At 39.3% G+C, this 1,153,433-nt stretch overlaps 9 protein-coding genes, 5 long non-coding RNA genes and 1 pseudogene across 61 annotated transcripts; 7 read left to right on the plus strand and 8 right to left on the minus strand.

Moving 5' to 3' along the window:
- Positions 1 to 6,041: 6,041 nt before the first annotated feature.
- FEZF1 (FEZ family zinc finger 1) lies at positions 6,042 to 15,029 on the plus strand. The gene is made up of 5 exons (XM_021078842.2): positions 6,042 to 6,450; positions 11,927 to 12,800; positions 12,976 to 13,110; positions 13,400 to 13,532; positions 13,956 to 15,029. Exons 2-5 carry the CDS (start codon positions 12,000 to 12,002, stop codon positions 14,312 to 14,314), a joined length of 1,428 nt encoding a protein of 475 aa, XP_020934501.1. The 5' UTR covers positions 6,042 to 6,450; positions 11,927 to 11,999; the 3' UTR covers positions 14,315 to 15,029.
- Positions 15,030 to 68,140: 53,111 nt separating this feature from the next.
- AASS (aminoadipate-semialdehyde synthase) lies at positions 68,141 to 167,309 on the plus strand. Of its 14 annotated transcripts, none has more exons than XM_021078483.2 (25): positions 68,141 to 68,306; positions 68,427 to 68,735; positions 115,524 to 115,748; positions 121,115 to 121,291; positions 123,963 to 124,047; positions 126,867 to 126,934; positions 127,042 to 127,188; positions 128,351 to 128,429; positions 128,551 to 128,678; positions 130,052 to 130,200; positions 132,239 to 132,361; positions 132,758 to 132,869; positions 139,812 to 139,871; positions 140,067 to 140,134; positions 144,060 to 144,181; positions 144,371 to 144,497; positions 149,129 to 149,239; positions 149,333 to 149,441; positions 150,089 to 150,229; positions 156,283 to 156,450; positions 160,019 to 160,114; positions 162,788 to 162,903; positions 163,956 to 164,044; positions 164,688 to 164,864; positions 166,279 to 167,309. In XM_021078483.2, the coding sequence occupies exons 3-25, from the start codon at positions 115,539 to 115,541 to the stop codon at positions 166,395 to 166,397; spliced, it is 2,781 nt and encodes a 926-aa protein (XP_020934142.2). In that variant the 5' UTR covers positions 68,141 to 68,306; positions 68,427 to 68,735; positions 115,524 to 115,538; the 3' UTR covers positions 166,398 to 167,309.
- An 8,521-nt stretch (positions 167,310 to 175,830) lies between these two features.
- On the minus strand, positions 175,831 to 358,066 carry PTPRZ1 (protein tyrosine phosphatase receptor type Z1). 4 transcript variants are annotated; one of them, XM_013985675.3, is made up of 30 exons: positions 357,779 to 358,066; positions 297,840 to 297,905; positions 263,087 to 263,266; positions 260,355 to 260,506; positions 256,795 to 256,890; positions 256,245 to 256,311; positions 251,318 to 251,475; positions 251,016 to 251,166; positions 241,144 to 241,328; positions 239,676 to 239,802; positions 232,582 to 232,628; positions 228,459 to 229,458; positions 220,673 to 220,817; positions 212,609 to 212,700; positions 209,030 to 209,115; positions 206,036 to 206,056; positions 205,768 to 205,864; positions 203,338 to 203,420; positions 201,785 to 201,919; positions 201,089 to 201,223; positions 200,123 to 200,286; positions 197,943 to 198,078; positions 195,249 to 195,395; positions 192,174 to 192,267; positions 191,770 to 191,843; positions 190,850 to 190,978; positions 189,671 to 189,817; positions 186,285 to 186,427; positions 185,401 to 185,536; positions 175,831 to 176,790 (listed from the first exon to the last, which is right to left on the minus strand). In XM_013985675.3, exons 1-30 carry the CDS (start codon positions 357,834 to 357,836, stop codon positions 176,650 to 176,652), a joined length of 4,392 nt encoding a protein of 1,463 aa, XP_013841129.2. In that variant the 5' UTR covers positions 357,837 to 358,066; the 3' UTR covers positions 175,831 to 176,649. The 4 variants fall into 4 exon arrangements, with proteins under 4 accessions (XP_013841129.2, XP_003134783.2, XP_013841131.2 ...); XM_003134735.5 differs by having other exon boundaries at positions 225,879 to 229,458; XM_013985677.3 differs by lacking the exon at positions 206,036 to 206,056.
- A 14,707-nt stretch (positions 358,067 to 372,773) lies between these two features.
- LOC100514140 (large ribosomal subunit protein uL23 pseudogene) lies at positions 372,774 to 373,810 on the plus strand (annotated as a pseudogene).
- A 3,317-nt stretch (positions 373,811 to 377,127) lies between these two features.
- LOC100514329 (uncharacterized) lies at positions 377,128 to 654,246 on the plus strand. Of its 5 annotated transcripts, XR_014834404.1 has the most exons (6): positions 377,128 to 377,397; positions 501,681 to 501,799; positions 557,493 to 557,595; positions 626,683 to 626,783; positions 627,227 to 627,347; positions 653,981 to 654,076. It is a non-coding gene; the product is annotated as an uncharacterized LOC100514329 (long non-coding RNA). The 5 variants fall into 5 exon arrangements; XR_014834403.1 differs by lacking the exon at positions 627,227 to 627,347; XR_014834407.1 differs by lacking the exons at positions 627,227 to 627,347; positions 653,981 to 654,076 and adding an exon at positions 530,606 to 530,771 and having other exon boundaries at positions 377,139 to 377,397; positions 626,683 to 626,784.
- LOC146394972 (uncharacterized) lies at positions 650,565 to 669,005 on the minus strand. 3 transcript variants are annotated; one of them, XM_085006010.1, is made up of 4 exons: positions 668,874 to 669,005; positions 664,589 to 664,665; positions 663,972 to 664,032; positions 650,565 to 650,838 (listed from the first exon to the last, which is right to left on the minus strand). In XM_085006010.1, exons 1-4 carry the CDS (start codon positions 668,983 to 668,985, stop codon positions 650,759 to 650,761), a joined length of 330 nt encoding a protein of 109 aa, XP_084862136.1. In that variant the 5' UTR covers positions 668,986 to 669,005; the 3' UTR covers positions 650,565 to 650,758. The 3 variants fall into 3 exon arrangements, 1 of the variants encoding a protein (XP_084862136.1); XR_014834402.1 differs by lacking the exon at positions 664,589 to 664,665 and having other exon boundaries at positions 650,751 to 650,838; XR_014834401.1 differs by lacking the exons at positions 663,972 to 664,032; positions 664,589 to 664,665 and having other exon boundaries at positions 650,702 to 650,838.
- A 29,991-nt stretch (positions 669,006 to 698,996) lies between these two features.
- LOC146394973 (uncharacterized) lies at positions 698,997 to 707,530 on the minus strand. Its single transcript, XM_085006021.1, has 2 exons — positions 706,553 to 707,530; positions 698,997 to 704,724 (listed from the first exon to the last, which is right to left on the minus strand). The coding sequence occupies exon 2, from the start codon at positions 699,972 to 699,974 to the stop codon at positions 699,012 to 699,014; it is 963 nt and encodes a 320-aa protein (XP_084862147.1). The 5' UTR covers positions 699,975 to 704,724; positions 706,553 to 707,530; the 3' UTR covers positions 698,997 to 699,011.
- On the plus strand, positions 699,250 to 741,895 carry FAM3C (FAM3 metabolism regulating signaling molecule C). 3 transcript variants are annotated; one of them, XM_003134737.5, is made up of 10 exons: positions 699,250 to 699,469; positions 711,538 to 711,592; positions 715,188 to 715,292; positions 722,567 to 722,596; positions 723,273 to 723,396; positions 731,357 to 731,415; positions 732,521 to 732,571; positions 734,693 to 734,777; positions 738,350 to 738,476; positions 739,525 to 741,895. In XM_003134737.5, the coding sequence occupies exons 2-10, from the start codon at positions 711,580 to 711,582 to the stop codon at positions 739,612 to 739,614; spliced, it is 684 nt and encodes a 227-aa protein (XP_003134785.1). In that variant the 5' UTR covers positions 699,250 to 699,469; positions 711,538 to 711,579; the 3' UTR covers positions 739,615 to 741,895. The 3 variants fall into 3 exon arrangements, with proteins under 3 accessions (XP_003134785.1, XP_084862148.1, XP_084862149.1); XM_085006022.1 differs by lacking the exons at positions 699,250 to 699,469; positions 711,538 to 711,592; positions 715,188 to 715,292; positions 722,567 to 722,596; positions 723,273 to 723,396 and adding an exon at positions 728,583 to 729,852 and having other exon boundaries at positions 730,969 to 731,415; XM_085006023.1 differs by lacking the exons at positions 699,250 to 699,469; positions 711,538 to 711,592; positions 715,188 to 715,292; positions 722,567 to 722,596; positions 723,273 to 723,396 and adding an exon at positions 728,583 to 729,852 and having other exon boundaries at positions 730,973 to 731,415.
- An 8,422-nt stretch (positions 741,896 to 750,317) lies between these two features.
- WNT16 (Wnt family member 16) lies at positions 750,318 to 762,263 on the minus strand. Of its 2 annotated transcripts, XR_014834414.1 has the most exons (5): positions 761,994 to 762,263; positions 761,586 to 761,827; positions 759,493 to 759,779; positions 754,018 to 754,119; positions 750,318 to 752,583 (listed from the first exon to the last, which is right to left on the minus strand). XR_014834414.1 is itself a non-coding variant. In XM_003134736.5 (4 exons), exons 1-4 carry the CDS (start codon positions 762,086 to 762,088, stop codon positions 752,119 to 752,121), a joined length of 1,089 nt encoding a protein of 362 aa, XP_003134784.2. In that variant the 5' UTR covers positions 762,089 to 762,263; the 3' UTR covers positions 750,318 to 752,118. The 2 variants fall into 2 exon arrangements, 1 of the variants encoding a protein (XP_003134784.2); XM_003134736.5 differs by lacking the exon at positions 754,018 to 754,119.
- LOC146394974 (uncharacterized) lies at positions 761,336 to 814,055 on the plus strand. 2 transcript variants are annotated; one of them, XR_014834416.1, is made up of 5 exons: positions 761,336 to 761,727; positions 762,307 to 762,404; positions 772,719 to 772,762; positions 798,150 to 799,507; positions 799,777 to 801,803. It is a non-coding gene; the product is annotated as an uncharacterized LOC146394974 (long non-coding RNA). The 2 variants fall into 2 exon arrangements; XR_014834418.1 differs by lacking the exons at positions 772,719 to 772,762; positions 798,150 to 799,507; positions 799,777 to 801,803 and adding an exon at positions 813,850 to 814,055.
- On the minus strand, positions 784,269 to 1,066,186 carry CPED1 (cadherin like and PC-esterase domain containing 1). Of its 22 annotated transcripts, none has more exons than XM_085006011.1 (24): positions 1,066,095 to 1,066,186; positions 1,064,220 to 1,064,375; positions 1,059,967 to 1,060,063; positions 1,041,352 to 1,041,538; positions 1,012,437 to 1,012,543; positions 1,005,205 to 1,005,280; positions 972,935 to 973,067; positions 971,306 to 971,474; positions 938,396 to 938,538; positions 937,371 to 937,443; positions 935,714 to 935,878; positions 934,377 to 934,481; positions 932,658 to 932,827; positions 928,183 to 928,253; positions 926,690 to 926,740; positions 921,236 to 921,425; positions 920,065 to 920,233; positions 830,055 to 830,172; positions 821,277 to 821,413; positions 808,205 to 808,425; positions 807,847 to 807,948; positions 807,325 to 807,412; positions 802,383 to 802,529; positions 784,269 to 786,412 (listed from the first exon to the last, which is right to left on the minus strand). In XM_085006011.1, the coding sequence occupies exons 3-24, from the start codon at positions 1,060,051 to 1,060,053 to the stop codon at positions 786,191 to 786,193; spliced, it is 2,931 nt and encodes a 976-aa protein (XP_084862137.1). In that variant the 5' UTR covers positions 1,060,054 to 1,060,063; positions 1,064,220 to 1,064,375; positions 1,066,095 to 1,066,186; the 3' UTR covers positions 784,269 to 786,190. The 22 variants fall into 22 exon arrangements, 18 of the variants coding, with proteins under 18 accessions (XP_084862137.1, XP_084862139.1, XP_020934647.2 ...); XM_085006013.1 differs by lacking the exon at positions 1,066,095 to 1,066,186 and adding an exon at positions 1,065,167 to 1,065,327 and having other exon boundaries at positions 921,236 to 921,422; XM_021078988.2 differs by lacking the exon at positions 1,066,095 to 1,066,186 and adding an exon at positions 1,065,167 to 1,065,327.
- LOC146394975 (uncharacterized) lies at positions 795,668 to 801,804 on the minus strand. The gene is made up of 2 exons (XR_014834415.1): positions 799,782 to 801,804; positions 795,668 to 799,510 (listed from the first exon to the last, which is right to left on the minus strand). It is a non-coding gene; the product is annotated as an uncharacterized LOC146394975 (long non-coding RNA).
- LOC146394976 (uncharacterized) lies at positions 871,913 to 881,446 on the minus strand. Its single transcript, XR_014834419.1, has 3 exons — positions 880,421 to 881,446; positions 873,328 to 877,796; positions 871,913 to 873,007 (listed from the first exon to the last, which is right to left on the minus strand). It is a non-coding gene; the product is annotated as an uncharacterized LOC146394976 (long non-coding RNA).
- A 10,584-nt stretch (positions 1,066,187 to 1,076,770) lies between the features above and the next one.
- On the minus strand, positions 1,076,771 to 1,104,817 carry ING3 (inhibitor of growth family member 3). Its single transcript, NM_001244268.1, is given in 12 exon segments — positions 1,076,771 to 1,077,338; positions 1,078,795 to 1,078,833; positions 1,081,342 to 1,081,534; positions 1,082,828 to 1,083,021; positions 1,083,861 to 1,084,018; positions 1,084,257 to 1,084,376; positions 1,085,220 to 1,085,291; positions 1,087,080 to 1,087,176; positions 1,099,686 to 1,099,751; positions 1,101,617 to 1,101,717; positions 1,104,330 to 1,104,401; positions 1,104,655 to 1,104,817. Coding segments are annotated over 12 exon segments (1,257 nt in total). The 5' UTR covers positions 1,104,683 to 1,104,817; the 3' UTR covers positions 1,076,771 to 1,077,221.
- LOC146394977 (uncharacterized) lies at positions 1,091,575 to 1,097,547 on the plus strand. Its single transcript, XR_014833997.1, has 2 exons — positions 1,091,575 to 1,095,002; positions 1,097,444 to 1,097,547. It is a non-coding gene; the product is annotated as an uncharacterized LOC146394977 (long non-coding RNA).
- Positions 1,104,818 to 1,153,433: the final 48,616 nt, after the last annotated feature.

Genomic DNA, 1,153,433 nt, shown 5'->3' on the forward strand with positions numbered 1-1,153,433 from the left:
CCCAGCACAGAAAATGGAAATTTCCCGGTCCGGGTCCCTCAAGGGAGGTGACAGATCGATGTTCCCGAGAGTTGTTCGCGCGCCGCCGGCGGGGCAGCTACTCGCCCGGAGAGGGACCAGTCGCCGCCCTGCGCCCCGCGCTCGCCCTCCCCGCGGCCCCCGCCCCGCTTCCAGCCCTCCACCCATCCCACCCCCGCGGGCTTTGTGTAGAGTTCGCAGGCCTAGTTGGTGGGGATTCGGGAGGGCCGGGCTCATCCCGCCTGTACATCAGTCCCTTCCCCACCCCCTCTCTGGTACTAGGCAGAGAGACGCCGGGCGCGTGGGTCTCCTGCTCGCTGGACCCTCAGGAACCTTCGGGAAAGGCCAGAGGCTCTTGTGGCACCGGTGCTTCGCTGCAGATGGAGCCGAGCCTAGGGGCCTGGCTGGCCAGGGCAGAAGCGAAAAGGAGCTGGGACCCCGCAACCGCGACAGCCCCGAAGCGCTACCCACCCACCCCGCAGAGCACAGGGCAAGGCTTTTCCCCAGCGTGGGCTGGAACTTGGGGGCAGACCTGTCCGAGTGTGCGTGCACTACAGAGAGAATTCGATGTGCTTCACGAATGAAAAAGTCCCAGACTTAAAGAACTACCCAGAAACTGGTGCATGTGACACTGCCTGGGGAACCATAAAGAGCCAGAGCCTCAGAGCCAGAAAAGCCTGGGTTTGAGTCCCAGCATCTACATGCCTGCCCCACCTTTGAGCTCAGGGTCCTTGGGCAAGTTACTTAACCTCTCTGTAAAGTGGGCACTCAATAAAGAAGGTGGGTGTGAGAATTAGAGCCATATAATAAGTTGTGGCCATTGTTAACTGTTTTCTCAGGTAGGGGTGGATTCAGAAGAAATTGTGGGAGGCCTGCCTCTGCCAACATACGTCACCACTCTCACCACCCAGTTCTCCCTGGAATGGCACAGGGTCCTTCCGGATCACTGTTATCTCAGCTGACCATCAGCCCTGTCCCTGGAGCAGTTCTTGGACTGGCTAGAATTGCAGTTCCAGGGCTATTTATACAGCCAGCTTCCTGGGAAGATGAGAGAGGGAGGGACAGGCAAGCTGACTGTCTCAGAAAGGGCCAGCATTCCGAGAGCAGTCCCCTGGAGCTGCAGTTGGGAGGGGAGGCAGCTAGAGAAGTGTCTTTGGGTCCAAATAGGGATGATGTTGGTCCGGGCCTCTGAAACCAGACGGGTATATCAAGAGGTGCCTGTCACAAACAAGGAATCCCAGGCCTCAACCCATGCCCAGTAGTTTGAGGTCAAGAGAATTTCAAGGGCAAATTGATGTTCATTAATGTTTCCCAAAGTTTAAGGAGCGCTAGAATGGTGTTCTGTGCATCGGCCCAGAGAGGCACACACAGAAAGTGCTTGGAAAATGCAAAGGAGAACCGAAAGAGAGGCAGAGGAGACAGAAGGCCACCTTGGTGTGCCCCAAGGTGACCTCAGCCAGGCACTGAGAACTACAGCCAGCACGGAATCCTGCCCCAGAGGCTTGAACTGACAGCCCTTCTAGACTGTTAGGAAAAAGCTCCAATAGCATGGAGACCCAGTGCTGGGCTGAGGGCACGCCCAGGGTCTTAATCCAGGGTGTCCCTGATGAACCCTGGTTGTGCTGGGGCCAGGCCTGGGGTGGCCTTGAGGAGGCAGAAACTGATCACTCACCAAAGGGACTGGAGCTGCATTTTAAACTGGAGGAATATTCCCCATCCCCATCATTCCTTTAAGATAGCCTGGTACCAGCTTCCAGAGTTCCAGACCTAGCTAACAGGATTGCACCTACACCCTTCCACTCTGGAATGCCACGTTGGCTTTAATCTCTCTTTGCATGTGATTTTTAAAAAAATCAGCCAGTAAGCCTATTCTAGGTTTGTCTGATCTCCTTTCACATTCTCCATCCCTAGGATCAGTGGTTCTCCGGTCAGAAAGGAAGTGAAGGGTTGATTCAAACTCAAGAAAGCTCAGGCAGAGTAGATGCTTGTTCCTGGGCCCTGGCACAGGCTTGTTTATGGAGCCCATACACACAATTTGCAGAAATCGAAAACGGCGTGTCAGATTATTTCCTTTTCTGCTTTAAATCAATTCTCGTTTGCCCTTAAACACTACTTCTTTCCTGACAGCCAACAGGTAACAACTCTCTTGGGTATGATTGGCAGAAAGAAAACTTTAAATGCTGAAGTTTGCTGTTTAAAATGCCATGGAAGTGAAACTAATCGTAACTTTGGAAGGATATTTAGTAGGGATGCAGAAAAAGTTTCAATCAAGAGGGGTTTCATTCTGCTGAAACCCAATAGGACTGGATTTCAAAAAGTGGAAAGTGAAACATGGAAAGGCCAGGGTAGCAGCAGATTGTGTTGGGGAGAACTTTTGTTAGCCCTCCCCCAACATACACAAAAGCTAGGTAATAATTTTTTTAAACACCCTTCAAAGTCGCTGTACTGAAGAAGCTCATTCATTGTCATTCATTCAAACTTCCCAGTTTTTTTCCTTACATTGGGTGATCACTAGCATGTTCTTTCATATAATCAGGAGAGCCTATCAGGAGGTTGACTAATTTTAGAAATGCATAACCCCTTCTAAAGAAATGGAATCTGCTTTAATCAAATTGGAATTTTTGAAAAGCTTTTGTGAAAGGTTAGTTCGTGAATTTATAGACAAAATTGTCTCCTGGGGAACTCAAGACTGGATGTGGGAGAGCAGACCATCAAGAATAAGGAAAGTCCTCAAGGTTGTGAAAAACAGTTTAGCAAATGTGATTTGTATGTGTATTTTAACATTTCCATGTATATAACCTGGAAGCAAATCATTGAGCAGAAGGGTTGTTTTTAAATACATTTGTCTGAGAAATATTTTGGAAAAGTTTATAGCTTAACTTTTTAACAAGGTGATGGACAGCTCTTCATATGTAAAGTAGTTTTATCTGTAAATCTCTTTTCAATCTCAAAGCCCCCCAAGAATGAAGTAGACTTTGATTTAGTCCCATTTTACAGAAAAACAATTCAAGGCAAAGGGGAACTGCCACCATTCATTCGGGGTTAACACGGAGTCCACTAGCTGTGTGGCCCTTCCCCAGCTGGCACTCCCTGGCTAGGAGGCCAAAGCAGGACAGGGCACTGGCATTATTTCTTTCAGCCCTCAAAAGGTCTAGGACACATCGGTGGTAGGTATACTTAGGAAGAAAATGTTTCTTAGAAAGGAGGAAATTTGTCCTCAATTTCAATGGATAATTGAAGAAATCATTTTTTAAAAGATAGAAAGGGACAAAAAGGAAGAAACAGGGTAATTATTTACCTTTTATGGGACAGCAAAAGGGCAGGTGGTTAGTGGAGGCAGGATTCTCTGCATACTTGAAAAAGTAGATGTTTTCTCCTCTTAAGTTCTTAACCATACAGGTTTAAGTAAAACCTCCAGAAATTAATTGAAAATAACTGCACACTACTGATGGATTGGATTGAATGTTAGAGAATATGGCCAATTTTGCCCATGAGTTTCGCAGAGAAAAGGATGGTTGGAACAACCATAACATGCAGAAGGGCAGAAATGGAAGAAGAAAAGCCCTTTCCTCTTTCCTTTCCAGTGACTGCCACCTCAGCAACTGAGCAAGAAGGAAGGGCTCCATTGCTTGCCTGCAGATGGACTGGACGCCAGATTCACCTGAGCCTCTGCTCGACACAAGACCAAAGGGGCACCTGGGGACCCTGGGATCCCATGCAACTGGCCCTTGGATTTCCCCTTGCTCTATGTTCCATGGAGAATCATTAAGAAAATGCTTCCAGCAGGGCTCCAGAATTTGAATTTCTTAGTGGTATCAAATGCAGAAGGGGAAAAAAAAAACCCTAACTAAAAAAAAAAAAAAAAAAAAAAAAATTAATCCAAAAGGCAAGCCAGCTTTTATAGCTGCCAAGTTTTCCTCTTCAATCTTGCATTTTGAGTTGGCCAGTTGGAGCCAGGCTGACAGCAGGACCTTTCTTTGTGTAGATGTTGTGACTTTCACTTATCTCGGGGAAGTAATAAATTGGAATTTCCTATTAATATTAAAGGGTAATGAATTTGCTTTTCAAATAAAATGTTGATGTCAGCCAAATAAAAGGGGAACAGATCCTTTGGAAAGTGAGGGACCCCAATTACTGTCATGCCCGCTGCCTTTTGAACACAACATATGCTCTCAATTTTTAAAACTCTTTTGCTATCAGGAAGAAATCTACATCAGCATCACTCAAGCCAATTTCTCTTTCACTCCCCTTTTTTCCTCCCGCTCTGCCTGTCCTTTCAACAGTGTTGTGAAAGTTCAGTTACTCTCCATCCTGAATAAAAAGCTCAGGGAGGGGAATGTGCCAACACCGGGAACATATCCAGGCCCACGGTGCGAAAATGGAATACGGGCTGTCGAATTATCATTTTTGTCCTTTAGGTTTACATCTACGCCCCTGTATTATGTAAATTTCTGAGAAGCTGTGAATCACAGGGTTAGGTAGAGGAGGGTTCCTCCCCCCCCACCCCCCCACTGGCAGCAGGAACGGACCCCTCTCTTTCTGTGAATGGTACCCTGCCTCGTGTCTTCCTCCTGCTTTTTACCGGGGCCCAGCTTTTCTCCCCACCTTCGACCCTGCGGGTCGGCAGGGACGCAGTGCCGTCATCTGGCCCGGGTCTGGTCTTCGGCCGCCGGCAGGCCCTCCAGGTCACCGCGGGCGGCGGGATGCTGTTCCCCTGTGACCGGCGGCGTTCACGCCGCCTCCAGGCGCTTAGCTTCCCGGTATTTCCTGTACCCTTTTCCTGTGAGATGGATGGGAAACTCCAAGGGCAGCTGGCCCGCAGTTAGGGAAATTCAAAGACTCAAACTGAACATAGAGACGGTGGGAAGAGAAAAGGAAAAATGACTTTCCAATTGCTTCAAACTAAGAAGGCAAGTATTTAACATTGTAAAAGTTAGTAAGATGCCTCGATGACAGATCAAGCCTCATCTTGGGATATTCTGGATATTACAGCTCAATTCTTGAACCAGGATCAACGCCTACAAGATTTGGTCTGAGGGAGGCTTTAGGGAGGGAAGTGGGGGGAGTCGCAAAGGAGCCTCAACCCCCACTAAGAAAAGGGGGCCGGCCGGTGGCTGAGCGATTCCTCCCCATTAGGTCCCGGGAAGCCAGCTGGAGGTGGCCGCGGGGGCATTGTGCTCAGTGGACAGCCTTCCCATCTCCTCTTTTTGGGGAGGGGGGGCTTGACAGGGAGAGCTGGGGAGCCGGAATAAAAGGACAAATTGGAGAGTGGGACCAAGAGGGGAAGGTAAAAGGAAACTGCCTTAAAACAGGAGAATCTAGTTAGAAAATTCTCTCGCATTCCCCAGGACCGTCAGAAGACACCAACTAATTCAAAGCAGGAGCCAAACTGCTCCGAAGCGAAGATTCGCGAGGGCTGGGCGTGGGGGAGAGCGCAAAAATACAATACGGGACAATGGACATGAAAGGTTTTTGGAGGAGAATCCAGAGGTGCCCCTCCCCCGTTTAAAATTGGCTTAAGAAAGGGTTTTCTGGGAAATCCAAAATGACAGGCAAAACTAATAAAAAGATGCTCCAGTTCCTTCTTAGGCGTGCCACAGCGTCAAGCCTGTTTTCTTTCACCTGACATCTAGATTAAATGACCCTTCAGTTACATTCTGAGTCCTCAAAGCAAGTCTATTAGTGAATGTTCTGTTCAAAAACTTTTCAAACAGAAGTTCTCCGCCATCTGTTACTTGGTCTTTAAACTCGATCCGGCACCCCCACCCCACCCCCTCCCGAAACTCTTGGGAGATTTTGGAGACTCCCCTCTTCAGGCCACCCCGCGGAGGGGAGGAGGATGGAGCAGCCGCAAGATCCCCGGGGGGTGCACGGAAAGAGGGAGGAGCGCGACCGCGCCCTTGAGGGGCCTCAGAGCCCGCGGGGTTAGTGGCGGTCCCCAAGGCTGGAGGTCAGAGGGACTCGATCGGCGACCGCGAGGCGCTGGCGGACCCGGCACCCGGCCGGCTGGAGCGCACCGCACCGCGCCGCACCGCGCGGCGGGCGGGCAGGGAAGGTCGGCTGGCAGCCGGCCGGCAGCGGGAGTGGCGCCCCAACTCCCTGCCTCCTCCAGGCCCCCTCCAAGGCCGCCTCGCGCAGCCTGGTAGCCCTCGGCCTTGCCAACGTCATTTAACGGTTTGGGACTAGTGGGCATGAGCCAATGAGTGGAGAGCCCGGCCGGGGAGAGGGCTTAGCTTTTCTCTTTCACTTCGGGCTTCTATTACCTGGCTGAGCTCAGGCCAGCGCGGCCCGAGGGGCGGGCGCCCCAGCTCCGAATCCCGCAGCGGGACGCGATCCCCCTCGGAGGACAGGGCAGGGGACGCCGAGGTGATGGCAGCCCAGGCGGCCAAGGGCAGCGGGTCGGCGTGGGCTCCGACAGCCAGGGTCCGGGAGGTAACTGAATTTACCACGGCTCTGAGAGATTTCTAGCTCAAGGGCTTTGATTTACTTTAATTGCTTCTCCATTTCTGTAAACTCATTCTTCGCTCTGTGTTATTTGAATTGCCACTGTCGACTTGTTTCGTGAGATTAAGAAAGTTTGAAAGTAAAATTGCTCTAAACCTCGTGGCTAGTACCAAGGAAAGAGTCGCGCTGTGTGGTAAATATAGTTTTTATTTTGACCACAAAGTGACTTTCAAAAAATTATCTGGGGACTGCCACAAAACGCTTATCAGCCAACCGCAATGAGCAGCTAGCGGTGTAGGACAAGAAGAGTGGTACTTGGGGGGTCCTCTTCTAATTGTTCACTTCCCGAGTTTCAATAACTCCGTTGTCAATTGCAAGCAAGGCTGGTTTTTGTTGCTTGACTTTTAGGCAGCTCCTCAAATAAGTTGGAGAAATCGGGTTACGTGTTTAAAAACTTCTTTTTCCATCAAGTCCAGCCCTGAGTCGGAGCCTGGGAGTCTGGAGGGAAAACACTTTACAGGCCTGTGGGAATGGGTGAGAAAGACCCCAGCATTAGTGGAGGGACAGAAACCAAGGCAGGGCAGCGATCGCCAACTGTAATGCCGGCCAGCTCATTACCAGCTCTCACCTTTGGGGCTCCTCATTTACTTTTACAAACTAATTTAATATGCAAATGTTGTTTTCAAAAGGAGAATTTCGAGAGGTTTAAAGGAAACCCTAATATGAAAGAAACAGTAACAACAAAGACCCAGAGCAAAGCCCTAAGCCATTCATTCTCCCACTCCTCCTCTCCCCAAGGAAAAGATGGTTCTGTGAGTTAACTGCAGCCTCTTCTACTCCTAACCTGTGATACTTACTGCCTTTCACGTGCTATACAAAATTAGCCAGAATTCTGTATTTGCTACCAAGCTAACTAAAAGCAAAAGTAGTAACCTTAAATCTGAACTTGTGGCCCAGGTATTTGTTAAGGTCCTAGAAAGTTAGTTCCTACTGTGTGTTCATTAACTAATCAGAGAAACTCAACAAGACTTTCTTGAACCCTACAGACCCTTCCTATTTGTGTCCTATTCCATCACCCGCCTCCATCACACACAAGAAATAACAAAAGATCAGTCAGGGATAAAGGCTGAGCAAAAGTATAGATGAATTTAGGAATGTTTTTTCTCCTCTAGAAGGAAGGTACATTGCCCTGGGTGCTATTTATTAAATAGGAAAAAGTGTAGATGAATCTGAATGCCTGGAAAAGGGGGAGGAAGTCATAAGACTAATTTTCTCTGGCTTGTGTAGCTTGCGGTAGCTAATAAGAAGCAAAGTCTCTTGCTTTTATGGAAAAGGCAGGGGTGGTAGAAAACCTTGTTGGAACCTTGTTGGAAAGGCCTGAAAACCTTGAAAGCATGACTAGGGATGAACTAGTACACTTGGCAGAAGGCTGGATAAGTTATAATGTTTCCCAGTCCATTTTTTTTTTATTATTTTAAAAATATTCAATGGTACTTTGGAGCATTAAAGAAGAAGGGATCAAAATTATGGGAAACTTGTGACTGATGGCTCTATTGTCTTTTATTGCAGATTGCAATAATCTTGACCAGAAACTGCATTTACTTGTGACAAGGCCATAAATCAAAAGCCTATGAAAATTATGCGAGTTCTTGAGTAATACCAAGAACTGTTTAGGAGGCATTAAGATCACACTTAGATTCCCCAGAAAAAAAAAAAAAAGAACTTTAAATTACTTTAGCAGAGTGAAACTTTTTTATTTTCTCAGAAAGTCTTAACTCAGAGCTTGTTCTCTGGTCTCTGACCAAGGGCTGTTCTGCTTCCCTCAGGACCTCTCAACCAGGATAAGCCACACATTTAAAATTTGCCTTCCACAAGGATTTAAAGTGGTAGGGAAAATGAATACTGCCTTTCCAAGGCTGGTGGAGGGGGGCACTTAACCATCAGTTCTGATGAGAAAAGGGAGGATTATAGGAGTCTCTAGGAAAATCCAAAGAAATTATTACTGACTTTCTATTTTTCCATTAACAAAACAAACAAGGCTCCTTTGCATTCTTTTAATAATTTGTAAGTGTTGAACTGTTTTAGAAGCTTCTCAATTTGTTAAATATCCTCTTCTTTCACCCGTGGTTTTTTGGTTATTATTTTACAAATGTGTTTGGGAAAAAAACTCAAGTACTGGATAGATTTGTTAATAAGATGGAAGCGCTTCCTGAATACATTTTGCATTTGTTCAAAACAATGCTTACGTCTTAGATTTTTTAAGATTACCATATAGTTCAGATTTTTAATGGAAAATACTCACCAACAAATGCTAGACTATGAAGACCTGGATTTATAAATCACCTCCACAGTCTTTAGGATGAGGAAGTTCAGCTCTAGTAAAGGAAGGGCATAATTGCTACTTTGCCATATTTGTGTTACTCAAATGACACTATACTTTCAAACACTTGTCAAAAAGGCAAAGCCCAAAAAGACCAGTGAAAAGCAAACTGTTGAAATATCAACCATGCAAAACACGTATACTCCTTAGCCAATAATTTTCCTTTTTAGTTTAGTGTCCAACGAAGGAGAAATTTCCCGAGGTCAAACCAAGGCTCTTCTGCCCTTAAGGAGGAGGGAGTGGGGGAGGGGGAGATGAGGGAGGGACAAGCCACGAACGAGAAACAAACTGGTGGCATTCAGTCAGGAAGGCAGGTAACGCTCCGGAAGCGGGTGAGTGGTGAGTCGGCTGGGCGCTCCAAAGCTTTGCAGAGTCGGCCTCTTAGTGCTTTTTCGCGTTTTCTTGTAAACCTGGCTCTACGTCGGAGGAGTGCAGCAGGAGGGAGATTTTTCGATGTTGGGAAGCGGCAGGTAGGGAAGGAAACCTGATCCGCGCCCAAAGGCAGCAATTAAAGTCTTAACTGCGACCCATCTGTCGTGGGACACTACCCCCGCCCCCTCCGCTTTACCCTAGCAAAGGCGTCCCGTGCTCTTTGTCTGAACCCGGGCGAAGACGAGGCAGGTTCTGCGGCCCCAACGGCAAACGGAAAGAGAATTTCCAGCCTGGGCGCACCCTGGGTGTCTGCGCCTGGCCGAGAACCTCTCGGAGGAGCCGCCGGGGGTGCGGCGCCTTTTGCCGGACTCCCGGCCCACGCCCGCCTCATTCTGTACTTCTCTACGGCTGCATCTGTGCTCCCAACCCCACGCCACCTGGAGACCTGAAACCAGGCACTTACAGGCCTCCTTGCTAAGCCTGGTCGCATCCAGACCTTTCCCCCACCAGACCCTTTGGCTGCCTCCAACTTCCAATAAGACTCACGTCTCCTCCCCAGTTTCCTCCGCAATTAGGTTTCCCTGCCACCCATCCAGCTGCTCTGCTTCGCGGTTGTGCACCCAGCGCGCTCCCAAACCCAGAGTCCCTCGGTTTACACCTCTCTTGGCCCGCGGGCAGACCCCCACGAAAAGCCAGAGTGAGCACAGGTGGCCTGTGCGGGGCAATGGGGTAGGGAACAAGGACTATTTCGAGGTCAATTTCCTCCGGCCCGGGTCCAGCTTTGCATTTGAAGGTGAAATTGGTCAGCGGCTCAGCAGTCCCAGGGTTTCTAGCCCGCTTGCATCCAGCCTCCCACTGCCAACCCTTTCCACCACTCCTACTGGAAGAGGACGCCCACACCCGCTTGGCTCGATGTCTGGCACCCGCCACCTCTTGTTCTACACGCACCCCCTCCGGGTAACTCACCAGGTAGAAGGCACTCTGAGCTGCTGCGGGCGTCCAGGCGGAAAGGCCCAGCGCAGGCACCTCCGCGCTATTCGTCCGCCTCCCCGCTCAAGATCCCAGCAGCCGAGTCCTCTTTACGCCGCAGCTAGTGCACGCCGGACCCCAGCACGACTGGCCCCAGGGCTAAGCTCCGCATGATCTCAGGCTTGCCAAGGGGAGCGACGAGGACCGCGCGCGCCGCTGCTCGGGGCTCGCTTCCAGCGGCGCCCGCCTAGGCGGTGAGAACACGCGCTGCCGGAGCGCTGCCACTGCAACACTCCTTAACGCTTCACGGCTCCTTCCGGGGAGTTTGGGCCAAGGCGCCACGCCTGGAGGGCACCTGGATTGGGGACGTTGCAAGACACAGTCTCCTTGCACACTCTGGGAGGCGGAAGTGCGGCTGAGGCCAGGACTGGTTCTCAGGCAGGTGGTGGAGCTGGTCACCCTGCGGCGCGCACACACCCAAGGCTGCCGCCTGCGCTGCTTTGAGGAGGCGTGCGGACACCAGCAGTTAGGAGGTGGGGAAGTAAATCAATACGTTGTTTCTCCTCTCTGTTCAACATTCAGTATTTAAAATGTTCCAAGAGATCTCTACCTGAGCGCAAGTACTTAAAGAAATACTCTTTACGGGCTCTCAGTGGAAAGGCATAAAAAGCGCGCGCGCGCGCGCGCGTGTGTGTGTGTATGTGTGTGTGCGCGCGGGGGGCGGGGTGGTGTCCGGCCCTAGTCGAGATTTCTTTTGGTGTGACACCCGTTTATTCCTTGCAACTCCTCCTCAACTTTGTGGATGGAGTATGTCTTTCCCAAGTTTATGTCATGGCATCGCATTTGCAAAACCACAAACACAAAACAAGCCTCCCAAGGCCTTTAATTCTCAGGGGCGTTTGAGGAGGCCAGTTACCTGCCGGCGTTTTCCAAATGGTCCAGACTCGGTTCAGGGCGCGGAAACTCTGGGATTCCAGGAGTACTCAGCCCCGGACCCTAGAAGAAGAAAGAGGACTGGGGAGGAGGCTGTGTGGCTCCGACTCAGGCCCAATTCGGGCCCGGCGGAACCTAACAGGGAAGGCTCGGATTTCGCTGCGGAAGGCTGCCTGGACGCAGCTTTCTAGAGCCTGGCGGTTGATAAATATAGCCTGGCGTTTGCCCCTGAATTAGAGTCTGTTTCCTTATTTAGCCCTTGCACAATGATTTTAGATGATGTCATTTAGAGCTAAACGAGAAAATTGATCTCAGATTCGCTTGGCCTCTAAAGCCTGGTTAAGCAGATTGAGAATTAAAAAGACAGAGTAAAAAGCGAAGGGGCGGGGGGGAGCGGAGGGTAGCAAAGTGTGCGCGGGAGAGTGTGCGCGGAGGGGAGGGCCGGATGCGCTTTGGCGATCTCCCCCGCCTCTTCTGGGCGGAGGAACCTCACTCACCAATGAAAAGTAGTCACTGACTGCAAAGGAAAAAAAAAAGTTTTCCTGTTGACTGTTGGAAGCGAATTGAGCAATTATCTAGTTTACCTTCTCCTCTTGGAAGTTAACGATTGGCGAGATCTTGGCTGCGTTATTGACACAACACTTTCTATTGATAGAAATAAGTAGTGATTGTCCCCGAGTCATTGGTGCGCCAAGATCTCTGCGATGGGCTGGCAGGAGTCCATTGGGCTGGGCAGGCAGGTTCGGCTGGTGATGCTGGGGAGGAGGAGGAGGCTGCTGGTGGTGATGGTGCCCGTCCCCCTCTCCGCAGGTCTGTGACAAGCAGGGAACAAGGCAACGACGGCGCAGCCTGGCCCCGGCTGACGGACGCTGGCGACTCAGACATGGACAGTAGCTGCCACAACGCGACTGCCAAAATGTTAGCGACTGCTCCGGCTCGGAGCAACGTGATGAGCACCTCCAAACCCCTGGCTTTCTCCATCGAACGGATCATGGCGCGCACTCCCGAGCCCAAGGCCCTGCCCGTTCCCCACTTCCTGCAGGGAGCCGTGCCCAAGGGGGACCCCAAGCACTCTCTGCATCTTAACTCGTCGATCCCCTGCATGATCCCCTTCGTGCCTGTGGCGTATGACACGAGCCCCAAGGCGGGGATGACGGGCTCGGAGCCTCGGAAAACAAGTCTGGAGGCTCAGGCAGCGCCGGCAGCTGCGCCCGCGGCGCCTGCCTTCAGCTGCAGCGACCTGCTCAACTGCGCGCTGAGTCTCAAGGGCGACCTGGCCCGCGACGCGCTGCCGCTGCAGCAGTACAAGCTGGTGAGGCCGCGGGTCGTCAACCACTCTTCCTTCCACGCCATGGGAGCCCTGTGCTACCTGAATCGAGGTGACGGCCCGTGCCACCCGACGGCCGGCGTTAACATCCACCCAGTGGCTTCCTACTTTCTCAGTTCCCCTTTGCACCCGCAGCCAAAAACGTATTTAGCGGAAAGGAATAAACTGGTGGTCCCGGCGGTGGAGAAATACCCCTCGGGAGTAGCTTTCAAAGACTTGTCCCAGGCTCAGCTGCAGCATTACATGAAAGAGAGCGCCCAGCTTCTGTCGGAAAAAATAGCGTTCAAAACCTCTGACTTCAGCCGAGGCTCTCCTAATACCAAGCCCAAAGTTTTCACTTGCGAAGTGTGTGGAAAGGTAAGTACTGTGTAAGGGATGGGGGATGTTTTTCCTTCCTTCCTTCCAAATTTAATTTTATTTTTGTAATCATTTTATACCTTTACAACGTTATTACCTCCTTCCCCTTCCTCTGCCCAGTTTGATTCTAAAGTGCTTGTTGGACTAACCTGTTGTACTTGTGTTTAACTTTAAGGTCTTTAACGCGCACTATAACTTAACCCGTCACATGCCAGTGCACACAGGAGCCAGACCCTTCGTTTGCAAAGTGTGCGGAAAGGGCTTCCGGCAAGCCAGCACCCTGTGCAGGCACAAGATCATTCACACCCAGGTGTGTTCGGCTCTCTCAGTTTCACCTTGTTTCCTTCCTAGCGGTTTGTTAAAAAAAAAGAAAAGAAAAGAAAAAAAGACAAAGAAAAAAGGCCAATAATCTCTTACCCTCTAGCATAAGGTTTGCTTTAAAAGTACCAGCTGGACGAGGGGGAAATGCCCGGTATTGTTTGCCTTTGTTTTATGTAAAAGCTTGAGGGAGAGCTTAGCAGTGTTTTTGTCTTTTTTTTAAGACTCTGCTGACTAACCAAAAATACCTTAACTTTTCTAATTTTTCTTCCTCCTCTTAGGAAAAACCTCATAAATGTAACCAGTGTGGCAAAGCATTTAATAGAAGTTCTACCTTAAACACCCATACCCGAATACACGCAGGCTACAAACCATTTGTATGTGAATTCTGTGGCAAAGGATTTCATCAAAAAGGTATCCAACCCAGGGGCTTGTCTTTCGCAGTAGTCTTAAGGAAAGCCCTCAGCTTTGGGGATATTTCAGAAAATGATTTGTAAAGTGTAGGTGTCACTGGAGAACGTGTTGCCATTCCAACTTCCCATCGGCAAGTCTGATGAGTATTAGAGAAAGACATGGCTCTTATACAAAGGGGGTATTTCTTTTTAACTGCTGGTTCTCCTTTTATATAATTGGGTTAATAACTATTGTATTAAAATGTGGAGGGAACGATCTTATTGTTGATGTTTAAAAATGAGTTGGGGGCGCAGAGTGCAGGCGGGCAGCATAGCCCTGCACGGGCTGCCCGAGCTGTCGCAGCCCCGAGGTCCTTCAGCCGTCCCCTCCTCCCTTTAGGAGCTCTCTTTTCAAATCCACGTCCCTGTCATTTGTCTGTTTCAGGGAATTACAAAAACCACAAGTTGACCCACAGCGGGGAGAAGCAGTTCAAGTGCAATATCTGCAACAAAGCTTTCCACCAGGTTTACAACCTCACCTTCCACATGCACACCCACAACGACAAGAAGCCCTTCACCTGCCCCACGTGTGGCAAGGGCTTCTGCAGGAACTTTGACCTCAAGAAGCACGTCCGCAAGCTGCACGACGGCGGCTTGGGGCTGACCCGCACTTCTGCCGGGGAGCCGGGCGCGGACCCGTCGCCCCCTCTACAGCAGCCGCCGCCCGCGACGCTGCCGCCTCTGCCGCCGCCGCTGCCGCCCCCTGGGCCCCTGCAGCCTGGGCTCCACCCAGGCCACCAGTGATCAAGGCCAAAGTCCCTTCCCAGCCCCAGCCGGGTTCCCCACCACTGAGACAGCGGCGGAATAGAGCTGGACCTCTCTACCCAAGCTCATCTGCAGAACCCAGGGCATGGTGGGCCGCACCCGTTAGCCCTGACCAGACGCCTCTGAATTCCCCGGCCTTTCACCTCTTGCATGCACCTGCTAAATGGTCTTGTGTATCATATTCTATATAGGCACTAACAATTATGAGGAAATTTGGGGGGTTGTTTGTTTTCTCTCTATTTTTTTTTTTTAATTTGGAAAGACTTTTCATCTCGGGTGGAGAGATGGTGTTTGTTTTGTTTTGTTTTTTAAAACAAATCTCTGCTGTATTTATTGAGACCTGTATTAGCCAACCCGGGAATGCTGCACCACTTTAATTTTATTATTGTATATATTTCCATTGTGTTGATTCTGCGGTCTCAAGATGCCTGCCGATTGTTTATTATCATTTCCTCTTTCCCTGAGGTAACAAAACTCTGTGTGTATGTTATACATACACACATAAATGCATGTGCCTGTAAAGGCACATTCCGCATTCGTGAGCACACATGCACACATACAGGCACACAAACACATTAGATAAGGGTGGTTCATTATGGATGAATTGGAATTTTGGTTTTGATTCTTGCACGTGGAAACTGATTCATTGACTGTTGGAAATAAATACTTGGAACATGCGTATTTAATCAACAAACTTCAGAGCTCTGTTCATATTATTCACCCAGAGATCACTGATTCGGATCCCCTCAGCCTTCTTCCTTTTGAATAAGTTCAACCCTGGCTTAGTGTCACCTCATATTTGATCTGAAAAAAATCACTAAGAGCAAATAAGAGTCTCTCCAAATAGTTAGGACTTTGATAAAGTAATGAAATTCGATAAGTTCAAAGACAGAAAATATGGAGCTTTCTAATAGAAGCAAGTCTTTTGTCCTGGACCATCTGGTATATTTGTAGTGCTCAGTTAAGTAGGAACAATACATATATAGGAGAAGTGTGTAGTGTACAGCCACGCACGCATTACAGTGATACCACCTAGACGGGGATCTATTGTTCACATCCTGACGGCACCTACTGACTTCTTTACAGCTGGCAAAGGGAGCCTCCGTGTTTTTCTGTGTGTATATATGTTTATAGACGAATATACTTCCATCCAAGGAGGAAACATGGATGAAAACCAAACTGTGGCGGGTGCCAGGTCCTTGAAATGCTTCAAGTGTTAATCAGCAGCTCCGCTGTGAGCTCGGGCTCTGGTGTTTTCTAACTGCAATCTCTCCTGTTTTCTTGCCAAAACAGTGAAACAACTGCTAAAGACTTTAATTAAGAGGGGTAATTAGTTCAGATTTATCAAAGCCGGGTTGTTATACTATTAGCTGCTCAGTAGAAGCTGCCAGACAAGCTCCCAGCCCAGCCCTGCCATCCCGCTGCAGCGGAGCCACATCCGGGGAGGGAGGCTGTGGGGAGTGGGACGCAGGGGTCTGCGAAGCCCCGCAGGTCCCAGGGGTGCGACCGGGCCCCTCCCTCGGCCTCGAGCTCCCTCCGGGCCCGGCCTGGGTGGAGATTCCCCCCACGGATCCGCATCGTGAGCGCAGGATCCCCTCCCGCCTGGGGCAGCGCAACCTTGCCGGCTCTCAAGCGCCCCGAGGCTCTAAAGAGAGGCGTGGGGAAAGGGTTTAAATTTGCCGTCCGTTCCTGCTTTTGTAAGTCTTGGGGCCCTCAAGGAAATGCAGCGCCGGGCGGCGACAGGCGGGACGAGGGGCCGGGTAGGTAGGTGGCACCGCAAGGGTGAGGCGGCTATTTCCTTGGCAACCAGAGCCCCCATTTCCAGTGGGGACTGCCAGCTCCGGACGGATGGGACGTCGAGAGCCGATGACCCGAGGGGCTCCGCCGCGGCCCCAGAGTCAGGAAGGTGATAGGCATTCGGGGCTAGGCGACGGTGGACACGTGGGGAGCAGGCCCCCAGGACATCCTAGCCCATCTCGGGTTGGGGATTCCCAAGATCCCGGGCATGGGGTTGGACCAGAGGGTTCCCGATAACGGAATTCCTGAGTCCACGTGCAGATATCCCAGCTCTTGCTCCAGGATGCACGCCCTCTGCCATCTGGTCGCCCTCGGGCCCTGGGGCACTTAAGTCCCAACCTAGCAAATCAGTTGATTGAATCCCACCTTTCTCCTTTCCTGACTTTCCCACACCCCACTTTATCCTTTGCTGAGACTAGGTCTGTATTAGATTTGACTTCAGGAAGAGATGGCGAGTTGTGAAATTCCATAGTTTGGTCAATTCTGAATCTGCGAGGCTGGCAGAAATGCCGTTTCTCCTGAATATCACAGCCGAGTGAAAAATTTTGTCCCAGGTGCAGGCCACATTCCCTCACAGCTGCCCGGGCCCCAGGGAGCTTGGGGAAAATGTCTCATAGCTTGTGGGTAACTAACCACCTTTTCAAGGTGGCCTAGTCAGTTGGATCTTGAAAGCCATTTGTGCTCTTTGAGTAAACAGAATGAGATCAGGGGTCATTATATGGGCAGAAAATGGCCTTTGACTCTTAAATTTATTCTCGATAAGTATTTGAACTTATTTTCAAAACGCCAGGGTGTAATTCTCCCAGACTTTCTAGGTGATACAGTTTTACTGGTGGAAATGAAAATGAACATTGTTGAGGAAAATTACTAAGCCATAGAATACTGACAGCTAGGAAGTACTTACGTGTTTTACTCTCATCTTCCAGCCTCTGCCAGTGCACTTTGACTTATGTACTTTGACTTATGTTGAAAAAGCCTCTGGAATAGAATAGGCCCATTGGTGGTAGTGGAGGAGAGAGAGAAACAGAGGCTCCGCTCCCGTTATCTGGAATGACTTTGTGCAGGTCTGATTTGGGATGGAGCAATAGTTCCAGAGAAGACAGCCAAAGAAGAAAGTTGTCTGTCTAGCCACAGGTTTGAGTAGCTTGCCGTAGAGGTAGTTACGAAAGAGAAGCCAAAAGGAAATTCTCTAAAATAAGCACTCAGGAGAACTACTTGTCGGGAGGCAAATTATCAATGAAATTTGATTTATGACAAAACAGTTAGCAGTCACTAAACATCAAGGAGAATCTCCTTAAAGATGATATAAGCATAAAGATTAAGTTGGGGTGGGAGCTGGCAAGGGGGGGTGTTAAAAATTGATAAAGAGGGATACTTAGTTAGATAATTTAGATTCCTCCCCTCCAAAAAATATTAAAAAGTAATGTTTTTCCTTCACTATCTAACCCATGTTTGTATTTGTGTGTTACGTAATTGTTTATGTTCATTTATAAAATAGTAAATGAACATAATGGTATGAAGAGCAAATGGGCTTATCCCAGTCCAACTTCCTTTTACTTGAAGTTAACCAGCAAATTCTCACATGTTTAGTAAAGAAGAGTGGCCAGGGTGCAAATTATTCGCAGAGGGCAATGGTTTATCTTCAACTCTCTGCTGGAGTTAAATTTTTGGTGCAAAGGAAGGTGGCCCATGGGACTGCAGGAACCAATTTTAGAAAGTTACCAACCTGGGGCCTTATGTTTTGTTCAATTTTGGAAATCAGTATAGAAGGGAAGAGAATGAATCATGTAAATAGTTAATTCCTACTGATTTTATTTTAACCTAGAACTCAAATCCTGATTTCTAAATATCTGTTCCTACAGGATAAGAGTTGTTCTGACTTTAAAACATTTAGTTTGAGAACAAGTTATTGTACAAGACTAGGACTGAGGTCTCAATTTTTCAGCAGTGAGTGAAAGCATTTTTAGGGGCCTCATCAGTTACTTGTTAGTGGCATTTGAAGCTTAGTGAGTTTCCTATCAAACTTTGCTCCTTTCCAAATGTGGAAGAAATGAAGCCACAAGATACAATGGGATCATGAGTCCCAGTTCTGTGTGCATGGTTTGATGGATGTCCTTTATATTAGTGGCAGTTCACAATGTCAGAACGCATACTTTTGTTAAATTTGGTGACAACTCAAAGCACTGACTAAATTATAACTGTAATGGGATATTTTGTCTTTGTAAATTATTCAAAATAAAATACAAATGATCTCAAATCAAAATTAAGATTCGTCTCTTACAGAAAAGTTTTCTTTGTCGCTTTAGGAGAAAAACCCTTCTAATGGATTAAATCTTTATTACACATGTAGTTTATGATTTTAAGGGATCATGACTTACTCTTTTACTAAACAGTACATTTTTTTTAAAGCATAAAAATCAAAGGCAAATCTAAATCTCAGTGGGTAAGTATAGGAAGTTGTTGCCCTGTCCCAAAAAACACTTTGAATCAGATAAACCATTGCCTTTTTGCTATGTTTTTGTGAAAAACACAGATTACTTTCACACAAGAAATTGTATGTTTCTATTAGGCTAATTAAAAACAAAGAAATGAATCATATTTGTAAGTAGAAGATACCTTGTTATGAATTTCATTATTTCTAGAAATCAATGTATCCATTCCAGCTCCAGGAGGTCTAACTCAAAACAAAGATATATTATTAATCACCACAGTGGTCATTTGTGTTCTCTTGGGGTTGAAGCAATTGCCAGCTCAAGCCAGCAGAGGTTATACAGAAGAGGAAGCTTGGTGTATAAATGACCTTGATAGGAAAATCTACCTCTGCTATTATATTTTTTCTGCTTGTACTGTGACACGTTGTCCAAAACAAACTCTAAGAAAAAGTCAAAATTCACCATGCACTTGAACAGGTACAAAATTATCACAAATAACCGTGTACATTTTCTGTTCAAGTTCGAAGGTGATATTGGTGTCAAATAAAATCATGTTGCTATTGGTCTTATGGAGATCAAGTTACTAAATAAAGAGGGAATAAAAGTCTGTCAATACTAATATTTTGCTGTCAAGCAACAAAATGTTGCTCCTGGGTACAAAAGTGTGAGAGTGGGGAGAAAAAACGTCATGCATCCATTCCTAACTGGAGGTGGAAAGCTCGCCTCAAGTGAACAGATCTCCAGTTTGATTTCACTCTGTTCTTCTTGACAACAATAACGGAGAGTTTTTACGTGTGAGGAATCTAAAAGCTCAGACCAATGCAGAGTCCTTGAATCCCAGTAACAAATTTAGTGATGTCTTTTGATAGCCCACCATAGAAAAGTAATTCCCCATTTAAAAGTGAATGAAATCTGGAGAAAGTGAAAGATTCCACACATGTAAATTGCTTACACAAATCTCTGAATATGATTTGCCTTTTAAAAATGTCAGCTAAACCTGAAGTTTGCAACAAAGCTCTGTAGAACAAACTCCCCACTTTCTTAAGGGAGAGCCGCAGAGGAAGAGGAAGAAAAAGAAGAGAAAGAGAGGAAGGCGGGGGAGGGGAAGGGGACCAGGGCAAGGTGAACAAGAAAACTTATCAGCTAAAAGAGATTTTAAAAACAGTCCCGCAGGGATCAAACCCAGCCAGGGCAGCAACCCAAGCTGTTGCAGGGACAATGCCAGATCCTTAACCTGTTGTGCCATAAGAGAACTTGTCACTATGCTCTTAACATAGCTGTTTATTTTAACACTTGCTAAAAACAGTTGCTATTAATAATCAATTGCTATGAGTAAATCTTATTTCAATCGCAGGTCAATAGAATAAACTGTAGAAAATGAGAGTCATTTATGATGTCTGAAGCTGCTGGAAATTTGAACTCTGCGTGTTTAATAAAATTAAGGAATTACGTTCACTTTTAAGATATAAAATAAATTGTAGTTTTGTTTTAAAAATAGTTCTTTTAGAGATGTGTGTTCAACTATTTAAGGGTGAAATTGACGCCTGGAATTTGCTGAACAATAATAACAGTAGGAGGGAAGTGGGTATAAGTACAAATCAATAAAATTGGCCATAAAGTGATAATTCTTGCAGCCGGGTGATAGTAAACAAGATTATGTTCTACATTTAGATTAATTTGATAAAATTTTCACTTAAAAATCTTTTATAGTAAGTTGTATCATATCACAAGATTTTTTTCTCTAAACATTCATACTCCTATCACCTTAAAGCACTAATTGCATTGTTGACACTGTTCTTCTTAGTCTGATTCCAAGACTGATACAACATAGAGCTTAAACATTTTGTAGAATTTAATTCTTCAATTAAACGTAAATAATTCTCAGTTTATGATGTAAAGAAGAGAACCAGCGGATTTGTTACTTTCCTGAGAAGCTAAAAGGTTGGGAGTAAACGATAGTAGAAAATTCATATCGGTTGGGATGATTCAGGTAGTGAGGGACCAGCTCATGTGTGCTCCAGTTAATCGAAAGGCGATACATAAACGTGAAACTGCCTCAGCATTACAGAATCACTCTGCAACCCAAGAAAACCAGGACAAAAACTCAGTGTTCATTCATTATTTCATTGATTCACTCAAAGTGAAAGGCACCAACCAGCTTAGGTGCTGGGTATGCACTAGGAATTAACACACATATTGTTATTTTTTATGGAGTATAGTTAATTTAAAATGCTGTGTTTGTTTCAAGTGTCTAGCAAAGTGATTTATCTATGTGTGTGTGTGTGTTTGTGTAGATGTATATACATATTCTTTTCAGATTATTTTCCATGATAGTATATTGCAAGATATTGAGTGTAGTTCCCTGTGCTATACAGTCAGTCCTTGTTTATCTCTTTTACGTATAATAGTGTGTATATGTTAATCTCAAACTCCTAATTTATCTCCCCCCCCACCTCCCTCTATCTCTTTGGGTAACTCTGTTTGTTCTCTATGTCTGTGAGTCTATTTCTGTCTTGCAAATATGTTCTTTTGTATCATTATTTAGGTATCACATATAAGTGATGTCACATGGTATTTCTCTGACTTCACCTAGTATGCTAATTTCTAGGTCCATCCATATTGCTGCAAATGGCACCATTTCATCCTTTTTTATGGCTATTCCATTGTATATATGTACCACATCCTCCTTAACCATTATCCATTGGTGGACATTTAGATTGCTCCCCTGTCTCAGCTATTGTAAATAGTGCTGCAATGAATATTGGAGTGTATGTATCTTTTTGAATTATGGTTTTCTCCAGATATATGCCAGAAGTGGGTTTGCAGGATCACATAACAACCGCATTTTTAGTTTTAAAAGGAACCTCCATAACATTTTCCATTGTGGCTGTACCAATTTACATTTCTACCAAGTATAGGAAGGTTCCTTCTTCTCCAAACACTCTCAAGCATTTTACTTTGTTTTCCTGGATTTCATATTCTAGCACAGAAAACAGAAGTCAACCGTGATTATAAATTGTAAGTGTGAACAGACGGCTATGTAATCTGTGAAAAGAATAATCTTTCAGGTAGTTTGAAATCCAGCGATATAGTCTTTTTATTCACTTAGAGTGATGCTTTTCAACAGAGGGGCAATTTTTTCCCCCAGAGGGCATTTGGCAGTGTCTGAAGACATTTTGATTGTCACAACTGAGAAGGGAATACAACTGGCATGTATGGAGTAGGAGCCAAGGATGCTGCTAAAGATCCTAAAATGCATAGGAGAGTCCCCCACAACAAATACTTAACTGGTCTAAGATGTCAATAATGTCAAGACTGAGAAACTCTAATTTAGAAATTCTCATTCCTCAGCCAGGTCTTCGATCTTGTTGGAGCTTGAATTTAGGTTTTGTTGGAGCCGTCTGTTGTAGCCGTAGTAAGATGTCGTTTTTCTGGGTTTTCAGCTGAATGCTTGAGTAATCAGCAAGGTCTCTCCACTCCTGCTGGTCAGAATCCCATCTTCCAGCATTGGGCACGTTCTAAAATCTCAGAGTCCTCCAGTAGTTATTCTCTACCCGGCTTCACGGAATTTCTCCCTATGTATGTTTAGCTTAGTATTTGGTCAAAGACTCAAGGGAACCCCATATGGATTTCTGGAGCTCTTTTTTCTATACAGTTCATTTCTCTTTCACACCCTGTCCTATAGTTTCCAGCCACTTCAGCAACTCCACACTCTGGTATTTGCTTTCTCCATGAAGTGAGATGGTTGTTCTCTGTTTAGACTCACTTCCCTGGGCCTTGCTTTGTAACCTGCCTCCAGGCAGAAAGCCAGGCTAAATCTAGAGTTTACCTCCTAGGGTTCCTTTCTCTTAAGGACTATAGTTCTGCACGGTCTATTGTTCGGTGCCTGAAACAAGCCCTTCATATAGTTTGTCTAGTTTTATAATTCTTTACGGTGAGAAAGTGTCCCTGTCTTATCTTTTTACACTTTTTATATGTACGCTGTCATTCGATTCTCTATAAAATATTACAAGTTAGGAAAACCAAGTTTAAACCCCATTTGACAGATGAAGACACTGAAGACTTCAGAGCGAAGAGAATTGCTCAAGATCACCCGGCCAGCAAGAGGCAGAACCAAAATGGCCTTGTCTTCTGATTCCAAACTCAGGATGCTATAAAATATCCTAAGAAAATATTGGAACCAGTAAGGTCTGACAGCAAATGACCTGGAATGCCAAAGGAATAAGGCTTAACAAATTCAGAACCAGAACCAGGAATGACTCAACTTTTCAATCAATGGGGGCTGGATATTTTTAAAAAGTACCCACAGTTGGAGATAAAATTACACTGTTGAAACTTATAATTATTAATTAGCTCTGAGGAGAATTCTACACTAATATAATCAGGAAAGTTACAGTGTCTCCCTTGCTAACAGCATAGATTAGAATATAATGTGACTGGGTTGATTAGGTATGCTTAACTTTGAAATGATTTAATCCACTCGTTTATATAATCAACATATATAACACTGGTATATAAAAAAGTTAGAAACTTGTGAGATGAAAACATAGTCTGAGAAATGTACCAGGACTCAGAACTAGTCTCAGTCTCCCACGAATTGGCAGAAAATTCTACATGCCACTGAATAATCCATGATGCACCTTTGTACATATTTTTATAGTATACATACATCTTTATTGCTGTTCAAATGAGCACAAACATTTTATAGAGTGAGTTTAAAATATAATATGAGGGAAATAACAGTAACAAATTTAAAAATATGTATGATATGAGAGGCATTCTCCTGTGGTGCAGTGGGTCAAGGATACGGTGTTAATCACTGCAGTGGCTCAGGCTGCTCCTGTGGTGTGAGTTCGATCCTTGGTCCAGGAATGTCCACATGCCATGGGAGTGACCAAAAAATAATAAAATAAAGTATAGTGTAATAAGAGAAATCAAATAAATTTCAAATATGTTGTGAACTGGTTCAGGCTTCATCTAAGAATCTATAGGAATTCTGCAATAGAAGGAAGCCTGAGAGAAAAACTGGGGAAATATTATGAAAGCTAATTCGGCTAGTCAATCAAACTTTATTGTTGTTTGAGGAACTGTGAGACAAGCCTTGTACCGAATGCTATGATAATACGAACCTGACTAGTCTCCATGAGGAAATAAATCCAACTAGGAACCATGAGGTTGCAGGTTTGATCTCTGGCCTCGCCCAGTGGATTAGGGATCTGGCGTTGGTGTGAACTGTGGGGTAGGTCATAGGTGCATCTCGGATCCTGTGCTGCTCTGGCGGTGACTGTGGCTGGCAGCTGTAGCTTCCATTCGACCCCTAGCCTGGCAACTTCCATATGCCATGGGTAGAGCCCTAAAAAGCCAAAGGCAAAAAGAAATGATGATAATAATTATGCAATAAAGGAACATTGTGCTTTGATGGATCTCATCATAATTAATGTAATCATAATATATAATTAAAAATAACCAAAGATAATTGCAAGTATGAAAAGTACATTGAAAGAGAAGTGAGGGAGTTCCCATCGTGGCTCAGTGGTTAATGAATCCGACTAGGAACCATGAGGTTATGGGTTCGGTCCCTGCCCTTGCTCAGTGGGTTAACGATCCGGCGTTGCCGTGAGCTGTGGTGTAGGTTGCAGACGCAGCTCAGATCCTGCGTTGCTGTGGCTGTGGTGTAGGCCAGCAGCTGCAGCTCCGATTGGACCCCTAGCCTGGGAACCTCCATATGCCGCAGGAGTGGCCCAAGAAATAGCAAAAAAAAAAAAAAAAAAAAAAAAAAGAAAGTGAGAATTTCTCAAAGGAGGACTTAATGAAGTGGGTGAGGTGGACATTTGGAAAGGCTTTCCTGAAGAGGTGATTTTAACAGGAGTATTTTTACCATTTCTGTACCTTCCTTGTGTATAAACTAGTATTTTTCAATAAGAGACAAATCTTTTGGAAGAGAAGTAAATGCAATTTGAGGACAAAAAAATTGTCATTTTGCTTTGATTCTCAGAGGTTACCTTTAGAATCTGTGGTAGAATAAGCCTTAAGATCTGGGCTTTGTCAAGAGACAGATTTTTTTTTTTTTTTTTTTTTTTAATTTCAAAAGCCGTGTTTAGTGCTTCTGGATGTCTTGGGGGAAGTTCAAATCTTAGCATCAAACACATAAAAGATAAAACTGTAATACATAGTTATTTCTATAACACACCCCTGTTTGGACTGTGCCAGAAATAAATTGATCTTAGAGAATGACACTTGGATTAGGCAACTTAATCTGGGAATGATTCTAATTATAATTATAGCCCCATTGATGGTCTCTTTTCTGGAGGGAATGAACACATCCCTGAGGCCTGGAAGCCTGCTGTCTGTCAAATGCTCCTTTCCTCCACAGTAATGAGTAAAGACCATCTAGAACCATTTGTTTCCACTTGCAAATGTCAGCAGTACCCTTCCTTTGTCTTACTGGTCTCCATAGTCTCTGACCCTTAGGAAGTCATGCTGATCCACAGCATTGATTACATCATGCCGATGAAGTGTTTTTGAGCAGAAACTTGCAAGTCTATGCCTTGGAAAGGCAAGGGTGTGTCAGAAGTTTAGCGATATGCCCAATGAAAATTCAGGAGCCTGTCACTTCAGTGATATCTTAGGGCCTAGAAATCTGGGGTGAGGGGGGATAGCACCTCCAAAGTGAACACGGTGCTGCCTCTCACACCTCCTGACCTTAAGAAAAAAGTTACGACACGTGGTGTTTTTTGACTATGGAGGTAACGTCTCTGAGTTTGTCTTTGGACTTATATACTGAGTGGCTTAAAGGCTACACATTTTGAGTGGGATCCCGAGCAAAATAAGTCTTCAGAGATGATACAGTTTCAGTTAAAAGAGCTGTGCAGCAAATTTAATAGTGATATAAATGTCAGCCGAGGATCAGAAGGCCATGTGGAGACTCTGTTAGAATTCAGTAGGGGAATCATGGAGCAGATCTTTGGGTTTTAGAGCAAAGTCACGTCCTCGTCTTCAAATAATTGCACTCTGTTTCAGAAAAAGCTCTTGATTTTTACTGAGTCCTGGAGAATATTTGATACCTGACAATCAGACATCAAATGACTTTAAAACCTAAACCTCCCAACATGAACTGGGTGTTTCCAATCCACCAAGCCACAGAGTTGAGTTTGTGAAGCATGATTCCACTACCAAGAGAAAGTGTTAGATTTGAAATTCAGCCTAATTAGAACCTAAAGGCATGAGTAAGCTGCAAGAGCAAATGACCAAGGCTTTCCTGTCACCTATATCTCATCCTATATTTATGGCCTCTTGGGACATCCCCTATGATACATTTTTTTGTCCTTTTAGGTCTGCATCCACGGCATAGAGAGGTTCCTAGGCTAGGGGTCAAATCAGAGCTATAACCCCTGGCCTATGCCACAACCACAGCCAAGCAGGATCCAAGATTCATCTGCAACTTACACCACAGCTCACGGCAATGCCAGATACTTAACCCACTGAATGAGGCCAGGGATCGAACCTGTGTCCTCATGGTTACTAATCAGATTCACTTCTGCTGAGCCACGATGGGAAGTCCCCCTATAATAATTGATTGAGGGAAAAAATATGAGTCTAGTTTAAAGATAGGTCCACATGATACGATGGCAATAGTCAGAAGTGAACTCCTGAAGTGTTATGATCCAAAGAGAGGAAACTTTCAAAAACAGTGAAGGGACATGCTTGATTTGGAAAGAACTTTTGCGTAATATATCTGATTTCCTATTTAAAGGAGAGATGGCAGGAAGCATGGATTTACATTTATTCTTAATAATTAGCTAATTATTTATCCAGATAGTCAAGGACTGAGAAGGAACATGATTTGGAGAATTTGTGAAAGGAACATCTTGGAAACAGACCTTTCTGAATGGCCCAGCCTAAGAGGATATTCCTGTCTCCTATACTGGTCACCAGTGGGAATCAATTGTGACAAAATCTTCCAGTTATCAAGTAGCCAGGGTTAGCTATTCTCTTTCCCCAACTGTCCCAATACTTGTTAAATGGGTTCATAGTCAAAGCAGTCTTGGTGACAAGGATGGAAGTTATGCATGGGCTCAATAGACTTCCCTTTCGCTAAAACTGATGTGGGTTTCACGGATGAATGACCTCTTTGCCAATACTAGAATTTAATGAAGAGCCTCTGGTATGGTACTATGGGACAGGTGACCAGCTGGTGACACCTTGATTACTTTAGACTCTTCCTCATGGAGGACAGTAGGTTGTCTTTGCTGGAAGAGATAGATATTCTGTATTTAGATTTGTCTTTCTTGTACATAGTGTTTTTGCCAGCACTTCCATCCATGGCTTCTCTAAACTCTGTTTATTTTTCATACCACATGAATTTTTCAGACCAAGAAATTTCACAGCAAGGAAGTAGAGCCAGTAAGTATACAGAAGGTATTTTCAACACCTAAAATGGCTTAAACATCCAACACAGATCCATGGTTTTATCCAACATATATCTAACAGATGTAAAGAAACCTAACAAACAAAAAGAAATGGCAAAACAGAATATGGACTAACAGACAACCACTTGACAAGGAATTATAGAGAAGGAAATCAAACTGCCCACATGCATGTGAAAAGAGGCTTAGTCTTCTTGGTAATCATAAAAATGCAAAGTATGACCACAGTGAGATCCCATTTCATACACAACCAATTGGAAAAATTAAAATTCTTACAAACAGCAATGGTGGTAAATACATAAAGCATCTGCAGCACTTATACCCTCTTGAAGATGGCAAAGGAACCTGTAATAACTTTAGGAATCTCTTTAGAAAACACAGCGTTATCTAGTATTGTGTGTGTGTGTGTGTGTGTGTGTATATATATATATATATATACATACATACATACTGTTTCTATTGCCTAGTAATTCTTCTATTAGCTACATAACTTAGCTTCTCACATACAGTTACCATAGACATAGAGGCACGAGGGTACAAGATTTCATAATAGCACTGCTACAGTTATTAAAAAACTGGGAACAATTCAAATGTCTATTAACAGGAAAATAATACAAAGATTGTGGTGGACATACAATGAGATAGTAAACAGCAGCGAAAATAGGTGGATTACTGTTACGTGCAAAAACACAGCTAAATCTCAGGAACATAATTGGAGTAAAAGGGCAGGTCTGTGAAGAATGCACACTATGTGAATCCATTAACAAAAACATTTTAAATGTATGTGGTGAAAGTACCAATCAAACCAATAAATGAGGAAAAAATAGAGAATTTGTTGCCTATGAGAAGGAAATAAGAGAATGAGGCTGGAAGATATACAGGAGGCTTTGAGATTAACAGGGTGTTTCTTATTAAACTGGACTATGTGTATCCATGTTTGTTCTGTGATGGTTCCTAATAGGTTTTGTAGCAGTTTTTTTTATCTGATTAACTTTTAGTAAAAAAATTTTGAAAGACCTCTACATTCTGGAACCTTTAGGATACATCTAAATCAGAGGAAAATTCATGCCCTTTTTATAGCAATAATCTAGAAAAAATGAAAAGAAATGTTTTTAGCACTTAACTCATGAAGTTAGGAAAAGAACTGAGGAAAATGTTCAGGGAAGCAGAAGGAAATATAGAAATGATAAAACTGATCACTAAAAAACTAAATGACAAAAAATAACTGATAAATGAGATGATGCTGGTTTTTTGTTGTTGTTTTGTTTTTGTTTTAGAATGATAAGTCATAGTATTAAATTGTACTGGGACAGCTGAATGGTCATTAAGAGAAATAAGTACGGGTCTATACATCCTACGTTAATCACAGAAAATTGCAAAAGGACAAAAATTTAAATGAAAAATATGTAACCATAAAAGCCATAGAAAAAATGTGGAACATTTTTGAACACACACACAATGAGCATAATTTTCTAAGAATGGCAACAAACCTAGAACACATTAAACAGATATTGATAAACCAACCTCATAAAAATGAAAAGTCATGCATGTCTTTAAAAAGTTAAGCAAAGTCAAAGGAAAACTGATAAACTGGGACAAATGTTTGCAACTTAAAATGCAAAAAGATGGCAAATATCCTTACTATATGAAGAAGATTTCCTTAAACATTTGCCATGAAAATGAGGCACCTTACAAATGTTCGTAGAGACAGTTCTTTAGAAAGAAAGTACAAATGTCTTTCAGAGAAAGAAAGTACAAATGTCTTTCAGATGTTCAACCTCAGATGTTCAACCTCAAGTGCATTAAGAGAATTGTAGATTAAAACTTCACTGACGTAATTTTCACCTACTTGATTAGCAAAGATTTAGCACACTTTGTTGGCAAGGTTTTGGGCAAAGGGGCATTCATTCATTGCTGGTGGTGGTTTAAACTGATACAATATCAGTGGAGAGGATTTTGGCAACATCATTCAAATTACAGGTTACAACCCCCTCTGACACCATCATTTTACTCCTAGAAATGTGTCTCACATGTGGGAAATACTTACTCTCTAATTCATTTCAGCATAATTTCTAATAGGAAAGACTGGAAACAACCTATATACCCATGTCTAGGGCCAGGTTAACATCATTTGTACTGCATTCATGTAATAGAAACCTTACAAGGCTTAAAAAATGCGAAAGTGCTTTCAAATATGAATGGAATTATGTTCAACATAGTTTTTATAAAATTAAGTTAAAAAACAAGGTTTTAAAACAGCGTAGCAGTATATGATCACTATGAGAAGAAGAAAAACTTCTGCTTGTACATGCATGTAATATTCCTGGCTTTGGTTATGCAGTCAGAGAGCTGGCTGACTGGAAGGGCAGGAAAAGTGGAGAGGGGAAGGAGGAGAGATTTTACTGTATATCCTTTTGAATAAAAATGGTACTATATACTCTTCTGAATTGCGAGTCAGTGTATATGTATGCCAGACACGGTCACTAGCTATCCATTAGTCACTTTTTTTTTTTTTTTTTCCGTGCCAGAAGAGACCTGATTTGGCTCAGGTGCTCACATTCTGACTCATAACTCAGATATATCTTGCTTAACATATGTCTACCCTTGTGTTTTGATTTCCTTGTCCAGGGTTTGTTGAGAATGGCCAGGGGTGTATTGGTAAATATTTAATGACTGGCTCTTTTTAGAAAAGTCCTAATTTGTAGCATTCACCAATTTCTCTGGCATAAATAATCCCTCTGTGGTCAATTCAAGCTCCAATGTGACATCAACTGGCTCACAAGATTCCTGAGAATTTAGCAATTGACTCTCGCAAGCCACTGTGAGCCAGCTTCAGCACACTACTATTCCTACCAATGAGGAAAGAGGGAAATTCTTCTGACAATTATTTGGGGGAAAGGCTTCATTGCTCATAAAAAAGAGACTCAGAAGAATAAAGCAATCATTTCTTTTCTGGGCTTTCCCCTCTCCCTCAGCTTTTTACTATAAAATCGTGTTTAGCAAAGATGAAAGATTTTTTAGTAAATACATATACTCATCAATAAGGTTCTATATTTTACTATGTTTTATCGCATATCTATCCATCTATAATTCCATCAGTCCATCTTATTTCTTAATGCACTTCAAGGTAAATTACAGATGTCCATACCCTTCTCACTAGATACTTCAGCATGTGTAATATTAACTAGAGTTCTCTACGTATTTACATTTTTTTTCTTTTGAAGCAAAAATTTCAAATGAAACATAAAAATCTTAAGTGACAAATGCATACACTTGTGTAAAATAAGTCCCCACCAACATACTTTGCCATCACTCCAGAAAGTTCCCTCATTTCCCTCCTAAGTCAAATCCCCCAAGAGACAACAATTGTTCTGTTTTTTTCTATCATAGATTAATTTGCCTGTTCTAGCATTTTATATAAATAGGACTAAACATCTGTATACTCCTTTGTGTAAGACCCTTTGCATTCTGTGTAGCGTTTTTGAGATTTAACGACGTTATTTTATGCATCCGTAGTTTCTTCCTTTTTAATTGTGTGGCAGTATTTCACCATATGAATATAACACAGATGTGCATTCTTCTATGAATGGACATCCAGCTTTTGACTATTTTGAGTAAAGCCGCTATAAACATAGTATATACATCTTTTTGAGGAAACTTGTTATTATTTCCCTTGAGCAATCACCTCAAAGTAGAATTGTTGGATTATAGGGAAAGCGTATGTTTAATTTTATAAGAAAGTTTTCCCGAGTGATTGCAATATATTACACTCTACAAAATATATGTAAGTCTGTTATTCCATATTTGGCATTGTGGTGAGTATATGATGGTATTTCACTTTCCTGATGACTAAAAAATATTTATAGCAATATTTTACCTATTTGTTTAATTGAGGTGCTCTTCTTTATATTAGTTTGAGTTATTTCTAAATATCCTACATTTCAGTTCTTTATCAAAAATGTATTTTGCAAACATTTTCTCCCAGTTTACAACTTCCATATTCATTTTCTTAGTAGTGACTTTTGATAAGAAATTTTTAATTTTTATGGTTTATCAGCCTTTTTCTTTTATTCATTCTTTCTAGAAAACTTATTCCAAAGTTACTAAGAATTTCTCCTGTTTTCTTTTAAAATTATTATTGTTTTAGCTTTCGTGTTTAGGTCTATAATCTATTTTGATTTAATTTTGGAGTAAGAGTGGAGAATAATTTCTTGTCCTCATACATATCCAGTTTTCCCTTAACTATTTGTCAAAATATTATTCTTTTCTTCATTGGATTTCTTTGGTGTTTTTGTTGAGACTGTAATAACCATATTACTGTGGATCTATTTCTGGAGTTGGTATGCTATTCCAATGACTTATATGTCTTTTTTTATTCTAATAGTATCTAATCTATCTTGATTACTATAGCTTTATAGTACATCTTTATTATTACTTTTTATTTTTATTTATTTATTTTATTTTATTTTATTTTTTGTGCAATGATCATAACAATATAATTTCACAGGATTTCCATCCCACAGTCCAAGCACATCCCCCCACCCCCAAAACTGTCTCCTCTAGAGACCATAAGTTTTTCAATGTCTGTTGAGTCAGCATCTGATCTGCAAAGAAGTTCAGTCGGTCCTTTTTTCAGACCCCACATGTCAGTGAAAGCATCTGATGTTGGTGTCTCATTGTATGGCTGACTTCACTTCGCATGATAATTTCTAGGTCCATCCATGTTGCTAAAAATGCCGGTATTTTGTTCTTTTTAATGGCTGAGTAACAGTCCATTGTGTATATGTACCTCATCTTCTGGATCCACTCCTCTGTCAATGGACATTTAGGTTCTTTCCATGTTTTGGCTATTGTAAATAGTGCTGCAATGAACATCAGAGTACGTGTGTCTTTGCGAGTCATGGTTTTCTCTGGATAGATGCCCAGGAGTGGGATTGCTGGATCAAATGGTAGTTGTATGTTTAGTTTTCTGAGGCATCTCCGTCCTGTTTTCCACAGTGGTTTCACCAATTTACAATCCCACCAACAGTGTACTAGTGTTCCTTTTTCTCCAGACCCTCTCCAGCACTTATTGTTTGTAGACTTTTGGATGATGGCCATTCTGGCTGGTGTAAGGTGGTACCTCAGAGTGGTTTTGATTTGCATCTCTCTAATAATGAGTGATGTTGAACATCTTTTTTTTTTTTTTTTGGTATGGAGCTGCAGAAGGTGTTTATAAATTTTGGAGATTAATCCTTTGTCAGTTGATTCACTTGCAAAGATTTTCTCCCATTCTGTGGGTTGTCTTTTCGTGTTGTTTAGGGTTTCCTTTGCTGTGCAGAAACTTTTAAGTTTGATTAGGCCCCATTAATTTATTTTTGCTTATGTCATCAATACTCTGAGAGGTGGATCTGAGATGTTGCTGTGGTTTACGTCAGAGAGTGTTTAGCCTATGTTTTCCTCTAAGAGTTTTATAGTGTCTGGTCTTATATCTAGGTCTTTAATCCATTTTGCTTGGATTGATCCTTTGATCATTATGTAATGACCTTCTTTGTCCCTTAAAATATTCTTCATTTTAAAGTCTATTTTGTCTGATATGAGTATTGCTACTCTGGCTTTCTTTTGATCTCCGTTTGCATGAAATATTTTTTTCCATTCTCTCACTTTCAATTTGTATGTGTCCCTAGAAGTGAAGTGGGTCTCTTGAAGACAGCATATATATGGGTCTTGTTTTTGTATCCATTCAGCCAGTCTGTGTTTTTGGTTAGGGTGTTTAGTCCATTAACATTTAAGGTAATTATTGATCTGTATGTTCTTATTGCCATTTTATTAATTGACTTGGATTTGTTTTTGCTGCTCTTTTTTCTTTCCTTCTTCTCTTGTTCTTTTCTGCCTAGAGAAGTTCCTTTAGTATTTGTTGTAAGGTTGGTTTAGTGTTGTTGAATTCTCTCAGCTTGTGCTTATCTGAGAAGGTTTTGATTTCTCCTTCAAATCTGAATGAGAGCCTTGCTGGGTAAAGTAATCTTGGTTGGAGGTTTTTTCCTTTCATCACGTTAAGTATATCATGCCACTCCCTTCTGGTCTGCAGAGTTTCTGCTGAAAAATCTGCTGATAACCTTATTGGGGTTCCCTTGTATGTTATTTATTTCTTTTCCCTAGCTGCTTTCAAGATTTTCTCTTTGTCTTTAATTTTGGTTAGTTTGATTAATATGTGTCTTGGTGTATTCCTCCTTGGGTTTATTTTATATGGTATTCGTTGTGCTTCCTGGATTTGAGTGAGTGATTCCTTTCCCATGTTAGGGAAGTTTTTGGCTATTATCTCTTGGAATATATTTTCTGTCCCCTCTCTTTCTCTTCTCCTTCTGGCACCCCTATAATACAGATGTTGGTGCGTTTAATGTTGTCCCAGAGTTCTCTGAGGCTCTCTTCATTTCTTTTCAATCTTTTTTCTCTTTTCCGTTCTGCATCCATAATTTCCACTAATCTGGTCCTCCACCTCGCTTATTTGTTATTTTGCCTCCTGTATTCTGCTGTTATCTGCTTCTAGTGAATTTTTTATTTCAGTTATTGTATTTTGCATCTCTTCTTGTTTCAGTTTTATATCCTGTGTCTCTTTGCTCAGTGTTTCCTATAAGTTATCCATCTTTGCCTCCAGTTTATTTCCAATGTCTTGCACCATCTTCAGCATCAACAGTCTAAAGTCTTTTTCCTGGAGGCTGAGAATCTCCTCATTGCTTAGCTGTTTTTCTGGGGTTTTTCCTTTCTCCCTCATCTGAGTTATAGTTCTCTGTCTTTTCACTTTTATAGGTTTTTGGTGTGGTGACCTTCTTACAGATAATAGAGTTGTAGCCTCTCTTACTTCTGATGTCTGCCCCCCTTGTGGCTGAAGTCGGTATGGGGGGCTTGCTGTAGGCTTCCTGATGGGAGGGACTGATGCCTGCCCCCTGGTAGGAGGAGCCAAGTCTAATCCCTCTGGTGGGTGGGGCTTAGTCTCTGGATGGGATTAGAGGCAGCTGTGTGCCTGAGGGGTCTTCAGATAGCCTGTTTACTGAGGGGGCAGGGCTGTGATCCCACCTGGATTGTTGTTTGCCCTGGGGCTTCTCAGCTGCTGACTGATGGGTGGGGCCAGATTTTCCCAAAATGGCCCCCTCCAGAGAAAGGCAGCTGCTGAATATTCTTGAGAGCTTTGCTTTCAATGTCCTTCCCTCACAACAAGCCACATTCACCCCTGTTTTCCCAGGATGTCCTCCAAGAACTGCAGTCAGGTTTGACCCAGATTCCCATGGAGACTGCTTTGCCTTGGGACCTAGTGCTCGTGAAAGTCTGTGTGTACCTTTTAGTAGTGGGGTCTCCGTTTCCCCCAGTCCTGTGGAGCTCCTGTGCACAAGCCCCACTGGCCTTCAGTGCCAGATGCTCTGGGGCTCTTTCTCCCCGTGCCAGATCCCCACACGTGAGAGTTTGATGTGGGGCCCAGAACTCTCACTCCTGTAGGTAAGTCTCTGTGAACCAGTTACTTTCCAGTCTGTGGGGCTTCCCACCTGGGAGGTATGGGGTTGTTTATACCGTGAAATTGCTCTTCCTACCTCTTGATGTGTCCTCCTCTTTTTCTTCTGGAGTAGGATATCTTTTTTAAGGTTCCCAGTCCATTTGGTTGAAGAATGCTTAGCCTTTAGTTGTGAATTTTGTTGTTTTTAGGAGAGAAGTTGAGCTCCAGTCCTTCTATTCCGCCATCGTAATCCCGTCTCCCCATCTTTATTATTAGTTTTTAAAGACTGCTTTCGATATTTTAGACAGTTTGAATTTCTATACACATTTGAGAATCAGTTTTTCATGTTTGATACAAAATCCTCCTGAAATTATGATTATAACTGTGCTGAGTCTCTAAATAAACTTAGTAAGAATTAACGCACTAACAATATTGTCTTCCAATCCATGAATATGATTTAATTTCTTCCTTTATTTAGATATTCTTTAATTTCTCTAAGAAATATTTTTTATAGTTTTCTGTGTAGGGGTATAAGATATATTTTGTTGAATTTATTCCTAAATGTAGTTCTGAGCCTATCATATATTGAATTATATTTAAATTCAATTTTCCCATTGTTTACTTCCAGTTTATAAAATAGTGAAGTTTTGTGCTTTTGCCTCGTATGCTGTGACTTTGCTAAATTTATTAGCATGTGTAGTTTTTCAGTAGATTCCCTAGAGTTTTCTAAATAATCAATAATCAGTCTTTCACAGTTTAACAAAATTTATCTGCAAATAAAAACAGTTTTTCTTGGATTTCCCATTGTGGCTGAGTGGTAACGAACCTGACTAGGACCCATGAGGATGCAGGTGTGATCCCTGGCCCTGCTCAGCAGGTTAAGGATCTGGAATTTGCCATGAGCTGTGGTGTAGGTCACAGATGTGGCTGTGATCTGCCATGGCGGTGGTTGTGGCTGCGGCTGTGGCATAGGCTGGCAGCTGCAGCTCCCATTCAACCCCTAGCCTGGGAACTTCCATATGCTGTGGGAGTGGCCCTAAAAAGAAAAGAAAAAAACAGTTTTTCTTCTTTTTTTCCTAGCCTTATGACTTTTATCTCTTTTCCTTTACCTTATTTCAATGACCATCTTCTTCTACTGGATATTTTAGTGTTTTTATATGTTGCCTAGAACTTGAGCAGCATCCTCGTTATCATGAGGAGAGATAACTTGAAAAGGATTTGCAGAGGATGGTAGAGCATAAATCTGTAAGGAACCTATAGCCTTAATGATATCAACAAACTGCTAATTAACTACCTATTATAAATTTACTTCTAGTTATGGAGGTATAAATAATTTTTGTAGGTTTAACATAAAGTTTAAAAATCAGAGTGTTTCTCTTGTGTAGGCCTTTCTAAGATCTAGAAAGCAATATTAAATTTATAATTTTGCTTTATTTGGCATGAAGGGAGCCTCAAAAATTGTGTACACCTTCAGGTCTCAGAATGCCTGAATCTGCACAACATATTCCCATGGTTTAAGCCATTTTGATTTGTGATATCTGTTATCTGGAGTTAAGAAGTAATAATTTTAAAAAAGAGGATATATAACATTTGTGTTCTTCAGCATCTTCTGAGACAAAATACATCCTGTCTTTCCTTTGCTTTTCCCTCCTGTGTCAGCGCTCATCTCCAGCCTGGGACCACCTTCCTGATATCATCATCATCATATTAACTCTCTGAATTAGAAAGTGGAGCTCCCTCCCCCACCCCCCGTCGAATTCCAGAGTGTCAGCCTCGCTCCTTAAGTAGCCCTGTGGACTAATCCAGATTTGTGAAAACAACCCCCATAACTTGATCTGCATATCTGAAAAGAAAAGGAATTTATTGAGTGGAAATCATTTGGCTCATAGACCCACTCATTTATGATTTGGGCTACAGGGCTTTGAACTAAACTCAGACAGAAAGAAAGGGAGGCAAGAAATGGCCAAGCTTCTGCCTCAGATTCTGCCACAGCCACCACTGCACTGGATGCTTGACTCCATCACAGCCATGAGTCCTGTGCTAATATCTCAGAACAATGAATCCTGGCCAGAAACACGGGCCTCTCAGAGAAATGCTGTCTGGATTTTACCCCACCTGAGCTTCCTCAGATTACAGATTCCAGGCTCATTCAGAAGCCTTCAAAAATGAGTCACAGAAGATCTTTTCTTTCTCCCCCCCAGCCTACTCTCTACATTCCAGTAGAGTAGGTTGAAGAGCAGCATTTAAAGGAGGACCTTCGTGAGGAAATACAATTTTTTTTCTCTGCTTGGCTGCTTGAAATGCCCTCAGAATTTTCATTTGTTTTAGCAGAAAACCCATTCTGAGAAAGGTTTCTTTAGGGATATTAGAAAGTTCTTTTCTTTCTTCCAGGAAGAATTTAAAAATAGATTCCTGAAATACTTACACAGTATAAGAGAATAAAGTTAACAGATGAGAAAATGGAGACAGGAAAGATTAGATCCAGGACTGCATTAGGTTTAGTGCATGGTACTGTGCTGCCAGATCTTGTTGGTTTACCGGCACTGAGACCCAAATTTTGTTTTATGCTTTCAGAAAGCAAACATGAAAAAGGAAGAAATCATCAGTGCTGAGACTGACTGTACCTATAGAAAGATTTTCTGGGAAGAAATATAACCGTTTTTGTAGTAAGACATGGTAGGGATTCCCACCGATACGTCTTCCTGGAGAGAAGACACTGAGAGGATGCAGTGAATTTCATCCTCAAAAACGTCTTCATAGTAAACACCCAACTCCTAAAAATTGTTTGGTAGAGCTTTGCTCAGCCTGGGCTATTGGCAAAATGTCAAAAGTACAGCTGAAGGGCCTAGCAGTTTGACTCAAGGATGCAATTCTCCATTTTTTTTCTAAACCTAGAGATTCTGCAGGTATAGTTAGATTATATTTCAGGCACTCTTTAAGGAATACTGTATTTATCCTAATGGGGATTTGAAGTTTTTTTTCCTTCTTTTTTACAGCTGTACCGGTGGCACATGGAAACTCCCAGGTTAGGGGTTGAATCGGAGCAGCACCTGCTGGCATATACCACAGCCACAGCAACACCAGATCCCAGCTGCATCTGTGACCTATGCCAGAGCTCGTCCCAATGCCAGATCCTTAACCTACTGAGTGAGACCAGGGATCAAACCCATACTCTCACTGATACTATGTCAGGTTCTTAACCCACCATCCACAACAGAAGGGCCTAAAATGCTTTGACCATCAGTGAATTAATGTAATAGATGTAGTGTAATATAATCTGCAATATATATTGCTAATTAAATCAATGAACAATGTTTTAAAAATCAACAGAGATGGAAGACAATTAAAATGGTATTTAAAATTGAGGAATTAGAATAGGCAATGTTCTGGAATAGATTGCTATACCACAAAAGCAAAGACAAGGTCTGAGGGATAGTTTTTTTTTTTTTTTTTTTCTTTTTATGGCTGCATCCCTGGCATATGGAAGTTCCTGGGCCAGTGACAGAATCTGAGCCATAGCTGCGACCTACACTGGATCTTCTAACCCACCGTACTGGGCTGGGAATCAAACCCACAACTCTGCAGTGACCCGAGCCTCTGCAGTCAGATTCATCACTCAGGGCAGAGGAATGCTTTTTACATGATTCCTGTAAAATGTAATTTTGACTTTGCTGTTACCCTCAAGGAGTCATCAAATCTAATTTTCTATGTTATAGGATGTAATGAATTTAGCTTGGGAAAATTTTAAGGCAGTTGTAACCAAATACTCACCTCAACTATCAAAAAAAGGAGAAAAAACTCAGGCTATACTGTAATATGTTGAGTGATGTAACTTTTCTCATTGATGAACTTTCCAAGATAAAGTGGTTATAAATATCTAGCCAAGAAGAATAGTACATTGATTATACTATTCGTTTTGGGGGTGGCTCTTCACCCTCAAATTGTAACAAGATATTACAATATGAGGAAGGACTGAGGTTTCTCTTGATTCACTAAGATGACAGCAGCTGCTCCTCTAGTTGCTCTTACCTTCTCATAGTTTATTGTAATTTTCCTTCATAGCACTTATCACAGTGTGAAATGATATGTTTCTGTGATTATTAGATTAACTTCTCTTCCCCACTGCACTCTAGGCTTCTGAGAGTAAAGTTAATGGAAGAGTGTCTATTTTAGTGCCTATCGCAGGGCATTCAACAAAGCCTCGTGGAAATAATGAATGAATGAATTCCTACTACGTGGGTTGTATCATATGTGATACTATACATAACATATATAACCAGACAGCTTTTCAGAGCTTATTTTCTCTCATATTCCCACCAGGTTTGTGTGTAAATTCCCTTGTACTCTAGTCATCATCAAGTATTATAGTTATGAAAGTTGGGACTAAAATGATAGAATAAAGTTTAACAACGTGTCTTTCTTTGATAATGACCTTGAATGGTTTTTGGATGTTTACTGACCACTTATATATTCTTGTCATTGGTGCATTGTCTGCTCATGTCCTTTGTCCATTTTTGAAGTCTCATTTTCTGTTGAACTCCTGGATTTTTGCTGCTGCTGGCACTTGCGGGTCTTGCCTAAGTGTCTGAGCACTGCCTCTGCCTGGAAGTGGGATCTGGTTTCCGACCTCCTTCTCCAGCTGGCTGTGATCTGCGATTGTTGCCACAGTCCACTTAGCCAGACTTATTGAGGACTGAAGGTTTCTGGGTCGGTGAGGAATCAGGTCAGGGGTAGCATGTTTTTCCCTGTTAAGGTTTCTGTTTTTGTTTTTGATGTGTGTGTGTGTGTCTGTGTGTGTATGTGTTGCTGCCTCTCTCCACCTGGCAGCCTCTACCCAGTTTCCTACACGTTCCAATTCCATTACGCTCCACTTTCTGAGTATTTGCACAGCTTTGTGGTTGGTTTCCTGTTCCCTCTGTTTCTGTTGGAGTCTCTAGCACTACTCTCCTTCACTAAAAATCAGCTTCTCATGGGTTCTGTCATTCTCTCTTCAGGCTTTTTGCATCCTCTTTCTTGATTGGCTGCTGCCCCAAACCACCTGGAAACTGGCATTAGGAGGTCAGCCGGTGGTGTTTGGCCTTAGATCCAGAGCAGAAGAAGCAGTTACATATAATCATGGTGGTGTGCCAGAATGATCTGGACAAAAGGGCAGGTCACAAAATTGAGAAATCTGGAGGAAGTATAGTCAAGCAATACATTGTATTTGTAATTGGATAGCATTAGTCTTGCTATCCAATTAATAAATATCAATAGAGTTGATTCAATCAAACAATCCCGTATAGGCTAAGGGATAGAAATTTCTAGCATGAATATAGACGGGGTTTGGGATTGCTTGTTGCGTCCAGGCCTTCTTTACAGCCCCTCATTTATTCCTCATTATTAGCATTCCGAATTGCTGGTTGTGTTTGAAAAATCAATCACCTGAAGTTCCCCTATTGTGAGTCTCGTTAGCATTGATTTCCCCTTTGGACCGTGGTCTTTAACTAGTCTTCCTTACGATTAGCAATTCTCTCAAACCCTCTTTCAGTGCACTCCACCTTTTATGGATGAAAAATATGCTTAGTTCTCACTTCACTAAGTGGTCACTTCTGCGGACTGAAGTGCTTATATTTTCTCTAAATTTATAACTGGCAGGGGTTAGATCCCTAAAGGATGCCAGAAAATTCTAGAGCAATTTATAAGACATTGACCTGCAACTTTTAGTGCTCTTGGGGAAAATTTTGACAAGTGTGTTCTTCTTTCCTGCCCTTATTGAACAACCACTACTGTGATAAGAACGGAAGGAAATAAAAATTAGGGCAAAATTCTCCCATAGAAATTATAGCTTGATATTTATTACAGAAACAAATGATAATGGGAGGTATACCATGATATAGTCTGTGACAGAAGCATAATTGAAGGCATTTTTCATTCAGTGAATATTATTGAGCACTTACCAGAGAATAGAGATTCTGCTACAAATAAATAAGGCAAAAGATCTGTACATAAGGCTTATAGGTCAGAGAGAGGTTGCTTTTCATTTGGGTAAATCAGGAAGACCTTCATTGAAGGGTCCTTAAAAGACAGGTAATATTTATCCATATTCGTCCATCCATCCATTCACCCAGGCATTCGTTCACTGATTCAACATAGACCCTTCAATAAAAAAACCCATCAAAGCAGTTCTGATTCTGCAGTGGCAATGGAAACAGAACCATGATGGACTAGATGAAGAATTTTATAAAGACAAAGCTTGAATTGCAGTTAGCTGGACACTGCTGATATCTTTCGGAGGTACAAATTCTTGCATTTGTTATATCAGCCTGTGTCCTCTTGGGCACCTGGATGTACCACATTCTTTAAAGTGAAAGACTCACAAAAAGTAACAAGTGATAGCAAGGATATGGAGAAAAAGAAACCCTTGTGAACTATTGGTGACAATATAAATTGGTCACCAATAGCTGGTATAGCCATTATGGAAAACAGATGAAGACTCCTCAAAAAACTAAAACGAGAACTACCATATGATCCAGAAATCTCACTTCTGAATATATACCCAAAGGAAATGCCATTACTGGTTTCAAAAAGATATCTGCACTCCTACGTTTGTTGCAAAATTATCACAATAGCCAAGACATGGAAACAGCCAGTTGTCCAACAATGGATGAATGGGTGTGCGTCTGTGTGCACACAATAGAACATTATTCAGCTCCAAAAAGAAGAAAATCCTGTCATTTGCAACAGCATGGGTGACACCGGAGAACAATATGCTAAGTGAAATAAGCCAGACATAGAAAGACAAATGGTGTCTTTATAGGTGGAATCTGAAAAAACGTTTAAAAAAAAAAAGTGGCTCACTGATTAAGAATCCAACTAGGAACCATGAGGCTTTGGGTTCGATCCCCAGCCTCACTCAGTGGGTTGAGGATCTGGTGTTGCTGTGAGCTGTGGTGTAGATCACAGATGCAGCTCGGATCCCACATTGCTGTGGCTCTGGTGTAGGCCAGTAGCTACAGCTCTGATTCGACCCCTAGCCTGGGAACTTCCCTATGTCGTGGGTGTGGCCCTAGAAAAGGCAAAAAGATAAATAAATAAGATTAAAAAAAGTTGAACTCAGAGCAATAGAGAGGAGGGTGGTAGTTACCAGGGGCTAGGAAGTCAGGGGAAAGGGGAAATGTTGATCAAAGGGTACAAACTTTCAGTTGTAGGTCTTGGAGACATTACGCAAAGGATGACAATAGTAGTTTATCATAATGTATTGCCTACTTGAAGTTTTCTTAGTATATCTCAAGTGTACCAAGTACACATAGAAAGAGTAACTATATAAGGTGATGGATATGTTAATTAGCTTGATTATGGAGATTACTTTTACAATGAATATGTTTATTAAAACACTGCCTTGTAAAGCCTAAATGTATACAATTTTATTTGTCAATCATCCCTCGATGAAGTTGGGGGGAAAAAGCCTCAGACTCATCATCCAGGAGGGACAACACCAAAGCTTTTGAGAAAGAACTAGTTTTTCAGAGGTGGATAAAAAAATTAGGAGTTCTCATCAGGGCTCAGTGGTAACAAATCTGACTAGTATCCATGAGGTCTCAGGTTCAATCCCTGGCCTCGCTCAGTGAGTCAAAGATCCGGCATTGCTGTGAGCTGTGGTGTAGCTGACAGATGTGGCTTGGATCTGGCATTGCTGTGGCTTTGGCCTAGGCTGGCAACTGCAGCTCTGATTCAACCCCTAGCCTGGGAACCTCCATATGTGGTGGGTATGGCCCTAAAAAGATGGGAAAAAAATAGGCAGTTTCCAATTTCAGCCTTTCAAAAGCAGCCAGGTAATTTCTCACCATCCTTTTATTTGTGACACTAAACAGAGGCAACTTGCTTGGTGGGGGATCTAGGGTAGGGAGAGTCCAGTGGCTGGCACCCCTCAAGGCTTCCATTGAGCCTGCTTAAAATCTTAGATTTAAGATCATTCAATTCTGCTGTCCTCTCACCATTCAACCCCTTGCCATTGTCCAAATGCAAGATTCCTGGTCATATATCCATCAGTACAGTACCATGCAGAATCATTTCAGCACCCACCCCCGAATCTCCTGTGCCTCACCTGTTCAAGTCCCTTCCCCTTGAGCCACTGGAAACCAAACATTTATTGGTTTCCAGTCCATGAACACAAACTCTCTCTCCATTTCTTTAGATTTCTTTAACTTCTTTCATTAGTGTTTTATTTATTTATTTATCTTTTTAGGGCTGCACCCAAGGCATATAGAGGTTCCCAGGCTAGGGGTTGAATCAGAGCTGTAGCCACTGGCCTAGGCCAGAGCCACAGCAATGCCAGATCCAAGCCAGTCTGCAACCTACACCCACAACTCTGGATCCTTAACTCACTGAGGGAGGTCAGGGATTGAACCTGTGTCCTCATGGCTGCTAGTCAGATGTGTTTCCACTGAAACAGGACAGGAACTCCCTCATCAATGTTTTATAGTTTCCCACATATTCTGTATATATTGTACTAGATTTATATCAAAGAATATAATTTTTTGATATTATCATAAATTAAACAATTAACATTATAATTGTTCATTACTGGTATATAAGGTTTTTTTTGGTCTTTTTGCACATTGACCTTGTATCCTGCCATCCTGCTTTATTAGCTTATTAATTCCAGAAGTTCTTTGTAGATTTTGTGGGGATTTCTACATAATAATCATTACCATCTATTATTAAAAAGTTTTATTTCTCCCTTTCCAATCTGTATACCTTTTTACTTACTTTTCTTAGTGCATTAGCTAGTTTCTCTAGGGCAATTCTGAGGGGAGTGCCCTGTTCCCAATCTTAGGGCTAAAGCATCCAGTTGCTTACCAGTAAGTCTGATATCAGGTAGAGATTTAATGAAATATTACTTATTACATTGAGGAAGTTTTCCTCTGTTCCTAGTTTGCTGAGGTTCTTTTTTTTTAAATTACTAATGTGTGTTGGATACTGTCAAATGCTTTTTTTTTTTTTTTGCATTAATTGATATAATCACATGATTTTTCTCTTCTAGGCTACTGACATGGTGGGTTTCATTAACTGATTTTTGAATGTTGAATCAGCCTTAAATATTTGGACTAAGTCCCACTTGGCTGTGGTATAAAATTCCTTCCATACACTCTTGAATCAGACAAAAATGAATAAAAAATGCCTCATGCCTATATTGGTTTGATCCCTGGCCTGGGAACTTCCACATGCCATGGGCACGGCAAAAAAAAAAAAAAAAAAAATACCTCCTGCCTTAAAGGATCTTATAGTCAATTGGAGAGAAATAGAGACAGATATACACTTGACTAGAATTCAAGGTAGGGCGTAGTAAGTGTTCTAAAAGAGGGGGAAATCCTACAGTTATTATTATTTTTTTTTAATAAAACAGGCATAGAATTTATTAGAAGCAAGTACATGTGGGAGCCTATGGCTTTTTAAAGGAGGGAAAACTCCCATCTGGTTTGGAGGAGTGAGAAGACACTGGTATGTAAAAGATGGCTAACGAAGAATTGGAGACCAGGGAGAAAACTTTGGATCATCATCTAATTCGAACCCTTCCCTTCTCTTCTAAATCAGGTGGTGCGTAATCTCTCCCCCTAAATAAGGAGATGGAATGGGATCTCACTTACCCCATCCTTAGGTATTAGTAAGCGTCCCTCTGCCTCACACAGCCACCCACTTAAATAGGTAACATAAATCTTGACTTTTAAGTAGCCTATTTAGAAAATAAGCATGGCTGTTCCTTTGAATTTCCTCATTCCTTTAATAAAAAGAAAACTGGAGGCAGTAAGGTGGGTATGGAATTGCCTAATTCTGTCATTGAGTAACCCCGTCATGTTCCTATGCCTCAGACCCATAAAGCCAAACAAAGACAACATAATCCCCATCTGCTACAATCTGTAGCTACCCTGCTCCTTCCTGAGGGAGGTGATTCCCCGCTGATGCATTACTGGGGGTTCTCTGCACAGACTTGCCTTTAACATGTACATTCATTCTTTTTTTTTTTTTTTTTTTTTTTTTTTTGCTAGACTTGGGCCAATTTTTTTTCCCTCAGAAAATTTACAGAGAAACTTAAGTTGAAGTTCACCTGTGTTTATTCTTGGTAATTTAAAGAAGTAAAGTTCACCTTGCCCTAAGGTCATCTTCAATAAGGACTTTGTAATCACTTTTTCCAAGAATGGTACATTTTAAAAGGCTGTTCAAAATGGGAAAAGCCTATGTCTTAGTTGCTTTACAGGACTGCTGAAAATAAGGGTTCTTTCTATCAGAGCCAAGTGCCGTAGTGGATGGATATTTCTACTCATCTCATACAAAGAAAGAATTTTCCTAAAATAATAATTACAATAATGAAGATAATAACCATGATAGTGTCTTATACTTATACTTAGTCTTACAATGTATCCAGTACTTTGTATAGATGATTTTATGTAATCCTCTCAACAACCGGCGGCTGTGAATTTGGAATTGTTAATATCATCATCTCCATTTTGGAGAGGAGGTGATTTTGCCTTAGACAAGATAAGTAACTTGCCCAGAGTTAGGAAGTAGCCAAGACAATGTTTTAGTTGTGGTGGGTCTAACATGAGTCCTTGAGTTTTCAGGACAGCGTGCTAATGATCTACTGCCACTTACTTATTAGCCCAAGTCATCAGTCGACGCCCCACCCACACTCGCCCCAGTGGCTTCTGTGGCTTCCAATTATGTTCATATTCAAATTTCTCCACAAAGTGCCTCCTCTGCAGCCACTTCCCCACGCGAATCCTTCAATCCGGCCAAAGGAGCCGCTTCGTGTATTTTTTTCCCCTCTTCACAAATTCTCACCTTTGCTCAAGCAGCTCCCTTCAGCTCTAGCGCCCACCCCCACCTCCACACTGCCTGTCCATATTCTAGCTGGGTCAGCTCAAAAGAAAATTTTCCAAGGATGGAGAGAAGACAGGCAGTGGGTGGCTGAGCCCAAGGCGAAATAAAATAATGTTTTCTTTTATTGATTTACCAATGTTTGTCTTTCAATTTCTGGAGAGCCTCGATTACACACAAAAATGTTAATAGGAGTTGAAGGTCTCTTATTCACAGAGCTCCAGTCTATTCTACAAATAAAAAGCCGTGAAAATGATTCATATGTGAATAATTCCCCCAAACCTTTGCTTATTGAAACGGATCAGAGATAATTACTAGGTTGGAGCATTTGCATCCACACAATTTTCTAGTCTCACAAACATAATTTTCTTCAGAATGAATAGAAAATATTTGCTCTTTTAAAAGCTGTCGTGAACAGTGGAACTGTGTTCTTCCTGTCTCTGCAGAAATGTGGCTGCACCATCCAACTTCTCAGAGCTCGGAGTTTCTCTCTCCTCCTGGCCGCTCCAGCGCCTGGGAGCACAGTTTACGTTGCACTCCCATCTCTTTTCGTCTCAGTGTGGTGATCCGTGTTCTGTTGGTCATTGCGTCCACCAGGAAGAAGTCCGTGTGATGCTGGTGCTTTGGGTGTCGGTCATTTCTTCCTGCAAGATGACTTCACATTCACGTGCAAGTTGAGAGGAGAAAGATAACTGTCACATCTCAGGGGCTTGTGTAACCACTTAACTTTTCATATTTAGCTGAGAGTCGAAGGAAATTTTAATTGGAGTTGCTCTGAAAAGGGGGTGGAATGAACGCTTTTTGTCTGTGATCCTTCAGAACCATCTGGAATACACATGAGATTCGTTTTCTGCCATTGTCTCTCCAAACCATCGGGCTGTTGTTCCAGGTGTGTGAAGTGCCTGTATGGCTGAGGTTTAATACTTGATTTTCATTATGCCCAACAGCTTGGTCCTTTATTCTCTAAGGGACGTGTTTTCAATACCACAGGAGATTTCTTTATGCCCAACGAAATGAATCTTTACAAACAGCTCAACTGGTATAAGGCCTCAGGTGGGCTTAAGGGACCCACAAGAACCCCTGCGTAGGCACAGGGGTTTTTCAAAGGTGGTGTTATATGAAAGGCATTTTGAATTTATCTGTTCTGGTTTTCCAGAAAAACAAGCCCCCCTCCTCCTGAGACTAAACAAGAGATGCCACGGTTCCTTGAAACTGTATGGGAAAAAGAAAAAGAAAAAAGCAAAGCGTGTGTGAGATTCCCAGTAAAGTGAATGAGGGTGTTATGCAAGGCGAGAGAGAACAAAAGAAAAACACCGTAAAATATTCTTCAAGGAACAGATAAGGAAAAAAAGTGCTGTCTATAAATGAACTTCCAGAAATGGATGAGATTTTTGTGTTGCTCAAGTTAGCACATTATCTTTAAGACAGAGAAAAAAAAAATTCAAGAAATAGAACGAATGAACATAGCTACGTAGGACAAAATGGGTAAATTTTAGGCGTATAATTTTAAGTGAAAGTCTGCAGAGATTTCATCATGGTACCTTTAAATAATCCTTTTTTACTGTGAAATATAATACACTAAAAGTGGATAAAGCGGCACCTTTTATAAATTTAAAGACAACCAAAAAGTATATGCTATTAATAAATACAGTATAATATGATAATATAATTATATCAAAGGAAAGTAAGACAACAACGAAGTCAAGTTTCAAGGTGAGAAGCAAGGGGAGAGGGCGGGTGAGGATCTCATGTGGATGTGAGTTATTGTCAGCAGGTACATTTTCTCTTCAACGGTGATTTCACCATTGTTTGTTATTCAAACCAACAAAACAACACATGAACAACAAACAAATAAAAGGAGGCCTTTTGCATATAAATGCTGGAAGACTGTTATGAATTTAGAATTATAATTAATGCAGTTCTGTGCACTCGAGTTCCAATGGAAAAACCTGACAAAAGAAAGGAGGGAAGAAATACTTGTTTGCCCTTTGCGTGACATACTCCAAGCATGGCTGTTCCCATGCGGTAGTAAGTGTCTTTCCCCCCAATTTGGGGCCTTAGTGTCCCTCCTTGCTTTTATATATACATCAGTATTTGTTGCAATCTCACCAGCAAGCATTAGCCTTTTGGAAGCTACCCTCCCCTTGCTGCAGAAAACTAGCGAGAAAGCGATTTGTACCCACATGTTTCAGGCAAAAGCGCCCTCTGCTTTCAGGTAGTGGGGTGGCAGCCGTGCTAGGCCCACCTCCAAGTCTATACCGTGGAATAGCTCTAGGCAAGGTGACAACATCTTAACCATCAGAAATAAGAGAACTAAAAAACCAAGTCTCAAAGTCGATAACTTGGATTTCCAGGTAGAACTAACATTACTCTCTGCCTTCCACAAACTTGCTAAATGCAGAATTTTTTTTTTTTTTTTTTTTTTTAGGGCCGCACCCATGTCATATGGAAGTTCCCAGGCCACGGGTTGAACTGGAGCCACAGCTGCCAGCCTATACCACAGCAACATAGGATCCCAGCCACGACTGCGGGCTACACTATAGCTCAGGGCAATGCCAGGTCTCTGACCCACTGAGCAAGGCCAGGGATCGAACCCGCATCCTCACAGATACTAGTCAGATTTGTTTCCACTGAGCCACAATGGGAACTTCCTAAATGTAGAATATTTAATCCTGATTTATTTCATGGATTCTTTTTATTTATTGTTTGCAAATTGGGCTTCCTGGAAAAGACTGAACTGGAGAGACTGAGATGTGTTCTTGGGGATAAGGTCTGCAAAGATGTGAGGGGAGCGGAATCGGACCCCACAGTGTGCTGTGAAGCTTCGATAGTTCATCGGCTAAGTCCTGAGCTGAGGCGAGGCGGGGGATGAGCCTTCCAGCACCCCTTCCCCAGGAGCAGCCCACATCCAAGCCTGCTTTGGGGAAGATTCCCCTGTCTCATTTTCTTTCAGACACCTTCTCTCCCTCTGAGTGAGGGGGTAGTGAAACAGCAGCCATATTTTGTCTTGCACTTATGTGCTGAGCCAACCTGTCAACCCAGCTTGGCCTTTTTTCACTTCTGTGCTCAGGGCCTGAGGTAGCACTTATTTCCGGTCTGAGCTGAAAGCAGACTTCATGGCAATACTAATGGATGTCACTGGAGTCCGGGCCATCAGCTCAGGCAGCTTCCTCTGCCTCCTGGCCTTGCTCAGGACTGATCTCCAATGTAGATTTCCATCTTACTACGGCTAATAATCTGCTGCAGATGCTACGGCCTTACTCCAGAACCCTAGGTGTTTAATGTTATGATTCTCCTACAGGAACTTGCCATAAATGCATGCAACATCTTTTTCAGCACAGATTTAGTACAATAGGATCTGCTGGGTCATACAGTCCAAGTGACAGGGCTTCTTGTTCTACAGTCTAAAACCTGCCCCAGAGCCCTTTACGACTCTGGATCTCATTAAAAGCTGTCAGCCTTCCATGCCACTCACTTAATGGGTTAGAGCAGTATTTGCAAGTGTGAAATGTGCTGTCTCCAGAACCTAATATGCGATAATCCTGACATATCTCAGGCCACCGAAAATCCTAAAAATTTTACTGATGTGGTTGACTCTTGAGTCTTCATAGGGTTTGTTTAAAACCTTCTGGAACAGGAATTCCTGTCTTGGCTCTGCAGTTATGAACCTAATATCCATGAGGTTGTGGGTTCCATCCCTGGCCTCTTTCAGTGGGTCTGGGATCTGGTGATGCTATGAGCCATGGTGTAGGTTGCAGACACAGCTGGGATTCCCCGTTGCCGTGGCTGTGTTGTAGGTCGGCAACTACAGCTTGATTTTACCCCTAGCCTGGGAATGTCCGTGTGCCGCAGGTGTAGCCCTAAAAAGACAAAATAAATAAATAAGTAAACAAGTAAATAAATAAACCCTCTAGAACACAGGTGCTTTACCAAAGCTACCAACGTACTAGGTTCTTTTGCTCATCTGTTTCAATTACATGATAACATTGGTATAGTGTCCAATGTCATGTCACAGCAGATGTCCAGATGATCAAGGCCTCTTTTAGGAGATTTGCAATCAATTCTCCAAAGAAGTTATACTAATGTTTGACTCCCACTGGCACTACGTGGGAGGATCCATTGCTCCACAGCCTCATCAACATTAGATACAGGCATACTTTTTCACTTTAGCCATTCCAACAGGTGTGAAATGGTACCGCATTGGGTTTTAATTTGCATTTTCCTACTGGTTAATGATTTTGACCACTTTTCATGTGATATAGGCTATATCTATATTTTCTCTTATTGTCTGTTCAAGACTTTTGCCCCTTAAAATAGGCTAACAAGCCTATTTCTCTCTCTCTCTCTCTTTTTTTTTTTTTTGGTCTTTTTGTCTTTTTAGAGCTGCACCCATGGCATATGGAGGTTCCCAGGCTAGGGGTCTAATTGGAGCTGTAGCTGCTGGCCTACACCACAGCTCACAGCAACACTGGATCCTTGACCTGCTAAGCGAGGCCAGGGATCGAACCCACAACCTCACGGTTCCTAGTCGGATTTGTTTCCACGGCTCCTAGTCGGATTTGTTTCCGCTGCGCCACGATGGGACCTCCTTGTTTTTCTTTTTATTGATGGTTTGCAGCAGTTATTTAAAATGTATTACAGGAAATCCCTGGTGGCCTAGCAGTTAAGTATCTGGCCCAGGGAATTTTCACTGCTGTGGGTATGGCCAACATAATATATGGGTATGGCCACTGTAATATGTGTATTACGGCCATGACTCCTGGATATTGTCCCAGAAATTTAAAATGTTCTGTTTTATTTTTCACCCTTTTTTTCTCTTTGCATTTCAATATGAATAATTTTTATTGACTTATCTTCAAATTTACTTACTTTTCCTCTGTAGTATCCAGTGTGCTATTCAGACTATTACTTGAATTCTATTTTTAAATTAAATATATTTTTGTTGAAGCACAGTTGATAACTATTGCTTAAATTAATTTTGATTTCATATTTTTAATTTCTAGCCATTTCATTCATAGTTTCCATCTCTCTGCTACAACTTACCATCTTCTTGTTGTCTGTCTTTTCCACTTCCTCTTTCTAACATTTATCATAATTACTTGAAAATCTCTATCTGATAATCATGCGATATTTTACAGTCTGAGACATCAATCTGCTCCTATTCACGGTTTTCCTTTCTTGGCCAGGGATGGCACTTTCTTGCTTCTTCTTATGTCTTACACAGCTTGGTTGCATGGCCAGACATTCCCTGTAAGAGAATAGCAGAGATGGAAATTAATAATATGATGACTTTTTTTTTTTTTCCTGGCAGGCCACCATACGGGACACTAAGCTTATCTCATCAGTAATTGAACAGAATCTTGCTTTTTATTCACTATCTCGGGAAGAGCAAGGGCAGATTCAGAAGTCCCACCTTGTTTTCTTCATGGCAACTGCTCTTATCCCCCATGTCAAGGAATTTTTGTGTTAATTCTGCCCAAGTACTAAGTATGGCCATGTAGGTACAAGAGAAATGACCACTGGGTGAGTCCCTAAACAAAGTGGATCCAGTGGACCTATCATAACATAATAATAACATAATCTGGGTCATAACACCATTTATTACTTGGTTCCCATATGCTTCCACTCTAATAATTGGGCTCCAATGGCACTTCAAGTCCTTGAGTATCAGTTTCAACTCAGACCATCTGTCCAAGAGCCCTAGAACAAAACTAAACAGCAAGTCAAACTGTGCATTTCCTCTCCTTGGTAAGTAGTGACCCAAATAACTAGCTATGGGACCCTTTGGGGAAGGACGGGAAGAATGATTATCATGCATACTTGCCAGAATTGGTAGGACTCTTTCTCATAGACTTCTCTGTCTAGGATACATTATTTGCTAACTCTTTAAAATGACAGTAAAATGGAACATTGCAGGACACCAAGAGACAGAACATAGTAAAGACCTTTTCAAACCATTTATTTCCTGTCAAATAGAATACTAAGCAATACAGAGATGTTTCACTGAGGCCTTCCAGTCTTTTGCCTGAAGGTGGGATTTTTCAATTTTTGAAGGATTCTGAGCCATGAGCTGACATTATCCTCTCAGGATAGGGGATGGACCACAAGCAGGGGTTCTTGAAACTTCTGAGCGGAATCTCTGATGGATTGAAATGCCACTTCCCAGAGGAGAGATTATGACACCCTTTTTGAACTTTCTCTGGGATGCCAATTCTAGCAAATGCTTTATGTAACCTGGAATGTGGTCATCACTCTTTTTTTTTTTTTTTCCTGGATAATTTCTATTAAATAGGACACTAGAGGGAAAGTTCCTCCTAATTGTCCAGAAGAAACACAAAGACCAGGTTTGCAGAGTTTCTAAACAAAGAGGTACTTGTAATAGGAAATTTGCAAATATTATATGTTCTCTTTCTTTGTTGCAAGATGTAGCCTATCTTCTGAGCAAAGAGCCCACAAATAGCAACGGACCCTAGCTCAGTTCCAACCTGTTAGTTCCATCTCCTTGTGAGCGGAATGTAGTTACATATGGCTCACTAGCAAATACTTATTGAGTGCCTACAGTCACCCATGCATTGTTCCAAATGTTGGAAATACTTTCATTGAAAGAGACGAAAGTCCCTGATTTCATGGAGCGTTCGCTCTGGTGTAGGGGAGGTAGTAAAAAATAAGTTAGTACGCGAAACTGTGTGACGTGTTGTGGAGAAAAATGAAGCAAGGACGAGGGGGAGAGGGCTTCGGGGCTGAAGTTGATGGTGGTTGTAATTTTAACTAAGATAGGAGAGGCCTCTTTACTGTTTTATTTTTATTTTTGTCATTTCTTGGGCAGCTCTCGCTGCACATGGAGGTTCCCAGGCTAGGGGTCGAATCGGAGCTGTAGCTGCCAGCCTACGCCAGAGCCAAAGCAACGCAGCATCCGAGCCGCGTCTGCGACCCACACCACAGCTCATGGCAACGCCGGATCCTTAACCCACTGAGCAAGGCCAGGGATCGAACCCGCAACCTCATGGTTCCTAGTCGGATTCGCTAACCACTTAGCCACGACGGGAACTCCAGGAAAGCCCTCTTTAAAAAGTTCTCCCTAAAGTTCTCCATGGGAGAATATCAAGGAATCTGACTGCCAAATGGAGAGAGTTTTTCTGAGCATCTCCCACAACACCTAAGTTCGCAGCAATTGGGGACCAAAATCCAGGTATTAGAATCCTCTGTTCCCTGCTTTTCCAATTACATGACACTGTCATAAGGACTCATAAGGGATTCACTGAAGCACTATATCAAGCAATGTGGTGTAGCTGTGAGCTGTTGGCAAACAGGAGTGGCAAACAAATTAGCCTAACAAGTCCTTATTGATTACCCACTGTTCAGAGAAGATCACCAGTTCCCTAGGGATCTCAGAGGAATACACGCTGGATTTCCTGCCTCCAAGAAGCCGACAACACCGGGTGGGGGTGGGGGCAAAGCCCAAACAAATAAAGCAGATGTTCTGAGGATACCATCTGAACAGTGCAGACACAGAGCTATAACCAGGGATGCTTGTAGGGCAGTGTCTTTTGCCAAAATCCAAATGACGTTCTTCACAGGCTTGCTGTGAAGAAAGAGAATTCTGCTCCCTCACCTTCTTTTCAGCCTTGTTCACACACATGGATTATCATACTGTCAACAGCATAATCTAATAAGACGGATGGCGATCTATTGTCTTTTGTTAGCTGGCTGAAACCCAAGGACTGTGGTTTTTGAATACAGAAGGGCAGACAGATGGAAGTTTCATGCTGTCCTGTAATTGCAAAGCAGCCTTATCTTTGAGGGTCCTTTCCAGAGCAGCATCTATTACCTGTGGTTAAGTTGGGGTGGTACCTTCTAAAGTATATGGAATAGACCTACTGGTGAAATTTAATTGTTACCAATTAGATCTAGCAGGAGAATTTATATCAGGTACCATGACTTATCTAATTGGACTGCAGAAGTAAAGCTGTCATTATATTCAGGAGAGCAAGGACTTGTTTTAGATGCCAGTTTTTACACTGCATGAAAATATAGTGGCTAGAAAACAGGCATTATATTGCCTCTCTTTGCTGTGCACCATGGTGCAGGAAGTAACAAAGAGGCAATTCAAAATGTGTTAAAAAAACAGTTCTGGTAAAAAGTAGAATCATTCCAAAACTCTAATATATATCTACTTTGTAGCAAATCAAGCTGTTTATTTGATCAAGCAAGTCCGTTAAGGAAATACTCAGCCAAATTAGCTATTTGGTCTTGCATGGTCATAAAAATGTGTAATTAAAATGTTCTGATATTTGTCTTGTTACCTTGAAAAGAACTACAGTGTCAGTTTTTTAAAAAAACATAGTGCTTTGACTTCACTTTTCTCCCTAAATATACATTTACAACAGTTCAAGTTTTATTGCATACTTAAACATTTCTCTTTCCATCTGGTTTAATAGGAATTATCAAAAAAAAAAAAAAAGTGAGGGTTGTGGTTGCATTCTAGGCTACATGAATGCAATAAGAACCTAATATTTGGGGTTTTATGCTTAACTCCATCTCTGATTTTGTGTTCATTTCTCCAATTAATGTAAAAGGAACTCCATGGGCTCTCCTACTATATATATATGAAATATAATTTTTCCTCATATCACACACATTTCTTTTTTCTTTTTTTTTTCTTTTTTGTCTTTTTAGGGCCGCACCTGCGGCATATGGCGGTTTCCAGGTGAGCGGTCTAATTGGAGCTACAGCTGCCAGCCTACACCACAGCCGCAGCAACATCAGATCTGAGCTGCCTCTGTGACCTACACCACAGCTCATGGCAATGCGGGATCCTTAACCCACTGAGTGAGGCCAGCAATTGAACCTGCAACCTCATAGTTCCTAGTCGGATTCGTTTCCGCTGCACCTTGATGGGAACTCCACACATTTCTTAATTGTGAGAGATTTGTGGTCTATTAGATTTTCCTCTTACTAAAATGTAATTAAGGGCCTGCCTTTTGGGGTTTGAATTAACTACTTAATACTTAAAAGTCTTTTAAATACTTAGATGTATTTAAAAGAGTCAGAGTGCCCATAGTGGTTTAGCAGAAATAAATCTGACTAGCATCCGTGAGGACGCAGGTTCAATCCCTGGCCTCCCTCAGTGGGTTAAGGGTCCAGTGTTGCTGTGTGGGTAGGTCGCAGACGCGGCTCAGATCGCATGTTGCTGTGGCTGTGGTGTAGGCTGGCAGCTACAGCTCTGATTCTACACCTAGCCTAGCAACTTCCATGTGCTGCGGGTGTAGCCCTAAAAGAGATGGAAAAAAAAAAAGTCCAGCCTCTTAGCCACTATACTATACTGTTAAAAAGCATCAGCTGCTGATGTGGGGTGAGAGGGCTAAGGCAGTGATATATGCTAGGAGGAAGGCAATGGGGGATATGTCAGGTTATCTAAGGTATAGATTATTCTAGAAATATGGCTTGTGTTGGCTCATACTTTAAAGATCCTTCTGCTGAAGTCATCCCTGTGCCAGCAGTGCTAAGATTATACTGAAGGATAGAAGTTTTTTTGTGTATGTAGTGTTTCAAATAGCATCTTCACATCCAATTTCCTGAATTGTCCTTTCAACAGTTGGCAATGAAAGAAGTAAACTATCACTTGAAAAGAATGTATTATATAAAATGCATCTCTGAGAAACTTGAATTTATTTAAAAATTTTTGTTGGTGCTCAATTTGCTAATGAAAAACATTATTTCACATAAGTAGCATACTCAAGAACTGAAACTTCTCTATTAAGTGGTAAAGATTTCACAAGGTACCAGGTTTTAAAGGTTTTTGAAAGAACACCTAAAAGCACCAGTGATACAACTTATTCTGCCTGTGTGTTCAGAATTAGAATAAAGCTTTTGACAATATCATCAATGTGCTAACATTATTATTAAAGGTCCTTAACCTTATTGTGAGGCAGCTGAACAATACTTGTTTGTTTGTCCCAGAACCGTGTGGGAAAGATAGTGGGCTTTCAAGGTTTTCAGGTGCTTTTTCCTTTTCTTTTTTTTTAAACTGAAAGTGATGTTGGCAAAGGCAAAGAGTAGAGTTCGAGACAAAAGCTGCCGGTGCCCAAGGAGATGAGTTCTCATGCTACAGTTAATAGTGATAAGAGTCTCTAGCCATGGGCAGTTTTTTTTATACACATTATTTTTAAGCAAAGGACTTGCATACAATTGCTTTTTTCCCCTCTGGAATTCACTTCTCTTTCAGAGGTTGTAAAATAACCTGTTATATAAACTTATAATGGATATTTCAATAGTGTTTCACATTGCCTCAAGTGAGGTGCACATGGGTTTAATCAAAGGCATTGCTAGGCTATTATAATGTGCGGTAATATCCCTGGGTGTGACTGGAACTCACAGCCACTACATTTTCTTTTCTTTTCTTTCTTTTTTTTTTTTGTCTTTTTGCCTTTTCTAGGGCCGCTTCCTACTGCGTATGGAGGTTCCCAGGCTAGGGGTCTAATTGGAGCTGTAGCCGCCAGCCTGCACCAGAGCCACAGCAACGCGGGATCCGAGCCGCATCTGCAACCTACACCACAGCTCATAGCAATGCTGGATCCCTAACCCACTGAGCAAGGCCAGGGATCGAACCCACAACCTCATGGTTCCTAGTCAGACTTGTTAACCACGGCGCCACGACGGGAACGCCAAGCCACTACGTTTTTGAAAATGTAGCATTCCCAGTCACCTCCCCACTTTATTCTTTGGTTCCTTAAAAAATATTTAGAAATGTATAGAGAAGACAAAAATGTTACCAACTCTCCCAAGTGTGTCCCTAACAAGGGTCCTCTTGCTTCGTGTATGTCTCTCTCTTGCCTTGTGTATGTCTCTCTCGTAGAAGGAGATCAAGTTCGGTTCAGAAGAAAAGGAAAGCTTTTATTCTTTGCTCAGAGAACGAAGAGGTTGGAGCTGGGCTCTAGAATACTGGGCGGTCCAGGTAGGCGGTGGGCGGGGCTTCTTTGTAGGTTTCGCATTATTATTGGGGCGGGGCAGGGGAGGAAGGGGCGGAGTGTTCTTGCGTCTGGCTCCAGATCGCAGTGCCCGGGAGACACAGCATCTCTGCACACAGCCAGTCGCTGCCATCTTGAATTGCGTTGTCACTGTTGGGTGCAACACTTCTGCACACAGCCCGCCCTGCTGAGGTGTTGGTGCAGCCGTTTCGAGGTAGAAACTCTGGTCCGAAGTGCTCGGTGAGAGCCCTCTTCATGCAGCAGGCCTCCTATGACCAAGTGAAACTAGACCAAGCACAGAGGAAAAGAAAGAATAAAAGGTTAGACTTCATTTTATTATCCAGATTCTATTTTTATTCCCCAGGAACTGTAAATGGGTTTGTTTGGTGACAAAAATCGTATTCTCCCACCATCCATATAGCTCCCATTCAACTTTTTAATTAAAAAAATTAAAGTAGGGAGTTCCTGTTTAGCAGTAACGAACCCAACTAGTACCCATAAGGACGCAGGTTCGATCCCTGGCCTTACTCAGTGGATTAAGCATCTGGCATTGCTATGAGCTGTGGCGCAGGTTGAAGATGCGACTTGGATCTGGCGTTGCTGTGGCTGTGGCTGTGGCTGTGGTGACCAGCATCTGTAGCTCTGATTCAACCGTTAGCCTGGGAATGTCCATACACTGTGAGTGTGGCCCTAAAAAGACAATAATAATAATAATAATGATAGCACTACCTTCACATGATCAGCAGGTTTTTACAACAGGTCTAAATGCAATAGTATTGGTGATGATTATGTTTTTAAGACTGCTGATTCACAGAGATTCATTTTATTGTTCTGCTTAAAAATATACATGGATGTTTCATATATTCTTTTGGATGCATGATGATCTTTAACTCTCTTCCAAATAAATAAACAACAAAAATCGGTTGAAATAGAGTAAAAATCTCTTCCACCCCTAGGCATTCACCTTAAAGAGAACTACTGTTTCGACAATTTCTAGTTTCTCGAAAATGCTCTAAGCATATGAAAATACATGTTTTAAAAATTCTTTTTTGGGGACTATAGTTAGCACAGGGCTGTTAGGCAGCCAGGCTCTAGAGCTAGAAAACTTGGGTTGGAATCATGTCTTTTCCAGTGACCATGTGACCTCCTCTGTGATTTGAATAATTCACTTAATTGCTCCATGCTTCAGTTCCTTCATCTGTAAAATGGGGCTAATAAGCCTCAGAGGTTGTTTTTAGGTTTAAATGTGTTATTTATGTTAACGTACTTTCTGTAAATGTGAGCTATAATCATTATTTAGGCAAAACAACTATATTTTCTCAGCTTCACTGAAGTATAAATTGATGAAATTGTACTGTATTTAAAGTATACAATATGATTACACGAACACATTGTAAAAAAGGATTCTCCCCATTGAGCTAATTAACACAGCCATCACCTCACATTTTTGGTTTTTGTTTTTTTTTTTTTTTGGTGAAAACATTTAAAGTCTATTATCTTAGCAAATTTCAGTTATACAGTACAGTGTAATCGACGATATCACTACATTACAGATTAGATCCTTATTCATCTTACCGCTGAAAATTGTACCCTTTTTGCCAACCTATCCCCATTTCCCCCACACCCCCAACCCTTGACAACTACTTTTCTACTCTTTATTTCTATGAATTTGACTTTTGTTTCTTTTTTTCTTTTTTAATATCCCACAAATAAGTGATACCACACAGTGTTTGTCATTCTCTCCTTGGCTTATTTCACTTAACAGAAGGCCCTCCAGGTTCATCCATCTCCAATTATGTATCTAGTTCCAAGGTGTGGGTTTTTTTTCCCATATCAAGCAACACTCAGATATTAGTTGGATGTCCTAGGACTCAACTAAATTCTAACAATATCTACCAGGAAGTAGCGTCAGATTCCATGACTTAAGAGCTCACTCCTGTAAGACTGTGCCACCCACCCCAACCTCCAACCACTTCAAAGACCAATTTCAAGTTCAAGTCATCACTTGTTCTTCTGACTGACTGTAAGAGTCAGTTGGAAGTTCCAATGACCCACTCTTTAGGCTCCATCAATTTGCTAGAGTGGCTCACACAACTTGGAGAAACATTTTCCTTACCAGATTACCTGTTCACTACAAACGGATATGACTTGGGATCAGCCATATGGAAGTGATGCATAGGCAAAGTAGGGGGAAGGTCTTAGAGCTTCCATATCCTCTCTTGAGCATATCACCTCCCCGAATCCTTAGAAATTCACCACCTAGAAAACTCTCCAAACCCTGTCCTTTTGGGTGTTTATGAAAGGTCATTACAGAGACATGGTTGATTAATTCATTGGCCATTGGTGATTAATTCACCTTCCATCCTCTCCCCATCCAGAGGTCAGAGGCTTGGCTCCCCTGGCAACCAGCTTTCCAAAAGCTACCACATTAACATAATAAAAGACACTTCTATTGCTCTCCTCATAGGAAACTCCAAGGGTTCTAGGAGCCGTGATAAAGACCAAATACGTATTTCTTATAAATCCTGTCATGTCATGTTGTTGCAAATGAAAATGTTTTTCTTTTTTATGGCTGAATATATCCCATTGTAAATACAGGCCTCATTTTCTGGATTCATTCATTCATCAATGGACCCTTAGATTGTTTCTGTTCCTTGACTGTTGTGAATAATGCTCCTAATGAACATGGTTATACAGATGTCTCTGGGAAAGTGACTTTGTTTCCTTTTGAGATATGCTCACAGTTATGGCTGTTGGATCATGTGGTGGTTCTATGTTTAATTTTTAGGGAACCTCTATAGCAGTGTATATTCCCATTACCAGCATTGCAGGTTTCTCCTCCACATGCTCATGAGCATTTGTTATCTTTTGTCTTTTTAGTAGTAGCCACCCTGACAGGTGAGAAGTGATAATCATTGTGGTTTTGACTTGCATTTCCCCAGTGATTAGCGATGTTGAAAACATTTTCACTAACTTCTTGGCCATTTGTTTCTTTGGAAAAAAGGTCTCTTGGCCATTTCTTAATTAGATTATTTATTTATTTTTCAGTTGCAGGAGTTCCTTTGTACATTTGGGATACTAACCCATTATCAGACATGTGGCTTGGAAATATTTTCTCGCATTCCATAATTTACCTTTTCACTTTGTTGATGGTTTCCTTTGCTGAGCAGAAACTTTTTAGTTTGATGCAGTCCTACTTGTTTATTTTTGCTTTTGTTGCCTTTGCTGCTGGTGTCAAATCCAAAAAACCATTGCCAAGACCAAAGTCAACAAGTTTACCCCCTTTTGTTTTCTTCTAGGAGTTTTTATTGTTTCAAAGCTTAGCCTCATGTCTTTGATTCTTTTTAAGTTAATTTTTCTGTATTGTGTAAAGTAGGAGTCCAATTTCATTCTTTTGCATGTGGCTGTCCAGGTTTCCCAGCATGATTTATAAAAGAAGAGAGCATCCTTTCCTTATTGTATATCTTTCACTATTTTGTTGAAAATTAACTGACCATTCATGTATGGGTTTATTTCTAGGCTCTCTAGTCTGTTCCATTGATCTTTGTGTCTGTCTTCATGCTAATACCATATTGTTTTTGTTGCTGTAGCTTTGTAATATAGTTTGAAACCAAGAGGTGTGATGCTTCTAGCTTTGTTCTTCTTTCTTAAGATTACTTTGTGGTTCTATTCAAATTTTAGTTTTGTTTGTTTGTTTGTTTGTTTTACTATTTCTGTGGAAAATGTCATTGGGATTTTGATAGGGATTGAATTGATTCTGCAGTTCATGTTGGGTTGAATATTAATTACTTTGGTCCATGAGCAAGGCATATCTTTCCATTTATTTGTGTCTTCTTCAATTTCTTTTATCAATATCTTATTATTTTCAGTATACAAATCTTTCATCTCTTGTTAAAGGTATTCATAACTATTTTATTCTTTTTGATGCTGTTATAAAGTAGAAAATTTTCTTAATTTCTCTTTCTGATAGTTTACTGAAAAATAGTACATTTCAACTCCTATTTTAGCTAGCTTTTTAGAATTATCTTAATATATTCTCATTTTAAAACTTTTTCTGAATCACATTGTTTTAGATGTGTCTCTTACATACAATACAGAATTTAAAAAATTTTCCAAATATATACTTTTTCTTTTAACTGTTGAGTTTATACTATTTATATTTACTAATATAACAACTACATTGGGTTTTATTTCTTTTTGTCATGTTAAGTTGTTAATGCTTCATAGTCCTTCTTTTGCTATGTGAATTTTTTTGAGGTGTGCATGTTTTTCTTTTCATAATTTGGACAATTTTTTGTTCTATTTTAAAACTCCTACTTGCCTTTATAACTTTATGTATTATGCCTAATCTTCTATGTTTTTAAGTTAACAAATTTAGACTATACTATTCCTTGTAGAAGGAAATGAGAAAAATCAGCAGTTTACACTTTCTCTTAGCTCTTTCCTTGTCTTTCATCTTCCAAGTGGTTAGTTACATTCTTATTTTTAGTCACTTTTAGTATTTCCTTTTATGTTTTTATGCAATTAAATGTTGTCACCAAAATTTATCAAAAATTTTTATGCCCTGAACAAATGCTAAAAGTATAGAATTTATACTTACTCCCATTTCCATTCCAAATTTTTGCTTGATATATTATTTTTATAATGCCAAATATTTTTAGTAGTTTTTTTGGGCGGGGCATTCCCACAGCTTGTGGAAGTTCCCAGGCCAGGCATCGAACCTGTGCCACAGCAGCCACATGAGTGGGTTAAGGATCTGGCGTTGCTGTGAGCCGTGGTGTAGCTCGCAGACACTGCTCGGATATGGTGTTGCTGTGGCTGTGGCATAGGCCAGCAGCTACAGCTCCAATTAAACCCCTAGACTGGGAACCTCCATATGCTGTAGGTTTGGCCCCCAAAAAGACAAAAAAAAAAAAAAAAAAAAAAGAAGTTTCTCAATGAGGCTCTATTGCTACATGCTCGGTTTTCTTTTATCTTCCTACAGAGAGGACACAAGACCCAGATGTATATTAAAGAAAATTTTTGTTCTTAAAAGATAGTTTTGATGACTTTATAATTCTCATTGTTAGTTGGGATTTTTTTCCCTAATGAACTCTAAATATATTATTTTTACTGTTCTCTAGCAACAACAGATGCTAGCATAGTTGCTATTGGCCTGTTAGTCCTTTTTTTCCAGCTATCTTACAAATGTAAAATTTTAAATTGAAAAATGTTTGCTTCAATCTTCTTGTTCTCCAGTTTCATTGCAGTACGTCTATATGTGAATTGTATACATTATGCTTTGGCTTTAATGGTTTTTAAAAAATATGAGGTGATAGCCTTTATCAGTTCTGGGAAATTGTTCGTCATTACCTCTTCATATTTTTGACTTTTCTCCATCCATTCTCCCTATTGCCTCTTTCTTAAATTCCTATCAGACCATCTTATGTAAGAACTTTCTCATCTCATAAATTTATTTTCCTATTTTCCATACTTCTGTTCTCTTTGTGTTGCATTATGGTAATTTTTAAGCTCTCTTTCTTGGTCCTTCAGTTTGCTTTCAACCATGTTTAACATGCTGTTAACTGTCCACTGAGGTGATACTAGCAGCAGTAGTAAGTGTAAGTTAGGGTTGATAATTCTAGTTTTTGGATTAGGTGGTGAATATCCAAATGTTCATTATCGTTTTAAGTAAAATAAAATTAAAGAGGCCATTCTTGGGCAAATGATTCTACTATGCCATGATTAAAGGGCCACGATTAAATCAATTCTGTGCACCAAATTTCCAGTAAAAATAATAAAAGTTTTTAAATCATCTCAGAAGATTTAAATAGTTTTTTCTCATTCAAAAAATTCTATTTTTCCATTTTAAGTATTTTCTGCATAGTAATTTCATATTACATATCTTATTTTCAATAAATGAAACCCCAGTCTTCTGCCATTTTTGTCTTTTTAGGGCCGCATATGGAGGTTCCCAGACTTGGGGTCTAATCGGAGCTACAGCTGCCGGCCTATGCCGCAGCCACAGCAACGCCAGGTCTGAGCTGCATCTGCGACCTACACCACAGCTCACTGCTACACCAGATCCTCCACCCACTGACCAGGGCCAAGGATTGAACCTGCAACCTCATGGTTCCTAGTCAGATTCATTTCTGCTGCACCACGACGGGAGCAAAACCCCAGTCTTCTGAATCTGTCATTTATTTTTAATGCTATTTGTTACTCATATGGCTTATAACTAAAAAAAATTTTTTTTTGATAAATTGGACCACATTAAAATTAAGAACTTTTATTTATTAAAAAATCATTAAGGAGTTCCCCTTGTGGCTCGGTGGTAATGAAACCATGAGAATGCAGGTTTGATCCCTGGCCTTGCTCAATGGGCTAAGGATCCACTGTTGCTGCGAGCTGTAGGTTAGGTTGCAGACATGGCTTGGATCCCGCGTTGCCGCAGCTGTAGTGTAGGCTGGCAGCTGCAGCTCTGATTCAACCTCTAACCTGCAAATTTCCATATTCCGTGGGTGTGGCCCTAAAAAGCCCTTACCCACCCACCCCCAAAAGTCATTAAGTAAGTAAAAGTAAAGATTTAGAAGGAAAGAATGTTTTTGCATTCATGTGTCTGGTTGAAGACATATCCAGAATATTAAAAAAAAAAAACAAACCTACAAATCGAAAAAAAATAAATAAAAAACCATTAGATATTTGGGCAAAGAACTTGAACAGGTAGTGGAAATTCACAAAAGAGAATTTCCACTACTATAAAATATATAAATAGCAAGCACCTACTTTATAGCATAGGAAACTACATCCAATATCTTGAAATAACCTATAATGAAAAAGAATCTGAAAAAGAAAATATATAATGGAACCACTTTGCTATTCACCTGAAACTAATACAACATTGTAAATCAACTGTATTTCAATAAAATAAAAGAAAGAAATTTCATTGCCACCTCACCAATACACACCATCAATTTATACTTGCATGATACATTAACCTTGGAATATTATTTTCCTTATCATTGATATAAAAAATGTCAATCACTTAAAATTAAATTTTAGCTCTTTTCTCCCTCAATTTCCATTTCCATAAATTCTTTCATTTCTCTTTATGAGTTATCATTCACTATAATTTACTTACAAGTGCTTTTTGTCTGGATGTTATGAAAAAAATGAAAGAATAACTATTGCAATACCTTTGACATGGTGTTTCTCTTTGCCCTACCCGATGATTTCCAGGCAGTGAGTTTGGCTATGTGTTTGGTTTGATTCAGTTTCCATACTTATAAAAAATAATTAAAGAAATGGTGGGAAAAAAAGAGAATTTCCAAAAGAGAGACCAATAAGCCTATAATAAAGTGCTCAACGTCATTGCAATTCAGAGAAATTAAAATTAAATAATTATCATTACAGAACAGACACATGGCTAAAATAAAAAAATCTGGCAATATCAAGTGTCAGCAAGCATGTGGAATTCCCATACATGGCTCCTGGGAGTGTAAACTGATGCCACCCCTTGGGAAGAATTCAGTGGTATCTACTGACTGCAAACATGTGCATGCCCTAGGACCTGGAAATTCCACTCCCAACAGAAATTATATCCAATAGAAATGTGTATATATATATATATGCACTAAAAAGCATGTACAGAGACTCTTCATTGTAGCCTTATCCTATACCATCACTATATTAGGGATCTTCGTAATAGCATTATTTGGCAATAGTTCTAAGAATCCTTCAACATTACAATGAAAAAATTCATTGTAGTATATCCATACAAGGGAGCAGTGAAAATAAAGTACTGTGATACATACAGCAATATGGATATCATGGTCAAGACATTGTTGAAGACACAAGAATACATACAGTATATTCCATTTTTATAAGTTAAAGAATGGGCAAAACTAATCTATGGTGTTAGACGTCAGAACACGGATTCACTTTGAAAAGGGGGTAGAGACTGGGAGACAGAACACAAGAATGGGCTTTGGAAATACTGGTAGTGTTCTGTTTCTTGATCTGGTTACCTGGTGTGGGTATATTTTTAAAATGTATTGAGCAATATACTTACGACTTGAGGGCTTTACTGTATGTGTTCATACTTCAGCAAGAAGTTTACTTGTATAAACAACCTGTATCTTTTCTATTCCAGAGTTTGATACGAACATAAAATTTGTTTTCAATTTTCTAAATGGCTCAAAGTGGCCTCTGTGGGCTATATTCCATGTAACGTGTACTGTTTGCTAGGAAGTATACTAAATGTTTGGCATTCATGATCTTACCACATCTTCAAAATAATTCTGTAAGGTAGAAATTAGGTCTATTTTCTATATAAAGAATTAAACTCAGTGAAACTAAGTTTTTTTGCCCAAGATTATACAACTCGTAGTATAACTCTGCTCTCCTACTCTGACAATATTTAAAGCTCTAAGCTAATTTTAGAACAGAAACAGTATTCAAATTGGAGTCTGAGGCATGGAGAACATAGTTAAGCGCTTTACCTTAGGTGTCTTTTCTTACTATGATGTAAATTACCTTTGACAAGCAGAACCATGCCTTCCCCCCCATCCCCGCAGTTTTTTAGCTCCTGTGAACGGAGGGAAAAGTCATAAACAACTATTCCTAATACTAAATATTTTCTTTGAACATGTGCACCTGAATTGCTTTCTAAATAAAATGCTTGGAAAAATTAGCATTCATCTCTCTGTATCTGTTGTTGACCAAAGAATTCCATCCAATTACTGTGTTTCTGAGGCCGTGATAAACTTTTGCTACTCCTTGTCTTTTGATACTTTATACAGGGAGACGAACTGACTAACACTCCAAAGGAATTCCGCTATGAAACGTTTTGTCTGATGTTACATTAAATAGCTTGAAAATACTGTAACCATTGATGCACGGTTGTTGTTAAAGTATCGTGGAAACAATGAAAGAAATTAATAAATAGAAAACCCAGTCTAAAGAGAGATCTTCTTATGGTTTTCTAGTTAAGAAAAATTAAATTAGCACTCTCAGCAGGGGGAAAGCAGTAGATTGTGTGGGATTCTGTTGAAAATGAAGACTTCACTCCCAAAGTTAATTCAATTTGTATGCTTTTCTGGGGAAGTCATTTATCATCTTACTATGCATGTACCTTGAATAATATTTATACTTCTATATAAGCATTTAATAAAATATACTACTGTCTCTGGAAGACCAATTCAGAATTGGTTAATAAAGACAACAACTGAAGGAAAATTTCGATAAGAATTAGGTATAACCCCTTCATATATCTCTTACGGACTATTTCATCAGTGCAATGAGTAGAGATTGAGAACAAGGAAGCTCTGGTTGTATTTATCCACTTCTTGTGCTATTTATGATACCTTGAGCATCAATTCTTCTATTCACAAAATGCAAGTTATCAGTATACTGACTCCATGTGCAGTAGTCATGAATTTGAGGAGCTCAGATTAAAAAAAAAAAAGACTAAAGCTGATTTGCCTCATAGAATCTGAGTGATATTACTGAGGTCAGCGGGAATGAAGCATATTTATTTGGGTAGCTTAGCTCCAGAATGGATGTGCTGGGCAAGTAATACTGTCAGAAAGTGAAAAACACTCTGCCATCTCACCATGGATTGTTGCACTCTTGCTGTTGTGAGGCCCCTCCTGTCTGGCTCTGTTCATGCCCAGGTGAGCACTCAGCTTGGTGCCACTCTTTTCTGAGAGGACAGGAGAGTCCAATATTTGCTAGACATCTTAGTGTTTTGGTTTCCTCACTCATGAAAGTTGAGTCCCCCTCTCCTTCCATCATAGCCTGAGTAATACATCAGACTACGGAAATTACTTCAGTGTTTCATAAGAAAAGAGTGAAGACCAAATATTTGAAGATTAGAGGGCTGGCAGATGTCTATTAGGTTTATTAGGTAAAGAAAGAGCAGAAGAAAAAGAGGGCTATGAGAGCACAGGGTAGCTGTTGAGGGACTGGAGCTGCCCAGGTTCAAGTCTGCATTCCTCCACTCACTGGCAGTGAGCCTGGGAAGCTACTTACTTTTTTTTTTTTAAGGTCATATACTTTAGTAAACTATTTTTGAACTACTGACACCAATTCTTATATCTATAGAGATATATATAGATGAAAACCGCATAATTTTTTAAAACAAAAAAACGTTACTTGTTAAACACATCATTAAGGAAGGCAAATTAATTTGGGGAAAATATCAGCAAAACATGTTTGGCAAATTATATTCACAAAAAGCTGTTAAAACTCAACAATAGGAGTTCCCGTCGTGGCACAGTGGTTAACGAATCCGACTAGGAACCATGAGGTTGCGGGTTCGATCCCTGCCCTTGCTCAGTGGGTTAACGATCCGGCGTTGCCGTGAGCTGTGGTGTAGGTTGCAGACGCGGCTCGGATCCCGCGTTGCTGTGGCTCTGGCGTAGGCCGGTGGCTACAGCTCCGATTCGACCCCTAGCCTGGGAACCTCCATATGCCGCGGGAGCGGCCCAAGAAATAGCAACAATAACAACAACAACAACAAAAAGACAAAAAAGACAAAAAAAAAAAAAACAACAACAACAACAACAAAAAACTCAACAATAAAGAAAAATATTTCAATTATTTTAAAAAGTGGAAAAAAGACATGGACAGATCCTTCTCAAAAGAGCATATGTAAATAGCTAATAATGATATGAAAAGACATTTTACATAGTTGGTCATGAGGGAAATGTAAATTGAAAACACGTTGAGACACCACTGATGGACCCACTAGATCAGAGAAAGACAATTAAAAATAATTTCCTTTTTTAAATTTGAAAATCTCTCAAATGCCAACCAGGACCTAAATCCATAGTCCAAGCAACTACTTTCCTCTTCTATCCACTCCTTCAGTTCCCATCCATTCAAGAGATTTCTTGTTATTTCTTAAATATAAAAAAATATAGTTTCTACATAGGGATGGCTGGTTTCTTTATTCTCCTTCTTGACATCAGAACAATTTCTTAAGTAGATTTACTTAATTATTTCCCTAGAAAGAATTCAATCTGTGAGAAATGGAGCTGCTATATATAGACAGACTTCTAAGATGTTCTCAAATACGGTATTCCCCAGACTCTTGGTGTATACACATCTTCTCTCAATTATTCAATTAAATAGTAATCTAGGCACTCCTATAACTGAGCAGGACTCTATGGGGCCTTCCCAGGATAGAGCTCCACCTACGTCTTCCACCTGCCTTTTGTCTATAGAAAAAACTCAGTCAAAAAATAAATTTAGGAGTTCCCGTCTTGGCTCAGTGGTTAACGAACATGACCAGGAACCATGAGGTTGTGGGTTCGATCCCTGCCCTTGCTCAGTGGGTTAAGGATCTGGCATTGCTGTGAGCTGTGGTGTAGGTTGCAGATGCAGCGCGGATCCAATGTTGCTGTGGCTCTGGTGTAGGCCGGTGGCTACAGCTCCGATTCAACCCCTAGCCCGGGAACCTCCATGTGCCGTGAGAGTGGCCCTAGAAATGGTAAAAAGACAAGATAAAATAAAAATAAATAAATAAATAAATTTAATCATAGAAGTGAGAAAATGCCCAAAGAAAGGAAAGCAGTCAAGCAAGACAAAATAATACTTTAGTCATTCAACAAAGTCAAGGACCTTTAGTTCTTCCTCAAGGACTATATAGATAATACTCTGGGCCATGTGTTTTCAAGCTGTTTTGCAGACTGAAATTCTCATCAGGTAGAAGATGTTAACTAAATGCCCACAAACAAATAGACCTCAAACCAGCTGAAACCAGAAGGTTGATGATGCTGACTTCCAATTAACTCACCACCAACCAATCAGAAGAATGCCCAGGAGCTGACCACACCCCACTCCTTGAACACTATAAGACTCCCCACGACTGCCTCCAGGCTGGGATGCGCAGTGTCGAGGGCACTGATCTGCTGTGGTTCCTTGAGTCTGGCAGAGCAATGAAGCTCTTCCTTTTTACTTCACCCAAAGCTCTGTCTCCATGATTCAGTTCTGTGCCGGTGTGCAGAGGCCGAGTTTAAGCAACACTCCTGAGCAGGAGTTCCACAGGTACAATTAAGTTATGAAATCAGTTGATTAACAAGAGCGGGATTATCCGTGTGGGTGTTAACGAATCACACAAACTCTAGGTCTGAGTCAGAGTCATGAGAACTTGATGCACCCTTTCAGACTTGATGCACCCTTTCTGGCTTGGAGATGAAGGAGGCCTTGCAGCAAGAGACGCTGGTGGAATGTCCGGCCGAGGAGCAGCCCCAGCTGACAGTCAGTCAGAAAGGAAACCAGAGACCACAGTCTTAAAACTGTAAAAAACGGAATTTTTCTTGGAATACAAATGCTTTGAAATTAAACAACGGAAGCTGACTTCTCCCAGAACCTCCAGAAGAACTCAGCCTGAGGGACCCCTCTGAGTCAAATTTGTGTTAACCCTGAGAAGACCAGCCATGTGGTACCAGGCTTTTGACCTACAGAAGTGGTGAGGTAAGAATTTTTTGCTGTATTAAACTATTGTATTTGTGGTAATTTGTTACTAAGCCGTAAAAACACACTCACATCTAAACATTCAGTCGGCCTATTGCCATGTAAACAGTATGTTTTTAAGTAATAGCCACATTATAAATCTTGATGACCATGTGGTAGTTTAACAATTTTAGCAAAATCTTTGTATGTTTACTGCTTGAACACTGTTTTAGTTATATATTACACTATATTAATGTATTAGAGTTGGCTTAATCTTTTCCTCATGTGTATTTTTAAATAGTATCATAAATACTGAATTGCTTTTAGCCCTTTTCTTTTTGTAACCACTGGAAGAAAAACCAAAACAATTCCAAGCTTTAGCGTTTTTCATGTAATGGAAGTCACCTGATGGCTGGTAAGAATGCCTGGGGGGATCTTCTCTGATAAATCTGCAGTAATAGTTTTAAGGTGACTATTTGGGGTCTGCAATTAAAATGTATTTCTGTCTCTGTGCCTCAATTCCTTTACTGTGTAATTTCTGAACAGAAAAAATAGTAAGAAAAATTTTACACTTATTATGAAGTATGCATTTCTTGTGTTTAGCTGTCGTTTCATCCAAAATTCTGCATGTGTTGTAGATGGAACTTATGGTACTCAGTTTTATGACTATACCTATTTAATTGTTCAGATTTAATTTTAAATATGGTGATAACAGGAATTAGACTTGTTTTAAATGTACTATTTCATCATGGATGCCACATAGAAAGTTATATACTTTTTGTTATGAAAGATGGAGCTTCCAAACTTTATTGGAAAAACCTCCAAAGACAGTTGTGATGGGAGAGATGCTAGCATACATCATATTTATGTATTCAGAGTATTTTTGAATCCTGTTTGAAATTGGAATTTTCAAATCGGTGTTTGAAAGAAAGCAAGAGTGGTTAGTAGTTCTGATAGTGACACAAGATTGTGACAGGTAGTCCTGGTCATTTTAGACTCAGTAGCTGGATCTTAATATTTTCAAAAAGAAAGAAAGCTTCCTAATATCAAAACATAGGCTGACATCAAAACTTTTCAGTATTTTCCAGATTATAAAACTGAGTTCTGAACAGTTTTCTGTACAGTTTCCTAGGTATGAAGTGTCTAGTTACCTATGAAAATTGAGGTTTTTTTTTTTTGTTTTGTTTTTTGTTTTTTACTGTTTTCTATCATTGTCTATCATTTTAGCAACTTAGGATATTATTTAGGGAACAATGAGTAGACAAAAATGAGTAGTCTAGCAGTGTTTTTTATAATTAAAATGCTGGAGTGGGGCTTAGTTATTCAACTTTAATTGACCTCTCAGTGGCTCCCTGCATTTATTATAGTAAGGTGGAGCTAAGTTTTAAAAGCAACATCGCACAGAGATTTATATATCAGTATATTTAAATACCTGCATTCTGGGTATCTGTGATTGGCATTTGTATTTATAATCTTTTATATGTTCAGGTATTTTTTGCTATCCTGTTGAGGATTTTTTTTTTTAGCTATATGTTTTAATTATAAAGGATACTACTGGGAAGCTACTTAAACTCTTTTTTTTTTTTTGTCTTTTGTCTTTTTTTAGGGCCACACCCACACCCACAGCATATGGAGATTCCCAGGCTAGGGGTCCAATCAGAGCTACAGCCCACACCACAGCCACAGCAAGGCTAGATATGTGAGGCATCTGTAACCTACACCACAGCTCATGGCAACATGGGATCCTCAACCCACTGAGCCGAGGCCAGGGATCGAACCTGCAACTTCATGGTTCCTAGTCCTATTTGTTTCTGCTGCCCCTAGATGGGAACTCCTACTTAACCTCTTGAATCCTCAGTGTTATTGTCAATAGAGTAAGAATAACCCTTAATTCTTGGGGGGTGATGGAAGGATGAGAAGCAGTCATATAACTACAATGCTTATTAATCACAATTACAGTATTTATACAAGTATGTATGAGTATAATTAGGTCATGTGTTATTTATTTATTATATAATACATGTAATATGAAATATAATAAGCTTAAAAGCCTACAATTAAAATATATTTAATATGTACAAACATGTTATATTTTATATGGTGTATTTATTATATAATTATATTTAAGTATATATATGTATAATCATAGTAATTATATTCATTATACTTACAATGCCGATCATGTTTTAAATATTCATATTTAAAGTTGAACATTTTGGGAGTTCCTGTTGTGGCTCAGTGGTTAACGAATCTGACTAGGAACCATGAGGTTGTGGGTTCGATCCCCGGACGCGCTCAGTGGGTTGAGGATCTGGTGTTGCTGTGAGCTGTGGTATAGGTCACAGACTCCGCTCAGATCCTGAGTTGCTGTGACTGTGGTGTAGGCCGGAAGCTGTAGCTCTGATTTGACCCCTAGCCTGGGAACCTCCATGTGCCGCATGTGTAGCCCTAAAAAGCAAAAACAGACTAACTAATTGTATGCTATCTTAAAAGAAGCAGATGCAGCCTCAGCAAAGACAAATATATAAATAAATAAAGTTGAACACTTTTAGGTCTGTTTAGCAGTCCCCTCCCCCTTCATCTGGGATGACACATGATTCAAACACATGGTTTTTTTGGCTTTGTTTTCAGTCTTTTTAGGGTGGCACCTGGGGCATATGGACATTCCCAGGGTAGGGGTCTAATCGGAGCTGTGGTTGCCGGCCTATACATCGTGGCTCACAGCAATGCTGGATCCTTAACTCACTGATCAAGGCCAGGGATTGGACCCGTCTCCTCACGGGTACTAGTTGGGTCTCTTACCACTGAGCCATGATGGGAACTCCTTGAGCACATGGTTTGAACACAGCCTATTAGAACATTCAAACCCCAGGCATCCTGATTCATTTAGGTTGGGCAAAGGGATGAGCTGAGTCAGATACTCTGGATTGTTCTTAACCCCCTTTATCAATGTAGTAGTTGCTTACTCCAGCTTTGATCATTACTTAATATAGTCAATGATGATAATTGGTCCATATGTTTATAGAAAAATTTGGTAAATGATAGCGAAGTAACTTACCACATACGTTAAAGGGGGAAAGAATGGGAACGTGAACATTCATTTCTAATGGAACTAATTGTTATATGACCCCATGTATTTCCTTTTGTTTTATTCCTTAAGTTGACTGATGTAAAAGCTCTGTTACTCACAATTAGAAGAGTCCTGACTAATATTAAGAAATCGAATTTCCATGTCCAGAGGTGGTGTTGAGTGGGCTCTGGTAGCAACTCTCAGGGCAGCCTAACCACGAGAGCTTCATGAAATCAAGCTGAGGCCGGATTTGGGTTTTTTTTTTTTGTTTTTTTTTTTTGTCTTTTTGTCTTTTTGGTTGTTGTTGTTGTTGTTGTTGCTATTTCTTGGGCCGTGAGTGGCATATGGAGGTTCCCAGGCTAGGGGTTGAATCGGAGCTGTAGCCACCGGCCTACGCCAGAGCCACAGCAACGCGGGATCCGAGCCGCGTCTGCAACCTACACCACAGCTCATAGCAACGCCGGATCGTTAACCCACTGAGCAAGGGCAGGGACCGAACCCGCAACCTCATGGTTCCTAGTCGGGTTCGTTAACCACTGCGCCACGACGGGAACTCCCGGATTTGGGTTTTTAATAAAACCATAGCATTCTGGTCAGTTGGGGCAAATCAAATTTGGGGGCAGTTGTAACAACTTTTATAAATCAGAGTTGGCCAATCTCAAATGCGTGGCTGATAGGCTAATTGGTAGTAGAGCCAAGATATTGCAGCCCCTTCTTTGGCAGGTAGAGAGCTGCTTCCTGGTACTCCTCATCTTGCTGTGGGCCACCGCTTTCAAAGCAAATTGTTCTATTGATACATCAGAGAATCCATTTTGGTGAGAGTCCCCTGGTGTTCCTGACAGAAACTTTAAAATCCTGCCTCAATGAACTAGAACATATTGTGTGATAGCTACTTAATTTTAAATCTCATTCATATTTTGCATTTCTTATTTTAAGTTCTACATGAAAATATAAATTCTAATTCTAATCTTAGAATTTAAAACCTTCTAATTTTTCCTACTATCCAATTTTACCCAATGGTGGTCATCTTCTCATCTTCGTCCAATCAACTTTCAGTGCTTGATTGTGAAAACAATGCTTCCAGAAAATCTGATGTTAATGAGACTAGTCAGTGACATTTAATGGCGAGTGTATTTTTTTTTTTTTTTTTTTTTTTGCTTTTTTAGGGCTGCACCCATGGCATATGGAGGTTCCCAGGCTAGGGGTCGATTTGGAGCTACAGCTGCTGGCCCACACCACAGCTATAGCAACTCAGGATCCAAGCCACGTCTGCAACGTATACCACAGCTCATGGCAACACCAGATTCTTAACCCACGGAGCAAGGCCAGGGATTGAACCGGCCACCTCGTGGTTCGTAGTCGGATTCATTTCTGCTGTGCCACAACAGGAACTCCTTAATTGTGTATATATCCTTTATGTAGTGTTCTGTCATTCCCTCCCCACCCCCTCACTGCCATTGGTCATTCCACTACTGGGCCATTCACATTTTGTCTCTAGGACAGAAAATTGACTGACATAGAAAATGCTGTAAGTAGCCATGGGCTCTGGGCTCCCAGCTGCCTTTGAGTAAATAATGCTTTTTTAATATAAAGATCGTACAATTCAAAGGTCACATTATAACAACTCACTTTAGTCTTCAATATAACCGCCATCAGAGATGGAGTTAGTAGTGAGATTTGGATAAGAAAGATTCACAATTCTGGTTTTTATCTGTGCTCCTTGGCAACACTTCCTGAGAACAGTGTGAATGAAATTCCAAGACTAAATAGCCAATAGCATAATATGCTTTCCAGCATGCTGAGAAATAGAGTGAAGAAAATTAAGCTCCAAAGGTTTCACATAAAAGATTTCATAAATTATTTTCTAGTGCAAAAATGAAGTTGAAAATAGCTTTCATAACATTTTTTTTATGCTTGCACCAGGTTTAGAACTATGACAGAAATCCAAAATTATGTGGGCATTGAAATACAATATACTTAAATATGAACGAATATAATTTTAATTATAACTAACATACTTGTATTGAATACTTACTGTTTGGCAGGTGCTGGGTTGAATGCTTTACAGGGATTATCTAATTTAATTCTCACAGTATCCCCAATACAGTAGCTACTATAAGGTCCATTTTATAGATGAGAAATGGAGGCTTATCAAGATTAAGGATCTTGCCTGGATCTGCCCATTGCATAAGCTAGGGTTTCAGCCTAGTTTTGTTGGCTTTAGAGCCTGAGCTTTTCTCTTTCTCTCTCTCTCTCTCTTTTTTTTTTTTTTTTTTTGTCTTTTGTCTTTTGAGGGCCTCACTCGTGGCATATGGAGGTTCCCAGTCTAGGGGTTGAATTGGAGCTGTAGCTGCCAGCCACACCCACAGTCACAGCAACACGGGATCTGAGCTGCATCTGTGACCTACATCACAGTGCATGGCAACACCAGATCCTTAACCCACTAAGTGAGGCCCGGAAATTGAACCCTCGTCCTCATGGATACTAGTTGGGTTGGTTAACCACTGAGCCATGACGGGCACTCCGTAGAGCCTGAGCTTTTCTTGACCATGCTGTTGCCTGAAAACATTGAACTTGTTTATTTGCTTCTCTACAGATATGTTTATTACTTTTGAAACATAAGTTTAAAAAAAAATTGTTCAGTATATATATATATTTTTTTATTTTTAATTTATGATGTTGAAATAATGATAGTCTATTAGGGTCCCCCAGAGAATTGGAGATATATATATATATATACATATATATGTATGTATATATGTACACACACACATACACACATATTTCCCCATATATGTATCTCTAGGACAATGTGGGGTTAGGGACACCAATGCCCCCATGAGTAAAAAAAAAGTCCATGTATAACTTTATAGTCAGCCTGCCATATCTGTGGCTCTGCTTCTGAGGATTCAATCAAACACAGATCATATTTCACTATAGTACATATTAATTTTTAAAAAAATCTGCTTATAAATGGACTCTTGAGTTAAAATCCGTGATGTTCAACATCAACCGTATATGGATATGCATATAAATTTACAGAGGTGTGCCTCTCTCTGTGATATATTATTTTAAAAAACTAGCTTATGTGATTATGGAGGCTGAGAAGGCCTACAGTCTGTTGTCTGCAAGCTGGAGACTCAGGGACGTCAGTGCTGTTATCTGAGAACCAGAGGCCCACAGTGTAAGCCCCAGTGGGAGGACAGGAGAATAGGGATGTCCCAGCTCAATTAATCAGGCAGAGAGAGCGAATTCCCCCTTTCCTGCTTTTTTCTTCTATTCAGACCCTCACTGGGTCGGATAATGTGCCCACATGTTGGGGAGAACAGCTTACCAAGAACACGGCTTCAAAAAGTTAATTGCTTTTGGAAACAGCCTCATAGACATACCCAGAAATCATGCTTAACCTGGGTATTCTGGCACCCCTTGAATTTGACACATAAAATTAACCATTACATAGACATATATAGCAACTTGCCCCCTCACCCGCCAGCGTGCTTGTACACACAGGTGCGCGCGCGCACACACGCACACACACACGATGCACAGGGAGATAGTTGCACTCTTCCGCCAGCCTCCACCTGTATAACTGTAGTGCACTGTCAAAACCAGAAATTGACATTGGTGCATTCTACATAATCAATTCTGATCCCATCAGTTTTATAAGCACTCTTTGTTCACCATAGTTATAGGTTTGTGATGCCTTCCATGAGGTGGAGATTCTCAATTTTATCTAATCAAATATTTCAGCCTTTTTTTTTAATGGCTCTGACTTTTGTGACTTGCTTATACAGATTTTCTGCAATAAATTAGGAAAATATCTTTTAATATTTTCTGTTGATACTTTATTTTAGAATTTACTTTTTATACAGTGTGACAGAACAGAATCTAATTTAATTGTTCCCCAAATGTATAGCTGGTTGTGCTGACACTACATATTGAAGAATCAATCCTTTCCTGCTGATTCATATGCTACTTTCATCATATCCATTCATCCATTTTTATCCCCTCTATTTTGTACTATTTTTCTTTGAGTCTATTACTGTGCCAATACTACTTACTTATTTATTTATTTTGCTTTTTAGGGCCATATCTATGGCATATGGAGGTTCCCAAGCTAGGGGTCGAATCAGAGCTACAGCTGCTGGCCTGCCACAGCCACAGCCACACAGGATCTGAGCTGCGTCTGCGACCCACATCACAGCTCACGGCAACACCAGGTCCTTAACCTACTGAGGGAGGCCGGGGATCGAGCCCGCATCCTCATGGATACTAGTAGGATTTGTTAAACGCTGAGCCATGACGGAGCTCTGATAGATGCTGTAAGGAAGGCAGCTTGACTCACTTCCCAGGTTTGCTACAGGCAGGTATGTTCTGTTAGAACCACACTGTCCACTGGGACTGGATTGGGTGGGGAACATCCAAGTTATGTGCGCTCTGGACCTTAGTCTTGACTTCTCCAGCACTGGAGAAGTGTTAGAAGAGAATCCTGGAGTTCCCGTCATGGCGCAGTGGTTAACGAATCCGACTAGGAACCATGAGTTTGTGGGTTCAATCCCTAGCCTTGCTTAGTGGGTTAAGGATCTGGCATTACTGTGAGCTGTGGTGTAGGTCACAGATGCGGCTCAGATCCCGAGTTGCTGTGGCTCTGGTGTAGGCTGGCGGCTGCAGCTCTGAGTTGACCCCTAGCTTGGGAACTTCCATATGCCGAGAGAGTGGCCCAAGAAGAGTCAAAAAGACAAAAAAAAAAAAAAAAGAAAGAAAATAGAAGAGAATCCTCTCACAGGAAACAAACTTCTGCCATCAAAACATTCTTTTTTCCTATAAGCATGTACTGGATTATAAGTATCAACAGTATCTGAGTGCTTTATCAGGTTCAAATAAATGAATGTTTCTACTGCTAGCAGCTTTCTTCTTTCCTTGAGTCACGAATGCTCCAATGAACATTGCCTCTCACCGGGAACACTGTAGGTGCTTAATCACAGTCTGTTGGTCTCTACAGTTCCCAAGTGCTCAGACAAGATATAAAACGTCCAGTCATGGCTTATTACCAAACCTTAAAATTCAGATACCCAGAAGCAAGGACTGTGTGATTCTGTAGAGTCAGAATATTTAGATGCCAGGGTAGGGATCTCTGCATCTCTTGTTGCTCAGAAAACAGCACAAACCCAACCAGAGTCTAAATCCTGGGTCCCGAGGAATCCACTTCACTTCCATATTTGGATGGTTTTCAACAGGTTTTTCTGTTTGTACCCAAGTGCAGTATAGGGGGATGAACACAGCTGTGGAGTCAGGCAAACTTAGGTCTGACTTTCATTGTAGGTACTTACTAGGCATGTAGCATCTTAGCATAGCCCTTTGAGACCCACCTGTCTCATCTTCCAGGTGGAGATGAGGCACTGTGATCTCCATGTAGAACCCTAGGAGAACTGGGGGCAGGGGAGGGAACGCTTTTCCTTGTGGGAGAAGGTGGAGTAGGAGGGTGGCAACTAAGAGAATCGAGGCTTTGACACCAATTTGTCTCATAGCCTATATATAGGACGTTACCTACAGACATACACTCACATGCATGTAAAAATGCCTGTGCAATGATGGCCACTGAAGAATTAGTATGAATTTAAAAAAATAACCCCAATGTTCCTATATCGCATATAGGTTAAATAAATTATGGCAGAGCCATTCAATATTCTGTGGTGATATAGCTATTAAAAAGAGTGAGGTGGGTTTATATATATTGACACAGAAAAATATCCATAAATATAGTCAAACTAACAGTAACTTGCAGAAAAATATATTATGACCCCATTTGCATTAAAAAACCCCATCAAACTGTCACTAGTATTTTTTACTAGGAAGAGGAGGTTACTTGGGAGTTTCACTGTCTATAGTACTCATTTTAGAAATGATGGAATTTATCGCAATGAAGCACGTGTAATTTTTGCTCTAAGGATAGCGCTGTCCTCTTCTGGTTTCTTCCTGCTCTTGTGCACATTTCTTTTCCTTGGTAGCATGTGAAAAGCTGGTTACGATGCCCAACCAGTCAGTATTAAAACACATTTCCACCCATCCCCCTCCCCAGCTTTCCTGAGATACAGTTGGCATATTAACACTGTGGAAGTTTAAGGCGTAAAATATGACTGGTATACGTATATACTGCAGAATGATTAAAGGGTAACTTTGGATTGGATGTGTAAATTCTCATCAGAGGAAAGAGGAAAGATGTGCCAAGAATATCTTGAAGGTTCTCTTCTTTTAAGAGAAGCCACTTTGATAGGGAAATCATAGACCACAGCACGACTGAGAAAACCCACCAAGGGAGTGAAACAGTGGAGTAAACGCTTAGAGCAGATTGTTCAAAAATAAATAAATAAAATAAGGGGCCAATTCCCTATGTGGCTCAGCGGTTAGCAAACCCAACTAGCATTCACGAGGATGCGGGTTCGATCCCTGGCCTTGCTCAGCGAACTAGGGATCCAGGTTGCCATGAGCTATGGTGTAGGTCACAGACCCATCTCGGATCTGGCGTTGCTGTGGCTCTGGCGAAGGCCGATGGCTATAGTTCCCATTGGACCCCTAGCCTAGAACCTCCAAATGCTACAGGTGCGGCCCTAAAAAGACAAAAAGATGAATAAATAAATAAATAGGGGCTTTGTAAGCTTTAAATATTCTCCAACCTGAATTCATGTGGCTGGAGCATATTTGCATTACTTTCTGTGTCTTTGTACTGCGAGTTTCTTAAGGTTTATTGTGACTTATGTATTTGAATAGTTTTCCTTTGGATTAATCTAATTTCAAGTTTAAACATTCATTGGTGTTACATACAATTTGCTTTGAGTCAGCGCTTTTGAATTGTAATGCTCATTTACACACGTATTTTGTTTCTTCAGTTGCAAATGTGGTGCAGAAACGTTGGTTTTAACATTGACTTGGGGATTAAGATGTGATTTTAACTGATTATAGTATTTAGTTCTTGATTAACTCTGGTAACTTAAATATTTACTTTACTGCTGTGCACGGGTCTCAATTTCAATTGAAAATCAACTTTAAAAGGTAAAATTTGGTGCCATCCAGTGGCGGAATTGTGAGTTGTAGCATACGTGTGACAGTGAGGAGAAGCATTTCATGTTGAAATTGTAAACTGGTTCCTTAATATATACCCTGCAATTCATAGAGATACCAATAATTATAAAAAGGAAAAAGGCATAAACTTGGGAGTTATATTTTACTGGAATATGAGGTAATTTAATTTAGGAAAATATTGAATTAAGAGAATGGAAACGAGTGTTGTGGATTTCTGCATTTATGAAATGGGACTGTGTTACCTACATTATGGCAAAAGCTGGAAAACCTTTTTTAAGATCTAAATTGCAAATACATATACTTTGGCATCAACTGCATTAGGCAAATAAGATTTTTATATTACACTACGTTAAATAACAGCTTTATATTTGTGTACGTGAAAAAAATTGTAATATGTTTTTAAGAGTCTTGCAAAAGTCTAAAATTTTCAAAGTCATTTACAGAAAAAATATGAGAGCCATCTCACTAGGTACCAAAACAAAGAATGAAAATCCTCACTGGGTAGGAAACTCACTGCCTGCTAACAAGTGCATTTTGTTGAAGTAGCAGGAAGTTTTTGGTCATCCAGGTTGAGTCACAACCATATGCATTAAAAACACTTTTTTTGAATGAGACATTCCTTTAGAACAAGACGACCTGATTAAGACTTGTATTATAGGTTCAGCTGTGGAGAGACATTCAGTAATAACAGTGGTTTGAACAAGACAGAGAAACAGATCGCTCTCTCATGTTAACGTCTGAGTAGGCAGTTCCCAACTGTGGGGCTGTGGTTTTACAATCATCCAGGACCCCGACTCCTTCTCTCTGTGGCCTTGACAAGAAGCTTCCATCTCATAATCTCTGATGGCTGTTGCCCTGTTCCTCTTCCCATCCTTAGCTTTCCCCACACTTCATCTGTGAAACCAAACAAAGCAAATGAGGCAGACAGGTAGAGGAAAGTCCTCAGAACTGCTTGTACGTTTTGAGTCTTACTCTGAGTCTCTTTTCTATGGAAATTCTGTTCCCGATGAAATATCTGGTGCAAAAAATAACAATATACTCCTCTATAAATAGGACACGCACTGATAAAATTAACCACCATTTTACCCATTTGTTTTTTACATAAATTTCGTAACATTTTCAATTGTTAGCTATCTTTAAAGTGGCTTGGTTACATTTAAATAGCTAATACTTTGCTTTTGTCCTTTGAAGATCTCAGGCAGAGATCATTTTATTGTTGGAAAGACTCTTCAGAAACCATAACCTTCTCAACGGTGGCCGACACCTGAGATAGTCAGGTTGGCTGGAAGTTCTGTCTCCTCCCAAAGGGATTCATTTCTCTTTACACATGCTTGTATGCTAGACAGGCTTCACTGTTGCAAACCAAGTGTATTGAGAACCTCAGAATCTTGACGGGATCCAATTTGGGCATGAAGCGGTTGGCCAATGCCATCTTCGTACTCCACGTGGGATTTACTTACAGGGTTGTGCTTCCCAGTTTTCCAAGCAAGCTGACTCATGGATTACTTAGAATGTTTTTGATTTGAGGGCTTTCAACCATAGGTAGACCTGCCTATCTAAGCCCCCATAACTCTAGCTCCAGCTCTGGGGTGATAACCTCACATAGGGAAGTGTGACTGATAAAATGGATAAGGACAGGTCTCGGCAAACTGAAGAAGGGCTCATTAAGTGTCACTGCTGGTGACCTATGAATCCAGGAGTCCCCTTACTGAGTTAAAAAAAGTAGGAATTTAGTAATATCTTTAGAAAATAGCTACTAAAGCCTTACTTTCTTTGTGCCTCAGATTTCCACTTTGGGGGCCAAGTTTATTTATTTATTTTTTCTGTCATGGTAATTAAAACGAATCTCAACAGAATATTTGCATAAAACTGGGCAGTTCTTTAAGAAGTGTCTCAGAGGAATCGCTGAACACTACGTGGAGGATGTGTATCCCACCGAGATGCCATTAAGTGATGCAGCCTGTCGGGGAACATCTCCCCCTACTCCTATTTTCTTAGGAGAAAGGACATTTTCTTCCCACTCCCAAAGAGGGAAAGGCTCAAGAGGGGTATTTGCTCTCTTCTCTCTCTGAGAAGAAGATTGACTTACCTGATTAGGGGGTTTTGAAGAAGAATAATCTTCATTCAATTTGGAGTTGAATGTGCTTGGCTCTTCCCCTTCACATTCTCTCCTTTCAGATCTGCTTGTGCAAAACAGAGCTGGGTCCTGGTCTGCTCTACAATGGGCAGTGTGATACAGACTCTGTCCTTCACCCACTAAGCCCCTATGCTGCTTCCCAGGGATTTTACATCTTTCCAGTCCTGTCACACTCCTGCTAGATGGATACTTCATGCTCCTCTTCTCAAACTCCCAACTCTTCACTCCCCCAACCACATTGTCAACTGATGACCCTGCTTGTTTCTTGGCTGAGAAAATAGAAGTCATTAGCATTGGACGTCCACAGGCTCCCACTACCTAATCTACTAAAGCATCTATACCTAAACCCGTGTAACTTCTACCTCGTGAAGGAGAGGAACATTTGTTCCCATTTGGGGCCAATCTCTCCTTTTGGGCCCAGGATTCCATTGTTTCTCACCGTCCCGCGGGCCTTGCTTTAGCAATTCTCCTTCAATAATTAATCTGTATGTATCTACCTGGTTATTCACATTAGCACAGAACATGCTGTAATATCTCTCATCTAAAAAAAGTTTCCCTAGATCTCGTATGTCCCACCTGCTTCCATCATTTCTCTGCTCCCCTTGACAGCAAAATTTCTTAGAAAGGTAGTGACCCTGAGCAGGACCCTGAAGGGCCATCCCTGGGTGAAAAAAGTCTTTCCTTTTAGCCCAGAAAAGCCATTTTTAGTTTGTAGAAAAAGGCTTCAAACTTGTAGACCTTCCCTGAGTTCCAAAGGTCAGGTTCAAACAGGTACTAATTAGGGAAGAGAGGAAATGCGGAAACAAAGGAGGAACAGTCAAGAAACAATAGTGACAAAGCAACGTCTCCTCAAGGGATGTGTCTTACCAATGAATCTTTGAGTTCTTCTGCAGGAGGGGCCCCAACCAGGCTGAGCCTAGGGTTCCTGGACCACTGCCCTCTTACTCACCACCAACCAATCAGAAGAGAGTCAGTCACACACCCTATAGCCCTCACCCCAAATTTTGCCTGTAAAAACACTTCCTCAAAAAACCATTGGAGAATTCATGTTTTTTTTGACCATGAGCTGCACATTCACCTTGCTTGGCCCTACAGTAAAACTTTCTCTGCTCCAAACTCTGATGTTTAGATTTGTTCAGCCTCACCATGTGTCGGGCATGCAGACTTGTGTTTGATGGCAGTATACTCCGCTTCCTCTCCTCCCTGCTCTCGTGAATGGCCTCTAGGCAGGCTTCCATCCACATCACGCTACTTAAACTTGTTCTACTCAAGTCAGAAATGACCTCCTCTATTCCTAAATTCAGTGGTGTATTTAAGTCCTCACCTTTCTGGGTCTATCATAAGCACTTAACATCATTTCTCTACCTCATTATTTCTTATTGATGCTCCCTCTTAGTTTCCTTTGTGGATCCTCTTTATTTTTCCAACTCGTTTTCCTCATCATTTTTCCATTCCCAGATTACTTTTCTTCTCCTCTACATTCACTCCTATCCATTTCCATGGCTGAAGTCCTGTCTATGGTATTTAAAGATTAAGAACTTAAGTTTGAGATGACTTCAAAGTTCAGTGTGCATATTCATTGCTGAGATTCTGGTGTGGTTGCCATTGAGGGATTTTTCTTTGAGAATGTGAAAATCAAGGTAACGGTTTATTTTCAGACTTTTGTTACTATGGAAGTATTCATCGTCTCGGAAGACGATGCAAAAGAGACAAATAGAATTATTGGAGGCATAAATGGAGTATGAACTTGTGATCCCCTCCACATGCTAGAACAAGTCTCTTTCCCTATCTTTCTCAATACATGGTCTGAAAGTGATCTGTAAGAATAGGGGGGGGTGGTTGAGGGGGTCCATTAAGCAAAGTCTGAGGGGGCTAAACCAGGATCTTCCCTGCTCACGTAGAGGTTCAGCCTAGGGAGTGGGGCCGGGGTGGGGGTGAGGCAAACAAAAAAAGGTGAAAATTTTGTGTGTTTGGCATGGCAATGTTTTTTTTTTTATATATATATAATTTTTTTATTTTCCCACTGTACAGCAAGGGGGTCAGGTTATCCTTACATGTATACATTACAATTACATTTTTCCCCCACCCTTTCTTCTGTTGCAACATGAGTATCTAGACATAGTTCTCAATGCTATTCAGCAGGATCTCCTTGTAAATCTATTCTAAGTTGTGTCTGATAAGCCCAAGCTCCCGATCCCTCCCACTCCCTCCCCCTCCCATCAGGCAACCACAAGTGTCTTCTCCAAGTCCATGATTTTCTTTTCTGAGGAGATGTTCATTTGTGCTGGATGTTAGATTCCAGTTATAAGTGATATCATGTGGTATTTGTGTTTGTCTTTCTGGCTCATTTCCCTCAGTATGAGATTCTCTAGTTCCATCCATGTTGCTGCAAATGGCATTATGTCATTCTTTTTTATGGCTGAGTAGTATTCCATTGTGTATATATACCACCTCTTCCGAATCCAATCCTCTGTTGATGGACATTTGGGTTGTTTCCATGTCCTGGCTATTGTGAATAGTGCTGCAATGAACATGCGGGTGCATGTGTCTCTTTTAAGTAGAGATTTGTCCAGATAGATGCCCAAGAGTGGGATTGCGGGGTCATATGGAAGTTCTATGTATAGATTTCTAAGGTATCTCCAAACTGTTCTCCATAGTGGCTGTACCAGCTTACATTCCCACCAACAGTGCAGGAGGGTTCCCTTTTCTCCATAGCCCCTCCAGCACTTGTTATTTGTGGATTTATTAATGATGGCCATTCTGACTGGTGTGAGGTGGTATCTCATGGTAGTTTTGATTTGCATTTCTCTTATAATCAGCGATGTTGAGCATTTTTTCATGTGTTTGCTGGCCATCTGTGTATCTTCCTTGGAGAAATGTCTATTCAGGTCTTTTGCCCATTTTTCCATTGATTGATTGGCTTTTTTGCTGTTGGGTTGTATAAGTTGTTTATATATTCTAGAGATTAAGCCCTTGTCGGTTGCATCATTTGAAACTATTTTCTCCCATTCTGTAAGTTGTCTTTTTGTTTTCTTTTGGGTTTCCTTTGCTGTGCAAAAGCTTTTCAGTTTGATGAGATCCCATGGGTTTATTTTTGCTCTAATGTCTATTGCTTTGGGAGACTGACCTGAGAAAATATTCATGATGTTGATGTCAGAGAGTGTTTTGCCTATGTTTTCTTCTAGGAGTTTGATGGTGTCCTGTCGTATAATTAAGTCTTTCAGCCATTTTGAGTTTATTTTTATGCATGGTGTGAGGGTGTGCTCTAGTTTCTTTGTTTTGCATGCAGCTGTCCAGGTTTGGCATGGCAATGTTAATGTGACTACAGCTTGGCCTTTGTGTCTTTAGGAACTTCAAGTGAATGCTCCAAGCCCCCGGTTTTGGTTATTTTCTAGGTCCTTTAAATGGATGGAGGCAACACATCATAAACGAAAGCCTGGTTGTTCTCATTTGAGCATTTCAGACAGCAGCTTATTCTTGCTTTCTAACTAACCAGGTGCTATCTTGTCATCGATTCATGGTCCTTGAGTCTCAATACCCATCTCATTATAAATCTTAGGTCTTATCTCCACCCCGGACTCACACTTCCCAGGAAGTTTGAAGTGAGTCCTTCTGGCCTTCCTTTTTTTATTTTCACCCCATCCTCATTTCTCTCCATAGGAGAGGGAGTTAAAAGGCCGATTCAGTGGAGTCTGCATCACTGGGCTAAACCAGTGCCCTTTGGTGTCAGCATCTCTTGGCTTTCTGATAGCTGCTAGATTTAAATGAAAATTAGGTAAATTGGACAGTATCTTTACAACAAGCAGAAGACTGGGTAGATGAAGTAGTTTTTCCCCTTCTCATCCATGTTGCTGGTTGGCTTAGTGATTAGATGTACGCTCTGCACAGCATCCCAGCCTCCACCTACTGGTGCATCTGTTAAGGTCCTCTGGGGTGAGAGATCTCACTTCACCTTAAAAACGAAACAGTACCTTCTTCTCCATCATTTACCATTGAGATATACCTACCTGCCCTGGTGTTGTGATAATACATTTTTGCTTAACTTTTTTTGTCTTAATAATATATTCTCTTATCAGGCAGCCCCAGAAGGGAGGAAGGACAAGTTACAGGAACTAAAATACCACTGAAAACCTTCCAGTTTACCTTTTACCACTTGTTCATCCCTATTCAGTTCAGTCTAATTGCTTTTGTGCCTTCTGCCTGTATCTCCTTGAAACTTGCCCTTTGACAACTCTATTTCTCTTTCTTTCAGCTGATAGTCTGTTGTCAGCAAACTCAGAAATATTCTGAACAATCCCTTCCCTTCTCAACAAAATCCTGAAACTTTTGTCAGATGAAAGCCTAGGTATGTTTTATAATACTCCAAGTGGAGACCATTTTAACCCTTTATGTCACAAGATGAAGAAACAAGAGTATTAGGCTACTGTTATCATGTGCTTTGACCGCATCCAGCAGCAGTTTGCAAGTCCTCATCTTTAAGCAGCAATTCCAGCTGCTAATAGTTTTCAGACTGGTACATGGGGAGGAACCATGGGTGTAACAGGTGGGCAAAAAGATGATATTGTGGAATGATATGTAAGTTAGGAGAAAAGGGACAAGGACACACATGTGGATTGCACTTTGCTTGAGAATGAAAGTGGTCCATAAACTTGGGAGGTCTTTCTGTTTATTTGCACCTTTCAAATTTTTTTTCCCCAGCAGTGCTTTATAGTTTTCAGTCTTTTCCCTCCTTGGTTAAGTTTATTCTTAAGTATTTTATTACTTTTATTGATAAAATTTCACTTCTATTTTTATCATCACTTTTAATATACAAGCATTATTTAAATTTTTTATACCATCTTGCTGCTTTAAAACATTTTTATTGAGGTCTAATGGACATAGAACATTATATTAGTTTCAAGCATACAACATAATGATTGGATATTATATGTATTGGGAAATGATCACTACAATAAGTCTAGTTAGTATCTGTTACCATACTCGTTACAAAAATATTTTCTCTCTTGATGATAACTTTGTGGATCTACTCTCTTGGCAACTTTCAAATATGCAACATAGTGCTGTATATGTGTCTCCAGGACCTATTTGTTTTATAACTGAAAGTTTCTATCTATTGACTCTCTTCATCCATTTAAACCATTCCCCACTCCCTGCAATTCCAATCAAAATCACAACAGTTTTTTGGTTTTTTTTTTTTTTTTGAGATATGAACATTTCTGGGTGATGGCCAAAGAACCAGGATGTCCAAAACAATTTTGAAAAGGAAGAATAAATCTTGGCTCAGTGGTTAACAACCCAACTGGGATCCATGAGGATGCAGTTTGGATCCCTGGCCTTGCTCAGCGGGTTAAGGATCTGGAGTTGCCATGAGCTGTGGTGTGAGCTGCGGTGTAGGTCACAGACGCGGCTGGGATCCTTGTTGCTGTGGCTGTGGTGGAGGCTGGAGCCAGTGGCTCCGATTCAACCCCTAGCCTGGGAACTTCTGTATGCCCCAGGTGCAGCCCTAAAAAGCAGAAAAAAATGAAAGAAAGAGAAGGAAGAATAAAATTAGAGAAATCACAGTACTTGATTTTAAGACTTACTATAAGAGTTCCCATTGTGGCGCGGCAGAAATGAATCCGACTAGGAACCATGAGATTGCAGGTTGGATCCCTGGCCTTGCTCAGTGGGCTAAGAATCTGGTGTTGCCGTGAGCTGTGGTGTAGGTCCCAGATGTGGCTTGGATCTGGCTTTGCTGTGGCTCTGGTGTAGGGTAGAAGCTACAGCTCCAATTAAATCCCTAGCCTGGGAGCCTCCATATGCCATGGGTGTGGCCCTAAAAGGACAAAAGACAAAAAAAAAAAAAAAAACCTACTATAAAGCTACCGCATTTAGGGTTGTGTGATATTGACAAAGAGATACATACATAAACTAATAAAACAGAGTAGATAGTCCAGAAATAAACCTACACAGATACAGTCGACTCATTTTTGACAAAGATGCAAAGGCAATTTAATATTGAAAGGGTAGCCTTTCAACAAATCATGTTGGAGCAACTAGACAACCATAAGCAAAAAAAAAGAGCCTTGACATAACTTTACACCTATGCAAAAATTAATTTAAAATGGATCATACATCTAAATAAAATTTAAAACTATACAAATTTTTAGAAGTAAACCTGGAGGAAAAAAAAAAAAAAAAAGAAGTAAACCTGGGAGGAATCTTTTTTTTTTTTTTTTTTTTGCTGTAGTCACAGCGTGCAGATGTTCTGGGGCCAGTGGTCTGTGGCACAGGTGTCGTCCCGTGACACAGCAACCACCCAAGCTGCAGCAGTGACAACAATGAATCCTAAACCTGCTGAGCCGGGAAAAATCTTTATGGCTTGGGGTTAAAGAAAGAGTTCTGGACAAGGCATCAAAAGCACAATCCACCAAAGAAAAATATTAACACACTAGACTTCATAAAAATTAATCTCCTTTTCTCTGTGGACAACACTTTTCAGGAAATAAAAAAGAGAAGTTTCAGATTGAAAAAAAAATTGTACTCCAGATATTCTACAGAGGACTTGTATCCAAAATGTATAAGCTCTCTGACTTCCCGGGTAGCTCAGAACATAACTAGTCAGCGTTGCTTCTACAAAATATATAAGCTCTCTTAAAACTCAAAAGAAAGAAAATAAACAACCCAATTAAAAATGTGGACATACTTGAGGGAGTTAACGAACCTGACTAGCATCCATGAGGACACAGGTTCCATCCCTAGCCTCCCTCAGTGGTTTAAGGATCTGGCATCGCCGTGAGCTGTGTTGTAGGTCACAGATGTGGCTTGGATCCTTCGTGGTTGTGACTGTGGCTGTGGCAGGTGGCTACAGCTCCGATTTGACCCCTCGCCTGGGAACCTCCATATGCCTCGGGTGCGGCCCTAAAAAGACAAAAAGACCCCCCCCCCAAATGTGGACATACTTGAAAAGACATTGCACTAAAGCAGTTATGTGTAAGGCAAGCAACCAGCACATGAAAAGATAGCCAACACATCTGCCACTGGGAAAATAGGAATGAATACCACAGCTTTAATGCCACTACTATATATCTGCTATATCTAAAATTAAGATGACTAAACATACCAAATACTGGTGATGATGCAGAAAAACTGGAACTTTCTGGGCTCCCGGTAGTAGTAAAACATGGTAGAGCCACTCTGAAAAGAGATCGGCAGTTTCTTATAAATTTCCTTAAGACCTAGTAATCCCACTCTTAGAAAAATGAAAACACAACTGCCTGTACACAAATATTTACAGCTCTATTCATAATTGCCAAGAGTCGAAACAACCCCAGTGATCTTTAGTGAGTGAGCAGATACACCGTGATACTTCCACACCATGAAATACTATTCAACAATAAGGAAAAATGAACTGCTGATACCTGCTCAACTTGGATGGTTTTCGAAGACATTTTGCTAAGTAGAAGAAGCTAACCTCAGGGTCACCTACATACAGAATGATTCCATTTGTATGTCATTCTTTTTTAAAAAATAAATTTTATTGGCATATAGGTGATTTACAATGTTGTGTTAGTTTCAGGTGATAGCAAAGTGAATGAGCCATACATATATACCCATACTTTTTCAGATTCTCTCCCCATATTGGCTATCACAGTAATGAATAAGTTTCCTTGAGCTATACTATAGGTCCTAAGTGTATGTCATTCCTTTTTTGTCTTTCTGTCTTTTTAGGGCCTCACCCTTGGCATATGGAGGTTCCCAGGTTGGTGTGGGGGGCTTCCAATCAGAGCTATAGCTGCCACACCACAGCCACAGCAACTTGGCATCTGAGCCATGTCTGCAACCTACACCACAACTCACCACAACGCCGGATCCTTAACCCACTGAGCCAGGCCAGGGATCAAACCTGCGTCCTCATGGATGCCAGTCAGGTTCGTTAACCGCTGAGCCAGGATGGGTACTCCCTAAATGTATGTCATTCTTGAAAAGACAAAACTATAGTGATAGAGAACAAAGGGAGCAGAATATTGCTACAAAGGATGTTATGAACAGGAAGGGAGTTTGGGGGACGCTGTAACTGTTCTGTAAATTTGTGATTATGGTTACGAATCTATACATGGGTTAAAATTCTTAGGACCATATTCAAAAAAGGAAAATTTTACTGTATGTTTATTTAGAAATAATGATTGTATATTTTTAAGTTATATTTTTTTTCCTTTTTGATCAGATGACCCATTGATCATATTTCACTTGCTGACAAACTTCTTAAAAGAATATTGAAACCAGAACTTTTCAAACTGGTTTATTCAGGGAGATAGTTCCAAGAGGAATTAACAGTTCTGATGGGAAAAAGCTTTCTTAACTCAAATAGGTTTTTTTTTTTTCCTTTTTTAAAAATAGGTACTTCCTAGATTCTTTAATATGCTACTGTTTATTGTGAAATTCTGAGCAAATGACTTATGACACAACCTTACTCAACTTACTAGAAAATCTATTGCTTTTGAAGTATTGATTAATCTGTCCCTGGGGTTACAGTTATCTTACCTTGCATCTCTCTAACAAAATACCATTGACTGGGTGACGTAAGCAACAGAAATTTATTCTTCCTAGTTCTGGAGGCTGAGAAGTCCAAGATGAGAGGCCAGCAGATTCAGTGGCTGGTGAGATTCACAGCATCCTTCTGGCTGTGTCCTCACATGGCATTTCCTTAATGTGTTCTGAAGAGAGGAAGAAATCTCTCTTTCTTCCTCTTCTTCTAAGAGCACTGATGGTGGGGGTGGGGAGGGGTGGTAATGAAAGCTCTTAGGACTTACTCTCTTAACAACTTTCATATATAACATACAGCAGTGTTAATGACAGCTGTATGTTGTATATTGCATCAACATATATTACTACGTTATGACTGCTTATCATGCTGCTTATTACAGCCCTGGTCTTTATTATCTTGTAATTGGAAGTTGGTACCTTTGTCTACCTTCATTCAATTCCTCCTTCCAGCAAACTACCCCCTCCCCACCTCTGCTAACCACAAATCTGATCTCTTTTTCTGTGGGTTTGTTTGTGAAGTATAATCGACCTACAATAACATGTTAGTTCCTGTGAAACAACACAGTAATTTGATATTTCTCTACATTTCAAAATGGTCACCACGATAAGCCTCGTTAGGATATGTCACCACAAAAAGCCATTACATGGTTATTGACTATATTCCCACAATTATACTGTCATACCCATGACTCACTTACTTTGCAGCTGGAATTTTGTACCTCTTAATCTCCCTCACCTATTCCTTTCTGCTGGTATCTACTTTATTTGATAGTAATAATTCAATTCCAGGTTTCTTTTGAGTTCTGTTTGCTTAGTATGCCTTTCTCCATCTATTATCTTCATCTGTGTTTTTATATTTAAAGTGGATTTCTTTTAAGATAGCATACAGTTAGTTAGTTTGTTTTTGCTTTTTAGGGCTACACATGCAGCACAGGGAGGTTTCCAGGCTAGGGGTCGAATCAGAGCTGCAGCTGCCGGCCTACGCCACAGTCACAGCAACTCAGGATCTGAGTGGAGTCTGAGACCTACACCACAGCTCACAGCAACACCAGATCCTTAACCCACTGAGCGAAGCCAGGGATCAAACCTGCTACCTCATGGTTCCTAGTCAGATTCGTTTCCACTGTGCCACAACGGGAGTTCTGAAAAAGTTAGAAAAGTTTTTTTTTATTTACCCTTATGTTTGCCATTTTCGGTTTTCTTAATTTTTTAATTTAGGACTTCTTTTAATATTTTTCTTAACACAGGATTGCTAGTGACAAATTCCCTTAGTCTTTGTTTGCCTGGACATGTTTTTATGTCATTTCACCTTAATCTTTTTTTAAATTTTTTTTATTTTTAGGGTTGCTCCCGAGGCACATGGACGTTCCCAGGCTAGGGGTCGAATCAAAGCTACAGCTGCTGGCCAACACCACAGCCACAGCAACTTGGGATCCGAGCCGCGTCTGTGACCTACATCACAGCTCAAGGCAACGCTGTATCCTTAACCCACTGACTAGGGCCAGGGATCGAACCATCGTCCTCATGGATGCTAGTCGGGTTCGTTAACCACTGAGCCACGAAGGGAACTATTTCACCTTAATCTTTGAATGACTTTTATTGGCAGGAGAGGGCTGGATATGTAATTCTATTCTGACAGTTTTGCTTGTTTGTTCATTTCAGTACTTCATGGGTATTCCTTGCAGCCATTAATCTACCAGTCTGTTCACCTGTCTGGGTGTTATGCTCTTTGGTCCCCTTCCCCCGTGACAATTTCACACAAGAAAATGTGATCCATATGGAGGCATTGTAGAAACAATATGGGCTTAGAAACCCCATGACCCCTTCTTTTCTAACAACTCCTTAGCCATCTCTTCCTGGGTACTGCAAGCCATTGCATTCCTGAAGTCCAAAATTATGGCTTCTCACCAGGTATGTCTAATTATACCTAGAACTCTTGGTCCAGGTGGCTTCTTTAAATCAGAGTTCTCTACCCAGCTCCACCTTCTCCTTGCAGCACCTTCTCCTAAAGTCCACTGTGCCCCACTCTCCTGGTGTACTCTCTTCCCAAGCCCAGCTCTCATCATCCCCTTCCCTGAAGGCTTTTACAAGGATGGGTCCTCGCTTTCTTTACTGTCTGTGCCTGCAAACACCAAATCCTACCTACAGTCTTAACTTTTCTAACTCTAGTCTTGAATTTCTAATTTCCTACTCTATGCTGTCACTTAGATATCTTGCTGGAACACTGCATTCGGTTTCTCTAATACAACACTTTAACTCTGCCAGCTACTGTGTCTGCCTAATATGGTACTTGTATTAGAGAATGTATTTTCTCATTTGACTGTTTCCAATTGCGCCATTTCTGTCTCCTCTGTTTTCTAGACATCTTCAAAAAATGTTTGATTCCACCCTTGTACTACTTTTTCCTCATCATTAGGGGTCTTGTTTTCTTCTGCTTCTGAAGCGGTCTAGGCACAACCATGCTGGTGGTCATGAGAAGTGAAAAAACATCTCTTCAACTGTCTATATGTTTTGAATTGGAAACTTCTGTAGGCCCTTTCCTCTTACTATTATTTTTTTAAATTTTGGGCCACACCTGCCACATATGTAAGCTCCCAGGCTGGGGTTGAATCAGAGCTACAGCTGCTGGCCTACACCACAGCTCACAGCAGTGGCAGATCCTTAACCCACTGAGCGAGGCTAGGGATTGAACCCACATCCTCATGGTTACTAGTCAGGTTCCTTTCTGCTGAGCTATGATGGGAGCTCCGGCCCTCTCATTTCTTTTTTTTAACAGCAAACTTCCTCTTATATTGGATCCTACTGGTTTCAGATCCTACTCGCTCCCTTTTTTCTTCTCTATTACTCCTGTATGTGCACCCCAGGATTCTCTACCAGCCACACAGTCCAACTCTAGTCCCATGCCAGTAATTTGATGACCAGGTGACTTCTGATAAGTGTAAATATACCCCAAGAGAGTTCCAGAAAATTATTTGTCACTCCTATTTCATCATGTGCTTCAATAATAAAAATTCAGTGTCAGGTAACTCTGAATATTCACCAAGGAAGGAAAGGAAAGGAGGTGTAACTATTAGCCTGCCATTGAAACCAAGTCTTAAAACTGTTCCCAGAATTCCCAATGTGGCGCAGCAGAAACGAATCTGTCTAGGAACCATGAGGGTGCAGGTTCAACCCCTGGCCTCAATCAGTGGGTTAAGGATCTGGCATTGCTGTGGCTGTGGTATAGGCCAGTGGCTAAGGCTCCAATTGAACCCCTAGCCTGGGAACCTACATATGCCATGGGTGTGACCCTAAAAAAAGACAAAAAAGTTTTATTGAAGTATATATGATTTACAAGGTTGTGATAATTTCTGCTGTACAATGAGGTGATTCAGTTATTAATATACACACAGCCATTACCATGTAATTACCTCATTGTATTTTATCACTGTATGTACTTTTAAATTTCTTTCTTATGTTAATGAAAAATGAATCAGTCAATCTAAGAAAGAAATGGGAAATTTTATTTGAGCCAAATTGAGGATTATAACCTGGGAACAGCATCTCAGGAAGCTCCAAGAACTGTCCTGCTCATTAGAAGTCAAGGTACAGTTAGGGAAGTTTTTTGAGACAGAGAGCTGTATTTTAAATGTTTTTCCCCCTTTTTTGGGCTACGCTGTGGCACACCCAGGCCAGGGATCAGATCTGAGCCACAGTTTAGACCTTCACTGGGGCAAAATGCTGGATCATTTAACCCACTGTGCCAGGGCCAGGGATCGAACCCAGGTCCCAGCACTCCAGAGATGCACTAAGCCTGCCGCACCACAGCAGGAACGCCATGAGGGCTATACTTTAAATGACATATCTTTGCCAGTTTACACAACCTAAACCTCCAAGTGGGTCACTGGGACTCCTTGCAAGATCAAGAAGGAATGTTATCTTGTAAGGAGTTTTCTTGATGTTAGAATGTTGCTCTTTATGGTTGAGCAGGTATGCAGGTATTTCTCCTGCTGAGGATGTGTGGTTAATGCATAATGCAGATACACAATGCACAGTAGAGGGGGGAGAGGAGGCCCAAAGACAGAGAAAAAAATTTTTGGTTTAATTTTTTTCTTGTCATGCCATAAAATATAAATTTTGTTTCACACTTAGGATCTTCTCAAATATACATTATATGCTTCAATTCTGACCTTTACTTTCACCACTTTTATTTCACTGCTCTCTGTTGTTCATATTTATTTGTTTTTTCATGGAAACATTTAGGGCTATGCTTTTCATGTATTTTAGGATGTTTTGCAGAATATTTTTCACTGGGAAACATCTCGGGATTCATCAGTTTTCTGTAAGAATCCAATATTTGTGTTTATATAAATAGTTTTCCTGCATTCCTGCTTTAAATACTTCAGCACAGGACTCAACCTTCTCCATGAAATGATAACAACAGAAGCCAACCATCAAAATGTTGTTAAGAGTACAACGCCAAGAATTAAAATAACTCAACGCCCTGGAAGTTTATATTGGCGTATTTCTACAAGTATATATGTTCCCCATTATATCTAGGTCTGGAGAACCAGATCATGAGGTTGATCCAAGTCCATTTGATTATCCAGATAAAACCTTTTAAGTGGAAATGGTGGTTTTTCAGCCAGGAACTGGAGTCTCCATAAGATCTTATTGGTAGTCCTTGGGCTTCTCTTACCACTGCGTGCTCTTCCTTTCCCAGCGTTACTCTTCCCAAGCTCTGCACTTCCCACTCCTCCATTCTATTTTAATGCTAAGTGTAATCAGAGCTGTTAAACTCAATTTCCATCCAGCAGTAGCAGAGCTCTGTAAGTTCTCCAATTGAAACACATTAGCATCAGCAAATATGCCTTCGTTTACATTACACTGTATTTTGACATTATTTACAGGAGTGACCCACATCTTATCATTCCCAGTTTTACGAGGCATCATGAAGGGTCACAAAACCTCATCAAAGAGAAGACTATCAGTTCCAAGGACTGCTACAATTATAAGGATAAGTCGAGTGTTCATTAGTGCCAGGAAATAAAAAAAGTCCAGATAGGCTCTGGTAATTTTGTTTGCTCCAAGTGACATTAGCAAACATGTAGACTATTACCGAAGAGTGTTTCCAGTTATAATTACATCAAATATAATTTATAAGAAATTATTTCTAAAACGGATAAATTCGTTTTAACAAAACTGCATCAGCAAGTTATTCAAATTCATTAAACCTCAAAAGGAAAATATAATCAAAGAAAAATAATTATAAGGCCTGTTGGCATTTGCTGAGTAATCTTTCCATGTAGAGGTGGATTTAGATAGTGGGGTTCCAGGCCTTTAGAACTGAGAGAGTCTCATGTTTATTCATATAGTCTTTTATGTTAATTGGTTTAAAGAGACAAATATTTATATGTTTGCTCTGCAAAAAAGATTTGAAAAACTTCTCAACCTTAAATTTTATAATTCAGGAGTTACATCTTAAAACACATTTTCTTTTAAAATGTCAACGTGACCAAGCATGCTGGTTATCATCTGAATACTCTATCACAGCCATGCTCCAGGCTTCTAACTTGCTCTGTGCCCCACCCAGACAGTGGAATGCAGCCCCAGTTTGCCCTCAGAGTTCTCACTGAATTGGACTGATGACATACTCTGGCCAAAACTTGGAGTATGAGAAGAAAAAGATGCCAAGGGACTCTTTGAGTCCTTTTTTCCAGCTAAGATCCTGATTGACATTGGTTCCAGAAGTAATCCTCAAAATGGGATTCACAGGTTGCAAATGCTCACATATTTGAATGCACAGATACCCTCCTTGCTGGGAGGAAATGGGGTATGATAACATCACATTACTCAAATGGTCATTGAAGGTAGCATGTGATGTAGTACAGGGAGGGAGAGAGCAAAGTAATGAGGGATCAAATAGCTTTCCACTTAGTTGCTATGACAACCACAGGGTGGCTTGTGGAATGAACTGGACACTTCTGGCTACTCTGAAGAGTATACATGAAAGATAAACTAAAGGCTAGAATTCTCAGCTCAAAGCCCTAGTCAGTGGAAAACTCTAAGAGCTTATTAAATCCGAAACACCAAGGGCTCAGATTGTACCGACCTGCGTAACCCCACTACCTAAAGAATTCTGTTCAGCCAAGGTCCTGGTGAAAAGTAAGGGAATGAGTGGCAAAACAGGGAAGCTATTGTTACCCGTTTAAGTTTTGTGACCAGCTAACAAAACACTGTGGCAGCAGTTTTAATTGTCCTTCCCCCTCTTCTGAAGAAGGCTAAGTTCACAGTGTAGATGCCGGTGGTGGGATGTAAGGGAGAACAGACATCGCTCGATAGCGATCCCGCTATCAAGCTGAGTTTCTGTTTCTCCTGTGTTGGCGTCACAAGTTCTCATCCAGGCAAAGGTCAAGAGTGAAAGCTGAGTAGCAAAAAATGGACTGTAAGGGTTAGTCTCTGTTTGTGTACCCCCGCCTCATACCTTGATCTCTGCCATGCCCTTTACCCTCTGTGTCTCAGGACTCAGACCTCTACAGACTCCATTACCAGGCTTCCTTTGCCCTTTGGCTTCCAGCTGGGTTTGGCCAAAAAGAGGCAGCAGCAGAGTATTGGAAGGTAAGAGGAGAAGGATGTTGGGGTAGTTATTTCCCCTGCCCCCGTACCTTGGCTTGGCCATTTTGGCAGTGGCTTGTTCTGTAGTTCCAGCATCTGTCCTTCAGCTCCTCTCCTATGGCTCTGAACTTGTCCTAGGCACTGGAACACTGTTCCCTTTTCTTGTCCTTTCAGCTGTGCAGTAGCAATGATCTCCTCTTAATAATCCCTGAGTGTTTTACCAAACCTTTTGGTTCCCTTCACCTTGCCTATACCTCTTTCATGGAACTCTCTCCGTTAGTCTTCGTTTGCCACTTCTTTTCTGCTAGTACCTTGGTACACCATGGAAGGAATGACAAATTGGAAGGGACTAGATGAGGACAGCGCTTATCAGTGGAATGCAGCTACAAGTGGTGGAGAAAATGCAGCTAGGGAGGCAGAATCCAGAGCATACAGAGCATAAGTGTACAGACAGTTGGTCTTCTAGACAAGCAGTCATGTTATAGAGCAAATAGCCAAAGGAGTAGCCATGTGAACTGACAAGAATGTGGGGCAATGGAGCCAAGAATCCGAGATAAGGTTGTTTTTGGGAGAACCTGATAGCCAAGTAGTTCTGGTGACCAGAAGTCCAATATCAAGGTGTCGGCAGGGCCATGCTCCCTCTGCAGGCCCTACGGAGAGAGTCCTTGCTTCTTTCTTCAAGCTCCTGGCGCTTCTGGGTTTCCTTGGCTTGTGGCAGCGTAACTCCAATCTCTGCTTCTGTAATGGGCGTCTTCCTTTGGTGTGTCCTTTTCTTTTGAAGATACTTTCAATGAATTTAAGCCCATCTGAATCAAGTATGATCTCATCTGAATTCTTTCCTTAGTTATATCTGCTAAGACTCCTACTTCCAAGTACGATCGTATTTGGAGGCTTCTGGATGGATCTGACATATTCAACCCAATACAAAGGCCATTGAACTCCCTTAGCTGCTAGAAACACAGTTCTCTTCTGGTCAGAGAGAGGGTATCTCCTGCTGTGGGCTCAGCAGATGGCATAGCCATGCTTTCACCAGCCATGGAACCTGAGAAGAAGCTGAGGATGTAAGCAGGCAAAGGCAGCCTGTGCCCAAGAAAGAGAAGGAAAGAAGCAGAAGTCATTTCTAGCAGTGAAGGATTTATTGCACTTAGTTCCTTGTTAAAATTCAACAGAAGTGTCTAAGATGTGGATATTCCCTAAACCCTTGACTTCTTTATCCTTTTTGAAACCCTTTTCTGTTCTTTGTGGCAGCTCCTTCTCCTGTCTCCTTTACACTGGGCTCTCATGCATTGAGTAAGATTTGCCTTAATCCTTCTGCTGTCAGCTTCTCACCCTCCACTCGCTTCATTCTTTTTTTTTGTTTGTTTTTTCTTCTTTTCCTCCTTTTTGGCCACCCCAAAGCATATAGAGTACCTGGGCCAGGGATCAGATACTGGCCACAGTTGCAACCTAAACTGCTGCTGTGGCAATGCCGGATCCTTAACCCACTGTGCCAGGCCAGGGACAGAACCTGCATCCCAGTTCTCCCAAGACACCACTGATCTTGTTGTGCCATAGCAGAAACTCCACCTCACTTCATTCTTTTTTTTTATTTTTTATTTTTTTAAATTATAGTTGATTTACAGTTTTGTGCCAATTTCTACCATACATCAAAGTGGCTGAGTATATATATTCACAATAGCCAAGACCTGGAAACAACCTAAATGTCCATCAACAGATGAATGGATTAAGAAGATATGTACATATATGCAATAGAATACTACTTAGCCATAAGAAATAATGTAATAATGCCATTTTCAGCAACATGGATGCAACTAGAGATTATCATACTAAGTGAAATAAGTCAGACGGAGAAAAACAAATACCATATATATATTCCTTTTCTTTTATCATCTTCCATCGTGGTCTATCTCAAGAGACTGGGTATAGTTCCTGCCCCATACAGTAGGACCTCATTGCTTATCCATTCTAAATGTAATAGTTCGCATCTACCAACCCCAACTCCCAATTCATCCCACTTTCTCCCTTCAACCATAAGTCCGTTCTCTATGTCCATGAGTCTGTTACTGTTTTATAGCTAGGTTCATTTGTGCCATATTTTATTTTATTTTATTTTTTTGCTTCTTAGGGCCGCACCCGTGGCATATGGAGGTTCCTAGGCTAGGGGTCGAATCGGATCTACAGCTGCCAGCCTCTGTCACAGCCACAGCAACACCAGATCCGTGCCATGTCTGCGACCTACACCACAGTTCATGGCATCGCCAGATCCTTAACTCACTGAGTGGGGCCAGGGGTTGAACCTGCAACCTCATGGTTTCTAGTCGGATTCATTTCCGCTCTGCCACGACGGGAACTCCTGTGCCATATTTTAAATTCCACATGTCAATTAAAAAAATATAGCCTGAAAGTTGAGAGTTAAGTTTTACTTGGGGTGAAATTAGGACTTAAGCCTGGGAGTCAGCATCTCAGGTAGCCCCGAGAAACCACTCAGAGGAGGTGAGAGGGGAAGCTCTAGCATATATGAGTTCTTTCCACAAAAGGGAGGTAGTAAGAACAAAAGATTTACCAGATTTACAGAAGGTTTCCCGAAAATCATTTCTATGGGAAGACGTAAAGGTCTGGGCTTACTGGAATCCCCGCCTTTGATGCGTTCCTGCGTTCCCTCCTTCCTGCGTTCCCTCGTGGCTCACTGGCCCACCCTTGGGAGTGGCTGTTCTCACAGATGACTGTGACATCTTTTGTTTTGCCCACTAAGTACAGCCCAGAAGTACTGAAATACTGAGAGGGGGAATATTAAGATCTAAGTCGTAAAGGTGACGGGGAAGGTGCCTGCAGCCATGCACACATTTTACAGAAGTTTGCTGCTGGTCTCGTGAAGGTTACAAGTCGCAGCCTTTAGTCCTCATTGATGGACTTTCGTGTTTTTCTAGATATGAGGAGATGCAAGAATTGGGTTCATAAAATCTGCTCCTAAAAATATCTGTCTGAAGACCTGTTCTTCCAGTTTTCTCAGAGCACAGCGTGCCTCCCTCCTGGTCTCCACCCTGAGCTCCACTCAGGGGGTGCTGTGGATGGGCAGCTGCCGTGGTTCATGTTCCACTCTGTGTAGAGGCTGATGGCAAGGGCCAAACTGCAGTTCCCACACATATAAATGATACCATGTTGAGGCAGAATACCAACTCGGGTAGTGTAGGAGCCTGGGCTACGATGCATTCTTTGATATGGATATTGATTAATTAACATTTGTGGCTTAAGGGCTCCAGGGAGTAACGTCCCCACAGGCCTTGTTTACCATAGGGAGTGTACCTCTGCACATTAATCCCTAACTCCCTGTGACTCAGTTTATGGGAAGAGAAGGGCAAAGAAACAATGAGACATATGGGACATTGCCACCTCTAAGACCCTTACTGGACAAGGACTGATATGGGTAATTGAGCAAGACCAATAGGAGAAAACCACATCTTTCTGGACCCACGTTGGTACCCCCTCCCCATCTCTAAGGGATAAAAACCCCTATAGGACAATGGAGAGCAGGGGCTCTTCTCCCCCCTCCCAGCAGCCCTGGGAGCTCTTTGCTTTCCTGTAATAAAGACTTTGCTTGCTTGCTGCCTGTGTGTTCACGGAGTTCATTCTTTGACTGTGTGAACAAGAACCCAGATTCTGGTAACATCTTTCTGGCATCAGTATGGTATAGCATATAATTATTACCCAGTTTATAAAATGCATAGATTAGTAACTGAAAATTTAGAAGTCCTGGTAGACTTATGATAATAGTTACTAAGTAGTTGATGATGGGCGTCAAGCTTGCCAGGTGAGTTATGCCTGCATAAGTAACCCCCCCCCTTTTTTTTTTTTTTGGTCTTTTGTCTTTTGTCTTTTTAGGGCTGCACTCTCAGCATGTAGAGGTTCCCAGGCTAGGGGTCAAATCAGAGCTACAGCTACTCGCCTACACCACACCACAGCAACTCGGGATCCAAGCCTCATCTGTGACCTATACTACAGCTCACGGCAATTCCAGATTCGTAACCCACTGAGCTAGGCCAGGAATTGAACCAGAATCCTCATGGATCCTAGTCGGGTTCATTAACTGCTCAGCCATGAAGGGAACTCCCCACATAAGTAACTCTTAAAGGGTGTCATGGATACTTGGGCACTTTGTAAAATATTAGAAACCAACAAGGTTCATCCTGGAAATATAAAGGGGATTGGAAATTTCTCAACATTTTTTTCAGGAAGGGTCCCTAATGCTAATAGTAGTGGAGGTGAACTAAAAGTTAGTTTTCTCTGCTTTTTTCATTTAAGGGTGGAGGGACCCAGGAGTCACTAGAACCTGTTTGCAGGAATTGTGACTTGTTCTGTGGGTGGTTCCTGTCCTTATCTTACCTAAACAGATTTTTAAATTCCTTGATGATTAAAAAAGGTTTCATTCCCAAGATAACTTGGGAGTGCCACAACAATGGGAGTTGTCATTTAAGAAATTTTCTTTCCTAAACTACTTCTTATTTTAAACAATATATGGTTTTGTACTCCCTGTCTATAAGAAATTTCTATTTTTAATAGTAGAATATTTTATTAGGGTGGGAAGATATAGGTGATATTCTGAAATTTGCTGTTCATTTGAGAAATATAAAGCCTTGAGAAATCAATAGAACAAGCTGAGGAGCACACCGGATTCCTTCTTCCTCTTCCCTCCAAATGTCCAACTCTTTTCTCTTTGTAGCAAAAAGATTGAGAATGTGTTCTGAATACAAAGGGGAGGAGAAGATGAAACAAAATAAAATAAACCCCAATAACAGCTCATCTACATTGAGAACATGCATCACTTAATCTTCTCGAAAATACTATGACATTTTCCAGTGTCCTTATGGGAAAAGTGAGTTGACGAAAGAGAGATTAAGTCTAGGTCTGGCTCACACCAATGCTTACATGCCTACCTACTACCCTCACGGCTTCTCCGGAAGAACAAAGCCAAACAGGAACAATGAGGGACGAGAGAAAGCCAAAGAAAGTGGGAGAGGCGTTCCCATCGTGGCACAGAGGAAACGAATCCTACTAGGAACCGTGAGGTTGTGGGTTTGATCCCTGGCCTCGCTCAGTGGGTTAAGGATCTGGCATTGTCGGGAGCTGTGGAGTAGGTTGCAGACACGGCTCGGATCTTGTGTTGCTCTGGCTGTGGCCAGCAGCTAAAGCTCTGATTCCGCTCCTAGCCTGGGAACCTCCATATGCTGTGGGTGCAGGCCTAAAAAGCAAAAAATTAAAAAATTAAAAAATAAAAAAAATAGGAAGAGAGGAAGCTTGAGTGGAAATCAACTTTCTAATTTTAGGAGTATCGACCTAGCACCCCACATGGGTGAAGGTTTCTCCCGTATTGAAAGAGTCTGAGGGGTTGGCTGCAGAAATTGACGTGGGGTATATCCAAGCCTGGTTTTTCTTGCATCTGTTGTCGCTTCTCATTGTGCAGAAATTTCTGAGACCTGTCACACTTATCACAACAAGTGTTCTTTGACGAAAAACATTTGGCTCCCTCATTTTAAGGCACAGTATTTCTCATGTGCATATTTTGCAAAATCCCTGAACACCATACCACTTGAGCAGTAGTCTGGAATTCAGAAGAAGGATTATTTTGGCTAGGTTAATGTTTCATTGGCAAGTCAGAAGTGCATGGGATTGCAAAATCAAGAGAGAAGCTAATGGAGCATCACAGGCTTTGGGTGCCGTCACCCCAACCCAGGACCCTTTCCTGGCTTTGCCTATTCAAGGATGCAATTTTGATAGCTTTCCCAGGAGTGTTCAACCATTTTAGAGTAATTCACAGTGACCAAGCATAGGATTCATTCGTTTCGACAGGCCTTTGCTGAATACCTTTGTGCTGGATCTTCTCCTATGAAGCTTTGACTAGAATTTCTTTCCCCTTCTCTTCCTGCTCTGTCCCTGAGGGCCTGACTTTGTGACTCTATCAACCCTCTGGCTTTCCTTGTGTTCAGTTCGTGGAAGGCACTGACAGGAGAAGGGAGGGCAGGAAAGGAGTGTAGGGTTTATGCATTCCACAGGCCAGGGGTCCGCAAATTGTAACCCTCAGCCCAAATCTAGCCTGTAGTTAATTTTTATAAACCTCATGGTTCCTAGACAGATTTGTTTCTGCTGTGCCACGACAGGAGCTCCTAAAAATAAAGTTTTATTGGCACACTGCCATGCCCATCCATTGACTTATTGTCTGTGGCTGCTTTTACTCTCTTTTTATGACAGAGTTGGGTAACTGTGCCAGAGGCCTTAAGGCCTGCAAACCTAAATTACTAATTTTCTGGCCCTTTACAGAACAAACTTACTGACCCCTGCCTTAGGTAGCTCCCTATTGATTCCTTAGGCATCTTCATTGCTGTCAAAAGCCACTACCGTCTGGTGGCTCTAGCTAGAGCGTCAGCTACACCGCAGCTAGAGCTCTTTCTGAGTTCTGGTAACTCCCTCTTCCCCGGGCCCTAGCAAAGCCTGCAGGTAATTCTCCTGGTTGCTACTCCTGGGGTGCATCACCACTTTGGTTGCCCTCCTTTATCCCTAAACACACTCCTTGCAGGTCTCCTAATGTATGCAGTTGGAATGGCGAGAAGTACACCTAAGTAGACAATGTGAGATGCTGGGGAGGTAAATAATCGCCTGTTTCTTTAGCCACTTAGCAGAGCATCTTGGACATCGTCTCATTTTACCTTCATCATGATCCCACGAAGTCGTCCCTATTCTTTTCCTGTTAACAGATAAGGAAACCTGGGCTTTTATTTTTTTTTTTTTTTAAACTAAGTAACCTGTCCATGATTTATATACCTAGAGGGGGAAAAGTAAGGATTCTGACCCAGTCTCTTAATCCTTCGGAGATAGCAAAGCACAGACTATGTTTCAGTGTTCTTTTCAGGCTGATTTTTAGCTGTAGACATAAAGCTGAGGTGGCAGATTTTTCGCCACATCTTGAAGGAACTCACACATTGGGTGAAGGACTTTGGGTAAAATAGTTTGGGCATCGCAGATTAAATAGATGTGTGTATCTCCTGGAAAAAGTTTCGAGCTCATGACCATCACACTTATTTAACAATAAACACCTTTCAAAATGTTGTCAGCCTCAGGTGTGGCCCTAAAAAAAAAAAAAAATCCAGTTTAATATTCTTTGAAAGTCCTGGCTAAGTGGCCCTACAGGAATGGGGGAAATACATTTTGTGAAGCCTAGCTTCGGCACTAGAGGCTGAGAAAACACTTGCAGTCCCTCTGTGATTTTCCTGGAGAGTCAATGGCCAGCATATAATCTTCCCTTCTGTTTTTGTTTTTGTTTTTTATGGCTGCACCTGCAGCATATGGAGGTTCCCAGGCTAAAGATCTAATCAGAGGTACAGCTGTCGGCCTGCACCACAGCCACAGCAACACCAGATCCTTAACACACTGAGTGAGGCCAGGGATCGAACCCACAACCTCATGGTTCCTAGTTGGATTCGTTTCCGCTGCACCATGACGGAATGCCTTCCCTTCTGTTTTTATAACTTTCTTCGACACACTTACATGTGTTACAAGTATATTTAAGTATTAAACTCTCATGTCAACAATCTTGAACCTAAAACATTTTTATAAACTCCACTCAGATCTACAATTTCAGAGAAAATTAGAGTTTTCTCTGGAAGTTGGAGTTTCCTCTGTACCTTTAGATTTACATGTCCAAAATCATATTACTAATTGCTCCTGTAAAGCCTTCCCTTCTTGCTCTGTTTCCCTGCACCGTTCTTGATATCACCAACTCCCTAATCGCCACTTAGCCAAACCTGAAACACTGAATTGCTTCAGTTCTTCCTCTACTCATGGTGTTGACTCTCTCCTTTAAAATTCCTTTACTATCACTCGCATTTAAACACCTTCTATGCACTATCTAGACCATATTCCCTTAGGCATACAACTCTGATCGTCTCATTGGCTTGAGCAAAAAGCCTCTGGGACTACACACTATTCATAAAAATGAAAATTCATTACTAAAATTATTAAATTCTTTAATGAAAATGAATAATCATCGGATGTGAATACACTGCCCTTAATTTCTCAGTCTCAGTTTTCTGGACTCTAAAATTACTCTAAGAACTGTCATCTGGTTTCACAGACTTGTTATGAGGTGAAAATGCTTTGAGAAGTGTATACCACTAAACAAGCGTGATACACATGAGCTCAAAATTTTTTTTCCGGGAGATTCAAGCATCTGTTGAGCTTGTGCCCAGACTACTTTCGTCCTTCTCCATCCACGCCTGTCTTCTATTGACAGTTACAACCCTGGTCAATAACCTTCCTGGGAGGACGTGATGCCCCCAGGTCTCTGACGTAGGTCGGAGACCTAAAAGGCAGAAGGCTTTTCGGGGAGGGGCAGGGGCAGGGCATGACCTAGCACCTGGCAGCGCCGCCCATTGGCAGAGGAGAAGGTTGTTCCCTCAGGGCGGCCCCTGATTGGCTGCGGAGGAAAAAGCATGACGTTCTGAGAAGTTGAGCAAACACCTCCTCCTCACGGCCCCCACCCCAATTTCTGCCTGGAATTCCGAGCCTAACCTTCCTGGCCCCTGGAGCACGGAGGCTGCAGGGACCGGACGAGGTGAGGAGGGGTGCTAGGGGGCTGAGCAGATGGGCAGTGGGCTCAGCCCGTGAGGTTAGTTTGGGGATCGCTGACGGGGCTCTGCCTTTCGGCGGGGAGTGCGAGCCAGCTCTGCCTCCTCCGTGCGAGCTGGCGACCCGGGAGCTCCGCAGACGCGGGCCCGTTGCCGGAAAGAGCGTGGGGAAAAGGGTGGTGAGCACTGGGGCTTCCTCGCCAGGCCTCCCCTCCTAGCGGTTCTCGGAGAGCGAGGGGTGGGAGTTGGGGGACAGTGGGCGCAGCTCCGCAATTACTGCACAGAAAAGCAAAGGGATGGCAATTTAGATTTTTTTTCTTTTTTGGCGACGGCTGAGGCGGGGAGCGGTTGCTGGGGAGAAAAGGAGTGGTGTTGAAGCTGTAGAACAAACCCCATGTTAATTCTGGAGTGTGTGCTTTTTTAGCTAGGTTGGCAGCGGGGGGTGGTTGACCGAGATTCTGGCGGGCAGCACCCCCCGCCCCCGCGCGCGCGCCCCCCATTCCTTCTGTGCAGTTACTGGTGATCTTTTCAACTCTGGTGTGCTCAACCAAGCTCAGCTTACAAACTTCTTCACTCTGCCCGTAAGGGACTGGCCATGCTCTCTGAGGTGGAGACCACCCCCCTCCGCCTCCGGAAGCTGCCGCTCTTGGAGTCCATCCGCTGCAAGATTTAGGAGAAGTGAGAAAGTTGGTTGCCTTGGATGTCCGCGTCTCCTGAACTCCTGAGACCTCTGTGACCCCGCAGGGGTTGTGTGGGCCAGTTGAGCGTTTGCCCGGGGAGGGGGCGCTGATAGAAGCTGAAGGTCTTGACTACTTCGGGAAGAAGTGTGCTTTTCAGGCAGATTTTAGGAGAGTGAGAATGGGGTGGAGCGGGAGAGAGAGTATGTGTTTAATAACTTGAACAAAGATGAACATTTTTTGACGTTGTGGGCGGTCAGTTATCGGAATGTGGTGCAAACGTAGCTGTGATTACAGCGACCTAGCTGTGCACGGGATGGGACTTTCATTGACTTAGGCGTGTGGTTTTTATATACTTTATCCCGAAAAAATGAATAACCCATGGCACTTGGTGTAGACACATGTACGTCTGTGTTGTGTGTATTTTGTCACTTGAAATACCCCCTTTCTTCCTCTTTTCTTTTTTTCCCTTTTCTTTTCCCCTCCTTCCTGCCCTCCTTCCTTCCTACCTACCTCTCAATTGCTAGCTTTTCTTTCTTCCTTTCTCTTCTTTCTTTCTTTCTTTCTTTCTTTCTTTCTTTCTTTCTTTCTTTCTTTCTTTCTTTCTCTCCCTTCTAGTGATGTAATCTGGTGGCTATTCTGCAAAATGAGTTCGTTAGGAGGACAAAAGTTTAAGCCAATGTCCCCAAGTGACTTTCCAGTCTCCAGAAAATCATATTTTTTTATCCATCTCGTTATTGGTGACAGCATCATCAGAACTGTGATTTATTTATAATTGAAAATTTTCCCCCTTAGCTAACTAATCCTTAATTTAAGCAGTAACAGACTTTGGTTCAGAATTTTTGGTGTGTAAGCAGTGCCCATTTAACAAAAAGGTTTTTACTCTTCCAAAGATTCTTATATTAATTTTCTCATGGAGATAACATTACAAACAGTGGCAAGTTGCTTTGGTGAGCCCCCCCCCCCCCCCCAATTCTATGGAATTTGTGGAATTGCAAAAATGCTATCCATTTGGAAGGGGAAATAACCAACCACATTATGACTATATTCAGACAATTGTAAGATGCTTCCCCATTCCAGGGATGCTAAAATATGAAAGAATGTGTTTTAAATTTGATGAAATACAGTATTAAAACAAGAAGTTATTTATCTTAAACACTCATTCATAAGGAGTAAAGTTAAAGAGAAGGCCTGCTGGGCCCTGTTTCCCTTTTCCCTAAAAAAGTAGGAAGGAGGTTTAACATGGAGCCATTGTGAAGGCTTCCTTCCCACAGTGTGACCAGAGGAAGGGAAAGTGCTGTCTTCTCACGGTGATAACGGCTGCCCTCACCTTTGAGGAGTGGGCAGGCTTGTGGCCTTTTTCTTAACAATTGTTGAGTGTTTGGGCATGCAAGGCAGTGTTCAGCACTTTATGCATCCGAGCTCAAATAAACTTCGTAATAGTCCCAAGAGGTGGATATTAATGTGATTCCCATTTTGCAGATGAGGCACAGACAGGTTACTTGCCAAGGTCATAGAGTAAGTGGGAAACTGAGGAACCCAGGCCATTTGTGGAGGAGCGGAGTCAGAATTCCTTTGAGATAGCTGTCCCCTGCCTGGTGTAAGCTCTGGGTTCGTGTCACTGCAGTTAATGCAGGTAACTTTGGTGAAAATCTTGTCTTCCTCTATAGTGTTTTTGGTATTTTGTTTCCCTGTTTAATGTACTTCATTTAGCTGGATCTTCATGAGTCAGAGTTGATATTCTAAAATTCTTTTTGTGTGTGTGTGTGTGTGTGTTTTCTTGAGCTGCTCCTGCGGCATATGGAGGTTCCCAGGCTAGGGGTCGAGTCAGAGCTGTAGCTGCCGGCCTATGCCAGAGCCACAGCAACTCAGGATCTGAGCCGTGTCTGCGACCCATACCACAGCTCACGTCAAGGCCGGACCCTTAACCCACTGAGCAAGGCCAGGGATCAAACCCGCCACCTCATGGTTCCTAGTCAGATTCGTTAACCACTGCGCCATGATGGGAACTCCTGATGTTCTAAAATTCTAAGGCTTTTTTTTTGTGTGTGTGTGCTTTGATATGTTTATTTATTTATTTTTTAAATATTTTTTTTTATTACTCAAATGAATTTATCACATCTGTAGTTGTATAATGATCATAACAATCTAATTTCACAGGATTTCCATCCCACAGCCCAGGCATATCCCCCCACCCCTCCAAACTGTCTCCTCTGGAGACCATAAGTTTTTCAATGTCTGTGAGTCAGTGTCTGTTCTGCAAAGAAGTTCCGTCGGTCCTTTTTTCAGATTCCACATGTCAGTGAAAGCATTTGATGTTGGTGTCTCATTGTATGGCTGACTTCACTCAGCATGATAATTTCTAGGTCCATCCATGTTGCTAAAAATGCCGGTATTTTGTTCTTTTTCATGGCTGAGTAATAGTCCATTGTGTATATGTACCACATCTTCTGGATCCACTCCTCTGTCGATGGACATTTAGGTTGTTTCCATGTCTTGGCTATTGTAAATAGTGCTGCAATGAACATCGGAGTACATGTGTCTTTTTGAGTCGTGGTTTTCTCTGGATAGATGCCCAGGAGTGCGCTAGCTGGATCAAATGGTAGCTCTATGTCTAGTTTTCTGAGGAATCTCCATACTGCTTTCCACAGTGGTTTCACCAATTTACAATCCCACCCACGGTGTGCTAGTGTTCCTTTTTCTCGACACCCTCTCCAGCACTTCTTGTTTGTAGATTTTTGGATGATGGCCATTCTGGCTGGTGTAAGGTGGTACCTCATCATGGTTTTGATTTGCATTTCTCTAATAATGAGTGATGTGGAACATCTTTTCATGTGTTTCTCGGCCATCTGTATGTCTTCTTTGGAGAACTGTCTGTTTAGATCTTCAGCCCATTTTTTTGATAGGCTTGTTGGTTTTTTTGGTATGGAGCTGCAGAAGCTGTTTATAAATTTTGGAGATTAATCCCTTGTCAGTCGATTCACTTGCAAAGATTTTCTCCCATTCTGTGGGTTGTCTTTTTGTGTTGTTTAGGGTTTCCTTTGCTGTGCAGAAACTTTGAAGTTTGATTAGGTCCCATTTGTTTATTTTTGTTTTTATTGTCAGTACTCTGAGAGGTGGATCTGAGAAGATGTTGCTGTGGTTTATGTCAGAGAGTGTTTGGCCTATGTTTTCCTCTAGGAGGTTTAACATGGGTTATGAAAGCCATGTTATAAAAACATGTCTATAAAACTCCTAGAAGAAAACATAAAATTCTAAGGCTTTTATAACCCACATTTCCCAGCCACTATTATACTTAATATAATCAAGTATATTAGATCTGAAAATGACTTTAGTATTATATCCCAATCTGAATTACAAGACTGAGGTCAAGTAAGGAGCCCCATATCATATCTGGTTGTCTCAGCAACCAGGCCTGTATTTTGCTATCATATTATATTGTATTTCATAATGTTAATTGGTCTATGAGATCTTGGCAAAGACTAGATCTTTTGTGGGGCATTGTTGTGGGATGGGAGATATGAGTTCCTGTTCTTATTCTAGTCCAGTGGTTTTTATGAGAGTCATTTGAATTTGCTCATTTATTTATTCTTTCCTCAAACAGTTGAGTTTTCTTATGCGGCAATCACTTGGGATACAGAGATGATGAAAACACAATTCATTTCCTCAAAGAATTTAGAGTTAGCAAAGAGACAGGCAAGTAAGCAGATAAATATTTTGGATTAGACTCCAATTCAGAACTAACTGCAAAATTCCATCTCAGTGAAGCTAAATTTGTAGGCTAGAGACCAGGAGATTCATAGGTCTTATACCTGTGGATGACTCTGAGTAGCTGATGGGCTGGAGAATTATAAATATTCTTAGACCAGATTAACACTAATAGACATACCCCAAGTGTACTTGTTTTTACTTTTAGCTAACTCTTTTGGAAGGAGTTTAAAAGAATATTAGCCATGCAACAGGAAATAAAAGCATGGAGGTTGGTGTTCCTGCATGCCCAAGCCTAGTTCTAGCAAGCCTTGGGGTTGGGAGGTACTTGGATTAGTTCTAGGTCATCACCAGGTGTTCTATTAACTTGCAGCTCTTGTGGACCTAATCCTGGATCCTAATCCAGGATTAATATGCTCTAGGTACTAAATAGGTAGTGTGGGTCAAGACTTATGGCCGTGGAGCTGCCTATCCTTGTGTATAGTACCAGGGCTTCCTAGGAAACCATGGCTTTTTTTTTTTTTTTTTTTTTTTTGTCTTTTTAGGGCCAGACCCACAGCATATGGAAGTTCCCAGGCTAGGGGTCGAATCAGAGCTGTAGTCGCCGGCCTCCACCACAGCCACAGCAACATGAGATCTGAGCTGTGTCTGTGACCTACACCATAGGTCACGGCAATGCCAGATCCTTAACCCACTGAGCAAGGCCAAGGATTGAACCCGTATCCTCATGGGAACTAGTCAGGTTCATTACTGCTGAGCCACAATGGGCACTCCGCTTCTTAAACACACTTAACATTTTTGGAATGAACTGGAAGTGTGGATATAAATCATTTGCATTTCTCACCCATTGCTTTATTTTCTTCAGCTCAAGGCTACTCCATCCTTCGTCTCTCAGTATTCAACCAAAATGTATGCCTGATTATTGCAAATAACTTGACACTGAGAAAGCTCCCCATGTAATTTTTTAGTTTTAGTTTGAATTACTGAATTGTGTTCTAGTGGAATTATTTTAAAGATATATAAGGACAAAAGGCACATCTCTGATTTGGGGGGGGCGAGGGAGAGATGATTTGGCCTTAAAATGTCTTTAATAATGAATTTGAAATCCGTTTTACATATCCCAATGGAAACAACAGAAATTAGAAAGGGCCACATCCAGTTCCTTTTTGTACTTAAGCTCTTGTGTTTGCTTGTGCATTGTTCTGGTGTTGGTAGGTGATTTATCGGTTTAAAAAGTTTTCTGAGTAGATTGATGTTATGGAAAGGACCAAAGAGACTGAAAGGAGTTTTGAACATTTGATGGAAGAATAAAAAGCTCTGTGTAGATCTCAGCTCTTTTTATCTACCTACTGCTCTAACTTGTGAAGACCAGCATAAATCAATTGCATCATTTTATGGCATGAGTACTACCTGGACAAGAACATTCAAATTTAACCTAATCTAGTTACATTGAAAAGTTATACCAACCAGAATAGCAGACCATTTTATTATGATTCATCCATAGATGTCTGGAAAATGCTTTTACGAAAGATAAAAAATTTCTTATTTATGTGGGGCACACTGCCTTCATTTATATCATCTTATTTTAGATTATCTTCTCTCAGGTCCATTCTGACTCTAATACTCAGCTATAATTAATACTCGATAATTCACCAACAGGTGTTGGTTTGGGATCTGCTGGATCTTATGAAAATGAGCAGGGAACTGGGTTGCTGTTCTTTGTAAGGACTTGACATCATGATATGCATGCCTCAGGTACCCCTCAAATGTATTTCTAATCAAAGAAAGAACATCAAAACACCTCTGCCACAATCCACGGGCAAATGATAGCTCCAAAAGAACATTTCTGGGTTTTCTTGTTTTTTTACAAAAATACTAGAAAACTTTCGTGCTAGAAGCAAATGACTAAATACTACTGTCATTAGTCCATGTAACTGTACAAAAAACCAGTCTGCTCACCATTTGAAAGGACCTTCCCAACCTCATAAGGGGTCCCCTGCCCTTCAAGGTGGCTTTCCCTCAGGCATAGTCTTTTCATGAACACACCTCATAAAATCTTTTATCCCATCATGTTCTTTAGGGTAATGATGTACAAAAGACCCTGGTGTATATCATAGTCACTGAAAAAAATGATGGGTTATGTATGGAGTGGGAAGCTCTGCCTATCTATCTAGCTAGCTATCTATCTATCATCTATCTCTGTCTTTTTTCTCTAGTGACCATTTTCTCTCTCATTTCTTTTGAAAATGATAGAAAATACCAAGAACAATTAAGCACGTTCCCCTTCTCACCCCAGTTCTCATGGGTGCATCACCAAGGTAGGTAATTTGCAAGATAGGTAAATTAAAATGAATTCTGAAGTCTTCTCTCCCATGAAGAAACGGGGAGAGGGGAGGTGCTGCCATGTAGCGTGCTCTCCTATTGCTAGAGGCCATCCACTGATTCCCTCCTATCTCAGTGCTGCTCTGTGCCGTTCACCACAATATTCCCATGACGTTTAGAGGCAGTTCAAATTCCCAGTCAATCTCAGGTATGGGAAAAGGTGTGTCATAGGGCTGTTCTTGTTTTACATAGAAAAGAATCTTTTAAAATTTTCTTTTAATGCTATTTGAAATGTTGGCCTTTCATCACATCTTGAAGGGAAGACTGCTGAGAACTTGTTAGGGGAAGAGCCCTGTTCCCCATCCTTTACTGTGTGATACTTCACTTTCTCCCCTTATTTCTCATCTCTGCTTCCGCCTCCTCATTTTCCCTCTTTCCTTTGCTTTTTCCTCCTGTTGCCTTTCCACATCCTCCTTGCTCAGGCTACAGGCTATTATCAGCACGCAGCGCTGTCAGGTAGCTTCACTACAGCCAGTGGTAACTGCAGAGTCTCACTGCCTTGCTTCCGCTTGAAGGTGTTTTTCAGAAATATACATCACATCTACTTCCCGATATTCTTGGAAAAGCCCACAAAATCCAGGACAGGGAAACCCAGAACGGCCCACCTGGGTGTTTCTATGAAATACCAGATACCTGCAATGGCCTGCCTCAGAGCAATTCAGAAAGTTTCATTGTTATATATTTCCTGATCACATGAAAATGAAATGAGTAGTGGTCTCAGATGGTTCCATGCTGAGACAAAGTTTCAAGGTTCAAGCAATTACTAACAAAATCAGACACAGCTATAATCAAATCTTTTTTTTTTTTTTTTTTTTTTTGCTTTTTAGGGCCGCACCCGTGGCATATGGAGGTTCCCAGGTTAGGGGTCAAATCAGAGCTGCAGCTGCTGGCCTTCACCACAGCCACAGCAACGTGGGATTCAAGCTGCATCTCTGACCTGTAGCACAGCTTGTGGCAATGCTGGATCCTTAACCCACTGAGCGGGGCCAGGGATCGAGCCTGCATCCTTATGGATACTAGTCAGGTTCATTACCGCTGAGCCATGATGGGAACTCTCCTGTAAATATTAACCTAGGGATTCTGTTTCTGCTTTAAGGCAACCATGGTAGTCGGCTTTCACTCCAGTTTCTTCATCCGTAAAGTGAGGATAATGATAGTGTCTGTTTAGTAAGATTTTTGCAAGGAGGAAATAATGTCTGTAAAGCGCTCAGCCTAGTGCTTGGCATATAACGTTAAATCAGTGGTAACTATTGTCACATTTCTTTAAAAACAGTGTCAGGAACTGTGATTCAAAAGTCCCCTAGAAGAAATGAAAGTGAAAGTACCTTCCCCAATAAAATGCCCGTCAGCCTCTGCTGCACCAGTCCCCTTGGGAAGTCGGCCTTTGCAAACATGTGTGTGCAGTATTACATGTGTGTGTGTGTCTGTGTCTCCTCTCACACCACGGCCCCCCTCAACTGCAGACAAAGGAGGTAGGAGGGGAGAGCGAGAGAGGGGGAGGCCGTGGTTGTAAATCAAGTTTGGGCTGAGGAGAGAGACTGAGTTATTTAAACATGTTCTCTCATCTTGGTGCCAAGAACGCCTTCTAAGTATAGAGGGTTAGGGTCACTTGGTCACCAATGGTATGTGAGATACAACCCCTGCTGGGAAGATGGGGCCCTTTCTGGGCTCAGCCATGTGTTCAGAAGGATCACACTTGCCTTTGGAATTGATTTCATTTGCACACATAGGGATTCAAGTTCTATAAATTTTTCTTTGGCTTGGAGGAGAATAAATGTTATGGGCTCGAGCTTGGCTTGGCTTTAACGTGGCCTCCTTTAAAAACAAGACTATATAAATAAACAAAAACTTAGAGTAATGTCACAGTCTTTTACAGATGTTGATCAACCGTAGTTTGGCCTGAGTAAAGGTTTGCCTGCATTCCTGAGCATCAGCGTGTTGGCTTGCTGTTTGCGACAAGTTTTCTCTCTCTGCCCCTGGGCTTCTTAAAGCCGTCTTGGCTGGACCCTGTGCTATTTGCTTTATTCTTTTAGTCAGTTGTGTTGTGAGTTGTCCTATAAATTTTCTAGGTGACAGGTAGTTTGCCCCCAGGAAATGTTCTCATATGTTCCACTTCCCTGCCTATAAAGTGGATCTGATTTACTTTATTTTTTTTTTTTAGGGCCATGCCTGAGGCATATGGAGGTTCCCAGGCTAGGGGTCAAATCGGAGCTACAGCTGCCGGCCTACACCACAGCCACAGCAACATCAGATCTGAGCTGCGTCTTCCACCTACAGTATAGTTCATGGCAACACCAGATCCTTAACCTACTGAGCAAGGCCAGGGATCGAACCCACAACCTCATGGTTCCTACCTAGTCAGATTCATTTCCACTGTTCCACGACGGGAGCTCCGGGTCTGATTTAGAGACTGCAGTCTGATGTAACGAAAATAGATTCCAGAGGAATGTTGCTATATGTTGGTAATTATTGGTCGGGAATTTCTAGAAGAGGTAATATCATCTAGTCTCTATATTTTGATGCCATCCTTAAACATAGAAGACTAAGATTTAGCATCCAAACAGTTCAGCAAATTATAGTTAGAAATGACCTTTGACTACTGAGTTTATGTAATTTGAAGAGGGACAGAATAGTGTTTGCTATTTATGCTTTAAAATTTTCTATAAAATTTACTCTGTGCTGACACATAGTAAGCCTCCTATAAATATTTCTTGATGGAATAAGTAACTAGGGTTTTAAAATCTGGAATAGGATTTAGGAAAGTGTTTAAGACGGGTCCAGGCCTAATGCACCAGCAGGAGAATGTGGTATCGAGAGGAACCTCTGTAAAGGGAATGAGCATGTTTAGAGTAACAAAGAGAGTCAGTGAAGGGAGGCTGGGGGGTCTCAGGTGGGGAGGAGGGTTTATTTAGGGCCATGCTTCTTCAGCTTCTAACCCCCGTGAAATATGAAAAACGTATTTGTTGGCTTGTTTTGTTTTCCTAAATTTCAATCTGCCAGGACAAATGCTTTGATAAAATTCAATATCGATGAATCACTAGAAAAATGATCTTGGGATATAAAGGTTTCTAGATGCTTACTTTCTATTTCTACGTGTGTCTCATCCTGGACCAGTAAAAAGCAGTTCCCTGACAATGGGCTTTAAAATCCACATTGAGTAGAACTAGTTGAGGAAACGGTCAGAGGTGAAATTTGAGAGGTGGGAGCTGGATTGTCAAGACTCTTACACACTATTAAAGGATTTTAAACTTTATGTCATCAGGTCAACTAGAGGTTCTTATGCTAAGTGAAGTAAGGAAGAGAAAGACAAATACCATATGATATCACTTATATGTGGAATTGAAAATAGGGCACACATGAACCTATCTACAAAACAGAAATAGATCACAGACTTTTGGTTGCCAAGGGGGAGAGGGGAGGGAGTGGGATGGAGGTGGAGTTTGAGGTTAGTAGATAGATGCAAACTATTACATTTAGAATGGATAGACAACAAGGTCTTGCTGTATATGTAACACAGGGAACTATATCCGGTCTCCTGGGATATATGTGTATAACTGAGTCACTTTGCTATACAGCAGAAGTTGGTACCACACTGTAAATCATCTATACTTTAATAAGAAAAAAAGAAAAAATAAACTTTGTCATCAAAATTGGCATAAATTACCTTCCTGTATTTGTATTGTATTAACTTGCTTACAATGTTTGTGCTGAATATATGTTTGTAAAATGTATGTTTAAAATATATATTTAAAAAATGATTTCGGCTTAGCAGATAGTGGTTAGCATCCCATAAGTTGCTTGGGACATTTTTTGATTTTGGAAAAACCTTCATCTATGGAAGTTTGGATTTGTTTGGGTGAAGGAACCCTTTACATCATCCAGTTTTGCCTCCCCGTTCTCCCTCTTGCGTCTGTGAACCAGCTGAGCTGGTTGAATTTTACAGCAGATTTCTCCGGAGACCAGAACTGCCCTGTGAGCCCTCCTGCCTTGTGTTGTCCTGCTCTTACAGTGTCTTTGCAGTTACCAGGTTTCGAGATGCTGCGACTCTCTAGGCCCAAGCTGGGCAGGCTGAGGCTCAGCCTCTCCAAGAGGCTTCACCACAAGGCGGTGATGGCGCTGAGGAGGGAGGATGTGAATGCCTGGGAGAGGCGGGCGCCTCTGGCCCCCCGGCACGTCAAAGGGATCACCAATCTGGGATACAAGGTCTTAATACAGCCTTCCAATCGGCGGGCCATTCATGATAAGGTAAATATTTCCATTTTTCTAAATATAGAGGAGTAACATGACCTTGTGTATGAAAAACAGCGAGCATCTAAGTGGAAAGAAAATGTTTGCTAGGGTCACTTAAGGACCACATGGCAATATTCCTTGACTTTGGTTATAATGAGATTCTATAGTTATAAGGCGATTTCTAGTTAGAATCCTTTCTTGGGCCCAGAATTTAGCCAATAGGGATTATTTTCACCCCATTCCATGCTTTCTCCAGCTGAGGGATGAAAGGATGGCTTTTAGGAGATGCCCTCCATCAGTCATTCTCGCCTTCGTCAGTCACTCTCTCCTTTGTGTGTGACCCTGGTTCTAGGGCGGGGGAGACAGATGACTCCAGGAAACTCTTCACTGAGTAGAGTTGGTTCATAAGCATTTACCTTGCCAGCCGCTGGGCGAAGCCCTTCGCATTCATCATTCCGTTTGTTCTTCACAATAATCTTATGGCACAGGTTTGACCTGTATTTTATCTTATTTTATTATTTTATTTTATGGCTGCACCTGCAGCATGTGGAGGTTCCCAGGCTAGGGGTAGAATCAGAGCTGTAGCCGCTGGCCTACACCACAGCCACAGCAATGTCGGATCCGAGCCATGTCTGCAACCTACACCACAGCTCATGGCAACACCAGAGCTGTGTGAACAAGGCCAGGGATCGAGCCCTCGTCCTCATGGATACTAGTCGGGTTCATTACCGCCCAGTCATGACAGGAACTCCTTGACTTTTATTTTTAGTTTAAAGATATGCATATGGTTTTCTTTCCCTGAGCCACTGAAAATATGCTGTGGACCTTAATGCTTTATTAGCAAATGCTTCAGTATGCGTTTCCTAGGAATAAATCACCTTCCAACATAAAACACTGTATCATTTTCACACCTAAGAAATTACTAATTCCACAATATCATCTCACATAGCCCGTTTCATATTCCCCATGTCTCAAATGTCTTTTATGGTTTTTATTTTAATCGAGGCTTAATTAAGATTCATTGCATTTATTATTATGTGTCTTTAGTTCTTTTAATCTAGAACAGCAGCCCCCACCCCTCTTTTGGCTTTCATTGACATTGACTCTTTCTGCAGAGTCCGGGCCAGTCAACTTGCAGAATACTCTGCTTCTAGGTGTAACTAGTCTAGTTTTTCCCTTTTGATTAGATTCAGGTTAAGCACTTTTGACATAAATATTTTATAAGTGATATATATTTCCCATTGTATCACATCAGACAGAAAATATCCAGTTTTTGTCACATGGTTAGAACATGTGACTTGACTGAGCTGGTTGCTCCCAGATCTCTCTGTTGTAAAAGTACTGTTCTCCCTTCATAATTACTGTGTCATTTGGGGGTGATATTTGGAGACCTGTGAATCTCCTGTTTCTCAACAAGCTTTCAGTTAATGTTAGTATCCATCAATAATCTTGGCCTGAATTTTTACATGGAAACTTGCAAAGCAATGATTTTCTGATTTTATCATGCACCTAAGTTTTTTTTTTTTTTTTTTCTGCTGATACTCTTCTGTAGAAAAAGTTTTTCCTTAGTTTCCCCTGTCTCTCCTGCTCTTTTGAGTATTATTATGGTTGCATGGGCCTTTTTCATTTAATGTATGATAATCCATTAGCCATTATTCTTTCAAATGTCCTAATTATCAGATTTGAGACAGAGTGCCTTTAAGAGGGCGCCTATGTCCTTTGGACATGAATAAGTTTATTTTTGAACTTTCTTGTTTCCAGCAATAGCAGGTTGTCCTAGCTCCACCTTATGCTTTTTCTGCCACACCTCTGGAATTAACCATTTCCTCAGGGAGTCCTGATTTCTTTTTATATATAGAAACCAAGATCTGGTGCTGGGTGTGCTTATTGTTACTGAGATATTGTTGCTCTTAGCCCTCTTAGTGGACAGAGCTGAGAAATATACAGACACACATACATAGCTGTTATTTAACCATGAGTTAATACTAATGTTTCCAAATTAAATTTTAACATTGAAGGTTTTTCCTACCTTTAAATTTTTATATTTGCATCTGTTTTCTTCAGTGGTAAAAACTGTATTTTTTTGTAACATTAATGCACATTTTTAGCCCATTAATTAATTAGTTTTTCTATGTTGTTACTTTGTTAATTTACTATCTAATTGAACTTATTTATTTATTTGGCTGTCCCCATGGCACAGGGAAGTTCCTCGGCCAGGGATCGAACCTGTACCATAGCAGCAACCCAAGCTGCTGCAGTGACACCACCAGATTCTTATCTCACTGAGCCACAAAAGAACTCCTGGGTATATTTATTTTGTTTTGTTTTTATTACATTTTAACGTTTGCTTTTTTTTTTTTTTTTTTTGCCATTTCTTGGGCCGCTCCCGTGGCATATGGGGGTTCCCAGGCTAGGGGTCTAATCAGAGCTGTAGCTGCCAGCCTACTCCAGAGCCACAGCAACGCGGGATCTGAGCCGCGTCTGCAACCTACACCACAGCTCGTGGCAACGCCGGATTGTTAACCCACTGAGCAAGGGCAGGGACCGAACCCGCAACCTCATGGTTCCTAGTCGGATTCGTTAACCACTGCACCACAACGGGAACTCCTAAGGTTTGCTTTTAAATCTTTTTTGATTTAAATTTTATATGTAGTGTTTGAATCATAATACTAATATTACAACCAGCAATAAATCTATTGATGCTAGAGAGTAGATCTTGAAAGTTCTCATAAGGAAAAAAGAATCTATAACTGTGTATGATGATGGGTGTTAACTAGGCTTATTGTGGTGATCATTTTGTAAAATATAAATATTAGATTTTGTTATACCCTCGAAACTATTATAATGTTAATTATACCTCAATAAGAATGCTGGATGGAGGTTTATATTTCTTAGAATTTTGTCTTTAGAATACGTCTTAGAATATACAAAGAATATTCAGAATGCTGTGTTCAAAAGATGTCTGAATTAGTTTTTTTGTGTGGTTACATTGTCAATATGATATCCAGTTGGATTGGTTTATTTTTGTTTTTATTACATTTTAATATTTGCTTTTACATACTTTTAATTTAATTTAATTTTTTCAAATAAGTTAAATATTTACAGCTTTCAAAGATTAAAACTATATAAAAAAATGTGACACAGAGAAGTCTTGCTCTCATCTTATTTCCCTACATGCCACTCCCACCCACCCTGTAGGTTTCTATTTTCATTAGTTTCTGATCTGTCATTTCTATATCTCTTCTTGCAAAAGTAGGTATGTTTATATGTGTGTGCATGTGTGTGTGTTTTTAATTTTCCCTTCAATCTTATGCAGAATACTCTATCTGTTGTATACTCTATCTTTTCTTTTGCACCTTGCTTTGTTCCATCTACAACATATCCTGGAAATCACTCCACCACAGCTCACAGCTATGCTAGCTCCTTAATCCAGTGGCAACGCGAGGGATCGAACCCTCATCTTCATGGATACTACTTGGGCTCGTTACTGCTGAGCCACAATGGGAACTCCCATGTCAGTTCTTAATGATTGGCTTCATTCTACTTAATGACTGTGTAGTAATTACTCTCCTCTAATTACTCCATTATTTCTCATGATTTATTTAACCAGTCCACTATAAATGGGCAAATAGACTCTTTTCAAAGAAATCAGGTATGAACCACACGTTCATTCTTTTACTATCTCTCTTATTCGTTTATACCTTCCTTTGAAGTAGATTCCTTTCTAGATTTATCTTCATTTTACTCAATAGCCCGCTTTCATACTTTTAAAATTCTCCCTGGATCATGCTACCCCCTTATTTAAAAATCTGAAATGACTATCTATTACCTCCATGTACAATAGCTATGAAATCTATATTTAATAAATAACACTCAGTTTTCCCATTGATAAAATGAGGATAATAGTACCTACCTCATGGGAGTTTTTGAGAATTAAATAAATCATGCAAAGAGGTTAGCAAAGCAAATAGTAATTTATTATTAATAAATGTCAATGATTATTTTTATTTTTATCCAATAAAGCTATATTCACTCATAATATTCATATATTCACTCATGCCCTGACTGTCTCCTTACTTTCCTGTCTCCATATTTGTATATATTCCTTCAATGCCTCTTGCTGGTATTACCATCTTGTATCTCCTATCTCCCTACCTCTAAATCCTGCCCAGTCTTTTAGATTAATTTAAATTTTTGTATTTCCTTGATCATCCCACCTGGGAATTATCTCAAGATCCATTAAATTAATATACCACTTAAATCATGCTAATCATAATGTTCTTTTGAGTTTAGCCTCATGTATTGTGCCTCTGACTTCCTTTTATAATTTTTCATGAGTTCCTTTATAGGAAGGATCTTGTCTTTGTGTTTTATCACCAGCACAGTCCATTGCATAGAGTAGGGCAGTAGTAAATACTAATTGAACCAAAAAAGAAAAAGAAAATATTGCAGATATGTGTCTGTCTTTTAAAAATATACCTGAGGAGTTCCTGTTGTGGCATAGCGGAAACGAATCCGACTAGTAACCTTGATATTGCAGGTTCGATCCCTGGCCTTGCTCAGTGGGTTAAGGATCCGGCATTGCTGTGAGCTGTGGTGTAGGTTGCAGAGGCGGATTGGCTATGACATTGTCGTGGCTGTGGCGCAGGTCTCCAGCTGTAGCTCCAATTCAACCCCCAGCCTGGGAATTTACGTATGCTGCAAGTGCAGCCCTAAAAGAAAAATTAAATAAATAAAAAATAATAAAAATACACCTGAGTGATAGAGTTTCTGCTGTGGCACAGTGGGTTAAGGATCAGGTTGTAGCTGCAGCTTGGATTCGATCCCTTGGCCTGAGAACTTTCACATGCCACAGGCATGCCAGCAAAAAGATGTCAGACTATTAACTTTTTTTTTTTTTGTCTTTTGTCTTTTTGAGGCCCGCAACTGCGGCATATGGAGTTTCCCAGGCTAGGAGTCTAATCGGAGTGGTAGCCACTGGCCTACACCATAGCCATAGCAACGGTAGACCCGAGCCACATCTGTAACCTACACCACAGCTCACAGCAATGCCGGATCCTTAACCCACTGAGCAAGGCCAGGGATCGAACCCACCACATCATGGTTCCTAGTGGGATTCTTTTCCACTGAGCCACAATGGGAACTCCTTAACTGTTCTTAAATAAAAGTGTTTGCTATAAAAGTCAAGCATGTTAGGTTGATCTGTAGCCAGCAAGTAAGAATATTAGAAATTTTATTTTATTCTTCTGAAAGTGTGTGCCTTTTAACTGCTACATTCATTTATTTATTTATTTATTAAAATTTTTTTTGCTACATTTATTTATTAAAATATGAATAACAGAATTTTGGGGAATAACCTTTAATCAAAATTATATTCCCAGGAATATGTGAAAGCTGGTGGCATTCTTCAGGAGGATATTTCTGAAGCTTGTCTAATTTTGGGAGTTAAAAGACCCCCAGAGGAAAAATTAATGTCCAAGAAGACTTATGCATTCTTCTCCCACACAATAAAGGCTCAGGAGGCCAATATGGGTTTGTTGGATGAGATTCTAAAACAGGTAATTAGTGACCAATATTCATAAATGTTAATTTAGAAACATAGTTTTTTTAAAAAACTTTTAACTGTCACGAGGGATTTTTGTTTTCTTTCAGCATCTAGGAATATATCATGTTACTTTCATAGGAAAGGTGATCTGCTAGTTAGTGCTTGAGTAGATCTGTGGCTCTTAGGCTTCTAGGCTGGACCATCTTGGAGTTTGTGATAAGAGGAACCAAGCAGTTCATTCCTTTTGTATTCTAAAATGAAAAGAACAATAGAAGCATTTGCCTCAAATGATTCTTAATTTATAAGGTTAATTGGTCAAATGTCCCTAGGTAGAATTTTAGAGCTGAAAAGAACCTCAGAGGGCATATAACCCATCACCTTAACTTTTCAGATGGAGCCCAGAGAGGTGAAGCGACTTGAATGGGGCTGCCCAACTCTAGTACCAGAACTGGACTGGAGACTCCTTCTGCACTTATTAATATTCATAAGGGAAAGAATTTTTTGTCTGAGATATAAATATGACAGAAAAACTATCATCTCTTCACTCAACAGATACTCACCAAGCGCCCATAGTGTGTCTGACATTGATCACCTCAGTGAACAGAACTTACATTCTAGTAGGAATAGATGGATAATAAATGACTCCTCATATGTCACTAGGTGATGTGTGTAATAGAGATAAATATGATACGGAAGAAAGAAAGGAGTGCCGGGCCCTGGGGGAGGTGACAATGCTAGTTTAAATAGGATGATCAGAGGGAGCCTCATTGGGAAGTTGGCATTGAGCAAAATTTGAAGGAAGTGAAGAAGGATCAAGCCATATCCATTGGGGAAAAAAAATCTTCAAACTAAAAGAATAATAGTGCAAAGGCCTGATGATCTTTCTGTGTGGAGGATTAGAGTCAATCATGTTCTAAAAGCTTATTCAGCCAGTTGCGTTGGCAATAATTTGGAGGTGGGAAAAGGAGAACAAAATTAAGAGGAAGATTGTTAGTCTAAACTAGCCCAGATGTTAGGCCACAGATGACGGTGGCTGCATGAGGGTGGCGGAAGGGCAGGCTGGGATACCTGGAAAATCTTGGAGATGTTTAGAGGTCTGACCCTACAGGGTTCACTGCTGAAACGAGAGAAAGAGAAGAGTCGGAGACGGCGCCAAGATTTTGGTTTGAGAAGCTTAAAGGAGTTGGCTAAGATTGAGCTGATGCTACTCCAGAGCAGCAAGCTTGGATGAGAGGATCAAGAGTTAGAGCTTAGGGTTTGTGGAGTTTAATTTGTCCATGAGACAAAAAAGCAAAGAAGTGAGTCTGCAGCTCAAGAGGGCAGCTTCTCCAGATACACATTTTGCAATTGGTCAGAGACTAGATGGTATCCAGAGGCAGGAAGACTGAATGAGGGTAAGGAGTGAAGGTAGATGGAGACGTGCAAGGCCTACGTCATGGGGTAAGGACATTAGGGCATAGAAACTAGAGTAGAACTGGACAATCGGTAGAGGACAGAAGAGTCACCCACAGTAAAAGCAATGGAGGAAGACGTATTTTACATAGGCCTGTAGAATTCATTCTTACTAATTTCAGATTCACTTGAGGGAGGCTGTAGTTAATTTGCAGTGTTTCAGAAGAACAAATTCAAAACATAATTAATGGAAATAATGTTACAAGAAGAATGTTTCCCCTTAAGCAGATATACTACTCAAAAATAACTTCAGAAACTTTTTTCTCTGTTGTTGTATGAACTTCCTTTCATTGCAAGAAATTAATAAAAACAGACCCAGCAGGCTGCTCTGGGGCAACATTTTATAATAAGTTATTTGGAGTTGGATGAATATTAAATATTCTTAAATCCATGCACCTGATAAAACTCATATCATCTGAGGAAATAAAATGACTGTTTAAAACATTCTATAATTACAAGGTGTCAGTAGCTTTTAAGCATGAATTAATAGGGCATTTCCAAAAGAGAGGGAAGATTGCTAAGGAAGGGAAAAATGTGGTTTTAGTGAAGGCAAGGAAGTGAAACACAGGCAGCATGTGTTTTAACTTTTAAAATGAAGCTTACTTGTGAAAGGATGGAGAGAGAAAAAAGAGAGACAGAGAGAGATACTAGACAGATGAGGGGAAGGGAACGGAGGAGAGAGAGAGAATGAGATAGGTTTGTTTGTGTGGATTTGAGAGGGAGTATTGTTATTTTTAAGGTAGAAGAGAGGCCTGGGTGTATTTAGAATGGCTGATGGGAAGAGACACTGTAAAGAGATAATACAAGGAAGAGAAAAAATTCAGCAGTGGCCTTAGAGGACAGCGAAGAAAGTTGGGTTCTAGCTCACAGGGATTAATCTCAAGAAGGGCTTTATTTTTTGAGACTAGAAGGAATTGAGAGAGGATAAGTGGGGCATTATGTAAATATATTTGTAGATCATGCTGGGCTAAAAGTTTCAAGAACTTTTGTTATTTTATTGCTTATCATCAAGGGGCATTTAGCACCCTGCTAGGACCATTCTTCCATCTCTAAACACAAACCTGTCACTGGTTTGTGACCCAGCATTTTCTAAATAGTTCATGATGCACCTCAGCAAGTCAAGATATATTTTATAAGGGGAAAAAAAAATGTGAAACACTCACTTGCTCATATGCACTACTCATTGAAATTAAGGATGAGTCTGGTTGAGAAATTTTTTATCCTTTCTTCAGGAAATCCGACTTATCGATTATGAGAAAATGGTGGATCATAGAGGAATACGGGTAGTGGCGTTTGGACAGTGGGCAGGTGTGGCAGGTAGGTATCCCAGGGCTGTTACATCACCCACTCTCTCAATTTGCCTGAGGAGTAACTGTTTTTTCTGTGGCAAGGGGATAGGTGTGTTCATTTTCACCACTAAAAATAAACAGGGGTGTGACTAAGGGTGATGAATATCAGGGGAGTAAAATAAGACGTGTTTTATTTTATTAAACTATGTTCATTACAAAAATTAAGAAAAAGAGAGCAGGGGGAAAGATACCGACTACGGATAGGCTCTGAAGTTTAGGAGGTTCTGTTTGGAAGCTTGGAAAGAGAGGTCAGTTTGGTGATGAGAAACTGAAGAAGGGGAGAACATATAAAAGAGAGGAAGAGGGCTGAGGACAGGAGCCCACAGAGGAGCAGTCTAGCAAGGATAAGAACTGGAGTTTGGGGAAGAACATCACTTGGTTTTTGTCCCACTTAGAACTTTGAACCATTTTTAGTTGAGAAACACCCCATGGAATGTATCAAGCTAGACTACGTGAAGACCTGTAATTGTCAGAGTAATTAGACAAAATGTGTAGGGATATAAGACTCAAAATACTGTCACCCCCCCCCCCCCACATCCAGCAACTTCAGAATAGAATTCACATTCTGTTCAAGTCATGTGGAACATTCACCTAGAGTGTCTAACGGTGTTTTATTTGTTTGTGTTTTTGTTTGCTTTTTAGGACTGCACCTGAAGTGTATGGAAGTTCCCAGGCTAGGGGTCAAATTGGAGCTGCAGATGCCAGCTTACACCACAGCCATAGTAACTTGGGATCCGAGCCGCATCTGTGACCTACACTGCAGCTCATGGTAATGCCAGATACTTGACCCACTGAGTGAGGCCAGGGTTCGAACCTGGGTCCTCATGGATACTGTTTGGGTTCGTTACCACTGAGCCACAACCAGAAGTCCTAGAGAGTCTATATGCTGGGTCACAAAACAATTCTTCATAAATTGAGAGGGTTTGAAATCATAGAGTATGTGGAGTTCCCATCGTCGTGGCGCAGTGGTTAACGAATCCGACTAGGAACCATGAGGTTGCAGGTTCGGTCCCTGCCCTTGCTCAGTGGGTTAATAATCCGGCATTGCTGTGAGCTGTGGTGTAGGTCACAGACGCGGCTCAGATCCCGCGTTGCTGTGGCTCTGGCATAAGCTGGCGGCTACAGCTCCGATTCGACCCCTAGCCTGGGAACCTCCATATGCCGCGGGAGCGGCCCAAGAAATAGCAAAAAGACAAAAAATAATAATAATAATAATGAAATCATAGAGTATGTGCACTGACTATAATGAAATTGACATTGGAATTATAACAGAAGGATAGCCAGAACATTTTCAAATATTTGGAAGATAAGGGGAGAATCAATGAAATTGAAATAGGAAAACAATGGAGAAGATCAAAAGGTGATTCTTCTTTTTTTAATCACTAAAGTTGAGAAATTCTAGTGAGACTGATTAAAAAAAAAAAAGCTGCTTTTTACCAATATTAGGAATACAAGAGGAACCATCATAACCTTGCAGATATTAAGAGGATAAGGGGATATTATGACTAGGCCAATAAATTTGACAGTGTTAACGGACAAATCCTTGAAAGGCACAACTCAAGTAGAAATTAAAAAACTTGAATATTAATGTGTAAAACAAACTTTAGTCATAGACATTTATCAAGAGAAAGAAAATTTTTTTGGGAAGAATATTTATAGTAGCTTCAATCATAATAGCCCAAGCAATCATCAGAGGAATGGATAAATAAATTGTGGTATATCCATAAAATGCGACACTCCTGAGCAGTAAAAAAAAAAAAAAAAGCAAACTGCTTATACACACAAAGTATTCATGAATTTTTTTTTTTTTTTTTTTTTTTTTTTTTTTTTTTTTTTTTTTGCTTTTTAGGGCGGCACCCAAGGCATAGGGAAGTTCCGAGGCTAGGGGTCGAATTGAAGCTGCAGCTGCCAGCCTACACCACAGCTGCAGCAATGTGGGATCCCAACTGTGTCTGTGACCTATACCACAGCTCACGGCAACGCTGGATCCTTAACCCACTGAGCGAAGTGAGTGATCAAATCCACATCCTCATGGATCCTAGTTGGGTTTGCTAACCACGGAGTCATGAAAGGGACTCCCAAAGCATTCATGAATCTTAAAAATATTATCCCAAGTAAAAGCAGACTCACAAAAAGAGTAAATACTTAAAATGTCATTTGTATGAAACTGAAGAAGAAACTAATCTATACGGACAGAAATAAAATCAGTAGTTGTTTGGGGCCAAGGGCTGGGGAGGATTGACCGGGATGATGGGAATAATCTGTGTCTTGATTGTGTTGGTGGTGATATGGGTGCGTACATTTGATAACAATTATCCAACTGTAGGTTTTAAATTGGTGTGATTTATTGTATGTAAATCGTTCCTTTCAAAGTTGACATCAGAAAAAAGACCAAAGAAAATTTGGCAGGAATATGGAGAGGGAAAATTCTCATCTGGAAAAGAAGGAGAGAATGTCGGATGCCGAGGTCTTCCCTGGAGGCTTGCTAAGGCAATCCATAAGGTGGTTGGTTGGGTCTTGACATAAATTAAAACTGTGTTAAAACTATAGACTCGGAGTCATCAGCATATGGAGAGTACTTGAAATTCAGGAATGAAGGAGATTAGCTAAGGAAACAAAATGTAAAGACTGAAGAGAATAGAGCCTGGTACAGAATCTTGAGGGTGACTAATGTTAAGGAAAAAGACGCTGTCGGAGCACCAAGCAGGTTGGAGAATGGGCAGTAAAGAACAGCTTCAACGCCTCCCAACTAATGGTCTATCTTCTGTTGGTCTGATTCTGCAACAGGGATGCTCAACATTTTACATGGAATGGGTTTAAGGCTCCTTGCTTTGGGACACCACACACCTTTTATGGTGAGATGTTTTTGTGTATTTTTTTTTTTTTTTTAAATGTCACATTTTAAGAATGGGAACATGTCTTGGATGGTAGGCTAACTTGAACCGTGTGTGCTTGCTTGCAGCACATTGGCATGGCTCATAACTACAGGAACAGCAGTCAGGCTGTGCAAGCTGTCCGGGACGCTGGCTATGAAATATCTCTGGGTTTGATGCCAAAGTCAATAGGACCCTTAACATTTGTGTTCACAGGAACTGGTAACGTATCTAAGGTAAATTTCAACTGTTTTCTTTTCTGTAAAGGAGTCTGAAACTCTGACACTAACGCAAAGGATGTGGGCATTTTGTGGACATTTCAGAGCCTCCTTTTCCATGATGGGGCCTTCTTTTCTTGGTACTTTTCTTACCTATGTGCTTTTCCCACAGTAAAGAGCAGCACTGGTCCAAACGTACTGTCTTTGCTTTCAGCTGAGTCCAAGCTGTCAGAGGCTTGAATGCTTTTCCTTTTCTTTTTTTTTCTTCTCAGAAGAATAAGTACTTGTTGTGTAAAGGTCTGTTTCTAGGGTGGTCTATTTTACTTCCGTCACTGAGATGACCAAAAATTTGGAAGTGATCCCAGGATGTAAATTTTTCAAGACTTGAAGTTTTGCCAAAAAATTCTAGGCTTAATTCAAGACTAGAATTGTTTCTTTCTTCTTTTTGAGGTAGTTGTGAGAATGCATTTGTGATCCCCCAGAGAATTTTGTAAAATAGATCTTTAGCAAAGACAGGATATCGCTATTTATTATTCTGTGAGATACCCATCTGATTTTTTTTTTTTGTAGGAAATATAGTTTTCCAAATTTGAAATAATTTCTGCAATGGATCAAAAAGTAAATAGAAATATTGTTATTGTACTCTTATTTCTAAATACTTTTGTTTCTATACTGAATAATTTTTTTTTTTTTTTTTTTTTTTTTTGCTTTTTGGTGCCACATCTGCAACATATGGAGGTTCCCAGGCTAGGGGTCGAATCAGAGCTCTAGCTGCCAGCCTGCACCACAGCCACAGCAACACAGAATCTGAGCCACATCTGCGACCTACACCACAGCTCACAGCAATGCCAGATCCTTAACCCACTAATCAAGGCCTGGGATTGAACCCGCAACCTCATGGTTCCCAGTTGGATTCGTTTCCGCTGCACCATGAGGGGAAACTCCTTTGCTGAATAACTTTAAGTGAAAAGAATAAAGTCCCTCCCAATGAGTAGTGTTTAAGTGGGAATAAAGTTGATTTGTAGGCTGCATTCAAGAGCTGACCTGTACTCCTGTGTTGTGGTCCCAGTTGCAGGGCAGGATAAGCTGAGCTATATTATTATAGGGTGAATTTTTGCAGGAAACTGCACTGGCTCTTTTCAGACTGATTTTTAGATCGTCACTCATGTCTTCTTTACAGGGAGCCCAAGAAATCTTCAATGAATTACCTTGTGAATATGTGGAGCCACATGAATTAAAAGAAGTTTCCCAAACTGGAGGTGAGGGGGGCGGGTGGTGTGTGCATCTTTTGCCGTTTTTCAACAGGTGCTGTGTTACAGTATTCTATCGCCATAGTCTATCATCTGCAACCCACTTTACTCATTTCTTTCTCCTCCCAAGACCTGAGAAAAGTGTACGGGACCGTGTTGAGTCGCCATCATCATCTTGTCAGGAAAACCGATGGTGTGTATGACCCCATCGAGTACGACAAGCATCCTGAGCGCTACACAAGTCGTTTCAGTACCGACGTGAGTGTCATACCCGCCCCGGAGCTGGCTGCTCATGATACACTATGGTTAGGCCCTTTTTAAGGGGAGATACTGTGAGTGTGTACATTGTTTTTCAGTTCCCCACATTGACTTGTTGTGACTCCTTTGGGTATGATGAGTTGGGCCTAGGAGTTGTTGGCTTTTATTGCTGTTCGGAGTGGCCTTCAATTAGTGGGTCTGGTGGTTTCAGCTTCACTGACTCTGTTTCTACTTCAGGTCTGCATGCACCCCATAGTGCTAAACGATTTCCTGCGCGTTAGTGTTTTCCGTGTTTATCCTGAATTAGTACTGTTGACAAAGCACAGTGTCTGTGAGGTTTGGTCTTGAAATACATCTGTCCCTTTTCTGGCCACAAATTGCAATTGAAACCTCAGCCAGCCATCTTGATATATATGCCATTGATTACAGGGGACCAGGGTGAAATAGTATAGCTATATAAGCAGAGACTCATCTCAACTGCACAGAAAAGTTTCTTCCAATTCAATTCCTTCTGATGGGAACACACTGGTCTCATAAGAGGGATAGTATATTTGGGTGTTCTCTAGTCATTGGTCATACAATGGTCCTGCTCAAATCAACAAAAAATGCATGCACCTATGGTGAAAAGGAATGTTTCAAATAATCTCAGATACATTTGAACAATATAAAATTTCTAGATTCTGGTATGAAATTTAGTGTTATAGCATGTAGAGCATATTATAGAAGAAGGATTCTTACCTGTAACTGGAGAATGCTGGAGATGCTTGAGAAACAGGTATTATAAAACATTTCAAATTGAAAAATTTAGAATCTAGTAAGTTTCCATCTCTTCTCTTTTCCCCAATCACAGAAGTATTGGTGATTGGATACATCCTAAAACTTAAAAATGACCTAGTTACCATGTATGCATGCATGTAGCACATTTGTCCATGGAGCTTACAGATGTTATCTGATTTAATCTTCACAGCATTCCTTTGAGGACTAGGGTACGTATTATCCCCATCTGGCAGGTAAGGAAAACAGAGCCCAGAGGAATTGAGGTAGCATGCTTTAGATCACACTCTACTAGAGGCTGAGCTGGAAATAGAGCCCTATTCTGTTATTTCCTTTGTCTTGGCTCTGCAATGCATTATAGAATGCAAATTATTAATATATGTTCATATATTTTCCCATAATGTAATTCTCCATTGAAATCTGGGTGGCTGTTTATTGTCTTTGCTTCAGAACGTGGCCACTGACTTGGTAAATAACAAAGCCAATTAGAAGTAACCTTAAATAATTTCCTCATGGACTTTACTGGTAGCTCTCTTTCAGCACACTGCAATGAAAAAGGCCATTTCCTACCTCGTTGAACTTGGGAATTTGCCTTACAGATTGCACCCTATACAACTTGTTTAATCAATGGGATCTACTGGGAACAAAATACCCCTCGTCTACTAACCCGCCAAGATGCTCAGAGTCTCCTGGCTCCAGGCAAGTCCTCAGTTGCTGGTGTTGAAGGCTGCCCTGCATTGCCACACAAGTAAGGACTTCAGCAACGATGGCAGTTTTTGGCAGCAAGACCCACACATAGACAGTCCACAGAGCACAGGACTTGACTGTTGATGGCCAGTTGTCTGTCTTACCTTACTCCACCTCTTGGAATATTTGGCAGTTAACCCTCCCTCCCTCTTTTTTTTTTTTTAATTTTTAAAATTGAAGTACAGTTGATTTATAGTATTGTTAGTTTCAGGTGTACAGCAAAGTGATTCAGATAGATAGAAATATTTTTTCAGATTCTTTCCATTATAGGTTATTATAAGATATTTAATGTATTTCCCCTTGCTATACAGTAGGTCCTTGTTGTTTAGATATTTATTGTATATATAGTATATATCTGTTAATTCTAAACTCCTGATTGATCCCTCTCCCCCTTGGTAATCATAAGTTTGTTTTCTATGTTGGTAAGTCTATTTCCTTCCCTTCTTCTTTTTTTTTTTTTTTCTTTTTTTCTTTTTGTCTTTTTAGGGCCATACCCGAGGCATATGGAAGTTCTCAGGCTAGGGGTTGAATGTGAGCTGCAGCCGCTGGCCTACACCACAGCTCACAGCAACGCCAGATCCTTAACCCACTGGGCAAGGCCAGAGCTTGAACCTTTGTCCTCTTGGATACTAGTTGGGTTCATTACCCCTGAGCCACGATGGGAACTCCTCCCTTCCTGTCTTGAAATTCTCTTCTCTTAATCTCTGTGATTCGACACATCGCTCAAAAGGAAGCTCCTCAGAGAGTTCTTCTCTTGCTTCTCCGTTTCCACCTCTCAGTAACAGCCTGTTACTGTTTCCTGCCCCCTGAAACTCATGATCATTTATTTTTCCTGTGTTTATAGTTTTTCCCAACTTACTAGAACTTAATCCCTTAAGGATGGGGTCCCCATTTGTCTTGGCCATAAGTATGCAGGACATTGTTTGACACACGATGTTCATTCAAATAATTACTCAATGTTGAATAAATTACTCAATAAATATTTGTGGAAAACCAGGTCTGCCTGGCACTCTGCTAAGCTGAGAGAGAAAAAATATGGTTGTGCCCTCTGGCATGCAGCTGGCATCAAGTAAATATCAAGAAAATGCTAGGAGCAATCAGTATCTCCGGAGCTTAGAAGGAAGTGGGAGCACGGGCTTGGCACAGTCTTTAGGAGGAGTGGGGAGAACAAGAACTTTTGACTGATAGGACTGGGATTTGATAAACATGGAGCCACTGAAGCACAATTTAAGACTGTGCGTGAGACAGTCTAGCTCTAGGATAGGGTTTATGTATTTATTTATTTATTTACTTATTTATTGGTCTTTCTGTCTTTTAGGGCTGCACCTGTGGCATGTGGAGGTTCCCAGGCTAGGGACTGAATTGGAGCTGTAGCCTCTGGTCAACGCCACAGCCACAGCTACACCAGACCTGAGCCATGTCTGCGAGCTACACCACAGCTCACGGGAATGCCAGATCCTTAACCCGCTTAGCGAGGCCAGGGATCAAACTTGGGTCCTCATGGAGGCTAGTCCGGTTCGTTAACTGCCAAGCCACAACGGGAACTACTAGGATAGGGTTTATATGGGTCAGTGGAAATCAGAGATTGGCCAGGAAAATTGTGGTCAACCGCTAAGGGATTTTGAATCCTGGGTTGAGACTTCTGTTCTTAATTCCAGAGATTTCCTATGTAATAACATGTAAAATTATGTACTATTAAGCAGGGTGGAGGTATTGTAATTGAACTTCATAACTGGCTTAACTTTAGGCGGATGTCAATCATTTCTCTAAGGAAGGGTTTTTTGTTTGTTTTACTTTATCTCTTTTCCTTCCCCTTTTTCTTTTTGCTTGGGGAAACTAAACTCCTCTTGGAAAGATTCTCTGTGTCCCTGGAGAACAGTTTCCTCAACAGTGAGCTATAGGAAAAAGAGCCAAGAGCCTAGGAAGACTTGGCCTCTACATTGAAAACTGTGGAAGTACCTTTCATTTGCTCTCATTTTTACTTCTGTCGGAGACCTCAGAGTTCCACGTTCTCATCTAAGTATCGATGTTATTTACAGACTTGTGGCAATATGTGACATTTCAGCCGACACAGGAGGGTCTATTGAGTTTATGACTGAGTGTACGACAATAGAGCACCCCTTTTGCATGTATGATGCAGATCAGCATATTATTCATGACAGGTGAGTTTGCAAAGCTGTTAGATGAGGAGAGACACATACTAATACATGAGTTACTTCCTCCGATATACTCATCTAAAATACTCAACACCACATCTTTACCGAGGGTGTGCAAATTTCCAGAGATATGCTCAACATGTTAAAAATTTGATGGAAAAACCATACACATTTCAACTCTTAAAACACACACATACTTTTATATATACTGTATTCAAGTGGGAAATGGGTTGCAGAAGAAGGGAGAAGGTTTGTTGGAAAAGTCTTATTTATTTTCTTAGTATTCTGGTACAAAATTTCAGGTGATTGTGAAGCCTAGCTAATGGAGTCCACACCTAGGGAAGTTAGAGCTTACAGATAACATTTTTTGTCCATCTGAATAAAGCATGTTGCTTCTCCTAGTGTTGAAGGCTCTGGGATTCTGATGTGTTCCATTGATAATTTGCCGGCACAACTTCCAATTGAATCTACAGAGTACTTTGGAGACATGCTCTACCCTTTTGTTGAAGAAATGGTAAGCGGACTGGTAGCATCTGCAACATCTCTGTGGCTTTAATAGAACTTCAGAGTGATCTTAAGGATGTTCTTGTCTCCTGCAGCTAAGAAATCTGCTGTAAAATGAAATGCCAGCCCTTCCCCCAAGTATTTACCGACATTCTTATTTCACATGTTCTGCTTACTCATTTCATGGGAAATATTGTTATATAACTGCCTTCATGAATAATTACAATTGTGTATGCCTCTCCCTAAGAAGATTTTGTTAAGAGTGTTCATGAGGTGTGAGATAAGATGTGCTTTATTTTCAATTATTTTCCTGCTTTCTAGGTCAATTCATATTGGAGCAGTCTTACTGTACTGTGATTAAGAGATTTGAAAAATCATAAATATAGACAATTTTATTGTATTTTAGTCACTATGTTCTGGCTAGGTATTACTGTGATCAGTGATTGGCCACTGTTACCTAAACTCCGTTTTTCTTTGTCAGAGGAAATCTTTCTTTCTTCTCTTTTTTTTACTTTTGAGGGCTGCACCCACGGCACATGGAAGTTCCTAGGCTAGGGGTCAGAGCTACAGCTGCTGACCTACGCTACAGCCACAGCAACTCAGGATCTGAGTGGAGTCTGTGACCTACACCACGGCTGGAGGCAACGCTGGATCCTTAACCTACTGCGCGAGGCCAGGGATTGAACCCCCATCCTTATGGATCCTAGTCAGGCTCATGAACCGCTGAGCCACCAAGGGAACTCCTGAAAGCTTTCTTACTTTCAGTCCTTACCCTGAGTGTTCATACCCATCCTGCTCTATTTCTATTGCTAACGGCTGTCTGCCTCAGGCGGTGGTCCCACGCATACGCATCATCTGTCGTTCCACTCAGGGGCTCTCATTCTGAAATGGGTTTGTACATACTGTGGCATGGATAAGGGCAACTTCCAGTTCGTGATTTTCTTCTTTCCTTTCACATACCATTCCATGTCGACCCCCTGTTTTTCGTCCTGTAATATGTCAGCAGGGAGACATAACAGGCTTTAGAAAAAGCAGGGGGCAAGCATTACCGTGGTTGAACAGCATGTTGTATATTGTGTACTATGTTCTAGATGTGTTCAAATTATTTTATATGTTTTAATTTTCAAATAACCTACAATCACCCTGTCAGGTAGGTACCATATTATCAACCCATTTTACCAATGGGGAAACTGAGGCACAAAGAGGTTAAGGCGAAGAAGGGTTGCTGACATAGTGCTGGATCTGCTGTGTGTCTGCAATCGGTGCTAAGGGATTAAAGTAGCCTGAGAAGGAGCATACGCATGGCAGGTTTTACTGGAGACATCAACTTGGGTTTATGTCCTGGAGACTGGTACTCACCTCCTTTCTGAGCCTCAGGTGTTTCTCTGTAAAATAAGGTGGTTTTAATACATAATCTTAATGGGACCTCTGGTTCCAGCACCCTGGAATTGTAAAGCTCTAAGTGGCTGAAGGGCATGTGTATATAAAAGAGTAATAATCAGTTTATCCGGATGTTTTCTGTTTTCAGGGATGTTCATTCATTTCCCTCTGCAATCATTTCCCTGGAGACTGAATAGCTTCCTTTCACCCTTTACCTGGATTTTTTATTTCAGATACTGTCTTTTCAATTCTAACATTTCTGTATGGTTCTTTTTCTTCTTTCTCTTCTGAGAATTTCTACCTTTTTATTGATTATGACTGGGTTTTCTTTATCACACGGAGCATGGTATAAAAGCTACTTTACAGTCTACCGTGTATCTCCAAAATTCTGGGTAAACTTGGGCGTGAAATTTGTTGTCTTTTCCCGTGAGAACGGGTTAGGTCAGAGTTTGCTGGTTTTCCTTAGTCGGATGAGTTTGGAGCGTGTCCTGGACGAGGTACATAGTCATGATGCGGAGGTTCTGGATTGTTATGTTTCTCTGAAAAGTGTTGATTTTGTTTTTTTGGGTTCTTGTTTTTGTTTTTTATTTTTTAAGCAGCCAATTAATTTGGCTACCCTTCAGCTGAGAACTCTGTCTCACCTGAGGCAGGTAGCTCAAATAAAAGTTCAGCTCTTTCATCTTTACCTGGATTGTTTATACTCGGATCTGTACATACTTAGTCTCTCCAGTTTTGGACCAGAGCTTACATGGAAGTTAGGCTTCACATTTTATCTGAATCTGTCCTTTCTTTTTTTTTTTTTTTGTCTTTTTGCCTTTTCTAGGGCTGCACGTGCGGCATATGGAGGTTCCCAGATTAGGGGTCTCGTCGGAGCTGTAGCCGCCCAGCCTACGCCAGGGCCACAGCAATGCCAGGTCTGAGCCGCATCTGCGACCTACACCAGAGCTCACAGCAATGCCAGATCCTTAACTCACTGAGCGAGGCCAGGGATCGAACCCACAACCTCATGGTTCCTAGTCAGATTCATTAACCATTGAGCCACAATGGGAACTCCGAATCCGTCCTTTTTTGGCATTTCCCCCTCACACTCCAGAGGCTGTGGTGCTCTGGGTTTCACTCTTGTCTCCTTAGATCAGAAAGTCTGTGAGCTTGCTGAACTTTTTATCTTCTTATACCACATGCTCCCTGCTCAGGGCAATGCCAAAAGAAGAGCAAACCCGACTACTGTGCTGGTTATTTCTTCCAAGTTTTAACACTCTCCCCAAACCACCTGCTATTTTTCATGCTCTGAAGCCCTTATGTAGTTACTTAGGCTTCTTCTTCTTTGTTTTTTTTTTGGTCTTTTTAGGGCCGCACCTCAGCAGATGAAGGTTCCCAGGCTAGGGGTCCAATCAGAGCTGTAGCTGCCGGCCTACGCCAGAGCCACAGCAATGTGGGGTCTGAGCCACGTCTGCGACCTACACCACAGCTCCCAGCAATGCTGGATCCTTAACCCACTGAGCAAGGCCAGGGATTGAACCTGCGTCCTCCTGGATACTAGTCGGGTTTATTAACCACTGAGCCACAACAGGAACTCCTGGTTTGTATTTTGTCTAGAGTTTATAGTTGTGGGGTATAAGAGACATGGTCTTTTAGAACTTAGTTCCTATCTAAAGTAGAACTCCTGTCATAATACATTGATTAAATCATTTTGACTCTGGCAGAGTTTTGGACTGATGAAAGATAAGTGAAATTTAAAGAAAAAATTTTGTAAAGAACCAAATATAATTTTTTACATTACGTAGTAATAAAAAATATTAAAGTGTCACACATGAGTGATACATAAGTACACAGCATGATAAATTATCACAAAGACCGTGTGAACACTCTATAAGTAAAAAAATAGAACAGTGTTAACATCCCAGAACGCCCCCATGCCTTTCCCAGCATCAATCCCACTCTCCTTCCTAAAGGTACCTACTATCTTGACTAATAACTACGGCTTCATTTTGCCTTTTGGGGGGGAAATTATTTTTTGAACATATTAATCTGAATTTACACTCACTTCTGATAATTCTAATACATTTCCTGGGTCTGTTTATGTTATCTGTTTTATTTTTTCTTGGTTCTCAGTGGATTCTTATTATTTAACATGCCTGATTATTTTTGATCGAATGTTGGATATTGTACACATAAAATTCTAGATGATTTGCGGCTCTGGATGTTGTGTAATTTTTTCCAGAGATTTCCTTTGTTTCTGGCAGGGAGATAGGACAGTAGCACCTCAGTTCAGTTAGGGGTGGAAGTGATTCAAAGCTGGGCTTTGGTCCTTTGGAAAACCGATGGTTTTCAATTTATCCTTTCTTTAGAATACCCTCTTTCAGGATCCCAGATGAAAATTTGGCCTTTATTAGGGTCTCCTTCAGCAGGACTTAAACTCCAATTTTTATTTCTCTGTCGTTTAAGGTCACTGCAGAGCTCTTCTGAGTTTCTCTCTGCTGCTTTTTGCTTGACCTCTCAGCATCCCAGCCATTGCCTCCAAATGGGCAACTACATCTAAGAATAGTGGTGCCAAATCTTGCATCCTTTTGGTCTTCCTTCTCCAGAATTCTGGTATAGCAAGTCTCTACTATCTTTGAACTTGAGACTTTTCCGATTTCCCCTGGTTTTTCTCAATGAAAGGATTGGTCTGGAAAGTGCTCATTCACTGTTGTTGGATGGGAAATGTACATTAAAAAATGGATGCCATGGCGCAGTGGGTTAAGAATCCGACTGCAGCTGCTTGGGTTGCTGTGGAGGTGCGAGTTTGATTCCTGGCTCGGCACAATGGGTTAAAGCATCCAGCATTGCCACACCTGTGGTGTAGGTCACAGTTGCATCTAGAAACTGCTCAGAAACTTGCATATGCTGTGAGTGCGGTCATAAAATTAAAAAAAAAAAAAAAGGTGATATGCTTGTATGTACTTGAATCAAGAGTTTCTAGACTTTTAGGCCGTATGACAAGGCAGTGGGATGATGGAGATTTTTGGTCAGCACTGCACTGAGGCAGGTGGTATTGCTTAGGTGTCTATTGACAAGCCAGCTTCTCTAAATTGTCACACTCTCTTCTTTTTATATGTCACTATGATCTTCCACGTGGTGTGGTGGGGTTGTCTTGGGAGCCTCCATCTCAGCCTGTCTCTAAGCATGGGACGTTGTGAAACCTGTTGGTTGTCTCTACGTAGTCTTGATAGTATGTGTGTCTGCTTACCACTACAAGGTGAAGTATTCTGTCTGTGTTCTCTTCTGATAACGGTAGGGGGGCTGTATTTAAAGTTACCTCAGAGATATTGTGAGTTCGGTTCCAGACTCCTGCAATAAAGCGAACAGCACAGTAAAGTGAGCCACAGGAATTTTTTGTTTTCCCAGCACGTAGTCAAGTTATGTTTAAAGTCTCCTATAGTCTATTATAAAGTATGCAATAGCTTTATGTTTAAAGACAATATACACACATAAGAAATTCAATATTGTACATCAACTGTACATCAATAAAAAATGATTTATAGGAGTTCCCATCGTGGCTCAGTGGTTAATGAACCTGACTAGTAACCATGAGGTTACGGGTTCGATCCCTAGCCCTGCTCAGTGGGTTAAGGATCCGGCGTTGCCGTGAGCTGTGGTGTAGGTCAAAGATGTGGCTCGGATCCCGAGTTGCTGTGGTTCCGGTGGCTACAGCTCCAGATTCGACCCCTCGCCTGGGAACCTCCATATGCCGCGGGAGCGGCCCTAAAGAGACAAAAGACAAAAAAAAAAAAAATTTGTAGCTAAAATATGCTAACCATGTTCTGAATGTTCAGTGAGTCATAATCTTTTTGCAGTAGTAACGTCAAAGGTCACTGATCACAGGTCAGCATGACAAATATAATAATAAAAAATTTGGGGAGAATTACCAAAATGAGACACAGAGACATGAAGTGAGCAAAAGCTATTGGAAAAAATGGCACTGACCCTCTCGACACAAGCAAACCTTGCCACAAACTTTCAGTGAAAAAAGGAGCATCTATTAGGCACAATAAAGTGAAGACAAATGAAACAAATGGTCTGCCTGTCTATGCACTGTCCTGTTTCCCTCAGATTCTCCTTTCTGACTTGAGGTCCCTACAGATCCTGCAGCATTGCAGGGCACATAGGATATCGTTTTGAAGCAAGACAGAAGTTTTGTTTCAGTTGAATTTAATAGCTAATTATTGTTTCTTGGAACAAGGCATACATATATATAGATGAAGAGGATTAAAACAAACACAGCTTTGGACCTACAGAAGCATGAGGTCCTGGAAGGGGATACGACAAGTGGACAAGTGCACAACTCTGCCATAAGATGGGATGCAACAACCACAGAAAGATGCTAAGTGGAGGAGGGAGAGAATATAAAATAATATGTATTTTAAATGCCATTATCTCAGGAATAGAGAGCCTAGTGTTTATGTTTTAGGTTCATGAAAGTACTTTTATATTTATTTTAACACAGTGAATAAATACTGTCCTGTTAGCATCGAGTAGGTGCATTTTGCTCTTAGTTGGGTGAGTGCTCTAGACCTTAACCTATGGAGAAAGATGGGACGATTGTTTCGTTCCCCACCCCCCTGCCCATCGGCAGCAACCATACTGACTTACTTGACTTTCACCCTTTGGCGGTCTCTGCAAAAGCTGGATGCTTTGGAAGTAAAGAGGAGCACTAAGATGCTGGATTGATGATGTGAGATGTGTGGCTTCTGTTGTTGGCCGTCTGACTCCTTGCGAGGAAGTGGGATGAGTATGAGTGACTTGAGGTCTACCAGGTCAAGACATTTTTCTCGACACTTTTGAAATGTTTATGTGCTTGTACACAGAACTAATAGCGATTTTAAGGAGACTCCGCATGGTGGGATTGGTGGTCTTGCTGTCTGGAAGACTCATTGTCTATGTCTATAGAACAGCCCGAACCTTTGGGGGTGGAACAGAGGTCCTCGGGCTGAGGACTGTGCCTGTACAGCCTGTGGTGGTGTTTGCCAGAATGCTCATCTGACTGGTGGGGAAGCATAGGATTTTTTGTGTTTCCAGCAAGCAAACCGGATTGTAATTAAGCTCTCATTTTAGAACTGGAAATTGTACCAAAATGGCATGTTCTTGAGGGCAGAGTTCATTGCTTGTAGAAAACTTCTTTCTTTTTTTTTTTTTTTTTTTTTGCTTTTTAGGGCTGCATTCATGGCACATGGAGGTTCCCAGGCTAGGGGTCCAATCGGAGCTGTAGCCGCCTGCCACAGCCACGTCAGATCCGAGCCATGTCTGCAACCTACACCACAGCTCATGGCAGTGCTGGATCCTTAACCCACTGAGCAAGGCCACGGATTGAACCTGTAGCCTCATGGTTACTGGTTGGGTTCATTTTCGCTGTGCCACAATGGGAACTCCTGCAGAAAACTTCTATTACCAATTATTTACACAATTGAGTGATTTTCAGAAAACTGTTTTCTAAATTTTTTTTCCTTTGACTAATATTTTAATATGGATACAGATAGCGAGAAGCCTTCTTTGTAGTGTCATTTATCTTTTCCCAATCTCAATTCCCTTTCAGATCTTATCAGATGCGACACAGCCTCTTGAAAGTCAGAATTTTTCTCCTGTGGTGAGAGACGTAAGTTATGAAAATAAATCCTTTTCCTTAGTGTATTTTTTCCACCACTATCTTCACTTCCATTTTTCCCTTTCCCTGTTTCTCTCCCTGTTTTGCTCCATCTCGTCACTCTCTTTCTCCTCTATTTGTCATGAGCCCATGTTCATGGGACTAAAAGTGGTGACTAAAGAAATATCTTGTGTCATATATATTTAGGCAGTGATTACATCCAACGGCACACTGGCTAAGAAGTATAAATACATCCAGACGCTCCGAGAGAGCAGGTAAGCATTGTTCACATCCTCTTGTTTAATATATTAGTTCTTTTTTTACTTTTTAGGACCCCGTCTGCAGCATATGGAAGTTCCCAGGCTAGGGGTCCAATCGAAGCTGCAGCTGCCAGCCTACACCACTGCTACAGCAATGCAGGATCCAAGCTGCATCTGCAGCCTATACCACAGCTCATGGCCACACTGGATCCCCCTGACCCACTGAGCGAGGGCAGGGCTTGAACTTGAACCCTCATGGGTACTAGTCAGATTTGTTTCCGTTGTGCCACAACAGGAACTTCAGTATATCTATTCTTGTCTTGGATCTCATGAGTTTTTTTTTTTTGTCTTTTTGTCTTTTTGCCATTTCTTGGGCCGCTCCCACAGCATATGGAGGTTCCCAGGCGAGGAGTCGAATCAGAGCTGTAGCCACCAGCCTACGCCAGAGCCACAGCAACATGGGATCCGAGCTGTGTCTGCAACTTACACCACAGCTCATGGCAACGCCGGATCCTTTAACCCACTGAGCAAGGACAGGGACCGAACCCTCAACCTCATGGTTCCCAGTCGGATTCGTTAACCACTGCGCCACGATGGGAACTCCTCATGAGTATTTTTTTAATGCTTCCATGGGAGTTCAGGATACTAGAATTAGGCAATGTACAGTTTTCAAAAAATGTCTGTCAATATAGGAAATTCAGACAACGGGACTGGCTGAAACCAGTGTGAATTATTTTCCCTCCAGCAGTATTGTAGCATCATTTTGGCTTTCTAATATCCCATGTAGACTTGTGTGTTAGCACCTGAAACTCCAAAAGTTCTTGTTCTTTTGCTAGCATTTTGTTTATTGTAATATCGCAATTATTCTCTCGAAGGAAAATGAGCACACTGTCCTTGTCTGTGGTGCTTTCAGACTGGTTTTTATTTTTTTAATTTACTAAAAAATTTTTATTATAGTTGATTTGCAATGTTGTATCAATTTCTGCTGTACAGCAAAGTGACCCGGTCATATATATATTCTTGTATTACCTGTGCTGTGCAGTAGGACCTTATTACTGATCCATTCTAAGTGTAATAATTTGCATCTTCTAACCCCAGCTCTCAGCCCACCCCTTTCCCTCCCTCTCTCCCTTGGCAACCACAAGTCTGTTCTCTGTGAGTCTGTTTTTGTTCTATAGATAGGTTCATTCGTGGCCTATTTTAGATTCTACATATAAGTGATATCACATGGCATTTGTCAGATTGGTTTTTTTTTATTTTTTTTTTTCAGATTGGTTTTTAGTCGAGGATTTGGACTCTTTTGTTTGGGATACTATTTAGCAGCGTGAGCTCTTTGTTAGAAATTAAGGAAAGTAGTAAATATATAGAAAATAGGACCTACTCAATAGCACAGGGAACTCTGCTCGATATTCTGTAATATTTGTATGGGGAAAGAATGGATGTATGTATACGTATAACTGAGTCTCTTTTCTGTACACCTGAAACTAACACATCGTAAATCAATTATATTCCAACACAAAATCAAAATTAGATTAAAAAAAGAAAGAAAAGTAGTGAAGGAAAAAAATGGTGAGTGGTCCACATTGCCTGGGGGATTCTTATTAGGAGGAAAGTGTCAACAAGTAAGGTGGCAAATGTGTTCAAGAGAAGCATTCTCTTAGAGAGGCCCTTAGCTAAGGCCTCTGTTTCCTTAACTGATTTTACTATTCAAGTTTGGAAACACTGACATTTCTTTGGAATGTTCTGCTCTCCTACAGCTGATTGCACTTGACCTGCATTTGTTTCAGCTCCAGTGATCTGTTCACATTTAACAAAATACCCCACGCCCTGAATTCTCAGGAGGAGCCAGAGTTGGAAAGTTTTAAAAAACCAACAAACCTGATCTTCTTTCTCAATTGTTCTACCTACGAGAAGTAAATCAGAGATCTGACCAGATCAAGTACTCCTGTTGTGCCTTTTCCACATGTTTGTTAGCTTATAGTTATTTTTGTGTGTCAGTGGAATATTCTGGCTTGATGGCAAGCTCATATACTTTGTTTCATGAAAAAGCAACTAGATCTGTAACTCTGTAGGAGAGTGTCTTGTAGGGGAAACGTCCTGCGTTTTGTTTTTCACAGTTCTGTGAATCTTTGCATTTTCATCATCTGATCATCTCCTGTTACTAATCCCAGTGACGTATCTAACAGGGCTTGTCACGATGATACCTTCACTCTTTACCCACCGTAGTTCATGTAGCAGCAGGGCTGCTTGGCTCCAGCTCCTAGGACTCCTGGCCCTTCTTCCCAGATGGAATCTTGTGCTGAGAGACTGAAAATGAAGATGGACTTTGGAAGGGAATTTGCGTTATCCCGAATCCTACCTTATTCTTTTGTTTTCTTCATTCCTCAGCACAGTGATTATTCACCCGAAGTGTTTGGGCTTGCTGGTGGGTAGGCAGTGTTAAAATCCAGGAGTGAGTTTTTTTTAAGTGTATTTTGAACGTTTTACTTTTCAGACATCAAAATGACATGTTGCTTGGAGTTCCCTGGTGGCCTAGCAGTTAAGGATCCAGCGTTGTCACCGCTGTGGCTCAGATCACTATTGTGATCCTGGCCCAGGGACCTCTGGGCCAGGGACCTCTGTATGCCATGGTTGCAGTGGGAAAAAAAGTGTTTCAGCGATACAAACTACAGAAAGTGTTGTTAGAAAGCACCTATATTGGCCAAATAATACTGTTTCTTTCTGGGAAGTGAAATGGGATGGGGTGGAAGTTAAAGGAGACTTTCCCTCATCAGTAATACAAGTATTGGGGGTGAAAGGGGCAGGGACATTTCATATTTAAATTTATTTTCATTCACTTATAATTAGTGAAATGAAGTGAAACAAAATAAAGGTTAAAGTTTGAGAGACATCCTGCCCTAAACCATTCTAACCACAGAGCCTTCTGCTTAAGTTCCTGACCCCAAGCCATTTCTGATGTTTTGCATTGATATCTGGGGTTTGATTCAAAAGATTTTTTTTTTTTTTTTACTTTTTAGGGACTCATCTGTGGCATATGGAGGTTCTCAGGCGAGGGGTCAAATTGGAGCTACAGCTGCCGGCCTGCACCATAGCCATGGCAACTTGGGATCCAAGCTGCGTCTGCAACCTACACCACAGCTCGTGGCAATGCAGGGTCCTTAACCCACTGAGCGAGACCAGGGATCGAACCCTCAACCTCATGGTTCCTAGTCAGATTCATTTCCAATGCGCCACAGTGGGAATTCCCAAAAGATTTCTAATGAGTATCTTCCATATTTAAGACAAAATGCAGTGAGCAATAGGGGGTTTGTAAAGATGGATAAGACTTAGTCACTGCTTGGAGGTTGTAGTTTGTAAGAAAGACAAAGTTTTTTGTCAGGAAGGCACAAATTTCAACAACAAAAAGTTCAAGAATTAAAGTTCTACTTAGTGGCTCATCTTAGGCTTCTACCCTTAATCCATGGCATTTGTGATTTCACAATTATGGTTTTAGTTGTTTTCAAGCGACCCTCAAGATAAATGACAAGACAGTGTCCAGCGTGGATGATAATAATTTCCTCCGCAAATGGTTGTCTCCTCGGATTGTCGTGAGGAGGGAATGAGGTTTCTGATCTAAGGCACCCAGCAGGCTCTTGAGCATGTCCCTCAGAAGGATAAAATGTGACACCTAGTTACTCCGTTGCGAGGAAGCCAGGCATCGGCCCAGCATGTGCACATCTTAACATTCATTCACACACCTTAGCAGCGTCAGAGTCTATTGCTCATCATACAAAATCTAAAATAATTAATGAAAAATCTTGGTATAGGAAACTCCTATTGAGGGTCTTATTATACGAAATGTGGGGAAAAAGGATGGCTTCATAGTCTTGAGTTTTAGTTTGGTATGGAGACAGCAAACTTTTTTTGTTAAAATTTTCTCTCCTCCACCTCTTATTTCTAGGGAACGTGCCCAGTCACTTTCAATGGGCACCAAGAAAAAGGTCTTGGTTCTTGGATCTGGTTACGTATCTGAGCCTGTATTGGAATACCTGTCAAGAGACGACAATATAGAAATAACAGTAGGTAAATAAGCCCCAGTTTTTAAAGAAGAAGATGTAAAACTGATTTCAAAACATGATCACTCTGAATTTTGGATGACTCTTTTGCTTCTAAACTTTGAAAAATTATTTTTGGAGATGTTAAAATGTTTTAGTCTCTGACTCGAGGGAAATCTAAGGATTGGATTTTTTTTTTTTTTAATTCTTAAAATAGGCTCTGACATGAAGAATCAGATCGAACAGTTGGGCAAGAAATACGGTATTAATCCTGTGAGCCTGGATGTTGGTAAACAGGAAGAGAAGTTGGGCTCCTTGGTGGCCACACAGGATCTTGTCATCAGGTTAGTATGTGGCAAGGAATGATTGCTCTATATTTCCTTGCTGTTGTTACTACTCATGCCTCCTTTTCTCTCAGTAAACTATTAAATGGAGGTGCGCATTCAGAAAAGTGCACAAGTCATAAGTGCATAATTCGGCGAATTTTCACAAAGTGAACACACCATGTAACCATCATCCCCATTCAGACGCAGGATATTGTCATAGACAAGGAGCTCTTCTTGAGCCCCTTTTTTATTGCCAATCCCATCCTTCAAAGGTAAACACTTTCCTGGCTTCTAACATAGAGATTAGTTTCTGCTAGTTGTCAGTGTGTACAGTTAGAGTCTTTCAGTATCTTCCTCATTGTGGTTGCTTTCTTTCATTCAGCAGTGTGTGAGTCATTTGTGGTGTCTGTAATTGCAGTGTATTTCATTGTGTGGATATATTATTATTATCCATTTGACCGTTGATGGATATTTAAATTATTTCCAGAATTTGACCATTATAAATAGGGCTGCCATGAACACTTTAGTAGTTATCTTTTGGTTACCATTGCTGTTGAGTATTTACCTAGCAGCAGACTTGCTAGGTCATGCACTCGTGCATCATATTTTGGTGGCTATATTATCCTTTGGACTTATAAAGCTTAAAGGAAAATAAATAGATTCTCTAGCCCTATGACCGTTTCTAGCCTTAGCAGAGGAACAGATCTTGAAATATCTTATTTACTACTGTCTAATACAAATGTAGATCTAGCTTCTAGATACGGGCTACGTGAGGGTCACTGTATAATTAAACTTGATTTCGAAATACCAAAGTGATGAGAGTAAGCCGTTTATTCTTAGACTATAATTTTTCCAAGATGGAGTGAAGAAAGTTATGTGCTCATTCATAATCAGGTCACTTTCATAGTTAGATTAAATTCAAATAATATCTTTGGAGAAAGTTCTGTGATGTCCTACTTGAAAAAGGGAGAGGGTGCTTGGAAAACAGACAAATAAAAGGTAATTCTAAGTGGGAACTTTTGCCTTATCTCTTGATGTGTTTAAATATAGGCTCACTTTAGGCACTTAGAAACATTCAATTTACACAAATTCAATGTACATTAATTATCTTTTGGCAAAAACTTATCAATAACCAATAGACCTTGTCTGTCAGGCAATGATTATGAAAGTAAGCCCTTACTCAAAATTAAATATTCTAGCCTATTGAATAAAACAAAGAGAATTTGTTTTGCCGCACATAGATATTTAAATATAACTTTTTTTTGTTTGTTTTTTTTTAGGGCCGCACCCACAGCATATGGAGGTTCCTGGGCTAGGAGTCAAATCAGAGCTACAGTTGCTGGCCTACACCACAGCCACAGCAATGCGGGATCTGAGGCGAATCTGCAACCTACACCACAGCTCATGGCAATGCGGGAGTCTTAACCCACTGAGTGAGGCCAGGGATTGAACCTGTGTCCTCATGGATACCAGTCAGTTTTGTTTCTGCTGACCCATGATGGGAACTCCTATAACATTGTTTTTGATTAATGAAAAGGAAAGAACATCATAAAACACATTTTGAACAAAATCAGAAGCAAAATATGGCAAGATAACGGACCTAGACAGTAACCTATTAATAGGTGCAAATTTTAAAATTCAGCAAACTGGTGGCCTTCAATAAAATTTAGTGTTAGCAAAATTTGTTTTACATTTCATTTTTTTCAGTTGGTTGAGTTTCTATGCTGAATAGTGGAAATGCTGTTAAACATTGTTGTACTGGAATGTTCCTTAAATAACTTTGTGTGTGTGTCTTTTTAGGGCCGCACCCACAGCATGTGGAATTTCCCAGGCTAGGGGTTGCATTGTAGCCATAGCTGCCGACCTATACCACAGTCACAATAATGCTCAATCCAAGCCTTATCTGTGACCTACACCACAGCTCTCAGCAATACCCAGATCCTTGACCCACTGAGCAAGGCCAGGAATGGAACCCGTAGCATCATGGATGCTAGTTGAGGTCATAGCCTGCTGAGCCACATGGGAACTCCTTAAATAACTTTTTATTCTTTTTTTTTTTTTTTTTTTTTTTTTTTTGTCTTTTGTCTTTTTTGTTGTTGTTGCTATTTCTTGGGCCGCTCCCGTGGCATATGGAGGTTCCCAGGCTAGGGGTTGAATCGGAGCTGTAGCCACCGGCCTACGCCAGAGCCACAGCAACGCAGGATCCGAGCCGCGTCTGCAACCTACACCACAGTTCATGGCAACGCCGGATCGTTAACCCACTGAGCAAGGGCACGGACCGAACCCGCCACCTCATGGTTCCTAGTCGGATTCGTTAACCACTGCGCCACAACGGGAACTCCCCAACTTTTTATTCTTGAAATTGGAGAAAGAATGTTTTGATACAAACACAATGTTAGAGACTATCAAAGCAAAAAGATTAAAGAATATGTTTCACAAAAATTTTTATAATAATATGTCCAATTGTCATGGTTTTAGTTGCAAGTTTAGTTTTTAATAATTTAATGCAAAGTAATAATTGAGTTTGATAAATTACTTTGAAAATTAAATTTTTATTTTATGTATGTTTTCACAAGTGGCGTTTCCAGCTCTTTGGATTAATGACTTACGTCCTTTTAAATAGTTGCCATATTACATATATGGTGAATTATGAACTCTAATCCCTTTGTCTAAAATAGGCACCATTGAAGTCAATCATTCTAGTTCTCAGTATATTATTAAATTAGTGCTGTTAATGTCAACATTTAAACATATTAGATCTTGGTAGTATTTTTATCAGGCAAGTTTTTAATGTGACAAATGTGACAAAAAACACTCAACCTTTAGAATGATGCCATTGAACATTTTCTATTAATGTTTTTCCAACAAAGACTTTTGCAAGTATTTTGTTTATTGGCTTTTAATAGTAATTATTTTTGATTAAAAAAGCCAAAAAAAAAAAGAGATCAAGGGTTTTCATATTGTGACTTTCAAAGTATGTACACAATTTTATTCTGCATGGAAACAACTCTAAATGACAATACTCTGTTCTGTTAACCTGAAGAGAAATTAAATGCCTGAGAGGTGGTTTTATTGTTTTGTTTTATGTGAAATAGAGAAAGTCTGAGGTAAACAGGAAGAATGTAACAAGTACAGTGATACACTGTAATAATAAGTTTGCATTTTCATTTTCATTGGTACCATGTAGATTCCTTTACCAAATAGGTAATAAGAAAGTAGAACTTAAATATTGTTATGTGATTGACAAGATTCTTATTATTCCTTGGATAGAACAAGAATATACTTATTTATATCAATATTTAAGGAAATTCATTTTTTTCTTTTCTTTTTTTTTGGGGGGGGGGCTGATTTGTGGTCCTAGCACCAAAGCAGAATTTTGAGTACAGTTTCAGTTCTTACTCACCATACAGACCTCGAGCTGTTCGAATAGCTTTTACACCAATCATTACCACTGAAACTTATCTCCTCTCTTGGCCTTTCTTAGACTCTGCTCTTTAATGTAATGTATGGGTCATCTTGACTTATTTCAAAGATAGCCATTTGGGGAGTTCCCCTCGTGGCTCAGTGGTTAACGAATCTGACTAGGAACCATGAGGTTGCAGGTTTGATCCCTGGCCTTGCTCAGTAGGTTGAGGATCAGGTGTTGCCATGAGCTGTGGTGTAGGTCTCAAACACGGCTCAGGTCCTGTGTTGCTGTGGCTATGGCCTAGCTAGGCTGAAGGCTACAGCTCTGATTAGATCCCTAGCCTGGAAACCTCCATATGCCACGGGTGCAGCCCTATAAAAGACCTAAATAAATAAATAAATAAATAAAATAAAGATAGCCATTTGGGAAATGTACAGGTAAAAGGAAAAGCAACCTTATTTTTCACTAGGGGACCCAAGACAGAAAATCATAGAAATATGAGGATGAGTGGAATAAATTCCATTAAATGTTATAAAGGGATAGAATGCATGCAGAGGAAGGTCTGGATTTGGGGGAATCTGGGAAAACTTCTTGGAGGGGTTACTTTTCAGACTTTTTTTTTTTTTTTAAGGGCTACACTCGTGGCATATGGAGGTTTCCAGGCTAGGGGTTGAATTGGAGCTGTAGCTGCCGGCTTACACCTCAGCCACAGTCATAGCCACACAGGATCTGCACCGTGTCTGCCGCCTACACAACTCACAGCAATGCTGGATCCTGAACACACTGAGTAAGGCCAGGGATCGAACCTGCGTCCTCATAGATGCTAGTCAGATACGATAACCACTGAGCCAAGACGGGAACTCCCAGACATTTCTTTAAGGGAAGTATAACCTGGTTGGAGTGAGTGGGTGGAGGGACTATTTGAAGTGAAAGACACAGAGAGAGTAAAGCTTCAGACCTGGAAGAGTAAAGGCTGTGAATGGAGAAGTACAATAGCTTCTTTGGTCCCTGCAAATATTTTGTGAAGGAGATACAGGGAAAAAAATGGAAAGGTTAAGTGAAGGTCATTGTGGAGAGTTTTAAATGTGATAACAAGGATGAGTTTATTCTACAGTCTTCAAGGAGCCCCTGATCATCTCTGATGGAATAATTTAATCAGATTGATGCCTTAGCTTTCATACAGTTCATTGGAGGAAGGGTTGGAAGAGAAAGTTTCTGATTAGTTTCTCCCTCTGTTTTGAAGCTTGCTGCCTTACGTACTGCATCCTCTTGTGGCCAAGGCATGCATCGCAAGCAAAGTTAACATGATCACTGCAAGCTACATCACTCCTGCGCTAAAGGAATTAGAAAAGAGGTAAATTTCTGTCTTTTTCAACAAAATAGCCCCATGGAATTGTTTTTATTTTCCCTCCAAATTTTTCTTTCCTCTCTTTTCCACGTTTTGCAGTGTGGAAGATGCTGGCATCACAGTCATTGGTGAATTGGGATTGGACCCTGGTCTTGACCATATGTTGGCAATGGAAACGATAGATAAGGCCAAAGAAGTGGGAGCCACGGTGAGTCATCTGACATCCAAAGGTCCATTTAGGAAAATATTAAGGGGTCCAGATTTCTGTGTACAGAAATAATCTTTCTATAATTTTGATTATAGAAATAGCTATATTCCCTTTTTTTAAGGTTACACTCCATTAAAATTATCATAAAATATTGGCTATATTCCCTGTATAAAAAAAAAAGATAGGAAAAATTCTTTGTAATATTATCAATCTGTTAGTATATAAAGTATCTTTTTTTTTTTTTTTGTCTTTTCTAGGGCCGTGCCCACAGCGTATGCGGGTTCCCAGGCTAGGGGTCTAATTGGAGCTTTAGCCGCCGGCCTACACCAGAGCCACAGCAACATGGGATCTGAGCCGCGTCTGTGACCTACACCACAGCTCACAGCAACGCCAGATCCTTAACCCACTGAGCAAGGCCAGGGATTGAACCCACAACCTCATGGTTCCTAGTCGGATTCGTTAACCACTGAGCCACGACGGGAACTCCTTTAAGGATGTATTTTTGAAAGCCCTTGTAGCTTTTAAGAAAGGGGAAGCTGTAATAACTTTACTTATTTGTGTCATTGTATTCAGTTAATTACTTGGATAGATTGTTCTCGCTAATTTATTGTTAATTCTCCCTAGTTTATTGATTCTTTATTTTACAGATTGAATCTTATACTTCCTACTGTGGTGGGCTTCCAGCCCCCGAACATTCAAACAATCCTTTGAGATACAAGTTTAGCTGGAGTCCAGTGGGAGTTTTGATGAACATCATGCAGCCCGCCACCTATCTGCTCAATGGAAAGGTGAGGAATGGCATCAAAGCTTTAGCGTACAAACCTGCACTAACTGCCTAAGAAAGTCCAAACCCTCTCTCCCTGGTCCCGAGGCCCTTTAATGCTGGTCGTGCCGCTTGCTCTGCAGTCTCTCTCCTGCGGTGTTTCTCAGTGCATGTTTTCTCTTCCATTTAGAGTGGTCTCTTTACTGTTCCCAGCAAAGCCCATGCTCATTCTTTCCTCTCTGTCCCTTGCAAGTTGTTTCTGCAGTTTCAATATTCATTTCTCAGTTTCTCTGCATGTGTAACTATAGGTCATCTTGCAATTTATTTCATCATGACAGACATTTCCTGCGTCCCTACTATGTGCTGGACGTGGGCCAAGGCACTACAGGTTGTCACACTGAATGAAGTTCCTAATCTCAGAGGAATAGAGGTGGCTCTCAGAACAGAGGGTGTGGGGGCTCAGGGAAAGACACTGAGATTTATTTCCCAGCTGCTCTGAGGCAGAATGTAAGAGCTCTCTGAGTTTCGTATTATTTTCATCATTTTACAATAGGGAAACTGTGGCTCAAGGAGAATGTTCAAGGTCATTCAGCTGGAATTCAAACTCAGGTCTAACCAACTCCAAAGCCCCTTTTCTCCTTTCTTTGACCAGATTGCTTCATGGCCGGAAAGACAGACACTAGAATAAATAGCTATAATCCAATGAGGGACGTTCCAAAGTATGTTCAAGTGCCACAGTGATGCAGAGGAGAGGGCGGTTGACTTGACCTTGTTGAGGAGGCTGGGGAGAGGAAAATTAGCAGGGAAGAGAAGATAGGTTCAGCCTTGGAAGATAAGAAGGGGACAGCATGACAGACACTGCCACTGAGGCTGGGCTAAGCCTCTAGTTCATTTCACTCTTCAAACTTGTAAGGCTCCTAAGAGGGAAAACGGGCATCAGAAGTAATTAGCTAACTCAGCCACAGTTACAGAAATGACAAGTGGCATGGCCACTGTCCAAATCTCATCGATCTGCTGTCATAGTTTATGCTCTTGACTGTAAGAAAGGACTCACATTTAGGAACAACTATAACTAGACTGAGGGTGCCTCTTTATGTTTTCTTGTTTATTTATTTGTTTGCTTTTTAGGGCTGCACATGTGGCACATGGAAGTTCCCAGGCTAGGAGTCAAATCAAAGCTACAGCTGTCGGCCTACACCACAGCCATAGCAACACAGGATCCAAGCCTCCTCTGTGACCTATGCCACAGCTCACGGTAACGCCAGATCCTTAACCCATGGAGCGAGGCCAGGATTTGAACCCACATCCTCATGGATACTAGTTGGATTTGTTTCCACTATACCACAATGGGAACTCCAGAGGGTGCTTCTTTAAATTGTGTGCCCAAGGCACCTCACTCATCTCCCCCCTGGTCCCAAATCCACAGGGAGAGATGAGCCATGTGATCAGATGTGGGTCTTAAAAAGATTATTCTGGCAGCAGTATTATAAATTCTCAGTGTATCTGTGATCTAAATCTATTTTGTACACAGACAGGAATCAATTGAAAGAATTCCTTGAGAAACAAAGTGAATGTTATCAGCCATTGACTTCTGCACCTGCAGTGAGTGCTGCACACAGACATGGCTGCACATTGCAATCGCCAAGGCAGTTTACAAAATACTGATGTCTGAGCCTCATCCCCAGGGATTCTGATCCACATGGGCTTGGGGTTCTAATGTGCAACCGAACTTGAGAAGAACCGATTTAGCGACCAGGGGACCATAGCTGCCCTTAAAACCCTAGCAAACAAGCAGGACACTTTACTTTGATTCTGGAAAAACACATCCACATGTTTCAGGCTATGAAACAAGACCCCTGAATTCTGATCCAAGCGCTGACATCCCTCCATGTCACCAAAGGTCAGGCAATCGTAAAGGTCCCCTGAGCATCAGTGTCCTGAGGTGTAACGTGGACACGGAGGACCTGAATAGTTCTCCAAGTCTGTGAATCATTCTGAGCCTCAGTCTAATGTTCCACCAGGCACATGTCCTTTTCTCGGCCATTGCTGATCTCTTGCTGTGTGTCCACAGCCCCCTTCCACCTTCTGCAGTCGTGGAAGAGAGACGGGCCTCTGCTTGATATAAACTCCCATGTGAGTGGGGGAAGAGCTCTTGCTTCATTTGGGCAAAATGCTTATCTTTGGGAGGCCATATAAGTGATAAAGAAGATAATGGGAAGAAGGTTCACTGGGGTGCAACGTGTGTAACAGAAAGAGCATAGGATCAGATGCCAGTGGGCCTGGCTTGGTGCACTAGCTCAGCCACTGCTGGCTGGGTGGCACTGGAACAATCATTTCATTTCTCTGAACTTTGGGCTCCTTGCGTGAAGATAAGCATGGTCACACCAGCCCCGCAGAGCTCCTGCAGTAGGGTTTTATGAGGTCGCATGGATTATAGTCTGCCTAACGGAGTGTCAGGCATGTCCTAAATTCCTAGCAAATATTCGCTACAAAAAGAAATTGAGGTGAGAGCTCAGGGAAAATGAGAGGTTACTTTCAAGCAGCAGAAGTTGTATTTGTTGAATTTGAAGTTTTTCTCTTTTATCCTGAACTCCTTTTGTAAAAAAAAAAAAAAAAAAAAAGAGTGCTTTTTGCATCTCCCTGACACTGTAGAGGACACCAAGGGAAAACATGCTTTTCTTTTCTTTGCTAAAATGATACTTTTTTCAAGGTCTCCTCTTACGGATGCAGCTTTTCCTGACCACTCCAGCCCCTGTTCACTCTTCTTTTGTCTGAACTCCCACACTTTGTCTCTGTTTAAGAATTTTCCAGATGCGGTACTATTCACTCAGAAATTCAAGTGTGTCAGTCCTAACCTGGAGTGTTAAACTGTTCAAAGCCTCTCTAGTCCCTCCATCCCCTCTGCCACCATCACCCTCCACTGTGGAGTGGACCTTACGTAAGTCACAGACTCATCACGGGGGAAGCCAGGTGACTTCTCTGGCTTCTGCTTTAAGTTGAGATCTTAAATTTTTCCAGCAACTCAGGCAGTGCCCCAGGAAGTAGGACATACCTCATTGGAAATTACTGCAAGGAGGTAGGACAGTGCATCTACCACTCATACTATTGCTAACTTCTAACTTTTTTTTTTTTTTTTTTGTCTTTTTGCCTTTTCTAGGGCCGCTCCCACAGCATATGGAGGCTCCCAGGCTAGGGGCCGAATCGGAGCTCTTGCTGGCCTACGCTGGAGCCACAGCAGCGCGGGATCTGAGCCCTGTCTGCGACCTACACCACAGCTCACGGCAACGCTGGATCCTTAACCAACTGAGTGAGGCCAGGGATCAAACCTGAAACCTCATGGTTCCTAGTCAGATTCGTTAATCGTTGAGCCATGATGGGAACTCTGATAACTTCTAACTTCTAACCTTATTTCCAACAAGTCTGATTTCCTTCCATACATTTGGAGATGGTAATTATGTCCTGTCTGAGTTCTGTTCCCTTCGTGGGTGGTGGGATATTCTGGCACCTGGTGTGACATGGCAGAGCCTGCCATCCTCTCCTTCAAGCCACTCCCAAGCTAAACGAATACACTAACTACAGATGGGGCTTGCTCTGCAAACATAACTTTGACATAGGTTTTCTAGCGCCCTTTCTGTCACCTGTCTCTCTCCTGACTACAGCAACCAGCCCCGTCTTCGTAGCTGCTGCTCTCCATTGCCTGTAGCCATGCTCGGTACAATTTTCAGGTGCATCATTGGTGGCATAATTGGGAATGCAGTATCTTGTCAATCAATATCCTTCTCAAAATACTGATCCACAAATAAGCAAGGTTAAAGGGACAGTCTGGTAGAGTAGAAAGTAGACAGTGGACCACATGGTGGAGTAAAAAGAACATGGACATTGGAGTCCAATAGACTTAGGTTCCATTCTGCCTCTGGGTGACTCTCAGCCTCAGTTTTCACCTCTGAAAAATGGGTTATTGTGTGGCTTAAAGGTAATGTATAAGATAGCTGGCAAACAGTAGGGGCCCTGGATAAATGCTTATCTGAATATTGTCTGTGTTAAATGTCTTATATATAGCAAGCTTGCTGTCAGTTATTCTCAGTGGCTGGGAAACGTGTGGGTGTGAGTGCTTGTGTGGGGAAAGGGTCCGTTAGACTTAGAGCAGCCAGCCTGCACCAGCAGTGAGCTGCGTGTCTGCTGGGGTAGGTCTTGGATTGAGCATTGCTGAGTCAGAAAAAAAAATGCATATCCTCTGCCAAATTGGTAAATAGGTCTTTCTTTATCCAAGTCATTAATAAAATGTTAAACAGGACAGGACTTATTAATGAAGCCTATGATATGTCACAATTGATATCGAGTTGATATCAAATTACCCAGTAATTTTTGGGTCAAGTTGCTTCAGCAGCTGTCAATCTCTAAATGAATCATTCTCTTTCAACTTATATTTCCCTATTTTCTTTGCGAGGATCTCATGAAAGACTTATGATTTATTTCTGATTAGTACAGTGCTAGAATATAGTAGTCCCGATTAAAATTCTTTTTATAAAAAATGTTTTATTATTGTTGATTTGCAATATTCCATCAATTTCTGCTGTACAGCAAAATGATCCATCTATACAGATATATACATTCTTTTTTTTCTGTTTTAATTTTTATTTTTTCCATTATAAGTTGGTTTACAGTGTTCTGTCAATTTTCTACTATCCATCAAAGGGACCCAGTCACACATACATAGATGTACATTCTTTTTCTCACATTATCTTCCAGAATTTTTCTCAAAAATTCCTAACCTTCAAACAAGTAAACCAGACTTTAGAATTGCTATAGGTTATGGAAGAGAGATTGGTGGAGGTGACCCTAAAAGTTAACATTTGCCTTTTTATCAGACTTTTTAAAACTTTGGAATCCTGCTAAAAGAAATTTGTTTTATAGATATAGTATAGAAATGGTTCCTCTGGAAATGTTTACAGTGAAGTCTAGAAGAGTTTCACAAGAAAGTTCCATGGAAAGCATTTCCCACTTTCTTCGGAATCTCGCTCTTGGAATTTTAGATGGTGCTTGGTGCTTTTCTGTTTTTTGTTTGTTTTGTTGTTGTTGTTGTCTTTTTGCCTTTTCTAGGGCCACTTCCTTGGCATATGGAGGTTCCCAGGCTAGGGGTCGAATCAGAGCTGTAGCCACCGGCCTACGCCAGAGCCACAGCAACATCAGATCTGAGCTGAGTCTGCAACCTATACCACAGCTCACGGCCACGCTGGATCCTTAACCCACTGAGCAAGGCCAGGGATCGAACCCGCAACCTCATGGTTCCCAGTCGGATTCGTTAACCACTGAGCCATGATGGGAACTCCAGGGTGGCACTTTTTTGAGTCTCACCGTATGACCATCACATTGTACTCCCTGTGAGGGGGCATCTCCCCACTGCCTTTCCCCTCACACACAGGTGGGTTGACTAGGCTAGGCTGTGAGCTCCTGGGTCTTAGGAGACATTAAGCAAATGTTTGTTCAATGAGCAAAGGCGTACCTGGAGGCAAGAACTGAATCTCATTCATCACGGTCCTTGTTCCCTCTACCGTGCGTGTGATCCTGGTACCCACATAGCAGGGGCTCAGTAATGCTAGCTGTGTGAATGGCGGCACAAGACTGGCACCTGGCATGGCATTCAGAAGGGGGATGGGAGTGAAGAAGAACAGGGTGAGAATGTGACCATTGCTGTCTGAGCACAGAAGCCACTTGGGTATCTGTTGCTTGTAGCATATTGCTTAATTTAAAAACAAAACAAAACTCTAGAGGGACAGTTCAATGTAGTCTTATCCAGGGGCAATAAAAAAAAATTAGAAGCAAGATCTTAGTAAAAAATGAAATGGTTTAAGTCAGATTTTAACGCTTGGGAGAACAACGGCCTTGTGAATTTATGACATTAGAGGAACAGCTCGAGTAGGAGATGTTGATTAGCGTAGTGTCATTAAATTTTTTTGTTTGCAAATCCCCATTGCTTTTCTCATAAAACCCAGGTTTTCTTTTTACTCAGATGATACCGGTAAATCCAAAGGGGCCACGTTATTTTAACCCCACGTGTACCTTTTCTCTGTTCCTCAGGTTGTGAATGTCGTAGGGGGTGTCTCATTTCTGGATTCTGTTACTCCCATGGATTATTTCCCTGGATTGAATTTGGAAGGTTATCCTAACAGAGACAGCACAAAATATGCCGAGATTTATGGCATTTCATCGGCTCACACTTTATTGCGAGGAACACTAAGGTACAAGGTAAGTGGCTCTATTGGAGAGGAACAGGTTGCCTGTTTTTGTTTGTTTGTTTGTTTATTTTTGGTGCTTTTTAGGGCCGCACCTGTGGCATATGGAGGCTCCCAGGCCAGCGGTCCAGTTGGAGCTACAGCTGCCAGCCTACACCACAGCCACGGCAATGCAGGATCTGAGCCTCATCTGCGACCTACACCACGGCTCATGGCAATGCCAGATCCTTAGCCCACTGAGCAAGGCCAGGGATCGAACTTGCAACCTCATGGTTCCTAGTTGGATTTGTTTCCACAGAGCCACAACAGGAACTCCAAGTACACATCTTTTTAATCACCAGAGTAGTTACAAGTGTGACCAGATTAAGGCCATCTGTGTCATAGTTTCCTAGGGCTGTTGTAAGAAATTACTACTAGCTTAAAACAACAGAAATTTATTCTCTCCCAATCCAGAAGGTCACAGTCTGAAATCACAGTGTGACAGGGTTGGTGCTTTGAGGGAAAAACTGTCCCCCACCTTCACCCCTCACTTCTGGTGGTTGTGGGCCGTTCTTGCTGTTCTTTACCTTGTAGGCATATTGGTCCCATCTCTGCTTCCGTCTTCATATCCCCTTCTCTTGTTTGTGTCACTGTGTCCTCTTCTCTCCTTACAAGGATACCAGGCATTGGATTTAAGACCCATCCTCAATATAGTTTGATTAGATCTTTAACTAATTATATTTGCAAAGATCCAAATAAGGTCCCGTTCTAAGGTTCTGAGTGGCCACGAATTACAAGGGGCACGACCCAACCCACTTACAACCAGTGCGTCTAACATACATAGATCCCTAAAAACTCGAGATCTGCTTTCAGATCCCTGTGCCCTGTGAGGTTTCTTGGCACCTACTCATAGGAATGTGGTGTCCTCACTGTCCAGGAACTAAATGATTTGTCAGAGTATGCTTGGAAGATGGAAAACCATGGATGTTTCACAAGCCTTTAAGGTACAGCAGAAATTCTAGTGTGAATTGAAGCCATATACCCCCCAGATCTGGCAGATTCTTAATTCTGTTTTCCTCAATTTGTTCTAAGAATTTAATGCTCTGGGAATTGAGATCCTGTATCAAGCCACTTCATGCGATAGCTTAAAAAAAAAAAAAAAGTCTTCTGTACTAAGATTTTAAGTAGTGACTTTTTTTTCCCATGGGATTCAGGAGTTAGGATTTACTGATAGCCTTAGTTATAGTCTCTTACCAAACATACAGACTCAGAAATAGAGGATTTTAAGACTATTAAGAATTAAATAGGGGTTCCCATTGTGGCGCAGCAGAAAGGAATCTGACTAGGAACCATAAGGTTGTGGGTTCGATCCCTGGCCTCACTCAGGGGGTTAAGGATCCGGTGTTGCCATGAGCTGTGGTGTAGCTTGCAGATGCGGCTGGGATCTGGTGTCGCTATGGCTGTGGTATAGGTGGCAGCTGTAGCTCCCATTGGACCCCTAGCCTGGGAATCTCCATGTGCCGCGGGTGTGGCCCTAAAAAAGACAAAAGCAAAAAAAAAAAAAAAAAATGACATAAAGCTCTCAAAATGTGTCTAGATGGAAGCCATGTCCATCGTCACGGTGGTCATATCCTTCAGGGCCACCATCCGGGCAGTGTCAGCAGCCCTTCAGTAACCCGCGTATGCCTTCCAATGTTAGAGAAATGGCCCTGTCACCCAAATATGGCAGGGAGACCTTGATTCTCCTGCGCCTGCCTGTCACCTGAGTCCTCCCAGACCCAGCTTTGGGTCTTTCTTAACTCCTCTCCTTGTCTCCGCTCCCCCACATCTGCTCGAGTTCTTCTTGTCTGTGTCCCCAGCTCCGTGTTCACCTCTGTCGTAGCACCTGTGATGCCCCACTGTCGCGCAGTCAGTCCTCAGTGGTCATGGTTCTGCCCACTCTGTGCCAGGCCTTATTGTTTGACTCAGCTGATGCTTCTCTGGGGCTGGAGTTGCTTCATGGTGGGGTCTGCATTTTTCATCTCTGTGCCCTCAGCCCCTGGCATGAGTCTCACATGTGGCAGCAGCTTGCCAAGTGCTTATTGATAAATGCATACCCATCATAAAATCATTTGTAGAGGTCACCCTAAAAATATATGTCTGAGATTAAGAAATAGCTCGGAAATGTTTCATCATTGAGCTGTTGGAGGACAGGATCTCCAGCATTTCTCAGCTTCTAGAAGCAAGCTGGGGGGTTTGCTTTTTTGTTTCTCCTCTTTGAAATATATTTACACTGGGTTCGAGCAAATGAATGTGAATTCTTTTGATTAGTAACCTTTGAACAGTTTGAATAGGACACCTTTCAGAAATGTGAAAATTCACACATTAAATGGTAAAAAATACAATGACAACCTGACCTGTGTTATAGCTTAATAACTTCATTGCTTTTTGAAATAATTTCCTACCTCTCTTCTCTTCTTCCTCCTCTTCCTCCCTTCTCCTCCTCCTTCCGCTCCCCCTCCCCCTCCTCCTTCCTCTCCCTCTGTAGTTGCAGTAGCTGTAAAGCCACGTGTTTGGACTCCCGTTCCCCTCCCTACCCCACCCCACCCCCTCGCATGATGTGCTCCCAGAAGAACACACATTATGGTGGTCCTTTGCTTCCTCATTCAGAATCTCTTCCATCCAGTCCTTCGTAGTGATGGACACTGGGGATGAAGGACACACACACACACACACACGGACACACACAATTTCTATGCTGACAGTTCAGCAGCTGAAGAGACAGTTAATTGCAGTTTGTGTTGAGTGCCATGACAGAGGTATGAACACAAAGCTCCAGGAATACAGAGAAGAAGGGAGCGCCCCCTCACTTGGGGGCCTAGCAGGTGTGCTGAGCTGGGTCTTAAGGAAAGAATGAGCATTTCATAGGTGAGCAAGGGTGGTTACCACCTTCCAGGCACAGGAGCGGCATGCACTGAGGTCCTGGAAAGAGCACAGTGGCTTGTTTGGGGGACGGTGAGTGTGGAGATGATGACTCGTGAGTCAGGCCGGAGGGATGTGTTGGGATGGGTTTATATACCAAGGACTTTCCGACTTGCCCTTAGACAGTGGCGGACACATGGGGAATTTTAATCAGAGCTGTGACATTTTAGAAATACTGCTCTAATTCCTACCTTTCCCTGGCTCCCTATATGCTTTAGGATGATGGTTCCTAATCAGTAGAATGGATTATCTGCATTGGGGGATATTCTTACAAGCTCTTTCTTCTGTTATAAGAGAGAGAACAACTGTTCTATTATAATACAGTTCTGCTGACCTGAAATCAGAGAACACAGTAAATTTGCCCTTAAACTGTCAGAAAACACCACTCACATGTTACCCAGAAACAAAAGTAAAGACTCATTCTTTGCAAGGTCTCTTATATGAATCGGTGGGATTGTGCAACACCACTGATTTTGGTTTGAACTTGAAGGCGGCTGCATCAATACTAGCACTACAAATGGCCATTTTCAGCCTGTTCTCTAAATGAATTAGGAAGATAGATCCCTCTTTTCAAACAAACTTAAATTTTTTTTTCTTTGAAGAGAACATTTTCACATACTGCTTAATACCTCTTGTTACAGGGATATGCCAAAGCCTTGAATGGCTTTGTAAAACTGGGTCTTATAAACAGAGATGTGTTTCCTGCCCTCCAACCTGAAGCCAGCCCCCTCACCTGGGTGAGTGACTCCAGATTTATACACTGTCTGCTGCTCTTCAGAAGTGCCTCCTGAGATGGTCAGGTTAGAACCTTGGCTTGGACCGGAAAAAGCGCCCGTTCTGTGACTTAACGTGCAGGAAGTTAATTCCTAACACCAGAGCCCTCTTTCCCTTCACTGTTATGGAAGGATGGATAGAGGTGGACTCAAAGGGCCTATTCCCTGCAGCAACTTCTACCACTTGATGCTCCCTCAGCCCTGAGTAGAGATGGACCTGCTCTTGGCATTGTGCTCTGGGCTTTGCCACTTGTCTAAGAAGTGATGCAGTAACAGGAGTTCAGCTTGGGCCTCTTGAAACTGATGTAACAGGAGAAATGCTGGTGGGATCATAGAACTAGATTCCCAACCCCTGAGTTCCAGTAGTTCTTTCATTTGGCTATTTGTGATCATGAGCAATTTGAGTTTTTAATTACTGAGTTTATGCGCATATCTGTGTCGTATTAAAATCTTAGAGTCTCGGGGCTGGAAGGGACTTGGAAGGCTTTGACCTGAATATAAAGTAGAGCTTCTGCTAACTTCCAGGAATTAACTTGTTACCAGTTGGTCATTTAACTTAAATAAATGACCTCATATTCTAATAGAAATGCCAGAAATTTATCACAAGGAAAAAAGAATCAATATTGCTAATCTCATTATGTCTCCCAAGAAATGCTGGTATTCTGGCTCGCCAGTTCCTTTTAATTTCAGTTTGTAGAGTTCCCGTCGTGGCTCAGTGGTTAACTAACCCAACTTGTATCCATGAGGATCAGGGTTTGATCTCTGGCCTCGCTCAGTGGGTCAAAGATCCGGTGTTACCGTGAGCTGTGGTGTAGGTCACAGATGTGGCTCGGATCCTGCATTGCTGTGGCTGTGGTGTAGGTTGGCAGGTGTAGCTCCAGTTGGACCCATAGCCTGGGAACCTCCATATGCCTGGAGTGTGGCCCTAAAAAAGACACACACACACATTCAGTTTGTGTGTGTGTGTATCTGAGACTCACTTCAATCTAGACTACAACTGTCATAAATTTACTTGTTGGATAGCAGTGAATAAATAGCTATATTCACTGGAATTGAGGGAGCTGGACTGGGAAGGTTAGTGCAGGCATTCTTGGGGCCAATGCCCTCACGTTGGTAACTGCAGTCTGGCAATTTTTTTTTCTTTCAGTAAAAGACCAGGTTGTAATTTTTTTAAGCTTTGTGGGCCATATTGTTTCTACAGACCACTCAGTTCAGACTGCTCATAAACAAATGGGTATGGCTGTATTCCAACACAACTTTTTATTTACAAAACCAGGTGGTGAACTCAATTTAGCTTGGGGACTAGTTTGTTGATCCTTAATCTAGAGCATAACTTTCACCTAGGGAGCCTGTAAAAAGTCTTTTTTTAGGAAGTGGAAAAAGCTATGACCACTGTTCTTCCCTTGAGATTTTTGTTTGTTTTTTTGTCTTTTTGTCTTTTAGGGCCGCATCCGCAGCATATGGAGGATCCCAGGCTAGAGGTCTACGCCACAGCCACAGCAACACCAGATCTGAGCTGCATCTGCAACCTACACTGTAGCTCACAGCAATGCCAGATCCTTAACCCACTGAGCGAGGCCAGGGATTAAACCTGCATCCTCATGGATGCCAGTCGGGTTCGTTAACTATTGAGCCACGGTGGGAACTCCCTCCCTTGAGATTTTAGATTTTATTTTCTGTAGAATCTTCCTCATTTATTTCTTTTTTTTTAGGGCCACACCTGTGGCATATGGAAGTCCCCAGGCCAAGGGTTGATTTGCAGGCTGTAGCCTACACCACAGCCACAGCAATGCCAGATCTGAGCCATGTCTACGACTTACACCAGAGCTCATGGCAATGCTGGATCCTTAACCCACTGAGTGGGGCCACGGATCAAGCTCATGGATGCTAGTGGGGTCCGTTACTGCTGAGCTACAACAGGAACTCCTCTTCCTCATTTCTTGAACCTACAAAAGAACTCTGGTTGCTACTAGCAACCATAGCACTAAGCCCCTTCCACTCTTTTCTGGCCAAAATCAACTCCTTGAGGATGAAAAGGTTATGGAGAGGCTATGCAAAGGCAGGCAATGTGATAGTGACTATGGTATCACCTTTTTTTCATATTGATTTGGTGTTATGACCCATTTTTATTGCAGAAATAACATCCTGAAATACTAGGCTTTTATTGATATGTGGCAGTGTGCTGTGTGTACACACATGTGTGTGCCACACTTTGCTATTTCTAATTATTTCCAATTTAAAATTTGAAGTGCATTTGAGGTCTAATGGTTTCTTCTTCTTTTTTTTTTTTTTTTTTTTTTTTTCTTTTTTTTTTTTCTTTTTAGGGCTGCACCCGTGGCTTCTGGAGGTTCCCAGGCTAGGGGTCTAATGGGAGCTGTAGCCACCGGCCTACACCACAGCCCAGCAACATCAGATCCGAGCTGCATCTACAACCTACACCACAGCTCATGGCAATGTTGGATCCTTAACCCACTGAGCGAGGCCAGGGATCGAACCCGCAACCTCATGGTTCCTCGTCAGATCTGTTAACCACTGAGCCATGACGGGAAGTCCTCTAATGGTTTCATAGGATAACTTATCAACTTATTTTTCATTTTACCAGGAACTTAGAATTTTCATCTTTGTTTTTCCAACCAGAAAGAACTCCTCTGTGATCTAGTTGGGATTTTACCCTCCTCCAAGTCTGATGTGCTTAAGGAAGCTGTCTTTAAGAAACTAGGAGGAGACAGTGCCCAGCTGGAGGCTGCCGAATGGTAAGCACCAATCAGTCAGCTTAGAGCAAAACACCAGGTCAGTGATTAATTAGCCCTTTTGTTTTTTTGCTTTTTTTTTTTGCTTTTTAGGGCTACACTTGCAGCAGCACATGGAGACTTGTAGCACATAGAGATTCTCAGGCTAGGGGTCTAATGGGAGCTACAACACAACCACAGCAACGCCAGATCCAAGCTATGTCTGCGGACCTGCAGCATATGGAGGTTCCCAGGATAGGGGTTGAATCAGAGCTGCAGCCGCCGGCCTATGCCAGAGCCACAGCAATGTGGGGTCCGAGCCACGTCTGCAACCTACACCACAGCTCATGGCAAAGCCAGATCCTTTTTTTTTTTGTTGTTGTTGTTGTTGTTGCTATTTCTTGGGTTGATCCCGCGGCATATGGAGGTTCCCAGACTAGGGGTCTAATCGGAGCTGTAGCCACCGGCCTACGCCAGAGCCACAGCAACACGGGATCCGAGCCGCTTCTGCAACCTACACCACAGCTCACGGCAACACCGGATCGTTAACCCACTGAGCAAGAGCAGGGACCGAACCCGCAACCTCATGGTTCCTAGTCGGATTCGTTAACCACTGTGCCACGACGGGAACTCCGGGAAGACTTATTTTTGAGGAGCTTCTCTACTCAGTTCCCAAGAAAGGTGGGATATTTTTTTCTCTCCTGTAGGAGGTTCTCCCAGTCTTCCTTTAACTACTTGAAAACACTTATTCACGTAGCTGTGGCCATTATGCTGGTAGCCTTGACATGCGAGAACCAAACTGTAAATTAATCTTAGAAAGCTTTACAACGATGTGCATTCATAATGTGTCAGTTCAGGCTCCGGGCTGCACTCCCAGGAGCATCTGGGATGACTCTAAAGGTTTAAACACTGCTCTTGTTACTGCTATTTTACAGGAACTTAAAAGTCCTATAACTTGAACTCTCATCTTGTGGTCCTGCCCTTTCCAGATAAAACCCAACAAGTTCTCTCTCTGATTCCCAAGTGAGAATATGTACAGGGCTTGCACTAATGCAGCCCTCTCTTGTGCTTCTCAGGTTGGGCTTACTTGGGGATGAGCAAGTCCCTCGGGCAGAGTCTCTGGTGGATGCACTCTCCAAACATTTGGCCGCGAAGCTCTCCTATGGTAGGCCGGGGGCTATTACCTAAACATCCCAGGAGAAGAATCATAAGAATCTGTGAATTAGTTTGTCTGGCTGGAGCCACTCAGTGGGAATGAGGAAACATGAAATGAGGGGAAAAGCGCGGGAAGCGCAGGAAGAATAAGGGAACTCTGCAGTAAGAAGGAACTTGGCTTGAAATTCCCTGTGGCTGCACAAGTTAAGGACCCAGCATTGTCACTGCTGTGGTGTGGATTTGATCCCTGGCCAGGGAAATTTCAGGTGTGGCCAAAAAAAAAAAAAAAAAAAGATCTTGGCTAATATGGCTGGCAAAGGCAAAAATCACTAGTTTTAATTTTTGGCACATTAGGGAAATGCTGAAGGAGCATTTTGGGGAGAAGGGTGGGTAGCCTCTATAGCAGTACACACAGGATCTGTAATATGATACAGATATATCCTGGATAGAGGAACTAGCTCTGACTTACCATTTCCTTGCATTTTTAATTTGGTGTTTGGGCTAGAAAGCAGTGAACACAATTGTCTAAGTATATATAGATATAAAATGGGAAAGGAAACTTGAGAACAGAAGGGCAGAAGCAAGGGGGTGCAATACGACATTGGATCTGTAATGGCGGTGGCATTTTAAAATGTATGTTTATTTATTTTAAGGCCCTGGAGAGAAAGATATGATTGTGATGAGAGACAACTTTGGAATCAGACATCCTTCTGGACATCTAGAAAATAAAACAATTGATCTTGTGGTTTACGGGGATGTCAATGGCTTTTCAGCCATGGCCAAAACTGTGGGGTTACCCACTGCTATGGCAGCCAAGATGTTACTTGATGGTAAGTTCTTTCATTGCGGGACCAAGTCTGTCTCCATATTATCTCCAAGTCATGTAGCACCTGGATAGAAAATAATTATTCTTGAGTATGACACTGTCTTTTAACTAAAAGGGAGCCAATTCAGGAGTTCCCATCATGGCTCAGCAGTAAGGAACCCAACTAGTATCCATGAGTACAGTTCAATCCCTGGCCTCCTCGCTCAGTGGGTTAAGGGTCCCACATTGCTGTGGCTGGCAGCTGTAGTTCAAGTTTAACCCCTAGACTGGAAATGTCCATATGCCACAGGAGTGGCCCTAAAAAGGAAAAAATAAAAATTAAAATAAAGTAAAAGGGAGCCAGTTCAGAAGACCCAAGCCCTGGCTGACTGGCAGATCACCTTGTGATGAGTAAAAACCAGGGGCTTTGGAGTTAGACCTGATTTCTGTACCAGCTCAGCCCCCAGATGGCTGAGTGATGGGTGCAAGGTAGCATCTTCGAGTCAGAGTTCTTTCATCTTTAAAGTTAGGATTGTCATCACAAATTCATAAGGTTGTTTTGACACTAAATGGAAATAATAAATAAAGCTCCTACTACACAGAAGGGTCCCCAGGGCGTATTAACTTCCTTCCTTTCTTTCCTTGGCTTTTCATATTTTGGAAGCAGCGACCCTGAAATAGTAGAGGGTATTCACTTCCAGATCTTGAAAAATATAGGCCATGTTTCATTAACCTTCCTATCTCAACCTATTACAAATAATCAATATATATTTGGAATGAAAGGAATCCAAATTTCCACTCTCCCCTTAAGATCACGTTTGTATTCAGTAAGCATGACCTCGGGATAGAACACCCCATTGTGAAAGTGGGAGGGGAGTAAAAGCATCAAATCAAAGCATATAAATGTGAAATGATGAGAAGACATATCTAGAATAGCATGGTAGCTAATATCAAATTACACCCCCTTGCTTCGTTATTGAGGAAGCAGAGTGAAGAAGTGATGAGGGGTGAGGTCATCATGGCCTTGAAAGTGAGCACCCAGACTTGCTCTCTCAGCCGTTCTAACAGATGCTGGTGCCCTGGCAACCAGGTTGGGCTTAATCTCATTCTGTTGGTGTTATGCGTCTTAAAAAATGACATCGGCAAATAAAGTAGATCAGTTATGTTTCCTTTACTTTCTTGTTATACTTTATGATTTGATGGTTAATGCTGTGAAGTGTATAAATTCAGACTCGGTCCGCAAGTCCAGCTGGGCTTTCAGTTAACTCCTTTTCCTTTTAGAGTGTTGGTTAAATAATGATTTAGTAGCTATTTAAAAAATCTCTAGACCGCCAACAAATGATTGACTCAGAGTTTACTGCTGTATAGAGATTGTTACTACAGAAGTTAACCTTTCATTCCCCCTTTAAGGTGGTAACTACAAACTTATTTTCTTCCAGGTGAAATTCAAGCTAAAGGCCTGATGGGGCCGTTTTCAAAGGAGATCTATGGACCAATATTGGAGAGAATTAAAGCAGAAGGCATTATGTATACTACACAGAGCACAATCAAGCCATAATTGAGAATTATATCTTGTTTTTATCTTCCCAGGCAACACAGCTCTGAACTGTGGTGCAAAAACATGCTTGCTAATGTGATCTATCAAAATATAAAGCATGATATGTCTTGGTGAAGTCAATACAATGGTGTTTTTGAAATATAAATCTCTATTTTAATATGCAACATCTGAACAAGAGATGCTGGTAATTACCAGAGAACTTTAATAATTCTATCATGTGTTTTCCATGTATGTATAAAAGTAATAACGACTGTATCATTTGTTAATTTATTATGCAACTTTTTCTTACAGCAACATATTTTCCTGTAATCAGCAGGTGACGTTTTTAATCTTTTTAGTAAGAAAAAATTTGGAGTTCCCATGGTGGCTCAGCAGAAACAAACCTGGCTAGTGTCCATGAGGACGTGGGTTTGATCCCTGGCCTCGCTCAGTGGGTTAAGGATTCGGTGTTGCCCTGAGCTGTGGTGCAGGTTGCAGACATGGCTCGCATCTGGTGTGGCTGTGGCTGTGGCGTAGGCTGGCAGCTATAGCTCCAGTTTGACCCCTAACCTGGGAATTTCCATATGCCATGGGTGTGGCCCTAAAAAGCAAAAAGAGCAAAGAAAACATTTCTTCATGCAGCTTTATTTTTGTATTTTTCAAACTGACTCAGTTGGATGCCTATCCATAAACCTGTGCATCAGTGCTATTTTATGCCTTTTTTGTAAAATTACGATTTATTTAGAAATGATATTTCTTAACGGTTTTCTCTTGAGTGTTTGGAAAATGAAATATGTAAGATTAAATCAAAATCTACATGATCACCTCATTAAGCATAGAAAAAACTAATACATGAATTCAGCAAACTTGTGAGATACAAGATTTTCAAAAATTGACTATATTTGTATGTAGTTTCAATTGAACAAAACAAAAGTGATATTAAGAAAACAATTCTAGGAGTTCTCTTGTGGTGCAGCAGGTTAAGGATCTGGCATTGCCATAGTTGTGACACAGGTCACAACTAAGGCGGAGTTATGATCCCTGGCCCAGGAACTTCCACATGCTCCATTTTTTTTTAAGTTAAAAAATTAAAAAAAAAAATTCTGAGGAAAAAGTGTAAAATAGGAATAGATTGAGAGTCTAGAAGTAACTTTCACATTTATGGTCAATTTTTGAAAAAGGCAATAGAGGAAAATAGTCTTTTCATCAAATTGTTCTAAGACAACTGGATATCCACGTGCAAAAGAATAAAGTTAGAATCCCTTTAATGTATGGCAGAAATTGGCACAATATTAAATCAACTACACTTTAATTTTTTAAAAAAGTAAAAAAAAAAACCCAAATAGTTAGACTCCCTATCTCAGAACACATATAAAAATTATCTCAGAATGGATCAAAGACCTAAATATAAGCGCTGACATTATAAAACTTTTAGATGAAATCATAGGTGTAAATCTTCATGACCTTGGATTAGGCAATGGTTTCTTAAATAAATGACATCAAAAGCATAAGCAACAAATGGGAAAAATAATAGATAAGTTGGATATCATCAGAATTAAAGACTTATTTGCTCCCAAGAATACCATTTAGAAGGCAAAATACAACCCACAGAATGAGAAACTTTTGCAAATCATATATCAGGTAAGAGAAGAACTTGTATTTAGAATAAAGAACTATATCCCATAAAACGACAAAGCCCAATTGAAAAAATGGACAAAGGGTCAGAATTGACAGTTCTCCAAAGAAGATATACAAAAGGCCAATAAACATAGGAGAAGATGATCAATATGCATTAGCTCTCAGGGAAATACAAATCAAACCTACAGAAAAATACCACTTCAGAGTCACCAGGATAGCTATTGTGAAAAAGATAACAAGTGTTGGTGAAGACGTGGAGAAACTGGAACCCTCATAAACTTCTAGTGGAACTACCAAATGGTGTAGCTGCTTGGGAAAACAGTTTGGCAGTACCTCAAATGGTTAAACATAGTTACCGTATAATCCAGCGATTCCACTCTTAGGTATACACCCAGGAGAAATGGAAATATGTCCACCCAACAACTTATAAAGAGATGTTCATAACAGCACTATTCATAACAACCAGAAACCAAACCAAGTCAAATAAATGTCCATCTAATAATGGATGAATAAACAAAAGGTGGCGTATCTATACCCTGGAATTTTTATCTGGCAATAAAAGAGAAATGAAGTACTGATAACATGATACAACATGGACACACCTTGAAAATATACTAAGTGAAAGAAGCCAGGCATGAAAGGCACATAACGTGTGGTCTCAATTGTATGAAATGTCCAGAGTAGTCAAATCTCTACACGGGAGAAAGTAGATTAGTGGGTGCGTAGGGCTGGGGGGCTTGGGGGGAGTGGGAGTGACTGCTAATGAGTTTGGGGGGTTTTGCGGGGAGATGATGAAAATGTTGTGGAATTGATTGTGGGAATGGAGGCACAACTCTGTGAATATACTAAAATTACTGAATTGTACGCTTTGTGTGAATTGTACAGGATGTGAATTATATCTCAAGTTGTATAAATCTTTTTTTCACCTTAGAGAAAAAAAATGTTTCTCTTTAGGGATATACATTAAACTTTCTGATGGGCCGTGGTCATATTCTGGCATATGAAATTACTTCTGCTCTCCCCATAAACAGGTGTTCTGTGGGGGACATACAGCAGTTGAGATACCATCTGTGCTATTTGAAAAGGACCAACGTTGATCAAGGCCTGGTTCCACCTGCCAAAAGTAGTATGTGGCGATCAATAGTCTATTGCTAAGGAGAGACATGTCTGTTGTGGCATTTCTTTCTACCACGACATTGAATTTAACATAATCAGTTAGGAAATAACAGCTTATGTTGCATTGATCCCTGTCAGTCTGGAAGAGCACCCAGATGGCGCGGGATCTAGGGAACTGGTGAGTGGGAGAGGGCATGCACCGATGTAATAGATGGTTTGAGCTTGATGACCGAGTGACAAAGGGGGTCTGATTAAGGAGGGGGGTCCAGTGGGAGTGCTAGGAAAGGAAATGTCAGCGTGGGTACAGACAGAGTGGAACACTGCCCTCTCAACCGCAAGTTTTCCAGCAGAAATTTCAACAGTAAAGGTGGTAGAATCTGGGTATGGATGGGTGGAGTCTATTGATAAGCCTAAACTTAAGCCACAGTTTGTGAATCCCTGGAGCATTTGGTAAGACCCAATGCTCCCATCTTCCAGATCCTTCTGCCTTTTCTGGCCTCCTCCAGATGACACATTTCCAGCGTTCCTTGTTGTAGACTCATGAGACACTACAAGTTTCTCTGAGAAACAGATGGTTCTACAACGTACTAGCTGCTTCCTTTTCCGTAAAATGAGGAACGCAGTAATTCACAGAATGGTTTTAAAGGTTAATAATAAAATGTAAGAGAAAAGCCTGATACCAAGTAGATGTTTAAAGACATTAGGAATTTTTTTTGCAATAACTTTTATTTATTTTTTGTCTTTTTGCCTTTTCTAGGGCCGCTTCCCGTGGCATATGGAGGCTCCCAGGCTAGGGGTCGAATCGGAGCTGTAGCCACCAGCCTATGCCAGAGCCACAGCAATGCAGGATCTGAGCCGCGTCTGCGGCCTTCACCACAGCTCACGGCAACACTGGATCCTTAACCCAACGAGCAAGGCCAGGGATCGAACCCGCAGCCTCATGGTTCCTAGTCGGATTCATTAACCACTGCGCCACGACGGTAACTCTGCAATAACTTTTGTAATAACACTTGCTTTAAGTTTATGTTAAAGATAATGAGATTTTAGTTTTGAGATTTTTTTTCAATATTTTGGATACATTTGGAAGACTCCAAGAATCCATTCTTCTCAAGCCGTAGATGATCAGATCCATAATGAGAATCTCAAAATGGTCATAGAGGGAGTTGCCGTTGTGGCGCAGCAGAAATGAATCCAACTTGGATCCATGAGGATGCGGGTTTGATCCCTGGCTTCGCTCAGTGGGTCAGGGATCTGGCATTGCCATGAGCTGTGGTGTAGTTCACAGACATGGCTTGGATCCTGCGTGGCTGTAGCTGTGGTGTAGGCCAGCAGCTCTAGCTCCTTGATTTGACCCCTAACCTGGAAACTTCCATGTGCTGCGGGTTCGGCCCTAAGTTAAAAAAAAAAAAAAAAACACTAAGAGAAAAATGTCTAAATTTAGGAAAAACTTTGATTTACAGAATCTCTCTTACTGTGTTTTTAGGGCCACCACTAGCCCACATGATGCCTTTTTGAGAATTAGAGAAAGGAACTCCTTAGAGACACTTCTGTCAAAAAATTGTCAAATGTATAATTTTTTTTTAATTTTTATTTTTTTTGGTCATTTTGCCATTTCTTGGGCCGCTTTCACGGCATATGGAGGTTCCCAGGATAGGGGTCGAATCACAGCTGTAGCTGCCGGCCTACGCCACAGCCACAACAACAGCAACTCGGGATCCGAGCCACATCTGCAACCTACACCACAGCTCACGGCAATGCCAGATCCTAAACCCACTGAGGAAGGCCAGGGATAGAACCTGCAACCTCATGGTCCCCAGTCCGATTCGTTAACCACTGCACCACGACGGGAACTCCTCAAATGTATAATTTTTTAGAACACACCTTACTTACTGTGTGATGGAAAAGTATAATAATAATCATATACATGTCATAACAAATATTCGTATTAAATTCATACTATTCAATATATTATTAGCTCCCTCGTAGATGCGTAGTCATGCAAAGTAGCTAATTTTATATGTTGTAGAGATTAGCTTTCTTTACAATGGTTGACATTTGTGGATTGTTTGCTTTGGAACTGCACTGACCAGACCTGAATTCTATTGGAAAGAATCCAGTGAGAAAAGCTGCCTGTTTTAAAGGAGTAGTTGTTAGTCACTGACAGCTAATCCAATAACTTCTTATTTCCAATTTTTTTAAAATCATAACGCTCATTATTAATTTTTTAAAATTAGCAACAGTTGCAAAACATGAAGTTAAGGCCTAACTTGAAAGCTTAATTTGTGTTGGTCATGCGCTAAAACAGAAGGTATCTAGCATACCAATGTAGTGCATTTAATTTATATGTCTTAACATTTAACCCTCTCTAACAACAATACTAAACTCATGAGACTGCTAAAGTTCAAGAATATTTTGCAGTTAGCCAGTGGTTAATAAATATTCGATCATGACTTATAATAATAAGAGTGTGTTTTTATTTTGACAAATGTGTAGGTCTTCCCACATTCCCTAAAAAGTTCATTTTAATTCAATAAGTACTTTGGATTTCTGATTCTATGTACTGAATAGGATTCAATTCTATTTTTTTTTTTTTTTTTTTTTTTTGCCTTTTCTAGGGCTGTTCCCGTGGCACATGGAGGTTCCCAGGCTAGGGGTCGAATCGGAGCTGTAGCCGCCGGCCTATGCCAGAGCCACAGCAACATGGGATCCGAGCCGCGTCTGCAACCTACCCCACAGCTCATGCCAATGCCGGATCCTTAACCCACTGAGCAAGGTCAGGGATCGAACCTGCAACCTCATGGTTCCTAGTCAGATTCGTTAACCACTGCACTACGACGGGAACTCCTGAATGGGATTCAATTCTAAGAAACTGTTTAAAGTGTATCTGCTTATAAAGAGTGCTTATTTTTTGAGTTTTGTATATTTGGGGAAAGTTTGTTTATATGCTAACAAATTAGGGGATTTGGGATCAGAAATGTGAAAATTAAGGAAGAGTCCTATGGTGTAATGTTGAGTAGAACATGCACATATTAAATGTTTGTATTAGTTTTATAGGAAGAAACAGCTGCCATAAATTCTCAGGGAGTCTCAGACTGGGCACTATGATGGACTTTAGAATTCTGGTACATTTAGCTAAATAGATGGATCACGCTCATCTTTATTATTTACTGAGACTGTAGAACCGCTCTACGTCATTTAATATTGGAGATAAATTCTGTCCGGAGCACCTTTTTTCAATTGCGCTAATTTACAAAGGTGCTACAGAAAGGAAATAGGTCAAAACTGATACCTTTTTATTGTATGTCGAGGAACGCTACAGTCAGGTTTCCCAGGATTATTAGTAAAGAATAGTTTTGTCCTAATTTTATTATTTTTGATTTTTTGATTTTTAGGGCTGCACAGGTGGCACATGGAGGTTCCCAGACTAGGAGTTGAATTGGAGGTATAGCTGCCAGCCTAAGCCACAGCCACAGACAGCCATGCCGGATCTAAGCCGCGTCTGCGAGCTACACCACAGCTCATGGCAACACCAGATCCTTAACCCACTGCACGAGGCCAGGGATCAAACCCTCAACCTCATGGTTCCTAGTCGGATTGGTGTCCGATGGACCACGACGGGAACTCCTGTCCTGGGTTTAAAAAAATCATTCATTGGTTCATTCATTCATTCATTGAAAACGTATTGCAGGTAATGTGCCAGGCACTGTTCTGGGTGTGGAAATACAGAAGTTTACTTAAAATTCCTCTCCTTATGGAGTGTATATTACTAATGGAGCAACCAGACAACAAACCAATATATTATCAGGAAACAAAATGTGCTCTGGAGAAAAAGCCAGCAGGATAAGGAGGTGGGAGGACCCAGGGCGAGGGGGTTGCAGAGTGGTGGGCTGACATTCAGCCGGCACACACTGGACACTGAGCCAGCTCAAGCCCCTTCTGATAATAGTGCTAAATATTTGAGTATCTTCCTTAGGAAGAGGGGACACTCCATCTGGGGGAATGTGGCTGCTCTGAAGAGAGGATGTTTGAGCAGAGGCCTGAACCCATGAGCTTTCAGAGTAAGTAAGACTCCAGCACCTTGGCAGTGGGAGTGTAAACTGGACCACCCTCTTGGAAAGCCAAAGCACTAAGACACAGAAATGCTCAAAATGCTTGCCAATGACACTTACAGGAATTGGTACTAAGGAGTCATCCTAAATGTGATAAAAGCTTTTTGCATAAAGAAATGTTGATCATAGTGCTGCAGGAGGGAGAGGTGGAAAAGAGCCTACTCAGCTGATGTCAGGAAGATGTTCACAAGAGCCACGGGACATCCATGAAGGTAAGTGTCTCCTTTGTACCACTGCCACGTTGTGCTGGGCCGTCTTCCACGGTAAGGGCCGTCCCATGCATTATGGAATGTGTAGCAGCATTTCTGGCTTCTGCCCTGTAGGAGCCAGCCAGTACATCCCCTTTCAGATGTGGCAATCAAAAATGTCCCCAGACACTGTCGAATGTCCCCTGGGGTGCAATGCTCTCCCTGGTTCAAAACCACTATACTAGACAGAATATTAAAAATAACTGATAGGTTTATAAATTATGTGTAATAAAATGCCTATGTAACAACATGAAAAGCAGCAGAATTAAAACATCTTCCTAACAAGGCCACAATTATATAACAAAACAATGTGGGGATAAAATCTGTGACAGCAATAAAACAGTAAGTGGAATTTTGGTAACAGATGTAAATATTTGGGCAAGACTTACCTGGCTTACTTACCAGGCTTCATTTCTTTTCATTTCTTGTTATTGATTATTGTCTGAGTTAAGGTTCAAATGATGAGGAAAGATTACTATTATCTGACATGACTCTATTTGTTGTTGTTGGTTTCAGGGCATTTTTTATTACAATTTGCTGATAAAATACTTAATTATCATACATGGTACTTGCAAAATTACTTTCTCTTGAAAGAGGTTGTACAAGGCACGTCACTAATAAAAAAAACCATGAAGGGGAAAAAAAAAAAACTATATCCCTTCAAAGGCCATTTGTTCCTGAGACAAAGGCTGAGGTAACAGAAAAAATAATTAAGGTGACATATACTGCTTGTTCACATTAGCTTATGATTAGACTTTGTGGGTTATGAGGAAACAAAATTCTAAAACAAGAGGACTAGGGGATAAGGCTAGAAGCACAACCAAGGAATCAAAATTAGCCTTGTGGACTTCTTCCCTGGGAGGGTAAGAAAGAAGCACGTTAATTTCTTTATACCTGGAGAGCAGTGCTTACCAACATTTTGTGATGTGTGACACTCTGCTATTTATTGGGCTTTTTTCTATTTCATTTCTCTTCGTAACTATTGCTTTAAAAGGAAAGCTAAAAAAATAGAAACATTTTTTTTAACACTTTATTATTTCGTTTTAGAAATTTTTTAAATTTATTATAGCTGATTTACAATGTTCTGTCAATTTCTGCTGGACAGTAAAGTGACCCACTTATACAGATACATACATTCTTTTTCTCACATTATCCTCCATCATGTTAGAAACATTAATTTTGATTCTGTTTTAAGGATTTGGTGGAAATGTTGTGATACTGCTGGAGGAAACTAGAGGCTCCCTGAATTGTTACTAAGGATCAGTGGTTCCCAAGTTGTAACTTACATTTCTGAGCCCCAACCTCAGAGTTTCTGATATGGTAGATTTGGGATGGGAATCCAGATTTGCATTTCTGCCAAGTTCCTGGATTTTCCCCCTGCTGCTGGTTTCTGGCCTTCTGTTTGAGATACTGAGCTGGGCATTCTTTGGCATTGATGCCCCCCCTCTTCAGGCAGTGTTGTAAAACACTCCTGGCTGAGGCAGGGGGCAGCTTCCACTCTCAAAGCAGGCTATTTACCCGCGATTCCATATTTTCATGCCCTTCAGCCCCACACAGCTCTTGAATCCTGACAAACTGCTTTAACCTAGGACTTCTTTTTCCACTCTGGGAGATATGACCTCCTGATGCTGCTCTTTTCTCCCACCTGGCATCCAGACCAGCTTAGTTTGTCCCGAACGGGCAAATCTACCTGTTTCTAACTCCCAGTTTGGTTCTAAACCAAAGTTTCCCAACATTTCTTGGTACTTGGTGCCCTTAGCGTCTGGGTAACATTTTCATAGCTCCCCTAAACCAAAAAAAAAAAACAAAACACCATAATGTTTCTGTTTATTAAGTAGTTAGGTACAAGTAATTTAATAGTGATAGTTGTGCTGTCAGTACATTTTGCTGATTTGTCCCCCAGACTGTACATTTATGTGAGTTCCCTGTACGCCTTAATGCACAGTTCAGTAATCAGCTCTATACATTGTCCTAGCCCATCAACCCATTTTCACTTCCATCACCTCAGAGGGAACATGCCCACAATTTTCTTCCCTTTCTTTCTTTTTTTTCTTTTTAATTAGGGCTGCACCCACAGCATATGGAAGTTCCCAAGCTAGAGGTGGAATGGGAGCTGCAGCTGCTGGTCTACACCACAGCCACAGCAATGCAGGATCAGAGCCTCGTCTGCAACCTACACCAAAGCTCACAGCAACACCAGATCCTTAATCCACCAAGTGGGGCCAGGGATCAAACCCACAACCTCATGGATCTTAGCCGTGTTCGTTATCACTGAGCCACAATAGGAACTCCTATCTACAATTTTGTACTATTCACGTCTCAGCAGTCCACAAGCAACAAAAATTGATGGCAATGTTTATTTTTGAAATGCCTTGGATAGAAACCATTTAAACAATGTTGGGTAAGGTGTTATTCTCATAAAAAACATCATCTTCTTTCAAAACAAATGTATTTTTATTTTCCATAAAAGTTAAAATTAATTACATGCTGAAACAGTTAATGACTTAACACAAAACAATATCAGAAGACTTGCAGAGTAAGACCAGATAACAAACTGCATCATTAAACTAAACAATTACACAGAACTAGAAAACTGACTCAGTAGTAAAATATAAAAATCTACAATTATAAATATAAATTTGGTCCATGGAGATGCTAGAGCAGTATTTACAGTAAGTATCAGATTATTTCTACTTTAGATGAATACTGCAGTTGTAAAATTTGAATATCAGAGGGAACACAGTATTTTATTTACAGGATACTATATTAAAAGTTACCTTTCTAGCAAACCTGATGATTGCTACAAACGCAGCTAAAAATTTGACACTAAAAACAAACATGTTTTCTGTAGTTGGGAATTTCTAATGTCTAGAAATTGAAATTTTCTGTTAAAATCAATATGAAAAAAAGATACCACAATTTCATTCTTAGAAATACTGTAAATTTCAATCATTTTAGTTTCAACACAATAAGTGAATTATAAGAAGTTTTGCAAAAAGGCACACATTGTTAATGATGTAAATTTGGCAGCAGAATCCTATGTCATGAAAGTTACTGTCAGGTGATGGGAGGTAAACAGATAACAGAGGAACTGATTTTCCTGTCTAATATTAGAAAGAGGAAAACAACACTCAGATGTGACTCCCCTCACCCCCTTCCATGTTAAACTAAAGACTCCAAGCTCTCAGCTATGTTTCCATCAGGCAAAGCTGCGCCATTGCTGTCCAGAGAGGTGGACGGGTTCTCTTCCTGCCTCGTGCTCACAAGGCTGAGGATGGCTTTGTAGAGAAACTGATACTGCTCCTGGGGAACAGAGAATGGAAGGTTAGAAACAGGAAGCTCTGCAAAGACAACATTTGTCAAAAGAAGGAATGTTTAGGAGTTCCTGTCGTGGCTCAGTGGTTAACAAATCTGACTAGGAATCATGAGGTTGCAGGTTCAATCCCTGCCCTTGCTCAGTGGGTTAAGGATCTGGTGTTGCCATGAGCTGTGGTGTAGGTTGCAGATGCAGCTCGGATCCCACATTGCTGTGGCTCTGGTGTGGGCCAGTAGCTACAGCTCCAATTCGACCCCTAGGCTGGGAACCTCCATATGCCATGGGAGCGGCCCAAGAAATGGCAAAAAGACAGAAAAAAAAAAAGGAATGTTTACAGTCCCCTTCAACACTAAGGGAGGGTATCGTGTTAAGGGCTCTGTTATAATCAGCAGAGGCACAACATCTACATGAGTGTTTCTTTCTGATCAAATGTAAAGGAGCTTAACAATTAGCCAACATTCACTGATCAGAACACTGGCCTGCATACACTGGCCAACGGTAAGCACTCCATCCTTATCATTTACTTCCCAGAGTCAGAAGGTGATATGATAGGGTTCTTCACCATTATTATTATTATTTTTTATTACTCAAATGAATTTATCACATCTGTAGTTGTATAATGATCATAACAATCTGATTTCACAGGATTTCCATCCCACAGCCCAGGCACATCCCTCACCCCCAAACTGTCTCCTCTGGAGACCATAAGTTTTTCAATGTCTGTGAGTCAGCATCTGCTCTGCAAAGAAGTTCAGTCAGTCCTTTTTTCAGATCCACATGTCAGTGAAAGCATCTGATGTTGGTGTCTCATTGTCTGACTGACTTCACTCAGCAAGATAGTTTCTAGGTCCATCCATGTTGCTAAAAATGCCAGTATTTTGTTCCTTTTAATGGCTGAGTAATAGTCCATTGTGTATATGTACCACATCTTCTGGATCCACTCCTCTGTCGATGGACATTTAGGTTGTTTCCATGTCTTGGCTATTGCAAATAGTGCTGCAATGAACATTGGAATACATGTGTCTTTGCGAGTCGTGGTTTTCTCTGGATAGATGCCCGGGAGTGGGCTTGCTGGATCAAATGGTAGTTCTATGTTTAGTTTTCTGAGGAATCTCCATACTGCTTTCCACAGTGGTTGTACCAATTTACAATCCCACCCACGGTGTGCTAGGGTTCCCTTTTCTCCACAGCCTCTCCAGCACTTATTGTTTGTAGACTTTTGGATGATGGCCATTCTGGCTGGTGTAAGGTGGTACCTCATCATGGTTTTGATTTGCATTTCTCTAATAATGAGTGATGTTGAACATCTTTTCATGTGTTTCTCGACCATCTGCATGTCTTTGGAGAACTGTCTGTTTAGATCTTCTGCCCATTTTTTGATAGGGTTGTTGGTTTTTTTGGTATGGAGCTGCAGAAGGTGTTTATACATTTTGGAGATGAATCCCTTGTCAGTTGATTCACTCTCAAAGATTTTCTCCCATTCTGTGGGTTGTCTTTTTGTGTTGTTTAGGGTTTCCTTTGCTGTGCAGAAACTTTGAAGTTTGATTAGGTCCCATTTGTTACTTTTGTTTTTATCGTCAATACTCTGAGAGGTGGATCTGGGAAGATGTTGCTGTGGTTTATGTCAGAGAGTGTTTGGCCTATGTTTTCCTCTAAGAGTTTTATACTGTCCGGTCTTATATCAAGGTCTTTAATCCATTTGGAGTTTATTTTTGTGTATGGTGTCAGGGAGTGTTCTAATTTCATTCTTTTCCATGTGGCTGTCCCATTTTCCCAGCACCACTTATTGAACAAGCTGTCCTTTTTCCATTGTATATCCTTGCCTCCTTTGTCATAGTTGAGTTGGCTGTAGGTGCGTGGGTTGAATTCTGGGCTTTCTGTCCTGTTCCACTGATCTATATTTCTTTGTGCCAGTGCCATGCGGTTTTGATGCTTGTTGCTTTGTAGTATAGTCTGAAGTCTGGGAGCCTGATTCCTCCAGCTCCATTTTTCTTTTTCAGGATGTCTTTGGCTATTCTGGGTCTTTTGTGCTTCCAAACACACTTCAAAATATTTTGTTCAAGTTCTGTGAAAAATGTCCTTGGTAATTTGATAGGGATTGCATTGAATTTGTAGACTGCCTTAGGTAGTATAGTGATTTTGATAATATTAACTCTTCCAATCCACGAGCATGGTATGTCTTTCCATCTATTTGTGTCATCTTTGATTTCTTTCATCAGCGTCTTATAGTTTTCAGAGTACAGGTCTTTGGTCTCGTTAGGTAGGTTTACTCCTAGGTATTTTATTCTTTTGGATGCATTGGTAAACGGGATTGCTTGCCTAATTTCTCTTTCTGCTCTTTCATTGTTAGTGTATAAAAATGCTGTCAATTTCTGTGTATTAATTTTGAATCCTGCAACTTTGCCAAATTTGTGGCTGAGCTCTAACAGTTTTCTGGTAGAGTCTTTAGGATTCTCTAGGTATAGTATCATGTCATCTACAAATAGGGATAGTTTTACTTCTTCCTTTACAATTTGGATTCCTTTTATTTCTTTTACTTCTCTGATTGCTGTGGCTAGGACTTCCAAAACTATGTTGAAGAGTAGTGGGAAGAGCGGGGATCCTTGTCTTGTTCCTGATCTCAGCGGGAATTCTTTCAGCTTTTCACCATTGAGAATGATGTTAACTGTGGGTTCGTCATATATGGCCTTTATTATGTTGAGGTAGGTTCCCTCTATGCCCACTTTCTGAAGGGTTTTTATCAGAAATGGGTGTTGGATTTTGTCAAAGGCTTTTTCTGTGTCTATTGAGAGGATCATATGGTTTTTATTCTTCAGTTTGTTAATGTGGTGTATCACACTGATGGATTTGCAGATATTGAAGAGCCCTTGCATCCCTGGGATCAATCCCCCTTGATCATGATGTACAATCCTTTTAATGTATTGTTGGATGCGGTTTGCTAGTATTTTGTTGAGGATTTTTGCATCGATGTTCATCAGTGAAATTGGCCTGTAGTTTTCTTTTTTTGTGGTATCTTTGGTTTTGGTATCAGAGTCATGGTGGCCTCATAGAATGAGTTTGGGAGTATCCCTTCCTCTGCAATTTTTTGAAATAGTTTCAGAAGGAGAGGTGTTAGCTCTTCTCTAAATGTTTGATAGAATTCACCTGTGAAGCCATCTGGTCCTGGACTTCTGTTTGTTGGAAGTTTTTTAATCACAGTTTCAATTTCAGTTCTTGTGATGGGTCCATTCATCTTTTCTATTTCATCTTGGTTTAGTCTTGGAAGATTGTATTTTTCTAAGAATTTGTCCATTTCTTCTAGGTTTTCCATTTTATTGGTGTATAGTTGCATATAGTAGTCTCTTAGGATCCTTTGTATTTCTGTGATGTCCGTTGTTACTTCTCCTTTTTCATTTCTAATTTTATTGATTTGAGTCCTCTCTCTTTTTTTCTTGATAAGTCTGGCTAGGGGTTTATCAATTTTGTTGATCTTTTCAAAGAACCAGCTTTTCGTTTCATTGATCTTTTCTATGGTTTTCTTTGTTTCTATTTCATTGATTGCTCTGTTCTTTATGATTTCTTTCCTTCTACTAACTTTAGGTCTTGCCTGTTGTCTCTCAAGCTGCTTTAGATGTAAAGTTAGGTTGTTTATTTGAGCTTTTTCTTGTTTCCTGAGGTGGGCTTGTATTGCTATAAACTTTCCTCTTGGAATGGCTTTTGCTGCATCCCATAGGTTTTGGAATGTTGTATCTTCATTGTCATTTGCTTCTAGGTATTTTTTAATTTCCTGTTTGATTTCTTCAGTGATCCAATGGTTGGTTAGCAGCATGTTGTTTAGTCTCCATGTGTTTGTGTTTTTTTTGCAGTTTTTTTCTTGTTGTTGATTTCCAGTTGTACAGCATTGCGGTCGGAAAAGATGCTTGATATGATTTCAATTTTCTTAAAGTTACCAAGGTTGGATTTGTAGCCCAGGATGTGACTGAGCTTAGAGAATGTTCCATGTGCACTTGAGAAGAGTGTGTATTCTGTTGCTTTTGGATGGAATGTCCTGTAAATATCTATTAAGTCCATCTGGTTTATTATTTATTTATTTATGTATTTATGTATTTATTTTGTCTTTTTGCCTTGTCTTGGACCACTTCCCACAGCATATGGAGGTTCCCAGGCTAGCGGTCTAATCGGAGCTGCAGCCACCGGCCTACGCCAGAGCCACAGCAACACAGGATCCAAGCCATGCCTGCAACCTATACCATAGCTCCCGGCAACGCCAGATCCTTAACCCACTGAGCAAGGCCAGGGAACGAACCCGCAACCTCATGGTTCCTAGTCGGATTCGTTAACCACTGCACCACGACAGGCACTCCAATCCATCTGGTTTAATGCATTATGCAGGGCCTGTGTTTCCTTATTTATTTTCTGTCTGGTTGATCTGTCCATTGCTGTAAGTGGGGTGTTAAAGTCCCCACTATCATTGTGTTATTGTTGATTTGTCCTTTTAAGGTTATCAGTTGCCTTATATATGTTGGGTGCGTAGATATTTAAAATTGTTATATCTTCTTAGATTGATCTTTGATCTTTATGTCATTCTTGTCCCTTAAAATATTCTTCATTTTAAAGTCTATTTTGTCTGATATGAGTATTGCTACTCCAGCTTTCTTTTGATCCCCATTTGCATGAAATATTTTCTTCCATCCTCTCACTTTCAGTTTGTATGTGTCCCTAGAAGTGAAGTGTGTCTCTTGAAGACAGCATATATATGGGCCTTATTTTTGTATCCATTCAGCCAGTCTATGTCTTTTGGTTGGAGCGTTTAGTCCATTCACATTTAAGGTAATTATTGATATGTATGTTCTTATTGCCATTGTATTAATTGCTTTGGATTTGTTTTTGTTGCTCTTTTTTCTTCCCTTCTTCTCTTCTCTCTTCTGGTTTGATGACTATCTTTAGTGTTGTATTTGAGTTGATTTTTGTTTGTGTATCAATTGTAGATTTTTGGTTTGCAATTACTCTGAAGTTTTGATATAAGAGTCTATATGTATATGAGATTGTTTTAAGTTGTTGTTCTCTTAATTGCAAGTTCATCTCCAGTGTCCTGAATTTGTACCCACCTCTTCTCATGATTTCTGATTTTGGTGGTATAATTGTGCATGATGATTTTGTATCTTTACTATATATATACCTTTACTGGTGAGCCTTGTCATTTGTGGAATTTTTGTTTCCTGTTGATATCTTTTCTTTTCTGCCTAGAGAAGTTCCTTTAGTATTTGTTGTAAGGCTGGTTTAGTGTTGCTGAATTCTCTCAGCTTGTGCTTATCTGAGAAGGTTTTGATTTCTCCTTCAAATCTGAATGAGAGCCTTGCTGGGTAAAGTAATCTTGGTTGGAGGTTTTTTCCTTTCATCACGTTAAGTATATCATGCCACTCCCTTCTGGCCTGCAGAGTTTCTGCTGAAAAATCTGCCGATAACCTTATTGGGGTTCCCTTGTATGTAATTTGTTTCTTTTCCCTAGCTGCTTTCAAGATTTTCTCTTTGTCTTTAATTTTGGTTAGTTTGATTAATATGTGTCTTGGTGTATTCCTCCTTGGGTTTATTTTATATGGCATTCATTGGGGTTCCTGGATTTGAGTGAGTGGTTCTTTTCCCATGTTAGGGAAGTTTTTGGCTATTATCTCTTGGAATATTTTTTCTCTCCCCTTCTCTTTCTCTTCTCCTGGCACCCCTATAATACAGATGTTGGTGCATTTAACGTTGTCCCAGAGTTCTCTAAGACTTTCATTTCTTTTCAATCTTTTTTCTCTTTTCTGTTCTGCATCCGTAATTTCCACTAATCTGTCCCCCACCTCGCTTATTTGTTCTTTTTCCTCCCGTATTCTGCTGTTAACTGCTTCTAGTGATTTTTTTCTTTCAGTTATTGTATTTTGCATCTCTTGTTTCAGTTTTATATCCTGTATCTCTTTGGTCAGTGTTTCCTGTAAGTTATCCATCTTTGCCTCCAGTTTATTTCCAATGTCTTGCACCATCTTCAGCATCAACAGTCTAAAGTCTTTTTCCTGGAGGCTGAGAATCTCCTCTTTGCTTAGCTGTTTTTCTGGGGTTTTTCCTTTCTCCCTCATCTGAGTTATAGTTCTCTGTCTTTTCACTTTTATAGGTTTTTGGTGTGTTGCCCTTTTTACAGATAATAGAGTTGTAGCCTCTCTTACTTCTGGTATCTGCCCCCCTTGTGGCTGAAGTCAGTATGGGGGCTTGCTGTAGGCTTCCTGATGGGAGGGACTGATGCCTGCCCCCTGGTAGGAGGAGCCAATTCTAATCCCTCTGGTGGGTGGGGCTTAGTCTCTGGATGGGATTAGAAGCAGCTGTGTGCCTGAGGGGTCTTTAGGTAGCCTGTTTACTGAGGGGGCAGGGCTGTGATCCCACCTGGATTGTTGTTTGCCCTGGGGCTTCTCAGCTACTGACTGATGGGTGGGGCCAGATTTTCCCAAAATGGCCCCCTCTAGAGAAAGGGAGCTGCTGAATATTCTTGAGAGCTTTGCTTTCAATGTCCTTCCCTCACAACAACCCACGTTCACTCGTTTTCCTAGGATGTCCTCCAAGAACTGCAGTCAGGTTTGACTCAGATTCCTATGGAGGCTTTGCTTTGCCCTGGGACCTAGTGCACGTGAAAGTCTGTGTATACCTTTTAGTAGTGGGGTCTCCGTTTCCCCCAGTCCTGTGGAACTCCTGTGCACAAGCCCCACTGGCCTTCAATGCCAAATGCTCCAGGGGGTCTTTATCCCAGTGCCAGACCCCCACATGTGAGAGTTTGATGTGGGGCTCAGAACTCTCACTCCTGTAGGTGAGTTGCTGTGAACCAGTTACTTTCCAGTCTGTGGGGCTTCCCACCTGGGAGGTATGGGGTTGTTTATACCGTGAAATTGCTCCTCCTACCTCTTGATGTGTCTCCCCTCTTTTTCTTCTGGAGTAGGATATCTTTTTTAAGGTTCCCAGTCCATTTGGGTGAAGAGTGCTCAGCCTTTAGTTGTGAATTTTGTTGTTTTTAGGAGAGAAGTTGAGCTCCAGTCCTTCTATTCCGCCATCTTAATCCCCTTGTGATAGGGTTCTGTTACTGATTTATCAACTTGTGTGTAAACGCTTTGGCATTAGGCATCTGTAACCCACTCACCAGTTACTCATTCTCCTTTCTCCAGTTATGAAATCTGTTGGGTTTGTCTATTTATGTTGCTATCTCAGAAAGGACGGCACTGTCCCCCATGGACTCATGCAGAATACAGGTCTTTTACAAGATATGCTGTTTACAAGAATTCTTCAAACTCTAACAGCCTGACTGGTCCTATGCCCTGCTTTGTGCAAAGGTGAGTATGTGCCCTCCTATGGTCTCAGGGTAGAGTCACACAGAAGAATAAAGTAGGTGTTCTCTTACAAATGCCAACTGGGGGCGGTGAGATGGGGGGAAGGCAGCTGTAAAGAATGTGAGCCAGTGGCTGGCACCATAGAAGAAAATCATGAGGACCACCTGTCTCAGTGAATGCATTTGTGAAAGGTGGATGTAAGTTTAGTCTCTGGAAAGCAATATAATACAGAACAAGCTTGATACAACTGGCCTGAATAAGACTTTGAATAGGGCCCCTCTGCAGTGCACGTGTACAAGGGCTTCCTTGCTCTCTGGCTTTGAAGATGGGCCCTTTATAAGGCCCTTACACATACCCAGACCAGGAAGCTAGAAGTGAGCCCATGACTTCTGCATCTACCTAAGCTTCTCCCATTGGGCATTCACACAAAGTTCCCTATTGTCTTTCCAGCCCTTATTTCTTTTCTTTCTTTTTTTTGTCTTTTTTGACATTTTTTGGGCTGCTCCTGTGGCATATGCAGGTTCCCAGGCTAGGGGTCTAATCGGAGCTGTAGCCTCCAGCCTACACCAGAGCCACAGCAACGCGGGATCCGAGCTGTGTCTGCAACCTACACCACAGCTCCTGGCAATGCCAGATCCTTAACCCACCGAGCAAGGCCAGGGATTGAACCCACAACCTCATGCTCCCTGGTCGGATTTGTTAACCACTGAGCCACGACGGGAACTCCTCCAGCCCTTATTTCTATAATAAAATCTTCAAATTATTTTCAGAGTTGAGACTTATCTTTCCAGATGTGCTATCTCTATCTTGATTGTTTGAGTCTCTCTCTTTTTAAAAGTACCCAGAATTAGTTATTTCTTAAGTTTAGAAAATGAATTTGGCTTGAGAAAAAAGCGAACAGTTGAAGTCTATCTTCTGACTATTCTTTAAGGCTCTTCAGAATTTGAACCCCAGGGAAATAACCATTTATTTTGTTGGATAAATCAAATTAGATGGTGCTTCTACTGAGGATATTTTTCAGAATTACAGTAAGTCCTGCAAAAAGGTACACATAAGATTTAAATTTTTGATCCATCAATTTTCTGGAAGATAAACTTTAAATATTTATTGTTCCAGTTCTATGGATTGCAAACTGAATATAATTTAGCTTGAAAACTACATGCTAATGTTATCAACGTGATCTTTTTTTTTTTTTTGATATATGACAAAACAGTTTTGGCAGCCTCTAGAAGCTCTAATTGGAAAGATTTGGTTTGCTGCTTTATTACTTACAATGTCAGCAAAGACTCCTGGCCTCATCAAATTGATCATCTTGGCTACCTGATAAACATCCATGGAATTTTCTTTTTCTAGTTGGTGCATAAGGGTTGTCAGAGCACAGAAAGTTCCTGCTGTCACTCCTCCATGCCTGGAAGCAAAAGGAAGGGACAAAGACTCCATTCAGATGCATCAAATGTTCCCAGAGCACAGAGCCACGACAACTTTGCAGTAAGAACACTGAAATTTTTAATAAATTGTCTCATTATTCAAGGAACTGTGGCTTAATTTGAAACACTGGGGAGTGTTCATGATATCAGTAATGGGATACTTTATAGAAGTTTAATATTTGGTTACACATTTCTTATTTTTATACTATGGAAGAGGTCGGCAGTGATCTGACTGAGGTTCTAAGATACATTGTATAACATGTATCACATGCAGTCTATATAATATGTATGCAACATAATTCCAGCACATGCATTTTTTACTTGTTCACAACAGAAACCTAGAAAGAATTGGATAAAAATTTGTTTCTGATAAATAAAAAATATATCAGTGTTACTCCTATCCCAGTAAGGCAATGGCTGAGAATTGGTTAGCGCTTGTGAAAATTCAGGTTCTAAAGTACTGACTGATCATGCAATGTGTTCTCAGCATATGATGCACGAGCAGATTCTCATGATCATTCACCCATCTCCTGCCCTCAAAAGGAGCTCTAAGAGATGCAGGAAAAACTCCCAAACTCTTCTGTATTAATTTTGTTCATTAGAAGCTGATAATGCATCCTGGTTGAATAATTCACAATTGGTCCAAGGTATTAGGTTAGCGCAAAGACAGTGGAAATATACATACACCCAAATGCTCAGGCATGAAACAATTTAAAGTGTGGAACTTACTCATCATGAACAATCATGGGCCCATCCCTGGTGGCAGCTTCTTCTTTGATAATACTTATAAGTTCAAAAGTTTTACTTATGGGGCTATCTGGATTTGGCCATTTGGGACATTGAAAATGCCTCACTTCAAGTACATAATCATCCTATAAGAAGAAAAAAAAATGAGTGTTTTTAAAAGAGTCATACAGGTTGGTGAATAGATTAATTGAGGAAAATCAAGAATCACACAAAGGCGGTAACTTTGTCTCTTTTAGGGCTTCGCCCACAGCATATCGAAGTTCCCAGGCTAGGGGTCGAATCGGGGCCGCATCTGTGACCTGCACCACAGCTCCTGGCAACAACAGATCCTTAATCCATTGAGCGAGGTCAGGGATCAAACCCTCATCCTCATGGATACTAGTTGGGTTCGCTACCACTGAGCCACATTGGGAACTCCTAAACGGCACGATGTTAAGGAATACAGAGAAAAGGGAAAATTATAAGGTAAAGAAAGTAATAAACACTGATTCAGGAAGCAGCTTTTTCTAAAGGGAGAAAGGGATGACACAAGAGGAGGGCACATGGGGGACTTCTAAGATAAAAACTGTGTTCTTTTTTTTTCTTTTCAATCTTTAGGGCCTCACTGGCAGCATATGGAGGTTCCCAGGCTAGGGGTCGAATCAGAGCTACAGCTGCCAGCCACAGCCACATAAAAGCTGTGTTCTTTTTCTTGAATTCATTTATTGTATCAGTTTTATAATCTTGTACATGTTTTATGAACATTCTATTTAATCTATTTAATATTTATTACATTTTTTTTTTGTCTTTTTAGGGCCGTACCCGTGGCATATAGAGGTTCCTAGGCTAGGGGCCCAATCAGAGCTGCAGCTGCCGGCCTACACCACAGCCACAGCAATGTGGGATCCAAGCCATGTCTGCAACCTATATCACAGCTCGCGGCAATACCTGATTCTTAACCCACTGAGCGAGGCCAGGGATTGAATCTATGTCCTCATGGATACTAGTTGGGTTTGTTAACTGCTGAGCCACGACAGGAACTCCTACACTTTTAAAATAACTCATAACAGGAGTTCCTGTCGTGGCGCAGTGGTTAAACGAATACAACTAGGAACCATGAGGTTGTGGGTTCGATCCCTGGCCTTGCTCAGTGGGTTAAGGATCTGGCATTGCCGTGAGCTGTGGTGTAGGTTGCAGACGTGGCTCGGATCCTGTGTTGCTGTGGCTCTGGTGTAGGCTGGCGGCTATGGCTCCGATTAGACCCCTAGCCTGGGAACCTCCATATGCCGCAGGTGCGGTCCTAGAAAAGGCAAAAAGACTAAAATAAAATAAAATAAAATAAAAAATAACTCATAATAAATAAATAAATCAAAGGCCCCAGCTTTTGACTTCAGTAGTTTACTCTAAACCTCCTAGACACTAATGAATCCAGGTCTATAAAGTAAAGACCATCGCTTCCCCCACCAACCTCAAATGGTATGAATTTTTTTTGAGGGGGGGAGGGAGCACCTATAAATGTCTGAAGTTATGGCTCTGCCCACATCAGTCTTTTCTTCTTGCTGCCCATCCCTGTGTTAGACACCCGGGTGATCAAGGTGATTTACACGGAGGAGACTTATGGAATTGGGCTCAGTCATGAACTCAAGCATTCATGAATCATGAATGCTTATTCTCTGTTTTTTTTTTTTTTTCTGCATAATACTAGGGAAAAAAACTGTGCTGATTATACAAGGCCAACCTAGATATTAGACATCATCAGTAATAATAGGCATAGCAAGAGAATGGTACTTACGGATTGTTACTCTTACAGTAAGTGTTTGGCTAACTGGGAAGAGTGATGAGAGGAGGGCATGAAAAATACAGTTCTGAATGTGTGTTTAGGACCACAGGTAGAAACTAGCATGGGTCATCATGTGCTCTCAGGGACCATGGTGTTCTAATTTTTGCACTTCATTTTACAAATAAGGAATAAACTCATTCTCCCAAGGCCACACTGCTCACCAGTGGGGCTGGAATCAATGTGTTCCTTTTTTGTTTGACTCAAGCAGAGTACTATTCCACTGTTACAATGTTTACATTATTTTATACGCACTATCTATTTTATAAGTTTTGGTCAATCAAATATTCTAGAGAATAGTGAATCTTACTCTACACCATATACATTTTACTAGTTTCAGAACTAGGGTAGAGAGAGACATTTAAACCATCTAAAACATGATGTAATTATTTTCCCTGATTGAAAAGATCCTCTGACTCTCACATGCCTCTTTTAGTATTTTCAGAGCTGTCCAATAATTAATGAACTGTGCTGTCATGATAGAAATAATTATTGCCAAAGAATTCAAATTAATGCCTTGTAGCTAACCACAAGTTTAGCAAAACAACCCGAGTTCATTTCACTGCACGTTTTCAAAGCCCTCTGTCCTTGACGTCTTACTGTAGACAGAGCGCAATACACTTGTTTTGGTAGGTAGTATTCTTCCCATTTTTACTTAGGAGAACACAAGGAAAGGACCTGCCTTAAAACATGACAATTAGGAATAAAAAAATTATTTAATTTTTTACTTACTTATTTATTTAATTTTTGTCTTTTTGCCTTTTCTAGGGCTGCTCCCTTGGCATATGGAGGTTCCCAGGCTAGGGGTCTAAACGGAGCTGTAGCTGCTGGCCTTCTTCACAGCCACAGCAACGTGGGATCCGAACCAAGTCTACGACCCACACCACAGCTCACAGCAATGCCAGATCCTTAACCCACTGAGCAAGGCCAGGGATCGAACCTGCAACCTCATGGTTCTTAGTCGGATTCGTTAACCACTGAGCCATGATGGGAACTCCTACTCTGTTTATTTTCAACTTAAGTTCTATCAGCAATCTATTTCCTGTGTGTGAAGAAGTCAGGAATGGTGGAATTTAGTGAGACTAATTGTTTAATGATTCTATAAGATTCAGAAAATAAAAATGACATGTAAGATAAAGATGTATTATTTAGGTAATCTGTTTTAATTTGTAAGAAATAAGATTCCTTCTTTCTATTCCCAGGAAAAATCCTTAAATTAGCATATTTTTAACATGGGCTTATGATGAAAAGTTTGTCATTTAAACTATGGCCATCCTGGAGTTCCTGTTGTGGCTTAGCCGTTAACAAACCCGACTAGCATCCATGAGGTTGCAGGTTCGATCCCTGGCCTTGCTCAGTGGGTTAGAGATCTGGTGTTGCCAGGAGCTGTGGTGTAGGTCACAGATGTGGCTCAGATTTGGTGTGGCTATGGCTGTGGTGTAGGCTGGAGGCTATTGCTCTGATTCGACCCCCAGCCCAGGAACCTCTGTATGCTGTGGGTGAGGCCCTAAAAAGACAAAAATTAAAAAATAAAAATAAAGTATGACCATACCTGTGTAGCTTCTAAGATAAAATCTTGCATTATAAGTTTTTCTTCATTAGACAGACATTTGTGTTCTTCAGACATAAGAGTGACCTTAAAACTCTCACAATTTATGGGCTCATCTTTATTTGGCCAGTAAACAAATTCATCTTCTGCCTGGAGGATTAAAAACAAAGAAGATTGTGGATAGCAATACATGTCTAAGTCAGACTATGAAATGGAAGTCAACTGACTGCCACAGAAAATTCAATTCAAAATTTTCTTTGAATCTCAAAGTTTACTCTTAAAATCTTTTTTTTTTTTTTTGTCTTTTTTGCTATTTCTTTGGGCCGCTCCCGCGGCATATGGAGGTTCCCAGGCCAGGGGTTGAATCGGAGCTGCAGCCCCCGGCCTACACCAGAGCCACAGCAACGCGGGATCCGAGCCGTGTCTGCAACCTACACCACAGCTCACGGCAACGCTGGATCGTTAACCCACTGAGCAAGGGCAGGGATCGAACCCGCGACCTCATGGTTCCTAGTCGGATTCGTTAACCACTGAGCCACGACGGGAACTCCTACTCTTAAAATCTTGAGTCATAAACTGGATTGATGTGTAGAATAAAATACTACTGCTTAAGAAACCAAACAATTGCTTTATTTTGCTTTCTTAGCTCATCATTAACAACAGTTAGTTGTTGCTTCTGTAATTGATTCAAAAAATTTTAAGAGCTCAGCAATTTGCAGTGTCATTTGGAATCATCAGTATAACTTTATAGACAAGAAACGAGTCTTAAAGTTAAGTCTATAGTAAAGCCTAAATGAAGTAGGTCTTTTTTTTTTTGGTATTTCTATAGATCTCCTTAAGCTTAGGAACTTTCCAAATTATACTAACAAGTTTTATTAAAAATATAAATGAAATGACTTCCTTTGTGGTTGCAATTCTGATTTCCTTAAGCAGCATCATAAAATACTTAAGTTAATTTTAACCTACTTTCATTGAAAACTGTTGTTCAACAATTTCAGAGGCGGTAGATTGCATCCAAACCAGGTCCAAGAGTAGACAAGGTGCAGCTTTAATGACTTTATTTTGTTTAATGACTTTCACAAACTTTAGCTTATTAGTTGAAAAATAGGACTTTGTATGCAGGACTTCTGGCTCTTGTGTCTTGATAATTTCCCTGTACGGAAAGTGCCAAAAGTGACTTACCATGTTTTGACCATCTGGAAGCATAACAACCAGCTGGGCATTATGGTCCCATATCATCCTCCAGAAATCCTTGATGGTATGGAGAAGAGGATGCTGGGTGATGATGAATTCATTGCTCTGATAATAACCCTATAAAACCAAAGAGAAGATAGCAAGAGCCCTGGCATATGACATTAAACATTCAAAAAACATTCGTAAGTTAATGGACCTTAAGTTAGCCTTATTTTTAGATTGTATCTACAAAAAATAATGATTATCACAGCCAATGTTAGGGGCAGCTCCTATGCTAGGTGTAGCACTAAGCATTTTCTTCCCCTGAAGTCGTGTACTCCTCACAGCAGTACTATGAGAAAGGAACGCCATTCCCATATGTGCTATAGATAATTAACCTGAGACTTAAGAAGTTAAGCGTTGTGCCTAAGCTTACACAGCCATTACCTCTAGGAAGGGACTTACCAAAATGGCTAGTGAACTATATCTCCTATGCTGGACAGAATGGAAATCTGGAGATTTTATTTTTCTTACTTTTCATGAGACCCAATGATAGAGTGCCAAATTTCACACCTACCGGCAAACAGGATACCCTGACCCCCTGCTGCCCCCTACGGGAGAGGAACCAGGGGTGCACCTTGCAGATACTGTTGCAGAAACCTGGAAGCTGCTGCCATTGAATTAATGATTTCTGTGTTGCTGCTTAGCCTCTTCTGCAACGGTATCTCTCAGGCCCCATTCCTATTCCCTGTCAGCTTATTTGAAGTGTGGCATGCTTTTATTCTTTAGTTTTTTCAGCTGTATCTTCACAGATTCATCTTGTAGAATTCTACTTCATTTATTTTGGTTACAGCCTTATGGGATAAGCAGAAAACTTCGTTTGGATACTCAGATGGGAATGAAGAGGTCGTGCTGCCTCCCTGACTCACCATGATGTAGGAGGCATTGATGTAGTCTGTGCTTTCCCCACTCAGGGATGAAAGGCCCACCCTGGATCTTTCAACTGGAACACAGAACATGCATCATAAACAACCAAGCTCTTAGTGCTGTATCGCCTCCCTTCCCAATCCCTTCAAATGGCAAAACAGAGCTGCATTTTGCAAGCTGAGTGTGTCTGACTTTTTCAGCTAGTTTGCTATGTATTTTGCATTTTCAAATAAGACCTCAGGGTTTAAGGGTCCTGGTTAACTTCAGGTATGTTATTGATCTGCCATGACTAGAAAAATATGCGTGTTTTCATTTTTGTTCCACGATGTATAAATATGGTCAAAGTAACCTACAAGACTTCTATTACGTAAAGTTTTCTTCCCCGCCTCGATTTAACATAGCTTACCAGGGATGATGGAAGATGTTCTGTTCTTCTCCCTGTTGCACTGCTTTAGGGCTGTTGAATAGTCACTCTGCTGTATATTTGATTGACTCAGGAGCTGAGAAAGGGTGTCAAGGAAAAACACAGATTATTTTATTTATGCCACTCGAATATGCAACACACACACACAATGATATACACGTGCCCAACATGAATAAGATACTGAATACAAATATATCTGATCTGCTTTCTAAAATCCCTTGAATTAAACCGTAGACATCGAGGTTCTCTATGCTACAACGGGGGGCTGGAAGCAGCAGAGAACATTTGATGTCTAGTCTGACTTTCGCATCGGAAGGCTCTTCCTCACGACTTCCTCTATAGGTAGGCATCCTCCACATTCTCCACTTAAATCTCACACCGCAGCTGGAAGATAAACTGCATGATGTGTCTGTGTATATATAATATATATATCTATGCATATAGTTTGATTTTCTACATTAATTTAGTCCTTCTTTACATGAATAATCTACTGGCTATTTATGTTATTTCCCAATTAGTGAATGTTCAGGTTATTTCCAATGTTTTGCCATTTCGAACTTTGTAGTAATGAATACCCCTTGTATACTTCTTAATGTGTACACTTGTGCGGGTTTCTATAAAGAATTAGGAGTCACCGCTGTTTAATTTTTGATAGGCTAACAGAAGAAAAATAGTATATCGTGGTTTTGATTGGCATTTCCCTAATCATTTTGAGATTGTGAATTTTAGTTATTTTCTTTATGTTGCCTTTTCATATTTCTACTTCATTGTGACTTACTAATTTATAGGGGTTTTCTGAAGTCTTAAATGTAAATCTACAGCCTGCTAAGAAAGTTGCAAATGTCTCTGTTCTTTTCAATCATACCCACATTTACAGCCAAAATTCACTTTTTCCTTAAGATTTCTGTAAATTGCATTTTTATTTAAAAAGTCCTTCTTTAGGAGTTCCTCTTGTGGCTCAGTGGCTAATGAATCCGACTAGGAACCATGAGGTTGCGGGTTCGATCCCTGGCCTTGCTCAGTGGGTTAAGGATCCGGCATTGATGTGAGCTGTGGTGTAGGCTGCAGACGCGGCTCGGATCCTCCATTGCTGTGGCTCTGGTGTAGGCTGGCAGCTACAGCTCAGATTCGACCCCTAGCCTGGGAACCTCCATATGCCACAGGTACGGTCCTAGAAAAGGCAAAAAGACAAAAAAAAAAAAAAAAAAAAAAAAAAAGTCCTTCTTTACCCTGAAGTCCTCAAAAGATTTTTTCCAATATTTTCTTATAAAACTTTGTTTTCATCCTTAGATATTTAATTCATCTTAAATAATTTTAGTGTTTGAGGGAACTAATTGCAGGGGATGAATTGTACTTGTTTCTACATGGAAGTTGTCCAAATATCATTTATTGATCAGTCTGTCTTTTCCTTACCAATTTGTAATTTTCTTTTTTTTTTTTTTTTTTTTTGGTCTTTTTTAGGGCCGCACCTGTGGCATATGGAGGTTCCCAGGCTAGGGATCTAATCAGAGGTGTAGCTGCTGGCCTATGCCAGAGCCACAGCAACACAGGATCCAAGCCACGTCTTCGACCTACACCACAGCTCACATCAACGCCGGATCCTTAACCCACTAATCACGGCCAGGGATCGAACCCACAACCTCATGGTTCCTAGTCAGATTCGTTTCTGCTGCACCACAACAGAAACTCCTGGTTCTTTACTTTTCAATATTAATTTCAAAATCAGAATCACACACACCCAATAAACCCCTAAATTTCCCTAGTTGTAATGATAACAGCAAACAGTCAAGTGTTTCTCTTTTTAACTGGATTCTGATTTCATAATTGACATTTCTGATTTGATCCTGAATCAGCCAGTATAAGTAAGAGCAATTCTTTTACACATTTGTGTAGGGGGTAAATCATATTTAAATGAGAATTCTGCTGAACGTAGGTAACACATATATATTATTTACCTTATCAAAAAGTTGTCTTAGCAACCTAATGTTAATGCTTCACATTTCTTTATTATCTGTTTCTGGCAGCAATACCATGATGGACTTTCTCTTTCCTTAAAGCATCCTTTGAAGGCTCAGATATGCTTGGCTGAATAAAACATACATGTCTGCCTGTCCCCGGGTTCTAAGTTCAGCCTCCACCCCTCCTCTGTTGCTTATTCCTCCCAAAGCACAAAAGGTGCTGACCGAGGAGGCAAAAAGGCAGAGGGAATTCATCATGATTAAATCTCCTGTGTGGTAAACTGCGAAAAAGAGAGAGGAAAACGCTGCCACCCCAAGGTTTGTTAACTCTCCTGGGTTCTTCCAGGGCCTTCTGAATTCGTCCCAGACCCTCCTTCTCCCAAAATGGGCCCGGTTTCTCCAGCAATGCTGGGACGTCAGAAGTTAGCATAGGAAGAGTGGGGCACAAAACAACGTGCCCTCCATTCACCTGCAAGGTCACAGTCTGTCAAGTCCCCTCTCCCAGCTGGCAACAGCTGCTTTCTGAATCCTTTGCTGACTGGTGTCAGGACGTCAGAGGCTACAGGGTGGGAGGCAGAATGTTGAACAAAGCAGTCTTCCCTCTCGAGCCGACTGCCTCGTGTCATGGTGCGTGGGAGAAACGGAGCTTAAGACGCTTTTCTTGTGAGATGCCCTATTCTCGTCCTGGGGCTTCAAGTGAGACAGACTCTTCCGCAGAGCCGCACGAACAGCCAGAGCCACAGCACTCATGGTTAAGTGGTCTGGTTTTCTCAAAGCAAAAAGAGCACTTAAACCGTCTGTGTTAGAAGTTCTGCCCGTTCATCCTGTTCTGCTCTGTGCCCTCCTTTCCTGGACCACGTCCACATTTCTAAAAGGTAGCATAGTTTGTCTGAGAACTTTTCCTCTTGCTGGTCAAAATCAAAGTTCTCCTTAAAATTTACCTAGTGACTCTGCCGTCCGTTGTAACCAATCCAATGAAGCCACTGGGCCAACAGAGCCCTCAGCCCGTCCACCTGGCCTTGTCCACTCACATGAGGAGATGCAGGAATGTCCCAACTTGTGGTGACCCCCCAGGAAAGGGGCTTATGAGAGAACTCACCTTGAACTGTTTCTCTAGCTTGGTTTTGCCTGTTGGTCCAGGAATGAGGAGCCCATTAACATAGGCGTGGATGTGGCTCTCCGGGACCTCGGTTTCTTTGCTAAGGATGGCCTCGACCAGTGCATCATGAATGAAAACATACTGTTCCTGGGAAAAGAGTGGCAAACAAGAATATTATTTCGGGTTTTCCTTATATGTACCTGGGTATAAGAGTAGTATCTTTCACTGATGGACAAAAAGAGTCTTACAACGTGGAGGGTGGGGGACTCGCAAAGATCGCCTTTCAGATCTGGCTGGGAGTCAGATGGAGGAAAAAGAGGCCATCAAGAAAGAATACAAAATATCAGCACTGTTCATAATAGCCAAGACATGGAAACAACCCAAATGTCCATCGGCAGGTGAACAGATTAAGAAGATGTGGTACATATATACAAACAAATATTACACAGGCATAAAAAGGACAAAACAATGCCATTTGTAGCAACATGAATGCAACTAAAGATTCTCATACTAAGGGAAGTAAGTCAGAAAGAGGAAGACAAATACTGTATGGTATCACTTATTTGTGGGATTAAAAATATGGCACAAATGATCCTATCTGCAAAACAGATCACGGCCACGGAGAATAGACTTGTGGTTGCGAAGGGAGAGGGGGGAGAGGGGAGGGAGTGGGATGGACGGGGAGTTTAGGGTTAGTAGATGATGCAAACTGTTACATTTGGAAAGGATAAGCAATGGGGTCCTGCTGTACAGCACAGGGAACTGTGTCCGATCTCTCGGGTTAGAACATGATGGAAGACAGTATGGAACAAAAAAAAAAAAAATACATATATGTATATGTATGACTGGGTCACTTTGCTGTACAACAGAAATTGAAGGAACATTGTAAATCAACTGTAATAAAAAGTTAAAACAAAAGCAAGAACACGAAAGTTTCCGTCTCTCGCCTCTTCAGTTCTCATGCACTGATGTTTAGGAAAAGAGGCCTTCTGAAGATTTTTGGAGGCAAAGCAACACCTTCTCTGCCCATCCTTCAAACCTAGACCCTCTTCCACATTTTGCACTGACTTCTCTACTCCTTTTTTTTTTCTTTTTTATTAATATTTTTTATTACTCAACGAATTTATTACATTTATAGTTGTACAATGATCATCACAACCCAATTTTATAAGCATTTCCATCCTAAACCCCCAGGGCATCCCCCTACCCCCCAACCTGTCTCCTTTGGAAACCGTAAGTTTTTCAAAGTCTGTGAATCAGTATCTGTTCTGCAAAGAAGTTCATTGTGTCCTTTTTTCAGATTCCACATGTGAAGTGATGACTTCTCTACTTCTGATGGGTCTTCCCCTTCTGCCCATTCCAATCCTCCTTTGAGCTGGTCATTATTTAATTTAGCACAATTATCTATACAGTTTTTAAGAGTTATCTTCTACTTCACGGATGGGCCTCTTCCCTGGTCTTATCTGACTACAATGTCATTCCCTTGATGGAATGACGTTTGGGTGGTTTGGTTTAGAAGCCCCCTCAGTCATAAATTTCTTTTTTTTTTTTTTGTCTTTTTAGGGCCACACCGTGGCAGATGGAGGTACTCAGGCTAGGGGTCGAATTGGAGCTATAGCTGCCGGCCTATGCCAGCGCCACAGCAACTCTGGATCTGAGCTGCGTCTGCGACCTACACCATGGTTCACAGCAATGCTGGATCCTTTAACACACTGAGCGAGGCAAGGGATCGAACCCTCAACCTCATGGTTCCTCGTTGGATTCATTAACCACTGCGCCATGACGGGAACTCCAGTCCTATGTTTCTTATTGCTTTCAAGCTGTCATCCACAGTTTTCAATTTAAATCCATTTTTTAAGACAGTGAAAATAAAATACAGATATGCAGATTTTATCTTGTGTCACATATGGGTAAATGATATAGGCCTAAAGAGGGACATAATTTGGGGATAATTCATACTTCTTAAATATGAATCCATTCATTCACAATATGCAGGAAAAGCTTGAGGATTTTTCTTGAGGGGAAGAGTGTTGACTGATTCACTTACTCTTTTTCTAAATCTTCTCTGTGATTCATGCCATTTTAAAGATATTTCCCATGGGATCACAAAATGGGCAAAATTTAGTTGGCAGTCCATGACTTTACAGGCAACCACCTCGTGTTACAGGCTGAACTGTGTCCTCTCAACAGATATGCTGAGACCCTACCTCCCCCTCTCCCCGGCATCCTGCAGAATGTGACCTTATTTGTAAACAGAGTCATTGTAGACAGGACTAGTTGTGAGCCACACAGGAAGTCCTAGGTGTGACTAGTTAAGATGAGGTAGTGACTAGCATCTTTACGAGAAGTGGGAAGTGTGGACACAGGCATGGACACCGAGGGAAGACAGCGCTGTGAAGATGGAGGCAGGGACTGGAGTTGGGTTGCTCCATCCATGGAAATAGGGGACTCTCAGAAACTTGAGGAGACACAGAAGGATCTTTCCCTAGAAGAGCTGGAGGGAGCCTGGCCCTGCCAACACCTTGATTTTGGACTTCTGTCCTCCACAACTATAAGACAATACATTTCTTGTGTTTGAAGCTGCCCAGTTTGTAGCACTTTATTACAGGGACCCAGCAATACAAACTCTGGTCTATCCAGCATTTTAGGGACAATTCCAACCCTTTGATAAATGAAATTTCCTTTTGATCATACCTCAGTTTGCACCAAGTAATTTCTCTGTGACCGAATGTGTTTTAAAAAGCCAAATATGTTGACAGTTCCTTCGTGTTGAATTTGCTGCAACATACTGTCCAGCACAATATATGTGCCTGTTCTTCCAACCCCAGCACTGAAGAGCACACAAAGAAAAGAGCTATTTCAATGTTAAGCATAAAATACATTTGACCATGGTTGCCTTATAAATTAAAACAATTTCCTTCTCCAAGAAAATGAGCTGCTTAATAAGTAATCTAGCAGTCCCAAACAGTAAGCAGCTCACTAGTTAAGTACAACACTTCAAACAACAGAAAGTTTTCTTTTTTGCTTTCAGGTCAAACTACAAAACAATCAGACTATTTCTGTTGGAGATTTTCTATTTTCAATAATTATAGTTATTATTCATCTTATGCAATAAAAAATCTTGTGTAGCGGAGCACAGCAAATAGACATTTAATTTGAGAAAAATGAAAGCATCAGCTTCCCCAAACTCTGAAAAGAAAAGGTCTCTGGGTCTGTATCGCCAGGTAAACATGTTTGTAAAGGCTTCCGTGTTAATGGAAAAAAGGAGTTTGCAAAAGCTTTCAGCTGAAAATATCATTTTGGTGAGATGGTGAGGAATAAAGCATAACTTCAGTCATTTCTAAAGGGCTATTATCTATGGACTTCTTCAAAGCCTCTACTGGAGGGACGGAATTCAGAAACAGGGATTCTTTTCAAATGTGCCGATGAGTAGGAAGTCCTAGAGAGGAAAATTAGCACCTGCTCTGCACAATGCTCTGGTCCTTCTCCATTCGCTCAGAAACAATCTCTGACCTTCAGAGCTATTTTCCTTGCATCTTCCTGTTCCCCGGAGCTTATCATCAGGTTAAGAGATAAAAAAACTCAAGCTAGGTCTCTCAAATTTTGTCTGATGATAACTCCTGAGATGAGTAATTAGAATGTGGGAGCTATGCTGCTTATCAAAGGAAAACACTTGTTTCTGTAAAAATACAGACACTGCTTGGACAAAAATACTGCACACAGAAATGAATTTGATTTTTGTGGTCATAAAGCTTGGCACAGAGTCAGCACTCAGTAAACATTAACTGTTATTTTTATTTATTTAAAATTTTTTTTTTTTTGGTCTTTTTAGGGCTGCACCACAGCATATGGAAGTTTCCAGGCTATTGGTTGAATCGGAGCTGCAGCTGCTGGCCTATACCACAGCCACAGTAATGCCAGATCTGAGCCACATCTGCAACCTACACTTCAGCTTGAGGCAATGATGGATCCTTTAACCCACTGAGCAAGGCCAGGGATGGAACCTGCATCCTTATGGATACTAGTCAGATTCTCAACTTGCTGAACCACAATGGGAACTCCCTGATATTTTAAATTTTTTAAAATTAAAAAAAATTTTTTTGGCCATGCCTGAGGCATGCAGAAGTTCCCAAGCCAGGGATCGAACCAGTGCCACAGTAGTGACCCAAGATGCTGCAGTGACAACACTGGATCCTTAACCTGCTAGAGAACTCCTGCTATTTTAACTAAAAACATATTTGATTGAAACCTTTACTGCATTTTCTTCTTTCTTTGAAATATCATTATTTCTATTCATCAACCTGATTTTGGAAATTAAAGTACCTGGGCAACTATGAATTGATAACACGTTCAATAGGATATACTAGAAAAAATTCAGGAAAATGAGAAAGGGGTTTTGATCCCAAACTGTTTGAAAAAACTTAAAAGTATTTTGCTAAATCCCAACACTTTGTGTGCTTTGTTTTCTCTAATGATGACCTGGCATAATAAGTCTACAAAGACTGTTAACTCCGAGGAACAGGGGTTGGGTCTCAGGCATTTTTATCTCAAGACATTGCGTTGTAGTAAATGTTCATTTAATGACAAAACATTGTTCTGCCTGCCTCACCTAATTATTAATTTTATTAATTTATTCGTATTAGGATAATATACATCAGGAAAAAAAAAAACACCTGGAGCTTTGATATATTCAGCAATCACATTCTGAGTCTGGCGTACTCACTTCTTAGTGGCCTATTTATGAAAGGAGGCTTGATTTCATGAGCCCTGACGTCATGAAATCATTCCTATTTTGGCAAAATCTTTGTTCCTCTGATTTCCTTTTTGTTAGCATGAGCAGTTCTGGGGGATAAGAGCCTGGCTCTGAGACTCACCTGCAATGAACAACAACAGGCCCTACGGCATGGCGCTTGGCATGGGATGCCTTTCTCACAAAGGTCAGCACAGGCAGCGAGTACTCGGGCACTCCCATGTCAGGCCACTGAGTGTAGTGGTACTGCGTAACCACGCGCCCACTGGGTCTTCCTTTCTGGGAACCCTGGAAGAGACCAGACAGCAAATCAGCTAACTGACCTGCATACACGGGGTCCTTAACATCAACTCAGGATTCAGAGCTGGATGATGGTGGTCCGTGATGAAGCAAAAAAAGTCATTTGCGATAGTTAATCTTGTGTGTCATCTCGGCCAGGCTATGATGGCCAGTGACTTGATCAAACACCAGTCACACAGGATGTTACTGTCAAGGCATTTTTAAAGATGTGATGGACATTTAAATCAGTAAGACTTCAAGTAAAGTGGATTATGCTCCAGAATGTGAGTAGGTCTCATCCAAAGAGTCGAAGGCCTTAAAAGCAAAGACTGAAGTTCCTTGAAGAAGAGGTATTCCCCTCAAGACTGCAACAGAGAAATCCTGCCTGACTTTCCATCCTGGAGTCCACTCTTTAAAAAACTCTATCTTCAAATATGTGTTTGTTTTTCTAAGGAACTCTGACTTACAACTTGCTCTTTTTCTTTTCCTCCCCTTCCTCCATCGCCACTGTTTTCAGTTGGCTGTGCAGTTTCACATGGGGCAGGGACTTTAGTTTGAGTATCACTGCAACCACTGGCGCCATGACCAATATGGTGCCGAAGCCATGCCTGGTATTTAGAGACTTGGAAGAAACTTTGGGAATTGAGGTGTAGCTGTGATAAGAACACTTAATGCCTTTAATATATATATATACACACACATATCTATGCACATATGTACTTTTTACCCTGTTCTGGTGACACCACCCATTCACTTAAAGAAAAACCAGATGTATTACCTAATTGACACTGTCCATCATTTGTGGACTTACCTTTTTGATCTTGGTGTTTCTTAGAGTAAAACTCCTCACAGTATAATAAGCAAGCATTTGAACACTCTTCTGAGTGACCAGAAAGTTCCCATACTCTTCACTCCCATCAGCAGGCCAATACTGGTCACATTTTCTCTGTGAAAGAGAAAGCTAGGATGCTATTTCCATACTTTAAGTGTTCGATATACTTTATCCCTGAAATCAGTTAGGATCTGACACCACAACTCCCTCATTCTTCTAAACATTTTCTTTCCTTTCTAAGTGATTGCAGAGTAGTTGCAGAGGAGACCAGGGATAGAACCACAAAGCTGGAAGAAACTGGAGATGCTCGGGTCCAAACTTTCCCCTTTCAGATGAGAAAAGTGAGACCAGATGTACTGAGTCACTATAAAGCCAGGACTAGAATCCAGCTCCTGTGAATTAAAATCTACTTCACTCTGCAATGTTTTCCCAGGACCCTCATTTGCTTTTTCTCATGAAATGAAGCAGGCATTTATATAGCAGGTAGCTTGATTTATAGTGAAAGTTTTTGACCTGTAATGGTAACGGTTTCCTTTTAGCTGTCATTACTTACTAGAAAGGAATCTTGCTTAGCCTTCCTAACTTTTGCTGCTTCCTAATGCTGACTCTCTCAAAAGCAACATAAAGCACTTCCAATCACTGTCTCAAGGACAGCATAATAGACTGCCTACATACCCTTCCTTTCTCCACAAGGTTTGTTATCATGACAATAACTTCCACATTATGCTCCCATATCATTCTCCAGAAATCTTCGGCTGTGGATTTCAGTGGGCCTTGGGCAGCAATGTAAGCTTTTGGTCTGTTGTAGCCCTGGAGAAACAAATGACGAATGCTTCTTACTGATGAACTGGTATGCCATTTTTAACCGTTTCATTTTTAAGATCAGCACTTTTTTTTTTTGGCTATAAAAGAAAACCATTTAAAAAACTTGCAAAGCTGGAGGAACTTACTAGTACTGGCAAAGACAGCAACTCTTCTTTAACTATAATTTTTGTTAAAAAAAAAAAAGAGTTTGGGATACACGCTACTGTATATAAAATAGATAAAAAGGGACCTACTGTATAGCACATGGAATTACACTCAATATTTTGTAATAACCTATAAAGGAAAAGAATCTAAAAAAGAATATGTATAACTGAATCACTGTGCTGTATACCTGAAACTAACACAAAACTGTAAATCATTAAAAAGAGTTCTTCTTGGAGTTCCCGTCGTGGCGCAGTGGTTAACAAATCCGACAAGGAACCACGAGGTTGCGGGTTCAGTCCCTGCCTTTGCTCAGTGGGTTAACAAGCTGGCGTTGCTGTGAGCTGTGGTGTAGGTTGCAGACGAGGCTTGGATCCCGAGTTGCTGTGGCTCTGGCGTAGGCTGGTGGCTACAGCTCCAATTTGACCCCTAGCCTGGGAACCTCCACATGCCGCAGGAGCGGCCCAAAAAATAGCAAAAAGACAAAAAAAAAAAAAAAAAAAGAGTTCTTCTTGCATTGACACAATGACTATTCTCTGTATCTCTAGCCCAAGTGCACTTATTTCTAGTCTGTTTACTATGTATAATACGTGTTCCTTAACCATGCTGCTTTGAAATGTGTTTGAGGCATTAGGGCTCAGTCAGCTACAACAGTCATGAAAACTTTGGTGTTGACTCCTCACCCTCTCCCCAGTGGCACTGAGCAATGCTAATCATTTACAGCTACCCTTCACTTATTACCCATTGGTGGCCAAGAAGCTTGACAAACATTAACCCTAATCCTCCATCTATATGCAAAATGGAAGCCTCATTCCTGATTTGGAGATAAGGAAACTGAAGCTCAGAGGAGTTAAGTGACTTTTTAGCCTTTCTTCGCTGGCCAGTGGCAGAGCTGGGACGGAGCTATAGCCATAGGAATGCCTACACCTACACCACAGTAATGCAGGATCCGAGCTGTGTCTGTGACCTACACCACAGCTCACAGCAACCGAGATCCTTAACCACTGAGCAAGGCCTGGGATCAAACCTGCAAGTTTGATTTGTTTCCACTGTGCCACTCTTACCCAAGACATAAACCAAGTACAATAGCTTGAGTGCCACGCAATCTGAAAAGCTTTGCCATGGGATCTCTTACTGCTGATTTGTATTTTTGTTATCTTTCCTATAATATGCACTAAGCGCTATTACATGTACAATACCATGGTATAATAAATTCATAGTCTAATATAATTTTCATAAAAGTTCAGTTGAAACATGCTTACATCAACATAATTGGCATTGATGTAATCAGTCAGTTTGCCATCTTTTTCAGCAAGTTGTGCAAGCTTAACCCTACTATGATCATCTGTAATAAAAAAGAAAACATTTCACTATAGCATGAACTGCTTTTTGGCATAAATGTCATTTATACTTATATAAGATATAAATTCAATTTATCAAATACAGTTAAAATCAATGCAGACATCATTTACTCTAGTAGGCTTTTGGAGGATACAGAGTTGACAAAAATAAAGATAAATATAACAAAAGCCTGTTCTTTTAAGAAGTTTTCCAATGTGGAAAGTGAGAATGGCCGTATTTACAGAGAATGTTCGGGTGTCAACAGGGAGGTGCACACTATTAGAGGGGCATAAAGGCAGAAATTGGATTGGTTTGAGATGAAAATACTTCAGTTCATAGAGGTTGAATCCTGAAGTTAGCATCTTAAATGGGTTTCAAAAGGTGGATACTGGGGCTGTGAACACAGCAGAGCCCGTGAAGGGGAGCGAACAGTGACGTGGGCGTCAGAAAGCTAAGGAAGATGGCAGCACCCATGCTCCAAACAGGAGGCTGGAAAAGGAAGTTGAGAAGGGAGCAGAAGGGATCGAGGACGCGTCTGTGAATGGTTACAAGCAAACAGCTCTTTCAAGGGAAGACCTCAGAGAGGAGGGCAGGAGAATGACCACCCAAGGATGGAGGACACGGAGCCTACACGGCAGTGAAGAGGGGATGGAAAGCTCGGTAAGGCATGCATGGTGCATGGTCCTTGGTCCTAATTACATATGCTGAAATGAGGAGTTTGGGATTAACTTCAGTCCCACAGAGACACTATGTTTGGAGGAACTGCAGAATAAAAAAGGAAAATGTCACGAGAAGGACACTTGGTTTAACGGGGGCAGACTTTTTTTTTAAGGGTCGCACCTGCGGCATACAGAAGTTCCCAGGCTAAGGCAAGAATTGGAGCTGTAGCTGCCAGCCTATACCACAGCCACAAAAACGTGGGATCCAAGCCACATCTGCAACCCACACCACAGCTCATGGCAACTCTGGATCCTTAATCCACTGAGCAAGGCCAGGGATCAAATCCAAGTCCTCATGGATCCTGGTCAGGTTTGTTACTGCTGAGCCACGATAGGAACGCCTGCGAAGACTGGTTTTTGTTTTTGTTTCTGTTTTTTTTTTTTTTCTCTAGAATGAATAAATGAATATAGACCAAACCATCACAAGTTAAAGAGATATTCTGGGATAATAATACTTTGGTGACATTAGCAGCCCACAAAGGTGCAGGACATGCACAGAGAAATCTTGTTGGGAAAGAAAGACAACACCCATGCAAACTACTTGGAACCGTGATCACAAAAGTTCTCTCTCCAGAATCTAGAATGGAACCAGAATTTAAATAACCAAGATGGTAAGATTGTGTTCATGTGAATCTAGGAAGGCCCACTGAATACATAAGGAAGGACCTCAGCTGAGGTTTTGAGGAGGAATGAAATGGACCTCAGGAGATGGAGGGGGCTATGAAGGAAAAGGAAAGGGAACAGATATAAATAAGAAGTGCTGTCAGAAGTTGGAAGACAGATGATGATTTCATAGGAAAAAATTAGGTAAACTTGTACTAAAGAAAAAAGCTGGAGAGCTGTTCGTTAAGAAGACGAAGAGGGAGATCATCTAAGATGATAAGGGGAGAGAAGAAATAAAAAGAGTGATTCCAACTAACCTTTATTAAGATCCGAGGGAGAATGGCAAGACTGAAGGAAAAAGGGTAGAAGGAAAAAATAAAGGCTACAGAAAATCCCATTTGGTTACTAAATTAACATAGAGTAGGAGGATCTAAGTGAAAGTAGAACTATGGAAGGAGTTTCCGTCGTGGCTCATTGGTTAACAAATCCGACTAGGAACCATGAGGTTGCGGGTTCGATCCCTGGCCTTCGTCAGTGGGCTAAGGATCTGGCGTTGCCGTGAGCTGTGGTGTAGGCTACAGACACAGCTCGGATCCCACATTGCTGTGGTTCTGCTGTAGGCCGGTGGCTACAGCTCTGATTCGACCCCTCGCCTGAGAACCTCCATATGCCTCGGAGCGGTTCAAGAAAACACAAAAAGACCAAAAAAACCCCCCAAAAAACAAAAAAAAGAACTATGGAATATAAATACTGACAGAAAGCATGAGAACAGATTTATAGCCCTTGGGGTCTGAAGAAAGGCCTGAATTAAAATGCTGAGTTCAATTTGTTTGAAAGAAACAGATATCAGGAAATGTGAAGTGCATTTACACTGGGGTGGGTGACGCTATGTCCTATCTAATCCAGGTCTTACTCCCTGACACAAAAGTCCTGAAACTCTGAGGTCTACTGTCAGAGGACTTGAGGACACTGAATTAAAAGCACCACAACAGTGATAACGAGTCAGTGCTGAGTGAAAGATATACTTACAGGCAACAATATTTATGTATCGGTTCTTGTGCTTATTGTCAGGGTGATTGGAGCTGTCTGCTGTGATACCTAAATCAACAGTACAGCTCTGTACCTCCTGTAAAGAAATTGTATGTACAACATTTTAACACAAATCCTTTCAAACAAAGTGCCTTAAAATATACTAAGGAAGATGAAACAAACAAAACAATCTATCAAAAAAAAAAATTTTTTTTAATATAACAACTATTTCTTGGCTAAAAGAAAATGCAGTGAAATAATGCCTTACCTGGTAAAACTCTTTCAGTGTCTAATGAGGGAATGAATGCCAAAAAAGTAAAGAAATCAAATTCCACAGCACACGACAAATGAGAAAAAAAAGCGTTCATATTAGGTTTACAATGGAAAACCATGATCATGCAATAAATACATTTGTCTAATACTAACAAAACAGAATGTTTCAAACACTTGCATGCAAATCAAAACTTCTAACAGTTTGGAACCTTAAAATTATGTAAAAGGAAAAACAAATAACACTTTAAAAGGGGACAGGGGTATACTAATATGATGGATTTTTAAAATGTCGATGAGAAAAACCACATATTGATGACACATTTTGACATATGAGTCAGATTTGCTAATATTCAAAATATAATTATATTTGATCATGATAGCGCTATTTGAAACTGAACTAGGGGTATCTTTTTTTGGTTTACTTTGAGTAATTTTAAAGAGTGTGCAGCTTCCTATTAGATGGTGTCTAAACATTAGAAATCTCCTAAAAGTTTTAAATCATATATACTATGTCCTTTGAAACAAAATTTAGGTAGCATTATTTTCTACATATTTAATTAGTGGACCTCTTTTTAATTAAAACTTCACTGAGTAGAGAAAAACTATTTCTGCCACTTCTCTTTTAAAATCAATTAAAATCCTTCTCAGGTATGTCTTTTATCCAAATATATGGGTTTGGAATTTTACATTATCTAGTGCATATTAAGATAATTTGAAAGCTTGATAATTTTTTTTTTCTTTTTGGCTGCCCAACAGCATATGGAATTCCGAGGCTAGGGATCAGATCCGAGAGGTATCCTTAACCCACTGTGGTGGGCTGGAGATCGAACCTGCGTCCTAGTGCTCCCAAGACACTGCCAATTTTATTGCACCACAGTGGGAACCCAGCCGGTAATTTTTAAGAAAGTATATAACCCAAACGCAAACATATTTCATCAGCAAAATGGCCCAGCCTTTCTCAGAATAAGCTTTTAAGGCCTCATTCTGACTCTAGATTTAAAAACAATTTAATGTATAAACCACTTAAAAGGTGTAGCATTGTTAGTCATTAAGCTAATTATTAAGTTAATAAAAAGTTTTTTTTTTCAATTAGACTGTGAGTTAAAAGCAATGGAATTAAGAAAATACTCTTGAGTAAAAATATGAGGTTATTTTATTAATTTAATCATTTTGAACTACTTAAAATATTCAAAATGATTTCATAGTTGTGAAAACTGTGTCTGCCTTTACACATAAACTATCAGCAACTTTTGTAATAAATTGTCTATTTTTCCTTATAATTTTTAATATTTGCAAGATTAAACCCATACTTAACATAGTCTTCCTTTTGCAGCTATGATTTTGTTTGATGTATGCCTGGTAGTTTCTATAAGTTAATACTGCACCACTCAGTAACCTCTATCATGGTAGGAAAAAATAATGTGATGTTTTAAATAAATAATTCTTCAGAATATCCCACTTTATTCTTACACTGCTTTCTTATTCAACGTAGCTATGACTTAGATTTCTTTTAAGATTATATTATCTGGCTTCGATTGTTCTGTTTTGTTTTTTCTTTTTATAGCCTCACCTGTGGCATATAGAGTTTCTGGGCCAGGAGTTGAATCAGAGCTGCCTATGCCACAGCCATGGCAACCTCAGATGCAAGTCACATCTGTGACCTAAGCCACAGCTTTCGGCAATGCTGGATTCTTAACCCACTGAGTGAGTCCAGGGACGGAGCCCGCATCCTCACGGACAACACTGGGTCCTTAATGCACCGAGCCACAGTGGGAACTCCTCTACTATTTTTAATTTAGTGAAAATACATCATATTTCATTATTCTTTCCTTTGGTTTCTTAAAGCTTTCCAATATCTGGCATTTTCCTTCCCTACATGCGTTCTTATGGATGGGTGTAATGGGGACGGTAATACACCCTGTTGCCAGGATCAGAGCTCAAAGGGAGGTCCTCTGAGCCCTTGGGACTGAAGTCAGGGGCAAAAGCCAATGTGCTGCTTCCTATAGGGGAGAGGGCAGGGATGCCTTCAATTTCTGGAAAATGGAAAGGATATGAGGTTAAAAATCACAGACCTAGGTTTGAATCCCAGTTCTGTTATTTATTAGTTGTTACTTAACTTCTGTGGAAGTTGATTTCACCAACAATATGAATACAAACAAAAACTAGTAACTTCCAGAGTTGGGTGAAGGTTGCATGTAGAAGCATCTAGTACAATGACTGGCATATTATGGATGCTCAATAAAAGTAACTTGAGTTTTCTGGGTATTACTGTTAACTGTGGACTTACGGTACCCTATTTTGAAAAATCTCCTTAACTGATACTTCAGTGGGCCATGATAAATTTGCAGTACATTTCTCTGCCTCTACTAAGAGTATTTTATATACAGAATATTCCTAGAAAAATTTTCACTGACTATGAGGTTCAAACTTTTTTTAGAAATGCGTATTTTCTTGAGAAGATGGGGTTTTACACTGTATAATATTTATTATGACTTGTATAATAAGTGCTTATGAATTTACACTGTTGTAATACTTACAATGAAAAGTCTGTATGTCCTTTGACTGAAAATTATGAAATTCAGTAGTTTAATTCATATAATTTAGAAAATTAAAAGGAATAAGCCCTACTAATTCAGATTAAAAAATAAGAAAGAATACGGGAGTTCTGATTTTAAGGGAGAGAATTAACAATGTTTTTGTTTTTTCCGCTAGGGCAACTTGAATTTTAAAATGAAAAATTTTCTAAATTATATGATAACCAATTTTCTAAATTATATGGTAACCAATTTTCTAAATTATATGATAACCAATTTTCTAAATTATATGATAACCATATGATAACCATAATTAAACACATAATTAACTGCAGAAGCAATATTCTTACTAGAAGTGAAAAGGGTTACAATATCATGAAATAGCCTATTGCTGAATTTTTAAAATCTCCTTACTATTTTCCATCTTATGTAAAATAGACATATTAAAATCATACCTCAAATTCTTCAGTAAACCCACTACTTGCATGTAAGTCTGCAACATGCTTTGGAAAGTGCTTTATGGGAATTGCTCCAACATCATCTAAGTGAATAAAAAAACTAGATTGGAAAGGATAATTTTAACAGAAATAAATATGCCTCTCATTTATAGAGATTTATAAAGAGCCTTCTAAAACAACTTTGAAATTTAATTATTCCTATAATCCCGACTGAACGTGCGTTCAATGAAACATTAAGCAACAATTACAATTTCCTCTACATTTGCCATCATCTACTATCAGTCATAATCTGAACTTTAGAATTCTGATTTGATCAGGAATCTCTTTTCCTTTCATTCTCTCAAGAGAAAAGACTTAATTCTCAATTTTAAGTTATAAACAACACCAAAGCCTCACTTCTTATCCATAGACTGCATCTCTTTATGGATAACTTTCTTTAATATGAGTGGGAGTTGCCTGTAAACATTAGGGAAAACATTCAGAAATAATACATTTTGAATTTTACCATGGACTCAACATAATGTAGTGCAATTTCAATTTTACCAAATCGTACAGTTTAATGTCTCTCCATTCAACAGTGAGATGTTTACATTTGAAGACATTCTTTCCCTTCTCTTTACAAATAATAGAAAACATTTATATGCAGACTATTCATTAAGGATAATGTCAAAAACCTTTGGGACTTTTAATCTGTAAAATTTCAAGAATTCTAACTTGAAAATATGCTATGTAAACAAAGTCACTGGATCTGTTAATTAATTGTGAAGGGGCCAAATGATTTTACCTGGGTGTGTATGTGTGTGTTTTTTTTTCCTGGAAAGACTTTCTTAGATTAAACGTATTCCTAGTTCACAGTGTGCAATTTCACAAGTGATATCTCTGACAAGGAAACATCAAACACATTGCACTAGAAACAGTTATTTACATCAACAGATGTTCAGCATCTAGGCCATTTAATATTTTTAAGCTTCAGTTACCAGGAATTTGTTGATTTAAAAAAAAATTAGAATCCATCTGTTCTCTTTTAGATGAGTGTACCTGAATACTAAAATTAAATTAGCGAGTGAAGCTTAAGAAACACTAAAGCAAAGGTGTAATTCCACCTTCACACCTACAGAAGGATCTTGCAGGGAGTAGCTTTTATAATTAGATAAGAAAACAAATAAACTTATCCCATCTAAATCATTAGTTCTCCTAGTCAAGGTCCATCAAACCCATGAAAATGATCCTGCACAGCTAACTTTTTCCACAAGCAAACTGATGACTTCTCATTTGCAATCATGTCTTTTGGTAATTTCTTTCATGAATTGGTCTGCAAGTAAGTGAGACTGGCATTTCTCTTTACGTTCCATTTTTACATGACGGGGAGTGCATCTTTGAGAGCCGAGCAGGTGAAATGAAGAGGTGCCTTTGATCATCATCTTTCTGAGAGGTAAAACAAAGGATTTTGGATTTCCAGGGCAAGGTCCTGATTTTTGGATTATTTTATTTATTGTTTGAACTTTGGATAATGTTAAGATGAATGTGCATACCCTTGCTGACAGAAGGGTATGTGGAAGATGTATGTTTGAAAGTGAAAGGAACTAAACCTAAGAGATAACTGAGAGCCACTGGTCTCAAAATTCTCAATCTGTTAATGAGAAATGATGCTGTACTAAAAGAAATGGACAGGATTTTCATATAAACTAGAAAAACAGAAACAAAACAGTGGTGGTGAAAAACATAGGGTTGATAAAAGAAGTAAAAGAGCAAAACACTTTGGATTCCTATGTCTGTTGAGAATTACAAAGAAAATACTTCTCCTTTTAATTTTTTTTTTAAGTCATGAGACTTCAGAAGATAACATCATGTAGACCTTGGGGCTCAAGCAATAACAGACTGAATCTCAGACAATTTAAAAAGAGGCTCTGGAGTTCCTCTCGTGGCTCAGTGGTTAACGAATCTGACTGGGAACCATGAGGTTGCGGGTTCGATCCCTGGCCTCACTCAGTAGGTCAAGGATCTGGCGTTGCTGTCAGCTGTGGTGTAGGTCGAAGATGTGGCTCGGATCCTGTGTTGCTGTGGCGATGGCACAAACCGGTGGCTATAACTCCGATTTGACTCCTAGCCTGGGAACCTCCATATGCCACAGATGCGACCCTAGAAAAGACAAAGAAATAAATAAATAAAAAGAGGCTCTGGAGAGGAGTGTTTCCTCTTGCTTTCCCTGGCTAGCTGACTCTCCATGTCCTCATCTCATCCTTTCTCCTCTAGTACTGCTCCCATAGTTCACATATTTCCAGGCAACTCATTTTTTTGTCTTTTTAGGGCCGCAACCACGGCACATGGAGGTTCCCAGGCTAGGGGTCTAATCAGAGCTGTAGCTGCCGGTCTACACCACAGCCACAGCAACACCAGATACAAGCCATGTCTGCGACCTACACCACAGCTCATGGCAACACCAGATCCTTAACCCACTGAGCAAGGCCAGGGATCAAACCCGCAACATCATGGTTCCTCATTGGATTCGTTAACCACTGAGCCACGATGGGAACCCCTCTAGGCAAGTCTTTTTGTTGTTGTTGTTGTTACCGCTTTTCATTGTGAAATTTTATAAACGGTTAATTCAATAAGTGTCTGTGGCTTTAGCAACAGTGTGAACTCTAGGGTCAATGAAGGGCTGAACCAAAATGACTCTGGTTGAGTCTTGAATTTGTAAACTAGGGAAGTTCTGATGAAATAGCTGATATTTTCCCAGGCATTCAACTGTGTGACATTTTTACTTCAAGTATTTCAGGCAACCAAATATTCTTTGTGCTTATGATTTTCTTCTACCTTCACCATCTCATAGTTTTTTCCCCCCCAAATGCAGCGAAGAAACCTATTTTCACATATACTCACATAATCAGAAAAGAACTAAACTTCCTCCTTATTTCTGTGGTTTTGTCCTGACTCTTTACTGCATTGGTTTAGTCTGACTTTTGTTGTTTAGGTTTCAAGTCACTGAAACGACTGAAGTAAGTGTTATCCCTTACTAATTTTATTGCTGTAAACATTTATGTTCTTTAACATATAACATTTGAACAATTATAAATTATTTTGCCATATCACCTGTACAGTTAAGAATGTTCAAATTTGGAGTTCCTGTCGTGGCTCAGCGGTTAATGAATCCGACCAGGAATCATGAGGTTGTGGGTTCGACCCCTGGCCTCGCTCAGTGGGTTAGGATCCGGAGTTGCCATGAGCTGTGGTGTAGGTTGCAGACTTGGCTTGGATCCTGTGTTGCTGTGGCTCTGGTGTAGGCCGGTGGCTACAGTTCTGATTAGGCCCCTAGCCTGGGAACTTCCATACGCAGCGGGAGCAGCCCTAGAAAAGGCAAAAAAAGACCAAAAAAAAAAAAAAGAGAGAGAGAGAGAATGTTCAAATTTGATAAGTGGTACACCTGAATGCCTGATACACAATATTTTGGGCAACACAAATATTCACTGACCTACATTGTAACCATTTGTAAAGTATTCCAATGAGCACAAACCCTCCAGCACAGTGCTCTTCACTGAACATCTACCAGCTACTCACAGTCACACGTGAAGCTATTACCTGAAATTGGAAAGATAGGTGTTGGAGGTGTGGATATTACTCGAGGAGACGTACTGTCCTCTAAATAAAAGTGTGCGGTCTGGAAACATTTCCTGGGAAGAAGAGAAAGCAATTTATACTACTAGCTGGCATGGACAATAAGACAACTTCTGAGATGCTTAAACATTATGACAGAAATGTCCAGAATTCAAACATAAGTGGAAATCTATAAGCTATTTTTGCAAGACTCAGGTATTAAAGAATTTCATGGCCTCCAAATTTATCTCCGTTTTACCTGCACCAAATCCAGAAGAGCGAGCAACTATCGGACATGCTATAATAAGGAGACATGACACTTGAGCTTGCAGTTGGTGCCAAGGAGGAAGACACCCCAGTGCCCTAGCTACTCTTCTACCACCGCTGTATACCAGTATGTCCTGCCATCTCGCACAGGACCAGAATGGGAAAGAAAGGCTGCCAAAGCTATTTTCACTCAATACCTAAATGACCATGCCATTCTGAGGATATTCAGCTGCTAGCAAAAGGTAGCAAATAACAGCCATGTAGAAACAAAATTCCACAGTGGTAACATTTTGATGCAAAAAAGAAGGGAGCTTTCTAAGTAAGAGAATGCAGTAATGACGAAAGGAAGTCAGGAATAATGAGCACATTAAACCAAAAACAGGGGTGATTTCCTCTCAGACAGATGCTAGCCTTGAGGAGGGTTTTGAGACTGAATATATTGGGAATCAATGACAACTATGACCCACAATGTACCTGAATCTATTTTCATTCAGATAAAGAGAGTAACATATGGTATGAGCTCACTGCAAAATACTGAGAAGAGCAAAGAACCAACTGCTGCTATAAAAGAATGTAAACCATCCTTAATTTAAAAATGTACATAATTAAAACTGCTAATGACACTTTGATGTGGGTCATTTAATTTATTTGAAATATTACTCATGAGTGGTTAAGTTTAAATAGAAAGATCTGTTTGAGTGAAAATGCCAATCTCATTTTCCATTTAAAACATCCAAGCGACAAGATATTTACCCTAATGAGCTTTAACATAACATTTGTTCTTATGTGACACACTTCAATTGTGGTATTTTTTTATATAATCAGTTCTCTGCATAAAATTCTTCAGTGGCTGCCCACTAAAATTAGAATGATATTTAATTATTTCAGCAAGGGCTGTCAGATCTTCTTTGACCTGGTTCCCCGCCTACTCCAGCACCTCATCTCTGACTCCTGCTCTAGCCCACACTGGTCCTTTCTTTCTCCCTTGAAGAAGCCCTGTCTGTTATCATTTCAGGGCCTTCGCTCTTGTCTCTTTCCTAGCATTTATGCATCGGCTCAAAGGCCACTTCTTGTGAGTCCTTCTCTGACCACCTGAGCTAAAAGTACCAGCTCTTCTGGCCAAGTTACTATTCTTCCCTCTTTGCTTGCTCTGTGGCACTTCTCACTACCTGAAATATGTTACTGATGTGTTTATTTGTCTTTCATGATTTTAGTTGGTCCTCTCTCACCAGGATGTAAGTCCCCCAAAGGCAAGGTACTTTGTCTCAATGCAGTACGAGTCCCCAGGATCAAGAGCAGTGTTGGGCATGTTGTAGGTTCCCCAATGTATTTATTCAGTGAATTCACTGCTCTAAGTATGAGCAGTACAAAATTATATAGTTCATTTATAAATTGTTACACCCCCCCATTTCAAAAGCAATGATGCGCATAGCAAAAAAAAAAAAAAAAATAGCCCTCTGGTCTGATGGCATAACCTTTGATGATAAAACTTATGAGGCTGTAGGTAATTGAGAGAATGCAAGAATGTCTTCAAGAGAAGAGAGGTAGGAGAAAAAGGAGTGGATGCAGAATCAACTGCAATGTAGGGCCCAAGGGATCCTGAAAGAGGTTCAGATCCCAGAAAGTGGAAAGCTCAGGGCAGACTCAGGAGAAGAGGGAGGTCTCAGGATCAAGAACTATCCCATCGAAAGTCCACATTTGAGCAGCCCTGACACTAGCCTGGAGCGGAAACTCCAGGGCAAGAGTGGCTTATCTGTGCAATCAGGGATGCAGCATATTCTGACATATCGATACAGGGACACTGGGTTTCACACCTGCTTTTCAGATTGCAGAATTAAAATTCTTTTGACGTCCCTAAAATATGGTTACTCAAGCTGGTTGAAAGGATTTCTATTTACTTTTTGATGAATCTTAAAGTTGTAAAATACCTTAAGGGACCTAGTGCAACATCACCGCTGATACAAGAGTCCCTTCCCCAGCAGCTCCGACATACTAAAAAAGATCCCGTTTGAATACTTTCAGTGACAAGGAGTTTACTTCTTTATGAAACAGCTTTAGTTACTAGACATTTTCTTAAACTAATTCAAAACTCATTCCCTTGTAAGCATCTCCAAATGGTACCTACCTCCTGTTCCAATGTTATGTGCCTCATACTGTTGACATTTTTCTTGCATTGAGCCCTAAATCCCCTAATACTTTGACATATTGGCTCCACTTCTGTAGTTTACAGATTTTTAAAGACTATAATACCCCAAATCCTTTTTTTTTTCTTTTTTTTTTCTTTTTGGCTGTGCCCACGTCATGTAGAAGTTCCTGGGTCAGGAATTGAACCTACTCCACAGTAGCAACCCGGGCCGCTACAGTGACAATGCCCGATCTTTAATCTGCTGAGCCACCAGGGCACTTCCAAATATTTTAATACCTAAACCCTAGCTATTTGTGGTCCAAACCTTTTCGGGCTTTTCTCCTTGAAGTTTATACTCCAATAATAAAACAGATTATGGACCACCGAACATGCCTTGTCTTGCTCTAACTCAGTATTTCTCCTCTCTGCTGTAAACATGGTTCTCCTTCTGACCCAAATGCTTCACTCACTAATAAGCCAAGCAAAACTTCCTTTTTAAAGACAGCTCAGTGGTATCTCTGAGAAACAGCCTCCCTCTCATTTCCTAAGGAGGCGTTTGCACTCCCATTTCTGTTTCTGTTGTACCAACACAAACTTCCATCCACTCACTTTCCAAAAGATAGCTTCAAAAAATATGCTTAATTAATCCAAGGATGACCTTCACTTCCTGGACATTTTTCTCTCTTATTTTAAATATTTTAATGGAGTTTCTGTCGAGGCGCAGTGGTTAATGAATCCGACTAGGAAACATGAGGTTGCAGGTTCGGTCCCTGGCCTTGCTCAGTGGGTTGAGGATTCGGTGTTGTCGTGAGCTGTGGTGTATGTTGCAGACGTGGCTCGGATCCCACGTTGCTGTGGCTCTGGTGTAGGCCGGTGGCTATAGCTCTGATTAGACCCCTAGCCTGGGAACCTCCATATGCCTCAGGTGCAGCCATAGAAAAGGCAGAAAGACATATATATATATATATATATATATATATATATATATATATATATATTAATTGATGGTTGGGGTAATCAATTTTCCATATATTTATTTTATGCCTTTATCCTCATTACATTTGTTTTTAAACATGGGGCTATGTCTTTTGATTTATGTCAACCCAATTTTTAATACAGTGGCAGGAGTACAGTAGGTAGTAAATGTTGAATGATTAGATGGATTCCCAGTAGCAAGTAAATTCCACCAACCATAAGGTATTCTCCTGTATCCTAGACTCCATCACCTACCTGAGCCTCAAAGGAGATTAACTTAAAACTGCAAAACATTTGGGAAGAAGAGTTGGAATATATAGCTAGAGAAGAATGGCTGGCTGGCTGGATGGATAGAGGATGTGTCTGAGAGAAGGGGAAGAAGGCAGCATCTTTTAGAATAGGAAAAGGTAAGTTAGGACTTATTGGTGTTGAGGTTTAACATGTTGCTAATATTCACTGCGGTATCTGGGTAAATATCAGCTTCATGCTTTTCAGGGTTGTAATCAAACATTTGTTGGTTTTAGAAAAAAAGTGGTCCAGTAATGTTACTTGCCTTAATAAATAACAAGGCAATCTTATGCATCATACCAATAAGCCTGTAAGTGAGAAAAATTAAAATAGCACATATTCTGGATGAAAAGCATCTGTATATTGCTTAGGTATATTCCATAGTGTAGTCTGACCTAGGAAGTGACGTTCTGCTTAAAAGACATCGTGGCACCAAAAGGCAGCCTGGCACTGAAAGGCCTCCATTATGGGTTGGTAGCTCCATTCAAGGGCCCACAAATTTGATTTTAAAATCAAGAGAGAATTTGTATTGCTTCTCTTCCCACTCTCCCCAGCCAGAACAACTGTGTCTATGGAAAGTTCTATTCCACAGAGCCTTCTTTCTTTCTTTCTTTCTTTTTTTTTTTTTTTTTCTTTTTAGGGCACGTGGAAGCTCTTCCAGGCCAGGGGTCGAATCGGAGCTGCAGCTGCCAGCCCATGCCACAGCCACAGCAACGTGGGACCCGAGCCACCACCCACACCACAGCTCATGGCAACGCTGGATCCCCAACCCACTGAGCGAGGCCAGGGATCGAACCCACATACCCACGGATACTAGCTGGACCTGTTTCTGCTGCACCCAGACGGGAACTCCCCCTACAGCACTTTTGATGGAGTGCTGTTTTGTTGAACATACCTCTGGTATTTTTTAGACTTTAACTCTTTAAAAAGCTCTCCCAAATTCACCCTTTGTCATCTTTAAAAAGAACTTTTGGAAAATATCTCTTATGGAAGAAATTTTGCATTTTAGAAACTTATGATTTGGCTCATATAAATTATACATTAAAGCATCTGGAAAATAATTTCAAGGCATATTATTTAATGTATGACACGATTCAATAACCGTGGTCCATCTGTTCTGTATCAGCAGTGAGTGTCTTCACGTCTATGTGCTAAGTGTTGATAACTATGTCTCCTGCTAATTATCACTCAGCCATGAGGAAAAAAAGTGATGATGTTTTAAACTTGTAGACATAGGTCCTATCAATCAATGTTAATCTGATTATTTAATTTACACCTTTTCATCACCGTATTTAGCATTCAAAGCCAGAAACGTGTAATTATTATTCCATTTTTTGATCCTTATACAAATATGAAACAATATTCATCATGCCGTACTCATCAGAGAACCCCAAAGAAAGTTCGACCACAATCTTAAGGATGGTCTCGTGAACCCTCCCCCCAAACGGTAAAAAGAGGAAACTGAGTCCTAGGTGGGTAATTCCGAGATATGACCTTCCCAAGGCCCTAGAGCAAATATCAGGCAGAACAAAAAAGGGATCCAGATTTTATCACCTCTGATGGGTCCTGCCTTCCTGCTCTAACATGCTTTCTCTCAAGGTTTACACAAAACTCTAGGACCATCCTGAGTTAGGTAAATTAGCCATGAGATTTTTAAGGCGTCCTACAGGCTACAGTTTCCACAAAGATCTAAAACGTTTCCAGACTGACTAAGGAAATCACACTGCTGACAAATGCAGCTACACTGGCATTTGAATAATTCACACAAACCTTGAAGAATGCACCAAAATTGTCATTTTGTAATTCAGCAATTAACCCTCCTAATGTATTTGTATCACTGGTCTCAGAAGGTATATTTTGAAGTGAATTAACTTCAAATGGTTGTGAGTCGGACAGATACATTAAGTTTGAAAATGGGTAAGTAAGAGGAATGAATCCTATCAGGATATTTGATCGTGTAAAGTATATTCATAAAACCCTAAGTATTCTTACTTCAACACTCTGAACTCAAGTGACATAAGTGCTATTGTGAAGGAAAGAGAAATATTTGGTGAGAAAGGAGAAACTTTATTGAGGAAGGTCCAATTAATATATTCCAATTTGTAATTTTACCTTTTTTCTCTTAGATGAAGATGTACTTTCATCTAAGTACTAATGGAATGACCTATTAATAATACAAGATAAAAACCACTCTAGATTTTAATTTTCCACGAAATCTCAAATCATATTAAAAAAGACACTGATTTTCAAATCTGTATAAATTAAAGTGGGAAGATTAAGTAAGAGATTAAAAGACTCATCCTAATTATTTCAACGTTATAACTATAAACAATCTGACATCTTGACTGAAATTTATTCTAACGTTATTTACAATAAGCAGAATTTGGTCCTATTTTTCATCCTATTTTATACTTGTTTACCCTCAATTTCCATTAATTTCAAAAATTGGCTTGGAAAGGAAAATCAGATTAGACAGAAAGCAGTAATCTGAACAAACATGATATTAACGTGGGTAAGAAGTCTGGCTAACAAGCCTTGTGGGGAGTAGGAAGAAAAGCAATATGAAGTATTTTTAAGTGAACATTTATGGACTCGGTGCTGTGTTCATGGTACTCTGGTCAGCAAGGAATATTCTGTAAAATGAGGCACTGGCAATTATAGGAATCCCTAAGAAAGCAGTTTTGTTTGCATCTTATGGACAAAACAGACTCCCAACTCCTGTAGGATAACAAAAGCATGACCTATTCTCCATAGTCTGCAGTCTATTTACTCTTCCCTAAAAGATGTCAGATATGAAATACAGTTGCTCTTGGAAACATTCTACCTTAGCCAACCAATGTAAACCTGGCAGCAGCTCCCTGAGGCATGCTTCAGTCTCAGACACAACCAGCGCTTTCCTGCTCCCCGGTCTTCCTGTCTGCTGGGACCCTACGTGGGACCCCTTCTCTCTTAACTCTTTTTGAATCCTACCCAACCCAAAGCCAACATTTTACCTTTACCCTGTCCAATCTGACCTATGAAGATCCCTTGTTCTCTGTAGTCCCCTGTGGTGTAGTGCGTTAAGGATCTGGCATTGTCACTGCTATGACTGCCGTGGTGCAGGTTCACTCCCTGGCCAGGGAACTTCGACAGGCTGGGCGGGGCGGGGCAGGGCAGGGAGGCCGCCAAAGGGAAAACAAAAAAACAAAAAAAAACCTTTTCTCTGATGACTCTTAGCATTAGAGATTTAAGCTGCCTTGCATATACTTTGTGTAATATTTTATACATTCTACATATAAAGTGCTTTCTCCCCAATAAGCATAAATTTCTCGACAGCAGTGACTCTCATTTGTTTGTTCATTCATTCATCCATTCATTCATTTTTTAAAATACTTTCCCCACAGTAGTTAACATAAGATTCAGCACATGGGAAACAGTTAATAAACAGTCAATGTTTTTGAATAAGAGAGAATATATTTTGAAACTGTACCTAAAGAGTGGTGATATGAACTTATAAAAAGATGTTGCTAAACACAGAGGAATTATAAATCTGAACAAACTTCTCTTTTGAAATAAAAATATAAGCTATGCCCTTTCTTAGTTTACAGGTAAGATTCCTTAAATATCATAAAGTCTTTGTTTTCCAACAGACACAGTTATAACACTTATACCGATTTACATGATGCCCCTGGTAAACATTAATTGGCTGTGTGTTCTGCTTGCCATAAAATGGGAAGCTTGCGATGGGTCCAATTTTCATTGTCATTTAAATGTTTCAATAGGTTACTGCTACGAATGAGGCTATAGCTCATCCTCAAGGCAGATAACAATGAGTTAAAAAATTCCATGCATCTTAATATAGCTATTTATTTTCTAACTATATTTATGTTTTAATGCTTGATGTTTACTTTCATGTATGGGTTATCATTTTTTTTGTATTAGGAGGCAGTTGATATGTATCTTGTACAAAATCCACCACTATAAAAATATTTTTTTACTATATCAAAAACTATGTTTTCCAAAAGAATAACTTTTAAAGTTCAAACAGGTGAAGAAGCATTTAAACTGAGACGCTTAGACTTATGTTAAATGCTCTGAAATGCATGCTAATTAGATTAACATGGAAATGCAACTGTCAAAACACCATATAAAATATTAAGTGAGGCCAAAGGCCCTCCATTTCACCTGAAATTGTTTGTTGCAAGTATGAAGAACAATGGAGACTTTTACTATTATGTCTTTGGATTCACAGATTCACCTTACTCACAGTTACCTGGATAAGTGAATGGCAGCTCTCAAGTAAAAGGAACTTTGAACATGTTTTGAAGAACGTTCAGGTAAAAACACCAAAAAACAAAAAACAGGCAAAATCTGAGCTTTATGAAATACATTTTCAAAACAAGCACTCAACTTACCTCCAGTAGATGAGAATACCCACAAGAACCACTAGACAGATAAAAGTCAGGGCTGACACGATCACAAGGGGTATAACTGCCTTCTTCTCCGATTCCAACCCCTCAGCTAGACCAATACGAGACTCATGGCTACTATTACTGGCCTCTGTAGTCGGAGAAAATTGAGAAAGTTGATATTTAAGCTTGAGGAAAAGCACAGCATTTTTTAACTGAATAGCTGCAACCTTCATTGCTGTTTCTTACCTTTAAAATTGAGACTCTATGAAGCAACAAATGTCTAGGATTATAAGTGAAAACACAAAGCTTAAAAAGTAAGGCAGGTTTTTGAGTTGCAAAATGAGTCACAAGTATGAAATGTACAGAGTAGGGAGTACAGTCAGTAAGTATACAATGTCTTTTATGGTGACATTTTGAAATGTAGAGAAATATCAAATCACTCTGTTGTGTAACAGTGACTAACACAGTGTTACAGACCAATTACATTTCAAAAACAAACTCTTCATAGAAAAAGAGAAAAAAAAAGTAAGGCAGGTTATCAGAGCTGAAGAACTGTAATATTCCAACAAAGACTGACACACAGGAAGAGGTGCTCTGGCAAGAAGTGAGCAGAATATTGCTTTAAAAATCTTGTTAAAAAGGGAAATAACAGTGTAAAAACAGGAAAACTATTCAGTTTTAAATAAAATGATCAAGAAAAACAATGCTCTTCCTGAATCACTATATACAATCTCTATTTTCCAAAATTAATTGTAATGGAAATATTTTTTATCTCACAAATTAGGTAAATACTTATGAGCAATTAATAATTTCAGGAAGAGAGAATCTTAGGATAAACCTTCTATGTAAGGATAACCCTCTAGTCCAGCAAACAATTTAATATTTAAATGTAGGTTGCTTTTAAGATATTATTTTGAGTGTTCTTCTTACCAATTCTTTCTCTCTAGCAAAAATAAAAACACTACTGGCTGTGAATTGAAAACATGCACAGATCTAAGAAACTCTTTTTAAATATGCAAGTGTAAATTATGAAACAGTCCAACTTCTGTCCTTGGGTCAGTTTTGAAAGACGGCAAATAATTATTTTTGTGACAAATCAGGTGCATTATTGTTCGAGCATTTTAAACAACTAGAGCTATCACTGTTAAAAACAAACAAACCAACCCCACAAACTTCAGAACTGCAGGGTGTCAGTGGCCAGTCACGATTCTTCCCTTTGACTCTGAGGTGTGTGCAGTGGGTAACCCAGAATGACTGAACATTAGAACCAGTCTACGAGCATACCCATGATATGTGGACCCTGCTACAAAGTAACAGCCCCTATCCTGTTTACCTGGAGAAGTTCTGGAAAAACTAAATTTAAGTTCCTCTTCAGAATCTACATTGCTAGAGTTCTTGCCATGGCACAGGGGAAATGAATCCGATTAGGAACCATGAGGTTGCAGGTTCGACCCCTGGCTTCACTCAGTGGGTTAAGGATCTGGCGTTGCCATGAGCTTGGGGTAGGTCAAAGTCTTGGCTCGGATCCTGCATTGCTGTGGCTATGGTGTAGGCCGGCAAATGTAGCTCCGATTTGACCCCTAGCCTGGGAACCTCCATATACTGTGGGTGCGGCCCAAAAAAAAAAAAAAGAATCTACGTTGCTTCCTACACATTTGGTACATTTGGTGCTTTTATACCAGGTATCTTACTATTAGTGGTATGAGACAACAGGAATCAATGTAATTGAACATATATATATTTAAGAATAATTTTGAGTCAAAAATTCATAACTATAGCATTGAAATATATTGGAGAGAGCTTAAGATTTAAATGATAGCTTCCTTTTGTAAGGAGAGATGATGCAGAAAGGATCAAGAATTTAATCCACTCATTTAGAAAATGCATCAAAAGATTATAAGTGACAACCAAATTTCCCAAGACGTTCATTTTTATAATTACAGAAGAATTTGCTAGAAAAAAAGTGGAATTCAAAGTTGTGACTAAAAAATCATTAAACTGTAAAAATAGTGAGAATACTGTCAGTCAACCGATCCCTTAGCTGTAGTTAAAATTCCTGTGAGAGAAGGCTGAGCTTCACCTTCTATCATGTTAATCATATGCTCTGGTCATTACATACGGTGGGGAGGCTCATCCAGAAGCCTAAATAATCTGATGGTGCACATACTGATACTTGCTTATGAAATTTAGGAAAGCATCTTGTTTTGTACACAATTGTCTTCACATTTTTCCACTGTAACTTTTGTTACCTAAACAGAAAGTCTGTAATTAATAAATGAAATAATCCACTTAGCAAAGTCCCTGGTACCTAGAAATTACAAATGGAGGTTAGTATTATTATATATTTCAGTCATTCTTGAAGTGTGTTCCCCAGAACGGTGGCATGGGCAAAGTCCCAACCATCCCAAATCTACAGAATCAGAAGCTCTGTGGGGTAAGATCCAGTAATCTGTGTTTTAACAAGTCCTCCTGGTGATTCTGATCCACATTAAAGTTTGAAAACCAATGATATCCATTAACTTATATACAAAGAGAGCGGATACAATTACGCCTGTCTTCAACGGCCACAAATATTCATTGCCATATGTATATAGATGTGCATATACATTATATACATATGTATCTAGATACATACATATCTCTTATATAAATGTATGCGCATATATATGAGATATATCTGATCAAATATGTGACAGATATGTAAGATATATAACACATAACCTATGTTACAAATTACCATACATATATACATCCCATACGCACTATATACATGCAGTATACACACACATGCACACACACAGAGTCTTGTGTACAGATTTTTCTCAAAAGTTCTGAGAGGTCTGATTTTAAAACAAAAGTTTTAATTGAGGAGTGAGAATGATAAATTTATGGTAATTACATATTATGAGGCCTAGGTATTTTATACAAGATGAGATGCCACATGAAAGTACAGACAATCAACTGCTTTGTATACTACTATACGAACTAGGAATAACTAGTTGTATTGATTTTTATATTCATTAGTTGAGATTAAAATACCCTTTTTGATATGGTGCTGTGGTGTATGTGAGTTACCTAAGTGATAAGACAAGAATCTACTAATAGATAATTAGGAAATAAAGAACTAGGATTAATATTCTAAAATGCATTTTGAGAATAAAACAATAATTTTGGTATTACAAATTAAACATTATATATATTTTATTGTTCTTAGTCATGAAAGCATAGTATCTAAGAGACAGATACCCATAACATGTTTCCAGTCTCATTTTTGTATTAACTCCCTATATGACTTTGATCAAGCAATTTAGTATCTTTGGGTCTCAGTTTATACATTCATAAACTGCAGATACTAATATTTGCTTTATCTATATTATTTTGAGGAGTATGTCCTATAAATTACTCTACATTCTAGAAGTAATTTACAGGCAAGTTTCAGAATTAGTCTATATGCATTCTATAAAGAGGCATATTCAATTACTGGATAAAACAGATTACGTATGATTTTTTATAGACATGTTTTTAAAACAGGCAAGAATTTTCTAATCTTGTATGATTTTATTTACTTCATTAATTATGTTACTTGATGATGTTAGATATTATATTCATATTATTTTTTCCTCATTAGTGGGAGAATATACTCAATTAAATCTTATTAGTTCATTGAAGAGAAATTGCTAAGTTTTAGTCAATAATTTCAGGTTTGGGATTGTACTATGTATAGTCTTTTAGAGCAGCATAATCTAGCAAGAACATATAGATGATGTAACTACCCATAAAGAGGGAAAAATGGATGGATTTCTGATGTCTTCTTTTAAAATAAATCTAATAAAAATTAAAAAACCACAAGTACTATAATTGAAGACAGATAACAATTCATTTATATGGTAACACTAATGAATATAGTGACCCATGAATTCTTTCCTTATGCTCACATACCAGAGCATAAGTGTTTAAACTGGAATGCAGTGTTATATAGGTATCAAGTCAGTATGCAGAAAAACTCTATGTACAAACTTTTAATTGCTGCTGCACTGAAAGAAAAGTATATAGCTAATTCAAGGGATGGAGATAAGAAGAAAAATATCTTAATGAGATTGATGTCTATGCTCTGGATTTAAATACCCACGTTTATGCAACAGAAGTGCAAGATGTTACTTCAGCCTATCTTTTGACTTACTCTTGAGATTTAAATCTTGCCCTTGCTAATTAAAAAAAGGCTTAAAATTTAATAAAAGCAAATCATAAAACTCTTCTGATGAATGCAGTGAATTTATCTAGTATTTCACATGCTTAATGGTACTGAATTTCCCTTTTTTCCCCCCATTGGCATCTAAAGCAAACATCTGTATTATATATGCTGCAAGTAATCTGCTCAAAGAAACATCTGGCTGATAAATTAATTTGCATAAAATACATTAACAAATGAAATGCATTTCTACAGAAAATGTTCTAGTGTTGTACACCTTGTCATGCAATATCTATACATACTATGCATATTAATGCCTGTTATTTAATTTCTTAGAAAGGTGTATAACAGCAAGTATGAAGTAGGATGTATTTTGTTAGTTCACACTGCCCTCTTTAGGCAACATTAAGGTAATCAAAGACAATTTTTAAAAACTGAAATCTTAAAAAAAAAAAAAATCTTACCATTAACTCTGGAAACTTAGCAATAGAACTTGTTTTTAAAGCTCCCAGGCTGGTGTGGATGTGCAAATTACCTAATTCCTTTCCACTGGGTGGGTCAGAGAGAGTGCATCTATCATATTACTACCAACGTTTATAATTCATTTTATAATTTGATAGAATTATTTTACAACTTATTTTAGAAGATGAGTAAACATTAAAATGAGAATTATTTAAAACACACTCCAATCTATCACTTTAAAAGCAGTGTACTAAAAATGTATTATGCACACACAATTGCTTCCTCATGTAATAGGCATCTTGCAGAATACGAAAAAATTAACAATAAATAAAAATCACTTTACCTATTTTGGAGAGGATTAAATTAAGGACCAAAGCATGTCGAATATTCATTTGAAATAATGAAATCATACTTTAAAACCTGTAAATTGATTTGTGAATATCTTGATTTTTTAAAAAGATGATGGCCATTTTACCAAATTTCTCTTTCCACGATTTCTCTATTTTTTGAGGAAGAAAGCCACCACACCTCAGTCTATCCCTTGGCTCCATAACTAACCTGCCTCTGAAATGTTGAATACTTCTGAGTGCCTGCTAGTAACTGTCGGTGTTGAGGACCGTGGGGATCCAGGAGTTATTTCTGAGTCACCTGCTTCTAGGACCCCATCACCATCTCTTTCATGAACATCTGGAAAACTGAAATCTGTGGAAGTCTCGTTATCATTAAGGCTATCTGAGGTACCTTGCCCTGATCCACTCTCTTCATCGCTTGTAAGAACTGCCCAGGCTTTAGAGTCTGGGGTGAAAGGGAGGAGGGCATTACCAGTCTCAATGTCATTTTCCTGTTCTCCATCATCGTGCTTTTGAGACGGCACATTTGTTGGCGATGATTTACCAAGACTTAGGTCTACGTCAGTCTGACTGTCCTTTGTTACACCTGTGACTTTATTTCCTTCTTCCGAATACTCAGAGGGGGAATATGAGATTGGGTTATTCTGATCCACAAGACTGTTTTCCTGGGTGTCTGAATCATTCATGACCTTTTCCTGCGACTCTCTATAGGAGAAGCATGACATACACTTATTTTTGGACAAGTCTTCTCTATTGCTTTCATCATAATCGTCATCACCATAATCATCAATATCACCATTGTCACCACCACCCGCTAAATCGGCGTCAGATCTGGCACTTTGCATCAGCTCAGAAGTAGTTCTAGAAGGAAAAAGCAACTTGGTTGTGGTTACCGGGCTGTCTTTGTTGGGAGAAAGAGCTGTAATGGAAACATACACATTTCCTAAAGGAACCGAATGATCAGCAGTTACAAATGCATCAGCAACAACTGTGGGAATACCAGCCAGTACCTCATCAGTAATAGAACCCTTGGTGGAGGTGAGGACTTCGTCAGAAAAAACAAGCTTATTTATAAGTGTGTCTGGTGGTGCATCAATTGATAAAACAGGAGTAGCAAATGCACGCCTTCCTTTTGGGGGAAAAGCCTGGTTAAGCTCCAAATTGGCCGTTTGGAACAACTCATCATGACTGTACAATGAAGGAACCACTTGCTGGAAACTTTCGCTTTTATGCAAAACTGGTTCAAAATATTTTTCACTTGCATAAGAAATGGTTAAACCTTGAAGTGAAGCAGCGTGCATATTAGAAGTAGGCGATATATCAGAGACTGGTACAGATGTAGAGGGCAGCGGGTTTTCACTTGAAGCAGAATTTGATGCCATGAGATGCAATACTGTAGAACTAATTTGATCAGCCTTGGGGGTTTCAACCAATATTGGATCACTAGGCACAGCTGGAAGAGCAGTTTTAAGCAATGCGTCAACATCAGCCTGAAAGGAAGGTTGCAGCAACACTTCAGTGCTAAAAGAAGCTGAGGGCTCATAATATAAGAGCTGAGTTGAAGGAGATAATATTTCACTAGAAGCAGGGTCAGAGGGTGCTGGCTTTGAGTTTGCACTAAGCACAGGTTTAAGAGAAGTATCACCAAATGCTTGCGATACAGTGTGTGAAGACTGAACTGAAAAGTTATTTTCTGGAACTTGACTAATCTCGTGATCAAAAACCTTAGTAGCAGCATAAGCAAGATGCCCTGGAAGGATGCCCTTTGTGCTAGAAACAGAAACAGGGGATTCTTGTAAAGACGCATTCAACTTATATACATGATCATACAGGCTGGGTGTGACTGTGCGTTCGGAAGGGTAAACCAGGTGACTGAAAGAAGAAATCTGCAGTTCAGTCTCGTTTCCATTTACTACATCACTTTTAGGAGGCTGCTTGTTATTGTCACCAAGTATAGATGCTGGAGACATAAATTCAGCTACAGAAACAGGTGAAGACATGTTAAGGGCTGGCAGGCCATCTGGGTCAGGTAAGAGAAATTCACTATCAGAGGAGGCTCCAGACCACTCCCCGTCACCAGAGAGGCCATGAGTAGGCTGCAGCAACGATGCGGTCGGGGTTACTAAGGAAGACGTGGGCACCGGTATGTGGCTAGGGCTGCTAAACAAGGACCCCTGAACAGAATCATGCACAGGTACTGCTGAGCTGTAAGAAACAGTGAGGAGGCGTTGGGAGCCCTCATTATTAGTTAAGGCATAAGAAGGTTCAGGCCCTGAAGAACGTGCATGCATCATGACATCACTGCTGGACGGTTCGACGTGAGAAAACATAAGCATTTTATAAAGGACACCAGGTTCACTACCACCAAGCTCCAAGGTCTCCGAAGCAGCGCGAGGAGCGGTCTGATGTGCCGCCACATCAGAATATCGAGCAGGGCTGGGCTCTACTAGCAAATCACCCCCAGCCACCGGCAGAGAAGCATGCAGGGGCACCTTATCGCTCTCAAGAGCTGAAGTAACTTGTGGAAGGATCTGAGACACCGTATGCACATGGTGAAACGATTCACTACTGAAGGAAGCAGAGGAAAATGGAAGCAAAGGTGCGCCATCATAGGAAGACAGGATGGATTCAAATGACACATCGACACTGGGAAATACAGGCGTAGCATGCAAGGCCGAATCACTACTTGAAGCAGCAGGGGTAGTGTTGAGGATCTGACTGTCAAGCAACAAAGGGGAGACTAGAGGAAAGACTCCACTACTGGAGGAAGGTTCGAGAGGTGTCTCACCATTGTATACTGGCTGAGTTGTCTGCGAGGGCACCACGTGGGCGGTGGGCACCGAATCATGTTGTCCGGAGGAGGCAGTAAAAGCATGGGGGGTTACCTCGGTCGGGAAGTACGCCAAGGTAGAGTATTGTGGCATTGCCAAATCTGTGACCGAGGGACCCTGTGACACCACTGGGCCTGGAGAAGAGGACTCCGTTGTTTTCTCAGATTCGTCACTATCTATCTCAGTGTAGTTAGTCTGGAGAAAGCTCTCTCTACCTGATCCAACATCGGGCTGTACTGTCACATCTGTAGCATGAGGAAACCACACGTTTCCATCAAGGGAAGGATCCTTTAGAGATTCTTCTGAACCTGATGAGGCTGAGTCTTCCGAAGCATTTCTCGTAGTTTCTGGCAGAAAATCATCATATGGGACAGCCTCTGGGTTCTCTGAAGGAAGTGCATAGCCAGGGGATGCGTTCTCAGAAATGAATGGCACAGCAGACGTCACAGGACTGGAGCCCGAAGAATCATCGGCTCCCGTGTCGAGCTTGAAATTGGTCAGTAAACTCTCTTCCTCAATGGTATCGGTAGACACTTCTTGAGATTCGGACATAGAAACTGTAGGTAAAGACTCCACAGTCCCAGACAAGTTCATCTGTGGAAATCTGAGAACAGTTTTGGAGCCGTGACTCAGAGAGGCTGAGGTGCCTCCCAGAGTGAGAGGTGGCAGCTGGGTCACAGTCTGTGAAGTCAGAGGCACTTCTTTTTCTGGAGCCGATTCAGTGACTGGATGGGAAGTGGAATCGACAGATGAGGTGGGACTCTCACCCTCTGCAGAGAATTCACTTCCCCTCGCTGGGGACCGGTTAGTCTTGGCCTCATTGTATTTAGTTCCTACACGGTTGTAGTTTGTTGTGGTAGGAACCTGGGGCTCCTTTCTCCTTATTTGGTTTGTGACACCGTCTCTACTGGGATTGACCACAGTGTCTTCTTCAATGCCCTTTCCCTCTTCTTCCTCCTTGGAAAAGCAAATAAGCAAAGATTGAATGTAACATAAGCAAATGTAACATAAGTAAATAAGAGAAAAAGAAAATCTTAGTATCTTCTATTGCATTATCCTGTGAGTCTACACTTGTGAGCTCTTGGTACCTTCTCATAAAGCACCACAGAAACCATGTCTCTACCTTATAAACCATTATTATTATTATTATTATTATTATTATTATTATTATTATTATTTTGGCTTCATCCTCAGCATGCAGAAATTCCCAGACCACAGATCTAACCAGTGCCATGTAGTAACAATGCCAGATCCTTAACTGCTAAGCCACCAGGAAACTCCCCTTATAACTACTACTATCTATCCTCTAGGGAGAGCAATTAAACTTAATAAAAACATCTTATTTACAGCTTCTTTTACTTTATTTTATGGGAGGAAGTAATTAAATTAATAGCGCAGCTTTGAAAAGAAGATACAGTGTAGTGGTATTTACTTATTGAGAGTGTTATTTATTTAACACGGTATTTTTTTTCTTGTGTTTATATTTCTCTGTTCAGTTCATCTGGCAACAAGCTAAATAGCAATTAGCTTCTTGTAACGTGAGGTGGCAATGAAACAACTTATTTCAAGGACCAGAGTAGCTGTATATCAGAGTATGTCATTGTATGTATTAAGAGTAAATCACAATTTTTAAGCTGTCATAAGAAGAAGGTTTAGGACTGAAAGAGCTTTTTATTTTGTTTTTGTTTTAAATACCTCGCCTTAGGATTTACTCTTAGACTCAGGCAGACATTTACAGATAACTTGTCAAAAGATGCTTCTGGTATTAGTCATTTAATTTTGTGTTTTCTTCAGAAATACCATGCAGGTGACCCAGTCTTTCATGAACACTTAATCACTATAACGGCCCAGGAGAGATCTGGCCAAAACCCATCGTTTTGGGGATTTTTTTTTTTTGAATTGTGCACTTTATAGTATGTCTAATTGTATGTTTAGAAAACTAAACTGCCAAATGTATCAAGACATGATAGCTTTCGTCCACACGGAACATGATTCTGTCAGTTTGTTAGCACTGTCATCTATTAGAGATTTTAAGGCCATGTTTCTTAAAAAGAAAAAAGTGACTGAATACTAATTAGTCAGTGAGAACCTGACTAGTATCAGTAGAAAGAACCTGAGTCTTTAGCCAAGTGTGCTCATCAACTTTTGTCTCATACCTGGAAAGCTGCACTGTATGAAACATGAACTTTCAAGCAAAATGACTGCCTCATTATCCAGAGCTTAATTATTTAGCTAGTTTTAGGTATTTTTAGTTTTAAGGCATATGTGACAACTCTGAGGAGTGAGTCAGCTTTCATGATCTGGATTGGAAGAGGATTTGAGGGGAAATGCCTCCAATATGGATATTCAGCTCCCTATTTAGGCTTAATACCATTTCAGATACATTCCAGATGCTTGCCAACTCTATCATTTAGTCCGGCATGAATCAATGAAGGTGACCGAGTGTTTGTGCCCCCCCCCCAAATTCATATGTTGAAACCCTACACCCCAAAGTAATGTTTTCGGAGGTAGGGCCTTGGGGAGGTCATTAGTATTGGATGAGGTCATAAGGTCGAGCCCTCCTGAATGGCATTAGTGCCCTTGTATTAAGAGTCATGGAAGGACTGCTCCTGCTCTTCTCTCTACCATGTGAAGACACGTAGCCTACAACCTGGAAGAGGGCTCTCATCAGAACCCAGCAGTGCTGGCACCCTGATCTCAGATTCCCAGGTTCCAGAACGATGAGAAATACATTTTTGTTGTTTACAAGCCACCCAGTTCGTGGTATTTTGTCACAGTGGCTCGAACTGACTAAGATACGAACCAATGATTTGTAAAGATAATTGCTTTCTCCTGCCTTTGACTTGATTCTGGTAACCATTTCTAGGTATATTCACAGCCACGTGCATGTGCACAGGGGCTTGAATGCAAACACACATGCAGACATCCTTACAGCTGAGTTCTGTGAACTTTTGTTGAAATGTGGATTGGTCATTTTGGGAAAATAATCTCTTGTAAGAGAGAATTACCATAAAATAAACAAACTCCTGAGGTAATTACACATGTAAAAACACAATCTAATTGCTATTTATTGCTAGATAATGACATTGGTTTTCACATGTTGTCAGCTCACACACACATATGTTCTTAGACACATTTATACTATCACTAAAAATAGAACCTGGATTTAATATATAATCTTGGTTATAATGAATAGCACACTTGGGTTTAGGATGAAAAAGAAGATACATTTTATATTTTAAAAATTAAGACAACGTTAAAATTTATAAATATTCTTAAATGCCCATTTACCTAAATGACATTGTGTTAAGACATTTATATATATTTAATATATAATAGAAATAGTCCAAACAGAAACAATCAAATTAAATGGGCAAAAGAATATATACAATTTATACTTTGGCTTATATTTATAGTCAACCTATCAATCATTCATTAAGTTAGTTAAAAATAAGCTGTAGCAATATTAAGAACTGCTAAAATATGATTTTACTCTTTTAGAAACATCTGAATATGAAAAAATTTCAATTTGCGGCTATAGTTTATAGCTATCTTTTTTTTTTTTTTTTTTTTTTTTGCTTTTTATGGCCGCACCTGTGGCATATAGAAGTTCCCAGGCTAGGAGTCAAATCAGAGCTGCAACTGCTGGCCTACACCACAGCCACAGCAACATGGGATCCGAGCCACGTCTGCGACCTACACCACAGCTCACTGCAATGCCACTGGATCACTGACCCACTGAGTGAGGCCAGGGATCGAACCCTCATGCTCATGGACACCAGTCAGATTTGTTTCCACTGCACTACAACAAGAACTCCAGCTATCATTTTTATAGTTCATTGTTTTTTCATTATCAACAAACTTTTTCTCTCTTTTTTCAATTATACCAATTAGTGTGTCATCTAGCTTCTTCATAAAAAATCATATATAGTACATGTTTATCTACAAAACTCGGCAACTAATCCCACAAACAATGAATTATGCAACACTATATTTTTATTGATGGAACATCTGAAACCTAACCAATCCTTCAAAGTAGACTTAATTTTAAATCACTTGAATAAAACATAGCTATGGTACCTTAATTATTTCTTCAGTTCCAATTAATTCAGGAAAGAGGTCAAGTTCTGCAAAATTAAAAACAAAGATTACTAAAATTTTTATTCAACTAATTCAGCCTCATGGGTCAACCTTTGGATGGAAAGAGGGAAAAGAAAAAAAGACTGTTAGCTTGGAAAATAAAGAATCACTCAAAATAAAAATTTCAAATTTCAGGTTTCAAGACTACTGAACATTACAAAATCCAGCACTACATAAACATACGTGAGACCACATTTAAAACCTTCATCTCTGTCCTCTACTCCATCTCTCTTCTCTAGTCCTACCCCAGGTGTGACTGGAGCCAAGAAAGGATGGGGCACAGTAAGGCTGTTATTACTGGGTATAAAGAAACCCAAGTAATTTTTCATCAGTGTAGACTTCCTTTCATTCTTAGCTTGACTGATGAAAGCATAGGTGGGGAAAGGCCAGGGATTTGGAAGAGAATTGACAGACTTATTTTCTTATTCAATCACTCACTCCTTAAGTCCCTCTTTTGACTGAAGGTCAAGTAATTCCTTTTATTTTTCAGATTTGGGTTTATACCTATTTGCACACAGGGTGCCACACCAGGTAAAATGGAGAGTGTTTTCCAGCAGGTGCAGCCTAGATCAGCAGCAGGAACAGCACCAGAAGGCTCACCACACTTTCTTCCCAGGGTCACTCAACGAATGCAGTCTACGCCAAGAACGTAGCGACCAGGACCACTCAAGTCTGTTTTTCCCAACTGACCAGCCCATGAAATCTCACTCTTCAAACACGACCTGTTAGTAAATGTTAGGGAAGACGGAGCTGGCTCTCTCTCCCCAACAAGGACCCTAGCCCCACTTCCAAATGTCTGAGGGGCTTGAGGACCGCTTTTCCTCACTCTCCATCCAAGTCGCCTGGGTCATCAGGAAGACAGGAGACAGGGTAACTGAGGGCTTGGGCATTAGTTCAAAGATGCCCTTATTCCTCTTATTTTAGGGAATCTGCTTCCATCCCCAAAGTTCATGCTCTTCACTATCCTAGTGCTGCTTCTGCTCTATTTTTACACCTCTATAGATTCTCAAAGGAAATGCATATTCTATAGAATTTTCAAAGGCAGACATGAACTAACCTTAAATACTTATCAAACCCAGGTCTGTTTTACAATATGCATTTTCTTGAGTTTGTTTTTGTCATAAAATTTCTAGGTATTAAGAAGCGTAAAACTATAAAATACTTTAAAGCCTGAATTCTATTTAAAAGAGTTCAAGTAAAATGTTGAAGTAAGGCCAGCCTCCAAGAGGATTTAGACAAAATTAATACTCTTGACTATTTAGCTATTTTAAACTTACTTACCCTGAACAATTTTTGGTGCTATAAAAATAGACATATTCACTAGAAACAATCATAGTCTCAAATTCTAACTCTTAGTTATTACTATTTTTTTCTTGTTAAAACTGACCATGAAGGAGTTTAAAAATTTATATTTGGATCATTAGTGTGCTTTTTCTATTTTTTGTCTCTGTGAACCCTTTCCCCTACCCTATTTTTTATGCTCTTTATTCCATTTTTTTTTTTTTTTTTTTGCTTTTTAGGGCTGCATCCACGGCATATGGAGGATCCCAGGCTAGGGGTTGAATCAGAGCTACGGCTGCTGGACTACACCACAGCCACAGCAACATCAGATCTGAGCCTCGTCTTCGACCTACACCACAGCCACAGCAACACCTGATCCTTTTAACCCTCTGAGTAAGGCCAGGGATCGAACCCGCAACCTCATGGTTCCTAGTTGGATTCATTAACCACTGCTGTGCCACGACGGGAACTCCATCATGCTCTTTATTCTTTATATTATCAAATTAAAGTGATTTCAATAGTTTGAAACAACTTTCTCTACCCTGCAAGGAAACAATGCATGTGGATTTAAAAACAGGATGCAACTAAACTGTGAGAGAGAAATAAAAAGAATCTTTAATATGATTTTGTAAAAACTCTAATTAGAGAAATTTATGCATGCAAAACTCTTCAAATTCAGTGAGTGAGACAATACATAATTTCATTGAGAATGATGTTAAATGGTGACACTCCTTTTCAGGTGCTTTTAAAATACTTTAACTTAACACAAATCATAATCAAATACTTGCTGGTGATACATATATCATCTGTATCTCATATTATATATTTCTCTGTTAAGAGACTACAGAAAAATGTCTCCATGATAGTCCATTCTCTTCAACATGCTTAGGGAATTTTTTAGTTTTGTTTCTTTTTTTTTTTAATGACCTAATTTCACCTAACTTCATACTTTTAATGAGCAAAGGTAATTCTATTATTAATTGTCAGGGTTGGGGTGGGATATACATAATTACGACATGGAAGATAGATTTTCTTTTTTTCAATGTTCTCCATGCATATATTGCATTTGACTAATTTTTATCTTTCATCAGAGCATAACTTAACTATACAGATTACGGTTCTTATTAAGTTACAATACATAATTTTACTCACTTATAACCTCTACTGAGCATTAGGGTCGGAGAGTTCTGCTATAACTGGCTTTGCTATTTACTGCAACTAAGAAGTAAGATGTTTGTTTGGGCCCCCTTTAGGCTCTTAGGGGCAGAACATACAGATCCAAGCAGCCCTTGGGTCCCTCTTTATTTCACGACCTTCTCTTAAGTAAAGACCTCAACTGTGGGTGCCTTCATGTTAGAAGAACCCACTTTGAAAGCTCTTCATTCTGGTTTCCTATTAGAGTCATATTATTTGAACTGACTGAAATTCTGCGTTTGCCCAGGAACATTGCTCCAAATAATCCAGAAGTCTTTTGCTAAGCCTTTTCACAACAATTTTGAAATAAAATAATTTTGAAAGATTGAATCTATCTTCCTGGAGCATCTGAGGCATACTCCTGTGTCTGAGAGTTCATAGCACTCAAGGTCCGGCTCTAGTGACTGGCACAAGGTCTCAGAATGAGTGACCTTTGGCCTACTTGTCATGACAAATAGTAACTGGTGTTTTAGTGGTCCCTGGTCTGATTCAGGCACTGCTGACATATTAAACAGTTCAAAAATTATACTGGGTTACAGAATCTTCTCACATCATCAAAACAGACTCCATGATGGCTATAAAAAGTCCAATGGTGAAGACTGTCAATTTTTTTTTTTTTTTAGTAAACACATAAAATTCACATTTATGTGATAACTGAACAAAAGCTATTACCTCCTTCTGGTTTCGTTTGGGGGCACACACAATGTTAGATTTTTCTTTTCTTTTCTTTTTTCTGTCTTTTTAAACCTGTACCCATAGCATATGGAAGTTCCCAGGCTAGGGGTCAAATCGGAGCTGCAGCTGACAGCCTACACCACAGCCACAGCAAAGCGGGATTCAAGCCCCATCTGTAGACTACACCATAGCTCATGGCAACACCGGATCGTTAACCCACTGAATGTGGCCAGGGAATCGAACCCGCATCCTCAAGGATACCAGCCAAGTTCGTTACCACTGAGCCACATTGGGAACTTCAATGTTAGATTTTTCTAAAGGAGCATGTTGTCACACATTACTATTCCATGACACAAAAAGGCAACACTGATGTAGGTTGGCAAGCAAGGCTTATTTAATTGTTCAAAGGTAACCCAAGTTTCACAGTGCAAAGGTTAAAAAGCATTGTAGACTGCAATCTCTTCAAACTGTGATTTTAAATATCATGATATAACACCCATAGCATGGTACAGGCAGAATAAAGACAGACCTGTAGTAATTTAGCAAAGACAACTGTTATACAAATGAAAAGCATACAAAACAAGAAAATGTGTTGATCCAATCCACCTCACATTTAAATTTAACACATATAATCACCAAGCCCTTAAAATATGTACTTAATGTCCTCTATTGCCATATCATTATAATTAGACCTACATTATAGAAATGAGCATAATTATTTTAGTTACAACCAAATAAATATATTTATGAATTACTCATAAGTATACTTTTCTAAAAAGTTTTTTAAAAAGAATATAGTTTTTTGTTTAATCTTAAAAAAGATTTCCTGGCATTCCCGTCGTAGCGCAGTGGTTAACGAATCCGACTAGGAACCATGAGGTTACGGGTTCGATCCCTGGCCTTGCTTAGTGGGTTAAGGATCCGATGTTACCGTGAGCTGTGGTGTGGGTTGCAGACACAGCTCGGATCCTGTGTCGCTGTGGCTCTAGCGCAGACCGGTGGCTACAGCTCCAATTAGACCCCTAGCCTGGGAATCTCCATATGCCGCAGGAGCGGCCCTAGAAAAGGCAAAAAAAAAAAAGATTTCCTTGAAAAAAATTAATTCTGAACATGAGTTTATGCATTTATTTTAAAATAGCAATTTATAATAATATTTAACGAACACTAACTACGGCGATATGGTTGTACACAACAATAAACGTCATTAAGCAACAAATTAATCAAATTAGCCAGAGTTAAATGCACAACTTGGAAGAGTAGTTTTCCTTCACAAATATTGATTAGAATATTAAAAATCTGTGACTGAAAGAATGAGGGCAATTATAAATGGCCCACTTCATTTGTTTTTAACAAAAGCAACAAACACAGTATTTAGAAAATAGCTAACCAAAATAATAATAGCATAATTCAATAGGGTATATTACAATGTTTCTAAGATAATGAAACAACATGATTAACAGAATGAAATGGTACCAACAAAAACCATGAAATAAGCAGTAAACTCAAAAGCCACTTACATCTATATTCACCACATAAATCATAAAATTTAAAAATTCTGTAGGTACCATCCCACTAAAGCACAAGATGGTACTGCTGTGAGGACTTCCATTGTGATATGTTTACCATGGAAACAATATTTAGGATAATGTAATTTCAATAATGAATTGGAAATATATGGATTGAAATGCCATTGCAGTCTTTAAGGTCAGAAAGAATGAGTTCTAAGAGAACTCATTTTTTCTTTATAAAAACAGGAAAAGCCCCAAATTTGGGTAAATTGGTTTTTGATGAAGGAATTTTTGGTAGGAATGATTAAGGGATTAACTAAGATTTTAACCCTTGCCTTTTAAAAGTAATATCATAGCACAATATCAAATCAAATGCCATATTTTACTGAACTCTCATTACTATACAAAATGCTCTCAGGGACTGAGACATCCATGGAGATTAATGAAGTGTCCAAGCTAGCATCTCCTTGGTTCAATGGTGTCCTTGCCCTTTGAACAAACAGAAATTAGGTTGTAATATTTATTATTTTGTGCAAAAGTGAAAGTGCTACAAGAGATACGAGAATGTTGTACTTTCTACCAATACAGACTTGGTCTAAAAGGATCACACAGAAATCACTTCAGTGGAAAACAGACATTTGATCTATTTTTCCATATGCAATAAGCTTCTCTCTCAAAAAGGAAAAAGAAAAAATTTCAGAAGCTCTAAAGTTTTAGTTCAGTGGATAGAATAGGAAAGTTCATAACAATAAATGGCCGAAGTTATTTTTTGTAAGCTCCTGGGGATTTGTTTTTTTGGGGACATTTTTCTTTGATGTTTAGCAAGTAGAGTGGTCTGATGAAACCAAGAGAGTAAAACTGAGTGAACATATTCAATACAATTCATATTCTAAAATACACAATGAGATTGGAAGAGGTTTTTATATACCACATACGATTCACATACAGTACTGGCCAATATGGGCAATGGTGCACTGCTAAGGATGTCGTTTAAAGGCGAATCACTATGAGCACCTTGATGAGGACAAGAACCAATGAAGGGATGAAACCACAGCCAGTTATTTTGATACCTTCCAATGAGACTTCCATTTAAATAACCTAATTTTGAAAAGCAATGCTAAATAAAATCAATAGGAAAGATGGTTACACCCAGGCCACGAGGCAGGTCATAAGAAATATTATTAAATAATTACACTGCCATCATGATAGTAGTAATATTCATTAGCCAGCAGTGTTCTAACTTCTGAAATATCTTGGCAAGTTCTGTACCCTGTGATTTGGAAGAATCCATAATCTAACGTCCAATGTTCTGACTTATATTCTTTCACCTAAAAATCCAACAGGTAAGAAGAACCATGATGAGGTCATCAGTGAACAAGCTCAAAATAGACTGAAGCCCTGTTACGGCATGTAGACCACAAAGGCAAATCAATACGCATCAGTCTTCCTTCTAGAGGTAAATGTGGAACATGCTACAGTGAATGTCACTTGTAACCACTGCCAGGAAAAACTTGTGAACATTTCAGTGAGGAGCCTCATGAGAGGGATGACCAAATACTTCTATTTATGTATGTGTGATGTTTGCATATATTTATGAATATGTATATATATATTCTGTGTATGTATATTTATATGCACATATATATACATACACATATAATTCCATTCTTTAAAACTGTTTATAATAGCAAGAGGAAAACTGTCACTTAGTTACATAAATTTGTAAATCATCAAATTATGATGGTCAGCCATTCTTTCAATTATTGCATATGCTTTGAGATCAAAGATTTCCCCGTAATACTTCAAGAAGATGCATGCAGATAAGATACGACTAGAAAAAACTTTTTTTGTTTGCTTTTGTGAAATAATATTGACAAAGCTAAGAGGAAAGCACTTCTCCCCTCCCCAACCAGATTACAAAAAGTGGACAAAAATATCCAAGATAAACCTTTGAGATGCTTTGTGTAGATATTTCAAAGAACCTCACATGATCCTTGGATCATGTATATACTTACTACAAAATGCTCTGGGGGCTGAAAGAGGAAATAAACACAAATGTAACCAACTCTTCATTACCCTAAACAAAAGTCGTTATATTTACTTTGCTATTTTCATTTGATGATCAGTACAAACTTTACAATAGGTTTTGCTGTTCTTTTACAAATAGAAAACTTAAGTATTAAGAATAAATTTACCTACTGTTCTGCACCACATCTGCTGAGTGAAAAATGAGTTTCATGCTTTACAAAATTCCCTGATGATCCAGACTAAAAGGCAATCACTTTGCCTTTTGGCCAAAAGAATATAAAGTCAGAGAGAAAGCACCAATACATTCAGAAATTAAACTAAGATTAGGCAAATCAGGGGCGTACTCACCAGGGTCATCAGAAGGCATGTCGACAATCAGCTGGTCACTGTATTTTCCATATAAGCCATTGGTGCATATGGCTACTACCTGAAGAACGTAACTCATGTTGGGTAGTAAATTATTAAGAATGGCACCCTAAAAGAAAGACGGCAGTCACTATACAAATGAATTATTCTCATAGGAGTACTACCATACTAGACATCTGTCTTTAGAAAAGTTTTTCTCATTTGTCAAAGGAAAATATTTATATTTTATTAACCCGAGGAAAAAGCGTGTATGTTTACTTAACAATTGATACTGTTAAGTTGAACTTAACAGTATCAATTGAATTAGGAAGATACTGGAAAAGTAGGCTTTTTTTTCTTTTTAGAAATTTAAATCAGATTTAGCTTTAGAAAGTTTCATTTTTTAACTTGAACTCTTCAAATTCCTAAGTGAGTAGCCAAAACTGTAGTTTAATACTTTAGACAAACAAACAAACAGCATTTGCCAGGAGGAGAATGTGAAAAACTTTCAATTTATTTCTTTATCTTAAAAACACGTAAGCCATACAATAACAGAATTTTTATCTTCTTTACATGATCATGAAATGAAAAGTAGTACATTCTCATAAATTCCATAACTTTCCAATTCACAGAGTCTCTGTTCTAGACATCTGAATTAAAAAGTTATTATAAAGCTCATCTATTTTGTTTATATGTTATTCAACACCATGATAACAAAGACAATTTTTATTTAAATGCAGGTTCCGAAGGCTTGAGGGACATGAGCTGTCTGTACAGAGTTGAGGGTCTTGGCTGTGCAGTGGAGCCATCCCGGATGGGTTTTCTCAACTGCACCCCAACACCTCCCTACAAAGGTCAAGTTTAATGTTGAGATGCTCAGGTCACAGAAGGAATCTGTGCTTTCTTTTCGTTAATTTTCGTGCAAGGGAGGAGAGGAAGAAAGAAGACTAAGTCTTTCCCTAAGGATTATCTGCCTCATGCCCCGAAGGTTCTACCTCCATTGACTTCACATCTGTTACTTGAATATTTGATGCAAAAAATGGACTCCAAGTCTCCTACTCTCTCTTCCTTACGCTGGGACAACTTGATGGGGGAAACTGAGCTCTGACATTGCAGGCCCAATTCTTTCTCCATCAGTGAAATCACAGTCAAAGTATTTAACCATTTGCCTCCTTTCCTTTGTAAAGAGAGGCTACACCACGTGGTCTCCAGTTTCTAAGTTGTCTGTAAGGGTCTACTCTACACTTAGGGCCCCTGTGTAATTGAAAAACCTAAGAAAGAACCTAGAGTCGCACACTGTAGGTTTTGACATAACTGAATCGAGCTTCTGCTTCCCCTTCTCCCCACTACAGAGCTTCACGCAGAGTCTAACATCAATGAAGGCAACAATACACAAGCATTGCTAAGTTCTTATCCTAAGTTTGATCACTACAATATTATCAGTACATGAAACAATCCATCTTATAGTTACCAAGTCTTGGTAGCCGTCTGTCAAAAACTCATGCTTGGTCTGGTCTTCTCCCTCTAGCTGCTGGTACAGAACAGCAAACTTCTCAATCATGGTGTCATAAACTACCCGAGGTCTCTCCCATGTGACAAGGAGGCTGGTATAATTCTCTGGATCAGCTTGAACATTTTCTGGTTCTGAACTACAAACTTCAGAAGAAAAAAAAAAAAAGATAATTATTGCTACAATTGTCAGCCTCTAGGATTTTAACCAGTAAAACACATCCTGCGAGAACTTTGGTTGTATTTTCACACAAAGTGAAAAGCTGTACTTTCCCACTCTGGTACTTTTGTTCAGGCCGTTTTCTGTTTCTGAAAACATCTTCCTTCTCTCCCATCTCTGTCTGTTCAAGTCTGCCCAGTACCACTCAGGACAGGTACTGATCAAGTGCAGCCTCCTCTGTTAGGCATGGTCTGATTGCTACTGAAGTGATATCTGTCATTTTCAATGGTCTGTTTGGCATTAATTGCATAGTCTCTTATATTTTTCTTTTCTGCATGGGTCTTAATTCCTCTTGTAGATTGTAAGCAAAAGAAACTGAGCTTTTTAAATCTCTATATTGTCTTGAATCTGTCTAGCACATAAGCTCATGTTCAGAAATAATGGAACAGAGGATATCTTCAAGTTGATGGATTTTCATTACTTTTGTTTGGTACCTGATAAATGCAGTTAGCTCAGGATGAGGAGAATTTCAATGATGAAAGACAGTCTATTATCAGATAGTTTGCTGTTTGGAAATCCTTAAAATAATTACAAATTCTCTATCAGAGAAAGCCATAGGCGAATAACTAAAACTATTATTTCAATATTTTTCCGACCTGATGACAAAAATCCCACTTTGGCATTATAAATAGATTAAGCAATAATTTCAGGGAATTAGAAGGTTTGTCTGTCTCATCCGAAAAAAAAAAATGTTCTGAAACTTGTTCAGGGATTCCTTAAAATGAATTGAAGCCCATACTGGGAATCACGCCAAAAATCCAGTCCCATCAGAAAGCCTACTCTGATACATTCTGAAATACATTCATAATGTGATAATTGGGCTAATTGTGAGGATAAAAATTACAAAAGTCATGATATTGTGCTAATGAAGCAAAGCAATAAATATAATCTATCTTAGGCCAGATAGATTTGCAGAAGAGTGGCTCTAAGGCCAAAGACTAATTATTATGCTCACAGAATCTAAGCTTTCCTTTCAGGGACTACCTAACCTTACAAAGCCACTACATGAGACCATGCAGTTGACTTAAGCCAATGAATCGTCACTGCTACCAAAACTATTTCCAAGACCTAAGGAAAACATGCAAGCAGCAGCATCAGAATGTGACCAGAAAGCCTTTTGTCTCTACCAGTATGTAGTTTTTCTCCTGAACACAGGAGGGCACCCAAAACTAACAACTGATCTTACGAATTGAAACAAATTTTACATACAGTATTTAGTAATAGAAATTGTGGCATATGCTAGCTATGGTATATGAATGAATGAGAGAAAAGTAAAGATATATATATATATTTTTTAAATGAATGTATGAATAACTTCATATGAGTTAGAGACAGAACTTTTCACTGTTAAAACTATAACGTTATTTTTGTTTATCAAGGATGTAGGGTGCTCCTTTGGGAATGAGAGGACAATTCTTCATTATCAAAAACCATGCATTCAGAAAAAGAAAATGTATTCTAATTTAGGTCTAGACCACATCATCCTTACTCTATCTAGGGACACTTCTATTAGTGTCCACCAGATGGCAGAATACCATTAAATCGTCTCAAAAGTGAGCTGCTCACATCAATTACATCATTGGAGGAACAGGATTGCCTCAGACTTGCTTAAGATGAATCCTAAGTCTATTTTTGGAAGATTAAAAGTGATTCTGGACCATATCATTTGTACATTTTGTTCAAAACTCAATCTCTTTTTAAAGAGTGAGAATGATTTAAAGTGAAGTATCTCTTCCTCAAAGATGAAAGTTTTATGCATGCACACAGAACGTAAAAATCTGAAAAACTGAGAAAAATATAAAATTAGTCATTGCAAAATACCCAAAGGACTATTTCCTGAAGAGTACAATTTTTTTCAGATGTCTATGTTCACCTTCCCTTAATAGCAGAAATCAGCAGGTATTTCAAATTTTAAGAATCAGCAATTAATATAAAGTAGGACTTTAAAAAGAAATTCATATTTCCTTGTTACCAGGTTTTCATTTTTCTTTCTTCATTATGTATTTGTAAAAGTTTATTGATAATTGTGTCATTGTTGTTGCTGTTTTTATTTATTTATTTTATTGCTTTTTAGAGCCTCACCCGTGGGAGAGGGATCAAACCCACGGCTTCATGGTTCCTAATTGTATTCATTTCTGCTGCACCACAATGGGAACTCCTGTTTAAGACTTTAAACTTACACTGTGATTAGGAATTTATTTTTAAAACATTCCATTTGTTTATATATAACCATAGTTTAGTAACATGTTTTAAATCTGCAGTTGAATCTTATCTTTTACATGCTGAAATAGAGAACTTTATGGAAAAAAGACAAACACTTTAGAACATAATCAAGAAAAAGACCAGGACTTCAGAACACAGTCCATGATCTTGCCAAAGGATGGCTCTTCTATACGGTAGGATGGGATCTTTTCAATAACAATCTAGTTAATTCTATACACGATACCTTGTGTTCAAACATAAAGCTGGGTAACAAATATGGAATAAGTTATTCTTTTGCACCCTAAGCTTTCCTGATATTTTGTATTAAAATTACTTTAATTTTAATTAAACTAAAAAGACATGAGGACACCTGGATTTAAAATCAAGAAGGGGGTGTTCCCATCATGGCGCAGTGGTTAACGAATCTGACTAGGAACCATGAGGTTGTGGGTTGGATCCCTGGCCTCGCTCAGTGGGTTAAGGATCTGGCGTTGCCGTGAGCTGTGGTGTCGGTTGCAAAGGCAGCTTGGAACCTGCGTTGCTATGGCTGTGGCATAGGCCGGTGGCTACAGCTCCAATTAGCTCCTAGCCTGGGAACCTCCATGTGCCGCAGGTGTGGCCCTAGAAAAGACAAAAAGACAAAAAAAAAGAAAGAAAATGAAGAAGGGTTTTCTGGATCAACATATATTCAGACACTCAATACAAGCTACCAATAGATACAATAAAATAGTAACAAAATTATAATTTTCTTGATTATGGGGAGTTTGGAATTATGCTGAGGTTCCATCTTCTTCTTCAGGACTCATCCTGATTCCTTTCTAAAAGTTCATGTGAGCTGGATCACAGTTATTGATTCTTTAAGGAACACTGGCCAAGAAGGAGAATTTAGTTCCTGCAAGCTCTGTGCTATGAGTCAGGCTGTGACAAATCTGGGGTCCATGTCAAAGTCACACAGAAGTGGAGCTCCTGTTGTGGCTCAGCGGAAATGAATTAGTTAACTGACCAGTATTCATGAGGACGTGGGTTTGATCCCTGGCCCTGCTCAGTGGGTTAAGGATCCAGTGTTGCTGTGGTGAGCTGTGGTGTAGGTTGCAGACAAGGCTTGAACCTGGCGATGCTGTGGCTATGGTTGACAGCTGCAGCTCCCATTTGACCCCTAGCCTGGGAACTTCCATTTGCCACTGGTGTGGCCCTAAAAAAAAAAAGACAAAAAAAGTTACACAAATACAATGCTTCAGAAAAAACACAAAGGATCCTGACATCTAAAGCCTAAGGCTGTGGTAACTGTTTTAAAGGAGTGCTAAGTGTTCTTACTTAAAAACTGATCTTCAACATTCAATTCTCATTTACTTGGTTCCAGTTTTTTTTCTTTTTTTTGTCTTTTGTCTTTTTTAGAGCCACATCTGCGGCAAATGGAGGTTCCCAGGCTAGGAGTCTACTATTACGGAGCTGTTGCCGCTGGCCTACGCCAGAGCCACAGCAACGCCAGATCCGAGCCGTGTCTGCAACCTACACCAAAGCTCACGGCAATACTGGATCCTTAACCCACTAAGTAAGGCCAGGGTTTGAACCCGCAACCTCATGGTTCCTAGTCGGATTCGTTTCCACTGTGCCACGATGGGAACTCCCCAGGCACTCTTGATGTACAAATAAAGATGGTGCTGTCCCTGCCTTCAGAAAACTCATTCCTATGAGAACCTCTAACCCTTACATTGAGTAAGTTATTAAATGTAATGGGTACTTTTATTTTCCAAACCCTAGACTCCATTTACAAAGGAATGCAAAATTAGCTTTTAAAAATTCTACCATTTTAGACCAAATCAGGTTCTGCTTTGCAAAATCACACATTATCCCCACTACAAGTTGTAAAAGCTTCACAAAACTTAGCAAGCACAGTCCTTTACCTTCTCATCACTTATGTGAACAACTCGAAGGGTGAAAACCTCGGATGTAGGAATGTGCCTGCCTTGCAGAGCAAGTCCCAGAAGATTAACAGGCCCAACACCGAGTGTCACGAGGAAAAAGGAAAACACGTGGGAGAAGAAAAGGAAATAAACGAAGGAAAGACACCCCGGAGAAGAACATGATAACTCTTGCTGGGACAAGTCTCGGGATTAGCTAATCCTGAAAGCTGGTGAAGATGGTCAAGGGGAGATGGGCGTTTCCTTCTGCCTTTGCTGTTCCACGGGCCACCTTGGGAGATGGAACACAACCCCGAGGGAGAAGGTGTGGTCTCAGCTCCATGGATTATGAGTAAAAATGTAAGTGGAGGTGCAGACAGGGCTGCGATTCTCGGGGAGTGGCAGAAAAATGTCCTCATTACCTAAGACGTCACTAGGTTTTCATCTAGTATTTCCCACTGTCTTGTGGTTGCAGACGGTTCAGCACAGCCCATGGCAGAAGGACTTCCGTGAATGCACACTGATAAACCCACCGCATCCTTGCTTGAGGTTTATGAGCCTCCCCGAAAGAAGTACTGAGACAGGTAATTCAATGACTATTACGAGAGGCACTTGGAGATTTACAGTCAGAAGTCAATCAATACTAAGGGTGTGATTTCCGCTCAGGGAGCAGCAGGTCTTAATAAAACTAATGTAAAGACTGCCAGAATGGTTAAAAATAATAACTAGAAAGGATCTGTCAGTGTCTTGTACTTCTCAATGATTATATGCCATTCCTTTTAGATAAACAGCCAAAAGAAATCTTTCCAATTCTACCTAATTCAGTCAATCTTCCCTCGGAACACCCAGTAACTTTGTCGACAGTTCAATTTATAACATATAAGAAGTAATCTCCATGTCACTATCTGCACATGGTTAAAGCCCAGTGTTAATATACATGTGACCTTAATGAATGCTATTTACAACGACTGACCTTCAAGAAGGTGATGCATAATTCATCACGACATTTTTCAGGAAATTACAGACAATTTCTCACAGCTCAGATCCAACATTAAGCTATAAAGACACTCTTAAAAAGTACATTATGGGTTTTTTTAAGTTTGCATTGATTATGTTACAATGCTAGTAAATGAGATTTAAAGCACATTTATAATTCTGTTCAACAAACACAGCGTTACAACATGGAAAACTTGAATAGCACCCCATACTTACGGTGATAGCTTGCCCCCTCTATATAAACATATTTATAGATGCACATACGCACATACACACACACACACACGAGTGTATACACACATGTATACAATGCACCCTGCAGTAACAGTAGCTACAAACATGCACCATATTAGGTTCAAGGGACTGGACTGCTGTGTAAATGTTAACTCATTTAAACCTCATGACAACCCTACCAAGTGGCCATTTTTAACTCTCGTTTAATAGGTGAAGAAACTGAGGCGTCGAGAAATTAAATAACTTGACAAATTTTATGTAACAAAGAAGTATTTGCACTGGGGTTTGAAACCACAAGTCACCTGGACTTGAAAGCCCAAGCTCTTTCCCACTGGGCTTTAGGAGGCCTCTGCTTCTAGGGGCACAAGAGGGCAGCGGGGACAGAGCTGGCCTTCACCTCCCCTACATGCTCGTACTGTTTGTGAGCTTATTCACACAGACTGCTCATTAACTAAGAAGTGGCTTCCACTAACTCCTTCAAGATCAGATGGTTCTAGTCAATTCTGTGATTCTTAGAGGAGTCAGTGTCTGCTCCACAATGCCCCAAATAAATGCCTTTTAATACATGGCACCATTACCTAAAAAGGCAAAAACAGAGGACTGAAGTTCTGCTAAAACATGCAGACTGAATTCTGCTCTAAATGCAAAGACGAATAAGGCTTGATCTCTGCCATCAAGAAGTTCACATGGATATGTATACCTCACATGGTTTTTGCCATTACTTGCAGCGGACTTGGCAAAACATATTTTTCTACAATGCATTTACTGAGAGCAGGATTCTGACAATTTTCATGCCACCTCTTTCTTCTTTCTTGGTCAAAATGAGGATGTTAGATATTTATAATAGCAAAATCTATAAATACAACCCGAATGTCCAAAATTGAGTAACTAATTTAATCAGTTACTATGACTATACAATGGCATAGTACATAAAATTAGGGATGGTCTATTAATGATATATTTAATCACTAAGTAAAGTAAAATCAATTAACAGATAAATGTAGTACAGCCTCATTTTTATTATATATATGTTTAATTTAAGAGAAAGGCCTAGAAGGCTATTCCTCAAAATCCTCATAGCAGTTATCACTGGGTGATGACATCATAGGGAATTTTTATTTCCTTTTGTGTGTGTACCTATATATTTTCTATTTTTTTTACAATGTTAATGCAATAAAAACTTATTTTCAGATTCAATTTAATAAAGATTAAATCCTGAACATAAATGCAATCCTCAAAAATTATTTTCAAAGTCAGCTCGAGAAAGTAGAAGGGATAAAATGTATCCACTAAGGGAAAAAAAATCACAGGAATATGCATACAGAAAATAAATGCTGGTTCAATGTAAATACTCATGATGGAAAGTGCAAAAATTCATATGGGTTTATACATTGAGCTGTGCAAGAGGCATCTGTTGAGCATAGCCTGCCATATTTTTATTATAGGGAAGTGGATTCTAACCGTCATTTGGTGAATATTTGATGAATAAGAGCTTTATTTTGGCCCAGCAATGAAGGTAAAGTGATAAAAGACTTAGCTCCTTCCTTCCTGGAGCTCAGAGTGTGGTGAGGGGACAGATAAGTAAAGAGACACTATTATATGGCGGCCACTGCTAGGAAGTTATGATGAGCTGAGTATAGGAGCTCCTGGGCACTTTGTACACATTCAGACAAGCATCATTCAATGGCACCCCCAGGGCATGGCCACTGCAGGAGTGCACAGTCCTATGCTCGGGCCAGAGCCAGGCTGGGTAGGGATGGAGGGAGAGTTAGAGATGCCTCCTGGAGTCTTGAAGAAGGAGAGGAGACAAGCAAGCAAAGCCAGCAGGGAAGAACATGCCCTGGATCGGAAACAGCATGTCTAAGTGCCACCTGCAAGAGTGTGGTATGCCCTCTTCAGGGGACCTCAGAGTTCAGGACATGGGAAGGGAGCTGGCTGCGCAGAAGTAAGTGCTTGAGCAAGTAAGTACTAAACAGAACCTACCATGGAATGACAAACAGTTTGGATTTTAGTCTAAAAACAATGGGACCTGTCTCCTGGGATAGACCATAATATAAGAAAGGGAGTGTGTGTGTGTGTGTGTGTGTGTGTGTGTGTGTGTGTGTATGTATGACTGGATCACTTTGCTATACAACAGAAATTGGCAAAACTTTGTAAATCAACTATTTTATTTATTAACTTATTAATTAATTAATTAATTAATTTTTTGTCTTTTGTCTTTTTTAGGGCCACACTGGTGGCATATGGAGGTTCCCAGGCTAGCGGTTGAATTGGAGCTGTAGCTGCTGGTCTATGCCACAGCCATGGCAATGCAGGATCCAAGCCGCCTCTGCACGACCTATACCACAGCTCACTGAGTCAGGCCAGGGATCGAACCTGTGTCCTCATGGATGCTAGTCAGATTCATTTCCGCTGCGCCACGACGGGAACTCCCCTTCAACTGTATTTTAATTTTAAAAAGTTTTAAAAAATAAATAAAAGTAATGGGATCCATTGAAGGGTTTTAATAAAATAAAATAAAACTGATAAAAGTACATGATCCCAGAATCTTATTGATTTATTTTGTTATTTGATCATCTGTATTTTAGAAAGGATGGTTAAATCTTTCTTTTTTTCTAATCAATTGTGTGTTAATTACCAGACAGGAAGTTCTAGTATTCAGTATTGCTGGTAGAAATATAATGGAATTTCCTTACTCTGGGGAAATTTAATTTGAAACAATATCACACTAAATGCAGCTATACATCACTGCTGTCTTGGGCTCTGTTTTTTGGGTTTTTTTTTTTAATCCTTTTTAGGGCCACACCCATGGCATATGGAAGTTCCTAGGCTAGGGGTTGAATCACAGCTGCAGCTGCTGGCCTACATCACAGCCACAGCAATGCAGGATCCAAGTTGCATCTGTGACCTACACTGCAGCTCACAGCAACGCCAGATCCTTTACCCACTGAATGAGGCCAGGGACTGAACCTGTGTCCTTCTGGGTACTAGTTGGGTTTGTTTACCACTGAGCCAAGACAGGAACACCGGCGCTCTGTTTTTTTGTTGTTGTTAAAGGATGAGTGATTGTCACAAAAATTACATTGAAATGGTAAAAACATGCTATTTCAATGCCTGTCAAACTCAGACGACTACTGAATTAATCTTATCCACGGCCAAAAATTTACTGCAGGGCTGGGATCAAAGAAGACCATGTACTTGGAAAGGTTTTTGGTCCCCAAAGCAAAGGCCACTTCAACCCTTTCTCTCATGAACTGGTACACCCTCAGTGTAGACTGAAAGGAACAAGTCCGGAGATGCAACTGACTGTGTCCTCTGGACACTTTCAAAGGCTTCTGATGGCCGTGCCAGCTTCAAAAGACACAGCAGGCACTCCAGCAGCCTTCCTTCTGCCTCCTCTCCATCGCCTGCGCCTGACAAGGACAAACTTCTTTTCTTTCAAAGAAGGAAACTGGGGAAAAGACTCACTTTTTATTCAGTAAAAATTCAGTGCCTTTGGTTTCAATCCTTACTGGGCTCTAGGCTTCTCTGGGAGCTACCCACACAAAGATGGGCATTTATTTAAAACCCAAATCACGCGTCCAGACTCAGGTCAAATGTGGTTCTCCCACGGAGATTCCCTGGTCATCCCAACCAGCAGTGACCTCCCCAGCTCTGAACACCTCACCCCTCTTTCATTCCTCTCTTGCAGCTGTTAGCACAGGCATCTGCCCTAAAGGGCACGTGGGGGTGGGGGTGTGGCTTGGCCACCTATTATTGTGCGTTTTAGAAAAATTACTTCCCTTGCTTAAGCTCACTGCTTCTTATCTGCAAAATGGGGTTATTCACATGGGAAGTATATATTTATATATATACTCCCCCCTTTTTAAGGCTGGTGAAAGGCCTGGGAGTTGAATTGGAGTTGCAGCTACAGCTGGCCTACACCACAGCCACAGCCACACTGGCTCCGAGCCACATCTACAGGCTATGCCACAGCTCACGGCAATGCCAGATCCTTAACCCACCAAGAGAGGCCAGGGACTGAATCCGGACCTTCTTAGAAACTATGGTGGGTTCTTAACCCACTGAGCCACAACAGGAACACCTGAAGAGGTATTTTTAATTACCATTTTATAAATATGGCAAGCAAGATTCAGAGACGTTAAGTAGCTCACCTAAAGCTACAAAGCTATAATCAAAATATTTCCAAAAAGCTAAGTCTTGTGTGTTTTCCATTACACCACAGTTACCTCCCAAAAAACTGAATCTACAGGAGTGGTAGAAAAGTTATCCAATACCTACCTGCTTCATGAATCTCTTCCTTTCCGGTATATGAGGAAAACACCTGCCTGGAGAACTTGTATTGCTGTTCTCGAAAATTATTTTGCAAGTAGTCCATCAGCATGACATAACCAGATTGTTGCATTGTAAGAACTTCACAGAAAACAGCCAACTGGAAAGAAGATATTTAACACATAATTCAACACATCAGCTTCGAAAGAATCAGAGAATGCTTTATAACAGATTTTCTACAGCAAAGTTTAGAGAATAATTCTTTTTGAGTTGCTTCAAATTACTTCATCTGTCTGAATTTCCAAGATTACCTGGCTTTCAGAGATGCTAACTGTATCCTTAAAAACAATCCAGTCCACGGTGTCTGTGCAGGGAGGGGAAGTCAGCGAGCCATTGTACGTGTAATACTTGTCAGTTGAGTTTGGCAGAAGGTTCAGCAATGTGAACGGATCCAATGCAGCCTGTTTCCCTACAAAGGAAGAACATACATCTCAGCTGAAATTCCACCACTGGAGCTTAGCTGTTCAAAGGTCCTGTGATACAGAGACATATGCTTTGATATATATTATTTAAGCAGAAAAATTTTAAGAACATTTCAGATATGTCGCAAAATGATAAAACTGGCGTACTCCAAATTTTCTTGCATATATCACCACATAGTGTTAGATGTTTTATCTTTACACGGGCAAGATGCTGGAGAGATTATTTCTACATAGGAAAGATATTCAGATATTGTATGGCCATCTCAATGGATACTATAAAGGCATTTGCTAAGATGTAATACCAGCTTGTGGAAAACAAAAGCAAGACCTTATTCTGATGAGGATTATCTACAAAAGTCTATGATAAAGATCACATTTAAGGATGACTTACTGAAAGGTTTTCCCTTAGTGATAAAGACAAGGACATCCTACTACCTCCATTTCCATCGAACACTGAATTTAAGGACTGGAATTGTTTATTTATTTTACTTATAATAAAGTAAGAAGAAGAAAAAAAAGTCATGAATATTGGGCAGGAAAAATGATATAATCATAATCTGCAAATAACACAACTGAGTATGTGGAATACTGAAAATAATTTACCAACTACTGGAATAATAAGAGCATTTAGCAAACTCATTGCATATAAAACCAAATATACAAAACTTGATTTTATTTATTTTTCTTTCTAGCTTTTTATTTTAATTTTATTTTTTATATATAATGATTTTTATTTTTTTCCATTATAGCTGGTTTACAGTGTTCCGTCAATTTGCTACTGTACAGCCTGGGGACCCAGTTACATATATATGTATACATTCTTTTTTCTCACATTTTCAGGCTCCATCATAAGTGACTAGATGATTTTATTTCTACGTACTGGTAACAAACAATAGAAAATGAAGTTTCAAACAATATAACATGATAGCAACAAATATCAATACAAGTTAAGTCTAACAAGTGATACGTAAAACATCTATTTCGAAAATTTAAAAAACTTCCTTGAGAGAATTAGATAAAACCTTAAAAGGGTGGGAATATGTTAATGGAAAGACTGAGTGTTGTAAAGATGTTGAATTTTGGGAGTTCCTGTTGTGGCACAGTGGAAACGAATTTGACTAGTATCCGTGAGGATGCGGGTTTGATCCCTGGATTTGCTCAGTAGGTTAAGGATCCGGCGTTGCCATGAATTGTGGTGTAGGTGGCAGACGCGGCTCGGATCCCACATTACTGTGGCTGTGGTGTAGGCCAGCAGCTGTAGCTCTGATTCGACCACTAGCCCGGGAACTTCCATAAGCCACAGGTGTGGCCCTAATAAAAAAAGGATGTTGATTTCCCCCAAGTTGTTTCATGAGGTCAACAACGTTTTTTGGTTGTTGTTATGACCTCACCCACGGCATATGGATATTCCCAGGTCAGGGACTGGATGAACCCAAGATGCAGCTTCAGCAATACCAGATCCTTTAATCCACTGCACCAGGCTGGGATCGAACCTGCACCTCCACAGTGACCTACACCACTGCAGTCAGAGTCTCAACCCACTGTGCCACAGAGGGAATTCCAATGACTTCTTAATCAAAATCTCAGATGGGTTGGTGTGTGTGTATTAACTGACATTCTGATTTTTAAATTTAAATGGAAATGCAAAGAAAAGTTAAGACAATCTTCAACCAAAACAAAGTGGGCGATCTCTAGTGAGAAGACCTACTATATTCGGCTATAGAAATCATGATAGTGAGATTTTATGCAAAGATAGACACAGAGAACAATGAAAGAAAAGTAAGAGGCCAGACCCACACATATATGGTTACTTGGTTTATGACAGAAAATAATTACTATGTAATGAATGAATGGCCTTTTCAACAAACAGTGCTATATCAACTGGATATCCTTAAGGAAAAATATAAATCTTTATTCCCTACTTCACACCATAAGCATAAATCAGTTCTAAGTAGAGTGTGGATCTAAATGTGAACAGAATAATAAGGCTTTAGAGGAAAACACTGAGAATTATCTTCATAACTTTAGCATAGGTTGAGATTTCTGAAGTAGCATGAAAAAAGAGTTCATAACGGGGGTTTTCGTGGCTTGCAAAAACACACACTTCATCTGAATAACCTCACTACCACTAACACAAGAGAGTGTCACACCTGAGCCAACGCTGCTCTATGTGTGATCAGTCACTCACTCAACCAATCCTTTTCTTTTGAACATAAATTAGTGATTAACCAACCAATCAGATCCTCCTTCCGCGGGAGGTTGACAGAAGGAAGGGGAAAGATGAGGAAGGTAAAAGAGACAGGGCATTAAGACAAAGACCAAGTCGGGCCTGGTGCAAAGGGAGAGCCACTAAACACTTAGAAAGAATTCTTACTGCTTAGGACAGTGAGACTTACTATGGGGCCACATCAACACTGCCTGTGAGGATTTTTCACTATACAAATTCCTGGGCTGCGTTTGTGATTAAGAAAGCACTGCAAATGATTCTAATGAGAATCCCATTTCAGGACCACTGATAATGTTACCTGGGGTGTGTGCGTCTCTTCCTTGCAACTTGAAAGATTTCAACTAACAGTTTTCCCTTTTGTAGGCCCTGCTTGGGGAATATTAATACATCATCTTTGTGTTGTTGCAACATCATCCTCTTTCTCACCACCCCATGTTAGAGCGATGCCTACCATAGAATAGGTATGATGGAAGGAACAGAAAGAAACAAAGGTGTCAAGAGGGAAGGAAAGAGAAATGGGTTTATCTCTTAGTGAGAAATACAGAACACGAACAACCAGCCCACCTTATAATATTGTATAACCTGAATGATGGTTGAAAAGTGTTGTTTGTTAAAATAATTCACATCATATGGAGAATACGCAGCAGGACTAGGGAGTTTAGCTGCAGTTCCTGAGTCACTCTCTAAAAAGACAAGCACTGCTTTTAAGTCCCCAGCAACAGTGGCTGGCAGCCAGTACTGGGATGTCTTCTGTTTATTGGGCGCTGGGGGATTTTCTAGACTCTGAAACAGGACTAAATTTAATCCAAGAACTCTCAAAATGGAAACATTTAACTGTGGGAAGATTTAACGGGTTTAGTTTGGACAGATCATATCTCACAACCATTCAAATCAAATTGGCACGTGTTTCCTAAGTGTTCTGAAACCTGTAACTAATATCAATCTCTACTCTATATTGGAACAAATGTTAAGACAGTCAGGATCTAAATCCTGGCTCTATCACTTATGAACCGCATGGGCTTAGGTATCTTTGCTTAGTACATGGAAATATTAAGTATCTGGCGAATGAGTTGAAAGGCATAGGATACTTTATTTTTTGGTAAAAGAGGAGGGAAGAAGTTGACTTGGTAACAGAAAGCAGACGAGCATGTGTTCCCAGCCAGCCCAAGAGACCACTTGCGCTGCTTCCGAATTACGAGCCAGGACACAGGCAGAATGCTGTTAGGGAACCCAAATTCCCAGGGGGGTTGTGGTGGTATTTGACAGCAGGCTCTGACGAAGCATCACCCCCCACAAGGGGTAACAGACAGTAGATATTGGAAAGGAAACTTTAGTCAAAGAACATGAGTAAAGTGGTTCTTAAGCTCATACGACAGCCTCCTAGAGACCCCCCAAGAAACAACTGAAGAAGCTTCGAGAATGTGGCCAACGTGCCACGATTGTCCAAGTCTGTACAAACCACCAGTAAGAGCATCACTTTTGTGGTCTTTACAGGCTGGTGAAAGGCCTGGGAAAATTCAGATTCGTAGTTAACGTAATTTTCAGTGTGGGAATTCAAACTAGCTGCCTTCCTGCAGTCTGCATAGATCTCACTTGCTGACTAAATGAGGGAAAAATTAAGTGTAGCTTATGTTGAATTTTGCAATCCAGGTGGATAACAGCTCTATCCCGTGTTTGACTGCATCTTTCAAAAGTAAACAAAGCTGCATTGCTAGAGCTCACAAATTCTGAGCTGTGTGGTCAGTTCAGGTTCTCACGTGTAATTGACAAAGATGAATCAATCCCAGGCCAGACTTCTGCTTTCAAGGAAAGGATCTATGTGAGTTTTGTTTCTGATTTCAAATCCTGCAGGTTCTCTGAGAGGAATAATCCTTGCTTTACTGATAACTCAGGACATTAATACGCTGTTTGTGGGTTTTTAATAAAAGTAAAATAACAATAACAACAGGTGTGCTGTCTCTTGCCAGCGTTGCCAAAGGCATATTCTGTGGCAAATTACAAGATCCACGAAATAGCAAGCAGAACCTAAAAGCATAGTGCATCTTGCTCTATGTAAGCATTCACCTTCCAAAAATCTCATCTCATCATATTGATAAAGCAAAGGACTTACCAAGGAAACCACCAGTGAATACATTCAAACTTGAGGGACAATTCCCTCTTCATTTTAAGTATATTTTTTATAAAATTTACTGGTTCCAGTTTACAAATTAGAGTTTTTAAACAGATGTACATGGAGAGACTGAATAAAAATTCATTTAATGAATGATGTGATCAGCTTGTTTTCAATAATAAAATTAGAAAACCTCAACTTCTTATTCATATTAACATCTGATGATTTCTATGTGACAAAAATTTCTGATAAATTGTTTTTTAGTGAGAAATGCATAAACCATCCACTGTGAGACGTGAAAGATTACTCCTCTTTACAACTGCCTTCCCCTCTTCCTTGGGACAAGTGATTTTTATAATATTGTAAAAATTCATATCCATCCAAAGTGGAATCTGGAGAGATTTCTCCAAATAGCTTACCAAAACGACTAACACTCTCAACTCCATCAATAATTGCTTTGTAATCCAAATTTTCTTCCATTCCAACCTGTTAAAGAAGAATGATATTCTAAAAATGGGATAAAACGTTTGACTGATTGTTCAATAAAAATGTCAAGATTAGTGATAACGTTTTAAGTATTCAAAAGCAATGTTCTCAAAAGGCACATTCTTTTCTTCACAGCAAGGTGAGCACAAATAAAGAAAAATCAGGTAACTTTTAAATTTTCCACTGAGAAAAAGACATCTTAAAATGTTATAATTCCCACTTCTGCTGTATCACAATGACGCTTTGAGTGTACAAATAAGCAAAAAGCAAATCTTACAGTGTGTCAGTGCACAGATTCGCTCCAGCTGGAAGTGATGCGCCAATGAATACAAGAGTCCCCTTTGAAAGATTCCAGCCAAGGAGTTGCTCTCTTTGAAAACAACCACCACTTATCATTCTACTTGTGAGCCCTCCTATTTGTTAAACAGCGGTTTTTCGCATTTCCCATGATTAAAAAGTTAGTGCTACATCTCTAATGATTACCTCGAATAAAATGGATAAAGCTCTTAACTTCCCTTTTCCTTTAACCGCTTCTTCAAAACTTGGAAATCGGTCGGCATCAAAGCAGTAGATCTGCATCTATAAATGTAACAATGATGGCTTTATTACACACAAAGACTTCGCGAATGTTAGCCAAAAAGACAGTAAAATAATTGACCTGTTGAATACATATTTGAAAAATTCTATACACTATTCTACAATTTGCAACATTTCAAAACATTTGATCAATTACGTGTGTATACAACCACAGTTAGGATCACTTACCATCCTTCAGTGAAGAAGGAAATTCAAAGTTAGATCCCGAACTGAAATGACCACTTTGAGATTACCAGGGGATGCTGAATCATAAACACACTAGAGCAATCATCAAATGCAGGAAATCATCAAACATTATTTTAACTATATTGATGGAATTCTTTCAAGGATGGTTCCATTCTTTCTTGAATGGACATGCTGCCCTTGATGATCTGAGTTACCAGTTTCGGACATTACTGTCCTGTGCTCGACGAACAGTGGAACTTTCAAGGACTCCCTGCTTCTACCTAGAAGATGCCAAAGGAGCTTTCGAGTTCTTTGTGTAAGTCTCTTCCTGCTGCACGGCTATCCCTTGTTCCTCTCTACTTCCGTTCACAACAGCCTCTACTCTCACTGACAAGTTGGTGCTCCTCGCCTTGTGGGCTTGGAAATTAGATAACTTGGGTTTAGAGGTAGAATGAAGGGAAGAGCAGAAAGCCTCTGAGAAGATTAATGTGCGGTTAGGGCTACGATCAGAAAAATAATGAGTGTGAAGCAGAAGACATTTGCTCCCGCCTTGGGTAGTCACCAAAACCTTTCCAGAGAAAAGATTTCTAAGCTGACCCCTGAAGCACGAGTGGCTTTAAAGCAGAGAGATGAAAAGGCGAAAGAGGTGAATGTGGGTTCAAGTCAGAGGGACTGGCTAGGAAATAACCTACAGGCAAGCAAGTATGAGAAGTATAGGAAACAAGGTAGTTTGTTAGGATTTCAGCTGAGCACGTGTGATAGGAGGAGAGAGGGGGCTGCAGGGGTAGGCAGCAGGCAGGGGCGGCAAGGGGACTGGCTGTGAGGCCAGGGCAATGCCAAGTCCTTGATGGGAAGGGGGCAGGGCTAGAGGAAAAGGGTACAGCAAAGGGATGGAGACGGGAGAGAAACTAGCTGCAGGGACTTGCAAATCCAAGTCAGAAGCTGAGATGGTCTGAAGCCTTTTCTGGCCTCCCACATGCTTTAGAGGCAGAACTAAGGGGACTTGATTAGAGGATGTGGGAGGCCCCAAAGAACGAGCAAATCAAGGATGCCCCCCAATTTCCCTGCTTGCAAAATTATGTGGAGAGTGTTTTAAAAACCAAACAACAAAGACATTTCTGCAAGACGACTTAAGAGGTTTTTAAATAAGAAAAATATATGAGGTTAAGTACATGGATTTGGTAATATTTATTTCACTGAATCATGGCTTTTGTTATTGTTAGGGTTTTTCTTGATATTTTACCTTTGTTCTAAGTAGTCTTGAGAGAAAGTGAAACGCTCCAAAATAAGACTCTTGTGTGTTTTATGAGTTAACTTTTGTATTTTTGCAAACCAAATTTGACAAATACACTTTTCTTTAAGGATACTTAATATATTAAAAAAATTATACCCATAAATTTGAATGTGCTTATCCACATTAACATTGTTAAATCTGTCATGAAATAACTAACTCACCTTTATTATAAGTATTGTGGATTATAAAACAGCTTTATTGTAGGTAATATAAAAAATATAGGAATTTTAAAGGAGAACAGAAAAGGCACCTATAATGCCATCACCCAGGGAAAATCACTGTTAATGTTTTCTTGGTTTCCTTCAATTATTTTTATTTTATTTTATTTATTTATTTATTTATTTATTTATTTTTGTCTTTTTGCCATTTCTTGGGCCGCTCCCGCGGCATATGGAGTTTCCCAGGCTAGGGGTCGAATCGGAGCTGTAGCTGCCAGCCTATGCCAAAGCCACAGCAACTCGGGATCTGAGCCGTGTCTGCAACCTACACCACAGCTCACGGCAACATCGGATCGTTAACCCACTGAGCAAGGGCAGGGATCAAACCCGCAACCTCATGGTTCCTAGTCGGATTAGTTAACCACTGCGCCACGACGGGAACTCCCAATTATTTTTACAATGGTAACAATTCAATCTCTCATTTAATCCTCATAATAGCTTTATAGACAAGTGCTACTACTATTATGTCAATTTATCAGAAGAGAAACAGAAGCTTAGGGAAATCAAGTCGCACAATGCCATATAACCACTATTTAAATGATGAAGCCAGTATTCAAGTTTCGTTCATTTGACCCAGACTCTGTACTCTCAGCCACTAATTAGTTTCACATTTTACAAAATTTGGAATGCTACTATTATGTATCCTATTTTACATTCCACTTGTTTTTTTTTTTTGGCCACCCCATGGCATGTGGAAGTTCCCAGACCAGTGATCAAACCCTCACCAAAGCAGCAACCCAAGCTGCTGCAGTGACAAAGATGGATCCTTAGCCCACTGTGCCACAAGGGAACTCCCACATTCTGCTTTTTAAAAGCATTAGTATCCTATTTTGAACCGTTTTTTGTGTGTAAATAAATCATTCAAAAACACGATTTTACAAGATCTATACTAATCCATCATAATGTATTTAATCATTTCCTTTTGTTTCAATTCTTATTAGTAAAAATAAATCTTTGCACAAATTTTTGAGCTGTCTTTAACTACTCTTTAGACTAAATGGTTACAAATTGAAATGTCGGTATTGAGAATAAAACATTTAAAGTTTTTGATAAAAACAAGCAAGCTGCTTCCCTGAAAGTCTACCAATTTATACTTTCTTCAGGCTTGTTTACACATTTCACTGTGCACTTTCTATTTATTACAAATATATTTATTTTGCTGATTTTATTTTATTTTTATTTTTGCCTTTTCTAGGGCCGCACCCGTGGCATACGGAAGGGGTCTAATCAGAGCTGTAGCCACCGGCCTACACCAGAGCCACAGAAACGAGGGATCCGAGCCTCGTCTGAGACCTACACCACAGCTCACAGCAACGCCAGATCCTAACCCACTGAGCGAGGCCAGGGATTGAACCAGCAACCTCATGGTTCCTAGTCGGATTCATTAACCACTGAGCCACAATGGGAACTCCTATTTTGCTGATTTTAAATTTGAAAATTTTTCTCATTTTAACTTAAGGTTTTTTGATTCTCCAGTATACTGATGATATTTTCCTCTTTTTTTCCTACTGGGTTATGGAAAGAATTTCATTCATTCACTCAACATTTATTGGTCATTTAAAACGTGACACCTGAATTACCAGGAAGTGGAAAACTAAATATGGGTCTTATTAAATTTAGTCTGGGGGGGAAGGCAGATATTAACCAAGTAAACAAAATATTACTGTATAAATTCTAAAGTGTGATTATAAATGAATCATACTATATGCTAAATAAAATCCCAATGATTCAGAAAATAAAAATAGTAACAAGTGGAACTACTGACTTACCTCAAGTGGAAATTTTTGTCCTTCTAAACTGTGCTCTGATCCATCAGAAGACATATTGCATTTTCCCCAGTGAAACGTTATCTTGCTTGCTTTGAATACTATTTCTGAAACTCCTCCACTGAGACGGTAGTCATTAGTCAGATTAATTTCCACTTAAAAAAAGAACAAAATTGCATCTAAGCTTCTGAAATTCAAAATGACAAATTTAAATTTTCTTCAATTCAAGTACATTAAGAAAATAATTTATTTGATAAATTAAAAAAAGTCACTATGTTGGAAGCTGAACGTTGTAACTCTGCATAATATACTTAATATATCCTATTGCCACAAATGTAAAATAAACGTTAAGGCCTGAAATGCCATATAATACTAAAAGCAGGAGATGGTCAGTCCACCTGCCTTGCTTGTTTGGTGTCCTGAGATTGCTGGACAAAGCCCTGGGCATGAGAAGGTAGTGAGGGAACAGTTAAAAAGAAAGAAGAGTGGGAAGAAGAAAATTCTGTACCTCTACCTTCTCACACTCAGCCCATTTCTACTCCTTATCAGGCTGCTGTTTTTTTGTTTGTTTTTTATCTTTTTGTCTTTTCTAGGGCTGCACCCCAGGCATACGGAGCTTCCCAAGCTAGGGGTCTAATTGGAACTGTAGCCGCCGGCCTATGCCAGAGCTACAGGGATCTGAGCCGAGTCTGCAACCCACACCACAGCCCATGGCAACACTGGATCCTTAACCCACTAAGCAAGGCCAGGGATCGAACCCTCAATCCCATGGTTCCTAGTCGTATTTGTTAACCACTGAGCCAGGACAGGAACTCCCAGGCTGCTGTTTTTGTCCCAACTCCTTGTGCCTCCAGGCATCACCCCAGGCTTCATCAGGCTTCAGAACTTCTGTCCTGGACCGTGGCAAGGAAAGAGAGAGACCCCTTTCTACTGAAGGGGTTTTAGCCATCTCATGTTTGAACCCTCGGTGACAACTCTCAGAATCTTAAACTCTCCTGTTTGAGTTCCATAGCAGATACTATCTGACTGTATTTTAAGAGACATCTGGAGATGAATGATTCTCTTGAGAGCCTAATGCAAGATTTCAATGCCTCTCAATCAGATTTAAACAGCCTTTGTTCCAACAGGCAGAAACCATCTTTGGCACTTGGAACTGAATGCAATGGCCAATGTAAAGTCGGCTGAATAAAACATAATGCTTAACCTTTAGGTTGTGTTTTTTTTCAGTTGATACCAGCCAACCAGAGACATAAACTTTCATGAATAATAACAGGCACAATAATAATGGTCAACCCTTATTTATCACTGACAACATGCCATCCATTATCCTACTTCACAGGCATTAAATATTTGATCCTCACACAACACTAGGAAGAAGATACCATTACAATCTCTATTTTACAGATAAGGAATTTGAGTCACGTTGAGGTTAAGTAACTTGCTCAAGCTTCCAAATTGTGCTTTATTTACTTATTTATTTATTTATTGGTCTTTTTAGGGCCACACCTGCGGCATATGGAAGTTCCCAGGCTAGGAGTCAAATGGGAGCTGCAGCTGCTCACCTACACCACAGGCATGGCAATGCCAGATCCTTAACCCACTGAGTGAGGCCAGGGATAGAACCTGCATCTTCATGGATACTAGTTGGGTTCGTTACTGCTGAGCCACAATGGGAATCTCAAACTGTGCTTTAAATAGCCAGTAGTAAACCTAAAAATCGTGGCTCTAAAGAGCAAATGCTTGACTACACTCCACTAAGAAAAATAAACAGAGATTACATGCTTTATAACATCCTTTAAAACTGATAATTAAAACGTCAAGATTTGGGACAAGATATTCAATGTATTTAATTAATAATATATTATAACATGTAATAATTCTCTTATTCATTCAACAAATATTCACAGAATGGTTAATATGTATCAGGCACTAATACAAAAAAGTTCCTACCTTCATGGGACTTGAAATTAAATTGCCACACTCAAATAATTATATTACCAAAGTATGAAAAATAGAGAAAAAATGTACTAATGCCAAAACCACCCCAATATAGCTATTATTACAGTGAGTATTTTTTTAATCTTTTCCTATAAGTATATTTGTTTTTATATAACTTCCTGATACACATCTAATTTCATTTCAAATACAATATCAGAAAAAAAGAATGCTGTTTCACTTTTGAAAACTTTTTTGGCTATTTTCTATGGTATTATATGTTGCATACCAAGAAAAAAAACTTAGCGACTGCTTCCTAAGTTTGGTATATAATATTAAACTTTCTATACAGAAGGGCTAGTGATTTCTTAAAATTCAAGTATAGTAGATTGCTATTTTCACGTCCAAATGTTTAATATAGCACAAGGCTGAGCAGAGAAGATCAAACAAAATGCCTAAGAAAAAGAAATCCCCATTCACTAAGTGATTAACTAGTGATGAAGTTATTAAATTACATTAGCTACATATTACATTATCTTTATCATCTCTTTCAGTGGAGGCAGCTTCACTGTTATACTGCTGGAGAATATGACATGATAACTTTGGTCATTTAATTTTTTGTACACATTTTTAAAATACCTAAACTTCCAATTTTCTATGCTATATTTGATTTTTTTCTAGCCATAGTTTCTATTCAATTTATAGTACATTATTCAAAGGAAAATAAGATGAAAATAACCTAAACATACTCTAGGTCTGATAAACATATTAAAGTCACAAACAAAATGCAAACATCTTACCTGTTTTTCCAGTGTTATGAATGAATGTGTTTTCCAAAGAGGTCTTATCCCAACCCTGAAATTTAAGTTTCTTGAGATTCACATTTACTTGTGTAAGATCTTCATCAATATTGATAGGAGACTGTTTGGGGCTATTGCATGTTGGATATTTCTTTCCCCAGTTTTTTTGATTCAGTGCTCCTGGGGTGGGGGGAAGGTAAGAAGTTAGATTCTTAAAGTACCATGCAACAGCTAAATTTTATATTATAAAGTAGTTAATACATAGCATTAAAATAGATACAATAGTAGAAAAAACTGAGACACCTTTAAACCAATTCTTAAAACAATTATTGTTGGCCCTCTATATCTATAGATTTCGTGCCTGCAGGTTCATTCAAATTTAAAGCAAAAAAATATTTGGAAAAAAAAATCCAGAATGTTCCATAAAGTCAACTTGAAATTGCCAAGTGCTGGCAACTATTTACATATCATTTGCATTGTATTTACAGCTATTTACATAGCATTTACATTGCATTAGGTATTATAAGTAATCTAGAAATGATTTAAAGAATAGAGGAGGATGTATGTTGATTATATGCAAATACTACGGCATTTTATATAAAGGACTTGAGCATCTGAAGGTTTTGATATTCAAGGGAATCCTGGAACCAATCCCCCACTCCCATACTGAGAAACAACTGTATGCCGAGATTTAGATTCTGGGTTTTAATACGATACACTATAAAAAGATGCTTATGGAACAAGTGCATGGTTCAACAGCAGCCTTGTATAGTCATCACGCTCTTCCATATCAATGGAAAACCTAATTGTCATATCAAGTAGTAAGTCTCAGCTCAAGGTTCCAGGCTGGAGGGTATCCAGGTGATAGAAGCTGAATTCTGACTTCTTCAGCACTCTCCATGGGAGGAGGCCCCTTTAGACTTTCTCTCATTCTTGCCATTAAGGAATATGGCTTAATTTCCATCTGCTCAGGATCGAATTTATAAAACTGTAATCACCAGGCTATCCTTGAAATAGGTCCTTCCTTCCCTTCTCCTCCCTTTTTTCCTATTAATAAAACCTATCAGACTTCATTTAACAATAAGATAACTAAAACAGGGCTTTCTATAAAGATTTTTTCTTAGAGTGAAGTGAATTTTCATCTGTTCCACAGAATGAATAGTCTACTAAACCAAAACTATCTTATGTTGCCTCTATTTCACCACTACCTGAAACCACAAACCATCTCTCATAACCTTATTTCATTGGACATTAACTTAGCTAGCACCCAAGCAGTGTTAAGAACAGGTATGTTTCATTTAAAGATCTATTAAAATATATGAAATGTTGTGAGTCCAAGCCTTGCCTTTGCTCTTAGGCTTAACTCCAGCATTTCTGTAGATATCCAATGAAAGAAAAAACAGGCAGCAGCTTATATTCTTTCAAATGCATAAGGCCATGATTTTACATGACTGATGTTCAGACAAATGATAAGAAAACATACTCTCCATCTAACTCGAGTCTTATCTTCTTTTTGTGATAAGGGAATCAGTGAGGATTGATTTCCATGCAAGCTCTCATAATGTGACAAAGCTAATTTTGCATAATTTAACCCAGGAAAGAAATAATAATTAGTCACACCATGAAACTGCTTCTACAGCCTGGAAAAATTAGGTAATTCATCTCCTAGTGAGGCATCCACCAGAATCAATAAAAGGCGCTGAAAACTTATTTTAAGGTCTAGCTCTCTTCTTAGAGAGTACTTGAATACAATATACTTTAAAAATGCAGAGGGATGCATATTTTGGCTTCTAGGAGCAGCTTTCAAGATTCAAGTAATAATATGTTAATTTCAATGTAAAGATCATTGGCATGGAGACAAGAAAACACTTATTTTACTAATGTCAACAAAAAAGAAGCAGAAACAGAAATTGCAACACAAATCAATTAGACCCTTTTTCTTGCTTAAATTCTTTAAAACAGTACAATAAATTCCTTAGGAAGAGTCTCATAATTGTGTCACAGGGAAATACAATATTTTAAGTCTCTAGTAACACCACAAACGATTTATAACCTGTTTTTTTTCCATATCATTTAGTGCCTATCTCTACGTGGATTCTAGCTTAGCATGTCCACAACCGAACACTTGATTTCTGCCCTGCAACAATTTCACCTTCCCCTAAACACAGAAGCCATCCTGGAGCCTCTTTTCCCTCCTCAGCAAGACTTTTGGGTCTAACTTTAGAACATGTCCTTAATGGAACGTAAATTGGTATAACCACTATGGAAAACAGTATGGCGATTCCTCAGAAAACTAAATATAAAACTACCATATGATCCAGCAATCCCACTGCTGGGCAAATATCTGGACAAAACTATAATTCAAAAAGAGCCACGCACTCCCTATGTTCATAACAGCACTATTCACAATAGCCAAGACATAGAAACAACCTAAATGACCATTGACAGATGAATGGATTAAGAAGATGTGGTACATATACACAATGGAATATTACTCATCCATAAAAAAGAAAAATAATGCTATTTGCAAAAACATGGATGCAACTAGAGATTCTTTTTTTTGTCTTTTTGCCTTTTCTAGGGCCGCTCCCATGGCATATGGAGATTCCCAGGCTAGGGGTCTAAGCGGAGCTGTAGCCCCCGGCCTATGCCAGAGCCACAGCAACGCGGGATCTGAGCCTCATGGCAATGCCAGATCCTTAACCCACTGAGCAAAGGCCAGGGATCGAACCTGCAACCTCATGGTTCCTAGTCAGATTCGTTAACCACTGTGCCATGACGGGAACTCCAGAGATTCTTGTACTAAGTGAAATAAGTCATAAAGAGAAAGATAAATATCATATGACATTACTTACATGCAGAATCTAAAATATGACACAAATGAACCTATCTGCAAAACAAAAACAGATGCACTGACATAGAGAACAGACTTACGGTTGCCGGGGGTTGGGGAGAGCAGGACGAATGCGGAATGTGAGGTTAGTACACGCAAACTATTACATTTAGAATGGATGGGCAATGAGGTCCTACTGTATAGTGCAGGGAACTATATCCAGTCTATTGGGAGAGAATATAATGGGGGATGACACAAGAAAAAGAATGTATACATATTTATATATATATGTTATGATTGGGTCACTTTGCTCTACAACAGAAATTGGCACAACACTGTAAATCAACTATATTTTAATAAAAAAAATGAGGATGTCTTTTGTTTGTGAGTCTAAGCACTCAGAGGTCTAACATAGGATGGCAACAAGAAGGAAAAAAAGAAAACTGACCAATTAAAGAAGCATTTCTTTTCTTTTTTTTTTTTTTTTTAATGGCCATACCCTCTGCATACAGAAGTTCCAAGGTCAGGGATTGAATCTGAATGATTGTTGCAACCTATGCTGCAGGTGCAGCAATGCCAGATCCTTTAACCCACTGAGCTGGGCTAGGGATTGAACCCACATCCTTCATTGCAACTTGAGCCGCTGCTATCAGATTCTTAATCCACTGCACCAAGAGTGGGAACTCCTAAAGAAACATTTCTAAACTCAACTGCAGGTCACATCTGACTGTCATATGGCAATTTTGTTGAGTAGTTCCCACTAAACTTCTGCAGAAGGATATAAAAAAAAGACCTCATGCCTTTTTTTTAAAATCTTTTTTAGGGTGGCACCCACAGCATAATGGAGGTTCCCAGGCTAGGGGTCTAATCGGAGCTGCAGCCGCTGGTCTACACCACAGCCACAGCAACACCAGATCCGAGCCACATCTGCAACCTATACCATGGCTCACAGCAACACCAGATCCTTAGTCCACTGAGTGAGGCCAGGGATCGATCAAACCTGCGTCCTCATGGATGCCAGTCAGATTCATTTCCACGGCGTCATGATGGGAACTCCAAGACCTCAGGTCTTAAATGTATGTTGTTCGACGGTGTACAGCTGGATGATCTGGAGTCACCAGATAATGTCTGAAGTGCACCAAATGATTATAGCGAATGTCTAAAACATCTACTAGATCATGACTCCTAGTACCGTATAGGCTCAGGAAGCCTCCTTAATTTTTGTGATTCAAGACAAAATAAAAGAGTCAGAAGAGGAAAAAGGAGTTTTTTTTCCTTAGTGAAAAAACTGTAAAACAGAAAAAGTCCATAAAAATAAGACTTGGAGGTTCTATTTACAAAGGACTCTGAAAAGAGAATGTTTCAAATCACCATAAGTAGGAAACCAGGGAAAGTAAATTATTAAGCGTTAAAATTGTGCCGAAGGATGAAACATAAATCAAAGAATCATTAAATATACTTTAGCTGTTTTAAATAACGAACCATTTAGGTTAACCTTATGCTTAAACATTATTTTTAAAATTCCCAAATTAATGGTTTTTAATTTTTCATGGGGAGATCTCAGTCATGTAGTAATTAAAGTCAGGATAAGGTACCTGAGAAAGCAGGTGTACAGAATTCATTAGAACTATATTTTATCACTTGAGTGTTATTAGCAAATGTTGTGAAGGAGGAAATTAGGACATGCACCATAGCTGCAGCAGAAGATTATCAGGGTGATTTACATCAGGAGGACTGCAGAGAACTAAATGTCAGCCCTAGAGAATTAAAATAAATTATTCATCCACATATTCATCCATTTATTGACTCACTTGAATTAGTACCACTCCTATAAATTTCCTGTGCTTACCTCTACTGGAGGACTTAACAGACTGTACACTGTGTGTCAACTTATCTGTTGCCTCTATATCTTATTATCAAACCCTGAGTCTGGCACATGGTAGAAACAAATTAAGTGCTTGGGAAAGAGTCTTTGAACACCAAATGAAGGCATTCAATATTTACATCCTGTGCACTCTTTATTCCAAGCAGAATGGAAAGCAACTGTAGGCTTTGTAGGAGACATGCACGGGTGCACGAGTTTCTTTGCTTGCTTGTTTATTCCTGCATTCCAGAAGGTTGGGGGCATGTTCAATAAAAAGGAGACAAATGCCTAAAGGCATGGATGGGATGAAAGAAGGTAAACGTGGATAGCAAAGCACACAGTTCAGGCCTTGAGGGATGGGGAGAATCTTGATAGGCAGAGAGGGCACTGTCTGGTTGAGTGATGAGCCTCAGCAAACTTCCGATGGCAGAGAAGTGCGGGCAATGTTCAGAGACAAGCGAGCACGCCAGCTCGGTCCATGAGCAAAGAGGAAATGCTGAGGAATTCTACAGAGGGAGATGAAAAGGCAGGCAGTGATCAGAAGTACCTGGGAAGGCCAGTGGGCGGCACCGAGGCTTTGGAAGCTCACTGCTGCTTGATCAGAGAACCTGAGCTGGCAGGAATGCAGATGAGCAGGAAGGGGGAGCTGCATAATTAGTAGCCATTACCATTGGTATCTTTTATTTGTCTTCATTCGATTGGTACCTAACCCCTGTGCAATGGACTGAATGTTTATGTCCCTCCGAATTCATAGGTTAGAATTCTAATCCCTGTTCGGAGTGGGGCTTTTGGGAGGTGATGGTGTTCAGAGTGGGGCTTTTGGGAGGTGATTAGGTCATAAAGGCTCTGACTAACAGAAGGGATTAGTGCCCTTACGAAAAGGACTCTAGAGAGAGATCCCTTGCCCCTTCTGAAATGTGAGGGCACAATGAAAAAACAGCAGTCTAGGAAGCAGCCCTTACTAGAGATGAAATCAGCTGGTGCCTTGATCCTGGACTTTCAGTCTCCAGAGCTGTGAGAAATAAGTTTCCGTCGTTGATAAGCTACCCGTCTATGGTATTTCGTTACAGCAGCCTGAATGGCTAACATACCTTGTAATTATTTGAACTACAACATGTCTGTCTTTTATTCATATGGTAATTTCAGCACCGTTCTTAGAAGCTGACACTTAAGGATTAAATAAACATTTCCTGAATGAATAAATACTTCAATAAAATAACTACGGTTACTTACATTTCAACAGCTTTGCACTACACACCTTCAAAATACGAGCACATTCTAAAAAACATTCTGTGTGGGGAAGTATTATTCTACCATTTTCTGTCATAAAAATATCAACTGAGGCGAACTACGATTTAAAATAAAGAAGGATAGAGTAAAAAAATACCTATGCAGGTTTTTTAATATTCAAAGAAAAAAGTGAGAAAATGATGAAAATGAAAATCAAAGAAAAAAATTATTCTGCTCTCTTTTTTGGCATGATTCCTGTTAAGCCTTATCTTCCAATGTCAGAAAAACAGACAACAATGACTATAACACAGCATAAGGTATTCAGCAGAGATCCACTGAAAATTCATAGAAATATGATTTAAAAAATCCCAATATTTACTCCTTTTCAAGGTTACCATAATTTGCTGATAATTAACAAGATTTGAATAACAGCAGATTTGGAACGGATTCTTTAAAGATAAGATATTATTAAGAAAAACATATACTGCTTTCAATCTTAATGAATTTCTTTTCTATTCTAGGTTTTGATGTAAGAAAATGTTTGTGTCTCTATATATTTACATATAAAATATTATTTAGAGGAAAACATAGATGTAATATTGGAATGTAGACTGCAGTAATGATGGTGGCATTAATTGTAAGCAATTGCTTTGAATAAATGCCACTCAAGATTCCACATACTATAAATCAAAGCTTTATAAATTACTCTGGGTTTGCTATGCATGTTCTAACAAATACACCAGAAGCGAAAATTTATGTCACTGAAACTGCATAAAGCTATCAGCAGTGAATGTCTTGGATTCAAATTTCCGTTTATTTATTCCCTGCTGTAGAGCACAGAGAACGCGACCCAGTATTCTGTGATCATCTATGTGGGAAAAGAATCAGAGAGAAAGAATATGTGTATCTGTACGACTGGGTCACTTTGTTGTACAACAGAAATTAGCACAACCTTGTAAATTAACTACACAAAAACTTAAAGAAATAAATAAATAGATTTTGATTTATTCAAATATAAAAATGAAATAAATCAGTGTTATTTTCAATAGAAGTATAGTATTTACCTTAGCACTCTGGCAAAATGGAAAGATAATATATCTAAGTAGACACTTTTCAGATGAGGCAATAGGGTTCTTGAGAAAGGGGGCTTCCTCAGAGATAAGAAAATGCCCCCCCCCCACACACAACACTGAATAATAGTAACTGAGTAATTTTATGTCACACCAGTAAATGTCATCACATAACTTGAAAGCAAAGGAAGAAGGATGTCCGAGAGAACTTACCACGTTGAGAAAAAGAATGAGGATGTATTTTTACACACACAAATCAGCATGCCTGTTTATGGCTGTGGTTAAACAGAGGTTTTTGGAGCTAGAAAGAGCAAAGCAGCTGGGTGAAGAGAGATACTGGCTGCTGTTAAAACTGCACTCAGTGGATAAATTCGACCAACTTCAGAATGAGAAGCTGTTTAGTCAAGAATGCATTTTCCTTTAGCATCTATCCCAGTAGGACACTCACATCAGGGCAGCAGAAAATCTTTGCAAGCCTGGCAGATGTATCCAAATGACAAAGGGTCACGCATGTCAGGAAAAGTAGTTATCAATTTATTCAGGAAACTAAGAGCTCAAAAGTTCCTTAAGTACTACGATAGTGAAGAAAAATTATTAATTGAAGTTCAGTATAAGGAGAGAGAGAGAGATCAGAAACTTATTTCAAAGTTTCTGTTTAAATTTTTAGGGCTTTTTCAGGTTGGAAAAATCCAAAGTTAAACAAACATAAAACCTTAAAAAAACAGTAACAATAAAAATTACTGCTCTATAATGCAATAAACAACTTAAGTTTTTTCAGATCAAAGGGGGGAGAAACACAAGATGAAGATCTAAGGACACTCATAGTAAAATACTCTGAAGATAAGTAATCACAACCAGATAACATGTGGATATAAATGAGGTTAATGAATAGAACCAGTAGAATGGTACTCACAGTGGGACACAACTAACCATGGTTTAATCAGAAAATGTAATGAAGTCTATAGAAAAGTAGAGAAGAATTGAATTAAGGCAGAAAATTACAGGGGTACAAACTAATGCAAAAGAATCAAAGACTAAAAGTAGAATGTCATGTCAAAGGGCTTAGAAATGTTTAAATGATCTTTATTGGAAAGTGAGAAAAGGACATATACACACAGGATGACTCCCAAGACCCTGCCGGAGCACACCTGGGTGTATCGTGGTAGCCACCATGTTTATAGACAGAATGGATGGAAAGAAAGACTGTGCATCTGGGAATCCACCTACAGACAGATTCCCATGGAAGTTCACTACACGATCAAAAATATGGGTCTGAGAGTCATTAAGAAGTCTGGACCAGAGATAGAGACTGGGGAATATCAGCATAGGGACTAATTTAAAACCATGAACATGGATGAAATCTTTCAATTAAAGGTAATAAGCAAGAAGGGTGATGATAAGACACTGAATTAACATTTAGGGAACATAAAAGGAGGAGGAAGCACCCAAAGAAATGAAGAATAAGTAGCCTGAAAGAGAATTGCAAACTTAGGAGAACATGATGGTTCCTAGTCGGATTCATTTCTACTGAGCCACAACCAATGATATAAAAAGTTTAGCCTGATGACTGTGTACCTGAGAAAACTGTCTTCACCTTACTTTTACGCTTGTAAAGTGTCAATAAAAATTTGCTTTCAGAGTTCCCGTCGTGGCGCAGTGGTTAACGAATCCAACTAGGAACCATAATGTTGCGGGTTCGGTTCCTGCCCTTGCTCAGTGGGTTAAGGATCCAGCGTTGACGTGAGCTGTGGTGTAGGTCACAGACGCGGCTCGGATCCTGCACTGCTGTGGCTCTGACGTAGGCCGGCGGCTACAGCTCCGATTAGACCCCTAGCCTGGGAACCTCCATATGCTGCGGAAGCAGCCCAAAGAAATAGCAAAAAGACCAAAAAAAAAAAAAAATTTGCTTTCACCAAGAGCAACATAAAGAATAATTTCAATGAAATTAGAACACACCCTCATACCATGCACAAAAATAAACTCAAATTGGTTTAAAGACTTAAACATAAGACAAGATACCATAAAACTCCTAGAAGAGAACATGGGCAAAACATTCTCTGACATCAACCACACAAATGTTTTCTTAGGTCAGTCTCCCAAAGCAATAGAAATAAAAACAAAAATAAATCAATGGGTCCTAATACAACTTAAAAGCTTTTTGTACAGCAAAGGAAACTATAAAAAAAAAAAAAAAAAAAGACAACCTATGGAATGGGAGAAAATAGCTTCAAACTATGCAACCAACAAGGGCTTAATCTCCAAAATATACAAACAACTCATACAAACTCAACAGCAAAAAAAACCAAACAACCCATTTGAAAAGTGGGCAGAAGACCTAAATAGACATTTCTCCAAAGAAGACATATGGATGGCCAATAGACACATGAGAAATTTCTCAATATATATATGTTTTTTGTCATTTTTTAGGGCCACATCCGCAGCATATGGAGGTTCCCAGGCTAGGGGTCTAATCTGAGCTGTTGCTGCCGGACTAAGCCACACCCACAGCAAAGTGGGATCTGAGCCGGATCTGTGACCTTCACCACAGCTCAGGGCAATGTCGGATCTTTAACCCATTGAGCAAGGCCAGGGATGGAACCCCCAACCTCATGGTTCCTAGTCGGATTCGTTTCTGCTATGCCAGGATGGGAACTCCACTCAACATTATTAATCATTAGAGAAATGTAAATCAAAACTATGTTGAGGTATCACCTCACACCAGTCAGAATGGCCATCATCAGTATGTCTACAAATAACAAATGCTGGAGAGGGTGTGGAGAAAAGGGAACCCTCCTACAGTGCTAGTAGGAATGTAAATTGGTACAACCACTATGAAAAACAGCATGGAGGTACCTCAGAAAACTAAATATAGAATTACCATATGACCCAGCAATCCTACTCCTGGGCATCTATCCAGACAAAACTTTCACTGAAAAAATACATGTACCCGTATGTTCACTGCAGCACTACTCACAATAGCCAACACATGGAAACAACCTGAATGTCCATCAACAGATGGATTAAGAAGATATGGTATATATATATGCAATGGAATACTACTCAGCCATAAAAAAGAACAATACAATGCCACTTGCAGCAACATGGATGGAAGTAGAGGTTCTCATACTAAGTGAAGTAAGTCAGAAGTAGAAGACAAATACCATATGATATCACTTATATGAATCTAAAATATGGCACAAATGAACCTATCTATAGAGAAGAAACAAAATCATGGACATGGAGAACAGACTTGTGGTTGCCAAGGGGGAGGGGGAGGAAGGGGGACGGACTGGGAGTTTGAGGTTAGTAGATGCAAACTATTGCATTTGGAGCAGATAAGCAATGAGATCCTGCTGTATAGCACAGGGAACTATATCTAATCACTTGTGATAGACCATGATGGAGGATAATGTTAGAAAAAGAATGTATATAAATGTATAACTGGGTCACTGCTGTACAGCAGAACACTGCAAATCATCTATAGCAAAAATGTTTTTAAATAGAGTAGTTTAATGGCAGCGGATTCCTTAAACATGTATATTGCTGGATAATAATAAACATTATGCGACATTAGTGATCATTTTGATTGTTCTTTATTACAGAATAAAACTAGAAATGTTTCCTAAAATAATAACAGAATAGGCTAGAATTGAAAAAAAAAATCCTATGAAGAACTGAAGCCCTGTTTTTCTTTTGCATAAATCTACCTTTTCTCAGTCTTGCTTTACATCATGGTCCTTCCAAACAAGGTGAATGTTCTCTAGACAGACACTCAAATGTCTATTGCTTGAGGGAAATGACAACTAAAATTGAATTTTTCATGAGCAATTTGAAATAAACTGTTTAATGAGAGCTAGGAGAACCTCTGAAATATAAAAGGAATACATGATAAAAATTATTACCAAATTAAAAGCCTGAAACGAGAAAATAAAAAGTGTTTAAGTGATAATTAAGCCAAACTTCTATTTAAAGACAGCAAATTTAATGCTTGGTTTAAAAAATCTTAAAGTTACTCATGAATTGTACTAAATTGTTTTAGTGTGGCAATAAATAGCATGTGAGAACCACCTAGTCTATTGCTGTGTCTCTAGCCTTTCTGTTTACTGAATCTCCATTTTTTAAAAAATTAATCTCAAATCAGGAAACCCTGAACATAGACAAGTCTGAACAGTGGCCTTTTCATTTTTTTTTCTAATTTATTTTTTAGTGATATTTAAATGTAAGAGTTTTTGAATTAAATAATCCCACTAATGACAATTTATACATCAGATATAATAAGCAGGTAAATCGACTTATATTGCAAAGAGATTTACTGCAACAGTCCGATAAACGAGCCAGTAGCCCCACTTTTTACATATATACATAAAAAGACTAAAGACTTTAAACTAAAATGACTAGAGGCTTTAAATTAAAATGTTATGGGTCACTGCTAAGGGACTATCAATCCCAGATAAAGAAAAAAATGTTATAATTGTTATGCAAGTCAAATATATTTGATTTTTAATAAATTGAATAAATATCTTGTACGCAAAATCAGGCTACATTTACATGGACTCAAATGTATTCTCTTAACTGTGTCCACCTTGTATCCAGCTCAGTGGAAGATTCTGCAACAGTCTTTTCAGTAACTACAGATATAAGCAGATTCTCTCTTTGGATGAGTAAATTCCCTGTTCCTGCATGACTAACCAAAGATGATACGCTAAGAAGCTGGGGCAAAGGAAGTGAAGCAAGCAGAGAAGGGAAGCCTGGTGAGAAGTGACAGAAATCCCAAGGAGGGCTGCTACAGGCAGCAGAAGATGATGAAGAGGCAAGGCTGGCTTTTGAGCCAGCATGAGCTAGATCTTTGAAAAACTTGGAGGCCCCAGCTGACATCTGCTGGACATTTTCAACTAGTTAATGCTGAAGAATGGCCAAAATTAAGAACAACAATGCACAGGCAGAAAAGCAAATTCCTCTCTTGCTTTGATTTACTTAAAGTGCCTCCATAAACACCATTAACAAACAAACAAACAAACAAAAACACATTTCTAAAAGGTGTTCAAGACAGTCAAATTAGGAAAACCCTTCAAATAAGCCACTCTTCTCACTGCCCAAAACAAAACTTTAAAAAGTTACATTAATAATACCAAAAAGTCTTATAAACAACGTGTTTTTTCCTCCGTGGTAGAGAGTTGAGGTTATAATCACCTCAACTCAAAGAAGCCACTTTAACATTTGCTTAAGAAATCTATCTAAAATGTTGGAAGTTTCAAAGAAGCTGACCCAAGACTATATCTCTACAGAGATAGACAAATTTGGTTAGCACAAAATATTTATTTTCAGCAAATTCACTGTGATTCCATTTGGAAGTTCTCTGGGGTGACAAAATGGAGAAAATCTTTCAGATCTAAGATCTAATTCCATCATAACTCAGCATGCCCTCGTTGAATCACTTGGACTTTGTACTCTCCTAAATAAAAAATATGTTTTATGAATTAGTCTTCTGATTTCATGTTCAAAGAACACGTGTCTGTGACCTTGATGAGTAACTGGAAGGTGAATATTGGCCACAAACATGGTATGTTTCTAAATCCACTCTTTCTGATCCTATTCTTTGAACTTGTAGGGGTCTGCTACTGATTGTCTCAGTCTCAATATAATATATATTTTGTTAATATGTCTAGATCTGAAAACACAAATATAGATTTTTCTTCAGGAGTTCCCATTGTGGTGCAGCAGAAACGAATCCAACTAGGAACCATGAGGTTGCAGGTTCGATCCTTGGCCTTGCTCAATGGGTTAAGGATGTGGCGTTGCCGTGAGCTGTGGTGCAGGTGTGTAGGTCAAAGATGCGGTTAGGATTCCGGGATCCCGAGTTGCTGTGGCTGTGGTGTAGGCCGACAGCTGTGGCCCCAGTTGGATCCCTGGCCTGGGAACCTCCATATGCCGAGAGTGAGGCCCTGAAAAGCAAAAAAATAATAAATAAATAAATAAATTTTTCTTCAGTGAGTGTAGGATCTAGACGGAGGAGACATGCATAAACCATCAATGCAATAAGAATGAAAGGTACTTTAATAAAGCTTTGTTTATGTGATCAATTCCCGGGGGTGACATGATTGGTTTTGAAAAGGAGATGAGGTGGAGTGTAGAAAGCTGAGTATACACATTCGCTAAAACAGGATTACTTCTGCTTTCTTGCCTGAGCCAATATCACCAGTTCCCTTGAAACTAGAGAAGACAGTGGGGTTTTGATATTTACCTGCAGCTCTCCTACCTGGATCTTACTTTGCTCCTTCACCTATATCCGGCATTGGGGTTGTATGCGTGATCTGCCAAGTCTGACTCTCCTGGCTTCTGATTATAGCTGGTCCATTACAGAATCCCAGGAATGGGAAAACCCACCCTAGTTCAATTATTCAATCATTGCTTGAATCCTCGATACAATACTCTTAAGAGTAAGCTTTTCTGCCTAGGCATAAATATTGCCGATGTTAGGGTCTCTTCAACTCACTCGGCCTAACTTCAATTCTGGATTTTTTTCAAGGTCAGAAAGTCATTTCCTCTATCAAAATAAGTTACTCTCCAAAAGTAATTCCTCTCCAAATTATATATACTTGGGGCCACATAAAACATTTAGTTATTTTCCCACAGGATGACCCTGTATATGAACATGGACACTGTGGTCGCCTGAGCCTTATCCTTTTCATGATAGAGTCACGCTTGCTTCACATACATCAAAGACTCTTTATCGACCAGGGGAGCTTCTTCCAAATACTCTCCACGTTGTCTGTATTCTTTGTAAAGCTTGGCATCTAGAGCAGGGCACAGCGTTCTTTAAACAATGAAATATGGAAATAGAGATGCATTTTCTAAGCTACAAAAGATAACTGAAACTTTATCATAATAATAATAGCAGCAACTTACATGCGTATAGTGCTTTCTTTGGGAAATAGCATGGCATAATGTTGGAAGTATGGGTTCTGAAGTCAGACTTCCTGGGTGAAAATCGTGTCCCCAACTACTTCTCAGATGACTAAGTTCATAGGTAGGTCTCTTTACCTCTCTATGCCTTGGTATCACCACTTGAAAACATGGACCACATTAGGATGAGCCTCAGAGAATTGAGGCTTACATGAGCTAGTACAGAGAAAACCATGAGCACAGTGTTTGAGACAAAATAACAGGTTATATACTCTCCTTTTTACCAGACTTCACTCTTTCTTAATCACACCAATCTTTTTTGTGTGTCAGCACCTCTGCAGGAACCATGCTCTTGCTTGAAACACAGACGCCCTTCCTCTTCACTGGCAGTCTCCTTCTCTTCCTCCAGATTATGGCTGAAATGCCTCCTCTTAGAATGACCTTTCTTTCTTCTGCTAAGGCTATTGCCTATCACATCACGATGCCTATTTTTTTTGACAATACTTCTTAACACTCTGCCATTATTTTGTTTGGTTATTTGTTTTTCTTTCCCTAATGGAATGGAAGCTTAATCAGAGGAAGTACCTTCCTTGTCTTGTCAACTGTTATATTTATAAAGACTAGTACTGAGAAAATAAATGGATAAGTATCACCTACAATTATTCTTATTATTGTGTTTATTAGTATTTATCATGTCTCTTAGTTCTCACGAGTGATGTGTGAAGCAGGCAGATGAATGAATTCACATTTTTAGAATAACTAAAATATATAGTGAAATGTATTTCACAAATGTAAGGGGAAACATGGCCACTAAAAATGAATAAACCCACCAAAACTCTCTAAACATTTCCTAGCAGCTGCAGAGAATTTGGTTCAATGGAGCATGAAACTCTATTTCATGTGCCCTAGTTCATCATATTAGGAAATTTCAATGTGTATTAAAAGGAAACAGTTATTTAGAACCAAGAATGATAATGTTATCATGACAGATAATTTAGTTTAGTCTGGATTTGGCGTCACAAACAAAATTCTAATGGAACCTAAGTAACAGAATCTGAAAGAGTTACAAAACAAATTTTCACTGTGACATCCTACTTTCATTTATTTCAGTTAGAATTTCTGGCAGACTTGAATAAAGGGAATCTCACATGAAATGATGTATTTCTGAGGCCTCTGTATTATTTTCTAATCCAAATTATTTCCATAGAAAAATCATTAAACAATGTAAAATTACCAATGAATTATCTTTGTTTTTCAATTAAAACTAGAGGTAATCCCAATAATTGAAATTAGTTTAATCAAATTTCTACTCTAATAGGCATTATTTGTGGGCTCTATGATATTACATTTCCCTTTTTTCTATTAAACAATTAAAATTTACATGTATCTCCATGTAAACAGCAACACAAATGACTACAGATTAAAACAGTAAAAGACTGTGTTTTAACCTTCTTCACCTTCTATTCCTCTTTTAAAAGGTAAGTCTTGCTAACTAGTTGGTATACTTATTTCCCAGTGTCAATAGGGAATTGATTCCAGGACCCCCTCAGATACCGAAACTGATGGGTGCTCAAGTCTTCTATATAAAATGGTGTAATATTTGCATATAACCTATGCAGATCTTCCTACATATTTTAAATCATAGCTAGATTACTTACCTAATACAATGTAAATGGCATGTAAATAGTTGTAAATACAATGTAAATGCTGTGTTAAAATTGTTGCCAGGACCCAGGCAAATACAGTTTTACTTTTTGGAACTTTCTGGAATTTTTTTTTCTAAATACATACATTTATTTTAACAGCTGCATCATGGCATATGGAAGTTCCCAGGCCAGGGATGAATCCAAGCTACAGCTGAGACCTATGCCACAGCTGTGGCAACACTGGATCCTTAACCCGCTGCACCACAGCAGGGATTCCATTTTTCAGAATATTTTCAATCTACAGTTGGCTGAATCCAATATTCCTATGTGGAATTTTCTTTGTATTATTAGGACTCTGATTCCCTGTGCCAGGCCATCATTTTGAGTGGATGCCCTCCTCCTCTCTTTTAACATCTGACACTCTACCCTGGTCAATCCTGCTTGGGTTGACCCCTCCACTGGCACAAACATTTATTTTGCTGGGTCTCTCCTCATGGTTTTAGGACTGAAATATTCAGGATGAAATGAAAGGGAAATGAAGGGAAGAGGAAGTAGAGAGCAATAAAGAGCTCCAGTTTTTGTCTATGCATTGGCACTTGTAACACATGCGTCTACCTGTAATCATTCTCTTCTTACTTTTCTTTGTAAGTCAGAATCATGTTACATATGTCAATATGATTTGCTTGGTGTCTCTAAACAATAAGTGTTTTAGAGATCACTCAGTGTCAGCATACTTAATTCTGCCACATTTTAAGAAGTGGCCATATATGATATTCCATAGCATGAATATACTATAATTTATTTTATACACGCACATACACACACATGCAGGAATACATTTATTCACTCTTCTAGTCTTGGACAACAAGGTTGACTCCAATTTTCTTTATTACAACCAAAGCTTCAATTAACATCTTTGTACAACTCTATTTCTAATCTCACTAAAGAAATCTCATCACATTAAAATAGTGACAAACTTTAAAGAAACTATAATGCAGCAATAACTTCCTTGGTTTATGGCTTCTAGAAAGCTGCTAAAGCATGAAATAACAAGCAGAACATTCAATCTTTTCCGATGAAAATGAAGCTATTCTTTTGTCTGGTATGATTTCAAGGGCATAAAAAGGCTTGCTGACCAAAATTATCTCCCTTACAAATGGACAGTGCTTGAAATTCTCATGAAATTATTCTTGCAAGGATTCAACCTATAAAGGCAGTCTACAAGGCAAACATCTTTCCTGAGAGGCCTCCCATAAACTCATTAGTTCCTATTACTCCGAGTAGAGTTCATCAGATCAGGAAAACAATATTTGAGAACAAGTACACTGAGATGAGGCTGTCAAGGACAGACTGATGTTGTCAAGGATAGAAAGACACATTAGACTTCAGACGAAAGGTTGATAAATGGGAAAAGCAGACAAGTGGAAAATTCCTGAGAATGGGGTGCTGCCTGAAGGGCAGATTCTGTAGAGACAAAAAAGATGGCACTCAGGGTAGTGGCAGGAGTTGTGTGAGGGATGGTTGAGAACCAGGGGTGGTTGCTTGGGAAAAATGGTGCCCCAAGAGCAGTTCTAGGGACTCATTTTGAGTCAAAGCACACGTGCTTCACAGCGTCTCAGGGAGTGGAGAAAGATGACACATTTGAAGATTCAGATGGCCACAAAAGTTGCACTTTGCTCTCACTGGTTAACCATAACTGGTTTACTTTTTAAAATGATCTTTCTTCTATTTTCAGTTTTATTACATAAAAATAAGAAATTATGAAATCAAAGAGAATACGCTTCATTAACCATGAATAAAATATTATAACCCAGTATTCTTCAGCAATTTACTTGAATGAAACTTTACATTATTAGTTTTGTTAGTGCAGTCATAAGTCATCTTAGAAATATTAGGATGTCAATTTCAATATCATATATAAGAATATATAATACCTTATATGATATATAAGCAATTAATTGTATTAAGTCATATTTAATGAGTGTTGTTACATCAGTATCTTCAGATTTGAAATGTAGGATTTTTAATTAGATGAATTTATGCTCTTGACAAGGCAATTTTATTAAGTAACTCTAAATATGTTTAAAAATAAGAGACCTCCTTTTTTTGTTTTGTTTTTTTTTGTCATTTTCTTGGGCCATTCCCACGGCATTCCCAGGCTTGGGCCATTCCCACGGCCATTCCCAGGCTAGGGGTCGAATCGGAGCTGTAGCTGCCGGTCTACACCACAGCCACAGCAAAGCGGGATCCGAGCCTCGTCTGCAACCTACACCACAGCTCACGGCAACGCTGGATCCTTAACCCACTGAGCAAGGGCAGGGATCGAACCCGCAACCTCATGGTTCCTAGTCGGATTCGTTAACCACTGCGCCACGACATGAACTCCCCGAGACCTCCATTCTTTAAAAATAATTTAATTTATATTTTATCTCTTAGTTTTATAAGAAAAATTGTATAGAAAAATATTGATTATGTGCTGTTATAAAATCTCACACCCTTTAAGAATAAGTTAACCAAGGCAACCAGACTGTCACATTTTTAGGGAAAAAATAAAAGGATTGTTTTTTTCTGAACTCTATCAGCTGAGGAGGGGTGGAGGGTGGGAATCAGTAAGTAACAAAGTTCACAAGACATAGGCAGGTAAGTGAGTAGGAAGAAACTGACCCGTATGTCAGATGGTAGAGACCGAGGCAAATACACAAGGAGGCTACGTCAGCAATGATGAGCATCTAAAAAACCAAATGAGGTTTAAGCAAAGGAGCCAATCGAAATGAGGCGAGCATGTTTTCTTGGCAGGTTGGCAAGAGACTTCAAGGGAATAGCATTCATACCACCCCCGTTCACTAACTACTCCCCCATTCCCCATCCTCCTGTCCCAGTGTTCGTATCCAGGGAGCTGGTAAATGGAAACTGAAGTATGCAAGATGGACTGGGCCATGGTCATGCTAAGGGCTGAGACTGCAGGCTGAAGGTGTGGGAACCCTTTAAGAATAATGCTGTCTGTCCCATTAAGCCCCCTTCGCCTTTCTGTGTTCCTGTACCTCCCAAAGTTGATTTGGCTTATAAAGATAAACCTGCTTCTTCCATTTCTCAGAGGTCCTAGGGGTTCTACATGGGAAATGCTGAGTTATCTATTAGGATTTGGGACTCTTGCCTTGAAGAACCTGAGTCCTATGGATCACTACTTAGGGTTAGTCTCCATTTTATACTCGGAATTAGGACTTAGCAAGTCCAGGTGGTTTTTCAGAGTGTGTCCATCTTACCACATCCCTACTCTACCAAGAGAACACCCTTACGTCTTAGGGACAGCACCATTTCTACAGGATGCTCTGTAGAACTTTTCTCAATCTTGTTATGTTCAGTGTCTTTTCCCAGAGGTAATAAGAGCCATGGCAACTGATCTTGGGATTCGTGTAGGGCAGAAAGAGCTCCTATATTTCACTGGCTCCCGTGAGGGAAAATTTTGAATTTCTTCTCACTCATATTCTCCTTTGGAACATGGTCCAGAAGAGGTTCCCATAAAAACTACCATGACATACAGGAATACAGGATGGGGGGACTGTAAAGCCACATTGCTCAGTGGTGGCTCTATATTACTGGACAGTCCCGTAGGTATTTGTAGGCCATTACTAGGTCTTTTCTCCACTTCTTTGATTAGGATGAAAATTCTTGTTTCAAATTCAGGACCCTCTACCCGTACTGCCCACTCATAATCAGACCGGAGTCCCAGTGTTTCTTGGGCTTCTCTGTCACTAACAACCTAGGGTCTTGAATGCCATCTAATGGCACACGCGTGATGGGTGGGGTGTGGAACTCTTAATGAGGGAAGGAAATGACATAACTGGGGTATGGTCTCTACTGAATTCTATTCTGAAGACACTAGACTATGCTTCCTGACAAAAATTTGACCAAAATGACAAGCCACTTCTTCTAAACTTTGGAGAAGTGACCCTGTCACTAAGTCCAACATTCTCCTCACGTTCTGGAGAAGAGGCTGTCTTTAGCCTCTGAGGGATATCCCATGGCTAACACGGCGAGAGCTTTCTTCTCCCTGTACTGGATATGGATTGGATGTTATGCCTGACACACTGCCTCCCGGATGTGGGTAAAGGGACATCCAGAAAGCAAAGAAGGAGTAGATACGACTGGCTGCAGATATCAGTGCAGATATAAGTAGTTTTTCTGGAGTTTCCAACTTTGACCAAGTCATTACCAGGCATGGCTTAATTGGGACTTTTCATATAACCTGGAGGTATACTGTGAATTCTATTAAGCCAGAACTGAGTCAAAGGAAATAAAGATTTTCCAAGACTTTCAACTTTAAAATATATCAAAAATAATATTTACTTAAAATAAGACAAGGGCTTGGCCTTACACATTTTGTAGTTGTTTATTTACTTGAGTAAATTGAATTCCTGTAATTTTGGAAACTCTCCAGAGGATAATAGGCTAAAGGGACTGTACTCAATATTCATGGATGAGATGGCAGCCTTATGCAACCAAGTTTAACAAGTCACTGTCAGTCACTTCCTTTACCTATAGATGTTGGTCTGCTGCTGCCAGATAAGAAGTGATCAATAAGAATGAATAAATAAGTGAATGAGGTGATTATCCAACAGCTCAGGATCTATCATCCACTGTAATAGTTTCAAACACATTTTATAGTAGAATAATGGGATCTGAAAGATGATTTTTTTTTTTTCTCAGTTTCTATGGACAACTACTAAAATTTTCTTTTTTTTTTTCTTTTTTCTTTTTAGGGCTGCCCCATGGCATATGGAGGTTCCCAGGCTAGGGGTCGAATTGAAGCCGTAGCCACTGGCCTACACCACAGCCATAGCAATGTCAGATCCAAGCTGCATCTGCAACCTACACCACAGCTCATGGCAATGCCGAACCCTTAACCCACTGAGAGAGCCAGGGGTGGAAGCTGTGTCCTCATGGATGCTAGTTAGATTCGCTTCCACTGAGCCATGATGGGAACGTCGTAAAATTTTCAAAAATATCCCCCAGGATGAGAGACTCAATTCCAAGAAAAATGCAGCCTAACAATGGAAAATAGAACTTGTATGTGTAGCGGTAAAATAATTTATTCTTTGGAGCTGACATTAGTGACTTGGAAAATGGCAATGAGTTACTCAACTCCAAACAGCTCCTGAAGAAAGGAATAAATAATAACTTTAACTAAAAAAAAAAATCTAGAAAAATTTCGATCCTATTTTTAAATTAGTAAAGGTAGCACTAAATTATATTACCAACAGCCAAAAAACTTAGGAGGAAATCGTTATTAACAGTGTAGTATAGGAGAACTACAGGACTGGAATTTGGAAACTAAAAAGAAAAGAAAAAAGCATCCAGGAATTAATAACAACATTTTGATATCATTTGAACTCGGGCTCTTTTGGAACCAGGTCAATAGAACGGATTTTTAAAAGGTTATGAAAAAGCGCTTTCCTTGGCAATTGCTGGAGGTAAATGTGTCTAGAGTCATTCAAGGTAAAGACAGCTTGCAGCCAGCCTCACTAGTGAGGGTCCTCCTGGACCCACTCAGGTCAGAAACTTTCCGATGTGGGTGAAGATGCCCTTGTCTGAACACGGTAATGGAAGATGCGTGAAGGACTGCTCAAGTTTACCTCTTTACTGATGCAGAGAGCAGCTTTTGAAAATAACAATGACATGGAGTTCCCATCATGGCTCAGTGGAAACGAATCTGACTAGTATCCATGAGGACGCAGGTTCGATCCTTGGCCTCACTCAGTGGGTTAGGGATCTGGCGTTGCTGTGAGCTGTGGTATTCATCGCAAACGCATCGTGGATCCCGTGTTGCTGTGTCTGTGGCGTAGGCCGGCAGCTACAGCTCCGATTCGACCTCTAGCCTGGGAACTCCATATGCTGCCGGTGCAGCCCTAAAAAGAAAAAAAAGAAAAAAAAAAAAGAAAAGAAAAGAACAATGACAATGTGATTATACAGTAAATAGAAGCCATAAGAATATTCTTTCCTGTCACTACACCACATCCAAAGAGCTAAAGCACTTTCATGTGTATCAATGTACTGACACACAAGCTTTCTCTTTTTTACTCTATCTTTCATTCATTCCCCAAATTAAGGCAATATGAGGAGAGAATGATCGAGATTCTGGATACTACAAGATGAGGTTCCCCCGACCAACAGCAACAGGATCCCCTGAGAAGTGTTAGGTATTAAATTTATAGCCTCCACCTCAGATTTACTGAGTCAGAAAATTCTGGAAGTCAGACTCAGTGATTCTATTTTGTTAAGATTTATTTAGTAATGCCTAAATATCTAGGTAATTCTGATGCACACTAAAGTTTAGAAACCATTGGTTCAGATTATAAGCTCTCTATTTAATGCTCATGTTAAGCTTTATCATTATTATCATTATTATCATTATTTTGTTTAGGGCCATACCTGCGGCATATGGAAGTTCCCAGGCTAGAAGTCGAATCAGAGATGCAGCTGCTGGCCTCTGCCACAGCCGCAGCAACAGCAACGCCAGATCCAAGCCATGTCTGCAAGCTACACCACAGCTCCCAGCAATGCTAGATCCTCAGCCCGCTGAGCAAGGTCAGGGATAGAACCCAAGTCCTCAAGGATACTAGATGAGTTTGTTACTGCTGAGCCACAAGGGGAACTCCCTAAGCTTTACCATTATAATTGCCCCTTCGGCAATTTCATTTTCAAAAAATGAGCAAAATGCACAAGTTTAGGAGCAATCAAATTAAGAAAATGGAATTCCATTCTAATCAGTATTTTATTATTTTTTAATGTTATTTACATATGAAAGACTTTCATATAGTCATAAAAAATGTTTTTAGGTACTCATACATAAACAACTGTGACAATTTAGCACTAATCTTAACACTACTAAACAGGTAGTAAATAATTTTTCAGCAATAATCTATCTATAATCCTAAAATGAGTGAATTTCAACGTCTTGTAATCTAATACAGTCCAAATACGGTGAAAAACTTGGATATATCTCCTTGGCAAAGTTTAATACTTATCTGACCAACAGCTGCTTGCTGTTTAATTGCTTAACATTAGGAAACTGGAAGGTGATGAGATTATTTAATGCCAAGTATTAATTAGGATCAAATAAATATGTTCCTTAGATCTCCGTGGTATCTAATCTATATAAATGTCTTGCAGTGATCACTCACAAATGATTAAACAAAGGTCAGATACATTAGAAGAATTCGGATCATATGCTCAAACTTAATTTTCTACTCAACTTACTTTTAAAATTGTTGATGGCATAAAAATAGACACACATCGATAGGAGTTGGACTTTGAATCGAGCCTTCTTTCTTGGGCTCAAACATAAAAAAAAAAATCTTAATCGCCCCACATGAAAGGAGCAGAATGGTTATTATCATTTACCAAAACATGTACAGGTGACGGGTAAAGGATCATAATTAATAGTCACAGAACCTTCACCCCAAATCTGCTCTGAAGTCACAGTAGCATCCCAAACTGGCTTTCTGTACTCTTCTCCCCCAAAATTAAAGATGTTGCTAAAAGGAAACAATAGGCGCTGCTCTTTAAAGATGAACCGTTCTCCTTTCTAAAGAGAATGAACTCTTTCACGTCAACAGAAAGAATGGCTCCCTCAGAAAATGGCGACTGGAAGGGAGAATCCTTTGATCTGCGGGTCAGCATCCCTGTCCTCAATTTGCAGAAGAATGTGCGCTCCAGGAGCGGGTGACTTCTCCGAAGCACATTCTGAGGGCCTATCAAGGCCACAGGTCCCCTGCATAATTGTTCTGACTTTTTCGAAAACTACGCTTTCTGGTAAATGATACAGAAAATGTGACAGGGCTGGCAGTGACTCAGACAATCAACTATGAGAAATTGATTGTTTCGCAGCCGGGATAATGATCCTGAGAGTGAAAGGAATGCAGAGTGAGTGCACTGCACCAGAGCAGAGAGGAAAATGAAGTTGTGTGATCCTCTGAGTGCCCTCAGTGCAGTCCTGGCTGGATCGAGACCCGGTGAGATGCAAACGTATAACGACATGGCCATCTTGCTACGAAAATACTGTCCATTTCCCCACTAGCGACAATTTACTACCTATGCTTTAGGGATACAGATGATTAATATGGTATTTCCGACTTTACTGAGCAGCAAAGAAGTTCACCTGCTATGGCCAAGCAGGAAAAGACCCAGACACGGTCTGCTCAGATACATAAACCATTAGACCATGATATGAAGTGAGGAAATATGAAAGAGAAAAAGCCTTTGTGGGAGGCAAAACGACTTGTTAATCCCTGCAGAACAAAAATTAATTTAAATAAATTTATATCATATTAAATAGACATTTAAGCTCCCTTTTCCCCAACTCAGTTATAAGACAGATATATGGTTTGTGTAGACAAACTAGAAAAAGATAAGGCTAGCAGAGAGGAAAATCAAAGGCGCCCACAATTCCCTTAATATACAGAAGTCAGTAAAAACCCAAGTCGCTGTCTGTCAAAACATGTGTAAACTGTATTCATCTGGAATTGTGGCTCGGATACGGGGAGCAGTTAAGTCAGAATTAATTCATGGGGCCCTAAGAATGTTCTCGTCACATTCCTAGTCTGTCCAGGGAGGAAGAGTCCTAGAGAGGCTGGCACGTGTTGATTTCTCTGTTACCCACAGGTGAGCACAGCCGCTCCCTTCACCTGAAACAATCCTCACCCATGCTGGCTTAGTTAGCTCCGACTCATGCTTTATCTCAACCTAAAGTCTCTTTCTCCTGGGAACGCTCCTTGAATCCCTTAATCCATGTAGAGGCCAGAGTCCAGAGTCGCCACAATCTACCGCTGGGGCATTTGTCACACTTTGTAATCACTGTCCTTGGAAGGTCTGTGATTGCATCTACTCTGCACGGCGTCCCAGGACCCCCACACACTGTCTAGCTCATGTTACCCCCTGGTAAGTATGCTACTTAAACTAATGATCTCGAAACTTTAAATTTCCCTTTGGCAAGGAGTATACAGTGACATCCAGGTAGGAGGCAAGTCAGGGAAGGGTTAAGAAGTCACCTCCTTCATCTTCTAACATACAGTGAACCTCAGAATCTTCTCAAGGATATATGGGGTTCTATAGGCATAGATGCAACTGATTACCAAGTACAGACTTTTGGGAGTTTGGAAAAGAAAATCTCTATGTTATCGAACAATAACAACAACAAAGTGCTACGAGTAGCTCTTACTGCCTAGAAATGCTCATGAAATATGAACAGAACCACACATGTTAAAAAGCTAGCTTAAGCCATTTGTGGTTTAGAGATAATCTAGTTTGGCCTGTGCCATGTTCCGAATGTGCTTTGATGTGGATTCTGAGTGGCTCTGCTAATGTTTTAATTTCCAGGTGGCAAAGGGCTACTACAAACTACTGTTTTTCTTATTCATTAAGATTTATAGCTATTTTCTATCAATTCCAGCTATTTTATATATTTATATATCCATTTATTTAAGTCACATGTATGGTTTTCTTAGATGAACGTGTATTGTTTTTAGAATGAGAAATAAATGATATTCATTTTGGGGAAACATACACCAGATCATTACTCTTGATACTCATTAAGATAATGGCTCCGATTTCTACACTCCATTGATTTTGTCATTGGAAGAAATGACAGGGTCAGAGAAATGATCAGAAAGACATGTATAGTCTTATCACACTCAGCCTCCTCAGCCTGGGTATGGGCTCCTCTTTCTCAAAAATTTGTCATCAAAAATTGCTCTGTTATATTAGAGAGATGGATAGCATCTTCTAAGGGAATAAAGTTCAGCCTGGGTGGACCAGAATCTGACTTTTAAGTCCAAGATTGCTGCTCCTTCCTAGAGACCATGAATCACCTCTCTGACTATGGACAGCGGCTTGACAGGTCTGGATGCTCACACTTGGGCCAGCCTGTGAGTCTGCCTGGAGACCCCCAGGGTCTTGTATTTTCATTTGGGGCTTTTTGAGAAGAAGCCCACAGTGGAGGTACTTGGGCTCTCTGCTCCCAGGACAGTGCATGTAGGCATTTGAAAGAAAGAGAGGCTCTGGGTTGGGTGTAGGTCTGCAAACAAGCGTGGAGCATCACAGGGAACCTGGAAACAGGTCCCACTGATGTGAGGTCTACTCTTCCCTCAGCCTCTGCTGCCAGACTCCTTCCTCAGTCACACGAACTATCTTTCAGCGGCTCCCTGGGGCTTCTCTCAGTTCTGGCTTCCATCAGGCCCACCTCCTTCGGTTATCAGATATTACTCTGAACCTACCTCTAAGATAAGGTTCAAGTTCTCTTCCCTTCCCATGGAACCCTAGGCTTATACAATCTGAGGAACAATCTGGGCAGCTGTTATAAGTGTTCCAGAATATTCTATGATAGTTAAGAAGCCTCCTACCCAGACTATGGCAGTTTGGGGGCTGGCTTGCCACAGGCCACAAAGAATCCCTGGGATCCTCTGCAGTCTGGCTGGGAAGAGTCCCAGCTCTGGCCCAGTCAAAGGGAGTCTTACCTGAACAAGACATACTAAGTGGATACAAAGAGACATGGTATTCATATGTAGTAGGATAGAGAGACAGCCATACAGACCCATATATTTGTATATTCAATGGAAAAAGGGGAAAAAGATCAGTCTTAAACATATCTGAATTTTTTTTTTTTTTTTTTTTTGTCTTTTTGCCATTTCTTGGGCCACTCCCACGGCACATGGAGGTTCCCAGGCTAGGGGTCCAATCGGAGCTGTGGCCACCGGCCTACGCCAGAGCCACAGCAACGTGGGATCCGAGCCGCGTCTGCAACCTACACCACAGCTCACGGCAACGCCGGATCGTTAACCCACTGAGCAAGGGCGGGGACCGAACCCGCAACCTCATGGTTCCTAGTCAGATTCGTTAACCACTGCGCCACGACGGGAACTCCCTGAATATATTTCAAAATAATTTTTGTAATTCTGTGCTTCATTCAGTAAGAAATCTTTCCAAATCTTAGAAATGAGTCATTTATATATTTTTAATCTTTTTTGCTCTTTGAAAATCCTTGGTTTACAGAGTCAGATTTACCATACAGAAAACAGGAAACTAACAAAATAAGCCTTGTTGTCAGCCTTTACTCCTTCATAACGTTAAAATAATTGCAGTGGTATTTTGCTTAAAAGCTGAAAACACTGAAATGAATTTTGTGTGATAACACAAACTGTGTCCTGATGTTAGATATTTTCTATTAATTCTCTGTCTGTCTCTCTCTCTCTCTTTTTTTTTTATTCTGAAAGATGTATTTTATGAGGCAGGACCACTTCAGAGTGAAGAACACAGCCAGTGAGATAAAGGAGGTTCCGAAAAGAGAAGGGGAATGCTATACCCAGACACGAAGCCAGACGTTTGAGCAGAGAGAGAAGGAGAAAGAGCCAGAGGCTTTCACCTTGAGCTGCCAAGGGACTTGTCCAATCCATTCAAGATGCCACTAAATACGAGCAACAGGGGTGGTTATGAGGCTGGTTATGAGACTGGCGAATCTATGCAATTTTAACTTACTTGTGGGGGAATACTCACCAGCATATCATTTTACTCTTCTGTAAATGTGGCAATGAGTGTTTAATTGCAGTGCTACTCTGCAGCCACACCTTCATTTCTTCCAATTCTATATTAAAGTGAGAGCTGCAGACATAGTTTGAACTTTCGATTACTTAACAGAACCCTATTCAGCCTCTATGCTGAGGTATGCTCTATTCATCACACTTAGCATAGGAAAAGCTTACTCAGTCATAGTTGTAGCTAAACGTTAAAAATGTAAAGATGAGAGGAAATGTCTGTCTATAATATGCAGTTAAGCAAGCCAACTCCTTCTAATCCTCTTGTGAGATTATAAGATACACCCAGACTTGTTCAATCTGTTTAGGCTCAAGTTAAGACACTGCCAAATAATAATCACTTGGATTTGTAATCAAATTGCTCAGAGATTTCCTACAACATGTGAAACTTTGATCTGATTCATGCATCATTAGGTTGGGCATTAGTAAAAACTATTTACTGAAAGAAATCTGAAATGCAGAGCAGTTAAACAGCCTGGTCAGTCTGCAGGTTAGTGGTGACGAGAAAGCCTGACTCTGCTGTCCTTGTGACTTCCTCTTCCCGCAGGTCGGCCAAGCAGAGACCCTACATCCTGATGGGTGAAAACGCAAAGCTCTGGTCCTTATCCAACTCCTTTGCCCTTCTTAGCAAAACCAAAATAAGTAAGCTAAAACTTTTTGTTTCCATGTACTTGTTTTAAAAATTAGTACAATATGAAGAGCACACAGTAAGAGGTGGCAGTGTCCTGCCCCATGGCCTTCCGTAGTCCCTTCTTCAGGGGTAACCACAGCCAACAGAATGGCGTGTATCTTTCCAGGCTTCTCTTCTATGCCCATATAAATACATCATAATTCACAAAAATGAGGAAAGTCTATGCATGGAGTTTTAGAACCTGATTTGGATTGAGAAATGAACAGTCTAAGATAAGAAGTGATGACTCATAGAGGAAAAAAAAAATCTCAGATTCTAGATGTAAAGGGAGGCATGGATGACCCAGAAATTAGTCATTACTCTACATAGATTCAAATTTTCTTTCTGAGCAGCATTTGGCCTACTTTATCCTAGGTTAAGAGAAGTAAAACTACTAAACCCAACTACATCCAAAAATAAATGCCAAACATCAAACCACACAGTATACAACCTTACATCATGACTCTTTTGTTTTCCAGTAGTATCTTCTAGCCTTTGTATTTGTTGGACATACTATTTAGACAGGATGTTCCATTTAAGGAAACAGAATCATTGGACATTTAGAGCCTCCCTCCTTCCGAGGTATCAGTCAAGTGTCTATTAGTGACTCCTGTGTGGCCTTCCTTACTGTGTAGAGTACAACCCTTTAACTAAAACTTTCAAGGTGTCTAGGTTTAAGAACACTTGTGACTATATTAGTACAAAATTTTCATATTTTTGCTGATACAGTGTTTTTAAAATGACACCATTTTGTCAGTTTTGTGCTATGCAGCAAAGTAACCCAGTTAACTTCAAGTTGCCTTAATTATGTCAAAAAAGAAAAAGCAAAATATATATATATATATATATATATATATATATATATATATATACATGTATATATATATTTTGAATCCAAGAAATAAAGACTGCATTTCAATTGTGATGACTTCTACGGACAGAGCAGTGGAAGTCCATTCATTTCTGATGATACCATTGCTTGAAGGTGATAAGGTCTAACAATTCAAATAGAAGGAAGGTGTGATCTCATGTGATCATTGTGGGCTATGTGTTCATGAGATGGTATATATACATAGAAATAGAGACCACATAATTTAGTTTTTATTTCTTCACCATCTTTGTTCAGACCTTGTTACAGAAAACTTAGGATTAATAGAAAGAAGGAAATTCATTTTTTGAAACCCTTAAATGAAATGAAGTTAATAAGGAAAGAACTGGATTTTAGTGCTGACATTCCCAGATTTACAATTCACTCTTTCATTGCAGCATGACAAACAAGCTTTGCTCATCTTCCTGTAATAACTTTAAAAATGGGACTGTTGACTGTATTTCCCAACCGTGACATTTCTCAGCATGATTATAGGATACACCCTGAATAGAAAAGTTGTTTAGGTTAAAAAAAGCTCCACTGAAAGAGTAATACCTTCTCCTCCCCTTCCACCCTCTGTTCCTCTATCCATCTGGTAGCCAGCAGGGATTTTTATTGTTTCTTCACATATAACAATTGCATAATCTTTCTTAAATAATCTTAGTTTAAGTGATTCCATTTAAATCATGTTTAATGTGCCATATACTTTTTCCTTTTTTAAATTAAGTTTTATTGAAGTATAGTTAATTTACAAGGCTGTGGTAATTTCTGATGTACAAAAAAGTGACCCAGTCATACATATACACAAATCTAATTCTCTCTCAGATTCTTTTCCCACATAGATTCTCAAAGAATACCAGGTAGAGCTCTGCTTTTTTTTTTTTTTTTTTTTTTTTTTTTTTGCTTTTTAGGGCTGCACCTGTGGCATATGGAGGTTCCCAGACTAGGGGTCAAATAGGAGCTGCAGCTACCAGCCTACGTCACACCCACAGCAACACGGGATCTGAGCGGTGTCTTTGACCTACACCACAGCTCACGGCAACACCAGATCCTTAACCCACTGAGTGAGGCCAGGGATTGAACCCGAAACCTCATGGTTCCTAGTTAGATTCGTTTCCACTCTGCCACAATGGAAACTCCCATTTTTAAGTAGCTTGGGTAAAGCAATGAGCTCTCTAACAGACAGAAGTTATGATGTCCTTAGTAATTTTTATTAATAGAATTCTATATACACAAACATTCAAGGATAAGTCTTTCCTTCCAAGATTGTAGCTAACCTGAAAAATTTAAATAACATAAGAAGGAACAGAAATATACAGCTCAACAAGATAAGCTGTTATGATTGAAACTAGGTCTAAAAGTAATCAAAACAAATTTATTTCAGCCATTTATCAATTACTTAAATTTGGCTGCACCCACAGCATAAGGAAGGTCCCAGGCCAGAGCTGCAGCTGCGACCTAAGCACAGCTGCAATCACACTGGATCCTTAATCCACTGTGCCACAGCAGGAAATCCTTAAATTTAAGAATCTTAAAGCTAACTTAACTTGAAATTTTATGCAGCTAGCACATATGGTTTTTCATTTTCTAGGTGGAATAACAAGCATAGAAATTGAAAATGCTACCAACCTCTAACTACTTGCATTAAAACGAAAAAAATATACATAATAGTGAATAGTCCACATTTAAAATGCTTGGTTTTGGTATGATTTGCTTGGGAGAGATACGTTCATTTGGATAAAGACTTTTTTTTTTTTTTTTTTTTTTTTTTTGTCTTTTTGCTATTTCTTCTGCCGCTCTCGCAGCATATGGAGGTTCCCAGGCTAGGGGTCTAATTGGAGCCATAGCCACCGGCCTACACCAGAGCCACAGCAACACGGGATCCCAGCCGCGTCTGCAACCTACACCACAGCTCACGGCAACGCCGGATCCTTAACCCACTGAGCAAGGGCAGGGACTGAACCCGCAACCTTATGGTTCCTAGTCGGATTCGTTAACCACTGCGCCACGACGGGAACTCCTGGATAAAGACTTTTATTTGTTTTCTTTTTGACACTCTAGGTATTCCGACCAAATAATCAATCTGTCGTTTGAGCTATGTAGTTGTAAAATGTCCTTATCTGAAACTCTTTGTAGCCTCTTCTTAGGATCTTCAATTATTCTAGAACAGATAATTTTCCAAACCAATGAGAAGTACCAGAGTAAGTAGAGCAATCCATTCTTTAAAATTTTGGTAAGCTCCCACCCTTACCTCAGCTCTGGAACATTCCCTTTTGAGACCTACCACACCTTCCTTCTCCCGCAGCAAATGACACTATTTTAACGCATCTGTCCTTTTGATCACCAGACTGTCTCTTAAAGGAGGTAAAGCCAATAGCCCTTAAACTATAAACAGAACGATGCAACTTGATTATAAAGTAAGGAACTGTGCATTGTTTATGCATAGATCCATCCATGAAAGCCTGGCCACTCTACAGGTGCCATGTCTATATGCAGTTAGCCCATTAAAAGGAAGAGTTCTGTGGCTTCCTCCTAAGATAGCAAGAGATACACAGTGGTATGTGCCAAAAGCTATTGGTAAAACTGCTGTCTTCTCCTGACCTAAGGAAGCACCACCTCAAGGTTCTTAGGGACCTTAGGCTGCTGGAAACAGAAAGCATTACTACTCTGCATACCAGCCCTTGCTTGGGATGGTGAGAACTGTAACCCTCTCTCCCCCTGGGCTATAGGTCCTCCACTTTCTGCTTCTTGTTCAGAGAGAATGGAGGATGCATTAAAGCTTGTTTTTCATTTTATCCATACCTGGTAAATAACTGAGTTCTCTGGTTAAAGGAAAATAATCTGCTGTTAGTTCTACCTTTAAAACTAGGAAGGTAGTTGTTAACATAACTAAACCAGGTTGATTTTTATTCTATGACTATCTTTATGTAACAAGTTTTCTACAACTGTTACATATTACTTTTTGTTTTTATTTGATGATTATTATTGTTGATATTATTTTAGCTCATTATTACTTTAATAAAGTCAGACTGGAGGGAAAATACTTTCCTCTTATGTTTAAATCCTTAAATATTAAAAATCTTAAATATGCTTTAAAGATACTTGAAAGGTATCTTTACTTTTTATGCAGAATAACCTAGTTTAAAATCTTGAGGTTATATGAGTTGTGTGTATAACAGACAAAAATTGGTCTAGGACCTAGAATCAAATCCAGAGAAACTACAACACAAATTTATTCAAATAGAATATAGCACACACTTTTATTGAAAAGAAAAATAACTTGTTTTATGGCAAATAAATTAATTTGCCATTTTTTATACTAGTTACTCATATCTACCATTCTTAATCACTTAACCATTACTTCAGGTAGCAATTATTTACCATATATCCTCCCAAAACCATAACCTAAATTCTTAAATTATTTTAGGATAATTTAAGAAATTAACTAATTAGAAAAAAGAAAATTAAAACTGGGCTTTTACTTTTTGTCACTTAAGCTGACCAGATTTTTAAAATTAATGTGATTAAAAAGGTGAGGAAATGGATAAATTAACACAATTTTTAAAATTTGACCATATTTATTTGACTATTTATATTAATATTAAAAACACTAGGCACTAGTCCAACAACTCTCTTTTAAAGTTCATTTTTTTCTGAAAAAATTGCTCAAGTAAATAAAATCTGATATAGTGTAATGTAATGTTCATTGCATTGGGTATCTAATAGGGAAACATTTTTTGAAGAAATAATTTAAACAGTTAAAAATGGTTTAGAGTTATAGAGAATCTATTCTACATATTTGTCAAGATTAAAAAATTAAAAATAATAAGGCAGAACTCCTTAGATATACAGGTCATCATTATAAATGGGTAAATTGAGAGCAAGTCTTTCTGTAGAATATCATGCATAACTACCACATACCCATCTGCACAGTAATCCACAAGCTAGATATGCCTTAATTTGTTCAATTTTTCCTGCTTTGATGAATGTCTTCATCATTTTCCATGTTCTAATTTAACTTATTTTGTAGAAAAGGTGATACGAAAGGCTAATAAAAATTAAAATCTCGACTTCAGCAGTAATCAAACAGAACAAATTAAAACAAAATGTCATTTTTTAAAACATACCAAATTAGTGATGATTTTAAAAACGGCAATCATTAAATCCTGGTTTATTGAGTGGGGTAGGCACTTACTTATACCATATGTTAAGCACATACATGCTCTCTGGAAAGCAATTAGGCCATGTGTATCAAGAATTTTGAAAGCATTAATTTTTTTCCAGTCAGTAATCACATATCAAAGATTCTCTAATAAAAATGATTAAAATATAAAGACATATTTATTCATCTATTGTCACTGTTTATAGTAGCTGGACTATCCAATATAATGGATGATTAAAAATCAGACATTTATCCCATGGACTATTAGGTACGCATTAAGTATCATGATCAACAGGAATCATCACCGAAATGAGGAAATGCTCAAAAGCAGCATAAACTATATGCAGAACTCTACGTAAAAAATATATAAACATAATATAATAAACTAGCCTGAAAAGAATATACCAAATTTTCTAGTGGATATACTTGGAGGGGGTAAAGAGCGATTTTTATATTCTTTTCTGTGCTTGAATATATTTTTTAAAAAATTTTCTACTTTTAAAGTAAGAATGAAAATAGAAAGAAAATGCATGCTTCTCTACAAAATTCCTCGTGTTGTTGCCATTCATTTATAAAATAAAGTCCAAAGTGGCCAGGCATATGTTAAAGCCCTTCTAATTCAATTCCATCTTATCAATCCGGTCTTATTTCTTTTCTTTTTCATTTTCTTTTTGTCTTTCTAGGGCTGCATCCACAGCATATGGAAGTTCCCAGGCTAGGGGTCAAATCGAAGCTGTAGCTGCTGGCCTACATCACAGCCACAGCAAGACAGATCTGAGCCACGTCTGTGACCTACATCTTAGCCTGTGGTAACAACAGATCCTTAACCCACTGAGAGAGGCCAGGGATTGAACCCACGTCCTTATGGATACTAGTCGGGTTTGTTATCCCTGAGTCACAAAGGGAACTCCAATCCAGTCTTACTTCTAATAAGCACCCAACTCTACCACTCAACTGTATTTCAGGTGGTCATCAGTCATGTCATGCTCTATATAGATTCTATCCAGACTCGTCTCAAGAGGCCTAGAGCTTCTCTTCTTTCCTAAGGTTTTGGATCATGATATCTGGATGTAACTATTTCAAGCCAACTTCTGCTGTTCACGATGTTCTAAGCCAAGTCTGGCAATTGTACAAAATCACATCAGACCCTGATTCCAGTTAACTCAGCACAGTAATTCAGAAGGAAACTCCTTCTGAGAGCAAGATTCCCATTAATATTGTTTTTTGTTTTTTTCGTCTTTTTGTCTTTTTATGGCTGCACCCATGGCATATGGAGGAGGTTCCCAGGCTAGGGGTCTAATCAGAGCTACAGCTGCCAGCCTACGCCGCAGACACAGCAACGCCAGATCCGAGCCGTGTCTGTGACCTACACCACAGTTCACTGCAACGCCGGATCCTTAACCCACTGAGTGAGGCCAGGGATCGCACCTGCAACCTCATGGTTCGTAGTCGGCTTCATTTCCACTGCGCTGCGATGGGAGCTCCCCCATTCATATTTGTTAAATGAATAAAAAAACCACAACTGTGATCATAACAACAGCAGCTAACGTTTACTGATAAATTTCTATTTATAAGGCGGCATCATGTCAACTCCATTTATATCATTTAATGCTCAGAAAAACCTTCCATTTCACTGATGAAAAAACCGAGCCTCAATTAGGTTATGCATTTTTCCCATGGAGAAGTGGACTTGAGATTCAAATCTAGGTCTGTCTGATGTCATATACTCTACACTACCAATGTGCTAATGCAAAGTCACTAGAAATCATTTTGCGTATATTTTTAGTGATGAATCTAACTGCCTATGCATGTAGCTAAGTTAAAATGATGTGCTGAGCTATAAATTTTTCTCTTACATATAAAATCAGATACAAAACCAATAAATTTTTCCACAGAATCTCATCATATAATAACATATTTACCTGTATAGGACCAGCCAATCTCTTCAACAAGTTTTCTCTGTTGTCTGTAGTATCCATTAGTCCAGTCTACAACCAAGAAAAATCAATGGATCAATATATAGAACAATATATATACGCAAATTAAAAAAAATAAGATGCGCAAGCATCATTCATACCATAAATGGTACTCAACTGCTCTTTTCTGTCACCTTCCCAATGTCTCCTCCCAACTCCAAGTGCCACCATTACAGATCCCACTGTCCCTGTTCTGTCCTGGTAGGTAGTGTAACTTTTAGGGAGGCAATTTTAAAGACTACTTAAGTTCAGGCAGAGACAAAGAAAATACTCCATGTAAAGAAGGAACAACCTAGAGGGTCTCACCCCAAAGAAAGACTGGGGTCAGAAAGGACAGCGTGTCCCATCTTCATTTTTTTGACCATTCTCTAAATTGAATACTTGAAATCCTACTGATTAGACATACTTTTAAGGTTACAACCCAAGTTTTATATGTAAATACTTCTAGGGGATTCAGAGGTCATCGTGTTTTCAAAATTTACTTCCCTCACAATGCAAAACAAAATTAGCTGCCTTGCAAAAATGGAAATTTCAATGTGTGTATGTTGGTAGGGAGAGAGGTTGTGTTAGACAATAGAGATGTATTTGTCACGGAGGAACAGAGATGCCGGAGTGAGGTGATACGGTGGGAAGCTCCGGGAGTCATGAAAGCAGTGACGCCTTCCTCAAGACCTAGAGATAGAGGCTCTCGATCTTGAACATGGGACAATGGGTAGAGAAAAGAAAATGGATGGAAGCCAAAGTCTCACTCTGCACAGTTCAAAATTTTTCCTGGAGTCATGACTGCACCCAAGAAATGGAGATGTTATGATTCCTTTTCTTCTCTGTGCCATTGTGTCATTGTCCCTTCATCCCAGACAGTGGTAACACTAGTACTCCATTTCAGCTACACTATGGGTAAAATAAATCTTTGTGAGCTCAATTTGGAACCTGATCAGTGTTGGCAAAACTGTTTCTGTAGAAAAGGCTACAAATAGCTAGTTTACAAATGAAATTGTAGAATATTATTTATTCATAAATGAGGGTTCTGTCAGTATAGCTTTCATTTGAATGCAAGGATTTATTTATACTATACCATAGATATGTATATGCATACTAATATATAAATAATACTATATATAAAATACATATGTGCAAATTTAAAAAAATAATATTTATATATAGTATACCTTTCTCATCAGTTAGGAAGAGAAACTATTTCCTCTTATTCTCTCTAGACAGGTTTTTTTTCTTTTTTTTTTAATTGACAACTCCCAGTTTCAGGGAGGCAAATATCTCAAGGACATTTCAGAAATTACGTTTCTCTCTTCCATGTAATATACAATCTCATTAGTAGGATATGGTAATAAATTCTAGAATATTTTATAAAAACTTAAAAGCAGGCCAGTTACCAGAAATACACATTCTGAATCCATAGATTATTCAAAACCAAAACCTACCTTGAAGAAAAACAAACAGAAAAACTGTTTAAAAAATTTCATCACCCACAAATATAGTAAATATTCTATTGGTCATGTGGCACATTTCAACAAATATTTGTTTTTATAATGGCTTTTTGAAATTTGACTTACATAGATTATAATCCATCCATGAAAGTGTACAATTTAAAGGCATTTAGTATATTCACAGAGTTGTGCAATTATCACTACAAACATATTAGGATATCTTCATTATCTCAAAAAGAAACCCTACACCTTTTTAGCTGCCACCACCAACCCCATCTCCAGCTCCCATAGCCCTAGGTAGCCACTAATCTATGTTATCTCTATAGATTTGGGTATTCTAGTTATTTCTACAGACAGAATCACACAATACATGGTCTTTTGTGACTGGCTTCTTTAACTTGGCATAATTAATGTTTCCAAGATTTATTCACCTTGTAGCATGTGTCAGTACTTCACTCCTTTTTATTGCCTAATAGTACTCCATTGTATGGTGACAAAGATGGCCTTAAAGTTCCTCTCAACTTGACTAAACTTTGGACAGGCTACTTCCTGGCTATAGGCTCCCTTTTAGTTTAGAAAACTTGTAAATCCTTTCTCTGTTCCTTTGAGACGTAAATCTTTTAAAACATCACATGCTAGTTTTATAACTAGGAATATACTTCTCAAGTATATGGGAACCATCTCTCTGAAATGTAACCATCAATGGAAATAACACCAAATAACTGGTCTCCCAGTTTCTGTGGAGGGTAGGAGCCTAACTTCCAGTGAGACGTCTCATTCCAAATTGTGAAAACTACCTCCTATCATAATGATGTGAGTTTACTTTTCCTTTGGAAGGAGCCAATGAGCAAACACAGCTGGCCTCTGACTTTCTCCTAACATGCTATACCACTTTTACACTGAAGCTCAAAGGAGCTCTTAAAAAATCTTCCCTCCTCTGCTTCATCAGAGTTAAGGTCAGAGTTGGTTCTGCCTTCTCTCTCCTATTGCAATAGCCTTGAATAAAGTTTTGCTTGCCTGTTTAATTTTTGTTTTGATGATGAATATGCCACATTTTATTTATGAGTTGATGGGTATTTGGGTTGTATCCTCTTTGGGGCTATTATGAATAATGCTGCTATGAATAATCATGCACATATTTACTCTTCTACTTAAAATTAAATAGCAGGTTCATAATTTATTTTTTAAATAGAATTGTCCCATGAAATGTCAGTCATTTAAAGTTAAATTCTGAGGACAAGTGTTTTTTTCATGATCAAGGAATATATAGATGTTAGGGCCTCAAAAGTCCTTTGATTCAGACAGTCTACACAAAATAATTCCTATTTTGCAGATGTGGTATTTTTTTCCCAAAGAAGTGTTAAATGGTTTATAGAGGTAGAGAGTGACAGAAATGGAAACAATAATGCATGCTTCCTGCCTCTTACTTCACTAAGACTTCCCCAATACCAAGGATTACTAGGAATCCAGAGCTACTGGTTATTCTCAAGTCTTTGCCTGGGTAGGAAACTCTTCCTACTCAGAGAAAAACAAGAGAGAAACAAAATAAGACAAAACAATACACTGTGGTTGAATTTCACCAACAGGAATCATCTGGACAAATACCATATAAAGAATTGATTATACCTGATCTTCCATCAGTTGGAAGTTCCCTCTGAAACGTCTCTGACCACAGGTCAAAGATTTATTACTATCTTTTATGTTTTGAATATACATATTTTTAAATATTTTAAAATATTTAAATATTTTAAATATTTTCTGTCATATAAATGCATTCTGATGATTTCAGAGAATCAAATACCATACAAAACCTACATTTAACAAGTATTCCATTGAAATAAACAAACAGTAAGCTCTTGTTTTAGTGATTCAGGCTAAAAGATGACAGCAAAATATCAGCAGATTTTAGCTTTCCTTGTAGGGCTTCACTGCTTCACAATGAGCATTTGTCCTTGGTTTTTAATTACTTACGTTAAGTAAGCTTTTTTTTCAATACAAGATTCCCAGGTGTTGGTAGCTCTCTTCAGTCCCTTTATGTATTGTCCCCTTAATTGTTACTTCAAACAATCCGTTACACATTCATATGCTAATTACATGGTCCTTGGGCGTGAGAGAGTACCCCACTTTTAAAATTCTACTTGGAGGTCTGATAGATGAGATGTGATAGCTTCAATGAGCAAGAAAAAAAGAATCTAGGTTCACTTTTTTGGTTGCATTATATAGTCTGAAAACCAGTGAATCCTATATAAAACAGAATCTATCAAAATGCTTACACATTTTTAAATCAGTTAAAATAATGAAATATAGAATTTTTTTGTTTCTGTGGATTTTAGTTTCTTTAGTTTTTATATTTTGTTTCTTTCTGTTTAAAAGCATCTGCCAGGTCTGCTTTGGTGTGTTTTGTAGGGATAAAACTAAGAAATAAATTTAAGGAATGAATTATACACAGGAGACACAGTAAGAACTCAGACACTAGTGAACCTTTTAAAAAGGTAACAATTTAAAAAGTTTGTCCTGAAAAATTATTCTTCATGAAGTGGCTTTTTGACCTGTTACCAAAATTGAAAGAAATTTGGTTTATATTATTTTAGGTAACCTTAAATGTCTCTCTTTCAATATTTCTCATTTATACTTGCCTTGAGCACCTACATAGTTGCCAATATGTATATGCCACACACTCCTTTATTTTTCTTTACATGCAAATGTGGAAATCAAAGTTTTGATAATCACCACATGGAAGACAGAAACAGCCCTTTTTTTTTTTTTTGCTCATGTTTTTTTAAACCAAAAAAAAAGTGCTCATTTCCTACTAAAAATCATTATACATATTTCGAATTACATAAATGCCTCTAGATTTTGCCTTAAATGCTTAAAGAAAGTCTCTGCTTCATGCTGATCAACAGTTTATCACCTGCATTCTACTATACATAGCCTACCAGCAGTGCTCTGACAAAACACACACGCACCAGGAAACTTCAGGTTAAAAACGGCCATAGATATGAGTGTGAAGGCTGGGATACTAAAACTAGATTTCTCAAAGTAGACTCTTCCAAGGTAAATGATACTTGCTTATTTTACATCCTTTAAAAATATCACTAAGGAAGTTCAGAGGAGGGACAAATGAAGCCAGCTGATGGGAGAAATCTGGAAAGGTGGAGAAGAAGAAACAGAATTAGAGATGAGTCATTAACGCCCTTGGGTAGAGACTTGGATGAGGAAAGACTCAGGGAGTGGACTGAAATGTTCCGGGTAGTGAAAGGGCATGAGAATCAAAAGTTGGCAAATCATGGAACCAAAGGTCTGGGAAGCCAGCTGAGCTCTTCTGTGGGCGTCTGCATAGGTCACCATGCTACAAGGGTCACCTCAAGTTTCACTTTTTTGTTTTCATCTTACTCTCTCCTCTTATCTAGATTTCTTTTGACCCCAAGAGACAGTCTGCTGAGCTGACTGAAAAGTGTTGACTACAGCGTGTAGATTGAGTATATTTTAAAGAAAAATAGTGAGTAAATAAATAAAAATAAATATTTCTAATGGAAGTGAAAGAAGTGGGGTGGGGTTGGGAGGAGAAAGTGGCTGGTGACCATTTGGAGAAAATCTGGAAAACCCCCAAGACAAATGAGTATTATCAGAGCACTCATCACCCCCTAAGTCATCTGACTGCCAGGCACGCTGAAGTGGCGGCAATAAAAAAGGTGGGTGGTTACAGCAGTCAGAACGATCAATTACAGAAAACAAAGTTACAGCAGTCCCCCCTCAGAGAAGTAAAAAAAAAAAAAAAAAAAAAAAAAAACCAGAAATGAGCTCCTTTAAGGAAAGAATCAGCCTTTGATTAAAGAACACCTGTGAACTCACTGCCTGGCGACAAAAGTCCCTTATTTCTTCAGATATTCTACTATAAATGTCTGTCTTTGTTTGATGAGAAAGCTGAGTTTATGACCCAAATGGTCTAAACCAAAACCTTGATTAACTAACCAAGGCAAACTTTCCAAGGAAAATTCCATCTGCCCATGAGTACAGCAGAGTTTATAGTATACATGGTGGATTTTATCTGTGGATTTTCCTGTCATTCAACATTAAGTATTAGCTTGTTGTCAAACTGTGTTAGTATATACTTCATCTTCACTGAACCGTATATAAACTTGTACCCAGTATATATGCAAAAACCCTCACGAAACACAATTATGGTAATTCACATAATAGGCTTGTTTAGGATATATTTACAGTTCAAACATTGTACTTGCTGTTAATCACTTCAGATGTAACTTTTAAAAACACACATATATATCATTTCCCCCCAAACCATTTGTTTTCCAACTTCAGCCTCTTTCCATGGTTAGATAGAATACCATTGTTTTTCTCCTCTCTGCAAGGTTTTAAAAATAAAAGTATTTTTACAGTCTCAAAACTTAAACAGCAACCTGTCACGAAATAAGAGGGTGCATTAATTCATATTGTTAAATATAGAAATTCTGGAAAGATATGAGTTACTAGAGTCCAGGTGACCTCTTTATTTAAGGACAAGTTTAAAGAAATGAAAAAGTGAGGCGTTCCCACTGTGGCTCAGCAGTAATGAATCAGACTAGTATCCATGAGGATGTGGGTTCAATCTCTGGCCTCGCTCAGTGGATTAAGAATCCGGCGTTGCCAGACACAGCTTGGGTTCCACGTTGCTGTGGAGTAGGCTGGCAGGTGCATCTTCATTTTTTGACCCCTAGCCTGGGAACCTCCATATGCCACAGGTGTGGACCAAAAAAGCAAATGAAAAAAAGAAAAAAGAAGAAAAGAAATGAAAAAGTGGACCCTTGAGGCACCATACTAAAAAAAAAAATAAAATAAATAAAATGGTAAAATTATCAAAGGAGATGGAAAAATTGAACGTAACAGATAATGTAAAGAAGAGCGGGAACCACTTCTTCCATATGCTTGCTTTGGTAGTCAGACATCCAATTAAATATATATTTCTCATAGGACTGAGGAAGGGTTTGGAGGTAAGCAATTGACCTTACTGTTCCTTAGACACTGAGGACTGTGGGTGCTTTCCCAGGGAGGATTTGTATGTTGGTAATACGTCTACCAAATATGCAATGAAAGCTCAAAATATACTTGCAGGCTTGTCTTGGAAAGTCAACAGGATATTTTCCTCTGCTTACATAAATGATTTTAACCTCATGAGATTTATGTACACTCATAGAGTTGAGGTATTTGCTGTTGAAAACATGTTAACAATTTTATTTTTATGACATAAATAATAATACTTGTTTCAGATAACTTTAAAAAATACATAAGTAAAAATAATCTAAAAATCACCTAATCCCATCTCCTACAGAAGCTGGTATTTACAATTTTGTGTATGTCTATATGTTATTCTAGATTTATACTATGCATACATGATAAGTTTTTATTTAACGTTAATTATATAACACTATTTCATTATTTGGTGACTCGCTTTCTCTACCTAATAATAAATCTCTTCTCAAGTTAGTAAATACAGTTTTATAGCACCATAATAGTTTACTGAAAGCTTTCTCTAACTTTTTGGATATAAACATAAAAAGTTGATTTAACTTTGGAAAATTTACTCCTTGGGCTTTAAGTGATAAGAGTGATGAAATTTTCCATTGAGCTAGTTTGAACTTTATGCACAAAATATAGTCGATAGGAAATTATGTGCCACTTTTTCTGTCAATATTATTCTATAACACCAAGAAAACACTAAAATGGAAGAAACTCACACTGTTATTGTATAGTGCTACAACCATTATAGCTCCCTTACTTTATGTCCATAACTAACCGTGAATTTACTGCACCCTAAGAGAAAAGCTCAATTGTTGATCAAACAGTGATAACAAGAGCACATCTAGTAATAACGTGGCAAAAAAACTATTAGGACATAAAAATAATATTAAAAGAACCAAATCTGTATAAGAATAGCATGAAAGTGGGCAGAAAACACGGAATTCATTGAAATATAAAAAATAATGTTATATTTGTGTTGTTTTATATTATTATGCCATTATATACTTTTATGTGATTATCTGTACAATAATAGTGTATTATCACTCAATAACCTATATAATGGTTCTTCTGTGAGGTCTTTTGCCCATGCACTTTCACTGAAATCAGGTATAGAGCAGGAACGTCTGCTGTGTTGCTCTACGATCAGGATTGCTCCTGAAGTTCTAGACGACTGACACCCTAAAATAACCAAATAGAGGATACAATGGGATTCCATTCACATCTACCATGAAAAACATAAAACACCAAAAACTGCATAAATAAAGAGATGAACTATTATTATTATTATTATTATTGCTTTTTAGGGCCACACCTGTGGCATATGGAGGTTCCCAGGCTAGGGGTCTAATCGGAGCTGCAGCTGCCAGCCTACACCAGAGCCACAGCACTGCCAGATCTGAGCTGTGTCTGTGACCTACACCACAGCTCAGGGCAACGCCAGGTCCTTAACCCACTGAGCGAGGCCAGGGATCAAACCTGTAACCTAATGGTTCCTAGTCGGATCCATTTCCACTGCGCCACGATGGGAACTCCCAAGAGATAAACTATTATTAACATTAAAAAAGTGAATATATAAAGAGACCTACCATATTTTTAAAAGAGAACATTGAATTTTGGGAAGATACTAGTCCTTTCCATATTAATGAGTAGATCAGGTCTCAAAAGGGTGGTTTTTTTTGTTTTGTTTTGTGTCTTTTTAGGGCCGCACCCAAGGCATATGGAGGTTCCCAGGTTAGGGGTCCAATCGGAGCTGTAGCCGCCGGCCTACACCACAGCCACAGCAATGAAGGATCCGAGACGCATCTGCGACCTATACCACAGCTCACAGCAGTGCCAGATCCTTAACCCACTGAGCGAGGCCAGGGATCGAACCTGTAACCTCATGGATGCTAGTCGGGTTCATTAACCACTGAGCCATGACAGGAACTCCTCAAAAGGTGTTTTTAATTGGCAAAATTATTCTAAAGTTCACAAAGAAATACAAATGGAAAATAATAATTGATAAGCTAAGAAAAAGAGTGAAACAACAGGGGCTTGGTTAACAGACTATTAAAAGATAAATCCTCTGGCAGATCAATAGAACAAAGCATATGCCATATGCCACTAAAATTGGACCTTTAAGTTTATATCCATACAAGTTGAATCCTTGATAAAGCAACATCACTGTCAGATAAGGAAAGTCTAAAAATTCAACCCATATTAGGAATGTTGGCTTTTTTGGAAAAAGAAGTTAAATCACACTTCACACATACACCAAAATACATTCCAAATGAATTAATGATTTTAAAAGGATACACAAAAACTATAAGAAAAAATGCAAGTAAATATTTAACTTGTAAGATGGGGAAGGCCAGGGAGTTCCCATCATGGCGCAGTGGAAACCAATCGAACTAGGAACCATGAGGTTGGGGGTTCGATCCCTGGCCTCACTCAGTGAGCTAAGGATCCGGTGTTGCCATGAACTGTGGCGTAGGTTGCAGATGCGGCTCAGATCCCGTGTTGCTGTGGTGTAGGCCAGCAGCAACAGCTCCGTTTAGACTCCTAGCCTGGGAACCCCCATATGCAGCTGGTGTGGCCCTAAAAAGACAAAAGACGAAAACAAAAACAAAAAAACAAACAAACCATGGAGAAGGCCTTTCTAAGCAGGAAAAAAATAAATCATAGAGAAATATCCATAGCTTTGATTACGTAACATTCAAAACTTGTACAGAAAAATGTTTAGTGAAATGAAGATTACAAATATTAAGCTAATGGCAACTGCTATAATACATTGAATATAATGATAATTTCTAAACATATAGGATTCTGACAAATCAATAAATGTAAATATATGAGCAGAGTTCTAGAAATGCAAATATAATAAACATATAAAGAACAGTTAAACTTCAGTAGGTATCAAAGAAACAAAACACTGAGCATTTTTCCAGCCATCAAATGTCAAAGGTTTATTATTTTAATTTTTTAAATATTTAATGATGCCCAAAATATCTTGAGTTGTTGGAAGTATGCACTAGTATATATTTTATGGGAAGTAAGCTGGCAAGAGTCAACAAGATTCTTAAAATGCTTCATATCCTTTGTGACAGTAATTCCATTTCAAGCAATATATTTTAAAAGATTAACAGAGATAAGAACAGAGTGGCATGTACCAAGATGTTTACAGCACCGAAAGTAACAGTGAAAAACTGGAAAATATGTTAATGTACAAAAAGCAGAGAAAGTTGTATAAATTATGTAATGTTCATCATAATGAAATAATGTGAATCCATTAAAATTATGCTTCACGAATATTTACTGATGTGAAGAAATGCATGTGATATAAAACATTATAAGTTATGATACAATTTAAAAAATATTACATGTTTCCAAGAAACGTAAATTTCCTCATGTGGTGCCATTGGGAGTTATTTTTACTTTTTTTATATCCTCTTACGCTTTCCATGTATTTTATGAGTTTGTATGAGTTAATATATTAAAAATAATTGAAAGTGATTATGTATTCTGAAATAATATCTCTGATTCTATAGCCAAATAGGTTAGAGACAAATATATAACTACGTTTTCAAGAATGGGTAAAGAAAAACTTGAACCCATTTTTCATTTCTTATTTTGGATTTTACAATAAAATCTTCTTGTTCCCAAGAGCCTGCATAAATTAGCTAGCATTAACAGCATTTTTTAAGTTAAACTTAGGAAATCATAGCCAAGTCTACACATGGTAGGCAATCTGAGCACTTCTACCAAGAAAACAAAAAACAAGATCCCTAGCAAAATACGCAATGCAATAACTCACAGGTCATCTTACTGGTGATAATGATCAGATAGAATGGATCAGTTATTTTGGGGTAGACTTTGAAACAACCTTATTTTAATTTGTATCTTATTTCTGATAATACCTTTTGCTTAGATAAAATTAAGCTCAAGCGTAAGTATCTATCCATTAAGTAGGAAAGTCAACTTGGAGTTGGCAACCTATTCTGAAATGGGTGTGGATCATATGTTAAAACTGCTCCCACAGTGTTGAATGATTCACTATGTAGAGACAAAGATTTTCTTGACTTCCTTCCAGAATATTGGCTAAAAATTCATTTTTGTCATGTGCTTCATTTTGACTCCCCCCGCCCACGGCACTGGTCTAAAAAAATGGAAAACTTTTATTTACAGGACATGTATTCATCATAATAAAACGGACTGACAATTCTTCAATGGATTTCTAATGATACAAAATATTTTTGATTTGTCAATATATTTTAAAAACATAATCAGCAACATTAAGCCTGCTTAGGCTTAGTCAGTGTTTCAGAAAGAAATCAGAGTGAGCACTGTAGACCTATCTAATTTAAACATATGCAAATATTTTGTGCCTCTTTTCACGAATTCTTAAGAGTCAGAAGTCCAGACCCCTCCTTTGAATCCTGACCTTGGACAAATCACATGCCTTTGCTTGTATTTCTGAAATTGTAAACTAGGAAAAGGTATCTCCTGTCTACTAACATAGATGCCATAACAAAGGTTAGGGTATATGTTAAATCATTTTGAGTTCTTTATAAAATACATGCTTTTCAAACATTTCATTTCTTAAGTTTATTTTTCAAGTAGTTAGTTTTTCCTTTCAATAGTGGAAAAAAACAAACAAAACACCACAACAACGAGATATATCATGTTCATAGCATGATAAGATATGATTGCTTAGTCACAAAATTATTTGTTTCCTGCTGCTGTTTGATTTTTAGCCTAAAGTATTCTTTAGTCTTAAAGATAGATAAGGACACTCAATGCAGACAGAAAATACAAATCTATATACTCAAATGTTGAACTGAGTCCCACAAAAACAACGTGAATTCTGAAATACATAATACTTCATTTTAATTAAACTTAAAGGGGCTATCCTTATCAAATTTCCTGGCTGCATTCCAAAATGAATATACTTTGAAAAGGAGGATTTTTGGAATATTTATGCTTCCATGTTTCAGAAGACTTAATTTAAGATCTTTATCTATTTAAAAGGTCATACTGTTTACATTTTAAAGAAATGCTTCATTTTAAAACCACTTTCCCCACTAGCAATTTTAAGGAATTAAATGCTTTGATGACATCCTTAATTAGTTGGTATTCAATTGTTAATAAGCACTTACCTATATTAGTCACTGGGTTTGCTCCTAACTGTATAAAAATGATTACATCTATTGCTTTCTTGGTATAGATGTTTCACTGCCACCAGACTACCAGGAGTAATTATTACTCATCATCTTATTTTTCTCTGTTGTAAAATGTATTTGAAGTGAGACTGCTCAAATCCTACTGGCTCAGTTGATTGGTACAGTACAAGCTCTATCTGGCTAGCAGAGTCATTTTATTTATTTTCGCTCTGCTTGATACTTACATGCACCCTGCCCCTACCCAGCCCTAGCCCCAGCCCCCCCCAACAATGCCTCTATGCTTTGCAAAGCCTCCCACCTGTGCTCTCTTATTTTCCTCCTGGATGTATGCATTCTCCATGGAATTTGGTGTCTCACTTTAAGGAGAGAGGAGTCCAATCATCAATCACAACACACCTACCTTCAAATCTTGCATGGGTGACAGCTCCTGACTAACAACAGCACTGGGTCTTACTGGCTCACTGTTGCAACAGCTTTTCCCAACTTCTGCATGAAACTTGAGAGCTCTCTGCAGTAGCAGATGCTCAAAGATGCTCATTAGGTTGCCTGGATAATCCAGGTTTATTGCACTCAGAGGAGCAACATCTAAAAAGCATTCCTGTTCAGTACATGATGAACAGCCTTGGAGAACAGCGCTCGTTAGTTACTTTTTATGCACAATCCTAAATGGTTGGCCAGGGGTTAGAAATATTTATTTTAGAATAGTTAACTCAATTGGAACAAATATGTTTTCTCTCCAGGTTTATCATTCTGTTTGTGAGGATGTCAAGAGACTGAACAAGTTAAGGCAGTATTTTCAACTTGGATTGTCACCAGGACTCTGCTGGCATTTTGCCCTCAAGTTACTGGGCCACTAGGACACCTCAAGATAACTAACACATTCCTGCAGTGTCTAATGTGGTAACGGTGATGGTTAAATGAAGAAGGACATCTTATACAACAGGCCAAGGGTAGCATCGTTGCAACTCAAGGGAAAACAAATGATTTTTTTTTTATTAAAGGATTTAGACCTTGCAATTTATATATGATCTGTCACGAAGACATAAGATATTGAGATAGAACATATTTTCTTTAATATATTTTTAAACATCTGAGTGATTTCAAACCTTTCTGAAGTTTATGCTTTTGCCATTGATTTCATTAAAGGCAAATCATTTTCAGTGGAAAATGTTTAATTGATAATCTATCATATATCTGGCCCAAAACACACTGATTTAACCTTGGAAATAAAATGTCTTACTACCCATTTGGTCCTCAAATAAATGCTATTTTATTGATGTCCTGAATTCTACAATAAAAGAACAATGAAGTGACTGAACAGATCTATGATTAAAAGAAATGCTACAATCACCACACCAGGTTACTCTTAAATATAAAAATAGTTAACTTTTGATTAAAAATAATATTCTTCTCCTATTCCATATTTATTCTTTAAATAGTCAAACTGACTGAATATAGATTATAAGAAGGAAAGGAAAAGTCTAAATGCTTAATGATCTTGTGTCTTTACATTTAGCACTAGTATCTCATTAAAGATTTTATATGCATGTTATCTAGTTTATAGCTACATGCATCCTACAATGGCTCAACTTCTCCAGTCAAGGGTACTACTCACAAAAATGAAGGGCTAGTCTTTGTGATACTCAGAAAGGCTGTGTAACATAATGGAACGAGACCAGAACCAGAGATGGAGACCAAAGAGCTAGGGATTGGGAGTTGTCATATGGAAGCAAGTTAAGGATCCAGTATTGCCTCTGCAGTGGCTCTGGTCACTTTTGTGGCATGAATTCCATCACTGGCTTAGGAACTTCCGCGGGTGCAGATGGCAATCCTGGTTTCCCACCTGTGAACCCTTGGAAGACTTCTTTACCTCCTGAGAGCCCTAGTTTCTCTATCTGAAAAATAAGTCTCTCCTACAGTGGTGAGGTGGTTTGGGGTCCAATGAATTAATTCATTTCAATGTGTTTATAAACATAAGCAAATACGCCTTCACCTGGGAAGCACATTGAAGCCGATCTACATGTTATTTTATAGAATAAACAAAGGTTAATTTCATGTGTTGTGTAAGGCAGAAATTTTCTCTATATTTTCTTTTATGCTCCATGTAAGACATTACCCAAATAGTATTGCTTAAAATGCTGCTGGATTGCTTATCAGCTCTGTGGATAAGTCAATGTCTCTTTCTAAGTCTCAATTCTCATATCTACAGAGTGGATATAATAATCGTTACAACATATGCTTAGGATAAAGCACACACAGCAAGTCTGTAATTATATATACATTACTTTTAGAGTTCATTTGACTATTGTTTTCGAACAACTTCAGCAATCTCACTGATTCTTTAACTTCTTTGCAAAACGACAAACTTAATTTGCCAACAAATAGTAAGTGGCAAGTTATTTGACATATATACATCTTTCAGAAATATGTTCACTGAATTTCAGTATAAGGAGAAGTGCACGTATGTTTTACGGTCAGTTTTACTCAATAACATACTTAATCTAATTGAGAAGATCCAAAAGAGAACTAAGCTATCAATGATATACAAATTTTAATTTAACTGAAATCAAAGCCAAATAGCCATAGAAGTAGTTTCAAAGCAATTGGGTATATGGAATTCTCTTATACCACAACAGTACCCAAGTTTAGATTTTGGCATCTTTAACATACATGCAACTATCATGAATCCAAATGAAAGTAAGTCACAAAAACTATCCCACAGTAATGGACCTAATATAGACAACTGTGTCTAATGTAAAGAAAATTTGTGGCAAGAATTCAAATACCATCAGAAAGTGACAGACAGAGAGGAAGTTGACTAAAGTACCACTAAAAATCAGAAAGGCAAGCTCAAATAAAGTAATGAACATCCTTGTCTTGTTCCTGATCTCAGCAGGCAAGGATGTCCGTTGTTGCCACTACTCTTCAACATAGTTCTGGAAGTCCCAGCCATGGCAATCAGAGAAATAAAAGAAATAAAAGGAATCCAAATTGGAAAGGAAGAAGTAAAACTATCCCTATTTGTAGATGACATGATACTATACCTAGAGAATCCTAAAGACTCTACCAGAAAACTGCTAGAGCTCAGCCATGAATTTGGCAAAGTCACAGGATACAAAATTAATACACAGAAATTGACAGCATTTCTATACACTAACAATGAAAGAGCAGAAAAAGAAATTAGGGAAACAATCCCATTTACCATCACATCCAAAAGAATAAAATACCTAGGAGTAAACCTACCTAAAGAAACAAGAGACCTGTACTCTGAAAACTACAAGCCACTGATGAAAGAAATCAAAGATGACACAAATAGATGGAAAGATATACCATGCTCGTGGATTGGAAGAGTTAATATTATCAAAATCACTATACTGCCTAAGGCAATCTACAGATTCAATGCAATCCCTATCAAATTACCAAGGACATTTTTCACAGAACTTGAACAAAATATTTTAAAGTTTGTTGGGAAGCACAAAAGACCCAGAATAGCCAAAGACATCCTGACAAAGAAAAATGGGGCTGGAGGAATCAGGCTCCCGGACTTCAGACTATACTACAAAGCAACAAGCATCAAAACCGCATGGTACTGGCACAAAGACAGACATATAGATCAGTGGAACAGGACAGAAAGCCCAGAATTCAACCCATGCACTTACAGTCAACTCATCTATGACAAAGGCGGCAAGAATATACATGGAGAAAGGACAGCTTGTTCAATAAGTGGTGCTGGGAAAACGGGACAGCCACATGGAAAAGAATGAAATTAGAACACTCCCTAACACCATACACAAAAGTAAACTCCAAATGGATTAAAGACCGAGACAGAAGACCAGACACTATCAAACTCCTAGAGGAAAACATAGGCCAAACACTCTCTGACATAAACCACAGCAACATCTTCTCAGATCCACCTCTCAGAGTATTGATAATAAAAACAAAAATAAACAAATGGGACCTAATCAAACTTCAAAGTTTCTGCACAGCAAAGGAAACCCTAAACAACACAAAAAGACAACCCACAGAATGGGAGAACATCTTTGCAAGTGAATCAACTGACAAGGGATTCATCTCCAAAATGTATAAACACCTTCTGCAGCTCCATACCAAAAAAACAAACAATCTCATCCAAAAATGGACAGAAGATCTAAATAGACAGTTCTCCAAAGAAGACATGCAGATGGTCGAGAAGCACATGAAAAGATGTTCCACATCACTCATTATTAGAGAGATGCAAATCAAAACCACTCTGAGATACCACCTTACACCAGCTAGAATGGCCATCATCCAAAAATCTACAAACAAGAAGTGCTGGAGAGGGTGTGGAGAACAAGGAACCCTAGGACACTGCAGGTGGGATTGTAAATTGGTACAACCACTGTGGAAAGCAGTATGGAGATTCCTCAGAAAACTAAACATAGAACTACCATTTGATCCAGCAAGCCCACTCCTGGGCATCTATCCAGAGAAAACCACGACTCATAAAGACACATGTACTCCAATGTTCATTGCAGCACTATTTACAACAGCCAAGACATGGAAACAACCTAAATGTCCATCGACAGAGGAGTGGATCCAGAAGATGAGGTACATATACACAATGGAATATTACTCAGCCATGAAAAAGAACAAAATACCGGCATTTTTTGCAACATGGATGGACCTAGAAACTATCATGCGAAGTGAAGTCAGCCATACAATGAGACACCAACATCAAATGCTTTCACTGACATGTGGAATCTGAGAAAAGGACAGACGGAACTTCTTTGCAGAACAGATGCTGACTCACAGACATTGAAAAACTTATGGTCTCCGGAGGAGACAGTTTGGGGGGGTGGGGGATGTGCTTGGTCTGTGGGATGGAAATCCTGTGAAATCAGATTGTTATGATCATTATACAACTACAGATGTGATAAATTCATTTGAGTAATTAAAAAAAAATTTACATACCTGGAAAAATAAAAGTAATGAACTACTTAATGATGTAAAGAATGACTCTCATTCTTCAATAGCATTTTAAGAAATTATTACAGGAGTTCCTGCTGTGGCTCAGTGGGTTAAGAATCTGACTGCAGTGGCTTGGGAGGCTGAGGAGGTAGGGGTTCGAACCCCAGCCCAACCAGTGGGCTAAAGGGTCCAGTATTGCTGCAGCTGCACTGTAGGTCACATCTGTGGTTCAGATTCAATCCCTGGCCCAAAAACTTCCATATGCCATAAAATAAAAAAAAAGAGAGATATTATTACAGATAAGAATACTGATATATATTTAAAAAGTGAAATTATATGAAAAATACTTCTAATAATAGAGAAAAACATTTCTATTGTTAGAAGATTTTCATAAAAATTCTGGGGAGATTTCAAAATAAATAATTTGTACTTCAAAGGTTGTATGTTCATTACTTAAAAAATTCAGTTCTGTGGAATGCCCCACTGCATCACAGTGGTGCCAAATGGAACGTTCATATAGAATTCCTTTAACAGTCATTGGCTTCACATTAAACTCCATGCGCTAGGGATGCACAACCTCAAACAGGGCGTCTTCAAGGAAGTCACAGACCAGCAGCACAATGCTGCACGTGCTTTAACATGTCTTTCAAGGTCAGTGTCAAGCTAAGAAAATAGTAACCACTGAAATTCACATTATTTAAACTTTTCTTTCCTTTTTTTTTTCAAGATCACATCTGTGGCACATGAAAGTTCCCAGGCTAGTGGCTGAATTGGAGCTACAGCTGCCGGCCTACACCACAACCACTACAATGAGAGATCCAAGCTGCATCTGCGACCTACACTGCAGCTCCCAGTGACGCCAGATCCTTAACCCACTGAGTGAGGCAAGAGATTGAACCCACATTCCTCACAGATATTAGGCGGGTTCATAACCCTCTGAACTGCAATGGGAACTCCAGAAAAATAGCTTCCAGAAAGGGTCAACACTTTTAATTTTAACTCCCACTAACTGAAATGCTTCATACAATATTTACATGAAAGAGAATGCTTCTTGGGAGGACAGGATTCCCAGAAGCCTCTCTGGTATCAGAGCAAGGAGTACTGCTGGGCCAAGGGATTTGGCTTCTCCCCAGAAGATCCCGGCTAGTTCCCTGAGGTTCTGCACTCGCTTTCTACCTGAACAGCCCCAGGCAGTACAAAGGCTGGATTCACTGTTCCCCCCACCCCCTCGAGCAGGGGGCACCTGATGGTTTGGGGCAGTGTTCCAAGCTACAAGACCCGGTGGTAACACCGTGTCCTGGCACACATTCCCCATCTCACACAGGGCCCCTGGCAGCCTGCAGGAGCCTGGGAGCAGTATACTGAGATGCCCTACAGGGCTTTGCTTATCTATGTCTCCTCCAAGGGAGAAAGCCCACCCCATTTCTCTAGCATGTCCAACAAGGATCCATGTAATTTTATCAGCTCCTTGTACAATGTTGCCCTTCATTTCCAGTCCACCAAATTATTTATGGGAAACCTAGCAGTGCCTTTGGTTATAGCAAGAAAACCCTGGGATGTTTTCTTCTATAAAACCAGCCTGAGCACAGAAGTGAATAAATGAATAAAAGATATAAACCTCACACTGTGTTTCATTCTATACTCCGGAGAGGTAGAGCGAGTACTCCCTGCAAGCTCGTCAAGAACAGGCATTGAGGATTTTATTCCACGGTTTTCAACAATCTTATTTTGTCCTGGTTTTAATCATATTTTTCATTTCAGTCTTTCAAATACCACTGACCACTAAGGACGTTTCAGGGAAAAAAAAAAGATTAACAGATGATTTACGATTTTAATGAACTTGATTCTTTGAATTCAAGGCACATCTTGAGGATTTTTCACAAAAACAATTGATCCTTTTCATGGCTTAATGCCGCTGTAACTTCCTGCACACAGAGAGCAGATTGCCATGGACACACACTCCGATGCCTTTCACTCTCTTGTCTCCAGAAGTTTACATTTGAGTCCAAGAAGAAAGAGCACTAGGATCTTTTCTATGCATGACGCTTACTTAGGACCTTAAACAACATGCCCGATTTTAAGTGATAATACAAATCACTTCCAGAAATTTATAGCATGCTAAAATTTTTTTTCTATACAAATTAAAAAAAGTAATGCTTTAAAAATTCAGATAATATCAAGTAACCACCAACCAATGATGGAAGACAGCAGTAAAAACATATCCCTTGCACACAGGTGTCACACTCACAGCTAAGAAAAGCAATGCCTGGTTTTTGCTTCTCTTTAAATACGTGCCTTATATAGAGGTAAACATGATAAGTGAGTGATTTAGAAAATAAACGTAGTCAATGTAACTGGATAATTCCAAGCACCAGTTCCAGTTTTCCCCAGAAACAAAGTTGGATTACTTTTCCCTGAACTTTACAATCTCCTCAATTATTTAATCTGCCTGTGTAAATACACTGGGAATTCTCTTGCTTGAAAATTAAATAATTTGAAATTCCACTCAATCTTATTCTGTTGTACTGACAAGACTCAATGAAAGAGAAATAGGAGAAAACGTTCCCCCATACCTGCTGCCTAAGATAGGAGAAAGAATTGTCATAACCCCTTTGTAAGCAACCCCAAGATAAAGCATCATTTTACACACTATCTGTTGGTTTACAATATTTATAAAATTAGCACAGGTTAAATGTAGTATCATTTTATCAAATAGATATTTGCTAGGTAAATGAAGTAATTCAATGACTGTAAACCCATGAAATGTAAAAACATCTAGTGATGTGCCAAATTTGGCACATGAGAAGTGCCAAATTCAGTTAAATATCCAGATATCTCATCTACTCCAGGCATCTTGCTGGTGATACAGATGAAAATTTCCCTAACGAAGGGCTTCTCAAACTGTTTCATATCATAACTCAGAAAATGATCATTTCTGCAGTACACTGGGTACTACCTGAGAGCTGAAGAGATGAAGAGCAGACATACCTGTCACCCACTGAAGGCACCCCAGCACAACGGGTGGGAAGGTCTGTCCTGCCACCTTCACGGAACTCCTTCCTTCAAAGCCTTTGCTCAGCCACTTCTCTGCCTGGGTATCTCTACTCAGCCCCTTTCCTGATCCTTACCCATACCCCATCCTCCTCATCCCTCATGTAGTATCTTAACACCACTTCTTCAAAGAAGTCCTTTCTCTTATGACTCTTACATAGTCCTTCTCACAGTTATGACTGAGTATTGCATAATAATTTCTTGATACTTGTTTATCAGGTCAAGCTATGAACTCCTTGAGAACTGGAAATGTGTCTATCTTGTTCTACTGTATAATGACCACCTAACCTAGGCACACAGCAGGTTCTCAATAAATAGTCTCCGAATGAATACACTATAAATTTAGGATTTTAAATCCCTGCCACGTTTAATTCACTTATTCTTCTCTGATCATCAACATTTTCCAGACCACTGATTGTGCTAAAATCTCTTCACCTACTACTAGGAGCTGACCCAACATTCTGTTACTGCCAAGAAGAGAAAAGCCATTGCACAGGAAGATTTGTAAGTTCCCTCTTCTCCACCATTTAATTTTAATCTAGCTTCATGCATAGACCTCTTTCCCTTTATATCTCATAGAGAAAGAGTCTCACATTTTCCCCTCCTCCAACCTCCTCAGGGATTTCTTGGGCTTCAATCTCTCTCTCTCTCTTCACTAGATTATATTTTGGGGCTCTTGGAACTCAATCAAGTCTGCTACCCTAAACACTCCCCTTCCCCTCACCCCTCTTTACCAAATGCACTAAGCATCTGTGCATCCATACATTCTTCCAAGGGCAGCTGTCATTCTCCTTCAATGAATGCAGACTTTTCTGACTCTCCTCAGGGGAATCATTTTAAGAGCAGAAACCAGGGAATCCTTGGATCCACTCTAGTACCCAGCACAGAATAAGTGTTCAGGACATATTTAACCCAAAAAAGAATAAAAAGAGTCAATGAATACAGGATAATGCAAAACAGAGCTTACACATATTATCAATTTTGTACAAATCACTTATTTTGCTTTCCCATACTTGACTGCTTTCAAAGAACAGTGGATAAAGAAACAATATTGATAATGAAATGCATACTTTGCCTTGTCTTTATTCTCATATAAGATGATTGCAGCTAACAATAAATATATGAAATTTACTTCAAACTCCCTCCTAAATTGATTTTTTAAAAACTGGAGTCCCGGAGTTCCTGTCGTGGCACAGTGGTTAACAAATCTGCCTAAGAACCATGAGGTTGTGGGTTCAATCCCTGGCCTTGCTCAGTGGGTTAACGATCCTGTGTTGCCGTGAGCTGTGGTGTGGGTTGCAGATGCTGCTCGGATCCCGCGTTGCTGCAGCTGTGACATAGGTTGGTGGCTACAGCTCTGATTCAACCCCTAGCCTGGGAACTTCCACATGCTGTGGGAGCAGCCCAAGAAATGGCAAGAAGACAAAACAAACAAACAAACAAACAAAAAAACCCTGAAGTCCCTGCTGTGGCACAGCCGGTTAAGAATCTGGCATCTCTGCAGCAGCTCGGCTTCAGCCCTCAGCCCAGCACAGTGGCTTAAAGATTTGGCATTGCTGCAGTTGTGGCATAGGTTGCAGCTGTGGCTCAGATTTGATCCCTGACCTGGAAACTTACATATGTCATGGGTATTGCCAAAAAAACCCTATACTTCAACCAATTATTGGAATTTTCAATTACACATTAGCCCTTTATAGGCAAATGAATTTTCTGGGTTTTCATACTACTGAAAAATATTTCAACAAAAGTTTCTATTTCAGATAGAACATGGAAGCTATACTTCCCTTGTCATAACAGCCCAACTTTTACCAACAACTCTTTAATAGAACTTTAATGAATGTCTGCCTAGCACAGTCTTCCTACGTGAATTTGCTGTTGAGATGAGCATAAGACTGACCTTCTAGTTGTCTGGTACCTAAAATATTGAATAGTTTATTGAAATACTGAATAGCTTATTAAAATGAAAAGTAATTCATGCATGTGTGTTATAAAATTAAAAGGCTTCTAAAATACAGCGCTGTTTCCTATATATTGCATGTGATAGGGTATGATAGGTCAGCTGGTTGGGGAAATACAGGCACACCTCAGTGATACAGCGGGTTTGGTTCCAGACCATCACTATAAGGAAAATAATATTGCAATAGAGTCACTTGAGTATTTTGGTTTCTCAGTGCATAGACAAGTTGTGCATACACTATATTATAGTCTAGTAAGTGTACAATGGCACTATGTCTAAAAAAAAAATGCACATACCTTAACTGAAGAATACTTTCTTACTAAAAAATGCTAACTATCGTTTGACAACAGGTTTTCCCCAAACTTTCAACTTATAAAAAGCACAGTATCTGCAAAGCACAACACAGCAAATCACAATAAAACAAGGTATGCCTGTAGTGTTTAATTGCAACCTACCTGAGAATGGGATTGCTTTCTCTATAACTTTTTTCTCTTAGTTTTTGAAAACTTCAACAATGCCTAGCAAGGGAAAGGCCTTGAAAAGTTTGTGGTCTTTTATAATCACATTTTATGACACACCCTGCCACCCACCTAGGGTTGTTTCTGAGGAAGGACAAGAAAAGGAAGAAGTTAAGAACTGGAGATGGCAGGAGGGCCACCGTTCATACCATCCAGGTGTGCATCAAATTTTAGGCATGAATGGTAACTTCAAATGTATTTAAGATAGAAACAATTGTTCTTTAGGAACAAAAACCATAATGTATACTGACCAGTTATTACTATTCCTGGGACAAGAAAAAAGGAAATTTATTTTATGTCATTGGCCGCCTATAATGTAATCAGATTAATCCATAATTGATGTTTTCAAATATACAGTCAAAATGAGAATACAGAATCTTTTCCCAATTATCCCACAGCTTAAGTCTATGCAGGTTATAACTGTGTTTGTAATTATTAAGAAATGTATAGGCTTTCTTTTCCAAGCAAGCTTTTTAGATGTTAGTGAAATTAGTTTCACTAAATTGTTACCATTAAGAACTGAATGTAATGTTTTTTGAATAGAGGAAAGACTATTCATAAGTACAATATCGAACCTTTCATTAATCATAGATATGAGTTTTTATATCCCAAAGCACAAAAAGCTTCATCTTTGTAACCTCCACCCAAGCTGAATAGATTATAAAACTTGCTGGAAAACTTTCTACAAAAGCTTTTTTTTTTGCTGTTGTCAGTACGTTATTGTACCATACATTTTTTCATTCCGAATCCAGAACTTCTATGGGATTCAATGAAACAATTATTTTTAAATTTCATTTTTTGCATGGCTACGAATGCTGTTAAGTTCTAATAACATATATTAGAATCCCAGCATTCTTTATTTTCAGGTGTTTTCTGCTCTTGAAATTGATGAAATGTTGGCTTTAGAAATCATCCTACTTGCCCCCCATTTTATCAATCTTATGTTCAAAACCTATCTCAAATCACTTCTCTCTACTTATCTTGCCTCCAGGCAGCCTAAACCATCACCATCTTGTCTGTGAAATATAGCAGCTGCCTCCTAGCTGCTGTTCTTGTTTCACCCACCCTCCATCCTTTCTGCCCTTCCTTTCTGTAATCCTCCTCCCTTCATTTAGTTAACTGACTCATTAACTAAATGATCGCGTATTTTGTGCCAAGCACCATGAGAGACATTCAAGTATACTGATGAAAACGCAACCAACATTCTGTCTTTGAAGAGCTCTGGTTTTAGGAAGGGAAACAGAAAGTAAATAAGGAAGATAACAAGTAAATCAGACAGTGTGTGAGAAGGTGATACATGCGCTGGGGGCAAGCATTAGGGCAGAATAGGGCAGATGAATGAGCAGGGGAAACTTCACACGGGATGGTCAAGGATAACTTGGCTGAGAAGGTACCACTGAAACAAAGACTTGAGGAAGATGAGTGAGTAAGCCCGCCAATATCTGAGGAGACAGCAGTCCTGACACCTGGACAAAGCCCCCAGGACAGGATCACACCTTTTGCATTTCAGGAATAGCAAGGAGGCTGGCATGGCTGAGGCAGAGAGGGGCAGGGAAGACCAGTAAGAAAGAAGTGGGACAGATAAAGATGGCCTCTTCCATTCTCTGCAGACTTCCAACTGTTACCAGAGTATTTTTCCTTTAAAAGATATTTATTTTTATCAGCTAATGCATATATGTAGTTTAAGACTTCAAGTCTAAGTCTTCAAGATTAAGAATGGGGAACAGCTGTACCTTACTTATCTCACTCCTTTTCTAGTCTGGTTTCCCAGAGGCCACGATTTTCAACGCTTAATTATCTCTCCTGCATTGTAACCTTATAACTTTACATAGCATAGTTTTATAGAGATTTCCTGACTTAACGAATTTTAGACATTATATACTGCCTTTTTACTTTAATGGATGTGTTACTCCCCAACTTAAATAGCCCCTGTCTCTCCTTTTCAAATATCCAATATGAAGATATTTCAGCAATATTCAACATTATAATGATGTCAGTATTGATGACTGCAAGCAAAGTAGTACACTATGACTGCTTCCTTTCTAATCAACATTTTTTCTTGCAGTTAGTTAATGCCTTTATTTTTTAATTTGATTCATTTTCTCAGTAACAAATGCTAATATCGCCAAATCTGAAATCTCTCTAGATCTCTAAAACACGTATGGATTTTGAAATTGTCTGTTGTGGTCAATGGGTTAAGATACATAACATTTCAATTTTATCCCTGAAATGCCTCTGTTCTAATCAGTGGCATCACAGCCTCCTGGTATCCACAGGTTCCCCCTTATTTTGCTCTTTCACTGTTTGAACCTCTGGTTTCCTGAATTCGATGAACCCCCTCTTATGGGTTTATTCCCTTGCTTCTGGTAGAGGATTGAAACACATCCTTCAGCCTCTTCTGAGAAAAAGTGCATGAGATGAAAGTCTTGAGATTGTCTATATCTGAGAGGATCTTGTTTTACCATCACAATTCCAGGTTGAAATAACCTTGCCCCCTAATTTTTCAAAGTATGCATTGCTCTTCTAATCATCAAATTTCCAGTACTGATGTTGAAGAATTTGATGCCTTTTTTACTCTCAGTTTTTTTGTAGATTGAGTCTGTTTTTTGTTTCGTCTTTAAAACTTCAGACACTTTTTTTCTAATCTCCAGTGTTTTGAACTTTCATAATGATACGCCTTTGGGTCTTTATCACTGACTACACTGGATCTATTTTGGTTCCTTCCAATTTAGAGATCTATGTTTCTCAGTAATAGGATATTTTCTTGATATTTTCCTTACACATTTTTCCTCTTTGTTTCTCTTTTTCAATTTTCTGAAACTCTTATTAGTTGGATATCTAATTCCTATTAGATATGTATCTTCTGGATTGATAATCTACTTTTAATTATCTTATTGTTCACATCTCTGGATTTTTGTTCTACTTTAAAGAAAAAAATTTTACCTAATATTTGATAGCTTATTTCAACCATTATTTCTTCATTATTAAAAAAAATTTCCAAAGGCTCTTTCATGTTCTCTTATTAAGCCTTTTTTAAAAAAATCTTTATTTTCATGTTAGGAATGCAAAGTCTATTAGCTCTCCAAATATATTCATTATAAAATTTCTCTTGACTTTCTGCTTTGTCTTAGTTCTTCTGAGTTTATTTTCTCTGCTTATTTGTTTTGACCATTTTCATGCTGGAGGCTCTGCTTCAATATCTGGTCATCCTCAACTGACCCTTCTTATTTATGAGTAACACACAGAAGTACCGAGCAGGTGTATCTGGGAAGGGGAGTTTGTCAAATGATGTGCTTCACTGTAGGGTGATCACAAGACAAGACAGATTTTTCATTGTGGAGCTCCAAACACTCAGATCTGTTTTCCACACGCTTTTGGCATTCTGGGACCAGGACTCAGGAATGCACCCAAAACTTCACAGCTGACACTCAGACTTTCAATAATTCCCTTATTTTCACCCCCATGATTCATCCTTATCTCTGTTATGCATGTCTCCAAGGCAAGATGTAAAGGGCAAGATGAAAGTTTAATTTGAAGATAGAAGAGCAAGCAAACTAATTTGAAAATAACCTTAGCATGCATACATAATACATATCTAGGACAATCAGATATGTCACAATACCAAAGCGTAAACATATCTGCAGATATTCAGCAAATCCTAAATAGATTTCCATGAAATCATCAGACACTAGTGAATACTATGTGAAAAATTCAACACTATAGATTTTTTCCATGTCCAAAAATAATTCGCTCTGTATTTGCAGTCTGTCAATCCTTAGCCAAGATATCTGACATTTATTTGAAAATGATGACTCTTTTCACTTTTTGTCACTTAACGTCACTATAGTGTCATACCTGATGTCATTCTACTGCTTACTGGGGACATTTTTAGGTTCCCAATGGTTATTTAGAAATTTATTTTAGAATCTCAATTCATTCAAGTTTATAATTTTTAGGAGGAGCTTACCTAAAATGTGGTCATTTGTCATTTAAGGGTAGTAAAATACGAGAAAATCATCACAGAAGAATAAGATTCATTCCAGAGCACGGAGTTAAGACTAGAGAGGACTAACATCTGAAGCTCCACTAGGAAGCCTGGGTGAAAAATAAGTCTGATGCAGAAACTAAAATATAACACAGACAAAAAGGAACATAAATGTTGGATGCATCAGCATTCTTAAAAGGAAGAGAAAAGGAGAATACAAACTCAGAAATACAGATGCTGTGTACCTGGTTTTTTTTTTTTTCTAACACAACTGAACCACACATTTGATAAAACCTGCTATTTCTGATGACCAATTTCAGCCTCTAATGAAGTAGCTGAACTAGACAGACATGTAGTTGAATACCCGGTGGCTAAACATAGAAGACTGTGATTATGTGGTCAGGTCATCACAACTAAGCATGACCAATACACTGCACCAAAGCACTAAAGAGAAAACTCATTCAATCATGAGGTAGAAATACCTATAATTGTTCTACAGGCAAATGATAAACATTCCTAGTGAAAAGGTAGTGTCTACCCTCTTCCTCTACCCTTATCTGACACATTTGATTAGAACTTGACATGACCTAGACTAAAGTAATTAGTTCAACTCTCACATCAGCCATTAACGTCTCTGTTTTCTATACCTGAAGACTGAATATCTAAATTTGGCTATCATCTTGTTTTTATTTTGATTTTTTTTAGGGCCGCACCCATTGCATATGGAAGTTCCCAGCCTAGGGGGCAAATCGGAGCTGCAGCTGCCAGTTGCAGCCACAACCATAGCAACGCAGGATCGAGACACATCTGTAACCTACACCACAGCTCATGGCAACGCCTGATCCTTAACCCACTGAGCAAGGCCAAGGATCAAACCCACATCCTCATGGGTAGTAGTCGGGTTCATTACCGCTGAGCCACGACAGGAACTCTGGTTATCATCTTATGATTGGGGAGACGCATGAGTAGATGAATCCATTTACACCAAGAGTACGGAACCTACAAATGATGACTCAGTTTTGTTTCATTAACATTTAAAAAAGAAAAGTATATGACATTTAATTACCTTTAATCTTGTGAAGGTTATAGGTTGAAAAGTTAACATGTGAGATAAATTAGATTGCTTCAATATGTTAAATGATATATATATTTTTTTTTCTTCTTTTTTTTTGTCTTTTCTAGGCCCTCACCCATGGCATATGGAGGTTCCCAGGCTAGGGGTCCAATTGGAGCTGTAGCATCTGGCCTACACCAGAGCCACAGCAACATGGGATCCGAGCCGAGTCTGCCGCCTACACCACAGCTCACAGCAATGCGGAATCCTTAACCCACTGAGTGAGGCCAGGGATCAAACCCACAACCTCATGGTTCCTAGTCGGATTCATTAACCACTGAGCCACAATGGGAACTCCCTAATTGATATATTTTTAAAACACCTTGTCCTCAGGCCTTCCCACATTCTGATTTTAATGTATAAACACTCAAATCATGAGAGAACCGAGGCTATTTCTAATAATTTACAATACCTTCTTAAACATGAAAAGTTAGATACTGAGATCACTCTTTAATGTATGATCCTGGTCCATCACCAACAAAATAGAAAAACATTCAGCATCTACATGCCTCAATAAGATAATGGGAGACTTTAGAGTTTCTTTCATACAATGTCTAGAAAATAAATGCCTTGGAGTTATTTCCCACACTTAACTCATTTTGGACACATGTTTGTTGTGATGTGCAGTTCTTTGGTACAACTAACAAGATTTTTAACAAACATGTTGCTCTGTTTAAAAATTATTTTTAGACTTGCCACATTTAGTAATGGAAAAATAATATTATTCTACTTTTTATTAGCACTATTTATAAATAAAAGTATATGACATATTTTATTCTTGCCTCATTTATTGTAGTCACATTATTAATTACTGGTGAAATTGAATCCCTGTGCCTAGTGTTTATTTAGGTAATGAGATATTTGATAAAATCTTCACAAATAAGAGACTTATTTAAGTTTTAAATACTAATATCTGCCCTACAAAGTTAAAATTGGGAAATCATTTTGGGGGAAAATCTCTTAGCAAACATAATATATAAGCATGTCGTTACATCAACTTGCCATCTTAAAAATGTGGAAACTTAATATGCTAATTCTATATGCATACTGATTACAACCTAAGTTTAACTTCCAAAAATATGGATTGCATACTTCATGTTTAAACAGTGAGTGAAAACTGCAATTCACTACTTTTATTGATCTCAGGAAATGAAGAACAAGCAAACTGCTCTCTAGATGACGTCCAGCCAGTGAACGTCTTTGATAGGCTTCGACAAGTGTAGCCAAAACCTTCTGCCACTGCCCAGGCCTCACACAAGACCTCCCCTTGAAACGGAAGGAAAAAAAACTAACCACCTAAAACAACTTCAAACCAAACTCATTTTTTGAAAACTCAATACTAAGTCAGGCGTCCAATACACAGTTATAACGTTCAACTCAATTGTATTTTTTTTCCTTTTTAGGGCTGCACCTGTGCAATATGGAACTCCCAGACCAATCTGAGTCCCATCTAGGACCTATGCTGCAGCTCACAGCAATGCCAGAGCCTTAATCCACTGTGTAAGGCCAGGGATTGGACCTGCATCCTCACGGAGACTAGTCAGGGTCTTAACCTGCTGAGCCACAACCAGAACTCCTTTTTTTTTTTTTTTTTCATTTCATTTATAATTCTTTATAAGCCATGAAGCTTAATTTGAACTATAGAAACCCACCTCATGACACTGTACCTAAAACACTGAACTAAAATATTTCAGACTATGGCACAGAGACTGGGTTAAACAAAACGGACAAGAGTTTAATAGAAAATTAAATTCCTTCTATTTACCCTCCAGTCCATTTGTGAGAAGACAACCCACGTGATTTCCATAAATAAACTGCCATTAAATGTAAAAATAAATAACCATGTTGTATATCAGGGGGTGACTAATACTTATCCATATGCTTCCTTAAATCTGAATTTTATGTTTTGAATCCAAAGGTTCACCAGACAGAAAACATTCCAGACATAATCTTTCAAGCTCTGATTTAGCATTTAGTCAATCACAGACCCTGCGCCTTTGGAATAATTGCTTCCTTTAAATAGAGGAAGAGCCCTTTTCAAACGGTTATTAACAGGCTAACTTCTAAGACCACAGATTCATCAATAGAAGTTTCCTAGAAAAAAAGTACCACTGAAACATTACAGTGAGGATAAGAGTATTACCACATGGACAGAGAACCACAACTTTTAGTTGAGAAGCATGTAGTCTTCTGTAGTCAAGATCCTTGTGTCCTTTGTGTAGTGGAGGCAACTGAAAGAGGCAGGAAACCATCACATCTGGTAAATGTGGCTAAAAATCTAGGAGAGGGGTAAAAGAGAGTGATGGAAAAAGAATGAAAGGGAAAGGTAGTGATAAAATGATTAACAGAAGTACCAGAAAAACATTGCAAATCTACTTGTGAGGACCACATAGAAAAGGTAATGTATTTTCAGAGCAGGTCTTAATGTGAATTCATATCACAGACCCTTGTTGTCCCTTGCACTCTGTGTGTGTGTGTGTGTGTGTGCGCGCGCGTGCACACGCAAAGACTGGAACAAAGAAATCACTGGCGTGCACTGCATATATTTGCAACTCTTAGCAAAAACCTAGATCTTATGGCTGTCGATTTCCACTTCCTGTAGAAATCCCAGATACTCATTAATAATTCTCATGCCCTAATCCCATATTTCCATGGCTTTGTATAGGCTGAAGTCAGGAAGTGGGGAGAAGCACCCTCATGATAAGCTTTGTAGAGGGCTGCTGTTCTTGATAAGTCAGTTGAAAAAAAATGAATAAATGAGATAAGCAGAAATTAAATTTAAGGATTTACTAAAAGTTAATCTGAATATATACAGAACTGTGCTCTTCTCTAAATCCCAAAGGATAGTAGGTTCAGACCTTAGGAGTTCAAAGTGGGGAGAAAAAAGAAATGCAAGTGAAAGACCTCCTTTGAAAGCAATTATTTTTTCTCTATCATTCCGCTATGCCTTGGAGCTTTCACTGATGGATCTCCAAATTGCTTCCCATCGTTGCTGGGAAGAGTGTGTGCTGACCTTCCGTTTCCTTCTGGAACAGGAGACAAGAGAACTGGAGATAGAGGGGAGAGAGCCGCTTTTCAGGGCTCCCACTCGGGAGGGTGGCCGTGGCTGAGGGCAACCCAGAAGGAAGGCGAGGTGGCTCGCGGCGGGTGAGGTCTGCCTTTGGAGGAGGATGAGGTCTCTGGTGCCAGGGATCTGTGCCCTGGGGACGCCTCCGGGGCTCGTGCAAAGAAAGCAAACACAGGCCCCCAAAGCGATTCCTCTTCTGGACCCCACCCATGGAGGGTGTGAAGCTGAGAATGAGCCATGACCAGAGAGTAATCTTTTCTTTTTCTTTCCTCTGTAACTGTCAAATGAAAGGAGCGCTGAAGAGGGAGAAGAGAAGGAACCAAAGAGCAGATTCGGTTTCTATACTCCATGCTCCTCTGGCCCGAGCTAGGGGATGGGTAAAAGATGAGGTTCGAATTAAGTTTGAGATTGATTTTTTTTTTTAACAGAACTGGGCTTTCAGAAACCAAGAGCAACCAGAAAGTTGTGGAACCTGCCAAGGATGCCATTACATGGTGGGAACATGGACTGCGACTTCACCTGGTTGGACACAATCCTGGGTCAAAAATAAAAAGTGTTTATCCTTATATTTCGCTGAGTTAATGCTCCTCAATAGTTACAACTTTACTCAAAAATGAACAAAGAACTTTTGTTTTCCATTCACTTGCCTTAAAAATCTAGTAATCTTTAACTCTGCAACACGATGAAGTGCTTTTAATAACAAAAGTCTATAATAAAATTAAACTCCCCCAGGTTTCATTGTTAAAAATTGAACATGACAACAGCTTTTTAAGTAAATAAATTATATTGCAATTGATAAGCTGACACTAGATAATTCCTAGCAAATTCATACCTAACAGGAAAAATATGGATTTTAATCAAGTTAAATAAATTAATTTTTGAAATCACCATATGACATGTTATACAATACTCAGCCACAAAAAGCAGCAACCCAACCCAACTAAGTGAGACTACAGTAATTAGCATTGCATTAGCACCAAGTCCATACAACAGCCATATCCTACAGGGGCAAGGGACTGGACAGGCTTGTGCTCTTCTGTTTTCCCAGCACTCAGCCCGTGCCTGACACATAAGAAGTGCTCTGTATTGAACGAATGTTAGAGTGTTCAAAACTGGGAGTTTGTGCCACCTCTCATCTTTCTTTCTCCTACATTAGTAAGTAAATCTGTTGATTTTCTACATTATCCTACATGGCTATAGCATCCTGAAGAAATACAGACAGCAATATTCTAAGGTTTTTGCTTCACTTTAGGAATCAAAGAAGGCTATGACAAATCAACCTTCAAAATGAACAAGATAAAGAAATAATAACCTTTTCATGACCCTGTATTATAACAGGTGAAAGAAAATACTAGATCACAAATTACTGAAATGTAAGAAGCTTTTATGCTCTGACATGCATTTATGGACTAACTCCTAAAATGACTGCAATAAATAGTCAAAGGCTAAGTAATCAATATTTTCTAAAAACATTCTCCAGCAATAAAATGTAATAAAGGCTAATAATAATTAAATTCTGGTTTGACTTGTAAAATATTTCCCTCATCAAATTTTAGAACATACTAACTAATAAAACCTTCTTCGGTAACTATATCATTCCATAATATTCATAGAATTGTTTTTTTAAAGTGATCTCTGTTTTATATGATAGCCTAGAATATATAGAAAAAATTCTAAGCTTTCATTGTTCTGTTTACCCAACTAACCATTTAAGCAAAATACATCTTTTACTTGGCAATAATATTTACCGAAATTTGGCTTTTATTACATGGCTCAGGAACTTTATACTGCATTGCCTTGGTCCCATTTTTAGCTGTGTTTTCTTACGTTGAATAGGTTGTGAACATGCAAATGAGATTACTGGCACATGTCTTTGCCTGAATTATGGAAGGGACTTCTTAAATTATTGTTCTCTGTTACTTTTTTCATTCTCAAGAAAGAGACAGTGTTACTCAGACTCCAAGGGCATTTATGATAGTAAATATCAGAAACACAATGGGATATACACATAGGGTCAAAGGGACAAATACTACTGAGATCCTTCCTCTTCTTTGGGCTTAGACACTTTAATGCGAGCTCTCTTACCTGCCAATTCCATGACACTGGGCAAAATTTTTTACCTCTCCATACTTCATTTAATTTAAGCAGATATAAAAAACCTTATAGAGTTGCTGTTACAGCTAAATCACATGAAAACTAGAAAACACTTATCAGAGCTTGGTACTCAGGTCATGTACAAGAAACAGTGGTCATCATACTACAAACAGACTTTCCTGTTAGGTGTATTTCATCATCTTCATTCTGAATCCCAAATACTGATCACTGGAGCTCCTGTCATGGCTCAGCGGTTAGTGAAACCATCTAGAATTCATGAAGGTGCGGGTTCAATCCCTGGTCTTGTTCAGTGGGTTAAGGATCTGGCGTTGATGTGAACCGTGGGGTAGGTCACATATGTGGCTCAGATCTTGCGTTGCTGTGGCTGTGGTGTAGGCCAGCAGCTACAGCTCCGACTGGACCCCTAGCCTGGGAACCTCCAGATGCCGCAGGTATGGCCCTAAAAAAACAAAACAAAAAGACCAAATACTGATCATCACAGCAGCTATCAAAAAATAAGTGAACACAGTGTCTGGTTCCAGGGACATCCACATATTCCTAAGCCTTTTGACAAATGTAAAGATTTAAAGCAGGCAGGGAGGCATCTGAGTGAATTGGGATAACATGACTTATCCTCATTTATATCCCAGAATGAACCAATGTAGCAAGGCTATTTGTTGATTTTTTTTTTTTTCCCTACAAACAGATACAGACCCTCAAGATTTTTTTTTTTTTTTTTTTTTGTCTTTTTGCCATTTCTTGGGCCACTCCCGCGGCATATGGAGGTTCCCAGGCTAGGGGTCGAATCAGAACTGTAGCCGCCGGCCTACACCACAGCCACAGCAACGTGGGATCCGAGCCACGTCTGCAACCTACACGACAGCTCACAGCAACGCCAGATCCTTAACCCACTGAGCAAGGCCAGGGATCGAACCCACAACCTCATGGTTCCTAGTCGGATTCGTTAACCACTGAGCCACGATGGGAACTCCCAGACCCTCAAGATCTTTTTGCCAACTTAACAATACACATCGTTTTGTGATGAGCCAGCCTTCGGCATTGAAGAGTTCACAGACTAGAATGGGATGATAAATGTATAAACAACTAGCATACCACGGATGTAAGCAATGAGAGAAACATCAGAACAACCTGATGTCACAGAAGAGAGAGTGGTCCTCTCGGGCAGTGAGAAAGGTGTCAGAGACTAGGTGACGCTAGTATTCTGTCTTTAAGGGTGAGAGGCCTATCCTGGGTTGACTCCTTTCCTGCGCTGCCAGGACTTTGACCCCGGCTCATAGTTATGACTGTGTGCTTGGCATTTAGTTTCAGTTCACCCTTTCCATTTAGCCTCTCCCTGGTCATGTTTCTTACTTCTTTCCAGCTCCCAAACTTGACCTCTCCACCCTGAAAACCAAATATGATTCTTGACACCTGTATCTCAGGTTTCAGCATCTGCTCTTTGTGTCCGGTCCTGCCTGAGTCAACTCTGCTCAAGCTTTGGCCGTGAGAGTACCTACTGACGAGGCCAGCATTTTCTTCAGGAAATGGATCTGGGTCTCTTCCAAGAGAAAGGCAGGCCTCGACATTTACCCACTGAGAACATAGTTATCACTGTTATGACACAACAAGGTCCTGAGTCATAAACGGTATTTCCCGAATTCACCTGTACTTTAAACGCTCTTGTCCCAGGCCCCAAGCTTCTTTAACAATCCACAGAAGGCACCCTTAAACCAGACACTCCATGTGACACTGCCTCCGGGGATCAGTCAAACTCCAGTTGAAAGCTGCTCCAAAGCTCCAGCCTGGCCTGAACCTGCTGTAGGGCCTTCCAGTCAGACCTGGTCCTAGCAGGGGCCTGAGCCCTGGGTCTGCCTTTGGCCCCGATCCATAGCTACCCACCCTGCCCAAGCCTCAGCTCAACTCCCAGGAGCTCCAGGATCCAAGCTTTCTCAGGAGGGAGAGACCATCTGAAATAAACATACACACACTCTCTCTCTCTCTATATATATATATATATATGACTGGGTCACTCTGCTGTACAGCAGAAATTGACAGAACATGGTAAATCAACTATAATAGAAAAACAAAAATCTTAAAGTGAAAAAAAAAAACTAAAGTTCCTAAATGATCATTTTGTTCAAATGAAATCTGAGCTTTCAGTATTTTTAAAGATTAAAAAAAACCTTTGATGACATAAAAAACAAGACATAAACATGTACAGATGGCAAGACAGATCTTTCATATATTCAGAGTATTACACAGAAAAATATTAAGAATATCATCAAGCAAGAAAGGTGCAGAAAATGTATCTGAGAGATCTGGAAATCATATATGAAAGTATCTCCACGGATTAGAAGTTAGAGACATTCTGAGTCACGGCTGAAAATAAATGAATTGATTTGAACTGGGATGTGAACTGCAATGCCTAGGAGGATTGGTGAAAAAGAGGAAGAAAATAGAGATCTGATCCTATAACTTTTGCTTATGTCCAGTGAAAGCTGTTAGTGCTTCTGGAGCTAAGAAAATTTTAATATCTTGGCATATGAAAGCCCAGACAAGCTGAGAGAGAGACAGAGACAGAGAGAGACACAGACACAGAGAGACACACAGACTCAAAGCTGGAAAAGGAAACATTTATGTAGGTTTTAAATTTATGAAAATTTTAAATACAGCAATAACTTGAGGCTTTAGGATAATAAATAAGCAGAAACGGGAGTTACTGGGTTCTCTGTGTTGGGAACCTCATATCAATGCCTCATGCACTCTTATCATGAACTATTCTGTTCTATGCCTTCTTTTACTTCTCATATATACACTCTACATGAATTTTCCCTCTGAAGCTAATCAACCTGAATTACTTACTAAGAGCTCCCCTGCATTCTTCAGTAGATTATAAATCTATGAAATACTTCTCTCTGTAGCAAGATGTACTTATGGTTAGCATGGCATCCACCCAGTTCTGACATCTAAATCAGCAAAGAGTCCTGCAGCACTTCTTGGGCAGAATGCTCAGTGTACTCAAACACATTCAAGATGATTGCTCCTTCATCTACTCAGAGGAAATAGAGCACAGAAACGAATTTCCACTCTCATTGCAGGAAAAACAACACTGTTTTTTGCTGTTGTTGTTCTTTTGTTTTTGTTTTTATCTTCTGCCTTTTTTTTTTTTGTCTTTTTGTTGTTGTTGTTGTTGTTGTTGCTATTTCCTGGGCCGCTCCCACGGCATATGGAGATTCCCAGGCTAGGGGTCGAATCGGAGCTATAGCCACCAGCCTACGCCAGTCACAGCAACGCGGGATCCGAGCCACGTCTGCAACCTACACCACAGCTCACGGCAATGCCGGATCACTAACCCACTGAGCAAGGGCAGGGACCGAACCCGCAACCTCATGGTTCCTAGTCGGATTCGTTAACCACTGCGCCACGACGGGAACTCCTGTTTTTGTTTTTAAATCACCAGGGGTTGATGGCAAACTTCAGCTTCTCATGCTCTAGAAAACACTGTTCGAACACAACAGAGATGATACTTATTATAGTTATACTGTAGTTACCCAAAACAGCAGCCGAAAGACTTCCCAGAAATTCCTTTAATAGCAGAGACATCTTCTGAATTGCATGCAGCAACACCCCTTTCGGATTGGGGAAACACCTAGGCCCTGCTTATTCTGGATCCTTTTACATGGACAGCATACACAGGACAGGATGAGACCACCTAATTCTTTCGCCGAAGAGAGTTCAGTGAGTGTGGAGAGATTTATGAAAGCTGCACATATTCCTGGATGTCGCCAAAGGCTTATATGGTTTATTGTTTTAGCGGCAGAAAGGGTCATTTCTCTCTATACATCTTCAGGCATCACTTTCCGCTACGACAGATAGAACTATACCACTACTTTCCTGGGAAAAGCGAAAAAATCCTCCTCTCTTCCTCTTCCTCCTCTTCTTCCTCCTCCTGAACTTCTTACTTAAACTAGGTCAACCAAGGGACCATCATGCTATCATAAATGTTTAGGGGAAATAACACGTGCACAAAAACCCCTAGTTAAAGGACTGAATGAGGATGAATACATGAAATGGACAACAGAATTACATACCATCGCACACCTTGGTATCTTCAGGCTACTACAGTCACTTGGTGTTTCTTGATCATGTGCTCTCTTTGCACACGGGCAGTAAATATATTCATTATATGCTGCTTTGGAGGCAGAGAAAGGAGGCAGAGAAAGTTGCTGTGCACAGCTCCAGGTAGAGAAACACAGATAATGGGAAGGCCATGGCTCAGTTTCCGTCTTAGTGGGAAAGTGAAGATGCCTTTCTAACTGGTGAAAGGGAGGGATCTTGATGAAATATAGACATTAAGACTGGTGACAGAGAGGGCAGACTAACTAACCAACCAGACAGCACTGTGCTCCAGGCTCTGGGGAGAGAGGCATGCACAGAGGGAGGAGGAACAGGACAAAGGTCCAAACTTCTGGAAGCATCATGGCAGCAGTAAGCCTGACACCCAAAGTATCAATGCAAAAAACCCAAGATTCTGGTTTCTGGAAAAAAAAAAAAAATCGTGTTACATTTTTTTCGCAAAAAAGATTAGTTCTTTGAAATGTGTATGCTAAGATGAACTTAGGTTAAACCTTAACTCCTGCACTACTATGAATAAAACCATTTTCACTGAAAGGTACAGGGGTTAAATGCAGAGGCTTTAGGGGTAGTTTTCTTACGGCAAAGTGAGTGAAGGATCAGGCATTGTCACTACAGTGGCTCAGGTCACTGCTGTGGCATGGGTTGGATCCCTGGCCCAAGAACTCTGCATGCCATTGGCACAGCCAAAAAAAGCAGAGGCTTTGGAAACAGCACACTTGGGTTCAAATATTAGCTCCGCCATCTTCCAGTTGTGACTTTAAGGAAGCAAAAAGATGAATAAGAAGATGAACAAAAATAATGCCTATCATAGCACTATAATGATTATAGGGGGACGCAAATACAAAGTGGTACCACAAATGTCTCAACAAGTGGTTATCATTATTAATGAAAATATTAATCAAGTATCTCTCTTCACACAGACAATGCTGATTATTACATAAACCCCCTGCTAAACTAGAAATGAAGGCAAATTGCGATGGAGGGAAAAACAAATTGCAGTCATAGAAAAATAGAGCAATGAAAATTTTCAGAGTAACGAAAAACATCCCATCCCAGAGAGCTGTTGCCTCAATCCCTCAAAAATATCCATTCTATACTTATACCAGTTACAGAATTATTGATGTTAATGTTCTTCTCTTTTATTTTTATTTTATTATTATTACTATTTTTTTTTTTGGCCTTTTTGTCTTTTCAGGGCCACATGTACGGCATATGGAGGTTCCCAGAATAGGGGTCCAATTGGAGCTGTGGCCGCCAGCCTACACCAGAGCCACAGCAATGCTGGATCAGAGCCAAGTTTGCGACCTATACCACAGCTCGTGGCAAAGCCGGATCCTTAACCCACTGAGTGAGGCCAGGGATCGAACCTGCATCCTCATGGATGCCAGTCAGGTTCGTTAACTACTGAGCCATGATGGGAAGTCCCTAACATGCTTCTCTTTTAAGGTGTACATATGTCCTTATCAACTTTGCTCCTCTAGAGTCCACATGAATTACATGATCAGATAATTAGTGAAGAAATATGTGAGTAGTGAAGATAAAGAAATGGAGATTTGATTGGGAAATGAGGTAGACCAGCTGACTAATTAGGGAGCGCAGAGGAAGAAGCAGGACCCAGAGAAGGTGCAGAAAGAGTGGCCTGGCCTTCTAAGTGCAGTCTAACATATTATGTATCTAGGGAGGGTAGGACAACACATCAACAATGGGGAAAGATGCTAAGCAAATCTTTTCTTTGAGATTTTCCTGGGTGTTTGAAAGGCCTGGTCTTTTGTATTTCATTGACAATCATTTTCTTAAACTGTTTGGGGAACAGACTGTAGGTTGCCAATGCCTTTTATATCTTTTCTTCTTAAGGCCAATTTGAGCCATCTGGAAGACTTTCAAATTCTATTTTTAGATGAAGAGATCTTTATTTCTGAGATCAACACTAACACTAGAAGATTCATAAAACTGTAGCAATGGTTAAAATAAAACAATGTTATACACTGAGGCTTCACCACAACATGTGATGGATATAAAATGTCTACTCTTGACTGTATTTCACATTTCCTTTAAAATACTATCATTTTATATATTTCTCAATAAATGTCTAAAAAAAGAATTGCTATTTTTGGTGCAAGAGTTCTGCAAGAATTTTAATCAGCTTATACGATCAATCCCACCCAACACTTGTCAACCTGCTAGGTGTCCCCATTTTCTTATACTAGAATTCCAATGTCTGTCTCCAGAGACATATGAATAAACACATACTATGACTATTCCACACCTGCAGGACCTGATGGAGGGCAAAATCAGGACTAGAAGAGAACAGAAAGAAGAGACAGGTCTGATCTATTTTTCTCACTAGAGTCAGAGCCAGACTTCTTTTAAGCCAGTTTCTATTACTATGGACCCTAAAACCAAGGGTGCATCCTCTGTATTAGAAAAGAAACAACATATCTATTTTAAGGATTTGGATCTCAAAATAGCTAGCTATCTAAATAAAAGAGATAATCAAACAATTTATGCAAATAAAAACTTTCAGAGAACATATTTCACATTGGTCTTCCATACTCTAGGACAGGGACTGTTATTTTTACTTTATTTATTTATATATTTATTTACTTTCAGCTGGGATAACTATTTGAAAAATTAGAGTAATCGTTTCACGAAAGAGTTAATGATCATGACATGTAGGCCATCTTCCATTTTTAAAGTCTACTCACTTTCAGAGTGGTAACCCCAGAATTATTTTACAAGCTGTATATGACAAAAACAATGAACACAAACAGTGTATTGTGGCGTGCAAAACCATCTCACTGACTTTGGGGGAGAAAGTACCATCAGCCTGGACCGACAAGGAAAAGAAAAATAAACTCAGTTCTCGTTTGAGCCTCACAGTCCTTTAGGGGTTCTTCCATATTCAACCAACCATATTCTACCTAATACAGTAATTGAAAATAATGATGTTTAAGGATATGTCAACCTATTTACTATATGTTAAGTTCAAAAGGCAGATCACCAAACCATTTGTGCAAGGAGATCTTTGTTAAAAACATAGGCACCTCTCTGTCTCATTCTCTCTCTTTCTCCCGGCCTCCCTCTCTCTTTTCCCTTGTGTGGGGTGTGTGTGTATGTTTTTTTAAAAAATGTGAGGAAAGAGATAAATTAAAATGTTAAAAATATGTATCTGGGATGGAATTATGGGTGGAATTTACTTTTATATATTTTATGTAAAAATTTCTGAATACTTGCAATGACTAGGCATAACATTATAATCGTGGAGAAGATTTATCTAAAGAACAAAGAAACCCAACATCATGCAGAAAATGTTATATATGGCTGAAAGATTAGCACATTTTAAAAAGTCTTGAACTATTCTTACCTTTATTTTGGGCCATATCTCAAATGTCTTATCAGAAAGACTGGATTATTTTCTTTTTTCTTTTGGTCTTTTCGTCCTTTTTAGGGCCACACCCACGGCATACGGAGGTTCCCAGGCTAGGGGTCCAATCAGAGCTGCAGCCACTGGTCTACGCCAGAGCCACAGCCACACCAGATTGGAGCCGAGTCTGTGACCTACACCACAGCTCATGGCAATGCCGGATCCTTAACCCACTGAGCGAGGCCAGGGATTGAATCCACAACCTCATGATTCCTAGTCAGATTCGTTTCCACTATGCCACGACAGGAACTCCCAGGATTATTTTCTTAAAAGTCACTGGATGAAATTTATACACACACACATACACACACACACGGGAAATGCTTGTAGAACTCTAAGATGCATCAGGCAGAATGAGTTTGTCCTTTAAATGGTGAAACAGAAAAGTCAAATTTAATATCTGAGAAAGAATCACGTTAAATATTACAGTTGCAAATACACAATTTTAATGCATTTGAATACTTTGACTATGGAGAGAAAACTGACACATTTTGTAGGTCTAAGTCCTCAACATTGAGAAGTCTGTGTCCCCTGCCTCTACCCGGCAAGCATTGCATTTTGAAGAAACCATGGTATCGCGCCACTCCAATCCCTGCTTTTTTTTTTTTTTTTTTTTGCATCCATTAAATAAGCCACTTTTGGCAGGAAAAAAAACAAAAAAAGTTGCCTTGAGTGAAATGTTGCACTCTTTTCTCAGTAACACTCAATGGCGTAATATAAAAAGCAGAGCCCCTATAGTTTGTAAGAAAAAAGATTTTGACCAAATAAATATTTGTCATTTGAGGCTTTCACATGTGAAGAAGAAAAGACTTTTCCTTTGTCTCAATACAGAAATCAGGTCACCTAAGTATCCTTTAAACAATTACTTCAGTTACTTGGTAATCCAACCAAGAAGGATAAAATCCGGGTATAAAACATGCTGTAGGCTCTAAAGCCTAAGAAGTTATCCAGCAAGATCTTAAACAGATGAACTAATTATGAACTAATGTCCAAAGAAAATGCAAAAAAAAAAAAAAAAAAAGCAATGCTCTCTATTTAAAATAACACATCTGTGGGTAGGGGGAAAGGAAGAGGGAAACAGGTGAGGGAGATTAAGAGGTTCAAACTTCCAGTTATGAAATTAATGAGTCATGGGTATGAAATACACAGTGTGGAGAATACAGTCAATAATTACCCAAAATCTTTGTATGGTGATAGATGGTAACTAGATGTATCATGACAACCACTTTGAAATGTAGAGAAGTATCAAGTCACTATATTGGGTACCAAAAACTAACATTGTGTTGTAGGTCAATTATACTTCAAAAACAACCAACCAAACCAACTCAGAGTAAAAGGATGAGATTTGTGGTTACCCGAAGGGGCTGGTTGGGGAAGGGGAGTCAGAGGAAGGCAGTCAAAAAGTACAAACTCCCAGTTATGAGACAAATAAGTACTAGGAATTTCATGTACAACATGATAAATATAATGAACACTGCTGTATGTTTTATACGAAAATTGTTAAGAGAGTAAACCATAAAGTTCTCATCACAAGGAACAGATATTTTGTATCCATTTCTTTAATTTTGTATCTTATATGAGATGACGGATGTTCACGAAACTTATTGTGATAATCATTTCACGATGTATATAAGTAAAATCATTACGCTGTATACCTTAAACGTACACAGCGCTGTATGTCAATTACCTCTCACTATTTCTTGGGAGAAAATAAAATCACCAATCTGTATTACAATACCAAGTAAGAGTAACAGAGGAGCCGGAGGAAGTTGGTTGGTAGAGGGTTAGGCATATCTGCCATAGTAAAGGACTCAAAGAAATAGTTTCCTTCTCAACAATAAGAGAAAAAAGAAGCTTTAAAGAATTTTATTAGTTAATGACAAGAAGAATTAGAAATATGGCCAAGAAAAAAAACAAAAGACTAGATAGTGCTTAATGTAAAAACCACTTAATATGTAAAACAAGTAGGATGCATAACTATGAAATCATAAAACAAGATGAAGGAAAGATGTTGAAAAAAACACGAAGATTTCAGATGAAGCCAAAAATGACTCTATGAAGTTTCAAGGGTCATTTAATGAAGAGTTACATGGAAAAGTCAAAATTAAAAGGACAGCTTACGATATTCACAGCAATGTATACCAAGGAAAGACAAAATAGAATTCAAAGACCAAACTAAAAAAAACCACAAAGGTGGTTATTTTATTTATTCATTCATTCAATAAGTATTTACTGAGCACCAATGATGTGTCAACCAGTGGGCTGGGGACTGGGCTAGGGAGTGAACAAGCACACAAACCCTCATGGGCTTATTTCAAATGGGAAGAGGTAGAACATAATTTAAAACACATGTAAGTGATAAACATAAGGAGGAAAATTGGAAGATGAAGGGCATTTGGGGGAGGGTGGTACAAGCTTACAATGGTGTATCCAGGAAAGGTATCAGTAAAAAGGTAACACTGTGCAAAAAACAGAGAGTGAGGAGGTGAGGTCATAAAGAGCTATAAAAGGGCATTTCAGGAGTTCCCTGGCGGCTTAGCAGGTTAAGGGAGTCACTGCTGTGGCTCAGGTGGCTGCTGTAATACAGGTTTGATCCCTGGCCTGGTAACTTCCACATGCTACAAGCAAAAGGAAAAAAAAAAAAAAAAAAAACAACCAGAAGGGCACTTCAAGCAGAGGGAACAGAAAAAATACAGCCTGGAGGAGAATGTGCGAAAAACAGCAAGGCGGCCAGTGAGGCTAGAACAGAAGGAGTCAGGGGGAGTGAGGAGCAGAGGCGGCAATCAGAAGTCATCAGAGGCCAAGTCATTCAGGGCTTGATGAAAACTAGTGATTTGGGCTTCTATTCTGAGTGAAACAGGAAACTGGGGGAACACCCTGATCTGACCTACATTTGCATAAATGAGTTGGAGAGCTAGTGCCATAATCCACGTTAAGAGATGATGGAGCCTTGAACAGATGGTAGCAGTGGTTGGAGATGATAAGAAAAGATAATCCAGAAGAAGTCTGCCAATAGATTGAATGCAGGTTGTGAGAGAGTAGGAAGAGTCAAAGATGACTTCAAGGTTTTTGGCCTGAGCAACTTAAAGAGTGAAGTCATAACTTACGGAGGTAAAGAACAGTGCGAGTTAGGAATCGGGGGATGAGCAAGAGCAGGAGAACAACTTTGCACACATCAAGTTTGAGATGTGTATTAACATCTAAGTGGGTAATTGGGTATATAACTCTGGAGTTCAGGTAAGAGTCTGGCTGAGAGATATAAATTTGGGAGTCATCCTGGTAGAGAAGATGGGGATGAGATATCTAAGCAGTGTAGACAGAAAAAAGAAGCATACGGAGGAATGAGTCTTGAAGACTCCAATTTTTAGAGGTTGGGTGACGAAAAGGAACTATGAAAAATGATAGTAGAAGTGAAGCAGGTGGTCCATGAGCTCTCCAAGTGTGATGTTCTAGAATGACCAGTGACCAAAGTACTGCCAGAATGACAAAGTGATAACTGTCAAAAACTGCTTGTAGGTCAACAAAATGGGACCAAAGACATTGACTATGGGAGGGAGCAATTGCTGAGAGTGCTGGTGTAAACATTTTTTAATCCGAAGCTAATAATTTGAAAGAAAACACCAATGAATTATGAATGGATATAATGCCAAAAAAAAAAATGCTACTGCTAAAGATGTGAGCTTTGGCTGTAAGCATTCGCACAGAGCCTTGTTTCAGGATGGAAGTTCTTCTAAGGAAGAGAACTCTTACTTGCATTTTCTAATATCATATTGCCCCTTCTGCTTCTGCACATTAGATGATTTCTCACCAAAAGCTTCCAGGGTAGGCGGAGGGATAAATTAGGAAGTTGGGATTAACATACACACACTATTAGACATAAAACAGAGGATCTACTGTATAGCACAGGGAACTCTACTATTTTGTAATAACCTATAAGGGAAGAGAATCTGAAGAATACACACACACACCCAACTAGCTGTGGTGTAGACATGAAATTATTCTATAGTCGTGATGTAAATCAACTATACTTTAAAATAAAATAAAAAGATGTGATAAAATTTTTTTTAAAAAAGCTTCTGAACTCATAGTAAGCTTTTCCAAAAGCACAGACTACACATAACTTTATGACTATTATTGCCTTCAAAGAAGCATAACTAACCATAATGGCTGAATTTTGTGCAGGGACTCTCATACTGACTGTTTAACCAAGGCCTCATTTTAAACAACTAAAATAATTAAAGTCTCTTTAAACAACAGGATGAAAATATTGTATGCCTTAAAAATTAATGTTAAATCCACCCGGTTCTCTGTGCTCAGAATTTTAAAACATCAATAATTAATTCTCTTTCTCTATGATTGTGTTTTCAAACCTGATTTCCCCAACGTGAGTCTCACAAGAGCCTTAACCATTGCTTACAGCTATTTTTCAGTTCTTCATCAGATCTATACTGTTCCTTTCAGTTATTATATAATAATAGCTTTTTAAAGTTTTAATAACCTAGTTAATATTCTATCAACTACCACTATTAAAACAGAAACTTTATTTTTTGAGTGTCTTTTAATTAAACATCTGAATAGTATAATTATTAGACCCCCTGTTTTCTCTTAATTATGTATTTCTTAAATTTTAATGATTACATTTTGTCCTGGACTTAGTAAAACATACATTTTGAGATAATTTCTTAAATCATCTATTATTCAATATTAGTACAATTCACTCTAAGTTAAAACTAATGACTATTTTTCAATATAAGGGATTATGTATTTTAGGGGATCTTTTGTCCTATTCTAAGCAGGATACTTTTTCCTGAATTAGATTTTCTTACCATTGTTATTTGCAGCGTTGCAAAGTTACAGAACTCTGTGCAAGTGATTTCTATTTGCCTGTCAGCCTCATAAATATTTTTATTGACTAGCACATTAACATCTAAAGTATTTCACTATACATTTTCCCCATCCTGATAGTCTTTTGTTTTTAGCAACATATACATGTATATTTAAATCTCCTTGTGTATTGCATGTCTTATTGTGGACTCTCCAGTTATGTCATAAACAAGGTCAGCAGCCCAAAGAGAAGATATCTGATTCCTGTCACACAGTTTTGCCCTCGAGTAGGGCAAGGCATCATTCTATTTTCACATTAAAAAAAAAAAAGTTCAGATATCAAGAATGCTGGCTTTTTCTTTTCCAAGAAAAATAGCTTTGACTCTACAAGTCTAAATTACAGGCTGTTCAAAAATTTTAAAGCACTGGATCCATGATAAAATGCCGACAATACAGCTATAGACAGCAACAGGTAACCAGTGGCTGTAAAATATGCAGTGTTTTCTCCGCGCTCGAATTAAACAGGATCTCACATATCTAAGATCTTGTTCTTGCTTTTTGCTTTTTGGGTTTTTTTTTTTTTTTTTTTTTTAAGGGTAAGAGGAACTGAGAGAAATGCTTTTTGGCTGGTACTGGTGGCATGAGGAGGTGTTAGCAAGAGGGATCCGGTATCTTTTTGTTTCATTAAAACCCTGGCTTGACAGGAAACACAGGGAAAACTTAGCCACAGAAATGGTGCATCCGCTGTGCAGGCCAACAAGTAGATTCTCCCACCGCTACTTAGAATAAAGAAACTTATAGTTCTCTTTCTCTCATGTTTCTGGCCACAGTCATCTTTCTTCCCGTCGTCTGCATTCACTGTTGTCCTCTAGTCCAATCGCTTAATTTTCTTTCGTACAAGTCTGAATGCCAAAGTAAAAAGCCCTTAGGAAGTTGTCCGTGATCGTTTGCCAATTCACTTCAAAATCTATATAGACTCTTGGACCTGCTAAAATGAGAATGTGATTTGATTGACCTACTTTTAGTTAGTTTTTGTTTTTGTTTCTGTTTTTGTTTTTAAAGAAGAGGGACTGAGTGCATCTGACGGTGAACTGAATTCTAATTCTGAATGTCGGAAATGTGATCTTGAGTTTCTTCCTCAGCTGAGGCGTGTGGTGAATAAGCTGAGAGGGTGGCAGTATTTACATTTCAAAAAAATTTTTTATTATGATTGATTTACTATGTTCTGTCAATTTCTGCTGTGCAGCAAAGTGATCCAGTCATATGCATATATACATTCTTTTTCTCACATTATCCATCATGTTCCATCCCAAGTGACTAGATATAGTTCCCTGTGCTATGCAGCAGGGTCTCATTGCCTGTCCACTCCAAATGCATATTTACATGTGACTAGATAGATTCTATTGTATTTTCTGTTGTTAAAGTGACTGCTTCAGAAAGCATTTCATTCATCGACATACACCCACAAGTACTTCCTGAGCAGCTACTACACGGGCCAGGGGTCTTTAGAGCCTAGTGCCTGTATCTCTTGAAACCAGACTCCTTCAGGGAAGAAGGCTATGGAAACACCTGAAATACAGTGTGAGTGATGTGTCCCCCCCACCTCTGGCTACGAACAGTGATGTCTCAGAGAAGACTCTGGAGTGGAGGGAAAGCTACCTAGACATGCAGAGGCACAAGCCACCACAGAAAAAGGAAAAACCTGAGCCCGAATGAGGGAGCACAGGTGTGGAGAATCCGACCAAGCTGGGCAAGTAGCATGAGCTCAGGGTTTGAAGCACCTTCCTTGCCCTGGCAGGACAGCATATGACATCCAGAATGACATGAAGCTATGGGTCCTTATCAAAACGGAGTAGGAACAACACAAAATTTGCTCTATTATTTTCTCAAGGACTTTCATGGGTGGAGATCCTCATTCCTGTATTGTGTTTCGCTACTGAAGCCAGCTGAAGGAGTCCTTTTTGAGAATTACAGAGACATGATACATAAAAGGAAAATCCTTCTCCTATGATGCAAGTTCCTAAAAGCATGCCAATATCTATTCTACAAACTTGTAAAAGGCTCTTTAGCATTGGCTTTAGACAACCAATAACTTTCATCAAGTTAAGTAATGACTATAGTGTGTTTACTGAACTGTATACATTTTTGGCAAGAGGACAGGTTGGTGAGGATTTCCTAAATTAATAGGAGACAGGTTTGCTGCTACTTTCATGGCGTGTGTGTGTGGTGGGGAGTGGATATTTAATAGAGTGAAACTTTCCAGCTGTGTTTTGACCAATAATATGTGTGTTTGGGATTTGTAAGTGACTGAGTAAGAAAATATGCAAAATGCAAAAAAAATTTTCATTCTTTATTATTGAGTATAGTATTAAGAATCTTGAGAGGTTTAATCAGTGGCAACAAACTGCAGGCTACAAATCCTAAGTGGGATTAAGTGAACATATTTTCTTACTGGCACTGTATAGTCTGGCATATTAGAATGTAGCAGAATGCAATAAACAAGCGTAATTACTTCCACACAAAAAAGTCTATATCAATCTTTTCTTGATGACCTACTTTCAGTGAGTTTTCTCCAGCAATGCAATCACCCAAACAAATCCACCAGACTGTGGACTACTGCCTCAAAGCCTCACATTAAAAAAGTCAGCACTTCCCATTTATTTAAATGGGAAAACTCACTACACTGAAGTACGCATTCTCTGCCAGTATTCAGAGAAGAAGACCCAACTCATCTCACAGTAGAAGGGTTTATATCCCATTATCACTATCAGAGAGATTATGTGGCTAAATATTTTATCTTCACTTGCCTGAATGCCATTGTGCCTAATATAGCTTAATCTCTCATCATGTTTGTAAAAAGTAAGAGTTGTTGTATTTTTTCAAATACATAGACACAGTAAGATTCTAATTTTAAAATGTGAAGGGGAAGGAATAGGAGGAGGGAAAAGTAGGGGAGAAGGGGAGAAGCCAGCCACCTTGAAAAGCTCTCACCAAGGAGAGAAAAAAAATACTTTCAAATGGGTGTTTAATCATTTGAGGTTTTTTGGGGTGGAGTGTGGTGAAGGGATTGGTATAAAATTCTGAATAAAGTACTGAAGAACAAAGAAGAATCATGGGTTCTCGATTTCTTCTGCCAAGAATACTAAACTGCTAAAATGTAATGAAAAGTTAGGAAGAAAATGTCTGTATCACAGGCAAGAGAGAAGCATGATGGGATACTCTCTTGTGGGATGGATGATGCCACAAGATGACTATGCTGCATCTTAAAGGATTTAAGGGAAGCATGCACTAGCCATCCTTGGCTAATTAAAAAGGATTTCATTCTTTGAGCTTCTTTCCAGGAATCCATTTTGCAGAAAATATTGCTATCTTTGTCCAAAATTCTTGCCCCATTTTGGTAGCCTTTTAGCCAAGAATCATATGCATTTCATTCCATTCTTTGAAAGTTGAACACGGAGAGTTTACCTTTGTCACAAAATAACAGCTGCCACCACCAAAAATTTAGCCTCAAACTGGGACAGACTTAAATATGGAAATTATGTGACATTTTCATAGCAGCAAGTAGGTGTTGAACAGAACACACAAGAAGAGTGTTTTAACCTGCATGTCTTGCCTATATACTTTGCTACTTAAAACAATTATTTTGAATGTGGTAGGGTAGAATATGGAAGGAGACACCAAAGACGCTTACATAATTGAATGAAGCAGTAAATTCTCCATGTTCCAAAGGAGAAAGTGCTGTTCATAGGCTCACAGAGATATTTTTAAAATAAATTCACATCTTTATTGTGTCTCTTTTTTTGTTACTTTCCACAGACTTAAAATCTGATTCACATAATCTAACATTAGGTCATTATTCTCTCTTCTGGTAAGCTCCCCCCAGGGTTCGTTTTACATCTGTAACCAGATTAACTTCTCAAAGAGAAAGACTATTAAAGTCAAGCACAGTGATAAGCACACAGCGGCTGTTCACTAAGGACCCTTGATCTCAACCGGACTCAAACCCTTTGCAAGGACTGCACTGTATTCAGGTCACAGGAAGCAGCAGACCTTCTTCCTCTCCTTGCTTTATGTTGGAGGCAGGAAAACGTCAGGCTGAAAATATCCAGGATAATTCCTATCATTTAACTTGTAATTTTCCCAAAGGATGTTATCTTTTCATGCTCAAAGTACGGCAATGTCGGTTTTGTGCAGCAGAAAAACATGCATATACACATCTGCACATATATCCTTATTATGTGTGTATGTATGCATATCTACTATTATATGCATATATACATATATTAAATATATGTATATATAAAATAATCTAAAAGAGAATGATTTGTGTATAGGTATGACTAGGTCACTTTTTTGTACAGCAGAAATTATCACAACCTTGTAAATTAACTACACTTCAATAAAACTTAAAAGAATACTTACATGAATATAGTTTATATATGTGCATATTACATGTCATTTCCCCACACAAAGCCATCAAAGGAAACCTGACCATAAGCAAATATTACTCAGGAATACTACTCAGCCATACTTCTTAAATACAAAAGTCTTGCATCCAACTCATATAGCATAATATAGCTCTACCGCTTCATTACACAAAGAAAAACATGCTTACGTTTCTATCCTTGACAGCTACCACTTTACTCCCTTCCGAAACTTAACATTTCATTAATTTACCACTTCTTTTCTTAAGATATATCCTTTATATATATATACACATATCCTTAATATATCCTTAATATATCAGGAGATATATGGTAGATAAAAATCCTATGGTACTTTTTAAAAATTGAAAGAAAAAATGCTAAAAGCAATTTAAAATCAAATTCTGCAAAGCCTAGTCTATGGATAATTTTCCACTGCACTGTTTTTATGTAAAACATAAGCTGCCAGCAATTTACACATACTGGCTTATCCGATAGGAATGTGATAGCCTTCAAGCAATCTGAAATCATGGATATTAAGAAAGCCTATTTATTGGCAGACAGCTTTGACTGAAATGTCATGATGTACCCATGTTCATTTTAAAAAGGACAAATACAAGGATTTTAAAGGTGAATGAAGTAAATGGTTTTGATAAGACTTGATAAAATTAGCCAACACTGTGAATATCCTCAAAGCCTTCCTATCTTTAAGAAAACAGGGCTTTATAAAACTTGTGACTATGATCTATACCAAAAGTGATAAAAATAGATCATTTTAAGCAGCACCATTTGTTCTTATTACTTCTCAAGGCACTGGGTTAATCAGTTCAGAGGGAATGTTTACCATCAATTCCTATGTCTTGAGGTAACCATTCAATAAACAAGCAGTCTTCATGCTACCTTCCTCTATTTCTCTCTCTTTTTTTCTTCCCTTCTAATGATCAAATTCTGTGGAATTATATTTGCTGCCCTCACTTTTCCTTCCTGGACATTAATCTGACTCTATATGGTCCTTGTTTTATCTTCACCTTTCCAGCGAGGACATCCCCTTGAAGACCACCAATGACCCACTCTCCAGAGAATGGCACCGATTCCCAGCAATTATACCAATTACACTTACGTCACATGAGGCAATGGATTTGAAAATACCTTAAACATTATATAAAGAGGTTGGTATTATTATGCCTCCAAATGATCTATCCTATCTCCACTTCAATTGTTCCCCATTATATATTGGATAAATTCCAAATTCCAAACCCTTCAATTAGCCCTTGGAAATTCCACCTACTATTTGAAACTTTTCTACCAATACACACCCCGTCCAACCTTTCTTTTCCTCTAAACACCATATCCTCATTCTTATTCCATGTTTCTACTATGCCATCCTTTTTGCCACTAATGCCCTTCCCCTCAAGAGGGACTCCTGAAGACCTTCCCTCCCACCCTGCAGAATCTCCATCAACCCCATCTCTTCTTAGAAACAGTCCCAGAGGTGAAATGAGCTTATACTCCCACACAACTCACACTTCATATTCTGCAAACTCTGCCATATAGGAGAGCTACTTATGTATGGATCTTTCTTGCAAAGGCTTAGACCTTAGTTCACTAAAGGAATATTCTGTCTAGGAGAATATTTGTCACCAACAAGGTACTCAATAAAGATTCAGTGAATCGATTTGTGCTTGAAAAAAGTGATTTTAAACAAACACACACAAAATTAATTGCTGATATGAAAAAAATAGCTAACAAACTATGCATGGAGAAAGAAAATAAATAAGACAAGGGAAGAGGAAGAATACGTATCACTGACAAAACGAAAGATACTATGTGCCCATGGCCTGATAAATGCACTTGTGTCTCCCATCTTGGAGTGGTTCACGAATCCTCCCATCTGCTGATAGATAGACTTGAATCTCTGGACCAAAGCCAAGCCTGTCTGGCCTCCTGAAGTTCCTCTGGCTTGCAAAGACTATGAGGTCAACCACGATAGTCCATACTCCTCCTTCTAGAGTTACTCTGAAACTGAAACTGCCTTAAGAAGAGGATAGAGGGATGGGAAGTTTTCCAGGGCCTTTGTCCTGTGCCACTAGCCTTGTTTTAGGATAGATGAAACTTGCCAATATCTCTACCTTGAGAAAAATGAACTAAGATTAGGAGTATCACGAGGGTGACCTAGATCTGTCATTTTAAACCCTGGCTGTACTCTGCAATCACCTGGGGAGTTTTAAGAAAATATTCATGTCTGTGTCCCACACCCACACATGTATTTGATCCAGGGTAGGGCCCAGATAGTGGTAATGCTTTAAAAGTTTCCCTGACATATATATCATCGGCTTAGGCTGCTATTTAAAAAATACCATAGACTGGATGGCTTAAACAGCATTTATTTCTCATAATTCTGGAGGTTGAGAAGTCCAAGGTCAGGGGGCTAGCAGGTTTGGATCCTAGAGAAAGCTCTTCCTGGCTTACATATACTGCCTTCTCTCTGTGTTCTCAAGTGGCAGAGAGAAAGAGCACCCTGGTCCCTCTCTTCCTATAAGGACTCCACTTTCATGAGTTCATCTAAACCTAATTACCTCCCCAAGGTCCTTCCTCCAAATATTATCACATTGGGGGGTTAGGACTTCAACACAGGGAATGTTGGAGGAGATACATTCAATCCATAACACCAGGTAATTCTAAAGTCAGCCAGGATTGAGAACCACTGACCTAGATCAATGACTATCAAAGTTTGTTCACACTGAAACAAACGTGACAAGGATCTCACACAGGCAATATGCTCTGATGGGCAGACCAAGATTCTGCCCAAGCCTGTACGCCCAGTGAGATGCCATTCTAATGTGCCCTATTCTGGAAAATGGGTCAGAAAGTGAGAAGGTAAAAATGCCGTTGCAGAAGTAATTTTAATCTGATGACCATGTGATTGAAAACCATGAGAAGATCCAGAAAGTTCCTTACATTGGGCCAGCATCTTGCTGTTCCAGGGACACAATCTCGACTCTGGTGGTGACCATGATCTCTGCAAAAAGAAGTCATTTTCAACAGCAACATTTTCTTTTATTCCTACCCAAGGTACTGAGTTAATCCGTTCAGAGAAAAGGCCTAATATCAAGACCCAGCTTTACATAAGTATGTTAGAACCCTAGACATCAAGAAATAAGCAGTCCAGTCAGTGACAGTGAGAGAACAGAAAAATTATGGAGTAAATGGGGAAGGCAGAGAGAGAAAAGGATAGAATGATTCTCTAAGAGTGGAAAGGTACCTGTGGACATGGTTATGAATATTTTAAAAGAAAATCCTTCTTTTAAAAGAAAATCCTTCTTTCCCCCTAACCAATAAGTTATTCTTTCCAAATATATAGACTGTATTTCCAAGGAAACCTGTAAAAAATTTACCTTTTGTCAATGTGTACATAAATCGATGTATGCTTATTGAATGAAACCAGAAAGGTCACATTAACCAGGACTCTGAATAATCACATTTTCTTTAGCATCTGTGCACACATATCAGAAGCAAAAACAAAATAACAAAAACGAAAAAACAAGAGAGAGAGACAACCTGCCCATTTAAACCATTAGAATTTTTAGGTGGAAAGAAATGTTAACACATACTTTAAAAACTGTGTTAACTATAGAGCTCCCCAAATTACATGAACACAAAAAACCATTTTAAAATAATGGTATCAGCATCAATCTTCTTCCTATCAAACTCTTCATCACATGCTGAGCAATGCTGAATTTTTAAAATCTTGAACTTGTGCTTAAAGGAAATGAGGTGAAAAGGAAACAGAAACCAAAGAAAGGAAGGAAAGGCAGAGGGAGGGAGGAAGACAAGTGAGAAGAAAACAAAACTAAGACCCTAACTGAAGAGCAAATATTCTTTTCTGTTTTTAACTTCGGTGAAAATTTCTAACTCATCCCATGCCCTGTTCCGTCTGAAGTCAACCAAATTCAAATATTTGCTGAACATCTGCCATGTGCAGGGCTGAGCCAGGGGCAGAACATCATCTCTGGGATTAATCATAAAACTTCAGACAAATTCCAAATGCATGAACATCCACATAATGTAACTGTACTTCCTGTCATTTGTCTGCTTTCCAGAATGGCCTTGGGCCACTACCTCTTACTACAAGACTTGACTAGTCTTGACTAGTCTTAGCTTGACTAGACAGGACTTAATCCAACATGATGGCTTTCGGCTGACTAAACATACTGTCCTTGTGGGATTCAGGTGCTTTGTTTCTCACTACTGACCACCACTTACCTCTACACCCTCTCCCTCCCTAACAGCTAAATATGCATGTGGCTTGCACGCCGCACACACACACAGAGTGGCTTGATGCCTTGCCTTTGGGACATATCCAAGCTTCATTGCTGTCCATTCATCTAGAATTAAATGCTCACTCAAAACTTCTCCAGCCACTACACATGCAGCACCTAACACGGGGGGCTCTATTTCTCATGCATAGATAGTGTCAGGATTTAGGTGATGCTTAGGTGCATTTCCAGGAGAATCAAAGAAAGTGAAAGACTAGCACCAGAAGTGGCATTAAAGATGGATGGCTGAAGGTCAATGCTGACTTCACCCTCAGCATCGAGATCAGAATCAAAAGAAGGCAAGGCCAGAAGAAATGGGCTGATCTCAACAGCAAAAAGCTACTGCTACCTAAGAAGCTACACAGTACTGTCTCTCTGTGCCCTTACGCATGATAGATTTATCAAGCACCTAAAATAGGTGCTAAGTCCAAGAATGCAAAGTCCAAGGATGAATGAAACAGTCTTTGCCCTCAAGGAGCTTATCCAGTGGGGGAGACAGACAGGGACACTGCAACAAAGTGTACGCTAGGACAAATGACAGAAAATGAGTTGTGGCAACACTTGCTCCTGACCAGTAGCTACTTGCTCATTCAACACCAGTCTATAAAGTCCACAAAGTGACTATTTACCTTTCTTCATCAATTGTAGCACTACCTCAAGGCACCAGGATATCTGTGAGTTTTTCATGGCTGACACAACATTGGCCAAAAACAACCAACATACATCAATATGTCAAATAATTTTAAGGACTCCAAAAGTCCTTTTAGTTGACTTCTCATCAGTACCACAATCAATACCTTACCAGCTTTTGATTCTAAAACAACGCTGTTTAATAGGCTTTCTGCAGTGATGTAAATATTCTATCTGTGCTCTGCCCCATGTGGCAGCCACTGGTCACGTGTGCCTACTGAACACCGGAAATGCGGCTGGTGTGAATGAGCAACTGAATCACGTATTTCAATACTTTTGAAATTAAATCGCCACATATGCCTAGCGGCCATGGTCCTGGACAGCAGAGTTCTAAAATTTAAGTGTTTTAGGATTGCGATCTATGATCAAATAATTTTTCCCTTAATGCCTATACGTATGGTCTACTCACCTCCAAAGAATTACAAACATGGATAAACACTGACTTCCTTCTGTATCCTGTGGTTGCTTCTAGGAATTACTCCCAGTAAGACATTAAATGTTAAAGCACAATCAAAACATACATATATCTTGTTTAAAGGGGTTCTAACTTTTACCATGGCCTTCTTGATGAACTGGGAAACATTGAAAAACATTTGAAAGTTAAGATATTTAGCATATTAAGAGATATTTGGCAAAAATTATTATTCTCAATTAGTTCTAAAAGAAAAAAGTATCTTCAAAGGGAGACTTAAAGGAGGTTTTCAGTGTGCAGATTGATTTAGATCAGCTGAGTTTTCTGCATCATAAGTATCAGGACTCTGTATGCTGATGCACTGCTTAATTATTAGTGCCTGGGCACTTAGGAAAACTGAAATGAACGAGTAGTTAAACGAGTACGGATGGGAACATTCTATATCAGGTTGTTGTTACTTGACTACATGCATTTGTCAAGACTTTCAAATTATATCAATTTTTTGTAAAGGAAAAAAGTAATATGGAAGCTCATTCAAAAAATCATGGAGATCTGCAAGAAAGCAGATGAGGGAGTACCCTTGCAATGCAGTGGGTTAAGAATCTACCAGTATCACTGCAGCGGCCCTGGTCGCTGCTATGTCACAGGTTCAATTCCTGGCCCGGGAACTTCCAGGTGCAGCCAAAAAAAGGAAAACAGATGGGAATGGGAAGCTACTAAATTCCAAACAGGAAACTCATTTCCCAGTAATGAAAGGAGGAAAAGGCTCAGGCTTGAGAATCAGAAGGAACATATAGGCTGAGACAGGCTGTGTGATATTAGGTAAGTCATTTACTTCTCTGTGCCTCGGTTTCCTCAGCTTAAAAATGTACAACCTGAAAACCCCTATCTGAGACAGTTTGGGGCAACATGAAATGAGAAAATAAATGTACATAAAATTTTCAGCACTGGGTCTGCACCTGGCAAGCACTGGGTAAACGGTAAATGGAAATAAAACACAGGCTCATCTTTTTAATCAAGCCCTTCCCCTGAGCTCCTCTGGTCCTGAATGAGGGGTTCCATTTCCACACTACGGTCTGAAAAGTTGGCAAATGAGTAGTCAGGCAAAGCCACCAGGTTAGGGAAAACTCAAATCTCTTTGGAGTCAGGGGAAGGAGGAAATGCAGTGCATGCTTCCAGAAAAACCTGAATGTTTGCCAGAAGCAAAATTCCCACAACATAAAATTTTAAGCAAGTTCCCAAATGTCTAGTGCAGACATGAGAGCATAAATGAATTCATCAATGAAATGATTTATCCTGGCAAACTTCCCTGAGTGGAAGCAGCTATCGTCTACATATGAAGGGGAGAGATGAGATAAAGAAAAGTTCTACTTGGCAAATCAAGAGTAATTAATCTTTTGAATGGAGAGTAGTTATTATTGGGGGGGAAGGCATGCATATTTTCAAACTCTTGTTACAATTTGTTTTCGGAAGATAAATAGACCAAGCAAGCCTAGAGTCACAACCCACTGGATTCTACCGATTCCATACTCAAGATAAATTAAAGAATTAGTTCTTGCAGAGGAACTGGGTATAATTTGTAGTTAATGTGTCCCTTAAAGCAATAATACATGACTGCTTCAGAATTTGATTCATTACAAATTTAATAATAATATCTTAACATTTTAATTCAGTGTAACTTGGGAGGTTGTAACACAATTCAAAGCTTTTGAATTCTCATTAGTTGAAAGAAACTATTCCTCCTTAAAAGCTCTTCAAACACCTCCCTCTCCTCTATGACTCACAGTTAAGCCTCCTTACAGGAAGCTACTGCAGATTTTTCCCATTACCTGTTCAGTGGGTCACAATTAAATAATAACTAGAGTTAGACAGTCATTACATTAGTTCTCCACCTAGAAGAAAGCCTCTCAATTATTTTAGAGCAGGTCCAGATTTACTTAGGGAATTATCTTGGAGTCATCTTTAATTTATGCCTCTCTGATTAAGAATCTCCTTCAGCTGAGTAACATTAAATGTGTTCCTCATGTGATTTTCAAAAGCAGTGTTAAGTCAGGTATCAGAAATCAAGTCCACAGTGAACACCTGTTAATAATCCAGAAACTACTGACATTTAAATGACGGGCTAGCTCAGTAGTTGTCAGTGTAGACCTGGACCAGAAGCACGTGCCTATCCTGGGAATTTGTCAGACACAGGTTCTCAGGCCCCACCCCAGACCTACTGAATCAGAAACCCTTCATTGTGGGCTCCACAATCTGTGCTTTAACAAATTCTCCCGATAACTTCAATGTGTCCTGAAGTTTTAGGAAATGTGATCTAGATCATTCTGGAAAAAAAAAAATTGGAGGGCTCAGACCAATCCAAATCATAATCATTCCCATTATCCAAAGAGATGGACTCACAGATATGTTTAACACCACCTCCCGACCCCCCAAAAAGTTGCTAGTGATCCTTAGTAATAATTTGGAAAGAAAGACTTTTGTTTCACTTTAAATAATCTAATGAGGATTTTTTGGTTTGGACAATTATTCCAAAGAAGCAATTGGTCCCTACTTCCAGTTCAAAATATCAGGACACTTTGGACACGAAAAGTGATACGGTCATTATAACATTCTTAACTGCTAACAAGGAACACCTTCGTGATTCTACATCTTGTTCCTAGGCAATGGTAAGGATGGCAGGCTAACTACATATAGTATCAGAGCTGTCATCCTATACAGCAAGTCTTCATGGGCAGAGCTTTCCTGAGCATCTATTTCATGTGCCAGGGCACCTCACTGGCTCCAAAGACACTGAAGATGAGTAGTAAGCACATGCGTGAAACAAGAGTAGATGCTGAGGGAAAAATAATTAAAGCAGAGACTGAATTTTTTCCATTTTAGACAGTGCACCTCAGTTTTTCAATATGTGCCATCCTGATTTCAGATATTCATTCCATTTCTGGCAGCCAAGCCCCTAGGTCAGTCTGTGGGCAACAATGCAAAAGGTCGACTTTGTCAAATGGGAAGGGATACAATATATTCACACTGCCAGGCTCAAAACCCCTGCATTTTGAGGTCTAATACAAGCTCACATTCAATATCATCCCATAAATTTCTAATACTCTTAAATAATTCACTTCATTCTTTCCAGGTAAATTTTACATCATCAAAGCATTAAGGAAAATGTCCAACAAACTGAAATCTACAAACCTCAAAAAACAGGCTAGGAGTTCCCATTGTGGCTCAATGGAAACGAATCTGACTAGCATCCATGAGCACATAGGTTGGATTCCTGGCCTTGATCAGTAGGTTGAGGATCCAGCGTTGCCTTGAGCTGTGGTGTAGGTTATAGACATGGCTCGGATCCAGAGTTGCTGCGGCTTGGTGTAGGCCAGCAGCTTTAGCTCAAATTCAACCCCTAGCTTGGGAGCTTCCTTATGCTGTGGGTGCAGCCCTAAAAAGACACATACACCCACACAAAAACAGGCTAATAATAATGCTTCATCGAGAAAAGACTTTGTCAAACATGGTATACAGAAATGGAATATCATTCAGCCACAAAAAAAGAATGAAGTATTATTGCTGCATGCTACAACACGGGTGAATCTTGCTAATTATGTTAACTGGGTGAAGCCAGACACCACAGGCCACATGTCATATGATTCTATTTATGTGAAATGCTCAGGTCTATAGAAAAAGGAAAGTAGATTAGTGGTTAATAGGGTAGGTAGGGTCAGAGAGAATGGAATTTCTTTTTAGGGTGATTAAAATGTTTAACTAGATAGTGGTGGTGATAGTTGCACAACTCTGTGAATATACTAACACTCACTAAACTGAACAATTTTAAAAGATGAATTGCATGCCACGCTAATTATATCTCAATTTTTAAAATCCACAATATACTTGGGGGTATGCGGTTTAGATGGCATAGGAATCAATATTCTCTGGTTTATTTTTATACTACAGTGAGATTTACTTTAAATAATAATCTAAGTACCAAGAGGATCTGGCTTTGTTGTTAAGACAGATCTGTAAGAGAAACGTAAATTCAACAGGTGTGTATTTGATGACCACAGCACTTAAAAAAAACATCTTCCCCTCTCCAGAATCAACTGTACGGTTTTAGAGAAAACCAGGACCAGATTCCCTGCAAGTCTTAAACATCAACCGTGTGCATCACATTATCCCTGAGTACTTTCATAAAGCTTTCAGAATTTAAATTACATCCATATATCTGGTGAGCTGTGGGCAGTTATCATATTTACAATGCAATTCTCATTAGTTAGGACATGAAAATGATTTCTTTTTTGTAAAGGATACTGTGCCAACAGCAGCACCATCTATTGGATGAAAATGTAGGTTAATAACTATTTTATCATGAACAATCTTAAAATAAAAATTAGGATCCTCTAACTGAAAAGAGTAAAATATGTACTCCCAAACTGAGGTACATTTTCTAACTTTCAGGTTAATGCCTCCAAACCCATTATATTCCATTGTGACAGAAAATGTCATGAGGGAAAAAGATACTTCTTAAGAAAATTCAAAAATTCTGTCTGGAAAATGCCTGGAACACGTGAATCTGCATCCCAGGTAAATATTCTAACCGGCTATTTCAGGAGGCAGTTTCAGTGTTAAATGTGTAACTAGAAGGTGGTGGGTGAGATATGAATCCCTGAATAACGATATCGACCTGCAGCTCTCTGACTGTAGCAGCTTTGGCAGAACGTTGAAAGAAATTTTGATCCAAACTTTTTTTTTTTTTAAACTTAACTGCCCAGACTTGAATGTGACTAAATTAAAAGTACTGAAAAACACTGAAAAGTCAAGTTGGTGCCTGTTCCTGTTACTGCCTTTCAGGTGTGTGTGGGTAATTCGCATCTAACACGTGCATTTAATAAAGTCCCTAATATCCGCAGCATGAACTTAACAGCAAGAATGGGATATAGTAGGTTGCCCCGCACTATGGTTGTATTTATCGTTTTATGTGTATCTAAAAGGCTCTTTCCACACTTTGCCAAGGTGGGAGAAAAGAGCTGCGAGGACCGGGACTGTGATGGGCAAACCTCCCTCTCTCAGCGGCCGGAGCAGCATCCCCGCGGGCAGAAAGACGGCGGCGGAGGTGCGAGGCGGGGAGGGGCCGCATTCTCCCACGCCGCGGACACCCGTCGCGCCGCCGCGACACCGTGGGACCCCCCAATCCGCCGTCCCTCTCGCATCCTTGCTAGATGGCGGCGCGGCAGCAAGTACCCAAAGCTCTGAAATCTCCCCACCCGCGTCCCAAACGATCCCAGAAGGGAAACCCCACGGAGGTCTTATCACTCACCCAGGCGGCAAACACAGAGCAGCTGAATACAAGCGAGGAAGCGCTTTAGGATTCGCATTTCCAGACGGTCCGGGGGCCCCCACGGCGCGGCTTCTCGGCTGCCTGGAGTGAGGAGGGAGGGGGCACCAAGGAAAGGTTTCCTCCTCCAGTGCACAGACTGTGTGTTGGGGAGGGAGGGGTCGGAGAGAGAAGAGAGAAGAGAGAGAATAACGAGAGGAGGACGTGTGCTGCTCTCAGGCCCGGGAGCCGCTAGCCCAGGCGCATGTCGGGCGTGCGGGACTCGGTCTCCCTCGCCGGCGGCGGCCGCGGTCTGAGCGCTGTGTGCCGGGTGCGCGCTCGGGCCCGGCTGTGCGCGCGGCGGCGGCTCGGCGGGGGCGGGGGCGTTGCGCCGCTGGGAGCGTGCGGCGGGCCGGGGTCGCGCGCTGGGGGCGGAGGGGCGCGGCTGCGGCTGGGGGCCGGGTCCCAGAGTAGATCCCAGAGCGGTACCCCTCCTCCCGGCCCCTGCCCGCAGCTTCGCTGCCCTGGAGTTTGCGGAACCCGTTGGCGTTTAGAATCTTTGCGGAGAAAATGTCTCTTCCTTAAAACTCCTTCATGCCTTTGAAAGAGATGAGGCCAGACCCTCCATGTCCGGCACAGCCAGAGTCTGACCTTTGGGGTGCACCCCTGGAAAGGTTTTTCATTTGATTGTTGTTGTCTGCATATGCTGAGTGGGTACAGCCAGCAAGTGGTGGGGGTGCCTAGGTAACCTGGGTTCCCCTTTCCCTTTTCTATAAAATTCCGTTTCCCAAATCACCCAAATGGTTTCAGACCCCTTCCTTCAGGGCAGTTGACTGTAAGTAATCTCTGGCCTTGATTGTGACCATTCAGACCCTACCCATGCCCCAGACTCCAATCAATTGTCCCGCTGTGCACAGCTGCCTGGAGGAACTTTCAACTGCAGTGGTCCTTCGGGGATGCACGGAACTAACTACCCAAGTACCTTCCTGCACACAGTCGCAAGGGGAATTTTCTAATTGCTGGGTGGAAAGAGGTACCCAAAAAATATATAGCACGTGCTTTGTGCTGCCTCAGAGCTGGAAATGTCACACCGTCCGTGCTTGTTTCTGTTGTGGTTTATATGTTTCTCCTTATATAAGGCCCTATTGGTAGCCTTTCAGGAGTCCATTCTAAGACATAGAAATTCGAGTTCTGGAATGATCCCTGTGTTCTTACCAAGCATTGGATGTAGATTATCTGTGCAGTGTGTTTTCGTGTGTCCTCTTCTTGTCTCAAAAATAGTATTTTGGTTTTAAATTTTAAGGAAACATTATCACATTCAAAATTGGGCTCTGTATTTTGCGGTGTTACAATTGGTCCTCATTAACATCCCCAGCCTCTGGGCACCAAGTTAAATATGCAGAGCTAATGGTGCAATTTGCTATCGCTTCAGGAATTGATTACAGTCGTGTAATAAATTTCAAATCCATGTAGAATATTTATTCAAGAATACATATAAATACTAAGAAATTGTCCTTGATCTTATTCTTCCTGTCAATAGAAATAGAAATGTTGCAACTTTTTCAAGAATTATATGGAGATTAATAACTGTTCATGAGAGTTTCCACTTAGGAAGAAAATTTTTGCTTGCATGGCGGAAAGTGTGTATACAAGCTAGAAATGCTCTGAGAGGTCAGAGAAAGTGTTAACTATTGATCGGAGTAGGCAGAAAAGATTTCCTAGAAATGTGTAGTTACTCCAGAAGGACTGGCTGGAAAAAAACTGATGTCAAAATGGGTGGAGACAAGAATGAAAGCAGCAGATGCTATATGCTATAAAAACAACTTGAATTAAATTTTAGAAGATTGAGTGGGGTTGAACTGTGAGGACGTTGATTTCCTAGCAGAGAAGCTTATACCTGACATACTAAGCAAGAGGTAACCATAAAAGAAATTTCCAAGAACTTCATCTGTTTAGAAGCTTGGTTTGCTGAAGGGCACACATGGTCTTCTGAGAGGTCTCCATTATTAAGGCTAGACCGCCAGAATAATCCAGCAGTAAAAACTTACTGTTACTTCCCTCTTACTTCTTTGAGTTAGATCACAAAACAATGGCACTGTAAAGTTACTCTGATAAAAAGGGCAGGTGTATCCTGTGGTCTCTGCTAATTCTGTTCTCACAGTTTCAAATAATGTCATTCACCTGAAAAGGTAAAAAAACACCTTGAGAGAGTAGTCAAGTTGCTACTGAGGTTTGTACTAGGAGCAGGATGGCACCCATTCTACAAGACTGAGTCATAGCAGTAGAAAAGGGATTTGGAGGACCTGCTAGAGTGGATCTGAGAGTCCCAGGGAGATCAGTGGAGTGGGAGGCTTAGGAGGTTTAGTCCTTGGAAAATAGGTGTGGAAGAGAAGGCATCAAAAGGGTGGAAATATCAAAAATATTATAACTCAATTTTCACAATTTTATGGGGGTCATGACCATTTTTGAGATGTGTTACCTGATCAATAGACATTAGCCATTATTAAAGTTAAAAGCCTCTAAAACCACATTCCTCCATTCACTGGCTGAACCTTTCATCTATTTATTTATCCATGTTTAGATAAATAGAGCCAGATGTATTTTCTATATATTTATAAATATATTTACATATTTCATATTTCTATTCTTTATTTTTTATATATTCAAGATATATTTTGTGTTTGTATGTGTGCTGATAACTTTTATTTACAGTTTATTGTTTCATATAAATCATACTTAAGTCCTAGAAGTTTGTATTTACATAGAGTACAGTACATTCCTAGAAGAATACTTTTTTTTTCAAAAATAATAACAAAACAGGATACAATTAATATCATAGTTGGGTAGCTTAATGGCTATCTTGCTTCTTGGGGATCTCATCTGGGATTTTAGGGTGAACTCTATCCAGATGCCACCAGTGGCAATTCATGAAAGTCATGGAGTTCTTTTCACCATAAACTCTGTTCAATTCCTCAACATTTAAATGAAGGATCTTCTAGTGTGTCTTCATTTTACTTTTCAGCCAGATCTGTGATTTCTTCAAATATAACCGAGTTTCAGGCAGGCATCCAGAGTTCTCTTGTGGAGAAAGAAGGTTATGTCCATTTCCATCCACTGCATGTTATAGCCAGAAAAAGAACAGCTGTGCTGTAGCTTGTACCAGTTGCCAAAGGGGTAAGCCTGGTGAGGCTGGAATTCTGGCTTCATTCTTTCTAATGCAAATGCAAATAATCAATAAACAGTGCATATTAAGGATTAGAAGAGAGTTTGATTTGTGCCAAACTGAAGACTATACCTCAGAAGACACAGATTCAAGAAGCACTTGAATTGTGCTCCACTAGCCTACACAATGGGGGAGGCTTTTATAGGCAAAACTGGCAAAATTACATAAATTGTTTATCCAGAACTGGGATTGGAGCTGGCAAGAAGTAAGCTGCTTATTAAGCAACAATTGGTTGGGGTTGGAAATGGTTGCATAGTTACAAGGGGAGACCTTGAGAGCACAAAGTTGCAGCTGGCAGCTGCTAGCAGATATTGTTTTGAAAATGGCTGGTGGTATCCTTGAATTTGATGCAGTGTAGAAAATGCAAGTTCTTGGTGATTCAGGAACATGTCTGGAACCACATCCACAATGGCCACATGGCTCCATTTTGAATACCTGAACCACATTTTCATTTTTTTTGTTTGTTTGTTTGAAGTCAACAGAGGTAACTGTTTTCTTGTCCCAAAGGCTGGTACTTTCATTGTTTTTTTTTTTAATAGTTATTTCCCCAATACAATTTTTTTTCTACTATACAGCATGGTGACCCAGTTACACATACGTGTACACATTCTATTTTCTCACATTATCATGCTCCATCATAAGTGACTAGACATAGTTCCCTGTGCTACAGAGCAGGATCTCCGTACTAATCCATTCCAAAGGCAACAGTTGTATTTATTAACCCCAAGCTCCCAAATCACCCCCACTGCCTCCCCCTCCCCCTTGGCAACCACAAGTCTGTTCTCCAAGTTCATGATTTTCTTTTTGATTTTTAAATGCATTCTTTATTTGACGCTTAAAGCGGATGTACAATGCATGTTTGACAGGCCATAAGACAGATTTTTTTAGGTAGCATAAAGTTCAAGCCAAACCATGTGTAAGCCAGAATGACTTCCCCATACCTAAATATGTGAAAATATCTTTCATTAGCTGGTACCAATAATAATTATTTTGTTGAGCTATGCCAACAAAACAAACTACAGAGTAAATATCTCTATTGGTTCTTTAAAAGTCATCCTTGACATTCATTCATTCATTCAAAACATTTCTATTGTGTACCCCTTATGTATCATGTAGGGGCTGACCATTCAAGTATGAATTACTCCATCCTTACCATAAAGGAACTGTCAGATGGGAAAGAAAGATATAACTACTACAAAATATCATTGCAGAGGATTGCCAGATAAAATATAGGATGCCAAGTTAAATTTGAATTTCAGATTAAACAAGGAGTAATTTGTTAAGACAAAATACTTGTCTTAGTGCACTATAATACACTAAAATTAACAAATTTAGTGAATAATTTTTAGTAAGTAATTTTTAGTACAAGGTAATTTTTAACATACTCTTATTTGGGACATATTTTTATTTTTAAACGTTCATTGTTTATCTGAAACTCAAATTTAACTGGGTGTTCTATATATTTATTTGCTAAATCTGACCATTTCACTTTTGTATGTCCAGGAATTGTCTAATGTCAGAGCTGGTCATTTGTGGTTGTGAAATGTCTATGATTTCCCCTAAGTTTCCTTACTCTGCAAATTGTTTCCAAAGTGTACCTAACAAGAATAAAGATAGAGGCAGATAGAGGAAGGGGGGTGTTTTATCTGCAGAAGCTGTTTAACTCATAAATTCAATGGAAGTGCTAGGAAACTGCAAAATGTTATAGAATCACTGAATAAAACATGGAATTAAAGGGGAAGTAAAATATCTGTACTTCTTATACTTTGCCAGTAGTCAATTGTTCCTGTTTGGCCTTACTGCTTGTTTTTATCCATTGTCATTGACAAGTATATTTGAGAAGTCATTAGGTTGGATCAATTAAATATTTACACTCTGAGGAAGCAATTGTTATTTTTTGTAGAAGTAAAATACTTCTTAGCTGTTGGTTACATTAAGATAATTTTTAGTTGTACTAAGCGGAATGGGAGAGGCAGTTCCTCTTCTACATTGAACTGGTCGTGGGCTAATGACTGATATTCAACATCTGTATATGGCACTCCCTTTCCCCACCCCATGGATAGCTCTATTATAAAACATAATAGAATAATTATATTTTTTTCCCCTAACAACCATGACCTGTACTCAATTATTCAAATAAGTTCCAAAGGAATGTGTCCTCAGATTAATGGGATCCACATGGCCAAATTCAGGTTTATTGCTACTTTGATCTTCTTGCCATTTAAAGGTGAAAACACACTTCCCCCTGTTCTACCAGAGATAAGCATGGGATTCGAAGTCTTCCTACAAGCTTAATTTAAAATCAATCTTTGGCCCGCTCTCTAGACCCTTGAAAAATGTCCAAGACAGTGTTAGACTAGAAAGCAAATGTGTAAATCAAGTTTTACAAACCAGAGAATCAGCATTGGACTGGGTCATTGCAATGAGCTGCTCTATTTTAAATGCATCGACATTCCCAATTAATAGTCACTTAGTTGTTTCTTGCCTATCTTCAGTCAAAAATTACATACAACCATTCTACCCTCGACAGCATTAAAAATCGCTTTGTTAACCTTTATTTTTTTAGCCAAAAATATTATCTCACTATAACTGCCAGATTTGATTTTAGGACCAGAACAAATCTCTTCCCTTTACTTGTAGAAAGAACTGCTTTCCTCTAATCCCCGATAATGAGGTTTCTCTTCTCTTGCTACATGCTCGTTCTTTCAAGCTTGTTCCCAACCCCCTGACCCTTCTGGAGCCAATGGTCCATCATTTCTCTGAATCTCTCTCACCCGATTTCTTCTTCTCACTAAGCTATTAAATATTTTTCCATCAAAAATCTCTTCTTGACCGCACAGTCTCATTACAGTCAGAGTACCAGGTGTGTCTTTCATCATAATTTTCTTGTAAGAAGAGCCTATTATCATTATGTCCACTTCCTTACCTCCCATTTCTCTCAAACCACTAACACCAGGGTTCTGCTCTCCCCAGTCTATTTGTAGAGGTCTTTAAATGGTGTAAAATTACATTCTAATGGTTTTAGAAGTGCATCACTCTTGAAACGAAAACCTCATTATTTTACCTAAACTAGCCTTAGAATCATGGACCCCTTCTTCCTCACCAGCCCCATCTAATCAGTCACTAAGTCCTACAGTTTATTTTTAAGTTCCATCTTTTCTCTGTCATTTCTTAAATAATCCATGGGGCTGAAATCGTCTGAACTTCATAAATGTATGTGTGAATTCATTTATCTAAGAAGGACAACTGTCTGGCCAATATGCCCAGCTACCTCCCTTGCCTGCTTATAACACATTTCCAGGGAGCTCTTTGATGTGTCCCTGTCAGGTCCTGGACATTAATTTAGACCCTCAGATTCAAGAGGTATCCCCTCTCCCTTGTTTTTTTGGCTGGCTCTTTTGGAAAACAGACTTAGACAGCTCAGAAGACATTTGCCTTGACTTAGCACTTACTTGATGGTTTTTGTTCTTCAGCTAACAGCATGGCTAGCAGGCCTAGAACACCTCCCATGCATTCTCAGCCTAATGGGAGCTTATTCTCTCCTTTCCCTGCACAATTCTTCTCCACTGATTCCATTTCAGTAGAGAACAGTCTGGGCCTGGGTTTCCCTATTGTTTCCAGCAGCTGTATCTGGCCTGTAGTTAATTTTGAATTTTGAGTTAAGAAACACCTCTTTTTTCTGGGCTGTTGCAAAACTCTGACATTTGCCATTGGCCATTCTCCCTAAGTACCTGCTTTTATTTATACATGATTCTAGACACCTTGTCCTGGTTCCTTAAAATAGAAATAAAAGCTGAGGATGCCCATACCCCTAGAGGATGCTCTCACTACTCTCATAAGAAGGAATGAGACTCGAACAGATAATATGATTGAGAAGCTGGTATAAACCAAAGTTCCAGAAAACTAATGAATGACCAATTGTTTTATTCTATCTCCTATAATAATAGTGATTGTAGCCATATGTACATGGCAATTATTAGGTACGAAGCATTGTTCTAAAGGTGTTGTGTATAATTGCCTAACCCTCCAGCAAACCTTTGTGGGTAAATCTGCCATCTTCCCAAACTCCCGGGAAAACTGAGGCAAAATGATTTGTCTAGCCACATAGATCGTAGCAGACCTTGGGTGTGAACCCCTACACCTAATTAATCTCTATTGCTTCTCCCTGAAGATGCTTAAGAGATTCTATGCCAACTAATCCCTAACTAAACTCAGACCAGGTGATTTACATGGTTGGAAATGTGTCTGTACATGCTTTCCCATATGCTTTACAAAGCTTGTCCCATGTCAAATGTCAGCAAAATGAACAGTGTGCGATGTGGGAAATAAACACCCTCCCAGGAATTCAAATGTACTGTCTGCCCAAATAAGATTAGTGTGGCCTGAGAAGAATCCTGGCTTGTGTTTCTCTTCAGTTATCTAAGTAAATACATTTTGGGAAAAAACTCTGAAAGGATTTGGGACATCGGCATAGTTGAGCAGAAGTGACATCAGGACTGGAGACCAGAGGGACCCCATTAGGACCCTGTTTTCTCCCCTGAACCCCCGGCATCTGGTGAATTTCCAAAATCCTATCAAGAAAACAGCCTATAATAATAGTAATGTTTATTCTTTACCGACTTGACTATCAATGCCCTGCCAAATATTTTTGCATCCATTATCTTTAATCACTCCCAAACCCCAAATTAGATATTATATCCTTTCCCCATTTTGCAGATGTTTCCCAAGTCTAAAAGAGTTTAGCATTATGCAGAGTCAGAGTACTTATGACAGTATAATTGGAATTAAAAATCAAATTTCTCTGATTCCAGTATGTGTGCTTTTCCCAGGAACACACTTTGAATGTAGTCAGCCACAGAAAGGTGGTAGCTCCGTCCTTACCATATCCCCTAGCGAGCACTGCAGTACAAACTGAATTGACAAGATTCCTGCCAGCTTTATAGGCCAATGAAACTGGTTCTTCAAAGCGTTTATGCCTGTCCATGTTTGTGCATGTACGCGTGGCAAATTAAAACTTGAAGGTCGGGAGTTTCCTTCGTGGCTCAGTGGAAACAAATCTGACTAGCATCCATGAGGACACAGGTTCAATCCCTGGCCTCGCTCAGTGCGTTAAGGATCTGGTGTTGCTGTGAGCTGTGGTATAAACTGAAGATGCTGCTCAGATCCCCTGTTGCTATGGCTCTGGTGTAGGCCGGCAGCTATAGCTCTGATTCAACCCCTAGCCTGGGAACCTCCATATGCCGCGGGTATGGCCTTAAAAAAAAAGAGACACAAAAACAACCCCCAAAACAAAAAACTTGACGGTCAATCAAGCATGTTCCATAACATGAAGAAGCACCTAAGAATGAGGGTAAATTAAAATAATGAAAACCAAAATGAGGATACACATAATGAAAAATGAGTAGATCAGGATGGGCTCAGGTATACAGCAGTTAGCAAAGAAAATTAAAATATCTGTGACTTGACCAGACAAAAAAGTTTATTTCTTGCTCACTAGAAGCCAGTTTAGGGTTCACCTGACTCAGTAGGGTAGCTGCCTTGAATGTGGTGGCTCAGCAATCCAGGCTGCTTTGATCTTTCTGCATCTTCTTCTCATCATGTGTTTTCATAATCTCAGGAAAAGAGAGTGCTGGTGGATTTTGTACTGTTAAATGCAATATTTCCACACAGATAGGACATATATCATTTCCCTTCCAACCCACTAGATTTCCAAAGTGCTTGGAAGGAAAGGAGAAATAAATATGGGTAAGTAATAGATGTCTCCTACGCAGAGTAAAAACAGGAAAGAGAGCTAGAGAGAGAGAATGAGAGTATAAAGCATAAAGAAACTCAAAATCAGTAGAACACATTGTTTTATGCTTGCAGAATGTTCTGATAAGTGTGCTGCTATCTTTTTTTAAGGTTCTGAATGTTAAAAACTGTTCTAAAGTCTTTCAGAGAAAAATACCTATGTAAATCTCCATTGCCAGAGTTGAAACAGCTAACAAAATGTTAACCCATACCCTCCTTCCATCTGGGGGTGCGCCTCCATCCCTGAAAGCTTCTGCAGGAGGAAGAAGAGGGTGGATGGATAAGAGTGAAGGGGTTGACTATGACAGCAAGGCAAACAGCTTTTATCATGAAAGCAAATAGCATCTCTGAATCTTTCCATTTTTTTTAACCTTTGAAAAGAAAAATGCTGATTACATTTATATATTTTAAGACCATGAGGGCATGAATGCTGCGTGTGTTTATAGTAGCACAAGTCATTCTATCCCCACTTAGAAAATGATAAATGGTTTTACCATTTTTAACTTGAGCTATACTTCCTCCATTTTACAGGGAGGACATAGTTTTAAACAGAACTATTGCTGGACACAATGGATGCAAGTAAAGAGCCTGAGGAGAGAGCATGGTCCTTCAGCTCCACTGAAGGACATGGTGGTCACCTCTCTGCTCTACTGCCAGCACTAATGTACTCCAAGTAACATGCAAATTGAATGGGCTTTCCAGATCTTCACATACCTGGAACAGGTTACTGAAGAATACAGACTCGTGCACTCATAAAAATCCGGGTTTGAGTTCTTTTTTTCACTAACGGGCCTTAACAGTTGCTACTCAGCCTGCAGAATTGTGGGAAATAATTTGCTGTTGTTTATAAACCACTCAGTCTAAGGTATTTCTGTGATAGCAGTTTGAACAGACTTAACGCACCTTTTCATTTTTATTTTCTCTCCTACCTGTTTATTTCTTTGCTTCCTGGAGGAGTTTTCTCAACTCTCTTCCAACACAACGATTGCGTTTACTGTTTCTATAACCATACTTTTAATTTTTTTTTTTTTTTTTGTCTTTTTGCTATTTCTTGGGCCGCTCCCATGGCATATGGAGGTTCCCAGGCTAGGGGTCGAATCAGAGCTGTAGCCACCGGCCTACACCAGAGCCACAGCAACGCGGGATCCGAGCCGCGTCTGCAACCTACACCACAGCTCACGGCAACGCTGGATCCTTAACCCACTGAGCAAGGGCAGGGACCGAACCTGCAACCTCATGGTTCCTAGTCGTATTCGTTAACCACTGAGCCACGACGGGAACTCCCATACTTTTAATTTTAAGAGATCTTTTTGATCTCTAAATGTGCTTTTAGAGTAGTATTTGTTCTTGTTCTGTGCATGCTGCATTTTACCATCTATTTTACCCTCTCGGAAGATTAAAACCTCCAGACTCCACCAGGATGAGGACGTATAATATTCTGAGTGTGTGAAGTGAGAAGATCTAGGATTCTAGCTCCTTCTATAAATTCAGATATGAGTTTATTTTTCTATATGGTAAAAAACAGAATTGTAGCTCTATACATTTTCACACACCAAAGTCTCTTATTTTGGAGTTCCCGTCATGGCTCAACAGAAACGAATCTGACTAGCATCCATGAGGAGGCAGGTTCTATCCCTGGCCTTGCTCAATGGGTTAAGGATCAGGCATTGCTCTGAGCTCTGGTGTAGGTTGTAGATGTGGCTCGGATCTGGCATTCCTGTGGCTGTGGTGTAGGCTGGCAGTCACAGCTCTGATTTGACTCTTAGCCTGGGAATCTCCATATGCCTCAGGTGCAGCCCTAAAAAGACAAAAAAAAAAAGAAAAGAAAAAAGTTCTCTTATTTGTTTAATTCTCTCACTTTTTTTCTTGACAGTATGGCACTGCTAGATTTTCCTCAAAGACACGCTTATCCAAAAGACAATTACATAGAATTCTGTGCCTAGAGTTTAGAGCTCATTTTCATCATCAGGTTCGATCTTAAGGGGCTTAATGTAGGCATGACATTGGGAGAAGAGAATTTTCCTCATTCTATATCTCTTGCAAATGCCTGGTAATAGTATTTTATGATACGACTTTCTGCAAAAACTTAAATAGATTACAGCTCTAGCTAACTCAATCATAGTAGAAGAAAACGCAGGGAAAGTGTGCTGTATGGTCATAAACTGACAGTCCATATTCGGGTGCTTACCTAGCAAAGTGAAGCTTTGGTCTTGGTTTGAAGTGACGAGGACCACAATTGGTAGGCAGCCAAGCGGGAAGGTAATCAGGAAAGTAACAAAATGGGAGTGAGTTCTGGTTTTGCCTGGAATTGAGCCATGGTGCCCAGAGCAAAAGGGAAGAATCAACTCCAGCAGAGTGGTGTCAATCAAAGAATGTTTTTCTTCACATGCAGAAGCCAAGGTGTGGGTTTTGAGGCACATGGACTCGTCTGGGCCCTGGATTCATCTGGACATCTGGACTCAAATCATAACTTTATTGTTTCCCTATGGTGGATTTTTAAACTGATTTTTGGCTTCCAATTTTTACTACTGTAAATAATATTTCAGCGGATGTCTGAACGCCTAAAGTTATGCTTTTAAGTTATTTTCTCTGAGGATAAATTAATAGAAATGAGATTATGAGCCGAAAGGCATGTGTACTTTTATAGGATTTTATTATGAAGATATGCCTGAAAAGGGGGATTCTCTGGATGGAGGGCAGAGGAAATGGATGTCTGTACAAACTGGGAGATTGTTAAATTATCCGCTGAGCCTAGGGAGCAGTTAATTTCTCCTGATTTCCTGAGTAGACCTACAGACTGAGAAGATTCCTCTCTATGGAATGATGCCAATCAAAAGTAGGGGCAGGAAGGATGGCAGAAGTTTGGGGAAACCTCTCTTTGGCTGGAGTAAAAGTGAAGAATAGAACTTCAGTTTGGCTTCTATGCAGCCCCTAAGAAGGGAAGTTAGAATCAACAGAGTTATTGGATCACATTTATATGATTAGAGACAGTTACTTTACAACTATTCATAGAAGGGACAATCTGTATAGAACTAGGAAGAGTCCGAAATTCCCTTCGTTTTAAATTGTTAAAAGTTATCAGTTTTCCTTAGTAATTGTCAGCACAATAATTAAAATGAATAAGGATGCATTTATGATGAGGCGCACCAAGAAAGGGAGGAAACAGAGGCCTGTGCCACTCTTCAGAATCCCCTGCAGGAGCACAACTTACTGTGGGCTGCTTGGTGAGAGGAGCTGGCTGGTCCCTTCTCCTGTGTGAATGTGGGTCCTAATGCCTCAGTCAAGATGTGTCTAGAGACGGCAAGCTCTCTTTTATGAACAGCCAAAGGCCACAATGGTGTTCAAGTGGTATACCCAAATCCATTAACAGTATTTTCTTTCTTTGATCACACTCGTGGTCTTAACTTAATGGTTATTTTATGTCCATCTTCATTTTGTTCTTGGCAGAACAAAAATGTCTAATATTTAGCATTGAGAACATAAGTAAACAAATTATAATGTATATCTTTAACTTAATTAACACATAAGGCCTAGCAGTGGATAAAAACCTATCAGGAGTTCCCACTGTGGCTCAGTGGTAATGAACTTGACTAGTATCCATGAGGATGTGGGTTTGATCCCTGGCCTCGCTCAGTAGGTTAAGGATCTGATGTTGCCGTGAGCTGTGGTGTAGGTTGCAGATGTGGCTCCGATCCTGCATTGCAGTGGCTGTGCTATAGGCTGGCAGCTGTAGCTCCAACTAGACCCCTAGCCTGGGAACTTCCATGTGCCACAGGTGCAGGCCTAAAAAGAAAAAAAAAGAAAAAAAAGAAAAGAAAAAAAACAAAACAACAAAAAAAACCCACAGACACACAACCTATCAGATTGAAAAGAAATGTTTCCATAGGCATCCTCAACCCAGTTAAAACTATTTATTAACCACCTGCTTTGTACATTATACTAGACACCATGGGGATAGGGGGAGTAGGTGGGTACCAAGAAACATGAGAAATGTCTGTCCCTGTCCTTAAGGAACTATGAAGCTTTAATTTAATGAATGCTCGTTGATACTAGACAGTTGGACATTAAGTGAGACATATATATGGTATGCACACATTACATTTTGTTCTCTGTATATGTAGCATAAAAATGAAGTCTTTAGCACAAACATGCGTACAAAAAACTGAGGCTCATTTTCAGCTATAATTCTCATAATGCTCTTGTTCAATGTACTTTTTAGAAAAGCTTGTTGGGTACGCCCAAGAATGTACTCTTTTTATTATGGAAATGGATTTTTGATGAGGAATTATGGGCTCTCTACTATCCTGACTGATGTGTTGATTTATCAGGCTGTCATTCAGGATGGGTGAGTTGCAAAGTACAATGAGGCAACTCATTGTAGGTGAAAAAAAGACAAAGCTTAAATGTGTGTTGAAATGATTGTAGGGCAAATTTCACAATGCTATTGTACTTCAAAGCAGTCTCTCTTATGAGTCAAATCTAACTAAAAAATTGAATGTCATCCAGTTATTACATATAAAACAATTATAAATTAGATCACAATAAAGTACTATGACAGGAAAATACAACATAAAATTAGTATACACATTTTTTGGTAAGTTAGACTATGTTACATATAAAAGATATGTTAAACTATGTTCTATAAAGCATAAATGATTATCTTTATCACATCTTTCATAAATATGAGAAATTTGACAAAATATGTAATAATTTTATAGTGTTCACTCAATCTCATAAGTGAAGATAGATCCATGTTCTTAATATAGTTTATCTTTCAATAAGATATAAGCACTTTCATTATACATGTAGAGGAAACTCATATTGTTTAAAATTTGGTTGTTCGGCATGTCAGTGTATTTCATAGAGGTGTGGTTGAGAAGCCTCAAGTGGTAAGATTGTGTTTTTATAAAATAACTGTTATTTTGTTTAACAAAATTTATATGGTAGATTATCAATTATCTGTGTCAATTTGCTATTTGTTAAAATTTTCAATTTTGGAGTTATTTAAAATATCCACTGAAGAGAGATATGCCCATCTGCTAATGGTCAGTCGGTATTCTTTTTAATTCACTGAAACCCTGAATGGCTTTTTCTGACAAATATAAAGAGGTTTTAAACCATCCTTAATATAACAGGTTTATCATGTAATGATTCATTTTTTAAGCAATGAGATGAATTAAAAACAATACTTGACAAACAGAAATTGTATTGCATCCAAAATTAATTATCCCTAAAGTAAAGTTTCTAATTTATTTTTATATATGTTATTATTGAGGCTTTAATTACTTAGAATTAGAAACAAAATGAACAAAAGTAAGCTTTAGTGGAATAATCCTATGCTTAACGTTCATCTTGTGGCTTATGTCAATTATGATTTATTATACTGGCATGCTTTTGCATTTGAGAAAAACTGAAGAACAAGCCAAATATGGCAATAAATCAGTTTGGATCGGGCAATCATTGCAATTTCAAAACTCTTTACACCTTCTGTATCAGCCTACACAATATCTCACAAAGTGAGAAAATAAGTCATTATTATGCCATAGCTTACTGAGTGGTTTTTATGCCTTTAAACACAAAATTTGTACTTAGGTGATATTTTTATTAGTAAAGTAAAAATACCAGACCCTTAAAATTATTATAATATAAAGAGAGGAGAGATCATTTGTGACTTTATGCACAGATCAAAGGAAATGTAAATTATCCCCCGAGATTTGGGAGCAATTGTTTTGTCCTGATCTCCTCATAGAGCCGCAAGCTGGAAATTCCTCTTCGTAGAATGATACCAATTGAAATTAGAGGCGGGAAGGATGGTTGAAGTTTGGGGAATCCTCCTTCTAAATGGAGTCAAAGTAGAGAAAAAGTTCTGAAATGTTTTGTTAGAGAGAGAGAGGAAAGTTCTGAAATGTTCTGTAAAAATAGCTTACCATCACTATTAGCATTCTATTGTTGCATAACAAATACCACAAGGTGCTTTTCAGGAAGATGGTGCCCGAAGTGAAGAAGGAAGCCCCTGCTCCTCCCAAAGCCAAAGAAAGGCTTTGAAGGCCAAAAAGGCAGAACTGAAAGGTGTCCACAACCAGCCACACATACACACGCACACATGCAAAAGATCTGGGCATCACCCACCTTCCAATGGCCAAAAACACTGTCGCTCAGGCGGCAGCCCAAATATCCTCAGAAGAGCCCCCCAGGAGAAACAAGTTTGACCACTATGCTATCATCAAGGTCTCCCTTATCACCGAGTCAGCCTTGAAGAAGACAGAAGACAACAAAACACTTGCGTTCATTGCGGATGTCAAAACCAACAAGCACCGGATTAAGCAGGCTGTGACGAAACGCTATGACATTGCTGCAGCTAAGGTCGACACTCTGATTAGGCCTGATGGAGAGAAAAAGGCATATGTTCTACTGGCTCCTGACTATGATGCTTTGTTTTTGTTTTTGTTTTTTTTGTTTTTTTGTCTTTTTTTTTGTTATTTCTTGGGCCGCCCCTGCGGCATATGGAGGTTCCCAGGCTAGGGGTCGAATCGGAGCCATAGCCACCGGCCTATGCCAGAGCCACAGCAACGCGGGATCCGAGCCGCGTCTGCAACCTACACCACAGCTCACGGCAACGCTGGATCCTTAACCCACTGAGCAAGGGCAGGGACTGAACCCGCAACCTCATGGTTCCTAGTCGGATTCTTTAACCACTGCGCCACAACGGGAACTCCTGACTATGATGCTTTGGATGTTGCTGACGACATTGGGATCATTTAAACTGAGTCCAGCTGGCTAATTCTAAATATAAAAGTCTTCACTAAAAAAACAAAACAAAACAAAAAAAACCCCGAAGCTTAATAGCTTAAGGTGTGTAACATAATTATTTCACATAGTTTCTGAGGATTAAGAATCCAGGTGCAGCTTTACTGGGTGGTTCTGGCACAGGGTCTCTCATAAGCCTGCAGCCAAGCTGTTGGCTCTCTGAGGACCTGAATGGAGTTGGAAGATCTGTTTACACGTTTTCTCACATGAACTAACTCCTCCTAATCTACCCCGGACATATCAGATACATTCTTACTGTCTCTATGAATGACCACCCTGGGTCATTTCTTACTGGTTGCTATGTCTTTTTACTTGCTTTACACATTCATTATTTTCCTCCCTAAGTAATTCTCTGAAAACTAAGATTTAAGTAAGATTCTGAAAGCCTCCTGCTTTCAATTATGACAGAGGAACTGGAAACAGACTTGATCTCTTGCTATAAATATACAATCTTCAAAATATAGGGAAAATTGTTTTTAGATATTGAGCAATATATAGCACAAGACCATGAGCCCTGATGTAAGGGCAACAAACTAGGTAAGTCCTACAATAATCCTGGCTTTCTGTCTAGAAATATATTCTGGACCAGAGTGTAGGAGAGGCGTGCCCAAGCAGAGCACGCGGATCTTGGTGAGCTGGAGATCCAGCAGAGTTTTAGGAGTCTGAATGGCTAAAACCTTAGAGAAAAATTAGAGGGGAGAGGGGAGCTCTTAAGAGGAAAAACTCTCGAAATCTGAACAAGAGTTTACTTAAATCTGTGGGTAAAAACCAATGAGCCAGGGCAAAGAAGAACAAGAGAGCTATACGCTGAAAAATTTCCAGAGCTTCTCCATGGCTGAAAGATATTTAAGTTCAACAATACAGGGCTGAGATAACTTGAATGCTTGTATTCAGTAGAGACTCCAAAGTCATATTTCACAAGTAAGGTTAATCTATCCCCCCCAATAAAGGCTGCTCTAGACCCACTCTAGCAGGGTATAAAACAAACCTGCCTGGAAAGTGCCATATGTAAGGTTACTGTATCACAAGGCTGCCTAACCTCATCTGAGGGGACCAAAAAGTCTTTCCTGGGGACATGATTTAGGCTGAGATTTAAATGCTGAGTTAGAGTTAGCAAATTGAGGAGGTGGGAGAACTGGGTATTGCTGCATGTGCAAAGACTTGGGGGCAAAGAGGTCTCAGGTGAATTTAAGAACTGAAAGGACATTGTGCCTAGGGCATGGGGAGTGATGGGAAGGTGAGCCGTATCAATGGTAGGGAGACTGGCAATGGCTATAGAATTTAAGGTCCCAAAAACAGTATTAAGGAGTTTACCATTTCACTCTGTGTCCTGGTGGCTTCCCTTACTCTTTGGGTGCTGGTGACTCCAGACAATTTCACCCGGGGAATCATGAATGAGACAAAAACAGAGAAACAGACAGGACAAAGGCGATATGGAAGAAAGAGGGAAGAAGGCCCAAAGCCTTTAGGAGCAGCTTAGACATGAAGGGAATGTTAAAAGGAAAAAAAAAAAATAAGTTCCATGTTTTTAAAATAGCAAAAATTAAAGGAAAATTAATTATGACTGGCATATCAAATAAATGAAGGACAATACATTTCCACACAAAGAGTGATCTTTACTGATTTGTCCACATGAACTAAATATTTCAGATGAAACTAACAGAAAGTCCTTAAGTAGAAATTGCATGTTGGTCATCATAAGTGAAAATCAAGGAGACTGAAGGTTTTGTCTCTTTAAAATGTTTAACAGAAAATACTACGGTTTGTCACTGTCCCAGAACAAACTGAATTGGGACTTACACTTTACAATGTACACAGCCAGTTTTATGTTCAACCCTTCTGGTATGTTCCTTAACATTTTATTTTCCCTGGCTGTAGAATTGTGTGAACATGGTAGGTGATGGTGGTAAAGAAATATTGTATCCATTTTGGAGATCTGAGTTGGAGATGTCTGAAAGGGACTTGCTTTTTGTTGTTGTCCTTGTTGTCTTCTTAGGGCCACACCCGTGGCATATGGAGGTTCCCAGGCTGGGGGTTGAATTGGAGCCGTAGCTGCTGGCCTACGCCAGAGCCACAGCAACGCCAGATCCAAGCCGCATCTGCGACCTACACCACAGAAGCAATGCTGGATCCTTAACCCACCAAGCGAGGTCAGGAATCGAACCTGCAACCTCATGGTTCCTAGTTGGATTTGTTTCCGCTGCATCACAACGGGAACTCCCCTGAAGGGAACGTGAATAAGTGAAAAGGTAAACACTGTTTTGGCATAGATTGAAAACAATATTATAAAGATGTCTTTTATGTCCCCAGATTATCATAAATTGTTATAAGGCCACAAACAAACAAAAAACCCTATTTTTAAACTAGACAAACCAAATTCTAACATTCACATAGAAGAAAAGTTTTTTTGGAATCACTAAAAAAAGTCTGAGAAAAAAGAATAATGAAAAGGAATTGCCCTGACCTGTTACAAAATCTATTATAAAGCTACAGTAATTTCATAATTTTGGTATTGACATAAGATTAGATAAATCAATGGAATGGAATTAGAAATTCAGAAAGACTAAATACATATGGAAATTTAACACAAAATGAAGATGGCATTTCTAAGCAGCGATTAGTTACCCAAAACAAGAAACTTAATTCTTGACAGTGGCCCCTGCCAGCAGCAGTGTCTTAGCAGTGGTGGCAGCTCCCAGAGGTGGCTGCTGCCAGTGTCTGGGTCCCCAATGTGAGCTGTGGCCATCCCTTACTCCTATGGGAGACAATCCAAAACCAACAGGTCACATGGAACATTAGAAGCTGTATAAATGCAATCCTCTTCTGCTCCAGAAGTAGCGGAGAAGTGAATATTGATGAACAAAATTAATAATTGCTACAACCAAGCCTCTCATGACAAATGCCACCAAGCCTTTCCATGCTACCCAGAAACTAGTCCAGAAGGCATTGTTCTGGATTCCTGTAATAACTTAAAGGGAAACTTACCAATGTCTGAGCCCTCGATGTCCTGCAAATAAAGGAGCAAGAGGTCCTCTAATTTCTAGCAGCAGGCACCCAGTTAGGTGGCACCAATCTTAATTTCCAAATGAAACAATCAACCACAAAAGGAAAAGTGATTACCATGTAAATCTGAAGAGAGAGTGGAAGCTTCTGGCTGTGCCTGTCCCCTGGATCCTGCCAGCCTCAAATCTTCGGGGAATACGGCCATCGATCCGTGCTGAAGTGCGCCTCTGTCCTTGGGGCCACTCCTCTTGCTGGCCGCTTTACTCCTGGAAACTTCCTGGACCAGATTCAGGTGCCTTCCTGGAGTCACAGGAAGCTGATCTACGGATCTAGAGTATCTACTGATCCCTGAGAGGCTGACCACTAGTCTCTCACAGAAGTGTGTCATGTGAAACCACACACCATCCCTCAGTGTGACACACACTTTCTGTGCCACGTGGACCTTGCCATCAAAGCGGGAGGAAAGCAAGGGAGCTGAACTGGGGTCTGCCGGGAACGCGGGACCGGGGAAGTTTTGCGCGTGCGCATTGCAGTCTCCCCGGGCTACGGGCCCTCAGAGGTCAGTCCCATCTCCACTTCCGCAGGGATGCCTAGAAGACAGAAAAGAAGGAGCCGCCGCTGCTGAAAAGGCTGTGACCAAGGAGAAATGTCGGGGGAATGAACTGCTCCAGCTCACCAAGCTGAGGTCCTTTCTGAAAGTGCAGGTGCCCTCGGTGTCTACCCAGCAGTTTCTTCGTGGAGACGGAGCCTCAGCCCCCAGGACTGATCTGCAGCCCTCATCGCTCTGGCCGTCAAATGGGTAGGAACAACCACTGAGGGGTATTAAGCTGTTCTCTGGTAGACTCAAAACAGAAAATGGAGGTGTTCCCGTCGTGGCAGTGGTTAACGAATCCGACTGGGAACCATGAGGTTGCAGGTTCGATCCCTGGCCTTGCTTAGTGGGTTAAGGATCCGGCGTTGCCGTGAGCTGTGGTGCAGGTCGCAGACGTGGCTCGGATCCCCTGTTGCTGTGGCTCTGGTGTAGTCCAGCAGCCGTAGGTAGCTCCGATTAGACCCCTAGCCTGGGAATCTCCGTATGCCGCGGGAGGGGCTTTAGAAAAGGCAAAAAGACCAAAATAATTAAGAAAAGAAAAGAAAATGGAAGTAAGATTAATAGAAAATAGTTTCTTTAAAACAAACCGATAAATACAAATGACGTTTCATTCTTGGTTTACAGGCAAAAAAAAAAAAAAAAAAAAAAATTAAATCATTAAAGTGATAGATGAAATGATAATGTAATTGTTTTTGATTTTGTAAATCAAGATCCAAAATCCTAGAATCTACCCAACGAAGCTAAGTACGTTTAATATTAATATTGGTAGTTAATTGTTATAAGCATCAGGAAAAACAAAATGGGAGAAATAGTCGCCACTCCTGTAAGACTCGAAGCGTTATTTTACAAATATATACAGACTTTATTCAAATCAATAAGAAAAAAACCCTAAGGACTCAAAATAGTATTCAGTAAAGGATTTAAACAGGTTTAGTCCAAGCTCTAAAGCCCAGGTGGCCCAGTAGACTGGAGTTGCCAGCCAGAAGCCAAGGGAAAAGTCATTGCAAAAGAATCACATTTCTGCCTGAGGTCAAGCAAGCATAGAGGGGGTTGAGGTGAGGCCACCGTCATTCATTTAGGATGTTATTGTTGCCCTTTGACCAAAAAGTTTAGATGGAGTATTGGGGAATAGAGACCGGATTTGAGTGTGCTGATGAGTATAGCAGTTACAGAAATGGAGGCAGGAAGCTGATGACTATCATGAATTTGAGAAACATCAGGAAAGAGAGAGCAGGAGAAAAGAGGGAGGCATGGTTACTAGAAGATTTGGGGCTTTTTTTTTTTAAGGACAAGAATAATTAAGCATTTTTGCAGATTGAATAGAAGGAGTCACTGGAGAAATTTCTAAAAAGAATGGATAATTAATGAAGCAAGAATCTGGAGGAGAGGAATAGGAAGACGTTTGAGTTTATCTTAGATAAAGATTAAGATGGTGTAACTTTAAAGCTCCCATTTTAAGTTAGAGATGAGCAAACATGCTTTAACCTAAGGAGATACAACAAAATAAGGGCTCCTGCTGTGTGCCCACAGCACGCCCTCTCCATCCATTCTCTTCTTTCCCTTTTATCACTGAGACTGTTTACAAGCCTGTCTCCCCAGCCCCCTGCATCCCCTCTACAGAGGAGTGCCTGAATGTTTGAGAAATGGATGAGAATCTTCAACATGGCTAAAGCCCTTGGCGTTTGCCTGGCTTAGGAGAACAGTTTTCTAAATAATATAAAATTTTAAAGGCTCTGTGAGGAGTCAACAAAACAAGATGCCATTTGGGAAAACAGAAGCTATGCAAGATTAAAGAAAAATTCTGGGACAGCCCTATTACTCCTCCTCTCCATAACCAACAATAAAATAAGACAGAGTAAGTGAGGAAACCAGGAAACAAATTGAACAGTATACTAACAATTGCTAAAGGTAAAGACTTCAATTGCAGAAAGTTAGTGTATTCAAATGTTTGGTTCCTCAGGAAATATTTTCCAAATTATTAAAACCATCACCCTCCAACCCAGCAAGAGGGTTCTTCTCCTTCTTCAGTGGAAGCCTTATAAAGATAATTGCTGTCACCCTCCACATGTGTGTCGTTTAAACACAGAAGTCAGTTTAAAGAAATCTTAGGGGTCCCCTTTATTCTTCAGTTGTATATTTGACTTTTCTGATGGGGAAGTAGACATAGGAGGCACATGACAGGTGGATATTTGATGACTTGTGGTTATCTCTGGTGGTAAATGTGTTTTAATGCTTTTATTGCTTTTATTATTATTTTTTATTGTCTTGGAGTGAAGTGTACAGGGAATCGGAGCTCAGCTGAGCTGAGCAGGCCTCTTTCATGTCCTGCAGTTTGTGAGTAGGCACACACGTGTGCACGTGTGGGTGTGTGTGCACCAAGGGGCCAGGTCTGATTACCGCTTTCGACCACACTTCTCACACCACCCTTTTACTTTCTGAATTTCTGATATAGGAAAGTTGACCAATGTTAAAATGTAGAGTGAAAAAAGACACAGCAGTAAGACCTATTAGGTCCACTTAAAAGTGAATTATAGTCATAAAAGGCTGACACGATCCATAGTTGGAACATGAGACATGAGAAATAATGGAAAAAAGTGAAAAGCCTAGAAATGCACTTGAAATAAGACAGAATGGCAGCATAATTGGTGAGGATTATTTGAAAATAACTGCAATCCAGAACCTCTCTAATGAAACCTTGGAGGGAGCAAGTTCTAAAATGGTTGAGATGTTGCATGCTTTTATTACCTATTAAAGAAAACTGACCTATTGTAAACAAACAATATTTAATTGAATTATAAATAGTAATAATGCTTTGCCTACTTGATTTTACCTTTTAACTGATTTTACCTTTATCCCTACTATCAATCTTTCAAAACTCAAAAACACTTCCTTACCTGTCAATAAATCCATAATCAATGCTAGAAGATTTTCACACACACACAAATCATCACATGGTAAGTAATGAACCATTTTAGAAACAGTATGTGTAAAATTTTAAAAACTGCAGAACTACAGAGTTGAACTCAGGAAAAGACAGGTAAATTTCAAGTGTCTTCCCATCCCCCCCCTCCAAAAAAGGGGAGAGAAATGAAAGCAAAGCAAAGTAAACTGGTATTCATAGCAACCTGGCTTATGTGATTTGGAATGCAAGTGGCTAGAATTTTTGTTTTCACATGCCGGGCGGGGGTGGAGGGGTGGGGAGATGAGACTGGGAACAAGGTGAGCAGCAGAGTGAGAACAAATTATTATCTAAAGGCCACAATCTCTAAACACAGCCCCTAGTATCTCTACCCTGTGTCCAGGAGGAACCTAGTACCTATTCAAGTGATTATTCATTATTACATAAGATAAGCAGTGATTATTATTAAATAAATCTTTTCTTTCCAGAAGAGAGGAAACTAGTTCAATTATATGGTCTTCATAGCAACAATAGATGTCAGTGTAAGGCCATATGTATCCCATGAAAAAATGAAGTCCTTTCTTCCTTCCTTCCCTCCCTCCCTTCCTTCTTTCCCTCCTTCCTTCCATTTTTTTCATTCTTTTAGTTCTTTTTCAGAGTAGTACATATCTCTGGTTGAGGATATTAATCCAAGCTTAATTCCTGTGTGGCACAAGCTTGAACATAATTAATGATTAAAATCTAAGGTGGAGATAGTGATGGTTTATATTTAGCAACTTAAGGTACAGCAGCAGTGGCTCCAGTAGAAAATTAGAAATCAGAAGGAAGTTAATACTGAGAATAGGACTTAAGAAAACCCTGGTATGTGGATATTTCCATAGCTCAAGTTCTATGAGACTCAGTCTCCTTCTCTCCTTCTCTCCCTCCCTCTTACACACACACACACACACATTATTATGTTCACAATAAAAAAAATACCTGCAACAGAAGAAAACAAAGTGCTATAGATTATAGTGCTGCAGATTATAGGGAGGTTTCCATGACTCCACTCAGTAAAGACCAGCCTTCTGCTTGCCCACAGAGTAGGTTTTTGGAGGCTTAAGTGCTGCAGAAAGGATGTAGGGGGGTGGGGAGAGTGGAGGCAGGCAAGGTCTAGGTATGTAGCTGTGAACACAGGCCAGAGGAAAACCAAGAGTATTCTCCGGAAACTGGCTAGATTTGTGGATGGTTCCATTGTGGTATAGTCAGGTGGCACAGATGGTCACAGTGATCAGTGAAACAGAATCTTCACACTGTCTGTTCATGCCTTTGGTGGTTGACAATAGACAAAAAGCTACTGCAGCAGGTGGAATTCTCACATACTCTTTTTGAAGAGATGTTGGTTTCTCTGATAAAGAAATGGTTACACAATAATCATCAGGAAATTCAAATCCGAACCAGGAGCTATCACTTCCCATCTGTTAGAATGGCTGTCATCAAGAAGACAAGGGACAACAGGTGCTGGTGTGATGTAGTGAAATGGGAATATTTATATGCTGTTGGGAGGATATAAATTAGCCCAACCACTACAGAAGACAATGTGGAGGTTCCTCAAAACAATAAAAATAGACCTACCATAGGTCTAGAATTTTCATATCTGGCTGTATATGTGAAGGATACGAAAACAGGATTTTGAATAGATACATGCACACCCATGTTTACGGAAGCATTACTCACAATAGCCAAGATAAGGAAACAACCCAAATCAATGGATAAATCGATTAAAAATGTACATATACACAATGGAATATTATTCAGCCATGAGAAAAAGATATCCTTCCATTTGCAACAATGTGGATGGACCTGAAACATTATGCTAAGTCAGGTAGAGAAAGATATGTACTGTATGATCCCACTTATATGTAGGATTTTAAAAAGTGAATGTAAAAATCAGAGTAAAATGGTGGTTACTAGAGGAAGAAAGTAGGGGGACAAGAGTGACAGTGTTTAAGGGCATAGACTTGTAACAGTTAACAAATCAGTGTAATGATATGGACAATAATATTGTACTATAGGAAAAAAGAAATGGTTACAAATGAATTATAGATGGGTCAATTAAACACCTCTTTCTAGCTGACTGGCTTTATGAAACCCAGTTCCTTTGTAATGTTTTGCAGTAGGTGATGTTGCAGCAACGTGGTGCTGTAGCAAACAGTGGGGCTTTTGGCATCCTTTTGTTATGTGATATTGCTCGGAATGAGTATTGTTGGAGTGATAGGATTAAGAACAACTGATGAAGAATGTGTTAATATATACACTCAAAAATGCCTTTTCATATTTTAAATTTGCGGGATGCTGAAGGACCAGAAAGCCAGATTGTTAAGTTGGAAGTGTATACATATATCTGCAAACAAGGCAGTACATCATGATTCCTTCCATAACATTCAAGTGGCAAGTGAGTCCACCCAACAGATAATTCAGGCCATATGACAATGAGTAAAGGGAATAATGTCTGATGTCAGACATTATTTATTGCTTTTTGATTGTGAGATACAGTTATCCAGTCACCTTAGAAAGATGATTGCATTTTAATTTTGAGCATTTAAAATTTTCCAGAAATAAAGGTTATCAGGAAGGGAATATGACTGAGGACAACTAAAGGAAAAGTTTGTAGAGGTCATTCCATATGAAGGAATCCTTTAATACCATTTTATAGGAGGTTTTCAGAGTGGTATTTTGAGTGACTGCTAAAGGTATGATAGTTGAGAAATGGCTGCACTTAGGTATATAAATTGTCAGGTTGATATGTTCAACACTCTTCGTGGATCAGTACTATTGTAAAGAGGCAGTTGCTGACACTTTTTGTGTAGTCACATTTGATTTATTAGAACTCTCTGTGAAGTCTGATTTTATTGTGATAGCTATAAATGGTGATAAAAGCTACAAGTTTTATGTTGCACTATGAGGTTCCTACTTAACACAACTAATGATATTGACTAAGTTATGCATATAAATAGAGGAGAACTTGGACATGGTACTCTGGCAGGTAAAGCTTTGTATACAATTATTCACAAGGATTTTGTTTTTTAATCAAGAATCACAGCTGAGTTTCTTGAGTCAAATGGGTTTATTATCTGTAGACATCCTCTCCAGTAGAACTCTCTGTGATGATTAAAATGTTCTACCTCTGCATTGTCCACTATGGCAGCTACCAGCCATATGTAGCTCCTGAGCTCTTGAAATGGGGCTGGTATATCTGAGAAACTGAATTTTAATTTAATTTTGATTGAATCTGAACTTAAATGGTCACACGTGACTAATAATTACATCAGTGGACAGTGCAAGTCTATAGCATTGATTATACTGGATGTTAAGAATTAGTGAAAATGGCATAACATTGTAAATCAACTATACTTCAATAAAACCTAAAACAATGGAAAAACACACAAAATAATATTTTAAAAATGTAAAAAAGAAAGAATTAGTGAATGCAGAGGTTCCAATTTCACCTGCTCTTGCAGGTGTGGCAATATGATCAATTACCAGAAACAATCCTGGAGTTCCCGTCGTGGCGCAGTGGTTAACAAATCCGACTAGGAACCATGAGGTTGCGGGTTCGGTCCCTGCCCTTGCTCAGTGGGTTAGGGATCTGGCGTTGCCGTGAGCTGTGGTGTAGGTTGCAGACACGGCTTGGATCCCGCGTTGCTGTGGCTCTGGCGTAGGCTGGAGGCTACAGCTCCGATTCAACCCCTAGCCTGGGAACCTCCATATGCCACGGGAGCAGCCCTAGAAATGGCAAAAAGACAAAAAAAAAAAAAAAAAAAAAAGAAAGAAACAATCCTGAGGAGGGCAAAATAGGAGGTTATCATTTGTTGATAGAATTAATGGGAACTTAAGATACAAATTGTGATAGGAATTTTAAAGTAGCTGATATCAATAAGGGAATATCTGTAATAGCCTGATGTTAAATTTCCAGGGACACCAATAAAATTTTATTGGAAGCCATTCAACAAGTCTCAATAGTAGAGAAGATACAACAGGCAGTGAACAAGCAACTCAAAGCCTTGAGCATCTAGAAAATATAGACCTGTTGTAGAAACTGCCTAGATTCCATTATAAAAATTAATTTCGCTTCCTTGGACTGAGAAAAAAAATGTAATTTTTAAAACCTTAGGTTAAAAAATGGAGTAACTCTTCCTCAGTCTAATGAAGAAACATTTTCTATATTTTCATGAAGTAAGACATCCTTCTGACTATCTTCAAAGGTTATAAGTGGCCTCAGTTATCTTCAGGAGTTTACACTACCACAGTAACTGACATTGAAGATACTAGAGCAGTAATAAAGCTGTATTCACGCATGATTGCTGTACTTCACAATAGCCAGCCTGTTCAAAAATAGACTAAATAGTCCACTGTACTACAATTAGAAATTGGCCAAGAAATTCAGGTGAAAAAATTGGGGCATTATCCGGCTGATTAAAGAAAGAGGCATTATTATAAAATGATTCAGTTTTCTTCTATAACTCTTGTCAAAACTGTAAATGATAGAAGCAGTATGGTCCCAGAAGAGACATTTCCTCAGTTATTATGTACTTCTTTATCATGATTTCTTAAATAGTTACAGGGTAGACTTCATAACACTGACATAAACAGCAGCACTTCAAAAGTAACTTCTAGGGTGTGGATTTATATATAAAATAAATATATACTAATATTTTTTTAAAAGTGAAATAGAAGTAAAAACAATAATAGAAAAAAAAATGAAAGACCTAGGTGGTATGAAAATAGAACGGGAATATTTGAAATATAGCAATTAATTTTTATTGGAAAATATTATCTGAGGAAGTTTTTGAGAGATTAACACAGAGAAATAAAAGGATGGAAAAATATGAAAGATAAGTTAAGAGAAAGATAGCTTATATATTTTCTTGGAAATAATGCAGCCTCATCCAGAGTCCAACACAATTTATTAGATGTAGACCAGGAGAAAAAAATGATCTAATAAATCAACATTTTAAAACAAAAAGAGTTAACTAAACCTGAGGCAGTTATTTTATAATACATATGAGTAAAACCTTTAAGCTATACACTGAACCTCATGTGGTGACATACGCCAATTACATCTAGATAAACCTGGGGAAAAAAAACAGAAGAGGCAATAAGCTACTATGAACAAGAGTCAGTAGAAAAAACAAATAGCAAAATTAGACCCTCTAAAACCCAGATATAGTAATGATCAGAAGTAGATTATAAAATAATTTATGAATGAAATTTTGAGAAAGTAAAAATATAAGATTTAAAATAACAAAGTAGGAGTTCCCACTGTGGCTCCACAGTAATGGACCATCGTATCCATGAGGACATGAATTTGATCCCTGGCTCTGCTCACTGGGCTAAGGATCCGATGTTGCCGTGAGCTGGAGTGTAGGCCAGCAGTTGAAGCTCAGATTAGACCCCTAGCCTGGGAACTTCCATATGCCTTGGGTGCGGCCCTAAAAAGACAAAAATAAAGTAAAATAATAAATGAAATCTGAAGAACAAACCAGAAACTCAAAAAAACCCCATTAAACCTGCAAGATAGATCTAAAGAGATTATTAAGAATTCAGCAAAGAGACACAAATAGAATGAAAAAAGAAAAGACAAGTTAGGAAATATGACGGCTAAAATGAGAAAGGGTAGCACACATCTAATCAGAGTCCTGAAGGGTAAAAAATACAAGAATGGGGAGAAGTAATATTTGAAGAGATAGAGGCTAGAAATTCCCATAATTGAAGAGATACATGAATTCTGGAGTTGAGAAAGCATTCCAGATCCCAGAACAGTAAATAAAAATAAATCCCAACAAAAACTCCAGTTCAAGACAAATATTTAGTGAACTTTGAAACTCCAAAGAAAAAGAGAAAATATCTAAAGAGAAAAAAAAAAACTGGAGAGGAAAGATACCTATAATGCAATGCCAGATTCGGTATAGTCTCTCAGAAGCGTTAAGAAAACCCAGAAGATGATAAAGTAATGTTTTAATACGGCTTGAAGAAAAGAACTGTCCACTGAGAATTATATACTTGGCAAATTCTCTCTCAAGATTAAGAAAGACATCTTCAAACAGAAACAAATACACACACTTAAGAGGAAATACTATAGAAAGAAGACAAAAAATAAATCTAACTCTAAGTCAGAGATACAAATAGGAATTTTAAAAAGATTAGAAATTTAAAAACACATGGGTTAGCCACAAATTATCAACCACAATAATGTCTAATTTGTGGGTTAGTAAACAACTAGATAAAATTTATTTCTGGAAAAGATGTTACGTTAGATAGGAATTGTGCATAGGTGTTAAAGCCCTATATGTTAAGCATACGTTAATAAGTTAGGTGCTAATTACTCTGACCTTATAAAATTAAATATGCATGTTATTTTTTAATACCAATTCATAATAAAAATAGAGTTAAATAGCATCCAAATTAGTAGTGTAGGAGAAAATGCAATTTAAAAATGCCACTAGAAGACAAGAATCTAGGGAAGAGAGGAAAGTTAAATATATCAGTAAAAATACATGTAAGTTGATTAAACTGCCCTTAACTCATACACACAGAGCTAAAAAATAGAGATTTTTGGCTTATAGGTTGCCTACAGAAGATACATACAAAGCATAAAGACAAAGAAAGTCAAAAATACTTTTCAAGATGATCATGTAAATTCAGATATGTTCCATCTTTTTCTCCCACAAACCATTCAAAAGCAATAATGAGAATAAAAGCTAGACATGCAAATGTCAGGTTTTTTGGTAAAATTAGGCAGCAACAAAAACCTTAAACCCCCAAAGTGATGAGAGGGCTTGCAGATCGGAAGCCAGAACAAGGGTAGGAAGCAGGACCTCACATCTGCCAACTTCAGAAAATGGTAAAGAATGCATCCTGTCCTAAATCCCTTGTCTGCAGCAACTGAGATGTGCTACACGAATAATTTTATGATCTTTCTTTGATTTGATTTTCTTCTAAGTTGGAGAAGTCAAAGCTAAACCATGAACCACACAACAAAGAAGCCTCTACTCTAGGAAGTAGGGTGGCCTCTCCAGCTACAGTGTGGAAGCGGGTAATGCAAAAATCCTTTATTGCACCTCTCCATTAGGGTCTTAAAGAAAATTCCTGCTAGCCTGAAACATTTCCCTTCCCTACCGTCAATGCAAGACTAACCATGTAATTTGCAGTGTCCACTGCTAAATGAAAATGTAGTCTTTTGTTTAGAAGTTATTAAAAATGTTAAGATGGTGACAGCATGGCATGAAACCAAGCACAGAGCCCTCTGTGTAAAGGACCTTGTGCAGTTGCACAGGTTGTATGTCTTGAAGCCTTGTTTCGGTGGAATTCTTTTTCCCAGAAAAAGACTTGCCCTCTTCAAATATGAAATAAGGAAGGACCAGAAGAGGGTTTAATCTGAGATACTACAAGAAAATGGAAAGAAGGCAAGAAGAAAACAAGTCACAAAAGCAAAACCGTCCAGAAAATGTTGCTGTGAAACACTGGGAAATTGTCAGACCTTCATCATGAAAAATAGAAAACCATAAAAAAGAGAGAACTTACTAAATATTTGCCTCTTGGTGGAAGAGTATGGAAAGAAATGAAGAGAATCATGATAGCTGGATTGGCAGAATGCATGAAAACAGTAAAATAAAGTCATCATGTGAATCAGAGGTTCTCAAGCCTGGCTGCATTTTAGAACTGCCTGTAGAATTCTGGAGTCATACCCATGTCCCAAATCTGTGCCCATAGATTTTTCTTTAATAGTTTTGGGCAGAAGCCTTCTCAAAGTTATATTTCAAAATTTCCACCGATGACTTTAATGGGCAGCCAGTGTAGATAACCACAATACAAAGGGAAAATTACAAGGCAGGGAGGGAGATGATAAAACAAAAGCATTAGAAGGCAAAGGAGAGAAAAATGGGAGGTGCTATGATTGCTCCAATTTCCTTATTTCTTACTAGCTGATGATAAAAAAATAAAAGCCTATAAAATCAATTAACATAGGTGCAGTTGTATTTTTTCAGCACTAATGGAAAAACTAAGAAAGATACTAGGATATTAGAGTTAACTAAAATCAGGTTAACTAAAATCAGGTAAAATCAGGTAAAGAAATGAGGGGGACAGATAAAATTTATTAATATTTTAGAGGGAAATTTATGAATATATTGATCAAAAATAAAAAAGGTAAGTTTAGTATGTTATAGTTATAAAGGTAACCAGTAGTAAAGAATGTAACACTTCTCAATTTTCAGAAAAAGCACATATCAAAAACAAAGAAAAACGGCAGAGTGAATAATTTTTGAAGATATCTAAACAGAAGATATCAAATAATTTAATTGGACTAAGACCATCCATATCTGTCATATTGATTAATATAAATTGTTTTAAGTCACCTACTAAAACGAAAATAATTGCTCTTTTAATTACATAGCAAGCTTCGATTCTATTATATATATATGTATATATAAATATATAAAGTTATTTGAGAAATAAAAGTTAAAAGAATGGGTAAGAAAAATCTAGGCAGCTACAAAATGAAAATAGGGATTTTCAATAACAGCAAAAAGATAATGGATGTAATAATATATTTAATGTAAAATGTACACGATTTATCTGAAGAATTATTTAAAAAACTCTTCAGAGACACATATCCAAAAAAGTCTAGAATATTTGAGCAAATGAAACTGCACTGCCATGTTCTAGACTACAAATATGAAATTCATAAAGATGCTAATTCTCCCTTATTTAATAAATAACTTAAATAATAAAATATCAATAAAAAATGTCAAGTGTTCTTTGCTCCCTCATGAATGGAGCCTCCAGCTTTGCCCATCATAGCTACTGGTCACATATACATTCTAATTATCCCCACCCTTAAACCCCAAGGATAAAATATAGTTGAAGATCCAATATTTTAAAATTCAGTCATTTAATGAAGCCAATATTACCTGAAAAAAAAGTAAAGCATAGAAGACTAAATAATGAGCAATATTGGATAACAAGTTTGATTATTTACCTCCATCTCATAAAGTAGGAAGTCTAGGGCAGGCTGTGCCACTCTTTTAATAAGATTGGGTTAGGTTTCTAAAAAGAAGTAAAAATAGAAAGATAATTAGGATTTTAAAAAGTAGGTAAATATTTAGTACATTAATAGCTTAACATATCATTTTATATGCTGGTTATAAAAATTATATTTGTATGAGATCTTAGGAGTCAACAGACTTCTCTGTTAGAGGATTTAAAGGAAAAAATTAAAGGAAATGATTATAATGTTTAATTTTATATATTGTATTCTTTGAGTTTAATAGTTTGAAAATTTTTGGCATAGTTTTTCATATACTGGGTTTACACTGGTTTTTCTTATTGTTTATGTCATTTGTCTTAATCATTTGTGTATACATTTACTCAAACATTTGCAGGGAGTATTTTAATTCTTATAGAATATGGATAGTAAAAGTAAAAAACAACTATTTCTCCCCTCACAATACTTAACAACACTAACTGCTTTGAGTTAATACAGATGCTGCAGGTTAAGGGCTCAGTCCCACACGATTGGCCCCACTTCAGATGACAGTTGAAAGCTCAGGCCTCCAGTATTTCTGACTTTATTCAGGCCATAAATCAGGGGTTCCCACAACCCCTCTTTGGGTTCGATAACTTGCCAGAACAGTTCACCAAACTCTAGAAAATACTTAAAAAAGGATACAACTTAGGAGCAGCCACATGGAAGGGGTGCACAGAGCAAGGTATGGGGAAGGAGTGGGGGCTTCTGTCTCCTCTCGGTGAGCCACCTTCCTCTGTGTTCACTAACCCAGAAGCTTTTTGAACCTTTTCCTGTAGGACTTTCATGGAAGTTCCACTGCAAAGGAATGATTTGATCTAAACATTAGCTACTGGTGATTAAATCAGTCTTCAGCCCCCTTCCTTTCCCTAGAGGTAAGGAGTTGGGACTGAAAATTCCAAATCTCTAATCTGTGGTTGATTCCTCTGGCATCCAGTTTCTTTCTTCAGAAGTCACCTCATTATCATAGATCAGGAGAGGCTTAATATAAATAACAAAAGATGCTTCTTTCTCCTTTATCACTCAGAACATTTCAAGGGTTTTAGGAGCTCTGTGACAGAAATAGGGAGGGGGCAGAGGTCAAATAGATATTTCTTATTAGTGTATAGATAGTTAGGAAAATAAATAAAGGAAGGTATATCTTGTTTATTTTATTTTATTTTATTTTTTTTTTCTCTTTTTGCCTTTTCTAGGGCTGCTTCCCGCGGCATATGGAGGTTCCCAGGCTAGGGGTCTAATCAGAGCTGTAGCCACTGGCCTATGCCAGAGCCACAGCAACGTGGGATCCGAGCCGTCTTCGACCCACACCACAGCTACAGCAACGCCAGATTGTTAACCCACTGAGCAAGGCCAGGGATTTAACCCACCACCTCATGGTTCCTAGTTGGATTCGTTAACCACTGTGCCACGACGGGAACTCCATTTATTTTTTAACATTGATAAAATGCTTTTATTGAAATATGCTATTTTCCAATGGGTATATCTTGTATTTTAAAGGAGCATATAAATTAATGGAAGAGAATGGGCTAGAAGGGGTATGGAGACAGCTAATAAGAAACTATTGAAAACAGTTTAGAATCCAGAAGGAATTTACTCTTCTACATAGCTTAATATACACACGCATTATAATTTGTCATATTTAATATATTTACTTTAAAAGAACATTTAATACAATCTTTTCAAAAGATGCTAACATTTTTTTCTTACATTAAAAAATTAAGGAGTTCAGTCCCTGCCCTTGCTCAGTAGGTTAACGATCCCGTGTTGCCATGAGCTGTGGTGTAGGTTGCAGACGAGGCTCGGATCCCACGTTGCTGTGGCTGTGGCGTGGGCCAGTGGCTACAGCTCTAATTCAACCCCTAGCCTGGGAACCTCCATATGCCGCGGGAGCGGCCCAAAGAGAGCAAAAAGACAAAAAAAAAAAAAATTAATGGTGAATTCCACTGCCTTTTTTTCTAGTACCTAAAGTGCAATCTGGTAATCTGTGCGTGGAACTGATTATTTTATTGTGTCATGTACTGACCAACTGTTAATTTATATTAAGCCAGGTATATTGTATAAAAAGAACAAATTATTTTTAGCTGAATTTTCTTTATTAAGGTATATTTGATTTACACTGTTGTGCCAGTTTCTTCTGTACAGCAAAGTGACCCAGTCATACATACATATACTTTCCTTTTCTTATATTATCTTCCATGATGGTCTATCCCGAGAGACTGGTTATAGTACTCTGTGCTATATAGCAGGATCTCGTTGCTTATCCATTCTAAATGTAATAGTTTGCATCTACTAACCCCAAATTCCCAGCCCATTCCAACCCCTTCCCCTACCTCGCCATCTGTTCTCCATGTCTGTGAATCTGTTTCTGTTTTGTAGCTAGGTTCATTTGTGCCATATTTTAGATTCCACATATAAGTGATATCATATGGTATTTGTCTTTCTGATTTACTTTTCTTAGTAGGAGAATCTCTAGGTCCATCCATGTTGCTGGAAATGGCATTATTTTGTTCATTCTTATGATCGAGTAGTATTCCATTGGATATATGTACCTCATCTTCTTAATCCATTCATCTGTTGATGGACGTTTAGGTTGTTTTCATGTCTTGGCTGTTATAAATAGCACTGCTATGAACGTAGGGGTGCATGTATCTTTTCGAATTGTAGTTTTATCTGGATATATGCCCAGAAGTGGGATTGGTGGATCATGTGGTGGTGTTATATTCAGTTTTCTGAGGCACCTCCATGCTGTTCTCCATTGTGGTTGTATCAGTTTACATTGTAGGAAGGTTCCCTTTTCTCCATACCCTCTCCAGCATTTTTTATTTGTTATTTATAGAGGTATTAATAATAGTCATTCTGACTGGCTATTATTCTAACTGGCTATATTCCTTTTCTAATATTTCATTTTTGGTATACAGAAATGCAGCCTATTTTGAGTGTTAATCTTGTATCTGCTACTTTGCTGAATTCATTGATCAGTTTGAGTAGTTTTTGTGTGAAGTCCTTAGGGTTTTCTATATATAGTATCATGTCATCTGTATAGAGTGACAATTTTGCCTCTTCTCTTCCAATTTGGCTATCTTTTATTTCTTTTGTTTGTCTGATTGCTGTCTAGGCCTTCCAATACTATGCTGAATAAAAGTGGTAAGAGTGGGTATCCTTGTCTTGTTACGGATTTCAGCAAGAAAGCTTTCAGCTTTTCTATGTCGAGTGTTATATTGACTATGGATTTGTCAAAAATGGCTCAAAAGAGCAAATTATTTTTTAGATGATCAGAAATATTCCCTACTCCTTTCAACAGAATTCTATCCTAGTGCTTTCTGTTAGTTGCCCCTGGCTTTGTACCTGACAGCAGATGGAGTCAATGGCTGAAGGGAAAAATTCATGCATTGTAAAGGCAATTTTAGTAGGAATTCTCAAAGGGAAAAAAAAAAGGCATAAAAAAGAGTATTTGAAGGCAAAATGATATGAAATTTATACATTATTTTTTGTGGGCCAGACATTTATTTTGAAGGTGTACAGATAGAAATATAGGTTTTCCTCACTATCTGGAAATTGAGGGTTGCTAAGAAACCTTTCATAAGCTGAACAGGTGTAAAGGGAAGAAGCAGTTACCTCAGGACACACCTTGCTAATGGATGGACAAAATAAATTGAGGTAAAAGCACAGACTCTCATAGACACAATTCAAAGCTTATGGCACCTTAATGTTAAAATGCTGCTGGGTGTAGTTCCTCTAGGAGCTTGGCGAGGCCATTCTCCCTGCTTGGGCTGTGCTGCCTCTATAACAGCTTGCTGTGACATAAATGCTGAATGCTATTTTCATTTTTCTCCTTTTCTCATAAAAATGAAAATCCTGTTTGGATTTCTTTTTGTTAGCAAAAACAAGCACTAATGTAGATCTTTCATAAAAGCAAAGTGGTGTAAAATGCATTTTTGAAAAGTGGGGTATACCTATAAATACTTTCCAAACCATTTGATATTAGTAAGAAAAGACAACTTTTAAAATTTAAATATAACTTACCTACAGTTCTGTGCTTCTTAACTGCATTGTATTTTCTTTGTTCTTAGGCTTGTTATCCTGTTTAAAAAATGTTTTAGCTACATATTTTTCTCAAGGTTCTTGTTCTATGTTTGACGAAAAGCACCCCCCCAACTCCCCCACTGGTGCAACCCAACACTTTTGTATTAAAGGATGACTAATTATGCCCTTCTCCTCTTGTTCACACTTTTCACTAGTCAGTTGAAATGTTTTGCAAATTTAGAACATATGCACCATCTGGCTTTGGTGTACATAATTCACACAGTAAAAGGAAGTGTCGTTACATGACTAAAAGGAACCAGTTTGGTCCACATAGACTTTCCTTTGTTGTATGCTATGTGAATATTGACTTAATCCTTATTCTCTCTGGTCTTCAGTTTCCTCATCTGTAAAGTGAAGATAATCACACTTACCTACAGAGTTGTGATATAGATGAAATGATCTAAGAATAGAAAGCTATTGGCTTAGAAACACTACATACATCTTTTAGAATTGAACATTAACTAGTAATTGGTTACATTTTAATCTATGTCTAAAGAAAATGTAGTCAAACAAAACCCACCCTTATAAAAGAGAAGACCTTTTCCCCTAGTCTAATATCTTTTATGAATTGATGGCAGTTCATACAATGATGATTGGAGGAACAAGTGTTGTGGAATACAAGGAGGGGCATGTCCCTTTGATTCTGGAGACAATAAAAGGCATGAGGAAATATAGAGATGTTTTAACTAAGAAAGAAAAATAGGAGTTCCCTGGTGGCTCAGCAGGTCAAAAAATCTGGCATTATCACTGCTGTGACTTGGGTTGCTGCGGCACAGGTTTGATCCCTGGCCTGGAATCCCATGCTTTGGGCACAGCCAAAAAAAAAAAAAAAAAAAGAAGAAGAAGAAGGAAAAATAATTTGAAAAAAATTTACTTAATATACCAAGTATTTGATGATATAAACCTAAATCAGTACAAAGGCCTTGTACTCCTCCATTTCATCTATCTAACTGTCTATCCAAAAATTTTGGCCCTGCCCCAGCCTCAAAGCTCATGTTACAGTCTGGCCACAGAGGCTCCAGGTCAGCTTCGGGAACTCATAGAAATCCTACCAGTCCCCATCCACCACCATTACTGCTCTTGCTCCATTTTACACTGTAGAAGTCAGAAAGAGACAAAGTTCTCTTAATGAGAGTAAGAAAGCATGAGTTCAATGTTTGGATAATTTTGTAGGTTTGTGTATTCAATGTTTCCATACAATGAATTCTGTTTCTGTTTTGAGATGTGCTTGTGATTCCAGGCCCCCAGTTTGGGGTTCTGGGAAAGTCAGTGATTATGTTCATCAGAGTTATTAAGGACCCTTCTTTCCTGATAATTGTAACAGTACTGCTGATGTTGAGCGTCATCTTTTGGATGTCCAGCGACTCTGCCTGATATGATTCTCATGTGTTCTCCCAGAAGAAATGTCTCTATAGGCTGCATAAAACATGCAAAATGGGTTGGGCAAAATAAACTAAAGTGATTGCAGCTATTAGCTGTAGCTATATAGATCAGCACGAACAGATACAAATGTGAGCCACATACATAGTTGCAAATTTTCTAGTAGCCAAGTATTTTAAAAGTAAAAATTAACAAGCAAAATTCATTTTAATAATATATTTTATTTAATGCAACATTATCTAAAATAACATTTCAACTTGTAACCAATATAGAAATCTTACTGAGATATTTTCATTCTTTTTTCATATGACATCGTCAAAATCTGATGTATGTTTTGTATTCATATTGCAGTTGACTCAGAACAGCCTCAATTCAAGTGCTAAATGGTCACTGATGGCTTGTGCCTTCCATTTTGGACAGTAGAGGGGCATATAATTAATCTGACTTAGGGAAAAATGTGGTTACACAAGAAAAGATATTCTAGAATTCATAATTAATTGATGATGACCTAGTTTTTTTTCAACTTTTATTGAAGTAAAGTTGATTCATAGTGTTTCAGGTGTACAGCAAAGTGCTTCAGTTATTTAAAACAACTTTCTACGATAGAGAAGCTGGGCAAGGAATGACTCATTTAATACATAATATTTCACCTCTTTAAGGTTCAAAATATGAGCACCTGGAGATCCAAAACATTAGGACCAAATGTTGAATATCAGTGGTGTAATTGCCAATTGAAACTGATCAAAAAGGGAAATTCATATCCTAGACTAGAGAAGACTCAAGAAAGCAGCATAGTTTTCTTTCAACATCTGAAGGAATCTTGGAAGATAACTGACACAAATGCTCTTTGTTCAAAGGAAATCTGATGGCGGAATCTCATTTCTTCTGAGAACTTCTTTTTTTTTTTTAAACGAAATCCAGATGCTGATTTTATTTCTTTTCCATTTTTTTATTACTCAAATGAATTTATCACATCTGTAGTTGTATAATGATCATAACAATCTGATTTCACAGGATTTCCATCCCACAGACCAAGCACATCCCCCACCCCCCCAAACTGTCTCCTCCGGAGACCATAAGTTTTTCAATGTCTGTGAGTCAGCATCTGCTCTGCAAAGAAGTTCAGTCTGTCCTTTTCTCAGATTCCACATGTCAGTGAAAGCATTTGATGTTGGTGTCTCATCAACTTCACTTCACTTCGCATGATAGTTTCTAGGTCCATCCATGTTGCAAAAAATGCCGGTATTTTGTTCTTTTTGATGGCTGAGTAATATTCCATTGTGTATATGTACTACATCTTCTGGATCCACCCCTCTGTTGATGGACATTTAGGTTGTTTCCATGTCTTGGCTATTGCAAATAGTGCTGCAATGAACATCAGAGTACATGTGTCTTTGCGAGTCATGGTTTTCTCTGGATAGATGCCCAGGAGTGGGCTTGCTGGATCAAATGGTAGTTCTATGTTTAGTTTTCTGAGGAATCTCCATACTGCTTTCCACAGTGGTTGTACCAATTTACAATCCCACCAACAGTGTCCTAGGGTTCCTTTTTCTCCACACCCTCTCCAGCACTTATTGTTTGTAGACTTATGGATGATGGACATTCTGGCTGGTATAAGGCAGTACCTCAGAGTAGTTTTGATTTGCATCTCTCTAATAATGAGTGATGTGGAACATCTTTTCATGTGTTTCTTGGCCATCTGTCTGTCTTCTTTGGAGAACTGTCTGTTTAGATCTTCTGCCCATTTTTGGATGGGGTTGTTTGTTTTTTTGGTATGGAGCTGCAGAAGGTGTTTATACATTTTGGGGATGAATCCCTTGTCAGTTGATTCACTTGCAAAGATGTTCTCCCATTCTGTGGGTTGTCTTTTTGTGTTGTTTAGGGTTTCCTTTGCTGTGCAGAAACTTTGAAGTTTGATTAGGTCCCATTTGTTTATTTTTGTTTTTATTATCAATACTCTGAGAGGTGGATCTGAGAAGATGTTGCTGTGGTTTATGTCAGAGAGTGTTTGGCCTATGTTTTCCTCTAGGAGTTTGATAGTGTCTGGTCTTCTGTCTCGGTCTTTAATCCATTTGGAGTTTACTTTTGTGTATGGTGTTAGGGAGTGTTCTAATTTCATTCTTTTCCATGTGGCTGTCCCGTTTTCCCAGCACCACTTATTGAACAAGCTGTCCTTTCTCCATGTATATTCTTGCCTCCTTTGTCATAGATGAGTTGGCTGTAAGTGCATGGGTTGAATTCTGGGCTTTCTGTCCTGTTCCACTGATCTATATTTCTGTCTTTGTGCCAGTACCATGCGGTTTTGATGCTTGTTGCTTTGTAGTATAGTCTGAAGTCCAGGAGCCTGATTCCTCCAGCCCCATTTTTCTTTGTCAGGATGTCTTTGGCTATTCTGGGTCTTTGGTGCTTCCCAACAAACTTTAAAATATTTTGTTCAAGTTCTGTGAAAAATGTCCTTGGTAATTTGATAGGGATTGCATTGAATCTGTAGATTGCCTTAGGCAGTATAGTGATTTTGATAATATTAACTCTTCCAATCCAAGAGCATGGTATGTCTTTCCATCTATTTGTGTCATCTTTGATTTCTTTCATCAGTGGCTTGTAGTTTTCAGAGTACAGGTCTCTTGTTTCTTTAGGTAGGTTTACTCCTAGGTATTTTATTCTTTTGGATGTGATGGTAAATGGGATTGCTTCCTTAATTTCCTTTTCTTCTTTTTCATTGTTAGTATGTAGAAATGCTGTCGATTTCTGTGTATTAATTTTGTATCCTGTGACTTTGCCAAATTCATGGCTGAGCTCTAACAGTTTTCTGGTAGAGTCTTTAGGATTCTCTAGGTATAGTATCATGTCATCTGCAAATAGGGATAGTTTTACTTCTTCCTTTCCAATTTGGATTCCTTTTATTTCTTTTACTTCTCTGATTGCTGTGGCTAGGACTTCCAGAACTATGTTGAAGAGTAGTGGCAAGAGCAGACATCCTTGTCTTGTTCCTGATCTCAGCGGGAATTCTTTCAGCTTTTCACCTTTGGGAATGATATTCACTGTGGGTTTGTCTTATATGGCCTTTATCATGTTGAGGTAGGTTCCCGTATGCCCACTTTCTGAAGGGTTTTTATCAGAAATGGGTGTTGGATTTTATCAGAGGCTTTTTCCGCATCTATTGAGAGGATTATATGGTTTTGATTCTTCAGTTTGTTAATGTGGTATATCACACTGATGGATTTGAGGATATTGAAGAACCGTTGCATCCCTGGGATAAATCCCCCTTGATCATGATGTACAATCCTTTTAATGTATTGTTGGATGTGCTTTGCTAGTATTTTGTTGAGGATTTTTGCATCGATATTCATCAGTGAAATTGGCGTATTATTTTCTTTTTTTGTGGAGTCTTTGTCTGGTTTTGGTACCAGGGTGATGGTGGCCTCATAGAATGAGTTTGGGAGTATCCCTTCCTCTCAATTTTTTGAAATAGTTTCAGAAGGAGAGGTGTTAGCTCTTCTCTAAATGTTTGATAGAATTCACCTGTGAAGCCATCTGGTCCTGGACTTTTGTTTGTTGGAAGTTTTTTAATCACAGTTTCAATTTCAGTTCTTGTGATGGGTCCATTCATCTTTTCTATTTCATCTTGGTTTAGTCTTGGAAGATTGTACTTTTCTAAGAATTTGTCCATTTCTTCTAGGTTTTCCATTTTATTGGTGTATAGTTGCATATAGTAGTCTCTTAGGATCCTTTGTATTTCTGTGATGTCCGTTGTTACTTCTCCTTTTTCATTTCTAACTTTATTGATTTGAGTCCTCTCTCTTTTTTTCTTGATAAGTCTGGCTAGGGGTTTATCAATTTTGTTGATCTTTTCAAAGAACCAGCTTTTTGTTTCATTGATCTTTTCTATGGTTTTCTTTGTTTCTATTTCACTGATTTCTGCTCTGTTCTTTATGATTTCTTTCCTTCTACTAACTTTAGGTCTTGTCTGTTCTTCTCTCTCAAGCTGCTTTAGATGTAAAGTTAGCTTGTTTATTTGGGCTTTTTCTTGTTTCCTGAGGTGGGCTATCTTTCCATCCTGAGGAGAAGCCTCGATATATCCAGTTCCCTCATCCTGCAATTATAAGTCTTATGTCTCAGTCTCCTTCTGGAAGGAGCCTCCCACCTGAATGTTAGGAAGCTATTAAGAATTCATCTCCACTCAATCTTTAAATCTCTGCCAAGAATGCTAACAGAGCATCAAACAGCTCTTAGTTGCTTGCAGATCTGGGCTGAGCTGAGCCCATCGCCTTATACTACATCTTTATTTCCCATTACTTTTTCTGCCTGATCTGACTTCCTATCAGATTTAATTTTGATGACTTCCATTGGCTTTACTAGTGAAAACAGTGGGAAAATATGAATAACATATGAACAATATCTATAGTGGAATCACAGTGCTAACATGGATATCTCATTTTTAATAGTTGTCCTGTTCACAATTTGCAACTCATTGACAGTTGGGTATTGAATTTTTCAATAAATACATTTCCCTCTTTTGTGCAATTAGCTTACTCCGCTGCTGCTTCTTTTTTTTTTGTAATTGTCAAAAATATGAAAATATTTAACATATGGTCATTTTATTTCTTCATCATTAAGAAGATGTGTAACATCAGGGAGAGAAAAAATTGAACAGTTTGTGTGTCAGCACAATATAGAAAATTAATTCCTTTTAAGATATACTGGGGGATTTTTTTAATTATAAGCAATCTCTGTGTTTTCCAGGATTTTGAAGAATTGTATCTATGACCATATATAATTTAACTAACCCTGAAACCTCCCCTCTGCTCTTTAAAAACAAATCATTACTATCAAGTAGTGTATGCCTTGTGAGTTTGTCAAGCCACGTACAACAATTTACTGAGAGGTGACCTAAAGGTGAGTGACAGTTCACCCTAGAAAGCTGTTAAGAGTAAAGAGATGCAGTTTTTTATAAGCGATTATGTAGTCTCCCCTCAATTCCAGTAAAGTTGTAGCATGAAAGTAGCTTGAATAAATGCGAAAAGGGCATAGTTTGAGATGACTTATGCTAAAAATTTTTACTTTTGAGGACTGCAGAAAGTGATGACTATGAGATATCTTTTCTATTAGGAGAATATCTGTTATAAAGCACTTATATGCTTCTTTTGAATAACTCCTTTCATTTTATGTGTCAAAATATAAGAAATGAAATATACCTTTCCACCCTGTCAGACTCCAGAAATGGGATATTAAATGGCATATATATATGTATATACACATACATATATATATAATATATATATATATGCACACTCTAGAATATACTAGAGATTTAAAAAATGGAACTGAAGTTACACTTTCCTTGTGGTTCTTTAAAAAAGAGAAATAAATGTTTTTGAGTAAAAAAGACAAAGCCATTTAAAATACTCAACCAAAAATGAAACTAAAATCATATATGTATATGTGCATATATTAAAGGAAACATCTGTGTATATATCATTCACACATATATAATGTACATTCTACATAATGTATATCTATATACCTCTTTTCCTTTAAAGTAGCACAAAGGATGCATCACCAAACAAGTTGAGCACGTCATGTCTTGTAAGGTCACTTTGCAAGCAGATTACTTCAAAGATTACTGTTTGCCTCTCTTGTGTGACTTCCATGAAATCAGCATTCAGTAAGCCTGGCTTCCTGGCAAACAACGGAACATTCAGCTCCTGTGTGAGGAAAAAGATCTTTCCAATGAGAAGGGAGGGCAGAGAGTGGGAAAAAGTGGCAACTCTGGTACAAAGGAGCAAAGAACGGTGATTCATCAGGAGGGTGGGAGAGCCAGGCCTGCCTCCATGCCTGCCACGGTATAGATTCCACAACTGGCACTTACTTGGCGGATGAACCGCAGGGCCCTGACCTTGGCAGCTTTACAGAGGTAACCTTTATGTGAAGATGAACTGTTCTTCGGCAATGTCTCCAAGATGCTTGCCACGAAAAAATTTTTTTTCCTCTAAGTAAAAGGGGGAAATGCATGGAAAAGCGTACTTCATTTTTCCATTCCCGTTTACCCTTTGTTGCAGAGGCAACATTCATGGTTCATTGTAGAAAATTTCCCGTATGCCCTGTGTGTTTTCCACAGTCCTTAAGAACACATAAAGGACAGTTAATTAGAGGACACAACAACAATGGTTTTTATTCGTTCATTGCATTTTCCTTTCAATTCAGGCCCCTAGAATAGCTAGTTCTCCCTAGTAACCTTTTGTAAGGGTAATTCTTTTAATCTGTCTCATTCCCAATGGTGCAGTCTCTACCTAAAATGTTGCCTCCTGTCCCAGTGTCCCTTCTTTCACCCTCATGCCACATTATAAAAATGGCTGTGAGGGTGGCCTTCTGGCTTCCATTTATATGACTGTCAATTGCCTGTAATTTGTTATTCTCAGTACTCATGTACTGACCATCAGAGATGCCAGAATATATATGGTACCTTGTGTTTGAAAGCCCTTGCTTAAGAGGATCGGAGAGAATTTTATAGTCTCACAGTTCATATTCACAGCATGAATTCAGTAGGAGAAAACAAAAAATGAAACTCTAACATTGTTTTGGGATGATTATAGAAATACCAGGCACAGTCTCAATGCTAAAAAAAAAAAAAAAAAAAAAAGTATATTTGAGGAGTTTCCATGCCTGTGCATGCATAGTAGGCTGCCAGCTGAGACTGGTGGTGAGCCCATTCAGAAATTTCAAGTCACAGTTTCTTTGGGAATAATGTGCTATTGTGCCTGCTAGCTCCAAGCCAGAAAGGGCTTTTTCCCTTACAGCTGGCATCAGGCTTCATGATGAATCACTTGCCTCTTTATATTTTTGCTCTTCTTATTTTGTTGGAGATTACTGGCCATGATTGATGGCTCCATGCAACTGGTAAAAGCAGAAAATAGCTACTCTAGAGTAAAACAACAGGAAGGAAAAGGCCACACGATACTTCTGCCCTAGGTTTGCAGCTAAACTAGTCAGCTACGACTGCCCAAGAATGGGAATTTAATTTCCTTTTTCTGTCCCTCAGATGTTATTATCTTTACTCATAATAACCAGATTATGCTGGAAATTAAGGAATGTATTTCTTAACTAGCAAATACTAAACTAGCAAATACTTTTAAGCTGGGTTAAATATGGTCCATTTTGAAAGGTGTTTTGAATCAGAAAACCAGTATCATCCTATATGTTCACTTTCTGTATATCAGTACTGCATTGTGTACTTTTTTATTTTTAGTATTTATCATAATTCTAATTGATCAGCTACTTACTAGTCATTTGTTTATTGGCACTTGTACATGTTAAATTAAGCTCCAAGAGAGTAGGGACAAATCCATCCAGGTCATTGCTTATCTTTATCACCTAGCACACGTGGAGTGCTCAAAAACCATTTTAAATCGCTGGATGAATGACTAATACAAGGATGTATAATGTAAGGTCTCACTATATTATGTACTTTGTTATGAAAAATCAGCCAAATGTGTACATTCCCATGAAACTATGAAGAAGAGAGTAAGAGTTACAAGGCAGGAAGTGATACAGAAGCCTGGAGGAGGAGGCACTGACTCTTTTGACCCAGCGGAGGAGTTGAGAGCAGGCTGCCAGGCAGGGACAGTGTGTGAAGTAGGACTTGAAAATGGATGGGCAGCAGAAAGGTTGAGGGGCTGAGAAGCATCAAGAATATTTGGGCAGAACGGCTGGTTTGAAGTAGAGGGCTGTCTTCTGGGACTTGTTGGAACTCATGCTGGAAAAGACAGGTTAGGATCAGTTTGTCACAAACTGTGTGACAAACCAGAGAATTTCATTTCTAGTTAGTCAGAAAAGGGATCAGCAAGACTTTTCAGCAAGTAAATACCATGATCAGAGGGAGGCACGGGAGGTTAATCCGAGGGCAATGGGAACGGTTTGTCGCAGTGTGAAGAAGGAAGTGAGTTGCCCTGGAGCACTATTGTTATTGTCCAGAAAGGAGAGAAGAAGGGTTTGAAGTATGGTGAGGGGGGAGCATTTAAACTTGGGGCAGTGACGGCCTGCAGGTCTTAAACATCAGTTAACAAGCCAGCCATGGTGCTGTTAACCAGAAATATGAAGAAACAGATGAAAAACAAGTTTGAATGACAAAATGATGAATTTAGTCCTAATTATGTTAGGTTAGAGGCACTGAGAGGCCATGTGTAGTAAGTTTGACAATGCAATTGGAATTTCAGAGTTTAAAATCTTAGGGGTAGAGCCCGAAGGATAATGAGGAATCCAACATGAGGAGCAGTGGATGGATCAAGAGGATTGGAGGGCGTTGGGTCCTTGGAGATAAGAAGGTGAAGTTCTTTAGTGCCGAGTAGTCTGGGGGCTAAGGGTGAGCCAGAAGAGAAGACAGATACTAGAGAATTCTTTACTTATTTCCCAGCTGCCAGGATCTGCTTCTAGCTATTTATCTAGAACTGTTATGGGGTTGAAGAATGCAATAAAATACCGTGAAATGTTTACTGAGCCTTCACTATGTGCAAAGCATGGTAGTAGGCTCTTGAGGGATAGAAGGAAGCATAAATCACAACTTACTCTTATAAGAAGTTATAATCTAGCCAAGGAGATGTCATTTATTTAATTACTGATTATTCATAAGTGTGAAGTGAGCCCCTACGTTGTGCTAGGTATGGCTGCTCTTCTCTCCACTCAGAAGTCTCTGGTCCAGGCTAGATATTTCAGTGCTTTCTACTACTTCCTTTATAAACATGCTAGCCAACTCTTTTCCCTCCTCCTGTTCTCTCTTTAATTTATCTTCATTGCCCTGAGAGTGTGCTGTCGGAAGAACCGTGTGCAGAGGTGAGCTGATCTGCAAAGTGTGGCCATTATTTCCAGCGGTAGAACTCCCAGGATCAGGGTATTATCTTTCTATTGATGCCAAAGCAAAGATTACTTTTTTTTTTTTTTTTGCCATTTTGTGAAAATAATATAACTTTTTTTTATTATACAAGCAGTTTATATTTGTTATAAAAAATTAGGAATTAAAGATAAGTGGGGAAAAAAGAAAGAAGGGATAAAACAGAATTCCATACCCCTCAAACTCCAGTTTTTCCACCCAGGATAGTCACTTCACCATGCAACTCAGGTATTTGTTAGTGTCTACATCCAGCAGCTCCCCAGCTACAGGACTGAGGTTCCCACTCCTTTCTGAGATTCCTGGGTGGCTCCTTCTACTGCCTGGCTTAGTCTATTGGCTGCTCCTCATGCCTTTCTTTTTCACCTTGCCCCAGGTCCTAATCTGACCATCCTCTTTGATCTAAGCTGCGGCCTCTGTGGCCTCTGACCTGCTGCTCAGAGCTCACCCGAGCTGTTGGCTCATGGACTGGGGCCATTTCCCTAGACTGAAGAAACTGCCTGCCACCTTTTTCCTAAGGCCCCATGGCAGTCGCTCTGTCTTCATCAGAGTTTGGCACTATGTCACTCTTCTCCAGAGCTTTCAGTGGATTTCTTCTCTACATCACATGCTACCCACATGGCTTTCAGGGTCACATGGTGATGCTCAAACCCCGAGAAGAAGTTCTCGAAGGAAACTAGCTGTACTCGTTGCCTTTACACAGGAAACCTCAGTGCCTAATGCATGACTCCATTTGTCATTTCTAACTAATGCCAGTTGAAACCCAAATAACCTTCTGGTTTGTTTTATCCAAAATTGCATCATTGGAGGATTCATTACACACATGATTGAAATCAAGAAACTTTATGTCAATGACATTTTCCTCTCAATGCATCAGCAGGAATGAAGTCAATGTGATATGCTTTATTTTTTTACTGTTCTTTTGGTAGCTGTCCTGTTTATTACTTTAACCTACATTTCTCACTGTGCGAAGGAGAGTCTATATACTTCCTTTCCTAGCTCGAAGATGGTTCTCCTTTAGGAACATTGGAAACAAAGTTGGTTGAATGGGACCTTGGAGTCCAACACCTTTTCATTTGCGGAGGAATCGGGAAACTTGTTGTGGAGAAATCAAGTGACTTTCCCAAGAGTAACGTTGACTCAGTTGCCTTGTCTTTGTCATCTGTGTCATCATATGCCCTGAGACTATTTCTGTTTCTTTTTATTTGGAACACATATTTAAAGTTCTTTATGTGGTGTTTAGAATTTTTGAGCCTCATCTTTTTCCTTGAGGACTTTCGTCTTCCTGATGCTATTCATACAAGTTTACACTAATCTTTTAGCTTAGCCTTGGTCATGTGCCCACACTCCATGGCTTGCTCTAGTCCCTTTTAGAAGATGTCTTTAGTGGCCTCCCTCCTTACAATTTTAGAGCATTTAAAAATGATTACTTTGGGAGTTGTCTTTCGACACAGCAGATTAAGGATCAGGTGTTTTCACTGCAGTGGCTTGGGCTGCTGCTCTGGCATGGGTTTGATCCCTGGCCAGGGAGCTTCCACATGCTGTGGGCACCACCAAAAAATAAATAAATAAATAAATATGTTTAAAAAAATAAAATAAATAATTTCTTAGTTAAGATTCTTTTCCTTCAGCCTATTCCAGATTATCCCCCCTTTTTTTCCCCACAAAACCCATCCCTTTATAAGATCATGTTTTTGCCCTAAACCTTTAAAATATCTTTTCTGAAACTCACATAAAACGTTCCACTGCCATACTTTCCTGTTACTTCCTGCAGAGAAGAAAAAAAATGGCAAATATACTGAAGCAAGAAAACGAAGAGACTTGAATCAAGATGGGGAAGTGACAAGGGCAGGGCTAGCCCCTCCGAGAACTGTTATCTCTGCAACAGGAGTAAACACTTGATTACTCACCTCTGGCAGCAGGGAAGTAGGAACAAGCTATAATAATCCCACCTCTTGTCAAGACACGGTGTCAGCCAGGGAAACCTTTCCTTAGGGGACTGGGATGCACTTGGGGGATCTCCACTTGCCCCCATGGCTGCTTCTTGCCACTGCTGCCCCCTCTTTGCTGTTATGGAATTGGCATGCCCCTCTCCTGCCAGGCTTTATGCCTTTGGTGGGGAAGCACCATGTCTTACCTTTGTAACTCCAGTATCTGATATTTTGAAGCAAAGGTATGATGAATGAACCGTTGTGTTGTCATGAGAGTTATACTGAATGCTCAAACAATCTAAATAGAGCATATTTAGTTTTCAAAAAAAAAAAAAATTAATTCTTGTTACCAAGTCTTGTGGTGCATTGTAGCCTCTGCTTATCATCATCAATTTGTTCTTGAGTGGTAATTAAGATTAAGTAGAGTATTTCTTCCTCTGAGCAGACTACAGTTGTCTGCAGGATTCTTTTCCATTTCAATGTCTCTGGCAGGGGGTATAAATCTGTGTAAGTCAGCAGTTTAGTATTGCAAAGCCCACTTGGCTGCTGACATAACCCACATTTTCCACAATCAGCTTTATTGGTACTCAAGATGGCATATCTATATATTTTTTTCCTTTCCTATTTGTGTTCTCTATCTAGCTCTTCTCTCTGTTAGCTCAGGCAGGAGAAGACAGATGTTACCTCTTGAGCTTCATCTGACCCAACACCTGGGAACCATGCCTGGCAACACTGATTACAACTCCCATGCCTGGGGTAAAAGCAGGTTAGCCTCCCACTGCAAAGTTCCTTAACAAGGGTTCTGACTAGGGCCGGAAGAGCTCACTTGAAAGTGAGGAACTATGTAGCAGTAAAATGGGGGAAGGTTCTGTTTAATGGAGAGAAGAGGAAAAGGAACTAATAAAGGAAACAGAAAAGGAAGAAGTAGATGGACAGTGAGAGATGTTATGGGAATGTAGAGATATAGAAAACAAGTTCCCCAAATACCTTCAGATGTTTTATATGTAGACTGTATATGTGGGGGTTTTTATGGTAAAAAGAAAAAGAGATCAAAAGGCAGCTAGAAAGGCTATTAGGATAATAGAAGCTCTAGTCTTTTTTTTTTTTAAGATAAAGGATATTGATAGGAGGAAAGAGTTCATAAAAGAGATTGAAATGTTACAAAGGAAGCGTGCACGCGAGCGTGTGTGTGTGTGTGTGTGTGTGTGTAATAGAGAGAGAGAGAAAGAGAGAGAGGGAAGGAGAGAGAGAGAGAAATCTTATATCAATGTTTCTTAAAGTACTTTTAAAATGCAGAGAGATCTGTATCTTAACGCCTGGTGACTTCTAAGCATACTACAGATTAAAAGCTATTATCTAAGCACATTGGAAAGGGAGGGAATATGATGTTTACTGGCAAGAGATTAGTTTTAGATAAGAGGTAAATCTCCACTTACACATGTTGGAATAATGAGAAGAGAGAAATATGTTTAGTATATGGTGAGGTAAAAAAGATATATAGAAAGAAAAGCAAGAAGACCTGTCTGACTTAATGCTGCATGGTTTTTTTTCACTTCCGTTTTTCATTTGATGAGAGAAACAGTTTTCTCTGTGTATCAGTCTCTGTGCTGGATACTTACTTCTGTTCTGTAATCGTCAACTGTCCCTCCATATAGTGGACATTATTATCCTTCTTGTTTTTCCTTGAAAAACCTAAGGCTCGTAGAAATTGAGTAACATGTCAGGATGACACATCCAAGTACCAGTAGAACCAGGGTCTGGTCTCAGGTGAATCTGACTCCAAATCTCCAGCTTCTTTAGCACAAAGTTAGGGTCACCAAAGTTTTTCTGTGAAAGACTGAGAGTAAAGATTTTAAGTTTTACAGGCCACTACTCAACTCCGCCACTGAGTGCACAAGCAACCACACATAATATGTAAATAGTGGGCATACCCAGTTGCAGAAAAGCTTTATTTGTGGACATTGAAATTTGAATTTCTTGTAATTTCTATGTGTAACAAAATATTTCTCTTCTTTTGCTATTTTTTCAGCCATTTAAAATGTAGAAACCATTCTAGCTTTGCGGGCTGTACAAAAGCAGATGGTGGGCCAGATTTGGCCCACGAGCCATAGTTTTTCTTGTCAGCTCCTGGCATAGGGCACTGGCTGTCAAATTCACGCTCTCTGCAGCATCCTTCCAAACGTAGGATCGGAGATTATCCTATCAGAGTAAAGACTGAGGCTTACAGTGTGAGGTAAACATCTGAAATCATCATTGTTTTTCAAAGGAAAAACATGACTCCGTGTTAGTTCTGTCTCATTTTGCATCTTTTGCTCCTGGACCAGAAAAGGAGAAAGCAGACTATAGTGGGGACTGTGTTGCCTTTCCTCTGTTTTTCTGGATTTGTAATCCATGCTGCTCTGAGTCCTAGGAAGCCGATCTGATTGGATGCCGCCTTGGCTTTTGGTTGTGGCTGGCCACGTGCAGCACCTGTAGGGTAAAGGTGGGAGAGGAGAGTTTGGTTAGGGTCTTCCTTCCTCTGCTCCCTCCCTGAATGGTCTGTGCAGGTTGGATGTTGCCTCTAAGGTCCTTTTCAAGTGTCTTTCTCTGCAGGACACCTTGTCTCCAAGTTCCAGGAACCACTCTCCTCCTCTCCACTGCCAGTCTAGGGGGAGTTCTTGTGCCCTGTACTCCTGGCCCCGGGGTGCTCCGATCTTCCACATCTTCCAGACACCTTTGTATACACTCCTTTTATCCATCTCTTCCCACTCTGTTTCCTGTGAGGACCCTGTCTGATACTGAGAACATGCTTGGGTGTAGCAGTAACTATTTAAGAGGCGTCTGCAGAGTGCCTCAACCTCTGCAGGAAAAAAAAAAGAAAGCCTGTTACTTCCATCGTGTCCACACTGTACTCTGAAATAGATTTTAATAGCTTTATTGCAGTTTAATTGAGATACAATAAACTGCACATGTTTTCATTTATGTATGTACTCATGAAATCATCACAAGAATCAAGGTAATGAGTATCCTCATCACACCTAAAAGTTTCCTTGAGCCCTTTTGTAATATCCCCCTAGTGCCCTCCCCGCTCCCTTGGGCCCCATCCCCAAGCAATGACAGGTATACTTTCTTCTTCTGTTTTTTAAAGAAAGATTTTTTTTTAACTTTTATTTTTTATCTTTTTAGGGCCACAGGTATGGCATATGGGTGTTCCTAGGCTAGGGGTCGAATCGGACCTGCAGCTGCCAGTCTACATCACAGCCACAGCAATGCCAGATCCCAGACGTGTCTGCGACCTACACCACAGCTCATGGCAATGCCAGATCCTTAACCCACTGAGTGAGGCCAGGGATTGAACCTGTGTCCTCATGGATTCTATTTGAGTTGTTACTGCTGAGCCACAGCGGGAACTCCTGATCTACTTTCTATTAAAATTTAATTTACATTAAAAAAATTGTGTGTATATATATATATATATATATATATAGAGAGAGAGAGAGAGAGAGAGAGAGAGAAAGAGAGAGAGAGAGAATCTGTTCAATATGAACTCTTTTTTGGGGGGGTCTGGCCTCTTTCTTTTTAGTGTAATTATTTTATATAATATATTCAATTATTGTATCATTAAATGTTTACCGCCTTTCATGCCAGTATATGTTTTTGCCTCTGTTTAGAGTTTAAATTCTCCAAAGTATGCTACACTTGTCCTTGAACCTAGCACAGTACTTGTCAAAGAGAACACACTCCATAATGATGGAAGGAAGGAAAGAAGAGGGGTGTGGGATGGCAAGTAGCCTCCATCTCCGGAGACTATTTGCCTCTTTGGCACTAACACTCCTCAAGTCCTTTCTCTGGAGAGTGTTTAAGGATCTGTTCATAGTTGAAGGCTGTCACTAGGACTGGCGCTCAGTCAGGAGATAAAGCCACTGAGTTTCTTACTCTTTTACATGGGATATATTGTCTTGCACCCACCTCATCCTTTCTTCCTCTCATCCCTGTGGCTGTGGCGTAGGCCAGCGGCTACAGCTCGGATTTGACCCCTAGCCTTGGAACCTCCATATGCCGTGGGTATGGCCCTAAAAGGACCAAAAACAAAAAAACAAAAACAAAAAAAAGCGTGCACCAATTTCTCACCATCCAGATCCACAGAGGAAAGAGAAGTGGAGAGGGGCTGAGGAGGCAGGATGAAGTTAGATGGTGTGGGATTCCAGAGCTGAAGCAGAAATAGTCTTGCATATGTGTCTGTGAGTCGGAGTTAGGGTGTGGATCACATACTCCCATACAGGCACTTCCCCAAGAGAAATAAACAGGAAAGGTACCTTCATACCTTCTTTCTCTGTCATTTTGGGCTGAATCTGTGGAGTGTGAAGGACCTTGAGGGCCTTTATTCAGAGCTAAGTAGTAGTATTCCTTCCTTTTAGGTTTCTGAACTGTAGGACTATGAGATCGATTCTGCAGGAAAGCACAGGCCTTGAGAAATCAGCCTTGGCTTCAGGCTACATCGGCTACAAGAATTGGTTTTGTTAATGGGCTGAAAATACTGTGATAGAATCCTCTTTCCTCCTTCAGATCTGTGATGTCTGTAGATCCTAGCTCATTCGATTCATTGTAGCCTGGAATAATCCTCCTCCTCCAGGTTTTCTTCTCTCATGGGTTTATTAACACCTGTTAACATCGTGCTTTTATTGTGGGACAGAGATGGACAATGAGAGCCCTATAGGATTAAAAAACATAAGAAATTCAAATTGCCTCTTCCATCTCCACTAGATGTTCCATGATCTTCTGTCTTCGGCACTTTAATGGAGTGGGGACTGATTATTTACACCTTAATGTGACTGAGTTTCATAGACAAGCCCAGGCTTGCTAGGCCAGTAGCCAGCTTGCTCCCAAGGGAGCCTCATGCTGAAGGAATATGTGTAACTGAAATCCCAGGCTGCAGATTTCAAGAGTGCTAGCTCCAATTTTTTTAAAATTGCATAGATATAATAATTTGTACATGGGATAAATAGATTTGTGAGCTACCCTAGAAGTTTTACCATCATAGGTAACATGTTGGAGAAGACTCTATTTCTAGTTCAAGAGATTTCTTTACAAACTGAATGGATAGTGCATTTTTTTCAACTGCTTTTTCTGAGTCTGTTGAGATGATCATATATTTTTTCTTTGTTGGTTGTTGATATGGGGAATAATACCAATGGATTTTTGAATGTTAAATCAACCTTGCGTTTCTGGGATACACCCCACTTGATCATTGTGCAATATCCTCATTTTATGTTGTATTTAATGTGTTATTCTTTTGCTGAGGACTTTTGCAGCTATGTCCATGAGGGATATATGTTTGTGATTTCATTTCTGTTATGTTCTTGTCTAGTTTTGGTATCAGAGTAATGTTGGCCTCATTTAAGAGTTGGGAATTATTCACTCCTTATCAATTTTCTGGAAGAGTTTGTGTACAATGGTAATTCTTCTCTCAACGTTAGGGAAAATTCACCAGTGAAGCCATCCGTGCCTGGCGTTTTCTTTTGCGGAAGGTTAGTAACAACAAACTCAGTTTCTTTTGTAGCCATGGGGATGTTATTCAGGCTATTTAAGCTTATTTTTGAGTGATCTTTACTACTTTGTGTCTTTCAAACTATCAGTCTAGGTTGTTGCATTTATTGACCTAAACTTGTCTATGATATTTCCTTATTATCCTTTTAATATCTTTAGAATATGTAGTGATATCTCTTCTCTCCTTCTTAATTTGGTAATTTGTGTTATCTCACTTTTTTCCCTTTGTAAGTCTGGCTAGAAGTTTATCAATTTATCGATGTTCTCAAAAAGCCAACTTTTGATTTCATGGATTTTCCTCTATTATTTTTGTTCCCAATATTGTTAATATCCACACTGGCATTCATTACTTCCTTCCATCCGCTCACTCTATGTTTTACTTGCTCCTCATTTCTAGTTTTTTTAAATTGGAAGCTGAGGTCATTAAGACATTTTCTCTCTTCTAACACAGGCATTTAGTACTACATGTTTTCTTCTAGGTGCTAATTTAGAGGATGCCCACAAATGTTTCTATGTTTTATTTTCATTTTAATCAGATCAAAATTTCTAATTTCTCTTTTGATTTCTTGTAGCCCATAGGTTACATAGAGATGTGACATTTAGTTTTCAAATATTTGGAGATTTTTCCAAATAATTCTGTTACTGAATACTAATTTTCTGCTATTGTGGTCAGGAAATATACTTGTATGACTTGAGTTTTTTAAATTTATTGAAATACTAATCACTAATTTCTGTTATTGGTTACTGATTTCCTGCTACTGTGTTCAGAAAACATGCATGTATGATTTGATTTTTTTGAATTTAGTGAAATATTTTGTGACCTAGAATATAGTCTACCTTGGAAGTGTAATGTGTTCATAAATATAAGAATATGTGTTCTGTTGTTGGGTATAATGTTCTATAAATGTCACTTATGCCAGTTGGTTAATAATGATGTTCAAATTTCCTATATCCTTACTGATCTTTTCTCTACTTGTTTTTGTCCTTGTGGCTTTGTCTGTTTCTCATTGTAGTTTTGTCAGTTTCCATTTTATGTAGTTTGAAGTTCTCCTATTATGTGTATGAATGTTTAGGATTATTATGTGATTTTGATGAATTGACCTATTTATCATTAGGAAATGACCTTCTTTATATCTGGTAGTATTCTGTGCTCTGAAATCTACTTTTGCTGACATTTACATAATGATTTAAGTTTTCTTTTGACTGGCATTAGTATTGTGCATATTTTACCATCCTCATTCCTGTAAACTATTTGTGTCTTTATATTTGAAGTGCATTTCTTAGAGTTGGCATATTTTTGTGTTTTGTTTATAGATCCAGTTGGAAAACCTCTGCCTATTAACTGGGGTATTTAGACCATTTACCTATTTTGTGTTTGTTAATATGGGTTGGTTTAAATCTATCATTTTGCTACTTGTTTTCTATTTCTTCTATCAGTTCTTTCTTCATTTTTTTTTTTTTTTATTTTTCTGGCTTCTTTGGGATTAACTTTTTTGAGAATGCTTTTTTGATTTAATGTTAATTCATTTTTGGCTAAACGGTGGTAAGTCTTTTGTTATTTTAGGGGATGCATTAAATATTGTAGTATATATCTTTAGCTCATTACACTCTACCTTCAAATGATATTATACCATTTAATCAACATTATAGGAACATTATAATATCTGCTTCCATTTCTTCTGTGCCAGCCTTTGAACTAACATTGACATATGTTTTACTTTTACATGTGTTATAAACCCCATGATACATGGTTTCTACTTTAGTTGAAACAATTAACATCTTTTAAGAACTTTACATAATAGCACAAAGCTCCTTCATGTTTTACCTTTTTGGTTATATGTTTTCTGGTGCTCTGCATTCCTTGTGTAGATCAGGTTTCCTTCTGGCATCATTTTGTTCTGCCTGAAGATGTGTCTTATAGTGCAGGTATGTTTATGATGAATTCCTTCAACTCTCAGATATCTGAAAGTCTTTATTTTGCCTTTGGTCTTGAAAGGTGTGTTCTAAATTGCGATTTTTCTTTCAGTAGAATAGAGATATCGCTCTGCTTCTCACTTGCGTTGTTTCTGGTGTGGTGAGAAATTTGCTGTGATTCCTATCTCTGTTCCTGTTACATAGTCATTTTTTTTCTGACTAAAGAGTTTTTTGGTTTGTTTTTCACAGATTTTGAGACATTTAATTACAGTGTGCGTTGAGGTAGTTTTCTTCATGAATCTCATACCTCAAACTTATTGAATTCTTCAACCTATGCAATTATAATTGTCATCAAATTGGGAATATTTTTAGACATTATTTCTTCAAAGATTATTCAGTACCATCCTCCAGCTCCTTTCCAATGTGACTCCAATTACATGTACATTAGCCTGCTTAAAGTTGTTTCACAGCTCACTGATGCTTTTTCACTTCTTTTTTGATTCTCTTTGCTCTATGTATTAATTTCTGATACTTTCTGTTACCATGCCTTCAGTATATTACTTTTTCTTTTTGCAATTGGTTCCATCTAGTGCTTTTATTTTAATATCTAGGCATTTTATTAGAATCTTTAAAATTTAAAAATATTTCCCAAGTATCTGCATACCCTTTTGACTACATCAAAGATGATTTAATTGTTTTAGTATTCAAGTTTTGATTCTATTATCCACTCTTTCATTCAGAATTAGAACAAAATGAGAAAACAAAGATAAAAATAATTTTCACTGTATTGTGCAATAAAAATTGTTTATAACGAGACCCCATCATGGCTAAAATAAGCTGAAATATCTTTTGAGGCATCGAAAACATGTTAGACCATTTTACCAGGGTTTTATAGTTCCAAATTATCTTGCATTTTAATACATAGCTCTTGTTTTATGTATATGGTAACATTCACTTAAAGGGAATATATCATTTTTCAGCTATTTAGGATAAAGTCCAGGAGTGATTGTCTTTAGGGTCTTAATCATTTTATACTCCTTTCTTTTTTTTTTCTTTTTTTCTTTTCTATGGCCGCACCTGTAGCATATAGAAGTTCCAGGCTAGAAGTTGAGCTGGAGCTGTAGCTGAGACCTACACCATAGCCACAGCAACATTAAGATCCGAGCCACCACTGTTATCTATGCTGCAGCTTATAGCAATGCTGGATTCTTAACCATCAGGTGAGGCCAGGGATCAAACCTGCATCCTCATGGAGGATGGGTCCTTAACCCACTGAGTCATACGGGGAACTCCTATGCTCTTTTTTGGGTCCTTAACCCACTAAGGCACACTCTTCAAATAAGATAATTTTCTCTTTACTCTGTATCTCCTGGGTGGTGTTTATTAGCATCGATGGTGAAAACAAAGATCAGAGTATTGAGTTTTAAATTTCTAATTTCTTACCTTTTCTCTTTCTTAAACATTTTTGCTAGAGTATATTTTTAATGCACTACTTTTTCTAAATGTTTTTCTAAAATATTAATAAATTATGTGCTTCAATGTTAATATCAGTATGCAAAGAGATTGTTTGTATTTGGAAACTACAAAGTAGCTCATTAAATGGTATTCATTTTTATAAGGTTTTATGTATGCTTGAATATATGAAAATTATGTATACATAAGCAACAGTGACTGAATAGGAGTAGATACATAAAACCCTAGTGCACATTAATTTTTGCCTGTGTTTTTAATGGCAAGATAATGTCTCTCCTCAGAAAAAATAGCTGTAGCAACAACCTAAGTAGTTAAGAAGAGATGCAGAGAAATGGGTAACATTAATATCTGAAACAACAAAATAACACTCAAAATATAAAACAGATGTTTAGGTGGCTTCTACATAGGTCAGGGATGAGCAATCCATAGCCACTTTTTGCAGAGAGATGGCTGTTGATTAAATTTCAAGGTGAGTATTTAGAGAACTGTCTTCTCCATGTTGCTACTTCTCAAATATGCCCAAAGATTAATGTTCATCACTAAACAATGACAACTTTCTCACTGATGCTGTTCCATTCTTTTTGAAACTAATAATCTAAATTGTAAAATAGGTATATTGTTCCCCTGTTGAATTCTACAAGGCTATATTCACTTTTGATAAATGAAAAGAAATTGATCATCTTAACATTTTAATTTATTTGTAAATTAGTTTTTATGCAAAAATGGTTGTCTGCTATTGACTCGGATGATTTTACTTATACCACAAATGTCATCTAATCATCTCAAACCTAATTAGATAGTGGTACCCTTTAACCGACATTTGCATTTTTAAAGAAGGTATATTTCAATTTCTGTTTGAAAGAATTATTTTCAGTGAAATGAAATTTGGCTTTAAAAAAAATCCTTTAGAAAATGGAAAATTATTTGGGGACAAGGAGACCACTGGGAGATCTACCACCCTTACCAGGCATTAGCTCATTTAAGACCCTTAAATATGCAGATTCCTTCCTTGTTCCCTTCTGAATCGAATCTACTCTCTTAAAGCCTCCAATTCACTCTTTCTAAGTTCTTATGCCAGAACTCCACCAAAGAAGTGGAAGAACTATGCAGGCAGTGGTGGCTTTAGTCATTCAGTGCCATTTTTTCATTCAGTTATAAGACTATATGGTAAATTGGATGTCAAGACTAAACTTAATGAGGTACAGAAGGACACTTACAAGATTGCAAAACAATGTAGAAACTGCTCTATGGCTTAATTTACTCTCTAGCTTGTTTTGATTTCATTCCAAAAGTGTTATCAAGGAGTGCTATTCTGAGTATAATAAGCAATTCCAAACAAACGTAAGCCATGATTTCTGTCCTCAAGGAGTTTATAGTTTATTTGATGAAACAAGACATGTCTAGCTTTCCATAATATTGAAAATTCAAATTTCGGTATAAATTCTTGATCAAGACTCTAGAAAAATTCTTGGATAAGATTTGTCTTCTTTTCATCCTTTGTGTAAACAACACTTCTTTGATGCTTTCTGCAGACAAAAACAAACAAACAAACAAACAAACCAACAAAAAACCCAACAAGCAAGCAAACATCAAACACTTGTGCAGCAGTTTTCTTTGGACAGTAAACAGCATGAGTAGTAGAGGAAGTCAAGGCTATTGTAATTATTGTGTGTTTTGAAAGGAAGAACTTTGGACTCAGTCAGGGGTATCAATGAACCATGATGGTGGCTGGCAAATATCAAAGGTTTCTGCAGACTAACATAGAGGCTATTGTGTAGTGAGTAAGATGTTTAGCAGAGCAAGTCAGCTCAGACATGTGCATCTTCCATGACCTTTGAGACCTAGGGAGAGATAAGTATCTTGGAAGTACTATATAGAAAACAACACCTAACCCCAACGTTATAACTCTTAAGTAAAAATACTTCTTTCTGTAGAAAGAAGAGCAATCTATGACAAAATCGTTATACTAGGCTACAAGCTTGGGACCTATTTTCTAGGTTCCAAACTCTGAAACATATTCTAGGATGAGCAAGTGGAACTGCTTGACTTAATGCACTGCTAAAAACTATGTTGTATTTTTAGAGATTATTTGCTATCATATTAGGAGAAAAAACTCTTGAACTCTGGCTGGAGAATAGTGTAGAATTGAAAGAAGTGGCAGTGCTTGCTGGGAATGGTTGGGGAGTTCGCTTCTTGTAGTTTCATGTTTTAAACATTGATAAGATTTCTATCTCTATACATGGGAACTTCCGGCAATTAGACCGTAAATTCGGAAGCATGGAGAAAGATGAGCAAGTTCATGGCAATTCCTAACTATAGTTCAAATGGAGGAGGAAAATGACTCCAGATGATTACTGTCTGTAAGTGATACTCCAGAAATTGGTATCTGCTACAGTGATTCTCAGTCTACGTTGCAAAGAATCTCAGGGCTCTGAGAAGGGATATTAGGTGCTTCCTGGTTGTGGTGGTTGGCAGTAGAAAGGGATTCAGTCCCTCTGATTTCACACTCATTAGGAGGCTATACCTTTCTATGTTTCACAGAATCTATGGGGATTCTGTGAAAGCTTTCATGTCAAAAATAGTTTTTGGCCTTTCCTGCAGTAAATCTGAGAATTGTTCTTTCAGAGTTAGAGAACCAAAATAAGCACTTGAGCTAATTCCTAATTAATAGAATTATTAGAAACCCTGAAGCTCTTTTGCATTATCCAGTAGTGACTGACACAAAAGAAGACAAGAAGTATGTAGATAACTAACTATATTTTGAATTGAAAGTTAAAGGAAATCACTCCATTATGCTGTGAATTCAAGATAATTCTTGAATACCGGGTACATAATTTTTGAATCTCAGGATTGAACTTTACCAGTCGGTGAGGATGACAAGGATAAAATCGCCTCTATTTACTGTTGGCTTTTACTAATTTAGGGGACGTCAAAATATTTCTGGGTCACGCATTGGTCATTTTCTAGTTGCTCATGTGAAAAGCTATGTGAACAACCTGAAGATTCTTGGTCTGCTTGAAGTGCCTGATTGGGGATATGTTGATGACAAAAGGAGGGAGACTACATCCAGAGAGGATATCAAATGCCTGACAGTCTCACTTGAGGTCTGTTTAAATGGGGAAGGTGCAAAACACAGTGTTACTCAGTCGCAGGCATCGTGTAAGGGCCACACTCCCTAGAGTGCCACTCCACGATGAGGTAAAGGCTTGCATGGGAATGCAAATCAACTCACTAGGCCCTCCAGTGAGCAAATCTCAGTGTAGAAAAAACGTCGTCAGTGGACCTAGATAGTGTGCTTAGTGATTGCAGTATACTGAATATTATGTCTCCTCAAAAGTTATGTGTTGAAATCCTAAATCCCAAGGAGATGATATTAGGAGGTGGCACCTTTGGGATGATGAGAGAAGCGTCCTCATGAACGGACTGAGTGCTCTTACGAAAGAGCCTCCCCCTGCCCCACCAAAACTCCTTTGCCCCTTTAGCTATGTGAGGTTACCGCAAAAAGAGAGCTGTCTAGACATGGGCTCTCACAGGACATTGAATCTTCCCCATCTTGATCAACTTCCAGGCTCTAGAATTGTGAGAAATAAATTTCTGTTTATAAGCTACTCCGTCTATGGCATTTTGCTCTAGCAGCTGTGAGGGAAGAAGAAGTTTTCTTCTACTCTTCTAGGTTCTTCTGGCTAGCCTAAAAATTAAATTGGCATGAGACAGATTTATAGGAGAAAATCGAACAAGCAATAACGCATACATGAGAGAAACCCAGGAAAACTGACTAATTCAGAAAAATGGCTGAAACCATCACCATAAATACCATCTTCACCTGTAGACAAAAGCTGTTGAGGGTAGTGGTTTGGGACCTCAAAGGGGAGGAAGCCAGTTGACATTGAGAAAGAGCAAATGTTTGGTAAATAAAGGTTTGCTAGGCTCTGCAGAGACAGTGAGATACAGAGAGGAATGTTAACAAACAGATTTTGCTAGGCTTCTTCCTGTCTACAAGGGCGAGGCTCCTGTCCTGGAACAGACCCTCTACATCCTTCAGACAATGAGGAGGAAGCTCAAAGTTTCTTTCTGAACTTTTTGGGCCTAAGTTATTTTCAGCTCAAAATAATTTGTATGTCAAAGAGATGTTTTGGGGGTAGCAAAATTTTGCTCTGTACAGTCCAAACCAATTAAGTCAGTGACACCAATGATTTACACTGTGACACAAGCTCCTTATCTCATTACACACAGCTAAGGAAAGAGTTCACAGACAAGAAGCTGCTCTACAAACTGGACTTTGAATAGCGCTAATGTGAACAATCCTATAGAAACTAACTCTTACTCTTACTGAGTTATCCACAGATCTAGATACTAAGACTTCAGACAATGACTTTATCAGCAATATTGAAGAAGGGTTTCTTCTCCATAAGTATCGTGAAGGTAGAAGCTTTAGAAAACAAATCACATCATGATGGCAGAGGTGACATATAATTGGATAAATATGCCTGGTATGACTCAGAGCCTACTTAACTGTCAAGTACCTGCTAACACAGGAGAGAGTATGACAACACGAAGATGATAAAGTGCTGGACATCATACTCTGTATCTGTGTTAAAGTGTTAGAGATTCGGAATTTAATTAGGGGACTCTGTGAAGGGAGATTACACGGCATGACAGTTTATATGTGTGAGTGTGGTGCCATACTGCGTAGGACAGAAAACCTGTGACCACACTTCCTAGCTGTGAAAATACACAAAATTAATGTGCATTACCTCATGTTAACAGTGACATGTGAACAATCTCACTAAGTTCAGTTTCATTATCTATAAAACAGGAGTAGTGATAATCACACCTACCAAATAGAGTTGTAGCGAGGATTGAATAAAATATTCATGTAGAGTACTCAGCGTATAGCATGCTCAGTACAGGTTAGCTGTCGTAATTTTTTTGTATCCAACTAAAGTACTCTCTATAGTACTTGACCAATCACTAAAATAAATCATAGATAGTCTTAAGTATTATTAAATGAGCTGGAAGAAAATATATGCTATAGGATGAAAGGATCTCCCAAGCCTCAAATTTTATGTCATGAAAGGATGTACATTTATTAAAGGAGACAAAATTCTGTACCTAGCTTTGGTAAGCTGAAAACAGCAGAGAAGCAAACCAATGTGTTTCAGACTCAGTGAATCCTGAAGATTTCCAGAAACAAATATGGGTTCTTCCTCTAAAATTTTCTACTTGACTGTAGTTGGAGTCACCTGGTAAAAATCATTTATAGGTAACTCATCTAAATCCACTCCTGGATGTTTTCATAAAGGCTGTAATTTGGGGAGTTTCTGTCTTGGCGCAGTGGAAACAAACCCGACTAAGAACCATGTGGTTGTGGGTTCGATCCCTGGCCTCACTCAGTGAGTTAAGAATCTGGCATTGCCGTGAGTTGTGGTGTAGGTCGCAGATACTGCTCGGATCCTCTGTTGCTGTGGCTGTGGTGTAGGCTGGCAGCTGTAGCTCCGATTTGACCCCTAGCCTCCATATGCCACAGGTGCAGCCCTAAAAAGCCAAAAAAAAAAAAAATTAAAGTTTGCAATCTTGACAGCCTTTGAGAAAATAGTCTATTTATGTGTAATAACAATTTCTTCTGTATCAGAAGAGATCCATACTTTAGATGCTAGCAAAACAGTACCACTGTCTCTATCAAGACAAAAAATGTATAAAGTCAAGAGGCTATACCATGGAAAAAGTGTCCTTAAACCTGCATCCCGTGACATCAGAGCCAGGCTTGGTGATTCTGGGAGGATACATATTCAAGGGCTTAGCATGAGATGAATAATTGCTGAACCATTACAGAGGAAAATACCCACAACATTAACATTTGCTTGGTTTCATTGGGAGGAGTCTAATTGGGACCAGCCTTAGGAAAATACAACAGGTGCATTAAAGTCCTGACTGCCACACCTTCACCCACAGAAAAAATAATGGTGCCCTCTTCACACCATTCAGGTGCTCCCAAGACTAGGTCTGGTGAAAAAAGAATAGGGATCAAAGGGATCAGCTCTTGGGGAAAGCACTTGAAAACCAGGGTGTCAGCAACATCCAAATGTTCACCTGGATCCAAGCACTGGCCATGTCCTGCTACTGAGAGAGGGGCAGACTGCTATAGATTGGAGAGGGTATCATTGCCTATCAACATCTGTCCACCACTACCTTTCTATTGTGACTTACCGTGGGACCACCGTCCCTCCAATTAGGCTTTTTACACTGCTTATTCTACTAAAATTTCACTTTAGTCTTACTAGTGCTCTTAAAAAGGCATTGCATGGGGAGAATGCTCAGGAAGGTTCACTCTCTCATTTTATTCCAGACTCTGCCTACGTGTCACCTCGTTGAGGACTTCCCTGGCCACCCTCAACTCGTCACTCACTCTAAATCCTTTTCCAACTTTCTGTTTCCTCTTAAAATTTTATTCATGCCCTGTGTTATTTATTGGTTTATCCATACAACTCAAGTCGGCTCCTAAAAATATACCAGTTCTACAAAACAAAGAGTTATGATTTCAAGATCCAGTGCTTTAACAGAGAACTATATCCAGTCTCTTGGGATAGTTCATGATGGCAGATAATAAAAGAAAGGGAATGTATGTTTTTGTATGGCTGGGTCACTTCGCTGTATAGCAGAAATTGGCACACCATTGTAAAATCAACTATAATTTAAAAAAAGATCCAGTGCTTTAAAATCATCTATGAACTTGGTTTCTTCTTCAGATTTGTTTCTTCTCTGAACCGTATCACTTCCTCAAATATATTGCTATGACTAGTCCTCTACCATCCCTTGTAGCAGATGTCATGCTATAAATTGGGTCAGAGGAAGCTTGGAAGGGAGACTATGTGAGTTTCTGTGTCAAGCTCCATAGCTGCTCTTAGTGTTTAAGGGTTTAAAGTTTCTACCACCATTTATAAAGAGCTATTATATCCAGTTACATAATATTTAGAGTCATGTCTATTCTGAATCCAGTTCTATAACTATTGACAGAGTAAAGGATGTGCAAGTATTGGGCTGGGAGCTGGCTGCTTTCTTCAGTTAAAATTGTCCAAATGGCACTTCCTGATGAGTCATGGAGAGTCTATGGCAGGGTGCTCACATGTCATTACCAAGGTTACTGAAGCATTCTGCCCTCTGAGCATATTTTCAGCCAGGCTGGTTCTATAAAGAAATGGATAAGGCAGCTATTCTGCTTAATTTGACGGCCCTCAAAACAAAAAGCTAGTCTGAATATAATTTTATTCATATTCACTTGATCTGAAATTCCTACCATAGTTGCTTTCTAGAGATGCACATCTTCTAAATAAATAAAGATTTTTTTTTCTCTAAACACTAGAGTTATAAATTAGCCAGCTGACACATTGGCAAGGGTTAGTCACCTGATCAATATTTCATCACATCTTTCTTCAAGTAAGGGAGCTCAGGTATCTGACATGTGAATGAAGAGTGGCAGTTGATTATGAGAATTAAATAAGATATTATATAGAGAGCACTCAGCATGAAGAAAATGCTGAAAAAATAGTAGCTCTCAGCAGAGAAAAAAATGAGATAGAATAAATTATTATTAGGTTTCTAAGGCAGGTTAAGAAGCTCTTTATGATACTGTTCCTCAAACTACATCATTGTTATGAGAACCAGAAACCTTGCTGCCACACATGCTCCTGCAGTCCCAAGATCTCTTAAAAAGGAAACTTCAGGTAGTTTTCTCTTTATCACTTTTAATCCTAAACCATTCCCCCGGAGATGTAAATGATTAATATCAACTCAGTCTTCAATGTGGAGAAGAGAACACAAAAACACCAGGTAACTTAGAGTAGACAGGTGTGCAGCGATGAAAGCAATGCCGATGTCTTTTCACCTCCGTCTAAAACAGACTTTGTTTCCCTTTCCTTTTGACTTGGCCTCACATTCTTCAGTCATTGAGGACCCTACACACTAACTCCGTAAACTCTAGATTTCCTGATGGTAGCATTTCCTCAAATGCTTGCCAATTGAAGACTCCAATTTACTTATTTCTGGATACCCCTCATTAGCAGTATCATTTCCCCCCATGCTACCTATTTTCTTAAGTGAAGACGCAGGAGAACGAGTAAAGCAAATGCTTGAACAATCTCTCTGCTGATTTCTGAAATATCAAGAGGGGACTTAATTTTTCTTTTGGCTTTTGCAGACATGGGGCAACAACACTGATCCACAGGTTCTAACCATTATGCAGCTGTGACATTGATGCCCAGTGGTCTCCCATCATGTAGACTTTGGGATCAAGAGGGTTAACAAACATATACCATTCGTAAGACTCAGATTAGAGAAGGAAAAATAGTCTCATTTCCTAGGAGAGGCAAGATCCACCTTCCTGTGGAAAATCACCTTGTCAGACTTCCTTCATCAAACTTACTGGTGCCACATGCTCATTAGAGTTCTGGCCAGGAGTTAGAAGCCAGGTTCTTTTCATCTCAAGCTCTTCTTTCTGGGCCGTCACTCAGCTTTTAGGTTTTAGTTTCCTCAGCTGTAAAGTGAGTATGATCTCTACACTAGCTACTTTACCAATTGTTATTAAAATCAACTAAGAAAACATTTGACTTTTTATTCAAGGAATAAGGTGTAACATTATGGGATGAGGTGTGTCAGATAACCTTCTGGGCACTGAGGGTACAACAATGAATTAGACATAGTCCCGTCCTTCGGTTGGGAGTTAGACAGATAGGCAGATGACTGCTCATCATAGTAAGTACTATACAGAGATACAACAGAAACCCATTTACCCACTGGATTTAGATGGATAGAAGATTGGTTATCAAAAAAGTGAATTTACGTAGAATATCGTATGACTGATACACATAAATTTAACATACCCACATAAATATACATTTATTAGTCAATCTTTTAGTATTCCATGTAATTCCTTTGAGTAGGGCTCTACCCATTGGAGTTCTGACTTCCCTTTCTTCCATAAACCATACCCTATAAGATATTCTGTACCACCCCCCATAATTACAATTTTCTTAAAGCAGAACGAGATCTTAAAGTCGCTTGGAAAACAAACTTGTAAAGAAATTTATTGAATTCTGTCCTATATAAATGATCTTTTCCCTTAAACTTTTAATATTGTCTAACCCATATCTCATTCAATAGAAATTTTTCTTAGAGGCTTGCCCACAAGGTCACTTGGTCTTCATTTCACTCATATTTTGTGGGCTTACACATTAAATAAATAATGAAAGTATTGAATGCAAATGGCATGAAGAGTGGAACAAATCAACTGTCCCTTGGTAAGCGCAGAATTCCCTGGCAAGGACAGAAGGACATAGGTGCACTGGAGAGAGATTACCCATCGGGAGTTTTTTCTTTTCCTTTTGCTGCACCAGTGCCACGCGGAAGTTCCTGAGCCAGGGATTGAACTTCAGGAGCTTTGAGCAGATGTGGATATCAGTCTATGTGCTTTCCGCAGGGAGTGTAAAGGGTGTTGGTGAATTCAGGATGCTGCATTTGTTCAGTAAAGATTGACTAAAAGACCTTTTTACCTTGTGTACAAAGTGCTTTGAGAGCAGAGTGCAGTCACTGAATATTTCTGCTTGGATTTGGACTGAGATAGACGCCACTAAGACCATGTCATTTGCAGCCAGATCTTAAATGAGTTCAACAAGTTAAAGAAAGAACTCAGTTGCATTGGCAAAAGGCAGGAGGGTTATCACAGTGAGGAAACAGTATGTGGAAAGCAAGGAGGCGACTATGACTAATTCATTGTTGTACCCTCAGTGCCCAGAAGATTATCTGACACACCTCATGGAAATACGTTTCAGACACACTTTCCTAATGATCACCTGGGAAATGTGGCCAAAGAACCAGGTGCCTGAAATAAAGACTGATGGATATGATTTTAAGCACTATGTTCTGTTTTTTCAGTGAGTCTATTCTCCCTGAGACATCTGAGCTCTCTGAGCTCTCTGAGCATTCAGCTCATTTTCAGGTCACCTAGCTAAAATTTCTGAACAGGTCCATCTACTAACCCTCCTTCCATTGATGGGAAAGGAGGGAGGTCCAGAAGAACATCAGTAGAGGCACATTCCTAGCCTGTAGGACCAGGCAGACTTCATCACTGGTAGACTGAGAAGATTAAAGGTAGATTTGTACCCAAGGAAAGTGCAAGCTTCCACCAGTCACCCTGCCAAGAAGTTATGATTACAAAGAAGGTGTTGCATGCTACCTTGTAATGTTAGAAGGTTGACCTTTACCCACCAAGCTTTCCTTTAGGGATCAGTCATTACCCAACTCAAATGTTTATCCGTTTCCAATATGGGCTCAAATGCCGCTTATCCATAGACCGTGTTTCCTGAACTCTATCCCGCTGTCCCTTGGTCTGATAACATTACCTATCCCTTTGACCTCCCATGCATTTTTCTTGAACCTCTGTTATTAGAACACCTACTTCATTCTGCCTTGAGCCAGGGGCTGCTGGATATATATCTATATCTGTTCGGAAAGTATGAACTTCCTGGATCCTGGATCTTTACTTTCAAGATAAAGTATTTCCCCCAAGGCATCTTCCACGCTGTAGTCAGTAGTTTCACAGTAAGTACTTATTTGCTCAACTGAAGATGGGAAGATATAAGTAAGAGGTCTCGAAAGCCTGAAAGAAAAAGCACAGTGGCATTTATGAAACATGCTCCTAGAAATGATGGCAAGAGTTGAGAATAAAGAATTGGGGGCGGTCTAGTGTTGAGATATAAGGAGATTAGAGGCCTAGAAAATAGGATCTTTGAGAAAAGGTCAAAGGAACTGGGATGGTTTAGCATGGAAATGAGAAAATTTAGGGGAGTTTGTAGGAGACTTTAATTGTATACATTAAATAGTCAGGCAAAGGAAGATTCCCAGCTGTTTTCTGGTTCTGCTAAAGATGAAACCAAGAGGAACACAGTAGCATTTGTCGCATCTTCTTTCACATATTTCTTTAACATCAGGGCCTTTTCTTTGTCCACAGTGTTTCTGTGTAACTCTGGAGAAACAAAGAAAGCAAGGACAGGCCATTAGTATTCTATTAGGCTGGTATGTGAACATACAGATGGGTTGGTGTCTGGGCCATTGTCTGTGTGTCGGAAAATCATTTAAACCATAGCAGGTGTCGACATTGCCTTTCGAGGCTCTCTGGGAGAGCCTTTACCTGGTCTGCTGTGTGTTCAGGGCCCTGCTGGTCTCTCATGGATGTACGCTCTATGTGTAAAAGTGTCTGACGGTCATGAGGAGACTGGCTCTGGGGTGGTGGTGCTCTATCCTGAAGATGCTTTGTGTTGGTGCTGGTTTAGATGAGGAAAAGAGAAATCCAGTGGAGTGTGGCACAGTTTTATCCAGGATGCGATAAAAGAAGCCTGAGAACTTTCTCCTCTTGTCCGGATGAGAAGGCTGATTACTGTCACTCAGGAGAACAGGGAAGCAGGTGGAATCCCCCTCAGCCAGCTGTTCAGTCAGCTTCTAGTATCCCCAGAACTAGACATTCTTCGAAAAATCACTTAGACTGTAATGTGAAAGTTATTTTTCACACGAGTATCAGTTCTGTCTCAGGAAGTGATAACTGCTAACAAATACAGTTTTGCTATTAAAACAAGAGGGGGATCTAGGCTTGTTTGTGTGGTTGCATGATTGTGTGTGTGTGTGTGTGAATTGCATATTTATTTCTTGATGAGGAACAAGCCTCAGAGCTGCAAAAGAGACTGACCCCAGAGCTGGCCAGTGTGGAGGGAGGGCCATCATTTGCATAAATACTTTTCCCTGCCCTGGGGCAGATTTGCGACTCCCTGCTAAGGAGCTGTGGGGCGGGGGGAGGTTAAAGAGCAGGAGAGAGGATTATTTCTTTCACTTCTGCAGTAGGTCGACCTCCCTCTTCCCTTGAATAAGTGAGTCTGCGGTGGTGCCAGCATTCATGCTCTTCCACAACTTAAGTTGTACCCAGAACCATAGCTATTCTCAGTAGAATCAGACCCCAGCTGAGTAGCATTCTGCCCTTTCACTTTTTTCCCAGAACTAAAGAAATACAAAATGACCTGGCACCAGACATTAAAAACAAATGCACTTCTTCAGTTCTTGTCTTCCTCCCACAAGCTTATTAAGGACAACAACAATGACGGCGTGTTCCTTCTCTCTTCACTGGAAGCACACCATTTACCATCAGCATGATTTACAGATCATTTTGGCGTCTCAGATGGCAGTGAGAATTCTCATCCTGGTAATGATTCCCTTTGGATGAAAGTTAGCCCTGTCTTTTCAGATGAGAATCTCAACGATAATTAAGAGGCAAAACAAAACAAACCAAAAAACCCCTCCAAATACCCTGGACTGATTAAATTAAAAAGAAAACCAGCCGTGAGTCCTTCTTGATTCAATTTCATGTTTTCAGAGTGATGAATGCTATTCTATTCATGAATGTTTTAAGGTTCACTCGGATGCCTGTTTTTTCATCTTTGAATGCACCCACAAATTTCGCTTTTATTTTTGTCTTGTAAAAATAGTAAAACCGAAACTGTCTTGCTGAGAATTAAAAGGATCTTAGTTCTCTCCTCACATATTCTGTCTGGTCTTGGGAGAGTGGTCCATTGTGTCCAAGGACAACAGTTTCTTTGCAGTGCTGAATCTTAGACACTAAAGACAGCCTCTCTTCAATGGGGTTACTACAGGGGAAGAAAGAAAATTTCAGTGCATCATAGCAGGGACAATCTAATCCTCTTTGCTGGTACATCTGCTCTGGCAGTTTTGCTCTGCAAATCAAAAGGCATCCCATCAATTAAAGTTCCTTTTCCTTTCATTTTTATTCAGCTTGTGAAATGTGACCAGTATTCACCAAAAAAAAAAAAAAAAAAATAGTTTTAGGCCATTTTGGTCACAAATATCCACCCCAAGGGTGTGCACTTTGATTTGTTGTCTGGTTTCCGCTGACTATTCCTCCTCACTTTTTTTTTTTTTTTTTTTTTTTAAGAAGGAGCCCTTCTCTTTTGGCAGAGTGAAATATATTCAGAGAGCTTTACAAAACAAAGCTTTCAGCTCTGAGTCAGCAACAAACTCATCTTTGTTCGCGTGGTTCTATTAAGGAAAGAAGGCCAATTTTCTGCAGGTTTCTATGGCTGGCTTCACAAAGGCATCTCTCTGTATGCAAGCTCTCTGGCAGGAACAGCCGACTCTGAGATCATCGTTTTCCATAATGACCAGCTGCAATGATCGGAGAAAGAAAATCATAAACTGGTTTATAGAGTGATCTTCCTAAGGAGTCTGAAATATTGATTCATTCATGGGGAGACACTAAATAAAGGCAGCTCATTGGTTGAGTTCACATGCACAGCCCAAGGCCTCCTCTGCCTTTTCCTTTATCTCCAAACACACTTGGTTGGATAGTCACGTCATTTGTCTTGAGGAGGAAGTGAAGCTCATTTGCATTTCCCTGGGTTTCCCAGGACATTCCCAGGAATTCTTGTCCTTCATTCGATGGTGTTTTCCTGTGTTTGGGATCACAGTAAATGATAATCTCACATTGTGTCTCCAGGAACTGAACTTTTGTTTAACCCTATCGCTAGAGCCCCATGAAGGTCGCCAGGTGGCCCACAGGGAGATGGCTTAAGATGTCTAGGACATGTGGCAAACGTTCAGAGTAAACAGAACAGCCTCATATTCCTGAAGCAAGATTTTTTAAAAAACATCAACCTTAGCCTCTTTGGCATGAGATTTAGCAGAGTCTGGAGACAGGGAACTGTGTAGAGCAATCTGTGCTGGTGCTGCTTCCGTAAACATGTCCTACCGGCAGCTTTTTACATATTTTGATTTAAAAGAAAATTTCCAGGATGATGGAAATTAGAGTGGGGAATACTGGTTAACAGAATGAAGTGTGTTTTAACTGTAACACTCCTCAGAATCTAAATATGCTAATAAACCTTGTCATCTCCTGAGTTAGATGCCTTCTTCTCCCCTGTCCCCATAGGAAAATCCACTTAAACTACCACCCCAAAGATTGTACTTTGGGGGAAATGCTGGCCAAATCTAGTGGGAAGATTGATGACCTAAGGCTTCAAAAGCTTAGGCTGTCCTAGATGAAGTTTATAAGAGGAACTGCAGACCTTTGTTTTAATATGGGTGTATTAAAATTTTATAGTCAGATGTTATCTGAAACTAGTTATTCAGAAATCAGTTACAGGGTGAAATAAGAGAGCACTGTACCTTTTCCCCCTTCATATGCTATTTTTTGACAGGTAGAGCCTTAGGCGGTCTCTACTGGTTTATGGATATACTGGTTGTGTGACTCTCACATAGCATAATCTTGCTATTCCACTATTTTTATCATGATATGTTACAAAAGAGAAGCCAGGGCTGTGTAAGGACATGAAACCTAGCAGGGACTGTGTTGCTCCTTCTCAGTTCATGGCTACCAGTTAGAGATTCCAGAAAATATATTCTTATTATGTTAAAGTGTGATGTATTTTTTGTTATGGTATGAGAACTGTTAGCAAAGACTTTTTTAAAATGCTTTTTAGGGCTGCACCTGCATTTGTGACATATGGAAATTCCCAGTCGAATTGGAGCTGCAGTTTCTGGCCTATGCCACAGCCATAGAAATGAGGGATCTGAAGTTCCTGTCATAGCTCAGTGATTAATGAACCCAACTACTACCCATGCGGACTCGAGTTTTATCCCTGGCCTTGCTCAGTGGGTTAAGGATCTGGCGTTGTTGTGAGCTCGGATCCCCTGTTGCTGTGGCTGTGGGGTAGGCCATCAGACACGGCTCGGATCCCCTGTTGCTGTGGCTGTGGGGTAGGCCGTCAGCTACAGCTCCGATTCGACCTCTAGCCTGGGAACCTCTACATGCTGTGGGTGATGCGAGGCCCTAAAAAAAAGATGAAAAGGTAAAAAAAAAAAGAAAGAAAGAAATGAGGGATCTGAGCACCACAGCTCACGGCAACGCCGGATCCCCAAGCCACTGAGCAAGGCCAGGGATCAAACCTGCATTCTCCTGCATGCTAGTCAGGTTCATTGCTGCTGAACTCCCAACAAGCAAAGACCTTTTCCATTCTTCTTTATCATTGTTTCAAACAAGAAATATTTATTGAGTGCTTTCTTTGTACCAGGTATATTGTAAATAAGATAGACATGGTCCTTGCTCTCCTGGAGCTTACTAGCCAGAAAGGAGAGAGGAGAAATGCCATTATAATTTCTAGTCATGTGATGATGTGTTCATTTTTCCAAAGGGAATTCTGTGGATTTAGAACTGAGTGGGTAAGGCAGAAATTACTGATGTTTGAAAGAACAATGCATTGAATCCATCCTGAAACTTGCCTGACCCAGAGGGATCATGCTCACAGGCATCAGACCTATACTGTGTTGTTGGAAACACCTTGCCTTTAGCATGGTTGTACTTTGGAGCAGAAATTGATGATGAATAAGGACAGGTCTTCTGAATTATTTGCCCAGAAAGCCTGAGCAACTGTTTCTGTTTTTCAGTGACTGATGAGTCACAGTTCAAAGGAGATATAATCAGTGTGTCAATTGTTGTAAGAAAAACCAAGGGTGAAATCTACCCTGGAATCCCTGATACAAGTTTCAACTTATCTCGAGTTGGAAAAGAAATCCTCAAGGCACATATCTCAGTACTTGATGTACTACAACACATAAAGGATGTTTCTGCCCTCTTGAAGCAAGTTGGGGCTTGGTTTAAGGGTGTTTATCTTTTTCAAAGAGGGAAAAATAGTGGCTGAACTTTGGAATGAGACAGTGATAGGGAAGCTATGATAAAATGGTTCTAATACTTGCAAAAGTCACAATATACATGAATTAAATGTAGCCACCTCATAGGGAAACATATTACCTAATTGAATAGTGCTAACTTTAATGAGTCAAGGAAATGAATTGATATTAATCAACTCAGAAGACAATTTAGAAAAAAATGTATATAATCTTGGTTTCTAGCTCCTGAGTGTATGTACTTTAATGTATATTTTTCATCTTTTTTTGTTTTAATAAACTAGTCATTTGTCTAATTTCTACTGTAATTTTTAATATTTGTGTCTCTGCTCTGTATCTGTATATTTGTCTTTTTTTTGAATCCAGATCAATCTAGTCAATTCAAGTTTATTTATCTGAGAAATATTTAAGTGCCTACTATTGATGAAACACTAAGGGTAAATATTTACAAAGAAAAGGATGCATTTATATGATGCTACTTGAAAGCCACTTTGATATGTATTTTATATGATGTATTATATCATGGAGAGACTGTTTCTTCTTTTTAATTTTATGCCTTTATTCCACCCACATACTATATATTATGTAATAACAAGTACTAGAGGCATTAGTCTATACAATTGCTTCTCTTCTCTCACTCACCAGTCTCAATTTCTCTAGAAGCTATAGTGTCAGTTGTTCGAAGGGTTCTAAATGGATCAAAAAGAAACATCACTATAAAAATGTGAACTTCTTTATATCATTGCCAACAAATATTTCTTTGAAATCAACTAAATAGTGTACCTTTTAATTACCGTAAGAGAAAATGCTTTTAAAGTGTTAAATATTTTGGCCATGTACTCCTTCTGCTTCACCAAAATTGACATCTGTAGAAACTGCAGATACATTCATTCATATTCTTCTATTTTATGTGTGTGATACGTTTATATGTGAGTGAGAGAGAAAGAGAGAATCTAGGACTCGTCAAGAAGTACACTAGGAGGTGGGTGTACAGCGTTAAATAAAACAAAGGTTCCTGACTTTGTGGAGCTTGATTCTGATGGAGGGATGCTGTTTGATAAAAGGCCAGATAGCACTACTTCAGAAAAAAGAAAATTGAAGTAGCATAAGGGCAGGGAGGATAATGGACAGGAGGTGTCTCATGTGGTGAAGGATAGTGTTTCTGATGAGGCTGCACTTGAGAAAGGACTTAAAATCTGGGACCAAGGCTTGCAGCTATCTTCGGAAGAGCATTCCAGAAAAAAGGACTTGTAAGTGTAAGGGCTCTATGGCAGAAGCATGACAGTTGTGACTGAGTAGCAGAAAGGCAGCCTGCAGGAGCAGGTGGAGGAGGGAGGGTGTGGCAGGAGATGCGCTGACTAGGAGGCAGCTGGCACTTAACATGTGTGGGACCAGGGGCAAAAGCAAATGGAATCCCACCTATGATTCAGTGTCTAAATATTTAAAAGGTACAAATCAAGCTAACATACTCTTAAATAAAATACGTTCTCTCTCCCTTCTTTAACCTTCATAACACCATAACACCCAGGGGCTTAGTTTTAAATGTAAAATTCTTGGACTCTTGATTCCAGGTTGGTGAATAAGAAGTTGGCCCCTGGCGCTTGGTCTGCCTCCTTCGCGTTCCACCTTTAGCACCATTCTGAATTGTGGGAGATCAGACATACCCATGGACATCCCAGACTATTCTATCCAAGCTCCGCTTTCACTCCTGTAAACAGCTGCCTCTTGGTTACCTCTTGGGTATAGGATGTGCACAGCCACAGCAAGGCCTGTCCTTGGAGAGATAGATCGTGTGGAAGAACAGATTGCAGCTCGGAGGCAGCCTTGCAGACCTCGGGGCAGGGAATTCTGGGTCTCTGGAGAACCAGGGCACATTCTCTAAGTGGTCTGTAGACTCAGTTGTATACATTCCAGTGACTTGTAGACTCCTCATCTGGTGGGAGGTGGGTGGAGCACCTGGTGGTACAGTTGGAGAGGTGAAAACTGAGCCTGGTAAAAAGCACATGCTCAATGCTGGGGTCTAAGAATCCTACCAGCTGGCTTTGTAGGTCTTGGTAAGGATTTGGCTTTTAATGTTAAGAAAGATGGGAAGTCATTGAAGTGTTTCAGTTTGCCCTTGAAGTGTCACTCTGGCTGCTGTGTGGAGAGTAGCCTGGAATAGGACAAGAATGAAAGGAGGGAACCCAGTTAAGAGGCTACTGTAGAGTGTTAGACAAGAGGTGGTAAACTCTCTGGGTTCCTATGAACAGCCATTAGCTACTGATAAACAAAATACCTTCACAGTCTTAGAAGCCCTTGGAAACAGTCTAGAAAACTTTCTTCTGTGGGAGGAGGAAAAAAGGAGAATTGAAAGCTTCTATACCCACACAGCTTACCATCTATATTTAGATATCTTTATTATTTAGCTGTTTTCTCTAACATAATTTTGCTATTCCACTATTTTTATCAACACGACTTTATTAGGTCAGGAAATTCTTGCTGAAAAATGATGTAAGTTGCAAATAGCTTTATTGTCTGCTCCAAGAGCTCTCTAGGAGGAAAAAAAAAAAAAAAAAAGAACATCAGACTGGTTAACATTTCTGTAGATAGTGTCAAAAGACTCTTACTCTTCCATACTCCAAAACCTTCCTCTAGAAAACCTAAACTTGCCATGTTCCCCATTGCTTCTGATGTATTATAGCATGAACCTCATATAATCCCAGTGAAGTTCTCTGCAGTTGGAAGACTGTCTTAAAACAGTCTCAAAATCTCATAAATCTCCCAACTTTGCCCTCCCTCCTTGGAAAGGCTACAACAGTAGTATTCTCCTTCATCTCTTGAGGAATAAGCTCAGCTTCGTCCCATCCAGTGGGTTATTTTGGTGATATTTATAATGAATCATCTTAGAGGCATGTTGAGATCTGATCAAGATCTCACATGTTTGTAGCCCAAGACCATCAATCTGAAAATAGAGCAATTTTTTGAAAGTTCTTGAGCTTTAAACTCAGGGGTATGACTTTGGATCCAACCTCCTATTTCTATCTTTTCCTTTTTCCCTTTTTTCTTTGGCTCTTCCCAAATACTGGCTTTATTTCATCTTCTCGGAAAAATAAGCCTTTTAAAGGAACTGTTGGATTAGCTAATTGGATTTGTAAACCTCCTATTCTTGCTGGAAATCTGCCTTACTACTTTGATATTGTAATATATAAGAAATATATATTGGATTATGCAGATATATATATATTCTTCCTCCACAGTTTCTGGCCACAGTGCCCCAAACCCTTGGAATTTTCTGAACTAAGTGCAAGGGGAGCATCTTTTGTTACAATATTTGGTCTTTGGTCCTCAGTTCCTAAAAACAACTCAGAGCCATAAATGTGAGATGTGTCCTGCTATTCATGACAAGCCCTTTTCCATCACAACAGAGTTTATGCTCATGAGGTAACTCTTGGAAAGCACCTCAATGCAGATCCTGGCCCAGGGGAACCAATCAAGAAAAGAGGGTTGGTGGGTTCCCATCGTGGCTCAGTAGAAATGAATCTGACTACTAACTGTGAGGTTTGGGGTTCAATCCATGGCCTCACTCAGTGGGTTAAGGATCTGGCATTGCTGTGACCTGTGGTGTAGGTCACAGACGTGGCTCGGGTCTGAAGTTGCTGTGGCTGTGGGATAGGCTGGTGGCTGCAGCTCCAATTCAACCCCTAGTGTAGGAACCTTCATATGCCATGGGTGCGGCCCTAAAAAGCAAAAAAACAAACAAAAAAAAAAAAAGGAAGAGAGCATTGGAAATTTAAGTTCCACTCCCTGATTTCTGTGAGGGGAGAGGGGGCTAGAAGTTGAATCAATCACCAATAGCCAATGACTTGATAATAGTGTCAGTGTAATGATGTCTTCTCCATAAAACCCCAAATGAGGGGTTTCGGAAAGCTTCCAAGCTGGGGAAACAGAACTCTTCCAAGAGTGCTGTACTGGGCCCCAAACTCCATGAGGACAGAAGCGTCTTTGTTTGGTACCTCACCCCATGTGTCTCTTCATCTGGATGTTGATTTATATCCTTTAATATCTCATGTAATGAACCAGTGATCTAGAGATTGAAAAGTTTCCTGAGTTCTGTGAGTCACTCTAGCAAATTCACTGAACCCAAAGAGGGGTCATGGAAAGCTCTCATTTACTATCTCTCATTTATTTCCCTTTAAATCAAAACATACCCCTAAAGGTCTTTATCCTTCTATTACTCTTCCTCCATCCTAAGCTCTTCAATTTCCCTCCCATCCTATTTCTTCCTTTAATCTGCTCTTTTCCTTTCTGTTTGGCCAGAAACCTTCCCAAACTCAATTTTTTTTTAAATTTTTTATTTTAACTTATTTTTTTTCTTTACCAAAGTCAGTTATTTCTTAAAGTTAAACCTCCCTCAGGGAGCTCCCGTCATGGCTCAGTGGTTAACGAACCTGACTAGTAGCCATGAGGTTGTGGGTTTGATCCCTGGCCTTGCTCAGTGGGTTAAGGATCCAGCATTGCCGTGAGCTGTGGTGTAGGTTGCAGACATGGCTCGGATCGCACATTGCTGTGGCTCTGGTGTAGGTAGGCCAGCAGCTACAGCTCCGATTCAGCCCCTAGCCTGGGAACCTCCATATGCCGCAGGTGCGGCCCTAAAAGGACAAAAGACAAAAGACAAAAAAAAAAGTTAAACCTCCCTCAGAACAGGAAAATATTTTGAAGTTAGTTTTACGCCTCAGTCTTCCTTTGAGTTGAGGATCATTGCCAAAGACTCTCCAAAGTCTGTATAGGACCAAAAAACAAAACAAAACAAAAAACAGCAAACAAACAAAACCACAAAACAAAAATAAACTTACAGAAAAATTTAGAATCGTTTTAGAAATGCATAATTCAGGGGTCCCAGAACGATACCGAGTAGTTCATATGTAAGTGGAAACATTAGATGGAAGAGGCAAAATGGAAGAGTCTGATTGGTGACTTATGGATTCTATCCCGGTTCAGTAAAAAAAGAATGAGTTCTGAGACTCCAGGGAAAGGCTCTTAGTGTTCAAGAGTAGCTCCCCAAACAGGTGTAACCTTGGTCCTCTCTCCACTTTTTATAAGTGGCCTTAAGCCAGAAATAAAGGGCTTACTGTATAAGCAAAAACTAGAGTGGGATATGGCCCCATTGTCAGATCTCCAGCATCTTGCTGGACATTTTGAAAATCTTTTGAACAAAAACAGAATGAGAATCAAAATAGATTGATGACCTTACCGATAAACAATTTGATCCTCCTACGTCAGTCATAAACACCAGAGGAGCGAGTCTTGTGATAAAGATATTTAAACAGAAAGATGCAGTAAAAAGAAAGGATGCTGGGAAAAGAATTTTCTGGTTGTAGCTAAGAAGCTAAAGGAAAAAACAAAGCCAAGTGATCAATGAAGGCACTCTGAAGAACAAGCATGAACTTAATTTCCTTTACTCTCTCTCTCCCTCTCTCTCTCTCTCTCTCTCTTTTTTTTTTTTAAATGGCCACACCATGGCATATGGAAGTTGCCAGCCCAGGACTGAATCCAAGCTACAGCTTCAACCAATGCTGCAGCTGTGGCAACGTCAGATCCTTGACCACTGCACAGGGCCTAGAGCTGAATTGCACCTCCAAGGTGATCCAGGCCACTGAAGTCAGATTCTTAACCCACTGCACCACAGTCAGAACTCCTCCTTTATTCTTACACAGAGAAATTTCTTTACATATTGAAGAATAATCTTAAATTTTTTTATTGATATAGGCATACAATAGATGGAATAGGATCCACCACCAAGATGTTCATACTTTGATCCTTTTTCATTTTATGTTATATAGCAATTAAGGACTTTGTAGATTATGGGACAAGGACTTTGAGATATGGAGATTATTCTGGATTACCTGAGTGGGCTTGATATAATCACGGAAAGTTTTAAAAACTTTATCTGGCCGGAAGCAAGAGATATAACTTAGGGACTTCAGAGAAATTTGAAGTCTGTTAAGGACTCTAGAGTTCAAATCAGTAAAACTTTAAGAGACTCTCAAACTTCCTAAAGTATTGCCACTGAGATCAACTCCCAGGATTCAGTGACTCTCCCCTTACCTTTAATAACAGACTGGCCCATATATCTGGAAATGTCACCTGCGGTTCTGGACTCCACCTACTAAAGGCAAATATGGTCAAATTTTGCAGGGGATTCAGGGAATAACATGCAGTTATCCAGACATTTGTTGAGCCTTTTCCTATATTCTTTCTAAATAATCCTTGAATGAACTAAAACCTACAATTACATCTTCTAGAAAGAGCCCATCAGCATTGTTCACAGCTAGAATGGCAGTAAAATTCCAAGTAAAAACCATGGGTTCAGGTCTTTCAAATAAAGAGACACAACAAGTTCTTGAATTACTGGAAGATGGTCCTTAGCAAAGATCTAAGGGTGAGAATGTTCTGGACCAATGTTCAGAAGCAGTCTTCTGAAGGAGATAGTTTTTCCTCAAGATTTTTAGACTGAGTGGATGACTAGTTGATACATCTATATCTATAGCTAGCTTCCACCCAAGATCCACAGAATAAGACTGGATGGTGATGCTTTAATTTGCATTATTTTTGTCCTTTAGTTTTCTAGTCATTTTATTTCTTCTTTTGCTGGATTAAGGCTATTTTTAAACTATGTTATTTTAAGAACCATACTCCTAATTTTAATGTTTGCTTCCTTAGTCACTCCTTTGTGTGGGTTCTATGCATAGCTACAATTTACTAGTAAACTAAATAATACAACTGAAGCAAGAGGAATCACACTTTCCATTGGGAACCACCCAGCTTCCCATGGTACCAGTTCCTGATAATAAATCCATTGGTTTCCTGGGTAGTTGTATTTGTTAACTAACATTGTAGACAGAAATCCTCAAGCAGTCCAGACAGTGAAAAATCTGAAACCCCACATCATATTGTACTTAGAAAAGGAGGTTCCTGTCTCCACTGAAACAACATCCAGTGGTCTTTTTGCTGGGCCTCACTTTTGAACCTGAGCTTATACAAAATAGAACTGAGAAAAGGACCATGATACAAGTGGTATATGTCTGAAGGCCAACTAACTTTCAAAGATCTAAGAAAGACATACTGTTTTTCTTTTGCCTTTGATCTGCTTAAGGATCTTCATACTGCCAACTTCATTGCCTGGTACTGAACCATTCTTGACAAGTGGTGTCAAACTTTACTACATTGCTTGACAGTCTATTAGGGTACATTGTTCAAAAACAGATCACCCACTGGCTTCCAGTGACTGGTATTGGTTTTGTGTACAAAGGGCTACTGATTTCTACCTGCCAACTGGACAGGGACTTATATCGTTAATCTGATTCCTACCTTCAGGATAGTCTGCATCACCCAGGGACCATTTTGGCTCATCCACTTTTCCTTTTAGAAGAAGTTCACCATGTGTGTTAAAATAGGCTTGGGGAGTTGGAAGAATTCTAGATGCCATGGTTCACAAACTAACAAAAGAGCCACTAAAAGAAGTATACCTTGAAAAACTCATGAAATTGGACAGGTGTTGATTGGTTCAGGATAGTTGTAATCTTGGCCACTGAAGAGGAGAACGTGCTGATTCAGGAATGTTGTGCTTACGTTCTTGCAGGCTTCCTTTGTGTCTTTAATATCACCAAGAAGATTTGGAAGAAGCACAACATTGTAAATCAACTATAATTAAAAGAGAAAAAAGAGAAAAGAAAGATTTGGGAGGGAACAAACCCTGAGATTGTCAGTTTGGCTCATAACCTCTATCTGGTATGCTGGCTTTTTGGTTCAAGGATGAGATCTAGTGTCTGGCTGATTTGGACACCTTGATTCCTGGCTGACAAGTGAATTACAAACTCTAATCATAATTCTTCTTTAAGTATTTGTCTGGTTTCACTGTTCAATATGTGATCTCCAGATTTGTGAACATTGCTGAGTAGCCACCGTGGTATTGAATGATCCAATAAATGACCATCTAAGAAAAAGAATAGGAAAACCTGACATTTATAGAGGTTAAAACAACTGTTTTTGGATATGTGACACACTTACATGACAACTCATGTGATGACAGTTTGGATTGATCACATCACCAGACATTAACGGACCCTCTCACAGCCCAGGCTGAAGAATGGCCACATGGCAGGACAGTGAGAACTGAACCCATCTACATGCATTCTGCTTATAGTCAGTGTAGGCATGACTTTATTATTTGGCTGTCTTTTTAAACATGATTTTATTGTTCTTCATCAACACGAACGTAATATTCCAGGTAACCCTTAACCAGAAAAAGAAGAGATGAAAATAACTTTGTTCCAAGGACTTCCTGAAAAACCCATTTAAGTGAACACTAAACTGTTCAGCTGTTCAACAGATAGCACCAAATGGCTGTTTACTTCCCTAAATTCTCTGAAACTCAAGCTTCAAAATCCTCACCTTGTGATGTCCACCTAAATTATAGCAGTCCATACCCATCTCAGTCAGGCACTTCTTTATACCTTAATTAAGCCAGACTCCCAATCTTCACAAATACATTGATTTTGCCATTTCCTTATGAGATGCTATTAAAACTCTTTCAGGATCATGCTCTCTTTCACTGTGATAAGAACACATTCAACTTTATGGTATATACAGAAGATCTATAGCTATATATCTATCTCTCTCTATATCTAGAGATTCTTTTTATTTTAAGCCTTGTTGATGTTCTAAATGTTATCCCAATTTGATTTTAATTTGTACTTTTCTGATGACTATTGATATTGAGGCTGTAAAAAATACACTTATGAAAACCTGCATCAATGCAAATTATAAGGGAAAAACAATGAATAACAAATAGCTATAATGTTGAATTAAAATCAAAATAATATAAAATTAAAGACAAAGAATAGCAGCAAGTGAATCCTGTAATTTATTAAAAGTTACACTGAAGTACACTAATGGTAGTGTACAATTCTAATAAAAACTTTTAGGACTCTCAGCTGTCTGAAGGGGTGTGCTCAGTAGGACTTTACAGTGTTGTAAAGCATAGCATGGTAGCTAGACTTCTTAATGGAATGCTGCATTAAAGTCCTTAGAAAAGTCTTCCAACAGTAACTTTGGCTTCTGAATGGCAAATATTAATAACCCTTTATAACTCACTTAATAGGTTTCTATATAGTGCAGAGGCTCTTCATATTAGTCCTCAGATCACACTTGGAGGATCACTGATCTGAGCATTGGTTCACAAAAGGGAAACCACTGGAACATTTTTTCAAAGAGCAGATTTATTAATGTGTTTTCCATGTCTATGTATTAATAAAGTAGAATCTCAGAATGCTTACCTTAGAAAAATGTCTGGAGTTCCCGTCCTGGCTCAGTGGGAACGAATCTGACTGGTATCCATGGGGGCTCAGCTTCAATCCCTGGCCTTGCTCAGTGGGTTAAGGATCCGGCGTTGCCATGAGCTGTGGTGTAGGTCACAGATGCGGCTCGGATCCCATGTTGCTGTGGCTCTGGTGTAGGCCGGCGGCTACAGCTCTGATTCGACCCCTAGCCTGGGAACCTCCATATGCTGCTGGAGTGGCCCAAGAAAAATGGCAAAAAGACAAAAAAAAAAAAAAAAAAAAAAAAAAAAAAAGAAACATACCAGAATATACCTGCTAAAGTGAGCATTATTCTCTTGGGAGGATAGTTTTTCTAGCACATTTAATTGCTGAATTATTAGCAATATATTTGCATAAGATAATATAAGATAATTTTTTTTTTTTTTTGCTCATTAAACAATTTCCTTAATGGTGTTGCAAGTTCTACAGTTTGGCCTCTAACAAAGACAGCTGGGTATTGTTTTAAATTAGCTTTAGAATTGTTAAAATTGAGGCAAACTAAATTTTGGCTTAAAAGAAAACAGATTTGAATAAACTATAACAAAAATGTCCTATAGTTTTTTAATGATTTTCAACAGAGTTGTCTAAAGTGAACTGCTAAAGATACTTTCAGGAACTAGAAAAATATCCATAGGGGCCAGACTCCCAGTCTGAGGCTCTGCCCCAGTGAGTGTTCCGAAAGCCCAATATAAAATATCCAAGCAAAATTATCCTTAGAAGATAATCCTCATCAGTAGCCTAGAATTACCATTTGTGGCTCACTGAGAACGCAAGATCCCCCAATTAGTAGTATGCTTAAAAATACCATTTATGACCAGGAAATAAACTTTTGGTCTAAAACAGTTTGTAAATTTGTCGATGCAAAGAAAGGCACATAGTCTTCTGTGAGACAGGTCCTTTATAAGCTGCTTTAGGGTTTTCTAGATAGAGGATGCAGCAAAATTTTGTTTTCTTTGACTTTACTATCTGAAATATCTTTTGGAAATGTCTTTTTGGCTCCAGTTGCTCGCCTGGCTTGGCTGTTGCACCGAGGTGCTCCTGGAGCCAGAAGATCTGTCCAAGAACTTAGCACTCTCTGCTTGCCTCATCCAGAGACGATGTGGCCCTGCATATCATGCTGATGATAAACATGAAGAAGCTCAAGAAAATAAAGAAGGCAAGCAAAGAGTTGAAACCCTTGGGTGTTAATTTAGATGATACAGACTGAATCTGCGGGAGCAAAAATGAGGGCTGCATAGTTGTCATGCTGACCTCCTCTGCATGATGGGGATAAGAGAGAGTGGTGACAGCTTTGTAGAAACCTGTATTCAGTAGTCCCTGGATACCATGTTCTGCATCCTAAATATTGTCTTTCTTAATAAAGATGATGATCACATCTTAGGAAACCCGGAAAAGGCCACTAACTTAATTGGAGAAGGCAAGACTGGGATAGAAGAAATCATGTGAAAGAGAAGGTTTTTGTATTTATTGGCTTGTTTTAACTTTGCAGAAGTAAATTTACAATGCAGCTTATGAATTAAAGCTTCAGGGTACCTCACCTGGTGAGTGCTGAGAATTCTGGGCATTACTGTGAGTTTTAGAAGGAGGGGAGAATTCAGGTTGCCATCCATCACACAGCATTTCTCTGTTGGCATCTCTAGTAAATGGCCCCAGAAGTCTCTGAAGACAGGACCTTGAACCTACAGTTATTTTGATGGTTGATTTTCTCATTTTAAATAATTGCTTTGTACCCAATATTGTCTGTGGATTTCTGTATTTCCTTATGAAGGGTCTCCCAGTATTGCATAAGCTTCAGGCCCTGTAAAATCTGGATTGGCCCTTGATTTTGTGGTTCGTTCACAATCTCAAACAGGCAGCTGGACGCTTTCTTGGCACTTTAAAAATTATATTTTATATTTATAAAGCATCTGTAGTGTTTGCTACTCATGAGTGATCTCCTTAAAAAAATCTGTCTCAGAGACAAGGTCACTAACAGAGAAGAGGGTCTCCATTATGACACTGCCTTCTACCAGTTTGGTTGCACAAATACTGGTCTTTAGTCTTCTTCCACTATATAGCTATTAAGAGATGGAAAAACCTAGTCATGTATATATATTATGTAAGAGAAATGAGATACCACATAACAGGCAGCAGCTGGAGCCACTGGGTCATTGGCATATTTATTACAGTATTATTAAATATGGAGAGTAATTTTTAAACATTTTTTTGAAGTAGGGTTGATTTACAATGTAGTGTCAATTTCTGCTGCATGGCGAAGTGATTTAGTTAGTTTACATACATATGTATATACATTCTTTTTCATGTTCTTTTCTGTTATGGTTTATTACAGGAAATTGAACAATCCTGTGGTACACAGTAGGACCTTGTTTCTCCATTCTATATATGCTAGTTTGCATTTGCTAATACCAAATTCCCAATTCTAGAAAGTAATTTTTTAGTGCCTCTGAAAGCAAGAATTACATATTCTTATATGCTTTGTCAAGATTTCTAATAGTGTAAAATGTATTTCCTCTAACAGAGGTTACAATAAGATAGCAAAACAAATCTGGAGTCCATTTATTCAGGTTTTAGCACCTAATGGGTACTCAATAAATATGTTGAATGAAGGAATTCTTTCAACTCTCAGAAAATAACTCTTAGATATAAAAGTTATATATTTAAATGACCCAGTGATAATCAGACTTCACAAATGACTAGTGCATGCTTATGGATGGGAAAATAATTTTTGAGGAGCTTTTCAAATTATGGGATATATTTTTATTTTAAAACATATGTTTTTTATGGCTATCTGCTGGCATAGTTGCCGAAATATGGTAGATGCTCAATGCGTTTGTTGAATTCATGAATGAAGTGAGCATTTTAAGGCTTAGTTCATTCATCTGAAATTATACATACTTTGTTTACATTCAGGTTGACAATTTATTTGAATAATGGTATGGGATTTCAGCAATATATAGAAGTTGTCTGTAATGATTGCTACTCATGTGACCCTCAAGGAAAATCCAAGAATAGACTATATGAGAAGTAGAGAAAATTCTGTAGCCTCAGGACTGACAATCCTGCAGTAATTATATGGCCAAAGATAGTAAGGAGGGCTAGTAATAAGCATGGGCCAGTGAAAAGGACAAAAAAGGAAATTTGGGCTTATGAAAAAAAACGTATAAAGGGGATGATTAAGATATATGTGGGAAGTGATGGTTTACTTGATGAAGTTAGAGCAATGGTACACTGAAGGGTAATGAGATGTTTGGTTAGAAAATATGTGGATTGTGGACCCCGTTGATGAAGGGCTTTAGATGCCAGACTCAGGAATTTAGATGAGATGTCAAAGCCAAGAGAAAGTGATTCTAAGAGACTGGCATGATGAAAGTAGTGTTTGAGGAAGATAATCCTGGCAGCTGCGTGCAGGATAGAATGACAGGCTCAGAGGCTAGAGATTTAGCAGATAACTGAGGGCGTCACAGTAATCCCAGTAAGAAGATGAAGTTCTGCTCTTGGGAGGTTTCTAGAGAAGGGAAGAGGAAAATACAAATGCATGAAGTGGGGCAGGGACAGTGTTTGATTGATGAGGGGGAGGCTCAGGATGCCAGTTAAGTGGTAAGGTCATTTGACTGGATTTAAGATGTATTTATGTTTTAGATATCACAGACTCCTTGGGACATACCCTCTGACATGGATGATAGAAAAGGATGAAACACTAAGGTATAAGTTATAAACTTTGGGAATTACCAACATCACCAAGTATGGTAGCTGAAACTGCAAGAATGGGTAAATGTAGAGAATTTACAGAACGAAAAAGGAACAAAATATCAGAGTAAGCAGTGTGGGTCAAAGTAGAGAAGGAAACGGGAGAGAGTGAAATTGTAGCTGAGGAAATGGGAATGTAAGAGAAGGAAGATTAAGGAAGGAAGAGTTCAAGGAAACAGTGACTAGTCGGGCCAGCTGTACCAAAGGAGAATGAAAACAACGTTGGAGATGTGAAAGCTTAGTGGGGAAAGTCATTCATCTGAAGGCAAAAAAGGAGAAAAAATTTACTTTCCTTTTTTGTAGAAAAACTTTTCTCATAGTTACCCAAAAATATGAGGATGGACATGGTATTACCAATGCTTTCAAAAGGATTAATTCAACTTTTAGTGTAAGGGCATAATATAGTGATGTACAAACTTGATTCTTACAACATTGCTGCTGAAAGCTATGAAGTGAAAAAATTAGATGATTTTAATCCTGAAGGCTGAAGATAAGCAGTTCAATCCAACTCCTCAATGGAAGAATTAAATATACTTTTAACTTCAGGGTAGATGAGTCATTTTTAAGAATTCTTTGCTGGACTATTCTTAGTGACTTGATACAGAGGCTGCTAGATATGTTTCTGTTCTCTTGCTTAGTTTCCAAAGCACTGGAAATAGAAAAAAGTAAAGAATTTAACCTTGTGGAAAAGAGAAAAATATGCTTATTTCTAAGCTTACTCAAAAGATATGAGATGTGTGAAAACAAGTCAAAACTTGAAGCTGGAAAGAAGTAGACACATTTCTGGCTCTGTGACTGTGATATTTACAAAGGAAGTAGAACAAAAATGGACTTCTGTTTTAAAAGATAAAGATCTATAGGTATTTGATATACAAATAACAAATAATATTTAAGTACATTTTTTGTGATATATGTACTTAAGCATGAGTTTTTATATTTATATGTAAAACACGAGTTCCTATCAAACTGATTATATGTGGTCAGTTTTCCTACCCAAGCTTACTCTTAATGTAAGGCTAACAAGGATGAAAGTTTGCAGTTAACTCTTTGCAGTACCATTGTCAAATATGTGTACGATGGTGCTCAAAGCTTATATAGGTAGCTAGTTTATTAGGCAGGTTCATGCTGGTGGGGTATAAGTATGAAATAATTTTATTTTTTTTCCAATTGCTACTTTCAACCATGTTTTGTTAAATCACTCTTTCCTCTTCAAATTATCTTGTATCGTTTCTGTGACTTTTCATCCATTCCAAGATATTAAAAACATTGATTCCATTCTAGAATGACTTAAGTTCGGCTTTGTGCCAAATTAGCACAGTTCCTCTCTGTGCCTGGCGCTTGTTTAAAGTTCTAAGGAGATTGCACTGTGGAGTTATGTGTGTGGGTCCTGTTATTTCATTTCTTCTCCCTTTCAAATTCTGTCCCCTCCTTTTCTGGGTTTACCTTTCTTCTCTTACAGTGGAGCCTGGGAAGAGAAATATGAGACAGGCCAAATGTTTATACCCGCATTCCAAAGCTGGCTTTCTTACCTGGGAGGCAAGCATGAATTATTAAAGAGTTGTGCTCAGATGCCCATTCTAGGGCACCTCCCATCTTCTCCCATTGCTGTAGTCCTGCTGTTCATGATATTAGTAAGACAACTCAAGCATGGATATCAGGGAATTCTATCTGGATAAATAGTGGCAGTGCAGACTGCTCCAACAGTGTCCCTTTACCACAGTCTTTCTCCAATTCAGTTTTGTTTTTTTTTTTTTTGATGAAGCAGGCACAGAAGGCATATTCCCAATCCTGTCATCCAAGCAAAATTAGATGCAGTCTCTATTTTTTGCAGATAACCCCGCATTCAGAAGGATTCTCTTCACTTGGCTCATGGTGGTTGAAAGGGTGGAATCACTGCCTTTCCCTTTTCCCTTTCAGGCAAGGGATGGCAATGGCTCGTCATCCACGCTAGCCAGCTCGCTGGATCCTCAGTCCTCGTCTGTTGGCTTCTCTTCAGTAAATGTCCACACCTTTGTATATTATTCTTTTATACTCTCTTTATTAACAAATCAGAATGTGCTGTGTGTCTTGTCATGACTCTGAGATGAATGATAAGCATAATCTCTACAATGCCATGCCATAAATATTTTAAGGTGAAAGTGTGATTTATACATATTGTCTTATGAGCTCTTCATATCCATATGCTACCAGAGAGAATGAGAGAAAGAACTTAAGAATATTGCTAATTTGAATTAAAATCTCAGCTCTGACATTCATAAGCTCAAAAGTAAAGTGAGCATATATCCATGCCTTCTCCATAAAGTGGAAGAAAATTCATAAAGTTGAAGGTTCAGTGAGATAAAATATTCACCCACACAGGTCATATTAAAAAAATATTCATTCAGCATCTACCTGATGCCAGGCACTAAGCTCTTTCTGTGTTGTAAAATGTCATTTAAATACAAATTTACTTCAGGCAATATTACAAAGCCACAGTCATCAAGAGAGTGTGGTACTGGTACCAAAACAGACACACAAGACCAGTGGAACAGAATAGAGAACCCAGAAATAAACCCAGACACCTGTGGTCAATTAATCTTTGACAAAGGAGGCAAGAATACAAAATGGGAAAAAGACAGTCTTTTCAGTAAGTGTTGCTGGGAAACCTGGACAGCTGCATGCAAATCAGTGGAACTAGAACACACCCTCACACCATGCATGAAAATAAACTCAAAGTGGCTTAAAGACTTAAATATAGGATAAGACACCATCAAACTCCTGGAAGTAAACATAGGCAAAACATTCTCTGACAGCAACCTTACAAATGTTTTCTCAGATCAGTCTCCCAAAGCAACAGAAATAAAAGCAAAAATAAACCACTGGGACCTAATCAAACTGACAAGCTTTTGCACAGCAAAGGAAACCAAAAAGAAACCAAGAAGATAACTTACAGAGTGGGAGAAAATAATTTCAAATGATGCAACTGACAAGGGCTTTATCTCTAGAATATACAGGCAACTTATACAACTCAACAGCAAAAAAGCCAACAACCCAATTAAAAAGTGGGCAAAAGACCTGAATAGACCTTTTTCCAAGAAAGATGTACAGATGGCCAACAGGCACATGAAAAAATGCTCAACATCCCTGATTATCAGAGAAATGCAGATTAAAACTACCATGAGGTAGCACCTCACACCAGTCAGAATGGCCATCATTAATAAGTCCACAAATAACAAATGCTGGAGGGGGTGTGGAGAAAACTGGATGTCTATGTTGATGCTGCCTTTACAGTAAAAGAACCAAATGAAGGACATTAAAAAGAGCTGTGGTGTAGGCTGGCATCTGCAGCTCCAATTTGACCCCTCGCCTGGAAACATCCATATGCCATGAGTGTGGCCCTAAAAACCAAAAAAGCTATCAAAGCAATCTAGTGTAGAATTTCTTAAAATGCCACTTTTAATAAATGAAAATCCAATAATTATCTTGAGTCCCCATAATTAAAAATTTGTAAATTTCAAATGGTAAGTTTGTAATTAATACTTGAATAATTTTTAGTTCAGAAAGAACATCGTACTAAACATTAAAATTTGGGATTTTAAATCTCTTTCCGCCATTAACCAGCTATTGATCTTGGACGACAATTTAACTCTTTGAGGTCTTATTTTTAGTTCTATTGTTCAATTAAAATTTTTATGACATGTTAATTTATATACAATATATTTGATGTTCCCGCAAATTACAAACTCAATGCAGTTGAGAAAAATGTGTTAGTCTCCTGCATTGTGGAAGGCTCTATGCCAAGTACCACTGTGGAGAGATGGTGGAATAAAGATCTAGTCCTGACCTTAGTGAACTAGAGGGAGTAAAATGTCAATGCCAGTAGGAACTAAATAAATTCTGTAACTGAGATTAATAAAGTGTTTAATGAAAATGCCAGAAGGAGCCTTTTTCTCCCCTTTTTGAGGAAGGAAATGACAATGCAGAATAGACAGCTTTTATAAATCAGTAATTCTCACTGAAAATTGTCTTAAAGAGAAATCTTGCATTAAAAAATATCTCCTCAAAAGTATTCGTTACTTTTTTGTGGGGATGAAAAGAAAATACTAACTTTGTGGAGTTCCCTGGTGGCCTAGCAGTTAAGGATTCTTTGTTGTCACTGCTGTGGCTTGAGTTTGATCCCTGGCCCAGCAACTTCCACATGCCATTGATGTGGCCAAGAAAGAAAGACAATACTAACTTCAGAGTTACTAAAATCTTTTTTTTTGGCCATGCCCAAGGCATGTGGAAGTTCTCAGTATGGGGATCAAACCCGAGCTACAGCAACAACCTGAGTCATTTCAGTGACAATGCCAGATCCTTAACTACCAGAATTACTAATACTTTTGACATCTGATAAAAATTAATATTTGTTTTTCTGACAATAGATTTAACCTAATGCCATTAACTCATTAAAATAGTGCTCTAGAGTCAGTACCAGAGTGGAGGCTTCTGTTTTTCCAATTCAGCATTTTATCAAGGACCCCAGCTCTGCATTTCAAATACATAGGAAAACATAATTTCTACATGGTTATCTGGGAACCTCTACTTGATAAGCTTGGTGACATGCCAAGATCTGTAATGATAAATGTTCAGTAGAAAAAATAGGCACAACCTAAAAGTTTATAGTAAGTTTTATTGAGGGCAAGATGAAGACTTAAGCCCAAGAGGCAGCATCTCAAGTAACCCCGAGAAAATTGCTCCAGGGAGGAAAGTGGGGAGCTAGTATATATAGGAGTTTTGCAACAAAGAGCAGGTAGTAGAAAAATAAAGATTGCTGTTAATAACAGAAAATTAGACATTTTAAGTTAAGGAATTTAGTGCTTTTCTATGTATGGGAAGATGCAAGGTCTGGGCTCATTGAAATCATTTCTTCGATGATTCCAGCTGTCTGGGGCCAGTATCCTGTGTTTTCACAGCCTAGTCTCATCATTCTAGTCTTTTAACAGGAGTGGCTACAGTCTGATGGCTGCTAGGCAGCAGGTATACTTTGTTTCCTTCCTGAGTTTCCTCAGGGCTCACCTGCTCACTCTTGGAGGTGGCTAAAATCATTGATGATTGTGACATCTTTTGTTTATTGATATGGCAAGCAATATTTTATTTCTCAAAAATAATTAAACTTTTTTCCCTCAAATGCTACTGTGCCACTGTGATAAGACTATACATTATAAACACTAATATCAAGGGTTCTTTCTGTATTTAAGTACGTGATCTATAGTCACTTATACTTTTATATATTCAAATATGTGATGAACTTCAACGTTTGGAAAATGTTAAATTCCAGAAAGGAAGATGATCCTTTAAGTATAGGAATTCTTTAAGGCTCCATGTATATAGGCAAGTGTATGATGCGATGGTGTAATATATATATTTATTAATTCATCTCTTGGAGTTGCAACTCAATTTTGTTATTACCAGTGTTTCTAAAATCATAGGTATATTTATTCTATATCTGTAATTACATTATATTTGTACCAAGTGAGCTACCCTCCAAGGGAGTATGTAAAGTACCCTATGTAAAGCGAATAAAAGCAAATAATTTAATTTTGAATAAGTGCATTTTTATATGTTACTTTTTGCTTAAAAATAGAGGTACACTTGCCTGGTGAGTCTTGAAAAGCCCAGGTAAGGAATTTCTTATTTGATATATGTGACTGAGCAGCAGTGGTGTTGTTGTTGTTGGTGGTGGTGGTGGTGGTGGAGGTATATGTGTGTGTGCGTGTATTGGAGGGACACTGGTTTAAAGCCTTCCTTTCTTCCATCTGGAAAAGAAAATATGTAATCTTGTTTGGGCAACAGAATTAGCAAATAAACTAAGGGATGGATATAGAACATTGTATTTGACAACTTCTATATCAGCACTAGTGGTGAAAGGGGAAGAAAGAGTTAATGAACTTGAAAGAGGTCAATAGAAATTATCCAATTAAAAAACAAGGACAGAAAATTTAAAAAACTGACATATAAAACTGGAAAAATACCTAAAAGAATATACAACTAGTAGGACATAGAAAATACTATAAATGTAGAATATGTGAATAGTCATATATTAAAAGAAAGCTCCATAAGGATGTTTACCAAGGAGTTAACAGATTATCAATAGGCAATAAATATTCTTTTTCTTATCTTTCTCTATATTGTCAAATTCTCACTAAATATTTACATAATTTTTATGAAAAAAAACCCTTATTCTTCACCCAGCAAAAACACAAATAGAAGGAAAATATTCTAATAATTTAAATGAGGGGCTATCATTTCAAGTGTGAGCAGAGATAATCTGTACTGGAATCATCTCAGCTTTCTATTTTCAAAAGGTTATCAAGAGAGTTCCCATTGTGGCTCAGTGGTCACGAATGCACCTAGCATCTATGAGGATGCGGTTTTGATCCCTGGCCTTACTCAGTGGGTTAAGGTCAGCACTGACGTGAACAGTTGTATAGGTCGCAGATGCAGCTCAGATCTGGCATTGCCATGGCTGTGGCGTAGGCTGGCAGCTGCAGCTCCGGTTCAACCCCTAACCTGGGAACTCCCATATGCCATGAGTTTGGCCCTATTTTTAGAATATTTGGAGTGTGTGCCTGGAAATCTGCAGGTTACATGCAGGTTAAAGAACCATTGAAATAGAAGGAAAGTGGAGATGGTTAAATACAGGAAAGCTCACAATAATCTCAATGATTGACAGTTATAATAAATGCCAGATAGATTTCCTTCACTTTAATCCACCGATATGTCAGGATGAGTCAGTTGTGGATATATAATCTATTATTTTGCTGTCATATTCACAGAACATTAGAACTTGGTTCTCTGATTTGAGAAATGGAATCTTGTAATGGAATTAATTTTGACATTCACAAATAGTAATGATGCACTTAGCTTTGCCTTACATACTTCTCAAGTCATGATTTCAAAAGATTATTTTGTTATTATTTCAAGCATCCAGGGCTAGACATTTGAATGGGCACATCCTTAACTGCCCTTAATTTAGATATACCTGTATATTCTTGGATATACCTAGATAAAGACTGAATATTTTTTTGAGTGGATAGCTGGGGGATGGTAGTTTGAATAGCTCTAAACAATAGGTGCTAAATAAATAATGTTTCCATTTCTGACAAAAAGAAAGCTCAGCAATTTGATAAATGTCTATGAAATAAATTTCCTTTCTGCTAAGGAAAATTACTCAAAGTCCAAAATGGCTAATAGCTTTTATTTTGCCAGAATTTTACATAATTCAGGTGAATAAAGTCAGACAGACTCAAGCACAGGAGATAGCATCAGACACAATGCAGTTTAGCAGAGATAGTGCTGGGTTCAGTCTGAGCTCTTCCTTATTATCTGTGTAATATAGGGCACGTCAGTTAACCTTTTTAAGACTCGGTTATTCATCTGTAAAAGAGTCATATTATTGAGCTCAAAGAGATGCTTACCAGCTAGCTAAGTGCCTGGTAAATAGTAAACACTCAATGAATTATTTCTCATCTCAGTAAAATATTAGCACAGCTGTATTAGGGTTCTCCAGAGAACCAATATGAACCTAGAGAGATATAGACAAATATGTGTCTATGAAACATATAGATATATGTGTGTGTGTGTGGCGAAAGAAAGAGACTCTCTGTAGGCTTTGGTTCATGTTGTGATGAAGGCTGCGAGGTCACACAGTCTGCTGTCTGAAGCTGGAGAAACAGGAAAGTCAGTAGTGTGGTTTGGTCTCGGTCCGTGAGTGCTGCCGTCCAAGGGCAGGAGAAGATGAACGTCCAGCTCAAGCAGAGCACATGCACCCTTTCTATACCTGTTTGTTCTCTTCAGTCTTCTAACAGATTGGATGATGAGTCATATGCTCCTTGGTCAGAGTGATCTTTCTCAGTCTATCAATTCCAATTCTCATATTTTTTGGAAGCACTTTCATGGATGCACTTAGAAATAACATTTACTAACCATCTGGCCATCCTTTAACCCAGTCAAGTATACATATAAAATTAACAATTGCAGATTCATATTTCCATTTTCCTTTTAATAAAGGTATGTTTAGGAGTTCCCGTCATGGCTCAGTGGTTAATGAATCCGAGTAGGAACCATGAGGTTGCGGGTTCGATCCCTGGCCTTGCTCAGTGGGTTAAGGATCCGGTGTTGCTGTGGCTGTGGTGTAGGCCTGCGGCTACAGCTCCAATTAGACCCCTAGCCTGGGAACCTCCATATGCCATGGTTGCAGCCCTAGAAAAGACAAAAAGACCAAAAAAAAAAAAAAAAAAGCTACATTTACATCTGTCAATTTTTCTTAAGTATCTGTCTTAAAGGCTTTATTTTCAGAACTCTTAAGAGTTCTGTGTATGTTGAAGAAATATTCTGATAAACAGCTTGGGGTGAGGGCATGAGATCTTTAAGGCATTTCTGAGAAATCTCCTGTCTTTCCCCAGGTTTCTATCTCAGTGTCAGTCACTTTTACCCTCTTTTGTTAATTTCTCTAGCCACAGCTCCATCTCCTTGTGGGAGCCTCCCTTTTGTAAATCCTCTCTTGGCATGTGACTTTACTGGTGAAGTGAAATTTGCCTTTCTTTTGGCTTCCTTAAATCTCACTCTCATGTTCATTACCAAATTTGAGGAAGGTTTGTTCTTGCACTCCACTCCCTTTAGGAGATCTGAAAGCTTATTTCAAATAATTCTCCTATTATATGTGATATATTTAATATACCTATTAATGTGTTTATGTATATAAAATTATAAGCATCCACCCACTATATACAGGTACTCATTTGGCCTGGCAGGCTTGAGACAAAAAAGGTAAATTTAAGAGGACTCTATAGCATAAGACATTGGTCTGAGCATCCCGACAGAGCCGTTTGATATAGGGCACTGGGATTACAGCAATTCATGGGAGAATGAGATGTCATCAAAACAAGTCTACAGTAGAAAAAAAATTGTATGGGGGAAATAAGAATTAGAATTTTAAAAAGTCTATAAAAACATGTCTTTTTGCTCCAGTTTTCCCTTCTACCACTCTTCATTGTATGAAGTTTAGTAGCTCACATTAAAGTTAATTCTGCTGATGAACTGTAAAAAAAGAAAACATATCAATCAGGATTTTCTTCCCTGCTGAAAATGACATGAGACGGCATCACTAAACAGGAACACTTCACAGATTTGTAGAGTTGATGAATTGATGAAGAGGCATAATTACTACCACAGTCAAACTGTGGCTGTTTATTGTTCAGCCCATACATGCAAATCATGACACTCGTGACTACCAATTACTGCTGACTGCAAAGAAATGACAAGATTTTATTGATGCTGGCATCTCCTGATCAGTGAGATGTATTACAAGTAAGAACATCAACAGCATCCTTCAGGAATTCAAAATGCCCCTTTCCTTGTGTCCCCTTTGCAGGCTCTTTGAAGGGCCATTCTGCAGAGGACCTGAGGCTCTAGGTATGAAGACACAGAGAGGAGCCTCTGTGTGGAGCTATGGATGTGGAGGTGGGAGGTCGACAAAATACATCCACTTCATTCTCCTTGGGACCAGCCCTATCCAAGGATGTGCAAATGCCATCGTTCCTTGGGAAGAATTAGGCCCTCCCAAGGCTATTGTCAGGAAAGTGTATCACCAGCTCAACTTCCAAGGCATCAGCCACCACAGCAGGGTTGTAAAGAGCCTCGGGGCACCCCCCATGGGAGACTGTGTCCTTGATATAGGTGCCTTCCCTTCTGGTGTTCCTCTAATCACACCTCTTCCTGTAATGCAGGATCTGCTAAATAGGACACACATTGTCTCTCCAGGTGTGCAGCTGATCCTTACAAAAAACTGAGGGAGTTTAGTGTCATTAACCAGACTGGTTTATGACATTAATTGTTCATTGTCTATTCATGTGTGTCTCTGACATGCTACCATGGCATCTGATGGCCTCTGGAAACCTTTCTGGGTACCTCCACTCAATCCTACTCAGTATGACTTGGCTCTTCCTCCATTTCAGTCCTCTACTACAGATAGCCTTGTCATGGTCCTGCTATGAAAAAAGTTTTGGATTTCAGTCCCTCTTTACTCAACAGCAGAGGCCAACAACTCTACTCCATATGTAGCCCTACTCTAGAGACTCCAGTCTGTGCAGAACTCCAGATTCCAGTAACAGTACTACTCTATCTTACTAACCCAAACTCTCATGACGTAGTCTTTATTTGGCTCAGACATGTCGCTATGGACAGGAACTGCCTCCTAATGCTAAACTTGTTTTCATCCCTGTCTCGGCTCTTGAAATAGCTATACCCTCATTTCATTCCTTTTTCACCTTCTTTCCTTTTCTTGTCCTTAGACCCTGGAGAAGTAGTATCACATTTTCACGAATTCACATACCTTCTACTCAGCACTAGGATTTTAAAGTTAATAAAGCTTATCAGCTTTAAATAGAGGAAAGATGCAGGAGTTGAAGCTGAAAATTTCAGTGGCATCCCTCCTCTGTGGCATTGTGCCTATTTAAATTAGCAACTCATTTTGTGGTTTTTCACCTTTAGGACTCTGTCTTGCTTCTAGCTGACCTAATTGACCTTGGCTGGTAACCCCTTTCCTTTACCTCTTCTCATCCCTGGCACTGCAGCTGTGTCTGGTTTCTAGACCATAAATAATAACTTGTTTATATTGGTCCTTTCACCCCACAGCTAAAATAATTTTTAAGATTCAGACTGACCTGTTCAAATCCACTCTCTGCTTCTTACTAGCTCAGGGAATATGAACAACTTAACCCTTATAAACTTTAGTTCTGTCATGTGTAAGAAAAGTGTGATAATGGGTAAATTTCTAGGGTTTTGAGGCATTAGCATAAACTCAGTAGTTGACATTTCTATTATCATAATCATTTTTGTTATGATTCTCAGCATCTTGTTTGCTCCCTGAATCCAGAAACAATGTTCAGGTTTTTTTTTTTTTTTTTTTTTTCTCTCTATCCCTTCTTCCCCCTCATCATTTGTTCCATACTGACCTCTAGAAACCTTTAGTTATAATGAATCATTTCAGGCTCCATTTTGGGAATTCTGCCCCAAATACTCCGAATTGTTTGTGAGAGCTCTTGCACAGTAATCATCTGGCTTGGGGTGACTTTATGTCCGAATTTCTGGTACAATCCTGGTAGATACCTTTTGTCTTGGCATAATCATTAATATACCTCTTTTGGTTTCAAGGACCCAGTTTCCAATGTGTGTGTGCATGGGAGGCTTCACCACACATAAAAGGAATGCTCTGATACCAGCTGGGGTCCTGCAAGTCAACTCAATTCTGAAACTACCAAGAGATAACATCATACTTCATAGATCAAGGGCTCAGTCCCACAAGACTGTCCCCTACCCAACTTGCACTGTCAGTTGTCACCTGTGCTTCTGATCAACTAGCAATATGTCAGAAGTTTCCATGATCACTTCTAAGATTCAATTAATTAGCTAGAGTGGCTTAAAGAACTCAAAGAAAGATTTTACCTACTACATCACCGGTTTATTATAAAAGCACATAACTTAGGAACAGCCAAATGGCGGAGATGTATAGGGCAAGGTATGAGGAAGGGGTCACAGAGCTTGTATGCCCCCTTTGAGTTCAGCACTCTCCCTAAATCTCCATGGCTCACCAACCCAGAAGCTCTCCAAACTCCATCCTTTTGGGGTATGATAGTGGCTTCATTTCATTAGCATGATTGATTAACTTGTTGGCCATTAGTAATTGATTCAACCTCTGCCCTCCTCCCCGCCCTCACCTGGAGGTTGGAGGGTGGGACTGAAAGTTCCAAACCTCTAATCCTTTTAATCTATGATGGATTCCACTCCCCATCCTTGGGTACTTCCCAGAGTCACCTCATTAACATAGAAAGAGACACCTCTGTGGTTCTGCTTCTTATGAAGTTCCAGGGGTTTTAGGAGCTCTATGCCATAAATGGACACAAAGACCAAAATATGTATTTTTTATTATAAATCACAGTATCACAATATCCCCTATTAAAAAAAATAGAAACTTCACTTAAACAGAGCTGGAAGACTAGAAGGGGAAACTCTCATGCCTTACAATGAGAGCAGAACCCAGCAAGAAGAGGAAAGACTCCTTTCCTGGCAAAGACTCAGCCAATGAAAAGCCTAGATTCCTTTCCCCCTCTATACAAGTGTTTTCACTCCCTTGCTGTGCAGGGACTTGCACTTGGCTCACAGAATCCAAACTGCAATTCTCTGCTGATCCTAAATAAACACCTCTTTCTGGGAGAAGTAACTGGCAGTCTATCTGGTTTTGGTCAGTGACCTCCCATCATCAAAATAGTTCAAAAATAATAGATCACCCAACTCTGACTAGACCTGGCCACAGTCCTGACTCTCTATTTCTTATTATTTCCCTGGTCTGAGCCTGCTATGCTGATAAACACATCCTGCTTTCTCTATAGTTCATGCTTGTTTGTGTGCATCTTGCCTCAGGAGATGTAGGCTCTATTCCTTTATTTTCTGCTCACCCATATGAGACCTAAGAAAACTACATCTTAAGCCTCAACTTCTGCATCTCTTTAAATTACAGTGATGGTAATGTTGCCTTCTTACTCATAGGGTTGTTAGGAAGCTAAGCTGAATATGTATGAAAGAATTTGGTCAATGGTAAAGTACAGTCAAAATGTAAGGAGTATTCTGGTGGGCTGGTTCCTAGATGTCCTTAGATTTCTTCTACTCAAAGAGGCAATTCTACATGCAAAAGAAACAGTGTTTATGGATCCATTATTCTATTGCTAAGATGTGCAGTAAAGACTTAGTAAAGCCTATATGAATACTTTTAGTTATTATATTTTAGTAGATTCTAACCATTTCCATTTTAGAAAAAAAAATTTCTTCTTTCAAACAGGGAACTATTTTTGTTGATGGTATCATGAGCAATGAGAAAAAGAATGGGATTTGTGAAAAGGGGGAAGCTGAGGATAAATGAGGATGTGGACATGATGATGCTTCAGTTCTGTCCTATTGTCTGTTTAACTGAGTCCTGCCCCTGGAAGATGATGGACTGTCCAAGGTGTACACTTGATGGGGGTCATGTCAGGGATGCCAGTCTCTCGCAAGTGTATGTAGTTTGCTCCTCTCACTTCTCTCCCAGGGCTTCAATATTAAATTATGCTGAAACCACTGTACTTCAGGACTGGATAATGCCACTGTTTCTCCATTCCAGTTTCCTTGGCTGAAAGTCTGGAACACAATTCATGCTTCTGTTATTGCCCGATGGAAGATTTGAAGCTCCCTGGGCGTTCTTTGAGAAACGCTTTAGCTAATGTTCTACTACAGATGTTTGCCTTGAGTCAAACACAGAGCTTATGTAGAATTAGATATGGGCAGGTTGTGAGCACTGCTTTTATGAGATGAAGAATCATTTAACATTATTCTCATTTTACTTTAACGCTTGGGGTCATTTTATCCCAGCAGTAGTACTTGGCTTTGAAGGAGCAATGGTAGAAATGCATATAAATGCCCCCAAAACATAGTGTTTTGAACTCCAGGAAATTCACCTAAGATTAGAAATTTATACTCTGAATCAAACATTTCCTTAAGCAACTGGATTATCATAATATTTTATAAAATTTTTGAACTTTTACTTTGAAATGGGCTAGGCAGGAGTAGTCCTTAAACATATATTTAGGGCAGCATGTGATTTAGAAGTTTTTATTTTTAAAAGAGCAAGAATCCATTGAACAAACTGGCAGTGGAAATCCATTGTGGCTTTCTTAACACAGTGACATCAAGTACTTTAATAAATTAAGAAGAAAAAACCAGTAAGATATGATGTGATTTTTCTCTGTATGTTATTCTTTTACTCAGACCCTTCCCTTATATCTTGATATCTTGAGGACATCAAGAAAATTAACTTCTCCAAATCCTAGTTTACTTATCTAGTAAATGGGGTGGTTTTGAAGATCGAATAATTTAATATATGTGCATGGTACATAGCATGTATTTTATAAATGTCAGCCATTATGATTATTGAAGACAAGTAACTTTTGCATAAAACCTCATGTCTTGGATAGGATAATTCTGTGTTTTTAATACTTAACATAGATGTCAGTGCAAATCATTCTATTTTTATACTCATTATTAGAATGATTTACTTTTTCCAAATACAATATACCTTTCAATTTGAAACTATATAGCCTGTTATTGCCTTCAGTTTTAAATCATCTTGGTGTTGAAAGTATAACTAATCAATATATTTGAGTGCCTGCTACAAGTCAGGTGCTTTCCAACACTCTTTGGGAGATTTAAACATAATAAACACCATCACTTCCCTTAAACCACTCAGAATTTACTGGCAGAGATAGGTATGTTAACAAGTAACTTTGGTATAAAGCGGAGTGGGGAAAATGCTTTAAGAGAAGCATAGATCAAAATGTTTAAGAAAACAGACAAGAATAGATTATACTGTAAGAATACATAAAAATTTGAGATATTAGTAGAATTGTGCCTCAAGAAGAACATTCCAGGCAGAGGAAAAGATGAAAGCAAAGACATTGACCCATAAATATGAATAGTCTGTGCAGGAATTAAATATCATGCACTGACCCTGAATCATGAGGTAGGAAAGTGATAAACCTCTAAAGGTTGGGGCATTTCTCAAGACTAGTCAGGTGCAGATGGGAAAGGATGAGGGCAGGGATACGAGGCTCATGGTAGCAGAGGGGATGGAGAGGTGGGGGCAGCTATGGAAACTTTGTACAGGTAGAAGTAGTAGGGCTTCGTGACTAATTGAAGGTGAAGATTAAGAGGAGAGAAAGATCACGCTGATTCTCTAGCCTCGTATGCCTGAAATAATAACAATGCCACTATTCAGAAAGGAACAAAGGAGGACTGGTGCATCTGGTGAAACTGTGTCAGCTTTAATAATGTTACATTTAAGAAATACTCATGGAATTTTTTGGTGAGGACGTTGGAGAGTAGAAACCCTGGGTTTGAAGGTCAGGCTTCGTGACCTGGATGTAATCGGTGTAGTAGTGGCAGTGATGCTCTGGGAATAAGTGAATTGAAATCCATCAATAGGTCCAGAAACCTATATTATAGATAAACTACTTTTGAAAATGGGTTTAATTCTTAAAGTCATGTTGTTTTGGCTCCTGCTTAGTGATTCACGAATTCTTATTGTCTTACGTGCATTTTACTTGTAGTCCATAACTTTTAACTTTTTGTCTCCTTCTCATTTTTCTCTACCTCTGTCCCTTCCCAGTGAATTTCCTTATTCTTTCTGATTCCTTTTGTCTCTCATCTTCTAGTGTAATAAGAAATGAATTTCTAGGAGTTTCTGTCGTGGCATAGCGGAAACGAATCTGACTAGGAACCCTGAGGTTGCGGTATGATCCCTGGCCTTGCTCACTGGGTCAAGGATCCGGCGTTGCCTTGAGCTGTGGTGTAGGTTGCAGACTCGGCTCAGATCCCGCACTGCTGTGGCTCTGGCGTAGGCCGAAGGCTACAGCTCCGATTCGACCCCTAGCCTGGGAACCCCCACGTGCCATAAAAAGACAAAAAAAAAAAAAAGAGAATTTCTAATTTTTGGACTGTTAGTCCCTGACATTCTGTATGATTCACTAAGATGTTTTGAATATCAGTTATGAAAATATGGAAATAGATGAATATATTTTGAAGGATGCCTCCTGAAACCTGCAGTCTACAACCCCAGCCAAATTTAGACTGAGGAGATTTTTCTATTTCTAGACAAGCACAACCTTTCTCCTTAAAGATAAAAGAATTCAACAGACATTTACTGTGTACTATGCTTCAGGTACTAAGGATTTAACCTATAGCACATAGTCACTTTCTGCAAGCAGCTCACAATGTAAGTGGGCTTCCAAAACAGAATTTGCTTAAAATTTTTTCTCCCTTTGAGCTTTCATTTCAGCCATTGATGTTTTCCAATCCTCTGTATACAAATACATTTAATTTCATAGTTAAAGTTGTTTCTAACTGATCACCTGTGGTTTGCTGCTTGTTTGATCTTGTGCCAGATTATTCTTGTAATGGATGACCACTCTTTCTTTATGTTTTAAATGACCCAGCAAATATAACCTTATACATCTCAGAAGATCATGAAAACAACCAATATATAGAAATTTTAATTTCTTAAAAATTTTCCTCCTGTATCTTTTTAACTGAGCCACAGTATTTCCGGAGCTTTGTATTTGTGCCTGATATCAAACATTTAGTGGCTTTATGTTTGGTGATCATTTGGGGTCATTATGATGGTATTTGAGGAAGAGAAAGAAAATCTTGGCTTCTGTGCACTGTTGAAATCTTTACTAGAAATACAGTAGGGCTGCAGAAAACAGGTTTTATTTTATTCAAAAAGGTCAATGTGAAATGTGCAGACCAGAGCTTTTAGTTTTATTTCAGCTCCTGTGGGTTCTGGACTCAGTGATGCAGTGGTATTTATTGTGATAGACAGCACGTAGTGTCTGGGAACACAGACTCTTGCCGAGGGAAGTGCTTAGGCCCTTATCTTTGAACTTGGCCATAAGTACCCTAAGATTCTTTCCTCACTGGGAGTCTCTCCCCTGCAGCTCCCAGGTGTAGGGAGCATTGAGTCAGACGTTACTTCTTCACCTTATTTTTAAAAGTGTGAAGATTTAAAATACTGCATTTAATTTATAACCGTTAAATTAAAAATCTTGGTTTGGAGTTCCCGTCATGGCACAGTGGAAATGAATCCGACTAGGAACCATGAGGTTGCAGGTTCGATCCCTGGCCTCGCTCAGTGGGTTGAGGATCTGGCGTTGCCCTGAGTTGTGGTGTAGGTCACAGACGTGGCTTGGATCTTGCGTTGCTGTGGCTGTGGCTGTGGCTGGCAGCGACAACTCTGGTTGGACCCCTAGCCTGGGAACCTCCATATGCTGTGGGTGCGTCCCTAAAAAGACAAAAGACAAAAAAAAAAAAAAAAAAAAAGGAAATCTTGGTTTGCTTTCTTTTATTTACCTTTTCAATCCTTTGGACTTGAGAAGAGCCACAAAGAAAATGAGCAGAATGTAAAATTATGAAAAACTCACAGTTTGTAACTTTCATTAAAATACGTAAAACTTGAGAATCACAAACTATGCTGAGAAATGATACTTGGGAAGAAAATCTCTTTTCACATCAAATACTAACCTCTGCTGCCAGAAAACCTTGTTATTAGCAGTTGGTTTTAGCAAAGCTGTGGCATTGTTTCTTTACCCATCTTACAAAGACCTCAGCCTCTTTCTGTTCCCCTCCAAGGCAGCAAGCTTTTGCTTGGCTATAAAATTTGAGAATGGATTTGTGGATGCTGGCTAGACTTTTAACTGGTTTTTCATTTTTTTCCAGGTTGTTACATGACTCTCTCCATCGGTAAAATATTATTCCCTGGCCATTTTGAACTTGAATTTGATTATATTTTGGTGTGATCTATACCAAAAAATAATTTTATTTAGAAAGTCAAGGTAGTATATTTGAGAGATAGATGGATTTAAAGCCAGGAGACCTAGTTGCCAAGTTCATCTACTCTATTTGCTCTCTGTATGACCATGAACATATGTTTTAAACTTTCTCAATATCAGTTATATTATTTAAAATATGCGTTATAATAATTATTCTCCTACTTCCCTCATAGAATTATTGGCTGGATCAAAAGATAATGTATGTAAATGTGTTTGGTAACCATGTGGAAATTATTGTAACAATGAGTTGAAAAATACCTTGGGGAGTTCCCACTGTGGCTCAAGGGGTTAAGTGTCCAACTACTATTCATGAGAATTTGGATTCAATCCCTGGCCTCGCTCAGTGGGTTAAAAGATCCTGCATTGCCATGAGCTATGGTGTTGGTCACAGACATGGCTCAGATCTGGCATTGCTATGGCTGTGGCATAGACCCGAAGCTGCAGCTCTGACTGGACCCCTAGCTTGGGCTTTCATATGCCACAGGTACAGCCCTAAAAAAAAAAAAAAAGAGGAGTTCCCGTCGTGGCGCAGTGGTTAACGAATCCGACTAGGAACCATGAAGTTGCGGGTTCGGTCCCTGCCCTTGCTCAGTGGGTTAACGATCCGGCGTTGCCGTGAGCTGTGGTGTAGGTTGCAGACGCGGCTCGGATCCCGCGTTGCTGTGGCTCTGGCGTAGGCCGGTGGCTACAGCTCCGATTCAACCCCTAGCCTGGGAACCTCCATATGCCGCGGGAGCGGCCCAAGAAATAGCAACAACAACAACAACAACAAAAGACAAAAAGACCAAAAAAAAAAAAAAAAAAAGAAAAAAGAAAAAATACTTTAGACTATATTCAGAATTTGGGATTTGAACTGGACTCACATTTAATTGTACATTTTTCATAAATAAAATAAGAAGAAAGGAAATTAATTAATGTAATAATACAATTAAAGATTTCCACTAAAATAGCATTTTTGAGGATTCCAACACATTACTATTTATTTATACATAATAATACTAAATGTAAATAAGTTTCTAAGTAGAAATAAAGCTTCAGAGTTCCTGTTGTGGCTCAGCAGGTTAAGAACCATACATAGTGTCCATCAGTATGCGGGTTCAATCCCTGGCCTCACCCAGTGGGTTAGGGATACAGTGTTGCCACAGGCTGTGGCATAGGTCACAGATGTGGTTCAGATCCAGCATTGACCGTGGCAGTGGTGTAAGCCTGCAGCTGCAGCCAATCTGACCCCTAGCCTGGGAACTTCCATGTGCTTCAGATGCAGCCTTAACAAAAAGAAAGAAGGCATGCACATATCTTCATACATCAGTTTTTAGCTTAAGAAATCTAAACAAGAGTGGAAGAAAGCTTAATTTCGGACATTTTAAAAACACGATCATTTGCTTGTTTGTGGTTTGTTAATTTCAACCACTCATTAGTGCTTTTCCAGGTGACATGATTATGGAAATAAAAATGGGGTACATACACACACCTACACATATTTAGAGACCATTGTGGTGATTTGCAGACTTTTGGAATAATTCATGTATAGTTAGAGTCAGAGAGTTGGAGAATAATTAAATCCATGTGAGTGGCTAAGAGGTGGAAAGTATACTCAGAAAGGGAAAATTCTCTCAGGAATGCCAGTGTTTGAAAATTGGTTCAAGAAGAAGCCAGCAAAAGAGGCTGGGAAGGAGATGTTCAAGAACTGGGAGTGGGGATGGGCACAGGAAATATTCAAGGAAGGGGAGTTCCTTTTGTGGCTCAGTGGTAATGAACCTGACTAGTATCCATGAGGATAAGGCTTCATTCCCTGGCCTCGATCAGTGGGTTAAGGATCCAGGTTGCTGTGAGCTATGGTTTGGGTCACAGACACGGCTCAGATCTGGCATTTCTATGGCTGTGGCGTAGGCTGGCAGCTGAAAGCTCCGATTCAACCCCTAGCCTGGGAACTTCCATATGCTGTGGGTGCAGCCCTACAAAAGACGAAAAAAAAAAAAAATTCAAGAAAGAAGTGGAACATTGTAACAAAAGATGAAAAGATGCTGAGATGGAGAGAGATATTCAGGGCTCATGACCTGAGATAACTGGTGGGATGTTACCAGATTGGATGGTTGGAGATTCTCAGGTAGACACTGGTTCGAGAGGCTTAACTGTAAAGGACAGAAGAGGAATAAAGTGGCAGCTGAATGCTGACATAAGTTTGAAGGAAAGTTTTCTTTTATGGAGTGACTTTGAAAAGTTTAAACGTGACGGGAAGAAGCAATATAAAGGGAGAGGTTCAAGGGGACAAGGGAGAATCAATATCCTGTCATTCCTAAAAAATCGCTCATTCTTTATTGCCTTGAAGGGTTGTTTGATTTTTTAAGCACAGGTGTCATTTCTTCAGCTAAATATTCATTCTTTGGTGACAGGTCGTTCTGTTGTGTGAATTTCCATGCTCTCAGTCCTCAAATTCACCTCCTCTCTCTCTCTCTCTCTCTCTCTTTCTCTCCCTCTCTCTCTCTCTCTCTCTCTCTCTCTCTCACACACACACACACACACACACACACACACACACTCCCTAGTGGTGATGGTACATAACTGATACTTCATAAATATTTGCTTCTTGCTTGATAGTTCAAAATATTTAAAGGCTAGTGACCTAGAAAAGGCATTTCTCAGAGACTCTGCCAATAGCTTTCTTCTCTGTTGTAAAAGCAAATGATAAACCATGCTCTCATTAGAATTCAGCAGCAATAGATGAATACTAAATCCTCACTGAATAATTTAGCTCGAAATGTTTACCCTTTGATGTACAAGTAAGGCAGGACTAGAAAACAACATGTGCTCGATCCATCCTCAGAAGGTATCATTTTAGTGTATGTAACACTTGAAATGCTGGATGAAACCCCGAGAAATAGAGCACAAAAACCTTCAAAGGAAGTTTCAAATTCTTGTGATGTATTTATACCCACTCTCCCTACCCCCCCCCCATTATCCTGGTCACAGATATTGATGGTCATGAGACTTTTGTTATTTGTTTTTTTAAACTCTGTTTTTGAGACTCTACAATTTCCTAAGCACTAGGATTCACCAGAGAGGCACTGATAGATGTGTTGTAATTGGTAGGAAGAACATTGAACCAAAACAGAGCTGGATTCAAATCCTGCCTCTGCCCTTTAAAAACTCCCACTTGGACAAGACACTTAATTTAAAGTCCATGTCCTTGTTTTTAACATGAGACTGGATTTACTTACCTAGCTTCTTAAGTACCATCCAGGATTAAAGATAAATGGCCTGGCACTCTGTGAGCCTTTAATGAACGGTTGCATTTTACTGCTGTAATGAGCTCAGTTTCTCTCATCTTGTTCCCGCCTTCACTTTTGTCGGGAAAATTATGTGATTTCAGTTCCTTCTCTTTCCTGGATTTTTCGTTTGGGCCGATTTATGCTCACACCTGTGATGTGTGCGGGGTTGGCAGGGGGAGATCCTGGACCAAAAATTTTTCTTGTTCCTGCATCTGGTGATAAATGGAACGACACATGCTTGAGATTCACTGACTCTCATTATGGCATGTTTACTGGCAGCTGATCTTTTGCTCTTTCATGTCTTCAAAAGTGACGTTTATTAATATTTAACTTTTATTTCTGTGCCTACCTAGTGGTTTGTGCTGTACAGATAGTGCACACGGGCACACTCTCTGGGCATCCGGAGCTTATGCTCTAAGATAATGGACAGCTCTCTTCATGTCCTTGAGAAGCAAAAAGTAGAGAGCAGTTGTGTGCGGGCAGGAGATGTGCCTCTCTGATCCAGTGTGCTTTCTATCCCAGTTCTCCACACACTCTCAGTCGGTTTCATGTGCGGGTTTGAGATTCCAAGAGCTCTGCAGGAAGGCATTTGGTCAGTGCACAATGCAGCGTGATGGCCTGCAGCGTTTCTTCTAGGCTGCGAACACAGGGGCATATATCAGGTGGAGTTCTCGTCCATCTGTGCATCCCAGGGGACATAGCCCTACTGGGCTATAGGTCAGGGATCCAGAATCAGGCAGTCTCCTCAGAGCAACTGAACGGAAGGGAGAGAAGGCAGGAGTCAGAGCGGAGGACTCGTGGGGACTTGGAGACAAGCCTGACTCCTAACAGCCTGGCTGTGGAAACCGGCCAAGAGCTATTGAGAGCTCGTTGCTTAGCAACAGGACAGCAGCCAATAAAGGGGAGTTGGAGGCTTTTTAGTTTCCCAGACTGCAGGTAGTTTTTCTAGGGGGAGTCTGGAAAGTGTGGTCTTGTTTCTCTTTCTTTTCTGGAGTCTAGCATTTGCTCTGCATGTCGATGAGGCCACAGAATGTAGTGCACTCTGCCTGCATGCAGGGAGATCTTCCGAGGGTTTTGTCCCTTTAGCAGAGTGAGCACAGATACTATATTTAAAATTGAAAGCTCAGGGGTAAGTTGGTGAGCACCACTTAATGCAAAGTAGCAGCAGCCGCTGCATACATTTCTGAAATAAGAAGGCAGATGGGAACTAGCAGCTGTAAAGAGGGCAGTAAATAAAACATCAGCTGAAGTTCTTAAAAGAAATACCTTATCAAAGAGAGATGGAATCCTCTACTTAGGAAACATTTATAATTCCTAGCTTTCCTTGTCCTGTGACTACAAAAGCTGTCGAAAACCAGGTTCAGAGAACTGCTGCGAAAAATACAAGGAGTCAGCTGTGCTCCTCTAACCTGAGAGCTGCTCAGACTGTCCACAGGCCATGACTGATCAGCAAGAGCAAGCACTTAAATGTTTTTAGCAATTAGAGTAATTCTATGTGTATCAAATCTAATATTTTGAAAATCATGGCTTATATTTTGATGGGTTTTTGTCTTATAGTAATTCATCTTTATTCAAATAAAAGAATTGGTCTGCTGTGGATTGAAAACTAAGAACAAACAAACATAGAAAAACTATGGCCATCGACACAGATACTTTAAAAAGCACTTGTCTAGACCAAGGGTCAACATGCTTTTGTAATAAAGGTCCGGATATGAAATATTTTAGGATTCGTGGACTGTAACTAGTAATTCAGTTGTTAAAGAGCAAAATCAGCCATAGTCAATACATAAAAGAATGGATATAGCCATGTTGCCATAAAACTTTATTTATAAAGACAAATAATAAAGTTTTGTAAACTTTATTTTCCAAAGAAATACTCCTGGTCTAGACCAATGTTTCTGGAACTTTACTGAGCAATCAACTCACAGGGATTTTGACTCAGCATTTGTGGGGTAAACCCTGAGATGCTAGATCACTGGCTGTCTCCTAGATGATGTTATGCTTCTGGTTCCTGCAAAAAAAATAAGACTAAACTGTAGATATAAAGTACTCCATTGCCCATATTTTTCTTTAAACTACTATAGTTTAAATCATGTGAAGAAATGTATGCAAGTTAACTTTTATCCACATACTAAGGAAATTCATAGTTATTTGCACTTCCTCGATCAAAATATGAACTCTGTCTGTGGTTAGTTAGCATCTGTAGGACCTTGATTTTGAATTCGTATCATAATGGTGGCTGAGAGGCAACTCAAAAAATGCCGTGTAAGTTTGCATTAGACACTTTGTTAACACTGATGTTAAAAACCCAGTATTTATTGTGAAAATGAGTACAGTTCAAGAAATGGCTAAAAAGACCCCAGGTATGAACAAAGTGCATGTGATGAATGAGCCAATCCAGCAATCTAGCTCCTCGGAGTTGAGCTTTAAGCATAGAACCCTTCCAGTCTTGTCTTACAGAGACTCAGCTCAGAACTCAGCACAGAACTTGGCTCAGTCCTACAAGACGTTTCAACAAAATGCAGTCAGAATAGTGTTGCCTTTTTTCAAAATGAGTTTTTCTTGACAGGGTTTGACAAGAGTTCCTGAAAGGACAAGAGCTGGGTCTTAAGCATGCTTACAGAACAGTCTGCATAACACTTTTTCTGTCTGCTGGCTAATAAATATTTGCATAAAGGGCAAGCTCCTGTCTAAGACTGACTTTCCATGGCCTTGGAGTGAGTAGTGAGGTTGTGGGAAAGGAATCACATGGCTCCGTCCCCTTCTAACCTCTCAAGCCTAACAGAGTGGATGACCAATGTGGCTTCTGACAGTTTGCCGCATCAGGTATCATTATCGTCTTTACAGCTCATGACCCTGCTGAAGATTATGAGTTTTCTTTTTCCTCACTTTGTAAAGGACGGTGCAAGGAAGACATCTTGGATTTACCGAGAGGTGCTGCCCCCACGTGGTGGGGAAGGGCATCTTGCATCAGAGAAGATAGCTGTGTTCAGAAGGGCAGGGATAGGGCAACTGGCCCTTTTGTCTACAACAAGGACTAGTACTGAGACCCTCTGCATGCAGCGAAGACAGAAAACAACTTCATCTGGCATGAAAAGGGGTATGGTTTTCCAGGCTTTAAAAAGGGAAAACTGGCAGATCTGAGAATGAGCGAGCTCTTCGGAAAATAAAAGTGAGATTCTGAGTCCTGAAGTGGAGAGCAGCTGAGCCAGTTCCTACACAGTGTTTTGGGGCCTGGCATGGCCTCTGGGTGTGGCTCTGAGGTGGCACCGCTGTCCTGGGAGCAGAAGCCCCAAGGAGGTCTGACTTGAGGATCGGGCCTCTGTCTTTGCGTTTCTGGATTTCTAGGCCCTCTGATGACATACCTCCAATTTCTTTCTTGTATTTGTAGTAGGAGGCAATCCCAGCAAACTTAGGTGACTTGCAAAAACCAAACAAGTTATATGGTGTGTTTTGAAATTCTTCTGGGCCCTTTAAAGCTCTTGGTAGGAATCGCCATCAAGGGAGGAGGAGGTAGGCATCGTTGGGCTCAACAGCCTTCTTGGGTTAGATGGTAACACGAGAGTGACTTGTAGGGCCTGAAAATGAGGGCTAAGTGCTGCGAAGTTGGGAGCTCAGCTGGGGATTCCCTTAGGCTGACTTGGCCGAAGAGAATGAGCTCCTCCTTCAGAAAGATCCACAGTGTCCTGGGAGGGATGAGCACTGCCAGGCGGCACCAGTTCTCAAGAGTGACACCGTGTGGCAGTGAGAAGAAAAGCATCCTTGACTGAACTGTCCAGTATTCTCCCCACTTGGATGTTAAAGTTGGATTGACTCCTTCCCTCCAGCTATGTCAGCTGCATGGCTGTTTGATAATTCCTGGGGAAGACAGAGCCGTGAAAAGTGAGATGGCTGATAATATAGTGAATGGAATCTTATGTCATTAACTAGAAAATAAGAAATGTGATCCTAAAGGCCTTCTTCATTTGTGAAAGAGGTCATGCATTTGTTGTAGGAATGAAGTGAAATAACAGATGTATGGCTTTCTTAAAAAGAAGAAAATGAGCATCGTAATAATAAAGGTATCATAGATAGTATATATTACAGTTATGACCATAGGCTGGCAATTTGATGTCACATAAATTAAGTGTCCCAGGCAACTGTTGTCCTTCTTACTTTACTTTGTGCTTTTAAAGTTTTCATACTTGGAGGACGGTCCCTGGTTGTGTCCCTCTAAAAAGATGTGTGCAAGTCTTAACCCTTTGCCTATTTGTGAAGGTGACTTTATTTAGGAAAAAGGATCTTGGCAGATGTAACCAAGTTATGATGAGGTCATTGGAATGGACCCTACTCCAGTATCACTGACATCCTTTTGAGAAGAGGAGGGCCCTAGAGAGAAGCACACATGGGGATGCGTGTGATGCCAGAGGCAAAGATGGGAGTTATGCTGCCACAAGTCAAGGGACACCTGGAGCTGCCAGAAGATAGAAGAGGCAAAAGAGGGATCTTCCCTTAGAAGTGTCCGAGGAAGCATGACCCTGCCAACAACCTGATTTCAGACTTCTAGCCTGCAGACTGTGAGAGAATAAATTTCTGTTCCTTAAGCCACCAAGTTTGTGGTGCTTTGTTACAGCAACCCTAGAAAATTAATACAAAGACAAAGACATACTTATATGTATTACTGAGTCACTTTACTGTACAGAATTTGGTGCAACATTGTAAATCAACTATATTTTAATAAAAACAATAAACAAAATAAAAAACAAACAAAGAAAATAGTGACTCCTGAAAAGAGTTGGAGCCATTAAAAATGAGAAAGGAAGAGCTTTCTGGTGGCTAACCTGTTAAATTTGACTCCTATATCTCAACAACAAAATAGAATTAGTATAATGCCTGGATGCTCAATAGTCCATGCCTTTCCAGCAGTTAATAAGAACAGGTTCTGGCTGTGTGGTTAAAACTATAAGGTGGATGTATTCTTTTTTTTTTTTAATGATTTTAATTTTTTCCGTTATAGCTGGTTTACAGTGTTCTATCAATTTTCTACAGCACAGCAAAGAGACCCAGTCATACATACATATATACATTCTTTTTCTCACATTATCCTCCATCATGCAAGATGGGCATATTGTTATTGGGGGCCCTGGAGTTCTGAACTGACCTAGGTGGCCATTCACAACTGTGAGATACTGGAGGAACCTAAGCTTCTAAGGTTAAGGTAGAGACGTCTCTAGGTGTCCTCTGTCCACGCCTTCATAACCAGGAGCCATGTCAAATCAAAGCAAGTGTCAGAACAAATCTGTCTGCCACAGAGCATACAGCTATGAGCAAGCCAGCCCTCAAACATCATCTGCTCTGCTTTTTCCGCTCCAGGGAAGTCCCAGGCCTTTTATGAACACTCAAATATTTTTCACGAAACACTCATTCAAGACAGAATTTAGTAGTATTCCAGAAGCAGGATTCAACTAGACCTTTAGTCAGAATTCCAGTCGGGATCCTTGAGTAAAATCTATAGCGTCCTTAAGTGATGCAATCCAGCACTAAACTGAAATCACTTAGCCCAGGGATCTGTATAATCTCTTGCAAGGGAAGTTCTTGTGCGATATTTCTAGACAATTCTCAGATCTTAGGCACCATTCATTTTACCCATTAAAACTTATTCCTGAAATCCTGTATGCAGTTAAGAACCTCTCTAGTGAAGACTTGGATCTGGAATGTTAAAACTTATAGAAGCTGCCTCAGAAATCTGATCAGATGTTAGCAAACCATCCTTGAAGTATGTACATATGATTAGAGTACTAAAAATATTTTCTAACTTACCCCAACTCCCAGCCCCAGGGGTTCCATAAAGTTAACTTCTACACATCACAACATTCAAAATATTTTAAAGTAAATTTAGAGAATTTAACATCTAGCCTCCTCGTTCCATCAAATGTTCATTTTCCCGAGTAATTAAAACTTGCCCTCAAATTTTTATTCACTCAAAAGAATAAATAATAATAGCTTTGAGTATGTGAGTTGGGGAGGAGATAGAAATGGAACCCTTTTATTTTAAAATATTATTTTAAAACTAGAACTGATCCTACTAAGTCAGCTCCTTTATGTCACTTAGCATCCTCCCCCGCCACCCTCAGTGAATTAATCAGCTGTTTGAACCAGGATTCTGCTAGCCAAAGTGGGGAGAGAAAGAGATATCATCTTAAAACACCTCTATATATGTTTGGTGTTGGATGTTTTAAGCGATGAGCCTGAGACATTATAAGCAGCAGCCACTGCTGTGTCTCACCAGGTAGTATTTACCTTGTTGAGCTCACTGAAGGTCAGAAACTGGTTCTGAGCCTAAAAGGCTCAGATTTTGAATTTACCAGTGTTTAGGAACTGATTGGATTTGGGAACAACCACTCATCTAATCAAGCAACCAAACTACTGATACATAGACTGGAAGTATTGAATGCACAATGAAATTCACAACTGCCAAGTGGACCAAATATTAACATTAATTTGACCAATATATTTTTCCCCATATGCCAGCCGCTGAGGAAATCAAATGATCAAGTTTGCAATTGAACAGAGAATCAAAAGAGAGAAGCTTGGTTACATGATAGAAATATTTTCGAGTATTCGGCTCTGCCAGGCTCATGAGTTTCCATTATAGGTGCATACCTGTCAAGGGGACTCTTTCCTTGTGTTGATTCAGTCAGTATGTAGCCTTATGGGCCATCCCCATGGAACTTGAATGGGAGTTGAATTTTGTCTCTGGAAATCTCCTTTTTATAAGCTTTCATGGCCAGAAATCTTCATTCTGAAAAACACATCCCCTCAATATGGATGAGAGCATCTTCAGTCTGGTTAAAATAAAGTCTGGTGGTTCTTAGAGCCTAGGGACTTTTCATACCTGATTTGAGCTATTTGTCAATGTTATGGTTCAACTCAGATGGCAACTTTATTTCTAACAGAATGAATTATGGTAGGTACCTCTTATTCCTCCATGTATCACTTAGAGCTAGCAATGATTTTTATCAAAAAAAAAAAAAAAAAAAGAGCACATAAGCCTTGTGGTGTCAGAAATGAAAGTTTAGGAGAGGAGCATTTGGAATAGTGATTCGTATAGGCATCAGTAGGTATCCGTTGAGTTAATAAGTTAGTAAATGCCCCTCATACGCATTCTGGAAAGAACTTTAAAAGCGGTGAAATAAAGTTAGGGACGTCTTCTGATAACCAAGATAACTTGGCGCCGCCATCAAACGCTTGGAGCCCCTGCGCTCCGTCCTGTTCTGAGTGAGTTTCCTTGCTGTCAGAGGGAAGGAATTACGTCCAAGAGCTGGATGTGCATCAACCACTAAGTCATGGGGAACCTCAAACCCCATGGAATGTTTCCAACAGCTTCAGTCCCGTTCTGCTGGAAGAAATGCTGCTTCGCCTCACCCCTCTTCCCCTGTACCCCAGCACCAAGCTCCCCCACTTTTGTTCTCTCTCAACAGGAGTAAATAAAACGGCAACCTAGTGTTAATGAAGGGGAGGCATCGTGACAAGAGATAAAAGGGGGAGAAAATGTACTGGAAAGAGCTTTGAAAATTAATTAGCAAAGAAGGGTAAATAGTTTTGTTAAATCCCAGAGCTGTAAGTTAACCTACTTTTGAAGATCATGCATGTATTTCAAAACCTTCTGTTAAATCACTTTTATTCGACTGTGCTCTGATTATTTGCTTTTCCTTTGAAATACGATCCCCTTTTCAGAGGTTTTAGCCTACTTGAAAACTTAACTACATTTTCAAGATGCGTTATGATACCGTGTTCTGCTTTGCTTTACTTTGTTTCAAGAAAGAACCATAGTAAAAAAGAAACAAATCATTTTTTATTGTTTTGATTTTGTACCCTGTTTCATTTGTTTGAGTATGAGATTTCTTCTTTATCAAGATCATGCTGCCCAAGGTAAAAGTCTGGTATTTTGAAGCTAGCCGGGGTTACCTGGAGCTATACATCAATAGCAAATTTTTAAATATTATAAAAATGAGTAGTTCTCTAGAGAAAGTGAAAGTGATAGCATTCTCTATAATTCAAATTGAGCCAGTGGGATGGATGTCTATAAATGTCTACTTTATCATTAATTTCTCCTGTTTTAAATGCTTGAGTGGCTACCCAGGTGGTTCCAAATCAAAGTCCCTTCCCTACTTGCCTTTTCAGCATCACCTTTCTTTTCTTTTTTTGGAGGTTCCCAGACCAGGGGTCCAGTTGGAGCTGTAGCCGCCCAGCCTATGCCAGAACCATAGCAATGCCGGATCTGAGCCGTGTCTGTGACCCACACCACAGCTCACAGCAATGCCGGATCTGTAAGCCACTGAGCGAGGCCAGGGATTGAACCCGCATCCTCATGGATGCTAGTCGAGTTCGTTAACCACTGAGCCACGATGGGAACTCCAAGCATCACCTTTCAGCATTCCTCACCCCTGCTCCCTTTCTGCACTCAAATTATACTGAAAAACTTAGAGTTCTCTCTCTGGCGCAGCAGAGAGAGATCCGGCATTGTCTCTGAGGCAACACGGGTACTATCTCCAGCCCAGCTCAGTGGGTCACAGATCCTGCATTGCCACACCTGTGGCACAGACTACAGTTGCAGCTCAGATTTGATCCCTGGCCCAAGAACTTTCATATCCCGTGGGTGTGGCCAAAAAAACCCTCCAAAAAACAAAAAACCTTGCATCTTCAAGAACATGCCTCCCTTTCTCTCCCCCTCTAGTCCAGGGACCTTTTGTTCGTGTCACCTGTGATGCTAGTCCCTCATCCCACTGCCTTCACTCACCTGGTTAACCACTGCCTTTCAGCCCTTACAGAACTCTGCCAGCCATGTCGCCGTCATGATCACGTAGGAGTGAAATGGCTTGTAGACTCTGTCCTCCAGGGATATTTGTTGAAGGAAATAATACAGTGAATGAGTAAAGAAGTACTTCCTTAATCCTATTTCTTAATGGGTAGGACTAGGAGTTTGTTCTCACCCCTCTGCTTCACAAACTTTGCTTTTGCTGTCCATGTTTTTGGCACCAGTTAATTTCTTTATAAATTTTTAGGATGCTACTGCTCTGTAAATATCACTTATATTTAATTATGATCTTAAATTTAGGGACTCTTAAATTCCTCCTTTCTAAACATAACTTGTAAGCATTCATTCATACGCTTATTCATCCACTGTTTAATAAAGCTCTTACAGAGCCCAAAGATTCAGTAATGAGTTTTCAGAACAATATTTACAGAATGTCATGTCCTCATAGTCCCTTTCTTTCTTTTTTTTTTTTTTTTTTTTTTTTTAGTTACTCCATATTGGGACTCATCCGATGCATTAAAAAGTATCAGAAAGAGAAAAAAAATGTATCTACCAGTTCCACCACTACTTTTCTTAGATAAAACATATCTAAGGAGAATCTACTACATAGATTTTGGAAGAGGTGTGGGGGCTGGAGAGAACATATGATTAAGAGATTATTTATAGTTTGTAAATGTCCACCACTAGAAAAATGCAAATGCTGTTGGATGAACTCCTCTTTTGGCTAGTTACCCTATGTTTTGAAATTTGAATCGTGGTCTACATGTTAAAAAATAGATCATGGTTGGCTTTTAAAACAAAAATAGTAGTTGCAAACCGTTTTATTTTGATTTTAACTTAAAATAATGGTTTAGATATATATATGTTCATAAAGCATATTTTGATTAAATCAAGCTTATGTATATACATATATATTTATATAATAATCTGTACCATCTGATTACTGAAACTGATTCGAAAGCAAGTTACTATAGTTCTTCAATTCTAAAATCCTGTCTTGAATAGAGAGGGAAAAATACTGCCTTATTTAATAAAGACACTTGATTGTAAGACATACTGTGAAAGGAAAATAAAAATGGAGTCAGTGTTGCTAAAAGAGCTAAAATGAAGCTGGGAGGCCATTGAGGACTTAGGTATGTCTCAGCCCGGATGGAGGCTACAATCTTCCAGAAACCGCCTATCTGTTTATCGGGCCTTTACCTGAAAATAACTCATGACAGCCTATCTGTTAAGGATAAATGTTTTCTTCTTGTGTCAGGGTCAATGATAATTCTTGCCAGACAACTTTAACAACCTCTGGCTTTGCCTTTATCGGGTCCTGACTTACTCCCTTTCCCAGGATGCTCTTTCGGTTTTTCCCAAATCCGTGTCTCCCGAATTGCAATTCCTAAGACTCCAAATAAGCTTTTCTCTAATTCGTAGCCTTCTGTGTTTCTGTGGTTGACAAAATTCCAGTTTTAGAACATTAAAAGCATAAAAATGAGCATTTGAAATCAAAGAAATATTATGTATTTTTCATTCTGCCAAAAATCAAGCTTGATTATGTGGTCTTTGTTATACAAGTATATTCTACATTTTTCCATTTAAATATGTAGAATGGACACGGAATTTCAGCTGGTTTCTAAATATGACTAAATGAAAGGCTTGATTTTTCTACAATGAAGAAATGGCAGTACTTCAGATGCCTCTTGTCAAAGTCGTAATGGTTTTCTGTCTGCACACGTACAGGTTGCCCTGCCTCTTGGCTGAGCCGTTTGGTATCGGTATTTTGCTGCTACTCCATCAGGAAAATATGTGGTATTTCCTTTTCTTTCATTTCATCCAGAAGTGTATCAAAGCCCAAGCATAATTTCAGAAGGGAACGGGAGTCTTGTTTTGGAATGAGTGGTATTATTTAAGCATCGCAAGTTTGTCTCATTCTCACTTCTCCCATTTATTTTACGTAGTCATGAGGTAATCAAAGTAGGGTTTTGTCATCACCCTAGTCCAGTGTTTTTCAAAGTGTGGGCAAAGGATCACCTGAACCAGAGCCTCCTGGTTACTGGAAGAAATGGTAATTCCTGAAGCTCACCTTTGACCGACCTCCTGTGCTGGACTATCAGAGGCTGGGCTCTGGAATTTGTATTTTTAACAAGTTCTCCAGGGGACTTTATACACACTGAAGTTTGCACAGAGCATGCTCTCAGGGTGTGAATCCCTCTTAAAAGCAAAGTGACCTCAGACACATGACCTAGACTGTGCCTCGGTTTACTCCTCTGAAAAAGAAGATAATGTTAGCGCCCTCCTCATAGGGATCTTTTGAGGATTAAGTGAATGTTTGTAAAGCACCTAGAACAGTGTTTAATATATAATAAACATTATATAAGTGTCTTTAGAGACCATGAAAAAATAACAGATGTTTATTTAACAAATGTTTGGGGAGTTCCCATTGTGGCTTGACAGGTTAAGAACCTGACACAGTGTCCATGAGGATGTGGGTTCGATCCCTGGCTTCCCTCCGTGGGTTAAGGATCTGGCATTGCCACAAGCCATGGTATAGGTTGCAGATGCAGTACGAATATGGCATTGCTGTGGCTGTGGCATAGGCTGGCCGCTGCAGCTGATTTGATCCCTAGCCCTAGCCTGGGAACTTCCATATGCCGGGGCGGGTGTGTGTGTGTGTGTGTGCAGCCATTAAAAGAAAAAAAAAAGAAGAAAAAAGAAAAAACAAATATTCAGTAAACACCCACTGTGTGCTGGGCACTGGCCCCAGTCTGCAGAGTACTTGCACTCCACTGGAGGGATTTCATGCAAACACTCATGTGCTCTGCAACGGTGATCTCTGGACTAATTCTTATGGTCCTAAGAGCTAGGTAGTGTTATTCTTCTCCTTCTGCAGATGAGTAAACTGAGGTTAAATAATCTGCCCAGTTTGAGACAGCTACTAAGTGATAGCGTTGGTAACGAGCATGTGCAGCTGGACGTCAGTACCTGCTCATTTAACTTTGCTGTCCTGACAGGGGTATGTACTCCATTAAAAGGAATGCTCAGCTGACCAAGCCTGAATTGACTCTTGTCAATTGATATAGCTTGATAGATTTGGAGGTCAGAAAAGAACTGCTCCATAAAGGATTCATTTCCCAGTGGGTCTGGTTGGGGTGGGCGCTTACGTCTTCCTTGGGGGATTTGGCTCAGATGCTATTATAGTCACAGTAAGTGAAGAGTCTCAAAAATTATATTTTAAATAGACACAAGTTAATTTACAGTTAAATCTCATTTGAACTGGATTCACTGAATAAACAAACATCCTAATCGTTCCAGATAGCTTTGTTAACCTGGTTAAGTCTATAATTGGTGTCACCTGGTGGTCAAGTTGAACAGCAGGCTTTTTGGGGTTGGGCTCTACTTCATTTTCTTTTCTGTTGAAAGGAGGAAATTATTTAAGGTGTGGTGTCCATGAATAGTACCTCATATTTACCTGAAACCTCTCTCTAGGTGTTGAAAGACTTTCATGTTTACTCCATTTCAGTTTTTAGATGTGTAGTTACAGGTCATGATTAAGGATCAAGACTAGAAATTTCATTGGTTAACTGTTCAAGTTCTAGGGTGCCATTTGCTCACATGGGGCATGAGTTTCACGAATATAGACAAGAAGAGATTTTTATGGGGGTAATTCACCCCTTTGTTCCCAAAGAGAGCGCTTTCTTTCATAACTGCATTTGAAATGACTTGCTGAGAAGGGAGGAGTGGTCTTTAGTCAAATTTCTGGTGTATGGTAGCAGGAGAGGAAGGTGCTTGAAAATCAAGCTGGGGCAAGGAGACAAGAAGATTAGAACTTCTGTTTGTTGTTTGATGTGGGTATTAACGCATACATTTAGAAATTTTCAAATTTCTTTTAGGATGGATTTAAGTTCAAGAATTCATAAAATAAACATGAGTTGTTTGGGCCTACTGCCAGTCTTTTTTTATTTTTGTATTGAAGTAGAGTTGCTGTGTGATATCATGTAAGTTACAGATGTGCAATATAGTGGTTCACAATTTTTAAAGGTTATGTCCACTTACAGTTATTATAAAATATCGGCTGTATACCATTACCCATAGTGGTGTGCAGGAGGAAGAACCTGAGGATAAGACTGTTTTTATAATTGATACCAATTGATCTGGTTTGACTCACTTTCGGTATTTTAAAAAATCAATTCAATAAAGATGTACAGAGTCCCTCCTCTGTGTCAGTCACTGCTAGGCATTGGAATTATGGAGACTGAGAGAATGGTCTGTCCGTGTCTTCAGGTTGCTCACAGCCTAGAACGGATATGCCATCAAACAACTGGAATGCAGCATTAAAAGTGCTTTGTTGGCGTTTGTTAGAAGATGCCAACAGAGAATACAATGAGGAAAGGTCCAAGGAGCACTCTCCAGAGGAGATGCACGCAATGAAATGGAAGGATGAGAAGAAGCTTTACAGAGGGCAGGAGGAGAGAAGCCATTTCAGCAGAAGAAAGAATTTCAAGCAGATGGATTAATGTCTGTATAAGAAAGCCTGGCAAATACAGAGAATGACATGTTTCTTCCTAGAATTATAAATTCATAATGATGTTTATGTGACTGCTTGCGTTGGGTTATCACTGTTACCCCATGGTGTAGTTTATATGGAACTTGGCTCTGAAATCATTGTCTTGAGGTTTCCTAAGATGAACTATGAGCCTCTTAGTGGAAGCCCTTAATGACTCAGGAGATAAATAATGATTTTCAAGTCCCTGGACTATAACCAAATTAAGGAGCCATCTCCACATAACTTGTGTCAGAACAAGAATATTATCTATTTTACAAGTTCTCTTTTGACCAATTCCTTGGCTCAAACTAGGAAAATTTCCATGCCACCCTCCCTACATTCTCTTGGATCAAACTCAGTATTTCCTTCAGAAATTTTAAATAGGCTCAGTGAAATTTTATTACAGATAATTTGAGAAATTGAGTTCCTTGTTTGACGTTTGCTCCTTTTGCAATATTTCAAATTACAATCACTAAATTAATAATGATCCCTGGTCACTTCATCTCAAAGAAACTCATTGTAATATTATGTGGTTTGCAATTAGGTATGTGAAATACCCAAGCCATTAAAAACAGCTCCTATGAATGAGTTATGCCACATTGGAAAAAAAAAAAAAAAATGAACATCCTCCCTCTTGTTCTACTTAAGTAATAGAATGAGAATATTGCTGTAAAGTACAAAACTTTTGAATTATAATATTGCAATATTGCATTTAATTAAAAAAAAAACCCATAAGGCTAGGATTGGCTTTTAGTAATCAGGATCACAAGCAACAAAAGCCTTACATTTGCTTAGTCCTCAGAAGATGTGGTTTTACCAGTAAAGCGAATCTCCTTGGGGCACATTGAGTCTGCTCATGAAAAGGCAATGAGCCATGCTGTTGTCATTCATAATTTTGTCCCCATTAAACTCCCTTTCAGAATTAGGTCAAGCATGAGCATAGGCAGTGTGGGGCACAAAATGTCTCTGAATGACAGTTAGGATAATAACTGATGACGTGCTACCAGTCTACCTTTGCTTCTCTTCACCTTCCTTCTTTTCATATAGTTTTTTCTCCACTGAGATACCTTCAGCTTGCCAGTAGAGCCAGAGGCAGTAACTCATTCTAAATCAACTTGAATTCCTGCTACACAATATTACAGACCATTGAAGTCAGGGACCATGTCATTGTGCCTGCCTATTTATGTCTCTAGTATCTAGCAGAGGGCTGACCATACACTTAATAACTCAACAAATATATAAATGTGAATGAAATGGAAGGTGGGGGAAGTGGGTGAAAGGGGTCAAAAGGTACAAACCTCCTAACTGGAAGATAAATAAATTCTGGGAATGTAATGCAGAGGATGGTGAATGTAGTTAACGATACAGTATTGTCTATTGGAAAGTTGCTTAGAATAGATCTTAAAACTTCGCATCACAAGAAAAAAAAATTAACTCTGTGAGGTGGTACATGTTAACTAAATTTATTATGGTATGCATTTCCTAGTATATACATATATCATATCATTATGTTGTACACCTTCAATTTATACAATTTTATATGTCAATTATATCTCAATAAACTGGAGGAGGTGAATGAAATGCTTTTCTTATACATTTAACAAATATTTGAAATATCGAAATACTGGCTGGGCTTTGCTTGTGCTTTTTTAAAAAAACTAATTATAGTTGGACATTTATACATTTAACTCAGACCAAATATATATACATACACGCATGTATACATACATACATATATGTGTGTCTGTGTGTATGTGTCTCTGTGTGTGTATGTATATATATATAAAATGTTCCATAACTAATTACTGATTTCAACTTTCTTATGAGCCTCAATCTGTACTAGGGATGGGGTGGGGAAATAGAGAAAACTTACTAAATAAAAGAAACGCGGTCTTTTGCGTATACCATATCCCTCTTTGTGAAAGGTGTAAATACTGGTGTTTCATAGTTCCCTCCATCTCTTCCTTTTCAAGATGGCCTCCGGATAAAGAAGGAAGGTAGGTTTTAAGAGCCTTCTTGCAGTAGAGGCAGGACTTCACATTGGTGAGCAGGCCCTCATGCTGAGCTTCCAGGTATCGCAGGTCTGAAGTTGAAGTCCATAGCATGAAATATTGGCAAGACTCCCATGTTGTTTGGCCATCTCCTCTGCAGCCTCAGCCCAGCCTTGGCTCTCTCTGTGCTGTGGATCTCTCTCCAGCTTGGATGAAATTCTCATTCAGTGCATTCATTTCAGGCATCTCATCATCTAGACACCATTTGTATTTTGATAAGACTGCCTCGTTTTCATTTCCTGTGGGAAATCTCCTTCTAGCTTGAATAAAGAGTTGGATTGAACCGTTTTCCTATAATCGCCCTTTAAAAAAAAAAAAAAACAAAAAAACTAACCACTACTTTTCCAGACATAGTTGAGGACTGGATTTTGGAAATGCACATGAGGGGAGTAGTTTGGAATTAAGTGAACTGTCTAATCTCTTGTCTCACAACCTGTTCCCTTTCCCTGCTCCCCCTCTAGAGTAGAAAAGCTTTCTTTTCTTTCTCATTATTGTCAGGAATGTCCCCCCAATGTCATATCCTTTTCCTTATGGAGGTGACATCAAGGGAACTTGATTTATAGAAAGGAATAAAAACACATTGATTTAATATTTTCTCAGTATTATATTCATTTTACCCAAGGGAAATCTCAAGCTTAAAGGGGTTAAAGTAACTTGATTGCAAAGAGCAGAGCCCAGATTCAAAGCCTGGCTGTAAAGCTTAATGGTGGCTTGATGCAATTTGAAGTTTTTGAGTGTTTTAATTCAAAGTTAGCAGCTTCTTATTTCTCTTTGCAAGTTGTATCACCAGATATTGCTTATCAAATTAAAAACATAATTTGATAGCACTTCTTCAACCTCACATAATGTTCAGCACATGAGACCAGAAGCAATTGCCCTAATTAATTAATTTGACAAAACAGTTTATGTGTGAAAATGAATTAATGATCAGGTGAAATTAAAATCTAAATTAGGGAAGCACATCTTTCACTTTTCACTTATAGTGTGAAGACTTTCTTCAGTTGAGTATTATCCCTGATGTAAAAAATAATTGCATAACTATAATTAGCAAAATTCCTTCCACTTAATTCTAAAGAGAAGCAGAGAAACTTTTCCATTATTCATAGAGAATAATGAAGTGGGATCCATATTATTTTAAAAGCTATGATTTTAGGTTTTTAAAATAGAAATATGAGATATAAAATTCATTTGTAAAGACAACTTTTGGAACATGACTTTTCAATATATGCTATAGATCTGGAGCAATTAGATTTTCCCTTCTTAGGCTGCTCTATCCTGGTGTTAAAAATAAGGTCCCCAAGAAGTTCCTGCTATGACACAAGCAGGATGCAGGTTCATCCCTGGCCCGGCACAATGGGTTAAAGGATCCAGCTTTGCTGTTGTAAGTTGCAGCTGAACCTTGGATCTGATCCCTGGCTTGGGAACTCCATATGCAGCAGGGCAGCCAAAAAAAAAAAAAAAAAAAAAAAAAAAAGAAAGAAAAAGAAAATAAGGTCCCCAAAAGAAAATGTCTCTGGCTCTGTCACTACCACGTTCAGGAGCATGCCAATTTTCTTTTTAAATTAATTCTGTATATCCAATTTCACATGTCCTCCATCAACTAGTCATCTTGGTGACTCCATAGCACTTGGTATTTTCTTGGTGATAGTCCCAATCAAGCCCACCCATGTTTGCCAAGCTCTGCTGTCCCTGGTAATCTTTGTAAAGATAACCCTCTGCTGGCAATGCCTATAGACATATGAGCCAAGACCTGCCAATGCCTGATGTTTCAGAGATTTGTGCTAGGTCTCATGAAGATTGCCATTTGTCATCACAGCCTACTCATCTGGCATCAGTGATGCTGCCACCCTGATTTCAAGACATCATGGAGCTTTTATTAAACCTGCTCTTTTTAGCTATTGCATTTTTAATACAACTTTTCAATGTAAAGCTTATAAGAGCATAACCAGAAGATGGGTTGAAAATAAACAATATGCTATGCAAAGAACTATCCCTTTCCTACAACACTTACCTCATTGTCCCTTATCATCTCCTCTCTTTCTTTTCTGGGTTAAGTATTTTCCTATAAACATGTTCATTCTGTTATGCAAAACTAGCCAGGTTGAGTATATCTTAGGCTCAGATGAAGGTCTCTGCAGTCTTTCTTCCTGTTCTCATGTTTACAACTGCCCTCTGAGCATTTCTATTAGAAATCCCACATCTTTCTTGAATCCCAACCATCTGAATTGAATCCATCATCTCCCTGATCCCCCATTTGGGTGTCTAGTCTCAGTAAGTAGGACTACCTTTTATCCAATTACCTGTATCAGAAACCTGGGCATTTCCTGCAGCTTCTCTCTCAATCTTGCCACCACCCATATTCACTTCCTCACTGTGTTTATTCTTCTCCTAGATATCTCTTTTTTTTTGAATGTTTATTTTTTAATTTTTTTCATTTTATTTATTACTCAAATGAATTTATCACATCTGTAGTTGTATAATGATCATCACAATCTGATTTCACAGGATTTCCATCCCACAGCCCAAGCACATCCCCCCACCCCCCAAACTGTCTCCTCCAGAGACCATAAGTTTTTCAATGTCTGTGAGTCAGCATCTGTTCTGCAAAGAAGTTCCGTCTGTCTTTTTTTCAGATTCCACATGTCAATGAAAGCATTTGATGTTGGTGTGTCATTGTATGGCTGACTTCACTTAGCATGATAGTTTCTAGGTCCATCCATGTTGCTAAAAATGCTGGTATTTCGTTCTTTTTCATGGCTGAGTAATATTCCATTGTGTATATGTACCACATCTTCTGGATCCACCCCTCTGTCGATGGACATTTAGGTTGTTTCCATGTCTTGGTTATTGTAAATAGTGCTGCAAAGAACATTGGAATACATGTGTCTTTGCGAGTCGTGGTTTTCTCAGGATAGATGCCCAGGAGTGGGCTTGCTGGATCAAATGGTAGTTCTATGTTTAGTTTTCTGAAGAATCTCCATACTGCTTTCCACAGTGATTGTACCAATTTACAATCCCACTAACAGTGTCCTAGGGTTCCTTTTTCTCCACACCCTCTCCAGCATTTATTGTTTGTAAACTTTTGGATGATGGCCATTCTTAGATATCTCTTGAATCACTCCACTTGCCTTCATTTCTACCCTCTTATGTCAAGGCATCACCTCCTGTCTGGGTTTCTGTAATAGCCTCCTGGTAGTTCTCCACACACTTTCTCTTCCCCTCCCCTCCACTATGCCTTCTACATGGTGTAGCCAAAATAAGCTATCAGAAAATGCAGTATTGCCATCAGTTATTTACTTAAAGCTCTTAAATTTCTTCTCACTGTTTTCAGTCCCAACCTCATCTGGCCATAATGCCCTCTTTTCCTTCTTGAAACTGCCATGTCCTCACTCACCTCCAGGCCTTTCCGAGTCCTGCTTCCCCTGCATGGGATGACATTTCTAAGTATTTGTTGAAGGAATGACCTAATGAGTAGTATTTTCCCAGGACAGAGTACATTAAAACCCCTTCAATAAGCAGATTCCTTGAATTTATTTGCCTTCAACTGAACAATTTTACTACATTTTCAAATATTTAATATCTTAAAGACTGAAATTAGCACTTAAATGGGCATTTCAATATGTACCTTGAAGACTCGTTTTGAGATTCTAGCAGGATTGTTCAACCACTTCTACTGTGTGGATTACAGAATGGTCCTCTTCTATCTGGGAGTATCACTCTCTTTGACTTGGGTGACATCGTGAAAATATGGCCAATGCCTATGGCAAGATGACAAGAATAGACTAATGAGGGAATCACTGGACATCTTCCAGCTGGCCAAATCCCTCAAATCAAACCTGGCATGCAGTGGACTGACAGATGTCACTATCAGATTGCTCTAACATCCTTGATGTGACCTACCACTAGATGCTCTAATTTCGTTTCAGAAAGTCTAAGTAATCTTTACAAATTTGGACCATGAAAAAGAGAAAATGATTTTATGACTCAGCAAAGCCAATGGCATGCAATCCATCTAGAAAAAGACCTAACAACCTCATCATTCATAAGAGCATCGGGCTGCCATCTACAGGATGCTGGGTACATGCCAACTTTGATAATTACATTCAGCTTACCCACCTTTCCTCATTACTTCAAATGAATGACACATATTCAATTCTGTTCAAAAGATTCTATGCATGACTGCTAGTAAATTCACAAGGCAATTATTTCACTCTAGAAACTGAAAGCATCTTATGGGAAAATGAAACAAAATAATTGCACAATAAAGTCATAACTGTAGCTTAAAAATAGCAAATTATGAGATAATAAAATAGTTAATTATATTACTCGGCGAAATCTAAATATGTTAATTGGCATCGCCTTTCTAGTTTATTAAAAAAGAATATATTTATTTACCTAATATGACACTTCACTTTGGCTCTATGGTAATTAAATATAAGATCACTATGATACTAGATTCACAGGCATGCTCTCATAGAAGAGGTTTTGTTTGGTGTGAGCTGGCTCTTATAAAGTTTAAAATATAATAAATAGCTGATGAGTATTAATTGTATTAGTGCATAACAATAATTATGAAACAGCAGATGTTCTTTTTGTCTACATTTTCTTAAACTTTCTGTATGTACAGGTGTTGCATAGTTTTGTTAAGCCTGATGCATTGTTTGAAAGAGTTTCTGTGTCCACAGTTCAGATATTTTTTAAAAATAGTTCTATCTTTCCATACTATTCTGAAAAATTTTGAAAGTATAAGAATATTCTAAGTTAGCTACTATTTTGAAGGAATCTACCATTTGGGGAAGAGATAACTTAGGAAAGTATGCTGAATATTAGTAATAACCAACACTTATGTACACTTCGCTATGTTCAGGGAAATGTGCTATGTGACTTACCAATAGACACCCGTTCTGTTCTCATATGAACTCAATTAGGTGGGTAATTTTCATATTCCTCTTTCACAAATGAAGGAGTTAAGATACAGGTAAGTAAGTTTCCCCAGACTGCAGAGCTAGGATTCAAAGCCAGAGCATCTGGCTCTAGAGTTCATGCTTTTACGCCCCCATGCTTGACTGCCTGCCACTGAAAATACCATGAGAAGCAATTCCTCTTTGTAAAAAGTGTTAAATATCTCCAGTGAACTGAATTTGATATCAGAACATTAAGAATGTTCCTTGAGAAGCATCATTAACTGCCGGAATGAATGGAGGGTGAAGTTGACCCACCAAAGACTCTCTCTTCAGTAAACTGCTTCACCAATAAATTAGAGTAGAACTAACAGATCCGTACAACCTGCCCACTTAAACTGGTTGTAAAATAATATGATTTGCATACATTAACATGTAGTGCACTTATAGAAAAATCTTGGGAATGTTGGCAGCTCAGTTGAACAAGCACTCATTTGGAAGGTATGATGCTAAGTGCTAGGAAAGATAGATCAAGTCTAATTCCACTCTTTAAGGGCCTCAGAGGCCACTGGAGACACCGGAATGTATATGTTTACCTCTAGTGAAAGTTAGACTGTGACAAGTGTTAAAAGAGGAGTATAATTAAAATGCCCAGGGAGCACCGAGAGGAAACTTGGATGGGAGGTGGGGGATTGGCCATCAGGGAAGTTGCAACAGGCAGTAGATTCTTGAGCTAAGGTTACTTGAATGAACCTCCAGACATACCACATAGAATAATCAAAATCATAAAGCTTGGGGTGATATGAGGACCTGGAAATGCAATTGGACAAGCATGGTGGTACCAGATTATGAAAAACTTCATGTGTGTGTATTTTACACAGAAAACACATATGTGTATACACAGTGAAATGTCTCAGTGTGTATACGACATATTTACATAGTCTTTATTGGAGATAATCTTTGTGTATTTTGAAAAATATTATGCATAATGTGCTTATGTTCTCACTCCAGAGTAGTTTTAAAAACGTTGAAATTCTTGATCAGACCTGTAATAGTTCTGTGACCTCAGTTTCCTGATCTAGAATTATGGAAATAATAATATTTTTCTCCTTAGGATCCCTGTAAGGCTTCATAAAATCATGTATATAAATGTGGCATCCCTTAGAGGGCTCCTCCTGAGACAGATACTTAAATTTTTTTTAGTTTTTAAAGTTTTTATTACAATTTTTAAAGTATAATTGATTTACAATGTTCTGCCAATTTCTGCTATACAGTAAAGTGACCCAGTCATACCATACCGTGTGTGTGTGTGTGTGTGTGTGTGTGTGTGTGTATTCACTTTTTTTTTTCTTTTTTCTTTTTTTTTTTGTCATTTTGCTATTTGGGCCGCTCCCGCGGCATATGGAGGTTCCCAGGCTAGGGGTTGAATCGGAGCTGTAGCCACTGGCCTACACCAGAGCCACAGCAACACAGGATCTGAGCCGCGTCTGCGACCTACACCACAGCTCACGGCAACGCCGGATCGTTAACCCACTGAGCAAGGGCAGGGACCGAACCCGCAACCTCATGGTTCCTAGTCGGATTCGTTAACCACTGCGCCATGACGGGAACTCCCTCACTTTCTTATACTATCTTCCATCATGGTCTATCCAGGGAGATTGGATATAGTTGCCCGTGCTATACAGTAGGAACTGATTGCTTATCCATTCTAAGTGTAATAGTTTGCATGTACCAACCACATACTCCCAGTTTGTCCCACTCCCTCCCCTCCCCTTGGCAAACACAAGTTGAGACAGATACTTGTACCCCACGTTCTCAGTCAGGAAACGAAGTCACAGAGTTACAGCTTGCATGTAATCCAAGCAGTGCAAAAGGTGGACTATGCTTGTCTCCCTAGATGATGAGGATACTGTTGACAAACACCCTCAGCTCTCTGTCCCTTCAGGGACCTCAGCTGTAGAGTGCCATCTTTCCTACGGTCGTATCCCTTCCCCGTGTAGCTGATATCCAATGACTGATACAAGGGTACAAACTCTTGCCATCTTGGCCTAACTAATTATAACCTTGAGCTCCACAGGCTGCTGTGGAGTCAGCCCAGCTCTTCCTTGGGCCTACATCTCAGCTTGACTTCTGCCTTTGCCAACCCCACTTCTTTTCCCTCTCTTGCACAGTGTTTATCTCAAGGACAATTTCTTTCTAAAAATCCTTCTACATGTTAAACTCTATCTTAGGGGAAACCAACTTGAGACCTTCCTTGGTGGTGGTGCCCGTGGTGGTTATGGTGGAAGTGGTGGTGATTTCCCAGTGCCTTCAAGGTCAATTTCTTGTGCCAAAATTGCATTGAAGGGCAGCAGCACCCACAGAAGTTTCATGTGGTTTTCTGTGGAGCAGCACTATTGGTGACACTTTTGCACTAAGCTAATTCTTTGGCATAGTCTTGGCCATCTGCCTAGAAGCTTAATCTCAAGTCTTATTCTCCAACTCTTTGAACAATTCTGCAAGCTCTCCAGTATCCTTTAAATAAACTTCTGTTTAATCAGCCCAGGGAGTTCCCGTCGTGGCGCAGTGGTTAACGAATCCGACTAGGAGCCATGAGGTTGCGGGTTCGATCCCTGCCCTTGCTCAGTGGGTTAACGATCCGGCGTTGCCGTGAGCTGTGGTGTAGGTTGCAGACGCAGCTCGGATCCCGCGTTGCTGTGGCTCTGGCGTAGGCCGGTGGCTACAGCTCCGATTCAACCCCTAGCCTGGGAACCTCCATATGCCGCGGGAGCGGCCCAAGAAATAGCAACAATAACAACAACAACAACAACAACAACAACAAAAAATCAGCCCAAATCAGCTTCTCTTATATGGTAATATTTCTTAAGAAAGGTAATATTAAACAGGCTCCCATACATTAGACCTCTAAGACCTGATCGGTATACTCTCTAAGATATAACAATGATATGAGTATGATGAGTATAAATTAAATAATGTTCCCCTGAAGAGGTGTTTGGCAGTAGTGATGGAGATTAGCATGTTGGAGATGGAAAAGAAGACAGGCAAATTCAGTTGTGCATATGAAAAGCAGATTGATATAACAGAAGGGAGAGGGAATGGCAAATAAGAATGATGAGACAGGGACTCCAACTCAATGAAATTTTATTTTTATTTAAAAAAAATGAAATAAAGACCAAACCTCTGAAAACATAGGAAATTTAAATTTCATTAAATGGACATGATTTTTTAAAAATACACATTTCAGACTGACAAATTTCTATCTCTATTTCCTGAAAATCAGGGAATTATGCTGTAATGGATTTGAAGGAGCTCTACAGTTTTCTGACAATGAAAACTGGCAATGGATAGTATAAATTATTGGGTTGAGCAAAACAGCATCTTTTCTTTTATTCATCAAAATGCCATTAAGAGTAGAAATACAAGATGCTCTGATATACAGCAGAGGTCTGGGTTTTGGTAAACATTGGTTAATAATTGTGCTTTTACATTTTGTTAAAATATAACAATGATCAGGGTACAAGATAGCAATCCTGGTAAAGTTAAAATGAAAACTCATAAGGTAAAACCACATCCTATTATTTCTGTACTTACTGTTTTTTTTGCTATATGTTATATATAAGGGTCCTCCACAGATACAGCCATTTTAAGGGAAATTTTCTCTTTGCTGACTTAAAATGTTTTATTTTCCTGGTTCCTAGGCCAGTATTTGATGGCATTCAATAGCAATAAAACAGCAGTGTTTAAAAAAAATCTATATGAAATGGTTTCCTAGGGAAATAGCTATGTGGTTGGGTGAGTCTGGCACTTTGCCCTGAAAGTCAACAGTGTTCAGGTTGTGTTGGAGATCCTAGGAGAAAATATGTCGCAGACACCTAAGGGTGACTTGGGTTCCATTACTCTGCAATTCAAACCTGGAGACTGTCAAAAGAGGCACCTTAGCTGTTCTCACCTGCGTAAGTGAACTAGAGGAACAGAAGTCAACTTCTAAAGGAGCCAAGAATCAGAACCTGCAGAACATTTTATAACAAATTCAGAAGTGTGAGTTATACTCAGAGAAGAGCCAATGGCTGGTATCAACTATAGAGCACAGAAGCAACATGTTTCTCTTGGAGGTGGCTAGAGACAGCCAGGTTCCCAAGAAGTCTTTAGGCCTTGGGCCCCTTAGGAGGAAAATATTCAAACTCTTGGAAAAGAAGTAATACTGAAAGGAAATAAGAGTGATACTTACTTTTGCTATCTTTGTGCAGATGCCGCATGAACCATAAAAGGAAAGGGAGATGTTATTATTACCAAAAACAGTAATGCGAAGATGGAAGTAGACTCTCTTTTTTTGGTCATTTTGTATTGCTTTCCACAGTTCTAAAAAATTATAAAACTCAGAGAAAGACAGGCAAGTTGCAATGCTCTAATTCCTTTATTATTTGGGATACATAAGTGAGATAAAGACTTAGAAGAAAAATGTAGCTGCATAAATTAAGCATCCTCTCCTCTTCTCCCAACATAACCAGGAGAATTGATACCAAAAGTAAAATTTTCACTCTCAGTGAAATTAGGAGACAAACTACAAAATATTCTTAAGAGTATCTTATTTAAGCTTTCCGATTGAATGCAGAAGCTAAACAGAGGACTGGAGAAAAACTGGGGATAAAATCCAGCAGCTACGGATTTCAAAAGCCGCCCCCCCCAAATATGTATTTTTCTGAAAGCAATGGGCATACTTTATATATGTATGCTTTCTACTGTGTATAAAAACTGTGCCCTTTACTAAAACAGCAGGTGAGAGAAAGGGAGTGAGCAGCTTGGTGCCAAAAGTCCCTCAGAAACAAGTTAGATTCAGAGAAGCAGGGGAGGTCTACAACATAAAGATCACATTTGTGGAAATAAGTCTGTCTTTGAGGCAGCTTAGACAAAAGCATTTATGTTCTGAAAAATAGGTATACTGTAATTCTACTCTGTCTGGTTAAGAATTTCTGGTAAATATCTGTGCACCTCATCCAAAAGACAAGTAACAATGATAATTTGCAAAGAAATGGTGCAACTCATTTAAAGAAAGGTATGGAAAATAATTAGCACAGTATCAATATAAAGACACTGAAGGGAAAAAAGAGTACAATGGCAGTAAATTTTAAAACAGATGGATACGCCAGCAAAAAAAAAAAAAAAAAAAATTGACCTTGACAAATGAAAAGTATGAGCCAAAATTTTGCCCTGAATGAAAACAAGCAAACAACAGAATTTAATGAAGCAATTACTTCTCTGGTGGAAGACCACAAAACAAAACTACAGAACTCAGGGAAAAGATGGCAAAAGATCAGGAAGAGATGGAGTTGTGCTCAAAAAACGCAACACAATCTAAAAAAGTCAGTACTGAAGTATAATCTAGGAAATATGCTGAATTACAAAGATAAAAATCTTTCTGCACAATTACTAAAAGATTGTCATTTAAAAAGGTGGCAAAAATTAGGCTTCCTCAACCTTCACAACAACACATAATATCAGAAGACAGTGATTGCAGACTACAGACAAATAGTGATGTTTATCTACCAAACAAACAATAGGGCACCATCATTTCCTCCTTTGTCAAACAAAAACTGCAGGAATACCTGGGATAAATAGAAATATATTAATAATAGAAGACAAATTTATTGCTATTTTTCCATGACTGTTTAACTGGACAAAACATCATATATATATAATTGTGTGTGTGTGTGTGTGTGTGTGTGTATATATATATAAAACTGTATATATACACATATAAACACATATATATGTATATATACATGTTAAATAATACAAGTGTGTATTATTTGTGATTTATTAATATATAATATACAAATTAGTATTTATAATAATATAAAACTAGTATATATATGCTAAATAATACAATTAATAGATAAATATCAAACACTGTATCTTGAAAATAGAGATTGGACCCTCTTCCCAAATGCCTTTGGAATATTCACCATGACTAGAACAGCAATAATTTCTCCAAAGTAGCAATCCTGGTGCACTAAAATTATATCTTAATATAAAAAACAAAGAAACTACCTACAAATGGATCTTGAACATATGAAATAGTTTTTGCTCATTAATAAATGTAAAATTAGAAACTATATTGAGACTACCTATAAGATTTACAAAAAAAGTTTCAAAATTTGATAACAAAGTATTGGTGAGAATATAGAAAGCATTAATCGCCAGATGGCAAATTGGTACCACATCTATGAGTGGCATTTTGGCTGTATGCATACACTACATCTTTATCCATTGATCCATCAATGGACATTTAGGTTGCTTCCTTGTCTTGGCTATTGCACATAGTGCTGCTGTGAACATTGTCGTTCATCTATCTTTTAAATTTAGCATTTTTGTCTTTTCCAGATACACGCCCAGGAGTGGGATTGCTGGATCATATAGTAACTCTATTTTTAGTTTTTTAAGGACCCTTCATACTGTTCTCCACAGTGGTGGCACCAATTTACACTGGTATCAACAGTGGAATTCACACCCTCTCCACCACTTATTACTTAACCTAATCTTGATCTATCTATACAGAACCAGTTAAATAAATTATATTGTATTCATAATGGAATACTACTCAAGTTTTAAAAGTAATAGTAAGTAAACTCTCATGTATTGACATGGAAGGGTCTTTAAGAAACACTTAAGACTAAAAACAACCCCAAAACATTACAGTACACTGCCATCATGCAGAAATGTTACTTAAAAAAAAAAAAAAGATAAAGAAGAAACTAGTAAAATTGGTTACCCATAGGAAAAGACAGGAAGAGTGCAAATGGTAGGCAGGAAAGAGAAGATGACTTTTCATACGTTTTTGATACTTGTTCCAGGATTATTAAACAATAGAGGTATATTAAATAAGCAGTTTTTGAACCTGAGATAAATATTCACAGTCTGCCTCAATATTACAAAACTGGATGTTTTTAAACTGTAATCTAGTTTTGCTAGATGTTTATAAACTGAAGTGGCACAGCAAGCATGCCCTAACAGCTTCATGTTCATTCCTTGGCCCTCCGCAGTAGAGGGGCCAGTGAAATGCTTTTTCAAAACTCACTAAGAGCCTGGCTTCCTAATTCCCAAATCCAATAATCCTCCTCTCATTTGAATTCCCTGCAATGGTTGATGCTGTTGTCCTCCCGCTTCATTGTTGAAACACAGCCTCTTTGTTTGCACTTTACCAACCACTAGAGTCTTGGCTTTCAGCGTCCCCAGTGCTCAGACTCTCCTTCACAGAATTCACTCCCCCATGGGTCCTGAACACAGTGGGATTGTAAAGATTTTTCTTTTTTAGTTATCTTTCCTGGTTGAATGTCCTACCACCCCTGACCATGGCTAGAGCTTCTAATGCCAATTGTCTACAGATTTTAACAAAGAACCTTTTGCCAAAAATTAAGATCATCTTTGATGAAAAAGGCAGAAAATTATTGGTAGTTCCAGCATTTCATTTCCTTATAGTTACTAGTCACTGTTTTAAATGGCATACATAGTACTTGGGAAGAGTAGAATTGGGGCTGAGCCTTGAGAGGCAACAAGGGCACAGCTTTGGGAACCAGACTAGCTACCTTCAAATTCCAGCTTCATGCCTTACTAATATGTGACCTGGAGTGCGTTACTCAAACTACATCCAGCTGAGTTACTCTACCACTATGTGTCTCGTTTGCTGTGCCCCCCACCCCCCACCAAAAGGGAGGTGTCATAATAGTATCTGATTCACTGGGCCCTTGGGCAGTCTTCATGAGGTCATAGATATAAAATCACCTTGTACCATTCCTGGTATCCAGGTTCTTGCATCTATCGCTAACACTGTTCCGTGTAGAAGATTCTAGAATATTGAACCCAGAGTCAGAAATCTGAATCCCAATCCCAATTCTACTATTAAATGAATCTGTTTTTAATAAATTTTGCTTTATTGTCTGTAAAATAGGAGGTTGAAATACGATCTCTAAAATCCCAGCTACTTTGAGAAACAAGGTCTAACTTCAGAGCCTACTAGCTGAAGAGCTGCTTTGTATGTAGACTGACAAGTGAAAGGTCAGAATTAATGGTTTCATAATAGGAGCAACATACCGGCTTACTCTGTGAAGACATGCAGTGCTTTACTTATTTTTGACACAGTAGCCACTTCTGTTAGGACAGGAATAGAATCCTATTCTTAAGAGATAAAGCGGCTCTGTAATTGAACATGTATCTAATAAACACCGTCTCTTGGAAATTTCTAACACTGAAAAATAAAATAAAAATTGTGGAGCTTAGAAATGGGCTGATCAACAGAAAAGAAAAACACCTGTATTGGAAATAAGGTGTTTATTTTGACATCACTAAATAGTAATTTGACAATTAGATTTTATCTCAATGTTATTTTTGAAAACGAGTTATCCCTGAAATTCCATATTCTTCCAGTCCCCTTAGTTAAAACCTTAGGACTCTACCTTTCACAATTCATTCTCGTTTACTCTTTATGTCAGATAAAACCCTAAGTCCTGGCCTCCCTTTCCCTTCATACTCCATTGCCACTGGGCCCAAATCCTTCTCACATCTTGATCTGGCAGCAGCAGACTGGCTGACTTCAGCCTTTCTGTTTTCAAGCTATCACCCAGTCCACTGCCAAGTACCTCCCTTTTTAAAGCGCTTCCCGCTAATACTCCTATCTCAGGAAGTCACATCGGTTCACTACCACCATGTGGTGAGTTTCAATTTCTCCGCCAGACTTAACAAGCTCTCCAGACTTAGGCCTCTTTTAACTGCTCTAAGCAGCTTCCTTTATCACTCCTCCCCTTTGCCTGCTCCCAGCTTAGAATGCCATTTCCTCTCAGTCTGTACACAACCCTCTCACTCCTGATTTTATGCAGGAATTTTGTTCCTCTCCCTGAAGAGCTTTCTTATCTTCTTCACCCACCCACCCATCCATCCAGCCAGCCATCCTCTCCAGCCATCTTGATGAATGTCAATTCATACTTTTGAAGGAAGCTTTGCAAATTTACTGACATCTTTCTATCCACTTAGTATCAGTGATACAAAATTTTATGACCTTCAAATTATTTCAGATTCATTCATTATAATAAACTTAAGTGGGCATCATACTGTAGTAGAAAATCCACTGACTCGAATTTAAAGATCAGTTCTGCTATTGACCAGCTGTGTCTCCTTTGGCAAATCATTCTCGAAGTCTCATAAAGTTGTTATAGATATTAAACGAGTGAGATGGAAAACGATTTTGTAGGCCCTAAATGCAACGCCAGTATTATTGTTGTCAATGTGATTTCTATGTAACACAACACATCCTTTACAGTGTTAGATAAATTAGAGACCTGCTAGAAGGTGTTTGATAAGTATATGGACCATTCTTAAAAAAGTGCAGTTTACATTAAAAAAAAAAAAAAGAAAGAAAGAAAGCTGGAATTAAATGTGAAGGCATAGAGACGAAAATAGTTTGGTCCTAAATATGGAACTTCATAAGAAGGGATTATCACATAAGAATGATGAGACATCGTTTATTCAAGTGCTTCCCAAAGCAATATTAGTGTCGGTTGACTGCACCCATGGCAACTTACAAGAGACCTCCCCTAATTGCAGTGTATTGTCACTGATGAAAGATGTATTTCTATGAATGGAGAAAACCTAATTAGGCCCTCTTTACAGAGTGATTCTGATTCTATGTATTTTTCCCTGTGGCCATTCTGTGTGATATCTACAGGCAGCTTTTGAAAGCAATGAAGACTTGACCTATTGGGGACGTTTAATGGGAAATGCTTTATAATCAGAAAATGCTAATGAGTGGAGAACATATATTATATTCCAGCAAAGGTGAAAATTTTACGAGAATAATTGACATTACAAATCACAGTTTGACTGCTAAACTATTTACAAAAATCCAAGAATATAGGACTGAAAATGGAAATACAAGGTACTTTCAAAGACTATTTGCTTGTTGAAGTATCTTTTGTAATAAATGAATAGACTCTAAGGATTCTTGAATATATTCTTCTAAATTTTCAACAGCACCATATATGCTTCTGCTCAACCCAAGAGTTAGAACTGAAGTTGCAACCAAAGCAGAGTTCGGGTGTATGTAGAGAAAGCTAAGACTTCTGGTAAGGGTGACAGAGACAGCTGTCCATCAACATTTATGCTTCCCATAGTATAGGGGTGTTTATGGGGAATCAGTTGCCCAGAGAACTGTTACATTTCCAAGCTCCCCTTGCATCAAAGTAGGACTGTATGACCAGTTCTTCCCAATGGAATGTGAGCAGAATTGATCGATTTCTGGCCAAGATGGTGATGAAGTGGGTGTGTCTCTTCTCTCCCACCTGCTAAGAGACTCTAGGGCAATGGGATGGGGGCTGGAAGGAAGGATCCATGTGCCTGAATCTCAAGATGAAGGAAAACCCCACTGCGGGAATGCTGAAATTGGCTTGGCATAAATTTGTAAAGTGTTAAATCTCTGAAATTTGGGATAAATAGTAAACATAACCAACAAATTAAACATAACTATGAAGTGAATAGCCAAAGAATATTCTGGAAGTTGATAGACTAGTGAAATTTCTAAATATATTTCAACCATTGGTGAAAGAGTAATACATTTATGGAAATTCCCCCAAACACAAATACTCTGATAGGGAAGAGTAGGCGATGTTTCACTATTATCTCTGCTCTATCTGTTCCCCTTCCTGAAAACTTTCTCATCTTCTCCATGACCCATCTACCCATTCATCCAAATTCTAAGCATTCTTCTCTCCTCATGTCACATCTTATCTTGCAGAGTGAAAGCCCTGCACAGCCATGATATTCCAGTCTCTATGTGTTTGCTATGCATTATTAACAAGGTGTTTCATACCTTTGTAATTATCTCAAGCTTATACAGGGGAGGGATTTTAGTGAAATGAGACATTTTCACTAACATGAATTAAGAGAGAATGTGTTACCCCTGAAAGGCAATGTACACAAAGGATAGAGAAAAAAGCATAATGCCTTTTAATTTTTCATAGATTCTCATTATCGAAACATTAGCCTTTAAATAAAGGGAGGGGAAAATCCCTCCCTCTGGGCCCTTTAAGAAGATTTATTTGGAACTATTTTTGGTTCAGGGTTAATTATTTAGAGAAAACATGTTTGTGGTTTAGAAAGTCAGATACCAAAATATGAGAGAGACGGAAAGAAGAGAGAACAGTGAGGCAAGAGAGGGAGGAAGAAAGGCAAGAAAGGGAAAGAGAAAGAAGGGAGAAAGGAAGAAAGAGAAGGAGGAAGGGAAAGAAGGAAATAAATTAGTGATTTAAAAAAGTCTAACTTGAGAGTTACTTAATTTTTTCAACAGTATATAGATTACTTAACTGAGTTTATTTAAGTCAGTAAAAAACAGGCTTAAAGAAAGACTAAGCCAAGTCTCAAATGTCTCAAGGGCATGTCTTAAGCATAACGCTCAGATATCCTGGCCATTAAAAATAAATAAACCATGATTAGCCCTAGATTTCTTTACCAGGGAGAGAGCCCAACCAAATGAAGAAAGTGGAGAGCAAAGAACTGAGCTTGTGAAATAAAGGACCCATACATTTGAGCAGGTGACAGTCCAGTGGGGACTCTGACCAAAACCAGTAGTGTTCTGTGTGACTAATGTCTATGATAGGATTGGGATTGGTGGTGTTGAGGCTGCTAAAAGAGGAAGCAGAGTTAGAAACTCAGAAACGTTTTACTGAAACATGGCTAGAGTCCCAGAGATGGCTAAGAATGAGTTGATGACTTCAAAGAATCTTTAGGTCAGAAAATAGGCAAGCAGCCCCTGACAAGAGAAAGGCTTTGAATAGTTAGGTCAGAATTGTACCCTTTAAAATCTGGGCCCTTAGGGAACAGTTAATTGAATGTTAGCATGAATCCTGAAGATAAATTCAAATTTTACCAGGAAATATATATATATATATATATTTTAATGACAAGCATTAATTTCAAAACTATAGGTTATAATGATATAATATTTTATATACTTTCTTAACCCAGATAATTTATTTAATTAACAAGAATATTTTACATTGCTTTAATGTAACTCAATATGATTATAACGTTACTAGGTGTAGCCAAAAATACTTCGCTTAGGTCCAGGAACTAGAATCAGAATTTTTGTGATTTTGCACAGATGTCTAGGCTCAAAGTGTATGTTTTCAAAATGCAAAGTGTTTATATTAACACTGTAAGGGAGAAGCCTTTTTCAAGCTGATATAACACAATGTACATTTGCCACTGATGTAAAAGGTACAGCCTTTTGAGAAAAACAGGCTTGCCTCGCCCCGGAGAACGTTCTTACAACACTGGATCTATAAATAAGTCTCATACCCATTTGGCCAAATCTTTAACTGAATGATTTCCAAATGTGCCAGATAATGCTCACCCTATTTTAATCAATATTTCTTACTATCATATTTCAATGAAATTGAAAACATTAAAAAAATTCCTTGAAATTAGAAATATGACCAGTATTGAAATACAGATTTACCGTAGATTTGAAAAGATTCACATTTGACTCTGCTCTTACAATGTATAAGTTTGATAATAAAACCTTTACAGGCTTTATGGTTTATAAAATATATTCTTGTATTGTGTCATTTTCTGAGTGATCGTGGGAACTGTATTCCTACCCCATTCTGTTTTTACCCAGTCATGCTTCATATTTTGACCAGGGCCCCTTTTCAAAATTAACCAAGGAGGTTTGTTCCTCTTCTAATCTTTCTTTGCAGTTTTCACATCATCTACATCACTTAAGATTTTTTTCTCAGTATGTCTTTGCAGTGTTACTTTTCAAATTTTTAGTTGTAACATCTGCTTTGATGGACCCCACAGCGGTTGTTTAGGATCCTAGCATCCATCACTTACTGCACATATCAACTGGGCAAAGCATAGGAAGCCTTGCGTTGCGCAGTGCAAGCTGGTTGTGTTTCAGTACCCAGTTGGTCATAATAACCTCTGGCTTCCAAGTTAGCTTTAACTTGGGCTGTGTGCGAATGAACAGCCTTTGGCAATGTAATATGCAGTGGGAGGACGTGAATTTGGTGGGAAACTATTCTGCTTAAAGTACTTTTAAACATTTCAGAACAATTTTTAAAGTTTTGCTTGGAAGGTTCACTGGGGGAAAAATCTAGATTTAAGACAAATGCAGAAAACAGGCTATAAAATATTTAGAGCCAGTACTTAGCTAAGAATTGATTCAAAGTAAATTAACAAAAAGTGCTTGAAGGGGGAGCTATAAATGATGTGTCTGCTCAGGCAGTAAGGGTAACATTTTCCCTTATTAGAGACTGAAAAATCATGGGTTGAATGCAAGCATATGAGTTTTCTTTATTTTCCTTTGTGATCTGGATAGGAGAGGTCAAGGGTGTATGAAAAACTTAAAAGAAGCTGTATTTCTTAGATATGTAATTAGGACCAGAGAGTGGAAAGTTAATATATTCTAACTAATTAGTCTAAATTGGGGCAGGCAGAAGTGATCGATTGAAACCTGGCCAGTAAGCTCTGCAGCTTCTAAATCAAACTCCAGAAGCTTTAAAAATGTTCCACAGGAGCTTGTAAAATTACAGGTTCCTAGGCCCCACCCCAGATTCTGATGCAAGTTTGGAGTGGAAACCTAGAATCTGAATATTTGATTTGGAGACAGATGCTCCATAGAACACACTTTTAAAAAACACTTCTAAATAGTATGACAAATTTACATACCCTTTTAAAACAAGAGAAGAAACTGATTTGGAGAGTAAAATGAATGAAAATAATCAAGAAACGTGAAATGTAAAATTGCCAAAGTTCTGCAAGCAAAGCAGCTGTGTTTCATGTATTTATAAGGAGGTATTTGCATATGTTGTACAGTGCATACATTGTTTCTTTAACTGTTAGCTTTTAGTTGGAATCATTGGGATAACTTTTATATGTGCATATATGACATGGACATGGCTACAGTGTTGAGTGTGGCCTCTGAGGATAAACTTCCAGGGTGCAAATCCTGGCTCTATCACGTAAAGGAAGCGTGGACTTGGGGAAGACCCTTAACTTCATGGTACTCAGATTTCTTACCTGTAAAATGGAAATGATGATAATATTTACATCATGGAGATTATTAAAGAGTAAATTAATTAGCACTTATAAAGGACTTAGAGAAGTTCCTGGAAGCCCTTAATCATTTACTTATTGTAGTCATTGCCTAACAGGCATCTGCTGAAACAAATTAAATTGATGGACTACAGTGACATTTTTGGGATGAATTGAAGGTAGTTATTGCTCAGCCTAAAATGTGAACTCATAAGGAGAATGAAGTAAATAAAATTAAGATTAAAGTGATTCTAGAAATTGACACAACATTATAAATCAACCATAATCATAATTTTTTAAAAATTTTAAATAAAGTGAATCCTGTGTTCTGATCAGGTTATCTGTCTTCAGAGTTCCTTATTAGTGTATTTTCTCTTAGAATTATTTTTTTTTAAATTCTTAATTATTTATTTTTAAGGGATTAAAGAATTTACTGAAAATCGTTTAGGGACACTAGAACAAAATTTTTTCTTTTCTTTGAAATTCATATGTCTCCTATTCTCTGTTCTTCTACCCTGTGTTACTTTTCTGGAGGCCATAGTGATACCAGATAATGTTTTTTTTTTTTTTTTTGTCTTTTGTCTTTTTTTGTCTTTTGTTGTTGTTGCTATTTCTTGAGCCGCTCCCACGGCATATGGAGGTTCCCAGGCTAGGGGTTGAATCGGAGCTGTAGCCGCCGGCCTACGCCAGAGCCACAGCAACGCAGGATCCGAGCCGCGTCTGCAACCTACACCACAGCTCACGGCAACGCCGGATCGTTAACCCACTGAGCAAGGGCAGGGACCGAACCCGCAACCTCATGGTTCCTAGTCGGATTCGTTAACCACTGCGCCACGACGGGAACTCCAGATAATGTTTTCATTTTCACCCTCTTCTCTCTTGTATCTCAAACACATAGTATAGTTTCTAAATAATTTTACATGTAGTAAAGAAGGATAACATAAAGCTTGCAAAATAATATCTTCTTGTCTAATACCATGGCCAAAAAGTAGGCAATTTGTAACCAAAAAGCTAAGGAAAGTGCATTTGTATCTAAAGAAATTAGCCTGTCATCCTCATCTCAGTTTGGTGATAGAGTAGCTAGTTGGAAACCAGTTCTGAACGCACAAGAGAGATGTCGTTCATTGGGAAATCCATCTAACAGCAACAAAACTCCAGTTTTGGAGATGGGGCCTGGGACAAAGCTCCATATGATGGGGACTCTGGGGCAGAAGAGCCCTCAAAGATGAAGCCAAGATTCAGAGTGGGGTAATAGGTTGAAACTTAGCAGAGATACCAGGATTTCTTTTAACATAAAGCAACAGGGTGACCAGTAACAAAGCCCTGTGTCATCTGTAGATAATGGGATTCCAGATCTAGCAGAGGAACTTAATGGTAAACCCTGTTGCATGTGGCATCCACAGCGGTTGATAACTTCCTTCCCGAATCTGAGTTGACTTAGGAACTAGAACAGGACAGAGGCTTCAATAGACCTTCAAACAATGGATGCGTCTAACATATCTTAATGAATGAAATAGAATCAAACATAATTTCTGCCATGCTGCACTGCTGTGCCACTTTGTGATTCAGAGGATAATAAATGGGTCATGCTGAGTAGACCATTTACTGTGGACTCTGGAGAGGATATTGCCAGAAAAGAGCAACAGCCATAGGCAGAATGCCTCACAAATGAGAGGGTTACATGCACCTTGACAACATGTGTTGTCAACATGCTGTATGACTCCAAACCATTTTAAGAACTTCTTTGTTTTGCTTAATCAAATAAGGTCTAATTGTTTTAATTAATTAGAAAAATGAATTGCTGGATGCAAATACATTGTAAACATTATTGATGAGGAAGGAGATAAATAAAAATCAGATTGATGGCCAAAAGACTTTTCATGTTACTTTTTTATCAGTGAAGCATTGCAGTTTACCCTTTTCCTAGGGGGTAACAGTTCTGGCATACAAAGAAAATGTGCATTTTTTTAACAATGGAGAATAGCTCTAAAATGATACCTTAGACGAATAGACATTTCCTTGCTTTCTTATTTTCTTCTTCAAGCTTCAATATTTGTCTGAAAACTTTTATTTTGCACTAATTCTGTACATCAAAAAGTTTTTTGACTGTAAGAATTCAAGGAGGGCCCTAAACTTTATATTACTTCAGGGAGGGCTTGTCTCTTGGCAAGAAGCAGGAATGTTTGGTATTAATGGGAGCATGACGGTTATGAAAGAAAACCAGCTCGTGGCATTATGAATCATAGGGCTCTAAAACATTTATAAATGAATGAAAAGGCTTGGGGCTGACATGAATTATGAGTCTCATTATGGCACTGTAATATCTCCAGCAATGCTTCAGAGAGACATGACATCTTCCAAGAAAAGTGGGAAGACTTCCATTACATTATTTTTCTACTGGTAATTGGCCATGGTCAAGGTGGGCCATGATCTGTATCCCTGGAGTATGCATGGCAACGTATCTCTGCCTATAAATGTTTCCATCAGTCAAGATCTTGCAAAACTCTAAGTGCCCTTGTTACTGTTGACCTTCAAGAGGTTATAATAGGTCCAAGCATGAGGACAGCCGTTCCCATCTTTCCATTTCTTTAAATAGCACTTAGGTAGGTAGCACTTAGGTAGGTACAGTACTCCTATTATTTTTCACATGTTAACACAAACTCCGAGATTTTAACAAAGACATTTCCCAGAAAAGAAAAGGATTGGTTGCTTATGAGGACTGTGAAAGGAAAAAATATGTGGTGAGCTCCTTATTAGAGAAAATATAAATGCTCTCAGAATTAGCGCATCCTTGATTTTTACCATCTCAATTCAGCTACCATAACTTCATTGTGAATGGCGTGAATTGAGGGTGAAGTCTTTCTGAAGTAATTGCAACCTGCATCATCCATAGTTCCCAAGAAAAATTTGTATTATTTTCAAGGAAATAGACTTATCAAAGCTTGGGTTTAAGCAATGGCAAGCATCTTTGCTTTTAGTTTTCCATTACACTTTTGTATGCACATAAATATTTCTAATATACCTGAGACAAGTTTGTTAAGGAGGCAAACATCCTGTTCAGAAATTCATTTGTGTTTTCCCTGTATTGAGTCTCTATACATGCGCGCGCACACACACACACACACACACACACACACACACACACACACACACACATCTATCTATCTATCATCACCTGTCTCCTACCTATTGTGATGATGAGCAGTTAGAATCGTGATTCCAGTGAGTGGCAAGGATACCACTTTATGGTTTAAGCTCCCTTTTCCTCCTAGACAAGATGTGGACCTCAGAGTCGAGGCTCCCTTCCAGTGACATAGGAACATGCAAATGAGTCAGATCCACCAATGTGAGTGAGGCTGATATGTGGTATGTGCCACTTCCAGCCTGGCCTATAAGGACATCCTGGGTGATTTTTTGCTCACTCTTTTGTCTTACCAGTTGAACAGGATCTCATAGAGAGCTCCAAGGGCTTAGGAAACTGGGAAGCTACCAGATCAAAAGGTTTCTGGGTGCCTGAAGAATGCCACAATACTTTGGTGACCCACATCTGATATAAGGTAAGTGACAAACATTTATTATATTAAGTCACTGAGATTTGGGGGTTATTTGCTGCGATTATTAGTTTACCCAGTGACTTAATAGCAAGTATAGTTTTTTTAATTCAAAATATGTGAAAATATGAACTCAAAATATTCTGGTTTAAGACATATGGCAAAATTGAAGATGTAGTTTCCCTTCCTTAGCCATGTGTTACAGGAATGTCTTTTTAGAGATCTGTTGATTTTTATTTATTAAAAAATTGTGCTGTTAGAGAAATTATTTGACCAAATTAAGAAATTCTTAGAAGACATTCAAGAGCCTGGTTTGGCAGATACTTAGGGGCACAAGTCCAGTCACTGTTTGGATCCCACCCTCCTCATTTCATTTATCCCTGGATCCTTGTGTTTTTGTTTGTTTGTTTGTTTGTTTAGGGCCACACCTGTGGCATATGGAGATTCCCAGGCTAGGGGTTGAATCAGAGCTGTAGCCGCTGGCCTATGCCCCAGCCACAGCAACACCAGATATGAGCTGTATCTATGACCTATACCACAGCTCATGGCAATGCTGGATCCTTAAGCCACTGAGGAAGGCCAGTGATCAAACCCACATCCTCATGGATACTAGTCAGATTCCTTTCCACTGGGCCATGATGGGAACTCCCTGGATCCTTGCTTTTTATTGCTGTCTCAACCTCTTGGCCTTCTAACCCCTTACTGTTCCTCAGCATCAATATTCAATACCTGACTCCACACCATCAGAAAAACCCCATTCTCCATTTTCCTTTCCTTTTCTATTACAACTGTAAAAGGGGTTTGATTATTTTGTAGAATGACGGCTACAATTAATATGTGGGATTTAGCATGTTCATTTGGATTTGCTACACTAATCAAACTAACTTATACCTTATAGATGATGAAAAGCTTTTTTGGGGGGATTAATGTCTACCACTGTCTTTTTTCCTGTGTGACTTAACAGTACAGAAGATCTGAATCACTATAGTAACTACAAAAGATGTTTAAAAAAATAAGCAAAATGACATTTTTGCTTTGAAAACTGCCGTAGAATGTGAAGCTCATTTTGGTATATTAAAACCTTAAGATATGAATACATAAAGCACATATGTACACGTGTAATTAAGAAATTCATCTATGATGTTTGTAATGACTTCATAAATCATTGTTTAGTAACACTAAAGTAGGGTTACATTCTTAAATCATTGGTCCTTACTTTTCCTTCAGGAAAAACTACTTATTTCTCGGAAGCTTTGCATCTCCCTAAAATGCGTATGTTGAAGTCTTAACCCCCAGTCCTAGTACTTCAGAACGTGACCTTAGTTAACAGGGTCATTGCAGGTGTAAGTGGTAAGACAGGGTCATACAGGAGTAGGATGGGTTCCTGTTCTAATATGACTGGTATCTCGATGAAAAGGAAAAATTTGGATCTGGACACACACACAGGGAGACCAGCCATGTGAAGACAGAGCTCAGGGACATCAAAGATGGCCAGCCACACCAGAAGCTGGGACAGAGGCACAGATCAGCTTCCTCCTCAGAAGGAGCCCACATCAACAAGATGGTGGAATAGGAGGTCTCCTGTTCATCTCCCTCTATTCAGCAACAATAAATTAGCAGCCACTTGTAGGCAAAAATGCCTTTGTGGTAGCTCTGTGGTCCAGGTAAGGGATTGTGACACCCAAGTGGAGCCTAAGACCAAAGAGGGCAGTTTTGAAAAGGTTGCCTATACCTGGAGGAAGACTTGCCAAATGTGGTCCCAGCTACAAACTTGAAAGTACCCCATATGCCTGTGGACTCAGCCACAGCTCCTTTGGCATTGGTCCTGCCACAATACCATTTGTCAAGGGACTCTGCAGGAGTCTGCCTTCCATGCAGACAGGGAGTGACAGGTCGGCCCACCTCAGTCCTGGCTGTGGATCCTGCAGTGGCATACATTCAGCTCCAACCCCTCTCAGATGCTAGTCCTGTCCACCCAGGGACTCCAGGGAGACATGTCTCTCTGTTCTCTGCAGCAAACCCTCCAACATAGGTCCAACTACAGACCCTGTAATAGCCCCTCTTAGCCATGAACCAGGAATATTCCTGTCCGTCCAAGGCCCCACCAGGAGACACACCCTTTTGAGCACCTGGAGGTAGGCCTGCTGACCTCAGTCCAACTGCAGATGTTGATGTGGCCCTGACACCTGCCTCCAGGCCCTTGTAGCCATGGTTGATGGGCAGTCATGTCTGCCAGGGATCTCTTTCAACTACTGGTGGCTCTTCACATTCCTTGGCTAGTGGCAGCATATTTCCAATCTCTATCTTCGTCTTCACATCGTCACCCTCCTTGTGTCTCAAATCCCCCATCTCCTTTTCTCTCTCTCTCTCTCTTTTGCCAAACCAATTACATGCATAAGTTCCTGGCCCAGGATCAAACCTGAACCACAGCAGTGATAATCCAGATCCTTAACCTCTAGGCCACCAGGGAACTCCTCCTTTTCTCTCTTAAGGACACTAGTTATTAGATTTCAGAAGAACCCACGTTAAATCCTGGATGATCCCATCTTGAGATTCTTAACTAGTCACATCTACAAAGATCCTGTTTCCAAAAAAGGTCACATTCACAGGTAGTGGGGATTATAACTTGGGCATTGTTAGGGGGTGGAGCGGAGGCACTATTCAACTCCCCACTTCAACTTTTTAAAATAGATAATAACTGGCGAGCAATAAACCTTGGGTACTTAGTGCTGAAAATATGCAATGTAACTGCTAAACAAGGAGTTTTGAAATAGAAGATAATTTTTGTAATATTGCAAGGGAAATTCTAATAATAGTCTAGAACTAAAAATACTAGTCTAGCTCAGCAAAACTTGGGAGGAGAGGAGAATTGGGAGTTAGGGGAAATGAAATTGTTTCACAACTGCTCACTTATTGGGGGGAGGGCAAAAGCAGAGGGAAAGTAGAACATCTTGATGGAGAAACAGTTGGAGGCTTGTTTTCTTATATCAGAGAACTAAGTGCTATATTATGAGATCCAGAAAAGGGAAGAGAACTTTCTTCCCTTTAACAAGAGAGAAGAAAAAAACAAGTGACAACTTTATCAATCCCTCCCCACGAGAACGAAGGAAAGCAGCACTGTAAAACAAGTAATAGCATAATAAAAATTGAAGAAATAAAGCAAAGCAAGTAGATCATTGGAAAGAAAGCTGTGCCAAGATTATTACAAAAAGCTAATATAATTAATTTAGATTTCAAACAGAAATTTTTTTTTAAATGTTGAATTTCAATAATCTTGGAGTTCACGTGAAAGAATAAATGTCCTAGAAAATCTAGACAAATGCAGAAATTGAGGGAGGAAGAAAGAGAGAAAGGGGAAATATTCAGCTACTCAGCTGAATTGAGTTGATAGGAAAAAGTGAAGTTGGGGGTTACATCTGAACCCCCATCAAAAAAAAATGGGGATTACGCACTATTACACTGAAATCAAATAAATGTAAAGATGCTGTTGAAAAAAAAAATCAGAGCAACAATATGGAAAATCCAGATATAAATGCAAGAACATATGAGAAGTTAATATACATGCAACAAAGTTCGTGCTTCAGTTTAGTTGGAAAAGGTGGTTTATTTGTCAAATGATCAGGTATAATAGCCTATCTGAAAGAAATAAAAGTGAACTCCTACCACATAATGTACAAAAATAACTCCAGATTTAGAAATACAGGTATAGGAGTTCCCATCGTGGCACGGTGGAAACGAATCCGACTATGTACCGTGAGGTTGCGGCTTCGATCCCTGGCCTTGCTCAGTGGGTTAAGGATCTGGCATTGCTGTGGTGTAGGTTGCAGACATGGCTTGGGTCTGATGTGGCAATGGCTGTAGTGTAGGCCGGCAGCTGTAGTTCCAATTGGACCCCTAGCTTGGGAACCTCTATATGCCACAGTGTGTCCCTAAAAAGCAAAAATAAATAAATAAAAATAAAAATACAGGTGTGGGAGAGACTTTCTTAACTAAGACTATAGCATCCAAACTATAGTCATCTTTGATTATGTAATTTTAATTATATAGCAATAATACTGTAAACAAAGGCAATGGACAAATAGTAGGGGAAAATTATTTCCAGCATAGAGGATAATGTCATGCATGATATAAATAGAGTTGCCACACATTGACCAGAAAAGCATACAATCCAACAGAAAAATAGGAGAAGGATATGAATAACCAGTTCTGATGCTGATAGGGATGAGTTGAAAAGAATATTCTCATATGTTCGCATGAATAGGTGGCATAAACGTGATGTGTTACAACATCCATGGGAATCAGTCTGGTACCATTTATTAGATAATTCCGCGTAGCCATTGTACTCTTGCAAATCTACCCTGTTGAATAAAAGCCATGATGTAAGTTCTGTGGAGGCTTATGTCTTCCCTCCCCTCAGACTTCATATTTTGAGGCCCTGACCCCCCTAGTGGGATGGTATTTAGAAATAAGGCCTCTGGGAGGTAGGACTCTCATGATGGGACCATTACCCTTATGAGAAGGCATCCCAAAGAGTCCTTGCTCTTGGCCCCATCTGACCCATCACTGAAATTTAGTATATTCATATAATTGAATTCTGCTTAGCAGTGCTTTCTATCACACATGTATGCATGCGTCGGTACCACCTGAAGGGCTTGTTAAAAAAGATTGCTGGTCCCCATCTCCAGAATTTCTGTCTCAGTTGATCTTGGTAGAGACCTAAAGTTGCATTTCTAGTTGTTTCTAGGATAATGCTGATGCTGATGGGGAAGCATTGATATGGTGAATACCACTGCTCTAAAGTAATAAAAGTGAACACCTGCAGCTACATACAATAACAATGATAGAAAAAGACACACCTCTAAACTGCATATATTATGAAGTCATTCATATAATATTCAAATACGCATAATTATACTACATTTAGCAATGTAAGTAAAGATGCTAAAGCATTTTTTTTTTAAGCAAAGAGATGATTAGCAGAAGATTTAGGATAATGGTTATCTGTGATGGGAATAGAGAAAGGCATGCTAGGAGTGTTCAGTTCCGAAAGTGTCCTCTTTTTTTATGAGTAGTTTTGTATAGGTGTTGACTTTATAATTATTCTTTTTATTCTAATTATTCTTTATCCTATGTGTTTTATGCAGTCTTCTGTTCTTAGACTTTATAGTAAAAAAATTAAGATACAAACCAACAATATCACTGTGTGTGTTTGTGTGTGTATTTTGGCCTGCATGTGGTTATAGGAGCAAGGACCAAGGCATAGAAGGCTTTTTTTTTTTTTTTTGTCTTTTCTAGGGCCACTCCCGCAACATATGGAGGTTCTCAGGCTAGTGGTCCAATCAGATCTGTAGCTGCCAGCCTATGCCACAACCACAGCAACTCTGGATCGGAGCTGCATCTGCAACCTACACCACAGCTTGCAGCAATGCTGGATCCTTAACCCACTGAGCGAGGCCAGGGATTGAACCCACAACCTCATGATTCCTAGTCAGATTCGTTAACCACTGAGCCATGACAGGAACTCCACAGAAGGCTATTTTTGACAGGCTGTTGACACTAATCTTTAGGGCAGGTAGGGATAGAAAAGGTAGGCAGAAATTATTTTTTTGCCTTTAAACATTATTTATTGTATTGTATCATTTGTTACAGCAAACACTTTCTGCCTTTTAATTTTGAAAATGTATCAAGTAAGGAGCATGTTAACAAAAGAAGAAAATTTGCCGCTAAGTTAACCTGGCAGGCACTCTCTTTTCTCTCCACTTTCTCTTCTTCCTTTACCCAAGTTATGTAGTATGTTTTTAAAACTAAATTAACTTCTGTTGTTTATTTTTGTTTATTTTTTCTTTCTTTTTTTGCTAGAGATGCAATTATGATCAGAATCAGTAAAATTAAAAACGTGTGATCTGAGTACTCACTCATGCTTAACGGTAACAGCTTTATACACAGTACAAATATTGAGCAGAACCCAGGACAGTCACTGTGCTGAGGTCTAGAACACAGTAATGAGCCCCTAAGAGCAAGGTCCACACCTCACAGCACTAGCAGGCTGGTGCAGGAGACAGGGTTTAATCAAATGACCACCAAATAAAGGAAAAATCGTAACACCTAAAAATGTGTCACTTTGAGAGTGAATGACCCAGCACCTGGCCAGTTGTATTGGGAAGCACTTTACAAGCAAGTTTTCCAATAATTTTTCATAAACCCTTTGAAGTGGTGACATTTATATCCCTTTTGCTGAGATGTAGGAACATTAAAAACTACTCGAATCCATGGAGCTGATAAGTGGTCACAAGGATTCAGAGGTTTGTCTGATTCCAACACCTTTCTTCTTATCCATGATCCATAGCAACACAAACATTTATTTTCCCAGCGCTTGATTCACTCAGGTGGCAAGAATCATGGAATTATGATTATCAAATAATTCTAATATATTTTATATTATATACATTGTTTTCTAAGTAAGAACTTACTGCTGCGTTTACTTATGGCCTCTGGCTGTAGCCTCTGGCTCCCGCTTCAAACACCTGTGAGAGCTGTGTTATCCATGAAAGGTACTTTGCATGGGCCCTTACTAAGTAAAATGAGTAAATAAAATTACAAGAAAAAATGTTAAAACAAGTGATCAATAAATTCTAATTTCCTTTTCCTTCCCCTTTCCAAACCCCTATTTCCTAAAAAATGGTAAACACCAAGTTCTTTGGATTGATATTCAAAGTCTTTAGATGCATTGACCCAACCTACCTTTCTAATATCAGTTCTTTGTTGTTTAATATTTAGTGTTGCCTTCTCAACCAAATGCTGGGTTTCATTCATTCCTTCCACAAGCCCATCCAGAACATCTACCATATGCCAAGTCCTATACTAGATATTGAATATAAAGGTGTATCTAAAACATAGTCCTTGACTTTTAGAAAATTTCAGTCTGGAGGAGGGAGAACTCAAATATGTTATTATTTCAAGATACTGTGATATGTGCTGCCTTTGAATTATTTTACCATCATCTTTGACAAGAGTACATCATTCTACACATAGCCTGATAGGCACATAGTAGTTCTTTTTTTTTTTTTTTTTTTTGTCTTTTGTTGTTGTTGTTGTTGTTGCTATTTCTTGGGCCGCTCCCGCGGCATATGGAGGTTCCCAGGCTAGGGGTTGAATCGGAGCTGTAGCCACCGGCCTACGCCAGAGCCACAGCAACGCGGGATCCGAGCCGCGTCTGCAACCTACACCACAGCTCACGGCAACGCCAGATCGTTAACCCACTGAGCAAGGGCAGGGACCGAACCCGCAACCTCATGGTTCCTAGTCGGATTCGTTAACCACTGCGCCACGACGGGAACTCCCAACATAGTAGTTCTTAATAGATAACTTTGTCTGAATTCAAAATAATTCTTAAATTGTTACTGTATTATAAGGTTTAATGGAGATATTTATAGATATGTAAAGGAAGCCTTTTACCTAATACAACCACATACTTCACTTGATTTACGTGGTGGTGTAAGTCACTGAATTGAGAAAGCAGAGACAGTCCTTTTAAAAAATCTTTTAAAATTGGAGTATAGTTGACTAACAGTATTATTTTCAGGTTTACGGCAAAGTGATTCAGAGTATATATATATATATATATACACACACACACACACACACACACACACACACACACTTTTTAAGATTCTTTTCTGTTGTAATTTATTATAAGATATTGAATATAGTTCCCTTTGCTACTTAGGAGGTCCTTATTGGTTATCTATTTTATATGTAGTGGTGTGTATCTATTAATCCCAAACTCCTACTAATTTATCCCTCCCCCCCACCTTTGGCCTTTGGAAATCATAAGATTGTTTTCTATTGTCTGTGAGTCTGTTTCTGTTTTGTAAACAAGTTCATTTGTATCTTTTTTTTTTTTACATTCCACAAATAAGTAATATCATATATTTTGTCTTATCTGGTTTACTTCACTTAGTATAATAATCTCTAGGTCCATCCACGTTGGCTTCAAAAAGTATTATTTCATTCTTTTTTATGGTTAACATCCCATTGTGTGTGTATATATATCTTCTTTATACATTCCTCCTCTGTCCATGGACACTTGGGCTGCTTCCATGTCTTGGCTATTGTAAAGAGTGTTGCAGTGAACATTAAGGTGCGTGTGTCTTTTCAAGTTAGAACTTTTGCCTTTTCTGGATATATCCCCAGAAATAGGATTGCTGAATCATATAGTAACTTTAGTTTTTTAAAGGAACCTTCCTACTGTTCTCTATAGTGGCTCCATCAATTTACATTCCCACCAACACTGTAGGAGTTTTCCCTAGTCTTTGCACCCTCTTCAGCATCTATTATAGATTTGTTTGATGACGAACATTTTGACTACTGTGGGGTGATACCTCATTGTAGTTTTGATTTGCATTTCTTCAATAATTAGCAATGTTTAGCATGCATGTGCTTGTTGGCCATCTGTATGTCTTCTTTGGAGAAAGGTCTGTTTAGATCTTCTGCCCGTTTTTTGATTGGGTTGTTTGGTGTTTTGATGTTGAATTGTATGAGCTGTTTATGTATCTCGAAAATGAAGCCTTTTTCGGTTACATTGTTTGCAACTATTTTCTCTCAGTCTGTTGTCCTTTTGTTTTGTTTATGGATCCTTTGCTGTGCAAAATTTTATAAATTGATCAGGTCCCACTTGTTTATTTTTGCTTTTATTTCTTTTGCTTTGGGAGACTGACCTAAGAAAACATTGTTATAATTTATGTCAGAGAATTTTTTGCCTATGTTCTCTTCTAGGAATTTTATGGACTCTTATATTTAAGTCTTTAAGCCATTTTGAGTTTATTTTGTGTATGGTATTAGAGAGTGTTCTAAATTTGTTGATTTACATGTAAACAAATTCAATCTTAATGACATGATGTAACAAAAGGTATGTGAGTAGCTTTAAAAAATTGTCTTGAATATAACTGTTATGGGATTGATAAATATTATAAGAAGCTCTTAACTTTCCCTATTGACTAAACTTTCTGTTAAATTATAGCTCTTTTCACAACAGAATAACACAAAGTAGTAGGTGAATAACCTGTTGAATTTTTTTACCCCTCTGTATACACAGTGGATGTAACAATAAATATTAGTTAGTGATGATGGTGAATTTTTGGCGTACAGATTGCTAGTAGTGATTAGGAACAGATCTGGAATTTTCACAAAGTTTCTAAGGTAACACTTTTCAACTTTAAGAATGATTGATGTTGAGCCCCTGAGTGATACACGCTTTTAAAAATATTTGTTGTATTATAGAGATATTTGCTGTCAGTTTGGTATTCTGGGAGAGGATCTATTACTCATTTTGGAGCAGCTGAGTCATGAGTTTATTTTATTGGAGTCACTGCAGATAACCTGAGCATGGAACGACATGGCACACCTCTCCTTGGGTCACATCAGGAATGAGGTCTCACTTCTCCCTTGTGTGAAGGCATATGTGTATACACTCCCCTCTGCTGGAAGATAGGGATTATCGAGACACAATTCCACTCCTGCTTGTGACAGATGCTGAGTATGGGAAAAGTTAGAATAGGCAAACTTCACTAATCTTATCTTACTCATGGTAATGTCCAGTTCATGAAAAATGGGCTTCAGAATGTGGAGAAAATGGTTGAGAAGCCAGTAAGTGAAGATGTGTTTTGAGCTATGACTTTCGGATTATATCCCACGGATATTTTAATATGTTACAATAAATACAAATTTAATAGTAAAAGATACGCATACTCACACTTATACATTTTTTCCCCTGAGATTTTTTTTTCAAAATGAATTAATTTCCTGGAAACCTATAACTCCTCTATAAATTGAAAATATACTTCACCAGCAAAGCTAAGGTGTATAAACTTTGTCCATGGTGACCCTTATTGTACCCAACTAAAGTTCTAAGTGATCTTCAACCACTCCTCGAATATCAACCTCTATAAGAAGTAAGAAAGGAAGAGAAACATGAAGTAATTGCCTTATATGCCTCCATCAATAACTTCCATAAATGTATGATTGTGTTTGTTTTGGATTGAGGTACAGAGAATTGGAATAATCATATTCCTGATACCAGAGTGCAAAGTCACCCTAGGTTCTTGCAGAGTCTGTCAAAACTGCTCTCTCGGATTAACTTCTCACTAGCAATGCAAAGAATTCCCTTTTACCCACACCCTCACCATCACCTGGTATTATCTACCTTTCTACATTTGCAAAATGGAAAGAGAGCAATTTTTAACCTGAAACTAAGATTATGGGTTTGACCTTGAATAGATTTTATGGCACGTGGAACTTGAGAGTAATCAATTAATATGATTGATTTAATGTTGATTTTTCATTTAACATTAAAAAAAGATTTTCAGGGAGTTCCTGTCGTGGCTCAATGGTTAACGAATCCGACTAGGAGCCATGGGGTTGCGGGTTCGATCCCTGGCCTTGCTCAGTGGGTTAAGGATCCGGCATTGCCATGAGCTGTGGTGTAGGTCACAGACGCGGCTCGGATCCCACGTTGCTGTGGCTCTGGCGTAGGCCGGTGGCTACAGCTCTGATTCCACCCCTAGCCTGTGAACCTCCATATGCCGCCTGAGCAGCTGTAGAAAAGGCAAAAAGACAAAAAAAAAAAAAAAAAAAAGATTTTCATGTAATATTCTTTCTATCACATACAGGAGTATACATAGAGAAAAGAGAGTTTGAACTTTTTCTAGCAAATATGTACCTTTCATTATTTGGTCAAATCTCTTCATTTGGAATTTATCTGAAGACTCATTTCCACATGAGTAAATTACTTTTTCATTTAAAAAAATTGCAAGTAGTTTACAGCAGAAATAAATCCATTGAATGGACATGAATCTATTACACTTATACTTGAAAAATTCTAGTGACCATCCTAAAAAAGAAAATAAATAGAAAGATAGTTATATAATAGAAAAGAAGAGAAAACCACATTAAAATAATGAAGGTCTTTTTCTTTCCCAAAGTTATTTGCTATACAGACTGTGGTCTTAAAAGCAAATGAAAAAGAGGAAAAGTGTTTTATTTTAAAATTAAGCATGAGTAGCAGATGATTTTAATACATTAAGACTTCCAACTAGAAAAAAATTCTAGATTATAAGACACCTACGGTATGGCAACTAATTAGGAAAAATACTTTGCAAAGAGTTATAGATTAAAGACAGTTACTTAGTAATGAATAGAAACAACTATCTAAAACGACTCATTTAATTGTCTTGACATTTGAAACCAAAACTCTAAAGAGGGAGAAGTTTAAATCACTCTGTGATTAAAATAGAGTTTAGGCTTCTGAACTAATTTAGCTGAAAATTATTAGAAGTGTCTAATGGTTATAAAACATAATGAAGTTGGGCTTTGTATTTTCATGAATGGAGAGAGAATGAATAATGGATTTGGTGCCAAAAATAATTTATTGTGTAACTGTGATCAGCTCTGACTGTCCGATGACTAGTTCTAAGAGAGTCAGTATTGAAATCTTGTTATGTTATTTGACCCATGACATTAAGTAGTAAGCTTTTCTGAACCTGCTTCATGGCGTGGAAAAAAAAAAATCTACAAATTCCTTCTCTCAGATTTATGTGGATTGATGATAACCCGAGAATTTTTAGGCAGGTATAACTAAATAAAAGGTGGAATTTCCAGTGTTCTACTACTACTGCAGGAAAAAATGCTAAAGGGAGAATGGGAATAGGCTGGATTGTGTTATGCTAACATAGCTGTAGGCAAATTTTGTTTCAAACTGTGGACAAAGCACAACATCTATGTGGGGAAATCCTCTGTTGAGGTAGGAATAGTCACTTTCTACTTTTTTTCGCATAAAATCAACCCCCGTGAGCAGGAGGCTGACCTTACCCACTAGCCATTATAAAATAAGGCAAAGGGGAAATTACCCTAGGCTGATTCATCACGAGGTGTCAGCCTTTCTTTCTGCTGTGACTATCTCAGGTCTTTTCTCCACCTTCTCTGACCTCAAACTGGGAAGGAGGAGTTAGAGTCTCACTGGCACTGATTCCTTGCCTTCTTCTTATATCAAGAAGGTGGAGAGAATAGTTGTCTGATCACACTCCCCAACTGGGATCTTAGCCTCAATTTCTGGACAAGAGCAAAAGTCCCTTTTACATCTTTTTATGAGAGAGATTGGATAGATCTGGGAATGAAAGCAGCTTGGGCCAGGGAGAACAATCAATGATGCCAAGAATAAAGATTTGTGTAGTTTAAATAGAAGGGTAGGGAAAAAATACAAAGTCATAGAGAGATGCATTCTAAACCTTTACCACACTAATAAGAAATAGGAGATACAACACATTTCTTTTCTAGCAGGAAGTTAGGTTAAATCCAGAGTCCTTTGTATGTTAAAAAGAATGGGTTTTTTGCTTGAAAAGGCTGACTCTGATATACTGCAGTAGACACTTAGGGGTGAGGTTCCCCAAAGAAGAGAGGTAGGGATCATTTAGTGAATCTTAAATGTGAAGTATTTGGAGTAGAAACCACCTATATTTTTCCTAGTAAAATGAGCTGGAGAAGTAGCAGTACAAGCCCCATGGGACACCGTGGAGTTACTACAAGCATCAAGGTACATCATTCATATGTCTCTTCAAGAGAGAGCCTCCTGACAATATCCAGCTGCTATACCATCAGGATCTGCTGTAGCGCAAATGCTGATGCCATGCTCTCCCCAGATGGCTTCAGACAATGACCGAGTATGGAGGCCACTTCTGCAGCACTTACCTAGTGGGAAATTATTACCCTAGGGCTCCCCCTTGGCCTGGCTGAGACTTGATAAGGGACGCAGTGAGCTTTTTACCAAGTCTTCCTTTCTTTCTCTCTTTTTACAAGGATCAGACATGCATAGTCTCCTTGCTCCCTCTCCTTCTGCCCCAGGCATTTATTTTCCCCCAGAAATCTCTGGCACTTCCAATTCTTAGGGTCTATTTCTGAAGGACTTTAACTAACACAGGGCATGATCTGACTGCCTATTTTGTCAGAGGGAAAGAGTAGTAAAAAGCTCTTGATGATAGCGTTAAAACAAGTACCTGTCATTTCAGTGCCTATTCTTAAACCCATATCTGAAATGTCCCTATTTTCTGCTGTAGCAGACTAGATATATCAACTACCTTTTCTCTAAAAAATAAAAGTGCTGGATAAAATATTTTAAAATATGTTCTTAATTCCATAAATTACCCGGTATCCAGTATAGAAAGCTCAGAGACCAAAACCAAAGTTAAAAGGCTGGGTTCATTCAGATCTACTAATTCATGAGATTAGGTAGATCCAACAGCAATTCATCAAAAGGTTGGGGAAGAACAGAGCCAGATACCACAATAAACTTCGGATGCAAGAGGTTCAACACTATCAGTCACCACTATTGCACCAAGAGGTGACATATAGCCAATGTTTGACTAATGGTGTAATAAAAGGCTTTAATTTGGTACAATTCTGAAAAGCAATTCTAGTTCCATAGTTCCCATCAATATAGGACAGAAGCCTCAGTGGCCCAGAGGGCTTAAATTCAACCTCAGGCTAAACATTGAATGAAAAATAAGCCACTCTGACCCAAGAGTAACTCCTAGGAAGTTGGGCTTAACAGTGAAATCACAGATCCAATGATAAAGGGTAAGTATAGTCTTTAAAGAATGAATGGCTCATCTCAGCACAGGGGCAGGCTACCTTACTAGATTAAAAGAAGAAACAACAACAAAAAAAAGTCTGAACAAGAACCCTGAAGAATGCACAAAGCAGAGAAATAGACTTCACAAAATTAGTTTATCCAAGTCACTAAGCAAACAAACAATGAACCAAACAACAACAAAAACAACCCTGGAATGGGATGATGGGAATTGGTATCCACAATGGCTAAAATATATCATCTAAAATGTCCAGTTTTCAACAAAAATTGAGACATGCAAATAAATGTGGAAATGTGACCTGTATACCGAGAAAAAACCATAGGCAACAGAAACTGCCTTTGAAGGAACCCAGATCATGGATCTAGCAAACAGTAACTATGGCTATTGAAGACATAGTCAAATAGCTAAAAGAAACTGTGCTTAACAAATTGAAGGAAGAAGTCAATGTCTCATCAAATAGAGAAGAGAAATAAGAAGAACTTATTTAAAAGAACTTAATAGAAATTCTAGAGTTGAAAAGAACAATAACCAAAATGAAAAATTCTTTAAAGGGGCTCAAGAGTAGACTTGAGACAGCAGAAAAAAGAATCAGGGGTTCCCGTCGTAGCTCAGCGGAAATGAATCTGACTAGGAACCATGAGATTGCAGGTTCAATCCCTGGCCTCACTCAGAATGTTTATCATCGTGTTTAAAACAGTGAAAAAATCCTACCATGAGAAATTGGTTTAATTAAATATAGAACATCTATTCTATGGAATACTATGCAGCTATGAAAAAGATGTTGCAGCATTAGAAACAAACAAATAAATAGAATCTTGGTAATATTGCCTCTGAGTTTTATCCTTTCTGGTTGAAAACAGTAGTCTTTTAGTCTGCCTTTATGAGGAAGCTGTTCCATTTCCTTGGTCATTTGTGATCTTCTTTATTAGGGTTTATGGTTCTTCTAAAACTGTCTGACTTCTGTGAATAGGTTAAATGAGTGAATCTTACCCTTATTAATGGTGACAAGTAAACTACTGATCCCCTGATCTCAGCCACATTTATTAACTTGACAAAGGGTCCATATCCTTTAGAAGCCTCAAACAACTTCTAAAGCATTAAAAAAAAAAAATCCTAAATGTTGGCTTACAGAGGGGTGAAGAGGATAACCCAGAACAGGATAATGTTATGATTATTAAAGCTTCAATCCTGATTTTGTTTTCTTTGCCTCAAAATATGTTAAATTATTAAACCAGAGCCTTAAAATACTTTGTAACATTTTAGAAACTAGAAATTAAATGAAATGTTTTAATTAATTTTACATCAGTCTTATAAATTTTTTAGGTAAGACATAGGATGGCTTTTTAAATATTCCAATGTTTAAGCCAAAACAAGGAGGAGTAGAAAACACTTTCTAAAACAGTGAAATCTCACATTTAAGTAAAACAAATCAGTTCAAAAGCTTTGAAAGAACAGTTAGGTAACAAGATCTAGCCTCAAATAAATTTTTCCATTATTCCCTTTACCTGTCAAAGAAATGACTAGACATCCCATCACCATTAATACAAAAAAAAATGGAGTACTTATGGGGATAAATGACCTTAGCTCTATTTTAGGGAGGTCCTAATATAATGAGATTGAGTTATGCCTAAAACACTTTTGAAACACAATATATATGACACTAACTAGAAAGATGCTATTGATACCATGGACTGTATCAAACTTAGAAATGTTAAGAAAGTTGGATCATAGTGATTATAACCTCTCTTGTTGATTAAGCCGGTAAATCTATCTTCACAGTTCTTAGACTCAATCTGCTTAAAAGTATTTCTGTGAGGAGTTCTCTTCTGGCATAGCAGGTTAAGGGTCCTGCATTGCTACAGAAGTGGTGCAGGTCATAACTGTGGCATGGGTTTGGTCCTTAGCCCAGGAATTTCTACATGCTGCTGGTGCAGCCAAAAAAAAAAAAAGTATTTCAGCGATACTCAACTCAGCATCAAATTACTCTTACCACAAACCTCACTCCTCCTGCTCTACAAATCTTCAATTAGTGGAGCCCTTACCTAATTTGAATCCCTCTAGTGGAAGACTCTTTCCAGTGACTGGTTTTCCTGCCCCTGAATCTCAGTTTCCCAGTGACGGTGGTACATGTCTGATCTTCTAGACTATCCACTCTTTTGATCTCCACTTGCATCCTGTCACTTGCTGATAACTTAGCCTTGTCTCACATGGGTAGTCTGAATCTTAGACTCACTTTTGCCATGTGTATTACTCATTTTTTCTTTCATGGATTGTGCCTCAGTTTTACTCTGTTTGCCTGTCACCATCTGACCCTCATACTTCACTCAAATAAAGCTCTCAGCTTTTGTTCCCATGTGTATATTCCAGAGCTTTACCATCTCCCACTCTGAGTCCCAGACATCATCCCTCAATTACCAATTAAAATTAGTGTCTAATTTTTCCCTTGCCCAGAATTCTTCTTATGCTCCATAATGATACGGTTGTTGATAAAGTACCTCATCTCCATATATGAAATTCTTTTTAAAAGTATTGTTATATTTACCATCATCTGAAAAGAATAAAACACTCGATTGTATATGGCACTGTTAGATGCCTTAAAAAAGTAAATTTGACAGCCCTGGTTCCTATCCTTCAAATAATTTTATGATGAAAAAGGAGATACAGGCACACATATTTTAAAATAAGAGTCTACCTCAGCTAAGGAGAGTAATTTGTTATAGTTACAGTCCAAGGACTTTAGTAGGACCCACCAGAGATGATGGATGATGATTCAGTATCATCCTATTTCAAGGAATTTATTAAATGTATCTGTCAATGTTTTTATGAGGACAGTGATCCATGACAGTAATGAAATATAAGTTTACTATAAATTCCTCAGTCTGCCATGCTGCTGATCATTACCCTCGCTGTGTTCTCTTCCTCGTGTTTCTGCGAAGTTTATCTCTTCAGTTGGTGGTCACAGAACTTAAAATACGTGATTCAACTTGGTAGTCTTAATTATATAAATACGGTCCTTGGGTACAAAAGACCCAGCCAATGTCAGCGACGTCAGAGGACGAATGGGGCAGAAGTGCTCACCTTTCTCTAGCCAGTGTCCCTGCTTGGTAAAGCAAGCCCATAGGGAAGGACGTTCTTTTCCCATCTTAGGCTTATAAGGTCAACAAAGGTTAAACTAAGGTACCAGGCTGGGCCAGAAAAGAACCAAATCAGTTATAGAAAGAGTAAGTCATGGGTTCCATTAATCAAGAATAAATAGGTGAGAACTTTGGTTATTGTAGAATAAAAGGTCAGCCAGTCCTTTCCACAAAAGTGAGAATAAAACTGGGAAGAAAAACCCAACAAAAATAACCAAAGTTCTTGAAATCAATCAAAGGCAGATAAATTGAGAAGCATTTATTTCTTGAAAAATTTCTCGAGCTTCAGATAAGAATAGCACAAGATTTCATAGCAGCCATTATAAATATGTGCAAAGAATTAAAGGGAATTGCATTCAGAAAGTGAAAATGTGATACCAATGACTAAATACATAGAGAATTTCAATAAAGAAATAAAATGTATGAAAGAAAATCAAACTAAAATTGAGATTTAAAAGTATAATAATTGAGGTGAAAGATTCACAAGATGGGCTCACTAGCAGACCTGAGATAGGAAAAGATAAAAATAGAGAACTGGAGAGTAGATTAACAGAAACAATCCAGTTTAAAGAACAGTGAAAAAAAAGACTGAAGAAAAATGAACAGAGTCTCATAAATTGTTGAATTATATAAAGCACATAAAAATATCCATAAAGGCAGCTTCAAGAGAATAGGAGACTAAAAGGGGACAGAATAAATACTTGAAGAAATAATTGTTAAAAACATTCCTAATTTGATGAAAAGCATTAATTTACACATCTAAGAAACTCATCCAACTTCAAGTTAAACACCCAGAGATTCACGCCTCATAGTAAAACTGGTGAAAATAAACACAAAAATATAAGCTTGCAGCCAGAAAGAAACAGAGATTGTAAGAGATAATTTGCTCTATGATGTGACCAGAACTATAATGTGATACAAACAAAATGTTGGAATAGGTCAAAAATAATGGAATACGTTTTTTTCTCATTTCTTCTACTGCTCATCCTCAATGCTAGAAACTTCAACCAAAGTTTTTCACAATTCCTTAGAAACTGAAAAGAAGACTAGGAAAGGATTATGACAGATGCACCTCAACAGAATGCTATTTATTGTAGCAGCATTATTTTATAGCCTATTTTATAGCTATCTATATCTATGTGTAGACAGATCGTTTTTGATAGCTTAAGCAAAAATCAACATTTACTTATTTATGTTTAAGATGTACATATACATACACACATAGATATAGATAGTGTAGTACACAGTGCATATGTATATAGTACGTACTACGTATATATCCTCAGGCTCTATAATCTGAAAATATTATCCTTTTAGTACAAACATATCTTCAGATTCTATAATTTGGAACTATCAGAAGGAGAATGGCTGGCTGCAAACCACTCAAGTTGGTATTAGTTCAATTTCATTAAGAGAAATCACTCAGGAACTACTGGATTTAAAAAAGGTTGAATAATCACCTACCTTTATTTCTTCTCCAATCCCATTAAAACAATAATAAAGAGACTTTAAAAGATGTAGCCTCACAAGGATGTGAAAAACAGGAGAAAAGAGAACAGCAACAAAATTTTAGAAAGCCTAAAGAAGGTAAGTCGATTTAGCGGGGCCCCCCAAAATGAATTGTAAGTTGGCTATAGAGAGAGATAAGAACAATCTTAAAATCCCTTAAAGTTTTAATTGGTGACACTCTCCTGTGAATGTGGAAAGTGGTTAAAAGTCAGTTCGAGTAATAGATAATTCTTCACATCCATCATCTGCAGCAAAGTAAATAAATGAATAAATAATTGAATTTTATCCTCAAATATAGGCTCGTCAGACTGCCAAACGCAAGAAAATAATAATGGCTACACTTGTATAACACTTACTGTGTCTGTTATTTTCAAAGCATTTTTATTTATTGTAAATTTATTTACTCATTTCATCCTTACTCCAACCCTATGAGATAGACATGTATTTATACTCAAATTGCTGATGTACACAGAAACAAAAAAGGAGAGAAAAGTGACATGCTACATGTTGAGACATCTGCGCCCTCACCCACCCACCCCTATTTCTTCTCTAAGACTCCATAATATTGCAGCCAAGACTTCACCCTCTAGGCAGGAGATGGAAAGACTCTCCTCTCGGACCCTGTAGGCTCATTAGGAAAGACTGAAGTTACTGACAAGATTTTACCAACTACATGGCCCAGCCAGTCACCTCAGTAAACCCCATAGACTGCCACCATGAACTCAGAGTCTCCAGTCAGCTCCTTATACTCAACTAGTAAATGTAAGCAAATATGGCAGGCCTCTAAGAGAAACAGCTGAAATAAAAGTTTGAGAATAAAACAAAAATTTTAAAAACAATTTAAAAGATCATTTAATAGAAAATAAAGATCTTGCAGACATAAGAAGACAAAACAATTTCCACTACCCATCTGTTTACCTGTCTATCAATAGGTAACTGAAGATATTTTGATTATAAAATAATACCATCTTTAAAAGTAGTACTCAGATAAATACAGAGGTATTTAAAATACATTTGCAGTAATTAAAAACTCAAAAATATTGGGATATAAAAATTTAGATAATTTTTTATAAAATAGCACTGAAAAACAGAAAAAGGAAATGCCAGAGAAGAGATAAGAAAATCTAAGGTCCAGTTTAGAAAGTCAAATATCCAAATAATAGGAGAACCCAAAAGAGAAAACAAGATTGAAGGGAAATAATGATCATAACATATTCAAAAAACGTTCTAGAAATGCAGTGTATATCACTTTCCAGACTAATAGAACTCACTGGTAAAACTATAATAGCTAAAAACAGACACACACCAAGGCGCATAATTTGGAAATTTCAGAGAACTTCAAAGAGAAGGGCTAGGCTTTTGAAGAGGAAAATAATTACATGTAAAGGGCTGGGAATCGGAATATTATTAAACTCCTTAGCATCAACATCAGAAGCTATGAGGCAGCAAACCATGGCCCTCTTTCAATCGAGTGTGAGGGTGGATAAAGATGTTTTCAGGAAAGTGAGTTTCAAAAAATTTACATCCCATGCATTCTTTCTCAGGAAGCTGCTGAAAGATGTGCTCCCCTATAATAGAGTCAGCCAGCACAGAGGAAGGTGTGCAATGCAAAGAATAGGAGAACCAAGCTATGAGAGGTGAAGGGGTGTCCAAAAGAAGAAACGTTCACCAAGCACGGGAGCAACCAATCTCGCTTGGGGCATGTCGTGAGATTCTTCACGTGGTTTCTTCGGGAAGATAAAGTTGACAGAGCACTTGATACATCTGAATGTATGTAAAGCAGAATAAGACACTTGTCAATAAGATTTGAGTGAAATTAGTGAGCAGTACATAGAAAAACAAGCAAAAAAAAAAAAAAAATAGCAGCAGCCAAAAACAACAAAACAATAAATGCCAGGAAACAGAAGTTGCGTAGAAAGGAAAAAATAGCATGGGTTGCTACATTGCTTTACCATAGTTACCTTAGCACAGTTATGCTGATTTAAGCACAAAATATCTGTCTATTCAAAACTAAAATGAAATTATATTGAAAAGTAGGAGTAAAAAGTGACTACTAGGAAATTAGGGTAAAGAAAGCGAAGAGAGTTAAAAGCGTTTTTTTGTTTTGTTTTGTTTTGTTTGTTTTTTGGTTTGTTTTTTTTTTTCCAAAACAGAAATCTGTATGCACAGCCTAAAATTAAAACACAATGGAATGAAAAAAATCAAGTATGTTATTAGGGACATGGAGAACTAAGATAATTACTAAAATTGGTGAAAGGGAGACGTGTGTTTGGGGTGAGGGGTTCTATTATTATTATTTTTCTCATAAAATTTGCAAATCATTTGACCCTTAAGCTGTGTGTATATATGGCTATGACAAAAATCATGATTGAACTAAGAAAAGAAATTCTGCAATATCCATGCTGCTCATGACATTCATCAGCTTGATTCTTGACATAGCCTATTCTTTCTAGTAAGAGAAAACTATTAATTTTCCTTCATCATTCTTAACTACTTCAAAGAAGTTACCGAATTTTAGAAACTTAAAGCACGATAATTTTAGAAACTTAGTTATTGAATTTAGAAACTTAAATCCCTGCTATAGTTTTAATAATAATGCATTTAATAATAATACACTTCTAAGTATACACACACACACACACACACACACACACAGGAAAATTTCAGGTGACAGATGTTAATAATCCAACAAGCTGCAGGAAAAAAGAGCACCCAGGCTTTGATGCTCCCAAGAGCTGCTGAAGGCCTCAAACCAGCTACACAGGTATCTAGTGGTAATATTACTTTAACACCAAAACTTCACTTTTCCAAATCTTTTTATTCTGGGAGTTGAGGGAGTAGGGAAGACAGGTAGGAGAACATAATTGGAAAAGGAATAAGAGCATCAACTAAAAAAATCCACTTAGAACCCAAAGAAGACCCATAGTGACATTACTGTTTATTGTCACTGGTATTTATTATGAAATATTTGTGCTACAAATGAAATGTTTTATTTGAATTCCAAATCATTTACTTAGCCTGAAATCAATCGAGATGCAAAGCATCCTCACCTGTGGCAGCCACAAGTGTATATATCACAGTGCCCATCAATGTATGTCCAAGGGGTTTAATAAGTTTAAACAAAAGATGATTTCCAGAATTTTTATAGCAAATTCACTGAGTACTCTGGTCCGAATGTTTGTGTCTCCTCCCCCCCCAACCCCAAATTCACATGGCGCCATCCTAACATCCAGTGTAATTAGATCACACGGGGGAACCCTCATGAATGGAATTAGTGCCCCGTAGAAGAAACACCACAGCGTCCCTTCCACCATGTGAGGACACAACAAGAAGTCTGCTGCCCAGAAGAGGGCCTTCCCCCAACCTTGATGGCACCCCGACCTTGGACTTCCAGCCTCTAGAACTGTGAGAAGTGAATTTCTGTTTCTAAGCCACCCAGTCCGTGGTATTTTGTTATAGCAGCCTGAACAGGTGAAGTCACTGAGATTCTGAGTCAGTGGGGATCTTGTTCAGTGCACCAATTAAGGTAGGTAGGACTCTGGCCTTTTATAAAAGGTCATTGTGGGTTCCAAGAATATGAAGGACTTCATCACAACACACTGATACAGCAGACATTGAGCAACGCATTATGGGTAGTGTCATATTTATCTTATATGTGGTCAGAATATGGCATCTTAGGGGGTTCAAAAAGCATTAAAAACCTTGCTATACATATCTTTTGACCCAACAAGTTCACCACTAGAAATCTTCCCCCCCCCCAAATTCCACATGTGTACAAAGATATACACACAAGGATGTATACTGCAGTATTAGGGGTAAGAGCAAAAAAAAAAAAAAAAAAAAAAAAAAGAAAAGAAAAGAAAAAAAAAAGAAAACATCTGTTTATTAATTTTAGATTTTCCAGGTGATACATCTGAATTGTAGACTATTAAAACTCCATTTAAATATATGTATATACACTCATACTCACAGTCTTGAACATATATATGGTCATATATCCAAGGTATTTTTAAATGAAAAATTTTTTAAATATACTACTGCAATCTCATTTATATTTTTTAAAGATATACATGTGTGTGCACATATGAATTTAAATGCCTAGAGTAGACCCTAGAAGAATACATACCACTGTTAGTAGTGATTACCTCTGGGAGGATTGTATGGAAAGGATAAGGGTTTAGAGAAGCCATATGGAGTGATTAAGGGTGCAGACTTTGGACCCAGAGTCCCTAAGTTTGAATCCTGGCCACTTAGATACGTCCTCTCTAGATCCTTCCGTTTCCTCAACTCTAAAGTGTAGGGATGCATGTGAGTATTGCTTAGAACAGACTTGGCACAATCAGCGCATGAATTAGCAAGCAGGAAGCAAATGCTCATCAGTGTTCTTAAGGGAGAATTTTAGTTTTTTAATTTACTTTTATTTACTTTTTTTTTTAAATGGCTACGCCTGAGGCTTATGAAAGTTATCAGGCTAGGGGTTGAATCAGAGCAGCCTACACCACAGCAATGGGGGATCCAAGCCTGCATCTTCAACCCATACCGCTTATGGCAATGCTGGATCCTTAACCCACTGAGTGACGCCAGGGATCGAACTTGCATCCTCCGAGACACTGTCTTGAGTTCTTAACCACTGAGCCACAATGGGAACTCTGAGAATTTTAGGTTTTTTTTCTGTAACTTCTGTTTTATTTAACTTTTGTACAGTAGATCCATGTATCACTTCATAATCTAAAATAAAAAAGACCAAATCCAGAAATTTTGATATTATTGCTCTGATAATGACACAATTGTGTAAAAATGTCAAAGCATTGAGTTCCAAGACCTCTTGCCCAATCACTGCTAAATGAACTAACGTACTCAGTACTCTGCTATCTCAAGGGCAAGAAATTATTGTTCTCTCCCCTTAATGAATCCCACAGCGCTCTGTACACAGCGGGTGTGCACTAAATGTTTGCTGATAATGATAATGGTGAGGATGCTGACAGCTGTGACACGCTATAAAGTTTAATTTAAAAGCCATCAGGAAAATGTAACACAAAATATGGCCCTTCTGAATTTTATCTGCATGAGAAACAAGTTCTGTTAGATTATTAATAAAGTAATTCAGTGCACATTGTACAACTGATTGCTTTGGTGCCATCTGAGTTTTTGGCTCGTTAGTGTGATCTAATTATTATTTCAGATGATTCAGAGGGCATGGCAAGGTCCATTTCTATTATTTCAGTATTAAAAGTTGGTCTCCTGTAAGCACTTTCTAAATTAAATGCGCAAAAGGGATGTTATCAACCAAATTATATTTAATCCCTATGGCAAGATTTTCAGCAATGTGCCTGCTTTCTATTTCCTTAAACTACAGTATTACTTTGTTTCTGCAGTGACGTACTCCTTTTCTCTGTATTTAAGTAGTCCATGCATGGAGAGAATGACTTTTTTTTGAAAAGATGATGATATCGCTCTCTTCTAGCTGCATCCCAGTTTTGGAGGGTTGGGCTTCAACTATTTATTTATAGGTTACGCTGTCTCTCTTTTGCAATCACTAAAGCATCAGCCAGGAAGTATATCGATGGCAATTATCCCTCCTATCATCAAAGTCTGAAATTAATCTGATGATGAATTTCTGTCTCCTTGATGCTGGCATGGTGGTGCCTGCAGTGATAGGGAGAGACTCCATATAATACATGGAAGGATACACTGCAAGGAACAAGAGCCAGAACTCTGGGGTATAGGCGGCCTTCCTCAATGAGCGATGCTCCCATAGCTATATTCATCGGCATCTACTCAGGAAAGAAAAACTACACTAAGTTATCTGAACAGGGAAATTTTAGCATAAATAATTGTAAACCTAGAGTTCCCTCGTGGCTCAGCGGGTTAAGGATCCAGTGTTATTGTGGTGGGTAAGGATCCAGCCCTGGTTACAGCTGTGGTGCAGGTTCAGTCCCTGCCCTGAGAACCTCTGCATGCCGTGGGCATGGCGAGGAAAAAAAAAAAAAGAATTGTGAACTAGTAATAGGACATTAACTATTTAGAGGAGGAAGGCGAACTCTAAAGATGACAAGAGTGGTAGACATAGGGTGCAGCTACCACTCTAGGGTAGAAACACAACACCCAAGAAGGAACAAACCGGGAAGAGAATCCCACCCTCAGATGACACTCAGATCTCATTGGAGAGGGAGTACCTGTGGCTTATTAGATGGCAGAAAAGTTTGCTGAGGTGTCCTAAGATGAGCCTGGCTGCTGGGTTCCTGATGAGACTCACTAATAAGCCGCCCACTGTAGCATTAATTAGACTCACAGGAAAGTCACCTTAGGTGCCAGCAAAGGCTAAAAACTCACTGCAAAGCCACTTACTGAGGTGATGGTGAGATTGGCAGAGAAGCCTACCCTCTAGAGTACCCAGGAAGCTTTCCAGTGGGAAAGCCAGGCAATAGGATGCCTTTCTGACTCACTGGGGAGCCCTTGGCTAGGGTGGTGGCAAGGTTCACTAAGAGGTGAGTGCCACTTGTAGCTGCACACTGAATGATGCAGAAGGAAAAAGCACGCCATATGCAGAACAAAAAGCCCCCTTCCTCTTGGAGTGTCCCTCCAGTGCTCTCTATTTGCAATACTAATATTTCAGGCAAAGAAATATTTACAGGGATGAGCTTCTGTAGCACAAAGAGGGCAAAGAAGGGTGGATTTGGACCTCAGAAGCAATAAATTGATAACTGGTACAATAGTCAAGCATAAGTTTTATTAAAGAATCTCCTAAAAATGATTCTCCTAATTTTTTTGACCATTTGGTCATTCATTTATTAACTCAATCAAGAAATATTTATTGAAATTCCCACTTTGTGCAGTGGGTTAATGAGCTGGCTCATCTCTGTGGAGGCACCAGTGCAGTGGGTTAAGAATCCAGAGTTGCTGCAGCTGTTTCGTAGGTTGCAGCTCTGGCTTGGATTTGATCCCTGGCCTGGAAACTTCCATATGACATGGGTGTGGCCAAAAAAGAAAAAAAAATATTTATTGATTACGCACCATATGACAACTACCATGCTATGGACCAAGGTTAGAGTCATCAATGAAAGTCCAGGAACTTCATCTCTGATGGCTGGGCTTCTCCCTAAGGTTTTTAATTCCACTCCCAATTTATTCAATATTCCTGTTACCCTTTCTCTGGATTTGGCTTTCTTTGTTCCCAGAATGCTTCTCAGCCTTTGATGGCTACTCCCAAATAAAACAAATAACACAGTATTTAGTCAAATACGTTTACACAGAAAGCTAGAAAGATGGTGACATCCTACACTAGAACATGGCAGTTAGAGGCTAGCAATTAAGAAAGGTAGGATGCTTAAGAGGTGGAATAGGCAACTCTTGGTGAACAATTGAATGGAGGAACTAAGCAGAAAGATTGACAATCAGTTTTCTTTTTTTTTAATGTTGCCATTTAGAAAACGTTCACCGAGAAAGGGTCTACAGGAAGGAGAAGTGGCTTGGAGAGGGAATTGTGTAGGAAATGATCAGGTCAGTTTACATATGTGGAGTCTTAGGTGCCTGAGGGGATAGGTCCAGTAGGAGGTTGATGTTTGCTCAGAGCAGAAGGTAAAGTCTAAGAGTCATGATCATAGATGAGTTTTCCCAGGTCTTGAATGAATGAGGAAAGTAATGAACAGTAAATGTGACAAGATCTGGGGCAGAGGGAAAGCAAAGTTTCCGTATATAATCCACCCACATTCTCCACTGTGCGTCTACATTTGATCTTTATTCTAGGCTAATGAAGAGCAAGTTATTGTCACTCCATTTTCTTGGGCTGTAAGAGAAAGGAAAGCAATAGTAGTATTGAGTCTCTGTCCCTCCTACGTTCATGGTCTTAAAGTCATCCAAGGCTGGGAGGTCCCATTGTGGCTCAGTGGGTTGATTATGACCCTGATTAGTATCCATGAAGATAAGAGTTCCATCCCTGGTCTTGCTTAGCGGTTAAGGATCCAGCATTGCTGTGAGCTGTGGCATAGGTCACAGATGTGGCTCGGATCCCGCATTACTGTGGCTGTGGTATGCGCCGGTAGCTGCACTCTGATTTGAGCTCCTAGCCTGGGAACTTCCATATGCCGTAGGTGCAGCCCTAAAAAAAGAAAAAGTAAATAAATAAGATTGAAAAAAAAAATCCAAGGGTGATCTGACAATGATGGATGTGACATTTTTCATTTCAGCAGAGTTGATTTGGCTGACTTGCCCCTTCTTGCATCTCACATCCCTCTTAAAGCTCTTGCTCAATTGAAAAGAACCCTCCCGACTGCTAAAAGAAAAAGAGTTATTCTACCAGAGAATAATGGAATAACTGTTTTCCCTACCAAAATCTCCAAATAAACTCCCTGAAAACAGAATTTGCTCAGAACTGAGGGGAGAAAGGAGAGAAAATGAGAGGTAAAATACAAGTAGGCTCAGCATTAAGAGATCCCTGTCTTTTACCACTTGTTTCTGGAGCCGCCTCTGCAATCCTGTCCTTATACTTCCAAAGCTGTTTCCAGTTGCAGGGCCACATCCATCCTTCCTTATTTTTAAAATCCCTTAATAATCAACAGTGTAACACACAGGTCAGATCTATACAGCACTCAAATTACTTGATTAGAAGTGTGAAGATTTCTGGAGAAAATCTATACTAGTTGGCAATCATAGTAACAAACTATAATTGCCTTACTAACTGATCTGGTCTAGGAAATATTAAAGATTTTCTTCAATTCCTATTTCTCCACTCATGTGAATTTTCTTCTTTCTGGTCAAGGTCCTCTCTGAACAGCTTTAGGAGAGTTTAATTTCCTCTTGCCCTTAAACCCACCCAGCTTCCTGTCCCTGCCTTGAGTAGATTGAGCTCTCCTTTTCTCCTTATCCATTAAAATGCTTTTGGCTGTGTGTACAACTGAAATGGCTTAAGTAATTTTGAAAATATATTATCTCACATAACAAAATGTTTCTAAGTGGGACAGCTCCAGGACTATCTAATTCAGCAACTTGCTAACCCATGTACTTTCCATCATCACAGACCAACTGTCTGAAAATATTGACTTTATTTTTTAAATTCTCCTTTGGAAGCAAGATGGCTGCCATAGTTCCAAATATGACTTACAGATATAACCACATCCAACATGTGTGAAAGACACTCCTCGAAGAGGTGAATACCATAAGCCAGCATAAGTCCAAAATACCCGCTGCATTGGACGGAAAAATGAACACTACAAACAGCCCAAAGGAAAGTAATGATCTAAGTGAAACCCAAGGTGGGGGCAGCAGGGGTCAGGGGAGAGATCTGAGAACAAGCCTTCCCTACAGACGCAAGGACTACTGAGCCCATAGTTTTTAATACCCAAAACTCCACCCCTAACAATTCCACCCTCAGATTTGTCTCTGATTTCCATTTTACAGCTTGAGCAATACAGGAGTCCTTTTTTTCTCCTTGCAAGGATGCAGTTGTCAGAATGGCAAAGGAAGGAAGAAGAATGGAGGAGGGAGGAAAGAGGAAGACAGATATTTTATTGTTCCCCTAAGCCAGAACTTCAAGACTCGGGAATCTCATTTAAAATAATTGTTTAGAGGACTACCTCTCACAATTCTTCATGCTGCTGCAAATGGCTCAAGCACCATCAATTAATAAACAGTGTCCCTAGTTCTTACAGTGCTGCTGATATTTGTAGATGTGCAGTAAGAATTTAGGATTGTGGAAACTAGGTTGATTTGGGTTTAAGGAAGAAACAGAACTTGAGCTTGGATTTAAAGAGTGGGAGAGGAGTTCCCGTCGTGGCGCAGTGGTTAACGAATCCGACTAGGAACCATGAGGTTGCGGGTTCGGTCCCTGGCCTTGCTCAGTGGGTTGATGATCTGGCGTTGCCGTGAGCTGTGGTGTAGGTTGCAGACGCGGCTCGGATCCCGAGTTGCTGTGGCTCTGGCGTAGGCTGGTGGCTACAGCTCCAATTCGACCCCTAGCCTGGGAACCTCCATATGCCGTGGGAGCGGCCCAAGAAATAGCAGCAACAACAACAAAAAGACCAAAAAAAAAAAAAGAGTGGGAGAGAGCAAGGCAGACTTTTCCTATTAATATATGAATGAATATGAAGCGCTCAGGCAACAGACCCCTCCATTTGCTAAGGCCCTGCTCCTAGCCCAGCAGCCCCTCAGAGACAAGAGATGATGAGGGCAAGAACTAATCAGCGCAGATGCGGTTGGCTTAAAAAGAACAGGATGGTTCAAGATACATACGTAGGGTAGCAATTTAAGGTCTTATTGAGAAATCACATTTGTGGGAGGAAGAGAGGGAAGAATCAAACAAGGTGATAGAAAAAGGATGCTATTACAGACCCCCACAGAGAGAGAGAGAGAGAAGGGGAGAATGAATAAGAAGATCAAGTCAGAGAGAGAGGTGAAGCAAGAGAAGTAGACAGGAACCTGGTTCTGTGTAACCTTACAGGCCATCTTAACCATTTTGTACTTCAATTTAAGAGTAAAGGTAAACCCTAAAGCCTTCTAAACAAGAAAGTGACGTGATCAGGGTTGTGTTACAGGTAACTCCTGTTGCTCCACAAAGAACGAATTGAAGACCAGTAGGCTGAAGACGAGAGGATTTTGAGGAGGTGTTGGCAGTAGTCCACCCAAAAGACTGATCCGCTGGACATGGATGGTGAACGTGGGACTGGGGCTGCGTGAATAGATTGAAGAGATGGTTAAGAGGTAAATCTATATAAGATTTCATGATAGGACAAAGTAAGAGGAGAAGAGGAGTAAAGGGTCAAAGATCATGACTAGACTTTTGGTTTAGCCTTTTGCGAAGTGGAGAATTTGAGAGAAAGGTAAACTACATGAATGGGGTGGCACTGAAGGATAAAGTTCATTCTTGGATATGTTACACTTGAGGTGACAGTGGAGCATCCAAGTAGGAAAGGATGGATGTGTCCGAAATTCAGCCTGAAATGGAGGCTCTATAAACTCTAGGATTTGGGGAAAGCCAGATCTGCCAGAAGGTCTGGCGGGATGGCCCCGTGGGGATACATGAAGCCTTCTGGAAAGTAAGTCTAAGGTAAAGAGGAGTCATACTACTTTGGTTTGAGAACTGATTCAAAAAAGAGAGATGAATTTTGAACACTGCATGGTTCATAAATCAAATGATCCTCGTGTTCATCCCCTCAGGAACCTGCTCTACTCTGTTGCTGGGCTACAGACCTTCAAGTAAAAATCTAATTCTGCTTACCCTCCATAACTTCAGCGGACAGCAAAAGTGAAAGGCATTAGTAGCAGTAGGTCTCCAGGCGCATGAATGCTGTTCTTTGTGATGAAAGTACATCAGCCACAATGATGGAGCCTTGAGCATTCTCTGAATTACAGAGCAGTGTCCTGGATGGAGCTACCAGGAAAATTGCTCCTGTCTTTCAGGGGCATTGGTGGATAGTGGCCATGTTGATGATTCTCATGCAAAGGAGCTAGAAACACATCCCATGAGTGCCAGTTTGTGTAAATATAAGAGGTTGTTAGTGGAAGGAAACTTAGAAACAGCTAACTAGCAGCATGAACATGGACCCCTAGCCATCAAAGTCCCATGTAGAACTGTACTTAGACTGGGCATCATAGGATGAAAACTATGAAAAAGTCTCCTCGAGGGGCCCACCCCAGTAATGCACTATAGGGCACTCTCTATTTATAGATGCAGGGTGTAGCTAGACCAGTATGTTACAACAGAAGCCTTTTAACTCAAGAAAGGGGCTTGATAGTATAAGTCTCTAGAATTCAGTACTAGCTGGTATTAGCTTGTTTATCAATTGAACTAACTCATACCTGCTGAGCCAGCTTTTTTCTAGGCTATTAGAAAGGGGAGAAAGTGAGCCTCCAGGGCCTTCTAGATTCATCTCTCCTTAATGATAGTCTATAAAAATACTTTAGCTTAAAGGGAAGAAAATAACTGATGCCATATTTGACCTAGTTGTAAGAGGACAGGAACAAATCCTTAGAAGAGGGTATACTTCAAAAATTTCCATTAAAGAAGGGCTTAGATGCAATCAATGCTTTAGAAACTCCTGGAAATATCTGGGGGGCAGGGAATATGAGGGGTTTTTTTTCTTGGTGATCAAATGAAAAAAAGCATGTAAGAATGGAGCCCAAAGAGAAATACTCTTTTGGGTCTCAGAAACATGTAGCCTGGGACAACCGGATTATCTGTAGCATACATAGATTACATACAGAAATACTGAGCTGATCCAGCAAAATGGATTACAGACAGAGCCACACATATGTAAAAGAAAGAATTAATCACGTGGTCCCTCTACCAACATGTCAGTGAATTTGAATATGACACCATTTTGCTTAAAGTTGGCAATATCTTGACCATCAAAAAGGACCAGTATTTTAGTTTTACTTTAAAAGAGAAAATTCAGATACCACAGAAAACATTTTTACTGACTTAGTTTTATTTCTACATTGAGCTCAAGATGAGAAGTAAATGACGAAAATGGAAATCAAGAAGAAACATTTTTGTGTCTTTCCTTTTGTTTTTTGTATTTTTCCATCTCATGCTTTCTATCAACACGTCCCCTCCTTTCTTTAACGAGCTGTTATCTCTGAGGATTAGCAACATACATCCTTTTCCTTACAATAAGTAGAAACAAGCCCTCAGTTAGTGTGTGGCTGTGTGAGTGTGTGTGTGTGTGTGTGTGTGTGTGTGTGTACGTGTGTGTACTCTTAACATCCTCAACTCTATTGATATTGTAACAGACATTACCAACTGGAGCCCCTGGATCATTCTTTCTTCTTTCTTTTATTAATAAATCACACACACCCCTACTCAAGCTTGTGCAGGCACAAGGCCACCCTAGACTGCATTTGGCATTGATACTAAATTCCCACTAAGGGAATGAGAGCAGCAGTAATCTGTGTATTGCCTCGGTGCTTCCAGGACCCCCCTTCCTCTCTTTTCTCCTTTTCCGACTTACTAGCAGGTGGGGACAGCTGGAGCAGCCACCTCCTAGAGGTGGAAGCCACGTGTTGAGGAGGACCCGGATGTCACTTGGGGACCTTGTGGAGCAGAGATGTTACATTAAAAAGAATCAAACGTTTATTTTATGTAAGCCCCTTCATTTTGAGGCCTCAGTTATAGCAACTTAACTTGTACCCTGACCACAAATATCAAACTATAGAGAATTGTCAACCTATCTTGTAGCGCTGAATTAGGACAGGTATGCAGTTCTGAAGTCTTTAGCATGCTTCATCTAATTCAATCTTATTCTTACACCTCTTTATGTCTACTCGACTGTGCAAAATTTCACCTGCTTCTCAGATATCTAGTTTTATGGTTAACCTTTATTTTTTAAACTAATTTATTTTTTTAGGGCTGCAAGTTATCTGATTACCTAGTGAGATTTAAGGGCATGAAAGCTTGCATTGCCTTAAGTTATCTCCTTATTATAGTGAGCCAACTCTCCTTAGTAATGTCTCACATTTTTGTTAAAGTAGTACATTTGGAAATCCCTGTTCAAAATGTGATGGTGCCATTTTAAATGGATTAATACAAGGCATGTTAATGTGATGACAAAGATGGAGTTTTTAGATTGTCTACATGTCATATAGCCAGATAGCATGGTGTTTTGGATCCTAAGACAGATATGCTTTTCATAGCAGGGAAGAACAACAACAAGGCTAAAAATCCTATAAGGAATGCTCTAGTGGACCTTGAGTCATTCAGGAAGCACTGGGACACTTTGGATTGTGAGGACATCTTATTGGCAGAATGTGAATGGGATCTAGGGAACATCCTAGTAACACATTTGTGCATACAACTGTTTTATTTATTTGGCTATTTAACGTATGTGTAGGAAAATAAAGGAACTAGACACTAAAGTATTCAAGGGCAGTCGACAGAAAGGGTTCAGGAGGAAAAATAAAAGCTCTCTCTGCTAGACTTGTAACCATTCCATGCATTTGTGATTGGTTACAAAAAGAAGATTTTTTTTTAATTCAAAAATCAACATTGAAAGAAATTTTTAAAGAAATTCTCAATCTCACTAGTGTTATTTCAACCCATTTGTACTTCTTAAATAATAACTTACTGCTTTCTGTATGTAATTAATTCTGTACGTGTTCCACTTTGAGTGTTATAACACATTAAGGGTACAACACAACTATCTGGGTCTGAATTCCAGTTCTGTCATTTACTATCTGTCAGATATGGGCAGATTACCTCACCTCTCTGTTCTTTGTACTCCTCATTTATAAAAAGTAAGAATAAAATGATTAACACATAAAACATTAAAGTGTGATCTCATACATATTGATGGATAAATAAATGTTATAGAGTCAACTTTGTTACATAAAGGATTTTGAGTTCTTCTAAATATAGTCACATCAATATTCATGACAGTATTACTAATAATATATTCTAAATCCATGACTAATATATTTTCACAATAAGTCACAATTTTCATTTTACCGACAATAAATATTTAGCTTTTTCTCATAGGACTGGTCACTCTATTTTCCATTTCAGGGCTTTCTAGGTGATATATTTGAAAGATATAGAAAAAGAAACATTTTTAGGGAAGAATTTGAAAACTGCTTGAAACTGGGAGTTAAGGGTTGTGTGCTTTAGATAATAACACACTTGGGACAGTACTTCATAGAGGTTATATGAGCCAGCTCGACTATAAAAGCAATACTAGTGGTTGTCTGGCATCACACTATTTTCTGCAAAAGCTATATTAATGAATTGCAGTCTCAATTTCTTGGGCTGGCGATTTTTGGTTCATTATCAAAGTAATATAAAAGGTTTCCTGCCCCAAACCCTTATGCTGGGAATTTGATGATCTCCACGAAACAGGCTCAGCAAATTCCCATGATGTCAGCCCACTGAGCAGTTTTCCAAGACAGCAGGTCTTGGCTGGGCCTTCTTAGCAATAGTCCCACTAAATGAAAAGAGGTGAGGATAGGGGAGCAACTCTGCCCCCTCTGTTCACAAAATAAATGAATCACACTGGGTCTGTCTAGCACTGCCATAGACTTTTTTCTCATTAAAGAACCCCTAGAGGACCCACCTAGTATCCATGAGGATGTGGGTTCAATCCCTGGCCTCACTCACTGGGTTAAGGATCCAGCATTGCTGTGAGCTGTGGTGGAGCTAGCAGATGTGTCTTGGATCCCACGTTGCTGTGGCTGTGGTGTAGGCCAGCAGCTGTAGCTCCAATTTTACCCCCAGCCTGGAAACTTCCATGTGCTGCAGGTGCAGCCCTAAAAAGACCCCCCAAAAAAATCCCCAAAAACCTCTATATAGTGTTTTTTTCAGTAGAAATAGATTTCTCCGTTTTCTTTCTAGATCAAGCTATTCAGACTCAGTTATTTAGATCTCAGAGCAGGAGTTTAATGAGTCAGATGAGAAGCCAAGAGTATCATCTCTTGTGAAGGCATGCCTTGTTAGAATGAGGATTTTAGCTCAAAAAGAAGTGGTAGGTTCATTTGCTTTGTTTCATAGATTCCACGTATAAGCAAACACACACAAACCATATTAGCCTTTCTCTGTCTGACTTATTTCATGTAGTATAATCCCTCTAGGTCCATCCATGTTGTTACAGATGGCAAGATTTCCTTCTTTTTATGGCTGAGTAATATTCTATTATGCATATACACCACATCTTCTTTATCCAGTCATCTATTAATGGACACTTAGGTTGCTTCCATATCTTGCTATTGTAAATAATGCTACAATGAGCATTATATATATATATATATATATATATATATATATATTTCTTTTTAAAAATTAGTGTTTTTGTTTCTTGTAGAAAAATACCCAGAAGTGGAATTGCTGGATGGTATAGTAGGTCTATTTTTAATTGTTTTGAGAAATGTCCATACTGTTTTCTATAGTGGCTGCACCAGTTTGCATTTGCATCTACAGTGCACATGGGTTCCCTTTTTCCCACGTTCTTGCCAACACTTGTTATTTCTTGTCTTTTTGATGGTAGTCATTCTGACAGATATGAGGTTTTGAGGTTTATGACAGATAGGAGGTTTGCATTTCCCTGATGAGTAGTGTTGTTGAGCATCTTTTCCTGTGCTCAAAACAAACAAAGCAAAATGAAACAGAATATTCACTGATGCAGGGAACAAACTAGTGGCTACCAGAGAAGAGGAGATGGATAAAGAAGATGTGGTGTATATACGTTTTTATTTCACTTCCCATGTAATTCTTCCTATAGGAAATGAATGTTTGCCACATACAATTCAATTTTTATCCCTATATTAATTTCTGCTTCAAATTAACAAATTAGTATTCACGGTTATACGTTGGATTTTAAACTTAATTTGTGTCTGTCCATGAGATGTGTCAAGAGTGCTTTAAAAAAGTTTTCTGTCTGGCTGCAAGGCTGAGAATCAGATCTGGGCTTCAGAAATGAATAGCAGCCATGCAGTGAGACACATACTCTGCAGCCTATGTGCTTTCTGTACATTTGATACATGTTATAGTATTTCTGTACAGCATCAATGATGTTGCATTCTCTCCATTTGGCACTTCAGTCCCAGACACAGGGTAATCTATCTGACATCAAATGGACGTTGAAGTGGCCGTTTCTATAATCACCATACAAGACCACCGCACAGAACATCCAAGTATTTCAGCCATACTCCTTGACCATAGGCCATACTGTGCAACCACTCCGTGTGTAAGGAGGACCTTGGCGGTGGGAATGACTGTGTGCAGTCTTAACGGTGCCCAGGCTAGCTGCCTACACATGAAAGATGAGCAGTACACTGCATGGCTGACTCCTTCATTTTGTTCACGTTAATTATCAATGAGATAGGCACTTAGTAACAAAGCATATGAGCTTTTTCAGGTCATCAGGATGCCCTGATGGGACTATAATTGGTTAAATTCCTTATTATCCTTCTGTTTTGTCTTAGTTTTAGTTTCAGCAACAACAATCAAACTTACTCTTTTGTATGCTTTACCAAATTTTTTACTTATTCTCACAGCAAGTAAGTGAGATAGGTAAGGTGGATAATGTTATTCTCATTTGATTGATGAGGAAAGAAGCTTAGAAAAGATAAATAATTATACCAAGCTCAACACAGTCAATAGGTGATGGAGTTGGAATTTGAAACCAGATCTAATGATCTATGAAAGTACAAGTCATGTATTACTTTAATAGTCCTTGGAATAGTGGCTCTTCCACTTTGTGTACTTCAGAATCATTTGGGACCCTGATTATATATTGTACTAGTCCAAGCTGCTAGTTCCTTCTTCTCAAAACAACTGTAGTGAAACAATAGTCAGAAACAAAGCAGGAAAAAAAAAGACCTGAAAACCTAACTCAAGCCTGTCACAAACTTTTGGGGGAAACCAAGGTGCTTGGTTCGGTGAGGGCTATTAATATAGTAATGGTAAGATTGGTTGGATAGGAGCTATTAAATTACCTGAATGCAGAGAAAAGAATTTGTAAAAAGAAAATGGAAAATGAAAACTAAGAGATACAAAGAACAGAAACAGAAGGATCAAAATTGGATAGTAGGTGTTGTAGGAAAAAGAGGAAAAGAATAATGCAAGATGAACATATTTAGAGAAATAAGATAAATTTTATCAAATTAAAGAAAGGTAGAAGACTTTAGATTGAAAAAAAGAAACTTAAAGAGAAACAGGAAAAAAAGGAAAATTTCACATCCAGAAATATTATGAAACCAAAACATGAAAGAAATCTAAATGTTTCTGAGAGAAAGGGCAAATTCTTAGAAGGAAGTTTGCTGGGTCAAAGAATACAAGCTTTTGTAATATTAGTTGGTTTTGCCTGGGTTACTCTCTATAGGAATTGCATCAATTTCTGTCCACATAAGTAAAGTATGAGAGAGGCCTGTTTCCTGCAACCCGGTCAGCATGGTGTGTTATCAGACCTGGGATTTTTGACATTTTGATAAATGGCATTTCTACTTATTTTCAACTTACAATGACCTCATTATGAGAAAAATTTTGCATATTTTCATGTTTAAAAGCCATTTTTATATCCTTTAATATGAACTACCTGTATCTTTCACTCACTTTGCCACTGGATGTTACTCTTTATATATAACTTTTCCCACTTTGTCCTTTGTCTTTTGACTTTGCTCATAGGCAGAAATTTCTGATTTTTACATGACTAAAAATTTAAATAAATTTTCTCTTATAATTTCTGAATTTTTGTCACTGTAAAGAAGGGCCTTCCCACCCCAAGGTTAGAATTCTTTGGAAGCACCTAGTTCAGAATTTCTGGTCCTGTAGTTCTGGCATAGAGCCAAAACTCTGCTTTAGAGCTCTCCCCTCATACCTTTATGTTAGCTACATAAGTGATTAATATCACAGCAACTCAAATGTCATTTGATATTAAATCACTCACAGAAGGTACAGCTCTGATTCTCAGAAACTATTAATATAAAGTAAAGTTGTAACCACTTTGAATACTTAAAACATCACAAAAGCATAATATCAAAAGGTGTAGAGGGAGTTCCTGTTGTGGCTCAGTGGTAACGGACCAGACTAGTTAGGAATCATGTGGATACGGGTTCAATGCCTGGCCTCGCTCAGTTGGCTAAGTATCCAGCGTTGCCATGAGCTGTGTGTGGTGTAGGTCGCAGATGTGGCACAGATCTGATGTTGCTGTGGCTGTAGCATAGGCCAGCAGTTGCAACTCCAATTCAGCCCCTAACCTGGGAACTTCCTTATGCTGCACATGCAGCCCTTAAAAAAAAAAAAAAAAAAAAAAAAAGTTGTGGAACCATGAAGTAAAAGCATGTGAATAAGGCTCCCTCCCAAGCCCCTTTGCAAGGATTTTCCTTTCACCTCCATCAGAGCCACTGTTCTTTCCAGATCCTGGGCCTCTTAGCACAGGTGGGCGTGGAGCCTCTTAGCACAGGTGGGCGTGGATAGTGCAACTCAGGCCACACACAGGGAGCACAAGCGCTGGCAGTTCTAGAAAGGAGTTTCTTCTTTTGCTGCCCATACTCATCTGTTCTCTGCTCTCAAAGTTATCTCCCCTACATCTATTCCATCAATGAAGGATTCACTGATCCATTTAAGCACAGCAAGCTTCTTTCTCTCTCTCCCTCTTCTCTCTCTTCTCATTCTCTTGGATCTTAAGACTTCATTTGGTCCCATGGTTCTCAACCCCAGCTGTACAATAAGTGACCTAAGAAGTTTTATAAAACTCTCCCTGAATGAGTCTCAAGCCGAGCCCGTTAAATCAGAATCTTTGGGGGTGGGGGTCGCATATGTTATAAAATCTGCTCAGGTGATTCTAAAATTCAGTTGACAGTCCCCTTCCCCCTCATCTAGTTCACCAATCAACTCGGCTTGCACAGTGAAGAGCAAGCTGAAGGATGCAGGAAGAATTTTGATAAACCTTGGGACGTGCTTCTGGAGATGGTACATTCCGGAGAAAGGTACCATTTCTGGATAGATGGGTGCAGTAAAGAATTTGTTTTCCCAGAGAGCAGCATGAAAACCTTAGGAAAATTTTGACATTTTGCTTTATTTTTCCAGAATGCCCTGAGAATTGTTTTCTCTCTCTTCATTTCTTATCACGCTAAAGGAAAGATTAAGTCACCAATGATCTCCCTTTCTTCCTATCTTTTATTATTCCACACTTCACTGTCCCCCCGGAAACTATACACAGCTTTGTGTGTGTGTGTGTGATGTTTTCTAGACATTAAGTATCAGATATTCAACAGCACAGAAATTGAGTAGAATTCTTTTTTTCCCCCAATCAAATACATTTTTCTAATATTTAAAGACATTCGTCATGCTGAAGTAATTGCCCCCTTACTTCCTGCATGTTTAAATGTGAATGAATAGGCTCATGTGTAACTTGGAGTCTATCTCTGCATACTGGCTGCTGGTATTTATAGCTAAGATTTTAGACAACAACCACTGTTCTAGACCTAACAATCCCATTCTGTTTGCCACACTCGCTTCTGTAGTGGATGCCCATGACCTGAAACTAGAATTTCCTTGATTCTTGTCATTGTCCCCATTTCTTCCGCTTTCTACTTTGCCATTAAGTCTTCCTTTTCTCTCTTCTCTCACAGCATAATTTTCCTCATATTCCTACTCAGTTGGTTAAGTATCCACCATTGATACTTAAACTCCAAATCAATAAAGTACCTCTTTTTGAAATAAATTTTGTCTACACAGATTGAAAATACAATTGTGTTAATGACAGCACTATTATAGTTATTGCAAAAAAAGGAAACAAGTGCCCCCTATATTTTTGGCCAAGTGTACATTGGACCCATTCTCCTTTAATTCTATATTTTCATTTTGTACCCTCAATAATAATAGATCCCTATGTAATGTCATGTAACATATGTTTGTTTGGGGAGCTCTGAATATAATTCAAGATAAGAAGCTTACCTAAAAACCAAGCTCTATTGATACGAAAAGATCATACATTGAAATAGTTATTCTAAGGATGACCTGACCCCCTTGCTGTACAGTGGGAAAATAATAAATAAATAAATAAATAAATAAATAAATAGTTATATGTAGTAATCTGATTCTTTTTTCTGTGGAAGTTCCATAGTTTTTTTAAAAAATAGGCGACTAAACTAGAAAATAATACTAAAATAGAGCCTTTAAGTTTACCACTTATTTTATTTATTTTTTTTCCCCCTGTACAGCAAGGGGATCAATTTATCCTTACATGTATACATTTTTCCCCCACCCTTTGTTCTGTTGCAATATGAGTATCTAGACACAGTTCTCAATGCTATTCAGTAGGATCTCCTTGTAAATCTATTCCAAGTTGTGTCTGATAAGTCCAAGCTCCCGATCCCTCTCACTCCCTCCCTCTCCTATCGGGCAGCCACAAGTCTATTTTCCAAGTCCATGATTTTCTTTTCTGTGGAAAGGTTCATTTGTGCTGGATGTTAGATTCCAGTTTTAAGTGATATCATGTGGTATTTGTCTTTGTCTTTCTGACTCATTTCACTTAGTATGAGATTCTCTAGTTCCATCCATGTTGCTGCAAATGGCATTATGTCATTCTTTTTTATGGCTGAGTAGTATTCCATTGTGTATATATACCACATCTTCCTAATTCAATCATCCGTTGATGGACATTTGGGTTGTTTCCATGTCCTGACTATTGTGAATAGTGCTGCATGAAAGTTTACCGCTTTTTAAAACTTCATTTTACTTAGATCAAATGTGATTGTGAACTGTAAAATTAATGTAACCCTGAGTAAAAGCTTAAAGAAGTTGAACTAGTACTAAGGAAACAACAAAATGTTTCTTTTATCATTAGAGATAACTTGAGAATTTGGGGGGATTTTGATTTGCTGGTAACTAGCTTTAGAATATAATTTCTTCACTAAAAAGCAAGCAAAGTTATACAAATTTGGATAACTGAGCATTTTAAAAGTATACTTGATATGGAAATAATTTGCTAGTATTTTCTAAAACTTATCAGAATATTGTTCTACATTTATGTCAAATATTTCCTATATTTAAAAATAAAGACTTCCTGCTCACCACATCCTTTTGCTTGTAATAGCAATAGTGGCAAAAAAATGTAAATTAGTTATGAATCATTTGTCCTGAGTTTTTTCAGTCCCTTTGAGTGTCTTTACCTCCTTGTTTTCTATCCCATTTTCCATGTCACTTTTCAAATGAGAAATGTCAGCTCTGTTTTAGCTTTAACAGTGTGCAGCTTTTAGATAGCATTGAGGGTTAATTGGAATTTTCCGTCTAGTTACATTCTGAAAATTAAAGAGTCAGTTTATCAATAAGCCTATGATATCATTTCCATTTCTGCTGTTCCTCAAGTTCACTAGAGGAGTCTGACTTTTATCTTTCTTGGTAGTGACTGCCAAGTGTAAAATTCTTAACTATGGTGATTTTCTGGGACATAATTTTCTTTTTTAAATAATAACAATAGGGTATCATTAACTGGTTTATATTTTTATGGCACTTTAAAAATAATGTGGCTGCAAAAATTAAATGGTAAAGTTTTCATAATTAAAGGATTAAATTGCCCCATTAGAAATGGGATTTTTCTTCTTTGGTGTAATGTCTGTGTTTATGGCTGAGATAAAGAATCAGCTGAATTAATAAGAATGAAATTTAACAGGAATGTATGTTACATTTTCTGCTTGTATTTTTACAAATATTTAAAAAGAATAACCCAGTACAGCTTGTGGAAGAAAAGGCTTAGAAGTTGTGTTAGGCAGTAAGTTTAGTGTAACCAAACAGTAGCTTTGAAAAAGAGAACTTGTCATTATGCTACATTATAATAGAATCAGATGAATAATCTACTCTTCTCTTTACTGGTTAGGTTACACCTGATGTACTCTCTTTAATCTAGTCACCACAATTTTTTTTTTTTTTTAAAGATACAGACCAGGGTCCCATACAGTATTTCACAGAATAGGTTGTATTAATGGCCATTGGGGGGGAAGGAGGTCCTGCGATCAACCATTGAATTAAACAGATTTCTTCACTGAAAGACTTTTCAATGATTTAATATGCAAAGCACAGTTTACCTCTATGAGAGGACATGGTGGGTACATTTTTTCGAAGTAACTGACAATAGAAATCACTTTTATTTATTTATTTATTTATTTATTTTATTTTTTGTCTTTTTGGCATTTCTAGGGCTGCTTCTGTGGCATATGGAAGTTCCCAGGCTAGGGGTCTAATCAGAGCTGTAGCCACCGCCCTACACCCAGAGCCACAGCAACTCGGGATTCGAGTTGTGTCTGCAACCTACACCATAGCTCACAGCAACGCCAGATCCTTAACCCACTGAGCAAGGGCAGGGATCGAACCCGCAACCTCATGGTTCCTAGTCAGATTCGTTAACCACTGAGCCACGACAGGAACTCCAAGAAATCACTTTTAAACAGCATCTCTTACATCTGGAGAAATAACTTTTGGGGTAACTGGGTTCTACAGAATACAGTTGAGAAAATGGTGATATGTTCAACTGGAACTTGATCAAAGGAGAGTAACCAGCAAAGCATTTCTCCACTCCTCGCCTGACCTCCCCATCACGCTGGTCTCTCCTGTTGGTGACCTGGATGTTGTCTTTCTGTTTGGCTTATACTCAGATACAAAGAGAAATACATTTCTTGCTTTTATGAAAAATCTGAAGCAGATACAAGAACAGATTTGCTTACTACAAACTTAAAAGTTTTATGATTAAAAGTCAAAACTGGGATTTTAGAATGTGTGCAAACTGTTGAAAGTGACATATTTACATTTCAATGTTTTCTATTAATGTGGAAAATGTTTACTGGAACTACTGTATAGAGATGGCATTTATTATTATTATTATCATTATTATTATTATTATTTTGTCTTTTTGCCTTTTTCTTGAGCCACTCTGGGGGCATATGGAGGTTCCCACGCTAGGGGTCGAATCGGAGTTGTAGCCACCAGCCTACGCCAGAGCCACAGCAATGCAGGATCCGAGCCACAGAGTCTGTGACCCACACCACAGCTCACAGCAACGCCAGATCCTTAACCCACAGAGCAAGGCCAGGGATCAAACCCTCAACCTCATGGTTCCTAGTAGGATTCGTTAACCACTGCGCCACAATGGGAACTCCGAGATGGCGTTTATTATTGATTATCTCATAGCTTCAGATCTATATGAATATGAGGGTTTTAGTCAAATTTTCTTTGGGAGTATGTAGCACAGCAGAATACTGTTGTTTGAAATGTATAAAATGAGTCCAGCAAATGCCAGATAATCTTTCAATGAGGTAATCTTTCAGTTACCTATATGGAATACAAAAATTATAGAAGTAGATTCCAGAGCTATGGTGCACCCTAAAAGCTAGCCAAGGCAATCATTTATCTGATAATTGAATTGCTTTTACCCATCAAATGGTTTGGTAACTAGGAAGGTTACAAAATATCCAAAAGCTATAAGTGTTCAGGCAGAGTTAACTGAATCAAGTGACCTCACACATTCCTCTCTGTTCTAAAATGTTGTAACTCTGATGTGAAGGATTAGAATTAATTGAAAATATGAAACATAATACAATTTTATATATTTCATTTAAACAATATCATTTTGATGTGTTGAAGGCAATTGCTGGTATTATTGCATCAATTTTTTTAAGCGGCTATTTTTATACAACTAATGTTCCATTCACATTGCCTCCACACAGCAGGGGCAGGAAATGGTTCAGAGCAGAAATAGAGAAGAGTTCAGGCTTAATGAATGTCCTAAAAATCAATAGGGGATTTGCTTTACCTTTATTTGTTTCCTAATGTCTGATCAATATCAAGTCTGCTGAGGGCATCCATGAGGCTGAGAGGTTCCTACCTGAAGTTGATGCCATCTTCAGCTTCGCCAGTTGGCAGATCCTATGTTATACCTTCCCTCCCATCTTCCAATTCTCAAATACTGGCAATAATTCTGGAGAGTGGAATTTCCATTTGCACAGGAAAAATGGAAACAATAGAACTGCCTATAAGTTTGGGGAATCTAGAACTGAAATAATGTGTGCCCCCTGCAACAGGATATTAAAATGATTTCAGCGTTAGAGTCTTTTCAATTCTTTATTTCTGTTAGCATTATTTTTTTGGAGTTGTTCTCTTTGAATTCAGCCAGTCCTAAATTTCATATTCAGTCAAGCCCCACACTAAGCCTTGTTAATGCTCTTGCAGCTCCTTTGAAAATCCTTTCCTTTTTATTCATAGTGGCACCTCATAATATGGCTTGTTCTCAAATCAAATCTGAGTTGTTACTGTAGCTTTTGAAGTGGCCTCTGACTCCACCACAATTAATTATGCACACCTCAGATGACTTTTCTTCAAGACTTGCAGTTTTAGAGTTGGATGGCCCCTGGGGATCTTTAGCTGTCCAGTAGCATAGGGACATTCCAAAACTCGGACCATTAATAGCTCCCTATCACCAATATTGTACTCAATGACCTTTCCAGCCTTGGATCCCCCCCCCTTCCCCTGCACTGCCTTAAACCATTTTGTCCCCATCATACCCAGAATGGACTTTTCAATCCTTACCTCTACTTTGCCCCTTATATCCTTTCTTTCTAACATATTCTCCTGAAATTGTTGGACATTTTATTGATGAGAGATTTGCACTCAGTGGTGAAAAATAATACAGAGGGGTCCCTTGGCAACATTTTACAAAATAATAATACTGTATCAAAGCCAGGATACTGACATTTGATACAACCCACTAATGTTATTCAGATTTCCCAAGTTTTACCTGTTCTCTGGTGTGTGTGGGGTGTGTGTGTGTGTGTGTGTGTGTGTGTGTGTGTGTGTGAAGTGTATGATGCAATTTTATCACTTGTATGGGTTTGTATATCCACTAACAGAGTCAAGATACTGAACATCCTGACACCACCAGGATCCCTTTTATAATCACAGTCACCTCTTTCTTCCCCAGTCCCCCACTCCTAACCCCTGGAAACTACTAAGCAGTCCTCCATTTCTAAAATGTTCTGTAACTGGAACCGTGTAGTATATAATCTTTTGGGATTGGATTTTATCACTCACCGCAATTTCCTGGAAATGCATCCAAGTTAAGCGTTTGGTTTGTCAATCATACCTCAACATAGTTTAAAAAATAATTGCCATTTAGTTGATGTTTGTTGACTAGATAAATATATAATTTAATGATTGAATATGGACAGTGCCCTAATGCCCAGGTTGTTTTTCCTGAAAACCTTTGCTTTAGATACTTTTTTACATCAGTTTTCTAGAATATTGCATGCTTCCTGGTTTCATGTGAATTGAACATACATGAAGAATGTATTTTCTTTTATCATTATGGCACCTTAAACACACCAAGATAAAAACAAACACTTTTGTGGGGAGAAGAAGAACTTTTAAGCTCCTACACAAAATGTGGATGAAACCCAGTTGGCCGATATGTAGCAGAGAAACCACAAGCAGGAAGCAGGGAAGGGAGCTATCAGATAAGGAATCTCAGAGCTTATCCTTACTAGCCAGGGTTCTCAACTCTAGCTATACAGGACAGTTATCTGGTGAGTTATTCAAAAGCGTTGATGCTAGGGCCCCACAAAGATCAATAAAACTGTAACTCAGGGGGAGGCAGACTCAATCCAGAACTGATATTTCTAAAAATGATTGTTTCCACTTGGCATCCAGCCTTAATTTTGATTGAACACTGCTCAGGTCTTATTAGCTTTTATGTATTTTGAATATCACCTCTAACTAATCATACTTCACATGGCGTTCTAGAATTTAACAGATTATTTGACTTTGATTCTGAGGTTCATCAGAAAATTAAAAGAGAATTCTGATGTCTTTGATAGACAACAGAACAGGTAACATAAATTGTCAGGTACCCTTGGTAATCCTATAAGCCATTCACTTTATAAGTCTGCTTCCAGACTCCTGTGAGAACTTCTTTGTGCTTCTTCTCTGCAATATGTCCTTTAGTCTATAATGAAATTCTTTTAAGAAGTTTTGACAAACTTTGGTGATTCCCTCCCAGTATCCTTCTGCCACTCTTTCTTACTGACAACTATCATTTATTTTGGGGTGGCAGTGTGCCAACTAAAAATCCCAGTTTCTTAGCGTGGGTGTCCTTGAAGCTGTGGATGGCCATGTAACAGAGTTATGGTTAATGATGTGAAAATATGGTCCTATGTGGGAGGTCTAGAAAACTACTGTCACCTAATAAAATACTGACTAGACAAATCTCGCGCACACCTTTCTGCTTGACACTCTTCCCCGTCATTCTTATCCTCAAAGAGATGACACGAATGGAGCTGTGGCATCCGTCTTGTGACTATGGGTTATGCACTATGGAGGATGGAACAGGAAGCTAGAAGAAGCCTGGTTTCTTAAGCCCCTTCACTAGATTTAATCTGAATGTCCCTATCTCTTAGCTACTGAGTGAAATAAACCACTTATTTCTTGAGGATTCTATTATATGGGACCAAATGCAATTATATTTTATAAAAGAGTCGAAATCATCGAAGACAGTTAGCTCCTATGTAAAATTATGGAAGCTCCTTGCCCGATTTCCATAAATTCAGTTCCTTAACCATCTAATATCACTTGCTCTACTTTCTCAATGCTTGTCTTATCTCAGTCTTTTTTTCACATCATTGCCCACCCCTTGTTCATACTTAGACCTTGCTATTATGATCTAATTTTTTCCTAGTTATCCTTTCCTCTTTCCTCTTTGATTATAGACGTTTGTTCACAGGTCTCAGGATAAAGTTCTGCACCAACCAAATACTTACATGCTCTCTTACAGATTGCACTCTACCCTTTTGAAACCAGTATTGAGATACTACCCTCTGGCTGTCGTAAATTATTTCTCATTCCGTAAACGTACCATATTCTCCCACATCCACCTCTCCCTGACAAGTCATTCCTTCTGCAAAGACTGACTACTCACCTCTCCTATCTATGTAGCTAACTCCTAGTCTTACTTTTAATCCTCAAAAAAGCTGTCTCTCCCAGTGATGTTTTTTTCCTCCCCTTTGTGCTCTCACAGAGTTTCATAGATATTTTTAATTTGGAATGAAATTACTTGTTTACGCGGGTATCCACTACACTTTGAGTACCTTGAGGACAAGAATAAATTCTTATTAATATTGGTGCTCTACCCTCCCCACTCAGCACCTACAAAGCACTCAAAAAATATTTGTTAAGTGAATGTTGACTCTCAGTTACCCAAACTTAGGAGAAACAAAAATGCAAATTAAACTTTCATAAAGTAATAGCATTCCAAACCTTCAGAGCCAAGAAGTAATTCTTTTTGTCTCCGTGGAGTTTTCAATCTAGTTCCAAACCTCCTGAGTAATAGTTAACACTTCCTGAGGCATGTATTTATCCATCTTTGATATTTTGTGCACACATTTCAGCCAAGGTGCACATATAACTGAGAATATATATGAACACATAACACATAATCCCTTTTGACTCCAGGAGAAAAAAGGGCTTCCCAGTGAATACCTACATACCTTAATGTTCTCAGGAGCTACCCTGAGTATCTTAGTTTTGGCTTTTGTAGAAGCAGACCCTGAAAAAAAATTTAAGTGTGTGTCATTTAATGTGGAGGCAACCAGGAAATAGTGGAAGGGAGTGAGCAGTGAGAGAGGAAAGGGAAGCAGTGTGATAAACTTTGCATTATCCAGCCAGCTACTCTCTGGGCATCTGAGGCTTGGTCCTGTTGAGCAAAGTTCGAAGACAGTGTGACCCCTGACCCAACATTGCAGTACTCTAGGGGGAAGCTAGAGTACTTAACCTTCAGCTCCATCACCATCAGCTGAGGGCCACTCCCAGAGACCTCACTGTACTGTACTGGCCTTTCTAGCCTTCTCACACCTGGTCTGAGAGAAAGCCCTCAGGTAGAAGTTGCAAGTGTTTGCAGAAGGAAGCCTTTGGCATGCACTGTCAAAGTGAGAGCCAAGGGATGCAGGTGACAGCATCTGCTCTCTTAGGTAATCTAGAATATAAATAAAATCGCATGTTCTCTAGTCACATTCCAAATGTCCCCAAATGATCAAAAGATATTTTTTTCCATGTTGTTATTTGGACTCTAGAACAATGGTAAAGTAAGGACGCTAAGTAGTGGAGTAAGGATATTTAAGTAAAGGATGATAGAAGAAGAACTATACAGAGGAGACTACTCAACAAAAAAGACTGTCCTTGAAGAAGGAGTGGAGGAAGTCTAGAATGAATAGAAGTCAGTGTAGAGCTGTCATCAAATTCCTGAAAGGCTGCTGTTGCACAGACAGATCTTTGTGGACTCGGAGTAGAAAACCAGGACCTAATGTAAATGTAACCAGTTTCTTGTTCTTTCCTTCTCACCCCCATTGCCAGATATATCTCATAATGTACACACCCCCTTAATGCCCAGATGGGGGAAGTCTTTTCCTTTTGATTCTAATGCTACTAAGAAACAAGTTTTAGAATAAACACTTCCTAGACCCAGTACAAACTTTCCCAGCTCCCACCTATAACCATGTGCAGAGGCTGGCTTTTTCCATCACAGTATTTTTTTTAAAGGCTGCACCTGTGGCATATGGAAGTTCCCAGGCTCAGGGTCAGATCAGAGCTACAGCTGCTGGCCTACACCATAGCCACAGCAACATCGGATCCGAGCCACATCTGCAGCCTACACCTACACTGCAGCTCGAGACAAGGCTGGATCCTTAACCCACTGAGTGAGGTCAGGGATTTGAATCTGCATCCTTGTGGACATTATGTCAGGTTCTTAACCTGCTGAGCCACAACATGTACTCCCCATTATGGTAAATCTTTTTCAGGAAGATTATTGCTGTGATCTATCCATGGGGCTTTATCTAAGCCATTTGAATCCACATAAAAAAAATCCCCTAATTTTGAATTTCAAGAAGAAATTGTTGGATAATCTTAGACCCCCTTTTTTTCCAGAAGACTCTGAACTTACTCTGTACCAGACCCTCCTCAGAATATCCACATCAAAGGGAAGGGAGCTTTTACTAAACCATGGACGGTGAAATAAGCATGGTGATAGATTTCCTGTTACTCTCTTGCTCCTGGAACATTTCCTGAAATGGTTACTGCTATCATGATTAGCTGCCTATGCAATCATGCCTCTTACAAAAAGGAACGACTGCTTGTGTTTGTATTGCTGGAGGGTTTCAAACTGAGACTAGAGAACACTTGTTGGGAATGTTCTAGAAGTGATTTATACTTCAGAGGGTTGACTCAAATGGCCAATAATCTCTTCTTCCAGTTTGGAGATTGTATCATTCTATGAGACTTTTCCAGTTTGTTAAAAAATGTGTTTTCTTTGGGAGAATTGCCTCTGCATTCACTTTGGTAACAAATACTTCCATTAGACCAAAATAGTACTTTTTCATAACAACATTTTTGTAAAACTAAGATATCCAAGGGGAATTGGTGCCTTATTATCTGAGCTCATTATCTTGGAACTGGAGTCAGCATTAGCTTTGGAAATACTTGTGTGATTTTGCTGGGGGTTGGCAGATGGGCTGATAGACAAATGCCCAGCTGCTTGTCGCAGTTCTGATAGAGGAAGCCAGGCCCCCACATTCACAAGGCTGGCTCCTGACAGCAGGGACCACGGAGCAGTGGACCTGACATCTGCCTTTTCTAACCACACTACACGCCTTTACACGCACTACAAATGAGAAAGCGAAATGCAATGTTAATATCTCAACCAGAAGCCCAGGTGAAATATGTCAAGTGCATAAAGTTAATTATAGCATATATCCCTTCAAATAAAAGAAAGAGACCGGGAGAGAGAGAGAAAAAGAGACAGAGACCAAAAGTCAATTGTTTTGGGAACAGTGGACTATGGTGGTTTTACTGAATTGAATCCACTTTGTTTGCGTGTAACTGTTTATAAACTCAGCCTTCATGTTGTTCATGTCAAGACCATTCCTGGATCTTAAGAGAGAAATTCATATTATTTAGAGCTTGGACATGTTGTCTGAAGTTTTTAGGGGAGCTGTGATTTGTGTCTAAGTAATACCAAAGATGCCTGAGGCTAACCTCTGTTTGTGGCTCCCAAAGTACATGAATTTTAGTAAATACTGTAAATATTGCTTTGTCCAAAATTTTTAGTAACTAGCGCAAATGCTGCTTTGTCCAGACAGATTGTAGCAATCTACAGTGAATTTTCCCCACGTGTACATCACATTTAAAATTTATTCAGCACCGATTTCTTCTACCATTAAAATAATTCAAAATTATAGCTTTGAACATGGGCTGTATGTTCCATTTCACTAATTAACACAACATTGAAAGTTAGAAATAGTAAACAAAACATAGAAGAATATTTTTTAAAAGCCCGGTATTCCACCCTCCAAAAATGTGCCATAAATTGATCTGTAATTCTTTTGTGGAAAGATATTGCCTAGCTTCAGGAACTACTCAGAAAACTCTCTATATGTGAAAAAATGTAATTGGAGTTTGTTTTGAAATATTTTTTAAAAGCCTAAGTTGAGTTCATGGACATTTAAATGAATTTCTAGGAAATATAATTAAGGTAGTGGCTACCCAGCAGAATGATAAAATTATAAAAGTAAAACCATACAGAAAAAAAATACAGAAAAATTAAGCCCCTTATAGTTGTGTGGCTTAACGCAAGGAGAGTGTCCCTTCAGCAGAAGGAAGGGCTGCTTTGGAATTTTCCTACTTCAGGAGCTTCCTACTCTGTGCAATTAAGCTTTAGTTTATGGACTTGGATAGACAAAATGACAATTCCATTGAGGCTGGATTCAAAGTTAAATGCTCAATAAATACCTTATGCAGTGAAAGGCTTAGGGTTTCTTTGCCAAGCCTCCGCCTCCCGTCTTATATTGAAAGCACCCACCTTGTCTCAGTTCCACCTCTCCAGCTGCGCATCTATGCCCAGGTTGCTCCTACCCTTATATTACCTTGTCGCCCCAGCCGCATGGGCACAAAACTCAAGCTACATCCATTAGAATCCTTCCCCGATGTTTTTACCACTGGAACAAGGAAAAGAGATTTTCTTTCTTCAGGGTGGGCAATCTGGGATGATGTGGATTCTGAATCTGTGGGCAGCTGCGCCTTCCTGTGTAAAGAGGGCTTCTGAGAAAATGAACACAGAAAATAGACAAAGAGAGAGAACTTTGGGGGCAAAAGACCATCACATGGCCTATCTATCTTTAACGCTACATGGCTTCCTAATAAAAATTCCCTTTTGGGATCAGCTAGTTTAAGTCAGTTTGCTGTTATTCGCACTCAGAACATTCTGAGCAATATTCTGTTTGCAGTGATTGCTTGGAGCCATAGTTTGGTCAGAGAAAACAAATATACATTCAAAAGTATGTGCTATGTTCACCTTCACGGACCTTATCATTCGTAACCCACACAGTTGCTCTAGCCACTACTGTAATAATTTATATCCCAGGAACCATATTCCCATCTATAGCCCCATTTTCTTCCAAGATAGAGCTCAGACCAAGCTTGCATGGTGCTTTCCCTGTCCTGGCTCCTTTATACATGGTCTACAACAATAGAAAGTATAGAACTACCAAACCAAACCAAACCAAACAAAAACAACCCTCCCTGTTGTGCAGTTTTTAATAAGTCCGTTCATTCTGCTAATCAGCTCTCAGAAATACCTAAAATAGCATGATCACTAATGTTGCCAAACAGATGGTTTGAGGCAATACTCAGGATTGCCTGACAATGACCCTGAGACACTCTTGGCTCTCTGTGAGCAGATCTGAGACTCTGGGCGATCAGCGGTATGGATCGAACCCAAAGTCAGCTTTCTGTGTGACTGGTAGGGCTTCCTCCTTCTGGCAGGAGGAAGTGTACCTTCCCAGAAGCCCTAAGCTCTTCCAGTACTAGGCTCCTGACTCTCCCCTGAGAAGCTTGTAAACAACTAGTACCCAAACCCTGCTTGCCCAGCCCCTGAGTGGACTATAGCTGGCAAATTTGCTGTCACACTAGCCTTTTCAGGAGAGCAAATAGAGAGGGGCAGCACCCCTCCTGGCAGCTTATGGCCGTGCCAGGGAGTTCTTCAACCTCACCAGCCTCTCTGGGGATAACGACAGATTTATGCACGTCCTGTTTTTTTGCTGACCATTATTTGTACGTTTTGAAAATCTGTTCCTCACAGTGTGTGACACTGAGGAATCCATCTCAAGCCTTCTTGCATTACATGTGGGCAACCAAGGAATGACCCACCTTGCCCTATGTGTCATGTGGCGAAGTGGCATATCCTTGAGAGACATCAGGGTTAATTCTTTTAAACCACTGTTCTCTCTGAATTGCATGCCAAGAATAGCTACTAGTCTAGCTGCTTTTTATGCCTAACTTGAGCAGAGACATCTCAAGGACCATGTCGTGGCTGTGTGAATACAGCCTGAGCTAAAAGGATGTGCTCACAGCTGCCATCTCTTGGCCGAGCTGAGTGTCTGCTTTGATGAATTCAATTCAGCAACCGAATATCCAGGCTTTGCAGTGCAGCATATTGTCCTGGGCACTTTGGGGGATGAGAAAATGAGCCACAGTCTCTATCTGTAAACAGATCTTTGTATGATCACAGATATTATATTCTTGCAGCAGCTTATTTGTTTTACGGCTTGAACTTTTTTCACATCTGGAAGACTAAAGCCCAGCCTTTTCCAGACAGATAAACAGCTCTGTACTTGGGGTAAAAATACAAACATATCAGCTTAATCGTTGCCTAGCACGTCTCAGAGAGGAATGAGTGGGCTTTGCTTAGACACTAATGGCAAGTTTGAATCTTGGGAGCCGAAACGAAAGGGAGCACCATATTGGACTCAGGGATGCTAAACACAGAAGGGACCTGACGTTGAAATGAGCCGAATCTATAGCAAACACCCAAAGTTCAGATTCTTTCTGTTCACTCAGTCTTTCATAAAACCAAAGGCTTTGGAACCAGAAATGGACAACAAAGCAAAAGGGTCGGCAGGACTGACCCTCAGCAGGGTCAGTGGGGCAGATGGGATGTAGAGAGAGAGGAGCAGAGACGGGGCGAGAATAACTAGTGCAGACAGAGCGGCTTTTATTTCCCAGAGGACTTGAGGGCACATAAGTCAGACTGGTCTTAAAGTTCAAGGCCAGGGCAGAGAGCAGTACGTGGAAAAAATTATTATTCTTGCATTTATATTGTACGTAAATTATTCAACTTTCTTGAGGCTGATTTCAATACTGATGAAAACACAAAGAAGTGCTTGTTTCAACTTCGTGCAGAGTATCAGAAGCTACAGCTCCAATCATCCTTTTTAACCTTTCAGGCAACATAAATGAAAGCTGTGAAGCAAATATCTTTGCTGATGGCGAGATGAAATTTATTTCTGAAATGGAATGTAGAAGCTGAGGTACAACATTTCAGATTTTGAACTAATAAAGTCATTTTCTGATAAAAGTTGAGCATTTCCTGGTAAAGTGACTTTCGTGTCTCTGGTCAAAGCTCATTTACTCATTTTCTCACCCATTTTGTGACATGTGTTGAACTAATGTCAGCCTATTAGCTTCCACTTAGGGTGAAATTTTTTGACTCCTGTTTTAAAACATGTTCTGTATATTTTATCTGACATTGATTCTTTCTCTAGGTGTCAGTCTTCTATTAACATTAAGACTAAAGTTTACACAATTTTTAAAATGAAATAGCCAAATTAATGCAAATAACAGTTAAGGAAGAAAAAAAATCCCCAATTATCAAAGAAAGAATTATAATGACACTCATTTAACTAGTTGCTCTTTGCACATGTATCCAGTAAATATGTACTGGCACTTACTCTGTGCCAGACACTTTTCAAAACCCAGGAGATTAGTAGGGGACAAAACATGGAGGCAGACAGAGTAAAGGAGGTGGGAAATTAACAATAATAATAATAGATGGAATATAATCATACAAAGTATACATCTAACAACGCAAAGCATGTAATAATGGTAAATGCCATGAAGGAAAATGAAAAGCTAAAGGGGGTGGCTAATGTAATGGAAATGTCATTTGAGACACAGTTTTTCTGGAAAGCAAATCTGGAGCCAGTTTTGTATGAATGTTAAGGGTTAGTGATCTAGAGGCAAACAGTTTTGGATCTTTAATCCCAGCTTGACAGCTCATTAGCATTATGTTCCTAAGCAGGTTATTTGTGTCTCCCTAAACTTCAGTGCCCTAATTTGTAAAGTGGGGGTCATAAGGGACCCTTCTTTTAAGAGCTGGTGGGGGGTGCTTCAGTCCAATGTCTCATGCACACAGTGCTCCCTGAATGTTCATTCTTATCATCTGGTATTTGAAACTGTGATTATTTAAGAAAAAAAAGCATTCATGCTGCACATCACACCTAAGATAAGGAAGATATTTCGGCTATCATGGCACCATGATCACATCTGTGGCTCTGAAAAATAGACTTATAAGCAAGCTGCCTGGATCTCATTTATATTCCTCTGTATTTCTCCAGTGGTCAGTGGACTCACATTGTTCCTTATTAACTTATTTTCCTTGGGGTGTTCCTAAGTCATTTTTAGTAACTGTCTCTACTCTAGCAAAATGAAGTGTATAATTGTTTAACTGCCAGAGGTCAGAGTTGCCATTTTATTTTCCTATATCACTTCCAATGTAATTACCAATTTTCTAATCTATCTTCCAACCAAGTAATGCTACATCCTACACTGGTGGGGCGGGGGGGGGTGTCATTATAATAAGGCATGAAAAGAAATAAACTAGCTTGCCTGTGAAAAGATAGCTCTGCGTATAAAAAGAATTCCCAAATTGGATTCTTAGCAGCATGGGCACAGGTCAGAGATGTGACTGCTCTGAATTGATGAAGCTTTTTTTTTTTTTTTTTTTTAATGCTTTTAAAGACAAGAACATCTGATAATGAGGGCAGATTATGGCAGACACAGCCTCTGCCTGTACTCTGCGTGACTTCACCGGCTCCTCAGCGCCGCATCCCCGGGAATGTTACTCAGCTTGATTGCACACCCTTCACCTCACTTCCCACACCACCTGGTTATTCAGATCACCTGGGGTGCGGGTGGGGAAATCATCCAAAAAACTACTTCCTCAGAGTAGTTTGTGAGAGAGATGAAGCAACTTGGGCCATAATGCATAACAGAACCAGAACCAAAACCTAAGTCTTCTGAGTCCTAGATCTCCACATCCATTGACTTTACACTCAGCTTCCCTGCTCTGAGTGAACATGACAGGCTCACCTCACAAGATAAACAAGCAGGAATAGACTAACAGGGGCGGGATGCAGTTTTGCATACAGTGTGGATTTTTCTATAAACCATCCATAAATGCCATCAACACAGGCCATATATAGCTGTCATATTATTTAAATATATTCTACGGAGTTCCCGTCGTGGCGCAGTGGTTAACGAATCCGACTAGGAACCATGAGGTTGAGGGTTCGGTCCCTGCCCTTGCTCAGTGGGTTAACGATCCGACGTTGCCGTGAGCTGTGGTGTAGGTTGCAGATGCGGCTCGGATCCTGCGTTGCTGTGGCTCTGGCGTAGGCCAGTGGCTACAGCTCCGATTCAACCCCTAGCCTGGGAACCTCCATATGCCGTGGGAGTGGCCCAAGAAATGGCAAAAAAGACAAAAAATAAATAAATAAATAAATATATTCTACTTTCACAAAAAAAAAGTGTGATAATACAAATGAGTAGTCAATGTTTAGATAAATTTAACAGATAATAAGATCATGTGTACTGAGCAAATAGCACCAATACTACAACAAATCTCGTGAAAGACAAAGCTCTAGCAAAGAAGTTGGAATGTGTCACTATGCTTTTGGTCATTGGATTGTTCCAAAATGAATCACTTATGGGGTGAGGTTTTATACAGAATCCATCTGGTGCTTGAATTTACAGTGGTCTTTTATATTTACTTACATGTATGCATAAAGAGCTACATCTGTAACTATTAAGAGAACCCATTATGAATTCCTGATGGTTGTGTCAGTAGGGTAAACATATGCAAGAGGCATCAATCACAGCAAATAAAATGGTATATGTACAACAGTGGAATACTACTCAACCATTAAAAAAAACACCAAAATAATGCCATTTGCAGCAACATGGATGGAACTAGAGACTCTCATACTAAGTTAAGTAAGTCAGAAAGAGAAAGACAAATACCATATGATATCACTTATATCTGGAACTTAATATATGGCACAAACAAACCTCTTCACAGAAAAGAAACTCATGGACTTGGAGAACAAACTTGTGGTTGCCAAGGTGGGGTAGGGAGGGAGTGGAATGGACTGGGAGTCTGGGGTTAATAGATGCAATCTATTGCATTTGGAGTGGATAAGCAATGAGATCCTGCGTACAGCACAGGGAACTATATCCAGTCACATGTGATGGAACATGATGGACGATGATGTGAGAAAAAGAATATATATATATATATATGTATATATATATATATATATATATATGTAGATGTATATATGTATGACTTGGTCACTTTACTGTACAGTAAAATTTGACAGAACACTATAAACCAACTATAATGGAAAAAACAAAATTCATATTTTAAAGAAAAGCAAATCAAGAATCCAGACTCCACTTGCCTAAACACACATGCAGTTATTGACAAAATTCATTAAATTGAATATTGCTTGAAAATATAGGTTAAAATATTATCATTTTCTTTCATTTTGAAATAGCGATTTTTTAATTTTATCTCACTTTCTTCATAATGAAATAATAATTCCAAAGTATACTTAACTAAGTTTTGCCCTTATACTCAAGCAAGAGAAGCTCTGCCCTGGATCCTGTGCTTTTATTGGTCCTGAACAACACAAAAAATATCTTAAAGACCCTCCCAGGTACCAGTCTTACTCAGAATCATTCAGTGCTACTACCGTACAGCCTGCGCTCTAAACATCTGTTCTAAGGATACACACCATTCAGGCTTCTGAGACACAGTTAACCACATCTCTTGCTTTGTATTCTAGAAACAAAGGCAGGAGCAGGTGAGGGCTGTGAAGGTTTGTGGGCTGTGCCCCTGCGGATGCAGCTGATGAGCATTTCTTCAGAGGGAAGCATGGAAGTGTTCAGGTAAGAGAACAGACAAATCCACCTAGGGCTTAGATGCTTCCTCTCAAACAGCGTGAATGCAGTAGTCTTACATAACATCCACTTCTAGGAATACCTTGTAAAGCAAAAATTCAGAAACTGATTTTTTAAAAATAGTACAAGGATTTTTTATTAGAGGACGTATTATATATTCAAAAAGGAACAACCTAGATTCTCAACAATAAAAGTATGAGTAAAGATAAGAATCCACCATTATGATGGAATATTGTGACCAAATTTTTTAAGTTATGTTTTTAAGGAATATTTATTGACTTAAAAAATATTAAGGGATAAAGCAGAATACAAAAACTGTGTGCTTCATATGATCTCAAGTTTTAAAAAGTATATATTGTCAAAAGAAAATTCAGAGATCTTTATCTGATATGACTATTTCATTGAGTAAGAAACAGACTATTTGCAAACAGGGCAGTTTTGAACCCAAAATGATATGATGTTCAGAAGCGTGACATTTCAGTATGGCTTATAAGTGAAAATGAGGAAGTTTAACCATCATAATTATTGGTTATTACAATGGACATTTCCAGATGGCAGGGACTGGTTAAAAGTGACTCTCATACTATTTTTGGAAAATGCATTTAGTTTTATTTATAAACATGAGCACCATTTATAAGAAATAACCTAAGTTAAAGAGTTGTTTAAATGATGTTGTCTGCTTGGGAGTCTTTATGCCTGGTCTCCATTTTATTTTATTTTATCAGTATGAAAGAAAATACATCAAAAATGCTCATAGTAGATATATGAGTTTGAATGAGTGAGGATCAATCAACAGTACTCAGTTAATAACTACTTAAAACAGGAGAATATTTGTTGTTAACACAAAGTCTGGAGGTAGGTTCTAATAGTATTCATTCAACAGCACAATTCTATTGTCAATGATTTTTTCCTAGTCTTCTGTCATGTTGCTTTTAGCATATTAGTTTTGGCCTTCAAATTGTTGTCTCATGGTTGCAAAAGAGCTGCTGCAGCTCCAAGTCTTATATACTCACAGGATTTCAAAGAGGGGAGTAAAATGGAGGAGGGCAAAAGAAAATTTTCCCTAAAATACAATCCTTTTTTCAGGGAGAAAAATCTTGCCAGCACCCAACAAAGACTTCCCCTGCATCTCATAGGCCAGAACTGGGTCATATGCTTAAACATGAAAAGAATAATGATTTCACTCACACTCATTTTAGACTAATCATGAGTATCCCCTGTGACTGGGGATTTCCTCACTTATGATTTAATTTAGATGAGAAAAAAAATCAAAATGACCATTGAATAGGTAATCAACAGTATCTCCCAATAAGAATTATCACTGAAAAGCAGAATTATAATTGATTTTTATTTGTTGTCTCTTTATGTATGTTGAAATTTTATACAATGAGCATTTATTACTTTGTAATAAAAATAGTATTTCTACTTAGAGAAAATGCCCAAAATATTGTAAAGCTCCTAAAGAGTTTTTCAACCTGATGACAAATATATGAATTAACTGGTCCAAGAGCCCTCAAGAATCACAAAAACATAATTCCATAAATTTGCAAAAACCTACCATGGCTCCACTGCTATTTATGACCCCAAATCAAATTGGCCTGCTCAATATGATTTAGGTTATAGCAAGGGGAAATGTTTGTCTTGCTAAATTTAAGGAACAATAAAAAGGACAGGATAAATCTGAATCTCAACCTTGTCAGACAAGACCAGTCTTTGTATGAACAGAGCCCTCCCCAGTACATGCAAATTACTTCTCACCCTGCTGCGAATTATTCCCTTCTTTTTTGGTGGCTGATATCTCTGGGTTCCAGATTTCCCAGGCAATGTAGCCAATTTTTAAGTCTAATAAATATTTTAACATATAGCCTTAAGGAAAAATGGAAAGAGGAGAATCCCAGGACAGAATTTCACAGCAGTTTTAAAGTAGGACTTTGATTCTAACTCCATGATCTTTTCTGCCTTTGAAATAATGAATTTGTTATTACCAAGAGCAAGGGGAAGCTACAAAGGCAATTAAGAGCTCATTTTGAAAAGATCCATTTAAGTTTCTCACTACAATGTCATATAAAGTCAGAAATATGGTTGTATTTATATTTTTAAATTTAGATACTAGCAAACATAAACATTAACATACATGTTCTGCCAGAGTTAATATTTCCCTACTTCTTAAATTTATTTGTCTGTTACTGCTGAATGTGAATTTTCAGTCATAAATGTGATTGAAAACCAGTGTAAGGTGGTCTAAATTTCTGAAAGACTACTTTCTGAATTTTACTTTTTACTATTTTACAGTGGACTATTCTTTCAGAAAGATTCAAAAAATGGAAAACTTTGCATTAGCAAATAGTGTCCCATCCTTACGAAAGAGAAAGTAAATGATATGTATGTATATTTTTAATTTAAAAATAAAGTACTACTTACCAAATTGTTTACAGTGTTGCCTCTGGGAAGGGACATGGAGTAAAGAGCAACAAACTTTTTACTCTCCTTTTTTTTTTGTATTATTTGAGCTTTCACAGTAGTACCTATTCATGTATTACTTATGTATTTGAAGGTGAATAACATTTTTAAAAATTTATTTTATTGAAGTATAGTTGATTTAAAATGTGTTAATTTCTGCTATACAGCAAAGTGATTCAGTTCTACATATGTATGTACATTTTTTCATATTCTTTTCCATTATAGTGTATCACAGGATATTAAATATTGTTCTCTGTGCTAGACAGTAGGACCTTGTTGTTTATCCATTCTATACATAATAGCTTCCACCTGCTAATCCCAAACTCCCAATCCATAACTCACCAGCCCTCTTGGCAACCACGTGTCTATTATTTATGTCTGTGGGTCTGATTCTGTTTTGTAGATAAGTTCCTTTGTGTCAAGTTTTAGATTCCACATATAAGCTATATAATATATTTGTCTTTCTCTGTCTGGCTTACTTCACTTAGTATGGTCATCTCCATCCGGGTCCATCCATGTTGCCACAAATGCCATCATTTCATTCTTTTTTTTTTTTAATTGCTGCACCTGTAGCATATGGAAGTTCCTGGGCCAGGGATTGAATATGAGCCTCAGCTGTGACCTGTGCCACAGCTGCAGCAATACCAGATCCTTCTACTCACTGCACCGGGCCAGGGATCAAACCCATGCCTCTGCAGTGACCCAAGTCACTGCATTCATATTCTTAACCCACAGCACCACAGTGGGAAGCCAGACTTCACCTGTTTTTATGGCTGAGTAGTATTTCTTGTATATACCTACCGCATCGTCTTTTTCCAGTCATCTGTTGATGGACACTTAGGTCGTTTCCATGTCTTGGCTGTTGTAAATAGTGCTGTAATGAACATAGGGGTGCGTGTATCTTTTCAAATTGTAACTTTATCTAGATATATGTTCAGGGATGGGATTTTTGAGTCATACGGCAACTCTATTTTTGGTTTTTTGTGGAACCTCCATGCTGTTTTCCATAGTAGCTGCACCAATTTACATTCCTATTAATAGCATAGTGGGGTCCTCTTTTCATCCTCTCCAGCATTTGGAAAGTGAATAACATTTTTAAAAGAGAGTGTTGCATGTAGTTATATTTCATTTTCTACAGTTACATAGCATGTATTTCATGCCAGGCTTTTCAAGTTGTGGTCCTAGAGTGTACCAGAGAGTTCTCTAAGGCCAAAATAAACATGGTTGATTTAGTCTATAGCTACTCATTTAAAGCATTATTATTAAAGTAAATAGGATGCAAAACTTGCTTAAATTATTAATGTAAATCATGACGCCTCAGTCAATGCCACATTTGCTGTGAGCCACTTAGGTCTCTAGTTTGTAGGGAAAATTGAGAAGTACTGTCTTGCCTCTTTGTTTTAAGAGCTGAAAGTGAACTTTGGAGAAACTTAATGACTTGTCTAAGTCACAGCTACTCATTGCCATTGTTAAAGATTATTCTGGCACCTGTTGAAAATAGTAAGGAAGACAATGCAAGACTATTGCAGTGGGGAAAGAGATTGATCTCAACACTGAATGTGGCATAGACAGTGGGACTGCATAGTCAGAGTGAGAGGATCAGAAGATAGAAAATTACCAAGAGGAAATTTCAAGAGTTGAAGGATTCTTGCTCAACTGGATTAGCAGGATTTTTGCTAACAGCAGGCCAAGGTAAAGGTCCAGTGGAGAAGAGTGTTCAGGGGAGCTTGACCAAAGTTTGGTCAAAAAGGAAGTCTTTATTAGTGTGGGCTCTGTGTTCTATTTTGTTGGGTTCTTTTCTTCCAACCAATAGCATCTACTCCCAAGAGTTTGTTCTGGATGATTGACAAAACTAGTTTTTGTTGGGGAGAGTGAAAATGGCAAAGTATGGCAGAGTTTTAAGTAGTTTCAAAGATTTTCTAAAAGTTAAAGAAATAAAGTGTTCTCTGATTTATAAAATGTTTATGAGAAATCAGAAGCATGCTGCCGATTAAATGATGAAAAAGAATTTTTTTTAAATGACTACCTTCGTAAGGAAATTATATGAGTTTTGGCTTCAATCCATCCACTTCCTATGCAAACAGAGAAAGCATGAAATAATTCTTCTACTAAAACGGGTAGAGCTTTGCTTTACTTCCTCTCTCAATTTTACAAACAAATTCCAAAAGGCCAAAGAAAACATATTATTTTGAAAACGTAGCTTATTTCTCAAAGATGTTATTATTTTCCTCATCACACAGTATGAGGTTTCATGTGGTAGCCCATGTAATTTTTACAGCTAAGCATATGGTCTGAGGACAAAACAGTCATGGTCCACAGGAAGCCTAGAGACTCAATGTCATGGCATCCACTGCTTTACTTAAATGGGCTGATTCTGATTTTCTTTTATATCTGGGAAAGTGTATGAAAGAGTTTCCATGATTTAAATATCTTGAGGCACTACTCTTCACAGGAACAAAATTGAAAAGAAGTTCATGTAAGATTTATCATCTTTGAAAAGATTTAGTGTTAAAATCATGATTGGCACTATATTTATGTTTAGTTATGGAAAGGTTCAATTCTCTTTTATGCACCTTGGCTTCTCATCATAGGCAAATATCCGTTTTTTTGTTTTGTATTTTTTCCCTTGGAAGAGATGTTGGGATTTGAGGTTGGGCCAAGAAAAGCTAAAGAGGCTAGGAGGCACTTACAGATGGAGATAATTAGCATATTAAAAATAGGCCAGCCAGGTTTTTTTTTTTTTTTAAATCAGGAAGGGGTAAATGCTCTCCCTGGCAAGACTATAGAAGCTGTGTGGACAGAGGAAATGTGATTCAAACTCTGGTATGAGAATGGTATTTTACTTGAAACCAGTTTCAAAAGACTGGAGCAGAAGTTCCTTTTACTGGAAACCATGGAGTTGGCGGGCTTTGCAGGGGCCTCCCTTGAAATTCTGTTCCAAGGCCACTGTTTTGAATTTTGTTTGAAAGTCTTAGAATAGGAGACCCTTGGTTTCAGAAGACACAGGATAAACATCGTGAACTCTGTTGCTTTCTAATGCATAGTAGCGGAAGTGGCATTTCTGATACCACCTCCCATTGAAAAGGGGATTATAGAGGAAGTCAGTAGGTGGGAACCACAGCCCTAGAACAGAACTGCTGAGGCTTCCAGAGGCTACTTTGCCAATCCAAAAGCAAAGACTTAAGGCCGGTCTGGATTCAGGCTCTATCAATGGGGTACGCTTAATTGCCAGATAATTCACTGCGGTTTCCTGAAGTTCTGATTCACAGAGTTAGCCCTTCAGATCATATATTCCACCCATTCTCTCAAGTTTACTGTTATTCAAAACAGAATAAGGAGTGTCTGTCCTGGAGATGGGTTTCTCAATGGGTGGTATGGATACTGATGACTAAATACAGAATTATGCATGTGGGTCAGGGGTTTTACAGCAATTACTAAAAATGAACAATTCCCCAGTTCTAACGACTGTCTGAAAGTGTAGTTAGCCATCTCCTGCTGAGTCTACTTACCATGGATTTTACAAATACAACCTTTTAAAATTACTTTTGTAAAGCTTCATTTTTACCCCTACAGGTAGTTAAATACTACATAAAAATGTAGATAGCGATTATGGAATTTCTATGAAAAACTAAAAAAATAGAAGGGAAAATCATTGATCTGGGGTAATTTCATTGATGACTTGCTTAGAGGAAGGAGTTAGACCAGAAAAATCTTGTCTTTATGTCAGTGACCATAACTATATAATTAAATAAGCAGCCATTCCTTCTCTTGTTAAGATCGGGTCGTGGGTTTGCTTCATTAATGAGCAGAATCAGAGTAGCGAAAAGAAGAAGCAAAGCACTGCTCATTTTTGATGTTTTATTTGACTTTTAAATGATGTATGTGTTTTTAAATTTTCACAAAATTGGAGTTCCCGTCATGGCTCAGCAGAAACAAATCTGATTAGTATCCATGAGGATGCAGGTTCGATCCCTGGCCTAGCTCAGTGGGTTAAGGATCTGGCGTTGCCATGAGCTGTGGTGTCGGTCACAGACACAGCTCGGATCTGGCGTTCCTGTGGCTGTGGCGTAGGCCAGTGGCTACAGCTCCAATTCAACCCCTCGCCTGAGAACCTCCATATGCTGTGGGTGCAGCCTTAAAAAGCCAAAAAAAAAAGGTAAATTTTCATAAAATGGAAAATTTTCATTTAAAAATGGGAAATAACAACAACCAAAAAATATAAGTACTATTTTTCTTCTGTTCCAGTTTCCTAAATGTGATATATAATTCTCCTTAGTCCATTTCTCATATTAAAGACATAGTTCTATGAGTTCTATGAAAATGAAATATGAGGCTATTGTAAATCAAAAGTTTGTGTCCCCCCCCAAATTCACACGCAGAAATTCTAACCTGCAATGTGATGGTATTTGGAGATGGGGACTTTGGATGGCATTAGGGGTGGATGAGATCATGCGATCATGATGTTCTCAGTGTCGTTAGACAAAAAGACACCAGAAAGTGCGTGCAGCTCTCTCTCTCTCTCTCATCACCACGTGAGGACACAGCAGGAAGGCAGCCATCTAGAAGCCAGGAAGAGAGTTGTCACAAGAACCAGCCAGGCTAGCACCCTGATTTTGGCCTCCAGATTGTAAGAAAATAAGTTTCTGTTGTTTAAGCTACCCAATCGATGATGTTTTGTTATAGCAGACCACGTTGACTAAGACAGGGGCCCACAATATTAGTCACGCAAAATGCATTTCTTTCAGACCTATATACATTTTAGAAAGGGGCAACACCAAAGAACATTAGGAAAGCATTATTTCAATAACCTATTGGATATCTTGCTTCTTAAATAGTATTTCAAATGACCATCAACCTTTTGTTTGTTTATTTGTTTGTTTTTTAATTACTATAAGCAGTATGGCATTCTGCTGTGTTCTTGGCTACATTACAGTGTTTGGTTAAAAGTGCCCTGAAACAGTGGTCAGAATAGCTTTGGCTAATTATGGAATACACATTCTTGCTTCATTAAGTAATCCTATGACAAAAACACAGAAGCGATATTTTCAAATGTAAACCAATCTGCCAGTTAATTGTCTTATAGCATTAAGATTTGTAAGAAATGATTTACAAAGAAAAAAAAAGATTGTCTTGGTAAAGTAAATGACTGAAAACTGTGAAACTTGGAACTTGGTTTTGCTTGGTATTCAAAGCACTTTTAAATCTTCATTTTTCATTTGAATATTGAAGTTTGACCTGGTGTAGAGCACGTAGAAATAAATATTATAAACTTAAAATTAATTTAACCTTGGTAAAAAAATTTGAGAAGCACAGATCGCAAGTCCCAGTGATAGCTAATGAGAAAATTTGAAAGGAAATACAAGAATTCAAAGCACTGAGCTGGTCATGACACTGGAGTCAGATAAAGGAATGATAATATTTAATTACAAGTTACCATAGTTATAAACAACATAAAAGCACTAGTAGGTGGATGTAAGGTCCAATTTCATTAAAAGTTTGTTTCACCTCTGTCTCCCGTCATCCTGAAATGACTTTCTGTCTATCTTGCTTACTAGGAGGATGCAGGGGAATCACTCCACTCTACCTCGTGGGAGTCTAGGTAGGGGGAGGCTTGACTCTCAGCTTATGTGAGTCTGGTGTAGAGCATCTCGTGATCCTCCTGTAACAGGAGAGGGTGGGAATCGCCGAGGCCACCTTCCACTTGTCTCCTTGGCTTCCCTGGGAAACTGTCTTGATAGAGGGAAATTTTCTCTAGCCTCTCCTTTTGGGGGTTTGAACAAATAAAATAAAATGATTCTGCCCACAAAACCAGTTTTTAAAACATCATAGAAATTCTCATTCGTTTACATGCCTAGTTGGCTAAACAGACTTTGAACTGGACATATCTTGGACTGTAGGTGGAAGCAAGTGAAGGGACAGGAATCTCATCCTTACAGGTTGATGTATTTTCTTGCAGCAGATAGTGTGGCAAATGAGAAATAGTTACAAAACCGCAAGTTGATTAGCCTAAGACCATCTGATTCTTGAATACACTACTGAGAATGTAAGTTCTTTTTTTAACTCTCTCTCTTTCTTTTCTTTTTATGACTGCACCCACAGCATATGGAAGTTCCCGGGCTAGGGGTTGAATCAGAGCTGCAGCTGCAGGCCTACACCACAGCCACGGCAACACGGGATCTGAGCCATATCTGCAACCTACGCCACAGCTTGCAATAACCCTGGATCCAAAACCCACAGAGCAAGGCCAGGGATCGAACCCACATCCTCATGGACACTGTGTCAAGTTCTTAACCTGCTGAGCCACATTGGGAACTCATGTTTTAATTAAATCATCAATTCATATTTGTTGATTTTACTATTTTTTCTCCAAAATAGAATTTAAAATTAAACCATGGGCTAAGAAAGGCACTGCACCCTTGATTAATGCAGAACAACATTATAAAGATTTTCCCATCTGTCTACAATTTCCCTGACAGCTGCTCATCAAAGTGATAAAATATTTGCCTTCATTCATCAAGTAAGCAACCTGACCCCCCTGCCTTGAGCTCCATCCCATAAAGAAGTAACGTTATCACTGTTTCAAAGGGTTTACAAATGCCACAGATCTATTTTTGCTTTATAAGAAATTCTATTTTGACATCATAAAGTAAAGTAACTGACAAGGTGGTTGTAGAAACCACTTAGCATTCAGCAAGTCGATGAGCTCTGTTCTTGCTCGCATCTCTGGGCTGTTGTCTGTCCTTGAATCCTCTTGTGGTGTATGGTCATACCCTCTTCCTTCCATGCATCACACAGCCCATGGTGGAGATCATCAGGGACCAACTCTTCTGTCAGCTGCTTTCTCCTTTCTTCACCTGTTAAACATCAAATACATCAGTAATGCAAATTGGGGTCCTGAGTCTACCTGAAATGAAGAGACAGGTAGAGTCTTCCCAGGGGCCACAGAAATTCTAGGCTTGCAAGGGCTTGAGAAGAGACTATATTAAGGATTCTAGTGTCAGTGGAAACTTAGAAATGACAGACCAAAGAAGCTGCCATAGCAAGGAGCATTTTTAAGCCTCACCATGTGCTCAGTAGTGAACAGTAAGAAAGAGGAACAATTGGGAAACTTCAACCAAGGGTGTGAAATTAGGGAGCTGTAGCTTTAAGGCATCCTATTGATCTAATATTCTATAATTCATGCGCTTCCCCATCTTACGGGTTTAGTATTAAGGAAGGTTGAAAGGGAACTCAATCCTATGTGTAGCAGGGACACAGTTTTCTATGTTACTACCTGTAAGCCATTTCAGCTTTTTGTACAGTTCATTAAGAAGTCTCTGAGGGAAAAAAAAAAAAAAAAAAGGAGTTCCCGTAATGGTGCAGCGAAAATGAATGCGACTAGTATCTATGAGGATTCCCTGGCCTCACTCAGTGGGTTAAGGATCCGGTGTTGCCGTGAGCTGTGGTGTAGGGCACAGACATGACTCTGATCCCTCATTGCTGTGGCTGTGGTGCAGGCTGGTGGCTACAGCTCCAATTCGACCCCTAGCCTGGGAACTTCCATATGCCTTGAATTGTGGCCCTAAAAAGCAAAAAAAAAAAAAAAAAAAAGGAAGAAGAAGAAGATGAAGTCTCTGGCCTAGAAAGAAAAACTCATGTAAATCAAAGTGGCATTGACCAAAAAAGAAAGAAAGAAAAATAAAGGAAGAAGGAAATTAAGAAAAAGAAAGAAAAGAGATTAAGTAAGGGCCTACAAATACAAGAGATGGGTAACTTTGGGATTGATGAGCTGGGATTACAATAATAATAATAATAGTTAATCCTTAGCAAATGCTTATATAACACTGCCATTTACTAAAAATGCTATGCTTATTATCTCACTTAGTAGATAGGTAAAATAATCATCTCAAACCTGCACAGATATGTATTATACCTGGAGACAGAAACTGCTTCCATGGCCAATGGCCTGGTGTTTTTAACTCTGCATGGTTCATAATCTGGAGCCTTAAAATCTTCCAAACTGATGGTCTGACTTAAATTGTTCAAAGGCTCCACAGTGATTGCTGTTAGGTGCAATTGCCTAGAGTTAATTCGTTTTCACAAGTAGCCAGTTAACTCAAATGAATCAAGAGGTGACTTGTCACTGATCGAGTGCAGAGACCCTGGTTTGTGGTTGCTCACAGGGGCTGGAGGGCCACGTCCTTGGACCCTTCCGTCTTAAGGCCTGTACTCTTTGAAGGGAAAGAAAACACTGGGATGACGACCGTTGCCATTGCAGGGACAGGGAGCAAGCCAGTCAGCCGCAAAGAGCAGATCTAATGGTGCAGGCAGTGGCCCAAGATAATGAAAGAAACCCAGAGAGAATAAAAGAAGCAAAGAAATGATCTGGAAGTCGTGGCAGGAAAGTGCCAGTGCCTTTGCAAGAAAAGAAATCCATCAACATGAAGTGAAAACTGAAGAACCTCTGAGAAATAACAGGAGAAAATCCTGGAGAAGTCAGGGATTTCTTCTGTTTTCTTGCTCCCACATCTCCAGGTCACTGTTACCTGGCAGGAGCACACTTTATGGGATGAGGTGGTGGAGCACCGGCCTTTTCTGTTTAGGAGAGCTAGTTCATCCTCTACACCTGGGTGGAAATGGAAATGTCTAATCACTGCAGTTACTGCTAGTTACTAAAAGCCCCATATCAGTTAAAGTCTTCAGTTTCATGTAGCAATGAAAATTCAGAAAGTGGTTAAAATTTGATGGCTCTCCCCACCCCTGGGGTTTTGTCAGCTTCTTTTTTTTTTCTTTCTCTTTTTTTTTTAGTGTATAAGTTTTTATTTATTTTTTAAATTTTTTATTAAAGTATAGTAGATTTACAATATAAATCAGGACTGGACCCAGCTGCTGCATCTGTGTACCTAGTGTCATGGGGACGATAAACATAGAAAGTTAGACATTATGAGATGACAGAGAAATCGCTTTCAGACAAAAGGAACAAGACAAAAACACACAAAAAGAACTAAATGAAGAGGAGATAGGCAATCTACCTGAAAAAGAATTCAGAGTGATTATAGTAAAGATAATCCAAGATCTCGGGGGGGGGGGGGGAAATGGAGGCACAGACAGAGAAGTTACAAGAAATGTTTAACAAAGAGCTAGACGACTTAAAGAATAAACAAACTAAGATGAATAGCACAGTATCTGAAGTGAAGAATACGCTAGAAGGAATCAAGAGCAGATTAACGGAGGCGGAAGAACAAATAATTGAGGTGGGAAAGAGTGGTGGGAATCATTGCCACAGAAAAGCATAGAGAAAAAAGAATGAAAAAACTGAGAAATCTCTGGGGCAATATTGTATGTGCCAACATTCACATCATTGGGGTTCCAGAAGGAGAAGAAACAGAGAAAGGGCCAGAGAAAATATACAAAGAGATTATAGCCGAAAACGTCCCTAGTATGGGAAAGAAGACATCAAGCTGAGGAAGCACAGAGACTCCCATATGGGAGAAAACCCACAGAGAACCAGTGAGACACATACTAATCAAACTGATAAAAAATACAAAGAAAGAAATATTAAAACCCAGAGTTTCTATTCTTCCTCTCCTTTGGCCGGTCCAAGGGTGACTCGACTTTTTCAGGGATGGAAAGAAGAGGAGAGTTAACGGGAACAAGATGTCTCTGGGCCTGAGTGCTCTATGCTGCCCGGGTACTTAATGCTTTTCTTCCTCCCTAGCAATCTAGCAATACCTCCCTCCAGCTTCTTTCTGCACCCCTTTTGGAAAAGACCTAGGAAGCTTCCAGGCCCAAGCTTTCTCACCAAAGGGCCACATCATGCCCACAGGTGACACCAGTTCTCAGCCCCAGTGGACTCTAGGAATAGGTATCTCTTGTTTTGCAATCCAGACTTCCATTACACACCATCCTGTCACAAAGTATTGCCCATGTTGTATATTTGGATTTTCCATTTTTACCTATAACCCGTTTTTCAGGCTTCCTCAGATTGGAAGTACAAAATAAAGTTGCAGGTGGCTCCTTCAGCTTGGCTGTCACAGATACCCAGCCAATCTGTCACCCTGGAGATTTCTCAGGGGTGAGTCACTTACAGGTCCACTGTGAGCTTCCAGGGAGACACAGAGCAGACTCTCCTGGTGGTTTAGTTAGAGAGCTGGCTTCAGGAAAAGGCAGGCATCCCTCAGAACTCACCCTTATCGAGGGCATGGGTCGTCAGTACAGCTCTCTCAAGAAATCCTCCTAAGAAGTTATGTTTCAATTTCCCTCCCTAGCTTCTATATTCCTGATAAGACTGAGGTGTGTGAATGATTATCTACTAGTCCTTGGTCTCTTAGTTTTTAATCCTGATCCAGTGCTTCAGCTTGGAATAGGTATCTCTTGTTTTGCAGTCCCGACTTCCACTACACAGCATCCTGTCACAAGGTATTGCCTATGTTGTATATTTGGTATTTTCCATTTTTACCTATAACCCAAGTTTTTCAGGCTTCACCAGATTGGAAGTACAAAATAAAGTTGCAGGCTATTTTTATGAGCAAATTATGATGGTAAGAGTTCCAGCTGGTTTGATGACTGGTAATTTGTGCATCTCCAAGTGTTCCCAAGTTATTTTGGGGAGTTCACCAAGAGGATGCCACACACACATAGCCACAAACCAGCCTGTAACTGCGTGGTGTCTGCTTTTTCCTTCCTTTCCTACTCTGGCTTCTAATTTTCCACATTCTCTGCCTGCAGATTTGAGGAGTGTCAGATCATTGCTGGCTCTTCTTTCCCAGAAATTAACGTTTGGGCATCTCCTATGTCCCATAAGTCCTCTAAATCACTCCTAAAAAATAGTGTCATTATTTTTGTGAATGCCACGTTTCTGACCTTGAGCATATAACCCAGTCTAAGGTTATAACTCCCATCCTTAGCTCTCCTCCAGCCACAGACACCAACACCCCAAATTCCTTCCTTCTCTTCCCTCCTGCCCAAGTCCAAAATAGAAGCCTCCTCACATATTAGTGCATAAAGGGAAAGAGGAGGTAGAAGGCTCCCAAGTAACTTACAGGGCGATGCTCTGCTGCCTCAGGATGTCCAATATGATTTTTATTATACTTTTCTTATATTTTCAAATTCAAGAGCATTCACAAAAAAAAAAAAGCAAAGTGGATGACAATGTATTTAGTCTGCTACTAACGGGGGGGCACATGTAAACATGAACAAATATAAATAGCTCCAGAAAAACCCACAAAAGACTAATAACAGTGGTTGCCTCTAGGGTGGGAACTCTTGGTGACTGGAGATCAAAAGAGAAGACTGACTTCTCGCTCTATTTCATTTTGTACCTTTTGAATATTCTACATGTGTGTGTCTCCCTTATTCCAAATAAAGTGCTCCAGAATATTTCATAAAAATATTTTCCTCCAATTTCAAATAATTTTTTAAATTTTGACCTGGATTTTTTGATAGCTCTGTTGAAAAATGATTTGCAATGAAAACAGAAAAAGATGAAAATTTTTTCCCTTTTTGTGTCATCACATTTTTCTTTTCTAAAAAACACTGCTCTAGCTATCCGTCTTTTCCAGTGCTCTAACAAAATATGCACTCTTTTGGTTTTAGTCTCCATGTCACTGAGGAATTTAGACAGTGACAAACTGCAAACAGTAGCTGACTCATTTACTTGTTGTTGGTATTCTGTGTAATATGGATTCAGTATCCCCCGCTGGGTCCTGCCAATGTCCCATCAATGTTCAAAGCGAGCAGAGACTTCAGTATTATTATCCCATACATTTTTAATTGAGTGATTCTAAATTTATGTATAGTCTGTCTAGAATGTGCTTATACTTTCGATGAATAAAAGAAAGTATCCCTTGTAGTTTTTCTCTCAGGCTCTGTCTACACGATGGTACAAAGAGGGTTTTATAAGAAGAAATGGGGACCATGATTTGTTGTCTTTATGACACAGAATGTTTTCCCTGACAATGAAATGTAATGCAGTTTTCTCAGATCCATAGCCACTGGAGGGGAAATAAGGGCAATAATAAGGGGAACGATATACACAAAATTTGTGGATGATAATGACTCAGTAACAAAATAATCTTAACTCCAATAAGGTCCTGACAGTTAATAGGTTTTCTTTGAGACCCCTTCCTTCCCACTGATTCTTTCTCTTCAACTTGGGAATATGTTCAAATCTCTTCCCATCTTAAAGTCTCTGTACACACACACACACCACTCCCCACACATACACCAGATACACCGGACCCAGGTTCACACACCTTGTCACACACACAGTGTCACACACACAGGCACAGCCACCAGAGTTACTGTCTAATGCACACATACACCGTCTCTAGGTGCTCTGTTGCCCCCTGGCTGCTCCCTCTTACTCTTCTGCTTTGAAAGTCAAGCTTTTCAAGAAGGGGTCTACTTTTCCTACTCCCGTTTCTCATCTCTGTCCTTCCTTCTCCATTCATCTCTCACCACTTCTATTTTTCTCTCTTTGTCCCCGTCACCCTTACCTCATCCTTACCATCGAATTCCCAAAGAACATTTAAGTCATGGAAAATTTTCTTGATATTGCCTTATTTTTCTTTATTTTATTTTATTTTGTTTTGTTTTATTTTATTTTTGTCATTTTTTGCCATTTCTTGGGCCACTCCCGTGGCATATGGAGGTTCCCAGGCTAGGGGTCTAATTGGAGCTGTAGCTGCTAGCCTACACCAGAGCCACAGCAACGCAGGATCCGAGCCGCGTCTGTGACCTACACCACAGCTCACGGCAACGCTGGATCCTTAACCCACTGAGCAAGGCCAGGGAGCGAACCCAGAGCCTCATGGTTCCTAGTCAGATTTGTTAACCACTGTGCCACGAAGGGAACTCCCCTTGTTTTTCTTAAAGTCAGATAATATGCATATTATCCCAATTTGGAAGACCATGTATATGTACATAAAAAAGACTGAAAGAATGGAATAAAATATTATCAATAGTGATTTCAGGAAGGTTCTATTTATAGATGATTTTTAGTTCCTTGTTTATGCCTTCTAGGTTTTCTTAGTGATAAAAAAATATTTTAATAATAAAAATTGAACAAAATGTTTACAATAGCAGTTATACCAGTGTACCTTTTTTTCATAGCATAGATATCAAATTCTCTGCAATTTGCTATAAAATAGAAAATAAAGGAGGTAGTTGCATTCATAGCCATATTGCTGAGATTGGCTGCATTACATGTATTATGTATATTACTATTTAAAATAAAAAAATGAAAAGTGGATCTATTTTCACTTATGTAGTAGCATCTCCTCTGGCTGGCAACATATACAGTTGTGGACTGAGCTGAAATCAGTCATTTCTTTCTGCTTTCTAAGTTCTGCAGGGCTGAAAGCACAGTATGTATCTTAATGCTCTGTTTCCCAACAGGGGCTCTGGTAAGTCTGTCTCAGCTGGAAGTAGCTCTTTGCACATATTTCAGAATCATAATGAAAATAGTCTCTCTTCTGAAAAAAAAAATGCATCTAATGTAGAGGTCATGAGTAGAAAAGGGGGAGAAAATGGTGTCATTAACCATCTTGACCCCAACCAAGTGAATTTCTCTTATGCTCATAACATCTTTTCTTCCTTCTTTCAACCTAATGCCATCTGGTTCAAAGATTTGGGGCTATTAGCTCCATTAAAAGTAATCTTAGGAACTTGTAATTTACATGCATCAAGGATTTTAATGCCAGTGAGCTCTGTAAAATATCCTGCATGAACCAGATTTCCAAAATACATTAAAAGAGCAATGCTACTAGTTCTCTTTTGTCATTCAGTTTTAGCTATAGTCTCTCTCTCTCTCTCTCTCTCTCTCTCTCTCTCTCTCTCTCTCTCTCTCTCTCTCTCTCTCTCTCTCTCTCTCTCTATCTCTATCTCTATCTCTCTTTCTCTCCTTTTCTCTCACATTGTCCTGGACCTATACCTCAGAAGAGTGTTCCTGCATACCACTGTCTCAACTACTTTCACTACCCTCCTCTAGACTCCCATGAACTTGTTAAAAAAGAATCTCAGAATCACAAAAGTTTTGAAAGGACCTTAGGCAACTCTGTTCCCACTGCCTCATTATTGTAGGTAAGGACACTGTAGCCCACAGAGGTGAAGTGATCAGCTCAGGATGACAGAGATAGTTAGCAGCAGAAGAGGGTCTCTTGATTCCAAATTGGGCACTGCTTTCATTATTATCACACACTATCTCCAATGAAATAATAACTTTTTTCTAGGGTATGGACTTCCCAAACAATGTGATAGCATCAGAGCATACTTTGCTCTCAAGAAAGCCAAAGCCCTTTTACGTGGGGTTCTTGAAACTCAAGGTCTCTATGATATTAATAACCATTTGTTAAAGGGCTACTGCTGAATTATTACATGACTCATCTCCAACCTTCAAAGTAGCCTTCAAAGTATCTATCACAATTCCTCATTTTCTGATGAGGAGACTGAATCATTGAAAGACTTAAGCAGTCTGCCTAAGATCGTATAGCTGAACATAGGAGATCCAGGATTCAAACCCAAGTCTTAAATACTTTTTGCACATGAGGGGTTGCTTCTCTTTCCATGATACCAGATCTTAACTCCAAGGACAAAGTAATTTATCTATACCTCCATGATAGAAAATAATATGAGAAAAATATTGTATGTATGTTTATGACTGGGTCCCTTTGCTGTACAGCAGAAATTGGCACAACGTTGTCAACTCTAATTTTAAAAAGTGATTTATCTATACCTATCTTTAAAAGGCAGAAAAATATTTACTGTTTGTAATAAACCATATCCATGGTATACTGCTCTTGCCTTTATTCATTCATTCATTCATTCACTCAGTAGGTAGGCACTGGGAACACAGGCACTAATACAACCCTCCAGAAAGAACTCTAAGGTAAACTTACTGTGGTATCCAGTAGAGCAATCAGATAATCACAGACTTTGATCCTGTACTTAATGCTCTTACTTAATGGGTTGTTCTGGGCTGTACACTTAAGAATAAAAAAAGCTTAGAAAAGGGTCCGAGGGTAGCAAAATAAGCAGTTGGAAAGCAGAGAACTATGCAAAGAAAGAAATCATTTTGCCAGCCCCTGAGAAAGCATCATGGTCATTGTTTTCTAGTGTATCAAAGGTTGTTATCCTGACAATGATGACAGATCATTCTCCATTTCCAAATAAGATGAGGCAAGAAATAAAACATGGAGGGTTTGGCTAAATGTATCGAATAGTCTGTTGGGCATGATTTTAAAGTTTGGCTTAGTTTACGAAAAGAAGATTATAGAATTTCAAAAGTGGTATATTCTCTAATCACACAAGACTTTATAAATGAGTAGTTTACGCAGGATAAAGTTATGATTTTCCTTAAGTACATAAGAGGAGAAGAGTGGGACAAAGTTAACATTAAAGTGCCAGACATCTCCAGAATTCTATAAAATGAGGCATTTTAACGTCATGATCTTGCAAAATGTCTGATCTTACCACTTCCCACCTAAAATTACTCTATTTATTCTTGCAGAAGGGCTAGCCGATATTTCCATGACCATTAATATCTTGGTGGCCATAGCGCTGGCTCTCTTCTCTCTTATCTGCATGTGATTTGGAGCAGGTGGGTTGTGAAGAGCCCCCCTCCCCAGTCTCCCCTGAGGCAGGAACCCTAAATCTTTGTACATATAAATACCTCATAGGTAATCAGTGGTGATGACTCACAATTATGGGGCCCATATAAGAATGAGGAGAGGAAGTGGGCAGGAAAAAAGAAAGGTCAGTAATATGTTTAGAAGGGGATCCCAGGGGTGACATTTGAGCGGGCTTTATATTTCTTTCCAATTTATTATTAGCATTATTTCTGTTGACATGTAGTTGATGTACAGTATCATATAAGTTACAGATGTACAAGATAGTGATTCAGAATTTTTAAGTGTTATAGTCCATGTATAGTTATTATAAAATATTGGCTATATCCCCTGCGTTGTACAATGTATCTTTACAAGGATAAGCTACAGCTTATTTTATGTATCACAGTTTGGAGGCTTTATCTCTTTTAAATTATTATGCAAAGTCAATTGCTCTGCTGATTAGGACCTATTCATAGTGGTGTGAAGATAAGTGAATGTATTATATACAATATACATAATGCTTATAATAATGTCTGGCATGGAGTAAACCAAATATTAACTATCATTATCATTTTAATTATGACAGCAATGATGCTTGTCTTAGGTTGGATTTCTTAGAAGCAGCCCCTAAGATAAGGATTCTTGGACAAATGGTTTATTGAGGATGTGTTCCCAGAGAAACCAATTAGGAAAGGAGGGATCCAGGGCAAGGCAGTGAAAGAAGCCAGGCTCTAGTAGGCTTCAGGCAAAGTCCCAGGTCTGGCTTGGCCCGGTGAGGAGCTCTGGAGCATGAATGATACCTTATCATTTGTCCTGCCTTGAGGCAAGGGATCTGGGCTTTCAATTCCCCACATCATCGTCATCAGCTACTGGCTGCACTGGACATCTTGCTGTCTGTTCACTCTAGCAGAGCAGCTCCAGTAGCCCAAAGGCAATCTCTGAAGGCAGTCACATGGCCAAGCAGTTAGAAGCACAGCACATAGAAACTAGAGATGGACACACAGAGCAGGTAAAAGAGACTGAGGGAATCTGGATGGAGCACCGGCAGTGTTCTCTCCATTACACTGGGAATACTAGACAATCTCACCTGCTCCCCATGAGCCACTTTTACTATTCGATTTATATTCGTCATTCAGGCCATGGCCAAGTAATGCATGGGCGCTCCATCAGGCATCATGGCTTCCCTAACTCTGTTCCCCAACACCGGGAAATTGACTGATTATTTCTACCAAAAGCATTGCTATTATGTTAAGTGTAGCCTTAAATAATAGCTGTTGCCCCTACAACTCAATAGCAAAGAAACAAATATCCTGATTTTTAAAAATGGGCAAAGGACACAAATAGACATTTCTCCAAAGAAGACATACAAATGACCAACGGGTATATGAAAAGATGCTCAACATCACTAATCATCAAGTAAATGCAAATTGAAACCATATTGAGATATCACCTCACACCTGTCAGAATGGCTATTATCAAAAACACAAAAGAGGGTGTTGCCATTGTGGCTCAGCAGATTTTGAACTCAGCTACTATCTGTGAAGATGTGGGTTTGATTCCTGGCCTCGTTCAGTGGGTTAAGGATGCCATGAGCTGTGGTGTAGATGGCAGATGGCTCAGGTGTGGCTGTGGTGTAGGCCAGTAGCTGTAGCTCCAATTCGACCTCCAGCCTGGGAACTTCCATATGCCACAGGTGTAGCCCTAAAAAGCAAGAACACACACACACACACTACATAACAAGTGTTGGCAAGGCTGTGGAGAAAAAGGAACTCTTGTATACTCTGGTGCACTCTCTGTAAATTGGTGCAGGCATTATGGCAAACAGTATGGAGGCTCCTCAAAAAATTAAAAACTAGAACTACCATATGATCCAGCAATCCCACTTCTGGGTATATAACCAAAGGAATTGAAATCAGGATCAGGAAGAGATTTCTACACTCCCATGTTTATTTTAGCATTATTCACAATAGCCAAGACGTGAAAGCAACCTAAGTCTCTGTCAACAGATGAATGGATATAGGAGATGTGATATACACATATAATGGAATATTATTCATCCTTTAAAAAGAAGGCAGTCCTGCCATTTGCAGCAATATATTGCAGCAATATAGATGAACCTAGAGAGTATGATGCTAAGTCACATAAGAGAAAGACGAATTCTGCATGATACCACTTACATGAGGAATCTAAAATGGCCAAACTCGTCGAAGCAGAGAGTGGAATGGTGGTTGTTAGAAATGAGGGGAAGGAAGAAATTGGAAGGTATTTGTTAAAGGGTATAAGTTTTGGTCATACAAGATGAGTAAGTCCTAGAGATCCATTCTATAGCATAGAGCCTACAGTTAATTACATTGAATTGTAGGGAGTTCCTGTCATGGCTCGGTGGTAATGAACTCAATTAGTATTCATCAGGACTCAGGTTCCATCCCTGGTCTCGCTTAGCGGGTTAAGGATCCAGTGTTGCCATGAGCTGTGGTGTAGGTCACAGACTCAGCTCAGATATGGCATTGCTATGGCTATGGTATAGGCTGGCAGCTGCAGTTCCAATTCAACTCCTAGCATGGGCGCAGCCCTAAAAAGACAAAAACAAAAAAGCAAACAAAAACCATTGAATTGTATACTTTAGAAGTTTGCTAACAGGTTGGATCTTATGTTGAGTTTTCATACCACCCAAAAATGATGATACTAAAGAGGGCAGAAGGAAATGCTTGGGTGTATTGATGACACCGATTGTACTGATGGCTTCAAAGATATATACTTATCTCCAGACTCATCAAGCTGTGTACATTGTGTATGTGCAGTATATCACTCACCCCTCAATAAGGTAGTAAAAAGAAAAAAAAAAGAAATAACTGTTACTCCTATGGATAATCCCAGTTGTTGGAATCTCAGGGCAAGAAAAGAATTAGAGATAGAGGGGCAGGGCAGCTAACTGAGCTATAACTGTGCTGTGAGGCAATGACAGATCTCCGTGACAGCATCACCATGTACTCACAGCTTTCTGAGAGATACAGAAGGGGAGGGGCACTGAGTCTGGAGGAACATTCTGCAAACTGACATGAAAGTCTGCACAAAGGAAAGACTTGGAATCCAAATGTCCACGCTGTTGAAGATGTAGAAAAGCACACATCGGACGTAGGATAACTGCACGGCCATAGTGCTAATCCTTCCCTACACACGAAGGAAGAGGAGTGATTGATTAAACTATGTATGATTAAACAAAGCTAATGTTTCAGGTTCCAGATTCTCTAACCCTTCCAATTCTCAATCTGCCACTCCTTTATTTCTTTGGTTTTACTTCTGATAAAATCGTTTCTCTTGAGTGATTATATTCTGAAGAATATTTGACTTTTCAAAGTCAATTCTTAAGTTAACCATCCCCAGAGCACCTGAAAAATTGTCTATCTGATGAAAAAACATTTTTGTTTTTATGCTCCAATAATTCAAAATTGGCCACAGTGAAATTTTATCGAACATTTCAAAAGAGGGGAAAAAAAAAATCAGTTCTGGATTGAAAGTAAGAATAAGAAACTTAGAGCCCGTGGGGAACAAGCAACTTAGAATGAAAGTGCTTTCTCAACCAGAGCACTCCTGTTGAGACATGAAAATAAAATGTTCACAGTAATGGAGACAAAATCCTAACTGGCACAATCTGAACAAAAGGAAAAAAAAAACTTTATATTTCTGGAAGCCTATCTGTTTTTCCAGGCATTTAGGTCTTTCTTTAGGTAAACACATGCCATTTTTTATTGCTCATCAAATATTGAATTGGTTGGATTAAATCTTTGAGTTTAATCTTTTTTACAAAACATGAGACCATTTTCCTACAGTTGAGTGAGCCCAAGGATGGATGGCATGTATAAATTGTTATTACATTCATTTTTCATTGGAGCGGAGCTAACTGTCACACAATCTGATCCATTTTCCCCATTGTGCTTAAATTTAAAAAAGAAAAATATTGGAAGGATTTAAAGCCGTCTGTAAGCCTAATTAGCATGAACTCTAAGGGATTGTCTCAATTCTATTGTTATACTAGAATGCTGCTATAATAAGTATTGTTTGAACTAAGCAGGCCATAGCTAGGGCTCAAGAGCAGTTTTTGGTATTTGGAAATTCTTATTGCTTTAGTGGAATCTCTCTTGCAATGAAATTACAATTTCGTGTGAAATTTTCTATTTTCCCAGCCAAGAAACCGTTGATTAAACAGCTCCTATATTAAACTTATGGTGGCAGGTTAATATAATCAGAATATATTCAACTTTTTAAAGGAGTACTAGCATTTGTTGGGCAGTTTTCACTAATCTTTTGGAAATGGCAAGGAAAAACTTGGGCTATAGTTGAAAAGCTAAAAAAAATATGTAATATATGATGTAATTGGAAATATGTATATATGCATATATATGCCAATATTGCATAGCTATATGTGATAAATGCCAAATAGATGGTCAGATAGTTTTTTTTTTAAGGTTCAGAAGATAAGATCCCATCACATTCATTGGAAACAACATCATCTTTCCTCTAGGAAATCCTTAACCTAAAGAGATGATACCAGAATGGCAGAGAGACTCCTCAGACTCCATATAAATTGAGGCAATCCCAAAGCAGAGAAAATGTGTGCTTTGTTTTCCAGGGTAAGAGGGAAAGCATGGTGTCAGAATAGCAGTCTCTAGGAATGATGTGCGGTGCCCAAAGAAGACTCAGAGTTTGCATAGCGCTATGTATGATTGAGCCGATTGAGTTGGGAAGACAAAGATTTCTTGACCCCTAAAAAAAGCATAGGAGATGCAAAAAGCAAATCACAAACTCAAAGGAATTGAACTGGAGGATGAAGAGAATGCAGAGTTATTCACACAGATATAAGAGGAAGGCTCCATTGGGATTACAACATATATAGCGTATAAAGCATATGTTCAGCATATAAAGGCCAATGCCCAAAGACCAGAATTATTTACGACTCAGTGGTGGCCATCAGATGCCATAGGATGGTTAACGATCTGAGTTTCCCTCACCTAGATGACTTCCTGTTACTCAGATTATTAGCAAGGTTAAGGGGAGAAAGAGAAGCAGAAAGCACAGTATTTCCTTGTGGGGTGAGTTTTGTGGCTGTATAGCCTCATTGGTTGAACACAATTACGCAATGATCCATTCAGTCATTCAACAGCATTTATTGGGCTAGAATTTTGAAACACTAATACCATCTGATGACAGCCACTATGGAAGTGCTAAGATGCATAAACATTAATGAGAAAATGACCAACCATGTCCTCAAGTTGGTTATAGCTAATAAAATAGAAAGGCATATAAAAAGATAATTGTGTTATAGAGTAACATAGGTTTTAATGGTATGTAAATAGTCCAGTGAGAATGTGGAAGAAGATGCAAACATAAGCTTCTCGGTGGGATAGATGGGAAAGTCGTGAAGGACCTGTGGAGTTTTTTTTTTTTAGGAGTTGAACAAGAAATGAAACCTTTTACCAGGCAGAGGAGACAACAAAGGGTAAAAGCTTGCATATTTATCGAAACAGAGAGAATTAAATAAACAAGGTACTAGTTGACCCTTAAACAATCCCTGTTTGAACGGCACAGGTCCATTCACATGTCATTTTTTTTCAATAAATATATCAGAAGATTATCTTGGAGATTTGTGACAATTTGAAAAAACTCACAGACGAACCTGGTAGCCTGAGAATATAAAAAAAAATTAAGAAAAAGGTATGTCATGAATGTTAAATATATGTAGATAATATGTCTACATACCATATATGTAGATACTAATCTATCTTTACATAGGCATAAGTGAGTGGTTTAATATAAAATTAATATTGTGTTAGTTTTCTTCCTGTTTGATAACTTTGCTTCACAGAATTTCATCACCACACAGTATGCCTCTCTCGTAATTGGCAATTCTGCATATCAGCCTGTCATCACAGGTGTGTTTTTTTAATGTAACAAGGTTGCCAATACCGTATTATGAATATGACTACAGCACTATCTGCCATAAAAATTTTATTATAACAATTTACTTATTAGTGTATAGGCTAGGCTACCCTGAAGCAATCATACCGAATACACCAGGCTACCATAAAGCAATCACATCACTGCTGCTTTGTTCTCAGTGCAAGAAATACAAATTTCTTTTTCACAGTTTTTTCATTTTTGATGTCTGGTGTAGTAATAGGTATAGCATCTCCAGTGTTTTGTATCATATATGACGACACTGACGTAGGTACTGACAGACAGATAATTCATCTTGTAAACAGATAATGTAAAATTTGGTATTGATAAACAGTTCAGTACCATAAATGCATTTTCTCTTCCTTATAATTTTCTTAATAACACCTTCTTACTTAATAGCTTACTTTATTGTAAGAAAACTGTGTACAATACATATACATGCAAGACGTGTGTTAATAGACAGTTCATGTTATCAACAGGCTTTGGATCAACAGGAGGCAATTAGTTTGTAGGGAGTAAAAGTTATACACAGATTTTCAATTGCTCCAGAATCAGCACCCCTAACCCCCACGTTGTTCAAGGGTCAACTTAAATGGTCTAGAATGGATGGGAAGTAGACTCCAATCATGGAAAACACTGTTGGAAAGGTAAGCGCTGACTGAGGCTATGGAATTTCTTACATATCCAAAAAGTTCATCCTTTGTTTTTTTGTGTTTGTTTTTGTATGAAAGGAGATTCTAAAGAATGTTTTAAGCAATTGCTAATTATCAAGTTTATGTTAGATTATCTATTATTTTTGGTTACTGATGACTTTTAAAAAATTACCTCCTAATCACGCTGCTGGTGAGGAAGGGACTCCCACCCCAGGGTCATGGGATGGCTGAATGTATGACACCCAGCACTGGACAGATGAGGTCAGCAGCAGTTTGCATGTGTACTCATAGCCCGAGGGAGCAGGATGTTGCAGGCCATACAGGGTTAGGGTTGCATTCAGGAAGGGAGTGAACCAGCAGGGGCTATGGGAGTCAGGTTCTACAGTATCGAGACAGTGGGGTGCCCCTTATTTCTGGCGGGAGGAGGTGACTGGTGTGTTTGAATACTTCCATGGATGGCAGAGAACTGAAATCGCTACTCAGAGACAAGTAGGAAGGGCGCCTGGTCCTTCTGATGATGAGGGTTGTTTGATTAGGGGACCGTATCCACAGCAGTGGGGTGGGGCGGGGGGGACTTGCAGTAAGGTCATTCGAAGTCCTCTTTGTTTCACCTGATGTTAAGACAGCATAATATATCAGGCCTTAGTGGTAGGCCTCATACCACATGGCCCTACTTAACTAAATAAAATTTAATAACTGGCTCAAATTAAACTCACATCGGATAGTGTTGCTCTTAGATGGAATAATATGCTAAAATACTAGCATATTATTTAGAAAGAAACGTAGTACGTAGTGTGTACTCAATAAATGTCATGGCAATATCGGATCCTTAACCCATTGAGTGAGGCCAGGGATTGAACCCGCAACCTCATGTTTCCTGCTTGGACTCGTTTCTGCTGTGCCACGACGGGAACTTCTTCAACTATAGGTTTTGATTAATGTAACATAAATGCTTATTTAGATTTAACTGTGAGTCGAATGTGCACGGCAGTTAATTCCAAGTATTTCCTCTCCATACGTTTCTTAATTTGATGACAGTATTGTTTTTACTATGACCCTGTGCTCCAGAAAGAGTCTCTTTATATTACCATGTCAAAATACATAGTTTGGTCTTCAGTGCTGAACTTTTGATTTAATTTATGGTACCATTCACGCCAGTCAGAAATTTCACTTTGAACTAAATGAAATTCCAAAAGCACTTCATTGGTTTCATGAGTTCAATTAGAAAATTGAATCATTAGTATTAATGTACTTGACTTTCTGTTTGAAGCAGCTGAGGTCGCTGATATAAAACAACCTTTGTTTAAATGTTTGAAAAATTCTGGCAGGGCCAACACATCAATTGCTCTGCTTCACTTTTTGTACATGCTTTTTTTAAAAAAATGAAAATCAGAAATGAATGAAATTACTTCGAAGACTCATTTGATCTAAATGAAAAGTTGGTCATAGTCTTTCTAAAATAAATGCCCACTACACATTTCTAAAGTAGATGCTAGTGCATCTTAAGCACATCTTTATTTTTCAGTGATGTCACTACAGCTTTCATGGTTGGTTGGCAAAGATCTTCAATTTTTTGAGCTCATTTCTGCCAGAAGGGTTTATTGCAAAATAAAAGAGAATGTAGTATTACATTGATTATATTATATGTAGAATATTATATAATACTATAAATAAATGCTGTTACACCCTGCATAATACATTGATTAAACCACTGTAGCAAAAGCATTCAGACCACTTTTACACTGTGCAGAATAACTGCTCAGACTCCAATTCTCCAGCTTACTTTGTGCTGACAGTGTAAGGAGCACTCTAAGTTATTATCTCATAATACTTACAACAAACCCATTAGAGGTTATCCAAATGGCACATCTAGTTCACTGTAGAACTGAGATTTTTTTACCCAGCTCTGACACCAAAGCCTGAGTCCTTAGTGGTAATTATGTTTCATTCACCTGTTATATATTTTATATTCTATAAAGCCTTGCCTAAAATTTTCCTGTTCTGATGGCTAACAAGACATCACAAACTTAGTGGCATGAAACAAGGACAATTTTATTATGTTCATGGATTTTATGAATCAAGTTTTTTTTAATGTGTTTTATTTTTCTTAACAAATTTTATCTCATTGTGGTTTAGGAGGAGTTCTACCCTTTAATTTAATTAATTAATTTATGTATTTTGCTTTTTAGGGCCCTCCTGCGGCATGGAGGTTCCCAGGGTAGGGGCCAATGGAGCTACAGCTGCTGGCCTACACCACAGCCATAGCAACGCGGGATCCAAGGCGTATCTGCAACCTACACCACAGCCCATGTCAACATCAGATCCTTAACCCACCGAGTGAGGTCAGGGATCAAACCCACAACTCATAGTTCCTAGTTGGATTCATTTCCACTGCACCATGAAGGGAACTCCAGGAGTTCTACCCTTTTAACAAAATTTTAAGTGTAAGATACATTATTGTTGACTGTAGGTGCAATGTTGTACAACAGATCTCTGAAGCTTATTCATCTTGCTTAACTGAAATTTTTCTATCTATTGATTAGGAACTCTCTATTTTCCCCTCCCCCTAGTCCTTGGCAACCACCATTCTACTCTTTGTTTCTATGAATTTGACTCTATTAGATGTCTCATATATGTGCAATCATGCTGTATTTGTCCTTTGGTGCCTGGCTTATTTCGCTTAGCATAAGGTCCCCAAGGTTCATCCATGCTGACATATATCATAGACTGTTTGGACAGGATAAAGCACAGATGCTTTGTTTCTATTCCATGAAGAGTGAGGTTTCAACTAAGAGGGACACAGATGGTTCAGGATGGACCGTCTGAGGGCTTCTCCACTCACATGTCTGGTCATTGGATTGGATGAGCCTGGTGCTGGGTTCAGTGGGAACCAGAAAGCCTGCATGTGGCCTCTCCAAGTGGTTTAGGCTTCTCCCTGCATGGCAGTTAGGTTCTTAGAGGAAGTGCAGCAAAAAGGAGTCTTTGGAAGCATTATAGAAGAAACAGGAGGCTTTCCTTCAGAAGTCACTAGCTTCATTTTCACCATCCTCTGTTGGTCAAAACAGGCACAAACTGGCCCAGATTCAAGGGGAGAGAACCTCGATCCACTTCTGAAAAGGAGGACTGTCAAAGAATTTAAGGCCGTATTTTAAATTACTAAGTTCTTCTCTCTCTCTCTCTCTCTCTCTCTCTCTCTCTCACACACACACACACACATACGCACAAACACACAGATTTGAGTACTCCCTGTGTTTCCATGGTCCTCTATACAGACAACAATCTGAACAACTCTGACCTGTTATAATACTTATTTGTTTACATAGAGACTTTCTCTACTGGATTATAGATGTCTTAAGGAACAGGTCTCTTTTATCCCCAGAACTTAGCATAATGCATGGCACATAGTATCATCTCAATCAATGTGTGTTGATTGGTTAATGGATGGATTGGTTTTTTTTAAAAAAAAAAAAGCAACAACAAAAAATACCTACTTCCTCGAGTTACCAATATAGGTTTCATGCATTGAAATATTAAGTGCCTCCATTCCAAAAGAATGCCAGGAAACCGCTCTCAGTGAAGAGCATATGAACAAACTTCCTTCTTGTCTGAAGGTGCAAGTTACGCGTTAGGCTCGGCATAGGCTTCCTTCCAAAGGGAGGTGCTGACATCTTTCTCCTTCCCTTCCTCCCAGGTAAAGAACAACTCAGCCTCCCACATCTCTCTCCAAATACCCTTTGGTTTTGTGACTCAAACACATGACAGGGGCCTAACAAGACGCCCCCATGACCAGGTGGCCTAGATATTTGGCCCTGGAAAATGGGGCTTTTCATTCAGCCTCATTTGGTCCTGTGGCTCCCCTAGGAAAGTATTTAGCAAACATCCCTGCCTTCTTGTCTCCCTCCTTAGCTCCGAACACCACTTACAGATCTGAACTCTGTTCAAAGTTTCCTACTCACCACTGATGATTCTATAAGCCACATATGGAGAAAAATACAATACTTAGGTTATTGAATTCACAGTCTTTATTCCATATTTTCCATGCTGACATTTTTCTGATTTATGAAATGTATCTGTTTTCCAATACTTTGGTATTTCAGATGTTCTTTTCCCTCACCAAAAAAAGAGCAGTGTTGAAAATATAATTGTGTGTTTTCCTAGATAAAAGTCATATACTTGTTTGCTGCCATTCAACCACTCAGCAAGTTGAATTTTCTAGAGCAACACAATATGCCTAAATTTAATTTTATTGTGTTTTGGTTGAGTATCTTGTAACACTTTTAAAATATAAAATAGATTGTTCAGCAAGATACTTGCTGCCAGAGAAAACATTACTAAGCGGTTCAAGTTTGGCTGGAGGGTGACACCTGGGAAGTGGCTTCCTTGGCTCTGGTGAATCACCCTCCCTGATTCGCTTCTTTCCATAAAGGGTCTCCATGAAGTTATAAGGGACTTGCAGGGAGATGAGTGTGCCAAAGTGGTGTCATGGTTGTATTCAAAATTTGCCAAAGTAAAATACTCTACCTGCAATTTAGGTTTAATAGGACCATCTCTTGTCACTCTGACCTCCTCTCTACCATACATATTTCCTTCTTGCTCAAGATGCTGGAGTGACTGTGGCAATTTTTTTTAGGTTCAGATAAGCAGAGGTTGGGTTGGAAATATGCCATTTCAACTGCCATTTGAAAAAGCGTTTGGGGATGTTTCAGTAGAACAAGTTATGCATGAAAGATTCCCAATTTTCTCATGTCAGGGGTGAATTCCTTATGTCTTTAAATGTATTCATTAAATTAATGAAAAAAATTTAGGTTAATAAAAAAAAATAAAGGAAAGGCCATAAGATGAGGAGGAATTAATTTGCCATAGGAAAGTGAATTGTAACCAAAAATAAATCAAATTATACCAAAAGCAATAATTCATTTTAAAAAAAGAGATACATTTACATGAAAAGTAACGAATAGACCCTTGGATTATTTTGGTAATTCAGATAATGAAGAGGATCAAATCATAGGAACGTGTTGGAAAAATATTTCAAATTCCTCCTCACCTAACATGAAATATTGATGTCAGAGAATATACATGTGTATAAAATCAGCTGGAGGGCTTGTTAAAACACAGATTGCTGGGTTCTACTCCCAAAGTCCAAGTCAGTAGCTCTGGGTGGTGGGACAAGGGAGGATGTTGAGATTTTGTCTTTTTAATTAGTTCAGGTGATGCTGATGCTTCTGGCTCAGGGGTCACACTTAGAGAACCACTGATTTTTTTTTTTTTTAGATCATTTTCTTAGGTCTCTTCCTCCTTTCTTCCTTTTGTTCTTATTTTAATAAACTTAGTAGCCTGTCCCATACTTTAAAGAACAATTGGTCCTAAGGAAATATTATCTTTTACTAATAGTGGTAACATTCAGATTGTCTCTTTGCTTTCATGTCTAGAAATCCTTCACTTTAGAATAAGTTCACTACCGTATTTTTTTTAAATATCAATTGAATTTCTGACCTTAATGGGTGCATAGTTAGATTCTGAAGCATTTAGATGGAAAAGTATGCCCATGTTCAACATTTTTGAGCATTGGTATAAAACCACTTAATTTCTTTTCAGTTCAAAAGGTAGAACAAAACAGGAAACTCACTGCATAATAAAAAAAAAAGCTTGTTGTTTTCAATATGGTCAAAATGATCATATGACTGAGTGTGACTGTTATGCTTACTGAGGGGGTAGTTATATTTTATGAAATTGAGGTTTTGGGTAACTGTTCCAGAGAACCCTCAGGAGTAAGTGAATTTAGGGCATTCGGGCCATTTTTCCTAGTTGACAAGGTGGTAATTGATTCTAGATTACTTGGCATGTATAACTGTCCCTGGCAAGTTTTTGAGTTCTACCAGATGTTGGGCAGGGCTTTTAGAATGCTCAGGGGCAGCTTCTCATGAGCTGCGCGTCGCTGCACTGCTGCAGGGAAACAAAACTTCATGTTTCATTTCATCAAAATGTGATTCCTTGGGTAGCCCTGTCTTATACAATGCGGTTCTTACTCTCTGATGGGGACGGAAGCCAATTCATTTATTGGCCCAGTGGTTGCATGTCACTGATTTAAACCCCAGACTATACTGACGTCCCAAAGTTAGACCCTCAAAAAACAAACAAACAAAAAAACCCAAACCCCCAAACCATAATTTAAGCATATTCAAATGAAAACTTGCTTCCTTCCCTGGCAGATTAATTTCCTATTTTTCATCTTTAAAGAATATACATGAAATATTACAAAGAGATCATCATATGCTTTATAAAAGAAAATGGGAGATATTTAATGACTCCTATAAAAATGTAATCCCACTTGCAAAAAAGTACCTTTCTTTATGGTATTGAATTTGATTATTGCTTTAAAAGGGGACTTTGAAGAAGCAAGTGAGGGACTGTCCCTTCTGGGAAGGTGAAGTTCATGTCCTCTTTCCTATTTCCTCCCACTAAGTACAGCTAAACTCCCTGGACGTGATACACCAAATAGACCTCGGAAAACTGGAAGACGGGAGAAGACAGACCAGATAAGCCCCACAGAACCCAAAGAACACGACAAGGATGCATTCCCAGGGGTTTTCCTAATTTCTGATTTTTGGGTTTTTTTGCTTCATATATCCTCAGACTTGGAGCTGAAGAACAGTTACTTGGAAATGCCAATGAATGCAGACTAAACAAACAAACAAACAAACACCCCAGAAGAGTATTCTCTAGCTGGAAGTCCAGGAAAGGGACATCCTCGAAAAAAAATTCTTGAAAGATGCTGCACAGATCCTTATGGAGACTCTGGGTTGCCTTGTTGCTGGCCTTCCCCTCAGGACCTGAGGAAGCACTGCAAGCTTAAACCTGACGCAGGTATCAACCTGGAAGGGCTCACGACCAGCAGACTGCGCCTGGGCCCACTTTCCCTGGACAAGTCGCTGTCTGGTGTGTGACTGTGCAGTCACAGGGCCCGGCCCTCAGAGGGGCTCTCTACTTGGTTTAAAACTCTGTTGTTGCCGTCTTGAAATTCCTAACAATTTTTGAACAAAAGGACCTGCATTTTCATTTCACCACTGACCACCGCGAATTATGTAGCTGTTCCCAACTGTGAATCCGGTGGGGGTGTTGGTGCTACGAGCTGTTTTGTTGATCAATAGCATGACTGTCAGAAAAGTGGGAGTAGGTATTATCAAAGCCTTGTCAGGAGTTCCCGTCGTGGCTCAGCAGAAATGAATCTGACTAGTATCTATGAGGTTCAATCCCTGGCCTCACTCCGTGGGTTAAGGATCCAGCGTTGCCGTGAGCTGTGGTGTAGGTTGAAGACATGGCTTGGATCCAGCATTACTGTGTCGACCCCTAGTCTGGGAACCTCCCTAGGCCGTGAGTGTTGCCCTAAAAAACAAAATAAAGAAAGAATGAAAAGAAAGTCTTGTCATTTCTTGATCACCTTTTTAAGACTGCAACACAGGTTGTATTTATACCATCGTTGCTGTAATGTTATAAACATAAATATGAATATGACTCTAGCTCTCTTATGCTCAGACAATCCCCGCTGTTCCCACAGCTCAGGGTCACTCATATGTTGACACTGGTTTATGACAGATAGAGCTTATCTAAGAAGGGACTGAAGGCATTTTATACTTCTATATATTTTTGTCTTAGGTGAAGTTACATATTGCCTTTCACTAGCTCTTTGAGAAAGGAAGTCTGTGACATTAGAAATCAAAACACTAAATATTTTTACATTCATCACTTCTTTTCTGACCCTCATCTTTTTCAACCTTTTCAAAGCCAATTTCATCTTCCTTTTTAATGTGCCTGTGCACTAATAGAAATATCTTTTACACAGATCAAGCATCTTCTTTCTAAGTGAAACATCCTGTCTTTTTTCTTCTACAAGGAAGTATTGCTTTTTAAATTTTGGTTTATTGAAGTATAGTTGATTTATAATGTGCTAGTTTCAGGTATATATCATAGTGATTCATATATGTGTGTGTGCATGGGTGTGTGTGTGTGTGTAATTTTCAAGTTCTTTTCCTTTATAGGTTATTCCAAAATATTGAATATAGTTCCCTGTGCTATATAGTAGTTCCTTGTTGGTTATTTATTTTGTATATAGTAATGTGTATATGTTAATTCCAATATGATAGTCCTAAAGTAATGTCCTCCTAATTTCCGAATTGCAACATACATCCCACTTCAGTTTTTTTCTCAAATATGTATTCTGGCCTTCCATTAACTTCAGTGAGATATGTATGCAAAATGTATATGAAGAGAAAATTGTACCAGAGTTTGATAACTATTTCAAGGATAAAGGTATAATAGAAGTATTCAGTGAGACCTATATCTTCACTATTCAGATGATGCCAAATGTTACTGACTTTTCTAAGTGTCTCAGATACTTGCTAGTATAAGTAGAGGTTTACACTATTCTTCTTTGCAGAGTTAAGATCTGGATGTACAAAGCACCTTAGGGCAGATATTTATGTTATTGCTCACATGTTTCACTAGATGGCGCCAGGAGTATCTGAAATAGTTGAGTACCACACACCCGCGTCCTGACATATCCCTTTATGTTAACATTTTCTTCAATTGTAGAATATTCCATTTCTAAAAAAATTTTTTTTTTTACTTACCTTTGCACACTTTGTATCCCTGTGTGTACTTAAACACATGCTTTTCTATCAATTTTTTTTAAAGAATCACAAAATTCCATTGGAAACTCTACCTATTTAAACATTGCTGTTTTTTCCCCTACTGATTTCCCTTCTTTGCTAATGAACCATTTATGATGATTACTCTACTTGGTAGCATTCTGCAAAGCTACTAAGACTGCACTTGTAGTGCCTTAACCACTTTTTTTTTTTTTTTAGAATGTATACATGCCTACAAGAAAATTAGAAATAGTGGCTAATGGAAAGTGAAGAGCCTTATCTAAAGTCAGATCAACAAACTAATGAATAGTCATATGAACCCAGCTGCCCAGCCTACATAATCAGGAATCATTACATTATAGTTTCTCTGATCCTAAGACTTATTGCATGCAGCAAGTAGTGAAATGGGTTGGAAAATTATGGCCTCAAACAAATAGAGGAGAATCCTTCATTTTGCTGATATTGGAGAATAATTTCTAATTTCCATACTGTTGACCTTCCATTAAACAGTTGAAGCTTGTCGGTATAATTCCCACTAGTATATAGGAGAGGGTTCTTTTTCTGCTCATTTATTATTTAACTAAAATATCAATGTGATGGAAAAAGTGAACATGAAGGACTCCATGTTCCCAGGGCTGGCATGGACTCTCCTGGGTACAGCTAGAAGGACAGACTGAGAAGTGGCAATAGTGGAAGGAACACAGAGACAGACCTGCACAGTCAAGCCCACAAGGATATTCAAGACAATAAGAAACTGAACAATCACTTGACGATGGCAGTTAGACCAGAGGATCTCATGTAGTTGGCCCCAGGGCTTTTTGCAATCCTTGACCCCAAATTCTTCGGACATGAGGATGCTTTTTGTTGTTGTTAATATTGTCTTCTTAGGGCTGCACCCGTGATATATGGAAGTTCCCAGCCTAGGGGTCGAACCAGAGCTGTAACCACTGGCCTACACCACACCCATAGCAACACAGGATCCAAGCCACATCTTCGACCTATACCACAGCTCATGGCAACGCAGGATCCTTAACCCACTGAGCAAGGCCAGGGATCAAACCTGCAACCTCATGGATGCTAGCCAGTTTTGTTTCCGCTGAGTCATGATCGGAACTCCAGACACAAGGATGCTTTTATTAACACCGACTGATGTTTTACACGGAGCTGTCCTGGAAGGAGATGCTTTCTGATCAAATAGGTCAAGTAATTAAAATTTTAGTTTGTTTATTAATTTCTAAAGAATTAACTCTAAAATCACACAGATATTGACAAAGTATGAAACTCTATCTGTTACTACATTTGTGATCCTGGGTGGGATATTAACACCTCTGAGCCTCAGTTCCTTGTCGTTAAAAGGGGGATAATACTGACCTTACATGGGCTGTTAAAAGGATTAGAGGAATTTGGATGTCTAGCCCAGGACAACACTTTTTGGATGCTCAACCAATATGACTTTCTCCCTCCTCCCAGCTCACCTACTCAGAGTGCTGCAATGTTATCTTAAATGGTCAGGCAAGCACTACATTGACGGTATTTGATTGATTGATCGATTGATTGTCTTTTTAGGGCCACACCCGTGGGATATGGAAGTCCCCAGGCTAGGAGTCAAATTGGAGCTGCAGCTGCCAACCTATGCCACAGCCACAGCAACGCCAGATCGGAGCCGTGTCTGTGACCTACACCACAACTCACAGCAATGCCGGATCCTTAACCCACTGAGCAGGGTCAAGAATTGAACCTGCCTCCTCATGTCCTCATGGATACTAGTCAGGTTCATTACCTCTGAGCCATGATAAGAACTCCCTGATGGTATTTTTAAAGCAATGTAATAATCTTTGTTTTATCAGTGGGTAGATTCACTGTAAGTGAGCAATATAAATTTCCTTAAAAACTTAAAATTGTCTGCTTTCCATATCTTTAAGATAGAAATTATACAAACGGAATATATCAGTACCTCTCATAGTCTTAGCTGGTTCATATGCTGATAGCCTTTTGCTTTCCTTTCTTTTACTTGTCTGGAAAATGAAAAGGAAAGAGAATGCAACTCCCACCAGCCCCCACTCCCCTAGCCACACAGGGGAATCCTTTGCTATTGGGTACAGGACAAAATGAACTTGATAACTAAGGAGATTTTTGTCTAGTGTCCAGCTGGTTTCAGGAGGACCAACAGTTCTAATCTTAGCTAATGGCTAATGAAACAAAGAACAGGATGTTGGCCAGAGGCAAAGGGGGAAGGTTTGTGTTTGGCTTTGTCACAGGTGAGCAAGGGAGTCATGTTGGAGTCTTACAGGAGTCATGAGGGGGAGTAGACAGCAAGTCTCATCCAGGTCGATGCGGGAGGGTGGCTCTTTTTGGTAATCTGTTTTTCAGATCATAAAATGGTGAGGGGTTTCAGAGGACACAATGTTGGAAAGATTTCTCCACCATCCTTATTTTCTGGAAGCACAAGTTTTGTGTACAGTTTAACATTGCTAGTTCCCTCTCCCTTTATGTACAAGACAAATGAATTTTATTCACTGATGAACAACTCAGAGGTAACCATAAGTCACCTGAGTGAGGTGAACCAAGGTTTAAGAAGTACTGTTGTGGGACCTCTGGTTGGAGTCATACCTGCAGAATTAATTGAATCATCTATTGAAAAGCCTTGGCACAGGTCAGTTGTTTTAGAGTTCTGGAAATCAGCCATCTGAAAAGAGAAATGCCTTCAGTGAAAATAGGAATGCTAATTCGAAAGTCTAGGTTACAGTGAAGAGCCAGGGGTTAAACAGAATATTTGGGCCAGTGGATTCCAGGGGTTGGTGAATGGAAATCTCTTATTATGCAGCACTGCTCATGGAATTTAAGACAATCAGTGCTCTTGATGGTGTTGACCAGGCTTGGTTACTTCTCATATAAAGACATGCATGACCCAAGCATTTCACCGCCTTCCTGAGTGGCCCAGACGGTGACTTGTGGAGGGAGAAATCCAGCCCACGCGTGGTGTGGGAAGCCCTTTGAGGTTAATCTCACATTATCAGGCTTTATCTCACATTGCTTCTTCAGATCCTAGGGGAAAGCCCAGCAACAAGGCAACCTAGGGTTTCCATAAGGATCTCTACCATCAGGGTTTTGTTCTCAGAGATTCCAAGCCAAGAGAGAGGAAGAAAAGTTGGAAACATTAGTTAAAGGACTGTAGCCAAAGAGTGAAGGAACTAAGAACTTCAAGTTTGATAAGGGTTGGGAATTTGTGCAAGGTCCACAGTGTCCAGTCCAACTTATAGGTAAGTTATAGAACTAGTTTTTCCAGAGTTGAAAAGGAAGTCAGTTTAAATCTTAACCAAACAAGATAGAGGTTGCATATCCATCAGTTACCCGCAGTACAAAGAGGTACAAAATAACGCAAAGACAAAGAGCAGTTGCTGTGTCATGATCCTCATCCATCCTAATCAAGTCTCCACATAGGAAGACCCACCTTAAACCAAACTTCAAATTCCCAATTAATATCAGACCTTGACCTTGCCTTTGGAGCATAGACAAAGCTCTGTGAAGTGGTGTTCTCTCTTCTTTGCCACAATAAGCAATAAACTCAGCTTTGTCTTGTCAACAAGTTGTATTAATGGTGTATTTGAAGGGATGGCATTTGACAATTGAGTACCAGACATTGTTGGGTTGGGGAGCTCTGTGGCTTTGGAGTAGCAACCATGAAAGGAAACTGGAATGTGAAACCTGGGTCAGGTATTCAACTGAAAATTCTTCCAGGTCTTGTACCTTAATTAGCCTTAGAATGAACAAATTTGAGGTGGTACCCAGCCTGAGAAATAAATGAGATTTGACATTTGTATAACAAACGAAATTTACTGAAGTTTTCAAAACAACTGATTCAGTTTAGTTAAGTTTTTTCCATGCAATGTCATCCTCCATTAAATGTGCTTTGGGAAGCTAGATCATGGTTATGAAAAGGAAATCGCCAATCTGGGACTAATCACAATGCCCAAATACAATTCTGATGTTACATTTAGTAGTCATTTTTGTTGCATTTAATTACGTTTAAAATTAATTACGTTTCTCACTCATGTTATTTATCATCATACCACCGCAAAATTCAGGAGCATAGCTTCTTTTTTTTTTTTTAATTTTTTTTATTTTCCCACTGTACAGCAAGGGGGTCAGGTTATCCTTACATGTATACATTACCATTACAGTTTTTCCCCCACCCTTTCTTCTGTTGCAACATGAGTATCTAGACAAAGTTCTCAATGCTATTCAGCAGGATCTCATTGTAAATCTATTCTAAGTTGTGTCTGATAAATCCAAGCTCCCGATCCCTCCCACTCCCTCCCACTGCCTCCCCCTCCCATCAGGCAGCCACAAGTCTCTTCTCCAAGTCCATGATTTTCTTTTCTGAGGAAATGTTCATTTGTGCTGGATATTAGATTCCTGTTATAAGTGATCTCATATGGTATTTGCCTTTGTCTTTCTGGCTCATTTCACTCAGGATGAGATTCTCTAGTTCCATCCATGTTGCTGCAAATGGCATTATGTCATCCTTTTTTATGGCTGAGTAGTATTCCATTGTGTATATATACCACCTCTTCCGAATTCAATCATCTGTTGATGGACATTTGGGTTGTTTCCATGTCCTGGCTATTGTGAACAGTGCTGCTATGAACATGCAGGTGCATGTGTCTCTTTTAAGTAGAGTTTTGTCCGGATAGATGCCCAAGAGTGGGATTGCAGGGTCATATGGAAGTTCTATGTATAGATTTCTAAGGTATCTCCAAACTGTTCTCCATAGTGGCTGTACCAGTTTACATTCCCACCAGCAGTGCAGGAGGGTTCCCTTTTCTCCACAGCCCCTCCAGCACTTGTTATTTGTGGGCTTATTAATGATGGCCATTCTGACTGGTGTGAGGTGGTATCTCATGGTAGTTTTGATTTGCATTTCTCTTATAATCAGTGATGTTGAGCATTTTTTCATGTGCTTGTTGGCCATCTGTATATCTTCCTTGGAGAAATGTCTATTCAGGTCTTTTGCCCATTTTTCCATTGATTGATTGGCTTTTTTGCTGTTGGGTTGTATAAGTTGCTTATATATTCTAGAGATTAAGCCCTTGTCAGCTGCATCATTTGAAACTACTTTCTCCCATTCTGAAAGTTGTCTTTTTGTTTTCTTTTGGGTTTCCTTTGCTGTGCAAAAGCTTTTCAGTTTGATGAGGTCCCATGGGTTTATTTTTGCTCTAATTTCTATTGCTTTGGGAGACTGACCTGAGAAAATATTCATGATGTTGATGTTAGAGAGTGTTTTGCCTATGTTTTCTTCTAGGAGTTTGATGGTGTCCTGTCATATATTTAAGTCTTTCAGCCATTTGGAGTTTATTTTTGTGCATGGTGTGAGGGTGTGTTCTAGTTTCATGGCTTTGCATGCAGCTGTCCAGGTTTCCCAGCAATGCTTGCTGAATAGACTTTCTTTTTCCCATTTTATGTTCTTGCCTCCCTTGTCAAAGATTAATTGACCATAGGTGTCAGGGTTTATTTCCGGGTTCTCTATTCTGTTCCATTGGTCTGTCTGTCTGTTTTGATACCAGTACCATACTGTTTTGATGACTGTGGCTTTGTAGTATTTTTTGAAGTCTGGGAGAGTTATGCCTCCTGCTTGGTTTTTGTTTCTCAGGATTGCTTTGGCGATTCTGGATCTTTTATTGTTCCATATAAATGTTTGGATTGTTTGTACTAGTTCTATGAAAAATGTCATGGGTAATTTGAGAGGGATTGCATTGAATCTGTAGATTGCTTTGGGTAGTATGGCCATTTTCACAATATTGATTTTCCCAATCCAGGAATATGGAATATCTTTCCATTTCTTTACATCTTCTTTGATTTCTTTGATTAAAGTTTTATAGTTCTCGGCATATAGGTCCTTTACCTCCTTGGTCAGGTGTATTCCGAGGTATTTGATTTTGTGAGGTGCAATTTTAAAAGGTATCGTATTTTTGTATTCCTTTTCTAATATTTCATTGTTAGTATACAGAAATGCAACTGACTTCTGAATGTTAATCTTATATACTGCTACTTTGCTGAATTTATTAATCAGTTCAAGTAGTTTTGGGGTTGAGTCCTTAGGGTTTTCTATGTATAGTATCATGTCATCTGCATACAGTGACAGTTTTGTCTCTTCTCTTCCTATATGGATGCCTTTTATTTCTTTTGTTTGTCTAATTGCTGTGGCTAGGACTTCCAAAACTATGTTGAAGAGCAGTGGTGAGAGTGGGCATCCCTGTCTTGTTCCAGATTTGAGTGAAAAGGCTTTCAGTTTTTCCGCATTGAGTATTATATTTGCTGTGGGTTTATCATAAATGGCTTTGATTATATTCAGGAATGTTCCCTCTATACCCACTTTGGCGAGGGTCTTGATCATGAATGGATGTTGAACTTTGTCAAATGCTTTTTCTGCGTCTATTGAGATGATCATATGATTTTTGACTTTTTTTTTGTTAATGTGGTGTATGATGCTGATTGATTTGCGTATGTTGAACCATCCTTGTGAACCTGGGATGAACCCAACCATGGTGTATAATTTTTTTTGATATGTTGTTGGATTTGGATTTGGTTGGCTAAGATTTTGTAGGAGCATAGCTTCTAAACCAAATTTTAAAAATAAAAGTTTCTGACTCTGAGGTTCTAGAAAGCCCTTTAAAAATTTGAATGTATCAATATAAATCTGCCCAGATTTCTGCATTTAGTTATTGCCTTAATTAAAGTTTTTATTCCAAAGTTTGTTTGAAAGTTTAGTTACTAAAAGGAAATTTTTTACAGCTCTGTGAGACTGTGTGTTAGACAAGGGGAGGGCAGAGAGGAAACTCTAGCATGTGGTCCTGGAAACTCTGGGTGCCACACTTCTTCATGTTCTGGATATTTTATGTTCATGTGTATAAAATGATACTATCTTTACATTATAATTGGAGATTTCCACCTAGTCCAGAGCTAATCTCTTCACCTCTTACGTGCTCTTGTATTAGCTCCACCTAATAGCCTCCGTCAAAACTCAGTTTGCATGGAAAATATGTGTGACACAGAAGGAGGAAAAAGTAGTTTTAAAAATATGAAAAAGGGGATAAGAAATTGGAGTTACCACCATGTTGCTCTAAAATCACGATATTTTCCAAAAGTATTATAAATGAGAACTAAAACTGGTCCTTCCTTGATGTAATGGCAAGCTAGGAAAATCCTTAACCATTAAGTTGTCTCTTTTGTTCCCAATATCTTGCCAATATTGTAAAGCATGCACAGACCCTACAATAGTCTTTTGAAATACAGGTACAACCAGCTGAGGGGCGGGGGGGAGGGGGGGGCGCTCAATACGCACATCCAGAAACTAAAACCTGTTGTCTGTGATATTTGGACAGCTATAAACCGGAGTGTGTTATAAGAAGATAATTTCTCTCCCCTTCTTCAGGCTTTAGTTTTTGGACAGGTGGCTATATCTGGCAGAAGGATTAACAATTCACTTTGGCTTTAAAGTCATTGGTGAGGCACAGTGTGCTTGAGCTAATAGCAGTTACTGATTAACATCTTTGAGACTCAACTTAAGTGTTGTGCTTGTCTGTAAATGTCAGACAAGTTCCCTATTAGGATTTCATGAGTACAATCAATACCACTAAAGGAACTTAAACAAATGTGGTTGGTAGTTGTTTAAAAACATACTTCAAAGGTACTTGAGATTAGAATTGGCAACATTTCTGGGAAATAATCTTTGGAACATACTTCAAGGAAGTTATTCTCCAGTGGCACCACTGCTCACTCCATGTGCAGGGGAGGTGTATTTTCTTTCTTTCTAAGTCTTTTATTTACCTGCATGCACATAGCAACATACACCTATATGTATATGCACAGCCATTCATTCAGAAAACATCTTTGAGTGTCTCCTATGCTGTTGACTCTCTGATGCGTGCTGGAGACTCAGAACTAGGGGATGGATATCTGTTGCTGCCCTCACAGAAGCTTCCAGCCTAGAGAAGGACACAATTATAGTACACTGTGGTGAAACCTGATGGACACGCGGAAAGTTCAGTGTAATTTGGAAGCTTCTGGGAGGGACACCAAACAACTTCTGGAATGGAGAAAGAATTCCTGTAAAATGTAGCCAATAAGGTGAGAAAGTAGTAGAAATAAGCCATGTCAAAGTGGGAAGAAAGGACAGTTGCTGACAAAGATTTTCATGGGCCCTGTACCTTCATAAGCTGTGACCAGTATCGGTCAACTCGAGATTATGACCCTTTTCAGAGCAAGAACGCTGCTTTATTTATTGATGTAACCTGGCTGTCTAGTCCAGGAGTTGGCATTTAATACAGGTACCATGAGTGTTTGCTCAAAGAAATAAAGGGGAAGAGACAGAGAGTTGTGGTGTGTCCAGGAGGTAGGCACACTCTGCTAGGTGATGGGATTTCCTGATAGCCTTGAACAGGTGAGCATAGAAGGTTAAGTAAGGCAATGAAGGTTAATTTTATCAGGTCAAGGATGTCAACAAAACAGTCGAAGAGACCTCTGAGGGTCACACCCTCTCTTTGGACAAGGGTAAATCGTGACTCAGATGAGAGCTGTTGCTTGTATGAAGATGGGATATGAGGCAAGAGTTGATCAAGATGAGAGTTAGAGGTGAGTGTGTCACTCAAAGAAAAGTGTGGATAGGATGGAAGGAAGGCATGAGAGTAGGAAAAAGCACAAAACAGTAGGTTTTAAAAAGGTACAGAAAGAAATACCAAGTGTTTAAGATGTTAAAGGAGAACTGGGAATAAAAGGATAAACAAGTGAAGGAAGAACTAAATACAAAGCAACAGGAAATAAGGTTTAAATACCCATTCCAAGTCAAACTCATGAGAATGATTACAAAAAGAAGAAAAACTTGCCAGACTTTTGGGCTATGTTACCAAGAACCTAAAGTCAGTTGACTAGAAAAATTCATACACCTTTCATTACAACAGGAACCCGAGAGTTTCTGTGACATTATTGAATCAAATGTTTGTCAGACAAATAGATGTTGATAATTTTTGGAAACTATTGCCCTACTTTTTCTCCTTCAAAAAGGGTTTTTTTCTCTGTCATGTATTTATGGCATTTGTTTAACCACAAAGAAACGGTCAAATTATTTTGTTTATAACCTCAAACCCAAAAGCTTGTTCAGAACAGAAATATGAACCAGAAAAAAATTACATGGTAAATCAAACCCTCATTTTGGGGCTGGGACACTATGCAGAGTGGTTTACAATTTATTCTTTGCAGTGTAAATGAAAACCCCAAGATATTGGCAGACAAGGAAAACTTTTTTTTTTTCTTTTAAAGTTATCTTCTAGTATACATGAGAGGCAGAGTTCATGAAGAGAAATTTCCTTTTTATAAAAATTTAAAATAAAAATGACATGAAGAAAGCGGTAATTTTTAAATATAAAAATGTATCCTTTAAGGGAAATGCAAGTTAAAACTACATGGAAACATTACTTCCCACCTGAGTTGGGCAGATCCAAGAGTTCGAATACCCAGTGCATTAGTGAAGCTATAAGGAAACGGACCACAACCCCTGCGCCAATTTCAAGCTGGTGGAACTGCAGAATATCACAGCCACTATGGAGGAAAATTTGACAATGTCTGATAAAAGTGCATATGCATTTACGTTTTGACGCAGCCAACTCCACCTCCAGAAAACTGCTCCAAAGATAAAGTCCAAGATCTGAAAATTCATATGCATAAATGATTCACTGCCATTTTACTGTAGCTGAAGAATGGAAATAACCCTGGTTGGGTTAACTATGCTGTATCTACCCAATAGAGTATTATGTATCTATAAAAATAAGAATAAAAACGTGTTAAAATGGAGTTTTCCATATAGGAAAAATAGTTCCATATAGGAACTAAAATAGTAAAATAAAGAAAAAGGGTGCATAGTATTCTATTTTGCTTAAAAGATGGGTATGGGTATTTCTTTACATTTTCTTATATTTTAGACGATGGAAAAATAATCTGTATATATTTAAGTATAAGTTAAGAAAGGAAAAAATAGAAAATGGAGAGAAATTACATTTCTTAGTATAGTTGATATTTTATAGAAACTACATTTCTAAGTAAAATAATATAGTATCTTGTAGATTTGCCTTTGAAACCATTTAAATATTTTATTTAGTTTTAGTATTTTATTTAGTTATGAGACAAACTTTTTTAATCCTAAAATATTTAAAGCAAGGTGAAACAAATGAAACTGTGTGTCTGTTGGTGTCATCACCACACCAACTGATATTATTTATTTTTCCAACTGATTTTAAAACACAGTAATTTAACTGTACATCTGTAGTGATTACAAAAAAATAAAAAAAGGCTTGCAAGAGAATATTAAACTATATTTAAGAAACATTTATCATAGTAGCATTTCTGTTGTAATTTTGAGACTAGTATGTACATTATGGGAAAAAAATAAATACTTTAATAGGGGCTTTACCGTAAGAGAAGGGAGATACTTATGTAGGATCATGAAAGTTAAAAGAGTCTACTAGTCCTGAATTTTACTAGAAGAATCAAGAGTCAATATAAGCCATATATAAAGCATTTTATATATAAAGGTTAATGAGATTAAAATCAAGTTTAGAGAATCTATACAAACTGAAACACAGAAAAGAAAAAAAAAAAGACTAAAAAAAATAAAATAAACAGAGCTTAATTGACCTCCGGGAAAATATAAAGCAGTCTAACACCAAACACATATCTAACTGGAGTCCAAGGAGGAGAAGTGGGAATATAGCAAAAAAAAAAATTTAAGTAAATAAAGGCAAACATTTTTCCAAATTCAACTTTTGATAGTCCAACCAGGAACCTGAAAGCTCACTCATTCCCATGCCAAGAAAACCTCACTTAGGCATATCACAAATTGCTGACCTCTGAAGATAAACGAAAAAATCTTAGAAGCAGACAAACAAAAATACAGACATTACTTTGTGAGACAATGATAAGAACAATCACAAAACTTCTCATCAGAAATAATGCAGGCTAGAAGATAATGAAACCACATTTTTAGAGTGTTTTGAGGGAAAAAAGAAGGTATAATCAAAGAAAATACCCTTCAAAACTGAAGGCAAAATGAAGATGTGTACAGACAACAAAAGCTGAGAATTTACCACAACATACCAACATTACAAGATAAGAGAAATGAAGTCCTTTAGGCTGAGGAAACATAATACCAGATGGAAACGTGGATCTAAATAAAGGAGTGAAGAAGGCAGGAGATGGTAAATACACAGGTAACCATAATGGACTTTCTTTTCTCACTTCTTGCTTTTTGTAAATAATACTTGACTGTTGAAAGCAAAAGAATAACTCTGTGCTTGGGGGTTATGACATATTTAAACATAAAATGCATGTTATCAATATGAAGAAGGCAGTAAAGGGAAGCATACTGTTGGAAGGATATTAGATAATACAGGAAGTGGTGCAATATTCGCTCAGAGTCGACCATAATAAGTTAAAGATGTTGACTCTAATAGCGAGTGGAACCAATTTTTTAAAAGTTTTAGGTAAAATGCCATCAGAGGAGATAATAAAACACTACTAAAAATACATTCTCAGTAGTTCAATCAAGAAAAGAAAGGAAGAAGAGGAATAAATAAATAAGAGATGAGGTCAATAGAAAACAAATAGCAGAGAGTTGACATAAGCCCAAATATAGTACAATTTATTAAATATAAAACTAAAACGGCATTAAAATATAGAGATTGTCAGATTGGAATAAAAAAAAAAGCAGGATCAAACCATGTAGGATTTAGAGAAGGTAACCTTTAGATATGAAAAACAAATCCATTATTACAATTGGATATGTCAGCACACATCTCTCAGTAAGTGATTTCATTAGCGACAGACCAATCACTTGAGATATGGAAAAGTTAAACAGCACTGTGAGCTACCTTGACCTAATTTATATTTATGGATCACTATCCCCCAAATGAGCAGGGTGTGTGCTTTTAAAGTGCTTACAAGGAAAAGTATGCACCAAATACTTCTGTTAATAAAGAGGGAAGATCTTAATCAGGTAAAGTTCTACCTGAAGAAAGTAGAAAAAAAAAAATTAAAGCCAAACTAAGCAGAGGTAAAGAACTAAAAAAGGTGGAGTAGAAATCAATGAAGTAGAAAAGAGTAGAGAAATCAATGAAACCAAAAGCTGATTCTTTGAAAATATCAATTTAATTGATAAAGCACAAGTAAAAAATGAACCAACAGAGAGAGAGAAGGAGAGAGGGAGAGAGAAAAAATAAATAATATTAAGAAGGACGAAAGAGGAGGTATTCTATAGATTGTATAGAAATTTTGAAAAAAATTAAGCAGAACATTATGAATATCTTTATGCTAATTCATTTTACCGCTTGGATAAAATGAACAGAGTCTTTAAAAATACTGTTTCTTTTAAGGAAATAAATTCTTAATTATTAGCCTCCAAACCCACCTGACTTTATCACTGAATTATACCAAACATTTAGGAAAAATAATACCAAGTTTACCCAGACTCTAACAAAACAGAGGAGAAAAATGCTTTCCAATTCATATTATGGTATATAAAGCATAACCTTGGTATTAAAACTATATGAGACACTTAGAAGGAATTTAAAGCTCAACATTGCTCATAAACATAGACATAAAAATATTCTGGGGAGTTCTCTTGTGGTATAGTGGGTTAAGGATCCAGCCTTGTCATTACAGGGGCTCAGGTCACTGCTGCGGCACAAGTTCAGTCCCTGGCCTGGGAAACTTCTACATGCCATGGGCACAGCCAAAAAAAAAGCTTTTAAAAATATTTCTAAATCAAATTCATTAATTTATAAAAAGGATAATACACTGTGACCAGGGTATAAAGCAAAATTGGCTTGATATTCAAAATCAATTAACATGCTAACAAATTTTTAAAAATCATATGTTTATTTCAACAGATGCAAAAAAAAAAAAAAGATTTGATGAAATTTAACATCAATTAATGATTTTTTAAAACTCCCGGTAAACTAGAGAGAGAAATTTTCTCAATCTATTCCAAGGCCTCTTCATGCAAACCAACCCCCAAAACTATGAAGAAATTTCGTATGTGATCATCACATGTTAATCACTTCCCCTCTACATTTGGAAACAAGGAAGGGATGGCCGCTGTCCCTACTCATGCTCTGCACTGAGATCTTCCTCACGGTATGAATGCAGGGCTCTTTCGCCCCTGGGGTACTTCTGCATGCATCCAGCCTGCTGCCCCAGGTGGACCCCTGTCTGCTGAAACTTTGGCCACTGTTCATTCAGAACATCTATATCCAGCCCACACTGTAGAATAGTAAGCTTTGGGGACTGCCTGGTCTGTACTACCTCTCTGGTTTTAAGTCATACCCAGTAAAACCTGTATTATATCTAGGCTGTATAATGTTAGTAAGTAGTTTATGTGATCCCTTTGCATGAATACTAAATGTAGCTTGGAATTTATCCATACATGTTTTGTCCATCCATGTTCTAAAAGATGTTTGTGAAAAGTTATTACAGGATTATTTTTAGTAATAGCAAAATATTGAAACCAATCTAACTGCCCCAGGAGAGAGCAATGGTAAAATAAATCCTATACCTCTAGAAAATAGAGTGCTGGACAGTCATAAAAAAAAGACTGAGGAAATTTATTTTTAAAAAATTTAATATAGTTGTTTTACAATGTTCTGTCATTGTCTGCTGCACAGCAAAGTAACCCAGCTATATCCAGCTATCTCCATATACATTCTTTTTTTTCACATTATCCTCCATCATGTTCCAGCACAAGTGATCAGATATAGTTCCCTGTGCTATACAGCAGGATCTCATTGCTTATCCACTCCAAATGCAATAGTTTGCATCTACTAACCCCAAACTGAAGAAACTTATTATGTAATAATGTGTAATGATCTCCAAGGTACAAGGCTAAGTGGAAGGCCAGTGCAAAATAAAAAAAAAATGTGTATCATAAAAGAGGATGGGAGATAGATAGGTGATAGATAGATATGCATTTACATGTATGTATAGCATATTTCTGTAAGGATACACCAAAAAAAGTTTCCATATTAGTTAACTGTAGAGAGGAGATCTTGTTAACAGGATAATAACAGTGGAAGGGAGATTTTTACTATAATTGCCTTCTCTTCCTTTTGAACATTGAACTATCAATGTGGTAATTAATCCTAAATTCAATAAAATTTAAATTAAAAAATGAAGGAAAAAACTCACTCATCTGAATCACAGTAACAGGTAATTCTTTACCTACCATGTGCAGTGTCTCCTGCTGTTATGCACAGAACAGGTTGAGGTGTGATAAAAAGATTATAGTCTAGATGAAGAGATATGATAATACAGGGAAATATCATGAGAATGTAAGTTTATGTGGCAAGTTCCATGACACTGTAGAGGCAGTCTGCAATGTGCATGGGCCAGACCTCATAGGAAAGCCTACACCAAATAGGTAGATAGGATTCTCCTATAGTCCTACCTTTTTTCCATCACCACCACGATGCCATCCTCCAGCTTGGTACAGTGCCATCCTCCAGCTTGGTACAATGCCATGTAAACACAGCTGTCTCTCACTCCTCCCTGATCCTACCTTGTTTTAACTGATACTTTAAAATCCCACTCCATGCAGTCAAAGCTGGCAAGGAAGATAAAGCAGGATTTGGAGGGAGATTAATGATGGAAGGGAGAAGAGGAAGAAAATTTCCATGATCAAATTTGAGAATCTTACCACCAAAGTATAACAATTTACATGAAAAAATTCATTTCTGTTTCCTACACAGTCAGCATTTATATGAAAGACTTTGCTCGACAATGATTTTTTTTGGATTTGACACCCAAAGGAAAAGCAACAACAACAAAAAAACAAGTGGGAACTATGTCAAACTAGAAAGCTTCTCCATAACAGAGGAATCCATCAATAAAATGAAAAGAGAAACTTTGGAATGGGAGAGAATATTTGTAAATCACATACTCCATAAGAGGTTAATATGCAAAATATACCAGAAACTCCTACAGCTCAATAGCACTATGGAAAAGAGTATGGAGTTCCCACGAGAAATTAACGTGTGTGTGTGTGTGTGTGTGTGTGTTCCAAAGGAAAAGAAATCACTATCTTGAAGAGATACCTGTACTCCCAAGTGTTCACTGCAGCATTATTCACAATAACCAAAGCATAGAAACAGCCTAAATGTCTGTCAGCAGATAAATGGATGAAGAAACTATAAAATGGAATATTAATCAGCCTTTTAAAAGTAGGAAACTCTGCCATTTGCAGCACAAGGATGAACCTGGAGAGCATTGTGCTAAGTGAAATCAGCTAGATGGAGAAAGACAAGCACTTATACGAATATGATTTCACTAATACGTAGAATCTAAAAAAAGAAACGGAGAGACAGAGAGGGGAATAGTGGTTGCCAGGGCCTGGAGGATGGGGGAAATGGGGAGAGGTAGGTAAAGGCGTATAAACTTTCAGTCATGAAATGAATAAGTCTGAGGATCTAATGTGTAGCATGGTGACTATAGTTGATAACACTTGTATCATTGAAATTTGCCAAGAGACTGGATCTTAAGCATTCTCACCAAAAAAAGGAAGGGGAGGGGTAACCATGTGACCTGACAGATATGTTACGTTGAGTGCATGAATGCTTTCGCAATATATACATAAACCAAATCATCACATTGTACACTTTAAATGTATTGCAACTTTATTTTTTAATTATACCTCAATAAAGCTGGGAGGGAGGAACACTTTGAAAAACAACCTGGAATTCCCGTCGTGGCGCAGTGGTTAACAAATCCGACTAGGAACCATGAGGTTGCGGGTTTGATCCCTGCCCTTGCTCAGTGGGTTAACGATCAGGCGTTGCCATGAGCTGTGGTGTAGGTTGCAGACACGGCTCGGATCCCGCGTGGCTGTGGCTCTGGCGTAGGCTGGCAGCTACAGCTCCAATTCGACCCCTAGCCTGGGAACCTCCATATGCCAGGGGAGCGGCCCAAGAAATGGCAAAAAAAAAAAAAGACAAAAAAAAAAAGAAAAGAAAAGAAAAACAACCTGACTGTAAATTAAGGAACGTCTATGTTTATATTCCCATATGGAGACATCAAGACTAAAGGTCATAACGGCAAAGGAAACAGCAAATATCAGCAAGACTGATATTTAGACACTATTAACAAGACTGCATTTTTTTTTCTTGAAAATAAATCATATCGAATCTCATTTAGTCACAGATAATTTTGGTCAGTTTATGAAGATTGTGGCAGAAGCAAAAGAAGTTAGCCCAGGCTTCAAGGGACTGCAGGCCATTCTGACACACTTCATATTGGCAACTTTAAGTAACTTTTTTTCCTCATATTTCACTGACATAAAAATATGTGAACCAGATGGTAGAGCCTGACTATTTATAGTTTGTGTTGAAACTTGTTAAAGACAGTTTGGATCATGATGTAGAAATCTTATCACCTCTTAAATGAAACATACCACAGGGTTTTTCTTAGAAGGTGTTAGAAAGGCAGCTGGTGATTATAGTCAATGTTTCTTCTTTCTGCAGATAATAAATCTAAAATCACCAATGGCCTTCTGGACGTAGGCAAATATACACAGAAAATCAAAGGAAAATTGGGAGATAGTCATATCTGTTGAATAAGTGGGTATTCCTTGGGTCCCTGACACATGATACGTAACGGCAACGATGATGATAGACAGATAGATACAGATAGAGATAGATAGGTAGGTAGATAGATACATACATAGATACATATAGATACAGAGATTTATTTAATATTTAAATACATATTTTACTTCAATGTATCTTTTTTCTTGAATGGGTTTTAGCAATCACCAGAGCTGTTCAACTACTGATTCTTGTTCCTGCCCTTCTGGGGACTTTATAGATTTATATTTTTTTTGATGCTTTGCATTTGAGGGACACTGTGTGACTACTTCTAGCCAGTGAGTCATGAACTGATATGCAGTGCGATACCTCTGGGCTAGTATACTTAAGCGACAATGCCAGACTTAAAAAAAAAAAATACATATTTTTCCTTTTGTCGTGCTAACCAGCAGCCATTGAGGCAGTGGCTTCTCTTGAAGCACTGGGTTTTGAGCAACCACAATAAACAAAGCCCCATTCCCAACCTCTAATAGAATGTAGGGGCACCAAATAAAGCTGCTATTTTATTTTAGCTTCTGCTATTTTTCAGGTTGTTTATTGTGAAAGCATCATCTAGCCTATCCTCAGTGCTATAGGTCATGCTGAAGTCAGGAAGCAATAAGGAAGCAGCCAATGACTTATTAATAGAAATGGAAGGAAACAAATGATCTATTCCTAGAGCAAGTGTGTCTTTCTCTGCATGAAGCAGGACTAAAAAACAAACAGTAATAGCAACGCACCAAAGAGGCACATACCTACAATGCTACAATGCTCTACAAGAATAACTCTCTTAGTTAAGTTCTTCTGGTTGCCAAAACATGGAAGCTACTAGAACTAATTTGAAGATAGAGGACTGTGGAATCATTACTATCTAATAAATAGAGGATATTTCCAGGAGGTTAAAGAAAAAAAAAAGAGGCATTAGGGGAACAACCATCAATAAATTAGAGAATCAGTTCAAAGCTTGATTAGGATTTTTACAAGAAAGGAAAATATGGTTATTCAAGTGGGCATGAAACAAGTCAAAGTCATTTTCTAGAAATGAAAGAAATAAACTTTCAGGTTGAAAAAAAAATCCACTGAGTTCTCTGCATAAAGATTGAAAACCTACCAAGGCACACTATACTGAAATTTCAGAATCCTAGGACTCCTAAGAAGATTCTAAAAGTTCTGGGAGAAAAAAGAATAGAGAGGAAAAAGAGGGTGGAGGAAGGGAGAGGGTGAGAGAGAGAGGAAAGGAGGGAGGAAAAAGTAAGAGAGAGGGAGGAAGGAAGGGAGCAGTGGAGAGAGGGGGAGGGAGAGAGAGAGGGACAAAGAAGGAAGGCAGGCAGATTTCTGACAAAACATCAAGAATCAGAATGTAGGGAGTTCCGTCATGGCTCAGTGGTTAACCAATCCGACTAGGAACCATGAGGTTTCGGGTTCGATCCCTGGCCTTGCTCAGTGGGTTAAGGATCCGGCGTTGCTGTGAGCTGTGGTGTAGGTGGCAGATGTGGCTTGGATCCTGCGTTGCTATGGCTCTGGCGAAGGCCATCGGCTACAGCTCTGATTCGACCCCTAGCCTGGGAGCCTCCATATGCCGTGGGAGCGGTCCTAGAAAAGGCAAAAAGACAAAAAAAAAGAATCAGCATGTACTTTGTACTAAGATAATGTTAAGTGCTATATAAAATAGACCCAACAAATTAAATGGTTCAAATATATTCGTTTATTTCTCACATATGTAAAAGTCTGAAGTTTCTGGTTAATAGGAAGTTCCTCCATATTTAGTAATTCGGAGATTAAGCCTCCTTCATGTATTGGGTTTTTTGTTCTCTAGAACCTCATTCTCATCTGCATTCAATTGGCAAAATAGGAAAGAAAGGATGCACACACTTCTCTTAAAAGTCTTGACCAGAAAAGGAAACACATCACTTGTACCGACATTGTATTAATACTGGGATAATCATAACTACAGGAAAGGCTGGAAGGTGTAGTGTAGCTGGGTGACAGGGAATAGCAGGGACAGGATTTGGGGTGAATAACTAGCAGTGTGGAAAGAAATAAGGCCCAGCGAGGCTACTAGCAGTAGGAAAGCCTTGTTCCCTTTAGGATCTAAGGAAATGAAAGGATACCTCCAGGCACCTGTACAGTAGAAAGTGTTAACTAATAAAAGCTGAGGATGCTTGCATGGAGCCGAATCATTTTATGTAAGTGATGATCAAGATCTGGCTTTATACCCATTAGTATGCTGGCACCTGCAGGCTGCTACAAATTTCACCGATCTTTGGGGATATGACGTTGGCAATAACCTCCCTCCCCTGCCCCCCGCCAGCTTGGGAAAGGTTAGGAAGCTCTAGCTGTGAAGAATCCCAACATATGTAGGTTCTGATTCTCTTTATCATCTTTGCATCTTTCTCTATCAAACAAACCACACTCCACAGAGATATCTGGAATAGTGCTTTTGTCCTGAAACAAAAGTGGAGAATTGCCTTCAGATTCTCACATAGGAAGTTATTTCCGGTCAATCCTCTGGTAACTACAAAATTACTAATTAAATGCGAGGACAGAATAAAGATGTTTTCACATATGCAGAGTTTCAAAAACTTTTTATTTAAAGTTTATGTAAAATAAGAAAAATCTGGTGCTAATACTTAGTTCATAGATCCTCATGGCTTATTTCTCAGTTTTTAAATTAAAGACAAAATAGTCTAGCGCAATGTGCCCAGGCTTTATAATTAACCTCCCAGAATTCAAATCTTTCCTTGAAATATTAATAAATATATGGCCCCAGAAAAGAGGTTATATTGTTGTTTGTGTCCCACTTTCTTTCCCTGTGAAAATAAGGATGCAGGTGGCCACCTCTCTGTTTCTGTGATGATCAAGGGAGAGTAGGTATGTGGAAGCACCTGATAATTAGATGGGTACTGAGGGTATATTATTGCATTATTTTTAGACTCTTAGCTCTTAGGAGTGATAAACACTCTCCACCTTCCATCTTCGACCTTTCCCATACTTTTTTTTTTCCCTTTTTTGGCCACCCCCAGGCCAGGGATCATGCCACATCTGCGGCAACACCGGATCCTTTAACCCACCATGCCGGTCCAGGGACTGAACCTGTGTCCTGATGCTGCATAGATGCCACTGATCCTATTGTGCCACAATGGGAACTCCCTCATGCATGTTTAATAAAAATTATTTTTTTCTTAAAATGTGAATTTTTTTATCTGTACATCCATTTATATGCAAGCACTTGTGCTATGGGGAAGACCTTTAACTCGGTGACCTATGATCATTGCAGCAGAAACCACTATCTCCCAAAATATGTTCCCCTCCTTTGTGGCCATGCAGCCACCCTTGCAGTTAGTTCAACATGCCACTGGACTTTGTTTTCTCCAATGCAGTGTAAGAGGTGTATGAGCCACTTCCCACCATAAAGAGCTACGCCTAACTCTTTTTCTTCAAAAATAAATGAGACTATAGCCATTGGGTTGATCCTGAAGTCACTATTTTTGGGATGACATAACTATCATTGGCCTGGGTCTTAAAAGATTGTGTGGAGAAAAATCACACTATTCAACTAAATGACCTCCCAGGACTGTTGAGAAAGAAAAAAAAAAAATAGTATTTAGCCACTGATGTTTGGTGGTCTGTTACAGCAACCTATCCTAATTAATATACCAAATGAGTCTTCCATCCCAAATCTCAGTATCCATACCTGTAAAATAAGAGAGTTAGACTAGAATATGCCAAGATTTTTTTTAATACTCTAAGATTGTTTTTTCAGTAACATATTCTGATCCCGTATGTTAGGAAAATCAATCTATAAATATTAATTTGTTCCAAAACTGTAGAGAGCTACTAGAATGCTTACACTCCAGGAATTAGGAAAAAGTAGAAAAATATGGTTAATTTTAAAAAATTGATGGAGTTCCCATTGTGGCACAGAGGAAACTAATCCAACTAGGAACCATGAGGTTGTGGGTTCATTCCCTGTCTTTGCTCAGTGGGTTAAGGATCTGGCATTGCTGCGGCTGTGGCGTAGGCCAGCAGCTGCAGCTCCGATTGGATCCCTAGTCTGGGAACCTCCATGTGCTGTGGGTGCAGCCCTCAAAAGACAAAAAAAAAAAAAAAAAAAAAAATTGGTGAATCCAGTAGTCTACGAGGAAAAGATTTTGGCATGAGGGGAGGAGGGGAGGAAGAGACTACACAGAAGTGTCCAGAATAACTAGAATACCAATTGCCTGAAGGCTAAAGGCTGTGCTTCTCAAAGCAAACAGAGGGAGCCTTGTACCCACAGAGAATAAGAGAGTGTAGCGTGATAACTTGGACTGAGGAGAGAAGCGGGGTTAAATTGAAAGGGGACAAAAGAAAAGACCTGAGGAAAGTCAGACCAGAAAAACCCGTGTTCAGGAAGACCGAAATTAGAAACCCAGTTAGGACCACTGGAACCTAAGAATGGCCTCTCTGAGTCATAACAGAGGATACAGCGGCCCAGTTTTCTCTTGCCATCATCAACCTCAAACATGTGCGTTCTTTGCCTTTTCTGGTTTTATGACAGTCTTTTAAATGTGCTGCAACAGAATATGCAAAAAAAAAAAAGTTAGAAACCAAATTCCATAAGAACATTAACAGTGGTTTTATAGAAAGGTAAGATAATGGTTCCAGTTTGTTTGCAAAAAATATTTGCTGTATCTCAAGTGGACTGAGAAGTGGAGAGAGTTAAGGTCTTAACCAAGTGCAGAGGAAGAGCAGCAATGACAGGAACTATCTGAGAGAAAACTAAAAACAGAGGCTCTTGCAAGGAGACAGACAAAGGACCAAGGTCTAGAACCAGTCATTTGAGATGCAAGAGTAAAACAGATAACTTTTTTGAGGCTGGCTATATGCTAGCTACTGTGTTAAATATTTTCCATGTACTATTTCGTATCGTCCCCCAAATAACTTTACTGCCACTTGACAGACTTGAAAACTAAACCACAGAACAGCTAGAGCAATAAGTGGAGTATAATTTCAGTCTATCTTATTCTGATATCTGCTTGGATTAGTGACTTTTATATTGGTAAGAAAAATAGATTCTGAAGGGTATATATAGCAAGTGAACAGTTTTAGGAGTATCACAAAGATTCAAAGACCAAATCGAAAGGTAAGCTTGCGAAAGTAAGTTTCTTCCTCTTTTCTAGACCCAGCCTGACAAATGAACAACAGTTTCTAGTCTGGATTTATTGCCTCCCCTACTTGTCTCCCTCCAGATAGCTTCCCGCTTCTCACAGGTCCCTTCCTACCCCCAACCCTGCGTAACACAAACAGTCCAGTGACCATTTAATAATGAATTAAATTTTCTTCCTCAACAATTTGAACTAAGAGACAAATTCTGTCATTAATTGGGACTAAGTACTTGAGCTGAAAAAAATCCCCTGGCATCTGTCTGTGCCCATAATGACTAATGACATGACGACAGTTCAATACTGGAAGACTCAGTAACGTAAAGATTTCAATTCACCCCACACGGATTTGTAGATTTAATATAATCTCTCTTACTTCATATAAAAGCTCAGCAGGTTTTTGCTTAATTGTTTGTTTATTGTTTATGGAAATGGACAAGCTGGCTTTAAAATGTATATGTAAACCCAAAGACCTGGAATGTTTAAAATAATACGTATAAAGTTGGAAGTTAATACTGATATCAGTACTTAATATAAAGTGAGAGTAATTAAAAGAGTGTGGAATTGGCATAAGGAAAGAATAACAAAACAAGGGAACAGAGTAGAAGCTCTAGAAATACACTAACACATTGATGGATGTTGATTTATAATAAAAGCCATCCATACAGGGTTGCTCCATACTATTTGTGTTCCCCTTAGAATTCACACGTTGAAACCTAACCCCAATGTAATGGTATTAAGAGGTGTGTCTTTCAGGATTGATTAGGTCATGAGGGTAGAACCCTTATGAATGAGGTTAGTGCTGTTATAAAAGCGACCCCAGAGAGCTGGGGTATTCCTCCGCATGGGACACAGTGAGAAAACAGCTGTCTATGAACGAGAAAGCAGGCCTTCACCATATGCCAAATCTACAGGCATCTTGATCCAGAAGTTCCCAGACTCCAGAACTGCAAGAAATAAATTTTTGTTGTTTTTAAGCCTACCCAGGTTATGGTAGCTGTTATGCCAGCTGAAATCGTCCAAGTTAAGAGTAGAGCAAAAAAAGCACAGTCTTTGCAATAAAATGTTGCTGGGTTAACTGCACATAGTGTGTATATGGGAAAAAAAAAAAAAAGAATCTCGACCCTACCTTATGCCATACACAAAAATTAATTCCAAGTGTATTGCAAACATGAATGATAAAAATTTCCTGAGATGTACATGACAGAATATCCTTATGTCTTAGGAAAGCAAAGATAATCTCAAACAGGTCACAAAAAGCACCAACAATAAAGGGTAATGTTGATAACTACAGTTAAATCAGCTTATCCAGAAAAAAATAAATAACTCATAAATTAATTTTTTAAAAAAACGCAGCTCAGTAGGAAATGAAGAAGATTCTTCAATAGATTCTTTACAAAAGAGGATATACAAATGCCCCAGAACATGAAAAAGTGATAAATATCACTAGCTGTTAGAGAAAAGCCAATTAAAATCACAATGAAATACTACTAAACAACCACCAGAACGGCTAAAAACACACAAACACCGACTGATTAAATCCAAGTGTTGATAAAGCCATGGAAAAACTGATATTCTCAATTATTCCTGGGAGAAGAGAGCATTTGTTCAGCTGCTTTAATATTATAGGTATCCACTAAAGTTATGCATGTGCTTGATACAGCAATTCTACTCTTGTATATATCCAACAAAAAACACACCAAAAGAAAAGTCTCAGTCCTATTATTTGTAAGAGCTAAAAGCTGGACTCAGTCCAAATGAAGGAATCATATGATTTACCAGATTCTCTCCCTTACTGGACAAGACTAGAAAAGCTGGTTTCATGACAATTGTAACAGGGGCATCTTTGGGCAGCAGAGTTAGGATGTGCTGATTCCCTGAGACACTTTCAGGTACCTAATCCCACCCGCTTATCAAAAGATGGTCCCAGGCACCTGGTTTGAAATGCATTGTGAGTTCAGAGGCTTTGTGCAGAGACAAGCAGGAAATAAAACCAGTTCACTTTACACCATCAGGGCCCTGAACGTAGAGCCATTTTGAGAACAAAGTGAATGAGTGGGTGGTTTCTGCGAAGCCATCATTTCAGCAACACCACTCGTATGGCTTTTAGAGCATGAAGCACTTCCAAATCACATCTAACAGCAGCTCACTATGTAACTTGCAGTGCCGGAAGGATAATTGCAGGCTAGAAAATAGGACTGTACCTGACTCAGATCAGCTCAGTGAGAAGTCTGGCCATATTTTACTATGATGTGGCCACTAGTAAGCAGTACACTGCTGCAGAGGGTACCCTGCTCCTTGGAGGCATTCTCCGAGACATCCATCTCAAGTGTTACCCTAAAGAAGAGTGAAAAATGGAAGCCTTTCCAACAGGAAATACAAAAGAATAGCCAGTTTTCTACCCACAGAGCTCAATCAGCTGGAAGGGAGACAACATGTGCTCAGCAACCCACCTGTGCGCGTGACATTCATGGGTCTAACTCATGGTAGGTCAACAGCTAGTGGCCTCTCAGTGCCAGTCAAAGAGGCCATGGCAAGCTTGGGCATCTTCCATGAAGGGCTGTTAGTATGTGTTCAAGACCAGAGATAAATATTATGTACTCTACAGGAGGTTTCTTTTTCAATCCTCACCCCCCAACCCCACAAAATTTTTTCACTATTGATTACTGGATGCTGTCTTATATAGGGACCAGTTGTTAATAGGGAGCTTACATTTAATCAAAAATATGGAGTTCCTGCTGTGGCGCAGAGGAAACGAATCCCACTGGGAACTATGAGGTTGTGGGTTCGATCCCTGGCCTTGCTCAGTGAGTTAAGGATCCAGTGTTGCCATGAGCTGTGGTGTAGGTCGCAGATGCAGCTCAGATCTGGTGTTGCTGTGGTTCTGGTGTAGGCTGGCAGCAACAGCTCCTATTAGACCCCTAGCCTGGGAACCTCCATATGCCGCAGGTGTGGCCCTAAAAAAGGACAAAAGACAAAAATAATAATAATAATAATAAGCAATGGAATTCCTACTGTGGTGCAAAGGGATGGGCAGCATCCCTGGAATGCTGGGACACACATTCAATCCCTGGCCTGGCACAGTGAGTTGAAGATCTGGTGTTACCACAGATTAGGTTGCAAATGTGGCTTGGATCTGATCCCGTCCCTGGGAATGCCATATGCCAAAGGGCAGCCAAAAAAGAAAAGATTTTTTAAAAAGCAAAAACTTGTAATTTCTCAAAAGGGAAACTTAAAGATCAGATACACCGATTTTTAAGAGAGATTGAGCTCGGAAATAAAAAAAAAAATTAGAATTGACTTAGTTGTGTTCTAAGTGTGTATGACGTCTCAATCTCTCTACTCTCTTGCTTGATCTCCCCCCGCCCAGTCTCTTTTTATGTACAATTCATTCACCTTCATTTCCACTCTCTTTATCTCTCTTCAGATTGCCTTTCTCTAGTTCCATATAGTTACGGGCTCCTTAGCTTGAAGCCTCCCAGTTCAAGTGCCCTGTTGAAACTAGCAATAGAATTGTCCAGGGTCCCAGAGCCTCTGTGAGGCTCAACTACAAGTATCACCCTAGGATTCTATAATGATTCCAGGTAATCTTTAAACAATTACCCTTTATGGGAGCTAGCTTCAGAGGGTTTCCCTTCCTTGCAGGCATTTTAAATATCTTACAGTTTTATTTGGCGATTACACTTCAGTAAAGCTGGCAAAGAAAGAAGTAAATGTTGGGTCCAAAATAGTTCACTCTGATTTCTAGAAAAAACATGTAAGTGTTGGAGACTGATACTTCTGATTTCCTCTTTTCTGCTATCCTAACTTTGGTATGTAGCTGGGGACCAGGATAGAAGCCAGAAGAAAAATTTTAGTGGCACTTTTTAATGCCTTCTTTCACTAAATTATAATCTGATCAAATGTACCTCAAAAGCATTTTAGGAGATTGTAGTATTTACCAATTTAAACTACTGACAGATTGTCAAATTACACAAAGACGCTATCCCAGATATTATAATGATGATTCATGATTACCCATATTAGGGAAGTCTTAAAATGAAATTGCATTTTCCGATGCCATCTTTCTCCCCAAGGAAGTACTATATCCATGAAATGGAAACCTTACTGTAGAAGAAATCCTGACTTTAGCAAATAGAATTGTCTGGAACCAGGAAGATGGGAAAGGAACCTCTCACTCCCCCTGGGCTCTGAGTCTTACACAACAAGCTGGCTCTCCATGGAACTGCCCCCTGAAAGACGTGCACATTTAAATCTCTGCAGATCGACCTAACATACATGCTATTGCCACACACATGCTGCTACCTGGAGGGTCTCCCACAAGCCCAGTTATCTCCCAACTCAGTCTCTCTCTGAACCTTTACTCCTTTTTTTATTCTCAGCTATCTCAGAAAAAGGCACATGCCTTTGCCCCATCTCAAGATGAGAACAAGCCCCTCCGCTTGTTATCCATCTCCTGTCCTTCCATTCTTTTCTCATCATTCCCAGAATGTGTTTCCCAGCTCACCCTTCACTGGCTTTCCTTTCTTGCCCTATAAAATATACTCAGCCCTCTTCCATTCTAAAAACAAACAAACAAACAAAAACTCTAACTTTCAAACTTTATATTTACTCCACTAAGCGTAGTCTCCATTTCCTTTTTCACCCTGGACTCCTCACTCCAATTTGCCGCTCCAGTCACAGCAATTCCTCCTGCATCTTACTGAGGAGAGCCTCGTTCGCATCCTTTACCAAAGAAATCCTCTCTTCTCCCTCTTCCTGTCACCCTTCCTCTTTGCAAGAAGTAACTCTATTGAACATTGCATGCTTCTTTTGATTCCCACCTTCTTCAGCTTTGATGTGTTTCTATCACTTCCTTCCTAACTTTCTGCATGATTTTCTCACAATTCGTACTTGTTCCTGTCTTTACACACCCATTAAGTGTAATCGTTTTCCAATTTTTGATCAGCTTCCTCTTTCTGGGCTCCTTTTTTTCACTCTCTCTCTCCTTTTTCACTCTCTTTTTTCACTCTCTCAGTTACCTATTACCTTCAACCGGAATGACTCTAACATCTACAGTTTCAGAATTCTGGTCACTTCTGAGCCTCAGACTTAAACCTCCAACTGCTTGCTTAACGATTCCAGCTCCTTTACAAAATCAGACCACTATCTTCTTTGCCATGTGAGTTTCTTTTTCTGTTGCCAGTGATCTGGCCCTGATATAATCGTGACTCCCACTGCCTACCATTCTTTTTTCCAGCTGCACAGAACCAAGCACTATTTCTGCCTCTGCGGCTTTGCACACATTGCTACAACTCTCCAGCATCCATTTCCCCCCATTTTCTTCCTGTAAAAAAACCCATCAATCCTTCACAACTTAACTAACGTCACTTTCTCCATGAATTACTTTGAAATTTTCTGGTCTAAATTAAACTCTCAAATAAAGCAAGGGTTTATGTTCTTGCTAGACTTTTATAACTTTTAACATATACTGTTCCATATTTTAGAGTTTCATACATTTTTATTGGAGGTATAACTGGCATACAAAGTTATATTAGTTTCAGGTGTACAACATAATTTAATATTTGTATATGCTAGAAATGATCACCATAATAATTCTAGTTAATATCTGTCATTATATATAGTTAGAGAGTTTTTTTGTGTGATGAGAACTTTTGAGATTTACTCTTTTAGCAGATTTCAAGTATACAGTATAGTTTTTCTTTTTTTTTCTTTTTAGAGCTGCACCTGCAGCACATGGACGTTCCCAGGCTACAGGCTGAATGGAGCTATAGCTGCCAGCCTACATCACAGCCACAGCAATGCAGGATCCAAGCTGCATCTGCGACCTACAACATAGCTCACAGCAACACTGGAACCTTAACTGGTCGAAGCTAGGGACTGAACCTGCATCCTCATGGATGCTAGTCAAATTTCTGACTTATTTCACTTTTAAGATAATATCCTCAAGGGAGTTCCCATCATGGCTCAGTGGTGAACAAATCTGACTAGGAACCATGAGGTTGCAGGTTCGATCCCTGCCCTTGCTCAGTGGGTTAAGGATCTGGTGTTGCCGTGAGCTGTGGTGTAGGTCACAGACGCAGCTCGGATCCCACGTTGCTGTGGCTCTGGTACAGGTCGGCGGCTACAGCTCCAATTCGACCCTAGCCTGGGAACCTCCATATGCCACGGGAGAAGCCCAAGAAATGGCAAAAAGACAAAAAAGAAGAAAAAGAAAATCACTCTGGCTACAGTGTTAAGAATAAAGTGTGGGAAAGTGTACAGACAGAGAAAATCTTCAGAAACTATTGCATAGTCCTGTGAAAGAGGATGGGAGATGATAAGAAGAGGTAGATAGGGAACTTGTTTTTAAGTGAGCATTCTTTGGACTTGCTAATGTATTAAATATAATAAGCAAGAGGGAAAGAAAATAGTTGTGTGAATCCACCATTTCTGTGTTGAGAAATTCAGTGGAAGTTAGTACTATTTAATAAGTCGGGGAAGGCTGGGGAGAAAATACAAGTTTTTCATTAGGAAAGGAGGGCCAAGAGTTTTATGTTTGACATATGAAGTTTTGGGCATATTAGACATTTTTAATCCTCACAAAAGTGTTACAAAGTAGATGACATCATCCTCCTATTTTATAAGCAAGAAAACTGGATATTTAGGAGATATTGAGTTTCATCATCCTAAGCAGTGAGGCTGGAATACCCTTCAGGTCTTCTCTAATGTCATAGAACATGAAAAGTTTCGAAGGTGCCCCACGGCCTCTCGCTGAGGCTCCCAATTGGTGTCAGAATCCTTGATGGCAGAAACGACTCAATTCGCCTCCTCCACAGCATCTAGCATTCACCATATAAAAGACGGTTTTGTGAAATCAGAAACTTGGGGATTTTTAGGGGTTTGAACTTATATATAATCACAATTTAAAGTGCCTTGGGAAATATATTCTTCCCTTGAAGCATCCTTCAATATCCTTGACAAAGGACATGATCTTGGATGGTGGGGGGAGTGCCTTTCACCTTTACATGTAATTACTTGAGAACTGCTGTGCTATTTTACCTTCTGCTTCCAAGGAAAAGATAAACTGCTCTGTTGGTGAGCAAAAATTACAAAACTAAAACAGGCATACTTTGCAAACATATAAATCATAAAATTAAAAGCCTTCTTAATTACCTCCATATTATCATTTCAAATTCATTCGTTATCATGCCCCTCTTAAAAGCTGTGGCTTTATTAATAATTTAAGTGATTGAAATTAAGACAACATTGTAAATCAGCTATACTTCAGTAATTTTTTTTTAATTTAAGTGATTGTCATAAAAAGTGAGGCCTAGGTAAGTGTCACACTTTTTAAAAACATACATTTGTATTCAACTGAACACCTTTATGAATCAGATAATAACCTTTCTGATTCTAACAGCTAGAATCTCCCTATTAATTTGTACCATGAATCATTCATAATGGTCTGCACTAGAGCCTAATCTTCCCCTATACTCAGAAAGCCTCCATTTATATTGGGGTGTGGGTGTGTGTGTGTAACCAGAGTAACCCTTCAATTCTCCTAAACTTTCAAATAGTTGACATTTTGTTCCAAAGAAATAACTGTGTTTCTATAAGTACACGTATTATTTCAGTTGCTCCAATCTGCCTTCACTTTCTCTAAAACTATTAGGCTGAACATAGAGCTTTGATCTTTTTCAGTATTCTGCTTGAGTGAACTTCGCACAGAGCAGAACAATTCTGGTGCAACAAGAACCCTGGGAAGATGAAGTGCACATGGCGAATTCTCCTTTAACTGTTTCTTCTGTTCTGAGACATGTTCTCTTATGCAACTGGACCCTGCTGTTCAGTCCAGGATAGTGCTTAAGCCAGTGATTAAGAATAAAGGCCTTAGAGCAGTTCTCTTGTGGCACAGCAGGTTAAGGATCTGGTGGCCGCTGTCACTGCAGCGGCTCAGGTTGCTACAGTGGCATGGGTTCCATCCCTGGCCCCAGAATTTCCACATGCCACAGGCATAGCCAAAAGAAAAAAGAAAAAAAGGAATAAAAGAATAAAGGCTCTGGAGTCCTGCTGCCTAGGTTCAAATGCCAAACCTACCAGTTACCAGCTCTCTGAATCTCATCTTCATCTGCAAAGCAAGGACAATAGTACCCTTTACTATTTATTGTATCTTAAACCATCCATAGATTGTTCAAAGATTTTAACTACTGAATGTACCTGAAACAATTACTAGCACATATAAGACTAAGTTAGTATTTTTTCCCACTTGTTTCTGCAGCTTGACCACAAATGCATGTATTTAATTTCTGTTTCACTAAAAATTGACTAGGCTTTTACTTTCTCCTTAAAGCAATTACCATCCATTAATGGAAGAAAAAAATCAGAATCATGGCTTAATTGTAGAAATGAATAAATACAAGTTAAGGCTAATTAAGACCTATGAATCAACAATACACCTCAAAAAACTGGAAACATATGAGAACTACAATTGAAGTTTTTGTTTTTGTTTTTGTTTTTTTTTTTTTTTTGCTATTTCTTTGGGCCGCTCCCACGGCATATGGAGGTTCCCAGGCTAGGGGTCTAATCGGAGCTGTAGCCACCGGCCTACACCAGAGCCACAGCAGCGTGGGATCCGAGCCGCATCTGCAACCTACACCACAGCTCACGGCAACGCCGGATCGTTAACCCACTGAGCAAGGGCAGGGACCGAACCCGCAACCTCATGGTTCCTAGTCGGATTCGCTAACCACTGCGCCACGACGGGAACTCCAAAGATTTTTTTAAAGATAATAAATGTGAGAGTTTTCTACCCATAGAATGTTTGACATCTAATAAAAGATAAAATTTGGGTGGTAGAAACTGTTATGTTCTCAACTGAATGACTCTGCTTAATAATGTACTGAGAAATGAAACAGAATTTGAATCAATATGTTTTCCGGAAAATGGTGAGGCAGAAAATGTATCAGTGTGCTATTACACTGGGCTGGAAGCACAGTCGTTTAGGGCTTATTATATGGTGACACTTTATGTGCTTCCAAATGCAGCCACGGCCTTACAACTGTTGTCCAGATTTCACTAAGACCTGGCTCCTGAGCTACCAAGAAAACATTTTGTGGACTCACCAATACAAGAGGGAATGATAACATGCTTAATGTTTCCTTTGCCTGGAATTATCTTCCTCCAGATAGTTGCATTTCTACATTCAATCTCACCTCATGGGTAAGCTTTCAGGGACCACACTGTAGGAAAACAGGATAGCATCCCTCTGTCCTGAACCCTCTCACCCAGCTTACAGCTTTACTTCCCCTCATGGTTCTTGTAATCACTAGACATATTTTAAATTTAATTATGAGGGTCGAGACTTTGTTTTGTTCACTGCCCAGTGATTGGCAAATAGTTGGTGCTAAATAAATAAATGCTTGTTAAGTAAGTTAATAAACCTTTCTACACCTTTAAATATTCTATGTATATGTTCTATGATCTATTTTGCAATATTTGCTTTGCGCAAGTAGTGAAGAACCATAAAAATGTGCAGGCTGAAACCATGAAAAGCAACCTTTTTTTTCTCTTTTTACAGCTGCACCTGCAACATGTGGAAGTTCCCAGGCCAGGGGTCAAATTGGAGCTGCAGCTACAGGCCTATGCCACAGCCACAGCAGCACCAGATCCAAGCCACATCTGTGACCTGTGCCATAGCTGGGGGGCACACCTGATTCTTAACCCAATGAGCAAGGCCAGAGATGGAACCCAAATCCTCACAGAGACAGCACCAGGTCCTTAACCTGCTGAGCCACAATGGAAACGCTCCATGAAAAGCAATCTTAATAGTTGAGGGGGGAAAAAATTATGATTTTTTTCTGTGCCCTTCCAAATGTTTTGTCAAAACATTAAAAGTCCTCTCACCATCTAAATATATAGGTACATTAAAAAAATAGTAAAACTAACATTTGCTTAGCATTCTGAAATTTAAAACTTTAGAAATATTGAAAATTAAAGTGCTTTATTTCTTTGATAAAGAGTATGTACAATAGTTTGAGCAGTGCTTGCCCTCTCATCAGATACCTCACAGTATGGAGTGAGCATCTTTATTGCACCATGGTGAATTGTCATATGCCTTTCTAAGTTTGGATCAACTTAAGCAACATTTTATCCTTTATGCTTTTAACATGAAATCCTTGTGAGACTTTCAAATGTGAAGTCTTTTTGCCAGTGTCGCTTTTGGAAACTCATCATCCTTTGCACTATAAGCCCTTCCTCACTTTCGGTGCCAAGGTGTTCTTTACTCAATTTTTCTGGCCGCATATCTAGGGCCTCTAGCACTGCAGCAGTTTCAGCATTCCCACTGGCAGCTATTTTAACTCCATTTACATCTGATTTGAATCCCCTGCAGTATGTGCACCATGCGGTAACACTTTCTGTCATGCTGCACAGATATTACCTGCTTTTCTTCCTGCCATAATGTGTAAACATTTTCAATTCTGTGCTTTATGACACAGTGCTTCCAAAATTCAGCTGAAGTTACATGCTCTCTAGTTGTAGCATCCAGGACCTATCCTAAAGTCCATAAAAGAAAATCGGCCTTAAAAGTTCAAACATATCCTTGGCCCACTGGCTGGTTGTGTTTGGTAGTAAAAAACAAATTTTCACATTTTTAAGTCCCTCAGAGAATCAGATTGACAGTAGTAAGTGCTTTAAATGTTAAACTACTTTGCTTACATTATCTGTTTACTGCTGGGAAACCTGGAAGCAATACGACTGTGTACCTTACTTTCTGTGCATGAACTGAATAATGAGCGTGCGGAGACCAGTCACTGACAGCCTTGCAAAGGTGATGTGAAGGTCATTCATCATGACTGGCATCTGTTACTTATGGAGTGATTTGTGAGCCAGCAGCAAAGTTTGTACTTTATGCAATTACTCAGTAAATATCTCCTGGAAACTGAAATTTGAGCAACTGTGTTGTTGAGGAACTAGCATCGTTAACTAAGGTAACTGAAATTCCTGTATGTTGGAATGATGCAAAGTGAGGGCTCCATGTATAGAGAGATGAAAGTAGCTGTTCCCAGTATCTAAATTTGTATTGTTCCAAAACTGACAGAGAGAAAAACAACTTAGTAAAGTGTAGGTGCAGAAAATATAAGTCTAGACAAAGGATAACAGGCTAAAAGAGCCAGAAAGATGAGAAAGAAGAAATGAAGGTAAAGAAGAAATTCACATCGTGCCTTAGCAAGAAATTGGAATTTGCTTAGACTGCGTTCTTCAGCTAATTCAAGGCATTTATGGACACGGAGACTGGGAAGACTAGAGTGAGTCATCCGAGACTGCCTGGAAGAACAGCTGTAGCCTAAACCTGAAGGTTCTGCTTGATTTCAATTCACATGGACTTTGTCTCTAGACACATGTCTACATAAACATCCAGCAGGCGGGTGGCCTTCAAGCCCTAGAGCTCCTGCTGCCCGGGAGTGTAATCAGTGAATGGGCCAGGCCCTGATGGGAAATCCATGCTGGCACTGGGAGCACAATCAGGGCCCTGAGCAGGGGAAGGAGTAACATATCTTATTTTGTCTTCGAAGGTGCAAACATGGCCACCCAGCTCCACTCAGCCCCAGCCAGACACCTGCACTCCCACCCCATGGCGTCTTTTTTTTTCTTCAATTTTTATTGATGTATATTTGATTTATAAGGTTGTGATAATTTCTGCTGTACCACAGAGTGATTCAGTTATGCATATACACACATACATTCTTTTTCAGATTCTTTTCCCACATAGATATCTCAGAATATTGAGTAGAGTTCCCTGTGTTATACAGCAGGCACCCCACTGGCCGATCATCCCATATACCTCCATGTGCCTATGCCAGTCCCAAGACTTCAGTCCCTCCCCTGCCACCTGTCCTCTTTGGTAACCATAAGTTTATTTTCAAAGCCTATGATTCTGTTTCTGTTCTGCAAGTAAGTTCATTTGTATCCCCCCCCCTTTTTTTTTAGATTCCACATATTAGTGATATCACACGATGTTTGCCTTTGTCTGTCTGTCTTCATTTAGTAGGATAATCTCTAGGTCCATCCATGTTGCTACAAATGGCATTATTTCATTCTTTTTTATGGCTGAGTCCTATTCCATTGTCTATATGTACCACATCTTCTTTATCCATTCATCTATTGACAGATATTTAGGTTGCCTCCAACTCTTGGCTCATGGGATCTCGCTTTATCAGCATTGCTTGTAAGCACAGCTTTCCCAGGCTCATATCAGGCATGGGGTTCCTCCAACTCTTACCTTCACTTTGTTCACATCCACCAACAGGAAGCCCTGGGCCCCTGCACTAAGCCAGAGGGTCAACTTTACTTTCCTCATTGGTGAAGGAGAGTTTTGCCTCCAGACAAGATTTTTAAAAAGTGAACTATAGGTACAGAGATCCAGCTCTAGACAGATCCCATCAACCATTTCTTTCTCTGTCCCATGAGAGGACAGTGTCCTTCCAGCACCAGCAGGGGATGCTCTCCCTCCTGTGGTTACTATCCATTTTCCATCCCTCCGTTAGATGTCCCCACGTATCTCTGCTGATTTCTTCCTTGGAGATTTTCATCACAAACTGTAAAATGTATTTAGTTCTTATTCTAGAGCATGAAGTCAGTTATTCTCATTTACCTTTCTTTGTCTTCACACATTCGCAGAATCCTAAGGTATTATCTATAGGCACCTGGTTAAGGTGGGGGCCCATTTGACTTAAACAATTAGGAATGGAGTGCTCCCACTAAGAAAGCCACTTGTCAGCAACTCCTATGGAATTGTACTTCATACAAGTCTTATTTCTCTGTACCTATAGTTCATTTTTTTTTTCAGTCTTACCTGTAAATTTGGTCACAGGATTTTCTGAAATAAAGCCTTTGCCTCTCCAAACAACTAAGTGACTGAAACTTAGAAAACACACTTGAGGAGATAATGTCTTAATTGTGAGAAAAACACAAAACTTTCTTGTATATGAGACAATGAAAGAGGTGTCCTTTGGAGGCCTCGTGGTCAGCTTTCATCTATTAGTGTCATGTGCTTCTCTACAGGAGAATAAAATATTGTTCACTGGGAGACCTGAAATTAGGTGACCAGTTACAAAGGGTAGAACAGAGAAGTTGTGGAATGCTAAAGATGGGATGGCTTGGATTTAATAAAGTATGATACTATCAGGCAAAAATAAAATAGTATTTGAAGTATCTCAAACAGTAGCTATGACCTCAGGCTTCAGGACAAACAGACCAAATTTCTCCCTGAGACTTAAGCAATTCAAAAGTCTATTTACATAGGGAGTTCCCATTGTGGCCCAGCAGTATCCATAAGGACGCGGGTTTGATCCCTGGCCTCACTCGGTGGGTTAAGGATCCAGCATTGCCATGAGCTGTGCTGTAGGTCTCAGACACAGCTCAGATCTGGTGTTGCTGTGGCTGTGGTGTAGGCCAGCTGCTGTAGCTCCAATTTGACCCCTAGCCTGGGAACTTCCATGTGCCACAGGTGCAGCCCTAGAAAGACCAAAAAAAAAAAAAAAAAAGTCTATCCACATAGAAATTCCTGAGACTACAGTTGATCTTATGCCAAGGTTCTATTTTGCATAAGAAACTTCAAAGGTGTTTACTAAATATGCAGCTACCCCAACTCCAATCCGAAGAGATTCTGAATCAATTGGTCTGTGAATACCAAGGACTCTGTATAAGTTACTCTTATCCTAAGCTTTGCCTTGGTGTACATCGAAACACGAAAACCTATCTAATGCCTAAAGAAGGAACATGACTGCTCTTATTTAAAGATGAAGTAGGAAGAGTCTCAAATGACAAGTACTCCTTAATTATAGGATGTAGGTGTTTCAGATATGCTTTGGTACAATCTATGGCAATGGTTCTCTAATTTTATTCTGCATCAGATTTACCTGGCTGGGGGGGGGGGGGGGAGCTTGTGAAAACATTGATTGCTGGCCCTTAACCCAAAGTCTATTTTTTCATAGGTCTGAAAAAAGCACTGGAAATTTGTATTTCTAACCAGTTACCAAGAGCTACTGATGCTGCTGCTCCGGGTATCACATTTTGAGAACCACTGATCTGTAAGGTACGCCTGTGTTGGTTTTACCTGTTGACTTCATAGGTAAGACAAAGAAGTCTACACAAACTAATTGAATGTCTAATGTATGTTGGTCCTACTTTAGGCATTTATGCTATCGTGACCAGTAAGTCAGACACTGACTGCAATGGTTTGTGTAAATAAGTAACCAGAGGTATGATTGAGAACCATGCCACTGCCTGCATGAAACCATGTGAGGAATGACCTTAGGAGAACAATGACATTCCAAGGATCACTTTCTCTGTCAAAGAAGGTTATAATGCAGATGGCGATGATTCCCACATTTCTTCTCTTGCGACATAACGGCTTTTCCAGAGCAGGGTAAAAAGATAATATGCTGTGAGACAACATTTTTGAAGTTTGATACTTCCAAAAGCCCTTCACTGGTGCTCGTAATAAGTCCACTCAGCATTTAATTCTTACTCTTTCAGGCAGAATGGTACCTGACACTCATTGGTGTGCCCTGAAGCACACTTGAGGAAGCCGCGGTCTGACTCCTAGGAGCACACGCCACCCAGCTCCGCACAAGGAGTATCAGTTCCTCCGGCACAGGTGTGAACTCAGTGCTCATACTTTAATCACACCAGGTCCCTGGAAGGAGTTTGAAAGTGCATATTAGAGTTAGCATTTCTGGAGCCTGAACTTTGTGCTAAGCAAAAAGACAGTCTGGCTTAGTGGTTAAGATCACAAACTCCAAAGCAAAATGACTGGGTTTTAACTGGCAGGTGACCTTGAGCGAATTAGTTTGCCTCTCGCTTTAATTGCATCATCTGAAAAGTGGAAATAATTGCAAAGCCTACCTCACAGAGATGTAATTAATAAATGGTTTATTATATTCAGAACTCATTTTCTTTATTTTTTGCTTTTTAGGAAGTTTTTTATTTTTATTTTTTGCTTTTTAGGAAGTTTTTTATTTTTTGCTTTTCCTGCAGCACATGGAAGTTCCCAGGCTAGGGCTCATATTGGATCTTTAACCCACTGAGTGAGGCCAGGGATGGAACCCCCATCCTTATAGATACTAGTCAGTTTGGTAACCCTCTGAGCCACAGCGGGAACTCCAGAAATCATTTTCTTAATCCCAGTATTATGCTTCTCTTGAGAGAAGTGATTTGGAGAAGGCAGGGCACATCATATATATTATATTAAATATACATGGAGCATGTAACTCAACTGCAAGGTAATTCCTTTAAAAACACTTCCAGAAGATCCACTTTTTCTTCAGACCAATGAGGAAATTAGCCCGTTATTATAATCATTCTTTTCAGATTCAAGATTTTTATAAAAGAGGCAGTACAGTTTTAGAGGAAAAGCATTTACCTTAAAGTCTGACAGATGTACTCCACTCTGTATCCACAGGCAAGTTCTGTAAAGTCTCTGAGGCTGATCATCTCTAAAATATTGGTGACAGTACCGACCTCACGGCACTGTTTTGTGGATTAAATGAAATACTATATGGTAAAGTCCCTGGCACAATCCCATGCATAAGGTTGATATCAAGAAATATTGCTTCCTTCCTCATCTAAAAATTATATACTGGAAGATTTCCAATTATAAAAGTAAAGTCGTACTTCCCACAGTGATGTCTTTCTCACCAGGAGGAAAAGCCCAGGTAGCCCATTCCTCTGCATAGAAAATCACCACACGTGAGGCTTGACCTAAGAGCAGAATGTTCTATTGACTGTGCTGACGGGCTTCTGCCTTAAACCACAGCTTAACGCTCTCCTGAGTGGAAGGCAGAGGCCTGTCTTCCTTCCACTTCTATGCAAGAAACAGAAGTGAGAACCTCATCGAACTTTTAGTTTGCCTTTTTCTCTCCATTTCAACGCTGGAAAGTTTCCGTATCCTCCTCCTTTGAATGCCATTTCGAATTACAGTTTTGATGATCAGGTTTCATTTACGAGAGTGCTTAGATTTCACTCCTAGAGAATATAGAACAGTAGCTATTGACTTTGTAGCATCACTAAGTAAAAGGAGAGAAAACTGGAGTTGGGAGAATGAGAAGTGAGAAAAAATGAGCAAGTATATGTACTCGAAACATGTGAGCAAATATTACCTTTACCTCCCTGGTGAGGAGCTGCGTGATCCCATGTAGCCAGCATCAGCGTGTGTATGCATATACGTGCCTACATCTGCCTACCTGTACACATACACATATTTAAATAAATGCACACATGTGTGCATGCAGGCACAACACGGGAATTCACCACTGAGATTTGACGTATTCAACTGGCAAGCTGGCTAAGCCGTCTTTGGAAAGCCGTTGTCTTCATGTCTAAAGCTGGAGCTTGAGGTACGCAGGGCAGGCAGTCGAGAAGGACAGATGGATGTGAAGGGGGGGACAGCAAGGACAGTCTGGAACCCGAATTCATGAGCGAGAGCCCACGGGGACAGGCTGAAACCTAAAGCAGTTCACACTGCCTTCGATCTTGGTGAAGCAGCCACCCTGCAGACGCCAGGTTCTTCCTCACAAAACTCAACACACACCTCGCCCAGGAGGCAGAGAAGCTGAAGAAGGATCCAGGAGAAGGTGGGACAGTTATCGGCCAGGCATCCATCCTTCAAATCTCCCACACGAATTTCTCCTGTGATCCAGTATCACCAGAAACAAACAGGAAGGAGAATTCTGGTAAATAAATAGTTTAACTCAGCCAATGGATCGTGGAAGTTGATATCTTACCAAGGAAGGAAAAAAAATACTGTGTTATGAACATTACTGAAAGGTTCATAATCAACTGACACAGTTTAGAAAAGTTTTTTTTTTTACCTTCTGTCTCATTACAACTCATTTTTCTTTAGCCTGGCTAGATATCTTTGGCTCTAGTTTCCTATTTGTCATTTTAAAATCTAATTCCATGCTTTATGTTAGTTGTATTTTTATATATCTGTGAAGAATATGGACATAATTTTCTCACCTACAAAGCATCTTGCCAAATATAGTTGCATACATTTTAATATTTTTTCAAAGGTTTTTTCTTTAAAGCTAGTGACTGTCATTACTTAAATTAGTTCCTGGATGTGAATTAAGCAACTTAAAGTGACAAACTGCTCTTCTGATTACATCAGATATTCTTTAGTTACTGGGGATCTTTTCCCACTGATAGAGTCTGTGTAACTGCAGAGTAGCATCTCTGAACCACAGATCCATGGTTGGGTTTCCAAATTCCATCCTCTTTCCCTACTTGGTGAATTGACCTAAGCAATTAAAGGGGGAGTGAAAAGGAATCCTCACTCCTACTCTCTTCTCTCCGCTGAGTCCTGAGCCCCCTTCTCCTTGTCCGGCCCTCACCTCTTCCTTCCAATTCACTGCAGCTAAATTTGCCTCTAAATCAAGCTATCTCCTTTCCCCAAAACCACACAGACCCCCAGTGTGCTTTGCCACTCACCAAAAAATCACCCCCTTTTCCCAGAACTGGCCAAAAATCTATTAATGCCCTAGCATTTTGAGTAACAATATCTCTTTGTTCTATTTTCAGACACCCCTGCCACCATGCCACAGATGTAGTTTTCACCTGTGTTGCCAGGGTGACATATTGTTTCATGTTCCTCCAGCACTTTCCTGTTTACTTTTTAAACCATTATTCAGCTGCATGCTATTCCTTAGGCAATTTATTAACTCATTACCAGATTCTCAAAGCTGTGAGTTTTTGAAGCAATCCACCCATCCTTCTTGAAGTTTCTGGGTAAACAGGGTAGAGTGAGCTCCCTATATTTTCAATATATCATAAAAATCTGTTTTTTAAATGTGGCCACTTCATATGGGTTTATCTTATATTCTAGCATAGCACTTTGCTCAAGTTGTTTTAATACCTTCTACTGTGTTACATTGTGATTTATCTACTTCTACAACTCTTTTTTTTTTTTCCTCCAAGTCACATTTCCCTGCACTTTCCAGAGTGTCACAAAGAGTCTGGCACATAGTAATTATTCTGCAAGGGATAGTGGAAAAAGTAAGGTCTTAAATGACCAAAGTCTTCCACTAGGCTTTGTCTAATATCCATCCCCTTCTCACTCTGCGTAGTAGTCTGAATCAAGAGGATTGTGGACCCCCATCTCTAGTGACTTACAGGTAGCTGCAACCTCCCCACACTGCAGTGAGAAATGAACACTGAAACAATCATTGAGCAAGAGCATTTGCTTAGAAATGCCATCTGGAGCACCCTCTGATGTCCCCACCCTAACATAAAATGTTTGTCAGGGCTCCTCGTTGCAATCAATAGAGGATGATTATGACTGATTAAGCAAAAAAGGCAATTTATTCAAAACATATTCAAAAATCTCAAAGTTGCAAAGAATGATGGTGAGCCAGACTTCAAGCTAATTCTTAGGAATAAAGCCCAAAACCTCACAACGGAATTGGCCTGATGAAATAACCTGCTGTTGCTACTGCTTTCCTTCCCACTGAGTCCTGGAGGAAACTTGGCAGCCTCCACTCCATCAATGCTACTTCTGTGCCAGAAACTCCGCCTTGGACCCTCTGAGAAACAGCCCCCACCACTCCCAAGGCTGAAAGTTTAATGCATCAGTTGCCACATGGCTGAGCCAAAATGGAAGCCCTTCTCAAGGCCAAAACACTCCTGTTGGTTCTGAAAAACTAGCCCAGGCCCAGTGCCCGCATTTTATATGCTAGCAGGTCTGGGAATTTGAGTTGTGACAGAGTGAAGAAGCAGAAGCCATTGTGTGAGAATTCACCCAAATACTTAAAAGTCTCTCAAAGGAGATGGTTAACTTTTAAAATTACAATTACGTTTTTAGAGACAAGTTCATGCTGACTCTGGTGACTTATTAATTTCCATTTTCCTTTCAACACTCAACTTTGAAATCTTAGTTTCCCTACCTCTAGAAAAGACCCTTACTCCAACACCCAGAGGGATGCTTTCCAGTTGACTTTCTCTCTGTAGGTTCAAGAGATGAAATTAAGACAGGAACAGGGACCCTGCGTCGCTACTAATAATTAATTTTAGATGACCTGTCTATGACATCTGTTGATGAATTATGTAGTTGGAATTAATTAGACGTTGCATAAAAGAGCTACTCAAGGAAGTAGATGTTGTTCTTCTTAGGGAAAATATTACGTATATTTCTTAAATTGAAAATTATTGCTCATATAGGTTATAACTTCCTTTGTTATTATTTTTAATTAAATATATTTGACTTATATAAGTTTCAAGTGCACAAAATAGTGATTCCATATTTTTATAAGTTGGGATGAAATATTGACTGTTATACTTTCTTATTGATAGAATGGTAGGATGTATTTTGGTAATATTAATCTAGATGTGCCACATCAAAATAAAAATCTTTTCAGAAGTGAAAAGTAGACAGGATTATACTAATAGAAAATATGTAGTTGATAGTCATTTTTCACTACCTTCTCTCTTATAGCCTTCTTTTATAACTTCAAAAATTACTGACAACAATTTTGAGACACTTGGTGTCATCATTTTTGCTGTAAACTACAATGAATTTTCTTTTGCCTCCGTTTCGACCATACATTTACATCACCAAACTCTAACTCATCATTTTCCTTCAAAAGTATTCCACTTCCAAGTTCTCAAACTCAAAAATTCTTTCTCTGACCGTGTCATTCTTTCCCCTTTCTTCTTCTAGTATGTCTACTGAAGCTGTTTCTCCATCTCACTATGACTCCCAGGTCCTAGACATCTTCCAATTATCCTATTATATCACCTTTTTCTAAACTTTACTTGCCATCCAGTTGGGCCAGAATCCTATAATCACACCACAAATCTCCATCATTAAGTAACCCTCACTTGTCTCTTTCTCAGCTTCCACACCAAAGCTGCCAAACTTTGCTGGAGAAAGTAAGAAAATCAGGCTGATGATATTGTTAAATGTGTGCTCTCTAACTTCAGGTGTCTGCTCTACTCTCCATAATTTTTCTCTTCTCATCAATGTCCTAATTCTCAAAAAGGGTTCAGAGAAACATCTTTCCATAAACTCCCTATAACTCTTACATTTGGCAGATTTTTTTTCATTTTTTTTATTACTCAAATGAATTTATCACATCTGTAGTTGTATAATGATCATAACAATCTGATTTCACAGGATTTCCATCCCACAGCCCAAGCACATCCCCCCACCCCCCAAACTGTCTCCTCCAGAGACCATAAATTTTTCAATGTCTGTGAGTCAGCATCTGTTCTGCAAAGAAGTTCCGTCTGTCCTTTTTTCAGATTCCACATGTCAGTGAAAGCATTTGATGTTGGTGTCTCATTGTATGGCTGACTTCACTTCGCATGATAATTTCTAGGTCCATCCATGTTGCTAAAAATGCTGGTATTTCGTTCTTTTTCATGGCTGAGTAATATTCCATTGTGTATATGTACCACATCTTCTGGATCCACTCCTCTGTCGATGGACATTTAGGTTGTTTCCATGTCTTGGCTATTGTAAATAGTGCTGCAATGAACATTGGAGTACATGTGTCTTTGCGAGTCATGGTTTTCTCTGGATAGATGCCCAGGAGTGGGATTGCTGGATCAAATGGTAGTTCTATGTTTAGTTTTCTGAGGAATCTCCATTCTGCTTTCCACAGTGGTTGTACCAATTTACAATCCCACCAACAGTGTACTAGGGTTCCTTTTTCTCCACACCCTCTCCAGCACTTATTGTTTGTAGACTTTTGGATGATGACCATTCTGGCTGGTGTAAGGTGGTACCTCATCATGGTTTTGATTTGCATTTCTCTAATAATGAGTGACGCTGAACATCTTTTCATGTGTTTCTTGGCCATCTGTATGACTTCTTTGGAGAATTGTCTGTTTAGATCTTCTGCCCATTTTTGGATGGGGTGGCAGATGGTTTATCTTTTACTCAATCGAGCAAAAAATCACCAGTACCAAATCCATGCTGCCTGCCCAGAGATGAAATGCCGCAAATAATGATAAAATATAAAGTATGATTACATAAGATTTCAATGTGCTGTTCCCATGGCTACAACGCTGGTTCAGAATCATATTCAAAGGCAAATTTATCATGCAGCAAATAAACTAAGCATTGAGGTCATTCATTTGTACCCATCTTAAGACCTTTGAAGGGACCTATATTTCTTTTCTATTGTTATGCAATAAATTACCTCATAATTTATCAGCTTAAAACAACACACATTTTATCTCATGGCCTCTTTGATCCAGAAATCAAGGTCTGGCTATCTGGGCCCTCTGATTCAAGGTTTCTCCTAAGGTTTCTTCTTCAACCAAGGAGTTGGTCAGAGCTGTGCTCTCATCTAAAGGTTCAGCTGGAAAAGAATTGAAATCCAAACTCATGTAGTGGTTAACACATTTTCATTTCCTCAAAAGAGCTTATACTGACAACATTTTGCTTCCGTTTCTACCTGGCTCTTGGCCAGATGTCCCCCTCAGTGTCTTGCAGCATGAGCCTCCCCAGTATGGCAACTTGCTTTACAGAAGCCAGCAAGGGAGAGTGTGCAAGCAAGATATAATGACTATCTTATGTAACTTAATCCCATTACCTTTGTCACATTCTGTTGGTGAGAAGCAAATTAATAGACCAAGTTGAACTCACAGGGCCCTAGCAGTATGCTCAGTGGGTTGTATGTTTTCATAAAAATTGCAAAGATATGTTAACTGCAATTGGTTAAGACAATGTCTCTCTCCACCTCACCATCCCTTCCATCCCAAGTCCCCCAGCAGCACCCACCCTCCTCTGTGAAGCGGCTTTGGAATGATCACTTGCTCATGGGAATATTGCAGTACCTGTAAGAGGAGATTGAGTTGGAGATATATTTAGGGTGAATTTGTTGTGGTCTGTTAAGTAGTTCATAGTCACTTCCTTGTGCAGCTAATTTACTGCTAGTTACTCAGGTAAAGGAATGGTTTCCAGGAATACACCAAATCGCCTACCATGCCCATTTAACCAGCCTTGTGACACAAAGTAGAGGTCATATCTTGATGTGCACATGTTCTCAGGCTTCCAGCACTGGCAGAATTAAGAGATGTGGAAGGTTTGGAGCCTGAAGCTAGCATGGGGGAAATTCAGTCATGAGATGTGTACAGTTGGAAGTAGAGGATTCAGTTCTCATCAGTGTCTAGTCAAAGCAAGTTCTGTCTTGCCAAGACTATATATAATAATGCAGCATATACAATTATAAATGAACCCCTTTTTTTTTTTTGGTCATTCCTGATGGCGAATTTGTGAAGTATAATTGTTAGATTTTCTATGTATAAAACAGTACCACCTTTGTCTCTAGGCAAAGTTGTACATTTTATGGATTTCACCATATTAGAATCCATCTTAGTATGACATTACCAATAGGAAGTTATAAAATTAGGAGAACCTTTTCTAAATTAGCAATAGTTTTTTTTGGTTTGTTTTTTGTTTTGTTTTGTTTTTTGTCTTTTGTCTTTTTAGGACCACACCCGTGGCACATGGAGGTCCCCAGGTTAGGGGTCGAATCGGAACTGCAGCTGCCGGCCTATGCCACAGCCACAGCAATGCAGGATCCAAGCGGCATTTGCAACCTACACCACAGTTCATGGCAATGCTGGATCCTTTACCCACTGAGCAAGGCCAGGGATTGAAATTACATCCTCATGGATAGTAGTCAGGTTCATTAACCACTGAGCCATGATGGGAACTCCTAAACCAACAATAGTTTTTTAAGTTGTGACATACCACAAGAAAAAAAGGGGAAATCATCATTCTATTCTCTCTACAGAAAATTATAATAGTGTTATCATAGGAAAAGGCTATAAATAATAAGCAGCCAAAAATTAAAAAAAAAATAGAATGTTATGAATGTGTCTCAGCTAATTTTTATCATGGGCAGATAGTAAAGATTTTTCAGCAGGGCAATGATGTGATTAATGTTTTATAAAAGTTATCTCAACTATTCAGTCTGGCAAATGGGGGTACCAGGCTAATTTTTAGTTTTATTGTCCAGACTCTCTGTTTTGGATTCTCTGCCACTATTATTACGCTATTATAAAAACATTACTTTTAGTCCCTTCTCTCCCTATTCTCCCTTTAGTTTCATTTTTATTTTTCAAAATCCTGCTTATTCAAGACCTACTTCAAGTGCTTCCTTCATGAACTTTCTCTGATCTTTCAGACTCTGACGATCTCTCCCACTTTGCATATGACCATAGCATCTTTACTCCACTCTCATTGTCCTTTGCATTTTTATCTTTGCAATATTGTATTTGTACCAGGTGGTTATTTTAACGTTTTGGTTCAACTTGTAAATTCTAAATTTTTTGAGGAAAAAAAGGTTACTTCTTTTGCATCACTGTAATCTCTCTAGCAACCTCTGAAGCTATACTTACAGAACAATGAATACTAACAGTTATAAAGGACTGGATGAATGCATTTGACCAAGCAACAAATAAATCTGTTCAAATGCTACCTCATTCATTCATTCATTCATAATAAACAAATATTTACTGAGGCTATACTATGTAATAACACATGCAGTCAATTCTGAGAATCTGAAAATACAGCAAAACAACGGCAAATGCCTTTTTTTGCCCATAGGGAGATAATATTCTAGTGGGGCAGACAAATATGAATCCAAGAATCCCTCAAATTAATATAAAATTTCATTCTTAATAGACCTATGCAATAAAGATGACTGGGGCTGTGAGAGTATAGTATGTAGGATTTCAAACCATCAAGACAATTTCATGTGCATTTTCCACGATGAAGCAGAACACACAATTGCATTTTTTTCATTTTAATTCTCCTATGTAAAGAAATAACTAGGAGTTCCCATCGTGGCTCAGTGGTAACGAATCCCACTAGTGTCCATAAGGGTGCGGGTTCGATCCCTAGCCTGTGGGTTAAGGATCTGGCATTACGGTGAGCTGTGGTGTAGGTCGCAGACATGGCTTGAATCCGGTGTTGCTGTGGCTGTGGCGCAGGCCAGTGGCTATAGCTCTGATTCAACCCCTAGCCTGGGAACCTCCATATGCTGCAGGTGCAGCCCTAAAAAGACAAAAAAACAAAAAAAAAGAAAGAACTAAATTATATAGTTTTTCATTTGACCAAATGAAAATCAGTTTAATTCCTTAACTAATAATTAGTTTGATCTTAAAAAATTTTACAAGATTAGAGCAATGATGTTTCCCATGTCTCTGAAAATCTACACGTTCTCGGTGCTGCTGTTCTGAGGACATGAGTGATACTGAGAAGCCCCGAGAAGCCCCAAGGGGAGGCTCAGTTTATTCTCCAGGAACAGTCATCCCTTTATCTAGGATTATAGCTATTGGTAGTTGAGATTATCCTGCTTTTGTGTTCTTTATTAGTTCATCAGCCACTAGGCAGTGCCTTTACCTGTGTAAATGGCAAATTGCTGCTGGGCTGTCCCAAATGAGAGTGTTATGGGTTGAATTCTGCCCCCTAAGAGAGAAATGTTGCATTCCTAATCCCCAATACTTCAGAATGTAGCTTGTTTAAAGATAGGGCCTTTAGAGAGGGAGTCAAGTTAAAATGAGATCGTTAAGGTAGGCACTAATCCATGTGACTGGTGTTGTTAATAAAAAGAGGAAACTTGGACACAGAAACAGACAAGTATAAAGAAGAGAGCTGTGAAGACACAGGGAGACTGCCACACATAAGCACACAGTGTGTGCGGTCATCAGAAGCTTGGAGAGAGGCACAGCCCTCAGAAGGAACCACCCTTGAAATTCTGATCTCCAGAACTGTGAGATGATACGTTTCTCTTGTTCAGGCCTCTCACTTTGCTAAGGCAGCCCTAGCAATTGAATGAGAGTATATTTCCGTAGAAAAATGTATATCAAACTGTCTCCTGGATGTTTATCCAGCAGGATTTTTAAAATCTCTTTAGAATTATTTACATCAAATCTGAAATGTCAATTCAGAAACAGCCCCTACTGTCTAAGTGGTATATGGCCATTAAAAACAATAATTACAACTAAAAGCTCTCTTGATAGGAACTTTTCTTTTCCGGAGCTGCCTTAACAATGTCACCAGGCCAGTTTGGCAGGGACTTCAGCCTCTGTGCGCCGCTACCTCTGATAGTAATGAGAGGGAGTGTATCCATTATACCCCTAGAGCAGAATGAATCAAGCAAAAGTGTTCTTGAGCAGAGAATCAAAGAGGAATGTGCCAGGAGCACAGTGAGGTTTTGTACTGAAGTCTCTTAGTGCTTGGGGCACTACCGTATTTACTTTAGGAATTGAAGAAATCATTGTACGTCCTGGCTCAGTGCGAAAGGCATTTTAAAATTCACCCAAATGGCTGTTCCCTGGGAAGGAGTGCCCCAAAACTAACTTGTGTTCTTTTCACAATAGACAGCTGAAGGGTACATTCTCCCATCTGGATTTAAAAGGGGGAAGGAGAGGCACAAACTATATCCAGACAAATAACCACACACGTAGGTATTAAGGGGAAAACTGGTGAAATCTAAATAAGATCTTTAGGTTAATTAATAGATTGTACCAAGGATAATTCCCTGGTTTCAATCACTATAGTTACATAAGATGTTGGCGTCAGGAGAAGCTTGTTGAAAGATACATGGGAATATTATGCTATTTTTGCAACTTTGTTCTAAAAGTAAAATAAATTTAAAGGTAAGTTTTTTAAAGCAGGCTTTGAGAGTTCTTCTTTTTATGGCTCAGAAATGGACCTGTTTCTTTTTCTCCTTTTTTTTTTTTTTTTTTTGTCTTTTTAGGGCCGCACCTGTGGCATATGGAGGCTCCCAGGCTAGGGATCTCATCAGAGCTGTTGGCACTGGCCTAAGCCACAGCTATAGTAATGCCAGATCCGAGCTGCATCCACCACCCACACCACAGCCCATGGCAACGCCGGATCCCCAACCCACTGAGCGAGGCCAGGAATCAAACCTGCAACCCCATGGTTCCTGGTTGGATTCATTTCCACTGAGCCATGACGGGAACTCCTGGATCTGTTTCTTATTCATCAGGCTTAAGTTTGGGTAATTTGTTGGGGAAGAAGATGGATGAATTAATGAAACTATCACCATTGTGTGTAATAAATCAAAGCATTAATTCCATTGTTTAGTGGTGGTATCTTGGGATATTTATAGTATAAACTAATATATGTGTGTATACATATATTATATATATATATATATATATATTACTAATGTGTGCACATGTGTGCATACATGCCATTTTGGGGTGGAAAAGGAGGATGTGATGAAGCCAATAATTCAGGACTCTCATAATAAAATTCCCTCTTATGTTGTGGGTTTTTGCCCTCACACCAGAGTATGAAATAGCTTCTAAGATCTGTAGTTGCAAGCTGGGAAGAGTCTATGTCATTGTAATCACATGGTGACACCACGTGGAATCTAGATCGGACTTCTGTTGTATTCTCACTGGTATATTTTTCAGCAGTTTAATGGGTACAGTTTAGAGTCTTCCATTTTGTGTGAAATTATATTCTCCCCTTTAAATGCCATAATTATCATCACTCAAAATAAAACTCAAATAAAATCTTGAAGCCTTAAAAATAATTAGTATGTGTACATGCATATATGTACTAGTTAGGAAAAAATTTCTCCTCATATCTTTAACTGAACCACTTGTGAGAATGAATACTTGTTTTCAAGGGGAAAATGTTTGTTTACATATTTGCACTTGCTTGTATGTATATATGTATTAGAAAGACAAAACACATGAGAAAAAGAGAGAGGATGGTTGTTGGGGGGGGGACTTTAATAGTTACTTACTGTATTGATTTTCTATGGCTGCTATAATAAATTTCCACAAACTTAGTATCTTTAAACAACAGAAATTTACTCTCTCAGGATTCTCAAGGCCAGAAGTCCAAAATCAATTTCACCAAGCCAAAATCAATGTGTCAGCAGATCTTTGCCATGCATGAAGTGCCAGGGGAGAATCTGCTTCTTGCCTTTTCCAGCCACCAGCATTCCGTGGCTTGTGGCTGCATCATTCTCATCTCTGCCTCCATTGTCGCTCTGCCTTCTCCTCTTCTGCGTATACAGTTTCTCTCTGCTTCTCTTTTCTAAGGATGCCTGTGATGGTATTTAGGACCCACCTGCGGGAATTGAAGGATTCCAATTTCCCAATCTCATGATGCTTGGTTTAATCACCCCCTCACACACACAAAGTCTTCGCTATATGTAATTGGTTGAATAATGTCCTAGAAAAATTCTTGTCCAGAATGGGAACCTCAGAATGGGATTTTATTTGGAAATAGAGTCTTAATTACCTTCGTAACTTTTAAATGATAAGTAAAATGCACCAACAGACAATTAAAGGAGAAGACATGATGTCAGATGTTATTTATGTGATACAAACAGTAAGGCTTAGAGGAATTAGGAAAAAAGGGAATTTTGACTTGAGGCAAGTGGAGAAAATGTATGAAAGAAAATGGATTTGAAATGTGTCTTCATTCCTCGGTAACAGAGGAGACAGGAAACCATTTTGCCATCACTCAGGAAACTTGAACCAGAGTACCCCACTCTGGGTATTTGCTAAACTTGTTGGAGTTTCAGTCCCTGTCCCCTTGCGTTTCCTCATTGGACCAACCACTCTGGTCTTTTCTTCTTGCCTATCACCGACTCATTCTATTGTTTTGGCTCTAACCCCATAGATCTCTCATTATTGCTTGCTTTTCACTCCATTGCCAACTTGGACTTCTGCCACATCGCTCTTAAAAAATGAACCACTCAGACTGTAGTCTGTATTTCTCCCTCTTACCTACACCGTGGATGAAAATCACAAACTTGGACAAATTGAAGTAGGTTCGAATTCAGAGCTCAGCTAGGCCCTCAGCTGGGTCCTCGGAGCTGCTCATTATCTTTAACAATCTCCTTTTCAGTGCTTGCAGTCACCGATGTCACCACACCCCCCAACACCTATTCCAGGGCTGTGAGCTTCCACCCCCTTCGGTGATTTTCTTCCTTCTTCAGTGAGAGAACTGAAGCCAAATTCCTTCATCTTCTTGCTTCCTCCATTTATTTCCCCCATCATTTTCTTCTGAACATATTTTTTCCTCCTTCACAACATTTTCAGTAGGAAAACTGCCTCCATCCAGTGCGAGAGTAATACCTCCACCTGTCCTTCTCAGATAACTGTTGATCTCTGCCAGACCATTCAAATTTAAGGAAGGACCACAGAGAAACTGAGCAGAAACTCCACTCAGGGGTGGGCTTGTTGACAGCGCACGTCACTGTAAGGAGTCAATTCATGTCACTTTCTTCTTGGGCTGGTCAGCTTAGCCTAGAAGAGGATCTTCAGTCTGGTGCCTGGAATGGGTAAGCCTTGCTGCCATTCATCTGGGAATCAGTGGACGAAGAGAGCTGGGAGTCTCGATATTGTGGATATAACTTTCCCTTAATCTCCCAGGACTCAATAGGTGCCTTCGTCCTTAACTGCGTCTCTGCTTCACCCTCTCCAGAGAATAAACCTTCCATGGGAAAGATTCACTCCTCTAGCTGTGTGTGGTTGAGGAGGACATTTGGGGAACCTGTTGCTTTTCAAACTGCCTTTCAGCCAATATACTCTTTTCTCACCCCCTCACTCCTCCTCTGGAGCATCAAGGGGCTTCTGTGGCTAATTGGTGTCTTAGCTTTAATTAGTCCCCTCTGCGGACATAGCTTCCAGCTTTCTCAGATCCAAGTCACTGACCATTGGCTGTTTTCCAACTTCCCAAGTTTTGTTCCTATCTTTTCTTCTCATAAATTATTAGCTCTTGGGGCTCCATATATTCTTGAAAAATCTTTTAACACTCATTAAAACGGTCTCGAGAGCAAACGGACGTAACCACTCCCTCTCTACACATATTTCACTCCTTTCATCAGAACATGCGGGTTAATATTGCCTTCCTGACCCCCGCTAGTGTATTAAGGAGCATTCTCCCACAAACTCAATTCAGTGTTTGACCCACGCTGTCTTGAGGTTTCCTGTTACCCTTTCTCTAGTTAGATGAAGTGCACCACAGTCTGCAGAAAGCTCAAAGTGTGAATGACCTGATGAGGTATATTACAGGAAGAATTTTTCTCCTCGCTGCAGCAAGAAAGCTTTCGAATCTTCTTTCTGGCCACTCTCTACAGTCTTTGCCAAAGTCCGCTTCTCTGGGTTAGTATCCAGTTTTCCAAGCTTGAGCTGGCTGAGCTCTATGCTTTATCAGACTGCAGCCCAGACTGCAGATCACAACTGACAATGAGTATCCTCAAGATATTTCTGCTCAACCATCCTCCTCCGTGTCCTGAAGTTTTTGTTTGTTTTGTTTTCTATAACTACTTTTTAAATTGAAGTATAATTCATTTACAATGTTGTGCTAGTTTCAGATGCACAGCAAGGTGATTCAGATGTATATCCATCCATCCATACATACATATATTCTCTTTCAGATTCTTTTCCATTATAGGTTATTACAAGATATTGAATGTAGTTCCCCACTCTATACAGTAGGTCCTTGTTGTTTATCTATTTTATATTCAGTAGTGTGTATGTGTTAATTCCAACCTTCTAATTTATCTTCCCTCTACCCCTGCTATGCCCTTTGGTAACCATACATTTGTTTTCTATGTCTAAAAGCCCTGAAGTCTTAACATATTTTAATCTTTGCCATTTCTACTGGAAATCGTATCTTTTCCTGCTTTGGGAAATGGAAAAACTCTATTCCAAATATTAACCATGGAAGCTCCAGGTCATCACTACAAGCATCAGTTGGTGTATTCAGCTATCGCTATAGCCGCTCTTGGTCTGCCACACAAAGTGGAGGGGGGTGGCATTTCTCCTCTTTGCCCAGTACTGCACCTTACCTTTCTAACCCTTTGGCATTATTACCCTCATGAGATTACAATTTTTCTGTACATGTCTCTCTCTTATTTTAGATTTTGAGCTCCGTACAGGCAGGAGGCAGGAAGGTAGGGACCATTTTTTTCATGTGTGTTTCCCTACTCCTCTATTACCTGCATATAGTAAGTGCTCAGTAACTTTTATTGAATGAATGAATGGGACTGTAAGTTATATAAAACATAGGGCCAAATAATAGTGACACTATTCCCATAATTGTGACCAAGTAAAAATTGTTCAAGTAGTGTACATGAATTAATTTCCCTGTATGTAAAACTTTGATTTTGGTTTTTGTTTTGCTTTTTAGGTAACAGTTGGGGTTTTTTTATTCCATTTGCTTACTTTTTCTATTCACATATTACTGAATATTCCTAAGGGATGCGTTATAAGGTCAGTAATCCATCAGGTAATACTTCAGTTGTTTCTCCTCAAGACCTCTCTCCTGCCCTCTTCAGGATGGTGGATCTGCTAGCGCCACTGCAAAGCTGGCACATGCTTCTCCCCTTCTTATCTTTTCTGTATTAAGTATCCTGTTTCCTGGGTCCCGTATCCCTTCCTGTCTGTCTTTCTCTTTCTTTCTTTCCTTTCTTTCTTTGTTTCTTTCTTTCTCTTTCTTTCTTTCTTTTCTTTCCTCCCTTCCATCCTCCCTCCCTTCCTTCCTTCCTTTTTTTAAAGTTTATTGTGTTGAAAAGCTCATATTTCTGTAGCATTTTAAGAAAGGAGGCATGAGGCATGTATTTAATGTGACCTTTAATTGCATGAAAATGCCTGTATTTTATTTTACCTTCATTTTTTTTTCCTTTGCTTTTTAGGGCGGCACCCACAGCATATAGAAGTTTCCAGGCTAGGGGTCAAATCTGAGCTACAGCTGCCAGGCCTACACCACAGCCACAGCAGGATCCCAGTTACATCTGCGACTTTCACTGCAGCTCATGGCAAAGCAGGATCCCCGACCCATTGAGCGAGGCCAGGGATCAACCCACATTCTCATGGATACTAGTCGGATTTGTTTCTGCTGCACCACAGTGGGAACTCCTTTACCTTCGTATTTGATTGATAGTTGGTCTGGCCAAAAATCTCTAAGTCGAATATTTTTCTCAGAATTTTAAAGGCATTGTTCCACTGTCATCTAACATTCAGGCGACATAATGTCCTTCTATTTTGTAATCTTTTGTGTGCAACCTATTTTTCCCCTTCTTTGGAAGCTTTCCACATACATTTTATTTTCTTGCATTCAATATCTTTCTTCTAATTTTGATGTAACTTTTTTAAATGTACCCTTCAACTTTCAAGTCCAAGTGAAGTTTTTTATTGTTTTCTTTTTTTTTTTTGTCTTTTTGCTATTTCTTGGGCCGCTCCTGCAGCACATGGAGGTTCCCAGGCCAGGGGTCGAATCGGAGCCGTAGCCACTGGCCACGCCAGAGCCACAGCAACACGGGATCCAAGCCACGTCTGCAACCTACACCACAGCTCATGGCCAGATTGTTAACCCACTGAGCAAGGGCAGGGATCAAACCCGCAACCTCATGGTTCCTAGTCGGATTCATTAACCACTGCGCCACGATGGGAACTCCTTTTATTGTTTTCTTAATCATAATATCTAATTGCCCTTTCATTTCTCTGATCCTTTTATGCCTTCTAATTCTTGTTATGTGTTATAATACCACATTTTTACATCTCTGAAGCCATAAAGTACATTTTTTGAAGATGTCTTCTATATTCTGTATGGATTCTGCTTTTGCTACATACCTTTCTTTTCTTGTTTTGGGGATTTGGTATCTTTTATACTAGAGACTTCTCTTGAATGTCTAATTCTTGACTATGCATTCTTACTAAATTTAAGGCAGTTAAAATATTTGAAAATGCTCTGTGTAAGGGCAAAGCGCATTAATTGGTGGATTCATCTGAGGCCTAATCAACAATGACTGGTCCTTTTCAGTTGGTGACCCACAACGTCAGTAACTGAAAATAGTTTCCTTCAGGATGTCAATACGTTCTCTCCTCTCCTGCCTGGCAGAGCTACACCCGTCTCGGGGGTTTCTGGGAGAAAGGTAGAAGAGAGAAGGGCTTTCAGTCCCATATGCTGGCTCTAATTTATTCTCCGCTTGGAGGGTTATCTGTTTGACTGAATAAATAGCCTTTCAGTTTCAGTTTCTTCAGAGAATAAACCATCTTCCTCATCTTTCACCTTCAGGGAGGGAGGGTAGAGAGAAGGGTCGTTACCTAGTCCCTTGAAGTACAGGAGGTTGCCCTACAGATGTCCCCAGCTTGAACCCAGGCCCTCTGCTTTCTGCTCCCCTTTCCCCCATCCACTGCCCTGCACCAATGCCTGCTGCTCCAAGTCTTAGGATTGTATGGGTCTTGCTTCCTGTGTGGCCTGAAAGTGTCAGCTTTTTTTCAATCATCTGTATCCGTGGCTCCTCCTCTGTCTTCCTTCTATGTCATTTCCCTGTCATTTTAGAAGAGATTTAGCAATAAGGAATATTAGCAGACAGGAAGTTGACTAAAATCTATATATTTGATGCTGACCTTTCTGTACTGGTTTGAATTCTACATTATTTGGAAATCGCAAACTTCTTTTAAGGTCATGGCTCCGAAGGCATTCTCCACTGCATAATAAAGCCACTACAAGAGTTTCTTTGTATTACTGTGGCTGTGGCATAGCAGCTGCAGTTCCTATTCGACCCCTAGCCTAGAAACTTCCATATGCCGCAGGTACGGCCTTAAAAAGACAAAAAAAAAAAAAAAAAAAAAGAGAGAGAGAGAGAGAGAGAGAATTTCTTTGACCTTTCAGAGCAGCAGAGTTTACTCCTGTAGGCTCAAGTGTGTCTAAATTTCCTAGCCGAATGTTGTCATATCTTTAAAGGAAAAAATACAGAAATTAGTACTTATCAACTGCTGATTGTGTGCCTGACACTCTAATTTAGCTCTCACAGAAATCTTATGAAATAGGATCTGCTGCATTATCATGGCTGTTTTTATAGATGAGAAGCCTCACATCAGAGGTTCCTTCAGGAGCTCAGTGTCATACACAGCCAGGAAAGAGTGGGGCAGGGTCCTTTCCAGGACTGACTTCAGAGCTCACATTCTCCTACCACTTAATTCACGTGACTCCCTACAGCTGCCAAGGCAGGAGGTTGACCTATTCTGCCCAAATTGATGGGTTTCATTAGGATGCGAGTGATACAATATGACAGTTACCATTTCTTCTGAAGCTGTCCTGTAAATCATGGCTTACAAATGGTTTTCTGTATGTCACGTCTATCTCTAAAATTATGCATTTACATCAGAAAGTCAAAACCACATTTCATTTCAAAAGCCACATGAGTCAGTTAAACGCATTTTTCTTACTTGTACTTTTTAAAGTAGTTTTGGATGAAAACTAAGAAACTGCTTTATTGTATTTATTTATTTTTACTTAGATTTCCCTGTCTATCAAAGTGCTATCAAAACACACCACCTGGCACATGTGGAAGACAATGGTATTTACCAACTTCGAGCAAAGAGGTCTTTTAAATTTATTTCATTTTTGGTTTTGTTTGTTTTGTACCTTTAAAAAAATAAAAATAGTAAAAAGAGCTTTGATACTTTGGAGCCAGACAGTCCTGGGTTTCATTTTTCAGCTCTGACACTCAGTATCTGTGCAAATGTGAACACATTTCCTAAGGTTTATCTCCATAGGCTAAGTTGGTGGTGATGATAACTAACTTACAAGTTTATTAAGAGGATTAAAAGAGACAATTTCTTAAAAGGCCCTATGGTGTGCATTCATGCCTCAGCCTTATTTGTTCCATGCAAGGAAAAAAAAAAAAAAAAGAGTCTGATTTAATCTAGTTCAAGTAAAAGGAGTTATTGTAAAGATATGCGTGAATGAAAGTTCACTGAAGAGTCAGGAATGAAGGCAACTTGCAAAACAGGCTCTGCCTGCTTTCCCTTACATAGTGCAGGGGCTCCGTCTCCACCACCCCGTCTCCCTTCCCCTCTGGTTTTTATTAACCTTCTGGAGAAAGGATTATAAGGCAGCAATGCAAAAACCAAAAACCAAAAACAAAAGAAATAGTTGCTTTCCGACTCTGCAAATATTACTGACCCAACTGGTTAATAAGGCTAAGCTGAGTTTATTGCTTTACTGTGAAAAATAAGAACCTGACCTCAACAGAGTTTTGGCAGTATCGCAGAGAAGGGAAGGCAAGGACAGCATTTATTGGAAGGTGGGCTTTCCCATTTGGGGTTGGGACTGATTATGTCTGGGTGAAAACCATGATAGGACAGTTTAGGAGAGGCAGAAAGAGTAAGGCAAGGATTTTTGAGGCAAGAGATTCGAGGAATCTCAGGGTGCAAACTCTCTATTGAAGCTTTCTATTGAAGAGTTGACGATTCTTTCTAGGAAGTTCCTGTAACAACCAATCTCTCGCTTGGACAAGAGTCTCCAGGAAAAACAAAGTAATCCAATCAAAAGTGTGAATAGTGAAGTCATGTTAAAGTGGCCTCTACGTTGTAGCCAGTAACCTGCCTGGTGGGTAGATGGTTTCAGGGCTCAGTGTCCTGGATCTGTGTAAGATGGCTTCCGTTCTCAAAAGTTAAAACTGGACTTCAAATATCTGTCTCTTAGAAGATTCCAGAGTCTTTTCTGAGACCCTTCTAGTCTCAGACCTAGGTGCTCAACCCTTTCTTCACTCTCTCCTCCCTTCTTCAATCCTTCTTTCTCTTCTCTTTTTATCAGAAGTTACAAAAAATGAACTCCTCCCACTTTGTTTTTTGTAATTATTATTCAATATCATCAGAGCAATACATGTACATATTTTAAAAATCACCAGAGGCAATTGCATTTAATTCACTTAGAATATGTAAGTAATAGGTCTATTTCTATTTTGTGACTGTCCCCATTTAGTTATAATCTAATGGCTTCCAACAGTGGAAGATGAAAGTTTAGCTCTCTTATCCTCTACTCAAATATTTTCTCTCCCTTTCCCCACATCTCAATTCAGTTATTTAAAAATTTTTATTTGATTGGCATTTAGGGCTTACATTATGATAACTAGGTAAATGCCATTCATGTAATAGTGAATCATATCTCAGATCATTTTCATTAAAACCAAGTTAATAGATAGAATTCTTGTCTACCTCATATTTTCTGTCCATATCACTAACTTAGCTCCATACCTTCCAATAGAGAAATAAAAAGTCCTCAAGTTGATTAAATCTCTCGCTTCCATTTGTTCCACTGGAAACTTCTAGCCCTTTACTGCTCACTTTGCTGGTACTGGAGAGGGAGTGGTTGACTAGCTGTCCCACCAGGAGAAAGGGTTTGAGAGTTTAACTGTCCCTCATATATATTTTCAGTCATTCTTTGTTCAGCCACAATGCGAACCTCCAGCTACGGTAGTACATTTGTGGTTCTCAGGTAGAGAGCTTTGTTCTCTTCTCATTTCCTTGTTTCATATTAGTTAACTTCCCCTTCATCCTTACCATCTATCTATCCCCTAAACTGGATATTACTCAAACCAGCCAATCCTAAGCCTGCTTATCCTGCCTTGCCTTTTCTCAGAAACCACAAGGCTCTTGCCCATATTTTCCCCTTATTCCTTCTGCCTTCTGGCCAACCCTACTGTTTCCCCCTGTGGCCGTGCCTAGCGTGCCATGGTTCATATTTCTGGGGATCTGTGAGCATAAAAAACTTCTTTCTTTATGAGAATCATCTTCATATCTCCCTATCTTAATTAAAATAAATCCCAAGAATATTTTTAAAACAATCACTGTCCTCAAAGATTCATGAAATCAAAGATTATTAGTCATGGAAGTAAGAAGATCTTCATGTCATATTTCTTTAATATAAGTAAAAGCCCTAATATCCAGAAAAGGAATTATCATTGTGGTTTTCTGGTCTTCATTTCCTCCCCTTTCCTTTTTCCCTTTTCTGTCTTGTCTCTTATATCCTCCTTTATAGGCCATTTCTTCCATACGTCTTGGCTTTGATAATAACATCTATTAATCCCAGCACATCTTCCGAAACCTCCACATCTTTGCTTTTCTCAGTATTTTCCCTGCTGTCTCTACCTGGGAAGATCTTAAAAAACAAAACAAAACAAAACAAAACCACTTCTTTGATTGTCATTATACCAAAAAGTTAAGAGTGGTAAGCAGGAGTTCCTGTTGTGGCTCAGTGGAAACAAATCTGACTAGCATCCATGAGGATGCAGGTTTGATCCCTGGACTCGCTCAGTCAGTTAAGGATCCAGCGTTGCCATGAGCTGCATGTAGATCACAGACATGGATCAGATCTGGTGTTATGGCTGTGGCATAGGCCAGCGGCTACAGCTACTGCTCTGATTTGAACCCTAGCCTGGGAACCTCCATATGCTATGGGTGTGACCCTTAAAAAAAAGAGACAGAGACAAAAAAAGAGTGGTAAGCAAATGAATGCCAGGCAATTGTATGTGATGTGTGTGTGTGTGTGTGTGTGTGTGTGTGTATAACCTATATGATGTATTTATATATGTAATAAGAAATTGGGTATTTTATATTTTTTATATAAGATACTTAATTTCGTTGCCATTCCTAGTACAAAAAAATATGTCCCATTCAGCAAAGATTTGGAAAATTTTTCCCCTGTATTTAAGGTTTAGGGAAAAAAAAGTGTTCTATTTCTAAGCAACTGGTCAATGAACCTTGCAAGTGCTCATATTTCCTTTCCTTCTTTGGCTGCCAAAAAATTCGGAACCCAATTTGCTGCCAAGCTGTAGTAATTATGCAGGACTTTCTGATGTGCACTTCAGGACCCTAACTTTTCCCTGCTCTCATTTTACTATTCTGCCTCTACCTTAGTCTTTTAATCTATTTCTATTTTCTGCATTATTTATTGTATATATTTAAGAAACTAAATATATCCTTTTTTCCCCCAGATCTATACAAACCTTCTCTATGCCCAGATCTTTCTGTTCCTGGAGGAAAGCTAGGATAGTGTCCTATCCTTCTTCAACCAAATGACTAATCTTTTTTTTAGCATCAAAAGATCACTGTAGTCTAATGATTCCATAATCAGCAAAATTTAGTGTGTTGGTCAAATGCCCCAAACTTTATCCAGTTGAAATGTTCCTTTCTTCCTCAGTTTGAGTCTGTGCTGGGTGTAGAGGTCCTTGGTGGGAGAGAGGGTCTTGATGGGCAACTTATCTTTTCCTGACTCTTGTCCCTTTTCCAGTTCCTGTCCGTGTTATATTCATTCCTCCAAAGCCACACACAGATGCCAGGAGGAGATTCAGGGAAAGGGCACTATTTTAATCTGGAAGTGAGCTGGATTTTCCAAGTGAGTGAGCTGGATGTTCAAAATTGAATATTTCGCTCGTCAGAAACTATTGTAGTTCCTCCTCTCCGGAGACTTTTGATAATTGCCCTGGTTCCTTTGGGGAATAGACCAAGGAGGTGAAAAATATATAGTATGGACTTCAAACTCCTATAAAAGCCACAGAAGTGTCTCAGTCTCTCAGTCTGTCCTACATAATGGCCTAACACCTCATTTTAGAATGCAAAAGTACTTGGCATTTTGTTTTTCAGTCTTTGGATCTTCAGCTGGAGTAGAAAGGGAGCTTTCCTCTAACAACCCATTACAGGGTAGCTAGTAAAAAGAAACAAAGTTTTCCCCTTTAGGCACTTATATTCTAAGAAAGTTAAATATGCCCATCTGAAGCAAAACAATAATACAGTCATATGAAGCTTTTTCCATTTTGCTTAAATCCAGAATGCTTAAATCCAAACTTGAACACTTTGAAAGACACATCTCAGATCACTAAGGGATCATTTTATGTAGTATTTATGTAGAGCTGCTGAAAATTACGTCCTTGAGCCTCTGACATACCATCTCTAAACCTTTAGATGTTGAAGGAACTCTAATTCAAATGTACGTACATGCCACCATGGGCTGAACCTAATGTTGCCAAAACTGGGTCTCTGTCCACCAGTACCGAGTAGGAACTCAAAGACAGAGTTTTGGGCAAAGGAGAAAAAGGTAGCTTTATTGCTTTGCCAGGCAAAGGGGGTCCCAGCAGGCTAATGCCTTGAAGACTGTGCCCCCCATTGGGAAGAATTGCCAGGTGTTTTATAGTAAAAAGGAGAAAACCAGGTTTTCAGATAGGAATCACGATTGGGGCAAACATGCATTCTTCTGTCTTTGGGAGAATCTCAGTCGTCAAAGCTGACCCCAGGAGATCTGGCAGGATCATGATGGTGGTCTTCTGGGTTATTGCCTAGTATAGCAGTACCTGTGAAAAGGATATATTAATCGGAGATTAGAACAAACTAGGAAAGTGCCGGAAAAACATCATGTGCTAATAATCTTGAACCCATAGGCAACTGTGCTCAGAGTGCCTAATCTTTAGCTCATGGGTGATTGTGTTCAGGGTGCACTGAAGCCAGGGAGAAGACCAAAGAAGGACTCCGAGCAGTTCACTTTGAAAGTATTCATTTCGAAAGGAAGCATAACGAGTATAACTTTTCTCTTAGGTGTGTAAGATGTGTACACCATTATGTGTATCCCTTGAGAGGGAGCCAGGATCCCGCCCCAAGGCTGTACTACTGTTCCTTGACTGTTCCTTCCTTGGCTTTCCCTTCCTTCCCTGATCAGCAACTGTCTGAACCTGCCCCTAGGAACTCAGGAAAAGCTATGGAGGCCGAATGAAGCCCATTTCCTAAAAACAAAAAATGGGGGACACAGAAAGGCTTTTGTGCCCAGGAGCCCCACAGGGTCCTGCTCAGTTACACTAAGCAATGAAAGAGAATGACTGAACATCCAGTTGCTGTGCAAGTACTGTTAAAGTGGTGTGTCAGATACATTTTGTTCCACTTTTCCTGCGAGACAGAGAGGAAGGAGCATCTGAAACATTGCTAAGAAATGAATAACTGGAATTACTTTGATAGTGATTAGACTGTAACCAAATCCAAGGACTCTAACCTAATACATGGTTCTAAGTCCTTTCTTTTTTGATTTTCATTTGAGCCGGAGTAGAGATTTGTTCTTCCCTTGTCCTCTTTTTCTGGTTTTCTCGCCTATTCTCATTAAATGAACTTATTTCCTTGCCCTGATAAAAATTCAAGACCTTCTTTATTCTTTATCTCCTCTCTGGTGATTAAGGGCATCCAGCTCAACTGCTGGGAATCGCTCAGCCTTTCCCTCTCCTTTCTTTCCATTTCCAAGTTGCCACCGAATCTTTTTATTTCTACCATCCGACTGTATATTGAAGCCACACTCTGCCCCCGCAAACCACTGCCATTGTTTGAATTCAGACCTTCTTCTCAGCCTGCAGCACTCCCTGCATGTCCTCTTGGTCAGGAACTACGCTTCGCCTCCACCCTGCCGCGGCTTTCTCCCTAAACCACAGATCTGATGGTGGCTTTCCTTGGCTTCAAATATTTTAAAAGCTTTCCGTGACCTACAGAGTCAATTCCAAGCTCCTTAGACAGGAATTCCCAAGGCCTTTTTGATTTGACTGCACTTTTCCAAACTTACATCAGGTTGTTTCCTCCATCAATCCTCTGATCCAGGCACATAACCTGACCTTAAAAATGTCCACACCTCACATCTGTTGTTCTCATTGACTTGTATGTGGTTTCCTGTCTTGCCGACCACATAAAATCATATATGTCTCAGCTCCAATACTGCCTTCAAGGCACCCTTTTCCTTACTAACAGATTTATTTCCTGTGGTCCCAAATTTCTTTGCATAACCTTCTATTAGAGCACATCTCACACTCTATGGTAATCTTTTTGCTGACAAGCCTTTTTCTCTACTTAGACCAAAGGAAAACCATTCGTTTCTTTATCTTTGTATCCCTAGCATTTAGTGCAGTGCCCAACAGAGTGTGTGCGCTCAATGTTACTGAATGAATTAATCAGTTTTTGCTACAGGCCTTTTTGCAAGAAACCAAATTGCTTTCTATGACGTAAGAAGTACCTCTAAAGAGAAGGATTCACTGCTACAAGCCAAACACTTAGTAGTTTTAGGAGATTTGTCTGTAGTCTGAGATCTGGGACTATAGCCCTTATTCTTCAATATCTTCTATTATAATTCCTCCAAAGGAAATAATTTGGGTTATCATTCTCAGAGTATTCATGAAAAGTATATAAACCCACTTTACCCCACTGTGAGAATCATGAAATCTTAGAATCTTCAGTGATATTAGTAGTAACGTAACACTCATGAGTTGAATTGTTTCCCAAAAAGGCATTTAAAGTTCTAAGCCCCAGTGCCCATGAATGTGACCTTATTCAGAAATCGGATCTCTGCAGATATAATCCAGTTACGATGAGGTCATAATGAATGAATAATTAATGAATGAATTGGGGTGAGCCTTAATCCAATATGTCTGGTGTCCTTGGAAGAAAAGGTGAGACAGAAACAGACACACAGGGAGAAGGCCACGTGATGACAGAGGCAGAGCCTGCGTCATACAGATGTAAGCCAAGGAATGCCCAGGATTGACCACCACCCCCAGAAGCTGGGAAGAAGCAAGAACTGATTCCATGCAGAGTCACGGAAGGAGCATGGCCCTGCTGACACCTTGACTGTGAACGTCAGCCTTCAGAAGTGAGAGAATAAATTCCCATTCTTTCAAGCCACCAAGTTTGGAGAATTTTGTTGCAGCAGCCCTTAAAACACTAGTACAATAACAACAGCCTTACTTGATGACTTCAACATCTCAGATTATGCTTGAAGAACTCCTAAGATGAGAGACTTATTACCCCCAATGGAGGAATGGCCTCCGTAATAGTAAAACTCAACGTGCTGGAATATCTCAGGAGAACTTCCAGTGTACTTCCTGGGCCTTTTGCTTATGATTCTCAAACTGAATAACATGACATGTTTAAGTCCCATCATTTCGACAGCTTTTAATGGGAGTTAACATGAAGGTATTTCCACACAAAATGACTGAGAATTGAAAAACACAGTCTTCAAGTGTCAAGTATATGGGGCTTAACATATATTTTCCCTGGATTGACAAGAAACATTGGTATTATTTCAGTACCACGTGACTCTGATTGACTGAGGGTTTGTGTCTGTGATCACACCTTTTCAGAAAGGGGGAAATTATGTGGCTTCCCTCCTCCTACCTATGCCCAGTTCCAAGAGAGCAAGGATTTGCCAGTTTTCCTTTTGACCTGGTATACCCAGTTGGTGGAAGACAAGAATAGGTATTGATAAGCACTAATACCAGATTAAAGGAATTAAAAGTCAAAGCAGCCGAGATTCCAAGGAATGTTGCTGGCCTAAGGGAAAGCACAGGCTGCCTGTCAAGTGATTAAGCATCTCTTGGCTATAAAACAAGAGGGGAAAGCATCACTCGAGTTTAGGGTTACCGCCCCTCGAGAAAGTGCAACAAAAAGATTTGTGTGCTTTTTCATTCTCAGATGGTCCATGAAGTTGATGCAAGTTGTAATTTGAAGATCTTTTCACTTGTTCAGTTAGCAGAGCTTCAAAGAAAACAGAAAACCAGTGCCAGGAAGGTAAGTAAATACCTCCGACAGCTGCCAACAGAGGAAAATAAACGCTATCTCTACCAGAAATAAGTGTTAACAAAGGTAGAAGTAGACATGGGATGCTCAGATCACCACTTAAGATGTTAATCAGTTGGACACAGGACATGTCTGCATGAGAAAGGGCTATATGGGTTTTTGTGGGGTTTTTTGGTTTTGTTTTTGTCTTTTTAGGGCCTCACCTGTGGCATATGGAGGTTCCCAGGCTAGGGGTCCAATTGGAGCTACAGCTGCCGGCCTACTCCACAGCCACAGCAACACCAGATCTGAGCCGTGTCGGCGACCTACACCACAGCTCATGGCAATGCCAGATCCTTAACCCATTGAGCAAGGTCAGGGATCGAACCTGCAACCTCATGGTTCCTGGTCGGATTCATTTCCACTGCGCCACAACAGGAACTCCCCAGAACTCTATTTTAAGTCATTAAACTTCTGTCGCTTTGCCTTCCTAGTCCAAAACCAGGGTGCAGTTAGCACGGATACTACCATGGCCCTGGAAGGTATTTTTGTGGAAAGGCATGCCTGTTCTCTGGGAAGCAACTTCCCAGCACTGGACAAAGTTCTCGCACGTGGTCTGCCAGGTCTTCTGAATTTAAATTCACTTTGGGTTCTCTGCACAACATCCTTTCAGTATAGTTTCTGATAAACTCATCCAGACTAATGCAGAAAATAAAATGTGGTATTTCTTAATTTTAAAGAAAGGCCCTAACATTCGGACTCATGTAGAACTGGGGGCAGGGAAGGAGCTGAAGTAGGGCCAACCATCATGGGACTCCTCGTTCTTAGCCCAGAAAGTAAGATGCTATACCCTCTGCTTTGGGTTCCAAAATCAGGAGTAGAAAGAAGCACATCTAATCTAAATCCGGGGTTACCGATAGTATTTCCTTCTATATCTTCTTAAATTTGGCCGTTTACATCTTTCATTGTGCCTACTTCCATCTCTCTGGTTCACCTCTCCTCTTCCTCCTCATTGGCTATTATCTGGCAATGCCTTGAGTCATCCCGCTGGAAACAAGGCCTTCTAGTTCACCTGGATTGAATGGGAACACAAGTAACTCAGATTACACCTTCACGTAGATGCCTTCCAGAGAGACCTTTGCTTTTTAATTGACCTTCCAGACATGAGGCCAAATGTCTCCAACTCTAGAGATGTCTTATCCTGCTGTTCCATGGTCATGCTAAACACTCTGCAAACCTGTGAGCAAACAGGGTGGAGACAGCCCTCCATCCAGGGAGACTGCCTCTGTATACAATTTTAAAATAATAATAAAAGCAACCAAAAATTGGTCTGCTTTATTTATTTATTTTTTTGAGGCTAAAAAAAAGTGACATGAAAAATATATTTTTCTATATTATAACTAGTTATCTGGCACCAGTTTTCTTTTTTTTTTTTTTTTTTTTTTTGTCTTTTTGCTATTTCTTTGGGCCGCTCCCGCGGCATATGGAGGTTCTCAGGCTAGGGGTCTAATCAGAGCTGTAGCCACTGGCCTACGCCAGAGCCACAGCAATGCAGGATCCGAGCCGCGTCTGCAACCTACACCACAGCTCACGGCAACGCCGGATCGTTAACCCACTGAGCAAGGGCAGGGACCGAACCCGCAACGTCATGGTTCCTAGTCGGATTCGTTAACCACTGCGCCACGACGGGAACTCCCAGTTTTCTTTATTATAACCAGCTTATTGAATAGTCTTAGTGATTTCTAAGGATATATGCTTTTATATTTAATTATATTTTCAACATCTTTTTTACTTCATTGTATATGATTGGTCATAATAAATAGTATTTTGATTTTATGTTATATTTTAAAATCTAAAAGTGCTTATTAACACTTCCCTCCTTATTTCCACCCACAATTTTTTCTTTATATTGCCCATTTTTTTCCTCTAGGAAACTTTATTTATTTTTTGTTATTTTTTTATTACTCAAATGAATTTATCACATCTGTAGTTGTATAATGATCATAACAATCTGATTTCACAGGATTTACATCCCACAGCCCAAGCACATCCCCCCAACCCCCAAACTGTCTCCTCCAAAGACCATAAGTTTTTCAATGTCTGTGAGTCAGTATCTGCTCTGCAAAGAAGTTCCGTCTGTCCTTTTTTCAGACTCCACATGTCAGTGAAAGCATTTGATGTTGGTGTCTCATTGTATGGCTGACTTCACTTCACATGACAATTTCTAGGTCCATCCATGTTGCTAAAAATGCTGGTATTTCGTTCTTTTTCATGGCTGAGTAATATTCCATTGTGTATATGTACCACATCTTCTGGGTCCACTCCTCTGTCGATGGACATTTAGGTTGTTTCCATGTCTTGGCTATTGTAAATAGTGCTGCAATGAACATCGGAGTACATGTGTCTTTTCGAGTCGTGGTTTTCTCTGGGTAGATGCCCAGGAGTGGGATTACTAGATTAAATGGTAGTTCTATGTTTAGTTTTCTGAGGAATCTCCATACTGCTTTCCACAGTGGTTGCACCAAAAAATTGGTCTGCTTTATATTATTGTCATATACCAACGCTTCTACACAATGATAGTATGGGGGTGGGGACTGCTGCCTCTAGCCCCACCCTTGCTACACACTGCTCTCGAGTCCTAACCCAGGATCCCTGGGAGAGAATGGCATTTTCTTTGATGATTTTCCGAAAACTTCTTTCTGGCATCCAGCCCTGGCACTCATCTGTCAGGCTTTCCAATGATCTATTTGGAGGTCTCTGTGTCTCTCACTCTGGAACTCTGTACCCTCTGTCCAGACACATTTTTCTCTGTCCTATTAATCTTATTTAAAGTTGAGATTCAAGCTGGTTCAACTTTTAGTTGAGGTAGGCTTCTTTCTCTTTGCTCCAAATGAGCGTAGGACCTACTTTTATTTTAAGCCAGTGACTTCAAGTGTGGATTTTGTGTATAAGAAACTGCTCATATTTGACTAACCCCGCTCCCAGCATACTAAATACACCTCTGCCTCGCCCTCTTTGCAAACTAGGTTTTTAACATTTCCAGCTAAAATCCTACTTGGTCTCTTCTTCTTCCGTGAGAATCATCTTTGATTATTTAAAAAATACCTAAACCAGAGTTTCTCTAACCTTAGTCATTCGTGTACCACCTTCACAAGTTTTCCTGTATCTAATTCCCACTTAAATAATCACTTGTAACTATCAAAATCATGGTGTTTCCTATCAGTAGCATATATACCGTGTACTTCGGGAAACCTAGTTTTAAACCTAAAGTATCAATAACAGACATCTTGGGAGTTCCCATCGTGGCTCAGTGGAAATGAAAATGACTGGTACCCATGAAGATGTGGGTTCGATCCCTGGCCTTGCTCAGTGGGATAAGGATCCAGCATTACCATGAGCTGTGGTGTAGGTCATAGACGTGGCTTGGATCTGGCATCTCTGTGGCTATGGTGTAGGCCCACAGCTGTAGCTCCAATTCAGCCCCTAGCCTGGGAACTTCCATTTGCCATGAGCACAGCCCTGAAAAGTAATAATAATAATAATAATAGACATCTTTCCACCAAGGAAGAGGAAAGCTATTCCTTCACAGTACAATATCATTTTACAGATCAAGTGAATTTTTAAGAGATGCTTTCACTTCACTGGTGTGGTTTTGAATAAACTCTCAATGAGCCAAAGGTAAAATTGAATGATCTGCCAGCAGATTATGGAGTATTAGATAGAGGATAACTCTATACAGAATCTTCCATTTTGCTGAGTATCACGGATGTGCTTGTGTGTGTTCTAGGCTTTTATGTGGCTCTCTTTATGACTCTAAAAACGTAAAAGTAAACTTCTGTCATCTGTTTTTATTTTGTAATATATAACCTTTAAGTCACAAGAACGATTGCAAGAAGTTACCAGAAAGAAGTAGCCTTCAATAACTATTGCAAAGGGTAGGAAATTGAGGTTTTCAGGTGTTCAGTAACCTGAGCATTGGTCAAACCCTGAACTATCCTGTTCCAGCTATTTGGCTCTTCAGAATCCCTACAGTGTCTTTCAAAGGCCCTGGAGAATTGAACAGCTTTTGAAGCAAAATGACTGGATTCCCCAAACTGTATTAGGTTTCTCATCACTCTCATGAGAAAGGCTGTTAGGCAGTCTTAGCAACAAAGCTGAAGAGGGAATGAACAATGTCCTGAATGTCTTTTCATCTGAGTAGTGAGATAATACACAGGAACTCCTGGGTTAATATGAGTTTCTCAGGCCATAGCCCCTCGACTTTGACAAAACACTTTTACTACACTAGTTTTATTGTTCAGTTGTGCCCTTGTTACCTGAACACTATCAAGGTTAGATCCAAACTCTGTTACACTTCACGTGAGGCACTTAATCGCAGTACTTAGAATGTGGTTTCCAATCTGGTTGTAAAAAAGTGAGAGATATTTGTGTGCAGGGAGTAAGATGGTCGTTTGCCATTATTAAATCATAATGGTGAAGAAATAAAGTGATGCTATATGAAGACAGACATGAATAGAGAATTAAGTTTTATTAAATAAATTTGACACCAACAAAAATATGTAGTATGCAAGCATCATATATTCTAAGAAATATTGTAGTTTTTTGAATTGAATTTAAAAATCTTTGATCAAATGATTCGATAAATTCCAATTTTTAACCCTGATGAAAATTGTAGATTTGTAAGGTGAATTGAACCATGACTCCAGTACAAAGACTTGGAATAGAAGGTGCCATATTACTGCAGTGATGCAGATTTCTGAGGATTTCAAGGCTGTGTTCTAAAGGGTTGGATAGACTAGAAGATGATTCTGATACAAGTTGCATCCATACTATCAGGGTTAGAGGGAAAAATTTACCATTTATTTGTCATATACCAATTTTAAATATTTATTTTTATGTAGAAAAAAATAATATAAAAACTCAGAACAAAAATAAGCATAAATAAAATGAGATCTGTATAGCTCTAAAAATTAAGTTTGAAGTCTTGGAAATAAAACCAATAGCATTATGGAAATGGAACCCTTGAGAGGTGAGGGAAATTGTAGAATGGAGAGAGACCAATGAATTAGAAGATGGTATTGGGGAATTCACTCATAACACAGAACATAAAGAAGAAAGATAAATGAATAAAAGAGATGAATTAGAAATTAAGAAGCTCTAATATTTGTCGGAGAGGTGTTACAGAAGAACAGACAAAAGTAGCAGAGAAGTAAATATGAAGAGATGACTAAGAATCTTCCTAAACTGAGGAAAGATTAAAAGTACTCTTTGATGAATTCCCATCATGGCACAGAGGAGACGAATCCAACTAGGAACTATGAGGTTGTGAGTTTGATCCCTGGCCTCGCTCAGTGGGTTAAGGATCCGGGGTTGTCATGAGCTGTGGTATAGGTCGAAGACTCGGCTCAGATCTGGCGTTGCTGTGGCTGTGGCAAAGGCCAGCAGCTGTAGCTCCAATTCAACCCATAGCCTGGGAATCTCCATATGCCATGAGAATGGCCTGAAAAAAAATAAATAAATAAAGTACCCTCTGAGAAGTTCCCATTGGTTTAAGCCTCAGTGGTTTAAGGGTCCGGTGTTGTCACAGCTGCAGCATAGGTCACAGCTCTAGCTCGGATTCGATGCCTGGGCCAGGAACTTCCACATGCCATGAGTATGGCAAAAAAAAAAAAAAAAAAAAAAAAAAATTTCTCTTTTTTTGTGTCAAAGAAGTACAAATAAAAATTAGGGTTCTCTGGTGGCACAGCAGGTTAAAAACCCAGCATTGTCTCTGCAGCGGCTTGGGTTGCTATGGTGGTGCAGGTTCAGTTCCTAGCCCAGGAACTGCCACATGTCATGGGCATGCCCCACCCAAAAAAAAAACTACACCTAGACATTTTCTAGGGTAACTGCCTATCTATCCTTCCAGGATAAAGTGAGAAATCTGAAAAGTGATCAGCGAGAAAGACCACTTACAGAGGAACAGGAATTAGGCTGACAGAAGACTTTTGAGCACTACACTAGAGGCCAGCAGAAAAATGTACAAAAATAAAAGGGAAACCCACCAAAACATTTATGACAGTATTACACAGAATGTTCCTAACCCATAAATTTCCAAATATAAGACAAAAACTGAAGTTAAACACAGTGAGAAATTCACTGTCGTAGTAAGCTATTCATTATGGCTCTTTTTGTGGTTTTACGAGCTTTGAAACAATGAGAATGTACGTCATCAGGGTAATGATTAAAACACTCTGTTATGCTGGTACCCAGGGAATATCATTCAGACATTAAAAAAGATCAAATAAGAAACATGTCCCTTTCTGTCATACATCCACCTATATGAGACTATCAAAATGCAGAGAAGAAGGCATAAAATGATACCAATATTTTAAAACTAAAATGATGCTGTGCAAAAAAAAAAAAAAACCCACTCCACCACCCATATGTGCATATATTTGTATACGATTATGTGAGCAAGAAGAAAGTTATGGAAAAATACACACACTATTCATTAGTTAATAGTTGAAGGGGGAGTAATGGCACAGAAACAGATCGTGCAGGAGATGGAAAATGTTTATTGTTTCATTTATTATAGACAAAAATAAAAGATCAAGAGTTCTCATCTAAAATTCCTCAGTAAAGGCTCTGAAGCAAGAATACAAACAAGCAGAAGGAGCCCAACATGGGGGTAGAGAAGAGGATCTTTTGTTGTATTAATTTGCATTAAGGGGACAGAAGCATCTCTCTGGCCCCTATGTAGACAGACCATCAGACAGACACAATTTATATAATGTGTTGGATGGCCGAACTTTGCCAACCCTTCCTGTGTAGAATGCTTATGTTTTCATTTCTTCCTGTTATTTTGCCTTTGTCTTTAATGTACATTTCTGATGAGAAACAATTACTTCCTGTTATAAGTTGATCAAGAAACAGGAAGAAAGTAATTAAATGATTCGTGTCTATTTTGTAGTCTTTGGGGGAAAAAATGCAGCAAAGTAAAAAAACATATCTTTTTCCAAATGAAAATTGCATTCTCACATAGATGAGACTAGAAGGTGAGATGGTAGGGTCTGAACAAAGAGAACTCTTTTGTGGAATTTTGCTATAAAATGAAGCAGAGATATGAGTCAGTGACTGGAGATATTGGAATTAAGAAGGTCTGCTGTGATGGCTGTTTGAATATAAATGATATCAAAGCAAGTATATAATAGAAATGGGAAAAATCCAATGGAGAAGGCCGATTGGATGGGTCATGAGAAAGAGATAATAATCTTGGAAGCACAGCCCACAACCCCCAAATAGAGATGGGTTCTGATGCATAGGTGATGGCTTGACCTTAGCTTGAAGCAGGACAGTCTCTCCATCATAAAGGGAGGGAAAGCAGAGTGTGCCAAGTGGAAATTCAAGTAGTTGAGTAGATCTGATGTCAGAAGGAAAATAGGTGCTTTTCTAACAGATTCTACTTTCTCAGCAAAATCAGAAGAAAGATGGTCAGTGATCTTGAAGAGAAGAGAAAAGAGTGTTGGAAATTTAAGGTTACCTCAACGAAAAAAGCAGAACTGTAAAGATAAAAAAAAAAGGTCAGAGGAAGAAAGCCAGAATAAAGTCAACAAACTTATATTTATAAATGAGGTGACTTTACTTTTAAAAGGAAAGAAAACCTTGGCGTTCCCGTCGTGGCTCAGTGGTTAACAAATCTGACTAGCATCTATGAGGACGCGGGTTCGATCCTTGGCCTCGTTCAGTGGGTTAAGGATCCAGCGTTGCCATGAGCTGTGGTGTAGGTCACAGATGCAGACGTGGCTTGGATCCCCAGTTGCTGTGGCTGTGGTGTAGGCCAGTGGCCACAACTCCGATTCGCGACCCCTAGCCTGGGAACCTCCATATGCCGAGGGTGCGGCCCTAAAAATAAATAAATAAATAAATAAAGGAAAGAAAACCATGCTGACTGAGGATTATCTGAGGCCCGGAAGAGGGTTGCGGAGGTAGAAGGCCAAAGCTCTCTGCAGATTCCCCATTGGGAGAGTTTACATCTATTAGAAGAAAATGGTGACTCCTCACTCATTTCCTTGTCAGTCTACTAACTGCTTCTGTTTTTTTATGATGCTTTAAAAGCTAAACTCAGCAAAAAATGCAGCCCAAGGCTGCGGTAGAAGTTGAACTGGTCAAGTTTCATGTTATGTATATCCTTTAATATAACCTTCTTATGCCAATAAGTGTGTCACACGTAAGTGAAATGTTTCGTTGGCTGGGGACTTAGCAGTATTGGTTTGGGTCTCAGATGGGTGGTTAAAACTCAGCCTCTCTTATGATCCGACTTCCCTGTCAAAATGTGCTTAGTCCCATCTAGAGACCCCATGGTTTTGTGGCTGTGCTCATGTAACTTTATTTGAGACATAGCTATTGGCCAAGGCAAAGAACTAAGTTTCTAATAATCTATTTCTGAAGAAAAAAATCAATCAGTCCCATTAATGCTAGCACTCCTGAGGGAAAAGATATTTGGTCAAATAACACTGAGATGCATAAAAAGGAATACAATGGGAAAACACTGGGATTCCACTAAGATGCCTCTCACCCATCCACTTCTTCCTAAACTATGAAGATCCACCAAAGTGCCATACGCTTTTGTCTCAGAAACCAGTTCAGCTTAAACGCTGACTTAGGGATAGTCCAGAGTTTGTGCGACTCAACACAGGTAACTGTTCAAATTTGAACTAAATAGCTAAAGCTGAATAAAAGAAAAAATGCTGTTCCTCAGTTGTACTAGCCACATTTGAGTGAGCAGCACAGATGTAAAACATTTCATCATCACAGAAAGTTCTACTGGACAGTGCTCATCCGGCCCATGCCAAGCCCCTATGATTTATCTCATCCTCAAGATTGCTTCTGGTCCGAGGGAAGCATAAAGAAATACGAATTTTTTATGCAGCCTCAGAACCACCTTGGACTTCAAACAGACCCCAAACTGGAACTCTGGGCTTTCCCAGTCTGGACCTGACTCAATGTAGACCCACATCAACCATCAGAGTTTAGGAAGAAGACAGAGCAAACTTATGCCTCAAATGACCTAATGATGCCTGGGAAGATCGTTTTAAAACTATGAAGTGCTGTGTAAAAATAAAATATTCTTTCTATTTCCCTGAGAAATTGCCTTTACTTTGTTGTGGGAATCTCCCTAGATTATTATATTTGGTATTGGACTCTTCAGCTTGAGACAAATGCAGGAAATTTGGAGGCAGATCAGAGGAGACCCACAAAGATGATGAAAGGTTTGGAAAATAAAATCCTGTGGTTAAAGACAAAAGTCATTCATCCTGGAGAAAATTTTACAATTATCTTTAAGTATAAGCATGTACATTATACAGAAAATTACGTCCAGTTATATTAAGAGATGCCGTGGGCAGAATAGAAGAATCGGATCAAATGAATAGCACAAAGGGAAATCTGACAATGGGGGCAGAGCTGGAGCAGGCTATTAAGGAAGTTTAAGAAATATTTTCTGGAAAATCGTGGACATGGAGAACAGACTTGTGGTTGCCAAGTGGGAGGGGGAGGGAGTGGGATGGACTGGGAATTTGGGGTTAATAGAGGCAAACTATTGCCTTTGGAATGGATAAGCAATGAGATCCTGCTGTATAGCACTGGGAACTATATCTAGTCACTTATGATGGAGCATGATAATGTGACAAAAAGAATGTATAGTAGAAAATTGCAGTATAGTAGAAAATTGACAAAACACTGTAAACCAACTATAATGGAAAAAAAATAAAAAATCATTAAAAGGAAAAAAAGAAATCTTTTCTGGAAATATTTAAAAAGGCAGAAAAGCTTCCATGTAAGACATTTTTTGGTCAGTGACTCCTTCTGAGGAAAGCAGTCAGATATAATTCATTATGCATATATTACCATGTTATGCATACATTACCATGTGCACATCTGGTCCCAGTTGGTTGACCCAGGGATTGAGTCTGGCTCCTACAAGCCACCTGGAAGAGCAAGACCAGTGACCACTATGAGGGCCCTGTCCCACAGGGGCACTGTGTACTGGGAGTGATGTAGAGGATAAGGTTGTTGCCTGCCATTTTCTTCTAACTCATTATTTTTATTATGGAATCATCCCAATCCACCCCATAGAACCTGGGTCTGGTTAATCAGAGGGTTAATGTCCCCCAGCCACATGATCGGTTCAGAAATAACAAGTAACACACATCAATCTAATGAGATAATTTCAGGATTTTTTTTTTTTCCCCAAAAACTGTTGGGAGCAGAGAATCTCTCTTGTGACTTGTGTTTGGAGAGGATAAGCCTCTTTCTAGTGATCTGGGGAGGGTTGCCCCTGCGGGAGAGTAGAACCGTAGTTCTCCTAATATACACTTCCATTCCATTTCTCCAGAGCAGATGCATTTGCACTCCTGCCAGGGAGCAAGTAGCTGGTGATACTGAGCAAACCCCTAACTATGGAGGCAAAGGAAAAAGGCTGCTCTTCCATACACAGAATTTCCATCCATCCCCTCTTTACAGGAACACACTCTCCCACCTTACCGTCGGTGGTCTTTGGCCTCGTCGAAGTTCTTTGAAATAAATGATTGCTCTTCTCCTTCTAAATAGTTTCCTCTGCCCTGTAATTCAGTTATCATTACACTCTGCTTTCCCTCTGCCAAACATTTAGTGAAATTTCCCAGCAATTGATGTCCTCTCCCCTGTCTTTTGAGTATTTTTTTTTCTGTCCTTTACCATATTTTTGGAGTATTTTTATCCCTTGCCATTGTTTCAGCGTCTTAGAAAGGAGATAAATGCGTTTGGTCGACCCATCATTTTTAAAGTATTTTTATGGTGACAGTAAACCAGAATACTTAAGAAGGAGTAAAAAGAATGAGGATGAAGAAAGAGAATAAAAAGTAAGACTTAATGTTTGCTAGTTGTTGTCATGAACAAGATGGCAGAGGTTAGGATGGTCTCATCAAGGGGCAACCCATTGTGTCCTTCCATATCCTCAGAGTAACAGACCGCAAATACTTTGGGGAGGTTGGAGATCAAATCTTGCTGGGCCCTGGCAGAGACCTTGTTTTTAGGTGTATGAAGCTGCAGTTTTCCCCTGGTTCAGGGAGAATGATATATGAGTTAATTTGGTTGTGGTTTTTTGGGGGAGGAGAGGGCAGTTTCCTGCTTTTGGACTGATTTCAGGTCCTTTCTTTTAGGCTGTTTTTGCTTATTTAACAAATATTTAATAACCAACTAATAGGCTCAAAGTATTAAGTTATACCCTAAAGAACAATGATGAAGATTCACATCTTGCTCCAGTTTTTTTTTTAATCTTTTAGAAAACAGCAATTTGTATATTACAAAATATCAGAAGAGAAGTATTTCTGAACAAAGAGGGCAGGGAAGGGCAGGAGCTGGAGATGAGGTGGCTGGGGCAGTGGTTATAGGCAACAAGAGAAATATTTGGAAGTTGTCAGTCTTTTGGTGCCAAATTGGAACAGTGGTATTTCCAGATGTCTTTCTAAAATCCCATCTCAGTAGCAGGATTAATATTGGAGAGACTTACCCAGTATGAGGGTGGGGGAATTTGTCTGGGTGAAGGCACCACTGCTAAAATAGTACTCTATTTTTGAGTTATACTCTACAACCTCTCATGGCCCTTAATTTCCTTATTTAAAATTTTTAAGATTGTTTCCAGTTCTAAAATTTTGGTATTCAAATCCAAATTTTGGCTTCTGAACGATCTTCCCATAGCCTTCCTGTTTTTACCACATCTTGTTCCCTGAACTATCAAATTCTTTTACTTTAACCTTGATGTGTAATTCCACATTACTTATTTCAGTCCCCACCCTAAATATATTTCTTCTTCCCAGTTTATTTTTAAGGGTTGAAGTAAAGTTCAAGTGAAACCTAGCAACCCTTAAACATAGAAAAAAAGAAAGAGTATAATTTCTTTTTTGGTATAGAAGAAAGACATTATTTGCAGCTCAAAACATACCAAATACTCCCAAATCCATGAGTAGAATTATATTAATTGTATTTTTTCAAGGATGTCCAGAAATGGGGTTTTGTTGACCCAAATGAATCATCCTACTGTTATGATAATAATAGTCCTTCCAAGCTGAGAAAGCCCAGGTTTTTTGATACTATAATGTACTGCAGTCATCTCTCGATCATATAATTTGAAGAACAAACTTTAAATTTGTTTTCCTTCATGATAAAAAGACTCTCAAAACTGGATGACTTTTTTTTTAGGAATAACTTTTTGAAATGGTCAAGTAGTCTTCATTTGTGTCTCTGAATATTAGAATCATCCAAGTTTGTATGCAAAGAAACTTTAACTATAATGATATAAAATTCACTGAAAAAATAGTACTATGCAAGGAGTGCTTTCTCCTTTTTCACAGGAAAAATGATAAAATGTGCATGGCATGCAAAGATAAACTGTTGGAGCTACTGTTCAACCAGAGATAGTAAGCCCAAGAGTGGTAGAAGTCCTGCAGGCTGATGGGATCAGTAGATCAGCTCTCAGGTTCAATACCAAGATCCCCCAGTAGGGGTGCTGCGGTGAAGTGTTAAGACTTTGGTACGAGTTGCCTAAAACTCCTTCCAGTCTTCTTCCAAATCAGCAATATATCCTTCTGCCACACTTCATAATCCCCTCAAAAACTTGCATTTTTCTCAAGGACTACCAAGCACATTTGATTTTTTTTAACATTGGTTTAATAATTTTTAAAAATCAAAAGAAGATAACAGGTGAAACTACATTAGAGAAATGTTACTGCATTACACAATATGATTTTGTCTTTGTCTTTTTTTTTTTTTTTTTTTTTTTGTCTTTTTAGGGCTGCAGCATATGGAGGCTCCCAGGCTAGGAGTAGAATCAGAACTGTAGCCGCTGGCCTACACCTCAGCCACAGCAACGTCAGATCCAAGCCGGTCTGTGATCTACACCACAGGTCACGGCAATGCCAGATCTTTAACCCACTGAGCAAGGCCAGGAAGCGAACCTGCACCCGCCTGGGTATTAGTCAGATTCTCTTCTGCTGAGCCACTACGGGATCTCCCACAATATGATTTTAGAGATTGATCTGCTATGTGAGATCCGTGATAAAATTGTTGACTTTCATAGTTGGTATTTTACATGATTACATCAAAAAGTATATTTCATTGTATTATCATTCTTGTAACTTGAATTGTATGTATAATCAGAATCCCAGCAAGGCATTATAAATTCAAGAAAAGTATCTCTGCTATTACCTGAGAGACCAGTAAAATTCCTCAAATGTTCTGTTCATTATCTTCTACTGACATGGTTTTGTAAAAGGTGCTATAAAGGTAATTATATGCCGGTTTGTGATTGCAGTTGTACAGTTCCGTCGCAAAATCACTCCCATATCATTGGACAAAGGAAAAATAAATGGAAAGTGATGGAGGAGAGAAGGAGAGTCTTGGCAGTGGGAGAAAGGAATATCTTTTTTCCCTTTTCAGAAATTAATTTTGTGGAGGTCCTGCTGTGGTGCAGTGAGTTAAGAATCAGACTGCAGTGGCTCCAGTCACTGTAGAGGTACAGATTTGATCCCCAGCCTAGTGCAGTAGGTTAAAGGAACCAACGTGGGTCACAGCTGTGGCTTGGATTCAATCCCAGGCCTGGGAACTTTCATAAGCTTCAGGTGTACCCATTTAAAAAAAAAAAACCAAACTAATTTTGTGATTAAAAAGAAGAAATATATACTCATTATGAAGTCTTTAGATAATAACTAAAGGAAGTGTGGTAACTTTCTCAGGTGACTTACTCAAAGACTTTTTTCTTAGAAGAAACACAGATTGAAAATTCTAACAAAATACAATGATGGCTAGAATACATCAAGGTTTGGGTACCGGATTCTGTCCAAAGCCCTTCCCCAAGTTTCCCAAGCCCATCTAATCCACAGAACAGTCCAGTGCAGTAAGCCTGCTGGCTTCATCATATAAATGAGAAGACTGAAGCTAAACAAAATTGGCCAGTCTGAGGACACATAGAGCCAGAATAGATAGAGCAAGACCAGAAAGCTGGACAGACCAACGTAAGTGCCCCTGAGCTGGACCACATCGCCGTAGGCCCGACCATTGCAGGAAACAGACTGTACAGAAGTTAAATCAGCTCACTTTACTAACTTAACAAGATAGTGACCAAATGCCAGTGGTTCCCAAACTATGTCCCACATTGGATTCACCCAGAGAGATTTTAAGATGCCTGACACCCAGCTCTCACCCCTTACTAATCCAATTATGCAACTAGTAGAAGGAGGAGGAAACCCAGTGTCAATACTTTTAAAGATCCCCAGGTGACCCCAAGTGCAGAAAAATTTAGAAACTACCGACTAATGTTGATTTGGGAGGTTACAGCCTAAAACTCACCCTATTTTCCTTAAATGTCACTTAGGATAAACCATTGGACTGAAAATTCTGGAAACTCAGACATTTGGCTGTAGGCTAAGACTGCTTGCCATGTGTGTAAACCTCTCCTTCCACCTCCACCTCCAAAAACCAACTACTAATGTAGATTGTTTAGACAATGGCACATGCCCAGGTGAACTAAGCAGCTGTAGCAAGATTTTTTACGCACTGGGGCAGTGTTGGCAGTGTTGGCTAAGTACAGAAAAGTGTGAGAGAAAAAAATTGGCATATGGCAGTTATGTTGATACTGCTAGATAGCCAAACAGGAAAATTTGGCCAAAAAAAAAAAAAAATCCACTTTGGGACCTAATTATTCTATTCGGCTGTCTACCATGAACAAATGAGTCACCAAATGACCTCATCACTTGCTTCATGTACTCCAGCACATTATAAATGAAATGCTTACTTGAGAAACTTCCTTTTGCTGTCTTTTGCAGGAGGTAGGAATCGAAGAGGATCTTACAAATAATCCAGGTCAGCGCCTTCACTGTAGAGCTGAGGGAAATGAGGCCGCACATTGCGGCCTTATTCTTGCATCGAAGCAGCAGGCCCTCCAGACCTCCTGCTCCAGTTTATGTTATCTTGGGACAAATACCCTGGGGTTGGCACAGTGCCAAGAAGGAGTGTCAGGAGGCCTGGCAGCAGCAGTCCGTCTGGGGAGGGGCGAGCAATGCTGACACTCACTGTATTTTGCTTTGAGGGTCAGGTGATGGAATCTGCCTCATATGACTCAAACATAGAAATTTTTTTTTTTAAGATTAAAAATGTCTCTCAAAACTCTCTCTCAGAAGAGCCTGTGCTCTGGCTTTTCTATGGCAGTGCAGCAACTTTCCTATCCTGGGGCTTTCAGGGCGATCGATGCAAGGAGTCCAAAGTCCCTGCTTTGTGACCTTCCCAGATCTTGAGATCTTAAGAGATCTTAACTGGCCTCAGTTCCTACAGATATGGGGCACCTACCAAGACCCAGATGACGTGGGACCTCAGAACGGTTGTGGTCCTTGGGCCTTTGCTCTGAATCCCTCACAGAAAACTAGAGGGCTGAGGAAGGAAGGACTAGGGGGCTGGACTTGGGATGGTTTCCTGGGATAGTTTCCTGATCCTCCGCACATTTATATTGTGGCAGCTCATCACCTGTACCCACACTGGTCTCCTAACCTCAGTGACTTAACTTTTTTTTTTTAAACTACATTTATTCTCATAGGAGGATCTAGAGGAGGGGGAAAGGAACAGTAATCAACCCAAATTAAGGTTTCCCCTCGAGGTACCAGGAGAAGTATAAAGATTAGTTATTTTAGGGGTGCCCATTGTGGCTCAGCGGGTTAAGAACCTGATGTAGTCTCTGTGAGGATGTGGGTTGTGATCCCTGGCCTCACTCAGGGGGTTAAGTGTCCAGCATTGTGGCGAACTGCAGCATAGTTTGCAGATACAGCTTGGATCCCTCATTGCTGTGGCTGTGGTGTAGGCCAGCAGCTGCAGCTCCGATTAAACCCATAGCCAGGGAACCTCCATATGCCACAATTGTAGCTATATAAAAAATATATGTATTAATTATTTTATAGAAGTAAAGCTTGACCATGTCTTAATATAATCAGATAAAGTTTATCCTAGCAAACCAGTTCATTAATGACTGTCTTACTAATAGACTTATGTCATTACAGTGTTAGAAATACTTCATTTATTCCCCATAGTAAATAGTGGAGAAAAAGATCACTGTGTTAGAGAGAGTATAACTTGCACTAATGTGGTCTAAAATAATAGCAATTTTGGAAGTCAAATCACAGATTTAGTTTGTATCAAATTTATGAATGAAACTTCTGGCATCTTTTCCACATGTAATGTCAATCAATATGGCTCCTCCAAAATATATCTAATACAGTTGGCTTTTGTGTGTACATTTTGTATTGGCTCCACCCAAGGGTGCTATTTAGGATGCTAGAATCAGGTAGGTTCTCTTTGCTGTGTCTTTATTTAAGCATTTCTAAAACTATAGATGTTAAACTGCCCTCTCCTTTTAATTCCTCCATCTCCCCCACCCCTGAAACCACAAATAGAAACTTTATCCATCTCCAGCTGAAAAACTCCCATCATCTCTCATTCTCCATTCCCACTACTCTAGGCAAAGGTCCATCACCCCCAAAACCTTCTGAAATTTTATATCTGTCCATCCAAACCATCTTTCCTCATGCCAAAACCTTCCCACTGTTACTCCCTTTGGCTGCATTTGTAACAGAAATGAAAATTTGCTATTGAAAAAGATGACTCAAATTTGCTTTCATAACACAGGGGCAGCTGCATAAATTATTATTTTTTGTTGATTTATTTATATGAAGGCAGGCCCTAGAACTCCAGCAGAATTGGAATAATTGGGATGATGAAGACATAAAATTCTCTACATAATTAAGGATTTTAAATAAAAAATTTCCCTTGGAAGTTAGGGGAGAAAAGGGGTTGGGAAACCTGGAACTAGAAAAGAAGCCTCAGGGGGGAAAAAAAAAAAGATTTAAGTAGAGGGCGAGGCAGAACTAGGTATTTAGAAAATTAAAAAAAAAAAAAAGCAAATGAGAATATCCTTTTGGTGAGGACGTCTGTGGATCTTGAAGAAAAGTGACATGTGATTGTCACATGTGATTGTGAAACCGAAACACCTCTGACTGAACACAGCCTAAACCCAGATCCGAGACTTGAACGGATATTTTGTTTTTTTTTTTTTTTAAATCAGAATTACTCACCTGGTGTCTAGACTTACTTAGGCTCAGTTCTTTGTATTTCAGAGCAAAAGGCATTCAGCGAGAGACAAAGTGAGAGGCAAGAAATAGATTTACTAAGATAGAACACTTGTGAGAGATATAAGCTCTGCCCCAAGAATCATGTGGGCTACGTTTTTATAATCCAAGGAAAGTGGGAAGGGGGAAAAGTCCATCTTCTTCCTCATTCTTTAAGTAGACGTCAGGTTTATGTCACTAGCTCCTCCTTCGTGTTGGGTAAGAGAATATTTGACCTTAAGTCAAACCAGGACTGTCGGGTACTTATTCAGATCATCAGAAGGGTGGTAACCTATGCTGAAATACGTTGAATCATCTCAGGTTCCCGTATGAGGGTCTCCTACTTTGTAATGTCATCTTTCCCTTAACTTTCTGTCCTTGGTCCTAAGGATCATTGTCTTGCTGAACTTGATGGCAGACTTCATTTTATCTTTCCTTAATGACCTGAGGCATATCTCGTGCTTTTATTTAGGGTTTTATAGTTAAGCAGACCTGCTTCATTCCAAGATGTTCTCATGGCTTATTAACTTACAGTGGTTCCCCCAAAGTTCCCTAGGTTCCCTTCTCTATCTTTGGTTTCCTCCTGGGACTTCTACAACTGCCCGCGTAACTCTCCTACTGTATCCCTTTCAATTGGAGAATTCAGGGACCAGAGATCCTCCATTTCTTCTGGTCAGAGAACCTCCTCTCTCTCTCTCTTTTTTTTTGGCACCTTTTTTTTTTTAATGAAATTTACAAATTCCAAGGTTCTCTGTATGAGTTCCAACACAGAAAATTCACCTTTGTGAATTACTAAGATAGTAAAAGGAAGGATATTAGCTAAAAACATTAATCATGAGTTGGGAACTAGGAGAGTTCCAGAGCAAAGAGCTTTCACAGTACTAAGTAAAAAACATCTCTCATTGCAATGTGTAGGGGAGGCTCTTCAATGGATGAAGAGGAAGGACCTTCACCCTGGAGGAAGGTCCCAGCTGGGACTGTTAGGGATCAACTTTGTATGTCAGACAGACTTTTGGAGGAGATTATAAACCTGGAACACTCTGCCCGAAGGTGAATTACATCCACTGACTCCTTCCTCTTCAGAATCCCGTGAGGGGTGCTTCTCTTCTTCACTAGTCAATGCAGGAGTTCTGGAGAGCTGCTTGAGGTCATCCAGTCACATTAGGAATGTCCATCCTGTGACCTTTCTCTCCTCCCTCCCATTCTTCCATCTTTCATTTCTTAGAGAAAATCAAGGCTGAAAGAATAAGCAATTCTTTAAAGAAACCAAGCCACATCCCCACCCCTGAGATTCTTAAACAGTATTGAAACTACTCCTTTAACAAAGGAAGTGAATAGCAACCTTAATAAGTCTTTTAAAATTACTTACTCTCTGGGTCTTAAATAAGACAGGGATTTCTATTTTGATCAGTGTTTTATTCTCAGCTCCTAGAAAAGTATCTAGATGATAGATGGTGATAAAATGTATGTGCTAAATGAGATAAATGAATGTTCATATGGCCACATTATCCTCAAACCCTATAGAGATGTCTGTTACATAAAACGGGTAAGGAGCTGGGCATTCTTAGTTTTGAATATGGAATATGTGTGTAGGGAGAAGAAATAACATTACACTTTATAAGCACTGTATTATAAGTGGAAAATGCTGTGTCTAAAGTAAAACTGTATTTTTCTTTTTTTGGCATATGGAATTCCTGGGCCAGGAATCAGATCCCAGCCACAGTTGTGACCTGTGCCACAGCTGTGGCAATGTGGATCCTTAACCCACTATACTGCGCCAGGATCGAACCTTCATCCTAGCACTCCAGAGATGCCGCCAATCCCATTGCGCTGCAATGGGAACGCCAATAAAACAGTATTTTAAATTGGCACTGTAAAAGATACCAAAAAATTAAAAACAAACAACTAAATAAAACAGCCTGATGTTAGTGGTGCTTTGATGAATGTAGGAAGAAGAACAGCAGCTGTGTGTGGCATGTTGCAGGGCAAAGGGCCTAAGCAGGAATAAAGAATTAAGAGGGAGCAGAAATGATGAGTAGTAGGAGATCAGGGAGACCTGGGGAGGCGGAAGGGCCTTCCTTCCACAGAACAGAGGATGGCAGCCAACTGCTTGGATTTCAGGGAAAGGTGACCTAGAGAGGCAGGAGAATTTAGGAACAGTTGAGTGAATGAATTGCGAAACCACTCTTTCCCTGTAGACATACTCCCTGTCAGTCTAGACCTTTATCTCAGCCTGAGATTTGGAACCTAAACATCAGTCACAAGTTGTCAGATGAAAGACCAAGAGGAAATTCCACTGACAAGTTCTTAACAGTGGACCAACACAACTGCACACCAGGAATTAATGAAGATGAGCTGAAGCTTCACCAAGACTCTGCTTCCACGAACCCTCCTCACTCTTTTCCTGAACTGCTCTCTATCCCTGGACCAGGCTCTGCCCAGCTCTTGACACAGAAGAGCTAATTTCAATCCTATCTTTGGCCGCTCTGGACACTGAAAGCAAAAGATAAAAAATAAACAATAAACAAGAGGGCCTATATTAAACTAAAAAACTTTTGTACAGCACAGAAAATCATCAACAAAGTAAAAAGGTCACCTATGGACTGTGAGAAAATGTTTGCAAACCACATATGTAATAAAGAGTCAAAATCAAAAAACATACAAGGAACTTACTGCTACTCAGGAGGAAATGCAATAATAATAATTCAATTAACAAATGGACAAAAGGCGGAGTTCATGGCTCAGCAGAAATGAATCTGACTAGTAACCATGAGGACACAGGTTTGATCCCTGGCCTCGATCAATGGGTTAAGGATCTGGCATTGCCATGAACTGTGGTGCAGAATTGCACTTCCTCACCCTCTTTTTAAAAAAATTTTCATGAGAAACTATCCATGGCATAATGATACCATCTTAACCATCTTTCGGTGTACACTTCTGTGGTATTAAGTACATTTATATTGTGCAACCATCACCCCATCCATTTCCAGAACTCTGTTCATCTCGCAAAACTGAATAATACCCATTCCCTCTTTCTACTCACCCATGGGAGACACCAATCTACTCTCTATGATTTCAGCTATTTAAATACCTCATATAAGTAGAATCGTACAGTATTTTCCTCTTTGTGATTGATTTACTTCACTTAGCATTATACTTCCAAGGTTCATCTATGTCATAGCACATGTCAGGACTTCATTCCTTTCTAAGACCCACGAGTGTTCTCTTGCAGACAAATACCACATTTTTCTTATTTAGTTATCTGTCAATGGAACTTAAGTTACTTCCACATTTAAGCTTTTGTGAATAATGCTGCTGTGAACATGGATGTACAAATATCTCCTTAAGATCCTGCTTTCAATTTTTTGGTTATATACCCAGGAGTGGAATTGCTAAATCATCTTATAATTTATTTTTAATTTTTTGAAGACTGTTGTATTTTATTCTGCAGCAGCTATACCACTTTACATTTCCACTAACAGTGTGCAAGGGTTTCAATTTCTCCAAATCCTTTTCAATACTTGTTTTCTTCTTTACTTCTTTCTCCCTTCCTTTCTTTCTTTCTCCCTTTCTTTCTCTTCCTCTCTTTCTCTTTCTTTCTTTCTGTCTGTCTGTCTCTCTCTCATTCTTATATTAGCCAGCCATCCTAATGAATGTGAAGTGGTATCTCATTGAATTTTCATTTTCATTTATTTAATGACTATTGGTGTTGCGCATCATTTCATGTGACTACTGACCATTTGTATATCTTCTGGGGAAAAATGTCTATTTCAAGTTCTTTGCCCATTTTGAATCAGGTTGTTTGTTTTGAATCCGGTTATTTGTTGAGTTTTAGGAGTTCTTTACATATTCTGGATATTAATTCCTTATTAGATATGTAATTTGCAAAATTTTATGCCATTTTGGGGTTGCTTCTTTACTCTGTTGGTAATGCCTTTTGATGCACAAAATTTCAAACATTTTATGAAGTCCAATTTCTCTGTTTTTTATTTTGTTGCCTGTTCCTTTGATGTTATATCCAAGAAATCATTGTCAAATCCAGTACCATGAAATTTTTCCCTAAACCTTCTTCTAAAGTTTTATAGCTTTAAGATTTTGATTTATTTTTAGTTAGTGTATTAATCTGATATTAGATAAGGGTCCAACTTCATTCTCTTTTATATGGATATTAAGTTCTCCCAGTACCATTTGCCAAAGGGACACATTTTCCAATTTCATGGTCTTGGCATTCTTGTCAAAAATCATTTGACCATATATTCAAGTGTTTACTTCTGGGCTTTCTATTGTATTCTTTTGTCTATATGTCTGTCTTTATACCAGTACCACACTGTTTTGATTACTGTAGCTTCGTAGTAAGTTTTGAAACCAGGAAATATCCTAGCTTTGTTGTTGTTTAAGATTTTTTTTTTTTTTTTTTTTTGGCTATTTTGAGCCACATGTGAATCTTTAGGTCAGCTTATCAATTTCTCCAAAAAAATGTGTGTGATAGCATAGTTAAGTGTGAAAACAACCCAATATAGAATTAGAATGTTCCTTAGAGATCATTCAGCTCCACACTCTTACTCTATAGGTGAAGAAACCCATAGAAAATTGGGATAAATTTCAATTCATGAAGTGAGCTTATAGAAGAACCAAAACCAGAACTTAGTTACCTAATTCCTAATCCAACATTCTTTCTGCTATATCATGCTACTTTTCTAAGAGAGAAGATTGCAGAACCCTACAATAGAAAAACAAAAGCAAACAAAAAATCTTACTGACAGCAATCTGTAATTAGAACTGCTTAACTGATTTTTTTACCCCACCTTGAGCACCAAACATTTTGCTATAGTAATAAGAGTTACTTTTGGAGTTCCCTTGAAATAAAAACAAACCAAAAAAATAAATAAATAAATAAAACAAAAAAAAAGAAGAAGAAAAGAAAAGCAAAGATCAATGAAACTAAAAGCTGGTTCTTTGAAAAAATCAACAAAATTGATAATCCTGACAACACAGTATGGTAGGTAGTATTATCCCCATTTTACTAAAGAGAAAATTGAGGGTCAAGCAAGTTAATAATTTGCTTAATTTTACACAGCTAGAAAGTGGCATTCACATGTCTAATATTTCTCTTGGCTAAGCTCTGAGGTACTGTCTCTTTTCTGAGCATGGTCACTTCTACATCTTTGTTCCCCTTTCTAGGTAGTAGTCCCTAACCTGTTGCAGAGTTAAGGAGTTAGGATAAGTTGTAATGAGCTTTCTTTGCTAGGAAAAGCCAGTTCCTGATTGGATTCTGGGTTGAAAATGGAATACAAAACTAATGCCCTATTTCTAAAATAACAGTCTCCCCTGACTGCGGGATTATGTTTAACCCTTCACATCCACTGCAGTGTGGGCATGGTAGGATGCAATTCACCTCGGTTTTGCACAGCTCATTTCTCTCATTGGATGTATTTCTTACCTATCACTTCAACAGAAGGTGTTAAAATTTGATAGAGATAAAATCTTGTACTTTTATGCATGCAGAGTGATTGTTAACATCTCTCACAGAACAAAAATAAGAAGAGCGTAGGTTGAGGAAAAATATAGGTCTACCCACAGTTTTGCAAGAATTTTTCTTACTGCTTCTTCCCAAATGATGATAATAACCAGCTCAGGATTGATTAGATGGCATAGATTTTAAAACTTTAAATGGAAAAAATAAAACTCTTTATTAAAAAAAAAACAAAAAACTCTTTATCTAGCAAAAGAACTCTTTCCTTTAAGGAGTTTTACGCTTCATATTTTAATGGCATAGCCCTTAACTGTTTACTTTGAATTGTGTAACAACTGGAAAAGTACACATGGTACTTAAGTATGCTAAGCTTTTTTTTAACCTCTAATGATTTGGTTTATTTAATAGAGATAATTTCACGGCATAAATGAAAAACCACAGTTTTCCTGAATCACTTTTACCCTGTGTTATTAATGCAACTAGCATTATCAGCAAAATAAAATTACTCAGGACATAACTCTTTTTCTTTTATTTTCTGTGATGGTGAATATTGTGTGTCACATTGGCTAGGACATGGTACGTACACAGTTGGTCAAACATTATTCTAGATGTTTCCATGAGTGTATTTTTTAGATGAGATTAACATTAAATCAGTAAAGTCTGAGTAAAAAGCAGATTCTCTGCTACAGTGTGGGTGGACTTCATCCAGTCAGTTGAAGGCCTTACTAGAAGAAAGACTGACCTTCGCCAGGGAAGAGGAAATTCTGCCAGCCTCCTGCATCAGGACTCAGACTGCAGCATTAACTCTCCTCTTTGTCTCCAGCCTGCCTACTCATCCTGCAGACATTAATCTTGCCATTCTCTATAATTTCATGAGCCAATTCCCACTTTCTTAAATCTCTCCCTCTTTCTCTCTCAGATTCCCTCTCTTTAATACTCATTCACACTTACACATACTATAGATTTCGCCTCTGGAAAACCTTAACTAAATACGCTATCACTGCTTTTGATATTCTAGCAATACATTTTCCAACATCAAGATGACAAATCCTAACATACTTGTCATGGGATTAGTTGAGATACTTGTTTCATGCATAATCTTGGCTTTATAATCTTGGTAAAATAAATTCCAGTACAATCCTTGGTATATAGATGGAGCTAATCTACTTTTTATTGTTGTTGAACTGAGTTAGACACTTTATAATACTTCTGTTGTAAGAAAAATTGTCTACGTATAGCATTCATGGTGATGAAGACAGCTTCTTAGGCGAGAAGAGCACTTTAAAGAGTATTTAGCTTGGCGATTTGGAATAAAGCCTTTGAACAGCAATTGTGTTGTCGTCTTCAATACTGCCTTCTTGGTTTATATGCTTATTCTCCAGGGAAGTGGTTATGTTAGTTGTGGTAGTCTTCCCATCACTGATGCTTTGAACAAGTATTTAGTGCTACTGGGTTGTAGGAACTATAGTGTATCCTATAGAAAGGGTGATTGAAGACAGAGTGGAGTTTAAATTCTCATGGCAGAGATAAACAATAAACAAGCACACAACTAAGTAATATAACCCTACTATTTGTACTATGGAGAAGATTAAGTACAGTCAGGGGTTACTGAGTATTGAGGTAGGAGTCCAGGAAAAGCCTCCCTGCTGAGAACTGATTGGAGAACTAAATGATGCGATAAAGCAAAGAGCATTTCAGGTGGAGATAACAGCAAGTGTAAAGACCATGAAGCAGGAACCATGGCGCTGGTTGAGGAACAGCCAGAAAGCTAATATGCCTGGACCAGGGTGGACACGGAAGAGGAAGAAATGAGTCAGGGAGATAGGAAAGTGCCTGATTATATTGGCTACGTAAATGGTGAACAGGCGTTTAGATAGAAAGGAAATGAATTAAGCGTAAATTTGAAAAGCAGACCTTTTTGTCGTTGTTATCATAGTCTATAAGTCAACCTGCAGCAGAGGTTCTTAACCTCGGACACCACAACGATGCTTAAGGCTTCCAGTTAGCTTTTTAGTGGCGCAGTCTTACATACAAGTCAACAGCCAAGGTCACCAGACACTTGAGGAAAACCGACCAGAGAGGCAGAGGTCAAAACAAATACAGAAAAGGAAGACAGTGCAGAAGCAGGAGAAATGCTATTTTGAAAAACCTCATTGGAAGTTTGGGATGGTGGGGAAGTAAAGCCCTACAAGAGAACTGCAGCTAGGGCAGAAGGATAGAGGGTTGGCTGAAATGAAAATTCCATTTAAAAAAAAAAATTGGGAGTTCCCGTCATGGCACAGTGATTAACGAATTTGACTAGGAACCATGAGGTTGCGGGTTCGATCCCTGGCCTCACTCAGTGGGTTAGGGATCTGGCATTGCTGTGAGCTGTGGTGTAGGTCGCAGATGTGGCTTGGATCCTGCGTTGCTGTGGCTGTGGTGTAGGCTGGCAGCTACAGCTCCGATTCTACCCCTAGCCTGGGAACCTCCATGTGCCACGGGTGCGGCCCTAGAAAAGACAAAAAAAAAAAAAAAAAGGAACTGATACATTATCTAATGTGTTGTGCAATGTTGATCAGATTCATACATCTCTGGAAAAGTTTGAGAGTGAACTAATTATAAATACCCTAAAAAACTAAGCAAATGACAAAACAAGGCAACTATTATCTAGGAAAAAATTAAAAGGAAAGAAAATATAAAACGGTTCAGCTTCAAACAAAATTTACATAGTCACGCACACTAGATATTGATTTAATTCTTAGTAGTATTTTAGGAAATATCCTGTATTTCAATCAGCTTTGCCTCAAATAATTGGGAAAATTGATACTAAATGAAAAATACCAAACTATTAGTATAACCATGAAAGAATTACGTGGGGAAGTAAACTGTGTCTGTCTGTCTGTCTGTCTGTCTGTGTATTCGTGTGTTCAGTGTGGGATTGGATTCATAACACCAGGAGAACTAGCTAAAAATGTTGAAGATTTAATAATTACTTTTGAGAAAAAATTGTTGTTTTCATTGTAGTTGAACTCTACATTGTGCCAAGTTTGGCAAAAATATTTTCTGACAAAATAAAACCAGCTGAAGTGATCTCTGTGTGCTCTTACCTGGGAGTACTAAGAGCATCAGTAAGCAGAGAGACTACAGAGATCTATTTTTTCCTTTTTTTTTTCTTTATTTTTTGTCTTTTTGCCATTTCTTGAGCCGCTCCCACGGCATATAGAGGTTCCCAGGCTAGGGGTCGAATCGGAGCTGTAGCCGCTGGCCTACACCAGAGCCACAGCAACGCAGGATCCAAGCCTTTGTCTGTGACCTACACCGCAGCTCATGGCAACGCTGGATCCCCAACCCCCTGAGCAAGGCCAGGGATGGAACTCGCAACCTCATGGTTCTTAGTCGGATTCGTTAACACTGCGCCACGACGGGAACTCCACAGAGCTATATTTTTTGATAAAAAGATTAGCCCTTAAAAGAAAAGTTAAAGAAAAATACAGCATCCATAAAATTAAGCAGTCATTGACGGCTGCCAAGGGTCCAAAGTGAAGAAGGTCCAGCTACTAAGGGACTCCATGAAAAGCAAATCTTGACTGTAGATTGGAAAAGGTTTCTTAACCTTATAGCTTGGGGAGTTCCCTGGTGGCTCCATGGCTTAAGGATCTGGTATCATCTCTGTTCTGGCTTGGGTTGCTTCTGTGGCACAGGTTTATTCCATAGCCCGGAAACTTCTGCATGCTGTGGGCACAGCCAAAAAAAAGAAAAGTTTGACTCTGAGATATTTCATGTAAATTTCAGGGTTTATCCATGAAACAAAAACTTGAAATGTAGTAAGTAGGTTGAATGAAAGCTCTCAAAATGATAGGTCCGTGACCTGATCTCCAGCATCTGTGAATAATACTTGGAAAAAGAATTTCTACAGATGTGATTAAGTTGAGGATCTTGAGATGAGGAAATCAACTTAGATGATACAAGTAAGCCCCAAAGTCAATGACAAGTGTCATTAAAGGAGATGCAGAGAGAAGACTGACACAGAAGAGAAAGCGATGTGAAGAGGGAGGCAGAGCTTGGAGCGATGTGGCCAGAAGCCAAGGGATGCCAACAGGTGCCAGAAGCTGGGATTGGCGAGAAGGATTGTCCCCTGGAGCCTCCAGGTAGAGGGCGGACCTGCCAGCACCTTCATTGTGGACGTCTGGCCTCCAAAAAACTGTGACAGAATAAATTTACATCAGTATACAAGACATTTACAGCGTAGATTTTTAATATTTTCAGAGATGTCTAGTTCAAACACACACCACTCTCTCCCTGCTCCTCGCCACCTTTCTCTCTTTATGGATTTGCTCCTTTTTTTTAAGATGAGGCTAAAAGAATCCTGAGAAATCACCCTTACTAACGTTTTAGTGGTGATATTTTTCAAAAGGGACTTGAATTTTATTAAGGAGCTATTGAAAAGGAAAAAACTTTTTTTTTTTTCTGTTTTGTATGGTCTCTTGTTTATTTGTCTATTTTTTATTTCAACCTTGAAAGAAATAAAATTCAGGTCCTCAGGGACAGAGCCATCCTCAGGTTGCAGGTTAGAGTAGAATGAAGGCTATTCATTTTTTACCGCTGCTGCAGTTGATATTTTTAAAAAGAGCTGAGGTTCGTATATGTTAACCCAATCCGTAATTCTTAGCATTAAGTCAAAACAATGGAAAAATGCATAGTTATTCCTTAGCCAGGCTCCAAGGCCTACATACCCATTCAGTCTATACCTTTCTTTGTTCCTCTTTTTCTCTTCAAGATTAAAGTTCTCCTCTGGCACTCGTGCTTCTTTACCGTATTTCACATAGACGTCAATGTGCAGTTGAATAAAAAAGCACTTCACCGAGAATGGTGTGGGTTCCACACTTTTGAGAGAGAATCCAAGTGGAAAGATCTGCTTGTGCACTGAGTTAGTCAAATAAACTCTCCTGGGGAGTTGCCATCGTGACCCAGTGATTAATGAACCTGGCTGGTATCCATGAGGACATGGATTCACTTCCTGGCCTTGCTCAGTGCGTTAAGGATCTGGCTTGCCCTGAGCTGTGGTGTAGGTTGCAGACACAGCTCAGATCCCACGTTGCTGTGGCTGTGGTGTAGGCCGGCACTTACGGCTATAGCTTTCCAGTTTGCCCCTTAGCCTGGGAACCTCCATATTTCGCAGGTGTGGCCCTAAAAAGACAAAAGACAAAAAAATCAAAAAATTTTTAAAAATAAAGTCATCTGGGTTTACCTGGTCATCAGGTACACTCTGGGTTCCTTTGGGCTGGTGCAAGTAATGAGGAATAAATATTAAATTGAGGCAAGGAAACAGAAGCAAGATTTATTTTACTTCTCTATGCAAATGCCAAGTATTTCCCTAAGTAAATGCTTTTAGGAAGATATCCAACATTAATATAACTATGATAAGTCTAGTAAACAGAAAAGAAAAATACAATACCTGATTGAGAAAATAGAATGTGTACATGTATGTGTAACTGGGTCACCATGCTGTACAGGAGAAAAAAAATTGTTTTGGGAAAATAGCAATTAAAAAAATATGTCTGATAAACATGGCAAAGATAAAAAAAAAAAAGAAAAATACAATACCTATGAAAATCAATTAGTTTTTAAGATGGATAATAAAAATCTACCCCCATTCATTTCTTTTGAACTCCTAAATAATTAAACTTCTCATGCATAATTGATAGCAAAAAAATGGTCAAATGTAGTAAACGTAATCAAGATTTATAAACATATCTCTATTTTGTTCAAAACCTTAGTAATAAAGGCATGCTTTGTTAATCCTGTAGAGACTCTGTAAGAGAAGAATTAGGCCAACTGTGTCTATATTCTAAATCCTATTGACAATGTTAAATTCAGCTCCCTTACTTCCCCATCAGTTATTGGATCAGGAGTTAAATATGTTCATTGAAAGATGTTAATAGTGAATTGAAGGACATTTATAATTAAAAGGATAATATAGATGTTATCAACCTCTCCTTCTCTTCCCCCTTTTTAAAATTTCTTCCATGGGGAGATAGAAAAATAAAGAAACCATAACTTTAAGCAATTATGAAACATTCGCATGGTTCATGATTAGAAGAGGCCTGCTGATTGATTATATGCTTTGAACTTAATACCATCTTTTCTTCTAAGTGCACAATGCTGTGAGATAACAGTCTTCACTTCTGCTTGCTTCCAAAATCTGTTATTTTCTGATATTGTGTAATTGCTCTCAATTTTGATCTATGATAATTAGGAAGATTCACAGAATCCACTTAATCTATAACTTCTTAAAAAATTATAATTGTGGAGAGTTCCTGTTGTGGCTCAGTGGGTTAAGAACCTGATATAATGTCTGTGAGGATGCAGGTTCAATCCTTGGCCTCACGCATTGCCACAAGCTGCAGTTTAGGCTGCAAATGTGGCTCAGATCTGGTGTTGTCGTGGCTGAGGTGTAGACCACTGCTGCAGTGTAGACCACAGCTGGAGCTTTGATTCTGCCCCTAGCCCAGGAACCTCTAGATGCCACAGGTGTGGCCTTAAAAAAAATAAAGAAAATAAATAATAAATGAATAAATTATAACTCTGGCCAAAAAAGAGTAGACTTGGAGTTAGAGGCTGATACAAACTCAGTTTTACGGTTTCCCTAGGACACACTTGGGTCAATGTCAAGTTCACCTTTCTTGAGTGTCCAGAAGATTTGTCCCTCTCTGAGCTATCCCTTCACCTTCATCATCTACTGGATTTCCTCCAGGTATTGGCCTTGGCCTCTGCTCTTGAACTTGCAAATTTGAGCAAAATCTCCTTACCTGGAGTCTACCATCTCAAGTCTCCTCTTACCCCAAATTCTCTCCCATTGTATTGGAAGCTTTTTGAAGACAAGGGTTTTACATATCCCTCTGCAGATCCCCAGTTCCTACAACTGTGCTTGCCACACAATAGATATTTGGTAAATATATGTTCAGTGAATAAACTCTCACAGGCATTATTAGAACAATTAAAAGAACTTCCCCCTGCTAATACTGATCACTTTGCTTAAAGACCACAGGGAACCTGAATGGAGAAGACAAAGAAGGTGAAGCAAATAGAAAATCCCATCCTACTGTGTCTGAAAAGGGAGCCATCAGTCAGCATCTGGAAAGATAGACTGGGTGCTTCTCGGATGTGGGTGCATTGACTGATTGCATCTACACCACAAACCAAGATGAAGTTACATACCTGAAATCTAAAATCAGAACTCAGTGGAGAACACGTTTGAGGAAAAAAAATTGACAGACATAAGATGAATTGTTTTTCAAAAAATGTCACCACTATTGGAGGCCATGTGGCTGGCCCAGAGATTAGGCCAAGAGATTGTCCTAGGCAAGTAGTGAAGAAGTCACATTACAGAAAAGTGAGTTCAACTATTGCAGTCTTCCTAAACAGGGCTCTTCCTCTTCCCAGGCTCTGACTTAGTTTGCATGTAGGAAAAATATTTTGGTACTGAGGGGGAGAAGTCACTAAAACAAGTCTGAAAAATTAAAATGCAGTTATACGAAAGAAGAAGAGGAAAAAACTGGGCAGCCTAAAGTCATGCAGGATGAGCTTTCTTAACCAGACAGGCACAGAGCTCTTAAGAAAGTACGAGTCACACACAGCTGGAGACCAACCCAGGACCAAGTGACAGACAGGAACATTCACTGAAAAAGAAAACTTAAAAGCAGGCTCTGGGAGAGACAAAGATCCCCACTGACTCACACTCCTTGTCCAGCTCTGGGGACAACACAGACACCAGAGGTTAGGTGTCTCCGTGGCTCGTTTGCTTGTAGACTTGGATGGTTGTCCTGAGAACTCTTCCAGCCAAGTCATATGAGCTTGACCTCATTTAGTTTAAAGAATGCCGTTTTGCTCTATAATATCCTTTCTTCCTCTCTCTCTGTTACTTTTCTTTTTTAGGACTGCACCCGCAGCATATAGAAGTTCCCAGGCTAGAGGTCAAATCAGAGCTGCAGCTGCTGGCCTACACCACAGCCACAGCAACGTGGGATCTAAGCCATGTCTGCGACCTATACATCAGCTCATGGCAATGCCAGATCCTCGACCCACCGAGCAAGGCCAGGGATTGAACCCACGTCCTCATGGAAACTAGTTGGATTCATTTCCACTGTGCCACAATGGGACATCCCTACTTTTCTTTATTTCAGTTTTTCCTCTTAGCTTCTTAGTGAATTCATTTTGTCAAAATGTTAACTTGCTAAGAAGTCACTATGCTGAAATGATTTTTCCTTCTCTTGCCTGGACCAGGAGAAGTAGGGGGTCAAAATAGCCTAAAGATTTGCTTATGGTAGTGGCATAAGTATGGAATCTACAGAGAGAAATGATGGGTGGGGCCTCTGAAGGAAGCAGCAGTTAACTGTGGTAAAATGATGGGGGGAGCTGTCAGACAGTTGTGTCTTTCCCTCTACATTTTTCCCTTTTCGCACAGAGGACATGTTAAAAGTAATAGAAAATGGTAGTAGTACACATTAAATGTAATTCGAATGCCTAATTAAGGTCACCAAAACTTGGCAGTGAAAAGTGACTATCCAAAAGTACCAGGGTGTTAAGGGATGACTTCTAAGTCTGAAAGTTTATCAAAATGATTAAGCCCAATCTAAACATTTAAGGTATGCTTAATAATATTGTTTTTCAGTATAGTCAGTCAATTGTGTATAAATAGGCAATCACTTAGCCTTGGCAGTATGGCCTTTATGAGAGATCTCATAAAATGTTAACTCTGTAAAATGAAATTCTGAACGCAATATCTTTTGCATTATGTATTGAGAAGTATTTGAACAGTGTCAAAGAAACAGTCTCTTTCCCAATCCACTAAATTCATTTTACTTCAAGGATGCTCCTTGGTATTTAAAAAGGAAATATGATCTATAGAAGGCAGTCTAACCAAAGGAGTGATTTACTTAGCAGTCCATTGGTTATTAAAAGGGTAGCTCGGGTGATTGTACTCTGATGTCCATGGATGGGCTTCAGAAGGCCCCTGTACCTTCTGAAATGACAGGCATATCAAAAAAGGAAAAATGCTATTTCGAACCATAATTTCCTTCAAAGAAGTTGGATCTGTCAAAGGAAACCACGGGTCCCAGAAAATGCTAGATGCTGCTTACAGAGCAGGTGGCCCTTTTGTTGAACTAAAAACCTGGATTCTTTCTTCCAGTGTTTTTTTTGGGGGGGGGGGCGGGAGAAGGAAGATACCATGATTTTTCACTAAATACTAATCTGTACGTAGGAGCAAAGAAATTTAAAAGGAGAGGAAATAATAGAGGAAAACTTTTTATAAGTAATTCTATATTGAATATTTTTGGACACCCTTGGTTTTTGTTTTTGTTTTTGTTTTTTTTAATTTCCATGTCTCTCTCTCTCTCTTTTTTTTTTTTTTGCAAAGACACATATCCAGGAAATTAAGATTCGTTTTGGCATTTCCTCTCTTTCTTCTATCTAGATATTTGTACTTTGCCATCACTGCAAAGATATTTTCAAAGCTAAGATGACTCATTTCTTCCCTTGAATTTCTCTTTCAATTTTGAAAGACAAATTCTCAGCCTTTTCTTTTTGAAATATATCTCATAAATTTCCATTAGGCTCTGAACTCACAAGACACCCAAGTGGATAACATATGTCCCTTGAGTGTTGGCATGTGGCTTGTGTATATGAATTTATGAGGGGTTTAAACTTCTCTGAAGCCAACTTGCTCATAACAACTTTTAGACTGTTTGTTATAGTTACTGGTAGTTGCCAGAAGAGGTAGTTGAAGGTTACTATCTACAAACTTGCTAACAGTTTATAAAGTGAGCCTTGGACCCAAATCTGCCATGTATACATTTATTCAACAAATGTTTCTGAGCAAATGGACACAAAACAGGATAAAACAATTTACACAAACTCTTCTATAAACTCTGTGAAATCCCAGCTGTATTCTAAAGAAGTCTGAACACAACTTGCCTAAGAGGTTCATGGGATACTGACACAATGTCCTAGAGTCAGGGACATTCTAGGGGCAGGAATTTTAGGGATCATTTTATGACTGCAGGCTTACTAGATTCTTATATCTTGTTCATACACGAGAGGAAATGTTCTAAAATATTTTTTTCTAATATCTCAAAGCCACTCATTTTGCCAATGAATGAACACTGTTTTTAATCTTTGTTGTACTGGTGTTGGCGGGTGATAAGGACCCCTGTCGCCATTATGGAACAGCTGCTTCTGGGGTGCAGCCTTTCTTAACTGTGAACAGATAGCCCTGAAACTGAATTTCTGTTTAAGGCACTAGCTACCCTAGAGTTGAGCTCAAACTAAAACGAACATGTTATCATGTTGTCAAGCTTGAAGCACTTTGCAATAATGTACAGATGTCATAGCAGCCCCTTAATTTAGTCCCTGATTCTTGAGACATCCACACATGATCTCTTTTAGGCTAAATCGGCTTCTTTGCACCTCATACAAGGAGCGACTTTGGGGGGTGAGGGGGTGGGAGTTGGGAGATTAAAAGATTTAGTGGAAGGAGGGCTGCCCCCAGTTAAGGTGGCAGTGCCATAGCCTGAAGGCCATCAAGGAGGAGCTTATTGGGGTCCACTCAGCAAGCAGGGCCTTGAGTGTTAGCCCTGGTGGTTGAAGATCCACACAAGTTCACATGGTAACATACCTAATGTGACTAGTCGTCTTCCTCAGAAATTAGCTCCCTTTCTGACTGGCCATCTTTGGCAATAGAGCTTTCCACCTTCTCTGTCATCTAAAACCATAATCTTGGGGAGTTTCTGCTGTGGCTCAGTGGTTAACGAATCCGACTAGGAACCATGAGGTTGCGGGTTCGATCCCTGGCCTTGCTCGGTGAGTTAAGGATCCAGTGTTGCCATGAGCTGTGGTGTAGGTTGCAGACACGGCTCGGATCCCATGTTGCTGTGGCTCTGGTGTAGGCCAGCAAGAGCTCCGATTAGACCCCTAGCCTGGAAACCTCCATATGCTGCGGGAGTGCCCTAGAAATGGCAAAAGCCAAAAAAAAAAAAAAAAAAAACCCAAAAAAACAAAAACCATAATCTTGAGGCATTTTGTCTCTGCAGTTGTCACATCCATTCAATCACAAAACCTATCTGGTTTACCTTTAGGGTATTTCCCAACTGAGGACATCACCTGTGGGGCCCAGTGCAAAATAAAAATGCAGAACCTCTGTTCAAAAAGCAGGGAAAAAAAAGATACTGTGAAAGGAACCAGTCCTGCCATGGTCTTCCTCTCTCCATCTGCCCTGGTGCTGTTTCCCTTGTGACCCACTGCAGCACCCCTCAGATAGAGGGTCACTCCGCCCCACCTCCTCACTGCTGGCCTCCCGGTTCCCTCTCCCATCAGCTGCTGATCACAATCCAGGCTCTGGGTGGGGTCGGGGAAGCCTTCTGCCCAAATCCCGAGTGGACAGTGACCCAAGAGATTGCACCCTCTGTGCCTGGGCATGCTTAGTGCCTGGATAGGGAGGGACAAGATCTTGCTCCCATGGAGCTGCCCACTGAATATGTCATGGCCCTGCCAGTGGGGGCTGGGCTTCCAAGCCCCTCTGTGAGATGCGGCAGAGCACCCATGCCCGTCTGTAAGCCTCTCCGCACCAGCACCAGTCTCCAAGGGGGCAGAGGGCAGCAGTGGTCCCTGGGCTGGGCAGAGAGAAGCTGGGCACAGCCTAGGACACCAAGGGTAGGAGTGAGGCTGGTGGTGGAAGACCCTCCCTGGACAGATGCGGAGGCTTGGGGAGGTAGGATTACCGCTGAACAGTGGCTCCAAACATCCCAAACGTGCTTCTTTGCCCCCTCGGATTTCACTTACAAAACACAGATTCCAAGATAAAATTGTTGGGCGTTCCCATCTTGGCTCAGTGGTAACAGACCCAACTAGTATCGATGAGGATGCAGGTTCAATCCCTGGCCTCCCTCAGTGGGTTAAGAATCCAGAGTGACTGTAGGCTGTGGTGTAGGTTGCAGACGCAGTTTGGATCCCGCATTGCTGTGGCTGTGGTTTCCAGCGGCTACAGCTCTGATATCGACACCTAACCTGAGAACTTCCATATGCTGCAAATGTGGCCCTAAAAAGACAAAAAAAAAAAAAAAGATAAAATTGTTAAGAACTTTAAGACAGTGATCACAGAGCATTAAACCCCAAGCAGTGTCCTTGTGACCATGGGGCCTTGTGATACTTAGTTCTATATGTGTCAAGCCTCTCCGCACCAGCACCAGTCTCCAAGGGGGCAGAGGGCAGCAGTGGTCCCTGGGCTGGGCAGAGAGAAGCCTAAAGGTGCCCAGATATTTGATCAAACATTATTCTGAGTGTTAGCGTGAGCACGTTTGGGGGTTGAAATTAGCATTTAAATGCGTAGACCGAGTCAAGGTGATTGCCCTCTCTAAACATAAACGAGCTTTATCCAATCAAAGAGAACAAAAAGGCTGACCCTCCTCTGAGTCAAAGAGGATTCCTCCTGCCTGAAGGCCTTCAAAGTGGAGCCTGGCTCTTCCAGGTCTCCAGCTTGCCAGCCCACCCCATAGACCTTGGGACTGAGGCTCCCTAAAAGCATGAGCCCCTTCCATATATTATCCTATTGGCTGTATTTCTGGGGGGAGCCCTGACTAATACAGGCCCTCTGTGGCTGAGCACTCCCCTGTAAAGCCTGCCCTGGACATCTCTTGCACCCTTTCTTTTCTTTCACTTCCCACCTTTGCCTGGTGAGCCCAGAACTTTGTCTCATGTGAGCCCTGTGCCAGAGCTCCCAGCCAGGGCACTTCCCTATCAGAGTCTCACAAATAAAATCAATCCTTGCCGCTCTTTTCAAAGAAACATCCCATGGTTCTCCCTTAAAGTAAACTTCCTTCATTACATGCACAACCCTTTGGGATCTACCTCAACGTAAATTTTACCTCCGTGTCAGCCCCTGTCCTCATCAATTTTATTTCCTTCATACTTACTCATGGTACAGTGGTCATGTCCACCACAGTACATTGCCCACATTTCTCTTCAAGCCTGAAATGAAACCTACCACCCTCGAAGGCCCGGGTTAAGCTTTTCTTCTTTCATATGGTGCATGAGAAATCTACTGAATGCCAGTTTACATGGGACTAGCCTTCTTGCATTTCCTGTACTTGACCCCTGCCCTCACTTGTATGTAAGCACCCCTTGTACCTACTGGCATTCAGCTTTGTTATGTATTTTCCCTACAAGTGATGACAAGTTATTCATAGATGCTGTGCTTCATGGATCATCTTTCCTAGGATGCTATCATGTTCCTATTAGGAGGTCAAGGAATATTCTTGAAAGAATGCATGGGTAAATTAACTGTTGCTCATTGTAGTAGGTGGAATGGTGCCTCCCCAAAAGATACAGCCACACCCCAATACCTGCAGCTTGTGAAGGTGACCTTATTTGGAAAATGGTTTTTTTGTAAATGTAATTAAGTTAAGGATATTGAGATAAGATCCATACTGGATTATCCAGTGAGCCCTAAGTCCAAATTCAAGTTTGTTTTGTGTGTTTGCTTGTTTCTTTTTAGGGCCACACCAGTGGCATATGGAGGTTCCCAGACTTGGGGTAAAATCGGAGCTGTAGCCAGCCTATGCCACAGCCACAGCAACATGGGATCCAGGCTGCATCTGCAACCTATGCCACAGCTCAAGGCAATGCTGGATCCTTAACCCACTGAGCAAGGCCAGGGATCGAACCTGCATCTTCATGGACGCTAGTCAGATTAGTTTCCCCTGAGCCATGATAGGAACTCCCAAAGTCAATTGTTTTTATAAGACACAAAAGTGGAGAAGGGGAAAAGAACGGGTAAAGATAGAAGATAGACACACTTATTGGAGAGATGCATTCACAAACCATGGAACACTTGGGGCCACGGGAAGCTGGAAGAAGAAAGGAAGAATTATCCCCTAGCTCCTCCAGAGGGAGCACAGCCCTGTCAACCCCTTGACTTCAGGATTCTACCCTCCAGAACCAGGAGAGAATGAATTTCTGCTGTTTAAGCTACCTGGGTTTTGGTGATGTGCTATGGGCAACCCTAGGAAACTAACACATTCATCTTTCCCTGAGGCTCTTTGTACAATTAGTCTACATTATGTCTGCATATAATAGTAGAACCATTTTTATCTTAAAAGCTAAAGAGACAATTGCCCTAGGCTCTTTGCATAATGTGTACTTTTTGAATCTTTAAAATGACAAGTACAAAATTCCTCAAGCTCTTTCAAAAACTGGCATTTAAATTACATGATTTTTCAAGAATGCTGTCTTTCTCTAATAGTCAAAAGCACCTCATGTGTATCCCAAAACCTTTTATTTTGAGATCATTAGAGATTCACATGCAGTCATAAGAAGTAAAAGAGAGAGCGGGTGTGCCCTCTATCCAGTTGGTAAAATCAAATGGTAACATCTTACAAAATTATACTACAGTGTCATAACCAGTATGTTGGCATGGACACTATCCAATGATCTTACTCATATTTCCCCAAATTTAATTGTACTTATATGTGTGAGTGTGTATGAGTGTGTGTGTGTGTGTTTAGTTTATGTAATTTGATCACCTGTGTGGGTTCATGTATCCACCACCATCAAGAAGCAAAACTATTCTACTGCCACAAGGATGCCTCAAATTGCCCTTTTATGGCACCCTCCTTATGTCGCCATCCCTACCTATCCTTGAGGATAACAAATTGGTGAATCTTAAAGGAATTATGCTGAGTGAAAAGGCCAATCCCGAGTGGTTACATACCACATGAATCCACTTACATAACATTCTTGAAATGATAAAATCACAGAGATAGATAACAAGTTAGTGGTTGCCATACGGTGTGTATTCTCTTGAAAGTAAAGTATATTTAAATTTTTTCGGGGAACTCAAAGTCCTATATAGCAAATTAATTTTCTCATCCAATAAATATTTGAGGAAATCCTTTGTGTGCCTGACTTACTTTGATATTGGGAATACTCAACCCCTGCCTCAGGAAAGGCACTGATATGCCAAATCAGAAGCTTCTACAATGGAATTCTATGTTATGCCCTTTGATGCGGAAATGACAGGCTCCTGGGGAGCATATAACTGAACAACGACAACCAAAAAAAAACCCCAAAAAACCACCTATTGATGGACATAATAAATAATTTGGAGTTCCTGTCATGGCTCAGTGATTAAGAAACCCGAGTAGTATCCGTGAGGATGTGGATTTGATCTCTGGCCTTGATCAGTGGGTTGAGAATCCAGCATTGCCTTGAGCTGTGGTGTAGGTCAAAGATGCGGCTCGGATCTGGCATTGCTGTGGCTGGCGTAGGCCGGTGGCTACAGCTCTGATTAGACCCCCAGCCTGGGAACTCCCCTAATGCTGTGGGTGTGGCCCTAAAAAGACAAAAGACAAATAAAATAAATAAATAAAAAATAATCTATAATAGGAAGAGAAAAAAGACTTTTATTTAAGTCAAACTGAGGGCTATAGCCCAGGAGACACAGATTCAAGAAGCACTTGAATTGTGTTCCATCAGATTAAATAATGAGGAAGGCTTAATAAAGGTAAAAATTATAAGGTTACAGTTAGTTACATGAGTTACTGTTGGAGTTGGCAAGAAGTAAGGGTGTTTATTAAGTAAGGATGGTTTGGGGTCTGAGATGGAAGACCTTGACACCATAAAGTTGCAGCTGGCAGCTGCTAGCAGGTATTATTTTGAGAACAGCTGGTGGTATTCTTGGGTTTGACACAGTTCAGCAAATTCAAGTTCTCACTGATTTAGGAACTTGTCAAAAGCTACATCCACAGTGGGCACCTAGCTCCACTTTGAATGTATGAATTGCAGTTAACTCCATTTTGATTTTTAAACTCATTCTCTTCTTGAATGGTTAAAGCAAACATACAATGTGTGTTTGACAGACCCTAAGACAGGCTATTCTTGGTAGCATAAAACTCAAACCAAATCATGTATAAGCCAGAATGACTTCCTCATATTTCAATATGTGGCAATTTCTACCATCAAAACAAAAAACAAAAACAGACAGAAACGATCAACAGCTACAATGGTGATTACATAAGAAATGAGTTAAAGTTCTGTCTCCAAGAAAGAACTAGGAGAAACCGTGAGAGAATTTGGCAGATGAGTTAAGGATTTGGGAGAGTAAGCAGTTTAGGTTAAGATACAGATACACAGTTAATAATAAGCCCTGTGGCCTCTGGATCCCTGGGAGAGTGTAAATGGACTGGAGATGAGCTTGATCCCCTAGAAGGTATATCATCGGTGGTGGAGAGATGACAGTTCTGCTGGGCTGGATAGTGGCAAAGGGGCGAGAACCCATGCAGACAGTGTCAGCTCCTATGAATCAGCACAAGCTGGACGTGAATCAGTAGTACAGAAAAACATTCAACGACAGAGCCCTGCAAAGATGAGTCCCAAGAGTTTTAGGGGCAAAGTAAGGCCCTGCAAAGTTCTGGGAAACCAGCAGTCTGAAGTGATAAGCAAATATCAAAGTTTTGCATGCAGATCTGGGAGACAGTGGGGGAGGGGCATTTACCCGTTCTCTAAATGCAAATGAATTTTATCTCCTATACTAAAAACTATACTAAATGTTTTCCACTGCTAAAGAAAACAACAACAACAACATCCAAACCTTGTCAGGGAATTGTTGTTTTCATTTATGGGGTGGAAACTGGCTGGGACAGAGGAAGCAACTTGCCTAAGGTCACTTAGCAGCTAGTGGTAGATGGAGCCAAGATCTAAATTCATCTGTCTGACTCCAAGTCCAAACCAACTCTCCCATCCCAGGCTTTTCAAGGAGGTAAACAATGACGGGGTCAGGGAGGGGTATCCTGGAGGCACAAAAGAGAAGGGAATTTCGGAAGGTGACATTCCTTTGAAATCTATAGAATCTGAAGGTTAAATTCTCCACTCCTGGCTTTGTAGTGAAGTGAGCAATTTTCACGGCTTTTGCTTCCTGAATAGAGATGGAAATTTTGACTATTGGATAGAACTCTACAAAATACCAGATGCTATATTTGAGCAGAACTTCTCTGGGTAAATAAATTACACTTAAAAACATGTACCAAACCTCAGTGAGGCTACAGCAGTTTTACAAGAAACATTTCAAAGTAAAAGTACAAAAAAAAAAAAAAAAAAAAATGAACAGCTTAGGGACTCATAAATATCCTTTCATACTTAATCAGGATACAAGTTCAGAATAGCACAGATGTGGTATCTTTGCAGGGCGGGGGTTGGGGGAGTGAAGAAACTGTGATAGAAATGGACCTAAAATTAAAGGAAGTTCATGAAACAAATCTGAGCAGGTAGGCTGATTCCTTTCCCTATCTAGGTCACAGGTGTGTCCAAGAAAGGCATTTTGCACATTCAGCCTTTCATGGCTCCTACAGCCTGTAGGATTTGAAAGTCAGTGGCATTGTCTGAGATTCCAATGTTTCCATCTAATTCTTTGAACAGGTGATATTAAAGTTAGTACCCTTAGGAAAAAGGTGCAACAAATTTAAGAGTGTATAAAACTACACAAAAAGAACACAAAGGTGGCAACACTGCATGGAGCAGGTCTTGTTTTGTTTTGTTTGCTTTGCTACTTTTATGTTTCTTATACCTGCTGTAAAGACAAGAGATTTTGGCCTCCTGGAGGGTTGCTGAGTTATCTTTAGTGACCACTAAATCCACTAAAGAACACGTCTTCGTGCAGCACTAACCGTGGGATGGTATTTTGCTACCCATATTCCTGTGGCTTGGCCTTTCAAAGCAAACAATGCATTTCAATTTAATGTAACTAGAGATCTTAATGTTTAATAAAAAATACCGCAGTCACAGTGAATCCTTTTGTGCTTAGACTAAAGGACTCCCATATTCAGTTCTTAATCAAGGACTGAAGAAGTTACAGACGGAAGTGATTCCATCTTAGGAAAACAAAGTGTGTTCAGTATTTCAGTTCTGAACTGAATATGTTCAGTTGCTTCTTCTCAGCAGATTTTCAAGTGGCCTTTTTTTCTAAATGAGATGCGGAAAGAAGTGTTTTTAGATGATTTAATGTGAAGCTTATTCATTCATTTACTTAGAATTGTATGAATGTCAGGGGTGTGCTCACATTTTCCTATTCTGTGGCAGTAAGAAAATAAATAAATAAATAAAATTCTCCCAAGTTCTGATAAATATATATTTTAAAATACCTCGTAGACTTGTATGTACTATATACATGCAAGATGTATGGAGGTGGGGTGTATGTGCGTATGCGCACGCATGTATGCGCCCATGTGTATGTTTAGACTGATCTCTGGCTTCTGTATCTTTGCTTAGCATCACCAATAAGTAACATTATCAAGACTTCAAAAAAGTATTTTTTTTTTTGGATTATGATGCTGAGTCAGAAATTTTTCTAGCTCGTAATATTTTGTAAGACAGATAACCAACTATCCTTCTGAAGAAGCCGCTAGTAATCTTTTTTTTTTTTTTTTGTCTTTTTGCCATTTCTTGGGCCACTCCCACGGCATATGGAGGTTCCCAGGCTAGGGGTCGAATCAGAGCTGTAGCCACCGGCCTACACCAGAGCCACAGCAACGCAGGATCCGAGCTGCGGCTGCAACCTACACCACAGCTCACGGCAACGCCGGATCGTTAACCCACTGAGCAAGGGCAGGGACCGAACCCACAACCTCATGGTTCCTAGTCGGATTCGTTAACCACTGCGCCACGACGGGAACTCCCGCTAGTAATCTTAATAATTGTTTATAATACACACTTGTACATACTTTCAGGAAAAAGGGAAATTACTTTGTAGTCGTGATTCCAATACATATTTTAGGTGTGGGTTACCATATTCGATATATTATTTAATATGATTTATAACCAAGACAAAAAAGCCAAATGTTCCCACACTGAAAAATCTATGAAAGGATCTAATTTAAACCAAAATTTCCTAGGGAGGAGAATAAAAAAAACATCATTTAAAAAGCCATTTTTATGGTATTTATAATTTTGTCATAATAGATGGAAAACTAGACTGCTTCATGCAAAAATACATTTGTTATAATGATTTCATTGTATCTTATATATGTTTCATGTTAAAGTAAACCACTGAGTTACTTGTGTATCAAACATAGAATAATGAAATCTATGGGCAGATTTTCAAATGATACTATTTTGCTTGGATGATGTACTAAAGTAGTCAAACTCAAGCAGAATGTAGAGTGGTTGTCGCAATGCACTGGAGAGACCAGAGCCTGAGGAGTTACTGTTTAATAGATACCGAGTTTCCATTTTTCAAGAGGGAAAGAGTTCTGGAGGTGGACATTAGTATCAATTGCACAGCAATGTGAATGTACTTAATACCAGGCTGTACACTTAAAAACAGTTAAAATGGGAAAATATATGTTCAAATGCTAAATGCACCTAAGGAAAGCAAAGGAGGGGAGTTTAAGGTGAAGCATTCAGGCAAAAGTCCACCTGGCTCACTTAGGCCAACACAGGCTGTGAAAAAAGAGAGGTGAGGAAATCTGGAGTCTTTCCAGAGACACCTAGGATTAAACTTGGCTCAAGTGATGACCAGGCTGGCTTGACAGGAAGGGAGCTGGTGGGATAGGAGGAGTAACACTCGTGTCTGTGGCTTATACCCACAGGCTGGAGGACGTTGGAGAGTTCTGTTAAGCCACACCTGGAAGTGGCATTTAATCCAGGGCAGGTATCACATTTGCCACGTTGACTCTTGTTTTTATTATTCTACCTCTATTCCCCCCCCCCGCCAACCCCCGCCCCAATATTCTTGAAAAGCTGACACTTCCTGGCTATCTTTCTGCAAATTTGACTTTAAAATCCAATAGAAGCATGTTTTAATATTTTAATGTGACCCTACTCCTAGGGCTGGTCAGCTTGCATTTATGCATGTGTGTGTGTGTGTGTGTGTGTGTTTTAATTTACAAACCTTTTCCTCCATGTTACAGTAACTTACTGCTACATAAAAATCCATCACAAAACTTCGCAACTGAAAACAGCAGCAGTCAGTGATATCTAAGGATCCTGCAGGCTGGCTGGTCTGGACCAGGTGGTTCCCACATGGTATTGTCTGGGGTCACTCATGTGGTGCTCCCAGCGAGAAGCTTAGCTGGGGCTGGACCACGCAGATGCCCTCACTCACACATCTACTGACTCAGCTGGGTGGCTGGGTGGTTTGAGCCTAGCTAGCCTTCTCTTTCCCTCTCCAGGTAGTTTCTTCTCATTCTGTAGCTCAGTCTGAGTTTCTTTATGTGGTGACTAGGTTCCAAGACGGTGAACGTGGAAGCTCCAAAGCCCAGAAGTCACACAGCATCACTTCAGCTACATTCTGTGGGTCAAAACATGTCCCAGGACCAGCCTAGTTTCCAGAGGAGGAAATACAGATTCTACCTCTTGATGGTAAAAGTGGCACAAACTTACAAGAATGGGAAGAACTGTTGGTGTCTGTATTGGCAGGAAATCTACTCCTCTATAAACAGATAACTGATGCCAAAGGAAATATTCTGCTTGAGAAAAGGCCCAATTAATATTCTGAGGCTTCTCATCATTTCAACTCCAGCAATATTATGTGATGCTTATGTAGGAAATAATATATGTGTGAGTTATGGTTTTACATAAATCCCTGCACCTATTGAAGAGGGAATGAATTTTCTTTTAAAGTATAGGCAGGGGTGAGCTTTGAGGTTTGAATTTGGGGCATGTGGGTTTGAATCTTGGCTCTGCCCCATACTAGGAGTAGGACCTGGGACAACTTTTCTGTTGTCTTATTAAACTTAATCATTAATTCTGACTACTTCTCCTGCCTCCTCACCTCTTGCCAAGTAAAAAGGTAGGTGAAAAAAACTGGTTAATAAACAGCTGTTCTAAAGAGGTGATATACCAACTCTTCCTAAACATTGTAATCCCTATTTAAAAATATAATTTACATTGTAGCACAGGACACTGTAACCCATTCAACCACACCGAATACTGTACAAATGTTTCACGAAACAATGCTTATCCTTAAGTTGTGCCATGAACTCTGATGTTTTTCTTCTATTCTGTTTCAGTGAATCAATGACAAAATGTTGGTTGTGATTCACCATTCATTTAATTACCTATTGAAGGGGTTTAGTCATGTATATATCATGATTACAGTCCAGAAATTGTTTCAAGGGTGGTGCCATAAGAATATGGCATATGTCAGAAGTTCCTTTATGGAGCACTAGGTTAAGGATCTGGCATTGCCATAGTTGCACTGCAGGTTCAATCCCTCACCCAGGAACTTCTGCATGCCATGATGCAGCCAAAATAATAATATGAATAATGTGACATATATCATTTCCATACAGGCCAATTTGGTTATGGAGCAAAAAGCTCTTTTCACAAATGTGGCCTGACCTCCCTACTCGAGAGGCTTCTAAATTCTTTTAGGGGAACATGGGGAACTAAGGAAGGCATGGTAATAGTACATGTTCTGTTTTGGTACCATAAGAAGTCAAGTGCCTTGTCTGGAGCTCGATGGACTAGGCTGGATTTCCAAGTTCACAGCTCACCACTTTATATTTTTGAAACGTTATTGGTTTTTTGATTTGTTAAAGCAAAATAAGACAATATATATTGCAGTTAGGTTGTGAACATTAAACGAGAACACATTTCCAAAAGCCCATCAAGGTCCAAGCAAAAGAAGGCTCTCAGAATGCATTTATTGCTTCCTCCTCCTACCATGGAACACGGAGATCTGAATTCATAGCTATTACTTAAGTTCTGTATTTTGTATTTTGGGAGGAAAGTTAAGACTTGGTAGACTACTATGGTCAAACCGTATGATTTCTTTAATGCAATTTAATTTCTACGGCCATGTATTGTTCTGATACTCTACCCAATAACAGTTAATAATGAGAGTTATAGTTATTAATTATTCTGGAATATAGGTCTGAATTATGAAGCAATTTTGTGTTCTCGGGTTTTGTACAGTAGGACTTGGGTTGACTTCCCAGTTACAATATAATCGTGGGGAAGGGTGTGTATAGGAGAAAAGCATTTCTAACTGCTGTGTTGCTGAATAAACAAAAGTGAGTGCAAAATACAAGCACTGCTTTTCTCCTCGGATCAAACATTTAAGGTTACCAGCGTTCTAATGCTCCTGGCAAGTAGTATTTTCACCAAGGTTAGCTAGCTTTTAAGGAGTCAAAAGGAAATTGCCTACTACCTTGGGTTGATGTGCCCACCCTGTAAATCCTAGCTGGTGGATCCCTACGCTAGGACTGATTATTTAAAAATGTCTGCCTTTAAGGTGGCGATTATGGAAGTGTGTATCAAGGAGGGGAAAGAGGCCGAGTCACATTTGCCCTATCTGGGGGTGCTGCCCCGCGCCGACCGCCGGCCCTGCGGCTCCCACGTGGCAAGTCCAGACGGCGCCGCCCTTGGGGGCGGGGGGGCGGGGCTCCAGACCCCCGCCTCCGCTCCCAAGCCCTTTCCTCCCGCCTGCCCGGCGCCCGCTCGGTCCTCCACCGCCAGGGGGCGGGCGCGGCTTCCCAGCGGCTGGGGCCCATTGGTCGCAGCGGGGAAGTGGGGGAGGAGGCCCAGCGGCGAGCTGGCTTCCTCCTGGCCACTCGCGGGGGTGAGGGGAAGCCGGAGGAACCCGAGGGGAAGCCGGAGGAACCCGAGAGGAAGCCGGAGGAACCCGGGAGGAAGCGGAGAAGCCAGCCGGAGGCGGCGGCGGCGGCTCCCGTCGGTCTCCGGCGAGACTGGCTGCAGGGAGGCCTGAAAGCGGGCGGAGAGGAGAGCGGGAGGCCGGTGAGTGAGATGGCCGGGGAGGCAGACAGAGCCGCTGCCGAGGGCGGGGAGGATGGAGGGAGGCTGGGGAAGCCGGACACCCACCTTCACCCCCGCTCACCCCGCAGCCGCCGGCCCGGGGCGGCCCCAGGCGTGCTTGGGTCGTCGCAGCACGTCTCGCCGGGGGCAGGGCGAGGCGGGACCCGGGCAGCGGAGCGCGGTTGGCTGGGGTCCGGGCCGCCGCGCTGGCGCGGGCATCCCCAACCCGGCGGCCAGTCCCCGGACTCCGCCGGGGGCGGGACGGCGCCTGCACCTGGCACTCGGGCCTGGGGCTGGCACCTGGGGCGGGCGTCCGGCTCGGGGGCTCCTGGTGGGATCGGAAATGGGGGCCGAGTACTCTAAAGAGGCGGGGGTGGAGTTGGATGTTGCATTTGAACTCTGTGGAGGGCGGTCTCGGCTCGCTTGCAAAGTTTTGGTGTCTTCTTAGTTGGAGGCACTTTTTATTTTTTAAACCTCTCCAGCCCATTGGTGTTTGATGTCATTGATGGATGTGCTGTTCGTTCTTTTTTGTTTTGTTTTACTCCCCCTCCCCCATTTGTTTGCTGCTCTTCTGACCGTTTATACCATATGTGACGATTTGTGACCTTCAGTCTCAATAATGAAGGATGGATTGACTGTTTCAGATTAAGAGCTCTGGCAGCAGTTTTTTGTTTTCATCATCTTCTACTTTTTCGTTGTTTTGTTTTTTAAAATTTCGTGTAAACCAGAACTTTTTAATTGACAGGACCTTTTCTTTGTTTCTTTTTCTTTCGACAAAAAGAATCTGGATCCAATGATATTAGATAATATTGGATTGTTAAGGCACTGTGCCATGTGCTTTCATTGAGCATTTATTTCTTACAATTCATAGAGTAGGTATGTTTGTGTATCTTTTCCAGTTTTACCGAGGTAATGTGAACTCCCCTGGAAGTTATGTAAGGGTTGATGCTGATGGTGGAACCCAGACGCCTTGAACTCTTGACCACTTTTAGGGACCAGTGGTATACTGTCACATTTTGCAAGTTTGGGGAAACCTTAATATTATTCATAAAATGCGTTGTTGAGTACAAAGGGATCTCCAACTAACTTAGAAAATAACAATTACTAAGCTTTTGCCAGTTAGCATTCAACAAGAGATTGGCAAAATCACAGTCTAGATTTGGTCATATCATTAACTGCACCTCTTTCTAAAGGCTGCCGGTCTCTTGAAGTCTTTGGCAGTTTACCAGTTAAGTCACAGTTTTTCCCAATTTTATACAGGTGTGAGAAGCTTTGTCTCACAAATTCTGTGTCATGTTTTCTCAGCTCATTAAGAGGCTAGCATTGCTTGATAGTAAGAAACAAAAAATCCAATGCAGTGATTCTCAACCTGGGTATCTCTCAGAATCAACTGCAGCTGAGGCTTTTTAGAAAGAACAGACCAGGTTCCTCCCAAATCCCCAATGTGGGGGACTTCTGTTTAAAAGAGAGTCGAAATTAGACTGAGCACCACTGGGTTAAAGTGCCTTTTTGAAGAAACCTAATGTACGCTACAATTTAAAAAGAAATGCCTAACTAATCTTTTCATAATTAAAGGTACATTAAAAAGGGGAAGTAATTGGAGAGGGGTCAAAGGACTAGGAAATTGTTGAATAGTGAAAAGTAGTCCCTATGCAGGATGATAAAGAGTCTTAATTTTTTTACCACATGTCTTAGGTCTTAGGTGGTCATCTCAGTATTCAAAAAGCTTTATATTTATTTAGACACATGAGAGTGCCCGTTTGTGCCAACAATTATAGGTACCATGGATAGTATGGATAAGACAGCCTGGGTGCTCACATAGTTACTTAATTTCTTTGAGGCAGTGAGTCTTTTTTCTTAATTTTTCCCCCCATTTTTGTACCCATTTCTTAAAGCCAGAAGGTCCAAGACTTAAGAAGTAAAAGATTTTGGCCTTAGAGCTCACAAAAATCCATCTAGCTGAGAATTTAGTACAATAGCAAACATTTTTCTTGAACTTAGTCCAGAAGGTCTAAGGATCAGATAATCAGGACTTTAAGCAGTAGTTCTGCATTTGGTTCAAAAATGGCATTGACCAAATTATTTAATATCGTGAATTGCTCAATTCTCTTAATCTGACTGAGGGAATTGAGCATTATTCCCAAGCTTTGTAAACTTTAAAAGATTTTGTGATTTTTATTCTGCTCCTAAAAGAGAGTCAGCTGATCATTCTCTCAGAGGAGGAAGTTAAGTGTTCCACTACCTCTAAGTTTCCACGGTTTATCCCATCAGGATTTTTTTTTTTTTAATGTTTGCACCCACAGCATATGGAAGGTCTCTGGACAGGGAACCAACCCAAACTGTTGCAGTCAGATTTTAACCAATTGTGCCGCAGTTGAAGTCCCCAGTCAGTATCCTTTCATTGTCTTCTTCATTTGACTCAAGCTATTTTATTACTTTCATCTCCCTTATTTTTTATCTAATTAATTTTCATCTGTTCATTGTTTTTTCTAGTTTCACTTTGGTAAGTTTTTCAGTTCCCTTTAAAAATTAAATTTAATCCACGGGACAAAATCTTCCATTTTTAAGTGTACAGTTCAGCGACATTTAGTGCATTCATAGTATTGTGCAGTCATCACTTCTGTTCTGCATTTTCATCGCCCCAGAAGAAAACCTCACGTTTATTATGCAGTGACTCTCTATTCCCCAACTTCTGGCAGCCACTGGTTCTCTCTGTATAGGTTTATCTATTCTGGGTATTCTGTGTAAATGGAATCATATGATAGGTGATCTTTTGTGTCTAGCATCTTTCCCTTAGCATTATGTTTTCGAGGTTCATTCATGCCTATATCAGTACTTCATTCCTTTTTATGACCGAGGTATATTCCACGTGTAGATATATGTGGTATTTTGTTTAGGCACTCATCCATTGAGGGACCCTGGTGAGTTTTTGTGCGCTAGTGATAAAAAGTTATATGGACATCTGTAGCTGTAAGTCTGAATTGGTTTTCTTCCTAGGAGCTGTAAGGCTTGTTTAGGTAGTATCATGGTTATCAGGTGTACTTCCTACCTCTCCATACCATTCAGCATCAGCAGTTAGGTGATCCTTAAATGTATGTTGAAGGAGCTGTGGTCAACAAACATGAATTTAATTGGTTCAGCAAATTTTAAGGTGGAAGCTTCTCACTACCTGTTCTGTGCAAATGGCAGCTGCCTTGCAGTCTGGCTTTTTTGGTAGCAGTGGTATCTTCTCCAGGGCCTTTGAGCAGATGGAACCACTCTGCTCCTCTATCTCTTCACAGAAAAAGTTTGACTGACACAATTATGTCTGCCCTGATGCAGTTAAATTGTGCAGACCACTTAAGGATGGTATAAATAGAGTGGCTGTATAGGGGGATTTTCAGATATTCAGAAGAGGAACCCATAACATCCCATCTGAAATAATGTAAAACTCTGCAATTAGATGAGAAGAACATAGTTATACTCTGTGTAAATCTGTGCCTTTCTCTAGTCTCTTTTTGTAGCAATTTATGAACTAGACACTTTTTTATCCTACTTAGGTTCAACTTGTTCACCTTCTTGTAATTAAAATGTATTTAGTTTTGTTTTTACCATTGTTCTCAATAATACCTATGTCTTTCTCCCTCACTCCCTTTCTTTCTTTCTGTCCATTCTTTCTCCTCCTGATGGTATAATGAAGGGCTTAGGTAGGTTACATTACAGCTGTTTAATCAGCAGTTGTGGAGCTCTGAAGGAGCAGACAGCACTAAATGTCATTTTGTCCTGTTTTCTGGTTTTGGTGTGTTTGTACTCTCAATTACAGAAATCTGATCCCCATTTCATTTCTTCAACTAGAATATGACTTGCTAAGCAAAATCCTGCTTTGGTAGAGAGGAAAACTGCAAAAGAACATTGGGACGATTTAAATTTTTACACTCTGTCGTCATTACAAGCAGTTTCCTCTGCTCTGTTCCCCAGCTCATTATTTCCAGATTTATTCACTGCCCAGCTCCCCCTCCTCACCCCCAGTGGAGACCTGGCCCAGAGTCCGGCTGATTTCCATTCACTGTTAAAGAAAGAATGTAGATTCTTGTCATGTGAATTTTACCTTTGGGCTTTTTTGGCCTAGATCTGACTCACTACCCACAGCTACCCCAAACTTCTCTGTGTGTTTGGATTGGTGCACTGTTGATCTCAGGTTCTCAGATCAGAGCTTGAATAAGGATCACCCAGGGAGCTTGTTAACCTTGCATGGGTTTTAGTCCTCACACTGGAGGATTCTGGACTCTGGAATTTGCATTGTAAGAAGCTCACAAGTAATCATGCTCAGGTTATTTTGTAATTAGGGCTGTCAAAGAACCAGGTAGGATGTTTCATTGAACCTAAGATGAAACTAAAGGTACCTAAGATAAAACAAAGGCACCTAGGATAAAGGTACACCATTATCGTATACACTAGGAAGGGGAAGAGTGTTTGTAAGCCACTTGTTAGGTTAGGCAAGTAGTGTGCACCTAAAACCAGTCAAATAGCATGTTATGCACCTGAGGAACCACAAGTTTTGGTTCCTAGGTTTGGGTAGAGGGTTGTTTTGGTAGAGGGTTGTTGTGAAGCTATGGGATAAAAGAATTATAACACACATTTTTTAGACCTTTTACTTTGTAAAGTTTGTTTATAAAAGTGTTTAATATAAGGTACCCTTACTTGACACATGTTTGTAAGGGAAGTTACATGGATAACTTTGGTTTTAAGATGCAGGATAGCTGTATCTTAGGGTGTAAGCCATTCCAGTTGGGCCCATATTATTTTCATCCTTCCCATTTATAGTCTTTTGCATGTTAGTAGTTCAGGTAAGTTCAGAAGTCTTATTTCTTTGCACTGTAGTGATTTCCATTTTGTAATCACAGTCCATTAAAATACTTACTTAAGGTCACATTGACATTGGTGTGGCTTGAACATTTGATGTCTTATCTTTTTTATCACCCTTTTTCTATTAGAGAGTTCATAGTCCTCTGCCCAATGCCAGCCAGCTGGTTATACACCTAGATACATCAGCCACCTACTGTCCTTTACTGAGTGGTTCTAGGGTATTGTGGTGGTGATCGGTGTCAGCACCATCTGGATTAGGGGAAACCTGACCTCTGGCCACCATGGTGAAAAGCAGCCCCTCCTGCTATGGGGCTTCCTTCAGTGGCATCATTTTATTTTACTTTATTTTTGTCTTTTTAAGGCCACACCCACAGCATATGGAGGTTCCCAGGCTAGGGGTCAAATCAGAGTTATAGCTGCTGGCTCATACTACACTATAGCACCACTGGATCCTTCACCCACAGAGTGAGGCTAGGGATTGAACCCACGTCCTTGTGGATACTAATCAGGTTCGTTTCCGCTGAGCCACGTTGGTAACTCCTGAGAGGCATCATTTTAGCAAGTGATATTTTTGTCAGGAGAAAGCTTCTTAACTGTGTTAGACTTGGGTGGGGCAGGGGGAGCAGAATACATGTCCGTTTAGTTCCTAATCACTTGTATTTACAGAAAACATGGTTAAATGCTTCTTGATCAACTGAAATATTTCAGGCATCTAATAGAAGGAATTTCTGAAGAGGAAAGAGCTTTAGGTCTCCCTGGGTAATTCACATTGGCAGAAGGCGTCATCCCATGCTAGATGAACAGTGTTGAAAGAGTTTGCCCTTACAGGGTAGCCTGTCCATCAGGCTTGGTTACTTTTCCCTCCGTAGTCACTGGGGCCAAGTCAGGACAGGCAGGGCACTTGCGTGATTTGCAGGGCTGTTTGCTAACCGGTTTTTAACTGGAGGGACAAATCAGGATGATGGTTATAATTGTGGACATGTCTCATTCCTGAAAGCAGGTAGGTCAGTGTAGGTCATGGAAAGGTGGTTGGATTTTACATTAGATATTGTCAGCTATAGGAAGGACTGTGATATGAGCTCACATATATTATTTTTTAGTCATTCTGTTTATGGTATGGAATGGGGCATGTGGTGGCCAAAGGATAAGTTAGAAATTCTTACTGTTTGTGAAGGTCTGATGACACGTATTTGAAACATCAACTTTCAGTATAGCAGAAACATTGAAAAATATTCAGTCTTTGAACCATTAATTCTACTTTTTTATAATTATATGCTAAATAAATAGCTGTGCTATGTGAAATTTCAGATAATATTATTTTAGTGATACAGTGATAATAAATTGTTTAACAGCTTAAATATCCAAAATAGACATTCAGATATCTTGCCATGTGATCTAATGTTTCCCACTAAAACTATGCCTTAAAATTATATATCATGACATAATGTTATCTACAATACATAACTAAAAATCAGATTAAGCATCCTTTAAAAAAAAAAAAAAAAAAGAGAGAGAGAGAATGGAGTTTTATCCAGTTGCAGCAGATCAAAGTTTTCTAAAGTGTTACTCTCTCCAAGCCCTGCCAAGTAGCGGATAGAAACAAAGCATAGCAGCCTATGGTGCCTGGACTGTGGAGAAAGCCAAGTGCACCCAGAACACTTGGGGAGGGGGGCATTCTGGCTTATTTGTGCTTTTCCATCGTCTGCTTTTAATTGTTTCTGAGGCCCAGTTAGTATCAGTCCTCTTTTAAATGAAATTTCAATCTGGTGCTATTAAGAAGATAAGTCAAGCCATATGGAACTAGTTCAGATAACTTATGAATTCAGGATTACATCATTTGCATCCATCTCTCAAAGTTTTCAGTAGAACATTAACATTTCCTTCTAAAAGACTTATTTATTGGTTCTGTTGACGTTATTTAAAAGTTTTTGGACCATTGCTTTGCCGTCTCACCTTTTTGAAGACCGCTTTGCAGAAGAGTTGATACATTTACATTTTCCTCAGTGCTCTTTCAAAACAGCGAGTATATTCTTGGCATTATAGAATTCAGATCTCCTTCCCTCCCCAAATACTTCGTTTTTAGCCTCTTTTTTCCTTCTAGTCAAAATGTAAGATTAGTTTGCTCATTTTAAAACCTGGAATGCTTTTCAGTCATTAGGTAGACATCTAAAAATGTTCCCTTTAATCATTATCAGGTCATTCTTAAAAGGTATCTGACACATGTTGTGTTAAAATGATAGATTGTTTTAACGTCTGTTTATCCTGTAGGATTCTATATCAGAGCCCTCCTAGAACTAAAATACTTTCCAAGCTGTAATCAGATTTGTTCTGTTAAGCATTTAGTGTTAATAACACCAAATTCTGTTAAATCCACAATATTTATAACACAGTGATAGCAGCTCACATATCATACTGAGTGTTTGAATGTGAAGAATGCAGTCTTCTCACCGTCTTCATTTTGGTATTTCAGAAATGTGTCCTCCTGGTGAAGATATGTGCAGAGCGGCATCTGAGCGAGATGGGTACTTGATAGCAGCACCCCCTATAGTGACAGCTTTCTATAAAAGCAAAGGTTTTTCAAGACTAAATATGTGGAATTTGAAAAGTTGATCAAACATCAGATGCACAGTTGCCCATCCCCTCCTTTGCCCTTTTTAAGCCCATCCCCAAAATAATCACTTCTAAACATGAAAACAGTTGTGTTAAGATCTCCTCCCCATCATTTTGCAGTTAGTGAAATGGGACATAATAAGATTAATGTTCCCCTATCGTTTTATGCCTCCTGGGATCACTTTGGAAGACATTGTAGATTTCTCCCTTCCTTTTGAAGAGCATCCATTATGTTTCTTCTCATGGAGTATCTGCCTCTTCCCTGGAGAACAGTGGATTATGAAAGTGTGGTGGACAGAATTCAGGGTTGTTTGATTTGTCCTACTTCTGTACTAGTAGTTCAAAGAGGACCATTAAAAGCTTTATGGGAATTGTATATACTGCAGATAGCCCAGCAAGAAATGTTGGACTATTGGAGCCTAGTCAGGAAAGTTTTTTATTCTCTATTTTCAACGTTGTTTAAATTTAAATTTCACTTTTTATTCCTTTACCTCGGGTTGGCAAATTATGATCTATGGGTCCATATGGGTTACGAGCCAAGACTGGCTTTTATCTTTTTAAGTGATTGGAAAGGAAAAAAAAATAAAAGAAGAGTAATGTTTTGTAATGTGAATGTTTAACGAAATTCAAATTTCAGTATCCATAAGTAAAGTTTTATTGTAACATGACTGGGCCCATCTGTTTCCATATTGCGTATAGCTGCTTTCCAGTTACCACTGTAGAGCAGACTGGTTTCATAAGAGACTTATATGGTCCACAGAGATAAAGCACTTACCATCTGGCCTTTTTATGGAAATGACCAACACTTGTTCTGTTTTATTTACATAAATACGCGGGGGGCGGGTGGCTCTTTTTTTTTTTTTTTTTTTTTTTTTTTTTTTTTGCACATAGCTTTCTTTAAATATCATACTTTTGTTTGTATACCTAATATTGGAATAACTTGCCCTTGTGACCTTTAGCTGCAGCATCCTTTTGATATCTGTATTATATCATTTTCCTCTTTTCCTTGAACTGCTCTGGACTGAAAATGTAGTCTCTTACTTCTTGATCTTCAGGGGGCCTGTATTATTAGTCTGGGGCCTCCAGAGAAACAGAACCCATAGGAGATATCTGTCTGTCTGTCTGTATGCAATAAATATCAGAAGGATTTGGCTCGTGTGGCTGTGGAGGCTGAGAATCCCAGGGTCTGCAGTTGGCAAGCAGGGCCTCAGGAGAGCCAGTAGTGTGGTTCCAGTCCAAGTCCACAGGCCTGAACACTGGGAGAAGTCGGGGTGTCAGTTTCAGTCCAAGTCCAAGTCCGAAGGCAGGTGAAGAGCAGTGTCCCAGCTTGAAGACTGTGGCAAAAAGAGCAAATGCGGCCTTACTTTCTCAGCCTTTTTTGTTCTGTTCAGGCTTCCTAACAGATTGGACAAGCCTCACTCACTGGGGAAGGCAAACTGCTTTGCTCAAATGTTAATCTCGCCTGAAAGACCCTCACAAACACACCCAGAGTGTTTAACCGAATATCTGGGCCCCCTGTGGCCCGGTGGTGTTGACATATAAATTAACCGGCACACAAGGCCTAAATGCGCTTTAATTCTATTTGCTTGCACTTTGACCTTGTTTTCCTTAGTCCTCTTGAAAGCCCCCGTTCACATGAGTATTAACTGAACTTCACTCAGTTGATTCATTTAAAATTGCTGTCCAGGAGGAAAATTTTTCCTCTACCCTTCCAGGTTCTTCTGGCTGGCCTAAAAATTAAATGAACATGAAACAGATTAGCAGAAGATCTGACAAAAGTTCAATAGCATGTATACATGGGGGAGACCCAGGAAAACTGAGTCACTTGCCAAAACAGCTGAAACCCTCACCTTAGATATCATCTTCAGCTAAAGACAAAAGAGGATGGATGTCGAGTGTAGTGGTTTGAGACTTCAAAGGGGAGGAAGGCAACTCACGTGGAGTTGAAAAACAGATGCTCGGGAAATGTTTTCTGGGTCTTGAAGCCACAGTGGGACACAGGGAGGAATTTTAAATCTTTGCTAGGTTGCTCCCTGTCTACACGTCTAGTCCATCCTGTAGTTATCTATGGCGATAGCTTCCTTCCCCCCAGCAGGCCCTCTCTCTACATTGTTTAGGCAGCTAAGGGGAAAGGTCAGAGCGTCTTTTGGGTCTTGATTGTTTCCAGCTCAAAATAATCAATATGCCAAAAAGACATTTTGGAGTGGCAGATTTGGTTCCCTTACATTGCCATTGGGCCAGCAGTGAGTTCAGGTTGGCTTGAATGGAGTTGATAGTGTCCTTGTGTTTGTGGAGTATAATTTTTAGCATTTTCTTCTGGGTCAATTAAATGACTTTGTTAATATTAAATACATCAATGAGGGTGTCTGTGTACTTCATTTTTCTGTACCCTTTCTGTCTTGGACAAGTGTTCTAATACACCTGCTTAGTCATTGTGACCATCAGATCCTAGAGTGGCTAGTTGGCAGCAGAGATTAGCGATCCCCAGAGCAATTTGCAAAAGCCAAATTGACTGGCATGACATTTTGTCAACAAGCTTCTTGGAGCATGTCAGTGAGCTGCTGGGGTGAAAGGGAAGTGGATTTGTTTATAGTTTCAGCTTCTTACCTGTCAGATGACCTTGGACAAATCCCTTGACCTCATAATATAATTCCATAGGGATTTGGATGTTGGGAAGATTATATAGAATAAGAATGTAGGTGACTTCTCTGCTGTTTGCATAGTTGCCTAGTTTTGGTTAACTGGCCAGACCTTCCCCTCCTGGTAAATCATTGTTCTTATGGCTTATTTTGTTGATATAGAACAGTGTGTAGGAAAGAAGACCAGACTGAGGCATGTACCAGGCTCCATTTAGATGTCCCCGCCACCATCCCCAAAAGGATTCTGTGTCAAATTCTCTTTGTTTTTATTGTCCCCCGGAGAAGGCACGTTAGGAATGATTTGGAATTAGCACATCGTAAACAGATACTTCTTGATTTGCTCTCAAATATATTAAATACTCTTTCCATATGCTGATTTATACTCTTGTATCATTACTTTGCTTCTTAAGCAAACTAATGAAAATGTGTTTTGGCTGAAATTTGATGAAGTTTTAATTTGGAGATTTTACTAAGTGTTATTCTCTGAGACAGTTTAATGGAAAACATGAATTCAGCTAGACAGTTGTAGGTGCTTACATTGCAGTCTTACTAGTGATAAGTTTGGAAGCAGGCAGGTTAGTCCAGAGAGGGGCCAGGTATATGAGGCCATGACTGTGATCTCTCAGGTGTGACCTCCTCCGTAGGTGATAAAAACTGAAATAGAGCAGCAGGTAGGTGTCTGCCAAACTGCTTATTATACTTTTCAAAGGAATTACCCCAGGCTAGATTAGCTGGGAGGAAAGGGTGTGTGTGTGTGTTTGTGTTTGTGTGTGTGTGTGTGTGTGTGTGTGTTTTGAATATAGTGTTCAATCTTGTTGAAAGAGGATTTACAACCAGTTGGGGTTTTCATTTGAGAAGCCAAGTTTTCTGTGGTGGTTGGTGAGTGCTTCAATATCTCTTGTTTCCTTTTAGAGTTTTCCTAGCCTGTGGCTAAGTAGTTGACACAGATATGTAGCATCGACTTTCCCTATTATGTAGAAGGTGTTCAGATAACTAACAAAGGAAAAGAAATCAATATGCTCAGTTCCTACTAGTTTCAATGTTGATGTTTTCTTCAGCGTAGGTTGGGCAGAAGGAAGGGAGTTCACCAAGAGCATTGGCTCTTTAGATGCCCACCGTGTCCACCCACAGTAATTCCTTATTGGTGAATGAGAAAACCAGATGTCTCGCTGCCTTTCAGTGTCCTTCAGGGGTGTATCATTGTTTTTATTTGAATCACTCTATGAATTACTAGAGCAGACATCAGCTTTGAAACATCGGTATTAAAATAAAATCTAAAATAAAGAATTATGTTTTTGATTGATGTGATTTCATTCATCACAATTTTCCTTTGAATCCCTTTCCTGTATAATAGGTTGAGTAGAGTGTGGGAGCTATCTAGCTGAACTTGAGCATGAATTTTCTATCAAACTCATAAATTTGGTTTTCCGTTTTTTTGTTTTTTAAACTTTACATGTCTTGAGTCATTTCTCACGGGGAGGGAATGTTTGCCGATTTTTTTCTCCAGTATCTAAATCTAGACCTAAATCCTCAGTCCCATTTCAACAAATAATTGTTCCCTAAGTAGATAAGAGCTGAACTTCTTTGGACCTCAGCTGAAAACCAAAGGTTTGGAACTAAATATCAAACGTTTCTTCCAGATGCCTAATCACTGAGAATAATGACGCATTATCTTGTATCCATGTGCTTGATGGCAGGATTTCCCTGTCCCTTCAGCTGGGGAGCTGAGGGACAGAGCAGTTTAGACACACTGTCCTCTCAGGAGCTCGTATGGTCCAGGGGAAGGAGACAGGCCTAGTGCTAAGAGGTTGTTCATTTCATGTTAATATTGGTGGAATACTTAGAAATGCCATAGCATTTACTTAATTAGTTTGATAAACACTCCAAATCAAACTCAATCTAGGGAGGAATGCTCATTCTAGACCTAATGATGCTTGCCTTTTCTTTTGATTTTAGGAGCTTATTTAATGAAAAGTCCCGTAGATTGAAAAACCAAACATGAGGGTAGCAGGTAAGATATTTAATTCAGTAGAAATAATTTTGCTTTGTGTGTAACCTGTTTGTTAGTGATGACTGAATGAGAGGGTAAATAATCATTTTCTGTTTTCAGTACGAGCTGAATATAACAAATTAAATCATAATTTAGCCTTTTTACTTTTTATGTAGTTGGCAGATCACAAATTGGACATGTACTGAGTTTTACATAAGTATTTTTGGGACACTTTTGTTGAAATTATTTATGCTAAATATTTTAAGTTATGGTGTTTAATGTTTATGTCCTTATGCTTTAAGCTTGTTTGCCTAATTATATGAAGACTGATTTTGACAACTTAGGCTGATTTTGCTACATTCTAGCTTACTGAAAAAAATGAGTTGTGAAGCTTAAGTCTTTCCTGTGTGTATACAGTAATTAATTCACTGTATCCGAAGGATTCAGTGAAATGTTTTCCTTAAATGACTGTTGGATCTGCTAGTTCAAGTTCAGTCTACATAAGTGAGGTTATGTGTGAGGACATCTGTTCCTTATGAGGCATAGTAAGGAAATTAAAAAACAGCATTTGGTGTTCATAGTATCAAGGTAGTTGTCTTTCTTAAGAGACTGATTCATAAAGAATTGGAGAGGCTGAGACCTCTTCCTACCTATAATGCAAATAAGTATAATCCCTCTGCCCATCCCTCCTCCAGCCCAGTCACGGCCGTGGAAGAAATGCACACTTTTACATAGAAATTTCTACTAAGTTGTGTGTGTCCATCACAGGAGATAACTTGTCATTTCTCTAAATCCAGACCATTTTTTAATTATTATCTTCTCACCAGTAAACAAAATATTCTTACTGGAGCATCTCTAAAAGTATGATTCTAAAAGTGCCTTATTTAATTAAGCATTATTATTTGATTAGTCAAAGCAAGTTTCTCTTTCTCATATAATTCTACATTCTAGTTGAAATTAACTTTGTCATCTAGTCCGTTTCTCTGATTCTGACAATTATTACCAAGGTTAATTGATGAGTAATTATTCACTGAGTGCTTATTTTATGTTTGGCACTGTTCCTAGTGTAGGTCTCAAGGGCACTGCCTTTAATGAAGGAATAAGGAATATTAGCTATTAGTTTATTGCTTTTAGACTAATTACTCTCTTTTAATGTTTAAAAAAAAAAAAAAAATCCCGGTTGCTTTGAAATATCGTCATAGCCGTTATGCTTACGGTGAGGCATCAATATCTAAAGTTTATGCTTTTCGGCAGGTGAGAAATTGGGACGCACACAGAGTAGCGCAGCCCATGGCTGGAAGGAAGAGGGAGTCTAGTGGGCAGACGGGGGACTGTGGTGGGCTACAGTTGGGCCCCTCCAAATCCAGAAGGGGTTGGTGACAGCTCCCAGGAGCCCTTCTGTGACAGCAGTTGCAGAGCTCTGCCGTTAGGGGGGCCCTGCTGGGAGCCTGCCTGTCCCTGGGGGACCTTGTGCTTGTTCTTCTAGCACTTTCTCTGCCTCTAACTTTTCTCTCTCCTGGAGCTTTAGTTTCCTCCTGGCTCCTTTGATGGTTTCTTAAAAATGAATAGGTCTTGGTTTAAAGACTAAGTTCTGCCGCTAACCAGTTACGTGACCTTAGGCAAATTGTCTAAATTTTTCATCCTGTTTCCTTATTTGTAAAATGAAAATAGTATCTTGAAAGGTTGTGCAAATGAGCTTATGCTTATAAATGGTGTTTGTATGTTTTATATCTGTGCACGTATATGTAGGATGTATGTAGTTGTTTAGTGTAGGCTTAGGCTTAACTTGGTACTGAATTTAGTCTAGAACTTTCATATATTATACACTTGGTCTTTTAATCATTTTACCATTTCAGTCTTGAACAACCCAGGTTTTGTGTATCTGCTTCAAGGGACAGGGAAAGATTATATTTGCACATGCTCATGATTGGTAGAAAATGAGATGGTAAGATTTTCATGTGATACATATAATTTCCCAGCCCTTGGTCTTAAATGCTCAAGCAGGAATATGCCACCTGTTAGCCATTCATCTATTTAGCAAACACTTGTCGAGAGTATTACTATGTGCAGGACAGTCTGCTAGATCCTGTCAAGGGAAGAGTTCAAAGTCTAATGCAATTTTCCTCTCTTCCTCAATAAAAATGTGGATGATTTGTAGTCATGCTTGAAAACAGGAAGCAGTTTTTGGGGGGGAGAAGGTACAAAGCAGGACGCAGGGGAGGGGATTGATTAGTAGTTAGGCTTCCTCATAGCCACCTAATTTCTATATTTATAGTATTTCTAAGTAGACGCGAGTAACTCTGAGAACCTACCACTTCTCAGCATCCTCAGCTTTTTTGAGCACCATCATTTCTTTCACTTCCCTCCCTGTAAGGATTCAGTCCCAGTCTCTTCATGTTTGTGAAATTAGGATGCGCACCGTTCTTTTTCACTCTTTCTTATCCAGTAAGTGGCGTTTTCATTGTTTCTCTGAAGAATGTGTTAATTTGATGGTGGTGGAGCCCATACAGAGCACCGGGCTGTGTCAGGGTCCCTGGATTCCTGTCCTTGTGCTACTGCTAAGATAGCTGTCATCTTGGGCAGTCACCTCGCTTGTGGGTTTTTTGTCTCCTCAAGGATAGTGAGATGACTGCTGATCCTATCACCTCTTTTATATCAATATAAATTACACTTTTGGTAAGAGAAGGGAGTGGAGATCATACAGACCAATATTAATTAATACAACCTGACGAGATGGCTCTGAAATTCTAAGAGTAAGAAGATGATGTTTCTTGCCTGTCGTTTTTCATTTCCTTTTCTATCATATTTTTTCTTTCTTGGGTTTGCTTAGCTGTGGAGAAAAAAGACAAGTAATGATTCATATTAAGTTGCTAATTAGTTAATAGCAGGGTTAACTGTAAGGCACTCAGAAATGCTTAAAGATAGAAAAACATGAAAGACTAGGAGTCTTTCCATGTAACCGTGTTATGAAGCAAATCTTGTAGGTGCCAAATTAAGTCCTCTCGGAGTGGAGAAGGCCTGTCTTAAACTTAGGTGCTAAGTCTAAGGGGAAATGCTTTGCTGTTCATCATACCAGGAGCACGTGTGGGCGCCAAGAGATGTGTTGGTTAGTGAGGGCAGTAGATCTGTTAAATTTCATTTGAGAATTCCTTGCCGGTGGACATGCTGGTCTGTTGCCTTAATGTCTCCAGAAGGTTCAGTGTTTGTTTGTTTTAATCATCTCTGTATAGTATTGCCCTTTATATTTGAAAAGGGTATACTGGGTGGTGGTGGTCCGTTAGCCATGATGTTTTTATGTATTCAGCCAAGAGTTGATAGCAGGTGTTTTTGGTTTTTTGTTTTTTGCGCATGGAAACTAAGCAGGCAGATGACACAAGCAATTGTGTGTCTAGGTTGCTAGCCAATCTGCTAATTCTCTGATCAGAAACTTCTTTATCTTGATGGATTGTTGGTACAGTTTCTGTTTTAATTCAAGTAAAATTAAGATCCATTAGATTAGTAGATATTTATTAATCGTAAGAATTTTTCAATAAACTTTTTTTTTTCATGGAAGTACATAATTAAAAGTTCTGTGGACTCATAAGCTTGTGCTGAATTATTTCTGCCCTTTATCTAGGTGCTGCAAAGTTGGTGGTAGCTGTGGCAGTATTTTTACTGACATTCTATGTTATATCTCAAGTATTTGAAATAAAAATGGATGCAAGTTTAGGAAATCTATTTGGTAAGTTTTATTTTTTTCCCTTTCTTAAATTTTATTTTTGATGAGATTATCTTTAAATTTTTACCGGTTGTCATCATTGAGTCACTCTGTTGTTTGGTCTGTCTAGAAAAGAAAATGTAATTATATTAGTGTGATTCATTAGACTATTCTAAAATATACAATGAAGATCTTATAATTAATTCAGTATGAAGCATGAATCTTCTATTCAGCGTTTTGAATATATTTAATGGGGCCTATTTCACACATGCCTCGGGACTTTAATCATGGCATCCTAAGTGCACATTCTAGAAGGTATCATACCCTGTTTGAGCTGGCTGCTTGAAAACTTGGAACCAAATCTAACCCTCAATTAGCAAGTGATTAGGACTCATGATAATGCATTTTAAATACCAGCCATAGAAATCCAGCTTGCTTTCCTACCCTTATTTTCCTTCTGCATCATTTTTCTTTTTACCAATTTATTTAATGCTATGTTGTAAATGCATCATTAGCTACCTTAATTCAGTTTTAAACAAAATCTTTAAATTCATAAAATTAAGTTGATATTTGAAATGTTTGAATAAGCTTTGGCTGAGTACGGTTTAAAGTATTAAAAAATTACTTATGGAAGGTGCGACTGTGAAACCTAGAAATGGTATTTTGACCTAGTAAGCGGAAATCAGATGAAACAACTTTGAGGTCCCCGAAATAATGAGTTTTTGCTTTTCCATAAATTAATATTTGGAAAGGATCCCCAAGGCTTAATATACTCCCTCTCACATCTGGTTTCAAGATTCCCTTAAATTGGGAGTTCCCTTCATGGTTCAGTGGTTAATGAACCAAACTAGAAACCATGAAGATGGGGGTTCCATCCCCATCCTTGCTCAGTGGGTTAAGGATCCAGTGTTGCCGTGAGCTGTGGTATAGGTCACAGATGTGGGTCGGATCCCAAGCTGCTGTGGCTGTGGTGTAGCCTGGAAGCTGTGGTTCCGATTTGACCCTTAGCCTGAGAACTTCCACATGCTGCAAGTGCAGCCCTAAAAAGCCAAAGGGAAAAAAAAAAAAAAAGATTCCCTTAAACTAGTGTTTCTTGAAGAACTTTGTCAAAGGAATCTCAGTAAATGCAAATTCTGATTCACTGTCTGGGATGGGGCCTGAGACTCCGCATTTCTAAAAAGCTCCCAGGTGACGCTGTTTCCTCTCCACAGACCATATACTAAGTATCAAGGCTTAAGGCAGTTTTGGTATGTAGTCCCCAATTTCTGTGTATTTTCTTTTCTGTACATTTTTAGGTGACTTCTTACAATGACTGCTTGGAAGTACTACCTTGTATTGCCCTGAATTCTGTTTTTCATACTCCCAAGTACTATCCATCCGCTGACCTTGCTTCTCCCTGCTGGAGCTCTCTTCCACATTAATGATCTCTCCCTTCTGGCCACCTTTTTACAAGTTTTCATCTTACCAAGTTATGAGATCTCCCCTTTGAATCCTCTCAGTGTGCTGGTTCTTTTCCTCCTGTCTATTATCTTACAATGAAGGCTCGAGGATCGAGCATAGAGGAGTTAATCGAAAAGTGTAGTGAGACTCGCCTTGACGTCTTCTGGGCTGTATACTTGTGTTGGTGGGAAGGTGCCAGCCTGGTGCTGGAAAGCAGGGAAGGCACTGAGGGCTTGTTCAGTGTTGCTCTGGAAGCAAAGTGTTGCCGCCAGTTCTTGTAAGGAAGTTGGTGGTCAGGGAAGGTGATGATGGGATAGTAGCTCGTAGCTCGAGGCAGAAGCAAGTTGAGCATATTTTTCTTTTTTGAAGTAATGGAGAAACTCACTTGTCTGTAGGCCTCAGGCAAAGCGTCAGTGAATTACAAATCAGTGGGAGGAGACTGAACAGGCGAGACGAGGAGGATCCTAGAAGGGAAGCAAGGGGACCCTTCATACACACGGGAAAATTTCTTTGGGCAAAGGCTCAGAGTCCTCAGAGAAGAGGCTGGGTGAGGCCGTCGTGGTTCCATAGTTGGATCTTCATCTCTAGTCTGGATTGTTTATTCGGTCATCGTGGGAATGTTCCTGTGTCTACTTCTCATCTTTTTTTAATTTTTTTTATTCTTTACTTTTTGGGGCCACACCTGTGGCATACGGAACTTCCCAGGCTAGGGGTCAAACTGGAGCTATAGCTGCCGGCCTATGCCAGAGCCACAGCAACGCAGGATCCGAGCCACGTCTGCAACCTACCCCACAGCTTATGGCAACACTGGATCCCTACCACACTGAGCAAGGCCAGGGATCGAACCCGAAACCTCATGGTTCCTAGTTGGATTCGTTTCCACTGTACCACAGCAGGTACTCCTCTACTTCTCATTTTTGATACCTGCCTCTGCCAGAGCGATTCTCTTAAAACCCTTGAACCTTGAGTATGTCCTGCTGCTGGGGAGTACAATCTGAGCTTAGGACGGCCCTCAGAGTCCCCGCCTGTCCCTGCCTCTCTCTGCCGTGCTTGCCCTGCCCTGCCCTGCCCTTTCCTCCCTCGGCCTTTGCTCAGGCTGATTCCTCCCCCTCACATCTTTCTTATCTCCCCTTCTCCTGTGAATCCTTCTCATTTTTCAAAACTGCATAGGTCTTCTTGGGGGAAACTGCCCTGGAGCCTCCTCCTTGTCCCTGTTAGAATGCTGCTCCTTTTTCTGAAGTGTTAGTTCTAAGGTCCAGCGCTTATATCTCAATTTGGACTGATTTTATTCTGCCTTACATTATAGATTTTTTTTTCTTTCATTCTTTTTCCTGTACTTGGCTCCCCTTACTGGAGAACAAATGTTGAGGCCAATAATATCTTGGTGACTCACTGATCATCGAGCACCCAAGCTCCCACAGATAGTAAATGCTGATTGAATGGAAAACGAATATAGGTAATTGAGGTTTAGGATTTGTATGTGGGGAGGAAGAGTATTTTCAAAGTGGGATTTATTTAAAGCTGTATTAGTTGACAAGCCACTGGTCATAAGTTATGAACAAATACTGAACTACTTTAACTAAGAATTGTCTCAATTTTCATTTTTCATTTTCTGATTTTTCCCTAATGTTAGGGACTTTCAAGTTTTGATTATATGAGTTTTGGCTATTTAATTTAGGCATTCTTAAGGCAGCTGGTTTATTTTGTTGCGATAACTGAAGTCATACTCTGTATCCACAAAACCTTATTGGATTCCAGTCTGTTGAATTGGTGAAAATTTAATTTGTATGGTTATTTTAAATTCTTATTTCAGAATAATTGAGCAAAGATGGAGATGGTTGTCTTTGTCATTTATTTACCATCTAACTTAATTTGCCAAAGGGTAGCAAGTTTAACTCGACATTAAGATTGTTTCCATAATCAGTATCTTAGAGGGACTGAGATTAATTATAGTTCTTCTGGTAGTGAATTTTTCCGTTTTTTTCAACTTGTTAGTTTTCTGTAAATTTACAGTCAGGTTGATTACATTGCTATTTTAGAAAAACAAGGTAAACATTTATAGAAAGGAAAGATGCAAAATGTTGCCTGCAATTAGCAGTTGAAATTACTAAAATTGTGATTAAAAAACAACAACAACAGGTTTTTTGTTTTGTTTTGTTTTGCTTTGTCTTTTGGGGGCCTCACTTGCAGCATATGGAGGTTCCCAGGCTAGGGGTTGAATCAGAGCTGTAACTGCCAGCCTGCACCATAGCCACAGCAAAGAAGGATCTGAGCCACTTCTGTGACCTACACCGAGGCTCATGGCAATGCTGGATCCTTAACCCACTGAGTGAGGCCAGGGATCAAACCTTCAACCTCATGGTTACTCGTTGGATTCATTTCCACGGAGCCACCATGGGAATTCCAAAAAAACCAGATTTTTAACAAAGCTTTTTTTAAAAAAAGATAATTTATAGATTCACATTTGTAAGAAATATTATGGAGAGATCCTATACATACCCTTTACTCAGATTCTCATTGGCAACGTCTTATACAAGGAAGGCAGTGTCACACCAGCGTGTCAGTGTGGGTACAGTCTCCCAGTCTTCGATAAGATTGTGCTTTAACATAGTGTTAATTGTCAACATGGATACTTAACAACTACTAAATGTACTGAAACCACTGCAAGTAATTTTTTTATATATTGTTGCAGTAAGCACTTAATGTTCTATTGAGTTGATCTATTTTTACCTTTCAGATTTAAATCATTGAAATAGTATATACATAAATTACTTGAGACATTAAAAACTAAAGTACATGTAGTTCTTTGGGATTTCTTTAGCCTGTTATTGAAAAACATTTACTGATAAAACCAAATCAGAAATGTTTATTATTTTTCCTAGAAGTGAAAAGCTGTCTATATGTTGAAAGACGTTAAGAATTAAAGCTATCAAGGTCTCTTGAGGAATGAAAGTTGGAGAAAAGGAGGGATTTTTGTGTTTGCATGTTGTGCCCATATTCTGCATGTGGTAACACCCTGTTTTATTTATGAAAATTTACCTGTTTAGCCGCCGGGTGTTAAAATTCTCAGAACTGGAGGTCAGATAGGGCTTTTGCTTTTGATGGATATTGGATAAAATTAGTTTTAATCTGAAAAGTTTTTTGTGAGAGGTTTTTTTCCCTTTAAGCATCTTCTCCCTTTTTTCTACACAAATTAAATGGAGGTGATGTTATTTACTTAAAAGCCTGATGATTAAGAAACTGTTTTCCCCAAATTATATCCCAGTAAAGTTTTTTGAATTGAGTAGCATTTATTTATTTATTTCTATCTCTCTTGTTTTACAAACCAGTTTGAGCACTTTAGAGGCTCATCCCTGGTTTTTCTTCTGCCTCCTTTTTCTAAGCGTTAGCTGATGGATGTCTCTAAGATTTCTCTCCTCACTTTAAATCCTCCCTTTGTGTGGGCCTCATCATCTGCCGCTTTTCCACTTTATATCTTCATCCTGGATCTCAGTTCTAGCTGGTCTCTCTAGACTCCCACCTGGGTCTTCTCCATGATTCCTTTAAGTTAGCAAGTCCAGCAGAGAATCCAGCATCCAACCCACTCTTTGCTGGATGAAAGCATTTTGAGGGTAGAGGTGGTGTTTTTGGTCTTTGGCTTATGTGAATAGGTAAATGAATGCTTCTAAAGGCAGACATCTGAGAAGTAAACTTGATCCCCCCTTTTCCATTACCCTTCCATCTGGTCCATTCCAAAATCCCATCAGTGTTGTTTCCTTAGTTGTTCTGAGCCTATTTCTTTCAAATCCACAGTACCTACCTTTGTTCCATCTGCCACCCTTAATTACCTGGATGACTTCAGCAGTGTCCTCTCTGTTCTCAGCTAACAGTCCTATCTGTTCTTTTTAAAACAGAGGTGTTGAGGAAATCGACATGCAGAAATACTTGATAGAGTGCCCCGCTGTGTGCAGGAGCTGTTGCATTACCCCTCTTCTGACCCCGCTGTCTTCCCTGTAGCTAGCTACTGCAAGTCAGGTGCACCAGTGTTCCTGACCTGAGCAGTGTTGCTGTGCAAGCATCATAACACCTAAGCCTGATGATAACGTATTTGTTTAGGTCTGAGTGGAAGAGAGACTTTCTGGTCTTCAAGCTGCCGGTCGCTGGCTGCTGATCACTTTCTGGCTTTCATTTTCTCATTTCCAAAAGTGAGAGCATTGGACCAGATGACCTCTAGAATTACTTTTCCCTTTTATGACATAATGAAGCGAAAATGATAGAATTAAGGAAACGGAAAGAATGAGCCCCAGCACCCTAATTTACTAATTGATCATTTTTATTCTCTTCAAGTTTTTTTGTCCTTATCTATGAACATTTTTAGTACTTACAGGTAGTTTGTTTTCCACTCTATTCCACGCATTAAACTTTTCCCATGTTACTACGTTGCCTCTATGACATCAGGGGTGCGTAGTATTCTGATTGTTCTGTAGAGTTGATGACCCTCATTAACGTAGTCACTGCCCACTTTTTAAACATTTGCATATTATTTTCACCTTCTCTTACCCAGTTTCAATACTGGTTTTACAGGAAATTCGCAGTTACCTAAAATAGTACAGAACTAAAAACTGACTATTTATAGTCAAACAGCTGGCAAGCATTTTTGACACTGCATACTTAGCCAAATCAGGAAATGGCTGTCCGCAATACCATTGATGATCCGAATTGTAATCTCCTGGCTGAGATGAGATGGTATTGCTTTTAAAAAGCTCTAAGCGTAGATAGCCAGGTTGAGATCCACTGCATTCAGGTGAAGATTCGATGAGAAAATTCTGGCTTCCTTCAGCTAATAAATGATAAAAGTCTTAGTAATGACCTTATTTTTTAAAATTACATGCAATACATTTCTATATTAGGGAAATTAAAGCTCCCTATCACCACTGTCCCTCTTGTCTTCGTCCCACCCCCCCAAACGTCCTAGCCCAACCTCTGAGATAGGTTTGTACATATTCTCCTGGGCTGTGTATGCATATGTACACAACACCATACAGCAGCCAAAAACTTAAACCCCATAATAGTCCAAGTGTATCTTTAAGGTCATTTGAAGAGAAGTTTGAAATACTGTATGATATCACTTACATGTAGAATCTAAAAAGGACAGACTCAGAGAAGCAGAATAGAATGGTGGTTCCTGGGAGAGGGGAGTGGGTGGAGGTAATGGGAAAACATTGCTCAAAAGATGTGAACTCCCAGTTAGAAGATAACAAGTTTGGGGGTTGCATGTACAACATGGTAGATGGCTAATACTATTGTATAAGATACTCGGATGTTGCTACGAGAGTAGATCTTAAATCTTCCCACCGCAAAAAGGAAGCGGTAACTATGTGATGGGATGGAGGGGTAGCTAATTCATCGGGGTGTAGTGTTGGACCACTGTATATATGCCACTATGGTGGTGGTCATTTTGCAGTTTATGAATGTATGAAATCAACATGCCGTACACGTAAACGTACACAATGTTTTGTGTCAACTACATCTCAAAACAGCTGAAAAAAATGTTTAAAGAGTTAAGCTGGTAGAGTAATTTTCTGAGTGGGATTTAAATTTATAATAAATAAAACCGAAAACAAAATGTAAAGGTAAAAGTAAAACAGTCTGTCAATAATAAAATGCTACCCTCCATAATTCCTCTGCATAATTGAAGTGAATTATGTAACCTAAAGTTACTTTCTCATTTTTCCTCTAAAGTGATATTCATGTTTTATTGTATATTGAGAAATAATTCAAACACATTTTTATAGGCCCCTTAGCTTCATAATTGTTTGAAAGTGATATTTACCAATAGCCTACTTCCTTCTAACAAAGCTGACTTTTTTTTTCCTCAGCAAGGTCAGCCTTGGACACAGCTGCACGTCGTGAGTATTTTCTGTCGATATTTAGCAGATGTTTTTTTCTGTTTTATCTTAGACATAGAGAACTTGTATTCAAACAATGGATATGGTTCAGTGTGAGCAAAACTGATTTTAGAAGTTATTCTTTAAAGTTATAAGGGTGTTATTTGATGGGACACGTCAATAGTTTGGGTATTTATTTATAATGAATATTTTGTTCCATTAGTGGTTTTTAGCTTCAGCATTATAAGTACAGAAAGTACATAAAAGGAGAATTCCTATTAAGAACTAGCACATGAGCAGGTGTTCATTGACGCATCAGGCTTTTTACTGTCCATTTGCTGTGCATGTATGGACTGGAAATGCAGAGTAACAGTTCAAAACCGCCCCCATCCTAAATTTTTAAAATGAGCTTAAAAATAATTAGATTAAATATATTTACCCCATGAAGATCATATTTCTTATTCCACTTATGTTAATATTTAGCTTGTTTCCTAAGAGGTTCTGTCCTTTGTTTTGTTTTGAGATTCTTTGAAACCCTCAGGAAAAAAAAAAAAAAAGAAAGAAAACGTAGCATGTATTTTAAGACATGTGTATCTTGGTGTTTTGCGTAAAAGCCCCTTGTGGTTTGAGATATGAAACAAACTAATTACAGAGTCTATTAGTGTTGTTTCCTTAAAAAATTTTTTTCTCCCCAAAGCTACAAAACCTCCCAGATATAAATGTGGGATCTCAAAAGCTTGCCCTGAGAAGCATTTTGCTTTTAAAATGGCAAGTGGAGCAGCCAATGTGGTGGGACCCAAAATCTGCCTGGAAGACAATGTGTAAGTATTTATCAGTTTGGAAGTATAAAATGTGCTATTAGATTTTAGCAAATTGAACTTGAGTTTAATGGATCTTTTGAAACTGTATCAGGCACGCTTCTGCTAAAGAAAAGTGATTTCCATTTCCATTATACAGTTTTTCCCTACTCATTTAAGGAGTCTTAAAGCTCTTAAATTTCATAGTAGAGTGACATAAGAGCCCAGCATCTAAACGACTTCATGTAAAGATGAAAGATTTCCTTTGAGTAAATTCTCTAGGTGCCATCTGGTAGTCATAGACACAGGTGGCTATTTAATTTCGATTCTTCAGTAAGAGAAGAAAAGTTAATTCATTTAAATCAGTTAGAATGGTTAATTCTGTTGATGAATTGATTAATTCTGTTTGAGGAATTGATTCAGTTCCTCAGTCACACCAGCCACATTTCAAGTGCTCAGTAGCCACAAATAGCTGTTCCTACCCAGCTGAGCAGCACAGGTAGAGAGCATTTGCATTGCCGCAAAAAGTCCAAACAGGGCTATTTTTGTCAGGTAGACAGCACTGCCTTAGATAATGAACGCTTTTATCTTACAAACCAACATCTTTCATTGTACGTGTTCTAAAGGTGCTTGTTGAAGTGTGAAATAACGCAGTAATAACCTCACACCTGTTGTGGCACAGAACTGCTCGCCACGCAGCTGAATGGTTTCCCACATGGAGATGCTCTGCAAAGTGTACCTTTAAGGCTTTTCAATCCCCCACCCCAGTGGGGGCCGCCACTGGATCACGAAGCTCCAGCCTCTGAAGTCGCAAACCCAACTTTTGATTGGTTGCTTTTATGAAAGAATGGAGATATGAGCTTATTTAAACTTCACGCAAAATAATGAAAGTGCTATTAATTATATAGAATAGTGAGGTGATTTTCCAGGTAGAGGAAACTAGGCAGTCTTTCCCAGCATTGTGTGTGTCTTTTATTTTTAACACAGAAGCTCTTATGTTTTTATCTTAGCCCCCTTTTCCGTTAGGTATGGGTGGGTTGTTTAGCATCTTAGGATAAAACTTACAAAATTAAAGGCTTGAGCCACGTGAACTTGAAGCTTCCAACCCACTCCCTTTCTTTTCCCTCATGTTGATGATACTCGGTTGTTGATTCAATGTCCTTGAATTCTCGTCATAGTCTTGCTTTACTGAATTAAAGAATAAGGGACTTGGATTTTAGAAGTTGGTAGATTTTACATTAAATAATACCCTCCCTATTACCTTGGAATGTTTCCATTTCGCTTTTTCACCTTGTTTGGCTAAAGAGGCCAGAAATTTGATTCTGAATAATAAGTAGACAATTCTTTTAGAATGCCTATCCCATCATAGATTGTCTTCAGAAACCTCTCCCTCCTTGACATGTGTAGGAAAATCAGATCAAATTCTTTACTCACAGGTTCTCTAGTCATAGATTCAATAGGTTAAAAAGGAAAGAGAAGCATGCATCTGTATGTAGACTGTGCTACCTGGTAAAATAAATATGGGCTCAGAGCCAGATAATTTGGTTCTAGTGAGGTGGGCATGTCATGTAGAATTTGTATTTCAGTTTGTTTCACCATCAAATTGAGACAGGCCACCTATCCATCTCCTTTTCAGGAATGGTTCTGCCATTCCCATGAGAGAGTCAATAATTGGTGGGATTTTATTGTTATGCCTCAAGCCCTGAAATCTAGTCCTTGAATAATTGTCCAGGAATCCCTAGTGGAGAAACTCTAGGCACAATTACACTCCAGTACTTTTTATATTTCTGTATTGAAAGTTTTTCCAACAAAATCTTTGAAGAAAGAGTCTGAATTTCTTAGCATCATTCACTTCACTCATATGTTCAACAAGTGTTTATTGAGCACAGTCCCTGCTCTCATGCAGCATATAGACCATTAGAGAAATGGATATTACAGAAGTAAACGCAAGTGAAAATTACAAATTGTGGCACTTGCTGTGCAGAGCAGAAGGTGTGACAAAAACTGATGGGTCGAGTGAGGTGTGCTTGATGTGTCCAACCTGAGATTTAGGTAGGTCAAGGAATAGTTTCTCCAAGATGGTCGTGTTTAGTCTGAGAACTAAAGGATAAGAAGGAAGACCCTTCCAGACCCAAAGAAAAACATGCTCAAAGGCCTTAAGATGGGAAAGAGCTGGAGCACCGTGAATGAGGGCTAGGCCATTGGAACTTAAGAGGCCTGCAAGTAAGGAGATGCGATCTTTCTCTGAGTGCATCAAGAAGTTATAGGTTTTCAAAATCCAGCGTGTCATCACTTGATTCCACTGAAGAAAAGTGATCTGACTTCTGTGTAAAACGATGAGAGGAGGAGAGTAGAACAATTGGAGGGCCATTACCAGTTCCTGCCATAGCTCTTTGATCTCCCCACACTCAGCCCCGCCTCACCCTGCACATGCACACAGTTACAGGAGACTCGTTTTGCATATCTTCTCACTGAAAAATGTACGTGTATACTAAAAATACGTAAGTAGAAATTTAGTATTTCCTTATACATGCTCAGAGTATGTGCAAACTCATTTTGAAGACTACTAACTAGTCCAGATCAGTGCTTCTCAGTGGGGGGGATTTTCTCCCCCAGGGGATACTTGTCGAGGTCTGGAGTCATCTGGGATGCCAGAGCTGTGCTACTCTGTAGAGGCTGAGGATGCTCTGAAACCTCCTGCAGGACAGCCCTTCCACACGAATTACCACGTCTGTAGTGTCATCATAGACTGAGATTCAGAAACCCCAATACAGACAGAAGATGAAAAGATAGGGTTGTAGTCATGGTCTTAAGGACAAGTGGATGCAGTCAAGATATATTATGAAGATAAAGATGGATTTCAAACTTCTCATTAGTTAGAAATAGAAAATCCCAGATACAAATATCAGGTATCACACAGTACACTACTTGTAGCTTTTTCTCTTTTGTATTAGAGAACCTGTAGAGAGTTTACTTATATTCAAGATACAGCTTTGATTTTAGCTATAATTTATATCATATGATTACAATTTATATGAAGTTTGATTTTAGGAATAATACTTCACCTTTTATTATAATATTTAATGTTTGATACAGAAGTTGTATGGAAGACTGTTTTGAGAGGTTCTTTTTCCCCTACATTGAGGAGCAAAATAGTATTTTTAAGTCCAAAAGGTAAAATCAAGGATATTATGTAGATCCTTACATAATCATCTAAAATATAGCCATTTAAAAATAGAAAATCTCTTCTAAGCTTTTAAGTGATAAAACAGAGTTCTGGCTAGATTTGACCCATGGACTGTAGTTTGTTAAACCCTTTTCTAAACTAGTCATTTTAAGATGTAGTGGCTAGAACATGTTGAGGATATTTGAAACAAAATATTCAAAAATGTAGAATCTATCTATAGATTATATAATCATTTTCTTTAGCTTTTTGCCTGGAGGTATGGAGTGGTGGTGGAGGAACCTTCATATTCATGAAAGATAAAAGAAAGTACTTCTACTTGTGTTAGTAAGAGTGACCTTTATACATTTAAAATCTATCGTGGCTTATTATTTGCTAGCTGTAGGTTTCCCCCACTCAATTCTAGTTTTTAAAACGTGATAAGCTACTGCCCTCTTGTGGGAATCCTGTGTCATAGTGCTGCTTTGTTGCCTTTATTTCCCTGCTCTAATAGACACAGTAGCACACTCCAATGATGGTTCCTGGAGAAGACACCGTGACAGTTATTACTCTTACGGGTTAATCACAGCTGGCTACAGTGTATTTCTAAAAAGAGCAGAGCAAATGTATCTGGAAACGTCCCTCTTTTATGCAACAGACTTGTCTGGTTCTCTCCCCCCTTTCAGAACTGATCTTGCCCACACACAGTAAAGGTTTATGCTTTATTAACTACATTTAAATTTTAAAGAATGACAAGTTAAATCCCTAAGGCATATATGTAACCAATATGGATAGATAATAGTTAAATGCTGCTAACCTTTTACAAATCAAATTTTTATGCTTTTCCTTTTTAATAGATGTTAGACTAGAGGTTTGTTTTGTTTTGGGTTTTCTTTTTAAACTTTTTATTCTAAAATAGTTGCAGAAATCGCAGGCAGTTGTCAGGATAGTCCAGAGAGGTCCATGAGCTCTTCACTCAGTTTTCCCTGTGGTTATATCTTACGACGTTACACTATCAGAACAGAAGTTGGCAATTAGTACAATGCGTGTGTATAGTGTATAGTTCTATGTCGTTTTATCACACGTGTGGATCTTTGTAACCAATACAGCAATTAAGATTCGGATTTAGGAGTTCCCGTCGTGGCTCAGCGGAAACGGAAACGGATCTGTCTAGTATCCGTGAGGACGAAGGTTCGATCCCTGGCCTCTCTCAGTGGATTAAACAGAGGGGCGTTGCTGTGAGCTGTGGTGTAAGTCACAGATGCGACTCAGATCCTGAGTTGATGTGGCTGTAGTGTAGACCAGTGGCTACAGCTCTGATTCGACCCCTAGCCTGGGAACCTCCAAATGCCGTCAAAGATCCCTTTCATACTCCTCCCTCATAGTCACCTCTGCCACCACTCATCTGTTTATGTCACTGCTATCATTTTCGTATTTTGATATAAACAGAATCATATGATGTGTAGCCATTTGAGGCTGTGTTTTTTGTACTTGGCATAATGCTCTGGTATCGGTGCATATTGATAATCTACTTCTGCGTTATTGCTGAGTAATATTCTGTGCTTTGGATATACCAGGTTTTTTCCATCACCTATTGTCAACCAACCAGTTTCCCTGTTTCCAGTTTTTGGGTGTTACTGATAGAGCTGCTGTGAGCAATCATGTACAGATTTCTGAACGGATATACACCTTTATTTCTCTGTAATAGGATGCCCCCAAAACTCTCGGTTGTATGGTAAGAGCACTTTAATTTTGCAGGAAACTGCCAAACATCTTCCAGAGTGACTGCTCTATTACATTCCCACCAGCAAGTGCATGAGAGATCCAGTTTCTCTGTGTATTTACCTGCATTTGGTATTGTCACTACTTTTTATTTTAGCTGGTCTCATAGGTGTGTGATGAATAGGGATGATGAAAAACTTTTAAAGTGTTTTTTTGTGTTTTTTTTTGCCACCTGTATATTCTTTTCAGTGAAATATCTATTCATATCTCATGTCCATTTTCTCATTGGATGGCTTGTTTTTTTTTTTACTGCTGTGTTGTGAGTTCTTTTTTTAATATATTCTAGCTATGAGTCCTCTTGTCAGATATGTGGTTTGTAACTATTTTCTCCCAGAATGTGTATTCTGCTGTTGTTGGTAGAATCTTCTTTAAATGTCATTTAGACCCGGTTGGTTAATGCTGCTGCTAAGTTCTTATGCTTTGTAATTTTGTCTGTCAGCTCTTGAGACAGGGGTTAGACATGTCCAGCTGTAACTGTAGATTTGTCTGTTTCTTCTGTCGGTTCTATCTGGGTTTGACTCGCATATTTTGTGCCTCGATTGCTTGGCGCACACACATTTAGGATTGCTATATCTCCTTGCTGGATCGACCCTTGGATCATTATGTAAGCCCCATCTCTGTCTCTGGTATTTTTCTTTGCTCAGAGTCTATTTTAATTGATGTTCATAGAGCCGCTTCTGCTTTCTTTTGTCTAAATAGCTTTGTTGAGCTCTAACTCACATATGCCCTACAGTACACTCGTTTAAAGTTTACAGCCCGGCTTTTAGAATATTCACAGATATGTGCAGCCATCACCACAGTCAGTTTTTGGACATTATCATACCGCAGAAGAAACGCTGCATCCTTTAGCCATTGCCCTCCTGCTCTATTCTGCCCCCCCGCCCCCAGCCAGCCCTAAGTAACCCCTGGTTTTACTTTCTGCCTCTATAGATTTGCCTGTTTGGGACATTTTGTACAGATAATATTATATAATATGTCATTTTTTTTGTGATCACCTTCTTCCCTTAGCATAATGTTTTCAAGGTTCATACATATAGCGCGAGAAGTACTTCATTCCTTTTTTTTTTGGCCATGCCTATGGCATGCGGAAGTTCCCATGTCAGAGATCGAATCCATGCCACAGCAGCCACCAGAGCCACGGCAGTGACAACACTGGATCCTTAACCTACCAGGGAAATCCAGTACTCCATTCCTTTTTTTTAGCTAAATAATATTCCATTGTATAGATATATCACATTTTCTGTATCCATTCATCGGTTTATAGGCATTTTGGTTGTTTCTGTTTGTTTCTTGTAGATAACATGTAATTTAATCCACTCTGCCAATTGCTGTCTTTATTTGGTATGTTTAAACTATTTATTATAATTATTATATGTTAGGGCTTAAGCCCATTTTATTATTTTTTTGTTCTGTTTTTTATTTCTTTTTTCTTTTTACTGCCTGCCTGTGAGTTATATGAACATTTTTAAGAATTTCTTTTTTGGGGAATTCCCGTCGTGGCGCAGTGGTTAATGAATCTGACTAGGAACCACGAGGTTGCGGGTTCGATCCCTGGCCTTGCTCAGTGGGTTAAGGATCTGGCATTGCTGTGAGATATGGTGTAGGTCGCAGACGCGGCTTGGATCCCCCGTTGCTGTGGCTCTGGCGTAGACTGGCGGCTACAGCTCCAATTCGACCCCTAGCCTGGGAACCTCCATGTGCCACAGGAGCGGCCCAAGAAATGGCAAAAAGACAAAAAAAAAAAAAAATTTTCTTTTTGATTTATTTTCAGGGTGTTTGAGTGTATCTCTTTGTAAAGCTTTTATAGTGGTTGCTTTTGGTATTTACCATCTGGCTCCTTACAGAACAATTTTGCTGACTCGAGGTCTAGACTTAAGAATGTGAGGAGTTCCCACTGTGGCACAGTGGTTTAGGAATCCGACTGTGGTGGCAGCTTGGGTTCGATCCCTGGCCTGGTGTAGTGGGTTAAAGGATCTGGGGTTGCTGCAGCTGTGGGGTAGGTCGCAGCTGTGCCTTGGGTTCAATTCCTGGCCCAGGAACTTCCATGTGCCATGGATGCAGCCATTAAAAAAAAAAAAGCAAACAAGGGAGAAAATGTTAATTATCCAGAGTATAATTAGAAAGTACGTTATATTTGTAGGTATTAGGAATAGCACAAAAACTTGAGGAAATTGTCTCCTAGTATTTGAAAGCTTATTACATGGTTCAACAAAAACATCACTCACATCCCTGACAGACAGATGCCGTTCCAACCTCAGTCTTCATTGGTCACTGTTTCTGGTTTTTCTTACTTTGTCTTGCTCGTTAAATGAAATATCTTCCAAGTTTTGTGTCACACATCACTTGCAGCTATAGGTTAACTACAGTTATGAGTTCCCTGAAAATCATCTAACACATTCTATGGAAATCAGTGGTTAGGTGGAATTTATATTAAAGTACAAATTTTATTACTTGTGAAATTGTACAGTACAGATCCTCTCTTTTTTTGTCTTTTTAGGGCCACACCTGCGGCATATGGAGGTTCCCAGACTAGGGGTCGAATAGGAGCTATAGCTGCCAGCCTATACCACAGCCACAGCAATGCCAGATCCGAGCCACATCTATTACCTACACTACAGCTCACAGCAACGCCGGATCCTTAACCCACTGAGCAAGGCCAGGGATCAAACCTGCGTCCTCATGGATGCTAGTCAGGTTCATTACTGCTGAGCCATGATGGGAACTTCCAGGATTTTCTAAGATGTTGTTTCATATTTTGATGCAGAGCAGCAAGAAATAGTCTAATATTTCAGCCCTAATACTTTTTAAAGGATATTTCTATTCGTGATCTCTTATTTAAGGGCATTGCTTTAAAATTATTCAATATTAGATTGTCTTCTCTGACTTAGTAGAGACCTTTCAATCTCCAATACAGTACTAAACAATTGTATGTATATACAATATCCACAACTTTGGGGGGGTGTAGATAGCTTTATTCTTGTGATGCATGTTTATGTGCAATATCTAATCCTAAATGTGTCTTGACTTTTCCCCCTTCAGTTTAATGAGTGGTGTTAAGAATAATGTTGGAAGAGGGATCAATGTTGCCTTGGTAAATGGTAAGAATAATTATTTTAGCTTATGGATGTAATCAGTAGATAGTTACATGGCCCAGAGTAAAATGCACTCTAATATCAAGAGATCAAATCAGAAAGTCTCACTTGACATTAAAGCCCTGCCCCTCACCCCCCAAACACCAACTATAGGTGGAGGCTCAGCATCTCAGTATTTATAGCATACATTCTTGGAAGCATCCAGCTTGCTGTGCAGTGTGTAGAGCTTCCCCTGAGATTGTCAGGATAAGACCAATCTAACATTAAATCGATGAATTCTTGCTGCAGATTTTAGAATCCCAACATCAAATGAAGATAGACTGACATGAGTGAAGCTATGTAGAATGACAGAAGGTGGTGGACTGTTGGATGGGGTGTGGGGCCGAATGACGAGTAGGGATCACTTGTAATTTTTCAACATCGAATCCTGAACATCTCAAGTGTTCTTACAAAATCAAATCTAAAAACACGAACCCATGAAGTGAAGCCCAACTGCATACTTGCCTTGTCTTTCTGGTACAGTAACCCTGCAAAGCTGTACAGGGTTATTAGAAACCACTGGCACTCATTCAGTTCATAGTGTAGGAAAGTATCATTTACTTCTTGTACAGCAAGGGACACATTTTTATGTTTCTACTTTTTCCATTTTCTCAGGTACAAAGGGCTCTATTCATATTTGTGTATTTAACTGATAGCAAAGAAGAAAATATATTTTAAAAGGGATTGAAATATAAAAATTTTTGAAAGATAGCTTTAATGACAAAATAGCATGGATTCATTTTTTTTTAAGATTTATATATTGGGAAGTAATTTTTAAATACGGGAAGATGGCAAGATAAAGATGAAAAATATCTAACTTTAAATTTGAGTGGTCTGCAGTCAGTAGTAAACTGTTGGCTAGTCTTCAGCTTATAAGTGAGGAAAATTACTCAAAAATTACCCTTTTAGAAAAAAAATCTTAGATGCATTCAGTTGGGGTTTTAAATCTTTCTCATAATAATTCTTTCTCTGCTAATGAATTCACATCAGTCATTGGACAAGATCATTTGTCTTATACAGTGCAGAGTATTTTTCGATTGTGTAATTTGCTTATGAATTCAATCTCTTTCAGGGAAAACAGGAGAACTATTAGACACCAGATATTTCGACATGTGGGGAGGAAGTAAGTGTGAATAACGTATAGCTGTTCTCTTGCTAGCACTGGATCTTATCCATATAATGTAGCCCCCTAATGAGAAAATAATGGTACTGTTTTTGTGTTTGTCCACTTCGTTTCTCTTTCTTTTCACTAAATCTTTAAATGATTGGTCCTACTGTGTACACTTTACTTTTTTATAAAAATTGTCAGTAATGTCTAATTAAGAGCAATAACATCACAGTTGAGAGTTTCAAAAATCTGAGTCCTCTTTTCCACAGGACAGTGAACTCAAAGGTTTGGGCTCCTTTAGGTTTCTGTCTGAAATCTTAAAGAATAAGTAATTTGAAGATCGGCGTAACCAATGTGAGCATTTTAACTGACTGAATTGATTCCATATGATTTTTCAGTCTCAAAAATAAATTCATAACCAGGATTGTTTTTCAAGTAAGTGACTACGGGAGAGAAGGAATAGACGTGTCTTTCTAGGTCATTGCCCTCAGAGAGGTCACAGATGTCTTCCCAACACGGAAGTTAGTTCCTCGAGGGGCAGGTGGAAGTTAGCATGCAGAGGCAAGGACCTGGCGCCTCGACGTGGAATGCGCCTGAGAGATGTCTTCCTCCGATTTGAAGGAACGCCAGCACTGATTTATCCTCTGATGCTTTTCTAAGCTGTTGCTTTGGGAAATTTACCAGCCCGAGGCTTTCTCTCGCACTCCCCATCCTCAGCCCCTTTGTATGTTTCCTGGAAGCCAGCATTTGTTAGGCTTCCTGAAATGTATGCTGTTTTCAGACCAGTCAGCTTTTCTAATATTTCTTCATCTTGAAACGAGATGCCATGTATTTTTTATTTTTTAAATGAGACCAGAACTTTTCCTAGCTGTCAGAACTGTGTAAACTTAAAAAGTACCATCCGTTTTTGATTCCCAAATAATTGGTTCTACAAAACTCTTGGAGAAACTCTTACAAAACCATTGTTGAAATCAAGCATGTGACCAGAAGCTCTGGTATTTCATCTCAGGTAGATTAACTACTGCTGAAAATACTTCTCGAGTTAAGCTATAGTTGCGTCTTTGGGTTTAAATGAAAGTGATTTTTTTTTTTAGCTGCTCTGTTCCATTTACTCTGAATTTTAAAATAGAGTTCGCTTAAAGAAAATCTTTGACTCTTTGCCTTGGGAAGAAACTGAGTAAATTTGAAGTAATCCAGTTTTGAAGTAGTATTAGACTTTGGGAACTGTAAGGAAACCTAACATCGTGAAAAATTCAAGATGTAAAATGACTTGTAAAACCTGATCAACCTCTTTGGCATCACCAGTATATAGTCACAGAAGTGGTTTAAGTCCTTGTGAATCGTGATACACTAGATAAGCAGGTAATGACTGTAATATTAGGCATAATTAGTTTGGCTTTTGGTGATAACCAGCATTCCTTCCCCTAGTTTACAGTAACTAGATATGCCCAGTAGATTCCTTAAATCAGTGTATGTGTGTATACAACTGTCCTTCGGTTTCTGCCGGGGATTGTTCCAGGGCCATTTGCAGATAATTCACAACCTGCAGGTGTTCAAGTGCCGCAGTTGACCCTCCACACCTGCAGTTCTGCATCCACAGTTCACTCACATGCAGATCATGTGCCATGGTGTTTATTGAAAAAAAAATCTGAGTTTAAGTAGACTCCTGAGTTTCAAACCCCTGTTGTTCAAGGGTCAACTGTATACTTATTTATATATATATATTTTAATTACAGATCTTTTTTGTGAATTAAAGTTCTTTATCCTCTTTTTTAAAAAAGTATCTTTGCAATCAATTTTACATATATTCAAGGAGTCCATGAGCCTTTCTCCTATCCCTCTAGATTTCTCTCTTTAAATCATATAAGTCATGCCTTAATATGACTTTGCTGTGGTGTTTTTTCATTGAACTCCTGGAATATCAGTACAGAAGACACACAGTATGAATCAGGACTGGGAAATTTTAAGTTGATGGGAAACAATTTTAACCTAGTCATGTCTCTTTTTAGTTACCCTACATTAGAACTTATTGATTTGTAAAACTTTGTATTGTATGTTATTAACTTTAAACAGATGATCATGATGGTTACTCAGTCATTTTTTTAAAAAAAACCTTAACCCTTTCTTTTTCTTCAGATGTGGCTCCGTTTATTGAGTTTCTTAAGTCCATACAAGATGGAACAATAGTCTTAATGGGAACATACGATGATGGAGCAACCAAGTATGTCAACTTGAGAACTTATGCAACTTTTTGGACCTGTAATTTATTATAATATAAGCAGTAATTTACAATGAAAAAATGTATAAAAGAGAGCAAAGTAATCCAGCTTTCAGACCCACACTATGAACATTTTTTTTAATTTTGCTTTCTTCTACTTTTCTCTATATTTACTGCACATATATTATTGTGAAATTAGAATCACATTGTATATAAAGTTTGTTATGCTCTTTCATATTCTCTTTTTAACTGTAAATTGTTTTCTCTGACATTAATAATACTCTTCAGTAGCATTTTTTTTTATAGCTCACCAGCAGTTGGTTGTATAGCTCCACCTTTATTTAAAAGTTCCCTATTGTTGCCCAGTTTTTTAATTATAAATAACATCATGGTAAATATTTCACATATTTTTTTTTTTTTTTTTTTTGCATCTTTGATTATGTCCTTAGGGTAAATCCCTAGAAGTGGAATTCACTTGTGAAAGGATAATTGTGATATGTTTTTCATTAAGTTTAGTAGATGGTATTTTGTAACTTTTTTCTTAAAATCGTATATGTTGTGAAATTTAGAAAACACAAAAAAGAAAACAAGAAAAACACAAAGAAGAAAACAAGTTACAGTTCCTCTCACTACTCAAAAGATAAACATTGATAGTGTTTTAGTTTCTCTCTCCAGATTTCTTAATGCACACATTTTCTTCATCTTAAACATTTGAAGTGGTAGTGTTTATAGCATACCTTTTAAGTTAGGTATGTGGTGAATATTTTCCCATATTCGCTGTGTTGCATGGTTTTAATCTTATTTTTGAAACACGAGATCATTTTTAACTTAGTTACCCGGAAGGTATCAAAAAGGAATAATAAAATCCCCCAAATTCTGCACAGACAGATCCAAAAACTTTAGCAGTTATTGAGAAAGTTGTCATCTTAAAAATCTGTAGCTCGATGTACATAGGGACATGTGGCAGGGGTGCCCAAGACCGCCCCCAGCCTTGATGATTCACTAGGAGGATCACAGAACTAACTCACCGTATAGACCTGCTCACTCAGGGCTGTGATTCGTTACAGCAAAAGGATCCAGAGCAGACTCAGCAAAGGAGAAATAGCACTGAGCAAGGCCTGGCAGGAACCAGGCCCAAGTTTCCAAGAGTCCTATCCTAAGTGGAGTCACACAGGACATGCCTAATTCCTCCAGCAACAAATTGCGATATCACTGGAACTGCTGTCCACTAGGGAAGCTTCTTAGAGGTTTGCAGCCCACGGTTTTTCATAGAGGCACCGTCTGCCTTATGCATCCCCACATTCCAGAATCCCAATCGGGAGGAAAGTGTCAGCATGAACGGCATTGTTCATACAGTTTAGACGCAGTGAACCATTCTCATCAGTTCTGGGGCTGGGGAGCCTCCCCAAATCCTAGCTTCCAGATGCCAGCCCAGGACCGGTCTCACTATTAGACCTTTCTAGGACCTGCTAACCTTAAACCCTTTTCTGCACAGGACCTAAGGGTGTTCTCATGGGAAAGTAAGGAAAGACATTGATGGAATCAAAATGGAAGAAAGCTAAGTTTTCCAGTTGCCTCCAGATCTTTGGCTAAATTGCCTTAGTTGATTCATACAGATCACAATGACTCCTCTGAAATTTGGAAGTACAGAGGAAAAATTACTGCCCTCAATATATTGCTTAATCGGTGTAAAATTCTTAGATAAGGAAAAATTGTATGCCCTGCCGGCAGGGAGCCAGAGCAGCATTTGGATAACCACCTCCTTTGCAAGCCGTTTCTGTATATGAAGCAATCCCTGCCATTCAGCTGTTTAGGAGCAGTCCTGAAGCCCGTGAGGTGCAGTTTGTAATTTTTCTACGATGTCACTAAATCAGGCCTTGAGGCCTTCCTGCAGGAGGTTGTCACCACCCTGCTCAGTAAGCCTGACCTCTGTACTTCAACACCGCTTACTCTTGATAAAGCAGCAAAACTCACGAGCAGTGCTGATGGTGTTTAAGTAAAGTGTTCTAATTAAGGAGCCAGAAATAGAACATTTGGTTAAACTAAGGAACGGAATATGACAGTCTTGAGATCCATGACATCCTAACACTGTAAAAACAAGGACACAGGATTCAGACATACTTTCAGGGGGTGTCCCTCTGGTACAGACGTTGCCTATCAAGTGAGCAGAAGAATAGAAGTGATGGCTAATTTACATAAGGATGAGTATAGGAAACAGAGCTGTGGATAGACTTCAGGGAGAAAGCCAGAAGCAGGTATCTCTGTGAAGGTCTCAGAATCTTCAGAGGCCGAGACTTTACTGGCCCTTTTACCCAGCCGTTTCCTTTACTTTTATTCATCTTGGCTATAAATGCATCACTTTATATAGGTATGAGTCTGAAAGGCTAAATATTCCAGGGCTACATCCAGTTTTCTCACTGATTCTGGTGACCTACCCCCAGGACAGCAGTGCCCAAGCTGGGGTTAAAACAGCTCCACTGCCCCATGGATGTAGTTTGTATAAATTGTGGAAAGCTAATGATGTATGTGGTTCTTTCCTGTTTTATGAAGTTGGTTTTTTTTTTAACATAAAGTATCAAGTTTATCTTCAAGTTAGTTAGATGAGAACTGTCGTGCCTCGTGTTTCTTTCATTCTTAAATTGAAGGAGCTTAGCGATAATAGCGTTGGTTGGATGCTTCAGATATGAGGATGCTGCGAGATAAACAGGCACCTTCCCTCCGGCTGATTGATCCTCCTGCTGTTTGCAGCTAATGGACTTACTGGTCAAAGACCAGCACACCTGTCCCTTGGTTATCTTTTTTATTTGTTTTTTGGTACTTTGATTTTGTTAGCTCTACGACTAGCTTGTATCTTCTGGATTTCTTCTCCCTTTTGAAACGGAGGGAAGCTGGAGAATCCCTCAGTATCACACAAAACCTGCACAAAATTCCTTAATGGAATCTTTCTGTTAGCTGCTTCCCTAGCAGTTGCCTTTGACAACTGCCCTTCCTCCTGCTGGCAGGTGCTTAGCTGCTCTGTCGTTTTATTTATTTTTATTTTAAATAACCACTCGACAGTTGCCACTAAGTAGCATTTATACATCCCTGTTCTCAAAACTCATTTTCTTTTAAATGAAACGTAGTGTTAGAAACATCCAGATTTCTATCAACATTTACCCTTATTCTAGCCAACTTAATTTACAGAGGGTTTAAATTAAATGGAGAGTCAAGGCGATTTTAATTTTACAAAGATATTAGTTGCTTCAGACCTTGGATTAACCTAGATAGGCTCCTCTTGATTACAGTTTCCCTTACTTGGTGGATGTAGATGAAAATGAATTGTGAAATAAAGAGGCCCAAAAAGAACTAAATCGCATAAACTTAAAATTAATCGCTAGATTTCATGTCTTTCATCACTAAAGAACTCAAATAGTAGGATTGTTACTATGAAAAAAATTGTTTATTCTTTTTTTATGTTCTACACTTAAGCCCACGTTTTCTCTTGTCGTATGTTAAATGCCATCAAGGTAACCGTGTACTTAGGTAACATTCAGTGGACTGCTTTCATTGTATTGTTTTTTTTCCTCCCACTTAAGACTCAATGATGAAGCAAGGCGGCTCATTGCTGAATTGGGGAGTACATCCATTATTAATCTTGGTTTCAGAGACAACTGGGTCTTCTGTGGTGGGAAAGGCATTAAGACAAAAAGCCCTTTTGAACAGGTTAGTGTCTTAGACTTTCTTAAGTAATGAACAAAACGAACAAAAGCAAATTGTGTGAAGCTGTACAGTACATACTTATCCCAGTAATTTGAAATTTAGATAAAGCAGACATTAAATATGTTTATATATATTTGGTTAAGTTCTTGGGAATCAGTTACTTGAAATAACCATGGCACTGTTTTAATTTTTTAAAATATAGTCAAATTCTATGTGAAAATTTTTTTTCCTACATGCATGGGCATGTTAAGTGTTTTAGGAAGTTGGTTATAAAGTTTTTTGGGGTTTTGTTTGTTTTTTGTTTTTTAAGGGCTGTATCCACAGCATATGGAGATTCCCAGGCTAGGGGGTGAATCAGAGCTGCAGCTGTTGGCCCAAAACACAGCCATAGCAACGCAGGATCCGAGCCAAGTCTGCAGCCTATACACCACAGCCCACGGCAATGCAGGATCCTTAACCCACTGAACAGGGCCAGGGATTGAACCTGTCCTCATGGATACTAGTCAGGTTCATTTCTGCTGAGCCACAACAGGTTATTAAAGATTTTAGTTGAGGAGTTCCCACTGTAGCACAATGGGATCAGCAGAGTCTCTGGAGTATAGGGACACAGGTTCGATCCTTGACCCAGCATAGTAAGGACCCAGTGTTGATGCAGCTGCAGCTCAGATCTGATCCCTGACCTGAAACTCCATATTCCACAGTGTGGCCAAAAAAGAAAAACACAAAACTAAACATTTTAGTTGAGCTTTTGATATTCTTTAGTCAGTTAAGTTTAGAAATACTTTGACTTAGAATATGAACTTTACTTTTTGCTTAACAAATGATCCTTTAAAAACCATCTGCAGTGTTTAATTCTTTCAGCTGTTATTTGAAAGTCTACCACTACCTGCCAGACCCCAAGGGTTACTCATTTAATATCTTGAACAATAATTTATATGAGCTCCTTGTTGATATAAGTGTTACTGAAGTGAGTGTGCTAAACTGTGCTCTTGTAGGTAAGCAGTTTGCTAATGTTTTATTTATACTGTATACAATGACTGTGTTCCAACAGCACATAAAGAACAATAAGGACACAAACAAATATGAAGGATGGCCTGAAGTTGTGGAAATGGAAGGATGCATCCCCCAGAAGCAAGACTGACATGGAGCAAACTGAAGGGCACCCACTGTCACTATTAATGGGGAAGCTGTAACAGAACAAGTACATGTAAATATTTTAAGAGCATGCAGTCATCTCGGTGTATGCATGAACATTCTCTCTTTTGATATCAGGATTATTTATTGCTAACGTAAATAGGTATCTTTGTAAATAGTCATCATGAGAAGCAAATCACTGAAGTGTTTCTTAGCACATCTCCGTAATGATACAATGTTTAGACTGCTATGATAATGCCATCTTTTAATTCTAAAAGCATACCCAGTGGATAACTGAACAGATTGGAAAAATAGAGGGATATATATACAAGTTGCGATGAAAATCTATCATGGAATAATATGGATTTTAGGGAAGAGACTTTGTTTCTTTTATATATATATTGCCTTTGATGATAGTATCTTTTAAATTAAAAAGATATTTGGCAAGTTGTATGTGTAATATGTACAGTCTGACTCTTCTGTGGTACTTCTTTTCGTAGTCTTTCTCTTCCCATCCCAAGAAACCTAGAAATAAAATATGAAGACTTCTATCAAATATGTGAAAAGCACAACAGAATTCTTTTTTTAAGTGTACACAGGAGAAAGTAAATATATCAAGGCAGATGGCGTTCAAGACTGTAGCTTGCTGGATTTGGTGTTAGCAGTGGGAATCACTTGATTTCGTATGAGCCGTTTAGAGTACGGCTGCTCAGAGTAAGAGCTGAGGGGCCACCAAGTCCCTTCCCAGCCTCTGTAGGTCCTTCAGGAAAGCATGTCAGTATAGTTAGAGCAACACTGGCCTAAGTTGTCCTCATTTAATTGTTATCACAATGGACCAAGTGGCTTAGAAAGAGGCATGCTTTAACATCAACAATAATTTTGATTTGTAAACCAAGAAATTCTGTTACTTACGTTCATCTAACTTCCTCACAGCAGTTTCGGCCTGAAAAGATAACGATGTATTTAGAAAAGTCCTAATGACTGATTGGAACTAATAATGTCTAAAAAATACTTTATTTGATACACAATGACTTTGTAATCAATTCTACATAAAAATATAAGAGATCTAACTTTTTTGTTAACCTCAGATATTTGCAGAATGACTCAAGTTTTTAAAATATTTTTAGGGCATTAAATATCTACCGTGTATGAAGGATCTTAAACTGGAGCATTGAAAATGTAATGACCAAGCAGCCATTCACAATAAAAGGCAGTCCTTAAATTCTAGATCTAAGTTTTAGGTGATTTATATATAAAAAAACTAAAAGCAGTATTTTTTATTTTGCTGTAACCAAGTTGGAAGTTATTCAGCTACTTCTTAAATATCAGTGAGTTTGGGGGTACTCTTTCCTCCCCCAGACCGAATGTAATTCATGGTTAAGTGCACCTTATACATTCACAATTTTTGTAAACTTTTCAGATTTTTGGTGCTGTTATGCTACACCACAGTCAGCATGTGTATTTTGACGTTTAAAATACTTTCCTCGCTTCTGTAAATTAAAAGAATAGCTATTTTAGATTTCCAGAGATTGTGAAATAAATGTTGCTTTTTTTTCAAAAAAAAAAAAAAAAAAGAGAGAGAGAGAGAGAATAAATACTCTTGATTTGGCATTGTGAGTTTTTTTGTATTACCTGACCAGTGATATGACCACAGAACTTCACACTGAGGTCTGTCGAGCGTTTATTGTTCTGCTTAACATGCAAAATTTAAGTCATTCCTATGGTTAAACATACCCATTTCCTCAGGCTGTATCTTAACATGGATAGAATTTAAGTATTGAAATGGCAGGACACCCTTTCATGTTACAAGGACTGTAACATGATAGTTTTGTAGAGGTGTATAAAATGCCAGAAGAAGGGATAAAGATTGATTATGTAACTGCTTTCATGCAGTGTGCTTTTGTTTCAATTCTGTCTTGCATAGATTATGCCAGCTTAACTTTGGAAGCAATAATTTTACTGTATTTTGTTTTCAGATAGCTTTCAAAAATCAGCATTGCAAAATGTAGCAATGCTCATTTAACATTCAGAGTTTTCATTAAAATAAAAAATTTGGCATTGATACTCTGGTATTTTAAATGATGTTTAAAGACATATGGATATGTTTGTTTGTTTGTTTGTTTTTGTAATCATACTTGCTGTCCCAAAACAAGTATATTGTAATATGCCTGTTAAAATTCAGCAAAGACAGTAAAAAAATAAGTGCTATGTGGGAAATTAAAGAAAAATTGAGCCAGAGTCTTTATATTCCTGACTTTAATTTGATTAAAGCGAAATTTATCACTGTTCTTTCTATATTGTATTTGTTTTGAAATGAATTAGCTAATATTTTTTTAATTTTTTACCAGACAAAGCTTAAGGCATTTAGCCTGTATTACACTTTATACTCAGTTTATACAAATTATAACTAAGTTGACTCCACCAAAAAGATGATAGTTTCATTCAATTTGGTTAACACTCTCCAGTTTTAAATGATAGAATGAGAATGTGCAGGGTTCAGTTAGTAGATCAGTTGGAAGTGGAAATGCATTTCGAATGCTTTGAAAAATGAATATGCAAGGGGGAAATCGCTCGTGTTGATCAGGGAAAAGCTTTGCCACTTCTTCAGCTGGGCCTTGGACAGCAGCGAGTGCACATAAATTAGGAGGTGCAGAATAAAGTACCAGATTTTACCTTTTCCAAAGCATTCCTCGGAAGCGTTCTTTTGCTCTCTTTTCCCAGGGTGACCTTTCTGCTGTGTGCTTGGCTTTTGATTGTCCCATGTCAGTAGCTCCTTAATCTCTGTTCCCCTCAAAGCTCCCCCAGTGTAACCTGGCCTCATCTTCTCCTGTTGCTCTCTTCCTCCACCACCCCTTTCTTGTAGTTCAGTGAAAATCCAAGGTTAGATAGAGCGAAAAGCAGGCAGGCCCGGCCCGGGAGGATCCGGGAGCCGCAAAGGAGGGTGCGGCCAGCCCACTGAAAGCCCTACTGGAATCTAAGAGACTGCCTGCCCCAGAACCGTCCCCCCGTCCAGTGAGGGGCAGACAGCCAGCAGGCAGCTGTATTACAGAAACACTTTCTCACTAGAATGTCTCTGGTAGGAATGCTTTCAAAGGAAGGGGGATTGACAGCTCTTTGGTCAGGGACAGAAGAGAGGTTTCTCTTGGGTTTGTTCCAAGGGTAGATTATAAGCCACCTCAGCACTGCAAAGACGCTCTTCCCAGAATAGCTGGTTCACAGGTACAGTGGCTTGCCATCACTGAGCTTCCCTGTTGCCCTCTGCAGAAACCGTGCCCACCGCTGGAGCACACTGACTATTGAAAGAACAAGTTGAGGAGTTCCCGTCGTGGCGCAGTGGTTAACGAATCCAACTAGGAACCATGAGGTTGCGGGTTCGGTCCCTGCCCTTGCTCAGTGGGTTAATGATCCGGTGTTGCCGTGAGCTGTAGTGTAGGTTGCAGACGCGGCTTGGATCCCACGTTGCTGTGGCTCTGGCTTAGGTCGGTGGCTACAGCTCCGATTCAACCCCTAGCCTGGGAACCTCCATATGCCGTGGGAGCGGCCCAAGAAATAGCAACAACAACAACAACAACAAAAGACAAAAAAAAAAAAAAGAAAAGAAAAGAAAAAAAAATTGCGTGACTTCAGCTAGAGGCAGGGAGTGTTTTCTGATTATTTCCTGCGACAGCAGCTGGTCGAGGCATCTCATAGGAGAGCCCTGTGCGGAAGCCCCAGCCTGGGAGAGCACACCTCCTCCAAACTCCACCCAACTCCTGCCACAGGGCGGGGCGGGACAGTCACCAGGTCAGAGGAGATGCTGGGACTTGGCGGACCCCTGCGCACACCAGTGTCGACTGGGGAAAGAAAAAATCACAGCCTAAAAGTTGAAAGTTACGTTTTATTCACTGGACATTCTGAGGATTTCTGGCCCAGGACACAGCATCTCATATAAGACTGAGAAACTGTTCTGAAGAAGTGAAGGGGGTGAGGGTGGAGTGGGGCCAGGATATATAGGAGGTCTTGTAACAAAAAACCAGTTGGTTGGAACATCAAAAGATTATTTTTAAAGAAAACCGGACATTTCAGGTTAAGGAGTTGAGCAGTTTTGTATGTATGGGAGGGAAGATGCAGAGTGGGCTCAGGGAAACCAGTCCTTTGGCATGTGCCTCGGCCATCTGGGGTCAGTATCCTGTGTTTTCTCATCCAGAGGCTCCTCAGGGTCACTGTGAGGGGGGCTGTAGCATTCTCTTTCCGTCCAGAGTTCCCTCGGGGCTCCCCGGGGGCTGTAATGTGATGGCTCGCTGGCTGCAGCATCTGTTGTTTCCTGATACTGCGGGCGAAATTATAGTTCACACCGGCATGTGCTTCATGCTCAGAGGGCCTGCGAAGGTTCTCACCCACCAGCCGGGCTGCCTGGGCAAGAGAGGAATCTTGAATGGGAACTCTGAAACCCTTTTTTGGTTTCTGGGATCAACATTTTTTCTTAAGAGTCTGTTATTTGAAATGTGCTCATTTGACTTTCAAACACACCTTCAACAACGCATTATGTGTTCAAGTGTCATCCTGCTCGCATACCTACCGCATAGCATAGGTGCTGTTGCTCCTGCTTGGATGTCACCTTGGACAAGTGCAGGACGGGGCTGGTAACTCCTTACGCATCATCGGTGGAATGAGACGGCCGATTTGGGAACCGGCTTCTGCATTCCCCGTGCATAGTGGGAACCTGATTAAAGGAGTGCTGTGTGCTTCATTTGATAAGAACAGAAATGAACTCCTAAGAAGATGTCCTGCAAGTCCAAGCTCTGAGAGATTTGAAAGCAAACTGCTGAAGAGTAGAGGTAGGACTAAGTTCAATTGTGGGTAAGCCGTCAGCCAGGGGCTTGGGGTTCTCACGGGTCGGCCTGCCGGGAAGAAGACAAAGAGTCGACGGTGAGGATTTTCCTTAGGCGTGAGGACTGAACCTGCGTACCCTTGACCAAGGGGGTGCCCCTGCCCCAGATAACTCTCTTCTCCCCTGGCAGAGGACCTGAGCTCTCGCCTGACTTCTACAGAAATCTGAAACCTTTGCCTTGGAAACGGGGTGGAAAGCCAATTCTTGTGGAACTGTTAACACCTTGCAAGGATGTGTGAAAATCCTATTATTGGGGGGAAAAAATCCCATTATGGAAATACCCTGAAGAAGTCTCCCTGTGATTCTCTGGCACTGGGGGTGTGGGACATGGGCGCAGTGACAGGAGTTGAGGCAATTGAAATTTGGGGATTGTAGTTCCTACATTAGGGTCCACAAATTTTAGAGAGTAGTTTCTTAAGAAATGGTAAATTGCGCGTTTGGGGGAAGAAAGAGCATTCAAGCTCACAGAGGGAAGAGTTTTTTTTCCTCAAAAATTTATCTTCAGCCGGCATCCATGAAATAGAGGGCATGCTGAGGGGTATCTGTCACGCTCGCTTCTTCCGTTGTCCCGTTTTGCTGTTGAACCGTATGCCATCTCGCGCCCTGCTGGCATAGGGCCTTGTGAGGAGCGAACATGTGTTGTTTGCCAAGGGGATCAAGCAATTAAAATGGATGGGACTTTAAATGTACAAGTATAATTCAATAAAGCTGGGGCAAAATGTTTAAAACATTTTTTAAAGTAAAGGGTAGCTGACGTATTAGAAACAAATGGGAAATGATTGACTTTCAATTTGTTTATTTACACCTTTCCTTGGTTTATGAGGAGCTCGAGGTGTGATTAAATAGGCACTTAAATGTAGTGATATTCCTCTTTTATCAAAGAGTCATTAGGGACCACAAGGGCCACCCTTCCTTTTTCTTGGCTAAACAGGCCCAGGTGGATTTGAGCCATCAGCACAGATGGCTATTTTTACTGACGTGCAGCAGGAAGGCTTCTTGGCCTCTTTGAAAGTGAACGGCCCTCAGGGTTAGAACAGCAGCGCAACAGAGGGCAACAGGCAGCCCTGTCCCCCCTTCTCCCTGCTCTTCCAAGTCTCGCACGTGAATCAGATGCTTTCATTTGTTCTGCACATTTAGAAGTCACGTATGCAACTTTGAGTGGACTTGGTCCATATTTATTACTCTTCTCCCTTTACAACCAGTGGGAGAGGCTGCTTTTTCTAGCATGATTTTGTTTCTATTGATTTTAAGCGTGCAAACCATCTCCAGCGGTTTTTCTTTGGATGTGGATGAACACCTTTACGATGGTCAATTTAATCCATCTATTAAAAATAACACCTGATGTAACAACCGGCTGTAGCTATCAGCACCACAATAAAAAAGGAGGTAAGTGTTTATTTAATGTCCCCCTAAATTAGCTTGATCTTCGCCCCAGTCATTTCCCTTTGGAATGATTGTTAGGTTCTTGAAGCGTAAGCCAACTGTTAGCCACACTGGGACCTAAAGTGGCAGGCAGTTTAAATCATTTTGAGCTTAGAAATCAAGAGGCAGTGTATTTTAATTACATTTCGTGGTGAATGCTAAGACCTCAGTTCTCTCATCACTTTTCTTCTGCTCTCCACCAAGTTTACATAATCAAACCATGGCAGAACATCCTGTAATTGTCATTATATTTACAAATCCCCCAAAATGGCACGCTGTAAACTCTGTACTATTTTGAGGCTGTAAGAGGCACAATAATGACATGATGGTTAAGGGCACAGTCTCTGAAGCCAGTCCCTTCTGTGTGACCTGGACCAGCTACTTAACTCAGCATTGTTGCGTATTGTGTCCGTTTCTATAAATTGAGGACCACGAGACTGATGCCTACTTTACAAGGTTATCTTGAGAATTAAATACCTTAATATATACAATTTACGTAGAAAAATGCCTGGTACACAGTCAGTGCTGCCTAAGTGTTTACTAACGTTATTTTCTTCTTCAAAAGAATTGAGTCCTTATGAAACCTCACGACTCAGATTGGGACTTGAACCCGCGAGCCAAGACTCTACCGCAGCCCAAACCTAGATTGGGCCTTGAATTCACTGTTTTTGTTTTGTTTTGTTTTGTTTTTATGGCCACACCCATGGCATATGGAAGTTCCCAGGCCAGGCATCGAATCTGAGCCGAAGCCGCAACCTACCCTGAAGCTTCAGAAATGCCAGATCCTTTAACCCAATGGGCCGGGTCCAGGGATTGGATCTGTATGTCCTCAGTGACCAGAGCCACTTCCATCAGATTCTTAATCCACCGAGCCACAGCAGGAACTCCTTAAACTCACTATTTTTAAATTAAAATCACACACCTTGTCCCAGGACTTACTGAAGTTCAGGTTCTTGGTGTCTCGGTACAGAAGGAAATCAGTGAGAGGCAAAGTGATAAGCAGTCGATTTCTTGAGGGAGACGCACCCCACTGACAGTGTGAGCCACCTCAGAAGGCGAGAGTGGCCTGGAAGATACACACTCCACGGACAGCATGTGGTCTGTCCCAAAAGGCAAGCGAGTGGGCCGGGAAGTATGGGGTGGTTAGATTTACTTGGGCTGGGTAATTTCTTAGGCTAACCAGTGGGAGGATTATTCCAACTATTTGGGGGAAGAAGCAGGGATTTCCAGGAATCAGGCCACCGCCCGCTTTTTGCCCTTAATGATTGGCCTTGCAGCAGGGATGGTGCCTGTGGGTATGTCACTTACCAGGCTAATGTATTACAATGAGTGTATAATGAGACTCAAGTTCTCTCCAAAGTCTCATCTTCTGCCATCTTGGACCTAGTTGATGCTAACCAGTTTTTGTCATATCCTCAAGGGCTCTGTCATTCTTTTAAAAGTTGCACCCTGCCCCTTTTCCTCCTGTGTCACTTGACGTACTGTGTTCCCTTTCATGCTGGACCACACATGTGTCCTTTTCAGCTGACTTCATTATCTCAGCTTACTCCAAGAAAGGTTATGACTTGTTACATCTGGTCTATACTGAAACTCAAAAAAAAAAAAAATCGTCATCTTAGACAAGTTTCCCTAAGAAAATCTTGTCACGAAGTTCCTTGGTGGCCTAGCAGGTTGATGAAACAGCGTTCTCACTGCTGTGGCACAGGTTTGATCCCTGGCCCAGGAACTTCTGCATGCAGTGGTTGCAGCCAAAAAACAAACAAACAAATCCAAAAAACAAAGAATAGCAACAACGACAAAAATCTTCAACAAACAGAACGTCTTGTCTTGAGGAGTATTTATAATCCCTACATATATGATTTGAATTTTCCTTCCTTCAAGTCAGCTAAGTGGATTATAGCGTTCTGGAAAACTAATTTGGTCCAAATGCTGGGTTTAATGCCTCAGTATTTGATGACTGGCCTTGGGAGGTGATGCAAAAAGTGCCAGCAGCTCACCAAATTGCCTATAAATAAGTATTTTGATGGAAAGCTTTTCTGGTTCCACATCTTAAGTAAAACCAAACACATCAGTACTGACCGTACTTCAGAAAATTAAAATGTCTCCAAAATATTTACAGTGACTGTCGTACCGTTACAAAGCTACAAAATTGGGTCATTGCATTTAACTTACATAGTTTGATTCCATTGTTATTCCTAATGTAAATATCATAGTTTCTGTAAACAAACAAACAAAAAACTATCTTCCAGATCATGAGTAAGAAAATAACACAGTTATTTATATTCAAAAAGTTAAAATGTTTTTGCATTCTGTAAAGTGTTACTATCAGGGAAATGCATTAATCAGCCAACTTCCTTATCCAGAGGTTACAGACCATGCCATCTGATACTTTTTTCTTGTTCTCATTTCCAGATAATCATTACTGCCTCTAACCATTGCCTCTAGCAGGCAGTTCCAAGTTTACAAAAAAGTTGAACTCCTAAATTGAAAATTAAGATACTGGGGTGTGACTCCCTTCCCTTTTTAACATCGTAAAGGGAACTTAAACACATCAAGGCGCTTTGTACCCACAGAGTCTGTCTGGCTGTAAGCCCAACCCATGTGATTCTAGGAAGCTGTTTCCTAAACACTTAACTAGAACCGAGGGCTGTTGGGCACAGAGAACGCTTTAACAGTAACCTAACAGCCTGGATTTTCCTCTATGGACTCCCCCCTTCCCTATTTTCAAGATGTGTGGGTTTAATTGGAATGAGCCCCACTGCCATTTCCCAGCATGGGTTTTGATGGCTTTCAAATGATCAGTGATTTATCATCTAACCCCAACCCCCAATAGCCACTGTCATTGCCTCAGGGATAGTCAGGCTAACCAGTCACAACTAGTGATGACCTTTACTGGGCATTCTGAAAAAGAAGTCTTCCCTCTCTCCTGTGTGAGCAACCAAAAAAAAAAGGAATGTCTTCCCTTTCCTTAGAATGAGTGGTAGGAGAATGTTCAGTCTGGCAGGAAGTGTAGAAGTCAGGTTGCTGAGAAAAGCCAAGAGTCTAGAGTTGCTGAGAGGTGGGTATCAGGGGGGTGGCACAGAATCCTGTGGAGCCTTCAGTAGAAGACAGCATCACAGAAGTCAGCTTCTTTAGGCTGGAGATGGAGAGACCTGAGCCCCGGGAACACAGTGTGAGCTTTTGGATCAAGCTTCACTTGAAGCTGTCACAACTCTAGACTTTCTCCTTACTGAGTCAATGCTTTTCCTTTAATGTTTATCAGTCTGGGTTGCATTTTTTTGTTATCTGCAACATAAGGAGCCCTAAACAACGCAGACACAGTAGCCTAGACTGGATAGAAACATTTGGACCCCATAAAGTGTATTTCCAGCAGCACCATGGTGCTACCTGTACTACAGTGGAGATTGGGAAGGAAATAGGCCAAAGCTAGGCTGTCAGCTGGTAAAAAAACAGGTGAGACATTCGTGAATGGCTTCCATGGTGATGCCAGGGAGGAGAAGAAGAACCCAAAGACACAGCTTGGGAGTCGGGAGTACCTGCACTGGCATGCCGGAAAGAGGGGCCTGAGTTGGCATCACTGCTTTTTAGCAGTGGCTGAATAATAATCATGCATTTGTGAATTTAAAATGTTGGTAAGGTTTAAAATGTTGGTAATAAAAGTTCCCTAATTCTCACAATGGGTTAGTAAGGTACTTAGAAAAAGTTCTCGAGTTGATAGAAAAAAATTGGTCATTAATGGAAACTACAGTCTTCATCTTTTAAGAAAGAATGCTTATTTTCAGTGCAAATAAGATAGATTTACTTGCAAAAAAGAGGCATAAGAATAAGTGTCTATTTTTCAGATTATTCTAATCACTGGATACTAAAGAATGGTAAACTACTCTTTTAAATAAGCATTGTATTTCCTCATTTGTCATTTTGGAGTCTCTCATTCAGTAAATAGTAATTTTGTTCAAATTTAAGGGTCACAGTTAAATGTTTAACCTTGATTTTAATATTAGATCAGAGTCATTTTTCATGGTTTGCTCATTTTCATAAATTATTGCTCTGCCTTAGTAAATAAAATTGAAAGGAAAAGAGACCTGGAGAGTGGGGAAACATTTCTTTAGCTTACTTTAAGAAGAAGAATATTCTGGAGTTCCCGTCGTGACTCAGTGGTTAACTAATCTGACTAGGAACCATGAGGTTGTGGGTTCGATCCCTACCCTTGCTCAGTGGGTTAAGGATCCGGTGTTGCCATGAGCTGTGGTGTAGGTCGCAGACGCAGCTTGGATCCCGTGTTGCTGTGGCTCTGACGTAGGCTGGTGGCTACAGCTCCGATTAGACCCCTAGCCTGGGAACCTCCATATGCCGTGGGAGTGGCCCAAGAAATGGCAAAAAGAAAAAAAAAAAGAAGAAGAAGAAGAAGAAGAATATTCTTTCTTTGTCCATTTTGAACTTAGAAAATCTATTTTTTTCTATATGATACTGAAATATTTAACAATTCATAAAAACATAAGCATTTACATTAAAATACAACCTTAAATATAGCCCTGTAATTTTCACCAGGAACTTTGTAAAATATGATGAATATACATGCATGAATACTAAAACAAACAAACAAAAAAACATTCAACTTCACATGGAAATGCAGCATCACATACAACATAATAAATATCCAGGATATCAAATCCACAAATTGATCATTCTTCTGATTTAGACTCTTTTTTACCAGTTAAGACTTTTTTTTACGATATAATTTATTATAATAACCTTACAAGTTAAACACAACTAATTAAAAACAGAAATCAACTAATCTGACTGCTGAAATAAAACAATTATCAATATATCACAGCATATTTTAATCTATAACATATAAAACTGCCATTTTGGCAAGAAATATGCATCCATATAACTAACTGCTCAATGAACTTCTTTTTCAATGTGTATAAAAAGTCAGACTTAATAGTATGAAAGGAAACAGAAGCTAATATTATTTCTGAGATAATTTTATTACCTTAGCTCTCGGGCTTTGGCAATAAATATCTTAAGTTTCAATATATATCATATAAGTTAAATACAGGATTTACAAAATATAAAAAGTTTTAGCAAAATACTATACAAAATACTGTCTTTACACTTTGAAAGTGTGCTTTTCGTATTATAATGTAGGAGAGCCCTTTATAGTTTTACCTCTACTTTTCCTGCGTGCTTTCAGGATCTCTTCCTCTCTTGGTTGAAATATTGAGCTGAGTTTTTAATAGTGGAAAGCGGTCTATAATGAAAGCGCGAAGTCAAAGATCAAAGGTTGCTATATACCTTACTGATATTTTTCTAGATAAATTCCCTGTTAAAAGTCACTTAAACTCCAAATCATACATTTTACTTTTTACATTTTGTTTCTCTCATGGTGTCACTAAATATCTCTAACGAATACTTTTTAGAGATGGTGTATCACTTATGAAGATTCTTTTTAATTACCTTTTTTCTTATGAAAGGGTAAGTAGGCACCTACCATTTCTGCTAACTTGTTAACCTCTTCTGTTTCTACACACAAACAGTATGATTTCTTCATAAAAAATACTGAGAGGAGGTCCTGCTGTAATGCCGTGGATTAAGAATCTGACTGCGGTGGCTTGGGTGGCTGCAGAGGCGCAGGCTCCATCCCCACCCAGCTCCATGCAGTGGGTTAAAGGATCCAGCTTTGCTGCTGCTGCTGCTGCTGGGTGGGACTCAATCCCTGGCCCAGAACTTCCATATGCCCCGGGGGATCAATTAAAAAAAAAAAAAAACTGAGCGAATAAATGAGATTCATGTTCAGTGCTGCTCTAAGAGGTGTCTTTTAAAAAATGACAGTATTCACCCACCACTATTGAGTTCCATAACTGAGTTCCAAAGACGAGAGTCTCCTCCCTTGTATGCACCAGGTCTCTGGGCAAGAAAGTGCTTTTCTGTTCTTTCTAGCTTAGGACACAGCTTTTTCTTCCTTGTCTGTCAATACATATATTCCCCAAACCGCCAAAAGAATCTTCAGAACTTTAGGATCCCAAGAAAGGCACATGCTCAGTGTATGCTCGGACATCCAACAGGTAAAGGGGCCTCTGAGAGGCTGGAGGACCTGGGGAATCCAGAGAGGCAGGAGTCAACTTCGGGGACCCTGCACAGTGGGAGGCGCCTCTGGGAGGTGCTCCTGTGGTGGGTCCCTCAGTGAGGACTCTTGCCCAAGGCTGAATGGAGTGACTACTTGCAAGTGTGGACGTCAGTCATGCTTTCACACCTCCTGCAACGGACGTAGCAGCACCAGATAAACTTGCACTCGCATCTCTCCACGTGCCTGACTACGTGAGTGTTGTAGCCTCTGCCACAGCAGAGGAGGTTACAGCCACCCGCACCCTCTGAGGTGCGGTTGCACTCCCTGCCCTGGGTCCCTGGGATCCCTAGTTTCTTATCCTCTACACAGTAATTGGGAGATTTATTAACGTAGAGCAGATCATCCTTGCGGATGGGTATTTTCCTCTGATCTTTGTCTCTCCTGAGCATTTTCTTCTTTATCTTGTCTGAGATTTGGACGCTGTTTTCGTATTTGTCCTTCAACAGATGGCCAATCTTTTCAAAAGAAGACATGGTTTTCCAACACGTTTTCACAGCACAGGAGCCGGAAACTCCGTGACACCGGCAGTCTAGTGACATCAGCTTGGCGACAGCCTGTAACCAAGAGGAATTGCGTTAAACATCATTCTTGAAGTGTTGTGCTCGACAGCAGAACCCCGACCAGCTGCGTCACTTAACTTTCTGGGTCTGTTCCCTCCTAAATAGAAACCGTGATTATACATTTTAATAAAAATGAAATAAAAATCATGTAAAAATACATCAGTTAAAAATAAGATAATAATTTTAAAATGGTTTTGGACATAAAGGAGCTTTTAGACTGCTTAGAATTCAAATGTTGTGTCTTTCTATTGACCCCCACAGAGCAAACGTTTCCAAGACTAATGTCAAGTAGAAAGCCAGGGCGTTCCTGTTGTGGCACAGTGGAAACAAATCCCAACTAGCATCTATGAGGATGCAGGTTCAATCCCTGGCCTCGCTCAGCAGGTCAGGAATCCGGCGTTGCCATGAGCTGTGGTGTAGATCGAAGATAGGGATTGGATCCAGCATTGCTGCGGCTGTGGTGTAGGCCAGCAGCTACAGCTCCAATTTGACCCTTAGCTTGGAAACTCCCATATGATGTGGATGCGGCCCTAAAAAAACAAACAAATAAACAAAAGAAGTAGCAAGCCAGGCGAACAGCAAAGTGAAGCTACTTTTATTTTGAATCTGTTGTTAAACTCTGGGTTTGAAAGTATATTCCTTCCTGCCTCTGATACCGGATACCATTCCTATTAGCACTTTGCTCCTCCGTGTGGTTCATGGATCAACAAACCAGCAGCATTTGTGAGAAATGCAGACTCTCGGGCTTCCCTCCAAACCTACAGAATCAGGATCTGCATCTTAATAAGATCCTGCACATAGAAACACCTGTGAAACTTTGTAAATAACCAATGCTCAAATCCCTGAGATTCTGATTTAATTTGTCAGGTTGGGGTCCAGGCTATGATATCTCTATAAAGCTGCTCAGATGATGCCAAGGGCATCCGGGGAAGAGATCTACTGAACTGAGAGTCTTCAGGTCTGATCACTGTAAAGGTCAGTTACATTCACGGGAGGTTAAGGGGACATGCTATCCCCTGGTCACAGAGCACGTGAGAATCACTGACTAATCAACTTAAGTTTGTCAAAAAGAGAGGGGGCTGGAGAGTGTTGTTGCTCCCAGGACATTCTTTCCCGCTTCTGGAAAATTAATTCAAAGTATACATCCTATTCTTGATGGATCCGTAGCACCATCTTAATGCAGACAAGTGATCATATTTATGTGATTTTCCAATTCTAAGTCCAGAGTTATTCTATTCAGTCTGAGGAATGAAAGGAGATTACATCCATCTACAAGAGCCCACTCACTGACACACATCAGGTCAAAATAAATGCCCTTTTTTCCCTGAAGAAGAAGGTGCAGTCAGAGTTGAGCTAAAATTTCAAATGGAGCTAACAGGGCAAAAACAATGCAGAGATTTCAAAAGTTTTAGCGTTCTAATGTCTTACCTACTGGCTCAGTCGGCATAACTTCCTTCAATCCCCAGAGGATGGCAGAGCAGATTAATAAATCGCCAGGACTAACTGCAGGGTTGACGTTCTGTCAACATACTGGGTAAGATAAAAAAATGGATCTATCCATTCAATACTTTGGAAATGATGCGTATAATCTCACCAAAGAAAGGAAAAACTCCACAGCTTAAATTCCACTTGCAGTTCTTAACAAGACTATAACATGACAGGGGTTTATACTTTCTTTGCTCTTTTGTACCAAATTGGACATTGACATATTTGTGGAATGTAACATTTCCTAATAACTTAAAGTTTCTGATCTAATGAGACAGAGTATTTCAAATAATTTATTATATTTGCAGCCTTGAATGAGAGCATATGGTATTGATTTGGACAATACTCAATACTTTTTATGAGTGTTTAAAATAATAAACCAAATAACATTTAAATACCGTCCTGTCTAGAATATAACACATGTGCTTTTTTTTTTTAAAGTCACAAAACCAAGAAGCGAAGGGATATATCTATTTCTTATTATCTCAGGTAAAATCTACCTTTCAATGATAGGAAAACAAAGTTAAAAAGTATAACACACCAGCTTATGTGGTTACTTTTTTTGGCATTGGATATTCACAAATCCTTCAATTCTTTAAAATGTCTCCGGGCAAATAAATGTTCAAAATAATGCAATCTGCCTACTTTTGTTCATATTTAAGTGCCCAAAGGATATGAGAAAGAGGACTCAATCAGTGCTAAGTAATAACAAAACAAATTGTCCAAAGAAAGCCAAAAAGCTAAGAAGGTACATTTATGCATTTAAACCTGATCACCCGTTCGTTCGTTCATCGTCATTTAGGGATATAAAGCTGCCTCTTGCTCGGGTTCTTGACCGAGGAGCTGACTTTTTCTTTTATTAACCAGTTCAGACATCACGTATAGTGCTGCCGACTTGCAAAGCTTGGAAGACAGAATGAAATGTTTACCAAATACTCATGGAATAGTTGGTCTAGCTCACTTGAACCGTTTTAACTCATCCTCTACCAGTAATCCGAATCAGGATAAAACAATAAAAACCACCTTCTGAAACAGAAGCGTCACTGCCAGGAAGTCAGGGGTATTGGGAGACCTTGAGCTGGCTGGGTTTTCCTCCAGTTCCGCAGCCTACAGCAGTGTAAGTCCACAAAAGTGACACAATATTGCACAGGTGTGAAGGATAAAAGAGAAGACCGATTTTTGAACCCTGGGATATCACCTGCTGAATTTGTATCAGAATTGGGGGGAGATTTTCCTGCCACAGAAAACTAGAAATCCTTAAATATCGGGAGTTAACTAAAATTTCTAGAGATGACATTTTTAAGAGGCTTTATTCTATTATCTTTCAATTCTTTACATTTTGCCCTTAACAGTAAGTCTAAGAAAAGAAATGGCATTTTATTATATATGTGTGTATATGTGTGTGTGTATATATATATATATGAATATACATATTCGAGCATGCAAAGCAGACTTCTGCAAGGAAAAGAATCCCAATAACTTGGCATGCAATTGAAATGATTACACCCCTGTAATAATCCAAGTAAGAAACTTGGATGAATAGGGATAAAATAAAGCAATGTAATCAATTACCACTGGGAGAATTTGATGAAATGCAGAGTTCAAGGGCAGATAATAGCCGGGCAGACACACACACACACACACACACACACACACACACACACACACACACACGGAATTTAACTCTGCAAAGCTTAGCGCTTCTCAGAGCACATCTTCATAAATTAGTTTACTCTATTTAGTTTTATAGGAGGAAATACCTTGCATGGAGTAGGTAGTTAATGGACATATACTTGTCTATTATTCCAATTTTACAGAAAAATAAATAGCCTGGTTAAGACACTTGTCTTCCATAAGAGAAGTTGGTGGTATATGATATAAAATCTTTATATGCAGCAGGATGATTCTGGAAGAACAGAGAAAAATGAAAGTGGAAAATACAAATATACTTGAGCAAATTGCATGAACACTCCAAAGAAACACGTTATGGAGCTTTTCAGCCTTTCTGAGTGGTCGCGATAGCACAGTCATTTTCTAAGAGGAAAAGTGAGAAGAGCAGGCAAATAAGCTGCGTGTGGTTATGAGAAAATTCCTTTCTCTACTTAGCTGAGTTGTTAAGGTTTATAACGATATTAACAGAGGAATGTTTTATTAACTATTGCAAACAGATGTGCACATTTTGGTAGAATATTTTTAAACTATGGGAGAGCATTTGATCCACTGGGCTCCCTGTGTTAAGTTTTGATTTGATAAATTTCTGACGAAGTGAAATAAGAAAGATATATCATTAATACTCAATATAAAAAAAGAAACTTTGAAAAGTGGTCTAAGGAATGACTGGTCCCATAATCCTGACTCAGAGGTAATGTAGCTGGCAGTGATTGTTTTCCAGAATATTGCTTTATCCAAACTTTACAGAAATGACAAGGAAAAAAAAACTGTTATGGAACATTTTGGGATGTTTCATTTTGTTGACAATCGGATGATCTGTTTAAGTTTTCATGACAACAGTGACATAGGTTGTAATTCCTCTTCCTTTGACCTATTTTGTCCCTTTCAGTCCAAAAAATATATTTGAACCTGCTGAAAGGCAAAACATTTATGTATTGTTCAAGAACTTATAAATATTCTTGAAACAGGTCAATGAAATTCTGGGGTCGGGCCCGTCCCACTTTTTTGAGTTACTCATCATAAAACAAATTACGGGGTAGGGAAACTTAAAAGTTTATGAGGTGGACATGGGGAGAATGGAAATATTTTAAGCACACCAAAAGAAATACCCATAAATATTCCAAGTCACATTATTCCCAGAAGTTCTGCCCCTGGAAGACATCACATCATGCAGCTGGCCAATCACCGTTCGGCAACATTATTCTTGGAGTCATAACTTTAGGAATGGTGTCAGAAACCAAGTGGGAATTAGAGTATTTAAGGTCAGTGGTTAGAAAATCATCTATCCTGCTCACAGCACTACTAAGCGCCAGTACCCACATGTCTCTGAACACTTTCCTACGTTTGGAGTTTGGGATTTTGAGACGAGGGGAAAATCAACTCAATTGAACGCAGACCTTGAATCTTAGTCAGAAGATTATGCCTATTAGATTAAAATCCTAATTGCCAATATTGAAAATGTAGTTGATTGTTTTCCATGCTAGATAATATCTTGGAAACCTGGCTGATTTTTGTTGTTGTTGCGGTAGTAGTGGTGGTGGAGGTGGTGGAGTTTGGCCACCAGTGGAAAGAAAAATATTAAAATGTTTTGAATTGTAATACTTCATGAGAAAAGACCAACAAAAACATCAATGTAGTAACCCTCCAAATATCCAGGTAATACTTTGTGATATTTTAAGATTCCATCTAGGCCAATGTGGGAAAAAAAAATTTAGCAGAGAAAACTCTGAAATTTATACAAAATGTACATACCTACAGGCTGAATTATTTTCTGTATAATTAGAATAATAGAAAAAAACCTCAGTAATTTGAGGAGATTGTTTTATTGCCAACAAATAGTGGATTAAAACTGATGCTGAATAGTTATATGTTTTTAATAAAATCAGATATAAATAATAGTTTAAGATCAAAGTTAATAGTTACAGAGGCGAATACTGCGACCTAATTTGAAGAAACACACAAGAAAGAATAAAACCAAATTGCTGCCTAATATTACTAACAAAAATATATTTTAGCATACTTTAGGGCTTTTCATAAGTTCAGAGATAACTTTACTCAAAAGAATGAATTATAACATGAACTCCCAAGTTTTGATTTCTGGTTAAACTTTTTTAAGTCTCTGAATGATTAAAAAATATGTAAGGTCTAAGTTGATAATAAATATTCATTTAATTGTTTGTTCTTTAAATATATTAATTTGACTTGATGTTTTCCTCTAGTTTAAATTTAGAGTTTTAAAGAACATATGTAACTTACATTTAACCTTTTACGTTAATATATTAAGAAACAGTAAAAATGCCCTTATTGAATATAATTTAAATTGAAACAAAGATTCATAGATTCCTCTATTTTTTTTTAATGTAAAACATTGAGAAAAGACATGTGCATAACTATGGTGTTAGCAAGAATTCTTTAGTGAGATAAATTAAGTTTTAAAATTTTGAAACAAAAATATGAAAAGCGTATGAAGTTATTTTCTGACTTCCCTATTTCTAATTTTCTATTTTGCATCAATATTCAAATTGAACTGAATATTCAAATTCAAATTTGAAGTGTTGCAGTGATATACTTATTGAGTTTTCAGTTTTTGTATTTTAAACCGAAGTGGTTAAGCAAAGAAAACTGTTCAGATATTCTGAGCGGGTTGCATTTATTCACTTGCCAAAATGTAAAACAAATGCAGCAGATACTTTATATATTCCTGAGAGATGCCGTAACTTGTTTTAATTTATTGCAGGAGAATGTGGCAGATTGCAATGACTACTCTGGGACCTTTACATGTTATTGGATATTTACAATAATATAGGATATGTGATGATATTCCCGCCTTGAAAAGATTATTACAAAATAGAAAAAAAATTCCTTAGAGAAGTTTTGATTTCTTTTGGAAAGTCACTATGAATTGCCAAATAATTCAACTATGTGGTAGAATTCAAACCTTACTGTGTCAATACTCATTAAGGTAAATATATAAAAGTAATATTAAGGTACAAATTTACTCCATGTTAACATTTATGTAAAAAACAATTCATCAAAGAGATTAATTAGATGGTGATTCTTCAAATTATCCTCTCCCTAAATCTTTAATATGTCTATATTTTAAAATATCCATATATTTAATATAGCTAAGGTTTCTTTACCTTTATTTGTATGTATCAGTTTTTACAGTGAATCTACATTGCTTTATAATAACTATTTGCCTCCAATAAATTTATAAGTCTTTTTTTACAAAAAATTTTAAGTGAGTTGTATATTCTCTAATGTATTTGAGAATGTTTACTAGAGGAAGTAGAGACAGAACTGATAATTTCTTTAAATGCCATCGCCAACTAAAAAATAGATTTAAAAAATAATGAAAATTCAAATTTGAGAAAATGAAATGTGATTCACCCCCATTAGAAAGGCAGATCCTAGAGGTCTTATTCCGGCTCTTCAAATAACCAACTAAGGTTGCGGATTCAAAGGACCAACGGGCACTTGACATAATTGGTGTTTTAGGTGTACAAAACATACAATCACAAATACATTCTAGAAAAAGATTCAGTTCACATCAGATGGAAACTTAAACTGAATCAATGTGGTTGGCACAGACTCATGAAAGTATATATATATATGTGTGTATATATATATATTCTTAGGCCATCAAGTGTTTGGTTTCAGGCCATTTGGTCAGATTGATCCAGAAGTGTAATCCTAATGTTAGTTACCTAAAGGCACTGGATTTCCATTCCATTTTCTAATACGTACCTGCCTTCCAGCTTCATTGTTATGTAGGTTCATTGCTAACAGTACTTTGCTCTCTTTTCCCGTGGTGTTTCTGATGGGGAAATCTAGGAACCTTCTGCTGAACCACATGCCATACTGAACATCATCAGAGCAGCCCCCCCAGTGCCAGCCTTCACTCGCTGAGCCGCCATTCTGCAAGGTGGTGTCACAGGAACACTCCGTCATGTTGCCTGCACTACATGACCTGGTCACAGAATGCACCAGGCCTGCAGCCATCACAGCATAAATAAATGCTGTTTCCTTGGTGCCTAGAATAAAAGATAAATTGCTAAATGAAAGAGCTGTACCATACTCTGTGTTCATAACAAAGCCTCCTATTTAGCCTCTTATCAGGAAAGCAACTTTGCAACTGCCTACAATGGATGCCTTAACAAGTACATATTTAGAAAGGACAATTTCATAGTCTCATCTTTTAAAAAAAGCAGCGCTAATTTTCAATTTGATTTTCCTACACTGTGTGTTATAAATTATCCTCACATCTTTAAATCATGTTTATTTTTAAAATTTCAAACATATGTCAGCACTCAGCTCGGCTCTTAATAAACAATAAAAATTCAACAAATATGCGTTGAATTTAAAATCCCTTGTATGGATATTGTAAATAGTAATACATGCCCAAAGGAACACAGCTTATCTTTCTGTTTAAATTTAAGATGAGTTATCACAAAACACAAGCTGAAAATTTTGTTTGTATTAAAAAATACATGTCAGAATGCAAATTAAAATTAAGACCAAAAACAACCAGGAGATAAATGTCAGAGTTTACTTTCACAGCAAAGACTGATTTTTTTTTAGGATATTGTGAATAACCACATTAATATGAAAGTTAAATGTTGTATCGCTACATTTCTATATAGTATTGTATCCTCTTACAGTATTAAAGGCAATGAAAGTTAATTGAAATGTCATCAGAAAAGAAAAAAAAGAATTGTTATGGAAAACTACGGAATATTGAATATGGATTTAACACACCTGCAGTGGAGTTTGAGCTAAAATCTTTGACCGCTAAAGTCCCATTAAAACATTAATAAAATGGATTAGAAGGGATTCAGCAGGCAACTTTGTTTTCTTTGGAGATGTTTAGATTGGAGTAGAAAAGTTATCGTGCTGCTGTCCAATAAACCTTTTCAACAACTGATGCCTCTGCATTTCAGCAACTGTAAAGAAAGAACACATCCTCTTCTTTTTTTCCCTGCAGGAAGTCAGGGCTCTTTCGGAAGGGTGTGCCGGCCAAAACGCAGCGGGGCAAAAGCGATGCTTGGGCGGCGGTGAACATAGGGACCCGGCGGGGAAGGGTCAAAGGTGGAGGGGGAATGGAAATGAATGTGAAAAACAACCAGGAATCTTCAAGGGCCCAGGTCCTGAAATCCTCTGAATCTGCTGATATCTCTGTACTTTTATCCCTACGGAGTGGCCAGGCACGTGGAAGAGGAACTTTGTTTTACTGCAGTTTCCCGCGCCTCGGGTGAGAACTTAAGAGGAAGAGGTAGAAAGAAAAGAACGGAGGACAGACCCAAGGTGGTCGTGGCTGGAGTGAGCCTCACCTGGCGTTGTCCGGGACAACCCATTAAAATCGTCATTATTCCGTCTACCGGGTGCTCCGAGGAGCCAGCCAACGTGGGGCTTCGGAGCAATTAGCCACTTGTCCAGGGCTCGGTGTGCGCAGTGGAGCTGCTTAAATCAAAGCAGATGCGGCAGCGGCATTCCCTGCTGCCGGCATCATGTTTCTCCAGCTGGTCACCCACGTAGGGGGGCGCTACGGGGTCCGAGGGGTCGGCTGGGTGGAGTGTCAGAGTTTTTCTCCAACTCCGGCCCGGCGCCGCGGGAAGGAGGAAGAGCCACAAGTTCACGCGCCCCGCTTTGGACCTGGGGAGTCACCCCTTCTAGGACCACACCTGCACCCGGGTCAGGCTTCCGTCGCCCCCAATTGTCTTCCACTAAAGGACCTCTCTGGGAATTTACAGATCGACAGGATCACGCAAGCACTCTCTATTTACAGGAACTGAAGGACTTGCCCTCCGTCCCGCACCAGCCGCGAAGGTCCCGGGACTCACCGCTGCTCAGCTCGTAGCCGAAGAGGGGGCTGGTGCCCTGCTGGGAGGCGGTGGCCACCAGGCAGTTCCATCTCTCATGTTTGAACTGGCTCCTGCATTCCTGGATGCCCAGGCGGGCACCCTCGCGGATGCTCGGCAGCAGGTACGGTTTCCTCTTGCACAGCTCCTTCTGGCGGCTGTTCAGCGGCAAGTTGGCGCAGCCCAGCTTCTCCGGAACCCCAAAGGAGGCGATGCCCAACCACCTGTAAGACACAGCCGCCCCTAGCGTAAGCCGCCGCCCTGCTCTCTTCCTCAATCCCAGATATTTACCCGAAAATTAGGTCACCAGCCCTAGGGTACTCGCCTCTTCTCCCCGGCCTCTGGGGAAAGTTCTCTGAGGCTGGGCACCCGTGCTGCCCCCATACTCACATCCAGTTTCCTTGGGCTCCGCAGGGAAACAGCGCGAGCAGGGCTGCCCACAGCGCGCACAGGCGGGACAGTCCCAGGAGCGCTGCTCTGTCCATGGCCCCCGCATGGAGTCCCCCCACCGCAGCCACTCCTCTTCGACCCTCCCCGTCCAGAGGCCTGCCAGGCCAGAGGTCAGTTCCTCAGCACCAAGTGGTCCCTCGCCTCCTTTCTCCCAGCAGACAACGTTAAAAAAAAAAAAAAAATTAAAAAAAAAAAAAAAAAAAAAAAAAAGGTCAGCCGCAGGGGCTCTCAGCAGCTGTCCCCTCGCTTGCAGGGAGCAGCGTGAGGAGGTTGAAAAAGTAGCTTGGGACCCTCCTCCCGCGCGCGGTCGGAGATGTGCAGGAGATGCGGGAGCGCCCGTCGCATTCCAAGGTGAGAAACTTCTGTTGGTGCAGCTCGGTCTCCATCGCCCCCGGCCTCTCCTCCCATCTCCTCCCCCTGACCGCGCCGAGAGCCTGATTGGCCCAGCAGCGGCCCCTCGTCGCATCATCCCGGGACCTCAGGCTCCCATTGGCTGAGAGCGGGCTCCGCGGGGGGCGCTCGGCCCCCTCCCCCGACAGCCGGTCCAGACCCCTTGTTCCCGACCTTACCTACTGTCACAGTCTCCTGAGAGCGGGTATCTGGGTGTGTGTGGGGAGGGGGTGGGGGCGCTATTGATCCGACCCGAAGACTGATGGGGGGCTTCCGTCTTAGCAGCCCTGAGTGCAGGCACGGGTTGAAGGTGGGACCTGTGAGTTCCACCCACCCTAGTCGCATTTGGATTAATTACCTTCTGGGTGGAGTGGCTGGAAAATAAACCCCGTGGACTTCCTCTCCTTCACCTCACAGGAGAATAACCTTTTTGAGTCAGAGTTGGTCCCAACGAAATTGACTTTTCGTCACTGACGCTCGACGTGTCAGGAGACTTTTAGAGAATGGGCGAAATGCTGTCGAAGATCGTTATCTTCTGGGCAGGCATTTATTTCTTTAAGCAAAGGGGAGAGTCTAGCCTAGCGTCTAACCTATGGTTTTTAAATTGTGTTAGGGGATTTCGTTTTGCCGTTCTGTCTTATTTTCTGCAGTCCTCGACACTGTCAGAAGACGGGAGGCAGAGAGCAAAGGAGTGCAAGCCAGCTGGTTGTGTTCTTTCTCTTCTTTCCAATGCCTGTCATGTCTCTCTTGGAGGCTTGGGACAGGGCTACACGAAGACTAATTTTTAAAACTTACTTATGAGACGTGTAGTGTGCTGTGGGAATTCATGAAGACGAGATTCCTTCCCTGAAGGGTACATACAGAGTAGCCCTGGAGACAGGTCTAAAACAAAATAACTTGAGATTGTCCATAAAAGAGACTAGAATCCAGCAAGCTACTCTTTGGAGGGAAGAGTTAGGAAGCAGGAGAATATTCTGGTGCCTGGCAGTTTAGGAAGGTTAATTAACTAATGTTGTCCAGGTTCCAGGATAGAAGATCTCTGGGCAAAACTCTGAAGGCAGTTGGGAGATGCTTAGCTGTGGTATCAGAAAGCCTTGTCTCACCTAGTTCATGACAGCAACCCTTTCTGAGAAGCGTCACCTGCTCTCCAGAGGACTGCTGAAATGTTATTAAATTCTCAGGGTGGATATGCCATCTTAGTGGGTTCCGAAATCCAGGCTTACTCAAACTAAAGCTTTATTTTATTTGCGTTATCTTCAAATAAGGCGCTTTATTTGCACCATGTCTCCTCTATCAGCCCAGAGTAATAAAAGCTCCCTGAAATTCCCATCCTATCCCATTCATTCCTTTATCCAACAAATATTTATTGAGCGAACACTATGTACCAGGTCCTAAAGCCACATTGTAATTTTTAGAGAGTCAAGTTGATGATAGGGTGTAGTTACTGATCCAGAAATATTTTGGCTAATGGCTCTGAAAATCAGAGCCTTCATCCAAGCTTACTTTATTCTGTGAGCTTCTCCAGGAGGGATCATGGAGCAGTCTCTGCTGTCCCCCTGCCATGGGGGCCCGGTACATGAGATCCTGGTTTTGAACATAATTTACTGAACAAATTAACATGGCAAGGAACACCCTGAGCAGATACCTAAGCGGCCTAAACGGGGAAACTGGAGAAGAGGCTTTCTTGGCAGAGGAACTGGGGAGGAACTGGGGGAGTGGTGAGCGTGAACCCTTTAGGTTGATTTTTTTGAGCCAAACATGATCGATGTTTTAAGGAAGTTGCTGAATTTTTGTTATTGATAAAGCTATACTGAGCCTCTATTATGGGATAAAACCCCTCTACTATGGGATAGCACTGAGCTAAATGGCAGTGGAGTTCAAAGCCCAGCTGGCAAGACAGACAAGGGGGCAGGTAATCACAGCCAGTGCGATGAGTAGGGGAAGGATAGTGGGCCGAGAACCCACACTGGGAGTCAGGGGGAGGATATTTAATCTAGTTTGGGAGTGGGTCACTTGAATATTGCCTTCGTTGTGACTCTAGGGATCAAGCACTGTCCAGGCATCCGGATAAAGCTTTAGAGGGGCACTCAGAGGATTCTCTGCTTAGAGTCTAAGACCACTGATCCACTAGCTTCAAATCCGAGACATAGTTTCAGGGCCTGGGTGGTCCTGCCCCTTTTCTGTATCTTCTAGGGCCCTAGGAGTGACTCTGTGCATGCCTTTAAAGCAGAAGACACTCACTTCCAGGAGTTAGTCCAGCTGAAGAATTAAGCTTCTCATTCAATAAGCAGCCATTTGAGTGCTTATCGTGTCAGGTGTCGTGAACAGGTGTTGTGCACTGAGAGCCTACACACCTCTTTCTGTCTGTCTGTCTTTTCTCTCTTGGCACAATGTTTCGAACCCCCCAGATGGACATTTATTTCATAGATAAAGAAATCAATTTGGAGAGATCAAAAAGAACTTGCTCAAGGAGTTACCATTGTGGCTCAGTGGGTTAAGAACTTGACATGGTATCTATGAGAATGCAGGTTCGAACCCTGGCCTCACTCAGTGGGTTAAGAATCTGGTGTTGCAAGTAGCAGGGCAGGTCACAGCTGCGGCTCGGATGTGACATTGCTATGGCTGTGGCATAGGCCTGCAGCTGTACCTCCAATTTGACCCCTAGCCTGGGAACTTCCATATGCCAAAAAGAAGAAACAAGGAGTTCCCATCGTGGTTCAGTGGAAATGAATCTGACTAGGATCCATGAGGACTCAGGTTCAATCCCTGGCTTTGCTCAGTGGATTAAGGATCCAGCATGGTTGTGAGCTGTGGTGTAGGTCACAGATGCGGCTCGGATCTGGCATTGCTGTGGCTCTGGTGTAGGCCAGCAGCTACAACTCCAATTCAACCCCTGGCCTCGGAACCTCCATATGCCTTGGGTGCGGCCCTAAAGATACCAAAGACCAAAAAAAAAAAAAAAAAAAAAAAAAAAGAAAGAAAGAAAAAGCAAAACAAACAACAACAACAAAACTTGCTCAAGGCCACTCAGCTAGAAAGTAGTTGTCAAAAATCAATCTTCTTTTAAAGGCCTTGCTCTTTACAATGTATTGCTTGCATAGCCTGATGAAAAAGCACTGGCTTTTTTGGCCACATCCCGGTCACTGGCCTCAAGGTCTAAATTTCTCCTTTGTGTCCCATGGATCTTTACGTTCATAGGTCTCTCTGTCAAAAGAGTAGTTCTGTTTCTTGAAGATAAACGAAAACCACAATGAGTGGGTGGGTGTCCTAGAAAGGTCTCCCTGAGGTCGTGTCTCTCAGAGGCAGACGGTGGTCCACAGGGACCGGCTTCTCTTTCCCCACTCTTTGCTGTCCGTTCTTTGTGGGCGGGAGAGGAACCCTGGTGGGAGCACTGGGCTGAGTTGGGTGACTGGGCTTTCCGTCAGCAGGTTATTTTCTTGGGCAGTCAGTTGCAGTTTTGATCCCCAGCTTTCTCACCTGTAAAATGATCTAAACTCTTTGGGGGGCTGAATCTCTAACTTTTTGATTTTCCTCTCCTTCCTTCCTGGAGGGAGGTGGTATGTGTGGTCATGTGGGGTTGTGTACGTGTGTATGTGGGGTGGGGGAACTGCATTTGCTCGTGTATTTGCACTCCTCGGAGGAGGAAAGCCTAGCCATTGGCTTTGGCTTCCTGAGAGAAGACTGGCCTCCAGCTTTTAGGGTGGCACAAGCTAGCATTTTTGGCCCCCATCTTGTATCTTCATTTCCACTTTTACATCTAGATTTCAGTGAAAATGAATGATTTTATTTGCAGAAATATTTTAAGACGGTTGAGTTTTAACATCTATTATAATCTTGTCAGGTCACATGTAATTTTATTTAGAAGATGAAAGAAGTTCTTTATCCTGGAATATGAAACAAGGGGGCTCCTTCATAATCTCATTTAATCTCTTAATTTGAAGTGATTCCTCTCTGCTATCATTAGTGGGGATCACGCTCTCTATGTGAAGTTAATGACTGAAATAAATGATGAGCCCACTCAAACATATACACAGCTACACATTTCAAATTGTCTATTTCTTTAGCAGCAAGCAGGACTCTCATTTCCTATTTACTATTTTTGATTTCATAATTTGGAGAGAGGACAAAATATTATCTGGCCAGGAGAACATAACCTCGTACTTACTGTCTTACGCAAGCCTTACAAACTTTAGGCGACTATATCTAAAAAATGTTAAAGATCATACCATTAGTTTTTCGCAAAATGGGGCTGATATCACAGATCCGATGGTCTGAGCCCCGTTAATTAAAATTTGATTAATGCTGTTAAGCAAGGCGCCGTGGGATTCCAAGTTTGCACAGGTTACTGAAGCATCTGTAGCTTCTGGATCCTGCAAGGAGGGGGACTTGAATTTGTTTTCCTAGCAGGGGAAAGGTATTCTGAACAACGTCCTGGAAAAGGGGTTTAAGAGGGCAAGCCAGAGGAAATCTTCATTTCCCTGAAAGAAGCTCTTCTGAGAGATTGAGCCTTTGACCATGGTCAGCTCTGACCAGCAAGTTCAGTTGAACCAAGATAAGCAGCTGGCCTGTGATAAAGTCCGCCTCCCACCCAGGAAAATTGTAGATTATTAGTTGTAGAACCCAGAGGAGGCTGCTCCTTCTGGTAGTTTTCTCTCAGTCCCTGGGAAACTCAGCAAAAAAGTCTGCCTGCACAGATATGCCTTGGACTGTGCCTCTGGCAGTCCATCAGAGGACGAGACTTCTAAGAGCCCTGTTGTAAGAATTTCTGCTGCAGATCACAGAGATTTATGCACTGGAAACTGATACCAGAAGCACCCCAGCTGGTCTTAACTCCCATGATGGAACAGAAGACCAGAGGTGACTTTTTACATAACTGGGTCCTCATCCATTCTATTTTAAATTCCACCTGGATGCGACCAGTGTGGATCGGAGCACAGGCTTGTGACCACTGGCTCTCAGGAGGGGGCGGAGAATGGCATTCTGGGTGTCCTGCTGTCCTTTGGTGGCCTGAAAAGCCCGACTTGAAGCAGCCGAGGAAACACCAGCAACAGAACCAGGAGAAGGAGCGGGAGTTGGTGAAGGATTCTGTCTGGCTTTTTACATTTTCACAACTGTGAAAGTGAAAATTTCTTTGTTTACTTGTCCAAGAAATTAAGATTGAAGAAGCCTCCTTAAACCTTAGTAGAAAGTGGCTTATCTCTGGTGGTATTTGTACTGGTTATGCAATCTTTTCGGAATGAGGGAATAAAAGTAACACATAATCCTTGACAAACGAAAATGGTCACTAATTTATCAAAACTGAAATACATGGAGAATGTTGAATCTTCCCATGCTCCTTTTCAGAATTTTTTTTTTCCTGAATTCTATAAAAGAAAACAATTCAGTTAATAAATAATGATTGATTTTTAATAAGGTATCAAGGAAACTATTTCAAGAATCTGGACTTTCCATTTTTTTGAGTACTATTTATGGAGAGATCACTGAGATGTCTATAAGGGAAAAAAGAATTTTCTCTTTTTTTCTTTTAATTAAAATCGAGCAATCAAACTTTAAGGGAAAAAACTTAGAGGGAAAAGTCATTTAGAAAGAACTGACGGTGTCTGTCTTATTCTAACGGTGGTCTGTGTAATTACATTTCATTGTTGTGATGGAATAAATATCCTGCTGTCAACAAGATGCCAGTCAGAAAATCAGCAAATGCTGAAAATGACTTTGTATTGAATTTAACTATTGGCTATTGTCTTTAAACATTGGCTATTGTCCTCATTCTGGGTGGGCAGCCCGTTGAAGTAGAGTTTATTCAGTCTGGTCAAGCCACAGTTACCCCTTGCTGTTTGTTCACCTTCACACAGAGGTGAATCACATTGAAATTCAACCTTAATTTTGTCACTTTCCTCATTGAAACTTTAAATGATTTACTCCTACCTGAGTTTTAAACCCTTTGGTTTGACTTCTAAAAATCCTTCCATCAGGATTTGTCCAAGCAGTCATTTTTTTTTTTTTGTTAAATTCACTCTCTTTCCTCATACTCTCTCTCCCTGGGCAGCCCATTTTCTTTCTGCCCTTTTCCACAGGCACCATCTCCCTGTTTCTATTTCGATTTCTTAGGAAATACCGACTCCGTGTCTAGAATTTTTGTTTGTTTGATTGTTTCGGCCGTGCCCTTGGCATGCGGAATTCCCCAGGCCAGGGCTCAAACCTGCCCCACAGCAGTGACAACACCAGATCCCCAATCCGCTGAGCTGCCGGGGAACCCCTAGAATTTTTCTTCTTTCTTTTTCTACCTCCCCAAGCCCACCTGGCCATTCTTTAGGTCAGACCACTTCAGAGAGCTTTCCATAGTTAACCATTGTCATGCCTCTCTGCCTAATTTCTACATCCTCTGAGGCACCCACCAGAAAATTTATCACTGAATTTACTTGTGCTTTCTGATGGTTTAAGGTGCCTCAGTGCCACCAATTATATTATAAACCTTTGTTCAAATCAAAGAATATGAATAATTCTTTGGCAATTCCCCCCCCCCCATATTTCCAATAAGGCTGAGTGTGTAAGTGCGTAGTAGCTATTCAAAATGATGGTTGTGTAGTTGCTGTTTTGACAGACAAGGCATCTCTCTTTGTAACACTGGAATGAATGAAGCATAAAGTTGAGAGCTGTCAGCGGTGACATAATCTACTAATTTGCCACTTTTCAACTGGAAATTCGCCATGACTTGTACCTAGTACATTGCATTCGTCGGTGCCACATGGTTTGCACAGTTTCCAAGGGGATCACCAGATGGCTGTGTCTGGAGTATTGGCAGCTTTGGTTTCTGGTAGTGTTAAAATCGGTAAATAAACAGATACTCTTAAATCTTTTTGACCCATCTGTAGCCGTGCCACGTGCTCCTTCCAGGTACCCATGTTGAGCTCTGTTAATAACTCAAACTCTTACTGGAGTTTTCTCCAGAGAGTGCTTTTATTTGAGTAGGCAAGTGCTCAGAACCCAGGAGATTTACGAGGGTTCAGAGACGTAAACACAACTGGCGTAGAAGGTGTGAGGTGTGTTCCAACTGGAGCCCCCTCACTTTCTGTTAATGATTATGGGAAGGGAGGCATCAATACAAAAACAGCCGGCTTCAGGGCTCTCAAGTTCGCAATCTGATGAAGTCTTCTGGTGCCAGACCAACTTTTGGGGTTGTCACATGGCTTAGTGAAGCGGCTTCCAAAATGGGCTGGAAACCACAATATTGATATACTGGGCCAGGTGCCAGAACAGAGCCTGAGTCCAGCCGACTGGGTAAAAGATTCCAGTTGCTACTTTAGCACCAGCGTATTGTCTGGAATCCCCAGGGCACGCTCGCAAAACCAGCCCCAGACAAATAGAGTGGAGCCACTTTTTAATGCTGTTTGGGGGAGAGAGCTAATATTTGCCTTATAGGTTAACTGAGTTATGGCCGGCTTTGGCTGAAAGGAGTTTTCCTTCAGGAACTGATTTGGCCTTCAGCATATCTCAATCTTAGAGTAATTGTTGGCAGTCCGGGGTGGGGTTCAAGGCTGGAATCTTACCCTTGATACTCCCCTCCCCTCCCTGCCCCAGGGGTTCTGATGAATAAAGCATGCACACAGAGAACTGAACTGGTTTGGGCAAAGTATCAGGTTTATTCAGTGTAAGGCTTCTTGGTCGAGCTAGATTATACAAAATGAAGTTTTCTATTCCTTCCCCTTGAATTGAAGACAGCAAGGCTGATCCAATAGATCCACCCAGTCTCATGCTGAGAAACTGGACCTGAGAGAAGAGGCTGGCCTGAAGCAACAGGAAGTGGAGAGGAGAGCTCTGTCTATCCCCACACATCCAGGTCTAGGAAGCAGGGAAGTGGAGCCATCTTACTTTGGAGGTACCCCCTGTTGACACGTACCAACCAACTGGCCACTCTTTCTCCTCACGGGGGGAGTAACCAGTGAGGTGGGGAAATAGGGTACAGATTTCCTCACTGTGGAAGAAAGAAGTGAGACTACAGAAACATTGAAGGTTGTCCTTTCGTCCTTGGGCAGAGAGAGCAAGTTAATCAGTCTGCTACTTACTGTAAAATGTAGCATTCCTGACCTTCAAGACAGATAGGCAGGCAGATGAAGAACCTTAACAGGGAGTTTCCTAGTGGCACAGAAGGCTAAGGATCCCGTGTTGTCATTGCAGTGGCTCCGGTAGCAACTGTGGCGCAGGTTTGATCCCTGGCCCTGAAACTTCTGTGTGCCATGGGCATGGCCAAAAAAGAAAAAAGAAACTTCATGGAAGCTGTAGGCAGGATAATGATGACACAGATGCTGTAGACTGTATTCTGAGAAAAAACAAGCTATGCAGAAAAAGCAAGTTCATCAGAGAAAAGAAGCTACTCAGTGATAATTGGCATCAGGGTAGGGAGTGGTTCGTAGCTGGCACATCCGTGCCCATTGCAGCACTAGGCCCATCTCAGGTGAGTGGTCCAGAAGCATGGTGGGTGGTCTAGAATAATCAATACAAGTTTAGAAAGATTTGTGAGGAGAAGTCACAAAATAAGCAATCAACAGGAGGCTTAACATCGGGAGACTGAATTTGAGAATTCTATTACAATAATGATGTATATAGATATTCATAAAAACGTTGGAGAAATGTTTATTTCACATGCACAATTATTTGCTGATAGGTCACATACATTTTCAGACCAGACAAAACATGTTAGAACTGCTTGTGATGGCATAGAAAAGAATATGCTATATTTTTTTTCAGGATAAGTCATTTGATAACATTCACAATGAAGGGTTATTTTCATTAATTGCTTGCTTTAAGGTGTGTCGACTTGGTATTCAAAAATGAACAAAAGAAAGGAGCTGAAAGTCATAAATATATTTCACAGCTGGAGAAAACAGAGGAACCTTTTAGAAAGATTAAGCTCAGGCAGCATTGCTTATCTTTCTGACTTGGTTTTATGCAGTAGCCTCTTGGAATCTTTCTGCGCCTCTTATCCTTGTATTTAAACTCTATGTACTGTTCAGTAATTTAATCAAGGGAGTACAACAACAATTCAATGGAATTTTGCAAAACAATTTAAATAATATGATCCTCTTACCAAAATTCTCACAATTTCACAGGTTAAAAAAAAACATATACATGACATAATTAAACAATTCTCTAAGTCTTATAATGAAAAACAGCAGTTTCTCACTTTCCCACTTGCTCATATACCCCTCCCCAGAAGTAATAACTTTTAGCTCTTTTAGCTGAATTCTTTTGGTATTTTGCTCCAACATGTTAAATATCACATTTGTATTGCTGCTTCCTAATTTTGAAAATTTTAGGCGTTACCTGTGACGTTCCCCTGCAGAAGCCGAGGATTTGCTGTCTTTCACTGCTCCCCACATCTTGCAAATGTGCATTTCTGTGCTTTATATTCCCAATATGGACATCTCAAAATTGTGGTTAGATCAGCAGTCAGTTTCTATATTATGATGACACATGATGTTATTCATGCCAGGCTATATATTGTGTACTGTGATTATTTTCCTTTTCCTTTCTTGCTCTTCCTCCCTATTTGTCTGGTTTCTATGTGCTTACAGTGAATCCAGCCCCAAACCTCACCAATTTGCTCAATCTCCTCTGATGCGTCCGAAGGTCCATCATTTTTATCTTTTCGCCACAGCGTCTCCCGGTGTCCCTCGACCTGTCCCAGTGCCTCCGTATTTGGTGCCCAGTGTCATCTGTGATCTGCTTTGCTGTCATCCCAGAGATCACATTTGCCTTGTGTCTTGGTAGAAACCTCATTTTCTGACTCATCTATTTCCCATTTTGGGTTCTGTCCCCTGTTCGGGGGCAGCACATCCTCCCTAGCTTCCTAAGAAAGACTGTATGTGAGAAAAACTTTCGGAGAGCTTGCCTGTCTTAAAAGCACTTTATACTATTCTGGTGGTTTGACTAGTATTGAATTCCAGGTTAAGAATAATTTTCTTTTAAAATTTTGAAGACATTTCTCCATTGTTTTCTAGCTTCCATTGTTACTGTTACAACATCAAAATACCCTCTAATTCCAGATCCTCTGTAGATAAATTAATTTTTTTCCTTTGACGTCTTTTGGGATCTTCTCTTTCTCCACAATATTAGGAAATTTCATGTTGGCACGACTAGTTGTGGGGATCTTTTCAGTTGCTCAGACTCTCAGGAGGCCATCTCAATATGAAAAGCATGTTTTTCACTTGTCAGAAGAACATTTTCAAATTGTTTTGTTGATGACTTTCTCTCCTCTATCTTCTTTCTCTTTCCTAGAACCTTCATTTGGTGAATGTTGGATCAACTAACTTTCTGATTCTGTAAGTTTTGCAGCTAATCTGTTATAATTTTTATCTCTTTTTTTCTCTCTAATTTCTGTGAGATTTTCTCAATTGTACTGTGTTTGGTTTGTGTTGAGTTTTTCATTTCTACTACTATGCATGTGTGTTTGTGAGTATGCATTTGTGTGGGCATATGTGTGTGTGCCTCTGTGTGATTTCCAAGAGTCCTTCTTTAAGTTTGCTTTGTGCCCTGTTTTACAGTTAAATAATATCTTGTTGTAATTTTAAAGGTGTGTGATTTCTTTTCATCATTTGGACTATATGATTTGTTTCCTATTACCACTGTTAAAATTCTCACAATTTTAGTGGCTTAAAATCACACACACTTAAGAATTCCCATTGTGGCTCAGTGGTAACGAATCTATTATCCATGAGTATTTGGGTTCAATCCCTGGCCTTGCTCAGTGGTTTAAGGACCCAGCATTGCCATGAGCCTCGGTGTAGGTTGTAGATGTGGCTCAGATCTTGTGTGGCTGTGGCTGGCAACTGTGGCTTCAATTCGAGCCCTAGCCTGGGCACTTCCATATGCCGTATATGCAGCTTTAAAAAAAAAAAAAAGAAAGAAAAGAAAAGAAAAAAGAAAAGCAAAAAAATCACACACACTTATTATGTTGTAGTTCTGAAGGCTAGAAGCCTGTGGTGTGTCAGCAGGGCTGGTTCCTTCTGCAGGCTCTAGGGGAAAATCTAGCCTCTAGATGCTGCCTGCGTTCTTTGGCACTTGGTTGCCTTCCTCGAATCACCTTGACCTCTGTTCCTCTGTCACATCTCCTTCACTGACTCTGACCCTCCTGCCTCCTTTTATAAGGACTCTGCAGATTACATTGAGATCATGTGGGTAATCCAGGAATACCTCCCCTCTCAAGATCCTTAATTTAGTCGTACCTGCAAAATCCCATTTGCCATATAACGTAGCATATTCATAGGTTCCAGAACGTGGGACATTGTATCGGGTTGAGTGGTGGCTCCTCCTAAAGCTATGTCCACTTCCTAATACCCAGACCTTGTGAATGTGATCTGATTTAGAATTTTCTGAAATATATTTCTTTGCATATGTAATTAAATTAAGAATCTTAAACGATATTATCTTGGGAATAGGGAGGGGGGCTAAACCTGATGACTAGAGTCCTTATGAGAGACAGCAAAGGAGGAGACAAAGAGAAAAAGGAGAGGGCCGTGTGAAGATTGTGGCAGACATTGGAGCAAGGCCCCTGGGAACATTTGGAGCTCCTCCAGGCGTGTTCTCCCCTAGGGTCTTCAGCGGGACTGCAGCCCTACGGATATCCTTTTATTTCTTCTTCTTCTTTAGATTTCTGGCCTCTAAGAGAGAATAAATGAGATCGCGAGAGAATAAATTTCTGCTATTTTAAGCCAATCCATTTGTGGCATTTTGTTATGACAGCTCTGAAACACCAATACAGGTGTGAATATATTTGAGGTGCCATTATCCTAACAAAGTTCATTAATTTTTTTTTTATATTTTCTTCTCCCTGCTTGTTCCACATTTTTCTGTTCTGTTTGCTTTATCTCTATCTGTCAAGGAAACTTGCCGCAGATAGCTGGTAATCTTTGTTTTGCTCATGATTATGTCTGTAGTGTTTATAAGCCAGTTAGCTCTGAACATACAGGTAGGACTTTTTTTTTTTTTTTTTTTTTTTTTTTTGTCTTTTTGCCATTTTTTGGTCTGCTCCGGAGGCATATGGAGGTTCCCAGGCTAGGGGTCAAATCAGAGCTGTAGCCGCTGGCCTACACCAGAGCCACAGCAACTCGGGATCTGAGCCATGTCTGCGACCTACATCACAGCTCACGGCAACGCAGGATCCTTAACCCACTGAATGAGGTCAGGGATCGAACCCGAAACCTCATGGTTCCTAGTCGGATTCGTTAACCATTGAGCCACGACGGGAACTCCAGGACTTCTTGACTTTGGACTTTATTTTAGGGTGATCTTAATGGATCATTTTATTAGCAAGTCTTTAATATCAGTATATTTATATCTTGTCTCAGACTATCAGTTTCCCCAAAGAAGAATATTTTAGTCTCCTGTTTTGATGATAATGGCTAATGTTCTTTAGCAGAGAAGAGGGTTTGAGAAGTCTAAGGATTTACTGTCTAAATATTTTGGGGGTTTGTTGGTCGGTTTGTTTTAGTATGACCAGCCTCACACTGGAAATCTAACATAATCCTCACTGAAATATCTTGTTAACGTAAAGGGTGAGGTTTCTACACTGGGAACACTTGGGTTAAAATAAAGGAAAAATTTTATTACTGGGAAATGTAAGATATGCAATTAGCAACTGAGTTGTTGTGGTTAGGTTTATTCTGGAAACAAGAAAACACTCATGATTCTGAAGACTAAGCTAAGAAAGGCTTCGTCCTTTTCCAAAGACAGTTTCCAAAGTACCACTAATCAGATTAGTTAGTGTAAAATAAGACATTTTCCTCTTGTGACAACAATTAGCCTTTCTCTGATTAAGAGCATCTTTGTATTTCGTCAGCATTTCAGTTACCTAATGGCTGTAAAACCAAACACACATCTGGATAATTGAAAATGTTAGCTTTCAGCTGGAGACTATGACCCATTGTTGCCTGTGGCAAGGTCTCCACTTGCTGAAGTTGTGGTTAAATCCTAGACCCTTTTGGCTAACTGATGATCATGACACCAAATGACATCTGCTACCATTTCTTAAGGTTTCTAAACTACCTCTTTCTTTCTTTCTCCCCTTAATTCCTCTTGCTCCCATTCTTTCCCTTCCCTTATTCTTGTGTTCTCTTGCTTTCTCTTTTTAGTTTTCTTTCCTTCATTACTTCCGAATGGCCAAATCTGGCTTGCTTTCCTAACTGATGTGCTAGCCAGAAAATAAAAAATAAAAAGCCAAAAAAAGGATCTTTCTGGGATCACAAGAATTGGTGGTTTTAAGTATTTGAATCCTGCCCCCTTGCCCTACCACCTCCCTCCGCCCCCGGAAAACTTTTGCCAGCAGTCATCTTTCAGCATAACATAGAAATAAACACTGCAAAGTCGAGCACACTGTATTTGGGTTAACAGTTATGCTTCGTATTTGCATGGTGGGGCAGAAGGATAGACGTTTTTATAGTTTGCCCACAGGTCACTAAACTGCCTTTCTTCTCTGGAGGCCAGAGACAATAAGCTTATTTAGTCAAATTTTTAAAATCCTTTGAAGTCCTTTAAAACATGGAATTTCACCATGATGTTCTTTGGTGGTGCCTCGTTTACCAGTGACCATTCATGACGTAGAAGCTTGATGAACATTTGTTCTCATATAAGTGATCTGTAAGAGCTTGTTCAGAAGCTCTAGACAGCGAGGACCATTGTCCTTATACACTTGACCATGTAACTCATTTTCTCTCTGAGAAATGCACCAGCACGGAGGAGCCAAAAGCATTGATAAAAGGCTTAGGACACTCAGCCCACCAGAGCAGCCACCTCGATCCTTGCAATCCTTGAGATAGTCGGCATGACAGCCAGATTGTAGGATTGATATTCAAATCCTCTAAGCAATAAAGGATGGACATAAACAGTCAAGCAGATAAGTGATGGTCTCCAAGTTGACAATGCTTTACATCTCTGGCAACTGTGTAAGTGGCCTGCTTTTAGGTGCGTTGGGCTCTTGCTTAACAGTGCAACGCAAGCCAAGCACAATCTTCTGTTGCTTTGGGGAGTGGTGGAAGCCAGCAATTGAAGAGGTAGAGGAGGAAGAAATGTAGTTCCTGTTGGGTCTTCTGACTAAACTGTGTTGATAAAATGCCAAACAATAGTAGGTAATGGGAGTCGCTCTGAAATTTTCACCTCTTCCTGTTAATAATGTGAATTCCTTCAGTAGTTCCTCAGAGATGCTATATTCCAAGCCCATTGCTCAGTGCTAAATGACTTTGAATTCCTGCTTTTAGAAGTGAACTTGGCACATGGCATGGCACTTGAGCACAGTGACCCACTGGCAGCCAATGCCCCTTGCTTCTCAGGTTCTCTTTTCTCTCAGAGGAAGTTTTGCAATAGGGTTTCCTTCAAATTATGCCCCAATTCCTCGTATTTACTCAATGCATTAAATTTAGTGAGCTACCGGGAGAAAAACAATGTGATTAAATTCACTCATACTTGAAATGTCTAGCAGCCCCAACCTTCCAAGAATATTAGCGTCTTAAGGGACCCTGAAGGTTAATGTAAGTGCTTTCACTAATTAAAAGGATTTCAAACTGAAGAATCTAGTAAAATAAAGAATCGTGGACACAGTGGGGAGCCATCTGGTAAGAAAGCAAGGAAACTTTCCTGTTGACCCAAATTCTAGTCACAATTCTGTGCGAAAGTAAGAGTATCATTCTTTACACTGCCCAAATTCATATTTAAAAGGCACGTGTAATGCCGCTTGCAAAATTAAATTGCTGAAGAATATATCTGCCACCTAATTTTAGGAAAAAATACGCAGGCAAATCTTTTAGTTAATCCACTGTTGTAAAAAATTATGGAATTGATGAGAGCAAAAGAGGCAGGTACCTATTTGAAACTCACCAGAAACAGATGTCTACCTATGCTTTTCAGTGAAAATGTGATCCCTCTACCCGTGGCGCTTTCAATTCCATAATTAAATTCACTTGCATTGTTAATGTACTGTTGACATTAACTTGTATCTCATATACACAAGACTGGGAATACACATATGTTAACTTGAAACAGCTGTTTGCAAAATTACTACAATATGGCCAATACTTCTTTTAACCATTATATCCTTCCATTCAAACTTGATTTGCATCTGTAAGCACTTATTATGTATAAAATTAAAGGAAGATTTATGATATAAAAATGATACATTTTGATGCTACATTAATATTGCCTTTGACAATAGCGCAGTAGAGAAAGAAAGTTAATAGGAATCGTTCTGCAGATCAGAAGCCATGGCCCCTGGGATGCATGCTGGAAGGGCAGAGCCTGGGTGGACATTGTCCCACACACTCCATGGGCAGGTTAGCAGATGACTCTGGGGCCATCTCTATGGCCTCTCTCTTGTCTCCTCTGTTTTTGGGATTGGCAGAGTCTTTCAGATACGTGACGTGATGCTCTCCCATTCCTCCAACAACTCCATTTCTAGATACCTGAAACTCCAGCGGACTTTGTCCTTTCTTAAAACTTCAGTGCACTTGTGAAGGCTTGAGGCATAGGGCCTGATGTTTCAAGGAACCTGGGCATGACTTCACCAAACCCTTTCCAGTTTTGATCGGGGGCAGGGCAGAAAGAGCAACTGCAGAGATGAGCAGAGAGGGGGTACAGGGAAGAGGATGCCAGAGCACCTCAGACCTGCATGGACTGCATGCCTTATGGCCGGCATCTGGTGTCAACAGCAGCCCAAGTGCCCCGCAGCTTCCCCAAAGCCCAGGTGGGCAACTTCCATACGTGGTTTTCACCCACCCCACCTGCCTCTTCAGTGTCCCACCTCAGTCCCAGGGGCCCCCGGGGAACAAGCAAGCAATTAACACTTGCTAGAGAGGGTTTCAGGAAGCAAGAACACTATTTCTAACATACTGCTCCATCAAAGCCTTGTAGAGGAATTCTCTTTCGAGCACAATTTCTAACTCCAGAAAATGCCGGAGTTGATGAGTGCATGTATTTTTTTATATCGTAAAAGTTCATTGGATGTCTTTTCTATGCGAGGCAATTTATTTCTAGACTGAGAATGCAGAGATTAAAATACTAAGTGAAAGAAGCCAGCTGCAAAAGACCACATTTTTGTATGACTCCATTTATGGGAAATATTCAGGGCACGTTAGTCTATAGAAACAGAAAGCAGAGCAGTGGTTGCCCAAGGTAGCGGGGTGGAGGTGGGGAAGGGTGGAGAGTGACTTCTCTATTTCTTTTGGGGGGAGGTGCCAAAAATGTTCTAAAGTTATATGATGGCAATGGTTGGAAATGTGCAAATGGACTGAAAGACAATGAATTTTCGACATGAATGAATTTTAGGGTATGTAAAGTGTACATCAATAAAACAGTGAAACATAAATAAATAAGCACAACCAAACAAATAAATCACTCAGTCCTTTCTGCATGGAGTTGACATTCCAGTGGGTCCAAATTATTAAGCAGACAAAGAAAAAGATTGGGGTGGGAATGGGAAAACAAAGAGTGCTGAGGAAGTTCAAAGAAAGGCCCCTTTGACCAGTATTTGGGGAATCAGAGAAAGATTCCTAGAGGTACTTGCATCAAAGCCGAGAGGCAGTGGACAGAGAAAGGAACAGGAGAGAATGATATACACTGAGCTCCAACTCTGTGTTAGGTACTGTGTGGTAGAAACTTGAGTAAAAGTCAATCCCAGGCCTCAAGGAGCTCAGGTTGGGGGTGTATAAATAGGGGATTACAGAGAATTATTATATCATGTGGTAGTACAACTGCAGAGGCGGACACAAGGACAGCCGAGGTGACAAATAGGGGAAATTATTCCAGTCGGGGAGGTGGAGGCTGAGTAAAAATTCGACTTGGGGAGGCAGTTCCATTTTAGCTTAATGAGCTGTACAACTGGAATCCCGCCAAGTGCCTTCCATGCACCGGTGCCCTCACCACAGCTCACAGGATTCAATTAAGCCGACTTCTCACCCCTCGTCCACGTCAGCCTTGGCCAGTGGGAAAGCCCTGTGAGATCAGAGCCACTCAAAAAGCTGTGAGGTGGAGAGGAAGGTGGAGGGAGAGAGGCAGCACTCAGCCAGGCATCCCCACAAATAGTCATTCCCTCGGGGAGCCCTAGGGATCCGTGTTTATTGTCAGCAGGGCACCCAGGAGCCTGGTCCTCTTTCTTTTCTCCTCTTTCATGACCATCCTAACGGAGTCCAGCCATTTCTAGCATCTTCTCATTCTGATGGTTTCTGGCAGCTCAGTGGCTTGTCACCTCTCTAGAGAAGCATCTCCCAGACACCTCCCCTCGCATCCCCTCCCAGCTCTGCTTGGCAGAGGCCGCCAACCACATTCCCCACTTGTCCAGACGAGCACCTGGCTGAACCCCAGAGATGGAGAACCTGTTATTCTAAAGGTTTTACACAGGGCTATAAATCAAAAATAAGAGGAATGTTTTAAAGAAATGAATGCAATGGACATGAGATTATTTGATTCCTTCCTATTATCTATTTTATTTTGTGTATATGTGTATGCACACAAAGACAGGTATATTATACCCATATGTGTGTATGTGTATTTTTTTTTTCAGTACGAGCTTTTGTTTAAAATAATCCAGAATTCCCATTGCTGAATCCTCATGTTTGACACACACTCTGCCCAGACACAAACCAGAGAAAGCTTGGTTTTGGCCGCCTCGTTTGTGCTTTCATGTCTGCAGAGGCAGCATGACAAGTCAGCACTCAGTGGTGAAGGGCAGGCATTTATTTTCACTGTAATTGATAACAGTTTATGGAAGAGGATGCCCAGGGAGGCTTCCATTGGAAAAGAAATTGACTTCCAGCAACTAGGTACTTCAAAGACAAATGGTGACCCCATGAAAGAGAAAAGCACCACTTAGGCCAATCACCCACTTGAAATGGCCCACTCTTCTGGGAAATTGAAATCTGAGATACACTGTCTGTATCAGCCTCATCTCAGAATCCATACATAATTCATGGAAGATATCAATTTATTTACAAGGTAAGAGGCCAGGAGAGTTCCGGCTGTTTACCAATAACATGGCCCTGGAAACTCCATCCTATTGAAATGATTCCTGTTCTTGGCAGGGATAGCTTGTGCTCTGGTTGTATCCACACCCTTTTAAAAACATGCCATTGATTTTGCATAACTAATGTGAACACTGAAATGGGGACTCTTTAGAGACAAGTATGAACAGAGACCAGGTTTTCCCCGGGAGGTATGCACATGTGGTGGAAACTGGTGAACCCAAATCTGTGTCATTTGATGACTAACCTCATTTTAGGCTACAAAGGCATTGTTTCAATTTCCCCCTGTGGGATTCTTAATTCAGACCAAATTTTATCTTATGAGTAGAAGAAGTAGCTGCAAATAATTTCATGCCCTGCCAATGACATAGGCACCGATTTTTAACAAAAGGCCCATAAACTCTTTTTATGATACTGTAAAACTGGAGAGCTCATGCCCATTAAAACATACGCTTCGTGTTACATGTAATTAGGCAAGGAAGAGAAAGTAAAAATGTATGTTTTAAAATATATCTTGTATTACCTATTAAATGCATGTGGAAAAGACTGCACACGTTCCACTGCAAGGGCAAAGGTAAGGACAAGCAGTGGTGTGAATGATCCCAGGCATGGAAAAAAAAAAAAAATCAAGCGATTAGCCATTGGATGGCTATTTCAAGTTCTCGAGAGGATTATTTTATATTGGTGGTTGGCAATCACTTTCTGTTTTTCCTGATTGTAAATAAGAAGGTTTCATTACGGGCACATTCAGCTGTTATTTAGTTAATCTAAGTTACAATTTTTGGTCCAATAAAGATCGAAAATTATTATTTATTTTTTCCTTGGGAATCCCTCCAAAGTGACTTGGACTTTGAGAAGAGATTTGAAGAGACATCTAGGGTCTGTCAAAGGCAGCTGGAGAAAGTGCTCATAATTTTTCATCCATCCTGGAGCCCAGTGTGAGAGAAGAAGCCGTCTCCTGGAGGGAAGGCTGCTGCTGTAGCTCCACTTTCTAGCCTGTTCTGATGGTGATGGGCCTAATGGGTTAACCTAAGCCACACTGGCTTCAGTGTTGGCATTTTGTTCCATCCTCTCACCTCCATGTATTTACCACAAAGGATATCAAGAGCCCTGAATCCTAAACCTTCAGCTATTAATGTAAGAAGATCTACAGAGGACTGGACAACCTCTTATATCTAAGTGGGGATTAGTGGATACAGGACTAGGCATATCTCGCAACATAGGCTTATTTTAATGTTCTTAAAAATTTTTTTCTAATGTCCAAATTCATAATTTAAAAGCATATGAATTATAGACAAATAAAATATTAAATTACAGACAAATAAAATATGAAATTATAGATGAAAGAAAATAAAAATGTTGCCCTTGATGCTGTATACTGAGATTTTAATCTAAAGATTTTGAAGAGATTTTATTATTTAAAAAAATGAGAGTAAAATTGAACAAAACATATAAATTAATCACATACCACTACCATTAAATGATTTAGCCTAGCACTAAAAGCTTCATCAAATTGATGTATTTCACCAGCCAACCATAAGAAAAATCACTACAAAGTTGAGAATCAGTTGAATACACCTTATGCTCACATCACCATGTTATTTCTGAATTCTGACGTACCTATAATCAATTGTAATTACCTTGCCTTTTTTAAAAAAACAAACTAAACATTTTAATGATTTTTATAGGAATGACTTTTCCATGTAAGAAAGATAATAATATGATGCCACCCATAAATTTCCTAAGAAAATAACTTGGTTAGATATATTAACTCTAATCTAAAATGAAGTTTCTTCCCCAGATATATGACACAAAGAGTTGGAAAAAAAGACTTTAAAAAAAACTAAGTGAAAATAGTTTTTTGCAGAGAGTGCTATGGACTTGGGAGAAAATGCCAGTCAGCATAAATCAAATTCTAAACCTAATCCATCTAAACATGATGAACCTATAGGCATCCTTTTACGGTGTTTTCTTTAAAAGTGGCTGCTTTCATTTTATTCTCACTGTTAGTTGGGTTTAAGTCATTTTCTTTATTTACATGGCAGGTAGACTTGCAACTAGTCAATACTCCTCGTAAGTTTTAAGAATTAATATTTTGATTGTGTATTGAGTGTGTTAAAGCATAATGGTCTACCGTTTAATGGAGCTATAAAACAAACTCTTTATATTTCAACGAACAGAAAGAAAGCAAATGGAGCGTGATTTTAGGAGGGACTGCACGGTCTGAATCAGTTAGAAAAAAATGAGTTCTCCAGCCTACAAGTGACTGAACCATAAAAGAAATATGGAAGTTGATAATAGCAGTTACCGTAGCAATAAAAACATGATAAAAGGCTCTTTGACAGTATGAAATCTTGGAAGCTGTGCCAAATACAAAATCTAGTTTGTAGGGACTGTTAGTGCCCTGCTGTCTTTAGTGAGGCTTTGGGGTTTCCGACAACTTCTGGTTCATCTCCTTAAGTTGAGTGATCTATCAAAATGCCTTAGTTTCCAAGAGCAATCAAAGTATGTGGATACGTGTTTTTTTTTTTTTTTTTTTTTTTAAAGTACAGCAGTATTGGCAAAGACTCCTTGATCCAGTCAAAGGGGTACATTCTGCTGTAGCATAGTATCATTTTGTACTTGGATATATGTTTTTGAAGTTATCAGCCCATATAAGCTTACTCAAAGTTATGTTTGCTCATTTGAAATACAATAATCCTCGCCACTAATTTTGATGACACTTTGACTTTCTTTTTATGAGATGAAAATTCACAGAGAAAAATTTTGGATACTGATGATTCTTTCAGTATTTGCTCAAATTAAGGAGCCCATAAGATAATATTTAATAAGATCCTAACCCTGAGCATCTCCCTAAGCTCTTACTTATTACTGCTTTAGACACTCCTCCTTGCCCCCTTCCAGCAGTGCCAAAGCATTAGGGCTTTGAAATAACTTTTATTGAGTTACATAATTTTTTACCAGTTTCTGTCTTTCTTCTTGGAATCCTTTAGTGAAATGGAGCTAAAAGAAGACATTACAGCTGCAGAACAGCATTAGTCCCCCTCATAAACTTTACCAGAACTATTTCCATTGCAAAAATCAGTGATCATTTTCCCCCAACACTTTCTAAGTGGGAATTGTTCTGTAGAGAAGACTGCAGCACGGAGGCAATTACACGAAGAAGATTAAATGATCCAAGTGTAAAGCCGATGGTGAATATTCTTTTGCATATGCCCCTGCGGGATACTCTGCCTAGTTGGATGGCTGGCAAATAGTGTACTGTGCCTTTAAATGCATACACATGCGCACAGTCAACAGTGATGCTTGGAAATGCTTATTCAATTATTCTTGACTTTTAATATGATAAATGTTTTCTCTAGTTTAGTTTAGTTTAGATTGGATCCTGATCAATTCTTACCAAAAAGAATTCACTTCCTTTAACTTCTACTTCTAAAAATATGTTAAAATGCTTACTCTGTCTTTTCTCACTCAAGTTATGAACTTGTCAAGCACACACAAATACACGTGCACACATGTACACACACATCTATTTCCTCAAGGTAACTAAAATGTAGTTTTTTCCAATGGAGTCACTAAAATGATTCCTAGCATTGCAGTGCCTTCTGTTATAACTAAAACTCATCCCTGCACTGTGCTCAAACATTTTGGTCATTGTACAGCAGGGAGATCATTTGATCAAAATATAGAGAATATCAGGATTGGAAAGAAGTATATGGTTATTTCACTAAACCACACTGGATGATATCTTGCCAAGGGGTCACTGTTTATATGGTCAGACCGCCAGTAGAAAGGAAAATAAAACATACTCTCTGAACACGGACTATTACTAGTAAGACATTTATTAATAGCATTACTACAATTGTTTCTAAAATCCATTATTATTTCAATGGCGAAGAAGTAAATGCCAGGCTAGCCTCAGTCAGAAAGGCACTGCAGTTCGGTTGACAGGAAACCATAAGAAACATCCACTGACTGAAATTCTGTTACAGAGTATGTAATACATTAAAACATGATGGAGAAGCTATATGAATTGGAGAAGCAATGTTTTTTATCATTAAATAATCACTGAACACCCAAGAATGATGCTTGCATATCGCTGAAGATATTAGAAAAGTCATTTATTTAAAAAGTTAATTCTGTACCATTCTTTTAAAAAATTTACCATGTCAGATACAGATATGTATTGTTTATATCAAGTGATATTTGTGCTTAGATATAATTTAAGACCATTAAATATAAATTCATGTTTACTTTCATATAAAAATATGTATAAAAATAGAGTATTTAGATGAGGTGGATATTCCTACTAAGGAACTTTTCAATCAAAATAGTTTTATTTCTCTGTATGGTGATGAAATTGAGGTTGAGGTATTTGTACATTTAGTAATTTCAGCCAAGTATGGAATTAACCTTCCCAGCTTTTTTTTTTCCCCAAAAGAAAAATGATCCTTTAAAAGCCATTGTAACTGTGAGATGTCCTCTCACAACAAAGCATTTGTACAATGGAGAAATTTACCTTTTTGAACTTAAAACACAGAAGGGAAAGTTCTCAATACTAGGATTAGATATGTTTTACATGTATGCCACAGTTATTAAAAAAAATTATGTCTATGCTAAATTTGGATTAGATACATTTGCTCAGGAAAATTAAAATAGTTTCTAGTAACATAGTAGTATTTGTGGACACAGACAAATGCTTTATGGAAATAAATGCCTATGTACTTGCAAATGCTTAATCCTTTGCAAAATATTTACATAAAATATAATTGCAATCTTAAATTATACAGGGCGCTAACAGCAAACAAAAGGTTTCTCAGGTAATATCATCAATGAAACATGATAAAGTAACCCATGAGGAACCATATTTAGTTTCTCACTTTAAAATTACATATTTAATTAACTTAGTCTGCAGTTACCCATCCAAGTTCTTGGACAGGCTAGGAGGGAATGTTTATGAAAAATACAAAGAGTGCAAAATTAAATATATTGGTGTTTGAAATGTAAAATAGCACATTTTTTTTTTCGGCCATACCCACAGCATGTGGAAGTTCCCAGACCAGGGGTCTAACCCGTGCCAGGGCAGCAACCCAAGCCGCTACAACGAAAACTCCAGATTCCCAATCCACTGTACTTTCTCTCTCTCTCTTAGAATCCCTTAAAATTCCATGGAAGAGCATTCTCGCTCTTTTCCCTTCAGTCATAGGATTTTTAAAGTATAGGAAGAAGCAGTTTTCATAAGCATTAGATTCGCAAGGTCTAAACCCTCATCAAGGCCACGTTTTCTCCTGGCAAAGGGCACAAGCACAGTCTCTGCTTACAGGTGGAATGTGAATTGCTTTTTCCCCTTTTCAATATTAAGGCTCCGATAAAGATAACCCAAGACTCAAGTGCATTATCTTCTTTTTTCTGCATCTCGAATGTCTATATTCCTCTTATCACAATGTAATACCTGGCCCACGGTGGTTTTAGTTTATGATTATACTCAGGTCACTCTTTTCTAGCTCTGTCCTTCATCTTGAAACCAGCTGATTTCCAAGTGCACATTCTGACTTGCTAAAGCTCTAGGAAAAAAAAAAGTGGCGTGATATTTTTAAGCTAAGTGTGCCTCGGTGTTTATATGTGTGCCGATGTGCCTGAGCGTGGCTGGTGGAACCAAAATACACAAGATGCACAGGATTTGGCTTCTAGACCATCGTCCAGGTGAGTGGCTTGTCTCCAATCCCAGGTTCAGTCCTTCCACAGAGTCTATGCAGGTCTTTCACTGGCACATATCCTGCTGAGAAGGATTTCAGAGCAAACCTGATTAACCGGACCTCTGACATGATAGGGTGATTGGAAATTTGTTACAGAGTCTTGTTGTCGTTGTTGTAGTCTGCTTTGATTGCTGAAATATTTTCCCACAACGTGATTTCTTGATCGTTTTATTTTAATAAAATGATATTCTTTGGATAACTTTGATTTCACTACCTGCAAATAAAGAGCAAACAAAAAATAATAATCAGGCAAAATCAAGGACCTTTGAGTCCTGCACAGAGCAGAATAACTACCTCACAAACCTGAACAGCATCGCTATCACGCAGATGTTGCCCAAAGGGCATGAATATGATTGACATGACTGAGAACCAATGTAATCGATTTTTCAAAAAGGACCAAGGTTGACAGTAGAATTTCTGCCACGTTTCTTTTTTTCTTTTCCTCTTTGTGAATTACTTTTATTTTTTTAAATTTTTTTCCTTTTTTTAAATTAAATGAATTTATCACATCTGTAGTTGTATAATGATCATAACAATCCAATTTCACAGGATTTCCATCCCATAACCCAAGCACCTCAGGGTAACTATGTCTAAAGCAACTAAAGAGTTGTCTCACATGGTTTTTCTACCACACTGCTGTGTGTGTGTGTGTGTGTGTGTGTGTGTGTGTGTGTGTGTGTGTGTTTAGGCCAGATGTTACCACAAAGAGAGACGCTGACTTGCCTTTGCTGAGTCATCAATTCAAACACGGTATGCTAAACCTGTCATAGCATCCTTTTAGAGAATGATAACTAAAACTATTTTCAAAGAAAAGAGAAAATATTTTTGCATTGCACACCCATAAGCTGACACTGTTACAATTAGTGGTTTCATTTCTCTGGGTGCTTCATAAGTTACAGAATCTGGAGGAACAGCTTATGCTCTATTAAACTAATAATTTTATAAATGCCTGTACCTATGCAGATGTGTTTTTATCTTAAAATCGTTTAGAACATTTACAAAGCATAAAAGAGTATGTGTAGAAAGCTTTCTTCCCATCTCTGTGCCCCACCTCTGGTCACTCAATTCCCTCCCCAGGGCCGACATGTATTACAGTTTCTTTGGGATTCTTTTCACAGATATTTTATGAATATCAAAACACACACATACAAACGAAGAGGCCATAGTTATTGTCTATCTGTACAGCATATAACAAGTTGCTCTGGTGAAATCCTATAACTGCCAGCTTTAACCATTGGCTTAATATAACTCAGGTTGTTAGCAGCAAAGACCAGTGAAAACAAGGTGGGAACCAAGAGAGGGGGGAGGGTTGAGAAGTAGGGAAAAGAGAAAATCTGGGCCAATGAATAGCAAATCTTTAATTCCATCATATTAAGGCAATTGTAGGACATTTTCAGTCAATATGGACACATTATTTATTACTGATAACTAGTGAAAGCAAAACTAGCTCATATTGATTTTTTAAAAATTCTATTGAGGAGGTATAATGATTAGGTATGTATTTTTTTGATCGCATGTAAAAGAATACAAAGAAAAGAGTTTCAACAATATAGAATATTTGAAAAAAGTAGCATGATATTGATTTCAAAAATAAGCATTTTTAGTTATGTTGCAAGTAAGCACGAACCATTTTAGACGAGTTATTTGAACAGAAATTCTGTGTAACGATCCACACCAAAAGGTTAAGAGTGATCTCTGGGTAATGGAATTAAAGGAGACTTAAAAAGCATTCTTGGTAACTTTTGGTCTTGACTTTTTAATTTTACTACAATGAATGTGCACTACTTTATAACCATAAAAACATTGAAACTATTCCCATTTGGAGGAAAAATATAATACTAATGGTTTTAAAGCCAATTATACCCTGCTAACCCCAAAGAAATGAATTACTTTTCTCGAACTACAGGAAGTTTGGCTTTTCATGATCAGGCCTCAGATGAAGTGACTCTTAAGAAGTCCAGTGAAATCAGTGGGTTGTGATGCGGAATCCCTCTGGATCATAATTTACAGCTCAGTTTGCAGTTAACCACTGATTAATATTCCGGGTCCCAAGGTTGTAAATTTCTATTATGTGTGCTAAATATGATAGGCTGGGGAGGTGCACCAATGTTTTCCTGGAGGTTTTGTCCATTTTGGAGGCAGTTTGTATTTACCTATAGCAAGATTAGTGAACACTCTTAAGGAAGTTTATTTAAGGAAACACTTAAGCATAAATATTACATTCAACCCTGAAAAAATATTATTCCAGTGTTCTGAAGCCAAAATAAGGTCAATTTTGTTTATATAGCATTATCTTCAGTTCTGGCTTTTGCAATTGCCTGATGATCTGCATGCTAATTACAGGAAAAATAGAAAAAGGTCCATCCCAATGCAAAACAGTTATAAGTTCTTTAAAACTTATTTTAACATCTTGTGTGATTTCAGGGTTGTATTTAATGTTGCATTGCAAATATTGGATAACGCTAGTTTAGATGCTTACAGCAATCTTGAACATGATTCATAAAAGGGACACACAAAAATACAAATTTCCTGTGTATTTGCTGAAGCAGGTAGCTTCCATTGGGGAGTACTGCCAATATTTTGTCAGATCACAGTGGGAAGGTGGATAATATATTTTTATTTAAGTCATTAAGATAATCTCTGAGAAAGGAAAAGGGATGGTTGGGTCTCTTCCAGCTTCTATGGGTCAGCCTAACAACACCTCCTATAGGACCACCATTATGCTACTTAAGATTGACTCCTACACACTCACGCAGGGATTGGCCCAATGACATTTAATTCAGTTGGTTTCCTTGGAAGATGACTTTTCAGGAAACAATCAGAGATAGGAAATTTACTGATTCCCTTGTCAAGCCAGCATTACCCTGATATTGAAATTTTAAAAGCTGACAAACCAGGGAAAGCATTGTTTCAATTTTGATTTTTCAAAATATAGATATAAAATATCCTCCCAAAACACGATCGTAAATTGAGTCTAGGAACATTTAAAAAAATATCTAGCCGTACTATGTTCTGTATCACTGGCACATACAATTCATTTCAGGAATGTTAAGCTTCTATATTATGAAATATTTTGTCAGAGGAGATTACCGAAGAATTATTTGTAGCTATATGACTATTTGCCCTGAAACCCCAAAGGAATCTATTGTAAAAAAAAAATGAAATAATATAAAGTTAATTTAAAAATTATATTGCTTTTCTATATTCTATCAATAATTGATAAGAAATACATTAGAGAAAAGAGTTTATTACAATACTAGAACAACTTCATCGAGTTCAATGATGATCTATAGGACATGCATCAAAAGTAAAGAATGCATCAAAAGTTTAATAACACAAAAGAAAATATGAATAAATGGAAAGACATAACATGTCAAATCTTTGCAAAAGAATTAAAGTGCTATCCCAGTTTTAATCACAGCAGGATCTGGGGTTAATGACAAAGAAATTCTAAAGTATATCTTAGGAATAAATGTAGGAAAATAGCCAATGCCACTTGGGAAGAAAAGAAAAGAAAAAAAAAAACAGTGATGAGAGGAGACTTTCAATACCAGATATTCATTTAATGATGACTTGAGTCTACCATCAACCTACCATAGACTCAATTTGTTGGCTGTCTAAGCCAAGTATAACCAAAATGCAATACTGAGAAGGAAAAAAAATAGGGGTGTTCATATTGTAGATTAAAATTTATTTCATAAACTGCTTCTGTTCCTTATAAATTTTCATGGAGAAATAAGATAGTTCTAAATTGAGCCCAATGTCATATATATCCAGTGACCATAAATGTTGACAGCCTAATAGTTTTAATTATATGGGATGAAACTAAAGAGTGTGTGGGAATTGCCTGGTTGCCTAGTGGTTAAGGATCCAACATTGTCACTGCTGTGGCTTGGGTTCAAGCCTGGCCTAGGAACTTTACATGATGCAGCATGGCCAAATAAAATAAAATAAAACAGTGTATGTTTAAAAGGGAGCTGTGTACCAAACTACTAATAGAGTCCCCAGTGGAGAAGGGGGTCAAAATTGAGGGGGGGCTGTGTAGTATAAAAAACAAAAATATTTTTGTTTTTATTGTATATACTTAAAAATATTTAGAGTGAGCGAGAATTCATGTAATCCTTTTATAATAGTAAAGCAGTAGAAGAGAAACAAAAAGATGCTGTATCTTATAAAATTAAAATTTATGATGTATGTATTTTTTTTCCACGGAATATGTGTCTTTCAATCTTCAGAATTCTCTGCATTAAGAAACACATGGAGTAATTCAGATATGGTCCCTACCCTCAAGGACACTATATAAAGACACATGTCTAAGATACTTGAAGTAAGAACAAGAATGAAGTGACTTCAAAGACATTGTCTGAGACTAGATCCCCAAGGTCAGGCACCATGTTGTTTCCATGTAATGAATAGTACCTTAGTACACTTTGGAGACTAGTGCTAATTTATAGTGGCCATAATAATCTGTTCACACAGCTATTATTTCTTTGAACTTATTTGTAGAATTCAGTGTCTGGCATTGCCGTCAAACTCTGAGTTTCAAAATATTTCCATATTTTACCTATTCTTATGTGCTCCAAAGTGGAGCAAAAGGAATTAGCTACATTTTTTAAGCCTTGGGAAAGTTATGCAAGGGAAGGATGTTCGATACCAGTAAAGAGCGAATGGCTTCTTTCTTTTGATCTTCTGTGTGGGAATGTGCCCATCTGAGTCCTTTCCCTAATCAGAGGACCATTTGGGGTTGCTAAAATCCAACTAGAGTGGCAACTGATATATGGCTTTGAAAGAGAGCTGTTTGCAACACAATTGCTAGGTTTGTCTCTGGAGCATATTAATAGTAAAACAACAACAACAACAACAACAACAAAACACAGCTATTAGAAAACAATGGTGAAAGATTTGGACCTTGAACCAGAGACACAGGACTCTAGATGTTTGTGTACCGTGGTCACCTCAATCAGTGACAAATACTAATAGCTTGATGATGTTTCCAAAAGCTTTTGGAAGCATTTGAAAGTTCCCAGGTTAGGGATCAAATTGGAGCTGCAGCTGCTGGCCTACCACAGCAATGCGGGTTCTGAGCCCCATCTGTTACCTACACCACAGCTCACTGCAATGCCAGCTCCTTAACCCACTGAGTGAGGTCAGAGATTGAACCTATAGCCTCATGGATACCAGTCGGGTTCATAACCTGCTGAAGCACAATGGAAACTCCCCCGAATGCTTTTTCAAATCTGGTTGCACAAGACATGACAACTGAGATAGAGACAGCTCTGCCAAGACGAAAAAGGAAATACATATGGTTACTAACACATACCCGTGACTGGGCAAACGTTTATATTATTTTTATTTATTTTTCTATTTTTGGCCATAACTGCCACATATGTAAGTTCCCTGGCCAGGGACTGAACCTAAGCTGCAGTTGCAGCACAGCTGCAGCAATACGGGATCCTTAACCTGTTGCACCACAAAGGAACTTCCTGTTTACAATACTTTAAACATGAATGTTAGATAGCAATTTTTTGGCCACTTAAAAATAATCCAAAGTTACTCCTTGTCTTTAGTTGGGTTGTCATTTTTTTCTTTTCGTGACTTTGCTATGTCAAATTATATTTAAAATTCGGAAGAGAGAGTGAAGGACAATTGTTCTCCATAAAATGTGATAACGTGTTAGATCAGCATTGGGCTATAATCACAGATATAAGTGTAATAATAAAATTACTTTTCTCATAGCAATGTTCAAATATGGAATAAGTTACAGGTAGGAATAGATTTTCAAGTAAAGGTCCTAGTGTTTCAAAACAGTAAGAGATTTTGAATATATTATCTACAGAAACTTGGAAAGGAGCAATTTCCAAGTTGGAATCAGGGCTGTAGTGATATTATAGGATATACAGATGGTCACATTTTTCAATGACTCAGAATAACTAAAATTGAAATTCTGTGCTTTGGTATATAGAAGTACCTTTTACTTTTTCATAGGCTTCTTATATGCTAAGACACCTCCCAGTCTCCCAGCTTATAATTAGAGATCTTTCTACATCTCCTTATAATTAAGGATTTGGGCATACATTTTAGACATTTAGACATTTTAGAAGGCACACAAATGGCCACCATTCAGCTTGACTGGTTTGGATCAATGGCTTTTGTAAGACTTCCCAAACCGATGAAAAATTCTTATAAATTACACAGCAGAAGTACCTTGCAACTTTCACTATTAAATTCATGTAACTTCAGCCCTCAAAACTAATTTCACACAGTCATCAGAATGAATGCATTACCATGTCAAATAATTGCTGCCTCTAAAATAGCTTTGAATTTTCAAAAAGCCAACATAAAAAGGGAATGCTGGGTGAACTGGAAAAGTGTCAGGCAGATTACAAGCAAATACCTTTTCTAAAACCGATCTTGACTTGAATAACACCCAAGGAACTTCTGATGTGGTTCCAGATTCGCAGAACAAAATAGAAAACAATTTTCAGTGGTGCAAAGATTCCAAAACCTCTAGACCAGATTAGGGGGGATGTTCTGACTACAAACTGTTTCACAATCATGGGTGGGGTCTGAGGAATGAGAGTAATGGCTTTCTAAGATTGGAAAATAGGAGACCGCCCAGGCAAAAAACGTGCTAATGCAGTCTCTAAAGATAAAAGTATATTATTGAAGTACTTTTTATTTGGTATAGTCATTCTGCAGAGAGGCCATTCAATCTAAGATCCACTCACAAAATTTATGACCAGCTGAAAAAGTAGCTTATGAATTCACAGAAATGAAATAAAAATAAAGTGACAAACAACAGCTAGAAGCCAATCCTTATAATTCCATTTCAGGAAATAATGCAATTTTTACAGATAATAAAGAATTCTTTCATCTACCCCCATCCCTAATATTTAATTATGGCCACATGAAATAAGCTATGTTTTGAGTGAAGGGAGTCCAACTTCTGAATGGGTCAAAGATGCTGAGGATTAGAGGGCAAGACTGAAGTTTTCTTTAGGAATGAGGGATTTTTCTTGTTTTTGTTTTTGGTGTTTCCAGATATACAATGTCTCATCCTTCCCCAAATCTTGAACCCTTCTTACGCTGCAAGCTGAGCCTTTATAATTCCCACCCATAGACAGAGCTCAGTTCTGGGCTCTGGGAACAAATTCTGCTCTGAGTTGGGAAGACTCATTAGAAGGAGCTACCGAATCATAGTTTATCCATTTAATGTTAAACCTTCGGTTCTATCTTGCACTTCCACGTAGTTTCCCATATACTCCTTGTCTTAAACTCAGTTTCCCAAGTGGCTGAATATTCATGTCACTGAATTCTTGCTACTATTTGAATGATCTTCATTAGTCTGAGTACAAGCTACATTCCTGTTCTGCTCTATTTAGATGGACAGGTTGAGTCTTGGAAAATACTTTGATCTTAAATCATGGGTATTTGTTTCCATCCATCTCTCCTGAACTTAGAATTTTTATTTAAGAATTTAAAAAATGGCACTAAAATGTTATTTAGAAAAGATTTGTGTAGACCAACATTTCCCACTACTGGCATCCCCGCAGGGATCTGCTCAGCATTCTTCTGGCCTTTTTAAAAGAGATCTTCTCTGAAGCCATGGCATTTCTTGTCAAAAGAGCTCTCCGGCCTCCTTGCCGCGGTGGCACACTGATGCTGGCATTTAGGGGGTTGGAGGAGAATTTTAGCGCCCCCCCCCCCTTTCAGGGGCCAATTTCACTTTAGGTTTTCTGATTTCAGCCTCTAGATGAATTTGCTCTTGTGTTTCTGAGTCCAGACTCTTCGCTGTTCAATTTTAAAAGAAGTCATATGTAAGGGTGTATTGACTGCATGGGTTGAGGTGAGGGACTCAGGGTGCACCAGTTTTGAATGAAGACTTTTAACCAATTGTTTTGTGGTGTGTATTTCAGCTCTGGCATCCTCAGCATGTGGCTTCTTCAGGTCTTTTGATCTGCTCAGAGGATCCATGGTTCAAGGGCGCCCTTGCTCTAAGTGTTGTTTCTCTCTCTGGGCCCTTTACACTGTAACGCTCCTTGCAGGTTAAGTCAAACTTCTTCAAATGTATTTGGATTTCTTATATATTATGAGTTATTTATTCTTTTTTTTTTTTTTTTTTTTTTGGATGGTGGTGCTGGTGAAAATTTATATCTTTAAAGTCTTTTGACTGGAGTTTCAAGTGGAAGGGAAGATAAATGCTTGTGGCCAATCTGCCACATGTTATCTGTACTCCAAGCATGATTTGAGATCTTTTCTCTATGCTAGCTTTCCCAGGGTATGTTTAGTGAGGTGTTAGTGGTGCTAATAAAAAAGAAAAGCCATTCTGCGGTCAAAATTTTGGAAAAAAATGGGTCAAACTAAGCTTAACAGTTTCTTTGCTTTAGGGGTTTGAGAATCATTTAATATGCTAATATTATTTAAGAATCCCTCAAGTGTAGGGGGATAAGGTATTTCTCAAACCACGGAGTCGCTTTTCACCAGGCTGGAACACTGAAACATAAATTAGGAAATTATAATCAAGGCAGCTGAAGGTCCATTTCAGTTTGACACTTAAAGGTTGGTAGCTTAACCCCCAGGAATGACGGTTCATTGCATAGAGCATGAAATGAAATAGTGATGGATCAGCATCTCTTTTGTAGGCATCCTGACATTCCAGGTTCCAGCACTGCAGAGGCTGGGCTGGAGAGCTACCTCCTGGGGTGATAATACTAGTTCAATGTAGAGAGAATGAGGCTTTCCTTTATCATCCTCCATTTAATTATCCTTCTTAAGAGAGATGTACTGATGCTATTAGTGTTACCACCATTCAATACAGGATGCTGCCTTCGGAAGCATGGTTTTGCAACAACCCATCTCGGGGAAGGCTGGGCTCCATTATGGCTAATGATTTCATTCTCACCAGGCACTGATGTTTAATCTGATCAGCTATTATTCACCTGCAGATGATGGAATGAACACAAATTATTTTACACAGAAAGGACGATCTAGAATTGCTCTCCAAAGAAGGGGGTGTAGGAATGGTAGGTAGTAAAAGCTTTTGTGACTCCTCTTTAGTTACAGAGTTACTGAAAGATTTGAAATGACACCATTCAATTTGAAGTGTAGAAATATGACACTAGGTGGGGACATGAAAGATGAATTCAAGTAGTTGAAAGTGAAGGTTCCAAGATGAGATATTGGAAGCGTTTACAGCAAATGAATGATGGGCAAGATGACCCTCCTTCTCATGCTGTTCATTTATCAGCATCCCACCCACTATTTACCAGTGTCCTTGACCTGATCCTTTCCCACATCATCAGGGTCCTCCCTGCAACAGTCCCTCCCATTCCTGTGTTCTTAACGCATCCCTCAGGAGTGACCATCCCCCCTTTGGCTCTTAAACACGAGCAAAGCCATTCCTCCTATAAACTGCCCTTAAACCACCTTCTTTTCTAACTCCAGTATCTTCCCCTCTCTTTTATTTCCCTTTGTTGAAAGGTTTTGTCTTTTCTCATATTTTTATCTCTCTCTAATCTACTGTAGTTTACTTTCTGCCCCTAACGTTTTACTGAAGCTACTCTTCATATGGTAAGGAAGGACCTTCTCAATGTCAAAGTCAATGACTATTTTACAATCCTTATCTTACTGGAGATATCTGTTCCACTGGACAACATTAACCCTGTTTCGCTCTCTCCTTACACATTTTCCTTTTTTGGCTTTCCATGGCACTGCAGTCTGCTAGAGCTTTCCCTGAACAGTGGACTCTCCAAATTCAAATGCTCTTATTTCTCCAAACTTTCCTTACATACTGGTGTTTTCAAGAATTCCTTCCTCAGCTCTTCTGACTCTACGGCACTTCCTTTGGATAATCTATTTTCCAGGTTTCGACTATTACCTATTTTCTGAGAATTCCAACTTTTTCTCCCCAGCCCCACCCTGTCCCTCAAGCATCAGACTTGTACATCCAAGTGCCTGTTAGGGCTCTCCACCTGGATGTCCTGCAGGCATCGCAAACATAACATGTTCAAAATGGAATTCATCATCTCTTCCCTGAGCCCGTCCCTTCTCAGTTATTCTCTGTCTCAACTGCCAGTTCAGTTCTCTAATCTGTCACTCAAGTTAGGAATCATCTTTGATTCTTCCTACTCCTTCTTGCCACTGATAAGATCTACAGATTTTTTTTTTTTAATAGGGCTCATATATGTCTGCTTCTCTCTTATGATTGTTGCCTCTGTTCAGGTTAGGAAGAGCCTTGTCACCTCTCATTTAACTTCTGAAAAAGTCTCCTAACTGCTCTCCCTGACTTAGTCCTCTTCAAATCTTCCCTCTTCACTGTTAACAGACGTAGCTATTTGAAACAAAGTTGTGACCATCTCAGTCTCTCTAAACCCTTTCCTTGACCTTCCATCACCTTTAGATAAAGTCTAAGCTCCTACCATGATCTGGCCCTCACCTACTCTCCTAGCCCCCTTTTATAATTGATGGTCTACAATACACAGAATTGCTTGTAGAGTTCTGTTGTGGCACAGTGGGTTAAGGATCTGGTGTTGTCACTGCAGCGGTTTGGGTCGATGATGTGGTGCAGGTTCGATCCTTGGCCCCAGAACTTCCACATGCTGCAGGTGTGGCCAAAAAAAAAAAAAAACAAAAAATCAAAAAGAATTGCTTATGATTTCCTGAGAGCATCAGGCTATTTCATGGCTACTTTGGTGGAATTGTTTTATGGGGTTAGAATAGTTTCCTCTGCCATTCCCTTATTACCTTGACTAGGGCCTACTTATCCATTAATAGTAAACTTGGGTAGTTTTCAAGAAGAGGTTCATGCAATCCTCAGATTGGACCAAGCACCCCTTCCCTATTATAATAGGGTTATTATAATACCCTATTTATAGTTCTAACACTCTGCTTAACATATCATTTCAACATATGGATTTTTATGCCTGATTCTCTGACCACAGTGGGTTGAAGGTAGAAAGTATATTCTATTTGTTTTTGTGTTACTATTGTTTAGGTCAAGAACTGGACTCAAAAAAATAAATGTTGGATAATTAAGTAAAAGAATTAACAAGGTCAAAGCAATTGGAACAAGAGAGTATAGGGAAAGATTTGAAAGAATATTTGGGAGGTGAATAGGATTTGGTAACTAGCCAGTTGGAAGCTGTTAAGGGGTTGGAGAAAGATAAGGAGTAAAATACAAAAGATAGTTGGTAAGTGATGGTGCAATAGAGTAAATTCAGGAATACTGGAGAAGAAGAGAGCTTAAATGGAATATTAATTCTCAAATTAGGAGCATGTTTGAGATGCTTATGGAATTTTACAAAATGTTCTCCTAATTCATTTGACAGCAGTTAGTACAATGATACACAAAAATTTGTTGAATTAAATTGCCATTACTAATTTATTAAAAATAGCATGCTGATTGTTAAATTCTGGGATCTGCTAAATAAGATAACTATATTTGAGTTATATTAATAAGATAACTATATTTGAGTTATAACTATATTTCTTCTTTCTTGAAAAGTTTTTTAGATGAATTTAAAGGCTTTTTCTTTCATTGTGTTTATGATGAACTTTGAAAGTTTGAAGGATAAAGACAAAACCTTTAAGCCCATCATACAGAAGGAAAACATTTCTAGACCAGATAAGCTTGTTAATTTAATTAAGATGAACTAATAACAGGAAATCATGTCTGACAAAGAACTGAAAAGCCCTTCTTTCCAAGGTGCCAGAATCAAAGGAGACTTGTTGATAGTAGAGTTTGGCAGTGATGCCAGAAGGTTTTTATGTTTTGTTGTTTTGTTTCATTTCTGACTGAGTCAAGAACTATAGCTATATCTGCCAGAAAACAGAGACATCATATAAGGTCTATGCAACAAATTAGACTGACTAATAATCACGTAACAATTGGTTTTGGATTTGCCCCTTCTGCAGCCAGGTTTGGGCTGATAATATTTTTGCACCCTTTCCAGGTCTTAGCTTGCTCACACTAGATGTTTGCCACATTACTCAAGGCACCATCCAAAACCACTCTTGGGCAAGAGCTACCTGGATCCTGTTTGTTGTCCTGTATAAACACTGGGAAAACAAAATTCCATTTCTACCCATGAAGAGAAACACCTGCTTTTCTAATCAGCAAAAACGTTTTCGTCAAAATTGATGGAGACCAGTTGGGAAATTGTTTACAGATTCATGGTGGCAACATATCCTCTCTCAGTGCCTTGACAGATGAAAGAGACGCCCCAAGACCTTTAATCTCACCTATGGCAACAAGAGCCCACTGGAGCTGGTTTGTTATGTCTATGATAGAATCCTCACCACAAGTCAGAGAGAACACTGCAAGATCCTACTGTGATGATTACTGCAATCCTTCTCAGGTATCTGGGAATCTATTGTGGGAATGGTTTAATTGAAAACCAAAAGATCCAAGGCTCCCAGACCTGAATTCTTATCACTCTAATACAGTAAATCTTCATTTCTGCTTTTACTGTATGACAAGTACTTTTGCCAGCTCATAGGCCGAGCACAGAGGGAAAAAAGTGGTTGTTATTAATGAATTTCTGCCCTTGCATATGTTTTGTATGAGGCCAAATTTATGTTTGCCCAGCTTGCTACATTCATCATCAAACCATCCTTTGCAAAAAGCTGTAGATTTTCTTGATTGTTTATAATAAGCTCACAGTGATTTAAGACGTTGGGTGATGGTTTAGAAAGATTATAAAACATCAGTGTCAGCACTGGAAACTTCCTGAGGTACAAGTGGTACAAATTGTTCAGGAGTTAAGCAACAATTATGCCTAAGTGACGAATGGGTTTAGAGACTTTGTGATGAAGGGAGTCAGTTGAGAATGGTGATCTTATCAGTTCTATGTTGTAACTGCAAATGCTCCCAGAAGTATTGCAGCTCAAACATGAAAACATCAAAATGGATAACACTGCTCCAGAAACAACAGATAATTTTGGGGATGTCCATACAGCTTGCCATCAAGATAGCACCCATCAGAAATAGGGTTTAATAAAAACAATTTGTATATAATAATTGTGTACAAAAATTATAAACTCAAATAAGTGAACTAATTTTACCTGGTTAAATCATGATTATGTAAATTAAGGATGGCTTTTATTAGTATTAATTATAAGCCAACATTCTAGTTCTGATGGCTCAGAGAGTCTTTATGGTAGTTCTCACATCCCATGGCTTTTACTGTCAACTGGTTGATCCTATGGCAGAAGATACACCTAATTTAATCCTGTGGGAAGGGCATCTTCTGTTTTTACTTGGAGCCATGTGGGAAATCACTGGAGAACTTCTCTTTTTTAGACTTTAAGAGCACTAAAGCTAAAATCATGGACTTGGAGAAGAGACTTGTGGCTGCCTGATGGGAGGGGGAGGGAGTGGGAGGGATTGGGAGCTTGGGCTTATGAGACACAACTTAGAATAGATTTACAAGGAGATCCTGCTGAATAGCATTGAGAACTTTGTCTAGATACTCATGTTGCAACAGAAGAAAGGCTGGGGGGAAAATGTAATTGTAATGTATACATGTAAGGATAACCTGACCCCCTTGCTGTACAGTGGGAAAATAAAAAAAAAAAAAGAGCACTAAAGCTGAAGAAAGAAAAACAGATACCTTCCTCACAAATAGTGAAGGCACATCATATAAAAATAAATCAATAAAACTTTTCTAAAAGAGGCAAAAAACTCAATCTGTACGTTGTCTTTCGAAGTCCCTATTTTCTGTGGGTTTGAAACCTTTGGCTTGTTTTTGCAGCCAACTATGATGCTGGGCTGGTTCAGCCACAGGTTCACCGTTTCTTCTTCTTCCAAGCTACCTACTCTTCTATTTATACATCTTGACCTTATGAAAATAGGATAGGCCCTGGAAGAATATTTTCTTGTGGAAGAAGAAAGTAGACACACAGTATCCCATAGCCTAAAATCTGTTCTGCAACAGCATGGCCACGCTTCAAGCTGCTAAATGAAAACTTCAAATGCCACACTCTGATGGTGTGCAGGCTCTCACTTCTCTGAGAGGCGGTTCCACTTGTCACACAAAAATATAACATGAGTCCATTAGCAGAACCTACAGAAGAACATTGCAATGTCAATAATTTTTGGATATTCATAAAAATCTGAGGATCAAGACGGATTTCTCCTCAGTCATCTTAGGGCTGAAAAACAGTATCAGAAGAAACCTTTAGTTCTCACTTCACTAATGACAACCCACTAGTGACTGCACCCTGGTTTATAAAAGGTACCACAAAAGAAAGAACAAATGGATCAGTATCTGACAGGATGATCAAACAAGACTCTCTCCATCACAGTTTCTGCTGAAGCTCCTGAGATGTAGAGCAAACAACGGGAGCTGAGTAACCTCACAGTCCAAAGTAGTGTAGGGGCAACATACGCAAAACTTGCAAAAGTGTGGTTAAGCAACCCCCTGCCTGATTAAGACAAAAGGAGAATAAGGAAGAAAAGGAATTGCTATGAAGGATGTTTTCCCAATATTTTGTGGTCTTCCACCTTCTTAGGCAGTTGCTTCATCCTTGCTTTAAGCCAAGTGAGACAGGGCTTCAAGAGACCAACTCTGAGAGGTGGGACTGAGTTCTTTGGAACTGGGAGCGTTAGAACTGGTATGAGACACCGTGGCTACAGATCAGCTTTAAGGTGAAGGATATGAGAGAGTAAGAGTAAGAGCTAGGACGAGAAAGAGAAAAAAAAAGACTGGGCTGCCTTGGGAGCAGACTTTATTTCCCGAGACAGCGGAGCAAGGATGCATTAGTGTTTTTGTGGACCAAACGTGGCCGACCGAGTATAGCAAACCCAGTGCTATTTTGAATATTTTCCAAGAGGATGCCTGGAGAAGCAGAGTGATCCCAAACAGAGGGGTGGACAATTGGTAGCCAACGGGCCAAGGAAGGAATGAAGCTATAACAGAGGCATTGCCTCTGTCAAAGAGGCTGTAATCAGAGGGCCCTGGTGGCGGGTGTCCTCAAGAAAGTCCACAAGAGTACCCTAGAAAGAAAGAATCAGCATGCTCTACCCAGAAGGCACATCGATGGATTATGTTTATGCCACTCAAGTAAGATTTTTCTTGTCCTTAATATCCATCTACTCTGACCCAACCAAGAAAGGGATGGGAGTGGAAGAGTAGCAAAGCACAAAGAGGAAAATAGGAAAGAAGCCTCCTGCACCCTCTGTCTTACTTCGGACTTTTGAAACTGAGGCAGACCTTGAGCTGGGGGAAGGAAGTAACTTCATGTGGTTCTAACACAGGACTGGGCGATTTCAGTCCTGAGGTGAGATTCTTCTTATGACTGAAAGTGACTGGAGTCCTATTCTTGCCTGAATGTGGTTTTAAAATTATGAGACCCGGGAGTTCCCGTCGTAGCTCAGTGGTTAACGAATCTGACTAGGAACCATGAGGTTGCGGGTTCGATCCCTGGCCTTGCTCAGTGGGTTAAGGATCCAGTGTTGCCGTGAGCTGTGGTGTAGGTTGCAGACGCAGCTCGAATCCTGCGTTGCTGTGGCTCTGGCGTAGGCCGGCAGCTACAGCTCCAATTCAACCCCTAGCTTGGGAACCTCCATATGCCACTTCAAAAAAAAAAAAAAAAAAAAAAAAAAAGAGAGGACCTGCTAAGATTTTATTTGAGTGTAGAGAAGAAATCATCCACAGTGTTTGAAAGGACAGGGGGTCAAAGGGGAAAAATATTCTCTACTCTCACCTTATCAGCTGACTATTTAATTACTGGTTACAAATAAAATTATTTCTAACATTAGGAAGGAAAAATTATTCAAAACTCAGACCCTCTGGTTCATGCGTTGGGTAAACTGATGGAGAAACGTCATTCATCAATTTAGCACATTAAATTGCCTTGATTTTCAAGCTGCCTCAACTAAAAACATTTCCCCTCTTCTTTGGACACAGTTTCTGATGGGAAGGCTCAGGGTCCATTAGAAAAGTACTTTCCAAGTTCCCATCTTCCTGGTTTTCAGGCATCTGCGTAAACACTAATTATTTTAACACTTCATTTTGTAGAGCCTCATGTTGTGACTGCTACATGCTTTGGCTACGTGATGAGGAGTTTAATTTCCTCTGGACATCGTTTCTTTAATGCAAAATAAGACTGACAATGCAATGAAAGATATAATGAGAAATTACATAAAAAAATCCACATCTATAGAAATCAGAGAGCCAGCATACCTCATGGAAATGACATCCACAGGTCCCCTGCAAAAACTCTTTGTACCGCCCCATTGTTATAGTGAATGTGTCAACCACTTCATAGCCATATGTTTTTGCAGCATCCAGAATAATCAAATTTTCTTTCCATAAGTTCTGAACTTCACTCTGTATTGGAAAAGAGAAGAATGAGAATTTTGATTAAGGGGATGGTCTTATGATTTAATAACTCAGGTAAAATCATGTAAATATCATCTTTTTTTACAGATTGGCCTTATTGTGAGATAAATAATTAATTTCAGATGCATTTCTTAAACAAAGATGTGTCCTAATTTATTTTCAAAATAAATATAAACACATACACATCTATAAAAAAGCAGTATATCAATATCTATATAGTGACACACAGTTTGGAACTTTCTCTTCTACGAAAAGTAGTTAGGTTTATTGCCCACAAAGATCCATGGAAGTACTTAAAATTCTCAATTTCAAAGCCAAGATTTGAAAATCACAAATACTATCTCCATCTGTTTGAATTCTTGCTCATTTAGTCACTTGAATATCATTTAGTATCTGTTTTGTGTTTAGCTCTGAGGGATGGGAATACAAGGATGAATAATGGTACCTGCTCTGCTCTTAAGACACTGCATTCGAACAGGAGAAGCAGATAGGTAGATATTTACTAGGTCCTTTGTTGGAGGTAAATATACCAGGCTCTGAGCCGGGAGGGAAAAGGGAAGGGGTCTTTGGGGGGACAGCGCGACAGTGAGACTTCCAGAGGGGCTTCTGAGCAGTGAGGTTTGCTGGCTGGATGGGGGTAGGGAAACAGACATGGGGAGTGGGCTTCAGCGAGCCCAGGAATTGACTGAAGGCTCCAGCTGCTGCTTTTCTAAATTATATACCTCCCTCCCCTCCCGACCTCATCTGAGGCAGTGACGAAGCTTGCAGGTGCTCTAGTTCAGGTCCACTGTTGGAAAAAGGGACTCCTCCGCTAACTACTCGGGCTCCAGGATTTCTCAGAGGCTTGGCCAAGACTTTCTCAACTGACCTGAAGTCTGAGAATCTTCCCACCTGATCCTCCTTCCACTCCCTTCATATCAGACATATGACAGCCAACCACGGTTCCCAATACATAATGGACACTCAAAAAGCATTTGATGGAGTTCTCGTTGTGGCTCAGTGGGTTATGAACCCAACTAGTACCCACAAGGATTCGGGTTTGATCCTTGGCCTCATTGAGTTAAGGGTCCAGTGTTGCTGTGAGCTATGGTGTAGGACAGATGTAGCTTGGATCCCACATTGCTGTGGCTGTGGTGTAGGCTGGCAGTTGCAGCTCTGACTGGACCCCTAGCCTGGGACCTCCATATACCTCAGGTGTGGCCCTAACAAGCGGAAAAGAAACAAGGAAAAAAACTGGTATAAGACTGAGTGATATCTGAGTAATATGCATCGGGTGCTGTGGTCTGAAACCCGTCCTTTCTTCTCCTGTCCTCTTCCCTTTGTTCTTCTTGGTCATTCTTTCCAATAACTCTCTTATTCCGCTAACCCTGTCGTGGTGTCTGTGTCTTGGAGAACCCAAAATGATACAGGGAGGGAACTGCACTCCCCTTTCCGTTTCTAAAGAGCAAAAAAAATTTTTTTTCATTTTCAAGGTAAAAAAACCAAATAATTACTTGTATTTAAAAATCCAACTTGGAGTTCCCGTCGTGGCGCAGTGGTTAACGAATCCAACTAGGAACCATGAGGTTGCGGGTTCAATCCCTGCCCTTGCTCAGTGGGTTGACGATCCGGCGTTGCCGTGAGCTGTGGTGTAGGTTGCAGACGCGGCTCGGATCTTGCGTTGCTGTGGCTCTGGCGTAGGCCGGAGACTGCAGCTCCGATTGGACCCCCAGCCTGGGAACCTCCATGTGCCGCGGGAGCGGCCCAAGAAATAGCAAAAAGACAAAAAAAAAAATAAAATAAAATAAAATAAAAAAATAAAAATCCAACTACAAGATAAAAGAAGCAATACAAAGATGTCCAATATTCTGCCTCCTCCAACTGTGCCTGCAAAATGATTTTTTGGGGGCGGGGGGTGCTCACTTGCAGCCTGTGGAAGTTTTCTGGCCAGGGACTGAACCCAAGCTGCAGCAATAACCAGAGCCACAGCAGTGACAATGCCAGAACCTTACCCTGCTGAGCCATCAGGGAGCTCCTATGTAATGATTTTATGTAACATTCAAAGAAGAATGCCTCCCCACCACCACCCCGCCCCATGAAAGCAGTGAATAGAAAAGGCTTATAAAGGGGGACTCTGGAGGAAAAGAGACAGATGGGAATCTGGTCTGTGCCATTATCAGCAAAATGATGGTCAAGGTGTTCAATACTGTTTGCAGGCTTTTTCTTGTCTAGTTACAAGTATCTTCTCAACCCTAATGTGCCCAATTGTAAAAAGCAGAAGAAGCTTTACAGTAAGTGGTTTCTAGAGAAAGGTCAGTTCTTCAGGAAGTAGACCCTAAGATGAAAAACTTCTGTTTGTATGCAGAGGGCTACGAGGAGAGCACCCTTGGGCTCGACCCCCACAAGGGAGTGAAGGACAATGCGCTGGATCGAGAGAGAAGCTAAGATGCAGTGTCCTTGTAACAGAGGCTTTTGCTGAGTCCATTGGGAGTTCTAGAGCTGGGATGGCCCTTCTGAGATGGTCCACATTAAGGAAAGGGGGCTGAGGTTTGGTTGAGGCCCTGCCTGAAAGGCAGTTTCTGCTGGGACTTAGGTCACCCTTGCAGCTGCCCAGGGGAATGAATGTCACCGTCCTGAAGGGGCAGTCTGGAAGCCTCCTAAACCTACAAAATATTACTCATTCATTCATGTGTGAGAGTTTTTTTTTTTTTTCCCCCCAGAATCTCCCATGTGCTGAGGATTGTGTTTTGCATTTGAGGTTCCAGAGTGAGCCACGAAGACATCCCTCCCGCGCCCCTGTTCTCACAGAGATTAGTCTAGCAGGGGAGACAGATAACCAAGGATGCTATCTGTTGAGTGACATGAACGAAGACACCAAACACTGTTACAGGAGCTTATTCATGGCAGGCATCGTTAACGAGCTCCTGGACTCAACAGCCAATTGAGTCCCGGGTGTGAGTTAAGTCTTCCCACAGGAAACCGAAGATAAATTAACACTTGCAGGGTGATGGGAAGTTACCCAGGCGAGGAGGTGGTGGGAGAGGGAACAGTGGCTTCAAAGACCTGGAGGTCTGAGAGCATGGGGTGCTTGAGGAGCTGAAACACTCAGTGGCGGAGTGAGTGTGTGTGTGCGTGCACGTGTGTGTGTGTGGGGGGGGTGTGTGTGCATACATGCACACACACAGGAAGCAAGAACCGAGTCTGCCAGGAAGGAAGAAGCCATGATGCGGATGATGAATGCGGCATCTCGGAGTTCAGACTTCTCTTCTGCCTCCCCTTGCTATGGCCCCTTTCTCTTTTGTTCTATCGCTTCCCCTCCTCTTCTTCCCTCCTTTTGTCTTCACCCAGTTTGAAAAGACTGATGAACGCTATCAAAGCCCTGGGGGCAGGTGGGCACAAAGGTTAAGCAAAGCTGGCGCGTGGTAGGTGCGGAAGAAGAGTTGGCTGAGAAGAACTCCTAAACAGAAGTAGGCACCCAAGTATTCCAGTTCCTGTGACAAGCCACACTCAAAGAGGAGCTACCAGAGGCTTCAAGGAGCCTTGAACTTGACCTGAGGCCTTCGAATAACATTCAAGAGGTTTGATTTACAATCCATAGAAAAAAATTATCCAAAGACTCCTCTTCTAACCTTTAACCATCTCCAACCCTTTCGCTACCCCAGAGGTTAAATTCCTTAACCCAGAGCTCCTGGTGTGGGGCGATGGGGTCAGCAGCATCTCGGGATGCAGGTTCAATCCCCGGCCCAGCACAGTGGGTTGGGGATCCCACGTGGCTGCAGCGAGGCTTAGGCCACGACTGTGGCTCGGATCGGATGCCTGGCCTGGGAGCTCCACATGCCGTGGGGTGGCCAAAAATGAACACATAAAATAAAATCGAAATTAAATGCCTCAACCCCCTTTAAGTGACCTCAACCCTTCCTGACTCCAAGAGGCTGGATGTGGAGGTTTTACTTGGGCCACTTTCTACCCATTCCCTGGTTTTACTGCACAGATCTGGAAGCCAGGCAGGCAAGGTTTCGAGAAAGGAGAAGGGGGTCCTTTCATCTGTGCCGGAGAAAAGCTAGGAGCGCTCAAAACTGACACAAAAATAAATTCCACCCGATTTACATATTAAAAGACAGCTTCCAGTCTCCCCACTTCCCAGTGCTCCCCAAGTTCCCTGAGCAACTGCCCACAAACCTGCCATCTGTGACCCCTCCTTGCTTCCTTGCTGCACAAGAGTAGCTGGTTCACTTACCTACAGAAGCTGTCTTTCCTTTCTTTTCTGAGACTTCTATTCCGTGTTGAGACTCTCAATTTCCTGTCCTCTATAAGAACCGGTCAGAGGCCTCTAACGCCTTTCATTTATGAATATCTCACCAGAGAAAAGATGGAGAAAACTACTTCAAGATGCTTTTTGAAAGCAATCAGTCAGAAATCATCCTCCCCAAAGCCACGCTTTCCCAAAATATGGATTGACTCTGGCAATTTCTTCTGTGGCTTCAGCATGAGCTTTTTTAAAGGCGTATGAAACATTAGGGACAGAAGGGGCCACGTAAAGCATAATGACCTCCTACCCCTCTGGTCTCTATTATTTCCAACTTTGGCACACCCCCCACCCCCGCGCGCCTTCTTTGAGGAACTCAGAGCATTATTTATGAGACTAGTGCCCTTACTTCCAGCTGACTTGTCATCATAATCCATAATCACAATTTTATGAAAATTGCTCAACATTACGTAGGGCCTTTTGGATCCTTTTTCAGACACCAATAAAGCCCCTCAAAGGAAGCGTGACGTTCACACGGGCTGGAGAAAATGGGCTCACCTGTGTTAAGAAATGTACTCCATCCACTGGCAGGTGAAATCCAATTCCCAAAGTTTTGATGATCACAAGGATATTGAGTAAATTTTCCCTGTGAAATGATCAGAGCTCCAGTCATGAACTTTGATTACATTTCTAGATGTCCATGTCTACATGGGCATGTAGAGTGGAATTCCTTTCGAATGTGTGAATTGGCATATAGGACTAAATTCTCATTTTATATATTCGACGTACACCAGGTGATGTGTGTGTGTGTGTGTGTGTGTGTGTGTGTGTGTGTGTAGAGTTTTAGGTGTCTGCGGACATGATTTGATCTACAGCAAATGTAAATTCAGATGCTGAAGAGTCATGTTGTGATGAGATACAAAAGTATTTTGAAACATTTTACACTAGACGTTAAGTACCGGATTCTAAATTACGAGTTGCTCTTTAAATACAATCTTGATAAAATTCAGTCACGTCGAGTGACTTTTTTTTTTTTTTTAACTTAGAATACTCATAGCAGTTAGTGTTGCAGAAATTTACCTCTTCAAGACCTTGTGAATAATTTGCAGGTGATTGGAATTAAGCCACTGAACACCACCAACGACCAATACCGTCTGGCTCGTATTCTCCAGGGGACGTGATCTGAAATCCAGAAAGAAAAACAACACATGTTGCCTTGAAACAGATGGTAAACATTTTAACAGCACTGCCTCACATTTCGCTGAACCATATCTGGCATTCTGATCATAGGACCTCCTTGTCGCTTCCAACTCGTTTTCAGCCATTTTACTTGGTATTTAGGTTTTTCAGTATATTTGATATACAGTGAACAATTATGGCCACTAGTAAAACATCAGTACGTGGCGGCATTGTTTAGTTCAAAATAGTTCCGTTGTACCTTTGCAAGAGATGTTCAAGTGCTTTTTCAAATGTTGGTCTCAATGAAGGGCTTATCCAGAACTGGGGATAGTAGGAATAACTGATCGGAGTCTTCCCACCATTGACATTGTGATAGAATTTCGTGCCATGCACTTTCTGCCATTCCTGCAAGGTGTCATTCAATCTCTCAATCAGGTAGTACATTATCCCTCTGTTGGTTGAATCGCCAATGAAAAGAATCTATGAATTAGAGATAAAAACATTTGCTTTCAAATCTGCTTTTTACATGATAAAAGAGACCATCTATTGAAAAAAAAAAGCCACAAATCTAATTGAAGTTCAGCCCTTTAAACTATTAGGAGCAACATTAATCATATCCTCCCCCAACTTGTTCGTTTTCCTCTTCCCATATTCCTAGTAGTGACATCGTCTACTGACCCACTAACTCATGTTTACAGCTTTTTGCTTTCTTAAGGCTATCTTTAATTTTTCTACCTTCTTTATGCACTTAACTTTCTAAGCTAATCAGCTTAACAAGAGTTACTGATTCAAAGAGGCATGATGTATTCTAGTGCTGTAACAATACTTCAAGATTTTCCAATCTCTTTATTTCATAGATGTGAAAACTAGGAATCCAGAGAGGTTAGCAAGCTTGATAGAGTCGAACCATTACTTGAGAAAGGAGCCACAGGACTGGAATCTGATTTTCTGAAAAGCAGTCTACGTCTTAGGGTGCAAATCGCCATGCCTTTTGCTCCGGAAGCCTTCTCATCCATCAGCCTGCTCCCCATCCCGCCAGCACAGCCTTGCCTCAGGCTCGGATTGCCTCAAGGGTGTGCTATTGTTAACACTCGCCTAACTGGGCTTCTTGCACAATGGCAGCGCTCTAATCCATCCTATACACAGTAATAATGGCAGAAACTTCCAGATGTCTCTTTCTAGTCATCTCACTTTCATGCTCAAAACCCTTATCAGCTCCCTATGTTCCACAGAATCAAGTCTAAACTCCTGTGGATCAGTTAACATTTGCTGAAATTTTATTGCATGTCAGTTTTTATTTTTTATTTTTTACTTTTTGGCCACATCCATGGCATGTGGGATTTCCTGGGTCCAGGGATTGTACCCATGCCACAGCAGTGACCAGAGCCTCTGCTGCCCCACAAGAGAACTCGGCATGTCAGGTTTTACCAGGTTGAAATTTTACACAGGATGCTACTGACTTTTAATCTTCATAATCATGAAGTGTGAATCATTATCTCTGTTTCACAGATGAAGAATTTAAGGCTCAGAGAGATTGAGGTTATAAATCTAGTAAATGGGGAACATAGTACTCAAGTCCAAGTCCTTTATCTCCAAGTGCAGGGTCAATGGCCCCATCCTCTTAGCGCTTGCCTTCAAGTAAGCAGGTCAGGTTCCTACTTTTTCACTGAACATGATTTGCCCTCAACATCTGTTTTCCTTTGTGCTAATCCATCTGCCTAGAAAGCTCCTCCCTCTGCAAACCCACCTGTGTAAATGCTGCACAACCTCAGACTTGACATAAACTCCCTCCCTGCGGATTTTTGTCCAATGCCCCAACCAGTGTGACCTTCTCTGTCCTCGGTGATTTCATTACATTTTAAAAATCTCCATTACTGATTTCATCAAAGGCTACATGAAATCATGGCTATGTGCGTCTGTATCTTTTTTCTCATATCAAGAAGTATTTGAGGTTAGAGTCAAGGTTAATTTCTAAATTTGAATTTCCCCCATAGTGTTCTGTATGCATTTTAAAAATACTGAATTGAAAGTCAAGGGACTTTTGTTAGAGACAATCCCTTTTAATCTTTTTGGATAAGGTTTAATTCATTCTTTGTTTTTTTTTGTTGTTGTTTTTTGTTTTCCTTTCTGTTGAGATTTCTCTTTGCATTAGTCACGAACATATTTTTGTCTGATTTGAACAGCAGTCATGCCAATACTTCTCAGGCACTACTGCATTCATCCACCCAGTGTGAAGTTAGTGAGACTCTGCAAGGTTTGTTCTTTCCACGGTAAGTGTATTCAAGCAGCTGTGTGAAGAAATCCAGAAGGCATTCTCCTAGAGAATTTGCCTTCGGATCCAATACTGTTATTATAAGCATCATCAAGTTCAGCTGAATAACATAAACTATTGAAGCCCAATCACTGATCCTCTTGGTCAAGTTCCATTTGGGGCAATAAAATCCCAGTATGAGATAATTCGGGAAACACTAGTAATCAGTAATAATATGTGAAATAATTTGAGAGTCTTCTTACTGGATCTGCCCCATCACTACTTCCGTTTGGTTTTTCTGGTCCAGATTTCTGATTTTTGAAAGGGAACTTTGAATGCTTAGGAAAGCTTTTAATTTCAGAGACTAGTAATTATCCAACTCCATTTATATTAGTTTGCTAGGGCTGTTATAACAAAGTACCACAGACGGAGTGGCTTAAACAACAGAAATTAATTTTGTCATGATTCTGGAGAATAGCAGTCCAAGATCAAGGTATTTGAATGGTTGTGTTCTTCTGAGGGTGTCTCTGCTTGACTTGTCATGGCTGTCTTCTCTGTATCCATACCTGGTCTTTCCCGGGTGAGTCTTTGTGTCTTTATCTCCTCTTCTTATAAAGACATCCATCACAATGGATTAGGTCCCACCCTCACAGCCTTATTTTGCCTTCATTACCTGTTTAAAGGCCCAATCTCCAGATACAGTCACATTCTGAGGTACTGGGAGTGAGGACTTCAACAATTTGATTGATGAGAAACACAATTCAGCTCTTGATACCAGTAGAGGACCTTTGAAACCTAGTTTTTCAACTAAATTGCCACTATGGATTTTTTCTTATGGGTTCTTTTCATCGCAATCCCTCCAGGTATACCTCCCAGCGGCCACTAAGTGGGTGTCTGCATTGTGGGCTACGGAGAGGGATCCAGAGGTTTAAGAAAATCCAAGAAGCTGCATGTAACTGAGAGAAAAATTTCTTTTTTCTAGATTTCCAGTCTTTTCTATTGTATGACGATGCAGTCTACAAGGAAGGAGGCCAAGGCAAAGAGTTGTGTTTCAGAATCTTTAGTCCTGTTATTAATGAACTCGATGATCCAGACAAATTATGTGACCTGTTCATGGGTTCATTTCCTTCTATGTAAAGTGGGGGGAATAATAGCATCATCTTAAATGACTTTAATGAGATTTTATTTATTTATTTATTTTTAATCTTTTTTAGGGCTGCACCCACAGCATATGGAGGTTCCCAGGCTAGGGGTCAAATGGGAGCTATAGCTGCAGGCCTACACCACAGCCACAGCAACACCAGATCCGAGCCGTGTCTGTGACCTACTCCACAGCTCATGGCAACACCAGGTCCTCAAGCCACTGAGTGAGGGGAGGGGTTGAACTCACATCCTCATGGATATTAGTCATATTTGTTTCCACTGAGCCACAATGGGACCTCCGAAAATATATTTTAAAACCAATATTAACTGGAATAGTCTATCAGATTGATTATATTAAGGTATAATCATACACTTGAATTCTTTGAATCTTTTAACAATGATATTATAATATGGATATATTGTGATGGGGGACATTTCAGTTAATTTTTATAAAAAGCTGATTAGAGTCGATGTAAATATTACTGCATTTCTGTAAAAGTAAAACATATGGATGCATAGAAAAGCCTTGGTTATTTTGGAGAGGTGATATCATGACAGTTTATTCTTTTTGCTCCTTTATATATATATATTTTTTAATAGCCGCACCTACAGCATGTGGAAATTCCCAGGCTGGGGGTGGAGTCGGAGCTCCACCTGAGGCCTACACCACAGCCACTGGCGACACCAGATCTGAGATGCATCTGCAACCTATGCTGCAGCTTGTGGCAACACCAGATCCTTAATCCACTGAGCGAGGCCAGGAATCGAACCTGCATCCTCTTAGAGGCAAGAGCCAGATCGTTAACCCACTGCACTGGGCCAGGGATCAAACCTGTGTCTCTACCACTCCAGAGATGCTGCAGATCCCTTTGTACCACAGTTGGAACTCCAATATAGGCTTTTAATGTGAATCAAAACAAAAGCAGCAACAGTGGCAGTGATAAAAATAAATCCATTTGTCTGAAAACATTTTGAAAACTCGTGTAACAATAATCAGCTTAAATGAATTTTATTTCTACTTTTGTAGAACAATGGCCTATGAGAGTCAGGATTAAGTATTGGTTCAATAAACCCATCACAGGAATAACATTAGTCATATCTTGGATTCTAGTAGCAACTTTATCCCAAAGACTGAATTGCATTTTCCTGTGCAGTATCTCTTTTCTGGTCCTGTGGTGCAATGAAGGGAGCCTAGCTCTATCACAGTGGGTTCTGGAGAGGAGCAGAACCATCTGTGTCTAGATGTGTCATGAGAGGTTGGACCTCAGCTCTTCAGTGGGAGACAAAGAAGAGTTTTGGATCCGTTCTAGTCTCCAACCTCAGCAGGCAGGGTGTCAATGAAAAGCATGAAGGGGTTGGTAATTTTTTCTACTTTTTTCACACCATCATGGACCCCAGGACCTAGAAGCACATCCTGTTCTTAAGCTCTGCCAAATCTTGGGCTTAATTTAAAATAATTTTATTAAAAAACCATGAAATGGATTATCTTTATTTTCATTTCCAATGTCTCAACATTATACAGTCTGTATTAGGTGGGATAGGCGAAGTGCTATTAACAAAGAGAGCCCCCAAATGTCTAGTGGCCTAAACACAGCTGAAGTTTATTTCTCCCTCAATTCAACCATCCAGGTGGTTCCAGGCAGGTATGGGTAGGGAGGTCATTCAGGGTCCCAGGATGAATAGGCTGTGCCCTCCTCAACCATGGTTTCCTAGAACTCACTGGGCATTGATGGCCAGTTGGGGGAAAGAGTAAAGAGCTGCCAGGTTGCCTACAGGTCCACCCTGGGGGCTGGGCACATTACTGCTGCTCACATCTCATTGGTTGGAACTCAGTCCTACCATCATGCACGTAATTTCAGGGGAGACTGAGAAAGGTGGTCAAGCTCTGCGCCAGAAGAGGAGGAAATGAGGCTGATGAACACTTAGCTAGTCTTTACCACATTCTCCGACAGGTGAAGCCTTTCTGGGGAAAACAACTCAACCCTAGATTCAGACTTTCCATCTGTGAATTAGCAAAAGCATGAAGTATATGCAGGCTAAATTTATAGTCCGCGTGACGCATAAAAGAACTTCTACTCTAAGAGAAACTGGTTCCCTGAGACAAATAATAGCAAGAAATAGCATTTCTTAGTAAAAATGCAACAAAGACTGGGAGCTTTTGATCAAAACATACCACAAAATGATTGCCATTTCATTTTATTTCATCAGGAATAAAAAGAACTAATGATGATGATCCTTAAACATGCACATATTTTACTCCATTACCTCTTTTCTCCAGCATCAGCAAAGTTAACAAGGACATAGTTAGCAAAGCAAGTTATAAAGAAATGAAGAGAAGCAATGGCAGCTATCTGGGTTGAGTCAGTATCAAGGTAGCTTGTTAACGTCTCAGATTCTGCTGATCTGCTGAAGCTGGGGAAGAGGTGGGTATATGTAGAATCAATGGATAGGGAAAAAAAAATCCTTCATTTAAAATCATTTCCCATCTTCCTCTCTTTCCTTCTGCATAGGTTGTGGCTTCAACATTCACAGAGACGGCGATAGTTCTTCAGAACGAACATAGTGCAGGCAGATGCCAACACAGGACTCAGCCAGATAACAGGAACCCACTGGAACCTTCCAAGAGGGGAAGTTATATAAGCATTACTTGTCTGTTAATCTAGGCAATGCCTGCTTACTGGAGAGCTCTCACGGTGGTAAATAAAGAAAAATGAAAGTGAAGTGGAATCTTATTCATTACATGTAGTCCGGGGCCAAGAACAGCCCATTATGTTTAGAAAGCTCTGCAGTGGTTCTGATGAGCCCCAGGATTGAGCACCAGTCCTCTCATAAGATACCTGCCCATTTCTAAGTAAGGTATGGTGTGATTCAGTTCTAATATGAAGCTGACACGGTCAGATGGCTAATGATATTTCGGGCAGGCTAAAAATCTAGCTCAACAAAACATCTCTCTGTGAAATGTAATACGATTGCTATGCATGTTTTTCAGGGATGCATTTTGATTAAACTGCCTATAGATGAACAACGAAATTGCTCTTTGGGGTCAAGAACAAATGAAAATGGGCATTTAGGCAAATCACTCTCAAATGTGAAATTTGGCAAAAAAGGAAAACAAACAACTGAACAGTATTACCTAGACACAGACCTTCTAGCTGCTTAGCATGAAAGTGTTTATTTTGCCTTTCCCTCTGGATTGTGGGCATTATGTGTAAGCCATCCTTTCCTGGTTAGAGTCAGGCACACACCTTTCTTTCTATTCACCCCGTTTTTATTGAAACTGACAAGCAACAGCGAATTGTGTAACCATAATGGAATTCACATATTTGTCAGAACATATTATCGTAAAAAGGGCATACTTCAAATATGTAAACACCTTTAAGTCCAAGACACTACTTAACTTGCAAACATTGCTTAAAAATGTAAGTTACATTTCCTGTTTTCACAGCTGAGTTTAAATACTTTCAGTAAATATTGCCTTTTTATATTTCCCTTTCTTAATTGCACTCTTCTCTCAGACATTTTATTACTGGTTTAAATACCGAACTGTGTTTTCAACTGACAAACAAAATAAAAGCTAGTTTCATTTGGTTTGGTCAGGCTCCTCAGTTTTTTTCAGTTGTAAATTTCATCATCCCATTTCTAAACTATTTCCTATGTTTTTCTCACTGTGATTACAAAGCTATGCTCTGGTAAATTTTTATAAAAGTTCCATTCAAAGTTTATTAAGGAAGAGGTGTGTATCTATTTAGAGACGTGTGTCAGAGTATAATTGAAAACATAGGTGGTTCTTTTTCAAGGGATTTTGCTTTGATTCAACATGATTGTATATGACAAAACCTATACATAGCTACAAAAGCCTACAAATGAAATAACTCATTTAAAAGGGGCCTCACATTTACCTGCCCTCCAGATGCAAACCAGTATGCCAAAGAAACTCATACAAATGTCTGCGGAGAAACCCTGCTACCATCTTTCCTCGGAGATTTGCCTCCTGTTCCCCAAAGTAAAGGGCTGAAGTATAAAAAGTTCAGTCCTGTTTACATGACATTGAATTCAGTGACATTCCTGGTCAAAGTTATCAGAAACTTGACCCCCTTTTTATTTTTTATTTTTATTTATTTTTGTCTTTTTTTGGGACCGTTTTTCAGGGCCGCACCTGTGGCATATGGAGGTTCCCAGGCCAGGGGTCTAATTGGAGCTGTAGCCACCAACCTATGCCAGAACCACAGCAATGCAGGATCTGAGCCGCTTCAGTGATCTACACCACAGCTCAGGGCAACGCGGGATCCTTAACCCACTGAGCGAGGCCAGGGATCGAACCCGCAACCTCATGGTTCCTTGTCGGATTCGTTTCTGCTGTGCCACGATGGGAACTCCTGAACCCTTTTTAAATCCTTACTGATTTGTGTTTGTTCCTTCCCCACAGGGGGCCTCCGTTTCCAAGCAGAGTCTCCCATTCATCAATGTGAAGTGGTAGTAAAAAGATGGAAGAGGTTGTAATAACATGAGGAAATTCAATGGAGAGAAATGACTACTTGGAGATTCTAAAGCAAGCAGAACTGTTTGAAGGCCTCACTTTCCACTAACTCTCACTGGCCCCGTCAAATTCTGTTGCCTTTTCATTTGATTCTTTGGAGAAGAATAACTCAGTTTAATGCAGTCCCTTAAAGCTTGCTTTGACTGGGATTTAAAATCAAGTTCTGTGGTTTTTGTTTGCTTGTTTGTTTGTTTTTTTGTAGTACAACATATTTGTACTACTATTAAAGTAACATTTTCAGATTCTCACTGTAACAAATCTGAGTTTTCCATATTAATGGAAAGTCTTCCGATGAGTAAAAGTGAAACTTTTGAAACTGTGTGTTGAGGTATGTCCCCACTTTTACATGATAAGAGGGCATAAATTGGAGCACACTGAAAATGAGTAACTCAGAATCATCTGCAGGACACACCTCACCTGCTTGGTTCGCCCACTGTCTGTTACCTTGAGTCTCTGTCCCTCCAGGAAGAGAAAAATCAGAGAGAGCACTAAGCCTGAGTGATATGACCCTCATTGTAGTTTCTTCTGATACAAAAATGAGATCTTTATGGTTTTTTTGTAGTTCAAAGGAACTAGTTCAAAGTTGTGTGATTGGTAGGTTGCCTTTACCTACCAACACTACTCTGCTCAGGCACTTGCTCTTTTAGCAGCTTTTCCAGACCCTTCCAGTCCGGGTCAGGTGCCAGGTTTGTGCTTCGCCCAAGCTTTGCAATGATCATGCTACATTATAATGATCACTTCTCTTCTTTGCATTCTTACTAGAAATTTAGCACCTTAGAAGATCATGGTGTTCTAGGTGTGCCCAGATTCTTGGCTCAACACAAACTAGGTGATTAAACATACAAGGCAACATCCCGAAAGTGAAAAAAAAAAAGTGTTCTGGGCTTAGGTTTGTTAAGTGATGGGCTGGATTCTACTCGGTGACAATGTGTCAGGGGTAACTGGTATTGCAAGGTTCCTCATGGGGGGCAGCAGAGTTACTCCAGTGCCTTCAAGGAAAAAAACAAATCTCTGCATTCCTAAGTGCCTGGCTGAGGCTCCGACTACACCCTGCCATCTTTGTGCATTTGCAAAGTGAATTTCTGCATAATATCATTCAAACATAACATATATATGCAATGTTTCTTTCTTTGGATGTTTGACATAGCAAAAAGAGCCCTCTGCTGCCCCCCACTCCCCACCCAAATTCAGTGTATCAGGTGTTCCTAAAACAAAATATTTGCATTTCTTTTTTTTCTACTTTTTAAAATTTCTATGCTTTAACATGCGTTTGTCTTTGAAAGAGAATGGTGATTATAAAGAGTTCTGGGTAGGACGAGAATTTAGTTGTGTCAGTAATGAAAGATGTTTATATTTTTCTTTGGGAAAATGAAAAATCAATGTAGAGGGAAAACCTTTTGCTAACTAACTACTATTCATAAGTTGAGCTTGCTTAAAATAAGTGCTATTCACAGTTGAATCATGAACATTTACACAATTATCTCTGCTGTGTGGTGTATGAGTCTCCAGTCTGCATATGACCAAGTTCTGTGATTCTGAATATAAATGTCTTTCTCAGTTTCTTTGCATTTCCACTGCTTCTGCCCTAGTTCCGATTTACACAACTTTTTAAAATATAGACCTTTAGATAAAGCAAGGTGCATACATGTTGTCAAAATAAAGGTAATATACATACACATAACCCCTTGCTTTCCAAAAGTTCAATTTATGCCACTTTGCTTTTATGAAAGACTTAGATTAGGAGAATAAGGACTTTTTTTCTAAAAGTGAAAATACTCTTTGGAGTTCTTTTAGTTAGCGAAAACAGATACTCATGTAGGTCTTTCATAAGTGAAAAGTATTGAAATTGAACTTTTCAGTAAATGGGGGGCACTCTTCCCTCCACTCCGATTTAAGAAAGGCTTCATAGGAACACTCTACTTTTTTTTTGTCTTTTTAGGGCCGCACCCGTGGCATATGGAAATTCCAGGCTAGGGGTCGAATCAGAGCTATAGCTGCTGGCCTACGCCACAGCCACAGCAACACCAGATCCAAGCTGCATCTGCCACTTACACCACAGCTCACTGCAATGCCACATCCTTAACCCACTGAGTGAGGCCAGGGATTGAACCCATGTCCTCATGGATATTAGTTGGGTTTGTTACTGCTAAGCCACAACGGGAACTCCAGGAGTGCTCTACACGTAGATGGAGAAGGAAACCTACATTTAAAAAGGTCTCTTTGTTTAAACATGTAAAAAAAGAAAGAAAAGAAAACATAACTTTAAATGCATACATTAGAAAAAAAGTTAAATATTAGAAAAGATCCAACAGAAAAAGAAAATCAGAAAAGACATTTAAAAAAAAAAAAAAAGATCTCTTGGGAAGTTCCCATTATGGCTCAGCAGTAACTAGTATCCATGAGGATGTGTGTTTGATCCTTAGTTAAGGATCCGGTGTCGCCGTGAGCTGTGGTGTAAGTTGCAGACGCGGCTCGGATCCTGCATTGCTGTGGCTCTTGCTGTGGCCGGCAGCTGTAGCTCCAATTCGACCCCTAGCCTGGGAACTTCCATATGCCTTGGTACAGCCCTAAAAAGAAAAAAAAAGAAAAAGATCTCTCCACACTTGGTCAACCATAATTTACTCTCTGAACTGGCTTCCTGGACATTCACACAGGATCTGTGTAGAAGGTTGCCTGTTCTGCCTTTGCCTTCTCAAAATTCTTCATCAATATTGAACACAGGGTCCTACACTTTCACTTTGCCCTGGGCCTGGCAGAATATATAGCCAATCCTGTCACCAGCCCACGCCTCCCCTGGTTCCCCTCACTTACGTAATGACTCCTAAGGGCTCATTACTCTTAGCACTAGGTTTTACATTGATGGGATTATTCTATGCATATTCTTTACTTTCTTTGCCTCCTCAGTGTGGCATGATGGAATTTTTCCATTGAAGAGCCACCTCCTCCCCAGCATCCATACCCATTTCCTCCTCCCCGTAGGAAGCAGTCTCCGTACTGCTGCAGGATGATTTTTCTAATTCTGATTGCATTGCTCCTCTGCTAAAAATGTACAAGCCTTCTCTGTTGTGTGTAGAATAAATCAGCATCCTAGTAAACAAGACAGACTCTGTGGGATGATTGCCAGTGTGCTGGCAACTTTGAGTTTCTGAGCTTGCAGGTCTGAAAGACGCCTCTGGACCCCAAGAATCACTCAAAGAAGCCCTTCCTGCCTAGCAGCCAGTTGACTGGTCTCTGCTGGGATCACCTGATCTGCACACAGGTCTTTCTTTTCAGACTGTGTAACATCATCTCCATCAGATGGAAAGAAATGATCTTCTCTTTTTCTTACCATTACTTTGCAGAGTTGCTAATAATTCGCCTTGAGATGAACAGACAGTGTTGTGGACCTTGTGTTTGTGTCCTCCTGAAATTCACATGTTTAAACCCTAACTCTCCTCCTCAGGGTATCAGGAGGTGGAGTCTTTGGGAGGTCATCAGGTCTGGATGAGGTCATGAGGGTGGAGGCCCCGTGGTGGAATTAGTGTCTTTATAAGAAGAGGACGCCTTAGAGCTCTCTCCCCCCAGCCCTCTCCCTTATGGGGATACAGAAAAAAGGCAGCTGGTAGAAGCCAGGAAGCAGGCTCTTACCAGAACTCAACCATGCTGGCACCCTGATCTTGGACTTCTCGGCCTCCAGAACTGTGAGGAATAATTATCTATTTAAGCCACCCAGTCTATGGTATTTTAAGACCGACAGGGAAGAAGACTTTTAGATTTCTACCTAATTGATTAATCTACAGCATAGGATTAGATTATCTAGACTCACTATTTTTCAGATGAAAAATAGGAGCCTGAAAAATAGTGTGTCCTGGTTCATTTAGTGATGAACTTACACGAACATCTATTGCCTTTCAGGTTAGTAGACAGTATTCTGAAAGAGTCTGGAGAAGTCTGCCTTACTATGGCAACAGCTATTTTTGTTGCTTCCAGTCTAGGATGTGGAGGTTGGGTTGCCCACTTTGACAGTTAAAACTGCCTGAGTAGTGGCCAATCACAGACATGAGTGAACGCAGGTGAATTACTCAATCTCTCTGAACTTTAAAATCTGTTAAGTAGAAAACGGATATAATCGTAGCCACCTCGCAGACCTGTGATTAGGAATAAACAATATTTTAACATGTCCATTTACTCAACACATATTTATTAAGTGAATATTATGTATCAAACATTGTTCTAAGCTGGGCAAGTAAGGCAGTGAATCCAACACAGTTCCTGTCCTCCTGAAGCTTACAGTCGGGTAGGATTGAAGGTGTAAGAAAGTCAGCAGCACAGTTTTTTTTTTGGCACAGATGTCAACGCTCAGTTAATGGTACTGACAGCAACAGAATTTTCTGGATCTTTGCTTTCTTTCCTTCCCTTTTTGAAACTAATTAACTAAAACTGCTGCTTTATCTTTAGAGATACTCAAAGGCTTGAACCTCAGGGCATTTATAATGGACTCTTCATGAAGAAGAGGTCCATCCCCTCTCGTGTTTCTTTCTGAATTCTTCCATCATTTGCTGGTAGAAAATCTGACCATAGGCCTAATTGGAAAAATCAACAAATATTTAGTCCAGCATTGTTTAAGTATTCATGGAACATCTTTAAAAAAAATCAGTTTTCGAAATCAGTCTTGCCCGAGCGTGAGAGCTTACAAACAGTTTATAAGGAAATGTCCGTCTCATAAAAGGTACTTTGCAAATCTGGATGAGGATTACTTACTTCACGTCAACCAAGCATCTCAGTCTATGCGCCCAGTTCCCACGTCCGAAAGCTCTGCCGGAATCTACCTAGTCAGAGGGTGCCTAGCAAGGAGACACTGCATGTTCCAGAAATCAGCTTAGAAGCCACGCTAAAGGAAAAGCAGCCCAGCGAGGTCCACGCGAGACCTGCCCAGGGAACGTGAGAGAAGGTCAGGAAGGTTAGTGTGTAAAAACAAGGCCGTGCGTGAGGCAAGCTGGAGCAAAAGTCTTACATGCATTCCACTGCCTGTGCGAGCTACAGATGGCTGCTTCAACTGAAGTGCCTCGCTGAGGCTGCAGCTGACAAGGCCAGCTGCTCTGAACCTCCAACTGTCAGTTGACAGGGCCAGCTCTTACCCATGTGTGCTGAGAAAACCAGCATGGAACTGGGTCAGCACAGGACACAATTTTAATAGCCTCAATCTGTCAAGGAGATGTCTTTGGAAATAACCAAGCATTTCGAGCACAAGTTGTTAAGGCTCTTCTACAATAACACACAATCCAAAAAAGCCAAACTGCATTCGGTTAGTTGTCTTCTGGAGTGAGAGAGCAGGAATTGGTCTAGAAGGTGCAACTGCATGGTTTTTGGTGCTAGAGGTGGCGTAAATTAAAGGTCTCCCCCACTGGATCCAGAACCTACCTTCCTTCCTCCCAGGCACTGCTGGAGCTGAGGCTTGGTTAGGATGCTGTATTGGCAGTCGTGGGGCTGCCAAGTGATTTCTCTCCAGTCACAGGTCCTGTTGTCTGAACAGCTGAGGCAAGGCACGATCCACTGGCCTGGAATAGACAACAAAACTTCTTTGGTTCAGCTTCTACGGGTGAAATTGTAGTCGGCAAGTAATTCTAGAATTCAGTGATGGCACATCATTACAGAAACTACAGTGAGGAGACCACTCTCATATAAATGCACTAAACAGAATCACAACATGTGGTAATATTTTGAAATAACACAGTTCATGCTGCAATCAAGGATGAGTTCTGTTTGGTGAAAATGCATGCTTATAAAAGATTAAAGCGATTGGGTACTACTCATTTGTTATTTATTTTCAAATAGAACATTAGGCACTTAATAGGACCTAAGTGTAAAAGGGAGCCACTGATACTGAGGTAGTTGGCCACAAATATTTAGTGGCCTAATACATGCTTAGGTGACTGATCTAATGACAGTTATATTCTCGGCCCTCAAGAGATATGAGATGTAAGACCATTATTTTAATATCCTGAGAATTTATTGTTTTGAAGAATGGCGATTGCTCCTTAATGCAATCCATGGCCTTTTTTTTTTTTTTTTTTTTTTTTTTGTCTTTTTGCCATTTCTTGGGCCACTCCCACGGCATATGGAGGTTCCCAGGCTAGGGGTCTAATCGGAGCTGTAGCTGCCAGCCTACGCCAGAGCCCAACGACGCGGGATCCGAGCCGCGTCTGCCACCTACACCATAGCTCACAGCAACGCCGGATCGTTAACCCACTGAGCAAGGGCAGGGATTGAACCCGCAACCTCAGGGTTCCTAGTCGGATTCGTTAACCACTGCGCCACGACAGGAACTCCTCGATCCATGGCCTTTTGCTGTGAATCTCTTCACCTTCTTCTAGCTCTGTCACTTTGATTTCTTCATCTGTTAGATGGGGTGTGTACTGTTCTCCTCACATAATTGGCAGGAGGACTTAATGGATAATGTATTTAAAGGACCCACCAGCTACAAAACCATATTCATCTTTGTTACCAGCAGATTTCAGGCACAGAGCAGGCCACGAGCTTTAGTAAATGTTGAATAAGATAAATGAGTATCTTCAAGAAGCTGTATGTAAAATCGTTCTTATCTTATAGATAAAGTAACATATTCAAAATACTCCAGCTTTAAATGTTTTTTTTCATTTTTAAAGTTTCAATGAAGTACAGTTGATTGACAATGGTGTGACAATTTCTGCTGTTCAACAAAGTGATTCAGTTATGCATGTACACCTATCCATTTTCTTTCAGATTCTTTTCCCAGGCCGATGATCACAGAATATGGGGTGGAGTTCGTGTGAGTGGATACATTAATCATTTATTAGAAAAAAAAAATCAAGAAATGATTGTTGGTTTTTGTCTATTCCTTGTTTTTTTTTTTTTTTTTCAGAAATGGAGTGTGAACTAGCATGTGAAATATGAAGTGGTTATTTGTGTCCTTTGTGGAGAAAACCCTGATGTGTCCAGCAACAGTCTGCTCTATTGAAAAGGTCTCACTCTGCTACTGCTGTACCTTTCTCTTCACAATGTCGAGGAGCAGGAGTTCCCATCATGGCCCGCCAGTTAGGGAACCCGACTAGCACCCATGAGGACGCGGGTTCGATCCCTGGCCTTGCTCAATGGGTTAAGGATCCCGCATTGCTGTGGCTGTGGTGTAGGCCAGTGGCTACAGTTCCGATTGGACCCTTAGCCTGGCAACCTCCATATGCCGCAGGTGTGGCCCTAAAAAGGCAAAAAGACCAAAAAAAAAAAAAAAAGGTCGAGGAGCTAAATAGTCCCAGCTACATTTTGAGTTAGGAAGGAAAGTTTTTAACAAGTTTATCCATTCTGGCTTGGATTTGTGGGTCTGCCAACAAAAGGATCTGGTGTGCCATTGCTTTTAGCAGGAAGAATGTCTACTTTCAGGGGAAGAATTTTACATTTCATGACGCTGGGATGTCAGAGTGTCAGAATTATGAATGTGAGTGTGTGTGAGAAAATAGGTACGAATAGTAACATATGAAAGGAGATCTGGTTTATGGCTCTTACTGACAGGAAGGAAAAGAAGTGTGGGTATATAAAGAGAGAGAAGCTGGAGGAGACAGAAGGAAATAGAAGGGGCAAAAGATGAAAACACTGACTTCCAGGAAAAGAAAGAATTCATATAGCAGAATTACTTTAGGGGGGGACAGTGTCAACAGGAGCAGAAAGTTGAAACACAGGACAGTCCAAAAGTAATGCGGACTCACTTGTTCCTCTTCCCATAAAATTTTTTCTTTGCTTTGATTTTTGAACTTAATGAGAATTCCAGAAAGCTGCCTCATTCGGTGTCTACCCAGCAAGTACTAGCACTACAATTTCAGGACTGGCGAATGATCTACCATTTCTCTACATACATATCACTCTCTTGGAGGATTTTAATTTAACACATTATTGAAGGATCTACCTGTCAAGTGCTAGGCATTACTGTTGTTAAACTATCATAACGAAAACATAAATAGTTACCATTTTTAGAGCACCTCTTAGATGTCAGGGGGAGTCTTGTTATTTTTTTAATGAAAGTATAGTTGATTATTTCTGCTGTACAGCCAAGTGACCCAGTCTCACAGATACACACACACACACACACACACACACACATGCATTCTCTTTCTTATATTATCTTCCATCATGGTCTATCGCAAGAGACTGGATAGAGTTCCCTGGGCTGTACAGTAGGACTTTATTGCTTATCCATGCTAAATGTAACAGCGTGCATCCTCTAAGCCCAAACTCCCAGTTTTCAGGGGTATTCTGAGGAGCACTATACTGAGTTAACTTATTCAACCTCACAACAACCCTACTGTCACCCCCATTGTAGTGTACGTAATGACTTAGGGGCTTAGAAAGGTTAAGTCACTTGTCCAAGTGATCTGAGCTGAAGTGTCTGCTTCAGAGTCCATGCTCTTAATTATAATGGTAGAACTCAAAAGTTACAATCAGGTGAGAAGGTTACAATTTAGACATGTAAAACAATTACAGTTTAGTAGTGGGTAAGGTATCATTGAGTAAAAATACCACTGTGAAGTCAAAGAGCCTGGGCTTTGGAGACCCACAGAACTGGGCTCCACTTGCACCCAGCTCTGTGGGCTTCAACACAGCACACTGACGTCACCTGGCAAGGTGTTTAAATGCCTCCTGCCCAGGTTGTATCCTAGACTGATTCATCAGAACCATTGGCTATAAGACTCAGGCATCAGTATTTCTTTTTCTCTTTTTATAGCCACACTTGCAGCATATAGACGTTTCCAGGCTAGGAGTTGAATCAGAGGTGCAGCCACCAGCCTACACCACAGTCACAGCAATGCTAGATCCAAGGCGCTTCCTCAGCCTCACTGGGTTAAGGATCCAGTGTTGCTGCAAGCTGCAGTGTAGGTTGTGGCTCAGATCCTGTGTTGCTGTGGTGGTGGTGTAGGCCCCAGCTGAAGTTCCCATCGGACCCTTTGCCAGGGAACTTCTATATGCTGCAGATGTGGCCATAAAAAGAAAAAGCGAAAACAGAAAACAAACAAACAAACAAACAAAAAAACCCACCTCCTCTGAAAGAGTCTTTTCTTCACAGAGATTTTGTGGGCATACAGAATCCTCTGGATGCAGTTAGAAGAGGCCTGAGATCTCCTTTTCATCCTCTTCTTTTACAGTGAAAAAACTTGAAGCCCAGGGTGTTAAATGATGAAAGTAGGATCCTGCCATTAGTGGCAGGGCTGGACCTGAACTGAGGTCCTGGATCTCCAGTCAGCAGATCTTTTTATCATGATAGGTTAGGTCAGCATAAAATTATCGGGAGAAAATGCAATATGGCCCTGCACTCCCTCTAGAAGCACTTAAAGAAAAACCCACAGAGAGGTTGTCACAATAAATGTATCTTTATTTTTTAAAAGCTGAATTTATTCTGTGGGTTTGTGTATTCAGAGACCAAGGTTTTAAAAAGATTATTAATTTTCTTTTTAATAGGATGGTGGTATGTTGGGAACATAAATGTGTCTCTGTCAATGAGATGTGATTTAATAATATTTTGAAGGGCTCAGTTTTCCTCAGATCCTTGAGTATCTCACAGCATGTGCATCCCTCTCTCAAACACTCTTTCCCCCCATCAACTTGCTAACAGCTAATTTTGCACGAACCGAGATATTCTTTGGCTATTTGCTGCTTAGGCTGAAGACACGAGTGGCCAACGCATGCACAACGATCCAAATATGGGTAACATTAGTTTGTGGGAATAAAATTACATGCACATAAAAAAGATGCCTGATTGCGTCTCTGAAAACCTAGCCCCAATGGTTCATACAACTAAATTTATAGTCATAACTGCATTTTTGTATGGCTTAACAATGCCTTTTTTATTGTCGGTAATACTGCTTGAAATAGACATCTGCATAACATCTGCAGGGCTGGAATTTCTTGACATTTTCAATGATACCAGCTCAACAAAAACTGTCAAGAAGAAGGACATAAATTCTGTTGATATATTTAAACGATGAATGAATCAAAGCTGTGATTTCTGAAATGAAGTATGGCATATGTCTTAAGGAATAATATTCTGAGGAATGAGACTGCCTTTTGGAAGTTGTTTTATTTTTTTATTTAAAAAAAATTTTTTTTGCCTTAAAAAACCTTTTAGGGCTACACCCGTGGCATATGGAGGTTCCCAGGCTAGGGGTCTAATTGGAGCTATAGCCACCGGCCTAAGCCAGAGCCGCAGCAATGCCAGATCCCAGCCGCATCTGTGACCTACACCACAGCTCAGGGCAACACTGGATCCTGAACCCACTGAGCAAGGCCAAGGATCGAACCCGCAACCTCACGGTTCCTAGTTGGATTCGTTTCCACTGCACCACGAGGGGAACTCCTGGAAGAAGTTATTTGATTTATCATTATAGCTTTATATTTAATGCAAGTTAGATTTCAGCCGTTTAAGTGAATCAGATTGGGTGATACAATGGAGAAAAAAAATTTAACTTTGTGATTTAGGGCCCTGGTGAGATGTAAAATCATATAAATGATAGCACTAATTCCTGACTCTATAATGTTAGAAAATAAAGCTGTTTTTACTCAAGAAAAAAAAATACATCGATATTTTCAATATTAGAAGTATTAAACTATAAGTTGTTATATTTCCTTCCAAAAAAAGATGATACAAGCTTTTGCTTATATACCATAAAATACAATCTAAATTATTTTCTTTAAAGGTAATTCTCATTCAATGAGCACTGTATAAATTTTTTCTTTCTGAAAATTAGAAGAATTATTTTTTCTTTTCTGAACAATAGATTTTATTTTTAGCTTTTGTCTTATAGTTAATTATTTTCCAAGGCTAGAATTCCACTTGAATTTTTTTTTTAAAAACAGACACTCAAAATTATATTAGCTAGTGTTATTGAAAAAAAAATTTTCAAGGAGAATACAATGGATCCAGTTCTGCCAAATAACTGTAATGTGCTGTGAAAATAAGACTTTGCAACCATTCCATGACCTCATAAGCTAAAGCTAGAGCACCGAGATATCTGTCCCTCCAATGTCACCAAGCAGGATAATTTCTTTTAACAGAAGGGAGTCCTACCATGAGGGAAGGAATTCATCTCCAACAGGGAAAAAGGAAGGAAGGAAGGAAGGAAGGAAAGGAGGGAGAGAGAGACACACAGAAAGAGAGAAAGAGAGAAAGAAAGAAAGAAAGAAAGCAAGCAAGCAAGCAAGCAAGTAAGCAAGCAAGCAAGCAAGCAAGCAAGCAAGAAAGAAAGAAAAAGAAAGAAAGAAAGGAAAGAAAGAAAGAAAGAAAGAAAGAAAGAAAGAAAGAAAGAAAGGAAGGAAGGAAGGAAGGAAGGAAGGAAGGAAGGAAGGAAGGAGAAAGAAAAGAAAGGAAAAAATCCATTCTTGAAAACTGCCTCTGATCTCACTCATTTCCCTTGAATCTTTAGCTCTCTAGGGCTTCAAGGGCGAAGCAGTTACCCCTGGTCGGCTATACTTTGCTGCTCACAGTCTTCCATGAAAAAGAGGAGGACTTGGATCCTGGTTTCAGTTCAACAACTATTTTTAAATCATATTAGATGCTGAAAGATGAATAAGGTACAATCCTTGCTCTAGACACACTTGCATTTAGGGTAGTCATTAGTTCAAACTTATCGTTGCTGCTGCACCTTTGACATATTAATACACGTACCCTGTGCTATACGTACACAAACTCATATTGGATATATTACTGCCATTATAAAACATAAAAAGAAGCACAATTAGCTAAAAATACATGTACATATATTTTCATCTTTGCTGGCTTCATCCCTGGGGATTGTTTCATGCCACTCCCTTCCCTGCCTGGCTGCATTATTCCACCCCGAAGACTGCCAATTAGAGAAAGAGAGACCAACATGTCAATCAGGTGCCTGAAACATACTGGGCGAAGTGCTGTTTGTAGACATGCACCTAAGATATTCTGGGTGCCTAGAAGAGAAGCAACCCTCGGGGTGGGGTGATAAAGTCTTCCTGGACAGGAAGACAGAGCATCTGGAGAAGTTAGACCAAGACGGGAAGAAAACTTTTAGGAGTGGAGAACAGCATGGACAAGAGTCCTGAAGCTGACTCTCAGCCTGCGGTGAGGTCAAGAGGCTGGGAGGAGTTGGAAAAGATGGGAAGAGTCAGATTATTGTCAGTTTAAGGAGTCTGGGCTTGACTGGTGAGTCAATATTGGGAGATTATTTATTTAAAAAATTTTTTTTAATTTTTGTCTTTTTAGGGCCACACCCACAGCATATGGAGGTTCTCACGTTAGGGGTCGAATCGGAGCTGTAGCTGCCAGTCTACACCACAGCCACAGCAGTGTGGGATCCAAGCCCATGTCTGCGACCTACACCACAGCTCATGGCAACGACGGATCCTTAACCCACTGAGCATGGTCAGGGATTGAACACTAATCCTCATGGATCCTAGTCAGGCTCATTACCACTGAGCCACGATGGGAACTCCAATATTGGGGGCCTCTTTAAAGAGGCCTTACTACTCAAATTACCAGAAGGCCCGTGTTTTATGGCAGCCTCTCCTATAGGGACCAGGCACGGGGACAGCTTTGTAACAGGGCCTGGCATAAGTTACAAGAAATGTAATGGACAGAAGATGCTGCTGTTTCTTGAGGAATCTCAGTCATGTGTCTTCACCTTTTTGTTGAAGAACTTTTGACTTGGTTCAGGAGGAGGAAGAGAATTAAGTTGTTTTATGATTCTCATAAACTGTCATCTGATTAAAAAAAAAAACCTAGACATGTGGGTGTCTCCTTTGTATACAAGAGTAGATATCTCATTTAGCCCAGAATTATAAATCATACCACCTGACACACCCTAATGGGTAAATCCCTCCCCTGTGCACCGACTGTAATTTATTATTTAGGACACATGTTCAAGAACAGGGAGATGCCAGGTTGGTTAACGGTGCGTGCCAAATTGCAATTTGTCCTGCCCATTTGTGAAACTCATTTCCCATTCAAGCTGCCATGTGAAGTTCACGGCAAGGGTAGAAAATCTCCTGAGTATTTTCTCAGACTTTTCAGCTGAAGGGGGGGCTGGGGGTCAGGAGGCTGCAGCGGTAACCGGGAATCTCCCAGAAGATGCTCTTTACTCCTCTTACCGCCCGGGGGCATTTTCAGCCCCAGCTTTGGCTTAACCCCACTATTCTCTCCTGAAAGAAGGTTGCTGGGGAAGGAAAGAAACTGGGGATGCAGGTGGTGGCACCAGGGTGTCTCATTCCAGATCTTCCTTTGGCTTAGGCAGGATGGAATGCTATAATTTGAATTTGACTTCACAATTTTCCTGCTCTATTCATGCTCAATATATGGGAGATGTTAGGGGATGGCCATTTGCAAAGTGCTTTTTTTTTTAATTAAAATAAATGATTTAATGGGATTCCCATGGTGGCTCAGGGGTAAAAAACCCGACTAGCATCCACGAGGACGTGGGTTCGATCCCTGGCCTTGCTCAGTGGGTTAAGGATCTGGCTGTGAGCTGTGGTGTAGGTTGCAGATGTGGCTTGGATCCTGTGTTGCTGTGGCTGTGGTGTAGGTTGGCAGCTGCAGCTCCCATTGGACTCCTAGACTGGGAACTTCCATGTGCCATAGGTGTGGCCCTAAAAAGACAAAAAAGACAGAAAAAATGGTTTAAAAACTGAACATACATCTTTTGCAGTTCTTTGGTTTCTAAGGACAACTTACTTTGTAGCTAGTCTGCAGAAACATGGTGCTAAGTGAACTAGCAGAATGTAAACAACTCAGGCTCTCTGTCCTTATGTAGCTGCAGCCTGGGAAGACTGACATCAAACAATCAATTACACACTTAACCATTTAAAAATTGTGGAAAAGTCATGATGAAAAACACTGGGTGGCATGAAAATATATAGTAAAGAAAACGAAGGGAGCCTCTCTGGCACAGTGACTTTTTGGCTGAGATCTACTGGTGAATATGAATTAACCAGGCAAAGAGCAAAGGATGAAAAGAAATGCATTTGACTGATCAAAATAGTTCACATATGAAAACAATGTATTTACCTTAAGTATACGTGTTGCAGTTCATACTATGAAAAAGTACTGTATTACCTTGATTTTTTTTGGTACAAGGATAGTTTAAATAAGCATCTACTTTTTATATTAAGGGATTTTTAAACAATAGAAATGATATTCAATGTAAGAGTCACCTTTTGTGTCCCCAGATGGACAAATCTTTAGTTCGGGCTGTGAAATGGCTTCAATGTAGTCAGAAGAAACAGGCTGTAACCCACAGGTTTCCTCTGGTTGAATCAGCAAGCCACAATCCTGCATTAAAATGATAATGATAAAAAAATGAGCTGTCATAGTAATTAACCTGACCCATAGTAATAACATCCAAAAAATAAGACTTTCTGTGCCAAATGTCATTTATAGATTAAAGGGAGAAATTTTTTAAAATTAAAATATGATTGATTTACACTGTTGTGCCAGTTTCTGCTGCACAGCAAAGTGACTCGGTCAAACATATATGCATTCCTTTTTTATGTTATTTTCCATAATGGTCTATCCCAGGAGACTGGACATAGTTCCTGCTGCTATACAGTAGAAGCTTATTGTTTATCCATTCTAAAGGTAATAGTTTGCATCTACTAACTCCAAACTTCCCATCCATCCGGCTCCTTCCCTCTTCTGTGGCAACCACAGATTTGTTCTCTATGAAAACAGAGCAATTCTTATTTACCCTTCTCTTAATGTTGATTCATTAATAGTTGTTTTTGCTATAATTAACTACTTGCATTACGGGATTCATGTAAGTTCTAATGATAATTTAGTCTTCATTTTGGCATTGGTTTTCATGTTATTGCTTTACTAATTTTTAAAGAAACGGATGCCAGTTTTACTTTAAAAAAATATACCTGGTGGTGTTGACTTATTTAAAATACATTACAACAGGGGGCAATATATCATGGGAAAAGACATTAATGGGAAAAAATAAATAGGAAATATTTGAGGAGAATGTCAATTTAACAGGTGAATTTCATTTCAACACACATTTACTAAGGATCTATGATATGCTAGAAATAGAATCAAATACTCGTATTTTATCCAAAGCATCTTCACATGTTTATAAAAGCAGGTAACAACATCTCACGGCAATGAAATTCATTACACGGGTATGTTCTATACTAAGCAATGTCTTCTGGCACTGGGGAGTGGCAGTCTGTTGGTTCTGAAATTGTGCCTCTGCTCCAGCAGGTCAGCCCACTCTCATTTTCTCTTAGCTAATCCCACAAAGCTATTGACACCTGTACCTGTCCTGTGTCCCTCTAGCCAACCTCACCTGGTTCCACTGCCACTCTTCTCACTGGGTTCTCACCATCTATCACAATTACGGCCAGGTAAAAATGCTAGAGTCTCTCTCAGGAAAGCTTTCTTTCTAATTTTGCGTGTTAAGCATCTTCTTGTGTGTTAGGTCTCAAAACAGTAGCACAATTTTGTATCTGCTTCTGTCCCTGTCAGCACCAGTTGTGTCACTTGGTAACTGCACTTGTTATCTGTGCCTTTTCCACCAGACTAAATACTCTGTGACAACAAATAATCATTTCACTCACATATATACCCAGTCCCTAGTGCATGGTAGACAACAATAAATATTTCTCGAATGTTGAAAAGGTTAGTTAATTGTCCCCCTTTCTATACCGTAAATTCTCAGGAACGGAGAGAAATAATTGGTTTGACCTTTGTTTGCTCTGTTTCTCTGCCTCTAATGAGCAATTTCTGGTCACCTTCCCTCATCCTTTCAAATACCCTCACCATCAACTCAGATTCCCAAACCTCACAGCAAAAGATCTAAGATATCAAGGCACAAAAGGAACAGGGGTAGTGCGAAGACTTTTTGAAAGCTTTTTAAATTCATGACTGAAATTGAAGTTTAGGAAACTGGTTAAAGATTAGGAATGTGATTTGTATTAAAAAGTTCATTATAATAAAGCAATTAAAGATAACAAAGTTTATAATGGTGTGAAAAGATTTAGTCTGAATAAACATCTATGAATGACATATGCTAATGTGTATGTGATATCTATTGATCCATCTGTCCATTTGTTTTTGGTGGAGACTAGATTTTTTTTAAAAATAAATTTTAATGGAGAATAGTCAGCTTAGAAAATTGTGTTAGTTTCAGGTGTATGGCGAGGTAACTCGGTTATATACATAAATCCATTCTTTTTCAGATTCTTTTATTATATAGGTTATTACACAGTACTGAGTAGATTACTCTGTGCTATACAGTAGCAGACCTTTTTTTTAAAGCCGAGAAAAATGGCATTATGTACCTAACAGTTTGAAAAAAAATGTCTATATCAAATGTTAGGGAAGGCAGGGAGAAATAATTACCATTATACACTGCTGATAAGGTGTGCAATTTAGCTCAGCTACTTTGGAAGGTAGTTTATATTAAAATTAAAAATTCACAGATTCCAAAGCCCCAAAGTCAGACTTCTTAGTATCCACTCCAGGGAACCCCTCATGCAAGATACAAAGAACATCTATAAGGATACATCTAAAAGGATGGAGAGATTTCCAAGACATATAATTAAGAAAAAACTGAAGATCATATGTTGTTCTGGAATAAGATACTCTATCTGAAACACACTGTGGCTATGCCAAGAAATCACCTAAATTCAGGTACTTCGGACTGAAATGCTGTGTTCCTTTTATTAAGAATGCACAGAGGGCATTCCCACAGTGGCTCTGCGGAAATGAATTTGATTATTATCCATGAGGATGCAGATTCGATCCCTGGCCTTGCTCAGTGAGTTAAGGATCTGGCATTGCCATGAGCTGTGATGTAGGTTGTAGATGTGGCTCAGATCCCACATTGCTGTGGCTGTGGTGTAGGCCAGCAGCTAGAGCTCTGATTCGACCCTAGCCTGGGAACCTTCATAGGCTGTGGGTGTGGCTCTAAAAAGACAAAAAAAATAATAAATAATGCAAAGAGTGTTGAAACATTCCTGAAAGTCCGTATTTAGAAAAACCATGGCCTTAAGATGATTGTTTGTTAGGAGGTCTCTGTGGTGGCATGTGTATAATCATGTCCTAAAATTCTCATCTGGAGGTCATTAGAAAGACAGTCTAGATCATAGCTGCCGAAGTCCCAGCTGGTCTCTTCTGCCAAAGCCTGACATGAAATGGGCTGTATGGATCAATCAGAGTTATGAGTGCTGATAGCTTGTCCTGTGGGGGACCAAACTCAAGCTCTGGGGTGCCCTATTAATAGGTGTGCCCTATTAATCACTGGCAGCCTTTCTGAGGGACATCTGAATGGAAGGATGTGAAAAATTCCAAGAAGAAGGAATTGCATGTCAAAGGTCATGAGGTTACAGAAGGATTTATCTGACATCTTAAGCTAAAAAAAAAAGTAAATTATTACAAAAAAAACCTAAGATGCCAACAATCTATATTTTAATAATCAAATCATGACATTTTTCTTGAGATGCACCTCCAAGGTGATCTACTGCAAACTGCTACTCAGAGGAAGGACAGTAAGTCAAAATGTGGTCTGAGCAATTCTGGATACAGCTTTCAAACGGAAAGATACTGATTGAATACCTAGAACCTGTACAGTGCCTTGCTGAGAATGCAGGTCTCTGACCTCAACATCGTCTAGCTCATCCTCAGAAGTTTCTTCTTAATCCTAAACTGAAATCTCCATCTCATTTGTTCTAATTATCCTTGGGTGCAGCTTGAAACAAATTTATTGTAATAACACAGAAGCATGTTCTGATCTGACTTCAAAGCTGCTAAAACAAATGACTGGCAATAGAGCTGGATAATATTTTTAAATGTTCAATGTCTGCACTTACTGAATAGCCAAGGTCCCACATACGAACCTATGATAATAAACATAACGCAGAAAGGCACAGTGTAAGTAGGAGCCAGATTGGGTGACCATTCCTGCTGTTTAGAACCTTTGCCTTGTCTCTGTGTTTGAACTGTTACCTGGCATGGTGCTCTCTCTGCCTCGGATAAAGCTTTCTAAGGGGGTACCTGTTCTTCCACAGTCAGTAAGTCAGCCCTGCGATACTCACTAAACAGCCATAACTCTAGTAAATTCCAAGAGAGGTCAGAATCAAAGGGATATTGCAAAGAATAAAGGAGTAGAGAGTGGGAGAGGGACACTAGATTTTGAGGTAAATGAAATTTAAAGTCATACCCTCCTCCCTGTAGTCTAGGTCAAAGAAATGTTCAATTGCATTCTGTACTGCCTTCGGAATTGCTCCTTGGCAATTCACATAGCATTATCCTCTATATTAAAGTCTTCACCATTTTAGAAAGCCAGGACAGCTCCCCCAATGCCCCACTGCTCAGAGTAAATATTAATCATTTTCTAGCTGCAGTCAGATAAAATGACCCTTAAATTGAATGAAGCAATTCAGAAGGCTAAATACAAACCAAAGTTCAGTGACTGGCTGACAGAGTTGAGGGAATGAGAAGAAAAGGCAGCGTCAGTAAGGCTTGGTGGGGTGGGGGGTTGTACACATTTTACAGAATTAGAGAATAGTCACTTATATTGGACAAAGCACCCTGCGTTAGGACTTGCACTCATGAATTTTAGTTCCAGCTTTGCCATGAACTAGCTGTGTGTTGTTATGTCACTTGCTTTATTTTCTCAATATAAAATGGTGAAGGGTCTAAAGAAGATACCACAGCAGATCACGTGAGGCATCTACTCAAAATCTATTCTCTCTTCTTCCTTTCTAGCAGAAAGATCTTCATTTTGTTGGAAGTAGCCATGTGTCTAGTATTCAAAAATTTAACCAAACAAAATTATATTTCCCAGGCTCCTCTGTAGCTAGACATGGCCATGTGGCACAATTCCAGCCAAAGAAATGTAAGTGGAAATCAGCTATGGATCTCTAGAAAAGTTTAGCTTCCCTGATGCTGCATTTTCTTTGTCACTCTTATCTCCTCTGTTTGGAATGTGGATGTGAGCCCTAAGGAGGAGCAGCCATGTTGCGACCATGAGGCAACCATAAGCAGAAGGATAGAAAGAACAGAGGACACAGATGATATGCAGGAGCTAGAATGTGGATTTGGGATTTTTGTTTTTTGGGGGGTTTGGGGGAGAGCCACAACTGCAGCATACAGAACTTCCCAGGCTAGGGGTCGAACCAAAGCTGCATCTGTGACCTATGTAGATCTTTCACCCACTAAGCAAGACCAGGGATCAAACCAGCATCCTCATGGAAACCATGTCAGGTCCTTAACCTGCTGAGCTGCAAGGGAACTCCTGCCTCTACACTTCTTGCGATGGAAGAAGTACAAACACAAACTTGGTCAAACCACTACGGAAATGTAACACGTAGCCAAACTTTTCTCTTCCTCTAATAGTCTGTGAAATCTTTTCTTCTTAGGTCATATAAATCTTTGAATATCCCTTTAGATCTTAAATGAGATAAAACTCACTAATAAAAAACAATTTTTGAAAGGGAGAAACTCATTAGCATCTCTCATTTCTTTCTTCACTAATATGATGAGTAAATTTGGTCAGGTTCAGGCGTATTTAAGAAAATGATTAACAGCTCTCTGGTCGTACATGCCATCTCTTGGACACTTTGCGTCTAGATATGTGGAAAAGGCAGTTATTTAACAGAGTTGGTTAAAATGACATTAACCCCAGGAAGCAGCTCCACAGTTTGAGAAGATCCTTTTGCTGGAGACTTCACAAATTCCTGAATGGATTGTCATTGCTTCCAACAGAATGCAGTAAGATAATTAGCACGGGTTTTCTTGTTCAGACATGTGCAGAGTTTATGTTTAGTACATAATTTTATTTATATTATTATTATTTTTTTGTCTTCTGTCTTTTTAGGGCCGCACCCACAGCATATGGCTAGGGGTCGAATCGGAGCTGTGTCTGCAACCTACACCACAGCTCACAGCAACCCACTGAGCAAGGCCAGGGATCGAGCCCAGATTCTATGGATATGAGTCAGGTTCGTTAACCACTGAGCCACGACGGGAACTCCTAGTACATAATTTTAAAATTTACTTAATATTTCCTGAAATGCTGCAGTGACTAACATGAGATACTAAGGTGCTCTTGGCTTTGTCCTCTGCCCTGCCTGTGAATACATACATGACCACTGTTCTTGTTACCAATTCCTGGAAGCCCATTTAATTTTTTTAGAGATGTGTTTGGTCACAAAGGAATTAGCAGTTTTTTATTTCATTTAAAATGTGATTTTGCTGTATTTTTAGAGCAATATCACCTTGGACTATCTGGTCTGGTATGGGTTTTTTTTTTTTTGGTTCATTTTTACAACCGCACCTGTGACATATGGAAGTTCCCAGGCTGTGGGTGAAATCAGAGCGGCAGCTGAGGCCTACCCCACAGCCACAGCAATATGGGATCCAAGCTGCGCCTGCAGCCCACCCCACAGCTTGCAGCAATGCCAGATCTTTAACCCACTGGGCGAGGCCAGGGATCAAACCTGCATCCTCACAGATACTCGGTCAGGTTCTTAACCCACTGAGCCACAATGGGAACTCCAGTAAGTATTTTTAAACCTTATATTTGGCCCCCCAGAATCAGCCTTAGGAACAAACAGTTCTTCGCTTCTAGTAGATAATGAAAAATGCCCACCTAAGTTTAAAAATATACATCCACTCCTTGTGGCCCCCAGCTCTTTCCAGAGGGACCCAGTTCCTTTCCCTGGGCTGCTGCTATTTCTAATAAGTCAGGAGTGACCACTTAGATTTGACAATCTTGGCACAACTGCTTCCTCCCAGAAAGGCAGAGTCATCTTCCAGATCCAGACTGTTCGTTTTCCCACAAGAGATGAAGCTCCTGATGAGCTAAGTTCACTATCTTGTTCCAGAGGGATGAATTATTTTCTGTCTTCACATTGTCTCTAAATTTAACAACTGCTTTCTTTGTATCATAGTCAGCCAGCCATAAAATAGTAGCTATTGTATGATTCACAGCATTAGACACCAAATGAACATTTACAGAATAATTAGTTGAGGTATACATTAGCAATAAATCACTACTGCCGAATCCATCTGAAATCATCTTTCACATACCACAGTGATCCTGAAACTGAACGTTTTTCATGAAGAAAAGAATGCAATGTATATACATTCATATTAAAGGAGATTTATAGCCTATAGAGAAGACAGTTTGGAAATATCTCATAAATACAATTACACTGCTAAGACTTTATCCTACAGATATACTTGGTGAATTCTGTAAAATTCATGTGCAAGGAAATTTGCTAGAGCACTTTGTGTAATAACAGAAAACTTGACACAACACGTGTCATCAATAGGTAATTGATCAAATAAGGTACACATCTATATAATGGAACGCTTTATAATTCCTAGGAGAGAAGGCATCAGAGTGAAGATTTGGGAAGATATATAAGATATATTACCAAGAGCAATAAGGCCAGGTGGAGGACATTATATATAGCTTGATCTTATTTAGTAAACCAGAGTGCTAAAAGTTATGTATGCTTGACCATGCACGCAGAACTTCTGAAATAATACACAGGAAACACCGAACAGTGACTTTCTTAGATTAAAGATGGTAGGCCAGAGATGGGGAAGTAAAAATGAACTTGTACTTTTTAACCTGTTTCTGAAGATTTTGTATTAGTAGGAATCATGCTTATATTTTTTAATTATTGGCCACAATTGAACCCTTGCCATAGCAGTGACAATGCCAAGTCCTTAACCTGCTAGGGCACCAGGGAACCCCCAGTTTTTTAATTTATTTGTATTTTTTAATTAAAAAATTTATTATTGTTATTTTTTAATTGTTATTTCCCCAATACAATTTTTTTCTATGTACAGCATGGTGATCCAGGTACACATACATGTACACATTCTATTTTCGCACATTATCATGCGCCATCATAAGTGACTAGACATAGTTCCCCAGGGCTACACAGCAGGATCTCATTGCTCATCCATTCCAAAGGCAATAGTTTGTATCTATTAACCCCAAGCTCCCAATCCATCCCACTCCCTCCCCCTCCCCCTTGGCAACCACAAGTCTATTCTGCAAGTCCATGATTTTCTTTTCTGTGGAAAGGTTCATTTGTGCCATATATTAGATTCCAGATATAGGTGATATCATACGGTATTTGTCTTTCTCTTTCTGACTTCCTTCATTGAGTATGAGAGTCTCTAGTTCCATCCATGTTGCTGCAAATGGCATTTTTGTTCTTTTTTATGGCTGAGTAGTATTCCATTGTGTATATGTACCACTTCTTCCTAATCCAATTATCTGCTGATGGACATTTGGGTTGTTTCCATGTCTTGGCTATTGTGAATAGTGCTGCAATGAACATGCAAGTGCATGTGTCTTTTTTAAGGAAAGTTTTGTATGGATATATGCCCAAGAGTTGGATTGCTGGGTCATAAGGTAGATTTCTGAAGTACCTCCATACTGTTCTCCATAGAGGTTGTGCCAGCTTACATTCCCACCAACAGTGCAGGAAGGTTCCCTTTTCTCCACACCCCCTCCAGCATTTGTTATTTGTGGACTTAATGATGGCCATTCAATTTTTTTTTAATATATTTTTTTCTTTTTTTCTTTTTAGATCCTCAACCTAGGGCATAAGGAAGTTCCCAGTCAAGGCATGGAATCAGAGCTACAGCTGCTGGCCTATGCCAAGGCCACAGCAATGCCAGATCCTTAACATCCTGGGTGAGGCCAGGGATCGTACCCAAGTCCTCATGGATACTAGTCGGGTTCATTACCACTGAACCATAATGGGAACTCCCAAATTTAAGTAAAGAAAATAATATTTAAAATGGTAAAGTAAAAGAATAAAAAATCATAAAAGGATGGATAGCTCCTTTGAAGGTATATTAGTTTCCTATGGCTGCTGTAAGTGTAGTACCACAAACTGGGTAGCTTAGAAGAACAGAATATTATTGCTTCACAGTTCTGAAGCTGGAAGCCTGAAATCAGGATGTGGGCAGATTTGCTTCCTTCTAAAGGCTGTGAGCCCGCAGAGTCATTTAATACTGTCCGTGTACAGAATTTATATTTTATCAGAGGAAACATAACTGAAAGGAAATAGAGTAAATATGCCAGGTAGAAGAACCATGAAGCATTCTAGAATTGAGTGAAAACGTGGCCATTCAAGCGCAGAGTGGATGATGTTTGGAGACCAAGATAGGCAGTGGGTAGAAATCAGTAAAATTGTTTTGGAAACATGATTTTCATCCTTGACTCATTCTAATGACACAAAGTTTAGGACTGCGGCAATAAACCAAGCTTCCTTTATTTATTTATTTATTTTGTTTAAAAGTTCTTATCAGGTAAGTCTCTAAGCTCTATTCCCTTTTATAAAGCTTATACAGGTTTTTCCTAAGCTGCTGCTCCTTTAAGGGACAGTACTAAATTAAGCATCTTTAAGACACTTTGATTTTTATTTAGTTTGTTCTAATAAAATATTTCCAATGAACAAGGTTTGCCTATATAATTGCCTTATTTTGAATTTTAATGAAACTAAGAAACTAGTCAAGTCATTCTACTTTGTGCAGAAGAGATCTCTAACAACCTTCCTTTTATTGAGCTGCACCTGAGGCATGTGCAAGTTCCCTGGTCAGGGATCAAACCTGTGCCAGAGGAGTGACCTGAGCCACAGTAGTGACAATGCTGGATTTTTAATCACTAGACCACCAGGGAACTCCAACAGTATTTTAGATAAGTTTTCAATGTAATTTCTTTTACTTTTTTTCTTTTTTTCTTTTTAGGGCCGCACCTGCGGCATATGGAAGTTCCCAGGCTAGGGGTTGAATCAGAGCTTCAGTTGCCAGCCTATGCCACAGCCACAGCAATGCCAGATCCAAGCTGCATCTATGACCTATACCATAGCTGGCAACAACGCTGGATCCTTAACCTACTGCGCAAGGCCAGGGATTGAACCTGCACCCTCATGGATACTAGTGGGATTCGTTCCCACTGAACCACAATGGGAACTCCAATTTAATCTCTTTTAAAAAATGATGGAAGTTGATGTTAGAGAACAGTATTGTATAAGGTGACAAGAATTGCTATTTGTGTTCGGAGTTCATACTTTTATTGATAACACATAAGAATTCAAGCAGTGGAGTTCCTGTCGTGGCGCAGTGGTTAACGAATTCGACTAGGAACCATGAGGTTGCGGGTTCGGTCCCGGCCCTTGCTCAGTGGGTTGACGATCCGGCGTTGCCGTGAGCTGTGGTGTAGGTTGCAGACGCGGCTCGGATCCCGCGTTGCTGTGGCTCTGGCGTAGGCCGGTGGCTACAGCTCCGATTCGACCCCTAGCCTGGGAACCTCCATATGCCGCAGGAGCGGCCCAAAGAAAGAGCAAAAAGACAAAAAAAAAAAAAAAAAAAAAAAAAAAGAATCCAAGCAGTAATGAACCATCACATAAGGTAACACAATTGCTTTCATTTCTCTCCTATCAGCTGAAAAGTGGCCATCCGTTATACTCAGAATTTTAAGTTAGTCCCCAATGAACTCAGGAACAAAGGAAATAGAAACAAATTTTAAGCAGATGAATTAGTTCTACTCAATTAAATTTATTAATATGACATCCATATTTGGAATACTTCTTTAAATTTCTCATGCATTCCAAATCCCTGAACTAATATGCAGTTTTCTCCTTTTTAACCCGGATGGTCTCCAAATTAACTAGGATAGGGGCGGTGTGATCCTGCCTGCTGGAGTCCATTCTGAAAGGCACCCTGTATTCTCAATTTAGAAATACATCTAAGTCTCTCGGCTTTGTAGAATTTGGACCGGAAAATCTAGTGCACTGGGGCCCGTGAAATGACTAATGCGTCCCACTTCCGGTGAGCTAGAAACTGCAAGGAAAGCAGCCTTTGTTGTGGTCTTTCAGCACTTTTGGTTTTGGTTCCAGATGGAATCCAGAAGGGGAGATGTGAATGCAAATGAAAAGAAAGAATGAACTTATATGTCTGGATATTTGGAAAAGTTCAGTTCTTTTTGATTTGTGAACAAAGAAGTATGGAATTGGAACTGAATGCACAACCGTGGACTCTTGTCCTTTGAAGAAGCTGGATCAGTTTGGAAAGTGAAAGAACAATAACAACAACAACGATAGAAAGAAAGGCTTATTTCACATTCCAAAGAGCAAATGGATTATCTGTAGACTGAAGCAGAAATAGCAGTGAATGGAACTAGGCAGCATGTTACAGAGATTTTTAAAAAATATCTTTTTTAAGTGTACTTGTCAATCCTATCAATAATGTGACACCAAACATAACAAACATTTGCCACACATAAAAGAGTATATGGGAGTTCCCGTCATGGCTCAGAGGTTAACGAACCTGACCAGTATCCATGAGGACGCAGGTTCGATCCCTGGCCTTGCTCAGTGGGTTAAGGATCTCGTGTTGCCATGAGCTGTGGCGTAGGTCTTAGACGTAGCTCGAATCCCGTGTTGCTGTGGCTGTGGCACAGGCTGGTAGCTACAGCTCTAATTCCACCCCTTCCCTGGGAACCTCCACATGCCACAGGTGTGACCCCAAAAAGACAAAAGACATAAAAAAAATAGCATATGCACACGGAGGTATATGGGATGACTGGCCACTATGGAATAATTGTGCAATATAGCCAGAGACCTCTACCCAATATTCTTTGATAATCTGTGGGAAAAGAATCTGAAAGAGAATGAATATGTGTACATGTATATTGGAATCACTGTGCTGTGCAGCAAAGATTATCACAACATTGTAAATCAACTCTACTTCAATAAAACTTAAAAAAAAGACAAACAGCAAGCAGGTCTTCCAAGAGTGATTAATCACACATAGTGAACATTACTGCTGTTATAAGTATTTCAGCATGGGCCATCCCACTTATAAATGGTCCACTAATAAAGCAGAGGAGATTGTGATCTTTAAAAATGTAGCTCTGGTAGGACATTTTTCTGAGTGGCACAAACAGAGTTGAATATTTTAATAAAACCTGCAGTTATAGTAATTTGGGGCACCACAGGCACTTCCTGCTACGTTCATCTTGGTAACTGCTACAAACACACCTACACATACACATGCCTTACACATCCTCACGCAAGTGCCTACACACACACTGATCCCTAGAAATGTGACATTTTATTTTATTAATTTATTTTTTTTAAGGCCCCACCTGCGGCATATGGAAATTCCTGGGCTAGGGGTCAAATCAGGGCTGCAGCTGAGGCCTACCCTACAGCCACAGCAACACCAGATCCTTAACCCACTGAGTGAGGCCAGGGGTCAAACCCACATCGTCATAGAGACAATGCTGGGTCTTATCCTGCTGAACCACCATGAGAGCTCTGGAACTGTGAGATTTTAAAAGTTGGGGTGGTGTGGGGGGGTGTGCTTAAACCAAGTGATGCGAACTACGTTCTACTACAAAATAATTCTCTCATCGCATGTTTTAAGTTATAAACGCCACCTCTTTGAGGCTTTAATAGTAATTGTTTAGTACTAAATAGTATTTTTAAAGATTACCCACTAATCAGCAACCTATCCACTCACCGTTAAGCTCAAAGCATGCTAACTATAGCCAAATTCTGTCTACAAGAAAATACTTGGTGCATTCAAAACTGAACATCCGAACTGCTATGATACTGTATCGTCCAAAGTTAAGACATTAACTTTAGTATAAGCATATTCTAAAAATGCAAAAATTAGATAGCTGTCAAAATAACTATGCCATGATAAGCAAGTCCTTTCTACGTACAGTCTTATATTTTAATGTGTTAATCAGTCTTTGAAAAATACTCTAATACTCTCAGCAGTTTAGAAGTCACTCTGCTAAGATACGTACTAATTACTCAGAGAAAGATGTAACTTTATAGTGGAGAAACCCATCCCACACGATCCTCATCAAGTGACCAAGAGAAGCACATCATTTCTGCAGTATTCTTGCCCCAGATGTTGAATTTCACTTAATGAGAAGAAAATACGATGCAATTTCAGATTGAGAGGCATTCTACAAAATAACTGACCTGCATTCTTCTAAAGCACCAAGGTCATGAAAGATAAGGAAAGCCTGCAGAAGTGTCACAGATTAAAGAAGAATAAGAAACATGAAAGCTAAAAGTGGTTTGGGATCCTGGAACAGAAAAAGAATATTATAGGAAACAGCAGTAAAATCCATATAAAGTATTTGGTTAAGTAAATATACTGTATCCATGTTAATTTCTTAGCATTGATAGAATTGATAAAGTGCCACCATCATGTAAAATGTTAATATTAAGGGAAACTGGGTGAGGGCATTTGGGAACTTTCTATAATTCTAAAATTTATATTAAAAGTTAAAGGACTAGCACAATTTGATAGTTATATTTCAGAGTTTTCTTTTCTCTCTCTCTCTCTTTTTTTTTTTTTTTTTTTGGCTGTGGGCTCCAGGCATGTGGAAGTTCCCTGGCCAGGGATTGAATTTGTGCCACAGCAGCAACCAGGGCCACGGCAATGACAACACCAGATCCTTAACTGGCTGAGCCGCTAGGAAACTCCCTCAGAGTTGTCTTATAGGGCAATAGAAGAATGTTCTAATTATTCAGGGGCTCTTAAAAAGTTTTGTTGGAGTTTCATACAGCAGAGCAATGGCTCTGCATAATCACATCTTGTTGGCATTCAAGGATAGCCCACAAATCGCGATCTACAAGACTTTGCTTTTAAAAATTGTGGGAATTGTGGGAGGACAGTCCACAGGCTGAAGAAATGTCTTTATGGATTAACTCTTTGGGAGACATCAGTCTCATGGTGAGTTGGCAAGGATCAAGGGAAATGCCATTTAGAGAAAACTCAGGTTATGCCAAACACTGGCGAAGGCATATCCTACACACGACTGCACTGCATCCTTACCCACTTGTTTGAAGTGGTTATTACCCTCATTCAGCAGATGAGGACATAAAGATCTGTCGAGCTCTGTGGAAGCTTTTCTGAAATCAAACACCTTATGAAGTAGAAAAGCTAGAGTTGGAACCACGGGTCTATCTGACTTCAAACCCATGCTTCATAGACTGAAAAACAAAACAAAATAAAACAAAACACACTGTACTAAGACACGAAGATCATGTTTATGAAACATTTAGACCAATTAACTCTTCATCAGAGAAGACTCTTTTTTTTTCATGGCTACAGATGGGATCCCTAAACATAACCAGCTGCACTTTAAATGCTTACAGTTGGTCCAAAGTGGGACTAGGCAAGAGTGTGAATGATTCAGGCCAAATCTATTCCCGCTGGTGGAAAAAAGCCTCAGCATACCTTTGCAGCTTATGCTTTGTTACTCAAATAATTTTTACTTTTAAGTAACAGCACATTAGGAAATTAATTATTAACTAAAGACTCAACATTGACCTCCATGGTAGACAATGAATATTATTATCGCCTAGGATCAAGGCCATGTGATTTTCAAAATCATCAGTACTCATTTGTCATGTGTTTTCAGTTCTCCAAAGACGTTGATCGTTTCTGACATTTATTCTTTTTTTTTTTTTTTTCACTTGATTCCTTTAACAGACATTTGCTCAGCATCTCCGTGAGCCAGCCACAGCCCCTGCCCTCATGGAGTTCCAGCCGAGAAAACAGATATGTAAACACACAATTGCTGTAGAGAGTGCTGAACTGCTGTAATGAATATTGTTTTGGACACAGTGTGGGCACAAAGGAACGTGATGGGCTCTGTTTACAAAGGAGATTATCACTGGAAATGCAGTGGAGTTCAGCAGGCAGATGGGGGTCCGTGGGCTTCCCTGCAATGGAAACAATGGAGGCAGGCAGGGGTGAGGGTGGCTCAAAGCAGCAGACCTTCTCCTGTGCCAGTGCTTACAAAGGAGTGGGCATCCTCTACATCTGAAGACTAACTGTGCTCTTATTTATGTAGTTATTTATTTTTAATGAATTTATTTTTATTTTTTACCTGAAAAACTTAGGCTTTTTTTTTTTTTTTTAAACTAAGGTAAAATTCACCTAAAATACAGTGCACAAGTTCTTTGTTTTTTGTCTTTTGTCTATTTAGGGCCACACAGAAGCATATGAAGGTTCCCAGGCTAGGGGCTGAATTGGAGCTGTAGCTGCTGGCCTACACCACAGCCAGAGAAACGCCCGATCCCCAACCCACTGAGCAAGATCAGGGATCAAACCTGTGTCCTCATGGATAGTAGTCAGGTTCGTTAACCACTGAGCCACGACGGGAACTTCCAGTGCACAGGTCTTAAATTCGCAACGTAATAAGTTTTGACCCATATGCCACCCCAAGCAAGATGCATAACATTTTCATCATTCCAGAAAGTTCCCTTGGTTCCCCCTCTAGTCTGTTGCTTACCCTCACCATGCCCTCCCCTGTCTGCTGACTCCCACCAGCAGATTTTGCTGGACTTCACAGAACCAGAGTCACACAATATGCTTTCTCCTGCCGTCTCACACTCAACATGATGTTGAAATCCATCCGGGTCACTGCTAGTATCTGTTGTTCATTGCTTATTGCTAAGTAGCTCTGCTATGGGTGGACAGGTCATTGTTGTTTTGTCCCACTGTGGAACTGCACCCTAATTTATAAATTGCTAATTTTTCCCCAGCTCTATTAGCTTGGAATTCCGTCCTTTGCCATAAGATACATAAGACAATCTGGAACCGATTGGGAATGGGTTTTGCCTCCTTGTGTTTGGGGACTGTGTAAAAATGGTGTCAGTTCCAAAACTCTGAAGCTGTTTGCTCAGAACCCAACCCAGCCATAGCAGTTCCAGCTTTGATAGTGTCAGTTATCAACAAGCTTGCCCAGTGAGGAGCTGGCATTTTCCTGTGGAAAATGTGCTCTCTTCCTTGGCATCCACTGCAGAATTAAGGGTTGCCCGTTTTTAATGGAGGAACTTAAGACTCCATGACCACCAGTGACAAGAGACGGTGTCCTGCAGAAATTTCAAGATAGAAGACTGTCATTGAGCTTGTCTTAAATTCCCCAGGGATTTTAAAATTAGCTCATTATTTCCTGAACTTGAATGCTGTCTCTGCGATTTGATCATTACTGGTAAATGGTTGTCACAACTCTGTGTGTGGGATGAAATGACTCTTTCATTCAAAGCCAAGTCTGATGAGCGAGTCCTTATAGATCACAAATCTCTAAGTCTCCACAGCATTAAATCCCAAAGGCTGCTGCTGTGAATCTGCCCCAGGCTGCCTTCCTCCACTCAGCTGAAACCACTGGTCTCCCCTTCCGGGCCACATGCTCAGTGGACCTGCCTTCTGCCGTTGCTCTCAATAATCCACAACCACGTGCATTTCAAGCTGATCGCCACAATATGTCACTTCTCTGCATTAGTCAACAGCTGTTGTGGGATTCTGCCGTCACCAATCAGATATGCTTGCTTGGCTCAGCAGAGCTAAGTTATAGGGAGCATTGCTTTAAAGTCAGAGGCCTGGCTTTGTTCTAGACCTTTGCAGTTGTCACCCTGCCCAGATCTGATTCTTGGTTACTCCTCAGCATTTTGTCTTTAGAAGCCCATCTATGTCAAAGGCTCTACTGTCTTGACTGACAGGTCCAAACCAAAATGGACACAGCAGTAGACACTGCTGATTTCCGCTAATTCCCCTTCCTTATGCCAGCTATTCCTTGTAACTGGAGCTGTGTATCTGACTCAATGGTTTAACAGCTAAGGCTGACAAATGGCGAAAAAATAGTGTTGAGGAGAATAAAATTGTTCAATAGATTGGCCATTATTTTTTATCGATCCCTATGGTGTTTCGCAACATTTCAAAACCCTATATTAATTCTACTCTAAAATTTTTATTGAAATAAAAATGAGATAACAATTCAGAGGAGAACTATATATTCCCCAAAATGTGTTCCATGAAATACAAGTTTCTGGGAAGTTCGTAAGTAGGTATTAAGTGAAAAAAATAAATAATGGCATAGATCAACTCAACTAATTTGTGGCCAAAAACTTTAAATAGATTTTGCTTTATTTGCACTGTCCGTAGTAAGGCATTCTACCAACAACTTCTTACTATTTAATAAGGTTGATTCTGAAAAATGTTTAACAAGTTGTCATTCTTAATACTAGAGATAATTAGGCTAACTCAGAGTTTTCAATTTCCTAAGGAGAAAGTCAAGTTTATGAAATCTCTTCAACTATCTTTTAATGACCCCATGACCAGGAGAATCCATGTAAACTTGGCTGTTTTGATGACTCGTTTGTATCAAAAACACCGGAACTAAGAAATCCTGTGACATCACTTGTTCCAAGAACATACCACACAGCTACATAGAAACAATTTTTAATTAACTTTCTTTGGGGAGGCAGGCGCCCTACTGCACACGGAAGTTCCTGGGCCAGGGATTGAGTCTGAGCTACAGTTGCGACCTACGCTACAGCTGTAGCAATGCAGGATCCTGAACCCATGGGGCTGGGGATCAAACCCACATCCCTGCTGCTGCACAGACACCATGAATCCCGCTGAGCCACAGCAGGAACTCTCAATTTATTATTTTTTTAGAAATTATACACAAAAAATAAATATTCTGTGATGACAGACATCTGTCTGACATAACTAAGAAATCATTCATGGGAAAGAACAAGTTCTTGGGTTAGATGCAAGTTTTCCTTTTCCAGTAAGTCACATATTATGTACATGGTATAATCCAATTCTATGAATACACACATTTCTTCGTTCACTTACAGCAATTTTCCTGGGTATCAATAACTCAAATCATTATTTAGACTGTACACTATGCTACTAAATTTAATTTTTTAAATTTAATTTTTTAAATGGGACTTCTCTTCTGAAAAGTATCAGTCATATTTCTTTGCTGCATCAGATGCTGTCCATCACTATGCCCCTGAAATTGGTCATCTACTAAAGAGTTTGCTTATGAAGTTTGCTTCAACACAAGGTACTGGAAAACATATATATATATATATATATATATATATATATATATATATGTTTTCATATATAAAAAATTTTATGTATAAAATTTTCCTGCAATAACCAGACAACCTAGGCAGAGTCACTAAAGCTAGGATGGCACCTAATAAAGGAACAGAAGGATCTAGATATAATATTATTCATAGTCAAATGGTTAGGGGTGAGTGTTTTGTGTTATAGCCTCCAGAATTCAGATTTCAGTTTCACCACTTTGTGACTTGGGGCAAACTAAACCCCTAGTTGGGGAAGTTCCTCTTCTGCAAAAGCCTGCCTTACGAGTCTGTTGAGAGGATTAAACAAATTAATGCATATAAACAACGAAGAACCATGCATGATCCACAAGAAAGGCTCATAAACGTGGCCATGTTTAGAACTAAAGAGCATGCTCCCATGGTCACATTACATACATTATACAACACTTCTAAGAGTTGGACAGTATTAGCTCCACTAAGAGAAATTCTACACAAATAGCACTTACAGAGTTAAGTAATTTGCCTCCTGTGTGGTCAGAATTTACACAAGTCTGTATGATTCTAAAACCCATATTGTTTCCTTACATCATTCTGGAATTTAAAAATACCCAGGTTCATGCTAGCTGTGTAACATGAGACAAATAAATTACTTTCTCTGAGCCTCAGTTTCCTTACATTTGAAATGGGGACACCATATATGCCTTATATGCCTTAGCGTGTTTCTGCTTTCAAATAATGTGTAAGAAGGCACTGGTCACCTGTAAAGCACAGCAAAATGCTTTTAAAAGGTTTTGATGTCATACTAAGTGAAGTATGCCAGAAAGAGAAAGACAAATACCATATAATATCACCTATATGTGGAATCTAAAATATGGCACAGATGAACCTAACTACAAAACAGAAAAAGACTCACAGACATAGAGAACAGACTTGTGGTTGCCAAGGGGGAGGGAGAGGGAGTGGGATGGACTGGGACTTTGGGATTAGTAGATGCATACTATTCATTTAGGATGGATAAGCAATGAGGTCCTACGGTACAGCACAGGGAACTATATCCAGTCTCTTGGGATAGACCATGATGGAAGATAATATAAGAAAGGGAATGTATATATAAATTTGTGTGTACTATATATAATACACACAATAATACAATATATATATTGTACAATATATATAGTAATACATATATGTATATGTATTACTGGGTCACTTTGCTGTACAGCAGAAATTGGCACAACACTGTAAATCAACTATGCTTTAATAAAAATAAAAAATAAATATCAAGAAAATCATGACACTGAAAAAATAAAATAAAATTCTTGATGACCACTATTGAATGTATTACTCAGCAACTGGCTCATGATGAGATGAGGGTTAGGGTTAGGGTTAGGGTTAGTGAAGGGCAGCAGTGAGCTCAATGAAATACCTGTATGATTTGTTTCCTTTGAGTTGGCTCAGCATTTTCAGGTCCCTCCCCCACCCCCTACCAGCTTGGGGAAGTTTCTAACATCTAGAGGAGAAACAATTACTTTTTATTTGCAACTAAGTTTTATGAAAAACCAAGGTACAAAAGTATATGTATTTTCCTTTTAATACTTTGGGTCGCAAACAAAAATCATTTATTACTTTTAATGATAATGAGGCATTCAAAGACTTTTCTCACAGTATAAGGACAATTTTATAAGTATTGAAAATCATTAATAGTTAGAAGGTGGTTTGATATTGTTGAGGAGTATTAAATGGGAAAAGCAGGCTGCAGGCTAGAAAAAACAATTATTGATGAATATATGTCCCTGGATATACCTAAGAACCTATATCCAAACATGCTGCCTTCGTTACGGAAAAGGAGACGAAAAACAATGTTTTAAAAACTTGCTTTTAAAGTTCATACAGAATACCGAATCATACTGGCTTCAATAATTTCATCTATAAGCTAAGAATATTTAGATGCTTGAAAATTAAGAAATTGTTGTGCTCTTTTTTTGCTACTATTAATCGTAAACTCTTTTAAGATCACTTAATAAGGGTTATCTTATTTAATTTAAATAGCAATATATAGTCAGCCTTCTATATGGGTTCCCCATCTGTGGATTCAACCAATCACTGATAAAAAATATTTGGGGAGGAGTTCCCATCGTGGCTCAGCAGAAACCAATCTGACTAGTATCCATGAGGACACAGGTTCAATCCCTGGCCTTGCTCAGTGGGTTAAGGATCCAGTGTTGCCATGAGCTGTGAAGTAGGTTGCAGATGTGGTTTGGATCTGGCATTTCTGTGGCTGTGGTGTAGGCCAGCAGCTGGAGCTCCGATTTGACCCCTAGCCTGGGAAACTCCATATGCCATGAGTGCGGCCCTAAAAATACAAAAAAAAAAAAAAAAAAAGGTGTGTGTAGGGGAGTTTCCAGAAAGTTCCAAAAAGCAAAACTTGAATTTTCAGTGCTATATTTTCAACTGATAGTCCAGAAATTATTCATTATTCATGTGCTCAGGGATCATGTGATGTGCTCTAACCATGGAATACAGAGATGAATAAAATGAAACAGCCCTAGTTTTCAAGGAACGTAGTCTTAAAAGGGGAGATTTGAAGGATGAATAGGAAAAGGAAGCAAATGTCTTCAAGAAAAGGGAACGAATATGTATAATCGAACCATTAGAGAGGTGCAGTATATTTTAAGAACAAGGACACAGGTAAGGCTCAACTTTAGATTTTGTGGGAAGCAAGGACCAAAGTACGGAGTGATATAAACTATATTAAGGGATGTGGATTGTATCTTTCTTCTCCTTCATTTCCTTATTTATTTCCTTATTTATTTCTAATATATCTATGTTCACGATGAAGTTGGAAAGGAAAGAAATTTTTAAAAAAGTAAAGTATAGGTACCATTTTGGATTTCCTCATGCCTCTATACATGCATACTGTTCCACTTGTGCATTGTACACGTAGAATATATTACATGGGCATACATTTTACAAAAGTGAAATTCAACGGTTCACTATGCTTTGGAACCATTTCTTTTTATCCTGATACTATATCATGAGCACAATGGAAGAATTTTAATGGCGACAGTGATGGGATAGGATCTCACAATACAGTTACACCTGCGTGTTTAAAAAAAAAAGAAAGAAACATACAGAAGACAGCTGACTCTAGAGGCAGGAAGGTAGGTTAAGAGACTACTGGAAATGTTCAAGGAAAAGAATGACAGGCTGATTTAGGATAATGAGGAAGTGGCCAGGATATGAGATGTGTAGGAGGAAGTTACAAGCAGTGAAAGAGGGGGAAAAAAGGGTAACTTTTGGAAATCTTGGGGTTACTGGATAGACAAATGAGAAGGAAGGGGTTGGTTTGTTTACAAAACCAGGTGGAGAAAGAGGTGTTGTGTTTAGCTGTTGATCAGGAAATCTTGTGAAACATGCGGGCAGACTGTCCAGTGGAGAGTGCGATAAAATGTTTAAATGTAGAATTCTGAGGGGAGGACAAATATGGTGATATTTATCAAAAGACTGTTTCTCAGAATCGCAGTGATGCTTCTTTGACTAATCACTCACTGGGGGTTATGAGAAATTACACCAGTCCATCCGAATGATGATTTGTCATCTTTCTGGAATGACGACATTACTTATTCAACTTCATAAAAATCTACTAGCTCACTAGTGGCTATAGGCTTGGGTCCAAATTTTTTGGCATAACCACCAAAATCCTTCACAACTGAAATCAATTTCTCTCACTCGAATGCCTTTTTCCTACTTTTCCCACCATCATCCTATCTTTTACCCATATGATCTGCTTGCTGTTCTCCCCTGCTGTCTCCTCTGTCTAAAATCCTAGGATGCTTCGGGGCCACAAAAAATTGTTATGTCTTATAAGAATCTTGGCTCCTGCTCCACTTCCTTCCCCAAAGAGGCTGCTCTCTTTGCTGTGATGTCATTACTCAGCACCTTTGTCAGACATACCATACTCTGTTATAACTATTCGTCTACAGATAGGTATAGATTTCTGCTCAAGCTTCTTCAGAGATTGATATTTGTGTATCTATATATGTATTTTTATGTGTGTAAATGTATACATACATATGATTTATTCATCTCTATCCCCATTAAATATATGTATATATGTGTATATATATATGTGTGTGCATATATATATATATATATATATATTTTTTTTTTTTTTTTTGCCCCAAGAACTAGACAACCTCGACGGTATACAGACAATAGCATCTACTGAATAAAGATAGGTTTTAAGTCACTTTGGCTCTTGCTCAGTATATAATTTGTATTAAGCCACATATTTAATCAATAATAAATATCAAGCTCAATTCTCTTCCAGCTTCTTGGCATGTAATGATATTCCCACTGGTAATAAGAAAACCTGTAATAAGTGCTATTGGAGAGAAGAATCAATACTTCTTAGTGATGTATACAAATGAATGGAGAACTTCCCCGTGCAAGTTTCTGTCAAAGTGCCTGAGACCTGGGCTGCCCATGTGATTTATATCTGTCACTTCAACATATAATGTAACAAGCACCAGTGTTGATGACGGTGGGTGTGGGCACACAGGCATGCTCACACATTGTTTATGGAAAGTAATTTGGCAGGGTATATTTAAGTTTAAAATTCTCATTTGTTTTTATCTATTAATTCCAGTTCTAGGAATCTTTACAACAGAAATAATGGTGCAACGATATAAAGATTGAGATGCAAAAGCATGAGCAATTTCTATGATAGCAAAGCTTAAGAAATCATCTGAATGCCAGTCAACACAGTATATTTACATAATAAAATATTATGTAGCCATGAAAAGATGGAGGTGATTTTACTGATCTTAAAAGATATACATATACATTAAGGTTGGAGAAAAAAGAGTTTCTGACCACTACTTTAGCCCCATTTCATTTTAATTAAAAAAATATATATATGCTGATGTGTCTATAGATATGTCAGTATCAATGTGGTCAAAATCCAGAAGAATATTCTCCCAAAAGTTAATAATATTTACTTACTATCAGACCCTAAGTGTGGCTAAGTATGATCATATGAATGGAGAGTAGATTTTCATCTGATTTTTTTTTAAGTTTTTTTGAAACAGTAGTGGGATTATGAGTAATTTTTTTTTCTTTTCATTCTCAGGATTACCTCAACCAATAAAAAGAATAAAGCAAATTGGTATGCATGGTTCTTGAAAGATATCCATAATATTGCAAGTAAAAACATGGTAGGAACAAAAGTAACGTCCAATTATCTCTTTTTTGGTAAATACATAAAAGGCTAGTTGTGTATATACCAAACCATAATGTTTGGGGCAGGATTAGAAAAAGTATGCGCAGCTTCTTATACACATTTCATAATGTTTGAAATAAAAACAATAAAAAACAGTAAAACAAATAACCATTAACAGAACATCATCATGGCTTGTTCTGTACCCTAGATATGTTCTTTAAAAAGTTCTGTGCAAATTAAGTTTTAGTAAGGACGATCATATTTTAATTAGATCAGTGGAGTTTTCAATTATGGAAAATATCCTTCTGTAAAGAGAATATACTTTTTCGTGATATTAATATGCACGACTCCCAGCTGCCCATTTTGGCCTATTTTAATGCTTGTCCTTCGGAGAAACAGAAGTCAAGGGGTTTTAATTATCTGTTTAAAACTTATCAGAGAAGATGTCATTCTTTTGCTTTTATTAGCCCTCTCAGGGAAAGCTCCCTGCCCCACTTCTGTGCCTTCAGTGCCTCTTTTTGCTCCTGAGGGAGGGACTGTCTCTGGCAGGTGGAGCTCCTATTGGCATTGACAGAGCTTCCGTTCCAAGTTGGAGAAAGGAAGGTTACTGCTGCCTGCACGTCCACATAGGGAGCAGAGATGACTGGGTCTGCCTGAGTTAGAAGAGCCTGAGCCAGGAGCTGTTCCACAGCTGTCCTGTCAGAGGGGTGAGATTTTCTTTCTCATGGGCATGATATTGATGCCCACATTTGGTACAAAGGCAGCTTTGATCAGACTGTTTAAGGAACAAACTAATTGGCTGGGTAACTTTCAGCTCTCTACTTGCTTCCCACCCATGTTCCAAAGAGTCTTGGTTTCTAAATATTTAACATACGTGGAAACTGAATGGGTCAGAGTGTCTTGTGCCTTCAAAGAGAGTAATGCGTTAGCTTGAACCTAGGGGTCAGTATAGGTGAAGGCTTTTGAGAAATTCAACACGAAGCAAAGTGAATGGTTTAAAGTTTGTTTCTTTATATAAAATTATACATAACTTCATTCTCCAGTTTGGGACTACTAAAAAAGAAAATTAGCTCTGTTAACTGGAGCTCAGTCTTCAGAACATAAAAATTAAAAAACAAACAAACAAACAAACAAAACCCAGAAACCTCTGAAGGTGTGAAGAGATTATATCCCAAAGTATCTGAAAATAGATTTTTGTAAATATCAACTGAAGAGTGTCCAGAAAAATCTTTCCACAGTGTGAAAAGTGAACAAAGAATTCAGAATTACTTATAGGGTGAAAAATAAAAGAGGGGTGAAATAATTAATTATTCCAAGTGGAAGTGTTGCTTCGTTGACAGGGAAATGGGACTCATACCAAGTTATAAAAATTTATATAATTTCTCCATACTTTATAAAAGGTAGTATTTCTAAGGGTCTCATAAAAACATGGGAAGACTTTTTGTGTTTGATAATACACATTAAAAAATCCTCAGAAAAGGAAAAACTATAATAACTATTATGCCTATTAATAGGTACAGTCATGGACTTTTCCCAGTATTTAAAATGCACTGGAAGTCTTTATCCACAAAATAAGCCTCATTTTCCAGAGTGGCAGTTAATTTAGCCTTTTTTTTTTTTGAATCAATAATGAAAAAGAACTGCATTTCAGAAAAGAAAACCAATGTTTTATGGAGGTGGCCTGCAGCCCCCACTTGAATCAGCAAGAGTAGGCAATGACCCTTTTTTGGTTGTATTTATCTGACCATTTTCTGCAGGAAAGGAACATTAATAGCAATATAAAGTTTCGACACATGTTACACAGAAAGGACTATATAATCTGCTATTATTTCTGCCTGTAAATGACTACATGTCTCACACTAGCCTGGGGCAGAATTGGCTGCCAGGAAACTTGACCTGCATCATGGGCTTAATGAAGCTATAACTTTCTGTTTATAATTCTTTCCACTTTTAACTAGTATTGTATCCTGGGGAAATGAGATAATGCGCCTCTCCTTTTTAGATCATCTGGGCTACTGACAAGTCCTCCAAGAAGGGACAGGCACTGTGACCGGCTCTGCCCATCAATGGAGGATCGGTCTGACCCAGTCCACACCCAGTCCTGATGAGGCACCTGGGGCTCTTCACCCACAGGAGCAGGGTCTGAGATCTGGTTCCCTGTAGGTGTGTGTGCAGCTGGGCAGGCTTTGAAAGCTGTATAGACTCTCCTTCTACCCTTTCCCAGATGACAATGAACAAGACTGGGCTTTTCCAACACTCTTGGTTTACAGAAGTTTTCCTTTGGCGTCTCCAGCTTTTTTTCTGATTCTTTCTCTCATTTGGGGGCTTCTACTTTGTAGACCTGTTAATGGATTTTTAGGTTTCTGATCTGCTGAGTGTCTAGGTTACCAGAGCAAGAAAGCAGAGGATAGTATGATTTTTGTTAATTAAGTTGTAAATAGTTGTACCTTATTTTGGAGCAAAGGGTTTGAAGCTGCGACACCATTAAGTTGGTGGAAGATATTTTTGGAGTAGGGCTTTATTTTCCTGTTGAGCGTTGACGAAATATAGAATATGGTGAATCTCTGCTTTCTGAGCTCCTTTAGGGCCTCCCCTCCCTGAGAGTGGAGAATGGGGCCAGGATGAGAGCAGATGCAAAAGGGGGAGTTCTGGTTGGAGGGGAATGTCTTGGCTTTTCTGACTATGCAGTGACAACTTCAAGACCTGGGAATAGGGCTGTCCTGTATCCCCAACTAGCAAGCAGCTTCCCCCCTTTTCTCCCCTGTCTTTTATTTCTCTCCTAGTTTTTCTTCTATTCTTCTGTCTCTGGACACCCAAATGTGACCTCTGGGATGGTACAGAGTGGTCTGCTGGCAGACGGAAGTCCTTCTTGGGGGCTTGGCTGTTGAGAGAGATGGAGGTAGGAAGAGGGTAAGATGGCCCCAGGAGGCATGAGGATAGAGGAATAATTAGTTTTCACTATGGAGATGACATGTATGTGTGCTGACCAAGAGGAAGGGGGGAGCAGAAAGAATGGGTCTGAAAAATAATGAATTGATGGAGCAAGGCTTTGGGAGACAGGAGGTAGTAAGGGCTGAGGGAAGTAGAGAGGCTGGCTTTTGACAGAGGAGGAATCTGTGAAGGTATAGAAGAATCCGGAGACACTGTGGGGTTCATGCCAGCTGACTTTGATCTAGTTAATGATCTGTTGAGACTTAGGGCATAGGGATGAAAGCTTGAGAAGAGTGGAAAAGATTTGGAACGGATGGATCAAGTCCTCTGGTGGTGGGCCAGGTGTGTCATCTTTATTTATGATGGGCAGCACGACAGCGTGTCTAAAAATAGGAGGAGCTGGTTTCAGAAATTGACAAAAGCCTAAGCCCAAAGGAGGAACGACTTCTAGAAAAAATGTAATCAGCAGAATTTGTATCAAGCATGTTTTGAAAATTTATGTCCAAGTTTTTCCGGAGGTGCTTTGGAAAATGCGCAGAAGACCTGTACCAACTTGGCTACTTTGGCTTTGCTGTCTTTGGCACGATCATTAATTATTTCCAAATCAGGTTCTCCATTTGCAAATGGATATCCATTAATACACTCGATAAATGTTTATTGACTGCCCACTACATGCCATACATGCCTCTCTGAGGGATTACAAGCACAATAGTAAACAAGACACACACTGTTCTCAAGTTTCCATCAGTGCGGTGGCTCCCAACCTTGCCGCCCTCACCAGGAGGGTCAAATAAGTTAATACATCACAATGTGTTTGGATGATTCTGGAGCCCAAGTGGAGACCAATAAATCTATAGGAAAGTCTTCTTTTTCCCTTGAATTAACTAGGCTGCTGTGATCATGATCACAACAATGGTGACAGTTTCTGGATAGAGAACTCTACCTCAAGACAAATGTCCTGTGGCTCTCGCAGGCTTAGAATTCTTTCCTTAGGAGCTTCCCAGCCACGCATGGCAGCCACTGTCTCTCACGAGGAAGTGGGGAGTCTGGCTTTACCCTGGGCTCATGATAGCCTCCCCACTTCCTCGTGTCTCCTGTGCCTGGTCCCCCTATTCCTGTGGCTGGCTCCTCTGAAGACATCACTGCTAATTCCAGCAGGGGCACAACACAGGGCCATCCCAGCAGCCAAGTGCAAACCAGAAGAGCTCTTTGATCTCCAGCCTGGTGCATTCTTTGAATGGTCAAATCTTTGGAAGGACAAGCTCAAAGAGTCTGTCTGGCGATCAGAAGCCAGGTCAAAGGTAATGCTCTGGAGAGGATTTCTGGGAGCAGAACTAAGGAAAGTGCCTTTTCTTTTTGATGTCTAAGTCTAGAAGGGGAAAAGTATTCCCTGAAATGTATCCAGGAGCTCTGGGGAGAGTCGTCCCTTACAGTTATGGCCAGTTTTCATTTCTTTACACCATACCCAACGTTCTCCAGCATACCCTGCCTTACTTCACATTTTCATTTTTCTCTAACTTTCAAATATTGTCATCAATGGAGGAAGACACTGGGAATCTTTCTCTTTTTTTGTGTTCAGGCTAAGGAGGGAGTCCGTTTCTAAGAGAGGGATTTTTAAGGTAAGAAAAAAATAGAGGCTGCAGGTTAGGTGAAGAGCAAGGTAGGGAAGGAGATTGCTTTCCTTTCTGCTTTCTGCCAGTCCTTCTGTGAAGGACTGGCTCTCTGGGTGGATTCAGGAATTAGATTCCTAGAGAGTTGACCAGGTAGGGGTAGGGTTTAATCACCTAGTACCGGGATGTGAGAAAAGCATCAAAAAACTGCAAATAAGGCAATTTCCTGGACATTCATCTGTAAACAATCGATTTCAGTAAGCCATGTGTTTCTTGGAGTATCTGGGTAGAAAAGTATATTTTTCAGAATTCCTTCCTCAAGCTCTGGCTCTTAATCTCCCTATCTGACACACACCTCCTTCAGCCTTTTGTCTCAGCTCTCATTTTCTCAAAAACCTAAAGATCTATCTGGAAAAGGCAGAACTCTCAGACATGTAACAGGGATGGTAGGTTTTCGTTTGTTAAATTGTGGCGTGTGATCCCCTGCCTTGCCTGGTCTACCATTCTCTCCACTGTGTTCCTTGCCCTCTCCTGCCCTCTGATTTGCCTTGGATCTGAATACCCTCCTGTAGAAAGACCCTGACATCGAATGCCTACAAGGAGCTGCGAGATGATCCTCTGCCTGCATCAGGCATAATGCTGGTTTCTCATTGTCTTTTCCCTGTTAACCTCAAGTTGGGAGTGGGATTTGTTTCTCTTCCTGGGCTTACATAGGTCATTTCTTTTTAAGCGCTCTATTTTGCATTGTTTTTTTTATTGAACTTTCTATTTAATTCAATCCCCTAGATAGTTACCGATCATTGCGCTTGGTCTGGTGTGGGCTCAAGATGTAAATAAGACTCCGTGTCTCCTTTTTTTCCCTAAGGAACATAACTTAAAAATATTTGGGGGAGTCCTCTAAGTGCAGCACGGTCCAAATGCCATGCAGAGGGGCTGCTGGACACACCAGAGAAGAATTAACTGAAGGTACACCCATATCCTCATGAAGACTTCTCATTTTGCCTCTTTCTGATTTCCAAATTCCTACATCACTTATTTTGGGCTTAAATCAGCAGTTTCCACAGTATGTTCCTTGTAACACTAGACCCAGGAGATGGTCTGTGAAAAAACAATTTCATGATCAATTAAGAATAGGAAATATCATCCGCATATCCTCTTCTTGGAAATCTACACTGCACATCAGCACATCCCAGGCTTTTATCAGCAGAGAAGCAGAAGAATATTTGTTTAACCCAGCCTATTCTGATTCTATATAATCACACACTACTTTCTGCATAACACCTTTTAGGAAAAGCTGTGTTTCTCAGACCACACTTTAACCCTAACTGATTCATTAAATGACAAACATGAAAAGATCATGAAAATCCCATTTGTTTGCAAGAGTTTATTTTTATCACTTTTCATACCAAGTGAATTTTTAAGCGTCTTGAACTGTGCTGTCCAGTATGATAGCCATGAGGTACATGTAACTTGTGTCAGTTTGAGATGCACTGTAAGTGTAAAATACACAGCAGATTTGGAAAAACAATATGAAGAAAGTATTTAAAATGTCTCATTAATAATATATTGATTATATATTGAAATAATTTGAATGAATTTGGTTTAAAAACATTATCAAAATGCACTTTGCCTTATCTCATTAAAAAATATGGCTAAAAAAACAAAGTAGAGTTCCCATGTGGCTCAGTGGGGTAAATATCTGGCATTGTCACTCCAGTGCCTCAGGTCACTGCTGTGGTGTGGGTTTGATTCCCTGCCTGGGAACTTCCCATGCCACAAGTGTGAACAACGACAGCAAAAAAACACAAAAGACATGAACTAGGTAACAAGCAGTGATATAATTTACTATCAGAAAACAACAACAACACAAAATGGAAAATTTTATATAGATAAATCAAGTGGCATTTTAGTTCATTTGCTGACATTTATGAGACCATGCAATCTAACCTCCCTTACCTTTAAATTAAAAGGAGAGAAAAATTAACTTTGCCTCTTTAGTTTCACTTTTTAAAATGTGGCTACCAGAAAAGTTAAAATTACCTGTGGTTTGCATTACCCTCCTAATGGAGAACATTGGCCTAGAAAATAGGAATTGCATTTTCCCCATATTTTCTACTTTCCGGTAGTACACAGGAAGATGCTTTAGCCAATGAAGATATTTAAAATATACTTGTCAGCTGAATTAATGTGGTTGGCAAGGTCGAGAGAGCCAGTGAATTGAATCTAACTCTTGAAGGTGTTTATAATCTGACTCATGATGACACCTGCTTTATGGACTGTTCCTGTGGTCCATTCCCTACTTCAGTCTCTACACCTCAGAGAACAAGGTCCAAGAAGGCTGAGCTGATACTGACCATCTGAGACTCTCGTTAGGTTCTTAGCTCCCAATCAGAAAGCTAATGTGCACTTGACATTCCTGCTTTAGCTCCATCATCCTGATGGCATTTCAGTAAATTTCAGTAGTGTTTATGCATTTACTAACTATAGTTATTTCTTGACACTGAATCCTTTTTTACTGAATGGATGGGCATTGTTTCTCATAACTTCTCTTATTCTACTCCTTGGAGGGCAAGGGAAAAGCAAAAACAAAAACAGGGATTAAAATCTCCATTAGGAGCTCCTGTCATGGCTCAGCGGTTAAGAACCCAACTAGTAGCAATGACGACGAGGGTTTGATCCCTGGCCTTGCTCAGTAGGTTAAGGATCAGGTGTTGCTGTGAGCTGTGGTGTAGGTCAAAGACATAGCCTGGATCCCGCATTGCTGTGGCTGTGGTGTAGGCCCGCAGCTGTAACTCTGATTTAACCCCTAGCCTAGAAACTTCCATATGCTCATATACTGTGGATGTGGCCCTAAAAAGGCAAAAGACGAAAAGAAAAAAAAAAGAAAGAAAGAAAGAAAGAAATATCCATCTGGCTTCAGGGGAATCCTTACAGATGTGTACTGAACACTGAAGGCTCATGTAGCAAAGTTAGGAAATAACCAATTTAGGCTGTGTTTTCTATTGCTGGTGACAAAGGAAACTTAAGATAAAATCACACACTTTGATAAGCCATCCCCCATCCGCAACATACCTGTGCCCACGAGGGGCATCTTGCAACCACCCATACCTATGGCCAGATGAAGGGGTGGGAAGTGGTTCTGTTTTACCTGAGCATGCAGAACAGCCTCCGGCCCAGAGAATTCCAGAGAATTGGGAGAAGGCAGCCTTGATGGCAGCAGATGCGAAAAGTTGCACTGAGAGGAAGAAAGCAGGCGTGGGCAGTGCTCTCCAAGGCATGAGTCAGAGTGAAGAAAACAGAAACACCACCATGGAAAACAAGCTGCAGATGCTTTCAATCAGACGAAAGTGTGCCCGCTGCACTCACACTCACCATCCGAGGAGAATTATAATGAAAATGGATCTGATATACTACTCATTCTTCACACAAAAGCAGGGTATGTACACAAGAAACCAAATTGACTATAACTATCAAGGATGAACTTTGATTTAAGAAACCACAGAAAGCCATCAAGAAAGATGTATATCCACGACATTCGGGAGTTCGCATGTGAGCAGTAAGACTTCTCATTCTTCCAGGCCAGTCCCACAGGGTCTTTCTAGTTTATGGACACTGAGATGGAGGGGAATTGAGGGGTTTTACTTCTTCTTTTTATTTATTTTTACTTTTATTTTCTTGTCTTTTGTCTTTTTAGGGCCACACCTGCGGTATATGGAGGTTCCCAGGCTAAGGGCCCAATTGGAGCTGTAGCTGCCGGCCTGTCTCACAGCCACAGTAATGTGGGATCCAAGCCATGTCTGTGACCTACACCACAGCTCACGGCAATGCCCTTATCCTTAACCCACTGAGCAAGGCCAGGGATTGAACCCTGGTCCTCACGGATACTAGTCGGGTTCATTAACCACTGAGCTACAACGGGAACTCCTCTTCTTTTTGTTTTGGTGCACCCACGGCATGAGGAAGTTCCCAGACCAGGGATTGAACCTGTACGACAGCAGTAACCCGAGCCCCAGCAATGACAATTGTGTATCCTTACTTAGCCCACTGCACCATCAGCAAGGTCTGGGTTTTACTTCTTAAGCAATAAAATACATTGCTAGGACAAGCTTATCTTTTGCTATTTTCTGACTTTTTTAATAGTAAACAAGTTGTATAAATGTCTGAAGTATAAATGTTTCCCTATCGAAATCTAACTGGCATCCCTTTGTTATTAGACAAACTGTGAAACACATTTCTGAACACATTTCCCCAATATTAAAAAAAAAAAAAATCAATGATTTTCCACCAGTGTTAAACAAAGGCCATACTCCCCAGCCTGGCCTTTAGAGTTCTTATGACTTGGCCCAAACTAGTCTAGCTTTACCCCCATAATCATCTTTGTATATTCTACAGACTAGGCAGTTGGGCAGCTTGTTCCTCCACTCCTGTGGCCTGGCAGGCTCAGACTCTGACTGCACATCCAGTTCACATTCAATATCCAAGGTTTAGCCCAGTTCCACCATGCTCCCAAGAGCTGAGGCTCAGGTTCCCTTCAGCACTTTCCTAAGCATTCTTCTACTCCTTCTCCTAGATACACACACACACACACACACACACACACACACACACACACTCATACTCACACATTCAAGTGTAATGAGTTAATTCTTCTGCCTGAATTAAATCCCAGATCTGTCAATGACTAGCTGTGTGATGTTGGCCATGACCTAACCTCTCTGTGCCTCAGTTTCCTGAAACAGAAGAATCAGCATACTAATAGCACCTACCTCATAGGGTTATTGTGAGGAATAAATAAATTTCTATAAAGTTCTTAGAACAGTGCTTGATATATAAGACTTTTTAAGTGATCTGCTATTAGTAGCAGTAGTCACAGTAATGGAATTAGTGGATTATTTTTAGTTTTGTATCCATGACAGCATTTCATGTGAACTCACACATCGTACATGATCAATAGTTACAAAAGAATAAATAAACACAAAGCAAGAATTTTTTCTTTTCCTTTTTTTTTGTGCTTTTTAGGCCACACCCACAGCATATGGAATTTCCCAGACTAGGGGTCAAATGGGAGCTGCAGCTGCCAGCCTACACCACAGTCACAGCAATGCAGGATCCCTGACCCACTGAGCGAGGCTGGGGATTGAACCCATGTCTTCATGGATACTAGGTGGGTTAGCTACCACTAAGCCATGACGGAAACTCCAAAGCTAGAAATTTTAAAGTGAAAAAGCAATGCACTAATTTGTTTTTATTTTTTAAAAGTGCTTTAGAAATTCTTAACAATGTCTGGGGTTACTAGGTACCTTTCAGAAAAAAATTTTTTAAAAGGAAAGAACTAAAAAAACAAAGCTCTCTTGCTGGCAATTTGTGGAGGAACTACTTTTTTTTTTTTTCATGGTGCAGTGCATTGTTACACTCCATTCACAGTTATTACAAATTATTGGCTATATTCCAAGTGTTGTACAATACATTCCATAGAGTATCTTACAACCAATAGTTTGTACCTCCCACCCACCCACCCATATATTGTCTCCCCACTGGTGACCACTAGTTTGGATGGACTACCTTTTGTTTTTTTGTTTTGTTTTTGCCTTTTTGCCTTTTCTAGGGCTGCACTCGCAGCATATAGAGGTTCCCAGGCCAGGGGTCGAATTGAAGCTATAGCCACCGGCCTACACTAGAGCCACAGCAACACAGGATCCGAGCCGCGTCTGTGACCTACACCACAGCTCCTGGCAACGCCGGATCCTTAACCCACTGAGCAAGGCCAGTGATCAAACCCGAAACCTCATGGTTCCTAGTCGGATTCATTAATCACTGAGCCACCACGGGAACTCCTGGATGGACCACTTTTTGAAAATGCATATCGTAGTATGCAAATGTAGAGAAGAAAACATTTATCTAAATTTCTATTTGATGTCCTTTGACTGCAATAAACTTACACAAAAGGAAAACTGAGTTCATTTAAGGCTGAATGACAAGAAGTTTCCAGATGACTTTTATGCCCATTATCTCATTAAAGTTTGTCTGTGCTAATGAGCTAGACTTGTGGAAAAAGGTTTAAAAATAAAACTAAAAAAAAAAAAAAAATGAAGTGTGATCTGCAGTGTGGCCACATCCATTCTTCTCCATCAACGTATAGCTCAGGGAATGAAGACTCACTCTCCAGCCTTGCCTTTGAAAATCAATGTGAATGTTGCGGAGGAAAGCTGCTGCCTTCCAGTTACAGTATTTTCCCCTGCTGTCTTATAACAATGTCCTCCACTAAACTTAACATGTCCCCAGACGCCTATTTAATTCTCACAGCTGGGAGATGGGACAAGCCCAGCCAAATCTATTTTCCTAGAGTACCTACAAATCTGCCCTTTAATAATTTATTTTCCCCACTATAATGGTCTCTAACAAAGCTCTAATAGATTTTGCCACAGCGTTGCTGCTTTAATCAGAGAAGAGAATTTTATGGGCTTATTAATCGTGTTCTTTCTCAAAAGCTACTGATTAAGCATTTGCCTTGCGGTTGCAAGCAGTCAGAAGGTACGCTGGAGGCTGCTCGCTTACAGAGCCGTGGTCTGCAGGTCGCTGTCACACGAGGCCCTCGACAGACTGCAAACAGTTGGTGCCAACTGAGCAGACCAACGTTTCAATGCTCCCCAGCTGTTAGCAACAGATTGCTCACAGCTATCTTCTCCCCACCACCTTAATCACCGGGCCCATTCCAGCAGGCAATAGCAAAATTCTTCCCCGCTCCCCATATCCCAGAGCAGCTAAATTATGTCTGAAAACTGAGTGACATGCTTGGCAAAGGAATGCGTTCTACCCCGAGACACCGCTTACAACAAAGTTTACTTTGGCCCCCTCGACCAGCAGACCCACCGAGCACCATCTCCCCTTGCCTTCTAGGAAAGTGGTGACAACCTCACGTGGTGCACTTGCGGCACAAAAACAACTGCCAAACAACACAACGAGGCTTCCTGTACTCCAGAAAACCCCTACTTCTCCACAGTCGATTTATAACGCGTTCATGAGAACACACGTTCAGACCGACCCCAACCACGCTTGAGGTTTTATTACAAGTCAAGACACCATGAATAAGCATTGAGTGGTGTTTTTGAAAGAAGAATAACCTTACGTGTATGTGTCCCTCTTATGAAGAAGATAAATACTTTTCTTCAAACTTCATAGCTGTCTGGATAGCCTCTATATGTGTCTTCTTAGATACATATACAAATTTCTCTGTCCCTTTAAAGGGTAATACCAGGTGAAGACGAGTCAAAATATTCCTGGGGTAAAATTTAGTTATGATTGGTCCATGACTTGCCCAAAGTTTCTACATTTGGTTCCAAAGCAAACCCTTAAAGTAGTATTTCATATTCTCAGACAAGTATAAGTGTGCTAGATGCACTTCTCCTTTGACCTAAAATGATCAGATTTTTAAAAACATTAAATCCCTGTTTGAATTACCAACATTAGTTAGGTCGATGTACCTTCAGTCACTTGACAGATGAGCAGTTCTTTGTTTTAATAAGGGCTACTGCATAGTGACAGGTGCTCCCTATTATCCCCAAGGGAAATGGGATTAATTAAATCACAGAAGAAAAAAAATATTTTTTAACTTATGCGTCTTCATAATCAGGTTGTGGACATCAACCATACAAACGTTTTCTTAGATCAGTCCCCCAAAGCAATAGAAATAAAAACAAAAATAAACCAATGGGGCCTAATCAAACTTACAAGCTTTTGCATAGCAAAAGAAACCAAAAAAAAAAAAAAAAAAGACAACCTACAGAATGGGAGAAAATAGTTTCAAACGATGCAACGGCAAGGGCTTAATCTCTAAAATATACAAACAACTTAAACAACTCAACAGCAAAAATACAAACAACCCAGTTGAAAAATGGGCAGAAGACCTGAATAGATATTTCTACAAAAAAGACATACAGATGGCCAACAGGCACACGAAAAAATGCTCAACATCACTAATTATTAGTGATTTGCATCATTAATGCAAATCAAAACTACAGTGAGGTACCACTTCACACACTGGTCAGAATGGCCATCATTAGTAAGTCTACAAATAACAAATGCTGGAGAGGGTGTAGATAAAAGGGAACCCTCCCACACTGTTGGTGGGAATGTAAATTGGTATAACTACTATGGAAAACAGTATGGAGGTATCTCAGAAAACAAATATAGAACTACCATATGACCCAGCAATGCCATTCCTGGGCATATATCCACTGAAAAAGACACAGGCACCCCTATGTTCATTGCAGCACTATTCACAATAGCCACGACATGGAAAAAACCTAAATGTCCATTGACAGATGAATGGATTAAGATGTGGTACATATACACAACTGAATACTACTCAGCCATAAAAAATGCCATTTGCAGCAACATGGATGGAACTAGAGAATCTCATACTAAGTGAAATCAGTCAGAGAGAAAGACAAGTAGTGTATAGGGATATCACTTATATCTGGAATTTAATATATGGCACAAATGAACCTATCTACAGAAAAGAAACAGACTGATGGACATGGAGAACAGACTTGTGGTTGCCAGGGGAGAGGCGTAGGGAGTGGGATGGACTGGGAATTGGGGATCAGTAGATGCAAACTCTTGCATTTGGAGTGGAGAAGCAATGAGGTCCTGCTGTATAGCACAGGGAACTATATCTAATCACTTGTAATGGAAATTGATGGAGGATAATGTGGAAAAAAGAAGGTGTATAAATGTATAACTGATCACTTTGCTGTACAGCAGAAAATGACAAAACATTGCAAATCAACTAAAAAAAAAAAATCAAGTTGTGAATACCACAAAAGGATTTCTTGGTTAATGGTGTAGATAACTGCATAGGTATTTTATCATATCAACTAAATGGGTCTTACATGTTTATATTTGTATCTCCTAATTTCGAATGTACTAATGGAATGATGGGTAAAGACAAGAGATTCTAGCATGGTGGCTTGTACACTGAAGTATACTAAGGAAGTAAAACATACCATTTCTAGAAAAACGAATAAAAGGAATATAACATATCATTTTAGTTCTTCTCTAATAGAACTTATAAAATTAAAAACTCCTTTTCCATTATGAGACATTAGGAAGTCCCAAAACACAATTGAATGCAGATTCATTTCTAGTCTTCATATTATATTACATTTTCTAATAGGCAATGAGACATACTGAGTTGACAAGCTTGACAGATATAACAGGAAAGAAAAAAACCCAAACCACGTACAGCTGGTAATTGGAACGATCATCAGTCACCACCGTTTTGCTGTGTGGAGACAATATATTCTCTGCTTCTATGGCCTGGAAATCTGGTAAAATAAATTTATAGTTTGGTCTGGGGTAATTCATTATTTTTAATCGGTATTATTCAGGAAGTACCATGAACATTTGTTACTGCTATCGTTTAAAAATACATTACAGTCTGTGCTTGCTCCTCTATAGTAACAGAGGCCAAGGCTGCACAGATAAATGAAGTCCACAGATACTAATTTCTAACTCTTACTTTATTACACAGATATAGGAAAATACATCAGGTTTATTTCGGAATTTTTCTCTCAGGCATTTCTTACTCCCAGTTTTACAGATAATAAGGAGTAGTGAAGATTTGGCATAAATCAGAACTAGGATTCAATCTTAACTCTACCACTGACCCTGGGCAAGTTTTTATCCTTTTAAAATTTTAAGTTCCTCATCTGTAAAGCAGAGCTGATAACACACTTTTGTGAGGCACTGTATATAAAGGCACCTGATAAGCAGAATGCACAGTAGGTGTTCAGGAAGTGGCAATTCCCCTCTTTCTCCTACCTTGCCTCCGCTCTGAATCTCCCCTCTCCATTTGCTCATAGTCTACTTTTCAGAATCCTGGAGCACATCATGACACAGAGAAAATTTTCACATGATCCAGGAGAAGATGAAGAAATGAAAGAAGACATTGAATTAACGTGATTTTTGATTTTATGAGTTCAAATGACCCAACGGAAACTTCCAGACCAAAGAAAGCAAAGCTTTAACATCTACCAAACAAGCCTTAAAGGTATTCGGGTACTATCAATGGTTTATTTTTTCAACTAAAGTAACCCAGATTGTTCACATTTTCCATCGTTTAGCTTGGTATCTTTAATACAATGTTGGCCGGACTCACCGCTCTCACATTTCACTTCTGGTTCGTTTTCTTTTAATTTTTTTTTATAGAACATTTGTTCATATGCATTGTAAAAACAAACAGAAATTAACCATAGTGATGGCTAAGACATAAACCACAAATTTGACTGAGCCAGAGGAGGTCGTTTTGGGTAACCCAAAATTCCATGTCTCTGTGTATTTCAATCCCTGTGTCAACTTATTAAATGATAAATGAAAGCGATCAGATGAACTGAATAAAAATTAATCCATTTTAAGAGTTCTATAGGCTCTTGGTCAGATCTCAGATCCAAAAGGGAATGTGATCTAAGTTTTGAAAGTAGTAGTGCCTTAGAATGATTTTCCTTGATGAAGTTCCCTGAAAATACATGGTTGAGCCTGGCGACAAATTGTCAGAAAGGCAGGGAGAAATGCTTTGCTTCTCCTCAACTGAAAACATAAAAATCTTATCTGTTTTGTCTGTTCTTTCTTTTTTTCCTCCACGGCTATGCCTGTGACATATGGAAGTTTTGGGGCCAGGGGTCCAACCTGCACCACAGCAACACTGGATCCTTAGCCCCCGTGCCACCAGGGAAACGCCTGTTTTGTCTATTCTTTAATTTTGATATAAGTGTATTCTTTTTGTCACCAAGGATGAACATGTATTGATTTATTTTAAAGCATGTGTTTTGCATTCAGAAAGAGATGTGAAGAAAAGGAAATTTTTTTTTCCTGAAAATTTCTTTATCCTTTCATCCTTCTTCTTCTCCCCCTGACTCCGAATAAGTATTAGTCATTCAAATTTGAGCACCATGCATCAAGCATTTGAGGCAACATCTTAAGCTATCCATTGGGTACAAAGGATAAGGTATGGTCAGCCCTTGAGCTCGAGGATGTGCTCCCTTGATTTCAGAGAGTATACTTACAAAGCAGCATGTTCTCCCAGCTGGAGGAGAGGATGGGGAAAATGGTTAAAAAGCAAAAAACAGAAAACAAGATGACACAGAAAAGTCTTTATTGGCCAAAGATATTTAGGAAGTAGCCAACAGATGTGGGAGTTAGCAGCTGCAAATTCAAATATAATGTCAACGCTTAAACAGATTTTTCCTCTCCCCAATTTCATTTTTTTTCTGCTTCTGGCTCTTGGATTTACTCACAACACTAGAAAAAATAGAATTGCTGTAGAAGGTATTTTCAAGGATGTAAAAGTCTATTTAAAGACTCACTGGTATACTCATTATTTAGAAAGTGTTTTTTGTTGTTGCCACCTAGATAAGAGATCAAACAACAGGTTGACTAAATTTTATTGCGGACCTAACTGTTGTGTCGTTACGTTGTTACACCAGGGAAATAATGCTAAATGAAAGAAGGCGCATACATTTGAATTGTTCAAATAACAGCTTTCTTTATACCATCTTTCTCAATTTTGATGATGAGCTTGCCAATTAAAAATACATTTTGATTGAGGTCTGAAACTGATATTTTGGAGTCAAAATTCAATGAAAAAGAACCACAGAGGCATGCGACCAATAACCACCCAAATTTAAGCAAATTAGAACTGTTCTGTTTTGCCACACCAGTCAGAAAGCCACAGGCATTCCACCACCCCAAAAGGAGCTGGAGAATTGATGGAAAGTACAAAAAAAGAACACAGACTGTACATAATTGTGTTGTTACATTCTTACTTCAACAACCAGAGAAAGAACCCCAAAGGTCTCCCTTGCAAAAATAATCACCTTTCTAATAATGATTTTAAGTTTTTCACCCAAGTGTGTTTTAAACATATGCCTTTAAAAACCCATTCTAAAGTACACAACTCATATATTTGATAGACAAGGAGGCAAATTTACATAAAAAAACTTTAATTTTCCTCTGTTTATTTTTGTTGGTTTTGTTTGTTTGTTTTACATTTGAAAAATTAAGCTATGTGGATGACTTGCAGGGAGAAAACACATTAAGCCATTTCATTTCACAAATATTTACTAAGAAATTTGACTAAATCAAGATAACTCATTGGGTGTGAAAGATACATAAAAGACAGAGTCCCAGCCATGAAGAAGTTCTTAGCTGGTGAGAGAAATTCTTATAATACAGTGTGATGTGTGTTCCATGACAGGTAAGAAAAAATCTACAGAAGCCTGAAACTTTCTCCCACACTTGGTCTAAACCCTCAGTATGAGTTCCTAGAAGAGAGAAACTTGAACTGGATGTATTTGCCAGGAAAAAGGGGAAAAACAGTATTTCAAGCAAAGGGGTAGCACATGTAAAGGAGTGGCAAACGGGAGAAAATAACAGGAAAATGAGGAGTCCAGAAGATGAGACACAAGATGGGTACTGGAACCATGGGGACCATTTAAAACATGATTGGATTTTATTCAGAAGGCATGGGGGCCATGAGGTTTATGGGCAGAATAAAATCACCTTTGCACCCGATAAAAATCACTCCATTGCCTAGATGTGCATGAGACTAGAAGTAGAGAGAAAACTGTCAGAAGCCCAGATGGGTGACAGACCACTGGATTGGGAAGATGTGCACATATACACAATGGAATACTACTCAGCCATAAAAAGAACAAAAATGCCTTTTGCAGCAACATGGATGGAACTAGACTCTCATACTCAGTGAAGTAGGTCAGAAAGAGAAAGACAAATACCATATATTATCACTTATATCTGGAATCTAATATACGGCATAAATGAACCTTTCCACAGAAAAGAAAATCATGGACTTGCAGAATAGACTTGTGGTTGCCAAGGGGGAGGGGGAGGGAGTGGGGTGGTTGGGGAGCTTGGGGTTAATAGATACAAACTATTGCCTTTGGAATGGATGAGCAATGAGATCCTGCTGTGTAGCCCTGGGAACTATGTCTAGTTACTTATGATGGAGCATGATAATGTGCAAAAATAGAATGTGTACATGTATGTGTACCTGGGTCACCATGCTGTATAGTAGGAAAAAAATTGTATTGGGGAAATAACTATTAAAAAATAATAATAAAAAAAAGAAGTCCAGATGGGAAATAATGAAGAGGAAATTCAGAAGACATTAAAGATGCGGAAAAGTCAGGGCTTATTGATCCATTAAGTGTAGGTAGAGGCACGGAGAAAGAATACCACCATAAGTCTCAAACAGGGAGTTTCCTGTTATGGCTGAGCAGGTTATAAACCTGACTAGTATCCATTAGGATGTGGGTTCCACCTCTGGCCTCCCTCAGTGGGTTAAGCAGCCAGTGTTGCCTCGAGCTGTGGTATAGGTAGCAGAGGCGGTTTGGATCCTACCTGACGGTGGCTGTGGTGTAGGCCAGCAGCGGCAGCTCAGATTCAACCCTAGCCTGGGAATTTCCATATGCTGAAGGTGCAGCATTAAAAAGCAAAAAAAATAAAAAAATAAAAAAAATTTAAAAGCAAGTCTCAAACAAGTCTTCCTAAGCAGATTTTTTTTAAAAAAGTTATTTCTTTTTCTATCTTTGTTGTTGTCGTTGTTAGGGCCGCAGGTGTGGCATTAAACATTAATTCTTTTTTTCTGTTGAGAATAGCAAGAATTGGTGCTCCCTGATTTCACAGCTTGATCTCAATTCGATTCACAGTGACCTTGGAGGTAGACAAAAATGAAGGTTTGCCCAGACTGCCTGAAATCCTTCATAAAAGGATTTCTCTATACCATTCCCTATACTGCCTGGGTGCAGAAAATTAACATGAGCCTTTCTTTGATACTTTTTAAGAACTCTTTTCTATCAACATAGTAAATGAGTTGCAATGCATCTACTCCACCAGATAAAAGTAGCAAGGGAGTTTTTCGTGGGTCTTGTGCACCAGCAACATGAAGCTATGTGTGTTTCTCAGGCACACTGCACTGTTTTTACTTCCAGTGCCCCTCAGGCCGAGAATGTACCTTCCTTCACAGCTTCCCTTCCACCAGTCCGTCCAAGTCATCTCAAATGTCACCTCTTCCAAGAAGTCTTCCCTAATACACTGAAATCAATGCTTTACATTATAAACAGCAGGATACGGGTTTACAGTGTCCTTTGCCCTCTAGGGCATGCATTTCCCTTGAAATCTGAAAACTATTTGTTAAATCTCTAAATATTTTGTCTTTTTCCAGTGTTTAGTGTTTTTAGAAGACTTTGGATTTGAGTTTACATTTTAAAATGTGGCAAAAAAGCATGCATCATACAATTCTTTTACCTTTTCCCCAAGGATTTATCTTCTGAAATTTGGCACTACTTTGCTTATTCTTTTAATTTCTTTTTCCCCAACACCACATGGCCCTTACCTCCAACTGACCTTGACATTTATAGGCTAAAGGAACCACAAAGTAACAGTCAAGCCTGGCCAGACAGGATTTAAAACTCAGCAATGAGTTAGGGATGGGGAAAATCTGATTTGTATGTGTGTGACTTTTGTAAACTAATTTGTAGTTTAATTCACATGACTTCACCAAGATTTAATAAAATCCTGTCATCACATTCGGGTTTCGACTTTAGATGTTTGTTAAATGCTGTAGAATAATTCAGAGCTGATTTCACTTTTCAGTTGGAGAGACTGTATTAGTTGAGAGTTTTTGGTCAGAAAATGATCTATATTGCTCTGATAACAGGAAATAAAAGTGGGTGAATACCAAGTATTTTATTAAATATCACCTGGCTAGAGATTTATTTTCTTGTTTTCCTGAGTCTAGATAGTTTTCCTAAAGTTAGAAATGAAATTAGTCATGAAAATAATACATGGAATTGGAGCAGGTTTAATGTCTGAAAAACACCGGACTAGAAGTGCCAAAACCTTGGCTTTTGTCCTATTTCAAATACTCAGATATATGGTCCTAGACAGAAACTAACTGCTCTTGGCCTCAGTTTCTCCTTCTACAAATTAGAAAGTGAAAAGAGAAAGTGAGCTAGACGTTACCTCCAATCATTATGGCCATACTGAATTTAATAACCTGATATTTAGGAAGGCAACTGTGCCACGTGAATAATACCGGCCTACATGCTAAATATTTCATTTCTTTGTCACGAGCTACTTTGTGAACTTCTTCTAGGATTTTAAATGGCCTTGGAGAGCTCCTAAGGAATAAAAAGATGTTTATACTTTGCTCAACCATTTCTAAGAAATGTCCTTAAACTTTATGGTATCAGATAAATAGCGGGTGAATACATATGCATACGATATTTTTTTTTTCTTTTGAGGGCCATACCCACAGCATATGGAGGTTCCCGGCTAGTGGTCCAATCGGAGCTACAGCCACTGGCCTATGCCACAGCCACAGCAACAGCCAGGCAGATCCAAGCCACGTCTGCGACCTACACCACAGCCTGCAGCAACGCTGGATCCTTAACCCACTGAGTGAGGCCCGGGGTCCAATCCGTAACCTCATGGTTCCTAGTTGGATTCATTTCGGCTGTGCCATGATGGGAACTCCCGAATACAAAAATTTTTTAAAAATGAAGTCATGTCGTACTTCCCTTGGTGGCTCAGCGGTTAAAGATCCCGACTAGGAACCATGAGGTTGCGGGTTTGATCCCTGGCCTCGCTCAGTGGGTTAAGGATCCAGCATTGCCGTGAGCTGTGGTATAGGCTGCAGACATAGCTCAGATCCAGTGTGGCTCTGGCTGTGGTTATGGTGTAGATGTGCAGCTGCAGCTGTGACTCAGCCCCTAACCTGGGAACTTCCATATGCTTCAGGCGCAGCCCTAACAACAAAACAAAACAAAAACAAAGTCATATCATGCCATACCTGTTCTCAAAACTATCCAATCTCTACTCCCGTCCCCCCTGAAATAAACTCTAGTCTTTAGTCTGATGTGCAAGGCTTCCCTGCACTCATCCTGTTCTCTTTATCTCCTCACTCTTCTGCCCACCCTCTGCCTCCTCTACTCACCGTTCTTCAAATTAAGCAAGCAGTCATCTCAGGCCTTTGCACTTGCTGCTCCTTCTGCCTGGGGTGCTCTTCCTAGAGACCAAGGCCCCCTCTTTCATCTCATTCAAGTCTCTGCTCAAACGCTACATCATCAGAGGGACTTCTCTGACCAACTATTAAAAGAGCACCCTTCTTACTTTTTTGTCCTTTAACTATGCTTGATCTTTCCTCATAGCACCTGTGACTACCTGAAATTCTGTATATTTATTTTTAAAAAGTTTACATGTCTCTTCAACCCAAATAAATCTTCATCAAATCAGGGATTCTATCTATTTTTGTTTATTGCCTGGTTTTTGTCCATTGTTACTGCCTGGTGTCTATAACAGGGCCTGATACTTAATGGACACTCCATGAATACTTGTTAATTTCCCTGTGGAATGAATAAATACATCTTTACATCTCTATCCTAAATGGACACTGAGTTCAGATTGTAAAAAAAAAAAAAAAGGCAATTATAGGTAACTTATATTTAAAAAAAAAGAACTTAAGAAAGTCAAATAAGGATTTGGCTAGAACCAACCTCATTTCTTTTCAGAAAATTGTGGAGCTTAAAAAATTACCCGAGGATAAATAATTTTTCATAAATTTAGGTATTTTGGCTAAATTATTCGTGGTAACAATTTTTCTTTGATTTCTTTGATTTTTCTTCTTCATACAGACTTCAAAAATATTCTCCATAAATGAGAAAAGCTTTAGTGGAACACGGAGGATGTGAGAAGTGAGGGCAGCACTGAACACTATTATGTCACGAGCTGTTTTCAGAGATGAGGAGGCCTGAATCATGCCCTAAAATGTAGCCACTTCTCTTGTAGAAGTTCCTGAGACAGTCATATAAGGGGAAATGGCAAATGGGAGCCAAAGTCACCTAGGCTTGTGTCTGCGCCCCAATTTTCTTTAGTAAACTGGGCAGGTCACACACTCAAGTTCAAGGAGCGTCTCCCTGCCCCAAGACCAAATCGCAACCTTGTCATCTTTCTACCCTCTTCCCAGAAAGCTAACAAAGCCCCAAACCACACTGAGATGAGAAGGACCTTTGTGCCCTCATCTTACTCTATTTGCCAGTCACATCTCTACCCGTTTTGACCACTACTCCCTTCTTTCTTGGCTTTGTGATGCCACACTCTCCTAATTTTCTTTCTTCACCTTTGTAAACCCCCTCCCCGACCCTTTTCTGTCTCCTTTTCCCATTCTTCCCTTTCCCCAACTTGGAAAGTTATAGTCTTGAAGGCTCAATTTTTGCATCTCCTATTTTTTCCTCACAAATTCTCTCTAGGAAGTGCCATCCATTCCCACAAGTTATTTAGTTCTCATGTTTCATTTGTAGAAAAGTTCAGACAAAACAGATTAATTGGTGTACTGAAAAACCATCTTCAACAATTAGCCACATATGGTCAGTCTCACTTTATCTAAACTCCTCCTCCCTCCCTCACTGTCACTGGACTATGGTAAAGCCACTTCCAGACATCATGTCATTTCCTGTGTAAGTTTTTCAATATGTATCTCTAAAAGATAAACACTTTTTAATGTAACTAAAATACCACTGTCAAAATTTTAAAAATTAAAATCCCTCAGTCTTGGCAAATACCCAGTGTTTATTGTTTATACATGTCTTTTAATCCCTAGTTTGTTTGAATTATAAACCTAACAAGATCTAAAACACTGCATCTCATGAGGGTGGTTCTGTGTTCTTCCTTATTGCCTCATATCAACAAGCACATAGTGTCTAGCTGTTCAATATGTAAAATTAAAATGAAAACCTAAAACAAAAAACAAATTATCTATGCTCCAGACTTTATAGCCACATTGTAATATGGAATAAGACCAGAATCTGAAAAGCCAGTTCCTTTCCTTGTTCTTCCAGGGTGGTAAAGACTATAATTGCTAGGGTGCCTCACCATTCTGTTTTGCTTCTCAGTTCTTCTATCACCTGTGTAAGCAAATCCCACAATTAAATTAACTCTGTTTGAAAGACCTGGAGTGTTTCCTGTTCTTGGCTGACCTGGTTGATACAGACAAGCAGATCACAAGTTTCATTTTGATCATGATGAGTCCAAGATGCCTTTAGGTGCAATGAACATACAATCTAGAGTCCCTGTCAGGCTCTACAAAAACCCGCATGACCTGGTGCTAGGTACCTCTCCATTCTCTTCATGTACCACCTTCTCCCTGACCTTTCTTTCCTTTCTTAAAAAATGCTAAGCTCCTTCTTGCCACAGACCTTTAATCAAGCCGTTTCCCATGCCTGGAATTTTCTATTCCAGCTTTTCTTAAGACTGGTTTTCTCTTATTTGAAATATCCCCTTCACAGTGAGACAATTTCGGCAAACTTACCAACAAGGATCCTTGTTGTCTATCATTTCCCTTACAGGCTTTGTGTACAATCCACTATTATTGTATCCTTTATGTGGATGTTTAATGTCTAGGTCCTCAAGTATATGGTAAACTCCATTAGAGCGGGGAGAAGTCATATCTATTTTGTTGACCACTGTACCTTAGGGCATAGAAAACTGTATCTGCAATGAAAAGAATGAATGAGTGTGTTCCAGAGCTGGCCAGGAATGCTAAGGAGCAGACCCTTGGCTGGATCTGTGGTTTAGGCTTCAGGGATGCAGGAATTACTAGAAGAGGCTCCATCCAAGGGAAGAACCCTTTGAAGCATCATATCCTAGCTCACTGAGATATGTGCTTCAACCCCTGATTTGGACTTCTTTGTGAAGATTTGAGAAGGTGGGTAGGGAATTTCTTTCCTCCTCTAGAAAAGACAAGACAAATTTAACCAAACTGAATCTCTGGGTAAGAAATCCAACTGTGGATTAGCTTGATTAAACCAGTGCCACCAGAGTTAGCAAGATTTAAGATAATTTTAAGATAAAAACATTTCTAGCAATTTTACAATATATGTAATTCTTTCATTTCTCGGAGTCTCACAAAACATTTGGTTTCTTTGATAAACTGTGAGGCAGCAATAACATTTAATGTTTTGTTTTTATAATTTTGCAAGAAATATGCACAATATCCTATGTGCTGTGAATCTTCCAAGAATTATATACTATGCTGGTGTTCAGCTTTCCAGGCACCAGGAAATAAAAAATTGATACTGGCCTAGGGATAGCATTTTCGTGGAGGCATAAAATATCAGGAATTCCAAATAGAGCCATAATGACTCTCTTTTATAATAACCATATAGAAGATAAGTGCTAGTGTCTTACTGACGATATTCAAACATTATTTCATGAACTTTTAAATTTATCGAAAAAGAAGCTTACTACAAATTCCCATGCATATAATTTTTGGGTAATTTGAAAGCCCTGAAGCAAAATCTGAAGCACTGTTTATCAAAGATAGAGAAAGAATAAAAGCCAAAACAAAAATTTGGACAACGTTTGAAAATATGTTTCCTGTCTGCTCAAAGTATAAAAAGCAAAGTCTTGAATATGCAATAATATTTTGGGTAGGAAAGCAAACAAAAGCATATGAAACTCAATGCCTTTTTTCTCCTGAGTCTGTTTCCTTAACAATTATGTGCAAAGGCAACCACGTAACTATCAAAAATATATTTTCCATAATAATCGGTGTTGTTTCCAGTTCATTGGATGTAATTCTTGCCATTTTAATACACGAACATGTAAGGGTACTTAATAGTTTGAAAAGCACTTGAAATGTCTTAGATTACCACCTGCCCACCTCAATTTTCTTAGTGCATTGCTTCCTTCCTTCTTGTTGGAATGGAGCTTATGGATTGTTCGAACAGAGAATCTCAGTTATCAGCAGCATGCTATGGCTCTAAAAATCCATTAGGAAACCATGATAATTGGACACATGTCAGCAACAGCAATTTACCATAAGAACCCTGAGTGAGTGCAGTTTGCCCACGTTCACCAAATGCAATTGCTTGCTGAGTTTTGCACTTCCAAATTATGGTGCTTTGCAGAGATGGGGAATTATGAGCAGAAGGTCATCATACTGAACTTTCTCTAGTTTCACCCAAAACCTCCACTATTACTTTGATATTGATTACATAGCTTAAAATTGTATTCTTTTTTTTTTTTCTGTCTTTTTAGGGCCACACCCATGGCATATGGAGGTTCCCAGGATGGGGGTCAAATCCCAGCTAACAGCTGCCAGTGAGAGCCACAGCCACGGCAATGCCAGATCCGAGCCGAGTTTGTGACCTACAGCACAGCTCATGGCAATGCTGGATCCTTAACCCACTGAGCGAGGCCAGGGATAGAACCTGCATTCTCATGGATGCTAGTCAGATTCGTTTCTGCTGAGCCATGACAGGAACTTCTAAAATTGTATTCTTAATCACAGGCAATAAAATACATTTTACTTTTAGCTTTCAGCTACTGTATTGAATCAACCATTAAATATTGCCAATTTATTTTATGTCCTGGGATTTAAGGAAAATTTTGGAATAAAAATTTAAACTTTGGAGTTCCCACTGTGGCTCAGTGATAACGAACCCAACTACTATTCATGAGGACTCAGGTTCCTTCCCTGGCCTTGCTCAGTGGGTCAAGGATCTGGCATTGCCATGAGCCGTGGAGTAGGTCACAGATGTGGTTTGGATCTGGCATGGCTGTGGCTGTGGCTTAGGTCGGCAGCTGAAGCTCCGACTGGACCCCTAGCCTGGAAACTTCCATATGTTTGGGGTGCAGCCCTAAAAAAAGAAAAAGAAAAGATTTAAACTTTTTGGAGATTAAAAATAGACACTATGAAATAACCCTACAATAAGTATTTTCCTATGCTGTTTGTCACAGTCATTTATGAAATGTATATGTAAAATTACTGAGTAAGGGAATAGATTATTCCTTGTATCTAATTCCATCTCTGTAAAAGAGAGACATCATGTGCTACATTTTTGGTCTAATAAATATTTATATTTGTATATTACCATTAAAAATTGCCAGAGACAATATATTGTTCTGCATAAAGAACATATATAAATGTATAGCATTGATGTTAGCGCTAGAGAATTTGTGAACTGCTTTGGGGTCTCAGGGGTGGGGACAGGGCTGCACTGTGCCATACCTGGGCTTGCACACAGTTTACAATCATTCATGATGAATGCCACCCAATTCTGAAATCAGTGTTTCCCTGCAGGCTGCTATGTGGTCTCAACTGCAGAACAGAGTGGGGCTAAGCGCCCCAAAAAAAGAATTCCTGGGTCTCCTTCAACTCCTTACTTAACCATAAGAATTAAATAGTTCCAGACATAGCACAATTATTTTTATGCTTTCAACTGCATACCTAATTGAATATTGTTCCCTTCTCTAGGTTTTGCAAGGGTCACGTTGTTAAAGAACATTAACTGTTTTCATAGAGAGGAATTTTTTGCCTTTTATTTAAAACTTATTTATCCTTCTATTCCCCCATTAATTTGCTGTCAGAGGGAACAGAGTAAGTTTCTACTGCACTCATTTTGCAATGATTTTCTGTTTGTCCACCTCTAGTGCATACGCTAATTTCTTTGCCAGGGTTTCAATGCAGGCAACTGTTAAGTGCACTCCTAGTATAACGCAGAAAATAGTTAACAATTGTCTTTAATACTGCTAAAGTTGGAAGAAATGGAAAACCACCCACTGGTTTTCTGTGTGAACTACAATGCAAAACTTATTAAGAGGAAATATGAGTCCCCTTAAAAGTTTAACGGGAAAGGTTATGCATTGTATGGCTTTTGATGGGTGTAGTGAACCCCAGAAATAATGAAAAACAGCTTTAGGATTCAGTTGAAATAATCATATTATTTATTTTATATTTATCTGAAACTGGACCAGATTTCCAAGAGCATTTACAAAAACGCTTTGCCCTCAGGTTTTCTGTGAACTTGACGGTATCTCCCCTTTTTATATCATCAATTTATCATTTAAATAATAGGAAAAATGACTAAATCAAAACACTTCAACATCCAATAAAGAATGCAACTGTGGCTCCTCTTCTTTCCTTTTGCGTGGATAAAAAGAGTCACACAAAAGAAGTAATTGTTAAAGAAGTGACGAGAACAACTGCTTTTCCCCCAACGTGAATCTTTAATCGTTAACAGTCTGGTATCAAAACATAAACATGTTCTGGCGTTCCCGTCGTGGCTCAGGGGTTAACGAATCCAACTAGGAACCATGAGGTTGCAGGTTCGATCCCTGGCCTCGATCAGTGGGTTAAGGACCCAGCGTTGCCGTGAGCTGTGGTGTGGGGGTTGCAGACGCGGCTCGGATCCCGCGTTGCTGTGGCTCTGGCCTAGGCCGGTGGCTACAGCTCTGATTCGACCCCTAGCCTGGGAACCTCCATATGCCACGGGTGTGGCCCTAGAAAAGACAAAAAGACAAAATAAATAAATAAATAAATAAAACAAAAAAACAAAAAACATAATCATGTTCTGTGCCTTAGTCTTAATATAGATAATAAACCAGCTTTGACAGTAAAAATAAAATTCACCTGGGGTAAAAAAAATACCAGTTATGTTCTAGTAACATCAAATTGCCACTAAGAGGTGAGGTGTTTCATTACCAGTTAAACATTTACTGGGGCATTTGTTACATCTATTCATTCACTCATCCACTGTTTGTTGCTTTGCCTACTAGTCCCAGAGGTGTGTGAGGGAACAGGAGGAACAAACCTTGGCCGTATGTGATACACAGAAGACTCCCAGTCTTCTAAACTACTCCGCCGACATCTAGAATTCCTGAGTCCACGTCACCCTCCTACCTCCACTTGGGAAGCTTCCCCTCCTCCTTTTTCAGCTGCACTTGTGGCATCTGGAAGTTCCTGGACCAGGAATCAAATCCAAGCTGCAGGCATGACCCACACCACAGGTGTGGCAATGCTGATCCTTAACCCATTGCGCCAGGCTGGAGATTGAACCCATGCCTCAGCGGCAACCCAAACCCCTGCAGTCGGATCCTTATCCCTCTGCTTGGGAAGCTTTTTGAGGGTAATGGCCCCTTTATATTCTCAAATCTATGCCCAAATAAACATTTAGTAAATTCCTCTTGGCTGTCAACTGTCACCAACTCTAGCTTTCAAAAGTTGGAAAAACTTGGAAGGCAAATATCATTTAAATTTCAAAAATTTTATTGCCATATGCCACTTTATTTCCTGCGGACAGCTACAAAAAGAAGAGATTCTAAGAGGAGGAAGAGAAGCAGGAAACCTTGAGAGAAAGAACTTATTTAGTTGTCAAAATTAAATTGTTTCTAGCTCCCAAAGTTTAGATAAGTGCTTGGCACTTGAGGGAAATTGTGGGTTCTACGGGACATAATTACTATGAATTCTCTGTAACTATTAATGATTACAATTTTTTGGAAGATTCATACATTTTTGTAAGGCTTTGAAGAAAAGCTAAAGGAGATTTTTTTTCCCCTTTGAAAGGACAAAGGTTGGACCTTAGAATAATAAATAGGAATAATTCCATAAAGAAAAAAAAAAAGCTAGTATAAAGGGGAGTAAGATAAAAAGAAGGAACTATTATGCTTCAAACACCTTCCATGTACCACAGAGGTCCACAAGCTTCATAATTAAATTACTTAATCAAATAATGCCCCCAAAGACATAGCACAGTACTACTATCCCCATCTTGGAGATGAAGAAAAGTGACTTGTCCAAAGAAATCCTAGCAGCAAGGGGACTACTAGAATCCAAACCCAGGGCTCGCTTTCTCTCTGGCTCTAGAACTTAGAGTTTTATTAGTGGTGCTTCTTTCTCTGTGACCCACTGTTTCCAGTTACAATGAACAATAGTCAAAACAGAAGAGAAGTCTCAGCCTTTGAAACACAATAATGCTCAATAACCACAAAGCAAGTCATGAAAAAAGAAAAGGAAGGGGAGTTGGAGGGATGGAAGAGGGCAGAAAAAAAAAAAAAAAGGAGCGAAGGAAAAAAGGAAGGAAGTGAAGAAAGTGACTTGTTGAACTGTTACCAGTTACTCTCTCCACTAAATAGATTTATTTTTATAAAGGCCGATCTGCCTTTAATGAAACAATAAATAACATGGTCTACCTGAGTCTTCAGACATTATTTTTTGTGAATTTTATATGAATTTTTATTTCAGGAAATGTAACTTCATTAAAAATTTTAAAAGCTCTCATTTCAGTGTTTAGTGTGGGCTGACAGGTCTAATTTTACTGTAGCTTTTGTAGTGGTTTTTATTGTTTCTTATTGTCTTAAAAAACAGAAATATTTGAGTATGTTGGCTGAGTCCAGGGCAGAATATTTCTGTGTGGAAAGCAAACATGTGTGACACGGCTGATGCTGACAGACATTAATGGCCCCTTAAATAGTTCCCCGTGTTTATTTTGGAATAGATATGGCTTTTGAACTTCCTTATGTCAACTGTGTCCAGAAATATCGAATTCAGAACCGTATTATGAGTTGTGAGACTGAAGCATACTTAATTCATATGTAGCCAATAGTCTTTTTTTGTAGAGTCGTCTGACAATATATCCTAGACAAGCCATAAACTAAGTGGATGACCTTTGGAAAATGACTCAACCACTCTGTGCTTCATTCTTCTCATCTGTAAAATGGACCTGAAAACACACCTTCCTCACATTTTTGGAGGACATAGGTTTTAACAGTTTTACTAAGGTTGATTAAAATATTGCAAATTTATTCATGTAAGTAACAATATTTGCAAACTTTTACTATTAGCCATGCTGACATTTTGGTTCAGGGCTGACTAGTGTCTCTTAGAGATAAAAATGGCAAGCACTTTTAATGTTATGTTTCTGATATAGAACACAAAATTTTAAAATACTTCATGATTACCATTAAAAACCAATAGCATATTTATGTGTGAACCAAAGCAATGTGTTTTGAGAAATGTGTTTCAAACAATGACCTTGGGAGTTCCTGTTGTGGCTCAACAGTAACAAACCCAACTAGTATCCATGAGGATGCAAGTTCAATGCCCCGCTCAGTGGGTTAAGAATCCAGCATTGCCATGAGGGAGCAGACAGGGCTCAGATCTGGTGTTGCTGTGGCTGTGGCATAAGCTGGCAGCTGCAGCTCCATTTGGATCCCAGACTAGGAACGTCCATATGCCACTAGGTGCGGCTCTAAAATAAAAATAAAAATAAAAATAAGAATAAAAAATAATTTTTAAAAACCCCATGACCTTGAATTCCATCTGAGGAAGCATAATTGTATATTATAATTCAGTCATGCTGAGACCTGGGGATAGTGGTTCTTTACCAACCAATATGTAAATATTTACATATTTGAACAACTGAGAACTTCATGCAGTACACTTTCCATTTTTCATACTGCTCCCTCTGCATGGAATACCCTTTCGCTTTTACCTGATGAATAGAATACCCCTAAACCTTAACGGACACCTGAAGAAAATAAGCCTGTGTCAAGCCAGCTAGGGAAAACATCTATCTTTCTAAAAAAATATGTAACAGCTAGTAGCTGAAAACAGTTGTCCCCTGCAGTATGATAATAACGCACATGAAAACAGAGTGAATTAATTCATAATGAATCAATGAAAATGTCAGAATCATTGCCCATCATTTCATGCAATATGTCTGACTGCAATAAACCTTGTGCTATTGGGTATTTCTTGAAAGTGATGAAAAAGTAATAGTTTAAAAAGCTATTTTGCAAAAAAAGAGTTACATTATCAAGAAGATAATTAAATTCTTAGCCACTTCCCTGTTAATTGCCACATTGGTTTTAAAAATTACTAAGTATCAGAGATGAGGTATTCACTTAAAAATTACTGATTGATTGTGATAATACCCTGTTCCTTCTATAAAAGGCAGATTTAATTCTCTTCCTTTTTCACTCTTCATTTTTTTTCCCTATTATGTGGTAAAGAAATATCTACGGGGCATTGTAAGACCGGGGCCAATAACAGCAGATGTAAGCAGTACAAAGAGTGTGTACCAAGGTGTAATTCACTGGAGTGGTACCTACGGGACAAGAGACACTTGGAGAACACAAGTGTACAGAAAACCTACCAAAGATTTCTGGACTTTTGTATGACCTCTACGTGGTTGTATTAAAACAATTATTCTTAGGATATCATTATCCTATGGGCTTCAGTATATTAATATGAATATCAACATCTCTTCTCACCAGAAGAGCTGCTTACTTTAGAAATTTTTGACTTTTTTAGGCTAACCTCTGTGATGTGTTTTGTATAAGGTGAGAATTAAATACGGTGAGTTTAAACTATCAATTAAATTGATAAACCTATAGAATCTAGTGTTCTTTTAAAAGAAAATCGACAAAACAGATGTATTCTGGTTGAAAAAGGAAACGAGTGTATCTTTGTGACTGTGCCTAATAATGGAGCAAACCCAATTAAGAGCCTCAGAATTCTCAAAGGAAAATCAAAAGTGCTGGCACATTCAAAGTCTATTTCCATTTCAATGTTCTATTTTCCCAGAGCAATATATTCCTAAAAATCCGAGGAAACAAACTGTGTCTTAACTTAAAAAGCAAAATGGGCCACTGGCTGAAAACCATTCTCTCCTGCAGGACGAGAGTCTCCTTCTGAGAAAACATAATGAGTCGGTTTAGGAATCATTACACTCGTACATCTGCAGTTTGCCCAAGAGCAATGGAACCCTTCCTGTCAGGGAACGAGTCAGGAAGAAAGCTAGATATCGTCTGGGCTACATCTGATATGATTCCAGGATTTCGGAACTCCAAGAAACCTCATTCACTGAGAGCAGAGTGAAATGATGTGAACGTTGACCAAGTCATACAAGAAACAGAAAAACACAACTGCACATCAGCTCTGGGCTCTACACTTGAGGTCGTGGACAACAGTGTATATCCCAGAACACAGCACAATCATTTTTAGCTTCTTTTCCTTTCCAAACACTGTGGAAAATGGAAACCATGAAACATTTATTAATGAAACTTCAGATTATCCAAGTAAAGTGATTAATTCTACTTCTTGCTGTACTAACTAAAAGGCACTTCTCCATCACTCCTTTGGAGCAGAGCTAAACAATAACCTTTAATACACAGTGATTACAAAGCTAACAATAAACTTCTATGTTGAGTTGAAAAACCATTGCCATTGAGCTGTTATTAAGCTCAAATCGGAAGCATCAGAACACACTTAAATTTAGGTAGGCAACAGAAAACCAAATAAGGACCTGAAGCAAATAGAGTTCCACAATTAAAGGCTTGAAGATACAGAGGTATAAAAAACACATCTTCCGGTGCTGTTTGGAAGAAGGTACCAAAGACATTCCATTCTATACACTGTGATAGTACCTCAGCAAGATGTGGGGCATAAAGTCAGACATCTTCAGACAATAATCCTCCCCATCCTTTAAATTTATTGCACGTATACATTAAAACATAAAGGGTGATGTTAAGTTGGATGCTTTCTGACATGCTTCGTTTGACCTCACTCCAACCATCAACTTCTACTTCATTCACTGCCAAACTTCCTACAAAGAGGATATCCATCCACTGCTCCTCATTTCTCACTCACTCCTTTCTCACCCCGAGCACCCTAGCATCTTGCCATCATCATTCCAGAGAAGTAGGTTGTTCCAAGAGCTCCAGCCTCATAACTGTCTAGGCTGAGAGGTTGGCTCGCACTCATACGCCTCTCCAGTGTTTAATTCCACCGATCACTCCTCCTGGAAACATCTCTCTCTCTCTTGATTTTTCAAGGCATGGCACATCTTCCTTCTCCTCCCACATCTCCAGCTTTGCATGCACTGGCCCCTTTCTTTCCTCTACCCCCTGTATATAGGGCTCTCCCATAAGTCTCTCCTTGGATATCTTTTCTTTTTTATTCTAGGTTATTCTGTTTATTTTAATTTTCATTAATTTTTTATTTTTAAATTTTATTGGAGTATAATTGACTTAGTGTTGTTTAGTTTCAAATATACAGCAAAGTGAATCAATTACATATATACATACACATATAAGTGTGTGTGTGTGTGTGTGTGTGTGTGTATCTCCATTCTTTTTCCCATATAGGTTATTACAAACTATTGAGCAGATTTCTGTGTACTATACAGTAGGTTCTTGTTAATTGTCTATTTTAATGCTATTTTAAAAGTTAAAGTACAGCTGATTTACAATGCTGTGCCAATTTCTTCTGCACAGCAAAGTGACCCAGTCGTACATATACATACATTCCTTTTCTTATATTATCTTCCATCATGGTCTATCCCAAAAGATTGGATATAGTTCCCTGAGCTGTACAGTAGGACCTCACTGCCTATCCATTCTAAATGCAATAGTTTGCATCTACTAACCTCAAACTCCCAGCCCATCCCACTCCCTTCTCCTCCCCCTTGGCAACCTCAAGTCTGTTCTCCGTATCTGTGAGTTTGTTTCTGGATATCTTTTCTTCACTGTCTTCCCTGGATAATCTCATCTGGCTTCACAGACTCAGTTATCACTTTTGCACCAATGAGACCCACATTTCCAATTCTAGTCTCAGCCTCTTTTTGAAATCTCTGTTCAGTTTGCCTGCTATCTTGCTACATTACCCACCTGTGCCTTCAATTCAACTTGTCCAGTGAACAATCCTCATACTTTCCACAAAGTCAGCTGGTGTTGCTCTCTCTGCAGATTTATTGGGGAAGAAACCGGCTACCACGCTTCGTTTCTTCTTTAAATTTTGTTCATGTCTATGAACAGGTTTAAGTTCTATAAAAATTCAGTGATTTTTTTCTTTCATTTTTGAAAGGTATCATAATTGATTTACACTATTGTGTTAGTTTCAAGTGCACAGCAAAGGGATTCAGTTATACATATACACACATCCATTCTTTTTTTAGATTCTTTTCCTTTATAGGTTATTATAAAATACTGAGTATAGCTCTCTGTGCTACACAGTAGGTCCTTGGAGGTTATCTAGTTTATACACAGTAGTGTGTATATGTTAATCCCAAAGTCCTAGCTTATCTCTCCCATGGCTATTTTTTTCTGAGAATTTTAAAAACTGTATTTTCAAAGACATTAGCTCACCATATACCTCAACAACGGCATTTCCAAAACTCTTCATGAAAGGACTCACTTAAGGTAAAAAGATGGTTTATATACGTGGGGAAGTGGTCAAAGTTTTAAAGCTTTTTTGGATTTCTTTTCCATAAATTGAGAGTTTTCCCATAAAATCAGTATTTTCTCATATTTTTCTACATAAAAATTAAAAGTGGGCAAGACAGGGATTTGTACAGAACTGGCTTGAATAGATGCTGCAAGGATGAAGAGAGAAAGAAAAAGTGCCAAGGAGATAGAACTAATATCAGCTCAGCACCTTCTATGAGCTGGACCACTTGACACGTGCTCTATTGTTTAATCCTTGCAGTTAAGGAGGTAAGAGTCTATTATTCCCACCTTAAAAAGCTAGTAAGTGACACAGCCAAGAAGGGAGCCTGTAACTCTCTAAGAAGCAACATTACCAAAGGGGAAATACCTAGAAAAGAATTTGATCCCAATGCATCTAAATCTCAGCTGCACTTCCCATGAAAACCAACCAATGCACCAAAACACAAAGTGTAAGTGCTACCAGTCCTTGCTACCCTAAAGCAAGCATCCTGTTTCCAGAGGCCTCTCCCTTCCTAGGCAGTAAAATTAAGTAGCTGTAGGTCAAACCATGACAGATTTACCTTAACACTATCAAGCCTATTCTTTGGAGCACTTCTAGTCACTATAATCAGCAGTGCTTCCTTTCCAACAAGTTCAGAAATTCCCATGATAGAAATAATATAAATAACTTATATTTTACTTCAGACTGCCTAGGTCTTTTTCCAAATGAGAGACTACCTGCTGAAAAAGTGTACAGTAAGTTATATCTGAGAGGTCCTTTCCACTGTTTCTATAAATGCACAAAATAGCAATTTTTCTTCCAAGCCAAATCCATTTGACAAGATATACTTGCTGTGAGACAGATAAAAAATCTGTCTCCCTCCAGGAGCCATTGCACCTTTCAGATATTTGCGAGCTGTTGTCATGCTCCTCTTCTCTCCTTTTGGACATCTTTGGTTCCTTTAATCATGGCTAATAAATCAGCCCTTTCATTCTCTTAATGGTTTTTCTTGCTTTTCTCTGAACTCCATCCAACTAGTTTATATGTTTTTAGTAATGAGCAAACCAAAACGAAATGTAATATTCCAACTGTGAGTCTTTTCTTGTGTTCCAAATGTGATATTATAAAAGCTATTGATTCCCTCTAAAACACCTAAAAATAAAATTAAAAAAAAAAAACTAAGTCAAACCAAAGAAAACAGAAATAGTGGTGGCTTCTATGGCTGTCCGAACTCTATGAAATATTTATAGAAATTCCCCTCTTTCACTGTTATTTGGTAGGCTTTGTTATTATTTTTTAAAACCAATTATGAAATTCACTTTATTTCCAGGGCCTTTTTTAAGCATATGAAATCTTTATTATTCTAACCCTATCCCTGAGACAGGGTCTTGCTGGCACTGGACTAATTCCTTACGAGTTTCAACCCCGCCTGTCCTAAATCATCAAGTAGCCTTCACTCCCATCTACTCGGTGTTGGAGGCCACTCACCTCTTGTCAACACACTAGTTCTTGTAACCCCACTGCCACTGTTTCTCTGAAAAAAGATAAACTGTATCCCATTGTCTTGCTGGCTTGCCTGACAAATCTTTGGCTATCAAGAGCTACTTCCCAGCTTGCCTCACTTCACTGGCTCATTCTGGGGCCTGCCTTAGCCTTCCTCCAACATTCTTCCACCACTGGGTAAACAGCCATGCTGCACTGACAAGTTCCAAAATACGACAGTCGTTAATTCACAATTTATTTTCACTTAAAAATTAGCCCCTTGGGGAGTTCCCATTGTGGCTCAGGGGTTAATGAATCCAACTAGGAACCATGAGGTTGTGGGTTGGATCCCTGGCCTTGCTCAGTGGGTTAAGGATCCGGCATTGCCGTGAGCTGTGGTGGAGGTCGCAGATGTAGCTCGGATCCCGCATTGCTGTGGCTCTGGTGTAGGCTGGTGGCTACAGCTTCAATTAGACCCCTAGCCTGAGAACCTCCATATGCCTAGGGTGCGGCCCTAGAAAAGGGAAAAAGACAAAAAAAAAAAAAAAGAAAAAAAGAAAGAGCTATTGTAGTAATTAACTGAACATCAATGTTTGAAACACTATAATTTTGTGAGTTGTTATGAGCACCTCTGAAGAACATGTCATTGAGCTAAAAAAAATAAGAGAGGATATCAAGTCCCTTCCAGCCACCCCTCCAAATGGTCCCTGTCTCAAGGATATTGATTTCTGGTTGAAAATTCAAAACATGTATGCACACACAAAGAAAGCAGACAATCATAGAGCCGGGTATGTGCTTTATCTAGATTCATATTCATTTGCACAGTGTTTGAGACTATTAATCACTAAGGACTTGCAAATCCTTCAATACTAAATCTATATAATTTTTTTTTAGCCTGATAGGCAGTGCCAGCTAGATGTGTCTATACATTGAGAAATCAATTACATGCATTTTCTCCAGGTTATCATAGGTTATGTTCTGTTTGGGACCTGACTTTGAGCAGAATCAGATATAATATAAAATCCTAAAATGCAGTTATTTGGTTCTACCTAGCTATCTACCTATCTATCTAGTGATCGCCTATCCATTTATGATGTCTTCCTTATGTTTTAAACAGACATACATAAATCAAATTCCAAAAGGATATATAAAAATGTTTGTTAAAATATTTTATTGACACCAATACTACTTTACCTTTCTATGAGAAAGCAGCTTTCTAAAATCTTTATGTTTCGTGGGAGATTTATTAACTACAGTAAAGAAGGGGAAAAAATCTCCAGTATAGTTCAAATTTGAAATAGAGGAAAAAATAGGAAAAAACATTAACAGTATTTTAATCTGGAAAGAGTTGGAAAAACTGTAAGATAAAGAAATATATTCTTGGCTTTCAATACTTACATAGCATTGTGAACTAAGCTCTGGATTTATAGAACATCAGTAAATATTTGTAAATCTGTAAATACATGTCTCAAAAGAGTCCACCTAGAAGATACTGATTTCTGCCCATCTGGTACAGACCTAATCACGCTGCTCAGTGTACAGAGGGGACTAGGACTTAAATAGGATGTGGTCTGTGAGTTGCTAGTTGTTTAATCTCGACAAGTTATTTAACCTTCCCTTCCCTCAGGCTCTGTGTTGCCACTCTACTCCATATGGCTATTCCTGTAAGCCACTTCAAAGCCTTCCTTTCAGAGAAGGGTATAAATAAATAGACTCTAAAAAGAAAAAGAAACTCAAGCCTAGATTTTCTGATTCCAAATTCCAAGGTCATCGTGATAGCTGAAAATATATCATTGTCCAGTGGAAATCAATTTAGTAATAAATATACATTGATTTTATAATGAATGCATTTTAACTTAGGAATAGTAAATAGAGATTTGTCAATTCTTAGGCACTGAGATTTAAAAACAGTAAGAAACACCATTTTATTCATTGTGGTAAGAATACACAGGTTGTGTTTATAGGATACTAGGAAAAAAATTGGAAAACCAAATATTCAGGATTTTTCATATAATTTCAGAGTACGATTTTATTGTATTGAATGAGCTTTACAAGGAAATATCAAATAGGTTATAATACATTATTTGAATAGGAAATAACGTGTAGGTTGTAGGAAAACATGACTATGAGGGCAGGCTCAGGCGGTATAATGGATGGACAAAACAATTGGGTGTATTTTTAAACTCTTGCTTCCAATAAAGTCTGCAATCATGTGACTAATAACAGAATTTGGCATATATGTTGCCAACAAAGACATAGCTTTTTTTTTTTTTTTTGCTAAATTTTAGGGCCACACCTGTGGCATATGGAGGTTCCCAGGCTAGGGGCCCAGTTGGAGGTGTAGCTGCTGGCCTACGACGCAGCCACAGCAAGGCCAGATCCGAGCCTCCTCTGCAACCTACAACACAGACCACGGCAACACCGGTCCTTAACCCACTGACGGAGGCCAGGAATCGAACCTGTGTCCTCATGGATACTAGTCAGATTCGTTTCCACTGAGCCATGATGGGAACTCCAAAATAGCTATTTTTAATCGGGGAAAATTTACTAGCTAATGGACACATAAGTGGTCATAAACTTAATTTATGAATTTCTCTAAGTGCATTAATTTATTTTTATTATTATTTTGCTTAGTGTTATTGACTTTGTTTCCTGTGCTATGTGTTACACCCTTGTGACTTACTTTATAACTGGGAGTTTGTACCTCTTAATCCCTTTCAGTTACGTCACCCACACCCACCCCCTCCCCCTCTGGCAAGCACTAATTTGTTCTGTGTATCTGAGTCTGTTTCTGCTTAAATTTAGGTATTACATTGTTTAATCTGATAATCTAAAGTATTATTTCCATTACTGGTTAAAACAAAACTTATTCCCTTGGAAACTATGGAAACATATTAAAGAAAAACAGTCATTTAGATATGAGTAATTTTAATGTTTGGCACAAGAGTTTTTCTAAATGTAAATGATTGAGAGAGATTAACACTTACTGAGTACAGTAGAAAGTCTTTAACCAACTCCTTACAGATCATTTAATGATGACAAAAACATCCTTGGTAGGTAATATTAGATTACACAAAGATGTCCTTTTTAATTTTTTATTCTTTGCCTGTGCCCATGACATGTGGAAGTTCTTGGGTCAGGGATGGAACCTGAGCCACAGCAGTGACAATGCCGAATCCTTAACCACTAGGCCACCAGGGAACTCATCTTTTGAATTTTAATGAAGGATGAAAACTCATTTCTCATTATACTTTGTACTCTTCACCGTAGTACTCTAGATAATTATAGATAATTTGTTATTTGAATAATTATTTATTGAACTTTTTTTTCCCTCAGATTCTGAACTCCCCAAGGACAGAGATTATGGCTATTTTAATCCACACTGTATTTGGAATATTGCAATAACAATAATGTGTTAACTTTTATCGTGGGCTTATGATTTATCAGGCCCTATTTCAAACATTTTATAAGCATTATTTATAAAGTTCATTTAATTATATTTGTTGAGCTGATAAGTCCATACATTTATAACAAATCAAAAGATCTTAAATTTACAGAAAGAAGTACAAAAGACCCTTTTGCCAAGCAGAATGGGGCCCAGGGTGAAAGGGCCTGTAAAGATCAGTGACCCCACATAAACGATGAAAGCAACAGGCCACAGATTGCCAACAGGCATCTGAAAAGATGCTCAACAAACCTAACTATGAAGGAAATGCAAATCAAAACCACAATGTGATACCAGCTCACAAATTTCAGAATGGCCCTTATCAAAAAGACCGCAAACAACAAATGTTGTGAGGATGTGGAGAAAAGGGAACCCTTGTACACTGTTGGTGGGCATGTAAATTGGGGCAGCCACTGTGGAGAACAGTATGGAGGTTTCTCAAAAAGCCAAAATAGAAATACCACATGACCCAGCAATTTCACTCCTGCATTTATAACCAAAAAAACCCCAATGTTCATAGCAGCAGTATTTACAATTGACAAGACATGGAAATATCCTAAGTGCTCATCAATAGATAAATGGATAAAGATGTGGCATATGTACGCAATGGGATACTACTCGACCGACCACAATAAAGAACGAAAATTTGCCATTTGCAGCAATATAGATGGGCTTGAAGGGCATTATGTTAAATGAAATGTCAGAAAAAGACAAGTCTAAAAATATACAAGCTAGTGAATATAACAAAAAAGACACAGACCCACAGACATGGAAAAAAACTAGTGGTTACCAGGGGGAGGGGGTGGGCAACACAGGGGCTTGGGAGGTGGGAGATACAGATTACTGGATGTAAGACAGGTTCAGGGAGGAACTGTACAACACAGGAAATATAGCCAATATTTTGTAATAACTGTAAATGGAAAGTCATCTTTCAAAATCATGTAAAAATAACCCTATAATTTGAAAGTTGTTTCATCAAAACATTTTGCAAGTATGTGCACATATACTTATGTTGTATTTGATATTAATTTTAATTCTTATCAGCTGTTATAAATCTAGAAACATTTTTTTTAAGACCTGGATGATGTTTTAGACTTTAGCTTGAATTTCCCTTTTCTTATGCTCATAAAACATTTGTAGAGTTTGCTGTGTAAAAGTGCCTGGCTTTACAAACCGTCTTCTTTATAAAAAATTATGTAGCAATGAGTTTTGGCAAAAAAAAATTATGATTAATACTATTTTTTAAACAGTAAATGTGATGCTTAAGACAATAGAGAATTTTGATCTAGTGGTTGAGGAAGACTGCTTTTGAAATATTAGTATCTTCTAATCACTTCAGGTTTTCCTAAAGTGAAAATTAAAATATCCGATGGATAAAGAGGTCAGCTGATAAGTAGCTTTTATTGAGTAACTCTTTTTACCTACTACAGCTCTGATCAGTAACAAATACTCATGCTATTTGGGTATCTAAAAAGTATGCTAGTAAGAAAGTACTCTGTATACAGAGAAGCTGAGTCAAGTAAGGACCACAGAAACTGAACTCAGTTCCTGCACATTTAAAAGCAACAGATTCTTGAGATGAACTAAAACTAGCGGATTCTAGTACCTTGTTTCATGCCATAAAATTCACACAAAATTATTTACCCCAGGGAGTTCCCGTCGTGGCGCAGTGATTAACGAATCCGACTAGGAACCATGAGGTTGCGGGTTCGGTCCCTGCCCTTGCTCAGTGGGTTAACCATCCGGCGTTGCAGTGAGCTGTGGTGTAGGTTGCAGACGCGGCTCGGATCCCACGTTGCTGTGGCTCTGGTGTAGGCCGGTGGCTACAGCTCCGATTAGACCCCTAGCCTGGGAACCTCCATATGCCGCAGGAGCGGCCCAAGAAATAGCAAAAAGACAAAAAAAAAAAAAAAAAAAATTATTTACCCCAAATACATTAGGGTGTCTGCTTCCAGCAACAGGATGTGCATACAGCATCAATTGTCTTCATTACGTTTTCCAATCAGACTTCACGCTATGATCCCTTTCAACAATTCTATGATCTTAAACGTGATATCATCCCACCTGAAATATGATGATTATAAATCAAATCAAACACGACGAAACTAATGGAGGATGAAGGGCTCAGCCTTGGTTTCATTCCAAAGAGCGCCTTTCTCCATAAAGAAATGAATACTGCTGACAGCGCCTTATTCTTAGGGTCCCTCCTCGTTCCTACAGGGGCTGAGGAAGGTTTCTTAGGCTCTTTTGCCATCCTCTTGGCTGCCCTCTGATTTCATGACCTTTGAGTTAATCCTTCTTTTTTTTCCTATTAGCAAGTGTAAGCAGGCCGACTTCAAACGAACTGCAACAGGTCACAAGGTTTAATGGGCAGAGAGATAATCATCTAAATTACATTTCTAGGTCTGATGAGCTAGACAGACTCCGAGGGTGACTTTACCAGCAAATTTGCTGTTAATCAGCCAGGTTGGTGGGTCTGAGTGGAGCTGTCTTTGCCTTCCTCCCCAAGGGGCTGGGTCGCATTGACTGATTAGTGAAGGCAGCTGCATTAACTTTCTTCTCCCACAAAATGTGTTGTGTCCCAAAAGGACATGAAAGTCAAATGTGGCCACAGCTCAAACACCAGACGCACTCTTTTCATCTCAGCGGAATTATCTGCCCTCTGCTTGTAGATCTTGAGCCCAAGCACAACAGTTGTTGCCGATTTTCACGATCTGTTAACACTTGGGAATTTTTACATTAAAGAACTTTTTCCTACATTTCTTTCTTGCAGCATCTAGGAAAATGCCATAACCTACTGTATATTTTTTATTGCTGCCTGATTCTTAACTTTAGAAGGAAGAAGAAACATGGAATTACTCTAAAGATAAAAGGAACCAAAATAATTTGCCTTTTAAAATTTAAAGACAAACATCTCTTTGGAACGGGCAGAGGGAGTATCATCATGAGTTGTTTTTATGATACAGGCTCATCCATTTTGGTCACAAATTTCAGTTTATTATCAGAGAAAACAGCAGCTTTTCCTCTGATAGAATATATGTTTAACTGACCCCTCCCCCCGCCCCCAGAAGAATGAACTGGAATCATTTAAAATTAATCAATATGCTGAAAATATATATGAATATGATACAGTGTCCCTCATCTCTATGATACTTTACACTTTATACAAAAGGCTTTTCTATCCATTATGATTTTATTCTTAACAACTATCCAATGAAACAGGTTGGGACAAAGATTATTATCTCCATTTTAAAGATCAAACCCTCCATGGCACAGCGGGTTAAGAATCCTATTGTGGTGCAGTGGAAATGAATTTGACTAGTATCCATGAGGACTCAGGTTCTATCCCTGGCCTCATTCAGCAAATCAGGGATCTGGCGTTGCTGTGAGCTGTGGTGTAGGTCACAGACATGGCTTGGATCCCGCATTGCTGTGGCTGTGGCGTAGGCTGGCAGCTGCAGCTCCAATTCAACCCCTAGCCTGGGACCTTCCATATGCCATAAAAAGTTAAAAAAAAAAAAATCCAACCTCAGTAGCTTAGGTTCCCATGAAGGTGCAGGTTCAACCCCTGGCCCAGGCAGCACAGTGGGTTAATGAATCCAGCATTGCTGTAGCCGCTGTTGCAACTGATTCAATCCCTGATCTGGGAACTTCCCTATGCCAGGGTGGGGCCATAAAGATCATAGCAATTTTCTGAGAAATTAAGTGGCATCTCAATGTCACTAAGGTAATAAGTGACAGAGCCAGTATGAAAATCCAGATTTTCTGATACCAGACCCAATTCTTGTATATAAATGAGTAACATTTCACAAAATGTAGTCTGCTGGGGGAATTCACTAGTGGTTTTTTTTAAAGGCATTCACTCCACAAAGCCCTCTTGGCAATGGTAGTAGGTAAATTGGGTTTATTCCATTAGCATTCTAAAGTGAAAAAATCAGATATACTGAACTGATTTAATAAGAAAGATGTTAGTTTATCAAAACAGCGACAAATGCTATAATGTTTCTAAAACCTTGGATGACTCTGAATAGCTTGAAGTTTATAAAAGCCACAAAGAACAGAAATCGTACTTTGGTTTGATGCTGAAGAGACCATGTAGAAATTTAACAAACAAATGGAATATAAATGATTGACGTGAAAGCCGGAATCACAAGAAATGTTGAACTTTTATAAATGCCAATCTTAAAATATTTTAAGACTTTTTCTAAATTGTAAAAATTTTACTTCACCCCCCACTCACCAACATACCATAAAGAAGAAATAGAAAGGAAGAATTTAGAAACTTTAGACTCAGTGGTGGTTAATTACACAGAGAACTGAAGTAGGGAGGGGATGTATTCTGGACTCTGTGGTGAGGTCTCTAGAGATTGGGGACAGAATGAAAGAGAAGGAAATTAGAGTGTGGAGGGTATTAATTTCTAAGAAAAGGACTTTTTAATGAAGTACAGATTGGTCAAATGATTCCTAAACATATCATCGCTCTTTGATGACTGAATACTAGGAGGAACGGGGTAAAGATTATTTGAATGTACTCCGACAAAAATATGTCGCCAAACATGAGTCTGGTCCATTAATGAGCACAGCCTTTATTTTCATTACCGGTCAGTTTTGAAGTTTCAACTTTTTAATGTTGAACAAAAAGGAGTGAACTTTGGCTTTTAAAAGTCACTTTTCCCTTGGATGATAAAACTGTAGCCCACTGGATCTTTGGGGCAGAGCCTCCCTGACTGTCTGCTTGCATCTCTCACAAGCGACCTATCTTAATAAATCTATTTCTTGCCAAAAAAAAAAGTTGCTTTTACCAAAACAGATACAAAAAACAGACAAAATAAGAAGAAAAAAAAAACCCACCTAATTCTTAAATGAAGATTTTATCCAAAACAAAATACTATGTTTGGTGTATCTTTTACCTGATGGTGAGGTTTTCCTTTTTACTTTGGTTCCTTTTTGTTTTGATTTGAATTATGTTTATCAAGGACAAATAAAACTAAAAAGAAAAAATCATCACTTATGTCATCAAAATCATCACTGAAATATTCAATATGAGTATTTACATGAGCAACACATGAATGCCTTTGCCAATCTTGGAGAGCTCAAGAAAAGATGTAGGAAAACATCTTTGTTGTTTGGAATCACAGGAAAGGTTAGAAAAATGTTAAGGAAATAAATAAAAACACATTTGTGCAATAAAGAATATAGAGTTTTTCAACGTAAGATTGAAAGTCAAGTTATGGGATGCTCCACTGAAGGGGTTTATTTTGTTCCCTGGAAAAACTATCTCCCTTGTGACATTACTCAGAAATTAGTATTTTCATACACCACAGCAGGTTTTTTTTTTAAATTTTTTTTTATTTGACAAGTCTTTATTGAGCACATGCTGGGTGTGTGTGTGTGTGTACAGAAATGAACAAATCAGAGACTCCTGCTCACAGTTAGCTTATATTCTGTGAAGGTTGAGAGACAATAAAGAAGTAAATGCATACAATTGCATGGCTGTAGTTACAAGTGCTAGAGAGAAAAATTAAGCAGTATGTGGCCTGAGTGACATAACAGGGTCTTTTGAGAAGAAATTCTTTCCTATCATACAAATAAATGGACTACAGAAGAAATGTATTGAAAAGAGAATGCACCCAAGTCAAGGTGCATAATCCTAAAAGCAGGTGCTTTTTACATGAGAAATAGTAAAAGGCCATGGATGGTTTCTGACCCCAGGCTGAGTCAGCATCACCAGGAAACTTGCTAGAGATGCAAAATTCTGGGCCCTACCCTGGTCCTACTGAGTCAGAAACTGGGGCTGGGGCCAGCAACCTATGTTTTAATCAGCCTTCCAGAAATTCCAACACATGCTCAAGTCTAACTATCTCTAGTATAAGGAAAAGCAATGACAGGCGAGGAATTAAAGGACATGGAAGGCAGCCAATTACAGCAAGGACAGTGAGCCCTGGTAAAATGGTCCAACTGTCTCTGGGGGAGGGTATCGTAAGCCTGTGCAAGCTAACTTAAGCACAGCTGAGGTCTAGATGGAAGTGACCTGAAGAAGTGTATTAGACTGGAGAGGAATTAGATGGCAAACTGTGGGTCTAATCCTTCAAATCTGCTTTGGCGCACAGCCCCTTTAAACCCTGGGCCAAGTAGCCAGCAGTGGGACAGACCTCATGGCATCTGGGAAAGAGAATGATCACAGGGTCTTAATGGGCCCTTCGAATCAGACTTGTGATGTCCTAAGCTTTTGCTCCTTGGTATTTACAATCACACACACACAGTGAAAAACAAAAGAGAATAGCATCCCGCAGTAAACTGAGACTGGGATATCCTTCTCACTTTCCATCAATCTAAAATGTATGGATTACTGAGGTTTTAAGAAGTCATTTGGTCCACACCACTGTGACGCCTGAATTCTTTCCTTAGTAGCTGACACCAAGTGGTCAACTAGTTTATGTTTATGCTTCAGATATTTTGGAGAAATACTGATGGCTTCTCCTTCTTCTTCTTTTTTTTTTTTTTTTTTTTTTTTTTTTTTTTTTTTTTTTTGCTTTCTAGGGCCACAAGTGCGGCAGCATATGGAAGTTCCCAGGCTAGGGGTTGAATCAGAACTGCAGCTGCTGGTCTTCGCCAAAGTCACAGCAATGGGGAGGTCTGAGCAGAGTCTGCAACCTAAGCCACAGATCACGGCAACACTGGATCCTTAACCCAACTGAGCGAGGTCAGGGATTGAACCCGAATCCTCATGGATACTAGTCAGGTTCGTTACCACTGAGCCACAATGAGGACTCTAGAGACTGATGGCTTCTTGAGGGCACCTGCTTTATTCAGTCCTTGGGGAGTTAGAGGTATGATAATGTACTCATGTTGAACTGGTAGCTGTCTTCTTGCAGGATCGGGGACATTTGTTATTTTTTCCACTGCCCATTACTTAATTTCTTCTTACTTAGGAGGAAATCTAAATTATGAAATACAGGTGTTCCTGCTCCATGGATCTGATAAATTGGACAAGGACATGTGACTTAACCTCGACCCACTGGATGTCCCACCCCAAGAATTTGAGTGTGGAGCAAATGACAAATAAGAAGGGACAGTTTTGAGATGATCTTTTGGCCCTGATGTTCAGCAGCAGTGGCAAAAGCAGCAGCCTATAGGATCTGGAAAAGATAGAATCTGGAAAAAGGAGTGTGTTCAGCGATAGCAGAAGTGATGGCACCAGGAAGGGCATCCAGACCAGATGGTTCTCATGTTGTGACATTGCCTGTGACTTCTTCTACTTCCCTTGATTCCTGTCTATTTTCTGAGTATTTAACCTTCCTGCAATAGCTCAATTCTACACGTTATCAGGTATATTTTGGATAAGCTCCTTTTCCACTTGGGTTAGCCAAAACTGAATTTCTGTTTCTTGCACCCAAGAACGTTGACTAATTAAGTGGATAGGATGGAAGGTTGTGGGAATTTGTAAGGGGAAAGAAATTATGAATTTGACATTAAAGATATGAATGTGACAGAAGGTGGGTCATCTAAGTAAAAGTGGTTCATACGCATTTGGACAAGTGGGCAGAGTCCATGAGGAGGGCTGGGAGTGGAGGTAGGTATTTCATCTTTAGATTTAAAGTCCTAGGACTGGAGGAAGCACTATAGAAGAAAATGAACCCTTTATGGAATTCACCCATCTCTCTTGAAAGAGTATTCCTAATTTCTTTTGGTAATTGTTCCTTATCTATATTCAGCTATGACTTTGGGTAAGTGGACCTCTTACCAGTTCTAAAGACAGACCTCATTGTCAATCAACAATAAATAGTTGGGCACAAAATCAATCAGAGATAATGAGATTTGTGCAGATTTTTCAAGAACTACTAGGAATGTGATATGGGCATATGAAATCTATTATGGTCATGGTCATGTGTAGACAACTGTGAGCCCAAAGTTGCCCACAAGCAGAGTGTGAGGGAGAAGCAACAACTAGAATGTACACCAATGAAATGGAGAGGAAACAGGTGACACCATCTAAGCACTGACTCAGACTTCACCTGAACCCAAACATGTCTCTAGATTTTTCAGTTACATCAACAGTAAATATCCTTTATTTTATTATGTTTTTATTAAAGTATAGTTGATTTACAATGTTGTGCCAATTTCTGCTAAAGTGACTTAGACACACACACACACATTCTTTTTTATACTATCCCCTTGATTCTAAAATTCAGTTCAAGTTGGGTTTTTAACATTAGCAACATAAATTGTACTAACCATCTGATCCCTTCCTCCTTAACTCCCATCCTTCCTCCCAACACATACTGATTATGTTTATCATTTGTAGTATGAGTGAATTGGTTTATATCAGAAGACACAAACTGATGGTCTGTCAGTTGAACCTGATCACAGAATTTTTATTTATTTGTTTGGCTTGCAGAGGCTTCCTTTTAAAGACTATCATCAACCCATAAAATTTGGGAGGTCTTCCATTAAGAGCCAAACATTTGGTTTCTTTTGAAGATTCGGGAGATCTGACAGCCCTGAGTCAGAAATCCAGAATGGCACGATCATCTCACGGTGCTGCTCACTCTTAACAAGGCACATGCTTTCCATTTGCCACAGTCCCTACCACCTCCTATTGCCTCGCACGTGGCCTAATTCTGCCGTATGTTACCCACCCCTGAAAAGATTTGTATTTGCAACACTTTACGGTCAGTGAGGTCTGTCCCAGGCCTCTGAAGCTATTTCGTTTAAGTAAAAGGCAAAAAAAAAAAAAATGTAAACAAAATGCAGCTAAAATAAACTGCTAATCTTCAGAGAGGGACAAACACACACCTGGAAATCTAATCACACTCTCTATAACAGACTTATAGGAATTTATGTCGGGCAGAACATGGTTTGATTACAAAAAATCCACAGCTCTGATAATAGGCATTTTATTTCATGGCTGAGCAGCATTCCTCATTTGTCATCTGGGGTAAAAACATCTTAGCGGCATCAGGGCAGCTAATTGTATAACAAGGAACATCATGAGCTTTAAAATCAGATGGATGTGAACTTAGAACCCAGATCTGCACCTTGTTTGCTGTGACAATAGTGTCTGTCACACATGGCTGTCATATATAAAACATGATAAAGAAGGCCCAGAAAAGAATGTGGCATGTGGACGCTGAGCATGACGGGCTGTTCTACCACATGAGCTTATCCCAATAATATAAAATGTCTCTGATTAAGGAGTTTCAACTTGTACGATAGAAATAAGAACTAATTTTATTTTTCCAATAACTACATCTGTCCTGCTCCATTGTCCAACCTATTTGCCATGACCTGAATGAACTTGGAAGCCGATTCTTTCCGAGAGCCTTCAGCCGAGAATTCAACCTGAACAACACCTTGGTTTCAGCTTGGAGCCCCTGAGTCGAGAACCCAGTCACACTCTCCCTAGAGTTCTGAGCCACCAACCTGTGAATTAGGAGATGGAATTTTTTTAAGCTGATAAATTTGTGATAATTTATTACATAGAAATAGAACAGAATACCAGAAAGTTGGAGGTAGTGGATGGGATCTGTTCTCGCCTTGCTTTCCTAAACTCACTCCTCTTGTTTGGAGTCAGGAGGAAGAAGAGAAATCTCCTTGCAATGATAATAACTGTTGACCTAGCTCACTGTCTACACTTGCTATGGGTGGAAGCAGCCACAAAAAAAAAAAAAAAAAAAATGCTGATGATGAAGCTTCTGTGGAAGCACTGAGGGTCTCAGAGACCTGTTCTAGCTGATCCTGATTTATAGCCTCAGGATGTCCCCTGCTGGGTCTCCCTGAGTCTACAGAACCTAGTTTTTTCTACCTTCTACAACTTCAACAAGGAGGGCCACAGCTTGAGACAGACAGACAGACACCTCTTGGTATAGAGTCATGTCTAGGTCCTTGCCCTTTCTTACCTCTGAACCTCAGTAACTGTAATACCTCAGAAAGCTCTTTCTCCCCTCCCTCTGGTAGCACAAGGCCATTCAACAGGCCACATAACTAAGCAGACATCCCACCAGGTAAACAAGTACCTTTCTCTCCTCAAGGCCATCTCCAAAGTTTGAAGATGATTAAGTCACAGAAGTGAAATCATGGAGCCCTTTCTCCACTAGAGGTGGAGGAAAGTAGTAGCCTTACTTCTTGAGGAACGCATCCCCTAAAAGTCAACTCTTTCTCAGGCCCCTCATATCTTTCTTGACAGTGAGTATGTGAACATCGGAGGCTAAGCAGGCAGTCTTCTTTTTACTAAAACATGAAGAATTTAGAAACTCTGTATTATGTATTATCTTCAAGGGCAGGAATGATGCCAACAAACTCTTCTCCTGCACATGTAATGATGCATTTTAACAATTTTGAAAGGTTGTATTCATATGACTTAGAGCATAATAACATTAAAAAAAATAGAACAGGAGTTCCCATTGTGGTTCAGTGGTTAATGAATCCAACTAGGAACCATGAGGTTGTGGGTTCGATCCCTGGCCTCACTCAGTGGGTTATGGATCCGGTGTTGCCGTGAGCTGTGGTGTAGGTCACAGATGTGGCTCAGATCCCACATTGCTGTGGCTCTGGTGTAGGCCAGCAGCTGTAGCTCCGATTGGACCCCTAGCCTGGGAACATCCGTATGCCGCTGGTATGGCCCTAGAAAAAGGCAAAAAAGACAAGGAAAAAAAAAAAGAACATATAGTTTGTATTTAGATTGGGAGTATCATTTAATTTGACAAATACTAATTAAGAACTTTCCAGGCATTGTACTAAATGGTAAGGTCAAAGACGTAGAATTTGGGAATTTGGCCTGGAGTAACTACTGTATGTGTGTGTGTGTGTGTGTCGGTGTCTATGCACACACACACCCATGCACACGTGTGCATGTGCAAGAGGGAGAGAGACAAAAAGAGAGAATGAGAAAGAGAAAGAGAAAGAGGCAGAGAGGTAGCAGATAGAAAGAAAGTCCCAGGAACAGATGATTAGTTAAGTATAGTGTTATAAAAAAGATATCTAAAAGATTTCACCATCTTGAATAATACTGTGCTAATGGGTAAGGGAATTCACTCTTTAAAATAAGATTTGAATGAGGTTGTGAGGACTTCTTCTGGTAAAAAAAAATATATGTTAGGTTCATTTTAAAAATACATGTAAACATTTCAAGATTTAAACATATGCATTCCCTCAAATTCTTTCTTGACCAAATGAATCCATGGACTTAGCCTAATGGGTCCAAGTACTTCTGTTTGGACATTTTGAAAAAGCAAAACAGAACAAAACATGCACAAACAAACAAATATAAACTTCGGATCAAATCCAAGGCCCTCTTTGATGTCCCCGAAAGCAGGTTCTTACTCAAAAATGATCGTCCTCCTCCATCTACAGATCCTCAGGGCAGTTGTGGAAAATCTGAGTTTCAACTACTTAGAAGGACGCATTTCAGAGATGTCTTTTATTCTTTTTTGAATGTAAAATTTAAGATTTATACCATTTCCATTTTACCCAATAAAAGTGAAACTTTTATTCTTTGGGTCTTCAAAAGAAACTTTTGAAGTCAGATGTATTTATCAACATACTTATTAGAGGCATTTTTTTTTCCCCTATAGTTTTTGGAGAGAGTCTCAAAACCAGTGCCAGTATGGTTTAGATATTCATAATTGTTTACACATGTTTCAGTAACAAAATATATTTGGGGGGCTGGCACTTGACTTGTAGGATTTGAGGCAGCTGGAAATTATTATCATTACGGGCAAAAGTGTTCTAACTAGATAATGGTGTTAAAAGAGTATAATATTCCTGGAATATTCCATCTAATATGCAACATATATTATTTTATTAAGCTGAGTTATTTGAACATGGCTTGGCTGCTGTCTGGTCAGTTACACACACAGGTGTCTAAGGAAATACGTTCTCAGAGGCATAAGGAGAAAATAAGTGTGGTTTATTATAATTAATATTATTATTGCTATGCGGAGAAATCTTAGTAATCCTTTTAAAGGCTATACACTTAATATCCCACATATTGCAGAGACAGATTCCAATTCAATATTTAAGAAATGGGACACTGTTTCCAATCATGATATGAAGTATCAAATACCTTGGAGATGTATAAAAATTGTTCTTATATTCACTTATCCAAGAAAAAAAAACCCCTGATGATTAATAAGGGATTCTGTGGCTCCCAGAACCTGAAGTGTTCATCTTCTAAGGAGCTAGACTATGTTAAGAGCCAAGGGGAAGCTAGGTTCAAAGGAAATTCATCTAATATTTGTGCTCTGGTTATGAAAGGGGGTGAGAGGCTGTTCACTAGTGGCATGTGGCCAGTTGGCAGGAGGGCTGCGGGCCAGACCGAGGGGTTAGTTTGATCACAGATGGACTTAGCATGGGAAAGAGGATGCCAGAGAGTCCCAGGGAGTGCGTGCTATTTTCGGGGCTTTACACGAATCACTGTTTTTTCATTCTGAGCCAGTATTGATGCAGACAGATGTATTTGTTGATTGGCGACTGAAGATTTGCAGATTACCAAAGTAAGTCTCATCCTTGGAGGCATCACTCAGGGCTGATTTTTTTTCTTTAAAGCAGTGATTTATAAATACCTCTAAATATAAAGCCTTCCTTTCATCAAAAGGATTATTTTTTTATATATCAAGAAGATGCCACTAACACCTCAAATGAGGGTATGGAATAGCAGAATACATATTCTAATTTTAGTGTAGGTGCTGCCACAGCCAGCAGAGGGTACCTATTCTAAGAAGAAACAGAGAGCTCTTTTTAATTGAAAGAGAGTAGTCATAAAATCTGCAATTGATCATTCACTTATAAATTTAGAAATGGTGATTTTTGGAGTTCCTGCTGTGGTGCAGTGGGTTAAGAATCCAACTGCAGCAGCTGGGGTCTCTGCAGAGGCACAGGTTCAATCTCCGGCCTGGCACACTGGGTTAAAGGGTCTGGCGTTGCCACAGCTGCGGCATAGGTCACAGGGTAGGTTAGGTCATAGCTCCAGCTCAGATTCAATCTCCTGCCCAGGAACCTCCATATGCCACAGGTGTGGCCATAAAAAAAAATAATAATAAATAAAGAGCGGTTTTGTATTAGAGACTTTCTTAAGAATAGAGAGCTGGCTCAGGGAACTCAGGAATCATGTTCAATCTGGATTCCAATAGGTCTTCTACAAAGGGTACAACTACTCTCTGCCAGGAGGTTTGATAAGCAGTCCATAGGTTCCCATCCTCACTCTGCACTGACTGGCAAAGAACCTTGGTAAGTTATTGATGATGAGTCTTGGCAAGTTATTAAGGTTTACTTGTATCCAAGGTAAGGGGTTGGACACCCAAGGTTCCCCCAATGTGACGCTGGAACACAAGATTCAAAATGCTTATAGCTGCTGCCCGCGGAGCTACTGGTCAACCCCACAGCTAAAGACATGCCCAGCTCCTCACACTCCCTTCCACTGGCCGCTGCCCCACTGACAGCTTTGGCCACTGAAGCCCTTCCCCCACATGTCATGTTGCAGGGCTTCCCTTCCCAGGACCTTCCCACTATATTAATGATATCATCCTTTCAGAAGCTTTTTTCCCAAGTTTGATTGAGACATAACTGACAAAGAGAATTTCTGAAGGTTCCCTGTAACCTAACCTCCTTAGTAAACTTTCTTTTATAAGAAAAAAAAAAATGACTATACCATCTAGACAATAGCCTACAAATTAATGTTTGGGGCCAGGGCATTTTGGAAAATATATACTATTGTCAGCAATTTAGTTTTGGAGTGGAGTGGGGTGGCTAAGAGCATAACTTGTATGCAGCAAAACTCTGGAACCAGGCTGCCTGGGCTCAAAAATGGGCTCTGCTCCTTTGAAACTCTGTGACCCTGGGCAAGTTCTCTGGGCATCCACTTCTTCATCTGTGGAATGGGAATGATCAAAGGGTATGCCTTGTAAGAGTTTTGCTTGTGAAGCAATTAGAATAGATGTTGGCGCATGATAAGTGGTGAAAAACTGTTAGATATCATGCATTTTAATTATTCTCAAAAGAGACAAATCTCTAATTTGTGAAGATGTATTAACATTTGGGAAATATCCAGACGTCATCTAGAACAAATTCTGATTTTAAAAAGTAGGGGAGGGGATTCCCATCATGGCTCAGCTGTTAACGAACTGGACTAGTATCCATGAGGATGCGGGTTCCATCCCTGGCCTCATTCAGTGGGTTAAGGATCCTGCGTTGCTGTGGCTGTGGTGTAGGCCAGCAGCTGCAGCTCTGATTCAACCCCCCTTAGCCTGGGAACTTCCATATGCCTTGGGTATGGTCCCGAAAAGACAAAAAAAAAAAAAAATGCGGGGAGAGTTTGGCAGTTTGGGTTGAAATTATGATTGTTGCTCATTTAGCTTATTATCAGGTATAAGTACATTTATTGCCTTTTTTGAACGATGGCTTTAAAAATAATAGCCCTTCTTTTAAGAAGAGATTATACATACTAAAATATTAAATTACACTATGGTTACACCTTGTGTCTGATGACCTAAAGGTACGATCTTTGTCTTTTGTCGCTCATTTATAAAAATGGCACAGGGAACTTTGTTCGCCTTATCTATAATGGAATCCACCAGAAGAATATTGCTGTGTTTGGCAAAGAAACACTTCTCTTTTTGTTAAAAACTCTGTGATTGATAATAAGATGTCATACAAAATTAATTGTGCAACTAAGTAAAAGACATGCTCAGGGCAGATTTTACATTCAACTCTGGAATTTTCCTTTTAATGAACACACTACAAAATTTACAGTATGATTCAGCCCAGGTGGTTTGTTCTGCAAAGTGCTTCACATGTTTACATCTTATTAAATCTGAAGTTAAATATAAGTAATTTTAAAATTTCTGATTCATTTTGCTAGACCTCAATAGTAAAAATACATCCTGTTTTAAACTTTCCTCTTAAACCAAACTGAAGACATATTTATCTGCCTATTTCTATTTTGTTAACACATATATTGAGTTCTTCCCATGCCCAGGCACTATCCAAAGCTCTTCACAGTATTAATTCATTTTTTTCTTAAGACCACCCTATGGTGGTACCATTACAACCCTGACAGATGAGAAGCTTGCATAAGGTTTCTTTCCACAAACATGTAGGTGGTGAACTGCAGCTCAAATCTAGACAACATAAATAAGGTTTCGATGAAAATATTTAAGAGAGGTTATTTCACTTAAAGAAAATGTTTCCCTCCCCATTATTACTAAAACCTTTGAAATCGGGGTTTCTTTATGAGGAATTTAATTTTAAAACAACCTATCAGGTCAAGAATTCCACATGCAAAATTTATTTTCCAAATCATTAGGTCTGGAAAGATCATCCTGAAGCATTTGGGAGGTGAAGAGGGAGAGGAGGCAGAGGAGGTGAAAAACCCCCCATTGAAAGGCTGCACACATTGCTGGAGAATGAGATTCTGAAGGGCCAGGGGGCCACTGGGGTGGAGAGGCCTGATCTGCTTTGAAGAGTGAGGTCACGCTCAATGTTTTAAACTCATTAGTCCTGCCTTAAAAAGTGGACGGTGGGGAGAAAGAAAAAAAAAGACAAATGAGCAGCATTTCCCAAAGAGGCTAAATATGTCAGGCAGCCAAGTGTCCTAATGCTGCCTTGAGGGAACACGTGTCAAACCAGCTTGCAGCTTTGCAACTGGCAAGATCATCTGCAAGAAATACGCCATCTCTCATTCTTGTTCCTATGACACATGCCGATTGAAGGAAAGGCTAGAGTTGGTCCATTGCATGTGGAAATTTTCTCAGCATTACCTAATGGAGACATGGGGCCAACCTTTCTTTGAACGAGAAAACAGTTTGTTAGAGCCTGCTGTAAGAAAGGACATCAATGGCTTTGACTAATGAGGACAAGAGAAATTGCCCACATGACATATTATTACATTTCCCCCCAAGGACCACCAGGACCTACCACCACTTTCTGAGCCTGTGAGCAGAAAGCAGTGGTGAGGTGGCTCCTCACGGATGTTTACTACTAAGGCAATATTAGATATGGTGGCTTTTTGCTGTGAGAACTCTAATAACTGCTGATTCTCTGTGCTCATAGAGGTCTCTGAAAGACTGCACGTGACTCCAAAATGTATCGCTGCTATAGATACTAATTTATCACTAGAACTACACATCAAATAATATATGTTAACAGTACAGCTGCTGGGACAAAGCAGGTGCTTGGTAAGTTGAATCACAATCATGTGCATTTACGCCGGAAATGAGACTGTCTTTAATTACTCTTGTGGCTCTTGATCCTCTGCTTCAGATTGTGAGTGACTAGGATAAGAAATTCTTTTTACTTGGGGGTTTTCATAACTCGGAAATTATATTTAACATTGGGCGTGGTTGTACATTATTCCTTGAGACAAGGGGTAGAAACTTCCATGAGGTGTTCAGAGGGGCACGTTGCTTCCTCCAGAAGGTTAAGAGCCACTTGGCCTGGAGGAGACATCATTTGCCTTAACTTGTCTAATACAGAGCCAATCTCTGTTGTTTGATGAAGCCAAAGATGTCTTCTAAAAAATAAGACATGTTCTAGATTTAGCTTGTTGGTGGATACCAGCCCTCCTGGCATCCTGGTACCCAAGGTCTCTTCCCCTCTCACCGCCACCCTTGCTATTCTGGTATGTACTTTTGCTAGATTTAATTTGGACTTGAGAAATGGGTAAGAAAATGGCAAAGGAGAGGGAAAAGAGCTAGGGATCCTTTAGAGCCAGGAAAGCCACCCCCCAAAAAAGGGACTCCCTTCATCCGCTTCTCTTTTAACCCTAACCTCCTTTAAAGTTGCAAACGTCACATTTGAAATCCGGTTACTCTAACAGAATATTTTATTTCAAAACCTCCCAGGGTTTTTTTTTTTTCCTTTATTTCCCTGTCCAATTCTGAAATCAGAAGACTAATTCATAGAATGTCAACACATAAACTTCAAACAAAAATGAATGTATACAACAGCAGAAGGATGTACTCTGGGAAACCTCCGGATGCTGTCGGAAGCCAGGAAGGGCCAATTCCCTTCCACGTGGTGTTGGCACGGCTGTGCTAACGGTAGTAAAAGTTTGTTTCTTCTTGTAAAAGAAGCAGATGTGACTCGCAGAAACACGGAGAACAGATGTGCTGAGCAAACGTTTTTATTGAAGTGGTAATTTATCTGACTGTAAGTTACATTAACTCATGAGGTAGGTGTTTAACAGAACTCGTTTTCAGCAACTCAGAGAGATAATTTATAGAAGCACTAAAATAGATCATGAATTAAGGAACACACCCCTCTCGTCTCTGCCTGCTTTTTAAGAACACTGAATGGAACACAAAGATTTCCAAGCCTTCGATGTCTGTGAAGGCTTCCTGGCCACTGAGAGTGGCTCTGCGTTCAGAACGTCTGGCTGTGCAAAATGCTCATGGAAATAACAGATCACTCCCCCTGGTGCTCATGGGCTCCTGAAGAGTGCTGGTCAAAGGCTGCTCAGGCTTAGCACACAGAAATGCAAAAGGCTAAGTGCTAAACTCAAGGGCACTTAACAAGACTTGAAAGAATGCCTACAGTTGGGGGTCACTGCCATAGATCCTGCAGAAGCCGAGGGTCACTTCTCTACCCGGCACAGTGGGAACCATGCCTTTCACACACACACTACTTTTAGCCGCCCAGGAAAATGTCTGAAGCCACTTAAAATTTAGAACAAAGAAATGAACTTTTAGGTCCAAGAAAAGTCTCTGTTCTCCCTCAAGATGAATCTTTATAGAGATGCAGGTTAATACATTCATCTTGATATCAAACAGTCATAAAATATAATTTTAAGTATTTTTTCATGAAAGAAGGAGTGCATGAAGACAAAAGTGCCAGGACCCATGATCCTCAGGAATGCAATTCTGTGTCACAGCCCAGGTCACTCGCTGTCCTTCCTTACTCCTAGCTAGTTCTTCCTGTCACAACTCCTTTGCAATTCTAGCAATTCTTGATATTATTGGCTCCTACTTCTTTTGCTGTCTTCTTTATTCCCCCTTCTTCTCCTTCTCTGTACACCTGCAGATAACCTCTAGAAGGGTGTGGGGACAGAGTTTTCGTGACGATGCTGTTGCTGCTGCTAATGCTAATTCAGCATTGACTTAACACAGGATCATGAAAGTTGAGATAGAACTTTGCTTTCATTATCTAACTGGATCCTCAGACTGCTGACATTGATAGGTTCTATTACCAGCTCTGTTCTTAAAGACAAAGAAACTGAAGCTTAAGGGAGATAATGTATATCTTGAACTAGGAGACACAGCCAAGAAGAGCCATTAGAAGCAGAGCTGGGGCCACCTTCAGGCTTCCCTGACAACAAATACAAGCACTAGCCTTGGAGTCCATGGACCTTAACTGCTAGGTTAGGAAAGTGGCCTGAGATACTTGGCTAAGATGCAAAATTTGCTCTGATAAAATAATTTCCACAGAGAAAACTGGCTCCCGTCCTACTTATAGAGCAAGAGAATAATGTGACTTTTACAAAGAAGGCATTCTCTTCTATATGTTCCAAATCTAAATGCCCCATTCAATCACAGCATTCAGGAACCTACTTGATTTTCACTCATTAAAGGCAGAGAGGTATCATAAGAAATCATGTAAGGCGGAAATTTACACTTGAGGAACCTTGAGAAATATCACCAAAATAGAAAACATTTAATATAAAATCTAAACAAATAGAATAAAAACATAAACATATAAATTAATATAAGTAGCAATGAGTAAATGAATATGTAAATAAATATAAAAATATAAAATCTGTAGCCTAAGACTCAGTTTCCTCTTGGAAATTAGTGAGGTGGAATAGATAATATAAATCACTTACACCGTCTAACCTGCTTGTCGTGAGGATTAAATTGGAGTGTGAAAGGCAGGGTATTTACATTGATGAATGTATCATTGAAGTTAAATCGTCAGCGCCCCAATACAGCCTTCTCACCATTATAAATCATGCATGAACAAAGCTGGTTTTTGTTTGTTTGTTTTGCTTTTTAGGGCTGCACCTGAGGCATATAGAAGTTCCCAGGCCAGGAGTTGAATCGGAGCTGCAGCTGCTAGCTACAGCCACAGCAATGCCAGATATAAATTGCATCTGTGACCTACACCATAGCTCATGGTATATACTGCTGGATCCCTAACCCTCTGAGTGAGGCCAGGGATTGAACTCACATGCTCATGGAATCAGATTCATAACACACCAAGCCACAACAGAAACTCCAACAAAGTTTGTTTTTAAATTTTCAAAAACTGTACTTTGGCTGCTTTAATAAAAACAGTAAGGTAGTGAGGTGTGCTAAATAGTGAAAATGATTAATTGGAAATTACTCCAATTGTGTATCGTGTACAACATTTTTAAAAGCCTGTCTACTGGAAATCACTTTAACAATCGGTAACAATAACAGCGTTCTGGCCGAGTAGAATTCTGATATGTAAAAGAGTATAACCTAGTTTAAATATTGGATAAAGAAAGTAAGGTATAAATGTATATATAAGGTGTCTAGTAAAATATTAGATATTAGCATTAAAACTCTCATAATAAGTGTACTTTCAAAGGGAAGGTATGTCATAACATCACTTGCCAAAATAAAGATTACAAAGACTTCAGAATTTTGCAGTGATTTCAGAACATTATAAAAATTATCACTGTACACGACCATAGAAACAGATTTAGTTAACTAAATTTTGACAGGTTAAATTCTGGCTAAATGAGCGTTTCCTAAAAAAGATCAATTCTGTTGTTAAGTGTGAAGAGAGTTTTAGATTCTGGGGTCCAATGTATCCATTAAAGGGGATCAATTTGAGTCAGACCTGTATTCCAATCATACCTTTGCCACTAATTACATGTTATACAGAAATCCTGGACAAGCTTGCTAACTGTTCTAACTATTCTAAAGTCTTAGAAACTCCATATGTTAAAAAAAAAAAGGGGGGGGGTGGGGACAAAAAAAAATCACCTGCTTAGGGTTGTGGAGAACACTGAGTAAGGCAGGATGGTAAAGTGCTTAGCTTGATACCTGGCACCTAATAAATGTTCCATAAATGTTGCATAACAACCCCTCCTCTGCAGCTGCTGTCAGTGTCCCCCCTACAGCATGTGGCCAATTTCTACGAACCGAGTATAGCGTAGATACTTCATAAACACTTCCTGGCTTGGAGCATGTCTCTACAATACAGACTCTACTGCTGAAAAATTCAGTCACATTCCTCTGGGATATTGAAGTAAATAATAAGTGGTCACTAAAAACAACTAAAATGAGTATGTAGTTAATACTACAACTTCAGAAACAAAAAAGGTTTTTATTAAGCAATCATTGATACATGCTCTTCTATTCTTTTATTATGGGTATTTGCTATGACATTAGACAGCTATCATATAAGTTGTTTTATAATAAACCACTGTGTTGTTGGAAAGATACAAAAGACATATGGGAAAATTATAAAGCGTTTTCAAATGTTATTGCTGAAGTCTTTCACACATCATTTAATAACACAGTAACTAAATTGACAATTAGGGTTTTTTTTAAATAAAGCAGAAAATTGCAGTTTTAAATATGTAGCTTGGAATTCCTGTTGTGGCTCAGTGGTTAACGAATCCAACTAGGAACCATGAGGTTGCGGGTTCGGCCCCTGGTCTTGCTCAGTGGGTTAAAGATCTGGTGTAGGTCGCAGATGCAGCTCAGATCCCGCGTTGCTATGACTCTGGCGTAGGCCAGAGGCTACAGCTCTGATTAGAACCCTCACCTTGGAACCTCCATATGCCGTGGGTGTGGGCCCTAGAAAAGACAAAAAAAAGAAAAAGAAAAAAAAAGAAATATGTAGCTAAATGTTGGAGCTAAAAAATGTAGCTAAATATGTAGCTAAAAAAATCTTTTTTTTTTAATTATGGTTTTTTCTTTTCTTGGTATTTTCCCTTTATTAATTGTAATTTATTTTAAAATGAAAGTTGTTTCTAGCAAATGGTTCCCATGAAATGTAGTCTCCTCCATTTTGCTATATGACCTTTCTGTAGATTTTATTTATGGCTCTATTCTGACACAACACTTTGGGGGCAGAATCTACGTGAGATCATAGATCATCTATACAAATCAATTTCTGTGGATGCTATCTTGTTACCCATGTCAAGAAATTTTGATTTGGAAAGAGATATTAAAAGAAATATTTCCCCATATGTATTTTAATTTCCTTAGAACATAAATATATCTTATTAATTCCTGTGCATGACATACACCAGCAATAATAACGGTTTATGACTTTCTAAATCTTTCCTCCTAACAGCAAAACATTATGCTGCTATGGATAAATCAAAATGAAATAGTCTAGTCTTGTTGTCTGCCTTTTTATGTTCCATTACGAATCATGTTTTCTATAATTGAATTCATATTTCTGATTATAATTAGACAGAAAAGATGGCAAATTAAAGAACTGCCAGAGTAGTATCACTGACTACTATGAGGAATACGAGGAAAAAAGATAAGAGTAATTCTTCCACATTTAACATTTAAACTATTCCTAGCTCTAGTAAATCCACTACAGCTTTACTAGCTTTACTAGCAGAAAGTACAAAAGCAGGACCTCTTATGGAAATACATTAGTGGTCCTCAGATGAGGCCGATTTTGCCCCTCAGGAGACACGTGTGACGTTTTGGTTGTCACAGGTCAGAGAAGGGTATGCTACTGGAATCTAGTGGATGGAGGGCAGGGATGCTGCATAGGCAGCTGCACAAGACAAAAAAGTTATCCAGCCCCAGTATCTGTACTGCTGCGATTGAGAAGCCTTGGTCCAAATCTGGCTGTTTTATATCAGTCATGTAAATTAATACTTTCTCCCTCACTGGAAATAAATCAACTAAGAGTGGCCTCTGTGGGTACCATATGCAAATTCCAGTTGGCAATGTAATTAGAAACAGACACTAAACTCCAATAAGTTTATTATGGCTAAGCAAGTACTTAACAACGTTTGATCATATAAATAAATCGAAGTGTCTACTAGAAAATTAATTAAATTATTTTACTATTCACCAAATCGCCACAGTAATTTGATTTTTTGAAGACTGGCATACCTTATATTTGCTCTCCTCTTCACTATTAGTCATTGTGAAAGAGGAAAATGAATAGTTTGGTGTCTAGAATGTGAGAGAATGGAGGAAGGAGAAATTAGGAGGCTTGATTAATCACAAACTGGATTCCCTTTTTTTTTTGGTTATTTGAAAGTGGATTGCCTTTTATGCTTATTTAAAATTTAGTAATGGAGTCCACTAGGCCAAAACCTAATTTGAAATGTAAGGAGGAATTATAATTTTCCCCCTTAACCAACAAATAAAACATAATTCAAGTTTAATCCATTTCCTTTTAGCTTGCCACGTGTAGGGCTTTGGGGATGCAAACAGGACAGTCTATCATTTAATATGCAATAGTTCAACTTGGGATTTCAACCTGAAGACATAATGAAGGCACTATAGTCATTGGCAGAAAAGAAAAAGCGCGATTTGGAAGACCAAAAGTTTGTAAGTCTCCTAATGTATATCTGTTCACCGGTTAACCTAATTTGGAAATTCAGAAACACCTGAGACCTGATAGGCAATTGGGAATGTCATCCCTCACTCTCTGTATTCTAGACTTCATCACAGCATCAGTTTGCTGTGAAACCTTAAAGACTCTAATGAGAGGGAAAGACTCTGATTAGAATTTTAACTGGAGCCTATGCTGAGAAAATCCTACCTCTGCTATTGACTCCTCTCAGCTTCTGAGCCCTCTTGTGCCTCGTTAAGTGTCTAAAGCAATCCACATTATTCACTTATTATCTGTTCACTCATTTGATGGTTTCTAAAAGAAAGACTAAAAAAATCACTTGTGCTTATTAGACATTTTTCCATCCTATATACTAGAGTACTACTGTGAGACCACACATAAACTTTAAATTAAGACCTTCTGGAAAGGATTCTTATAAATGACTGAAATACTTTTCTGTAATCATCTGTATGATACATCCCACAAGAATTTTCTAATATTTTTCTTTGTATTATAGTAACAAGTTCCTAATAAAATCTATTGCCTAAGGTAACTGTATGATAATTAACTTGTTTCTGATCAATCTATTTAAGAAAGGAGGCATGTCTTGGAAGATAGCACATACTTCCCCACTAATACATTTTTCTTCTATTACTGAGGTATAATTTATGGCCAATATCCATATATATCACCAAACACACAAGTATTTTATATACAGCAAAATGCACAAATCTTAAGTGCACGGTTAATTAAATTTTTAAAAATCTATAAACCACCTCACTATATGTGTAATTACCACCCAGATTAAGATATAGGACATTTACCCCCAAAGTTTCCTCATGCCAAGAAGCTCCCACACCCTCTAGGTAACTACTATTTTGTCTCTCACCATAGATTAATTTTGCCTTTTCTTAAACTTCACATAAATGAAATACAGTAGTTCTTTTTTATGTATGTCTTCTTTTTCTCAACATAATGTTTTAGAGATTTATCAATGTTTGTGTTTATCAATAATTTATTTTTAAACACCTCAGTGGAATTATATTGAATTTATCTTATTAAACTTTTTATAGCTTTTAGTTATAATAAACACTATTGGAGTTCCCATTGTGGCTCAGCAGAAAAGAATCTGACTAGTATCCATGAGGACACAGGTTCAATACTAGCCTTGCTCAGTGGGTGAAGGATCTGGCGTTGGGCTGAGCTATGGTGCAGGTTGCAGAGGCAGCTTGGATCTGGCATTGCTGTGGCTGTGGTGTAGGCTGGCAGCTGTAGCTCCGATTAGACCCCTAGCATGGAACTCTCCATACGCCGTGGGTGCGGCCCTAAAAAGACATAAATAAATAAATTAATGAAAATAAACACAACTGATACAAAGATGTCTCGTGCTTTGAAAAAATGAGCTCTCAAGCCATGAAAGGACTTGGAGGAAACCTAAATGCTTATCATTAAGTGAAATAAGTCAATCTGAGAAGGCTACATACTGTATGATTCCAACTGTACGACACTCTAGAAAAGGTAAAACTATGGAAACAATGAAAAAAAAAATCAGTGGTTGCCTGGCATTGGTGGGCAGTGGGAGGGCAAATAGGTGGAGCACAGAAGATTTTTAGGGCAGTGAAAATATTCTGTATGCTTGATGATGGATACATGTCATTATACCTTTGTCCAAACCCACAGAATGTGCAACACAGAGGGTAAAGCCTAAAGTCAACTAGGGCTTTGGTGAGTATGATGGGTCAATATAGGTTTATCTTGGTAAAAAAAAAAAAAAGTGCCATTCTGGGGAGTAATGTTGACAATGAAAAGCTAGGTATGTGTGGGACTCAGAGAGGCCTAAAGGTAATTTCTACACTTCATCTAAGTTATGGTAAACTTAAAACTGCTCAAAAAAGTAAAGTGTTTCAGAAGTTAAAAAAAAAAAGACTTCTTGGATATGTCTTTTGATGGACTTATGGCTTCCTTTATCTTGGGTACCTAGCTAGCAGGTCTGCTATGTCACAGTTCATGTGTATGTTAGCTATAGTAATACCGCCAAAATTTTCCAACGTGGGCAAACATTTCACAGTGTATGAAAGAAAAAATGCCCCACATCCTCTCCAGCACTTTGTATTGTCAGTCTCTTTTGTGTTTTTTACTGTGGGCTAAGTGGGTAGTGGTATCACGCTGTGGTTTTAACTTGCATTTCCCTGAGGACCAGTGGGGTTGAGTATCTTTTTATATGCTTCTTGGCCACTGTGGTATCCTCTTCTTGTGAAGTTAAGTGCCTCATAATTTTCTGACAGCTTTTCCTGACCTTTTCCCCCCTTAGCTCACAGGGAGCTGCAAAGACGAAAAATATCAGATAGCATCAATACACTAGGGGTTACCCGGTGGTCTGGCTGCCAGGCTCCACTGTTGCCCTTTGCCCTAACTCATTCTACCTAAGGACTCCTGGTTTGTGTAATGGAAGCTTCTCCCCTACTGTCCTCCTGGGGGCGGTTCTTCCTGCCCAGCAGACCAGACCAATACCACTTTCTAGAGGACAGCAGCACCTGCTTCGCTAGTTTATTCTTCCTCTTTGGGCTCAGGAGGAGGGTTCCTGCCAGTGTCACCAGAGCACATGGTGTGCTTGACTAGACAACTAGAATCAGGCAGAGGGGATGGAGAGCTGTAGGGGTCTGCGTCCTTGCTGGAGTCCATGTGGGCAGGTCTGCTTCTCAGCAAAGGACATGATGGCCTGCAGTTGCAGCCCCTGAAGCTGAGCAACTCCTTCCCAGGCCCCACAGCCCCACGCCCACTGTGCTGGGTCCACCTTGGCATGAGCCCACCTCAGCAGCAGTGTACTTTAATCCCAGAACTTTGCAATACACTGAGGGTCAATGAGACTTCTGATTTTATTACCATCATGGAAATGAAAATTATCTAATCCAATTCCTCATCTGTTCCTTGGAGAGGCGGATTTCCAACTAATGCTTGAATACCTCCTGGGACAGAAAAGTCCATGCCTGTGAGAGAGCACATTCTGCCTGGAGGCCACGTAACACAACGTGGACTCTGGAACTGGGCACACTTGGATCTGAATCCAAGCCCTACCCCTCAGAAGCTGTATGACTTCAGGCAATTTCTTTAACGTCTCTGATCTTTGGGGGTTCTCCTCCGAAACCAAGGGCTAAGAGTAAAATTCAGTGTAAGGATGCTGTAAGGATTAAAGAGACTATAATTAAATGTAAAGCATTTAGGACAGAGCCTGGCACATAATAAATGATAAGCGACAGTATCTAGTTGGGGGTAGCTTTGACCTCTAAAGCACCCTTTTATTCAACTTGGATCAGAACTCCTACACTGGAATCCAAGTTACAGCGTCTGGAGTGACATCACATAAACTCTTGTTAGTTTCCAGTAGGATAGACATTATCAGACAGTGACATATGATTGGGAAGCATGTCTGGGTAAGGGTAAACAGGCCAAGTTAGCAGATGCAGAAAATACACTGACAAATAATGGGACACGAGGCTGGAAAAACATATGGACAAACATGAGAGCAGTGAGTGACCATCACGGGAGCACCTTGGAGCAGTTTTGGCAAAATCTGTGACAGACTGTGCTTTAAGCTGATCAAGATCAAGCGCGTAAAACTGAACTGGAGAAGAGTCAGAGAGATATGAGGAAATAAAGCTGGGGACTGTTTTAGTATTTGAGTCAATAAGTAACAAGAACTGAACCAGAGGGGTGTCATTAAGAAGGACAAAGATATGATATATCAGAGGCATGTGGGCGAACCCTGCATATTCCACCTCTGCAATGTCCCTTGCACTCATGGGACCACCCTCATTCCTGCTGCCACCTCTCTAGACAGTCATCATGTACGTAATTACAATTAGATGTACAAAGGTCTCTCCGGAAGACACCCAGAAAGGAAAACATATTCCTGAAACGCATGTCAGTGTTCAAAGATCCGCCATAAGGGTTTTACAGTTTTGTGAACACTAGGAAACTGAACAAAAATGCACACTGAACTATTTATACACATTAAATGGTTCTGTATATAGCCAAATAATGAATATGAGTCATCTACCATGGTGAAGTTTAGAGTTGAACCAAAATATACACTCATGGCAATAACTGTGGGTAACTCAATTACATTTCAAAAGATACAGCAAAATTTCAATAGGACAAACCTAACTGGTGACAGCTGAAAAGTAAAAATAGCATTCTCTCATGCCCTGATGTAGAAATTTTATTTTCCCTTTTACCTTTTATTATATATTTACTCCCTATAAAAGCCAAGTTTACTGGCCAATAAAAATGGAGTCATCTATAGAGACTTTTGAAAATTAAAATCTACATTAAAATTAAACCTATGGTGCTTTTAAAAAATAGCTGTTGTTGGTAACCATAAATATTCTGGGAAAAAAAACATACTGTTAGCTTTCCCTCAAAGATGATTTATTCTAAGAATTTGTTTTTATCTAAAATATTGGAGTGATATCTATATTATAAATACAGTCACACACCAAAGAAAGAGAGAATAGTTTGGAAATAATTACACATACACACCCACTTCAACAACAACACTCCTTCACCTAGGTTTTGATTGCCACCCTGAGGAACATTTTTGGTGTGGCTCTATCACTTGTTTTCCAGCTTGGAAAAACCCTGAGGTTGGGCACCTCTAAGATGCAAACCGAAAAGTGGGTAACGGAGGACAAAGTATCTTGTGGTCTTCCCCATAGTCCAGCCCACTGTTTCCTCAACTGTGTTCCATAGAAGAGTATCAGTAGCTATTCCATTATAAGGATATCACATAAGTTTGGAGATTCTGGCCACCACATATTCTTCTTTTGAAGGCCCACCATTTGACTAAGTATATGACAGATTCTGAGAAGTCTTACAATAATGAAACGTATTTAATTTTGTTCAACCCATTGCTTCATACCCATGAAACACTACTCTTTTCCATCTTTTTTTTAAAGTACACCTACTAATATCTTTCAGAATAACAGTTCTGTCCTACGTTAGACCAATCTTTCTGCCAATGTGAAATTCCCTTTGAGTTGGTGGTAATTCATAAATCACAGGTATATGTTTTCTTGAAAAATAAAAATCTCAGCAATGAACACCCTTTCAAAATAGTATTAAGCCCTTGAGAATAGAGGAGATTGTGGTGGTGGTGGGTAGAGGGGGGAGAGAACACTCTTTATGGCTGTTCCATTTAAGAAAACATGGTATCCATCCTGCTTGCTGAGCCCAAGTCAGCCATTTCTCTCTTTTATGAACCATCTGTGCTTCATGTTCCAGGTAGCACAGCAAGCACGGAGACATGACATAGTTGCAACTATTCTGTCTAAGTGGATTGGTTATCATGATAAGAGTATCAATTACTGTTTTCCTAGAATCACGTGTAGCCAGAGTATGTGACGTAAGCAAATACAGAAGGTTATACATAGAATCCTGAAAAAGGAAAAAACAGAGGAGAGACCCACCCAATAAGACAAAGCCTCTGGGTAATGTTCACCCTCCTCCAAACAGGCTACAGAATGGTATGGTTGCTCGCAAGAGAAACTACAGTCTTTAGAAATTATTAAAGCACTGGAAGTAAAGGAGAGATGTATCTACCCAGGGAAATTTAATTTCATTCATCCCATCCATAAAAGAGTTTCGTCAATTTTCCTCTCATTCTTGAAAAGAAATTCCACTGAATCTAGTTTAAAATTTCAAAGTCGTTCCAGGGACAAATCCAAGAAACACAACACAATTCAAAAAGGAAACGTAAAACCGATTTTATAACTAAATGTGAGTCCTCAGACATTTTTTTTTTAATATGAACCACAATAAATCCACTACACACTCTACGTGCAGGGAATAGCCACCACTAACAAGAAAATCACTCACAACAAGATCTCTTACGTACCTGGCTGGGACTCTCTCTTTTGAAATGAGACCACAATCATTTGGATTTGAACGCATACATTTCTGTCCTAATAATTTTCATTTGACCTTTTTCACCTGGGTTAATGGAGCACTCCCGATGCGACCCAAGTGCCAATGTAAAGTTCACTTACCTGCACAAAACCGCATGCTGTGAAGTCCTCAAACAAGGGCAGACTTGGACGGTCTTCTCTATAGATGGCGAATTTGTACGTGACCAGGGTCTCACCTTGTGCCGGAGATTCATCCACCACAAGCACTGAAATTTTGTTCATCCCTAAACCCAGAGGGTAGTTGGCAAAGCTGGAGAGACAGAGAGAAACAACCCAAATAGATTCAGACAATAGATTCAAACAATATTTATTAAATATCTATAATTTGGATAAAAAAAGATAAGATCTATACAACTTTGTAAGACACCTAACATGTGAAAAAAAATATTTTAACTTATGTTTCCTTGCACTTTGGCATGCCACGAATTATCTTGCAGTGCAAGTCATGGCCTCTATCAGTTATAGGCATGGGAACTATTATGTATTAAACACTTATCAGGATCAACATTATCATATTTAATATACATAATTCCATACATAAACCATGACTGCCCCATTTTAAATATAGAGACCACAACATAGAACTTGGAAACAAACTGCCCAGAATCACATGGTGGAGTCAGGGTTGGGACCCAGGTTGGTCTGACTTGAATCCCCTTTTCTTTCTACTATACTCTCCCAGCTCCCAGGAACGCCAAAGGCATTTCTTCCCCCACAGCACAGTCACACAGCTACATTCCTTGCCATGGACATGACATATAATAAGGTTCTACCTTCTGTTCAAATGATGAAAGAGTTAGTGACTGTGCAAAGAGTCAAAAGAAAAAACTGCCATGCGTCTAGGAATGTTAGTGTGACTAGGTCTGCAACCAAAATGTTTATTAAGGAATCAACACCTGAATATTCAAAATTTGAGGCATTGGGGTGGGGTAGTAGGAGGCTACCATTCAGAAGGATGAACTCTTTAAAAATCTGAAAACATGACGATAACAATAACTAAATTTTCCCTTAATGAACCCTCTTTGAGATTTCATATCACGAGATCCTCTTTGGGGGCAACATAGTTACAAAGGTTAGACTGCAAGATTATCAGCAGATCTGTAGAGCACTTATGTGTTCTCTTAAAGCACATGGCATCTGTAAAGCAGTAGCATCTCACACCCTGGCAATCCCTCCAATGGATCTTGTGCCTCCAGTTTTCTGAACCATCTTCAATGATGTCATCCCTCAGGCCCTGTCAACATCCTCATACCTTGGTCCTGCCCCTTCATGCAGGTACACTTTGCAATGACACTTAGACGTCTCTGCTCCGATTGTTAGTGTTACCACATCAAATGGGACTTCAGAGTAATAATCTTTGATCTCCGGGTTAAATTCAGGGTTTAGTTTCAAACGTGGATATGTGAAGATCTGCTTGATATGACACTGTGTGTCTTTATCTGCTAAAAAAACAAAAACAATGACAAATATACACCTGTGACAAGGATATTTTAAAAATCACCTATGATTAATGTTTTTTAAGCTCTTCTGAATAACTTTAATGATTACTGCTGATTTTCCATTTGGCACTCTGGTCATAGTTGATTTGTGGCTTCAGCTGGGTTTTTCTAGTCACCAAATTTTGTAGATTTTGCTTCATGTAACAGTTGTTGACTTTAGTTGGTCTTATAGAGATGATATTTTTTGCTCTGCTTTTAAAAGTTTAAAGGCACAGGTCAGAAAATGTCTTTACAGTGGATTGATAGCATTTCATAGTATTTGTCTATATCACGCAACTGTATAAGTGAGGGGGGGATAATGAATCTGCAGCGTGGTGACAGAAGACTACCATCAGAAAATAAGGAAAATGTCTTAATATGAAGTGTTATTAAACTGCAGTTGGATTGATGTGTAGCTTATAGGCAGCATGGTGGGGCAAAGAATGCAAAATCCAGTATCATAACAAACACTCAGATACGAAAACATGAGACCCCTTCCATACCCCAACTATCTCAACTTAAGAAAGTACCCTAACATATAATGGGATTGTCTGCTCAATCCCATTATAGAACCTAGCATATTACTTCATACACTGATCCTAAGCCAGTTTTTTAAGGGTTGCAACTTGGTAGCTCAATTTTTATAAAAGTATCTTGGTGAAGAACAAAGAAAAATATATTTATAGACACATATACAAGCCACTGCTAAACCATATTGTGTTCATATTTGAAATAAGCAAATTACTCAAAGAAAAATACAGGCACACATACCAGCCACTGCTGAACTATATCGTGTTCATAATTAAAATAAACAAATCACTCAAAGAAAAATATATTTATAGGCACATATAACAGACACTGCTAACCTATACTGTGTTTACATTTGAAATAAACAAATTACTCAAAAGCAAATGTTTTTCCGAAAAATATTAACAAGTGTTTTGTGCCAGAAATACTTTTCAATAGTCAACAAAATTCCAGTAAAGATAAACACAGGAAATTCTATAGAAATCAATAAAATGAAAGTCTCTTCTGTTGCCTTTCAATAAAATGTTGGGTATGTTTAACAACATAGCAAAAAAAAAAAAAAAAAAAAAAGGAGGTAACACCTTTTTTTCAGCAGGAAGCTATGCATTTGAATGTAAAGAAAGTTGATTATTCCGTTCACTGCTGTCTCTTCCTCTATTGTTAGACAGCTACCACAAGGATTTTTCTAAAATCAAATCTGATGAGTTGGTTTTAGTTCTTTTTAATGGTTTTCCATCACCTCCAGAATCCAAGCCAAGCTCCCAATAAAGCAGATAAGGCATCTCACAACTTCCTTGGCTTCTCCTTCCCGTCTCCCTTCACATCCTGGACATTCTTTGCCAGACATGGAGATGCACCACATACTCCATGGCAACAAATACCACCAACCTCATAGGTGCTTTATTCTAGTTCTGAGAACTAGGTCTCAGCTTAACTCCCATCATGCCCTAAAAGGATGAAAGTGAATAAACATGTGTTTCTGCCCCATGATGGTTTTCTCAGCTGGTGGAAGAAAAAAACTACTCAGGCACAAATTAGGAACAATAATAATACAACAAATGTATTGTAATGTCATGGTAGGAAAGAGTCAATAAAAAACTGGTCAATTTAGTTGAAAAACTGAGTGAACTTGGTGTGCTATCTGCTTGATTGATTTTACTCATTACCAAAGATTTTATCTGCCTAATAGCTATAGGTGGACTGCATCTATAATTTCAATGATCCTATTAGCTCATAGCTTTTCATACAAATTCAACCATTTACTAATAATGCATTCATTTTTTTTATCAAAGATTTTTTTTTCCTGGCAATAGTCTATGTTTAAGGCACTGAGACAAGCGCAGTAAAATCAGGCTATTGTTGGTCAGGAGATTCAAATGGAGACTGTGAAACCCAACTGCACATTTCAAACAAGCTAGAGTTCAGGGAAATGAAAAGTGTGTCCAAAAAGACCACTTCTTAGGCAGAAAGTTATAGAAACACTTGCACTATACTTTTATGCTCAGAACCAGCTAGATGAATAACAAAGTGGAAGAGTTTTTTCAAAATAGTAATCTAAGGAGTTCCCGTCTTGGCGCAGTGGTTAACGAATCCGACTAGGAACCATGAGGTTGCGGGTTCCGTCCCTGCCCTTGCTCAGTGGGTTAACGATCCAGCGTTGCCGTGAGCTGTGGTGTAGGTTGCAGACGTGGCTCGGATCCTGCGTTGCTGTGGCTCTGGTGTAGGCTGGTGGCTACAGCTCCGATTCAACTCCTAGCCTGGGAACCTCCATGTGCCTCGGGAGCGGCCCAAGAAATAGCAACAACAACAACAACAACAAAAGACAAAAGACAAAAAGACAAAATAGTAATCTAAGAAAATGTACTTTATATATTTTTATAAAATAATCACTGAGAGTTAATTTCCCTATGGTTTATACTTTCACTTAAGAGTAAAAAATTTTTTTTTCTGAATATGAATGATTGTTTTCATTTTTATAGCTTGCATATGTAAGTGAGTATCTTCATGGTAGTTGTTCAAGATTTTAGTAACTGGGAGTTCCTGTCGTGGCTCAGTGGTTAACAAACCTGACTAGGAACCATGAGGGTGCGGGTTTGATCCCTGACCTTGCTCAGTGGGATAAGGATCTGGCGGCATTGCCGTGAGTGGTGGTGTAGGTCGCAGATGCGGCTCGGATCCCACATTGCTGTGGCTACATCTCCGATTAGACCCCTAGCCTGGGAACCTCCCTATGCCGCGGGAGTGGCCCTAGAAAAGGCAAAAAGACCAAAAAAAAAAAAAAAAGATTTTAGTAACAAAAATAAGCTATCAATGGACATGATTATTGGTAGTTGTTTTGTATAAATACATATCATATACATCTGAGATATTACTGACAATGTACTTAGTCTTTTTTAACTGTCATCTTTATTGGCTATAAATCTCTTCTACACACAAATGTACCTAACATTTTACCTTATTTTATTTTTATTAGAGTATAGTTGATTTATAATATTGTGTCAATTTAAATGTTCAGCGGGACTTGCCCGTTACAACATTGAAATTCAGCCCTACAGGAGACAAAATCTGCAATCATTCTCTTAAGCAAGATTTTGGTAAGCACTTGTTTTTGGTTTCATCAGAAACTCTTCATCTCTGGCTAAGGTGCTGCATCCTAGACCCCTGCTTGAAAGCTGATTTCGTTCTGACCTCATCTTCAACTGAATCATCAGTGGTGTGGCCTACAAACACCTGGTGTTTCCTTGGCATCCTTCCCAAGCTAGTCCCAACTTGTCTTGGGCCAGCTTACCTTAGCTCTGCAGAGAACCCAGTGTGAGATAAGGTGGTAGCAGACTGCTCAATGTATTTGGCAAGTATACATGGTAAGGCTGTTTGGAGTTCTGCTTGCTTTTAATGGATTCCTTTTAACCGCAGAATTTTGTTGCCCTCTTGAGGGGTAGTCATAATTCATATTAAACATAATAACAGCCTAGACGCTCAGAGATAATCCCACCTGTTCTAAGGCATCAGCAAGTTATTTTTAAAATCCTACATCATACCATAAAAGCGGGAAGATTAATTATGAAGACCTAGGTAGGACTAGTTTTTATCAACACAAAAATACGAATAAATTTGAACGGCTTATCTAATATGCTCACATCCTCTGCCCTATGTTACCTGGGAGTTGAAAAAAAAATGAGATTATCTTGTACAGCCATTTCATTTTATAAATGAAAAAAATCAAAGAACTGAATAGCATGTATTTTTCTAGGAGTTGGAGATTGAATGGTAAGTGCAGAGAAGGAAAGGTGTTTAAATAATATCTGTTACTTTTTCCTACTGAGCAATATTTTCTTTACAATGTTCTTTTTCAATTGGATGTACTTGTTGAGTCTATTAAACCACCTTATTGTATGACCTCTTGCCCTATGCTGATTTTAATGAAAGTGCTAAAACATGAGCAATGGGGAGTTGCTGTCATGGCTCAGCTGTAATGAACCTGACCAGGATCCATGAGGATGTGGGTTCGATCCTTAGCCTCACTCAGTGGGTTAAGGATCTGACGTTGCTGTGGTGTAGGTCACAGATGTGCCTAAAATCCATCATTGCTGTGGCTGTGGCATAGGCTGGCAGCTGTAGCTTTGATTTGACCCCTAGTCTAGGAACTTCCATATGCTGCAGGTGCAGTCCTAAAAAGCAAAAACACAAAACAAAACAAAAGAAAAACCTAATGAATGGATTAAACTGCATTTGAGAAGAAAGATATTAGAGTTACTAAATTGGAAGACTTTTATTTACAATAAACTCGGCCTTACTCCATAAATTTTATTTTTTTCAGCTTTAAAATGTTTTATCAGAATATATATATATATATATTTTTTGTGTGTGTGAAAAGCTAAATTTTTTGTGTATGTTTTAGTGCCAAATACATAATTTGGTATACATTGTCAAAAAACAAACCTGATAAGTAGAATTCTTATTTTTACATCATATTATTACAGGATATGAGGGTATGAACCTAGGAAAAAGAATCTGAAGACCCAGCTTCATGATTCATCTCATGCATTTAATAGCACTGTGATCTTGGAAAACTCACTAATATTCCCTAGGATGATAAATTTGTAAGACTACCGGAATAACACTGACCAGAATGAAGACAACTATTAAAAAATTTAAAAATCTATATAATATTTACAAATATATTACTGTTATATACAGGTACTTATGTATTTTATTGATTATACCTTGGTACCAAGTTTGTGAATTTAAGAAAATAAATTATAATTTGGCTTAAAAACTCTCAATTGTTATAAAGAAAACTTGACTCAAGTACTATCCATTTTATCAACCATCTGGCAGAAAAGAATTACTGCTGGGTAGTGAAAGCACTAAAAATCAATATAGAGAGGAGACACCAAGCTCTGCCATTTGAGAGCCCCCAAGGCAAAGCATTAGCACTGTTGCAGCCCTTCAAAATAAGTTTGGAAATTACTGTCTTTAAACATGCAAACACACAAACGTAATTTCATTTTCGGAAATGGGAAATTAAAAGTCTTCTTATGCAAAAGTGACAAAATTGACTCACTCAGAAATCTCGTAACTGCTGAAAGTTTGCATAAAATACACTATCAGCCTAAACATCCCCAAATACGATGATTTTCAAAGCAGGGCTGAGCCTTAACTGTTGATTATGATTCTGAAATACTTTCAGTACAACTCACCATTACTGCAATGTATTTCTTTGGTTTCATTAATATTTTGTGGAACCGCAGCTAGAAAAAGAAAGGTAAATTTAAAGTGGAAGCTATTAAGCAAAATAAAAGAATGCACATTCAGTAATCTGAAACGTAGTATAATTTAATAAAATGCCTATTTTATTATTTAATTTTTATTACATCCGAAAGCTTTTCTAAATTAAACTAAAAGCTACAGTAAAACAAAAGAAGTTCCTGGTTCAAATTGCAAAAAAAACAAAAAACAAAAAAAAACCCTGATTATTTTCAATAAGAGAATATTAAGGGAGAAAAATGAATGGTCTAAATGTCATCCATTACCTGAAGATGATCAAAATTTCTCTAGTTCTAGGATCTTATAATTTCTCAAACTATTAGAATTATATAACTTCTGCCTAGTTGGTTCTACTGATATTTACTCTAATGTCTGAATTCAACCAAAAAAAAAAAAAAAAACCCAAAACTAAAAAACTCCTTAAGAAGTATCAATGGGAGAAATGAATGAGTAAAAACAGGGTGTGTAAAGCAATCATTTAGAGAAGAAAACAATGGTGGGAGAAAGACAATCAGAAGGGAAGTTAACATCAGTTGTTCTGTGAGCTTATTGATTCACTTTATTAAATCAAGGGTTCTCCAAAGTTAGGATGCCTCAGAATCCTCTGAAGGGCTTGATAAAAATACAGAATACTGGGCCTTCTACCCAGAGATTCTGATCCAATAGATCTGAATTTTACAAGCTTCCCAGATGATGCTGATGGTGCTGGTCTAGGGGCCACACACCCAGAACCACTCTAATGGATTAAAACTTGATTCGTAACAGAATGACTTGAATTTTTTAAAAGTTGTAGACACATGGTACTTCTTTTCATTGTCTTTCTTAAAATTAGAAATGATTTCTCTTCATGTGACCAAAGCTCAGTTGTCCTTCAGAAGGAACAAATCAGATAAATTGAAGAGGGAAAATCAAAATCACTACTCATTTTGCTGATTAATCATCTTTCATGTCATAAATATTTTCCCACAATATCAGAATGGCTTTATAGCATTTTATTGGATGCCTATAGCTTAATCTGATCCACTATTATTACAATAATGGCAGCTTCTACTTTTTTTCATTTATTAATGATGCATATAATTAAATTTTTGTGTACACTCTTATTTCCTTAACATGAATATCTAGAAGTGAAATTTACGGCATGTAAGAATAACTGTTAAAGCTCTTACATGTTGTTAAACGACCCCTTTAGAAGGACCATTCCCATTTACACACCCACCAGTAATTTGAAAATACTCATCTTCCCACACTCCCCCCAACTCTATTATCTTTAAGAGGAAAAACCATTCCAAATTTGAGGGAAAATAGCATTTTTCAGTTTAATTTTCATTTTCAATTGCTAATTAAGCTAAACTTCTTAATTTTTTTTTTTTTGGCCAAGGAATACTTATTTTTACGTGGAAATAAGTGGAACCACATCCTTTACCTTTTTTAATTTCAATTCCATCAAGTGATCCTTGTGGTTTTTTAATGCTCTCATCCTCTGCGAAAGAATTCCTGCAAGTGCAATGTCAAACAACTCTGGATCAATGAACTACACAAAATTCATGAAAATTACATCTAACATGCCTTTTTTTTTTTTTTTCCTGTGTGAGCACAGTTATTTTGATGAGCACAAAGAAAAACTTTCTGGATTTCATTCCTCAAAACTAGCAATCTTGCTTCAAGTGAGGTGGATGGAAATCTCATCATCTCTAATCAGCAGAAGCACATTTGAAGAAAACCAGGGCAAAAAGTCACTCTTTGGTCCAAAAGTGAACAACCTCTGATAGCCTAGGTCCAACACAAGTGATACAGGAACTCACATTCTCATTGGAATCTGTTTGGCTAAAATTACAAAGTCTTGAAGCAAGAAGCCTTGGAAACTCTGAGGCACAGACGGAGAAGAATATACACATAATCTAAGAAATGTAAGTGTGCCATGCAGAAAACGACCTATGTCTTGCCAAGGCTTCTATCCTTAAACTCTGATTAACAGGAAGGAATGTTAAGGGGTAGTTATATCTTGGTGTGTTTGTCTCATTTTTCTGTTGTATAACTAAATGCTCAGCAAGATTGTCCTTTAAACCCTCAAATTTGAGACCAAAATAATCTAAGTGGCAGACAGAAAAATTGTTGGTCCTGATGCAGAGAATAGTGGGCAGGATGCGACCTGAGTTAGCTGTGCTGTGTTGTGAGTCTCCACTTTTACTCCAGCGAAATGAAGATAACAGCACTGGCCTTTTCACAGCAATGCTATGAGAATTCAATCAAATGCTCTGGGTCAAATTACAATTTACATTTATTGTCCTGGCTGTTATATTGGGCACTGTAATAGAGACGAATAAGGCATTTTCAATTCCCTCAAAATATAAACATCAGATAGGAAACTAAGAAGAATTGAGGAGGGCGTACACACTGTGGCGCAGTGGGTTAAGGATCCGATGTTGCCACAGCTGTGGTGTAGGTCTCAGCTGTGGCTTGGAATCAGTCCCTGGCCCGGGAACGCCCCCTATGCCATGGATGTGGCAGAAAAAAGGAAAACAAGAAGAGTCAAGGAATTTAAAATATTGCTAATGTTGGAAGATGTGATTATTTTATTACAGTGTTATTATGAAAGCCTTTTCTTCCCCTTGGTATATATACAATGAAGTAATCAGGGGTGAAAAATAATAAGGTCTAGGACTGGACTGACTTTAAACTGTTTTCTGCCTCCCACGGAATGAAAAAACAGATAAAGCAAACATGAGATGAGATATGTTTACTTGACACTTGGGTGCCAGGCCAAGGTATTGGAAAAAACCAAAAACAAAAAACCCTCTGAATTCATGTGACGCTAACACTCTAAGTTAAGCTAATAAAAAATACAATCCTGAAAGGCACTCCAACTGAATTTGAGAAATGTAGTGGAAGGAGGAGTTCCCGTTGTAGCTCAGCAGAAACGAACCAGAATAGTATCCATTAGAATGGGTGTTCGAGCCCTGGCCTTGCTCAGCTGGCTAAGGATCCAGCATTGCCTCAAGCTGCTGTGTATGTCGCGGACACAGCTGGCATTCAGTGCTGCTGTGGCTGTGGCATAGGCTCCAGCTGCAGCTCCCATCCAACCCCTAGCCTAGGAACTTCCATATGCTGCAGGTGCGGCCCTTAAAAAGAAAAAAAGAAAAAAATGTGGTGGAATGACTTGTTTTCTATGTTAAGGCATCCTAAAATGATTTCTTGTGTAATTTTGTGAACAACTTACTTGTTTTGAAAATTTAGATTTTCATGGAAAGCATGTGATTAGAGCAAATTACACTTGCTACTTTGTCTCCAGTTAAGTGAAAGCAGAGAATACACACAACTGATTTCAGTATTTTCATTCTGTTCAAATTTGAATTTAATTCTGGTGAGGCTCTGCATTCTGAGCCGCAGGCACAGATAGAAATGTCTGTCACCTTTTCTAATTGTTGCTTTTTTTGACTTTGTTTCTCTTCACTTTGTTTTTATAAGCAGATAATCTTTATTTAAAAGGGAGGAGGAAATCATTAGCCCTCACACATAGTATATAGATATGTAAAATTGGCTTTTTCGGTATGAAAAACGAGTTGACCATCGTGAAAATAAGGTCAATAATGAATGGCTACTCTTGGCCTTCCTGTCTGCACAAGGCACTGGTATAAAGCACCAGACCAGCAACAAGAGGCCAGGGTCTTAGTTCCAAGTCTATTTCTATCAGATGCATGACTTGAGCAAATGATCCATCTTCTCAGCACTGAAGTTTCCTCATTTTGAAAATATGTAGAATACACATCTTCCTTGTAACACAGCAAGAATGCTAATTAAATATAAACACACTCACTGGTAAACCTGAAGATAATTAGAATTCAGCAATCGTTCTTAAAAAGTTCTAGAAACAATTTATCTAATTGCTTCTGGATAAAGATATAAAGTTTACTTATTTCAGGATTAATTTAGATTAACCTTTCAAACTGATCTTGCTTTTCCTATAAATGAAAGAAAACTATTTCCCCCAGTGCGGATGCTAAAGTGACCTTTGGATGGTACAGAAACAGGAAACGGAAAGTATATTAATATTGACTACCTATCTTTGCTGCAACACACCACACACCATGCAGCACATGGAAATTATCTGATGGTAATCCCGAAACAATACTTGGTAGGTAGTATAATCCGTACCTTACAGGAATGGAGACTAAGTCCAGAGGAAAACCTTACCTGCTTAATTAATAAAGTCTAAAGTTGGAATTTTTGGATACAAGTCTGTCTGCTTCAAAAAAGCCCTGATTTTTTGTAACTATATTTAACATTGATCTTTAGTAAATTTCATTGTTGGAAGGAGTCAGTTAGGGTTAGAGTTAGGGTTAAATTCAGTATTCTGAACTTAAGCTAATTGCTTAACCTTAAATATGGACCTTGAGAGACACATGGGGAATACACTTCCCAAAGCGTGCATATCTCGAGAACTTCCTCAATGATAAAAACAATACTTAAAGAGACTCCTTGGTAGATCAAGCCTGCTCTTCCCTCATCGATAATGACAAACAAGACAGTCTTGTTATACAAGAGTGCATGCAAAAAACAGAGGGGCATTATTGAAATATTATTTAAAACCTAACTTTCAAGCAAACAGATGAAACCTTCCATCAATCCTATTACTTCTGAGAACTGAGGGACTCAGGTCAACTGCATAAAGTTGTGGCAATTCAAGTGAGTTCTAGTCCTGGGAGACTTCCTACAGATTCTTCAAATACATGATTATTTGTATTTCTGGGCTATTAAAAAGAACTCCCACTCGCTCCTGAAGCAAAAGGAAATGAAGTGCATATCATCAGAACTGAGGCCATTATGAAGGTGACTTTAGAGTCATTACTGATCATGGCACGGCCATCTAGTCTTCCCTGTGCCTAGGAGGTTAGGGTTACTTCTGCTTTCCTGGCAAGAGAAAAGCCAAATGTTCGCTGAATTCCATCACGTAAAAGGGAAGCAGGCTTAGCTGGCAGCATGGACACTGCCCTGTTCCCCACGTACTGGGGCTATTATATGTTGACCTGGCCCATTGCCCCCCTTGCTCCCTTATTAGCACCTCTCATTAGAATGCAAGTGGGCATGGAAGCCCAAGAACCTTTTCTCCTGGCCGAATGCTTCTCTCCGAGATTCTATTTTCTTTTCTTTTATCTTTTTTTTTTTTTTTTTTTTTGTCTTTTTAGGGCTGCACCTGAGGCATATGGAAGTTCCAGGCTAGGGATTGAATGTGAGCTGTATCTGCCAGCCTACACCACAGCCACAGCAACATGGGATCCGAGCCACATCCTCAACCTAGACCACAGCACATGGCAATGCCAGATGGGTAACCCACTGAGCAAGGCCAGGGATCGAACCCACATCCTCAGGGATACTGGTCAGGTTCGTTACCGCTGAGCCACGCTGAGAACTCCCAAGATCCCATTTCTAAAAGAAAAAAGTTCTCATCTTGTGGTAGAGACAGACAGATTTATACATTTGATAGGTTTTGCCCAGAATAAAGTCATGCCTCAAAAACCCTCAATGAATGAAAACTCTTGGGCTCCACTCTGACTGATGGTTTTAGAATAAATCTCACCTAATTCTTTCTGTCTGATGCTCTTGTAATTCAAGGATATAGATCACAGACGGAAAGTAGCTTGAAACTTTTAATTTTAAACATAACTTTTTAGTGGAGTCAAGTCCTGCTGGTTTGAAAAACTGTAGGATATATTTTTGTTACAGTGCTTGAAGACCACTAGAATCATTATGGTTTCAATGTTTTAAAGAAGCTTATTTTTCCGAGCATGAATTTTTGGACACACTTCTTTTTGTTGCTTTCCTTAATGTAGGCAATGCCTTTTGAAATCAATCTTTAGAGATTTTTGGGGGTTGCACAATTCAGATTTGTGGCACTCTTACCATTCCAGCGGGTATAGTGGTGCCTTTTTCTTCAGGAGCTGAAATTGTTCAAATACATTTAAAAGAGACCGGTATTGGGCCACGGTAGAACCAGGCTTTCGCATAGGATTTGCCATATCATAAAATTCACGCATCAAAGATTGAAATCCAGGAGTAGCAGATGGGAAGAGCTGAGAAGGAATATTCAAAAGCATACTATCAGAGCATTTTATTGAAAATAAATGTAGCATACCAGGAGAGGCTTTGTAGTTAATCAGACATTTAAAAAATAAGCTATTTTTTTTAAAATCCATTATCATACCATAATTTGATTTTCTGTATTGCTGTCAAGGTAAATTCCACTTTTTATAAGAAACTAATTTTGTGGATATTTATATTTCCAAATAGAGTGAATTTTATTTCCCTTGTTACTGAATGGAAATGGGTACCTCCTTTCTATAGATAACCCCAAAACACCTGAAAAACAGAAGGGTCAGGTAGGGAAAAATGAGGAGAAATCCTTTTGGTTCCAAGGGCCTTGCAGATATCAGGGTGAGTGATATTAATCCTACCAAAAAAAAAAAAAATCTGTTTATCTTCCTTCTGCTCTGAGAGTCAGAAAATTAGTGTTTGCCTTTTCTCCTATAAAATAATTATATTCTTCCTCACATTGTGCCAAGAGATATTTTCCACTTTCACAAAATCTTAAATTATGAATTCCTGAAGGATGAAGCCAGGTGTCTGTGATAATCTTTGTAGGGTTTTGAGACAAACTGTCATGAATGTAATACTTACAATGTTTAAATTAATTATAATAATCCATCAATTAAGCTATTTTTCTGTAATAAGCTTACTCTGAACCCTCTAAAATACGGAGCTAAACTATAAAAGCAAGTGTCAAAATTCACTTAGTAAGTTTGTTATAACTCATACAAGTTGTATATGATTACATAGGTTTTTTAAGTAAAAAATAAATATTTGATCCAAACAGATTAATAATAAAGTATAGATAGTCTTTTGAAAATGCTTTTTTAGAGAGATGCTTTGTACAAACAAATCTTAGGTAGAATATAATTTACCCATATAAGGAAAGAATTAGAAACAAAGCAAGTACTGAGCATGCACGTATATATGCAATAAATTATCCTTCAGTGTTGACCAATTACTTAAGAGAATGCAAGATTTTGCAAATGAAGATACATAGCAAATAAATAAATGCCATTTGTGTTTTGGGGTTGAAACCACTAAAAGTTATTATAATTATTTACATTTTCTTTCTTTGGAATTTCCTATAGAGTTACAGTGAATTAGGATTTAGGTAGTTTCCTAAAATGTTATTGTTTTATTGAATAATATTTACCTTCAAAGTAATATTTACGGACAAAAAAAAATGGCATGATAAGCAGAAGGAAATTTTGGTTACACGTAAATGTCCCAGAGCTAAAAGTGAAAATTCTTTAGAAAAATGTTAACATGTTCCCCTTACGAACTAACAAATCCTTCCAGCTATACTAATCCCATATTCTCCTTCCTTTAGTAAGTCATGCATTATCTTCAAACTCTTAAAAAATATGCATTCTACTCGTCTTAATATTTTATCTCTGAAGAGAGGACGCTCACAAAGATTTCTCTTTCTTAAAGAAATATCTTCACCTAGTTTCAAGTCAAAATCAAGTAGCTTATGGCTGATCTACTATAATCTCAGTAATCAAGAGGAATCAAAGGTCACTTTTGTTTTACCAGCTGGAATTGTCCCAAATTCCCAAGTTCCTTTATGAAAGTCATAATTGAGTTAATCTCCTCTAAAGACAGGCATTGGTTTAGTTCTTTTTGATAGTCTTCACTCTATAATAGGAGGGGGAACAAACAATTCTTAAGTAACTGCTATAAAGACAAACCATGTTTAGCACCAGTCAATGCCCTATCAAATGCTGAACTCTACAAACAGCTGAGCTACTTAATTCTAAATAATAATCAAACTTCAACTCGTTGCAATGCTGTCAGGATATAAGAAAACTTCATATTGAACAAAAAGGACCGAAAAGAACTCAATAGTGCTTTTTTGGGAAGTTGGGCCCAGAAAGACAGAATGAGCGTGACAGTTTGCAAATACAGCAAAAGTCTTTTTTAGCCTTCAAGTACTAGACATCAGAGCAGGAAATTTACATGTGGATCCAATATATGAGACGTCACCATTTTGGAGTTTCATGGATTCTAGTAAACGGACAGCCCCATTTCCCTCACATTCTTTTTTTTTTTTTTTCTTTTTTTTTTCCTAATACATCCCTGAAAGCAGAAGATGTAGATGTGACCACTCCCTTCGGGTCAAGTGGTTCTAACAGTTTTAATGACAACCCACTCCCTAAGGAAGGAAACAGGGAGTCCCTAGGAACCCATCAATAAAATCATAGGGAAACAACAGTCTGTAAGGCCGTGTCTCTCAAAAACATCTCTCCAGATTCTGTTTGTTGGTGAGACTTTCCACATTCTACTTTTCCAAATCTTCTAATTATGGTTTTAAAACAGAAAGACATATAGAAAACTGTACCTAGCGATCCATACAGATTTTTTTTGATACAGCAAGGAAACTTGTACTAATATGTCATAAAAATTAACTACTCCTACTTTGAAGCACTACTCCCTAAGCATCAGCATCTAACCAAAGACGTTAACCAGATGTGAATGCTTAAAATATCAGTATTACAACTCCAGTCCCTTGATGCTAATCGAGAGCAGTCACTGCTATTCTAATTGCCTCCAAAAGGTTCAGGCATTCTTTTTCAAGTATTCTATAATAGGTAATATGTATTATTCATTATACCCACAAAATTTCCCTGGGAATTAGGAACTGCTTTACTTCATTTTCAACCCATAATTTCATCATAATCAGTCATTCACATACTTAGCTAGACATAAAAATAATATTGGTCCCTAGGTCAGAAAAATATGAAAAGATTTATATAACGGATATAATTTCAAATGAATTATCAAGTTGCTTAGCTGCACAATAAAGAAAATGGCACCTGCTTAAAAAATGAATTTAAAAAATAGCTGTCATTACAAAAATAGGCACTTACCTTAAATACACCTGATCTATAAAGTCCCTGAAATATCTCAGAAAATATGGAAAGTGAAGATTCATTAGACAGTAGAAAATTGAAAGTGTCTTTTAAAAGGAATTCTTCTGTGTTTTGGTCCTCAAAATCCATATTATCATCTTGAAAATTCAAATGCTCATGGACCTGTGAAAGAGTTAAAAAGCATGGCAAATATTTTTCTTTGACTTATTTTAACAGTGGAATCACTTCTAAGACATGAGTCACTTCCTGGTGGATTACAGATCAGAACTGACACCTAGTGGTCTTTTTGGAGGTCAACAGTTTTATAAAATGTTTCAAAATGTTCTTTTGAAACTACGGTTCTTTATAAGGACAATAACTGTTTTAACTGTGTAATAAAATCATACTAGTTTTTCTTGAAACACTTTATTGTTCAAGAATTTGTGTTTATGGAAATACTATATTTCTGAGCAATACATTTTAAAAATCATAATCAGTATTAAATATACCTGTAAAATAATGAATAAATGACCATTAAAAGATTTAGATTCATAAAATTTTTAAATGCTATGAACAAATCTTTGAGCCATTCTATCAAATGTCTGAGCCACATGTAATGTAATCATTCTCCTCGTGTTAGTCTGAAAACCAGTCAATGCAGTATGAAGTTGAATTCCTGTCGCACAAAATTTAATTTTGTTCCTTTTCACGTCTCATCCTATGTCCCCAAATAGCCTTCTATAGACTAACACAATCAATCTTTTAAAATCCTTTTGCCACTAAGAGCTATTTTAGATTAAAATATGTTAGAGAAGATGATCTGAGTTAATTTGATTTGAGAGGAAGTGAAAGAATCAGGGTGTAGAAAAAATTCTTTAAATTTACAAACATTTATATTAGGAAAAAACCCAAAGATTACAACAATCCAAAGGCTTTTAAAATTAAAATATAGGCCAATTTTAAACTAAATCTCTATGTGTAAAAAATAGAAAAGATACCTTTTTTATAAACCCATGTGAGTAAGCTAGGTAATCTGCTATTTTCTATTACCTAAATGTCTGCTTTTCTGTATTAACACATACTTAGCTTTATGCCACATTTATTTCATAGACAGTAGTTGAACAATTGAAAAAAAAATCTGTTTGGGGAGTTCCCATCATGGTGCAGTGGAAACAAATCCTACTAGTACCCATGAGGATGTGGGTTCGATCCCTGGCTCCACTCAGTGGGTGGGGGATCTGACATTGCCGTGAGGTGTGGTGTAGGTCACAGATGCAGCTTGGGATCCTGCATTGCTGTGGCTGTGGCTAGGCCGGCAGCTGTAGCTCTTATTTGACCCCTAGCCTGGGAACTGCCATATGCTGTGGGTGTGGCCCTAAAAAAGCAAAAAAAATAGAAAAAAAAAACAAAACGAAAAACAAAACAAAACAACTTGGTTGTGATGATCGTTGTGCATCTATAAATGTAATAAAATTCATTAAGTAGTTTTAGAAAAGGGATGCGGAATGGGTACAGCAATTCAAATAATAGATGTTCCACTTACTAGTTAATTCTCTGAACCACAGTAAATATAAGTCTGTAATAAGTTTGATCCAAGTTGCTAGTTATTGATTGGTTACTATGAATAAAATCAACACCAACAGCAACACACACACACGCACAGAGGCACACTCACCTGGAGCACTACAGGGGACCTGACACTGCCATAACCAATATCAAAGGTTAAAAGTTGAAAACATAATCTGCATCTGAAATTCAAACAAAAGGTAATAAAAATACATTCTATTCACTGTATTTATTATTTGCTATTATATTATTAATAATCATCACGGTTAAATCTCAAGGTCTCCACTAATTAAAAAGAGCAGTGCCTTGAATAATCTGAAGTTGATAATCTTAACTAAACAATGAAGTGACTCTGTGGAAACTGAAATATGGAAAAGAAAGCACTCCCACGCTTATACGCTAAGCATTTTTATTCATATATATAGCATGATAAAACTTACATCAAGGTACCTGCCTTTTTTTGATATACTAGACTTAACATTTCCCTAGAAAAAGACATTAAATTATATTTAAGTAAACGGATATGGTGATAAGAGCTTTTGAATTCTGTTAATAAAAGTCTATAAATCAATATATACCTAGTCAGGGAGTTCTGGGTGTGGCTCAGTGGGAACAAACTGGACTAGTATCCATGAGGAGTCAGGTTTGATCCTTGGCCCTACTCAGTGGGTTAAGGATTCGGTGTTGCTCTGAGCTGTGGTGTAGGTCAAAGATGCAGCTCCAATCTGGCATTACCGTGGCTGTGATGTGGGCCAGCAGCTGCAGCTCCAATTCGACCCCTAGCCTGGAAACTTCCATATGCCATGCATGCGGCCATTAAAAAAACAAACAAACAAAAAAATATATATGTATATATACACCTAGTCAATGGAAAGCATATATGGTCAAAATAGCTGAGCTTGAAAGGGGCTACAATTTTAAAAATAATTCAAGTTTATTTCTTGTCACCGCTACCTAAATACTGGTAGGCCTGCAACGGGCTCTGAAATTTTAGGATTGACAAATTAGAAAACCCATGCTTAGAAATTCACATTTTATACTGACATAAAATTTTCCAAGTGGCACCCATCTGTGATAACTAAAATATTTTCCACTAATGATTTTTAGAAGGTAGGTTTTTTATTTTGTTTTTACCTATCGAAGGCCTTTGGTCCCAGAGTAGATGTTTCACTGAACACTTCAGCTGCTAGCAGCAGTTTGCTAATTGCTTCCTTCATTTTATCAAAAGCCTGGAGAGGTGAACTGGCTCTCAGGAATGTCTCAAAAAATGTTTGCAGCTGTGAACAGAGTAAAGGATTTGTATGTTGAAACTACAACCTCAAGTTGTCTCTCTATTATTTCCAAAGTGAACAATACAAAAGATCCCTTTAGGTAATAACTCCTGGTCACGTTAAAAATAAAACAAAACAAAACCTCTTTAAAAAGGAAAATTTGATAATCTGAGCTATATATACACACATACATATTTTATACATACTCTGAAAGACTACCTAATATACTTAAGGTATATTATTTATTGAATATATATTACCACATAATATATAATGTGCATATAATTATATACATTTAAAATATATTGGAGTTCCCGTCGTGGCGCAGTGGTTAACGAATCCGACTAGGAACCATGAGGTTGCGGGTTCGGTCCCTGCCCTTGCTCAGTGGGTTAACGATCCGGCGTTGCCGTGAGCTGTGGTGTAGGTTGCAGACGCGGCTCGGATCTGGCGTTGCTGTGGCTTTGGCGTAGGCCGGTGGCTACAGCTCCGATTAGACCCCTAGCCGGGGAACCTCCATATGCCGCGAGAGCGGCCCAAGAAATAGCAACAACAACAACAACAAAAAAAAAAATATATTAAGCCTTTAGATTGAATAAGGGGTGCCAAAACATTTTGTAATTTAAATTACTTTAGAGGTGCTTATTCTATTTTTTTTTTTTTTTCTTATTTCATGGCATCTAATCACGGAAAGTGGAGTAGAACTATCACAGAGCTTGTGTTCAGAACTGCCAAGTTTAATTTGGGAATCTTCCATCTAGGTGAACTTGGACTCGCTACTCACTTCTTCAAATTTTTGGGTCCTTCTCTTTAAAAACAGGTTAATACCTACCAACAAGAGAGTTGTGATACCAAATTAGAAGAAAATGTGCTTGAAAGCCACTGCAAAGCATAAAGTTCAAATCTAAGCTTTTTATTATTATCACTTTCCTACATGTATCAGAACAAAATAACTATATCAAAATTGCTTCTCTTCTGGTATTTTGCTGTGGGAGCAACCAGAGAAGACTCTAAGAGAACCTCAGTGTCTTCCTAACACTTTAATTTCAGGCTAGAGAGAATGAGGCAGTATTACAAAAGGGAAAATGATGTTAGGTTTATGTCTTCATAGAAACACTCTAGTTGGTGTCACAAAGACTATTTTTTTTTTCCCACTGTACAGCAAGGGGGTCAGGTTATCCTTACATGTATACATTACAATTACAGTTTTTCCCCCACCCTTTCTTCTGTTGCAACATGAGTATCTAGACATAGTTCTCAATGCTATTCAGCAGGATCTCCTTGTAAATCTATTCTAAGTTGTGTCTGATAAGCCCAAGCTCCTGATCCCTTCCACTCCCTCCCCCTTCCATCAGGCAACCACAAGTCTCTTCTCCAAGTCCATGATTTTCTTTTCTGAGGAGATGTTCATTTGTGCTGGATATTAGATTCCAGTTATAAGTGATATCATATGGTATTTGCCTTTGTCTTTCTGGCTCACTTCACTCAGTATGAGATTCTCTAGTTCCATCCATGTTGCTGCAAATGGCATTATGTCATCCTTTTTTATGGCTGAGTAGTATTCCATTGTGTATATATATATATATATATATATATATATATATATATATATATATATACCACTTCTTCCGAATCCAATCTGTCGATGGACATTTGGATTGTTTCCATGTCCTGGCTATTGTGAATAGTGCTGCAATGAACATGCGGGTGCACGTGCCTCTTTTAAGTAGAGTTTTGTCCGGATAGATGCCCAAGAGTGGGATTGCAGGGTCATATGGAAGTTCTATGTATAGATTTCTAAGGTATCTCCAAACTGTTCTCCATAGCGGCTGTACCAGTTTACATTCCCACCAGCAGTGCAGGAGGGTTCCCTTTTCTCCACAGCCCCTCTAGCACTTGTTATTTGTGGATTTATTAATGATGGCCATTCTGACTGGTGTGAGGTAGTATCTCATGGTAGTTTTGATTTGCATTTCAACAAAGAGCTATTTTTATTTGCTTAAATATTGAAACAATCAAACAACAACACTGCTTCTTCAAGATGCTTAATATCAACGCGAAGTCAAAAAATTTTAAAAGCACAAAACAATTCTCATTAATTCACAGACTTTCTCTGGATAAACATACTCTTTCAAAAATGAAGAACAAAAAATATTTTTTGAAAAAACATGCAGCAGGTATTCTATTCACATTTTTGGAAGAACGGACTAAGTTTATCTGAGCTGCATAAGACTGCAAAGTGAAAAACTTTTGTTGCTATGATAACAAAGGACCGATACTGGCACAAACCACCTGAGGGAGATGGTAAATGAATCTTTAAAATACATAAGCAAAATCCCCCCAAGAGAAACAAATACGGACTTCATAAACTTTTCCCAGCTGAAAATCAGAAACCCAACGAGGTGGACACTTTAAGACCCTCTGAATACAGAATTAGCATTCGGCAACTGGGACATTTTCCTCTTGTTAAGAACTAAGGAAAATGGATGTAATAATTGTATGATCAAAAGAAAACAAATCAAGGCTAACACTAAAAATATTAACACCCTTGAGGCAAAACAGAGTAACGTGTTTTTCCAAATAAAAACAACTTATCATATTTCATTCAGTTCAGCACATAATGTAGAAAGGGTTATTGATAATATTATTGCATTTTTTCCATGTCAATGTTTTCTGAACACCACAGGGGTCAAGGTTAATAACTTAAGAAAGGTGAAAATGCTTATTTAGCACATAAGGCTTTATAAGATTGACTGTCAGACTATATCCTCCAGCAAATTAATGTCTTCGGGTTGTATTTATTCTTCTACTGTGGAAAGGATTATTTCTTAACTTCTGACGGTAACAGTGAGCAGTGACTACAGGCTGCCAGTACATGAATTCAGTCCCTTTCAACTAAACTTTTAATAAGAATTTCACCACGCAGAAAGCACTGTGTGCTGGGCTTTTGGGGACAAGGTACAGAACACAGCGGTAATTCTTTAGGCTCTAGAGGCAAAAGGTCCCAGGTTCAACTTTGGTTCTATGCCTGTTACTATTAAATGGTGAGACTTTGTGGAATTACTACGAGTACCTACTCTACAGAGGTGTTGCTAAGATTAACTCAGAGGCTGTACGTAAGGTATGCTACCACTCACCACACGTCAGTACTCCATACACACTGGCCTCTTGTATTAATTAAAACAAGTCTAAAGTCACTTAAAGGACCTATCAAAGTGGTTGCTGAACCCAGAGTCTCACGATGTGGAACATCAAAACTGCCTCTGGTATTCTCCAGGCCCATCAAATGGCCAGATCTCATTCTTTGAATGGCTGAGTAATATTCCATTATACACACACACACCCCTTCTTAGGTGAAGTAAGTCAGGCAGAGAAACACAAATACTATATCACTTATATGAGGAATCTAAAAATAATACAAACGAATCTATATGCAAAATAGAAACAGACTCACAGACAGAAAACAAACTAATGGAGAGTTCTCATTGCGGCTCAGTGGGTTAAGAATCTGACATAGTGTCCGTGAGGATGTGAGTTCAAACCCAGCCTTGCTCAGTGGGTTGAGAATCCAGCATTGTCACAAACTATGGTGTAGGTCACAGAAGTGGCTTGGATTTGGTGTTGCTGTGGCTGTGGTGTAGGCGGGCAGCTCAGCTCCGATTTGACTGCCAGGCTGGGAACTTCCATGTGCTGCAGGTGCTGCCCTAAAAAAAAAAAAAAAAAAGAAAAAAAGAAAAAGAAAACAAACTAATGGTTGCTAAAGGGGAATGAGAGTGGGTGGGGTGGATAAATTGGGAATATGGGATTAACAGATACAAACTACTATACACAAAACACATAAGCAACAAGGATTTACTGTATAACACAGGGACCTATACTCAATATCTTATCATCTATAATGGAAAAGTATCTGAAAAAAATAAATATAACTGAATCACGTTGCTGTACACATGAAACACAATACTGTAAATCAACTATACTTCAGTAAAAAAAAAAAAAAAACAAAAAAAACAAAAAAACTGCCTCTGGGATTTTCAAACATTTGTGACACCAATCAAGAAAGAATATTTTTAAAATATATGATAAGCCTTTTAATAGAAATGTGTTAAAAAGAGAGAATAAAGATGGTTGATTAGACCCCGTCCCTGGTATATCTCCCAGAAGAAAGCCAAGAGGGAAACAGAGGACCTAAATAACTGGCTTTCCTCCCATTTCCCTACAACTCAGCCTGCTAGGAGAAGGACAAACCTCAATTGTCAATCATGAGATCAGGGGATGTAAAGATAGACAGCTGCCTTTATAAAGTGATGGGTTGAAGGGAGGAGAGAGAAAAGGCATGCAAAAAGCGCAATTCAAAAAGGAAAGACTTCCTTCATTTCTGTATTAGTTCTGTTACTAATCTTTGTCTCTACATACACTTCCTTCTATATCATCACATGCATTTTGATGTATTTAATTTATTTAATTTATTAAGTCCTTCAAGTCAAAGAAGATTCTAGATGAGTGGTCTCCTTAATTAGGACAGTGGCAAGGAAACTACATATTCCAGAAATGAAAGTAGAATCATGTAAATACTTATTATTGTTTTTTACTCATCAACTTTCTTAACTCAAGCACCTGAAATAGCACCTTCACTTTTGTTGCTAAGTTGAAACAAGCCATGAACTCAAGCATCAGGGAGACTTCTTTCGATCGAGACTTTTAATCAATGTTTCTGAATGCCCTAAACATGAGAATACAAGATCCCAAAGAAATCAGAGCCTTGGCAGTGAGGTAAAAAGGAATAAAAGAAGATCTTAAAACTTTTAACATGATAGGAAACTATTTTATGAACTGTAAATTTTTCTCCTTCAGTGTAAAAATGAAATAAAAATTTAGCGTAAAATAAACTATATAGAAAATGACCTTGTAAGATCATGGCTGTAAAATCAGGCAGTTAAAGCAACACCGTTTCTTTGTACCTGTGTAAAAAGTCAAGCAATGACTCAGTAAGGTATTTACAATTTTCACATCTCTCCATTCAATCAACTTATTGAAATATACATGGATGAGTAAAAATTGTCCAACTGAAAATACCAGGACAAGAGGAACTGAGGATGAACTTCAAAACATTTGTAGGAAAACTTCAGTTATGTTTTTGATATCTTAAAATATTTCTAAAGTGCTCTTATACCCACCTCATTCCCCCAGCCCCACCTCTCACAGCCCCTCCCAGGCTAAATTCTGGGATTCGCCTGATGAATTTCCTTTATGAGCCCAGAAGATCTTAGGCAGACTGCTCTCGGTGGCAACACGTGTCGTGCTGTGTTAAACTCACTTTCTTGTTTGCTCGCACCACTAGTTCACGAATTCTTTAGGGCAGAGACTGTACCATCCTGACTTTGGGTGGCCAGGATCTAATGCCCAGTAGGTACTGAGTAAATACTGTTGAATAAATAAACCTAAGTGTAACATTCCAAAAACCACAAAAGACTTCGATAAGAGAAATTGATTACAGGAGCTTCTGGATGACACAAATTTTCTCCTTAGGACATGTTTATCTCTTGTTTCCATCTTGTGAAAGGGAGGATGTGCATTTTTCTGGGGACTTGTAATAAAACCTTTGAAAAATAGAAGCTTACAGCTGTTTGAGAGGATATTGGAGATAAGAAAATTTAATATAAGAGTTAAAACAAAGGATGAAAGATTAATCAATCTTAGGGTTTTTTTTTTTAAGCCATGTTCTTGACTAAGTGGGAAACTATAGAAGAATATTGATATTTCTATATTGTGAAATTTCTGTAGTGTTTAATAGCATTGTACCTTACTAAATTTACCAGAATTTTTCTCAATATTATTGTGTAAGAGAGTTTTCATCTTCTCAGAATGAAGAAGAATACTAGTATTTAAAATCACCACCATGGGAGTTCCTGTCGTGGTACAGCAGAGATAAATCTGACTAGGAACCACGAGGTTGAGGGTTCGATCCCTGGCCTCGCTCAGTGGGTTAAGGATCCAGCATTGCCATGAGCTATGGTGTAGGTCACAAATGCGGCTTGGATTCTGCGTTGCTGTGGCTGTGGAGCAGGCTGGCAGCTACAGCTCCAATTAGACCCCTAGCCTGGGAACTTCCATATGCAGCAGGTGCGGCCCTAAAAAGCAAATAAATGAATGAATTAATTAAATTAAATTAAAAAAGAAAATAAAATCACCACCAAGCAGATGAAAAGATGCTCAGAAGTACTGGTCATTAGGGAAATGCAAATCATAACCACCCTAGATATTACCTCACATCCATTACGACGGCTATTGTTAAAAATAAAACCCATAAAATATTAAGTGTGGTCAAGGATGTGAAGAAATCAGAATCCTTGAGCACTGTTGGTGGGAATGTTAAATGGTGCAGCCACTATGCAAAACACTGTGTTGGTTCCTTGAGAAATCAAAATGGAATTACCATGTGATCTGGTAATTCAACTTCTGGATACAGAGACAAAAGAATTGAAAACAGGTTCTCAGAGATATATTTGCACACCCATGTTCATAGGGCCATTATTCACAATAGCCAGAAGGTGAAAGCAACTCAAATATCCATCCATGGATGAATGAATAGACAAAATGCACTATATACATAAATGGAATATTATTAAGCCTTAAAAAGGAAGAACATTCTGACACATACAACAATTTGGATGATCTTTGAAGATATTATGAAAGTGAACTAATCCAGTCACAAAAGACACTGTATGATTCCACTTATATAAAGCATCTAGAGTAGTCAGATTTCTAGAAATAGAAAATAAAATAGTGGTTGACAGTGGCTGGGGGCAGGGGGGGATTCGAAGTTGTTTAATGAATATATAATCTCGGTTTTGCAAAAAGTTTGGAGATTGATTGCACAACAGTGTAAATATATTTAAAACTACTGAGCTGTACACTTAACAGTAGTTAAGATGGTAAATTTTATGTTACATATGTATTGCCACAATTTAAACATTTTTAAAGTAATATTGTAGTTTTCACAGCCTACTCCCTCCAATAACTGTGTTTATAAACATTTGTCAATTTTGTAGCACCAAAGTCCAAAAGAGCACGTCTTTAATGATTATAAATTTTGCAAAAAAAAAAAAAAAATCCCCCTTCCTTGCTCCATTTCTCAGCTCCTGCAAATAGTGGAAACAGCCTTCATCTCTATTACTTCCTCTTAGTCGCTGTCTCCTCCACAGACACTCTTTTAATCTTGAAGTTGTTGTTGATTTGTTTAGGGTGAGAAATACCACACAGCAACCCTAAATGCTGATAGAAATTATCCAGAAGAAAGGACACATTAATGACGTAATGAAAAGTCTAGGAGACGATCCTTTCAGGTAACTGTCAATGCTTAAACCATCATATTAGAACTCAGACTTGATTTTATCCATGGGTAGAATTAAGAACACAATCAAATATTTGAAATCCAAGAGTCTATGTTCTTTTCCAAATTAAAAGGGGAATAAGTATGCATTCAAATCTACCTCTTTTTAATACAGTTGCAATTTAAGTCTATTGTTCTTGATCGATATTATTATTCTTACAGATCAACTGGGATTTCTCTGTTTGACTCTGACCTAACCATTCTCTCTCCCCAGAGCTTGTCAAACTCTTCAAATGTATCTGAAGGAATCTGAATACCTCAGAATTTTATCTCAATATATTTTATATGCAAAAGTTTTTTTTTTTCTTCTTTTTTTTAGGGCTGCAACCATGGTATATTGAAGTTCCTAGGTCTGGGGTTTAATCCGAGCTGCAGCAGCTGGCCTACACCACAGCCACAGCAACTGGAGACCCAAGCAGCATCTGTGACCTACACTGCAGCTTGCGGCAACGCCGTATACCTTAACCCATTAAGCAAGGCCAGGGATCAAACCCGCATCCTCATGGATACTAGTAGGGTTCTTAACCTGCTGAAACACAAGGGAACTCCCACAAAAGTATTTTGGGATCACCTTATAACTAACTCTCAATAAGAAAAACGTTTATCAATTTAATTTAAAAATTCAGTTACCATGGAGTTTCCATCATGATGCAGTGGTTAACGAATCGGCCTAGGAACTATGAGGCTGCAGGTTCGATCTCTGGCCTTGCTCAGTGGGTTAAGGATCTGGCGTTGCCGTGAGCTGTGGTGTAGGTTGCAGACGCGGCTCAGATTCTGAGTTGCTGTGGCTCTGGCATAGGCCAGCAACAGCTCCAATTCGACCCCTAGCCTGGGAACCTCCATATGCCGCAGGAGCAGCCCTAGAAAAGGCAAAAAGAAAAAAAAAAAAAAATTCAGTTACCATATGGTTCTAAATTTAAAAAGAAATTTCCAAACAACTATGATTACAATCATGTGTTGTACACAGTTGGTCAGAACAATGGAAATATATTAGAAATTTTAAGAAATAATTTATAAAATGGGAGTTCCCATTGTGGCTCGTTAGCTAACGAACACGACTAGGATCCATGAGGACTCGGGTTTGATCCCTGGCCTCGATCAGTGGGTTAAGGATCCAGCATTGCCGTGAGCTGTGGTGTAGGTAATAGATGTGGCTTGGATCTGGCATTACTGTATCTGTGGCATAGGCTGGCGGCTATAGCTCCTATTCGACCCTTAGCCTGGGAACCTCCATATGCTGCAGGTGTGGCCCTAAAAAGACAAAAGACAAAAATTAAAAAATTAAAAATAAATAAATAAATAAAAATTTTAAAAGTCAAACTCTTAACAGAAAAATCTATCATGCATTTACTGCATTTTAGAAAGGACAATGGTTACACATTAGGAAATGTAATGCAAAAAAAAAAAGAAAAATTTATAAGATAAAAACTAAAATTGTACTCCTTAGATGGATATGATTTCTTTTTATTCAACTAGTTCATATATCCATTGGGGACGATAGTATTTATTATTAGAATGAGAAGGGTTCAGCATTAGTATGAATATTATTTTCAGTGTAAGCATGGGGAAAATGTATTCGCTTAAGTACATAGATCTGGATGGAAGGGTTTAGTTATAGCAACATGACTTAATTCCTTGAGCTCCTGCCAAAATATATGGGGAAAAAAACCACATAGTGATTCATCAGGAAATATTTAATTTTATTAAAAGCTGAAAACCATCTGAGTTGTGGAGGATTTGTTCCTTGATAATTAGCATCCTTCACTTTCTCCAGTGAAATCCACATTTAAACGTGTCTGTTTTGAGGGGGAGGGGTTGCAGGATTCTTTTCCCCATGGAGCAAGCATCACCATCATATCAGGGAGGGATGAGAGTTGGGTCTTTCTTTTGAAGATCAGAGGGGTGATGGAGAAAGAAGTACATGCTTCAGAGGTGCTGTCTCAATGAGATCAAATTTTAGGAAAGTATACATGTGAAAGGTGAAGTTACAGGCATCGGTTCCCTTGAAACTCCTCACGGGCCTGTGAACTCCTTAGTGAGTCTTCATGGCTCCCCAGGGGCACGAGACTTCTCACTTGAGGATCTCAGCTCTGGACACGTCTGGCCCAGAGGACACAGCTGGTGCACATCTGAGGGTGGCAGCAGGAGCAGAAGGCTGGTGAGCATTCTGGACCTTAGCAAGAAGTCTCCTTTATATTTTAAAGGGGCGTGACTGGGGTGGTAGTGGTGGTGGGGAATCAGATACATAAAAACAGAAGAAAAAAAGGAAAAAAGGATTTGAGAAGGAGAGGGGAAAAAATGACATTACACATCTAAGCACTGATGTAATTTTTCATTTCATGCACGTGTGGTATTTGGATGTAATTCTATGTTGTACTCAATGACACACACTAACCTTAGCCACGCTGACACCATGTGCCAGATACCAAGCACTTCTCAGCACTGTTTTGTTTGTATTCATGGCAATGCCACGAGGTTGATACTCATTGTCCCCATTTTATAGATGAAGAAACTGAGGGCTGGGAACACAAGTAATTTGCCTAAGGTTATACAGCTAAGAGGTAACCCAGAGGGGTGTTGGAGCCAGCCTGCTGGGCTGCAAAGCTCCAGCATAATACCTCTGGCATTGTGGCTTTGATTACACTGGATTTAGGAATGCGGATGGACCCTGAAATACCAAGAAGGAATCATCTGAATTGTCTGTGTTTTTACTTTCATGGAAAATGTGTTTGAAATTGTCACAATTCTCAAACACCCACACATCTAAAATATCAACGCAACAACTTGAGCATTTGTGTAGCTTAATTACCTTTTGGAAAAACTAACAACATTTCTTTGTAACTTAAATCAAATTGCCTGGATCAAGAACAAATTTTGTGTTAAGTCGAATGATTTAAGAACATAAATATTCTCATCATTTGTTTTAGCTCACTGAAAACTGGCTTGCTTTAGGGTAAATCACAGAAAAACTAAATTAATTGACTGAACATAAATTAGTACAGTTTCTACTCATTCTCTGGACTTAGATCAAAACTCCAATATTTAAGTAAGTTTCATGCTTCCAGTGATGTGAATAATTTTATTCATTTGTACTTCTTAATAACCTTAAGCTTTAAAGCCTACATTAAAATTGGAAATTCAGAAAGTGGATTCTGTGTGACTTAATCAGTTTCATGGTTAAAAAATTTTAAATTTCTCATATGTATATTGGAGAACTGATCAGGAGCAAGGTACCAAAATACAAAAGGCTTTGAAGAGCATAAAGATTGAATTATTTATTTTGAATGGTAGAACCCTGATTGCATTATATTCAATCTTCTCAGAGAACTAGCAGGTTATCTTTATTGCCCCTTCTAGAATCTCTCAGTAGGATATAAAGGATCAGAGAGATTTAACAGTAAAGAGCAAAAATTAAAGTTGTAAAGATTCAACCATTGGACTCTGTGGGTATATGTATACTCATTTTTTTTTTACATGAATGCCATTGTTCAAGCAGGTCACAACTATTTCCATGACAATTAAAACACAGACCTTTTTAAAGCCTCCAGTGAAATAAGGTTTGACAGTTGTTTGGAAATTTTTCCATCTTTTTTTTTTTTTTTTTTTTTTCCCAGGGCTGCTCCTGCAGCATATGGAGGTTCCCAGGCTAGGGGTCTAATCAGAGCTATAGCTGCTGGCCTATACCACATCCACACCAACACCAGATCCGAGCTGTGTCTGTGACCTACACCACAGTTCACGGCAACGTCCGATCCTTAACCCACTGAGCAAAGCCAGGGATCAAACCTGCAACCTCATAGATGCTAGTCAGATTCATTTCTAGTAGCGACAATGGGAATGTCTTTTTTTTTTTAACTTAAAAAAACCCCAACTGTATTGATATAATTGACATATAATGAACTATTTATTTACATTGTATAATATACCTTTTAACCTGTGAAACTATCACCATCATCAAGATAGTGAACAAATTCATCACCCCTCAAGTTTCCATCTTGCCTTGTCTTGAGTAGAAAATGACCTTGAAATTTGGTCATATTTACAAGAGGTAGTATTTGTAACACATAGTACAAAATTTGCAAGCAGGGATGTATTGGACAGAGAGATACCTCATAGATCTATAAATACTCTTAAACGAGTAAGCAAGTAAAAGGGGAAAAATTTTTCCACTTATGTTCTGGATATTTTATGCAAGGAATCTATTTTTGGTCTTAAGTTTCACGGTCAATCACAATAGAAACAAATGTATTTATTATAAAAATAATGGGTTCTGCGTCTATGCTAAAGAAAATGATGGAGCAAATTGCTCTAACTTCTGAGGGCTATGGTGTTAAAGTTTGCTGAATCCATACTAGATTTGTCACCAGCCTCTGCTATTTTCTTACTCTTTTCTCACATCAGTGAGATACCCCTTATATCTCTTATTAGTATTCAAACAAAACTCAGTCTTTTACGTGGGATATTTAAATGAGTATTTAAATATTATGCATAATTTTTAAAGTTCATAGTTTAATGTTCTAACTCAATATAATTCTTTTTTTTTTTTTTTGGTACCTACGGCATATGGAGGTTCCCAGGCTAGGGGTCGATTCGGAGCTGTAGCTGCCACACCACAGCCACAGCAACTCAGGATCTGAGCCGTATCTGGGACCTACACCACAGCTCATGGCAATGCTGGATCCTTAACCCACTGAGCAAGGCCAGGGATTGAACCTGCGTCCTCATGGATGCTAGTCAGATTTGTTAACCACTGAGCCATGACAAGAACTCCTAACTCAATATAATTCTATATAGCCCACATAGACATGTCCTCCTTGAGGTCCTAACTACTAACTTCTGATTTCCCTGTTGCAAATCACTTTCTCCTTTGCTGCCAGAGTCCTCTTTATGAAGCACAGTTAAAATCATAAAGGTTAGATACCCCCTATATTTACCCAAGAAGGTGATATAATCAACAGTAGAAGATCTTTTACCCTTTTTATCACACAGGGGCAGCTATTTTTATATGAGGACTCAGAAAGTGATAGACGCAATTCTTAAACATTTCATTTTAATTTAAAAAAACACGAACGTATAGTCCTGTTCCATCTGACAAAGCCAAGCTCTTTTATTTGCCTATAGGAATCACCCACCAGTCATCTACCTTACAGAAACCCACCCATAATGCATGGGTGTTAACTGCAGTTACAGCAAGAACATAAAGACACTTGCAAAGAAATCTCAGGGAAGAATCCTTCCAGGTTTTACAATCCCCTCCCCACCCCACAAAACTTTGAAAGTTGCTGCCCCACATTTAATTCACCTGCACTTTTCCTAGATTGATTCTTTTATAAATATTCAACGTTGCTTTTCTAGGAGCAAGTCTGTCTCTTTTTAGTGCACTTAGAGCTCATCAATGCATGACGAGGTAAGCATACAGATACCTGCCTCTGGCACTGAGTTCTTGTATTCAGCAGGCAGCATGCTTTATGGAGGGCACACAAAGCATGGCTCTACAAGTAGAGAAACGGTAATTAAGAGGGATTTTCTTCACTGGCAAGCCGGGTCCTAATTCAAATCACTTTTATTAGCTCCGTCTTCTCTTCTAAATCATGCATCTTCATTTCCGCATCCACAGAATGGGTGAGGAGCATATCACCCTACCTCTTAGGAGTCTTAAAAGTACCAAATGAGACCATTTATGAGGCTACATTCAAATGTATAAAATGACAGTGTGATCATTTTATATTCTATGGTTCGAGAAATTCAGGAACATCAAGATCTGACTCTAACATAGCTTTTCTGGTCCCCCTCAATCCACAAATCCTATGCCTTTCTTCCCTTGCTTATTTCTCCATCCTTCCCACTTTAGGCTCCCCTGGGATTCTTCCTACCCTGAAATACACACACATTCTGGCCAAATAAGGCAGCTTATATTTCTGAGTCTATACTCTACCTTCCACCTGCATGCTTCATGATGTGTTTCCAAAGTAAAGGCAAACACCCTCTCCCCACCTCTAAAAAGAAACCCTACTTATTTTTCCAAGCTCAGCTAAAATGTCATCTCTTTTGTGATACCTGCCTCACTTTCTCCAGACTGAATAATTCTCTCCTAATTTTGACTATTCCTGCCACCCAGCCCTTTACTGCACTCTGCTTTGTATGAGCTACTGATAAATAGGTCTTTCTTCCCCACCTCACTGGAGAACTCCTTGAAGGCAAAACCCAGCGTTTCTCTTCTGAGTCCCTCCCCACGTTATCTAACACAGGGGGATCCTGTAGACGATTCCAGAACACAACCAAGTTGACTATGAACAGTTATAGAAATCACCAGCATCGCTTTTCCTTTGAGTCATTTTTGACTCTAGGATCAAACACAAAAATATTACACACGCAAGAAGATATAGACTAAACAATTTATTATAAGGAGATTTTTATTTCCACCTTCCCTGATGAAGGACATACAACCACTAGAAGGTGTATTCTCGTCTAGAGCAGAGAAACCATCAGACAAAGTGCCTTTCCCTCGCTTTTTCTCATTGTCTCCTACACCTAATTTGAGTACTTTTCTGTCCTCTTATTAATTAATTATTTATTTATTTTTGCTTCTTAGGGCCACACCTGCAGCATGTGGAAGTTCTCAGGCCAGGAGTCAAATCGGAGCTCCAGCTTCCAGCCTACACCACAGGCACAGCAGTGTGGGATCTGAGCCGCGTCTATGACCTACACCCCAGCTCACAGCAATGCCAGTTCCTTTAACCCACTGAGCAAGGTCAGGGATCGAGCCAGAATCCTCATGGATACTAGTTAGATTCGTTTCAGCTGCACCACAATGGAAACTCCCTGTTCTCACATTTAAATCCATCTTGTGACGCCTGCCGTTAATGTGTCTAATGTGACCATCTTTCTTTTTACTGACGTGGCAGTTTGCAAAAACTGGCCATGAATGCCACCCATCCCTGTCAGCTCATCCTTTCCCCGGGTGACTGCACTTCCTCCCTTTCTGAGGCGGAGCCTGTTTCTTTACATGTGGCATCTGGGCTTAGCTACGTGAGACTCTCTGATGAAGGGGACGTTAGCAAATGTGATGCAAACTGTTTTCCTCTCCCAAGGCTGTCACAAATTAAGTCCAATGTGGTGACTTCAAAAGCATCAGAAATGCATTCGCTGGCAGGTCTGGAGGCTCTAAGTCTGAAACCCAGGTGACAGCAGGGGTACAAGGGTTCTGAAGGCTTTTTGCCTCTTCCAGCTTCTGGGGGCTGTAGGTATTCCTTGGCTTGTGGGGGTGGAACGCTAATCTCGACTTCCACACCATCGTGTGTTTCCTCCTTTTCTGCCTGTGTCAAAGCTCCCTTGGCTTTCTTCCACAAGGACATGTGCCACTGGGTTTAGGGCCCACTTGGATAATCCAGGATGATCTGAGTTTGAGATCCTTGATTAAATCGCTCAGCATCCTTTTCCATATAAGGTCGTGGTCACAGGTTCCGGCTGTTAGGACATGGAGAAATCTTTTGGGGAGCAACCATTTAACTCAGTACACCAACTAAAGCTAGAAAAGAACTTGGCCCTTAAGGCTTGCTCGCTTGCTCTTCTTGGGAACCCCGACAAATGCCACCGTATGAAAGAATACAGAGTACCGCCGGATGATGAGAAGCACATGGCCGAGCCATGCCCCCCAGCTAACACCTGGCCAACAGCCACGTGTGGGTGAGGCCAGGCTAGACCAGGCAGCCCCAGCTGAGCCCCTGGCTGCCTGTAGGGACCAGCACAGCCTGCCCAGCCGAGCCACAGAAGCACGAGAAATAGCGACTATTTGCTCTACCAAGTCACTAAGTCGAGGGGTACTTTGTTATGCTACAAAAGCTAATTCTATTTGCTTTTTGGTTTGTTTAAATTCTGTCTTTTCCTCTCTTTCTGACATGTAGCCTGCATTTCTTTCTCTCATAAGCCTTCCCTGAGAGTGAAAAGGTGACCTAAGAACTTCACGCCTCTTTATTTTCAGTGCTTAGAATGCACCGCTGAATGCCTGCTGCTTCTGGTTTGGCCTCTCCATTTGCCACCCTTCCAGCCTCACTCTGGTTTCCTACCCCAAACACTGGATAAATTCTCCCCTTTCTGGGTGGGCAAATTCCCAAGCATCCTCTTCTCACTTTCTTATCGGCATACACACAGCTGACCATCCTTCTCTCCCCCAAGCCACAAGACCTGTGATTCGAGGTTCCATCTATTTGAAAATAATCCTTGAACTCATGGTGGCTGAGAAACAGGCGCTTCTGCCTGAGCTGTTTTGACAGTCATGGGACCTGGACACGAGGGATCTGCCTTGTTACCCGGGGAAGGTATTCTTCTCATGTTTAAGGAGTGACAAGATTCCTCGGTTGGAAATGGCAGGAGGGAGAGAGGCTTGGGGAGAAGAAAGGCAGGGAGGAAAGTGAGGGGGGAAAACAAACACCAAAGTCCCTCGGCTGAGAACGCCTCTGTGTGGGGCCCTCAGGCAGGGGGTGGCAGAGCAAAGGGGGCCCGAGAACCAGACAAATGGCGACAAAGCAGGAAACGGGTGATCTGCAGCCAGATCAGAGGCCTGTCCCCTCTCCACTCCAGCCCATCTGCTGTGGCTCAGGAAACGGCACCACCATGCAAATAATGGCTGAAGAGCCATCTCTGAGCCTTCTCCCTCCAGCCCCTTCCTCTCCGCACTGACTCTTGTTTCCACCTCCAAAAGGTGTTGGTTTCTCTCCTTCTTCAGACGGCAACCTCACCAACTCGTCCAAGCCGCCCTCCGCCTCATCCAAGTGATCGCCCTGTCTCCACTCACTCCTCTTCAACCCCTCTCCACACAGCGGCAGAGTGGGCTTGAAAGGGCAGATCCAGCCAGGACCTTGTGGTGCTCTGCGCATAGGCTAGACTCCCTACCCAAGGCCCTGGGACGGTTTCACCACGAACTCTTCAAAGGATGCTCAGTCTCCTCCTTGAATTCCAGCTCACCTGCCAGCTGGTCAAGGAGATCTCTCTACCGCCCATTAAGTGAGCAACCCAGTCACTTTCTACACATCATCCTTCTTCACTTCATTCTTAGCTCTATTAAAAAATGCGCATTAGGATAAGTGAAGTCAGGCAGACAGAGAAAGACAAATATGGTATGATAGTGCTGTACGCAAAATCTAAAAAATATAACAAACGAGTGAATATAACAAAAAAGAAGCAGACTCACAGATACAGAAACAAACTAATGGTTGCCATTGGGTGGGGGAAATAGAGGAGTGGGGGAGTGGGAGGTAAAAAATACTGCATGTAAGATTAGCTCAAGGATGTATTGTACGATATGGGAATATAGCCAATATTTTGTAATAATCGTAAATGGAAAGTAAACTTTCAAAATTGTATAACAATGTATAATTATAATTGGCTATATATATACATACACATATACATATATAATGAGTTTTTAATCTGTATTTCTTCTACCATTCAACATAAGAATAAACTCTATGAAATCAGGGACTTTGTCTTATTTGTTACTGTCTCACTGGAACCTAACACCATGTCTAGTATGAGAAGTGCCCGGGAAATATCTGCAGAAGGAACCAAAAAACTCATTTAACCTATACGAAACTAGTTGTACTTTACAGATGGAAAAAGTGGTTCAGACACGTTGAAAGACTTGGTTGAGGTCATACAGTTGGTACAAGGATTTTCCTATGGCACATCCCTTGGGATTTTTCTTTTTAGTTCTATAGTTCCAGGGCTAATGATTTATTTCTCTCTCCTGTAGAGTATGCCTGTCACTCAGCCTGCAAGGATGTCATCTCTGTCCTATTGATAGTTTAAAATCACATTTCTTTTTACCTTAACAGTAGTTCCTTGAAAGCATGAAAATGTAACATATTTCCTCAGCATAATGTTTTTCTTCTGTGACTTCTGAGTTTAGAGTAGTAATTTCACTCTCTGTGACCTGAATCTATATTCTTTATGTACATGATTTGGGTAATCAAGTACATGGGAAAATTCTCATACCTTTCACATGTATCTAGAATTAATTTTCTCATAGAAATCAGTTTTGGAACAGTACTTTTTTAAAACAGGTGAGGAGGCTGTGATGGCTGGAACTTCTGGACCCTGAAGGATGGACACTGGGCATCAGGAAGCTTGTTTAGAGGGGGACACCGACCACAGAGAGAGATATATAAGTAGAGGGCTATTGAAACTCCTGTCCTGTTTGCACCCCCTTGTTCCAAATGTTGAAACTTGGCTTCATAGAGCTTCTAATAACTAGAAGAGAGGACCAGCTGGTATGAGACAGAGTGGGGTTTATGGGAATGCTCCATATCAGACAATGAGGAAGTCAGAGTGACTGCCTTACTGGAAGATGCTCCAAAGAGAGATCACTTACAAAAACAATGAATGATGCCTGTATATAGTGGTGGGCACAGAATATAGCACAATGCACGTGTGCAGAACCCTGAGAAAGAGTCCTCCTCTGTCTGCCTTAGTAACATTCCGAGAAATGAAAGATAAACTTTCAGTTCCTTGTCTCAATATTAAGTAATTTATAGAACTCAAAGGAATTCAGGTTAACAACTGATTTGAGGTTCAGCTTGAAATCAAATAGAAGCACATACAAAAGATACATGGACAAAAGTGATGCATTTTTGGATGCTGAGGCTAAAGTGCTGGTGTTAACTTCATAATAATTAAAAAAAAACCCTATGATGTGAAAAATCTCCTTAAGTGGGAAAACAATGCCCAGGGCCTTACAAATGTTATCATTCCAAATAACTGTATGACCCAGGCAATTTAAATTGCACTGAGGATTTACCAACATTCAGAACTTCTCCTCAGCAGTACAGCCTTCCTACCACAACATGGACTACCAAATAAATTTTTAAAAATAAATATGTATAATCCAGTGAGGGAAAAGGGTCAGTGCTTTGCTGTTCAATTATTTCTGCTTTCTTTTTTATCTTTCACTATTCCACAGTGCAGGCAATACCTAAAAAGGCCACTTGGGGGCAATACAGTGTTTTTGTTTTGTTTCATCACATAGCCATGCAGGTTTCACAGAAGATTGCTCTTTCTTTCAAATTTGAAGCCCCATTTTAATATATGGGAGGGAAAAGGCTGTATTTCATTTTAAACGTACAATGCATAAATCACATAAGACAAATGCAAGTCAGATTTCCTCCAGAAGGGAGCAAAAGTCTGTCTTCTCTTAGCCGACAAATCAGTCTTACCTAGTTCACGCATTTGGGAATGTTTTATACTTAGAATTTGTCACAGCCTTTGAGATGGATCTCAAAGAATAAAAATATTTGTTAATAGAAATATTTAAAATGACAAATATGTAATAAGCTTCAAAATGTACTGGTGGAAAGTTATTTTGTTTCTATACCTAACGTGAAAATGTAAATATCACCTGTTTTCTCCACTGGGTATATATATTTACAATAAATATACATTTACTCCTACTGTCTTCACTGTTATTACTTTGCACTCACAGAGCACTTTATAAAGCGGCTATTTTATTACCCATTATTGTTTTCAGCAATGTGATCAGTGGAATCTCTATTCCAAGCCATTTTTCTCCCTCTGTCTGCTGAGTATTAGGGATTGTGGCAGGCACTGAAGGTTTTTCTTTTTTAAATCAAAATTAACATAATCTCTTCTTTCAAGGATTTTCAACATATTAGGCAAGTAAAATTTTCTGCTTGCGTTTTGTTCTCTTGAGTCTTTGCTTACTTTATCTAATGTTTTGGGTTTTTTTTTTTTCCCTCCCTATATATTTTCCTGTCTGGAAAGATATTTAACATTGCCACAAAAAATGCAAAACTCAGGCAAATCTTGTTGTTAAAGTTCAGGAGTCAAAATTTAAGAAATTAAATTCAGTGACTCTCTTGTTGCCTGCTGAGAAGTGGGGAAAAAAAATCAGGAATGGTAGGGAATTTTTGCCTTAATTCATGGGTCCATTACCCAAAGATTTATCTTAACGAATCTTTATCATATGGAGGGTCATGAAGGAAGAGCGGCTTTGTTTTTGAACACCTTTCTGGCCTAGCTAGCTCATCTACTGAAGAAATAACGAGAAACTGAACAATTAAGGCAATGCTTTGGAACATTGCTTGCAAGAGTCCTCTTTTTGCACCCTCAGTTTTTACTCTAAACACTTGTTTATTTTATAAACTGATTAATGAGGCGTAGCAGAAATCAGAGCCACACTCCAGTGTGGGATAACAATAGAATGAGGAAGAGCCTCCATAGACTAATTTACAAGTGCTTCTATGCCATCCGAAGGCCATAGACTCCTGGGCTCCATTGAAGAAATGACACTTTTTTTTTAGGGCCGCGACTGGGGCATATGGAAGTTCCCAGGCTAGGGGTCGAATAGGAGATGTAGCCTCTGGCCTATGCCAGAGCCACAGCAACTCCAGATCCGAGCCGCGTCTGCAATCTACACCACAGCTCACAGCAACACCAGATCCTTAACCTGCTGAGTGAGGCCAGGGATTGAACCCCCAACCTCATGGTTCCTAGTCGGATTAGTTTCCTCTGCGCCAGAGATGACACTTGGGTTTTGCAAATCCTCCGCAGGACACTGTCCTCATCCCTGCAAGGCATCCACTAGATGGCGCCAGAGAGAAGTGGGCTTTGAACAAGGCAGGTGAAGGGAGGGGAGCAAAGGAGCAGGCAGTCACACCCTAAATCCCAGTATACCACTGAGGCTTCCCTTTTTCCATCTCTCAAGCATCCTGAAGGAATTTGCTTATCTCACCTGATCTCCACTGAAGGCCCCGAATATTAGCTAGCCTCCATTTTTCTGGGCGTATAGTTAATTCTTATCCATTGGTTTTCCAGTATTAAAGGAAGTGATACTAGCGAATTTACTCTAAGTTTCACCTTTATGTTGTCACTACAATGCACATATATAATGCATCCATATCAGATAATTATATCAATTCACTACATCAGTTCAGAAGAGATAACATAATTAATTCACTCAGTAAATGGATTAAGATGTGGTACATATACATAATGGAATACTACTCAGCCATAAAAAAGAATGAAATAATGCCATTTGCAACAACCATGGATGCAACTAGAGATTCTCATATTAAGTGAAGTAAGACAGAGAAAGACAAATACCATGTGATATCGCTTATATGTCGAATCTAAAATACAGCACAAATGAACCTATCTACAGAACAGAAACAGACTTACAGACATGGAGAACAGACTTGTGGTTGCCAAGGGGGAGGGAGAGGGAGTGGGATGGACTGAGAGTTTTGGGTTAGTAGATGCAAACCAATACATTCAGAATGGATAAGCAATGAGGTCCTGCTATATATATATATGTATACACACACACACACACACACATGTGATATATATATATATATCACAGGGGACTATATCCAGTCACTTGTGATAGAACATGATGGAAGATTATATGAGAAAAAGAATGTGTGCGTGTGTGTGTGTATATATATATATATATACACACATATGTATGACTGGGTCACTTTGCTGTATAGCAGAAATTGATGGAACATTGTAAATCAAATATACTTTAATAAATTTTTAAAAAAGATAGTATATATAAATTCATCTTATTTATCTTTTGTTGCAGACCTACTCTTAAATATTTTCCCCAAAGGTCAGGTTTTAGTAAGTTACAATTAATAAGAATCTATCATTAATAAAAGCGATAATGATAGACAACCACCCACTGATAAATATTTTTTGAGTGCCTGCCATGTGCTGGCCCCTCTCAAGTTTTTGCCTGCTATTCTAGAAGCTCAGACCCATGTTTCTAAATGATCATTTTTGATCAGGTAAGCATGGCTATGTTTGATGAATAAGTTTCTTCCTATTTAGGATAATAATCCAGGTTCGGTATTAAGAACCAATGAATGTACAAAGTTACCTGACAAACCTTTAATGGAACAATGGTAGAAATGAATGAGTGAATACAATGAATGAATAAATGAATTTTTTCGACATAAGAGAAAAAGTTGTCATCCACAGCATCACTGCCATCAACGACATAAACTTATTTTGCATTTAGGCCCTTTAAAATCCCATGCAGTTGCAAAATAACCATTCCTTTTCTAGAGCAAACCTATATCTGAAACAATATTTAACATCAATGTGGCCTGGCTAGATAAGTGTTATTTTGCAATAATTATTTAGGTTTTTATTGTAAGTCAGCTCTAGCCACACGTTTGTTTAATTTTATGCTGCTTATCTATAATTTCTATTTATATAAAATCATACTTTAAAATGAACATCCTGATGCAATTTTTAAATTTAATCCAAGCAAGAGGAGACTAAGTAATACATCAACTCATTTTACAAACTCCCAGAAGCAGGCTTTTATTCACATTCTTTCTACAGCTAACATAAATCTCCCGGGCCTACAGGAGGGCGAGATGCTCGGTGAAAAAGTCTTTTACAAGGTCTGTTCCAGAGTCTGCAGTTTTAGACGTAAAATGAAGATCGGGAGAAGAACACTTCCTCAAGTTGAAAAACTATATTGTAACTTTATACCTGCTTCCAAAGACATTACTCACTTTTACCCTGGGACTATATGAGCTATCTCACCTGACACTATGAAAGGCACTGTGTAAATACTGATGACAGATGAGGCTAACTTCATCCCAGCAACTGTGCCATGTTTCCAAAACTGAATAAAAGACATATGCATCCTTTAAAAATGGGTCCTTGTAAATAACATCTCCGCGCCCACCCCACCCCACCTTTGCCAAGGTTTGTGCCCTTCTCTGGGCACATTCGCTGACTGCATCGATGTGAGAGGGAACTGCGGGCATTGGAAATGGAAGAATGGTCCCCCCAAGGCCGATGTGGTGGTGGTGGGGAGCTGGTGATTTAGGGGCTGCACAGGAACTTGCCTTAACTTTGGTTTGCAGCGGAGATGATTCTCACAGAGACTGACTTGAGAAAAGACCGCAACGTCCTGTGTTTTCCCCTTTCTACCAAAGGGGCCCTGCCCAGAAACTCAGGTGATGCCATCCGTCTATCACATTTACCGGAAAGCCACTGGAAGATCACTGCACATTACAGGGGCTGACTTGGAGCAGGTGGAGATTAAATCGACTTGGGCACTTTTTTTACATGGTTAAAATTTTTTCAAATGATCTTTGAATTCAATTCCAAGGCCTTTATCAAGAGCTGATGACATTCAAGGAATTAGCTGCATGGAACTTTTGAACACCAAACATCAGCAAAAGAACATCTTCAAATAGGGAATGAATGCATTCAAGGTATGCCTCAACTAGATAAAATAATGATTTGGACAGGTCTTCCTGCCAGAAGTTACGAATCACTTCAGCAACACATTTTCATCAAAGTGGTCAGCTATGATCACAGGTATAAAGAATCTCCAGACATCATAAAGAACTTACAGATATGAGCGAGTCCCCTCTGCTGCGTAACTTTACAATGATGAAGGGATAACTTGCAACTTCTTACGCTAAGAACCACACTTCAATTTCTTGCTGTTTATCTATTTGACTTGTATATACAGACAGCCATGGCCGTATGTGACCAAAAGTTATAGTTAAAATGGCTGTGGAGGAGTTGTAATCTTCAAATCACTGGTATGACTGGAGTGTTTTATAACTAAATTGAGAGCTTTTTCAGGAAAGAAATTTTCAAATAAAATATCGCTTTCAGTTGGATTTATTATATTGACCAAGAACACAACATTGCCTTGACAGCAGCAAAAATGGTTGTTTTATTTATTTATTTATTTATTTATTTATTTGTCTTTTTTTTTTTTTTGCAATTTCTTGGGCTGCTCCCGTGGCATATGGAGGTTCCCAGGCTAGGGGTCGAATCGGAGCTGTAGCCACCGGCCCACGCCAGAGACACAGCAACACGGGATCTGAGCCACGTCTGTGACCTACACCACAGCTCACGGCAACGTCGGATCATTAACCCACTGAGCAAGGGCAGGGATCGAACCCGCAACCTCATGGTTCCTAGTCGGATTCGCTAACCACTGACCATGACAGGAACTCCCAAAAATGGTTGTTTTAAAACCCAATCAAAGGATATAGTAATTGAAGGCTGCTTTGGCTATTAATTTTCTTCCCCTTTCTCCATCTCTCTCCCCTTTTGAAATCTGAACATTCTTTGGAAATAGCTAACACATACATTTTAAATTATTTTTATTGTACAGAAGGGGATTTTAGAAAAATTTGGTTTATAAAGCTTCTACCTCCATTATTTCTCAAATTTGCATTAATGCTATTTTTCAACTCTCTCCAAAGCTTTAGCACATAAAGTGTTTCAGCAGCAGGCCTAATTGGAAATAAATGAGCTCATGGTTATATCTGTTATTACTTTCATACCTCCTTCAGCTGCCAGAAAGTTCTATAAATGGCCACTGATAACCAGTTTAGTGGGCTTGCCTCACTGCACAATGCATAAATCACTGCTGATTTAACTAAGTAATTTAGCCTCTGAAATCAAGACTCAGAGTACACACACACACACACACACACACACACACACACACCCCAAATTGTACTTTGTGGAATTTTAAGAACAGTGTTTAATAAAACACTGATATCGCATGGTTAGTCTTTAAAGTAGGTTTTGGTCCTGTCCTCTACATTAACATTGAAAATTGCTTTTACGTATTTTTTCACATCTAAAAATACCGCCAGGAAGCCATATTTTGGAGGATGGTTAAATTCAGCGATTAACAGATAAGTATAATCTGTTTGTTTCCACTGAAGCAGTAAGTACTTCCATTGAAAGGTAAATAAATAGACCCTTGTTTTCCAAATCTATCTGCAGCATCAAGTACAACTTTGACCTCCAGAAGGAAATAATTGCTCTCTGGCACATTAACCCAGGAAGCTTCACTATCTCCCTCTGAGAGCAGATAACAGCATGGTCCGGAATAATCAGGCTAGATCTTGAAAAGACAAATCCCAAGGAGAGGATGAAAATGACAATGGCTGCGTGCTTTCTTGTACTACAACTGCAGCTCGAATCTGTCCTGCGGACATGACAGAGATACAGATAAGAAACTAAGCAGTAAATAAAACCTGAGCATCTAAAGACAACCAAATCACTGAGAGCTTTCTTTTCTTGATTTTTCTTAGGAAACACATCAAACCTATCACAAGAAAGCACAGCATTTCTACCAGTCATTTCTACTTAGGCTGGGGGATGTGGTGCATAAATAAAGAAAAGATTAAAACAGTTACTTGATGGAGTTCCCGTCATGGCGCAGTGGAAATGAATCCGACTAGGAACCATGAGGACAGAGGTTCAATCCCTGGCCTCGCTCAGTGGGTTAAGGATCTGGTGTTGCCATGAGCTGTGGTGTAGGTCGCAGATGTGGCTCGGATCTGGTGTTGCTGTGGCTCTGGCGTAGGTTGGCAGCTGTAGCTCTGAGTAGACCCCTAGCCTGGGAACATCCACACACAGCAGGTGTGGCCCTGAAAAGACAAAAAAAAAAAAAGTTACTTGGAATATCTAGGAGCTTCAGTTTCCCATCAAAGATGGTGAACAATATTAGGTTAAATGAGACTGAAGCCTAATTTTAACTAAAGAACAAATTAAAACGTGCGTGAAGGTGGTTAAGGCCCCAGTATTATCATCGCTGTGGCGAGGGTTCGATCTCTGGCCTGGAAAGTTCTGCATGTCATGTGCATGGCAAACAAACAAACAAAAATCTGTGTGAAAGCAATTCTGAAAGATATTTTGGACTGGCTTGGCCGCTGGTGGCAGTAGGCAGGGATGGCTGAAGTTTAGGAAGGAGGTTGCCAGTTTCTTTGAGAGGACAGGTTGGAGGAAAGTGTTTCTGTTTCCCTCCTGTGTCCCCTATGGTCCCCTGGGACAATCACTGCCTGCTCCTTCTCTGTTAAGGATGTAACACCAGCCCCAGGATTCAGATTGCTGAATGTCCTCTCAGGTGAGGAGCTGATGAGATGTGTGGGACTGCATCACATCCAGCATTCATCCTCAACCCTAGTCAGCATTCACTCTCTCAAACCCCAAGTTGGATGGATTATAATGAAGGGAAGTGTTTCTTCCCAGGGCTTTTCTACTGAGGAGAGTAGGGGGTGAGATTTTGACCAGGGAAGTCACTGAATACAGTCGTAGCAGAGAGAAGTGATCAAAAGTTGGTTTACAATGTCTGGAAACTCATTCTCATCCCTCTTTTGGATTTGCCCGGCCTGCCCTCAATACTCTAATGGCTAGAATAAGTTGTGTCTGCAGGAAAACTTAAGCTCAAAGGCAAAAATAGGAGACACATGAAAAGTGTAGCTACCACAAAAGAAAAGCAACAAACTAAATGCCATATATCATGTTCCTAAAACAAATGGACTAGGGGCTCCAAGGCAATGGATAGCACACTGGACTTCCAGAACTAACGGGCCAGGAATTTAAAATAAGCACGATTAATATACTCACACTAGAAATAATGTAGATAGTAGCAGAATGAAATATAAAATAGCATCATGGAAAAGAACCAAAGGGAAAATGAGTAAGAAGTCAATAGATACAAGTAAAATGTGCTTCGTTCTCAAGCTAAGGGGTATCAGCACATAAAATGAAGGGGTCAAAATTTGGACAACAGAAGAAAGGAAGAAAGAACAGTGAGCAAAAATAATAGAAACACATTTTCCAGAGTTAAAGAGTAAAGACTTCATGCCCAAAATGAAAACACAGATAAGAAAAAAAACGTATCTAGGAGGATGTTGTGAACAGTTAGAAGAAGTAAAGGTGATAAATTTCTTGATGAAGTTTATAGGTCTGGTTTGGGGGTTTTTTCTTAAGAAAACAAAACCCCCCAGAAAGTGATTATTTCAACTAGAATTAAAAATCTACACTGTAATGATGGCATGTGGCAAAGTGGTGTAGAGAGCAAAGGATATGAGTCTTCAGGGGGAAGAATGGGAGATATTAAAAATGCAAGCTTAGTAGGAGAGAAAACAAACATAGTCTTAAATGAAGGCTATCCACTATGTGTTATGCTAAGATTGTATACCTTTTAAGATTACAGAAGAAAATCCAATCTTTTCAGTGAGAAGCAGAAAAAGACCTTTTAAACAAAACAAAAAAGAATGCATTGAAAAATTTAAAAGATAAGATGGTAGGAATAAGTCCTAACATAATCACAATCTATGTAAATCAGTTAAAAATGATACATTAAAAAATGAAGATTCTCAGATTGGATGAAAACAATAAATTCCAAAACTAAATTGACTATTAAAATAATTTATTATGAAGATATTCGTAGGAAGGGTACAAATTTTAAAAATCTATATGGGAAAACAAAAATATGAACCAAAAGAAAACTCACGGACTAAATAGCTTAATATCTCACTAAAATACAAATTAAGGCAGTAGTATCCTAAGACAAAAGAAAGCTAACAAATTCTGGATAAAGGAACCATGGAGAAAGAAGACATAGCCATCACAAATAAATAGGTAACAAACAATACAGTTTCAAAATATGCAACCAACAGAATGGCAGGGAGAAAGAGACCAACAATTGCATTTGGAGATTTTAACACATTCTACTCAGCAACTGTTAGATCGAGCAAAAAACAAAAGACATCTGCAAAATATAATTAGTAAGTGAGTCCTTAAATATATGTAGAATTCCATACCCATGTAGCAGTTTTCTTTTCAGGTACCCATGAAAGATTTTTTTAAAATAGAAAGATTATTAGTCGATAAAAGAAAGCCTGGATAAATCCTAAAATAGCAGAAGCATACAGGATTTATCCTCTGATAATAATGCAATATCAAATGCTATCACTTACATATGGAATCTGAAAAAAAGGATACAATGAACTTCTTTGCAGAACAGATTCTGACTCACAGACTTTGAAAAACTTATGGTTTCCAAAGGAGACAGGTTGGGAGGTGGGAGGATGTGCTGGGGGTTTGGGATGGAAATGCTATAAAATTTGGAAATGTAATAAATTCATTGAGTAATAAAAAATAAACACTAAAAAAATGCAATAAATTAAAAATTCAAAACAAAAGGATAGCTTAAAAGAATCTTTTGTTTAGAAACTGAATGTTATTAAATACCTTGCATTGAACAAGGCAATCATAAAGAACATTAAAAATACTTAGAATTAAATAATTCAAAATTTATGAGACACAACTAAAGCAGTACATAAAAGGAATGTATAGCTTCAGCCATTTTTACCAGGAGATAAAAAATGTTAAGTATAAAGGAGGCAAACATTCAAACCGAGAAGCTAAAAGGAACACCAGGGCAAACAAACAAAATACTAGAAGCCAAGAAATGACGCAAATAAGGGCATAAATCTGTGAAGCTGGGAACAACAACTACAAGATGATGAAAAATACTAGCAAAATAAAAACTAGTTTCTTTAAAAAGACTGATCCAATTATAAAGAACTCTGGCAATTCTAATTGAAAAACAAAAAGAAAATGCATATCTACAAAGTATAACATGAAAAAGATGAAATACCTATAGACACAACAGCTATAAAAATGAAAACTATACACTTATCAACTATACACTAAAGAATTTGAATATCTGATGAAATTGATAACCCCCTGCCTCCCAAATGCCAAACTTTACAAGAAGAAATTGAGACCTTAAAATGCACAAAATATTTTAGATAAATTGAAATGTCAATGCTATTTTAAAAACCTCCAAGTGTTCTCTTGCGGTGCAGCAGGTTAAGGACCCTGCCATGTTACTGCAGCAGCTTGGATCACTGCTGGGTGTGGATTTGATCCCTGACCTGGGAGTTTCCACGTGCTGTGGCACAGCCAAAAAACAAACAAACAAACAAATCCCCCAAACCCTCCAAATCTATTTTCTCAAGAGACTCGTACCAAATTCTTGAGGGTAAGCTAATCCCTACCTTATATAAGTTGTTCTGAAAAAATTAAAAAAGAGAGAAGGTTTTCCATGTTTATTTTATGAGGCTACAATAATCTCCACTGTAAAAACTAAGTATGAGAAATACAGGAAAATGTAAGTCCACATTATTTATGAACTTAGATATAAAAACTGTAAATAAACAAATCCAACAGAGTATTGGAAAAAATAGCCCAAAATTATCAAGAAGGTTTTATTTCATTTATGCAAAGAGGTTTTATCAAAAGAAATCTAGCGATTCAACACAAGATAAACTTGAGGGAAAAAATCATGATTATCTTACTGCAGAAAAAAAGTGTTTGTAAAGTTCAAAATCTTTTCATGATGAAGACTCCCAGGAAACTAAAAATAAAAAGAGAAAGTCCTTGATTTGGTAAAGTTTATACATTCATATTTTTCAAAGTTACACTCTAAAAAGGTCTATAAATGAAATCATATGATGTCCTGTATTGGTTGAAAAATAAATTAGAGTTAGGGAAAGAGAATAGAGAGGGCACAGATGAAACAAGGCTCCCCATAAATTGTAAGGGCTGAAATGCAACGATAGATTCACTGTAGTTAATTATACTATTCTTACTAGTTTGGCAGAGATGAAATATCAAAAACCTACTGCAGTCATTTTACTTAATGGAGAAACTTGAGATGCAGACCCTTTAAGATACTGAACTCAATAACCCTAACAGTTCTACTTTTAAAGACAGTATTGGAGATTTTGGACAACATTAGTTAAGGAAAGGGAGAAAACAAGGAAGAAGAAAAGAAGATATCCAAGAATTAAAAGGAAAAGATTAACATGACCTTATCTGCAGATAAAATACCTTGTAAAACCAATGATATTTACAGTGAAATTCTCAGAACAGGTTTATCAAGTAGATGTTCAATGTTAAAAACAGTATTTCTCTCTCTTAGGAGTAACCAACTAAACAACATAATTTAAAAAACAATATCAAAAAACACTACGCAATCCAGAAATAAGCTTAAGCAAAACCACGTGAGGTTTCTGTGGAGCAGAAAAGAAGTTGTAATAAAGATCAAAGAAAATGATCTGACTCAAAGGAGAGACTTAATATTAGTGAATAATAAATTCATCAAAAATTAAACTATAAGTTCAATATTATTATATGTTGAAATTCCAGTAGGGTTTTTAACATATACTTGATATTCTAAAATGTTTACGAGGAAATAAATGTCTACAACACAGTTATTCTTGAAAAGAAAAAGCAGACAAGAGGAACCTCCCTGTCAGGCATTAAGACACACTTAGTTGCCAAAAAATAAAAATAAAAACAAGTGGGCCAACTGGAACAAAATAGGGAGCTCAGAAGCAGCCCCATATACATGTGGAAACTTATACAATCAAGGCCATGTCAGATTCATGGGGAATGATGAGTTTTTAGCCCAAGAGAACTGACTACATAGCAAAAAAAACTGGATCAAAGGTGAACTCTGGTTGCATTAAATATTTATAGGTCCAGGAAAAAAAGGACAAAGATAACAGAAAAAAAAAAATGGAGAAGCCTGTCTTTGTGACTTAGAGATAAAGAAAGATTTCTGGAACTAAATCTCCAAAACAGGAACCATTGGAAAAATTAATTTGATTCATCAGTTGAAAAAATCAGTTAACAAAGAACATTGAGATAAAGTTAACAGATAAATGAGGAACTTAGCTATTTGCAAGAGCAGGATAAAACTTTTCATCTGTCACAAACTGGAAAAAAGGTCATATGTTGGCCTAATTCTGGGGGTATAGAAACAGACACTCCAGAGGGCAGGCTGGCATTATTTAATTCTTTCAAATGAACCCATATCTGATGATCCAGCAATTCCAGTTTTGTGTGTATATTCTCCAGAAAATTATATGCAGGTTCATAAAGAGTCAGATACAAGGATCTGTATATTAGACGTATTGTTTTCACTGTGTCCATCACTGGAACAGGGGATAGGTAAACTATAATGGAATACACATCAGTAATACCGTAAATCAGTGAAAAGCAACGCAAAAGAGGTACACATAGCAAGGTGGATGGCTCCTTCCTAAGAAAACATAGTGTCACATTTTTTATGAAGTTAGAAAAAGAAAAATATCTAATACAATGTAGTTTACATGCTAAAAACACTTGCATGCATAACAAAATAAAAATGTTTATTTTAGAAGAACATGCACAAAAAGAGACATTAAATATTATAATGATAGCCTTTGAGGGGAAGGAGAATTGAGTAGGAAGTGGAAATAAAATGTATTAAATAAAACATTTAAAAAAGAGAGGAGTTTTGCACATACAGATGTTGCAAGTTCCACAAGGACAGGAATTTTGGTCTCTGCCCAACACATGTTGAGTGCAAGAATGTGACGTGAGTTGAGAAATGTGATTCTTGTATCTCTCTATACCTGAGTTCCAATTATTTGGTTGACTCATATGAAACCGCATATAGGTTTATAGGTCAGAAACGGCCCACTGTCAGCAATTTCATACAATTAAACTTAATAGAAAAGGGAAATTAGGGAATAATTAACGGCACTGAGGAAAATATAAATAACCACTGTGAAGACCTGAAGGAAATAAAATGAAAATTAAACCAAATTAGATTCCACTCTTTCATGATTAATTAAAAACCATATATACTGATACAATTGAGATAAGATGATTGTCCTTAAAATAAACCACCCTGAAGACCCACGTCATCAGCGTCATTTCCTTAAAATACCAGCTGTGTTAGTAGGCGATATAACACGTGCATCTTTTTTCGTGCTGACCTGTTTTTTAATTGATATTTAAATACACACATTTAATTAAATGTGTGTATTTTAATATTTAATATTAAATATTTAAATTTAATATTAAATATTTGAATCTTTAAATTTTTTTAAACCATTGGAACATTTTTCAAAACTTTCTTTCTTTTTTTTTTTTTTTTTTCTTTTTTGGGCCTCGCCGTGGCACATGGAAGTTCCCAGGCTAGGGATCGAATCAGAGCTATAGTTGCCGGCCTACACCACAGCCACAGCAATGTGGGATCTAAGCCACATCTGCAACCTACACCACAGCTCACAGCAATGCCAGATCCTTAACCCACTGAGTGAGGCAGGGATCAAACCCACATCTTCATGGATAATAGTTGGGTTTGTTACCACTGAGCCACGATGGGAACTGCTCCGAAACTTAAAGTACAGTTTATGTAAGATACATTCTGAAAAGTATCAAATACAGTCACTTTTCCTTTTTTGGCCACACCCTCGGCAATGGAGGTTCCATTACAGCTGTGGCAACGCCAGATCCTTAACCCACTGTGCCACAGCAGGAACTCCTACAGTCACTTTTAAATCTCTTGAAACTGTGAAAGGCACTTATGCCTTCTTTATTTTTAAACCATTTTATTATGATTCAAATTAAAAAATCTGCACATATTTAATGTATACAACTTGATGAGTTCAGAGATAAGTAGACACCCATGAAACATCACCAAAACTAAGGCATAAATGTTATCTGTCCCCTGCAGAAGTTTCCTCCAACTCTATTTATTTACTTACTTAGTGATAAGAACACTTAGCATCTGTCTTCTTAACAAACCTCAATGTCATCAACTACAGGCACTAAGCTGTAAGTGGATCTCTAGGACTTACTCATCTAACATAACCGAACCTTTTGACCCTTAGACTAGCACTTTCCCATGTCCCTCTCATCCCAGCCCCTGATAACCACCATTCTAGTCTCTGCTTCTGTGAGTTTGACTAGTTAAGATTCCTTCTATAAGAAGGATCATGCGATACTTGTTCTACGGAGGCATATTTGGTTTTACAGAAACAATTATTCAGAAAATAGCTAAGAGGAAGTGGAAGGAAATGGAAGGAACACGCACTCGTGTTTCCCCTTAACTGTACTCTGAAACGACTACTTCGGTTAAATCAGAAACACCTTAGAATGTATCACATAAGTTCTCACTAGACCTGAGCGAATCTGAATTACCTTTTAGAACTAAACTTTTTGGAGGTCATTATGAAGTTCTCCCCTGAAAACGTTCTCATCATGCTTTATGTCATGGCTCCCTATGTTAGGCACCCTTGGGAGTGTTGCTTTTTACGCAGCAAATATTCCATATTGAATGGTGAAATGAAATAGGCATTATGCAAAAAGCGCAAGGGCAAAATTATGTTTTCTTTTGTTGCACTGACTGCATTTTTCTTGAATAAGTGGAAAAGTCAAGTAGAACAGACCACAGCTGAGAACTGGCTCGATAATGGGTCAAAGAACTGAACTAAAATGATGAATTGAGGAAAAAAAGAGGTAGCCTTTGTGATCCCTAGTGAATTAAGCAGTTTTCAGTTCATGTTTGAACCTGTACCTATTAAATGAAAATCTCTGCTTGCAGCAATAAAACGATACAATCTCTGCTGCACAGGATTTGATCATCATGAAGGCTGGAGAAAGGCAGCCCCACTCACTTTACGTATCTTCCATATACTTCGTGGAAATACCTCCGGGTGGAAAGGTTACCTTGACAGTGAAGCGTTTTTTCTTTGGTGGATTCCAGACCGTGCCAGTGGAGTGAATGAACGCACGCAGAGGAGATAAGGACGTCACCAGCACGTATGCTTTCAGGATTACAGACAGATCTTTGGCTTGCAAGACTGTTTCTCGGGGAGCAAGGACTGTGGTTTGATTCCTAAAAAATAAACAACATAGACAAAGCTCCATAATTTGGAGCGAGTATGTAATTTTCAAATGACCTCAGAACTGTGTACACCTTGCTTCTCCTTTGTTGGACCCCAGCCTTCAGTGTGTGGGTTTCCTTGAACAATGTTGAAAATAGTACCTAAAATAAGGTTTAACTATCTTAAAAAAAATTAAATTAGTCTCATCTGGTACCAACACAGCAAAAGTGATACAAATTACAGCTTAGGAAACACCTAAAATTTTCTGATTCCGCCTTCTCTTGCCTTGGCTCTAACTTTTCTTTCACGAGAAAAGACATAAAGTTTCTCAACAGTATACAGGTCGCCAAAATACATTCCCTACAAAATTTGATTCAAATCCCTATAGAATTTGATTCTACTTAATAATCTGCACCACAGTTATTTAAGGGCTAATTTAAGGGATGGAGTTATTACAAAACACTTCATCTAAAAAGGAAAAATAACATTAGTTTAATATTTTGTGATGAAAACAAATATACTTTCATCATAAATGATACAAAAATGTATAGTTATTTTCTTTTCTGCACCATATTTCTTATATTTCAACTAAGTTCAATTAATGAAAAGAGTGTGCTATTTCATCTTTTGAAGTCTAGGTAAGCAGAAATGCATCTGATTCTTCAATAAATACCATTAATTGTGGAAATACTACCTAATAGTTGTAAAATTACATGAGGTTGGAGTTCCCATTGTGGCTCAGTGGTAACAAACCCAACTAGTTCCACTGGCTCTGCTCAGTGGGTTAGGGATCCAAGGTTGCCGTGAGCTGTGGTGTAGGTTGCAGATGTGGCTCAGATCCTGCGTTACTGTGGCTGTGGTGTAGGTGGACAGCTGCAGCTCAAATTTGACCCCTAGCCTGGGAACCTCCATATGCTATGGGTGCAGCCCTAAAAAGACAATAAAATATAATAACACGAGGCAAACCATTTTGTGTCTTGGATAAGATAACTAAAATCTCTTAGTTTTTCACATGAGAAACACTACATGACAAAATCATTTCCCTGGAGGTAACCTGGATAACTGGGCACCCTACAGTTGCTTTCTTAGGTCCTGGGACCCAAAAAATGTAACTAGAAAAAAATAATTCAGCCATACTCACAGACTAAGACATGCCATTTGAGTATAAAACAGAAGTTAAAAAGTTACAGTTTCACATTGTCAAGGTTTTAAATTCAATTTTCATTACTACAACTTCCTAGAGAAGAGTCCTATTTACTTAAATGTTTATTCTATGGCAGGAGACATTTGAATTAGTCTAGAAGAAAATCAATGATTACATTCTTTGTTAAGAAGAGATCATCGAAAATTTATGTAACCTAACCTCATAATTCAAACATGTAAACCTCTTTAGATCTGTTCAGAGCTCATCTTGTGTTAGCTATCTCCTAAAACGCATGCTTGATATAACAATTCAAGATGATTAGCTTACAGCTGTTCACGTCTCCAGTCCCCTGGTTTCCACGTATGTGACTTCGCTGTCTTTAAAAGGTGACTTGAAGTACTCAGCTTTAACTGTGTGCTCTGATCCAGACATACAGAGGGGCTCACCAGAAGCTGCAATTCTGAAAAGATTCAAAGGAGCAAAAGACAGTCATTCTATTGTTTCCTCTGGGGATGGCTTCCAAAGTAAGAGTCAGCTGTGTCAAACTACAGGGTCCCTGGAAAGCCAGTTTTCTCCCTATTCTGAATCAGAGTTAGATCCATCAAGTATGAAGGCATGTTTAGAGAGGCCTTTGCTTTGTAGGATGTTCTCCTACTCCTACCACAGACTAGAAAAACAACTGTTATAACTGCTTTCACATTTTCTCGCTCAGAAGGGGCAGCGGATAAGATGTCTCCATCTGCCCCGTACTAAGAGGGTCTACCTTCCACGCACCCTTGAAAGGGGATGGTGACTTAGGAGCTGCCTTCTGCTTGCCAAGAGGATGTTACATAAGCAACTTATGTTGATTTCCTGACAATACAGTCCTTCACGTGCTGGAGTTTGTCATGATTCATGACCTCATCAACTTCAACAATGCTTTATTGTTTTGAAAAATATTATTTAGTGGGTTTTTGAAGCATATAAAAGACCAAAAACCATGACTCATTTCCAAAAACTCATACTGATATTTTTTAAAAATAGATGCATGTACATGCTTAGAAAACTCAAAGTGTACAGAAAGCTATCAAATGAGAAGAAAATGCACCAGGCCATCCCGATCTTTCTAGAACTTCTCCCCACCAAAACCAGTGCTTACACATTCACTTTTGAAGTTGAGACAAGCACACAATGGATAATAGAAGACGGATACAAATATCAACATATCTATATAAACCTATACATGTACTTTTTTTTAATTCTCTAAAAGAGACATTAGAATGGTCCATGTCTAACTTATTTACTATTAATCTATCCTGGAGTCCTTTCCATATCAGCATATACAGAATTACCTTATATTTCTTAATGGCTTAGAATGTCCCATTAAATGAATATACTTTTAACGTAAGCATTCCCTTATTGTTGTGCATTTAGATTATTTTTGTAATGTTTTTCTTTTGCTATTTCAAAAACACTACAATGACCGCTCTTATGCATCTATTTTGGTGTGCTTCTACAAGTTTATCTAGGGGGTGAATTCTAGACTGTCCTTGTAATTGCCATGTCAATGGGTAAATGCATTGTATATTTGATCGACATTACTCGATTGCCTTCTAAAAAGGTTCCCCAATTTCACTCTCTCCAACAGCATACGAGAGTTGTTGTTTCTGCACTGCCAGGTCACAGTGCTTTATTTTTAAATTATACAATTTATCTAGCTCCCCAAATGGAACAAAGCCTTTAAATTATTTTCCCCCTTGTGCACATTTCATCAATACTAACCTAGTCTAATTTAAAACACTTCACATTCTTAAGTAAAAGTCAGCAGAAGTCAAGCTGTTCAATGTATTCCCATATCTCATTATTTAGCACAGTGTGATCTTTCTCCAAAAAATGATAGCCTATTTGTAAGGCTTCCTTATTAATGAAGTTCTAATACATCATAATAAGGGAAACATTCAAGTTGCTTATTTCTGGACGTGACAAATGAAGAGTCATTAAGGTAATTTCTTTCCTTGAGGATCACAATTTCAAAAGAGTTTAAGCGTTTATATAATCCTCTACATTTACAATAAGAAAATAAGTGCTCCTTTTTTTCACTGAATATACTTTTTTTTTAGAATTCACAACTAAGGAAAATTTTCATCTCTCCAGAGGAGCGAGCTACTTTGTAGTGCCTTTTGTATAGTATGAGAACAGTGTAACTTACCCTAACTTCCCTTTTTCCCTTGCTGCCAGGAAGCACAGCAGCAGTGTGAAGCCCAAGCAGAGATGACTGAAAAAGCTAGGCATATTGTTTCATCAAGGTAGTAGCTCAACAGTCTTGAAAGTAGTCAGCAAATATGAAAAAGAATATGCAATTTTATGTCATCTTTTTCTGGTTTAGTTTAAGCGGAAGCACTTATCGTAGGTAGCTGAAGGAATCCAATACAGGAAATGCCAAATACGGCAAATCTCCACATCGGCCCCTGAAAACTGTGACTGAAGAGTGGAATTGAATATTGATTAAAGTAATTTTTACCTTTTGTGACTTTATATTATTCCAGGTTTGGAGGTTACTTTTAATGATTCTGAAAACACACATACAGGCACACACACACACAAACCCTCACATCTTTAATTAGATGTCCCGACATCTAAAATTATTCTCATTTCCCTTGATTTACAGTAAAAATTCAAAACAAGCTCCATTAATATCTTAAAAAACAGCAACTGCGTTTTAGCGAGCTTTAATAAATAACTGTGGAAACTTTACACCCTAGGTTCTTATTTAACAGAGTCAAAGCTATGTCCGTAGTCACTGCTCCCTATCCTTCATTGGACATACCTATCAAGGTTCCCCCAATAGACCAGTCCAAGACACTTATTTTATTTTATTTTTGGGGGTTTTTTTGCCTTTTTTAGGGCCACTCCCATGGCATATGGAGGTTCCCAGGCTAGGGATCTAATCGGAGCTGTAGCCGCCGGCCTACACCACAGTCACAGCAATGCGGGATCCGAGTTGCCTCTATGACCTACACCACAGCTCACGGCAACGCCGGATCCTTAACCCACTGAGTGAGGCCAGGGATCGAACCTGCAACCTCATGGTTCCTCGTCAGATTCATTAACCACTGCGCCACGACGGGAACTCCCAAGACAAATTTTAATATTTCATTGCCCTTCTCCCTTGACCCCCAAACACACAGAGGAGCCTCAAAATCTCCTACCTACAATGCCAAAACTAGCTCTGGTTTTGCTGCTGGAAGGGGGACCCCTTCCAGGCCCCAAGAATGGGCTCTTGTCTAACACTCAGAAATGAACTGTCCAAGGAGACACATGTACTGACAAAGCAAGAGACTATCAGAAAGGGGCGCCTGGGCAGAGAGCAGCAGGGTAAGAGAACCCAGGAGACCTGCTCTGCCACGTGGTTCACAGTTTCCAGTTTTATGAGAATGGGGTTAGTTTCCGGGTGGTCTCTGGCCAGGCATCCTGCTCGGCCCGTACTTGGTCTGGCCTGGGTCCTACTTGGTAGTGCACGCACCTCTCAGGAGAGTGAACTCCAACTCCAAGAATCCTGGGAGGTGGGTCCCCCCACCTCCCAAGGGCCTCTCCTCAATCCCCCGGTTTGTCTTCAGGGCAATACCGAGTTCCTCATCAGGGCCTCCTGCTATGAGACAGCTCATGCAAGGGCTATTGTTGTGCTTGGCCAGGGTGGGCAGGTTGGGTCTATGGTCCCCTAACAGTTTGGAAGGAATTTGGCAGGTGAGGCTCTATGACACAGTCTTCCAAATGGTCTTGTAATTCATTAACAGGTTAAGTACTAAATATTTTCAGAAAGTAATTAAATACGGAGAGCCAGCATGCCTCTTTTGGGTCTTCCCACTCCACACAATGACGATAGAATGGGTAGCAGATACGGATGTGAAGTATCACATGTACTTTTATTTACTGACTACTCTTCCCTTATTTTAAAGAGTCCTGAAGCCGTAACTTGACTGCTCACTCAGAGTAAAAACCAACAATATGTTACGGATGCATGGAGACTGCTCTTTTGTGTCTTCTAATATCTGGCTGGCCAGGTTCTGAGTACATGCTGACTGTGGTGCAATTTTCTATAAAGGAAGATTAAACCTGGGTTTTCATTTTGAGTCTTGGCAACCAAATCTTAATGGGCCGGTGACATTGTCAACATGTCTTCTAGAATCCAGGATGTGATTTTCCAGGAATCTTCTAAACTTCCCACATCATGGAACATAATGCGGATACAGATGTGCAGTAAATATCTGTTGTGGTAATGAACTAGTTTTGGGGGGGTTAAGCTAATGTGCAGTTAGAGAACAAAATGAACATTCCAGTGTATTAAACATATTTTATTGGGTTATTTATTCTTTCCCTTCTATGCAGCATATAATCATATACATCACAGGCAAAGACTAAACACTGGAAAACACTTGTACTAGCTGCCAAAGATTAGCTGCCAAATTTATATTGTATTTGATTTATTGTTTTGCCCCATAGCTAATAATTAATAGGAAAGAAATAGTGAAAATATAATTATATTTCACAAATGCTTAAATACTGTCTTGCAAGTTCCTATTAGGAAGCTAAACTTAGCCAATATTTTCTTATTTTGGAACTACCAATGAAAATAAAAGCCCTTAATTAATAATTAACAACCGGTTTTGAGATTAAAAGTGTAAATAAGCATCATTTACGAATGTATGCATTGTTCTTCTCGCCTGAGGGCATTTACAAGCCTTACTTCTTAGCCTCCAAATATACCCTCAGAACTTCCAAACACAGCGAATATAAGTTGATAAATGCACAAACTGAAGTCATAGTTGGGAAATAACTCCATCAGTCAGGGTGCTGAGAGAAAATGGCAGAGTCAAAGGGGTAAATGAAGAGACGACTAACTGAGGGATTACCAAAGACTAGAAACTAAGAGACTATTAAAGAAGTGGCTGAGAACGAACACAATGGCAGGTAAGGGAAATCAACAGCAGGTAGCAGAGCTCCCCTGCACTGATAAACGGAAGCTCTTACCACTCCAAGCCCAGGAGGGAGCCCTTTACACACGCAGGCAGAGGGCACAGCTATGAGAAAGGGTGGACAGCAAGAGCTACAGCCACAGGGAAAGGCACACAGGCACTTCCAAGCCAGGGTCCCACAGGGAAGCAGCCAAGGAATAAGTGGCCTAACATTCTCTACCCCTGAGCAATGATCTCCTGCAGAAGTCAAGAGACAAGGGAGCCCTGTTGATGCTGTCTGTGGGGGGCAGCTTCCTGGGGAAGGGTCCAGAGGGAACCTTGGAAGGGCCAATGTACAAACCCTATACTTAGCAAATACAAATTTGGGCCCTGGTCTTCTTACTAGCCACATGTCCTAGAGAAAAAATTACATGCGTATATGTTGGTATGTGTGTCTACACATATAGAAAGAGTGAGTGGAAGAGAAATAATATTAGCTTTGATCTCAAATAAGAGCATCTGTATATGGGAGCAGGGCATGGTTTAGGCTGAACCATGTGAAACTGCCTTTTGTTAGGTCAAAAATGATTGAATGTTGATCATGTATCAGCGATTTTATAAAGTTTTTCTTACTGCACTATGGTGGCTATTGAAGGGAAGAAAGAGAAGTAATAAACATACAACTTTCAGGCTGAGTAATATTCCATTGTATATATGTACCACATCTTTCCTATAAAAAAGGAATGAAATAATGGTATTTGCAGCAACATGGAAGGTCTTATAAATTACCATGCTAAATGAAGTAGTCAGACAGTGAGACACAAATGTCATATGCTATCACCTATATATGGAATCTAAAAAAAGGATACAATGACCTCCTTTGCAGAACCAAAACTTACCCACAGACTTTGAGTCTTATGGTTACCAAAGGAGAAAGGAAGGCTGAGCAGGGAGGGATGGGCTAGGGGTTTTGGATGGAAATGTTATAAAATTGGGTTGTGATGACGGTTGTACACCTATAAATATAATAAAATTCATGAGTTTTTTTTTAAAAAAAACATACAACTTGCAAAAGAAGATTTCAGAGCTAGAATGTCTGTTCAGAGCTAGAATGTCTGTGGGTAGGAATGACGAAAGAGAGTGATGGGTAATTTTACATGTCAACTTGACTGGGCCAAGAGATGCCCAGATAGCTGGTTAAACATCACTTGTGGGTGTGTCTGGGAGGGTGTTTCTGGTGGAGATGAGCATTTGGATTGGCGGACTGAGTAAAGCAGACAGCTCGCCTCAGTGTGGATGAGCCTCATCCAAGCCTTCGAGGGCTTGATTAGAACTAAAAGGCAGAGGAAGGCTGAATTTGCTCTCTGTCGGACTGATTGAACACGGACATGGATGTTCTCTTGCCCTCAGCATACTGATTCCTAGGCCTTTAGATCCAGACTGGAACCTACAGCACTGACTCACTATACCAGCAGCTTTCCTGCATCTCCCATGTGCCGATGGCAGATGGTGGGACTTCTCAGGCTCCAAAATCATGTGAGCCAAGACCTGACAATAAATCTCTGTCTCTCCCTTCATAGATAGATAGATAGATAGATAGATAGATAGATAGATAGATAGGTAGATAGGTAGGTAGATAGGCAGATAGGCTCAGTAGTCCCTCCTTCTTTTTTCATTCCAAGATTCCCCATGGCTGTCTGAAATCTAGGATAGTACCAGTCCCTATATAGACTATGTTTTTGCTATACATGAATACCTATAATAAAAATTATCATTGAGGAACAGTAAGAGATGAATAACAATAACTAACAAGAAAATAGAATAATTATACCAATATACTGCAATAAATGTTACACGATTGTGGCCTCTCTCCTTACCTGTCACAAAATATCTTATCGTAAAACTGTAATGCCTTTTCCAGTGTTGCTAAGCACATATCATGCACTGCAGCTGCAACTTTTGCAGGGTGAAGTGCTTCAGCACAATTAGCACCAATTTCTTTTTCTTCTTCACCTTTTCATGGAGAGGAGAGTCATTCTCAGCATATATTTTTTTTCTTTCTTTATTAAGCGGAGAATCTTTACTTAAACGAAGCACTCTGCAGCTTCTATTTAGCATATCTGAATTGCTAGCATCACTACTCTTGAGCTTGGGGGCCATTATTAAATAAAATAAGGGTGACTTGGACACAAGCTCTGCGATGCTGAGAGAGTCCATCTGATGATGGAATTGGTTACTACGTGATTAACAGATGGGAGGCACTGGACCAACGGATGATTCATGGCCCATATGGGATGGCACAGGACAGTGAGAGATTTCATCATGCTGCTTAGAAAGCTGCGTGGACTTTCAAATTCTTGAATTGTTTATTTCTGGAATTTTCCATGTAATATTTTTGGACGATGATTGACCACATGGACTTGAATCCTTGGAAAGTGAAACCACAGATAAGGAGGCTATGTTTATATATATCTGTATATCCTACTAGTTGTTTCCCTGGAGAATCCTGACTAGTACAGGGGATGATCTTAAAATCACTCCACGGGTATTTAGCATATGCTTTGACAACTAGAGATGCGCTGCCCAAATTCTATCAATTCCTAGAAGAGGAACGTCTTCACTGCTAAATCTGTTTTCTCCCTTGCGTGAGGAGGAAAAAGCAGAGCAGCCAGCAGCGTGGGCACTAGACAAATATACACTGAACAAATAACTGGATGATATCTAAGGTCTTTTACAATTCTAAATTTCTGCAATCCGAGGTGAAATGTTATATTTTCCAATATACACCACATATGACTTAGTGGAGAATATAAGTGAAAAGGGCCCAAGGGCCAGAACTGAAATGCAGCCCCTCTGTGAACTCAGGTGTGTGTTCCAGCGATCCTGAGTGCTCTGCAGGATCAACCAGCTATTTTATTTGCCGGAGGCCCAAAGAAACCTCGTAGAAGAGACCATAGCTGCACCCTCTGTGGGTTCCCACACACTGAGAAAGTATTTGGGGAACACCAACCACCCTTTCACCTCTCGAGCAGTCTACACATGGGAAGATAGTCAAGTTCACAGACTGAGTTGCTTGCGGGCAGTTAGAGAGGAGGGATTATTTTCAGGGCATCAGAGAGTATTCTCAGGTCATTGGCCTGTAAATTCCATGAGGACAAAGATTCTGGGTTCTTCCCTCCACTGCCAAGCATAGGCTGGCACTGAACACAGGGGCTTAACAATTCCTTCTTACCCACATTACAAGAGATAGGTGCATTGGGCATAGAAAACAGTGGCTGACATGAAGAATGTGCAGGTAAAATGATGAGTGGCTTGGCTAAAGTTGTATGAGGTAACCCTTCAAAAAAAAAAAAAAAAAAAAAAAAACCTAAGAAATGAGTGAAACCTGGGCAGGAGTCATTTTTCTCTCTCCAAGTCAGCGTGGTGTTTGTCACAGTGATGTGCTTTGCTATGATCACATCAGGACACTGCGACCCCACTGGGGCAGCTCCAGGGATGGGCAGAGACAGACACCCAAGGAGAACCGTCTAAATCCAGGAGGCCTCAGATCAGCCGAGCTCCCAGAACCCATGCAGAGCACAGGAAGCCATGGGAGAGAAGGCCCAGAGGACGGCTGCCCCTTGTAAGGGATGATTTGGGGGCGCAGCCATAAAGATACATGTTCTAATTTGTCCAGCTCATTGTCATTTAGTTGCTAACCAATATTTTTTCAAAAATATTTTACAAATGATATTCCAAATAACATGTATTTTAAAAAATCCTAATTTCTGTCTATAAATGGATTCCTATTCGTAGCTATGACCACGAGCTAATTCCTTACGTTTTCTGTGTCTTTATGTGAAAAATGAGAATAATAATAATGGGAATAAGAAGCAGAACTTAATTGACATAGATGTTGCCAGGATTAAATAGGAAATTTCCCATAAAGTCCTTTGCACAGCACTGGGCATATGTTAAATGCTCAGAAAATGTTAAATAGCTACTAGTAGTAATAGTTTAGTATAATCCTTTTCTGTAACATAGAAAATCTATTTATAATTTTGGAAACTTCAAAGTGTAACTAAAATGTTATTCCTTTTGACTGCAACACTATGGGCTTCTCACCACTGCTATCAAACTAAAGCTAATCTTTTAAATTCTCTTTTATACAATTCTTAAACATCAGACATTTGACATTAGTTAATCAGGAACAATGCAGGAAGTATGTGTAATAAGCATAAATGTGTGGACCAAAATAAAACTTAGCATCTTTACTTTAAGAGGCATGTAAAGATATACACAGTTTTCAGCGACTTTCCTCAAGTTTAGCATTGTGGTAGCCCAGCAAAGCAGTTCATTTCCTGCTCTGATTCTGCTATTTAAAGGAGTTCTGTATTAAGGCTAGGTTTCTATAGATGGGGTAAGCTTAGGACTGACCAGTTACTGCAATATTTAAGTCTATTCTGCTGTATTTTGTTCAGGGAGAGATTCTGCAAACAAACAGCACAATTAGCTCTTAGTCAACTCATGACACATAAATAAAACTCCATAGACTATTCATGACACAGACAAAACTCTTGGACTATTTCCACACACTTGACCTAAACTTGAACTTAGATGATATAATATGAAGATTTATATACTGCAAATACATCAATTCCTTAACACAATTTTACCTTCATCTTATGCAAGTGGCATTGGCCAAAGAATATCTTTGAGAGAACATATGTACCAAACATATAAAGGCACTATTAATACAAGAGTCTAGCTTAATCAGGCAATTCAAAGTTTCTTTTTCAAGACATAAGCCTTATTGTTTTATTACCTATTTGGCTTTGAGACCAAGAATTTACACAATATAGTTGTAGTTTTTTTTTCCCTATGCTGTAACCATATAAGGGTACATCAAATCACAAACACAAACAGCATAGTAATTCAATATAATACTTTTTTGGAGGAAAAAAAGAATAACTTCCATTTTATTTTATATGAAATGAGATGCAGGCAATGTGCTGATGTAAGTGGAGACAAAATCTGTGCTATGAAAATGACCAGATCAATTTCATAGCAGTGTCCTTTAAAGGGACAGTCATTGCATAAAGTTTTCCCCAACTAACCAATCAATCAATCAAGTGCTTACTGAGCACTCAGTAAATGCAAGCCATAAATGTTCTCCTTTCTGTTCTTTTTCGCTGCAAGTGTCAAAGTCAGGCAATTCTACAAAAACAATTTTCCCCACGGACTGTTCTATGTTTTGACCATGACAACATAAGAACCTTGAATTCTGCTCATTTTCCTTGGTAATAAAAGCTATGTCTAGACTACTACTTCAATTTTCTTGCCCCTATGATTTCACTGCAATGACCAAGCAGCATGAAAGATTGTTTTATTACTTTATGGCAGCTTAATTTTGCCTTGATGTTTTTCTACATGAATTTTCCAGGGGAAAAGAAAAGGCAAAAAAAAAAAAAAAAATGCTTGGCCACTTCAGCAAGGCCGAAGATGAATAATTTGGTATAAATTAATGAGCATCATTAATAACAATTTGAAACACAGCCTCCAACAAATATTAGTACCTAGAGTGCAACAAATATGATTACAGAATAGCTGTCTAAGCCCACTCACTGTGACAATAAGTTAATCACTTTATTAATATCAAACTTTTTCTCAAAAACACTGTCTGGAGTAAACCTTGAAATATTGATATCATTTACATCAGAATAATTAATGACTTACAGAAATTTGTAACAGTGATTCCAAATTGTTTTTAAGTATATTGAAGTCAATCTCAAATTTAAATGTAAGGAGTTCCCATTGTGGCTCAGCAGTAATGAACCCAACCAGTATCCATGAGGGTGCAAGTTTGATCCCTGGCCTCGCTCAGTGGGTTAAGGATCCGGTGGTGCCGTGAGCTGCGGTGTGGGTCACAGAGTTGGCTCGGATCTGGAGATGCCATGGCTATGGCATAGGCCAGCAGCTGCAGCTCTGATTTGCCCCCTTGCCTGGGAACTTACTACATGCCACATATGCAGCCCAAAAAAAAAGAAAGAAAAAAAATTTAAATGTAAGACACAAACACAGTGAGTCATTGCTCCTATTTTAAATGAAATCATGCATTACTATAGCTCTTCTTTAATGGCAACTTCCCAGACCAACTCGATCTTCCATTTTCCCACCTATATTTTTGGTATAATAATATGTACATGGTATTGCTGCCAATTTCCTTCTCCACTTCCACAGCATTTACAAATAAACATACCATGTGTGAACCAGGTATTTAAAATATCTTCAGAGTGAGACAAAATTTAAAACATGCGAAGATCAGTCAGCTGCCAAGATGAAATCTAATGAGGGCCAGAGATCCCAACACCAGAAAGAGGGTGGGAACAAAGAAACACATCAGAAAAGATTTTAGGTTATGACACTGCGTGAACATGTTCCTACTGAACCATTTTGTCCTTAGATTCTTTCCCGCAAACTCACCAGCGATATGGTTGGGGTAGGTTGGCTGAGCGACCTTACAACAAAAGCTCCCCCTCCTACTAGATGAGGGTTAAGGTTAGGGTTAGTGTTCGGGTTAATCAGAAGCCAGGCAGAGACTGATAAAGAGTTTCTGAAATGGTGTCTCAGTTTCAGCCTGAGCTGGATAAGCCCATCAGTAGCCGGGTACACTTGGCCTGTTTTGTATCTTGTAAATGACTAAAGCATTAACCAATTAACTGAGCCAAAGAGGAGAAGGGTCTTCGTATCTGAAGGGCTAAAAAAAACTGTTGGTCTTTAAAGATATGAATCAAGTGATTAAAATTTTGAATTTTCCCCCTAAACTTTCTGGGTAGAATTTAGGCCAGGACATTAAATTCAAATAACTATCTTCTATAATTTTCTTCATACATCTCTCATCTTTTGTATTGCCAAGATGCTTTTAGCATACATGTGTATGTGTGTATACGTGTGTGTGTGTGTGTATAGCTTAAATTACATACATAATTTAGTATATTTAATATATAAATATATATTGACACTATATAAAAAGATAATTGTATATACATATTTTTTTCCAGAGATTTAATACACTGTAACTCAGAGTTTCAAGTTTTGACATTGGCACTCTGTTTCAATTAACACCACCTGTTTGCAGGAGCAATCCCAGACTAAACTTCCAGGTCTAAGCTGATGAGATACCTTAAAATAGGTGGGTAATGGATAACAAGTATTTATATCTTGTCATTTCTTATAAAATACATTAAATGTCTTAGGAAAAAAGAATTCTTTTGCACCCAATAATGCCTCAGTCATTTTCAATAAATTAGGGATGTGCAGTCATTGCTTAAAAAATTCCTGTGAGCTGTGGCATCACCCAGAGATTCAGAGCCCTGAGTTAACAGTCAAACACTCTGCTAGAGTGGAGGCTGAATCAAAATCTTGGATTGTAAGGATTGGAAAGAATTCAAGCTGGCTTTAAGTCAAGAGGGGGAAATATTGGGTAACAGTGTAAAAAATATCAAAGTATGGGATTTCTGCTCCTCTTTTTTCCCTCTGAGAAAAAATGATACATGATTATTTGGGAACCAAGTCTTTATAATGTTGTTTGAAGTAATGGGAAGAAGGGAAATAAGTTTAACAATCTGTAAATGAGTTAGAGAGTGGAGAAAGAGACCAGAGCGGAGAGAGGACAGTATTTGGGTGAGCTGGGGCGGGGGACTGTCTAGGGAGGAGAGAGAGTTGTAAAAGCAGAATTTGGCAGAATTTCATTTTATGTTGAATGACGCTAATGCCTCCTTAGCTGCCATTCTGTCCCCAACTCTGCTTCCCTCAAAAAACACACAAACTACTAAAAAACTTAAACTACTCCTCAAGGCTTATTTACCAATAAATCATGTTGCTGGAAGGGGTGTTTTCATTTGCTTATTTGTTTGTTTAAGACAACATAATGCTCAGCAATCTCTCCCAGGGGTCATTCTGCCTCCGTCCACTGCCATGCCTGGCTCAATCTCATAGCCAAGGTCTGGTCTCTTTGGTTAAGTTGGCTGCTCATTGGGGGTGGGGTTGCACTGGGAGCGAGGTGGCGGGGAGGCACTGGCAGGGGAGCAAAATCTGATTTAGAGAAAAGGCACATAAAGTTTCTAAGGGGAGAAAAGGTGAACTCAGAGTGTTCATTCAATTTCACAGATCTTGAGCGAAAAGTGACAAAAGTTCACAGCCACCATGACCCAAAGCATGACACGTGATTTGCGACTCAGGTTTTCAGCTTGATGCCTCAAAACTACTCACCTGGTCTCCAACTTGCCACTAAGGCTGCTTCTCAGAGACTGTTGCTCTTTTACTCAGCGTTTTCTTCAGCCCCCAAAGCTGGCTTTTATTTACCAAATCGCTTAAAACATTTACAGTTTCTATTAGTCCCAGAACCTTGAGTTGACATTAGGGCACAGGTTTCTGACCAGAAATTTTCAAAACTGACATGAGACTCTAGGATTTTGGGGTGTTTTTCAGTTTTGTTTCCCCTGGGAGCTCTCTTTCGTATAATTAAAGGATAAAAATGTTGTTTCAATAGCTTTGTTATAAATAGCAAAATACCCTATTAAAATCTTAATTAAAAATGCAGAGTACACCCAGGACATTGCTTATGGTGCCCTCGGCACAACAAGTGTAGATTTACCAATAAATCATGTGACTGGAAAATTTTAAATATCACTTTGTGGGTGGTATCTTTGCTTTTTATAGCCTGCTATGAAAATAGTTTAAAGTTCTTTCCCTTAAAGGACACAAGCTCTTCTAAACTTGGCTGTTGAACGACTGACAAGAGGACTGAGAGACAGAGTCTAGAAACAAACATTACAGAATACCAAACTGAAAAGTTAAATTGGGCATATTCCATTTACTTAACCATGTAATCGTTCTCTTTTTCTTCTTAATTCTGTATTTAGGTTCTTCTTCTTCTTCTTTTTTTTCTTGGTCTTTATGCCTTTTCTAGGGCCGCTTCCTGCGGCATATGGAGGTTCCCAGGCTAGGGGTCCAATCAGAGCTGTAACTGCTGGCCTACACCACAGCAATGCAGGATCCGAGCCATGTCTGCAACCTACACTACAGTTCACCCCAATGCGGGATCCTTAACCCACTGAGCAAGGCCAGGGATCAAACCTGCAACCTCACAGTTCCTAGTTGGATTCGTTAACCACTGTACCACGACGGGAACTCCAAGTATTTAGATTCTTCTTAATTCTGTATTTAATTATATGGTTTTAGAGTTGAAGGATAAATGCAGTCCTACTTCCATACTCAGTTGAAGAGAAATATTTCAGGTCTAGTCACGGCATTATTAGAACTCATTATTAAACACAACCATCCTGACCACCCCAAACAGGAAAAGAAAGGATACCCCATTTTCATTGTTCTTTGAAACCCTACGGTCAATGAGTGATGATAAGAATACTCTCTGGTTACTATTTACCGTGGAATGGATTTTTAGTGTGGCACCAATCTGTACTCAACTAGGAGTTCACTTTGTCTGGCCCTGATGGGAAGAAGTGTAAGTGAGGCCTAATAGTAAGGATTCTGTCTTAAAGAAAAAAGAGTGGAAACAGAAGTCCAAGGATAACAGGAGGACATGAAAGAGGAGGGCAGCTTTTAGTATGTTGCTCCTATACTCCATAGGCCTTACTTCCACTCTGGGGTTTAGGTCAGAGGCTAAAACAAAACTAAAAAAAAAAAAAAAAAAAAAAAAAAAAAAAAAAAAAATTTCTTAGAATATATTATGCAATAGAAAGAAATAGAAATGTAAAGAAAGATTTTTGACTACTGATTTTTACTACTAAATCGATTTAGTTTGACCTGTTCTGGCTTCTGAGAACACCTGTGGAATTCCAGCTGCTGGATAAGATAGCGACTGGTACACGGGGCATGGCACTACCAGTTTCAGCATCAGCCAGAGGAGAAGCAGGCACAGCATGAACCTCAGAACCTCAGCATCCCTGACACTGGTCATGGGACAGCATGAACAATGGCAGGTGCAGCCTCCATGTTGCAGAAATCCAGTAGCAGAACACCTTGGGTGGATGTGGTCTGTGGCATACATCAGCAGCAGATGACCAGAGGGCACCAGAGCCAAAGTGGAGGAAAGAGTGGGCATGGTGTAAAGTAGAAGATCGAGTTCATAAGCACATAGGATAAAGCCCCTAGGATAAAGGGGGCATTAGAGGCCGTCACAGTGATTAAGATGCTACTGAAAGTTAATGGATGTGGGTTCTAAATGCTAGATCTCTGCCCCTGTAGGATAAGGCTGATGTTTATTTGGAATTCACTGATAAGGGGCAGAGTCTAACACCTGTTTAAATAGTTAGATCACTCTTCTCATTGGCCAGTACATGCAGCACAATAGCTGATACTATGTTGGGTGTCACTCTGTGCAAAACAACAAATCCCCCCCCATCCCCCCATCACTTTTGAATGTCTCACTGGACAGTTAGGTGGATGGCAAGCCAGTTGGTAATTATTTGAACCTAGGGCTTGATTCTATCTTATACGTAAACTCTAAGAATTTTACCCAGTTTTTAATATACACTGAATTTTTCAGGAATGCAATTACACAGTCAAGCAAAGGAACACTATGTTTTGTTTGTATATTTCTCAAGGGTTCTTCCTCAGTAGCAGTGTGACCCATGGAATCTTAGTTTCCTTATGATACAACTGCATCCGTCTGAATGTATATCGGTCAAATCCATGGAGAGTCAAAATAAAAGGGGGAATTTGATGATTTCACCACACCATATGGTGTTATCATGTCTAAACATTCACATATTAGATTACAAATTGGTATAAAATACTTTTCTTTGTCTTTTATATCAAAGTTGGGGCAGTATATTAGGGCTTGTTGAAATTATGTGTAGAGGTAAGTTATACACACTTTCAGATCAACCAGAGGTCAATAAATAGATTTGTTATCAAATAAATAGAGGTCTGACAGGAATGAATGAAAAGACTGCTTTAGAATAATCCAAAAGTGACTGAAAGCAGGATTTTGAGAAGAAGGGGTCTGAAAATAGTGAGTGTAGGTGGAGGCAAAGAAATACTTTCGTGACAATTTTAAGATCCTAATTTTATTCCCAGGTTAGTGAGTCCTGAAAAACGGGTCTCACCAACTGGGTAAAAGTAGTGTTAGTACTTATCAACTAATATTTATGGAAATACTTATTGAGACAACTAATATTTACAGAAATGCTTGTTAAATACTTAACATTTGTGGATCTGTGTAATGCACTGTTCCCAGTATTTTAAGGGCACTAACTCCTTCCATTCTCTTACTGACCCAGGAAGCAGAGACATTATGGTCCCTACATTGCAGACGTAAAACTGAAGCACAGGGAAGGTAAGAAACTTGTCGAGGACAGTGGCCTATTAAGATGCCGAGGTAGGATCCACTCATATGGAGCCAAGCTCAGTCTGATCCACTCATATGGAACCAGGTTCAGTGTGCACCCAGCCACTAGCCAACAGCAAGTGCCATCAGGTCCAAGCAATGACCCGTTCTGAAAACCATTTGCAAGAACCACTAATTCCACAGAAATCACATATTACCTATAAAACCTAAATTGGTTCTACTTACATTGATTAATTTCTCATCCTCAGATTGCTGCTTTATAAACCCTTTCGGCAGCACAGCCAATGAATTCCAAAAGCCCTCCCATGAAGGTCAGGCGAGCAGCTTCAAAGAGCCAGGACAACTAGTACTTGGTCCTTCCAAGTGGCCCGGCATGATCACTATCATTCCAGAGGCCCAGATCTCAGGCCGGTGGCTACATCCACATCTGAGTCGCCCAAAACCTCAGGCACATGGCTGCGGAATGAGGTCTGTCAGGGTAAATGTCCTACTTTGCCTAGAATGGCTGTAGATGGTTTGAGAAGCTGAGCCTGAGTCGGGACATCAGCTAAGAAGGTAACAGAAGAAAGGTAAAGAGGACCCTCAAGAGAGAAGGTGCCAGTAAAAGCTGAAGCTGCGCTTCTGACTCTGCCAGGACTGGTGATTTCCATTTGTTACTGAGCCCCTCTTAAAAGACTGAAACAAAACCAAGTAAAGCAAAAACAATCTTCTGCCTATAGCAAATTCACTTACTATCTCCTTATATGTAAATATTATGATAAGTAAGAAGTTACGAGGATTGTTTTAGTTGATGATGATAATGAGATCATAATAATAATAAAGTAGGTAAGCAAAACAAGTTCATTTTCTCATTAGATCCAGATATTAGGCTTTTTTCGACAGCTCCTTTCCTATTTTCTTTTTTCTTTTTTTCCCTTTAGGGCTGCGCCTGGGGCACAGGGAAGTTCCCAGGCTGGGGGTCGAATCTGAACTGCAGCTGCTGGCCTACACCACAGCCACAGCAACAATGGATCCAAGCCGCATCTGTGACCTATGCTGCAGCTCACGGCAACACCAGATCCTTAACCCACTGAGTGAGGCCAGGGATCGAACCCACATCCTCATCTAACTAGGATACATGTTGGGTTTTTAACCTGCTCAGCCATATCAGGAACTCCCTTCCTTACTTTCTTACATTATAAGATAGGCTTAAAATATATCAGAGCTCAGCTTCACTTCGGGAGATACAGAGTGGTGCCTGAGACATGGATCTAACTCTTTCTAGCTGCATAGCTCAGAGGTTCTTAGAGCTTCCATTTCTTTACCTAAAGAAGGCATGCCAGCATCTGCCCCACAGATGATTAACAGAATAAGGTGCAAAGTGCTTGACACAGTGTCTGACATAAGTAAAAAATAAGTATTACCCCTTGTTATTATTTCAGGGTAATTTATCTATAAAATAACCTTGTGGGATAAATCATGAAGCCCCACTATAATTAATAAAACAAACCCCAAACTAGTACTAATCCTGTTTGATGACTATCTGTATTCAACCTCTAAGTAACGCTTGCCTATTTCTGTCCATATCAGAGTGCCTCCAAAAAAAAAAAAAAAGTATGTTTTTGTGACAGTTTTATGTGAATGCAGAAAACTGAAAAACCTCATTTAACTTACCTCTCCAAATCAATTCATGGATATCTTAAGTAATACAGAAATTATGCCTTATGTATTACTTTTATAGATTTACAACACATTATTATAGAGCATTTTCATGACAGGAAAGAATAGTCAGTATAATTGTTCCTATTTTACCAGTCTAGAAAATGGACTAACTACAGTCATATCACTATAGTTCGTAGTTGGGCAGAACTAGAATTCAGGTCTCCTCAAATGAGGACCTGACTTCTACCTTCACTAGGTAGATGGTTGGACTTCTCTAGCCTCTTAAGCTAAAATTCTTCCTAGTACATATGAGCATCTTACAAATGCTCAGAAATGGTTGAAGCAAAACAGGCCTTCAAAAGGCCTTAAGGAGTTCACATGGCTGAATGACCTACTTTTGTTTATTTAGGGGTAAGCTAACCCTTTAAAAGCTACACATTTTCCTGTGAAATGACCATCAACACTGAGATTGTACTGCAGCTATGACTACGACTCGATGATGCCTTTAACTAAAATGACTCAGAAGAAAACAGAAAGTTCCGTATTTTACCATTAGATGGTGCTAAGAGAAGTTTAAAGAAAATAGTCCCAAAGCTTATTGATGCAGTGCATCACAGGATTTGAGTGGGGTTTACTATATAACAGAGTCCATGTGTCTCTCCCAGACAGAAGCATGCCCAACCCATCATCAAAGAATAAAGCATCTTCCCAAACTACTCCATTCACTCAGTTAATTACACTTCTGCCAAGATACGTATCCTTTCTAATCACAACTTCAACCACAAATGAAGGATTCTAAGATTCTATTTAGGGAAATGAATGCATTTCACTTTGTTTGTAGCTTGCTGAAACTCCCATTTTGGGTTTTTATCAATATATAGTTCAACAAGCTCTGTCACACTGGAAGGCACTAAATGCCTGTTAAAATGTATTGGTCCTAATAAATTCCATTATTAATTGCTACAGCTACAATGAGAAGTTCAAGAGACTAGTCATAATAAGCATCATCTTGCCATGAATAATATGTTATATAACATACACTTTACGAAGTTGTGTGACTTACAGCAAATGCATCACTCTAGCGGGTTTTCACCCTCTAATATTGATGATACCTTGCAAATCAAGTCAGATCACGGCCCTGGAGTTGCAGGAAAATGAACGAACAAAGCCATGAGCACTGCAAACAACTCTGTTGTTCTTTCATAACACTTGTGATTTTGTTGTTTAATATCTAGGTCTACCACCAGAAGGAGTCTGGGTAAGAGGTTTTCTTGAAGTTAAACACACTATATCCTCCAACACCAAAATATCCCTCTCTCTCAATAAATATACATAGAAACAAATGAATCAAAACTATGCAATAGTTCTCTTTTGCTTATTGAGTTTACTCACAAAGCAAGACAAGTATATAAGTTTCAGGATGAATTTTCAACAATTCAATGGCTAGATTCTAGAACTTGATATTACTTTGCACTCTTCTTAACCTAGCTCTTGTAATCCTCAAATAGTGCAGCCCTTCCATGGCTTAAAATAAAAATTTTGGTCATTCCTGCAGAAAATTTTCCCTCTATTTTGAAGCAAGTTATGCTATATAAGCATCTTATCAAGATTTCAGGGAGTTCCTATTGTGCTCAGCAGGTTATGAACTCAACTAGTATCCATGAGGATGCATGTTTGATCTCTGGCTTCACTCACTGGGTAAAGGATCCGGTGTTGCCGTGAGCTGTGATGTAGGCCACAGATGCAGCTAGGATCTGGCATTGCTGTGGCTGTGGGATAGGCCAGCAGCTGCAGCTCCGATTCGACACCTAACCTGAGAACTTCCATATGCCACAAGTGTGTCCCTAGAAAGCAAAAAAAAAAAAAAAAAAAGTTTCAGATTCACTGCCAACATTTCACTTGCAAATACAGTGGCTCATGATGAAGTGATATGGGGAAAATAGCACAATCACTGCTTGGACGATTATTTGTTGAGGAAAATGCAAACAAATATAGTCAGGTTTATTCTAGAGGGCGACTTACTGAGTCATGGAACATGTCTACACCTAGCGAGAAACAAACTATTGATTAATAGATGCAGGCTGGGCAAACAGGAGAAACAAATCCATGAGGCACAAGTATAGTTTCCTGAGTTTTTATTATGTAATTCAAAGAAACCTAGTCTCCTTGTTTAAAGTTCTTCATGTTTTAACAAGTTGTTTTGGTGCCATTTAAACACAATGCTACTCCCCCATTTTTAGCATAGACATAAGTAAATGAGGACTTGCTGGAGAGCTTTGGACAACAAAAATGACTCTCTCTCTTATCACCTCTTCCTTTGTGGTCTGTTGAAAATCGGAATTAATAATCAGAATCATACATGTTGTAAGTGTGCTACACAACCTTGCCCCTCGTGTATCCCAGCATCTGGCACAAAAGAACACGCTCTCTAAGTGAAATAAATAAATACACCTACATGATGGGAGGAGGTACATAAATCATGAACCAAAAATGCAAAGATTTACCAAACCAGTTTAAGTTTAAAAGGTCAGGGCCTTTTACCAGATACTATACAACTCCCAGAGGAAAACATAGGCAGAACACTCTTTGACATAAATCACAACCATATCTTTTTTGGATCCACCTCCTAGAGTAATGAAAATAAAAACAAAAATAAACAAATGGAACTAATTAAACTTTAAAGCTTTGGCACAGCAAAGGAAACTATAAACAAAATGAAAAGACAACCCACAGAATGGGAGAAAATCTTTACAAATGAAGTGACCAACAAGGGATTACTCTCTGAAATATACAAATATCTCATACAGATTTATATTAAAAAAACCCACAACACAATCAAAAATTGTCAGAAGATCTAAATAGACTTTTCTCCAAAGAAGACCAATGGCCAAAAAGCACATGAAAAGATGCTCAGCATCACTAATTACTGAAGAAATGCAAATCAAAACTATAATGAAGTATCATCTCATACTAGTGAGAATGGCCATCATCAAAAAGTCTACAAACAATAAATGCCAGAGAGGATGCGGAGAAAAGGGAACCCTCTTACATTCTTGGTGGGAATGCAAACTGGTTCAATCACTATGGAAAACAGTATAGAGGTTCCTTAAAAAACTAAAAATAGAACTACCATATGCTCTAGCAATCCCACTCCCTGGCATATATCCAGAGAGATCCCATAATTTGAAAAGATACATGCACCCCAGTGTTCATTACAGCACTATTTACAATAGCCAGGAGATGGAAGCAACATAAATCCATCAACAGAAGATTGGATAAAGAAGATTTAGTACATATATACAGTGGAATATTACTCAGCCATTAAAAAGAACAAAATAATGCCATTTGCAGCAATATGGACGGAACTAGACACTCTCATACTGAGTGAAGTAAGTCACACAAAGACAAATATCTGAGATCACTCACAATCTAATAAAAATGATACAAAAGAACTTAGTCACAAATCAAAAACAGAATCAAAGATTTTGAAACCAAACTTGCCAAAGGGGAAACCAGTGTTACCAAAGGGGAAACACTGGGAGGAGGGATAAATTAGGAGGTTGGGACTGATGTGTATACATTACTATATATAAAATAGATAAGTAACGAGGACTTACTGTATAGCATGTGGAAATGTACTGTAATAATATGGGAAAAGAATCTGAACAAGAATGGATATATGGACATGGATAACTGATTCACTCTGCTGCACACTTGAAACTAACACAACACTGTAAGTCAACTATACTCCAATAAATTTTTTTTTTTAAAGTTCATGGCCTTTTAGCCAAAGAGCAGAAGGATTAATCAGCTCCCTCGGCTATTCAGTCTTTTTAACTTAAGAGATGCCAAGGAGCTGCCAAATGTTTGCTGGGAAAAGGACATGTCCCTTTCGCACTAGCCTGATCCAAAAGCTGTGAGCAGCACAGGAGCAAGACACGCTTTTGAGTCAGTGAGCTCAGGCTAGCTTCTCCCAAAGACGGGAAGAAGTGAGGGTCCCAGAGCCCACAATGACCCTCATCCCAGGTGCTGCCATCCTCCACTGACCTTCACTTGCCAGTGGCCAGGCATGAAGCACTTCACTGGATTTATCCCAGGCATGGCAGTAAGCTTGCTTCTTAGTTTTGAAGGTATGTTAAGTGGAAGGCAGAAGAATGTAGTTTCCAATTAACAAGCTATACTAAGCAGAGAGTTTTGACCATTTTCAAGGAAATGAAGCTAGGCGATGCTATCACTTCCCCCAAATCTCTGTTTGATTGTGTCTGTGATTAGTTCATTTGGAGATTTATGGCTCACAGGCAAAGTGATCAATTTTACAGACAGGTCACACTGAGGAGGTGACTGCTGTGTTTACATGATCCCATAGTTCTCATTAGGTTCTGACTGGCTTGCAATGGTGTCTAAACTACTTATCAATAAAATTATTATTTTCAGTTGAAGTATATCCAGTGGGGAAAAAAGGTCTACTTGAGAGAGGGGAGTATAGCAGAACTAATTAATTTTACTATTAGCTAGCTCTGGAGAGCAGAGAGAGGTCTGAGAACACGTGAGAACTGGGGTTCAGGGTAGAAAGCAAGAAAGAGAAGGAAACATGACTACTCCCTTACTTTAAAATGAATCATTTAGGCAGAATGATGAGTTCTGCCTAAAGAATTCCATGGGCTACATCATAACCAATCAATAAATATTTATCAAAATAGACATCTACTGTTTTCAGCTGTCCAAGATCTCTTTCTTCCCTCCGAGTGGACCTGGTGGAACTACCCATCACACTTCCCTGACTCATCCATCCACCCTTGGCTGTTATAGGCTGAATTGTGTCCCCACAGAACTCACATTGACACACGCCCCTACCCCCAGCATCTCAGAATGTGACTGTATTTGGAGAAACAGTCTTTAAAGAAAACGCTTAAGGTGAATGAGGTCATTTGGGTAAAGGCAAGAGGGGGAGAGGGCAGCAAGCATGGTGTTGAAGGGACAGTGAGGGGAGGAGCTTGGCTCGGGCAGAGGGATGGGGTGGGGCATAGTAGAAGGCCAGGGACAAAGGCAGCAGACCTCAGCCTGTGGGGGGCCTTGAATACCACCCAGAGAAGTGTGGGGGAGTGAGGTGGTTAAGAAAGCAGGCTCCAGACTCACACAGAGACGGTGCCAATGCCATTTGTTAGAGGTGTGAGTCTGAAAAAAGTTTACTTAATTTTTCTATGGTTAAGTAAAATAAGAATAATAATGATATCTCCTTCATGGGATACTGTGAATACTACATATATATATATATATATATATATATATATACATATGTATATTTGCAAGTATTTTTAAAACAAAACATTGTTAACATATATTTTACATAGATATTGTATAAATAGGTAAAATATATACTAATATAAAATATGTTTTATACACACACACACACACACACACACATACATACACATATTGGGATTACTCTTCTCTCTCTCATTTATTTAGTTTTTTGGCCATGATCGAGCCATGTGGAAGTTCCCAGGCCAGGGACTGAACCTGCACCACAGCAGTGACTGGAGCCATTTCAGTGACAACACAGGATCCTTAACCTGCTGTGCCACAAAGGAACTCCTCTTCTATTTTTTTTAATTACTTATTTATTTATTTATTTTTTGGTCTTTTGTCCTTTTTAGGGCCACACCCGCTGGCATATGGAGGTTCCCAGGCTAGGGTTCTAATTGGAGCTGTAGACCACGGCCTACACCAGAGCCACAGCAATGCCAAATCCGAGCCACATCTGCGACCTACACCACAGCTCATGGCAACACCGGATCCTTAACCCACGGAGTGAGGCCAGGAATCGAACCTGCAACCTCATGGTTCCTAGTTGGATTCATTTCCCCTGCGCCACGACAGGGACGCCTCCTCTTTTATTTTTAACTCAAGAATATTGTTTGAATATTTTCCTGTGCCAATAAACGTAGATCTGGAGTTCCCCTTGTGGTGCACAGGGTTAAGAATTTGACTGCAGTGGCTCTGGTAGCTGCAGAGGCACAGGTTCCATTCCTGGACCAGCACAGTGGGCTAAACAATATGATGTTGTTGCAACTGAGGTGTAGGTTGCAGCTGTGGCTTGGATTCAATCCCTGGCTTGGAATATCCATATGCCAAGGATGCAGCCATAAAAAATAATACTAATTTGGGAGTCCCCGTCATGGCTCAGCAGAAACGAATCTGACTAGCATCCATCCATGAGGTTCGATCCCTGGCCTTGTTGAGCGGGTTAAGGATCCAGTGTTGCCGCAGTCGAGCTGCGGTGTAGGTTGCAGTTGAGGCTGGGATCTGGCGTTGCTGTGGCTGTGGTGTAGGCCAGCAGCTATAGCTCCGATTTGACCCCTAGCTTGGGAACCTACATATGCTAGGTGTGGCCCTAAAAAGACAAATAATAATAATAATAAAAATTAAAAATAAAAATAAATGTAGATCCCCATCATCTTTAATGTCGTCATAGTTTTCCACTGATAAATACGCCATGATTTGTTCACATTTGAATTGCACAGTTCTCCAGTTTGTAAAAATTGTTCATGAACAGGGAAGATGTGGAAAATTATATAATTTCGCTAAATTTACGTTTTTTCCTTCTTTCGGCTTGTCTGTATTTTCTATTCTTTTCGTAATGAATGCATCGCACTTGCATAATAAAGACACAATAAAAGGGAGAGGTAAAAGGAATTTAAAAATGAATGTTTGATCATTTTTAAAATTTGACTTCTACTTTCCTTCTCATGGGTGGTCAAAAACCTTAAGAGGATACAGGAAAGAAAGGGGAGAACATTTCTATGACCTTCAATGCTTGATAAATAGAATCCACCCCCACTGACTGCTGTTCATGCTCTCTAGTCTAAAATTCCTTATCCGGATTCCCAGGCTAAACTCTCAGGGGCTTCCTAGGGGTTGAATGGGTGTTGGGCAATGGCCTCTGGGAGTCACCAAGAGGAAGAAAGGGCAAAGTGGAAGAGGAAGTTCAATTTCATATGTTAAATAGCCTTTGAGATTTTTTAAGTTAAGGTTTTAAGGATTTTTCTAAGGGCTTAAAAAAGAAAAATAATCCACTTCACATCCACTGCAATCGAGATCAATGCTCTCTTTCTGATTTAGGTTTCCTGGCTACATCTCAGACACCCTCACTTTCTTTCACAGAATCCGCGGAGGAAAAAAACGCCAAAGCACAATAGTCAGCAAGAAGTACTGAATTTATTTCCTCTGTCCTGAATGCAGAACCATTAAGATGAAGAAAACTGCCCAGAAAGCTAATCTATAAGAAGTCCTAAAATATTTCCAGATAAGTAAAGAGAGACACCTCTCACCATTGTCTCCCTATTCCGTCCTTCTGGCAATCAGTCCTTGGCCTCTCCTCGAAAGAAATGGTGAAAAATACTTAAAGATGTGGGAGTTGAAACGGTACAAAAATACAAGCTGCCAATGAGAACTACCTGCCCATCTGCAGCCTGCATGAATGAGGATAACCAGCAGTGTGAGACAGTGTTACGGTGTTCTTTTTAGACAGCAATAAGGGGATTGGCCTCTTGGCTCCAATAGTAGTCACCTGGAAATAGGCATTACACATGTCATTCATTGATATCTTACTGCCTTGTGTGTATAATACGATAACAGTTCTCCAGCTCTGTCGTATATGCAAATGACTTATTACTCAAAATGAGTAATTATGTCTTGGAGCGTATCTTCCACTTCTGCCCCATTCTCTGCCGCATAGTACCAACTCAATATTGAGCCTGTAGTGGTGAAATGGATAAATCCATCCAAGCATTGACAAACCCTCTGATGATCAGGGAGGCTCCCCTTTCACAATGCTAAGCCCCTCCATTAGCATTCTCTCCAGTCCTTCATTTAAAAATATTAGACGAGAGAAAGAGGAAAAATAGAAGTAAAAAATAAGGGCCTGCCCTCAGCAAGTCTCAGTCCTTGTTGTGGTGAGACCAACACATACACATACGACTAAAATACACTGTGCCTTGGCTACAACAGATGCTCTACAAGTGCAATAGATACAAAGTGGAAAGAGAGTGTGAATATATGTCAGCACATCAGGTAGGCTTCACTTGGAAGACACTCCTGCGTTAACAACAGATTAGATTTTCAACATGAAATACATACACAAAAAGGTTTCTAGTAATTATCTCTGGGTTGGTAAATTCAGACTATTTATTTTCTTCTTCATACTTTCCTCACTTGGAAAACAATATGCTTGACTTAGAGGCATGTGTGCTTTTCTCACCACTTGACTTTTCTGAGACCTACAGGTGAATGTCAGGTTTAAACGTATTGCTTGTTTACTCCAATCGACGGCTGGCTAAAACGGTAGGAGGTATTTTCTTAGGAACCACATCCAAACCATCAGCATGTTCAGCTGGCTTTTTGCTTTTTTTTTTTTTTTTTGGAAATACATTCTGTTCATGAAGAAAAGGATCTCTCTACCTATGAGTTGAACAAAGCATTAGGAACTACAATTTACTTCCATCAGCCTTAGAATGCATGGAAATCCCACCCAGATTTTTCTCTATTGTAAGTGCTAGGAGTAATTCTTAATTTTTTTGTGTGTTTTCATAAGTATATTAGAGGGACGTTAGAAGGGGCTGCTTCCGGGGGCCACCAGCCAGTTGTGTTGGTGGTGGTGGTTGAGCTGACAATTGCAGGAGTAGTATGATTTTTTCCATTTTAGCAAGTGAGGAAGACATCCTCGGAAAAGAGAACTGAGAACTTGGGGGATTTTCTCCAATGTTTGTTGTGTAGGAGCAGAGAAGTCAGATTGTAGGACTCTTCCTAATTGGTGCTTGAGGGCTGGTGTGGAAAAAAATACAGATGCTTGTGGGGAAATACGGTGAGTGGCAGACTAAGCGGTCCATGCTTGGTAGAAAAGAAATTTGTGATCAAAAATGCCTGAGAGACTTGGAAAAAGGGACAGAAATAAGAGTACCGAAAATGTCATCTCAGGTTCCAGGCTCAGAGGCACAGAAGGCATGAAAAAGCCAGAAAGACTGGGATTATAAAGCAGCAATTGAGTTTAAACTCTCAAAAACAGAGCAGCCATCTGTGATGCAAGTTACGGAGCAAGTAGGAGCCTGAAACTGAAGAGAAATGAAGGTCAAGGACTTGATGAGATCAAAGCGCTCAGAGGGAAGGATGGTGAACCTGTCCTCCACATGGACGCCAAAATCGACAAAAACCCTGGCGGGTCTGTAGTGGAAAGGAAGCAGCTAAGCCAGGTGATGATAATCACATTGAATATATTTTGAGTGACCAGGATGTTGGTAGATGAGAGTAAGGAGTAGCAAAGGGGTGCTGACAATCTCCCCCAACTCCAGAGATTAAGGTTTTAGTAGACCACCCCGCTTTACTGTCCTTAGCGATCAAAAGTTATGAGGAAAATGGAAGCTGGAGTTACCCAGGGTTTTAGAGAAATGCAAAGACGTGCTAAGAGGAAGGACCCCAGAGAAGTACAGGATAAGGAGGTGGGAGAAGAAGGACCAGGCCACCAGATGGGATCTGAATCTTAGTGGTAACTGAATTTTACAGGGATGAGAAGGGTGAAGGAACATTAAGTTTCCAATACGGCCACTTAGCCGAGGGGCCGAGGTATATTTGGGTGATGCCACATGGTTCTGCCTTGTACCTTCCTGTGTCTTCAACTCTTCTCTTCTTGGAGCCCACGTGGCTTATGTTAATGAGTCTATAAATTTGATGCAAGCCAAATACTGAAAATGTGCAGGCTCTTTGGCCTTTCGAGCTTCTGAAATTGCTATGAATGTTTGTTGTCACACTCCAGGCCCTTGGAAACATTTAGGGGAGTGGCTTTTGGTCTGGATAAAATCTATCCCTCGCTCAAGTCAGAGCATCGGAGAGCTGGTTACCTGGGCCTCACTGTTTAGTCCTGAGACAGACTGCTGTGAGCAGGCTCATCAATGAGTTGTATTTCTGTTTCAGATGTAAGGGACGGAGGAAAAGATCACTCTGGCCACCGTCTCCATAACGGACTGGATTATTCAAGGGTAAGGAAAGAAGTGGGACGGGTATGAGGTCACGTGGACTTGGACAAGACTGGTCCTGGTAGAGATGGAGAAAAACGCTGTGGGAGGCACAGCTTGCTGATGAACTGAATGGGAATTGGAATGCACTTCCAGAAATTCTATCAATTAGAAATTCACTGGGATTGTAAACTGCTTTTTATAAAAATGCAAATACATCTAAGAGGCTTATGACTGGGGTGAGGATGTAATTTGGTCTGCATTAGTTCCATCAGCTTACTTTCTGCTCTCACCTAGCTAAAGTCAGCCATACCAAAGAGATGAGATTTTTACTTAGGGAAAGAATGTTTTGCACAAAGGATATGATCAAGTGTGGGACTGAGGTGGCAGTTTTGGGAAAGACAGAGGCACGAAGGGGCATTGAGAGGACATGTAAGGGGGTGCCGGCATCTGAACGCACAGAGAATAAGCAAACTCTGGCCATCCCTGAAAGTTTGCCTGATTGCCACAGAGAGATAAGTTCCCAATTTCCTCCAATACTGGGTATCTCATTTCTCACACTGTTATTTGAAACAGAACGTTCCTTACAGCAGAGGAGAGGAAAAAATGAAGTCAATAAAAATCCTCAGATGGTATTAAGCATTGATGATTACTAGGTTGCTTTGTTTAAATTTAAGCTTGGCTACCTGATTCCTTAACAGTATTTTACAGATTCATATGACAAACAGGAATTTTTAGACCTGAAATATTAAACACAACCATCAGTTCCATGTGGGATAAATAATCAGTATTGGTCAATATTTAAAAATGAGCTCAATTCACATTACCTTAAAGATATATTTTGTGTTTTATGTTATCTATTATTTTTAAAAGTATAGTCTTGTTTAGACAACGAAAAGTCTAAATTTTATTTATCATTTTCCTTCTTCTTTATGTACTCACATGTTATTAAAAAGATGCAACCCCTAGCCTCAGAACCTCCATATGCCACGGGTGTGGCCTTAAAAAAATAATAATAATAAATAAATAAATAAAAATAAAAAGATGAGGCCATAGGTCCTAAAATGTTCAAAATGCTACCTTTCAGTACAAATCTGGGTACATTTCAAACTTCACTTGAAACCCAGTGCTCAGAACTAAGATAAAACTACTGGAAAGAATGAGTAATAGCCACGATTTTGGCACACTCCTAACTAGGGCTTCTTGGATGGCATAAAAGAGAATAAAAACAACAACTCATGATCCAAGTAAAACAGTTCCCTGATATTTTGTTTTGTACTTATAGTTCAAATATGAAAAAAAAAAACATTAGCAAAACGTTTAGGCCAATGAAAAAATTATGAAAAATTTTCCCCAAAAAAGCAAAGCATTAAATGGCAAGATAAAAAAACCTTTGTGCTAGCCAGGAGAAATTCCATGGATTTGTGCCTTTCCACGTGACTCACAAGTCTGACGGCAGGTATACTGTGTGGATATTGTACGGAACAGCCTGTGTCAGCATTACAAGACGTCCTCAAACGCTCCTCTGCATCTGGTCCAAATTCTGTCTGTCCTGCCACCCTTGCAGAGTCCCATCTAATTGCCCAGGATGATCGTCTCTCCTTTCTTAGAGTCCCCTTCTCGCCCTCCTGCTCAAGATAAAGCCTGGGACAGCAGGTCTGTATGGGAAAAAGGCATGATGGAATCATGGAATGTCAGCGTTATAAATCATTGTCAAATGTATTTTTATGGAGGGAAAAATTGAAGCACAACCAGGCTTTAAATCTTGCTCCGAATTATACATTGATCAAGCTCCTGAACCAGAATTTGTCAGGTATTCTCTGCAGCAACTGGGAAGACACTTCTCTGTGCATCCTTCACATTTTTGCACCGCTTGCAAGCAGAGGCACTGACAATCTGTTTTGAACTATTTTTTTAAAGATAGCCTTGAAAGATAGAGATGGTGTCTCACTCCAGAGCAAAGAGAAAATTTTGTCCAGTATAACAAAAATAATGTCTCTCTCTGGGGCAAAGGGCAGACGTGCTCACTGCCCACTGCAAACATTCAAACTCCCAAAGCTCAGAGTTTCTCTCTTGAAATGCAAACTACTAAGTATCTAAGTGTTACCTAGCCCTCTGCACAATGCCCTGGGATCCAGTGAACCAGTGCAAATGCTGATAATCTGTCTGCTGCTATTGCTCTGAATAATAAAGTCGTTTGTCTTTGACCCTGGAGTCTCATGTCATCTACCAGCTCCTGTAAAACCATGGCAGCCTTAATTGTGAGCTTGGAAGTAGGTGAAATTGCAGACCGTTGACATAAAATTGTAAAATCATAAAATTGTAGTAATAATCAAGAGAGAAAATATTGAAAGGCCTGTTGCCTGACTTTTCAAATCTAGGATGATCCAGTTACCATTTTTTGAGCACTATGTATTGGTGTAATGTACAATAATATGCTTTTCAAATTAAATTATACACACATAATACATACCTGTAGAACAGACTTTATTTCCAAAATTAAATGGATCTCACTATCCTCAATTTATAGTCTAAAGAAACAAAAATCAACAACACCCTGAACTTAAGTCACACAGCTAACAGGCGGTGGTGTTAAAAATCTCTGGTTTCAGAAATCTGTGTTTTGCCTATCTCTAAATGAAACACAGCTCAAAACAGCATGGGCCACTTCAGCTTTAAATAAAATGGCTAAAGTATATGATGTTATGTTTAATTTTACTATCTTATCTTTTTAAATAGTACTTTCCCTTTTTTTGGCCATGCCCAAAGCATGTGGAAGTTCCTGGGCCAGGGATCGAACCCACATGCCACAGCAGTGACCGGAGCCACAGCAATGACGATACCAGATCCTTAACCATTAAGCCACCAGGGAATTCCAACAGTACTTTACCTTTTAAATTATATTTAGGTACTGGTATGATGTCTTCTAATCAGTACTCAATATTAAATATTCAGTATTTACAACAAATGACATGTTTTTAATCTTGTGAATACTGAGTTTATATACATACTGTATATTCATAGCAAAAGTCTACAACACAAGTTATTGTTTATAGAGCTTATTTCAGAAAACAATGCTGTAGACATATTCCTTTAAAGCTATACATCTAAGAAAATTATCTTCAGCTACAGAAAGATAACATTACAGGAGAAATAATTCCATTTAAAAAGCTGTATATTCTGTGAAACTATCTTGTTAGTCACAGAGGAAAAAAAGGAAGTTAAACTAGACAGAGCAGGGCAAGGATTACCTTATATCTAGAACTTATAAATGTTTGAGGATAAAAGGTGTTTAAAGGAAACAGAAAAAAACTTTTTAATTTTACGGAAGCCAAATATAAACTTAGGTAAGAGTTGTTTGGGGTATTTTTTAAAACTGGTAATCCATTCTGGCTATAAACAGGCTTTCATTCTTACCCTTCTATTCTCTTAACTCTAACGCTAAAAAACAACGGTCTGAGTCCACAATTTTGAAACGTAAACAGCAACAAAGAAAAACACACTTTAACTATATGCCGGCTCTGCTCAAAATGTAAACCAGTATTTCTCCAATTGCCTTATCTTAAGGATTTCAAGACACTTATTAATGATGTATTGATGGAAATAATTATTTTACCTGCTTCTCACAAAAACATTACTATTCACAAAAAATAAAGAAACTATGCCGCTAAAGTTTACTAAAACAAACCAAAGGGATTATGGTGTTAGGACTGTCATGTAGAACAGTAAGTGCAGGATGAAATTTATATAGCTATTATTTATTTTAAACAAGTATCTTAAATTGAAAGTTTAATTGCTGGTTTAGGTTTATTTTACTTTGACCCTTGGTAAATGACAGTAGAAGACTGTACTCTTTATAAAAGGACATGCCAATGGGGTTACTATTTGGACCAGAAGCAGAAACTGCATGGAAAAGCAGATGGGTTAAAATATAAATTGTCTTATTCAACTCAGACAGAAACTAATTTTTAAAAAAACATAATTAAAATTATGTGGGTCTATATTTTAATTATGTAGTGAAATACTTTCTAGGGGCATAAGCTGTTAAACATTGAGTGGGTTTTAAACTAGAAATCTGAGGAACCCTTTCACTGATGGGTTTTATAGTAGGCTATAATTTCGTCTATGCAATCATATGAACTCATATGCCATCTGATGTTTTCTTTCCCCTCTGGGAATCTCCGAGGAAGCGAGATGGTAATTTTTGTCCCAAATTTCTAAAGTTGTCGAGAGAAACAGAAAATTTCAGAAAAAAAGAAACCAATTTGTTAAGATTGGAATCAGTTAATTATAAAGAAACACATTTAAAAAAAAAACAAACAAACCTCAGGTTATATAATTGAGACATCCTATAATAATTGCTGATAAAACAAAGCAGCAATTATTTTGATGACAAATACCCGGGAAGAAAAGGAATAGTTGTCTAGAAAGTTAGAAGGCAAAAACTTAAAAAAAAAAAAAAAAAGCCTATCAATGTTACATGTTATTTCTTTTCATCAAGGTCTTCCCATTGACAAAACCTAGATTCTAGAAGATTTGTGATCATGGAACTGATAAACAAAAGAGCTAAGCATGCTGATCTGAGATCTCCTTTGCTGGTGTCTGCTGAGGAAGCATACATATCTCACAGATTTACCATAAAGGAGTAAAAGAAAGACCACCTACCTGGAAATCTTCTAATTATTTGACATAATCCTTCTTTTCTGCAAAGCTGATGCTGTATTTCTGGTACTATGTTTACCTGAAAGGATTGAAAAAGATTCTAGTGAGTTAGGCATTCATACAGGCTAAAGCAAAACAAAACAAAACAACAGCCCACAGGCTACAGATGTGAAGCAGCCTCGACACCATCGACCCCTTACCTTCAAATCTCTGCAGGTCAACGTTCAAATCCAAAGTAATAAAGCGGTTTATTTGACAACATAAAAGAAAAACTTGCCCTTAGAAATCTGCAAAATATTTGGGAGTACTTTTTTTTAAAACTCTGATGTATTTCAAAGTCACAATATTTGCTAGGGGAAAAAAAGAGAGACTAATGTGTGTCATAACGGCAAATAGAACAACACAACTAACTTGATAGCTGCAAATTTTGCTTTGGCAAAAAAACAGCACGTAGCATACCTCAAGGTCAACTAAACCCCAAAGTTCCAAAGGCCCTCAGTGATCTGAATCACAGACATCTAGTGGTAATTCCATGCTAAACCTGTTAGCATTTATAGTTTTCACTTCATACCGAAAGGTGTTACTGCTTCCAAATAGAAAACCCAGTCACCACAGAACTCTATTTTAACAAAAATCTCTTCTTAGAAAGTGTCATAAATGTTGTCATACATTCAAACATATATTTTAATGTATAAAGAAAAGATACAAACAATCTTACTTCTCTCCTTCTCTTCTGAATTTACAGATTAACTAGCTATTCTCAGCGAAATCCCCCAAATAATGCCAAATACGGTAATGCTTTGATAAAAACAACAGAAAGAGATCAGGGTAATTAGCTTCAAAATCAGATTCATTTTCGGGCAATTATTCATTAGGTTCTAAATAATTCACTCTACACTAATAATGTATTAGATTTTCTTTACTGTAGCCTGCCGGCCTAACTGGATAAAAATAATTCAGCTGCAGCTGGAGGAAAGAAAGGGAACCAGAAACACGGGTTGTCGTTTCACTTCTGACACGGGACCTTGAGCACATCACTTTACTTCACTTTTTCAATTTCTCCATTTAAAAAATAGAGCCTTTAGAGTTCGCTGGTAGCCCAGCAAGCTAAGTATCTAGTGTTGTCACGGCTGTGGCTCAAGTCATTGCTGTGGCACGAGTTCGATCCCTAACTTAGGAACCTCTGCATGCTGTGGGTGGAGGTAAATTTTTTTTTTTAACTAAAAAAATTTAAAAATAAAAATAAATAAAAAAATAGAGCCTGTGGTCTCCAAGTTCCATTTCTGCCCTAAGCTTTGATCAATTCAGTAACTCCATCATAAGTTACAGTTTCTAAAAAAATGATGCATTTCAAGTGCTTTGAAACAGTTCATCGATTAAAAGGTCTCTAACCCTTGCAATCTTGTTCACTCTGTTTATTCGGCAAACTGTAAACTTCAGCCCAGAGCATGTGTGATAAAGCCCAGGCTTCAGCTGAATCCATTCTTTTGAATCTGGGGATGGAGACAAGGATATAAGCGCAGTACGTTTTAGATTTTAGGGGTGCCTACATTTCTCAAATTCAAAACTGAGAAAGTTCAGAGTCTAAAGGCAGGAAAAAAAGAAGGGCTTCATAAAGTCCTGAAGTTTCCAATTCGGAATTTCTCAGACTGCTGGAGGGAGGGGACTGAGCACTGCAAAGGTATGAGGAACCCATTACAAAGGTTTGGGAGGTTTACCCTTACTGTTAACACACAAAGAACCTTTCTAAATTAGACTGTGAAATATTTTAAATGTCAATAAGTTTGAACCATTTTCCCACACTTAAGGCAAAAATCACTCAGTTGCTATTGACTAAATAGAATCTTTAACAATAGACAGGCCAAGAAAGAGAACTAGCCTTAGATGGGGAGTGGTAAAGGCTATGTATTGACACAGGTCCTTTTTAAAACCTTAGCTCACTTCTTTTTTTTTTTTTTTTTTTTGCTTTTTTAAGGCCATACTTGCTTCATATGGAAGTTCCCGAACTAGGGGTTGAACTGGAGTTACAGCTGCTGGCCTATGCCCCAGCCACGCCGCATCTGCGACCTACCCCACAGCTCAGGGCAACGCCGGATCCTTAACCCAGTGAGCCTAACAGGCATCCTCATGGATCCTAGTCGGGTTCGTTAACCGCTGAGCCACAATGGGAATGCCTTTCTCCCACTTCCTAAAGGGCTCAGAGCAAATGTGCTGCCCCTGCAGATGCCCGGGGCTGTCCTGACCTCTACAAACGGAAAGGAAGAGTACAGCACTTGCAAAATGAGTAGCCAATAACCGAAATAATGGGCCAGAAGAGTATGTGTAGATACTGTAAACACAGAGTACTGCTTGCACAGATTTCAGATCGAAGGGTAGTTACTGTGTCAAATCAGTGAGATGTCTTTTCACATGAGACCTTGGGTCAGAAAGATGAACAGACTCAAGGTCAACAATGTGCTTGCTTCAAAAACCAGAGCCAAGCCAAGGGAAGCAACCGCTCTCACGTTCCCATCCCCACCCAATGAATGACCTCTTCCCCTCCTCTTTCCTCCAAAACCTAACCTATCTTTGGAATTCACAGAGTCGAAGAAGATGACATGACCATGGTGACATGTGACACTAGAAACGCTGTCTCCTTTCTACTCTGGAACTGAGCACCAAACTAAGCAGTGAAACTAAATAACTTGGCACACAGAAGTGAGCACGTACAAGGCTATGCGTTCTACAGCTGTGGTCAATCAACTTTATTACACATATTTTAACTTCTTAATTGTTAAACCTAATAATGTTCTTCAATATTCTAGCACTTTTTATTCTTATTTTTATGTACATCATAAAATGTATGATTTGCATCATTATCAAGTAAAAAATAATCAAAGGCATTTTAACTGGGATTAGCTGACTTTTACATGAGGAGCTTCTCCAGCTTAATATTGCAATAATTATTTTTTAACAGGGTTTAATATTTTAGGTAGTTTTAGGTTCACTGCAAAATTGAGAGGAAGGTATAGAGACTTCCCAATTACCCACTGTCCCCAGTGCACAGGCTCCCCCATCATCAACACCCCTGCCCCAGATTGGTACATCGGTTACAACTGATGAATCAACATTGATACATCATTACCACGCAAATAGTCATTTTTAATGTATACTGATTTTATGCTGGGTTTGAACTTTGCACGTGTGCGTGTGTGCATGCATGTTTTACACTGACTGCTGTTTTTCTTGGCACAAAACCTTTCCTATCTTTGAAAAATGACTGTAATTAATATAAAAAACGATAATGACATTTGAGCTCTGGAATGTTTCTGAGATCAAACTGGGAGAAAGGAAATGTGCATTTAAACAGACTTCAATTCCAAAGCACCTTCTGCAATCCTACTCTGTGTCAATCTGCATCAAAATTGTTTTATCAAAGGAAAAGTAAAAAAAAAAAAATCATTATTTTGAGACATTTCATTAGTAAGAGTAAAAGTATAATATGAATTATAAACATTCACAAAGTGCTTATAAATAAAAAAAAATTGTGAAACTACAGGAACGCTATTAACTCATTAAAGAGAACAGATGTTTGAATCTGGGCTATTTACACAGCGTAAGAAAGCACCCAGGGACAACTACTTTGCTCACTCATATAAAAGTCAGCTAATCCCAGTTAAAATGCCTTTGATTATTTTTACTTGATAATGAGTGACACACACATCACATTGTATCTAAGGGAACTGCTCTTTTTCTTCATTAGATCTGTACAGATGGTCCTAGCTTTGGTTTTACCAAAAGTCAGATCTTCTCTTAAAGCTGTTCAGTATCATCCATTAGGAAGAGAATTCATGGCAAGAAGAGAACCAACTAATTAAAGAAAAAATGTCTTCCATTCCCCTATGTCTCTCACGTACAATTATCACTCCATCATAGTCAACCGAAAACGTCCACGCATGCTCTAAAATAAGAGGCATCTCAGGAGTTCTCAGCACTCTAAGAACTAAAAACAGCATCCTAGATTTAGGGACTGCTAATCCTATAGACATTCGGAACTAGAAATGATTCTCTCTGCTCTTAAAACACCAGGGCCTGTCTGTTAGAGGTGAGACAGTACCCCACTCACCCCAAACAGTGGACCTCAGTTCACTTTCAACATCACATGGACCAGTACAGTTTTAAATTCCTGTTACCTTCCTCCCTAGAGAGACTCCAGACCATTCATCGTCTGTAACAGGTTTAATGATCATTTTCTTTAAGCTCTTCAATTCCAAAGCTCTGAAGTGGTTAGTAAGCCTAATTTGAGAAGGTGCCCTTTCTTTGTTCATTCTAAGGTCACCGACAATCCTCCAATATCCCTGACAAATTTGAAGCAACCTTTATTTTATTTTATTTTTTGCCTTTTTAGGGCCACACCCCTGGCATATGGAGGTTCCCAGGCTAGGGGTCTGATCAGAGGGAGCTACATCTGCCGGCCTACACTAGAGCCACAGCAACACCAGACCCAAGCCGCGTCTGTGACCTACACCACAGCTCATGGCAATGCTGGATCCTTAACCCACTGAGCAAGGCCATGGACTGAACCCACAGCCTCATGGTTCCTAGTCGGATTCGTTTCCACTGAGCCATGATGGGAACTCCATGAAGCAACTTTTGTTTTGAATATTTATGTTTACATAAATAAATCATGGTTCATAAAATTTCAAATTACTCATGCTCCAGTGTTGACAGTTATCTAACATGTATTATTTAGAATTTGTGGGTGCTTTAAGAATATTCATTAGAGTGGGCTCTAAGTGCAGTGGCTAAGTATTTATTTAGAAAAGTTCTACAGTGATTTGGTTAAGAAAACAGAATTTGAAGTCAGTTTAAATACGAGGTGCATCATTTATTAGCTAAGAGGACTTAAGGCATCTTCCTAATCTCTCTGTGCTTCAGTCTCCTTATATGTAAAAAATGGATATAAACAAATATGAAAGCCCTTAGAATGGTACCCAACAGGAGGCCTTGGCAAGAGGTTGGAAGGTGGGAGTAGAAAAAGGTAAGTTTTATCTTCCTGGCTTCCTCTCTGCAGCACTATGACTTGGCAATGGCTACAGTCCACTGTTTATAGCTCCTCTCCTTAGACTCCTCTTTCTTGGCTCTGGTTCTTACTAGGTTTCGCTATACCATGCCTTCTACAAACACTTCCTCAGACAGAGGGTGGTAAAATCCTATGATGTTGCTGGTCCCTGGACACCTCTAATCTTTTTTTGTTTCTCTTATCCTCCCCAAAGCTCTGTAAATAGCTTTTTCATTAGTTTCTCTTCAGTTAAATCCTTTTGAGTATGGCATTTGTTTCCTGCTGGGAGCTTGAATGATACACACAGCAAATATTGCCGACTTCACCCTGCAGTGGATGGGAAGCCGTGCAAGCTTTTAAGCACAGGAGTAACCAGGTTAATTCAGCATTTTCTAGTTTTCCCTCCGAAAACTGTGGTCAGGATGGGTTTCAGGGTCAAAACACTTGTTTCAGAGAAATCAGCGAGGAGGATTCAGCAATTGTCCTGGCTGGATATGGTGACTATCTGACCAGAATAAAGGCAGTAAGTATGGAAGGTGGGTTAAGATATTTGAGAATTTAGAAGTTAAATTCCTTAGTATTTGTGATTGACTGAATGCAGATGACAGGGGAGAGGCAGGACTCAAAGGTGAAGGCCAGATTTCCATCTTAGCAAGTGACAGAGTAGTTAATCATTCTTATGACCAGCAGAACAATTCTGCAGGGCTTCTAAATGCAAGCGCAGAAGTGAATTTGCCAGGGAAAATAAGGAATTCATTTTCTCCAGGCTGTTTTGGGTGACGGGGTAACATCTAAGTGGAGATAGACAGCAGGCAGTATTACATGCGAGCCTGAAGCCTAGGAGAGTACTTTGGACTTTAGACTAGATTTGAGAGTCATCAACTACATACGGTAGTTAAAACTTTGGGAAGGGTGTTAGGAAACAGAGGCATTTAAAGAATGGACAAATACTACTCAGCCATAAAAAAAAAAGAACAAAATAATGCCATCGGCAGCAACATGGATGGAACTAGAGACTCTCATACTAAGTGAAGGAAGTCAGAAAGAGAAAGACAAATACCATATGATATCACTTATATCTGGAATTTAATATATGGCACAAATAAACCTTTCCACAGAAAAGAAACTCATGGACTTGCAGAAGAGACTTGTGGTTGCCAAGGGGAAGGAGGAGGGAGTGGGATAGACTGGGAATCTGGAGTCAAAAGATGCAAACTATTGCATTTGGAATGGATAAGCAATGGGATCCTGCTGTATAGCATTGGGAACTATATCTAGTCACTTGTAATGGAGGATAATGTGAGAAAAAGAATGCATATATGTGTGTGTGACGGGGTCACTTTGCTGTGCAGTAGAAAATTAACAGATCACTGTAAACCAACCATAGTGGAAAAAATAAAAATCATTGAAAAAAAAAATAAAGAATGGACAGAGTAAAGGTGGTCCTGAAGAACTCAGAAAGGATGGCCAAACAGGTACTAGCAGAACCAAAAGAATGTGCTCAGCCCAACAGCCCAGGGAAGAAAGAATCAGAAGGAGGAAGGAGTGATCAGAGCTGTCAACTGCAGAAATACCAAATATCCAGGATAGCTACTACAGTCTTATTTTACTGCCGAAAGATAGCTATCGGTTTTGACATTTTTCTCACAGATTTGTTAAAGTTACCAAAGATAGGGCATATGCACATTTCTAGCACAGCGACTAGCATATTGTAGGCATTTGATAATTTTTAGTTATTTTTTCTAAAAGCATTAAAGTTTACACATAATAGTAAATACTGGATGTCAATTTTAAAAGTTTATTTAAAAAACTGTATAAATGTTGTTATAATTTAGGATATCAATTTAAGTTTGAGAAAGTCAAAACAAGGGTCTAGAAAACAAAATCTTCTACTATTTTGAAAGAACACGGGGCCAGGGTAAGCAACATTCCACAAGCTATATATTTCTAGATCAGCTTTCAGGTCCATTAGATAAAACTGGATCCTTACTGGTAGCAGCTGAGGTTGAAGGGGATCCTATCAAACAAAACACTTTATGGTAAAGTGTCTAAGGCCTGGCCATTGAAACTTTCTCCAAAGATTCAATGGCTCCAGTTTTTAAGACTTCTTTTTCACATTATGGATGAGGAAATACTAGTGGGAATATCCATAGGGTTGATAAAATCTGAGCACATTTTGAAAAAGAATATTTACCTTTTGATGTAAACCTAACTGGCACATGTCTTCCTTGGATATGCAGGGTTTCCCACCAGCTTTCCTAGAGGACAGGCAAATGAGCAGATTCCAAGAGTCCAAACCACCTAATGGCAAAAGAGAATAAGAAAGAAAAAAAAATTTGTGTCAGATTTTTAAAGGCACCACTTACTTCTTTGGATTAAAGAATATAATTATTTAAATCCTAAAACACAAGTAACAATGATCCTGAATATAATTAAAAGTCAATATATATTTTTTCTTTTCTTTCTTTTTTTTTTTTTTTTTGTCTTTTTAGAGCTGCACCCGCAGCATATGGAGGTTCCCAGGCTAGAGGTCTAATCAGAGCTGTGGCCACCAGCTTACGCCAGAGCCACAGCAACGTGGGATCCAAGCCGCGTCTGCGAACCACACCACAGCTCACGGCAATGCTGGATCATTAACCCACTGAACAAGGCCAGGGATTGAACCTGCAACCTCATGGTTCCTAGTTAGATTCGTTAACCACTGAGCCATGACGGGAACTCCAAAAGTCAATATTTGATGTAACTAAAATTCAACTTTTCTAATCAAGCAGAACTAACATTTTAATATTGCATCCTGGGGAAAAATCAATTATCTGGAGTTGTGTCATAAAATTCCTTTAAAACACTAAAACTAGAATAGTTCAAGTCACTAATTTTTATAAAGTCTGAACTGGATATTGAGAGGAAAGATTACAAAGTCTTTTAAGAGTTGAGAGAAAGCTGTAAAATCAACTAATGATAAAAAGTCAAAACACCAAATATTTTGTTGTGGGTCTCTGCATTACCATTACTTATAAAAATCAAAAATATCCTTTTTAATATTTTTTCAATATTTTAAAAATATATTTATAAGATTTCCTACAAAAAAAGGGTGTGAAAGGTAGAAAATAAAATTCAAAGAAAAATTTAAGATAGGCTTTGTCTAAAAAAGAATTTGTTTTCTAGCTATACAGAGCAGAGCTGAGTTTAAGATACAGAGCATAACATGTATTAAAGCAAATGATATTTCAGCTATTTCACCAAGAACAAAGTTCTCTGCCAATAAATAACAGTTACTTGCCAAAATAATCCCAGAAGAATACATTCTTGCATAATACTCGAACATTTAAAAATTAACATGTATATGGATATATGGGTTTATCGTCCCTTATTTTTTATTTATTTAAATAAATTTCTCTCATCATGCCTTGCATATAATTGGCGCTTTAGAAATATTTGTTAAATGAATGAATGACTAACTAGCCAATGATAGGATACTAAACACATTACTTCAGAGACAATATTGAAATCAGTATCTCAATAAAAACCAAACCAACCAAGAAACCCAGAAAAAGTACACTAAGTAATGTATTTCAAAATTGGTACTACTTGGGAAACCTTCCCCATTCTGGATGAAACTCCAGTTTAAAAAATTAAGCAGTTTCTGTACACATAGCATCTTTCTTTGATCAATCCTAAGATAAAAATTCCTTCGAGTAACTATTTATGCCAGACCTCACATGTCATCTCCTGCATCAAGCCTTAGTGGCTTCTAAAAAGCTAGAAAATAACCAATGTCTCCAAATTCTGCCTTTTAAAAATTTCCTAGAATTTCTCACTGAAGAGCATAACGCTTTCAAAGAAGAGCTACATAGGGGAAAAAAGCTGACGAGGCAGAGTGATCTCTGACAATTGGGAATGAAATTGCTCGCTCCACTAATCCAAGTCCTTTTCCATTTGACAAGCCCAGTGCTGTTCAAGCCACTGGTCCCTCTGCGGTCGTCCTGCTGCTAGAAGGGAAACCTCCCTGCCAAAAGAAAGGATCCAGACAACTGAACTCAATTAACATCTAAGCTCTCATCTTAGAGCTTCTCCATGTACTCGGTCTATCCCAAGACGCTGGAAGATAGATAGCACAACAGTTCAAAGGAATACGGAGGAATGATGCTGACAATTTGGGGGTGGGAAAAAAAATCTCATCCAGGCAACATCCATCAGGACTTAGGTGTCAAGTTGTCCCATGCTGTCCCTATGCTGTCCTTCCTGACTTTGAAGGAAACTACAGATTCCTGTAGCCAAAACCCTATACTCCACAATAATTCAAATACTTTAAATGTGCACCTGGCGTCTTCAGCCAAAACCTTTTGATATGTTTAAAAAGGAAAATAGAGACTGTTTCCATTCAATATTACTTCCAGTCCAGGAAATACTAAAACCCTAGAAGAAACTTCCTGCCAAAATACACGCAACAAAATATTTTAAGATAAGAATATGCAGAGAAAGGGTGAGGGATTTCAAATTGTGGACTGCATTGTTTGGGTGTTAAACACAGAGTATGTTTTATATTCCTCTAAGTCTGAAGCATGCCCCACCTCCTTTGCTACCCACGACACATACACAATTTCTAGAGTTGACACGGAAAAAATATATATTCAAGCCATAAATCTTGGAAACTGGAGACACGTTTATTTATTTATTTTTTCAGTTTTAAATAGAGACACGTTTAGATAATTCGAAGCATTCAATTTACTAAGAGCCTCCTCTGGGCAAAAACACTGTACTAAAAATGAAAGTAAATAGCAAAAAAAAAAAAAAAAAAAAAGCAGTCACTGCCTTTAGTAATCTGTAAGGGATCTAAACATTAAAAAGATAACTTAGAAAGCATCACAGTTTCTTGACATTCATAAGGGTAATGACTTATCCCTCAAAAATATTTAATTAATATTTTAAATTTAAAATTAATATTTCAAAAATACCTTATAGTACATAAATTTCTCTTAAAATGAAGTAAAGTACAGTCAAAAATTTTAAGTGATTGCTTCATCTCCTGTGTGCCTAATTCTTGCTAACATGGTCTGAAAAAAATGCTGATTTTTTTCCACTCAAAATTCCTATTGTTACCCTCGCTGAATTCTACATCAAACTTTCAAATCTCAATTTCCTAGTTAAATTTTCTAGTTAAAGTAGACATTTTCACTTTCTCTTCATTTCTACCTAGACGTCGACTTCCTTTCCTGATTCCCAGAGCCCTTTTTCAAAGGAAAGCCTTTATTTGTTTTGTGAGTGCTGCTCTGTATTCAAGCTTGGCTTAAAAAAATCCCCAAAGCCATATTGAGATCTAGAAACTGGGCAGAGAGCAAAGCACACTCATTAGTGACATAAATCATTCAGAGGTCAACCTTGGAGCACTGGGGATACAAATTTGTGCCTCAACAAGATTACAAATTCTTACATACTGTGAAGCTTTGGGGGCCACGCTCAACAAGCTAAAAGCATGCACGTTCAGTGGACAGTGCCCAGGATCAACTGCAGAGACTGCAGACTGCAGGCATGCAAGGGCAGTCACGCCCGCCCAGGGGTGCATGGGGCTCGCACGGTGTTTGTTTTGCTTTTATTTTTAATGTAAGTATTTGCCAAAAGTCCAGCCTCAGCAAAATGCACATAAAAATCCAGATTTCAGCTTTGATTTGAAACCTTGGAGGTTTGGAGTCCTTATCATCTAAGGCAGCCACTGACAGCTGAGGCCTGTGTCCACACATTTTCTGCAGTTTACCGGAATGGTCTTGTCTGGTCCCAATTCTACCTGGGCTCTGGCTTTAGTAGCAGTGAACAGTCCTGACTGGTGTAAAACACTGGTGTGTCAGTGTTCCATGCCCTGTTCATTTAGCTTTTAATGAATTAGGCTTGTTCATTCAGTAAACTGATTTTGTTGAGATGACTGTAGGTAAGTTGATATTTGGTCAGTTGGTCTTGATGCTTTGTCTCCATCTTCAGCCACACTTTTCTGCAAGGTTGAGTAAGGACTGCAACTCCAAAGACATTTTATTGGCCATGCTAAAAAGTGGGCAAGGACTGAAGTATGGCCTCTTGGTATCATTTTTTTTCTCTAAGGAACTTGGAGGGGAAAAAAAAAATCGAGATTGGCCTATAGCCATCTTTTTCGCTTATGTCTTTTCAGCTGGGTTGCTGAAGTTCCCACTCGTAGGTGGGCCTGCCTTCATTTCTTTCTTGTTCACACTCTCTCTCTGGACCATTTCCATACTCAGTCTGTCTCAGCTGTCGTCACAGTTATAAGGGGCCCAGGGTAGGCTCTTTCTAGGCATTGAGGCAAATACTTTTGGTGTTGGTTTAACTTGATGTGTTTCTTCTGCCCTCTGAAGGTTGACATTAGAATGTAATAGCCGAAGTCAGATTTTGATTGGGGAAAAAACAGGCAAAGTAGATCCTGGCCAATTTGGATAATGACTTCTTAGGTATTCCTGGAATAGGGACAGGAGACCTTTAAGTGATTCAGCATGGCGCTTTAGAATACTGCAATAGGATTTGGGTGCCAAAGTCACATTAACAAATAAGGAAGAGAAGAAGCAGTAGTAGTAATGACGTCAACAGCAGATAGTTCCAGAGCACTTAATAGTATGTCAGGTACCGTTCCAAGAATTTGCATTACTAATTTACTCCACAAAATACCCTGTTAAATATGATTTTTTTTAAGCACAGAAAAATGAAATAACTGAACCAAGACCAGCCATCTAGTTTTTGGCAGGAAGAGAATTTGAATACAGGAAGTCCAGCTCTAGAGGCCATGTCTGTGATCATTACATCATTATCCCTTCAAAAAAAAGGGCAGGCAACAGACACACTTAGCTTTTGATGTCTTATATGTATCAACTTATGCAGAATTTCCAATAGTACTATGGAATAGAAAAAAAATTTTTTTTATTTTTCCCAAATTTTTATCGTGGCAAAATATACATAACACAAAATTTACCATTTTAACCATTCTTCAGTGTACTGTTTAGTGGCAGTAACTGGACATTTGCATTCACGCTGTTGTGCTGCCATCACCACCATCTATCTCCAGAAATCTTTTCATCTTCCCAAACTGCAGCTCTGTCCCCATTAAACCCTAAGCCCTCATGCTTCCCCTCCCCCAGCCTTCCATCTGTGAATTTGACTGCTCTGGGTACCTCATATAAGTGGTGTCATCAGACAATATTTGTCTTTTTGTGAGCGGCAAGCATTGCATTTGTGTGTGTGTGTTTGTATAATTTTCCTAACAAGGTTGGATGACAGTACAATAAGATATCCCTCATTTTATGCTTGCTTTCATAGAACCAAAAAAACATTTTTGAAGAGTCTTTCAAGGGAGAAACAATTATTATACCCACTTTATAAGAAAGGAATCTGAGACAAAGAGGAATTATCTAGCTTTGGTATTTTTCCCAACTACTATCCAATGTCTGTTTTCCTTTGGGACCTTGGAGGAAAAAAGTCTGTAACAGGTATAGCTCAGGTCTTCCTAGACCTTTATCCAGCAAGAGCACCCTAAAACATTACTAGTGATACCACTGGTAACTGAAGTAAGAGAAATTTCATGTGTAAAAGAAGGTAGTTCTCAGCTGCACACATACTGAGGAACTATAAATATTGACTTGGCCTCTACCTGCTTTTGAAAAGAAATCTCTCAAAGTTTCTCAGGTTTCTGGATGATTAAAAGGGTTTCTTTCCCTGTCACAAAGAAACCAGCGCAGGACTAGCTCCCAAATCAGGCAATCCAAGCCCTTAAGTAGAGAGGTCGCAGGGCATAGTTCTAGGAAAACAGGACGTGGATGTTCCCTTCTCCGTCTCAAAATTACAAAAACAAGAAAAATCTGCAGGGTTGTCCCCATAAACTGTGGAACAAAATTGCTGATATAATTGCTCATTATCATGCCTCCATAGCACTGGCTTGGAAAGCCATGAAAACTCTACAGGCTATTTTAGAAGGAGCTATCAGGGTCCAGATTTATTCATTCAGACATAATGTGGCACTGACTGTAGTTTTTACCCTTCTCTCTTTTCTGGAACCACCTAACATCTCAGTGTTAAAAGTAAGAGCTATTTTTAAAGGGTTTTGTTCTTGTTTTTGTTTTAATCAAGCATCTGCCCTAAGGAGTGAGGCTGCCTTTAGACTATTTCGTTTCTCATAGGCAGGCTGCCATGGAAAGCAAACAATCGTTTCCTGGCTCTCCAATGACCTCCTCATTGATAAAGTCTACTGGATTGGTAATTCAATCCGGATATAGCATCATTCCTATAAATGCTGTTTATTCTCAAGGAATGACAAGTTTACCCCTACTTTATTTTTCTCCATAATGTTGATCATCATCAGACAGAGTATATATATATTTTGTCTATTTGTTCAGTGTTGAAATATGAATATGTGTGATTGTTAAATAACACATAATGCTGCTTTATAATATAACATGAGGCTATTTCGTGTCTTCACTGTTGCATTTGTATACCCTTGTCTTCACAACTATATGATTCTCATGGCATAACAAAGTTTTCCTTCCTTTGTATCCTTCCTTCACCACAATTAGTAAATGGTTTACATTCATGAATATACTACTAACTTATTAATAATAAATTAGGTTATATGCTTAATTCGATCACAAGATTGTTTGGATATAAATTAGCCATTCCTGAATCAAGCTGCATTAACCAGTTCCCTTAACTGTATTCTAAATAAGCTGGATCTACAGAATGGTAATGTAGCACTCACAGTTAATTAATTTTATTCGTGGCTTCCCTTTAAAGGACAACAAACATTCACACTGTGTCTCTCTAACACTGATTATAGTAGATACTTAGTAGATGTTTAATGGACTGAATATTTTAATTTTCAGAATTCACGTTAAAAGATATCAGAGATACCAGAACTTGAGATTTTCAACGCATTATATAACATGGTCACAAAATCTAATTAAATCTAGTTTCTTCCTCCAAGAGTCTAGTCATGGGTTGTGGCTTGTTACGCCTCTGGCTCCTTATCCTGTAAGAGCTGATGATGAAAACTTTGTGTTTCGCCTCAGAAAAATTCTAAACCGTTCTCTCCCTTGATGTTCCAAATCCACACTAGGGATAAAGCTTTCCTGTCCCCCACTTTCTGCCCTAAGAGAGGTCTGGAGGCTGTTTCTGTGAAGAGTTGTGAGCAACTGAAATTCTTCTAATCTGCCTACAAGCTCAAGAAAGCAACATTATGCTTTAACTTTTGCAAAAGTTAAGAGACTCCTGCTCTCAAGAAACCTTTCATTATGAGCATGAATGGAAACAGATCAGTTTATTCCTATGAAATAAACTCAAAAAAATGTTTGCTTTAGAAGGCTTGCTACAGTTTCCTTCCACAGGTTTTTTTTTTTTTTTTAAGTGACTTTCTTAAAGCTCTCCGTGCCCCATTTTGCAGTCTTCTATTGAAATATAACTGATTTTATGTGTATGCATATGTGTGTAAACTTTTACTGTTGAGAGACTATTGCTTGGGAGAAAACTCTCATTACTGCATTTTAGCAAATTTCTAAAAGCCTGGAATCCCTCTGATTAGGAGAATTTGAAAGAAATGAACTCTGCAGCTATTTAAAAATCAGATTACACCTAATGTTCAGATATTGGTTTCTAATACCATTCTCCAATAAAAGGAACCAGGGAGTCCTTTGAGAAATGGCTGATTCAAGGGCTGGAGCAGTAAAAATACAAGATGAGTCTAGAGCACAGTAGTGCAAGAAAATGAGGAAGAGCTCAGAACCAAAGACGTTAACAAACAAATATAGAAAAGCAATGATGGAGGTATATTAAAGGGGCACAGAAGCCAATGATCAAAACTGGAACAATCTGAGCAACAAAATAAGTAATGTAATACTGGATGACAACACAAGGTATGAAATAAATATCCACTAAACAAATGATTGAATTACTAAATAAATGAGGAGAAAGAGACAAATCTCCAGTGTAGAAAAATACCAACTCATTTCCATAGCTACTCCAATCTCAAGGTGGCTGAACACAACGTCCTGGTCCTTCAGCATGAGCTGCACACATTGACACCCTTCCAAAGAGTCCAGCATGGAAAGGGGAAATACCCACTGGCAGTGGGAAAACTAGACAAGCACTACCTCAGTCAGGTTAATATCAACAGAGGTAAGTCATGTGGATAGTCCCTACCCTTGATATGACAGGATGAAAATGATGCTTTACTTCTATGGTCTTAGCCCCCCAACCCTAACTCTGGTCTAATCAGAAAAACATCAAGCATACCCCAACTGAGGGACATCAAAACACGTGCGCAGTTCTTCTCAAGACTGCCAAGGTCATCCAAAACAAAAAAAGTCCGAGAAACTGCCACCATCAAGAGAAGCCCAAGGAAACACGATGACTATATATTAAGTATCCTGGATGGTATCTTGGAACAAAAAAAAGGGAATTAGGTTAAAACTTTAAAATTGTGGATCAAGTATGGACTTTAGGTTTTTAAAAATCAGAATAAACACTCTTCACAGAAACTAAGACGAAGACCATTAAGTATATGGCTGCTAGACACACGTGAATTACATATCTTACCAAGTACTCTATATTAAGAATGTTGTATTACAAAACCAATCAGCACTACCATGCAGATGGTGAAAAATAATTACTTTCTACACAAGATGAATGCTCTAATAACAAAAATTCCAATGGTACATAAAATACAGAGGACTAAAAAATAGATTAAATTTGGGGTTGAGACCTTCCTCAATACATGCAGCTCCTCAAATTTCTATTCTTTCTTTACATTTGATACCATTTCTCTAAATTCAGTTCCTCAGGTGGTTCTATGTATATTCATTGCTTTGCTTTCCTGCCACTGACTCTCAAATTTATATTTCTCAGCCTCTCTTACATTTCAGATTTCCAGTTACATCCTAAAACAGATGCCCTGCTGAACACGTATGAATCAGAACCTGTTAACTCCTGCCAAAAACCTGTCCATCCTTTCAGGTTTCTTACCGTCAAAGGTGCAGCCACACTCTCTCCCTCAAGCTAGAAGCATAATGGGAGTACTTGTCTCCCATTCCACTTCCATTGATTTCCAATTTCCATCCATTCTAAATTAGAATTGCTTAAATATTTCCTGACCTTTCCAAAACCTATCACATTCTTTAAATCTAAGATCTCACCCTCTCTGCAAAATCTGCTAATTAGTCGCCCTGCTTCTAATTGTTTTCCCTTCACTAATCCGTCTTCCTCCCTACAGCCACAATCATCCTCTGAAAATACAGATCTTATCATTTCTATCACAAAACCAATCAAATTCCTCAGTAAAGCAACAGAGAAGCCTTTACCCTTGCTCCAACCCAGTCCTCTAGCCCTTTCTTTCAAAGCAGCACCTACTTCTTCTCAGCCACACCAACCCTTGTTGGTCCCTGGAGCTCCATACACTTTTAGACATGTATGGCCCAGCCTGCAGCTCATCTTGTTGAACGCTCTTCCCTCCAAAATCTTCCTAAGAAACCATTGTCCTACACCAAGTATTCCACTTGTGGCACCTTCCTAGACCCCTCCATTCAGAACTGGTCACATCCTTTGCTGTTCTCTCAGAACATTTTATGTTTGCCCTTCATGCTGCTTTTACTGTGTCTTATATGTTAAGACATGTTACTCAAAAATGGTCCTTGGACCTTTAATATTTTTCCTATACTGAAAAATTGTTAGAAATGAAAATTTTGAGTCCCCAACTTGGACTTCGCCAGATCAAATTTATCAATGACAAAATCCCCAGGCGATCTGTATGCACATGTGAGTTTAAGAACCACTGGGATAGACCTTTGCCCTACAGTTCCTTGAAAAGTCTCCCTCGGCGTCATAATGCTCTCTCTGCACCCACACCAACTTTAGTGTCCTACACACAGCTTATGTTTAATAACCACGTTCCTAAGTAAAACATGAGTCTTTACTGTCAATTAAAAATATTCCAATGCCTGGCTACACTGTCCTCTTTATAACCCTGTTACAAGGCTGACTTTTAAATTGAGTTCTTTCAGGAGTTCCCGTCGTAGCTCAGTGGTTAATGAATCTGACTAGGAACCATGTGGTTTCGGGTTCAATCCATGGTCTCGCTCAGTGGGTTAAGGATCCGGCATTGCTGTGAGCTATGGTGTAGGTCGCAGACATGACTCAGATCTGGTGTTGCTGTGGCTGTGGCATAGGCTGGTGGCTAAGCTCTGATTAGACCCCTAGCCTGGGAACCTCCATATGCTGCAGGTGCGGCCCTAGAAAAGACAAAAAAGACAAAAAATAATAATAATAAATAAATTGGGTTCTTTCATTACTTGAGTACTTGACATAAGTTTTTGACAGACACTCCTTATCCCAAATTCTGCAGAAAGGCTCAGGAGGTTTTAATGTATAATTAGCATTGTGACACTTCGTTTAACCAAATATTTTTTCCTTCTATTTTATTAAAGTCTATTTGCATGACTTCTTTAAAATGCAGTGAATAAAACCTAATAATACCTGGCTTAACATTGTGTAATGATGCACTGGGGCCTGAGAGCCATCTGAGAGGGAGGTGGGAGTCATGGATTTAAAATTTATTCTAAGAATAATTCCACACTAATTCAGCACAGATGAGAATTAAGGCTTGAGAAAATATATTTCACTAACATGAGAAAAAGAATCAATTCTCTCAATAGCTTATTATTTAATGCCACAAGTATTTTAGGATTACACAACTCCTACTCATAAAGCATTATTTTCAATAATCTTTGGAGATTTACTTGAACCGATCACACTATTTCTGTGAGATATTTATGAGCCAAGTCTTATCTTCCATTTTCCAACCAAGCAATAGATAATCTAATGAGCTTGTTCAAGGTCATTCTAAAAAGCCAATGTGTGGCATTAAACTCAGACCTCCTAGTAATATTATTGCCAATAGTGGGGGGATATTATGAAAATTAAATGAGTTAATATTTGTTAAGTGCTTAGGGCAGTGCCTAGTACTTACTAAACTTTACATAAGTATTTGTTGTGTAACAGATCGGTGGGTGGGAGACAGACAGAGGCAGAGATCGCAGTGATAAACTTTCGAGAGACATAATGTGACATCTTCTGTGTTCCTGCAGCCTATTATTTAAGGTTTCTGAAAAGAGTGATTGTGGGTCATTTAGAAAACACAGAAAATAATGTCCTCTTTCAACTGGGTGCCATGTGTCTTTAACAGGCCTTCTTACCACAGGAAGACAATGTTAACTCGACAGTCATCGGTGGCTCTGATGTCAGGGAAAGAAAGGGTCTCATCAGAGGTAGGCTTCGGTTAAGAGGCATGCACACTGCCTAGGGCTGGGAGCAACAGTTTTCTCTCACTGGCAGCACAAGTTCATTTACTAGAAAAGGTGACATTTTGAGACCTTAAAATGATGAAGGAAGGTACGTTTTCATGAGTGAGGAGCAACAGGCCCCAAGGGGCAAGTGTGACCTGACTGCCTAGGCCCACCTTGTGGGACCCTCATGGGATGCTTTAGCTCAGGAGGGACCTGGGTAACCGGGAAGCAGGGCTATTGCCTAAAACCAGTTTCATCCACTTCACAATCTGCTTAAAATTGGCCCTACTCCCAGAAGCCAAGGGGGTAGCAGAAGTGTCTCCTGAGGCTAATAGTCCTGTCATCTATGAGATGAGGAATATTTAAGCTAGCGTGAAACTTTGCCAAGTGCTATTAAAATGTACTGTGTTATTAAAGTGTATTGTTCTACATATCTAAGAAGCTTCTTTTATTCCACAGATTTTAACAGAAGTCTACAAAGTCACTTCTAGTTTCATAACATTGGTTCTCTACTTCTCCGGTGATGCTTGGAACATAATTTGCTGTTTTCTCTCTAATGATTAACTACTCAGAAATTGTCCAGTAATCCAATTTCCTTCATTTTGATTGCTCTTATTTAAAATTATTTTCTTGGGAGTTCCCATCGTGGCTCAGCAGTAATGAACCTGACTAGTATCCATGAGGACACAGGTTTGATCCCTGACCTCACTCGGTGGGTTAAAGGATCCAGCATTGCTGTGAGCTGTGGTGTAGGTCACAGACAGGGCTCGGATCTGGTGTTGCTATAGCTACGGTGTAGGCCAACAGCTGCAGCTCCAATTCGACCCCTAGCCTGGGAACTTCCATATGCTGTGGGTGCAGCCAAAAAACAAAAAAACCCACTATTTTTATTATTTCATTGGCATTGTGAATTTTTAAGATTTATTTATGTTATATCATATTATATTTTGATGCTTTAACTTCTATCAAATTGATTCCCAAGAATAATGTTGCTGGCTTAAAAATTATAAATGTTTTACATGTTATAGATTTTCCAGATTGCTTTTCCAAAAAAGGCTGCAATATGAATAGTTCACGTTCCCACAAGCAATGTATGACAGCTTCCTTTCCTAAAATTCCCACCAACAGAATAGAGAACCCAGAAATAAACCCAGACACCTATGGTCAATTAATCTTTGACAAAGGAGGCAAGAACATAAAATGGGATAAAGACAGTCTTTTCAGCAAGTATTGCTGGGAAACCTGGACAGCTGCATGCAAATCAGTGAAACTAGAACACACCCTCACACCATGCACCAAAATAAACTCAAAATGGCTGAAAGACTTAAATATAAGACAAGACACCGTCAAACTCCTGGAAGAGAACAGAGGCAAAATATTCTCTGACATCAAGCTTACAAATGTTTTCTCAGGTCAGTTTCCCAAAGCAACATAAATAAAAGCAAAAATAAACCAATGGGACCTAATCAAACTGACGAACTTTTGCACAGCAAAGGAAACCAAAAAGAAACCAAAAAGACAACTTATAGGATGGGAGAAAATAGTTTCAAATGATGTAACTGACAAGGGCCTAATCTCTAAAATATACGAACAACTTATGCAACTCACCAGCAAAAAAGCCAACAACCCAATTGAAAAATGGGCAAAAGACCTGAATAGACATCTTTCCAAGGAAGATATACAGATGGCCAACAAGCACTTGAAACAATGCTCGACATCCCTGATTATTAGAGAAATGCAAAGCAAAACTACCATGAGATACCACCTCACACCAGTCAGAATGGCCATCATTAATAAGTCCACAAATAACAAATGCTAGAGAGAAAAGGGAACCCTCCCACACTGTTGGTGGGAATGTAAGCTGGTACAACCACTATGGAGAACAGTATGGAGGTACTTCAGAAATCTATACATAGAACTACCATATGAGCCAGCAATCCCACTCTTGGGCATATATCCGGACAAAACTCTACTTAAAAAAGACACATGCACCCATATGTTCATTGCAAGACTATTCACAATAGCCAAGACATGGAATCAACACAAATGTCCATTGACAGATGATTGGATTAGGAAGATGTGGTATATATACACAATGGAATTCTACTTGGCCACAAAAAAAGAACAAAATAATGCCATTAGCAGCAACATCAACGGAACTAGAGACTTTCATCCTGACTGAAGTAAGTCAAAAAGAGAAAGACAAATGCCGTATGATATCACTTATGTCTGGAATCTAACACACGGCACAAAGGAACCTTTCCACAGAAAAGAAAATCATGGACTTGGAGAACAGACTGTGGTTGCCAAGGGGAAGGGGAGGGACTGGGAGGGACTGGGAGCTTGGGGTAAATAGATGCAGAATGTTGCCTTTGGGATGGATTAGCAATGGGACCCTGCTGTGTAGCACTGGGAACTCTGTCTAGTCACTTATGGTGGAACATGTAATGTGAGCAAAAAGAAGGTATACATGTATGTGTAACTGGGTCACCATGCTGTAGGGAAATATATATATATATATACATATATATATATATATTTATATAAATAAATGATAAAAAAATGTCTGATGTAAATGATGTAAAATACTCAATGTGACAAAAGTAATAGAATTTCTTTCAAGAAGACAGGAAACAAAATCATTCTCAGTCATGCTGTGTACAGTTATGAGTTAGAGACAACACAAAATAAGGTCTTGCTGATAGACTTTAATATGCTATTTCTCCAAAAGTAGACAAATAATCCTTGAGAGATTATTTGTAGATAATAGAGATTAAAGTAGAACAGGAATCCCTGAGAAAACAAACCAATGGAAGGGCAAACACTCATGATTCTTGATACTGGCTCTTTTGGACGAGCCTTCAGATTACCTTGGAATGTGCCTGCTGTTCTGGCATTTCCAGCATTCCTACCAGATGCAAGTACCACTTTCCAGTAGAAATTTAATCTGTTTTATACTACAGCTGTGAACTTGAATTTCCATGCTACACTTCCATGGGGCAGCAACAATTTTGTGAGTATGGCATTTACAACAGTAAAGCATTGGAAATAGCATAAATATCTAAAAATGTGAGGATAGATGAAGAACATTAAATCAAGTAAATATTAAATACACATAGAAAACATAATTTTATGCAGCCCTTGATATAACATTCACAAAGTTTTATTTACAGGATGTGTTTCTGATAAAAGAGTACACTAGAAAAGCAAGCTAGAAAATTGCATAAGATGCATTATAAAATTTATTTTTAAAAAGCCCCAAATTAACTGTCTTTGTTGGTGGCATTTTAGGTAATCTCAATCATTCTTTATTATTCCTTTTATCTATTTTCCAGTTGGACTAGATCTCAAATATCATCTAATCTAAAAATCTCCATCTTCTGCAAAGTGAAGGGAATCTAAGATATTAAGTAATGTAGTCACGGTTTCACAGAGACAATGAAACCTGAACCAGTATTCCACTTTTCCACAGTACCATATTGCTTCTCTTTGGGAGTATATTATTATCATCTGGAATAAATCATTTATTCATATTTTTCCCTTGATCCCACTAACTTCAAGCAAGCCCAACATGTCCAAAGACAGTTTAAACTCAGCTGTTTGTTGCTATCATTTTTACATGGAATTATTGGTCTTGACTGTAAAGAGTTAAGCTAACACGCACCAAGGCTTTGCATGTCAATTCACAATTAATGGGTTTAGCATCTATGTAAATTTAGGAAAAGACTTCTCATCTAGGTAGAAGGTTGATATAAGGTCCCTGCAAGGCTAACAGGGAATTGTTTGGTGACAATAAGCAGAACTTCTTTGTGCTTCTGGGATAAACAATGAAAATCTATAATAAAGAAACACCTAGAACAGCAGTTTTCAACAAATGTTCCAGAACCAACATATTAGCATTACTGGGAAACTTGTTACTTCTTAACTTGCCTTCCCGTTCTTATTGAAACAGATCAACTGGGAGTTCCCGTCGTGGCGCAGTGGTTAACGAATCCGACTAGGAACCATGAGGTTGCGGGTTCGGTCCCTGCCCTTGCTCAGTGGGTTAATGATCCGGCGTTGCCATGAGCTGTGGTGTAGGTTGCAGACGCAGCTCGGATCCCGCGTTGCTGTGGCTCTGGCGTAGGCCGGTGGCTACAGCTCCGATTGGACCCCTAGCCTGGGAACCTCCATATGCCGCGGGAGCGGCCCAAGAAATAGCAACAACAACAACAACAACAAAAAAGACAAAAAAAAAAAAAAAAAAAAGAAACAGATCAACTGGGAGTAGGGCCCAGCAATCTGTAACTTGACAAACCCTCCAGACAACGCTGATGCATACTAAGTTTGAGAATCATAGTCCTAGCAAATCAGCAGATACTATGGCTGAGCTTTACCAAAACTATGTTCCTTAAGCAATATTCAGGGAAGGAAACTCTTTACCTTCTGGTAAGTACAAAATACAGAGCTAGAAATTAGAGAAGCAAGCCCCCCTAAGAGTCATCTCTGCCCTCTACACCCCTTAATCCCTTGTTTGGTCACTCTGATAACGAGATGGAATGCTAAACAGATTTTTTAAATTCCAAAAGTTCCCTGCTCTAAATAGACCATTTTGTTGCATTGATGATGAGACTCACATATGACTTTCATGTTTTTCCTTAGAGAAAGAGCTGGAATGAGTTGTTATTATTATTAAAGGTTATTATTAACTTACGGGCAGAATTCTTCCCTCTTTGAAAACAGAGACGTCACTTGGCTTGACCAACTCTGAAACAAGTTTACAGAGAACTTTCACTAGGGGCAGTGGGTATGTGAGTTCTGTTTTTCAGTTGGTTTTGCTCAGACAGCCTGGAGCATATTTCATTTTGCTCTACACTACAGCTATGTCATATTAAGCACCCACTATTTTTGTCTGAACATCAAAGAATAAAATGATGCTCAAATAGCTGAAGGAAAGATTCAGCTCTTTTACCAGTATATTGCAGGTTTATTTTTTCAGTTGCTTATCCATTCGTGTGCCTACTAGTCTATGTAAGGCACAGTCCCATGCAGAATAGTGAATAAATAGATGAATAAACACATTCCTTGCTGTACAAGAAGTTTATGCTATAGGAAGAGAGATGACATTAACACAGAAAAATTATTGAAAAAAGATAACATAAGCATACTCTAGGTATCAGAGTTGTATGAATAAGGGGCAACCAGGTCTCAGACAACTTGTTTACCAATTCTAGTTTGAGAGGAATGTACAGGTAAATCTATATGTTCATTTGGATTTTAAGAAATGGCAGAAAGGAAGGAATTCTATGAGACAAAAACCTCAACAGCACTGCAAAGTGGAAAGCTTTGAACTGTGATCAAGCAAAGGCAAGTAGGCTAAAGTGGCTCTCCATCCTGCCCAATATTAGTATCACCTGGGAAGCTTTTTTAAAAAAATTGAAATATAGTTGATTTCCAATGTTGTGTTAATTTCAGGGGTCCAGTAAAGTGATTTAGTTACACATATACATATATCCGTTCTTTTTCATATTCTCTTCCCATGGAAGTTATTACAGAATACTGAATGGACTTCTCTGTGCGACACAGTAGGTCCTTGTTGTTTATCTCTTTTATATATAATAGTGTATATATATGTTATTCCCAATCACCTAAGAAGCTTTCAAAAAATAGTGATGCCTAGATCCAGTCCCCTCCTCCAAAATTCTGATATCACTTTCTGAAGCAGGACCTGGACACTGAGTTTTCTGATTTTTACATTTCCTGGGTAGTTCAAGGATGAGGACAAGCCTGAGACACCTGCTACCAAAGAGATGTGGAGTGACTCCACTGCAGAGGAAGGTTTGAGTGCTGGGCTCAGAACCGCATTCTGGTGAGTTCCCTTCGTGGCTCAGAGGTTAACGAGCCCCACTAGGATCCATGAGGATGCGTGTTTGATCCCTGGCCTCGCTCAGTGGATTAAGGATCCAGCGTTGCCATGGCTGTGGCGTAGGCCAGAAGAACTGCATTCTGTTTTGGAGGAAATGAGAAACTGCGGAACATGTCTGCACAGGGAAGTGATGTGAGCAGAGCTGTGCTTGTAGAATGTTGAACTGGCAACTGTGGTGAGGAAGAGACCAGCATCTGGGAGAGTAATAGTAACTGTCAGAGCACAAGAGAAGCACAGTAACTGCAAGGAGTGTGGAGCCATGGCCCAGAGAAGGCACCCTTTACAGGGCTTGCGGCCCGATGTGTGTTGTGGCTGAAGGACAGAGAGGACGTGATGATGAGCTGTAGCCTCAGAGGCTGAGGGAATGGAGTGAGGGTCAGAGGAACACGGCAGGCAAGACCCAGAGGATGGAGGTGTTATGAACTGTTCACTATTTACACACATGGAGGCCCCAGGACACACACATTAAAACATCTCTCAGGTGCCTGGAAAGACTATGTTTTCTTAAAGTTCTGCCTACAGGAGATAGATAAGGATTTAATATTATTTAGAGGTTATATCCTCAGACGAATTTTTTGAGATATAACTGACATCTAGCATTGTTTTAGTTTCAGGTACACAGCATAATGATTCTCTCTCTTTCCCTAAATATATATACATGTATGTGTCTGTGTGTGTCTCATGTTATTATTTCACAACTTATATATATAAGTATATAAATATAATTATATACATATGTAAGTTGTGAAATGATAACCACAATAAATCTAATTAACATCCATCACCACACAGTTTTACATATATATGTAAAAAATACATATATATGTAGTGAGAACTTTTACAATCTACTGTTTTAGCAACTTTCAAACATACAAAACAGACAGTATTATTAACTTTAGTCACCATTCTATATATTACACCTCCAACACTTATTTATAACTGCAAGTTGGTATTTTTTGACAACCACCCCCAGCCTCTGGCAACGACTAATCTGTTCCCCAGATGAGATTTACGGAATCTGTAGAGTAGAAAGTTTTCCTAAAGCGTATGGGGGGGGGGGGGCTGATGACTAAGGATAAAAGTCTTCAAGAATGCTCATATTTGGAGGAAGAACCTAAAGAAGGAACGAAGGAGGGGCCAGAAAGGTGGGAGAAGCAGAAAAGGGAACTATTAAGAAAGTTAAGAAAGAACAGGGTTTGTAAGGAAATCCCGGACGCTGGAGCACCCACCCAGTGCCAGGACAGCTATTTATTCCACTGGTCCATACATTTCACCAAGTTTGGGAAATACTGCTAGAGGAAGATCAAGGAAACTGAGAAATTATCTCAGTGAATTTACTTTTTTTTTCATTTTTAAAGTTTTACTGGTCTAGTTGATTTACAGTGTTGCGATAATTTCTGCTGTAAACAGTTACACATGTACAAACATTCATTCTCTTTCAGATTATTTTCCCACACAAATTATCACAGACTATTGAGTAGGGGTCTCTGAATTTACAGGAAAGCTTAATTTACATTCTATTCATGCTCAAACCTACTCTTGTACCAAACATAATGCAATCATAAATACAGTGACTGGATTTTGTAACAAAAAAGAAGTTTCTTGGTAAATTCTGAAAGGACAATTTCAGGAGGTGGATGGGTGGGGTGAACCCTGATTACTGAGAGTTAATTACAGAGAGATTAAAAGAAAAAAAAAAAAAACACTTTTCCTTTTGTTTCCCAAACTGTGGTTTGGATATCCACAAAGAGACACTGTTAAGAGGAAGCAACTTCAGCTAAAAATAAGATAAAAACCATAGAGGATATCCAGAGGAAATAGTAATTCACTGAGGAAAGTCAAGTCTAAAAAGGAAGTGATTCTGGAGGTTTTAATACTATTTGTAACACTGGAGACTGGAAAGTAAAAGTGGTACAAAAATTAAGACCCGAAAACATGGTTAGGAGCTCCCAAACTCCTCCCAAATGGAAGGACAAGGCCTATTATTTCAAGCAGCTAAATCTGACAATACACTAGCATAGTAAACACACGATGTCTGGGCATCTCCAAACTCCCTTAAATTCATCCACACACTCTGTCACTTGAAAAGTCCCATATGAAGGACTTTGTTTTCTTTCCTGGAGTCTTTCTTCGTCTAAATAAAATACAAATACTTGTTTTTACAAATTAAATCTATCCTTCAAAGCACAGTTTAGTCTGCGGTAAAAAAAAAAAAGCAAAATTTTTCCTTTTTAACAAAACAAAAACCCAGTTTTCAATTCTAAAGACATATTAAAAAAATGACCTGTAATAAAGTACTTATAAAAACTTATAAAGATTTCAATGCTGCATCTTTTAAAAAAACAGAAACAGAGGAAAGTATACTTAAAGAAACAACACAGAGACAGTACCTTCAAAGCTGCATTAAATATTTCCCAACTAGAGAGGATTCAAACACCCAATCTGGTTTCTATGAAACTTCGAAAGATCAAACCATTAGAAAGAAGCTGGGCCTGAAAGAGAAATGCTAGGGATTTCAGTAAACATCTGGTTACCATTTTCAATTGAAAAAACTAACCCACTTAAGGAAGTCGTTTAGTTTCTTTGGAGTAAAAATGAGACAGTGGCTTTTTGTTCCCCTTGCACAGTGGAGGGTAAAGGAAACATCAGAATGAGGAGGTCACTCAAAACTCAACTTTTATAAATAAGAAAGTTTTTTTCAAAGACTCATGTAAATTGAACTCAGGTCCCTGTAGTATAAACAACTCCATTGAGTTAAGGTTAAATAAACATTCCTTGAGCTCTCGTGTGCCAATTAAAGAACGAATTCGCTTGGTCGTAAATACATCAGCAATTCTATAAGCAGTGAGGAAAATAACAATAAACCCGAACACACAATTACCATGTGTCATAATACAATAAAATAGAATGGTGCAGCCCTGTAGGTTTCTTTGATTCAATTTCTTTTCTTTCCTAGTTTGATTAACTAAAGGCACAGAAGCACTTCTGATACCGTCCCAAACCTATTACTGGCGTAATAAAAAACGTATGTCAAGTGTGTTCGAGGCAAAATACCGACAAGGCAAAACACACTGTGCCTTTTCAATGTGACCTTTACCCTTCTGTCTTCCTGCTAAACAGTCATAGTGCATATTAAACTCAGGAAAGCAGCAGGGGTGCTGGAGTAGGGCCTAAGGGGAAAAGGGACGAGAGGTTCCTTGGGCTCTCAAATCTTAAATTATCAGTAAAGGCATCTGCTATAAACGTGCTCTGGGAACCAAAAGGGACCACCTCCAATTCTGCCTCCAGATCCACGTTTCTCTATCTCTCTGCTTCCCATTTCTCTCTTCCACCCAGAAGGCAGACTCAAGAAAGGGGAATCCTAGAATGATAAAGCTTTAAAATCTACATCATTCTGCATGCATAAACGTCAGAGTGCATCACAGAGCTGCAGATCTCAGGAGGCTTCCGTATTGATTTTACTTATTCTCCTGAGTCACAAAGCAACCCTCAGCAGCATTCCTGATGCGCTCCCATTCCAACAATATTCACTCCATTCCTTTGAGATAGGCTGACCCATTGCTGGATAATAGATTCAACGTTCATCCTTTGCTTTGGCCCTAGCTATGCCTTCTAGGGTTACTCCAAACACATCCTGTACTCAAGCATCCCATAAAACAGTAGGAATTCAAAAACACTGGCCCAACTACTTGCAGGGCCTCCCAGAAATGGATCCCGTGTTGCTGTCTAGCCTGAAAACTTCCATATGTCGCGGGTGTGGCCCTAAAAAGACAACAACAACAACAAAATCCTGGGTCATATGATCCGTATTTCCAAATCAAGAGATTGCAAGAGCATAAAAGTGAATAGTTCACGCTAAGAAAAGAACTAGAGAGCATAAGGTAGAGAACACAAACAGAAACGAAATGACATGGTAGGGTTTTTGACCTTTAATGCGAGATCTTCAAGGTCATGAGCAGCACAAGCTATAGGCTTACTTTTCCATGTCCTTTACTGAAGAGCAATTTGAAGTGAGACTGTGGGTTGCATTATTTTACGGAATATTAAACTTTCAGTCAATCAAGCATCATCTCTAAGCAGATAACCCACAGTTCTACATCTCTAGCCCTGACCTCCAGTCTCTCCTAAATACATCCACAGGAAAAGCTCAAGGCATCTGACACTGAGTAGGTTTAAAACAAAACTCATCCACCTGCCCCAGAAAACCAAAGGGCTGAGGAACACCATTAAATGTGGTGGGAGGGGTCTTGAGATCCAGAGAAGGAACAAACTCTGAGAAATGGACACAAGCATTAAAACCCTCAACAGGCTAGAATTGGGTTGTGATGTATAAAGCATTAGCCATATCCCATACTGTATTTGCAGTTGTATTATTTTTGTCATCAGAGCAGATTTGAGCGTATTGGTTTTCCTAAAAAGTTACATAAATATGAAAGGCTGATGAATTAAGGTGGGTTTTTTTGTTTTGTTTTGTTTTTGTCTTTTTGTCATTTCTAGGGCTGCTCTTGTGGCATATGGAGGTTCCCAGGCTAGGGGTCGAATTGGAGCTGTAGCTGCCGGCCTACGCCAGAGCCACAGCAACGCAGGATCTGAGCCGTGTCTGCAACCTACACCACAGCTCACGGCAATGTTGGATCCTTAACCCACTGAGCAAGGCCAGGGATCGAACCCGCAACCTCATGGTTCCTAGTCGGATTTGTTAACCACTGAGCCACGACGGGAACTCCGAATTAAGTTTTTTAATATTTTAAAATTAGTTGTGCCATGAATTAAGGTTGTGCCATGAACTAATGTGAAAATGTGAGGGAGTTCACTATGTAAAGGGCTTCACTCCTGCTGTACTATTTTATCCTCACTTATCCACGTATTTGATGACTATTTGATGCCCTAGGCAGAGGGCATGGTTTTAAGCGAGGAGCAGAGCAGACATGGTTCCTGACCTCAAAGAACTTACAGATTTTTTTTGGAAAGCAAGTTGCTTTTTTCCTAATGGAATGACCCAGGAGAAGGTGTGTTGGAATTTCAGGTGGGTTTACAACCCAAAGCTTTCGAGGAAAACGTGTTAAATTGGAAGGGAGACTTGAAAACACCTATCAAGGGCATTTAATGCAAAATATCCAGTAGTAGCACCCTTCTGCCCCTTACACAACCCATTTTAAATGTCCCTCTCCGCCAAGGAACCTTCACCATCTCCTTTCTGTGGCCAGGTCCTGACAGCAGAAGCAATATGACCCCCCATTTTTGGAGTGCTACCACATGCCATCCCCAGAACTATTGTAAAACAATCCATTTCAGAAAAGAAAACTAGGGCTTTGAGAGGCTAACTTGCCCAGGGTAGTACAACCATTAAAAGGTAACACTAGGGAGTCCAACCTCGGCTCAGTCTTGCTGTGCTGCTTCTTCATTTTAATTACCACAGTCTACTGTGTCCCCATGAAAGCAATTATTGTGGTTAACCTCTTCTTATTTAATTGAAACCTCAACTTCCTCACAGCTCCTTTTTGAATACAAATAAACTAAAAACAAAAAATTCTGAAATACGTTTTCCATTATAAAAGTTAAGACAGGTCTGCAGTAGATGGTTCTTTTCCATACAAAGTCCAGAAACAGCTCTCGGCAAATAGCCATTATAAATAAACCTTCAAAATTAAACTAAACTTCACATGAAACATGGATGTGTGGGACATTTTCAAGAATGATGGTGTATGTAACTAAAAATATGGGAGGATAGAAACCTATTAAATGATAAACAGGGTAGAAAGTAGGCTTTTTTCTTTTTTCATCTATTTTTCACAGCATTAGGTAGTGATCTGTATCTCTCGCTCTACTGAATATATCCTCTAATAGTGCATCCCAAGAAGACAGCTGGATAATTTATAGTGCCCTTACTGGTGTGTGTGGGGGGAGCTGTAGCAATATTACTTGAAATGTCATCTCCATAACACCATGTCCCAAATGTAATATCAATACAAATATTGATAAATATTATTTTCACAGTATTAACCCTAGCCCTTCCTATAAATGCTTCCACCATACCTATGCTGTGCTGTTACACTCTTAGTTCCCGTGAACCAAGACATCCACTTGGTTTGCAATACAAAGGTTGCCCTGGCTCTTGACCCATTACATACCTTAGAGTTGTCGAGTTGCTAATCCATCTGAACAAGTTGCTGTAAATGTACTACCTGGGCCTGTCGGAGATTAGGGGAATAAACTAGTGTTGCCTCCTTCCTGAAAACAAAACGTTTTTTATGATTTTTATTTTTTCCATTATAGTTGGTTTACAGTGCTTTGTCAATTTCTACTGTACAGCAAAGTGACTCAGTCATACATATATATATATTTTTCTCACATTATCCTCCATCATGACTGGATACAGAGAGCAAAACATTGATTCTTTCCCTTGTCACTCTGGGTATGTGGCAGCTCAAGCCAAATTGAAGCCAAAATTATGGTAGCTAAGAGGAATATCCAGTTTGAGCCCTAATTTCATATTTCCATTTTAGTAATCTTATTATTATATGGTTTCATAAACCACCGCATCCTTTTTGAATGAGGTTTGATGTACGTTAAAAAGAAAACTAGCCTGTCTCAGTCATAGAGTTTGACCATCGGCTTGCTATGAGATCAAATGACATACAATTAGTCTAGATCCATGGGTCAGCAAATGTTTTCTACAAAGGGCCCAATAATAAATATTTTAGGCCTTAAGAGTTGTATGGTCTCTGTTGCAACTACCTAACTCTGCTTTAATAGAACAGAAACAGCCAAAGACAGTACAAAAACAAATGTGCGATGGCACTCCAAGAAATGTTTACAGAAACAGGTGAGGGGCCAGATTTAGCTAGTGTGCCATAATCGGCCAACCCCTGGCCAAAAAATCTATATGGTCTTTCACTTTTTCTATTTCTTCAACAAACATCCCATGGAAAACCCCAAGTTATAAGAACAAGAGCAATTTGAAATCCTAAGCATGACTCCAATTCTGTTTTGATAGCAGCATGTGTTTTTCACATGGACTCTATAATATACTGAATTTAAAAGTGCAGGATGTACTCAGAAGAGGACGGCAAAGTGCTAAATATTCATTACCCTTAGCGGGTACCAAGTAATTCTGATCCAATGGGAACGTCTATCAACTCAGAGTCACCTGGATCACACTCTACTTGGGGATCTTACTATGGGACTAGGTTAAGAACTCTTGGAAAACACTGACTCTCTTTTAGGCCATTATACTACTCCATGTACTAAAACCCTGATTTACTAAATATTATCTCAATATCGGGAAAGGGAATAATTGGTTGCTTCTTTTTTCTTTTCCTTTAGAAAATTACACATTCTCACAAACATAATGACCTAAGACATATTTTTCCAAAGCAGGGGACTGAAGGACCATATATGTGTGTGTTTAACATTCTGCTAAGTTTTGGGGTTTTTTTTTCATCTTTTTAGGCCCACACCTGCAGCGTGTGGAGGTTCCCAGGCTAGGGGTCCAATCGGAGCTATAGCTGCCAGCCTACACCACAGCCACAGCAACGCCAGATCCGATTCGGGTCTATGACCTACACTGCAGCTCACGGCAACACCAGATCCTTAACCCACTGAGCGAGGCCAGGGATAGAACCCGCAACCTCATGGTTCCTAGTCGGATTCGTTTCTGCTGCGCCATGATGGGAACTCTCTAACATTCTGCTAAGTTTTGTAGGTACAACTCTGTAAAGACAATTGTCCTTTTACTGTCCTCAAAATCAGCTTAAAGCTAACTATACCAATAAATCTTAAGTAGTTCAACGGCATCATAGCAAGAAGACTTTTGTGTCATTTGATACCTAAAATTAATTGTAAAGATTGTTATTCTTTGAACCGAAAATACATTTCTTAGGACAATGCTCTCCAAACTGGGCTACACCTCAGAGTTACCTATGTCTGTTTTTAACATTGAAATTTCTAGGCCCCACTCCCAGACTATTGAATGACAAAAATACTGGCTGGGCTTTACTGTGTTTTCTCCCAGAACTCTGATGGGTGTGGGCAAAGTGATTAAATTCTCACCACATATGCTTGTGGTGTAATATCATCACTGCCTTTAACAGATAAGAGAACAGGTCTCAGAGAACTCAACTTAAGGTCAAATATCCACAGCCCTATCGTCTTTCTGGATAGAGCCACGAATTTCCATTATAATCACTGGATGAAATTAACCAGGGAAATAACATAATGCCCATATTCTATTTTACAACCCAAGACTGCTTACTTTCCTACCAGTAAATATTTACTAAATAAGTAGTCAGAAAATTAAATATAATATAAACCCCAAATATTACCCAGCAAGAAAAGATTATACCTAATTGTAGACTGGTGCCTGCCTGAACTAACACCCTTCTATTTTTTTTCTAATTTTTATCCATTTCTGGCCTCAAAAGGTTAAAAAAAAAAATGTTCCCCCAAGCCAGAAAAAGGCCACCTGTGCTTCAAAGAGAGGTCAACAGACGTGATGGGAGTCAAGTCAAAAAAGGAGAGGAAAGCAGGTGGAATGAATGGATAGAACAGGGAAAATGCATTTTATATTTATTTTCCTGTGACCGAGAATGTATTTTATCATGGGGTCAAATCTGTACCTGGGTACTTAATAACATTTGCAGGAGCGCCTTTTTTTTTTTTTTTTTTTTTTTTTCTTTTTGGTCTTTTTGCCATTTCTTGGGCCGCTCCTGCGGCATATGGGATGTTCCCAGGCTAGGGGGCTAATCGGAGTTGTAGCCACCGGCCTACACCATAGCCATGGCAACATGGGATCCGAGCTGCGTCTGTGACCTACACCACAGCTCACAGCAACGCTGGATCATTAACCCACTGAGCAAGAGCAGGGATCGAACCCGAAACCTCATGGTTCCTAGTCGGATTCGTTAACCACTGCGCCACGACGGCAACTCCCCTATTTTGTTTTAATGTAATATCTTCAAATTTCAGGTTAGCAAACAGCAAAAAGTGCAGTGGTGAAAAGAAAGGTGGGGTAGGTTTCTAGATCATTCCGAATAGCTTCCACTTTCCCCAACCCACTCAATATGGGGAGAGGAAGTTGAAATGCACCAAAGAACACCATACTTTCTGCTACTGTACATGTAGGAAAAGCAAGACGAGACCACGTGGAACTAAAGCAAAAGAAATGCTGTAAGAATCAAATCCCAGGAAAATATTTTTGAGAGTAAGTGATTCAGTTCAAACCTACTTTGTAGATTAAATGTGTGGCCATGGGAAATAAACTGCAATGAAAAGGTGGCTTTTTTTCCTGAAGGTTAGATAATCGGGGACGTGTTAGATTATGCTCACAGAACTTCTTTATCTCCAGGTATTCGACACTCTCACAGTGAAAACTACAAAATCGAATGACAAACCAAAATCAATTTCCCATACTTGTGATATTGCTACCCTTTCTGGAGGCCTATCCAGGAATAATATCTTATTACACATAATAAAAAAGTAGCCATTGGATGATTTTTGGGTTTGTTTGGTTGGTTGGTTTTTGGTCTTTTTTTAGGGCCACACCCGTGACTTATGGAGGTTCCCAGGCTAGGGGTCAAATGGGAGCTGTAGCTGCCGGCCTACACCACTGCTCAGAACAACGCCGGATCCTTAACCCACTGAGTGAGTCCAGGGATAGAACTGCATCCTCATGGATACTAGTTGGGTCGTTAACTGCTGAGCCACGATGGGAATTCCTGCCAGTGGATGTTTTAAAAACTGAGAGAAATGTGGGAAGAAAGAGTCAAATCAGTATTTACACTGACAAACTCTGGTGACACCATCTAGTTATCTTGTGCTACTGGGCCCAGCACATCCTTTGGCTGCCAGATTCTATTGCCTTCAGGCTGTCTTTGCACTTTCTTGATATGTGGGCGCTGCAAAGTCATCTTCCTTTTTCTTATAAAACTGACCCAAGGATGTCCAGGCAGAGAAGAGACATGTTCTTTGTTTCTCAACTGGAAAACTGAAAACTGAAGTTAAAATGCACAGATTGTCATGTTGTGTACACACACAGTCAGCAGCAGCAGCATCCAGGGCACAAAGGCACATAGGAGTTTCACACAATGGTGGTGGGTTAACCGCCAATGCGCTGCAGGACTCCAGGAGCACAGCTCACAAGGCTTGAAGGTGCTGGTGACACAGTCAATCACCTGGTTCAGTGATGGGCTAAAATATTTTATGGCATGAGAGGCAGACTAAACGTTTTATATCTTTCCTTAACACGGTCAGCTATTCTTATAAATGGTTCTCTGAAAATACCGTAACTTTAGATTGGTCCTTCCTAATAGAACCAACCCCAGTGAGGTTTGTTAACTTTGTTTCCAGTTGCTTTGATGCCAGAGCATTCGACTTCCCTTTGGTTTTTCTTATTCGCTTCCAGGAACCCAATATTCTTGATTTCCATACTACAACTAGGGAAAGGGGGTAGGGGCAGCAAATGGCATTCTCAAAGACCTGTCCTAATGGCCTGGATTCTGCACATTTTTAAGACCTTTCTTCTCATCAAAGTGGATCTCTGGGGGCTCTCTTTCCTGGGAGCTTTGCTAGCTAAGTAGCTTGTAACAGCACTGCCAACTTGGTAAAGGGTGAACGTGGTGAAGGGTGATCATGGCTAAATGTTCCCCCAGCCTCCATCACTGACCAGCGTAACAACACTTTAAAGAGCGAAGGGGAACTTATCTGAAGAACAAGGGCCATGATGATGGCAAGATGGTTGAAAATGAAGTGACAAATGAAAATTACGTTGCTGCGATCCAACTTAATGACAATAAAATAACACTATGATTTAGAAAAAAAAAAAAAAGAAAAGAAAAGAAAGAAAGAAAATTATTGTGGCACCAGGATTTGACTATTTTTCCCAAAGGAAACCACCATGGAAACCTGGAAATCGGCAGTTGATTCAAATGGCTGTTTCCTCCCTTCCCTTTTAATAGACTGATACACTGTGTGTTATCATAAAGAGAACAATCGGATTGGCTCATGTGAAATGAATGCTGCATATCTCACCCAGTAGTTCTAATTGCAATAGATGAGTGCAGGGTAAGGGGCCAAAAGAGGGGGTGAGCAACACACGGGTTAAGAGGACAAGCACAGAAGTGACAGCAAAGCCTGCCCTTCCATCACCCCAGGCTTAAGATACGAGGTGAGTCACTTCACCTCTCCAAGCCTCAGTGTCCTCATCTGTAACTAGGGGAGAGATGAGTATTTCTTAATCTCAGGCTACACAGGGCGCTTCGGTGAGGATTCAATGAGGCCACGAATATAGAATATAATATGTCACGTGGCTGGTTGCTCAGGACATGTAAGCTGTCATTGTTATTGCCCTCTTGGACCCTCGTCATCTACTCAACTTCCTTTTCAAATCACTTGTTTAAAAAACGTGTCTCTTGGTTTTCACTTCAAATGACAGAAATAAAAGTACTTGACTATTAATGGCCTGTGAGATAAATATCCACACTTCTTCCACATTTAGAGCCAATCTGTGAATCACATTTAAGCTGGCTCTTTGAAACAATTTCCAGCACATTCTACTTGCAGTCAGATGAAGTGGCAATTTTCTTAAAATATGGAGCAGTTTGGTGCTGGGCAGAACATGTATTTGGGCTCATAAACATAAACATTTTTTATGCAGTGTTTCAAGATGAACTATGCAACTCCAAAAGGCTACAAAAATGTAAACAAAGTAATTTCAGGAATAAAGAAATGCAGCTAAAGGAAAATGGAGAGGAAGTTTTCTATGATGCAAGAAGGTTGATCAGGGGTGAAAATTTCTTATGATTTTTTTCTTTAAGGCAAATAGTAGCACATTCCAGAAAGTACTTAACACTAGAGGGCAAGCAACAGTGGTTATTACATCTGACTCTAACCTTTTTCTAGCAGCCTCAGCCCAAGGTCAGCACCGAGCAGCCTTTCTTCAACGACGACAACTGTATAGTGAAGCTGAGTGAGAATGTGCTGGTGGAGCTTCAGTTCCATTTTGCTGGAAGAAGGAGAATGGTAGAGAATGGCCCTTCTGCCATGGCTGCCAAAGTGGGTCTCAACTGACTCCTCGATCTACAAAGACAAAGAAGGCATAAAATTTTAAGAGGGGGAAAAAAGGGAGCACATTTCCCTGGAAGGAGATCATGAATGCAAATCAGGAGCCATTCAGACAGTTGCCTTTTAAGTTTTTCTCTAGAAATGAAAGACAGAGTCTCTGAAAGGCTGACAAGGACAAAGGCAACCTCATCTTCTCAAACTGAAGGTGAACTGTATTTTTTTCCCTATTACAGAAAGATGAAAACTTCAGGCTATTAAAATATAGAGTTCCTGGAGGAATACAGTTGCATAGAAATACAGAACTCAACTCTAGCTGAAAATAGAAATTAATAGCAATGCTTTTCATCTGCAGTGTGCTTTTCTTGAGTAGGTCTAGCAGCATTACCTTTTAACAGTTCTTTTAGGGTAAAAATGGTTTCCTCCAAGGGACTCAGGGAGGATGGGTTCTGTGTGGGGAGACGCATGCAGGGAGTAGCGCTGAGAAGCAATCCCAGAGCTGGCTGGAGATATACAAGGCTTTTGCTTCTCTCCATGAGGATGCAGCAAAATCTGAACGTGAGGCAGGACGGAACTTCCTGAGAAGAGGAGGCTATCACTGAGGTATCATAACCATAGGTTCTTCCTTCAATAGTTTATTGCTCCCCCAAAATAAATATTCTTCTTTCTCACAATGATGTTTGAAATGCCATTATCACCAAGGAAGTTTTGAACTGGCAAGTAGAAAACGGCTGACTCTAAATTCATTATATGGTTTAATGGCAGATACTGTGTGTTTTCGCAAAAACTTGGAATTTAGCCTTGAAGCAGTAGACATTTTTTTGACTACTGGAAGAAGTAATGAGATGGGATGGGGGCTAGGGCAAAAAAAATGTGAGAGGGCTAAAAACAAAAACAAAAACAAAAACAGGCAAGGCCAAAGAAGAGGAGACCAAGGGGATGGAGAAGGAAAATGAGGAGGAAAAGGTAGAAAATGAAATTGGGACTCCACATTGCTTTTAGCGGCAACTCTAAATGCTCTAAATCAAATGTCCTTTTCATGGATCTAAACACATTTTGTACCATGTCTTTTCACTCCTTAAATTCCTTCATTATTTCCCATTCCTGATAGAATTAATTTCACATCTTTATTGAGGAATGCAGGCCATTTGAACTTAGACCCCATCCTTCTTCTCTGGTAATGTCACCCTCTTAATCATTTCCAGTCCTGATCCCACCCTGCTCTTTCAGATTCGGCTGTGCCTTCCACTAACAGTCCCTGCCTCTCTTTATATACTTCCACTTAGCAAACTCCAAATCAAACAGAGCCCCTTTGGAAAATTTTCATTGAAATACATCCTTCCATTAGCACGTATGAAACGGTGTCTCTCTGTGATGTGAGGGTCTTTGCAGGCAGCCTGGATGGTCCCTGTGTCTCTGGTACACATCATATAGACTTAGTAAATGAAGATACCTAGTAAACTGATGAGGTGCAATGCTCTACCAAGATCTTTGAAGATATATATGGAAAGAAAGAAGAAACAGATTTAGCTTGTCGTGGCAATTCTAAATGCTCTAAATCAAATCTGAAACCTCCATGCTGTCTTAAGATTCCAACTCTTTGAGAGCAGGAAGCCTATCCTATTTTTTTTTTTTTTTGCATACAAATGACTGCTATCTGAAAATTAATAGACCAAGCACAGTGCAATGCAGAAGGACACAAACTCTGCAGGCAGGCTGTTGGGTTTGAATACCCTAGTTCTGGCAGCACTAACTGCCATGAGGATTAAGGAATTAATAATTGTAAAATGCTTAGAACTGTGCCTGGCATATAGATGGTATGATATGTGTGTTTTTAAAATAATAATAGTCGGAGTTCCCATCATGGTGCAGCGGAAGCAAATGCGACTAGGAACCATGAGGTTTTGGGTTCGATCCCTGGCCTCACACAGTGGGTTAAGGATGCAGCGTTGCTATGAGCTGTGGTGTAGGTCGCAGAGTCGGCTTGGATCCAGCGTTGCTGTAGCTGTGGCGTAGGGCAAGCAGCTACAGCTCTGATTCGACGTCTAGCCTGGGAATCTCCATATGAAGTGGGTGCAGCCCTAAAAAGCAAATAATAATAATAATAATAATAATATGTCAAAAAGAGCAGAGCTGGGAACATTGTTTCTGTGTCTGAGCTCTGCCAGGGACACGCTAACATGGGTGCTTAATACCTGTGTGATGAACGCAGTAGAAAGAAAGAGAATAGCTAGTCACACCTTCTGTGCATGGTACGTTGGGAAAACATGATCAGGTATTTTCCCTTGTTAAAGGATATTGCATTTTATTGATTATGAAACTATTTTTTTGGCTTCTAACTCAATGAATTTTATTACATTTAGTTGTGCAAGGATCATCACGACCCAATTTCACAGCATTTCCATCCTAAACCCCCAGCCCTTCCCTCTCCCCCAACCATTCTCCTTTGGAAACCATAAGTTTTTCAAAGTCTGTGAGTTATTATCTGTTCTGCAAAGAAGTTCATTGTATCCTTTTGATGATGAAACTATTTAGACTCAAGAATTTAACTGCTAACTGGGACATAATTCCTTAGCAAATGTTGCAATTGTAATGATGAACTTTTAAGAAGGAATATTTGAAAGCCAATACAGATTGAGCCTTTGGACTCAGGAGTTAGAGAGAATGGTAGCCCAAAGGAGGCCAAAATAAACAAACATGCTTTGAGGTGAAAGGGGAAGACAGATGCTTCCAAATATATCAGTGTCACTCAAGCAAAATGCCTAGTGTCCAGAATTCCCTTCTCACATTATTTTCTTTCGTAATCACAGGATGCTGCTCTCCATTTCAGCTGGCTCCATACAGCAGGGATTTCACATGGGGAGAGTGTATTTTCAAACTTTAAGTTTTATTTTGAACGATACCACCTCTCCACCCCCAACACCACCACCAACTAGGATCGGTTAAAATAAGAGCAACCAGCATATCTTATAAGGAGCATATTCTAAATAAGCTATGAATGGCTGGCCATATTTGATAGCCACCGTTATAACACCCTGACATTTTAACTCACGTCTCAGACTACAGAGAATAAATAGGAAATGAGCTTGTCCGTCAAATGACGTTGTATTATCCTGTAATATAAACTGCCCCTGTCCTTGTAATATTTATAACACACTGTATCAGCAGAATGGCCCATTACCAAGGGGTGAGAACGGTTCCAGCCGTCCCAACAACAGGTGCACACACTGCGTATGTGAAATACAGTTATGCCAACCGCACCAGCAAATGCGGGATGATCAAGTGCCTGTAGCAACACTTTTGGAGAGGAGAGCTCTTGATTACTCCTACCATTTGGAGATATACAGACATATATAGAGATATAGATATCTATCTATCTATATCTATATCTATCTATCTATCTATCTATCTATCTATATCTATATATATATATATTGCGCTCACAGCATATAAAAATTCCCAGCCAGAGATCAAACCCATGCCACAGCAGCAACCTGGGCCACTGCAGTGACAACACTGGATCCTTAACCTGCTGTGCCACAAAGGAACTCCCTGAAGATACATTTTTAGCAGAAGTACACATTTAACCTGGCCATAACTACAACAACTGAGCTTGAGACTTGCAGTTCAGCAGAGGAGAACTTCGAAAGGAGTGAGCATTACTGGCCACTGTCCCTCTGATCCTCCAAGTCACCTCCCCCTCTCCTTTCTTCTTGAGAGATCTGCAAAAGAGTCCCTCAGAAATCACTTTGCTAGACCACACGCAAGTTGTTTTATCACCGAGCACTTATTTTTATTGGAAGGGCTTCAAAATCTGAAACCTCTATGCTGCCTTCGAATATATTAGTTGGAAGGTCAGATGCAGCAAGACACAGTAGGAACAGAGGAGGGCGGGGAATCCAAAATCTGGATTTGGATTCTGGCTCTGCCACTTGAGTGCTTCATCCCCAGGGGAGAGTTACGTAATTGCCCCACACCAGCACTTTCTCAAAGGTGTAGTCGGAGTAACAAATCCTACTCCGAGAGATTGCAGAGGGAATGAAATGAGTTTTCTTTATGTGAGTGTCCATCATTGACCAGTACATGATGTTAAATATATAAAAATGAAGCTGAATAGAAATCAATATCATATTTTGACTCTAATTTTAAATTAAGGATTCTTTATGTTTTTCAATTAACATAGTTTGGTCTCTGTCATAAAAAGTGTTTCTACAGTAAACTATATGCTTCTATACACCCTGATATATAATTTTTCTTTGAGGGCTTATCACCTGTTAAGGCAAAAATATGGTTTATTTTTATGTTTGTTGAAGGTAAATGAAAGCATATGTCTTGTCTGTTCTGTTCACTTTTGTCTTCCCAACTTAAGAACAGTACTTGGAGTTCCTGTTGTGGCTCAGCAGAAATGCATCTGACTAGTATCCATGAAGAAGCAGGTTCGATCCCTGGCCTCGCTCAGTGGGTTAAGGATCCAGCGTTGTCGTGAGCTGTGGTGTAGGTCACAGACATTGCTCAGATCTAGCGTTGCTGAGCCTGTGGTGTAGGCCAGCGGCTACAGCTCTGATTGGACCCCTGTGGACTGGAACCTCCACAAGCTGTGGGTGCGGCCCTAAAAAGCAAAAAGAGTACTTGACACAGAATGGGTATATACTAAATAATTCTTGGAATGCATGAATACAACATCTTTTTTGTTCTCAATATGTAAAAGTCTTTTTTATAAATACCACCATGGAGGATTGGGAGAGAAAGTGGTGAAAATGTGCATTAAGAAATTTATTTCAGTAGAATTTTGAATAGTGGCAAGAATGACAAAAATAGAGTCAAATATTTGAGCAAAGTAATGAATTTACAGTAAAAAATTAATAAAGAGCTATATTATAAAGGCAATATATTTCTCAGCTACTATTAAAAAGTCTTCACCAAGACTTACCACAAAAGCAAGAAATATAGCTCTTGAAAATATAGTAGAGATGAAAAATAAAACTTGGGTTTTTTTTCATATGACAAAAAGATTTTTTTCTGGATTTATTAAAGGAGCTATGTATTTATGACATTTTTTGATGCTCAAATACAAATCATATAGTAGACCTCGGATGTGTGTCATATATAACTAAAAGTCAAATTACCATGCTGTCCAGACTTTTGGCATTTTAGAAATATTGTAGAGTCTATCATAGTGAATAACGTTTTAATTTTTCCACTATAAGAATAAAGATTTTTTCCCACAGGTGAAATATACACCTAGAGAATTCAAGAAACAAAATGGATGGAGTTTTCCAGGATGATGCATACCCTATACATTTTATATTTAAACATTATTTAAAATTGCAGGACAGTTTAGAAACTGCAGGTTCCCTGGATATGCAGGCAAAGCCTTGGAGAATGTTCCCTACCTGAGTGAACCTTTAGGGACCCTCGGCCTTCACCTACAGTTACTCCAAACTAGATAAAAACTGATCTTAAATGTTTATATAGAATAGTTTAAATGACAATGATGAAAATAATGAATAAAGGAGTTCCCGGCATGGCTCAGTGGTAATGAACCCGACCAGCATGGATGAGGATGTAGGTTCCATCCCTGGCCTTGCTTAGTGGGTTAAGGATCTGGCATTGCCCTGGCTGTGGTGTAGGCTGGCAGCTGCATCTCTGATGATTGACCCCTACTCCAGGAACTTCCATATGCTATGGGTGTGGCCCTAAAAAGCAAAAACAAAAAAAAAGGAAAAGAAAACAAGAAATAGAAACAAAAAAAGAAAACAACAAATCTCCTTAGTCCACTGGGAACATCTGAAATACTCACTGAGAATTAAGAGATACAATATTTTTGCTCATCAGAAACAACTTCCCAGGAGTTCCCTTATGGTGCAAGGGGTTAATGATCCAGCACTGTCACTGCAGCAGCTTGGGTTGCTGCTGTGGCTTGGGCACTACCCCTGGTCCTGGAACTTCCACATGCCACAAGCACAGCCAAAAAAAATAAAATAAAATAAAAAAATAAAACTTTTTTAATTAAAAAAAGAAAAAGAAAAAGAAAAGCCTTTCCACCCCATCTATTCCCATCTATAAAATATGCAGCATATAACCTGATGGGAAGCCCTGAGAATGCCTAAGTCATCTCTGTTTATTGCTGTTCTCCTCTTTCACAACTCAGAACCACATTGTATGGAAGAGGGGTCTAGAGCTTGTGTAACTGGAGGAAAGAAAAGAGGTGTCACTGGAGGACAGCAATTTGCAAGGCAGGAAAAAAAAAAAAAAGAGAGAGAGACAGAGAAAAGGCTGCTTTCTCAAACTCCTCAAACCCCAGCCAATGCTCAGTCAAGCTGGGCGTAATTTCAACTGTGCGCTGCCCTTTCCTTCCCCAGGCTAACCTCACACAGAGCAGGAATCTTGGAGAAAGGGAGGAATTAAAAACAAACAAGAACAAAAACAGGGATTTCTCCCCTGGTCCCAATCTGATGTCTCCCACTGCGTGTCTTGCTTTCCCATGCCTCCAAGGGGCCAGCTGCCTGTTACCCCCACAGAAGGGCTTGTCCATTTCCACCAACATGGAGGAACTTATAGTCCCTCTCTGCTTCTTCCAAATGTCTCTGCTTCTCTTTTCTAGCTGTTTGAAAGTCATATTAAGCATCTTTTCCAGCCTGTTCTGAAGCCTCTTCCTCCTCCAAGGAATTCAAGACTCCTTTCCTTGAGTGCCACCCACGATGCACAGCTGTGGGCCATCAGTTTACTATTTGCTGTAACTTTACAGACATAACAAAACCCAGACGAGATTACAAAAACGCTGGACTTCCTGGGAGATGGTGGTCTTGATAGCTTCCTTCCAGATAGCCTTCAGAATAAGATAAAGCTTTAGATGAGATCAGAAGAGAAGGCAGACTGCTTTTTCTTGAGGCACAACTGATTTTACTTCTATTTTGGACCAAATCAAAACCATTCTGAAGGTCCCTCTTTTGTCTCTTCTCCTTCCTTCTGCTTTCCCCCTTTTCAACATTTCTTCCTCCTTTTCCGTCTTAATCACTTAATCACATAGAGCTTTAGAGGAGGAAGAAGTTATCTGCTTTCCATCCTCAAGCCCTGGTCGCATTTTCTGGTCTTAGCTTAAGAGTTCCCCAGCCCTTTGAGACTTACCACAGTGTCAGCAGTAGCTAAAGGACATCCGTAATGAAAAAAATATAAAATCGACAATCTCCAATTATGAAATACTGAGCAGAGCACAAGGAGAGACCTTGTTCTTTGGGAAAATGTTCAAATAATGGCAAGTCTCTGTCCCCTGATGCCAAAACAAGGAGTTAATTCAGCCCTTCGCTCTTAAAATAGGGAGTCCATACAAAGGCAACAAACGTAACAGAAAGGAAAGAACACTGGGGTGTTACAAGGATACCAATACCTAAGCATCATACCTAGTTTCATGGATGCCAGAGACTCAGCATCTAAGACAAGGGCTTTGCCAGCAACACCCCCAAGGCCCTCTGAATCCTGGGTCTGCTCTTCTTCCTTCCCCCCAGCTCACCGCCCCCATTCATTAACTGCTGATACCACTTAAGCGCCACCAAGTATTCTTCCCTTTCCTCATCTACAAATGACCATCCATCTTCCATCCTACTTTTCTTGATGTTGTAAGGATCAAAGGAGACTCTAACAGTGAAATAAAAGCTTTAGAAAAGGTATAGCCCCTCATAAATGTAAGGAGTATTTAACTATCTCTTAAAAAGTGATCACAGGAAAGAACCTCTTGACAATTTTAAATGTTTTAAACTGCTAAAAGATGAACTGAGGTTCAGCTAAAAATGTAAGAGATTATTGGAGCAAAAACGCATTACCATGCGCCAGCGCCAAACCTGAAATGATTAAGAACAATCCGGCATGGGAGCTGGGGAAACATTTACACAGAGAAAGTCCCAACGCAGAGAAAAAAAATTATGGACAGGCTTTAGCCTAAAGCCTAGTTGGCTGTTTGTGACTAGTTGTCCTTGGTGTTTTGATTTTGTAATCTTGAGCCATTTACGGGCTCAGATTTTGGTTTGCCTACATAGGCCCACACAACCTCAGAGGCACCTCAGTTTAAAGGCCTCCTTGTTTATTTAACCAAAGAAACACCTCAAAAATTTCCACCATGTGATTTCATAAGGGTTCTGTCACAAGTAGAATGCAAAAGGGCAGTGTTTCTACATTAGGGGCATTAAAACATTTAAACATAATCAGTGGATCACCATTGCTACTCTTCTTCTCTGACAAACATCCAGTGTCCAAACAAATGTATCATTATGAAAAAAATATGGCCCTGATACCATTTAGGCAATGGACACACTGTTTAGATGCAGGTGCTAGATAAAAATGAGGCGGTATGTTCTTTGCACAACTAAATATGATTTAATTTTACACCTTGTTATAGGGTCTTATAAATAAATTCACAATCAGGATATAAAAAGTTCCTTATCACCTTACATTCCCTCTTTGAGGCTTGGAAAATATGATTGCAATTGTCTGGTCCTTGGCCCTTCCATGGTACTCACCTACGAACATCCTGAACGCCTTATTTTCATTTTCCACGTCAGTCCTATTCTCTTCTCTCCACTCTTCGTACTACAGGCTTGCTGCACATCCTCACTGCCCACCCTGTCCATTTGATGACCTCGACTCTCCTCTTAGCCCGGCAGGGCTCTCTTCATTTCACCTCTGCATACGTAAAGCCCCCAGGCCTCTGCATCAGGCCATCATAAAAAAATTGGGGGTGGGAGTTCCCATTGTAGCTCAGCAGAAAAAAGAATCTGACTAGCATCCATGAAGACACAGGTTCGATCCCTGGCCTTGCTCTGTGGGTTAAGGATCTGGCTTTGCCACGAGCTGTGGTGTAGGTCACAGATGCAGCTCAGATCCTGTGTTGCCGTGGCTGTGGTGTAAGCCAGCAGCTGCAGCTTCAATTCGACCCTTAGCCTCCATATGCTGCAGGGTGTGGCCCTAAAAAGACCAAAAAAAAAGGGGGGGGGGTGGCCAGCCAAGAATCTCTTTCAGCACCATAGTAAGCATACCCTACCCTGTATGGGGAGGCCAGCCTCAATTAAACACCTACCAGAGAATTCAGACTCTGAGATGGGGAGTAAGATTCCCCATCCACTGCCGATCCAGTCACCACATTCATACTCTCAGGGGAGGTTCCTGAACCCAACTCAAGTGTCTAACATTGTCACTCCATGCAGATGGCATCCTTGGCTCCTTTCTCTCCCCCCAGTACTTACATCCAGAAATCCAGGGTCCCCATGAACTGCACTGATGATTATAGATGGAAACCCCACATATTCCATGCACCTGGCCCTGCATCTCCAGGGCAACAAAAGTCACCTCCAGTTCCTGGTCAAATTAAATGCTACAGAATGGAGGTGCACATTTCACCAACCCAGAGGAAGCCCACCTCATTCTACCCTTGTGGGGGCCAAAGCATTAAAAAGAAGGGAGGAATGAGTATGAAATAGCCAGGCACCAAATTCTGCATAAAGGAAACATCCTATCTTAAAGCAAATGTATAGACCAAGTCTCCTTAAGTGCACATTTATGTCTCAGCGCACATTCTGTTTCCGTGCTTATTCTGAGCATCCTTGTAGCTGTTCAGTCTTTATGGCCCCCTCATCTTGTCCCATCAGCTCACTGGCCAGCACAAATATACAACTTGGGGACCAACCTGGGTAACATCTTTCCTAGCCTGACTGAACCCTGAGAGCCCTCTTCCCCAAACTTTCCCTCTAGAAGCCTCCATCCAGTCAACCCTGATCCTCCAACACTGCCAGATGCTACACTATCACACCAACACACCCTTACACAACCTCACGTATTCCGTCCAAAATCTTAGAGCTCTCCACATTACACATGCATTCTAGAATGTTTATTTGAAGGCCAACTTTTTGCTTAAAAAAATAAAAAACTGGCAGGAAATGACAATATCCAGTAATACCACAACATAAGCCCTCTCTCCAGAGGAAGGAATAAGACATCATCTAATACTGTTATCAAATTTTCAATTCCCTAAACTCTATAATCCTTTCTGTAAGGGATGGATTGAATTGCAGAATAGCATTTGGCTTTTCTTTTTCTTTCTTTCTTTCTTTCTTTTTTTTTCTTTTTTTTTCTGTGACTGGCTAGAAAAGTAAGTTTCCTTCTGAGAAGCCCAGTTTATTCTTAAAGGGCCCCGCAGATGGTCATGGGTCAGGCTTGAAGAAGAAAGCATCTCTTCTAACAGGCAGATTGCTTTGGTTTTCTCAGGAAAGCAGGAGGTAAGGACATCTTATAAATAGCGAAAGACCTGGATGAACCCAAGGGAGACCAGCCTTTAAGAATCCAATTGAAAGTACAAAAGGAAAATTTAAGGACTGCTGGACACCACAGGAAGTCCTATACTGGACACACAGCATGAATTGTACGAGTTTCCATTCATCCATTCATTGAACGTGTGCTGTGCCAGGCATTGTGTGAACTCGATTTCTGCCCTGATCCAACTGCCAGTAATTTATTCCAAGGTTTTGTGTAAATGCTAGACTTCACAGGGAGCAGTTGCATTATTTTAAGTAGTCGGGTACTTGGTCAGGGTTTTGCTGAGAATTGTGCTTAAGATGATGTGCACATCATCAGATGATGAAACGTGCTCCCATTTATATCACAGGAAAGGGCATCCTTTTAAAGTGTCATGATTCTATATTAAAAGCAGGAGACAATGCTAGCTTCTTGAAATTTATGTTCCTGACAGAATATATTTTCACAAATATATTTTATCTGCTCTACCAGCACACAAGTGTGTTTCAGGCAGACGCAGTATTACTTTAACTACTGTTTCTTTAAAAGAAAAATCATCAGTTTATCTCCTTTTCTTTTATATCTACCCCCCACAAAAAAGAAAATTAACGCTGCCCCAAATCTATCTGCTCCTAAAATAGCTTCTGTAGCATTAAAATACACAGATAAATAGGTTTAGCTTGTGTGTAGGAAGCGTCAGATGTGTTATCAATGTTTTCAGTTTACTCAGGGAAGAAAAAAAAAGGTAGTTAATAATAAAGGGAAGAGTGAGGAAAAACCCATTTGAAATCACTTCTGCCCTCTAGGTGTGTCCAGCTGGGAAGGTTTACTGTTCAATATGAAAGTCGACTTTCTGGCTGACACTTTGCTAAGGTCAGGCAGTTCTTGCACTGCTACAGAAAAGTTAATTTCCTGTTCCATTTTTCCTGAAGCATCTGTGCACTTTGGCTAAATTAATGCTAGATTTTCCACTAGGGAAGAACTAGACTTAGGGCTGAAACTATTGGAATGCTATTACACTACCTATTGCTTGTTAAAGAAACAGTGAAACTCAATTGTAACAGTGCAGTTTTGGGCTCTTAGTGGCATTTTGAAACATATCCATAACTTGACATTTGTACAGCACATTTGTAAAGCTATTTAATGAAAAAAGTATTTCTGGTACTCACAGTCACGTTGCATTTATGCATTCTTCTCCCTCAAGAGGCGCCAAGAGCAACGAGAATATCTTCCTGACATTACTCTTTGGGATGTGTTACATTAATTGAAAAAGGAGGCCATGAGACTGAGGTGGCTCCAATGCCTAGGGGGTGGTTTATATAAGCCAATCAAAGTGGAGATTTTGAAACTGACACTTAAGCACGACCAATCCCAAGCATCAAAGGAGGCTCCAGCCATAGCCAATCAGTAATTTCCTTGCTCACTTCTGCCTTTTCTCCAAGACAGTCTTTCCCTGCCTCTTGTCCAGGGAGCGCTTTCGGTTTGGCGCCAACGCCAATAGAGTTTCAAACCCCTAAAAGTTTCAACATGCCTCAGTTTGGGAGTCCCTGTGGGGCTCAGTGGAAATGAATCCAACTAGTGTCCATGAGAACAGGGTTCCATCCCTGGCCTCACTCGCTCAGTGGGTTAAGGATCCGGCATTGACCTGAGCTGTGGTGTAGGTCGCAGGCGCGGCTCAGATCCCGCGCTTTGCTGTGGCTGTGGTGTAGGCTGGCAGCTGTAGCTCTGATTGGACCCCTAGCCTGGGAACTTACATATGCCGCGGGTGCGGCCCTAAAAAGACAAAAAAAAAAAAAAAAAAAAAAGAAGAAGCAGCCTCAATTTCTCTTTTAACAAATGTGATCAGGTTTATTCCCCTGCATTTTATAATCTCAATGTTTCCCAAAGCACTTTGAGCTACTGTGCCCAATTCAATTCTCTGTAACAGGTATTTGCACCCGCACGCCACAGTCTAGGGTAATGAAACCCCAAATAGTCACTAGCCCATGGCCACTGAACTTCTCAGCAGTGGTTCTGGATCCTCATAGACGCATGTCTTCTTTCATCTGGAAACACTGAGTGGGGCACAGCAGGATCTGCCTCAGATACATGTACCTTTAACAGGTGGTTCAGGGGGTTTCCAGAAGCCTGTACCACCAGCCCAATACCGTCCACTGTTTCTTCTGTCAAAATAATAAATACCAGGACCGTGGAGCAATATTACTTTTTTTTTTTTGTCTGAGCCTGCAGCATGTGCAAGTTCCCTGGCCAGGGATGGAACTCATGTCATAGCAGTGATCTGAGACAATGTAGTGACAACGCTGGAGGCTCAACCCACTGTGCCACAATATTAGGGAAGGGAACTCCTCAATATTACTATTTAATAAATTCTCCTTTCTCCCTACCATCATCAAGCTTTTCCCCTTGCCTGATTCTCCCATCTTGAATGAGTATCCTTCCTCGGATAAGAAATCGGTTATCCAAAGGACTGAAATATCAAAACTTTGTAAATAATTGGCACTTTATCAATCAGGGAAGACGTGCTGCATGCCCACTACGTGCAGGCAAACACTTTCTTCCAAGTTGGAGGAGAAGAAAGCATTGTGAATAGCCCTGGAAAACCAATGAAATGTGCCTGCATTTGACTGCACTGAGAATGTCAAAGAGAAAAGTGACCCAAGACTGCCAGCACAGGACACTCCACTTTAAACACTTGCCTAAGCAAAATATAACAAAGAAAGCATATAGGCTGAGAATCAAAAATAGCTACTATATGTGCATTATTGAACTAAATATAAGCCTTTTAAAGTACTTATTTTTGAAGTCAGAGCTTAAACTCCGCTTCTTAGGGGGAAGAAGGGCACCAGACTTTATTGTCCGCTAACTCTGGTCAGCCACCATGCTTGGTGTTTTCAAAGACATATTCAGTTTTCACAAGTAGGGCTTAGGTGGCTTCATTTTTCCAATGACAAAATTGAGAGTTTACAAGTGTAGGTAACATGTATCTATGTCCTAGAGCTAGTAAATGACACAGCTGGAATTCGAACCACTGTGCAGAGAAGCCCAAGGGTGTTCCACAACATTCTGATGCTCCATGAGACTGCTTATTCAATAGACTTAACCGGTTTGAAGTTAGAAGTCTCAATGGGGATAGTCAGGTCTATTCTGCCCAGCAATCAATGTACAGGGTCAAGGACCCTCCCCTGCAATGTGCAGGGTAAAGAAGTCTGCTTGTAGGCAGACTGGTTGGGGGTTCTATTCAGAGTCCCCAAGTAATGGTTAGAGAAACCACATGTAGTTAGGTTTCAGAAAAAGTGCATAAGGCCAATTCTGAACTTTCAAATCCATGTGCTCTGCTTAATAATTATTTTGGTTCATCTATAAGTACCCAAAGTCTCTATTAGTGAATTTAACTGGAAGTTGAATCAATTTTTTTCACTAAGATCCTTATATATTCACGGATTATATAACCTTATATAACCAAGACTTAATGCATCTTTTATGGTGATTTTCCTCTTTTAAGCCTGGCATGATAGCCAAAATGCTTGATTTTGCATTTTGAATAAGCCTCTGTAAAGTACATAGGTTGACCAAAGGACTTCAATCTTGCAGATTCCCAAAGTTGTTATAGTTTCTGTTAGAGAACACAAATCCTGTTTTAGAATATGAGCTCATCCTTTTCATGAGAATAGCTTTCTAGAAAAAAACATCCAAAGGAAACCAAAAGGAAAAATGAACCCAAAACATTCTCTTCACCCCAAAGGCCACAGACTCAAAGTTGATAATAGGAAACGCTTTTTATAATGTCAGTGTATCTAGTGGTTTCCATTTCAGAGGGTTTATCTTTGTAAGACTTTCCAATTCTCTGGCACATTAGAACAAGAAATAGAATTGCTTACAGGGAGAAAGAGGCAGAGGGTATGGCCACTACTGTGAAAAAAAAAAAAAAAAAAGCAAGAGAGAATGACACCAATAAACTGATTAATTTCTGGATTAAAAAAAATTTAACACAACTTGCTTAAATATGAGCTTCATCAAGACTTCATTAAAGTTTGTCTAGGGCAAGCAAATATGAATTTGTTTAAAATTCTCTCAGTATGAACAATTTTTTACCCATTGCATACTTCATTATAAAAGTTTAACATGATTCTAACCAAGTATCAAAGAAATCCACAAGCACTCAATGTCTATCATCAGCCCAACCAATTCTATAAAAGTCTCATACCTGTTAATATGCTGACAGTATCTGCTACACAAAGACCTCTGTCTTTAGATGCCATCGGCATGATCTTAAAATATTTACCTCCAAACCTGGTTAAAATATAAAAGCATGTAAAAGGAAAAGCTTGGAGTTCCCATTGTGGCTCAGAGGAAACAAATATGACTAGTATCCATGAGGGCACAGGTTCGATCCCTAGCCTCACTCAGTGGGTTAAGGATCTGGCATTGCTGTGAACTGTGGTGTATGTAGGTTGCAGACTTGGCTCTGATCTGGCATTGCTGTGGCAGCTACAGCTCCGATTCGACCACAACCTGGGAACCCACATATGCTGCGTGTGGTGAGGCCCTAAAAAGATTTTTAAAAAAAGGAAAAGAAAGGAAAAGCTCAATTTTTGGCAGCATCACTCTGTTAAAACACAGAAATTTCTTATGACAAAGAGTGGACAGATGATGGTGACAAAGCAGCCAGGAGAGATGGGAAGTAATTAGCAAGGCACACAGGTTGGGAGAGGATTTTTTTTTTTTTTAATATGGTAGATATTTGAGGATGTTTATAGGAGCAGAATCACAAAGAGACAAATGAGCTGAAGAGAACAGGAAAGATGGATGATAACTGATGGAGCAAATTCAATGGAGCCAAATGGCAAGTCATAAGCACTAGACAAGAAGTGCAAGAAGTGGTACCGGGAGGACTTCAAGGGATACCCGGGGGAAGAAAGAGACAGGGGGAGTTCCTCTCATCTCCTGGTCTCTGCTTTATTTCCTCTCTCTCTCTCTCTCTTTTTTTCTTGTCATACCCATGGCATATGGATGTTTCTGGGCCAGGGATCAAACTGGTGCCACCACAGAAGCAAGGACCAATCATCCAGTCATTAACCCATGGCACCAGAGGGACCTCCCTGGCCTCAGCTTTAAAAAAGGATTTTCTCTGACCTTCAAATTCATGATTCATTTATTTCTCCAGTCATTGACTAGATATTTATTTATTCAATGCTCACTACATTTGCTCACTACCAGTATCACTCAGATACCGGTTTGGCCCTGGGGATGGAGCAGTAGACAAGTCAAATAAAGTCCATGCACTAAAGGAGCTCATCATCTATGTAGGGACAGTAAACAAATAGAAATATGTTTATTCAGGGTCAAAAACCTTAACATCGTCCCCCTTCTCCACACCCAACTCATTTCTCCAATCCTCAACTATGGCGTGTGGTTAATGCTAGCATTATAAATTTTCAAAAAAAAAAAAAAAAAAAAGATTCAGCCCAAACTGAAGACTCTGCTGACTGAGAAGCAGGCCTGACTTTGAGGGGTGTAGCACCCTCCCTCAGATTGGTCTTGATTCTCAAGGCTCATTTTATTGGGAAAAGGCAAGAGCTAGAGGCTGAAGAGCAGGGAGAGAAATTCAACAAGGTTTTCATCTCAGACACTCCTCACCCAGGTCCTTGGGTTCAATGGGGCAATGACCATTTTGTGAAAGAAACTACAGAGGTGGGTAAATCCTCAAGGAGATTAAATAATAATTATTCTGATAGTTAACACTTACTGAGCAATTTCTATCTGCCAGGTCATTCAAGTATGTCACATGATTTCTCTCATTGAAGCCTCGCAGGAGTCTCCCAAGATGGGTGATGATAAACGCATTGGTAGGTGATGAAACAAAATCCTAAAGAGGTCAAGAAATGTCCCCACTGGAGCAAGGTAACAAGTGCTGTTGACTTGACTTGAGAGCTCATGTGCTGAACCATTCTTCGTCCGCCCCGTCCAGTTTATTAGTTTCCTAGAGCTGCCATTAAGTACCACACACTGAGCGGCTTACAGCAACAGAAACATAGTCTCACAATTCTGGAGGCTGGAAGCCTGAAATCAAGGAGTCAGCAGCACCATGTTCCCCTTGAAACCTGTAGGGTAATATTTCCTCGCCTCTTCCGAGCATCTGGGGGTTTGCTGGCAATCTTTGGGACTGGTTGGCTTGCAGCTATATGACTCGCATCTCTGAGGCAGCAGCCTGACCCTTCTGCCTGCCTTTAATTCAATCCCCTCTCATCCACTCTGCAAGGTGCCTTACAGAATGGTTTCTCTGAACATAAATCTATTCGTGCCACATTTTGCTTCCCCTTCTTTGGGGGTTCCCTGCTGCCTTTACGAGAGAATTCAGACTCCTTATCATGCCCCCATTTCCAACACCCAGACCCTGCTGAACGCTCCACCTCATCTATTTACCTTCTTGCTCTGCTTCTCTCGATACATTTTACACACACACACACACACACACACACACACACACAAGACTCTTTAATTTCTTCTTTGTGTACTATTTGTAATATTTTACTACTTGTAATATTCTTTTATTTCTCTTTCTAGCTCCTTCTCATCTTTCAAAATATTGTCTTATGGAGTTCACGTTGTGGTGCAGCAGAAACGAATCTGACGAGTAACTATGAAGACACAGGTTCGATCCTTTGTCTCGCTCGGTGGGTTAAGGATCCTGCATTGCCGTGAGCTGTGGTATAGGTTATGGACATAGCTCAGATCCTGCATTGCTGTGGCTGTGGTATAGGCCGGCAGCTATAGCTCCGATTCAACCCCTAGTTTGGGAACCTCCATATGCCACGGGTGTGGCCCTAAAAAGCAAAAAACGAACAAACAAAAAACCCAAAAATATTATCTTAAAGTTATGGATTCCCTAGTTATGGATTCCCTACTCTATGTATTTACATATCTGTCTCATGGTGCCTTTTATTTCTCTATCATCAGTACCTAGTGCAGTGTCTAGCATGTATAAACTGCTTAGAAATATTTATTAAATGAATGAATGAAAGATGAAAGAATGAATGAAGAAAGATAAAGGGTCAAGAGGAAGTAAGAGGTTTTTTTTTTATGTTAGAGAGGGGCATTTTCAGTGAGATAATTATAAGTATTTCACTTGAAGAAAATGATGCCATTTCCCAAGAGTAGGAACATATTTAGAAATACTCTGGGGATTTTAGAAAGCAAAATTAAGCCAAGACATGGAAAGAACCTGAACGTCCATCAACAGATGAATGGATTAAGAAGACATGGGACATATACCCAATGGAATACCATTGTACTTTTTTCAGCCAGAAATAAAGAACAAAATAATGCCATTTTCATCAACATGGATGGAACTACAGATTCTCATACTAAGTGAAGTAAGGCAGAAAGAGAAAGACAAATACCATACAATATCACTTATATGTGGAATCTAAAATATGGCACAGATGAACCTATCTATAGAAGAGAAACAGACTCACAGATATAAATAGGAGACTTGTGGTTGCCAAAGGAAGAAGGGAAGGGAGTGGGATGAACTAGAAGTTTGGGGTTAGTAGATGCAAACTAGTACAGTTAGAAGGTATAAGCAATGAGGTCCTGCTGTATAGCACAGGGAACTATACCCAATCACTTGATATAGAACAGGATGGAAGATAATATGAGAATTAGAAGGTATAGATCTGTATAACTGGGTCACTCTGCTGTACAGCAGAAATTGACAGAATATTGTAAATCAACTATAATAAAAAAATTTTTTAAAAGAAAGCAAAATTAGCACAACTACTATATCAGACATTAGATTACCCTGCCTCATGTACCTCTCTAGTGGGCACTTCTCACACCACTGTTGTGATCATAAACCTAAGGACATTTATATTTTCACCATCGCAGCCACCACTGACCTGACCACCCCTATGCACAGGAAAGATTGAAAGAGAACAAACGAAGTTCGTGTTGTGGCTCAGTGGTAACAAACTTGACTAGTATCTATGAAGGCTCAATTTCTGGCCTCGCTCAGTGGGTTGGGGATCTGGTGTTGCCAGCTGTGGTGTAGGCCAGCAGCTGTAGCTCCAATTCAACCCCTAACCTGGGAACTTTCATATGCCTTGGGTGTAGTCCTAAAAAGCTTTAAAAAAAAAAAGGAAAAAGAAAAAGAACAACTATCTCACCTTTGCCCTGGCAGGACTGCACCCACAAGGCCCTGGCTCCCCCAAGGATGCCCAGAGAGTCCAGGTAACATGACTCAGAAGCAGCATGGGGCCAACTCTAATCAATGAAAAGCAGAAGAAAGAGAAAGCCAAGAGACAGATAAATTAGATAGATAAAGTGCTTGTCCTTCCTGCTCCTTTCCCCAAAGGCCAGTTCTGAGTTGCCTAGTTTAATACAGTCAGTCGGGGAATGTCTCCCAATAATGTACTCCCAATATTGTACTCATTTATATCTGTTCTCCTTCCTTTATTTCCTCTCTCTTAGGTCCCTGGGATTGCCCCAACCTATAAAATAGTAGCGTCTAAGTGTTTGCTTTCAGTTCTGCTTTTGGAAAACCTAGGCTGAACAAGTAATTTTTTAGAAATTTTCAAATGTTACATATATTACACATTATTTGACCCACAAATAGATGAAATCAAAAGTATCGGTAATGAAAGCACTCATTTATTTGCCTTGGGGGATGGTTAGACACGGGGAACGTGGCTGCAGGGAACAGTCACTGAACAGAAGAGTTGGGAGAAATGGAGAATGAAAAGTGAAGTGAGAAAGAAACAGTAAGTCTCCTTGCGGAGCATCGACAGGAGATAATCAGAAACACATGGCCATGGAGAGTACAAATATATTCCCCAAGAGCAAAGCTCCCATCAAAGGAGCACACAGCAAGGAGATTTTCTCCCATTGTGTCTGCGTATCATTTAATGTGCTTTCCATGCCATGGAATATTAAAGTGCTAGATTCTAGGCAAAGAAATGAATCTACTGAGTGACCTACTTCAGGGAAGATGACGGAACTTGTCTTCAGTTTATATATTAAATTGCAATAATTTTAAGACGCAGCACAAACAACAAACGTTGGGAGAAAACCCAGAAGAAATGACAAAAGTACATCTGCTTTGCAAGGCCCTCTGGAAAGCTCAGATGGAAAAAAGAATTAAAATTTGGCCAGAAGAGGGAGAGCACTTCCTCAGTGTGGAAAGTTGGCATAATACTATACCATGATCTCAAGCTGCACTGAAACCAGTTTGAGACATTGAAGCAGATCCCAAGTGCAAAGGTGTAAGGAACACACTCTCTTACCTTTAGATATTTGCTACTACAGAACCCTCCGTTTCCAGGCAAAGAAAGTATAAAAGATCCTCTCTTAGAAACAACTACAGCCAAAACAACTGGGATATACTTATTGCTTATTCATGAAAGTATGAAAACTATGATTCAAGAAATACTCTGTGAGTATACTTTGGTTTCTGAATGTTTATCCCTGCAGACACTACAGCATTCATTGAAACGCTTTTTCAGTGTCCTCATGTGGATTCTGAATTTAAGATTTTTTTTCCCTTTTCAGATTTATCATCTCAGAACCAACTCACACTTTCTGGAGGAGCAGTTAGTATACAATTTAACTGCACTGCTTTTTAAGCATTTTCTTATTTTCTAGTATCTCTTTAGGCCTGACTATCTGAAGAGGATTATAATTTTTCCCAGAGGACAGTGCACACATGCACACCTAGGTTTTTACATAAAATCCCTTGGTTTCATAGACATCTTATACATCCAAATACTTTCTGGAATCCATGAACCTTAGGTCAGAACCAGCTGTCTTAGGTAACTTTAAAAATCAGTAAAGATGGATGGATGCAAGTAAGAGAAAGCTCTAGTAACATGAATATTTTGATTTGCCAATAAAAGTAATAACAAAACTCCAAAATTATAGACGGGAACAATACTTCTATAAAATGCCTTAGGTCTTGAAGAAAATCTCATCAGTTATTTTTTTAAATGACCTTCACAAGTAGCTGGGTTGTTTTGTTTGTTTGTTTGTTTTGTCTTTTTGCCTTTTCTAGGGCCTCCTGTGGCATATGGAGGTTCCCAGGCTAGGGGTCTAATCGGAGCTGTAGCTGATGGCCTTTGCCAGAGCCACAGCAACTCAGGATCCAAGTCATGTCTGCAACCTACATCACAGCTCATGGCAATGCCAGATCCGTAACCCACTGAGCAAGGCCAGGGATCGAACCTGCAACCTCATGGTTCTTAGTCAGATTCATTAACCACTGCGCCACGATGGGAACTCCCACAAGTAGCTGTTTTTGAGAAGGATCTATGTATTGACTCCAAAGACATTTCTTCACTTTAGCTATCTGAAAGCATATTTGATCTCCGAAATGGGATAATTATTTAATTCTTTTCTGGAACATAAATTACAAGGGGAACTAATTCATATTTGGTTTTAACTAACTTCCACATGATTCCTTCCAGCTTCCTTTCTATCCTATCTCTAAACCAATGCCTGGCCCAAAGAAAGTTGAAAACAGAGGTATACAGCAAATGTTTGGAAATTCAATTTTCATATCCACTGAATTTACGAACTATGATTGTGAATTCAGAATCTTGCTTATGGTCAGAATATTTAAGACTGTGGAAAAAACCATCATGTGTTTGGCATTTTTTATGAAGAACATTCTAGAGTCAGTGTTTTACACGAGCAGCCAATAAGTTTCAGATGGTTTATAAGTGGCAAGAGATCCAAAGCTGAAAGGAATTTTCTGTGACAGCCTACAAATAACAGTTAACATATGCCTAAGTTACAGGCAAAAGTAGGAGTCACATAAAGAGTAAGAAAGGCAGTATATTAATGAATAAAAACTGTTTTGTCCAAAATATTTAACAAAAATTTTAGGTACTTAAAGAGCAAAACAATCTCAAATATTTTAAAGCAATCACACTTATTGGAAACAAATAAGAAGTGACTTTCAAAATCATAGTTTATGTCCATCATAAGTTGAAGTATTAAAAATGCAATTAAGAGCAACTTAATGCTATCATAAATTTAAACAAATACAAATTCTTCAATTACTTTAGAGTATTTGATTCCCATTGTCAGGTGAAGTTTCATGTAGATGTGTTTCTAGTTATATTATCTCCTTTTTTTTGTCATATTTCTTGGTCAAGATATTTCTTGACCTTGTTAATAAAGTAAATTACTCAAAAGTCCTCAAATTTTCTTTGTTCAAACCTAATATTATCTTGTATTTCAGTAAGTTCTTAGAGCTGTGGTTTCACAAATGGTTATTAGAGCATTGAATTTAGAGCATCAGCCCTACAGTAGGAACCAGTGGGACATACCATGTTGTACCACCAGCCCTGTAGCCTGCCTAAGCATCTGTGAGTGTCATCATACCAACCTTACCTGTCTCGAAGAGTTATGAGTCTGAAATGAAACATGCAAAAGAGTTTTTAAAACAAGGCAGAAGTAGTGTTAGCGATAATGGTAGCAGTGAGTGTTGGGATTCAACAAGAAATTCTGCTCCCAACAATAACAATGATCATAAGTTCAACCTAAACCCACCGCTGATATAAGCTAATACTCATAGATTTTTAAATTATCTTGCTACACCACTCTCTGTAGCACAAAAATCAGTGGTTTTGCTACCATGAATATCTATGTGCGTGTTTTTTCTTTGTCTTTTTAGACTGGACTATTTTTAAAGGTTATCATTTCACTAATAGGCATAAGCAGAGAGGTATATTAAAATAGAAATTCTGTGTGTTGACTTGCATTTGTGTGTTTTTCAAGACTTGACAGGTAAGATTAGTAAAGTTATTAGACTTGTAAAAGTATAGAGTAACCTACATTTTCCTAAGTCTATAAACTATAAAATGCAGTGTTCATTATTTTGAAGAAACTTATTACACTATTTTTAAAAATGCTTCAGAAGTAAATATATTGCTTTTGAAGGGTGCTCAGCAAGGAAAAATAGACTTAACCAATTATAAAATGTAATTGTGGCGTATCTTTGAGTCTGGAATGGTCTAACCAGTCATACTGGCGGACTTGAGAAAAAAGATATTCAGCATTTTCCAAATTTTATGCATCTTTGACTAGTGTTCTGAACTGCTATGGTCAGATCTCTTAGAACCCCAGTATTTTGGAAAGAATTCACATCACTCCCATCTCCTCCCGATTGTTTATTTCATTTAGCTGAAATGAAGTGAAATTCTGAGATAAAATAATGGCCAGGACTGTCTGAAAGTAAATATAAGAAGTCGAAGCTAGCATGTGTTTCACTGTCATAAGGTCACTCTCTGGACTGTGTATACTCTGGATCCCTTTCAGACCTCATGGAAGTTAATTTTAGTTGTACAGAAGGGTCAGAGAGAAGTAGACTGATATCTATCCTGGCAGAAAAATGTCAAGGTTAAGCTTCTGGCCGCCTTACCTTTCTGATTTCCTGCGCGTTATCGGAGAGAAAGACGCACTGCTTGTCCACGGGGAATCCCTTCTGGCATCTGCTTGCCTGGGTTTCGGTGGGTGTGTTTGGAGCAGCCGCAGGGACAGTGGCTGTGAGCTTCCTGGATCCCCGGAGCGTCAGGGTCTGGTAGAAGAGACAGACTGCCACCACCAAGCCCACCAAGAAGGGCCGCGGGCAAAATCGCCGGCGACAAAGGAACACTGGACGACAGACCATGACCAGTTCAGCTTCACTTGGCCCCTGTCCACGTTGCCGGAAAAGTCATAGCTATTTTTTGTCAGCATGAAAAATAAAAATCTGTCTTCTTTTTTCCACAACTTAAAGCACATCAAGATAGCTCCATCCCCCACTTAAGAACTTTCCGAAGCGTCATGCCAAAGAATCATAGGTCCCAAAAGTCTGAGGCGGTAAATAAGAGCCCTTCCATGGATGACAGTAAAAAGTGGCTGGCTTGGGTTTAAAAAAAGACATCAAAATAATAATAGTTGCAACGAATAACCTGAGCTTACCCCTGGCTGCCAAACTGTTGCTTCCGGTAATGCCTTATTTTTTCACATCCTTCAGCTCAACAGTAAAAGCTTCACAGGAAAAGAGAAACAACAGCAAAGTAAGTCTGGAGCCTAAAAACAGCATTGGAGATGGCAAGAGGTTTAACCCAAAGTGCCTGTTGCACAGCTGGACGCAGACCAGCTCGCCTTAACAGTTCCTCATTTTTCCTCCGGTTTTAAAGCCGTCCTGCTTTCAGCCTTTCATGTTTCTTAACTGCTTCCCCTCACTCCGTTTTAAATTGCCACTCTCCTGTAAGCCTTCTTTTAACATAAAAAGGGAACACACAGTCTGAATGGACATAGTTACCATCCGTAGAGGTTTGCTTGTATTTGTTTCGTTCCAAGTTCAAAGTTCTATGTACTTACTCAGTTTTCATCCTTTTAGCCAGAAAAAAGTTTCCATGATCCCCTAACAGCTTGCTGAGCAAAACTGCTCGGAAGGAACACCCAGCCGTAGGACTCCAATGCATCTCCCACCCAGGGACACACGCACACAGACACACAGACCCGCGCGGCGCGCGCCGACCGCACGCAGCGGGGAGCAGGGCAGCAGGCGGTGCAGCCAGGGGCCGGCGAGGGGGCGGGGCTAGGGCCCGGGCTCCTGGTCCTCGGGGGCAGCCGGAGCGCGCTGTCAGCTCCGGATCCCAAGCGGTGGGCTTCCCCAGACTGGAAAAAAACCTTTTCTCATTTGCCCTGAAATGCGGCCACCCACTCAGGGCTGCAGAATTTTAAATACGTATTTGATGTTTGACCCCTTCTGTAATTTCTTTTTCCCAAGACAGCACTGGAAAAACAAATAGCACTTCATCCACTGATGACAAAGGTCGACAAGGGAGACTGAAGCCAGACTCTGTGCGTAAATTGGGAGGATCACCACTCTAGGGAATTGAAGTCCCTTTTATGGGGATAAGAAAGTCCTGCGTACTGCTGTCTGGACCTCAGAACGTGAAAGTCTGTTAATTTGCATTGATACTACCGGAAGTCTTTTTTTTTTTTTTTTTTTTTTGGTCGGCACCTAATTCGTATCACTTATTGCTCCTTTCCTGGAGTAAGGCTGAGTTTTTCAAAGGCTAATTGCCTGACACTTCGCTCCTCTAATGAATGGATTGGAGCAGACGCTGGGTCACTTTTGCTCACCAGAAAGGCGTTGTCCAGAAGTCAACTTAATCTAATGCTATACAATCTGCCACAAGGAACTCCTAGGAGGGCAAGTCTGCAAACTCCATCCACTCTTGCTGAGTCAGGTGAGGGAACGCAAAGGAGAAAGGCAAACTGTACAAGGCATGTTGCTCACCTCTTCCAGCCTTGGCTTTGCAGTCTGGAGAACCAGGACTGGCTTATGCTCATAGCAGACATTCTTTCAAGGCTCTTCTAAATAGGTTTTATGACCTGTTTCTGACCCAAACTCGTTCTTGTGAGCTGAGGTTCTCTTGTGAGGCCACACCCCTAAAGTGATCCCATCCTTTAGGCACGCTCCTCTGGGTCACTTGTATTTTGTGAGACGGAGCGCCCCCTAGGGGTGTCTCGCTATTACAGAGACAAGGGCATCTACACTTCCTTGCTTGGAAAAAACTGAGACCTTAACAGATTAAATAAAGCTTTAGAGAATAGGTATCCACACTAAAGTTAGATTTATGCCAAACCCTTTCGTACATCCCCTCCAGTGTATTTAATATTATTTTCTTTATAGATTCAGAGCCCTCAACCCCATGACAAATGAAGGAATGGAGAAAAATTAAATGACATTTGACCTTCAGAAGTCAAGAGAATTTTAAGAGGAAATGGCTAAACAATAGTGTTGGAAGACATAGTTTTGGTAGATGCAACGTAATTTGAGAGAGGATAGGAATTATGAGATCTCTAAATTAGAACTGTCCTTGTGTTGCTATGAGCCAAGGTGAGACAAAGTTCTTTACTAGGTGGAGAGGAATGGACATTGCATTTCTATTAAGGCAAAAAGTCTGAGAACTGAGAGTCCAGGGAATCTGAAGAGTCATTTTTATGCATTATCCATTTGCTGAGTACAGGATATGAGAGAAAGCATGAATCAAATGCTAAAATCATACTGTCTTTGAGCTAGGAGAAGCAAAAGACAACAGCATAGGTAATTTTATAGCTAGACTTCAAATAGCCGGTATCAGAAAGAAGATGACAAATTAGTATTCTAGAAACAAAAAGGTTGGAAAACCCAATTCCCTGTTTTAACCACTGAGTCTGAGGCAGGGAGAGAAGTGGTAAATAAAGGAATATCTGCAGAAGTGAGAAAATGGATAGGGTGGGACAGTGGAAAGGAGAGGTGGGAAATAAGATACAAATAAGACTAAGGGTGTCAATAGATAACGTCTGGCATTAGAGCTAACCCAGTCTGAGTAGACCCATAGCACTGCCACCTGTCACCTGGCTTTTAAACAAGTGATTTGTGAAATGAGCCTATTAATGCCTGCCTTTAGGCGTTGGTGGTGTGACTGAATCAGATTTTGGATGAGAGGAGCATTCCGTGCACATCTGTGGGAAGAAATACACGCTGAACACATGCCTGTTGTGGTTTTGATCCTGAGGCTGTGCACTCAGCCTGGTTTGGGGTCAGATGCATGAAGAGGGGCCTCTTGGAGAAGCCTCCAAAGCAAACCTGAGCATTTAGTATTTAGTTCTCGTCCCTTGATTCTGTAAGGCGGGGTTGGGTGGCCGAAGCTTGTTTGGGAGAATGAGAACGAGAGTGGGATGGAAGTGAGTAGAAGTGGGAGATGACAGTGGGAGGTATTCATGCCCCTGTGGTGTCGGAAGTTGACGTAGGAGCCTGGGTTAATCTGGAGATGTCAGAACAGGCACCGATGAAGGCAAAGAGTGAGTTGGCTCAGCGAGAGGAGTGGGAGGGTAACACACGCAGAACTGTATCAACCCGGGGATTCTAGCAGTGTTTCAGACTGAATGTTTTAGTGCATATAATTTCATAAAGTACCCCTTCCCCTAAATCATCTCAGGATTCAAGGGCCTGTGTAAGGGACACAGGCCCTTGGTGTGTGAAGCCACATCAGCCAGGGACAACGGAGTGGCAGGCATTTTAGAGTTCTATAAATTCAACATGGTGCAAAACAGAACAATCTTCCTCCTCAGACCTCTCCAACACAAAATATATTCTCTGTCGCACATGTTTGTTTCAGTTTTGATACAAAGTGGGGGAGAAGGGGGAGGTTTATTTAATAGCTGTTCATTTGTGTTGTGTTGGTTTTTATGGCCATAACTGCGGCATATGGAAGTTCCCAGGCTAGGGATAAAATCTGAGCTGCAGCTACAGCTACAGCAGTGCCACAGCCACAGCAATGCCAGATCGGAGCCGCATCTGCGACCTACGCCGAAGCTCTCGCAGCAATGCCTGATCCACAACCCACTGAGAGAGGCCAGGGATTGAACCTGCATCCTCATGGAAACAACATCAGGTCCTTAACCCACTGAGCTACAATGGGAACTCCAAAAAAAGGTACTTTTAAAGTTATTTCATTTTTTAAAACTAGAGAAATAAAACCATCTGTAACAGAGGAGATTCCAGTATCGGATCAGAAATTTGGGGAAAGTGATTTATCTCTTTGAGTGTCAGCTTCCTCGTAAAACAGAGGCTTCAGTGATCACTAGATAATCTCGAAGGTCACATGTGGCTCCAAAGTTATGCTTGTAGGGATACATTTTTGACATGGATTTCCTCTCTGTTGCAACCTGATAAGAAGAGGAAATCTGATTCTGGGCCCTCTTGATTTCCTGCAGGGGAAAGCCTTTGTCTTTCAGGAAGGCTCCTGACACATGACGGTGTAAAATCCAGCTATAGATTCTAGTGGCGATGTCGTGAATTAAGTTGCAGGGGTGCTGTCAGCCACACCTGGGCACTCACCCACCTCCCAGAAACTTTTTTCTAGGTGGTCTGACCTCTTTCCAGCTTCTATCACTGTTCATTTAACATTGACTATGGCACTTTTCCTATATGCTCTGAACGCAACAGGATGCCTTTAAATCATATATTCCATATTGAATCTTTACCATGCAAAAAACATCATCCCAAGCAATATGCAAAACAGAAGACTTATGACAAATACCATAAATGACTGAGATATAATAAAACACAATGAGGAGTTGGTCAGGGTAGGATAACTTCTATAGCAAACAACCTTGAGATTTCGGTGGCTTGATATAATAAAACCTATCTTTGCACTCCTATCATTTTCCAGGGTTTGTCAGTTTCCATTAAGACATTTAGTACCCAAATTCCTTGCACATAGTAACTTGCCATATTCTAGAATCTTGGATACCCACTGGGATCTTCTGAATCCACTAGCAGGTGAGAAAAAAGGAAAGGACATGGAGAATTACATGAGAAGTCTTTTGGAACCAAGCCTCAAGTTGGCATATATTCTTTGGCTCATATTCTCTTGGTCAGAACCCAGCCATATGGACCCACCTACCTGAAACTGAGCTGGAAAATGAGGTTTAGTGACGTGCTCAGGAGGAAAAGGAAAAGAGTGATCAACAGAGACGTCCCAACCACATCTAAGGTGGAGGTAAGTCGAGTGCCATGGAGAACCATAATCTGGAGGTGATAAGGCTTCAGGAAAGTGGCCATTTCTCAACTGGGCCCTGAAAAGTCACAGAGCTTTCAACTGCCACACGTATTATGCTTTAGTAGGAAACCACGAAGGATAAAACCGGAGAGTTCGGTCCAGATCAAAGGTGACTATTTAGCCTTTGTCTGTCTTTCGTAATCGCTATATCGAGTCACTTTTTGTTCAGATCTATGGATTTCACTGTAAGACCGCTGAAACTTTATGGGGTTTACACATTAAAAAAAAAAAAAGATTTTCCTCTTCTTTTGTAGTGGTTCTCAAACCACTCTAGACCGCGCTGCATAGTGAGCTCAGGACTTGGCAGAACTCTGAGGGTAGAAGGGACTTTACTCAGGCACAGCATTTGTTCAATTTACACATGGAAATAAAATAGTGTAGTGAAAATCTTCATTTTTCTGCTATCTTCTTCTTGTTTGATGTTTGTTTGAACAGACACATTCTGCTGTTCTAAGTTTCTAGATAAGCAAAACAAATAGACAAAATCTGCCAAACTAAATCATTTAAAATTTTTAAATTTAAAAATGTTTCATTAAAAATTAATTTACAATTTAAAAAATCATTTACATTTTTTTAAAAATTTTGGAGTTCCTATCATGGCTCAGTGGTTAACAACCCCAACCAGTGTCCTTGAAGACGCGGGTTCAATCCCTGGCCTCACTCAGTGGGTTAAGGATCCAGTGTTGCTGTGAGAGCTGTGGTGTAGGTTGAAGATGCGGCTGGATCCTGTATTGCTGTGGCAACTGGTTTAAAAATGCCTATTTGTAAAAGTCTATACACTGTAGATTCAAATATTGTCCATGGTATTCCCATTTTTCCCACAAGAAATATTTCACATCTTGGTAACATTTCACCCAGTGGGGGCAACTGTGTCCCCCAGGGGGCACTTGGCAATGTCTAGAGACATTTCTGGTTGTCACAATTTGGCGGCCCAGGGGGGATGCTACTGACATCTCTTGTGTAGGTGCCAGGAACACCTGGTCTAGGCCGGCAGTTACAGCTCTGATTCAACCCCTAGCCCGGGAACCTCTATGTGCCGCAGGTGCGGCCCTAAAAAGACAAAAGGCAAAAAAAAATTTTTTTTTTCATTTAAAATTTTAAAACTTTCAAACATTTTTAAATGTTTATTTTATATTAGAATATAGTTGCTTTACAGTGGTGTGTTAGTTTCAGGTGTACAGCAAAGTGATTGAGTTCTACATAAACATATATCCATTCTTTTTCAGATTCTTTTCCCATATACGTATTGCAGGATACGGAGCAGAGTTCCCAGTGCTACATAGTAGGTCCTTGCCGATTATCTATATTGTATAGAGCAGTGTGTATGTATTAACCCCAAACTCCTCCAAATGCTTGTCATTTTAAATTGTCTGCCCCCGGAGACTCCATACGACCACATTTGGTGCTGCCTTTTTGAAATGGGATATACACTCGCCAGCTCTTCTCCACCAGTCATTTTACTTATTTTTCAAAATGTTCTCTCTTCATAAGCATTTTGAATTTGCGTGCACCAGTACCCAAAATGACCTTTATCATCCTCTAGGTGCTGTATTCTAGTTACTAGCATAAGTATCTCTCTCTACAGTATAAACTGCTTTATGACAAACGATTTTACTCACCTCCAGATTCTTGCAGCATCGGTGTCATCTTGCAACTGGTTTAAAAATGCCTATTTGTAAAAGTCTATACACTGTAGATTCAAATATTGTCCATGGTATTCTCATTTTTCCCACAAGAAAAATTTCACATCTTGGTAACATTTCACCCAGTGGGGGCAACTGTGTCCCCCAGGGGGCACTTGGCAATGTCTAGAGACATTTCTGGTTGTCACAATTTGGCGGCCCAGGGGGGATGCTACTGACATCTCTTGTGTAGGTGCCAGGAACACTGCTCAGCATCCCACAGTGCACAGGACAGCACCTCCACAATAAAGACTCCTTCCGCAGAGGATGTCAGCAGTGCGTAGGTTGGGAAACTGAAGAAACCAAAGGAATGGTTTGTCCCACAGTTTTGACTTGTGGCTGCCTAAGAGGGGCTGTTACTTGATTTAGAATAGTGAGTCCCTGAGCAGCTTGTGGCAATGACACAATCGGCCTCATTGGGATTTTAACCATTTCTTGAATGGGTAATTATACTGCTCCTCCAAACAAATGCAACTTGGGCAATATTATGTCCTTTTAAGCCTTCTGAATTTGCTTTTAATATTCGCATTCTCTAAAAGACCATAGCTGAATATATGCATATATACACATTCCGAAAGAGAGATGGATGGAGTTCCCGTTGTGGCTCAGCAGGTTAAGAATCTATCTAACTAGCATCCATGAGGATGCAGGTTCAATCCCTGGCCTTGCTCACAATCTGAGGTGTAGGTCACAGATATGGCTCTGATCCAGCTGTGCTGTGGTGTAGAAAAATAAACAGATAGATAGATAGAACCCCTTCAATCTGTGAGCATGCAGGCAGAATAATGGTAAACATTTAATCCTGTGAATTATATATTCCCAGTATTTTACTCTTTTGAGTTTTTATGTTTGCTTTTAGGGCCTCACCGTGGCATGTGGAAGTTCTCAGGCTAGGGGTCAAATCGGAGCTACAGCTACCAGCCTAAGCCACAGCCACAGCAACTCAGAATCCCAGCCATGTCCTCGACCCACGCCACAGCTCATGGGCAATGCCAGATCCCTGACCCACTGTGCGAGGCCAGGAATCGAACCTGAATCCTCATGAATACTAGTGAGATGCATTTCCACTGCGCCACAACAGGAGCTCCCTATTTTACTCTTTTGGATTTAAGCTTACACCTTGGCATAGAGCCAGAATTCTAAGTTTTGGCAATTAATATATAAAACACGAACAAATTGAGTCCTCGTTTGTTATATCATAGTATCAAATTCTCTTCTTCAACTTAATCAGAAATTTCATTCCTCTTCTCTGTAGATCTTTAATATTCCTTGGAAACCATAACACATTAAATTATCTCAGGATAGCTACATAATTGAGCGTGTTTTCCTTATAAAAATGTAATCACAATTTTATCTATTGTTAGTCTCAGAAAATAAAAAATATTTTGAAATTTTCATAGTATTAAAACTGTACCTTGAAAGGCTGTGTGCGATGGGGGATGGGAAGGGGGTAGTTTTGGTCTTATCCCTCTAATAAAAGCTGGCATTCACTTAGACCATCTGATGGCTAAGAAGAAAACATTCTTTGACAGAGTATGGGTCTTTGGATACATATATACCAAATAAAGTCAAGGATTACTTCTGTATTTAAATCATATGCTCTCTCATATATAGGCTTTTTTTTTTTTTCCTCTGCCTACAGCATGTGGAAGTTCCAGGACCAGGGCCGCTGCAGCCACAAACTTGTGCCACAAGGGAGCTGTTTTGTTTTGTTTTTTTAACAGATAAGGGGACTCTTTTTCAAATGTTTATAAATGAGAACTATTGGAAAAGTGAAAAATCATTTTTGCACACTTGGGAAACCCATGAAAAAATTATCCTTATAGTCCTCGACCTAGTCAAGAAAATAGTTATTTGTCATATTAAAGATAGCTATATAAACGCTTCAAGGATATGGATATAAAAATTGATAAATTCTAATGAGACAGACTGGGGAGGTCACATTAAAAGCTTTCACTAGCTAGTTATCATATTAGCAAATCACTCTAATGAACATACTCATGTTTATGTTCAGAGTTATTTAGAAATATTTCTACCCGGTCCCTTTATTCCATTTGACCCGGCTTTTTCAAGTACCAATTTTAATTGCTCTTATTTTAACACATTAGCAGGAAAGCTTCCTCTACTGGAATAGGCTTAATAGTGCAAAAAGAGTTAAAATATGAACAATTTTTTCCTACAAGAGATACTAAACTTGTGAATGTTTTCAACGAATTCATCAAGGACTAGTGAGTACACACTTTCCCATGAGTAACTACCTAATTCACTAACAGGCCAGTAGAAGTTGGGAAGAGGAATAAGCAACACACACCTCACACGATTCCTCACGCTCATCTCACACACTGGTTTCTGAATTTTTAATGAGCAGCAAGGAATGAATGATTATTAGGTTCTCTTTATAGTCTCTTTTGTCACAAGTGAAGAAAGTAAAAGTATATGGCTCTGGAGACTTTACTAAGAAATTATTAAATTTCTTCCAGGTAAACATTTTACTATGCCTAGGTTTCTAATAATGTTATTAAATTAAGATAAAATATTGACACAAGATATACGAACTTACTACTTTAAAATGGAAATGGCCAAGAAATACATCTTTTCCTTATATCAAATTTCAATTAAAACACAAAACAAAACAATTCTGAAGCCAGTTCATCTTTAAGCCACTTTAAATTTTTTCTCTGTAGCAAACACACAAATTATGAATATTAAAATTCTAGGTCAGAAACTAAAATTTGTTTTAGTAATGTAGACGTTATCATCTAAATAAAGAAACCTAAAAAACTTGACTAGCAATTCCAACTTGTAGTTTCAAAAATTGGAATAAAGATTCATTTAAAATTTTGAATTTCTTCAGCAATTTCCACGTTCTGAACTAATTAATTTGTCATCCCTAGTTATAATCTTCATAAGTGCTAACATTTCATTAAGCTGTTAAATAATCATAATACATTTAACTGACAGTATGTCAATGTTCTCTCTACCCTTATTGACCAATGATACCACAGTACAGTGTAAAATGCTCAGGAATAGACTCTTGATCTGTTTTCTGGCTTCGTTCCCTGACAGCACAACTCCCTATTCCAGGTCCATTCCAGACTACTTTTAAATTACCAAAATACATGGAGCTCTAGAACAATTTCACCTGCCAGGAAAACATCCCTACTTCATCTGTCCTTAGGAATCAGTTCAAATGACACCTCCTATGTTATACTTCCCAGTGCTGCAAGAATACTCTACTATAGAGTAATCATTATAATCTATGGCACTTAGCAAAATATGGCAATTACTTGTGAATGCATCTGTCCCATTTCCCCCACCAACACACAAACACACACACAAACACAAATACCTTCATCTGTGTATTTGGAACATCTAGATGCTTAATGTTTATAAAATTATAAAAATGAACATTTTTGAGGATATGCTTTTTCTCTTAAAACCCATCTGTGGAAAGACTTTTTTTAAAAAATATGAAAGTTGAAGAAAACACTGAAATGTCTACATATCCACAGAGAATCTTACCCCTTAAAACCCAAGTATTTCAAACATTAATTTTTCTAAGACTAAAGTAATTAATTAATTAGATCAAGAGGACTATTTCTGAGATCTAAGGACAAAGGGCACTAACAATGCACAAAACAAAGATGGTTAAGGATCTAAAATATGTGGAATTTGCTTTAAAGGAGAAAAGAGCAAAAACTGAACTGCCCTTAAAAAGAGTAATTGTATGTTTATCAAACACTCAGCTTCATTTAGGCATTTAATTAAGCCATTTATTGCTTCAAATGTGTCACCATGAACATTTTAATATACACTCCATAGCAGTAAGGCCTCAATTTTCACCACCTATAAACTGTGAACCCACATATGGATTTTTTGTGCCACCATTACATGAGTTTTGTACAACAAAGATTTTTAATGTGTATATTATAATACCAAAAAAAAATGCTCATTATACCCCTTGATGTAAATGTCACAAAGAATATTAATAACTGGCCACATCTTTTTTTTTTTTTTTTTTGATGAGGTAGTTCCATGTTTGGCCCATCATATAGATCTCAGAGATTAAAAGGTTCCACCATTACTAAATAATTGCACAACATTTTGCTTTACTTCTTTATACACACTTCATAAAAGATTCAGTGTTTGAGTTTAAAATCTGTCAAAATTTTTTCTGAATGATTTGGTAAGTCGTGGAATTCACACACTGAAAGGGGCTATAGCAGCTGGAAACAGGGACATTCCTGACTCTGACAAGGAACTCTCTCTTAAAATAAGGCTGCATATAAGGCTTTTTCCTTTGACCAATTCCTACAAAACGAATGAGTTTGGAAAAGTCATTACACATAATTAGAAGATTAAACAACCACTGAGCATCTCCAGGCAACATGCTAATAAGCTAACTGAACACTACATTATATATTATTTCTTATACATTTAAAAAATCTCCGTGAAAATACTGAGGATCATGAAATCATGAGTACCCACAAATGAACCTTAGTTTTATGGGTTGTCCAGTTATAAAATCAGACTGCAGCAGCTCAGAATTGTGGAATCTCGAAGCTGAAAGAGATCTTTGAAATCCTCTGTCTAATCCATACCCTTGGGGTAGCATTGCATAGATTTTTTGGTTTTCTGTATAAGTTCTAAGAGGCTCATAAGTGGTTTTGATTAAAGCAGAAATCTGATGGATTCAGTAAGTTTCGATATAAAAGAAATATGATATAATAAGTATTTTTAAAGTTTTAAGGATTTTTCTACCGACCAGATTCGGTATTATACCTTAAATAAAACCTCCGCTATGCAAAATTTATAATTTAAATAGCACCTATAGAATAAAACGTTAGGAGTGCTTTATAGACATCCTGAAGCCAGGATCACCCTGGTTTAATAAGGCCCAGAGTGACTCAAAATGTGAATTAACTGTCATACCAACATGTGGTAGAATCAAAAATAGAAGTGAATTTTAAGCTCCAGTCCAGGGGGTTTCTTAAGTTGGCCACACTGCCTCAAGTCAAAACAGCTATAACGATAATTTTCCTTTTGTCTGCTGTAATTAGACTTCTTTCATGTCCCTTCCACTGAAGGAAAAGCCAGGGAGATGTCCTAGAAAAATACATTTGCATTTCAAATTTACATTAAAAATGTCTTTCCCTTATTTTCATATCACAAGTTCCAAGCATTATTAAAGAAATAACAGATTACGCAGCATTCTGTGTCCTGGGCCTCTGTCCTTTTTAGATTATGAAAATTGGAAGTTAAATGGAATTCAGAAATTTTCATTATTAAGTGTGTAAAGTATAAATACAAGTAATTTTTTAAAAACTTTATTTTAACACCTAATACAATTCCAATTTTAAGGATTACTTGCACAAAAAAATAAACACATTTGGTATAAAAATGTATCACTTTAACACCCTCTCCCTTCAGCCCCTCCCCCTCCCACCCTCATGAACTGCATTCTATCTGGATGCAGAAACATATAAAGACTAATGGCACAGATTAGTTTTTACCTACAGGAGTTTCTGTTTATGTACCCAGGTACTCTAGAGGACACCAGCCCACTTTATCACATGAACCATTTCCTTCAGCCCGCTGAATTTAGTTTCACAAAGAAACAAAGCTTATTATAAAGGCATTTAAAAAACCATTATCTTAAATTCTTTTTAGAAGCACTGTCTTTTTTTTTTTTTTTTTTTTTTTTGCAACCATTTATATACAGTGTTACATAACAGCTCTGGAGTACAGTACATGCAGCAGAACATACCTGTTGAATATAAAATACTTTTCTTAAAATCTTCATCGTTGGAATTCATTGAAGTGTAAATTATAGAATGCCCATTACTTTGAGAAAATGGTTGAGGAGTACAAATGTCTGCATATGTTGGCCACTGAAATAATCCAAGGCTAACTGGAATAATATTCAGAGCACATCAGGAGTGCATAAATAATTTACTTACATTATTAAAATACAACCCATAAAATTCAAGTTCAAGATCTTATAGGATTGTCTATGTAAATCCTTAAAGTGGGTGCTTGGAAATGCATTGTTTCTTCTTTCGCTTTTCTTCTTTTTTAAAGTCCTATATAAAATGTTGAAGTTGTTTTCTTCCTCAAATGAAATGACCACCCTTATTTGTGCCGACTGCCTCTTCTCTTCATGGCAGCAGTGCACTGTGGACAGTACCATTTCCCTTTCGGCGCTTCTGTCAGTCCAACGCATCCATAATGGAACCATTCTATAGGGCACTAGAAAGCAAACATGAAAAGAAACAGCTTTTTGTCAAAGACTAGGAAGAATGGTAAAACGTGCCCAGGAACTAAATATTAATGATTAGATGTGTGGACTCAGATCGAAGAGCTGGATTAGAGATGATTTAGTCCAACTGATAAGTTTCAGAGATAAGGAAATGGAGACATAGAAAATTATGCATCTTTAGCTGAGTTTCACATAATCTATTCTCATAATCTCAACGAACACAAATTCACTGACTTTCATTTGAAGAGTACATCGACACCAACTCACAAGGACAAGAAGTGAGACAGGTCTCTTACATAGAAGGCAAAATGTATTTCCAAGATTTTATTTAATATTCAGCCTTATTTGTGTTCTTACAAAGTAAAATTAGCCAGCTGTAATGAAAGACATAAAGTGATGCCCTGGGTTTCTTTCTGGGTCTATCTATTCCTAGATATGGAGAGAAAAAGAACTCCGCTGTTCAATATATGAAGTGGCTCTACAAGTGCAAAATCCTAGGACTGAGAACAGCACAACTGGGAATGAGAGGGATCAGAGAGTCTGACAGGGTATTCACAGAAATCTCACTCATCATCTTCAATAACCGCCCGAGAAGACAGTTTACAATGGTCTTCTTGAAATGGCTGGGGGCTACTGTTTTGCAATAACCATAAACAACCCACAAGAGAGTCTATAGAGGAAAGTGGAAGGAGAGTCTTTCTCTACCTGAACGTCTTGGGACCCTGGCTGGTTAGGAAAGTACACATTTTTATGAGCCAACCCTGCTCAATCTTCAAACTGTTTTAAACATTTAAAACTCTTAGCCTTAACCTGCAGATCCTGACATTCAGAGTTGTGTTACCCCTCTGGAGGAAAAGATGGACAAAAAGGGGCTGACAGTGAGAAGGGAATGGAAATTACTAGACAAAAATATTCATGGCATTCAATAAAAACATATCTCTAACCCCAATTAAACTTCATAGAAAATAAATAGGAGTTCTTTTCTTTCAAACCTTCTTTATTTTTTATATCAGAAGTGGCTCTTATCAGCTGACACCTGCAAAGCAGTAGGAAATACTACACTAATGGGAGGGAAATAAGCACATGAGAGCCTTCACCTTAGCATCATGCTTCCTGAAAGGATGTATTGTTCTAAAAGTTCCAATTCTTCACTCTGATAAGTGAACTGAATTCTAGCAAACACAGCATTCTTTGGCAAAAGGAGAGGAAGGTTTACCTAATTTTCCTACAATGAAACACCTTCTGAGACCTTAGCTTTAAAATAGGAAACACATTGAGGGACACTCTCCTATTTGGGGGAAAAATATTCTAGCATTAATATGACATAATTAACGTAACTGCAAACCTGTTTTCTTAGACTGACACAGTAAACAAAAAAATATATATTCAAGTAGGACTAATCTGTGATTTTTTTTTCATTCCTAAATAGAAAAATTTAATACTTACATCCTGGTTATCACAGCCTACCATCTCACCATAGGATACCTAGTTAAAAGAAAATTAAATGTCATTATTATGACTATAAAACCAGCACCTAATCCAAATTAATTGCTTTTGATACGGTTAATAGAAGGAAATACACTGGCTATACAACTGCATTAAACAATAGGGTATATGGTTATATCTTTATAGTCTTTTTCTGAAAGTTTTTTCAGAGTAGGGATGCAAGGGGAGACACACAGAAATTATGTACTCTTTAAAAAATCTGCAAGAACTTGCTCTGTAAACCACCTCAACAAAGGAATCAACTTTGTGGGCAGTTCCTTTTGTAAAGATTTTAAGTTTCTTTTTTGGTTATTTACATAATGTCTTTTATTTTTTCTTGGGTCATGTTAGGTCATTTATATTTTTACAGTCAACACTTCACTGAAACTTCTAAACTTATTATATCTACTTATTATATATCCTTTCTCATTTCTCTTTTTCCTGTTCATCACTAGCACTTTATAGCACAACTTCCTAATTCCTGAATTCATTTAAGTTTTCAATGGACTGAATAAATTTCCAGACAGGGTTTACTAGACGGCATACTTTCTGATTCTTATCTGTATTCGGTTCTATGCATATGATCAACAACTTCGCTGGGTAACAATTTGGGGGGGAGGCACTCAGATTTCTCCCTTAAAGCTCTACAAACATTCCATCAACTTCTAGTTTGGTGTTCTCTGGGAACCTAGCTGGTTAAGGATCCAGCATTGTTACTGCCATGGCTCAGGTCGCTGCTGTGGCTCTGGTTTGATCCCTGGTCTGGGAATTTCCACATGCCCTGTGCATGGCCAAAAAAAAAAACAACCAAAAAACACTCCTAGTTTTCAGTGCGACAGAGAAGAAATCTAGAGTGAATCTGATTTTGTTCTTTTGTAGGTAAACTAGCTCTGTTGCAAGACTATTTATAGGATATTCAAATCACTGATATTAAAAAGTGTTTATCAGGTTTGCACAACTAGCAAACTATTTTTTTAAAATTCATGGCTGAATTACTAAAGAAAAAGATTGACAGTCATTACTACATAAAATTGGAATTTTAGAATTAAAAAAGTAAACCAAGCAAAATGTTTACAATGTATATGACAAGAATGACAGAAGTCAGCCAATTCATAAAAGAAATTAAAATGGCCAAAAAAAGTCCACTCTACTAATATAAACTGAAATAATCATATGATTCAAAATTGTTAAATTAGTACATAGTTTTCAAGAGAGAATAATATCTAGGTGTTTTCTTTGTGGCGCAGTGGAAAGGAATCTGCTAGTATCCACGAGGATGTGGGCTTGATCCCTGACCTTGCTGTGAGCTGTGGTGTAGGGTGCAGATTTGGCTTGGATCCAGAGTTTCTGTGGCTCTGGTGTAGGCCGGCAGCTGTAGCTCTGATCTGACCCCTGGCCTGGCAACTTCCATATGCTGCGGGTGTGGCCCTTAAAAAAAAAAGGCGAGAGAGAATAATATCCAGTGTTGGTAATATCCAGTGTGGGACAGGGTTTAGGAAACAGGCATGCTCATCAATTATCAATTATTGGTAATAAATATTAGAAGATAACTTGTAGTTGGTATCAAATATTACTTAATTTTATTTCTAAAGGATTGTCCTAGAAATTAGGTATATGAAATGGATTACATAAAAAAATATCTATCATGTTATTTGTAATTTTGGAAAGATTAAAACCACTAAAATATTCTATAACTGATTAAATAAGTTATAGTACATGGTAGATAACTGTGAGAAGGAAAAAAAATGACCATAAAGAAAAATCATGTTTAGGATATATGATTTAGTGGAAAAAAAAAAAGCCAGTTATATAAGAGAATTTAACATGATTACAACTGTCAAACTCAAATACACATACACATATGTATGTATCTATGTACCTATGTGTTATGAACTGAATGCTTGTGCCCCTCCCCAAAATTCATGTGTTAAAGTCCTAATTCCCAATGCGACTACATCTGGAGATAAGGCCTGCGAAGAGGGGATAAAAGTTAAATGAAGCCATAAGGGGGAAGCCCTAATTCAACTGGGTTGGTGCCCTTATAGCAAGAGGAAGAGACGCTAAAGCTCCCTCATGTAGGACTCAGCTAGAAGGTGGCCATCTATAAGCCAGGAAGACAGTGTCACCTGGAAAAGAATTAGTCAGCAATTCTTTAATCTTGGACTATCCAGTCTCCAAAACTGTGAGAAAACAGATTCCTATTGTTTAGGCCATCCATCTGTTTTATTTGACTATGGCAGCCTGAGCAGGCTAAGAAAATACCCATGTGAGGCATATAGAGTAGTACATTGAAATGTTTAATTATACATTATAGCCGAGAACTGAGATTATGGATAACCTTCATGTTTCTTTATATTCTTTGTATTTAAAGCAAACACAATCATTTTTATAAGAAGCAGAGCAAACAGCAAAGCTATTTTTAACTGGAGGGAAAAAAACACTAAATAAATGAAATAGCTCTTCTTCCTATTCAGTTCATGCTTTAATAGACACATGCCAGATTTTTACCTGATTACAAATGCAGTATCGTGGTTCATTTGGGTCATAAGTCCAATCAACCTGACTGTTTGAATCAGATTCTGGTACTACTGTTGTTTGCTGAGAAATCTCTTGTACAACAGTGGATGATGAAGAACAGGACGATAAGGAAGAGGAGGAGGAGGAAGACGATGACTGCTGGCTTGAAGACTTGTTGTTGTTTCTGAAAAAACAGTATCAGTTTTATTTGTTCTGCATCTAGAAGAAGTTACCTGAGAATAACTCCTAAATATGTGCTATGAAATAACATCAAATGTATATATTAATTTTTTTAACACTAAATTAAAGAACTCTGATAAATGGTTTGTAGCACAAAAAGAGCAACCTTTTCCGTAAGGGTTTATTTTTGTTTGAGATTTATTTTTGTTTTCTGGACAATAAAGGTATTCAAAGGAAGTTTCTTCAAAATTTTTCTAAGTTTTTAGAATAGACTTTTAATCAGTTACTACTTATCACTGATTTAAATTGCAGGTTAATATTTTTGAAAATTAATATTAGTTATGCCTATCTTACATTCTTTGTATTTTTTAAGCAAACTGAATGCTCTTCATCAAAATCTAAAATATAAATATACATCAACAATTGATCAAAACCATCAACTGACATGTGAATACTTATTCGTGTAAGACAGGAAATAAAGAATGTTAAAATTCATAATAAGTTTACCATTATCTATATGCTAATACATTTTAAAAACTCAAAAAATTTATCATCAGCAGTTACAATAAGTTTGGGTGATTATGAATTTTTAAGACATTTAGCACTTTTGCGGTAATGCTACATTCATCATTCTTTTAGAGATTTATTCACAGAAAATACAGTAACACAGAAAATGTAACATTTACTTACAGAAAATACTTTTAAAAATAAATTATGATATAATTATTAGGTAAATAATTATTTTGGCCTAGGGTTTGAGCTTTCTTTATGTATGAAGATAATAGCATATGCAGATACTTAGGAAAGATAGGGCAAAATGCTGTTAAGTTTTCATATGTAAAGTTCATATGATTACCCCAAGAATCTCATATACAAAATCTGGGGATATTTGCATCATTTCAATTTTGGGAGCACAGTATCAAGAATTAAGACAACCTGCTCTTACTCAAAATGAAGAACTGTATTTAAAAAAAATTCCAGGAAACACATGACAAAATAAGGGGTTATAAGTTAAAATGTTTCATAAAATGGTTTTTCTTAATGAACAAAAGAAAGAGAAGCCATTTGCTAACAAACCCAATTTAAGACTCCAGAAAAATTAGTCTCTTAGCACTTTTTAAAGGCTTCATCCCTTCCAAAGTGTGTCTGCGTGAAGGAAATGTCATGTCTCCCCACCTCCCCAAAGTTCTTCCTGACCCATTACATACAAGCTGCCTTTGTGTAATATGTGAAAGCTGTGTGCCAGGTCATCTGCATACCTTGCAAAGGTACAGGCTACTGTAACAATAAAACTTACTTGCTCTTTCTCCCACTGCGGGAGTCTGCTGCTGATGAACTGGCATTCTGTGTTAATGTAGTCATGAGCGCTGAAGATGATGAATAGCCAGCTGCATCCCTGGGCATTGAAAACTCTTTTCCCAGCTGAAAGTCATTATTCTTAAATGCTTCATAACTGGCTTTTAAACTTGATGTTCTTCGTCCCTCTTTCATCTTAAAAAGGCATTCATTGATAGTATTAATAAATATAAATATGTATATTTTCTTTTCCAAGTCTTACTAATTAGAGCATTATTTTGGTTTATCCAATATAACTTTGTTTTCATCATTTTCATTTCTTCTTTTTATTTTATTTTTTTCTTTTTTAAGGCCGCACTCAACAGCATACGGAAGTTCCCAGGTTTGGGGTTGAACCAGAGCTGCAGCTGCTGGCCTACACCACAGCCACAGCAACGTAGGATCCAAGACACAGCTATGACCTTTGCTGCAGCTCACAGCAAGGCCAGGGATCCAACCCACATTCTCATGGATATAGTTGGCTTCATTACTACTAAGCCACAATGGGAACTCCTTCATTCATTATCTTCATCATCGTCATTTAAGCTATTTTACATAAAGATTTAAGATCAGTTTTTATCCAGTTAGGAAGTAACTACAGGATGGGTAACTTAATTTGGAATACAGATAACTGGTACAGAAGCGAACAAACTCAAGGCAACCTAAGTTCTGAGGCTCTAGAGAAAGCCCTTACTGGAAGCAAGAATAAGGTACTGTCCCAGCAGATGCTGTGGCTTACACTCAAGAATATAAGCATCATGAGCAATTATTGTGGGACGGAATCTGCATGAGGTTGTATGAAAATATTTTTTAACTTTTATCAATCAAGTAATTTCTGCATATTCATTTCATTAAATGTCAGCTATCATAAAAACTATGATTTGAAAATAAAACTATACAACGCAAGAAAACTCTTTGTTCACATCTAGTTGCTTCTATTAAGAGAGGATTCAGATAAAATTTTATATTCTGTTTCCAAACCTGTTCCTTTTTACCTGAGCTGTAGCTTGAACCGCTTGAGCTGCTGCCATGGTAATTGCCCCTGCACCAGTTCCTGTAGATAATGAGCCAATATTATAGGATGCCAGAGGTTGGGAGGAATTCACATTGTAAGCGTTGTTGGAAGAGGCTGCAGAATTATTATTTCGACAACCTGTACAGAATTAAAGAAGAAATAAAAATGCTTAGAACAAAATGTTAGTGAGCCCTAGCACAGATTTAATCATTAAATTTAAAAACTTCATGTCAGCTTTTTCCTTTTTCGTCTTTTTTCCTATGGTAGATTTTAACCAGGTAAGGAATCTATATAGTTAATCATATAGTTAATCATTTCCCTTTATTTTGGCACGAATGAAAAAAAAAAGCAACTGTATTTAAGACAGTAAACTTACCTAGTGTATTTTCCTTAGAAGCATCTGATGTTAGGGTAGATAAAAGAGCTTCTGATTTAAACTTCTTTTCAGGTATATGATCTGTTGTTGTATGGTGAGAAGTTGGATTATATTTCCTTTCTGAATATAAATAAAGAATTTATGTGTTTTTAAATTTTAGAGAACAATGGAAAAGGCATAATACTTTCATCTGGTCATAAGCCAATATAGTAATGACCTGAGTTCCTCATGGAATACAGAACATTATGTTTTCCTAGAAGACAAGACAAACAGAATCCTGTCTCACACGTGTTCCTAAGAGCAGACTGCGTAGACAATAAACTTTTTTGGAGTAGACACTAAAAAAACTTTTTTGTAGCAATGTACTGAAGATAACCCGTGATGCACATGGTTTAACATATAACATGTGGGGAATTTTGTTTTCAAAACATTTTCTACAATTTAAAATAGTCTTCCATCAACCTTTCTTTCATAGCAAAAAAATGCACCGATACAGTCATCTAGCCAGCTAGCATCTGACAGACCATTCATTCACTCACTAACTCACCAAACTATTTGAGAATTTACTATATGCCAGACAGTAAGGTAAGCACTAGAGAAGCAAGGATGAAAAAGATAAAGAGCCCATAATTGTGGAGTTTACTGTTCTGCTCAGTTATAATGCTCCCTGGAGAGAAGCAGGTATCGATATGCAGTGAGTATATGCTGCTATTAGTACCACACATCGCCCTCTGTGAATCCCAGGGAAAACAGGCTACCTGTTCCCAAATCACATCTGCTCTTCCCAAATGAAGAAGATAAATCCACCAGTAATTGCATGAAAAAACATATCTCACAAAATAAAAGGGGAGGATATTTGTTTCTCAATCAGTCGTGTAGAGGTAATGAAAGAGAACATATAGGTAATACAATGAATTTTCAACTGTCTTTAAAATAATTTTAGCTGCCCTAAATCAAACTTACTTTCCACTGGCGTATGTGAATGAGCATGGTGATTGTTCACGGGCTGTGAAGGCGTATCTAATTCCAGAGATCCTAAAAAAACAGGGAGGCACAGAGATACAGGGCCATGAGATCGCAGCAGAGAACTTTATGTGTCAATCAACTACAGGCACTGGGTACCCTTAACCAGGAGATGTCTGGCAAGCTCTGATGCCTGTGTCTGTATTATTTTAGCCAAACACATTAGAGGGTCACCACCGCCAATTTCACCCTGAGCCAACCTCATCCTCTTTCTAAACAGTAAGTAATCCATTTTTCAGTGCTCACCTTAAGTACAAAATAGGTCAAGGCACGCTAATGTCTAATTAGGGAATTCATGACATTTGGGACCATGTAAGTGGATGAATGAGTATCATGATTCCATTACTGATAAGAACTGAAAAACTCAACATAGTGTTATTGAAGACCTTTTAATAGGAGATCCTAAAGTATTAGGCAATGGGACATCACTGTATGAAAGAAAATTCTCTGATCATTAAAATGACATACGATAGCAAAGACTTTCTAAAAGAAGGGATTTTGCTCATGAAAAATGATGCATAAAATCTTTACCGCCAAGCTTTAAAATACTTTTGAAGAAATTTTCTGGGTTTATCTAGATCCCTTGAGATGAAATCATGGCAGGGCGCAGGGTGGAGCCATTTTTTAACTTGATTTGATTTAGTTTCATATGTCTGTGTCCTTACAGAGGATGCTTCATTAACCTTCCTGCAGTACTGAATAGCCATGGATTACTGTTACTCACAATTATTATTGGCATTTCAGAAAAATAAAATATTTTATTTTGTCTCAAAATAGCTATTATTCTTGGTAAGGGTTCCCCTGGAATAAAAACATCACAATAAATTAGATGGTCATCTAAAGTGATGGGCTTATTTTTGAATACAAAAATGCAACTGTGGGTACATTCATATCCGGTTGCTTCCCTAGCTGACTTCTAGTGAATACATAAACAGGGATATATAACCTAGCACCGTAAAGAAACCTTTCACCTGTGTGTAGAAATAGGTACATGTTCTTGCTATTGAAACGCACCAAGAAAAGAGATATTCGAACCCTTTAAATTCTAGTAGAAATCAGCCATAATGCTGATTTGATTCAACTAACATTTAGTGAGTGCCTACACTGGGCTTGCCACCACACTATCTGATTTGATGGACATTATCCATTTAGGTCGGAAGTGATGCTAAATTAGTTAAAGAAACAGAGCTCATGTCTCCATTTTAGGGAAGTCTCCTGAGTTAAACCCAAGAAGTGATAAAGGTAAATTATAGCGGGAGATCAAGACAAGGCTTGCAATGAAATATTAAAATGGCTTCTTACTGATAAGAGAAAGTTTAGAAAAGACTTTTTTGAGAAAAGGAGGAAGTGTTGAAGAACTCTTTAAAATCTGAGTAACACAGTGGAGGAAAAGCTTTTTAAGGCAGTTCTTAAGAAAAAATAACAACCTTCCTCAATACTTAGGTGCATAAACAGGCAGGGCAAAGTCACAACATCTAACGACAGATGGCTACCCTGCTTCTAGACGGTTATATTTCTTTAAATCTTTGTTCTTACCACTCTTCTAACTAGCATATACGCGTATTAACAAATGGAATGACCTAAGGCTTTATTTTCAGGAAAAGTGAGTGGTTGATATACTGCATCATCTCTCCAAGTATCCATGACCCAAACAGTCCGACTGCTGGGGACCAAGCTATACCACCCAGGTGCCACTGTTCACCAAAGAGCAGATGGAAAAGTCTCTGTGGGACGTGAGTCTCCTCAACGACGTGCACATGTACTGTCCAACGGTGATGGAAAACTGTAAATTTTACTTACGCCTCTCTAATATTTCTGTAATTCCAGCATTATCAGCTTCCAGCTCCATTTTAAACTTAGCCAGTTCCTGATCCAGCTTTCTCAAGTGTCGATCTACCTGTTTCAAAGAAGATCAAAGATAACCACCACAATTTGGGACACTATTAAAGTGTCAGTTTAATGAGGAAATCTAAATTTCTATTTCTTTTAGTGAATGTGCTTTTGCATCCCTGAGCAACTCAATTAACCTATACTGCAGGTTTTTAATCTACAAAATGAGGGTGCTAGGATAAATATCTCCCACGTCTCCTTGAATAAATTTTAAGAAACCAGAATTGCAATTTGTTAAAAAATGTCTGAAAGACGTAAGATGTAACTGATCCGAGAGATGAGGGGGTTAGTAACTTTTCACAGTATACCCTGGGGTTACTTTCAGCCTAATCTCCTACTTATAACAAGGCTATCCACACTGCCAGACCATAGTAACTGTTATTTAAAATAAGGAATGAAAAGATCCTCAGTCTACAAACAAAGAGGCTCCTATATTCCATACATACGTTTCTCTAAGGCAGGAAAGTGAACCATTATGCTTGTAAACATTTATGTAAAGGGTTGAGACAAAAGGGGTTTTTAGTAAGCAAACTCCTTTCCACAAAGAGCTTGGTCAAAATGGTTTTATTGTAATACTACTGCCCTTCGTTAAGGTGGCAAAATTGTTTTCTCACTAACCTAGAGATCTTTGAATTGATTTCAGAAAATTTTATGACACCTCAAACTAGCAACAAGTCTTAATGTATTTTTAAAGCTTAATATTAATTTTATTCAATGCTTTTTCAAATTTACTATTTTGAAATAAAACCAAAAAATACAGTCTTGAAAAATTCATGTCATAGTATTGACAACATCTTTTTTCAAATAGTAGTTTCCCACTTAATCACTGTTATAATTAAGAGTACCTTTCTTACAAATATCGAAATGGCTAGGACACATCAGAGGGCAAAAAATTTAAACTTTCAATTAAATAATGTGTATTTAAAATAAGGGAGTAGGGAAGAAGAGTAGCAAAAGATAATTTGTAATGTGCTTGGCGCATTAGATGGCCTGTTTTCTAGTCCTTGCTCTAATCTTTTAAGATAGGTTATTACTACCTCTATTTCCTAAGCGAAGAAACTAAGGCTCAGAGGAGTTAAGCAGCATGCCCAATTCAATAGCTAATGCATTACAGAAATGAGACTTAAAAAATTGTGCTTCACTATTTATACCTAAGATTGCCCTCTGAACTTCTGCATGCAGGAGCCTTTTTTTTTTTTTTTTTTTTTTTTAAACTCAAAGCAATATAATTCAAATGGAAAAAAAGTGAGAATATTATTTTATTTACATTTTGTATATTGACAACAATCACTGGGGTATCGGTGATTTTCAATAATTCAAAGCCCAATTTTCCCTCCATCCTCACACGCAAGTTGTTTTTCAGAGCTTGGTGGAAGTTGTAATTACAATATTTAAAATCCTAGGGTCACATATGAAAGATACGTGCTCCTATTCAAAGAAGCTGCAGGTAATTTAGCATCCTTTAAAGGAACCTCCATTCCAATAATCAAGTGTGAACACAGACCTTAGTGACTCAAGAACATCTCTTACAGATTGTCAAAATTTAATCTCAAGGGAAATCAGAAAAAAATACTCATATTTAAATTCCAAGTCTACCTAATGCAGTGAAAATACTCCGCCACCTTCCTTACCTACAGCTATACTACTAATAAACACTGAGTTCCTATTATGAGCTTGGTGCCAGGTAAATGGAGAATACCCAAAGAATGAGAGAGAATCCCTGCCTTCAGAGGAATCAGAATTTAACTGACAAATCAAGATTTATATGAGATTTTTAACATAATAAAGGTATAAATAAAATCCCCTAAACAAATAAAAGAATAATAGAAAAGGATCAGTAGTAGCACATAAAGAAAAAAATGTAGTACTATTCTGTTGTAGACATAAAGTAGCTATGAATGAGTTATTGAAGAATGGATTTTCTTCGTAGATAAGAAAGAATAATTAAAGAACATTTAGAGACAGGAAGACAAACAATTCTCTGAGAAAAAGAAAGTATAGAGTGGGGAGTTCCCGTCATGGCTCAGTGGTTGACGAACCCAACTAGTAACCATGAGGTTGTGGGTTCAATCCCTGGCCTCGCCCAGTGGGTTAAGGATCTGGCGTTGCTGTGAGCTGTGGTGTAGGTCGCAGACATGGCTTGGATCCCACGTTGTGGTGGCTGTGGTGTAGGCCAGCAGCTACAGCTCCAATTTGACCCCTAGCCTGGGAACCTCCATATGCTGCAGGTGCGGCCCTAGAAAAGATAAAAAAGACAAAAAAAAAAAAAAAGTACGGAGTGGCTTGTCATAGGTGTAGTGAATACAGAAGGAAGCGTTAGGATCTTGGTTGGGAGGGTGAAATCATACAATCCCCCTTAATTCACTCTAGCCCTGTGTTTAAGAATTGCCTGATTATCTTAAAGACAGTACCGATAAAGTTTATTATACCTGAAAACATGGAAATAATGATTCAATTTCTAGTACTGCATAGCTCAGAAAGAGCAAGGGGACCCAAAGAATTGAAACTCTAAAAATCAAATTCATAATTAAAATAAACAAAGACAAAAAAGCTTTAACCACACGGTGTTGAGGAGCTTTATAAGAAGACTTCCAATCATTCCCACCTCCTGATAAGTAAAAAGATTATGAACAGATTAATATTATAAGCAATTATCAGGCGGTGAGAATTCTTTTTTCTCTGATTCACTATTGCTATACTAAATCAAAGTAGAAGTTGGAAAGGAAGTTGACCACAAGATTTAATTTAAGCTATAAAGCACCAGGACACTTAAACAGTATTAAACAGCCATAGTAAGAACCAAACTGAACATGACTGAAACCCATTAAGTGCATTCCCTCTACCTACATGATTCACAGTGGGCGAAGCACCTATTCTAGCTGATCACCACAATGGCCCTATAGACATCAGGCAAAGCAAGAGCCTAAGTTAGTTACTCCAGCCCTCCACATACACCTGACCCTCTAAGACTGACTGAAAGTAGTAAAGAAGATACTGATCCAATTGAGATTTTCCATTAGCCATGGATTCCTAACACAAGGCTGACCAGCGTCTAATTATTTATTTGTTCCCCACTTAATGTCAATAAAATGCCAGCCACAAAAGCTTCCTTATTCCACAATTCTGAATCATATCCCACAACCCCAAATCATAACTATTTCTTTTTTTTTTTTTGTCTTTGTAGGGCTGCACCTGCAGCATATGGAGGTTCCCAGGCTAGGGGTCTAATCGGAGCTATAGCTGCCAGCCTACACCAGAGCCACAGCAGCTTGGGATCTGAGCCGTGTCTGCGACCTACACCACAACACCACAACTCAAGGCAACGTCAGATCTTTAACCCACTGAGCAAGGCCAAGGATCGAACCCGCAACCTCACAGTTCCTAGTCGGATTTGTTTCCGATGTGCCACACGGGAACTCCGATAACTTCTTCAAATTTAAATCTACTGTGCTTTTTCTGATCTTTTTAGAGATAAAGGAAATTCTGTCAGTGTTATTTGTTAACATATTCATGATCATAAAAATATTTAAGTCACAGTTGGCCCCTCTTCACAAAACAAAAAATCCTCACACTTTAATTATTTTTGCATAGACTTATAATCCATTAGTCTTTCTCTTTTGTCTCTCCCAGTTTTCCAGTATTCAAATTCTAAAATATGCCATCTGATGGATTCGAACGGAACAAAATATAGCTTTTTAAAAGCTTCTTCGTGATTTTATGGCTTCCAACACTGTCAAATTCTAAAAGTTAGATGTCAAGCTTGCCCTTTCAGAATGCACAGTCTATAAGGCTCTAAACTGAAATCCATGGCAATAAGAGAGAAATTTACCCATAAAAAGATGTGGTAATAGTGAATAAGGAGGGTAAACTGGGGGAGAAAAAGGAAACATGATGGCATATTATTTCTCTGATGATAAGTCATGAACATGATTCCTATTGCTCTGAATTATATTTAAACTAAATGAAAATTTGATCCATCTTTAGGGTGAATCAAATACTTAAGGCCTTAGCACATAAACTATATCTAATCATTTTCCTGAAAGACAATAAGGATAGGAGACAAATCAAAAGGTCAAGCTCACATAATATATTTCCTCGTTTAGAATATCAGATGAAGGATTCTTGAATTTATAGGTAAAATATGGGTCTGGAATATAAGCATCTCAAAAGTCAGCCAGGATTATAAAAAAGAAGCAAGTTTTAGGGTACTGTGCACCATGAGAGGCTGCTAAAATCATTCAAGCATTAACTAAAAGCTCAAACTTTATCAAAGTACATATAAATCACCTTTATGAGGGAATGTAATCTAATATGGCCTTATGTCAGTGATGCCTGGCTGAAGAACACAAATAAGTGTTTAATGAGGATCAGGATTCCGGAAGGAAAGTATTTTAATAGGATAGAATTTTTTTTTTTTTTTTGGTCAGTCAAATTTCACTAAACCTACATAAAGTGTCGGTTTGTTCCAATAAAGGCCTAATTCCACAAACTTCTTCACTTGTGGATATTTATGTGGTCCAATTTTTTTCTTAAGTAAATAAAATATTTCAGTGAAAAATAATTAAATACCATACTATATAAAATATGAGGGACAATTATACACTGAATTATACACTCAACTGCTGTATCAAAGTCTGTAAAAATAATATGTGCTTACTTTACATTGTAATAATAATATAATGTTTAAGCATAACACATACAATCTCTTCTTTTTTTTTTTTTTTTTGTCTTTTTGCTATGTCTTGGGCCGCTCCCGCGGCATATGGAGGTTCCTGGGCCAGGGGTCGAATCGGAGCTGCAGCCACCGGCCCACGCCAGAGCCACAGCAATGCGGGATCCGAGCCGAGTCTGCAACCTACACCGCAGCTCATGGCAACGCCGGATCCTTAACCCACTGAGCAAGGGCAGGGACCGAACCCGCAACCTCATGGTTCCTAGTCGGATTCGTTAACCACTGTGCCACGACGGGAACTCCCACAATCTCCTCTAAGGTGCATTTCACTCCTCTGTTTAAAGTCCTTCACTGGCTCTCTACTGCTTTTAGGTAAAAAGCACTGCTCCAGTGGCTTTTAGGCCCTGTATGTATTGGTCCCTGCCTGCCCCTTCTCATACCACTCTTCTCCTTTCTCACTACATACCACCCACACTGGCCTCTTTTCTGGTTCAACCTGTCAAAAACTTTTCCACCTGAGACCCTGCCCTTGGTACATCATTTGCCTTCTTCCCAAAGCTTGTTACATGGCAGGCTCTTTCTCATTTGCAAAGTACCACCTCAAATGTCTTTAGACTATACTCATCCTGAATCCAATAACCTTTATTTAATAGTTCTCCTAGGAGTTCCCATTGTGGTGCAGCAGAAATTAATCTGACTAGTATCTATGGAGATGCAGGTTAGATCCCTGGCCTTGCTCAGTGGGTCGGGGATCTGGTGTTGCCTTGAGCTGCAGTGTAGGTCAGAGATGCAGATCGGATCCCATGTTGCTGTGGCTGTGGTGTGGGCCGACAGCTGTAGCTGATTTGACCCCTAGCCTGAGAACTTCCATGTGCCATGGGTGCGGCCCTAAAAAGCAAAAGAAAAATGGTTTGCCCATACTGACCGTCTGTATCAGTACTGCCTATCCAGCACTCATAGCTTGAGATCTATAAATATTTGCTGAATAAATGAAAGTTATCCTCTCCCACTATGTAGAACTGTATGAATGGAAGTACCACCATTTATTTGGTAAAGGTTCTATGGATAAAAGTTACCATACTTTTACACCTACACTGTACTCCATCCACTAAACTCTGAAGCACAGAGCATTCTCAGCTCTCAAATGTTAAATGTTATAGGTATTTAATTTGTTTAACATTTATAAAGACTTTCACTTGAATGTTTACAGATGATATTTTGGGAAGTAAAACTAATTTGAGATGGTAAATCCATTTAGGGACTCCCTATTCAAAAAGTTGATAATCCCCTTAAGTATTACTCATAAGGCTCATAGATTTCTTACCCTCAAACCTAAAGTGTTTAAATACCACAAGCTACTTTGGAAATACACTGCAGCATATAACACAAGCATTCCAATTAGGATGCATAACTGATTTTAACATTTTAACAATTATTTATTCATGGAAAGTGATGCTAGTGAGAAAAGTAAAAGAAGAGTTAAAAGTTAACTGAGTTCCAGGGCCTAGGAATTCTCAGATAAGATGAATAGGCTCAGAGCAGAAGTTTGAGCTTAAAGAATAATTATTGTATACTTGCTAAAACTAAGTGTTACACATGGAAAAGTAATGGAGGAATGTTTTGCAACTTGGATGGTGAATGTGTGGTGAGGGGTAAAACTGGCATTGGACAGAACAGTTCTTTACCATGTGGCATTGGTCTCACCAGCCTCTGGAGTTGGCGCCTAGGATGAGAAGGGAGTTGCTTCTATGTAGAACCACTGAACAGAGTACAAAACAGTGCAGGTCATGGACAGAACCCTGAGGAACAGCAACCACTCTGAGTGATATCCAAGGAGACTAAGGAAGGCCACAAAAGTGGGAGGATAAAAAATTTAAGTCTCCAGAAGAATGGATTTTATATTAAGAATATTATGGTCACCTGGAAGAGCAATGGAGCATTTTAAAAGGAAGGAAAGGAGAAAAAGTAACAAAAAGAAAAAGGGAAGGATGGGAAGGAATGGAGATAGAAAAGAGTAAAGAAAAGACAAAAGGCAGTCTTAGAAATAAAACAGGGGAGTGGGGGAAAAAACAGGTTTAACTTGGCAGAGCTCAAAGGGAGGCAGTGGCTTCAGAAAAGTAGAAATTTTCAGTTAGAGAAATGAGATGAAGTGAGTCTTTAATGGCATGAACAAAAACTTGGCCTACTTATTTCAGTCTTTTACCAGATTTCCCTTAATACCCAATCGTATTAATCTTTGTTAACAAGTTTCTATACAGGCTCTTTACTTTGTGGGCATATCCTTCCATTAAGCACCTACAATATGCTGTCTACAAGAGACTCACCTTAGGGCAAAGGACACATAAATTGAAAATGAGGGGATGGAAAAAGATATTTCATGCAAATGGAAATGACAGGAAAGCAGTTGTAATACTTACATCAGACGAAATAGTCTTTAAACAAAGGCCATTAAGAAAGACAAAGAAGGACACTATTTAATGATAAAATGATCAATTTAAGAAGAGGATATTACACTCATCAATATATATGCCCCTAATATAGAAGCACCCAAATGTATACAACAAACATTCACAGCATAAAAGGAGAAATTGATGGGAATACAATAACACTAGGAGATTTTTAACACCCCACTCATATCAATGGACAGATCCTCTAGACAGAAAATCAATAATGCAACAGAGATCCTAAATGACATGATAGAACAGTTAGACTTAATTGATATTTTCAGGACATTACATCCAAAAAAATCAGAATATATATTCTTTTCAAGTGTACGTGGAACAATCTGAAGGACTGACCACATACTGGGGCACAAGACTAACTTAAACAAATTTAAGAGTACAGAAATTATTTCAAGCAGCTTCTTTGACCACAATGGAATGAAACTAGCAATCAACCACAGGAAAAGACATGAGAGAAAAACTTACTACATGAAGACTAAACATGTTACTAAAAAAACAATGGGTCAAAAAGGAAATCAAAAGGGAAATTAAAACATACTTCAAGACAAATGACAATGAAAACACAACCATTCAAAATCTATGGGATGGGGAGTTCCCGTCATGGCGCAGTGGTTAACGAATCCGACTAGGAACCATGAGGGTGCGGGTTCAGTCCCTGCCCTTGCTCAGTGGGTTAACGATCCGGCGTTGCTGTGAGCTGTGGTGTAGGTTGCAGACGCGGCTCGGATCCCTCATTGCTGTGGCTCTGGCGTGGGCTGGCGGCTACAGCTCCGATTCGCCCCTAGCCTGGGAACCTCCATATGCCACAGGAGCGGCCCAAGAAATGGCAAAAAGACAAAAAAAAAAAAAAAAAAAACAACAAAATCTATGGTGGCTCTGGCGTAGGCCGGTGGCTACAGCTCTGATTCCACCCCTAGCCTGGGAACCTCCATATGCCACAGGAGCAGCCCAAGAAATAGCAAAAAGACCCCCAAAATAATAATAAGGGAGTTCCCGTCGTGTCGCAGTGGTTAACGAATCCGACTAGGAACCATGAGGTTGCGGGTTCGGTCCCTGGCCTTGCTCAGTGGGTTAACGATCCGGTGTTGCCGTGAGCTGTGGTGTAGGTTGCAGACGCGGCTCGGATCCTGCGTTGCTGTGCCTCTGGCGTAGGCCGGTGGCTACAGCTCTGATTCAACCCCTAGCCTGGGAACCTCCATATGCCGTGGGAGCGGCCCAAGAAATAGCAACAACAACAACAACAACAAAAGACAAAAAGACAAAAAAAAAAACCAAAACAACAACAAAATCTATGGGATGCCACAAAAGTAGTTCTTAGAGGGAAGTTCACAGCAACACAGGCCTTCCTCAAAAAAGAAGAGAAATCTCAAATCAACAACTTAACCTACCACCTAAAAGAAATAAAAACATTAGAACAAACAAAATGTAAACTTAGCAGAAGGAAGGAAATCATAAACATTAGAGAGGAAATCAATAAAATAAAGATTCAAAAAACAATAGAAAAAAAATCAATAAAACCAAGAGCTGATTCTTTGAAAGGGCAAATGAAATTGACAAACCTTTAGCCAGACTCACCAAGGAGAGAGAATGCAAAGAAACAAAATAAGAAATGAAAAAGGAGAAATCTCAATGCATACTGCAGAAATTCAGAAAACATAAGAGAATATTACGAATAATGATATGCCAACAAATTTGACAACCTGTAAGAAATAGAAACTTTCTAGAGTCATACAGCCCACCAAAACTGAATCAAGAAGGAAAAGATCATTTAAACAGACCCATCACTAGAGATGAAACTGAATATGTAATAAATACACTCCTCCAAACAAAAGTCCAGGACCAGATTGCTACACAGGCAATTCTACCGAACATATAAGAAGAACTTATACTCATCCTTCTTAAACTTTTCCAAAAAATTGAAGAAGAGGAAACACTCCCAAAGACATTTTATGAAGTCACCATCACCCTAATACCAAAACCAAAGATACCACCAAAAAAGAATATTACAGACCAATATCTTTGATGAATACAGATGCAAAAATTCTCAACAAAATTTTAGCCAACTGAATCCAACAACACATAAAAAACATCATACACCACAATCAAGTGGGTTTCATCTCAGGCTCATAAATATGGTTCAACATATGCAAATCAATCAATGTCATACACCACATTAACAAAAGAAAAGTCAAAAACGACATGATCATCTCAATAGATGCAAAAAAAGCATTTGACATTCATGATAAAAACACTTACAAAAGCGGGTATAGAGGGAACATACTTTAACACAATAAAAGCCATTTATGACAAACCCACAGCCAATATAATACTCAACAGAGAAATGCTGAAAGCCTTCCTGCTAAAATCTGGAACAAGACAAAGATGCCCCACTCTTACCACTTTTATTCAACATACTATTGGAAGTCCTAGCCAGAGCAATCAGACAAACAAAAGAAATAAAAGGTATCCAAGTTGGAAGAGAAGAGGTAAAATTGTAACTCTATGGAGAGGACATGATACTATATATAGAAAACCCTAAGAACTTCACACAAAAACTACTGGAACTGATCAAGGAATTCAGCAAAGTAACAGGATACAAGATTAACATTCAGAATCAGTTGCATTTCTGTATACTAACAATAAAATATTAGAAAAGGAATAAAAAAATTCAATACCTTTTAAAATTGCACCACCAAAAATTAAATACCTAGGAATAAACCTGACCAAGGAGGTATAAGACTTGTATGCTGAGAACTATAAAACATTAATCAAGGAAATTAAAGAAGATTCAAAGAAATTAAAAGACATATATGCTCCTGGATTGGAAAATTAGTATCATTAAAATGGCCATACTACCCAAAGCAATCTACAGATTTAATGCAATCCCTATCAAATTACCCATGACTTTTTTTTTTGTCATTTCTGGGGCCACGCCCACCACATATGAAGGTTCCCAGATTAGGGGTCTAATCGGGGCTGTAGCCGCCAGCCTATGACACAGCCACTGCAATGCGGGATCCGAGCTCCATCTGCAACCTACACCACAGCTCACAGCAACGCTGGATCCTCAACCCACTGAACAAGGCCAGAGATCAAACCTGCAACCTCATGGTTCCTAGTCAGATTCGTTAAGCACTGAGCCATGACAGGAACTCCCCCATGACATTTTTCATGGAACTAGAACAATCTAAAAATTTATATGGAACCACAAAAGACCCGAAAAAAAAAAAAAAAAAAGAAGAAACAGCAGGAGGCATAAGTCTCCTAGATTTCAGACAATACTATAAAGCTACGTAATTAAGACAGCATGGTACTGGTACAAAAACAGGCATAAAGACCAATGGAACAGAATAGAAAGCCCAGAATTAAACCCAGACACCTATAGTCAATTAATCTCTGACAAAGGAGGCAAGAATATAAAATGGGGAAAAGACAGTCTCTTCAGCAAATGGTGCTGGGAAAACTGGACAGGTGAATGTAAATCCATGAAACTAGAACACATCTTCATGCCATGCACAAAAATAAACTCAAAATGGCTTAAAGACTTAAACATAAGATAAGACACCATAAAACTCCTAGAAGAGAACACAGGCATTCTGACATCAACTGGTACAAATGTTTTTTCAGGTCAGTGGCCCAAGGCAACAGAAATAGAAACAAAAATAAACCAATGGGACCTAATCAACAACAGGGCTTACTCTTCAAAATATAAAAACAGTTCATTCAACTCAATAGCAAAAATAATAATAATAATAACCCAATTAAAAAATGAGCAGAAGACCTAAATAAACATTTCTCCAAAGAAGACATATGGCTGGCCAAGAGGCTTACAAAAAAATGCTCACCATCACTAATTATTACAGAAATGCAAATCAAAACAATGAGGTACCACATCATGCAAGTCATAATGGCCATCATTAATAAGACTACAAATAACAAAAGCTGGAGAGGGGGTGGATAAATGGAAACCCTATTGGTGGGAACATAAATTGGTATAATTACTATGGAAAACAGCATGGCGGTTCCTCAGAAAATTAAATATAGATCTACCACATGATCTAGCAATCCTACTCCTAGGCACATATCCAGAGAAAACTTTCATTCAAAAAGATACACGCACCCCTATGTTCACTGGAGCACTATTCACAATAGCCAAGACATGGAAACAACCTAAATGTTCATTGTCAGATGAATGGATTAAGAAGATGTGGTACATATACACAATGGAATACTACTCAGGCATAAGGCAATGTGGTCCTGCTGTATAGCACAGAAAACTATGTCCAATCACTTGTATTAGAACGTGATAGAAGATAATATGAGAAAAAGAACATATACACACACACACATATATATCAGTCATTTTGCTGTACAGCAGAAATTGACAAAACATTGTAAATTATAATAAAAAATTTTAAAAAATTTTCACCATGTAAAAATAGTTAAGCATTTTCTTTAGGTATACATAACAAATGTTTTCAAGTTTAGTACAGCATTCACAATACATACCATATGGGGTATGTACATTTTATCTATGTCTTATTCATCAATGATATTTATATTAACACATACTTGTTCAGTAATAAAATTGTATCCAGACAAGACTATAAAAATAAGATATGAATCCATATGCTAAAGTTAATCAAAAGTGAGCCTTTGTTTTCAGCTTTAACTCGCTCTGAAGCAAAACCAGAAATAAGTATTTCCAAAGTACATATTTTGGGATAAAATGCTTTACATTTTTTTTTAAAAAAAGCACCATAACTATACCAATTTGAGAAATACTGTATATATCTGTCTTCTTGGTGATTTCAATCTTTTAGAAGTGCTGCTGCTACTGCAAAACGACTTTTTAAAAAAGTTTATTTATACTTGTATTTCCCAAACATTTTTGCCACCTGTGTTAGTTGCTGAGTGCTAGCTACTGAAACCACTTATGAGAGAGTTGACTATCTATTAACACTGACTCAAATTAGTCTCTTCTTCATTTTAGATCAGACTACCAAGAACAGTCCACACAGTTCTCTTAAGTGTATTTTACCACAGAAACAATCTCAAGATGACTTCTCAGGTAAGTACATTACCATAAGAATTAATATAAAGTTAAACACCTACTTTTTGTTTTTTAAAAAAAGCCTAAGATCAGCTACAATCTTACAGCAATGCAGATTTGGCTAAAATATAATGTTCTTTACCTATTAACTATGGACTCTCTGTAAGTCTCTTCCACCAAAAAAAAAGGCGTAACTCTGGAATTAAATGGGATCAAGAAAGCAATAATTCAGTTTAGTCTGCTCTTCCTATTATGTTGAAGCTAACACAATTTAAAACAAATTCATAATTCAAATACTTATGGCACAGCATCACATTCATTTTACTTACCAAGTCATATATCTGGTTTGCCAACTGCACTTTCTCATCTGCATCTTCCAAAGCTTTATAATAATCCTGAATAAAAACATTTGTCTTTTAAGAATAAATTACTAATTTTAAAATATGTATATCCAGGATATATAACTACATTTTCATTATCATACCTTGTTAATCACTGTCAGTCATTCTACAACAGCAATAAAAATCATGTTTAGGGGTAGGGTAGGGTTAAAAATTTTAGACGAAGAGCCTAGGATTAAAGGAAGATGATCAGAATTCCTAGAAAAGATATGAATGAAAATGAATACCATTCCAAGTCTAGCCTCTATACTAGTAAAAGTTATGTGAGCCAAAAAATAGTTATTTTTCTTTAAAAATAAATGTCATTTAAGATGTAAGACTTATCTAATTTGTAAAGAATACGTAAGCTCTCCATTTTTAAAACCTGTTACAAAAAGCAGCTATTGAAAGGACACATGTCTTTGTTCCCAGTTGTTCTATAACTCTCATTTTAGGTGAAGTATCAATTCATACAACTCAACCTATACTTTAGGTTTCTCCACAGCACAAAGCAAATTATTACTTTCTTAAATCCTGTAAGTTTCCATGGAGTATCAGACTTTTCAGGGTATACCCAAGATGTGCTATACCAAAAACCTAAGAGGATAAAGGGAGAGTGAATGACTTTGAGATGTATATATATGATGTCTATGCTCACATACACCTGGGCCTCCGGGTGTCCTCCAAGTCAGGACTAATTCTATAAAAAGATTCTATAATTTTTTATTCTATAATTTTTTGCTCCTAACAGAAATAATATTCCCCTTATGTGGCAAAATAAAGAACACAATTAGTTTTCAAATTTCTTTCTCAGCTGATCCCTGAACAATTCTACGAAGGTTGGGGGTTAGAGAGCCATTATTACTCAGAGATATTAAAGGACCTGTCCATGTCACACAGTCAAATGGCAGAGTCATGACCAAACTCAGGGGTTTTTTTTTTTTTTTTTTTTTTTTGGTCTTTTTGCCATTTCTTGGGCCGCTCTTGCGGCATATGGCGGTTCCCAGGCTAGGGATCTAATCAGAGCTGTAGCCACCACAGCCTGTGCCAGAGCCATAGCAACATGGGATCCGAGCTGTGTCTGCGACCTACACCACAGCTCATGGCAACGCCGGATCCTTAACCCACTGAGCCAGGCCAGGGATCGAACCCGCAACCTCATGGTTCCTAGTCGGATTTGTTAACCACTGCACCATGACGGGAACTCCAAAACTCAGGGTTTTTAAGTAGTTCTTCCAATGTATCCCCAAATAAACTAGATCATACTTTTAAAGGAAATCCTGAGGAGAGAGCTGATACCCATTCTAATCTAGAAGAGAGTTCTAAGTACTATAAAACTAATAAAAATTCAAAGAATTCTGTATTTATAGGCCCAATGGATGAATGAATCTAGAGTTTTAAACTAAAAAGTCTTTTTAAGAATTCTTTTAACTCTTAGGATTCTGTCCTCCTATTATCCCACCAATCTAGGTACCTAGCAATATATAAAATACACTTCAAGGCTGCTAATTTTCACCCCAGTTTGTGCCAAAATTGGAAGACAGTAAGGCTCTAAAGACAAGGCAATTTTAATTACCTGTAACTAGAACAAAACAAATTAAAAGGAAAAAACATAGATTTTAAACAACTTTCTAACTCTCTAATAAGTCACTAATCATTGAAATAATTTTCTAAATTACTAAGATGCTTTGATGATTAAAAATTCCTAGAGCTGAAGCTCTAAAATGCAATAAATCATTTTTAATTTTATACATCACATTTAAACACTAAAGAGCTATTGGTAACTTTCCCTCATTTAGATACTCCAAAAACTATTTTAAAATATCTTCCTCAGAGGGTCCCAATACTTATTGATAAACCATCAAAAGTGTTTAACATACCTTTTTGATGGATGCCATTTGCTCTTCTCTCCACTCTGGTTTATTTTTCTTTGCATTCATGAAGAATTCACTGACTCTTTGTTCTAGTTGATCCATTGCATCTAGGATATAATAAAAACATTTCACACTTAGATGGCCAAACTCATACACTGAATATACATGCTTCGACAAGAAGAAAGAAAAAAATATCTGACCATATACACTCTCTCAATTGGTAATGTAAATATGTTCTGATAATGTAAATATGTATGATGCCTTAATCACCTTAGCTTAAAAAAAGTTACAATTTTCCCTACTGACAATTTATTTTTGTTGTTACATCAAAACTTTTTCAGATAGTCAAACTAGTCAACAGTGTAGACAGATGCTATATTATAGCTGCTGAATAGTACAGTCTTGGGGTCAAAACCTAATGTTACTAAGTCAGCCAAATGTGCCAAAGTACAATTTCTCATTGGATTTCTTTCAATAAGGGATGAGATAAAAAGATTTCAACCTCTTGCTATGTACCATTAAGTAGCCCATCATCTCCCATCATGACTGAAAGCAGGGATTAATCATTTATTCACTTAATGCATAATATTATTTATTCCAGATAAGCTCTTCCTGAAATGTGTGCTAAATATAGTCATTCTGCTCTATGTCTATTTAAAAATGAAAAATAAACAAAAGGGATTTTGTTGCTCTGCAAATTGAGGAAAACCTTTTTACTGTATCATTTTTGAGATATTCAGTGCGTAACAGTCCATCTCCTAACTTATTTGACAGAGATCTCTTTTGTTAATCTATAATAGCTATTAACTTTAAACAATTATTATACAAATTCAAGTTTAAAAAAAACTCTAACTTACATATTCAAGTCCAGATTACTAAAGAACTTAAAAATTTGTAATCATGAAAAAGTATAATAGCTACCTTTTATTGAATGCTCACTTTGTATCAGGTACTATATGCTCTAATTTATCTCTATTATTTTTAATCTTCATGATGATTCTCATTTTACAGACAATAAATCCCGGAGAAGTGGCAATGTGGTCAAGGTCAATGAGTAAGTTTCTAAAGCTCTAAAATAAACTCAGATTTGCTGGACAACAAAATCCATGCTCAAGCCTATACAAAACACTTCTCTAGCAAATCTTTAGCATTTCAAATACATTAAAGTTAAAATGAATTTTGTGAGCAAGCTGGAGAAACACACAACTCAGATTTCCACACTACAATCCACTGAACAGAAGGTGGCTTCCAAGACATATTACCTTGTTTCATGCACCACACGAAACTGGCAGGAGGCTGAGAAAAGAATATTTGTGAACAATGGGTATGGAAGTATGTGTGGTGCTGGTGGGGCAGAGAAGGGAGGCGGGAGGTGGGGGATGGGGGCTACCTCAAGACTACCACACTCTGAAAGGTTCTATTCTCTGATCTCTTTCCATGATACTCTTTTCCTCCTTATCACATCCCCAAACCCAGATGTTCCCCCCAGCCTTACTTCTCTGAGAAGAAAATCTGTCAGCACAAGAAATATCCTATGCATAGTCTAAACATGGGATACATGTGATCAGGAAACATCTTCTGTTGATATACCCTATTAGACTTCCCCTGTGGCCTACAGCATAACTAATGGCATTATCTCTGCAGATATACCCTATGAAGGCCAGCCATTAATATTATTTAAGCAATTAAACAGTACTTACGTTTCTCCAAACAAGAGTGACAGACAGCCAACAAAGTACACTTGATTAAACATTTTAATTATGGATCACATTATTCACATTCTTAATTTTTAATATAGGATTTCTACAAGACAGTGGTAACAGCTATATTCGTTTCACAAAGGGGAAAGGTGTGTGAGGTTCTTTCAGAGCATGATGAGTGTACACTTGGCACTCAACACTGTTTTCTTGTTTTGAAGTGTAATTTTCCTGTACTTATCTTTTTATTCTTTATAAAGGTATTTATTCTTTATCTTCTCTGAATCGTAAACTCTTTAAAAGAAACTTCACAGAAAAAAAATGATCCTATAAACTAAATACTGCTCTATGAAAGGGCCAAGTTATTTTTGGGAAAAAGTCTTCGGATTAACAAAGTATAACTGAAAGACCAAAAGCCAAAGTTTTTGTTACAGTAGACAAGCAGCTTTACAGTAAAATCCAATTTCCTTTCTCATGTTTGATTGAGAAACTATCATGCTGTTGACAATTGAGAATGTATCCTATAATGTGTAACTTTTCAAATTGGACATTCTAAGTTCACCAGGGTCTCTAAAGAACTACATATAACCTGTGCTTCCATATGCATTTCCTCTCTTGAATTTTGACTAGAATGAATTTTAACAAATACATAAATGCCGCTATGTTCTATACGTGAAGTCTCAAGTCAAAGTCTTCGCAACATTGATGCCAACGTTCACTAAAACATATGTCTACATTCTTAATGAAGGTACAGAAACTTTTATTGTACAGTCTCAAATTCGAAAAAAAAAAAAAAGGTGCACATGTGCTCTGATGCCACCTTCTTTTGTAAAAGCCAGAAGAAAAGTAGCGTGGGAAACAGAAGAGCCAAGATTCGGCATTGCCGGTTCTTTTTGACAACTCCTTATGATGTACTAGCGAGGGAGCCGGAGGAGAGTCAAACAGCAGAGGTGCTGGCGTCGATGGCAAGTAAGTCTGGCACTGAACGCGCGCAGCGAACAAGGGCAAACGCGCCGACTTACTCTGCACCTGCAGATCCATCTCGCGCATCTCCGTGAAGCGGTCCCTCAGGTCCATTGGCAGCTGCTCAATCACTGTCAATGGGAAAGTCAGTCAGAAGGGCGGGGCCAACGGCGAAAGTACGCGCCGACGTCGCTGCGTGCGTGCGTGCGTGCGTGCGTGGGGGGGGCGCGAGGGAGCCGGCAGCCCACAACGAGGCTGCCAGTTACCGTGAGAAAGAAACATCCCCCGCCTCCCCCTCCCTCCCGCCAGCCCGCCAGCCCGTCCACTCCTGCTCTCGCCCGCCCTCAGGTCCCCCAGTCGGGCCCGCCGGCGCCGCCCACTCACTTTCTAGATAGTCCTCTAGGTACAACATCGCGGCCCTTAGAGCTGGGGGAGCGAGGGGGTCCAGGGGTTTATTTGTGTCACTCGCTGTCGCCGGAGTTTTGTCCCTTCCAATATGGCGCCTCCGCTAGCAGCACCCGCTCGGCTTCGGCGGAAAAAAAAAAAAAAGAAAAAAAAAAACCCACTTTGGCGCCTGACGGCGCCTGCCTCACTGCCGCCCGGAGTGGTCATTGGCTGGCTGAAGAGGTGACGTAAGCCGAGCGGAGCACGCCCCCGCGCCTTTGTGGGAAGTGTAGTTTTCGTCCCTCCCCAGCAAGAAAGAACACGCTGGTAGTCCTCCCCTTGCAAACTACAAAAACCAGGTGCCATTGCGAACGGTGCGCAGCAGAATCTGAAATGCGGTGCCTCTGTTTATTTGTTGATTTTTGCACGGGTAGTGATGGGAGTTGTATGCGCCTACAGAACACAACTAGGAACAACTTTTCACCTGTTCTTTACTGCCGCAATTCCATGTCCTGGCGTTTATGAGTCATGGATTTCAAGTAGTGTGAGGCAAACGGCAAGGGTTCTAACGCTAGAATAATCGGCAAAGTTCGGGCAATTGGAAGTGTTCAAAACAGAACTCACTGTTGGAATTTATCCTCCGTATCCGCTCCTAAAAATATAAATGGGACATCTGGTTGGCTGACATAGAACTAAAACAGTTTACACTCAGAATATTGAGTGAATTATGTATTTACCATATTAAAAGATGCACAAATGGTTCTCAGTAGCCACTGCATTCTATTTTGCAGTCCATCTAGTCGTTCTAATGTAATTGATCTATATAGCTATACCTGCACCCGAAACATTAATAAGTGAGCAAACAGAAATAACGGGTGGAGCCTTACCATCTAATTGTCTGTCTTAGCAATAACTTAACAATAATTACGTTGAGTAAATAGCCTGTATTTGACGTCTGTAGTCCAGGGCGTTGTCTTTTTCTATCTTCGACTCCTCCCCGCGTCTGTTCAGCTGTGATATATTTAGCCCTTCACTGCTCAGTTTGTTTCCTTTTTTTTAAAAACGTTTGCACTCAGTAGATATTGGGTATTGTTATTTTCCATCTATTTTAATCCTCCACCCCCAGGAAAATGTGTCTTTAGTTCATAATTTAATGTTCTCTTTATATTTTTTAGATTGGAGTTGAAACACTTTGTTTTCTGCTTTTTCTCTCTCCTCTACATTTTCTTATACTTAAAACTTTTCATAGCTGTTCATCAAGATACTTAGCTGTCATATTGACGAATCTCAAAGGAAACTTACCTCAATCCTAATAAGAGTTACCTAGTTTATTTTCTGTACTTTGACCTAAAATCTACCGCATTCAGTCTTCCTTCCACCCTTCCTCCCTCCCTTCTTTCTTCTGGCTGCTTTTGAGATTTCTTTGATATTTTTGCAGTTTTGCAGTAATGAATCTAGGTATGAATTCCTTTATTTCCTCCTTTCCTCCTTCCCTAACTCCTCTCCCTCCCTTCTTCTTTCTTTCCTTCAAAAAACTTAGGAAAAAAAAAAAAAAACAAAACTTAGAATTTAAGGGGATTCCTGAATCTCAGGAATAATGCCCTGCAACAGTTGTGGAAAATTCTCAACTATTATCTCTTCAGTATTACTGAATACTCATCAGTGTTCAGCATTCTTCTCCATACCTCATTTTTCTCCGTTATCTCTTAGAACATCCATAGGACGTCACTTTATCTTCCATTTCTCTCGGTCTTTCCTTTACACGGTCCATCTCAAATTTTTTCAATACTTTTCAGTTTTGGAAGTTCTATTTGCTTTCTCTTTTTAAGCCATTTTCTAATTTATTGTACAAATTAAACATAGTCTATACTCTGTGTCTGTTAAATTCAATGCTGAATATTTTATGAGTCTTGGGCACTCTGTTGTTTCTTCTAGCTTTTGAACACGGTGCTTGTTTCCTTGGAGGCTGTTATTTTGGACTCTACACTCATGTTCTGGGGTTGTAACGGAATTTGTTGAGGCCAGAGTTAAAACTGAGTTTTCTTAGAGATTATTAGAATTTGCTTCTCCAAGTTGCTTGGAGGCACCATCAGTCCTAGTGTCAGATTAAATTCTCTACTTGAGGTTTATTGGATTGCATAGGTATATTGAATTTGGGCCTCAAATCCAAGTGGCTTGTTACAGATTCTCAGGGGAGACTTTTTCTTCCTTTCTTGGGTTCCAAGGTCAAGACAAGTATGAAGCCCACTTTGGCCCTCACTTATTTCTCCGGATATTCTCATTTTACTTCATTCTTTCTTTTGCTTTTTCCCCTGTGAAATTCCTTCATTTTCTACCAGTTCATCGATAGATTTGATTTTTTTTTTTTTAACCCAGCTTTTTTTGTTGTTTTCAACAGGTGGTTCCTTCAGAGTAGCTAAAATAGCATATGGTCAGAAATAGAAGTCCACCATTTTAAGTGTAAACTGAGCTTTTTTAGTGAGTTTTCCACATAAAGGAGAGTGAGATAATAGATGGTTCCCAATTCAGTACACATGCATACACACGCCAAAGAAATAAAAAAAATAATAAAACTTATACTCTTTATATCTTATGTAATGAATGCAATTCTTATTCTTGGATCATGTGTCAGTAACAGAAAGCTGTATACACACACACATGTAACAACCTCTTACCTTGTTAGGTCATATACAGATACTACCAGGTTTGTAGGGGACAACCCTCCTATACAGGGCTGACCATATCTGTATTACATTACAGATATTGTAATATTGTATCATATCATATTGTAATATTGTATCATATCAGTGTATCCTCATAATCTATCACAAAGAGAAGGTGCTCGATTAATTTATATTACCAGCCTCAGGAAAATGAATGTTAGCCTAAGGCTTTCAAAATCAAACACAAGTAAGTAGATACAGACCATGATGCCATTGTGTATAAATAAATTCACATTTGCCTCTGTCTTTAAATAAGCATCCCTAGCACATCTTCCACCTCAAGCAAATCATTTCCTTAATATACTCCTTATCTTTAATAATTTAGGAAAATTATTTTCAAAAATAATCATTAAATAAAATAAATAATGATAATGGTTAGAAAAGAAATTAAGACTATACCTTTTTATTTTATTGAACTTCATTATATGATCATATTTATAGTGAATAATTTACAGTGAAAAGGAAAAAATAGATTAATCCTTTTTGATTACATTTGAGCAATACTTGAAAAGTGAAAATATATTGGCTATTGGCTTGTTGCACTAATAAATAACTACATTAAAATGTAATAGCAATTAAATATCAAACTAGAAGAATAACAATTTTAAAAGACATTTCAATTTTCAAGATATTATTCAAATTCAAGAATATGTTTCATGTATGTGCTAAAATTTGCACTTAATAAGCAAAAATATTACCCTAGCAGTTCATAGGTAGTTTTACTGTTTTAAATTTAAAATGCAAATTAAGGAGTTCCCGTCATGGCACATCAGAAACGAATCTGACTAGTATCCATGAGGATGCAGTTTCGATCCCTGGCTTCACTCAGTGGGTTGGGAATCCATGTGGCCAGTGAGCTGTGGTATAGGTCACAGTGGCTTGAATTCTGAGTTCCTGTGGCTATGGCTCTGATTTGACCCCTAGCCTGGGAACTTCCACATGCTGCAGGTACAGCCCTAAAAAGCAAAATAAATAAAAGAAAAGAAAAGAAAGTACAAATTAAAACTCCAAGTGATCATATGGAATTATATAACTGAAAGGACACAAGTTCTGTATCTGTCTTTACAAATCACTATGCTTTCAATGTTTTTTTTGCTTATTTTTTAATGAAGGATAGTTGATTTAAATGTCATGATAATTTCAGGTATATAGCACAGTGATTCAGTTACATATGTATATATATATTCCTTTTCAGATTCTTTTCCCTTATTGGTTATTATAAAGTATTGATTATAGTTCCCTGTGCTATACAGTATAAGTCCTTGTTGGCTGTCTATTTTATATATAGTAGTGTGTACATGTTAACCCCATCCACCTAATTTATCTCCCACCCTTTCCCTTTGATAACCATGAATTTTTTGTCTGTGTAGGTCTATTTCTACTTTGTAAATAAGCTCATTTGCATCTTTTGTTTTTAGATTCTGCATATAAGTGATGTCATGTGAGTTTTGTCTTTGTCTGGCTTACTTCATTTAGTATGATAATTTCTAGGTCCATCCATGTTGCTGCTGTAAATGGCATTAGTTCATTCTTCTTATGGCTGAGTAATATTCCACTGTGTATTTATTGTATATGTGTGTGTGTGTATAGATATATATTTATACATCATATCTTCTTCATTCATCTGTTGATGGACATTTAGTTGGCTTCTATGTCTTGGCTATTGTAAATAGTGCTGCAGTGAATATTGGGGTGCATGTATCTTTTCGAATTATAGTTTTTTCCCAGATTCAATCCACCATTTAACAGGAATATGTAGGGCCAGTTATTAAAATTCAACCATAACTTCAGAGACTCTTTAGAACTTAGACCAACAAAATGTTTTTTCAGGGAGAAATATTTTATCACTGACATTGTTTTGAATTGCTGGCACATTGTGACAATAAAAGTAGACTGTGAACATCAGTTTGATTATTTTTAATCCACTAAAGACAATATTCCCTCTTATTTGCCTGCTCCCATTGTAATGCCCTTGCAGTAGCACTTCCTGTACCATTTACCTAATTGTACTGTCACTTCTACAAATTATATTGTTTCATGATTACACTTCTGTGCTGGGCACCATGCTAGGTATTCTTATAAGTTATCTCCTTTGAGCCTTGCCACAATCTGACAGGGCAAAGTACCCTTCATTATTCTTATTTCAAGGGTGAAGAAACAATATTGAGTAACTTGGTTTAGGTCATATGAGCAAATAGCAGAGACAGTGTTCAAATGCAGGTCTGTCTGACTCAAAATCTCTAATACATCCAATGCTGCTTCCATTTATTCATGCAACAAGTAAGAATTGAGTGCTTTCTGCGTACTAGGAATAGAATAGCGCATAAGAAACAGTCCTTGTCAGCAAAGGGTTCTAAGATTAGTCAAGCACCTCACTTTTTCAGAGGTGGGCACTCTCTTGTATCTCTCACCCTAGATTAGATTTACCTTTTCAAAAACTTCATCTCTGTGTCGTCATTGAGTATGTACCCTTTGGTGTCTCCATTTTTTTTTTTTCTGTTCTATCTTTCTGGAACTCCTGGTAATCAGGTGTTGAAATTTCAAGATAGACTCTCCACTTTTTATATCTTCTTTTTCTCTTTTCTTGTTTGTTCTACTTTCTGCATTGATTTCACCAATCATGACTTCCCGGTACTTGCATTTTTAAGAATTCCTCTATTTATTCTATCCTTTAACAGTCTCTCAGAGTCATCATTTCCTTAAGTGATTCATTGCATTTGAATGTAAGCTCATTTCCAACAGAAGCTCCTCTTCTTTGCATCCTAGCCTGAGGAGCAATTCTAACAGGTATTGCTGTATTTGTCTCTATATGGGCTCTTTCATATTTCACTGGGCCAGACCTTGTTAAAGGGTCCCAGCACCTCCTGAGGAGTCTGAATTTGGATTCCACTCTCATGGCATGGTGTAGTCTGGGCTCTAAATTGTGTTGGGTTGCCTTTTCACTTGTGATTTTAGGTGGATGGTTGGCAAACTTCTTTGCTGTTTCCCAAGTCAGTTTCACAGAAGGAGCAGCTTTTTGACATTACTGGATTTTTTGCTGAAGCTGGTTAGCTTTAGCTCCCTACAAATGTATGACCTGAGACTTGTCTTAAAAAATGATTAAAGGCAATCTAGGTGATGCAAAAAAGATGTTATTTAATGTTTCGTGAAGAATCTGCAAAATGGGAGTTCCCTTCGTGGCTCAGCGGAAATGAATCTGACTAGTATCCATGAGGATGTGCGTTCGATCCCTGGCCTCTCTCAGTGGGTCAAGGATCTGGTGTTGCCTTGAGCTGTGGTGTAAGTCACAGACGTGGCTTGCATCCTGTGTTGCTGTGGCTGTGGCACAGGCAAGCAGCTCCAGTTCCAACTGGACCCCTAGCCTGGAAACTTTCATTTGTCATGGGTATGGCCCTAAAAAAGCAAAAAAAGAATCTGCTAAATGGGGTGAAAGCCATCTTAATAAGGTGAAGAATAAAGAACAAGGAAGAAAGAAATAGAAAATATCTGAGTAGTTGGGTCCACAGAGCCAGCCTTGTTTGGGGTGAGAAGGAACAAGGAAATAAGAATAGAGCCCACCGTGGGCTCAATGTTTGGGGATTGACTGACTGTGAATCCTGTGTTTCTGGTCAAGTGGAACATTTACAGGGATGTGACAGTTATCCGCAGTTCAGTTTGCATACATGGCACTGGGGGCAGGAGTGGCTCTATCTTGGGCCCAGAAATTTATTTCAACACCTATAATATTTTCACTCTACTCCAGTCAGAACCCTATGACCCAACAGTTAAGGCCTATAAACTAGTTCTTTTGGCTCCAGCTCTCGTTCATTCTCTTATTATGTGTTTACTCTTCACTTCTGGCATCTAGGGATTTCATTAGCTTTGTTTCAAACTTTCTTCTTATATTTATCCAGAATTTCCATTTGTCTTGAGGAAATGGTTTTGTAACAGCTTCATAGCCAGTTATCCATCTTTCTTCTCACTATCTTCCCCCTCCCATGCACTGAACCCCATAAGGCAATCCCCTCTACAAAGGCCCCTTAACTCTCTTCCCATTAGTCACATGTTGTCTTTCTCTGTCTCCTCTCCTTCAGATTCTCCCACCCCAAACACCTAGGAATCAGGCCAGGAAAGTAGAACCTTACTTAAAGGCATCTTTTTAGTTAGTATTAGGCGTGGAAAAGGCTGGGAACATCTAAAGATATATAAAGACTGTTATCCTGCTACTTATAGTTGATCCACTAAGTGTCTCAGTGGGCTTTAAAGATGTAAAATTAAAGGGCATATAAAGAGAGCAATTTATTCTCTTTTCTTCCCATATTATAGACATCTGTCAGGAAAGATATATTGCTTGGTGCCAAGTTAAGAAAATATTTCATTTCAGGAATTCCTGTTTTGGCTCAGGGGAAATGAATCTGACTAGTATTTATGAGGACGCAGGTTCGATCCCTGGCCTTGCTTAGTGGGTCAGGGATCTGGCATTGCCATGAGGTGTGGTGTAGGTCACAGATGTGGCTCAGATCCTGCATTGCTGTGGCTTCGGTGTAGGCCAGCAGCTGTAGCTCTGATTTGACCCCTAGCCTGGTAACTTCCATATGCTGCGGGTGTGGCCCTAAAAAGCAAAAAGAAAAAGAAGAAAATGTTTCATTTTAATGTTTTACCAGCAAGTTTTCAAGATGGTAGTTCTCTTTGGAAGATAAGGAGGTGACAGAAACTTAAGAAGTAGGCAAAGGACCCCCTAAGGACATGCTATATGAAGGATTTTAGTTTTCCTTTCTGTTGGACTCCTGGTAACAGTCATATCTTGCATCCACTTTTGAGTCTCTTCCCTATTCTACTTTCTTCAGTTTAGCCTTCAGTTTAGTAGTATTCTGATACAGCCTTCTCCAAACCACTTCTCCTCTGAATTTAATATGACAGTGGTAGTACAACAGTTGAGTTGTAGGTGCTGTGCAGCCTCAAAATAAGCAGGGATACAAGCAAAGCTAAGAGTAACACAAAGGATCATCGCAATATGGATAACTTAGGAGGGGACCTAATGGTATTAATGATGACGGTGATAGAGGCTGACATTTATTGTATCACAATATTTATCAAGCATTATCCTAGCTGCTTTGCAAAGAGATATTATTTCAATCTACAAACTCCTATAATTCAGCTACTATTGCTGTTTCCAGTTTACAGATCAGGACCAGAGGCATACAGTGTTAAAATAACTTTCTTATCAGAATAGAGAGCCCAGAAATAAATCCACCCAGCAAAAGTCAATTAATCTTCCATAGAAGAGTCAAGAATATAAAATGGGGAAAACACAGTCCCTTTAGCAAGTGGTGCTGGGAACGTTGGACAGCTGCTTGTAAATCAGTGAAGTTAGGAAACACCCTTACACCATACATAAGAATAAACTCAGGAGTTCCCGTCGTGGCGCAGTGGTTAATGAATCCGACTAGGAACCATGAGGTTGCGGGTTCGGTCCCTGCCCTTGCTCAGTGGGTCAACGATCCGGCGTTGCCGTGAGCTGTGGTGTAGGTTGCAGACGCGGCTCGGATCCTGCGTTGCTGTGGCTCTGGCGTAGGCCAGTGGCTACAGCTCCGATTCGACCCCTAGCCTGGGAACCTCCATATGCTGTGGGAGCGGCCCAAGAAATAGCAACAACAACAACAACAACAAAAGACTAAAAGACAAAAGACAAAAAAAAGAATAAACTCAAAATGGCTTAAAGAGTTAAATATAAGACATGACGCCATAAAACTCCTAGAAGAGAACATAGGCAAAACATTCTCTGACATAAACCATACAATTGTGTTCTTTGGTTGGTCTCCCAAGGCAACAGAAAGAAAAGCAAAAATAAACAAATAGGACCTAATTAAACTTATAAGCTTTTTTTTTTTTTTTTTTTTGGCTTTTTTAGGGCCACACCATGGCATATGGAAGTTACCAGGCTAGGAGTCTAACCGGAGCTGCAGCTGCCAGCTTATGCCATAGCCATAGCAACGGCAGATCTGAGCTGTGTCTGTGACCTACACCACAGCTCATGGCAATGTTGGATCCTTAACCCACTAAGCAAGGCCAGGGGTCGAACCTGCATCCTCGTGGATCCTAGCTGGATTTGTTAACCTCTGAGCCATGAAGGGAACTCCTAAACTCAACCTTTGCAGAGCAAAGGAAACCATAAACAGAATGAAAAGACAACCTATGGACAGGGTGAAAATATTTTCAAATGATGTGACCGAAAAGGGCTTAATTTCCAAAGTATACAAACAGCTCATATAATTCAATAACAAAAACAAACAACCCATCAAAAAATGGACAGAAGACCTAAATAGGCACTTCTCTAAAGAAGACATACAGATGGCCAGTAGGCATATGATAAGGTGCTCATTATCACTAATTATTAGAGAAACGCAAATCAAAACTACAATGAGGTGCCACCTCATTCTGGTTAGAATAGCTATCATTAAAAAGTCTACAGATAACAAGTGCTGGAGAGAGTGTGGAGTAAAGGAAACCTTCCTACACTGCTGGTGGGAATGTAAACTCCTGCAACCACCATGGAAAACAGTATGGAAGTTCCTCAAAACTAAAAATAGGGGTACCATAGGATCCAGCAATCCTACTCCTGGGCTTATATCCAGACCAACTGAAATTAGAAAAGATAGATGCACCCCTATGTTCATAGCCGCACTGTTTACAATTGACAAGACATGGAAACAACCTAAACATCCCCTGAGAGGTGCATGGATAAAGAAGTTGTGGGACATATATACATGGAATACTACTCAGTAATTTAAAAAGTAAAACAATGCCATTTACAGCAACATGAATGGACCTAGATACTATCATACTCAGTGAAATAAATCAGAAAGAGAAAAACAAATACCATATGATATCACTTATATGTGGACTTTAAAATATGACACAGAAATGGACTCACAGACATAAAGAATAGACTTGTGGTTTCCAAGGGAAGGGGAGTGGGATGGACTGAGAGTTTGGGATTAGCAGATGCAAACTAGTATATATAGAAGGAATAAACAACAAGGTCCTTCTGTATAGCAGTGGGAACTTTATTCACTATCCTGTGATAAACCGTAATGGGAAATAATATGAAAAAAGGTATATTACACACACACACGCACACACACACACACACACATACATACATATACAACTAAATCACTTTGCTGTACAGCATAAACTAATACATCATTGTAAATCAACTATACCTCAATACAATAAATTAAAACACAATTTTATCAAGGTTGTACAACTAATGTTAGAGAAAGCAACGGAGAAAGGGAAAAAGGCAAAGAAAGCACCAGAGCTGCTCTGGAGTATCTCAGCAACAGGAACCTGTGGACCATGTATTTATTGTGTGGAAATTAATGCAATTCTGCCACCTTGGGTTAAGTTTCCAAGTTTTTTCATTTCCAATTTCAAATGCCAACAGATTGTGTCTAATAGGCCTCGCTCTGGTCTGTTCCGGTGAGGATCTTTTAACATTGCTGGAAAACTTTCAAAGATTCTACTTTTCTCCTTTATCACTCAGGAGCTCTATGATATTTACAAGTAATGTTTGGAAAACTCAAGGGTTTTTAAATTTTTATTTAAAACTTGTTTTTACACATTAAATCATTAAAGGCGTAGGAAGTCTTATGCTAGTGGGGGCAAAACATTTCTCTGAAATTGGTAAGGGCATTTCTCCCACTGAGTAAATAGAATGTGGAAACAGGACGGTACAGTGCTTTTTTACACTTTACATAAATATCTGATGAACCTCACTACGCTATAGTACAGAGCCTGCCTCCCCCACTAATTTGGAATTCCTCAAGGGCAAAGACCATGTTTTATTCATCTGTTGATCCACAGATCTGAAGGTAAAATGAGTTTAATAAAAACATAATGAATTATTGAATGAACGAATGCATGAGTATCAAGCACGAGCTCCAAAGTTTCCAAGTTTAGACCAGAGAGGGCAAAATGATGTTATCATGATTGCTAATTACTAAGCTCTGTGAGGAAAATAGGATTCCAGTGGTCATTCAAGTAATGGGAATGGACTGCTGAGAAGAATTTTCTAAATAGGAGGCTTTGAAAAATTCTCAGATACAGGAGTAGATTGACTTCCAAAGTGGCTTTTAATTAGGCTTGGCTAGAAGAGTGGGCAGAGGGATAATGAAAGTAATATGGTCATTCGTGATGCTCCATATTAAAAAAGAACATTTGAAGTTCTAAATATTAATATGATGAATAAGTAAGACTCCTAGAGAACATGAGAAAGAATAGTACTACAATTCATTTTAATAAACATTTATTGAACAGCAAATACCACTAATACAAAATACGTCCAAGACACAGTTTCTGCTCTTGCAGGATGTACAGCTTGTTTAGAGAAGCATATAGTTAGGGAATACATGTAAATACAGTGTGGCAAATTCAATATGGCATATTTTGAAGATGCTGCTAGATGATTCAGCAAGAGGAATTTACATAAATTCAATTGAGAGCTGACCAATATAAAGATGGAGTGGATAAAATATCCATAGATTTGGGTACTTTCCAGCTATTATATAATCATAGTTTTATTCCTATGTAAGTAGCTATTAAAATACAATATATTCAGGAATGCTAACCAGCTTATTTACACCAATACAATCCTAACCAGTTGTTAAATGTTAAATTAAGATGTTTCACATCATATGCCATCAGGGAAATGCAAATTAAAAGGAGATACCAGTATTAGAATGACCAAATCTGAAACAATGTTGAGCAACAGGAACCATAATTTGCTGCCAGTATAAATGTGAAATGGTACAGGTGCAGCCACTTTGGAAGAGGTTGGTGCTTTAAAAAAAATAATAAAATGAAATATATTCTTAGCATATAGTAATTGTGCGCCTTAGCATTTATCCAAAGGAGTTGAACACATATCCACACAAAAACCTGCGTGAGGATGATTATAGCATTTTTATTCATAGTTGCCAAAAGTTTGAAGCAACGAAGATGCCCTTCAGTAGGTGAATGGCTTAATAAACTGTAGTACATCCAGAAAATGGAGTATTATTCAGGGCTAAGAAGAAATGAGCTATCAAACCATGTGAAGACAAGGAGGAAACTTAAAGCCAAATTACTAAGTGAAAGAAGCCAATATGCAAAGGCTACATACTGTATGAATCCAACATTCTGGGAAGGCAATACTATGGAGGCAGTAAAAATATTGGAGGTTACCAGGGGTTATGGGAGGGACTGGAAGGATGACTAGGTGGAGCGCAGAGGATTTTTAAGGCAATGAATATACTCTCTGTAACACAAAGATGGATATTTGTCATTAGATGCCTCATTATACCTTGGTCCGAGCCCACAAAATATAAAACACCAAGAACTGTGACCCATATGGACCTTGGATGATTCACGGTGAGTCACCGTAGATTCATCACTTGCAACAAATGTACCGCTTTGACGGAGGATGTTAATGGGAGAGGCTGTGCAAGAGTGGAGGCAGGGGGTAGGTGGGAAATCTCTGTACCTTCCCCTCAGTTTTGCTGTAAAACTAACACTGTTCTAAAAAATAAATAAAGTCTGAATGATAAAAATAAGTAAATAATTGAAATAGTTCTGCTGGTTGGTAAGCAGCAGCTGCTCTGAGCCACCAGAGTGTCCCACACCACCCTAGCTGCCCTGGGCCGTCTTATTAGGCTCTCCAGGCCTCCCTTACTATGCAGCTATGACAGCATTAATACATGGCACCCTGGGACCCTGCTCTGGGGAGACCAGCCTCTGCTACATGGATTGTTAATTATTTTGGAAATCACTCCTGATACATTATGAAGTAAAAAAATGGGTTACAAGTACTGTATGGAATATGAGAGTGCTTTTGTTAAAAAAAAATTTGTATGTGGATAGGTACATACACACATATATGTAGATTTAGACTTGAATTTACATTCATTAATTAACAGCAGTTATTTCTGAACAATAGTGGAATGATAAGGGACTGTATTTTCTCTATATATTTCTGTATTTCCCAAACTTTAAAATTATTTATAATCAGAAATATATATGGAGAAAGAGAATGAGAGGGCAATGAAAGCAATCAGAGTGGTAACCCCTGTAGTGTATGTGTCTGCATCCCCCAATTTTTCCAATTTCTATAGAACTGAGTGACAATCAACTATTTTTAGAATAATCAGTTTTACTTTAAAACTTTCCTGCCGAGTTATATTGCTATCAGCGTCAAAGTGGTGTCTAAGCTTCAAAATACCAAGTCATTAAGCAAAGGAGACATTCAGGATTCTGAGTCTCATTACCTAGTCTCATTACCAGCCTTGGGTCAGACACATAAAGGTCAGGCTCTGGGGGAAGCAGATACACAAATAGGAAACGAGGTCAAGAACACAAGGCGGAAAGGACCATTTGCCAAGTGAAATCCTGGAACATTGGGCAACATGCAAAATGCTAAGTAAAGGTCAGCCGAGGTAGCAGAAACAACATTATTCAGGTTTTGGAACTAATTACTAACAGCGCTCTCACGCTGTGTGGATTGCATGAGGATGGCCAGAGGGCGTGATGCTAAGAGGAAAAGCACCAGCAGCGCCATGCTATCACTCAAGTTGCCTTCTCATATAGCTCAATATGTGTGTTTTTAGGACTGAACTGATGGCGTAAACAAATCCATATGTCAGTGTAGATTATAAGTGGATCCTTGGGAACAGATAACATTGTTGGATGCCTTGAGCCTTGATTCATGATAAGACTATGTTACAGATACAGGTTGCTAAACTGTAGACCAGTGATTCCCAGCCAAGAGTAATTTATCCTGCAGGGACATTTGGCAATGTCTGGAGACATTTTAGTTGTCAATAAGGTAGTAATACTGGCATCTGGTGAGTAGAGGCCAGGGCTGCTGCTAAATATCCTGCAATACACAGGACAGCCACCTGCAGCCGGTGTGAGTGGGTCCAAAATGTCCAGTTTGAGAAGATCTACTCAGACTAGTGTTGTAACTACTGGAAGAGGTCCCAACATTCTTGAGTCAATGTTCCATACTCATCAGTAGCATTGTGGTCTCCTTAACCAAATAGTGTTGGTTTGAGAAAATCGTACAGTAGAGGGCAGTGATAAACAAATTTTTATAATATATGATCATTTGTCCTCCATAGTTTTCTTTTTTCTACTTCTTTATCGCTAAAACAGAAATAATAACAGAAGTAGAGCAATAAAAAGAAAAATGATTTTGTATTTTTGAATAAAATATATTACCACATTTTATACAAAAGTGTAGTAAAATTTTTTAAAAAGTATAGTAAAATTTTTAGAAGCTCCACAGATGCAGAAATCACATCTTTCGAGTGTATAGATTGAGTACTGACATTTGCAACTCTACTCACTAGGGAAAAAAACTGTTAATGGCATCTAAATATTTATAGAATTAAATGTATAACCTAATACCAGTGTATAATTAGTGATACTTTTTTTTGATAGACTATTCTGTAACCCAACGCATTTTGCCATCGCCTATGTTCTCTTGTAGTTAACTTAATGAAAATCAGACATATATTTTGTTTTCATTAGACCCTATAGGCTCAAAGAACTTTAAAAATATATCTTTGTTTTTTTCACGTTAATAAATAATTATAAAAAAACCAAAAAGTTAAGGAGAGGTTGAGATAGTCCGTTTTTTTTTTTTTTTTTTTTGAGATATGTCATTTTTAGATTTCAACATTACCTTTCCCTTTGGTAAAAAAAATAATATTACTCATTGTTATTATATTCATAATAATAAAATTTATGATAAATAAATGACCAGAATTCTTCCCAATCTGAATCAAATCTATCAATATTTTCATTGTGGTTTCAGAAGTTCATGTCATGTAGTAATAAAAGCCTTCCCTATTTTAAGATTTTTTTTAATGCTCATCCCATTTTCTTCTAATTATTTTAGGATTTCTTTTTTTTTCCTTATTAATATTTTTAAACAATCTGAAGTTTGACATTGAATTATTATATGAGAGAGGCAATTTAATATAACTTTTTTCTTTTTGTCTTTTTGGGGCTGCACTCACGTCATATGGAGGTTCCCAGGCTAGTGGTCCAATTGGAGCTGTAGCTGCTGGCCTACGCCACAGCCACGGCAATGCTAGATCTGAGCTGCATCTGTGACCTACACCACAGCTCACAGCAACGATGGATCCTAAACCCACTGAGCAAGGCCAGGGATCGAACCCGCAACCTCACGGTTGCTAGTCAGATTCGTTTCTGTGGCACCATGATGGGAATTCCAGAACTCTATCTTCTCTAAATGAACATTCAGTTGTCCCCAAATTTATAGATAGAAATAAAGGGGATAGATGACAGACACATATATTTTTCAGAGTAATATATGCATGTGGTAACAAGTTAATAGTATAAAATAGCTTATAATGCAATGCAATAGCCTCCTGCCCTATCCTTCCTCAACCCCCCTTCCTTTCTCTGGAGGTAATAACTGTTTCTATTTTTAATTTTTCTAGTAGTTGCCTTCAGAATTCAAAACTTCATGTCTATAAAGTTCTTAAATTATTAATTTTGGATAAGCTATATTACCTCTTCAATATAAAAGATGAGACTATAGAACATTTATCCTCTCTCCTTGCTTCCAGGATTGGATATATAATTGCTATCTTATTGGTTATATTTGTAATGTTAATTATATACACTTAAAGTGTATCACCCTAACCTAACTCTAACATCTTGAGGAAGCATCTCTTGACTTTGCCCTTGGTTGATGAAGTTACTAGAGTGTCCACCTTATTTTCTCTATTCTCTGTTCTCCTTCAATTTCCCACCTTCTGCAGCTGTGTTGTTATGTTGTCGTATTTGTTAATACTTTGTTCTGCCTTGTAACCACAGACTAATCTTTCTTTCATTTTCTCTAGGATAACTCTGAAAGATTAAAAATAAGCAACATTTATATCATTATGACTATATATATACACACACATATAATATATATAATATATTATATAATATATATTATATATAATATATAGTTTTCAGGCAACTAGGCCTCCCTTCTTTAGGGGGTCCAGTGTTACAACTGAAGGAAAATTGAAATAAAATGTGTTCAACAACATTTTATAACACTCCATCAAGTGCTCAAAGTCCTACCCACTTTTTACTTTGTTTTCTATTTGGACCACTGGTTATTGTGTACATGCCCCCTCTCTCTCTCATTCTCTATAGTTTCTAATTTTTTAAAAATTTATCTCATGCTAAATCCTCCATCAACATTAATTCCCAATCATACTATCTATCTCTCTTTTAATATTCTACTCTAGTTGTTGCTGGTTGCTGTCTGTGCTTACGGCTTGGTGGTTATTCTAGAACATTACTTTATTCTTACTGGTGTATAAAATAATTAATTTTAAAATTTACTGTACTCCTGTTACCTTGCTAAATTCACTTAGTTTTAGTAAGTTTCTTTTGTTTTTGTAAATTTCTTAGAATTTTCTATGTATATAATCATATCTTTTGTGAACAATGTTATGTCCTGAATTGTCTCCCCCAAATTCCTAAATTCTAGCCCCCTCTGAATGTGCCTGTAATTGGAGATAGGGTCTTTACAAAGCTAGTTAATTTAAAATGAGGTTGTTAGGCTGGGCCTTAGTCCAATGTAACTGGTATCCTTAAAAGAAGGAGAAATTTGGACTCAGACACACTCACAGAGAAGACAGCCCTAGGAAGAAACCTGACCTATCAACACCTTGATTTTCATCTTCTAGCCTCCTCTAGAACTGTGAGAAAACACATTTCTATTGTTTAAGCCACCCAGTCTTTAGAGATGTGTTATCAAAGCCCTAGAAATGAATATAGACAATTTGACTTCTTCTTTTCTATTTTGTCCTCAATTACACAAGGTAGAATCTCTAGAATAATGTTGGGAAGTGTTAGTAAGGAAAATGTTCCTGCCTTGTTTCTAGTCGTGGGGGTAAGTGTTGAACCATCACTGCCTTGTATTATAAGACCTGAGTCAGTTTAGAATCTCTAGAATCTCTTCAATGAAGAGGAGCTTGATGTACTTGAAACGGGACTTTGCATCCTTCTAAGTCAATGTCATCGATTTTCTTACTAACCTTCCTCAAAGAAAGAATAGGCACCTAAGGGGATACACCTACCTTTCCTGGGACTTTTGGATATTTCTCTCAACTAATTGTTACTCCTTAGGTACAGAGAATTCTATGGTCCACAAATAAAGAAAGTGGTCAAAGAACTCATGTAATGAGTAGAATTTTCAACTACCTTTGCCTCAGAGTGGGCCCTGTGCTACTCTGAACTCAACATTGGATAATTTCCCCTTTTTTTCTGTAATGTAATGTTGAAAAAAAAATGTATTGAGCAACTAGGAAAATCCCTATTCTGTAATGGTAGTGGGAAGGGTCAAGTGGAAACTTTATCTCTCGCTCCAAAACTTCCAATTCTCAAAAATGATACTACATTTCCGGAATATCAGAGAGATTAATTCTATCATTACAGATGGAAAGATGTCTTCCTGAGAAAACTTACCATCTTCTCCCTCTGTGACTGTAAAAGCGTGGTAACTGGCCTCCGTGCTCTCCCCATCCCACCTCCTTCCTCTCTAGGGTCCATTCTCTGTATGGCAGGCAGAGTTATTTTTAAGATAAGGCAAATGGTTTTCTCTTCTGTTCAAAAACCTCCAATGATTTACCATTTCAGTTACGGTAAAAGCCAAAATCTTTACAATGACCCGCAAAGCCCACAAGGTCCAAAATGATGGGTCCTGTTACCTTTCCATTGTCGTTTTCCTCTGCTTTCTCACTTCATTCATTTCAATCTAGTCATGAGGACCTTCTTCCTGTTCCTCACACACAGTCACGCATCTATCTAGGGGCCTTTCTATCTACGTTTTCCCTAGATATATGCGTGATTTCCTTCCTCAGAAACAAATCTATGGATGTTAGTCAAATTACACCTTTCTCAGGAAGATTTTTTTCTAGGCATGCTCTTTGAAATTTCAGCCTCCTCCACAATCACTTCCCCAACCAAGTTCCCTCTTTCTTTCTCTCTTTCATGTATGTATATATGAAATATATTCAGATCTATGAAATTTTTTTTTACTTATTTTGATTTTTGTCTTCATTCTGTCAAGAATTTAAACTCCATGAAGTCAGGAATTGGGCCTATTTTGTTCCCTGTTATACTCCCATTATTCAAACAAGGACCCAACACATGGTAATAATTTCATAATTATTTTTAAAGAAACAGTTGGAAGCTTTGTGGTTATAATTCTTGTCATATTGTCATTTATCCAAAGACAAATTTGTTTGCAAGAATAAAAGCAGCGAGTTCCCTTCATGGCTCAGCCATTAATGAATCTGACTAGGATATCAACTAGGATGTGGGTTTGATCCATGGCCTTGCTCAGTGGGTTAAGGATCTGGTTTTGCTGTGAGCTGTGGTGTACATTGCAGATGTGTCTTGGATCCTGTGTTGCTGAGGCTGTGGCGCAGGCTCATAGCTACAATTCTGATTAGACCCCTAGCCTGGGAACTTCTGTATGCTGTGGGTGCGGCCCTAAAAAAAAAGAAGGAAAGGAAAAAAAAGAATGAAAGCAGATTTGTGTATGTTGAAATACTTGGTGTTTATACAAATTGCCAGTGTTGTTTCTGAAGTGGTCTATTTCCAAGAGAAATTCAGCCCATCTTCCAGCACCTGGTATGTAGCTATTGATCTGTGAAATGCTTTTTTCTATATCTCAAGCAAAAACATCAGAAGTTATCTTTCATCTAGAGGAGACATCAGTGCACCCTTCCTACCTTGCTTCAGCTCCATTCCGCAATATAATCCATAGAGATATTGATTATCTCAACATCTTACTAGATATTATGTTGGCTTACTATGTTAATGCAATAATGTTCAAGACCTGAATATCAAGAACTTACAGATATATTGGAGTCCTTTTTGTATCAGACACTGTATATGAACACCTTCAGAGCCTCTGACATCACCTGTTTTTTGTTCTAAGCTACCTGAACTCCAACTGATCTCATCCATGCACAACCAGACAGGTACCTTGCATCCTTCTTACACAAAAAGCTTCTTCCCTTTTCCCTGTAACGTGTAATTATTACCTCCAGCCCAGGCTGCATGCCTCTTGCTTCTTGCTTCTGCTCTGATATTGTGCCTATGCACACCTTGGAATTGCAGATCACTTAACATGCTATGGGAAAAATCTTTGACCACTGAAGGATGGCAACCAATGGATTTTTCATCCTCCCAACCACCAAGTCATTATATGGAAATGCACTTTATATACTTCTTGAGAACAAGCAGTGGCCAGGTCAAAAATTAATCCTTCTGTTGGCTCTCCCTCTTTCCATCATGACCTTTGTTCTCTCAACTCTGCTCCCTTGGCTTTTATTCTTTGAGAGTATAACTCCATCTATGCCATAGGCTCCGCTTTGTGGGAAACATAAGCTGAAACAGGTGGTACCAGAAGTAACCCTACAGAACATGTCCTTAGGGTAGAATTTTGGAATTGGTTATTAACTTGTCAGAGGGTAATGACTAGGTTGGTAATAAACCTATATGGAATATCATCGTGCCACTGAGATTTTTCTCCTGTGATGATGAAAAACATTAGAATGGGCTGTGAAACATTAGAACAGGCTGTGGCTGTGGAGACTGAACATAATGGAAGCAATACTAATTAAAAAATTATGGAGTGGGATGATTAGCGGTAAGGAATTAGATATCAATACATAGATATGATTAATGGTTTGATTAAATGATCTGGGACTTGGAAAAAGGCAGGTTGGAAGATTGGTTAGAAAAAAAGAGCTTGGGGAGTTCCCATCATGGCTCAGTGGAAATGAATCTGACTAGCATCCATGAGGATGCAAGTTCGATCTCTGGCCTCACTCAGCGGGTTAAGGATCCGGCATAGCTGCAAGCTGTGGTGTAGGTAGCAGACATGGCTAGGATCCCATGTTGCTGTGGCTGTGGTGTAGGCTGGCAGGCTGGCAGCTACAGTGCCGATTTGACCCCTAGCCTAGGAACCTCCATATGCTGCAGGTGCAGCCCTAAAAAGACAAAAAATAATAATAATGAAATAAAAATTAAAAAGAGCATGTGATCATAGATCCAATGTGTGAAAATATTTGTGTCTCATATAAATGTTCACAAAAAGTCCTCCACTGCAAAATAAGCTTTCCATTATCAGATGAGCAAGATGCTCATTTTTTTCAATGTCGGTCAGTCACTTTCCAGATTCGACTCCAAGACTTTCTTAATGGGCACTGTGGCAAGGACAGAGATTTTGCTTGGGCTCAACAAGAACTTCCACATCAAGATTGAGTTGGTAACTGCCACTACTATGTGTCAAATTTGTCAGCAATTGCAAGCAGATCTTAGCCTATGAGTCACAGTCAACTTTGTGATAGAGTGAATATGTTGAAATCTTCCAAGTTAGATGTGGCAATGCTTTTTTCCATAGAGAATAAAGTCAGTTTTGATTCATAGGCTTCACCAGTCTTACCATATCACAATCCTAAAAGAATCTGTCCCTATGGTTTGGTAGAATACTAATTGAAGATTCATATTTTATCGGTCTGAACCAAGGACCTATATAGAGTGCCACTTCTCCAATATATGATTCCTGGAATGTAATTCAAGTGGGAGTACCCTCTTCCCAAATATTTGACTTCCAGCTTTCTGACTGTAGTAATTTATAATATTTAGATGTAGTAATTTATAGTATTTTAGATGATCTTTCTTTAAGTAGAGGGTGAACTTATTTTCACTTGTATGAGGGAATAATAAAATTACGCTGCATTCTCTTAGGTTGCTTTTACTAATATCCTTTTCAGAAGGATAGAGTGTGAATAGTGTTGGGCAGCTAACTCCATGAGCTGTGGTGATATTTGTCATCTTATTGAGCTATCATTGAATGTACTGCTTATGTTTGAGTAATTCTTTATCTCATGGGAATACAAGCAATGTAGATGATTGCTTTCCCAGATTTTCTCAGAGCATGTGATCTCAGCTCTACCAATAAGATGGACCCAGAGTGGACCAAGTCAGAAGTTAGAAACTAATGGTGAAGCCAGCTCTATGATGAATTCATCCTGATAAAGGCCATAGGGTCCACATCCAGTGCTTGCAGTGCTCACAAGCATTGGTAAAAAATGCAGTTTTCATGCTTAGCAGTAGCGACTGTACGTCCAATTTCGTGCTGTGATTTTTTTTTTTATATTATTCCTAGCTGTGAAGCTTCTGAGCCTGGTTCGTAGGTTCTGCTGGAGAGTTGGTGAGCTAGCTAATATTCCCTCTGACAAATTCCTTAACTACCTAAATTTATCAGACCCAGCATCTATCGGTTTCCATCAAAACCCTTAATGAAACAGTTCTTTCTTTTTCATTTTATTTGATTCTTCCTTTTCATATCTTGATATTATTTTCTTTCATTCTTGTGTAGTGAAGTATGAGCATAATACTAGCATTTCCTTCAAGTGTTGCTTTTTTATTGTTATTACTATACATTGCGAATATTATAAAATGTTGCTTATATAGTCTCTCACCCCCAAAATTTGTTTTACCAGAGAATTTTGAATTTCTAGATAGTTGTGGGGATCTTATGTTGTTATTGTTTTTTATTTTTGTTGACTTCAAATTTTGCTACCTTGTGATCAATTTGTTTTATATTGATTCTGTATTTTAGAATTTACTGCCTTGTAAATCAACTTTACCTCAATAAAACAAAAAAAAATTTATTAAATTTTTGTAGCTTAATGTAAGGTAAATTTTTATAAATGCTTAGAGGAATTTTCGAAATGTTGATTTTGTTTTGAGGATATTGAATTCAATATCTACCTATAAGTTCTATGAATTGTTAATTAGGCATTTATATCTTACCTATTTTTCTATCTCCTTTACCATATATGGAGGTAAATATTGTTATTGTTGTTTTTTCATGTCTACCTCTATTTCCGACAACTTTGCCTTTTTGTATTTTAGGCTGTTATTCGGTGCATAAAGATACTTGAGAGATATTTACTGTGGATTGCACTCATTATTTTAAAGTATCTATTTTTCTTTAATGCCTTTTGCTTCGACTTAATAATTGTCTAATGTTAATATTGCAAATCTCACATTAGTATTTGGGTTTTTTTTACTTTCAACCTTTCTTGAATCATTTTTATTTTAATTGTGTTTCTTGTATCTTGTTGGTTATTATTTTTCAGCCAGTCTAGGTATATTAGTGTATTCTCTTTTAGTTATATGACAAGTTCATTGAAATTTGGTTCTGATCACATTCTCATTTTCTGTTTTCAGTATTTCCTTTGTTTTTTTTTAAGATTTCCCAAGAAAAAAAGATTTAGAGAATAATTTAAAGAAGCACAAAATATTGAAAAAATTGCTTTCTCCCTACACTGACCATGACCTTTCTTGTTGTCAAATCTCGAGTCAGATATATTCTCCCGAGCTTCCTAGCTCCCATTTTTGATTTTGCATTTTGTATATATTTCTGCTGATATTTCAAATATAAAACGTTATTTTCCCTTATAAGTGCCCCCAATTAACTTTTTTGCAAGGAAGAAACTGCTTTCATTCTTTCTCCCATTTACTGTGCTTTCCACTTTAATGCCATGGAGTATAATCTGGTAGACTGGGAGCTCATGATGACTTCTGTCTGTCCACATTTAGAGTGATCTTTTACTAGGTTTTTTTCTTTTTTCCTTTTTAAAAGAGTTATTTGTTCAAATGGATCCTCCCTCTCATTCCTTTACAGCTCAGAGCTTTAAAATCAAGGTTCATTAAACCCTTTAGGAAAATATTTTAACTTCTCTTAAACTCTTACCACTTACATAAACGAACCTCCAATAGGACTCGTGCCTCTCTTCTCTCCCCCTACTTTGCCTTCCTGGTCTGCATTATAAATGCACACTCATGCACAACTTGGTTTTTAGGGTTATAAGTCATACATTCTTTTCTCAGTAGTAAGTATGAGTGTTAACCATCTTCAGTGCAAGTTCTTAGAGATAGCTGTGTCAACGAATGCAGTTTTGTGATGATAAATAATGAATAAGCAGTTCTTTATCATGAATGAGTCATTCTTATGAAAAAAATTACTTTAAACTATGCATATATTTTTAACCAAAGAAATAAATGATGGGAGGCAGCTTATCTATTTCAAAATCAAGATCGTTAATTATTTGGTTCACGAACAGGAAAATGGAATTTCCGTATATCTTCAAATTTGACTTTCAGCCCAGATTTAGAGAAATACACACTTTATCTTTTAGTTCATTTCATTTACAGCTGAATTAGTCATAATTTCCTTTTTGTTTCCTTACAGTCTGCAAAAACATCATCAGCTATTAACCATTCAATTTCCATTTTCTTAAAAATCTGTTTGAATTAATTTGTTATCATTATCTACTCCTGATAGCATGTAGATCTTTAAAAGTGACCAACCCTTAGACAAATGCAAGTTGAAAAGATCTATTTTAATTTAACATTTTACTTGAGTGTGCAGTAAAACTGCAAGTTTTGAAGACTCATCTTTGCAATTGTTTTAAATGAATTAAACTATAATCTAATTTGGGGAGTTCCCTTGTGGCTTAGTGGAATAAGTATCACTAGTGTCACTGATATGGCTCTAGTTACAGCTGTAGTGTGGGTTCAGTTCCTGGCCTAGGAACTTCCAAATGCCATGGGCATGGCCCCCAAATTAAAAAATATATATATAATGTAATTTTGAAAGACTACTTTTGGATTAATTATGTATTGAAATGTCTTCAAACACACATGTATGCCTTCTCCATTACTCATTGATTGTTATTTAATCTCTCCTTGCCTCAGTTTACCTATCCGTAAAATGGGGATAATAATAGTTCCTACTTCATACAGCTGTCATGAAGGTTAAAAAGTGTAGACATATGTAAAGTTCTCAGAAGGCCTGACATTTGTAAGCACTACAATACAACCACATTTCCACCTGATATATAGCATAGTAATTAAAATCATGGGCAGTGGAGCTGGGCAGCCCTGGGGACCAATCCCAGTTCTGCCTTATATTTTCTTTGTGACACTGGCAAGCCATTTCTTTGATCTCCCCTCCATGCTCCTATTTCCCTATTGTTAAGTGAGAGTAATAACACACATTTGGCTACATTAGATGAAAAGTTTATCATAATACCCACCAGGCGGTAAGCACTGAACTAATGAATGGTACCCAGAAACTCCAAATATGTTTTAGACAGTCTTTTAAATATTCTTTGACAGAAACCAAAGAGCAAGTTTAAATTTTTTTAAGTGAAAATGTAGTTGAGTTACAATGTTGTGTCAATTTCTTTTATAAGCAAAGTGACCTGGTCATACATATATATATTCATTTTCTCATATTGTCTTCCATCCTGCTCTATCACAAGATTAGATATAGGTCCCTGTGCTGTACACTAGGATAAACAGCAAGTTTTTATGTTTAAGTGAAGAGAGGCAAAGAGAGAAGGAAGGAAGGAAGGAAGGAAGGAAGAAAAGAAAGAAAGAAAAAGAAAGAAAGAAAGAAAGAAAGAAAGAAAGAAAGGAAGGAAGAAAGAAAAGGGAGAAAGAAAGAAAAGGGAGAAAGAAAGAAAGAAGAGAGAGAGAGAAAGGAAGAGAGTTTATATTCCATTATATTTTTAGGTGTATAAAGAGTATAATTTCCTTAAGTGCCAGTCTGTGGAGGAAGGCCGGCAGGAATGAAAATCTCTTTGACTTGAATTAACACTGCTCTGTGTCACTCTTCCCTTATTCCTAAGCTTAACTGGTCTAAATGTCCTCATTTGTCCAAATATTAATTCCATGCTGACCCTCACACCCAGGCCTGAGTTCAGGCAGGGTCGGCAGATGTCTACGTGGGAAAGCTTTTCTTCCAAAAGTAGTTTCTTTATAAACAAGTCATCATTAAAAGTATTACTCTTGGAGTTCCCATCGTGGCGCAGTGGTTAACGAATCCGACTAGGAACCATGAGGTTGCGGGTTCAGTCCCTGCCCTTGCTCAGTGGGTTAACGATCTGGCGTTTCCGTGAGCTGTGGTGTAGGTTGCAGACGCGGCTCGGATCCTGCATTGCTGTGGCTTTGGCGTAGGCCAGTGGCTACAGCTCCGATTAGACCCCTAGTCTGGGAACCTCCATATGCCGCGGGAGCGGCCCAAAGAAATAGCAAAAAGACAAAAAAAAAGTATTACTCTTTATAAAAATGCCTGTTCCTTGGGATTTGTCAGAAATGAATGCATTTGGGGGGTTGGTTTATTCATTATCTCTTAGTAGCTAACTGAGGAATAGGACACTATAAAGTTTGAATGAGAGACAGAATTAAAATTATTTTTAAAAATCCAGATAATTTTTTTGGAGGGTGCAGTCCATTTAGCAGCTCCTGGGAAGCTCAGAAGATGACACCTAATTTCCTTTCAATTTAAAATACAAAATGAAATTATTGTTTTTGTAAATACTTATACTTTGTAAACCCAGTAAGAATAAAAAGAATTGAACACACATAGAATTATTGCAAATGTTTCTTAATTTTCAGATTAAAAAAATTGTAACTTTAAAATAGCTCCTGTTTTACAATGGCTAAAAATAACCTCTTGGAAAAAAATCCCAAACTCAGGACTAGAGGTCAGTACAAATAGGAGCATGACTCACAGAAATCACATTAAAGTTCCATCTGAAAAAGCAAGTGGAATAATTTTTATTCATATTTATACTAAACATGTAATAGAAAAGTTCTTAGAATTGTGACTAATTCAGAACCTTAGACTTCTTAGGTATCTCTCCATCAATTACTAGTCTCTCATCTGTATTTCCCCTCCCCCTATAGTACCGTGGTCTAAGCACATTTTCAATAGGATATATTTAGGCATTTCTTTCTCAAAGTTCTTAATGGTGTTGTCACTCTGAGCTTGTGCCACCGATATGAGTCTCTGCCATAGTAACACTTGTGCTTTCAATATTGAATATTTCTAATTTACAATTATTTTTCTGTCTGCCTCTTTACTATCTTAATAATGAGTGCAATATGCATTATTTATCTATTATTGCACAACAAATGAAAACTTAGTGACTTAAAACCCCAATAAATATTTATTCTCTCTCACGGTTTTTCGCCAGGAATTCAAAGGCTGCTTGATGGGCAGCAATTCTAGCTCAGGGACTCTCACCAGGTGGCAGCCAAGGTGTCTGCCAGGGCTATCGTCATTTGAAGGCTGGACTGGGGCTAGAGGCTCTGCATGCAAGAAGTTCTCTGATGTGGATGGTAAACTGGTGCTCAGTTTTTCTCCTCTTGGAACTTCCTATAGGATTGCTTGAGTGTCCTTGCTGCATAATGGCTAGATTAGCTCAGCACAAGCAATCCAAGAGAACAAAGGAAGTAGAAACCTTAGAGCCCTTTATGAACTAACCTCAGAAGTCACACACCCTCAGAGTTCCCGTTGTGACGCAGTGGTTAACGAATCTGACTAGGAACCATGAGGTTGTGGGTTCGATCCCTGGCCTTGCTCAGTGGGTTAACGATCTGGCATTGCTGTGAGCTGTGGTGTAGGTTGCAGGCGCGGCTTGGATCCCGAGTTGCTGTGGCTCTGGCGTAGGCCAGGGGCTACTGGTCCGATTAGACCCCTAGGCTGGGAACCTCTATATGCCATGGGAGTGGACCTAGAAAAGGCAAAAAGACAAAAGAAAAAAAAAAAAAAAAAAAAAGAAGTCACACACTCTCACTTCTGCCTTCTCTATATGTCACACATAGCAGCCCCAATTCAAGGTCGGAGGAGATGATACCAGGGAATGACTGCCAGGAGATGAGAGTCATCGGGCACCATCTTGGAGGCTGCCCACGGCACAGTAGAAGAGTATGATCTGTTGTTCAATTTGACACTGTTTGATGTCTCCCGAACTGGGATTTTCTATTTTCTAACAACCCCAGATGAGCCTGTGCCCGTCTGTCTGGCCTTAGTAATTTATTATAAATCCAGTTTCTGGCTTCTCTTAATCTTCAGCATCCAGCTAAACTAGAATCCAAGAAATGCAAGTCCTACTAGACTATACTTCTCAAATCATCCAGGAATTAGTAACCAGTTTTGACTCTCAGTGATTCATTAACTGGTGAACATGGAGTATTCCATGCCCTTTTTCAAGCTTAAAAACATTACACTGGTCAGTGTAAACCTTCTCATGGCGAGTAGGAGTTTTATACACTTCTCTCTCTTGGCTAAAATATGTATGAAATATGAGAAAGAATATTAACTTCATGGAAACATATATTATGTGGTTAACATAATGAGGGAACTTTTGTTTTTCCAAGCTGCACTTCTGCATTTGTTTCTTTAAATTATTATATATTTGGGTTTTTGTTTCCTTAAAATTATTATATATTTGGGTTATAGATTGTAACTCTTTACCCCAGGTTTTTGCTAGAGAACAAGATTTACATGGAGAAGCTTATTGTTTGCTTTTATTAAAAATAAATGTTGGGTAGTCATATTGATTGAAGTATGAATTTTCCTTGATGAAAAGCAATTTTACCTCACAGTGGAATAGTCAATGGCAGATAGCTAAATAAGCCAAAGTACTTATACAAAAATGTGGTAAAATGATAGTTAAATAACTGATTTAACCCGAGTGTCATGATTAATGACCCAGAACTCTATAAACGGATATTTATACAATGAATATGGTAATTCATACACTGCTTTAGAACGAAACATTGTTTTTTTAATCCTCTAAAACAAAAACTACAATGAAAGTCAGATTTTGTAAGTAATGAATTACTTTTGATTTAGATTTGCAGACTTACTGATCAGATACTAAATTTCAAATCCTGAATAAACAGTGATTATTAAGCTACAATTGTTCTAAATACAATAGATAATTAATTGATTTTTATAGTTATTTTTATTTACTGTAATTTTAATTAACATCGGTTAATACATGGTAAAGCATAGCAAAAAAAAATTTCTTTAAGAAGTGGGTCCCTGCTCTAAAGTTGGAATCCTTAGAAGATATTATTAAACTATATATCAGTGACTCAGGAGATAGCATTTCCCATTAAAACATCCTGTAACAGCTCATTGAGCAAGTTATATAAGTTTACTTCTGGTAATTTCTAGCAAAATACTCTCAAAGCTTGAAGAATTAAATCTTGAAAATGCTAGGGGAAAGGAAAGAAAATACTCTTCCCTTCCTTTCTGCTAGTTCTGAGCTTACAGTCTGGATCCAGTTGGTCTTTTACCCATTTGCCCTTTAGAATTGGGAAGGGATAATCAAAGACAAGATCATATGAAAAAGTAGACAATAAAAAGACGTGGAGAAGATGAAGAAGAAGGAGGAAGAAGAGGCAGTTGGCTCACCTGGAACAATTAGAATCTGCTTAGAACGTGCTACAGACTGAATGTGTCCCCCCAAAATCCATGCGTTGAAGCCCTAATCCCCAGTGAGATGGGTTTTGGAGGTAGGGCTTTGGAAAAGTTGATTAGTTTTAAAGGAAGTCGTGAGGATGGGGTCCCTGTGTTGGGATCAGGGCTTTTTAAAAAGAAAAGGAGACTAGAGTCCCCTCTCTCTCTACCATATGAGGACTCAGTGAGAGTAGCTCTCTGTGTCTCAGGAAGAGGGTTCTCCACAGACACCAAATCTGCCAGCGAATTTGACCTCAGCCTTCCCAGCCTCCAGAACTGTGAAAAATAAACATCTGGTGTTTGAGCCACCCAGTATATGGCACTTTATTATATAGCATCCCCAGCTAACACAGGCAGATGCTTCTGGGAAGAAGGTTCTCTGCAGAGGGAATGGATAGTAAAAAGCCCTGAGGGAGGAGCATACCTGGTGTGTTATAGGAGCTACAAGGAGCCTGGTACAGAAAGAAAGAGAGTGCATCAATCAAAACATACCCTTAAACTTGATCAACCAAAGGGTCATGATAAATCTTCTGCTAACCCAATAGCCTTATTATAAATCTAGCGACGTGTGGCTATCACGCTGGGAGCAGGAGATTTGGGGATTATTAGTGAAACTCTGTCCTCACTCTTCCAGGACACTTTCTTCAGAGGCCATTATGTTTTAATAACAACCAGCACCATTTTAACCTTAAAAATAGCTGTGCTGCGTAATGTCTTGTTCATTCTAAGGCTCGACCTCCTCTCTTTTCTCTAGAAGAAGAAATCAATCTCTATAATAGTCCGAACTATATAATCATGGATGTAGTTATGAGCTCAATGAACTGATGAAATCCTTGTGTTTTACTTCCCCTGGACAAACATACTGTGACCACTTTAAAAATGCACTATCAGCACTCTTTTAAATAACTCTCCAAGTCTGCTAGCCTAGCATAAGTTTGCATAAATGCTATATGCAGCTTGCTTTATGACTTAATGTACCTAAAGAAAATCCCTCGACTCTTTCTTGAATACAAATTGCACATCCAGCAAGTCCAGTTAAGGAAATGAGGTTTGGCCAGGAGTCACATTGAGCTTGTGAATGTCTCTCTTATTCTTGCATCCTTGTGATTGACAAAGTCTAGATATAAAATTTGAATCTGTCTTATTTTTCATGACAATCTGGTGACGACATGGGAGGAGGCTCCGATCCTGAGAACAGCAGAAGGGACTTCGGGCTGAGGACCAGCTGTGAAAGGTGAAACTCCCTACTGTCTTACTTTCATTTCTGTCTCCTTGTTTCCCCTTTACTGTCCAAGGTTGTTGAGGTTATTTTCATCCTGGATCTGTTTTTTATTCAAAGGCTTTGTTATTTTAGCTAAAGATTATAAACTAATTCTGTGTGACCAGCCCCTGGGAGACCGGATAATCCCTACTCTGTGGTCTTTCAAACATCAAACAACTCTGCAGTTCTCAGAACCAATTCGGCGTCTTATAATTCGTTAGCTTTGGGTAGTTAATGTCAGAATAGAATTGAATTTTGACTACCCAGAGCTAATGTCAGACTCCACAGATTCAAGGGTCCAGTCCCACAGGACTGCCGTCACCTCAGATGCCAGTACCAGGTCCCCAGGCTCTCTGAAATTCTGTCTAACTTGGCTGCAAATTGGGAGGTTGTTACAGCTCCCTATCCCATTCAGGCTCAATAATCCCCTAGAATGACCCCCCAAACTCAGGAAAACAGTTCATTTGCACTTATAGGTTTATTATAAGGGATACAACTCACGACCATCAATATGGAAAAGAATATAAGACAAGAATATGAGGACTTCTCTTTATGGCTCAGCAATAACGAATCCGCCAGTATCCATTAGGATGTGGGTTTGATCCCTGGCACCGCTCAGTGGGTTAAGGATTCGGCATTGCTGTGAGCTATGGAGTAGGAGGCAGATGAAGTTCAGATCCTGTGTTGCTGCGGCTGTGGTGTAGGCCGACAGCTACAGCTCTGATTTTACCCCTAGCCCAAGAACTTCCATATGTCGGCGGTGCAGCCCTAAAAAGACCAAAAAGAAAAAAAACCAAACAGATATGAGAGTTGGGGGTGGCAGGGAAATTCCATGCTTTCTTGGGGCACATCACCCTCCCAGCATGTTCATTTGTTCTCCAAGCTTGAAGCTATTCAAACCCTGTTGTTTGGGTTGTTTGTTTGTTTGTTTTAATTGAGCTTTCATTACATAGATGGGATTGTTTAAATCTTTGGCCATCCATGATTAAACTCAATCTCCAGCCCTTCTGCTTTGCCTGGAAGTTGAAATGTGATGCTGAAAATCCCTTTAATTACCTGGTTGGATTTTCGTGTGATTAGCCCCCTAGGAGCCTGCTAAGTCATCTCAGCAAAAGTCAAGTATAGTTGAAAGGAACTTGTTATGAATAATGAAAGATACTCATATCACATAGGAAATCCAAGAGTTTTAGGACCTCTGTGTTAGGAACCTAAAGACAAAGACCAAATATGTTTTTTCGTTACACCACACCTGTCCATCTCATGTTTTTCTATTAGACACCATAACAAATTAAGGTGTCCTTAGGAACCAGTTTAAAGGGATTCCCATTGGCCAAATCTGGGAATGATAAAGCACTTAGGAGCAAAAACTTAAGTAGAAATATTAACTATTAAATGTGGAAGGAACAATAAAGTTTGAAAGTAACTATTTGGCAACATTCAGTTCAGGCAAGAATCATCAATGGATGCTAGAACAAGCAGGTACCATGGTGATGGGAAATAGGACATTTATGTAGTCTCAATGTATCTCCTCCAAAAAATACTTATTAGTTAAAAGGAAAATGTTGTAATTTTGAGAAATCAGGCATACACTCCTAAAAATGTGATTAATTTTAATAGCAATAGAAATGAGGTAGCTTAATATCATGTGCCTTCTGACATGATGCTTTGGAAAAACCCAATGTTGCTTCTGTAGTATTTTTGCCAAAAATGTAAGATTTGAATCTAATTGTGGAAGAACATCAGACAAGCCCAAATTGAGGATATTCTGCAAGGTAACTAACTGGCCTAGAGTCTTTAAAAATTGTCACACTCATGTAACACAGCACTAGACAAGACAAAACAAAAAACTGCAGAGGACCTATTCCAAAACAAAACCTCAAAACTGTACATGCTTCAATGTCACCCATTCCTAATCTAAGATGTACTGAAGAGACACCGAACTTCAAATACGCATAAATGTTCACAGTCCTGTTTTAACACAGGAAGTTATTTTTGGTTTCTAGATGTAGGACTTATTCTCTTAAGCAAGTCCCCTAGCATGACTCTTAAAAACACAGTTTTTAAAATTAAAAGGATGTTCAGAAATCTCTAATTCTCTGATTGTGGTTAATTGTTTGAAAAAGTGCCTTCCAAGAAAAAAAAAAAAAAAAAAAAGAAAAGAAGAGGTTTAGACATTTTCCCAATTTCTTTATTGTTTGGAAAAAAGTTTTCAGATGTTGCTATGATCCACATGCTTTGTGCATAAAATCCACCAACTTTTTAGTGGTTATAAATTGTAAACCCTACAAAGGCCAGACCAGGAACCTCAGTTATGACAAAGTCTATATTTGGGCCTTAACTTTGTGGTCCCATCCTGCCTAATGCTTTGTCTCTATTACTTCTGTTGCACCAATGTCTGCTTTTATTTTTTATTTATTTATTTATTTTTACTAACTGCATCCTCCTTGTTACATTCATATTCTCAAAAAGGGAGTCAAATGATCACAGCTTGTCCCCATCCAAACTGCTGTTTCCCTGACTGGCAGCATTCTTAGTAGTTACTGGACTAGGTCTTCTTTGGGTCAAACATTGGCACATGCAAAATCTAATGTTTTAGCCAGGTTTTCTGGGGCATATGATACAAAGCATGGCTACAATTATGCAAAAACTGTCTCAATGAGCATTAAAACAACTACTCTGGGAGTTCCCTAGTGGCACAGCTGTTTAAGGACCTGGTGTTGTCACTGCAATCATTCTGGTTGTTACTGTGGCGTGGGTTCAGTCCCTGACCTGGGAACTTCTGCATGCTGCAGGTGCAGCCAAAAACAAAACAAAGCAAAACAAAAAACAAAGTTCAGATTAATCTTTGAAGGTTAATGAGGTATTCATTGGTTCCCCGATCCATTGCATGCATTGAACATTTGTATTGGCCAAATCAAAATGAAGGCTGTTACTATATACATGCCTAGGCAGAAGACATTGTGAAATAATGCACTAAGGAAACAGTTCATCAAAATCAGCTGGGCTGAAAGGCAGGGTAGTCTATGATATTGGCTTCAGATCCCTAACCAAACTGAAAGTCTGAACAGTGGCAGATTGTGGCCTGTTGCATATTTGTAAGCTCTCATTTGTCATAATTACAGTCTTCTTATACTTAATCTTATGCTTAATATATTTCATCACCATCAATTGAAGCCATGCTTTATCTAAAATGACCAGATAGTATCACCACTACCAAGATCCTGGACCACAGCCAGTCTTCTGGTATTTCAGTGATCCTTGATGCAACCCAACACCACTGTGAACAGGATGTTGAAGCAGCTGTTGCAGTTAAGCTGAAAGGGGACATTTGCAATCAGAGAGCAGAAGAAACTCGTAGCAAATTGTACAAACCAAGCTCAAGTAACGTAATAATGCCTTGAAAAAAACATGATCTTCTTGGTTAAGAGTTTACTTGATAAGTGAAGGCAGACTCGGAAATAGGGCAGTCACTTCCCAATAAAAATTCTCCTTTGGCAAAATTTGAGAATTTGTTAACTTATTTTTGTATTTATGTCAATTACTCAGGTGATTTTTCAAGTTACTCTTGTTGATAGTTAAAGGATAAAGTTAGGCTAATATTTCATTGTATTGAGAGTATCATGCCTGGTGAAATAAGCCAGACAGAGAAAGATTAATACTCTATGTTATTACTTATATGCAGAATCTAAAAAATAAAACAAATGAGTGTATATAACAAAAGAGACACAGACTCATAGATACAAAGAGCTAGTGGTTGGTGGTGGGGGGAAGGGCAAGATAAGGGTGTAGGATTGAGAGATACAAATTGCTATATATTAAATACGCAAGCAACAAGGATGTATTGTACAACACAGGGAAACATAACTATTACTTTGTAATAACTTTAAATGGAGTGTACTCTATAAAAACATTGAATCACTATGTTGTACACCTTAAACATATAATATTATGCATCAACTATACTTCAATACACAAAAATAAAAGATTAAGATCAAGAAGAGAAAAATCAGTCAATAAAATAGTAGAGAAATAGCCTTTCTTCTGCAATTAAGAATATTAAAGGGAAGAAAACTTAATCCTTAGGAGAGGCAAGAATGAGCTGGGTAATTCATACAAGAAAAAGCTGATGAAGATGAACTAGGGTTGGGGGACTCATATGAAAGCAGGAAGGACAGGACTGGCATGTAGATTTCAGCATCCCTAGGCCATTAAATCAGAAAAGCATTAAGCATTTAGATAAAAAAGGAAAAAAAAAGTCTTCTTAATGTGAGATGGTAAATTTATTAAAAAATGAGTGATACTGGCCTTTCTCCTTTCTCTTATCTACTGAAAAAAATTCTGGCTTTATCTAGTCAGTTTCCCATCCCCCCTGCCCCCTCCCCCACCACACACAGACACACTTCTACTGATCTCCAAAAAAGGTCCTATCTTGTTCCACTTGTCTTTGGAGGCTTCGTGATGAACTATTAAAAGAAGGAATGTGGGCTGAAAGAGAACAATTTGAGTACTAGAGTGGTTTGAGGATTAAAACATGGAAGTTTTTCAGAGGAATTTTGGAGGGAGGGGCACAGAAGTTACTATATGAGAAAGAGGCTGGTGAGTGAGGGAAGGAGAATTTTAAGCATTGCAGGAAAATATGCCACCTTCCTGGACTTTAAGAAATATATGTGAAGAGCTTAAATTGTTTTAAAATTATCTCCTCGGTTGTGACTGCACTGTGTTTTCGATCCTGGCCCTCAAGGACTGGGATTCTATAAACTTTGCATCAGCTTCTACAAAATCCTCAATTTAATGTAACAGCTGTGCATGTATCTTGTTGAAGCTGCAGTGAAGAGATGGAGCTTTGATAGTGGTTTGGGTTGTGAATCAAAAACAACAGTACAGAACATATTATTACTTGCTTTCATTAATCGTCATTGATCTTATCCTTAAGGTAATAGTTTCTTTTCTGCTTTGTGTAGTGAACATGAAAGTGTAACAACTTTAAGAGGTTAGTTTCTGACTTTGCTTACTCTATTCTATTTTTCTCAACTCTAAATTCTCCTACACAGGAATTTTCTTTTCTCTTCTTTTTTTTGGTCTTTTGTCCTTTTTTTTAGAGCCACACCCACTGCATATGGAGGTTCTCAGGCTAGGGGTCTAATCTGAGCTGTAGCCACCGGCCTACACCAGAGCCCCAGCAACTCGGGATGTGAGCTGCGTCTGTGACCTACACCACAGCTCACAGCAACACTGGATCCTTAACCCACTGAGCGAGACCATGGATCCAACCCACAATCTCATGGTCCCTAGTCGGATTCATTTCCGCTGCACCACGACAGGAACTCCCTACAGAGAAATTTTCAAAGACATGACTTCTACAGTTAGGGAGTTCTTTTTGTAGCTTTTAAAATTTTAATTTATCATGAATTTTATTGTTCACCTCAACCATACAGTTTTGTCTCTCCTTCTACATCTAGATTTCAGGCACACAGACCTTTCAACCTACAAGTAGCCAGACGTGTACACATATGCCCTGCTGGCCCGGTCCCCCACCCACCTCACTTCCCCTCTGTCTCTCTTTTTCTCTTTCTTACACACACACACACACACACACACACACACGACACCCTATTTATTTATTGGCATAGCTAGAAAGGTGGCAATAAGAAAGATTAATAACGCGTTTTTCTTGGCCAAAGCCAGAGTTGGTGGTCATCCTTATTTGAGCCTCACAGTTTCAGCCACTATGAAGAGAGAATTCTGTGGTTTAAAATGTAATTAGTAAAGACCTGGAAGTCTTGGCAAAATGCAGCTTGAATACTGTCACAGTCTGAGCTGAGCAAGTTTGATAAGAGACCTAGCTATAGCTAAAGAGCCTAGCGTCCAATAGCTGTATTTATGACTACTTGGATCTCAAGTAAGTAAAGATTGTTTATGTCACAATTACTGCAGGGGAACCACAGCATCGAATAAGCACTAGCTGAACCTGGCTGGAGAAGCAGCTCTTTGGAGGATGCCTGATCAGGTCCAGCCCAGAGTTATTTGCAGATCTGCTCTCCAACAGCAACATCTAGTACAGAGCAGCCTTCCCATTAACTAGGTGTCCAAGAAAAAACAGAATTGGCAGTAGTTAAAGCAGTAAAAACAGATTTGATTCAGAAAAAACAATTGCAATTGGGGAAAGAGACCTCAGTAGAGAATTGGCTCAATTCTAAATATAACCAGCAAAAATGGGAATTTTTACCCAAGGAGCAGACTGGGGGTTGGTGTGTGGAAATTTACTAAGAGGAAATATCAGGAGTAAGGGGGAATTCTGGCTAAATTGAATTAATAGGATTCTCGATAACGTCAGGCCAGGGTGATCAGACATCCCTTGGGGGATGGTGAGGGATGAGGAACTTGACTAGAGATTGAGGGTGATTAGCTATCGAGGATGGGGAATTCTGGCTAGACCAATTTAGCAGGATTCTTGCTAAAACTGGTCAATGCAGAGAGGAACACAGGAGCCCAAAGCTTCAGCCTTGGTTGAAAAAGAGCTCAGAAGATCCTGACTGAAGTTCAATTCTGGAGAAAGCAGACAGACCTTGGTTTGAAGGACCATGCATTCTGTTTAAGTTGGGTAGGGTTTGAGTTTGAGGGCCGAATCTGATGGGTGTGCATCTTCTCCTCACCTACCATGTTGGGGTAAATGTGTCACACTCTCATTGCAGAAAGAGGCCTTGCACACTCTGAGAGACTGAGAATGTCCACAGAGTTCACCTATGCAAGGGATCCATGAGTTACCAGGTCTACAGTTCAGTCACTGGCGTTGCAGTGAGCTGTGGTGTAGGTCGCATATGTGGCTCAGATCTGGCGTTGCTGTGGCTGTGGCTGTGGCCAGCAGCTGTAGCTCTGATTAGACCCCTAGCCTGGGAACCTTCATATGCCAGGGGTGCAACCCTAAAAGCCAAAAAAAAAGATGTTAAAAGTCATAAGATGAGAACTAACATTCTTTATAAATTCATTTTTTAGAGAAATTAAAAATCTTATGGATTCACACAATTTATATAAGAAATTTTATTTGATCATATATACTTTAGGTTTGGGTAAATTTCCTTTGGAATCAATGTGCTAATGGAAAATCAGATGCATGATAATTTCATTTGACCTGTATGCATTTGAAATAGATTGTGAAAATTTTGAAAATCATAATCGGAAAGCAGCAGTAAATAAATCTACAAGCTAGCAATATTTTATTTAACCATGATAATCCGTTGATACATTTCCTTAAGACATGCTCAGAAAAGAAAAAAGATTAATGCATGCCTATGCATTATTTTTAATAATAACACTGTGAGAAATCATTAAGGTATTTTAAAATGTATTTTCCTAGAAAATATTATTCAGAATAGAATTAACTCTCATTAGACCCATAGCCTGGGAACCTCCATATGCCGTGGGTATGGCCCTAAAAAAGACAAAAAGACAAAAAAAAAAAGAAAAAAGAATAGAATTAGACATTATCTGTGCTTTATTTGTATGGGTTGAGACCCTGACTGGAACGGATCACACAATTTAAGGAGAGAAAAGGGTGAAAAATTCCAGAAATCTAATAAATGTCTATTCTTTTTTTTTTTTTTGTCTTTTTAGAGCCACGACAACAGCATATGGAGGTTCCCAGGCTAGGGGTTGAATCGAAGCTATAGCTGCGAGCCTACGCCACAGCCACAGCAACGCCAGGTCCCAGCGGTGTCTACACCCTATACCACAGCTCATGACAATGCTGGATCTTTAACCCACTGAGCAAGGCGGGGGCTCGAACCTGCGTCTTCATGGATCCTAGTCAGATTCATTTCTGCTGAGCCACTATGGGAACTCTGTAAAAAATGTCTATTCTTGATGGCTTCATTCAGTGTTACCTGTTCTTTTTAAAATGATATTTTTATTTTCTTAACAGATTTATAAAACGAGTGCCTTCTTGGTATATGTCTTTTATATCTTGTAGCAATTATTAGTATTTTATATGAGTTTCTCCAGAAAGATTTCACTTTTTGTCATTAAAAGTGTCATTATGTTTAGTTTAGATACCATTATTAATTAATTCCCTTGTTTTAAAAACTATGACACAAGTTTGCTTGGTTTTTCCAATTTGAAAAAAGCAAACAATTAGTTAATAAAATTGGAACATTTTTGCTACTTCCAACAAAAGAATAGATTTATTTCCCATGTTCATCAAATAATGAAAACTGAACAAATGCTAACAGCTGCCAGGCCATCAACTTTCTGCTTATGCTTTACAAAACATACAATGTTAAAGAGGCAGACATATGGGCTTTATATCATGTTTATGTAGGCATTTGTGAATTAAATTCCAAAAACGTTCTGTCCCAAACCATAGTTAATATCTTTTACCTTAGGGAAATCCATAAAAAATTAATACATTAGGTTTCGGTAGTGTTAATATCTCCCACTTAACAGCATGTTTTGTAGTTACTAGAAAATATTTTCCTTTTTAGTGGTTGTGGTTGTTTTTATTGGGGTATGATCTGCATGCAAGGAAAGTCATTTTCTTTGCATTTTGAAAAATGCACCATAGTCAAGATACAGTCCTGTTCCATCCTCCTCCCAAATGGATTTATGTCCCTTTGTCATTAATTTTTCTTACCATACTATGTCCCTGGTATACAAAACCCTGGACTGATTTTGTTTCTGTCCCTATAGCTTTGCCATTTTCAGAACCCCATATAATCGAAGGTAAGTAACTTTTGCAATCAGACTTTTTTTACTCGGCATAACATTTGTGATACATTAGATGTTTTTGTGTATATCAGAAGTGTATTCCTTTGAAGAGCTGAGTGGTATTGCATTGATGGATGTGCCACAGTTTGATCATCCCTTCATCAGCTGAAAGTGATGTAGCTTGTTTCCAATTTTTGGCATTAATATAAAACTTTTCTGTAAACATTTAAAAATTTTTACTGTACTCTTCAATCTCTATTTGGAGTGAGGATGAATTCATAGAAATGTGGAAACAGTAGAACAAGTCACACCTATCAAAGCATTAGATAGAGTTCTTTTGGTGATATTTTCCTGACAACGCAATACATTACCTATGACCAAGGTATAGGTCAATATTTTCTGTCTGATATCTTTGTCATCTGGAACATTTTGACCACTGTAGCTTAGGCTTGATCCGTTTGGGACTCAGTTGCCCTCGGATTACAAAAACATTTATGGAAACTATTAAAATCATTCTATGCTCGCTCTTTAAAAAACAGTCAAACAGTATAATAGGAATCAGAACTTTAGCCAGGCAAAATAGAATTTAATGACAAAGTGATCAGAGATTCATAAAATAAAAGAAGGATAGTGCATTTTTTTTCTAAGAGCAATTGACCAAATCCAAAATAAAGCAGCACTATGTGAGCTAATGTAAGGCAGGTGAGAGATTTGCCTTTGTGTGTCTATGGTTTGGGGTCTGTGGCTCCTAAACTATGTAATACTACATGCCATCTGAGTGCTTTGGGCATAATGGTTTCAATGAATGGGAAGAAATGATGCATCAATATGCATATGTGTATATATACAGTAAGATCCTGAGGAAGAAATATCAGTGTATCATACTATTCTTCACTCAACTTCACTTCTCACGTTAATAATTTATAGCTTTTGACTTACTAAATATTTTTCTATCTTCTTTCTATTTTAATTCTTCATGCTCTAGTTCTACAGACACACACTATGTCCAGGAACAAAAGTAATATATTTTGTTATCTAAGCTTAAAAAACCTTTAAAATGTCTCATGATGCGTTGATTATTATTTTGAAGAAACTCTTTCACAGAGAAAAAAAGTGAAAGTAGAAGAATTATGGGAAAGGAATTTAGAAATCAAAGACAATTATAAAAAATTAAGATGTCTTGTGATGTTTAGGATACAAAATATAAATCTTTCTTTGAACCTAAAGTTGGTATTTAATCATCATTGGTTGAAAATTATTTTCTCCCACAAAATTAATATTGAACAAATATTAGAGGAGAGCAAAATGAGGAGCTTACATGTCTGCCATGTGCCTCAATATGACTTGATTTTAGACAAATTGATCACTAAGGGAAATACTTCTAAGCACACTTGCTACAGGTGAGTTACTTAGAAAGCCATGGATTTCATAGACTTGAGATTAATACTGGAAATACTTACTATAAAAAAAAAGGTTATTAGGTTGAAATCACCTTGAAGAATGTATTATATAGAAGTAAATAAATATAATCAGTTTGTAAATATTTGAACATGGGTATATTTATTGAAAGACGTTTTTGGATTAGCAATGAGATCCTGCTGTGTCTGGTCACTTATGATGGAGCATGATAATGTGAGAAAAAAGAATGTATACATGTATATGTAACTGGGTCACCACTCTGTACAGTAGAAAATTGACAGAACACTGTAAACCAGCTATAATGGAAAAAAATAAAATCATTATATAAAAAATATAACTATAAAAATAGATTTAAGATTTGTGTGATAGCTCATTAAAAAAAGATTTTTAAATTGCTGAAAATTATAAAAATTTGAGCATTATTAATAGAAGAATGGATAAGTGAATTTCAGTACATCCACACAATGCAGCTATTCCAATTATGAATTCTCTGTACATTTATTAGATTCAGAGGGATATTTATGATGTATTTTTAAAGGAAAAAATCAGATTGCATGTTAATGTATGCAGTATTACTCCATTTTTGTAAAACAACAAAATCTGTGAGTATATTGTGAATGAGAGAGAGGGAGAGGGAGAGAGAGTGGCTGTGAGTATGTGTGTAGGCATTGTTTTATGTGACCACGCGGAGAGGCAGGTCATCTCTGTTATTTATACAGGTGGAAGGGTATTTAAGACATGGGGTAGTGTATCATCCTTTATTTTTGAATAACTTTTGCTTCATTCAGTTGCCAATCATTAGCATATGTTCCTGTTATAATTCACCAACATTTAACAAAATTAAAATTTAAAATTTCTGTCGGAGGAAACATCACTCTTAAAGACGCCCCTACTAGGAGTTCCCACTGTGGCGCATCGGAAATGAATCCGACGAGGGACCATGAGGTTGTGGGTTTGATCCCTGGCCTTGCTTAGTGGGTTAAGGATCTGGCGTTGCTGTGAGCTGTGGTGTAGGTCGCAGATGCTGCTTGGATCTGGTGTTGTTGCTGTGGCTGTGCATAGGCCAGCAGCTGTAGCTCTGATTAGACCTCTAGCCCGGGAACCTCCAATATGCTGCAGGTGGTGCCCTAAAAAGCCAAAAAAAAAAAAAAAGAAAGAAAAGAAAAAAGACTCCCCTACTAGAGTCACAGTATGAACGGGATGTCCTCCCAGGTTCCTTCTGACTTGGCATGCATACTTATATTCCTATGAACATTTATTCATCTATATTAAATTATATGAAATTGTAAGGCACTTTTTAGCCCTAAATATTTTTCTCCCATTTAACTCTGTCTCTGTAGAATTGGTATTTTACAGTTGGATCAAGTGAATGACAGATGTTAAAGAAATTTTGATCTAGAAAATTTCCATGAATATATATATTTACAAACTGAGAAGTCTTCATTCCTCATACATATACATGCAAATAGTAGAAACATATATATATGTATATATATATATACATACACACACAAATTAGGGCAAAAATAGAGATGATGTGAGAAAATAAAGAAGCTAGTTACCATCTTTATGTTTTTTTTTTTTTCTTTTTTCAGCCACATCCGAGGCATATGGAAGGTCTCAGGCTGCCTCAGCTGCAGCCTAAGCCACAGCTGTGGCAATGCTGGCTCCTTAACTCACTGCACCATAGAGGGAACTCTGCTAGTTACCATTGTTTGCTAAGCTGAAAACTACATTCATAACTATTCAATTGCTCCTTGATTTTGTCCCTGTTCTCTCCCAGTTCATTATTATTATTTCTTTCTACCTCAAAACTTTCAAAGTACTGTAACAGCCTCCTTATAGTAAAAAAAATCAAAGTTGAGGTTAGGAAATAGAAGGCACTAGAGATAATTTTAAATGATCATAGCAGTTTAAATTAGCTTAACCATGGAATGAGATTGAAATATTTTGCAAAGAAAACTAGAGCTGTATTATTCTCTTTCCATCACCAGGTGACCACATCTACACTACAAAACCAAAATTCTAGTATGTATTTGAACCATTTCCCCTTCTAAAACTGAGCTTTGAGAGGCAAGTATTAGAGTTCTTCATTTCAAAATATTCATGATATTCATGAATTCATAAATATTCATTCATAAATATCTTCAATCTAACCATATTCAGTAACTCAATAAATATGGATTAAAAATATCTCTGCAAATAATCCATACTTAATAAACAAATAATTTGCTACTTCAGCCCTGGATGACACAGAGAAAAGAATCCCCTTCTTCTTCCTCTCTCTGCTTTCTAAGAAATTGGCAGATGCAAATATTCTGTTTGTGATATTCCTGTATGTAGAAGTAGGCATCCCATTTATTATGGAAGGATGTGGGATGTGATGGAGTTATCAAGGGGTTCTTGGTATATAAGAAAGCAACTTAGAATAATCTGCTTTTATACCCATGCAACCTTGTGGGTAGGTAACTTATTAGAATGGCTTGATGGGAGACTCTTCATATGGACAACTGTCTCTGCTCCACTCATTACTACATACAGATGTTGGTGAGTAAGTTTCTGTAAAGTCATCCTTCGTCATTCTTTTTTTTTTTTTTTTTTTTGCCTTTTTAGGGCCACACCGGCGGCATATGGAATTTCCCAGGCTAGTGGTCAACTCAGAGCTACAGCTGCCGGTCTATGACACAGCCATAGAAACATGGGATCCGAGCCTCGTCCACAGCCTATGCCACAGCTCAAGGCAACGATCCTTAACTCACTGAGGGAAGCCAGGGATCGAACCTGCATCCTCATGGATACTAGTTAGGCTCGTTACTGCTAAGCCATGATGGAACTCCACATCTTCATTGTTCTTGATTGCAGTGTCAATTTCATAGGATTGTGAAGATTACATAAAGTGTGGCTGGCAAAGTATTTAGCAAAGCGCCTGGCACAAAATCAGTGATCTACATATGCTGGCCATGAATGATATAAAGTATGTTCAGAGCCATTTCTTGAATCCACTGAATCAGAAACATTGTTTTGTTCTGTTGCTGTATGTGTCCACTTTCTAGGTCCAGCAGTAAATTTAAGAAAGTCAATTTAAGACCAAGATAATTTTAACAAAATGATAGCTAATTCTCAGACCAATTAGACCAAGGGAAACTGTGACCTTGAAGTAAACATAATGGAAAGTACCCTTCAGAGCTGCCATGGTTCTTAAGACGGAGCCACAGACGAGAGCATCAAAAGAAAGTAACCCAGAGGGGACTTCTCTTACAGCTTCTGGTAGACAGAAATCACAATTGCATGTGATTTTAACCAATCGTTACATTCTCTTTCTTGAAACTGCCACTATGTGGAGTGAGTAAATGGTTATAAAGTACTTTACCTCTGCCTCTGATAGCTGGTTGTTGTGAGTCAGGGAAGAGAGGCAGGAGAGGTGAAAAGGTAATAGGAAAAATGGAGGGGGTGAGAGGAAAGCTTTATTAACTTTGTATTATTGTAAGCTTAAAACAGCAGACTCACTTTTTTTTTTTTTTTTTTTTTTTGTCTTTTTGCCTTTGCTAGGGCTGCTCTTGTGGCACATGGAGGTTCCCAGGCCAGGGGTCAAATTGAAGCTATAGCCCATGCTCTCGGCCTACGCCAGAGCCACAGCAAGGCGGGATCCGAGCCGAGCCGCGTCTGCAACCTACACCACAGCTCACGGCAACGCCAGATCCTTAACCCACTGAGCAAGGCCAGGGATCGAATCCACAACCTCATGGTTCCTAGTCGGATTCCATGACAGGAATTCCCAGACTCACTTTTTAAAAGAAAATGCACCAGATTGAAGAAAAAGAGAAGGAAAAGAACTGGCACTTATTAATCTAGTAAAATGTTCTAAGCACATTGTTAGGTGCTTTGTGTGTATATACATACACACATACAGTATATATATATATATGGTATTTATACAGTATATATACAATACATATAAAATTTCGCTCAATCCTTTCCTTAATCTCACAAAGATGTTCAGTCAGGATAGATAGGTTATTCTATGCTAACAACTTACAGCAGCTTAAAACAGTAAGATTCTAGATCCAGGTAATTCATAAAGGCAGCGCTTTTCCCTGTGATGGCTCGGGCTTGCAATTTCATATCCTATCAATACATCCTTCCAAGATTGGCAAGAAAGGCCCTTCTCTAAAGTTTCATAATGTCACTAAATGCTTCTCCCCAGAAATGACATGTCACTTCCACTCTCATTTCATTGGCCAAAGCAAATGATAGCAACATGAGTTATTTCAGTGGGTCACAGACTGCAGTTTCCCCGCGTGCCTCAAAGCAGGAGAGCCAGGAATTCTGATGAGCAGCACTGATGTCTGCCACAAAAGGGGACTCCCTGTTTTGAAGGTAAGGAATCTGAGATTCAGAGACATTAATAACTTAGGCAAAATCATCCCCTTCGTATATGGAATCTTGGAATGGAAACTCCTAAATCTGTATTCTTTCCATGGTGTCACCTTGCTTCACACATATTCAACTATCACATTTGTATCAATGTCAAACACAGACCAAGCATATCCTCTACTTAAATCAATGAAGAAATGGGCTTTATAAGTTATGCCACAGCCAGATAACAAAGACAAGTGTGCCAATTATTATAAAAACTAATATAATCGTGGACTTTGGAAAGAGATATTCGTATCTGTTACTGATATTGAGATAGACTAGTTTCAATTTTGCAGGGTTGGTGGCATTGTTTGGCGGGGGGTGTTTTTGTTTTTGTTTTTTTTTTTTTTTTTTTTTTTTTTTTTTACTTTGTTTGGTTTTTGTTTTCGAAAGGATTTTAGTACTCATGTGACCTGAAGGAACCTCTGTTGTGCACTTACAGCCTAGTAAATCCATGGCATGCAGTTCAAAGAAAGTGCACCAATTAGGCTAAGAACATTTTCCAGATTCAAGGAAGCCTTCTCCACAGTTGAGCATGGTCTATGGATCAGTGAAGATAGCAGTTCAAAGGGACTAGTCCGTTTAGCAAAATCAGTACCTTGGTTACCCATTAAATTTGCCTTTGTAAATAAAGTACAGTGAATTTCCCTTTGATCTTATGAAGATAGTCCAGCCGGCTATACATAGCACAGAGATGAAAGTAGATGAGGCTGCTTAAAATGAAATATGCCACTGAGTGATATAAAGCTTTCAAACTCTTGTGAGCAGCAACAGAAGTAATCTTGTAAGTAATGTCCTTGTTTTGCAGTGTTTGTAAGACATTTATCATTCATTTCAGGTTTTTTTTTTATTAATATGAATAAACAACAGGCACCACAGGGAAAATGTTATAGAACATTAGGCATAAATATGATCAATGATTTGTGATAGGCTGCATATATTTATTTCCAATTCTTGAAAATTACATCTAGCTTTCATATGATTTCATCAAGAATTCCCTGTCACTCTCCTCTCTGGCCAGGACATTCAATTTTTTGAATTTAATGAAAATTCCTCTGTACTCTTAACATTTTTATCTTCCCCTGCCTGGTTGACATGACTACTGTCTTATTATCAGTAGAAGGAGGAGGGGGTGCATTAAAAATTAGAAAATAGCAAAAGGGAGTTCCCGTCGTGGCGCAGTGGTTAACGAATCTGACTAGGAACCATGAGGTTTCGGGTTCGATCCCTGGCCTTGCTCAGTGGGTTAAGGATTCGGCGTTGCTGTGAGCTGTGGTGCAGACAACGTCCTGGATTCCTCGTTGCTGTGGTTCTGGTATGGGCTGGTGGCTACAGCTCTGATTAGGAACCTCCACATGCCACAGGAGCAGCCCTAGAAAAGGCAAAAAGACACACACACACAAACCCCCCCCCCAAAGCCCCAAGAAAATAGCAAAAGTTAGATTTTTGTATTTTCCATTTAAATAACCCATTCTGAGCTTCTGCTAGATTTCTTCTGGTTCACTTTCCTCCTCAAATGTCAAGTTTTATTCTAGTTTTTCACAAATCCAGGCCAAGGTTTTTTGCTAATATTTAGCTTATATTCTGAACACTGGCAATTTTTTTTAAAACTTAATTAGATATTTATTTATTTATTTATTTTTAATTTTCCCACTGTACAGCAAGGGGATCAAGTTATCCTTACATGTATACATTACAATTACATTTTTTTCCCCACCCTTTGTTCTGTTGCAACATGAGTATCTAGACAAAGTTCTCAATGCTACTCAGCAGGATCTCCTTGTAAATCCATCTAAGTTGTGTCTGATAAATCCAAGCTCCCGATCCCTCCCACTCCCTCCCCCTCCCATCAGGCAGCCACAAGTCTCTTCTCCAAGTCCATGATTTTCTTTTCTGAGGAGATGTTCATTTGTGCTGGATATTAGATTCCAGTTATAAGTGATATCATATGGTATTTGTCTTTGTCTTTCTGGCTCATTTCACTCAGGATGAGATTCTCTAGTTCCATCCATGTTGCTGCAAATGGCATGATGTCATCCTTTTTTATGGCTGAGTAGTATTCCATTGTGTATATATACCACCTCTTCCGAATCCAGTCATCTGTCGATGGACATTTGGGTTGATTCCATGTCTTGGCTATTGTGAATAGTGCTGCAATGAACATGCGGGTGCACGTGTCTCTTTTAAGTAGAGTTTTGTCCAGATAGATGCCCAAGAGTGGGATTGCGGGGTCATATGGAAGTTCTATGTCTAGATTTCTAAGGTATCTCCAAACTGTTCTCCATAGTGGCTGTACCAGTTTACATTCCCACCAACAGTGCAGGAGGGTTCCCTTATCTCCACAGCCCCTCCAGCACTTGTTATTTGTGGATTTATTAATGATGGCCATTCTGACTGGTGTGAGGTGGTATCTCATGGTAGTTTTGATTTGCATTTCTCTTATAATCAGCGATGTTGAGCATTTTTTCATGTGAACACGGGCAATTTTTATAAAGGTTTTGAACCCAAAAGAATGAATCTCTATTGGAGGGATTTTTGACACAGGTGAAGGACAGGGTGTAAGAAATGGTCTGAATAGGGTGCAGCGGGTGGCTTTCACTGGCATTCTTGTCACCTATTTGGAAAGCTAGCCCTGGTTGATGTATGGACATAATTTGTGCAATAATTCTTACTCCAGCTTTGTGGCAGTCTGATTATATTGTCTTTTAAAAAGTTTCTTGAAGAAACCTTATTTTATTAAATCCCTAAATTATCCATAAAGTTTGGGCTTTCAGTATTTATCTGACTGAATTTTTCTTTGACAATTAAAACTTGAGTACCTACTTTTCAACTGGGTTATTATTATAAATGATGTTTTTCATTTCCGTTCAGAAGTTATTTTGAATACATTCATATTATGTTCATGTTTGATGATGTATTTTCAGAAGATTAAAATACATTTGTCTATATACCTTTTTAAAAATTAGAGTAAAATTATATATGGATAAACACAGAATTATCAGAATTACATTTTTGTTTCTGCAAAACAGCTACTGTAGGTAAAATGATGCCCCCGCCCCCAAGATGTCCTGGTCCTGTGACTAATCCACCTTACCTTATGTGGATGATGCCACTTTGAAGGTACAGTTAATGTTAAGAACCTTGTGATGGGGACAATACCTGGATGATCCAGGTGGCCCCAATCTTATCATCTGAGTCCATATAAGAACTTTTCAGGCTAAGGAGAGAATCAGAGGGAAGGATTGTTAGAGAGATGGAGGAAGGGAGCTTCCACCAAGCATGGATGGCCTTTCAAAGCTGAAAAAGACAATGAAATAGGTCATTTCATTGTAGAGCTTCAAAAACAGCATGCAGCTGGAGTTCCCATAGCAGCACAGTAGGTTAATTAAAAACTCATCATTGTCTCCATGAGGCTGCGGGTTCAATCCCTGGCCTCGATCAGTGGATTCAGCATCTGCAGTTGCCACTGATGCGGCTTGGATCTGGTGTTGCCCTGGCTATGGCACAGGCCAGCAGCTACAGCTCTGATTCAACCCCTAGCCTGGTAACTTCCATATGCCATAAGTGTAGCTGTGAAAAAAAAAAAAAAAAAAAAAAAAAAAGGGCATGCAGCCCTGCAAAAATCTTGATTTCAACCTAGTGAGACCTGTGCTGGAATTCTGAAATCCAGAATTGTAAGATAATAAATTAGTGCTGTTTTAAGTCACTTGTTTGTAGTCCTTTGTTAGAGCAGCAATAGAAAAATAATACAGATTTTGGTACCAAGAGTGCAATTTGAACCTATGTAGCATACAATGTATCAGATACTAAATTTTCTTTAACTGGAGAAAAATAAATGTTTAGGAATGCAATTTAATAATAAATAAGAAAAAACAATGCTACATATACAGTGTAATAATGTTTTGCGTGCAAGAGCTGTTTCTTTTTGGTTCACAATGAAAATTGCGATTTCTTGATTTTTCTCATTATGTTAATCATATAAGAGAAATAAAAAAAAACAAACATCAACAAACCAAAACTCTAACCATCTGAAGAGATCGTCTGTGGGCATTTCGATGACGGTTATTTCACACATCTCTATTTTCTACAAACACACTCATACATAAAATTTGACGTAGATGGAATCATTACACTTGCCATTTTTATCATGAATAAATTATTTTTTATTTTGAAATGTACTATCCATATATATGAACACACATAACTAATGTATACAGAATGGCAATAAACACCTCTGTACCCACAGCTCAGATTAAGGAATGTGACATGTACCCGTCCTTGAAAATCCCCTGTGCTCCTCAACAATTGCATTTCTCCTCTTCTGCTCCCAGAAGTAACCCATTTTTTGGACTTTTCTATTAATCTTCCCTTGCCTAAAAAATAAAATTGGCATCCATGTATTTATTATTCCTCCAAACAATTATTTTTTTTTTAATCTTTGAAAACCTGAGCAGCAAGCCAGACTTATCTATAAAAAGAAGGCAATTACTGCTATTAAATGAAGGAGAATGTAAACAGAAAAGAACCTTCCCATCTTATCACCACAGAGTTATTTGGTACTTCTGTTATAATTTGAGGAGGTACTGGGTCATCCTTCATGAATTTGCAATTGAGGGAATTAAGATTGAGATATTAATAATGGATCAGAGCAGAGACATACAAAGAGTATTTAGAAAGGGAGCATCGCTTTCAGGCCCGTGAAACTTGATGTGAACCTGATTTTTCATGTGGACACAACTTAAAAAAAATTACAAATGAGAAAATGATTGATCATCAATAAAAGCATAAACAAATGAGAATATTCTCATGGGCTGTGCCCATCCTAACTATCAGTGTAGAAGCGATTCTGATCCAGGTA

Source organism: Sus scrofa, chromosome 18 (genome assembly GCF_054392235.1).
Source record: "Sus scrofa isolate SSC_HxYL_T2T_F1_AM1 chromosome 18, Sscrofa_HxYL_maternal_Yorkshire_Landrace_v2.0, whole genome shotgun sequence".
Lineage (NCBI taxonomy): Eukaryota > Metazoa > Chordata > Mammalia > Artiodactyla > Suidae > Sus > Sus scrofa.

Coding starts and splice junctions, on each gene's coding strand:
- FEZF1 (XM_021078842.2), top strand. CDS start 12,000: ATGGACAGTAGCTGCCACAACGCGACTGCCAAAATGTTAGCGACTGCT. Junction 12,801..12,975: donor CTTGCGAAGTGTGTGGAAAG/GTAAGTACTGTG, acceptor TTTAACTTTAAG/GTCTTTAACGCGCACTATAA. Junction 13,533..13,955: donor CAAAGGATTTCATCAAAAAG/GTATCCAACCCA, acceptor TGTCTGTTTCAG/GGAATTACAAAAACCACAAG.
- AASS (XM_021078483.2), top strand. CDS start 115,539: ATGCTGCGACTCTCTAGGCCCAAGCTGGGCAGGCTGAGGCTCAGCCTC. Junction 115,749..121,114: donor GGCGGGCCATTCATGATAAG/GTAAATATTTCC, acceptor TTATATTCCCAG/GAATATGTGAAAGCTGGTGG. Junction 164,865..166,278: donor AGCCAAGATGTTACTTGATG/GTAAGTTCTTTC, acceptor ATTTTCTTCCAG/GTGAAATTCAAGCTAAAGGC.
- PTPRZ1 (XM_003134735.5), bottom strand. CDS start 357,836: ATGCGAATCCTAAAGCGCTTCCTCGCTTGTATTCAGCTGCTCTGTGTT. Junction 209,116..212,608: donor ACCTATCTTTCCAATTTCAG/GTAATAGCTTCA, acceptor TTATTCACTTAG/ATGATGTTGGAGCAATTCCC. Junction 195,396..197,942: donor ATTACTTGGTGCAAACTGAG/GTATGATCAAAA, acceptor CTCTTTTCCCAG/GAACAGTATGTTTTCATTCA.
- LOC146394972 (XM_085006010.1), bottom strand. CDS start 668,985: ATGTGCGGCCTCATTTCCCTCAGCTCTACAGTGAAGGCGCTGACCTGG. Junction 664,033..664,588: donor GAGGCCAAAGACCACCGACG/GTAAGGTGGGAG, acceptor TTGCTCTTCCAG/GTGGCTTGTAGGAGCCAGAC. Junction 650,839..663,971: donor TGGGACCAGATGTGCACATG/GTAATGTATGCA, acceptor TCCTTTTCACAG/GTACTGCTATACTAGGCAAT.
- LOC146394973 (XM_085006021.1), bottom strand. CDS start 699,974: ATGGGCTGGAGAGGTTTAAAAAATAAAAAGTGCCTCCAACTAAGAAGA.
- FAM3C (XM_003134737.5), top strand. Junction 731,416..732,520: donor CAATGTTGCCTTGGTAAATG/GTAAGAATAATT, acceptor AATCTCTTTCAG/GGAAAACAGGAGAACTATTA. Junction 732,572..734,692: donor TTTCGACATGTGGGGAGGAA/GTAAGTGTGAAT, acceptor CTTTTTCTTCAG/ATGTGGCTCCGTTTATTGAG.
- WNT16 (XM_003134736.5), bottom strand. CDS start 762,088: ATGGACAGAGCAGCGCTCCTGGGACTGTCCCGCCTGTGCGCGCTGTGG. Junction 761,828..761,993: donor GGAGCCCAAGGAAACTGGAT/GTGAGTATGGGG, acceptor TGTGTCTTACAG/GTGGTTGGGCATCGCCTCCT. Junction 752,584..759,492: donor ACAATGAAGCTGGAAGGCAG/GTACGTATTAGA, acceptor TCTTGGTTACAG/GCTGTCGCCAAGCTGATGTC.
- CPED1 (XM_005673220.4), bottom strand. CDS start 1,064,468: ATGGTCTGTCGTCCAGTGTTCCTTTGTCGCCGGCGATTTTGCCCGCGG. Junction 807,949..808,204: donor CTTGAACATCTCTTGCAAAG/GTACAACGGAAC, acceptor TCTGGATTTCAG/ATCACGTCCCCTGGAGAATA. Junction 807,413..807,846: donor ATTCACAAGGTCTTGAAGAG/GTAAATTTCTGC, acceptor ATCATTTCACAG/GGAAAATTTACTCAATATCC.